The sequence below is a fragment of the Rhinoderma darwinii genome, chromosome 12, assembly GCF_050947455.1.
Source record: "Rhinoderma darwinii isolate aRhiDar2 chromosome 12, aRhiDar2.hap1, whole genome shotgun sequence".
Taxonomy (NCBI): Eukaryota; Metazoa; Chordata; class Amphibia; order Anura; family Rhinodermatidae; genus Rhinoderma; species Rhinoderma darwinii.
The window spans coordinates 68,102,897-69,256,329 of NC_134698.1; the positions used below are offsets into that span (position 1 = coordinate 68,102,897).

A 1,153,433-nucleotide genomic window follows, 5' to 3' on the forward strand; every position below is an offset into this window, starting at 1 on the left:
TAAATGCTGGACCAGGGTTCATGAAGAATCTTGTGTCTTAGCTCTGCTTCATAGCCAATTAACAAATTCTATGATTATTGCAAACCTCCCTTTTTTAATAATAAATTTACATATTTTTATCCAGTTGATGGCCTATCCTCAGGATAGGCCATCAATAGCGAATGGGTCGGGGGCCGACTCCCAGGACCCCCGCCGATCAGCTGTTTTGAAGGGGCCGCAGCGATTGCACGAGCGCTGCTTCTCCTTCATTTCTACTTGCTCACTGTGAATCGTCGACACGGATGTAGCGGTTATTCACAGTATTGCAGCCTCCTTCTCCCATTGAAGTGAATAAGGGTATGTTCACACGAGGGCGTCCGTAACGGCTGAAATTACGGGGATGTTTTCAGGAGGAAACATCCCCGTAATTTCAGCCGTAATGGCATGTGCAGGCACTTGAACGCCGCGTCCATTACGGACGTAATTGGCGCTGCTTTTCATTGGAGTCAATGAATAACGGCTCCAATTACGCCCCAAGAAGTGACAGGTCACTTCTTTGACGTGGGCGTCTATTTACGCGCCGTCTTTTGACAGCGGCGCGTAAATATACGCCTCGTGTGAACAGAAAAACGTCAGCCCATTGCTTTCAATGGGCAGATGTTTGTCAACGCTATTGAGGCGCATTTTTCGGACGTAATTCGGGGCAAAAACGCCCGAATTACGTCCGTAATTAGTGTGTGTCAACATACCCTAAGAGAAAAGGCTGCAGTACCTGTGAATTGCTGCTACATCCGTGCTGCAGCCCCTTCAAAACAGCTGATCGGCGGGGGTCCCGGGAGTCAGACCCCGACCCATCAGCTATTGATGGCCTAGACTGAGTACAAGCTATTGTTTTGTGTTATTAGTCATTATAGGCTGGATTAAAGGAATTTTACTGTACGTACTGTATATAAACCATATATATTTCTGTTAGATTTTTACCTGTCCAATCACTTGTTTCCCCCAGATAAGCGGCATCAGAAGTGTCTGGTGATTGCTTATCTAAATAACATGTCTGTTTGACCAAGCCAAATAGACATGGGGACCAGGAAGATAACCTGAATGCCAATCATTCGTGTGGCAGACAACGGTTTCTGTCCAGCCTTAGGGTAGCTCCTTCAGATGTCATGTCGGAGGATAGTTGAAGACGGAGGTAGACTTTCAGACATATTAACAGGGGAGTAAGCTTTTATTGGATGTGCTGCCTGAATCTCCTTGTTGTTGTCATTGTGTCGGACGGTTGGATCCAGTCCTGCTGGGCTCTGCACTCCCATTTATCCATATCTTTTCTGGTGCTGTAAAACTTTGTTTGCATTGGTACCAGTATGATAAATGACACATGGTGGGTGGGGGCCCAGTTAAAGATGTTGCATTGGCGTTCAGAAGCTTCAATTTACGCTCTACATGAACACACACACACATAAATATATATACACACACACAATCTGGACAAAAGACACTGATCATCACACCTATATGAGCTTGTTGGTTATCTCATTATGTATACAGTAATAGGAAAATGTAAGAAAATCTCCATATTCGAAATATGACCAATCAAAAATGCAGACAACACATTTCTATAGATGGTCTGCAACTTATTAAGTGGCATGCCACATTAATAATAATATATAGAAACAGATTGAATAACATGTATGGATTAATGGTTCAACTAAACTACCAAAACAAAAATGTTACCGCTCCTTTGACATTTTTAAAAATGAAAAAAAATTATGCCTCATGCCTCATGCACACGACCGTAAGGGATTTACCGTCCACAAATACAGATCCGACGGATATGGATACACATTCATAGTCGTCAGCAATTTCAGAAGCGACCATTGACTTCTATGGGGGAGTCCGTGCCGCAATTGCGGACAAGAATAGGACACGGTCTATATTTTGCGGATCATTTCTTCGGCCCAGACACACATCTAAAAAAATACGGAAAGGTGTTCGTGGCCAAAAGAAATGAATGGGTCCGCAATTTTATCTGTAATTACGCATTCCGTAATTGGAAGTGAATGTCCACTTTTGAATGCCATATTATTTTTATAAATCTAACTAGATCTAAAATTCTGTGCTGATAAATTTCTTATTATATTCTTATAGCGGTCGGGGCGCTGTTTTTATGATACAAAGCTTTGCATCCTTTGCATATACATAGAGTCAAAAGACAAAATTCTGGCTGCCTCCAGGCTCCACTAGGGGGAGCTTTGAAGCTTGCTGCATATAGTTTATACATTGAATTCGATAATGCTCAGACCACCAAGGAAATAAACAGTTTTAAAAGACTCTAAACTTACAGTACTGATATATGTGCCTGCTTATGCATGCCACTCAATACTGATACTTTTCTTGACCCATCATGTTAGTATTTAGGGTTCATGTGCTGCACTGTGTATTCTGGTTCACCATTCCCTGTCCGAAACCCATAAGACAACTTAGATCTATCCGTTTTGGTGTTATCAATAGGTCCATGTGTCCGTAAAACCCGCTTAAGTTGGTCGAAGATTTCATAATCTGGAACGGCCAGGGTGTTAATATTAAATCCCATCATTCTGGTAACGGTCCCTCTGAAGTCGATAAGCTGAAGAATAGAACAGAGATAAATGCATCTTAATGCAGTACTTTCCTGGCATGTGCCAGCCGGGATGTCTTTGTATAGATTCTTAGCAAATCATATTCGAGGAAGGGAAAATCATCCCCCTTACATTTACCACCTTTATAATTAAACCTTTTCTAAAAAAAACTCTTCACAGTTATTCAATCTACCTGCCTAAAACACCTCCTAATTGTAAAAAAAATAGTAAAAAAAAAAAAAGACAAATGCAAAGCCCCTTCTTCCAAAAAAGAGATATCACAAGATCTACGGGACAAAAACCTTCTTTATTCCCAGGTATTGTATAAAGTCTCTTAAAGTTCTCAAGTGCCTGCAAGTTACAACTCCCCCCCCCCCCAAAAACTATTTAATGAGCGTTTTTAAGAGTTGCTAAAAAGATACTAATGATTCACTTTAATATACGAAGTGTACCTGTTTTTCTCTCCTTGCTACCTCCTCGAGGGCTCTCTTGGCGGTGTGCAGCTCATTAGTGACTACTTCCACCATCTGTTGACACCTCACTTTCTCCCCCACAGACTCGTGTTCGGTGTAGTCCAGCTCTGTTTTCAAGCTCACTACCTTTTTAGCAGCTTTATCTTTAATTTTCTCAAGCTTTTCTAAAGACTTACTGAGAAGTTCTACGGTTTTGTTCTGTTGGTTGACTTTCTCCTAAACAGAAAAGAGAGCGAGTTACCGACTGAAATAAGCAAAGCTCTTCATGACTAGGTTTACTCGGGGAGATTATGTATAATTAAATATTAATTAAAATGACATATTATTTTCAAAAGAGTGACTGGCATTTCATAAATCTTTTGACATGTCATAGTGGCTTGTCAGAAGTTTTGATCGGTGGTGGTCTGGGTGGTGGTCCGGGTCTGATCGATGAAACGAAGGAGAAGAAGCGATCAGCCGAGTGCCGTCTGGCCCTTTTCGGAAAGACGGAGTAAACTGAAGACGGGCTCATAGACTTCTGAGCTGTTTTCAGCTAATCTTGCCTCTCCGAGTATAGCCGAGGTGGGCCAAAGTTATCTCATTACAGCTGAAAGGGCACTACGCTAGGGTTGAGCACTCCTGTGATTCAGGGATCGGTTGGGACCCAGAACCCAACCAATCAAAACTTTCGAAATTTTAGTATGACATGCCAAAATGTTTACGAAATTACAGTTCCTCTGTAAATTATGATGGTAATATATATGGTTTATTTTATCTGTGTGCATGTGTATTATGCAAGCAATTATTATTTTCTTAGAATATCTTTAACACTTAACACTTTGGAATTTAGGTCTTAAGAAATATCTCAATAGTTTGAGGTTGAAGGTTATTAGAGTCTATTCCCTATGGTGGAAGGGCCCTATAATAAAAGAAAATAGGCTTCACTTTTGGTGCATGCCCTAGGCCGCAAGCTCTTGTCTCCCATACGACCACACCAAGTATCCTCCAGCCACTATCCAAAAACTGCATCGTGGGTCTGCAAACTATAAATCCCCCTGTGTCTTCTGAGACCAGCAATAATGCATATTTTTAGGAAGACGGTGAATTGACATATCTTGTCTTTTTTTGGGGGGCTTACTTTGCCTCTAAGTTAGGTAGGACTTCAGTGTTGAAACGGGGGTTCCTTGGTCCACCAGAGGGAATGCTCAACCCTCCATCTATATAGAATATGTGCATATCCACTTTTCATTGCATATCATTACACAAACAGGACATATAATCAATAAGGTTTAATAATTTGATATTTGTGAATGAATTGTATTTAAAGTCAAGTCCACTAGCCGTAGTCTACTGCTTGATCTTTCGAGCTTACAATTGAATATGAGCCTTGGCCCACCAGAGCAGCCTATGGTACTCTAATTGTCCGATCTAACCTTGCATGGCTCTTCTGAACCAAGAGCCAATTTTAGAATCTGGAATCATCGCTTGACGAAGGTAAAACAAGGTTTCGACTACATTGCCTGTTGTGGCTTACTTTGCCTTTAAAGTAGGTATGTCAGTGAGGTGGCATACAAATCCTAGACATTAACACTAGAATGCTTGGAAAGAATCTTATATATATTTTCGAAAGTTTGTTTGAAGCCCGATTTTTCATTGGTTTAAAATGGATCATACTAACAGGATGTGCCAAGGGGGAAGTTGTCTTTATGCCTACATAATATTGATGGTTATGGATTCTTTCTATCATCTCCAACCTCTAATAACACACACTTCTTATGTACCATTTATTATTATTATAAGCGGGGCACACATTGCGGTTATCGCATACACCACTACACACATTCACTTTCCCTGAAGCTGCATCGTTCCTCTGTTATTGGACTTGAGCCATCTGGCACCCGTCGTAATGCGCATGTGCAGGGAGCCACGCCGTGTTTCTCCTGGTGTCGGCCCGGCGCATGCGCACTGGATACGGGAGGTGTGGCGCTTGGTCCTGCCCCCGGCCGTCACATTGGGCATGCACGGAGGGCCGCGATGTGTGTCGGCCCTGACGCGTGCGCGTTGTGCACGGGCGGGGGGTGTTCTCGTGCTGCACTGGGCGTGCGCGGAGTCCCGCATCATGCAACATGGTGCCGGTGTCTGACGTATGCGCATGGCGCTCTGACGGACGCCCTCTATACCGTAAGTCAACCTCCCGTGCAACGCCGGGTATAAAAACTAGTAAAGTATATACAAGCTAGTAAGGCCTTCTGATTTTTTTTTGTATTAATCAAGTTATATTGTATTGCATACTCAGTTGATGTAAGGACAAATCTAGTCTATTTTTCAACATATGCTACTCTGTTGAGGCACTTGTCTAAGCGGTAGATGAAGGAATCAAATCCCTGCTGGTAAAAAGATTTGTCCTGCTCATGTGCCTATTTTTGGACTACTTTTCTGATGTCATCAGAAAACTTGAAATATAAACCTTGAAAGGTTCAGCTTGGGAAACAGATAAAAATCCAACAGTGCCCAGTTGGGGGTTGTCGGCAAGAGACTTCACAACGTCCCAGTCTCAACACAAATGCAGATTGGACTTTATCTTTTAACCACTCATAAAGAATGGTTGCCATTGCTAAACTGACTGTATCAACAAGTTTCCTTTGCATTTAGATGTTTTTGTTAATGTTATATGCAGTAACGAGCAACATATCCACTGGAATGAACAAGGGAACTTGTTTTATAACTTTTCCTCATACAAAGCTGGATAGGAAAAAAATCATTTAGCAACTACAAGCGTTAAAGCTGGCACAAAAAATTCTCTATATCATTAATAGCTAAAGATTTTCAAATTGGTTGGTGAATGAGGGAGAAGGCAAAAACAGAGATGTGGTGAAAGTAGTAAGTAGGTGGGCCGGTGATGACTTTGAGATAATCTAAAAATAATTAAAATTACTCTCCATTCTGACCAATATATTGCCAAACAAAATGAAGATACATCCATTTTACCCACCAGGTCAAGCAAGAGGGTTTGTGCTGGTACAATGCAACATGCTTATACAATCAGAAGACCAAAGGACGGAAACTGATGGCCACTGATTTTCAAGAACGTTTACCAGTACATCTTGGTTTTAGGGTGATCATATTTTTCCATGGGGCTCATCTTGGTGCTCACATGCTATAATACAAGGTCAGTTACCAAATATCATAATTGTTAACATATGAGGAGTGACTATTAATAGGAGTAATAGTCCTAAATGAGGTCCTTTATGGATAAGCCATGAAGTTAAAACCAGGTAAATCTTCAAACTTCAGTTTATTGTCTTTTCTTGTTTTTTCTTAATACCTAACTAATACTTTAAAGATTAGAGGAAGTAGAAATGCATAATTCTTCACTAAACTTTTTAAAGTGGCGCATTCACCTTTAGATCGTTCATATCGACAAGCTGAGCCGTCAGGTTTTGATTAGCAATTTTCATGTCACTGAGCTGTCCCTGGAGTCTCTCGACCTTCTTCTGCAATTTTTGGGCTGTCATAGTTGCTGAATTTTCGGCACTCAGGAAGGTTTGATGCTCTTTTTCTCTTTCGTGCTGTTTGATTTTCTTCTCTAGTTGTTCAATTTGTGAAGATTTTAACTCTAGTTTTTCTCTTTGGGAATTCACCTGCAAAGATGTATTTTTTTGGGTTAGTCAAAGAAGCAGTCAACGGGTCAGTGAAGACAAAGGAATAAGTGTTTTTGGAACATCCAAACATTCACCACTTGACATGGCTGGAGGTAGAACATTAGTAACTTAACTGGAAGTGGTATACACTTAGGTAGAGATAGGATGCACCAAATCATATACTGTAGCTATATGTAGACCACAATAGGTAGGTAGGACACATCAAACAATACGGCTGGAGATGAAACACACCAAGTGATCTAACAGGAGCTTGGGCATATTGCACTGACAAAACTACATGTAGGATACACTGAGGAACATAAAAGACATGTAGTGGGGTAGGAAACACAATAGTAGTGATTCATGCATTTAAAGGGGGTAAACCCATGAATCATTTTTATACCAAAATTCCTGAAATGCTGCTAATAGCTGTTTCAAAGTAACTTGTAGTGGTACTAGCATAAAAAAAATAGCCTTTTCATCATTTTTTTTCTTAAAATGTGTGTCCCCCTTGGTGCTGCTGCTAATCTGTGCTGCAGGGGGAGAGGCTTTGAGCAGAATCAATCTCTTTCCCCCTCTAGCAGTTGACGATACAGTCCCTTCTTTCTTGCCCTGCAGTAGGAGTCTTCTCAGTTATATACTGCCATGCTACTGCAGAGGCTCTGCTCCTTCCCTGACAAGCAGGGCAGAAAGCTATTTCTATTGGCTGCTCTGCTATAAACAGAGGATCACTATGCAGAAAACTGGATGTGGGGAGAGTGACTGAGCATGTTAGTCCACCAGCACTCAAGCGTGAGAAAGGGGAGGGATATATTCCCCAGAATGGAAACGAATGCCTTTCAAATGCATGTAAGCATGTAACATTTTGAAATGTATAGAAAACTGTGTATTATCGCAAAAAGGAAATTTATAAGTATTTAAAATGATGTGCATTTGTTGTCTCTTCTACTGAACAGTGTCTATATTAAGCAGCAAATGTGGAGCCGTAGTACACACATGCTAAATGCATCTAAGCAGGGAGCCATAGAGTTTGCATTGAACAGATTACATTCTTGAAAGTGGCATCTTTACAGCAGTCACTGTACAGTAATCTGATGTAGGAAAAATTAACTGTCCTACTACATTATAGAAGCTCAGATAAGTTAAGTTGTTAGCGGTGTGTCTGACAAAAAGCCTGAGGTCTGTGTCAAATAAAACCCAGCAGAATTGTGAATGCAGCTCTGGACTATAATAATAATCTTTATTTATATAGCACCAACATATTCCACAGTGCTTTATAATTCAGAAGGGATACGTACAGACAATATCAGACATTACATAGTGACAAAACTAATTAACAGTTCGAACAAGAGGAGTGAGGGTCCTACTCACAAGAGATTAAAATCTATGAGCTATTCAGCCCTTTTTTATAAACATAGGGTAGTATACATAAAGCCTGTCACCATAAGGGTGCAAGGAGTGTGGGTGATGCTGCTGAACTAGGGGGTCAGATTCTGACCAATGTAATAGGGGGAGAGTAAAGGAAAGGACTCAGATTAGGGAATGTGATAAAAAGATATGATTTCAGGCTACGCTTAAAACTGTGAATGTTGGAATCTAATCTGATTGTCATGGGTAGCGCATTCCAGAGGATGATAAAAATGAGACGAGAGTGAGAAGTTTGGTTAATGGGGATGTTAATCTTAGCAGAACGTAGATCACGGGTAGGGTAGAAGACAAAGATGAGGCAGGAGATGTAGGAGCTGCAGCAATGTGGAGAGCGTTGTGGGTGAGAGTGAGAAGTATAAATTGTATTCTGAAGTACAGTAACTGGGCAACCAGTGTAGTGACTGGCACTGGGTAGAGGCATTGGTGTAGCGGTTGGTCAGAAAGATAAGTCTGGCTGAGCATACTGAATAGGACTATTATTTTCGATTATTACAACATAAGTAATGTCATGCAGATTATATCTATATATATATATATATATGAAGTGTAAAATTGTGCTCGAAAGTGGATAAACCCTTTAAGTCTAAGAAAAAGATTGCGAAGATGTAAGTGTATGTACCCAAGTTAAGAAGTACATTAGATGGGCACATGCAGTTAACAGCATTGTAATTTATAAAAGTAACCGTCAATGTAACTGGAAAATCATGCACCATATGGCGGTATGCAGAGTTCCTATGGGTCCATAATACAGTATACGTAATAATGGTAACCGCGAATAATTCCCAGTGCAAGTTATGTTAGTGTTTTAACAACTATATATCTGTAATAGTTTTCGTCTGACAACGCTGTAATCATTAGAGAATATTGTAACATTAGTTGAGAAAGGGAAATATCTCTGTGTCTATGGCCGGCATTAGAAATATCATCATTACCTTCTTCTGAAGATTGTAGATAAGAGTTTTATTTTCGCTCAGAAATTCTTTATCCCTCTTACAGATTTCATCAGCTCTGTTCAGTAACATATCGTACTGTGATACAAGGCTCTCAGATGAAATGTCTTGGCTTATTTTCATCTTCTCGGCCAGCTGCAGTAAGAACTTCTTGAGCTATGAAAAAGCGAAGGGGAACATACAAATGTTAACATAATAGTACTTCTGAGGTCAGCCCTGGAGAAATCTGCCTGAATGTAAGACAAATGAAAATCTCAGTTTTTGCCCACCATTTTACAGTTTATATCATATAATGTTAATAAACTTACAAATACATTGTTAAATCTTTTAAGTTACATTGTGCAAACTTCTGATGGGATACCTCCAGCTCTCATCTCCATGCTGGTTCACTGTCTGTGTTTTAGCTGTAGTGCATTGTCGGAAATGAAAGGTTTACATCAAGAAAAATATATACAGACTACTAAAAAATGTATAAAAAAAATAAAATTTGATTTCACACTGACCACTGGAGCACACATGATAGACTGACATTTCCTGTTTTCGGCAGCTTACTTTCTGCTTTGCTGTGCAGACTGGGATAGGGTCAGCAGAGTCATCTCATTATCAATAGAGGGCAGGGTAAGGATTTAATGACAGGTGACAGCTCTATTGTAATACTGAAGGACTAGATAAGACAGGCTTGCAAAACTATACACACAGATAAGACTCTGTATGCAGCTCCCCTTCCGCCATCTGGTCTTTGGAGGAGGGGCTTTACTCAATCACTTCCTTTGACTGTATTAAATCTATTGACAATTTTCATTGCAGCTGCCATAAAGCAAACACACACATACCCTGCTGTGCTGTTTATACAGCCAATCCATATCCTACCTCTGCTGTGTAGTAGGTTTAGTAGCTTTGCAGCACATATTTCTAAATTACAATACTAGAAGTATACTATAAAATAAAGTTACAAACTACATTTAGTTTATTTAATAGAAAAAAAATCTTACATATATCGTTTTTTATTGTAAAACACAAGCAGAGCAGCACATTACAGGATACTGCAGTACACACATTTCAGATGTATTTAAAGCATGGAGGACTGGTATAATTATTATCTAACCTTTTTCATAAGAGGTGTTTCTAAAAACCTATTTTCTTAAGTGTTATGCCATCTCAAAATCCACAGCATTTGAGAAGATTTTCTGATGCTGGTGTCAACCAGACAACTAATCCTGAGAAATGATACAGTCCATGACTGGTAAAATAGTTTTTAAACCATTTTCTACTGAAAGGGCAAGAACTTCACCCAGAAGTAAATTGTGCATTTTCTGAAATATGATTAAAAACGTTTTTCACGTCTTTAAGGAGGTGAAAATGTGCGTAAAATGTGTACAGATAGTTAACACTTGGTGTTTGGCATCAAGGTGGTTGCATCCTTGGCAGCATGATAGCTCCCACTTTTTAATTGTATTTTTTTAATTGCCAGTTTAAATAAAGTTTTAACAATTTCCATACTCGTGTAGTTTGAAGAGTCTTTTCAGTATCGCATCTTCCAGCCATATAACCTTTCAGGAGTTGCTGGTTTCGAAAACCCATTTTTAAATACCCTACAAGGGCTTTATAAATGAATAGGGAAGAGGACTTTCGTAACCTCCATCAATTAGCCAGGAGGGAGAGCAGCTACAAGAAGCGTCTCTCCGGAGGACCCAGCCTTCCTTTTCAATACATGGACAGCCCATTTATTTCAATGCACACCATGCAATGCTTAATTTCCCCTGTGGTGGCGCTGGAGGGGAATTGAACACTGGCTGCCAGGTTCCACCACATATTCAACTGATCGCTGTGGGTTCCAGCAGTGGTACAGCCTGGCATCAGCTTGATTACAGGAGGCCTTTCTATATATATATATTTTTTTTAAAAAGTGAATGTCCGCAGTAGATCTCCCTAGAATATTCTGTTTGTGGATACATCTGCATAGGGAATTGAACTTACTTTCACGCAACGACTTGTATATTGTGGGTGCGCATGCTGGAAGTCACATTACAATGAAAGTCACAATGTAGCACCCCTGTAAATTTCTCCTACAGGATAGGCCATCAATATAAGTTTGGTGGGAGTCCGACTCCCGGCACCCCCGCCAATCAGCTGTTTGAAGGGGCAGCGGCTTGAACGGGACAGTGCTGCAATACCTTGCACAGCCACTACAAATGTAGCAACGCGTACAAGTATGAACCAGGAGAAGAACTATGTAAACAATGAAGAGGCCGCAGCGCTCGACCGAACGCCACGGCCACTTCAAACAGCTGATAAGCGAGGGTGCTGAGAGTCTGACGCCCACCGATCTTATATTGATGGCCTATACTAAGGATAGGCCATCAGTTTTTTCCGTATAACCCCTTTAACTTGGCAATAAACAAATGTTTTAATCTAGCACTTAATGGTTACAATTTCCAAATGGTCTGGCAACCAGGAAAAATAGACCCAAACTGTATTCTAACCCGATGATCAAGGATTGTACGGGTCCAAATGTGGAAAAAAAGGTGATATAGTTGTGAGCAGTGGTATAACCACCTGCAATGTTTGTAGATGATCTTTGGACTATCAGATGGACCTCTGGTAGGCCCTCAAATCTCAGTAGTATCCCATAAGAAAGTTGATGCAAGAAATCATGGGAAAACTGTTATGTCTTATGATAGCAATAAATCATTGGGTGAAGTGAGGGCAAACAGGGGGTTAATATTCACTAATAGTATAAAACGTGTACTATATATACACCTGTATTTACCAGTTCTCTAATCAAATCTTACATTTGGTGACATAACTATGCAAATATGAGCAATAAGCTTGCAGCAGCCATTCTTTTACTGCAACTCTGAGAAAGTAAAACCAGACCCCATTAGAGAACTTACAAACTGTGCAACCTCCCGAGTTGCACAGGGAATCTTAGGGCTTAAAGGCCTGCTGTTGCGAGGGTACCTGACACCTGGAGAGCTCCTCACTGGGTATTACCATCTTTTCGATGTTCATAAAATTTGTGTGCAATAAGCATGATGGCTGCAATGCACCCAGGTCCACTGACCACAGGTGACTGAATCTCAACTCTTTAGAAATGTTTAACCTGCAACCCTGCAGCTGTGTGTCAACTACAACTCCCAGCATGCTCCGAGAGCTATAGGATACCAGGGCATGCTGGGAGCTGTCATTTCACACTAGATGGAGGGCCACAGGTTGTGGCGGATTAAGTAGACCATAGGCCCTGGGCTGTTCTCCATACTTGAGCCCCTCTTCTCCACCGACGCTCTGCCGTGCCATACCCCCTAAATTGTTCTATACCCCAGAACAGGTTCCTAAGCATATTCAAACCCCAGGCCCATACATTAACTCAGACTAAAATTTCAGACCCCAGACCAGACCCAGAACACATACAGACCCCAGACCTTCTAAACTATTGCAATTCCCAGACCAGACACATACAGACCCTGGACCCTTAAATACAGACCTCGGACCAGACCTTAAATACAGACCCTCTGACCTGACCCCTTAAACTAATAATGACCCCAAACCTGACTCCCTAAACTAATACATAACCCAGACCCCTAAATTCAGACCCCAGACACCCTAAATACAGACCTCTAAAGTAATACAGACCGCAGATCCCTAAATACAGACCCTCTAAATATAGACTCGAGACCCCTTAAACTAATTCATCCCCTTTATACTTACATATCAGCTTACAGTCTGTGGCAAAAAATGGGACAAAGCTGCAATGTACTTTGGGCGGCCGTGGGCCACCCGGGAGCCTCGGGCCTTGTGCGGCTGCCCTAAACTTCCCTATGATGATCCGCCACTGCACTGCCCTACAGTCTAGGTTTATTCCTGAGTGAAAGAAATTAAAGAGTACCTCCAATTATTCTGACATTATATAAAACTATTATAGTGCAGGAGTGTGCTAAATGACTTGTATTAGTGATTCTGCTTTTAACTACAGCACGGACTGTCTATACTGTCCGTACTGCCAGCGGCTCATAACTGCAGTAGGAGACAGAGTGTCCTGCTCGTCTCCACTGCTCGCGTATCCAGAACGGCCACCAGTGCTGTAGAATAGAATATGACCCTACAGCGCTGACGGCCGTTCTGGATTCGTGAGGACGCTCTGTCTCCTACAGCAGAGTTATGATCCGCCAGCAGCACGGACTATAGACTATAGAAGCAGAAACGGTAATCCAAGTCATTTAGAAAAAATATTATTGTTCACACTCCTGCACTATAATCGTTTTTCTGTATAATGTCATTATAACTGGAGGTACGCCTTAATGTAACTAAAGAGGGGAAAAAGTCAATGTTAAAGATCATGTGCAAATATTACCACATACCCTTTTCCTCTCCATGTTGAACCCATCTTTGATCATCTCCTCTGAGACAAGTTTGCCCTTCAAATGTTTCATGGAGTCCTGCTGTTCTTGCAGGAGTTCTTCTGATTTATACGACTTGGCCATTGCATCATGATATAGATCCAGTTGTTTCTCTATTTGTTTATTGAGTTTGACAATCTTCTGTTCCAGATCTTCACAGGTCTACATGTATAAAAGATGACACTTCAGCTATTGCTATATAACACACAAATGATTCTAATATATTGTAGAGAAGTATTCGGCACACAGACAAATATGATTCAAAACTTCTTTCGTTTTATTTGTATTGTATTCAAATGCCATGGGCGGAGTGCAACGTTTCGGTCCAATAAGACCTTCGTCAGGCACTGGAACCCTGTTGGCGTGGATGTATCCTGTTGATGAGCACTGCTGTTCGTATCGCGGCTTACCGCTCGTTTACCGCCAAAAACGAGCGGTAAGCCGCGATACGAACAGCAGTGCTCATCAACAGGATACATCCACGCCAACAGGGTTCCAGTGCCTGACGAAGGTCTTATTGGACCGAAACGTTGCACTCCGCCCATGGCATTTGAATACAATACAAATAAAACGAAAGAAGTTTTGAATCATATTTGTCTGTGTGCCGAATACTTCTCTACATACGATTGGGTTGGGATCCTATTCGTGCACCTCCTATAGGTCTTGTGCACTCTAAACCAATACCGATTCTAATATATTAATACTCCTGGAAATTATGTTTATGATTGATGAACTATGCTGCCACAACTGTCAACTTCTATCTGCCCCACGCTTATTGCTGACCTACAGACAATAGATGATAAAGAAAAGGTGACGGAGGGAGTAGCAAACCTCTGACCAGAGCCCAAGAAACCCCAGGGTTCCATAGTGACTTTCACCTCGCTGTAAGGCCAGATTTATATGAACTTGGGGAAGCTTGGACGTGAAAAACGTGAAGTTTTTCACGTCCGACGTGCCCCCGTGCGGGATCCGTTTTCACAGAGCCCAATAGACTTGAGTCTGTGGAGGGATCCGTGAAAATGGAACAAAATAGGACATGTTCCTACAAACCCTACAAACCCGTGTGAACGGCCCCATTGAAATAAATGCGTCTGTGTGACGGCCGTTGTTTTAACGGCCGTCACACGAACGTACTCTACGTTCGTCTAAATTCGGCCTTAGACTGTAAGCTCATTTGACTAGGGCTCTCTTCTCCACAAGCATTGTATTTCTGTATGTATCTAGTTGTAAACTATATTTGCGCCCATCTATCATGAAATGTACAGCGCTGAATAACTAAAATGTATTAATAAGAGGATCATTTAGAATAATGTTCAACCTTTCTTCTAACGTTTTTCTAGTAAAGGGGTTCTCTGCTATTGAACAATCCCTACTTTTTTTGGTAGTGTCTCTTGACAATAAGCTGATTACAAAGTGTCAACCTGCTGGGATCCCTAGTGATCAGCTGCAATCTGTGAGGAAACCTGGCAGAAAGGGTAGAATTTATCTGCAGCGCCACCACAGGGGAAATTAGGCATTGCATAGTAACCATTCAAATCAATAGGTTGTCTGTGTAATGTAGGACAGGACAGGTCTCCCAGAGTGAGAGACGCTCTTTGTAGTTGCTTTCCACTTTGGCCAAGAGATGAGTATCGTGAACAGAGTATCTATTAACTCAGAATTCCCTAAAAGGGTATATGAAAATGGATTTTCTAAACCAGACAACCCCTTCAAGCTCCACTGGCGCAGGGATTTGTAATGAATTATTACATTCTTTGCCCAACACTATGAAACATGTTCTTTAAAAAGAAGAAGGAATATCAACATGCAAGGTGTCCAGACTGATAAAGGTATCGGAAGGTGGATAGACCCTTTATGCTGAAGTCTACCTTCCACCGGTCAGTTCTCCTTAGGTTTTCTAGTATGTGATATATTATTATACTGCAGACTTGCAAATATCACTCACAGATTTCCAAGTTTGTTCACTGCTGCAGAGTTCTTGGATTCTCTCCTTAACAGCTTCCTCTGTTCTCGGTACAGTTGTAAATCCATTACTCAGGATTGTAGCCAGCTGACTTATGAAGCTTTGGTGCAGGCTGTGAGATGCTTTAGCCTCGTAATCTGAGGTACGCAGAGTCCTCTCCAACTCATTTATTTTCTTCTCCTTTTCCATCAGCTCCTGACGAAAACTGCCCCATTCTTTATGGTTGTCCTTCAGCTTTTCTTGCAGAATTTCCTTTTCTCGCTCAATGTTCTTCCTGGTCAGAACTGCCTCATCTCTTTCCTATTTAGAAATTGGAAAAAATGTTAATTATTATATATATGTGTCCTGTGTGGGCTAAAAAAAAAAAGAGAAATAAAGAGTATTTTTGTCGTTTTTGTTTTGCATTTATCTTGCACATATGTTCTACTAAAGAAAGATGGCTGAAGAGCTAACTACGCTTTACATTTTGCTGCCGTTCATCAACATCAGTTTCTTCATTTGTACTGGACAGAGATCAGTGATTCCTTTAGAGAGCTTTCTCCTTAGGATGGTCCTCAGATAGGCTCATATGTTAAGACAAGTTCAGGTGCATGGCTATAGTGCAGGGGTAGAAGTTGCACCCAGGACCTGAGGCGCCCAAAGACCTCTTTGACACACCAGAAGACACCAAAACTAAAAATGGCACAAGATAGGTGGGGGATTCAGTTACAGATTTTGCATTGGGGCCCAGGAGTTTCAAGTTATGCCTCTGGGAAAGTTTGTAAGAATTCCCCAAAAATATACAGTAAGATGGATGTAAGGATTGATGAGTAAATAGATGGATGGATAAATAGAGAGATGAGAGCTCCGACAAATATAATATGCTTTTATTAAAGTAACTAAACGTTCGACAAACTTCTGACATGTCATAGTAACATGTCAGAGTTTTGATTGGTGGGAGTCTGAGCACAGAGACCCCCACCAATCGCTAAAACGAAGCGCCAGAAACGCTTGTGTGAGCACGGAGGCGCTTTGTTTCTGTTCGGCCTTTTCCGGAAATCAATGTATCAGAGTACGGGCTCAATAGAAAGTCTATGAGCCCATACACCGTTACATCAGCTTTCCGGAAAAAGCCGAACAGAAATGAAGCGCCTCAACTCTCACACGAGTGCTCGGAGCCCCACTAATCAAAACTTCTGACATGTCAGAAGTTTGTCGAACGTTTAGTTACCCTGATAACAGACAACTCCTTTAATATGAGACCTGCCTTCCATCACCCCTGGCAAACAGCTGATTTTACTGGGAAGATGTGCCCAACTATATGACTGTTTCAGGGGAAATGTAATATTACATGTCAAATATTCAAATGAATGGCCGACAATGTAATACATGGCCCGAGTCCTGCTTTTTAGCACCTCTCTGCTCTGACTCACAGGGACGTCCTAAAAGCAGGACCCCTCTCTTTGACATCCATATATCCTAAAGTAGACGTGCATATGTTCTGTATAGATTGGGGGTGGACACTCAGAATCATCTTCTCTGGTGGGCCAAAGGACGCCAGTCCAATACTGCTCCCACCCCAGGCCCCATTGCAGTCACATGCCCTCCCAGTATGGTAAGTATGCCACAGGTAGATAGACTTTAAGATTTTTAGTAACTTTACTTAAAATCCTTTTATATTGCTAGATATCAGGTAACAGATACAAAGTAAGGTTGATGATGTGACCTGACTGATGACAATACAGGTCACAAGTGTGGTTCCAGCTACAAAGCAATAGACATGACATGAAAAGTGACACGATAAAATATAGAAGAAACAGTCAAACTAATGAATTGTCTCTGACAACCACAGCGCACATTTTTAAGGCACAACCTTGGGTTACAGAGACCCTCAGTGTCACTCAACATGAAAACAAAGATGAAGCTACAAGTACTTTGTGTTCAAAAGTTGTTTTGACTATTGTTCTCTTGGGTCCTTAAGGGGACAAATACTTCTGTCCTTTCTCACCCTCTTCATCGATTTAAGCTCCGCAGGGAAATCAGCCGTGGCTTTTTTATGTTTTTCTGTCTCCGCTACCAGTTTCACAATGGTGTCCCGGCTGGCTTTGGACTCTACTTGTTGGCTTGCCAAGGCATCTTCAAGACATGTTATTCTGGATTTGTGCATTTTATATTCTTTCATCAATTTCTCTGCCTGGAAGAGAACAAATTCATTGTTAAAAATTAAAGGGGTATTCCCATAATTATTATTTATTACCTATCCACAGGATAGATGATAAATATCTGATCGATGGGGGTCCGACCGCTGGGACCCCCATCAATCACAAGAACAGGCTTACTGTGCTGTTCCTGAGAGCTTCATAGGAATGAAGCGGTAGTGCGCTACATTCATTTCTATGGTGCTGCTGAGCGCTATCTTCGGCAGCACCATAGAAATTAATGGAGAGATAGCAATAGAAAAACGGATACTCAAATTTGGCGCAACCACAGTAGAAAATATTCAGCGATATCGTCAATCCAATAGAACGGCTAGGTTCCACGGTGTAGGCAAATAGATTTATTAGGTGCACAACGACAACGCGTTTCAAAGCCATACTGGCTTCTTCCTCAGGTCAAGTACAGGCTTCAAACATTCATTGTTCCTGACCGGTACCAAGGCTGCATTCCACCTTCTTCGTTAGCCCATTGGGCACATCTCACACATCATCGGATGTTGTACTCCCAGTACAACATAACCAGGTCAGCATATTCCGAAAACCGCTCACCTATTTTACCTTGTATTGTTTGATGCACTATGTGCGCTTTGTGTCTTTTTTGTCGTTTATCCATAGGAATTAATGGAGCGGTGGCCCAGCATGTGCATTGCCACTCCATTCCTATGGGACTCCCAGGAACGGCTCGGTAAGCCAATTCTCGTGATCAGTGCGTGTCCAAGCAGTCAGACCCCACCAATGAGATATTTAACACCTATCCACAGGATAGGTGATAAATATTGATTATCAGAAAACCTCTTTACAATTAAAGGGGTTTTCCAGCAACCAATAGCTCATCAATGTGTGATCAGTGGCCAGTGGGGGTTACTTGAATAGGACTAAGCTGTGGTACAAGGTACCAGCGGTTGAGGACTCAGGGGTCAAATCCTGGCGATCCCATATAAGGATAGGTCATCAATGGGCCTTCCTGGAAAACTACTTAAAATTAAGAAACAGCAGACACCAATTTTACTTGTCCCTTGAGGACTCAAAGCCTATTTACATAAGCAGATAATCAGTGGTCAGATTTGAACACATACGATCAAGCGTGCACAATAATCGCTTAATAATGTAAATAGGTGAAGCGGCTGAACGACTGGTGATAAAATCGTTATTTTTCATGTGAAAAATAGTTCATTCAAAATGTAAAAATGGTTGATTTCAATGGTAATTATTTTGTTTCAGTTGCTTTCCGTCTGTCTCCGTTTGCTAGGTTTCCGATTTGTTGACGAAAGCAAAAGTGCAGTCTGCAGAACTTTTGTTTCCATGAAAAGGAACGGAAACCTTGCGAACGGAAACAAACGGAAAGCAACTGAAACAAAAGAATTACCATTGAAATCAATAGTAATTCTAACGGAACCGTTGCTTTCCGTTTTTAATCTTTCAATCCTCTCTTCCTCTGACGGAGAGAGGTAAACATATAGTAACAGGAGTGTGAAAGAAGCCCAAGGTTAGACTCCTTTTACATGCCAGTTACCAGAGTGCATTGCATTATGGGAACTCAGATTTACACAGTTGGAAATAAAGTTTTAGGTCACATGTCTGACAACAGAGTGAAGCTAAACTGTTGTCTGTTTCCATGGGCAACAAGGAGTATTTTGAAAGCTTAAAACTAAGTGAAATAACTTAAAATAGGTAGAAAAACTGTTGCAAAGCTACCCAACTTTTTATGTAGAATATACTTTAAATGTTTACTAACTGTACTGAGTTTATTCTAACCTAAAAAATTTACTATTTTCATATTATATAAAAAAAAACAATACTTATTAGATGCAATGACTTAATTGTATCAGCGTTACCTTTGTCACCAGAACATTCAGGGGATCCTCATGTTCCTCAATGTTTATATTGAGACAGGAGGACAACCTCTCAATACTCTCGTGTAGTCTTTTCCCCAGACCACTGCTTTTCTGTTCTGCTTTTTCTCTTTCAATCAGATGTAAACTGCATATTAATATACAAATGTAATACCATTTAAACATTATTGTGTTTATTAACACTGAGGATGCTGCATGTTTTTGTAAATTTTTTTATTTAAAAATCTAGACGTTCTAAAATGTTGCACTGTATTTTATACATTTTTTGAACTTGAAGGGTACCTTACCTGTACAATGGATTAAAAGGGAATGTATTATCTGAAAATGATATATTTAGGTTTTTATTCTCCACATTTCTTTTTAGATGTTTTTGTTTTTTTATTGTTTATGTGACTATTTATACAAAATAATCACTCTAGCCACTGGAGTACACACAATAGGCTGACATTTTCTGTAGCTCTCTTTTAGCCATGCTGTGTAGACTGGGGTAGGGTCAGCAGAGGGTGTGGATTTAGTGACAGATGACATTATCATTAGAAGGTGGGGATTTAGTGGCAGGTGACCCCTCTATTGTACTGCTTGAGTCCTAGATAAGGCAGTATAGTAACTATACACACAGATAAGTCTCTGTGTAATGACTAGCAGGTTGTGGACCCACTGTTTTACTCAACTTTGACTTAGGGCCAGCTCTAAGGGCGTTGTCTAAGTAGCCTCCCCGGTATTCTCCCTTTAACCCCTGAAAAGGGATCTGGACTTCGCTGCGAGGTGGCTATCAGGTTGCTACCTTTTGAGGTGGTACCGATGTGAGTAGCAGCAGCCCCAGTGGACCAGGAGACAATGGAGAAGTACACTGTGGATACAGGCATTGGCAGATGATTCCTTGGCAAACAGGTATAGATCTGAGGTCACGGTTCGTAACAGGTAGTAGGCTTCAGGCTCGTATCAGGTAGCAGGATACGAACTGGTAGCTGGTAGCGTGATACAGATTGGTTACAGGTAACAAGATATGGACTAGCAGCAGTAGTGGATAGTAGTTCACTGGCTGGCAGCAGGATGCAGCCTGGTAGCGGATAGCGGGATATAGACTCGCAGCAGGTGGTGGAATACAGACTGGCATCAGATAGCAGGATACAGACTGGCATCAAGTAGCAGAATACAGACTGGTAGCAGGATGCTGACAGGAGGTAGTGAGACGCGGACTGATATTAGTTAGCGAGATGCAAACAGGAACCTTAGAAAGAAACAACTAAGTTGCACCAAAGTTGCTCAGGCACCAGGTTATCTGGGGAGCTGCCTTAAATAAGCCCAGAGAATCATAGATTGGTTGGGGAGCAAAGTGAATGCTCGCACTGGCCCTTTAAGAGACTGGAAGGGGAGTGTGCGCACGCACTATGGGAAATGTGGCAGCGAGGAGAGCGGCCCATAGAGGCAGAACAGAGACTGAAGTAGCCACGAGAAGCAGAGGGACTAGTCCGCCAGTGGGGAAGAAAGGTAACCCGGCGGCGGGTACTGCCAGCGTGACAGTCACCCGTCGCCGGCGTTACACTCTGTATGCCGTTCCTCTTCCATTCCATGGTCTCTCGGGGGCTCGGCTGTATGCTATCTCTTCCTGGAGACTGTATTAGTCCCTGGACACATTTTTGACTACTAACTCACATTCTTTGCAGCTGCCATAAAGCACACCCACCCTGCTGTACTTTCTATACAGACAATACAGGAAGAAAGTGTGTGCCTCCAATATGACAACTCCCAAATACGTTTATAAAAATAAATAGCTACAACATTTAATTTCTCTTCTACATACTTACATTTAAATAAACTCGAATTAAATACATGTTACATTCTGTTTAGCTTATACATGTGTGCCATTCTTAACAGGTGTAAAAGCATGATAATTACATCTCAATACCGCCACTACTTAGCTACGTCCCACTTTAGAACAAAAATTAGCAGAATCTTGCAATATAACAATAAATATCACACTTAGATAAAACGCCATATTTTCTGACGTATTTGCGCCATGTTTCCTGTGTAATGACCCTTACGCTCCTATTGAATAAAAGAGTCAATTCACTTTCACTAACCTTAATCGGTTCTCCAGTTCTTTAATCCTGTCATTTAACGCTTTGTTTTCTCTACAGAGAGCGTGTATCTCAGCATTTATTTCTGCCTTTGCACTAGTTGTATGGTCAAATTCCTTGATATGTGCTTTAAAAGACTGCATCTGGGATGACTGGCGAGCACACCTCTCCTTGTATTTTTCTAATTCCTCTTTGATCTCTTGCAGGTAGACATCTTTAGTTGCCAGCCGTTTCTTTAGGTCGGACACCTTAATAGTAAAGGATGCCGAGTTATTACATTGACAGGACACATATATGATTGAAACAAATAACCCTGTACTTGTAAATCATAAACTAAATAACAGCATGTAATGTCAATCAGCTGCTTCAAAGGCCAGCAAGATATTGTCGTGTATTAAAAGAGGCATGGACTCGCGGGACAGGGATGTAATATTACCACTTTACAAAGCATTAGTGAGGCCTCATCTAGAATATGCAGTTCAGTTCTGGACTCCAGTTCATAGAAAGGATGCCCTGGAGTTGGAAAAAATACAAAGAAGAGCAACGAAGCTAATAAGGGGCATGGAGAATCTAAGTTATGAGGAAAGATTAAAAGAATTAAACCTATTTAGCCTTGAAAAAAGACGACTAAGGGAGGACATGATTAACTTATATAAATATATGAATGGCACATACAAAAAATATGGTGAAATCCTGTTCAATGTAAAACCCCCTTAAAAAAACAAGGGGGCACTCCCTCCATCTGAAAAAAAAAAGGTTCAATCTGCAGAGGCGACAAGCCTTCTTTACTGTGAGAACGGTGAATTTATGGAATAGCCTACTGCAGGAGCTGGTCACAGCAGGGACAGTAGATGGCTTTAAAAAAGGCTTAGATAATTTCCTAGAACAAAAAAATATAAGCTCCTATGTGTAGAAAAAATTTTTACTTCCCTTTTCCCATCCCTTGGTTGAACTTGATGGACATATGTCTTTTTTCAACCGTACGAACTATGTAACTATGTAACCCGTCACAATTGAGACCCATAGACTATCAGGTAGAGCATCCTAAATCTGCTTGATGATGGGCAGCTTTACTTTTTGTCAATCAGACATTGTATAATTTACGGTAGATTCTTTTGAGCTATTGTTTATTCTTTAATGGAACACTCCAAAAAACTGATTAACTGTGTTATGCTGAAGGTAGAGCCAGAGGGGGGGGTGCATGACACAGGGTTTATATTTTTGGTATTTTTTTTAAAATCCCTTTATCATTTACCTTCCATTCTTCCTCCGGGTCTGATCTCTGTCGCTAACCCCTTGAATGTCGAAATCAAAGCTGATCGCAGCATTTAAATCGAAAATGAGAAGGGGACCCCACTTTGATCGCGTCACAGGCAATCCCTGAGACGCAGTTGAGGGACATACCTTATATGGGCAGATGGACCCCAGGGCTGTCTGACCATATTTCCTGTTGTTAGGGCACACTTAGGTGTGCCCTAACAACACAGGCTAATGTACTTGAACATAGATATATGCCAGTCCATAAAAGTTAAAAAATTAAAATTAAAATACTTAAAAAAGTAAAATGTATAAAAAAAAGTTATTTTAAACAGAAAATGTCAGTAAACAAAATACACACCAATGCACATTTTAAAAAAAAACAAAAAACTTTATCAAATATAACTCCCATGAAAAAACGCAACGGGAGAATCAAGACAATATAAAAAGAGAGGTTCCCCGATACCCTTGCATTATAGGAGCTGACGGTATCCGACACCAGAACGGGTAGGGGGGCATCGACCCCGAGGCTCTGTTCATACATTTTTTCTTTGTGCAAGGAGAAATATGGAATAAAAGCTTATCTGAATAAGTGGAACTTACTTTGAAAACTATTAATATACGTAATTCAGTAATTTTTGGGTGAACATCCCATCGTTTGATGATACAATGTATTATGCTTGAATTCATGAAGATATAACTATGCTTGAATCCATTATACATGAACCTACCATGCAAATGCAAGTATGTATGTTCGTTAGTATTTTTCTACAAATATTTTTTTTTTTAAAACAGTAAAAGTTATATTTTATATAAATCTCTGGATCTATCTCTTTCTTCTTTCAAGTATAAGTGGCAAAACATAAAATAATATAGACAAATTTGATATCGTCATGACCGTAGCAACCTGCACAACAAATTTATAGCGTCATTTATGTTGATCGGTGTATGCTTTAAAAAAAAAAAAACTGCAGCAGTACTGCTTTTTATCTTCATTTTTTTCCTAAATAAAAAAGTATACAAATTAATCAATAATGTAAATGTACCAAAAAAGTCTCATACAGCTACATAGAACAAAAATGTAAAAAGTTATAAGAGCAAGGATGCAAAGAGGAAAAAAAATAAATAAATGTTCTGTCCTCAAGGCCAAGCTTGCTGCCACCACTGGTAACCCATTTATTATGGTAAGGGCTTATTTACACGAACGTTGTATACGTTCGGATGACGGCCGTTAAAACAACGGCCGTCACAGGAACGCATGTATTTCAATGGGGCCGTTCACACGGCCGTTGTTTTAATGGACCGTGTGAAGGTTAGAACATGTCCAATTTTCTTCAGTTTTCACAGATCCCTCCATAGACTCAAGTCTATGGGGGATCCGTGAAAACAAGTCCCGCATGGGTGCATTTCTCGGACATAAAAAAATTGCCATTTTTCATGTCCGAGCTTTCACTCATTCGTGTAAATAAGCCCTTATTTTCCAATTTTTATTAAAAGCAAACATAATCATTATGGATTGGAAGCACCAAAAAAAATCTAATGGTTGACAAAACATATATATATATATATGTGTGTGTGTGTGTATATATATATATATATATATACATCATGCATACTCACAAAACAATTTTCATACTTTTGTATATATATTAGACCCTGTTGCAACAGGATCTAATATAAATAAATATATGAAAATTGTGTTGTGAATATGCATGATGTATATATATATTGTCAACCCTTCATCTTTGTTTGGTGCTGCCAATCCATAATGATTGTGTTTGCTTTTATTAAAAAGAAGCCACATTTTGGCCTAAATATTTCCCCTTATAAAGCAAACATGTATTTAAAAAAAAGAAAAAAGATCATTGATCATTATTCTTACACTTTCCATTCCCTATTGTGTACAACTTGCCAACGTCTACAAAAATATTCCAGGGTCTGAGTACAGAACGCTCTATACAAAGAAGGGATGCTTCACCTGCCTATCAAGAATGATGAAATGATATTTAATACTCCTCCCTGACACCTAATAACTTACACCACAGAGGATATAGAATTTATATCCGGATCCAAAAATAATTAAACAACAGGTAAACTCCAAATATAGGATCATTTTTCATAACTCTCCCATGGTCATTTTTAAATAAGGGGTCCTGAAAAAAAGATCACAAGAAAGGACCGTTTATAACAAGGACTTAGCAGCCAGAATAAACCAATTGGTAGGAACGCTGGCGGCATGTGGAACAGTTGAACTCTAATGCCATGTATACATTTATGGGGTCAGGACTTTCCCTATCCCTTCAGCAGAGGTGTACTTTAATGTTCCTGGCCATTTAACAGGGATCGCTTCCTACCATGTGCCTTTTATAATACCATATAGCTACAAGTCCTGCCCTTGAATTGAATACCATTGTCCTTGTAGTTCACCGTCTGATGCAGATATAAATATATTGTATGGAACTGCCCTAAAATTCATTGATATTGGGACTCTGTGTTTTAGGTAATGAAAGATAAATACTGACAAAGGCCTGATTTACACGAGCGTGTGTGTTTTGCGCACGCAAAAAAAGCGGCGTTTTGCGTGCGCAAAAGGCACTTAACAGCTGCGTGTGTCATCAGTGTATGATGCGTGGCTGCGTGATTTTCGCGCATCCGCCATCATTATGACACTCCGTTGGAATGTTTGTAAACAGAAAAGCACGTGGTGCTTTTCTGTTTACATTCAGAGTTTGACAGCTGTTGCGCGAATCACACAGTTCGCACGGAAGTGCTTCCGTGCGGCATGCGTGGTTTTCACGCACCCATTGACTTCAATGGGTGCGTGATGCGCGAACAGTGCACAAAGATAGGACATGTTGTGAGTTTTACGCAACGCACTCGCGCTGCGCAAAATTCACGCACTGTCTGCACTGCCCCATAGACTAATATAGGTGCGTACGACACGCGTGAAAAGCACACGCATCGCACGCGCGTATATTACGCTCGTGTAAATGATGCCTAAATCAAACCAAAGCCTCCATTCTGAAATGCCAATTTCTAGCACGTCTTATTATTATTAGGATATGGTTGTCCGGATCTATCCCCATAAATGAGAACTGGTTGAACACCGTAAAAAAGAATAAAACGTTCTGAAATTGGGACTTCTTCCCTATTTTCTCTTTTTTTTTTTTTGCCCTGTACAGACCATGGAGGGTGTAGTGAGGATACAGGAATAATGATATATATTGATATTTAAGTTTAAAAAAAAAGTGCTGTAAAATAATAAATAATTGTTTATTATTTTTTTTACTCCAAACAAACATCACGTAAAAAAATGTCATGTTTGTAATAAAAAAAATAATAGAGAATTATAAAAAAAAAAAAAAAAAAGATTGTCAAGAGGCAGCAAATGCATTTAACAGATGCAGCTCCATAACAGCCATATAATTATTTGTATGCAATAATTTTTTGGGCAAATGAAAAGTCCTCTTTAACCCCTTAATGACCGCCGATACGTCTTTTTACGGCGGTCATTAGTGGGCTTTATTCTAGAGCGCCGCTATTCTACGTCGCTGCTGTAGAATAAAGTAAACAGAGCAGGGAGCCGTGAAATCTCCCTGCTCTCAGCTGCCAGAGGCAGCTGAGGGCTGGAGGCGTCCCTGCTCTGCCGGGTGAGATCGATATTAGTATCGATCTCACCCGTTTAACCCTTCAGATGCGGTGCACAATAGCGAGCACCGCATCTGAATGGTTTTGGAGAGAGGGAGGGAGCTCCCTCTCATCTCACTGACACCCGGCGATAAAATCGCCGAGTGTCTGTGTCTTCTATGGCAGCCGGGGGTCTAATAAAGACCCCCAGGTCTGCCTGGAGCGAACGCCTGCTAGATCATGCCGCAGGCATGACCTAGCAGATGCCTGTCCGTTTTAAACGGACAGGCAGTAATACACTGCAATACAAAAGTATTGCAGTGTATTATAATAGCGATCGGAGGATAGGGAAGTCCCCTAGTGGGACTAGTAAAAAAGTAAAAAAAGTTTAATAAAGTTAATTTAAAAAAAAAGTGAAAAAAAAAAAATGAAAAACCCAGCTTTTCCCCTTACAAAATGCTTTACTATTAAAAAAAACTACAATAAAGCAAAAAAGTGACACATATTTGGTATCGCCGCGTCCGTAACGACCCCGACTATAAAGCTGTTACATTATTTAACCCGCACTGTGAACGCCGTAAAAAATAAAATAAAAAACAATGGAAAAATTGCTGTTTTCTGTTAATCCTGACTTTAAAAAAATGTGATAAAAAGTGATCAAAATGGTACCAATAAAAACTACAAGTCGTCCCGCAAAAAACAAGACCTTATACAGCTATGCCGACGCAAAAATAAAAAAGTTACAGCTCTTTGAATGTGACAATGTAAAAATGTAAAAAATGGCTTGGACATTAGGGCCCAGAATGCAAGCAGGGGGAAGGGGTTAAAGGGTGGCTCTACAATATATCCCTTTCAATAAAATGAGATATGCTGCTGTAAGCATTACTACAATGCTGTCTTGGGGTCACGCCTGAAATTTCCATGGGGCCCTATAATTGCTAGCTAGGCCCCTGGTGGATGCATCGTATGCCCACAGATTACCTGTTATTCCACTGTCATCTCCTGTGATGCATTAGAAATTGAAAGCTGCAATGGTCGTTATTAAAAATGTCATGAATGTTCCTGGATTATGACCAGTCTGGCATCTTGACTGCTTGGTACAAAATGCACAAAAATATGTGGATATGAACTGTATATACAAAAGCAAAAACCTGAACTGGAAATAAGGATTATTTTTTTGGGGAGACTATTACACGAGGAGCTACAGGTTTCATAAGGAAAGTAGAACTAACACACTGAAATTACTTGACATGGTAGAATTATTGTCGCTTATTGACTTGGAAAAGGTCAGGTACATTTTATTTTATTGCTGGAAATGTCACCTTATTATAAGCAGTAGTTCCCACCATCTCAGATTCTGCTTGTAGTACTTGTTCATCTTCTATACATACTACATTGCTTAGAATACCAGATCGACTCACACTCATGTTCATTTTCTTATAATGCTATAGCACTGTATACATAGTATCACTATTAAAGGGGGTTGTCTCATGAAGACAACCCGTGTCAGGTGCTGAACTTCCATGACTTGAACTCTGGACTCTCCGGTCTTGTTTCGCAGCCTTGACTGCCCTGCTACAGTGATACTTGCTTGTGCTAGCTTTGTCTCAGCAGTGTGTTTGCTGCTCTTGGTGATTAGTTATAGGCTGTACCTGCTATGTGGCACTGACAGTATTTGCTGCCCTATATTTACTCATAGCTTTGTACTTTCTGTGTCTGATTATTCAGGATTGCCAGTAATCTGGCTTCCCTATGCTTAACCACTATTGCTCTCCAGTGTACCGAACTCTGCATACGTCTGACCATGGCTGATCTCTTAAACCTGAATAAGCAAACTCTGCATATAACTGACCATGGATGATCTTCTGCTCCTTTCTACCGTACTCTGCATACATCTTACCATGGTTGATCCCTCTCTCCATTGTACCCCTTCTCCTGCAGCCCAGCTGTCATTTGGGGACAATCCAGAGAACTGCATCCTGGGAAACTCCTTGCTGCAGTCCATTACCCCTTGTGGAGGTTCAGGTAAAGACGAGAGGATTCCTTAGGTTGGGTTCACACTACCTATTTTCAGACGTAATGGAGGCGATTTACGCCTCGAATTACGTCTGAAAAAACGGCTCCAATACGTTTGCAAACATCTGCCCATTACTTTCAATGGGCTTTACGATGTACTGTGCCGATGACCTGTCATTTAAGCGTCGCTTAAAATTACAGCCTCGTCAAAAGAAGTGCAGGACACTTCTTGGGACGTTTTTGGAGCCGTTTTCTCATAGACTCTATTGAAAACAGCTCCAAAAACGCCTCAAAAAAACGCCTGAAAAGAAGCCTCAAAAGAAGCTCCACATTTCATTTTCAGCTTCAAAAACGCCTGAAAATCAGAGGCTGTTTTCTCTGAAATCAGCTCCGTATTTTCAGACGTTTTTTGTTAAGCGTGTGAACATACCCTTAGACTCCACACCCTGTGCCTGCCTGCGCCAACCTCTATATTACCAGTGACTATTAGGGTATGTTCACACGCTAGCTGGCTTTTACGGCTGAAATGACAGACTGTTTTCAGGAGAAAACAGCTGCCTCGTTTCAGCCGTAAAAGCAGCTCCTCGTATTATGCGAGGCGTCTGAGACGCCTGTAATCTTGAGCTGCTCTTCATTGAGTTCAATGAAGAACGGCTCAAATTACGTTGCAAAGAAGTGCCCTGCACTTCTTTGCCGAGGCATTCAATTTACGCGTCGTCGTTTGACAGCTGTCAAACGAGGACGCGTAAATTACAGGTCGTCTGCACAATACGTCGGCAAACCCATTCAAATGAATGGGCAGATGTTTGCCGATGTATTGTAGCCCTATTTTCAGACGTAAAACGAGGCATAATACGCCTCTTTTACGTCTGAAAATAGCTCGTGTGAACCCAGCCTTAGGGTATGTTCACACGACAACGCAAAATACGTCTGAAATTACGGAGCTGTTTTCAGGAGAGAACAGCTCCTGAATTTCAGACGTTTTTGAATGTACTCGCGCCTTTTTTGCGGTGCCTTTTATGGACGTAATTGGAGCTGTTCTTCATTGGAGTCAATGAAAAGCGGCTCCAAATACGTCCCAAGAAGTGTCCTGCACTTGACGTGGGCGTAATTTTACGCGCCGTCTTTTGACAGCGACGTGTAAAATTACACTTCGTCTGCACAGAACATCGTAAGACCCATTGCAAACAATGGGCAGATGTTTGCAGACATATTGGCGTAAAACGCCTCCATTACGTCTGAAAATAGGTCGTGTGAACATACCCTAATTGTGAACAGTGTCGTTGCCTCCCTATTAAATTCCAGACCCGAGAACCAGCCTCGTTACACAATATTAATATGCCTAATTAGGGTATATGATAGTAATAGAGGGGAACCTCCGCTCCCCCTTTATGAACCAGACTCTGTAAGAGCAGCTCCCACTCTGCCACACATGTACCACCATTCACCATGTAATAGTACATCTCCACTGTAGCAGCCGAAGCAGGGAAAATGTCTGGCTTTAATGTGAATGTTCACCTTGAAACCGTGTCATACTTAGGTCAAACATTCTGTGTTGATTAATTTTAGAATATATCTTTATCCCGGTCAGAGCTCCCTTTTTCTGATAAAGAGCTACAAAACTTCTGCATAGACAGAGTTAAATGACACAATTCTTGCTGCCTACAGCTGCTACTAGAGAGAGCTCAGGAGTTTACTGCATTCTGTCTCATTGTTGAGTTCAATGTATAAATCATATGCACTAATCTCCTAGACTCCCCCTAGTGGCGGCTGCAGACATCCAGAATTTAGTCATTTAGCTATGGATATGCTGAGGACTTGAAGCTCAATAAAAATATATTTATTATTTAGATTAAACAACATTCACTTCAAAGACTGCACATTACCGTTCCATTGAAAAATATAGAACTGCCATTAACACAGCTTGAAACGGTACAACTGGTAAAACTAAAGGATAAAGGAGCAAAATACTTTAAACGGGCCGTAGGCCCTTTATTTTGGCTATCTGAGGTGGTCCCAGAAAACAGGTCCTATCTTGTGACTTTAATTTCAACAACTAAAGGGGTTGTCCAGTTTCAGAAAATAAATGTAACTTTTTTGTATAATTAAAAGTTATACAATTTTCCAATATTAATACAGTTTTCAAGATCTCTGTTTGCTGTTATTCAGTAGGAACATTCATTGTTTACTTCCAGTGGCTACAATTCTGTCCTGGTCATGTGATGGACACACAGGTGCATGGCTCGTTACATGGTCATATGATGGACACAGGTGCATGGCTCGTTACATGGTCATGTGATGGACACACAGGTGTACGGCTAGTTACAGTATGTGTATCTGAGCTGTATCCTAACGATCCCAGCACCTATGTGTCCATCACATGACCATGCAACGATCCCAGCACCTATGTGTCCATCACATGACCATGCAACGATCCCAGCACGTGTGTCCATCACATGACCATGCAACGATCCCAGCACCTATGTGTCCATCACATGACCATGCAACGATCCCAGCACCTATGTGTCCATCACATGACCATGCAACGATCCCAGCACCTATGTGTCCATCACATGACCATGCAACGATCCCAGCACGTGTGTCCATCACATGACCATGCAACGATCCCAGCACCTATGTGTCCATCACATGACCATGCAACGATCCCAGCACCTGTGTGTCAATCACATGACCATGCAACGATCCCAGCACCTATGTGTCCATCACATGACCATGCAACGATCCCAGCACCTGTGTGTGCATCACATGACCATGCAACGATCCCAGCACTTGTGTGTGCATCACATGACCATGATTCTAATTTTCTATCAAATACAGATTGTACAATGGTTTATCACATTTTGAAGGGCTCGGTCATCTATCGCATCTTCTTTATTAATATTTTGTCATCATGTATGAATATATTGTTTCATGCCGGTTTGTTCTGATAATTAGTGTGGTTTCAATACAGTATAAATTGTTCTACAATCTAATATATCTCCTACGTACCTATTTTCATAAGACTGGTGTTGTTATGAAAACCAAGACGCCACTAGTTCTTTCCTCTTGGCGTATACTTGTATTTTGGTCCTTTATGAACAAATTCATGGTTATACTATCATGATTTTTATTCAGAATCATCAGATTAAATTATTACATGCAATTTTCGTTTTCAATTGATTGAGCAATATATGGCTCTTTTATATAATCTTATAGTATATTTTTGGTATTGGTTGCCCTTTTGCCGTTTTTTCTTCCAATTGATAATTAGATTTCTTTGCCCTCTTGTCAAAGAGCAAATAATGGTTACAGTATTATTAATGATATTAATTTTATAAATTTTTATCCCAAATTACTATATCAGTATTAGTTGCTTTTAGGAGATATTACAATGCTGCTTTTTAATATGGCTCATGTTTTAAATACCAATTTAATTGGGTTTTTAGCATCTTTTCATTGTCATTTACAAATTCGTCCATATTTTTGTTTATTTATCATATATGCTTTTTTACCAAATTTACACACATTGTATTAATCAATCTGGTCTGTTTTTTCAGCGGGATTCCGTTCCTTCTGTAGGAGATTCCCTTGTCCCCTCCCTGGTTCCTCCTTGTGATTGGCCCGTAGTTTATTACTGACATGTATATATATATATATGATGTTTTTTTGTATGTTCATGGCCTGATGAAGACGCATGTCCTGCGTCGAAACGCGTAGCCTGTAATCATTCATAATAATAAAAACCTACTTTGGTATAGCAGCGCCTTCCATTGGTCCCCTTTTTCTTATCTTCTTACCTCATTACTGGCGGTGAATTCCCGTTCACCGGCTCTTGGACCTTGGCAGCAGCTACACCTCGGATCTGGCTGTACACACCTTGGGTGTGTCTCCTCTTCACGCATCTTCACAGCGGTGCTCTGTCTGGAGATCGTCTTACACCTTTCAACAGTGTTGTGCCTGGTCAGCATAACCCGTCTAGGTGAGTGCATTTGCCCTAGCATTGTTGTTCCTATGACCCTTGGATAATTGCACTATGTGGCGCCGTGTGCTTTTTATTTTTGTCTAGCATCACATGACCAGGACAGAATTATATCCACTGGAAGTAAATTGTAATTACATTAATTTGCCCAAACCGGACAACCCCTTTATTGAATGGACCTCACCTCTGCTTCTAAACCGGTATTCTTCACCAACAGCGCAGCATGTTCACTCCGTGCAGACTCAGCAGCAATTTTGTAGGTAAGTAACTGGTCTCTTATCCCAGAATTATATGGAATCTAAAAACAGAAAACAGAAAATGAATAAGATAAATCCAACTTTAAAGCTGCAAACCCAGGGATCTGAGCTCGTTGACCAGATTGTAACAAAGGATGTATTAGGATATAAGAGCAATTTGGCGCTATAAAGTAGGTGTGGTCTCTTCTAAAAGAGGTGTGGTTAACATGACATGAGTGTGGTTCCGGTGGGTGGACTAAGGGTCTATTTTGTGGCAGTGTTCAAGGGAAATGAATAGGTTTTAGTAAGTGTATTGGACACTTAGTGCAGTTATTTACCACCCAATCTTATGAAGGAACGCCAGGGAACACACAGCTGCCATATATAATAACTAGGAAAGTTCTGTGTTGTGTTTTTCCCCCTGCTGAGTTTGAGCACATAAAAATAAAAATTATGATCATGTTAAATTTAATTTGTACTTGCATGATTAAATGGGTAGGAAATGTTCTTTTTTTATTCTGTAATAATCCGCCATACTTAACGATTGGACATAGCGATCGTGGTTTAACCTTGAGCTGCTGAAAGCTCAATATTTCACTTGTGATTGCTTTTGATTTTTAATCATTTATGTATTACAAGAGCTCCCTCTAGTGACTAAATCTTGAAATGCAGATTGAAATAAATAGGGTGTAATGTAGACTAAGCAACATCCATTTTTGTAAATAAAAACAATGCAAATTTATCTCAATCAATAAACTTATGTGCAAAGTAAAAAAAATTATGCCGTACTCGACATATGCTATTATAAACAGTTTTTTCTTCTTGACAGTAAGGGAAACACAACACTTTGATTTATGCCCCTCTGTTGTTTTAGACTTGCATCTGAAATTTTGCAATTTCCAATTATAATTTGAGGATTTTTAAAGGTCATCGTGTCCCCACACTGGCTAGTCTTTATGTAAAGGGGAATTTGTGGACACAGAAATGCCTATATTTGTTACTGAAAGCAAGAGCAGAACCTTTCCTAGAACTTTTTAGTAAATTATTACTTAATAATCATGTAATACTCCTGCAGAACCTCTTTCCAACCTGCAGGGGTCACTGTTGCAGTTATAACTGTAGCAGTCTATTGGCTGCCCTGTTGAACCACAGCAGTTGAGCACTGGGAATTTCACTGAACAAACACAAATGTACACTACATGGACAAAAGTATTGAGACACACCTCTTAGGCCCCATGCACCTGATCGTACCCGTAATCACGGTCCGTGATTATGGGCACGGCCGCCGCGGACAGCTATCGGCATTTGCAGGCCGTGCTCTTATTACAGAGTACAAGAGCACGGTCCTATTTTTTATAGAAGGTTTCTACGGCATGGACACCTTCCCATAAATATACGGGAAGGAGTTTGTCGGCCATAGAAATGAATGGGTCCATACGGACGACATCTACAGTATGAATGCTCCTACTGAAAAACAGCAAGCAGAGATCTTGAAAACAGTGAGAGATTAATACAGAAAGTATATTGGAAAATTGCATAACTTTTCATTATACAAAAAATAACATTAATTTTCTGAAACGGAAAAAACCCATTTAATATTCTATGAATAATGGCTTACCTTATCTTCTCTGCGGCTGTCAGACTGCTCATAGAAGTGTCTGGGAAAGAAGAATTAATGAGCCACAAAGTGCATGTACATTCTGTTTTAAAAACAACATTTTCAGATGTAAAGGCAATTCCTGGGACTGGGACTCCTCGATCCTATGGTTTGTTCAGTAGTAGAGATAAGATGTATACAGTATGTTCAAAACGTAAAACTTTTATTAGTCTCTCCAAACCAAGTGTGTATTGTAAGCGCTTGTCCACACACAACGGAATTGCAGCAATTCGGTTGAAAGTCAAAGGCTTTCCGCTGCGGCAAAAACGCACCATTTCCTGCGGTTTTTGCGTCAGAAAATGTTGCGGAAATTGCTGAGTTTTTCCCAATGTTAGGAGGTGGTGAGATCTCCTATAATAAAACGCAGCAATTCTGTACATTTTCCATAGCAGGAATTGACATGCTGCGCTCCGAAAAATACGCACCGCAGGTCGATTTTGGTTCGGAAATTTTACGCAGCGTGTGGATGAGATTTGTTACATCTCATCTCCACTATGCTGCTACTGTATTCTGCTGCGGTTTTTCCGGCCGAAATTCTGGCCGGAAAAAACGCCGCAATTCCGGAGCGTGTGGACGAGCCCTTAAAGGGGTTGTCTATTCACAGACATTAGTGGCATATTATTATGTGGATATGCCTCTCGTAGGGCATATTAAAAGGAGTTTGTATGTTCTCCCCGTGTTTTAGATTGTGAGCCCCAATGGGGACAGTAAAAGAGGACCTCTATACAGCGCTGCGTAATATGTTGGCGCTATATAAGTAACTGAAATTAATTAATTAATTAATAATTAATATAAAGAACAATACACTGCAATACATAAGTATTGCAATGTATTGTACAATCGATCCAGCGATCAAATGTTAAAGTCCCCTAGTCGGACTAAAAAAGTACAAATAAGTTAAATACCCCAAAATAAATATTAAAAGTAAAAAAAAAAAGAAGAAAAATATTAAAAGTAAAACAAACTTTTCCTATCTTTTACAAAAAATAATGTAAACAAGAAAATTAAACATAATTGGTATCGCCATGTCTGTAACTATCCAAGCTATTAAAATAATCCATCATTTATCCTGCACAGTGAACGTTGTCTAAAAAAAGCAAAACAAACATGCAGAATTGTTGTTTTTGTTCACCTCGCCTCACAAAAAATGTAATGAAAAGTGATAAAAATGTGTGTGTACCCCAAAATGTTACCAATAAAATCAGATCGCCCCAACGACAGAAAAATGAAACAAGTTATGGGTCTCAAAATTCGGCGACACAAAACTATTTTTTTTTAACAAGTCGTTTTTATTTTGTAAAAGAAGTAAAACATAAAAAAACCAACAACTATATGACTTTGGTATCGCCGTAATCATATTGACCTGCAGAATAAAGTTAACATGTCGTTTTTACCGCACAGTGAACACCGTAAAATCGAGGCCCACAAACCAATGGAAAGATTGATGTGTTTTTCCATTCCACTTCAACTCCTGCCACAAAAAAACAAGCCCTTGTAAAGCTATGTCGACGGAAAAATAAAAAAGTTATAGCTCTTGGAGGGCGGGGAGAAAAAAACCAAAATAAAAAAATTGAAAATGGTTGCGGAGGGAAAGGGTTAAGGGAAAGAATTGCTTAGGGTTTGTCCGCGTAAACCAATAGGGCTCTTGGGAGCCGCGGTCTTATCTACACACCTGTACAGTAACTGTCGCTAGGCAATCACATAGTATTGTACCTGTTCTAATTCCAGGTAGCGGGTGCACTCCGGTGTCCTGCTTTAGGCTGAATTCACATTGTGCGTTTTTTGTTGCATTTTCAAACGCAGTCTACAGAAATGCTTCTGAAAAAACGCATGTGTTTTATAAATGTTTCAGCTGCAATGTGGTTTCGAAGTTTAGGCTGAGTTCTCATGTTGCGTTTATGTTGCATTTTGTAGCGTTTTTGAATCTTGGGGGGAAAAAACTCATCTAAAATGCACTTGTTTTTTAATTACTTATGTGTTTTACAAAGTGTTTCAGCCGTAAACATATGAAAGGAAATAAAAACCAGATTACAGATGAAACACTTTGTAAAAAAAAATGAGTAACTAAAAAACTCATGGGTTTTTTTAATGCATTTTTCTCCCCAACAGTTCAAAAACGCAACAAAAAACGCAACATGTGAACCCAGCCTAATGGTTACCGACTTGCAGCTGAAACTGATATTTTAAAAACGCACGCATTTTTACAAAAACCCATGCGTTTTTAAGTTGCTTTTTTTAGGCTTCGTTTGAAAACACAACAAAAACGCACAACGTGAACCCAGCCTAAGAGCACAATCCTACTGTAATTGTTGTGTCTACAAAAGCCCCAGTGCTACACAGCAGTGAAGAACTTGTCCGACGCGAGTTGTTGTCAAACAAGAGTCACCAAGCCGGTTAGACACGTTACCGCCTCTCTCCCATAGTTACAACGCTACGTAACTTTATATTTTTGTCATCTGAATGAGATTTCTCTAGCAGAACTTAGTACATGTTAAAAATCTCATTCTTTCCATCCATGTTTAGCTGTATTCTAGCTGGACTTCTATTGAAACCCAGGTTGGAGGAGAAGCTAGTTACTTCCTCTCACACTGATGTCATGAGGTCACCACTGAGCTTCGCTTCCATTCATTGATTGATTTTCATCAAGATAAAAGGACAAAAAAAAACAAAAAACTTGGAACCTTGTAGGCTGTATATTGAGGTGAATGGTCTCCGACTCAGTTCCAGTGAATAAATTCTTATTACTGCCATTATGAGCTGGGAGAGGAAAATGTTGATTCTCTAGGTGACCAAGTGACAGAGAAATTAGACCCATGTGAGCTTATATGGCTGACTATGGTATCCGTCAGATGTCTATTTCCTACCCCAGTAACTGAAGACAGGAGAAGTCTGCAGCCCAAATGTTGAGAGTTAGGGTATATTCACACGCTCTGTTAGGGTATGTGCACACACACTAATTACGTCCGTAATTGACGGACGTATTTCGGCCGCAAGTACCGGACCGAACACAGTGCAGGGAGCCGGGCTCCTAGCATCATACTTATGTACGACGCTAGGAGTCCCTGCCTCGCTGCAGGACAACTGTCCCGTACTGTAATCATGTTTACTTGCGGCCGAAATACGTCCGTCAATTACGGACGTAATTAGTGTGTGTGCACATACCCTTAACGGACATGACTCAGGCGTTTTTCGCCTGGAATTACGGCCGAAAAAACGGCTCCAAACCGTCGGCGAACATCTGCCCATTGAATTCAATGGGTCTTACGGTGTTCTGTGCAGACGGGCTTTTTTTTATGCGCTGCTGTCAAAAGACGACGCGTAAAAAGACGGCCGCCTCAAAGAAGTGCATGTCACTTCTTGGTACGTAATTGGAGCCGTTTTTCATTGACTCCATTGAAAAACAGCTCCAATTACATCCATAATGGACGCCGCGAAAAACGTGAGTACGAGCAATTACAACTGAAATTCTGGAGCTGTTTTCGCGTGTGAACATACCCTTACTGAACACAGTAACCACATGTGAGGATTAAGGAGTAGTCAGGTTTTTATTTAATTTTTCGCAGCAGTTACAATTTTATACTAACATTTATATAAGACACACGTATACATATACATTAGACCAGGGGTCTCAAACTCGGCCGGGTAAGTGGGCCGCATATAGAAAAAATGGGAAGTTGACGGGCCGCATTACTTTCAAATTTGATACAATACAAAATTATTGTTAATCAATTAGTTATTTGAACTACTATAACACTATATTACTATAATAATAATACTACATTACTATAATAATAGCGCTAGGTTTAAAATTTGAGATATTTCTCCACGTGCTTATTTCAACAATCCAGCTTTCCAGTTTAAGTGTCGCTAAATGCAGTCCGGCGGCTCAGTTACCACACATGTCAAGATTGGGCAGCCCCTTTTTAGATAGTGCCGCAGTGTGGATGCTGCCGCAGTGCCCTCTGTGGATGCTGCCGCAGTGCCCTCTGTGGATGCTGCCGCAGTGCCCTCTGTGGATAATGCAACACACCCCTAGATAAGGCCACACACCCACTTGTAGATAACGCCACAGTGCCCTCTGTAGAGGCTGCCACAGTGCCCTCTGTAGAGGCTGCCACAGTGCCCTCTGTAGAGGCTGCCCCAGTGCCCTCTGTAGAGGCTGCCCCAGTGCCCTCCGTAGAGGCTGCCCCAGTGCCCTCTGTAGAGGCTGCCCCAGTGCCCTCTGTAGAGGCTGCCCCAGTGATGTCAGGGGCTTGCCCAGAGCTGGAGTCCCAGGCTAGTAGGCTCTTCCTGGGACCCAAGCTGTGCTCCTGACATAACTGGGACTCCTGCTCTGGGGAAGCCCCTGACATCATTGTCGATGTATGGACAGCGATGTCAGAGGCTTCCCCAGAGTCCCGGAGCAGAGCCGATAATAGCGCTCTGCCCGGGACTCCGCTCTGGGGAAGACCCTGACACACTGTCCATATATGGGCACATGTGGACAGCGATGTCAGGGAATTCCACAGAGTCCAGGAGCAGAGCCGACACCAGCGCTCTGCTCTGGGCAAGACCCTGACACACTGTCCATATATGGGCAGCGATGTCAGGGAATTCCACAGAGTCCCAGAGCAGAGCCGACACCAGCACTCTGCTCGGGACTCCGGCTCTGGGGAAGCCCCAGACATCGCTGTTCATATGTGGACAGCGATGTCAGGGAATTCCACAGAGTCCAGGAGCAGAGCCGACACCAGCGCTCTGCTCCGCTCTGGGCAAGACCCTGACACACTGTCCATATATGGGCAGCGATGTCAGGGAATTCCACAGAGTCCCGGAGCAGAGCCGACACCAGCGCTCTGCTCGGGACTCCGGCTCTGGGGAAGCCCCAGACATCGCTGTTCATATGTGGACAGCGATGTCAGGGAATTCCAGAGTCTCGGAGCAGAGCCGATACTAGCGGCTCTGTGTCCCGCGGGCCGCAGATGACAGCCCCAGGGGCCGCATGCGGCCCGCGGGCCGCGTGCTTGAGACCCCTGTCTTAGAGCTATACACAGTAGGGCACCAGAGGTTGCAGTTACATTCAGGCTCTTGTGCCAGGCAAGAACACATACCCGCCTGCCATAGAAGAAAGCAGCGGGGGTATAAGTGGCGTTTCTGAGATAAAGTGATATATGATGCTTATAGTCCAGTGATGTAATTACACTACAGAAATTAACACCGCACTTTTAGGGTACCCGTACACCCAGTGGCATGTACGAATTGCTGTGGTTTTGCAATGTAGTTTTTGGCTGTTTGTTACAGTCCCATGGACGAATAGTCACAGTGGGGAACATCAGCACAGCCTATAGCCGTTGGACGATGTAGTCACATGACACGATGCGTTGTTGTCATGGGGAATCCTTCGAGGAAATTTCACAGTAATTATATTTCAGCCTTTTTTATCTATTTTTTTTAAGTTTGAGGTCCAGTCCAGACTTCTGTAGTAACCAAGAGCAATAGCAATAAAAGACAGCCCAATATATATAGAAATCAAAGTCTACACAGGAAATGACAAATGATACATCATGTAGTAATGTAAGTGAAGAGCGTGCATCCTGTCACATACCATATATTAGGATTGAATTAAATGGGTGCAAAAGATTTGGATCCAATCCAAGGCAAAAAACACAAGACTGCAGGCAATAAATGTGCGACGCCACCTTGTGTTAATCCGTCCGGCCTCTCATTCATTACAGTTTAGGCTTTATATATATATATATATATATATATATATATAAGTGCATCCGGTCTGTATGAGGAACACTGTATCCTTTTTGCAGGTTACTTTGAAAAATGTTGTGTGACGAGAATATTTGATTTTTGTCTAACAACAAACAGTAACTTCAGTCTCAGCGACATCTTTGTTTATACTGCCCAGGAATGGCAGATGAAACGCAGCACGTGATACATCCACACAGGGGCGGGCGGAGAATTGTCTGTGGCCTTAATGGCCCAAAAATAATAATGATTTGTTTGTTTTCTCATTACTTTATTTCATATTCTAATGCTCTCTTCACATCTGCTGGATCCATCGTATGACAGATACCGACGCCGCCCAATGGACCCCATTGTATAGACACCGATTGTGAAAAAAATGTATTCTACACTATCATATACGGCATAAAAAAAATAGTATGCCGACGCATACCGGCCCGGCATATGTTGAAAGAACAGACTTTTGGCATACGCCGGGTTAATGAGGCCATATGAATGTTCAGTCTACATAGGCCCGGCACATAGGCTAAACGTAGGGCTGTGAACAGTCTCTTAGGGTATGTGCACACACACTAATTACGTCCGTAAGTGACGGACGTATTTCGGCCGCAAGTCCCGGACCGAACACAGTGCAGGGAGCCGGGCTCCTAGCATCATACTTATGTACGATGCTAGGAGTCTCTGACCCGCTGCAGGACCACTGTCCCGTACTGTAATCATGTTTTCAGTACGTGACAGTGGTCTTGCAGCGAGGCAGGGACTCCTAGCATCGTACATAAGTATGATGCTAGGAGCCCGGCTCCCTGCACTGTGTTCGGTCCGGGACTTGCGGCCGAAATACGTCCGTCACTTACGGACGTAATTAGTGTGTGTGCACATACCCTTATGCTGTACTGATCCTGAGTAACAGCCCATATTATAGACCAGACCTGGGGTCATAATGCTGCTGGTTGTCATTGGAAACAGTCAACAAGCCTGTTGACAGACACCCTTAAACTATGCAAATCACCAAAGATAGCTCTGTGAAGACATTGAACAAGCAGAGAATACATGAATACATTTCAGCTCTGGAACCAGCAGAATTGTGGCTTATTACCTTTTTTATGCTCGGTGTGTTTCGGCAAACATATGTCCTAAAAGTATTTAATTGTATGCCTATATCGTTTTATGCGTCTGCCATTGACCGCCATTGTAAAAAAAAAAAGTATACGAAATGCTCCCAACGCTGAATGTACATCACATGCGTGATGTGAACAGAGTCTTACTTGTGCCTTTTTTTAATCCGAGCATTTAATAGATTTAACATATTAGTTTACAATAATACGAACAAAATACCTTTTGGTTTTCTGGGATCCATCTTTATTTTTGGTGTATGAAGGTTCTTTATCATGGAACTAAAAAAAAAGGACAAAGATAAAAACACATAATTAAACTATTAACCTTATTTATAGAATAAATCAATCTAATTACAGCCTAGACTGTGGCCCCATGCACACGACCGTATTTTTCATCCATAATTACGGACCCATTCATTTCTATGGGCTACGGACTCCTTTCCGTATTTTTACGGATGGGTGTCCGTTCCGTAGAAATGATCCATAAAAATATACATGTCCTATTCTTGTCCGTAATTACGGCACGGACTCCCCATAGAAGTCTAAAGGGCCTTTCCATAATTACGGATGGCTACGGATGTGCACCCGTAGCTGCCCATGATTACGGAAGCGTTGCTAGGCAACGCCAGGTTTGAAGATGTTGCACATCATTCATGGTTTTCCTCTTTTTGCCGATCCGTATATACGACTGCATTACGGACCGTATTTACGAACACCATTCCGTATATGCGGATGATTTACACATGACTATAAATGGCAACGGATCCGTATTTACGAACAGTATTTACGGATGGATGAAAATACGGTCGGTCGTGTGCATGGGGCCTATGAGTATATGTAGTTATGTAACTGCTCACATGACAAGAGTAGGAGGCTAGAGCTGGTCGGATGGACTATGCCGTCACCTGACATGCCTCTCACATCATTTCCACAGTCCGAGACACAACAGAGACTGTTGGACAGGGGGTGTAAAGCATGCTGCATATTGCTATAACTTATCCTTAGAGGCTGGAATGAAAAATGTGTATAATACTGGCATCTTATGTGGCAGAGGGGTCTTTGGGCACAGGTCTACCCCCTTCTTTGGGTAGCAGCCTGAGAGACTGGATACATGACAGCTAAAGATCTGAGCCACAAATATGTTCAGTTGTTCTTTCTTAAGGAAAGAGTTTCTCGTAGTGTGGCCGGAAGACCCTCCCGGTTTAGGAGCAATTTTAATGCATCGTAATCCAGAAATGATCTGACCCATTCATGTAGAAATATCTATTGGGTGGAGATGAGCTTTAATAATATTATAGATTATAATTTGAAGGAACGTGTTCATTTGCTTCACTTGCAGCATGCCAAGGTTTCTGGAGAACATGTGACTCTGCGGAAGAACACGACACACTGTCAATTAAATTTGAGGATAACCATGTGACTTGAAGTCTTCTCCGACCATGAAGTCCTCTATAGTTACATAGATACATACATTTAAAGAGCTATTATTTAAGCAAGATAAGGCCCTATTACACGGACCAATGATCGGGCAAACGAGCGTTCACAGAAAACAGGTCAACGATCAGATGATGAACAAGGTCATCAAAAAAAAACACAGGTCAACGTTCACCTGCTGATCGTATCATTTCTGCAGCCTAAAATATTATCGTTATGGGCAGCAGATCTCCCTGTGTAAACGACATGATAGAAATGTACAAAGACGAGCGATCGTAGTAATGAGCGCTCGTCCCCATACATAAATCCTTGTGACAGGAGCAAACGAGCGCCGATCAACGAGCTGTCTCATTGATCGGCGCTCGTTTACACGGCCCACGTCGGCCCGTGTAAGAGGACCCTCTGTATTTACTAAAGATGAACCTTCACTGTTTAAATGACCACAACTATGTTTATGGCAAAGCCCACACTGTGACAGAAAGTTGCCTCAAACCGTGGTAACATTTTTGTTGACATCGCAGTTACAACATAAATTGAATTGTTTCTTATGGTAAAGGGAGTGCTGGAATTTTTGCAAAAGTTTACCTGCAACTTTCATAAGAATTAAAGCTGAATTGGGACCACAATGATTTCTTCATGTCGCTGTGCAGATATAGCATTGCTGATGACTTTAATTAACCATTAAAAGCAGGGGCATAACTAGGAAAGACTGGGCCCCATAGCAAACTTTTGGCTGGACCCCCCTCCCCTAGGTGCCACACACAGTACCCATTGTAAATAGTGCCCCCCTGTAGATTGTGCCATACAGCTCCCCTTGTAGACAGTGTAACACCTCCCTTGTAGACAGTGCCATACAGTCCCCCCTTGTAGATAGTCCTATACAGCCCCCCAGTAGATATCTCCGGCGCTTCCATAGAGAATGAATAGAGCGGCAGTGCGCATGAGCAACCTGCCGCTCGGTTAAAACAAGGGATTCGCGATCTCCATTCTCGTAAACAGTGGGGGTCCCAGCTGTCGGACACCCACCGATCAGCAAGTTACCCCTTAACCTACGGATAGGGGGTAACTTGTTATAACCGGCAGAGCGGGGAGATACCTCCCTGCTCTGCTATAGTGTATAATAGTATCTGCGTCCTAAGGATGCAGGTACTATTGAATGTGGCTACCACTGTAGCAGCCATAGCTGCGCCAACGGGCAAGGGGGGGCCGTGCCGGCGGGCGTCATGGGCCCCCTTATGCCGTGGGCTCCGTAGCAGCCGCTATGGCTGCTACAGCGGTAGTTACACCACGAATTAAAAGGGTTGTCTCACTATTTTATATAAGAAGCAACGGGTCAGTTTTCTCCAAGCCTTGACGATCAGCTTTTATTGCCAGAGGACGCAGTGTCTAGGCATATATTTACCCTGCAGCGGCTGATGAAGGTGGAACGTGGCATTACATGGCAGTCATCCAAATGAATGGCCGTCTGTGTAATGAATAACCGTGCTGGGTCCGAAAGAGTGGGAATGTCTCCTGGTTCTGGCACATAGGATATATGGACAGGGCTTGTTGTTGAGAGACAACACCTGTAACAAAAGCCTTCAATAAATCTGCATTTATGGGCAATGTACTAAAACATAATGTTAAAGGGGTATTCCCAGGACTGACCAAATATCACATATCCACAGGATAAGTGATAATTGTCTGACTGATGGGGGCCCCTCCTCTAGGACCCCCATTGATCGTAAGAACTTGGGTCCCGAACCCCCCATTCCTCCTCACTGCCCAACCGTAGTGAGGTGGACGTTGAGTGAAGCGTTATTCCAGTATTGAGTGAAGCGGTATTCCAGTATTGAGTGAAGCGTTATTCCAGTATTGAGTGAAGCAGTATTCCAGTATTGAATGAAGCGGTATTCCAGTATTGAGTGAAGCGGTATTCCAGTATTGAGTGAAGCAGTATTCCAGTATTGAATGAAGCGGTATTCCAGTATGCGCGCTCCCGCTCCATCTGAAGTCTATAGGGATGACGGAAGCAGCTGAGTACAGTGCAGTGAGACAAACGGGGGAAGGGGGTTCAGGGCTTCCATATTCGTGATCGGTGGAGGTATCCAGACAATTATCACCTATACTGTGGATAGGTGATAATTGTTGATTCTGGGAATACCCCTTTAAGACCAGGACTACTAGGTCCCCAACTATAAGCATTGTTTGATTAAGCAATTCTGTCATGTTAGGGGACAACCTCATGCTATGTAGTAAATACAGCACCACCCGATTATCTACATTAGTTGAAAGGGTTTTCTCGGATTTTAACATTGATAACCTATACTTAGGCCATCAATGTTTGATCAATGGGGTCTGACGTCCAGGACCCCTGCCATTCAGCAGAATAAAGCCTCAATATTAAAGACCCCCTTTAAGTTGCGGGCACAATAAAAAAAATGCACAATATGGGCCCATGTGTCTCATCGGCCAGCAGTGGTCACTGTATAGCCCCAGTCTATATATATATATATAGATATATTATCTGCTAATTACTGATAGGGACATCAATAAACATTTTTCTAGACAATACCTCTGAAAATGTCTTGAGAGAATCCCGAAACTTGGAATGAGATCTGCTGGGAGATGATCTGCTGTCGAATAATCTTTCAATCTGGTCATCATAGCTGTATTGATTGGATACATCAGACATTTTGCCCGAAAGTGAGATTTTCTATTGTTGTGATCCTATGGTAAGATACAACGGTACCGTGCTGCTGCTGACAATGGCTTCTGCTGTACAGGTATATGGGTTCCTAATGGGAAAACAGGAGTGGCATGTTCCTATGGGGACCTGAACAACACCTGTCCTAGTGCCGTACTGTTGTAGTAACTCGTCACTAAGTGTCGGATGCTGCTACGTCAATATTCATTCACAAGAAGAATCATTTACTATTATTTATGAAGCCATTGCCAATCCTAAGTGATGAATACCGGCCGGTAGACCGGCCATACATGCCGAATGACTGTAGTGTTTTCTACTGATGGCAAATACATATACGCAGTCATCCGCAAGTCATCCGCATAGCTGGCACGCTGTTTGCAAATACGGTCCGTAGTGCATCCATATTTACGGATCCGCAAAAAAAAGGGAGGCTACAAATGATGTCAGCAACATGTTCCAACCCCTTGAAAAGGTCACATGATGGCTCAATGGCAATTTTTTGGGGGAATCTGCTGCCATCGCATAGTAACACTTCTGCAATTACAGACGGCTATGGATGCACATCCGTAACCATCTGCAATTTTTCGCGCACCCATAGAGTCCGTGCTGCAATTGCGGACAAGAATGGTTCTATATTTTGCAAATTCTTACTACGGCCCCCCCGGACACACATACGGAAAGCGTCTGTGGCCTATAGAAATAAATGAGTCCTCTGATTATCCGTAATTCTGGATAAAAACTGCAGCCGTGTGCATGGGGCCTGACACCGGAGCACAGTATCCCATCATGATATTGTATGTTGTTGTTTCATATCTCGTTGTATGGGAAGGATCTGCAGTCACTTTGTACAGGGACGGACGCAGCCCCATGCAAGAAGAGCATATGGCGATATGTTAAATTTGGTGTTTCGTGCTAGACACTTTTCCTTATACCACCTATTACTGGTGTTCGTTTGTGCCAATTTTGTGCGCCATATTATGGATCCGTAAAACACAGGTCCGTTATATGATCATGTGCATGAGTCCTACAAAAGCTGGCTGTATACATAGAAGCTGTTTGGTTCTGTCAGGAGATTCTGTCAGTTCAGCTGTATACTGACGGCTCGGCTGAGATCGGGTCCTGCGTGTACGAATATATTCTTCTCTAGTGGCATTACTTTTATGAGCGAATACCTTGGTACATACGGAGTCCGATTAAACACGTCACAATTTTTTGCTGTCGGAAATGTACAGAATTTGGAGGAACACGTAGGTACAGTAAAGGACTCATATACCTCTATGGAAGCCATATTACTGCTCCATACAAAACACAGGCCTAAGGCCTCATTTACACGAGCGTGTGCGTTTTGCGCGTGCAAAAAACGCTGCGTTTTGCGCGCGCAAAAGGCACTTGGCAGCTCCGTGTGTCATCCGTGTATGATGCGCGGCTGCGTGATTTTCGCGCAGCCGCCATCATAGAGATGAGGCTAGTCGACGCCCGTCACTGTCCAAGGTGCTGAAAGAGCTAACTGATCGGCAGTAACTCTTTCAGCACCCTCGACAGTGAATGCCGAACACAATATACACCAACCTGTGAATAAAAAAAGACTTTCATACTTACCAAGAACTTCCTGCTTCCCCCAGTCCGGGCTCCCGGCCGTTGCCTTGGTGACGCGTCCCACTCTTGTCATCCGGCCCCACCTCCCAGGATGACGCCGCAGTCCATGAGACCGCTGCAGCCTGTGATTGGCTGCAGCCTGTGCTTGGCCTGTGATTGGCTGCAGCTGTCACTTGGACTTAACTGTCATCCCGGGAGGTCGGACCGGAGTTATCGGTAAGTCAGAACTTTTTTTTTTTTTTACAGGTTCATGGATTTTCGGAGCGGAAGTCACTGTCCATGGTGCTGAACCAGTTTAACGCTTTCAGCACCGTGGACAGTGACTGTCTCCTGACGTCGCGTACCCGAACATTTTTTACCGGTTTCGGTCAAAACGAGTTTGGCCGAACCCGGTGAAGTTCGGTGCGCTCATCTCGAATTTGACACTCCGTTTGGATGTTTGTAACCAGAAAAGCACGTGGTGCTTTTCTGTTTACATTCAGGAGTTTGACAGCTCTTGCGTGATTTTCGCGCATGCAACGCAGGACCGTCAGTGTGGCATGCGTTGTTTTCACGCACCCATTGAAGTCAATGGGTGCGTGTTGCGTGAAAAACGCAAGAATATAGAACATGTCGTGAGTTTTACGCAACGCACTCACGCAGCGCAAAATTCACGCATCGTCTAAACAGCCCCATAGACTATTATAGGTGCGTACGACACGCGTGAAAAGCACGCGCGTCGCACGCGTGTATAATACGCTCGTGTAAGGCCTCATTTACACGAACGTAATATACGCGCGTGCGACGCGCGTGCTTTGCACGCATGTCGTACGCACCTATATTAGTCAATGGGGCAGTTTAGACGATGCGTGATTTGCGCTCAGCGCGTGTGCGCAGAAAAAAACTCACGACATGTTCTATAATCGTGCGTTTTTCGCGCACTCACGCACTCATTGAAGTCAATGGGTGCGTGAAAACCACGCATGCCGCACGGAAGCACTTCCGTGCGAACTGCGTGATTCGCGCAAGAGCTGTCAAACTCCTGAATGTAAACAGAAAAGCACCACGTGCTTTTCTGTTTACAAACATCCAAACGGAGTGTCAAATTCGAGATGAGCGCACCGAACTTCACCGGGTTCGGCCAAACTCGTTTTGACCGAAACCGGTAAAAAATGTTCGGGTACGCGACGTCAGGAGACAGTCACTGTCCACGGTGCTGAAAGCGTTAAACTGGTTCAGCACCATGGACAGTGACTTCCGCTCCGAAAATCCATGAACCTGTAAAAAAAAAAAGACGTTCTGACTTACCGATAACTCCGGTCCGACCTCCCGGGATGACAGTTCAGTCAAAGAGACAGCTGCAGCCAATCACAGGCTGCAGCGGTCTCATGGACTGCGGCGTCATCCTGGGAGGTGGGGCCGGATGACAAGAGAGGGACGCGTCACCAAGGCAACGGCCGGGAGCCCGGACTGGAGGAAGCAGGAAGTTCTTGGTAAGTATGAAAGTCTTTTTTTATTCACAGGTTGGTGTATATTGTGTTCGGCATTCACTGTCGAGGGTGCTGAAAGAGTTACTGCCGATCAGTTAGCTCTTTCAGCACCTTGGACAGTGACGGGCGTCGACTAGCCTCATCTCTATGATGGCGGCTGCGCGAAAATCACGCAGCCGCGCATCATACACGGATGACACACGGAGCTGCCAAGTGCCTTTTGCGCGCGCAAAACGCGTTTTTTGCGCGCGCAAAACGCACACGCTCGTGTAAATGAGGCCTAAATGAGGCCTCATACTGCCGTGTGCCAGCCCTAAAAGGGGTTGCCCCATCTGGACATTCCTTTGCATACACCCTATTAGGCTATATAGACATCGTAGGGAGAGGTTTCCCCAATCGGACAGTAAAAACTTCAGAGATAGACGCTGTGGGTTTTAGGCCTCATTTACACGAGCGTGTGCGTTTTGCGCGCGCAAAAAACGCTGCGTTTTGCGCGCGCAAAAGGCACTTGGCAGCTCCGTGTGTCATCCGTGTATGATGCGCGGCTGCGTGATTTTCGCGCAGCCGCCATCATAGAGATGAGGCTAGTCGACGTCAGTCACTGTCCAAGGTGCTGAAAGAGCTAACTGATCGGCAGTAACTCTTTCAGCACCCTCGACAGTGAATGCCGATCACAATATACACCAACCTGTGAATAAAAAAAGATGTTCAAACTTACCATGAACTGCCTGCTTCCTCCAGTCCGGTCTCCCGGCCGTTGCCTTGGTGACGCGTCCCTCTCTCGTCATCCGGCCCCACCTCCCAGGATGACGCCGCAGTCCATGAGACCGCTGCAGCCTGTGATTGGCTGCAGCCTGTGCTTGGCCTGTGATTGGCTGCAGCTGTCACTTGGACTTAACTGTCATCCCGGGAGGTCGGACCGGAGTTATCGGTAAGTCAGAACGTCTTTTTTTTTTTACAGGTTCATGGATTTTTGGAGCGGAAGTCACTGTCCATGGTGCTGAACCAGTTTAACGCTTTCAGCACCGTGGACAGAGACTGTCTCCTGACGTCGCGTACCCGAACATTTTTTACCGGTTTCGGTCAAAACGAGTTTTGCCGAACCCGGTGAAGTTCGGTGCGCTCATCTCGAATTTGACACTCCGTTTGGATGTTTGTAAACAGAAAAGCACGTGGTGCTTTTCTGTTTACATTCAGGAGTTTGACAGCTCTTGCGCGAATCACGCAGTTCGCACGGAAGTGCTTCCGTGCGGCATGCGTGGTTTTCACGCACCCATTGACTTCAATGGGTGCGTGATGCGCGAAAAACGCACGATTTTAGAACATGTCGTGAGTTTTACGCAACGCACGCGCACTGCGCAAAATTCACGCATCGTCTAAACAGCCCCATAGACTATTATAGGTGCGTACGACACGCGTGAAAAGCACGCGCGTCGCACGCGCGTATAATACGCTCGTGTAAATGAGGCCTTACTGTGTGAATGGGAATTTATACCAACACTCCATAGCAATAGAATGGAGGAAACCCTGGCCGGCGGGGTTCTGCGCACTTCCGAGTATCCCCGGGTATACTGTGTGATCGCCATGAGTCTGACAAAGGACAAAAACATCCGGAAACAATATCATATGGGTGGTACAGTCTGAATACTATATAAACAGATCAGTGTAAGGCCTCATTTACACGAGCGTGTGCGTTTTGCGCGCGCAAAAAAACGCTGCGTTTTGCGTGCGCAAAAGGCAATTGACAGCTCCGTGTGTCATCCGTGTATGATGCGCGGCTGCGTGATTTTCGCGCAGCCGCCATCATAGAGATGAGGTAGTCGACGCCCGTCACTGTCCAAGGTGCTGAAAGAGCTAACTGATCGGCAGTAACTCTTTCAGCACCCTCGACAGTGAATGCCGATCACAATATACACCAACCTGTGAATAAAAAAAGACGTTCACACTTACCATGAACTGCCTGCTTCCTCCAGTCCAGTCTCCCGGCCGTTGCCTTGGTGACGCGTCCCTCTCTTGTCATCCGGCCCCACCTCCCAGGATGACGCGGCAGGCCATGAGACCGCTGCAGCCTGTGATTGGCTGCAGCCTGTGCTTGGCCTGTGATTGGCTGCAGCTGTCACTTGGCCTTAATTGTCATCCCGGGAGGTCGGACTGGAGGAAGGAGCCGGGACTTATCGGTAAGTCAGAACTTCTTTTTTTTTTTACACGTATATGTATATTGTGATCGAAAGTCACTGTCCATGGTGCTGAAACAGTTTAAGTCTTTGAGCACCGTGGGCAGTGACTGTCTCCTGACGTCGCGTACCCGAACATTTTTTGCCGGGTTCGGTTAAAACGAGTTCGGCCGAACCCGGTGAAGTTCGGTGCGCTCATCTCTAATTTGACACTCCGTTTGGATGTTTGTAACCAGAAAAGCACGTGGTGCTTTTCTGTTTACATTCAGGAGTTTGACAGCTCTTGCGTGATTTTCGCGCATGCAACGCAGGACCGTCAGTGTGGCATGCGTTGTTTTCACGCACCCATTGAAGTCAATGGGTGCGTGTTGCGTGAAAAACGCAAGAATATAGAACATGTCGTGAGTTTTACGCAACGCACTCACGCAGCGCAAAATTCACGCATCGTCTAAACAGCCCCATAGACTATTATAGGTGCGTACGACACGCGTGAAAAGCACGCGCGTATAATACGCTCGTGTAAATGAGGCCTAACACACATCTGCAAAGCCGCCACACGCACGGGGCCTTAGTGTCAGTTCACACAGAGTTTTTTGGCGCTTATTTTGACACAGAAACAAAACAAAAAAAACGCCCCAAATCGCCCCCATTGCTTTTAATGGGAGGCAGAGGTGTTATTTTTCCCGGGTTTCTTTTGGCCGTTTGTGGAAAAATAAAAAAGCAGCATGCTCTTTCTTCAAGCGGTTTCCGCCTCTGACCTCCCATCAATGGGAAACAGAAAAAACCCACGGCATTTGTTTTGAGCGCTTTTTTTTTTACAAAGTTTTTTTAATTCAAATTAACGGTCACAGGCAAAAAACGAGGGGAAAATAATCATCTAAACAAAGCTGGCAATTCAAAATCTGCCTCAAAGATTTTTTCTGCCTGCAAAATAACTTTGTGAACTAGGCCTTAGGCCTCGTTCACACAGAGTTTTTTGGGGGAGGAAAATTCTGCCTCAAAATTCCGTTTGGTATTTTGAGGAAGATTTTGTCCTTCCTGCATGTCATTTGCCGCGATTTCCGCCGCGTTTTTCGCTCGCGCCCATTGAATGCTACGGGCAAAAAACTCCACGAAATACACTTTCTCTGCCTCCCATCGATGTCAATGGGAGGTCAGAGGCGTAAACGCGCGAAGATAGGGCATGTGCCTTCTTTACATCAATGCATTTTCGGCCGGTTTTTGCCGAGCGGTTTCAGCTCCAAAAAGATTGTCAAAATACTCCGTGTGAACAGGGCCTTAGAGGGACAAACTTCCAGCGACTCGGGACATTGGTGTCACTAATGCAAATTCTTTACCAGGGCCCCCCACCTATCATTTACAATACTGGTGTCTCCTTATGTGTAAGGAAGTCCTTTGACCGCCTCAGACACCCGGTCCCAGTTGCAACAGCCACCTCTGCACCCATGGCCCTGACTAAGGAACTACAAATCCCAGCATGCCCTGCACTTTACTACAGTGATGGCAGGAACATGCAGTCTCCCACATTGACATGTCTCTATAATTCTGGAGTAGACTCTGCAGTTATCTAATGACCGCCATGAAATAACCGCACGGCGTCACTGCGCACATCCTGTCATGAGGGCTGCGATAGTACACGGGGCGGGGTTAACCTTTCTAAGACCCGCCCAAACACCGGCATAAACACACCCCCTCCCTCTAGTCCACGCATGCTCAGTGCGCTTCGCGTTCCACCACGAGGGTCTGCATCTTTCTACGGAGTCTTCCTCCGCAACATCGGAACCGTGTGGACCCGAGTCTCCCCGCTCTGTCTAACCAGCATGCCGGCCCAGGTCCTCAGCGGGAAAGTTGTCTCCGGGTAAGTGCTGCATCCTGGCCGCATGCAAGGCAGTGGAGGGGTTAATGAAACACATAGGAGTTGCATATATATATATATATATATATATATATATATATAAAAAATGTGTGCCAGGGTGTACTGTTGCTTTATGGCGAAGTTGTATATAGCTGTCACAGTGCACAAAGGGTTAAAACAAAGTTTTGGCGCATGGGAGTTTTGATACACTTGGGACAACTCCAACTGTCTAGTACAGGGACTAGGAGTTCTTAGCCATGATTTCTCTGTGATCCTGAGACTGACAGCTGAGGGTTTGTCACAATTGTCTCCCTTGCTCCTTTGTGAGCTACATAGTGATGGGCTGTTACATTGTATCAGTGCAGGTAAAAAATGTATCAATCTGGATTTCTATTCACATCTGTGTCCTGGTTTCTGTTTATAATGGAGGCAGCGCCGGATTTTCCGTCCCCCCCCAGTCCATTACGGGGTCCATTGGGTTCCACGATGGTGCCCAGTGTCTTGCTGGTTAAAATAATGCTGCATGCAGTGCTGTTCTGTGGGGATCTGTGACACAGCCTCCTAGTGCTCAGAGCATTGTCCAGACTGGATACAATTGTAGCAAACCCCCAGCTGTGAGAAGAAAAAGCACTGGCAATCTGACTGAGTCAGTTATTAGTCAATGATATCTGTTTGCAGGTGGATCCAGCACTGCTGTCATGGCTCTGTTGTAAACGGAGGCTGTGATGCTAGTGTGAACAGACCCTTAGATCTGTAGGGTTTTCAGCCTCTGGATATAAAATGTTCCTGTTCACTGGCAGCAAGAAGAGCTCTTGAAAATAGGACTAAAAATTAAAAGTATAATAAAGAGTGCAGGTCTCTCTTGGTGCTTTAGGTGTTAACAGATGACTGTGACAGGTCAAGGCACAGTGATCGTTGGGTTAATGTGTTACTCAAGTTCTTGTAATTGAGACTGTGCCAAAGAGTATTATCGATGTGCGAGGAAGTTTTGGTGCATAAAGGCTGGCGCCGTGGGGTTCTCAACGCTGTCCTGGCAGATCTGGGGGGTATTGAGAGCAAGATGGGCAGAAGTCGTCAACATTTTGCATGGTGTCCCCTGATTGTAGTGACAAGTTGAGACTTTTGGTCTGACGGGGTTAAAAGCAGCCACTGACACTCCGGTTATATGCTCAGCTCCGTGCACAGACTTCTATGGAGACTTGTGATGTTATGCTGCAGAAGGGGTTAACGTGTTTTTGGAGGGGTTCTCCCAGTTTCTTTAGGGACCGTTGGGTTAGAAGTACTCATAATGGGAGTAGTAGTGCCTTGTGGTATCACAGTGCACCGCTTTGTTAGGGGTTTACTACATTTAATGTGTTAAAAAGTAAACCAGACTCTGAAGGTGTATAAAGCATGTGGCATAGAATGGGTTAAAAATCTTAATAGCCACACGTCCTGTGGTTAATACTGGAATTAAGGCGCTGTTCACACCGGCGTTGTGTTCCCTTGAGGGGTTCTGTCGGCGCTTTGCATCGGGGGAACCCCTCAACAGAAAGGCAAATGTAAACCTCAGCTTCCGTTTGCATCGCCGTTGATTTCAATGGCGACGAAAGCTTTGCTAATGGTTTCCGTTTGTCTCCGTTGTTTTGACTGAATCGATAGCGCAGTCGACCGACGGAACCCCTCAACGTAAGGGCAACGCTGATGTGAACAGGCCCTTAAATCCGGTTCACGTCTGCATTGGTGTTTCCGTTTTTCTGCTCCGTCAGAGTAGCACAACAACGAAAATATCGGAAGTGCCGGTTCCCGTTGTACGACTTTAATGGGTTCCGTTGGGGTGTCTGTGGTTTCTCCTGAAACCATAGCACGTCATGCTGTTTCTGGTATTTTCGGCAGGGTCTGTGACGGAAGCCCCTAATTGCGCTTCCCATGCAGATTTGAACAGGCCCTTCGTTGGTTAAAGGGGTTGTCCGAGATAAAATGAATGTGTTAATGCTTGTGTTTTATTAATGTAAATACATTTGTATTATACTTTTTCCAAAGTGGACCCATTTCCAGATCTTGCCGTGGGGTACCTGACGGGTGACGTCACTCTCTCTGGCTGCTGTGTTGATCTTCAATTCCTTTCCGGGTATACGACACGTCACTCGTGACGTGCCATGTATGGGCTGGTCTGTTGTCCCGCTCGTAACGCGCATGTCATATCGAGAACAGCAGGGACCACGCATGCGAGTTAGTGGCTGTACAGCAGAACAGCCCATACACGGCACGTGACGTGTCGTATACTCTGAAAAAGAATTGAAGATCAACACAGCAGCCAGAGAGTGACGTCACCCGTCAGGCACCCCACGGCAGGATCTGGAAACGGGGCCACTTTGGAAAATGTAAGTATATTACAAACATATTTACATTAATAAATTACAAGCATTAACACACACTCATTTTATCTTGGACAACCCCTTTAAGGTTTTGGGCTAAAAGGAACGATGTGCCAGCAAGACTAGTGTCCCCCACATTCTGCATTCTGGGCAGGCTTTGTTCTGGCACAAGTCTAGTGATCTGGGCATAAAGTGACCTAGAAGCAAAAACAGCATTAAACTTTGCCCCGTTACAATGTGCCATGATACCTGTTTATTAGTTGCTTGGTTTGCAGTGCTCCTCTTGTGGGCATGACCTGGTGAAGTCGCACGCTGCTTATCACATTTTCTGTTTTTATTGATCACGTTGCTGGCTATGTCATGGTCGCCCCCTATCAGGGTTTTATCAGGACATCTGGATCTCTCTGGACTGTACTGACCACTGCAGTTAATGGAGCAGGAAATGAGTTATTCTGGTTATCACATGAGCTCCGACTTTAACAAGTGATCACACGTTACTGGTGTTAGTGGAGTAACAGAGATCCCATACATTTCTGCAGAATAATTTATTAAAAAAATTAGGGGACTTATCAAGATTTAGGCAGTAACGTGTCCAATCCAGCAGTAGCCTCACAAATAATCTGTGTGATTTATGTCCAGCAAATCCATCATTCCTATTAGGACTTGTGCACACAGTCGTATCATGGAGTGCAATACGGAACTATAGGGACACTGCATGGACTCAAATGGTTTTCCCACAAACACGTATATCCACAGAACAGGGGATACATGTGCGATTGCTGGTGGTCTGACCGCTGTCCTGACATGTTTGTTTTAATAAGTACTTGTATTTCCCTTAATGATTCTGGAACATCTTTTCTTAGAACTCAGTTGTGCTGTTCCTCTGTTGTTCCTTCTGGAAATTGGACTAAATTGACTGACGTTCCCCTAGTCTAAGGGGTGTGTCCCAACAGTCTCACGCTGTCAGCAGTGATTGGACATTGTCCTCTCTGTAGGGACACACCCCCAACTAGTAACACCCAGTTGCCAATTTATTCATGCATTTCTAGGAGGAATAACAGAGGAATGGCACAACGTAGAGTGGAGATTCTCCAGAATTATTGTTTTATGGGGAATACAATTATTAACTGAAACAGATGTCAGGAGAGCGGAGAGTTCCTCTTTAAGGCCTCGTGCACATGACCGTAGATTTTATCCGTAATTGTGGATGAAATACTGGCACGTTAATTTCTATTGACAACGGACACCTTCCTCTTATATTTACGGATGTGTCCGGTCCGTAGAATTGAGCCACAAAAAATAGGACGTGTCCTATTTTTCGCATTTACGGACCTTGCTGCTATACTTATTAATTTGAGAACCGCCCGTAAATGCAGATGACACTACGCGGCCCGTCCATGCTGTATTTACTGAGCGGAAATAATGCACTTTCGTGTGCATGGGGCCTAAAGGGGATTTTACATTGGGCAATTATCGGGCAGACGAGCTTTCATATAACGCTCGTTGCTGATTGCCCTGTGTAAACAAGGCAGCGATCCGCAGATGAACGAGAAAACGCTCAATCATCTGCTGATCGTATCGTTTTAAAAAAGTGAAATATCATCGTTGTCTGCAGCCCATCCCCCTGTGTAAACAGACATGATGATAATTTATGGGGACGAGTGATCCCCATCCATATCTCCGTGTGACAGGAGCAAACGAGCGCCGATCATCGATATCTCGTCGCTTGCCGCTCACTGCATCGGCCAAAATCAGCCGGTGTAATAGGGGCTCAAGTCAGGGTAATTGTATAGTCACCAGTCCTTGCAATTGTCATTGTGTGTCACTTGACTATATCAGGGCAGATTTTAAAGGGATCCTGTGTCTATAGAGAGCGTTTTATCATGACCGCTTTGTTAGTTCTGTAGTTCCAGTTGTCCCGTCGATCACCGGTCTAGGGGCCAGATAGTGAAGCATCAATTTTGCTGAGGTGACATTACAAAGGTAACACTGCCCCAATGACCGTTTAATGGAGGTTGCAGTGTGATCTCCCCCATTCACTAAATTTGGCCACGTGCCATATAAATAGATGCTACAAGGACTTTTTTTTTTTTTTTTTGGTGATCAGAACGACAATGTCCAAAATGATGTTATACTGAATGACCCCGTTCACTGTCGCACGTTTACTAATGCCGCACCTTGTTATTACATATTACAGACTTGTCCGAGAGCGTCTGAAAAATGAAGTTGCGGCTATGCAGGAGAAGTGCGCTGGTTTCCGTCCAGGTCTGGCCATATTGCAGGTTTGTGTGTGGGTGGCTTTCATGCATGTTTTATAGAACCTCCTGTGCTTGAGCTCTAGGCTGGAAAAAGGAAACTGTCAGCATGTGGTGCTGCATCTCACAGGACGGTTCCCTGTTTTTGCTGTGTATGGAGTTTGGGGAGATCCAGTTTACTTGTCCAACGCGGTTACGTTGCAGTACTCACATGTAGCCTGCAGGTGTCCTGTGGAGAGTAACAGATGTGACGTCACACTGCGACACATTTTCACCCTATCACACAAAGGAATTCATTGTGGATTTTTGTTTTGGCTTAATTTATAAATCTACCCCAAATGGCTCGTGTGTTCAGTTCTGGGGCTAGCCATTTTGGTACGTAGCCACTTACCATGACCTCCATGACTGCTCCCCAAGGGGCTGGGGCCAGGTTTTCTTAAAACCTTGGATGTCCAATCTGCCTACAAAGACAGCGATATGGGAATATCACTCAGAAGACGGGAACGCTGGGTGACCACCTCTGTGGGAGATTATATTCGCTGTGACGAACGTTTCCCAGTAATTGCTTAGTCCAGTGCCAACTTGACGTCCTACTGCAAATGTATCTGAATCCGTTTGTTTTTGTTTCTCTTATAGGTGGGCGACCGAGATGATTCTAACTTGTACATCAGTATGAAGCTGAAAGCTGCTGCAGAGGTAACGATAGATTTTTATTGTCTACTTAGAAATGCTTTCCGTTAGTCACCTCCGCACGTCCCGCTTCAATGAGTGAGATTCAGCGGTGTGATCCTCTTGCTGCTCTTCCTGACCATGAATTCTCAGACAGAGGTGGCACATCACTCCCATATCACCTTCCATTTTGGTCTGTCTCTAGAGACCACTGGACAGCTATTTAGTGGGTGCACCCCCTATCTGATATTACATGGAGCGGAGTCTGAACCGTAGAGCGTTGCAGAGGTATGTAGTTGAGGGACACTCCAGGAGGGGAGTACATGGGCTTAGGGTGTCTTACACGGCCGTGTAAACGAGCGCCGATCAACGAGACAGCTTGTTGGTCGGCGCTCGTTTGCGTCTTTCACAATTAGCTGGTACGGGGATGAGTTCTCATTGCGACGATCACACGTCCCCATACGTTTACACAGGGAGACGTGCTGCCAACCACTATATTTTCGGCATTTAAAACTACGATCAGCCGATGAACGAGCATTGGCTGATCCTTGACCTGTTTACACCGGGCAACTATTGGGAACGAGCATTCTGTGTACACTTGTCTGCGTGATAATTGACCCGTGTACAAGGACCTTTACTGTACGCTGTAAGGAGCTATCTCGCTGTGCAAATAAATATTTTATTGTGTATATAGATCCTGTACATGTGGTGGGCTGCAATCTTTGAATACAGCTGGAGGGCCAAACAACTCCCAGCATCCTCTGACAGTCGGACGCCATCAGAGCATGCTTGGAATAGTAGTTTAACCACAGCTGGAAGGCCACAGGTTTCAGACGACCGTTGTAATGGGACCTCATATTACAGATGGGGGGGGGGGGGGGGGTGAAGCACTTGTATCGAGCCCAAGATCTTCAAGCTATGATTCTGGGGACCCTGCTCTCTCCCATCTAGGACCACCCTGCATTCTCCTACTCATTTGTGTTCCCTCAATAACATCTCCTTCGATAAAATAAGCACCTTTTTGTCCTTTGAAATTCTGATCTGCCATGTCTGATTTAATAATGGACTCGTGGTCGATAAACACTGTATACAATCGAGCTCTGATCCTCCGGTCAAACACATCGCAAAATAAAAAAAACATCCCGATATTTCCTGTTCCCGGTGATCAGGTCTTCATAATAAGATTTCAGAATGTACTACAGACAGGACAGAAGTACAAGGTTCACTGAAACTATAAAATAACTGTTCTTGAATAAGCAATAAACAGGACCATGCCAAGTATTTATTACATAGGCTTGAGGCTGAGGAAATCTGCTCAGACAGATGAGCAAGAAAATTATATATATTTCTATCGGGAGGGGGACGTATACAGCCGTGGCACAGTCAGATCCTACAGTTACGTGTGTGTGTGTGTGTGTGTGTGTGTGTGTGTGTGTGTGTGTATTAAAGGACTGTACGGGGACCTGCAGCTCAACCATGACAGTGCGTTGCCGTTTCTTGCATAGCGGGAGGATCGGTGCAGTGAAATCGCCGAAGGGACCCCGTAAGTCGGACCCCACAAATCAGGAAGTGACGGCACATTCTAGTGACTTGTTTTCCCTTGTAATGGTGGGAAAATCTCTTTAAAGTAGAATCCATGCTATTTCCATCATTATTTGAAGGGCGATAGTTGGCAACACGGCGAAGTCCGTATCTAGGATAGACTTAGTTGGAGAGGGCCACTCGCAACCTCCTCTGTGGCGTTCTCAATGGGGTCATCAGCTACCCCGAATTGGTGGTCACCCTAAAGATGCAGGTTCCATCTCTAGGTCCAGCACCTGTCACACGTTTATGGTATATACTGTGGACATGCCATACAATCGTAAGATGCGTCCACCCCTTTGAATTAGATGGACAGTTCTGGGTCGTAATAAATTCTTGAAGTTCGTATTGGTCTGCAGCATTGACGGAGCCTCGGGTTAAATGACTTCTGCATTGTTCTTTCCTAGATCGGCATTAATGCCAGCCATGTCAAGCTGCCAAGAACTGCTACAGAGTCTGAGGTAAGATTATAACGCTTCATATTGCGGAGGAGAGCTTATTACATTGGGTTACTACCGCGCAACTTTGCAGCGTACAGAATATGTTCTCGATTATAGATCTCCAGCTTCTGCGAAACTACAACTCCCAGCAAGCCTTGATAGATATGAGACTACAAGGGCAGGTTTAAATACCAGTTTCCATTCACCTGTTACCTCTGAATGCAGGCAGGCCTCATTGCTATATAGAAGAGTGAACTCACTGGTGCAACATCTGCTGGTCCACGCACCTACCACTCTAGGGCTATGGCTGCTCAGAATAAGGCTACTCTAACATACCTGTTATGTGGGCACATGTATGACACCATGGCTAGCAATCTATTGGTCACGTCCATACCAAGCGGTTCTGACACCCCAATTTCCTCCTCCGTCGTCAGATTTGCAAAAGCTGAATTTTACTTGATAAAATATGAAAGTCTATAGTTACGTATCTGTAATGACTCTTCTGTACTACGCTCGTGGACTCTGGCCACAAAGGGAAATGTGGGTTGTTGTATGCCAACCCTTCTGCACATGGTTTATTGATCTGTATTGTAGGTGCTGAGCAGAATAAAATCTATTAATGAGGATCCAACTTTTCATGGGTTGATTGTTCAGCTTCCGCTGGATTCAGATCACAAAGTTGACACCGAGAGAGTGACCAACGCTCTATCGCCTGCCAAGGATGTGGATGGGTAAGTTACAACAAAGCTATGGCTGCAGTATTTTTATTGTATAAAAAAAACCACTAAATAAAAACCTTGCCTGCTTTCTCCCAGCATTACTCTGGTTATAGGCTGTGTCTGGTATTTGTAGTTCAGTCTCATTCCAGTGGTTTTTACTAATCTGCAATACCAGACACAACCCAAGTACAAGAGTGGTGCTGTTTTAGGAAGGAATCAGTCCTGGTTTTTTTTATTTAATGTTCCGCAAACCCTTTAATAAAACGAATATAAATTATTATTTTTCCTGGTGTTTAAATAGAAGAATTTTCTTTCAAGAACTCTAAAAATGTGTATTTACCCGCTGCTTTTTGCGGTCTTTTCAGAAACACTAGTAGCCTGGATGTACCTCTTTAATGTTTTATTTTCCCTTATTTTTTATTTTTTTTTATATTGTAGACTAACCAGCATTAATGCAGGAAAACTCGCTAGAGGAGATCTTGGAGATTGCTTTATCCCGTGTACCCCTAAAGGATGCTTGGACCTCATCCGGCAAACAGGTATTGTGTTTTACAGAGTTTAAAGTTACACTGTGTAAAAGGGCTTTTTTTTTTTTTTCTCTCCATCATAGACCTTTGTGGGGGCTGTATTACAGCTCTGTATAACTAGGTTGTACGGAGTCCCTTTACGGCTGTGTACACGAGACCTAAAAAACTTTTTCAGATGGGAGACAAATCACTGGCAAAATCAATGCTTCTGTGCTGGGCACCAGTGATTCTCTTCTTTGCTTTTCCTGTGCTTTTATGCACTCTGGCATGGAAATCTAGTATTGTAAACCTGCTGAGTCCAGGCTCGCTTGCCTAGCAATGACTGCCTCATGAATATTCAAGATGGGACTCTGCTTTTCAACTTTCTTATAAATTCCTGAAAATTCTCTTGCACATCCATACCCTATCTTATCTATGATAGGCCCTCAATGTGTGATCAGCGGTGGTTCCCAGTGGCCAGCAGAACGAAGGAGCTGGAGCACCGTGGCCCCATTACTGTTGTACCAGACACGGCGTCGTCGCTTCTGCACATGCGGCTGTGTCTGGTAATGCAGCTCACCCCGTTCATGTGAATATCACTGAGCTTATGGTATGCTGCTGCACTAGACTGGGTGGTTGGACCCCCAAAGATCAATTCCTGGAAAGATTTAAAAGAAAAAACACAAGCACTTCTCTATACACTGAAAAAACATTGACTTAAGTGTAATTGCTCTTTAAATAATTGTATGTTTCTAGTGAGAAGAAATGTAGAACGCCTCTATGGTTTAGCTATTCATTTTGATTTATTTTTTTTGTCATTTAAATATGCAGGAGTGCAGATTGCCGGAAAAAGAGCGGTAGTTATCGGGCGCAGTAAGATTGTGGGTGCTCCTATGCATGACCTTCTGTTGTGGAATCACGCTACAGTCACCACCTGTCATTCAAGGACAGACCAGCTCAGTGAAGAGGTGAGTGCTCCGCATGTCATTGAAATACAAGATATTGCACTAAACTTATACTAACGCTAGGAGAATATTAACTCTGTAGGGAACCTTGCATCAGAACTAAAGCTTGCCTCCTAATATATTATATCAGTAAATTCAGATTTTCCTTGAAGGGGTCGTCCAGGATTAGAATATTATGGTCTTTTCTCAAATACAAAAAAAACAACCCAAATACACCACACCTGTCCATGTGTAGTCTAGTATTACAGCACAACTCTATTGAAGTAAATGGGGCTGAGCTGCAGTACCACACACAACCTGCAGGTGGACAGGTATGGCGCTGTTTTTGGAAGAAAGTTTATGCCAGGGTGTACTTTCTCTGGATAGAAGAAGATCCTGGACTGTGGCACCATAATTACCTATTGCACTTCGGTTTGCCAGAGATGGTTTCGCGTTACCCAGGCCAGAGCCAGGTTTAGGTGTTTTTTGCTAGAGAAACCCAGCCCATGCCACACATTATTACCTCTGGAACTTGTGTACAATTACAGTAGGTTCTCACCATTGAATAATTACGTAGATGCAATGTTGGCACTTGGATTACTGATCCATGTTCGTTGTATTGCTCGTACAGGTAATCAGAGCAGAAATTCTTGTTGTGGGTGCTGGTAAACCGGAGATGGTTAAGGGTGACTGGATTAAGCCCGGTGCCATTGTGATCGATTGTGGCATTAACTATATACCAGGTAAGAAGTTAATAGGCTCTTGAGTCCTAGAGTTTAAAATATTATATTTTTTTTGTGTTTCTGCCAGCCTTCTCAAAGATGATCCTTACTGACAATATCGTATTAAAGGGGAAAGATCCAGCTAAAAAGCTCCTGGCTGGAGATCACTGGTGGAGATTGGAGCACCAAATGCAGGAGCCACAGTACACACATAGTTATTGAACCCCTCTAGCTCCTCTTAGAACTCAGTAACAGGAAACCTATTCCAAGCAAAATTTTGATGGCCCTTTGGCATTGTTCAGATCTTTCCATCTGCAAAACAGTCCAAAGGCCCTTTTACATGAGCCAATGATTGGGCATACAACAACTTCTTCCCGTTTTTTTTTTTTTATTATGTTCTGTGTAAACAGGGCAACTATCAGCCGATTAATCTTTGGCTAATCTGCTCTTTTACACGGCCAATAAAATGGTCGCTGGTTGGCAACACGTCTCAGTGTAAACCGGGAGGGAGCCGTGCTGCCGACATTAAGGAAATGTATGTAGAAGAGCGATCGACGTAAGGATCGCTCATCCCCGTACAGAATTGATCGTTGCTCCTTGTGAAAGGAGCAAACGTGGGCCAATTAACGAGCTGTCTTGTTGATCGGCGCTCGTTCTCACAGCCCATATCGGGTCGTGTAGAAGGACCCTAAACAAAGATGTTCTGGCAGCACCTAGTTTTAGCACATGTTGAATTTAAATATGCCATATTTTATTTGTAGCAGATAAGCCGATGCCAGAGGACAGACGCGCACTTGATCTGCCAATCGTGCGTGTGTATGGGGTAGTCTGGAGGAATAGCTGTCAGCCAAACAACCGTTCGGCCAACAGCTTTCTATAGTCTATGGCCAGGCTTACAGAAGTCTACAGTTGGAGGTGGCTAGTGACATTGCCAACCCTGCCCCTTCACTCTGTATATTCTTTATCACTATGTTCAAGGTGAAAGCTGTTTATCTTGCAGTATAATGATGAGAACATTCAGCTTCTCTGTAATCTGTGTTTCTGGTTGTGTTGACATCTAGTGGCCACTGTTAAAGCTTTTTAAAACCCCATTCACTATATTGTGCTCTGTCCACCGAATATCCACCAGCAAAGAGAAATTGTCTGCATATATTCTCATTGGGTTGTTCGTAATTTATTTTTTTTTGTCATTTTAGTTATTAGACCTTGGGTATATGCCCTGCCACTAGGCATTCATATATGTCGAGTTTCACTGCAGGTGCATTTTGGAATCCATGATCTACCCTTGGTATATGTAACTGACCACTAGTTGTTTTCTAGCTAGACAGGTTTTATAGAGCGACTGTTCCAAGACCAATATCTCTCACCGCTATCTCTTCCCATTTAGATGCCACTAAACAGTCTGGTAAACGGGTTGTCGGAGATGTGGCATATGAGGAAGCAAAGGAGAAGGCCTCGTATATCACTCCAGTGCCAGGTGGGGTTGGCCCTATGACTGTAGCCATGCTCATGGAGGTTGGTAAAGAATACTCTTGATCCAGTTTTTGCCTGGTGTGAGTATATGCACGATGGATGCCACTTTCTCTGTTGATCTTTTGCAGAACACGGTGGAGAGTGCAAAACGTTACCTGGAAAAATTCCAGCCACACACCTGGAGTATGGAATACACCAAGCTCCAGGTGCAGACTCCTGTACCAAGGTAATTTATTGGTTGTAGACTGCACAGCAATACTTACATGCTTGTCAACTGCAACACTGCTGTTTGTTGGTTCTAGTGTGAAAAGGCCTATAAGACTTTGTTGTAAAATTCTAGTCATCACCTAATTGTACCATGTTGGTGCCTTCCTGCGAGATGCTAAGAGGATGATAATGCTTGGAAAATGTAATGTTAAAGGGGTTTTCCAGTCATCGGAAATTGATGGCCTATTCTTAGGATATGCCATTAATATCTGATCGGTGGGGGTTCGACTCGCAGCACCCCTTCCGATCAGCTGCAAACGCTGCTTCCTCTTCATTCCTGTCACTGTTCGTACTGTGAATCGCCGACACGCAGGTAACGGTGGTTCGCAGTATTACAGCCTTCTCCTAGTCACTTGAATGGTAGAGGGCTGTAATACTGTAAACCGCCGCTTCAAGTGTGTTGGCAATTCACAGCATTAGCAGGTATGAAATGAAGAGGAAGCGGCGCTCTTACGAGACCGCTAATCAGTGGTGGTGTCGGGAGTTGGACCCATACTGATCAGATTTTGATGGCCTATCCTGAGAATAGTCCATGAACTTCTTGTGACTGGAAAACCCCTTTAAGGAAGTGTAAGTCTGAAACCATTTACAGTACAATACATGGGGATTTCAATATCCTAACCACATATAGTGGTGAAAATCCACACGAAACTCAAGGTATTCTGCGGATTTTAGAGTTCTTAGCACATCCATTCTGTTGCTGAAATGTAGTGGATTTTTGCACTGCGGATTTCACTCTTTAGGCTGGGTTCACACGAGCACATTAACGTCCGTGATGGACGGACGTATTTCGGCCGGAAGTCCCGGACCGAACTCAGTGCAGGGAGCCGGGCTCCTAGCATCATAGTTATGTACGATGCTAGGAGTCCCTGCCTCGCTGCGGGACAACTGTCCCGTACTGTAATCATGTTTTCAGTACGGGACAGTAGTTCCACGGAGAGGCAGGGACTCCTAGCATCGTACATAACTATGATGCTAGGAGCCCGGCTCCCTGCACTGAGTTCGGTCCGGGACTTCCGGCCGAAATACGTCCGTCCATTACGGACGTTAATGTGCTCGTGTGAATCCAGCCTTCCAATGTAAAGGCAACACGCGCAGATTTCACTGCAGTTTTTCGTCACAATCCACAGTGGAATACCCTGACTACTTGTGGCTTTACCCTATGTTACCATCATTAATATAAATAAAATATATAAAATTATTATGGAATTAATGTTTAGTAGGAATACATATTAATATAAAACTTTGTAATAAGTATTAGGGGTATATAACCGTTTCCTCACCTCCCAGTCACCATTATTTTCCCTTTCCTGCCGGCAGCCTCTGTGCAGAATCTTCCTGGGTCACCATAAAGTCCAACTAGTGTAAAATGGTTAATCATTGAACATTATTGATCTGCCTTCTCTTATAGGTGGCACTGATGGTTTACATTCACCGTTGCATCAAGACATCCGGTTTACAGCCATATTGTCGCTATAGACTGTTCGTGTTCACTTTGTGTAGTTGTAGGTCCACATTCTCACTTCTGATTGTGTATTCTTGTGAAGTCATGTTTTTGACAACCGCGCTAGTCTTGTTCTTGACTTCATTCTTTAATTTGAGGTTTGTAAATAAACGTTATGAAAATGGGAACCAATAGTACAACAGAATATGGAAGTGAATTATCATTATGACGATCCTTTACGCCTAGAACAGTACGTTAATGGGCACAGAATGTAGGTCGGGCATGGCACTAGTGTTAGAGGTCCATTAACTTTTCACTACATTTGTAGCACAAGTTATGCTGGGCATGGTCTGATTGGCGCTCTAGTATTTGGGCTTTAATTACTTTCCCTTGTGTTTAATCCTATGGGCCCCACCCTCTGGCCACTTGTGGGTGATCATACACACCGTGGTCACGTTCTGGTGTGATTGCATGGATGAGAACCACGTGGCAAAACCAAGTGGATTTTCCACTAATTGCCACGGTTTTGTGATGTGCTTTTGGAGCAAAAGGAACAATTTCTACCTTTGGAAATGTGTGGCCTTATTAAACCCTACAGACCCTTAGGGTATGTGCACACGTAGTGACCAAAAACGTCTGAAAATACGGAGCTGTTTTCAAGGGAAAACAGACCCTTATTTTCAGACGTTTTTTGAGCAACTTGCGTTTTTTTACGTCCGTTTTTGGAGCTGTTTTCATTGGAGTCTATGAGAAAACGTCCAAAGAAGTGTCCTGCACTTCTTTGACGAGGCAGTCATTTTACTCGTAAATTACAGGTCGTCGGCACAGTACGTCGGCAAACCCATTCAAATGAATGGGCAGATGTTTGCCGACATATTGGAGCCGTATTTTCAGGCGTAAATAAGAGGCATAATACGCCTCGTTTACGCCTGAAAATAGGTCGTGTGAACCCAGCCTTAGACTCAACAGCTGTGGGGTTGAGTTAGTTTCTGTAAGGGCGTTCAGTCCACTTTTGTCTCCGTGATACTTGCTCATGTCAAACTTAATCAGTTTGAAATCAACTAGTTTTATTTTGGTTTTGTATCCGTTCCTGAGTTGGGCCTCCCAATCTTTGAGCCACCGGCTACTACCGTGCAAACTACATAAACTTTGGAATACAAATATGTTGCAACAATCAGCTGTGTCCTGACAAGTTTACATCATTCTTGCATGCCGCTACTTCCGGGAAATCCAGCAGCCAGTCTATCTGACCACCAGGCGTAACAGTGGCAGAAACTTCACTCACTTTGGTAGAGGTTAAGGCCGGATTCGTAAACGCTGCGGAACTTCCGCAACGGAATAACGTGCGGAAATTCCGCAGCATTTATAGTAGCAGCAAAGTGGATGAGATTAAGAAAATCGCATGCCCACGCTGCAGAAAAAAAAACCAGTGTGTAAACATTAATAAATTGACCTGCGGTGCGGAATTTAAATCCGCAGCATGTCAAATTATTCTAAGTTTTCGTTTAGCTTCTGTTGCTGGTTTTCACCATTGAATTTAATGGGGATGCAAAACCCGCAACAGGAAGCCCTGTGTTGCGACATTTACTGCAAAATCGCAGCGATTACGCCCAAAATCATACTCGGAACTCTCGCCTTCCTGCAGTTTGGCCTCCTGCGATGACGTTCCATCCCATGTGACGGCAGCAGCCAATCACAGGCTGCAGCGTCACATGGCCTGCAATGTAATCATAGGAGGCCAGGCTGCGCGCAAAGAAAAGGGAGGGGTTAAGTATGAGTGTCTTTTTTTTTTTTTTTTTTTTTTTTTTTTATTTATTTTTTATTATTTTTTTTAAACTAGCCTCTTCGCATATTCTGATATAACTGCACTATTTAAAGGGGTTTAACACATTCTGATGACCTATCCACCGGATTAGTCATAAGTATATGATCAGTGCGGGTCAGACATGTGGACCCTGCACCAATCCGCTGATCCAGCTGCCTCCGGGCATCAGATGTTTTGAGCGGTATGCAGTAGTTTGATCCGCAAGTAGTTGGCTCTGTATATTGCATAAAGGCTGTTCGGTAGAACTGCGTCTCCGCTCCTATTCACTTTAATAAGAGCAGTACTGCAGCTCGGCCGCTATTCTTTGAGCGGAGCCAACTGCTTCCGGCAATATTGTCTGTTGCCCGGAGGCAGCTGCAGCAGCTGATCGGTCCGGGTGTCGGACCTGCACCGATCATATATGGATGACCTATCTGGTGGAGAGGTAATTAGTTGTCAGAACGTGGAAAACCCCTTTAAGTCCATTTCAAGCTGCAGCATTTCTGCTCTGTGTGAACATACCCTTAGGTTTTGTTTTTATAGATAGCTGTGTTTGCAAATCTAAAAATGTACACATCTGTAACTACGTGACTAACATGGCAACTACCTGCAATCTTTCGGGTGAGCTACACGGCATGACTTGGCTCACTGGGGTCTGAGCTTGCTGTTTCTAGTGTCTTATCCAGGATGACCTGAACCAGAGAAGCTGTAACACCTCAATATAACATCGCACAGCGGCTTTGTGCCACTGCGACAGCAATCTCTGTACTGTCACGCTCTACCCTTTAACCAAAAAACATCTTTCATGATACATTATTTCTTGCAGCACCTTAAGGGGGGATTCACACGAGCGTGTATTCGGTCCGTGCGGGCCGCGTGGTTTTCACGCGGCACGCATGGACCAATACAAGTCTATGGGGCAGTACAGACAGTCCGTGCTTTTTTCGCAGCGTTTGTCTGCTGCGCAAAAAGCGCGACAGGTTCAATAACTCTGCGTATTTCGCGCATCACGCACCCATTGAAGTCAATGGGTGCGTGAAAATCACGCGCACCACACGGAAGCACTTCCGTGGGACGAGCGTGATTCGCGCAACAGCAGTGAAAAGGATGAATGAAAACAGAAAAGCACCACGTGCTTTTCTGTTTCCAAGCATCCAAACGGAGTGTCTTTGCGAGGAGCGAACCCCGACAACCGAGGCAAACTTCACCGGGTTCGGCCAAACTCGTTTTGGCCGAACCCGGCAAAAAAATTTCCGGTCCGCGACGTCGGGAGAGATTCACTGTGCATGGTGCTGAAAGAGTTAAACTGTTTCAGCACCATGGACAGTGACTTGCGATCCCAAAATACATTAACCTGTAAAAATAAACCGAAGTTCTAACTTACCGATTACTCCTGTCTCCTTCCTGCAGTCCGACCTCCCGGGATGACACTTCAGTTCAAGTGACAGCTCCAGCCAATCACAGGCCAAGCACAGGCTGCAGCCAATCACAGGCTGCAGCGGTCACTTGGACTGCTGCGTCATCCAGGGAGGTGGGGCCCGATGTCAAGAGAGGCGCGTCACTAAGGACGCGTCACCAAGGCAACGGCCGGGAAGTTCTCGGTAAGTAGGAACTTTATCTTTTTTTTTTACAGGTTTTTCGCTGTTGTGTTCGGCATTCACTGTCGAGGGTGCTGAAAGAGTTAGCTCTTTCAGCACCTTGGACAGTGACGGCCGTCGACTAGCCTCATCTCTATGATGCCGGCTGCGCGAAAATCACGCAGCCGCGCATCAGACACGCATGACACACGCAGCTGTCAAATGGTTTTTGCGCTCGCAAAACGCTGCGTTGTTTGCGCGCGCAAAAACGCAACGTTCGTGTGAATCTTCCCTAATAATAAGTTTGTTGTCAGCCTTCAAGAACACATTTCTATGTACACCTTTGCACCTGTGTTTTTTTTTTTTTTTTTTTTTTTTTTTTTAAACGAAATGTCTTATGGCATTTTAAACAACTTTGTAATTTGGCTTTTATTAAGAGAATTTATTTTTGAGATCCGCTTCTATGTTGCGCTCACCTGACTGTCGGGTCTGCGGGACTGACCACTTCGGTGACCGTAGTTTCATGAACTTGGATATGATAGACAACAGGTGCATCCATGCAGGACCCACAGTCACCGAAGCAGTTACTCCTGCAGACCTGACGGGTTTGGGTTAGAGAGCAAGATACAGCTTCTAGCTCAAAAAGAAAAACTTTTTTTTTTTTTTCTTTTTTTTTTTTTTTTTTAATCTAAACCAATTTAAAAAGTTTTTTAAAATACCAGATTTTCTGGATGGTTGTAGTATTCCAATAGCTGAACTGTACACTTAATGATAAATATGTATTTAAAGAGGCTCTGTCACCACATTATAAGTGCCCTGTCTCCTACATAATGAGATCAGTGCTATAATGTAGGTGACTGTAATGCTTTTTATTTAAAAAACGATTTATTTTCACCATGTTAGCGATTTTAGCTTTATGCTAATGAGTTTCTCAATGGACAACTGGGCGTGTTTTACTATTCCATTCATTTAGGCAGCGCATAGGGATCCTTTTAGATCGCTATGTGCTGTCTTAGGGTATGTTCACACTGCAGCGTCCGTTACGGCTGAAATTACGGTGCTGTTTTCAGGAGAAAACCGCACCGTAATTTCAGCCGTAATGGCATGTGCAGGCGTCTTTCGCTGTGTCCATTACGGACGTAATTGCAGCTGTTTTTCCCATGGAGTCCATGGAAAATTGCTCCATTTACGTCTGAAGAAGTGACAGGCACTTCTTTGACGCGGGCGTCTTTTTTACGCGCCGCCTTTTGACAGCGGTGCGTAAAAAAAATGACCGTCGGCACAGAACATCGTAAAACCCATTCTAATGAATGGGCAGATGTTTGCCGACGCTTTTGAGCCGCATTTTCGGACGTAATTCGGGGCTAAAACGCCCGAATTACGTCCCTAAATAGTGTGTGTGAACCCAGACTTATACTAACACATTAACGATACTGAAGTGTTTGGACAGTGAATAGACATTCCACGGGATGTCTATTCACAATCCCTGCACTTCGTTACTCTGTCTGTGGTAGTTACAGCAGAGCAAGCGTAATCTCGTGAGATTACGCTGTAGATGACAGGTTACAACGAGATTACGCTTCCTCTGCTGTAACTACCACAGACATTAACGAAGTGCCGGGATTGTGAATAGACTCCCGTGGAATGTCTATTCACTGTCTAAACACTTCAGTATCGTTAATGTGTTAGTATAAGACAGCACATAGTGATCTAAAAGGATCCCTACGCACTGTCTAAATGAATGGAGAGAAGTGTATGACGCTGATTGGTTATTGATTGGTCAGCGTCATACACTCCTCTGTACAACGCCCACTTGGTCAATAGTAAAACACGCCCCGTTGTCCATTGAGAAACTCATTGGCATAAAGCAAAAATCGCTAATAACATGGTGGAAATAGATCGTTTTTAAAAATAAAAAGCACTGCGGTCACCTACATTACAGCGCCGGTCTCCTTATGTAGGAGATAGGGCACTTATAAATGGGTGACAGTCTCTTTAAAAACCCAAAAATCATTCTCCATTAAACAATGATTTCTTATTGTAATTCTGAAGAACCTGTGATGGTGCTCAGGCCTACTTTTTTGTTCCCTCTCTAGTGACATTGAGATCTCGCGCTCCTGTGTGCCAAAGTCCATTTCTCGGCTTTCAGAAGAGATTGGTCTGCTGTCAGAAGAAATGGAATTATACGGACAGACAAAAGCCAAAGTCCTGCTCTCCACCATCAAACGTCTGCAGGGGCAGAAGGATGGAAAATACGTGGTTGTCACTGGGTACGTGATCTACCTCTCCGTCCATGTCTGTAAGATAGGATGGGGAGGGGGGGGGTCTGATAAATCTTGTGCTACTACAACTCTCAGTATACCATCGCAGGTTGCCGGCTACTGCAATAAGGATAGGAGCGAACTTCATGTCTGGTTTCATACAGTGTCACGTCTCCAGTCCTTGTGTTTGCTTATACGTCTAAACGCCACCCCTAATAGTAAGCAAGTAAAGTGACATCTACACACGAAGATCTCCAGCAAATCCTTGGGGGGGGGGGGGGGGGAGAAAAAAAAAAAAATAATAAATTATATATATATATATATATATATATATATATATATATATATATTATTATTTATTTTTTTTTCTATATCACCCCCAGGGTTGGATTCTCGGCTACACTGCGCATTACTGATTTATAATGTCCTCCATGCTGATGGTGTGTGTGTGTGTTCGTTAGGCTCCACCCACTAACTCAGAGACCATTGAGAATTAGAGAGGCTGCAGAGGGGAAAACTGCTAAATAATGCAGAATACAAGTTATGTAATGGCCAGAAATAGCGTTATTCCTCATGTACACACATGAGACTATTCTGAAAATCTCCTGAAAGGTTGGGCGCGCTTTAACTAGGTTTTATGTAGTATGCAAGAATTTCTATTATACTGTCTGTTTTTTCTTTTTAACCTACAGTATAACACCAACCCCACTGGGTGAAGGAAAGAGCACCACCACCATTGGTTTAGTTCAGGCTATTGGAGCTCATCTGAACCTTAATGTGTTTGCCTGTGTCCGGCAACCGTCTCAAGGACCTACCTTTGGAATCAAAGGTAAGTTAATGGCCGTAAATATTTGTTCATTATTCCTGTTTGTTTCAGAATTGTTTAGATCTAATGTCTGTGGTGAGTAAAGTTGCCCTTACAATAAATTTCGCCCAGCTATTCCTCCCGACTTCCACACGCAGGCTTGGCTGACTTTCATTTAGGGCGACACAGGTCGCAGTGTGACACTGCCTGCATTGCAGGTAATGATAGTCAATGTGGTCGCTGTCAGGTGTAAAAAGCAGCGGGCAGAATTCTGGCATTACGTAAACCTGCGTTAATCTGGCTTAAATACTTTCTCGCACTTTTTCTAGGGGGCGCTGCAGGAGGAGGATATTCACAGGTTATTCCAATGGAAGAGGTAAGTCCAGAGTCCAGCTTTCCAAAATTAAAGGGAACCTGTCATGACTTCTCAGCCTCCTGAACCACCACCATACTGTAATACCTGACGTGCATAGGTTTAAAAAGATGCCCCTGTATATACTGGCTGATATAAAGGTGTGTTTAGGGACCGGACTGCCTGACTCTTCAGTATCCTGGCTACGCCCAAATGACTCTTTACATGTAATTTGCATACAGTGCACCATGTTTTAGAAGTTGCCTTTCTCGGTTATTCTACATTAGCCAGTATATACAGGGGCATCTTTATGAGCCTTAGCCATCAGGTATTTCGGCACAGATCTGAAAAGTCATGACCTGTTCCCTTTAAACTACTGTGTCTTTTAATTGTGTTTAACTCCATTTTAAGAGGCGACCTGGTTTTCATAAAATAGGATTACCCTAAGGGTATGTTCACACTCTTCACAAAAAACTTCTGAAAATACGGAACTGTCGGTCCTAGAGCTAAAGGCCCTTTTACACGGGCCAATGACTATAATTGCCCTGTGCAAACAGAACTTGGATCAGCTGATTAACGACCAAACGCTCGTTAATCATTTGATCAGATTTTTTTAAGCGGCCATAAAAATGGTCGCTAGTGGTATCCCCTCTCCCTGTGTAAAGTGCTGCTGAAAAGATGCTACGGTTTGAGTATGATCGCTTGCCTCCATATTCCCGATCATTGCTTAGTTTGTATGGGGCAAAAGAGTACCGAAAAGCTGTGTTGTCGATGCTCATTAATAGGTGGTAAACACGGGCAAATATCTGCCCGTTTAAAACCGATGAAAGATATTGGAGGCCGCTGCTAGAGGTCCATGTTTTGTTTGTTTATACATTACCATACAATATACACAATGGAAGTGTTTCGTACAGAACTCCATACACCTAAGGCCTCATGCACACGACCGTATTTTTTCCCACCCGTAAATACTGGTCCGGTGTCACACGTATTCGACCCGTTTTCCACCAGTATTTACGGGCCCGTGCCTGTAAATACGGGCACGTTTTTGGATGCAAAATTACACTGCACTAATCGGCAGCCCCTTCTCTCTATCAGTGCAGGATAGAGAAGGGACAGCCCTTTCTGTAATAAAAGTTAAAGAAATTCATACTTACCCGGCCGTTGCCTTGGTGACGCGTCCCTCTCTTCACATCCAGCCCGACATCCCTGGATGACGCGGCAGTCCATGTGACCGCTGCAGCCTGTGATTGGCCTGTGATTGGCTGCAGCAGTCACATGGGCTGAAACGTCATCCAGCCCATCATCGGGCCGGATGTCGAGAGGGACGCGTCACCAAGGCAACGGCCGGGAGACTGGACTGGAGGAAGCAGGAAGTTCTCGGTAAGTATGAACGTCTTTTATTTATTTTTTTACAGGTTGCTCTATATTCTGATTGGAATTCACTGTCCAGGGTGCTGAAAGAGTTACTGCCGATCAGTTAACTCTTTCAGCTCCCTGGACAGTGACTATTTACCGACATCGCCTAGCAACGCTCCCGTGATGACGGGTGCACACACGTAGCCACCCGTCATTACAGGAGCTCCATAGACTTCTATGGGCTGTCCGTGCCGTTATTACGGCCTGAAATAGGACATGTTCTATCTTTTTTTTTTCAACGGCACGGGCACCTTCCCGTAAGAAAACGGGAAGGTACCCGTGGCCAATAGAAGTCTATGAGTTATTATGGGTTGTAATTACGACCCGTAATAACGGGTGTTTTTACGGTCGTGTGCATGAGGCCTTAAACGACTGCCATGTGGAGATTTCCACTTGTGGACTGAATTTTGTGCACATTTAAGGACCTCCACCGATAAGCAAGTAACGGTATATCGTTAGAATTCCAGTTAGGACTGAAAAATGACACTACGTCCATCTCTTAGTCTCTACTTTGCGCTGCCCGAAGCGGTTGGCACTTACCTCTCGCCACATAGCAACAATGGAGTATGTAGATTTCCTAGCCCAGGGAGAAACCTCGCTCAGTCTTGAATTTTAATTTAGAGCTTTGTCAAAACTTTTCATCACGGTCCCATGAATACAATCTATGAGAAAACCAAGTGATTTTCTTAGTCATGAAAATTGGTAGAACCTATTGATGTTTTAAAAAAATAAAAAAAAAATTGTGCTTGTCCATATTCTTCTTCCAAGTCCAATGGTGACCTGTCCTCCTCCTATGAATATCAGTCTTGTCTATAAAATGCACTGAGATTGAGATACTTTCTTTGACTTGAGTTATTTCCCGTGCCTTTGACTATCTTGGAGCAAATCTCATTCCCAGTCACTGTGTTTACTTCCAGTTTAACCTCCATCTCACTGGGGACATACATGCCATTACAGCTGCTAACAACCTAGTGGCAGCTGCTATTGACGCACGGATCTTCCATGAGCTGACACAGTCTGACAAGGTGAGAGGTTTTTTCGTATTTCTACTGGCACCAATTGACAAACTGGCAAAGCATACAGACTTTCCACAATCTCTTCTATGTAAGGCACTGTCCTGTTACAAGTGTTGAGCAGTCCGTATCACCATGCATGTGCATAATGAGCCACATATGGCCGTCGTCCAATTATCTTAGTCCTAAAAAATTAAAGGTACACTTCGATTTTTATCGCACATTACCAAGCTATATGTGACAATTGTCCTATTTAAAAAAGAAAAAACGGGTGATTGGTTTCTGTGAAATTAATCTATATTGAAAAATAAACGTAATCTTGCCGTTTTCTCTCTGGCCACTGAGCCTCAAAATAGACTGACCTTTCCTGTTCAGTAGAGATCACTTCTCCGTAGTAGTCATTATCACAGGCAGGATTACAATGACGGGTAACACCCATACATAGATCACACAGGATCCGCCATTCATTATAGACTGACCCTTCCTGTTCTTCGGAGATCTCTTCTCAGTAGTCAGCTCATTATCACCAATGGCAGGATTACAGTGACTGGTAACGCATGTATATAGATCACACAGGATCCACCATTCATTATAGACCCTTCCTGTTCTTCGGAGCAGTCATCTCCTTCTCATCAGAGGCAGGATTTAACTGACCGGTAACACCTATATATAGATCACACCGTATCCACCATTGACAATAGGTGATGGACACAGCTCCCCTCCTCCCCCTCCCTGCACAATAACCTTGCTTAGAAAAATCTCCTATAATCAATGGCTCGCCTCCTGTTCACAGGTTCCTAATGTCCATGTGGCTGCTGTAAAGCATATCTCTAAATGCAGTTAACATAGGTGGCTGCCCCTATTCATGTACAGAAAATAGAATAAAAAAGTTTACAATCCAAAAATAAATTTTTTCACTATCTGGTTTCAATTTGAAAAAAAACCATGTAGGTGATACATTCCCTTGTCAACACTCTGGTTGACCAGCGAGGAGTGAGGGGTGGTACTCAATTAGGCCACAACACCTCCACTATTACTATACTGCTTCTTATATTAGACTAGACTAATGCACTGTATTAGCACCATAGGAGCCGCATGTAATGATTACGTGTAAATCCTACACTTTATAAGGACACTGATCACTCTGCTAGAAAAGAGCCGCCAGTAGCAAATACTATGAGCAGCGGAGGGAGAGACTGTCACTGGTCAGAAGGCAAGTGTCCTACTCAATGGTCACCACCTCCCCTCTTTACACTTGCAGCACAGGAGCTGTTAGCTGCTCTTACCCACGAGCTATGTAACTAGAGAGAGGAAACCTAATTCCTCTAGTCACATACTGTAGCACAGGAGTCGTGGGTAAGACCAGCTAACGGCTCCTGTGCTGCAAGTGTAAAGAGTAAGATACTGAGTAAGGGCCTGTTCACATTAGCGTTGTCTACCCGTTGACTGTGCAGTCGACTGCGCTATTGATTCAGTCAAAAAACAAAACCCTTTCACAACGGTGACAAACAAAAACAATTAGCAAAGTATCTGTCACCATGAGATCAATGGTGATGCAAACGGAAGCTATGGTTTCCGTTGAGGGGTTCCCCCAACAAAGCTCAGTTGGAACCCCTCAACGGAAAGACCCCGCTGATGTGAACAGGTCATTAGACACTTGACTTCTATGTGGGGGATAATACTGCAAGGTTGGAGATGATACTTGAAGAGGGAATGATTCTGGAGGTGGAAGGAAGGAAAATGTAGTGGGAGGGGGGGGGGGGGGTGATACCGAAGGAAAACAATACTTGAGGGGGAGTTAAATAGAGGGGGGTTATACTGCAGTAGCGGGGGGGGGGGTAGAAATTATATTGGGTGGGGTGTTGTCCTGGGGGATTAATAATACCGCCAACAAGAGGATGATACTGGGGGAAGACATTATTCCTAAAGGGGGGGGGGGGGGATGGTGGTAAAATGATACTGGGGGGGAGGTAGAGGAAGTAGAGATGATACCTTAGGGAGGGGAGACAGAATATACCTGGGTGATGGGGGAGAGTAAAGACCCCCACTGACAGCAGAAAGGGAGACACGCGCACACAGTCAGTCAACTGCAGCCCCCAATACCAGATGGAAAGCCCCCCCCCCCCCCCCCATTGACAGCTGAAAACTTTCCAAGCAGGCAAATTTTATCCAAGTGCAAGCCAAAAGCCACGCTGCGATATTCCATACTGCAGAAGAGAGGTATACTGGCCCGCCAAAAGGACACTGTCGGGTGATTAGGGGCCTATAGATGCTTTTGACGTACGTCCTGGGAGCTTTCCCACCACAAACTGCGTCTTGCAGGATCCACTTGCTGTGTAAAATTAGCCTAAAATGACAGCGATGCTGTGATGTGTATATTATATTGGTATATAGTCCCCTAAATATATAAAAACATAAATAATATTTAAAAACTGCTAAATATGATATGCAACAAGTAATTCCATCTACCAGTAGACTTCTTGTTTTTATTCCTATAAGGTCTTTTTACACGGGCCCAAGATCAAGGGTACGAAACGAGCACCAATCGACATGTTTGTTTGATCGGTGCTCGTTTATTGGCAGGAATCATGACATGGGCCGTGTAAATGAGCGCCCACCTGTGAGACCGCTGGTTGATTTCCGCTCATTTGTTCCTTTCACAAGGAGCCATGTTTGTGGAAAAGCAATCCTTACTATGATCGTTTGTCCCCATACATTTCCATCATGTCGGTAGCGTGTCTCCCGGTTTACACAGGGAGATGTGCTGCCGACAACGATGATATTTATTGCTGCATAAACGACACGATCAGCCGATGATCAAGCGGTTTCTCGTTGCCGTTTTCATACAAATTCTTGTTTGCCCGATAATTGGCCTGTGTAAAACGTCCTTTACACGGTGCTATGCTGGCTCTTGAACATGTTCTTCGTTTTCCACTTGTCGGGGCCCCCTGTCTGTCTGACATCTTTATCTAGGCCTTTCAAGAGAATACTAGAGCCGTCACCGGTCAGTCCAGTCCTCCACCTACTATTATTATAATGAGATTACCTTGCCGATGAGCTCTTCCCCTTACAGCAGCAGAAAACTGACAATAGTCGGCCCTACCATTCAGTTGTTTTAACCCTTTGTGAATGGCCCTAAAGAAGTACAATATTGTGTATCATTTTTAATTGCATTGACAGCTAAAATAAAAACCGTAAAAAAATAGTTTTTCATGAATATGGAGTTTAAAAAAAAAAAATAATCCCTTCTGATGGATGTGTCCCTTTAAACCAATTACTTCCTAAAGAATTGTGCAACAGCTAATGGTCCTATTACACCGGCCAATTACGGCCTTAAAAAAAAAGTGCCTGTCAACGAGACGCCTCTCTGATCGGCGCTCATTTTTGCCTTTCACAAGGAGCTATGATCAGTAAGGTATGGGGACGATCGCTTGTCCCTGTGCATTTCCATCATGTCTGCATCACGTCCTCCTGTTATAATATTTTGTGCTGCATAGACGATACGATCAGCCGAGGAACGAACGTTTGCTCCTTCATCTGATCTTTCGTTTATAAATTGTTTTTAATAAAAACTATTTGTAAAGTTGCACCCAATCACCTTTTCATTAAAAACAAATGCCATTCAAAGGTTGACATAGGGTTAGAAAAACATGGATGTTTTCATCCAAAAACAGCGCCACACCTGTCCATGAGATGTTTGGTATTGCAGCACATCTCCATTCAAGGGAACGGAGCTGCTATACCACATACAGACAGGTGCCCGATACCTTTTTAGGACTCCTTCAGTGGTCTTGTGGTGTCCATGCTTCAACAGATCTGCGCTGTTTTGGTGGCACGAGGGAAACCTACACAATAGTAGGCAGGTGTTTTTTATTTTTATGGGTGATCAGTGTAAATAGAAATAATATATACGTGCACAGTTGAGTGACTTTGTAAATACATTGCATTATTTTATCTTGTTACTGATCCTGAGTTACAGTCTATTATAATTCAGATCTGCGTTCACAATGCTTCAGAACGGAAATCTCCCAGCATTCCTTGCTGGCTCAATGAAAGCACAGGTCTTGCGCTATTTTTATTCTTGAAAGTGTCACCTTTTACACCAGGCAATATACAGTAATGTGACGTAGGAAAAGCTAATTGCACCACTACATTATAGGAGATTAGCGAACTGTTAGGGGGCGTGTCTGACAACAAGTTTGTTGACTGTTTGCAATTTGAAACTACTAATTTCAGAACTTATTTTTATTTGTAGTAAAAAATAAAGGAAAAACATAAAAAAAAAAACAGAGCTAAAAAAGGTAAGGCCCCCTGCACACAACCGTGCCCGTAATCAAGGTGCATGATTACGGGAACAGCTGGCCACTGACGCCTGTGAACAACTACCCGCATTTGTGGGCCGTGCTCCCATATAAAGTATGGGAGCACGGTCCGTAAAAAGCCAAAAATAGGACATGTCCTATCTCTTGTGTAGCCTTTCTATGGCACGGACAACTTTCCGTAAATATACGGGAAGTTGTCCGTCGGCCATAGAAAATTAATTAATTTGGTCCGTAATTCCGGACTAAATCTACGGTCGTGTGCATGGGGCTTTAGCTCTAATATGTTTCCAGCCCTGATCCTTTGATTTGACTTTGCAGGAACTTGAACTAGTGACCTTTCCTTCTAACAAAATATTATCCCCCCAGGCTCTGTACAACCGTCTTGTCCCTTCCAGTAATGGAGTGCGCAAATTTTCAGATATTCAGATCAGAAGGCTTAAGGTGAGTTGGCCGCTTCTTAAGGGACATAATGGTAGACTTTTTTTGCAGCTTTAAAAGGATATTTTTATTCTTCAAAGAGGACTGGTCGCCTCTCCTGACATTTCTGTTTTAGTAAATACTTGTATTCCCCCATGAAATAACAATTCTGGAGCATCTTTTCTAAGAACTCTACATTGTGCCGTTCCTCTGTTATTCCTCCTAGAAATGTATGAATACATTGACTAGTGGGTGTTACCAGTTCGGGGTGTGTCCCTACACAGACTGACCATGTCCAATCAGTGCTGACAGACTGTATAGGGACACGCCCCTTTGACAAGGGGAATGTTTACACCTAGTGGTCAATTCATTCATAACATTCTAGGAGGAATAACAGGAACAGCACAACAGAGTTCTAAGAAAAGACGCTTCAGAATTGTTATTTCATGGGGATTACAAGTTTTTACTAAATCAGACGTGTCGGGTTAGTTGACCGGTCCTTTTTTAGAAATGTTTAATTTGGGTGGTGGTGCACAGATCAGACCCCTTTACTGACCGTCGTCTAGATAGTGAAAAATGTTAGAAGGCTGGATGGATCTAGGGAAATAAATGTTCCCGTCTATTCCCCGCTTAAGCAGCATTGGGAGAGATTTATCAAAACCAGCGTAACGGAAAAGTAAAGGACTTGTCCATAGCAACTAATCCGGTTCTAGTGTAAATGTTTCTGGAAAATGAGTTTGAATCTGATTGGTTAATTTGGACAACGCCGGTTTTGATGCATCACCCCCACTAGTGTGTTCAGATTGCTGCATACGTTTTTATAATAAAATGATGCCAATTCTTACTATTTTCCCTTTGGAAGCTCGTTCTTCGCACTTTTGCTATTTCTGAGCAGTGTGTGTTGTCATTTGCCTTTCTAGGAACCTGCTTTTTGGCATAATTTTATTCAATATGTTCCAATTTTCTAGTAATACTTGCGTTGGATTAGTAACCGTGTGTTTTGTAGCTTTGCATAGTAATGAGGAACGGCTAAGAATAGTGGTTTACACATCGGAGGGAATAAATCTGTTCTTTGCAGGTAGTAATTGCCATGAGTGTAGGAGATGTGAGATATGTAATCCCTACCCCGGCCTCTAGAACACGTATACCTTTTTATTTAACTCTAAAATGTTCTGCAACTTAATACAATAGAGCTGTGGTCTATAACTAATGGGTTTTCTATTGTTTTAAGGGCATGTTGGGGGTTGTAGTTTCACAAAAGGCACAAAGCCACAACACCGCCTTGTCTTGAGACACCAACGCCAAAGAGTGGAGCAGTTAGTCGTAGCAACCAGTCAAATTACTTTAATTTCCTGACTTGTACCGGGGAATTTGAAAAGCTGAAGTTCGATGGGTTGCTATGGGCAACTGCTCGAGGTTTGGGTTTTGGTTTTTTTCCTCCCGCTTCTAGACATGACGCATACATTCTCCGCTGATCACAGGGACTTATCATTGACTCCGATTACCACCACGTACATAGTTTAATCGTAACAAAGACAAATTGTACGTAAAGTTTTTTTCAATACAGTTAAAAAAAAAAAAAAACATTTTAAAACCTGTCTGAAAAATGTCCCTTAGGCCTAATTCACACGAGCGTGTTCGGTCCGTAATATACGGTCCGTGAGTCGGCCGCATTTCCCGGACCGAACACACTGCAGGGAGCCGGGCTCCTAGCATCATAGTTATGTATGACGCTAGGAGTCCCTGCCTCCCCGCAGGAATACGGTCCCGTACTGAAAACATGATTACAGTACGGCACAGTTTTTCCGCAGCGAGGCAGTGACACCTATCGTCATAGATAACTATGATGCTATGAGCCCGGCACCCTGCAGTGCGTTCGGTCCGGGAAATGTGGCCGACATACGTACTGTATATCACGGACCGAACACGCTCGTGTCAATTAGGCCTTATAATTGTGAGGATTTCAGTTGCTTTATATCCAGTTTGCTTTGCCTTTTCGTTGGTCTGTAGTGTTACCAAGACATCCGGGCGATTTCAATGTTTCCCTATGTGAAAGAAAGCTGCGAATAATCCAACAACTTCAGATTTTCTTTGTCATGGTCGCAACTTTCGTCGAAGTTGCATGCGAGTCACAGTAATGCGGCAACTTTACTTCAAATGGCTGGCATCTGCCATATCCAAGGGACCCCCAGCGATAAGGAGAACGGGGAACCGAAAGTCCCCTATGAGAAGCTTGGAATTTCCGGGTTCTGTGTCCAGAAGTTCGATAGAAATGAATGGCGCGCCGGTCGTGCTTGTGCGCATGCGTGACCGGTCGTGCTTGTGCGCATGCGTGACCGGTGCTCCATTAATTTCTATGGAGCTGCCGGGGACACAAGCTGGATACAGAACCCAGAAGTCCTAAGCTTCTCATGGGGGACTTTCTGTTCCCCGTTCTGCTTATCGCTCGGGGTTCCAGCGGTCGGACACCCACGATCACACATGTATCCCCTATCCTGTGAATAGGGGATACTTGTGTTTTGTGGCACAACCCCTTTAAATCTTGGAGTTGTCGTCTTGCGTGAAGTTTTAGATTAATAGAGTTCTCTTGGTTTACCATACGGTTGAGCCCCTATTGTGCCCATAGGGTCACCCAGCTTCCTACTGACCCTGAATGGCATGTTACATCTGTATTGCTCTTAATTCACACACAAATTTTATTTCTTCTACTGCTCTGCCTGTGTTGGTCATTATATTTATGATTAGGGAAGCTCTGGATGAACTGTGTTGTACGTTCCTCCCAGATATGGCAGTGCTGCTTAGACTTGTTGGCGGGCACAGAAAATAAGCAGTAAGCATTTATATCCACGGTCTGTGCGGGGCTCATGGATAGCCCTTTAATTGATGGATGTGATCATCCTATGTAAAGGAGGTAGAAGTCCTACGGAAGATGACCTGGGTCTATAGTAAAATTCCATTAATCTGGCACATCGGAGCCTATCGAGTTGTCTTGGTAGGTCATCTGTGTCCGATATCGCGCAGAGAATAGCAATATTGTAGAAATGACTGACCCGGATCTTCTCTGCTCATTAATATTGGCAAAAATAGATTTATAAAGGGCATGTCTCCTCCTGCAAGCCCCCGGCGTGGGATAATGTTATGGGGGAGTTCTGTGCTCCTCAGTAGTTTGCAATACAAAACAATTTCCCTGCCTAGAGACGCGCAAATCCTGCACCGGCTCAGCGAACAACCTGTACAGACAAATGATATCCTATTTTGGAAATGTCTCCATAGCAACATAAGAATACTTATATCCCCCATATGTAGAGATTTCCTAGTGTTTCATTTATTAAAATATCAGCAACTGCAATGACTAATAGTTTGTAGATGAATGTAAAAGCTCTTGTAATATAGAGGTATTTCTAGTTGTCAGTTTGCTATCTATCATATATATCTATCTCTATCGATATCGCTCGTGTCCGTCGGTCTGGCTCGTGTCCGTCGGTCTGGCTCGTGTCCGTCGGTCTGGCTCGTGTCCGTCGGTCTGGCTCGTGTCCGTCGGTCTGGCTCGTGTCCGTCGGTCTGGCTCGTGTCCGTCGGTCTGGCTCGTGTCCGTCGGTCTGGCTCGTGTCCGTCGGTCTGGCTCGTGTCCGTCGGTCTGGCTCGTGTCCGTCGGTCTGGCTCGTGTCCGTCGGTCTGGCTCGTGTCCGTCGGTCTGGCTCGTGTCCGTCGGTCTGGCTCGTGTCCGTCGGTCTGGCTCGTGTCCGTCGGTCTGGCTCGTGTCCGTCGGTCTGGCTCGTGTCCGTCGGTCTGGCTCGTGTCCGTCGGTCTGGCTCGTGTCCGTCGGTCTGGCTCGTGTCCGTCGGTCTGGCTCGTGTCCGTCGGTCTGGCTCGTGTCCGTCGGTCTGGCTCGTGTCCGTCGGTCTGGCTCGTGTCCGTCGGTCTGGCTCGTGTCCGTCGGTCTGGCTCGTGTCCGTCGGTCTGGCTCGTGTCCGTCGGTCTGGCTCGTGTCCGTCGGTCTGGCTCGTGTCCGTCGGTCTGGCTCGTGTCCGTCGGTCTGGCTCGTGTCCGTCGGTCTGGCTCGTGTCCGTCGGTCTGGCTCGTGTCCGTCGGTCTGGCTCGTGTCCGTCGGTCTGGCTCGTGTCCGTCGGTCTGGCTCGTGTCCGTCGGTCTGGCTCGTGTCCGTCGGTCTGGCTCGTGTCCGTCGGTCTGGCTCGTGTCCGTCGGTCTGGCTCGTGTCCGTCGGTCTGGCTCGTGTCCGTCGGTCTGGCTCGTGTCCGTCGGTCTGGCTCGTGTCCGTCTATCTAATGCAATAAAGCAAGGTTCCCTTGTATAATAAGCTTTTCTCTTTTTAGAGCTAAGTTTCGGGTTATACTGGGATTTGCCTAAAGGAAAGCTTAAAAAAAACTGCTATTGTAATTGTTCATTATGGCGTTCTTCACATTGTTAAAGGGTCACATGTCATCCATTCAGATGTACGGCCAATAATGTAATACATGGATGGCTTGAGTACGTCAGAGTGGGGGTCTTGAAAGTTGCTTCCATCGGTTCTCCATTCTGGCACTAGAGGGGTTATTACTGGCGGACCCCCCTCTATGACCTCTATATGCACGAATATGGATTCTAAGGGCATTCTCATTGATTTTGAATCTCCTTCCTGTAGACATCTTTAAGATTTTAATCTAATATATTCTGAAAAGTTGCTTCTAACCCAAATCATTCTGCCCCTTTTTCTGACCCAGAGACTTTGTCGGTGAACCTTCCCTTTTAAAGAGGACCTGTCAGGTCTCCTGACATGTCTGTTTTAGTAAATTCTTGCATTCCCCATTGAATTAATAATTCTTGCACGTTTTGTCTCTGCGTTGTACCGTTCCTCTGTTTATTCCTCCTGGAACTTTATGAATAAATAGACAACTGGGCGTTACATTTCCTCTTGATAGTGGGGCTGGTTCTCGTCCGCTGTCCAGTCCGTGCATATGTTACATTAACAAGGGGAATAGCAACCCCCAGTTTTCAATGTATTCATAATTTCCAGGCAGAATAACAGAGGAACGGCACAGTGTAAAGTTCTAAGAAAAGATTCTCCAGAATTGTTATTTGCTAAAACAGACGTGTCAGGAGTGCTGACAGATCCTTTTTAAAGGAAAGGTTCACCTTCATCTTCTGACTCAGATTTTAAAGGGGTACAATGCTCAGGGTCGGGGCCCCTTTCATTATAGCAATTTGATCGGTGCCAGAAGGCAAAGCCCTCCACTGACGTCTTCTGACAGGTCACTGTATAAAGGGGATCCTTTACTTTATAGCTGTCCATTTACAGTGCTAGACTTTGTCCCATTGCAATAATTGGGTCATAACATGTTTGGGGAATATATTAACTGGTCAAGTGCGTGACCAGCATGTCAGAAAATCTTCTTGTGATTTTTAAGATTTGACCCTTTCTCTGCCAGCGGTGGTCCGAGAACCATGAAATGTCTTCCCAACCAGAAGTCGGTTTGGCCTGTTTAATAGTGTTTAGAAGATCTGTAGTTATCGGATGACTTCTTTTGTTTCCCCCATAATGTCTATCAGTGTGTTTGGTTTAACTTTCTAATTTTTATTAAAAATTATTTTTACGTTTTCAGATACAGCTGCTTTGTCTCCTGTATACAGAGCAGCTGTATCGTGCTCTAAACCCGGAATCCGTCAGTGTCAGCGGGTCCTGCGTGTCTCTAACCAGCAGGATCCACCTGCAATCTTACATCTAAGTTATGAACTTAGATGTGATGGGTAACCGCTCGATGACCCGCCGACACTGAACCCGTTTGTTCCGTCAACTTGGCGGATACAGGATTTAGCACTAGATACAGCTGCTCTGTATACAGGATACAAGGCAGCTGTATCTCAAACGAATTTTTAATAAAAAATAATTCGAAAACTGCACCAAACAAACGAAATTATTTATTTTTTAAATCGCTTTTGAAGGTGTACATAGCCTTTAAAGGGGTATTCTCCGTATCCTAAATTATTACCAATCCACAGGATAAGTGATAATTGCCTGATCGCTGGAACCCTCACCAATCGCAAGAACATGGTTCCCAAAACCTTTGTTCCTCTTTACTGCTCGACCGCGGTGAAGAGGACATTAAATTGAGCGGAGGTCGAGCATGCCTGCTGCCGCTCCATACAAAGTCTATGGGAATGACTGACAAACAGCCATGCGCTGTACTCAGTCCCATATACATTTAATGGAGCGGCCGGCGCTCTATTCAAGCTCCTCCAGACTGGGGTGTGCTGTGTGGAGGATCTGTGTGTTCAGGACCCCTGTTCTTGAGATCGGTGGGCATCCCAGCGGTGGGACCCCCAGCAATCAGGCACTTATACTGTGGATAGGTGATAATTGTCGATTCTTGGACAACCTCTTCAAGGTTATGCTGCATTGTATTCATAACCCATTCGGAGGAGTTGTCTTAGGATTGACATAACTGCTTTCTTCCAGAAATAGTGCCACGTCTGTCCATGGGTTGTGTCCATTAATGCTACTTGGCTCCTTTTTGAAGTGAAGACTGATCTTCAGTACCACACACTACCAGTAGGCAGGTGTGGCGCTGTTGTTCTAATCCTGTACAGACCCTGTAAGAAGCAGGTTGCTTGTCATGGAATAAGGCCATTGCTGTTTATGGCACATCCCGTCATCACCTAAGTGAAACAATATGTACTGACTTGGTGTAATGGGTAATCTAATCCAGAAACCGAATGATTTTAGTTTTCTGCTGTAACTTCATTTGTACAGAGACTGGGCATCGAGAAAACAGACCCCGCAGCTCTGAAGGAAGAAGAAATCACCAAGTTTGTAAGGCTTGATATCGACCCAGACTCTATAACGTGGCAGAGAGGTACGTGGGTGATGGAGGACATCATCAAATAATTGCAGCTTGAATAATCTAAAATGTGGGATCCTTTAAACGTAGTTTTAGAGGGTTGCTTAAAGGGGCTTTATGGGTGTTAACCCTTTCGCTGCCTAGAATTTTCTGGACAATTTCAAAATCAAATTAATTTCCCATACCCTTTTATTTTCTGAACGTAAACACCTGGCATATTACTTCGCATTTTGTACTCCTGGGCGCCTTCATGCAATTTTGTCAAAGGTGTAAAAATTGTCAGAGAACCCCTGGCAGAAAAAGGGGTAAATCCCCCACCGCTTCAGTGCCACCAGTCTAGTTCTCGCTGGTTTGTATTTTCCTTGAGATCTCATAAATTGACTTTTCCGCATAGGAATGAGATGATGTCTTCGGCCAAGTGCACTGGACGCTCCCCGCAGTCTAATTTTGGTGATATTTGTAATGTGTGTGTGTGATTTTCCTTACAGAAAGTAATGATTTATAGGAACAGGTTTTTGGGTTATATCTGTCGCTGTGGTACACGGGCCGTTACTTCTGACAGAGTGAATGACCGCTGCCAGTCAGTGATTAGATTCAGTGTGAAATGGCCGGGGTGGTAAGCAGATGGCCGCATTGGCGTTCTGTCTTTGCTATTTTACCCGGCGACTTGGATTTCTGGCATTCTAAATAGTAGTAGCAGGGTTTTTCTTAAAGAAGCAAATGTCCTATTTAATGCAACGAGCAGAACATTTGCCAAATAAGAAACGAATTACAAGGTCAGATGGATGTCGGCAGTTCTGGATTCTTCAGTATCCGTTCAGTGCATCCTTGATACTTAATGTACATGAAAATAGAAAGTATAGGTACGGTACAATTCTGATAATCCGGCATCCCTAGGACTATTGGAATTCTGTACATATACATATGTTTTACATCTACACACTTAGAAATACTTACAAGTGGATTCTTTGGGATGGCCGGGCCTTCGTGATATAGGACGGTCTAGTCTTCTGAAGCCCCATACTAATGCCCCATGCACACAACCATGGATTTAGTCCGTAATCGTCCACCGTAATTACCGTTCACAATTAAGGACCTATTCATTTCTATTGACCATGGACACCTTCCCGTATATTTGCGGGAAGGTGTCCAGGCCGTAGAAAGCTTCCGCAAAAGAAAGGACACGTCCTCTCTTGCGTTTTTTTGTTTTTTTTTTATTTGTTTTTTTTTTAGGGACCGTGCTCCTATGCTTTTATATGGGAGCACGGGCCGAAAATGCGGGTGGCTGTCGCCGGCTGTGCCCGTAGTCACGGACTGCGATTACAGCCACGGCCGTGTGCATGAGGCCTAAGTAATAGTCAAGGCCCCTGGTATGGAGTCCAGAAGACACTCAACCAATGTGTAATATCCGGTAACTTATCTGCTAATCGGGCATGGAACTATGTTTGTCACGTTTTTCTGGGCCACCAGGTGACGGATTAATGAAATTCTAGTGCATATTGGTGAACATATAGCCCTGGTGGTCTCACATGTAAGCTTTTTTTTTTTTTTTGTTTTTTTGAGACCGCCTACCTGTCGGATGAAATGGACAAAATAATGGCAGCTTTTGACACCATCTATAACCTCACATTTATCATACCTACAGATGTAGACTTTGATGCGACACCATGGCAAAAACCCAATGTTAGGCTATGTTCACACGGGGTATTTTGCCGAGTTTTTTGACGTGGAAACCGCGTCGCAAAACTCGGCAAAAACGGCCCGAGAACGCCTCCCATTGATTTCAGTGGGAGGCGTCGGCGTCTTTTTCCCGCGAGCAGTAAAACTGCCTCGCGGGAAAAAGCGACATGCCCTATCTTCGGGCGCTTCCGCCTCTGACCTCCCATTGACTTCAATGGGAGGCAGGAGAAAGCGTATTTCTCGCTGTTTTATGCCCGCGGCGCTCAATGGCCGCGGGCGAAAAACGGCGCGATAATCGCCGAGAAAATCGGCGTGCAGGGAGAGGAATATCTGCCTCAAAGTTCCAAACGGAATTTTGAGGCAGATATTCCTCCCCCAAAATACTCTGTGTGAACATAGCCTAAGTCTTTTAATTAAGTAGCCACCCCACCCCTCCTCTAGTGAGACTTTATGAAGTGGAGGGGGTGAGTAAGGGGACTAACCTTGGGTAATTACTGAATTTGGCAAAGAATTACATAGTGACAATAATAATGGCGTGCTGGGTGCGCGTACGATTCTATTATCCTATGTTTTCTAATGGCGTGCACGTTTTTGAAATATAGTTACTAATAATGAAAATTCCGACATTTCTGCATTTTATTTTTTTCTAGTAATGGACACAAATGATCGATTCCTTCGTAAGATAACTATTGGCCAGTCTCCAACAGAGAAGGGTTTCTCTAGGACGGTAATATATGCTAAAATAAGTAATGTAAATGTCTTAACATACAGGTTACTGTCCAGGCTTTGCTCATTTTGTCATATGTTGGGAGGGGGGGGGTCCTTAGTTTTTACCCCACGTTAGCCATCTGCCCAGAAGTCTGCAACATTGTTGTTTGCCACAATATTTTTTTGTGCTCTGCTAAAATGAACCATCACACTTACCAACCTTTGAATCCCAAGTCGTGGGACATTTGAGCCCCGTTCTACCTAGACAGTCCTGCGAAAATCGGGACTGTTGCAAGTATGAAGTGTGATATCTTCTATTTGATCAGACCGCCAAGCAGACCGCGAACCCCCTATCATTGGCAGTTCCTAAGCTTGTCCTGTGCTACTGCTTTTGTGTGACGCAGACCCAGTTTGACATCTCCGTTGCGAGTGAAATCATGGCCGTCTTGGCTCTCACTGATGGTCTAGATGACATGAGGAAACGGCTGGGCAAGATGGTGGTGGCTACTAGCAAACAAGGAGTTCCTGTCACCACAGAAGACTTGGTAAGACCTTTTTAGGGGGGGGGGGGGGGCAACAATCGAATGTGTAGAATTTTACAGAAACCGATGACCCTTGATTCCTGTTTTCTCAGGGTGTAAGTGGTGCGCTGGCGGTCTTGATGAAAGATGCAATAAAACCTAATCTGATGCAGACATTGGAGGTAAGCGTTGTCCGATATTTCAGGTTGACCCCTGTTCTTTGGGTCTAAAACTCTTATAATACAAAGATTTTATATGTTTTACAGGGAAATCCAGTGTTTGTTCACGCCGGACCTTTTGCCAACATTGCCCATGGAAACTCCTCTATTCTGGCTGATAAAATTGCGCTAAAGTTGGTTGGACCGGAAGGATTTGTTGGTAAATATCTATTTCCTGGAAATTTGGCAGATGGTCTGCCTATGTAGAAGTCCTAACGCTGCTAATATCATATTGTTTTGCAGTGACTGAGGCCGGATTTGGAGCTGATATTGGAATGGAAAAGTTTTTCCATATCAAATGCAGATATTCTGGTTTGCGTCCTCATGTGGTGGTTCTGGTAGCTACGGTGCGGGCACTTAAGATGCATGGGGGAGGCCCAACGGTGAGTGTTCTTTTTAAAGCGGACCTATGACCTCTCCTGGCGTGTTTTTTAGTAAATACTTGTATTCCCCACTAAATGACAATTTTGGAACATCTTTTCTTTGAACTCTGCGTTGTGCCGTTCCTCTGTTATTCCTCCTAGAAATGTATAAATAAATCAATGTCTGGGCCTTACCATTCCCCTTGTCAAAGTATTACTACAGTATTACTCTGTCTGCACTACTTGGACAGTCCGTCTGCGTAGGGACACCCAATTGTCAATTTATTCACAAAGTTCTAGGCGGAATAACAGAGGAATGGCATAATACAGCATTTTAAGAAAAGATGCTCCAGAATTATTGTTTGATATGAAGTATTTACTAAAACAGACATGTCAGGAGAGGTGACGGGTGCTTTCAAAACCGCTGTGTGCACTTTGGCAATCGTTTTTTATTGCTCTGAAGAATCTAAAATAAAAACAAATGAAGCAACTTTTCAATCAGTCTTCATTAAAAAAAAATATCCCATCGTATTGTGTATACAGCTCCTATGCAGACAAACAATACGTGTAAATGCCTTTTAATTGCCACATCTGACACAAATAATCGAACCATCGTGATCTTGCATAACAAATTCAGTAAATATGGCCAATTTTATGTCTAAGAAATGTATTTGGAGCATTGGAAGGAATATACTGGCTGCTACTAAATATACTTGGTGTTCAAAGGATCTTTTTTTTTTCCCTCTCCCAGGTTACTGCTGGAGTGCCATTGCCAAAAGAGTATACAGAAGAGGTGAGCCTATAAGTGGATGTTTTTCTATTGATGCCCTATAAATAGACCAGCGAGAGATTGTCATTTGCTCGTGTTCCACATTGAAACGCTTTCCCGCTGCGGTTTTGTTTGCCCTGAAACGAGAGCTTTATTCTGATCTATGTTCTGTGAAAAGTAATAATCATTCCGTTACAATCTCCTGATTCATGCTGAACGCCACTTATCAGAACCCGGGCGTCTGGAGACGACCACTTTATCAGGGCCTTTTGGATATTTACATTTTCTAATCGGAACCATTTGAATTGCTTTTAATAGGAGCCCCAGAAGAAAACATTCAGCCATGTCCGCCATTCTTTTATGAATTATTTTTATTTTTTTTCTATCAGGGGTTCCAAATACAGTATAAGATCTTGGCAGTATGGTAGCTTTATTTCCGACTCTCTGCATAAATGTCACATTTTTACAGAAATTTTATACCTGTGTATTTTTTTATGAAAATCTGATTAATAGTGCAGGCGGGGACAGTCAATGGCATGGTTGGTTGTGGTCTAGCTGCTTCCTTTTTTTTTTTTTTTTTTCCCCCCCTCTACTTTCCTGTCCGTATAGTGCCAGAGTTATTTAAGGCAGACTGGTTGCTAGGGATTTATTTAAACTTTTCCATAGGGTCAATCAGTGTGTTCTTTCTATGATTACTCTGTTCTTCAGTTAAATACGTTATTAGCGCTGATCTTCAACCGATCCTGATTTTCAGCATAGTCCAGAGCTGTATTCACAATACTCCTGGTTGCTGAGCTCAATTTTCCCATCGCTTCCTGCTTGTTCAGTGTCTATACAGACCTTGCTCTGGGGAATATGTAATCTGGGAAGTGTCGTTTTTTCCACCAGCATAGTAATCTCAAGCAGTAAAAAAAAAAAAAAAAATGCAGTGCAACACAGTAATGTATTATAGGAGTTTAGCAAAGATGTTTGGGGTGTGTCTGTTACCAATCTGTTGACTGTTTCCAATAGCAACCGGCAGAAATATGAATGCTGCTTTTTGTTGTACTAATTATTATATTTTTTTTTTATAAAACTGCCTTTGATACCAGGTAGTGTGTGAGACTAGGCAGAATATTGTATGAATGGCTTTCAGGTCACTGTCCTATAATCTTCACTTCTCCTCCTACACAAGCGGTTAAATAGATGTTTGTGTCTCTGATGCTTCCTTGACAATTTTCTCATCGGTGTCCTTCACTGACAGCTGCCTGTGATAGCGGGGCGACCTTGTAATGAGCAGAAATTAATCTGCACCCGCACAAGAGACTGAGTTATATTCTGTATTTATATAATACCGTTTTACAGCACTTGGGAAACTTGGCGCCTACCCTTCACACATACATAAGTGTCGCACAATGTGCTGCTGTGTGATGAAATCCGGCTCTGCTGGAGCTACGTTATTGTGTATAAGTCGGGAACAATTCATAGCCTTTTGAATGTACATGTTGAGTATTTCCATTCACTGACAGCAAGCAATAGATCTCAAAAATGGTTAGAAGTTGAAACACACAGTATATTAGAAAGCAGTCTAACTGTTCTATAGTACAATTCATTTAATCTGTCATCTAAGATCAGAAATTCTGATAATTTGACACTTGTTTTAAACACGGAACTTCAAAATAACATGGAAGGTCGTAAAACCAAATGCAGAAACCTGTCTCTTAGTAATACAAAGCTGTAATAGCATACTTGTAGTTTAAAATACTTCTCCAGACCTGCTCGTATACCTTGAGGGGGGGGCTCATATGGACTCCACTGCACCGAGTGGCGACAGGTGTGGATCACGCTTAAGAAGTGTGATATTACGGGACCCCTTGTATCTTGGCCCTTGTGGCACAACCCTATGCTTCGTGAGCTGTATCAGCTTAACGGTGCTGCATTCTGGGAGGGCCTCGGTGTTACCCACATCACACATTTCATAGAGGGAGATTTATGGTTAACTTTTGAGCAATTGCAACATAAATATGAAATTTCCCCCGGTCCTTCTACAGGTATCTACAGCTCCGATACGCCCTCATGGTGCAATTTCCAGGGTATCCTCATCCTACTCTGCAAACACTTGACATCATTGATATGTTTTCTGCTGGCGGTAGACATGGGCGAATGTCCTGTATTCATCTCTGGCGCAAAAAACATGCTCCAAACGTGTCCCATCTGCTAAAGCGGGTTGGCTGGGGGTTCTTCCCCCTCCTGTCTGATGAGGATTGGGAGAATCTGTTGTCTTTTCTGGTCTCACTGGCAGCTAATAACAGGCTCACGCAGCTATATACCACTCATCGTGCTTATTGGACACCGACTCGATTGCACGGAATGGGAGTGATCCCGTCCACTGAGATGTCACCAGGAGGCCACTGATTTTTGGCATATGATTTGGACATGGTCATATATTGTATCCTTAAGGGGTGAGGTTTTGTCTGATCTCTCGATGCGGGGGGGGCGCCCTGTTCCTCAGGACCCGCTATTTTGACTTTTTGGCCTGACTAATGATGACTCCTACTCAAATCCTCAAAAAATCTTTTTCATGAGACTGTTTATGGCCAGAAAGGCCATCGCGCAGAGGGGGATGGCGCCTGTGGTACCTACTCTGATCCAGTGGAAGTCTTTAGTAAATGGTGTACTAACATATGAAAAAGTTCTTTACCAACCTAGTAAATGTCCTAATAAGTTTGACAAGATATGGGCCTCCTGGTGTGCTATTTCTGATACTACTGACTGAGTGACTGGGCAGATACATGTTGACGCTATTGTGTTCTGCTTATTTCAGATTTATACAATGTAGACTATGTCTGAAATGTAGAGATGTATGATGCTTGATTATCCGTGCTGAATTGTTTGGCGACTTAGCCTTTTAGTTTGTATCTAAATCTTATAAATCAAATTTAAAAAAAAATCTCCTGGAGCAATAATCCAGAACCTTTGTTAATCTAGAGCTTTAAATAATGGCAGATTAAAGGAATTTTACTGTACAGTGATTAAAGGGGATTAGACCTTTTATGGAATATCCACCTGTGTGCCCCCATTTACTGCAGAGTTAGGGGACCAGACGTCTTTTACAAGTCAAGGCAGCCACTGTATCCGGGCTCACACCTACAATAATAGACAAGCAAGCCACCTCTCCGTTCAGCCTCTGCTTGGTTATCTCTACTGGTGGAATTAGGTCAGAGGACTCCCATTCTCCTTATAGGTGGGGGCTTCAGAGGTGGGACTCCCACTTATCAGACATTTATGGCCTTTCGTGGGAATTGTCCATGGGCAGTGTTTTGTATTGCAGCTCCTATGTATTCAAGTGAATGGTGTGGAGCTGCAATACCAGACACAGTCTATGAACAAGAGTGGCGCTGTTTCTGAAAAAGCAGACCCTTTTAAATAGTGCTGGACATTCCTTTTAAGCATTATTAATAAAGGAATTCTAGACACACCGGTTATCTTCATGATCGATTATATCGCCCAAGTTGAGGGGCTTCTATTTCCAACTTCTGATCATGGGGTTTCCTAGGAACAGATGGAAGGAAGCTTCTTCTGATATTGGATTAGAAAAATTATAATAATTGTTACGGAGATTATATCTTGCTTCTAACAAGGCTGCTTCACAGATTTGTCTAAATGGCTCCCACATTATTTTGGTGAATATCCGCTCATTGGGCTGTAAATGAACGAATTATTGTAAGATTGAAAAGACCATGTTAACGTTATATATAATTTTATTTAATATTTTTGTCTTTTAGAATTTGGAGCTGCTAGAAAAAGGCTGCAGTAATCTACGTAAACAGATCCAGAATGCCACCATGTTTGGCGTACCTGTGGTCGTCGCGGTCAACGCTTTCAAGTAAGGACCAATAGTTTTGAATCTTCTTATAGGGCAAATGGAAATGATTTGTTGAGATGAAGGTCGAATTAAGATTGGCGTATTGTACCCATGTTTAAGTATCTGCATTCCTAACGTAACATCTGGACCCCCTGCGGTTCTACTAAACTGACCTCTCCGTATTATACATTTCTATGGTGCAGTAGACGTGTGGTGGTTGCGGGTATTACATCCGCAATATTGATAGTTAAACATGGGTACAATACACCCATCTGGATGAAGCCTAATCAGTATAAGGGTCTGTGCACACACAATCTCAAACGTCTGAACATACGGAGCTGGTTTCAAGGGAAAACCGCACCTGATTGTCAGCCGTTTTTTTGTTTTGTTTGGTTTTTTTTAATCCGTTGCGTTTTTCGCTCCTGTTTTTGGAGCTGTTTTTCAATAGTCTGAAGAACGGCTCCAAAAATGTACCAATAAGTGACATGCACTTCTTTTTTGCGCCATTTTTTTTTTTTGACGTGGCCGTTTTGAACAGCCGTGTAAAAACCGCACTGTCGTTTTTCCCATTGAAATCAATGGGCAGATGTTTGTAGGCGTTCTGCTTCCGATTTTTTCGGGCCGTTTATGGCCCGAAAAACGTCTGAAAACGCTACGTGTGCACATACCCTAACAAAAATCTCCTAGGATTTTTGAGCCAAAGCTCTATCATCTCTCACCCCAGCGATTCCTAACCTTATGTTTCTCAGTCATTACTCCCATGCTGCCCACCCCATGCCGCCCACATCATAATAACATGAAAAAGCCTAAATAAGGTTTTGGAGGGATCCTAGGCATCCTTTCCGTACTTGGCCAACAGTCCTGATTTTGGTGCATCAAACTTTTCATCACAAGGACAATTGCACGTTTTAGCACTAGCTGGTTTAACCTATAGGGGCGCTGTTCCGTTGTTTAGGTGGCACTCCCTGTATGCGTTACCAATTTTTTATGTGTAATCAGTATTCGTTTGATATATTCTCTTGTGCACAATTAGATAAATTATATATTACTGTTTTTACTGTCTGTGCCATTTACAGTAACTATTACTTTGAAGTAGTCTAAAAGGTTGGTTTGTGTCTGAATAAGTCTAAGGACTGGAGCTGTAGTGAGGGCTCTGACCAATCGGATTTAGCAGAGTACGTTGGGTGACGTGATCGGCCAATCACCTGCTAAATCCTGTATTCTAAGAGGGCTCAAGAAGGATGTAGCTGCTAATAATTATTAATCAGCAGGCAGCATTGTACTCGGCTGTCTCCATCGGCCCCATGGACGTTGCATAGAGCAGTAGCTCTTCTGCCGCTCCATTCAAAATCCTCACTGCGATCATTTAGTCAGGAGGAACGGGGGTCGTACATCGATCACCTATCACGTGGGAAAACCGCTTTAAATAAAGTCATACCGCTAATGTGTGTACCAGCTTTGGTGGAGAGGGGGATGTGCATATCTGTATATGTGTATTAAAATTAGGGACCTGATTCTGAGCCCATAATCGACTTGACCCTTATTGCTTATCCGTTTGCACGTATTACTATAAAATATTGGTTCATTAATAACTGTATTTGACGCATGGAAGTTCTCTGGGGTTGCTGGTTGACCTTGCGGAGATCCAGCTAGTGTAGGGATTCTTAGCGCAGATACAGACGGACGTTGCGTTTTTGCGCACGCAAACAACGCAGCGTTTTGCGCGCGCAAAAACCATTTGACCGCTGCGTGTGTCATCCGTGTATAATGCGCGGCTGCGTGATTTTCGCGCAGCCGCCATCATAGAGATGAGGCTAGTCGACGCCCGTCACTGTCCAAGGTGCTGAAAGAGCTAACTCTTTCAGCACCCTCGACAGTGAATGCCGAACACAATATCGAAAAACCTGTTGAAAAAAAAGAAAGTTCGTACTTACCGAGAACTTCCCGGCCGTTGCCTTGGTGACGCGTCCTTGGTGACTCGCCTCTCGACATCGGGCCCCACCTCCCTGGATGACGCGCCAGTCCATGTGACCGCTGCAGCCTGTGCTTGGCCTGTGATTGGCTGGAGCTGTCACTTGGACTGAATTGTCATCCCGGGAGGTCAGACTGGACGAAGAAGCCGGGAGTTATCGGTAAGTCAGAACTTGGTTTTTTTTTCTACAGGTTCATGTATATTGGGATCGGAAGTCACTGTCCATGGTGCTGAAACAGTTTAACTCTTTCAGCACCATGGACAGTGACTATCTCCTGACGTCGCGTACAGATAATTTTTTTGCCGGGTTCGGCCAAAACGAGTTCGGCCGAACCCGGTGAAGTTCGGTTCGCTTGTCCGGCTTCGCTCATCGCAAAGACACTCCGTTTGGATGTTCGGGAACAGAAAAGCACGTGGTGCTTTTCTGTTTACATTCATCCTTTTGACAGCTGGTGCGCTGTTTCAGTCGGTTCGCACGGAAGTGCTTCCGTGCAACCTGCGAGGTTTTCACGCACTCATTGACTTCAATGGGTGCGTGATGCGCGAAATACGCATAGTTATTGAACCTGTCGCGCTTTTTGCGCAGCAGACAAACGCTGCGCAAAAAGCACGGACTGTCTGTACTGCCCCATAGACTTGTATTGGTCCATGCGTGCCGCGTGAAAACCACGCGGCCCGCACGGACCGAATACACGCTCGTGTGAATCCCCCCTTACAGGCAATGCTACCTGGGGGGAAAAAAGTATGCAAATTATCTCTTCTCCAGAAGTTGTAAGTATTCTGTGTAATGAATACCAGGACTGGACTAAATGGTATTAATAATGAATTTTCGCCTCTAGAACCGACACACAAGCTGAGCTGGAGCTGGTTTGCCGTCTGGCTAAGGAATCCGGGGCATTTGATGCTGTGAAATGCACTCACTGGGCACAAGGTGGAAAAGGAGCAGTAGACCTGGCTCGGGCCGTGCAGAATGCGTCTCAAGCTCCGAGCCAATTTCAATTCCTCTATGATGTGGAGGTATCACACAGGCCTGACCCTTTCATAGTAATCCATATGGTGTCCTTACTGCAGTTGACTAGATGAATCTCATTGCGTTTCCTTTTTCTGCCTAGTTGCCTATTGCTGATAAGATCAGGATAATTGCCCAGAAGATATATGGTGCTGATGACATAGAACTGCTCCCCGAGGCTCAGAAAAAGGCCGATCTCTACACTAAGCAGGTGGGTTGTATACCAATATTGCCCAGTTCTGACATCAAGGCATATTTGATCACTGGAGAGAGGCTTTAATATGCGAACCTATAACCTATATAGAAGTGATCTCAGGAGAGTTTGTTTGTATTAACTCTAACTAATATACAAGACATAATGCACGCTCTGCTGTAAATAAGATTGTCAGCAGTCGCCAAGGAGACGTGACGGTATATAAGCCGAGGCCGCAGGCCAAGTATTTTTACACACGTCACAGAACTGCAGGGTGACTTCTAATATTATTAGTATTGATTGTCTGCTCTATTGTTGGATCACTGCCATGTATGAAGGGAAGGATTCAGATAAAGACTAGATATTATGGAATAATGGTTTGCAGCAAATTCTTTGTCTAACATAAGACACACCTATTTGCAGACTACTTGCCAGGGCTTGGAAAAATGCATGGTCTGCACTGGCTGTAAATCCGCCTGTCCTCCGTTTCATTCTGACATGTGCATGCGGTGGTCAAGATTTGGAAGACCGATCAGTCCTCTCAAGGGACTGATATTCAAATAATGCAAAACTAGTGAGCAGCCCTCTTAAAGGGGTACTGCAGGATTTGAAACCCCTGTTATCTAATCACAGACCCATTGTGGCTCGTGTGACAGACCCAGCACAGAAAGGGTTATATCTACTTTTGACATCTTCAGTGGAAAGCTACTGCTAAGTATGTTACTGCAGAGGACCTATCGTGTTTATGCATTACACATTGACTTCAATGGGGGTTGCATAATGGTTCAGTCTCTCGGCAGCATTGATGGGACCCTCTGTAATCCGATACACACCAGGGGACCTGCCGCATGAACCGGGATTGCCCAAAGTGAATAAACCCTTTACAGCATCCTGCAATGGACAAGCTACTGTTCTATTTACAATGTAAAATAGCATAGCTCAGGGGTAGGCAAACTTTTTTTTTTTTTTTTGTATGGCCTACCAATGAAAAAAAAAAATCTAAGGTGACGTACTCAGTTTGTCATGCAAACATGAAAGTCATATAACATACTTCGTGTAAAACAAAATCAGTTAATTATACTTACATTTCAGTGTAACCCATTCTTTGCAAAGATTATCTATCTGTGGAGCATGCGAGACCACAACACCAGATGGAGGGCACATAGGAGAGACCGCGGCTACTGAACACCAGCTAGGGGGGGGGGGGCGCACTGCATGTGGCGAGAGCGGCTACTGAACCCCAGCTTGGTGACACTTCACACCAGAAGAGAGCGGTGTTGCATTTTGTGCTCACAAAGCACACAACACTGCGTCGACAAACCCACAATGGAGCGCTGCACTCTCACTGTGTTTAGCGCCGACAAATACATAATGCAGTGCCGCTCTCTCTCCCTATGTTCCGCACCAAAAACATGCTGGAAGAGGGAAGCGTGCCAGCAAACCATGGCCCACGTGGCACTGGTACCAAAGTTTGCCGACCCCTGGCTTAATTAATAACTATTAACTGAGATAATTATATCATTAGCTGAAAGCAACATTGGAGGTAAATGAGTCATTCTCAACATTTTTCTTTGCAGCGTGTTAGAAGTTCAGCCGTTGCCAAGACAACTCTATTGCGACTGACCAAATCATTTCCTATTTTTCTTATGTGAGATTAGATTTACCTAGTTTTACACGCTTTGTTCCATATACAGGGCTTTGCAAATCTGCCAATCTGCATGGCCAAGACCCATCTGTCCTTGTCTCATAATCCAGAACTGAAAGGGGCGCCGAAAGGCTTTGTCCTGCCCATCCGTGACATAAGGGCGAGTGTCGGGGCTGGATTCTTGTATCCATTGGTTGGAACGGTAAGTAACCAATTCTGGTAGAAACCTGCACCTGATTTAGGCAAGTAAAGGTTACCAGATGAATAGATGTCATTCTAATATTTTATAGATATAATCTACATAAGAGTTGAGCAATTATTGCATTGCTTCACTAGCACTGATCCTGAAGTTACAACTTGTGTTATAGTTTAAATAGGAACGACACTTTCATCAAACTTTTGATATGTCAGAGACCTCAAAAGTTTGGATCGCTGGGGACCCGTGTGCTGAGACCCCCATCGTTGCTGAAACGAAGGTGCAGAAGCACTCAGCTGAGCACTTTTCTTCTTCGGCTGTGATCTGCGCTCATCGTCAGCCTAAAGACCGCTCACATAGAACGTCTATCAACAGGACCCGCCAACGATCGTGAAAAAGGGGGTCACAAACCCTCCCCAAGTCTCACCGCTCGACCGCAGTGATGACAATGAAAGGAGCGGTGCTCGGGAAAGACGGAAACAGCTCTTTCCACCATTCTCCGAGACCGTGAATGAAGCGGCGGGCATAGGCTCATCCGCTACTCCATTCAAGCTCCTCCTCGCTGCAGGTGGTGCAGTGAAGAGGACCTGAGAGTTCGGTATCCCCATTCTCCCCATCAGTGTGGGGCCCCCAGTGTTCAGAAAATCCTGTTGATAGGCGATAATTTATGATTTTGGGAAAACGCCTTTAAAGTGAATTCTCACCTTCGTTATATATTAGCGGATTGCCTTGTGTGGTCTATGTTGCTAAATGCCCCTGTCCCAAGTTATATGTGGGTAAAACCATTCAGGAACTGAGAAGACGTGTGTCTAGACACATAAGTGCGGTGACCTGTAATGAGGATACCGCTCTTTCTAGACACATTGTTAAATTTCATGGAGGTAATCCCAAGTTGCTTAAGTTTTGGGGTATCGCCCAGGTTAAAATGGGACCTAGAGCGGGTAATTTGGACCGTAAACTTCTGCAGGAGGAAGCGAGGTGGATTCACCAACTTAATACCATGTCTCCATTAGGTTTGAATGAGGGTTTTACCTTCAGTGCTTTCCTTTAATTCCACAGTTGGACATCGAGAATTTTTCTCGTTGATGTTCTTGTCCATACTTTTGGACCTTTGGGAATGGTGTATATACATATAGAAACTACTTATAATGTGAACAATACTTACCTGCCAAGGCGTTCTTTACAGTTTTGTGGAGAACTTACACTAATAACAAAATAATGTAACAATATGATCATTTCTAATCAAAGGTTAGACTGATCCACCTATCTACATTAATTATGGCTTTGACCACATAGTGGAGGCGGCTTTATTGTCACTGATATATTACATATGTGTATTTATTGATCCTGGATTGATTTTCATGTGTATGGCATATCCCTGAGAGGGGTTTTTGGAGATACCTTTTAGCTGTGAATTGATCTGACTATACTTGGTGGCCCTTAGCCTATCAACCTAGTCCGCTATTTGGATTACAATGTAGCAGCTGAATGTCGGGGACATATATTCTATTTTGTCCCGTTGTATGCCGGCACCGCTGGTGTATGAATGTTTGCTAATGTGTTGCCCCTTTTTATAGAGACGACAAGGGGTTTCAATATATATGATGCTAATGCATCGTTGACTAGAACGAGCCATTCTGGCACTAAGTTACTGTTCTGTGCATCTGCGCAGGCGCGAGTCGATTTGCGGCTTGAATCTGGATAAGTGCACTGAGTCGTTATATATGATGCTTATGCATCGTTGGTTAGAACGAGCCATTCTGGTACTAAGTTACTGTTTTGTGCATCTGCGCAGGCACGAGACGATTCGCGGCTTGAATCTGGATAAGTGCACTAAGTCGTTCTTTCACCCTTATGCGCATGCGTCGCCTCCCCTTTCTGATTGGAGCACCTTATCATGTCATTCATTCGTTGGCTGAACACAGCTGAGAGGCCTCTGTGTCTCCCTCATTGCCATAGGCCAATTGGCCCGACACACCTTCTGACACGTCATTTTACGTGTCTATATCAGGATCTCCTTTATTCCGCGCCGCCATTAGCCCCGTGTACCCCTGAGGACGCTACTTAGTGGCGAAACATGTCGGGGGAGCTGTTCATATTTTAGACACTGCCGCTGATCGGACCTATTGTAATACTGGTTACTGATAATTTAACTGAATAGGGAAGACATAATCCTATGTTACATGCAGATATGCCTGGTCAATCAGGTTACACATGTGTTTGTCCGATCTCGGCTGGTGATAATTTTAAATCCTAATTGTGGTCTGTCCAGCTATAAGTAGCTAATAAAATTGTAACTCCTTTTCATATATTAGTGGTGGCTGGGAAATAGGGTTGGCTGTTGCAGGCTTCTCCTTTCTATGTTTATGTATATTGTGCCCGCCAGCTACCAAGGGTCATATCCTCGTTCGTTTTGCTAATATATATCTGTTACCTGAATTACTCCCTGTACCAGCAAGGAAATCAAATATTTCTAGCGCAGTCGGTGGAATTTCGGAGCACCTGTAATTTTCGAGGTTGCCAATTCCATGCTGCTGCTCTCCTCGTTCAAGAAGTAAATTTGCTCATAAAGGGAGTGATTCGGGTACTACATGTATATTCGTGAATCGCTCACCATGCAATTTCCTAATTTCTTACTGAATTAATGTAGATCTAAAGGCGGAGCTTCAGTTTAAAATGAAATAAAACATCCTATTACATAGTAGGGGTGGCCTTGATCTTGATGAATATTGATAAAGTATTTGTTTTCTATAGATGAGCACGATGCCTGGTCTGCCGACCAGACCCTGCTTCTATGACATTGATCTGGATCCTCTAACAGAACAAGTGAACGGATTGTTTTAAAATTACGCAATACAGGTATTACAAATAATATCTTCCAGTGTTTGACCGGATTCTGGTCCTCCAAAGAGACCCAATGGTCAGGTAGATTCCTAAGGGCCCATTCAGGCGTGCAGTTAGAACCGCATCTTTAAAAAACACAAAATACAACAAATTTAGTTAAAACCGCATGCGATGTTGCTTTTTTTTTTTTTTTTTTTTTTTTTTTTTTTTTTTTTTTTACTGCAAATTCATCAAAAAACGCATCAAATCACGGTAAAGACGCACTCCGTAACGCATCGAAAAGCCACATCTAAAAACGAACGCAGCATGTGAATGGACCCTTAATGAGCAGGTTCAGGATAATACATATGAAGAGTTGTTTGGTGTGTTTTTGTTTTTTTGCCACAATAATTGCAGACTTGGATTTGTAGAAACTATGACAACTTCAATTGCTTGTTGCATTCTAATGGCATCCTTAGGTAGTACTAAAGATTTGGGCCCCCAGTAGAAGTTATTTTTCCATGGGCAGGCAAATTGCAACAATCATAAGAACTCCACATTGTGGTTGTATGCAAATTAGAGTAATACTACTCACTGGCAACTTCCTGTCCATGTGGAGCCCCAGCCTAAGGGCTTATTCAGGCGAGCGTCTATCTCGTCCATGTGATGGCCATTAAAACAACGGCCGTCACACGGACTCTTGTATTTCAATGGGGCCGTTCACACGACCGGTTTTTCCATGGAGCATGTGAAGGGTCCGTGAAAAAATAGGACATGTCCGATTTTTCCTGCGTTTTTTTACGCATCCCTCCATACGCTCTAGTCTATGGAGGATGCTTGATCACGCGTCCCGCACGGGTGCACCTCCTATGTGAAAACCGGCAGTTTTCACCTCTGAGGTTGGCCATGTTCGCGTGAATGTAGCCTAAGGGTATGTTCACACGGCCTATTTACGGACGTAATTCGGGCGTTTTTGCCCCGAATTACGTCTGAAAATAGCGCCTCAATAGCGCTGACAAACATCTGCCCATTGAAAGCAATGGGCAGACGTTTGTCTGTTCACACGAGGCGTATATTTACGCGCCGCTGTCAAATGACGGCGCGTAAATAGACGCCCGCGTCAAAGAAGTGACCTGTCACTTCTTTGGCCGTAATTGGAGCCGCTATTCATTGACTCCAATGAATAGCAGCGCTAATTACGGCCGTAATTGACGCGGCGTTCAAGCGCCTGCACATGCCGGTACGGCTGAAATTACGGGGATGTTTTCAGGCTGAAACATCCCCGTAATTTCAGCCGTTACGGACCCCCGCCGTGTGAACATACCCTAAAGCTTACAACTGCATCAGTGAGATTGAATAGGGGAAGTTTTCGGGCCCTGACTGCACAGGCCCCGGGCTACCTCTCAGAATGGCTGTATCAGCGCTGTCCTAGACCTGGTACAGTTCGTCTTATTTAGTAGAAATGACAAAATTAATCAGTTGGTTCCTATTCTCTGTGACCCCATTAAAAGTTGGGTGCATCGATTATTACTCCTGTAAAATATGTCCACAGAAGTCAATCTGCTTAAAACCATTCAAGGCCAAATCCGCATATTTCCTGAAAGGTTTTGCAACCATTGCAGTATGAGCCGGAGCTGTAACTGAAATCTTTTTATTCTTTTCCCAGGTTTTGATGCTGGATAATCTGCATGGACGCCATGGATGAGATTCAATTGAAATTCTGCTGCTTAAAGGGGTTGTCCCAGTATTAAATGTTGTTGCAATATAATTCAGGATTAAAAACAAATTTGTTTTATAATTTAACTTATGTCTCACAACTGGAGCACTCCCTATACTTCATAACGGCGCCCCCTGAAGTTCAATCTAATGGGCACGTCGTCCTACTGAGGGGGGGTTGGGGACACACATGCTCCATTCCACACACTGCCACCAGCCAATAGAAAATGCCTTCTTTGCTTGTCCGTAAAGAAGTAGGGAAGAAGCTTTTTATTCAGAAACATAACTTGTAGTGTGGATGGAGACTCGCATAGTAAGAAACACAGGAGAGACAGCAGTTTGCAGAGAGCCTGTATACAGCACTATTTACGTACAGCATTGAGCTCTCCCCTCTCTTGCTCATCCTCTCATTGTGTATAAGCTGCAGGCTCTCCCCCCTCTTGAGTTAGACAGGGCTGGGCTCTCCCTCTAAAAAATACATGTAATGGGGGCTTTTCTAAAGCGACTGGGACAACCCTTTTAATTGCTTTTACTTGGACATTTTTGTAAAAAGTGTTGTAGGTGTATTCCCCCCCCCCCCCCTTAAACATTTCCAATCTGTCAGAAAGAAGGAAAAAAAATAAACATTTCATAAGTAGTTTGTGTGGTGTTTTTTTTTTTTTTGGTTTTACTTTTATATGTTTATCATGTAGTGTTATTGTAAGGTCATATGAACACTTTTTTTTTTTTTTTTTTTTTTTTTTAATATTGCAATTGTAAACCATATGTGATTATTCCTAGTACATCTTCAAGGTATAATGGACTATTCGATTTGTCATTCTGTAAGGTTCAGTAAATGAAATGAGGATTCTGACTTCAGCAAATAAATCGTACTCCTTATGATTAGGGATGCACGGTGCATCGAAACTTCGATACTGTGCATCCCTAAACGGTTCGATACCGCTATTTCCTGTATTTCGATACTGAGCTGCGCGGCCGCACAGCTCAGTATAGTAATACATGAATGTATGAGAGCGCGGCTGCGGAGTGTAATTCAGCCACAGCCCTGCTCCTGAGTCCTGATAACATGTGCGCACGGTCAGGATGATGCGATGTGGCCAGCGCTGTACTTATGAGCGGCGGCACTGGAGACAGAACATGGTGGGCGTGCTGCAAAACACCCCCATGTTCTGTCGTCAGTGCCTGAACCGCCGCTCATTAGTGCAGCGCCGGCCGCACCTCCTCATGCTGACCGCGCGCACACTTCCTGTCAGGAGCGGGGCAATGGCTGTATTACACAGCCGCAGCCCCGCTCTATAACGGCGGAGATCAGCGAAACCTCATCGCCGCCGTTATTCCCCTGAATGCTGCGATCACAGCGGACTGCAGCATTCAGGAGAAAATGAGCAGGGGGGATGCCCCTGGATCGCGTCACAGGGAATTCCTGTGACGCGATCGAGGGCCATACCATATATGGGCAGACAGCCCAGGGTCTATTGACGGACCCCAGGGCTGTCTTACCGTATTTCATGTTGTTAGGACATACCCAAGTATGTCCTAACAACTGCCTGTGTGCTATCTGTCCACAGGCTAATGTACTGGCACATATCTGATATATGGCAGGACATTAAAGTTTAAAAATAAAGTAAAAACAAAGTATTGTTAAAATGTAAAAAGAAATACACATTCACCTTTTTTACAATAAACATTAAAATAAGTCTCAATACATAAAATATACAGACGTTCAGTAATGGCGCACACAACAATTTTTTTGCATCATTTATGTGTACGCTGTAAAAAAATTAAATAAACACGGCTTTCATTCACTTATTAATGTGAGGCGCGAGGTGTGATGAATTTACCCTCCATGTTCCTCACATTAATAGTAATTAACCCCATCATGTACCTCGCACATTAACCCATTATGACTGAGAAACACGATTGGGTTAATTACTATTAATGTGTGGCGCGTTCAAAATTCATCACACGTCGCGCCTCACATCAGAAAACGGAAGAATTTATTTTTTTTATTACTGTTGGCAAAAGTATCTAAATTGGTATCGAAATCGCAATACTAAACGAAGTATCGGTATCGAAGTCCAAATTCTGGTATCGTGACATCCCTACTTATGATACGTTGTAACATTTTCTAATACACTTTAGGCTTCATTTATTAAAACTGGACTATTTGCCCATAGCAACCCATCACAGAGCAGCTTAAATTTTCCCAGAGCAGTGTGAAATAAAAGCTGCACTGTGATTGGTTGCTATGGGCAAGAAGTCCAGTTTTACTTTTAAACCGTTTTAATAAATGAGGTCCTTTGTGTATTCCTCATGGTTTTCAAGATATCTGCTTGTTGTCGGTGGATAAGAACCTTTATTTTTTACTTTCCTGGTTAAATAATGATCACAGCTTGTTAAAAGAAAGCTCTGATATGCTGTAATGAGCTGTGCACCTGTGTGATCACATGACCAGGACAGATTTTCATCCTCTGGAAGTAAACAAAGGTTCCCATTTATTGACCACAAGCAAAGATCCATAGTCTCACTGCTTTCACAGTAAAGAATCCCGTCTGTGATGATGGTGAAACTTCCTTCTTCTAGACGTAGAGGGTGCCCTGCTTGTTCTGGTTACAGGCCTAGGTGTAAAAGATTTGAACAGTACAGAGATCTTTCAGTTCTATATTTGTACAATAGAAAAGACGGCTTAGGGGCGATCAAATTACTTTTTTTTTTTTTTCTTCTAAACTAAATAGCCCCAAGTTTGATCACCTTTCTTGGTACTGCAATCCACCCATTCCCTTAATTACCTTGGTCGTCCCTTCTTAGCTGAACTAGAGCGGGTGCAATATCCTGCTTATACACAGGTGCCCAAAATATACCACACATGGACTAGTGTGAACTATCTAGTGATTTGGTACAGAGGCAAAACTATGTTCTTGTCATGAGCATCTAGGCTTCTTTTGATGCATCCTATGATTTTAATTGCTTTGGCAGCAGCTGTCTGACACTAGTTGCTAAATATACTGTCCCCCAATGTCCTTTTTCAGTAGCAGTTTTACCCAGTGTTTACCATTTAATGCATAATTGTAAAATTTGCAGCAAAATAGTTAAATTATTAGATATAAAAAATTTACCGGGTTTACATGTCCTAATTATTCAAAGATCTATCTTGAAGCCTAATTAATAATAGGCTATGAACGAGTGAATGGAATTATAATTTTGGTGTGATTTGAGAGGGCGATCCGTTCACATTAGTTTTAAAATAACAATGTAAAGCATTGCGCAATTTGCTGGTGATATAAATATTTTATATCCTATTTATATTTATTTTATTGAATTAAAGGATTAAAGCAAGAAGATAATGATTTGCACATTACAGTACAAAATCTGTTTACATCATACATACAATAAAGTAAATGTGAAATGTGATTCATCTCGAGTCTGTAAACAGATGTATAGAACAGGTTAATGCACAACAGTTCTAGAACATTAGAGCAATGAAGAAATTAGAGATATAGAAATATTCCCATAATCTCAAGTATCTGATATCCAATAATGAAATTATCCATCTACCCCACATACAGAGCAATAGAAAGTCACATGCGCCACGATAGATTGTGCATATATGGTGGGTCTTGGGGCAATGTGATGCAGCTAGGAGGACCGATGGATCAATTATAACTAAATATAATGAAGGGACACCATTAAGGCCTCATGCACACGGCCATGCCCGTAATCACTGTCCACGAAAGTACAAAGTATGGGAGCATGGTCTGTAAAAAGCAAAAGCTAGGACATGTCCCATCTTTTGCGGAGCCTTTCTACGGCCCGGGAACTTTCACGCAGATATATGGGAAGGTGTTCGTGGTCAATAGAAATTAATTGGTCCGTAATTATGGACAAATTCTACGGTTGTGTGCGTGGGGCCTAAGGCACGTTGAATTGTGCTGTACAAGGAGATTGGACCAAATAGCCTAGAATTTATCTGGGACTCCATGATGCAAGTACTGTTAACCCATTCGGCAAGAGTAGGGATGGTGTCATTCATCCGGTAGCGTGAAATTAACTTTCTGACTTTGCATCAGTGTCAACTACTGCACCAAACACTCTCCTGAGTATTGAAGAGAAGCTAGAAATCCCAACAGGCAAACTTTGGGGTCCACATTGGCACCCCCATTGTCATTTAGGAACTTAAAGGGGTTCGCTAGGCATTTTCTATTGATGGCCTATCTCTAGGGAAGTCTATCCATATCAAATTGTTGGGGGTTTGACCCCTGCAGATCGGCTGATTGATGGAGCTGTGGGGTTTATCGCCACAGTCTTCCCAGTTTACTGGTACATTGCCGTAGTGGCTGTACCTGGGATTGCAATTCATCTAGTCAAGTGGATGGGACGGAGCTGTGATCCCAGGAGCAGTTGCTATAGATGTGTACGGTGCTGTGCCTGGTAAACACGGAAAAGTTTGTCGCCGCAGTCTTTTAGTCAGCTGCTGTGCTGGGAGTCAGAATAGGCTATCAATATCAGATCGGTGGAGTGCTAAGGATAGGCCATCACCATAAGATGCCTGAACAATCCCCTTAAGTACCTGTACCCCGTAGCCTTCTATATGCTGCAGAAGGTTTGAAGCAAATATCTCGCCTGTCTAGACAAAATCTGGCTATAGTCATATGACGTTTAGGACACCATGCACACGACCCTAAAATCGCCTGTATTTAAGGACCACGTCCTTGCTATGGCTGATTGACACGTTCCTGCAGGTCTACGGGAGGGTGTCCTATTTTTTCGGCAGGTTTCTATGGCACGGACATGTCCTATTTTTGGATTTTAAGGACCGTGCTCCTATAATTTATAATGGGAGCATGGCTCGTAAAAACGGCTGCCCGTGCCCGTAATTACGGGTCGTAATGAAGTCTGCATTAAACCTAACAGAAGTTTTCTCAGAGTAGCCTTTTTAGGAACTGCTAAAATATCTTCCCAATTGTCTTTGGCTATATCACCCACCCCTGATTCCCATTTAATCTTGCTTTGTGCAATTGTGTCTTGGCGAAAGGAAAGAAGTGATCCATATAAAATGGAAATTTTGCCTCTTCGACTCTAGCACTTGGGGACCATATTGGGACTGGTAAGCACGATGCAGTGAGTGTAGCGGAGTAGCATACCAGTGGGTAAATCAAACTCCTTTTAGGACTTGAAAGGTTTCTGGTCCTGTGGGAGCGAGAAGTTGACATAGGTACTTTAGCCACACAGCAGCGTTTGAGATACTAAAAAAAACCCTCTGGTAACTAACTGGTTGTTATTCCAAATGGGAATATATGCATGAAAGAGGGGGTGTCATACTCTTGTCCAGACCAGTCTGGCTTGGAGCAGGTTATAGTGCCTATTTTTGGGAAAGGAAGATACCCTTCTTTTGGTCAGTACTGCTTATCTGAGATTTGTGATCAATGGGGGCAACTCATCTGTTACCAGCGCTTGATCCCTGTGTTCCTCCAAATCTCCCCAATGAACAATATTAGATTGCTTTAATCGGCTATATAGTAAAGCTGGGTGTCTGCGACTGTGATTCCAACATTTTCCTAGGGATTTTGCATTATATGCTATGTTAGTTTAGACCTTTCTTCCTGCCACATAAATGACAGAAGTAAGGAATTCATTATTTTTTTTAGGGATATGTCTATGAACCTCCACTACCATATATTTGAGAGTTACGCCATTGCAGTGGCAGAGCAACAATAATTATTAAAGGGGTTATGTGGGGACTGAAAAGTATTAGCAGTGTAGTCACTGCAGTATGTGAGTACACATGCTAATAAACATTCTGGTCCCCCGTCATGCTGATTATGACATTTTAATCAGACTTGTATAGCGCTGGCGGGCAATGGAAGTCTAGTGGCACAGTCATGATGTCAAAACTTGTCGCAATATGACCGGCTCCATTGTATGCTACATAATCTCTGTACTACAGCGGGGCCGGTCACATAACCACAAGTCGTGTTGTCGTGAAGTTAGACTCTGCTACTAGACTTCCGCTTCCCCGCCAGTGCTATTAAGATCTCAATCAGCGCGATTTGGGACTGGAATGTATATTGGCGAGTGTACTCACATACGGCAGTGAGTACGTCTAATCATTTTTGGTCTCCACATAACCCCTTTAACAGTTTCCCATGAACAAAGGGGGTTAATAAAATATGTGGCTGTAGTACTGCCATGCAGCAGATCTCTGTGAAGAGCTCCAGGCGTCTTTGAGTGTCTCATTAGCTAGAAATTTACTGCGAGGCAGACTGAGGCCACGGCCTTAACAACCACGTCCTCCCACATGTCACCTTACCAAAGGGGAAAAAACAACTTGTCTGCACCTTCTATAAAAAAAATTCCCAAGAAATAATGACCTATGCAGAGAAAATTCTGCACAACAAGAAAATATTATATATAGAAAGGGAGAAATGAGCAAGCTGTGGTGATTTACTTCATCTGGATATTTTGTAGAGCATTTCTCACTAAATAAAAGAAAATCATGAAATAGGGGGAGGGCATTTTAAACATAACTTTTTTCTTGGTATTGCAGGTTCCAAGACCGAGAAACCAACGTGTGATTACCTTACTCCTGTTCGAGAAGGACAACTGTTCAAGCTGATGGTTTACCAAGCTTTTCAGAAACCGACATAACTAAAATAAAAAGCACCAGCAGCATGAGAGGCTCTGTAATATGCCTGCATTCAACTGAAGAGGACAAGAGGGAGGAGCATTGTGAGGACAACCCTGTCATTCAGCTGCTCTCATCCAATCAGCATTACTGAGAACATGTCAATCTGATGCGGATTGGCTAGGAGCAAATTACAATGCCTCTACTTTGTGTCCTTTTCAGTTGGATAAACCACAGAAAAAGGACATATATTTACTTTTAAAAAAAAAACACAGAAAAAGGCCATACTTACTAATACAAGGTCAGGTTATACACCACTTCCCAGCAGGATGCAGACAAGCACAATGCTACATAGTGGGAGGTTGCACAGGTGCAAAATACTGATGAACAGCCACTCTCACACCTACTAGTCATGAGGGGAGTGGCTGCTTAGTATTATCATTGCACATAGATAAAGATTATATAAGGGTGCCAGTTGCATGGTTACGTGTAGTGCACCATGCCAGCTTGCAGCCTATTGATCACACCCATACTGTTAGAGTAGGTGGGCAGCCCAGCAGTATCTAGGTGCACCCCACTAAGTACTGACACCCAGGACTGGTTCGAGGTTTATGTGGGCGACAGACAAGGTGGGCCCCTTTGCGGGAGAACTCCGGTGCCTCCATATAGAAGTTAGGCCCTGTTTATGACCCTATATAGAAGATAGGCCCCCAGTTTGTGCCCCCATATAAAAGTAAGGGCTCCTTCAGACTAGCGTAAAACTTGTCCGTGTGCTGTGCGTGAAAATCACTCTCAGCACACTGACCCATTGATTTCAATGGGGCCATTCACACATGCAGGAGTTTTCACACAGCGTGTGTCCGATGCGTGAAACTCACTGCATGTCCTATATTGGTGCATTTTTCACGCGCCCATTGAAGTACATGGGTGTGTGAAAATCACGCACTCCTCCCTCTAGGAGTGGAATCCCTAGCCAGAGCAAGGCGGACGCTCTGGCTGGGGATTCCTCTCCTAGAAGAGCCATGACGGCAGCGTAAAACACCCAGCGGCCAAGTGGGCCCTGGCACTTGCCAGGGTTTGCCGGGTGCTGACACCGGCCCTGCTGACACCCCACTATCCCCCAGTATTAAAAGACCTGACTGCATCCTGAAAAAATATACATGATAAACATGAGGTATTCGTTTATATTTTAGCCAAAATACACAAGCTCCCAACCCGAATCAAGGGTCCTTATTATATTGTGAGTCCCTACATTTAAAGAAATTACATAAAAATGCCATGCTTACTGATAACAGAGCAGCCTCCTTCCATGTAGCATTGGGGCTTGTCTTCATCCTGCTGGGAACTGGTGCTTGAACCTGCCCTTGTATCACTTAGTATGGCCTTCTTATGTGATTTATTTTCAGTTGAATACAAGCATAATATACAGCCTCTCATGACACTTGCACATTAATAGCGAGCAAGAATCTGCGTCACACTATATGACGTGATGCAATTATTTCAACTGTATTATTCACCGCATGTGAAGAGACAGAAGCATGCATATGTATTCCATCTCACCGGTTCACATATAATAATGATTAAGCCAGATACAGATGTAGCCGTCTTTATCTTGACTTTTAATGCATTAAATACAGTGTCAAGAAACTTGAACTTGACTCTTTCAATGGCTTTTGTTGCGTGATATCACGCTGCAGCAAGTTATCAGAGTCAAGATAAACTTGGCACCATCTGTATATCAAACAATGTGTAAATCCATCCCGGAACCTTGTCAAGTTGTATCTGTTTGCAAGGAAATAATGTACTTATGATTAAACAGTAATATGCACAGTGCCGACGTTGCATCAAAAGACTGGCGGGTGGAAGATAATATGCACAGCTGTATGACATTAGACAATATTAAATACAAAAGAATTGTACAAAAATATATACACAAAATATATTTACATAGAAACCAAGGTTATGCTGATTCCTTAAAATTTTCTTTAGCGGTTTTGTTTCTGAAATCCACAGCAAAAATCTGCATCAAGTTGCAGTATAATACAAGTGCGAGAGGAAACACGGGGAGATCATACAATGTAGATGTCCATGTGTGGAGTCAAAACCAGGACCCCAGTGTTGCAGGGCAAAGTGCTATTTACTAAGCCACCATGAATCCTATAGAATTAGATGTAATCCATTAAAGAATTCCTTTATGTTAATTGACGAAATACATATAAAAAACACTTAACGACAAACTATACAGTCCATGTGTTACACTGCTGTAGAAAAGCATATCCCTTGCTTCAGTGAGCAGTGCATCATGACGGAGCTGTGGCCTTGGTCGTTCTGCAGTGAAGGTCACAGTAATGGGCAGTACATTATTTTGATTAATATAATTCTCGATGTCCTGATTATCCCCCAATAAGTCGTGGGAAGACCGAATTCTACATCATAAGTTCTTCTTTCTTTACCTATCCTCTCGTTCCCTTTTCATGTTCAATAGCCTTGACATTGCACTGCTTGCTGCTTTGCAGGGGTGTTTTCTTGACATTTTCTTAGCAGGATTTTAATATAGAAGCTGCCAAGATCTCAGGGGAAACAAGCTACAAGGAAAGATACAGATCACATCATTCATTTTTAAGAAGTTAGCGGTAAGGCTGGGTTCACACGACCTATTTTCAGACGTAAACGAGGCGTATTATGCCTCGTTTTACGTCTGAAAATACGGCTACAATACGTTGGCAAACATCTGCCCATTCTTTTGAATGGGTTTGCCGACGTACTGTGCCGACGACCTGTCATTTACGCGTCATCGTTTGACAGCTGTCAAACGACGACGCGTAAAATGACTGCCTCGGCAAAGAAGTGCAGGACACTTCTTTGAAACGTAATTTGAGCCGTTTTTCATTGAATTCAATGAAGAGCAGCTCAAGATTACGGGCGTCAATGACGCCTCGCAAAATGCGAGGAAGAGCATTTACGTCTGAAACGACGGAGCTGTTTTCTCCTGAAAACAGTCTGTAATTTCAGACGTAAAAGCCAGTTATCGTGTGCACATACCCTAAAATACGGCACCAAAGCGGCAGCAAACATCTGCCCATTCATTTGACTGGGCTTTACGATGTTCTGTGCCGACGGTCATTTTTTACGCGCCGCTGTCAAAAGATAGCGCGTAAAAAAGACGCCCGCGTCAAAGAAGTGCCTGTCACTTCTTTGGACGTAATTGGAGCCATTTTTCCTTGACTTCATGGAAAAATAGCTCCAATTACGTCCGTAATGGACGCAGCGAAATGCGCCTGCACATGCCATTACGTCTGAAATTGCAGAGCTGTTTTCTCCTGAAAACAGCTCCGTGATTTCAGCTGTTACCGACCTATATGTGTGAACATACCCTAACAGTTCGGTGTATGAAGAAGGATTTCGTAGTCTATAGAGAACAAATGAAGGTAGGACATGAATGAAAAATATACAAATACTCATTCTGCTATGCCAGTTCCAGGCTCCTAATCTATAACGGCCCGGTGAAGAGGAAGTCAAGAGTGACAACCAATTTTTGGGGGAGATATGAACTAGGTGTATAGGAGCTTCTGAGATATGGCTCATGTCCGGTTCCTGAAGCAGATCTGATTTTTGGCATCTCTTGTTTTATAAAGGGTGTACTTATGTATTCATTTATTCCCATACACATTGAATCGTACTGTGTATGACACTATTGAGATCCATTGTTTTCCTCGTATAAAATAGGATCAAGCCATGCTATATGGGCAGCACCATTTGCATAGTTGGCCCTAAAGTTGAGGCCTGAGAACAGGAGCGTCGCAATGACCACAGCACCATGTGTTGCCAGCTTTAGATCACTTGGGGACAGTTTCACGATGCTGAGGTCTGGAAGATTAGATTTGGGTTCAACTTCAGCTGTGTCTTAGGGAAGGATCAGCATCTCAAAGTCTTGTAAGAACTTCTAAAAAGTTTATGAGATAATTTATGAAGGTCGAGTCTCATGTGAATGTCAAGGTCTCAAGATTCTGAATTTAACAGTATAGTTGCTGAATTTTCTTTGTGCTTTATACTTTCACAGTTGGTCATTAACAGTACTCTTACTCTTTTTACAGAAATGTATTATTGCTGTTCTATGGGGGTTGAGAACGAGGGACACTGCAGAACCTGGGAATGGATTTTGCTCTGGCCATATAAAGAAAAATAACTTATGATCTAGGTTTAAGGAAGCACTCTGGCTTTTTTTTTTTTCCTGCCCCCATTTGAAAATGAAATGAGGTGCAAGATACTCAAGTGCATTGGCTTACCTGATTCTGTATTTTACGGGATAGCCTGTCTGTTCCGGGGCGCCATGGGGGGGTCACGTGATCTCTATTCTGACTCCCTTAATCCTATAGGCGACCGGAAGTCGGTCTCTCAATGCAAATCTATGGAGATTGGAAATCACATGAGCCCAATGGCGGTCTATAACGCCCTCCCCCTTTGAGAAAGCAGGTTCTGCTTTGGGTAGTAGATCACGGAAGTATTGTGAATGGTTGGCCCTGCGATTAGTAGTATGTTGTGGGGTATTCGCAATAAATATTCCTATTTCCCTTGCAGTGGTACAAAACATAGCTCGGCACCCATTGAAATCTGTGGATATCTATACCATTCACTGTATACAATGGGCAAAGTTATGGTCCGAGAGCTACAATTTCTATTGTAAATCTGGGTCTATCCAGACCTCCACTGTATAACATCTAACCTTGGGATTCTTCATGGTCAATTAAGCCAATGTCATGAAGTATACCGGAGATGTCCTATGTAGGGCTTCCAGGGAGGTTGCAGGACCGGACATTGAACATCAACTTCATATACTTTGCGACCCATGCTGGACCCTGTTTGATTCTGTCTTCAGCACACAAAAAAATAATTCTCTCCTTGCCTACAGCTTGTTTTATAATAATACTTACAGAACTTAATAAATTAAATAAACCGCTCCCCGTCCTGTTCAATGAAAATGTCTAGAAACATCGGGTGCAAGATGAAATTGAAAGACAATGAGTGAGGTTTTGCATTGAAGACAGAATGGAATGGGGTTCGCCGGGGGTTTCAATGTATATGATGTCACCATTCTAGGTCATTTAAGAATTTTATTCACAATAAACGTTAGAAAAAAACCTGTCTGCTTTCTTCCAGAAATAGAGCCAATCTCGTCCTTGGCTGTGTGTATTGCAGCTAAGCCTCATTTAATTGAATAGGGCTAAGTTGCAATACCAGACAGAGCCTATGGACAAGAGTGGTGCTGTGTCCAAAGAAAGCGGCCATGTTTTTTTTTTTATTTTTTTTTTTATAAAACCTATTTTAATAAAACTTATGTAAACGTGTATTACTTCACAAGTTCTGAATTGATCTACATTCACATGCAAGATATTCTGGAACTGATCTGAATGTAGCAGACAGAAATGAGAAATGTGTTAAAAACCATTATCACTGAATTAAAGTGAAGGGAACTGTTACATATGTACAGCAGAGAGGAAAAAACACTTACTCATACGTCCGTGCAGATGCCTGCCGCTTTCTAATTAACACATGCAGCGCATTAGTTCATCCGAGGATTCTGCCGTTGACTTGGTGAAGTGTTTAATGAGGTGTTGATTCAGAAAGTCTCACCTATATGACTTGCAATGGCAGAGAATACAAAATTTTCTCTCTAAAACAAGCGTAATAGTTATTTGTGAATGCTGTAAAAACTAATTGGGAGCGAGAAGAAAAATCTAAATCAAATTGTGTTTCATTTACCTCTATGGAAGTATTCCAGGTCCCCAACATGACAATGCAGGTCTTGCCCTTGACACCACCTATCAAGTGCAGGTTGGAGGCTGCCATGTCGTGAATAAAGATTCTATAGCTCCTCGTATATTGATGGGTAATTGGCGCACCTCGCTGACACAACTTTATTAATTTTACACTTTCATGCCTAAAGTTTAGATGATAATAATAATAATAACTCTAGATAATATCACTGGAACTTCATTGGCTTAGTCAATTAGATAAGTGCATCGGGTGAAGAGTATATGTAATCTGGTACCTGCTACGAGCACATACCGTACCTACACTACATGGACAAAAGTATTGGGACACCTAGACATTACACCTAATGCAGCTAAAATAAAATAAAAATTCCACTCTTCTGGGAAGGTTTTCTACAAGATTTTGGAGTGTCTGTGGGAATTTTTGCCGATACATCCAGAAGAGCATTTTTGAGATCAGACACTGATGTAGGAGGAGAGGGTCCGGCTCACAATGTCTGTTCTAGTTCATCACAAAGCTGTTTGATGAGGTTGAGGTCAGGACTCTGTGCGGCCAGTCAAGTTCTTCCACACCAAACTCCCCCCAACCATGTATTTATGGACCTTGTGCACTGGGGTGCAGTCGTGATGGAACAGAAAAGGGCCAAACCACACACTGTTCCCACAAAGTTGGAAGCTACAATTGTCCAAAATGGCTTGGTATGGTGAAGCATTAAGATTTTCCTTCACTAGAAGTAAGGGACCTAGGCCGCAGCCTGAAAAACAACCCCTTAGCATTATTACTCCTCCACCAAACTTTACAGTTGGCACAACGCAGTCAGGCAGGTAACGTTCTCCTGGCATTTGCCAAATCCAGACTCGTCCATCAGACTGACAGATAGAGAAGTGCGATTCATCACTCCAGAACACGTTTCCAGAGTCCAGTGGCGGCGGCTTTACACCACTCCATCCGATGCTTGGCATTGTGCTTGGTGTTGTAAGGCTTGCATGCAGCTGCTCGACCATGGAAACCCTCATGCCATGACGCTCCGGGGGCACAGTTTTTATGTGGATGTTAATGTCAGAGGAGGTTTGTACTCTGCAGTTATTGAGTTAGCAGAGTGTTGGCAACTTTTATGCCTATGTGCCTCAGCACTCAGCGATACCGCGCTGTATCTTTACGTGGTCTCCACTTCGTGGCTGAGTTGCTGTGGTTCATAAATGCTTCCATTTTACAATAATATCACTCATAGTTGATCGTGGAATATCTAGGAGGGTAGAAATTTGACAAACTGACTTGTAGCGATGACATCCTATTATAGGACCACGCTGGTATTCAATGATCTCTTTACAACAACCGATTCTTTCACAAATGTATGTAAAGGCGACTGCATGGCGAGGTGCTGGATTTTATACACCTGTGGCAATGGAGACACACTAAGATATTTTTTTAGGCAGGGATTCCATATAAATGCAGAAAAAATGGTGATATGCTCTACGCATGCCAATTTGCAGTAGCCTTGTATCCTTGCACCATTGCTTCGAGGGGAAATTACAGTGCCTTAGGAAGGCACCATATGGTGGCAGATGTAGTACCTAAGACTGGATTCACACAACGCATATTTGTTGCAGATTTTTGAGCCAAAGCCATAAGTAGTTTCAATAGGAATGGTAAATATAAAGGAAGAACTTCTCCTTCCTCCTGGATCCACTTCTGGCTTAGGCTCAGAAATCAGCATCAAAATCTGCAACAAATACGCAATGTGTGAATCCAGCCTAATGCTCCATGTGCATGAGGCCACTTCAAAAAACAAGTAACAGTGACTTGCTCCGTGACTAGTGATGCCTTTTCTGCCACACAGCATTATAACTTTTTATAAGGCATGGGCTGCACGTGACGTTTGGTGATGTGACCTCAATGGTTCCTTGTAGGGAAAAAAGTCCCTAGGGAAACATTGCGTTTGCTTGACGGTTGCCATAACCCACAAAATTTAACGAGTGTCACATGAACAAAAGTAGTTGTGGAGCCCAAGCCTTATTGCCTTCTACTTCACCTCACAAATGACAACAAGGGAATCAAATTTTCATATTTTCCATAGCAGACTTAAAGGGGTTGTCCGAGATTAAATGACTTTGTGTTAATGCTTGTAATTTGTAAATGTAAATACATTTGTAATATACTTACATTTTCCAAAGTGGCCTCGTTTCCAGATCCTGCCGTGGGGAGCTTGACGGGCGACGTCACTCTCTGCACTGGCTCTGGCCGCTGTGTTGATCTTCAATTCTGTGGCGGGTCTATGACACGTCACTTGTGACGTGCCGTGTATGGGCTGTTCTGCTGCATAGCCAATAACTCGCATGCGCTGTCACTGCTGTTCTCGCGGTCCCTGCTGTTCTCGAGATAACAGCAGGGGCCGCCCATGCGCATTACAGCAGAACAGCCCATACACGGCACGTCACAAGTGACATGTTGTATACCCGGAAAAGTATTGTAGATCAACACAGCGGGCAGAGCCAGTGCAGAGAGTGATGTCACCCGTCAAGTACCTCACGGCAGGATCTGGAAACGGGGCCACTTTGGAAAATGTAAGTATATTACAAATGTATTTACGTTTATAAATTACAAGCATTAACACAAAGTCATTTAATCTCGCACAACCCCTTTAAGGTCCTCTTACACCAGCCAATTTTGGCCGGTGCAAACGAGCACCGATCAACTCGTTGATCGTCGCTCGTTTGCTCCAATCACAAGGAGCTATGTATGGGGACGAGCGCTCGTTACTCCGATCACTCGTCCCCATACATTATTATAATGTCGGCAGCGCGTCTCCCAGTTTACACAGGGAGATGTGCTGCCGACTAGGATAATATTTTCGTTTTTTAATATAATACGATTAGCAGATGAACGATCGTTTGCACGATAATTGGCCCGTGTAAAAGGGCCTTTATACCTTGCTGGATTTAGATGCATTGTATGTGTTTTATAACAATTCTGCCAGGACTTTTGTAGCCGTTCAATCTATAGCTAATCTATGTAAATGAAATACAATGAAAGCATCAAATATACACAGACCCTCATGACTCATCTAACCTACATACAATGCAAGCAGTGATGTCATATGTGTGTATCACTTATTAGATGAGGACACTGTACGTCTTATTTTTAGAATAGCAAAATATCCACCTGCTCCTCTAGTAATGTGACTAATAGGAGAATAATATAATTCTGTAGGAGAGGAGAAAACGCTTATCTAGATCTGAGTTTCTCGATGTTCCTAAGCTGAATACCCCCTACTCAAATAAATTACATCGACATATGGATGGAGAGGGCAATTTACCATAGATGTGGTGCATTAAAGAAGTTTGAGGGTCAGTGGACTATGTGGCTACAGACTCCAGGATTGCCATCAATATCTCTTCAGACTACACTCTCGGTAGGGCTGGTGAGCTAGGATGCATACTAATTTGTTACAGGATGGCGGGTTGGTAGGGGAATGAAGAAATATCTGATGTGCCTTGAAAAAACAATAAAGTGCATAGTACTCTTTGCCTGGGGGGATGGGGTAGGGGGGTGGGTGGGGTGTTCATGTTTTATATGATGTACGTTTATATTATCTGAAAAAATTGTGTTAATAAAAACTATTTGATTTTGTAAAAAAATTAATTACATCGAATTACCCCCAATGCCATGATCTTACATTGGGCTGCCTATTAGACTAGGGGTACACAACATTTTTTGATCCAAGAGCTACAATGTCAGATTGTACCACTCACAGGGCCAAAATACAACTTGAAGGGTTATTCCCATCTGAAACATATCGACAGTATATACCATAAATGTGTTAAAGATGGGGGTTCTACCTCTGGGACTTCCATTTATTGGCAGAATTGGGACACCCAGTACCCCCGTTCGGCACTCGAGAGTTACTCTCATAAAATACAATGTAAAGAACCGCATTCATACGCAGCCACCTCATCTCTTCCACGCTGTTTGAGTGCAAACAGAAAGGATTCTTCAAATATGGGTTGCCAGAAATGGCTGGGGGCTGCACAGAATGGCATAGTAGGCATATGGCCCCCTGGGATACACGTGGCACAGATTGAGAACCAAGGATCTAGCTCATCTGTGCAAGGAACCCGACCAGGCACAAGAAATTCTAATGACAGTAAGCGGCCTGCCTTTAGCTGCAAATCTGTCGAATGTTAAATGAATAGAAATGCATTAGAGGAATTTGCCTTTCAGCTTAAATAAATCTTTGACTCAATCAAAGTTGATCTAAAACTGCAATCTGTTAAATGGTCTAATGTTATGAAGCCAAAAATGTGTCCTGCCAAGAGCCCAGGAAAGACGAGTGGATTTGAATTGGATAACTATACAGTACTCTAAAATAAAATTTCCATTGCCTATATAAACGTTGTTACCACTGGGCCTGATGTCTATGAAAAGCTCAGCTCACATCTGTGTTGTGGGCTCCATTAGTTCTCGTGAAAAATGCTGGAAAAACGACTGATGCCCTCACGGCAACCCAACGGAACCCATTAAAGTCTATATATTTCGTCGGGCGCCGTTAGTGTCCAAGATGCAACGGCTCTGGCATTTACGTTATTTTGTTCTTCTGTTCCAATGACGGAAAGGAAGAACGGAAAAACCTAGTGCAGATGAGAACGAAGCCTAATATTTATTGAAGCACAAAACAATAGAGATATGTTGGTCTTTTTCGGACAAGCAGAACCCCCAGAAGAAGTAGACCTCTTGCCGTAGCTGAATCTTCAGGAAGGGCAGTCTGCGGCCCCGTGAGGGTATACACCTTATATGACTTAACAACATTGCAATTGTACTATTAACATATTACCCTCTCCTCCATGATCCTTATTAATAAAAATGCCTTTACATGACCAAGGGAAGAAAATAAAAACTCCATGAAGATGTTGCCCTGGTCGAATATGAGATGGTGACCCAAGGCTGTATAGTGAGAATTTTGCATGTGGGTGGAGGGATACTTTAAGGGACCACAAGACCTAAAGTAAAAAAACATAAATCAAAATACTAATAGATAGATAGATATTTAAATAGTGTCAGACTGGGGTTCCTTGGGCCCACCCTGCATCTATACAGAACACTAGCTTTTATAACCGGCGTTGCTCGGGAGGTTGACTTACGGTATAGATGGCGTCCGTCAGAGCGTCAGACACTGGCACCATGTTGCATGACTCCGCGCACACCCTGTGTAGCGCAAGAACCCTCCCGCCCCTGCACAACGAGCCAGGGCCGCCCCACATCGCGGCCCTTTGCGCATGCCCAATGCGACGGCCGGGGGCAGGACCAAGCACCACACCTCCCGTACCCAGTGCGCATGCGCCGGGGCCGGCACCAGGAGAAACACGGCGCGGCTCCCTGCGCATGCGCAGTACGACGGGTGCCAGACGCCTCAAGTGCAATAACAGGAACGATGCAGCTCCAGAGAAAGTGAATGTGTGTAGTGATGTATGCGATAACCGCAATGTGTGCCCCACTTATAATAATAATAAATGGTACATAAGAAGTGTGTGTTATTAGAGGTTGGAGATGATAGAAAGAATCCATAACCATCAATATTATGTAGGAATAAAGACAACTTCCCCCTTGGCACATCCTGTTAGTATGGTGGCCTCGATGACGTGATCCATTTTAAACCAATGAAAAATCGGGCTTCAAACAAACTTTAGAAAATATATATAAAATGTGCACAGTATCATAATCTTTGTTGCCATCATTGTACGTACAGGACATATGATCAATAAGGTCTAAGAGGTTATTCGTGAACCAAAGTATAAAGAATTAGACACAAGTTTTTGGCTACAAATGGGGATGTCCACTACCGGACCTTTGGGGCCCATTAATATGTCAGAACTTGGGCCCAACGGAGGCTCCTATGGTCCGACCGTGAATTAAAATGCATTGTATCTGGAGATTGATGTATAAAATAATGAATATAGGAGCAGACAATTTCCTGCACTTCCTGTCGGCAATCTCATTGAGGAACACTATAACCGATAAGAATTGGTTGCATGATGGGTCTGATTTGTTTCCTAAAACCAGGGTTGGACTGGCCCATCAGTACCAGAGGATCTTCCGGTGGCCCCATTCTCTGACACAATAATAAGCCCCAAGTTTTCAGCAGAAGACAACCCTATTTGGAGCCAATTTCTTGCCAGTAGGGTCTATATCTTATGAGGTGATTCTCAAATATTCTATTAGACCTTATTGATCATATGTCCCATGTGTACAATGATAACAACAAAGATTACAATGCAATTCAAAGTGGATGTACACATGTTCTGTATAGACGGAGGATGGACTCTCAGAGTCATTTCCTCTAGTGGGTCCTCTGACCTTGCCTGATTCTAGGTTAAACACTAGCAGTATGACCATTTTATTAGCGCATACAATAAAAAAAATATCCGTGTTTAACTACTATCTTGTATTTCTGTCTTACACGTCAGCAGGACGCATTGCGCTTACATTATCTAAGACATACACTGACATATATCTTGCGTGCTGTCTGAAGCTAAGGTAATTCATCATGAAGCATCTAGACCATTGATTACTTTTCCTTAAAATGCAATTATTTTCCCACCATCCAACAGTTCCTTATTATCATAACCGGGTCTCAGCACTTCCATTTCTGTTTTCAAGGCTTTGTTAGTCTATGTAGCACTAGATTGCGCTGACGTCAAAGCAAAGACCATCCATAGATGAGAATGTGTTTTTATTGATCTTATGCGTGGGATATTTGAAAGGAGGGATATAATAAAACTCAAGGTTCTCCTGATTTAATCAACAGAAACAAACAGCTGAAATCCTTTATATTTTATATACTGTATATACAGAATAAAAAATGTTTACCATACATAACCATGCGTATTATATTTTTCCTGCTGTTTAGTAATATCAGTTGTGAACAATCACAGACAACAATTATAAGGTAAAAGAAAAAAATATTACATTTAGGGCCGGATCAAGGTTTGTGGAAGCCTCGTCATTTTTTTTTTAACGAAAAGAATGGATAGTAACACTGCCCAATAAAAGTGCCATATAGTGTCTAATTAATAGCACCATAGAGCGCCTTTAAAATGCCGCCATATAGTGCCTACATAATAATGTCATACAGAGAACACAATACAATGCTATATAGTGCTCAAATAACAACACTATAATAATATCACAATGGGCACCATATTAAATGATTACACTACAGTTGTGGACAAGGTGGTTGAGGCCCCTTGATTGGATATAAAGTCTTCTTCCAGTCCCCATCCTCAGTTAGCTTTGCCAGAAAGTGACATGTTTGAGATTTTGACATTTAGGGTATGTTCACACGTAGTCAACAAAAACGTCTGAAAATCCAGAGCTGTTTTCAAGGGAAAACAGACCCTGCTTTTCAGACGTTTTTTTACCAACTCGCATTTTTCGCGGCATTTTTCGCGCCGTTTTCGCGCCGTTTTTTACGTCCGTTTTTGGAGCTGTTTTCATTGGAGTCTATGATAAAACAGCTCCAAAAACGTCCAAAGAAGTGTCCTGCACTTCTTTTGACGAGGCTGTATTTTTACGCGTCGTCGTTTGACAGCTGTCAAACGACGACGCGTAAATAACAGGTCGTCTGCACAGTACGTCGGCAAACCCATTCAAATGAATGGGCAGATGTTTGCCGACGTATTGGAGCCGTATTTTCAGACGTAAAACGAGGCATAATACGCCTCGTATACGTCTGAAATTTGGCCGTGTGAACATACCCTTACTTTTTTTTTGTAAATGTTGAGAGTGTTTTTTATTTTGTCATGTCTATCCATGTAAAAACGAATAATACAATTCAAGTCATGTTTTATCTTGAAAGAGCATTTCCTGACCTTTAATCCATTGTATAACTGTACGGTCATTCATTTCTGGTCCAGCTTTGGACTGACAATCCATTGATGTCTTCCATTGTATTGCATTGTATTGGATGGGAAATGGATGATTATTCACAGCAGACAATTTCCCATCAGCTCTTGTTCCATCGCCTTCCGAAGGAAGCAACAAAAGACTCCAGGGCAAATAAAACAGAAAGTGGATTTGTGGGTAATTTCGGAATAAGAAACGCGTTGGAACTTAGAACGAATGATAAGAAGATTTTTTCATCTATGGTTTGTTAGACATAGGAACTCAGATTTGAAATGAATAGAAATATTAAATTTCCATAAAATAATAATGAAATCAGATAATCTCTTATTTTACTAAGAGCCAATGTTGGCTAATAATATTTCACAATTTGCTATTTTTTTTTGCAGAGTTTGGTGGTCTCTCGTCTTTGGTGGGCGTCTACAGTGTTGGTTTCCTTTTAGGCAGTCACTTTTATATCATCAAGATCCGAAAGTCACCCATATTCGATGTCAAGGGGATTCTTATAATATATACTGTATATAACCTGCAAAATAATCCTCTCCAGGAGTTAAAGGGCTCATTTACATACTGACAAATAAAAAAAAAAAACAGGAATGCAATCGCCCAGTATAAATATATAAATGCAATTTATTAAGGTATCCGAAATATTTTTTTTTTATAATATTAATCTATTTAAAATGAGAGAAAATGGGCATAGGATGATTTGGCCCTCACACTGGAAAACACGGATTGCACCTTCCAACTAAAACACAGTATAGGTCAATATCCATAAATAATACATATGGAGTCAATACTGTATAAACATATGGTGAATCAATTTATGAATAGTAAAGTATCATACAAATTATAACGCCTCAGACACATGACCATGTGGAATCAGTAAGCCCTTATAGTATAAGGCGTTTAAATTTAAGTCATGTGGCCCTACGTATAGGTGAATAAACATATGGCGGTATATCATAATGTATGGGCAATTGTACAATGTTCATAACCCATAAAGTGTCCACCCATGAAGCCACTGTACCCAATAGGCACCAACAATATTCACCAAACGTCAGGGAACTCACCTCTAGGTGTCCTGAACTGTGTCAAGGAGACCGAACATAATGTCTTATGCCCATTTTTCTCTCCTTTAAACTGATTAATATTGTAAAAAAATATATATATTGGATGTATTATTAAATTGAATTTATGTATTTATATACCTTGGGCGATTGCATTACATATGGTCCTTTTTATGGGAGTTTCTGGAAATTTCCAATTTCCTGATGTTGCCATGCAGATTTGTCCATAGATACGGGCTGTTTTATGACTGTCCCCAGTAACCATTTGACAAACTACAGGCTGACATAAACAGTGTGTGCGCCCTGCAGAGGGCAACCGCAGAATATGTCAAATAATTTGCCTTTCCTGTGTGAAATTATAATATTCTATGACCTAAGGTGGCAACTATTTATTATACATTACAGAATTGCCCAAAGGGATTGTCTGGTTTAGAAAACTTTTTAAATACCCTGGTTTTTCATTTCTCTCATGTTTTGCCCCTTTACTCCCCATCTTCTCTTTATTTTTCCTTCTTTCTCTCCTTCTCTTTCCCTTCTTTCCTCCCTCTTCTCTTTGATCCATTTCCGAGGTTGCAACGCACTAATGAATTTAAATACATTTGAATAAATTTGAATAAATTGTAATTGAAACAAGTTTTTACTTACATTTGTATGTATATGTTATACTGCATATTATAATAGAATAACACCTGCTGTGTTGTGGACTATATATCTTTGATTTAATACTTTTTATCCAATTTGTTTTAATGATGTATTTTTCACTGTTTGTTAAATAATTTACATTACTTCCGGCACTGTGCGGTGAGATTGGGACTTTCTTGCCAGGTTCTTGATCCTCGGTCTTTGGCTTAGACCATGTGTAGTAGGGTCCTAATCTGAGGTTAGTAATCATCTCTGCCGGTGGGTTGGTCGCCATCGTAGAGGGATGATAGAACACCAAGGAGAGGGGCACAGAACCACATGGTTGATGCTATTGGTCGGGTAGCTGGAAAGTCCGAGTTGCTAAGTGCCCCGGGAGTGGTGACCCTGGGGTGCCCGAACTCACTGGGGGTGGAATCCCACTGAGTGATGGCACATTTGCACGCACTTGTCTTTCACGCTATTTGAGCACACACCTTTATTTTCCCGGCCTTCTGGCTGGGAAATTAGGAATTTTTATATCTGGAGAATGTCCAGGTTGTATCACAGCGCACATTCACTTATTTAATTTCGTTTTTTCACTGTGTGTTTGTCACGTTTGTCACAGGATTTTTGGATGCGGTGCCCTTTTGGGATGATTATAGTGTTGGAAAAACGATTATAGTGGAGGAGTGTGCATAATAAACATTTTCTAAATAACTTGTATAACTTCCAACAGCATCATGGACTGTCTATAGTCCATGCTGACAGCTGCTCATAACTCTGCAGTTAGAGATAAAGCCTCCTGCTTGACTTCATGGATCCTGTATCCAGTATGGCCTCCAGCGCTGTAAGATCACATCACAGCACGCTCTTTCTTCTACTGCAGAGTTTTGAGCATCCGTGCTGCTGCTAGAAGCAAAATCGCCAATAAAAGTTGTTAAGAAAAACGATTATTGTGCACACTTCTGCACTATAAGAGCTTGTGCACACACAACGGAATTGCTGCAGTAAATTTCTGCAGCAATTCCATTGAAAAATGCCGACATTCCGCTGTGGAAAAAACGGACCATTTCCTGCGGTTTTTACGGCAGAAAATGGTGCGTATTTTGCTGCGTTTTTCACAATGTTAGGAGATGGAGACATCTCCTCTGAAAAACACAGCAATTCTGGCCACTTTCGCAGACCAGCGTGATGCAGTGACGTTATCACGCCGGCCTGCTCAGGGAGTATTCCCAGCACCTTATAGGCTGCAGGCTAGCGACGCCAACGGGCATCAGGGGACAATGGATCCCCTGGGAGCCTTGGGCCCCGGGTGGCTCCCCGAACCACCCTTATGAAGATCCACCACTAGATCCTCCTGTAACCGATCACATCTAAGTTATGAACATAGAGACACACAGGACACACAGGACCCGCTGTCACTGAATCCATTAGTCCTGCGGACCTGACCGGAGCAGGATTTAGCGCTAGATACAGCTGCACTGTATAGAGCAGGGGTGGGCAAACTTTTTGACTCGCGGGCCACAATGGGTTCTAAAATTTGACAGAGGGGCCGGGCCAGGAGCATTTGGAGGGAGTGTTTGGGCCGGATATACTAAAGCATTAAATGTAGTGTGTGCAAACCTCATAGCACAGTAAGAACACTACAACCCAATTTATTAACTGTCTTTCAAATGTGAAAAATAGCCCTTATCAGTTAATAAATTTGTCTCAAGGAATATGCAAGATATGGCATTTACATACTATTTCGCAGATACTGGGAGAAGGAAATGTAAATAGATTAAAATAACATACGCACTGTGATTTATCAAGAAAAAAGTTCTGTTGACTCTGTAAATTAGCTGCCAACCTCTGAGCAGTAGCCGCCCGTTCTTGTGTTGACTGCTTGCTAGCATAGTTTGCATGCTTCGTGGCAAAGTGACGGCTGATATTGTACTCTTTGAAAACCGAAGGGCTTAATGGTGACGTGAAACGAAGTGAAAATTAAAGTGAAATAAAGAGAAATACGCGCCACATTAACCCCTTAATGACCGGGCCATTTTGCACGTTAATGACCAAGGATTATTTTTTGTTTTTCCACGGTCGCATTCCAAGAGTCGTAACTCTTTTTTTATTCCGTCGACATAGCCGTATAAGGGCTTGTTTTTTCCGGGACGAGTTGTATTTTGTAATTGTACCATTTTTAGATGCTTATAACATATTGATTAACTTTTATTAACTTTATTTTAGGAGAGAATTGAAAATAAGCAGCTATTCCAGCATTAATTTTCACGTTATAAATTTACGCCGTTTACTATGCAGCGTAAATAACATGTTAACTTTATTCTATGGGTCGGCACGATTACAGGGATACCAAATGTGTAAAGGTTTTATATGTTTTTTCTACGTTTGCACAATAAAAACCCTTTTAGAAAAAAATTACTTGTTTTTGCATCGCCGCGTTCCAAGAGGCGTAATTTTTTTATTTTTCCGTCGATGTGGCCGTACGTGGGATTGATTTTTGCGGGGACAATGTGTAGTTTTCATTAGTACTATTTTGGGGTACATAGGACTTATAGATGAACTTTTATTTTATTTTTTATGGGGGGAATGGGAGAAAAGAGAGAATTTTGCCGTTGTTTTTTTGCGTTTTCTTTGGACGCCGTTCATCCGGCGGTTTAATTAATGTGTTCATTTTATTGGTCAAGTTGTTACGATCGCGGGGATACCATATATGTGTATGTGTGATTTGTTTTGACCGTTTTATTAAATAAAACCACTTTTTGGGGCAAAAAAGTAGTTTTATTTGACTTTGACTGTAATTTTTTTTATTTTTTTTTTCACAAACTTTATTTAACGGTTTTACTTTTTTTTTTTTAGTCCCACCAGGGGACTTCACTATGCGATATGCCGATCGCATATATAATGCTTTGGTATACTTCGTATACCAAAGCATTATTGCCTGTCAGTGTAAAACTGACAGGCAACCTGTTAGGTCATGCCTCTGGCATCGCCTAACAGGCAGATGCTGAAGACAGACCTGGGGGTCTTTGTTAGACCCCCGGCTGTCATGGAAACCCGACGGCGACCCGCGATTTGTTTGCGGGGGCGCCGATCGGGAGACAGAGGGAGTTCCCCCCTCTGTCAAACACATTAAATGCCGCTGTCACTGTTGACAGCGGCATTTAATGGGTTAAACTGCCGGAATCGGCGCGTGCTTCGATTCCGGCAGTTGCAGCAGGAGCCAGGCTGTGTATAACAGCCGTGCTCCTGCCGCTGATCGCGTGGGTAAACTGTCAGTACCCGCGCGATCACAGGACGGATATATCCGTCCTCCTGCGCGAACTAGCAGCTGCTGAGGACGGATATATCTTGGACAAGTTCGGCGGGCCGGATTAAAAAGCCTAACGGGCCGTATGTGGCCCGCGGGCCGTAGTTTGCCCATGTCTGGTATAGAGAATACAGATCAGCTGCATCTCAAAAAGCAAAACAAATTTTTAATAAAAAGTATTTATAAAGTTGCACCGAACAGACACACCTTTATATATATATATATATATATATATATATATATATATATATATATATTAAAACAAATGTAGCCTTTTAAAGGTTTACGTAGCCTTTAAAGAGAACCTTTCACCTCCCCATACGTGTGCAGCTGAGTGCAGCATGTAATGGGGAGGGCTGCACAAACCATTGGGCACTAAAAAAAATGTCTACCCTCCTCCGTTATTTAGATATCGGTGCCGTTATATTTGGCGCCCGATATTTAAATAACCCCCTGAACTGTCAATGGGGCATGTACTGGCAAGGGAGCGTGTTACTATGGCTGTGACACTGTCCAATCAGCTACTGACAGTGTTAGAGCAAGAGCGAGGATAGAGGAGAGAGTGTGCGCACACGCGCACACTCTGATGCTTCAGCTTTCAAGATCAGTCTTCTGCGGAACTGGCAAGGGGGCGTGTCATTGCTACGGACAGTGTAAGAGCTGGGGAGTGGAGAGCACGCATGTGTGCTCTCCTATATTCATATACACACAAAAGGAGCTGCCTGCAACAGCCAAACCCAATTTCCCAACTACCACTGACAAGGAGAATAATACTCTTTAATAGCTACGTATAGCTGGACTAACCACAGTTATGATTAAAATTATCACCAACCTAGATCGGACATACAAGTATGTAACCTGATTGAACAGGCATGTATATGTGTAACATAGAGATGTGTCGTCCCTAACCAGTTAAATTGTTTAACAACTAGTAGGTAGCAGTAAGTCCGATCAACGGCAGTGTCTAAAACATTAACAGCCCCCCCGACATGTTTCGCTAACAAGTAGCGTCTTCAGGGGCACACGGGGCTAATTAGCCCCGTGTGCCCCTGAAGACGCTACTTGTTAGCGAAACATGTCGGGGGGGCTGTTAATGTTTTAGACACTGCCGTTGATCGGACTTACTGCTACCTACTAGTTGTTAAACAATTTAACTGGTTAGGGACGACACATCTCTATGTTACACATATACATGCCTGTTCAATCAGGTTACATACTTGTATGTCCGATCTAGGTTGGTGATAATTTTAATCATAACTGTGGTTAGTCCAGCTATACGTAGCTATTAAAGAGTATTATTCTCCTTGTCAGTGGTAGTTGGGAAATTGGGTTTGGCTGTTGCAGGCAGCTCCTTTTGTGTATATATGTATTGTGCCCGCCAGCTACCAGGGGTCACATCCTTGTTTGTTTTGCTCTCCTATATTCAGCTCTTGCAACTGATCAGTCTTGTACTTTGTCTGCCAAAAACTGGCAAGGGGACGTGTCTCTGCTACGGACAGAGCAAGCGCTCCCCAGCTCTTACACTGTCCGTAGAAGTGACATGCCCCCTTACCAGTTCGGCAGAAGACTGATCTTGAAAGCTGAAGAATGAGAGCATGCGCACGCACTCGCGCACACTCTCTCCCCTATCCTCGCTCTTGCTGTAACACTGTCCGTATCTGATTGGACAGTGTCACAGCCATAGTAACACGCCCCCTTGCCAGTGCACGCCCTATTGACCGTTCAGGGAGTTATTTATATATCGGGCGCCAAATATAACGGTGCCGATATCTAAATAACGGAGGGTAAAACATTTTTTTATAGTGCAGCCCCCCCATTACATTCGGCACTGAGCTGCACATGTATTTGGAGGTGAAAGGTTCTCTTTAAGCTGCCCTTGTATCAGTAAGTATGGTATTTTTCTGTGATTTTAAAAATAGGACCTCTTTATTATATCTTTTAAAGTAGCTTTAATGGTGAATATACTGATCTCCTTGTATGATGGTTGTATATGTATGATACCTGTCTGTTTTCTCCCACATATCCGTAAAGACTATCAATGTTTGCATGCACAAAAATGACTCATTGCACACTCACAGGTAGACTCCATGAAGAGCCATATTTTCTGTTCTCTTTTCATTTAACCCTTTCGCAACACTAAAAGCATATTATGCCTATCTATTGCAAAACACGAAAGTTGGTCATACACATAATAATAATAGTTAACGATCCCACCAGAAAAGACGACTGTCAACAATTACCGGTACAGGACATTTGCACTTGCTTTAACATTTCTCATGGTTCTAGGTGGTAAATGTTACGATTGTATTAATTACATGTTCTTACACTTCTCTTATCTGGGCTGCTGTCATCATGCCATTGGTAGTTCAGTGATAGCATTAGGGACTAGTGTTTCAGTGATGGCAATAGGGACTGATGCTTCAATGATAGCAGTAGTGGGTGAATACTTGCTCACGCAATGTTAGGCTGGGTTCACACGACCTATTTTCAGACGTAAACGAGGCGTATTATGCCTCGTTTTACGTCTGAAAATAGGGCTGCAATACGTCGGCAAACATCTGCCCATTCATTTGAATGGGTTTGCCGACGTATTGTGCCGATGACCTGTCATTTACGTGTCGTCGTTTGACAGCTGTCAAACGACGACGCGTAAAAATACAGCCTCGGCAAAAGAAGTGCAGGGCACTTCTTTGGACGTTTTTGGAGCCGTTTTCTCATAGACTCCAATGAAAACAGCTCCAAAAACGGACGTAAAAAACGCCGCGAGAACGCCGCGAAAAACGCCGCGAAAAACGCCGCGAAAAACGTGAGTTGCTCAAAAAACGTCTGAAAAACAGGGTCTGTTTTCCCTTGAAAACAGCTCCGTATTTTCAGACGTTTTTGGTCACTACCTGTGCACATACCCTTACTGTGCAGTCAAAAGGGAAAAATGCCAGTCTTTACTGCCATCGCTGAACTACCAATGTCTTTACCAGTAATCCAAGAGACTAACCTACTCTTCTGGTAGTCCAAGTAGGCATCTATGTCTTTTAAAGGGGTTGTATCATCCAGAGGCATGACTTGAAGCTCCTGGGACCCAAAGCAAAATTTGTAACAGGATCTTACTCCTACCATGTGGCATTTTTTTTTTTAATAATGGTGTTTCCTTATGTGCAGAGGAGCCCTTGAGCATAAGGCCCCAGCGGTGACTTCTACCTGAGCACCCTCTATAGCTATGCCTCTGGCTTCAAAGACAGTCCCTTTATGGGTGCCAACACAACAATCAGCAGTGATCATCTCCAGAGACTCCTGGAAAACAGTTCATTTTGCCAGGGGAAGTTGTTGCCACCTAATCTAGTATTTCTACCAAGAGGGCAGTCCCAAGTGGAGGGCCTGGATCTACGATACCCATATGCTCTAATAGTGCATATGGACAAGGGAAGTCTTGATAGGATAACCCCTTTAACAAGGACATTGGTTTCAGCTGAATATACATGTTACATTATGGTGGTAGAAGCTGCTGAACACCTTAGATGCTGCTAATCCCAGGAAAAAAAGAAAGGAACATTGGCCAAAAATATCCAACAAGGCCATACTCTTTCACCCAAAAATGGAGTCTCCCAACAATCAGACACCGGAGATTCGTCAATAGCTGCCAACAAAAATAATGTGTATGAAGTATGAATGATACCACTTGAGAATTGTACAAGAATAAGTCTTCAGGACGCAACAGTAGAAGCTGCCATTGTAGTTCTGTAATGAAATAAAGTCATTCTCAAAGATCTTGTTTTCGTGGCTGAATCACAGTTAAACATCTTCAATTCTCTGGGAATAACTCTTATTCAGAGACCATTTCAAAACGGTATTTATGTGTTACTATTATTTCACCAAGTAAAAGAACCTGGAAAATAGAACAGAGACTTTTGGAGCTTGGGAAATTGGGTGCATGGGAATGAACAGGGTTTATTATAAAATGCTACTGTACAGGTAAAAACCGTCTTTACAATAGATTGTGAGGACGGTTCTATACAAGTTAAGCATTGTACACCTATTCATTCAATGTATCTATACAGCACTATATGATAATAGATGTACACCTATGTATGAGATGTATTCTATACAGCACTATATGATAATAGATGTACACCTATGTATCAGATGTATTATATACAGCACTATATGATAATAGATGTACACCTATGTATCAGATGTATTCTATACAGCACTATATGATAATAGATGTACACCTATGTATGAGATGTATTCTATACAGCACTATATGATAATAGATGTACATCTATGTATTAGATGTATTCTATATGGTACTATATGATAATAGATGTACACCTATGTTTCAGATGCATTCTATACAGCACTATATGGTAATAGATGTACACCTATATATCAGATGTATTCTATACAGCACTATATGACAATAGATGTACACCTATTCATTCAATGTATCCAGGGCCGCCATCAGGAATTTCAGGGCCCCCTACAGCTAAATTTTCTGGGCCCCCCTACCGTGGCACCGCCTGTTAACGGTACTCCGTCCAGCACCATATCATGGTACCCAGGGCCGCCATCAGCGGGGGTATTATGGGTACTGATGTGAGAGGCCCGGCCAAACCTAATTGAAAGGGGGGCCCGGCAACTGCCGCGACTTGCCTTTGGTAGAAAAGAAAAACAAACCCCTGCAATGGGGCTTGTTTTTTTCACCAAAAGAATGTCATGAGCTGCGAGCCCCCCTTTCAATTAGGTTTGGCCGGGCCTCTCACATCAGTACCCCTAATACCCCCCCCTGATGGCGGCCCTGGGTAGCATGGGGGTCGTCATGGGGGCCGTCAAACACTGCCGCCCGTGCGACAGATCGCGCGCACCCGCAAACTCCCGCGCATGCCCACCCGCGACCGCCTGGAACCGCACACCAAATTTTGAGGCAGATTTTGACCTGCCCACACTATCTTGCTGCGTTTTTTGTCCGCGGCGATTGAGGACAGCAGACAAAAAACGCAGGGAAAAATGCATTTTCTGCCTCCCATTGATTTCGATGGCAGGTCAGAGGCGGAACCGCGGCAAGAAAGGACGTGCTGCTTTTTCTTTTTGCCGCGACTGGCTCCCATTGATTTCAGATTAAATCAATGGGAGGCGGTTTTGGAAGTTTTTTGGTGCTGATTCTGACGCAGTGTCCGAGTCAATATCAAGGCCCAAAAACTCTGTGAACTGGGCCTTAGGGGGGATTCACACGAGCGTGATTTGGCAGCGTGTAGGGCGCGTGGTTTTCGCGCGGCACGCAATGCCCTATAGAAGTCTATGGGGCAGTACACACAGTCCGTGTATTTTGCGCAGCGTTTGTTCGCTGCGCAAAATACGCGACAGGTTCAATAACTCTGCGTATTTCACGCATCACGCACCCATTGAAGTCAATGGGTGCGTGAAAACCACGCATGTCGCACGGAAGCACTTCCGTGCGAACTGCGTGTTTGCGCAACAGCTGTCAAAAGGATGAATGGAAACAGAAAAGCACCACGTGCTTTTCTGTTTCCAAGCATCCAAACGGAGTGTCTTTGCGAGGAGCGAACCCCGACAACCGAAGCTAACTTCACCGGGTTCGGCCAAACTCGTTTTGGCCGAACCCGGCCAAAAAATTTCCGGTCCGCGACGTCGGGAGACATTCACTGTGCATGGTGCTGAAAGAGTTAAACTGTTTCAGCACCATGGACAGTGACTTGTGATCCCAAAATACATGAACCTGTAAAAAAAAAAAGAAGTTCTAACTTACCGATTACTCCTGTCTCCTTCCTGCAGTCCGACCTCCCGGGATGACACTTCAGTTCAAGTGACAGCTCCAGCCAATCACAGGCCAAGCACAGGCTGCAGCCAATCACAGGCTGCAGCGGTCACTTGGACTGCCGCGTCATCCAGGGAGGTGGGGCCCGATGTCAAGAGAGGAGCGTCACCATGGACGCGTCACCAAGGACGCGTCACCAAGGACGCGTCACCAAGGCAACGGCCGGGAAGTTCTCGGTAAGTAGGAACTTTATCTTTTTTTTTACATGTTTTTCGCTGTTGTGTTCGGCATTCACTGTCGAGGGTGCTGAAAGATTTAGCTCTTTCAGCACCTTGGACAGTGACGGGCATCGACAAGCCTCATCTCTATGATGCCGGCTGCGCGAAAATCACGCAGCCGCGCATCAGACACGCATGACACACGCAGCTGTCAAATGGTTTTTGCGCTCGCAAAACGCCACGTTGTTTGCATGCGCAAAAACGCAACGTTCGTGTGAATCTGCCCTTATTGTTAGGGCTTATTCAGACGAACGTGTAATACGTCCGTGCAATGCGCGTGATTTTCACACGCCTCGCACGGACCTATGTTACTCTATGGGGCCGTGCCGACTGTCAGTGAGTTTCATGCAGCGTGTCCGTGTGTCCGCTGCGTAAAACTCACGACATGTCCTATATTTGTGCATTGTTCGCGCATCACGCACCCATTGAAGTCAATGGGTGCGTGAAAATCACGCCCAGCACTTCCGCAGCCGTATAAACTATGAATGAAAACAGAAAAGCACCACGTGCTACAAACATACAAACAGAGTGTCATAATGATGGCGGCTGCGCGGAAATCACTCATCATACGCTGCTGACACACGGAGCGGTTATGGATCTTTTGCATGCGCAAAACGCCACGTTTTTGCGCACGCAAAAAGCACACGCTCGTGTAAATCCGGCCTTAGGGTAGGAACACACTAGGCATGAACACTGCGGATTTTATGCAACACATTTTATTGTGGAAAATCCGCAGCGTATCACAGTCGCAGCAGAGTGAAAATCACTGACAGTCTGCACGGCCCCATAGAGTAACATAGGTCCGTGCGAGGCGCGTGAAAATCACGCGCGTTGCACGGATGTATTACACGGTCGTCTGAATAAGCCCTAACAATAAGGCCCAGTTCACAGAGTTTTTGGCCCTTGATATTGACTCGGACACTGCGTCAGAATCAGCGCCAAAGAACTTCCAAAACCGCCTCCCATTGATTTAATCTGAAATCAATGGGAGCCAGTCGCGGAAAAAAGAAAAAGCAGCACGTCCTTTCTTGCCGCGGTTCCGCCTCTGACCTCCCATCGAAATCAATGGGAGGCAGAAAATGCATTTTTCCCTGCGTTTTTTGTCTGCTGTCCTGAATCGCAGCAAAAAACGCGGCAAGATAGTGTGGGCAGATCAAAATCTGCCTCAAAATTCTTTAAGGAATTTTGAGGCAGATTTTTTCGGCCTGCAAAATACTCTGTGTGAACAGGGCCATACATAAACAGCACTTTGAGACACTTTACTCACCGTGTCAGAAGAGCTGCTCTCACTCCAGTCCTCTTCAGGCGATGTCTTCGGTCCAGATGTCGTCCTTGACCTCCAGGCTCCAGAAAATGGCGGGGATCGTAGAACTCCTGCCGCCGCGCAACAACTAGACTCCTCCCCCTCTCCTTACGCAGCTACGCTCTGGAGAAGGAGGACGAGGTGGAGTCGGACGAGGAGGAGGCGGAGTCGGACGAGGAGGCGGAGTTGGAGGCGGGCCAGCAGGTAAGTAAACTGTGCGCTGCTGTCCCTGTGTGGCTGTCCTTCCCCGTAGATCGGACTTGTGTTGCGGGCGCACCGCCTCCCTCTCGGCGGCGCGCCTGGTCGTTCGCGCGTGGGCGCGCGCTTGCGGTCATGCGCGTGCGGGTGCGAGCTTGCGGTCGTTCGCGCGCGCGCAAGCGGTGTTTCGCGGCGGTGATGAGAGGGGGGCCCGCGGCTCACGGCGGTGTTTGACGAGAGGGGGGCCCGCAGCTCACGACATTGTTTTGGTGAAAAGAACAGGCCCCATTGCAGGGGCCTGTTTTTTTCTACCAAAGGCAAGTCGCGGCAGTTGCCGGACCCCCCTTTCAATTAAGTTTGGCCGTGCCCCCTACACTAGTACCCCTAATACCCCCCTGATGGCGGCCCTGTGTAGCTCGAATCACGCGCGTCACCCGGAAGTGCTTCCGTGTGCCGTGCACGATTTGCACGCACCCAATGACTTCACGTGCAAGTATATGACATGTCGTGAGTTTTACACAGCGCACACACGCTGCGTGAAATTCACTGACAGTCTGAACGGCCCCATTCACTAACATAAGTCCGTGCAACGTAATAAGTATCACGGACGTATAACACGTTCGTGTGAATAAGGCCTTATATTGTCATTTGTAGTGAATTTTCAGTGCACAATCCGCACCAAAAATAGGAGGCAAGTAAGTGGCTTATTCAGATGTCCATGTTCGGTCTGTGATATACGGAGCGTGTATCGGCCATATTTCCCGGACCGACCACAGTTCAGGGAGCCGGGTTTCTAGCATCACAGTTATCTATGATCATAGTCCCTCCCTTCCCGTGGGAATACTGTCCCCGGTCCCGTACTGAAAGCATCATTACAGTATGGGACAGTATTCCCGCAGAGAGGCAGGGACTCCCAGCAACACTGATAACTATGATGCTAGGAGTCCGGCTCCATCACGCTCCGTATGTCACGGACCGAATGCGGCCGTCTGAATAAGGCCTTAGTCTAGTTACACAGTGCGGTGAAATCCCATTTTTTGCCACAATTTTTGCAAAAAAACGTGACTTGACCGCACTGTGAGAATATAGCCTAACAGCACTTTTCATGTTTTGTATCTTTTTTTTATGCAATTTTCGTAATTGCGGCACAAATCACGCGGTTTTGCCGCGATTTTTATATAATCGCGGCGAAACTGCGCCATTTTTGCCGCGATTACGAAAATCGCGGCAAAAAAGCGCTAGGAAAACGAAAAAATACCCAAAAACTTTTTAACCAACTTTATACAATCTACAAATGGGGTCAGGGGGATGGGAATCAGAATGGATAGGGGAACATACTCACCAGCCTGCAGGTCCGGTCAGCAGTGTAGAGGAGCTGGGGGGCGGGATCTCCATACGCAGCTTCAGCACATGCTGCATCTTCCTCTCCAGTGAAGCTACAACAGGTATGCAGGGGCTGCCGCGAGTGTCGCTAGGGGAGTGTCGCTAGGGGGGTGACGCTAGGGGGGTGCCGCGGGCGTTGCGAGGGGGGCCCGTGAGCGTTGCGAGGGGGGGGCCCGTGAGCGTTGCGAGGGGGGGGGGCAACAGTCCGAGGGGGGGGGGGGTGCGACGGCAGCCCGGCGGGCCCCTTTTACTTCATTCATGTGGCCGGGCCCCTGACGGGAGTACCAGTAATACCCCCCTGATGGCGGCCCTGAATGTATCTATACAGCACTATTTGATAATAGATGTACACCTATGTATCAGATGTATTCTATACAGCACTATATGATAACAGATGTACACCTATTCATTCAATGTATCTATACAGCACTATATGATAATAGATGTACACCTATGTATCAGATGTATTCTATACAGCACTGTATGATAATAGATGTACACCTATTCATTCAATGTATCTATACAGCACTATTTGATAATAGATGTACACCTATGTATCAGATGTATTCTATACAGCACTATATGATAATAGATGTACACCTATGTGTCAGATGTATTCTATACAGCAATATATGACAATAGATGTACACCTATTCATTCAATGTATCTATACAGCACTATTTGATAATAGATGTACACCTATGTATCAGATGTATTCTATACAGCACTATATGATAACAGATGTACACCTATTCATTCAATGTATCTATACAGCACTATATGATAATAGATGTACACCTATGTATCAGATGTATTCTATACAGCACTATATGATAATAGATGTACACCTATGTGTCAGATGTATTCTATACAGCAATATATGACAATAGATGTACACCTATTCATTCAATGTATCTATACAGATGTACACCTATGTATCAGATGTATTCTATACAGCACTATATGATAACAGATGTACACCTATTCATTCAATGTATCTATACAGCACTATATGATAATAGATGTACACCTATGTATCAGATGTATTCTATACAGCACTGTATGATAATAGATGTACACCTATTCATTCAATGTATCTATACGGCACTATTTGATAATAGATGTACACCTATGTATCAGATGTATTCTATACAGCACTATATGATAATAGATGTACACCTATGTGTCAGATGTATTCTATACAGCACTATATGATAATAGATGTACACCTATGTGTCAGATGTATTCTATACAGCACTATATGATAATAGATGTACACCTATGTATCAGATGTATTCTATACGGCACTATATGATAATAGATGTACGCCTTTGTATCAGATGTATTCTATACAGCACTATATGACCATAGATTTACACCTAGAACGTCAGTGTTATGGAGCTGACGACTCCCTTCTCCGCCACTGGATTCAACTGCATCTGCAGCCTGAGGACACAGATAAAGTTGAACTTGAGACTTGGCATTTGAGACAGCAGGAAACCGCCTGGAATCCGCGACTCTCCCACTGGTTCCGGGACAGTTGGGACTCATGCATTACATCTGGAGCAACCTGTAATTCTAGCCATTACAGTCCCCAAAGAAATTCTCACCCAGCTTTTTTTACTCCTCCCTTCTTCCTCGATCCTACTGCTCTGCCTGTGTAAGTGTCACTGTAATTTATACAGTTCTATAGTTCTAACATATTTAGAAAGCTCAGGATGAACAGTGATAAAGTCTCTCAATAATAGAGAATGGCCCTCTAGAATAGTTCTCTAATAAGCCTTGTGCCTGCACAAGACCGATGGATAAGATGATCATTGGGTGACCTTGATTTTACTATTGCCATGCAAATGACAACACATCCCTCCATAACATTAGAGGGGCTGTACAGGGTTAAAAAGAAATACATAAATATTCCAGAAAGAGCGCCACACCTGTCTATTAGTGCTGTCTCTTATTGCAGCTCAGCTCCATTCTCCATATAAGTGAATATAGCGGAGCTGCAATAATATACACAACCTGGGGACAGGTGTGGCTCTGGTTGGAGGAAAGCAGCAATGTTTTTCTAATCCTAGACAACCCTTTTAAAGAGTATGTCAACCTTTGAAACCTATTGTATATCTAGATATAATCTATATAAAAAGTTGAGTAACTTTGTTATTGCGTTGCATTACTTATTTTGTACGGATCCTGCGTTACAGCCTGTATTATACTCCAGGGCTGCATTCATAGTTTTCCTAGTCATCACTGGAAACAGTCAACAAGCTTGTTGTCTGACACGCCCCCTAAGAGCTTAGCTAAGCTCCTATAGTGTAGTGGAACAGTTACTTTTTACCACATACTGCAGCTCCAGGCCCCCAACGCACAATCGGTAACAGGGCCCTCTCCCTATCATGTGCCATTTATAACCCTGCCTTTGATTGTGGCAAAGGGGCCTCTGGGCCCTCTCTGGCACCAGGGCCTGGGTGAAACTCATACACCTGCACCCTCTATAGCCACACTCTGACTGTACAGGGTCTGCACTCCACAGAATGTAAACTACCAGAGCAAGTCCTCTGCAGGTGTTTAGCTAAAATGGAATGTTGGGAGATTTCAGCTCTGAAGGCTGCAGTATTGTGAATGTAGCGCTAATGTAAAGGATCTGCCAGGCACAGCTTCGGGGTTAACTCCCTTAATTAATCAGTCAGCACCTGAATCTACATCCCTGAGACTGACTCCAGCTTCCACCACTCAGGCTGGCAGGCTTAGGAGTGGGAGAGCCTATTGCAGCCTGGCCAGACTCAGCTAGCTCCCGCCCTCTGTCTATTTATACCTGCATTTCCTGTTCCTCCTTGCTTGTTATTCTTTTTCGTGTGGTTTCCTGGCCCAGCTACAGCTCCTTCTATTTTGTTCCTGCTCCATACTGACCCTGGCTTACTGACTACTCTTCTGCTCTTCGTTTGGTACCTCGCACACTCCTGGCTTGACTCGGCTCGTGCACCACTCTGGTTGCTCACGGTGTTGCCGTGGGCAACTGCCCCTTTCCCTTGCTTGTATTCCCTTGTATGTTTGTCGTGCACTTACTGAGTGCAGGGACCGCCGCCCAGTTGTACCCCGTCGCCTAGGGCGGGTCGTTGCAAGTAGGCAGGGACAGAGTGGCGGGTAGATTAGGGCTCACTTGTCCGTTTCCCTACCCCCCGGTCATTACAGCTAAACTATAATACAAGCTGGAACTCAGGAACAATACATGATAAGTAATGCAATGTATATAGAAAATTATTCAACTTTGGATGTAGATTATTTCTATATATTAACAATAAGATGCTGTGAACATTTACTAGAACTTTTCCATGAGTGATTTGCAGGGGTGGCTGTAACCGTGTTCCGCTTATTTTGCTAATACAAAAATCAATAAGAAACTAAACTGCAGTGAATCACCTGTCAGCGATGTTTTATGAACAATGATGAAGATTTTATTTCAAGGCAATTTATTTAATTTGTGGAAAAGAGCAGATTCAGTCTCTGGCAGCTGTGTAGATGTACTCCCAAGCAATTTCACACTTTTCTCTTCTACAATTGCAGCCCACTCTGCTACTTGTGGGGGCTCATTACTAACAACTTTGATTCTGTCATTGTGAAACGGAGCTGTCCATCACATGGTTGCCATGGCGACGACCAATAGCAAGCCTGTGTGTAGGAGTTTCCATCTGGCTCTGAATGCAGCATGACCCGTCGGATAGACACAAGCAGAGGCAGCCTGGCTCGAACGGGGATGAAGGATCTAACCTGGGAACGAAGACATGTAAGTTGGGAAGTCAAAATAATGTGATAACATTTTGTGCGTCTATTTAGTGGATTTTGCAATCTTTGTTTTCTGCAATGTCTCAATTGATAGCATTTTTCTAATTTTATATAGTGCAATGCAGCATGTAATGCCACAAGGTTACACTACCAGACGCTATGATACAGTCATAGAGACAGCCATGGCACAGTCATAGCAGGCTACAGAAGCAGCAGAGCTGAATTTGTCATTTAGCACAACGTATCATGAGATTGTGTTATCTGTGGTTGTACATAGGACTGCAGGTAAACCTACTATACTACCTTAACGTTATATATTATTATGCTATATGAACAATGCAGCCCCAAACGGTTAAATGACACATTTAGGGGAATAGTTAGGAGGGGTCTGGTGAGGTATTTGCATGTACCGGGTGCTGGGAGGGTGCCAACATGCCAATATGTCTTGGCCAGCGTATTTAAACATAGGACTAGGGCAGCGAACTGAATCGTCGCTCCGGTTGACGGACACCTAGCTACGACTTTGTATGTAAGAATGTGCCGAGGGAATAAAAAACGACAGCTATAAAGGTAAAAAAAAAAAAAAAAGAAGATCTTCAATTACAGCACAATGTGGGTAATTCAGGGTTAATTTATGAAACTGTGTGTGTCTGGTATGTTCTATTATATTCTTGTATTACTGATATGACATTATAATTGTAATTGTATCGTGTGAGATGCACTTAAATTATAATATTATTTTTTTTATTATTATTTGTATTTATGTCAGAGCAAGTTTAAATCTTAGAAATGAACATTGATATGTGATATATTATTTGTTAAACTGTACGGAATTGTAGTTTTGTCCTTTTTGTTCTATTTTCTTGCATTGTCACTGTGAATATCTATACGCGGACAGGTCAAGGAAAAACTAAGTGTTGTCTACCGATCTGTTTTACAGCGACATTCACATTATAATATATAAATATATATACTGTATATAATATAATATATATATATATATATATATATATATATATATATATATATATATATATATATATATATATATATATATATATATATATATATATATGACAACACTAGCAATACAGCATACTAAACTCAATGTGTCGGCAATGATGCTGAGATAAGCAGTCTTCTTTCTCCCTTTACTATGTGACGTCTGCAATATATTAATCACTTGGACTGGAGAGTATAGACTATTATACAGCATTGTATTTAGCATTCTGTATACCTGGCAACCATTAGATCTATACAATCAGCCACGGCAAGTAAATGCATATTTGTTGTTGCTGAGTGCCTTAAAGGCTGAGTACACCATTGCAACCAATTCATTTTTTTTTGTGCCAAAGCATCTAAAATAAAATAAAAAAATAAAACAACAGTTTTGGGTATACAGCTCCTATGCAGAACTATGTGACTCCATGATAACCGACTGCAAACAATCCCTGTATGTAGCCTGACCTGCAATCATGTGTTACTTCCCAAACCTCTGTCTTGTTAACCTGTAGAGAGTAGGGGGGCAGGTGAAAGATAGTAACACATGACTACAGGATCAGACTACACTTAAGGTTTGTTTGTTTGTTTGTTTGTTGCCTATTACCATGGAGACACATAGCTCTGCATAGGAGCTGTATACACAAAACGGTAGGATGTTTGTAATATAGAAATTAATCTTCTCTAATTTGACAAATAGGTTTTTGAGTCCCTACTTTACCTCCTATAGTAATGCTGCGATCAGTCATCAGTCCTAACAATGTAGATTATATCATATACACTTTTTTCAACAATTTATTTTGCTCTTTGATTGTAAACGACTTGTGTTTCTCTGCAAAGACTTATTATTTTTTGTAGTTGTCTGCACGAAGTTGAAGGAAAAGACAAATAATAACTAAACATATGACAGTTCATGTGTGCCATATTTGCATGGCATAGTCTATACACCACATCTTACATAACAGCATGTTGTGAGCTGTGTTTTATGTGCTCTGAATATTCATAATAATGTACAGTGAACTCCCCATGTGCTGGCAGAAAACCAGTGAACTCCCCATGTGCTGGCAGCAAACTGTGCACAGATGTGGAAATCTATTAAAAAGCGATGTAAAAGAAAAGCAGAGAAGCTGCTCATAGCAACCGCTCAGATGGCATAGATGCAGAGCCATAGCTAGGCTTTTCTCCACCCGGGGCAAAGGTTCAGTTTGCTGCCCCATCCCTATATCTAAATTGACTTGCTGGCACCCTTCCTGGCACTGAGCACCTGGGGCATAAGCCTCGGTAGCCCCGTTCCCCTAGCGACTCCCGTGTATAGATGTATGGCAGATCTTGGTAAAATGCTTGGAATCAGTATGTCGTTAATTTTAGTAAGCCAGAAAAGTGTTTCTGATGTAAACTGATGCATTATTCCAGAAACAGTGCCACAGTTGTCCATAGGCTGTGTCTGGTATTGCACTTCAGCCGAATTCACTTTTTTTTTTCATGAGAAAAAGATGTCACACAATTTTTTTTTCAAATACTTTTATTTGTTACATATAACAATTCTAGAAAGCGGAAAAATATCAACATTATGACCCATTCACTTGTGTGGGGATCAGTTGCAATACCAGAAACAGCCCATAGACAAAAGTGGTGCTGTTGTTTTTTTTTAAGGCAGACCCTGTTTTCTAATCTTGGACAACTTAAAATCTTAAATTCCTCAGAGTTGCCCTGCAGACCTGTAAACAGACGTATAGTCCATTAATAGACTCCAGTCTGTCATAAAACAGCATAAAATAGTGGCAGATTTGTAATTCCCTGCAGGTTATTTTTGGCACACCCCATGGTCTTAAGGAAGCATTATGTTAGGCGGGCTACAGACATAAAGATTCTCCACCGTTCTGATCATCAATTTAGATCTATCATAGGAAATGCTATAACTTTGTATTGCTCCACATGCAATTTCCTCATAGGTAATAAAGTAGAGGTACGACTATAGCGTTTTCCACTAATAACTGAGAAAAATGGTGTATTAGGGTTCCCCATAGCAAAGATCAAGGGTCAGACTGGCCCACCAAAATATCAGAGGATTTTCAGGTGGGCCCAGGCTCTGACATAATAATGGGCCCCACAGAAGACAACCTCATTTGGAGCCAATCTTTTGCCACTGGGGTTTATTTTTTCTGGGTTGCTTCCCAAATAACTTTTTCGACCTTATTGATGATATGTGTCAATGATAAGAAGGTTCTGATGCTATGATATTCTGTATAGCTGGTGGGCCCAAAGAACCCGAGTTAGACACTGCAAATATTAAAATGGACCCCTGTTATGGTGCCAAGCTTTGCCACCCGGTACAGAAGTACCTGATTTTTTTTACCTCTCCATGCCCTTTCCATGACTATTGGGCCAATAGACTAGATTTGTTAATAATTCAATTCTTCTGGAGAGAGGAGTCCAGAAAAGGTTTTTGCCAACCAGTAGCAGTAGGGATAGGACCAAGCAGGACAGGGCCTCCTTTGGGCTCGTCCACACACTCCGGAATTGCCGCGTTTTTACGGCTGGAAAATACGCAGCAGAAAACAGTAGCAGCAAAGTGGATGAGATTTAACAAATCTCATCCATACGCTGCGTAAAATTTCTGAGCCGAAATTGACCTGTGGTGCGTATTTTTCGGAGCGCGTGTCAATTCTTGCTACGGAAAGTGTACAGAATTGCTGCATTTTTCAGAGTAGATGTCTCTATCTCCTAAGGCTATGTTCACACGGGGTCTTTTGCCGAGTTTTTTGACGCGGAAACCGCGTCGCAAAACTCGGCAGAAACGGCCCGAGAACGCCTCCCATTGATTTCAATGGGAGGCGTCGGCGTCTTTTTCCCGCGAGCAGTAAAACTGCCTCGCGGGAAAAAGAAGCGACATGCCCTATCTTCGGGCGCATCCGCCTCCGACCTCCCATTGACTTCAATGGGAGGCAGGAGAAAGCGTGTTTTCTGCCCGCGGCGCTCAATGGCCGCGGGCGAAAAACGGCGCGATCATTGCTATTCACACGGAGTATTTTGGGGGAGGAATATCTGCCTCAAAATTCCGTTTGGAGCTTTGAGGCAGATATTCCTCCCCCAAAATACTCCGTGTGAACATAGCCTAACATTGGGAAAAACGCAGCAATTTCCGCACCATTTTCTGCCGTAAAAAATGCAGGAAATGGTGCGTTTTTGCTGCAGTGGAAAGTCTTTGACTTTCAATGGAATTGCTGCATAAATTTTCTGCAGAAATTCAGTTGTGTGTGGACAAGCCTTTTCTCTCTAAGGGTATGTTCACACGGGCTATTTCCAGCGGTTTTTCGGGCCGTAAACTCCCCGAAAACTGCTAAAAATGCGGGGGGCTGAACGCCTCCAAACATCTGCCCATTGATTTCAATGGGAAAAACGGCGTTCCATTCTCATGGGGCGTTTTTTACACGTCCGTTTTTAAAAACGGAGCATAAAAAAACGCCCCCTAAAAAACAAGAGCATGTCACTTCTTGAGCCATTTTTGGAGCCATTTTTCATTGACTCAATAGAAAAACACCTCCAAAAATGGCAGTAAAAAATTCCACAAAAAAACGCAAATTGCTTAAAAAACTACTAAAAACCAGGAGCTGTTTTTGCTTGAAAACAGCTCTGTATTTTATGGCCGTTTTTGGTTTGCCGTGTGAACATAGTCTAAGGGCCCCAAAGCAACTGCAAGGCCTGCCTCTATGGTATGTGCGACCTGCTTTAGACTGTAGAAACTTACTGATAGGTTTACTGGCTTTCCAAGATAGAGAAATTGGATTGTAATCTCCATTTGACTACATCTGACTGGCTACAATCTGTGTACAGCGCTGCAGAATGTGTTGGCGCTAAATTAGGAATGCGAAATAACGATAATTTTTAGTACAATAGACATAACAAGTATTGTGAGCAGTTGTAAAAATTACTCGAATCATTAACATTAAAGGCTATGTACACCTTTGAAATGGTGTTATTTTTTAAGTACAAATGTCAGTCAGTATGTTTGGTGCAATTTTCCAAATACTTTTTATTAAAAATGATTTTAACTTTTTGAGATACCGCTGCTTTGTGTCCTGTATACAGAGCAGCTGTAACTAGCGCTGAAACCTGTATCCGTCAGGTCAGCAGCCACGCAGTCTCAGACACGCAGGATCGAGCTGTTACCGATCACTTCAAATCGTAATACTCATCCGTGTGCTGCCCGTTGAAATAACTGACAGCGCACGAACCCATTCATTTCAGACGTGTGTTTTCCTATATTGGTTTGTTTTTGCGCACCGTGTCGCCCATTGAAGTCTATGGGTGCGTGAAAACCACGGACAGCACACGGACGAAATCCGTGTGCTGTCCGTGTTTCACGGATTAGTTACAAAGAAATGCAGAAAAAAAAAAAAAAGTACTTGCACGGATGTGAGGATTGCATGCCATACGCAACGCACACTGACGGCACACGGACATGAACTGCTGGCAATACGCTGTGTTTTTTTACGCGCGCAAATCGGACTCGCTCGTGTGAATGTACCCTAAGTTCATAACATGCGGGACCCGCTGACGCTGAACCCGTCAGTCCCGCTAATCTGATGGATTCAGGGTTCAGCGCAAGATACTGCTGATTTGTATACACGATACAAAGCAGCTGTATCTGAAAAAGTTAAAATTATTTTTAATAAAAAGTATTTAGAAAGTTGCACCAAACACACTGAGACACCTTTTTATTAAAAAACTATGACTGTGAATAGATAATCATAGTAATAATGATCACCACTGCAATGTAATGATAAAATTTAAATCTGGTATAACACCAATGCAAAAAGGAGTATAATTGTTTTTGGGTTAGTTAAAAAATAAACCAAATAAAAAAAAAGCATTTAAATAATATTAAATAAAAAAAAATAAAAAAAATATAAAAAAATAAATACATAAACTCCACGGCACGTACTTAATTCATTACAAAGATGGTGTCAAGGTCACCTTCAGCTATAGGAAAAGCACAAGGACTCTATAATTTAATTTCTGTGGTTCCTGGAAATGGCTCCAAGTAATCATACATTACTACTTGGCTGTGACATATGCAGACTGCTCTCTTTGCTTTTACTGATATTAGCTGACGCCAAGTTGTACGATGAAATACTGCAGCACAAGCACCGTCTTCATGCTGCACAGCACATCTTTAATATTGCAGGACATTTAATGCTGCAAGGAAGAAGGCTCTGCCAGTTAATGTAAAGTGAGTGTGTTCTGGTGCTCTAGTCCTTGAAGAGAATAAGGGCGTGTTCACATTAGCGTTGTCTTTCCATTGACTGCGCTATTGATTCTGTCAAAAAAACCTGAACCCTTTCACCACGGTGACAAACAGAAACCATTAGCAAAGTATCCGTCACCGTTGACATCAATGGTGATTCAAATGGAAGCTATGGTTTCCGTTTGCCTTTCCGTTGAGGGGTTCCCCCGACAGAAAGCTCAGACGGAACCCCTCAACTGAAAGACAACGCTGATGTGAACAGGCCCTAAGGCACGAACAAAAGGGATTGTCTCACTACAGTTTCAGCAAATAAAAGTTGTTCTGTGTAGAATGAAAAGTTATACAATTTACCAATATACTTTCTGTATGAACTCCTCACGAATTTCAATATCTCTGCATGCAGTTAGAATGGGAACCTTAAGGCTATGTTCACACGGGGTATTTTGCAGAGTTTTTTTACGCGGAAACCGCGTCGCAAAACTCGGCAAAAACGGCCCGAAAATGCCTCCCATTGATTTCGAAAAAGAAGCGACATACCCTATCTTTGGGCGCTTCCGCCTGACCTACCATTGACTTCAATGGGAGGCAGAGAAAGCGTATTTCGCGCTGTTTTATGCCCGCGGCGCTCAATGGCCGCGGGCGAAAAACGGCGCGAAAATCGGCGTGCAGGGAGAAGAAAATCTGCCTCAAACTTCCAAACGGAATTTTGAGGCAGATATTCCTCCTGCAAAATACCCCGTGTGAACATAGCCTTAGAATAGATGCGTATTTTCCGTCCGGAATTGCGGATGGAAAATATGCAGCGGAATACAGTAGCAGCAAAGTGGATGTGATTTAACAAATGTCATCCACACGTTGCGGAAAAATTCAGTCCAGAAATTCACCTGCGGTGCGTAATTTTAGTACCGCAAACATGTCAATTATTGCTGTGGAAAGTGGACTGATTTTCTGTGTTTTTCTGATGTACTGCGTAATGTGTTGCAGAAACGCTGCCGAATTTCTCACAGTGGTGGAAATGACATCACACGAAAAAAAAATATCATCACACAGCTCTTGAAAAAAATGCACCAAAAATCTGCACTATTTTTCCGAGTAAAAAACACATGAAATGGTGCTGATTTTCCACAGTGGATTGTCTGCTAGTTAATGCCTAAATCCTGCAGAATTTTTCGTTACGTGTGGACAAGCCCTTATTATTTACACAGAGGTGCACTGCTCGTCACAAGACACAGCTCTGATAACTGTACTGTAAGTGAAACGAGCCCTGCACCTGTGTGATCATTATATGACCCGGACAGATTTTCTATCCCCTGGAAGAAAACAATTGAATGACATCAAACAGAGATCTTGAAATTTCAGAAAGTAAATTCATTATCTAAAGAATATTTATTTGCTGAGACTGGAATTCCCCTTTAATATAGGGGAAATTGGGAAGCAATATTTAACCCTTCAAAGTGAAAATTAGTAGGGGTCCCTCTGGTTCACATCTGCGTTCATTTTTACGTTCCGTCAAAGGAACAGAAAAACTACAAAAAAAATAGAAGCGAAAGACAAGACAGATTATGAATACCCACAGTGCCCGACAGTTCCCAATAATATCAGTACTTCCCATCACAGGTGCAACTGCATCTCCCACCAGAAGTTGAAAAGTGATACTGGAGTCACTTGCGTGGGCATCAGCATGATCGTAAAAGACTCTCTTGAAAAGTGACTATCATTTCCCTAAAGCGGGCCATACATTTTAGATATGAATAAGCATTCGGTCGACATCTATTCCACTCGTCTCACCCATTCACATGCACCCTCATGCATGTGCTCTCAGGAAAAAAACTGCTGCCAGACTGAAATTCGACATGCACGACTCTTCTCTCCCCCGATATCTACCATCAGGGGAGAGTCGGGACACTGGCATACACATTAAATGTTTGGCTGGTCCCGCAGAAAATGGCGAGTTTGGGCAACATTCATCTAATGTGTATGACCAGCCTTACAGTAAGGAAAGTTTCAAAGATCTGTCAAAAAGTATTTATCCCCTATTCATTTCCATCGTTAAATTTTGCATTTTATTATTATTATTATTATTATTATCATAATTATTATATATTTTAAAGCACCATTATTTCGAGGGAGCTGTATATGTAAGGGCCAGTTCACACAGAACTTTTTGCTGCTGATTTTGATGTGGAAAACGCATCAGAATCAGAGAACATATGGCAGGGGCCAAATACTTTTTATGACACTGAAATATATGCAATTAGAAACTGTGCAAAATGAAATGAAATTAGATATTTTATGTGCCAATACATTTTGCTGATTTAGCCCACATGATGTCATCGTTAACATAAATGCAAGAGATGCAAATGCTATTCTACTACTCTTTAAAAATGGGGCACCGTAATGGGAGTACATATTTTAAAAACACATAGAGGGTATTCAGATACGGGTAATAAAGAAGTATTAGAGAAACTCGGGTTGATTACCCTGAAAAAGACATCTTACCTAAGTAGTCATATCTGGTGCCGAAACATCTTCGAGTTAGCAACAGGGCCGGCATCAGCGCCAGTCACACCTAGGCATTGGGACTTGGTGGGTACATGGCAATATTAGTTACCTTGTTCTTTGCTTGTCAAGCCGGGAGTGGGTTGACAGGGTCACTCTGTTACCAAAGGGTCCACATACACCTGGACCCAGCCCTAGTCACGATTTTTCAGGCGTCAATATCTCCTGAAGCTTGGCTTTGTGGTAGGTACTTGTTAGGACGGGTTAGGTTTCATAGATTGTTTCCATATTTGGATCCTAGTGAAATAGCAGATTTAATTTTCATGAATAAGATTTCAGGTAACAAATGTTTTTGTGTAAGCAGCAGATTAACAATATATTCCAATCAATTTAAAAATAAAAAAGTATATTCTTGGTAATACTGATCCTTTAATTACTCATGCATATTAGCATAACTTTTAATTACTATCTGTATTTGTATCTGATTTTGTTTCTCTCTCTACAGGTATTTGTTAGTTGAAAACACCGGATTTGGAATAGAAGCAAGCGAAGAAAAGCTACAAAGTATACAATAGAAACAAAGTATCCACGGTTGATATAGACCGTTTTTGGTTCTACATAAATATAATAAAATGTCGGAATGTAAAGTGATCTCTTCTGATGAACCTCAGTCACAATCGGGGGGCGAAAGCGGCCAAAATGACCAAGTTAGTAAATATTTTAGAGGCTATTCATCTATGGGATTCCTCCGGAAAGGTAAAAACAAAAGGAAGCAAAGTCGAAGCAATCTATGTAGTAAACCCAAGGACTTCAATGAAAGTGACAAGAAACCGGTTAACATAGTTGCAAAAAAAGGTGAGGTTCTTGGTTTGGAAGAAGTCTCTAATGAGTTTACTTGTACCTCATCTATTATGGAGTCTTACCATCTTAATACTAACAAAGAAGCAAAATTCAGCTTCCGGAAACTAGAGGATGGCACTTTCGCCTTAGAAACCAAAAACCCAAGTGAGCTTAATCCAGACAAGGGTGAGTCTGGAATCATGAAGAGGTCTACAAGCACGCGGCACAAAAAAGGGCGTTATTCTCACAAGCCATTAAAAATATGTTTTAAAAAAAGAAGCAAAGCTCTCCGAAAGTCATCAGATTCTAATGATGAGTACAAATCAGAACATAAAACATTAACATGTTCAACCTCACAGGAGGACAACAGTTGTGTTGTGGACAACCATGACGAATGCTCGGAACAAACTCGGACGAAAAGAAAAACCTGGGCAACTTTAAAGAGTCTGGTAACTCGAAGACGAACGTTACGTTCTTCAGTAAAAAGGCAATCTCAGTTGAGTGGTAGACACCTGGAAACCAACACAGGCAATGCTTCCATTCAACGGATTTCTAAAAAGAGACGATTCTCCAACATGAAGATTTCATGCATGAACTTTGCAAGAGGGAAAAGGTCCACAAAAATCACACTGCCTTCTGAAGACACACTTTGTACAATAAAATCATCAGATACCAGTGGAACCGATTCAGGAACAGAATGTGATAGAAGTGACAAGGCTTTGGCCGTTAAGTATAAACTTCAAAAGTCTTTAGATATAGAAAATGGCAAAATTGGTGGCAATCTTGATGATGGTTTACAGACAAGCATGGATCCAAAGTCAGAAGACAAAGATACACTTTGTAAGCTGTCAAATAGGGATTCCACAACTATACAAAATATCCAAGAAACCAATAGGTCTAAATTGAATAAGAACTTATCTATAAGCGATGATTTCCAACCTATGACTGAACCCCAAAGAAGGAACAATGAAAATGGCCTCACAGACTGTGGAGAAGACTTGAAAGTCCCTTTGATCAGTGATATTTCCATCATAGTTGATACACCTTCAGATGTCTATGAAATGCTTCTCATATCTACAGCTGCTTCTCTTGTCAATAAAGTTATTGAATCATCCATTCAAAAGTTAATTGAAGAGGAAACTTTCCTTAATCATGTTCCCGGCAAGGACTCTGGAAGGTTCTATATTTAAAATTAAAAAAAATACAGATTTCCAAATTCTGTGCCTTCAAAGTTAAATAAACATTCTAAACGAAAATGCAGCTGAATGGTAAAATCTCTAGCGTCATCGAATCTCCAATGAATCTGAAGGTTATTCTCCATCAAAGCTCAGCATAGCTGTCATGGCTCCATCATCATTTTATTGTATTATTAGATGTTGTTTTTATTTCTTTTTATTAAAATGTTTATTTAAAAGAGTATTCCCAGAATCGACATGTATCCCTTATCAACAGCACACGCGATAAGTGTCTGATCGCTAGGGGCCCCAACGATCACTAGAACAGGGGTCCCGAGTTTCCCATTCCTCCTCATTGCACTCTCCGCATTGAGGAGGAGCTTGAATGGAGAGGTGGTAGAGAATTAGTACTGTATTAGTAATTCAATGTATCTGGGACTTACGGAAACTGACTCTGTTAGTCCCATAGACTTTGAATGGATCAGAACCGCGTATGATTGTTCGCCACTCCTTTCAAAGATTTCCTCATTGCGGTTGTGCGGTGAGGAGGAACGGGAGCTTGGGAAAATTGTTAGAGTGATCAATGGGGGTCCCAGTGGTGGGGCCCCCAGTGATCAGACACTGATCACGTATCCTGTGGATAAGTGATGAGTGTTAATTCTGGGATTTAAATTAAATAAAAAATGTAAAATTTTTATTATATACTGTAATATATTTAATTGATACTAATTGTACTAATAATACTAATCAAATTATTATACTGTACCTCCTTTTTTGGTTCCAATCTAAAATTAAGCAGTTTACGGAGTCTGCAATATATTCTGATGCGCGTTGGTGCTTCAGTTTTGCTATACGGAGAACAGGTTGTGTCCATACAGCTTCAGTCTGGTGCTATGTGTTCCCCAAAGTGTTGCTTTCCGTATTCACTTGTTATAACGTACAGTATGTCCCCTAGTCATGTTGATATGGCAAATTTTTTGCCAGCATCAATACCAGAAATATTGGAAACCCCAATGGAACCCCAGAACACAAGTGTGAACTCACCAGGAGGACATGTTCTGTTTGATGTTACATTTTAGCCAAAACAGAAAGTATCTTTTAAATAAAGTTCATCATTGTCCCATTCATGAACGCACACCATTTTGAGGAGATATATTGTTGATTTTGGATTTGCATAGCTACAAAGGTCATAAATAGAATGTAGAAAGCCACACAAGGAAGAGGGTTTATGTTTTTGAAGACTTCCAGACCAAGAACACTAAAGGTCCTTTTACACCGGCCAATCATTGGGCAAACGAGCGATCACAGAACGCTCGTTCCCGCTAATTGCCCTGTGTAAACAGGGCAACGATCAGCCGATGAACGAGCAAACCCTTGTTCATCAGCTGATTATATAGTTTTAAATGGACAAAATATTATCGTTGTCAGCAGCACATCTCCCGGTGTAAACAGGAAGATGCGCTGCCGACATGATAGACATGTATGGGGACGAGTGATTGGAGTAACGAGTGCTCATCCCCATACTAGAAAGGAGCAAACGAGCGTCGATCAACGAGCTTTCTCATTGATCGGCTCTCTTTTACAAGGCCCTCGTTGTAATATCAACTTTATAGAGCCCCAACAAAAAATCCCTGTGAAATGAATGTATGGCATTAAAGAGGCTTTGTTAGTTGAGGTCTTCTATTCATACTGCAGAAGACAACCTCAGTGATGGCCATTAGAGTTTCCAGGAGAAGTGGTTGAGGGGATTTAAACAAAAGCTCCAAGAGTTTTATCCAGATGGGAAACAAAATCATTCTTGTTTTGAAAATTTTCTTTTTTCCAAAAAGTTAATGTTGTTTAATCGAGTGAATATATTTTGTGGCCATGTTACTGTAAACATTTCTTGAAAGGGTATTCCCAAAATCATAAATTGTCCACAGGATGGGTGATAATTTTATGACCGCTGGGACCCTCACCGATTGTGAGTTCGGGGGTCCCAAACACCCACATCCTCCTCACTGCTCGCCAGCAGTGAGGAGGACATTGAATGAAGTGGCAGTCAAGTATTCGTGCTGCCGCTCCATTCAATGTCTATGGGATTGATAGGAGACAGCGATCACAAAATTATCACATATCCTGCAGAAAGGTGACAATTTATGATTTTGGGAATACCCCTTTAAGCACGGTCTTTCAATTTTTCAATCTGATATACAGCTAGGGGTTGTGGGAAACTAGGAACACTACTCCTCATTTTCTTGGAGTGTCCTAAAGTGAGAAAAAAAAAATTTTTGGGGGGTTGTCCACGCCTTTTTTTCTTTGTTGATTTTTGCTGTCTACAATTTAGTCAACACAAACAAGTTTACAGCTATTCTTCCTTTCTTGTTTTTGGTTGTTTTAAATGCATCTGAGTGAGAGGTTTATTTAAAAATAAGCATTTCTCCTACTGTTGTATAAGCTATCTAGCACTTCAATTAAAGGGCTTGTCTGGCATTAAAAACAAAAGGTCTGCTTTTTTCCAGAAACATTGCCACTTTTGTCTCTGGGCTGTGTCTGGTATTGCAGCTCAGGCACATTCACTTGAGCTGCAATACCAGACACATCCCATAAACAATAGTGGTGCTGTTTGTTGAAGAAAAAAGGGCAATATTGAATTTGCCCAGTGCACTTTTGCTAGAGTATCATTTTTATTTTTTTTAGAAATAATAAAAATTATTGAAACGCAACCTGAGATAAAGCTATGTCCAGGTGAACATCGGGCACCTTCCGGGGTTACTAATGACTGCAAAATGAAATATATTTCCAATTAGGATACATTTAGCAAACATTTACTATTATAAGGCAGTACATGATTACACCAGGTTGGGGGACCATAGCTATGTAACATTTGTCTTTTTTTGTCATTTGGTTTGAAATAAAATGTGTTATATAAAATAATACTAAGGTGTTGTGTTAAGATTTTTGTTTTTTTTTGTTTTCAGGAATGCTGCATTTTTAACATTGACCACTAGATGTTAGCACAATAATCTATACTATACAGGGGAGTAACTAGGAAAGACTGGGCCCCATAGCAAACTTTTGACTGGGGCCCCCCCCCTCCGCTGGGTATCACACAACACCCCCCTTGTAGATAGTGCCTCCCTATAGATTCCACCACACAGCGCCCCCCTGTAGATAGCGCCATACACAGCCCCCTGTAGATAATGCCATATAGCCCTCCCCTGTAGATAACACTATACAGCCCCCTGTAGATTATGTCTTACAGCCCCAAATCCCCCCTGTAGATAACGCCATACAGCCCCCCTGTAGATAACGCCATACAGCCCCCTGTAGATAACGCCATACAGCCCCCCTGTAGATAATGTCTTACAGCCCCAAATCCCCCCTGTAGATAACGCCATACAGCCCCCCTGTAGATAACGCCATACAGCCCCCCCTGTAGATAACGCCATACAGCCCCCCCTGTAGATAACGCCATACAGCCCCCCCTGTAGATAACGTCTTACAGCCCCAAATCCCCCCTGTAGATAACGCCATACAGCCCCCCCTGTAGATAACGCCATACGGACCCCCTGCAGATAACGCCATACAGACCCCCCTGTAGATAACGCCATACAGACCCACCCTGTAGATAACGCCATACAGACCCCCCTGTAGATAACACTATACAGAACCCCCCTCTGTAGATAACGCCATACAGACCCACCCTGTAGATAACGCCATACAGACCCCCTGTAGATAACGCCATACAGACCCCCATGTAGATAACGCCATACAGACCACCCCTGTAGATAACACCATACAGACCCCCCTGTAGATAACGCCATACAGACCCCCCTGTATATAACGCCATACAGACCCCCCTGTAGATAACGCCATACAGACTCCCCTGTAGATAACGCCACACAGACCCCCCTGTAGATAACGCCACACAGACCACCCCTGTAGATAACACCATACAGAACCCCCCTCTGTAGATAACGCCATACATACCCCCCTATAGATAACGCCATACAGACCCACCCTGTAGATAACGCCATACAGACCCCCCTGTAGATAACGCCATACAGACCCCCCTGTAGATAACGCCATACAGACCACCCCTGTAGATAACACCATACAGACCCCCCTGTAGATAACGCCATACAGACCCCCCTGTAGATAACGCCATACAGACCCCCCTGTAGATAACGCCATACAGACCCCCCTGTAGATAACGCCATACAGACCCCCCTGTAGATAACGCCATACAGACTCCCCTGTAGATAACGCCATACAGACCCCCCTGTAGATAACGCCATACAGACCACCCCTGTAGATAACACCATACAGAACCCCCCTCTGTAGATAACGCCATACATACCCCCCCTGTAGATAACACCATACAGAACCCGCCCTGTAGATAACACCATACAGACCCCCCTGTAGATAACGTCATACGACCCCCCCTGTAGATAACGCCATATAGCCCCCCCCCCACAAAAAAAACGGCCTATAGTTTGTCCTACAAAAGAGATGTATCCACATGTGTGATCGCTGGCAGCGATAAGGAGAACGGGGGACCGAAAGTCCCCCCGAAGTTCTCCATGACAAACCTCGGACTTCCAGCGTCTGCGCAGTTCAATAAAAATGAAAGGAGCGCTGGTCACAAGCGCGACCGATGCGCAAGTCATTTTTATGGAGCTGCAGACAGACCCCGGAAGTTTGAGGTTTGTCATGGAGAACTTCGGGGGACTTTCGGTCCCCCGTTCTCCTTATCGCTGGGCGTCCCAGCGATCTCACATGTATCCCCTATCCTGTGGATAGGGGATGCATGTCTTTTGTAGGAACAACACCTTTAGTGGCGTCGCGCTGTAGCAGCCATAGCAGCTGCTAGTGGAGCTACCGGCCATGCGGGGCCCGTGCCGGTGGGTGGCACGGGCCCCCTCATTCTGCGGGTCCCGTAGCAGCCGCTTCCGCTGCTATAGCGGTAGTTACGCCACTGATACTATTGACTGGTAAAAAAAGAAAGCCTCTCATTTTACAGCCTACTGTAATACTGCAATTTATGACCTCTCTATTACCAGTAAGCAGAAGGTTACTCACAGAATGACATGTGTTTTCGACCAGCGGGTTGTGGGCCCACTGTGCTACTCAACCAGTTTGACTTCGGACCAGGTCGCTACCCCTTCAGGTGGTCTCAGTGTGGGCAGCATCTGGCCCTATGGACCAGGCAACCACGGTGAAGTACACTGTAGGGTCAGGCATGAGCAAGTGATACCGTAACAGGCTTGGTAGAGGTCAGAGTCCTCAGGTACGTAGCAGATAGCCGGTCACAGGCTTGCAGCAGGACACAGGTTGGCAACAGGTGGTAGGCCATAGAGTGGTAGCAGGTAACTTGATACGGACTGAAAGCAAGTAGCTGGATACAGACTGGTAGCAGGTAGCTGGATACAGACTGGTAGTAGGTAGCTGGATACAGACTGGTAATAGGTAGCTGCATACAGACTGGTAGCAGGTAGCTGGATACAGACTGGTAGTAGGTAGCTGGATACAGACTGGTAGCAGGTAGCTGGATACAGACTGGTAGCAGGTAGCTGGATACAGACTGGTAGTAAGTAAGAGGAGACTGCCTTAAATATAAACAGAGCATCAGGGATTGGTTGGGGATGATAGTGAATGTGCGCGTTGGCCCTAAAATAAATGGCAAGAGAGTGCGTGCACGCCCTAAGAGACTTTGCATTCAGAGCGGCAGTGAGAAGAGGGGAGAGAGAGCGCGGTGGCGGGGAGCAGAGGCAGAGGTGAGTAACCTGGAGGCAGAGACCATCAGCAAGAGCGCTACCCGCCGTCAGCAGGGTGTAATGTACTGCCTGAGCTAAGATAGGCAGCTTTCACACTAACAATAGCATAGGGAAGATAGTAGCAGATATATAGAAAGTGAGGGGCCAAACACCTCTGGTTCCACTTATATTGGGAGGAGCAATAAGATCAGATTGGTTAAAATCCAACCAGCCTAATCCCTTTTACTTTCAGGAAACAACTTGGCCTCAGTACAGAAGATATCATCAGTTAATAAGGGGTGTGATGTATAAAATATGAATTGTGTGGTAATGCCCATAAAAACCAGATTAGATCACCTTTACTTTCTTTAAAATTCGTTGGTAAATTGACAGCTGCTTTGAGTAACGCTCTTGTCTTTTTTGCACTAGTGTTTTTTCCAGACCTCTGCAGTCTCTACTTTGATTTATCTGGCTACAAAGCAGCTGTGGAGGTCATGACGGTTACGTAATACATAATTGAAGATGTTTTCATTTCCAGTTGACAATAAGCACTGAATATAGACCCGTTCCTATCGTCATCTTAATGGTGCTATTCAATCTTTCATTACATGCCATAAAATGTTACCTAATTATATATAATACTGGGCGCAGAAGATTGGATGGGGAAATTATAAAAGTAATCACCTTCTTACTGTATCCATTCACTTGGATGTGTAGAAACTCAAGTTTCCCAATTTCCTATGCAGCAAATCTGCCAAGATATGCAGTTATACGTGATCAGACAATGTGTCTCTGCATAACTAGGTATACAGTATATCATTTATTATATATATATTATTTAAAGGGGGTTTCCCATAAGGGACATTTATGACATATCCACAGGATATGTCATAAATGTCAGATAGATGCGAGTCCCACCTCTGGGTACCCCACCTATCTCTAGAACGGGGTCCCCTAATCCCCATTCTAGCATTGTGCTCACGCTGCCTCCCGGACACTTACTGATTACATGGTCTGGAGTTACGGAAACAGTGTAGCTCGCATGCTACGCTGCTTCCGTAACTGCCGTTCACTACTATGAGAGTTACGAAACAGTGTAGCTCAGTGAATTACGCTGTTTCCATAACTCCCGACCATGTGATCAGTAAGTGTCCGGGAGGCAGCGTAAGCACAAAAAGCTAGAACGGGGATTAGGGGGCACCGTTCTAGAGATAGGTGTGCGTACCAGAGGTGGGACTCGCATCTATGGATCCTGTGGATATGTCATAAATGTCCTTCATGGGAAAACCCCTTTATGGTTCATATTGGCATTTTTCCTATCCATCTCGGCAGTGTTCTGGTATTTTTGACGACAAAATTAAAGCAGTCTGCACCAGTATCCTTGCCGTTAAAAATGCCGGCAGAAACTTGACCGAACAAGCAATGGGATCTGTCAGGATTCATTGGGATCTGTTATTAACGGAAACCCTATTGCTAGCATGAACAGGGTGTGTGGTGAAGGTGGTAGAGAGCATCCTTCACTTACTATCCAGACACAAATGGCGTATTTTGCTCCAAAAACTGGAGGTCCAGCCCCGGGTGAGGTACTTAAAGAGGGCAGCACTGGATGAGAATTTTTTTTTTAATACTGCAGCTCTCACCGACATGCTGATATCAATGTGCCAACATGAGCCTGCAGACTGCACTGGCCACTGAAAAGATAGGGAGGAGCTGGACTGCTCATGGGAACAAATTGGCCACTATTTATTGGAAGGAGCACTTTCTAAATTAAACAGATGTACATGGGGCATCATTTTATATGGGGCACTAACTATATGGCACTACTTTACAAGGGGCACTTAGGGTGGCGATAGACATTGCGCCCGTAGTACTGAGTCAGTAATCAGTCTCTGTGGTAGTTTCATGATGCAGGTTTTTTTTGGCCTTTTTTTAATATAAAACTGTAAAAAAAACAAGAGTAAAAAAAATTATATAGTTAGGTGTAGCTAGTACCTCCATAGGCAAGGCATTAAAGGAGCGGACGTTTAGGATAGCTGAAGTCCGTTATGTAATTTAAAAAAAAAATAAAAAAATATAGAGCATTTTAGAAAGTTTTAGCTATAATTTTTTATATTATTTATATTTTTTATACAAGTTTTCTTTACTAATATACTACGTTACAGTTCGCGTCAGTTTGTGATACCGTGTCACGACGCGGGGTGTGGACCCACTGGGCCGTACCGCGTAGTGGGATAGCAGCTGGCCAAACAGGTACAATGCAATGTCTATAGTCCAGAAAAGCTACCTGAGGCAATGTAGACAGTAGCGGTGGATTCAGGCTAAGATAATGTAATGTCGGGGTAGGGAAACAGACAAGTGAGCTCTAATCTACCCACCACTCAGTCCCTGCCTACTTGCACGACCCGTCCTAGGCGACAGGGTACAACTGGGCGACGGTCCCTACGCTCAATAAGTGCACGACAAACAGACAAGGGTACACAGAAGCTAAGGGAAATGGGGCAGTTGCCCACGGCAACACCGTGAGCAACAAGAGTAGTGAACGAGTCGAGTCAAACCAGTAGTGTACGAGGTACCAAACGCAGAGCAGGAGCGTAATCAGTAAAGCCAGGGTCAAAATGAAGCAGAGGTCAATAGTAATAGCTTACATAATTATAAACCACAGATGCCCCCATAATTGCTAACCACAGATGTCCCCATTGGTGTCAGCAACAGATGTCCGTTTAAAGTGAATGCTCTCATAACATTTATTTATTTATTTTTAATCTAAACAGATTAAACATTTTGTGCTGGACTTGATATCCCATTTTGTTGCTTTAACAAGTGTCCCCATAAAATGCCTTGGTGACTTTAATATGCCACTACATTAGCCCTTGGATAGGTTCTGCCCTGATTCTGAGTCACATATGACTGGTGACCCTATAACCCCTCTGGCTACGTTGCAGCAGGACATCCATATTGTATCCCTTGGACAGTGTATTCCTGCTTTTCCCCTTCCTATATGTCCCTTTCCTAAATAGATTGCTTTCTTATCTCTAGAGACCTTACACCTTCTCTCTGTCTAGGTTTCTCATTCTGCATCTGATTATTCCCCAGTTTCCCTGGAAATTGATTGGAGGACTGAACCTCTATCTGGGGGGGGGGGGGGGTGGAATTTGAACCCCTACTGTTTTTTACATCATTTATTTTTTTCCTTACAGCTTTTCAGTGCTTCTTCACTGCCTTTCTATTACAGTACTTTAAATGATTTTGTTATATTTCTTTACAATTTCATTTATCCTTGAACAAGGCAATGAGAGGCGCGGCAAGAAGGCTAGGAGGGCTACCTTGCACCTTACATTGCCACTAACATATTCAATTGTATTCAAGTCTTAAGGACACAGATAGAATTAAATCGAAGGAAAGGGGGATCTAGTCAGCACTCTGCCTCTCCCTGGTACTGTGAATCGGCTGTCATATTAACAACCTGTACAGGAGAATTGGCTGTATCCCTCCCCTGGCCATGCACATCCTCTGACGGGAAAATATAGTATGACATGCTGGACATTCAATTGAATAGCCAATCATGTAAAACATGGATTGGCTGGTTCCGCCAGAGCGGGAGCCTGTCTTACGTGCTGGCTCTTCTATCTAGCTCATCAAAAGGGGTTGCCATATTAAATCGTTTTTATTTTGTTCCTTAAATTGCAAACACCTACTTACACGAAACAAGTGCCAATATACCATTGCTATTTATCTGTATTGTTCCATTTACACTTTTGTTTGCACCTTCCAGGCTTGATTGCTTATATTTTTATATGGAATACTCCCATGTATATATATATATATAGTAACAATTCCCTACTTTTTACTTTCATGAGGTCCCATTGATGCTGGATCATCAGATATTGTGGGTTATTGGACGGTCATAGAAAATGACATAAACCTGTAAGCGTAAGGAACCTTCAGGAAGAAAGCACAATACAATGTTATAGAGGACCTGTCGTGTCGGTTTTAGTAAATACTTATTGTGGAGAATGTTTCCTGAGGACTCTGCATTGGGACGTTCTTCTGTTATTCCTCCTGGAAATTGACTACAATAATTGGGAAAGAAGAAGCCACAGAGCTGAATGGAGCCATGATGCAGTTCTGTTCACGTCAGGGGGGGCTGGGGCGCTGCTGTGCACGGAAAAACAGCGAAGGGGACACAGCGCTAAATTAGTGCTGCAGACTCTTTATTCACATGATCGATGGGGTCCCCAGTGGTCTTTATAAGATGCCAATACTTCTTTAGGAATTTAACAGCATATATATATATATATTTATTTTGTTATAAAATAAAATGTATGTGCGTAGCAGGCTATATGAAGAATTATTTCTTTGCTTACCTTTTGTTATTTACTTCAGTACATTTGTGTTTTGAATGGAAATTCGCTGTTGTGTGAAGTGTTTTAAATGTTACTTTGAAGTACAATAGCTGATATAACTTGATAAAGGTCTCCTGTTGTCAGCAGAACAATGAATTTATCGAATGTCGACACTGTAGACCAATGTGCAAGTAACTGAAAAATGTTCCAGAAGTCGACTGTATTATCATGGAAATGAATGAGGACACAATACTGTCACACACTGCTCTGCCAGGAGACACTTCAAAGCTTTCTAAGTGGTTTATAAAATGCAAAGACATTGGGGAACATTTATCAGTAGTGATGCAAGAAAAATAGAAGAACAATAATGATGAGAGTACAAGATAAATACTACATTTGGAGTTACTTTTCTGCCACAGTTCCTTATATAAATGCACACCAATTTTGGGCAGGATTGGGGAAGCCTCACTTTATAAAGATATATTTGACTAGGGTCATGGCACATTTCACTATTAATCTTTCAAGTTATATTTAGCCACAAATCTGAATAACTCTGTTGGGACCCCTTATGAGCCGCCAGCATCTGACCCGAAAGTGCAAGTAGCTTATCAACTGGATTACAGATAGGGGTCCCCTTTTATCAAGTAAATTACAGAAAGGGGTCCCCATGCACACTGCAGTGGATTTTTCACCTCCAAAAGTGTGAGTGTCCCCAAGAGTGCAAGCCACAGTGCCCTAAGAGTAACAGCCAAAAAGTTTCAACAAATGCCAGAAATAATGTCTCCATAAATGCTCAGTGCCCTTATAAGTGTCAGTGTCCCCTCAAACACGCTTCTATGCTCTGTGCTATGTCGAAGCCTGAAGCTCAAAGATGACTGAAAGTGGTGAAATAAATACTACTTGACATATAAAGACCAGTAGAATCGTTACTGTATCTCTGAAATAGTCAAGCTTGGAAGGTCAGAACAACTAATGGGGGTACTCTGCTGTCACTGTACATAGGGCAATCTGATAGACCGTAAATAGGGGCACTGTAGATGATGCCGGTAATGTAGGATGCTCTGACGGCATTATTAATTGGGGTAATCTGGCTTTCATTATTATGCAAATAGAGTGATCTCACTGTATATAGACTCTAAATAGCCCAGCATCATTATATATAGTGCATGTGAAGTCCTGTTTAAGTCATGTATATGTATGGATTATTATATCAGTGGCATGAAATATAACATGAAATACATATTTCTATATTTTAAAAGTATATGACAGACGTGAAATATAACAGAGCTGTAATGTCAGTGGCATAATAGTAGCATGACTCATCATGTGGGATTATATTCTTGTAGTAATAAACCCGTCTTCTGGGAACTAAATAGTTAAATTAAATAAAAAATTATTGGGCATATGCCCGTTCAGCCAGTGTCAAGTAACAGTCTCATTCCAGATAGAAGATCCATGGAATAGAATAATAAGAGTGGTAGAAAAAACATGCTTTCTAGGGCAGTTTCTGCGCACAACCCCTTTTTATATGACCTATTAGGGCATATGAATGTCATAAAGGGGGGTCCCGCGCACACACTATATAAGAGAGCAGGGCCTCTGCAAAGAGAGCTGGCAGACTCCATTCAACCATGTAACATGACCCAGCTAGTTATACCAATACAGAAGTAATCTTTAGGGATGTCATCCGGAATAAATAACCTACAATTTCAATCTAGTATAATGTTCCTAATTAACGTCTACAGGTAATTAGCAGTGACCTGGATCCTTTTAATGTGAAATCTTTTTATAAATTCTCTACAGACTTTCTCCTATCTAATCAGAACACTTTTTAAAATAAATGCAATGAAAAAATATTGTGGGCTATTCGCACTTTGAGAAGTTCTCAAGCCCCCGGCAAAGTCATGTGCACGAAGCCTGTAGGGCAGCAGAGGTGCAGGTAGCGATGCACGGCACCGTATTGCAGGGGTATTCAGCACTAGAAGCAATGCTATCTGCAATATATGTAACTTGAGGCAACATGGCACATTTTTTTTGCGCCGTTTTTCGAAAATGAGGCGTAAAAAAACGCCTCGTCGGAACAGAACGCCGTATTTCCCATTGAAATCAATGGGCAGATGTTTGTAGGCGTTCTGCTTCTGTTTTTTTCAGGCGTTTTTCGAGGCGTAAACGCCCCTGAAATACGGCTGAAAACACTACATGTGCACATACCCTAACATCTGCTGGAGAGCCGCAGGCTGGAGGGGCACTGCTCTATATCAACATTATACATAAAAGAATAAAGGTAATCAATCCACAACTCGTATTTCAGTTGTCCATCACAATATATTTAAGATCATCACAGAATGCCAAGTCATGGCAACAAACACATCACTACTTCAACAAAAAATATTTTAGAAACAAGGAGTACATGTTGTTATTTTCATGCATAAATGTTCAGTAATAGGCCCTGTTCACACAGATGAATTTGCACGCAGAAAAAAATCGGCCTCAAAATTCCCGAGGCAGATTTTGACCTGCCTGCACTTTCTTGCTGCGATATTCGCTGCGTTTTTCGCCCACGGTCATTGAGGGCCGAAGTGATAAAATAAAGCGAAATACACTTTCTCTGCCTCCCATTGATTTCAATGGGAGGTCAGAGGTGGAACTGTGGCAGGAAAGAGCATGCTGCTTTTTTTCCCTGCGAGCGACTAAAAGCTGCCGCAAAAAAAACACCTCCGCCTACCATTAAAATTAATGGGAGGCAGTTTCAGACTTTTTTTTGGCGCTGATTCTGACACGATTTCCGCGTCAAAAAACTCAGTGTGAACTGGGCCATAGGCTCAGGGTCACATATATTGTGCACTACATTAAAGGACTAGTCACATTTATCATAGGACACCCAGGTGGCATAGCAGGCTGACCTATTTGTCACTTGAGGTGTATGTCCTGGCAGGTTAATTTATTTTCTGGAATGACTTCCAATCTACTGTCACACATCTTGGGATCTGGTCATATTAATAACCCAAAATAATTCACCATAGATGACATCAGATTTCCTATAGATCCAAGAGGTCACTGATGGACCCCGCTGACTTTATTGCTCTGTCTGGATTTTTGATAGTAAGAACAGGGCTACAAACTGTGCTATTTATGGCATCAAAAATACTTAATGCAAAATCAACTGAATCCCATAGTGCAAGTGTGTGCAGAGCCGAACACATTCTTACAGTGATAAACATTGGGGTAGATTTATTATTGTCTTTTCACCTCGGTTCCGTCATTTTGTGCACCTATTTTCTTGGCGCAAATCTTGTTGGCCAAATTTCTTAATGTGTGCACCAGACAGAACCTTGATTTGTGACATGCTCGCCACGGCAGGTGGCATGCTTAGAATATAGCCGTGGATTTGTCGAGGCGTGAAATGCGTCAGATTTAATACACGCATGCGCCAGTTTTGTGGCGCAGAATATTGGTCTGAAGAATACCACCCAATAAGTGGCGTAAAGAAGTGTAACATGTGCCAAATCTTTAGGCTACCTATCTTTAAGTCATTGATAATAAATCTGCCCCATTGTTTGTGAAAAAACTAATGATGATATTTATAAAAACGGAATCAAATAAAAACAGTACGGCTTCGCAAAGCGACAAATCTTATTTCATTGACCCATCGGTACAAACCCTTCTTAGAATGAAGCCGCCCTGGAGTTCAGCCGTTATACCCAATGTAAGCCGCAGGGTCCGCTGCACAAGAAATCCACCATGGAAATAACCTGTACAGGAATTGGGGCAGCAAGTGTTTTACATGCCGTCCATTCAATTGAACGTGGAACATGTAGTACATAGTCACATCAGGCTGTGCTCTCTGCTCCGGTTTATGGAAGGGGATCCGAAGCGGAGGTCTTGATGGGACAACCTCTTCAAGAAAGCAACCTGGCGGGCAATGTCTCTACTTTCACTGTGTATTACGAACAAGCATGGTGTCAATAAATATGAAACCAATATTAAAATATAATTACATAAAACATAAAGGCTACAAGGTTATCTCTTTCAATAGAATTATGTTGCACTGGAAAATAATGAAGGATTTCTTCACAGAAAACACACATATATGTTATTCTACTAGAACAGATTCTACATTTTCCTGGGAATCTGTAGGTTCCTCTTCTCCAAGCAACTCCGGAGATTCCAGCAGTAGGTCAGAATCTTTCTGGCTGATATCAGTAATGTTATGACTGTAGCTGTGCAATTCCTGCTCCATCTGAATATCAGTTTTCTGGTACTTGTTAAGGTTGTGTGACTTGGTTTTATGTGTGAAGACGTGCTCCAGCAACTGGCTTCTTCTGGCAAATCTATGTCCACATACTGTACAGCTGAACTTCCGCTTACGTAAAAAGTTTAGTTCTATGGGATCTGTGTCTTTTGTGAGAAAAGATAATTGGTTGAGTTGGAGCTGCTCTGCGTGGCTCGTGTTGAGAAGTGGCTCCTCAGCTTTGTTTAGAAGATATCCACTGAGTCGGCAAGTTTCCGTAGTCTCTGAATTTTCAAGTACAGAGCGGACTTCTCCTAGATCATCGCTCTCTAGGATAGATGTTGGGACCCCAAATGGAAGGGACTGGGATACATGAATATGCAAGTGATCTCTCAAAGTAAGACGGGACTCAAAGTGCTCACCACAGTAATGGCAGGAGTATACCCTGTTGCTAGATGTAATGAGGTTTGGCTCAACCTCTTCAGAAGAAGAAGAAGAAGAAGAAGAAGAAGAAGAAGAAAGGGATTGGTCTGGAGACCCTATCGCTTCAGGTTCACTTGTCTCCTGCTTTATGGACCTCACACTTTTTTGGATGTCTTCTATAGATTGTACCGTGGCACCAACCTGGCCTGTAAAATGTGAGCTTTGCTGCTCAGAAGTTACACCTTCCAGCCCAATGGCAAGAGACAACTGCAGCTGAGGATGTTCTCCCTGTGGGACTGGTCTTGTTGCACATGGTTGGTTCTTTCTCATATGGACACTTTCCTTTTGTGCTTTTTGGGTCGTTGATATCTGAATTCCATATAAATTCGATGAATGGATGGTGTCTGAAGGTGTCACTAGTGTTGGCTCACTGGCAGGTGTTGGGAGCAGATTAGCATGAAGAAATTTCACTCCCTCCTCCAATCGGTACCGGTCCACACTTTGTTTGGGGCTCTTCCCTGTGTACATTACATGTAAAAGGTAGCTAAATATGTCTGGTTGAATGTCAGTTGGCTGAATCTTAATACATTCACTGTAAGAGAAAATAAACATATTGGTGAACACAACAAATATATCTCAATGACAGGATTTAGGGTTAGGCTAGTGCTACACGGCAACTTAAAATCACACAGTCAAATGTGACTTCTAGTAATCTTATGTTGGAAACGCTTGATAAATTGCAAGTTTTCCCATAGTAAATACTAGAAATTGGATACAACTGCAACTTTAAGTCACAGATGATTTTAAAGGAGTTGCCCACTTTGGACAATTGTTTCTCTTAGAGGGATCCCACACCGACAAGCTGATCTGCAATAAGGTGTCATCTGTGCAGGAATCTGGCAGTGTTCAATTCCCCCATATTGCAACAGCATGGGAAATTAAGCATTATACAGTTGACATTGATGGGCTGTCCATGTAATGTACAGATGTCCCGCGTCCTCCAGAGTTAGAGACGCTTCCTCTTGCCAATGCCTGCATTTGCCAAATAGATGTAGATCCTGAACATGGGATCTCCCACTATTCAGCACCCCCTAGAGTTGCTTTTAGCAGGCAGGGTAGTAGTGTTCTGGCATATCTGGCCCGTCCACGTATGAACTTCTTAAACGGGTCTTCCAGTTTGGGGGCTGTTTTTCATACTGATGACCTACCCAACTGATAAACTATCAATATATGTTCGGTGGGATTCTGACACCTTTGACCCCGCACCAATCAGACATTCTGGCTGCCTCCAGGTGCCGGTAGCTATGAAGGGTCGGTGCAGGAAGCAGATGTCTCCGATCAATGTACAGCGGCCATGCTGCACTACTGCAGCTCAGCTCCTATTCAAGTGACCCAGGGCGGCCCCTATACAGTGGTTGGAGCGTTTGGCTTCCGGTGCCGACCCTGCATAACTTTCGGCGCCCGAACAGTTGATTGGCGCGGGGTCCAGGTGTCGGTTCCCCACAGATCATATACTGATGACCTATTCTGTGGATAGCTCATCATAAAAAACAGCCCCCAAACTGGAAAACCCCTTTAAGGCCGAAGGCAGAACTGCAGCAATCTGCTAATTGCTGTACCAACTTTTTTTTGCTGCGAGACAACTCCTTTAAATTGTTGGATTCTAAGAGCCCCACTATACAGCCCCTAAAACCAGAGCTTGGAGTGGGAGCTGTATATTAGGCCTACTATCCATGTCTATATACCAAGTTTGTGCAATATTCTAGGGCTAAAAAATGAAACTACTTTATGTTAAAATGTAAAGAAACGGATAAGAAGGGTAGAAGGAAAGAAGAAGTGACAAGCTTGGAACCTATGAACGATAAATGAATCCCATTACCTGGTTTGATGGATAAAGATCATCTTGAAATAGCTGGAAAAGGCAGCAAGAACAGCCCTGTGCGCTTTAAAATACACATCCCCGATAGCTACGGTGCAGTCACAGAGGAATCCGAACTCTCGCTGCATGTTCAGCTGCTGGAGTAGAACCAGACTGTGGCTAGATTTATCCATTGTTCCTGCAATTGGAAATATCTGTTATAGAAAGTGTATTGGGAAGGAAGAATTGGTCCAGGATACGGGCCCATGCACATGGCAGAGCCGCTATTGCTGCCGTACAGGCTGTCGGGTGTAGCACACAATGCAAAGCTTCGATGGAAGATTACCGCTGTAAATGCGAAACCCAATGCAGCATACCAACATTTTTATTCTGCTGCGTTTGTCTCTTAATAAATATGTTGCATCTTAATCCAACTTTCCTTATATAAAGATTGGCATACGAAACGCCAGTTTTAATTAATCCCCCCTTCGATTTCAGCAGCATATGTATTGTAAATGTTAGGCTGGGTTCACACGAGCACATTAACGTCCGTAATGGACGGACGTATTTCGGCCGGAAGTCCCGGACCGAACTCAGTGCAGGGAGCCGGGCTCCTAGCATCATAGTTATGTACGACGCTAGGAGTCCCTGCCTCGCTGCCGGACAACTGTCCCGTACTGTAATCATGTTTTCAGTACGGGACAGTATTTCCACGGAGAGGCAGGGACTCCTAGCGTCGTACATAACTATGATGCTAGGAGCCCGGCTCCCTGCACTTAGTTCGGTCCGGGACTTCCGGCCGAAATACGTCCGTCCATTACGGACGTTAATGTGCTCGTGTGAACCCAGCCTTAGACGAGCGACATTTACATTAACCGATATTGCTCGCGATAACTTTTATTCATGGGTGACTCATTTTGATTGATAAAAAATAATAGTTTTATAGTTTATCATTGATCTTTTTTGCATTTGATCTAGGCAATAATTATTTTACGATCGCTCTGAAACGAAAAAAAAAACATAATTATTGCTTCCTGTAAACAAAGCTGACGCTAGATTCACACTGTGTTTGGGCATTGCGTCCTTTGAGCATACGTTTGGCCGGTTTACATTGGTTTTTAACTGTATTGAAAAGCGGAGTTGTCTACACGTTCGAATACAAGGATTTCCTGCGAAAAATGTATACGACAGGAAATGGCTTTTTTTTTTTTACAAGGGTGTGATTTGCAGACGCATTCGGCTATATTGACGAAGAATTGCTGCAATCATCTGGAGCAGGACTCTTTAGACGTGCTGTACATAAGCCCCGAACAGTGTAAATATTGTATTAAAGGGGTATTCCGAGAATCTACAATTATCCGCAGGATAGTGAGAACTGTCTGATCGCTTAGGGACCCACCGCCAATCGCGAGAACCGGGGTCTCCAACTCCATGTTCCTCCTTACCGCTTATTGTATCAAAAAATATTTAAGGATGCACTCCTGAATTCACTCTGTGTTGGTGCTATAAAGGTTCGGGTTTGGAAACCCACACTATAGATATAGAACAAACCTAAAGCACTCCAAAAAAAAATTCCCCAAAATTTTTTCTTTTTGATTTACAAAGTTGCTTTATTTTTATTGTATATGATTCCAAAATGTATTCTTTTAGAAAAAGCGATTTTACAAAGCGATTATTTTACAAAACCTCCTTACCGCTTGACCGCAGTGATGAGGACATTCAATGGAGCGGTGGTCGAGCATGTCCATTGCCGCTCCATTCAAAGTCTACGTGTATGATGAAAACAGCCGAGTACAGCACTCAGCTGTTTCGGTTATTCCCATAGACTTTGAAATGCTCGACCGCCGCTCCATTCAAGCTCCTCCTCACTATAGGGGGTGCAGTGAGGAGGAACGGGGGGCTCGGGACCCCCGTTCCCACGATCAGTAGGGGCCCCAGCAATCAATTATCACCTACGCTATAGTCAATTCTGGTGCAACCCCCTTAAACTGGTCGTACACCAGAGATTTTGCACGACCAAAAAGACCATTTTCTGCGCACTATAAGGCCTTATTCACATGAACGTGTGCGTTTTGCGCGTTGCATTTACATGTGTCATCACGCGCGTATCAAGGACGTACTATACGTTCGTGTGAATAAGGCCTTAGCGACAGATCTGCAAGTCAGGATTAGGTGACGGATAAGGCAGAGATCCATCAGCCATTTTTACTTATGGTGGTCGTCCAAAACGACAACATTCCCAGACCGACAAGTCATTTAGTCTGAAATTCCTATAGTAAGGACGGCTTTAGTCACGTCACGGATAAAGGATGGAGAATTGCTCCTCCACAGCTGATGGTTTTGATCATTTTTATCTTGTCGTCGGTCGGCCATTTGCCCACCGTGTTGTAAATGGTTAAATATCCAGATCCAAGCCTTTGCGGCAGATCTGGGATGGGGTATAGTCAAGGCACAGCAATGAACCGCGATTTTACCGCACTGTGTGAATATAACCTCATGTCAGCCCATTTTTTTTATTAATAGAGCTAGTTGTCCCATCAGGGCAGTTCCTCTTTATTATCATTTTAGTCATAAATCTTCATTATATCCTCATTGCCTTCCTTCTCTGAACGTCTAGTATCAATATTACGTCAAATCCATCATGGACGTTGCTGCAGCAAATACACAGTTCTGCTGTCATTACTGCAAACACAATACACACAAACTGAGGTATAATGAATCATAGAGGCCAAATAAACAAGCCCTTGTTCATCCGCCACTACCACACGGCGCCGCCGCCGCCATGTTATCACTACGGCCGGCAAGCCCCGCCCCCTTGTTTCCCGCCCTCTCGCATGGAAAATTCCACAGGAAGCGAACGAGAAACGGCTTCCAGCGCTTACCCACAATGCACCGCTCCCCGTACTCTCCTATACACGCGCAGTACAGGCTGCAGCTGCTGATGGAGACACCGGCCGGGCGGGCAGACCTGGCTGTGACGTCCACACGTAGGGACGAGTCAGGAGTATGGTGGGGGCAGTGTCACGTGACTGGCTGAATGGCGCCAGTAACAGCTGCAGACGTCCTGTCTCTACCAATACAGAGCCATGACACAGGGACTGACTGCAGTGAATGTGGACTCTGTCATCACATTATAAGTGCCCTATCTCCTACATAAGGGGATGGGCGCTGTAATGTAGGTGACAGTAATGCTTTTTATTTAGAAAAACGATCTGTTTTTACCACTTTGTGAGCGATTTTTAGCTTTATGCTAATTACTTTCTTAATGCCCAAGTGGGCGTTGTACAGAGGAGTGTATGACGCTGACCAATCAGCGTCATGCACTTCTCTCCATTCATTTACACTGCACTAGCGATATAGATATATCGCTATGTGCAGCCTCATACACAAACACTAACATTACTGCAGTGTCCTGACAATGAATATACATTACCTCCAGCCAGGACGTCATGTGTACTCAGAATCCTGACCACTTCTGTAGCGTGTCTGTGAGATTTACAGCAAGGCAAACGTAATCTCGCGAGATTACGATGTAACCTGTCATTTCAAAGAGATTACACTTGCCTTGCTGGAATCTCACAGAAAAGATTCAGAAGTGTCAAAATTCTGAATAAACATGACGTCCAGGCTGGTTGTGATGTATATTCATTATCAGGACACTGCAGTAATGTTAGGGTTTGTGTATGAGGCTGCACATAGTGATATATCTATATCGCTAGTGCAGTGTAAATGAATGGAAAGGAGTGTATGAGGCTGATTGGTCAGCGTCATACACTCCTCTGTACAACGCCCACTTGGTCTAAAGTAAAAACACGCCCAGTTGGGCATTAAGAAACGAATTAGCATAAAGCTAAAAATCGCTCATAAAGTGGTAAAAATAGATAGTTTTTCTAAATAAAAAGCATTACTGTCACCTACATTACAGCGCCGATCTCCTTATATAGGAGATAGGCCACTTATAATGTGACAGAGCCTCTTTAAGGGCATCGTTTACCATTTAGGGGTCTGGGTGACCACCCCTGTGTGAGTCTTAGTAACAGCCGATTTTCTGTGCAGAAGATGACCTGCGTTGCAAAGGGAAAGTGAAGTAGTTGCCCATGGCAACCAATCCGGTTTCTGCTTTCATTTTTAAAAAGGAAATGTGTAATCTAAATGGTTGCTAGGGGCAACTACTCCACTTTTCTTACCACTAGTCTTGATAAATGTGCTCCAATGTTTGTGGATGTTCCTCATCTTCAATAAGAAAGTCAAAATCTGCAATGAAGCCCCCAGTGTATTGTTGCAGGTTACCCCCGAATCTGGGATCTGCAGTAAAGTCCGCAATTACAGGTTTTAAAAAAAAAAAAAAGTTATGCTTCAAAGGAAATCCGCTGTTTTCTGTAACAAAATACGACCCGTCTGGACTCACCCTGGGTGTTACATGTGTATTTTGTCGCAAATTTGCTGCAAATTCCAACCTATGTATGGCAAAGGGTGCGATCCGCAGTGAACACCGCAACACAATTAAAAATCTGCAGCTTTCAGGCTGCTATGTATCGCTATACCTTATTTTTGTAGGATGTAATTGCATAGTAGACTATGCTATTGCATTCTGTGGAATCGCGCCAAAAAAATGACCGCGTTGTGTACGGTTTTTAACATGGGGGTCTATGTGTGACATATACTAATGTCAGGGGTGTATACTAAACATATACCTCGGAGAGCTTCCCCAGGGCAGGAGTCCCTGGGTAGAGCATCAGGTAGCGCTCATCCTGGAGAGTCCAGACCTGGGGAAGCCCCAGACGTCTATGGACAGTGACGTCAGGGGCTTCTCTAGTCCCAAAGTCCCCGGCCAGAGAGCAAGTGTGGGGACACCCCGGTTGGGGGGGGGGGGTCCCAGTGGTTAGACTCCCATAGATCCAACATCACCTATCCAGTGAATAGGTGATGGAATACCTCTTTATTTATACCAGCGTGAATGATTAGTGTCCGCAAAAAAAGTACCATCTTTTGTCCATATTAATGTGGTTTCCGGGTGTCATCTATTTTCTCGTCCGCAAGCATTTCCTGCGTTCACTTTTGTTTCTGCATTTCTTTAGCAACTGATCCGTGAAAAATGGACAGCATCCGGATGTCGTTCACGCACTCATAGACTTTAATGGGCGAGTATGGTTGGCAAAAATGGTCCAGGATAAGTCATGCTGTCAGTTTCTCGTGACAGACAAACACTCCGTTGATAAAAGCGGATGTGTGAATAGCCCCATTGACTTGTATAGGTCAGTGCGCTGGACATTGTTAAAATGGACCGCCCATGGACGAGAAATACTTTCGTGTGGATAAGGCCTAAGCCAGAGCTGAAAGAACGCAACTGCAGATATCAAATGTGAACGTGACTGCTGAATATCTGACATTACAAAGCCTCAGCAATCCAGAGGATGATAGATCAAAGCTAAGTTTACTGTATGACAGACTGGACATCTGATCCCTCCTCTACTGTTATAAATGGGGGCCATGATGCTGGTGTGGACGTAGCCGAAGATGCCCATTTATCTTTGCTGAAAACTTTTTCTCTATTCATATTGTATGGATGTGGCGCCACCTATTGGTAGGGTTACATCCAAGATATATTTTTTAGGTTAGTACCATGTTTTCCTGTATATTTTATGTTTATTAATTACATTGACATATGAACTCAATGATTTCTTTGGTCCTTCATTATGGTTTTGAATGCATGTCGTTTTTGGATAAGGTATCATGCACACAGCTGTATACAAGATCAAGCTAAATCAGTCGTTAAAAAGCATCCATATCGTTAAAAATCATGCAGTATACAGCAGAAGAGCTGATTGTCCATATTGAAGCATGCCAAAACCCCCCCCCCTGCACTCCACAAGGCAGAGATGGCTTCCGGTTCCCAGTACTAGAGCGCGGATATTTTCGTTACTACATTTGAATCTGCAATTGAGATTATATGTAGTCTTGGGTAATAAGTATTGCTCTCCACTCAGTATGGCGCTATTGCTTTTAAAGGGTAACTAAACGTTCAACAAACTTCTGACATGTCAGAAGTTTTGATTGGTGGGGGTCCGAGCACTGAGACCCCCACCAATCGCTAAAATGAAGCGTCTGAAGCGCTGAGCCGCTTCGTTTCTGTTCGGCTTTTTCAATGTAGAAGTGTACGGGCTCGATAGAAAGTCTATGAGTCCACACACAGCTACATCGGCTTTCCGGAAAGAAACGAAGTGGCTGAGTGGTCACACGAGCACTTCGGAATGTTTTCTTGGCACACCCTGGCTCCTCTGATACCTGTGGATGGACGTTTGGACAGTAGAGCGTACCCAAACTTTGTGGCATCTGTTTGGCAAAAAGTAGCGGCAACTGCGAGAAGCGATCCTGACCAATATTCCTGCAGAACAATTTCACCACCTAGTGGAATCTATGCCACGATGAATGACTGCGGTTCTGGAGGCCGAAGGAGGTCCCTAATAAAGTGGCCATTCATTGTATATGTCTATGCAGTTGCCTAAGGGTATGTTCACACGGCCTATTTACGGACGTAATTCGGGCGTTTTTGCCACGAATTACGTCTGAAAATAGCGCCTCAATAGCGCTGACAAACATCTGTCCATTGAAAGCAATGGGCAGACGTTTGTCTGTTCACACGAGGCGTATATTTACGCGCCGCTGTCAAATGACGGCGCGTAAATAGACGCCCGCGTAGAAGAAGTGACCTGTCACTTCTTTGGCCGTAATTGGAGCCGCTATTCATTGACTCCAATGAATAGCAGCGCTAATTACGGCCGTAATTGACACGGCGTTCAAGCGCCTGCACATGCCGGTACGGCTGAAATTACGGGGATGTTTTCAGGCTGAAACATCCCCGTAATTTCAGCCGTTACGGACCCCCGCCGTGTGAACATACCCTAAGTCTGCGATTCACTCAAATTGAAATATATATATATCATGGTGTACTTTATTTTTTGTTTGTATACATGTCCTGCTAAACAATAATAATATTTTAGGTGGTTGCTATTTATGCAATTCCCTGATACATTGTGACAGCTTTACCATCATTACTATCGTATATTTCCCATATAGTAATTACAGTATGTATAACTTGTCCGTGTCCAGCAGGGGGCGTCCGTAATCAGCGCAGACATAGACGGAAGAAGCGCAGCGTAGCCTCCCCTTCCCCTCAATGCTCCCGGGGCAGCGAGGGACTCGGTGATTGAGTCACTGATCGGGGGGTCATCATCGGGTGGGATTCGGGGTTCTTGCTGCAGGGGGGGCGGCTCCCCCACTCGTGGGCATCAGGGTTCACATCCACTGTCATTACCAGGACTGGCAGCAAGTCCAGGCTGTGTCCAGGACTCAAGAACAGCCATATTTGCCTGCAGCCGGAGCTCATGAGAAGGTGGGTGTAGATGATACTTCCTCTGTTATTAGCACCATGTGAATGCATTGATGGCTTGTTTTCCATGAGCGAGGCGTGCACAGCGTACATATTAATGATCACACACGGCTGGCGCTGCAATCCTCTATGGTATTGTGTGTGATGCACATTTTAGCCATAGGCAGACTGCGATTATCACGATAGGTGGCCACTGTCGGGATATTCAGGGTTTGTTCCCGGGTTGCAGTTTTGATTGACAGGCCGTGGCGACCAGCAACTTGCAACTCATACGAGCTCTGCCATTGGCTGTCTGGGGGATGTGACGTCATGCGATGACAACCGGAGGAGGGGGGGACATTGCATCCTTTCCTGCTCTGCTAGTGTCACATCATAGGACTGACAGGGTACAGAGATCATGATGGCTGCTCCTGGTATAATAATTATATAATCATATAACAGAGCACCTCCTGTGTACTAACATTATCCACAGTCCCGATCTGCAAGTGGTGCATAGTGTGTATTGAGGTCCTAGAGGGGGGACCTCACTTCTAGAGCGGCTCATCCCCAGTCCTGATCTGTAGGGGGTGCATAGTGTGTATTGAGGTCCTAGAGGGGGGACCCCACTACTAGATCTGCTCATCCCCAGTCCTGATCTGTAGGGGGTGCATAGTGTGTATTAAGGTCCTAGAGGGGGGACCCCACTACTAGAGCGGGTAGTCCCCAGTACTGATCTTCAGGGGGTGCATAGTTTGTATTGAGGTCCTAGAGGGGGGACCCCACTACTAGATCTGCTCATCCCCAGTCCTGATCTGTAGGGGGTGCATAGTGTGTATTAAGGTCCTAGAGGGGGGACCCCACTACTAGAGCGGCTCATCCTCCGTCCTTATCTTCAGGGGGTGCATAGTGTGTATTGAGGTCCTAGAGGGGGGACATGCTCAAACAACCGTAAAGCAAAGCCGTAAAAAGGCTGCCATAAAAGTGCACGGGGTGTTATTGTTCCTCCCTATGCTTCCAGTCTTATATGGAAGTATACAGAGGTTTAGGCGAATTACATACAGGTCAGGACAGAAATAAAAATGGTGGCGTGTTCCATCAGACTCCATATATACCTTGCTTACACCGTAATGTATGCATCACTCCTAGGGGAGAATATCTCTGTATACGCAGAGTCCGACAGAGCCTGTACAGCAGTTCACAGAGGCTGTACTTCTCCGTAAGGGTGCAGTCACATGTGGCAGATTTCATTGCAGAAATTTTCTGCAACTGAAAATTAGTTCCATTCATTGAAACCTGCAGAAATCCATGCACCTGCTGCAGAAAAAACGCGTTCAAATCAATGGAACTGATTTTCAATCATAGAGAAAACTTCTGCAACAAAATCTGCGGCGTGTGACTGCACCCTGATGGAACCCTTACATGAGTGGCAACACAAGTTTGCGCTCCCCTTAATGGGTTATTCCCATCTCAGACATTTATGGCATATCCCCCTGTCCAGCCTAGTGAGGCGGCTTATGGCCAGTAATTCCATGAGGAGACGAAATGGAGAGGTGTTCACGCATGCGAGCAGCTCTCCATTCTGTTCTATGGGGGTTATGGACTTAGCTGAGCATCTGAGACCTGCGCCAATCGCACATTTATGGCATATGTGTGAGGTGGGAATACCCCTTTTAGGCCTAATGCCTATGGCCATATTTAGGATCTGTAATAAGGACACATAAAGTATGCTCTCAATTGCCATATGCATGAGACCCAAGTGGTTGTGCGGTCAGACATTGCATACAATTTATAAGCAGGGACATTGTGATATTTACCCTTTCATTCTGTAGTTCCCAATCATTGTCATTCAGAACGGATGATAAAGTGCGGTGTCCATAAACTGTACCATTCGCCGACTATATGCTGCGATAAGCATCATCCTATAGTCTGGTGAGATGTACGTGTAGTCCTGAAACCTCTCATACCTTTGGGGTGATCCTAACATAGGCAATGTTTCAAAGGGGTAATAAAAGCCTTTAAAAAAATGTCCTGTCTTTGTTTACAATGGTACATCAATGATGTCATCCCAATCACTGACCATAGCGATGACATCAGTAAGATTGACACATCAAAATTGCTTAAGCATAGCACATTAGGGTCCTTTTACACCGGCCTTTAGGCTTTAGCCAAGATGACCATACATAATGTGAGTGGATGACGTGTTTACAGAGAAAACCGCTTATGTCGCCTCTATATAAATAATGGTTATAGTCTGTGCGTCTATGGGGACAAACCATTCGGCTCCAACTACTCATCTACTCATGGTGGACAGATCTTTCCATCTTGTACCCCGTTATTAAGTTATATAACTGTTTTTTCTCTTTCTTTTTTTTTCATAAGGGAATCTCTGGAATACGTCATGATGGGAAAATCAAGCCACTGTAGTTACGTTCTTCAGCAGCTGTACAACCAGAGAGAATGGGGATTCCTCTGCGACTGCTGTATCTCCATCAATGATACCTACTTCCAAGCCCACAAGGCCATCCTTGCCGCCTGCAGCTCTTATTTTAAAATGATGTTCATAAATCATCAGCACACCATGGCACAGATCAACCTGACCAACACCAAGATCAGTGCCGAATGTTTTGACCTCATATTACAGTTCATGTATCTGGGTAAAATCCTTAAAGCACCGGGAAATTTTGAACAATTGAAGCATGCCATGAGTTACTTGCAGCTTTATGTTATCCCTGACTGCTTGGAAGACATACAGGATATTGATTCTTCAATTAAATGCTCCTCTTCTGCATCAAGTAGCCTGAGTAGTAAGATGGTTTTTGGTGTCCGTATGTATGAGGAACCCACTGCAAAGAGTGGTGAGGAACCAAGCCAGTGTTCCTCGGAGCCGGCATTACCTGTAAACACGGTTTCTGAAAACCAAACCGAAAACAGTGTGCCACCTACATTGCGTAAACAGATGCAAAACATCTGCAAGAAAACCCCTTCCCTAAAAATGTCAAACACGAGAGAGCGCGGGAGCAGACGCTTCGGACGTAGCTACACCTGTGAGAGCTGCGGCTTCGCATTCAGTTGCGAAAAACTTCTTGATGAGCACTCCCAAACATGTACTAATAGACATTTCTTCCAGAATAGAGAAAACTCGAGCAACGATCAGAGCCAGAGCGGGAGCGAATCACCGGTCTCAAAGTTTTCTCCAACCCAAGACAACATGCATAGAGCAGACTCAAGTCAGTGCATGGAGGCATCTTTGTCTTCAAAAAACTCGTCTGTCACTTTAGACCAAATTAAAAACACAACCATAGACCCTACTGAGAAAAATCCGGTCATTATAAAAATCGAATCTGATGAGAACTCCATTGTGGAAATGGATGATATCAATATCGTGAAAATCTCCGATAAAGATTATTTTGAATCGTCGGACATTGACGATCTGGAGGATGAAGCGGATGAGGCTCTTGCCGGCTACTACGTCGGGGAACAATATAAAAGTACAAATGAGAAATCTGTTAATTTACAACAAGCATTGGGAAGCTGTAGAAAAGGTGTTGTCTTTCTGGATCAAGATGGTGCGGAGACCAGCGAGGCTACATCTGACATGGCATGTGAACTGTGTGGCGTGACCGTCGCTGAGCATGACCTCTCCTCCCACTATCTATCTCAACATATCGGAAATATATGTGCATGTGGAAAATGTGGGCAAATTCTTGTAAAAGGTAGACAACTTCAAGAACACGCCCAAAGATGTGGAGAAGCTCAGGAGGGTGTCGAAAACAATGGGAGGGACGTTGACGAGAGGATGCACTTTGGAGATGGCATGGAGGAGACATCAGGAATGGGAGAGGTGCTCGTAGACATGTGGGATGACTTAAATGAAGGGGGCATTGGTGCGTCCAAACAGATTTATAAAAACTCCTCATGCCCTTACCGTTGCCCCAACTGTGGGCAGCGCTTTGAGGCTGAGAATCTAGTGGTAGAGCACATGTCCCACTGTTTGGACAATGAAGTCTTCAGAAGTTCTGTTTCTGATGACACGGATAAAGATCATCGGAGAAAACATTTCTGCGACATTTGCGGCAAAGGCTTTTTCCAGCGCTGCCACTTACGGGAACATTATACCGTACACACCAAAGAGAAACAGTTTTCATGCCAAATATGTGGAAAGCAGTTTTTACGGGAGCGCCAACTCCGGCTTCATAATGACATGCACACGGGCATGGCTAGATACGTTTGCTCGCTTTGCGACCAAGGAAATTTTCGCAAACATGATCACGTGCGTCACATGATCTCCCACTTAGCGGATGGAGAAACGATATGTCAACTGTGCTTTCAGATCTTCCCCAATAATGAACTTCTAGAGCAACATATGGATATCCACCTGTATACTTGTGGAGTCTGCGGTGCAAAGTTTAACTTGAGGAAGGATATGAGGGCGCACTACAACTCCAAGCATTTTAAGAAAGCCTAGACTTTAAAAAGAGGCCTGTATGGCTACCAAACCAAAGTTCAAACAATTACATGTGACATGGGATTCGTCACATCTGTCTTGTTGGTTTTTGTTTTATATATATTTTTGGTTTATAGCGGGAGGTGCATTTCTATGTAAATATATATATATATAGTTTATCTGTTACAAATGTATCGGCTATGATTTTGACTTTTTATTTGTTTTATAAATATTTTTTTTGCTTTCTTCACTATTCATATTCTGACTGTTGTAAAACATTTCTCAGACAAAAAATTGTATGTAGAAATGATTGTATATTTCTATGTGTAGCATGATTTCCCGCTATGTTTGCTGGTGCGCGTCGAATTAATGTGGAACATAGCACATTTGTACCGGTTTAGGGCATAATGTATTCACAAAGTAGATCTAACTTGTTCCCTTTTTATAGTATTCCAAAATGTCTATGTACTCCTTGCTTTTTGTTCCAACATTGCTTATAATTTAGGGAGCCCTTCTTTGGTACTTACTGAATACCGTACACTTTAATAAGTATATATGTATATGTTTATTTGTAAAGCACCATGCCATCGTAAGAAAAGATATAACATACATTGGTGAACCAAGTGCAATTAAAAGTAAATTATAGTAGGGATTTCCATTCAGATAAGGCTAGATGTTTACTGGAGTCCAAGTACATTAAAGGGACAGTACAGGTAAAAATTATAATCTGTGTTGTGCCTATGGTCGGACCCTAAGCTTACCATAGTATATCATTTTTACCCTGTTCCTTTACAAGAATACAGGTGGATAAATACTGACGTTGAGAATACAATACAACAAGACATCATCATGCGGGTATATCTGGTGCATTACAGTAAAGGCCCTTTTACACGGGACAATGTTTGGGCATTCATATGAACGCTCATTCCTGATCATTGCCCTGTGTAAACAGGGCAACGATCAGCTGATGAATGAGCAAACGCTCGTTCTTCGGCTAATTGTATTGTTTATGAAGCATGAAATATTATCTCTGTCGGCAGCACATCTTCCCCTGTGTAAACGGGGAGATGTGCTGCCGTCATGATGGAAATGTATAGGATTGTAACGATCGCTCGTGCCCATACATAACCAAGCATTGATCAACGAGGCACACCCATATCGGGCCATGTAATAGGACCTTAGGTGTTAACTGCCAGCTCAACTGTTTTCATTGTGCCTTCTCCAGTAGAGAGTTTTGATAAGTCACTGCCTATTGTGCCGGTAAAACTTTTTTTTTGGTCCAAAAGACACGTTCTCAGTGGCCAGGAGCGGAAAAAACAGCGCAGCATGCAACACTATATTTTCCATTAAAATGATGGACACCATCGTGGAAACTCGACGAACCCTAATGACTTCAATATGGTCCGTCGGGTTTCCATCTTGGTGTCCATCATTTGACTGGAAAAAATAGCGTTGCATTCTGCACTGTTTGTTATTCTGCTCCTGGCCTCTGATATGTCTTAGATCGCTGTTGGGTCCCTTGGGTTTCAATCTTGGTGAGCGTTGCATGCTGCACTGTTTTTTATTCCGCTCCTGGCCTCTGATATGTCTTTTAGATCGCTGTTGGGTCCCTCGGCTTTCCATCTTGGAGAGCGTTGCATGCTGCGCTGTTTTTTTTGCTCCTGGTCTCTGATATCGTGTCTTTTGGAACGCCGTTCGTGTCCATCTTTGATGCTATGATGGCGGAACAAAAAAATGGAAATACGAACACAGATGTAGCCTAACATATGATGTACAATGCAGCTGCCACGTCATAGGACAAGTGAAAAACAACATGCAGACTGTGCCACAGGTGCTACCCTTAACCTAAATGCTACTGGTGGTACTATATCAAGCCCTTGTCTCTGTCCCTTCCCTTACTTAGCATTAAAGGGGTATTCCCAAAATCATGACTGCAGTAAGGAGGAAATTGAATGAAGCGGCAGTTGAACATGCGCCCGCCGCTCCATTCACTTTCCACAAGAATGACGGAAACAGCCGAGTGCTGTACTTTGCTGTTTCTGTCACTCCCATAGACTTTGAATGGAGCAGCAGCGCGCATGATCGACCACCACTTCATTCAATGTCCTCCTCACTGCGGTAGAGTAGTGAGGAGCATCTGGGGGTTCGGGATCCCCTTTCTCACAATCGAGCGATCAGAAAATGATCATCGATCCTGTGGACAGGAGATAATTTATGATTTTGGGTATACTCCTTCAAGAGACAATGCAAGAAAGACATTCTGGTAGATTTATCAATACAATTCCGCCAGTTTGCCAGTGTAATTGTATTGAAAATATTCAGAAAGATCCCAGACACTTTTTTTTGACACCTTCAACATTTTTGTTTGTGTCGGAAACAAGGTCTTGGCTTTCAAGTTGTAATCTTTGTGATTTGTTGACATTATTTGGCAGTTTTCAGAATATATCGCAGGCTACACTAGTACGCCATGGTACGCCAAATGATTGTACCTGTCCGTCCTGCCCCAGGTCATACAGAATGGCATTGCGACCGGCATGTGTGCACGGCAGGATATGTCGGCTAAAGAATAGAATCTGCGCAAATACAGCTGAAGTTTTAACACCAGAGGGAGTTCGGATAGTTGGTCACGGGCGTAATCATTTTTTCCACACGTTTCTTGCCAAAAAGGTAACAGAAGTGGAAAAACCTTTCATGTGCCAAGATCCACTCTCTTGTTCGAAAAACTGACAACGCCAAAAGGGTTCTATAGCTTCCGAAAGCATTGGGACGCACATAAGTTAGGAAAGCGATGAGACTAAGAAAAGGTACAGTCACAAATCTATTAAAAAATTTTTTATAAAAATGGAACGGGATTTCCTTCTTGCGTTTTGTTAGACTAGTCAACTGTTCTGTTGCAGTAGTTTCTTGCATGATTTTTCACTGGCCTCATGGTCCAACAATGGCCTTTTTTTTTTAGACTAGATTTAGTGAGACCGTTTAAAAAAAAAATAGTTGCATATGTTCGCCGTAGTAAAAAAAAACGAAAAAAACTTTTAACTGCTTTTTTAGTGCAATTGAGCCAAGGTATAATGAAGACACGGTTTTGGCATACGCCTGGTTGATGACAGTTGATGTGTTGGTTGGACGTATATATTGCGGGAATTTCCCGTATTGTACACCCTAAATGTGAACTTAGGCTTTGCTCTGCACTGGAAACACGGCACAATGAAGTCTGATATAGGAGACCGCACAATACTAGCATGTATTAATAAGATGTTACCTTATATATCATATATGTTACCGCTCCTGCGAAATTCTACGATTTCTTTTCAATTTATTCTACTTCAATGCCCAATAAAGTACAATAAAAACCTCAGGTGTTTCCGCCTAATAAAAAGAGTTCACAATAGTGGTTTATTGTATTGGTAAAAAAGCAGCTGTATCTCAAATAGTAAAAATAATTTTTAATAAAAAGTAATTTATGAAGTTGCAACAAACACATTTTAATAAAAAAAAAAGTTTGCAAATGTGTACATAGCCTTTAAGTTCCTCAGTAAAATAGCCCTGTGATCCAGAAAATGGTCCCACAGTGTGAGCGATCTCTGAGGTAGAGAAGTCTATGAAGTCTACTAATTAATAATTTACACTTCCAAAATAACTTTTTTCCTTCCAATTCTTTATTTTATTTTTAAACATCAGTCCTGTCCATGTGAAACAGTTTCCGTAGCTGGATTTACACCAACTGATTCCATATATTCGTCATTAAGGGCCTGTTCACATCAGCATTGCCCTTCCATTCAGGGGTTCCGTCTGAGGTTTCCGTCGGGTTAGCCCCTCAACGGAAAGGCAAACGGACACCTAAGCTTCCGTTTCCCTCACCATTGATATCAATGGTGACGGAAACATTGCTAAAAGTTCCCGTATATCACCGTTGCGACAGGTTTCCGTTGTTTTGACTGAATCAATAGTGCAGTCGACTTCACTATTGATTCCGTCAAAAACTACGGAACTCTGTCACAACGGTGACAAACAAACCATTAGCTAGGTTTCCGTCACATTAATTTCTATGGGGCTTGCAAAGATAGCGCTTACAGCCCCATAGAAATGAATGGAGCAGTGGTCGAGCATGCGCAGTACCGCTCGAATACCATGGTGCTCCCAGGAACGGCAAAGTAAGCCCATTCTTGTGATTGGTGTGGGTCCTAGTGGTCGGACCCCCACTGATCAGATATTTATCACCTATCCTGTGGATAGGTGATAAATAATAATTATGGTAAAACCCCTTTAATATAGCATGGGCTATAGGAGGAAGATGCATCATTGCTGTATTACCAGAGTCCTCACATTGTCTTGAATGAAACAGCTGCCAGAGGACCTATATTACCTTTGAAACTATTTACCTGGCGCAATAAGGATGAAACCTGGTGCCAGTATTTATTTTTACTGTAATCTTTTTTTTTTTTATACTTTTTATTTAGCTGTTTTAATTATTTATTTATTTTTAGTTCCACTAGGGAAATTCATTATGCGATCTTCTGATATATACTTAGTATACCAAAGCATTATTGCCTGTCAGAGTAAGGCTGGATTCACACGAGCATGTTCGGTCCGTAAAGGACGGAACGTATTTCGGCCGCAAGTCCCGGACCGAACACACTGCAGGGAGCCGGGCTCCTAGCATCATAGTTATGTACGACGCTAGGAGTCCCTGCCTCGCTGCGGGACAACTGTCCTGTACTGTAATCATGTTTTCAGTACGGGACAGTAGTTCCACGGAGAGGCAGGGACTCCTAGCGTCGTACATAACTATGATGCTAGGAGCCCGGCTCCCTGCAGTGTGTTCGGTCCGGGACTTGCGGCCAAAAAACGTTCCGTCCTTTACGGACCGAACATGCTCGTGTGAATCCAGCCTAATACTGACAACCAATCTATTAGGCCATGCCTCTGGCACGGCCTAATAGGCATATAGGCAGGGCTGGGGGCCTTTGTTAGGCCCCTGGCTGCCATGCCAACTCATCGGCAGCTGGCGATCCCAGGCTGCCGATGGCTGATAGAGAGAGCTCACTCCCTCTGTCAAAACACTGAAATTCCGCAGTCACTATTGACCACGGCATTTAAGGCTTCTCTGATCCTAGCCGTTGCAGTGGATGCCTGGCTGTCATTCACAGCCGGGCTTCCGTGGTGATCGTGTAGGCACATCTGTGTCCGCACAATCACGTACATGAATGGCGGAATGCGCAAATGGTTTCCTTTCCATGCTTTGCATGTACGTGATTATGCGCTAAGGTGTTAATTATCCTATTGAAATAAGGTCTACCGTACCATGGAGTGCCGTGTCATTTAAATTCCATTAGCCACACCGGACCACCAGAGGAGAAATGTACTATTAGGGTATGTTCACACGCTGTGTTTTCAGGCATATTTCGAAGCGTAAATGCCTCGAAATACGCCTGAAAAAACGGTAGCTGAACACCTACAAACATCTGCCCATTGAATTCAATGGAAAAAATGGCGTTTTGTTCAAACGGGGCGTTTTTTTACACCGCCGTTTTAAAAAACAGGGAGTAAAAAACACCCCGTAAAAAGGAGCATGTGACTTCATGAGACGTTTTTGATTGTGTCAATGGAAAAATAGCTCCAAAAAACTTTTTCAGGTTCTCTGAAAACAGCTCGGTCATTTTCAGCTGTTTTTGACTTTGCGTGTGAACATACACTTAGGGTATGTGCACACACACTAATTACGTCCGTAATTGACGGACGTATTTCGGCCGCAAGTACCGGACCGAACACAGTGCAGGGAGCCGGGCTCCTAGCATCATACTTATGTACGATGCTAGGAGTCCCTGCCTCTCTGCAGGACAACTGTCCCGTACTGTAATCATGTTTTCAGTACGTGACAGTTGTCCTGCAGCGAGGCAGGGACTCCTAGCATCGTACATAAGTATGATGGTAGGAGCCCGGCTCCTTGCACTGTGTTCGGTCCGGGACTTGCGGCCGAAATACGTCCGTCAATTCCGGACGTAATTAGTGTGTGTGCACATACCCTTACATGTAAAACATGGACAGTCAATCTGCAAGAGCAAGCTCTGGCTCATAGAGAGGGGTCCTAAAAAGGGGACCCCACTCTATGACATCTATATACCATAATAGAGCATATGAACAGGGTTTGTCCGGATGGCGCAGCCTTGCTGCAATCTATGGGGCGTCTTGGAAAAGCTCTTTAATCTTTCTACTCTAGCAATGATTCGCTTAGCATCCGTAATCTGCTTTGAGAGACACATACTTGTGGCTAGTCGCAGGAATCTGTGGGAGTGGCAACATGGAAAACAAACAGCAACTGCAAAAGCTGGAGAAAAACCAAGACTAGACTCCAGCAATTCTCTCCGGCTGAAGGTGGTCTGTTTTTTTGCTTACAAATGTTCTATATGGGACCCCCATGGTCACCTATTTATTTCTTGGTCATAAGTGAATAAAACTGGGTATAGTGAGGGTTATGAGGCAGCCACAGGGGACATATTTCTTATCCGACATGGCCGATTATAGGAGTTATCTGCAGTAGGGCAGGGAATGGTATAAAATTATAAACTATCAGGTACTGAGGCCCGCTCCAGCGCTGCCCGGTTCTCCACCGCTCCAGTTTCGGAAACTCCTGTAGTGGTTGCAGGCCTATTATGTCAGCATCACCGCTGAGGCCAACGAGTGGCTGCAGCGACACATGACTGATGAACAGCATGTGACCACCGATGGTTTCTGACAAAGCGTGATCATGAGCCATATGACTGTCATTGTGCAGTTCGGAGATAGGCAAAAACAGGGCTCCGGTGCAAACAGTAGGTGGTCCCCTTCAACACATTCTTCTAGTCCTACAACTCTCCAAGAGTGAGATGAGTGCCACTCCCAATAGTGTTTGTCTTTATAAATTTTGTTCTGTTTTGATGGTGCCAGAAAAGACTGTCTTTATTCATAGACTGTGTTCTATTGTGTTAATGTCACAATTGTGTTATTTCTAGGTTGTATTCTATTGTGCTGATATCACTAAAGTCTCTATCTTTATTCTTAGTCTGTTCTCTATTAAGATGATTCCAGAGTAGGCTGTAGTGTATTGTGTTGATGTCACAATAGTGTTTGTCTTTATTGTTAGGCTGTGTTCTGTTGTGATGATTTAGTCTCTATCTACATTTATAGGCTGGGTTGTATTGTGATTTTATCACACACTATTCACTATTTGTATTTATTTGCCACCTATGTTCTATTATTGTGATGTCACAATAGTGAATGCCTTTATTCTTAGGCTGTGTTTTATTACAGTTATGTCACAGTAGTGTTTGTCTTTATTCCTAGACTGTGTTCTATTGTGATAATGTCGCAATAGTTTTGTATTTATCCATAGGCTATTGTCTATATTGATAATTTCAAAATAGCCTGTGCCTTTGTATATAGGCTGTGATTTATTGTGATGATGTCACAATAGTGTATGTCGTTATTGCTAGACTGTGTTCTATTGTAATACTGTCATTGGCCTTTGTCTTTTATTCTATGCATTGTTCAATTTTTTCTTTGTGCATTTTCTCCAAAATAGTGACATATTAAAGGCTATGTACACCTTTTGAGGGCTTTTATATCAGTCAGTTTTATTAGTGTAACTTCTTAATTCATTTTTATTATAAAATTCACTTTCGTTTTTGAGATACAGCTGTTCTGTATTCTTTATACACAATAGCTGTATCGTTTGCCTGAATCCGTGGAGCGGCGGTTAAGCATGCGTTCTGCCACTCTATTCAAAGTCTATGGTAATGAGGGAAGCAGCCAATACCGTTAACTTAAAAATTGGCTAAAATGACGCCACTTTTGATAAATGTGGACCTGTGTCTTCATTTACACATTGTGTTCTATTGTGTTGACGTCCGTGTGTTAATGCTTGTCATTAATTCTAGGCTGTGTTTTCTATAGTAATGATTTCACAGCAATTTGTGTCTTTATTCCTAGGCTGTGCTCTGTTTTGGTGATGTCACAATAGTGATGGTCTTTATTGCTAGGCTGTTCTAATAATATCTCAATAGCCTGTGTCTTCATTTTTAAAGGGGGTTGTATTAAATATTACAAATTGGTTTTTTTGTTGTTTTTTTTAAATGTTCCTTTCTAGATAATGCTGTGACACCCTTTTTATGACGCCCCCTGGTGTTCTTTTGATTCCCTCTCAGAACCTCCACCTAATGTGTCCAGTGCTGATGGTTACACATGCTCAGTGGCTCAGTCCGACCACCTGGATCCTCATGTTTACAGGTGGTGAAGTGATTCCAGTTATTGTGCAGGCAAACTAATCGGAATTGGCGCAGTAAAAGCGACTTCCCCCCAGCACTAGACACATTAAAGGGAATGTGTCGCTGGAAATATTTTTTTTTTTCATTTAAACAATTAGTATTTGTGTGATTACACATAGTTTTAATTTTTTCACAAGTCAGGAAATATTATAAATTAGATTCTAATTTATAACATTTCCATGTGCTGGGCACCAGAGGGAGCAGTTCCCAAAATTGCAGCATGGTCACTGTTGTAAAGCAACCTCATTGATTTATGCTGCAAATTTGGGGTGGACACACTCTCTCTAGTGTCCTCACACAATCCCCCCTCCCTTCTTCTGGCTAGTGCCAGGAGAAGAAAGGGTTTGAATCTTCAAACCTCCTAAACTGTGTGCCGCCATTTTCTAAGCGACTGCACAGCGTAGGAGGATTAGATACCATGCTCAGCAGACAGTATCACACGAACATAATACACACATCACATACACGAACATAAATTACCTGCCGCCGCCTCCGCTGGTCTACGCTACTATTCCTTGCGCCTGAACATATGGCCGGAAGTCGTCATCTTACTGTCCGGCACCAGCTTCCGGTCCACATGAAAATGGCGCCGGATTTCGCTCTGCGAACGAGCTTCGTTTTGGTCTGTGTGGGAGCGGCACATGTGCCGTTCCCACACAGACGGCGTACACCATAGTGAATGGAACGGCTCCCGTTCGCATTCTCTATGGGGATGTATGTGCCGTATTCCATCTCTGTATGTGTCGTTAATCGACACATACAGAGATGAAAAAACAAATGGCAGCCCCCATAGAGAAGTAAAAGTTTGAACACAGTAAAAATTAGAACGTGACTACACTAATAAATAAAATTTTGGTTTATATTTTATTAAAAGCAATATAATAATAAAAAATAAAAAAATCATGACACCTTCCCTTTAAATTCACATTCTGAGAGGAAATCAAAAGAACACCAAGAACGCTATCACAGGTACGTAACAGCAATATCTACACATCAAAGCATTTTTCTCAATTATTACAATTGAAAAATTGTTATGTTTTGTAATATTTGATCGTAGGACAATCAAATAAAGTAATAGTCACTCTGCTGTGAAGGTCTTTGTTCAGAGCCTCAGGCAGCCCCGGTGCCCCGGCGCTATTCTTACCGTCATTACTATGGAAACCGTGAAGGAACGCGACGTATGTCATGGGTATCCAACATACGATGGATCCGGCAGAACGTGGAAAACACCAGCAAGTGTGAACAATGCCTAATCTCTGTTCTGATGGTGAATATAATTTGTTATTTTTATTATTTTAGGAGGGAAAAAGCAAGTTCTGATCATTTTCCGGATAATGTGGGGCTCAAGATCTGGCAAAGTCCCCATCAGAAATCCAATATTTTTCAATACCAGGAGATGGATGTTAAAGGGACATACATGCAATGATTGTTACAAATACTGTCCCTGTGTATTGCTCTACATGTTTTTTTATTATCTTATCTATGGTTTATTACACACTGAGATCATAGTTTTATATCAGTGACCATCTGAATTGCTCAGCCTGATGTATTTATTTAGACTTGGGCTGTTAAATTCCTTCCAAAGTTTGTTGAAATGCAGGAATTATCCCTGGAACCAAATAAGGATCGCGCTGCTGAAGATGCAGGAAGACGTCTGGCAAGTAACTGGAATGACAAACACAACAGACCAGCAGTGAGCCACGCCTACATGTCAAATAACACGTGTTGAGTCACATGACTAGCTTTGCCATTCATTTATTGGTTAACCTCGCTACAAGTCACGCCTTCCTCAGCAAAACGTTCCAAAATCCTGACGTTGCCATGGAAATCGTTCCTGACTGCCCGCCAGCATCCCTCCTCTGACCTAACTAGAAGACACTTGGTTAGTGAAAAAAACATATGTCATCCAATCATACAGCGTATTATGATGTTGCCGCGGGGCTACAGCTTTTTGATTGGTTTCTAAACTTGATGTTGGCCAATGAACGCAGAGGGCGGGAGTGTATAAAAACTAGCGCAGGACCGAACGTTACGCAGTTACTCGACGACCTTTGTGCGAGTGATTAGTTGTGTGAAGGTGATCTAGAATGGCCGCCAACGCTCCGGCTGTGGGGATTGATTTGGGCACCACATACTCCTGCGTAGGAGTATTTCAGCATGGCAAGGTTGAGATTATCGCCAACGACCAGGGCAATCGTACCACTCCGAGCTACGTCGCTTTCACGGACACCGAGAGGCTAATAGGAGATGCTGCTAAAAATCAAGTCGCGATGAACCCAACAAACACCATTTTCGACGCCAAGAGATTGATCGGCCGACGATTTGACGATTCCACCGTACAGTCCGATATGAAGCACTGGCCTTTCACTGTGGTCAACGACGGGACGAAACCTAAAGTCCAGGTGGAGTACAAAGGGGAGATCAAGGCGTTCTTCCCGGAGGAGATTTCGTCAATGGTGCTGATTAAGATGAAGGAGATCGCCGAGGCTTACCTGGGGAAGAACGTGCCCAACGCCGTTATTACAGTTCCGGCTTATTTTAACGACTCGCAGCGGCAAGCGACTAAAGACGCGGGGGTCATCGCCGGCATTAACGTGCTGCGCATCATCAACGAGCCCACCGCGGCTGCCATCGCCTACGGGCTGGACAAGAAGAGCGGCGGAGAGAGGAACGTGCTGATCTTCGATCTGGGCGGCGGCACCTTCGATGTGTCGGTGCTGACCATCGACGACGGCATCTTTGAGGTGAAGTCCACGGCCGGAGACACGCATCTGGGTGGGGAAGACTTTGACAATCGCATGGTCAATCACTTTGTGGAGGAGTTCAAGCGTAAGAACAAGCGGGACATCAGCGGCAACAAGCGAGCACTGCGGCGGCTGAGGACTGCCTGTGAGCGGGCTAAGCGCACCCTGTCCTCCAGCACGCAGGCTAGTATCGAGATCGATTCCCTCTATGAAGGCGTCGATTTCTACACATCGATCACCCGCGCCCGATTTGAGGAGCTCAATGCCGATCTGTTCCGCGGCACCCTGGAGCCCGTGGAGAAGGCGCTGCGGGATGCCAAGCTGGACAAAGCCCAAATCCGGGAGATCGTCCTAGTCGGGGGCTCCACCCGGATCCCCAAGATCCAGAAGATGCTACAGGATCTGTTCAATGGTAAAGAGCTCAACAAGAGCATCAACCCGGACGAGGCGGTGGCGTACGGGGCTGCGGTGCAGGCGGCGATCCTCACCGGGGACAAGTCGGAGAACGTGCAGGACCTGCTGCTGCTGGACGTCACCCCGCTGTCCCTGGGCATCGAGACGGCCGGAGGCGTGATGACCCCGCTCATCAAGAGGAACACCACCATCCCCACCAAGCAGACCCAAACCTTCACCACCTACTCCGACAACCAGGCCAGCGTGCTGGTGCAGGTCTACGAGGGCGAGAGGTCCATGACCAAGGACAACAACCTGCTGGGCAAGTTCGACCTGACGGGCATCCCCCCTGCTCCAAGAGGAGTGCCACAGATCGAGGTGACAATCTCTTATCTGCCAGAGTGATTGTTGCCCATGGCAACCAATCGGAGCACAGCTTTCGTTTTTCCACTGCAGCTTAAGAAATGAAAGCTGAGCTCTGATTGGTTGCTTGGGGCAACAAGGATAGTTTTACTGTTTTTATGTTAGAGATGAAGTAATGGAGAGTGAAATGGATAGAGGTCATAGAGCCAGCCTGGGCATAAGTAGTAATGGGCACAGGAATCACTGACTGGGTTACACTGCAGGCTTGTCTTTAGTACTGGGATCTTGGCTGTAGAAATGTCTGTTGTACTATTGGCCGGGCGTATGCCAAGAGTGTCCTTCTGGCATAGAATATATATATTAATATAGTTGCCAACATTTGAAATTTTTTTTTTTTCCAGGGACACTTTGGTTCTAGATTGGGAGGCAGCATATGTGGTGGGTGTGGCTTATCTAACGGGGGCGTGGCTATCTTCCCAGAATTTTTGCATTAATATATACAAACGCAAATGTCTGCACTGGTTTGGCTGACGACTACTATGGTGCCCAGTATCTCTCTGGTTGTATACAGGCAGGTGATGTCTCACTTTAGTCTGGGAAAACTTTGTGACAACCTCAATGGGAGCTTAGTGGCGGCCATATTAGCGGTCACTCAGCTTTCCCAGAAACGGAAATAACTGGGCAAAGGCTGAAATGAACTTGAAAGAAATCGACATCTCAAGTTCTTATAATTGAGGTCATATATTCTATAAATATAACCGTCTTTACCTGCAACTCGGCTGCTACAATTGCCTTCTAGTGTAGGCCGAAGATACAAACTGCGGCCAATGATAAAGCGTAATAAATAGTAAGAAATACACATGACACATGCAAAGAACGACAGATCCCATCTGTGAGGAGACGCATTTCTCACAATTGCCACACACCAAGAAGAACACCGCGTGGAGGCGATAAATCATTTAATATCGTTTACTAGTCGGCATATCGCGGGTACTTCCTCACCCCTATATCATCCGCTGCTTTCTCCTTTCAGGTGGCAAACTGTACACGGGTAACGCAGCGGTTTATTTACTTAGGTTTTGCCCCGCGGCCGTTACGCCGAAAGACTCGTCACTCTAGTCTGCCCGCACAACTGTTCCCCACTAGGGGCAAACTGAGGACTTTTCAAACCAAGTGATTTTTGTCACGCTCCCGCTACCCTCTGGTTTTTAGGCTACAAGTATTGGTCTGCCCATATCCACCATCCGGGCCCATTATATTACCAGCTCTAATAATAAAAGGGCTAGTCTATATGTGCTGACCACTACTGGTAGCGTAAAAACCAGCATACATAGTGCCACACTCAATCGCTGAGGCTGGATCCTTGCGTAGGCCGGCGTGATCCAGTGACGTCATCGTGCCGGCATGCGCAGGGATCCTGTCCCAGCGTCTTAAAGACTGCAGGGCTTACGTGGCCTGTAGCCTAGTGAATGGCAGAGCAGGGAGCTGCTGGTTTCCTGCTCCGCCATTGTACACAATTGAATATGAGGGGGTGGGGTTTGCCGTGACAGAAATTTGCTAGGACTGTCTCTGTAAATTTGGGACTGTTAGAAGTTACGAAGATTATTAAAGAGGCTCTGTCACCACATTATAAGTGCCCTGTCTCCTACATAAGGAGATCGGTGCTATAATGTAGGTGACAGCAGTGCTTTTTATTTAAAAAAACGATCTGTTTTTACCACTTTATTAGCGTTTTTAGATTTCTGCTAATGAGTTTCTTAATGCTAAGTGGGCGTGTTTTACTTTAGACCAAATGGGCGTTGTACAAGGGAGTGTATGACGCTGACCAAAGTAAAAATACGCCCACTTGGGCATTAAGCAACTCATTAGCATAAATCTAAAATCGCTAATAATGTGGTGAAAATAGATCGTTTTTTTAAAATAAAAAGCATTACTGTCACCTACATTACAGCGCCGATCTCCTTATGTAGGAGATAGGACACTTAGGCATCATTTACACGAGCGTAATATACGCGCGTGCTTTTCACGCGTGTCGTACGCACCTATATTAGGCTATGGGGCAGTGCAGACAGTGCGTGAGTTTTGCGCAGCGTGAGTCCGCTGCGTAAAACTCACGACATGTTCTATATTTCGCCGTTTTTCGCGCATCACGCACCCATTGAAGTCAATGGGTGCGCGAAAACCACGGAAGCACTTCCGTGCGAACTACGTGGTTCGTGCAACAGCTGTCAAACTCTGAATGTAAACGGAGTGTCATAATGATGGCGGCTGCGAGGAAATCTCGCAGCCATGCATCATACACTGATGACACACGCAGCTTTTAAGTGCCTTGCGCACCAAAACGCCGCGTTTTTTGCGTGTGCTAAACGCACACGCTCGTGTAAATCAGGCCTTATAATGTGGTGACAGAGCCTCTTTAATACATAACAACAAATCTTGTCAATGGAGTCATGCACACCGACATTCGGGAGCCGGTATCCTATGATGTGGCCGCTACGCGTTTTGTTGGGTTATGCACGCCACCAGAGTTGTTTTCAGGATGTCCTTCACCCGGGGTAAAGATTCCAGTAAATTTCTTAGCTCTGTATCTAAATACCCTGGCCAAAGCAAAGTGGTGTGTTGGCAGCGCTCAGGGCACTTGCCCCACCTTCATGCCACCGTGTTTGAAAAGCGGCAGAAATATTTCTGAAGGACTTGCACAATTTTTAATCTTGTTCTGTGTCCTATACGACATTTAAGAAAAAAAAATGCATCAAAGATTTCTGGTGAAACTCGCCATAGTTGCACCATTTTGGGCTAAAACTGTCAGTATTCAGAAACTTGCGGCAAACTTATTACATAGTGTTCGCCAATTTGATCATTTGGCTCAAGTTTACACCAACTGTTCTTTTTTTGTGAAGTGTAATTCTTACAACACTCGAATTCATAGATCTGCGCAAATGCTCTAAGTGGTGTATAGAATTGACTACCACAAGGGTTCAAGGCTCAACGTCCAAGCTTAGAATGATCGAATCCTGGATCCATTCCACTCAGCGCTGGATCTTAGAATGGTAGGGTAACCCCAAGTTAGTAACCGTCCCCTTGATAAGCTGAATATTTATGAGTTAGAGGTAGGGCCGGGGCGATTATGATCAAAATCCTGATTAATTGAACATGTAACTTCGATTACTATTAATGAACGATTATTTAGGCCTCACCCCCTTTTTGCATGCCACGCCCATATTTGCATACTACACAATTGAATTAATATTTATCCACTGAGCCTGCTGTATACTACGGTATATAATATACCAAAATGAAAAGATTTTATACATACCCCCTGACACTGCCCTCAGAGTATATTGCCACAGTGTTCCCCACACACTATAATGCCCCCATAGCTGCCCTCCACACACTATAATGCCCCCATAGCTGCCCTCCACACACTATAATGCCCCCATAGCTGCCCTCCACACACTATAATGCCCCCATAGCTGCCCTCCACACAGTATAATGCCCCCATAGCTGCCCTCCACACAGTATAATGCCCCCATAGCTGCCTCTACACAGTATAATGCCCCCATAGCTGCCCTCCACACACTATAATGCCCCCATAGCTGCCCTCCACACACTATAATGCCCCCATAGCTGCCCTCCACACAGTATAATGCCCCCATAGCTGCCTCTACACACTATAATGCCCCCATAGCTGCCCTCCACACAGTATAATGCCCCATAGCTGCCTCTACACAGAGTAATTCCCCCATAACTGACTTCCACGCAGTATAAAGTCCCCCATAGCTGCCCCCTCACAGTATAATGCCCCCACATCCCCAATAGTGCCTGATAAAAATAATAATATACATACTCACCTAACCCCGTTTCAACGACGAGTAGAGATCCCTCTGGTCTGTGCGGCATGGCGCAGACAGGCGCGATCACGTCACTGCCTCGCGTCCGGCGATACATCGTGAATGGTAGGGCATTGGATTCAACTGTATCTGCGTCCTGAAGATGCAAATACAGTTTCAACCGGGAATAAATAATTGATAAAACCGATATCCGCAAGGAGACGTTGATTAATTGTGCTGAATTTAGGGTTTTGGTTTTTGTTTTTTGTTTTTTATTGCCCAGCCCTAGTTAGAGGACCTGTCACCTCTACTGACATGGCTGTTTTAGTAAATACTTGCACCCCCTATAAAATAGCACTACTTTTTTACTTTTTTATAACTGCATTGTGACGTTCCTCTGTTATTCCTCCTGGAAATGTATGAATAAACTGGCAACTGGGCATACCCCTTTTATTAAAAAAATAAAGTAAAAAAAGTTAGACATATTTGGTATCGTCACGCCCGTAACAACCCCGACTATAAAGCTATTACATTATTTAAACCGCACGGTGAATGCCGTAAAAAAAAAAACAATGCAAAAATTGCTGTTTTCTGTGAATCCTGCCTTAAAAAAAAATGTGATAAAAAGTGATCCAAAAGTCACATCTACTCCAAAATGGTACCAATAAAAACTACAAGTCGTTTCGCAAAAAAAAAGCCCTCATACAACTGCATCGGCGGAACAATAAAAAGGTTACGGCTCTTCAAATATGAAGACACAAAAACAAATTTTGGGAAAAAAGTTTTTACTGTGTAAAAGTAGTAAAACACAGAAATTCTGTATAAATTTGGTATCGTTGCAATCGTAACAACCCGCTGAAAAAAAGTTAATAAAAGTTAATCAATAAATTTTATATACCTCAAAATGGTGCTATTACAAAATACAACTTGTCGCGCAAAAAAACAAGACCTTATACAGCTATGTCGACGCAAAAATAAAAAAGTTATAGCTCTTGGAATGCGACGATGGAAAAACGCAATTAATAGCTTGGTCATTAATGTTTAAAATAGGTTGGTCATTAAAAGGGTTAACCTGTCCATGGTCATGTGATGCACACAGGTGCTGGGATCGTTACAGGGTCATGTGATGCACACAGGTGCTGGGATCGTTACAGGGTCATGTGATGGACACACAGGTGCTGGGATCGTTACAGGGTCATGTGATGGACACACAGGTGCTGGGATCGTTACAGGGTCATGTGATGGACACACAGGTGCTCTATTAGTTACCGGTACAGTATGTGTATCAGAGCTGGGTCTATCGATCTCTCCACCTGTGTGTACATCACATGACCAGGACATCGTTGTAGTCACTGGAAGTAAACAATGAATGTTCCTACTGAATAACAACAAGCAGAGATATTGAAAACTGAGGAGTTAATACAGAAATTATATTGGAAAATTGTCTAACTTTTAATTATACAAAAAAAATAACATTAATAATCACGTTTATTCTTTGTGTGTTTCTTGTATTTGTCTCAGGTAACCTTTGATATTGATGCCAACGGCATACTGAACGTGACAGCAGCTGACAAGAGTACCGGTAAAGAAAGCAAAATCACCATCACCAACGACAAAGGTCGGCTGAGTAAAGAAGACATTGATCGAATGGTGAACGATGCAGAAAAGTATAAGGTGGAAGACGAAGTCAACCGAGAGCGCGTGTCAGCCAAGAATGGGCTGGAGTCCTACACCTACCAAATCAAACAGACGGCCGAAGACGAGAAGCTGAAGGGCAAGCTCAGTGACCAGGACAAAGAGAAGATTTTGTCCAAATGCAAAGAGGTCGTTGATTGGCTGGAGAGGAACCAGATGGCTGAAAAAGAAGAATTTGAGCACAAGCAAAAAGAATTGGAGAAGTTGTGGAACCCAATCATGAGCAAAGTGTACCAGGGTGGAGCGGGCACCCCTGGCACTGCAGGGGGAGGAGCTGGAGGCCCTACTATAGAAGAAGTAGATTAGATTTTACATTGGGGGTTCTAGGTCACTGCTATATACAATTACCAGTGTATTGTTAGCTTTTCCTTCTAAAGGCTTACAGTCCCTACATTTTATATGTAGCACTTTAATAGCGAAAACCTAAAGTACTTAAAGAAAATCTCCACTGTTAGGGCCTGTTCACATCACCGTTTGCTTTCCGTTCCGTCTCAGGTTTCTGTCGGGTGAACCCCGCAACGGAAAGTGAAAGTACAGCTTCCGTTTCAGTCACCATTGATCTCAATGGTGACTGAAACATCGCTAAAGCTTTCCGTTCGTCACCATTCCGGATGGTTTCCGGTTTTCCGACGGAATCAATAGCGGAGTCGACTGCGCTATTGATTCCGTCGGAAAACCGGAAACCAGCTGGAATGGTGACGAACGGAAACCATTAGCGATGTTTCCGTCACCATTGAGATCAATGGTGACTGAAACGGAAGCTGTGCTGTCACTTTCCGTTTCCGTTGCGGGGTTCACCCGACGGAAACCTCCGACGGAACGGAAAGCGAACGGTGATGTGAACAAGCCCTTATGGAAGTTTCCATAGAGTCTTTAAAACATTTGTGTCAACAATGCCAACACCTCAGGCTTCACAATAAGGCCAGGACCACACACGCAGTATTTGGTGCAGTTTTTAGGCTCGGTTTTGTTAGCCAAAGCCAGAAGTGGATCCAAAAGGAAGGAAATGTATAAGGAAAAGACTGATAAATCTCCTTTCTTTTGTGTCCACTCCTGTGTTTTGTTTGGTTAAAAAAACGGCATCAAAACTGTGTGTAGTCCTGGCCTTACAGTATTACTGGCGTGCAGGGAACAGCTTTGATATTTGGGATCTCCATGCATATTAGTAACAGGGCGAATGTTAAGTCATTGGCACTGTTGACTGCTGCGAAGAAGAAGCACGGGATATACAAACTCTAAGGGAATTTCCGCTAAGGTGGAGATTTCCTTTTGTTCCTGTTGACCTTTTTCTAGCTGTTGCCAAAGTCGTAGCTTTAATGCTCAGGGTAGTAAGTGTATTTTTTTAATAAAAGTCCCTCAAAAATAGAATGTGTTTCATTGTCCCATTATATGGTAGGTATAATAACTAGGCCACGTGTACATATGGGAGAGGTCTTTATAGTGATGACATAACTAGTACTGCTTAATACAAACATTTGTATTTTGGTTGTTAAATGGTAACTAAAGTTTAAAAAAATGTTTGACATACCATAGTGACATGTCAGAAGTTTTGATAGGTGGGGGTCCGAGCACTGAGACCCCCACAGATCGCAAAAACTAAGCGGAAAGCCGAGTGAGCAGTGTATAGACTTTCTAATGAGCCTGCACACCGTTTGCTTGGCATTCTGAGGAAAACCGATCAGAAACAAAGCGGCACAGCGCTCACCCAAGCACTTTTGCCGCTTTGTTTTAGTGATCGGTCGGGATCTCCGTGCTCAGACCCCCACCAATCAAAACTTGACATGTCAAAAGTTTTTAAAAAGTTTAGTTACACTTTAAAACAGTGAAAAGTTATTGTAAAATACGATTTGAAGATTTAACATTTCTTATATTAATGGTTCAGAAGGCCGTAATGCGGCAGCAAGACACGCAGACCACGCGGTTCAAGTGAATCAAACTCCGTTCACTATAGAACCCTATGATGATCTAAGTTGGGTTTGCTTGAAATGCAGGGAAAGGGGCTCATGGGGCCTGTCAGTCCCCAAGGTGTATTCCAGCCACCAACATGTATATGGAGAGGTAGGGAAATAGCCCTTTAATATCAGACACTGTAATGGGTACTTGCAGTTATGTTTCTGACCATCTCCTGTTTAAAAGTGGAGGCGCAACCGTACAGTGCCGGAGGCTTTAGTGTAACGCTCCAGAAGATGATACGGTTGCCTAGACAACCGTACCTATTTTGTCTCACATCGCCACTTTTGAACTTCTGGCGTCAGACATGGTCCGCTACATAACTGAACGCTTTAGATGTCCAATTTAATGTTAAAGGTGACGTTTCCTTAACACTTTGTCAGCAAGTATACAAGACGTGAAAGAATCAAAATCCCTATAATATTTTGTCATGTATGTAATAGCCTGGGTCATGCGGTGTGTGTGTGTGTGTGTGTGTATATATATATATATATATATATATATAGTTCAGACTATGTTAGTGGTTAAAGATTGATATGGAGTTCTCCTTTAAATATCATTCATTTAGGCCTTGTTCACATCTGTGTTGGAGGGCCTCTATTGTAGATCCAGCCGAAAATACCGGAAGCAATAGCGCAGCATGCTGCGCTATTGTTTCCGTAAATGCACAAATACCGTGACGAAACACATTAAAGTCAATGGGTTCCGTCGGCCGCTGGTGGTTGTGCAACAGAACCGGCGCTTCTGACATAGCAGAACAACAGAAAGCCGAATGCTGGTGTGAACCCAACCTTACTGCCATGGCAGGGTCAGAATACAGTAGACGCTTTGTTTTTCAGGAAGGACTTCACTAGTTATATAGTCTAATATATTCATCATCCTTTACTTAGTTCTGTCATTGGAATTATTATATATCAGGGACTGGCTTTATATTTGGGTATTGCAACTACCATGATCCAGAGATCATGAGAATTGTAGTTCTGCACCCGTCACCTCTACCTTATAAGAACCATTGTAATAACTGTTTCAGAAAAGTTTAGATTCCAAGAATATTGGGAAGTCTTAACATGATGATCATTTCGGGTTTTCGCTTTAATCTTCATGCAAAGGGGAGTTTAGTGCCTTGGTGTAAAATGTTCTGCTGAATGGGTTGGTTAACAGAATGTATTCCATTATTCGTTGTATGTTCAAACTCTTTCCCTTACGATTAATAAAATATTTTCTCAGCAGGTTGTTGAATGAGTTTTCTTTGAAATATACACTTGTTTGTTTTTGTTTTAATCAGATAATTTTTATTAAAGTTTCAAAAATATACAATACAAAACATTACAGACAAACCCTTTCCCTAACCCTCCCCCCAGGCACCATCACAAAATACAGAATTACAAGGTATGAGGTAGAACATGTTGCAATTATCGGGTACGTTAATCACATAATACAAGGTATATGAGATACAACATAAATTATCAGGTAGGTTAAGCATCTCCAAACCAGTATAACACAGACCAAATGTATGGCACATATGCTCCTCTCTAGTTCCCCCCTTCTCCTTACCCCACATCCATATATGTAATCTGTATACAGAACATATGGTAACCACCATAGGGAGTTCCTGAACAGATTTTATGATACAGATTCCATTATGCACAGCCATGGTCCCCATATGGAATCAAATTATTATTTTTTTTCCTCTTTACGCTTCACAAACAGCCTTTTCCAGTACAATCATTTTATTCATTTTCGCAATGAATTCGCTCCTAGTCGGCGGGGTGCCTTGTATCCAGTGCAGTGCAATAAGTTTTCTAGCTATGTATAACAAACAGCCTTGCAATAGCCATACGCTCCAGGATAGGGGACGAGGTATCCACAATATACCCCAAAACGCACTCCATAGGAGTCCCCTGCAGCATAGGCCCATAGGCATCCTGAATCAACTTCAGTACCCCTGTCCAATACGTGATTAACTGTGGGCAGGACCACAACATATGCATATGATCAGCCCCATCTTCCGCACATCTGGGGCAAGTCGAATCACTCCGCACCCCAATGTGAAAAATAAATTTAGGAGTCTTATACTCTATGGATAATATATAATTGGGAAAGGCGCCCAGCCTCACTAAGAGAGACCTTCGGAACTGCTTCCATGATATCTGTCCATTGTTCTTCAGATATGGGACCCATATCTCTTTCCCATTTTCTAGAAGCCATGAAGGGGTATTTATCCAAAAATGTACTAAGCAACAACTGATAAATGTGTGAAATAACCCCCGATGTAACACTCCCAGTATGTAAAACTGACAGCACCCCATCTGCGTGTATTACCAAATCCACAGCCCTCTTCTGGGCATCTAAAGCATTTCTTATCTGCAAATATTGGTAGGAGTTTCGAGGTAATGCAAACGCCTCTTGGAGCTGTTGGTAAGTTTTAAATACATCCTCCTGGAGCAACTGTGAGACATGGGAGATGCCTCTGGATTGCCAGCCTTCAAATCCCTCAAGAGAGAAGAACTCTGGAAGTGCCTTATTCCCCCATAAAGGTGTCAAAGCTGTGCAGACCCCCATATCGCTAATGGATCAGACCTATACACTTACATGTTTAGCAAATTAAAGGGAAACTCAAATTATGGCTTTTTTAATTATTTTTTTTTTTTTTTACCCAAAATGAACATTAAAAGCTTTAAAGAGGCTCTGTCACCAGATTTTGCAACCCCTATCTCCTATTGCAGCAGATCGGCGCTGCAATGTAGATTACAGTAACGTTTTTATTTTAAAAAAATGAGCATTTTTGGCCAAGTTATGACCATTTTTGTATTTATGCAAATGAGGCTTGCAAAAGTCCAAGTGGGTGTGTTTAAAAGTAAAAGTCCAAGTGGGCGTGTATTATGTGCGTACATCGGGGCGTTTTTACTTGGACCTGGGGCAGGAAGTGAGTGACGTCACAGCGTGATCTCTCGAGAACACGCTGTGTCTGCACTGCCTGAAGCTGGGCGTTAACGAAGAGAAGTGGATGATACTTCTCGTCAGAACGCCCAGCTAGTAAAAGTAGTAAAAACGCCCCGATGTACGCACATAATACACGCCCACTTGGACTTTTACTTTAAACACGCCCACTTGGACTTTTGCAAGCCTCATTTACATAAATACAAAAATGGTCATAACTTGGCCAAAAATGCTTGTTTTTTTAAAATAAAAACGTTACTGTAATCTACATTGCAGCACCAATCTGCTGCAATATCAGATAGGGGTTGCAAAATCTGGTGACAGAGCCTCTTTAAGGGGCTCTCCACTTTGGAAATTTATGTGTGGTGACCACTAGGAAACATGGGAATTGAAGCATTAGGCTATATCCACATCACTTTTTTTTGCCTACGTCGAGATAAAGCTAATCTGTGACAGATGCCCTGAGGGTAAGGCCACACGGAGCGGCCCTGACACGGTCACGACGCGGCTAGCAACTGCGCTGGCACCATGTTCGGCGTGGCTGTCAAATACCCTGTTATTGTCTGCAAAATTGTGCTGCAATTAATTAATACACCCTTTATGGCTGCACCATTTTGCAGATAAAGGGCCGTTTTACCTGCAATAACGTTTTACCTGCAATAACGCGTCACCATCGTGTCAGGGCCGCTCCGTGTGGCCTTAGGCCTCATTCACACGGCAGGGTTTCCCGGCCGGGTGCCGGCCGTTCATAAATCGGCCGGCACCCGGCTGCATTAGGAATGATAGACCCCTAATGGGGCTATTCACACGACCGATTTTTTGACGGCCGGGAAATCCGGCCGTCAAAAAATAGGACATGCTCTATCTTTGCCCGGCCGCCCGGCTCCCATAGAAGTCTATGGGGCCGGGTATTACACGGCCATCACCGGAATGTGTTCCGAGTGATGGCCGGGTTTCCCGGCGGTTGCGCTCTATCTCCTCCTCCTCACAGCGCAGAGTGCATGTGAGGAGGAGGAGTTGATGCCATTCTGATGAATGGCATCGCTGTACACTGTGTTGCAGGGCCGGGGTGTACAGCAGGTGGAGGGAGCGCTGCGCTGGCTCCCTTTCCCTGCTTGTTAAAAGCACCCTGGCTCGGCGACACCTTCGATGGCGCCGCTAGTAGCAGCAGCTGCTGCCGCTGCGGCTGCTACTGCTGCAGCGACGCCACTATAGCAGAGCAGGGAGGTATCTCCCCGCTCTGCTATGTGCTAGCCGCACTTTAGCTCCTTAAAGGAGCGGAATCCCCGTGTTTTCGGGGATTCCGCTCCTGGACAGAGCGCTTGATGTCTCTGTCCATATCTGGGCAGTGACATCAGGGGAAACTCCTGAAGCGGAATCCCCGAACACATGAGGATTCCCCTTCAGGAGCTGCCGCTGATGTCACTGTCCGGATCTGCCCGGCCCGGCACGGATGCATAACTTTATGCAAACCGGCCGGGCAAAATGGCCGATTTTACCGGCCGATACTCGGGCTCGGGAACGACCCGGTCGTGTGAATCCCGCCTTACCCTAATAGTGGCATCCGTCACCGCAGATTTAATGGTATTTGTTAAATGGCTACGTTGTGAACTGGGGTCATGAGAGTTCGTGATGTATCCGTTAAACAGATGCCGTTATAGTCTACGGATGACGGATGCCACTATTGGGCATTTGTTTGACAGAACCGTCACCTATAGACTATAATGGTATCTATTTAACGAATACGTCATGAAATGTTATCGGAAAGCGCACAATATATTCGTTAAATGGATCCCCCTAACGTATACAATACAGTGGCACTTTTTTATGCACTATCCTGTGGGATGGAATAGCCTGGTCTACGTTATTCCATCCTTAAAGAGGCTCTGTCACCAGATTATAACTTGACTATCTCCTACATAATCTGATCGGCGCTGTAATGTAGATAACAGCAGTGGTTTTTATTTTGAAAAACGATCATTTTTGAGCAAGTTATGAGCTAGTTTAGATTTATGCTAATGAGTTTCTCAATGGACAACTGGGCGTATTTTTACTTTTTACCAACTGGGTGTTGTACAGAGGAGTGTATGAGGCTGACCAATCAGTGACCAATCCGTGTCATGCACTTCTCATTGTTCCAGCCCATTGTTACAGTGTGATTGTGCAGTGAAAGAAGCTGGGCTGGAACAATGAGAAGTGTAGGACGCTGATTGGTCACTGATTGGTCAGCCTCATACACTCCTCTGTACAACACCCAGTTGGTAAAAAGTAAAAATACACCCAGTTGTCCATTGAGAAACTCATTAGCATAAATCTAAACTAGCTCATAATTTGCTCAAAATTGATCGTTTTTCAAAATAAAAACCACTGCTGTTCTCTACATTACAGCGCCGATCAGATTATGTAGGAGATAGGGCATTTATAATCTGGTGACAGAGCCTCTTTAAAGGGGTTTTCCCATGAGGGACATTAATACACAGGATATGTAATAAATGTCAGATAGATGCGGGTCCCACCTATGGGATCTGCACCTCTCTCTAAAAGGAAGTCCCCTAATCCCCGTTCTATCTTTTTGTGCTCGTGCTGCCTCCCGGCCACTTACTGATTACATGGTCGGGAGTTACGGACACAGCGTAGCTCAGCGAGTTACCACGCAAAGTGATCGGCTTTATACCGGAGACCTGCGTTATATAAAGGCTGACAAATAAAGGCTGATAACATTGCGCGTTATAATGAATGAGTTTGGCGACACGCTGATTCCTATAATAACCATCTAATGGGAATTAGCATCAGGCATCAAACTTTCATGTCCTATTTCTAAATTAACTACAGGAAGTGGAGACTAAATATGAACAGTAATGGAAGATGAAAGGAACCTAATGTAGAAAATTATCATTAACGCAGTCTGACGGAGGACTTAAACATTATTAGGACATTTTGCTCTTTAATACTATTATTTCTTGTTTGTGCCAACCATCCCGACCCATGTTCAGTAATATAAAGCTGTATGTTAGTATCCTGTATCCTTCTCCCTGCGCCCCGCTGTGTGAGTGTGCCCCCCCTCCCCGCCTTTTGTTCACGTCTGTCGTCCTGCCCAGTCAGTTTCTTACAATAGATTAGTTACCTAGCGACACACTACACAAACATGGAAGTGATTTTCAGTCTTGTCCGGTGACAAACCATGGAGCAGGTAAGTAACGTAATCCTTCAGCTCCATCACCTGTGATATATAGACAATGTCATGTTATACTTTATACCTCAGTTCCATTTTGACAATAAAACATGTAAATGTATCATTATTCATCCTGCTATTATTATAGTATTTGCCAGCATTTGTGCCCGGCACTTTCTGCGGGCACAATACACCTAGTAAATGAGGTACAACAGGTAGTAGTAATGTATAGTGGAAAATAACATTTAAATGGATCTTCAAATGAGTAATGATTAAATACCGTGTTGTATTCACACAATGCGGTTTTGCCAATGAAAACGCATGCATTCTTTTCAGTGCGGTTTTCAGCCATGTCGCAAAACCGCACCGTGTGAATACTCCCTTAGGCTGAATTCACACGACCATGATCGGCCCATGAGCTACTGACTGTATGTCGGTCACATTTCCCTAACCAAACACCGTTAAGGGTGCCGGAGCTTCTAGCATAGTCATCCATGATGCTGTGGGTCCCTGCTAATCATGTTTTGAGTATGGGACGATAGTCCCGCGAGAAGGCAGGGACTCCTAGCATCATACATAACTATGATTCTAGGAGTATGGCTCCCTAAACTGTGTTCGGTTTGGGACATGCGGCCGACATACGGTCTAGATCTCAATGACCGAACACGGCCGTGTGAATCCAGCCTTAGGCAACATGCACACCTTTTGTAATTTGGTGCAGAAAATATGCAAAACCGCAGGTAATTCCACAGGTAAAATCCAGACCTAAGGCCGGGTTTCCACGTGTAAAAACTACGCAGCGTATCTGACCTGGAACCCGCAGCACATTCCGTCCGTAATACCGGAATGTTCAGATGGAATTTTTGCCGTAGAAAGAAACCCACATTTATACTTACCCCCTCCTGCTTTTCTGCGCATAACCCGGCCACCTAAGATTACGCTGCAGGCCATGTGACGCTGCAGGCTGTGATTGGCTGCAGCGGTCATTTGGGATGAAACGTCATCTTAGTAGACTGGACTGCAGGAAGAAGGAGAAAGTTCTGGGTAAGTATGATTTTTTTTTTTTCCTGAGTTGCGATTTCTACAGTGGAATCGCTGTGATTGTGCTTCAAAAGTCGCAACACTTCGCTGTCAGTTGCAGGTTTTGTATCCGACAGAAAAACAATGAAAACTCAGCATAAATTGACATGCTGCGGATTGAAATTCTGCACTGCAGGTCAATTCATTAACGTTTACATTGTGTTTTTTCTACCGCAGCGTGGGCATGAGATTTTCTAAATCTCCACTTTACTTCTACTGCAAATGCTCTGAATTTCTGCACAGAATTCCATTGCGGAAATTCTGCAGCGTTTACGCTACGTGTAAACCCGGCCTAATGGTGCATTTTTAGGTGCGTTTTTAAACATTTTAATGCGGAAATAGGTGCGGTTTAATGCTGAGTTTGTTTGTCTTTTTTTATAAACTTGTCAGATACAATACTAAGGCTCTGTTCACACAGAGTTTTTTGCCGTTTGGAATTTTGAGGTAGATTTTGATCTGCCTGCACACCGTTTTTCACTCGCACCTATTGAGCACCAAGGGCAAAAACGCAGCAAAGTACGCTGTCACTGCCTCCCATTGATGTCAATGGGAGGTCAGAGACGTAAACGCCCGAAGATCGGGCATGTTGCTTCTTTTTCCCCCAAGCGTTTTTTTCTCATGGGAAAAAACCGCCTCCGCCTCCCATTAAAATCAATGGGAGGCATTTTCGGACATTTTTCGGCGCATTTTCCGACACGGTTTCCGTGTCAAAAAAAGGGGCAAAAAACTCTGTGTGAACAGGGCCTAAGGTGGAAATGCAAGATTGACATGCTACAGATTTTAAAATACGCACTGCAAGTCAGTTAACGTACAGAAAAATTCTGCTACGTGTAGATGAGATTACTTGGAATCTTATTTACTTTGCTGGTACTTTATCATACTACAGATTTGTAGCAGGAAAATATGCGCAGCAAATCCACACGTTATACGCATTGTGGGCGTTTGGCCTTAGGGTCCTTTGACACATTGCGGTTGAGGTGCGATTAAAACTGCATTGAAAAAAAAAACGCATCAGAAAACCGCATTCGTTTTTCCATGTGTTGTTGCGATTTTTTAATGCGGTTTTAACCGCACCACAACCGCAATATGTGAATGGACCCTTAATCATATTACTAATACATTACTAGTTATATTTTCATTATTAGGCTGGGTTCACATGTGCACGTCCGTTACGGCTGAAATTACGGAGCTGTTTTCAGGAAAAAACAGCTCCTGAATTTCAGACGTAATGGCAAGTGCAGGCGTTTTTCGCAGCGTCCATTACGGACGTAATTGGAGCTGTTTTTCTATGGAGTCAATGGAAAACGGCTCCAATTACATCCCAAGAAGTGACATGCACTTCTTTGACGCGGGCATCTTTTTTACGTCTTTTGACAGCGGCGCGTAAAAAAAATGACCGTCGGCACAGAACATCGTAAAACCCATTCAAATGAATGGGCAGATGTTTGCCGGCGCATTGGAGCCGTATTTTCGGACGTAATTCGAGGTTAAAACGTAAATAGGTCGTGTGAACCCAGCCTTAATATAATCTTGGGCACTGGTTAACCCCTTCACTTCCGGAGTACACCATCAAGACCTAGTAGATAGGTTTTCATTCTGAATGCTGGTCATACACCAGAGATTTCAGACGGCCACTTTCTGAATGACTTAATATTCTTGTTTGCTTTGTGAATCTTGTCGTTCTGGGTGACGATTTTATAAGTTAAAATTAACGGATCGATGTCAGTATTGATCTGCGGCCTGGTCTGGGCTTCTACTGATGGGATGCCGATCTGTCGTTTGGCATGAAAAACTTTACAAGTCTCCACTCGACAATGACCACAAAACTATCCACAGATATCTGCCGTCAATCGGCGTCTGTCGTCCTTGTACGCGTCACAAATATGGCACCGACAGTCGTTAGATAATGGTCTGAATTGTAATTTTAGGCTGATCTGAATCTCTAGTATATGGTTAACCTAAATCTTATGTTTATGCATCATTGTACCGACAGACAACAAAAGTCCCTCCGGGAAAATGGTTTTGGAAAGAAGAAACTAAAACACTTGAATTTATGAGGTGAAAAATTTTATTTATTTTTTCTATATTTTTCTTTTTTTTTTTCTTAAGTTTATGGCCTTTGGGTAAAATGTCCAAATTTTAGACAATCCTATTTAGTCCTGTATATAAAGCAAAGCAGTTTTCTGTGGAAACCCGGTCATGGCCCTGCAGTCATACGCAAGGGATGAGAGTTACTAGGCTAGTGCACCCTACATTTGGTGTAAACGTTTTGCGTATATCCCTGGAAAATCTGACGTATTCGTCTAACGTAGTATCCTTTCTTGAGATTTCGCTTGGAAATTGTCAGGATATACTGTTGCCTCAACTGTATTGAAAAGCACAAATCGACTACGCTTCTCAATAAAACTGCAAAAGAAAATAAAAATATTTCATGCTGTATACATTCTTTGTTTTAATGGGAGTCAATGGCAGACATGCAACTAGATAGGCACACATGTGGGGAATACTCAAATATGTGAAGAACATAGCTTAAAAAGCCTTTCTATGGTTGGTCTATTTCTTAGGCTGGATTCACACGAACGTGTATTGCGTCCGTGCGGGCCGCGTGGTTTTCACGCGCCACGCACAGACCAATACAAGTCTATGGGGCAGTACAGACAGTCCGTACTTTTTGCGCAGCGTTTGTCTGCTGCGCAAAAAGCGCGACATGGTCAATATCTTCGCGTATTTTGCGCATCACGTACCCATTGAAGTCAATGGGTGCGTGAAAACCACGCAGGTCGCACGGAAGCACTTCGTGCGAATGAAATTGCAGATCCATTCATTTCTATTCGCCAGGGACACCTTTCCGTATATTCTGTGCCGTAGAAACGATTTGCAAAGTATAGAACATGTCCTATTCTTGTATTCTTGTCTGCAATTGCTGCACGGATTTGCCCATAGAAGTCTATGGACGCTTCTGCAATTGCAGACAGCTATGGATGTGTCTACGTATTTGCGGACAGTAAAAACCATTACGGTCGTGTCCATGAGGCCTTAAATGGGTTTTCTCATCAGAGACTCCCCCTTTCAAATTGCTACCCCTGGGGCGATCAGTTGACTGTCCCAGGTCCTGCTGCCGGCACACCTGGTAAAGAATTGCTGGTTTCAACAAGGGGAAGCGTTGGCCAGCCAGGCATTTCAGGGAAATGTAGTATTACACGGCGGCCAATGAGATGACGTAAGCAGAGACCACCAGAACGGGAGATGCGCCTTCAGAGTGGAGCAACGGCCCTCTCTGATGCTTAAATACCCTAATGGGGCATATGGAAAAGAGTTGTATTCATGAGACTACCCCCTTAAACGGTGGTGTGCACGGCCGTGATTTGCGGCTCGGATGGCCGCGGAGTTGTCATCCGCGAGCCGCCCGCAAATCGCGGGCCATGCACATGGACGCGTGCATTAATTTCTACGTGCCTGGACCGCAAGACACGGCCGTAATAAGACATGGCTCCTGGGCCATGCATGGGCCGTGGAAACCACAGTCATGTGCATGGGCCCATTGAAATGAATGGGGCCGCAATTCACCCGCAGATTTGTGGGTGAATTGAGGCCGGAAAAATACGTTCGTGTGCATGGGGCCTTAGGCTGTTAAACTTTTTCTCAAGCACAGTGACCCATTGATTCGGAAATGAAGGGGAATAATATGATCTGTTTCCAGCCTGTCAGGCCCATAACATACATTAAATGTTCCATAGGGTAGGGGGAAGAAAATGCTGGTGGGGTCTGTGCATTTACACTTTTGCGAAATGAAGGGCACCATGATTAGAAGCAGATTTGCACATCATTGTCGATTAAAAGGGGCCCTTTTTGTAGGATATGTAATATCTGGCTGGTGTAATATTCTCTGTGTGCTATTGCTACGCTACAATGCTCGTTGTTTGTCCAGAAAAGAAGTACTAAGATAGCATCTTTTCTGTGGCCTGAGCTGAACAATGGCAGCTTTATATCTGCACATTAGTTCTAGTTTGTTTTTTTGCATAGCAAATAACTTGTTGGAACATATGTTCCGATCTGTCTTCTATTATCCACATCTATTTTGTTGCAATGACTGGAACCTTGGAGAATTTACAATATCATCATAACTTGGCACTGGTGGATCCTTGCCTTAAAGTGTTACATTTCCCGCAGCTTAGCGGCCTTGCCAGACCCCAATAGTCCATTTTTAGACCATCATGTGACAGGATTTTACAATAGACAGATTGCTTTATGTTGAATGATATTCAGACTCAGAGTTAAGGCCCATTTACATGGGCTAATTATTGGGTGAACGAGCAGGCGGGGGTCTTCTGTTTGAAACAACTGGCACCCGCCGCATATGGTGCGACTCAGCGCCTGAATGGGACAGCGCTGCACAGCCGCTACGAAAGTAACAGCATCTGCAACTACAAATGGCCTGAAACCTGCGGTAAACAATCTCGAGTGCCTTCAAAAAATTAATCGGCGGGGGTGCTGAGAGTCGGGCCTCCACTGATCTAATATTGATGGCCTATCTGAAGCATAGGCCATCGATTTTGAAATCCTGGCTAAACCCTTTTAGATGGAAGTAGTAGTACTCGTAAGTTGAAAAGGTGAAGCTAGTTGCTTATATTATTTTAGCTGGCACTGGGCAACTTCTAATTTCGCAATATTAGACTAAATGTAATTATTTGTCTTCTCTAGGGCCTTGTTCACACCAGGAATAAAACCTAAACAGCCAAAATATATAAAGAAAGGCCTTGAAGGGGTTTTTCCACAAACACATGTATCCCCTATTCACAGGATAGGGGATACATGTGCGATCGCTAAGGGTCTGACCACTGGGACCCCTAGCGATGAGGAGAATGGTGGACGAAAGTCCCCTAAAGTGCTCCATGAGAGTGGAGGGCTGGTGCCCATGCACGACCAGCACTCCATTCATTTCTATGAAGCTGCCGGTGACATCAGTCTCAGAAGTCCCATTATCATGGAGCACTTAGTGGGACTTTCCGTCCCCTGTTCTCCTCATCGCTGGGGGTCCTAGTGGTCGGACCCCCAGCGATCACACATGTTTCCCCAATCCTGTGGATAGGGGGATACATGTGTTTTGTTGGAAAACCCCTTTAAAGTGTCTCCTTTGCTGGATCCAATTTAGTTTTTTTTTCTTAAAAACCGCATGCAAAATCTGCATCAAATCTGCACTGTGTGAACGAGAACATAGAGCAGTTTTCCAATGACATAAAAGTGTGATTGGTAGGGGACGGTTGCTGGGAGCCCCACTGGTCCCTAAAATAGGGGGATCCACCTGTTACTGAAAGAGGTGGACGTGCATGGGTGGTCTCTCTCCATTAAAGTCTATGAGAAATCTTGGATTTTCTAGTGATTAACTTTTATCATGTCATAAAAATTTGAAGGCTGGATTCACACGGGCGTTGCGCATCTCAGACGTGAAAAACTGGAGTTTTTCACGTCTGAGGTGCATCCGTGCTCTGCGCTGCGGGACGCGATATCACGCATCCCCCATAGACTAGAGTCTATGAGGGATACGTGATGCATGAAAAAATAGGACATGTCCTATTTTCTCACGGACCCTTCACATGGTCCGTTGAAACAACGACCATGTGAACGGCCACATTGAATTATATAGGTCCGTGTGAATAAGGCCTAAGTTGGATTTCTTCCAGAATCTCTTAGGCTTTTTATACAGAGAAAAGATGATTGAACGCCGGACGTCAGGGTTCCTTTTGGTTTGTCCTCGTGCTGCATTAAATAAACATGATTAATAAGGACGGCAGGCACAGTTATTTGTTTCCAGCCCTGTGTGTTGCAAAAGTTTGTATCAGTGAAACATATTCTCTTACTATTTAAGACGATCGGACACTAACTTTCGCTGGGGACCTGGATCTAAGTCCCCTGAAAGAAGCACCACAGACAGAGTCACTAAATCCCCCAAACAGAAGAAGAGACAACATGAATTTGTGACTCTAGAAGATGTCAAGAGTAAGTGTCATCCATCTGACATGGGATAATTATAGGGGCTTAGCTTTCGGGGATTCCGATGTCGTGGTCACACCCTGGATTTGGAGGAGGCCCAAAAAGTCCCTCTGCCCAATATGAGGAGACCAAAACTACAAATAATGAGTGATCGTTTTGGGGCCCTGTTACAGATTGTGCAATAGGGCCCATGAGCGTCAAGTTACGCCTCTGCCTAAACCATGTTCCATCATTGAGGGGACAAGTGAATGGCTGTAGCAGTCCTCATAAGGAACGATTAATTTCCTTTTCTGGGCTGGAAAGCCACTGGAGCAGGAGAGCAATGCAGTAAAATGACACCTGTCCTTAAAATGCTAAGTGGAGGTGGACGTGGCAAAGGATGCATGACACCAGATTTGCATGGGGAGATAGGAAATGTGTTTGCATATTGTCAGGGTGTCATATTGTGTCTAATGCAGCAATAATAGTAGACTGCCACCTTGAGCACAAATAGTAGTATATTTGATTGACATATGGAAATTTGGGGGAAAAAAAAATCAGGAAAATGTATAACGTAATGAAGATATATCATAATGGAAGATGTGCAGTCTTTAAATTGACTGTCTGTATCATAAATTATACTCCTGGTTTGTTGGTCCAGGGACTAATACATTATTATTGCAAATTATTATAAATGATTCAATTATTTCCAGTTTACATTCACAAGCAAAATAGTTTCTTCTGCGAAAAGGAGCAATCTGAGGCTATAGAGGGGGAGCGCCGCTACGAGGGTGATGACGTTTTATAGTATGGAGCAGCATAAGCAATGAAGGGGAAGACCCACTCGCCAGAGCGCCGCTACCTCTTCAAACGGCTAATTGGGGGAGGTTCCCGTGTGTCGGACCCCCATCGGTCAGATATTGATGGCCTATCCTAAGGATAGGCCATCCATTTTATCTCACCGGTCAACCAGATTAAAGGAAATTCACTGTTTTGTTTTTTTAAAAATTATTATTAAATTAGAAAATTAGTGAACACACGTTCTGTATGTATTCATTGTCTTCCAGGAGTTGCTTTAAACTTGATTGAAGAACAGGAACGACTTTGCTTGACTTTTGGGTTTTCCAAAATTTTCAGGTATGATAGTTCCACAAATAAACACAGTAAAGCCAACAACATATTCACATTTTTCCTGCTGCAAGCGTATAGATCAGTGATGGGTAAAGAAATAGATGTTAGATCGCTCAAATGTGAAAATCAGTGTTTGAGGTGGTCAGTAAAGTTGCCCATAGCGGACAGCATGACATGGAAACTTGCTTCTCTTGGTAGTACCCCTAGGTATATGGGCAGCCTAAACATTTCTTGGTCGAATTGGATATTATCTGGGCAAGATGAAAAATAAAGGACATCAGAGAGCTGCATTGCTCTATGTATAGGACCCTAAAATAATTGTTCCTTGCACTATATGGGTGATAGAGGTGACTGTCCCAGCAATAATAATACATGGGTTACTGAGATTTGGCATCAACATTGACACCCAATTTTCAGCAGCTGGCTCGGAGTTGTGTTGCCTCCTAATGCCCATCCGTACCAAAGACCATGCAGCTTTTACATGTCAGTAACTAGTCATTGATCAGTAGGATATAAGATGGTTATTACATCGCCTTCCGAGGCATATTACTATTTTCTTATACAGGTTAATAGGAATAATTTTGAGGATTTATTGAAGTTAATTTTTTCTTATATATTTAGATCTCAGCAACTTGATGATTTCCTCATGGCCTTGATTAACTACTTGTATTGCTTTTTGGTAAAACAGTCACGTGGCAAACATCCCAAATCTTTATTGCCGTAAGTGTTTTTTGTGGAAGAAAGTTTTATGTACAAAGTTAAATTATGTGTAAAAAAAAAAAAAGTTATACTGGGCTTTATTATGAGCCTTTGTTGTCAGGCACATCCTTTGCAGTGAATTTTCACATTTTATCAGCATGTAATTTTTAGGTTTAATATTCTCTTTTAATATATCGTTATAGGGATTACAGCTTTGTTTTTCTGATGCAGAGCAACATATCTGCATAGACAAGGATTTAAAATATATTATGCAGGCTACCTGCTGCCACCACTAGAGGGAGCTTAGGAGCTTACTGCATAATGTTATACATTGAACTCAATAAGCCAGTATACAGTAAGCTCCCCCTAGTGGTGGCTGCAGGCAGCCAGCATATTATTTTTTTAAATAAAAATAGAGAAAAAAGGAAGCAGCACTCCAAGTAAAGTGACTACAAGCTTGTCCGCATCATTCGTGAATAAACCACTGTAGTCACTTTACCTGGAGTGCTGCTTCCTTTATTCTCTGTTTTGCTTTACCTACTTGGACCTTAGAGTCAGGTCTGCTAAAGCCTGCACCCAGACTCGGACTAGATCCCATTTCACAGTGCTGCTCCATCTTGCACTTCTTATCTTTTAAATATATGTCTATGCAGGGGATTTCGAGCTCTGTATCAATAAAACAAAGTTTTGATCACTATTAAGGATATATTCAGAGATGAATCAACACAGAAATTTGAACTTGATTAGATAAAAAAAAAAATAACCAAAATTATATTCAGGGGCAGACGTTCCCTTTAAGGAGTTGGCTCATAAAGATAACCCTTTTTTCAGACTGAATCTGGCCCAGTGGTCAGCTCATTGCTGTGGGTCTGGCATATAGCTACCATTGCCAGGGAAAGCTGCGGGCATCCCTACCTTGTATTACATGCCAGCCATTGAAATGTTAGTGGGGACCCTTCTCTTTGATGTCCATACGCTTCAATGCGTAGATGAAACAACCATTCTAAACAGCTGAGCTCTTAAAATGCGGTTTTCTCTACTAAAGATTACAGTGCCTGCATAACACAGAATACTGGGAGATTTAAGATCTGAAGCCTGCAGAATTGTGAATACAGCTCTGGACTATAATACAGGCTGTAACACCTGTACAATGCAGTCATTCTACATGTAAACTGTGGGCAAAGGAGAAAACACTCTATTAGGGCATGACCACACGTGGCGGATTTCCTCCGCAACTGTCCGCATCAATGCCGCACAGAATCTGCGTTGCAGATTCTGCTGCGGATCTGCACAAAATGTGCAGTAAATTGATGCGGACTAGCTGCTGCGGACTGCGGGAAAAGTGCTTCCCTTCTCTCTATCAGTGCAGGATAGAGAGAAGGGACAGCACTTTCCCTAGTGAAAGTAAACGAATTTCATACTTACCGGCCGTTGTCTTGGTGACGCGTCCCTCTTTCGGCATCCAGCTCGACCTCCCTGGATGACGCGCCAGTCCATGTGACCGCTGCAGCCTGTGCTTGGCCTGTGATTGGCTGCAGCCGTCACTTAGACTGAAACGTCATCCTGGGAAGCCGGACTGGAGACAGAAGCAGGGAGTTCTCGGTAAGTATGAACTTATATTTTTTTACAGGTTGCTGTATATTGTGATCGGTAGTCACTGTCCAGGGTGCAGAAACAGTTACTGCCGATCGCTTAACTCTTTCAGCACCCTGGACAGTGACTATTTACTGACGTCTCCTAGCAACGCTCCCGTCATTACGGGAGCCCCATTGACTTCCTCAGTCTGGCTGTAGACCTAGAAATACATAGGTCCAGCCAGAATGAAGAAATGTCATGGCAAAAAAGCAAGACGCATCCGCAGCACACATAACATGTGCATGACAGCTGCGGACTTCATTGCGGAACTTAGAATCTCCATTGAAGTCAATGGAGAAATTCCGCCATGAGTCCGCCACTGCTCCGCAACAGACAGAGCATGCTGCGGACACCAAATTCCGCTCCGCAGCCTATGCTCCGCAGCGGAATGTTACGCATCGTCTAAACGAACACTTCTAAATAGAAGTGGAAGTCAATGCAGAAACGGCTCCGCTGCGGATTAACGCTGCGGAGTGTCCGCAGCGGAATTTAAGTGAAATTCCGCCACGTGTGAACCCAGCCTAAGAGACATCTACAGCTTGTCCTACCCTCACAAAGGCTTTTTATTAAAATATATGAAAAATTCATCAACGAGAACACCTGTTTCTGTCTCTAGCTGAGCCGTTATTGGGGTTTATTCCTTTTGCTTAATTAGAAGTCTGTTAAATAACCTTGATGCACATGGTAGGGGGGGGGGATATTAGTTATTACCTTTATTTAATATTTCATGGAACATCTATATATGACAGAGTATTCCTTGTTACTATTATATTGCATCATTGGGCAGTGTATTTTACACTGTGAGTATGTTTTCTTTATTACTCTGTCTTATGAAAAATAACAATGAAAAACAGTTAAAAAAAATCATCAATGAATTAAGGGAAAATAACAAAGCAGTGGATAAGAAGAGAGGGGGACATCTAACCTCTATTTGGACAGTGAAAAGAGCTTGAAGTATGGCTATTTGCTCTGCAATGAATTTGTACATACAAAGAATATGTCCCTAAACTTTAAACTTGGAATAATCTTGCTGGTATTTCTTTTTAGGAGACCAAAAGTTCTAGAAGAAGAGGAGATGGCAGCCCTTAACAAGACCATAGAAGCCGCCATGAAGCACCTTGCTTTTAAGTACTCCGTACTTGTACTTGGAGAGGGAATGGACAAACATCATCTGGCATGTGGAAAGTATGATATCCTCCGACAATGACATTCTAGCCTTATGCACTGCCATTAACAACACCAAAGAATATGGAATTACTAAAGAAGACCTTCATCTAAACACACGTGCAGTAGGTGGTTGTAATAACCCCCACTGATGGGGTTTGAGGTCTGCAAAACCATTCCCTGTCACTAGTATTTTTATTTTTTTGTATTTTTATTTATTTCGCTTCTTTAATAATAACAAATATAATATTCATACAAAAACATCACTTTCTTTTTTTCTTAGGCTTCGATAACAACCGTGTCAGAGCATTGTTCAGGTGTTCCGTCTGAGCTTTCCGTCAGAACGGAACCCTAACTGAAAGAAACAGAAACCATAGGGCCTGTTCACATCACCGTTCAGTGGAGTCGACTCCGTTATTGATTCCGTCAGAAAACCGGAAACCTGCCGAAATGGTGACAAACGGAAACCATTAGCGATGTTTCCGTAACCATTGCTATCAATGGTGACTGAAACGGGAGATGTGGTTTCAGTTTCACTTTCCATTGCGGGGTTCACCCGACGGAAACCTCTGACGGAACCCCGGAACAGAAAGTGAACGGTGATGTGAACAGGCCCAAATTTCAATGGTTACGGATGGTTTCTGTTGGTCTCAGTTGTGTAAGGGTTCCATCATTTTGATGGGAATTAATACTGTAGTTTTGACGGAACCCTTACACAACTGAGATAAACGGAAACCATTTGCACCGGATCCGCCACCATTGAAATTTGAAATCAATGGTGATGCAAACGGAAACCTATGGTTTCCGTTTGTTTCAGTTAGGGTTCCGTTCTGACGGAAAGCTCCGACGCAGATGTTTACGAAGCCTTACCCTTCCCTCCCCTCCAGTCTATCTGTCCATAACTACCAGGGAGGTGAATCTATCTATCTATCTATCTATCTATCTATCTATCTATCTATCTATCTATCTATCTATCTATCTATCTATCTATCTATCTATATCACATCTATCCCACATATATTATCTATCTATCTATCTATCTATCTATCTATCTAGAATCCATCTATCTATCTATCTAGAATCCATCTATCTATCTATCTATCTCATATCTATCTATCTATCTATCTAGAATCCATCTATCTATCTATCTATCTATCTATCTATCTATCTATCTATCTATCTATCTATCTATCTATCTATCTATCTATCTATCTATCTATCTATCTATCTCATATCTATCTATCTATCTATCTAGAATCCATCTATCTATCTATCTATCTATCTATCTATCTATCTATCTATCTATCTATCTATCTATCTATCTATCTATCTATCTATCTATCTATCTATCTATCTCATATCTATCTATCTATCTATCTATCTATCTATCTATCTATCTATCTATCTATCTATCTATCTATCTATCTATCTATCTATCTATCTAGAATCCATCTATCTATCTATCTAGAATCTATCTATCGATCTATCGATCTATCTATCTATCTATCTATCTATCTATCTATCTATCTATCTATCTATCTATCTATCTATCTATCTATCTATCTATCTATCTATCTATCTATCAATTTGGCACAGATTTGGCAGAACATTATATATTGGTTTATTTTACTGTAGATTGTTTTTTCAAACAGAATATTTTAGGAAACCTTGTTCCTTGATGTAGTAATAAAAGGCTCCTCTGATAACAGTTCTCACAATCATCAAAGCTCTACTAATAGAGCTTGACAGCAATGACATCCTTTGTACCTCAATTCCTTTCTTTCCCAATATACAGACGATAGGGTTACTATATTGGGTTGGGTTGGAAATTAGTGAAAAAAATGTAAAGAGCATTTCCCAATAGTGTCTACAATCACTGATACAATACATATAAATCTCTGTTTGTGTCGTCCTCTTATGTCAAGTTGCAAAAAACTCTGAGAAACTGATTGACAACTAATATGGGCACCTTCACAGCTCCCACAAGGGTTGTCACCTAGGATCCTGAATTACAAATGTTCCCAGCTATACAGAAGTAGTAGTGACATCATCACTACAAAACTAGGAATATTTTCTGTAACAGAATTCATACTGGTTGTCTGCCAGGTTTCCTAGTGGGGCATATGGACTGGGGTTGTCCTGATGAGACAACTTCTTTAAGAGATTATGCACACCACAGAGCAATGTGCACGGAGCCTGTACAGATCCTTAGTATGGAGCCGCACGGGTTCCGCGTGCTGCCGTACAGACACCTTGGGGAAAATACCTGCATACATAGCGATCTGATGGAGCATTCCACACATTTTCCTGTTAAATTCTTTCTGAATGAAAAAAACCTCTATATAAATCCAGACAGAGGAATACGGAGGTACAGTAGAGGTCCTATGCACCTTTCTGGCAGCCCAATTATGGTTCCATACAGAATGAAGCCGTAATACGGTCGTGTACATGAGCCCTATGGCTGTATATCCTGTATATAAAGGTAGTTTTACATGGGCAGATTTCGCCCGCGCTTACCACCTTTAAAAATGAAACCGGAGCAATGATCGTTAATATGTTCGTTCGGCCCCATACATTTGCCTCTTGTCGGCAGCACATCCCCTGTGACCATTTTTTTGCAACATAAAAGATTCGATCAGCCAAAGAATGAGCGTTCCCCCGTTTATCGTCTGATCGTTGGCCTGTTTACACTGGGAAACGATCGGGAACGAGCATTCGTAAGAACATTCGTTGACCCGATCATTAGTTGAGTAAAAAAGCCTTTATCCTTTATCTTTGTGATAGCGCCCTTTAAAAACACAAACCCGATGACTCATTCTGTGACTACAGAGCGGCTTTTGTAAATTCTCAATATTCAATTTTGCCTTCAGCCGTTTGAATCTAAATTTTTAATTTGTGATTATATAAAGCCATTTTTTTTTGTCTTGCTTTGGCAGAGCATTTTCGATTTTCTGGCATTCGGCTCACCAATGTTTGTTAACTATTTACATACTTGTGCACTGGCCAAACTAGGATCATTTAAGGACAAATGGCGGGTAGCGTCTTTGTTCGTTATATTAAGAGGTTTACTTTTACTTGCACTAACAGCAACTAATACCTTTCTAAAAAAAAGAGCTTCGTTGGCAATGCTTTGTTTTTGCTGAGGACTTTTTACTCAGCAGTTTTATTGAGACAAGTCCTGACAGATCTGTTTATATATATTACAAGTATTTCTGCATTCAGAGGCTTTACTTCGAAGGCCCTCTGCCCAATCCTTAACATGTGCTACGTATAATGCTGGTGTCTTCTTATGTGGCAGAGGGGGTCTGGGTGCGATTACTACCTCTGTACCCCCTATAGCTACGCCCTTGCCCGCATTAATATACTACATGTGGTGGATATTTCCTGTAGTATGGGCACATAATGGTTAGGAGATCTCTGCATCATGGATTCCCATGTCAAAGTGATAATAAAAATGAGTAGGGGGGAAGCAAAGTATATCGGAGCATTCATAGCTCTAATGTGGCCCAGACTCAGTATTTTAGGTTCTGTTCTCACATTATGGTCATAGCGTATAGACAGTCTATAGGCAGTTCACAGCTAAACCCAACTCTCTGAGCAGAGCTGGGAAAAGATGATCAGAGTCAAAAAGGCACAGCGCCTTCCAACCGGAACCCCACAATCAACACTTCTTACCTTTAAAAGGTTTTGTCCCCTTTGGACAGCCTTTTTTTAATATGTAACCTTGTAGAGTAAGATCAAAGGTTCTGAAGATTTGTCGCTGGTGCAGAGCTGCGTGGAATTTCAAATTGCCTGCCAATGTCCTGAACCCATTGTTAGCAGAACACAGGCTGCTGTATTCAGCAGCCTGTATTCTGCCCTATCACAGCAATACTGACACAGACTACTGCTGTGCTATGATAAGCATTGAGTCAGCATTTGGTAAAGTGTTTGCGTAGATTTGCAGGAAAAATGCTATACTTACTACTAGCTGCTGCTGGATGGATCTGGATCAGATGACCGCTGACTTTGAACCACAGACCTAAAATAAGTCAGACAGATCATTTCTTGTATAGTAGATGTTATGCATGTACTTTTGTATGGTTTATTATTAGATTATAAGGTAAACATCATATATATATATATACACACACGTAGTATACGATGTAATCAATGGTAATGATAGAAACAATGTGCACAATAAAATGTAAAGAATGTCTGATTTATCCAAAAGCTAACTGTATTTTTCATATATCTGTTACAGAGGCCGAGCTTCGGCTACACTGAGAGACCGCAGATTCTTTGAGGTACAAGTATCTTTTCTGCTCTTGTTTCTGCTTGACTAACAGCTTACTGCTGGACCTTTTATGCGGCCGATGATTTGGAACGAGCGTCCCGTTCCCCTAATCTTCATCCCACGTAAAATGGCCTTAAAGGGGTTGTCCGGGCATGGGACGGTTTTTTATACTGATGACTTATCCACAGGATAGATCATCAGTATATGATCGGTGGGTGTCCGACGCCCGGACCCTGCACCAATCAGTTGTTCCGGCTGCCTCCAGGAACTGGAAGATATGCATTGGTCGGTGCTGGAAGCAGATGACTCCGGTCACAGTATAGTGGCCGTGGTGCAGTACTAAAGGAGGAAAGCTGCAATAATCCAGCACGGCCGCTATACGGTGTACGGAGCCTTCTGCTTCCGGCACCGACCACTGCATAACTTCCGGTTCCTGGAGGCAGCCAAAACAGCTGATCGGTGCAGGGTCCAGGTATTGGACCCCCACTGATGGATAGGTCATCAGTTTAAAAAACAGCCCCCAACCTGGACAACCCCTTTAAGGCTAGGTTTACAAGTCACATAAAAAAAATACACTGTAGAAACAGGACAACTGTCCCGTACTTAAAACATGATTACAGTACGGGACAGTTGTCCTGCAGCGAGGCAGGGACTCCTAGCGTCGTACATAAGTATGATGCTAGGAGCCCGGATCCCTGCACTGTGTTCGGTCCGGTACTTGCGGCCGAAATACGTCCGTCAATTACGGACGTAAATAGTGTGTGTGCACATACCCTAACACAGATCACATAGACACCAAGTATACCGAGCGCGATCACCTACCTGTATACACTTAAACATATTAGGCCTCTTGTATTGATCTGCCTGCTACAGGAAAATGGTGCAAGTATGATAGAACATATAGAGCCGAAAAAGCACTCTGTTTATTAGTGTATTGCACCATTATTCCCTCAGGCCAAGTATCGCTCTGACAGATTTATGCTTTTATAAAAAGGGAGTGTGGCTTGACAGTCACAACTATGCTATATATTACTAAAAAAACAAAAAAAAAAAGATAGATAGATAGATAGATAGATAGATAGATATGAGATAGATAGATAGATAGATAGATAGATAGATAGATAGATAGATAGATAGATAGATAGATAGATATGAGATAGATAGATAGATAGATAGATATGAGATAGATAGATAGATATGAGATAGAGAGATAGATAGATAGATAGATAGATAGATAGATAGATAGATAGATAGATAGATAGATAGATAGATAGATATGAGATAGATATGAGATAGATAGATAGATAGATAGATAGATAGATAGATAGATAGATAGATAGATAGATAGATAGATAGATAGATATGAGATAGATAGATAGATAGATAGATAGATAGATATGAGATAGATAGATAGATATGAGATAGATAGATAGATATGAGATAGATAGATAGATATGAGATAGAGAGATAGATAGATAGATAGATAGATAGATAGATAGATAGATAGATAGATAGATAGATAGATAGATAGATATGAGATAGATATGAGATAGATAGATAGATAGATAGATAGATAGATAGATAGATAGATAGATAGATAGATAGATAGATAGATAGATAGATAGATAGATAGATGATAGATATGAGATAGAGAGATAGATAGATAGATAGATAGATAGATAGATAGATAGATAGATAGATAGATAGATAGATAGATAGATAGATAGATATGAGATATATAGATAGATAGATAGATAGATAGATAGATAGATAGATAGATAGATAGATGATAGATATGAGATAGAGAGATAGATAGATAGATAGATAGATAGATAGATAGATAGATAGATAGATAGATAGATAGATAGATAGATAGATAGATAGATAGATGATAGATATGAGATAGAGAGATAGATAGATAGATAGATAGATAGATAGATAGATAGATAGATAGATAGATAGATAGATAGATAGATAGATAGATAGATAGATAGATATGAGATATATAGATAGATAGATAGATAGATAGATAGATAGATAGATAGATAGATAGATAGATAGATAGATAGATGATAGATATGAGATAGAGAGATAGATAGATAGATAGATAGATAGATAGATAGATAGATAGATAGATAGATAGATATGAGATAGATAGATAGATAGATAGATAGATAGATAGATAGATAGATAGATATGAGATAGAGAGATAGATAGATAGATAGATAGATAGATAGATAGATAGATAGATAGATAGATAGATAGATATGAGATAGATAGATAGATAGATAGATAGATAGATGATTGATAGATAGATAGATAGATAGATAGATAGATAGATAGATAGATAGATAGATAGATAGATAGATAGATAGATAGACTTCCCACTTTTTTTTTAAAGGAAGTGTAAGGAGACAAGCTCAGACTAGATCAGGTAAAAGATAAAACTGTATTCAGCTGCAATATATTAAAATATTACAAACCATATCACTATGACGATATACAATAAAGATACCCTGCAGTGTCCATATAATATTATTATACAGTGTAAAGCCACTGGCAGGGCCGGACACAGACAATGGAGGCACCTGTGTAAAAGCAGCGTGGGCCCCCTTCTACACACATATCTGTAACTTACATCCCCTCATATTTAAAATAAATAATGACTGTAAAAATATTTTTGTGGAAACACCCACATAGTAACCTGGTGGTCTAGGGCAGTGAAGGGGTAATGATGACATCCTTAGTGGTCTAGGGTAGTGCACTGAAGGGGTTAACTACCTGTACTGAAGGCTGCAAGGCTTCCTCTTGCTACTACATCTGTGACTGTCAAGGAATCATCAGCCAACAGCCAATCACGGAGCAGCTCGAGCAATCTTAGCGGCTCAGTGATTGGCTGACTGCTTTTATATTTGCACGGGTTCTTGACATCCATTAGAAAATTGAATTGGACCAACCATGGATGGACCGCCCTCTCTACCATGGTGCCATAGCAGCGGCATGGTCTGCCTATAGTATGTATGTCCTTGCAGATTTATATGTATGCCTATATTTCTGGAATTTCACAGGGCCTATAGGTGGAGTATAGGAAAAATAATCTAAATGTATTGTGCAAAATAGGATCTATATCGCTGTTATCTGAACTATGAACTGACCCTAACAGCCAATCAGAGTCCGGTTATTATTTTATTTTTCTGTGCACAGAAGAAAATGGAACGACCAGTTGTTTTGAAATTTATTTTAAAAAAATCAAAGGGGTTATCGAGGATTACAGGGCGCTGTTTCTTACAAAAACAGCACCACCTCTGTCCATGGTTTTTATCTGGTATTGCAACTCACTCCATTAAAGTGAACGGGTCTGAGCCGCAATACAACACACCACCTGAGCACAGGTGTGGCACTGTTTTTCTTTAAAAAACAGCCGTGTTTTTCTAACCCCTTTAAGGTGAAATACGCTAATTTCTTACATTAGGTGTGTCTGTTCCCTCGCAGTGTTTATACAGTTACGGCATTCAAGTTGCCTGGGTGGCGTTCAGGCACAAGAAACTGGAAACAATTCAGGAGGAGGTTGGCAGAATATTGCGTACCAATAATTTTAATCCTGCCCTCCGGCTGAAAGATATCACACCAAGCAGAAACTTGTCTGGGTATAAGAAAAAAATGGCTACATACTCTGAAGACAGGTACAAGACGCTATTGTGTAACACCGGACAATGATGCCAACATACATTTACATCACTAGTGAATAGTATATACTTATCGGAGATGACTCAAACATATATAGATAAGATGTGGTTTAGCAGAAGAGCATCAATGCCCATTCCTTGCCCTCGAGACAATGGTGCTACTAGTGTTGCCAGCCTTATCCGGGGTCTGGAGCGCCAATCTCCTGCCGTAGTATATTGAAATATATTTCAATAGAAAAATGTCCACTGATAGTTTACATTAAACGCTTCACAGAACATGACGGCCGCAGCTGTACAAATAACATTGGGGGCCGCACCCTGAACTCCTAACTATGATGCCACAGGCATTAGTAGCTGATCACTGAGAAGCACACACCCATCGTTTATTATAGCCTGGTTAGAGTATATTCACACGTGGCAGATTTGTTGCAGAAAAGTGTGCAATATATAATCTACCCCATACATCTAAATGGGAATGTTCCTGCAGCATGTGCATGGATTTATGCAAGTCTCATTGAGATGAATGGGAAATTTCTGCAAAAAAATGCCACGTGCAATATTCGGTGCTGATTAATTACATAATATTCCTTTATAGAGCTCGATAACAAATGATAAATCCGCAGCATTGACGTAGAGTTAAAATAGTTGTACAGTATTAGAAAAACATGGCTGCTTTCTTCCAAGGACAGCGCCACACCTGTTCATGGGTGTTTCTGGTATTGCTGCTGTTACACTGCTGAAGTCATTGGTTGGCTGCAGAGGTCACGTGGGATATATGGGCACGTCATCACTGCAGAGAGCTAAACAAAAAGCCGTGGGGACCACCAGAGTGGCGGCACTGGAGTGGTGGCGGGTTATCAGTTTAGTATACGTTCTTTTTTTAGTTTATGCCTTTTCCTCCATGTAGTAATTTTTTGTGGGATCTCTTAAAACCTCTTTAAAATAAATCGGGTTAGGTGCAATACCACACACAACCTGTGGACAGGTGTGGCACTGTTTGTGGAAGAAAGCAGTCATGTATTTCTAACCCTGTACAACCCCTTTAAAGAGTAACTGTATTTTCAGAAAGTTATTGATATGTCATAGAGACATATCAGAAGCTTGGATCGGTGGGGGTCCGGGTGCTGAGATCCCCACTGTTGCTGAGACGAAGATGCAGAAGAGCTCAGCTTTGGCTCTGCACCTTCGGTTGAAAACGGCGATCAGGAGATCAGTCTTCAGCCTGATCACAGCCAATCACAGCCAAAGGTGCAGGGCACTCCGCTAAGCGCTTCTACACCTTCATTTCAGCGACGGTGGGGGTCTCAGCACTCAAACCCCCACTGATCAAAACTTCTAAAATAACTCTGACATATTAAAAGTTTGCTGAAAGTGCAGTTACTTTTTAACTCTGTCTATGCAGGACTATACTGTAGAACTATGTTGTCACAGAGGTTTGTATTTTATGTTACATTGAACGTCTAACACAATTATTTATTTTTGGAACAGAAAAGTTAATGCCAAACGAACTTCGATAAAGAAAATCATCAACCAGCGCTCCCCTGTACTCAGCTCCTTAATTCCAACTCCCAAGGAAAGATCTCACTACTTGTTCCAGCAACATGAACTTCATCCTAAAGACTCTGAACACCTGGATATGGAAGAGCTTCAGGATTACAATGTCCCAGCCCGGTGAGAAGTTTATCATGCAAATTATTCACTGCAGCCTCTTCTTGAAAGCTGGAACCTGCACCGTATCTGTATTGCGGAGCTCAGTTCAGTCTTGATAAATTGTATAATGTTGGAAGCATGCAGCCACCACAAGGGGGAGCTAATGGCAGATGGGTTTATACAGGTAGTATAAAGGCAGCTGTATGCGGTGAGCTCCCCCTAGTGGCAGCTACTGCTTAGCGGTGACATGTCCTGACTCTTGGAATGATCACCCTTGATTGCCTTTTTCTCCTCCTATGGCTTTAAAACTTCCTGCACACAATAGGATCAATCCGCACAACTTAATGTTGTTCCCTTAAATTAATCCTAAGAAGCCTCATTACAACATTTTTGCAACAGAATTATTTCACAAAATCCTTTTTTTTTTATTTTTTTTTGAGTTCATGTTTACTTGTTTCAGGCGAAAACAGCTCCTGAATTTCAGACGTAATTGCAAGTACTCGCGTTTTTCGCGGCGTCCATTACGGACGTTTTTGGAGCTGTTTTTCAATGAAGTCAATGAAAAACGGCTCCAAAAACATCCAAAGAAGTGACATGCACTTCTTTGACGCGGGCGTCTTTTTACGCGCTGTCTTTTGACAGCGATGCGTAAAATTACACTTCGTCTGAACAGAACATCGTAAAACCCATTGCAAGCAATGGGCAGATGTTTGCAGACGTAATGGAGCCGTCTTTTCAGGCGTAATTCGAGGCATAAAACGCCCGAATTACGTCTGAAAATAGGTCGTGTGAACATTCCCTTAACCACAGCATCTGAGTGGTAAATGGCTGGGATCAGAGTTATCGCTGAACCCGACTGTTAGAGCGAGGTGTCATCTGTAAAATACAGCATGTTCAGACGTGGCGGAATTTTTCCGCTGCAAATGTTGCTGCAGATTCGGGGCAATTACGCAACGAATCTGCAGGAACATTTGCATATTTGACAGGTAATTCAGACGTTGCGGATATCACTGCGGACTTGTCGCACATTTAAGTTCTTGCATTGCAAAGGCTGAAATCTGCAGTGAAAATCCGCTGCTTCTCCGCGGGCGGCCATGAATGCTGCAGAATGAAAATCTGCAACGCAGCCTAAATTCCACACTGTTATTTTCCACAGCGTCTGAACTAAGTTACCTAAAATGGTATAGAAAACAATGGAAAAAAAACGACCGCTGAAGATTTCCACTGCAGACTTCTGACCATGCCCTTATACTGTAATCCGCAAAAAATTTAAACGAACCCTAAACCTAGAAATAAATGATAAAAGTTTGCCAGTCAGCAGGATTTTCTGCTGCTTCTCAAACGGTGTTGTAGGAATTTTGCAGAGTGCACAGGGGTTAATTTCCTCCTGATCTCTTCCATTTCTGCTGACAGACTGAGCAGCGGAGGGTTTAGCCAGGGGGGGGGGGAGGGATTGGGGGGGGTAGTGCTCAGCCTTACTGTTCTCCTATTGCAAACAGAACAATGGGCTACTGGTCTTTCTGCAGTTAGTTTATTTACAACAGTGGTGTCCAACCTCTGGTTGTTGGAAAACTACAACTTCCAGCATGCCCTGACAGCCGCAGGCTATAATTCAGCTCTCATGGGTGTAAGTGTCCCAGTAGCAAAGTCAGATGTAATCAGGAGCTTACCAGTATTTTGAAGGTACAAAGGTAGAAGTCAAATCCTCAGGAATTGATGGAAAGCGCCAATGAAGGTCTCTGGGAGACAGCCAGCAAGAAGGAATGTTTAATTTCCGTGGTATTTGGCTTGTAGGGTATAATACGGTGCCTCATAGATGGACTATATGGCAATTGACTGAAGGATTATAGGTCCATAATATGGACCCGCAGGGGCTGTGTGTGTTGCAATACAGGATCTGCGTGCATGTCATTTAGGCCTTGTTCACATTTGCGCTACAGTTTCCGTTATTCTGGTCTGTTAAAGGAACATAATAATGGGAAAAATGAAACCGCCAGACCTGTCGAATAACGGAAAACAGCGGCGCCTGACCGATTCATTTACTTTAATGGTTTCTGTCATTTTGCAGGACAAAATAGCGCTGCATGCTGCGCTATCTTGTCCAGCAAAAATGACGGAATCTATGATGGAGGCCCCGAACGAAGCCTTCGACACAGATGGGAACAGAGCCTTAGTATTTCAATCAACCTTTCTGGTCTCTGCAATGGCCCTTTATCAGTTAAAGGGTAATTAAACTTTCATAAAACGTTTGATGTGTCATAGTGACATGTCAGAAGTTTTGATCAGTGAGGGTCTGAGCGCTAAGACCCCCACCGATCGCCAAGACGAGGTGGCAGAATCACTCAGTTGAGCGCTGTGCCACTTCATTTCTGATTGGCTTTGCTTGGCTCTCCTCAGAAAGCTGAGCGGGCCGTGAACGGGCTCAATAGAAAGTGACTCGCTCACCTGAGCACTTCTGCTGCTTGGTTTTAGCGATCAGTTGGGGTCTCAACGCTCGGACCCTCATTAATCAAAACTACTGACATGGCTTTTTGAAAGTTTAGTTACACTTTAAAAGAGTTTTCCTCCTCTCAAATACAACTGATAGTAACAAGATATTGGAAAATAAAGTAACATCAAGATAAACGTGACCAGAGAACAGCCTTATATCTCACTGTCTTTTCTCCAAACAGTATTGGAATAATAGGAGAACCTATGAGGCAATTTCACTTTCATGATCTGACACCATTTGGAGCTGATGAAGAAGAGGAACCAGATACTGAGAATATGAACAGCGCCTCATTCTTGGACCTCCAGGGCTTTCCGGGTTATCACTCTCCAGTACGACCTGCTACTGGCCGACAGAGCCAAGTCATATCAAGAGCCACCACCGAGGCCACATATTCTGATATTTATTGACTAACCGAACTATAGATTTACTAAACCAGCTATAGACTCAATACATAGACCATGGATTTACTAACCTGGACCCATTGCAAGGACAATGGGTCAAAGGATAAAGAAAAACTCTACACTGGCCATGGACTCATTATTTGGATTATAGCCCCATGACACAGGCCAGGTCATGATTTAGTTGTTACCATGAGTTTTAAGCAATGTTCAGTTTACACATTATTATTTAACACTAAAGCTGTTTTTTTTTCTTCAGTATTGGTTCCGTTGATTCTGAGTTGTTATACGTGTTTCATGTTAATAGTCATTTAATTACCTGTACGGTCACTGCCTCCAGCAAAACCAGCACTCTCCTCTCCTGCTGCTGTCATTGTTTCCATGATCTGACAGGTTACAGGTCATTCTATCGCTGTCTATTTCATTGGTGAGGTGAAAGTAATTGTCCTGGGTAATTGCTAAAACAGAAATGTCATGACAGAAATCTTTCATGTGATTTGTCAACATCTGTGTTCCTCTAATAGATAGATACATACATACACTATATTGAGGAAAGTATTGGGACACCTACACATTACACATACAGGAGCTTTTATAACATCTCATTCTAAATCCATAGGTATTAATATAGAGTTGGTCCCCCACTTTGCAGCTAAAACAACTTCCACTCTTCTGGGGTCTTTCTACAAGATTTTGTAGTGTCTGTGGGAATTTTTGCCCATTCACCCAGAAGAGCATTTGTGAGGTCAGACACTGATGTTGGGGGAGATGGCCTGGCTCGCAATCTGTATTTTAGTTTGATTGGTCAGGACTCTGTGCGGGCCAGTCAAGTTTTTTCACACCAAACTCACCCAACCATGTCTTTATGGAGCTTGTTTTGTGCACTGGGGCACAGTCATGTTGGACCAGGAAAGGCACGAACCCCAAACTGTTCCCACAGAGTTGGAGGCTATAATTGTCCAAAATGTCTTGGTATGCTGAAGCATTAAAGGGGTATTTTAGTTTGAAAAAATTGATGGCCTATCCTCAAGATAGGCGATCAATATCTCATTGGTCGGGTGTTCCGACTCCCGGTACCCCTGCCAATCAGCTGTTTTGAAGGGGCCGCAGTGATCGTATGAGCGCTGCTTCCCCTTCATTCCTTATCTGCTCACACTGTGAATCGCCAACACATTTGTAGAGGCGGTTCACAGTATTACAACCTTCTCCCATTCACTTCAATGGGAGAAGGCTGTAATACTGTGAACCGCCACTACAGGTGTGTTGGCGATTCACCGTTTGAGCAGTAAAAGATATTAAGGGGAAGCAGCGCTCATATAAGCGCTGCGGCCCCTTCAAAGCAGCTGATTGACAGGGGTATTGGGGCTCAGACCCCAACCAATGAAATATTAATGGCCTATCCTGAGGATAGGTCATGGATTTCCTTGGACTGGAAACCAATGTAAGATCTCCTTTTATTGGAACTAAGGGGCCTAACCTCTGAAAAACAACCCCATAGCATTATCCCTCCTCCACCAAACTTTACAGTTGGCACAATGCAGTCAGGCGGGTAACGGTCTCCAGGCTTTCACCCAAAGTGATTCATCACTCCACAGAACACGTTTCCAGAGCCCAGTGGCGGCATCCGTTACACCACTCCATCCAATGCTTGACGTGGTAAAAGGGTTGCATGAAGCTGCTCGGTCCTGGAGACTCATGGCATGAAGCTCCCGGCACAGTTTTTATGCGGATGTTAATACCAGAGGAGGTTTGGAGGTCAGCAGAGTTTTGGCGACTTTTATGCATTGTGCCCCCCAGCACTCGTTGACCACGCTCTGTAACCTTATGTGGTCTGCACTTTGTGGCTGAGTTGCTGTGGTTCCTAAATGCTTCCACTTTGCAATAAAATCACTCACAGTTGATCAGGGGAATATCTAGGAGGGAAGAAATTTCATGAATTTACTTGTTACAACGGTGATGTCCTATTACAGGCCCACGCTGGAATTCGGTGATCTCTTTACAACGACCCATTCTTTCACAGATATCTGTAAAGGCGATTGCATGGCGAGGTGCTGGATTCTATCCACCGGTGGCAAAAGGGACTGAATGAAACACCTGATTTCAATGATTAAGAGTGGGACACAATATTTTTGTCCATATAGCGTAGATAGATAGATAGATTTGAAATTTTTGGCTCCCTTATTTTCATGCACTTTCTCATCCACTCTAGCAACACAAACTCCCAATCCTATTTTGCCCTTTAACAAGACCATCCTGCTGCACCCAATGTAGATCCTGCTACTAACTCATATAAAGCACCTGCTCCCCCCAATACAGAGCCTGCTGCTCCCCCCAATATAGAGCCTGCTGCTCCCCCAATATAGAGCCTGCTGCTCCCCCCAATATAGAGCCTGCTGCTCCCCCCAATATAGAGCCTGCTGCTCCCCCAATATAGAGCCTGCTGCTCCCCCCAATATAGAGCCTGCTGCTCCCCCCAATATAGAGCCTGCTGCTCCCCCCAATACAGAGCCTGCTGCTACCCCCAATACAGAGCCTGCTGCTACCCCAATACAGAACCTGCTGCTACCCCCAATACAGAGCCTGCTGCTACCCCCAATACAGAACCTGCTGCTACCCCAATACAGAACCTGCTGCTACCCCAATACAGAACCTGCTGCTACCCCCAATACAGAACCTGCTGCTACCCCCAATACAGAGCCTGCTGCTACCCCCAATACAGAACCTGCTGCTACCCCAATACAGAACCTGCTGCTACCCCAATACAGAACCTGCTGCTACCCCCAATACAGAACCTGCTGCTACCCACAATAATGAGCCTGCTGCTACCCCCAATACAGAACCTGCTGCTACCCCAATACAGAACCTGCTGCTACCCCAATACAGAACCTGCTGCTACCCCAATACAGAACCTGCTGCTACCCCCAATACAGAACCTGCTGCTATCCCAATACAGAACCTGCTGCTACCCCCAATACAGAACCAGCTGCTATCCCCAATACAGAACCTGCTGCTACCCCCAATACAGAGCCTGCTGCTACCCCCAATACAGAGCCTGCTGCTACCCCCAATACAGAACCTGCTGCTACCCCCAATACAGAACCTGCTGCTACCCCAATACAGAACCTGCTGCTACCCCAATACAGAACCTGCTGCTACCCCCAATACAGAACCTGCTGCTACCCCAATACAGAGCCTGCTGCTCCCCCAATACAGAACCTGCTGCTACCCCAATACAGAGCCTGCTGCTACCCCCAATACAGAACCAGCTGCTACCCACAATACAGAACCTGCTGCTTCCCCAATACAGAACCTGCTGCTACCCACAATAATGAGCCTGCTGCTTCCCCCAATACAGAACCAGCTGCTACCCACAATACAGAACCTGCTGCTACCCCCAATAATGAGCCTGCTGCTTCCCCCAATACAGAACCTGCTGCTATCCCCAATACAGAACCTGCTGCTTCCCCCAATAATGAGCCTGCTGCTTCCCCCAATACAGAACCAGCTGCTACCCACAATACAGAACCTGCTGCTTCCCCCAATAATGAGCCTGCTGCTTCCCCCAATACAGAACCTGCTGCTATCCCCAATACAGAACCTGCTGCTACCCCAATACAGAACCCGCTGCTACCCCAATATAGAGCCTGCTGCTACCCCCAATACAGAACCTGCTGCTCCCCCAATACAGAACCCGCTGCTACCCCAATATAGAGCCTGCTGCTACCCCCAATACAGAGACTGCTGCTCCCCAATACAGAGCCTGCTGCTACCCCCAATACAGAGCCTGCTGCTCCCCCAATACAGAACCTGCTGCTGCCCCCAATACAGAACCTGCTGCTACCCCCAATACAGAGCCTGCTACTACCCCCAATACAGAACCTGCTACTACCCCCAATACAGAACCTGCTGCTACCCCCAATACAGAACCTGCTGATACCCCAATACAGAACCTGCTGCTACCCCCAATACAGAACCTGCTGCTACCCCCAATACAGAACCTGCTGCTACCCACAATACAGAACCTGCTGCTACCCCAATAAAGAACCTGCTGCTACCCCAATACAGAACCTGCTGCTACCCCAATACAGAACCTGCTGCTACCCCCAATACAGAACCTGCTGCTACCCCAATACAGAACCTGCTGCTACCCCCAATACAGAACCTGCTGCTACCCCTAATACAGAACCTGCTGCTACCCCCAATACAGAACCTGCTGCTACCCCAATACAGAGCCTGCTGCTACCCCAATACAGAACCTGCTGCAACCCCAATACAGAACCTGCTGCTACCCCCAATACAGAACCTGCTGCTCCCCCCAATACAGAGACTGCTGCTCCCCCAATACAGAGCCTGCTGCTACCCCAATACAGAACCTGCTGCTACCCCAATACAGAACCTGCTGCTACCCCAATACAGAGACGGCTGCTCCCCCAATACAGAGCCTGCTGCTCCCCCAATACAGAACCTGCTGCTACCCCAATACAGAACCTGCTGCTACCCCAATACAGAACCTGCTGCTACCCCCAATACAGAACCTGCTGCTACCCCTAATACAGAACCTGCTGCTCCCCCCAATACAGAGACTGCTGCTCCCCCAATACAGAGCCTGCTGCTACCCCCAATACAGAACCTGCTGCTACCCCAATACAGAACCTACTGCTACCCCCAATAATGAGCCTGCTGCCCAAGGTGCCCCCAATACTGTCCTTGATTTGCCCATACTATGCCTCTGTGTTGCCTCTAATACACTGAAGAACCGCTACACTGTGTGTATTTGACGTGTATTTTACGCGCAGAAATACGCATAAAAAAAGCTTCATTATAAGGGTATGTTCACACGAGGGCGTCCGTAACGGCTGAAATTACGGGGATGTTTCAGCCTGAAAACATCCCCGTAATTTCAGTCGTACCGGCATGTGCAGGCGCTTGAACGCCGCGTCAATTACGGCCGTAATTAGCGCTGCTATTCATTGGAGTCAATGAATAGCGGCTCCAATTACGGCCAAAGAAGTGACAGGTCACTTCTTTGACGCGGGCGTCTATTTACGCGCCGTCATTTGACAGCGGCGCGTAAATATACGCCTCGTGTGAACAGACAAACGTCTGCCCATTGCTTTCAATGGGCAGATGTTTGTCAGCGCTATTGAGGCGCTATTTTCGGGCGTAATTCGGGGCAAAAACGCCCGAATTACGTCCGTAAATAGGCCATGTGAACATACCCTTAAGCTTCCCATTCAAATCAATGGGAGACCGCACAGTTAGTACATACAATGTGGTTTTTTTTATGCAAGCATATTTAAAAAAACGTGTAGTGTAAAAAAGCGGCAAACCAATTCTTTGACGCCAAAAACGCACCAAATGTTCCCGTAGTCAACAGGAGTTCTAATTGCGCGCACAAAAAAACACGGGGAAAGCGCGTCAAAAACCCTTGTATTTTAAAAAGAAACGCTAGCGTATTTGACACATTGGTTTTTTTTTGTGCCATGTGAACATGCCCTAAACGTAAATGCAATGTCTACACCTGTAGCTATAATATTACATTATATACTGTTCATTATTACATCATATTTTTTATTTAATACAAAAGTTTCAAAATGTACAAAATAAAAGTTCAGTCTGAATCTCGGCTTTGGTGCTGCAGCGTCATCTAGTGGTGAATTCTCAGAATGACAGTTCGTAAACCGCTTGCTGTAGACCGGCACTGAATTCACGCGAGATTTGAAGCGGGAAGCGTCCTGCAGCGCCGCCGTGTGTAGGCCGTTCCTGGGGCCGGCTGCTGGCTGCTTCTCTCGCAGTGACTTCTCGGAGCACATGTAACAGGCAGCCGCTACCATGAGCAGCCGGGTCTGCAAGAGCTGCGGATGCACCGACATCGATGTAGACGCGGCCCGGGGAGATGCGGTGTGTACCGGCTGCGGGTCGGTGCTGGAGGACAATATTATTGTGTCAGAGGTGCAGTTTGTGGAGACTGGAGGCGGCGGCTCCTCGGCGGTGGGACAGTTTGTGTCGTCAGAGGGTGAGTGACAGACAAGTTCTACCACAGAGGAGGTGAGGGGCGGGCAATGGTCTGTGTGTAGTGCCAGGCTGCTGTGGTAGCATTATGAGGACCAGGGACTGGACAGACACATTCAAACACCACAGCACTGTACCTAGTGGGCAGAAGAGGGGCACAGCATCTATGTATTTTGTTGCAATAGTCCGTGCACAGTGGTCTGTATATAGCGGGCAGCAGGGCACAGTGGTCTGTATACAGCGGGCAGCAGCAGGGCACAGTGGTCTGTATACAGCGGGCAGCAGCAGGGCACAGTGGTCTGTATACAGCGGGCAGCATCAGGGCACAGTGGTCTGTATATAGCAGGCAGCAGCTGGGCACTGGTCTGTATATAGCGGGCAGCATCTGGGCACTGGTCTGTATATAGCGGGCAGCATCTGGGCACTGGTCTGTATATAGCGGGCAGCAGCAGGGCACTGGTCTGTATACAGCGGGCAGCAGCAGGGCACAGTGGTCTGTATATAGCAGGCAGCAGCTGGGCACTGGTCTGTATATAGCGGGCAGCATCTGGGCACTGGTCTGTATATAGCGGGCAGCAGCAGGGCACAGTGGTTTGTATACAGCGGGCAGCAGCAGGGCACAGTGGTCTGTATATAGCGGGCAGCAGCAGGGCACAGTGGTCTGTATATAGCGGGCAGCAGCAGGGCACAGTGGTCTGTATATAGCGGGCAGCAGCTGGGCACTGGTCTGTATACAGCGGGCAGCAGCAGGACACAGTGGTCTGTATACAGCGGGCAGCAGCAGGGCACAATGGTCTGTATATAGCGGGCAGCAGCTGGACACAGTGGTCTGTATACAGTGGGCAGCAGGACACAGTGGTCTGTATATAGCGGTCAGCAGGGGGGCACAGTGCTTTGTATATAGTGGGCAGCAGCGGGGCACAGTGCTTTTTATATAGCGGTCAGCAGGGGGGCACAGTGGTTTGTATATAGCAGGCAGCAGCGGGGCACAGTGGTGTGTGTATATAGCGGTCAGCAGGGGGGCACAGTGGTGTGTATATAGCGGTCAGCAGGGGGGCACAGTGGTTTTTATATAGCGGGCAGCAGGGGGGCTCAGTGGTTTGTATATAGCGGGCAGCAGCGGGGCACAGTGGCTTGTATGTAGCGGGCAGCAGCAGGGCACAGTGGTTTGTAAATAGTGGGCAGCAGTGGGGCACAGCACTGTTTATAAAGGGTCTACAATGGACACAACCATTTTTGCACAGTTAGGCAGCAGTAGGGTACAGCTCCCTGGCATATCTTGGGACTCTTGATCTAAAAGGCAGTATCTCCATTGTCTCAGTGGAGGGCGATGGGTCCTCAGTTTTTGCCAGAGGGGCACAGCATCTATGTATTTTGTTGCAATAGTCCGTGCACAGTGGTCTGTATATAGCGGGCAGCAGGGCACAGTGGTCTGTATACAGCGGGCAGCAGCAGGGCACTGGTCTGTATACAGCGGGCAGCAGCAGGGCACAGTGGTCTGTATATAGCAGGCAGCAGCTCGGCACTGGTCTGTATATAGCGGGCAGCATCTGGGCACTGGTCTGTATATAGCGGGCAGCATCTGGGGACTGGTCTGTATATAGCGGGCAGCAGCAGGGCACAGTGGTTTGTATACAGCGGGCAGCAGCAGGGCACAGTGGTCTGTATATAGCGGGCAGCAGCAGGGCACAGTGGTCTGTATATAGCGGGCAGCAGCAGGGCACAGTGGTCTGTATATAGCGGGCAGCAGCTGGGCACTGGTCTGTATACAGCGGGCAGCAGCAGGACACAGTGGTCTGTATATAGCGGGCAGCAGCAGGGCACAGTGGTCTGTATACAGCGGGCAGCAGCAGGACACAGTGGTCTGTATATAGCGGGCAGCAGCAGGACACAGTGGTCTGTATATAGCGGGCAGCAGCAGGGCACAGTGGTTTGTATACAGCGGGCAGCAGCAGGGCACAGTGGTCTGTATATAGCGGGCAGCAGCAGGACACAGTGGTCTGTATACAGTGGGCAGCAGGGCACAGTGGTCTGTATATAGCGGTCAGCAGGGGGGCACAGTGCTTTGTATATAGCAGGCAGCAGCGGGGCACAGTGCTTTTTATATAGTGGGCAGCAGCGGGGCACAGTGCTTTTTATATAGCGGTCAGCAGGGGGGCACAGTGGTTTGTATATAGCAGGCAGCAGCGGGGCACAGTGGTGTGTGTATATAGCGGTCAGCAGGGGGGCACAGTGGTGTGTATATAGCGGTCAGCAGGGGGGCACAGTGGTTTTTATATAGCGGGCAGCAGGGGGGCTCAGTGGTTTGTATATAGCGGGCAGCAGCGGGGCACAGTGGCTTGTATGTAGCGGGCAGCAGCAGGGCACAGTGGTTTGTAAATAGTGGGCAGCAGTGGGGCACAGCACTGTTTATAAAGGGTCTACAATGGACACAACCATTTTTGCACAGTTGGGCAGCAGTAGGGTACAGCTCCCTGGCATATCTTGGGACTCTTGATCTAAAAGGCAGTATCTCCATTGTCTCAGTGGAGGGCGATGGGTCCTCAGTTTTTGCCACTACTGTACAGAATAAACCTGGGCAATGAGAACATGTTGTTGCCGTTTCTCCTGGTGTAACCTCATTATATGGCCGTTTCCCTGGACTGTTATCAGCCTCGTCTCCTATGACTCCCTCCTGCGTGGATCCTGAGGTTGAGGATGAATGTGAGGACCCGAGGTGCTGTCGTCCCTAGCAGCCAGTCACAGCACTGCTGTCATCCCACTTGGTTGCTAGACGGCCCTCTGTTCCGACGGGGCTTTTTTTTACGTGGCCCGCGAAAAAGAAGTGCATGTCACCTCTTCAGCCGTTTTTCATAGTCTCTATAGAAAAACCGCACCAAACACGGCCGTTAAAAACGCCACTTTGATTAAAAAACGTCTGATAATCAGGAGCTGTTTTCCCTTGAAAACGGCTCAGTTTTTTGAGACGTTTTTTTATTTTGTGTGTGTACATACCCTTAAAGGCCTAATCTCCTCGATGATTCTAAAGCCTATAAAAAACGCATTGGGAGAACTTTCTGACCTGTCAATGGGATTTCCCCAAACAAACCGACTATATTGAGAGCGGTTCACAACAGGATCGGGTAGAGGGGTTATCATGCAAAGCCCCAATGCAACTACAGTCCTTAATAAAGTTGTTTACATATGCAATATGGGAACCCTAAAGATTTGTGATATAATACACACTCCTATCCTAATTATTGTATTTTGTGGCAACTAATCATTGTATACTATAAGGGTAATCTATGAAGAGTCCATCAATTTAGAACCCCTTAGGCCTCATGCACACGACCGTAGCCGTGTGCACGGCCGTGATTTTCGGGTCGGCCGGCTGCGGACTGTCAGCGGACTGTCAGCCGCAGGCCGCCCGCAAATCGTGGGACATGCACATGGCCGCGGCCATTGTTTTCAATGAGCCCGGACCGCAGAACCGGGCCGTAATAAGACATGCCCGTTCTTTCTGCGGTCCGGGCTCCCGGGCCGTGCACGGACCGCAAAAACTACGGTTGTGTGCACGGCCCCATAGAAAAGAATGGGGCCGCAATTCTCCCGTGGATTTTCGGGGGAATTGCGGCCGCAAAAACACGGTCGTGTGCATGAGGCCTTATATCTTCCTACTACAGTGGATACAATTATATTTTCTTTTTTTGTCTACTATTCATGTATTTTATTCTAACTATTTTTAAATTGTGCTTAAGTAAAAGTTATATTTTATTACAAACTCCAGTGATTTTTTTTATTTTATTCTTGTGGGGTATCGACTAGTAGTAACTAATCCTTGTGGTGAGGGAATATCACCGTTGATACTATTTTTTTGTTTTCAAGATCTCTGATTGCTGTTATTTAGTAGGAACATTCATTGTTTACTTCCAGAGGATAATATTCTGTCCATGGTCATGTGACGGACACAGGTACTTGGATCGTTAGTTACAGTATGTGTATCAGAGCTGTCTCTATCAACGGAACGGGGCAGTAAAAAAAACCTCAGATGCCGGTGATCACATCTGACACTGGCGTCTGAGGGGTTAAATGCTTGCGATCAGAAATTTTTCTGATCACAAGCATTGCCACTGGGTCCCTGCTGTGCAACACAGCAGAGACCCGGCGACTATGGCACCCGCTCTGCTTCTGTATGCCAGTACATTAAAGTTTAAAAATAAAAAAGTAATTTGAAATAAAAAGAAGTGAAAAAATACACACTTTTTAAAAATAAACATTAAAATAAAAGACTCAATACATAAAATATACACATATTCGGTATCGTCGCGACCCTAATAACCTGCACAACAAATGTATATTGTCATTTATGATGCATACGCTGTAAAAAAAATAAAAACTGCTTTCTTTCACTTATTAATGTGAGACACGAGGTGTTATGAATTTTGAACCTCCATGTGCCTCACATTAATAGTAATTAACCCCATCATGCACCTTACACATTAACCCAATGTTGTCCATTATGACTGTGAGCTACATGATGGGGTTAATTACTATTAATGTGAGGCACATGGAGGTTCAAAATTCATCAAACCACGTGCCTCATCAGAAAATGGAAGGTTTTTTTATAATGGCAATGTATCGTTTTGGTATTGAGAATCGCAATACTACACAAAGTATCAGTATCGAAGTCCAAATTCTGGTATCGTGACAACCTAATTGGCATTGCCATACAGAAATAAAACCTGAATTATAAAATAAAAAAAATCTTATACCCCGATTCAGCTATATTTTATGAACATATTGTAACAATTCCACTCATGCACCTTCATGCAATTTTGCATCAAAAAGTAAAGTGTAAAAAAATGCTTAAGTGGTGTTTCTGGCTAAAAGTCTAATCCAAACAGAGATGCATAACACCACCTAAAATGAAAGTTCAAGATATTAACCCGCCTCCTTTTGATTGACAGCTCCTCATCTCCCCCCAGCACACACACAATTCCGCGTTGGCGCATCGATGTCCTGTCCTGGTGCGTGCGCACAACAGGACACAATAGTGGGGCATGTGCAGTAACTAGATTTGAGGCCCAGACGAGGCAGGGAAGGGTGTCGGACCATACACGAACGGCGCATGCGCGCTATCTCAGGCGAGATTTCGTCATTCAGGGTGGGCCAGTTTGCGGCGGTGAGCGGGCATAATAAGAGGAACTGCCGGATTATTACCATAATAGCCGAAAAATTTTGCAGACCGTTATTTCCAGTTGGAGGAGGAGTTTAGGAGCGGGGATAACGCCAATGAACTTTTGACTGCATCGGCCAGCGAGAGGTGAGGAGAGTTCAATAGGTGAAATGCTGGTGACCGGTTCCTTTTAAGGCCTGTGGACATCACCTTTGAGGCCTATGTTAATCGTATATATACTTCATTATAGCTACCGACATACACGCTAAACATGCCCACAGGGCTCCATTAGCACTTCGGATGGTCTCGCCAGGGACTCTCGCGTTGTAACGCTGCTGACATCACTGTTCGTATATGGGCAGTGACATCAGGGGCTTCTCTAGAGCTAGAGTCCCCGGCCAGAGCGTTTGCGATGCCCTGTACGAGAAGTCCCGCATTGTAGCTCCTGACATCACTGTCCCTGTATGGACTGATGTTAGGAGCTTCCCAGACACATCGCTTCAGGTAGCGCTCTGCCTTGGTGGGTTCAGGTGACGTATCCCACTGTATGCCGATGCAATGGGATACTTTGCATCCTTCTGTGGGAGGTATATGTACAATCGAAGTAAAAAATGTGCCATGCACAGGCCCTTATAGACACAAAACCAAGAAGTAAAACCTTTCATCCTCCTCCCTGACTTCAAATGAGTGCTGCGCCCTGAATATTGCACCTAGAGGTCTAAGCCTCGTATTCTTTGAAAGCTAATATATCTAATATTCTTATATTCTAGTCACAGCAAGCGATACTGTATATGTCTTTGGTAGTGAATGGGTTAAAGGGGTTGTCCCACTCTTATCATATATCCTATATGGGCCTATAGATGTTATAGATGGGGGTCCTTTATTTTGGAATCCCTCTCTATGAGCCAGATCAGAGAGCTTCTCCGTGTACATGAGCCCTAAGTTTCATATGTGATGCAACCCTAAAATAGAATTTTAATTTATTTTAATCTTCTATATAGGATTTAAAACAAATAGAACGAGGAACATTAAAAGCCTGATCTACAAAAGCGAAAACTGACTGTTAGGCCATATTCACACGGGGCGGATATGCTGCGTTAAATGTACTTGGCGTATCCGACCTGAAACCCGCAGAGAATTCCGCACCAAATTGTGGTGTCGTTTTTCGACCGGAATCTCCGCTGTGGAAAACCGTAGTTGAAAATAAAAACTTTTTATTTTTACCCTGGTCTCCGTCGTCATATCGACCCTTTGATCTGTTCCCGTCCTGTCCGGCCTCCTGGGATGACGATGCAGCCAATGTGACTGCTGCTGCCTGTGATTGGCTGCCACAGTCACATGGGATGACATGTCATCTTAGGGCGGGTTCACACATGGCGGAATTCCACTTAAATTCCGCTGCGGACACTCCGCAGCGTTAATCCGCAGCGGAGCCGTTTCTCCATTGACTTTCACTTTAAATTAGCAGTGTTCGTTTACACGATGCGTACAATTCCGCTGCGGAGCATAGGCTGCGGAGCGGAATTTGGTGTCCGCAGCATGCTCTGTCTGTTGCGGAGCAGTGGCGGACTCATGGCGGAATTTCTCCATTGACTTCAATGGAGATTCAAAGTTCCGCAATGAAGTCCGCAGCTGTCATGCACATGTCATGTGTGCTGCGGATACGTCTTGCTTTTTTAACTTGACATTTCTTCATTCTGGCTGGACCTATGTATTTCTAGGTCTACAGCCAGACTGAGGAAGTCAATGGGGCTCCCGTAATGACGGGAGCGTTGCTAGGAGACGTCTGTAAATAGTCACTGTCCAGGGTGCTGAAAGAGTTAAGCGATCGGCAGTAACTGTTTCTGCACCCGGGACAGTGACTACCGATCCCAATATACATGTATCTGTAAAAAAACATATAAGTTCATACTTACCGAGAACTCCCTGCGTCTGTCTCCAGTCCGGCCTCCCAGGATGACGTTTCAGTGTAAGTGACGGCTGCAGCCAATCACAGGCAAAGCACAGGCTGCAGCGGTCACATGGACTGGCGCGTCATCCAGGGAGGTCGGGCTGGATGCCGAAAGAGGGACGCGTCACCAAGACAAGGGCCGGTAAGTATGAAAATCGTTTCCTTTCACTAGGGAAAGTGCTGTCCCTTCTCTCTATCCTGCACTGATAGGGAGAAGGGAAGCACTTTTCCCGCAGTCTGCAGCAGCCAGTCCGCATCAATGTACTGCACATTTTGTGCAGATCCGCTGCAGAATCTGCAACGCAGATTCTGTGCGGCATCGATGCGGACAGTTGCGGAGGAATTCCGCCATGTGTGGTCATGCCCTTAGGAGGCCGGCTGCACTGAAAATTTTTCTGAGTTGCGATTTTTGCGATGTAATCGCAGCTTTTCCGTTGCAACATTTACTATTTGTTGCGGGTTTTACCTCCCCATTGAATTTATTGGGGAGGATCCGCAACAGAAAAGCAGCGATTCCAAAGCATAAATTGACATGCTGCGCATTAAAAAAACAAAAAACGCACCAGAGGTCCATTTATGAACGTTTTTTCGGCTGAATTTTTACACCACATCTGGATGAGATTTGTTCACGTCTCATCCACTTTGCTGCTACTGTAATATGCTGCGGATTTTCCGCAATGGAAACCTTTGCAGAAAATCTGCAGTGTTTACGTGTGAACATACCCTAAAAAGGATACCTAAACAAATTCTTATCTGTCATGGAAAATAAATAAAAATTCTGCAGTACGGGTGAATGGAGTTCTGTAAAAAAAAAATCCACTTAGTCCTTATTCACACGAGCCTATTTCACGTCCGTGTTACGCGCGTTAAAACAACGGACGTCACACGGACCTATGCAATTCAATGGGGCCATTCAGACATTGTGTTTCACGCAGCGCGCGTCCGCTGCGTGAAACTCACTGCATGTCCTATACTTGAGCGATTTTTGCGCATCACGCACCCATTGAAGTCAATGGGCGCGTGAAAATCACGGACAGCACACGGACGCTCATCCATGTGCTGTCCGTGATTCACGCAACAGTTGTTAAAGAAATGAGAAAAAGAGAAACACCTTCTTCAGTTTTTTTTGCTGACGGAAAAAACGCGTGAGATACAGATGACATACGCGCGTAAAAAACGCAGATGCCCACCTTACACGGATGTCACATGGAACTGCAACGTGCGGAAAACGGTGAATTTTTTTAAGCGCGCAAAATGGACATGCTTGTGTGAATTAGGCCTAAGGCTACATTCACACGATCGTATCAGATTCACGCACTCGCAAAGCACATCTTCTTTTTTTTTTTATTATTATTTTCAATTGAATTGATACACAAATCACGCACCGCACACGGATGTGCATGCTTGTGCGGTGCGTGGTTTTCACGCACCCATTGACTTTAATCGGCGCGTAGGTGCGTGAATACAAACCAATATAGGACATGCAGTGAGTTTCATGCACGGACTCTCGCTGCGTGAAAACTTGCGTATGTGTGAACGGACCCATTGAAATCAATTCCTGAGCTGCGTGTGATTTCCATGCGCAGCGCACGGACATTATTCGCATTCGTGTGAATGGGCCCTTACTTGCATTGTACTGTACTCTGGCAGACTTTCGGTACAGAATTCCACGCGGAAAATGTGAAAAAATTACGCCATGTGTGAACGATGGCTAAACGACGCGCGTTTTTATCGCTGTTCTTTTAGGCCCCATGCACACGACCGTGAAATCGACCATAATTAGGGGCCCATTCATTTCTATGGCCGACGGACACCTTCCTGTATGTCCGTGCCGTAGAAACCTGTCCTAGTTTTTTATTTTATGGCCCGTGCCCCTATACTTTTATAAGTATTACTGGCACGGTCGTGAGCATTGGGCCTCATGCAGTTTTAATTACCAAAAAAAAAATCTGTGAGTGAAGGAGGCCATAAAAGGGTTGTCCAGGTTTAGAAATACATGACTACTTTCTTCCAAAAAACAGTGCCACTTCTGTCCATGGGTTGTCTGGTATTGCCGCTCAGCTCCAGTGAAGTGAGTAGAGCTAGGCTTCAATACCACACACAACCTGTGGACAAGTATGGTGCTGTTTTTGGACGAAAGCAGCCATGTTTTTCTAATCCTGGGCAATCCCTTTAATCTCAATGTCAGATTTAGGCCTCATGCACACGGCCGTGCCCGTACTCACGGTCCGCCAATGCGGACACCGACGACTGTGGCCCGCAGTTTCGACCCATTTTCCCATACAAAGAATGGGAGCACGGCCTATCGAAGCGAATGGGTTCGTAATTGCGGACCTTATTACTGTCCGCAATTACGGAGACTTTTTTTTTACAGTCGTGGCCATGGGGCCTAAATGTTATTTAATTGCCCTAGTGCATGTATTTATATGGCTGTGGCTCAGTGGTTAGATTGTATCCTTGCAGCAATGAGGTCTTGGGTTCAAAACCAACGGAGAACATTTTTATTTTTCCCATCTAACAATATATTCTAAGTAGGACCTAACAAGTAGTGCAGATGCCAGAACCACCAGGAAGCCAAAAGAAGTGCAGGCATAATGGCAATTTGAAGAAGCTATATATGTTCACATAAGGGAGTTGTCTCCATAAGACAACCTTTCTCCATGTGCCTTTTTGGGTTGAGAAAAAAAAAAGTCAGTCTCTCACTCTGGCATACGTGGCCCAGCCATGTATTATATGGTTGTCCATTCATTTAAACAACCCCCCCCCCCCCCCAATAAACATGCCCGCTCGGATGGCCAGCATGCTATACTGTAATTCTCCTGTAGCGGTCGCTGCAGTGGGAGTGTGTAGCCATCCACAACTTCAGAAGCCAGACCTGTTGCTGTCGGCTAATCGTCGGCAGGTTTCATTTGAAAAAAAGGTTCGGGCATGTTCACATCACGTTTTTTCCTTCCGTCAGAGGTATATATCGGGAGGAGTCTTGAGGTGTACTTCCAACGAAAGGTACCAACCTATGCAAGTGTATAGGCATACAGTGGAATATGTCGCCCGAACTCCCTGGGCACATTGCTACTTTAAGCGCTGTGCCTGGGGAAGCCCCTGTCAGCACTGTCCATATGTGGGCAGTGATGTCAGGGGCTTTCAACTACGGTGTCTCTGGCCAGATCATGGGAAGCGCCCTGGCCAAGGACTCTGGGAGTGATTGAGCCCATGACGTCACTGTCCATATATGGGCAGTATATTTAGGGGCTTCTCCAGTCCCGGAGTCTCCAGCCAGAGCGCTGCCGGTGCAGTTGCGACCCCTATAACTACGCCACTGGCTGTTACCTAATATATGAGCTGGGGAACCTCCATTGTGTTTAATACAATATCCAATGTATAATATGGTAAAATAATGACCGATGCATTTATAACCCTGCTTGTTTGCTATTTCTATCTACGCCGGGCAGGACATGAATAGAAAGCATTGTCTCCTACCTAATATTTCATGTTATTTCCCGCTGCCTCTTGCTTTCTCTGAAGCGGGGCCTGTGACAAATAAGAGTAGAATTGGGTTTACATTTTCTAATTAGATTTGCTCTTAGCAACTTGACATAAGCGGAAAATCAACAAATGTCAGAAAATTGATCTTTCTGACTGTGCGTGTGTCTGGCGAGGAGTCTGGTCTTTTGCTAGTAACATTATTATGTAAAGCAAATATCAGCTCCGGAGCTCTTCCCGTCACTGGAGTTTGAAAACCTCTTTATATCTGCACCTTGATCAGACCCATTACAGCAGGACGGGAAATCAATCACACACCCTGGCTGCCGGCCAGTCATCCATTACAACACGGCTGTATTGAACCATTGTACTTCATAGACTTAAGATGTAAAGTAGCGCTGTCCTGGGCTTGTACGCTGGTCAGAGCCTGTGCTGCCTATATGGAAGTCTTCACTAGCACCGACCCGGTTTGAGAGGCTTTGATTTCTCAGATTCTCACTCTCGATCTGACACCCTCCCTAACATACTTGCTGAATTTCCTCCCTGTATATGAAACGTGCCACCAAGTTGCTCCTTCATTTTTTTTAACAGCTGCTGAATTCCTCTTCGCCCTTTTGGAAACACCCATCGTCAGATCTACACCACCGTGTCGCCGATGTCGGCACATTTGGATATCTCACGGCCCAGCTCAACAATACCCTCCTGAGTTAGGACTCCTTCCATTTAAGCCTTAACTAGCCACCTTTGATTCTGCTTCGCCTCTTCCTATCAGTCCGCCCCTATTTTAGGATTTGACTGTCGGTCTTGTGATTTAATGGCATACATGTAGTCACATTCTACGGTATGAGTTATTTTCCGTTGCTCCAGGTTGCTGAACTTCTACAGTTAATTGAACTAATAGTAGTTCTTACTGACGCTTTGTTACCTAGTCGTCTTCTTTTTTTTGCTCTTATGTAAAATGTCCTTTTTTTTTCTTCCTAATACATATGTAATTGGCCAGAAGTCTTCAGCGCTACCTGCAATAATTATACTCGCCTTGTTTTTCTGCCGTCAATGCTGGAGCTGCTTTCTTGGAGACATCAATGGCAAGGAAGTGCAATTTTAGATAACATAGGGCACACATGGACAGTATAGAGTCCGGATCAATCATTCCAACTATTGCCTGTGAACAAAACTTTGTCTGTCAGAGACATGTCAATAATCTTTGTTAATTGAGTAATGTTGTAAATACATTGCATTACTTCTCTCGTACTGGTAATGAGTTACATCCAGTGTTAGGCCGAGTCCACACAAGGCAGATTTTTTTTGCGTAGATTTTGGGGCGGATTTGCTTATGGATCTTCCTTCTGCAAAAAAAGAACAAACATATATTTACCTTGAGGCTACATGCACACGTTGCATATTTTGCTGCGGGAAAATACGCAGCAAAACCGCAGGAAACCAAAAGAAATTTGCAGAAAAAAACGCAAGGTGCATTTTTTTATGCATTTTTCAGTGCGGTTTTGCTGTGTAAATCGCTGCGTTTTCATGCTGCGGGTTTTGCTGCATATTTCTGTAGAACTCCTGGGATAGAATTCACAAGAGGAATCGCGCGATAAATTGACATGCCATGGTTTCGAATATACGCACCGCGGGTCAATTTACGTCCCAAAAAATACCGCAGCGTGGACATGAGATTACCTGGAATCTCATTGACTATGCTGGTACTGTATTACACTGCGGTTTTGATGCGTGCAAATGCGCGTGGCGAAACCGCACGTAATATGCATTGTGTGCATGACCCTGACGCTTCCATGGTCCCTCCGGCTCTATTTATGGGAATTTCCTTTTAAGGATCAAGCAATTTGCAGTAAATGGACTGAACACTGGAAAAGTTACAAAAGTACTATTTGAGAAAGTGAATGTAGAATCCAGAGTTGCACAAATCTTTCTTTGACATTTAAAGAGAACATTTCACCCCCCCCCCCCCATACATGTGCAGCATGTAATGGGGAGGGCTGCACAAACCCTGGGGCACTTTAATTTTTTTCCTACCCTCCTCCGTTATTTAGATATCGGTGCCGTTATATTTGGTGCCCGATATTTAAATATCCCTCTAAACTGTCAATGGCGCGTGTAACATGGCTGTGACACTGTACAATCCGCTACGGACAATGCCACAGCAAGGGCTGGAGAGAGGAGAGCGTGTGCGCGCGTACAAGCAGCTCGGAGCTATGCGCGCACTCTCTTCAGCTCTCGGCAGACAAGGATAAGACTGATCTCTGGCGAGAGATCACACAGTCTTGTACTTGGTCTGCCGAGAGATGAAGAGTGAGAGCGTGCGCATGCGCGCACAGCTCTGCGCGTGCGTGCACACACTCTCCTCTCCAGCTCTTGCTGTAACACTGTCCGTAGGTGATTGGACAGTGTCACAGCAATGTTACACATCCCCTTGCCATTACACGCCCCATTGACAGTTCAGGGGGTTATTTAAATATCGGGCGCCAAATATAACGGCAACCGATATCTAAATAACCGAGGAGGGTAGGAAAAAAAATTAAAGTGCCCCAGGGTTTGTATAGCCCTGCCTATTAGGGTATGTTCACACTGCTTATTTTCGGGCCGTAAATGGCCAAAAAATCGGAAGCCAAACGCCTCCAAACATCTGCCCATTGACTTCAATGGAAAACGCAGTGTTCTGTTCCGGCGGGGCGTTTTTTTTACGCGGCCGTTTTGAAAAAACGACGTGTAACAAGACGCCCCGTAAAAAGAAGTGCATGTCACTTCTTGAGCCATTTTTTTAAACCGTTTTTGATTGACTACAGAAAAACCGCTCCAAAAACGTCCGTAAAAAACGGCTGAAAATCAGGAGCGGTTTTTCCTTGAAAACCACTCCGTATTTTCAGATGTCTTTTGCTAAGCGTGTGAACAAAGCCTGACATGCTGCACTCAGCTGCACATGTATGGGCAGGTGAAAGGTTCTCTTTAAGAAAGTTATGCACATTCGATAAATTCACCGATAATCTGATGTGTGTGATCAATACGACTTCCCCTCATTGTCTGCCGTCGGGACAAACAAGGATTGGGAATATTGAAATTTAACTTGCCTGATCTGTTGTTCCCCAGAAGCGACATGCATGGTCGACTGATCTGAACAGACATGTTTATGTGCGAGTAGGGGGAGATAGATGTGACATGGACTGCTTTTCGAGACAGAATGTGTTGCAGTTTATTATTTGTACACTAGGTGGCAGTGTTTAAATTTAGAATACAACTTTTTTGTGTCTGTATTGTTGTTTTTACAGTTTTCATAAGAACGTGCCAATACTTTAATAGTTTTTAGGAAGTTTAGGTTTGTATTTGCCCTTGTAAAGTTCAGTGAAAGGATTTATTTTACATTTAGTGAAGGGATTTATTTACAGCTAATTAAATGAAGACATTTTTATACTCCACATTTTTAGTTTAGTCTGCATAGCAAATGTTTAACTTTTTTTTTTTCTCAATCTTTTACAGGGATTGGTAAATCTTCCACACTTGTCGGGGGATTTCACACAAATTTGGGAAAGGAATCGCGAGCCCAAACATTGCAAAATGGTACGTAGATCCTCAGTTCTTTTTCTCTCTGAAATTCTTTTTTTTTTTTCTCTTTCTTCAGGGACATTGCCAAAAACTTCTGCATGCAAACTTGTGCTCAGGGGTTGTGTTCTCCTGTTCGTCCTTAATTACCAAAAATCTGAATAGAGGCCAGCATAGGGGAAAAAGGGACACGTTCCCAAAAACTTCTTCACCAAATGTGTCCCTTCTCCCCTAAACTGGGTTCCATTCCCATATTTGTTTATTAAAGGCTCAACTGACGGGACCTCCAAATGAAGGGGCCACATTGCTCCATACCTGAGAATAAAGGGACCACAACACGGATTTACCGCTGCATCCCCTTTTACCTGTGTCAGCGGCTCTTCCGGCCACCCACTGTGCAGTGAACTGCAGCACGGCCGCATTTGCTTTAATTAAGCTTTGTTGCAATTTCCTGTACAATGGGTGGCCGGGGTTCCGCTTTGCAGGTAAAAACTGTGTCGGGCCACATCTCCTTGCCATTGCTGCATCCCCTTTATCCTCCAGATTGTTTCCTGCCAGTTGGACCCCCACCAATCTGAAAGTGATGGCTTTTGCTGGTAGTATGCCATTATTTTCTGGGATGGGAAAATCCTTTTAAATGGTAAGTGGAAATATTCATTAACGCTAAAGACAGCCACAGTTTTTTTTAGGTATGAATCATCCGCTGTCTTAAAATATTGGCTGCAGGTTAAACCGTTGCACATCATTCTCCTACAGCAGTTTTGCTGTGTCTCTGAAAAAATTGACCTGCGATGCGGTTTTTTTGAGCTGCAGCGTGTCAATTTATGCTGTGGAATCGCTGCTCTTTTGTTCCATTGAATTTGAATTTAATGGGGAGGTAGAAGCTGCAACAAGGAGCTATGTGTGTTGCAAATTTTCTGGCAAAAACTATGCGATTCCACCGCAAGAATCGCAAGTGAGAAGAAATAATTTTTTTTAAATTTGAAATGAATTAAAAGTTATTGCTTAACCCGCCCGTTGTCATCGCGACTTGATCCTCTATTCTAAGCACAGCCCGACCTCCTGAGATGACTTTTCATTCCATGTGACTACTGCAGCCAATCAAATGCTGCAGCGGTCACATGGACTACAGCATCATCCCAGGAGGCTGGGCTACGCTCAGGAGAGAAGGACGTGTTGCCATCACTACGGCCGGGGGAAGTATAAACTTTTTTTTTTTTTCTTTTTTTTTTTCAAGCCTGCAGGATTTCCGCATCGGACATGCTGCCCGAAAAACTTCACCACAGTTTGGTGCGCTTTTTTGGACAAAATACCCTGCGGATTCCAGGGCGGTGGTCCCGGTGTGAGTAGCAGCTGGCACAGTGGACCAGGAGATGACGGTGAATTACACCGTGGGTACAGGCACTGGCAGATGATACCATGGCAGGCAGGCATAGATCTGAGGTCACAGTTCGTACCTGATAGCGGGTCTTCAGACTTACAGCAGGATGCAAACTGGTAGCAGGAGACGCACAGAAACCTTGGCAGGAGCAAACTAAGTTGCACTAAAGTTGCTCAGGCACCAGATGACCAGTGAGGCTGCCTTAAATAAGTACAGAGCATCAGGGATTGGTTGGGAAAGACTGTGAATGCGTGCGCTGGGTCTTTAAGAGGCTGCCAGGGTGCACACATGTGGCAGAAGCCCCAGGACGCCGGCGGAGAAGTTGAGTAGTCTGCCGGGGGCTTTACAATATGCCCTAGGGACCACCCTCTAAACCACATCTGCTGAGTATCATAGCGGACCTGGCCCATCCATGTATCTCATGGACTGCCATTTGTTTGAATGAACGCTGTGTAATACTACATTCCCCCTGCATTGAACTCTGCATGGAAAATGTCTTTCTGTCCGCAACTTAGCCTGGCAATAACGGCTTCATTTTCAGATGGGGTTGTCCTGATGACATAGCCCCTATAATGCAGACTGTGATAAGGATTTTCTTAAACACTATTCTCTAGTCTCTTAAATGTTAAAAACAGCAGAGAGTGAAGCTGAAAGGAAAATGGGGTACAAAATGGCGCAAACATAGGGCATTGCCCACGTAGGATGTGGAATAGGTGATATTGTAGGAAATTTCTCACCTGGTGATGTTGTGCTAGGATCACGACCCCCCTGTAGATATAGTTTGTGGATTTTCCAGGGAACTGCAGGCCACGGGTTGTGCCGGATGCAAAATTCTTTGTCCGGTTTCCAGAATGATAGCAGTATTGTGAGACACCTTGCACAGGTGGGAGTATCTAAAAAAATCAGCCCTAGGTAGGATCGGCGCTGTTCCCTTTTGAAGTGGTGTAGTGCTGGTTTCTTAGTGTCGCATAGCAAAGAGGCAAACACTATTTAAATGAAAGTTCTTTAATAAGATATGATTGATACAAGTGACGCGTTTCGGAGCTGGACCAGCTCCTTCCCCAGGCAATATCACAGGGCACGGCAGTAAAACGGCAGCGAAAAAGATGCCACCTGGTTGCAGTGTGTGAATGTGACCATAGGATTATACAGACTCTTTATCAGAAAGTGGTATGTTCTTCTCCATACGACCAGCAGGGGGCTCTAGCTCTTTATAAACACCACTGCGGAGATTGTATTTGGCATCCCCCTGCTGTCGTTGATTGTGTGTGTTCTGCTCTTGAAGCTGAAGTTCTTGTGTACTTGCCATATTTACCATCTCTTCGTGGTTTGGTCGGGGGCTGACCAGGCCGCAGCGTTTTGTCATCTGCCGGTAACTGCCCATTCAGCAGAATTTTCCTTCCAGCAGTTTTTAAGTGAATAGTTGCCCTTGTATACTGCTAATTGGACATGACATGATGGGAAGGAGAAAGGAGCATTGCTGTATTACACAGCGAGATCTTATACTGACAACCTATTACAAGAAACACGGCTCATTTACATGGGGATCAGCATTTCTCCTGATGCTGCGTTCACGGCGCATTGTTTTACCACAGTCTGGTAGCCTATAGGCAAATTGTAGACCATTGTAAATGGTGGTGTAGATGGGAGGAGGCGGATTCTGGTCGTGAGAAGACGCTAGAGAATTGCATGTAATGAAAATATCCTAATGCTTTAGGGTTTCTTCGCTTCAAAATTTAAAGAAAAGCTCGAGTGAAATGAGTTTTGCATTATAGGCATTTATTAGGAAGACTCAGCCTTGGGCGTATGGTACCCGTGTTTAACAGTCGGTATGTATAGATAAGTTGCTGTAAGTTCAGTAGATGAGTCTGAGTGATACATGCGCAATATGGACTGTTTAAAAAAAAACAAAAAACTTTCTTGCTTCCGGTAACGGCGCCACACCTGTCCATGGGTTGTGTCTGGTATTACAGCTCAGCTACATTACAGTGAATATGGCTAAGCTACATTACCACAAGCAACCTGTGGACAGGAGAGGCGCTGTTTTTGAAGAAGGCAGTCATATTGTTTTAATTCTGTACAACCCCTTTAAACATGTATACAATATGTGTGTGTCTGAATTGGGCCTAAAGGCACTTTTACATGGGCCAGTGATTGGGCGAATGAGTGCACATACGAACGCTTGTTCCGGATCATTGGCCTGTGTACACATGCCAGAGATCAGCCATGTAGTTCAGCTTAGCAGGACCACGAGGGAGTGGTATGGGTGTGTGGCGTTGACATAGACCCTGAATATGTAGACAACTTCTGGCCAGCCTTAGGGTTTGCGCACACTGGGCGGATAGGCTGCATAGAAGTATTCTGCGTATCTTTCCTAGAACCCGCAGGGAATTCCGCCTGAAAAACCGCACCAAATTGTGGCGCAGGTTTTCGGGCGGAATTTCCAATGCGGAAACGATGCTTGAAAAAAATAAATCTGGTGGAGTTTAACAATCAAATTAGCCCCAATGAATGAGACTAATTCGTAGATGTAACACATAGAGGTCTGACGCTGATTTCCTTGCCTCCTAATCCGTCGTGTGAACATAGCCCAAGGGTTCAGGCACATGACTATTCGGGTTGCAAATGCATGGATATAACATATACAACTCGCAGCCACAACCACGTTTTTTCCAACTTCCTCAGACACCTTTATTCTATTGTGCGTCTAACAATCCTACTGAAACCGGACTCCTGCAATCTGGACTTCGCCAGTAACAAGTGCCCTGATGACTTTTGCAGACTATGTGCAGAGTAGTCTGATCTTTCTATGCCCAGTAGGGGGCATCTACACAAATCACTTAAGTACACAAGGAATTTTCTTTGTCCTCTGCTGGATTTCTTTGTATTTGCCGGGTCCAGAAAGTTTCACGAGGAATGTGGAGTCAGATCCAGTTGTTGTGGCTTAAAAATAGATGCTTTTAAAATGAGATTCTTTTCTTCTCGGAGCTGAGCGGTTACGCTGGTATGCGCCTACAAATAGCTTTCACTGGTAATCTCAGCACAGATTATTCTCATTTTCTTTCCAATTTAAGATGAATACACATGTTGTGGATTAACACCCCCTCCTCTTATAAATAGTTTTATTAGACATTGTGCCGGGATTGTTCTTTGCAGGAATTGTGTAAATCACTCACATTTAGGGGCTTCTTTTTCACATGCAAATGAAATCTCTCTTATGGTGGGAATAACAACAAATTAAATGGTAACACTCCCATCCACCGAGACACAGGGAGAAGTGTGAAGTTGGGTCAGTATAATGAACTAAAATCAAGGGAAGGATTTTGGGTGGAGTTACCCTTTATTGCGTGCGTACGTGCATATCAAAATTATTATTATTGTCTGAAATTTAGACATCTTAAAACTAGATCAGGCAGGCAAAAGCTGCGCCAAATTTACCTCAGTGGTAGACACGCTGTATGATTTGGCGCCTCTTGCTAGTCATGACGTTTTTCTCTTCCTTACGCTACCTCTTGACTGGCACAACATACTGGCGTGAGGTAGGCCTAAGTTGTAGCGCACGTCATTAATTAAAAAAGGAAATAATTTATACATGTATATTACTGGCCTCATTCTGGTGGGCATATTGTACCCATGTCTAAAGGCCCTTTTACACGGGCCAATGATCGGGCAGACGAGCGTTCATAAAAATACTCTTTCTCGTTTATTGCCCTGTGTGAACAGGGCAACGATCAGCCGATGAACGGAAAAACGCTCGTTTATGCAGCAATAAATATTACGTGCTGCTGACATAATAGAAATGTATGGGGATAAGCGGTCGTAGTAATGATTGCTTGTCCACATACATAACCAATCACTGCTCCTTGTGAAAGGAGCAAACGAGCGCCGATCAATGAGCCCATATTGGCCAATGTAAAAGGACCTTAAAAGTCTGTATTGTGGATTCAACACCTGGAACCCCACAGTTCTACTGAACTTGCAGGACCATAGGGATCTATGGTGCCGTTAATTCGGTTCTGTAGGACCGCTGGAAGTCAAGGTGTCAATCTGGAATGCCGGCTGGACACGAGTACAATATGCCTGTCTGAATGAGGCCTTACTCTGTGAGTCCAATAACATTTGCTTTACTTTCCAACATTTGATGCTGCATTTTCCCGGCAGCGGTATATGTATGGCCAGGCGCAGCTGCCGCTGGCGGTAACATATGATTTCTTCTATTTAATAAATGCATGTGAGGTGTCCGCTCCCATATATTCAGCTGTATACGGTCATCAAGAAGTTTGATTATAAAATGGCAACATTTTGACCTTCTGTTGCTTCTTGACCTTGTATGAGGGAGTGGATACATTGCTGCTAAATGTTAGTAGTGCCCAAAGTTATTTTTTGTCACTGTGAATCTGTTTTTTTTTTTCCAGCTCAACAGACCTGTTATAGTTTCTAAACCTCTTCACTTACATGCTCTAAATGTTATGGAATCTGTGCAGGACTATATACGTAGGATCTGTTGTTGTACACCCATGTATGAGATCTACTCTGTACCCATAGAGTAGTTGAAAAAATGGACCAACGGCGCTGCTTAAATAAAGGTATTGTAGGTATTATACGACCATCTCAATGAATGAAAGTAAAAGGACTTTATTGTCAATAGGCTACGCGTTTCGACACCGAACCGGCGTCTTTCTCAGGCCAATACAGAGTGTGCGGTTCCTGCCTATTTATACAAGAGGGCAAGGAAAAAGACCGCCAGAAAACAGGTTAAAGGTCACGAGAAAACAACATTGTAATAACTGTCAAAACATACATACATAATGATTATACATATAAAAGAAGGGAATGGCGATGATAATTCAAAAATGTTTTACGTATTACAAATGTACATCTCTTATGTCAGATTCGTTCTGCCGTGTCACTAAGGAGTTTTCCCCGAAAAAAAGTTAAAAAAACAGAATAATATATATTATATATACATATCTGTAAGTAATCATACGGTCACATGGTTAGTTATAAGTGTATGTTTGTTTTAAAATACCATAATATAACATTAAAATTACAAAAAACTCAAGCGTCACTGGTTACAGAACGACTAAAAAAACTACGGAAATATAATGAATACTTATAACTAACCATGTATTGGCCTGAGGAAGACGCCGGTTCGGTGTCGAAACGCGTAGCCTGTTGACAATAAAGTCCTTTTACTTTCATTCATTGAGATGGTCGTATAATACCTACAATACCTAAACCCATGTACTGGACCTTCTCCTGTACCCATGTACTGGACCTTCTCCTGTACCCATGTACTGGACCTTCTCCTGTACCCATGTACTGGACCTTCTCCTGTACCCATGTACTGGACCTTCTCCTGTACCCATGTACTGGACCTTCTCCTATACCCATGTACCGGACCTTCTCCTGTACCCATGTACCGGACCTTCTCCTGTACCCATGTACCGGACCTTCTCCTGTACCCATGTACCGGACCTTCTCCTGTACCCATGTACCGGACCTTCTCCTGTACCCATGTACCGGACCTTCTCCTGTACCCATGTACCGGACCTTCTCCTGTACCCATGTACCGGACCTTCTCCTGTACCCATGTACCGGACCTTCTCCTGTACCCATGTACCGGACCTTCTCCTGTACCCATGTACCGGACCTTCTCCTGTACCCATGTACCACATGTGCCCTGCACCCATGTACCACATGTGCCCTGCACCCATGTACCACATGTGCCCTGCACCCATGTACCACATGTGCCCTGCACCCATGTACCACATGTGCCCTGCACCCATGTACCACATGTGCCCTGCACCCATGTACCACATGTGCCCTGCACCCATGTACCACATGTGCCCTGCACCCATGTACCACATGTGCCCTGCACCCATGTACGATAATTTTCTACTTGCAGTCTTGTGTGCTGTAGTCTTTCCCTAATTAAAATCAATGGGGAAAAAGCTATAGGTGCCATATTACGAATTTGTGTTGTATGGTGATGTGCTTGAGCCCTTATAGAGGGGCTTATTTCAGTGACCTTATTGGCTAAATATTTTACCTGTTTTAGAGGGTAAAAGACTCGCTCTCACCACTCCTATTCATTGCCTAAGGGAAGGACTGTCTTCATTGAGTTCACTGTTTGAAAGTTATGTTGTTATAGTGTGAACAATGACTTATCACCGGTCATGTCAAAGAGCAGGCAGAGACCTGACCCCATATTAATGTTTATAGTAGTCATAGGAGGACCGCTAAAAAGCTTGTGTGTGAGTATTAGATCTAGTAGTATCTTGGCTCCCTGTTGCACCATTACCGCCATATGTCAACCCTGCCTTAAAGGGCAAATCAGTCAAAATTATCTTCTGATATGTCAAAGATACATGTGAGTAGAACGCATTTGTGAAGTCTGTGATCTCGGAATAACATTCAGACCCCTTTGGCACTGCTCAGAGATTTTTGTTACAGGAAATCTGATAGTTTAAGGCCCCATGCACACGACCGTAAAAATCGTACGTAATTGCGAACCGTAACTACGGTCCGCAATTACGGACCCATTCGCTTCTATTGTGCATGGACATGTTCCCGTTAATTTACGGGTTGGTGTCCGGACTGTAGAAGTGTCCTATCTTTTGCGGTACATGTCCTATCTTTTGCTTTTTACGGGTCGTTCTCCCATACTTTGTATGGGAGCACGGGCCGAGAATGTGGGCGGTTGTCGGCAGCCGGGACGTGATTACGGGCACGGCCGTGTACGTGAAGCCTAAGGCACCATGCACGCGGCACTAGATTTGATCCATCCGTAAATACTGTCTGTAAATACGGATCAGTAGTCAGTTATAGTCATCCATAAATCATCTGCATATACGTAACGGTATCCGGAAATACGGTCCGTAATGCATCCCTATATACGGAGCCACAAAAAACGGGAGGAATCTTGAGTAATCACCTGGCGTCGCATAGCAACGCTTCCATAATTATGGACGGCTACGGATGCACATGTGGAGTCCGTGCCGTAATTAAGGATTAAAAAAATGGCATGTTCTATCATTTCTACAGCACGGACACCCATCCGTAAAAATACGGAAAGGTGTCCGTAGCCCATAGAAATGAATGGGTCCGTAATTACGATCGAAAAATATGGTCGTGTGCATGGGGCCTAAGCAAACTACCATTGATTTGTATGTTGTTGGATTTTCCTCACCAGACTTCTCCGAGCAGTGCCAAAGATGTTTGATGGATGCGGGTCCCATCGCTGGGTCCTGCACCTATATCGAGAATGAGGGTCATCTGACCCCCATCCCGCCTGGTGACCACCGATTCCAGTAGCCAACTATGTGGCGAGGTGGGATGCGCGCGGCTCTCCCTATTATGTTCTATGGGAGTTAAGGAAACAGCCGAGCAACCGCTTCCGACCCCTGTTCTTGATATGGGTGAGAGTCCCAGAGCTGGGACCTGCTTCTATCCGACATATCCTATGGATGTGCCATAAATGTCTGAGATGGGAACAAACCTTTTGATTATTATTACCTGTAGCCTCGGGTAAAGCCACAGGAAACACGTGTTGATGATATAAGTTTATTCACATTTCAGGAAGTAAAATGAATTTTTTCGTGGTAGAAAATAGTGAAGCCGAATAAATGAGTTCACTGACGTTGATGGAGAAGGATAGTATGACAGGAAAGCCAAACCCCTTAAAGGGTGTTACTAATCGTATAGTCATATTGTCTGGAAACACTTTAACCTTTGACTCATGTCCTCCGGGTAAGACTTCCAGGCAGTGGTCGGATCAGATCCAGTCTAGCGTACTGTTATGTCTGCGTCTCTACCTCTGGCCTCTTATTGCTGTATAGACAGAATGAGCCCGGATTTTATTTTTCCTCTATAAAATTGATTCACAGCGGAAAGAATAGAATTATCATTCCACAGAGACAATAAGACCTCGGTTTACACTATGTTCTATGCTGTTTTATATACTGTATGTGCTTTTACGGTCAATAAAAGGTAGCTAAATGCTCCCTAATAAATGGATATGGATATGTGGACATGTCATACACGTGGAGAAGTTTCCATTGCACGTAGATCTAAAGTGTGGCTACTGCAGGGGTCAGAAACCTTAGGCACTCCATGCTGGTAGTTGTAGTTTCTCAACAGCTGCCCTGACAGCCAAATGCTTGATTATTCCAGCCAAAGGCTGTCAGAGCATGCTGGGAATTATAGTTTCACAACAGCTGGAGTGCTGAAGGGTGCTGACCCCTAGTTCTCGATAAGGCACTATGACCATTCTTTGCACTAACATTTATGGATAAAATTAGATATTGAAAATAGAGAACACATAGATGGGGAACTCCGATAGGTGCCAACTATGCACACCTATCGGTTATTTGAGAGTTGCACTAATCTTCACTAGTGCCCAAAAAATAATTATAGGGCAGGAACTTGGTGGTCTATATACCTGATCCAGCTTGCAGTGTGATGTTTGTATGCAGAGAGCAGTTCTGTAATCCATAGTCTAAGTAATTCGATGGCCCGGAAAAGTTAGTTCTTTGACCATATGACTCTAAGCTTAAAGGGATGGTACCGGATTAGTAAAAAAAAAAAGCTGCTTTCCTCCAGGAACAGTGCCACGCCTCCCCATGGGTTGTCTGGTATTGCAGCCCAGCCCATTAAAGTGAATATGGCTGAACTCCAATGAAACACACAACCTGCGGACAGGTGTGACGCTGGTTTTAGAAAAAAGCAGTTGTGTTTTTCTAGTCTTGTACAACCTATTTTAATTGATGCAGTGATGGTCAGTCAGATATGTCAGAAGGTCATATTGGTTGGGGTCTGGGAGCTAAGGCCTCCACATACTTCCATTTTCAACGCAGAAATCAAAATCTGTTTAGCTGGCGCATCACGTTCATGTATATGGCTGATTCCTGAGCTACTTTATTGTCGATAAACTGCTCCAGTGCTTCTGCCTCATTCACGGCTTTACGGCTGTAAAACTTTACAAGCTGTTGCTACCTCGACAACGCGCCATTTTTTATTATTTTTTTTAAGCTCGAAAAAGCTTGACCGTGCAAAAAAAAAAAAAAGTTGTGCTTCGTGAGACCTGCTAAAGAACATGTCTTCCTATCATAAAGGAAAGAAAAAAAAGCATAAAAAACAAACATAGTAACGGTAAGACCTCATACACATAACTTGATTACAACCTCCATGTTGTATGGAGCTGTAATGTGCACCCATACATTCTATGGGGCCCTACTGTACCTCTATATTGCACAATGCAACAGAAATAAACTGTGGCATGCTCCGTCGGATTTGATATTAAATACGCAACATTGCACAAAGGAGAGGATACAGCCGACATGCGGCACACAGGACTCCCTGGACTCCTTGGCACACAGGACTCCTTGGCACACAGGACTCCCTGGACTCCTTGGCACACAGGACTCCCTGGACTCCTTGGCACACAGGACTCCCTGGACTCCTTGGCACACAGGACTCCCTGGACTCCTTGGCACACAGGACTCCCTGGACTCCTTGGCACACAGGACTCCCTGGACTCCTTGGCACACAGGACTCCCTGGACTCCTTGGCACACAGGACTCCCTGGACTCCTTGGCACACAGGACTCCCTGGACTCCTTGGCACACAGGACTCCCTGGACTCCTCCTGTACTCAGCTCTGCCATGTGAATGAGGCCTAATATTTAGGTTGCGCTGTTCTGAAAAATGATTACATTCCTATTTCGGGGAAAGCTGAGTAATAACCCAGTAAGCAAGCGTTACGATGATGTGGAGTAAATGATATCATCTTCCCTTATCTTGCAGGAAAGAGACAGATCCATAATTTGGGTGTCCAGTTGCAACTCAATAAACACTGTTTGGACACCGCCTTCAACTTCTTCAAAATGGCCGTCAGCAAGCACCTGACCCGCGGTAGGAAGATGATGCACGTTATAGCAGCCTGTCTCTACCTGGTCTGTAGGACAGAAGGAACTCCTCGTATCCTTTTTTTTTTTTATTATTAATATGACAAGCCGCACGTTGTTTTTCCGATCATTTTCTTTTTGTTAAGTATTTTACACGTGAGAGCGTTTTCCGCCTTCATGAGTTATAAATGCTTTATTAGGCCGCTATCTGTCACTGTAAACCTTGTTTAACAATACCTGTTACTTCTCACCTCTTGTTATTTTTACATTAAGTGTTGCAGTTTATTCTTTTTCTTACTCGAGCTGGAAAATCCGGTCTCCTGAGACTCCTGTTGTTACAAAGAGATGTAGGAGGCAGCTATTTCAGTATCGCTGTATTGAGACTGTTCCCATCTCCCTCATATACATACTGCAATTACTAAAGGCTCTTTTACAAGGGCTAATGATCGGGCAAACCAGCGTTCATTTGCTGATCGCATCTTTTGTGTGGTCAAGAAAATGTTGGTAGTCGGCAGCACGTCCGTCTGTAAACCGGGTTTACTCGTTGCTCCATGTAGGGAATCTGGCAGTGTTAAAGGACCTTAAAGGGGAGTATTCCCAGAACCGACAATTATCACTGATAGAAAAATAGAAAGGATAGCAACCAGCACTCGATCCAAAATAAAAGCCAAAATATTTATTTCATCCGGTTAAAACATTCCTAGGAAGGACACGCGTTTTGAACTAAGTTCTTAGGCCTCATTTACACATCCTTCACCGTTTTCACGTCCGTTTAAAACGGATCAGTGTGTCCGTTGTGACACCTGTGTGGTTTCTGTTGTCACTCCGTTGTGCCATCCGTGTGCCATCCGTTTTTTTGACGGACCCATAGACTTCAATGCGCCCCACGGTCACTGAATGATGGACAAAAGTAGGACATGCACTACTTTTGACAGAACGGACGGATGGAACCGTCAAAACAGAAGTGTGCATGGCCCCATAGATATGAATGTGTCAGGGTGCTATCAGTTAAAAAAAACTGATAGCACACTGAAGAAAATAACTGAAGTGAGCATGAGGCCTTAGTCATAGTGAAGTATAACCAATATACTTTCTGTATCAATTCCTCACAGTTCTTAAAGGGGTGTTCCCAGAATCGATAATTTTCCCCAACCACAGGATAGGTGATAAATATCTGATCGCTGGGGGACCTCCATTGATCGCAAGAACGGGGGTCCCAAATCCATTGTTCCTCCTCACTGCTCGAACGCAGTAAGAAGGACATTGATTGGAGCACGCCTTCACTCCATTCAAAGTCTGTGGGAATGATGGAAAGAGCCGAGTACGGCATATTTCAAGGGCGTTTTCCAGGGAAAGCCAAGACATGGTTCACAACTGGTAGTCTCTTGCAGAAAGGCTTTTATAACGTCTACCTTGTATTGCCTGATAATCAGACTAAGGCCTCATGCACACGCCCGTAATTACGGGCCCATAGACTTCTATTGGTCACGGGTACCTCCCCGTATGCTTACGGGAAGGTGCCCGTGCCGTTGAAAAATATAGAACATGTCCTATTTCAGGCCGTAATTACGGCATGGGCAGCCCATAGAAGTCTATGGGGCTCCCGTAATTACGGGTGACTACGTGTGTGCACCCGTAATTACGGGAGCGTTGCTAGGCGACGCCAGTAAATAGTCACTGTCCAGGATGCTGAAAGAGTTAAACGATCGGCAGTAACTGTTTCCGCACCCTGGACAGTGGCTACCGATCACAATATAGATAAAGCTGTAAAAAAAAAAAAGACGTGCTTCCTCCAGTCCGCCCTCCTGGGATGACGTTACAGCTCATGTGACCGCTGCAGCCAATCACAGGCCAAATCACTGGCTGCAGCGGTCACATGGACTGCCGTGTCATCCAGGGAGGTCGGACTGGATGTCAGGAGAGGGACGCGTCACCAAGACAACGGCCGGGTAAGTCTGAATTTCTTTTACTTTTATTGCGGAAAGGGCTGTCCCTTCTCTCTATCCTGCACTGATACAGAGAAGGGGCTGCCGATTTACTGCAGTGCAATTTTGTAGCCAAAAACGTGCCCGTAAATACGTGTGGAATACGGGTGACACCGGACCCTTATTTACGGGCACGGGTCCGTAAATACTGGTGCAATACAGGTCGAATACATGTGACACCGGGCCCGTATTTACGCCAGTATTTACGGGTGGCAAAAATACGGTCGTGTGCATGAGGCCTAACTTGGTTAAATAGTTGTCTGTGTCTGCAGTCGGCTTTCACTAAACTCTGTTGGAGACCTCTTGTAGGGGTTTCTTGTAGATCCGGATGTCTTGGCTTGGTGTTGAAGAAACACAGAGGCTCTTTCCAGAATACGTAATATTTAACACCTGGTCGCAGTTTGGTAATTACATGCGCAGGAGTCTCTCTTAGAAATAAAACTCTTTGCTGGTAAATCAAATGTTTCATGTTCTTCTTGTGGAAGAAATCCTATAATTGATATCATTTGGTTAGCAGTACTAAAATACATTTTCAGCTTTGTATTCCACATTTGTGCTGTGTATTTATTTCAAATTGAACGTGTAACGTAGTTGTATTGAAAGTAATGAACACCTTAGCAGGAGGAGGTTTTATTCCGCGCTCCTGTCTATCTGTTCTTGTCGAAGTGACGTCTACTTTGTGTATTTATCCAAACAGGCATTTAAGGCCTTATTCACACAAGTGTGTCCGATTTGCGTTCACAAAAATAATACTGGCAATGTGGCGTCAGTGTGGTTTCCGTGTGTCATCCGTTTTTCTCATTCGTGTTTCTACTCTGCGATCACTTCCTGATTTTATATGATTTTTTTTCTCTCTGCATTTCGTTAGCAACTGATGCGTGAAACACGGACAGCACACGGATGTCGTCATCACGCACCCATTGACTTTAATGGGCGACAAGGTCCGCAAAAACGGACCAGAATAGGACATGCGGTGAGTTTCATGCATCGGACACGCGCTCCGTGAAAAAGCACAAATGTGTTGAATAGTCCCATTTGAATTGCATTGGTCAGTGTGTTACTTATTTATACGGAGAGAACGCGGACGTGAAATACTCTCGTGTGAACAAGGCCTAAGCTGCAAGATGTAACAATGGGAGTGGCATTGATTTGGAGAGAGTGGAGAGAACAAATTCTGGTGTACAGGGTAACCAAAGACCGTTTTCCTTCTTGGACGGTTGGAAGGGAATAGCAGCCCTGGAGCACAAACTTCTGCTCTAAGCAGTGAAATACTGTACAGACTGAGACATTTATATTACACTGATGTAGATGCCTTTTGCGCTTCCAGGACTTTACTCAATTACTTTTTTTTATGGTCAATGTCATTTTGTATTAAAGCCAAATGATTGTAAATCCAGCAAAAATATTCCAACACAGATCTTTGGTGAGGCGTCTTCCTGTTCTGAGATCTCTATCCAAAGGATCTGTCAGTTGGGAAAACTTTCCTAAATTTTGGGAAATATTTGTGCGATATGAAGCGCTTCTTGTTGTCAGATCTCCTAGTTCGTGGCTTGATTTTTGGCTAGATCAATTGGACCTTAACAAAGGCCAAGAAATCTGATTAATATCTACATAGGAGATGGAGAAACAACTAGTTAAAGTCTTTGCTTCTTCTTTCTCTGCTCACAGCTCTGTGACCGGTCAAAATTGAGGTAAGGAAATGAGTAAACATAGACAACCTGGTTATATTGGATTTGTCATGTGGCAACACTACTGGGCCCCTGAAAATCACATGCATTTAAAGAAGGCTTTTAACAATCCCATTCACCCCAATATAACATCCGGCAGCGGAGACCAAAATGTGTTGTTATTGAATTTTTGGCTGTATATCCCCTGCAAGGAGACTGCTATTCAGATCAAGGCACGGACAATCCATACCAGCTTTCCTTTGTCTGCTTTAGTAATCAGATTTATTCAGGTGGAGCAGCTTTTTAAATGATGACCAGGTAACATCTTCCAAACCCCCCCAGTAACATTTTCTTCTGTATATAGTGTATAGATCTGCAATGCGATAATGACTTCCCAACGGCAGGATAGAGCCCAGCTTCTACTTGTCAACGTTATTGACGTTCTCTTTGCTTCAATTGCGGGATAAGGTGTCGCGTGTTTTTTTTCTCGTCTTCTTGCCCTGTCCTCTTCTCCGGATTCTCAGCCTCATTAGGCTTGTCTTGATGTATTGCATTAAAGTTTCCCCTAAGCAACAAAGCATTTACATGTCTCTGTGCAATTACTTTACATAAATCTTACTGCTGGTTTAACTGTTTCCAGCTCCCAGGCATGGCTGTCACCACCACCTTGTGTATATAGAGGTAGTGCATTACCTTTCTTGTCTTCTTCAGGACATCTGTCCCTACAGCTGCACCAGAAGGGGAGTACAGGACATTGTTGTCTGGCTCTTTTTTATTAGATTTCATCTTCTCACTTGCATATGTTCTTTTGTGGGTTAAGCGAACTCTCCATTCAGAGAATACAACACGGTGGTTTACTGGGAATCTAAAAATGAATACGTTGTATCCACTGATTTTTCATCTCTATAGATATTGATAGCCGGTACCTTTAGGCCCTAGTTCACACGGAATTTTGCAGGTAGAATAAATCTGCCTCAAAATTTCTACGGTATTGTCAAAATGACGGAACCCTTGCACAACGGAAACTTTTGGCACCAGATCCGTCACCATTGCCATTGAAACCTATGGTTTCCGATTGTGTCAGTCAGGGCTCGGTTCCAATTTTTTTTTTTTTGTGCTGAATTTTTCCTTCGTTACAAAGCAAGCACAGCTACGTTGTTATCTGCAGCGTCTGAAGGATAGAGAAACCATGTGAATTGTGTAGTGTCAAATCAATAGAATTTGATTAAACCAATAATGACCTGCCTCGCTCGTCGCCACCTGTTTATTGCGCCAGCCTGTCCCGCTCTTTCATTTTTTTCTTTATTTTGTGTAAAGACCGCTTGGAGAATTGATGATGGGAATTTCTGCGACACCTTAGGAGAGTCCACTTGTTTTACAATTCTCGTTTCTTCTATCTGAGGTTTAATAAAAGCCATTTCAGTGCAATTGTGCAGAGACCGGTTTTGCAATTGAAATTAGATTGTGAGGTCCTTGACTGTTTCACAGCGCAGGATGTTTTCTTAGACTCCAGGGAAATAAATAAAAATAAATACACAACAAAGGAAGAAGACCTAGATCAACACCAGCGCTATTTTCTATTTATTAGGATATGTTTATTTGAAGCTTGAGGAAACATCTTTTGCTTTTTTTTGTGTTCTGGAGAAAATTTGTCATTTTCTCTCCAGCTGCTCTTGTATTGTACTGGGTAGGCGGACGTTCGGCTTTTATTCTGGGCAACAATATTACCCATAGATCAATAGCCCATTTTTACGTTTCGGTACCAGCATGTCTATCTGCAATGTCTGACATAATGATCTGTATTTTTTATTCCTTCATGAAGACGTCCCTTGTCCAAATGCTTGACTAGGGCTTATGAACGTCTTAAATGGGGATCCCCTGCTCAGGACCTTCTCTATGAGCCAGCATTATGGCGCTTTCCATGCATTACGTAGATGGCCACTCATTTGAATGGCAGCCAGCTAATGCTACAACTCTGCTGGCGTGGCCGCTGCAGTGGAAATGAATGTCCGCGTAACCAATGGTGGGGACAAGATAAATTTTTCGTATTTACGGTGTTTTCCTTCGCATCTATCATTATTGTCTACATCTTAACTGACTTTACATTGCTATCTATAACTGGTACATCTTATAGTTTCTGTTTTTTACCTCCTTTCCTGGTCAGTAACATCATGGATTTGCTAGGATTTTAGGATATAAAAGTAATTTCCCTTGAGCCAAGCCCAGGTTTTATGATAAGTTTTAGTTCTGCCCTGAGGAACCACATTTTACAAACTAATGAACTGCATCGCGGACAGTTACATGAAATTGGCAGGAAAGTTCGGCAGCTGATGTTTTCCACCATCCCACCCTCTGTTTCAAGGTTGCGGCATCGGCCCATCTGTTAAGTCTCTTGGCATAGGGAGTGTCCGGCTTCATCCTGAAGTTATTGAAAGAGACAAGTGCGTATGTGATCTCAGCAGCTGGACATTTCAGATAATGGCACAATCGTACACGAAGAACATTTTAATATATGAGTGATATGTAGGATATTCTTGTGTGAAGTCATACAGCCATCTAGAGCAAATCTAGAAATGCAACAAAATAACACGGCGCTCCATAGTGGAATCCGTATATAATAAACAATCTCGTCAAAACCAATAGCTGTACTGCTCACCTGTTTCTGTTGTGCTGTATGGGCACAATATCATTGTAGGCATGTTATAACCAATGTGTATCCACGGCTGCAGCACCTGCAGTCCAGGCCCGACTGTGGTGTAGGTTATTTGAAGAAGTATTCGGCACACAAAATGTAGTTTTTAAATTCTTCAGGTTTATTGTATTTGATGCCAGAGGCTTAGTGCGTGCGACGTTTCCGTCAGGAGACCTTCATCAGGCACTTCGTTCCACTGGTGCATCCAGGTGTTCGGCGCTACTGTCTGTATGGCGGCTAACCGCTTGTTTTGGCGCTGTGATGTAGGTTAAGTAATAGCAATAAAATAATTAAAATAACCGGTACGAGGCCGCTGCAGGATTTAGGCAAATCACGGTATGATAATGAAAGGAGAGACTTTATTGATAAGACTACACGTTACGGCGCCTTCACCAGGTAAAAAACAACAGTGGATAAGACTGTCTTACTACCTGTCATATCCACTACTGGTGTATACCTGATGAAGGTGCCGTAACGTGTAGTATTATCATTCTCCTACTGTGATGTTCCTAAATCCTGCAGCGTTTTAGTACCTGTAAGGCTTTGTTCACATCTGCGTCGGGACTCTGTTCACGGCTTCCGTCAGAGCTTTCTGTCAGGGGAACCCATGAACGGAGTCCAAACTATACCGCTTTCCGTTTGTATCACCATTGATTTCAATGGTGACGGATCTGGTGCAAAAGGTTTCCGTTTGTCCCTGTTGTGTAAGGGTTCCGTTGTTTTGACTGAATGAATAGCGCTGTCGACTGCGGTATTGATTCTGTCAAAACGACGGAACCCTTACACAACAGGGACAAACGGAAACCTTTTGTACCGGATCCGTCACCATTGAAATCAATGGTGATACAAACGGAAACCTACGATTTCCGTTTAGATTCCATTCATGGGTTCCCCTGACAGAAAGGTAAAACGGAACCCGTGAACGAAGCCTTGTTTCAATTATTTTACTGGTATACAGCCATCTAAATATTGCTCAGAATTACGCAGAATTAAACGGTACTACAAGATAAAATCTACCACTTGGCCAGGTGCACCAAAACATTATATAGGTGTTCCAAAAAGGAGACACTGAGATGAATTGTCCTATTAATGTGGCCCTAGTGTGTAAAAAGAGGGAAATTTAGGTTGTGAGCTCCAGTTGAGACAAACCGATACCATGCTATTAATAAATGACCCGCATGCCAAGAAAAGGCACCACTGTTGTCCATGACTCATGTCTGGTATTGCAGCTCTGCTTTATTCCAGTCAATGGGGCTGAGCTACTGTGCCAGACAAGGCCCCTGGGCAAGATTGGTGCTATTTTTGGAAAGAAAATTGTTGTTGTTTTTCTATCTCTTTTTACAATCATTCTTTTTTTTTTTTTTTTTTTTCTCATGGTAAAGGGAAGGAACCCAACATGTTGTTCTACCAATGTAAGTGGCGCAGCAGGAGATGGGCCGATGTCTTACCGATGCTAGTTGTCCAGCCATGTTTGTTATCATTACGCTCATAGGGGGGAAATTGTTAACAGCTTTACACCACTTAGCGATAAAAAGCCGCAAATTTTAGCGCACACCATATTTGTGCTAAAGGTTGCAGTAAAAGTGGGCGTAATTAGCCTGGAGGGGATGGAGCCACGAACGCATCCACAGATTTACAATAATTTACGCCAAATTGCGTAAATTATAGTGCAAATTCTATGTCTGCTCATAGCAGACATAGGTTTCAACTTCTGGTGCCAACAGCCAACAATGTGCCAAATTTATTAAGCGGCGTGCACCTCTTCAGGGGTTTACAACCTGAAGACGTGTTATGATTGTCCATAAAGTTCATTAGGGGTGCAGTAGATGGTACCTGGCGACTTACAAAATTGCTCCTGTTTATTATTTTATAGATGTATCCATGCATATATAAATAAATATAATATATATATGTATGTAATGGTGTATTTAGTCGTGTGTGTGCGCGCGTGCGCGCATATAAATAGCATTTTTCCATGTTATTCATCTACAATTGTTAGTAAACATCCAGGGTCACTAAGAAGTGAAAGGTCGGGATTATCCGTGGTTATCCTGCCTGGTATGACATACATACGCAATTACTTGTGACAGGAGGGATAATAGCGTTGCAGATTAACCTGCTGATGGCATTGGGGGTCCATTAGTAAGATGCTATCTGTCCTTGGTCCTAAAATTTCAAGTATCACAATTACTTTGATGTCTGCTGAACCAGTGGTAACCGGGATTTTTAATGTGCGGTTTAAGCCAACTGTACATATAAAATAAAAGTCTTCCCAATAACAATTGAAATGAACTTTATGTTTAGCTCTGTGATGTCTGAGAATTTTTAGAAGGATTGGCATAGGTTTGAATGACTGCCCAGTGAATATGTACAAGTTTTCGGCTGGGGTTGCATATTGATCAAATAACGAAACAATTGTCAAGTTATATAGCAAAAATTTTGAACATTTACGGAGTAGAGTACTCCTTTAAAGGGGTTGTGCAGAATTCTTACGGAAACCGTGCCACCTCTGTCAATAGGTTGTGGCAGGTATTGCAGCTCCGCTCCATCAACATGGATTAAGATGAGCTGCAATACCACAGAAAACCTTTTGGACAGGTGTGGTGCTGTTTTTGAAAGAAAGCAGCCATGTTTTACTAATCCTGTACAACCCTGGGTGGATTGAGCGCTTTTTTTTTTTTTCCAGAAACGGCACCACACCTGTCTACATCTGTTATTGCAGGTCAACCCCATTGAAGTGAATGAGGTAGAGCTGTAATATCAGACCTTTCCTTGGGGGGAAAAAAAAAAGGACATTTTTCTGCGGGGAAAAAAAACAAACTTTCAGTGTTCTGCCCTGCTGGTCTTTTGCTATTTTTGGTAGTCTGGTACATATATATCGGTACACAACAGTACTTCTCAAGCAAGAACTATATATATCTATATATATATCTATATAAACAAAACCAACTTCTTTTTCCAAACACAGTGGTGACTAAAACGTTTCCTTATTACCAGCAATTACTTCAAGTACGTGCAAGGTTGTTCTTTGTGTGTTTCCACCAACTAGGTGAAAGGGAAAAATACTCCTACTGGTTTACAAAGTGATTTATTTCTATTTACAGAAAATTTTGCATGCTGAAAGCGGACTTCATTGGCATTGTCCAGATAAAATATAAATGCGTAATGCAGTTGCTGGCCACTAGTGGTCCTTATGGGTCCCGGTTATTACTGACGTGCTTTATAATGGTGGATTGACACAACGTTTTTAGGAAAATACAATGGTTTTTTTTTGGCGTTTTTCTCCAACTTTTCAGCAGCAGCCAGATGTTAGCTTGAAGTCAATAGGAAAATATAAAATGCCTTAAGTGGCCTTTTTTTATTTGAACTTGCATGTTTTTAGAAAACACGCTATTTGCAAACAAAGCTAGGAAAAACTACATAAAAAAACCATGTACCATTTTACAAAAAAAAAGGCACACAAAAAGCCTTTTTGAGTCTTGTCTAGTTGTACGATATGAGTGGCTCTCATTGAAAGCCTTATGCCGGGTACCCATGGGTCGGATACGCTGCGTAAAACTGCGCAGCATATCCGATCTGGAACCCGCAGCACCTTCCGTCCGGTTTTGATTTTTTTAACTGAATTTCCGCTGCGGAAAAAAACCGCTCATACTTACCCCCTCCCTCTTCTCTGCGCGTAGTCCGGCCTCTTAAGATGGCGTTGCAGGCCATGTGACGCTGCAACCTGTGATTGGCTGCAGCGGTCACATGGGATGAAACTTCATCCCAGGAGGCCGGACTACAGGAAGAAGGAGAGCGTTTTGGGTAAGTATGATTTGTGTTTCCCGAAGTTGCGATTTTTGCGGCGCAATTGTTGCGATTATGCCGCATAAGTCACGACGATTGGTTTCTGTTGCAGGTTTTGCATCCCCATCGAATTCAATGGGGAAACCAGCAACAGAAAATCAATAAAAACGCAGCATAAATTTACATGCTGCGGAATTAAATTCCGCACTGCTGGTCAATTTATTAACGTTTAAGCTGCGTTTTTTTTTTCCCGCTGCGTGGGCATGAGAATATTGTACACCTGATGTTGGATTCCATCACAGACCGCAGATTGCTGGGCGTCATGGTAGCCAGACTCCCAAGGTGGACAAGCCCTTTATGCCAATGATTATTGTGAAAGCGAGTGCAGCCACCTAGACTACAGCCAGACTGAAATGCGTGATCACAGTGAACAATAGATTACATTCAACTACACCGTATCGGGAGAAGCTTTAGGGTCCAGAAAGTTGTCTCTTCACTGTCAGTAAAGCTAGTTCTGTCATCTCTCCGTCTTTCCTATAAGTGTTTAAATGTCTCGGAGGTTCTTCGCGTCTGCATAACAATTAACATTTTAATCAGTAGTTTGTGAATGTCTGTATGGAGACGGCAGATGTTGTTGTGTCACCAGTCCATACCTCCCTACTTGGAGGAGGGGGGTACTGGAGACCTCCATTCTCTTTATGTGCTTTCATATACGTGCTGTCGTATGGGAGGCATGCAATATGAAAAGAATTTGAATGAATATTTATAACTTGGATGAAAGTCAAACAAAAGTATTATAGTGGTGCCAAGTGACATCAAATAATCAAATATGTAAATCAAATAGTGTTTTGAAGCCAGCTCCATTTGTTGGAAAGATGGGGAAATGAAATCTGCTGTTTTTCCCTTTAAAGAAATATGCATGTGTGAATGAATAATTCATATTTTTATATGATGTATATATTTGTCTGGTCACGTTGGTAAGCACCCTGCCCAACGAATAGACTCCATAATATTGTTTTTTTTTCTATAAAGCGTTATTGCACTGTTTTTGTACGAAGTCTGAGTTATTTCATGTTTCTGTGGGTTGTCCCTGGAAACAGACACCGGTTTATCCCCACTCCACTGTCAGAACTAGCAGCTCGTTTCCCTTGCCTCATCTCGGCTCCCTTAGGTCCTGTTCACATCAGCGTTGCTTTCCGTTGAGGGGTTCTGTTAGTTTCCGTTTGCATCACCTTTGATCTAAAAGCTCTAAGGTTTCCGTTTGCCTTCCCGTTGAGGGGTTCCCCCGACGGAAAGCTCAGACGGAACCCCTCAACGGAAAGCAACGCTTATGTGAACGCAGCCTTAGTTCACTAGAATCCTTTAGGGTATGTTCACACCGGTCAGATACGCTTTCAGAAAAGTACGCATCGTATTTGACCTGAAACCCGCAGGGAATTCCGGCCGATAGACCGCACCAAATTGTGGTGCAGATTTTTGTTTACGATTGGCCGCTGCATAAAAAGTCAATACTTGCTTTCACTGCAGTTGCCATAATGACGCGTCTCTACTCCGCACCTCTGGTCTCCATGCAGCCCGGGTCTCCAGTGATGACGCTGCAGCCCGGGTCTCCAGTGATGACGCTGCAGCCCGGGTCTCCAGTGATGACGCTGCAGCCCGGGTCTCCAGTGATGACGCTGCAGCCCGGGTCTCCAGTGATGACGCTGCAGCCCATGTGACTGCTACAGCCTGTGATTGACTGCAGCACTCTCATGGAATGAAACCTCCCAGGAGGCCAGCAGCACAGAGAACAGCCATCGCGATGACCGTGCCAGGAATGTATGTATAGATTTTTTTATTACAAAAAAAACGTAATTTCAATTTATTTCCAGATTTGCAATTTTTTCAGTGGTGGAATCAAATCGCAACATTTGCTATGTGTGGTTTTTACCACCTCTATGAACTGAATGAGGAAAAACCGCAATAAAAGTGCAACGCTTCCACAGCATAAATTGATATGCTGAGGATTAAAAATCTGCACTTCAGGTCAATTTATGCATGTTTTCTCAGCAGAATTTTCTCCCGCATCGTGTGGTTGAGATCTGTCCAAATCTCAACCACTTTGCTGCTGCTGTAATACGCTGCAATTTTCCGCTATGAAATCTGTTGCGGTAAATCCTCTGCTGATTCGCCCCATGTGCACATACTCTAAAAGTAATGGCTGCCTTATAACACCATGTCATTATTTAGGTCAGCATACTGTACTGATTGATTTCTTATTTTAGGGTAAGCTATTTCGCAGCACGTTAAATGCGGATTTCACCCGTTGAAAAGTGTTAAATCCGCAGTGAACACTCCGAACAGAATGCGCGTGCTTCAGATTTGAAAATCCGCAGCATTCCCTGATTTCCTTGCAGAAAATTTTCAGTAGCATATGGATGAGATTTTTTTAAAATCTCATCCACTTACCTGCAATAGTCTTCCGCTGAGGGTTTTCCACCCCCAAATTCGGACTGAAAATATGCATCAAAACTGTTGCGTATGTAGGGGGCCTCATAGCGGTCAGAGCTCTGTTTTGTCCTATTATTGAGCCCCCTAATCCCCTGCATAGAGACAAGTTCAATGATAAATTGTCGTCTGACCATCACTAGGGGAAGCTTGATGTATACTGTTTTGTTATTGAGTTTCATGTATTCACAGTATGCAGTAATCTCTTTAGCTCCCCCTAGTGGCGACAGGAATCATAATTGTATTCTTCCATGTGTATGCAGGGGATTTTGAGCTCTGTATTGACAAAAGTAGAGCTCCGACCACTATGAAGATATATTAAGAAATTCATCCGCACACAATGTTGAACCTATTTAGACAAAAAAATTATATTAATCTTCAAGGGGGAACATTCTCTTTAAGCTAACCATACAAATTATATTTCACAGGGATCACCCGACGATCTAATGTGTATGCAGGCCACAAAAAATAGTCTTTCCGTGCAAGCTATTTTATACAGGAATATGGTCTTGTAGAAATTGTTCCACTGCGTCTCCACATAACAAGGAGGATATTATGGTGTTTTTTTCAAGTATTCCAAGTAATCACACCGGTCACAAGAAAAAACAAAAACCCTGTGAGCTTGTACTTCTCAGCAAAATAAAGATGAGCTCAGCAGTATGGATGAGGCCCACACACAGAGGTCACGACCTGTGGAGAATGCCCTCCTGACCCCCATGCCGGTCACTAATGACCTTAATCCCTCCTCTTTCCAGGGAAAGTCTTAACTAGAGGTGACACCGCATGTTTTGCTAATACAGCAGCTACCATCTGGGCACATGGATGGAAACAGTTTCCTGGCTCAACCCATACTCCCTGTTTAAAAAAACAAAGCTTGCCATACAGGAGATAATTGGCATTGAAAATTTAGTTAAACACCCTTTTACACGGGATAATGATCAGGCAATCGAGCGTTCATATGTAGGCTCGTATAAACGGCAGCGATCGGGCTGATGAACGAGCATCTTTTATGCGGCCAAAATTAAGGTTGCTAGTCGGCAGCACATCTCCCTGTGCTGCTGACAAGGTGCAAATGCATGGGAACGAACAATCAAATAAGCGCCAATCGACATGCTTTATCGCTGATCGGCACTTCTTTTTCTAGCCAGTATCAGGCCGTGTAAAAGCACTTAAGGCCCTTTTACACTTGCTGACACTCGGCCGGTACAGCGAGCGCTGATCAACGAGACATCGTTGATCGGCGCTCGCTTGCTCCTGTCACATGGAGCTGTGGATGGGGACGAGAGGTCGTTACTACGAACGCTCATCCCCATACATTATTATCGTGTCGGCAGCGCGTCTCCCTGTTTACACACCAAGATGTGCTGCCGACAACGATAATATTTAACTTTTTTAAAACTATACGACCAGCAGATGATCCAGCGTTTGCTCGTTCATCTGCCAATCGTTCCCCTGTTTACACAGCGCAATTATCAGCAACAAGCGTTATGGGAACGCTCATCTGCACGATAATCGTCCTGTGTAAAACCCCCTTAACGGGCTCGATCATCTGCTGGTCGTATCGGTCTAAAAAAAGTGAAATATTATCGTGGTCGTCAGCCCATCCCCCTGTGTAAACGGGGAGACGCGCTGCCGATATGATGATAATGTATGGTGATGAGCGATCGGAATAACCACCGCTCGTCCACATCCATAGCTCCGTGTGACAGTTGCAAATGGGCGCCGATCAACGATGTCTCACTTGGCCGGTGTAAAGGGGCCTTTAGCCTGGCAGTTGTCACTCAATAACCCCTTCCCAATTAAATAACATTTCCATCTTAAGTTGGCCATACACATTAGACTAAAGTCAGTCGAACCCTCCCAATTTTGTCAGGATAGACTGAGGATCTAAGGTGTATAAGGGGCACCCCAACAGCAGTTGGTCCCCTCTCCCTATTGAAATAAACATGCACGCTCAACCCATGCAAGGATTCATGTTTTATCGGGAGATGGTGCTTACAAGAAAACGGCTTTTTCCTTTTTTACGGTAAATGACGCCATTTGGAGGTAAAACTAACTTTTTGTAAAGCATGGATAACCCCTTTAATGCTCAATGACTTTGTTTTTTTCATCTATTTGCTTTTACTCCGTGTAACACCCTCGTTGCATATATCTGACCTTGTTTGGGTCCCTTTGATAGGGCCTGCCGTAATGTTACTAACAAAAAAAAAGAAGCAAACAGTGAAGCAGTCAGTATTCTGGAACGCCGATAAAACTAATCTGTGGCTTTTTAATTAAGGAGGAAATGTCAGCGAGCCAGGGACTTCTAATAGCCTATCAGATTGTAGATTACCTGCCCAGCGTTCTGGGACCGTGATTTCTCCCACAATAAAAGTGTTCATTGATGGAGCACAGAATATAGCCGCCCTAACCGCTTGTCAGCTCGTTTCAGCCTCTTAACAGAGCCGCTTCTGTGTGGACAACTGACTGATCCAAGATTAAACCACCAGATATTGCTCTCTGCAAGACCTTTTTTGGCTGAGCAAGAGGGGCGATGGTTTGCGGTGCATGAGACGTAAAGTTTCATAATAAGGGCTCTATATATGTATGTTAACCAGGAGGCAGCTTTTCATCTTAAAGGAACCCTAGACCTGAAGTCTGCAGCTTATAAAAGTTCAGCTTATAAAAAGATCTGCTGATATCACCATATATAAATATGTAAATGTTTTTGCAGATTAACCCCTTCAGGACACAGCGTGTTTTGGTTTCGTGGACACAGATGATTTTTTTCAAATCTGACGTGTCACTTTATGTGGTAATAACGTTGGAATGCTTTTACCTATCCAAGCGATTCTGAGTTTGTTTTCTCGTGACATATTGTACTTTATGTTAGTGAAAAAATTTGGTCGATAAATTCAATATTTATTTTCGAAAAACGTCAAATTTTATCAAAAATTTGCATTTTTCGAAATTTTGAATGTATTTGCTTGTAAAACAGATAGTAATACCACACAAAATAGTTACTAGTTAACATCCCCCATATGTCTACTTTTGTTTGCATCGGTTTTTTTCACGTCCTTTTATTTTACTAGGACGTTACAAGGCTTTGAACTTTGGCAGCAATTTCTCACATTTTCAAGAAAGCTTCAAAAGGCTATTTTTTCAGGGACCAGTTCAGATCTGAAGTGGCTTTGAGAGACTTCTATATTAGAAAGCCCCATAAATTACCCCATTTTGAAAACTGCACCCCTCAAAGTATTCAAAACCACATTCAGAAAGTATTTTAACCCTTTAGGCGTTTCACAAGAATTAAGGCAAAGGAGGTGAAATTTACAAATTTCATTTTTTTTTGCCGAAATTCATTTGTAATAAAAAAAAATTCTGTACCACAGAAGGTTTTACCAGAGAAACGCAACTCAATATTTATTGCCCAGATTCTGCAGTTTTTAGAAATATCCAACATGTGGCCCTAGTGTGGTAATGGACTGAAACACAGGCCTCAGAAGCAAAGGTGCACCTCGTGGATTTTGGGGCCTCCTATTTTAGGAATATATTTTAGGCACCATGTCAGGTTTGAAGAGGTCTTGTGGTGCCGAAACAGTGGAAATCCCCCAAAAGTGACCCCATTTTGGAAACTACACCCCTCAAGGCATTTTTCTAGGGGTATAGTTAGCATTTTGACCCCACAGTTTTTTTGCAGAATTTAGTGGAATTAGGCCTCATGCACACGACCGTATTTTTTCACACCCGTAAATACTGGCGTAAATACGGGTCCGGTGTCACACGTATTCCACCCGTTTTGCACCAGTATTTACGAACCCGTGCTCGTAAATATGGGTCCGGTGTCACACGTATTCCACCCGTATTTACGAGCACGTTTTTGGCAGCAAAATAGCACTGCACTAATCGGCAGCCCCTTCTCTCTATCAGTGCAGGATAGAGAGAAGGGACAGCCTTTTCTGTAATAAAAGTTAAAGAAATTCATACTTACCGGCCGTTGTCTTGGTGACGCGTCCCTCTCTTCACATCCAGCCCGACATCCCTGGATGACGCGGCAGTCCATGTGACCGCTGCAGCCTGTGATTGACCTGTGATTGGCCTGTGATTGGCTGCAGCGGTCACATGGCCTGAAACGTCATCCAGGACGTCGGCCCGGATGTCGAGAGGGACGCGTCACCAAGGCAACGGGCGGGAGACCGGACTGGAGAGTTGTCGGTAAGTATGAACGTCTTTTATTTTTATTTTTTACAGGATAGGGGATACATGTCTTGTTTATGGCAGAGCGGGGAGATACCTCCCCGCTCTGCCATAGTTTTCATTGTAGTCCCGGCGGTAGTTACGCCACTGGGCTGTGGCCTGCAGACCGGGTAGTCCCCTGACCTCGCCTCACCTCGCAACGCTCCCGTAATCACGGGTGAACACACGCAGCCACCCATGATTACGGGAGCCCCATAGACTTCTATGGGATGCCCGTGCCGTTATTACGGCATGAAATAGGGCATGTTCTATCTTTTTTAACGGCACGGGTACCTTCCCGTGAGCAAACGGGAAGGTACCCGTGGCTAACAGAAGCCTATGAGCCCGTTATTGCGGGTCGTAATAACGACCCGCAATAACGGGTGTTTTTACGGTCGTGTGCATGAGGCCTTAGTCTGTGAAGATGAAAATCACCTTCTTTTCTGTGGAAACAGAATATTTTCATTTTTACAAGGAATAAAGAAGAAAAAGCACCAACATTTGTAAAGCAATTGTTCCCGATTATGGCAATACCCCATATGTGGTAATAAACTGCTGTTTGGTCCCACTGCAGGGCTCAGAAGGGAAGGAGCGCCTTTTGGATTTTGCAGCGCAGATTTTGCTGGATTGGTTTTTAGTGCCATGTCGGATTTGCAACTCCCCGGAGGGATCAAAACAGTGGAACCCCCCCCCCCAAAAGTGACCCTATTTTGGAAGCTACACCCCTGAAGGAATTTTTCTAGGGGTATAGTGAGCATTTTGACCCCACAGTTTTTTTGTAGAATTTAGTGGAATTAGGCCGTGAAAATGAATATCAACATTTTTGTCCATTAAAATGTTGCATTTTTTTCATTTTCACAAGGGATAAAAGCGGAAAAGCACCCCAACATTTGTAAAGTAATTTCTCCCGAGTACGGCAATACCCCAAATGTGGTCATAAATGTTTTTATTAGAACTTAATTAACCCTTTCAGGACTGATCCTTTTTTGCTTTTTCATTTTCGTTTTTCACTCCCCGCCTTCCAAGAGCCATCATTTTTTTATTTTTCCGTCAATAGAGCGGTGTAAGGTCTTATTTTTTGGAGGAAGAGTTGTAGTTTCTATTAACACCATTTAAAGTACCATAAAATGTACTGGGAAACTGAAAGAAAATAATTTGCGGGCTGAAATTGGAAAAAACTTTGATTCCTCCATTGTTTTTGGGGTTTTGTTTTAAGTCTTTCACCGTGCGGTAAGAACGACAACTTTAGTTTTATTCTGCGTCTCAATACGATTATGGTGATACCACATTTATATCGTTTTTTTTATATTTTACTACTTTTACAAAGAAAAGACTATTTGTTTAAAAAAAAAATAGTTTTGTATCACATTCTGCCATCCAGAACTTTTTTATTTTTTGGCCGATTGAGCGGTGTGAGGGCTTATTTTTGGTGGGGCGAGTTGTAGCTTTTATTGGTACCATTTTATGGAACATGCATCTTCCTAATCACTTTTTATGACATCTTTTTTTAGAGCTAAGGTGACCAAAAAACGGCGATTTTGGGTTTTTAAAGAGGCTCTGTCACCAGATTTTGCAACCCCTATCTGCTATTGCAGCAGATAGGCGCTGCAATGTAGATTACAGTAACGTTTTTATTTTAAAAAAATGAGCATTTTTGGCCAAGTTATGACCATTTTTGTAATTATGCAAATGAGGCTTGCAAAAGTCCAAGTGGGTGTGTTTAAAAGTAAAAGTCCAAGTGGGCGTGTATTATGTGCGTACATCGGGGCGTTTTTAATACTTTTACTAGCTGGGCGCTGTGAAGAGAAGTAACATCCTCTTCTCTTCAGAACGCCCAGCTTCTGACAGTGCAGATCTGTGACGTCACTCACAGGTCCTGCATCGTGACGGCCACATCGGCACCAGAGGCTACAGTTGATTCTGCAGCAGCATCAGCGTTTGCAGGTAAGATCGACTTACCTGCAAACGCTGATGCTGCTGCAGAATCAACTGTAGCCTCTGGTGCCGATGTGGCCGTCACGATGCAGGACCTGTGAGTGACGTCACAGATCTGCACTGTCAGAAGCTGGGCGTTCTGAAGAGAAGAGGATGTTACTTCTCTTCACAGCGCCCAGCTAGTAAAAGTATTAAAAACGCCCCGATGTACGCACCTAATACACGCCCACTTGGACTTTTACTTTTAAACACACCCACTTGGACTTTTGCAAGCCTCATTTGCATAATTACTAAAATGGTCATAACTTGGCCAAAAATGCTCGTTTTTTTAAAATAAAAACGTTACTGTAATCTACATTGCAGCGCCTATCTGCTGCAATAGCAGATAGGGGTTGCAAAATCTGGTGACAGAGCCTCTTTAAATTCTTTATTTCTTACAGCGTTCACCTTGCACAATAAATTAAGTTTTACTTTATTCTGCGGGTCGGTACGATTACAGCGATACCATATGTATATAGTTTTGTTTTTTTTTACGTTTTCACAATAAAATTACGTTTCTATAAAATAATTTATTTTCTGAGACACCCTATTCTGAATCGTAATTTTTTTATTTAGTCAAAAAAGCTGTGGGAGGTCTTGTTTTTTGCAGGACGGGTTGTAGTTTTTATTGGTACTATTTTGGGGTAAATGCGACTTTTTGATCACTTTTTATTCTATATCTTGGGAGGTGTGGTGACCAAAAAATAGCGATGCGGACGTAGTTTTCCGTTTATTTTGTTTGCGGCGTTCACCGTGTGGAAAAAATAACATTATAGTTTCATAGATTGGGTCATTACGAACGCGGTGATACCAAATATGTGTACTTTTTTTACTCTGACTGCAGGTCTACTAGGACCAGTCAGAGGCTGGTCCTCATAGGCTTCCATATATGGCAGACCCGGAGGCCGTTGCCTGGCCTCCGGATGCCATCACAAGCAATTGCATGGGGGCTGCTGATGTGCTACAAACCCCCTACATGCGGAGATCGCAATCAAGCGCCACATTTAACGGGTTAATTGCCGAAATCAGCGTCGATGAGCCGCTGATTGGCAATACTGGAGTGTCAGCTGATGGGGACAGCTGACCTCCCAGTTCCCGATGCACACCTTGTCGCCGACAGTGTGCATTGGGAACGACACAGTGACTTCCTGTCACTCTGACAAGAAGCCTATCAGGACCAGCCGGAGGTTGGTCCGGTTGGGCTTCCGTCCATGGCAAACACGGAGGCCATTGTTTGGCTTCCATTTGTCATGCTACCTATCGTCAAACCCGCGATTTCGGACCGGGGTCTGCGGAATACTAAAAACCTCTAAAATGCGGCGATTGCAACAGATCGACGCATTTAAGGGGTTAATTTGCCAAAATCAGCGGCAAAGGACCGCTGGCCGGCAAGAGTGGAGTGTCCGCTGTCGGCGACAGCTGACTTCCCGGTGCACACTGTCGCCGGCAGTGTGCACCGGAAACAACTCATTAACTATACGTACTCGTGCGGGAAGTAACCTCCCGCGATGACGTGTAGTTACTTACTTGTGCGGATAGGGGTTAAGCCGTGATCATGGGGGAACGGATTTTTGTGTTCTTTTTTTTGTCTGAACCTATTGAGGACACGGCAGTCCAAAGTCAGGCCCCATGCACACGACCGTAAAAACGCCCGTAATTACGGGCCCATAGACTTCTATTAACCACGAGTACCTTCCCATTTGCGTACGGGAAGGTGCCCGAGCCGTTGAAAAATATAGAACGTGTCCTATTTCAGGCCGTAATTACGCCACGGGCAGGCCCATACAAGTCTATGGGGCTCCCGTAATTACAGGAGCATTGCTGGGCGACGTTAGCGGATTTAAATTTTTGAATAAAGAGAAGCAGAAAAAATGGTGTCTGAGAGATCATTGGACATGACTGGGACATAATTTCCAGCACCCCTTTTTTTACGGGTCCGTAAATACGGGTGGAATACGGATGACAACGGACCCATATTTACAGGCACGGGTCCTTTAAATACGGGTTAAACACGTGTGACAAAGGACCCGTATTTACGGGAGGGAAAAAATACGTTTGTGTGCGTGGGGCCTCAGTCTGTAATGGCTGATAACAGAACATTAGTTTGCTTTCAAATGGAGAAAGGTCTAGGTTTGGTTTCCTTTTAAAAAAACTTAGATCGAAAACTAAAGAGTAAAGATGCCCACTGTGTTGTTCGTCATGTAGATGTTGAGTTGAGGCTCACACTTGTTTCCGGTTGGGAACAACGTTGCGTATTATAGAGAGGGAGAACATTGTTCTTTGTACTTTATGCTTTTCCGCACCCTTCCTTGGCTTTCCTGTTGACACAGATCCATGTCCTAGACTATATCGTTCTGCTTTATGGAGGAGTTCAAGGTGCAGTTTTGGAAAATTGTCAGTGTGTATGAATATGCTTTATCTTTTCAACATAAAAATCACCCCTCCCACCCAGAAAAAAACCATGTAAATATAAGTCTGTCAGCTAGTTATAAAAAATATATTCTGCTATCCAGAATCTCCTTTTATTATGTGTGTACATATTCATTTCAATACACCACCCAAATCATTGATTTTTTTTGGCAAATAAACAAAAGCTAGTTTAATGAATATGAATTTACTAATAATTCTTTTATAAACAATCTTCATGAGAAGAAAATATGTTTGAGCTTTGATTTCGTAAAATCCCCCCCCCCCCCCCTCAAAGTTTCCACCTTCAGCAGCGATCACAGCAGGGTAAACGCGGGGCATTCTGTTGGTCAACTTGTCTAAAGCCTCTGCTCCGATTGCAGCCACTTCTCTGGTAGATTCCCCCAAAGCTGATTTTGGCTCGTAACTCGCACATCTCAAACACACCTGTCCAGATGATCCCAAAGGAGTACGATTGGATTGCAATTGGGACTCCGGGGTGGTCAAACCATGTTCTTCAGCACCTGTTGTTCTTTTGACTGAATATAGTTTTTGTAATAACAGGCGGACCGGTAGGGATGGCATGGTGCACTACGATTTTGTGGGCGCACCTGGGGTCCATGACTATCTATTTTTAGTAAGTCACTAACTACTACCACCGAAACATCTCCAGACCGTAATGAAGGCTCCTCCATTCTTGACTGTGTGCTGAATGCAAGCAGGAAACCTGCTCTTACCTGACAGACAAACTCTCGCCCCCCGAACACCTCAGACTTCCATTTGTCTGTGTAAAGAACCTTTTTTCACTGACTAGTGGTCCAGTTCCTTTGCTTGATAGCCCACCATAGCGTCTTCTTTTTTTAATGGGCAACTGTTTTCAGGCTGCAACACATCCCTTGAAGCCTCTGCCTACAAGGCGGCGTTTGACAATCCTAATAGACACGCTTTCTTCCTCGTTTCCATCGGAGCAGCACTGATGAGTTGTCTTGAATCTGTCCCGCTTGAAATACACTCTGACCAATTCATCCTCCTGTTCTGTGGTCACTCGCGGATGTCCAGGTCGTGGCCAATCACGTACACTCTTGTTTTCAGCGTATTACTTGAGGGTGCACAACAAGTCACCAAAAGAAACCTGATCCAGGCGAGCAATTTCCCGCAGACTATGCCCTGCATTTCTCAAAGTGACTGGCAGATCACTTTTTGATTGATAACTCCTTCCTACAACAGTAGATGGACTCTGTGCAAAAAACTCGTCTCATGTTCATCCTTTACAGAGAAATCGATGAAGCTGGGGGTGTACTGAAATTGAGCAGTAGTATGTGTGTGTGTGTGTGTGTGTGTGTGTGTGTGTGTGTAGATAGATTTTTTTCATGTGTATGTATATATATCAGGTTATGTCCTTCTGCAGCTGTTTCTAATGAATGCTTTGCTTTCTCTTCCTCCTTCCTGTGTTCCGCAGCCTCTGTATATATTTCCAGATTGAACTATTTTTCTTCCCATCCCTGGCTTACAGCATTGCATTGTGCGGTTTTATGCAGAGGTCGGGTTGTATCCTGGGGCAACGCAAGTAATCAGTTCTGTGTTGTGATATAAAGATATGTTTGTCAAGAACAGTGGAGAACTAAATGGATAAAACATGATGTGCAAACTGCCTATGTTCACACACACATGTTTTTTGCAGGGGGAAATTCTGCCTCAAATTCCATTTGGAAGTTTGAGGCAGATTCTCCTCTCCCTGCACGCCGATTTTCGCGGTGTTTTTCGCCCACGGCCATTGAGTGCCGCAGGCATTAAACGCTGCGAAATACGCTTTTCTCTGCCTCCTATTGATGTCAATGGGAGGTCAGAGGCATAAACGCCCGAAGATAGGGCATGTCCCGTCTTTCTCCCGCGAGACGGTTTTACCGCTCGCGGGAAAAAGACGCCTCCCATTGAAATCAGTGGGAGGCCTTTTCGGGCTGTTTTTGACGAGTTTTGCGGCACGGTTTCCGCGTCAAAAAACTCTGTGTGAACATAGCCTTAATTACAGTTACTCTTTCTTTGTCAGAATATGTGCCGTATTTTGAGTATAACCAATAAACATTACATGGCTTTAGCCATGAAATGGCTGTGAATGGGCGTAATGTAATGCAGCTGCCATCACTGCAGCCAGGACAGTTGTAAGGTTGGGCGTGCATGTATAGGGTAAGGTGGGGACATATCTGTAGGACCCAACAAACGTTTGGCCATCTTAACTCTGAAGCTAGTAGATTTATTCCAGTCGTGGTGTGGGCGCTCAGGTGCCATCATAAAAGATTGTGATACGCTTACTTTGGCATAATGAAGTTGGTTATTTAAACTTGCGGTCTATTTCACGCATAGGTCAACAAGAAGGGAGCCGGTTGTTTGTCCAGCTGCGCAGCAGCATTGGATGTCCCACTTTGGTTTCAGGTGACATGTCGCCATATAGTTAGAGCTGGAAGTCACATTTTACCAAATATAACCCAACCTGCAGCTTGTGAGGTTGCCAGGCTGATGGGGGTAGTAGTACACCCTGGGTTTCGGCTGGTACACACACGACTTTTCAGCCTGCTGTGTCACCATCTGACAGAACGAGTTATTTTACAGCAAATTTATCAGCAGGCGCTGGAGATGACAGCAGTGCGCCACCTATCTGCAGTCTCCTTGTCACAGTATGTGGTGTATGAGTAGGCAATCTGTATAAACCATATATCGCGTGGTATACATTTTGTTTTAGTACGGTATCCTATGAACGACATATGTCTATACAGTTGCCTTCCATCAGAGGTGTACATCAAGGCTATACTCCCAACGCAGTGTGAATAGAGCCCAACGTTAAGGACTGTTTTATACAGAATTCATTTGAAGATGCTTTTTAGTCATCAGACCTGATAGAATCGCCTTTTCCTTTGTACTTTTGTAATTTGTTCATAGTGTATGTAAGGGTGAGGAACGCCCTTATAGACTTCCTGCACAGCTTCTCGGGCCGTTAGTCCATTTACTAATTCCTCCAATTTGTGCATTGTACACGGTCTACAGAAGGGCTTTTTGAAGCCTTTTAGTAGCGATCCCGTCGTCTGATGTTGATAGAAAGTGCCGCAGTCTGTACAGACAGATTATATGTGGTGTAGCCCGCTACTCATCTAGAGGGGGATACATTGTCTGTCTGTAAGAGCTTCATGAAGACAATAAGGATAATTGAGATACCAGTTTATCCATTCTGGTCAGCAGCGCTTGTCTTCTGTTGTCTGTTAGAAACATTGGGGGAGATTTATCAATCGTGTTTGTAGGATGCAGTCAGGAATAGAAGTATAAAACGTATACAGTATTTAGAGAAGCCTCTATCCCAGTTCCTGGGAACTATGCAGGGCTGGTTTTTTTTGGGGAGTGTGGCCCCAAATGCTGAATTATTGTCTCCATAAACACCCTTTATACAAACTTTCCTTCTACAGTGCCCAAGACGGTAATGATGATCCCTTGGTGCTTGACGGAATAAAAGTGCCCCCTCCGTAATCGTGCCCCCACACAATAATAATGCTCTCTTTGTGCCCCCTGCAGATAGTGCCACACACTGCACCCTGTAGATAAAGCCCTTGTAGATCGTGCCATACTCTCCTGTCCCCGTTCCTACGCCGTCCTCCCCTCCAGCAATGCAGGCCTGGTCTCTTCTGACCAGGTCAGCTCCAGCGGAATGACGCAGGCGGCATGATGACCTCATCGCGCCGCCTGCATCACAAGAAAGTTCCGAATGGCAGGGAAAGGAACCATTGGTTCCCTTGCCTCACCAGCGCTGTCAATTATATTTGCGTCCTAAGGACGCGGATACAATTAAAGTGTAGCTAAACGTTTGACAAACTTCTGACATGTCAGAAGTTTGGATTGGTGGGGGTCCGAGCACTGAGACCCCCACCAATCTCTAGAACGAAGCAGCTGAAGTGCTCGTGTGAGCGCTCAGCCGAATAGTGTCTGTTCAGCTTTTTCCGGAAAGCCGATGTATCGGAGCACAGGCTCATAGACTTACTATTGAGTCCGTACCAAGATACATTTATTTCCAGAAACAGCCGAACAGACACGAAGCGGCTGAGTAATCACACGAGCACTTCAGCTGCTTCGTTCTAGCGATTGTTGGGGGTCTCAGTGCTCAGACCCCCATCAATCCAAACTTATGACATGTCACTAGGACATGTCAGAAGCTTGTCAAGTCCGGGGCCTTGCATGCGCCACTGCCCTTCTACAGACTAGTTGGCAGGGGTCACATGTGGGGATGGGTGCCCTGGGCAATTGCCCAGTTTGCCCCCCCCCCCCCCCCTACTAATGCCGTCCCTGCAGCTATGTATAATTATACAGGGAGAAGAGAAGCTCTGGTGAAACTGTGATGGGAGCTGTTCAACCTCCCTTTCCTATATTCCCGCAGGTGGCAAAGGTAGAGGTTTCATTTATCTTCTAAATATAAGAAGGTAATATAATTAGGGTGACAGAATACAGTTGCTCAATAGTCGAGACAAGGAATCGGGGTAACTAAATATTAAAGACGACCTGTTTTTACATTTCCCCACTGAGCCACGTGCCTGCAATGTAGTGTGAATTGTAAAATCGAGTAATAGCTGCGTGTCAATACTCGTCGTACCATAGTATCCCGCAGTGGACGTAGCATTATCGTAGTAAATCCACCCATAGAAAAGCTTGCATGTTTTTTGCCCTTGTATATGCATACCTATACATGCGTGTGTGTGTATAAAAAAATCAGCGAGGCCACAAATGTTATAGTCCGCAGCATGTTCATTATAAATGCGGATTCTGCGCTGATCAGCTCCGTTGAATGCCAATTAAGCTGATCCATGTTCAGTTCTGCATGCCGAAACGCGGAAGGAGCCCGAGTTTTAGCTGCAAATTTCTGACGTTGATCTCTTCAAAATCCACCGTGGCTTTGTCTAGTGTAAATCTTGACAATGTGAACATACCCTTATATTTCCCTGGTCCCTCTTGGTGTGTGTTTTTTTGTTTTTTTTTTTTTTTTATATGGCTTTAAACTCCTACATGTATTTATTTTTGTACTTTAGGATGTTTTTTTTATTATTTATCATTCTTTTAATTATTATTCTTTTTTTTTTTTTTTAAGTTCATTGTTTCGTGAACTTCAAGTTTCTGGTTAGAGCTTCTTGCTGCTTGTTATTGAACAGCTGGATGCCACAAGTGAATCCTTATATATGACCTTTATTGTCACCATTTACAGCAAAGTGTGATCTATATTTGATCTTTGGGGGGGGGAGGAGGAACAGTCCCAACTGCTAGCACCGAGATAGGACTGGAAATGATATAGTGTAGTAATTAGGGGACGGGAAAGGATCATAGATTGTGTTATTGCAAGGGCTGTAGGTGACCTTCCTAAAAGGAAACCCACAGAGAAAGATGGAGGGTGGGGATAATGAATTCCCTTTGTTGACAATGGAAATAGCATATGGTTGAGGAGGCGGCTATAGGCAACGAGGAAGAAGAATTGTAGTAAATTTTAAGCACTAAAAGCCCATTGTAGGAGTCTTATTTCAGAAAGCCTACACCTGCCTGACTAAATATGATATAGCATTTGCAAGTTTGTCAAAATTAGACTTCGTTTCACGTAATAAAACAGCAGCATTTACGCAATTTTACGGGCAGCAAGAAGATTCTTTGGAGCCCAGGCCTAAATACCAAGAGGAACAGTTTTACATGTATTCAATATATATGTGCTATATGCAAAAAATGTAATAATTGTGCATATTACCAGTAGATATTAAAGGAAAGGTTCACCTCCGCACATATTTTTTTTTTTTTTTATACTATTGTAATTATTGTTATTACTCTAATGCATCAAAACTGAAAAAAAAAAAAGCTAAATTCCAAATAGTCTTAAAGGGGTTCTCCGGGAATTTTCTATTGACGGCCTCATCCTGGCACCCCCCCCCCCCCCACGGATCTGCTGACTTATAGCCTGCCAGGCACCGCGCCGAACACATCCATTGCCATTCCAGTCACATTTAATCCCAGGTACAGCCGCTACGGCTCTGTATGGCGATGTGCCTGGTAAGCTATGAAGAGGCTCTGGCTTTTGTTGCGGCAGGGCCCTTCAGTTATCTGATCAATGGGAGTTTAGGGAGTCGGACCCCCACCGATCTGATATTGATGACCTATACTAAGGATAGGCTATAATGTGGTGTGAATAGGGCCATTCTAGCTGTTGCTGACATATTTCTTCTATGTATGTGTATTCAATGGGGAGAAAGGAATAAGCCGCTGCAAGACGCTTTTTGACGACTGCTTATTTCCTGTAAGACCAAAGGATCGGGCATGTTGAAATCCAACATGACGGATCCTGATGGCAGATGTCTGGGGGGAAAGAAGAGATAGTTGGGATGCCCCTGTACTCATTAGATGGTCATCTGGTCCCACCAGAATCGGCATGATCGGCCTATGTTCCACTGATGTGTATGGGCACCTAAAGGCTCAGGCTTATAGCCACACCTTTGTAGTTCCTATACAGCAGTTTTTTTCCTTCCAAAGTTTGTCCCCAGTAAAATAATGGTATTTGTATACCTTTTTCCCCCCTAGTTTTATGTAACATTCTGGTGCCCCATGGAGCCCATTGTTCACCTGAAATAAACCGGCACGTAACCCTAATAAACAGCAACATGGCAATGCCTCCTACTGTTTGCACATTCTGTTAATCTCACACAATTTCACAGTTGATAAACCTGTCATTGTATTCATAGTTTTATTTTTAACCCCTACTGCACCCTTAATGTGTACCGGCTGCTAAATGGCTTCATCTTTTTCTGTAAACAGGCACATTTGAAAGCATAGTACCTCTTTTTAGAACACGTCTATGGCACCATTGTATTACATCACTGACATGTATTATTGCTCACAGCGTGGCGTGTGAGGAAGGATAACAATTTCCCCTTAAAGAATACGCCTTATTCTTTATTTAGGCTCCTCATTTAACTTGGCAGATTCTATACATCTTTTTTACTTGAACTTTTTATGTGTTGTTATTTAGTGTAAATAGTATAAATTCACATCTAATATTTGACCTACCTGACGCTGGACAAGCCCCTTGACGGCGATTCACAGGTATTGCAGCCTTTTTTTCCCATTCACTTCAATGGGACAAAATGCGGCAATACCTGTGGATCGCCACTACATCCGTGTCGACGATTCACAGTAAAAATGAAGGAGAAGCAGCGCTTGTATGAGCACTGCAACCCCTTCAAAACTGCTGATCGGCAGGGGTCCCGGGAGTCGGACCTCGACCCATCAGCTATTGATGGCCTATCCTGAGGATAGGCCATCAATTTTTAGGGACTGGACAACCCATTTAAATATAAAATTATATAACCTCTCTATTTTTGTCTATGTGGACAAATAGTACACATAATGTGTAATGACGGGGGTAGGGAAACAGACAAGTGAGCCCTAATCTACCCGCCACTCTGTCCCTGCCTACTTGCAACGACCCGCCCTAGGCGACGGGGTACAACTTGGCGTCGGTCCCTACGCTCAGTAAGTGCACGAGACAAACAGACAAGGGAACACAAGGGAAAGGGGTAGTTGCCCACGGCAACACCGTGAGCAACAAGAATGGTGAACGAGCCGAGTCAAAACCAGGAGTGCACGAGGTACCACACGCAGAGCAGGAGAGTAGTCCGTAAGCCAGGGTCAGTATGGAGCAGGATCAAATAGTAGAAGCTGTAGCTGGGCCAGGAAACCACACGAGAAGAATCACAAGCAAAGGAGGAACAGGAAAGGCAGGATAAATAGACAGAGGGCGGGAGCTAGCTCCGTCTGGCCATGCTGTGATAGGCTCTCCCGCTCCTAAGCCTGCCATCCTGAGTGGTGGAAGATGGAGTCAGTCTCAGAGACACAGACTCAGGTGCAGACTCATTACCTATGGGAGTATACACAGAAGTTGTGCCTGGCAGATCCTTTACATAATGCATCAGATCGACCTGTTTTAGTCCTTGGGCTTAAAGAGGCTCTGTCACCAGATTATAAATTCCCTATTTTGTACATAATGTGTTCAGCGCTATCTGCAGCCACATACACAAATACTAACATTACTTCAGTGTCCTGACAATGAATATACATCACAACCGGCCAGGACGCCATGTGTATTCAGAACCCTGACCACTTCTGTAGCGTCTGTGTGAGACCACAGCACAGCGAGATCTCGCTGTAAATGACAGTTTACAGCGTAATCTCGCGAGACTACGCCTGCTATGCTGTAACTCACAGAGAAGTGCAGAGAAGTGGTCAGGATTCTGAATAAACATCATGTCCTGGCTGGAGGTAATGTATATTCATTGTCATGACACTGCAGTAATGTTATAGTGTGTTTATGTGGCTGCACATAGCGATATAGCTATATCGCTATGTGCTGTGTAAATGAATGGAGAGAAGTGTATGACGCTGATTGGTCACTGATTGGTCAGCGTCATACACTCCTCTGTACAACGCCCACTTGGTCAAAAAGTAAAACACGCCCAGTTGTCCATTAAGAAACTCATTAGCATAAAGCTAATATAGGTCATAACTCCGTCAAAAATTATCGTTTTTCTAAATAAAAAAACACTGCTGTAATCTGCATTATAGCGCCGATCACATCATGTACAATATGGGGCACTTATAATGTGGTGACAGAGCCTCTTTAAGTTTCGTTCACATCTGCGTCAGGTCTCCGTTCCGTCTGAGCTTTCCGTCGGGACGGAGCCCTGACTGACACAAATGGAAAGCATAGGTTTCACTTTCCATCACCATTGATTTTAATGGTGACGGATCCGGTGCCAATGGTTTCCGCTTGTCTCCGTTGTGCAAGGGTTTGTCGTTTTGACTGAATTAATACTGTTGTCGAAACGATGGAACCCTTGCTCAACTGGGACAAACGGAAACCATTGGCACCGGGTCCATCACCATTGATATCAATGGTGTTGGAAACGGAAAGCTATGGTTTCCGTTTGTGTCAGTCAGGGCTCCGTTCCAACGGAACGTCAGAATGGAGCCCTGACACAGATGGGAACATAGCCTTAGTTAAATAACGAAATCTTTGTTGATAGGTAAAGACAATAAAGCTTTATTTAAATTTTGCTAATCTATTTACCACATCAGAGTTTCTGACTGTTTGTCTTGGACCGTAGTGAATGTGCTTATTTGTGTGTAACCGGAGCTTGCAGATCTGGGTTAGTATTATATCAGATCTGTTTAATTTAGACTGATGGAATGTAGGAGAAATGACATCTGCGTTTATCATGGGATATCCTCTGTCTGTATGGACATCATATCGGGCCGTTCCTTGCTTGAGACAGGGGGGGGGGGTATAGGGCTTATGGCCAGTTAGCTTAATAACCAACCACCACAAAGCGCATTTCTCTCACTTGACCATGTAATACATTTTATTTCAATAAGCGCTATTACTTCCTGTTGCTTTTATAGCACCAACATATCCCACATCACTGTACAGAGATTGTCATCAGTCCCTATCCCCATTAGGGACACAATCTACATCCCTAGCTTCGGCACACACTAGGGCCAAGTTCAAAGGAAGACCATTTACCATCCTGTTTTTTCGGATTGTGGTAGGAAACCCACGCAAACACAGATAAACTCCATGCATTTGGTCAGATTTGAACCCAGGACCCCACTGCTTCAAGACAACCGTGCTAACCACTGATCCACCATAATGCACCAAACTTCTCTACCTACTTTTTTGTCACTAAATTTTTTTTCAGAATATCATGTTTATGTGGAAAGCCCAAAAATTATGATTTCGCTGTCCCATCCTTATTTTCACCAGAGAAAAGTGGCGCATTGGGTGCCACTTAACTCTTGTGAAAAGTAGCCACTTCCCGTCAGTAGAAAGAACATGCTGATTAGCTGGGGATGATCGCCGCTCATTGGCCAATGTAATAGGGGGTTTTCAGAGTATGTTTTTGGATTTTGAGAAGAAACAGAGGTGAACCATACAAATTTTATCCAAGTCGTAATATATCATTTCATTTTAATATGAATAAGACTGTTCACTTCCGTCAGTTGCCAGAGATGATCTCAGTAGATTTGTTTTGGCTCGAGTACAGATCACGGCTGTTGAGCTCATCTTTCAGGCACAAGTATTAGATACACCTTTCTGTGGTTCCTTTTGTATCCTACTTTGCAAAGCATATTTCCTTTATTATCCCCATTAGACTTTGGGCTGGCAGTCTTTCCATCCAGCTCGGCTGCCTGATGCTTCCTGTGGAGTCCTGCCATGAAGGCTATGCTCTCCGTAATTGGACCTGATTATACGGGAGAGTGGCTGTCTTCTCCTCCCCGCCTGCTCGGGCTTTTCAGAACTGTAGAAACCACTCGGCTTCACACTGCTCCTTTTATTAACAGATCCCGGTTAGAGATCACATCTCATGTCTTCGTAGAACACTGAAAGAACAGGTGAATAAAACGCAATGCCCCCTAAGGACTTTACAAAGGCCGTAATAGTCAGGGATAAACATTACCCGCAGGCGGCATTACCCTGCAGCCACGCTGGCCTCTGGTGTTTTTGCTATCCTTTTGTCTTCAGGTTTTAATTCCCCACATTGTCAGATTTCATGGGCTGGCCTCCCTGCGTTGCATGGCGTTTCATTTCTCATAACCGCACAGCACTGCACTGTATATCTGGTGCTCTATTAATAAATGATAAGGACTTCGTGTTCTGTTAGGAAAAAAAGCCATGTCCTCAGAGAGCGGATATCAATGGGATCTTTTTCGTTTTTTCTGGTGCTCTTTGAAGGAACCAGAAATTTTCGTGCTCTATAATTTGGGTGCATGTAGTTTTATGGGATCATATAATACACACAATACTGTCGCTTTTACAGTGAAAGCCCAAAAAAAAAAACCTTTTTTTTATTTATTTTTTACATTTTAATTTTCCTCGCTCCAAACGCTGATTGGCCGACCAATGAATAACTTTTTAATAATAGAACAGTGATTCCAGCCATGCAATGGGGGAAATCTGCAGCAGTCCACTGCAAGTCTGCATGTAAATCATGTGGATTCGCTGCAGCCTGAACGGTGGTGTAAAAATATGCCGCATGTGAATCCAGCTTTAGGTAGTGTTCACACGTTGTTTTTTTTTTGCTGATTTTGACGCAATAAACTTGTCCGTGTCTGTTCCAAAAGCACCCCACATCTCCCTCCTTTGATTTCAATGGCAGCCAATGTGTTTTTTCCCTGATGCTTTTTTTTGAACGCTCGTGGGAAAAAAGCAGCATGCCCTATATTGGAGTGGTTTCCACCTCTGAACCTCCATTGAAAGCATTGGGAGGCAGAACAAAAAAAACGTGCCGCTCGTTTGAAGCGTGTTTTTTTTTTTTTTTTGTTTTTTGTTTTTTTTTAACCAAAAACTGCCCGTTGTTATGTGATAAATTAAAAAAAAGTTTTCAACAAAAACTATAAAAAAAAAACGCCTTCAGAAACACGTAAAAAATCCTGAAGGCAGATTTTTTTCTGCCTGAGAAAAAACTTTGTGTGAACACTGCCTTAATGAGCCGTCATAATTTTTTTATTTTTAAGCTGTTTTCATTGTTACTTTTTTGAAAGTTTGCTACTGTGGTTCTCGGTTGCCAAAATATTTATTACTATACGGTTAAATATATATAACCGTTGGTTTCTTTTTATTTCTCTTTGAACAAATCTTTCTTTTCATATTTTTGTTTAGTTGATGCCCCCAGTTTCGTGGAACTTTTCTGGCCTGGCTTCATATCGACAATAACAAACTACATTGGGTTCCACCTTCTTCTATTTACGCTGGTCGTATCCTTCTCCGTACACACTAGTGCAGTCATTTACCTCGACTGCGCCTGTTTTATCTCACACTTTGCGCTATACACTGGAGGTTTTGTTTCATTTACAACTTGTTCACACCTCTGCCATTAAACGGGTTTACACCTTCCATTCAGAAGCTGCATTCACTAACTTTCTCCTCTATGGGCGCCAGTGGAATTAATATGACTGTAGTGGGGGGCTCCATGCAGTGCACATATAGCAGGAGGTGTTCGGAAACCCACCGTACTGCGGGGCATTTTGCAGGGGATACATTCCACACAATGAGAGATCTGTAATGGCTCTATTATATCTACCCCACCGCTCTCCATTGTGTGACTGTATTGGCTCCACAGATCCCATTTTAGTCAGACCTTATGTGCTTGTGTATATACATCAAAGATTAATTTGCGGCGGCTAATGAGCCTTTTAAAAAGCTGACTGTAAACAATTTCAGCAAGCTTATTGTGCAGCGACAAGGGGGGGGGGCACGGCACAAAAGATGCTATTCACTCCGCAGCGAAGCCACTTTACCCATGTTTGTCAAGTGTTATTGCTTAGAGGCAGGATGGCGTCTTGCTCACTGGGGGTTATTTCGGCCCGGTCTGCATGGCAGACGTTGTTGACACGTTCGCTGTGTGCACAAAAGCTTCAGGGAAGGAATCAATCACCGTGAATAGAAATGCTGTGAACTGGTGGTAGATAAAAATGCATTGACCTCTGATCACCAAATCTAAAGCCAGCAGAGAGCTTCTAATGTCATTCAGACATTGTATGAAAAGGTTTCTGGAGATATGTGAGAAAAAGTAGTGATCATGGGGGAGGGGGGGGGGCAGGGATTCTGTTAGTAATCGTATTGAAGATTACTGTAATGGCTGATAACAGGTTACAGTAGATTTTATTTGAACAAGAAATCCAGGAGTTTAGATTTAAGGACTCGTACACGTCAGACAAGTTGGCCAATTATCAAGTCGTTGATGGGTTGAATGAGCGTTTATACGAACGCTCGTTCCTGATCATTTCCGCGTGCAAACAGGACAGCGATCAGCCGATGAACGAGCAAACCATTGTTCATTGGCTGATCAGGACTTTTATGTGGCCAATGACATGGTCTCTAGTTGGCAGCACATGTCCCGGGGAGATGTGCTGCCGACATGATGCAAATAAATGAGGACGAAGAATCATCGTAACGAACGTTGGTCCCCAAACATAACCAAGCATTGCTCCTTGTGACTGGAGCAAACGAGCGCTGATCAACGTTCTGTGTCGTCGATCAGCGCTTGTTTTCACACCCAATGTCGGACCGTCTAAAAGCACCTTATTTCTGACTTTTTCAGGCAATGGTGGTTTGGAAATATTTGACTTTGATGGAATGTTACTTTTCTGTGTGTATAGCAGTTTACTTATGGATGGACCTGAACCCTGGCATAAGGCGTGCCTATGGGTCCATATTACAGACCCCTATGTGGTGCCTCTGTAAAGCACCATATTCTCTGGAAGCATTTCCTCCGTAATATGGCTTGTGCTAAAGTATGTCATGATTTTTATTTGTCTCATATCATCTGTGAGAATCACTTATGTGTAAAATCTGAGATACTAGGGGCCCATAGAGTTTTATAGAAGCCACATTTGGGTTATGGTGGATGCAGTGCGGTGTATGTCTAACAAAATAGAGACTTTCAGTGTAAAAAGAAAATACATTGTTGACCTTGTAGAACTACAGTCATTTTTAGATTGTGGGGTAAGGGTATATTCAGACGAATATTGTTACTCAATGCATTCCTTAGGACTGTGATTTATCGGTCACTACTTTTCCTCTTATTAGAATGATTTTCTATGAGAAATAATGGCTCTTTGTCATATAAAGTGATGGTAAATCATTAGGGTAAGCCATAACTTTGATTGGTGGGGGGTGTGTCCGACCTCTGGGACCTCCACCGGTCCTGACAATGAAGAAGCTGTACCTATCACTGTCTTCCCTCTTCACAGTGGCACCCAGGCCCTATTCAAGTGAATTGTACCGGCTGGAGTTCCCTGCACAGCCAGGTGGCCAGGAGCGCCACTGTGCAGAGAGAACATCCAAGGGGATATAGTGCTAAATCAGCGCTTTGGCCCCCTTATTCTGAGGATAAGTGGGGATTCCAGAGGTCTGACCCCACCAATCATAAAGTGATGGCATATCCTAGCATGATGCTCTCACTTTATAAGATGAGAATAACCCTTTAATGCCACTTATATTAAGATGTTTATATGTGTGAGATCTCCGTCTAGGACTAACTTATTGTATAATGTTAATGTCCGCTGCATAATTAATAGTGAATTAGACTTAGAAAATTTCATTTTATGCCATATCCGCTCATGAATACAGTAAAATAGCGTGCATGTTTAGCAGCAGCGAGGGTCCACATTACCTGCTGTGAGGGCAGCGCTGATTAATGATTCCTCCCCATTCACTGCAGCCTGTGAGTTTCATTTGCCAGGGCCTGTGATTTATGACACCTGTTTGCAATCTCCCGGGTGTGGAGGAGGGCACTGTCTCGTCCAGCGCGTCTCTCCACTCAGGCTTTGTGTAATATGTCTGAAATGAGTAGGCATGATTCACATCCTAAATTGCCCCGGCGGCTTAGAGTCCGCCTTACCCTCCAGTGGCTCCCTGCACTCTCCTGCATCGATCCTCCCTGTGCTCTTCATAAGACCTTTCCTATGAGAAAGTGACACTTGCAATGTTGTTGTTGTGTTATAAGAAAATATGTACGTTTCAAAGGCGCTCTCTGGAATTCGATCCTGTGTATGTGTTACCTGATAATGCTTTTTTTCGCCTTGACTTGCGGTTTCGTTTCTTACAACTTATAATTATTGTATCTTTGGTGTAATGGGAATGGCTGAGGTTATGAAAGGCTTGTGCGTGCGCAAAGAAGCCAATCTAAGAAAGCAGTGTGTAAACAGGGAGACGCGCTGCCCACATGATGGAAATGTATGGGACGAGCGATCGGCGTAATGACCGCTCGTCCCCATACGTAGCTCCTTGTGACAGGAGCAAACGAACGCGATCAACGAGCTATCTCGTTGATCGGCGCTCGCTGCATCAGCCAAAATTGGCCAGTGTAATAGGGTCTTAATGCGAGAGGAAATGCGTTTGACACTCACACTCCCATTAGACAATTCAATTGTGCTGCAGTCGCTATATCTGGGGTCTAATGGACCAGTACTAGAAAAGCAGGCAGTCTCCCCCCTGCTGCGACCCCCAGTGGTCAGCAGTAATCAGATCGGCTGTTTCTGTATTTCCTGTGGAACTTAGGCCTCATGCACACGACCGTAGCCATGTGCCCGGCCGTGATTTTCGGGTCAGCCAGCAGCGGACTGTCAGCTGCGAGCCGCCCGCAAATCGCGGGCCATCAACATGGCCGCGGCCATTATTTTCAATGAGCCTGACCCGCAGAACACGGCTGTAATAAGACATGTCCGTTCTTTCTGCGGTCCGTGTGCATGGCCCCATAGAAACGAATGGGGCCGCAATTCTCTCGTGGGTTTTCGGGGGAATTGCGGCCACAAAAGCACATTCGTGTGCATGAGGCCTTAATGGAAAGAGACGCGCACATGCAGGGCCACTTCTCCATTTGTTCTCCGACTGGATGTAGCGGCTAACGGGCACCACATAGGGGTGGGCCACATAGGGACCCTTCGCCGGCCACATAGGGACCCTTCGCCATCCACATAGGTGTGGGTACAAAAGGTGGAACCTGCAACCATCACACATTTATGATATTTCTTGTGGATATGCCATAAATGTGTGAGTTGGGAATACACATTTATGCATTGCACAGTACTTATTCAAATTAATTGTTTGTCTGTGTAATACAGGACAAGTCCTCCAGAGCGAGAGATGCTCTTTGTACCGAATTCCATCCCGGCCAAAAGATAAGGAACCTGAAGAGAGGACCACCCACTATCAGCTCAGACTTTCCTAGTGGGATATATAAAAATGGGTTTACTTAACTGGACAACCTTTAGTGTAGGTTAGGCCTCATGCACACGACCATAGTGGTGTGCATGGCCGTGATTTGCAGCTCGGACGGCCGCGGAGTGTCACCCGCGAGCCTCCCGCAAATCGCGGGCCGTGCACATGGCCGCGTGCATTCATCTCTATGAGCCTGGATCGCAAAACACTGCCGTAATAAGACATGTCCGTTCTTTTTGCGGTCCAGGCTCCTGGGCCGTGCACGGACCGTGGAAACCATGGTCGTGTGCATGGGCCCATTGAAATGAATGGGAGCGCAATTCACCCGAAGATTTGTCTGTGAATTTCGGCCGCAAAAATACGTTTGTGTGCATGCGGCCTTACTGAGATGGATTTCAAAGACTGGGTAGAGGAGTGGAAAGGCTAAATGCCAGTAACGCCAGTGTCAAAGAGCCCCAAGATGAATCCAGGTTCATACCACTAGACATTCGCCCCCCCATCCACATCTCCAGTATCTTGTGTATTTTTCCTAATGACAGGTTTCCAGTATTATTTTGATAAACTCTTTTAATTGTGTAATCTGTTATTACGTTAATTGCGTTCGCGGTGGAGCGCTGCATAGAACAATGTTACTGATAAAATGTTATTTGCCGGTTGTGCATAATATTTGTCTGGAAGATATTGAGCTAAATCCTATTAAGTGGACGACTGCTGGCAGGCATTATGTCCCAGGTTCACTCAATACTCGCGGAGATTGTTGTATATCCTATTAGCAGCCACTTCCTATGGCGTTGTTTGGGATGAGCTCATTATTGCTCGGAGTCATCCTCTCTTTATTCTCGTGAAGGATTGGATGTGTTTTTTGTTTAATTGTTTAGATTGTATTTCCAGTCTTAATTTGGTCCATATAATTAATTGCAGGGGACACATCTGCAGCCGCGTCTGGTTCCATCTCCTCTTCATTTTGCTCCTGCCATTATTTTCCTGCCCTTCCTCAGGCCCTATGTGTTTTTTTTTTTGTTTTTTTTATTTTAAAGTCCCTCATTGCTCGAAGCCTCCGATATTAAACAAGTGGTTTTAATTAAAGATCTGCTTGTTTGAGAGCCAATTTATGAAGGTTCTTTGACCTCTCTGCTTGCTACAAGTGAACGCAGACCTTCATGTTTGTGCAACTCCTTCCTTTGAAATGTTTTACCCACACAATGACTAGTGAGATGTTGGCAAACTCTTCCTAACAATGACTCAAAGCTTCACCCTCAAAGGGAAGGGTCCGTGTGTATCAGCCCTGATTCTCGCTGTGCTTTCCAATACGCTTGACCGTGTCAGGCCTCAGAGAAAAAGCAGGATGTTATTTTAGATGAGGAATAGATAAGACGTGATACAACTTGAAAAAATAAACGGTAATCATCGGTATGTCATCTCTTCTGCTAGGCCGTAATATGGCCGCAATTTAACATCTATATTACAGCCACAAAACCTGGAAACCCTGCAGTCCTGTTGACCCAAACTTAGATCACAGGGGTCGGCGGGGGTCTTGTAGCTGTCATATCAATTCTTTAAATTATGGCCATGAGTTTGCAAATTTAGATTTTGGGCCACATTTATGAAAATCTGTGCAAACATGAACCGGAGATGTTGCCCATAGAATCATCGAGGAAGCAAAGTAGCCCCACCGCGCTCCCGTAATTTCTAATTATATATATTTATTTCCCATTGCTAATGAAGGCCCCCAGGTCTGCCATCCTACTGCTCCTATTACGCTCTGTCAGAGGCAGGCCGTAATAGGAGCCAGTGAAAAACACAATATACTGCAAGACATAACTATTAAGATTTATGAAAATAAGTGCAAGAAAATGCAATAGTAGCATAAAAATTAATAGTGGTCAGTGACCATAGGTGTGAGATAATTGTGCCAACAGTTATCCTGATCGATGTCCCCATAAACTTACATGGGCATATCGGTTCGGTGTGCATGTTTCTGTCAATAGGGACATGGGTATAATCCGCTTCCAGACACTTTTAGGCTATGTTCACACAGAGTTTTTTTGTAGGTGGAATTTCTGCCTCAAAATTCCGTTTGGAAGTTTGAGGCAGATTTTCCTCTCCCTGCACGCAGATTTTCTTTGCGTTTTTTGCCCGCGGCCATTGAGAGTTGCGGGCATAAAACGCCGCGAAATACACTTTCTCTGCCTCCCATTGAAGTCAATGGGAGGTCAGAGGTGGAAACGCCCAAAGATAGGGCATGTCGCTTCTTTCTCCCGCGAGGCGGTTTTACCGCTCGCGGGAGAAAACCGCCCTCGCCTCCCATTGAAATCAACGGGAGGCATTTTCGGGCTGTTTTTGACTAGTTTTTTGACGCGGTTTCCGTGTCCAAAAACTCAGTGTGAGCATAGCCTTAGGGTGGATTTAAACGCAGCAGATTTTGTCCCAGAATTTCTGCGACTGAAAATCTGTTCTATTCATCTGGATAGGGTTGTTTCTGCAGCAAGCACATGGATTTCTGCAAGTTCCATTCAGAGACATGAAACTCTTCAGTCGCATAAATTTCTGCAACAAATTCTTCTGCATCTGACCTCACGCTTAAGCCTTATTCACACGAACGTGTGCGTTTTGCGTGCCCAAAAAACGCTGCGTTATTTGCGCGTTGCAGTTCCGTGTGTCATCAGTGTTTTTTGCTGCGTGATTTTCACGCATATTCCATCCTTATGACACGCGGTTTTGATGTTTAGAAAAAGAAATGAAGGAAGTGCTTTTATTTTTTCCTTCATTTCTTTATCTACTGTTGCGCCAATCACGCGCGACACACGGAAGTGCTTCCGTGTGCCGTGCGCGATTTTCACGCACCCATTGTATACGGCCAAGTATAGGAGATGTCGTGAGTTTCACGCAGCGGACATACGCTGCGTGAAAATCACGGACTGTCTGAACGGCCCCATTCACTAACATAGGCTTGTGCGACGCGCATGATTTTCACGCGCGTATTACGGATGTTAAACACGTTCGTGTGAATAAGGCCTAAAATTGTAACGAAGCTTTTAAAAAAAACTTTTGACATGTCATGCCCGAGCACTTAGACCCCCACCAATTGCTAAAACTAAGCAACAGAAGTGCTCGGGGGAGTGCTGTGCTGCTTTTTTTCTGACCAGATTTCTTAGGAGGGGTGTACCGGCTCAATAGAAATTTTTTGAGTCTGTACACCGCTTGCTCAGCTTTCCGAGGAAAGCCGATCCGAAACGAAGCAGCACAGCGCTCAACTCCGGCGCCTCTGCCAATTCACTTTAACGATTGGTGGGGGTCTCAGTGCTCGGACCCCCACCGATCAAAATTTCTGACATGTCACTATGACAATTTAAAAGTTTTTTTTTAAACTTTAGTTACCCTTAAAGGTTTGAACGGGTTAATATTCAAAATGTCCGATCTGAGGACCCTCCATTTGCGACCACTTGAATTTGAAGGACTCGCGCTATGCTTCTCTTAACTCTGCGGGGCCATTTAAAACAATCAATCCCTATTAAAGAGACTCTGTCACCACATTATAAGTGCCCTGTCTCCTACATAAGGAGATCGGCGCTATAATGTAGGTGACAGTAATGCTTTTTATTTAAAAAAAAACGATCTATTTTTAAGACTTTATTAGCGATTTTAGATTTATGCTAATGAGTTGCTTAATGCCCAAGTGGGCGTACTTTCACTTTAGACCAAGTGGGCGTTGTACAGGGGAGTGTATGACACTGACCAATCAGCATCATTCACTCCTCTCCATTCATTTACACAGCGCATAGGGATCCTGCTAGATCCTTATGTGCTGTCTTATAATAACACATTAACAATACTGAAGTGGTTAGACAGTGAATAGACATTCCACGGGATGTCTATTCACAATCTCTGCACTTCGTTACTCTGTCTGTGGTAGTTACAGCAGAGGAAGCGTAAGCTCGTTGTAACCTGTCATTTACTGCGTAATCTCGCGAGATTACGCGTCCTCTGCTGTAACTACCACAGACAGAGTAACGAAGTGCAGAGATTGTGAATAGACATCCCGTGGAATGTCTATTCACTGTCTAAACACTTCAGTATTGTTAATGTGTTCGTATAAGACGGCACATAAGGATCTAGCAGGATCCCTATGCGCTGTGTAAATGAATGGAGAGGAGTGAATGACGCTGATTGGTCACTGGTCAGCGTCATACACTCCCCTGTACAACGCCCACTTGGTCTAAAGTAAAAACACGCCCACTTGGGCATTAAGCAACTCATTAGCATAAATCTAAAAACGCTAATAAAGTGGTAAAAATAGATCGTTTTTTTAAAATAAAAAGCATTACTGTCACCTACATTATAGCGCCCATCTCCTTATGTAGGAGACAGGACACTTATAATGTGGTGACAGAGCCTCTTTAATTCGAGTGGGTGCCCAGATCAAGTGAAGTTTATGTCCACCTCCCTGATTGAACAAGTGAAGTTTGTCCCCCTGCGTCCTCCGTGACATTGGGGGAAATTTATCAAGCTGTCTTATAGTAAGAATGTCCTTCGTTGCCCATAGCAACCCCACAGCTTTTTATATCTTAATGCGCTCAGGTAAAATGAAAGCTGAGCTCTGATTGGTTGCTATGGGCAAAAGAGGCCATTCTATACTCCATTACTATAAGACAGCTTGATAAATCTCCCCCATTAATTGCAACTTTTTTGTTGCCCTTAAATTAAAATGCATGGACGTTTCTTTGAGAAGACACTTCAGATTATTATATCTGGTACGAATAAAACCGATGTCATCGTATTCATGAAACAACGCTATTTACCCTCAAACAATCTGGACTGCGAAAACTGCGCTGAATCGCTCGTCGCCAATGTTCTGATGGATATTCTTAAAGGAGAGTTCACAAGAACTGTGCGTCATCACGGGTATCCATCAGAAATGTCTCTCTTTCTTTCTTTCTCTCTTTCCTTCTTTCTTTCCTTCTTTCCTTCTTTCCTTCTTTCCTTCTTTCCACCTTTTCTTTCTTTCTTTCTTTCTTTCCACCTTTCTTTCTTTCTTTCTTTCCACCTTTCTTTCTTTCTTTCTTTCCACCTTTCTTTCTTTCTTTCTTTCTTTCTTTCCACCTTTCTTTCTTTCTTTCTTTCCACCTTTCTTTCTTTCTTTCTTTCCACCTTTCTTTCTTTCCACCTTTCTTTCTTTCTTTCTTTCTTTCTTTCTTTCTTTCTTTCTTTCTTTCTTTCTTTCTTTCTTTCTTTCTTTCTTTCTTTCCACCTTTCTTTCTTTCTTTCCACCTTTCTTTCTTTCTTTCTTTCCACCTTTCTTTCTTTCTTTCTTTCCACCTTTCTTTCTTTCTTTCTTTCCACCTTTCTTTCTTTCTTTCCACCTTTCTTTCTTTCTTTCCACCTTTCTTTCCACCTTTCTTTCCACCTTTCTTTCCACCTTTCTTTCTTTCTTTCTTTCCACCTTTCTTTCTTTCTTTCTTTCCACCTTTCTTTCTTTCTTTCTTTCCACCTTTCTTTCTTTCTTTCCACCTTTCTTTCTTTCTTTCCACCTTTCTTTCTTTCTTTCTTTCCACCTTTCTTTCTTTCTTTCCTTCCATCTTTCTTTCTTTCCACCTTTCTTTCTTTCTTTCTTTCCACCTTTCTTTCTTTCTTTCTTTCTTTCTTTCTTTCTTTCCACCTTTCTTTCTTTCTTTCTTTCTTTCTTTCTTTTCACCTTTCTTTCTTTCTTTCTTTCTTTCCACCTTTCTTTCTTTCTTTCTTTCCACCTTTCTTTCTTTCTTTCTTTCTTTCCACCTTTCTTTCTTTCTTTCTTTCTTTCCACCTTTCTTTCTTTCTTTCTTTCCACCTTTCTTTCTTTCTTTCCACCTTTCTTTCTTTCTTTCTTTCCACCTTTCTTTCTTTCTTTCTTTCCACCTTTCTTTCCACCTTTCTTTCTTTCTTTCCACCTTTCTTTCTTTCTTTCCACCTTTCTTTCTTTCTTTCTTTCTTTCTTTCTTTCTTTCTTTCTTTCTTTCCACCTTTCTTTCTTTCTTTCTTTCCACCTTTCTTTCTTTCTTTCTTTCTTTCTTTCTTTCCACCTTTCTTTCTTTCTTTCTTTCTTTCTTTCTTTCCACCTTTCTTTCTTTCTTTCTTTCTTTCCACCTTTCTTTCTTTCTTTCTTTCTTTCTTTCCACCTTTCTTTCTTTCTTTCCACCTTTCTTTCTTTCCACCTTTCTTTCTTTCCACCTCTCTCTGAAAAAGTGGCTACACGTTACTTACCTCTGGTGTTGAGCCAACCCTGCTAGAATTAGCTGATCTTGGGAGCTCCCAGCATCTAGATTGGAACCAGTGTTGTCCAAACCACAGACATTCCCCTTTTTTTTCTGGGATTTTCGTAATTGTGCGAGTTTTTCTTAACACATTTCCCTTTTTTTTTTTACAGCAGTCTTAAAAGCCGTGTAAAAAAATAAAGCTACAAAAAAGTGTGAGGAGTATTTTTATACTTTTGAGTGATTTTACATTCGTGTTGTTATTTCTTATAGTAGAATTACCTGTCATTTCACGACAGTGACTCCTTCTTGCTGTTATTGCCTTTTGAGAAAATAGGTTTCTGAAATGAAAATACATTACGCCCTATGAGGTAAAATCCCTGTACTCGTTTATGAAGAATAGAGCTAGGCCCTACGAGAGCAAGTCTCAGATTCTCTACACGTTGTTTGTGCCACAAAACCGTGAGGGGTTTCACAGTAAATAAGTACCATGGCGTTTTCCCGGGCTCCGGGTATGCAAATTCTGCTTTCAATATGTGAATTTTAATGTGCGCTTGTGTTGTAAAATAAATAAAATCACAATATGCATATAGAGAAGACAATTGGTAGGCAGCGTGCCCGTTTCCGAATCATTATTTAGTGGAGAACACCGGATACACAACAGCAATTCATCACGTCCACCGACAAGAGGATCACTGCAGAATGGCGGTATGGATGTTTTAACCCCTTCAGGTTGAGCCATGATGGCAGCCAGCGATTTTTACTTTCTTTGTACAGTCAGTTTATCAATAGAAGTGAGTAACGACTCCAAACGAACCCCGCTTTGGCGCAGTTTTCCAGCCTTAGAGTGTCAATTACACTTAAAAATAGGAAAGGCTGGGAGTCCGCGCCAGTTTGGGGTTCGTTTGACTGGATACTATCCGATAGTAGCCGTTTGGATGAGATGGTTGGTGGGATACATGAGGTTAGAAACCCACCAATCGCACACAGATGGCCTTTAAACCACGGCAAAAACTACAAGTATAAAGAAAGAATATGGCATCATGCACAAGTATTACTCGGTACAAGCTCCGAGTTGTAATGAGCCATAATGCAGCACCCATAGAAGCGTGGCTAGAATTGAAAATATGCCATGTTCAATCGGATGTCATATTACGGGCATATTCCCTCCAAGAAGCATTGCTTCTAGGGGAGAATATCTCGGAATACAATGCCATATGAAAGCACACGGAATGCCTATGGATCCATGGTGCAGAACCATATCGACTGCCAAGTACCGCCGTACAGGCTTCACATACAGCATGGGACCCTTACTATGATATTCTCTTTGATCCAGTTCTGTCCCATATCGCAATTCAAAGGGTAAGAAGAAAAAAAAAGCTTTTATATTCGTGTCCCAGAAGGTATTCATTTTGTGAATCAAAAGTCTTTAGGGTGTATTTAGATGTCTTTTTGTTTTTTTGTCAGTTATTACAAAAACGTTGCAGGTTTTTTTCGCAAAGACCACAAAAACAAAAGGGTGTAACGGTAAATACACCCATAGATATGAGCATCCAAATATGCTACTTTTAGTTATTTTATATATTTTTTTTTTGTGTTCTAGTCTGTTTTTCCTCTTTGGTCTGTTTCTGTTTGAAACTGTATTTCGGACAGATGGAAAAAGTGTTGTGAATCTGCAGTGAGCTGGAACACATGTAGAGCCGCTAATGTTGAGAGTAGGAGCCGAGTCTGTTTCCCAGCTCAGATTCCGACAAAAATATTCTCTTTTCTTCTTAATAAAGACCATAAATCTGCTAGAGTCCAGTTTTCTGTTTATTTTTACTGTCTTTTGGGAAATTTGTAGTGGAAAATAATAAAACTGTTCACTTTTCTTCCCCCTTTAGTTCAGCAGGCTACAAGAACCCTTTGTGTCTACAATGTATTTCCTTGACTTTACTCCCAGATATGTTACTTGATCTCAGCGACCTTCTTCAGGTACGGTATAATCTTCCAGCAGTCTGCTTTGTGTTACTAGCTTATCACTGCCAGCTGGGTGTTGTGGTGAATAATGCTTTGTATTGTGTGCACGCTTGGCAATATCAAGGACACCGCACCTGCAGTGTTTTGACTCCCTGTACTTGCATGCACTCAGATGAACACCTTGCAGATGCCAAGGCCTGTGGCAAGAGCTCTTTGGGATGGCAGCCAGTTCAAGTTGATGATGTGAGGGATCCAGCTGCACTGACGTGCTGGGAGTTTCTTGCTCTTTTTCTTTTGAAGTTTTTAACTCTTCACAGATGTATAAACGATCATTACACTGGTATATAAATGGTAGGCACATCTTTAAAAATCATCTGGCATGCCATTGAACCATATGAGAAGGGGCTGTCATTGGCAGTCCATATACTGAGCGCTGTCCCCCACCCTTAAAGGATTCTGGTGATCTGGTGGACGCAAAAGTTCCTTCGGAAGTTTTTGTTTACCCAAGTAAAGCTGCTAACGTTCCAATTGAAATTGATGAAGCTGGAATTGCTCCTTCGTCAAAACTCATTGATATCGCGAAAGCTTTGCCATACACCATAGGTTTTAGATGGCAGAAAAGCTAATCAGACATGTTTTTAGATTTTTTTCAGTCATTATCGGGTGTGAAACCTCCCAGTAGTTCGTGCTAAACGACAGATGGGCGCCACATGAATTGAAGGACCGGTCACAGATCGAGGCTGAAATTGATTGTCGACTTTTTTATTTTTATTTTTTTATTTTTTTCGTTATATTTTTTTTACCTTATAGCGTTGTTGTCCAAAACAACAACCTTGACAGATCAGCCATGAACAAGTTGTTCAGAAAACGGCCATCTGAAATCTCTAGTGTATTTGCTATTGACCGTGGCATCTAATTGGTCAATAGCCCCATCCCAGCCTTTGCAGCAGGGTGTCGGCTGTATGCTACATGTGACACCCTTTGCTGATGGTGCCGTGCTCAACTCCTGAGCCCTTGCCATTACAGTGCTGTACATGTGCAGTGTGGTACAAGAAAGGGTTAATATCTTCTACTATATGTGAGTATCTTTGCTTACTTAATTTACAGACTCTGGCGATCTCATGACAACACATTTGTTTCTGATTTCTGTAAAGTTCAGGGTTAAAATGGCTTTCCCCACTAAAAAAAACGGTACCACCTATCCATAGGATTAAATGTATGATCGTTGGGGGCCCCACCGGTTTCTCAGAATGGTGTTCCAAGCCCCTATTCTTCCATACTGTACGACCAAATGGAGCGGCGGCCGAGCATGTCTCCTACCGCTCCATTCAATGTCTACGGGGCTGACGGAGACAGCCGAGTGCAGCGCTTTTGTGGATCCAAATACCCATCCACATCAATGTACACACACTAAGGCCCCATGCACACGAACGTGTTTTTGCGTCCGCAATTCCCCCTCAAATCCACGGGAGAATTTCGGACCCATTCATTTCTATGGGCCCATACACACTATCCGTTTTTTCACGGGTCTCCGCATGTCCGCAAATCCGTGCCGCAGAAACTCAGGACATGTCTTATTACGGCCCGCAAATTCGATGCGGACATGCCCATAGAAGTCAATGGGCCCGTGGAAAATGCGGGTACACCTCCGTGTGTCAACCGCAGTTTGCGGAAGTGTTGCTAGGCGACGACCGGGAATGAGTTCTGTCGTCATCCTGTTTTACCTAGGCTTTTTTTTTTTTCATCCGCATTTTGCGGATTACATACGGATGAACTGCGGAGGACATTTCACGGAACACGGTCCTGGAATTTGCGGACCAGAAAAACACTACGGTCGTGTGCATGAGGCCTAACAATTTTGGGACACATGGCAGTATATGCATTATAAACATTACAGTTAGCCTCGTCCCAGACTGTAATGACTGATAATAGGGAAAATAGATTGTATTCAGCAGCACAGCAAATTGAGGTAGGTCAGACTTCAGGTTTAGTGTCCCTTTAAGAATGTTGTGGAGTCTTTGTGTGTGTTCACATTAGTATTGTAGAGGTGGATGGTAGTTCACATAAATAAATGAGTCTCCTGATAAAGAGTCTGAGCAGCGGCTGCTATTTCATTATACAGAGACGTGCTCGGCGGCCGGGTGTGTGTAAACCAGTCTGGCGGGGAGACTCTGTGTATGTTTGATTCTCCGGCTTTACTAATACACACCGCACAGTCATTGTTACCTGCAAAAAAACGCACATTGTCAGCCTATTGTTGTATACATGCATAGACATTTCCAGTAATATCACCGGAAACTCAAAAGAAAAGAAAACTCCCTAAATGAAATTATTAGGGCTCTGGATTTGTTGCATTGTGTGTGTTATTAGATAGGATGTGGTATATGGATGAGAGGGTAATGAAAATAAATAAATAAACACACCGTTTACAGGGTATATATATATTTAGACACATGGATCGTAATAACATTTCAATCTTAAGTCACAGGGCATTTTAAAGAGGTTCTCTGGGACTTAAACATTGGTGAACTTAGAACGCTATCAATGACATCGGCCCCTTCATTGTGCTGATAAGCGGAGATCCCAGAGGGGTCGAGCAACCGGAGTAACGACCGCTCATCCCCATCCATGGCTCCGTGTGACAGGAGCAAACAAGCGTCGATCAACGATGTCTCGTTGATAGGTGCTCGCTGCAGCGGCCTATTGTCGGCCGGTGTAAAAGGCCCTTAACTTAAGGAGAACCCCTATAAGTCCCACCCCGGTTTTGCCCAGGAATGTTTACAAAATGGCACAGGAACAACCTTTTACTGCAAATTAGCTTAAACCTTGCCCTTTTGTGGTCTGGTTTCCTGGACAGTCGCACAAAAGTCATGAATTTTACTAAGTACGGTTTATAATACAAGATACAAAGCTAGTCAGCCGATTTTAACAAAGGGAAATACAAAGGAAGATGCAAATCTTCAACACGTTTATCTTCATACACATTAAAGGGGTTATGTGGGGACCGAAAATTATTAGCCGTGTACTCCCTGCAGTATGTGGCTACACTCGCTAATGTACATTCCGTTCCCCCGTCGTGCTGATTATGTGATTTAAATTATTATTTTTATAGCGATGGCAGAGGACCGGTAGTCTAGTTGCACAGTTTTCCTTCATGGCGACACAACGTTATGTGACTGGCCCCGCTGTAATCTATGTACTACTGCTACTTCTTGTAAATAAAGTACAGCAGGGCTGGTCATATGACGAAGAGTCTTATTGTCATGAAGGAAGACTTTGCAACTAGACTTCCGGTCCCCCGCCAGCGCTATAAAATTCTATTAAAATCTCATAATCGGCACAACGAGGGACCGGAATGTATATTAGCGAGTGTACTCACATACTACAGGGACTACACTGCTAATACTTTTCGGTCCCCACATAATCCCTTTAACAGCTACATATTTTGTTGATAGGTTGTCAATGGTGTAAAAAACATACTGCATTAAAGGATAGGCCATCAATATGTGGTCAGCAGGGGGCCAACCCCCCAGGGGCCCATAGAACTTGGCAGAATAAATGGCCCTTTTATTGTTAATCCAGAGGCAGAGGCTCATCCGTATGTGGGGCTCTGTCTAATATTACAGCCCAGTCCCATTAACTATGTACTGCTCATCTGTAGGGTTCCACCGATTTTTAAGTGGATAACCGATCATAAAGATAGGCCATGAATATTTTTCCCAGAAAACTCCTAATCCAATGTAGGCTGATCCAGCACTTGTAATACATTATATTAATATCTAATTTCCGCTCAAAATGAAGCCGATTTGAACGGAGGAAGCTGTAATACTGCGCTGTGCCGCTGTCTGCGTTGTACAGTATGGAGCAGTTTACGGAATGAAGCGGACGCAGCGCTTGCCGAAGGAGAAAAGCATGTTGACTACATCAGTCACGCCTGTGACAGTGGCCATATTAGTTGTCACCAAGCTTTCCCAGAAACCTACATTACTCAGACCGCAGGATAGATTATTCAAAGAGGACCTGACTCCTCTCCTGACATGTTTGTTTAATTAAATACTTGTATTCCCCATGAAATAAAAATTCTGGAACATCATTTCCATCCCTCTGTTACTACTCCTAGAAATGTATGAATAGATTAGCAAATGGGTGTCACATGGACTTGACACTGTCCAATCAGTGCCGACAGAATTGGTGTGTGTAGGGACACGGGGGGAATGGTAACACCCAGTTGTCAATTTATTTATATGTTTCTTGGAGGAATAACAGAGGAACGGCACAAGGCAGAGTTATAATAAAATATGTTCCAGAATTGATATTCCATGGGCAATACAAGTACCAATAAAACAGACATGTCGAGGGAGGTGGCAGGTCCTCTAAGAACTTGACAGATTATATATTTTTTCTTTGAGTTCTGATATTTCTGATTACTAATGGAATGCTTTATCGAGCCAAATAATTCCAGCTCCCTCCGAAAAAGGGTAAGAGGACTGGCAAAGCATTGTCCTGTATTTTTGATGCCATTTTCATCTGTGAGTAAAAATAATTGCTGTAGAATGCCCCTACGGCCCTACCTAGATAGCCCATTGCATGCATATTACAGAGCAGCTGGTGCGTTTTATTTCAGTCTTCCCAGCTGTCCTGGTAAATGGTGTCCCTCCGAGTGCTATTTATTGCTGCATGGCTTTTTTTCTGACAAGTGAAAAGGAACTGCAGGAATGCCAAACGTTTAATGAATTTTTACCTCAAAAATAATTAACATTCTATAGAACTCCACAAGCCATTTTTTTATTTGGGGTGCAGTCACACGTGCCGTTTGTACCTTGTATTTTCTCAATTTCTCGCATTGCTAAATATTTTTCCCATAGGCTTACATTGTAAACTTGTCCACAGTGTGTTTTTACCCTCCAGAAATATGAGGCAAATACTCCATGTGTGACTGCACCCCATTGGCCCATCTGCTACCCCATTGCCGCACATTTCCTTTCTGCTACACTAAACGCCGTTTACATTCAGATAAGGTTTTCATGCAGAGAAGAGGATCAATTAAAACTGGTTTATATTTGAGCAGGAACAACTGCTGTAACATATTTATAGTATGATAAATATAGATGGTATGCGAGTAAAAGTAAACCACTTGGAGGGAAGGCATCTACCCCATGGTTATACTTATGTAGTCCAGGCTGTTCCAGAGATCCGTGCGGGTCCTCATACAGCCGGCTCCCTCATAACCGTTTCAAGTTCAGGTCTAAAGCAGCGGTGTCATAATCTGCCCAGGAATCTATACAGGTGGTAACAGTCTACATATAGAATTAATATAAAAATGAAGTCCGTTTGTAAATACCCACTGCATTACTGATCCTGCTTGTTAGACTTCTAGTTCAGAGCTGCATTCACAATTCTGCAGGCTTTAGAGCTGAAATCTCAGCATTCCTTGGTGGCTCAATGTCTGCACAGAACTTGCTCTAGTCGTTTAGACTATAGGATGTGTTCTCTTTACACCAAACACTCTTCCTTTGCATTTTAGGAGCTCAGCTAATCTGTTAGAGGTGTGTCTGTCAACAAGCTTGTTGACGGGTTTACAGAGATGACCAACAGAATAACTAATGCAACTAAACCCCCCCTCCCGTTTGTGACAACAGGGATCCCGAAGCCCACCGTTTCTCCCCAATGCTGGACCACAGTGAGGAGGACTTTGAATAGAGCGGTGGTTGAGTATGTACCTGTCGCTTCATTCAATTTCTATGGGACTGATGGAAATCGCGAAGTACAGCACGCAGCTGTTTCCATCAGTCCCGCAGATATTAAATGGTGTGGCAGGCGCATTCTCGACCACTGCTCCACCTCCACATTGTGGAGATGCAGGAGGATAAACGGGGGTTTGGGACCCCCATTCTCAATCAGTGGTGCCCCCAGCAGTCAGACACTTTATAATTCTAGTTGTCAATTCTGGGACAACACTTTTGATAATGTAAGGGGAGATGCTGGTCCCATTTCTGATATTTCTTGCCCATTTAGAAAAGTAATAGAAGTTAGAATTAGAACTTTCTGTACAGATTTAGTGGGTAAAAGCCCAAGCTAATATAAAGTGTAATAAATAACCCAATGACATGTCATTGGTGTGGTTTCTAATGAAGAGGAGCGTGAAGCACTGAACCAGGCCAAATGAGGGATCCCCATGAAAAGTTGTGATATAATATTTATTTCTGTGCGGCATAAAAGGGAATAGTTTGCTTATTTAAACATCCCCCCCAGTCCTGAAATATTGTTGCCCTTCAGCTATTAGGGTATGTTCACATAGAGTTTTTTTTTATAGGCAGAAAATTCTGCCTGGAAAAATCAGCTCCGGTTCTTTTTTTTTTATGTGATTTTTGTCGCATTTTTTTTTTTACATTTATTTCTTTAACCGACAAAGGGAAAAACTGCAAGCATTTATTGACCTAAAACGCGTAAAAATGCGTTAGCGTTTTTTCTGTCTCCCATAGATTTCAATGGGGTTTTTGAGGCGGAAAACGCCTCAAGATAGGGCATGTCGCTTCTTTTTCCCACGTGCGCTCGCGGGGAAAAAAACGCCTCCACCTTCCATTTGAAAACAATGGGAGGCAATTTCAGATGTTTTTTGCCACGGATTCCGCGGCAAAAAAAAAAAGTGTAATAAAACTCTGTCTGACCAGGGCCTTACATTGCCATAAACAGCCCATGAAAAATGTGTTTATTTTTTGTTTGTCCAAATCACAACATTATAGGGAATCTCTGCATACGAAATGCGTCAGAAAAAAACCTTGTGGCATGTTCATTCGAATGCGGAGATTCTCTCTCCAAGAAGCTCCATAATAAAGTGCCGTATAAAGACACTATGCAGAGGCACATAAACTGCCTAAAGCTTCGTAGCGGCTCCACATGCCACCGTACAGGTTACACGCCTCCGCAAAAACGGAGCCATTCACTTTCATTGAACACTGACACCTTTCCGTAGCACTACGGAAGGATGTCCGTGCCGTGGAAATGTTCTGGGAATTATGGAACATGTCCGTTCTTTCGCATTTTGCGGGCCGTGCTCCCATACTTTGTATGGGAGCACGGCCCGAAAATGCGTCTGTCACTCAGCGGCCGGCCGTGCCCACAATCGCGGGCCGTGATTGCGGGCACGGTCGTGTGCATGGGGCCTAAGGCCTCATGCACACGGCCATGCCTGTAATCACGGCCTGCGATTGTGGGCACGGCCCGCCACATTTTCGTGCCGTGCTCCCATACAAAGTATGGGAACATGGCCCGTAAAAAATGAAAAGTAGGACATGTTCCATAATTCCCGGCACGGACACCTATCCATGGCGATATGGAAAGGTGTCCGCGGCCAATAGAACCGGGTGGGTCCGTAATTGCGGTCTGCAATTACAGAGATTTTTTATGGTTGTGTGCATGGGGCCTAACTTCTAAGAGCACGGCACGAAAATGCAGTCCGCAGCCGGCTGTGCCCTCAATCGCGGGCAGTGATTTCGGGCACGGCTGTGTGTATGAGGCTTTACACCGCACAGGATTGGTAGTACTGTATGTTCATGTATTTTATTCAACATTTGGAAGGTTTGCTCATCATTTCATTCATATAACGGAGTGGGGAGGCCATGTAATGGAGTAGAAGAAAAAAGCTCTGCACATACTAAACAGGCCACAATTTACTTCTAGTTAGATTTAAGGCCCTTTTATATGGGCCAATCATTGCTCTGTGTAAACAGGGTAACGATCAGCCGATGAACGAGCATACGCTCAATCATCTGCTGATTGTATTGTTTATGCAACAAGAAATCTGATTATCGGCAGTACGTCTCTGTGCAAACAGGGAGACGCGCTGCCAACATGATAGAAATATATGGGGACGAGCGATCGCCGCTCGTTTGCTTCTTTCACAAGGAGCTAGTATGGGGACGAGCACTTGTTACTCCGATCGCTCGTCCCCATACTAGCTCCTTGTGAAAGAAGCAAACGAGCGGCGATCAACGAGCTGTCTCATTGATCGGCGGTCGTTTACACAGCCCACATTGGGCCGCGTAAGAGGACCTTTAAACAAGAAACAACTCTGTATGCCTCTGTATGAAATCAGGCATATGGAGGCACAGTTATGTCCCATGCACCTCTATAGGTGCCCTATTATGGCTCTCTATAAAACAATTCCTTTTACAAAGCCTTAGGCCACATGCACCCGATGCGTATTATGTGCGGATTTTCCTTCGACTACAAATCCGCGGTGTAATACAGAACTACCAGCAAAGTAAATGAGATTTCAAGTAATCTCCTCTACACGTTGTGTACTGGGCCTTAGAGTGTAATTGCGCAGGCTGTTAAGTTCAATACCTAGCGTTAATGCTGTCAGGTTACTAACCTATTAATGAGGTATGACGCATGTAGCTGCATGTTCTGTATCTAAAAGACAATAACAATTTAAAGAGATTTTTGAACAGAAAAATATATTTTCAGGCACGTGATCAACATCCATGTATAAAGGCTTGTCCTTACCACCGTCTTTTATTTTCATTGGTTCCCAGAAAGATGTTACAGACTAGAAATACATTTGTGTGAATGGGCCCTTTAAATGAAAAAAAAAATTAAAAAAAATCCACTGGCACTAAGGGTATGTTCACACACTATTCTCCACCACTGCTGTAATGAAAAATATGTAGGTTATGACCGTTCTTATCTCTATATGCTGTGCAGATGACTGCTGTTTATTGTTCCCTGTTATCAGCTATTGCAGGCATGGGGAGTAGCTAACTGTAATGCTCTTCCATAGGATTACTCAGATGGGGTCCTGAAATATCCCTTCCTCCCATGATCTCTCACATCTCCAATTCTGAGAACCTCCAGAAACCTTTACTTGTATGATTTTTTTTTTTTCTTTCCTGCTGACATATTCCGCAGCGCTGTACAGAGATGGTCACCGTTCATATCAGTCACGGCCCCCATGGGTGAGCATAGTCTAATTTCCCGATCTTGAACACACAAACACAATAGGGGCAGTTTCATAGGAAGCCAATATGTATATAAGACCCCCATGCTGCAGCTTCTTCTTTGAGCTACCCACTTTAGGTCAAGCCCCCTTAAAGGGGTTTTTCCGAGATCCCAAGAAAATTGATTCAATGGAGGCATAAAATACCAAAATAACCTATACAGACCTAAAAAAAAAGCTGCCGCTGCTCCCCGCTGCTCTTTGTTTACCTTGCTGCTGCCCGTATACCCACATGACCACTGCAGCCAATCACTGCCCTCAGAATTGTGCAGCACGAGACTGCTGAGGGCATTGATTGCCTGTAGCATGCACGTGGGTATACGGCACATCATAGCTGCGGAAGAGAGCAGCGGCGCCTGAGCATCTATCAGGTGAGTATAGGTTCTTTTGTTATTTTATGCCAATTCCTCCATTCAGTCAATTTTCTTGGGATCTCAGAAAAAAAACCCTTTAAGTGATCCATAGATTTCACTCCTTCTGTGTGGGGGAAGTGGCTACCCTTCTAGGTTCACAATGGCTCTTGGGGATTTTTAAAAAAATATATAATTTTAGTTCTACTACACAATGTCAGCAAACTCATGCCTCAGATTGTAATATGTTTGAAATTCGCAAATGGAAACCCATAAATGTAGCGCTTGAGAGAGTTAATGTGCATTAAACGCCGGACGTCTATTTTATTGTAGGTCCTGCAGCTCTTTTTTCCCTATTATTCCTGAAGGTATAATCAAGTTTGTGTTGTTCTGACAGGTGAACGTGTATGTCCTGGGGAAAACCTTTCTTCTGCTGGCCAGAGAGCTCTGCATTAATGCTCCCGCTATAGGTAACTTTATGACTCGCTTTATATCTTTCACTGTGCAGTTCTATTGTAAATGAGGCAATCACTCGCTGGAAACATTTCTATTCCTGAACAATCTGTGGCTATGTGGAGAATGTTGGGCTATAATTCCCAGCATGCCTTGTTTACGACTTCAGTACACAGGCCGTTTCCAGCCAATGCGTTGATTTGGTAGGCAGGTTGTGAAAAAACTTGCCGGGTCTATTGTAGACTGTCGACCCCTCGGCCCAACCCTCAGATTTTTGTGGAATTGTTTGACTAATGTGTATACGGGCCACCCAGTTTGCTGCCCATGGCAGATGTCAGGGGAAAAGTGTCGGGCATGTTGGATTTCAACGTGTCGATCTTTCGTTCCCGTTGGAGACAAATCACTAGCAGAGGTGTCTGGCAGTGGCTTATTCTGCGCAACCCATTGAAAAAACACGCTTGTTCAGCCAAGGTGGAGCAGGGTGAAATAGCTGTCGGCATAAACCTATATCTTGTGTATGGTGAGCTGTATTCTATGTTTAATCTTCAGCTAACGTGGCCATAGCTTTCCATTGGTCTGATGTATATACGCCAACAGGGTCCTTTTGCCATGTTTGGCCGCTATGTCAGTATACCTTGTGCTCAAAGGCGCAATCAACTAGGCAACATTGTGGTGATTCACAGTGACACCGCCCATCAGCCGATACGTGTGGCCTCACCCTATAACCGTTGCAACAGAAACGGCTACACGACTCAGGGATGTCTATGTACTCTTGGTTTTTTGGTCCGGATTCTCACACAGCATTCACTCATCGTTAAAGAGGCTCTGTCACCAGATTTTGCAGCCCCTATCTGCTATTGCAGCAGATAGGCGCTGCAATGTAGATTACAGTAACGTTTTTATGACCATTTTTGTATTTATGTAAATGAGGCTTGCAAAAGTCCAAGTGGGTGTGTTTAAAAGTAAAAGTCCAACTGGGCGTGTATTATGTGCGTACATCGGGGTGTTTTTACTACTTTTACTAGCTGGGTGTTCTGACGAGAAGTATCATCCACTTCTCTTCAGAACGCCCAGCTTCTGCCAGATCACGCTGTGACGTCACTCACAGGTCCTGCATCGTGTCAGACGAGAGAGGACACATCTGCACCAGAGGCTACAGTTGATTCTGCAGCAGCATCAGCGTTTGCAGGTAAGTAGCTACATCGACTTAGCTACAAAAATGGTCATAACTTGGCCAAAAATGCTCGTTTTTTAAAAATAAAAACGTTACTGTTCTCTACATTGCAGCGCCTATCTGCTGCAATAGGAGATAGGGGTTGCAAAATCTGGTGACAGAGCCTCTTTAAGGGGGAAAATTCTCTTTAAATACCTTTTGAAAATAATGTAATTTATAAATCTGATGCTTAACTACAAACATAAAAAGCACAGAAGTTCAGCGCTCTGCCAACCGGATGACAAACTGTGCGCATGTATCAACAACTGACCCGCATACACAGACCGGTTTTGTTCTGCAGTTTCCCTGGGCCATAAAACAAGTTATCGTTTAGAAAATCTTAAACACTTTCAGAAAGTTCCTTGTACACCCAGGACGCCAAGATGAAGGGAGAGATTATTTTGGTCAGCTGCAATTTATTAAAGGCACAGGACGACCTTATTAGTGCAGGGGTTTGTTTGTAGCACGAGGAAGAACAGTTATAGACCTGCTCAGGTGTTTAAAGTAAATCCTTTTATTAATGGGGTTGACATTTTTAATTAATTACACATTTAATAATAAAAAAAATAAAAAAATCGGACATTAAAGAGATATTACGGTTTTAGCGCAAAACTTATTTTTTTCATGTAGAATGAAAGCTTATACAATTTTCTATACTGTATCAATTTATCCCAGTTTTCTCAAATCTTTGCTTGCAGTCATTGAATGGGAATACAGTATTCCCTCAAGTTACAATATTAATTGGTTCCGGGGCAACGATTATAAGATGAAAATATTTTAACTTGAGACCATAACTCCATGGAAAACTAGGAATTGATTCCAAAGCCCCCAAAATGTCAACCACAGATAAGAAAAAACTGATGATTTTGCAGATCGCTCGTACAGATAAAGCAAGTTCTCACATATAAAAGTCAGAAATCCTGTAGCTGCTGGAAGCTGTAAATCACTTTCTATGATGACAGGAGCTTCTTCAGGAGTCTGTACAGTACACAGTGTACCAGAAATATAACATGGAGCCGCCCTCACCTGGTGTCCAAAGGAGCAACTCAACCTGGCGCAGGTAAAGAGCAATACAGGACATGCAGTACTGCAGAGAGGCGCTGCTAGACAGCCAATCAGGGCATGCACTGCAATACAACAGGTGTTTTTACCAGTAAAATGATGATTGGGTGGATCTTCCAGCCAATCACTCGCGCCCGAGATCCAGACCTTTCTAGGCATTGTATGTTGAATGTGGTTTCGAGTTACAACGGCCCAGGAAATACCATTGTATGTTGAAAATATTGTGACTTGAAGGACCACTGTATTCATTGTACTTCCAGTGAATAAAGAACTGTCCCGATCATGTGATGGACACACAGGTGCTCGACTTGTTACAGTACGGCTGTCAAAGTGGTGCCTTGTAACAAACCGTACACCTGGATGTCCATCACGTGACCAAGACAGATTTTTATTCACTGTGAGTAAACAATAAAGGTCCCCATTCAATTTCTTCAAGCAGAGATCTTGAACACTGAATTGATACAAAATCAATTCCAGTATATTGGAAAAATGATAGAACTTCTTCTTTTATAGATAATAACCTTTATTTGCTAAAACTGTAATATCTCTTTAAGACTCTTCCCTGTTCTGATGATAATCCCATATATTTTTCTACATATCAAATTGATCATTGGGGCAATGCATTTTTTTATTTTAATCAAAGACTTTTGTTCCTAAAGAAAAATCACTCCAATATTATCACTTACATTAACTGTGTGCCCTGCTATGTGCATATAATGATCCGCTGCAAGGAAAATTTGTTTTTATCCATTTTCTGGCCAATGGATTTCGGTTCCATCAGTCTACAGATATAACAGGCACTATAGATACATTTTCAGTAACTTGACTCAAAAGGATGATCCTCGGACACTTAAAGGAAAGTATCATCTATATTTTTTTTCATAATTTAAAAGGGTTTTCCAGCCAATAAAAATTTACAGCCTATCCTCAGGATAGGCTACCCAATAGCTGATCGTTTGGAGTCTGACTCCCGTCGATCAGCTGTTTTGAAGGGGCCACCGCTTTCTTACGAGCGCTGCTTCCCCTTCATTTCTTCTTGCTCACTGTGAATCTTCGACATGCATTTAGCGGCGATTCACAGGTATTTCAGCCTTTCCTCCAATTCACTTCAATGGGAGAGTGTAGAGGGCATGTTCTGTGACCTGTGCCAAGGTCATTGTGCCGGGAGGGGGAGGAGGGGACCTAAGTCCATCACCTATTGGCAATGGTGGATCCTGTGTTATCTGTATATAGGTGTTAACCTGTCAGTGTAATACTGCCTGTGATGATTATGAGATGACTGCTGAGAAGTGATCCCTAAAGAACAGGATGGGTCAGTCTATTGTGAGGCTCAGTGGCCAGAATGAAAACTGTAAGATTTTAGAAATGTACAATAGATAATGACATAGAAAATGAAAAAAAAAAAACACCCAAAATTCTTAAGAAATAGGTTTAACATAAAAACTTGAATTATACAGTAGGCCATTTTTGATGACTCATTTCTCTTTCCATCTTCTAAGGGCTCTTGCACACGTCAGAGTGGCACTCGGGCCGTTTTTCATGGCCTCCGATTGTCACCTGATAGTTTTCACAGACCCATTCCCTTCAGTGGGTGAATCGGGTCTGTAAAAACGGACCCAACTCTCCGATCTGTGGAAAGATAGAACATGTCCTATCTCTTCACGGATCACAGACAGTCGCATGGAAGAGCACTTAGGGCACTGCTCACATTATTTTAAGAGCCTACATCGGAGGTACACATCAGGAGCATCTCGCAACAAATACCCCCAACTGAAGGCTGTATCAAACTTTACAGGCATACAGTAGATTACAAGGCTAATAGACCTCCAGTGTAAATAAAAAACCCAAACAAAACATATACAACACGGTAAATGCTTTTTTACCGTATACCTTTGCATGAAATAGTGTAGTCTACTATGTTGTCCGACAGACGTATACTGGCCCAACGAAGGACAAAAGAACACATCAAAAATAGTGAAGCAGAACAGACATTGCATTTCGGCCACATCAATGACAATAATAAAATAAATCAAATACCTTAAAGAAGCAATCCGGCTTTTTTTTCCGCCACCCCTGTTTGCAAATGTAGTGCAATGTCAACGTGATCTTCAGTTTGATCTCCTGTATTCTACAGCGTCTGCTGTAGGGACCGAGGGTCAGGTTCTCAATGCAGGTCTATCAGAGCCTTGATGTGAGGTTCACAGACTTGCATTGAGGGACTGTCCTCTAGTTTCTACAGTAGACGCTGTCGAATTTTGGTGGTCAGAATACAGATCACGTGACCCCCTACAGCGTCCCGGAACGTCTCACTCTGGATGACCAAGCACACGTCTGTGGTGACATGGTGTCAGTGGGCACCATGTAATGCTTAATTTCTCCTATAGTAATGCTGCAGGGGAATTAAAAGACGTGTTGCCAGGTCCCCCTGCAGATCACAGCTGGCCCAAGCCATAGGATACCCTGCAATCATCTTATTTTCTGGAAACCCTTTTAACAAAAAGGGGTAGTCCAAAGAGGACAAGTCCTTTAATCATGGTCCAACTTGGACAAAACATTAGACCTAGACCTTATTTTACATATTTCTGGCTACTCTTTAAGCTACATTCACACGAACGTAGCCCACCTTGGACGTGAAATACTGCAGTTTTCCACGTCCAAGGGGGACCCGTGCAGGGCGCGTTGTCACGGATCCCCCACAGACTAGAGTCTATGGGGGGATGCGTGACGCAGTAAAATAGGACATATTTTTCAACAGACCGTTCACACGCTCCATTGAAACACTGGTCGTGTGAACTGCCCCATTGAAATACATGGGTTTGTGTGACGGCCGTTGTTTTAACAGCCGTTACACAGACGAGATTCACGTTCGTGTGAATGACCCCTTAAGGGAGATTCCTCATTAGCTGACTGCTTGTTGATTCTAATGAAGTTGGGTAAGATGAGTTCCTTTTGGACATGTCTGGTTTAACAGCCCTATAGACTGAAATTAGTGGGATCTGTCAACAAATATGTCTAACTTAAAATATCCATCCATGTGAACGATAGAAGCTCTACATTTCATGTTTGTTTGATTAACCTTGGGGGACATGTTATGCTGTTCTTCTCCTGCAGGGGCACTGCACGTAAAGCCAACAGAAACCGCAAATCCTCAGTAGATCAGAAGGTACCATCTTGGCGTTATGCTTTAGAAAGAGGTCGTGCAAAATAGACAACTCCATAAACTCAATAAAAGTTCTGGAATATGTATATCCATCAGGCATAGTTGTTTGCTCAGTCCTGAGAACTGAATACAGTACAGTATATGGGAATGGAGCCTTTTGTGCTTTCATTAATGTCAGTATAAAAGTTAATCTTTCACTTGCTCATTGTCCAGCTTTAAACGTGCTGCTTTTCGTGCCGTTTTGGTCGCCTCGCAGTATTTGCTGTGAATGATAGCGCTGTACTCCGAGATCCTACAGCTTTCCATTTGTTTGTGGAACCAGATAATAATATTGACCAAGCACAAATACACGGCCAGTGAGTTTTCATGTGGGCACTGGGTAATTGGTCACACATTCACAATTTTGTGAATGTTTTTTTGGTGGGGAGGGGTAACCAAAGCCATTCATTTCCAAAACTCTCTTGATTTTTAACCACTTCTACCTTCTCAGTCACTATACTGTATATGCAGTGATTAGGGGAAAACTATCAGAAGTGTATTTTGGTTGTAAATAACCAGACACTTGTTTGCGATTTTGCCCATCTGGTGGTTTAACCCTTTCATTTGTTGGGCTCCCAAAAAACTTTTGTTATATTGTGACAGCTATTTTAATTTTTCTTTACAAAAAAAACACTTCTTTCCTGTTTTATATAGCGTGAACATATTTTGCAGTACGGTACCGTTTTATTTGGATGTAAATGGTTTGAAAAGTAAGAAATAATAATATAAAAAAAAAATAAAAAAAAAAAAAATAATATATATATATATATATATATATATATATACTGTGCATATTTCTACTGTAACTGGGGAGTTGATAGGAGCTCCTGTTACAAGTGAAAATAGCCCCCTGTGGTCACAGTGCTGGGATTTGCAGTGCATGGCAGCCGGTGATCACATGTCCGATACAGGTCTAATAAAGGCATTCACTGCCCCTCTGGGCACCCAGGTCTGATCCTGCTCGATGTAAAGCCCAAGACCATGCACCATACATTTGCAGCGCATTGTCATATACAGTTTAAAAATTAGAACAGTTCTATCTTCTATGCCGAGGCACAATCTCTTACATTTGCAGGCCCTAAGCCTGAGCTGCACTATTGAGAGATTGACAGAACCTTTCTGATTTCTGTTGGGTTCATTGTTGTAGATCCACAATCTCCATCTATAGCAATATTCACATCTAGTAATCCACGCATCAGGCTTGAATAGAGTGGTCTATGTGTGGACATGGATGTGAATGGTTATACTTTACCTTCTACATCCCAGTGCGAAATAGCAGCGGTGTGATATGTTTTCTATATGGGTGGTGCTCAAGCATAACATAGCATAAAAAATTCAAAGCCACTGTTTATTTAGCCTAATTATGTCCCACTCCATTACCTCCTGTTTTATCACACATGCCTCTATTTGCTCACTTCAGAAAATCATTTGCACTCCTCTCGAATATCACAGCCTATCAGGTCCCTCATCTTAAGTGCAGGGATCACAATTATACCAGATCACGTTTATAAAAAGAATAAATATGTAATCCAACAGTTGTGCTGCCAAATATAGTAATGAGGAATCAATCATCGAGACATGGCAGAAACCGCGTTAGTATCGGCTACTATAGGAAAATGACCATTTACTGGGATAGTCTTTTGTTATTCGTATTACACTTCTGTTTACAGCATTGGTTTGAGGCTGTTGACAGTGATTCTTTACATAAGGGCATCTAAGATGTCCATAAAAATGTAAAATGGCCACGTGAACCAAAGTTTTGAGGTGCAGTCCTGTCTGTCTGTCTATCTCATATCTATCTCATATCTGTCTATCTATCTATCTATCTCATGTCTATCTATCTCTCTATCTGTCTATCTGTCTGTCTGTCTATCTGTCTATCTATGTCTGTCTGTCTATCTGTCTATCTATGTCTGTCTGTCTATCTGTCTATCTATCTCATGTCTATCTATCTCATGTCTATCTATCTCATGTCTATCTATCTCATGTCTATCTATCTCATGTCTATCTATCTCATGTCTATCTATCTCATGTCTATCTATCTCATGTCTATCTATCTCATGTCTATCTATCTCATGTCTATCTATCTCATGTCTATCTATCTATCTATCTATCTATCTGTCTGTCTGTCTGTCTATCTCATGTCTATCTATCTCATGTCTATCTATCTCATGTCTATCTTTCTCATGTCTGTCTGTCTGTCTCTATCTATCTCATGTCTATCTATCTCATGTCTATCTATCTCATGTCTATCTTTCTCATGTCTGTCTGTCTGTCTGTCTCTATCTATCTCATGTCTATCTATCTGTCTGTCTGTCTGTCTGTCTATTCTTATTTAGAATGCCACGGTCTCATGACTATACTAAACATGTGCCCATCTTCCACACTTCATGCAGGCAGCCATGTTCTATGGGTGACCAATATTCATAATATTGGCTGAGGTATACCCCCTTGTCGTCCTTAGATCTTTAAGGGATTGTCCCGTTTAGACAGCCCATTTCCATATAGTAGGTCCCCAAATGATAAGCTGATCACTTGGGGAACTGGACAGCTAGTATTTTTCCTTTGCAGAGATGGTGCAGGATAAATTATTAAATGGTGCCTTTTTAAAATCAATGGGCTAACCGGGTCTGCCAGAGCTGTAGTTCTCAACTTCAGCCCTCAAGTTCCCCCAATGGGTCAGGTTTTCAGGATTTCCTTCGTATTGTACAAGTGATATGATTGTCAGTGCATCAGGCATTGCCACAGGTGTTCACTCTATGGGATATACTCCTATTATGACCCGTTGGTGGTACTTGATTTGAGAAACATTGCTTCAGGGGAAGTGCTGCTCTTTGCAGTAGCTCTCTGCTCTGGCAAATAGGGGATGTGTGCTTTAGATGCCCCTCTAAGTTGGCCATACACTAATTTTGATCATGTACTAAGAGTAATTTGAATAATGCAATACTTTGAAAAGATGATGTTGCGTGGAATATCCCCAGTGTCTTATTTGAGACATATTTTTTTCTACTTTTTAAAGGTAAATGTGATATTTTGGACCAATTACCAAATTATTCTAAGTAATTACTTAGACCAGTTAACTAGGATTCATAAAACCTACTGTCTTATAATAACTGCAGTGACTATTTAACGATCATTCATTCGTCCATCCATCCAGTTCATATTTCGGATTACACTGATGAAAATATTGGGTTAACCGTAGTAAACGCTTGTTGTTTTGGATAACGAGGCCACTCTCTCTCTTAGAGCAAATTCTTGTACAAAGAATAGTACCACCAATTATATGTCCGGAGTAGGTAAAATGTAAAGTATTTTGCCACTTAAATGAGGTTGCCCAGTTTGATTACCAGTTTGCAGGTCTCCCTCCTATAAGCTATTCACGGTAGGGTCTTACTTCTCGGAGTCCCCCTCCCCCCCCCAATCAGCTGTTTACACCATAATGCTTATATCTCTGCCATGCATTGCCTACATTATGGGGGGGAAATTTATAAAGGCTTTATGCCAGCTGTCTGGCATTAAAAAGTTGTAAATAATGGCATGCGCGTATACTACATACTCATTTGTACGTTTTTGCAGCGCTTTTAAAAACAGAAGGTTGTTCTCCGCGTGTGAGGTGGGGCCACCGCAACCCGACAGTCGTTTACGCCAGGGGCTGGTATAAATGGTAGCGGAAATCTACCTTAGCTTGTAGCTGGCATAGATTTCCCTTTGCGGTACACGGATAGCACAAGATTCTACAAATTTACTAAGAGGCTCATGCAGGCTTTACACTAAGGGTCAGTTCACACCGTTTTCTGACACCGCGTTGGAAAACGCGCCAAAAAAAAAAGCCTCCCATTGATTTCAATGGGAGGCGAAGGCGTTTTTTTCCCACGAGGGGAAAAAAGTGTTCGTGGGAAAAAGAAGGGACATGCCCTATCCTCAGGCGTTTACGCCTCTGACCTGCCATTGACTTCAATGGGAGGCAGAGAAAGCGTATTTCGTGGCGTTTTTTTACCGCGGCGCACAAAGGCAAAAAAAATCTTTGTGAACACAGCCTAAGGCACGAGCATGTTACGTCCATAAAGGACGGAACGTATTTCGGCCGTAAGTCCCAGACCAAACACACTGCAGGGAGCCGGGCTCCTAGCATCATAGTTATGTACGACGCTAGGAGTCCCTGCCTCTCCGTGGAACTACTGTCCCGTATTGAAAACATGATTACAGTATGGGACAGTTGTCCTGCAGCGAGGCAGGGACTCCTAGCATGAAACGCCAGCCTTTGTAAATCTGCCCTCTGAGTCCTCCGGTGCTGAGCTGGATATAACTCTGGGCTTTAGGTTCTGTGGCCACTTTCACACAGGGGACTATAAAATGAAATGGAGTTTCATAGTCACAATGCACTCTAGTCCTAGCCTTGGGTAATAGAGGGGGTTCCGCTGTTTCCTAAACATAACCTAACAAAAGTTACTGAATGTAGTGACAAAACTATATGTCCATTTCCTCACGTAAAATGTCTACACCTCTGTGAGCAGAACTCTGCATAGCGTCAATCCATATCCATGTCTCCGTGCTGATTATGAAGGTATTGTGATCACTAATAATGCTGTATGTATGATCCTGCCATATGTATGATCCTGCCATATGTATGATCCTGCCACATGTATGATCCTGCCACATGTATGATCCTGCCACATGTATGATCCTGCCACATGTATGATCCTGCCACATGTATGATCCTGCCACATGTATGATCCTGCCACATGTATGATCCTGCCACATGTATGATCCTGCCACATGTATGATCCTGCCACATGTATGATCCTGCCACATGTATGATCCTGCCATATGTATGATCCTGCCATATGTATGATCCTGCCATATGTATGATACTGCCATGCGCATATAACGGGGACTTTGGTTTTATGAGTAGTTACAGCCCGTGTGTCCCCATATGTGTGACACCAGTGAAATGAAGTATAAATGACAGACCAGGCCAGGTTCGGGTATAAGTAAAAATCTTTTATGTAACATATTTAATTGCTGCTCCTTTGTTGGGCAAGCTAAATTTTAACAAGTTATCTATATACAAAATAAATGCACATTATGTGCAGATTTATTTACCATTTCCCTGCATGTCGCAGTTTTCATAATTCAAATAGCTTATAAATAAATAAAATTAGATTAAACTCTAAAAGCATTCCTTCAGTTGGAGTTTCGACAGCCCGTTTTTTTTACATTCCATACAGTTTATAATAACAGATTTCCCTTCATCCCTTTTCAGTGCGTGGCAGGAAAACCCGGGTAGAGTAGAAAGGGGTGAGCTATGGTGTTGCAGGCCGCTCTACAAAAAGAGGGGGCGTCCGTGTGCTTTAGCAGTAGTCTGGAGATGAAACGCTTCATGCATAAAAGATCAGCTCTGGGATTTGTCCCCCTTGTACCCCAGTCCCGTTGGTACTGTCCGATGAGCACTGAAACTGGAAAGTTACTTTTCCACATTGGACTTCCGTCATGCCCTCTTGTCCAAAGTAACTGAGCTCATTGCCATCCAGGATGGCACTGACTGTGTAAAACGTGTCCTGTTCCACTTGCACAGGGTGCTCAAACCATACCGTAAAAGTGTTACTACAACCATCAGAGATAAATTTAGTCAGGTTTTGAGCAAGGACCACCCCTTGCCTTTTGAGTTCAATTTTGACACTATATTCTGCTTTGCCACAGCTCGATCCATAAAGACCAAGTCCTCCTATAAATATCCTTTTGTCTACTGCAAACTGGATGCTGTCACAACGTCCCCTGTATCTCCACTGGTTACTGCGGTAGGCTGAAGACTGGAATCTGTGGCATCTCTGAGGCGCCAGACCCTTCCTTTTAACCAGAGGGAACTCTAGCTGGGGTTTGTTAGCAGCCGTGTACCACAAGAATATACTGCGTGTCTCCTCCAAGGTTAAAATGTCTGACTGGGCAGCCCCATTGGCAAATTCCTCTAAAGTCATGGTTGGAATCCGTACCAAGTACAATGCCTTTCCCAGTACATTCCTTTTATTTGCAGGCGTCACTGGCAGGCCTTCTCGTTTGCACTCGGCCTCTGCCCAATTCAAAACCGCTTCAAAAACAACATCTTCTTTAGTGTTTAGTGTTTCCCGGGTCACAATAATCTCTAGGGTTGGCAGATCGATCTCACAGAAGCCTTCTGATTTCAGTGCCAGTTCAGCCTGGGCGTCAATCACTTCCCAGCAGCGCAAAGTCAGCTCCGGCTCCTCGAAGAGACAGCTTTGAGAAAGTAAGACACACGCGTTTTTGGCCTCTAAGCTAGTCTCAAGAAAGTTAACACAGGCCTTGGCCAGCGCGGGGACAATATACTTCTTGGCAGCATAGAGCGTTGCAAGGACAGTGTCGGCTTCCAGGTCGATCTCGTCACTATATAGGTACCTGCGGAAAGAGAGCAAAATTGAGCCTAAACCGTTCATCTAATTCATATACAAATCCACGGGAAGACCGAAACATTCTCTCAAAAAGTTTCCAACTCTAATTTAAAGTTTCATCATTTTTTTTTTTCCTATTAGTTCCTGGAAACGACTTCTAGAAACCGGTGTATTCCGCACATAATAAGAAGCCAAAGCTTTTGTGGTTTTTGAGAACAGCTATTTTACCAACCATTCTAAGAGCGAGCCATTAATGCCAGCTCGAATATGCATATTTTATAAGCTTTTATGTTCACTGCAGTATTTCTTGTCCAATTCTTTAATGACCCCACTTACTTTAAAAGGATTAAAAAAGCAGCCGGTTCCACGTCTGGGATATGGATTTCAGATTTGACCTCCGCTAGATCTCCATAAAACATGGCGTAAAACACAGAGCTCCCGACAGCCAAAATATACTGGGGGAAAAAATAAAATGTTAACGTCACATATCGGAAAAGGACAAACATTTTTATTTTTCCCTTTTTTTTGGAGGGGTCAACATACCTTGTGAGCAGGGACTTTCTTGGAGGCCCCAGCTGGACCCACAATGAAGTGAACATCAGCCATGAGTTCGTTGTTGAACATCAGTGCATTCCTAAAAAGAGAATACACAAAAATATTTAGCTTGAAAGCCAAGAATACGCCGTCTAAATCCAACTACAAAGGCTGACGTGCGTGTGTGTAATTGAAGTGGCCTTCCCTTTAAATGGAAATGACGGGATGAAAGAGATGACACATCCTTTTCATAGGCGTACAAGAAAGGTCTGCTAATTTTAATCAGGCTTTTCTAACCGTGTACATTTCACCTCTTGTCGAATTTAGCTGCAGCCTGGTTTGTCTCCTGCCATTGTCGGCTGCCTCGTACCAGTGTTATATGGTTAATCATGGTAATCTGAGGGATTTTCCAGAGGATTCATAGAAATTCTCACTGGCTTTACTTCAGATTACTAGAAAATCAAATCTAAAGAACATAGACTTGCCTGGAAAGCATTTAAAAAAAAAAAAAAATCAATCCTCATCCAGCGAGAGATGTGAGAAGATCGCACTGGAGAAGTGAGGCTATTATTTAGTTTGCTTGCAAACAATATATTGCTTAAAAAAAAAAATAATTATTACCAATCAGCCTGTGAGCAAAGCCTGCCCGGCAATGACTGGTGACGTCTATGTACCATGGCATGCATTAGAAGAATATGTTCATTGATGATCCAGAAAATGCAACAATTTTCTCATAAAAATCTGATGCAATACATAAAAAGGAAATCAATGATGACCCATCGTGTATACGGCTCCCTGAATGATAAACCAATGACTTCATTCTATATACAGAAAGAATATACTAAAAGACCCCCTGCCATATTCATATGCATGTATAGGGATGATCTTATTGAAAAAAATAAAATAAAATAGTACTTAAAATGAATGGCTGTACAACAACAGTCCATTGTCAGGACCGGTCGGCCTTTTACGCTTGTCAAGATATCAACAAGGAAAATGAATTTACTGTATAGCAGAGCGATGTGTCCTAGTATTGCAGAAAGATCTCTACTTGCGTGATTTGACCCAGTGCTGTTCTGGTTGGTCCTGACAGCCCTGCAGTGAGGAATCCCCTATCTATATCACAATGCTTAGACCATGTCCTGTTCCTGCTGATGCTCCTGGCAGATTAGCAATGGCTGAGTGCATGAGCTGCCTGCTAACTCAGTGCGGCGTTGGTGGGGGATGCCTGTCAGCCTAATGCGTGCAGGACCTGCATATGGTGATTATAGACAAACGCTTTGAGCCTGTGTTGGGGTCTTTGCATTGACTGGTCATTGGGTTTGGATTTGTAGGGTCAGATGAAGAATAAGGTTTCTGTAAGCAAGCTTCTTTCTAGCCTGATCAGTCCTATACATATATATTTGGTGCTCTGATCTCGATATTAGGTAGAGTATAAAGGCTTAACATTTAGTGACTATATACACGTGCAAGGATGTCTGATATCCCCAGGAATACAATCCACAATCTATATTACACCTGCGATATTGGATCCAGGTGATTTGTTTATTGTTCCCCACTGAGACGGTTAAGGATAAGTTATGTGGCTGCAGTCGGTTTTATGTATTCGGTGTCAGTGTGTGATACTCCTATGACTGCAGTATTAGCATTGTGTACCCCTGTAACTGCAGTGCCAGGACTATGTACCCCAATATCACAATTTGAGACTCAAGCATTCGGGTGTTAAGCTTACAATCTTTGTATCTTCAGGATAAGCTGTGGCTGCTGTTTCCGTATGTGGTCGCCCTGTAACTCCCGCCAGGAGGTGTTAGTATGTGATACCCCCGTGATTGCAGGTCAGGTTCGTGTACCCGTGACTGCCACATCAGGCTCGGTAACCTCTGTGCGTGCAGTGCCGGGCTCTGCTACTTTTGACCAGTGTTGGGTACTCCTGCAGTTGCAGCCGGTTCCCCCCATGATTTAAAATTATGATTGTCTATCCTATGATTGCCCCGAAACGTTAGGGTCCCCATGTACATGCAGTGGCTGGCACGTTCATTGCTATGATTTATCTAGGGCTTCCAGGCCCGCTGCAGGGGGCACTGTGTGCTCACCTCTCCCTCAGGGTTGGGTGGAAGGACTGCCAGTTGGTACTCTCGATGTTGTTGTTGTTCAGGTTTTGTAGTTGCGGCGGTGGCGGTGCAGTCTGCTGGATCTGGAGGGCGTTCTTCTTGGCGGTCACCGCAGCAGCGTTGTTACTGTTGGCGATATTCGTGTTTGCACTAGCAGGGTAAAGCTCTGCAGCCATCTTCCTCTTGAGAGCCAGGGGCACTATCTCATAACATGCTTGCACCTTGCCGTTAGCCCGGGCGCTCTTTTTAGACTTCTTTAAGGTCTCTGGAAGCAGAAGAAAGAAAGTCAAACACTTCATGATCCTGCCATTCAGGCAACCTGGGTCTAGTGGCATGGGCAAGAGAAAAAACTAGCAAGAGCTCCCCTTTTGTAAAGCATCAGTCACGAACACTGTCATTTACTTCCAAAGTCACCAGGATTAATTCGTCCATAAGCAAAGAAAAAAAGCCACCATGCAGTTATATAATCAACCTCTGTGACGTGTCCGCCAATACAATCCACGGGTACAATCACAAGCTGCGGCACCCATAGGGGAAAGTAAATAAAATGCCCGGTTACCAGCTGCTCCAGCGGTTTGTTATAGATCCAGGGCTCCTGAAGAAGTTTCTTGCCCGCACTCTATTCTTTTGCTGTGGTCACCTTGCCTGGCACTCATTATAGGGATGGTTAGGTGGCCAGTGTGGGTGCACCAGCTGCCAGTGGCGCTGCTTTTGTGTATGCTGGCATATGCATAACACAGGGAATAGCAGACCAGAATAGAGAGGCGCCTCCTCCCCCCTCCAATGTGCTGCTGGCTTGAGGCTCTACGTGTAGAAGTGGAGAGAACTGGGCAAGGCTTGAGCTCAAATAGCAAGCAGGGGCTGCCTACGTCATGACCCTAGCAGCCAATCGCAGGGCAGAGTCTATGCCATTCACAGCAGCAGCAGCCTTTGCACCAACAAGCCCCTGTGTGTGCAGCTTAGCCTGGGAGAGAGGTGGGAGGACCCTCTAACCCCCCTCCTTCCTTCATCAGACAATATGTCATTCTTCTGTACTCCCACCTAAAGCCCCCGATCATCAATCCAAGTGCCCAGGATAAACCTGAGAAAGGGGGTGCACTTTATTACATAGACAAAGTGCAGGTCAGAGCAGATAAGCTGCATATACTGAGCCAGGGAAAGATCAAGATCAAGAGTGAATCCAATGATAAGTGACCACAATGCATGCTGCAAAGTGCACAAGTGAACCTCAGAAGGAAGGGGGTGCAGTTTATGACATGCACAATGTCGGGGGGTTGCAGGAAAGCATGCACTACTGCACGATGAGGACCAGGGAAAGATCTAGTAAAAGTTAACCCCATGCACACTGATCAGAATGGATGTGACAAACAAGTGCTGGGGAACAGGGTTGCACTCTATCATGCACACAGTCTGGGGGTGCAGAATGGGCAGGGAAAGATCTAGCGCAGATCGCTGCACATGTTGCTAATGCAAATGCAGGGATTAAAGTTTGCTGAGATACTTCAAGCAATTCAATTTGCAAAGCTTAGATACATCAAGCAATATCACTCCCTCCCCTAGAAATACACATCTGGCAGTGCTGGGAGCAGGAATCGATTGAGAATTGTCTGCAAATCCCAGGACTATGTAGGGGATGCCAGCCTGCAGCACTGCATACACCATGCCCACATCTCCCAGTGTACCTCTATGGAGCTAGGAACTCTTCTCTCCGTCCACACACACAGACAGGAAAGTTTGCAGAGCAGGATCGTCCATGGAGTGCGGAGCCATGATCAGGGAGAGGAAGAGAGAGGGGCGGGCTCCAGGCAGCAGCTCTGCCCTCTCCCTACACACATCTGGGATGGACAATTCCTCTGATGGCCACTAGAGGGCGCTCGCACGACCAGACCGTCAACATCACTGTTTTGTATAATCTTTTATTTGCACAAAAAGTTTAGTGTGAGGGAACTGCAAGCTTTACTGTCTCCTAGATGTTCATAGCTGGACCAGGCACATGATGATGATATTTTTTTTGCATTTTTCTTTGCAATCATTCTGCAACCTTAGTGCTGTAAAAAAAATTACAAATATCAGTGTTACCAAATATGTGGCTGGCACCCAGCTTTCCTAGGGTTCTTAATGTCACCCCTTAGTAGAGTATGTACCCCGGTAGGAGGAAAGGTTTTCTCACCGGTGGCATCTAGTCATAATAATAATCTTTATTTATATAGCGCCAACATATTCCACAGCACTTTACAATTCAGAGGGAACATGTACAGACAATATCGGACATTACATAGTGACAAAACTAATTTACAATTCAAACAAGAGGAGTCGGGAGCCTGCTCGCAAGAGCTTGCAATCTATGAGGAAAGAATGTAAAAAGTGCTTGTTCAGTACAATGGTCCGGCCATCTTTTATACACATGGGGTAGTAACATAAAGCTGCATGAGCCGGTCACCAGCCGGTGTCAGTGTATGACGGACATGAAGTGCATTAGAGTGAAGGGAGTGTGGGGGATACTGCTGAATGAGGGGGTCAGGTTCTGATGACTAATGTAATATGGGGCCAAGGAAAGGAGTCAGATTAGGGGCAGTCCAAAAGGATGTGGTTTCAGGGCACACACAAAACTGTTGATGTTGGGAATTAATCTGATTGGGTAGTGCGTTCTAGAGGACCGTTGCAGCACAAGCAAAGTTGGGAGACGGGAGTGGGAGGTTCGGATTATGGAATCATTTGGTATATATATTTGGTATAGAAAAATAAACACTTAGAGGAATATAGACATAATATATGTCCCCACAAACGGCAATTTATTTTCAAACCAAATGATCAATGGTTTGAAAATTTGCTGCCGAAGATCTGATGACATCATTACCATCCTCGCTGCTCCGCAGGGAGCGTCATTGTTGCCTAGTAACAGTACAGTAAGCTGCCCATATACATCAGATTTTTATTGGTGGGTCCACTTGTAGCGTGACAGCTGGAGTCCATAGGAGTTCATGCAATTTATGATATTTTCATGCGTTTGTCAATCCTTGAAAAGAAATGTTTTGCAAATTGCTAAAAATTCCATTTATTTGGGATTTTGTTTTTTACTTGTTTATAGAAAGTCCGGTGACTACAAGTGTCATCCAGCTTTTCTTGCTTCCCTGAAGGGCAAATCTGATTAGATAATGTGCTGTATGGGACCAGGTGGGGGTGTACTACTACATAGCCAGACAGATTTGCCCTTCAGGGCTCTAGGAATGATGGGAACTGTAATGACGGCCATATTGATTGACCTGTATGTTCATCTCTGGCTTTCATGCCACTGTGCAATACTAAACCTAGCGGCCGAATCATTCCCAGTATGGTTGGTGGTCTCACTATTCGATTATACAACCCCCATGACCGCTATCTTAAGGAATTGCAATTTCGTTTTACATTCTGATAGTTTTGCCTTTGGCATAAATATTCAACTATTAATATTTAAATGATTATACAAAGAAAAATGAAGGGCTTTACAATCCATAATGTGTTTGTAATCCCGTGCAATCTCCAGCTCTGGGGGGGTTATGCTCCTTTTACATTTGCACTGGCATCATATTGTGGAGGACGGCAGGCAGTGGCAGGTCCAGATAATACCCCCAGTGCTAAAGGGACTGCAATGAATTGTAAGCTGCCCCCACTACTGACAAGAGGCAGTGTAGCATAAATATTTCATCCGATAGAAGTCTTCCACCCCCCAGATCCCCACAGTGCTGTTGCAGTTCAGTAGCTTTGATAATCCTATCATGGTGTGCAATGGCTTCAATACTCATCTATGCATAAATAGGTCAATTAAAAGACAAAAAAATAAATATGGCAAGACCTGATAAGACGCAAGATGAGAGAGATATGGCATAGATCATCCTCCGCGTGTCACTGTCATGGCGGAAACGTCAGAAACCGAGGGATCGATAGAACAGGAAAGAGTGGGGAGATTGATCATGTAACATTGGGGATTTACTATTGTGTTTGCAGTTGTTATATACACCCTAATATAGTAAAAAAAAAAAAAAAAAACTCTAATCTGGTGTCAACAGCACCTGACTGATCCCGGCTGATGGAATATTTTGGATTGAATTTCAGATATAAGAAATAATCATTCTTAGACCTCATGCACGACCGTTGCCGTTGATGAGGCTGCAAACTAAGGATTCATGTTTGGGTCCATAATGCTTCCAAGTGGCTTCTGCAGCCGTTCCGTTTGTCCGTATATTATTGCCATGTTGTTTCCATGTGCTATACGTATTTCGCGGTCTGCGGGAAAATAAACGGAAAGAGGAAAATTGGCACTATCCTGTGCCCCCCCCCCTGGAAACACCCAAAGGTAAATCACGTGATCGCTCTGTGAGGGGATTTTCCAGGTTTTTTTTTTCTAGCAACATATGAGCAAAATACGGACAGCACGCGAATAGCTTCCGTGTGCAGTCTGTTATTTTTGTAGACCCACAGACTTGAATGGGCAGCATGGGTCACACAAATGAACAAGGATAGGACATGAACTATAAATTATCGGAACAGCGGATCAGCAAAAAACACTGATGTGTGCATGGCCCCATAGGAATGAATGGGTCCGTGTGCTATCCATAACAAAATGCGGATACCACACTGAAGGAAGACACGGTCGTGTGCATGAGTTCTTAAAGGGTTTGTCCACTTTCTGAAAACTGATGACCTATCTATCCATCAGTACATAATCAGTGCGTGTCCGACATTCGGACCCCGCACTGATTCGCAACTACGGCTGCCTTCGTGCACCGAATGTTTGGAACGGGACGCAGTATTTGGAGCTTTAAGCAGATGGCTCCGACCACTGCATAGTGGCCGTTCAGTGGAACTGCTGCTCGGCCGCTATTCTTTGACCGGAGACATCTGCTTCCAGCAACATCGTCCATCGCCCAGAGGCAGCACAAAGTGCCGGATTGGTGCGGGGTCTGGTGGATAGGCCATCAGTTTTCAGAAAGTGGAAAACCCCTTTCAGGAGGCCTCCACATATTGCAGTTACTGAGGCACTATTGTCTAGTTTTATACAACAATGTCAATTTTTCATTCTGTGTCTGTGGAAATCTATTTTCCATCCAGATATGCGAGCATAAAATACGAAGTTTATAAGAGTTACAATAAGGTGCATGAGATTTTAACAAATCTCATCCACACGTTGCAGAAAATTTCCTCATGGTGCGGATTTTAAAATCTGCAGCATGTCCTTTTATGTTTTGTATTTTTACCGCCGTTTTCACTGCTTTTAATGAGGGGTTAATGTGAAAACTACAAAAAAAAAAGCTACAAAACAAAAATCAGCAAATCCACATGTCGAACGTGTTTTTTGCTGCGGAAACACAGCTGATTTGCAGCGAAAGGCGCAGGTAGGTTTCTGGCGGAATTTTCCGGCCTGTGCGGAGATCTCCTAGAGATGCATGTTTGGATGATTTGATTTTAATGTGGAGAAGAGTGGAAGCCGCTGCAAGACGCCTTTGGCATTGCTTATTTTTTATTAGAATATGTTAAAATCCAACATTTCTGTTGGGGTACAGTAGGATTGCCTCCAAACACATTAGATTATTGGTGGGATCAGCCGACCTATATCTATTGTGTGTGGAAACCTCAATGCATTCGATGCAATTTTGACACTTTTTTTTTTTCCTTGCATTTTTGGGTAAAAAATACAGGAAATGCAGTACAAAAAGCACGCTGAAAATGATGACAAAACCGCATCGAAACCTGTGTGTGTGTGTATATATATATATATATATATATATATATATGTGTGTGTGTGTGTGTATATATATATGTGTGTGTGTGTGTGTGTGTGTGTGTGTGTGTGTGTGTATATATATATGTGTGTGTGTGTGTGTGTGTGTGTGTGTGTATATATATATATATGTGTGTGTGTGTGTGTGTGTGTGTGTGTGTGTGTGTATATATATTAGTATTTATGATAATTCTGTGTAAGTAAATTGCTTGATGGATGGAAGGATTCACAGTTGGGGTAATTTGAGGAGTTTTTTTTAATGTATTTTTTTTATTTTACACTAATTGCCTTAAATAAGAGACACATGAGCCCCGGTGTAAAATCTCAGCTGGTGTCCCATTAACTCCCCCCGTCATGACCCCATCCTTATTTCAAATTATCCATGCTTGTCAAGAATAGACACTGAATATTACATATGGTGTACAGTAATGGGGGATGGTAGTTACACAGCGTTCCTTTCACTGCCGCTATCAATGCTGGACAAGACGGCACTTCTGAACTTGTCTAGAACTACAAATAATCAGACAGAACAAAAAGATCAAGGATTTCCTCGGTAGATTATCAATACTGTTGTGTTTAAAATGTTTTTTAAAAATGTTTGCCCCTCCCAAAAAATAAATAAATAAATAAAAATATTTCATTGCCTATGACCATTGTCTTCATACCTATGGCCAGTGATAATCTGCTGTCATTTCACGCTTGGGTGAAAAGAGATCTATAAGTGCGTTTGCCATATGGGCGCACATGCAGGTGTAGTCCACACAAAAACTGGATGAGAATCTGCGCCTAAATCATCATCAAATCCTCAACGTGTGAACATAGCCTTATTTTACCTCAGGCCATGTTCTTCTATGTGATCCACCATACCGCAACCTGTTGGCAACTGTAAAATATACTTGGCTTTGGTCTGGGATGTGTCACCACCATGGACCTAGCCTGGCATCCTGTAAGGACAATGCAGTTCACAGTGCAGCCTGAATCTTATTTCCTCCTCCATCCTGTGGTGTCTAACAAAACAGGACTACAGGCTTTCTTTTTCATGGAACTTCCCCAAACTCATTGCTTTACGTGTTCTATGTTTGGCTTCTTTACGCCCAGAAGACATGACCTTCTAAATGTCACTTTCAACCCCCCCTCCTCCCCCCGAGGACCCTTTAAATTGCGTGATATGGTGTAACATAAGCACGTTCCTGATAATGGTACCTTGTATTTACACAGTATACACCCCACATGATGATTGATACGTTACTTAACCCTTTGAGGACAGGGCCTATCGGACCTTCAGGACACTGATTTATTTTATTTTTTTTGTGTTTTTGCATAACCGCTTCCGAACCTAAGGTCCTTTGGTGCCGATCGGGGCAGTAGGAATTCATCATAGGATAGAATTACTCTTTATCGCAGTCATCTCCAACATGTGGCTCTCCAGAAGTCTGTGGCTGTCACTGGAGTGGTGTACGGGCTCAATAGAAAGTCTGTACGCCATTTGCTCGGCTTTCCGAGGAAAGCCGATGAAAAACTAAGCGGGACAGCGCTCACCCGAATGCTTCTGCCACTTTGTTTTAGTAATCGGTGGAGGTCTCAGCGCTCGGAGCCCCTCCGATCAAAACTTCTGACATGTCACTATGGCAAGTCAAACGTTTTTTAAAAGTGTAGTTACCCTTTAAGGCTGGCTTACACTAGCAGATGTCTGCCGATAACGAGTGGCAATCGACGCTCTAAATAGCCGGCGCTCGTTAACGGGCCCTGTTGCACGGGCTGATGTTTCACTATGGGGACGATCGATCGTTAATACGATCGTTCGGTGCTTATCAGTTTATATATTGTCAGCAGCCCCTGTTTACGCAGGAAGATCTGCTGCTGACAACAATGATTTTATATGTTTCATTAACTGTGATTAACCACCGTAAGAGCATTTGCTTGTTTGTTGGCTGATCGCTGCACTGTTTATGCTGGGGTTGACATAGACTTTTGTTAGGGCTCATTCACACTAACGTGAATCTTGTCCGTGTGACGGCTGTTAAAACAACGGCCACCACACGGACCTATGTATTTCAATGGGGCCATTCACACGACTGTTGTTTCAACGGAGCGTGTGAAGGCTCCGTGAAAAAATAGAACGTCCTATTTTCCTGTTTGTCACGTATCCCTCCATAGACTGTAGTCTGTGGGGGATCCGTGGCAACGCGTCTCGCACGGGGTGCACCTGGGATGTTTAAAACGGCAGCTTTTCATATCCGAGGTGGTCTACGTGCGTGTGAATTCAGCCTAATGTAGTGAGTGATTTAATCGCTTTCCATAGGAATGTATTGAGCAACTTGAGAACCTCTACACAATCGCTCCTGACAAGTGTGTAGCTCTGAAATCCCAACATTTAGCAATAAAAAAAAAAAAATCGCTAGCGAATAACTTGTCTGGAGCAATTTTGAAACTATTTTCAAGCTACTCAATGCACTGTGGACAGCGATTTTATCACAGCGATTATTATTTTTTTTTGTAGTGAGGTATAAAGTCCTAGCCTAATGCAATCCTATCCTAAATCGCTCACTAGGAAAAAAGTCTTCTCTAGCCCCAGCGTTACATGGGCCAATAATCTGGATTGTACGGCCGATTATTGGCCCGTGTAAATGGGCCTTTAGTTACTTACACATGGTTTCACTTTGTCCCTATTGCGGGGTGAATATGGAGCTGTAAACGCCATTGTTTGCATAGTCTTTCCTGTTCCATTGCCTTTCCCAGAGGTCACAGAAGGGAGGAAATCTGTAAACTCCTTAAATGTCTATCCTTCACATAGTTTTGTTTCTTTGTGAAATGTTATAAAACGATGATAATTATATGATTGTAACACTGATATAAAAATAATGTTACTGCAATCCTGCACAGCGGGAACCTTGTACTGAGGAATTCTTCTCCCTTTGGTTCATGAATTGGACTTTGGTTCTGGTTTATGAGTGTGTGGTAACCACTTCTGCTGATTACCTTTCATCTCATCTCATTTCGTCTAGTGACGGCCTTGAGGTTGAGGGGACCCCCGACTGCGCCAATTACACACTTATTTACTGACACATGATTGGAAAATGTTCAATGTTTGTTAAATCCTAATAACGGTTAGGCCTAATGCACACGACCGTAGTGATTTTGCAGTCCGCAAAACCACGGATCTGCTTCCTGTATTTGCGGACCACTTGTCCGCAAAAAAACCTTCCGCAGTGCATCAGTGTGTCATCCGTATTCACAGATCCGCAAAAAAGATGCTGGAATTGATGTTGCCAGTTTCCCAACCCCCTTAGTAGGTCACATAATCTGCAAATACAGAAAGTAAAATGACTTGTCCCGAGTTTTTGCGGCCTCCACACGGATCCGTGAACATCATGGTCGTGTGCATGGGGCCATATAAATGAATGGGTCCATGTGAAATCTGCAAAATTGCGAATGGCACACGGACAAAAAACAGGGTCGTGTGCATTACGCCCTAGTGTGCTAATGAATCCAACTTTTGTAGCTCATTTTATTGGTGCTCCATCATACACTATAAGCCAATTGTTCCCGCCATCATAAAATTTTACTACATCAGTATGGAATACATATATAGGCGTGCACCTCTAAATATGTTTTGTGCATCTTACTCCAGCAGGTTTTAGTGTAACGTAATCTGGGCCCATAAGACTTGAAGTCATTGTATGAGATTAGAAAAACAATTCTGCTTCTTCCGGAAACATTGACACCCTTCCAACTCTAGTGAATGGGGCTGCGATGCAATACCAAACACAGCCCATTGACAAGAGTGGCGCTATTTCTGGAAGCAAGCTGGCCATAGACATGTGATCATTGCCGGCCAAACACTTTGCTACCGCCATAAACGTGCCTGTTTGGATCCGAGGAACATGCATGTTATTTCATTAGCGGATGTGATAAGCGGCTGCCATGCACATTTGGACACTAATCTCTGTGGGGAAACACGGAATCTGAAGGTTTATAATCAAGCTGTGTTTCCCTTAATGGTTCACCGGTCTGCTTCCATAGGCATTATGTCGTCAACCGATTCTGTCAACATTTTCGGATTCCTTTCATAAGAAATTAGTAATGTCTGTGTGTGGCTGGTTACATAACATTGCGACTCATAGAAGCGTAGCGGATAAATTGGGCATTTTGAGGCTCTACCGCCTCATTCTCAGGTGGAATAAGTGGTTTTATCGAGCCACGCTGTGAATCTCTACTATTTTATATGGACAAAATATTGTATATAGCTTTATGTAGGTTGATTATTGACTTACCTCTGTATTGTGAATAGTTGGGGCACTGCACGATTTTCTCTTGTGTGGTACCAGAAGTGAGATTGCAAATAATGGAAGCATGAATCGTACAGCAATCCAGCACAAATAGTCTTTTTTTTTTTATTGCAATGCACAGTATATGCTCCATTTCTTTACATAGTGATCGCACTTTACACTGTTCATTCATTGTTACCAACATTAGCTTGAGCACTTTATGGCCATACATTGAAATATTGGGCAACGTGTTTTATTTATATATATATATATATATATATATATATATTTAATATGTTACTACTGCCTATAACTATATACAGCAACAACAGTAATGGATATTGAAGTTCCTCATTGATTGACATCAAGTCTGCTTACAATTTTTGTAGGTCATTTTTGTACATTTGCAACTTTCTGATGGTGGTTCAACTGGATCAGATTTACCTATATTCACAGTAGGCCTGTGCCCAAAGGTGGCCCTAGGTGAAGGGCATCTGATAATAGAAATTTACATATGAATACACGAAGTGATAACTATGTATGTGTGATAATTAGGGATTCGCAGTGTCACCCAGGTGGGACAATGGGAAGAGTTATCAGGTGCCCACTGCAATGTTCTGCTTTATTTTGTAAGAGAGAACAAACGTAAGGTGTGGCCTACTTAATGGGCGGAGTCCATGGCGCCAGACAATCGGTACCTACAGACTCCTGAGATGTAAATCCGGACTGTGGTTCAGACGTCACTCTCTAATATAACTCTTCTCTTCCAGACCCCTGTTTATACATTCCTCGATTTGCACATATGTTGGAGTTTGGAGATAAGAATCATGAAGTGTCCATGACAGCTTTGAGACTGGTCCAGAGGATGAAGAGGGACTGGATGCACACAGGACGGCGGCCATCTGGGCTTTGTGGTGCCGGTGAGAGTGAATTCATTAAAAAAATTTTCTTCACATTTTTCTATTTTTATTTTATTTTCCAATGGTAGTAAAGTTGGATACAGATGTTTTCTACAGTAATAATATGGCTAAGGCCTCATGCGCACACGGTATTACAGCTTCGGTTTGTATGGAGCCATAATAGAGCTGCATGGGCCCTATACTGTACCTCCACATGCCTCCAATTTCATACAGGCATAAAGTTGTTTTTTTCCGTCTCATTCTGTACAAATTAGAAAAAAAATGGTGGCATGCTGTATTGGACTTCCCTCGAAGAAGAATACCTCTATACATAAGGAGTTAGACAGAAGCTGTACCGTCAGTGCATGGAGGCTCTACCGTTAGTGCATATAGGCTGTACATCTCTGTACACTTGGGTCTGCCATGTACATGAGCCCTAATAATGACACCTCACAGCGAGATTCATATCTTCTATGTTACTGTCCTGATTGGATAACATCACATTTTTGGACTGTTCCACTAATGTTTAGACATGTTTTACATCTTTTATTTTTATTATTGATCATTATTTGATCCGGTAAGAATTGTGACATGTATTTGTTAATTTATTGGGCCATAAGGCATAGTTGAACATGTTGGTCTAGGTTCTGCATGTTTTTTTGTTTTTTTTTAAGTAAATCTTATTAGGCTATGTTCACACGGAGTATTTTGCAGGCAGAATTTCTGCCTCAAAATTCCGTTTGGAAGTTTGAGGCAGATTTTCCTCTCCCTGCACGTTTTTCGCCTGCGGCCATTGGGCGCTGCAGGCATAAAACGCAGCGAAATACGCTTTCTCTACCTCCCATTGAAGTCAATGGGAGATCAGAGGCGGAAACGCCCGAAGGTAGGGCATGTCGCTTCTTTCTCCCGCGAGCCGGTTTTACTGCTCGTGGGAGAAAACCGTCCCTGCCTCCCATTGAAATCGACGGGAGGCATTTTCGGGCCGTTTTTGGCGCGGTTTCCGCGTCAAAAAACTCGTCAAAATACTCCGTGTGAACATAGCCTTAGGGTCCCTGTTTTTTTTTGTGTTTTGTTTTTTTTGGGCTATAAAAATGAAGATCAATAATCGCCAGAATCCACAATCCTGACTGCATGCTGTGGTAGGTTGCCTTTGAAATTCAGTGAGACTGGGCTGCGCAGTGCATTCCCGTCCACATCATTACACTTGTCATTTTATCTTCACATTACAGCACTTTCTTCTAAGGAAAGCTTATTAAAGTTTAAGTCCTACAAGGGGGGGGGGGGAATGACCTTTCCAATATGACCTATTCATTGCAGATAATAGCCATGCCAAGGCCATTCAACAGGAACATTTCACTAGGAAATATCATTCTCATAAACGCCGCTTGCAGAAGAATGGTCCTTTTTTTTCAGCACTTTAATTGCCGCGCTAATATGAAATGCATCATTGGATACTGTGTGTTTTCTGTAAATGTGTTTTTCCTCCGTCGTCTAATCGCAAAGACCAAAAACGTTAGGAGTTCAGATGATTATGAATTGCACATTATTTATGATGTGTGCACTCCATCTGCTCACATTATAAACTATGATGACTTTGTAATTCTCCCAGAGTCCTTCACTCCTCATTGCTGCGTATTTGTTCTATAGAGGCAATTTTTTTTTTTTTTTGTGTGAGAGCTTGAAAGAATCCTAATGGGTCCTAATCTTTAAAATGTTAAACCATATAACAGGCCTTTGTGTGAACACTCGCTCTTAGTCACAAAAATGTGCCGCTCGCAGGATAATGTTCATAAAAGTACAGGCTCTGCAGTGCTGCTGTATGGAGCGTGATTATAATAAGGATAAAAGAAAACAGAATATATGTCATATAGACATTACTATCATGAAACGCATTACATTTCATTTATTTAAAGGGACTGAGCTGGTTTAGAAAAACAAGGTCTGCGCCCCCTCCCCTCCAAAAAGTGTCGTATTTGTCCATGGGCTGTGTCTGATATGGCAGCACAGTCACATTCTCGTCAATAGGGCTGAGCTGCAATACCAGACACCGCCCATAAACCAGAATGGTTCAGTTTCTGGAAAAATAAGAACACCTGGTACAACCACTTTAAGTTAAACTTAAATTCCCTTCTACGTAACCTGTCGAGTGTATGTCAGTTACATGTAGAGGACAGATGAAAGGGAGTATAAATGGAGAATCCGACTACACTGGGTTTGTTTGTAGTCAGTTACCATGGAGACATAGATCTGCATAGGAGCTGTAAACACAAAACAATAGCTTTTAAATTAATATTGTTTACAAAGTTTTCGTTCTAGATGCAACAGAACAATGAAAAAAAAAAATGTCCATAGCCTTTAAAGAAATTGAAATGAATGAACATGTGTCTCAACAGTGACAAATGAAATGTGATTTTTTTAGGTTTATTAATATTTTTTTATTATACAATAGTTTTCCCCTTTTAAGTGGAAAAGGTTTTGTGTGGGATCTCAAGAGTGGGCTAACCATGTAACACCTCTATAATTGGCCTATGCAGTTGCTTTAGAGTCCAGTTGTTATTATTCCAGAGAGTTCCCTAAACACCTGTAACTGCAACTGGTTGATGAGGACATTGGGCAGATTTATTATCGTTACCATCTTAAACTTACACAGCTTAAAACTAGACCAAGCAGGCAGTAGGTGCGCCAAAGTCATCTGTGTTGCAGGCTGTATGATCAATTTGGCAAATATTGTTAGACAACTTTCTCTTCCTTAGGCTGCTTCTTGGTTGGCTTACTTTAGACCGATGTTTTGGCCCAAAATTTTGGTGCAATTTTAGTGACTTTCGTGTGTTTTAAGCCACACCCCTTTTTCTATACACCTTTCAAAACAGTGAGGCACAAAAATTGTCTAAAACACATTAAATCTGGCACATACACAAGTTTTTTTTAGATGCAAATTGAGCCAGAATTCTGGCGCATTTCACGTAGTAAATCTGTCGTTTTGGCTGGGTCGCCGTGTAAGACCTGCTCCAGATTAATGCAGTACTGACAGCACCACCTTAGTTGGGGCAGTACATAAGCATGGCTGACGCACATCAATTTTCTAGAACTCCTTGTCCATTGTTTTTTTTTCCTCGGTGGAGGACGTTGATCTCTTATTGTGTGATGTGAGAGAGATGTCCTTTCCTTTGACCTTGTGAAGAATAAATCTGTTGTATAGTTAATGGTGTATATGTATGTTTTCACGGTTTGTGTGATTTGTGGGGTTGTGATTGTCAGTGTTGTATTGCAGAGCTTAATATAAGGCAGGGCTGTATTTATGATCCACTTTTTATATATTATCTTTAAATCACTCCTGTAAAACCATGCCGTATCGGCGCACAAAATGATATAGGCCGCTCTAGATTTCCTGAACGTTTTTCACCCCTGTAAGCTTCACTCCATTGGAGCAAATGAAAGGTTTACAGCAATTACCAGAGCTCACCAACTAATAGCGGAGTTTGTAAACCTGGGTTGAGACGAGTGTATGTGCATCTTGCTGCCTAGAATACCAATCAGCTGTTGTGAGTGCCTGCTGGCAATGCAGCGACATTCCTGTGCCTGGCGCAGACCACCTTGTCTTGTTTATTCACCTGTTTTGCTGACTTTGGCTTTCTTCTCCCTGCAGCTCTCTTGGTCGCATCCAGAATGCATGACTTTCGACGAACTATTAAAGAGGTCATCAGAGTTGTAAAAGTTTGTGAAACCACACTGAGAAAGAGGTGAGCGTGTAACGCATGAATCATTAACCTGCTGGTGTTTCTTAAAAATCATCTAACACATGATATAGACATGTTGGAAGGGTCTGTGGGTTTTTAAAGGGGTAGTCTCAAAAGAAAGAGGTCCTACTGCCGGCACCCCTCGCAAAAGAATCACTTTGCTATTTCACCTGCAGTGAAAATGTAGTATTGTATGGCTCGAGTCCATCCGAACAGGAGTCTGCTCTCTGTTCTGCCTCATAGAGAGGGGTCCTGAGCAGGGGACCCCTATCTATGATCATATGCCGTCAGGAGATTACCGGTTTAACCATTGTTAATTGCCAAAGAAGAAATGAAAAATACAATGATAGAATGATCTGACACTTTGGACATGATCAGGACCAGTTTTTGGTCTCTGGATGTAAAAACTACATGGACTAATGACTGCAAGCAGAGATCTTAAAAACTGTGAGAAACTAATTCACAGAGTATACTAGAAAGTTGCATAAGAGTAATATGCAAGATATGTATATAGATACTGCATGGAGAGAGGGAGATATTTGTATCTCACTAAAGGCTATGTAAACCTCAGGGGGCATTTTTTTTAAATTACTGTACATTTATTGATGAAAAACATATTTGCAATGGTCATGACAACCATCGGCACACAGTGATCGCGTAGCGGCTATGGGCTGACAGAGGGGGCCACTACACTTTAGGGCCAGTTCACACCATTTTTTTATGTGGAAACCGCTTCGGAAAAAGCACCACAAAACGTACGAAAATGCCTCCCATTGATTTCAATGGGAGGCGAAGGCGGTTTTTTCCCGCGAGCAGAAAAACCGTATCGCGGGAAAATGAAAGGGACTTGCCCTATCTTCGGGCGTTTACATCTCTGACCTCCCATTGACATCAATGGGAGGCAGTGAAAGTGTATTTCGCTGCATTTTTTGCCCGTGGCGCTCAATGGCCGCGAGCGAAAAACGCAGCAAACAGCGTGCAGGAAGATCAAAATCTGCCTCAAAATTCCAGACAGAATTTTGAGGCAGAATTTTCTGCATGCAAAAAACTCAGTGTGAACATACCCTTAGAACGGCTTTGATGCTGCGGTCGCTGAAGTTTTTAAATGGCCGGGATCGGCGTAATCTCCGGTCCCGGCTGTTGCAGCGAGGTGTTGGCTGACATTTGCGGAGTATGGAGAGGCCACTCTATAATCCCCCTGGGGGCTGTGACATACAATTACGTAACAATAGACAGAGGCTATTACACAGGCATGAGAAAGATATGGGAGCAGAGTTTTAAATACATGTAAATTAGAAAACTGCATGATTTCCTATTCTTTAAATTAAATAAAATAAACCTAAATCGGACAATATCTTTTAATTAAAGAGGCAGCCGCACTAATAATGTAAGTTATGCTGCTGTTTTGGATGGGGGATTAATTCCAGTGCTACGGTATTTTAAAGATCAAGGTTTGCCTGAACTAGGTCTCCTTGCTAGCGGCAGGATTCTGTCACTTACTATAGAAAGGATGTAGTGCTAGTAGAGTAAAAAAAATGTAATGCGGGAGACTAAATTAATTTTTAAATTGCAATTGAATATGAAGGAATCTTCCAGTAGAAATGTCAGACGTGTAATTAGAACGATCTCCAATTCTTTATAAATCTAGCAGTTTTTCAGAGGATGTGATATTTCCTTACACTTGAGCTCGAAATTATTGAAGAATTGCTGCAGTTACACGGATACGTCAGACTTTGCGTTTTCAGCAGCGTCCAATATAAAATATATGTGAATAAGATTCTATATCGAATTTCTCAAACCAGCTTCTTGTCATTTATACTCTGCACAACTGTGCTCCATCCCCCAATCGTCATCCTCCACTGGTCCATGGTAGTCAACTACACAGTAATGACATGATGGATGCTTAGTGTATTATTGTATAAGAAGCGGTAGCCTGAGATGCTCCCTACACTGTGCGATCGATGATCCCTACACGCCTGTAAGAAGAATTTAGCGCAGTATAAGTGAATGATATCACTCGCCAGCATTGAATCTGCATCTAACCAATTGTGGGCCTGTGTGATCATCGCATGACCAGGACAGATTTTTATCCCCAGAAGTCCATAATGAAGGTTCCTTTTTAATGACAGCAATCAGAGATCTTGAAAACCAAGACTAATTGATACAAAAGTGTTTTGGAAAAAGATCTTTTCTTTTCTGGCACCGTGTTACCCCTTTTAATAATAATGAATAATGCAGATGTTAATAATACTGGTGATTGTAGCAGAACCGTAAGATCATCCTAATCATCCGACAAACAGCCAAAGTGTTTCATGTCACTGACAGAAGGCTGGGACGTAGCAGATGAGCTTCCCTTGATGCGTTCTTCAGTGGGGTGTCCTCTGCAGGATCACGCTGTTATTTTTTTTCATGTGCGTTCCCATGCTGTGCGGCAAAAAGGGCACATTTTAAAGCCTTTGAATCTTTCTAAAATGAAAGATTAAAAATGAAATGTAACAACTTGGAAGTCTTCCATCAGCCGGCTCCCTGCAGAGGTTCGTTTTGAAATGACGGCAGATGTGGACCGGTGCCTAAATGCACTTGTGGTGTCACCTGATCTCTGGGGGTTGTGTAAGTGCTCCGCCATCCAGCTCTGCTTTATGTCCTGTTGATTCTATATGCCGTGATTAAGGCAGCCGACCGTTCTTAATACAAAAGGAATTGGAGAAGAAATTGCAGCAGTGTCGATTATAAAAACAAGGCCATTTACTCGTTGTATTCAACCTGTTTGATTATGAAATTGTACCAAAGATCTGCGCCTATAGTGAAGGAATGGGGAATGTTTATTCCTACATTGCGGTTTAAATGTTTATACCAGTCAGTCACGTTCTCATCTTCTGAAGCGACAGCTTGATTCCCTGTGACGGAAGGTAAACGAGTGAACTGAATCTTTTATGCCAGGAAAGCGGAAGACGACGATGAAGATATTACTGTATTTACTGTGCCGCTCCACAAAGCGTGATTGTCAGTTTTAAAATGATCCCGCATCGCTTCCATCCTCGAGGTTTACAGTTATTAAAGGGAGAAGGAGGAGGAAGATGAGGAGTTACTGTTTTCTTCAATGACTCGTGTTGAATTGAGTTTGTCAGGTCAAAGAATATAATAAAAATATAGATCTGCTTGAGATTTTTTATCTTGTGACGTGGATGGTTCGTTTGCAATTTTCTGAGAACGCAGAATATCTCTGTTCTGTTTAATAAGGAAAGCATGCCCCTTCTTGCGCTGTGGATGCCCCTGTTGAATACATAAAATGTAGCGGTCAATTTATCAGCTAAGACCACATTTTTTATATTTTATGATTTTTTTAAATATTTTTTATGTTTTTTTTTTTTTTACATTTTATTTTTCTCATTTAAGGTTTTAGATTTTCATATTGCAAAGTTTCAAACCATTAAAATGGATCCCTAGGACAGAATAGGCCATCAACGTTTCATTAGTGGGGGTCCGGCCTACCGGAAACTTGCCATTGAGCACAGTAAAGGAGCAGTGGCACTCCTGCGAGCAGCGAGAACCCTTTATTGTTTGCACAGTGGCATTTCCGAGCAAGTAACTGTGCCCGGTATTATGGATCGTCCCATTCACTTGAATAAATGTGCCTCTCCTGCGTTCTCCGGTCTCTTTATTGGAGGTCTGACCCCCCACCAACCAAACATTGATGGGCCATCAGTGTTCATGTCCCAGAGAGCCCCTTTTAAAAAAATCTGCTGCACAATGATGGAATGAATCACAATATAACAAGTTATATGTATCACGGCATTAAAGTCTTAGGCTATAGGCCATGGACCCCCTTTGGGGCTTTTTTTTCTTTCCCTTTTATTGCATGTATGTTATAGGTTAAAAATAATATTTCAGAACCATTTTCGTTCTACAGCCTGCATGTTTTCCAATACATAGTAGGCAGCAGAATGACGTTCACTGTGAAATCTGTTAGTCAGGCTATCTGATGATCCGATCTCTGGCAGCTCCTGTGATCTCCTGAATTATGATCAAATCAATGTATACCAGCCAGTTGATCAATAGAACTTATTACGCAGCGCCAGATCTGTCCTACAACGGATACAAATGGCGCCTGACAGACCCCATTGATTTACACCATAGTCGCGGTGTCCGGAATTTTGACATGAAAAATATATTTTTTGTCAAATCAGGCGGCAGTTTGACCAAAGCCTTATAAATTTAATGTGACCATCTAATTATTTTAACCTCTCCACAAAAGTATTTTCCGTGCCGGTTTCAAATATCGAATGGGTGCTGCTATTTTTAGTACATTAACACTGGTCAGTCGTCACAAAGTACAGAAAATTATAACGCCTGAGAATGTTTATTGAGCGGAGATGGGCTGATGGCAAAAACCCGCATTTTATGCTTGATTTTTTTTAAACCGTTTTTGCGTGTTGGGCAAAACAGATATGTGCCAGGCTTTCTTTATAGGGTACCTTGTTTATATTCACTTTTTTGACATGTCATAGAGACATATCAGAAGTATATGTTGGTGGTGGTGCCGGTGCAGAGATAGTCACCGATTGCTAGAACGACGGGGCAGAAGTGCTGTTTCCTTTCGCCATTTTTTGACACCCCTCAGAGCTACTTGGCCGGGCCAGCGTCCAACTGAAAAGGGTTTCCGAATAATGTGCAGACGAGATCGGCCAAGTTAATTTCTAATTGGATAGGGTTAGAGCCAATGGTTCCAAGATTTCCTCGTATATCGGCCTATAGTTATGTTTTGCTTGTGTGTTATTATTTTCTTATAATGCTGAACATTTTGTAGGTTAACAGAATTTGAAGACACACCAACGAGTCAATTGACAATAGATGAATTTATGAAAATAGATTTGGAAAAGGAATGTGATCCTCCTTCCTACGTTGCAGGTCAGAGGAAGGTCCGGATACAGCAGGTAAATAATTTTATCTGTATCATGTATTGACGCTTCTATTGCCAACCCACCTTTTAGGGTGCCTGTACACATCAGATGTTTAGCAGTAGTGTGCAATAGGGCCAAGAACCGTGCAGCGAAACCGCGCAAATTGAAACCTTTGCATTGTGAAACTGGCAATTCACGGTATACCTACGTGCACACTACTGCCGCAATGCCCTCTAGGTGTATTGGCACTTTTATATGCAGACAAGTGGAACCTTCTGCTGAATAATTAAACTTTACTAACTCCATATACAAGTTCAACGTCTGCAAAAAATTAAGAGCAAAATTCAGAGTTCAGTTTAATGAAGAGTTGAGTCTTCAGACCAGGTTCACACATACATGTAGTTGTGCAGTAGGGAGCTGTAAAAACCACTGCATCTAAAAAAAACATAAATGTAATACGTTCTAATTTAGTATATACATGTCTAGAAAATGGCATGATGTGCTCTGAGTAACATATAGCCACTATGATCGTTTACCCAGAATGCCAATAGGCATGTGATTCTATCATTACAAGATTTTTCGCTCATGCTAAGCTCAAATTCCCCTGTGGTCCTTGACATCCATCACTGCTAGATGTGCAAACTGTGGAGTACAAGAAGTTCATTGTGGGAAGATCTATCAAAAATGGTGCAAAGGAAAGATTGAGCAGTGACCCATGGCAACCAATGAGCAAACCTCCACTTTTCTCTGGCACTAGTTTTGATAAATATCCCCCATTTGTAGCGAGATGTAAAAGTGCCTGCAAGGATGAGCCAGCTCACATTTAGTTGTACTGAATCAGACTCCTCTTTACATCGGGGAAGAATCCCTTTATGTATTTGTAATACTTTACCCTTTTGCAAGACACTAATTATTTATTTTAAACTCAAATATGACATCTTTTAAAGTGTCCCTCCAATTCTGATCTCCCTCTCGATCTGACAGTGGGCATGGAGATGGGCGCTGGGCAACCATACGACGCCCGAAGAGTATCTTACATGGGTCCTATTAATTAGAAGTTGCCCTGACAGCTGTACTGCCCCGCATGCACTTGCAGATTTCCATGCCCAGTATCAGATGGGGCGGGAGATCAGAATTGGAGGGACACTTGAAGTACAACTAATTTCACTATGTTGATTCCACTCTATAGAACAGCAGTACAAACTAACGACTGTCTAATATTTATCATTTCAGCTCGAACAAGAATTGGCAAAAAAACTGGACGATGTGGAAGGTAATGTTCATTATTATCATTGTTTCATGAAACAGCCTTGTTTATCTGCTTGTTCTTAAAGAGAACCTGCCACATGGAACATGATGTCCTGTGTGTTGGCAGCATCTTATAGAGCAAGAGGAGCTGAGCAGATTACTATATAGTTTTGTTGGTAAAGATTCAGTATAACTTTTATTTTAAAGGAACCTGTCATCCACATTATGCTGCCTTCACTGATGGCAGTATAATGTAGTGACAGACACGATTTCAGCCGTCTGTCACTTATATGCAAATTACCCCTTTTCTGAGAACTTACATTCACAGCCCATGCAGTGGCGCCATAGATGAGTCCGGCGTATTCATGAGCTGCCGCTAGCTCCTCCCACTTCTGGTTGTCAGAAGTCTCCCTATTACTGTACATAGGGAGTAGGACCGCCCACTGGACTCCTAAGCCCAGAATGAGCTGACCTCAATAGAACACAAATTATACTTGATTTTTTTTTTTGCACAAAATTATATATCAATCTGCTCATGAATTCATTGAAAAACTAGCAGGAGTTCTAAACGGTCTGTTCACACGCCATAGGTTTGTTGCAGATATTTCTTGCAGAAAATCAGTTCCTTACATTTCAATGGCGTTGTTTCTCCAGCAGGCACATCGATTAATCTGAATCGGGCTTATAGATATCCGAGAGTTGCAGATATTTCTGCAACAAATCTGTTGCATGTAAATTTACCCATATCGTATGGCTCCCACAGCAGAAGATAGATGGCCAATATTAAAGAATTGCAGCTCATACACAAAGATTGCAATTATCGAAAGCAAATGTAGTTTATATCCAACTTGTTTCTGTAACAGGAGAAATCACCTCTTACCAGGACGAAATAGAGAATGAGCTGGAAAGTAGTAGGTCAAAGGCAAAAGGAATGTACGCTTCTTACAGCAAAGACGGTAAGATTTATTCATTTATGGTTACTCAATTTATTGAAGCTCTCCAGTTACATCCCCTAATGGTTACAAAATTCAAGTCGCACTCTGCTTTATACAAGATGGCGTCCGCTTCTCATTTGCCAATGGTGAGACAATTGACAGGTTTGTTGCTGCGTCGGAAAAAAAAAATATATATTTTTTTTTAAATTTTGCACAACTATTGTTAGGCTCCGTTCACATCTTCTTCAGAGGCTCTGTTATGGGCCTCCGTCGCAGATTCGGCAGGGTTTACTGGAGAAAATAGCGCAGCCTGCTGCACTATTGTGTCCGGTAAAATCATGGATACCCCAATGGAAAGCCGACGGTACCCATTAAAGTCAATGGGTTCCAGCAGTGTCCGCTGTGCAACGCAACCATTGGTTCCGTTATTCCCTTGTTCTGCTCCACTGACAGAGCAGAACAACGGAACGGCACAACGCAGATGTGAACAGCGCCTTAAGTGTATCGATTTTGTATTTACTTGTATGGTGCACGATATCGTTAACGTCAGCCAGTGAACATCAATCATACTGCCGTAAAAGAAAGATAATCCAAAAAATTGTCCGCCTCGTTTGTGAGTTGGTGACGGGTAGAACACTTGTGGCGCTGTTCCTTCATGTTGTGACGCTGTTCCTTCATGTTGTGACGCTGTTCCTTCATGTTGTGACGCTGTTCCTTCATGTTGTGACGCTGATTCCTTCTCCCTAGATGCAGATGACTCCTCCAGTATGTTAGGAGAAGATGACCGTGAGGACGAGGAGCTAGAAGCCGCGGCAAATCATCTAAACAAGGACTTTTACAATGAACTGTCTGAGAAGACGAAATTGCATAGCTTTGAGCCTACTATCAAGCCTATTCCTATAGAGACTCTGCTGGGGCCTCTCCCCACTGCTGCGAGCTTGGGTATCACAGACTCCATCAAGGAATGTATTGAAACAAAGGAACAAGGAAAATGTAAGTAGAGAACATATTGCACTACTATTACTGCTCACCTGCTGCACAGTCTGAAGGGGGTTTTACACTGGGCAGTTATCGGGCGAGCGGTCGTTCATATAACGCTTGTTGCCGATAATTGTCCTGTGTAAACAGGGCAGTGATCATCAAATGAACGAGCAAACACTGAATCATCTGCTGGTCGTATCATTTAAAAAAAGTTAAATATTATTGTTGTCGGCAGCACGTCTTGGTGTGTAAACAGGAAGCCGCGCTGCTGACAGGATAATGTATGGGGACGAGTGATCGGAGTAACGAGCGGTCGTCCCCATACATGGCTCCTTGTGACAGGAGCAAACGAGCGCCGATCAGTGAGTTGTCTCATTGATCGGCGCTCGCTGCACCAGCCAAAATTGGCCGGTGTAATAGGGGATTTATTCTTATAGACTTATTGAACGTTTATGACTTAATACCAGCATTTCTTGGCAAGCAAAGAGGATGCAGTTCCCCCTGGACCTTACAGCTCTCCGGTGTATAAGCTGAAATAACCAGTAATTTTCTATTTCTACTACTAGGTCTTTTTTGTCATTACTAGTATATACTATATTTTTAGATTTAAAGTTCACCTACAGTTATGTTATGTTCCAAGGAAATCCGTATAAACGAATGTGTGCATTTATCTTATGGAACTTTATAAGGCTCTGTCTTAGGGTGAGGCCCCACATTGCGACTTTGTTGTACCGTTTCACTGCGATTCTCATTAAATTGCAGAGTTAAGTCAACAATGTTGAAAAACTATTTTGGTTTCAACAATTGGGGCAAAACCACAATAGAATCACAACAAAGTTGCTATGTGTACTTACCCATACAATAATATCGGTTCCTTAAAGGGGTTGTCTAGTCCCTAAAAATTGATGGCCTATCCTCAGGATATCTGGTTAGTCGTGGTCCGACTCCTGGGGCACTGCCGATCGGCTGTTTTGAAGGGAACGCATCGCTCATGACTGTGCTTCCCCTTCATTCCTTATCTGCTTGTGTTGTAAACCGGTGACACACTTGTAGAGGCGGTTCACAGCATTACAGCTTTCCTCCATTCACTTCAAGCGCTGCAGCCCCTTCAAAACAGCTGATCAGCGGGGGCCCCGGGAGTCGGACCACGACCAATCCTGAGGATTGGCCTTCAGTTTTTAGGGACTGGACAACCCCTTTGAAGTCCTCTGCAAAAACAGATTACATATCTTGATATTAGTGGAGTATTTAGATTATTAGTTTAACCAAATGACAAACTCAATTTTGCTACATCTGTTTGTGTGTGTGTGTGTGTGTGTGTGTGTGTGTGTGTGTGTGTGTGTGTGTGTGTGTGTATATATTTTATTTTACAGTGTGAAGTGTAGAGATAATTTCTCTGCCATATTGTGCTCTCCTTTGTCTCTGTTCACTAACCACAGGCTCCTCCAGTTTATTTTTACCTGCAGTGTTTTTTTGCTCGCTCTCTGCACGCTTGGCTTAAGCAGATACTAGTTCATGCGTTTTACAATCCAGGGCATATATAGGCGCACACATGCTGAATTCATTCTTGGGTATGAAGATAAATAGACCTTGGCAGAGGACAGGATGGTAAACACTGCACAAAAGTGGAGCACGCTAATAATTCACAAAGTGTACAAACCGGTTATTCTCAAGGTTATGGGTGGTTCTCGCACACCCTGATAATATGGGTTGGGAAGCCTGGCGTCTGATGAGCAAACTTGCACTGATACTGGCAGTAACAACAGTTTATTGTAACTATTGATGGTGTAGTTTGAAGTCCACCACCCAGACTTCATCTTTCACTGTCCTCCGTAGTATATTAATTGAGAAAAAAAGAGATCGATCCGGAGTTTATATATAAAATATAACTTTTACTTTATTTTTTTTAAAATATTTGTGTAGAAAAATACTTACATACATGAATTATATTCACATCGTGGATTCATACATTATTTGTCAGCAAGTCACATTGCATCTCGTATGACGTGTTCAAACATTGTTTTCCGAGACTTTTCAGCAAGTCAGACAGCAAAATATTCACCCAAAAGGGTTATTTACATATACTAATGCCTTTTTAAAGAGAGATTCACAAATATCCCATTTTATGTATTTTTGTATAGATGACTAGTGTAAAAATGGAATATAAGCGCCAACGCCCCGCTATCCGTTCCGATGCTGGATATCATCCACTTTTGTGAGTGCAAGGGGATCGGGGAACCTCTCTTTATATTATTAAAAAATCTCCTGACACATTTCCTCTCAGCCAAATGATTCCCCAGGGGAGATGGGCCAGAACCAGCTTTACCTAGAGTCCATAGTCAGACTGTCACGATCTAGGGGTATGTGGACCCATTAGGCCACTACACCATAGCGGAGAGGCAGCTGGCCAAGTCACAGTCTATGCAAAGTCTCTACAAGAAGTTTGTAGCACAAGGGTATCTGAGATAGTCCAGACGGTGGCAGAGTCTATGGCTCGGATGGGGCTAGATGTGGCAGGTTCCGCCAGACGTGGCGGATGATACCAGACGTGTATACCAGCAGGAGTGGCAGGTTGCACCAGACGTGACGGATGGTACCAGGGATGGCAGATGACGCCAGACGTGGTGTATAACAGGCGGCAAAACATGACTCCAACACTAGACAAGCTCAGGAACAAAACATAACACGGAAACACTGAGAGCAGGATAACACTAAGGGACCATTTGCAATATGAACATGGGAAAACTACGACAATACTCAGACAGGGAGTGGAAGGGTGGAGCCCTTTTTATACTCCAGGATGATAAGGGATAGATTAGGGAATTTTTAACAGGTGCGTGCGCTGGCCCTTTAAGGCCGGGACCGACCGTGCACACCCTAACATTAGGAGCAGGACCGGACAGCCGCGAGTACTGGCGTCTCCTAGGAGGGAGATGCTGGTAGGATGATATGCGGTGTCTGTGGTTGCGGCCGTCACAAGGTAAGGAACGGCGGCGGTCCTCGACCACGGCCGTGACACAGATAAGATAAGGCCAGCACGGTGGCTCAGTGGTTAGCACTATTGCCTTGCAGCTCTGGGGTCCTGGGTTCAAATCCAATCAAGGACAACATCTGCATGGACTTTGTATGTTCTCCCCGTGTTTGCGTGGGTTTCCTCCGGGTACTCCGGTTTCCTCCCACACCCCAAAAACATACCAATAGGGAATTTAGATTGTGAGCCCCAATGGGGACAGTAAAAAAGAGGACCTCTATACAGCGCTGCGTAATATGTTGGCGCTATATAAGTAACTGAAATAAATAAATAAGAAATAAATAAATAAGAAACAGGCGCCACTACTTGAGCCTAAACACTACCGCTGATGGATCCCTTGCCACTGCTTTCTTGAAAGGCTTTCTTTGTACAGACAGCCATTATCACCTTTTTCAGCACCTATGGACTCTAGGTAAAGCTGGTTCTGAACGGGTAGGGGGGCATTGCCCCATATATAGCATTTTTACACTAGTCATCTATACAAAAATACATAAAATGGGATATTTGTGAATCTTTCTTTAAAAAGGCATTAGTATATGTAAATAACCCTTTTGGGTGAATATTTTGCTGTCTGACTTGCTGAAAAGTCTCGGAAAACAATGTTTGAACGCGTCATACGAGATGCAATGTGACTTGCTGACAAATAATGTATGAATTCACGTCATGAAACCACGATGTTAATATAACTCATGTATGTCAGTATTTTTCTACACTAATATTTTTTTAAAAATATGATAAAAGTTATGTTTTATACATAAACTCCGCCTCTATCTCTCTCTTTCTCAATTACTAACAATTTAGAATTTTATTTTTTGCTCACATTACAGATCCACAATTGACTTTGTTTTTGCCTGCAGTATGATGTAGACGTTTATGAAAGTATCATTTTCCCTACATGTAAAATACAACAGTTCAGACCCTGCCATAGAGATAAAAATAAATCTACGCATTAAAAATAGTTAGAACAGTTGTCGCTTCCCTTCCCCCCACACAGATCAGTGAGGTGGGATGAGCTCTCCTAGTCCTGCCCATGCTAATAGACATTTTATAGGAAAGCTCTGCATTGTGTTTTGCATTTGTTCTTCACCGGCGCATTGTAAAAGTTTCTGCTCCCTGTATTAATTGTTACAATATGGTTTCTACGTTGTAGTAGTTAGTGGCTGTTAACCCCATGACACACAACTTCTCTGGCAAATGTATCAAACTTCTCCCACTTAAGGTCTCGTTCACATCTGCTTTGAAGGCTCAGCTGACACGTGTAAGTATACTATAACTGCTTAGGCTACGTTCACATCTGCGTTCGGTATTTGTCATAGGAGAAGAGCAACGAAAATACCGGACACTCTGGTTCCGTTGCATCACAGGCGGCCGATAGAACCCATTGACTTTAATAGGTTCTGTGCGTTATTGTTTTGGGTAATTTTGGCCAAATCTGCGACGGAGGCCCCTAACAGATGACAAATGGCCGCTGAAATAATGTGACCTAAAATGACTTTACATGAGAGAGCACAATTGTAAACCAATGGTGGTACCCACTACTCAGGTCAAAAGGGGGTCCCTAATATATCACAGTTATATATGAGTCACTTAAGACTTTTATTTTCACTAGTATAAAAAATAAAGTGATCATCAACACCACCAGATTACTCAAGCATTGTAGTAATTACGAAGTACAACCAGACGCACGACGACGTCGCCAACAATTTAATGTAATTCATTGGACAACCGCAAAAATAATATTACAGCAAGGGTCAAAAGTAGAATAAAAAAAGTGGTCAAATCTTAAATGTTCGAGCAAATTATAGTCTCTAATATTGATCAGATGTTACCTGCTAAATGTGTGTCTCAGGGTAAAAACCAGGAGGGGGAGTTTTCATCAAGCAGATGTCTTTAAAGGAGTGTTACAAAGGCTATTAGGGCAAAACATGGACATCATGAAGGGGTCCCCTGCTTGGAACCCCCACCCTATGAGCCAGAGCAGTGTCCCTGACAAATAGTGGCTCTGGCAGACTCAAGCCATCCATGTATTATATGGCTGGTCATGGTATGTAATACTACATCTCGTATAGCTGTCAGAAACCGCTTAAACACTTGCACTGGTATATCCTAACCTGCCATCAGTATTCGTCCAACTGACTGACAAATTTGGCTTACAGCGGCGCTATCCAAAGGCAGGGCTGAATAGGAGCCAGTTAAAAAAAAATAACAATATACTGTAATACATAAGTATTGCAGACAGTATAATGTGCAAGTGATCCAATGATCGCTTGTTCAAGTCACCTAGGGGGACTAATAAAGTAAAAAACAATTAAAGGGTAACTAAATGTTCGACAAACTTCTGACATGTCATAGTGACATGTCAGAAGTTTTGATTGGTGGGGGTCCGAGCACTGAGACCCCCACCAATCGCTAAAACTAAACGGCAGAAGCGCTCGTGTGAGCTCTCAGCCGCTTAGTTTCTGTTCGGCTTTTTCCGGAAAGCCGATGTATCGGCTTTCTATAAACACGATACATTAATTTCCAGAAAAAGCAGAGCCGAAACTAAGCGGCTGAGCAATCACACGAACGCTTCTGCTGCTTTGTTTTAGAGATTGGTGGGGGTCTCCGTGCTCGGACCCCCACCAATCAAAACTTCTGACATGTCACTATGATATGTCAGAAGTTTGTCGAACATTTAGTTACCCTTTAAAGTTTTTTTATTTATGTTTATTATAGACAAAAAAAATAAGGGGGAGTTAACACAGTTTTTTTTTTTACGCTGAAACCGCGTCGGAAAAGTGTCAAAAACCGTCTGAAAATTCCTCCCATACCAATTGAAGGTAGAGGCTCGCGGGAACAATAAGGGACATGCCCTATCTACGGGCGTTTACGCCTCTGACCTCCAATTGACATAAATGGGAGGCAGAGACAGCGTTATTTTGCATCATTCCAAATGGAATTTTGAGGCAGATTTTCTGCCTGCAAAAAGCTCCGTGTGAACCCAGCCAAAAAGTTCCAAAAACTTCCCTTTTCCCATGTTTCCCCTAAAGTGATGTATAATAAAAAAAATAAACATAATTTTTATCGCCGCAACGGTAAAAATGAGAACTATTACAATATAATATTATTTAACCTGCACCGTGAATGCCGTAAAATAAAAGCCGTAATAATTGCTGTTTTTTGGTCACCTCCCCTCCCACAAAAAATGGAATATAAAGGGGGTAAAAAAGTTGATACCAATAAAAACTACAACTCGTCCCGCAAAAAACAAGCCCTCGCACTGCACTGTAAGAGCTGAAAAAAAAAACAATGGAAGAATTTTTTTTCCTTTTCCACCTCACAAAGAATGTTTTTTTTTTTTTCAGTTTCCAAGTACATTATATGGTACAATAGATGGTGCTCGTACTCGTACTGCAAAAAATAAGCCCTCATATGGCTATATCCTATATCTCAACGAAAAAATAAAGTTATGGCTTTTAAATTCTAATTTGAAAAATGTATTTTAGCACACAATACATACATCTCATTTTAATTTTTTTTTAAAAAGGCTACAAAAGTCTGCATAGCCTTTAAAAAAAATAAAAAATAAATAAATCCTTCAGCAGGTGATTTTTTTAGTTGGTCAATTAACATTTAATCTCCCAATCTCATCTTTCTTTATAGTTGCCTGTAAACGTATCAGCCCCTCAGTGACAGGGAACAAGCCCGCCGGTGTCTGACTGATGAAACATATGATTTATTACTTCTCTCTGCAGTTAATTTCCAACATGTTGAAACATTTTGCTCTTGTTGTGAAAAATGACAGGATCACGGCCGTCTAGAGACTTCACTACTCAGTGCTGTTTATATCTGGTCATTGTAAGAAATGCGTGTGGGGTGCATTGGAGGGTTAAACAATTCTCCCTATTTTGGTTAATGTAATACATTTAAAATAACTTTTGATGGGATTTTGTTTTCTTAAATAAATAATTTGTATGTATTTTTTTTCGGTGGAAAGATTGTAAAGGGTATTCTGACAATACACATTTATGGAGTATCCCTAGCATACCCAGTAAATGTCTGATAGGTGAGGGTCCCAGCGCTGGGAGACACATCTGTTTGGAGAAGGGTCTTTTATTGTGCATTTGACAACATTCTTGTTTGTATTCAGAAGCTGCATCCAGCAAATAGCTCTTAGGCTTCAATCACATCTGCATCAGGACTCTGTAGGTGGGTTCCATAGGACCTTTCTGTCAGGGGAACCCATGAACGGAATCCAAACTGAAACAAACGGAAACCATCGGTTTCAGTTTGCATCACCATTGATTTTAATGGGGATGGATCCAGTGCAAATGGTTTCCGTTTGTCACTGTTGTGTAAGGATTCCTTCGTTTTGACGGAATAAATACCATTAAATATCATTGAAATCAATGGTGATGCAAACGGAAACCCATGGTTTCCGTTTTTCAGTATGGGTTCCCCTGACAAGAAAGCTCAGACGGAACCCATGAACGGAGTCCTGATGCAGACATGAATGAAGCCTTAAAGAGGCTCTGTCACCACATTATAAGTGTCCTATCTCCTACATAAGGAAATCGGCGCTGTAATGTAGATGACAGCAGTGCTTTTTATTTAGAAAAACTATCTATTTTCACCACATTAGGAGCGATTTTAGCTTTATGCTAATTAGCTTCTTAATGCTCAAGTGGGCGTGCTTTTACTTTAGACCAAGTGGGCGTTGTACAGAGGAGTGTATGACGCTGACCAATCAGCATCAAGCACTTCTCTCCATTCATTTACTCAGCGCATAGTGACACTGCGTTGTTCACTTTGTTCGGTCTTATACTGACATATTTACGTTACTGAAGTGTTTAGACAGTGAATAGACAGACATTCCTTCCAGCCAGGACGGGATGTCTATTCACAATCCCTGCACTTCGTTAACGTTTGTTTGGTACTTACAGCAGAGCAAGCGTAATCTCGCTGTAACCTGTCATTTACAGCGAGAGCTCGCGAGATTACGCTTGCTCTGCTGTAAGTACCAAACAAACGTTAACGAAGTGCAGGGATTGTGAATAGACATCCCGTCCTGGCTGGAAGGAATGTCTAGTCCTGGTCTAAACACTTCAGTAACGTTAATATGTCCGTATAAGACCGCACATAGGGAACAACGCAGTGTCACAATGCGCTGTCTAAATTAATGGAGAGAAGTGCATGACGCTGATTGGTCAGCGTCATACACTCCTCTGTACAACGCCCACTTGGTCTAAAGTAAAAACATGCCCACTTGGGCATTAAGAAATTAATTAGCATAAAGCTAAAATCGCTAATAAAGTGGTAAAAATAGATTGTTTTTCTAAATAAAAAGCATTACTGTCACCTACATTACAGCGCCGATCTCCTTATGTAGGAGACAGGCCACTTATAATGTGGTGACAGAGCCTCTTTAAAGGGCAACAGAACGTTCAACAAACTTCTGACATGTTATAGTGACATTTCAGAAGTTTTGATTAGTGGGGGTCCGAGCACTGAGACCCTCACCAATCGCTAAAACGAAGCGGCAGAAGTGCTCGTGTGAGCGCGCAGCCGCTTAGTTTATGTTCGACTTTTTCCGGAAATCGATGTAGCGGAGTATGAGCTCAATAGAAAGTCTTTGAGCTCGTACGCCGATACATCGGCTTTCCGGAAAAAGCCCAACAGAAACGAAGCGGCTGATATATTGTATCAAACAACCTGAAAGATTTGTGCAGCTGCTCCTGATGTATTTAACCCCTTCCTGTCATAGACCTTTTCTGGATTTTCATTTTCATTCCTCCCCGCATTCCAAAAGCCATAACTTTTTATTTTTCCGTCAATAACGCCATATGAGGGATTGTTTTTTGCGGGACGAATTGTCGTTTTTCACTGCACCATATATTGTATCATATAATGTATTGGGAACCTGGGAAAAAAATTCTTGGTGGGGTGGAATAGGAAAAAAAACTGCAATTCCTCAGTCGTTTGAGGGGTTTCCTTTTTACGGCTTTCACCGTACGGTAAAAATGGAGTGTTAATTTTATCGTACCGGTCAATACGATTACGGCGATACAGTAGTTTTTAAACAACTAAAAACATTATCCAACTTTTTTTTTTTACACGTTTTATTAGTCCCTCTAGGGAACTTGAACCAGCGATCGCTGATACAGTACACTGCAATACTAATGTATTGCAGTATATTGTCCTTTTTACAGGTTCCTGTTAAGCCCTGCCAGAGACACGGCTTAACAGGAGATAAAGGAAGGCAGCCCTGGGGGCCTTCATTAGGCCCCTGGACTGCCATGACAACCATTGGCACCCCCTGAACGCATTGTGGGGGGGGCAATGAGCTATCGGAGGGGGGCGCCCCCTGGTTTTAATGTCTTAGATGCTGTGATTGCGCTTGATCGCTGCATCTGAACGGTTAAACAGCCAGGAACAACGCGATCGCTGTTCCTGGCCGTTAGTCCCGGGTGTCAGCTGTAAAACACAGCTGACACCAGTTCCGCACGGAGCGGGCTCAGTGGGTGAGCCCGCTCCAAACATCACCTCCCCCACCACGACACAACAGTACGCTGTGATGCGGGAGCAAGTTAAAGGTGTTTTCCAGCCGGTAAAAATTGATGACCTATCCTCAGGATAGGCCATCAATAGATGATGGGTCAAGGTCTGACTCCCGACCCCGCCAATCTGCTGTTTTGAAGGGGCCGCAGCGCTCGTACAAGCTCTGCATCCCCTTCATTTTTTCTTGCTCACTGCGAATGTTCGACACACATTTAGTGGCGATTCACAGGTATTGCAGCCTTTTCTCCCATTCACTTCAAAATAGCTGATCGGCATGGTTACCGGGAGTCGGACCCTGACCCATCAGCTTTTGATAGCCTATCCTGAGGACTGGCCATCAATTTTTTCGGCTGGAAAACCCCTTTAATTCACAAAGCTTTGTTTAGACTTGATACAATTGTAGCGGGACTGGATACAATTGGGGAGAGCAGGACTAGGTATGTACTGGTTTGCGGTCTCTGAATTTAAACAAGTGTTCTCATTCACTGACAGCAAACACATTTCTAGAAAATGGTGAGAAATCAAAACGCACAGTATATTAAGTTGTAGAACTTTTTATTTATAGAGTGATTAAGCTTTAGTACCATAAAACCCATTTATTTTTCCTCGTGAATAAATTTTTAAAAAACTTTTTTATATAAAATCTAAATGTCAGTTATTTCCGTCAGTACCATAGAGGATGAGTGGAGCGGCAGTGTGCACTTGTGACCACTTCTCCATTTAAATGGCGGACACGGAATAAAGATGATGTCTAATCAGAAGCAGGAGGCAGGACGGCAGGGAAGTGAGTACAATATACATAAGCCAAGTGCAGGGTGTGATAGACCATCAGGTGGGGGGTACAGTGATGGAAAGTTGTTTCTGCTGGACGTCTTCTTTTACGGTATATAGTCTCATATTGTCTTGTTTTTGTCCCACGCTGAGTAATAGCAGAAAGTTCCAGCTAAACAAATAATTATTCTTCAGGTGTACCAAAATTGTGTGCACAGAGTGACAGCCTGCAGCGTGTTATGGGGTAGGGGAAAAGTAGACATCAATTTCAGTCTTTTATGTGCACCTGTTGCTTGGAGTGTCAGGTGTCTGCCACATTTAATATGGTGGATGAAGCGATATTGGTGAGAATTATCATGTCAATAAATCCTATGGAGCCGACGTCTGTGAGAGCGGACGGTAGAAGCAGACAAACGTCTAAACTTCATTTAAAGCAATGCAATTTTAGAGGAGACGTCTCCTGGAATGTCTGGTTTTTAATAAATAATTGTGTTCCCCATGATATAACAATGCAGAAGCATCTTTCCTGAGAACTTTGTGTTTTGCCGTTCCTCTGCTATTCCTCCTGGAAATGTATGCACAAATTGATAACTGGATGTTACCGTTCCTCTTGTGAAAGGGTTGTGTCTGATAATGGCAGTACTGATTGTACTTTGTCAGTCTGCGTAGTGACATTCTCTGTTGACAAGAGGAATGCGAACAGTCAGTCGTCCATTTATTTATACATTTCCAGAAGGAGTAACCGAGGAACTGTAAAACACTGTTTTAATAAAAAATGCTCCAAAATTATTATTTAATGGAGAATAGAAGTACAGACATGTACGGAGAGCTGGTGGTCCTGCTTGATGACCGCCTGCCATATATATATATATATATATATATATATATATGGCTGGCGGTGCAGGTAATTAAAGCCTGCGCTATAGTACATTTATAGCGAGCCTTTAACCCTGGAGAGAAGGCAAAAGCACTGTTATGTACACAGATCTTTATGTTCTATTGATCCTGGTGGTCATGTGACTGGTCACATGATCACCACGATGCTGGTGGTAGGAGGCTACTTCTAGGTCTAACACCCAGCACAGCCCTAACCGTGATAATAGTCACTATAACTAACAGGGCTGATTTCACCTGTAACGAGGGCTGCTGTGCAGTGGAAAAGTATAGTGTACAAATAAAATGTATTTTCTGACCTTTTGAGGGTCAAACCATAAAAATAAAAGTAAATAAAATCAATACACATGAAATCAAACCCCCCAAAAATACTCCCCGTGTCGATCACAGTCGTGACGCTCATCGAGTCCCTATTACCCCAGATTGGACATGTAATACATCAAAATTAACAATGCCAAAAACGAATATGTCTATTTTAGGGTAACACTATATTATTACCAAAATAAAATATCTCTAAAAAGTTAACAAAAATTGTTTTTCAAACTGTACTTTGAAAATTCTAAAAAAGCTAATATTAGGTGTATAAAAATGATTGGGGGAAAAAAGTAGCCAAAATCATGTTGGTAGCCCAACAAATAAAAAAGTTATAGAGGTTAAACTAATGTGTGCTAAAAATGGCTAGACTGCCTGGTCTTTAAAGGCAATGCAAACCTTTAAATGGCATTATTTTATTTTTTTTAATTATTTAATAAAATGTCAACTTTAGAAATAGTTTTTATTAAAAATAATTATTTTTTTGGGGGATACAGCTGCTTTGTATTCTCTATACAGAGCAGCTGTATCATTTGCTAAATCCTGTTCCTGTTAGGTCCGCGGGACTGCCGGGTTCAGCGAAAGCAGGTCCACTTGTAATCTATCACATCTAAGTTCGTAACTTAGATGTGATAGATTACAGGTGGATCCTGTGCGTCAGAGACACGCAGGACCCACTGACACTGGACCCGTCTGGTCCACAGGTCTGACGGATTCAGGTCGTAGCAAACAATACAGCTGATGTATCTCAAAAAGTAAAAATAATTTTTAATAAAAACGATTTATGAAGTTGCATCAATCACACTGACCTTTTTATAAAAAAAAAAATGCCATTCAAAGGTTTTCAAAATAACCTGGACCTAACTGGTTAAGTGGGAATTTCAGAAACCCAACACTACACTCGATCGGTATAGGTGCTTATAATGGGTAAATGTTGTGTTTATTAAGCTGTGTAAAGGGAACATTTATATTTTGGATGGTGAGCGGGCACACACAATGGATTTGAAGAGTGTAATGTGCCAACTTTTTCTTGAACATCAAGCTCCTGTAGCTGGCTCACTGCTCACCAGACTTTATTGCATGTAAGAAGAGCAACACCAGCTGCCCTGTGCCAACTATGCAAATCTGCATTGTTCTGCTGTATACCTTCCCCCTCCTCTTCTAGTGCCCCACCTATGTTAGTGTTCACTGTATATCTGACATCCAATTTATGAACTGTGACCATTAGGGTGGACAGTGTTTTTTAGGTTCTGCTTAAATATTTTCACCACTGTGCTACAATTTCAAGTAGATGGAATTGTAGAAGCGCAGATGAAATCAGAATCGGGGCATATTCCAGGGCTTTGTAGGCGCTTGATCTCCCTGTCTTTCTCACCTTTGGTTTGACAAGTCTCGAAAATGTTTACCCAGATCACCATGCTCACCCCGAGCCCAGATATCTGCCCAGGTTTGGCATATTCTGATTACACTGGCCCTGAAGGTCCATGAAGAACCCTACTGATCCTTCATGTAACATCTCTTCATCTGCAGGAATATCTCTCTCAATCTAATATCTATTCAACTATCTCATATTTATCTTCAAACTTCAATTCAGAAAATTCCAAAACATGGTTGTCCCACGCATGTCAGATTATTGGAATTGTAACTGTAAATGGTAGGATGAATAATAATTTTACAACATGATTCTCAGCAGTATGCAATATTTTATCTATGGCTGCAAACTTTGAGACCTCCTGGAATAGTTAGTTAGAGATTTTCTGCTCGTAGAACCAACGTGCAATCATTTAGATGCCGCTATTCAGATAGAGAATATGTAATACAGTAACACCTCCCCAGAAGAACATTCCTTAGAGAACCCCCCCACCCCATTCAGGCCAAATTTTCCTGCGACCGATTTTTCCTAACATCATTGCCTATGGAAGCTGCCCCTCTATAAGCAGACCCACCCCCTAATCCAACCAAAGACCACTATTTTGAGTAAATGTTTCAGTGAGAACTCCTTTGAAAAAAAACAAAAAACATAAATTACACTTACGTGTGCTGTAAATCATCTGGTTGTGGGTGCGCGCCTTCAGAATCACCGGACCGGAGAGAACAGGAGGAGGAGCACATCAGGAAAGAGAAGCTGCCAGCATAGTGTCGTATTATTGGGGCAGAGACCGCAGGAGGAGAATTTCCAGTACCACAAAGTGTCATAGGAACAGAGGGAGGTGGAAGAGGGAGGCTGTCAGAGAAGGGAACGGTGCAATACGTGTCATGCTGCACTGTAGAGCCCGCGCCATTGCTGAAGAGGGCCTGCAGACTACTAGTGGGGTGTCAAGGTTAACAGTGAGGGGGAGATATGGATAGTGGAGCCTGGCTGGGGTTTAATAATGAGGGGAGCCAAACTGGTGCACTGTTCTGTATAAGAATAAGAGGGGGAGCGATGCTGGGTACTAGGAATGAGAGGGGGAACCCTAATTGGGATCAAGAATGAGAGGGGAGCCATCCTGGGTACCAAGAGGGAAATCATGCTAGGGGCTAGGAATGAGGGAGAGCCATGCTGGGGACTAGGAATGACCTGGGAGTCATGCTGGGGGACCAAGAACGAGAGGGTGAGCCATGCTGGGGACTAAGAACAAAAGGGAGCCATGCTGGGGACTAAGAATGATAGGGAACTATGCTGGGGACTAAGAATGAGAGGGAGCCATGCTGGGGACTACGAATGAGAGGGAGCCATGCTGGGGACTACGAATGAGAGAGGGTGGCCTTGCTGGGGACTACGAATGAGAGAGGGGGAGCCGTACTGGGGACTACGAATGAGAGGGGGAGCCATGCTGGGGACTACGAATGAGAGGGGCAGCCATGCTGGGGACTATGAATGAGAGGGGGAGCCATGCTTGGACCGAATAAGAGGGGGAGCAATGATGTGGATTAAGAATTAAAGTGCTCTTTATTTGTGTGTTGTACATGTTTGCTGACTGCATTACACGCTTTAACCAGAATTCTGTAAACTTTTTTTCTTTGAGAGGACTACCCCCATTACAGATCCTTTTTCTGTGCAGTTTTAGGTGGTCGGCTCAAAGGGGTTTTCATTTTTTTCCATTCCAGTTTGAACACTCATAAGCTTTTCTCTGCCAGTCTCTCATGCCTTCTGTCCCCTCATTAATTTCCAGATAGCCCTGGTATAAAACACTCTTCTAGCAAAATCAGACGTTTAAAGTAAGATCTTCTTGTGCTGCTAAGGGAAAGTCAGTGGAGACACAGCTTTAATTGTGTCTGTGACATTTCCGAGATTTGCTACTGTCTCAGCCCTTGGCATTTTGTATTCATTTATATTCACAGGTACTCTGTGGAAATAGAGTAATTGCAGTTGATGTTTCAATAAGAGCAGGTTCTCTTTACCCACCCTGAGTATACAGGAAGCTGAAGATTCTGGGTCAGGCTTGTTATTGTTATACATAAATATCCGTGAATTACTACTTATTTAGATTTCATGAATGTTAGGAACTTCGCCTGCAGCAAAGGAGGAAATGGTGCTAGCGAGTTACGGTAATTACATTTCTCTCTATATATACTGCATGATGGCTTATGTTACAAAGTCGCTTATACGTTGATGTATTTTTAGGCACTTCTAATTAGTGATCGAATGACTGTTGTGTTCATTGCTCATATAGGAGGCACTCAAACAAGAAGGTGATTATGGTCATACTTGAAAAGCATTTTGCCCCTAGAATAGAAAATTAAACACCTGTAAAGCTATAATCTTCAGTTACCTTGGTCTCCTACAAGGTAACAGACGCTAGGTAAAATAAGAGAAAAACAGCAGCACTCCAAAATAAAGTTGGATTGTGAGTCTTATTCACCCCACAGCATTCTACATTTTTTCTCTTTTATGTCTTTGGAGGTTCGTGGACCTATTGGCTGCTGTGCACCCACTTATACTCTTTAAACGAATATTGTGAATGTGCTGCTTTTTCTAGTCTAGGTTAAAGCCACTGATGGCATCCATTGCAATAACCATATCCCGATTAGTACACAATTCTCTACCTGCTTTGCCTGTGTAAAGCTGGCCATAGCCATTCGATTTTTGTCAGCGGACCCCTCTACTTTTCAACTGGATCTGCAGACAGTCTCGCATCTATGGGGTCAGCCTTATGGTCCTTTTACACGGGGCAATTATCGGGCAAACGATCGTTCACAGATTGCTCGTTTTTGATAATTGCCCTCGTTCATCGGCTTATCATATAGTTTATGCAGCAAAACAGGGAAATGCGCTGCTGAAATGATAGAAATGTATGGGGACGAGCGATCGTAGTAATGGGCGCTCGTCCCCACACTAGCTACTTGTGAAGGGAGCAAATGAGCGCCTGTAGGACCCTTTCTGAGACAAGGTTGGATATCTGTGCATCCGATCCTACTGTTCTGAGTAAAGCGGTACTGGAAGCGTTTGGCAGCCTCATAATTCCCTACCACTAAAAAGCTGAGCCTGCATGTTAATGGAGAAATCGGAAAAGATGGCAGATTATTTAGCTGCCAATTGTCTCATATCAATGGCCAGCTTAAAAAAACATATAAGACAGTGACATTAGGAGCTTTAAGAACCCGTAAAGTCCGGCAACACTCTGGCCCCGCTCCTGGAGGGAGCCCCTGACGTTACTGTCCAGATATGGACCGTGATGTCAGGGGCTTCTCCAATTTCAAGGTCTCCAGCCAGAGCGCTACCAATGCTCTGGCCAGGGACTCCATTGTTAAAACTACCTGACATCACTATCCATATATGGACAGTGACGTCAGGGATTTACCCAGGGCCGGAATCCCCTGGACGAGAGCTACCTGATGCTCTTCCCGGGGACCAGCCCTGGGCAAGCTCCCCTAGTTATACGTTTAACGTATAACTCTGACTGATGTCATACGGTGGCATCCATCACGCGTAGGCGCCCATGTTAAAAAATATACTGCGCGTTATGCATTTTTTTTTTTTTGTGGGATCTCTCAGGATGGAGTAGCGTAGTCTACTACGTTATTCCATCCTCCAAAAAAACTATACTAGCCTGACACTCTTTTGGACTCCGTTGGGCTAATGGAGCCTTATGGACACGCTTAGTGTACGTTGGGAGCTCTCCCTGATATACATGCTAAACGTAGGGTAAACGCAATTCGACAGGGCCATTCAAAATAAGACCGTAAGTTGTTGTTTATGTTTTTTTTTTTTAATAAATAACCCGCTGTACTTCTGCCTTATACACTGGGTCACAGCCAATGTAATGTACCTTGCTTGGACCAGCGACTCCACTCCCCTTTTCTTCTCTCAGGTTTCCATAGGCATTGCTCATGGTACATGTCCTAAAATGTCTAAGACGAAACAGTTGTGCAATTGCGTCAATGTTCCATGTGTGGCAGTGACTAGATACGGTGTGAACCAGCCTTTGGGAGATGGGCTTATTGGTTGCTTGGGGCAACGGCACAGTTTTTAATTGCACAATTTCTTTTTTGCTCATTGTGTTGCTGCTAATAAATAGTTTCCATATATGATATTATAGCATATCATGATGGCTCCAGAAATAGTGTATTTCCAGGTGTGCCCAGGCCGGGTTCTCATGTACATATGGGACAAGAGATAAGAGCTTGTTTGCATTTCTGTGGCTTTCAGATTGTTGTGCGTGTTTATCTGGGAAAACAATAATTTCATACTTTCCAAAGCTTTCACAAGATTTTGATTTCTGTTTAGCGCAGTATTTGAATTGTGCTTGACCACAATTTACCCTTAAAGAAGAAACATTACTGAATGTTCTGATACAGTGCTGTAAAAAGTATTTTCCCCCTCACCTGATTTCTTCTCTTTTTTGCTATATAAGATTAAAAAAAAATAACATGAGTAAATACAAAATGCAGCTTTTTAATGATCATTCCATTTATTGAGGATAAAGATTCATTCAAAACCTATATCACCCATGTAAAAGTAATTGCCCCTAAACCTAATAACTGGTTGTGCCACCCTTGATAGTAATAACTGCAATCAAACGTTTACGATAACTTACAATGAGTTTTTAACATCACTGTGGAGGAATTTTGGCGCACTCATCATTGCAAAATTGTTTTAATTTAGATATGTTGGAGCGTTTTCGAGCATGAACTGCCCGTTTTAAGATCTTGCCACAGCGTCTCAATGCGATCCAGGTCAGGACTTTGACTCGGCCACTCTATAACCTTCATTTTGTTTCTTTTTGAGCCATTCTTAGGTGGACTTGCTTGTGTGCTTCGGATCATTGTCCTTCTGCATAACCCAACTGCACTTGAGCTGACGGGTGGACTTACTCCATCAGGTTTTTCTGATAGTAAACGGAGTATCAATTATGACAAATCGTCCAAATCCTACAGAAGCAAACCTTCCCCAGACCATCACATTACCACCACCACCACCACGTTTACTGTTGGCACAATGTTTTTATGGAGGAATGCAGTGTTAGCTTTATGCTATACGTAACGAGACCCAAATCTTCCAAAACGTTCCACCTTTGATTCATCAGTCCACAGAATATTATCCCAAAAGACTTGGGGGTCATCTAGAGGATTTTCATGCAAATGCGAGACAAACCTTTATTGCTCTTTTTGCATCTCTCCCATGGATGCCATTTTTGCCTAATGTCTTTCTTATTATGGAATCGAGTACATTGACCATAATTGAGGCAAATGAGGCCTGCAGTTCTTTAGATGTTCATTCCAGAGCCTTAGCAATGGCTTTGTAACCCTCCGGACTCGTAAATTTGAATGACTTTTTCTCATCTATATATGAATCTCTACATTTACGTGGCAGCCATTAAGTGGGAGTATGGAGCAGGCTGACTGGCTGAGCTCACTGCATACTTAGCAGGTGACGGCTGTATAATACATCTGACTCCTCATTGCAAGGGGCGTAATCAAAGCTCACACTGATTCCGCCCGTTTAACCCCTTAGATGCCGCAGACCATCGCAACCGCAGCATCTAAAGCGTTAGAATGAGGGAGGGAGGAACACTCCGACGTGCCATTGACCCCCCTGCGACGCGATCGCTGGGTGCCTATGGTCGTGATGGCAGCCTTGGGGCCTAATGAAGGCCCCCAGATCTGCTATATTTGTACTCCTATAAAGCTCTCCCTCCTGTAAAAAACACGATGTACTGCAATACATTAATATTATAGTTTATAGTGCAAGCAATCACTGGTTCAAGTCCCCTAGTTTTTTTAATCTTCAAAAAAATGAAAAAATTATTTTTTCCCTAAAGTAATGTTAAAAAAAAAATAAAAGTTAACATAACTGGTATTGCTGCGTAAAAGTCCAAACTATTGCAATATAACATTAAATGCTGTAAAAAAAAAAGTGAAACACCCAATTTGCTGTTTTTTGGTCACCAAAAACGATCCCCAAAAACGAAACAGTCACATCGCTCAATCGACAGGGGGGAAAAAAAAATATAATGGCTCTCAGAATATATCGACACAAAACAATTTTTTATAAAAGTGATAAAACATATAAATTTAGTATTACCGTAATCATATCAACCCTAGAATAAAGTGAACATGTAGTTTTTTACCGCCTGATGGATGCTGTAAAAACAGAAACACCCCCTCCCCCCAAAATGGCGTAATTGCTGTTTTTTGCCTATTTCACCCCACAAATAATTTTTTTTTCGGTATCCAAGTACATTCTACATTAAATAGTGGCATGAATAACTACAACTTGTCCCGCAAATAACAGACCCTCATACGGCTATGTCGACTAAATAATAAAAAAGTTATGGTTTTGGAAGGCAGAGAGGAAAAAACGCTTTATAATGCTTTAGTATACCAAAGTTTTATTGCCTGTCCGTGTAAAACTGACAGGCAATCTATTAGGCCATGCCTCTGGTACGGCCGAATAGGGATATAGCCAGGGCAGTCCTTGGGGGCCTTTGTTAGGCTGCCATGGCAACCTTTCGGCAGCTGAAGATCGCGTTCATGGGCTGCCGATGGGTGACAGAGGGAGCCCCCTCCCTCTGTCAAACCACTTAAATGCCGCGGTCGCGATTGACCGCCGCATTTAAGAGATTAAACGGCCGAGATTGAAGGTTTCTCCAATCCTAGCCGTTGCAACGGGTGTCAGGCTGTCATTCACAGCCGGGCTACCCCGGTGATCGGGCGGGTACAGCTTCTGTGCCCGCACAATCACGTACATGCATACATACTTCTGAACTCAATGTAAAAAGAAAACAGACTGTTCCGCTCTTCTAGAGATGGTGCATTATACATTTTCTCTACTGTGGACCAATGTTTGCGATTATGTGAAGCTTCTATTAAATAACCTCCATCATTGGCATGGGCTTGTGGGCATCGTCCCAACAGCAGTTTTGTTTTTTGAATTAAGCTAATCTTTTTTGGGCAGCTGACTTCCATAGAATTAGAAGAGGTTTTATAGAAGGATAATCTTATGATATATTAATCAGGATATATTACTACTTATCTTATAATATGCAGTATTCGCCTCAAGGAATAGCTAGCACTTAAAGCATCTCCACTTCCAGTCTTCTCTATACTCCAGTACAGTGAGGTTGTCAGAGAGCCCGTCCTATAGGAGAGCATTAGCCATTTAATACCGCATCTGCAGGATGAATCGTGATCGCAGGTTTATAAATAGCAGGAAATACGGATTGTTATGTTACACAAAGGCTGACTTTCCAGAGCCAACAAATATTACCCTGTTCTGTATCTGCAACACGATGAGCAGACCACAATGGTGAACACAACGCTTGGACACCTGGAGTTTATGTTGGCTGGAGTATGGTGGTCGATTAGTGTACATATAATGTCATATATACATTGTGTAGAGGAAAACCTCAGGAAAGATCGACATTGATTTGTGAGGAGATTGAGGAGGATCTTGAACAGTTATTGTGAAGTGGGTAACTTAGGGTTATATGCACAGGCTGATAGGGTAACACTAAGGCAATGTGCACACTGTGATATCGGAGACACTGGGGTGATGTGTACACCATACCTCCCAACTTTTGAATTCGGAAAAGAGGGAAATTTTAAGCCACGCCCCCTAACCACGCCCAATATCCCGCATAAACACATCAAATCACGGCCAGATCCTTCTTGCAAATAACACGCGCACATTCTCACTGCGGATCTCTAGACTGGATATCACAGATATTATGGATCCGGTTATTTCGTCTTTGTGTTATTTTTCCTAACTTGGGTATAACATTTGCTCATCACGGCGGCAGCTGCAGGACAAACCAAAAGGCTGAGAACAATGAAAGTCAAGAGGGAGACCCTGTGGTTGATGACTTTTCAATTGACAGATAGCAGAGTTACATGATGGGGATTTTTTTTTTCCAGTTGTGTAACTCTGCTACTGGTCAATGGAAAAATCATCCACCAGAGCCCCCCCCCGTAGATAGCTCCAGACACAGCCCCCCCGTAGATAGCTCCAGACACAGCCCCCCCGTAGATAGCTCCAGACACAGCCCCCCCGTAGATAGCTCCAGACACAGCCCCCCGTAGATAGCTCCAGACACAGCCCCCCGTAGATAGCTCCAGACACAGCCCCCCGTAGATAGCTCCAGACACAGCCCCCCCGTAGATAGCTCCAGACACAGCCCCCCCGTAGATAGCTCCAGACGCAGCCCCCCCGTAGATAGCTCCAGACGCAGCCCCCCCGTAGATAGCTCCAGACGCAGCCCCCCCGTAGATAGCTCCAGACGCAGCCCCCCCGTAGATAGCTCCAGACACAGCCCCCCCGTAGATAGCTCCAGACACAGCCCCCCCCGTAGATAGCTCCAGACACAGCCCCCCCCGTAGATAGCTCCAGACACAGCCCCCCCCGTAGATAGCTCCAGACACAGCCCCCCCCCCCCGTAGATAGCTCCAGACACAGCCCCCCCCCCGTAGATAGCTCCAGACACAGCCCCCCCCGTAGATAGCTCCAGACACAGCCCCCCCCGTAGATAGCTCCAGACACAGCCCCCCCCGTAGATAGCTCCAGACACAGCCCCCCCCCGTAGATAGCTCCAGACACAGCCCCCCCCCCGTAGATAGCTCCAGACACAGCCCCCCCCCCGTAGATAGCTCCAGACACAGCCCCCCCCGTAGATAGCTCCAGACACAGCCCCCCCCGTAGATAGCTCCAGACACAGCCCCCCCCGTAGATAGCTCCACACACAGCCCCCCCCGTAGATAGCTCCACACACAGCCCCCCCCGTAGATAGCTCTACACACAGCCCCCCCCGTAGATAGCTCCACACACAGCCCCCCCGTAGATAGCTCCACACACAGCCCCCCCGTAGATAGCTCCACACACAGCCCCCCCGTAGATAGCTCCACACACAGCCCCCCCGTAGATAGCTCCACACACAGCCCCCCCCGTAGATAGCTCCACACACCGCCCCCCCCCCGTAGATAGCGCCACACACCGCCCCCTGTAGGTGCCACATTGCCGCCAGAGCGGTAGACGTAGCCGGCCCTACTGCTGCCACTCTCCGCTCTGCTTTTGACGTCACTCACCGTCAGGAGTCTTGCAGCGGCGTTCTCACTGGTGTCAATGCCGGCCTGGGAGTGGACCAGTCCAGTCACCTGACCGGTGAGGTCAGGTGACGGGTCAGGTGACTGGTCTGGTCCACTCCCGGGCCGGCATACTGTGATAGGGTAACACTGGTGTGACATGTACGCTGTGATGGTGGAGACACTAGCGTAATGTATACATTGTGACGGGGTAACACTGGGGTACTGTATACACTGTGTGAAGGGGTAGGACTGGAGTAATGTGAGCACTGATAGGGTAACACTGATGTGATAAGTACATTGTGATGGTGGAGACACTAGAGTAATGTATACATTGTGATGGCATAATACTGGGGAATAAAAAAACTGATGGGGTGACACTGGGGTAATTTGTACACTGTGACAGTGGAGACACTAGGTTAATGTGTACATTGTGATGGGGTAACACTGGGGTCATGTGTACACTGTGATGGGGTAACACTGGAGTAATGTGTACATTGTTATGGGGGTAACACTAGGACAATGTGTACAATGTCATTGGGTAACACTGGAGTAATGTGTACACTGATGGGGTAGCACTGGAGTAATGTTTACACTGATGGGGTAGTACTCGACTAAGGTGTACACTATGAAATCGTAGACACAGGTATTTTATACAGTATGCTGAGATAAATTGTGGTTGTGTATAGACTGTATCGTGGTAACAATGAGGTAACGTGTAGACTGTGTTGGGTGTGGTAGACGCTGTGATGACTGATACACATGTAGAAACGGCGGGGAACTTCTCTAGTAAACTAATAACCCTCAGTGCATGGAAGACAATTGATCTGTCCTGTCTATACAGAAATACTCCATCTATTAGAAATTCTATGATAAAACAGAGGGAGTAATTGTATGCAGAGGACAGATCAGACCATGACTCCCCTGTGCAGGTACTGAGGGTACCATGAACTAGCCGCAGGCCCGGAGAACCGCAAGATTGTTGTTTTTCAAGGGTAAACAATAGACCCAGAGATTCTCTAGAACTTGTAAAAATAAAAGTGTTAGTAAATTTCATGAATACGAATTGCAGCTTTCTGGCCCACCAGTCGGGGTTGTATACTTGTATATGCCGGAGGCTGCCCTTAAGGGAAAACAACCCCTGATTTTTGTGTGTTTTTTGTAGTGTCAACGGAAAGTCCGCTCCAAAGGAGGTGACAAGCTACTTTTTTTTTTTACAAAGTGTTTTTTTAATTCGGCATAAAAATACGCCTCATTTGAACAGCACAATATATTTCCCATTGAAATCAATGGCAAACTGTCTGCAGGCGTATTTTAAGTTTATTTTGTAGCATAATACGAGGCTTTTAGGGTCAATGTACACGATGCGTATTACGTGTGGTTTTGCGTGTGGCAAAACGGCAGTGTAATACAGTACCAGCATAGGCAATTACATTCCAGGGAATCTCATGTCCACGCTGCAGTGTTTTTCGGGATGTAAATTGACCCGCAGTTTGTATTTTTTAAACAGCGGCATGTCCATTTATCCCGCAATTCCGCTTGCGAATTCTATCCCTGTACAGAAATACGCAGCAAAACCCACAGCATTAAAATGTCGCGATTTACGCAGCAAAAACCACACCGAAAATCGTATTAAAAACACCTTCATATGCAATTTTTTTCTGCAAATTTTTTGCAACGTGCGCATGTAGTCTTACGCTCCAAAATAACCTTGAAAATAAACCGTGTGAACGCACCCTTAGACTTTTAGTTTTGGGTGGCATTTTTCTGGAAATCAAGACCACACAATACAATAATTACTTTTCCCAGGGTAAATGTTTTCCAGAGAATGTCATTTCAGTTTTGCTGAAATAAACTAGAAGACATTTGCCATTTCATTGCCGTTGGTAAACAATCGAATAATTTAGCATTCCATAATTTATTGAGACTGTCCTGCTACGCGCTCCATTTAAGGAAATCCTAATTTATCTTTCAATCCTAGCAAAAAATAGTTCAGTCTGCTGCAGCGGAAACAACAATCTGAATGTAGAAAGTATACATCCGTCTGTTGTGCTTGTAATCTGCAGACATGCTTGCAGGAATCATTGCCATATTTAGCATCTTGTGTCAAGACAATTATTTACAATATCTGAACAGCGAGGAGCCAGATTACCAGTATACGGGATTCAATGCTGTACAGCTGCATACTGAGCCAGTGTCATAAGGAATAAGCAATCCACCGGAGAATATAATCTGCTCCAGATGTACATGCTTAACCCCTTAAATTCCTAATGAAGGGCTTTAACCCCAATAACCAACATCTAACTGCTGTGCATGATGATTCAGTCATAAGTACTGGAATATTAGAGGCCAGTAGTCAAGTCTAAGGCCTTATTCACACGACAGAGTTTCCCGGCCGGGTGACGGCCGTTCAAAAACCGGCCGTCACACGGCTGCAGTAGGAACAATGGACTCCTATTCACAAGTCCGATTTTTTGACGGCCCGGGAAACCCGGCCGTCAAAAAATGGGACATGCCCTATTTTCGGACGTTCTCCCGGCCGCCCGGCTCCCATAGAAGTCTATGGGGCCGGGTAATATAAGGCTATCACTTGAATGTGCTCCAAGAGACGGCCGTATCTTCCGTCGCTTGCTCTCCTTCTGCTCCTCACTGTGCGAAGTGCATGTGAGGAGGAGGAGGGTATGCCCCAAACGCTGTGGCCGGGGATTGGGGATTCCGCTCCAGGAGAAGTCCCTGGCTTCACTGTGTCCATATATGGGCACAGTGACGTCAGGCACTTCTGAAGCAGAATCCCCGACCCTGTGTCAGGTGTCTCCGCTCCAGGAGAAGTCCCTGACTTCACTGTCTTCGTATATGGACATTGAAGTCAGGGACTTCTCCTGGAACGGTGGCGCTATCTACAGACAGGTGGGGGGGAGGGTGCTGTGTAGAACTACCTGCAGGGGGCTGTGTGGCATTACCTACGGGGGGCTGTGTGGCATTACCTACGGGGGGCTGTGTGCCACTACCTACGGGGGGCTGTGTGCCACTACCTACGGGGGGCTGTGTGCCACTACCTACAGGGGGGCTGTGTGCCACTACCTACAGGGGGGCTGTGTGCCACTACCTACAGGGGGGCTGTGTGCCACTACCTACAGGGGGGCTGTGTGCCACTACCTACAGGGGGGCTGTGTGCCACTACCTGCAGGGGGGCTGTGTGCCACTACCTGCAGGGGGGCTGTGTGCCACTACCTGCAGGGGGGCTGTGTGCCACTACCTGCAGGGGGGCTGTGTGCCACTACCTGCAGGGGGGCTGTGTGCCACTACCTGCAGGGGGGCTGTGTGCCACTACCTACAGGGGGGCTGTGTGCCACTACCTACAGGGGGGCTGTGTGCCACTACCTACAGGGGGGCTGTGTGGCATTACCTACAGGGGGGCTGTGGCAGTATCTACAGAGTGCAGTGTGTGGCATTATCTACAGAGGGAAGTGTGTGGCAAAAATGTACAAATTAAATTCATCCGATTTTAAAACGGACAGGGAAAAATACGGATGCAAAATGGGTCAAAATCGGCCGTTAAAAACAACAACACGGCCCGGAACAAAATCGGAACGGAATCGGAACGAATGCAAAACAGATGCAAACCGTTTCTTCTCACTGCGAGATTGTGCAGTGATCATACATTTATCACCTATCCTGTGGATAGGTGATAAATGTGCTTAGTGGGAAAATCAGTTTAAATACTTTCTACAGTGGTATTTTTGGGGTTGCTAGCTGGGTTTCCAGTTTGAAAATTTAAGGATTATCCTTGCAATTTTCCAAGTACTGTACAGGGTTTCTGAAAAACAGATCTTGCGAATACTGTGTGCGCCAAATAGAGTAATTTCCACCCTTTTTACCATGGTACCACCACTACCCCATACCTGCTGTAGAAGTCACATGTCGTGCTGTTTTCCAGGGAACTCCTAATCCGTTTCCGGGAACACGAGGTTCCATAGAATAGTCTGTGCGCTCTCTGCAATACTACAATTATAGGGTCTACGATCAAAGCTTTTTATTTCATGTTTTTAAGCTAGACCTAGAAACTGAGGCTTCATGTAGCAGTGGCCGCCAGGGAATACATCTTTCCATGCTTCCTTTATTTAGTAGTGCGGGGCACGATTGAGAAAAATGTGCCAGCTCTAATCCTGGTCCTTCTTGTACTGTGTTTTCATGGGAATGAAAAGAAATAGAATACCAAGAACTTCTACAGATATAATTATATAATAGATTTTAATAATTTTCCGGACATTCACAAATTATTAGTCGCGTTTAGCAGATAACCAAAGTCATGTCACAATTATGATGAACAAACAATATACATTTTAAAACCTGTCTAATAAATATTTCAAACAACTTTGTATGTATCTGATGTTTTGGGGACGTACACAATGATTATAGTGATGAAGGTCCGTGCGAATGGAGCCTGTATGGCAACAGATGGAGTCCCTACAACTCCATAATACAGAGCTATAGGGACTGTACAGCAGCGTATTATGAGGTATTATCCCCTAGATGTAATCTTCTAGGGGGAATCTCTCTGTAATGCAGAGTCCAATCACTGGTTATCTCTGTTACCTTGCAGTACTGGGGTCCTGGCTACGAATCGGACCAAAGGCAATATCTGCATGGAGATTGTCTGTTCTCCCTGTGTTTCTTCCAGTTTTTCTGGTGTCCTCCCACACTCCAAAAACATAAAGCTAGGTTAATTGGCTTCCTATGAAATTGTCCCTATTGTGATTGTCTGAGAAAAATAAATTTGGATTGCGAGCCCCATTGGGGACAAGGACTGATGTGAGCGATGACAATTGCTGCAGAATATGTTGGTGCCATATAAGCGACAGGAAATAGAAAATTGTGGCATTTTCCATTGGATTTACTTTTGTCTGACTTAAAAATCTAACAGGAACCCGTCTGTATGAAATTGGAGGCATATGGAGGTACAACAGCGTGCCGCGGTGCTCCATTACAGCTGTATTAGGATTGTATGGAGCCATAATGTGCATGGGACCTTGTACTAAATACAGTCATGTCTTGTCCTTGTTTATTTATTTCGATTTTTTAAGAACTTGTCAGTTTTCCTATGTACAGAGGTATATGGAGCCACAACTAGGACAGTCATATAACACCTTTGGCGATCACCTTTTAGGTGACCGGGATTAGAAGACATTTGTTTTGTATTAGCCGAGCGCTGATGAAGATAAAAGCTTGTTACTTGTCCTTATTTACTTATAATAGAAGAGACTGCACACCGGCTCTGTAGTAATTCCTCTTTTGAAAGTGGATTTAATCTGTTACCTGTAGCCTGCAGTTATAGAAAACAGCTCATCGCTACTGAACCACATCAAACCACACGGATGGAAGCTTTCTTCCTAAATATCGTTTAGATGGCAGATCAGAAGCGGTGTCACATCTGTGTTACTAATAGAGGATACCTGCTTTATGGTTTTAGTTTTATATTTCAGGTGACACAGTTATTGGGGAAAAAAAAGATTATTTATTGTATTTGATCATAAATTGTTTAGTAACAAGTTATTTTCCTTTGAAGGAGCCCTAAAGCTACAGTTTCTTAACTTAAAGGGTGACTAAAATTGGAAAAACTTTTGACATGTCATAGTGACTTGTCAGAAGTTTGTTGGTGAGAGTCCAAGCACTGAGACTCCACCAATTGCTAAAACAAAGCAGCAGAAGCAATCGTGTGAGCACTGTGCCCCTTCGTTTCCAATCCGCTTTCCTCGGAAAGCCAAGCGAGTGGTGTGCGGACTCATAGACTTTCAAATGAGCCCATACACCGCTCCAAAGAAAGCCGATCAGAAACGTAGCGACCCATCGCTCACCCGAGTGCTTCTGCTTCTTTGTTTTAGCGATCGGTGGGGGTCTCGGTCTTTAGACCCCCCACCAAATGAAACCTTTGACATGTCACTTCGACATGTCAAAAGTTTTTCAAAGGTTTAGTAACACTTTAAGGCTACATTCATACGACATGAAAAATGGCCGTGCGACGGCAGGCTTTTTTTTTTTTAACGGCCGTCATACGGCCGTTTTCAGAGCAATGTAGTTCTATGGCTGTAATCACATGGCCGTTTTTTTTACATGTCCTATTTTGGGCGTTTTCACGGCCTGACGGTCCCATAGAACTCAATGGATCAGTTTTATCCCCTTAACGAGATACCACGTACTAGTACGTGGTAGCCGTTAAGGGGGAAGTATGGAGCGGGCTCACGGGCTAAGTTCGCTCCATTCTCAGCAGGTGACGGCTGTGTTATATAGCTGACGCCTCACTGCAACGGGCGGAATCAAAGATCACTTAGATTCCGCCCATTTAACACCTTAAATGCCGCGGTCATCACGGCATTTAAATTGTTATAATCAGGGGGAGCGACCCCTCAAACACGGCATCGCGCCAGTGACTATGGTTGTTATGGCAGCCTGGTGGCCTAATGAAGGCCCCCAGGTCTGCCATCGTTGTACTCCTTTGAAGGGCTTCAAAGAAGACTGTCAGTATCACGATATACTGCAATACATTAGTATTGCAGTATATCATGCAAGAGATCCAACGATCGCTGGTTCAAGTCCCCTAAGGGCACTAATAAAAAATAAAAAAAAACAGCTAGATTTTTATAATGTTCCAAAAAATATATATATATTAGAGGTTCAAAAAAAAAAAACTTTTCACGTTTCTTCCCTAAAGCAATGTTAAAAAAAATAAAAGATAACATAACTGGTATCGCCGCGTCCATAAAAGTACGAACTATCATAATATAGCGTTGCTTAACCTGCTCGGTGAACAACATAAATAAAAATAATATATAAAACATGCAAATTGCTGTTTTTTGGTCACCATAGCCCTCCAAAAAAAGTAATCAAAAAGTTGCATGTACCCCAAAATGGTATCAGTGAAAACTACAGCTTGCCCCGCAAACTTTAAGCCCACACACCGCTAAATTGATGGAAAAAGAAAAGTTATGGCTCTCAGGATATGACGACACCAAACATGTAATTTTTTTAGCCAATTTTTTAAAAGTGGTAAAACATAAAACAAAACATATAAATTTGGTATCGCTGTAATCGTATCAACCTGTAGAATAAGGTGAATATGTAGTTTTTACCGCCTAATGGATGCCGTAAAAACAAAGCCCCCCCCCAAAAAAAATGGTGTAATCGCTGTTTTTTGCCCATTTCAACACACACACATTTTTTTTCAGATTCCCAGTACGATATGCGGTACAATAAATGGTGCCATGAAAACTACAACTTGTCCCGCAACAAAACAAGCCCTCATATGGCTATGTCGATAGAAAAATAGAAAAGTTAAGGCTTTTGGAGGGCGGGGAGGAAAAACGACAATGAAAAAACTCAAATTAGCCTGGTCTTTAAGGGGTTAATCTGACGGTTTTCTGGAATCAATCCTTGTGACGGCCGTTAAAAACTGATCCTGGCCCTCACAAGAGGATTCCCCTGGCACAACGCTACTTTAAACGCTGAGCCAGGGGAAGCCCTTGATGTCACTGTTCATATATGGACAGTAAAGTCAGGGCTTTTAACTATGGAGTCCCCGGCCAGAGCATCGCAAGCTCTCTGGCTGGGGATTCCTGTCTTGGGAAAGCCCTTGACGTCACTCTCCATATATGCCCTTATGGTACCTTCGTATGCCCCCAATTTATTATCGAAGCACATGAATCTGGCATAAATGCCGTATTACAGAGCTATTCTCGCATTGCAACTAGAGGAGAATATCTCCGACATATGGCTTATGGTGGGACACTGTTTCCCTGTGGCTCTATACTACAGCAGTGCATGGGGACTCCATGTGCTACCATAAAGCCTTCTGCACACAACTCACATACCCAACTAGCTGGTTTAAACAACCATATTTTCCATAATATCTTAAAAGGTATTGTACGCTCTGGCCAAGAGATGAGGATCCTGAACAGAGGACCCCCCTGTTATTCATTACCCAGAAGTTCCTATATGAAAATGAATTTTATAAACTGTAATTTAGGGGGATAAGACGGAGTACTGAACACAGTAATTTGTACCGTTATAATTTAAGTATTTAGCAGTATTGCATATCGATATATGTAGCAGCGTTGTACAGGGTATATATTCAGGTACAGACTTTTTTTTTTTTTCTCCTGCGTTCTCTCCGGATCACTGAATATTTTCTTCGGAAGTGCAGTTTCAGCTCTTTACGGTTACACCATTGTTGTGCCTCAACCTGTCGGTAATTATATTTTATGACAGATCTTAATAGTGGGGCATTATTCAAAGAGGAATATCTTAATGCGTCTTTAAAAATAACTTTGAAATGCATTTTATAAAATATTCTAGACAATAACAAATATTCTCTGTCATGGACAAGTCTAGACAAATAGTGCAACCTGAAAAAGTCTGAACAAAAATCTGAACTAAGTGTTTTACAAAAGTTTATGAAAAATGTAGTTCAGCCGTGTCATAAGAATACGAAGTTAAAATCACTTTCCACATCAATGTCCGCTAACTCCATGGCTTCAATAGTTGCGGTGAGGGGTGATGAACACCTGTGCATATTGATGAGGATGATGCAGCAAGTGTCACATTTCCCTGCAGCGCCACCACAGGGGAAATGAAGCGTTGGGGTATGTTTACACAGGTTTTTTGTGTGCATAAAACACAGCAACAAACGCTTTCTCTGCCTCCCAATTTCAATGGGAGGTCAGAGACAGAAACGCTGGAAGAAAGAGCATGTCTCTTCTTTTTCCCGCTTGCGTTTTTTTCCTAAAAAAGCCTCCGCCTCACATTGAAATCAATGGGAGGCAATTTTGTCAGTTTTTTTTGTGCGGTTTCTGCGTCACAAAACGGTACCAAAAAGCTCTGTGTGAACTGGGCCTTACAAGTTATATGGGTTTTAAAGAGGCTCTGTCACCACGTTATAAGTGCCCTGTCTCCTACATAATGTGATCGGCGCTGTAATGTAGATAACAGCGGTTTTTATTTAGAAAAACTATCATTTTTGACCAAGTTATGACCTATTTTAGATTTATGCTAATGACTTTCTTAATAGACAACTGGGTGTGTTTTTACTTTTTGACCAAGTGGGCGTGATCAGCGTCATACACCTCTCCATTCATGTACTCAAACATCGTGATCTTATGAGATCATAATGTGCTGTCACTCACACATTAACTTTACAGAAGTGTCCTGAGAGTTAATAGACATCACCTCTAGCCAGGACGCGATGTCTATTCACAATCCCGACACTTCGGTAACGTTTGTGTGGGACTTAATGTACTGTGCTGTAAGGGGGATCTCACTGTGAATGACCGGTTACAGTATAATCTCGCTTGACTACGTCTGCTATGCTGTAACTCACAGAGACGCTACAGAAGTGGTCAGGATAATTAATACACATCCCGTCCTGGCTGGAGGTAATGTATATTCATTGTCAGGACACTGCAGTAACGTTATACTGTGTTTATGTGACTGCACATAGCGATATAGCTATATCGCTATTTGCAGTGTAAATGAATGGAGAGAAGTGTATGACGCTGATTGGTCACTGATTGGTCAGCGTCATGCACTTCTCTCCACAACGCCCACTTGGTCATATAGTAAAACACGCCCAGTTGTCCATTGAGAAACTCATTAGCATAAAGCTAATATAGGTCATAACTCCGTCAAAAATGATAGTTTTTCTAAATAAAAAACACTGCTGTAATCTACATTACAGCGCCGATCACACCATGTACAAGATAGGCCACTTATAATGTGGTGACAGAGCATCTTTAAGGTTCGTTCACATCTGCGTCAGGTCTCCGTTCCGTCTGAGCTTTCCGTCGGAACGGAGCCCTGACTGACACAAATAGAAAGTATAGTCTTTGTTTCTATTACTTAGTAACACATCCATAAAGCTGCATTCCTGAAAGCCAGTGCTAAGGGCCTGTTCACATCAGCGTTGTCTTTCGGTTGAGGGGTTCCGTCTGAGCTTTCCGTTAACTGCACTATTGATTCCGTCCAAAAAAAACGAAAGCTTTTCACGACGGTGACAAAACCATTAGCAAAGTATCTGTAACCATTGAGATCAATGGTGATGAAAACGGAAGCTATGGTTTCCGTTTGCCTTTCCGTTTAAGGGCAGGGGCGTAACTAGGAAAGACTGAGCCCCATAGCAAACTCTTGACTGGGCCCCTCCCAGGTGCCACACGCAGCCCCCCTTACAGATCGTGCCCCCTGTAGATTGTGCTATACAGCCCCCCTGTAGACAGTGCTATACAGCCCCGCCTGTAGAAAGTGTCACACTCCACTTGTAGATAGCACCCCCCACCTCCCCTTTGTAGATAGTGCCATACAGCCCCCCTGCAGATATCGCCATAAAGCCCCCCTGTATATAGTGCCACACAGCCCCCTCCCTTGTATAGTGCCACACAGCCCCCCTTTGTAGAGTGCCATACAGCCTCCCCCTTAGTAGATAGTGCCACATGCAGACCCCTGTAGATTGTTCCACACACAGCCCCCTGTAGATAGCCACAGCCCTCCCCCTTGTAAATAGTGCCATACAGCCCCTCTAGTAGATAGTGCCACACAGCCCCCCCTTAGTTGTGCCACACAGCCCCCCCTTAGTTGTGCCACACAGCCCCCCCTTAGTTGTGCCACACAGTCCCCCCTTAGTTGTGCCACACAGCCCCCCCTTAGTTGTGCCACACAGCCCCCCCTTAGTTGTGCCACACAGCCCCCCCTTAGTTGTGCCACACAGCCCCCCCTTAGTTGTGCCACACAGCCCCCCCTTAGTTGTGCCACACAGCCCCCCCTTAGTTGTGCCACACAGCCCCCCCTTAGTTGTGCCACACAGCCCCCCCTTAGTTGTGCCATACAGCCCCCCCTTAGTAGTGCCACACCGCAACCCCCTTAGTAGTGCCACACTGCTCCCCCTTGTGTATAGTGCCACACCGCTCCCCCTTGTGTATAGTGTCACACCGCTCCCCCTTGTGTATAGTGCCAAACCGCTCCCCCTTGTGTATAGTGCCACACAGCCCCCATGTGTATAGTGCCACACAGCCCCCCCCCCAAGTAATACAAGGCAATGGCGCATCCGAGAAAGTTGTATCAGACAGGGGGATGCCAATCAAACATGGAAAGGTGGGTTTGGAGGCAGGACTTTGTGACTCTTCAGGATAGCGGCACCACCCCATGACCCTTCAATGAGTAATTAATATATAGTATGCACCGTTTCAAAAGTTGATTTTAAAGATTTTGCTGCATCTGAAAAAAACATTTATTTGGAAATATTGTCAGGTCATGTATTACCGCATGGTGGCGGTTCAAGGGGTTAAAACTACCAGATAGGTTCCCATGAAATATACAATGAATTTAAAAACAATTCCATCTGCCCTGCAATTTTGTTGTTATAAATATATCCTATATAATTACAGCTCCAGGACCAAGCCCATACATATATACTGTACCACAACCAAGCTAAGTACATAAATACAGCACTAGAACCAAACTCTGATATATGTACAGCACCAGAACAACCAAACTCAGTACGTAAATACAGTACCTGAACCAAGAGCCAAGAACAATTCCATCTGCCCTGCAATTTTATTATAAATATATCCTATATAATTACAGCCCCAGAACCAAGCCCATACATATATACTGTACCACAACCAAGCTCTGTACATAAATACAGCACTAGAACCAAGCTCTAACATTTATACAGTACCACCGCCAAGCTCATACATATATACGGGACGAGAGCCAAGCTCAATACATATACAGTGAAGGAAATAAGTATTTGATCCCTTGCTGATTTTGTAAGTTTGCCCACTGTCAAAGACATGAACAGTCTAGAATTTTTAGGCTAGGTTGATTTTACCAGTGAGAGATAGATTATATAAAAAAAAACAGAAAATCACATTGTCAAAATTATATATATTTATTTGCATTGTGCACAGAGAAATAAGTATTTGATCCCTTTGGCAAACAAGACTTAATACTTGGTGGCAAAACACTTGTTGGCAAGCACAGCAGTCAGACGTTTTTTGTAGTTGATGATGAGGTTTGCACACATGTTAGATGGAATTTTGGCCCACTCCTCTTTGCAGATCATATGTAAATCATTAAGATTTCGAGGCTGTCGCTTGGCAACTTGGATCTTCAGCTCCCTCCATAAGTTTTCGATGGGATTAAGGTCTGGAGACTGGTTAGCCCACTCCATGACCTTAATGTGCTTCTTTTTGAGCCACTCCTTTGTTGCCTTGGCTGTATGTTTCGGGTCATTGTCGTGCTGGAAGACCCAGCCACGAGCCATTTTTAATGTCCTGGTGGAGGGAAGGAGGTTGTCACTCAGGATTTGACGGTACATGGCTCCATCCATTCTCCCATTGATGCGGTGAAGTTGTCCTGTGCCCTTAGCAGAGAAACACCCCCAAAACATAATGTTTCCACCTCCATGCTTGACACTGGGGATGGTGTTCTTTGGGTCATAGGCAGCATTTCTCTTCCTCCAAAGACGGCGAGTTGAGTTAATGCCAAAGAGCTCAATTTTAGTCTCATCTGACCACAGCACCTTCTCCCAATCACTCTCAGAATCATCCAGATGTTCATTTGCAAACTTCAGACGGGCCTGTACATGTGCCTTCTTGAGCAGCGGGACCTTGCGGGCACTGCAGGATTTTAATCCATTACGGCGTAATGTGTTACCAATGGTTTTCTTGGTGACTGTGGTCCCAGCTGCCTTGAGATCATTAACAAGTTCCCCCCGTGTAGTTTTCGGCTGAACTCTCACCTTCCTCAGGATCAAGGATACCCCACGAGGTGAGATTTTGCATGGAGCCCCAGATCGATGTCGATTGACAGTAATTTTGTATGTCTTCCATTTTCTTACTATTGCACCAACAGTTGTCTCCTTCTCACCCAGCGTCTTACTTATGGTTTTGTAGCCCATTCCAGCCTTGTGCAGGTCTATGATCTTGTCCCTGACATCCTTAGAAAGCTCTTTGGTCTTGCCCATGTTGTAGAGGTTAGAGTCAGACTGATTAATTGAGTCTGTGGGCAGGAGTCTTTTATACAGGTGACCATGTAAGACAGCTGTCTTTAATGCATGCACCAAGTTGATTTGGAGCGTGTAACTGGTCTGGAGGAGACTGAACTCTTAATGGTTGGTAGGGGATCAAATACTTATTTCTCTGTGCACAATGCAAATAAATATATATAATTTTGACTATGTGATCTTCTGTTTTTTTTTTTTTATATATATAATCTATCTCTCACTGGTAAAGTTAACCTAGCCTAAAAATTCTAGACTGTTCATGTCTTTGACAGTGGGCAAACTTACAAAATCAGCAAGGGATCAAATACTTATTTCCTTCACTGTATACAGCACCACAACCAAACTCAGTACATATATACAACACCAGAACAAATACAGCTCAATTTAGTGCAACCCCTGCTGTATAGGTTTGTATGGCGTAAAACTACAGCTCCCAGCATGGCCCGAACAATGGTAAGGATATGCTGGGAGATGCTGTTTCACAAAAAAAAAATCATACCACCCATCATCTCGCTGCAGATCATACAGTGACTACAGTGCTGATTAGAGGCAGAATAAACATTTACATTAAGTGACTCACCAGTGACGTCTCAGATTCTAGTTCTTTTCTTCTCCCTCCAGTCCAGACCTCTATGATGGATTTCTCCCGGCCACCATGCATTTCTGCAGTTTTCCGCTCGGATCTCTTCAGCTTTTCACTATTAAAACATTTCTGCACCTATAAACGAAGATAAAATTATCAACACCTCTAAATATAATAAAGCGCCATACACTGCAGCGCTAACTATAATAGTACCATAAACTGCGTCCCACACACCGTGCCCCCTGTAGACGGTGCCCCCATAGCCCCCTGTAGATAGTGACCCCCATAGAGCCTCTGTAGATAGTGCCCTACATAGAAGCCCCTGAAGATAGTGCCCCACATACAGCCCTCTGTAAATAGTGCCCCCATATGGACTCCAGAGCTGCAAGGCACTAGTGCTAACCACTGAGCCACCGTGCTGCCCTACATATAGCTTTCCCTATAGATAGTGCTCCACATTTAGCCCACCTCTGTAGATAGTACCTCACATATAGCTCCCCCTGTATATAGTGTCCCACATATAGCCCACTCCTGTAGACAGTGCCCTACATATAGCCCCCCCTGTAGATAGTGCCCCACAGGTAACCCACCCTTGTATATAGTGCCCTACATATCGTGCCCCACATATAGACCACTCCTGTAGATAGAGCCCCCACTGTAGATAATGCCACTCACACTTTTAGTAGAAAAAAATAAATACATTTACATACTCACCCTGAGCCTGTTCCCACGTCGTCCGATGGCAATGCAGATAGGCTCTCTTCTGAGCAGGTCTGCATCGTTGAAAGGCGCTGATTGGCGGGGCAGAATGACTTGCCCTGTCACTCAGCGTCTGAAGGCACGGAACGTGCCTGGCCATTCAGCGCTAATGCCTGTATTTGTACCTGCGTGCTATAGACGCAGGTACAATTACTGCAAGAGGGTGTGGCTGTCGCTAGCAACGGGGCCCCATCCGGTGCTAGCGACGCCCCCGGCATGAGAGGGCCCGCACTGCCCCGCCCATAAATGTTAGAAGCTCGGTGGTGCAAGCCCCGTAGTAGCGGCGCTACCGCTGTAGCAGCTATAACGACCTCTAGTAGCACCACCGGGCATATATAGGGGGGCGTGTCGGTGGGCGGCACGTGCTGCCTCAAGCCGCAGGCACCGTAGCAGCCACTATGGCTGCTACAGCGGTAGTTACGCCACTGGTTAAGGGGTTCCCCTGACGGAAAGCTCAGACGGAACCCCTCAACGGAAAGACAATGCTGATGTGAACAGGCCCTAATAGCTTGTCCTGAACATGCATCCTATATCTCGGTGATGTACTATAAAGCTCTCCACATATAGACGTTATGTTTATGCCAGGTTCCCAGGAAGCCATTACATATTTATAGCATCTCTGCACCTTTTTTTTAAACTGGAAATTAAGAAGCAAAAAATTTAACTTGCTGATCACCATGGTAATTTAAGGGCAAATAAAAGTAGATTTGGAAATTAAAGAGAACCTCTGAGCTCTCCTGACATGTCTGTTTTAGTAATACTTTGTATTCCCCATAAAATAACAATTCTAGAACATCTTTAATTTATTTTTAGAACTCTGCATTCTGCTGTTCCTCTGTTATACATCCTGGAAATGTATAAATAAATTGACAAATGGCCATTACCATTACCTTTGTCCATGCTATACAGTGGTATAGGAGCGGTGTGTGCATATATAACGACATAACTAAATAGATTGGTCATTCTAGAATCTTGGAAAGGCAATTGTGGAAGCGGTTATAGTGGTCATATTGATTGTGAGCCAGATGTCACACAGATAAAGCTATTAAAAATAGAATAGGACAACTCAAAGACTTACGCCTCATGCACACACGCGTGTGTGCGCCGGCCGATCTTCCCTCGGATCATTTTTTACCTGATTCACCCGCTATAGTGAATGGGTCAGTGAATACCATCGGGTGCCACTCGGATGCCATAAAAAATGGCCCGAGTGGTGCAACGGTCATGTACATGAGGTGTTGGGGCCTGTTCACATCAGCATTCGGGTTCCGTTCAACCTTTCCGTCAGAGGAACCAATGAAGAGAAACTATTGCTTCCGTTTGCATTACCATTGATTTCGGAAACAATAGCGCAGTCAACAGCACTTTTGTTTTTGTGGAGAAAAAAAAAACGGGCAATGTTAATTTGGGTGGGACAGTATAACTGGATTGACACTATAAAGAAGTTGGCTCATCACAGACCTTTGATATGAGAGCCGCCGTCCAACTTCTCATTTTCCCTGGAGCAGCTACTATAGTGGCAATGAATACAGAGACACTCAAATGAATGGCTGGCCATTGAATACATGGACGGGCCAGGTCGCCAGAGTGACACCTGCTGCTTGTTATGGGCTCTTCACATTGGCTCATAGAGGGGGGTCCTTAGCAGGCTATTATGCTCTAAAAGGGGATTTGTAAAGGGGTTGTCGAGAGGAGACCACTCCTTTTTAATGGCCAGTCATCGATCTCTAAGCTCTATTTTTTCCTTTGACATAAATAGGCCTGATACATTTTTTTAGTTGTAGTAATTTTATAATCTTCCCTCATGAGAATAGTCTGTGGTGAGACACAAATGATATCATCTCATCTGTTGTGTTCTCATCGTCGTCATCATCGTCATCCTCATACAGAACATCTGGTATTTCTGCCACTGCTGGAAAAGTCTGAGCTCTTTAAATAATTCATGTGCTCTCTATTCTCTGGCCAGAAAGCTGGAAGTAGCAACAAATTAATTAGTCGGAAGTACTTCTAGCAATAGCCGGCCAGATGAATGCTTCATGATACACTCTTAATTACCATGTTTTGGGAAGGAGTCAGAAACATTTCATCCAGTTGTTCTGCAGAAGTCTCTCTATAGAGTACAGCATCAGAATGCACAAAGTCGTAGATACACTAGTTCTAGTTTAGAAAATGTGCACTTTGGAAATATATAATTTTGATAATGAAATTTACGTTAAAAACTTTACAAATTACATAAAACCAAAATGTATTCGTATTTCACTTTGCATTGACCCCCCCCCCCCACCCCCCAATTATACAAAAAGGGCTTGTGGTAAAAAACAGAAGAATAGATTGTTAAGACCCTGGATTGTAACTTCCTATAGGTCAAGCCTCCTAGTGCCCAGTATGGTTTCCAAAATCAAAATGCTGCACTTTGGTGCTATACTTGTATGCTAGTCTGTATAGAATTTCTTATATAGCAACTCCATAATGCACTCATATTATCAAGAATCTTCCCTTTCACTGACTTCTATTCTTCAATATTTCATGCTCCAACCTCTAAGGGCCTGTTCACATCAGCGTTGCTTTCCGTTGATAGTTTCCGTCTGAGGTTTGCATCGGGGGGAAACCCTCAATGGAAAGGCAAACGGAAACCTTAGCTTCCGTTTGCATCGTTATTGATCTCAATGGTGACGGAAACTTTGCTATTGGCTTCCATTTGTCACCGTTGTGAAAGGGTTCAGTTGAGATCAATGGTGATGGGGTTTATCTGCTGGTAGCAGTTTTTGTATATATGATCAATGGCGATGCAAACGGAAGCCAAGGTTTCAGTTTGCCTTTCCGTTGCGGGGTTCCCCCGACAAAAAGTTCAGACGGAACCCCTCAATGGAAAGCAACACTGATATGAGCCCAGCCTAACAGTCTGTGAGCTGCATTTTACGAGAGCCTGTTATCAGCTGATGGTTTTCTGAATACAGACTGACCTAAAATCAGCTGTGGCTGTAGACAAGGGGGAAGCTTATAGAGATTTAAAATCCAGCAGCACAGGGTTTATATGATGAGGGGTAACTTCAATATATAATCTGTAACACCCCCAACTATGAAACGCATTTTATAGTATTGGTCGTCTCATACAGGGCAGGGAGGACTTTTGGCCCCCTTATGCTTCAGTGCATGGGCGTGACTGCCACCTTTAGGGCTTATTCAGACGACCGGGATATACGTCCGTGCAACGCTCGTGATTTTCCGCACGGGCCTATATTAGTCTATGGGGCCATGCAGACAGTTGAGTGATTTTTACGCAGCGTGAGTCCGCTGCGAAAAACTCACAACATGTCCGTAGTTTGTGCGTATTTCGTGCATCACGCACCCATTGAAGTCAATGGGTGCATGAAAATCACGCGCACCACACGGAAGCACTTGCGTGGGAGGCGCGTGATTCGCGCAACAGCAGTAAAACTACAAACATCCAAACGGAGTGTCATAATGATGGCGACGGCTGCGCGAAAATCACGCAGCCACGCATCATACCCTGCTGACACACGGAGCTGTTGAGTGCCTTTTGCGCACGCAATACGCTGTGTTTTTTATGCGCGCAAAACGCACACTCTCGTGTGAATCCGGCCTTAGGGTATGTCCACACAGCATAAACACAAGGAATTTCCGGCCGGATTTTCTGTGTGGAAATTCCGCAATGTTTTGGCAAAATAAATTTTCATGCTGCAGATTGAGAATTCACACCGCAAGCCATTTTTCACACGTCTCTCCTGCGTATTTTTTCCGCGGCTTGTACATGAGATTTGTTGAAATCTACACTGCGGATTTTCCACAATGAAATCTGTTGTGGAAAATCCGCAGCTAATCTGCCCCGTGTACACATACCCTTAAAGTTATGCCTCTGCATATGATTCCATATTCCTCCATTTCTAAAATGACTGATGGTTACTGATGCTTCTAAATGTTCAAGTCCTCTGTCTCTCATATATAAAAAATGTACTACCAATAAGTATCCGTGCTATACATTGCAATAAGCTGATTGGTTGCAAATTTTTGGTAGAACAGTTTTTATGCGTGGCGGGGGAAAGGGAAATTACATCTGCTCTGTGCGCCATTTTGATCCCTGTGTGTCAGAATAAGTATGTGGTGTCATTTATAATTGTAACTTGGTAGAATTTCTCTTTCATATTGTTTGCTCAGAATACAAGAATTCTTAAAGCTGATACTTTTGTTATTCTAAAGAGAAATTAACATCTCACTGAAAAACTGCTTACATTTCAGCAGGTGACAATGCGGAAGATGGAGAGCTGGACCTTAATGGAATTGACGACAATGAAATAGACAGGGTGAGACCTGATTTCTCCTTTTATGTCAAGCGATATAAATGTGTTTAATCAAGTCTGTTTTCTAGTGTCTATTATTGCTCAGTTTGTTGTGTTGAGAAATAAATGGACTTATTAGCAACGGCACTGCTGAGAGCGCTTCTAGTGATCTATGTAACGAATATTACAATGTTGGTGAGCAGTAAATAAGAAAATGGCCTAAAACGGCGCTCTCCAAGTAACTAACTGCACCTTCTGCGGACATATCTGACAACCTGAAAAAAAATATGTATGTGTGTGTATATATATATATATATATATATATATATATATACACACGCATATCTAAAGTTCATAACGTACAATAGCATACGTCATACATAGGCACCCCTTTCATTTTTTTTAAAAGGTTGCGGTATACTTTTTTTGCAGTGCCTCCCTAATCGATAGACATATATATATATATATGTACCGACATAAACCTGCCCAGTGAATACCAAAAGGCTTTTTTTTTATTTTTTTTGCATTCGTCGAGTCTGTAGGGCCATATGGTTACATCTGGCATATGCGCAGGGAGCTTTCCCAGGGCATACGCTGAACGTACACGGCAAATGCAGTATGACTCTAGCTTTATCTAGCTAAGCATTCCAAGAAAATAGACCAGAATGCTGCTCTGTGAGTCTTCCACCCTAGGCCGTATATAAAATATATATATTGCCGATTTACTTGGCATGTTCTATTGGCAAGTCCACAGTTTGAACTCGCCACGCTGTTTTCCCTCTTCTTCTCCTCAGTATATTCTAAATGAGAAAGAAGCGGAAATAAAGAAAGAGCTGTGGATGAGAGAGAATGCAGACTACCTGCGGGAACAAAAGGGTAAGCGCCGTGATTTCCCATTCACGCTTTGACGTCCTGATGTGTCACTGAAAGTGACAGGATGCAGAAAACATCATTCATGTTTTGTTAACATCTTTCATCTCCGTCTTCCAGAAAAGGAAGAGAAAATCGCAAAAGAAAAGGAGCTGGGTATTTATAAGGAACAGAAGGTAACCTCTCATTTGTATGCCCCGATATGATAAGAGCTTTTATAAGAATGCAGGGACATGTAGCATACACATCTCTTCCCCTCATTCCTTGGTCTGCTTATTTGTATTGATTTAGAATATACTGTAACTATATGACTGTATTATAAACCAAACAACAAAGACATAACACGCACGTATGCATACATTCCACAATTCACATTCCGAAAAGAAACGTTCAGAACGTGCTCGATGAACTTTGTGTTTGAGACCCATACTGTATGTCTCATCTCTGAGCGTTATTTTGTTTACTAAAATCCTGTTCCATGTAAAACCCCCTCAAAAAACAAGGGGGCACTCCCTCCGTCTGGAGAAAAAAAAGTTCAACCTGCAGAGGCGACAAACCTCCTTTACTGTGAGAACAGTGAATCTATGGAATAGTCACCGCAGGAGCCGTCACAGCAGGGACAGGAGATGGCTTTAAAAAAAGGCTTAGATAATTTCCTAGAACGAAAAAATATTAGCTCCTATGTGTAGAATTTTTTTACTTCCCTTTTCCCATCCCTTGGTTGAACTTGGACATGTATCTTATTTTTTTCAACCGTACTAACTATGTAACTAGCATGAGGCAAGCCACTAAAACCTTCTACATTAGAGAACCTGGTTCTATCTGTGTTCTCTCGTCATCAATAAACCCAACAGCTCCTGTCCGTATGCCCTGTTAGCGAGACCATGACCTATTAGTTAGAACGAAGAGCTATGGCAAAGATCTGCTACATCAGCAACCAGAAGTTCTTCACCTAAAAAGGAAGGTTCATCTTTGCAACCATTATTCTATCGTTTTGCGTCTACACATGCTATGCAGAGCTATATGTTTCCATGGTAGCAGACTACAAAGAAACTGTGCAGTCTGATTCTGCAGTCATATTTTCTTCCATCTCGCCTCCAATTCTTAACTCGCAGTTAGTAGGGTAGTAAGAAGTAGGATACAACTGGATGGCAGTTATGTAACAGCCCAGGGTTATAATGAGAATTGTACTACATTTGACAAGGTGCAACTCCCTAAATCTAGTCAATCCCAAGAAGAGATATTACTGAGTGGTGATATGAACTTGTGCAACATGTAACTTTTACTAAAATATATAATATATATCTGTTTCCTTTGCTCTGTAGCTTAGATGTACTTTAAAAAAATAACCTAATATATTAGTAGTATTATTAATATGCATTGACCCCTGCTAGTGGTCAGGAAAGTTTTTGTTTTTTTTCCCTTTTTTTTCTGTGTCCCATTTGTAGAGTATACGTTTCCGGTAATGTAGTTATCGAACTGTCAGGGGCTCAGGGCAGTTGTAGAGGTTTTTGAGGTTGCTCCACTTTCAATATTAATACCTCCATATGGTAACATTTCTTAAATCTGGCATTTGCTAGTCCAGAAATCCTGATAGCTCGTCCCTTGTTTCTAGAAGCAGGAGCAAGGATATCCAGAGATTTGTCTGATTAAAAAGCAAAGTGATACCTTCATATGTTATGCTTCTCATTGTTCCTGTAGCTTCCCTTCTTTTAGGTCCCATGCACGCGAACGTAGCTTTGCGGCCGCAATTCACCCGTTTAAATGGGTGCATGCACATGACTGTGGTTTCCACGGTCCGTGCATTGCCCGGGAGCCTGGACCGCAAAAAGATAGGACATGTCTTATTACGGCCGCATTTTGCGGTCCAGGCTCATTGAAATGAATGCACGTGGCAATTTGCACGGCCCGTGATTTGCGGGCGGCCGCGGTTGACACTTTGCGGTGGTCCAAGCCGCAAATCACGGGCCGTGCACACCACTACGGTCGTGTGCGTGAGGCCTTAGTGTTCAGTTTGACATTTTTTTCTATGACCATTTTATAATTTGGAAACTATTCTTTTCTATTAATTCTGAATTATAGATTTTTTGGGTTATACTTGAGAACTTTAAGCAGTTCTCTTAACTTTTGTATACAATATCTCCAAAATAAAGGTTCACTTCACATTGTTTGTGTGATGACCTAATGGGCACTTTCCCCGTGGCTCCTGGAGACTTCAATTTAACAATGTCTTCATGTTGGAAAACAAATGTGGTGTGTTGCCGTATCAAATTTGTCTGCTTCAAAGCCATAAGCCCCCTAGAACTTCCCTTTCTTGCAGACAGCTTAGTTTCTCCGCTTGGCTTTGAAGATCATGGATTGGGATGACTGACCTAAAAGACATAGAGACTTCAAAGAGAGAAGAGGTCAGGCTAGATATAAGGGAATAGAGGCAATAATGGAAACTAATGAAGTGATGTGAGGTCGCTGGACTTCAGGCCCTTGGACATGACACAACTTTTTGGTTTTTATTACTGTTCTTCCCGCAAGTTATTTACCTTATCAGACCATATGATGTATTGCTATATGGACCCTACCGTCCATTACTCTCATTATTACTATGTCTGTAAGTAAATAGCTTTTTAGGATTTTGCTCCTATCCATATCTAAAGGGAGGACTTTTAACACTCCTGATAACACTGATTGAATTGTTATTCAAAAAGAAGGTCTACTTTTGCAACCAATTGTTAATTGTTCCAATTTTTCTTGAAAAATGAAGCAACTTTTCAAATGGTTTTGTGTAAATCGCTCCTATTGACACGTGTCTCCATGGTAACACTATAAACAAACGGTGTGTAGTCTGATTCTGTAGTCATATGCTCTTCCATCTGTCCCCTACATCTTAGTAACCTACCAAATGTATGTTTGTAAAAAGTAGGGGACAGATGAGTGTGACTGCAGGCTCAGACTACAAAGGTTTTTTTTGTAGTCTGTTACCATGGAGACAATAAGCACTTGTCTGTATAGGAGCTGTCTAATGCACACAACCCTAGTGATTTTACGGGTCACAAAACCTCGGTTCCGTTGCAATCCATTAGTCCGCAAAAAAACATACGTTGTGCATTAGTGACATCGGGATTCACAGATACACAATAAAAAAACATGGATGTCCCCAGTTTGTGAAACTGCAAATCCGCACTGTAAAATGACTTGTCCTGAGTTTTTGAGGCCCGGATTTACGGCCCCCACACGGATCTGTGAAAATCAAAATCAAATGTCACAGTGCCCTGGGAATCTGTACGGAGTAAATTCTTACATGGACGTGTATATTTAGCCCGATGGATTCCAAAAAGTAAACAGCACAGAGAATTTATTTTCATCTACCAGTCGTTTGTATATTAATTCAGACCTAGCTTGTATTCTTTGTCTGCTCCCTTTCCTGTGCAGCTCAATTAAAGCACTTTATTCTGGATGGTAAAGTCTTTGGCTTTAAATTAATATTGCTGGGCTAAAATAAATGCAATAAACTAATGTGGAGGCTAAATAACATTTATAGCTGCAAGATGTGCGGGTGGAGAAATGAAATGTTTATTATTCCATTCTGGGCCAGATACCGGATAGTCTAGACACTTTGCGATTACTAAGTAATACAGCCATAACTAAACCCTCTACCGGTGTGTTTGCAGGGCCCCGTTGTCATTTCATGGCTCTTTAGATTATAATCCATTTGTCCGCCTGCAGTGCTTGCCGGACACTATATTGGGGCTCCATTTATCATATCAGGAGCCCAATATTAGTGAATTATTACAGATTTCCTTTTTAGCTCCAAGTGTCAGTACGTTTTGCAGTGACAACTCTATTCCCTCCAGCGGTACAACAACTACTGGCTGAAAAAAGCCCAAAACATGGCGGATCAGTTTTTTAACAGATTGTTGGCAGAGGGAGGAGGGAACTTGAAACATTATTAATTAATCGGGAAGCAGACTTAGTTTATTATTGTTTTCTCCTTTCTCCTGTTCTGTTAACCCGTTAGTGACCGGCCCATAGTGTTTTTACGTCGGTCAGTAACGGGCCTCATTCCGATGCCATAGACTTTTTACGTTGCGGCATCGGAATAAGTAAACAGAGCAGGGAGCTGTCAAATCTCCCTGCTCTCAGCTGCCAGAGGCAGCTGAGGGCTGGGGGTGTCCCTGCTCTGCCGGGTGAGATCGATATTAGTATCGATCTCACCCGTTTAACCCCTCAGATGCGGTGCTCAATAGCGAGCACCGCATCTGAGTGGTTTTGGAGAGAGAGAGGGAGGGAGCTCCCTCTCCCACCGACACCCGGCGATACGATCGCCGAGTGTGTCTCCGATGGCAGCCGGGGGCCTAATAAAGGCCCCCAGGCCTGCCTGTAGCGAATGCCTGCTAGGTCATGCCGGAGGCATGACCTAGCAGATGCCTGTCCGTTTTAAACGGACAGGCAGTAATACACTGCAATACAGAAGTATTGCAGTGTATTATAATAGCGATCGCAGAATCGCATATTAAAGTCCCCTAGTGGGACTAGTAAAAAAGTAAAAAAAAAAGTTTAATAAAGTTAATAAAAAAAAAATGTGAAAAAAAATGAAAAACCCACTTTTTCCCCTTACAAACTGCTTTACTATTAAAAAACCAAAATAAAGTAAAAAAGTTACACATATTTGGTATCGCCGCGTCCGTAACGACCCCGACTATAAAGCTATTACATTACTTAACCCGCACGGTGAACGACGTAAAAAATTAAAGAAAAAACAACGGAAAAATTGCTGTTTTCTGTGAATCCTGACGTTAAAAAAATGTGATTAAAAAGTGATCAAAACGTCGCATCTACTCCAAAATGGTACCAATAAAAACTACAAGTCTTCCCGCAAAAAAAAAGCCCTCATACAACTGCATCGGCGAAAAAATAAAAACGTTACGGCTCTTCAAATATGGAGACACAAAAACAAATAATTTTGAAAAAAAAAGCGTTTTTACTGTGTAAAAGTAGTAAAACATACAAAAACTATACAAATTTGGTATCGTTGCAATCGTAACAACCCGCTGAATAAAGTTATTGTGTTATTTATACCACACGGTAAACGGCGTAAATTTAGGATGCAAAAAAGAGTGGCGAAATTTCAGATATTTTTCGATTTCCCCCCCCCCCCCAAAAAGGTTAATAAAAGTTAATCAATAAATAATATGTCCCCCAAAATGGTGCTATTAAAAAGTACAACTTGTCCCGCAAAAAACAAGACCTTATACAGCTATGTCGACGCAAAAATTAAAAAGTTATAGCTCTTGGAATGCGACGATTGAAAAACGTAAAAAATAGCTTGGTCATTAAGGTCTAAAATAGGCTTGTCATTAAGGGGTTAAAGGACATCTATTGTTCGTTGTCATCAGCCATTTCAGGGTGGAGAAACTGATTGTAATGATTCTTAATAGAATTACTAGCAAGACGTTTGATAAATTACTGCACCCGAGATCATTATTGTATTGCACACATTTAGATACATTTATATTCATATGTGAATATTAGTGTTTTATTTATCTATCTATCTATCTATCTATCTATCTATCTATCTATCTCATATCTATCTATCTCATATCTATCTATCTATCTCATATCTATCTATCTATCTATCTCATATCTATCTATCTATCTCATATCTATCTATCTATCTATCTATCTATCTATCTATCTATCTATCTATCTATCTATCTATCTATCTATCTATCTATCTATCTATCTATCTCATATCTATCTATCTATCTATCTATCTATCTATCTATCTATCTATCTATCTATCTATCTATCTATCTATCTATCTATCTATCTATCTCCCAATCTATCTCCTATCTATCTAATGTTACCTCAGAAGAAGCCTGTGTTTTGTTTTTTTGCATGTTCCCAATGACTATCACAATTTTGTAATAAAATGTAAGGTGAGTTTATAAATGTAATTCGCTACGTTTAAAAAATATATTTTGTGTATTTTCCCCATTATATTTAGAGAAGAATCCTCACAGACACTTGCAGCACTTTGCAATAAAAAGGAACTGATCTTCTTCAGATCTGTTCACCCCTCCCCCATCTCTTATATTGCTGGACTGTCTCCGGTGGATTTATCACAATTTATCAGTGCTGCCATATGCAGAACATGTTAAATTGGCTAATATATTAAAGCCATCTGTAGAATAAATTACTTTACTCACAGGGCAAATGTGATGGATCTGTTGGTCCAGACTCATGCCAAGTGATGAAGCACCTGTGGTCCAGTGGCACTTCATTAGTATCTGGTGCTGGGGAATCCGAATTGACCAGGTACGACTGCACAATGTTATAAATGATGGAGCACTCACATCTGTCATGTGTCCTGGAAGTACAAGATTAGACTCACGACATTTTGTTGTCATTTGAACATCTATATCAGTGTAGCTTTATTTCACAAGTCTGTCTGTTCACTGCTTAGTTATTATGTAAGCGCGATTGGGCAAGTTTTCTTTTTAACATAGGTTGTAGCTTCCTATAGATAAATTGTTTCAACCATGGGCACCAGTCATTGGGTGTTCCAGCCCACAACTTATTTGGTCAAGAGTTGCCTCCATAAAAGGATAATTGAGAGGCATGCAACATCGCAACACAGCTGTCCTATGGGATTTTTAAAAGATATATATATATTATTTTAGGTGTGCAACTAAACTTGCTACCACAGCATGCAACTTGGAGTCAGTTCACATTAGCATCATGGCTTCTGTTCATAATGGAGCCATGATAGCTGTGCCAGATTAGTTTCCTAACGGATCCTATTTTTAATAATGGGGTCTGTTGTGGTTCCTGTACTTTTCATGGCAAGAGTAGATCTGCAGACTGCACTATTCTTGCTGTCAAAAATATCGGAATCCTTGGCAGAAAGAGGAAAAGGCAAATGTGAACATGTATTTACTCTTTACTATATTACTGTTGTATAGTAGAACTTCTAGTAGTCTTTGTAACTATGAATATTGATCAGTTTTTGTGAGATTTTGAGCATCCTATGTTTTGTAAGGAATTTGATCTTTGTGGTCCTGGGAAACATCCTGTTACATTGTTTGCCGCTTTCCATTGACTGGGGTTGATCACATGAATCCAGTGTTGTTCTTCCAATACATTTAGACATAGCAGGGCATCCATAGACAGGCAGGTATCTCATGAACACCAATGGTATATGATCTTAAGTTGAAGTGGTAAAGAGAGAGATCTTTGTGAAAATTCAAGAATCGTTGTCTGATCTCATGTTTAATTGTAAAAATTTACGCACCTTCAGTTGTCAAACACTCATCTTACCCTTATGTAGCTCCTTCGCTTGTCAGGATGGCCTTTAAAATGGGGCCACATATGGTTTAGTGTAAAAGACCCCGTTATCTCCGTAATATATATAGCATATGTATTTAATAGTTCATTTTTTGTTCTTTGCAGCCAAAAAAGTCTTCCAAACGGCGAGCCCCCATTCAAGCCAGCACAGCCGGAGAAGCCATTGAGAAGATGCTGGAACAGAAGAAAATATCTAGTAAAATTAACTACGATGTTCTGAGGGACCTCAACAGCAAGGGTGGTAGCACCCCCAAACACGAGACAAGTGAGGAAAACACCACCGAGAGCAAGGTTGCCCCCAGGAAAAGCTCCATCAACAGGAGCCTAACCTGTGAGCTCAGCAGCATAAACAAAAGGTATTTTTTGCATGCTGCCAATGATTGATGGATAGGACTTAGTAGATTCTTTTTATTTTATCTTGGTTTTGTGATTTTTCGAATAGCAGGAAAACAAAAACCTGAAGATGCGTTATACATGAGCTGCAGGACACGTGTGTCTTCTGTCACGTGGAAGCACCTTATCCCCTCGCAGTGTCTGTGTTATCTTTCTCTTCTGATCTGCTTGCCTTCCACTTCATTGACATGACACATAACATGCCGCAGCGTTATCATGCTGAACTGCATGAAAGAGCGATCTTTCCTACTGGAAATGACAGGCTGAGATGTCTAGTGATGTAGAAATGCCCCGCACTGGAGATGCTGGGCTGCTCATAGTACGTTCATTTCATTGATCATGGAGTAACATTGAAGACGGCCAGAAACGGCATTGTGCAGGGAGGCAGAAGATTGCTGAAACCTATTGAATTGTAATAGCGGATCACTGCCAGCCGCCCTCCTGATGTTAATGTGGGGAACATTTTCTCCTGTGCATAGCACACGTCCTGGCCTCAGTGTACCCATAGAGTATCCGTCAATCTGCAAGAAACTTTCTTGCTTGTTACTTATGACTCTCCTATAAGTTCTAATTTATAGATTAGACATTGCTAAAACTTTCCAAAATCTGTTGCAAAGATGATGTTCAGCACCATTATAGACTGGACATATATGTTTCAGATTCAGCCATGATTCTCCATGCATGTCAGCTTGCCCAAACGTACATATTTCTATAGAGGTGGTGGGAGTGAACGTCTGCTTGATACCTCCAGCTCCAACCATCAAGAACAATAAAAGATGATCAGTTAGAAAATTTAAAATATGGCTGATCCTCAGTTTTCCACCAGCGGGAAAAATATTTGTCAGCCCCTATAGATATTAAATTGTTAGCAGATTTTGCCAATAGTTCTGCCAACAAAGAGGTCTATGGAGATAGATACTGTCACTTTGTAATGGCTTGAGAGGTTCTGTATTGGGCATGTAACGGGTAATAGATATAGAAGGGCTCCATCTTTACAAAAACGACCTCTTACTAATATAATGCCATTAAGGCCTCATGCACACATGTCCGTGCAGTATTTACGGTCCGTAATTGCGGATAGAAACTACGGACATGTGCATGGAGCCCAACAGAATAGCTGTAGGGGAAAAATGAAGAACAATCTGTCACCGGTTGACAATAACTGGAGAGAAGCTGCTTGGCATGTGTTTTCCTGGCGGCAGACACTGTATTCTAGATATATTCCCAAAGCTGATGGACATTACATTCATAACATTATATTAGGGAATTCCCTTTTAAGCACTTTCCTAATTTTTCCAATAAAGCAGCACTGGATAGAGCTGTTCTTAAAGGAAAGGCCCACCTTTACAACCAATAGTTTACATTTTACTTGTGTCCTATGCAGAGCTATGTGTCTCCATTGTAACACTACCAACATACCATGAGTACTCTAATCCTGCAGTGATACTCCCATCAGCCCCCAATTATTTACATTTGGTAGGTAAACTCAATACAAGTACAAGCATGCACTTTTGAGAGTTATGGTATTAAGCCATGCTGAAAAGGGTTAACAAATTCCAGGCATCGCTAATTTCATCATCTGCCTTAAGAACGGAGTCCCACATGAGAGAAGGCCTACTTGATATTTCCTTTTATCTAGCTGTCAGACTTGTCTTGTCCGTTTCAGATCTATCACAGCGTTGAGGGAAATGAAATCCCTCTCGAATATAGAAAACTGCCTGAGACTCTGCTGTGTTTTCCTACAGGCAGTGGGGGTCATAGAAAGTTAATTTGATTTATCATAAAACTGTATTGCAGGCTGCAGAACCCGGGGAGGCTGGCGGTGTAGTCAGGAGGCAGCTGTGTGTTACGGGATGATTTACAGACAATTCTCACATCCTGAAAGGATTCCTTCTCTCTCTTTTTCTGCCTACTTAGCCATTGTCAAGTTTTATAAAGTTAATCGCACATTTTTTTCATTGAAGATAAGATTAGTGTCACAGTAGCTCAGATCCTTAGTGAATAATCCGCACACATGAACTGCTCAAGCCGTCTTATGTAGACGGTCAATTTAACCCTTTAACGAGCGCCTAACACCTTCTTGTGCCTTTTATGGTCTATTTTGGACAGCATTCGTGGCTGCACCGGCTCTATGTAGATAATATAGAAAGTGCAGGGCGCGGAGCTATTTATTCTTATGGCCTATCATATGTATAGTAACTGATCAAGTCAATTCCTTTAAGCTTCAGATGATGCCAGATCATCCCATTAACCAGAGTAGATGCATCAGATTTCGATGTTTACAACTATATCTGGTATACTATGAAATTATTCAGTAATGCTAGAAAATGTGGTGGAGTTTGGGTGGAGTTCCCTTTTATAACCAACACAATTACATGTCGCTGATGCACCTAATAATTACCGACAAAACCTAACATGTAGGGGTTGGTGGATGGGGCTGTCTGCATGTCATATGCACTACAAAGGCATATTGAGCTAACAGAGGAGGTCCCCTAAAGCACAACCTGCAGCCCACAATGCAGTTCGGTGTGGGGCTCTTAGCCATCCCTTGGACACCCATATTTGGGGATTCCTCTCTGTTTAGTACTCCAGAGAGGAAGAGAAGAGGTGGAGAGGTGACTGTGCACGAGTGCGCCTCTCTCCATTCTAGTTAATGAGAATCGTGAAATCTCCGCTGTTTCCAAAACTCCCATAAACTACAATGGAGATAGCGTGATTATACATGGCCACCTAGAACTCTCCTATCTGGAGTGCGACATTCTGCGGATAGGTGGTAGTCACAGAAATGAAACCTTCATCTATCAGACATTTATGCCGTATTCTGTCAATATGCCATGAATGTTTCAGATGGGAATACCCATTTAATTTTATTGCAGCCCTTGGAATTGGTACAATGTGACACTCGGTCCAAAAAAAGTTGTGCATCCCTGACCTAAAGCTTAAGAGGCATGTCCATGATGGCTGTCAACAGTGGAAGGCCCCGGGGCAATGTTTAAAGTCAATGGGAGCTATGGTGCCCTGTCTTGCAGTGCTGTAGGGCATTGCAATGGCCCTGCAATAACAGCCCATTATGGGGGCTCAGCAGTGAGATGCGGTTTTTGTGTCTCAAGGGGACCAGCCCATTGAGAAGGAAATCTCAAGAATGGACACTTCTTATTTCAAAAGAAAAGCAGTCAGTAGACTCTTGCTTTTTCTTGAATGAATTGGACTAATCTTTTACTCAAATTTTCCATGAAATGTAACTGTAATGATCATATATGGCAATTTTATTTTTTTTTTTTTGCACGTGACCTTGATAGAGATATACATATATATATATATATATATATATATGTGTGTGTATATATATATATATATATATATATATATATATAATATGTGTGTGTGTGTGTGTGTATGGTATCTGCTACTCATGAGAAGCCTCAAGTTTATGAAAAATACTTGTCTCATTAATTAGTATTCGGATCAGCTTGTTAAAATACATTAATTGTAAGCCAGGCGACTCCCCAGCAGTGTGATTGTCAGCCAGCCATGATGTCAGGGAGCCATTGTCGCCTTGGCTGTCCCAGGGGGGGACCCATGACACATCTCCCTTGTACTGTCAGTGGTGTCCTAGCCCTCATCATATTGAGAAATATATTTGTTGTCTTTTGCTGTACAGAGATAACTTAACCCATTCACTTCCGGAGTGGGAAAGGCTGTCCGCGGCCGGCTGTACCCGTAATCAGGAACCGTGATTACAGGCACGGTCGTGTGCATGGGACCTAAATAGTTTTTTTTTATTATACATTTAAAAAAACATTATTAGAAATGGCATGTGGTAGGTGGGGGCGCTGTTACAGATCTATCTCTAATAACATCTATCTATCTCATATCTATCTCTCTCATATCTATCTATATCTATCTCATATCTATCTATCTATCTAATCTCATATCTATCTAATCTCATATCTATCTAATCTCATATCTATCTAATCTCATATCTATCTTTCCAATCTCATAGCTATCTATCCAATCTCCTAATCTATCTATCTATCTATCTATCTATCTATCTATCTATCTATCTATCTATCTATCTATCTATCTATCTATCTCTTTCTTCCTCTACAGTCATAGGCACCATTAGTGTAGTGGCTTACCAGTTTGTATCCTATAAACCTGTATCCTTCGGTTTGGTGATCTACGCAGCATGGTTACCAGGTCCTCTGCTTGTCTTGCTATCAGTAGCTATTTCTTCTATAAGGTTAGTGATGTGCAATGACAAAATACCAGATTTCATTTTTCAGCTTAAAGATATAATGAAATTCGGCTCATGCGCTGCCCCAGGCAGAAATCAATTGCTTAGCTTGGCATTCTTGTTTACTAAATACAGTAATTGAAACTGTGGATATGGCATGTCTGCTTCCAAGCTACTCCAGATCTCCGATGGTAAACACCACCTCTTAACCCCCATGGTCAGTAAAACCTGTTCTTTATTTGTGTCTGACTGAGCTGAATAATAGAAGTGGATTAATTGTATATTTATTCTTATCATCATCACATTTACTCTTTTATGCTACGAGAAAGTGGATGCTTCTCTAATCATATAGAACTGCCAGCTCTCCTGACTGATCGGTTGTAGTAAATACTTGTATTTCCTATAAAATAACAATTTTGAATCCTCTTTTCTTAGAATTCTTTGTTGTGCCATTCCTCTGTTATTCCTCCTGGAAATGTATGAATAAATTGGAAACTAAGCATGAGTATTCGTCTTGTCAATAGGGTGTGTACCTACACACTCTGCCACTGTCCAATCGGTGCTGAAAGTGTCAGACGATGTAGAAACACACCCCATTGATAAGGAAATGGTATCCAAATGTCAATTTATTCATACATTTCCAGGAGAAATAAAGGAGGAACGGCACAAAATCAGAGTAACAAGAAAAGATGCTTTAAAATTGTTTTTTTTATGGGGAATACAGATATGTCATGAGAGTGCACAGGTTAAAGCTTGGGGACAATGTTCAGATAATGAGACCGCGTAACTGGTTGACGACGCAGGACATGTATGCCAGTGTGCCCGTGTGATCAGTAGAGGGGCAACAGCTGTCATACAGAGCCGCAGCCCTGCTCTAACTGTGGATATAAGAGGAGCCTCTGATCTCAAGCATTTAACCATTTGAATGCTGCGATCAATTCTGATTGCCACATTCAAAGGGAGGGACTGGGGGGTCCATGTGATGCAAACAATGCCCAGTAAGGGCAGACGGCCCCGGGTCCATTGAAGGGCCCCAGCGCTGTCTTACTATATTTCCTGTTGTTAAGACATATTTAGGTAACGGTAACAACTGCCTGTGTACTGTATACTGGCTAATGTACTGGCATATACACATATGCCAATACACTAGAGTTAAAAAAATGATAATTATAAATTCCCCTATAAGCCATAAAAAAATCATAAAAATAAAAACGAATGTTTATGTACCAACGACAAAGTACAACTCGTTCCGCAAAAAGCAAATCCACAAATGCCTATGTCAAATGAAAACATTTGAACGTTTTGACCGCCAGAACATTTGAAAAAAAAAAAAAAAAAGGTTGATCTGGTCTTTAAGGGGTTAATGACAATTCCCCAATATGATTTTATTATGTCCATTGCTCCTGGGTAAATTGCAGTTCCCTGTGGTTATCGTTATAGTTTGGAGTGACGCCTGCAAATAGTACAGCTCCTCATATTAGGGCATAGTTCTTCGCTAATGGGTGGGCTCCAGAATATTAAAATACTATTGTCTACTCAAAATTCCTGTAAGGGCTTGCGTGGTGAAAAGAGGCGTCGCCCCAGCTCAGGTTGTCATTTTATCATCTAAGGGCGTGTTCACATCCGCGTTAGGGATTCGTTGATGGGTTCTGTCAGACATTTCCGTCGCAGGAACCCATCAACACAGCTTCCGTTCGCATTACCACTGATTTCAATGGTAATGCTTCTGTTGCAAATGGTTTCCAGTCTACTACACGATTGATTCCGCCAAAATAACGGAAACCTTACGGAATGGAGACAAACTGAAACCATTTGCGATGGCAGCATTACCATTGAAATAAATGGTAATGCAAACGGAAGTTATGGTTTCCGTTGATTAATTCCTCAGACGGAAAGGTCTGACGGAACCCTAACGCTGATGGTTCACACCCTAAACCAAAAAGCCACATATGTTTTTAAAGGGTCTAGCAACCTTTGCAATAGTTCTTGTTTGTTGCTCCAATGCATCTAAAATAAGAAAACAAAGGAGGTCGGTAAAAAGTCTTGACTAAAATGATCTTTTTGGTTCTGTGTATTCAGCTCCTTTGCAGACCTATGTGTCTATTTTTTACATAAAGAGAGAAGGTTCGGTAGGTTGTGTGGGAAATACTTCATTATTGGAATATGCATTGTGTATTATTAGATATTATAGCTTTTTCCAATGACATTCACCTCAAATGTCCTTTTGCAGAAAACACCTTTTATTAATTTTGAATTAAAATCTATGGCCTGCCACAACTTTAGGCTGGCAAAGACTTTCCAATTCAGCTAACTCTGTGGTGTAATGAACTCAGAATGATCGGAGTTTGAAGGTACCTGCAAATTAAGTTGGCACTCTCCTGTAAGATTTATTGATGGTGTGTTTCTCCTTTCCAGTCCATTGACTATCCTGCACTTTTCCAGGGGAACAAAGATCACATTGAGGTCTGATTGCAGCTTTTATGGTATACCTTACATTAACTAGAAGAAATTTCTTCTTAAATTACCCAGGAAGCGCACTCTTTGGGAAGGGCGGGGGAAGTGGAGGGCACGAGACGTTTCCAGCGCACATCTGAGCTCGCTAATGATATCTGAGAGGACAGGATGTATTATTAGAGTAATAATCTTGTCTGGTTAATCCCGTGAACACCTTGTCTGGAGGAGAATGGAAAAGTACTGCGAGGAACGATCACATTGCTGGATGTTGTACATTGAGGGATGTAAATACATTAGGAGCAGTCTTTATTGTCAGGCATATTGGTAAAATCTTCGGTTTCTTCAAGAAAGGGGGGGGGGGTGCACTGAGATTGATAAACTTGATATTACTTTAACTGGGATTCTGCAGCCTTCTGCAATCTCGGACCACCACTTATTTCCAGAAGGAGAGGACTCCATGAAGAGCTGAAACCTCAATGACACTACATAGATAACAGATACTGAAAATCTGAGCTAACTTTCTGAGCAAATCATCATTGATTTTAATCGTTAGGATGTTGTCAGATTTTAGTAAGTAATATTGCCCGATCCTGCCATCGGGGGAGAGTCAAGTGGCCCACCTACACATTAGATCAACGGCCGATCCTTTCAAAAACGTCAGGGACAGCCGGCTTCTATCTAATGAGTATGTGCACCTTTCTACTCCAGTTGTTCTGCCGTTACAGCAACACTTTTTAGGAAGCTTATATTGTCCATCAATGCATGCTGGTATTTTTGGTTGGTTGGTCGCAAGCACCATACATTTAATTTTTGCTCCTATCGGACAGTACATTATCTTATTACAAGGTGGAGGGATGCATATTTAGGCATGCTAACACCACCATTAACTACAGGTAACCCTTCTTATGTAGGGGAATAAAAGACCTTGGACGCACAAGTGACAATACTGTGAATGATGGTATTTTGGGTGGTAGCATTAATGTAGGTGGTCACTTAAAAGGGTTGTCTCATGAAGACAATCCATTTTAAAATAGAAGCCCATGTGGTGATCAATTGATTGCAGCAGGTTCGGCTTCTCTAACCCGATGTTCAGTCGTTACGGCCTGTGAAAGCCATGTCTGGCTATAGATTTCAAATGAATAAATGACCAGGTAAGGCATGGATGGGCCCAGTCTGCCAGGGCGGGAGTCACTCTTACAGCTGCTCTTCCTTCCGGCTCATAGAGGGGGTTCCCACATGGTAGATAGACATACATATCTCTTAACAGAACATTGGACAGAGATTGTCTTTATTAGACAATCCCTTAAAGACTGAGAGACTTTAAAGCAGAAATATTGTGGAAAGAATTTGGGGACTTTTCTCTTACAAGGAATAAGACTAAAGAGGGTTGTTGAGTTCCAGTGAAAAGCTCTGCTGTCCTGAAAGGAAGTTTGTACCAAACACCAGCGGAGACCAAATTTCTTTTATTTTCGCTATGAAGCCCACTCTTTTCTATGTACAGTAATATCTACAATGTGTGAATGGCATGGTGTCACTTGTACATAGATCTGAGCAGCCTTTTCAATTATAGGTTACATAATAGTTTACATACATTTACTAATGTGGGTGGAGCGCTATCTTCGGCAGCTCCATAGAAATGGATGACGCGGTGACAGAGCATGCGCAGTACCTCTCCATTCATATGAGCTCCCAGGAACAGCAAGGTAAGCCCGTTCTCGTGATCGGTGCCATCAATTTAAATATAACCTACATCAGGATAATGTACAATTGCAGTAAAAAATACTGTAGAGGGAATTTAAAGAGAACTGGAGTAAAATGCAGCTAATTTATTAAGATATGCACCTCTGGCTGTCCATGCGCTATGTGCGGGCGTAGATTTCAGTTATAATTTACTCCGGTTTCTGGTGTAAATTTGTCGGGCTGCAGGTGGCCACGCCCCCTCCCGCTATGCCTCACCCACTTTTTTTTAATTCAAAATTTGCTATCTTTTTCTGCAAAGAACCTGGATTTTTGCGTAAACTGTGCCTTTTTTACGTGGAGTGCTAATAAGTTCCCCCCATAGACTGTACATCCTCCTTATATACATTAATTTATTGCCGCTAAGCAAAATTGATAAACGTGAACAGGAGGTTCTTAGTAAATGTTTTTATTGTATAAGCCTACTTGCGACTTCTTTTAGGTTGGTCTGCCGACCTATTAAGTGGGTCTCTACTATTATTTCAGTGCTCTTATGTGCACATAGTAAGAACTTTTTACCATTGCAGTTCAGTTCTCTTAACACGTCTTCCGCCATAGTAGCTCGCTGCCAAAATATTGCTGCTGTAAGATTCCTGCTCCAGGGCGATTCTTGTATACAACGCAAGTCTTGTTGATAGACTGCAATTAAAGGTAAGACGATCTGACAGACGATCCAGACAGCCATTTACCTTTTCTTACAGCATGTTTGGAAGTTATGCCCCAGGGATAAATTTAAGGAGGCAGCAGCGAGAAGACTTGGAGACGGACTCTAAGTAAAAGTATAAAGTAATCTTTTATGTGATTTCCATTTCACATCTGATGTTTGTCACTCGCAGCTTTGTGCACAAGGAGATGTTTAGTAAACCGTTATATGTATGTGGTCGGTTTATGCTTTAGGTGACTGTGATAATATAATGGTGAATTTTTTAAGGGGATTTCCAAAAATCGGCACGATCTTCATTACACTAACGGCCGTTGTTCTCAATAATTCCGTTTTATGTTTGTTTGCCAGGTACAAGTTATTGCAGGTTTGTGATTATTTTCAAGGTCTTGATGTAGAACAGAGATGGGGAAATCCGTACCTATTAATAGTTATAAAGTGCAGCAGTGTCCTGGTAGAATTGTAGTTCCGCCATGGCTGGAGGGACTTTTAAAGCCTAAGGCTACATAGAAAAATACATACATAACCGTAAAGGGGAAATTTCAGCTCCAAAAGGGTTCTGAGACTCCACATAGCAATATATTCAGGTAAAGTTCTCCTTTAACCAGATGCATGATTTTAAGTGAATCCCTGTGTCATACACCACCCTCTCAGGCCCTGCAGTGGCCGGGTATCTGGTAGCCCTTAAACACATTAGGTAATTGGTAAATCCCATAAAAAAATTGGGATCCACCAACATTTATAAAATGTTAAGGTAGACTTATCGGGCAGGGAGGGCATGGTTTGTACACAGTGCAAATTACAGTAGGTAAGGTAAACACTTTTGAGCCACATGGGTTTACTAATTTCTGGGTGTATCTGTATGGTGGTGCAGTATATATGTGTCAGAGATTCATAATCCCGTTTTCTACATGCACTTTCATAATAATACTTGAATTCCCTGATATGAGTGTAGTATGGAGGCTTAGCACACGGTGCCACCCAGGCTTGTAATTAGTCTCTCCTGGCAGATATGGGGTGCTATATTTCAAGATATTTTGACCAGCAGCCGCATTTAATGTGTTTCTGCCAGACAATAATTACATAAGCCGCCCCTTAGAAGGTCTCATTTATTTTGCTTTCTGTTCACATCTGAGCTACATCCGAGAAAATGTGACCGAGGGATGTGTAAAGATCTCAGCGATGGTTTATTTCATCCACATCATTATTAGTGGCCTTGCTGTTGGCAGATATGTAATTACTACTCTGCTTTAAATTTTGATTTATAATGAAGTACATGATCTTCACCATCAACAAGTCATGTCCTCCACACCCATGTAACGATGGATTATTTAGTCATTTTACTTGGAGGGGACACTTCAAATCTGTGGGAAAAAAAATTTAAGTTTAGCTTCAGCTGCCCTTCACATGCAGGAAGAGCCACTGTTTACATGGGGAGATGTGCTGCCGACAAACAACCATTTTTCAGGCTGCATAAAAGATCAAATTGTTGCACAAAATTATTGGGCTCTTTATGCTATGGGCAGCATGATTTACTTTAGTCCTAGACAACCCCTTTAGGCTGCAATCACACATCAGGTTTTTATGCAGATTGGAGACATCCTGCATCTATGTCTAAAAACATTTTGGTGGACTTAGGGCGGATTTACAAGAACGTGATATACGTCCGTGCAACGAAATCACGCGCGTCGTACGGACCTATGTTAGTCTATGGGGCCGTGCAGACAGTCCGTGATTTTTGAGCAGCGTGAGTCCGTTGCGTAAAACTCACGACATGTCTGATATTTCTGCATTTCTCGCGCATCACGCACCCATTGAAGTCAATGGGTGCGTGAAAATCACGCGCACCACATGGAAGCACTTCCGTGGGACGCGCGTGATTCGCGCAACAGCAGTCAAAAGTATGATTGAAAACAGAAAAGCACCACGTGCTTTTCTGTTTACAAACATCCAAACGGAGTGTCATAATGATGGCGGCTGTGCACCCTTAGTCTGTAAATAAATGCTTAACCTTAAAGACAATTTAAGGGTAATATTAGGAAATTCCATTTATCGCCTTTTCATAATGCAATGTATTATAGCAACTCCCTGTATGTACGTAGGGTGATCCATTAGCCCTGGACGGACTATTCTGTCCATGGACCGCTAAGATAGACTGTTGCGATGCGTTTCAGAGCAATCCGTTTACAAAATTCAGACTGCTTTAAACGAAACCTGTGTTCTGCTTAAAATTGCATGATTATTACCAAATTCCAAAATAATATATTTGAGAATTGTTGTATTCCCTAGTTAAATATTTAGTGATTCCCAGATCTTCCATACCAGGGACCCCTGTTGGTATTGGCCAGGGAGGCGTACTGTTGTGATCAATTTTTAGCGAATTAAAAAAATGTTTTTTTCCGATTAGCCTGTTTGAGAATTCTAGAATCGAATTCCGTAGTCCTGCAGGTGAAGCTCCTTACAAGTTCCTATACAGTATATATTTTCTCTGCATAAAAAGCTTTGAATTCATTTTACATGTTGTTCTGGAGCTGAATGTTTTGTACTAAATATCTTTGTTTCCAGCTGCAAACATTGTTAGTATAATGTTACGTAATGTATCCACCGCTAACCAGAAGTCTGTAGCTAAATTTAATAAGTCAGCACACACAGAGAACAATGGAAGAGTGACCTGCGAATGAGTCATTGTATCAGATGTGTTTATACATCAGGACTTATGGGACCGCAGAGAAAGGCATTCCACATTTCATCATTGGCGCAGCATATTTGGAAGGGGAGACGTGTGCGCTGCTAATGCTAGATCTACTTAATAGTGCCAAGACTCATTAAATGTATAGATGTGGCAGGGCTGAGTTTCTCGTTTCATTATGAAATCACTGGTTTCCATAGGACTGCAAGTCTTCCTATTGCACAGTGCCCAAATTCAGCTCTGCTACATGTGTACAATATTCGTTTTTAAATAAAAATAGTTTTTTTGCATACCCTTTTACGGCACGCTAATACAAAGAAACCCCCTTACTGGTAACTAATCTCATCTCGGGGTCTGCAACTGAGTATGATGAGAAGGGGTGGGGGGCTGTTAGTGTTTATGTACCAATATAAGATGATGGATAGATGGAATATGTGCATGGACATAGCACATAAATACTAATACTGCCTGCCATCCATTTCCCATTCTTTTGCGATTTTTACATTGGACTACATGCGGTTGGTCCACTTAACAGGGTTGAGTCAACTTTTGCTGGAGGAAGTTGCTTTTGGCTCCTCATTTCCCCTACAGCGGCAGCCTATATGCTCTAATAGGGCTCCATGGTGACTTATACCACAAAAAGATCCAAATACACTGCAATGCCACGTAAAATTGCAAAAAAGCGTGCATGTGATTTTACACGCCATTTAGAGGAGGAACCTTCTTTCAGAAAATATATTTCAATTGAAAAATTGCAACACTTATGTGCTTTAAATATTTATTTTTCAGTTGTGATATTGCAGTCACATGAAATTGAATGTACACATGTGATATCGTGTGACCCTATATAGGATGTGATATTGCACTGTGTAATTATAGTGTGCATTTAGTTGCGTGTGCATTTAGTTGTTGCAATTGAGGTGCGGTTCTTGCCACAAGATTAAGAGCCACTCGGCAAAAAAAAAACAAACGCACGTTCACCGGTTCTAGCTGCGGAACCGTAGTAAAACGGTCTGTGTTTTGCCGCACAGCAAGAACCGCGCCTCAACTGCAAAACCAAAAACCTTTACGGTGCGTCCACACAAGGCGTAAACACTCTGGAATTTTCAATTGAATTTCCTGTTCGTAATTTCCACAGTGTTTTTGCAAGAGAAATTGACATGCTGCAGATTGGGAATCCGCACTGCAAGTAAATTTCTGCACTTCTTTTCTGCATATTTTTTTCTCAGGGTGTGGATGAGATTTGTTGAAATCTCATCCAATTTGCTGCCACTGTATTATGCTGCAGATTTTCTGCAATGAAATCTGTTGTGGAAAATCTACAGCTAATCCGCCCAGTTGGGCACATACCCTGGCCTTACAGCGGATGTCATATAAGGACAATCTCTATTTTAAATTAAATTAAAGCCAGCCCAGCAATCAGCTGATGGTTACAGGTCTGGCTTCAGAAACCTCTAGTTATCAGCTGTAATCGCTGGGGCCATGCAGCAGCCATATGTAAATGAATGGTCCAGCATGTTTTACAGTCACCAGAGCTGCATGATGTTCGCAGTTCTCTGCTCTACATTTATAGGGGGGGGGGGTCCCCGTTTGACGTCCATAACCTCTAATTAAAGAGGATCTCTTACAGAGATGGGTTCACTAATAATGTCCATCTTAGTGGATGTTAATGAACCTACTAACCCCCGAAAATGCCATTCAGGGGGCTGTAGGAGAGCATACGCTAGATACTACTCCCCCTGAACAAATACAACTTCTGTTCATACTGCAGGGAAAGATGTATTATGACGGCCACATCTGACATTTACAGCTCAAAGCTACGTTCTAGAACTTCTAACTATATTTTGTTTTCCTCTGCAGTTTGTCCAGAGAATTGAATATAAATAACCCTTCCGAGCATATAAAAATGGTTGTCAATTCTCATTTAAATATCATTTTAATGATGTGCACAGTAAATAACACATAAATTAATTTGCATTGTGCTCATTTAAATATCAATGGAAATGAATATAAAATTGCTAATTAGCGACCGATTGCACATGCAACAACTGCTACTTTTGTGATCACAGTAGATTTCTTTTCATGGATCAGTAGCGTAAAGAGAAAAAGCCAATTTTTTTAACATTACTTATGTTTAACCCATTATCTGCAAGCTATGTGTGCCGGAACCGGAAATCTTTTATATTTTTAAATAAATATTTCTCATTTCAAGATCTGGCAATTGTTGACCCAGTTCTCATGAATGGACGTGTGTGTCGCTTTTTCTGGAAGGAAGTAGCCATATTTTTTTAATCTCGTACAACCCCTTTATGGCCCATTTATATATGGCGTGATCTCCAGTAGTTGACCGTCTAGTTTGAGATATCGCTACAATAACAATTCTTCTATATGTCTTTAAATGGGTATTATAGTTTCAGCAGACAAACGCTATTATTTGTATATTGAAAATTATATTATTTACTGGTGTTACAGTACAGTATGACCGTTTGATGTAAGTATATGGTGATCTAAGATCGGATCAAAAGAACCACGGTGGTTCAGGTATTGCAGCCAAAATACAGAGGTGATGCCTTTTTATAATTTTTTTTTTCCCTTGGTTGAAGAAAATATCAGGCCTTACTCCATCTATCGGTCGAGTACTTCTACTAAACAGTACTGCTTAAGAACCTTAGATCTGAACTGGTGAAAAGTGGGTCTGACCGCCGGCAAAGTCTCAGACAGTGCAATAATGGTGCTTCTCCGAGTATCTGCAGGGGGCATTCTATCATCTGTAAGAATAGGGAACCCCAAAGGTGATGTACGTCTGATAATGTAATTAGTTTCAGTAAAAAGAGCAATTGCGCAATTTCATTCCTTTTCTTATGTGTCAATGGAGAATGTGTTGTATAACTAATCCAAAAAGATACATCCGGATACGCAATCTGCTCTGCAATGTCGGTGTTACGTCGGCATTTGTAATTCCTGGCAGTTGTACAATGCACAGGCCTTACCTCACACCAAATGTCACTTTAAAACTTCCCCCGCTTCAAAGTGAGCGTCGTTTCATACCGCGCGTTCATTATAGGTTATTTTTGGACACTTAAATGGCGTAACAAAAGTTATTTGATAGATTACTTAGTGCAGCGAAATGTTCATAATTCTCCATATGATAACCGTGCAGCTGGGATCATTTCAGTCCCTGGAACGCACACACATCCGATCATTATGGATGAAGAAACATGGGAGGGTCAGGAGAAGTGAAATGCTGTATGGAACATAGAGGGCTGGGAAACAATGTGAAGACGCTGTAATTAGCAGATGTCTGCTTCGTCCCAAAGAAAACTGGGAATGCTCCGAAAATGTACCTTCAATTAAAAACACTTCAGGAGAAAAACATCTTGCAATTAAAATAATTGACGATTTAATAGCTTAAAGTGTTGTGTTCCCCTGCCCGACCAGACATCGACCGCGGAGAGATGCTCCTGCTTGCTGGGCAGTACAGCTGCTGTGCCAACCATAGGACACTGAGTATCGTACTTATTAGAATTGAACACATGCACGATACTCTGCGAGCGTCGTACGGTGGTAATGGCAACTGTACTGCCCAGCAAGCAGGGGCATCTCTCCACCCGAGGGGGGAGCACACAAGTGGAGGTGCACTTTAACGTTCTGTCATAAATGAACTGACCCAGGTTTAGTGCGGAATGCTTTTATACAACTTTCTTCTGTCAACTGTATCTTTTCATCCATTTCATAGTTTTAGCTTTTTTTTTTTAAAGAAATCTTAGTGATAAGCAATATGGTGGAAACTACATCCACTCCATGGCACCTACAGCTGCAAGAAAAAGTAAGTGAACCCTTTGGAATTACCTGGATTTCTGCATTGATTACTAATAAAATATGGTCTTTATTATTTTATTATTATTATCCAAGTCACAAATATAGACCAAAACAATAACAACTAGCACAAGCACGCACGCACACACACACACACGCGCACACACACTTACACACACACACTTACACACACACACACACACACACACACACACACACACACACACGTACTATTCATGTCTTTTATTGAGCACATTGAGTAAACATTCACAATGCAAGGAGAAAAAGTAAGTGAACCTCTGGGTTAATAACGACTTCACGCGCTAATTGGCAAAAGATGTTTCAGTTAAGAAGGTGAGATTGTAAGTGTGGTTTTCACAAGTGCTTTGGCCATTAAATAGGTGCTCACAAAGACTGGTTACTGACAAATTTGTTCTTGTTAAGAAAGATTTGTTAGTGTGAACCATGCTTCATGACAAACAACTTTAAGAAGACCTCAGAAGACATGTTATAGGGACACAAATCTGAAAAAGTATACAAAAGCATTGCTGAAGACCTACATGTACATCAATCCACAGTTAGAGACAAATTGTCTACAAATGGAGTAAATTCGGGACTGTTGCTACTCTCCCTAGGAGTGGGCGTCCTGTTAAGAGCGCTCCAAGAGCACAACAGCCAATCCCGAAAGATGTGAGAAAGCACTTATGGGTAACAGCAAAAGACTTAGAAGTCTGTAAAAACTGCAAAAACCTCTGTTCACAATGCTTATGGGAAAGTGTTCTATGTACAGATGGAACAAAATTTGAACTTTTTATCAGAAATGCATAAGGCTATGTTTTGAGGAATAAAAACACTGCACACCAACACCAATACCTCATCCAAACTGAATCATAGTGGAGGGATCATCATGGTTTGGAGCTGCTTTGCGGACTCAGGGCCTGGAGACCTCGCTATCATTAAGGTGTATCAAAACATTTTACAGGAGAATTTAAGGGCAACCGTCCATGACCTCAAGCTGAAGAGACGTTGGGTGATGCAACAAGACAATGAGCCAAAGTGCACAAGTAAAGCAACTAAAGAATGGTTGAAAAAGATGATGATTTATGTTTTGGAATGGCCAAATACGTTACCTTAACCCTATCGAGAGACTAGCATGGCCTGAAGAGGGCTGTACACGCAAGGCATCCCAGAAATATTGATGACCTGAAACACATTTGCAGAGGATGGTCCAAAATTCCTTCTCAACAATGTGCAAATCTTATGTGCAGCTACAGGAAACATTTGCTGAAGCTAATTGTGGCTAAAGATGGATCTACAGGGTAATAAATTTAAGGGTTCACTTACTTTTTCTCCTTGCATTGTGGATGTTTAGTCAATGAAAAGACATGAACAGTAGGTGTGTGTGTGTGTGTGTGTGTGTGTGTGTGTGTGTGTGTGTGTGTGTGTGTGTGTTATTAGTTTAGTTAGATTGTTTCTGTCTAGAATTGTGACTTAGATAATAATAAGACCACGTTTTATGCAGAAATCCAGGCCTCATGCACACTTCCATCACCATTTTTGACGGATCCGTCTGTCCGTTTTGGTATCCGTGTGGTTTCCGTGTGTACTCCGTATCCGTTCCGTGTTTCCGTTTTAAACGGACGTTGTGCTTCCGTTTCGCTTCCGTGTTTCCGTTAAGGAAACGGAAGGTATTGAACTTTATTTGAACTTGTCACATGTCCCAGTCTGTGAACTTTGGCACGCCTTGCCGTTGCTAGGGCAACGGATCCGTCAAAAACGGACCCATTGACTTCTATGGGCCCCGCGGTCACGGAATCGCTGACCAAAGTAGGACATGCTCTACTTTTGACACAGCGGAACAACGGATCAGTCAAAATAACGGAAGTGTGCATGGGCCCATTGAAATTAATGGATTCAGGGTGCCATTAGTGACAAAAACGGATAGCACCCTAAAGGAAAAATCTGAAGTGGGCACGAGGCCGAAAGGGTTCACTTATATTTTGTTCTTGCAACTGTAAATCTACTGAAATCCTGAATAGCAGATCTGCAGTAGTGCTGTCCCCTGCTTCTGTATTGTATAACTAGGCAGATTTGCCTTTCAGAAGTTTAGGAAAGCTGGACGACAAACTTTGTGGAGCAGCAATAGCAGCTGCTATAATTGTTACCCAACTTTCTAAGAAACAGAAAACCAAGAAACAGCCATATGGAATTTTTTATAATTTGATGGAAAAGATGATTGTGTCTTATATTTATGGGTGACCATTTTATGAGAGAGATGGTTATATGTTAATTATTAAAGCAACCCTCCGATCCTGCAACAACGTTTTAAATATGACTGGGTATATGGAGTTATATTACCTGGTGCCCTCCAGTTGTGCCCCTCTGCCATGGATCCGCCGCTTTGGGGTCCCCTCTGTGTTGCCCCAACATGGCTGCAGTGATTCTTAGACTAGGAGTCTGAGACACTCCCACTGTTCTCGGATTGGCGAGAGCTGTTCACGTGAGTAGTTCTGGCCAAACCAAGAACAAAAGTAGTGTATTGGACTCTGTGAAGTGCTTTGGCCATTTTGGCACAACACAGAGGGGACCACAATGCTGCGTATCCATGGCACATGGGCAACAGGTAATATAACTCCATATACCCCCCTTATTTTTAAAATTTTGTCCTGTGACTGGAGGGTCGCTTTAAGTATTAAAAGCTTCTGTAACTTTTTGTAAAGGGATACAAAAAGCCTTTGCTGCTTCTCTGTCCTTTAAAGTTGTTCGCTTTGGACAATTCCTTTTTGTTAGAAGGGTTGCAAAAAATAAGCTGATCTCAAGGTGTCCTGCCGCTGAGGCCTCCAGCGATCAGCAGTAATGTAGGGGGCACCTAGCAGAAAGTGTTTATTTTCCCTGCAGCACCACCACAGGGCAAATGAAGCATTACACAGAGCTCAATAAAATCAACGTACTGTCCATATAATGGACGGATGTGCTGGATTCTCCAGAAAGAGCGATTGACTCTTTGTAGCTGCTTTCTGTCGTGGTAAGTGATGGAGATCCTGAACGAAGGACTTCCCTTTAACCCAGAATAACCTATGTTAGGTTATCTGAAAATAGGTTTTGAAACCAGACAACTCCTTTAATAAAGGTCCCTGGTAGTGATGTGTCCTCTTGATTAGTCCCATAAAATGGCGGGCTATATGGTAGGTGTCACGTGCGCTTTAAGGTCTCCCTCGGTCAAACCAGTACATTAGAACAGCTCTTCTGTGTGAAAATTGCATTTAGGTTTTCCTGTAACATTACAGCAGTTCATAATAATCTGAGCTGCCATGAAATGCTGTTATTGAGCTGTACATTATTTTGAGAGTAGTAGACAATAAATGTGTGTGGCTGATATTTATAACCTGAGTGTCTGTGGATAAACTCTGCCTGCGTTACCTGGTCCTGTATTGATGACACGGCCTCTATGACTGATTGGATGTGACAGTTTTATTTCTGCTTCTGTCTTTCCATTTCGGCCTCCTAACAACCATCTGGCAGAAGGGCGGCCACACTTGTACCATGGCCTCACACTCGCTGGATATTACAAGCTTTGTGTCGGCTTCCTGCCACCGGCCAGATGAGCCAGAAAATTGTTTAGTTCATCTCATCAGATCGCTTGTCAATCTGTGAAATCATAGCAAATAACATGCAGGACGGGGTATAGTTAGAGAGAGGCCCCAAAATCCCATAATATAAGAGGTTTTTGTTTTTTATTAACCCTTGAGAGTTATTAAACCTTCATAACCAGACATGGGTGCTCTAGGCGCAGAAGAATGTCCAATGTCGGGGCACCTCCCAACGAGGACAATTCCTTTATAGGAGGAGTTTTAGTAAACACATTGATGGCTAAGTGCTGGGATATTCCAAGGGTTAGGATAGCGCTGTGCCACCTAGAGACACCGTTTTTAGAAACTGCGTGGTTGCCCTGTGACTACAATTAGCTGACCATGCATTTATGTACGGGTTGCGACCGGCTTTCCCATACTGCATAATGGAAAAGTGTGTCTATGCAAGCAGTGATACATCCTCTAGTAAGTTATTTGCTGCATAACTAGATGAATTTGCGTCTATATGGAGTCTAGGGAAGCTGTGTAACTACCCCCAGTAGCAGATGTTGCGGGGTCTATGTTGTAATCCCACTATGCTAGACACCTGGTAATTTCAAAAATGCCACAGCTAGCTGTAAAAGCGGAAATGTTTGTGAATCGTTTATATTAAATATTAATGTATAATGAAAGCCTTCTGATGAACATTTGTAGATCAGTTTGTCGGTGTTACCAGATTCCAAGTCCAGGGGATATGCTTGTCCCCACCCGTCGTCTTCAGAACGGTTCCTTGCTCTTGGGTAAGCAGCAGTCAAACTTGCCTGCAGCGAATATTCAGTGATTTCATTATGTGTCTGTTTTCTGATGATGTGATTTGTTTGTTTTTTCTAAGTCAGGCATTAAATACTTATCCTATTAGCTTGACATTTGCAGGGTATGTGGAGCACTAATTGTGCCAACATAAAATCCACGTACTGCAGGTCGCCGCTTTCTGAAAAATATCCGTAAAATCGAAGCCGCAAAACATAAATGTTACACATTTACTTATGAGTAATAAAGTCATGTCCTACGTAACCTTAAATGTCAAATGTATAAATCTAGTTCAGGTTTCAATGACTGCAGGAAACATTAGTTACTGGATTATCTATTCTTCCAATGTGTGAACTGCTGTATGGTCTTGAAAGCTTCATCCATGACTGGGAATATGAAGGGGTGTTGTATATGATAAACTCCTGATGAAATAGGGACCAGAATCTTTCTTAAATTAAAGTTGGTCCCATGACAGACATTGATGGCACATTGCTAGGCTATGCCATCAATATCCAAGTTGTGTGGATCAGATTTCTGTGACCCCCGCTGATTGCTAGAACAAAGTGGCAGCAGCACTGGGAAAGCACCATGCCTGTGTCTACACTCCGCTTTTTTTGGAGGACGCATGGTCAGCCATTGACTAATAATAGGCGGACGTGCAGACTCCCAAAAAAATCTAAAACTGCTGCTACTTCATTCTAGCGATCAGCGCGGGTCACATGGGTCGTACCTCCATCGATCGAACGTTGATGGCATATCCTAGTGATGTCTGTCATGAGGGAACACCTTTAACTTGTTTGCTTTCTTGGGCCCAACAAAGGGTGTATGTACCATAGAGGTAGCCATTGTCCCTGGAAAGGTGGTGATCTATATTGCGCCAGTCTCAGATCAGATTACAACTTAAAGGGGTTGTCCAGGCATGGGGCGGGTTCTTCATACTGATGATCTATCCACAGAATAGGTCATGAGTAAAAGATCGGTGGGGGTCCGACACCCAGACCCCGCACCAATCAGCTGTTCTGGCTGCCTCTGGACACCAGATGTAATGCAGTGGTCGGTGTGGAAGCAGATGGCTCTGGTCACAGTATAGCGGCCATGCTGCAGTACTGCTACTCTGTTCTTATTCAAGTGAATTGGAGCAGAGCTGCAGTAACCCAGCATGGCCGCTATAATGTGACCAGAGCCATCTGCTTCCAGCACCGACCACTGCATTACATCTGGTGTCCAGAGGCAGCCAGAACAGCTGATCGGTGTGGGGTCTGGGTCTCGGACCCCCACCGATCATATGCTGAAGGTCATCCGTATGAAAAACCACCCCATGCCTGGACAACCCCTTTAAAGTCGGTTCAGCATGGCAGAGTTCTTCAGCTGGTTTTGCAGTTGGTATCACAGTGCAAATCTGACAATTTTGTAAAATATTTGACAATGATGTGGATTTAAAGAAAATCTTGCCCTGAAATCCAAATGGATTTTTCTCGGTACATGTAAATGGGGTTTTGGAAACCCAATCCACATGCATTGTAAATTGTACCAAAAATCTGCTACGTCTGAATGTGGCCATATTCTGAACATTGCTACAGTTTTATTATAGGGATATATGGTATAATCCAAATTAATTTTTTATTATTTTTTTTATTCTGAGTGAAAATTGTCATTATCTCTAAAAATCGGTGGAATAAAAAAATGTATCCATAAGATTCTCTACCTTTGGATTTATGTTTAGAAATTTTTGGAGGTTGAGATGGTGATAACATAATGCCAATACATGTTTGATAAAGTCTATGGCGACAGAATGGTTGCTAGGGCTCCACTGTCCAACCGTACGTAGCAACAAGTCTAATACATTGGACTTTAGCTCAAGGTTGATATAGTAAATGGCTTGGCAGTGCTCATACTACACTTCATCCCCTACGAACTAATCAGATTTATGTCGCGGAGAACCTCTTTGAAAACAAATGTTTTTCAGAGTGGAGTTTGTTTACTTCGCCCATGACCGCTCTGTAACACGCCCAACGTGGGCGTTATTACTTCATGTCCCACTAGCGAGAAAATATGTTGGGCAACATCCCTTTTAATTAGAATTGTACAAACCTTCAAGGTGTTCTAACATGTTTACAGCCTTTAACTTTGCCAAGACTTCCTCCGCACAATGTAGACTTTGTGCTCAGTGCATGTAACCCACATACCCACTCTATTGGATTTTTAACTTCAGTGTAAATGTATGATTTCTACAGACCGGGATCAGTGTCTGTGACCCGTTAGCCTCATCATCAAGTTTTAGGCTGGAATCGCACATTCTGTATTTGTGGCTGTATTTAATGCCGTTTTTTGAGCCAAAGCAAAGAGTTGATCCAAAAAGAAGCAAAAGTATAATGGAAAGACAGAGCGGATACAAAAGAAAGTAAAAGCATCCGTGTATGGCTCAAAAAACTGCCACGAAAACTGAATGCGTGATTCCAGGCTTAGGGCAGTTATATCCGTAGGTTTCGTTTTCTTATATCTTTTAAAGTACTGCAAACTATCTACACAATACTTTTAGGTTCTGGAGCATCCCTAGAAATACTGATTGTAACTTATCGAGAAAATTGATAATTCCTTTAAAGAGGCTCTGTCACCACATTGTAAGTGGCCTATCTTGTACATGATGTGATCGGCGCTGTAATGTAGATTACACCCATCCATGATTCACAAGGCTGTGCGGCTGACATTGTATTTGGACTTCACAGGATATGTCAGATAGATGTGGGTCCCACCTCTGGGATCTGCACCTATGTCTAGATTGGGGCCCCCTAAACCCCGTTCTATCTTTGCTGCCCCCCGGCCACTTACTGACTACATTGTCGAGAGTTACGGAAACAGCGTAACTCGCTAAGCTACGCTGTTTCAGTAACTCTCATAGTAGTGAATGACCGCTACAGAAGCAACGTAGCATGCGAGCTACGCTGTTTCCGTAACTACTATTCAGTTCTATGGGAGTTACGGAAACAGCATAGCTCAGCGAGTTACGCTGTTTTTGTAACTCCCAACCATATAATCGGTAAGTGGCCGGGAGGCAGCGTTAGCACACAAAGCTAGAACGGTGTTTAGGGGGCCCCGTTCTAGAGCTAGGTGCAGGTCCCAGAGGTGGGACCCGCATCTATCTGACATATCCTATGGATATGTCATAAATGTCCTTCATGGGAAAACCCCTTTAAGTGAAATACAATCAAGTTCACCTTTGGAAATCTACTTTTATATGCTGGCAATGTTTCTCGACTCCAGTCCTCAAGCCCCCCTGAACAGGACATGATTTGAGGATATCCCATAGAGGGAATACCTGCCGTGACAGCTATGATGGATCCGTTTCCCCTGACATGGTAGCTGCAATGGGTTTGTTTTTTTGATATTGCATTACACACACACATGGCCGCACAGAATGCTAAAGCGTTACATGAAAATAATACTCGTGGTAATATTGCTTATGGAATAAAGCTCTGAGGGTTATTATATAAAGTATTTTACCTATAGTCAGGAAATGGTAATCTGACGAGAACATGGAAATATATGCAGCGTGGCAGCTTAGGTTTCCCCAGGCTAAGCATTAGCATAGAATATTAAAATTCTGAAATCTAAATTATAACCATGTTTGAGTGACCTCCTTTTATTCTGTTGTGTATACATGATTTATTTCAAAATATAGCCCCTGTTTCCATACGTGACATATCCGTGGTGTTTTGTCTGCAGGTAGATGCATTTGAAGCACATTGAAAGTGCTGGTAGATGGCAGCTGGGTTATGGGTCATTCGTGGTCACACTTGCGGGGTATATGCCAGGTCATGGTCAACCGGAGCAGCTGCTACTGCTGATAGTAATTCTTTGGGATTTAACACATAATCTACCCCTGTGTAAGGAGCATTTTATAATAGACTAGCCACAGGTAGGAAGATATCTTGGTTGCAACTACTAATGTTGTGCCTGTAGCTTTATTCAGACGAACGTGTGTGATATCGGCCTTGAGTCTATTGAGGGATCCGTGAAACTGGACAAAAATAGGACATGTCCTTTTTTTACACGGGCCCTTTCACACGGTCCGTTAAAACAACGGCCGTGTGAACAGCCCCATAGAAATACATGCAGCCGTGTGACGGCTGTTAAAAAAAAAACGTTAATCACACAGACAATTTATAAGTTCGTCTGAATTAGCACAAAGGCAGAGTTCACACATGGGTCGGGCCTTTCCATTTTTCTGCTCCATCAGAGGAGCAGAACAAGGGAAAACCGGAAGCGACCATTCTGTTGCACCGTTGACCTTAATGGGTTCCGCCAGGTTTCCGTTGGGGTGTGCGTGGTTTTACAGGAAACAATAGCACAGCATGCTGTGCTATTGTTTTCGGTAGTCTCGGCCAGATCTGCGAAGGAGGCCCCTAACTGAGCCTCCAACGCAGATGTCAACGAGGCCTTCTGTGCCTCTTGTGCATCGTTGGAACATTCATCAAACCTTCTAGAAGTTGCTACGTTTGCCTCGTATTCGCCTGCTTTTTATTTTCTCCGTCTGTTACTTTTTAGCTCTTCTCCATTGGCGCACAACTATGAGTGACTACATCTTAGCTACATTGTCTGAAGGCAGGCTGAGGTAGTCTGTTACTCTTCAGAGGCACTTACTGCTGATCTGTTCTTACAATGCAGTTCTGCTGGATCAGATTGGCTGTTGTGTAGAAGTACAAGCTTATGAGGACATCCGGGCATTTCCATTGCAGCAAGGATAGAATGATTAGAAACTACAAGCAGTAAAAACATGATTATGAGGTAGATTATCAGGCAAATAAGTGATCCTGGAGATCCACTTCCAGAACATTTTCTATTCATATTAACAAAAACTTGGGCAGACGTGGACACTTCCTTTTAGTATCTTCCTAGGATGATTCTATTTTACAGCCAAGCTCGTCTTAGGATGAGCTTCTGCTCTACTTTGTAATGGAAATGTAATTTTTGATATTGAATACCATGCTTGTTCCGATCACGTGGTTTTTCCCCTCAGACTTTTATAGCTGTAAACGGCTGTGATTATGCGGAGCATATGGGCCTGCGGTTACCTCATTTTAAAATGCTGTGGGACCCAGCATGATATTTTTTCCCAAACTTATTTTCCAGCTGGTAAAGTAGCTTATGTTGTATTATATAATCGTGTACATAAGTGACCGGCGGTAGAAGAGAAGACAGAGACGTTCATAGTCTAAAGATTATTTCTGCTGATTATAAATATTTAGTGCTTAGTAAAAAAAAACACTAGGGGAGCAGTTGCTCGAAGCAAACCGTCAGATCACTACTTTTTGTAACCTGCACTGACTTGCTTCTTGTCTGTCCAAGGATCTGTTGCTGGAGAAAAGTTAGCTGCATATGGAGCTTTGCTGAAAGTTTGAGAAAAAAAAAATCTCTGGACATTTTAGTTAATTAATAAATTGTTGGTATCAACGCCATCTTCAATGCATATGTGCTAGACCATTGGTGCATTGATAAATCTCCCCTCAATGGCTATTCTAAAGAGCTTATAATGGGCACACACACCAGGGCTTGGTAGAGTGTCATCAATAGCATTCAGGTTATTGCTTCATGGTGACATCTGGCACCTGCCACAGCGGTGATGCAGCCTGATTATTATTATTAAAGATGGTCTTACACATTAGATGGTGAGTGCTCTGCCGAGCATGCATGCTTATTTCAATGGGGAGAGTGAAAAGGCACTGCCAGACACGTCCACAGCTGGGGGATTGTCGCCTGCCCCCATACACTGTGCATTGTTTCATTTTATTGACATGCATTTTTTTTTGTTTTGGTTGATGAACTCTTATTTGGATACATGGGAGTTTATGTACCAAAACAAAATAAAATGCAACAAAAATGCATAGTGTAAATCCAGCTTTATGCCAATTGCTCACGACCGGGCCGCTTTTCACGACATCTGAGTGACACCCGATAGTTTCCACAGACCCATTCAATTTAGCGAGTGAATCGGGTCCGTGTAAACGGACCCGATTCTCCGATCCGTGGAAAGATAGGACATGTCTTATCTTTCCCCGGATCACTGACGGAACCTCGGCCGGCTCACACTGTCATGTGCATGATGCATTAGGGGTTTCCACATACTTTTGGCCATATAGTGTATCAAAATGAACAGCTCCTCCTGCTCTATAACATCAGCTTGCAAAAGGTTGGACAGTATGTTTAACGTGACTGTTTGTGTACTTGAATGTAAATTCCCATCCGTAAACATTAACGAAGCATTGCCCACTAGTGATCACATTTTCATTAGATGCAGCTGAATAGCCTCGCAAAATTACTAGTAAATGGCTTCTGAATGAACTAGTTCTAATAAACTCATCTATTCATGAAAAGAAGCTTTATAGAGCATAAATCATACACCGCCTGCAAATAATTGGTTCTCTAGACTCCAGTTCAATTTTATGGAAAGCAGATTATAGTTTGAATTGTATTCAGTCTATAAAGTATTGCTCTTATGGCAGCTGTGATACCAGCGGTATTTATTACAGGCATCCTATATGAGTACAGTAAGTGTCAAAAGTGCACAATGTTTATAACTTTCCCCTGCAGCAATAAAGAACCTGTATAATTTATATATTGACCAATATTACTAGTTTTCAAAATATTGTCCTAAGTGTCAAAATATTCCAATGGTAAATGAACACTAAGGTCTCATGCACATGACCGTAAAGGGTTTTTACTGTCCGTCAAATACGGATCCGACGGCTACAGATACAAATCCGTAGCTATCAACCGTTGCGGAAGCGTCCATAGACTTCTATGTGCGAGTCCGTGCTGCAATTGCGGACAAGAATAGGACATGTTCTATATTTTGCAGATCATTTCTACGGCTCGGGACAAACATCCGTAAATATACGGTGTCCGTGGCCAATAGAAATGAATGGGTCCGCAATTTCATCCGTTATTACAGATAAAAACGACGGTCATGTGCATGGGACCTAAGTCCCTGTTAACACTGAGTTTTTTTTGCAGGCAGAAAAAAATCTGCCTCCCAGAATTTCTTAAGGAATTTTGAACTACTGCCCTTTTTTTCGCAGTTTTTTTCGCCTGTGGCGTTTGAAGCTAATGCAAGAGCCGTGGTAAAAAAATACTGTGAAAAACACTCCTAAACGAGCTCCGCAGGTTATTTCTGGCTCCCACTGATTTTAATGGGAAGGCAGAAGCGGAAACTGTGGCAAGAAAGGACGTTCTGCTTTTTTTCCCACAAGCGGCCAGAAGACATCCGGGAAAAAAAAAACACCTCTGCCTTTTTTGGGGGGGGGGGGTCGCTGATTCTGACGCGGTTTCGGTGTTAAAATCAGCGCCAAAAAAATTCAGTTTGGACTGACCCTTACCAGGTAACATGTCAGTCTGAGCTTTGAAGGGGTTAACAGAAGGTCTCATGCGCGACACTCCTCGGACGTCATACGGTTGCTATGTCACGTGTACAGCCCAGCGTTCTCCCTGAACCCCTCCACGTCTGTTGTAAGATCAGGTGGGGAAATAGAAAGTAACGTGACATTTTAGGGTGTATTCACATATGCAGGTTTTGTTCAGTTTTGATGTCGTTTTTGAACCCAAAGCCAAAAGTGGATTCAAATAAGTGTCTGTCCTTTAAGTCAATTTGCAGATTTTTTTTGCCACGATTTTCCCAAAATCGAGCCAAAAAAACAGCCTTATACTTTTTCTTCCTTTATTATCCACACATGTTTTGGCTTTGAAAATTGCATGCAAAAACCTGATCAATACCTGCACATGTGAATACACCCTGGTAAATGAGTGGGATTTGCTGCGGAAAACTCAGATTCAGTAGAAAAATGTGCTTTTTCGTGCTTGATTTGGTGCAGATGTTCAGCCTGGTTTGACGCTGTGGAAAAGACCATACTCGTCTCCCCTGGTGCTCCGTTAGCGACGCATCCCTGCTCCCATTGGTTGGTCTCTGTTGAGCTGGCCTCCTGGGAAGACATCTTGTACCTTGTGCAGCTGCAGCCTGTGGGGATCAGGGAGGTGTCACTACGGGAGTGCCAGCAGAGGTAAGTATGTTCCTTTTTTCTAATTGCGATTTTTGCGGCAAAAATGCAGCTATTTCGCAGGAGAAAATGTGGATTTTCACTTTTCCAGTAACCCCTTCCTGACATATAACTGTACATCATAGTCGGGAAAAGCGAGCATGGAGTGGGCTCATCGGCATTTACGCTACCCGTACAAGGTTCCTTATAGTGGTTTCACACGTGCCGCTTTGAAGCCAATGCCAAGTGTGGTTAAGCAAGGAGGGGAAGTATTTAGGAAATATTCCACTTCTCTCTTTTTATCCACTCCTAGTTTGGGCTTAAAAACCTGCATCAAAATGGCGTGTGTGTGTGTAAGCAGCCTAAGTGTACGGACCCACGTAGCAGCGGCCGCACGTGGCTGTGGCTCGGCTCACTTGCAGTGGCCAATGGCTGCATTATTTTCTGGGGCACAATCGTGCAGCTATTGGCCCCTGCATGCGGGCATGGCTCCACATGCTGCCGCCACTACTTAAGACTGTCCCTGTGTGTGCACTTGATAGGGCAATTAAATAATGAGCTTGCAGAATATGTTGTTGCTATACTGTAGAAATACTGAATAATTATTGGGGAAAAAAATCCTGAGTGAATAAAGAATACCTATACATTTTATACATACACCTACTGTATAATTTACATATAATCCCCTCCAGACCTGTCATCCACAAGTGTAACAGAACGTGCCGCGGAAGTCTCTATTATAAGTTGATGGTGTAATTGAGCTTATACTATTGGTAATGATATATTCCTTTACAATGGACTTATTGACAGAGCAAGAATGTTGAGATTCCCAAAGCCTTTTTCTACATTGTTCAGGGGCCTTGTCACAACCTGCTACTTTCTCCATAATAGCTACCAAATTATAGCAGTCATTCCCCTATTTCAAAGTATTCTTTGTTAAACAGATCTGTTCCTCTTTTCTTTCCTCCCTCCTTTTCCTCCTTCTTGATTCTATACAAGTCCGATAAAGTGAAATTAACATATGGACTAGATAATGAAAGGAGTTGCCTATCACTCACTGCAGATCGGCCCTGTTCAGTTGTTATACGACGTCTTCTATCACCCGGAACAATGACCAAAAGCTGCTACATTACAGCACACCAGCTCTGCGTGGTTGGTTGGTACAGCAGATGTAGTCATGGCAGCCAGGAAGATAAGGTGCCATATGGCGGCCATGCAGCAGCTGCTCCGATTCTCAAAGGTCAGGACATGGGGAAAAAGCCATCTAGCTCCGTTCTTGTGCGGTGAAACTGGGAAGGGTCTGTCAAGTCTCTGGAGTCATTCTTATTTTAACATCTTGATAAATATGTGGATTTCCTGGTGTACTCGCTTAGGATCTTACCAAAAAAGTCAACAATTTATCTCTCAAAAATGATGTCTGAAATGTTCATGATAGTATAGCAAGAAAGCTTGCAAATGAAAACCTAAAGTGAATGTCTACCATTGAATACAATTTTCTTGTTAATCGAGATACGTCCGAAATTCTGTGTTCATTCATTTCTTAATTTATATCTTTATAGGCGTCGGAGCTTCGTTTTTTCTGAAACAAACTCCAAGTCCCTGCATAGACCCAGACAAAAAAAAAAATGTCACCCGGGTCCCTGCAGCCATCATTTCACTGGTAATGCTTCCGTTGCTAATGGATTCTATTTGTCTCAGTTCCGTAAGGTTTCCGTTTTTTTGCGGAATCCGCATAGTTGACTGCGCTATTGATTCCGCAAATAAACCTGAAACCTTATGGAACGGAGACAAACGGAAGCCATTTGCGACTGAAGCATTACCAGTGAAATCAATGGTAATACAAACGGAAGCTATGGTTTCAATTTGCCTTTCCATTCATGGGTTCCTCTGACAGAAATGTCTGACGGAACCCATGACGGAAGCTCGACGCAGATGTGAACTCTGCTTTAGTAGAAAAAAAACCCACTTCCCATAAAGGTAACAATAAGAGAACAAATATCCTCCATGACTGGATAGGGGGGGTGATAACATGAAACAAACTCCATGTATTCCACCCCCTGGGGTCACTGGAGGCTGAACAGGGGGGGGGGGTGTGTGTGAGTGTGACCATAAGAGGCTGTGATCATTCTTCCTGCTCTCACTTGCAGCTCCCCACCTCCCTCCCTAGGTTTTGTGTGTGGGAGGGAGTAAAACTTTTCATCCTGCTCCCCAACTGCAAACAATTGCTGCGCCCCGAATATTGCACCTAGAGTTTTGAGCCTGCAATAATTTGAAAGTGAATATTCTGGATATTAATAGCCCTTATAAAGTAGTCGCGGCAAGCGTTTAAAGTCATGACGTATTACATATCTCTTGGCAGTGAAATGGTTAATGGGGTATTATTATTATGATTGTCTTCAAACGTTAAGGCATGTTGCTAGGATATGTTATAACCTTCTGATAGATCCAAAAAAACAAAGGAATCCTGGTCATTTCACAATTTTTTCTACACAGGACTGCTCTGTCCGCCGCTTTGCAGGGAACTGCAACCTAGCTACATTGAACTAAATGGAGCTGTGCTGTAGTTCCCAGCACAGCGGGAGAAATGCCGAGAGGACCTCTTTGCTCACTGTGCAAAAACAATCTGTGACGTAGCCGCCGCTACTAATAAGCACTGAGGCCCCTTCTTTATAAGAATTGTGGGGGTCCTGCCCATCGGACTCCAACTGATGAGGAAGTGACGTCACTTCCTATAGTGGGAAAACTTCTGTAATACCAAAATAATTACTCCATTGGATACACTGCAAACATGCAGGTTTTTTTTTTATGTCCTTTTGGTTTTCCTGATCTAAATTTGTTACACGTCTTTATTCTGCTCATGTACATGGCTTGTGCCTTTTAATTATCTCCGTGATCTTCTATAGACCTCCTGTCCTATCTTGTTACAAATATTGAAAATTAGAGAAGATGTCCATGCTCTCAAATTGTGACCTTTAAAGTGAATCTGGCAAGTAACAACCGTGTTTTGCATAGACGTCACCAGGATCATTGGGTGGCATATTACATAGTGCAGATTGGTCCTGTATTTGGATATGTAAATTGTACGTGCCTTTATTTATTTACATTTCCCAAAGCACAGCAATCCTACATGTAGTTTCCTCCGTCATGGCGTCTACTGTGAACCTGGCAGCAACTAACATACTCCATTTTCACTGTAAAGCCTCGCGCTATTTGCTGCACTCTGGGGAAGATTTATCAAAACTGGTGAAAATGAAAAGTTGCTTATAAGCAACTAATCAGCTTGAGTAGATCGGCTAAAACAAGCCTGTGTAACCTGGAGAGAGACTCCTTCGTTATGGAAAGATTTTCCTTCACTATGTTCTCAAATGGTGGTCACCTAGACAGCAAGCCTAGTGGTTGCTAGGCAACCTGAAATATTACAGCCTGCAAAGTACACTATAGGGCAGGGGCCCTCAACTGGTGGACCGCGGTCCGAACGTGGACCATGGACGCCAGTTGTCCAGACCAGCGTCTCGAACAACGGGCATCTGGGGCAGAAGCCCAGATTTTTGGCCTGGTGCCCCAGGCGCCTGCCACATTCAATTGTATCTGCATCCTCAGGACGCAATACAATTGAATACTATGGCGGAGCAGGCTCATAGGCTGCAGGTCTAACGTGGCTGAGGAGGCTGTGCAACGCTGTTCGTCATGGGAACAGGGCTAGTGAAGTATAAATTTGTTTCGTTTGTTTGAGGGAACTATCTACAGGGGCACTGTGGCACTATCTAAAAGGAGTATTGTCTACAGGGGGCACTGTGTGGCAGCTATCTAGAAAGGGCACTATGTGTGGCACTCTTTAAGGGGCATTGCGTGGCACTATCTACAGGAACAGATAAGCCTCAGATTTCTGCCGCAAATCCGACCGTATGAATATAGCCTTACTGTTGGTGCTCAGCTTGGACTTTTACCTGACGGCAGACCCATGTTAATGGACCTTCACTAAGAATAGTTGACTACCTCTGCTATAGGGTAACGGGGTGAAAGTAAATAAACATAGATGCTGCAAAGTACTGTAATGCTTCTTATACTCTGTGTATGCAGTTACTGCGGGGGAGATGGAGGTAGGTGTTTTGTTTCTTCAATCCTAATTCTTCTGATATCATTCTTGTAAAATATTGTGGATATTATTTGTTGCTGGCGGTATATACTGCTGTATGTTGAGATTGCTGAGCCCGCTTCTCCTTCATCTTTTATTAATTTTGAGGAGTACTGGTGATCACTTTCTATTTTGTCTTTCAGATTAAGGCCTTTGGTTTCTACGCAACCAACTAAGAAGGCAGCGCTGGAACAGGTAACTGTCAGATTGTATTTTATTAGAATAAAGGTCAGGGTAAGTTACAGCTGGAAAGAAAAGAGACTGAAGTCGTGTCTTGTTTACAATCCATTCAGGAGAGCGGTTCCAGTTATCTGGTCCTAGATTGCTTTCACATACCCTCAATACAAAGCCATCGAGAACTTTTACTGTGGGCTTACACCAATGTCTGTGAATAGATGAATCTCCATACACATACATAACATACTTGCCGGAGACTGGGATATTGTTCCCCCCTGGTGAGCGCTTTCATGTACAGACACATATGCCAGTCTTGGGTCAGTCATAAGGAATACCCGCTGTTTGATTAGTCTCCCAGCAGAGAACGAGCCTGGAATATCTTGTTCTAGTGACAGATGCTTGCAGCAAGGATGACATTTAATGCATAAAACTAAAATCATCCCATGTGAAATATTAAATACCCTTTGGCTGCTTGTTATTAAAAAGAATTGTTTTATGAAATGAACCATTGTTTTATGTTCTCCTGTTCCTGGGCCTTCTACGTACAGGATGATACTGAACGTGTGGCTTGGTGCTTATGAGTTGTATGTCAAGCTGTGGATTAGCTCTTATATGCATAGTTGAAAACTTGAGAAATAAACTTACTGCTTTAGAATATGGGCTTGTAGATTAGGGAATTGTATCTATAGCAATCCTAAATGTTCTCTTATCATAACTGCCCCCGATATGATTGTCTGAGGCAAAAATCCCCTACAGATGTGCAGCAGACGACCCTAGGATATACCAGCAATATGTAATCGGTGCAGTACTGGTTGCTGGGGACTCTAATCATCACTGTGTGATTTTCCAGGTTCAAAAGAGCTCTCATCCATACAGTACATTGTCTAGTTTTGCAGTTCAGCCCCATTGAAGTGAATAATGGCAAGTTGCAAAGTGCACGATCAAGACCCACACCAATACCATGGTGGCATATGCCAACAATCCTGAAGTATGGAACCCCTTTAAATTTAAAGGGGTAGTCCTATCAGGTCAATCCCTTTCATAGTTAGAATAGTTGACCTATTTGAGCATATGGACATCATAGAGGGTGCTCCCTACTCTGTGTACCCCCTTCTAATAGTCAGAGTGGAGAGCTGCTGCAAAGAACGGCTTTTTGCACTGGTCGCCCATTCATTTTAAGGAGCCCTGTGCCACACAATCATGTGCGGATTGCTGCGGTGGCGCTGTCTTCCTGATGGGACAGCCCCTTTAAGAGTGGGCAGTTAGGAAATACAGACCACCATGGATCAGGTTAAAAGAATATTACTGTATATATATAGTTCACTGAACGGCAGTATTTGTATGCCTTTCAGGCATGTTAATTGTTCCGGGGATTTTTCACCCATGTTGCCCATGATCTACAATAATGGGAAGTCATAAAATATTATTACTCATTCAAATCCTCTCACTTAGCGGATGGGCATATTTCAATATTCCACAATTCTGCCAAAGATGACAAGTGATCGTATACATTTACTATTTAGATATCTGCATTTTAAAGAGTAGCAATGAGGTAAAAAAAAAAAATTAAATCTTGTCACACCGCTCAGTGCGCTGCCTAGGGACACACATTATCACTTTTACTCTCCTTCATTACGGGAATGGCATATTTCTAGAAGTGCTGCAGGATGGAAGTGGGGATGATAATTAGGAAGAGGTCAGATTTTAATTAGACAATTTCTTTTCTTCTCGTGGGCTCCACAAGTCAATGAGCGGCTTATTTTGGGTTCCACACCGCTCACAAGCATTTCTCAATACAGCATAGAAATTCTCAGCATGATCCGTCCCAAGGAACAAAGTTTCCCCTGTGCCACTTAATCCTATTTCTAGGATTGGTTATGTATGACTAGTTTAATACTTAACTCCTGTGGGTATAGAATAGAGCACATCTCCAAGATGACCATGAAATTGCATGAGTGGCCATTGCACCTTGACGTGGCTGGTTAAGAAATATATTTATTATCTTGATTTTTTGCTATAGATATTAGGCCTCTGTTTTTTGTAGTAAACAGCTTGGTTGCTAGAAGTGCCCGGATTCTTAGCATCAGCTTTTGTTATAAGAAAAATATGCACCATAGATGCGGCTCTCCGGCTGTTCTGAAACTACAACTTGATGCGATTACGCCGATACCATATGTACATAGGTTTTTTATGTTTTACGGTGTTTGCACGATAAAATCACGGTTTTAAAAAAAAATATTTCGTTTTTGTGTCGCCATATTCTAAGAGCCACAACTTTTTTTATTTTTATATCAGGAAAGCTATGTGAGGGCTTATGTTTTGCAGAACAAACTGTAGTTTTTATTGGTACCATTTTTGAGTACATGTGACTTTTTGATCCCTATTTATGCAATTTTTTGGGAGCTGGAGGGACTAAAAATAGCGATTCCGGTATCATTTTTTTTTTTTTATTTTTTTTTTATGTTTTCCCCCAGTACTAAGGCTGCTAGTAGCAGCTTGTACTGGGAGATGCTGGGCTGCGGGGAGCACCTGTGTGCTCTGTTAGGAGCACACGTAGATTAATGGGCTGCAGCCCGTTAATCTACGTGGGGTGGTCGGGAAGGGGTTAAACAAACTGGTAGAAGCCTTTACCCCAGAGCTTTGCCTCTTCTGCTGCGATCAGCAATTCCAGTATGCCCGAAGACGAGCTCACATAGAAAGTCTATTAGCCCTTCTTCAGGCACACAAGGATTGCCAATCGGAAGCGAAGAGGCAAAGCGCTCGGGTTAATGCTTCTGCCTGTTCGTTTTAGCGATTGGTGGGGGTCTTGGCACCCAGACCCCACCTATCAAAACTTCTGACATGTCACTATGATGTGTCAACAGTTTGCTGAAACTATAAGATTTATTGCAAAATTCAAAGACCAACCTAACCCATGCAGTTGTCAATAGTTCTTTTTTTTTATTTTTTAGAAATCCAGCAGCCCTGTGGAGAGCCAGTCTGTAGTGGTGGAGAGTGGACCAGTTGCATATAACCACGATGAAGAAGTAGAAGAAGAGGAGGAGGAGGAGGAAGAGCATTGTGTCAGTGCACTTCAGATGTTGGGAGGCAGCGGTAAGTACAGATCTCATGAGCCTGTAGGCGCAGATTGTCTCGTGCCTTCGACTCCACCTATCAAGTAGGCCACACTTAAACCCGCCACAGCCATTTTTAGTTTTTTCATTTTAGTTTTTTCCTCCCTGCATTCTAAAAGAGATTGCTAGTTTTATTTTTCTGATATAGCCGTATGAGGGCTTGTTTTTTTGCGGGACAATAAAGCACCATTTATTTTATCATAATGTATTGGAGACTGAAAAATATATATATTTGTGGGGTAAAAATGGGAAAAAAATCTGCGATTTTATTTGGGTTTCACTTTCATGGTGTTCAGCATGCGGTAATTCCCTTTATCCTGCGTGTCAATACGATTACAGCAATACCAAATTTATATTGTTTTTTTTTTAAGTTTTACTAAATTCATAAAGAAAAAAAAAATTGCTAAAAAAAATATTGTTCTGTGTCGCCATATTCTGAGAGCCATAACTTTTTTTTTCTTTTCATCAACTAAGGCATTCACATCGCGTTTGTGCTATCCGCCGGGCGTATAAAAAGTATTGAAACGTATAGCTGGGTGTATACATAGACTATAATGGCTTAACCCCTTCCCTCTTTAGCCACTTTTGACCTTCCTGACAGAGCCTCATTTTTCAAATCTGACATGTGTCACTTTATGTGGTAATAACTCCGGAATGCTTTCACCTATCCAAGCGATTCTGAGATTGTTTTCTCGTGACACATTGGACTTTGTTACTGGCAAAATTTGCTCGATATGTTCAGTATTTAATTGTGAAAAACACCAAAATTTAGCGAAAAATTGCAAAAATTAGCATTTTTCTCAATTTAAATGTATCTGCTTGTAAGACAGGCAGTTATAATACACAAAATTGTTGCTAATTAACATCCCCCATATGTCTACTTTAGATTGGCATCGTTTTTTGAACATCCTTTTATTTTTCTATGACCTCACAAGGCTTAGAACTTTAGCAGCAATTTCTCACATTTTCAAGAAAATTTCAAAAGGCTATTTTTACAGGGGCCAGTTCAGTTGTGAAGTGGCTTTGAGGGCCTTATATATTAGAAACCCCAAAAAAGTCACCCCATTTTAAAAACTTCACCCCTCAAAGTATTCAAAACAGCATTTAGAAAATGTCTTAACCCTTTAAACATTTCACAGGAATTAAAGCAAAGTAGAGGTGAAATTTACAAATTTCATATTTTTCTGCAGAAATACATTTTTAATACAATTTTTTTTATAACACAGAAGGTTTTACCAGAGAAATGCAACTCAATATTTGTTGCCCAGTTTTTGCAGTTTTAGGAAATATCCCACATGTGGCCGTAGCGTGCTACTGGACTGAAACACCGGCCTCAGAAGCAAAGGAGCACCTAGTGGATTTTGGGGCCTTATTTTTGTTAGAATATATTTTAGGCACCATGTCAGGTTTGAAGGGCTCTTGCGGTGCCAAAACAGTCAAAATCCCCCAAAAGTGACCCCATCTGGGAAACTAGACACCTCAAGGAAATTATCTAGGGGTGTAGTGAGCATTTTCACCGCACAGGTTTTTTACAGAAATTATTGGAAGTAGGCCGTGAAAATTAAAATCAACATTTCTTCAAAGAAAATGTAGGTTTAGCGATTTTTTTTCTCATTTCCACAAGGACTAAAGGAGAAAAAGCACCGCAAAATTTGTAAAGCAATTTCTCCCGAGTAAAACAATACCTCACATGTGGTAATAAACGGTTGTTTGGAGACACGGCGTGGCTGAGAAGGGAAAGAGCGCCATTTGGCTTTTGGAGTTCACATTTAGCAGGAATGGTTTGCGGAGGCCATGTCACATTTACAAAGCCCCTGAGGGGACAAAACAGTGAAAACCCCAAACAAGTGACCCCATTTTGGAAACTATACCCCTTGAGGAAATTATCTAGGGGTATAGTGAGCATTTTGACCCCACAGGTTTTTTGCAGAAATTTTTGCAAGTAGGCTGTGAAAATGAAAATCTACATTTTTTCAAATAAAATGTAGGTTTAGCTAATTTTTTTTCATTTCCACAAGGACTAAAGGAGAAAAATCACCATAAAATTTGTAAAGAAATTTCTCCCGAGTAAAACAGTACCCCACATGTGGTAATAAACGGCTGTTTGGACACACGGCGAGGCTGAGAAGGGAAAGAGCGCCATTTGGCTTTTGGAACTCAAATTTAGCAGGAATGGTTTGCGGAGGCCATGTTACATTTACAAAGCCCCTGAGGGGACAAAACAGTGGAAACCCCCCACAAGTGACCCCATTTTGGAAACAACACCCATTGAGGAAATTATCTAGGGGTATGGTGAGCGATTTGACACCACAGTTTTTTTGCAGAAATTATTGGAAGTAGGCCCTGAAAATAATAATCTACATTTTTTCAAAGAAAATGTAGGTTTAGCTAATTTTTTCTCATTTCCAGAAGGACTAAAGGAGAAAAAGCACCACAAAATTTGTAAAGCAATTTCTCCCGAGTAAAACAATACCCCACATGTGGTAATAAACGGCTGTTTGGACACACGGCAGGGCTTAGAAGGGAAAGAGCACTATTTGACTTTTTGAGATCACATTTAGCAGGAATGATTTGCGGAGGCCAGGTCACATTTGCAAAGCCCCTGAGGGGACAAAACAATGAAAACGCCCAAAAAGGGACTCCATTTAGGAAACTACACCTCTTGAAGAATGCATCTAGGGGTGTAGTGAGCATTTTGACCCCACAGATGTTTCATAGAATTTATTAGAATTAGGCAGTGAAAATAAAAACAGTCCTTTTTCTTCAATAAGACGTAGCTTTAGCGCAAATTTTTTCATTTTCTCAACAAATAAAGGAAAAAAAGAACCCAACATTTGTAAAGCTATTTCTCCCGAGTACGGCAATACCCCATATGTGGTCATAAACTGCTGTTTGGGCAAACGGCAGGGCTCAGAAGGGAAGGACCGCCATTTGGAGTGCAGATGTTGCTGGATTGGTTTCTGGGCACCTGTGGGCCCAAAACAGTGGAAACCCCCCAGAAGTGACCCCATTTTGTAAACTACACCCCTCAATGCATTTACCAAGGGGTGTAGTAAGCATTTTAACCCTGCAGGTGTTTTGTAGAAATTAGTGTGCGCTCAATGTTGCAGAGTGAAAATGGGATTTTTTTCCATAGATATGCCAATATGTGGTGCCCGGCTTGTGCCACCATAACAAGACAGCTCTCTAATTATTATGCGGTGTTTCCCGGTTTTAGAAACACCCTACATGTGGCCCTAATCTTTTGTCTGGACATATGACAGGGCTCAGAAGTGAAGAGTACCATGCGGAGTGGAGGCCTAATTTGGCGATTTACAAAGTATTGGTTCACAACTGCAGAGGCTCAGATGTGAAATAATAAAAAGAAACCCCTGATAAGTGACCCCATTATGGAACTGCACCCCTCAAGGCATTTATTAAGGGGTGTAGTGAGCATTTTCACCCCACAGGTCTTTTCCATAAATGAATGCGCTGCGGATGGTGCAAATTAAAAATTTATATTTTTCCCTAGATATGCCATTCAGTGGCAAATATGTCATGCCCAGCTTATGACGCTGGAGACACACACCACAAAAATTGTTAAAAGGGTTCTCACGGGTATGACGGTGCCATATATGTTGAAGGAAACTGCTGTTTGGGCACGCTGTAGGGTTCAGGGCCGAGGGAGCACCATTTGGCTTTTGGAGAGCGGATTTTGCTTGGTACTATATTTGTTTGAGTATTGCTGGTGTTTTATAATGTGGGGGTACATGTAAGCGGGGCGGAGTATATAAGGGGCATAGTCAGGTGGTATAAAAAAATAAAAATAATCCATAGATGTGTGTTACGCTGTGAAGCAATCCTTTCTGCACAGGCCGGTGTCGCACTGATAAATGGTGTCATTTCTTATCCCCCTTTTGGTCCACACTCCGCGCCTTTGTAGTTTGGGGAATTTTGCTGGGAAAGTATTATCCTGGTATAATACGGGCACCGTCGCTTCCATCGGATATGATTGGGCCCTCCCTTCCTGGTTCCCTAATTTTAGGTCCTTGATAAATCGCCTCTTGAAACAGAAGAAATGTTCTCCTCGGGCACAACTGCATATTTTTTTATTTCCTGACTTATTGGAGCCATAACTAATTTTATTTTTCATAGACGTAGCGGTATGAGGGCTGGTTTGTTGCGGGACGAGCTGTAGTTATTATTGGTACCATTTTGGGGTACATGTGACTTTTTGATCACCTTTTATCCTATTTTTTGGGATGCCAGGTAAACCAAAAAACGCAATTCTGGCACAGCTTTTTTTGGTTTTTTTTTATACAGAGTTCACCACGCATTATAAACTACATGTTACCTTTATTCTGCGGGTCAGTACGATTCCGGCGATACCTCATTTATAGAACTTTTTTATGTTTTACAACTTTTTGCACAATAAAATTACTTTTGTAAAAAGAATGTATTTTTTCTGTCGCCAAGTTGTGAGAACCATAACGTTTTAATTTTTTTGTCGACGGAGTTGTATGAGGGCTTGTTTTTTGCGGGACGAGCTATAGTTTTTATAGGTACCATTTTTGGATACGTGCGACTTTTTGATCACTTTTTATTGTAATATTTGTAGGGCAAAGTGACTAAAAAACAGAAACTCTGGTAACGTTTTTTACGGGTTTTTTTTACGCTGTTCACCGCGTGCAATAAATAATATAATATTTTGATACCTCCGGTCGTTACGGTCGTGGCGATACCAAATACATATGGTTTATTATTATTTTTCAATAATAAAGGACTTGATAAGAGTAAAAGGGGGATTGTGTGTTATTTGATTACTTGAAACTTTTATTGTTTTCAAACTTTTATTTTTTGCGCTTTTTTTTACACTTTTTTTACACTTTTTCTCAAGTCCCACTAGGGGACTTGAAGGTCCAACGGTCAGATTTTTTTTTTTCTAATACATTGCACTACCTATGTAGTGCAATGTATTAGATCTGTCAGTCATTCACTGACAGCAAGCCGTTTAGGCTTCGCCTCCCGGCGGGGCCTAAATCGGCTTCCGTAATGGCAGAGCAGGAGACCATTGTGTCTCCTGTTGCCATAACAGCAGTCGCCAGTCCCGATTGCCTGTCAGGGCTGGCGATCTGCTTGTAACCGCTACGATGCAGCAATCGCTTTCGATTGCTGCATCGAAGGGGTTAATGGCAGGGATCGGAGCTAGCTCCGGTTCCTGCCGTTACAGGTGGATGTCAGCTGTACAGTACAGCTGACTTCCACCGCTGATGACGCCGGATCAGCTCCTGACCCGGCGCCATCTTGCCGGCAGCTACGGAAGCCGATCAGGCTCCGCCGCCGGGCGGATCTTGACCGGCTTCGGTGCTAGGCAGACCGGGAGGCCAGTATTAGGCCTCCGGTTGCCATTGCAGCCACCGGAACCCCGGCAATTTCATTACTGGGGTTCCGATGAGCTGCAAACACCTTAAGTGCAGCGATCGCGTTTGAGCGCTGCACTTAAGGGGTTAATGGCGGGGATCGAAGCTAATTTCGGTCCCCGCCGTTACAGTCGGATGTCAGCTGTAAGATACAGCTGAGATCCGGTGATGATGGGACCGGCTCAGCTTCTGAGCCGGTGCCAAACGTTTGACGTACATGTACGGCAAGATGCGGGAAGTCAGTACTTTCCATGACGTACATGTACGTCAAATGTCGGGAAGGGGTTAAACGTAGACCAAAATAGCATCCGTTTGGTCTAGGTTTGTCATGGTTTACGTTGGGATACTGTTTTTGAAAGTACTAAAAAGCGTAGTCTGCTACGCTATTCTGTACTTAAAAAAAAACCTATACGCGACGTAACGTTTTTTTTGGGCATTGATCTCAATGGACGACGTATGCAAACGTAATGCTATACGTTTGTATCCGTTTACATACAGTAAATCTATCAGGTTTTTTTCTATCGGTTTTCACTTTAATATACTTCTTTTTTTTAGGTAATAAACGGACAGAAACGTATACCGACGTATGAGTATATTCTAAACGTACACGCTATAAAGACACAGACGTAAACAGAAAATGGCACACGTTTATAAACCGTTTCGATGGTCCACGTTTTTATTTTAAAAAACGTATACGCCTGGTGGATAGCACAAACGTGATGTGAATGGGGCCCGAGCTGTATGAGGGCTTGTTTTTTGTTGGATGCGTACGTGTGACTTTTTGATCACTTTTTATGGGGGGCAGGGTGACAAAAAACAGCAAATCTGATGGTTTGTTGTTTTTTTTTATGGCGTTCACCATGCGGGTTAAATAATGTTATATTCTAATAGTTTGGACACAGCGATACCATGCAGTATGTTGTGATTTGTTTTTACCTTCCCCTATTAAAGAATATGTACAAGTTTAAAAAAAAAATTATTTTTTTTTTACTTTTTCGAGAACCAGCTTCTATGTATCCTTTATCCATAGAAGCTGTATCGTTCTGTCAAAGCCAAAGCCGTCATTTCAGCTGAGCTGACAATCGACTGAAAGCTGCTCCTGCGTGTCTTTGACATGTAGGATCCAGCTAATAAAGATCACATGTTAATGGTTAAACGGCCGGGATCGGTGTTATCTGCAATAACAGCCATTGAAGTGAGTTGTCGGCTGTAGCATACAGACACCCCCTAGGCATGGAGCGGGCTCAGCCCGTGAGTCATACTTTCTCTTCCCATCTATGACGTAAGTGTAAAAGCTTAAAGGAACACTAAATCTAGAAGTTAATTCTAAAAGTAAACGGGAGATAAACTTGCTTACGTTGTTTGTTAGTCTGCGGGATTTTCTGCATGTTCCGGAAATAATCACGTAGAAATCTTGCAGAGAACACATTTTTCTGACTCTCTCTTCCCTTTTCGTCTAGTGAACGGATAAATGGGTGGGGCTTAACAATCTGTGTGTCTTACTGTAGACAGGGCAGATTGGGGAGGCTCCTGCTGTAGCCAGTTGCTCTAGCAAGACACAGGATTGTGAGGAGGAGGAGGGGGAAATGGCTGAACACATATACAAGAACTATTTATATATTCTCAGTATTAATTGAAATATAATAGCATCAAAGGAAAGCAGAAGGTTAAGAGAGGTATTGCAGTGAAATTTTTTTGTGCATTTTGTATGTCTAGTGTTATATAGCTACAAAATGTGTCTGTTCTTGCAAAATAAAGAACGTTGCAATGTGCACCTGATAACATCTAGCACCCCTTGGCCTGTGCCTATAGTTAAATCTAGCCCTGCATAAAACCATTAGGGATGAGTGTACAGACCTAATACATCTGTATGGAGCAGTGTCTGTAGCCTGTGGCTCTATAACAATTGGGAAACCACAACTCACAGAAGGTAGAACATTGGTATAGGGTTCACTGTGAAAAGCGAGAGATCATATATTACATCCACAAGTTCCAGGGGTTTATAGAATTTAGCAGAATTTTTATTTTCTAATGCACACTTATCCCTAAATATGGCTGCTGTTCTAGTTACCACCGGCCATTTCACCCTTTTCCATTTTCCTTAATGCATACCTCCCAACTTTCAAGAATCACAAAAAGGGACAATTTTTTTTCTTTTAAGCCACGCCTCTAATCCCCACCCATACACACCCGATTCAGCCCACACCCTATCAGTCACCATACAGTATAAAGCCAACACAGATGCCCCTATACAGTATAATGCCCACACATATTCTCCCATGCAGTATAATGCCAAAATTGCCCCATACAGCATAATGCCCCCCTAGTTGCCCAATACAGTATAATGTCCCCCTAGCTGCCCTTAGTGCCAGTGCCCTTGCAAATAGACAGTGCCCATGTATATAATGCCCATGTACCTAGCGCCACAGTGTACCCTGTAGATAGTGCCCCTATATAGTGCCACAATGTCCATGTATATTGTTCCAAACCCCCATGAAGATAGCGCCTGCCCCCCCCCCCCCCCGTAGATAGCGCCACTGACATCAATGTCCATATATGGACAGTAACCTCAGGGGTTTCCTCTAAGAGCAGAATCCCCGGCCAGATGATCGGCAATGGGGATTCTGCTCAAGGAGTAGCCACTAATTCTGAAGCAAGGAACCATCAGCTCCCTGCTTCAGAATTAGTTCAGAGCGGAGGAGCAGAGGGAGCTCCTCCGCTCGCCAAGGACTCCGCAATGACAGCGCTACTGTAAGTGCAGTGCTCGGGGTAGCCCTTGACGGTACTGTTCATATATGAACAGTGACGTCAGTGGCTACTCCTTGAGTGGAATCCCCGTTGCCGATTCTGGCCGGGGATTCCGCTCCAAGAGTAGCCACTGACGTCACTGTCTACATATGGACAGTAACATCAAGGGCTTCCCCGAGCACAGCGCTTACAGTCCTCGGCGAGCGGAGGCAGCTGAACTAATTCTGAAGCAGGGAGCTAATGGTTCCCTGCTTCAGAATTAGTTTGACAGCGGGACATACCCCCGGCCGCATGGGACACCGCCCGGAATCCGAGACTGTCCCGCTGAATCCGGGACGGTTGGGAGGTAGGCAGATATGTCATTAAGCATAAGGATGTAGCAGTACAACCCCCACTCTTGTATTGCTTGCACAACTAGCCATATGGTATTTAGGTGTCTAGGAAAGCGGTGTGATAGTTCCTTTACCTGTAGTGGCAGCCATGTCGATTGTCCCCAAAAGCAACTGAACAACATTTTTAACAACTTGACAGAAACTCAAGGGCCTATATAGATGGCTAATTTTTTCGTTTACAGAAAAATACTTTTTCCATGATCACCAAAAATTTACTAGCTCAAAGGATGATTTTAAAAAAAAAAAAACTCCCATTACAAAGATCGGTTCATTATCTGCTGTATTAGGCTATGGCTACACGACGACTTTGGACACAACACTTCCAAAGATGGCTGTATCGCAGTAATGAAAGTGAATGTGGCCAAGTTATTACCCGCAGGTGTCTGCAACACGACAGTGGCAAGAAATGTAAACTTGCTGGCTTGCAGTAACCTGCGTGTCGCAACGCGGCCACATTCACTTTCCTTACTGTGATGCAGGCAGCGCAACACCAATCTTTGGCTGTACGACATGTGTTGCAGCCAAAGTTGGCATGTAGCCCTAGCCTTGCATCTGCAAATTTTTGTAACGTTCAGCTTTTCTTAAAATTTTACTGCCCCAAAGCAAGCAACAAGACTAAATACTAAAAGAGAATTTACACACCTTAAACCAGCATTAACAGCGGGTCAATATATCAGACGGCCATAATTTTAGCTCCATGTTGTGTTTATGGCCTACCATCGCAGCATAAATCCCATGATTAACAAGACAATACCATGAACACTTCCTTCCCTGCCATCGTTATTTAGCAACAGATTAAGTGTAATGTTTCTCTTTTTTTCAGATTACGGCTGTGAGCTGGATGATGATGATGGTTATTGATCAACGTGGTGTGGATAACATCGGAGCTCATTCTCGAGCGATCTTGTAATATATGGACTTGTATCTATAATGCTGTTCTGTGATCAGCAAAATAATTAGAGTTTTGTAATTTATCTTGCAAAATTCCGTTAATTTCGGTCAGTACTCATTGGCCTCGGACCCATAAGTATTTATTGGGTAACTAGTACTTGAAACTTTTGTTGTTCTAGCTCTTCTTTTTTTGTTATTATTGCTGTTATTATGCCGTAATTATGTTTTGATAAATTTGTACTTAGTATTAAAACAGTGAGAGCATGTATTTAAACAATAATATCTGTTTTGTTCTATGATGTCTGGAGTAACCTTCACCTTATAGCACAACACGAACATTTCCCATAGAAAAAGGATCACACTAAATTCTAACTGGCCTTTTATTTACAGGAAAAGATCAGTCAGCCGACAATCGCAGTCCCAATCCCCCAGTAAAATGCAAGTTCGTTAAACTATCCGTGTAAAACAATGAATCAGACCGGAAAGATCCCTCTATAGTAATCTTTTTTTTTTTTTTTTTTTTTTTTTTTTTCCCCCTCCTGATGGGTCTGCCAAGTGCCTCAGAGATTAGATTGTTGGAAGATCCAACTACAAATATATAATGTCCGCTTAACCCCACCACAGTACATACACATCATATACAGATGTGTCCACCCTTAGTTTTTCTTGAATTTGTCTCGATGCCAATTGAATACAATATTTCGGCATCCAGTAAAAAAAAAGTATACATTAAATGTATACCTTTTTTAAACATAGGAGTCTATTGGCAACTGATGGCCGACAAATGGCATCCGTCAGAGGCGGCCACACACTAAAAAAAAAAAGTAGATGTTTTTAACATGAGTGTCTATCAGGGATGGATGCCTCTGATGGGTGCCATCCGTCACCCATAAACTCCCTTATTAAAAAAAAGTATATGTTTAACGTATACATTTTTTTAACAATGGCTGCGACGTATACGTTTTTCAAAGATGGGAGTCTATGGGCGACGGATGGACACTGCTAGGTAGCTATCAGGTAATGGATTAGGGACATACCTGCTTTCCTGCGGTTACTGCTTGCGTTAGTGGAAATAGTTATATTCTGCCGCAAGCATCTAGCGCTCCAACCTTTCCCCTCTCATATGCAGTTCTACCTCTACCCCCACAGTGAAGAGGAGCTTGAATGGAGCGGCGGTCAGACATGTTGTCTACGTCCGTCCCATAGACTTTGAAAGGAACAGCACCGCGCACATTAGTCCGCTGCTCCATTCAAAATTCTCCTCTCTGGGATCTTGCAGTAAGGATGAACGGGGGCTCAAGACTCCCATTCTAGTGGTCGGTGGAGCCCCCAGTGATCGCACATGTATTAACCACTTGTTGCCGCAGCCATTTTTCCGTTTTTCATTTTTGTGTTTACCCACTGCCTTCCCAAAGCCATAACTTATTAATTTTTTTACATCAACATAGCCGTATGAGAGCTTGTTTTTTGAGAAACAAGTTGTAGTTTTTAATGGCACCATTTAGTATTCCAAATAATGTACTGGAAGCCTGAAAAGAAATCTTTGTGGGGTGGAACAGGATAAAAAAAAATTGATTTTGCAGTTCCTCCATGATTACAGCGATGCCAAATTTATGTAGTTTTTTATGATATACTACTTTTATATAAAAAAAAATATTTGTTACAAAAAATAAAAAATTACGCCATATTCTGAGAGGCAAGGTCGGGAAGGGGTTAAGGATACAAATTAAATCATTATGCACTTAAAGTACTCGCACTTGTTTTTTTTTTTTAAATATAAGTCTAAAAATATCGGGAAAAGTATACATCAAAAAGAACACATACATAATTGTGAACACCATAGCAACAAATGATATCACCAAGCCACTATGCAAACAAAAAACCTGGTACTATGGGCACCACTGACACTTTGAGGCCAATTATATATAAAACTCTGAAAGCCTCAATTGCTCAAGTTTGTAAAAAAAATAAAACATTTTGTGCTTGTCTTGAATCTTGACCCGTAGACCTTGTAAAACCCCACTTGATAGACATGAAATCTTAAGACACTGCAGAAGCGAGGTCACAACATTCCCATCCATTTTCCTCAATCCATCTTATTCACTTGTGCCCTGTACCTCGGGGGATTGTAATAGTCTTGTTCAGAAAAAGCAGATGCAGGTGAGAAAAAGGGTCAACAGAGTAAATAACGACAATGGAAAGCAGGCGGAAAACCGACTCTTTACATCTCCTATTTGCCAAAAATACGAATCTACAGATAAATCATATTTTCTGTCTCTTCTGGACATGCTTACATTTTATAGGCTACATGCACATGTTGCGTAATTTAGTGCAATAATCTTTATCAAAAACGTAGATCTGGGGACGTGTCCTGCTGTAGTCTCGATCTGTGCTTGTTTATCGGGCAGAAAATCTGCTCGTTTAAAAGGGCCCTAATCGAACGTATATGGGCAGCTTAAAGACACGGCGGCACAGGAACTTCTGTGTGATTCCCATTGTAAGCGGGTGTAATAATGCAACGTTTTTATTTCTCCACATAGAAGTTAACTGTAGCCATATACATTGACTTCTATGGGTTTTATTGTAGGGCGCATTGGATGGCACACATTGTGTGACTGGGCAAAATTCTTAGAACTTCATATGCTTCTCCTTCCTTTTTACATATAATTTTTACCATTTTGCAACTCAAAAGACATTGGATGCATTGGCTTAATTGATTTTAAGCATTTGCGGTGTTCTCTAGGCCACATGCACAGAGCTATATGACAGTTCTGTTTTGCACAAAGCCGTAATAGGGCAATCATTACTGTACCTCTGTACGAATCCAAAAGTCAATAAATAATGGCATGCTCCATTAGATGCCGTATGTATGGAACTTTTTCCTCTATGGAGAGAATAGCTCTGTACATGTGTTATCTAATTGAGCATTGTACGGGTGGCACAAAAAGTTTGGTATGCCTCTGTTGTACAGAGCCGTACCGGAGCCTATATGCTGCCATACAGCCTCTGCTCTGTGTGTATAAAACCTTATTCACAACGAACGTGTTAAATGGCTGTTGAAACCTATATAATTCAATGTGGCCTTTCACACGGCTGTTGTTTCAATGGACCGTGTAAGGACCCATAAGAAAATAGGACTTGTCCTATTTTTTTTCACGCTTCACGCATCCCTACATAGATTCTAGTCTATGGGGGATGCGTGATATCGCATCCCGCAGCACGGATTCACCTCGGACGTGAAAAACTGCATCCGAGATGCGCAACGCCCGTGTGAATCTAGCCGAGAGTCTCTTAAAAAGATGAAAGCAGTTTGGAGGCACAGTCTACAGATGAATTTGCAAAGGCGGTGATGTAGCTCATGTTGCACAGGAAACACACAGTAGGTGGTGGGAGGTGTGATAATACAACCCAGTGTATTGATGGATTTCTTCAGATCTATAGATTTTCTCCTTATTACCACTATGATAATATCATAAATATCAGGGCAATGATTCTGGACAGTCTTAAGCTAAAGTAAAGGTCCTTTTACACCGGCAAATACGGGCCATAAAAACGAGCGCAGATCAACGAGATAGCTCGTTGATCGGAGCACGTTTGCTCCTTTCACAAGGAGCAATGATTGTTGCTGTATGGGGACGAGCGATCGTTACTACGATCGACTGTCTCCGTACATTTCCATCATGTCGGCAGCACATCTCTCTTTACACAGGGGGAGATGTGCTGCCGACGATAATATTTATTGCTGCATAAAATATTAATTTAGCTGATGAAACAGCGTTTCTCCGTTCATTGACTGATCATTGCTCTGTTTACACGGGGCAATGATTGGGAACGAATGTTCATATGAACGCTCGTTTGCCTGGTCATTGGCTTGTGTAAAAGGGCCCTAAAGTCCATGCCAATTTTCTTATTTCAGAATTATAACCACGCGTTTTGACATGTTTACAGAACCGATCTGATGTAACCCTCATTATCATTACAGTAACTTGCAATCATATGATATTGCTGGGATAGCGGTGTGTGGGCAGCTGAGTTTTTATGGTGATGTCGATGTTCTGCTATTTGTTATATTGTCACTCAATCTTTATTACATTGCTTAGGAAACTCTCCAGCACTAGCAGATTGTGCTTGTGATATACCGGAAGCGTATATAGAACGAAATCCTACTGGTTAAGGCCTTATTACATGTATCTGTAGATGTTACACACACCGCAATCTCTTATGTGGTATTGAGCAGTAATAGATGAAAGGACATGTCGAGCTTCTCGAGCCAATAGACAGGGGTTTCCAGTTATATTTTCATGTTGGCTATAGAAATCTACTTGCAATCTGTCCTCCGTGGTGATGAAGCATTGTCTCCCGGGCTGTAAGTCACTGTTCTTGACAAGCTAAACACTTACAGCTGTTACATTGTGCTTAACTGCCAAGAAGTCTTTTCACATCTTCCAAATCTCTGCGAGTGAGACATGAAGGATGTATGTCATAAAAGAAGCAGGAAAATAACCCGGCATGAACATTGATCGATGATGTTCCTCAGGGTCTGGGAGTTGTTGGACAGGATAAAAGTCTGTTGCTTCTTTATTGCTTGGAATATAATAATGGCCATCTCCAAAGCCATTAGATACTGAGAGTCTCTTATCTGTACATTAGCATTTTATAGAAGTCCTAAAACTGAATAATGCCACAGGCTAAATAGCTGGTGCCACACTCCATAGCAATGCACTTAATGACTTAAACATGTATCAAATTTAAAGGGGTCCTGCAGTTTTAGCAAATTAATGTTTGTTTTTTTTGTTTGTTTTTATAATTAAAAGTTATACAATTTTCCAATATACTTTCTGGAACGGTTCCTTATGGTTTTCAAGATCTCTGCTTGTTGTTATTAACTAGGAGCATTCATTATTTACTTTCAGTGGATATAATTCTGTCCATGGTCATGTGATGGACACATAGGTGCTAGGATCGTTAGAAGACACAGCTCTAATACACATATTGTAACGAGCCGTGGACCTGTGTGTCCATCACATGAACATGGACAGAATTATATCCGCTGAAAGTAAACAATGAATGTTCCTACTAAATAACAACAAGCAGAGATCTTGAAAACCCTGAGGAATTAATACAAAAACGATATTGAAAAATGTTATAACTTTTGATTAAACAAAAAATACCACTGACTTGGTGAAACTGGAAGACCCTCTTAATGAATCAGTATCATGGCAGATGACCACATCGGCTGATTGCGGACATACTGTAGTGGTCCCTGATTGTGACTGTGGCAAGAATATGTGGCCTTAAAGGGGTATTAGTTTCATTTAAAAAAAAGATTCTACGTTGTATAATCAACAACTTTCCAATGTACTTTCTTATAGTTTTCAAGATCTCTGCATGCTGTCATTTAAAAGAAACCTTCAATGGTTTATTTCCAGTAAAAAACAATATGTCCTGGTCATCTGATGATCACACAGGTGCACGGCTCGTTACAGTACAGTTAGCAGAGCTGTGTCTTGTAACAATCCGTGCACCTGTGGGTCCATCACATGACCAGGACAAATTATTACCTACTAGGAGTTTGCTTGCTGTCATTCAATAGGAACCTTCATTGTAGAGTTGTGAGAAATTGATACAGAAACTAAATTGGAAAATTTGATTATAAAAAGAACAGCATTTATTTATTGAAACCGAAATACCGCTTCAAATGGGTTTATTAAAAACAAAAAAAGTGTGTTCTTTTCCAGAAATAGCACCACTCTTGTCCTTGGGCTGTGTCTGGTATTGCAGCTCAGTTCCATTCAAGTAAATACCAGACACATCCCATTGACTTTTCCTGGAAAAAAAAAACTCTATTTCTAATCCTGGACAACCCCTTTAAATGCCTTTGTCTCTCCAAGTATATTCATATCTTTGTATTTTTTTTTCTTGATCTAAAGTGATAGTTCAGCCCTAGTATGCCTGATGGTGTGAAGTTTGTGACCTCCACTGAGCCAATAACTTATATGACTGAATAAAATTCTGTGACCGTAGAACAGAAATGAATATATTAATCCTCTGCTCTTTTTAATATTTCTCTATAAATTGGTAATAAAATGTTCCAGGAAAAATATCCGCTAATTTCTTTGAAATATTCTGTACCAAATTAAATTCCTGTGACCAATTCTCTCTGATAGTAATGGTTCCAAACCAAGATAGATCTCTTCTAGGCGAGTTCTTGCCTTGTAAGGCAGCTAAAAGGTTTGAGAAATGACTCCCGGGAATTACAGTTTAATGCGGCATGACAGACATGATAGGACTTAGGCTTTACTTTCTCACCCAGAAGCAACAACTTCTTATCAGTGTTAGTCACAGTTTAAATGACCTACATTCTGGAAATGGGTTTACCAGCCAGTCTTGTCTGTCTCCTCAGAGAAACTTACTAGCCAAGTTGGTTTCTTGCCTTTTTCTGCTCAAACGCTACTTTGAAAGAACTATACACAGACATGACTAGAATTGTAGGGGAACTACAGTCATATATCAGGAACTCGCCAGGAACTTATTGCACAATCTTAATGTTTTCCTATGGGGGGAAAAAAACCTGTACATAATGGACTGAATAAAAAAAAAAAAAAAAGAACGGCGCTACATAGGGAGAGTACGTTCAAAACATGATCATTGTGAAAACGATTGTTGTCAAAGCTCACCTTGCCGTTTTGTGTGTATTATGTATGCACAACATGTACACGTATAGGTCTGCTGCCGGTGCCGAATTTGACCCCCCACAAATGGTGCCCACTCCGCTAGGGGTTTTCAAGCTTTCCAAGATATGTCTAGCCAGGATTCCTGTTCCAAGCTGGGGAAAAAAATAAAAAATAAGCACTTGTCTGGCACAACCCTTTTCAAAGTCCTCATCACTCGTGCGGTGAAAACCAAACTTTTTTTTTTAATGTTTTTTATCCAGACGAGTTTGAGGATACAGGGAACCCTTCATCCGGACATAAATAAAGACAAGTGTAACACATTAAATGGCATACAAAATGTTGTGATTTCTAACCTGATATAGGAGTTCCGTGTCCCCCGATGTGTTGTCTGTATGATACCGAATTTTAAAATTTTGTTTTTAGTGATTAGGAATTTGCGCAAAAGAAGTGCTTTTTTCCAGCTTGAAACGGGAATCCTGGCTAGACATATCTTTGATATGGGGGAACAAAAGTCAACTTTTTTACTCATAGGCCAACCCGTAATTCGTGGCACAGTCTCCCTAGCCTTTAAGAGGTTGCCTCACCAAGATAACACCATTGTAAAAGGAAGCTAGCTTCTCTAACCCCTGGCAGTCAGCTATTGTCGGGGGAAGTCTGTCCAAATTCTGCTCAATAATTCTGTGAGGTCGCACAGTAGATCAGTCATCCTGTCATTAATACTCAGCCTAGTAGTGGTAATGAAGTGATATTACATTTCACTGTAGATGTAAACTGAGATGCTTTTTAGAAACCAGTCTGCAGTATAGCCTGTTTGGCCACTAGATGTCAGCACGTATGACAACTGCACTAATACATAATTCATTTTTGAGTGGATAGACATGAAAATGTAACCACCAAAAAGTATGTAAAAGATGTCACTTACTGATGATAATGTCTCTTTAACATGAATTTCATTGGTGACAAATGTTCTGCTGTGCTGGCCAGAAAGCTCTCTCTTTCTTTGATTGCTGGGGAAATATGTTTTGTTTCTGTTTTTGGCAGCCAAAACTAGCGCGGGGCGCGGTTTTCCTTGTCCTAGACCAGCCCATCTATTTTTAGCTAATGACAAAGTCTGATTAACACCTGCTTTTCCCGCTATTTAGTGATTGAACTCTCAAAATGTGATCATATATTATCAAGGTTTTATACAGCAGCATGTAGAACAGTGGGCACAGCAGAACATGCAGATGGATTAGGGGCCATCAGATTTTGAAATGCTATCAAACCATATCAAATACTTGTGCTACTTCCCAATTCTTATAGGAGAAGATGGAGGTATTTCTCTTTACTTGTTTGCCAACATTGGTGTGACACAGCCCCATAGGGAAGGGGTACCGCCACCCTGAGCTGGGGCCCTGCTCCCCTGCATGGGCTTTATTGCAGCTGCATGGGCTGCCTCTATGATATGTATGTACACCCTTAAGTGATTGCTTAGTCTCCTACCCCTGGTCTCCTTTTAAAATATTTGGGAAAGATAAAATAGCTGCCCCATAAATGTGCCATGAATTCATGCACGATCATTCAGCGAGACGCTTATGCCCATGTCGACCTGTAAAGAGTAATTTCTATTGACTTGTGCTCATGAACAATGCCTGGGGAAGGAGGAAGGCAGGAAACACCTGGCTGATGTGTTTGTCTGGAAATGTCCAGCTCATGACTTTAGTAAATATCCCGTGGGCTTGTATCACAGCGCAGTATATAGTGGTCACATGGTCCGGCTCAGAACTTCCTCATATTACAGCTGTGTTGTCTGTGCGTAACATACTCAGCCATAACAACCTATGTGTTCCCAAATAAAGCAATTGGGACCATATGAATACTGGGGAGGCAGGACTGTCAGGTTGTGAATTATTCCTTATTGGCTTTGCCAGCCACTGAAAGCTTTAGGAGTAAAGAAAAGGGAAAACTGCTACTAAAGTACTGTAGCTCAGTCGCGGTTTTGCTATGTATTGGTTCTCACTAGGTTCATTTAACTTTTTTTTTCCTGCTTCTGACAACTGATGACCTATCCACCAGATCGGTCATCAGTACATGATCTGTGAGGGTCCGACACCTGGGCCTCACACAGATCAGCCCGTGCACCGGACGTACAAGCCGAAAGTAGTTGACTCCGGCTACGGAATAGCGGCCAAGCTGCAGTACTGCAGCTCTGCTCCTATTCAAGTGAATAGGAGTGGACCTGCAATTCTGCAGCACGGCCGCTATGCTATGTACGGAGCATTATGTGCCACAACATCCGGTGCCCGCAGGCCACCGGAGCGTCTTATCGGACTCGCACCGATGACATACTGATGACCTATCCGGTGGATAGGTCATCGGTTGTCAGAAGGTGGACAACCCCTTTAATAACTTGGATCGTAACAGATCAAAGTCAATGGTTGGGGGTACCAAAGCAGAATCTAAACAGATAGGGCATGTGCAATGATACTGTATGTGTGGACCAGATTCAGGCGGCAATAATGCGAACCATGGAGTTCTATTGTGATTCAAGTTTGGTTTAGTGTGGTTGGAGGTCTAGGAATCGTGGCTGTAAACATGACGCTAAAACATGGCCGCTTTACAGCCGTGTGAAGCCTAGGGAAAAAAATGTGTTGCCTTAAGCAACCAATTAAATGAACACAGTAATTTGTTCAGTGCAATGAGAAGGTACTTTGTCCTCCAGCCTAATACACCTAACCTATTGCACATAATTCTATTATAGTCTGTATACAAATGACAACTTTTAGCAATATCCCCATCGAGCATGTCCCGACTTGACATGGTCATGATATATTTCTGTTCTATGGATATAAAGATGTAGCCATCCTTATCTGGACTCTTAACACATAAAATAGACATTGGCAAGAAACGTTAACTTGACTTTTTCAATGACTTGTGTGATATCACGCTGCATCAAGTTATCAGTCAAGATAAACTTGGATACCTCGGTATACTAGGTCTTGTTGGTTTATTCAGCCTATTATACAACTATTTATATTATGTGATTTTAAGTGAACTCAAATATGTGTCGGAGCCTCCATTGCAAACTCCGTCAAATTTGACAGGGGTAATACTGTGTCGTGGCTTCTGATATAACAAATGAATGTGGTCGGCACTCCGTCACTTCACTCAACGTGGTGCCCGTGCATAACGGGAAAACCCAACTTGTCTTAAGACAAGGTGGCTTCTGTTATAAGCGTAAGCCACGAAGCAGACATGAACAAAGCCTTAGTTATAACCCTACATACATTATTATATGCAGTACTGTGCAAAAGTTTTAGGCAGTTGTGGAAAAATGCTGCAAAGTAAGAATGCTTTCAAAAATAGAAGTGCTAATAGTTTTTTAACAAAATGCAAAGTGGATGAACAGAAATCTAAATCAATTCAATATTTAGTGTGACCACCCTTTGCCTTCAAAACTACATCAATTCTTCTAGATCTTCAGCAAGGTCTCTTCCAGGCAAAAGATTTTGAAGGAGACTGGGGTTTCAAGATGTGCTGTTCAAGCACTTTTGAAGAAGCACAAAGAAACGGGCAACGTTGAGGACCGTATACACAGTGGTCGGCCATGGAAACTTAGTGAAGATTAAAGACACATAATTTTCCTTCTAAATCGGAAGATGTCCAGCAGTTCCATCAGCTCAGAACTTGCAGAAACCAGTAGGACCCAGGCACATGAATCTACTGTTAGCAGAAGTCTGTCCAGAAGTGGTCTTCATGGTAGAATTGCGGCCAAATGCCATACCTTCGAAGTGGAAACAATGCCGATCGACTCAACTTTGCACAAAAACATAGGAACTGGGGTGCAGAAAATGGCAGCAGGTGCTCTGGACTGATGAGTCAAAATTGTAAATATTTGGCAGTAACAGAAGGCGGTTTGTTTGCCAAGGGGCAGGAGAGCGGTACAATAATGTGTCTGCAAGCAACAGTGAAGCATGTTGGATGTTCCTTGCAAGTTTGGGGTTGCATTTCAGCAAATTGAGTTGGGTATTTGGTCAGGATTAATGGTGTCCTTAATGCTGATAAATACAGGCAGATGATCATCCATCATGCAACACCAACAGGGAGGCGTCTTATTGGCTCCAAATTTATTTGGCAGCAGAACATTGACCCCAAAAATACAGCCAATGTCATTCAGAACTTCATTCATATCTTCAGCGTAAAGAACAAGGAGCCCTGGATGTGATGCTATGGCCCCCACAGAAACCTGATCTCCACATCATCGAGTCTGTCTGGGTTTACATGAAGAGACAGAAGAATTTGAGGAAGCCTACATTCACAGAAGATCTGTGGTTATTTCTCCAAGATGTATGGAACAACCTCCCTGCCGAGTTCTTTCAAAAACTGTGTACAAGTGTACCTAGGAGAGTTGATTTTGTTTCTAAGGTAAAGGGTGGTCACCACAAATATTGATATGATTTAGATTTCTCTTCCGTTCATTCACTTTGCATTTTGTTAATTGATAAAAAAAAATAGGAATTCTATTTTATTAAATCATTCTTACTTTGCAGCAGTTCGCTTTATATTGTGGTTAGGTTTATACAGAGAAATGGAAAAGCTGAAGCACTCCAGTAGAAGCAAAATTTAGCTTTTATTGACTCAATAGCATTCATGCTGTTGAGTAAATAAAAGCTAAATTTTACATCTACTGTAGTGCCGTGGTCTATCCATTTTTTTTATTTTTTACTAAAGACGTTGGACCTGGACCGTGCAGCTTCGTGCACCCTCCCCTCTTATTGACTTTAAACTTGGTTGTGCTGCTGATCTTCACTTCTATAGACTTATACAGAACCATTATTTTCATAAAAGCAATTTGGGTTTTATTGGGACAACTTCACTCACTACTTTAATGAAATTTAATTTGGGTTACTCCCAAACTCTATTATGCTGTTGTTACACTCCCTGTGCCCATTTATTGTTAACTTACAGATAGTAGAAGAAAGAAAACAGTCGCACCCAGGCCCTGGAGGCCTAGGGAGCCCAAAGGCCCCTCTGCCACACTAGAACGAACCAGTAATATAAGTGGCACTTGGTAGGTCGGGGTTTCTGTTACAGAGATTGCCTTCGGTCCCAAGACCTTAAAGTAATGTCCCTATGCGGAGGCATATGGAAGGGAGTAACACATGATTGCTGGATCAGACAACAAAAGGGTTGCCTGTAGTCTGTAACTATGCATACACATAGTTCTGCATAGGAGCTCAATACATAAAACCGTTGCAAAGACTATTTGTAAGTTGTTGTATATTTTATTTTGGACTTAAATTGAAGGTATAGAAAAACAAACTGGTTGTAAAAGTGTACATAGCTATTAAGTCTAGCTGCTCTTTAAAGGCTTGTTGAGTTTAGTTGTCCAGGGTTAGAAAAAATAGTATGCTTTTTTTTTTTTTACCAGAAACAGCGCCACATCTGTCTATTTCTGGAATTGCACTTCAGCCCCCTTTTACTTGAATGGCGATAAGCTGCAATACATGACAACGCAAGGACAGATGTGGTGCTATTTATGGGGGGGGGGGTCAGATCCTATTTTTCTAATCCTGGACAACCAATATAAAAGAGGGTGAGTTGGGTGGGTTTGCCGCTCAGGACCCTCATCGATTATCCATAGAGGAGAGCAGCTACAAAACGCTGGAGAACCCGGTATCTCTGTGAATTACATGGACAGCTCATTGGTTTAATTGAGAAGTGTGTAATCCTTAATTTCCCCTGTGGCGGTGCTGCAGAGGAAAATAACACTTGCTGCTGGGTTTCCTCACAAATTACAACTGATCTCTGGGGGCCCTTGTAGTGGGATACCCTGTAATCTGATTATCGTCAGAAGACTCTTGTAAGAAAAAAGGTCGTTTCTAAAATGGACAACCCCTTTAAGAATGTAAAAGTTTTTCACCTATAGTATTTGTAGAACATGTAAAACTCTATATTGTGCTCTTGCATCCTCATTACCTTACTACCTTGGTTATTGCACTTTCCCCACTACTCAATTAGCTAATGTTTTCCTCTTCCACCTCTGCCAGCAGTATAATTGTGGTAGTTTCTCTGTATATAAGGGTAATTGTAAATGGCAGGACTCCATTTAAAGGCACTAAAAACAACATGTAAACAAAACATCATTTTAATTGTCTGCTTAGAAAGACGGATTTACCTTTAAGCTACAATTTTCTTTAGCTGAAATCTGTGAAAATTATATCAACTTGTCTTGTAGGTGCCAGTTTGATTTAGTTGTTCCCTTTCTTTGTTGCATTGTGGGAGACGCATGTGACAGAATGTGCCTCATAAACATTTATTCTGTTGTTATTTTTTACCTCGGAGAAATCCCCTCACTACTTGTGTTGTTTATGGCTTTTGTGCCTACAGAAAGCTACTTTTGTCACTCATTAACAAGAGCCATTTTGATTTGTATGCCTTATTACAAGCTGGCATCTAATTATAATTCAGCCTGTGATCATTTCGGTCATGGAGAAATTAGCGGATAATTCATCTTGGATTTTGTATCGAACCAAGAACAGACCGGTATAATTATTCTAATCAAGATATATTTTACACTTCTGGGGCACTGCTCTCGGCAAGTTTCTGGGCCTGAAAGCATTTTAACATCTTGCCCTCTTTCTATCTTAAAGACAAACAACGCTGATGGATGGAAATTACATTATTGTGGAGCTGGCAGCTGAGGACTGGTAAATAATAGTACAGAGGAGGAGCTTTTTACAAAAAGAAACTGCTACTAATGTTTTCTTAGAGGGTTTGAGAAATACGAAAATTCTTTAATTGTTTCCGACCGGAATGAGACACTCCGCCTCACACTTAGGGCTGCCTAATTAAAATACATGGCTCCAAAAGCAGAAGATGTTATTTCTGTACCCATTAATCACTATTCTAAAAAGTCATTTAAGGTAACTTGTCAGTAGGGTTGGAGCGGCTAAACCACCAGCATGGCATTATGCAGCTGGAGTTTAGCGTTTCAAACATGGCCACGTCAAAAACATCCATTTTAGCAGTTGTAAAATAAACGTACAAGTCAGCGAGGTGCGTCTGGGAGCACACATGAAGCCGAAGAAGGAACACCGTGCCGGTGCAGTGAAGCGAGGTGTACTGTCCTCGGCTTCACATTAGCAAGAGAATGAGAATTGTCGTGATTGGTTGTTACAAGCAGCAGCTACAGTTTTTATAAATGAGGCACAATTACAGTGGAAGTCTTACCCAAGGAGTAGGCAGCCACCTAAAGGGCTATTGAGGCCAGGGGGGAAGGGAGGGGGGGGGGGAAGGAGAACAGTTTATTGCGGTGGGGGTTCAGTTATTTTTTTTATTCTGCCTTAAAAAAAAAATTGGACTACTAATGGACACTGACCAAGCTACTGATAGTGCTGTAGGTTAGTGGTCCTCAACTGGTGGACTGGGGATGCCAGTTATTTGGACCCCACAGACCTACCGTCATAGATGCATTGGAGAAGGACAATATCTCCTCCAATGCATTTATAATGTCAGCTTGCGTCAGGAACAACCGCCAGGGCCCATCACACAAGGTCCTGACGCTGGCCAGATTCAGGATGTTGTGTGCAACAGAGCTTAGATGAAGAGAGGACCCGGAAGCGGTAAGTACTATATATATTTTGTCTGGACTGGGGTGTGAATGCATTTTAAAGGCTGGTCTTGGGATCGGATTACTTTATGGGGTCTGGTCTGGGGTCTGAACAAATTTTAGGGGTCTGAATAATTTTAGGGGCTGGTCTGGGGTCTGAATTCATTGTAGGGATCTGGTGTCTGATCATTTTTAGGGGTCTGAATACATTTTAGGGGTCTGTTCTGTGGTCTAAATTATTTTAGGGGTCTGGTCGGGGCTTTGAAAAATTTTAGGGGCTGGTCTGGGATGTGCATAAATTTTAGAGGTCTATGGTTTGATTAATTTTAGGGGTCTGAATATGTTTTAGGGGTTCTAGTGTCTGATTAATATTAGCATTGTGGGATCTGAATTAAGTTTAGGTGTCTAGTCTAACGTCTAACTTAGTTTAAGGGGTCTGAATTTTAGGGGTCTAAATTGATTTTAGTTGTCTAGGGTCTGTTTATTTTTAGGGGTCTGAATATATTTTATATTTATATACACATAAAAGAACCGGGAGAAAGATATTCAAAGAGGTGGAGAAAGATAACGGCCATGACGTCAGGCCATCTCATTGGTCTGTTTGGAAGTACGATGATCACAGATAGCATAGTTTCCACCAGAGTGTCTGTAGAGAATATCCTAAATAACGCACACTAAATAGGACATAAGTGGCATACTACACGTCTAGCCCAAGACCAGTACCCATTGATTATATCAGTTTACCAAGTTTAGAGTTTTATAATAAAAACAGATGAATTCAGTTTTCCGAAACAGACCAATGAGATGGCCTGACGTCATGCTCGTTATCTTTCTCTGCCTCTTTGAAGGTCTTGATCCTGGGCTTTTATGTGTTTATAAGGGTCCTCTTACACAGCTCCACAGGGGCCGTGTAAACTAACGCCGATCAACGACACAGCTCGTTGATCGGTGCTAGTTTGCTCCTTTCACAAGGAGCTATACATGGGGCGAGAGCTTGTTACTACGATCCCCTATCTTGTCGGCAGTGCATCTTTCTGTTTACACATGGAGATGTGCTGCCGGCAATAATAATATTTTCGGCTGCATAAACTATTAAATCAGCCGATAAATAAGCATTTGCTCGTGTGTCGGCTGATCGTTGCCTTGTTTACGCAGGGCAATGATCGGGAACGAGCGTTCTGGGAACGCTCGTTTGCCTGATAATTGGCCCATGTAAAAGGGCCCTTAGGAGCCATGAAATCACAATGGGGCTCAGCGCTTTCTGTTCTTATAAACACCTGATGCAGGGACCAGTTCGGTCCTGAAACAAGTTGTCTTTATTTTAATAGATTGAATACTAATACATACAAGACTGCAACTTTTTCCAGTTTTCTTTCTCAAATACCTTCATTCTCTGGAGCGTGAATCGATGCCCATAAGCTGTACTAAATTCTCTACGCACACCTTGCAGTAGAGTTGTGCCTATCATAGCACAACTCCAGTAGGTGAGTTGAACTTGTATATCATCTGTTTATGCAAACGTTGATGTGTCTGCCTAAAGAATATTACCATAGAGGAGCGCCACCTGCTTTCTTATCTTTTTATAGTAGAATAGTTTACCGGATATATTCATATAATGGGATCTCCTTCTTAAGAAATTCTTGTGTGATGTATCAGAGTGATTGTGCTTGCTGACCTTGAAATATACAGTAGTGTTCAAAACAAATAGCAGTCCAACATCATTAACCTGATAAATCAATGTTTTTGGTAGAAGAGATATTTCTACATAGCAAATAATTTACTTGTAAGTGTAGTAGAGTAGTAGAAAAAAAACAGACCCAACAATTAGGACTTGCATGCCGCTCATTCTGAGTAATTGAATAATTAATTGAAAGGGATTTGTTCAAGATAATAGTAGTGGGGATTTAAATTGGTGAGGTCATTAATTTTATGGAACAGGTGTCAATTTTGGCCCTTGTTTAAGATAGGTGGGTGGCAGATGTTGCGTAGAGTGCATTTCCTTCTAAAATACTGGGGAAAATGGGTCGTTCCAGACATTGTTCTGATGAAAAACGGACTTTGATTAAAAAGTTGGGAAAAACATACAGAGAAGTGCAGCAAATTAATGGCTGCTCAGCTAAAAGGATCTCAAATGGCTTGAAGTGGCAACCAAAACCTGAAGGACGCGGAAGGAAGCGGTGGAACTACTGTTCAAATGGATCGAAGAATAGTCAAAATGGCAAAGGCTCAGCCAATGATCACCTCCAGAAAACCAAAGAAGATCTGAAGTTACCACTGAGAACTGCTACAATCAGAAGACTATTTAGTGAAGCCAAGTTACCAGCAAGAGCTCCACGCAAAAATAGACATGTCCTGAATAGGTTAAAATTTGCCAAGGAACACATTAACTGGCCCAAAGGAAAATGGCGCAATATTTTGTGGACTGATGAAAGCAAAATTGTTCTTTATGGGTCTAGTGGCCGCAGACAGTATGTCAGACGACCCCCGATCACTGAATTCAAGCCACAGTACACTGTGAAGACAGTAAAGCGTGGTGCTGCAACAATCATGATATGGGGATGATGCTCATAACCTGGTGTTGGGCCTATTTATCGCATACAAGGGATCAGTTTGAAAATATCAAAATAGTTGAGATCATGTTGCCTTATGCCGAATAAGAAGAAATGGGAGTTTCAGCATTACAATTGACACTCCATTACCTCAACCGGATTGTAACAGAGTGGCAGCCCAATCCCCTGACCTCAATCCTATAAAGAATTTGTGGAGTGATATAAGAAATGCGGTTTATCAGGCAAAGCCCAAAAATGCAGAAGAACTGTGGAATGTCGCCCAATCTTCCTGGACTGGAATACATGTTCAGAGGTGCCAGAAGTTGGTCGACTCTCTATGAGACACAGATGTCAAGCAGTTCTCAGAAACAATGGGTATGCCACAAAATGTTAGTTCCGTAAAATGAAATCTGAAACTTTTTTTCAGTTTATACATATTTTTGAGTTTTTATAGAAAAATGCTGCACTGCTATTTTTTTGAACAACCTAATATTCCTCTTTATTTACTTTCTGTAAAGGATTAACACAAACTGGATAAATGTTGTTCTTGTTTTGATTTGGAATTATATGTGCAGGATTTTCAGTGAATTTGCATTTAGGCAAATAAAAGTTATTATGATTTTGCGCTTTATTTGCTTTTTTAAACGTCTATTTTTTTATTAAACACTACTGTAAAGTGTGTGTGTGTGTGTGTGTGTGTGTGTGTGTGTGTGTGTGTGTGTATGAATATGAATACATGGGCCTCTCCTCATAAGTCACTTACGTATTCCCAGGCATACTTAACATTTCCTTTTAAAATTACTCAGTTAAGATGCAAGATCATTTTGTTGCCAATCTCTGCAGCTTGTTGATGAATAGAAAGAAGCTTCCATCACAAGATGATCACTTAATTAGGATTTATGGCTCAGAAGGATTTCTGCAGCAAGGAGTTTCTAATTGGAAATGTTCTAAATATACATATATGTGTAGCACATGTAACTCTCACGTTAATTTAAAAAAATAAAAATCTAATATCTATAGGGAGAGAGAGAAAATAAAAAGGAATGTCAGGAATAAGTCAGCACCTATCAGGTCCAATTAATGCCTCATGAATTATGTTCTTATTATACCCAAATGGTTGTTGCCGCTCACCCTCTCTCTCTCATAGCAAGCAGTATCAGCACCAATAAATAGCTGAAAGAGTCAGCCAATCAGTCAACCTAGACCGCGCATGCATTACATGGTCAGCCACTCATTTGAATGGCCAGTATGTAATGCTACATATCCCCTGCAACGGAAATGTACTGCTTGTTGTAGCTTCCCCTGATGATAAATTCTGATCGCAGGGTTTTGTTTTTTTATGCCTGGCGAACTCTAATTTAAAAAGGGGAGTTTGATTTAACAAAGGGTTGTGCAAATATAATCAACTCTTTTGAGAAACATTCTACAGTAATATTAATGTTGCATTCATCGTTAAAGGGTTATATGCTGCAGCTTAGCAATTCTCTGTATAGACCGCACTATAATAAAATGAGGCCATGATGAGGTAACCAGGTAGCAAGAAAAATATTAATTTCAGGAACGTATCCCTGCTGACTCTATCATTGATCTCTTATTCTGAATGGTTGTGATTTTGCTGCTAAACACCATTTTTGGCCTTTTATACTCACACAGATGCAGTTGTTTGCCAAAACTTTCTGTTACCACTTGCAGTCAGCAGAGAGATATATAGTACAGGATTAATATAAAGCCCTACTTTTGGTCACGAAATAGTTTATGAATTATGCTGCTGTCAGAATATATCAATATAAATTTGGATTAACTGTGTGTGATTTATTGGTCTCTATTGATTGATGCGTTGATAGAATAATAATAATAGAATCATTGAGTGACAAAGTTGCGGTTAATTTATGTGCATTGTTTGATAAGGGGTATAACTAAATGCATAACTAAAGCAGCCTCATTGATTCTATTATTGTGGACTGTAAGATTGTGCATAGTAAAATCCCTCATTTATTTAGCTATCCTAGAGCAAGGATTTTCATATTTTCTCCTGTTTTTCTGTTAATCCTCCTGGAAATCTATGAATAAATATACAACTGGGTGTTATCATTCCCCTTGCCAATGGGAATGCTGACAATGTCCAATCAGAACTGACAGTGTCAAACTATGTAGGGACACACCCTATTTAAACAGAGAATGGTAATGCTCATTTGTCAATTTCTTCACACATTTCCAGGAGGAATAATAAAGGAACAGAAAAAAAAACACAATCAGGCCATCCTTACTAAATGGGTTGGTAGACACCAGTTCCTAACAGGACACAGACTAGTCAAAAAATGCTACAGAGGGAGAGGGCTCAGGTGGATTAAATAGTAATGTCCACTCCCACTAGTCTTGAGGGAGTGGCTGCTCAGTGTTATCACTGCACACAATCAAAGCTTCAAATAATGTGCCAGTCACAAGGAGTAGCATATCTTGCCGCATCACAGCCTATTGGTCATGCCCATACTATTAGATCAGGCGAGCTGCCATGCACGCCACACCAGACACTGGCACACTATGCTTTCCAAACATTATAAGACCTGGCTGCATCCTGAAAAGCGTGTATACAGTAAACGTGTTATTTTGACCAAAGTGTGCAAGCTCACAACCCACATCAAGGGTCCTCACCGTCTTGCGAGTCCCTACACTAGAACTTTTCGTTCCCTACATAAAAGCAACACACAGAAAAAAGGGGGACATAGATATACTCAAAAAAAAAAAATCAGGCCATACTTACTAAATGGTTTGGTAGATACCAGTTCCCAACAGGACGTAGACAAGTTAAAAAATTGCTACAGAGGGTGAGGGCTCAGTGTAGGGACTTGCAAGACGGCGAGGACCCTTGACGTGGGTTGCGAGCTTGTGTATTTTGGCCCAAATAACAACTAATACCTCATGTTTATCATGGATACGTTTACTTATACACTTTTTTCAGGATGCAGTCAGGTCTTGTAATGTTTGGAAAGCATAATGTGCCAGTGTCTGGTGTGGCGTGCAGGGCAGCCCGCCTGATCTAATAGTATGGGCGTGACTAATAGGCTGTGATCCAGCAAGATACGTTACGCCTTGCGACTGGCACATTATTTGAAGCTTTGGTCGTGTGCAGTGATAACACTGAGCAGCCACTCCCCTCAAGACTAGTGGAAGTGGATATCACTATTTAATGCACCTGAGCCCTCTCCCTCTGTAGCATTTTTTACTTGTCTTCATCCTGTTGGGAACTGGTGTCTACCAACCCATTTAGTAAGTATGGCCTGATTTTGTGTTTTTTTTTTTGAGTATATCTATGTCCCCCTTTTTTCTGTGTATTGTTAATAAAGGAACAGCACACTGCAGTTCTAAAAAAAAAGATGCTCCAGCATTGTTATTTCATAGGGAATCCAAGTATTTCCTAAAACAGACATGGGATGTTTGAAATTACTTAGGCTGTGTTCACATCATCTACGTTGAAGGCTCTGTCTCAGATGCCGTAAAACATGTTGGTAAAAATATTGCAGCATGGTGCGCTATTTCTTCTGATAAAATGACTGACAACATGACGAAAAACCCAACAGACCATATTAAAGTCAACATGGTCTGTCAGACGCCATTGGTCTCCATCATGTGACAAATCCGGCACTGCCATTAGTTTCATATTTCTTTTCCAATTAACGGAACAGGAAAAGGAAAATCGAAGGCAGACGTGAGCATAGCCTTCTCTAACCATAAAACTTCCTGGTTGTTACTATACTTATGTGTCTTCATATTGGAAGGTAATAAATGAGTTTTAGCCCAAAGGATGAGATGAATGGATACGTCTATGTAAAGTGAGATGCTACAATGTGTCCCGTGTCCATCTGTTTCCATAACGAAGAGCTCTACATTAACAGCTTCTGCATCCCTTTCATGTCTGCTGGTTACTATTCTCAGATGCAGCATGTTTAACCTTCTGATTGGTATTTTCATGTCCCTGCCATAGCGTCCTACGTGTACATATAAACACATTCATCTCTCTCCCATCTGTCAGAATAAATTCCATCGTTTCAGTAACACCAGAAACTTCTCTATAGAAAAATGGGAGTTTTATTTTTTAAATCCAATCAGCTGGGCTGTCAGGAATCGTGTCTGTGGGGCTGTGTGTGATGAAAGTGCACTGGAGTAAATAATTCTCTTTGAATGATACAAATATTTATAAATGGAGGTGTGATTTCCCACTTCAGCTCCGAGCAGCAATATGTGCTGAAATTAGGCCCACATTTCAGACAGACGGCGGATCAGCTTCCTGTATGTGTGTGCAGTACAGCAGTTTAGTGAACTGAACGCATAAGTAAATTATAATGTAATATAAACAATATTTAATTTCCTAGATACTGTATTTATGTCCTTTAAGGGGTTTTCTCATGAGCACGGATAGTATATTTATTGCATATGCCAATGTCTGATGGGTGAGGAGCTAACTGCTGGGAAACACAAATATGACTTTTTCACCACCACTAGCCCAGCGCTGTGTCAAGAGAATGTAGCAGCGTTGCAATTCTTGACGGTAAGGCCCAAAAAACTTTGCTATAAGGCACCCAAATTACACTGCCATACAGTTGCCCAAATAACACTTCCCTTTAAACTAGGGAATGTTGCTGCATCCTGTGCATTTGACTTTCCATAGTTTAGGTGACAAAGTGTAACATCGGGAGTACAAGCCAGTCATCGGAGCTAGTGGCCTCCTTCAGAAGTGACAGGTGAGGCAACCAGTGCAACCGCCTCCCAGGTGTAGGGCCACAGCTACTTTGACTTTTTCCCAATCCAGCACTATCAGGGTAAGGCCACACGGAGCGGCCCTGACGCTGAATGATTTATTATATGAGCACTAAGTGGTAAACCATATGAAGGGTCCGTCAATAGAAAGTAACGCACAGGGCACCATTAAACCTAAGTATTGGTTATGGGAATAGCTATAGAGAGCGATATAGCAAGAACAACTGGATCCTATTGCTGATGTGCCCATAGTCCCACTATGCTATATTGGAAAAAAGTAAAGGCACAATTGCTTATCCAGCTATACACCGCTATCACAATATATTAATGAATACATATTGTATAAAGATCCTATATGATATAGTCACATAGAGCAAAATACAAAGCGGTCACTTGTTGGTAGTGGGCAAAAAATGATGTCTGAATATATTCATGAAAATTAAAAATGTTTCAATCATAATTTTCTCTGTGATCTGAGAAGGAAAATTTTGTTTTTTTATATTGTAATTTGACTAATTTGTCTGAAGGTTACATGTTTTCCCTTTCTGAAATGTTGAGAAAATGCAATTGAACACTGTACAAAGCTGGTAAGTAATTCAGGCTGCTGTTATCTGTTGCACGTCATTACAGATGGGATGACCTTATCCTCTGTCTTCATAAATGAAATAAAGCCATGAATAATACAATTATAAGAGCTCTGAGGGAAGGCTGCAGCCATATTGTCCATGTCTGTTTCCTAATGTTCAATTTATGACACAAGAGAGAGATGGCAACTGGATGACTAAATCCTGCGCATAATCGGCTTCAGCAGGGAATTCACCCATGTCAGTTTTAGACCACAACAAAAACAACAGCTATGTATGGTACACTGTGTGCATGTCGATGATACTGGAGACTCCAAATACAAATGGCATCTTATTTTGGACTTATAAGACATGTCGTACCTGGCAGGTAGAGCCTGAGTGATCTACCATAGACGAAAAGTCCTGTTTTATGGATTCAATCATGATTTGATTGCGTGCTGCAAATACTACAGCTGCCCCAAAAACAGTTTGTCCGTCAAAGATGCTCCTCATAACCATGCATACACAGATGTCCCTTTACCAGAATCATGCCATGTTGTATGCCAGGGTCAGCTCTACCCAACATTGCACCACTGCAGAAAATAGTTGCCCATCATCGCAATGTACTGGTCACTGCTCTGCAGTCAAGCAGTAGGACATGATCAACTACGATTCAATGATTAGGCCCCCCTGGTGTAATCAGACTAGTACGGTTGTCATTTTTCTACGTGGCCCTCCTTCTACAGTGATTAAAAATACAGCCTGTTTCAACATTCACATGAACGTGGCCAAAAACTGCTGTATTTCACGTCTGAGGTGTACCCGTGTGGGATACCTTATCACGCGTACCCCATAGACTAGAGTGTATGGAGGGATGCGTAAAAAAAAACGCAAGAAAATAGGACGTGTCCTATTTCTTCATGGACCCTTCACACGCTCCGTTGAAACAAAGGTCGTGTGAACGGCCCCATTGAAATACATGAGTCCGTGTGACGGCCATTGTTTTAACGCCCGTCACACGGACGAGATACACGCTCGTCTGAATGAGCCCTAAACAATTATTCGGATTAACTAAGCTCATATGGATGTTTTGAGTATAACTCGATGGTAAATAAAGTGTACCCCGTACAGGAGCTGTAATAGAGACATGACAGAAAAAAAGCATAGGTCGGGGTATTTTTTTTAGGACCCCTGGATGCTCAGAAATCAGTGAGGTAATGTTGACAGCGCTACCATAGGAATGAATGGGACTCTATAGCATATATATAATAGCCAGTATACAGTGCACATAAAATAGGGTAGGTCCCCTTTAAATCTAAAAGCAAAATATCATCCTTTTTACATTTGGTAACATTGTGTATCAGCCCCTCTGATATTTCTCTAATAATCATTAGAGACATGATCAGAACAAGATTATGGCAGGGCTCAGTAGACCATGCTTAGGTGCTAAACCATTTTAATTACATAATTCGCCTTACTCAAAATGCCCTGAACATATTGAATAGTGATAATCATCATCAAACGCAGATTTTTAATTAATTATATTTTCATTCCTTAGAAATTTGTCAGTCAATTTTCATCTCTTCTGGAAAATCTTGAGTGGGAAAAATTTTTGTTCAATTTTAAATATATAAAGCCAAACAGCTGCTAACTGCTTATCGATGATTGATCGTTATACTATATGTCTGCTGTGTGTATATGGGGTAGTCAGGGGTACGTTTCCATCTTCTATAGGAATTATTGCAAGAGACCTCTTCCCAATGGAAAGAAAGTCTTAAATTACATTTTTTTTTTAGCAGTAGATAGTCATACTTGCCAAAAGTCCTGGACCCCAAAATAGGTAGGATTTGTGATAATTTGCATTTAAAGGGGTGGTTCCAATCAAACAATAAATCCTATATTTACTCAATATTGGAACATTTGTCACAGATTACCAGAATTCTAAATTTATTTTGTTACAATCTAAACGCTTAATTTTTAATTGACCAAAGTAGGAAATTCATGATTGATTTTTGTGAAAGGACTTAATAATTCTCTGTTAAGCAGGTCTGATATATGGATCTGGAAGAGATCTCCATCAGTCAGTCCATTCTTTCACCACACGCACGTTGACTAAACACCACTAGTTGTCTTCAGATCGGCCAAATTATTGGCACATCTATGGCCACCTTTACGTTAAAGGGGTTGTCCATTTTCATATACTCTATTAGGGAATTTTGAGTTCACAGAGGACATCTTTGGACAGAGTGGAGAGCGTGTCTCACTCTGGAGAACCTGTCCTGTATTACATAAACAACCCATTGATTTGAATTGACTCGCTGTAATGCTTAATTTCCCCTGAGGTGGCACTGCAGGGAGAGCAAACAAATTTTTTTTCAGGGGTCCCGTTGTATGGAATAGTGCAGTCTACTACACTATTCCATATCTTTAAAAAATAAAAAAATATATACAGACATATACCTGTCCGACAGAGGCCAAAAGGACATTCTTTCGTCCTCCATTGAGCTAATGGAGCATGTTGGCTCCTGGCGTACAAACTAAACTTACATCACAAATGTAATGTAAACAAGGCCTAAGAGGAACATTTTCAGTAACACCAATAATTGAAAAATACAATTAATGCAGTGAATAAGCCATTGAGTTCATTTCCATCTGCCCTTTCAACCAGTTCTAGACCGTGAAATGCGTCCCTCCCTTATCACTTAAATTAAGCACTTCGTCACATGTTTATTTTGCCGTCATTTCTATCCATTACTATTATAACCGAGGTCCATGTTTATGTCCACATTTAGCAAGGAAGTGGTCATTATGGGTGAGATGTATATGTTTTTAAATCAGAAACCTCTCGCGTTTCACATTCTATTCTCAGAGCTGCTGTTATTGTGTTCCTTGTTTATTTTTGAAGTTTAGGCTCTTTGACATGAAAATAAAGCATCTTATCTTTTCTCCTTTTATCTGTCCAGCGGCCCTTTTAATCAGCGTTTCCTTCTTGCCTGGGTTTGAAAGGCTTTCTTCCTTGAGTAGTGTTTTGACAAACTTATTAAACACATCTGTAAGTAACAATATCCATTACAGCATATTTGCAATGTTCCTGGTTCTTAATCCAGTAGGATTTATTTTCTGTATTATCTCCATATTTGCAGCATTTCAGTTCTTGACAATAGTTGGATTGCTAGTTAAGGTTCATTTCCATGGGCCAATGATTGTGTGAATGAACGTTCATACAAATGCTCGTTCTCGATCATTGCCCTGTGTAAGCAGGGCAGCAATTGGTTGACGAATGAGCAAACACTAATCACATCTTTTATGCTGCCCTAAAAATCATGGTTGTTGGCAACATATCTCCCCCTGTAAATAGGGGATTTACTGCTGACAATATGTAAACTGTATGGGGACCGACCGATCGTGTTAAACCATACAGTTTACATGTAAATAAGCGCCGATCGACATGTTATTATCGACGATTGTCCCTCATTATGGGCAGAAAACTGCCCGTGTAAACCAGCCTTTAGGTCTTGTTCACACAGTGCAGGTTTTGCATGTATTTTTCAAGACAAAACCAGAAATGAAACCTAAACAGAAAAAAATAAATATATATCAGATTCGGAAATTACATTAGAATACCTACTGCATTCAAGGTCCCAGCTAATTGAGGACATTCTGTGTGCAAGGCCGCAGAATCTCCCATTCGTTTTAATAATGTGGTTGTCACCATTGATACATGGCATATAATGTACGGTAATCAGTGCCTGAACATGGTGGATCTCATTAATGTCTGATAAGATTGTTAGTTTAGCGCTGGTTTACCAGTGCATTATATACTTTACAGTGTAATAGGGAAATGTATATTTAGGGTGGAGGTATCTTATCATTTCATGATCTCTTTAGAACAGCTTTGTCTTTGTATCTCCTGTCAACAGAAAATTGTTCAAGGTCAACAAGTGACCTCTGAGCACTTTATTGCCATATGTCATGATTATTTGCTGTGCTTGGATTACGTTTCCCTTTTCCCCCAGTGATCACTGGCCCTGCTGCTCCTTGTATTCTCAGTAATAGAAATAGCTGTTTACATTTATACAATCTCCACATTTAACGAGAATTCCCAGGATGACACAAACTACAATAAGTGAAAGCTCCACAATGTCACACTGAGTCCTTACGGATAAATTCTGAGCGCTATCAATTTCATAAATGTACAGTGCAAATGATCACATTTACTCTATTGCTGTCAAATGGCAACATAAGGTCCGGTTTACAGAGGGTGGATTTGGTACTTTGCATGCATTTCAGCTCAAACCGGTATTTTCTTTATACTTTTCTTCTGTTTTCGATCCACCAACTCTGTACTATTTCAACAAGGCGTTCGGGTTTGTTTTTCTTCCTGCAGAAGCCTGTTTATTTCCTATATTAGGATACATTAGAGGAATATTTATCAACTTTTCTACGCCAGTTTTCTAGTGTAAAAAAAGTCCCAAACTGCACAAAAGCCGCAATTTGTAGGAAACATGTCAACATTTTGCACCGTTTCTGTTACTTTCTCAGAACTGGACAGAGCTCAGCTGAAGTGGCGAGGACACCCACGGATCTACTCGCAAATCTACTCTAACTTTTAGCTGGAATAAATTTTCATTTCTGGCAAATGGACGGCCAGAGATGCGCCTAATTTATTAAGAGGCACATCTAAGGCGCTGTTCACACCTGGGTTGTGCTGTTCCGTTGTTCTGCTCCATCAGAGGAGCAGAACAGGGGAATAACCGAACCAACCGTTGCACAATGGAAATCACCAGTTGCCAACGCAACCCATTGACTTTGGCTTTCCATTGGGGTGTATGTGATTTTACCAGACACAATAGCGCAGCATGCTGCGCTTTTGTCCCCGGTAAACCCTGCCGGATCTGCGACGGAGGCCCCTAATAGAGCCTCTGACGCAGAGGTGAACAGAGCCTTACTCCAGCAATCTTTACATTTAGGGTATGTGCACATGTAGTGACCAAAAACGTCTGAAAATCCAGAGCTGTTTTCAAGGGAAAACAGCCCCTGCTTTTCAGACGTTTTTTGAGCAACTCGCGTTTTTTGCTGCATTTTTTGCGGCGTTTTCTACGTCCGTTTTTGGAGCTGTTTTCATTGGAGTCTATGAGAAAACAGCTCCAAAAACGTCCAAAGAAGTGTCCTGCACTTCTTTTTACGAGGCGTAATTTTACGCGTCGTAATTGCCGTACGACGCGTAAAATTACGCGTCGTGGGAACAATACAGCGTTATACCCATAGAAAGTAATGGGCAGATGTTTGACAACGTATTTGAGACGTATTTTCAGACGTAAAACGAGGCAAAAAACGCCTCGTATACGTCTGAAAATAGGTCGTGTGAACCCAGCCTAAGGGTATGTGCACACACACTAATTACGTCCGTAATTTACGGACGTATTTCGGCCGCAAATCCCGGACCGAACACAGTGCAAGGAGCCGGGCTCCTAGCATCATACTTATGTACGATGCTAGAAGTCCCTGCCTCGCTGCAGGACAACTGTCCCGTACTGTAAACATGATTATACTACGGGACAGTAGTCCTGCAGCAAGGCAGGGACTTCTAGCGTCGTACATAAGTATGATGCTAGGAGCCCGGCTCCCTGCACTGTGTTCGGTCCGGGACTTGCGGCCGAAATACGTGCGTCAATTACGGACGTAATTAGTGTGTGTGCACATACCCTAAGACTCGTGTCTGAAAGGGCTACCTTTTTGCACCATGCTGTTTTTAGGTCTACACTAATCTATTTTATCATTTAAATCTTTATAGAGTTTGGCTTGCAGCCACCACTAAGGGGAACTTGCTGTAAACGGTTTATTTTTGGGTTCAATAATACTTTCACAAGGCACTGCAGATGGTTGACCTTATCTCTATTTCAGTTTCCCAGAATGAGGTCATTGAACAACTGAGGGATTATTGAATTTGGCTGATGATCAAACACAACTAATAATTACAGTCATCAGGTGGCTGTGGTTCTAGTAAATTTACTTTGAATTGTTCAAGGCCTTCATTTTATGGATGTGCCAGCTCATATAAGTTGTGAAATTGAAACAATTAGGGTTACATCACCAAATTAGCCAACACTTGTCTTTGCCTATTTTTGTACCAATACAGAGAACATCAGTGAGGTAGGGTAGACTGAAGTATATACGTCGTGTCAATGTAAGTACTGGTCTATGTCACATTTTAAAATGTGCAAAATTCAAGGATAAAGCTGGGTTCACAATGCGTTTCTGACACGATCTGTGGCAAAATGTTGCGGTTTCAACAGCGACATGTGAACTCAGCCTCAGGGTATCCACAGACGTAGCTAATTTGTTGCAGATGTGTATCATCCGTGGCGTTAAGTCACAATGAATTTCACTATTTCCACATTTAAAAGGGTGAAATCCGCTGTGAACATTTGGAACAGAATGAGCATGCTCCGGATTTGAAAAGCCACAGCATCCGCCGATTCCCCTGCAAAAAATGTTTTGCAACATGTGAATGAGATTTCTTCAAATGTCATCTTCTTGGCAAGTACTGTAATCTGCTGCATTTCTGTCTCGTGTGCAGGGGGCCCAAGGGGTAATTTTAAAAGAAATGTTTCATTCAAAAAAGGCTGGAAGTCCCAAATCCCATGACAAAAAAGAACAGAGTCCCAAGGGAGACATAGGGGCTCATCAAATGACAGCATCATGGGATATAGTCTGCAGCTAGGTACATCCATCATTCTGTCTTATTAAGAACATTGATATACATATTTACAGATGTAGCAGGGCTAAATTTGTAATGTAAGGCCTCATGCACACGACCGTAGCCATGTGCATGGTCGTGATTTTCGGGTTGGACGGCCACGGAGTGTCACCCGCGAGCCGCCCGCAAATCGCGGGCCGTGCACATGGCCGTGTCCATTATTTTCTATGAGCCTGGAAACCACGGTCGTGTGCATGGGCCCATAGATAAGAATAGGGCTGCAATTCTCCCATGGATTTTCGGGGGAATTGCGGCCGCAAAAGCACGTACTTTTATTGATAACTCAACAAGTAAAGATAATGGAGTAGGTTTAAAGAGGCTCTGTCAGCAGTTTATAAATGCTCTATCTCCTACATAATCTGATTGGCGCTGTAATGTAGATAACAGAAGTGTTTTTTATTTTGAAAAACGATCATTTTTGAGCAATTTTAGATTTATGCTAATGATTTTCTTAATAGACAACTGGGCGTGTTTTTACTTTTGACCAAGTGGGCGTTGTATAGAGGAGTGTATGACGCTGACCAATCAGCATCATACACTTCTCATTGTTCCAGCCCAGCTTCTTTCACTGCACAATCGCACTGTGCTGTGGATCATGCTGGGCTGGAACAATGAGAAGTGTATGAAGCTGATTGGTCAGCGTCATACACTCCTCTATACAACGCCCACTTGGTCTAAAGTAAAAACACGCCCAGTTGGTCATTAAGAAACTAATTGGCAAAAATCTAAAATTGCTCATAACTTGCTCAAAAATTATCGTTTTTCAAAATAAAAACCACTTATCTACATTACAGCGCCGATCACATTATGTAGGAGATAGGGCACTTATCTGGTGACAGAGCCTCTTTAACTGAAGAAAAGCCATAGATATCCCCATGAGTTGCTCCATATGACAGTCTGAGCCCTACTACATCTGTACACATATTGTTTGAGCGTAATTTAATTTAATTTTTTACATGACGGATCTTGTACGTACTCTGTGATTCTTTTTACAGGTTGTCTGGCATCAATCGTAGAACGAGAAGACATCAGGTGTATCTCCAGTGCCAAAAATAAAATTGGAGCAGGCTACAGTGAAGAATCGGTAACACAAAATCATCTTGCATTATGCGTAAAATGCAGAAATTGTATCCAAAGGAATAGCCTGCCAAATAGCTGTTCATTTGATATGAATATCACTGCTGTAGGATCTGGTATTTGACTCCCCCCCCCCCCCCCCTAAAAGGTTTATCAAATCTTCCAACAGAAACCCCAGGAGGTTGTTCCGTCTGAATACACAGCGGTAATTAATGCGTGTCTCCTAAGGAGTCCAAATCTCATTTTTAGAACTTCAAAGACTACATGATACCTTTGACTGCGAGGTGTCTACATCTGAATGTGTAATGTTTGATGAAAGAGGATTATCTTTCCGCCCTTGAACCCACATACTGGGAAGCTTTTCCTGACAGAAGCGATGCCCTGTTCTCTATCAGCTCATACCAGATTCTTGCAATGAAAGTTTGAGGATGTAAACAGACGTTAATTAGAGTACTACAAAATATTGTACAAGTGTATGAATATTGCGGGCGTGTTGATGCCGTCTGTAAACAGACCCATCATTGCAGAATGTGTTTTTGTTCAGATATAGTATAACCCGCAGGGGTTTATGGATTAAGAAGTGCTGCTGTTGAAGCACTCTGAGATCTCCAAACACCTGACTATCCAAAAGGCTGATCTGCTCTCACGCCCCAAATCTAAAGTTGGCTAGAAACATGTATTATTTGTCCGAAGACCTTGGTAGTTTGAACAGGTTCCGGCAATAGTCGAACTGAAATGTCAGAGAAAACAAGAATTGGATAGAATAGAACTTATCCAATCCATTTTTCCACAAACATAAGCAGCGCCACCAGGGTCTGGTGGATGCTTATCCAGAGTTGTGGCAAAGATTTAGTTTAGTGCCCTAACTTTGTATCTAAATACCCTTTCCAAGGCAGAATAGCATGGTGGAGCTTCGACTTGGTACCCAGTGCACATTCTCTACCCTAACCCCCCAATGACATAATATTCACGCTCCGCCAATACAAAGTTGCCAGTAAACTATATCAGGGATTAGGGATATTATTACAATGACTACCTCTGTTTACATGTATCACTGTGTCAATGATTTCAGTAATTTCACATAACTGCCCCAATTGTCAGTTATGTGTTTATTTATATTTATTATGAATTCATCACAAAAAGGAAAATATATAGGAAGCTTCTGGGCTCCTTGTGATCTATTTTCATCCCTTTCCAGTTTTCCCATAAAGGGTGAAATGTCAGAAGTTTTGATCGTGGGGGGTCCAAGTGCTGAGACCACCGACAATCGCTGGAAGGAGCAGATACTCAGCTGTGCCCCTTTATCTCTCCGAGGAAAGCTGGACAAAACCAGAGTGTTGTACGCCCCGTCATAGAAAATCTATATATCCATATCATTATTTGATTGATTGTCCTTGGCACACATATTAAAGTTTTATTTATCACTTATGTGAATTGAATTGCTTTTTGACTCCTAAAACAGTTTCAAGTGGAACTTAAGATTCTATCTATCTAATCTATCTATCTATCTATCTATCTATCTATCTATCTATCTATCTATCTATCTATCTATCTATCTATCTATCTATCTATCTATCTATCTATCTATCTATCTATCTATCTATCTATCTATCTATCAATCTATCAATCTATCTCAATTTGCAACACTGCAAACCAGGCAACACACAACCTACTTGCAGGTGCTGCCAGGTCACATATTGTGGCATCCACTGAGCCACTGTATAGTACTTGATAAGCACTAAGATATGAAGGAAACTATGGCTGACAAACTAATGTAGAGATCAAATTGCTGCCCTGACACAAGACACATTCTCTGATTATACATGACAGCCCTCTTACCATCCAGCACTTCACAACCAGTTGAAGATGTAAAAATTGCATGATGATACGAATTCCACGTCTCAGACATTCAGGGAAAATTATCACAGATAGATCACTGACAGACCTTATTTTCACAGCAAGAAATTCTGTGCAGATAGCTACGTTATTGTTCTAGAGGAACAAAACCGTATACAGGAGCAATTTCCCAAAACAGTTCTGCATTTCACTGTATCTCTGGAGGTTTCTGTGCACCTGCTTTTGAACCACAGGGGGGATATTATCTCCTCAAATTTGCTTAAATCTCTATTAATCTTTTTGTAGCTAGTTTAGCAATCGTTATATTGATGCAAAGTAGGACTATAATGGCCCTATTATCAAAATAGAATACCAAAAATAAATATTGGGAACACCAAAAATAAATTAATTATAACAAAGTAATTGTTTGTATGCTGTAAAAGTGCTAGTATCCAGTGCCAACATGTAGTCTCACATCAATTAATGATCAGATCCAGTGCTCTGTGCTGTAGCGGTCCAAAAGAGATCTGCACACAGATGGGGAATTATGACCTAATGCTCTAGAGCAGGGGTCTTAAACTCGGCCGGGTAAATGGGCCACACATAGAAAAAATGTGAAGTTGACGGGCCGCATTACTTTCATATTTGATACAAAACTAATTGATTAACAGTAATTTTTGTAATTTGAACTACTATAACAAAACGACATTACTGTAATAATACTACCTTACTATAATAACCGTTGTCGTGTCGCTAAATGCAGTCTGGCTGCTCATTTGGTAGCGTTTGGCAGACACAAGAATGTCAACATTGGGCAGCCCCTTTTTAGATAATGCCACAGTGCCCTCTGTGGATAATGCCACACCCACACCCACATGTAGATAGTGCCACACATACACACACCTCCTATAGATAGTGCCACACACTCATCCCCTATAGCTAGCTCAATTGGGGCTCCCTCTAGGAGTGGAGAAGCCCCTGAAGTCACTGACCATATATGCACTCCTTCATGACGTCATGAAAGAGCGCCGGTGCACTCCTTCTTGGCCTGCTCTGTCCTCTCCCGAGGGATAGTCAGTGCCCCGCGGGCAGCAGATGGCAGCCTCAGGCGCTGCATGCGGCCCATGGGCCGCGTGTTTAAGACCTCTGCTCTAGACCTCCTTTGTGCGGTGGCCTCCAGCACTTGTGAAACTATAACTCTCAGCATGCAACTACACCTTGCGGCTCTCAGGGCATGCTGGCAGTTGTTGTTTCACAACAGCTAGAGAACTACAAATTGGAGACCGCTGTCTAAGTGAGTGAGGTATTGCCGTACATGTAAATCGGTTCAATCTCTAGTGTTTAAATCAACCCCCCCCCCCCCCGGTCCCAGGACAAAATTATAAACGTAATGGGATATATGGAGTAATATTAAGTGGTGCCCTCCAGTTGCACCTTTTTTTCATGGATCTGCTGCTTTGGGGTCCCCTCTGTGTTGTCCCAAAATGTACACAGACTGAGTCTATAAGGCACTCCCTTTGTTTTTTGATTGGCCAGAACTGCTCACGTGAGCAGCTCTGGCCAATCCGAGAACAGTGGGAGTGTCTCAGAAGGCCCTATTCACACGACAGGGATTCACGGCTGTCACACGGCCGCAGTAGGAACAATAGACCCCAAATGCGGCTATTCACACGGCCGATTTTTTGATGGCCCGGTAAACCGGGCCGTCAAATAATGGAGCATGCCCTATTTTGGGCCGTTCTCCCGGCCGCACAGCTCCCATAGAAGTCTATGGGGCCGTGTAAAGCATGGCTGTCACTCGGATGTAATCCGAGGGACGGCCGTGCATTCTGCCGCTCGCTCTCTTCTCACAGTGCGAAGTGCATGTGAGAAGGAGGGTATTTTGTTGTTCCCTGTAGGAGCTGAATCCCTAATCCCCGGCCACAACTTCGGCTGAAGCTGTGGCCGGTGATTCCGCTCCAGTCATATGGACAGTGACTTCAGGGACTTCTCCTGGAGCAGTCCCCTACTCCTGAAGCGGAATCCCTGGCGCTGTGGGCGGTGATTGCGCTCCAGGAGAGGTCCCTGACTTCACTGTCCATATATGGACTGTGACGTCAGGGACTTCTGAAGCGGAATCCCCGGCGTTGTGGCTGGTGATTCCGCTCCAGGAGAGGTCCCTGACTTCACTGTCCATATATGGACAGTGACGTCAGGGACTTCTGAAGCGGAATCCCTGGCGTTGTGGCTCGTGATTCCGCTCCAGGAGAAGTTCCAGACTTCACAGTCCATATATGGACAGTGACGTCAGGGACTTCCCCTGGAGTGGTCCCCTACGGGAAGGTAGGCAGGTTTGCCATCTATGGGGGGGGTGCCATCTATGGGGGTGGCTATGTACAAGGGTGCTGTGTAGCTACCTACAGGGGGTTGTGTGGCACTAACTACAAGGGGGACTGAGGCAGTATCTACAGTGGGCAGTGTGTGGCAAGATCTACAGAGGGAAGTGTGTGGCAGAAAATGTACAAATGAAATTCATCCGTTTTTAAAACGAACAGGGAAAAAAACGGGTCAAAATCGGCCGTTAAAAATGGAAACACGGCTCGGAACAGAAACAGAACAGATGCAAAACGGCCGAGAAAAAAAACAGACGTTTTTATCAGCCGACACTCGGACCCTGTCTTGTAAATAGAGCTTAAGAAGCGCTGCAGCCATGTTGGGACAGCACAGACTGGACCCCAAAGCAGCGGATTCATGGCAGAGATCTGGGAAGCATCACGTAATATTACTCCATATACCCAGTCATATTTAAAATGTTGTCCCGGGATCGGAGGATCGCTTTAAGTGAAAATGTCCCAACAAAGTGCTGCTAATGAAGTAGAAGTGCCCACCTGAATGAGCCAGTTACATCTTCTACCTGCTGTCTTTAGTAGAAGCTTCGTAACTAAACATTAGCTTAATTAATATTAGAGGATCAGGTGCTGTATTTTATGTCTGTTACTCAGAGCTGTTCCTTTAGTGACACTGTTCTTTATTACCTTATTCATACAGACCTGGCATGGCAGGACAATAGTATTTTCATGTAATACTATGAAGGATTAAATTGATGGGGACAATTTAAAAAGAAAGAAAGTGTAATTAAGAAATAAGTCTTGAAAGGTCAACCCGTCCTGTAAAATGACAGCAGAAGAATTATTATCCAGGAGAATGATGAACAGACTCATTGCCTCGGAGAAGAATGAGATATTCAGAAACTAATGCAGAGCTTCAAACTCATATAATCCAAAAAAAAAAGAAAAAAAAAAGTGCTGCCCATAAAATTGTTGATTGCAAAGATTAATACAATTTTAGACCAAGATATCAAAGACTTTGATATATGCTTGAAGAGGAATGGAGCAATTTGTTCTCTGGCGTCTAAAAAGGAAGATTTTCAAGTAGACTTTTCTGTTAATCTGGAACCGAAATTAATAGTGATGTAAGGGAGATTAGGAGGGCACTTGTAATTAGCACTACTCAGCCGTGCCAAATTGGATGGATGTGGAAACACCAGACCAATTACCTCTCCCTGCAACACGTGTGCTCATTAAAAAATTGTAGGGGGGAAAAACAATAAAAAGTGTATTATGCACCCCATAAATGTGTTGATTTGGATAATTACTTTTAATGTTTACACAGCTTGTAAAATATTAACCTCTTAGTTACTGCAAACCAGACATTCTGGACTCATGTCAGAAGTTTAAAAAGGGTGTCCAAGAGTGTCATAGTGACATATCAGAAGTTTTGATCGATGGGGTCTGAGCAATGAGACCACCACTGATCGCTGAAACGAATCGGCAGAAGCGCTCGGGTGAGTGCTGACCCGCTTTGTTTCTGATCGGCTTTTCTCGGAAAGCCAAGCAAGCGGTGTGCAGAGTCACAGACTTTCTTTTGAGCTCATACACCAATTGCTCAGCTTTCCAAGAAAAGACGATCAGAAATGCAGCGGCTTAGAACTCACCCCAAGCGCTTCTGCAGCTTCGTTTTAGCGATTGGTGGGGGTCTAAGTGCTCAGACCCTCACTGATCAAAACTTCTGACATGTCACTATGACATGTCAGAAGTTTTTTGAAAATTTTAGTTACCCTTTAAATCTAATTTGCAGAATCAAATGTTAGACAAAATATAATATTCCTCCCTGTAGGGATGTACAGGATCTGTGACAAGGGCTCATGGTTTCTTTAACACTGTGCATGTATTCGCCGTATCATCAGGGGGGCATATACTTTATAATTGAATTAATTTGTGCATTGCAAATAGATTCTCTTTAATAGGCAATCAGTTAGGTATAGGCTTAAACTTTCTTGATGATCAGACAAACCATTTGATATTTATTCCGTATGGAAACATTTATGCAGTAACTTTAGGAATATAGAAAATATCTATGGAAATCATTCTGATTGTTGTAGAAATGTTAACCAATAGTTGTTTTCACTGAACTACATGATAAATCCACCATTAAATAGTAACATAATTAGTAAGTTTAAATAGTAAGGTTTAATAAAGACACAAGTCCATCAAGTTCAACCTATTCTCTTGATTAATAAAAAAAAACCCCTATGAGATAGATGTCAGTCGCCTCATTTTAGGCGGAAACAGACCCAAAATAGGTCAATCAGTAACAGTCCCTGAATCGACGACCCATCTCCTGCAACTTGTAATAATATATCTTTCAAGAAAGAAATCCCGACCACTCTTTCAACAACTTAATTCCTGTGGCACATAGTTCCATAGTCTCACTGCTCTTACAGTTAAGAATCCTTTTCTATGAGGATGTAGAAACCTTCTTTCCTCTACACTACTGGTTCCCAACCAGTAGCTCGGGTGGTTTACCATAGGAGCCCTGAGTTATTACCATATGCATTTGCTACAACGTGACATCCACATTAATAGCATTACAGACATATCCTATACCCAGAACAGTGGTAACTTAGGCGGTGTAATACTAGTATATTCATTTTCGAAATTAAATATTTTATCTGCAAATTGAAATGTTACAATTTTCTTTCATCTCATTCAGCATTTTAAATTTTTTTGCACTTTAATGTGGCTCCCGACTATCACTAAAAGTTGAATGTGGTTTACAAGGTAAAAAACGTTGCGGACCTCTGCTCCAGACTTATTGGATCCCTTTTGTAATGGCGACATACATGGGTATAAAAAGGTCATTAGGCAAATAAATCTTTCTGTAAAACAAAAAAGAAAAACTATATCAGAAATATAACCAGGCACTCTTGGGTCATTGAAAAATTATGAAAATTTATTTATTATTAAAACTCCAATTATTTAGAGAATATAAATGTATTCACACAATTTAAAACATTTTTGTCTCCTGGCCAGGAAAAGGTTACATACAGATACAAAATATACTAATAAGTAGGAAGCATAGATGTACACCTTGTTTTCCCCACAAATCGGGGTAAATGGCAAGAAAATAGATCCAAGAAAAAATCGCTAGGTTGAATTCACACCTGCGTTTTTTTCCCCTTGCACATACTTATGTGTAATTCCTCCAAAAAATGACAGCAATTCTTGTCAAAAGAGCGTGTAGTAGATTTATGAGGAAGGCCTTCCCATATATGAAAGAAGCATACCCCTATAAAAATAAAGCTGTCATTCAGTAAGGGGTTTGTATTTTTTATTTGTGTGTGGCTCTCATTCCTCCCTTTCAAGGATCAATCTTGCCTCAGGGATCAGGGGTAATAGACAGTCTATTTCTTAGACCATTCCGGTCAAGATATATTCATCCCGATCCTTATAATTATCACAGAGAGCTCCGTTCTTAATGATTTTATACTGCTTTTACCTTTAAACATGCACAAAGAGACGTGGAAGAGCAGCAGGCACAATTTGAAGCTCCAATGCCTCTCACCAGGTGGTATTCAGGTGAGATTCCGCCCATAAGCTCATACCTTCCTTCAAGCCTTTAGGATTGAGTTCTTCAATATAGGCTTTATTACGTCTCCGACATGCAAGGTTGCTCCACAGAACCATGTAGAGGTATTAGATCCAAAAGAAAGAGGGGCCCACACTTTCAAAAAGGTGATTTTCCAAACCATATAGTATCCATATAGTATCCTTTTTCGTGCGATGTTCCCAACACGGCCAGGGATTCACAAGGCAGAGTCTCGACGTCACTACCCGCCTTGCTTGATTAGGTCAGCTGACGCGTTTCATCCCTTATCGGGATTTCCTCAGAGCTGTCTTAGCAAATAATAAAATCTTTCTCCTGTTGTTTTTTCTACACTGAATTTCCATTAGTTCAAAACAATCATCTCTTCACTTTAGATGCAAAGACGATCGTTAAAAATGACACTCGGATTTGCAAGTTTATTGTTGCATTATAGTTTTATCCTGATATGTGAACAGGTGTAGAAAGTACTGAGAAATTGTTTGTGAGGAATGGGTTAAGTACCACCAAGTGCTGCAGGTAAGATGCATTCAAAGGTAATACGAGTCCTTTAATTAGAGAAGTGAAGTCACTAGAGGAGCGTGGTCCCTAAGCTTCTTTCCTCACGTGTCATCATTCTGGTTACTAAGGTGACACCACCTGATTTAGCAAAACACGGACAATGTCATTCTAATAATGCTGCCCAATTAAAATTGATTTATGAGGATTTAAAATACTTTTATGTAGGGAGTAGTCATGGGTGGCGTGAAAATGCATGTTTTATTTTTGCTATGGGGCCCTGTTCTTTAGGGATATCTCTTTATTACTGTATTTCCTTATGCAGTACTATTACTTTCATATTATTGATGATCGGGTACTGCCATTTGATTTTAACAAAATGCGACCATAGGGTTCAGATGATGCAGTATAAATTATAAGGTTGGGTTCACAGGGGGTGTTTGTTTGGTGTATTTAAAGGGTATGTATAACAGTACAACCATTTCTTATTTTGGTCCAATGTATCTTAAAAAATAAATAAAAATAAATTAACATCCTTTACAAATCGTTGTCATTAAAAATTCCTAACGTTTTGTGCCTCCAGCTCCTATGCATATCTATGTGTCTCCATGATTACAGGTTACTAACACACCATATTTAGTCTTATCCTATAGTCATACTCCCTTTTTATCGGTTTCCCACCGAATGTAGCTTAGCAAGAAAAGTATTCAGCTTGTACGGTTTAACAGGGTATTGTGAAAGCTTGGATTTTGGGCCCTCTAAGGTAGAAACAAAACTGAAATCCAGGCCCAGATATGTTTTATCATATAATCCTCTTACACCTTCCAGGAAATTAAAATTTAAAATTGATGTTCTATATGAGAGTAATAATTCAGTTCTAGAGGTAATAAAACATCAACACCAGTTTTTATGAATAGGCCATACACCTCCACCCCTGCACCAGCGTCACTTGTATATACTTGTCTGCAATTAAATACAAACCATTCTCCCTGGCCGGTCATCTGATCGCTTTATGCATGAAGAGGGCCATGTTTTAGTACCTATTGACCAAGTCCCGGTGACATCATCCAGAAAAGCAGAGCTTCTCATAAAATGACTCATTATTGGGAACAAGGGCAGGCGGCGTCCATTAGATGCAGCTCCCAAACAACAAGAAAGGATTACGTCAAGGTGCCTGAATTTAGCCCTACTTTCCTTTCATAAGATAAAGAACCCTATTGATGTAATGCTTTTCACAAAAGGGAGTCTTGTCAGCAGGAACAATGACAGAAAACTTTAAAAGCCAAGCCTGGCTATACAGTTCTTTGAAGTTGTAGAAGAATAAAAAAAAATCTTATCCATTGATGCAAATCTTCGTACATCATCATTTTTTGAGGTTTTTTTTTTCCCTACACCCATTCAGTAGCAATCCCACCAGCTCCTAAAGTACTCCATGAAATCTGAGCTTTCCTTTCAAATTAACCTCTGACCCAAACAATGAATCTTCCCTGATCAGCAAGGTTTATATACAGAAAAGTTCAAATAAAACACCAGCATCTTTTTAATGGGCAGTCGACGATGTGCCACTTCAGATGAACTTTAAAGCTTCAAAGTTGCATTTGTAACAAACATTTTCAAAATGATAGTAAACTATAGAAAACTAAAATATATAGTATATATACATAAAACACACACAAACCATCTGCACACAAATAGGTGACAATGCTGTTTGAATAGACATACATCAGTTTTCAATGAAGTTTTTGATTTGTTTTTTTTTGTGCCAAAGCCAGAAGCGAAACCAGAAAGGATGGAAAAGTATAAAGGAAAGACTTAGGGTGCAGTGACACGTGGTGTATTTGCCTTGTATTTCCGCATCGTAAAAATACACTGCGGAAAACTTTCCAATGTAAGCCTATGGGAAAAATATTTTGCAACACCACAAAATTGAGTTGTGGAATATTTTTCCCATTGCACACTGTACAGGAAATACAAGGCATATACGCCACGTGTGACTGCACCCTAATACATCTTCCCTCTTTTGTATTCATTCCTGTCTTTAACAGGGAATGTTCACATGAGTCAGATTTGCTGCGGAAAACTGCATCAAATCTGACTCCATTTCCACAGGAAATTCTGGAGTAAATCGTGTTTGATTTGGTGCAGATTTTTGTCTGGATTTGACACTGCGGAAGCAGAAGAGGAGATAAAAAAAATAGCATACTCACCTTCTCTGGTCTTCCATAGCGTTGTTTTACTACTTCCCATGGCTGGTCCCTGTGCTGCCGGTCTCCTGGGAGGATGCTTCTTCCCATGTGACTGTTGTAGCCTGTGATTGGCTGCAGCGGTCACATGGGACGAAACATCATCATAGAAGGCTGGCAGCACAGTTGGAGGAGCTGTGAGGCATCGCTATGGGGACAAGAGGAGGTGGGTATATATATTTTATTATTTTTAACTGGAAATAGGGCATTTTTTTTTTATTTTACTACTTGCAATTTTTACTGTGGATTCAGCTTTTCCACAGCAAATATAGGTATTTGTTGTGGATTTTGACTTCCCCGATTTGACTTAATGGGGAAAATTTGCAACCAAGTACGCAACCATTCCACATGATAAATTTACACGCTATGAATTAAAAAATCTGCACTGCAGGTCAAATTCTGCCTGGAAATGTAAGGTCTTATTCAGATGAGCATATTATATATCCGTGTGCTGTCAGTTAAAAAAAACGGACAGCACACGGACCTAAGCAATTCAATAGAGCTATTCACTCAACCGCTCGTTGGCTCTATCTGCCGGTCGTATCGTTTTAAAAAAAGTTAAATATTAACGATGTCGGCAGCATATCTCCCTGTGTAAACAGGGGGACGCGCTGACAACATGATAATAATATATGGGGACGAGCGATCGGAGTAACAACCGCTCGTCCCCATCCATAGCTCCGTGTGACAGGAGCAAACGAGTACCGATCAACGATGTCTCGTTGATCGGCGCTTGCTGCACCGGCCGAGTGTCGGCCGGTGTAAAAGGGCCTTAAGTCGTTGCCAGACCCCATGCACATTAGTTTTGGCCAAACTACCTCAGAATGTGGTTTCCGATCATGCTCCAGTACAGCCGTGAAGTGGGACCATCATAGGGAAATCCGTGAGTGCTACCACACATGTCATCGTAATGCTGCACAATCCTGCAGTGGGAGCTCCACTTCAATATCACATTCCTTTGCAGTTTCCAGGACCCTCTCTCTTCCACCGATACCTCAGATCATCCGGTCATTGTGATGGCCACCATCGTTGCTACATGTATAGATGGAAGCGCAGGCTGTCTTATCAAGGGCCTCAGTCACCCTCGCCAGTTGGAACACAAAAGGCTGTGAAACCAGCCGCTGTCACTACCTTGGGAAACCTCTGTAAACAGCCAAGATGCCTGCAAGTGGTGATGCTATCTGTGGGAATGCATGGTCCAATACAAATGTAGCTGTGGATGGTTATATAGTGAGTCGTAAAATCAGTGCTGGCTCAAATGGACAAGAAAGGTGGAGCAAGTGCCAAGAGTAGCAGGCGATGTTTTTCCTAGAAATTATAAGACACATCTAGGCTTTATATTATTTGTTTTTTCTTAGGGGTAGAGAAGTATCTGCATCTGTAGTTCAAAAGAGTTTAGTTGGTATTGGTTTTATCCAAAAGTTCAGTAATTGTAGGGATGTGACAAAAAGAGTTTGTGGTGCGTTAGGTGTTAAGAGGACGGAAGGAGGAGTTAGCTGATAGAGATTGTAAGAGGCCTTTTTCTTTTGGTCTGTTACAGAAGATCCTTTACACCGTTTCTGTGGTATGCAGTTATGAGAGCTTGCTTTTTTTCGGGCTACGTTATTGTTGGCCTTCACTGTGAATCAGTGAACTTGTATTGCCTAGTGTACGGAAGACTTGTGGTTTGGCAGTGAATGACGTAGTGGTCTTTCAGGATAGTGTTAAAGTAGAGGTTTGCAGATCCAAGACAGATATATAGTGCTGGGGTGAGTCAGTGGCTCACGATTAACGTTTTAGGAGGTCATTTTTCCCCAGTGGCAATTGTCAAGCATATAGCAATTAGGGACTCCGGCCCTTCTATTCTGTCACATGCATCAGGGCTTCCCCTGTCTCATTTCCAATGTAAATCAGTGTTTAAAGCGTGCTTGCGACGTTTTGGTGTGGAGGCATTAGAGTTTGGTTCACATTCTTTTGCATAGGGGCAGCTAATGAGACACATGCATTAGGTATGGGTGAGGCAGGAATTTAGCCCTTTAGGCAGATGAAGTTCAAAATGTTAGGTCTTAAGTTCGTCCTGATTTGTTGCTTTATTAATGTTATATCTGTCTTTTAGATATGAGCCGTTTGCAAATTTGGATCGTAGGTCACTCGTCTATTTACTGGGCAGTCTTCAGGGTGTCATATTGGCCTTTATGACTGGACCTGGGATTTGTTGAAGAGGATGTTCACTGGAGAGTTGTGCATGGGCTTCGTTAGTTGGAATTGTTCCCAAAGTTGTGGCCATTAGGCAAGTGTCTTATGGTCCTGTAGTGCTGTTGATACATGCAGGGGGTAACGACCTTGGTGGAATAAATTTAGCAGATTAATTGTCACTTATGAAATAGGATTTTAAATTGTTTTGGAGAATTCCACGAGTATTCTGTATTCATTTTGTATTGGTCAAAGATTGTCCGACGAAAAGTATAGAACTATTGAGTGGGGCAAAAAACTATTAGTTGTCCGGAATTCGAGGACCGTTAAAGCTATTCGGGGGGGGGGGGGGTGTTAATCAGGCACAGGATGTTAAGAGGATAATGGAGATTTGTTACTAGTATATGGAGCTCATCTGAATGCAATTGGGATAGACGTATTTCTGTCTGGCCTGCAGGATGTAATTCAAAGATTTGTTGGGTGGGGGCGGTCGGCCAGCTGAATAGGTCTCTTTATGTTAGTAGAAAAATTTGATCAATAAGTTCAGTATTTGTTTGTGAAAAACACCAAACTTTAGAGAAAATTAGCAACAATTAGCATTTTTCTAAATTTAAATGTATCTGCTTGTAAAACAGATAGTAATACCACACAAAATAGTTACTAATTAACATCCCCCATAGGTCTACTTTAGTTAGGCATCGTTTTTTGAACATCTTTTTTTTTTTCTAGGACGTTACAAGGCTTAGAACTTTAGCAGTAATTCCTCACATTTTCAAGAAAATTTCCCAAACCTATTTTTATAGGTACCAGTTCAGTTCTGAAGTGGCTTTGAGGGCTTTATATATTAGAAACCCCCATACGTCACCCAATTTTAAAAACTGCACCCCTCAAAGTTTTCAAAACAGAGTTTAGAAAGTTTTTTTTAACCCTTTAGGTGTTTCACAGGAATTAAAGCAACGTAGAGGGGAAATTTACTAATTTCTTTTTTTGTCAGAAAATCCATATTAATCCAATTTTTTCTGTAACACAAAAGGTTTTACCAGAGAAACACAACTCAATATTCATTGCCCAGATTCTGCAGTTTTTAGAAATATCCCACATGTGGCCCTAGTGTGCTAATGTACTGAAGCACCGGCCTCAGAAGCAAAGGAGCACCTAGAGGATTTTGGGCCCTCCTTTTTATTAGAATCTATTTTAGGCACCATGTCCGGTTTGAAGAGGTCTTGTGGGGCCAAAATAGTGGAAACGTTCCCAAAAAGACACCATTTGGCAAACTACACCCCTCAAGGAATTTATCAAGGGGTATAGAGCATTTTAACCCCACAGGTTTTTTGCGGAATTTCGTGGAATTCGTCCGTAGAAATGAAAATCGAAAGTTTATAAAACTTAGAAATGATACATTTTTACAAGGAATAAAGAAGAAAAAGCACCCCAACATTTGTAAAGCAATTTCTCCTGATTACTGCAATACCTCATATGTGGTCATAAACGGCTGTTTGGACACATGGCAGGGCTCAGAAGCGATGGAGCGCTATTTGGCTTTTGGAGCTCAAGTTTGCTGGATTGGTTTTCGGGTGTCATGTCGCATTTGCAAAACCCCTGCGGGACCAAATCAGTGGACACCCCCCAGAAGTGACCCCATTTGGAAAACTACAGCCCTAAAAATAATTTATCTAGGGGTATAGTAAGCATTTTGATCCCATAGGTTTTTTGCTGAATTTAGTGGAATTAGGCCGTGAAAACTTCTATTGTTTCATTGTTTTTTATTGTTTTTTTTTTTACGGCGTTCACTGTGCGCTATAAATGACATTTAATTTATTCTGCGGGTCGATGCGATTACGGCGATACCATATGTATATAGGTTTTTTATATTTTACGGTGTTTGCACGATGAAGTCACGGTTTTAAAAAAATGATTTCGTTTTTGTGTCGCCATATTCGAAAAGACACAACTTTTTTCTTTTTCCATCAAGAAAGCTGTGTGTGGGCTTATTTTTTGCGGAACAAACTGTAGTTTTTATTGGTACCATTTTTGAGTACATGCAACTTTTTTATCCCTATTTATTACATTTTTTGGGAGCTGAAGTGACCAAAAAAATTGCGATTCTGGTATAGTTGAATTATTTTTTTTATGGTGGTCACCGTGCGGGATAAATTACATTATATTTTTATAGTTCAGGACGTTACGGACGCGGCGATACCAATTATGCATAGTTTATTTTTTTCATTTTATTAATTAAATAAATAAATTATTAATTAATTTTATTATTTTGAAATGTTACGGTTTTACACTTGTACATTTTTTTTTTAACTTTTTTTTTTAGTCGCACTAGGGACTTGAATATCCAATTGTTGGATCATTGTTATAATACCCTGCAATACTTATGTATTACAGGGTATTATACCGGTCAGTTTCACACTGACAGGGGGCATATTAGGTCCTAATCGCCTTCCATAGATGGCAGACAGGAAGCCTTTGTTAGGCTTCCTGTTGCCATAGCAACAATCGGCCCCTGCAATCACGTAGCGGGGTGCCGATATTGTTGTAACAACTTAAATGTGGCGGTCGCTATTGACTGCTGCATTTAAAGGGTTAATCGGTTCGGACCACCGCTGTGATCCGACCTGATGTTTTCCCCCAGTAGTAAGGCTGCTAGTAGCAGCCTGTACTGGGAGATGTCGGGCTGCGGGGAGCACATCTGTGCTCTGTTAGGTGCACACGTAGATTAACGGGCTGCCGGCACAAATACCAGTGCTGCAGCCCGTTAATATATGTGGGGTGGTTGGGAAGGGGTTAATCATGTTTTTGTTCTATGTTTCACCCAAGGCTGCCTCATGTAGTTATTTATTGTGTTATTTTACATTTAAGGGTGGTAAAAAAAACTTCAGGCCCAGGAAGAAGGTATGTGTAGAGTGTCCATACAGTTCTTCAAAGTTGTTCTACAGGAGTAAAACATTTCAGAGGTTTTATTACAATTTATTTTAACAGGACCATGAGTTCTTCAGCTTTGGTCCCTCAGGTGACAGCCAGGTGCCAGTAAATTAAGAGCTGGTCACTGTGGTACTTTGTGTTGTCAGAGGGGTTATCACCCTTCACCTTTCCATCTGTATAGAGATGATGACTGTCTCACAGCACAGGCAGAAGACCCAGTCAGGCAAGGATCCTTCAGTCTGGAGACTTGCCAAACTGCACCTTGGTTCAGAACTGGGGTAGTACGGAGAGGAAATGTTCTTCAAGACTTGGGTCTTCTTTATATCAAATGCAACTTGACCTAAACCATACGGACTACCGAGGATAAAATATAATCCACCAATCTTTTGCCAAGTATATTGTACTAAACGACATATAATACCAGAGACTACTGAGCTATATATTATTTCACCCATAAAATAAGTGCACAATCTGAAATAGAATAACACATAAGTTTAATGTCTGATCCCAGCTGTTATCATGTCTGATCTTATAAAATAGTTCTGTTGCAAAAATGATATGATGCTTAGAGTATATTGTTTCAAGAATAATTCTGCCATGTGTATTTTTGCCAAAGCTATCGTGTTCAGGAGGAAACAGAAAAATAGACAAGCTCATATATAGTTGGTTATTTTCCTGTTGCGGCAGTGAGCAGTAATTGTGATATTAAGCTTATCTGTAATCAATACAATCCAAATTACGGCCAGAATGTGGATCCTCTGGAGCCATGTATGGGGGCTTAATGCATGCATATAAATATTATAGCAGTGATCAGGTCTGTTCATACTCCCCTTCCTTACTCACATTCTTTGCAATGTACGGGACACGCTTAGGCTCTGATCACATCTGCTTCGGAGGCTCCAGTCAAAAATGGCGGACAAAATGGGCACCATGATGGAAACCCGACAGAACCCATATGGGTTACGTCGGGTGCTGTTGATGTCCGCCATGCAATGGATCTGGCACTTTCAGTGTTTTCGTTGTTCTGCACCTATGACGGAGCAGAGAAAAGGAAACACCAAACACAGATATGAATGAAGCCTGTACATTTCACAGAGGCTTTTGGCCGTGTCACATATGTTTACATGCAGCGTAAAAAGCTTCTCTGTGAAATGTACAGGCGTCCATTGCACAGACTGTGAGGAGGATGAGGGGGGAATATGCGGATTAGGGTGGTTCAAACAAGTCAGATTTTGTTGCCGAAATTTCTGCGACTGATTATCCGTTCCATTATCTGAATAGGGTTCTTTCAGGTGCATGGATTTCTGAAAGTTCCATTCAGATGAATGGAAGTGATTTTTAGTCGCAGAAATTTCTGCAACAAAATTTGCCGCATGTGACTGCACCCTAACAGCATTTCTGCAATGTTTACATGCTGCAGCGCTCAGTTCAGTGGGCCCCTGTAGGGAGGGAATGGATTTTAACAAACATGTTAAAAATCCTACTTATTCTTTAAGAATAAAAAGGCTAAATTAAAAAAAGAACAACTATATCCTGGACAGTATGTCAAGTCCCCGGTCGACATGCTGAGCAGCCAAGACCCTATCATAAACACTAAACAGCAAGGACTATGGCCTGTTCTAGTGGGCCCAAGTCTGACGCGGTTTACAAGTATGCTTTAATTTGGTTGCCAACCTTTGACTTAAAGCAAGCTGATCAACAGACGAGGGTACATTTAGGTTTGTAGCGGCAGGAGAGGTGTTCACACGAGTCTGTAAGTGCTCCGAATACTGAATACTAAAGCAGAATTTAATTGCAAAGATACTGAGCATCAAGTGGTCTCAGGAGAGCTGTATAAGAAATGCTGTAGAGTTGCTGAAGTTCTAGTGGAAATGGCCCCAAATGATTGAATCACTGAACTTTCACGGATAATTAAAATAGTTTTCTTTTTAGGAGTAAATGTCTATCTGGTATGTTGAAATACGTTTTATCTTTACGCTTAGAGCGCTGTAATGAATATAGTAGGGAATTGCATAAGTAACAATTCCCTAATATAATTTTATTATCAGAAAAGCTTCTTCCTTTGCAAACATGAACAATCTGATTATTTAATTTCTAGGCTAGTGGGAGTGGATGTCCCTGCCGCTGCCTTGCTGTCAGTAGAATATATGCTGCTATTTATGACTATTATACTCTACCAATGAGTCGCTGGTAGGCATTATTACATACTATGTCGTAAACCGAACTCTATTCTGCTGAAGGTAGTGCAAGACCTAAATATAATCATAGGATATCACATAAATGTCTGATAGTATGAGCTCCCATCTCTGCGACCCCCGCCTATCAGGAGATCGGGGAAACCCCCGAACCCGGTTCTGCTAGTTGAGGCGGACGCTGACCTCCAAATGCAGGCAGATAATAAATGTAGAGGAAACTTGTGTAGATGCTGATTATTATTGATATTGTAGTCCAAACTTGGTATAAAAATTATCTAGGGCTGTCCAATTTCACAATCTGCTGTATGTGATTGATTTATATAAAATATAAATGTGAAGTATTCATTTAGAAGTAGAAATGTCTCCGTATTGCAGAATTATATCCCAGTTCAATTAGCACGAGTCACTGTGCCTACACAGCGAAGCATGTATCAGGGCCCATGGACCCCACAAAAGAAGGCAACCTTTGCACCGACTAGAGTTACTCTAGCGATTAAAATTATACTCAGAAAACAACCTCCTGCAGTGTACGCATTTTTTCATAGTGAAAATATAGTTATTCAAAACAGACAAAAAGGGAAAAATATATATTTTCCCCCGTATAAAGGTTTAATGAAAATTGCTAAGGGTGTGTTTCCTTGAGTCACAGCCCGTGACCTTGTGGCTCTTTTATATAAGCTCTATGCCATGGAACGATATTTCAATGGAATTTCTAGTTACCATTTGTCTCATAATCTCCATCCATTATCCTCCACGCATTTCATTTATATCTTTTTTTCAGGGATCCTGTGAAGAGGCAGCACGCTGCAGGTATATCCAGCTTTGTAAACATTTTGTTATTGCTTCAATACATTAAAAATTTAATTTTCAAAAAGCTTGGATTAAAAAAATTGACAGTATCTATGCAGACCAACGTGTCTCCATGGTTACAGACTACAAACAGCCCGTGTGTAGTCTGATCCTTCAGTCATACTCCATACCATCAGTTCCCTTATTTCTTGCTAACAACAGATTTGGTAGGTTAGCAAAAAGTAGGGTATAAATAGAACAAAGTATGTCTGCAGAATCAGACTACACAGAGTTTGTTTGTAGTCTGTAACCATGAAGACGCATAAGTCTGCATAGGAGCTGTAAACACAAAATGGTAGGAAATTTTTGGTCAACACTTTTTGCAAAGTTGCTTAATTTTTTATCCTAGATGCATTGGAGAAATGTACTAAATAACATCAAATAGTTGCGAAGGTGAATATAGTCTTTTACATCCCCATTATGTTGGACTCAATGAGAAATAGATGATTCGCCATTCGATTCTGATCAATTTTTACAGGAAACTGTGAAAAGTACCGAACACACCTACTAACTAGAAGGTGAAACTGAGTCATTTGGGAAATTAGGTCAGAGATGGATTGTAGCAGATGAGAAATTGACAAGTAAAGTTCACCCATAGATATTTATGGACAGGAAAATGTCAGTTCACGTGTAAAGCAAGGAAAATTTGTTTCAAAATTCAAATGCAAGTGTGCACATAACATAGATGCATGAGAATCAGATCTTTAGCGAGGAGTGCAATGTTTTCAGTGCTTATATTTCTATAATTATTACCATGTCACATCTATGTGAATATAGAGTGGTTATGTTGGCTTGGCCACATGAAATCTACACAACTATGGACCTGACGAGTGACTTCCACTGATCTGAGACTGGCTGGTTAAGCTTTGAATTAGCACTGCTGTCAGCACATAATCTTTGCCAGATGGAGTACAGTAGAGGGATTGTTATTGATTTGGTGGACTTGGGAATACGACCGTCTAATGAACAGTTGTGGTTAATCACAAAGTACAATTTCTATTTCCCAAGGGTGGGACGTTTTGTTTCCTTAATTTACCGGATTATCAGCTTTCCTACAATTCCCTGCGTTATTAGTCATCAGAAATAGAAGCCGACTGGTAGGAAAGTCAGGGGAGCATGCACATACTCCAATTAAAGAACAGTGATATCCCACAGAGGTGATTACTACCAGAATTGATTGGGAAGTATAATGCCATCCAGAGTTTAGACATCAGTATTACATTGATAACAACCTTACATGATAATTACCACAGACATTTTGCTTGAGGGCAAGTATATCTAATCCCATCATGTGTGTTACATTCTATGTAACAACCAGTAATGCATTTACCAACCATGCAATGGTTACTGAGCTTTATTATATTCTGTAAGTGGTGAGGGTAGAGATAGCCCACTGGTGGAATGAAATTGAATTGATAGAAAAAATACGTGATATAATTTTAATTGAATTGGCCAACACTAAGAAAACAGAGACTTCTGGGAACAAACTTTAAATATATCTTTCTAGAGGTTGGAGCTCAGTTTTTATTGGTACAGAGTTCCAAATCCCCTGCATAGACACTCGGAGGAGAGTACCGCTAACGTTGCTGTAAGCTCCCGCTAGTGGTGGCTGCAGGCAGCAAGAGTTTTTTCATTGAACCCTATTTCTATGCAGAGGATATGGAGCTCTATATCAGAACAATAGATCTCAGACAACTATAAAGATATATTCGGAAATCAATCATCACAGAATGTTGGACCTAAAAACAACACAGTGTTAATGTTTAGATGGTTAGTAACTGAGCAATGGAATAATAGTCAACTGTCCTGTCTACATCTAGTTACATCATCTTCCGCTTTTCCAGCTTCTGGCTTTGACTACACAAGTATGTAAACTTCTAAACACCAACATGCCACCCCAAGTAGATCCCATAAGGTAAATAGGTGAGAGTCCTGAACGTTTGATCCCCTTCTATCAGCCAGGGCTGAGAGAAACTATAAAAATATGGGAACTGTGCCACTGTACAGGTGCTGCAGGGGAAATTAATACTTGCTGCTGGGTACTGCCAAAAAATTATAGCTGATCACTGGGGACTCCAGTAGCGGGACACCCTGTGATTAGCTTATCATAGGGGGACCCTTCTAATAAAAAAAACTCCTTTAAGTATATCACAGCTCCCGGAACAAGATGTTTACACCACAATTGGACACAATCAGGGCAAGTTTTCAGCCACTTCATGTACTGTAAATAATAATGTTTATTTGACTGACAGCAAACAAAGATCTTAAAAATGATGAGCAATACCCAAACACAAGTGGGCATATTTACTAACATTAATGCACCGTCGAGCGCGTTGATGAAGGGGATGTAACTAGTGAGCTGCAACAGGTTTTGGTGTCCTACATCTGCCAGAAAACTAGGCCATCAGCGAGTACTGGGAATTGAAGTTTTGCAAAAGAGAGAGACATAGATTGGAGACCACTGTACAGGGCTTTATTATAGGGAGGTCATGGGGAACTTCACAACCGTGGGGACCGAGGGGGTCTCTACCACCCACCCTTCTTGATGGCCGTTCGGTTATCCTATCTAGATCAGAATAGGTAGAGAGGTGGTGTGCGGATCTCTCTTTTGAAGTCTAAGGGAGTCTCTACCATGGCTGGCTTTATATCTCCCATAGACTTTTGTAGGGAGGACCATAAACATGGTTGGCCTCCTCTCATATAAATGGCTGTGATAGAGGGGGTCAGGTGGGGTCCAGGTACCAGAGGTTCGATGGAGACTTCTACAATTTTTTTTCCCCAGGGGTCTCCACCAGCCTCACATAAAACGTTTCTCATGTATACCTTTCATTCCCCTCTGACAATAACATCTTTCTACTATAAAACATTTTTTGCATTGTAATGTAAGCCTGTTTGCCAAGAGTTAACATCGTCATCTGTCATCTGAGAAGCACTGAATAATTCACTTTGATTTTTTTGCTGGTAACCACTTGTGTTATGCTGGGTATAATCTCCTGTACAAGGGAAGACTCAATGCTTGTCTTTTTCGAGAAGTTGTAATTATATAGCTTCTTCTTCTTAGGGTGAAATTTGAACACAGCGCTGTAGTCTATCTGGAGTTTTGGAAATTGTCAAAGATACGGCTTGTCTGATCCTAGTTCTCCTAGGGCACCTCTTTGAAAACTGTTCACGGATCAAGTCTGACTTGTTTCTCAAGTGCCGTTACTTCCCAAAGCAGATATTAAATAACTATGAGTTGCACTTCGAAAAGTTTCGGGAAAAAAAAATTCTCTTGACTCAAAGTTGCTGTCAAAATCCGGCTAAATATAAAGACAGATCTGAAGTGGTTTTTATAACCGAACTAAGGAAGTTCAGACAACCAGTATAAAGCATTAATCCAGGCGCTGTCATGATGGAATAATGACGCAGCCCTAGGGGGTCATTTCATGGTAAACTATCCTTTTCTTTCCGCATTCAAAACCACAGATGAAATAAAATCCTGTGATCTTGTTTCAGTGAGAAGTTGGATAATCTAACTAACATGGCAGCCAGCCGTAGGATAACCGGCAGTCACAACTAGGACAAAAGTTAACTCAGGACAAAGTATTAAAAAGAGAAATTAGATCCTATAACAAGATAGGTTTAGTGACCTTTAAATGCTAGGTGGATTATATTATTGTTGATTTTTTTTTTGTATATGCAGCAAAATTTATTTTAACATGACCAGTGCTGTTCTATTAATTCCTTTAATGTGGCACTCGGGAAAGCTATTAAATACTGCAACAAGTTAATGTTAGGAAAGCCCGAGGAACATTTGACCTTTCTATTAGAAAGTCTTTTCAATGACAAGTCTACAGTAGCTTCTATTACCCGAACCCTAAAACTGTTGGATCCCAGTAAAACAAAAGGGCCTGGTATTTGCTTCCCCTCCATGTCCTTCCACGACCCATCCCTTTCTCCTTGCTCCCTAAGAATGCAGTTCCTCTGGAGGGGGGAGTCCTCAACAGGTTTCCATTTACTGACATCAAGCCTCAAGCATGCAATAAAGAGGTGGGCACCACAAATGATACCAGTGGAGTGCGCGCCAACATGTGTAAAATGCAATCTGAACATTTCAATGGATGGAGAAACACATGCATGCCACACTGCATCTACAAAATATCATACATATAACTTTATTAAAAAGTATCACATAAATATAAATTCATACACAGACCAGTGATTAAAACGAATCATTTAAAAGAAATGCAAAAACACAGCCCCGACCGTTTGTAGACTCGAAAGCCACCTACATGGCATGGATTCAATTTCACAAGCTACAGGAGCAAAAAATCATAATATAAGTGACCATCCGTTGTCTTTTACAATACAGAATATCTATTAATAAATAATAAATCTGTAATAAAACTATTTATACGGTGATACGCATCGAGGCTCCTTACCCACATGAACCCACAGGAGCGCTACTTGCTTTTGGTATATGCACTTTTGAGTTCATATATGCACCTGTTCTAATAGCATTTTTTTTATATTGATACTGCATTATTTTGCTCTATTATTTATTGTTTAATATATATTCTGTATTGTATAGGACATTGAATGATAATTTAGGCGTCACTCATTTATATTATAATTTTTCGCACCTGTAACTTGAGAAATTGAATCCATGCCATGTGGTTAGATTCCTGACTCTAGCAACTATCGGGCAATGTTTTTGCACTTCTTTAAGATTTTTAATTGTTTTAATCACTTGTCTGTGTATGAATGTATATTTATGTGATGCTTTTCAATAAAGTAATATTTTAATATTTTGGAGATGCAGTCTAGAGTGCATGTGTTTCTCCATCCGTTGACATTTTCATCAAGCCTCAAGTAGTAATCTTGGAAATGGTGGGTATTTAAATACAAAAGTATATTAGAATTTGCATTACTTTTCATTATAGAAGGAGTAAGCTTTATGCTTTGTTCACATCTGCGTCAGGGCTCCGTTCATGGGTTCCGTCGGAGCTTTCCGTCAGGGGAACCCGTGAACGGAACCCTGACTGAAACAAACGGAAACCATAGGTTTCCGTTTGCATCAGCATTGATTTCAATTGTGACGGATCCGGTGCAAATGGTTTCCGTTTGTCACCGTTGTTTAAGAGTTCCGTGGTTTTGATGGAATGAATAGCGCAGTCAACTACAGTATTGATTCCGTCAAAATGATGGAACCCTTAAACAACGTTGACAAACGGAAACCATTTGCACCAGATCCGTCAGCATTAAAATACCTATGGTTTCCGTCTATTTCAGTCAGGGTTCTGTTCATGCGTTCCCCTGACAGAAAGCTCAGACGGAACGCATGAACGGAGCGCTGATGCAGATGTGAACGAAGCCTTACTGAAAAGGGGTTGTCCAGGTTTGGGGCTGTTCACATAGGTGTATTTCAGCTCTGTGTGCAAACTGTATATTTAGCAACCAAAAGAGGAATGGATCCTGCCAGGGAAATGCAGGAAACCCTTTCTCAAAGTTTCTCTGTGACCCATGATGGGATGTGGTCCTGTTTTTTTCGCTTTAAGGGTGCACACGCTTAGCTAACAGCATATGAAAATACGGAGCTGATTTCAAGGGAAAACAGCTCCTGATTTCCAGAAGTTTTTTAAGCAACTCACGTTTTTCGCAGTGTTTTTGGAGCTGTTTTTCTATATCAAAAACGGCTCCAAAAACGGCTCAAGAAGTGACATTTCTGCTTCCGATTTTTCAACTGTTTTTCGGGACGGGTGGCTGTAACTAGTCTATAAATATACAGTTCGTGCACAGTGTAGTAATATAGCATTAGACCGGACAACTTTTTTTTTTTTTTTTTAACAAACTTTATTTATTTTTATTTTTCCATCAGAAAATGTTTGACAACCCTTTTAAATGCATATGGCAACCATCTAGTCTGATAGCTTGAAAGGTGGCATCTGAGGGGCAGTTTGTGTGGTTTATTTCTCTTTCCTGGTCACTTGATCCTATCACATCATCTATGCAATGCTAAACCCAAGAATAAACACCATCTATATTGTGGCACAGTCTTCTGCTCATAGAGTTTTAAACCATTAAGAGAGACATAGCAAGGCTTTCCTTCACCTTTGCTAACCTAGTCTTTTACCCTGGCCAAGACAGGGAGGTTTGTTGGCAACTAGAAACCCAGGTGAAACCTTGACCGCCTGCCCTCTTCCTCCAGCTACGCCCCTGGTTAATGATTGCTGTGTTAAAAGGCTCATTCCCCCTGCAAACTACCTATTAATCCTTCAAGGGATTAACTACAACTGAAATACATTTTACTCATGTGAAGCTAATGACATATTTTTTTCATGAGCTGGTGAGCCTTCCTAAAAATAAAAGCCAGCATCTGGTTTCCAGTGAATCAGACGCAGGGCTCTGCCAACGTATCCAGCCAGACAATGTTTTCTTTATGTAAGAGAAATTTAAAAAGCAGAGTTTGAAAAGATAATTTCTTACCCGTTAACTTCACAGAGACGTTTACAGTCTGGAAATGGCAGAAGATATATAGATCAATCTTACCAAACGTAACACAATGAGGGAGAGGGAGAAAAAGCAAAAGCCTATGACATGAAAAATAAAAAACTCACTTGATTTTCTAGGGTGGATTAACATAACACAGCTGTCTCCTTTGATTTGTCAGGGTCTGCGGCAGTTACACTCTGGAGGAATGCTAACTGTGTGAACAATTCTGCGTTTCTACTGTCGTAATGAAGGAAATGAGTGAATATGAGCATATGTGTAAAAGACGAACAATTAGTATCATTTGGTGAGCCTATGTTATGCCCGACTCACTGCAAGTCTATCAAAATATAGAGCATAATAAGATCAAACAATGTATCATGCTTTTGATATTCAGGTAAGTTCTTAATGTTGTCTTTATCCCCTTAGGGGTCCGCACAGAGCCCCCGAAACATCTGGAGATCATTGAAACCATTACACTGAATTGAAGTTTCTCTCAAGTGGAACTAAGTCTAGAAATGTGTTTTTGATATGTCATAGTAGAAGGTAAACCATACTATTTCACTTTTACTTAGCTGACCTTAGCTGACAGAACAGCTGAGTTTACCAAGTAGGTCATTCTGAATTTTCTGCCATACTTATATGAATGTTTATCTCACACCCCATATATCCCATTCATATCAGACGATTGATCCAGGTTGGCGTTATGGCAATTATAATGCTTGAAGAGCTGGTGTATCTGGAAAGATCACTGGGTTGGGTAAGGATTTCAAGATTTTTCTTCCACCTTCATGACCTTCTCAGATCTATTTCCAGCAAGAACTGCCCGGGATCCAGTGGCTGCTAATTGTGCTCTTATAAGGGTGCACGTCTAGTGGAAACCGACAAAAAGTCACATAGACAATAAGCTTGTCCTTCATTTTTCATTTAGCGTATACAACCGGGAAGAGAATAGCATCGTAGGTTGATTGCATGGGCATACCTGCCAGGGTAGCAGATGCTGTGGGGCCTCTCTATTTTGAAGGGTGAATTTGACTTGTGGCAGATTTTGTTGCAGAAATTTCTGCGACTGACATTCATCTGAATGGAATTTGTAGAAACAACCTCATTCACACTGAGAAACTGATTTTAACGCTGCCACATCTGAATTCACCCTAAAAGAGTAAGTGGGGAGGAAGTATATAGTGGAATGCAAAGTACCGAAAGTCCAAGGAAGGGCGGAAAAGACCCACCAGACGGGGCAATGACCATTGACCAATGTAATCATAACTTTCCCATTTCTTGAATACGCTCACTGCTGATGGTGGTCACTGCAGAGTAGGGAACCTTTACAAATGATATGGTATTTGATATGGGACCCCATAGTTACACCCCTGGTTGGTAGGATGGAAATGTCCCTTTTTTCCTTCCACGAACAAAAATAAAATAGACTTTCGGCTCTACATCAAATCAAGTATGAAACACAGTGAGTGCTTTAAAACGCAGATAGTAATAATAGTAAGAGTTCTGTATGAGCAAAGAAGTTCTATGCACACCAATATGGAGTTATTTATCCAAGCAAATAATTTAATTATTTGTAGCCAGTGACAGTGCGACGTTTCGGTCAACACCTTGACCTTCCTCAGGCACTTTAGTCAATGCTGGTCCTGCGTGGATGGCGCTGGAAGATTGGCGGGTAACCACTGTGTAATTATTTGTTTGGATAAATAACTCCATATTGGTGTGCATAGTACTTCTTTTCTCTACTGGATCGGGTTGGGCCCCTACTCATGCACCCACACCATTACCTAGTGCTATACGAACCTTGTAACTAAGTTCAGTATGAGCTTTACTATACCTGTTCCATTACAAAAAAATATGAAATACCTCTTATCTATACCCACATCAATATCTGAGCCATACAATGTATACCCATAGCAGTATTAGATACCAACATTTTAAATGTCTAAAAGAGAACCATGATCAAAATTACACCCAATGCTCATTAATACAGCAGCTTCATAATTGACTTTAAGAAGTAGTGTGACTAATGGGCATATGGTAACATTTGACAACTAAGGTTCCTCTTAGGCTATATTCACACAGGGCGGATACGCGGCGTAAAGGTACACAGCATATCCGCCCTGGCGGCCGCAGGGAATTTTGTTTGTCAAAAAAAACGCACCAAATTGTGGTGCAGTAATTTTGGACGGAATGTCCACTGCGGAAAACTGCACGTAAACCCCCACCCCCCAAAAAAACACATACTTATACTCTGATGTCCTGCAGACCAGCCTCCTGGGATGATGTTTTATCGCATGCGAGTGCTGCAGCTTGTGATTGGCTGCAGCAGTCACATGGGAGGAAATATCATCCCAGGAAGCCAGCCTGGATGATGAAGAACAGAATTCTGGGTTAGATTTTCTTTTATAAGTTGCGTTTTTTTGTGGCGGAATTGCAGCTTATCCGCCGCAAAAAAAACACATCTGCTATTTGTCGCGGGTTTTACATCCCCATTGTATTCAATGTGGAAAACCCGCAAAACACGAAAGCAGCGATTACGCAAATACAATTGACATGCCGCGGATTAAAAAAACACCAGTTCTTTTTTTAGCACTTTTTCCACTCGTCATTTATGCAGCGTGTGGATGCAGTTTGCTGCTACTGTATAAAGCCGCAGAATTTTCAGCAACAAAATGCACTGTGGAAAAACGCAGTATTTACGCAACGTGTGAACTCGGCCCAGCATGGGTCATGTAAACAGGCGCCAATCAACGAAACAGCTCATTGATAGGCGCTCGTTTGTTCCTTTCACAAGGAGCAATACATGGGGTTACTACGATCGCTCGTCCCCATACATTTCTATCATGTCGGCAGCACATCTCCTGGTTTAAGCACGGAGGTGTGCTGCTGACAATCATAATATTTCATGCTGCACAAACGATAAAATCAGCAGATGAACGAGCTTCATCGGCAGGGCAATGATCGGGAATTAGAGTTTATATGAACGCTCGTATGCCCGATAATTGGCCATGTAAGGGCTTAAGTCTCAATACAGCCGTGGATTTGAGACTATGCTGAGCACTGCAGTTCTATACAGACTGGAAATGAGAAGCAAAGTGACTCACCTTTTGAAAAAAGTACCCGCAGTCTGAGCTTTAAATGACCAAAACCATTATCAACACCCACTATTATGTAGTTTTTGTGTACGAGACCTGCACAACAAATCAGGAGCCCACTGGGTACACAATTGTTGCAAGTATCTATCTAGCAACCGCTTACAGCCAGCATTTAGGACTTACAAAGAGCAATGATACTAGGTGAATATCTTTTTTGGCCCTTATTAAATTCTACAATAGACTAAAGGGTTCCATTAGGGGCAAATAAAGTCATAAATAACGAATGAACCAATGTAATCATTCTGGGCAATTAGCTCCCTGATTTGTACAATCTAAGGCATCTCCTTGTGCATACAGTGCTTACTTTACCTAAAATAAATGGTACTTGCGGGGCAGACGGTGCTACTTTAATCAGTTGGCATGACACTAAAATAAATTAATTTTACTCTATGCTCTGCTACTAATTTTAACAGTTCATCTTAATACCGAAAGAACTCGCTATCAGTGCTCCAGGAGATGAAGACATTTAATAGATTTGTGAAGCTGCAGAGATCAAGCTTGAAACTTACATCTAAGCCGGGAAAGACTTTTATGCATGGCCATAAATATATTTTGAAATTGAATGCTTTTTTTCTTAGTATCAAAATGGAGGATCATTATACCTTGTAGCGAAGGAGTTTCGTTCCACCCTAGAAGCGGTGTGCGAAGTGAAGTGATTTTTGCATTACATGGCCTTCCAACATCTGTGTTAGTCCCATCCCAATGACCCAAAACTATATGTATTATATACAAAAAATACCGTAAGCCTTCGTTCACATCTGCTTCGGGACTTCGTTCATGGGTTCTGTTTCCGTCAGGGGAACCCATGAACGGAATCCAAACAGAAACAAATGGAAACCATAGGTTTCTGTTTGCATTACCATTGATTTCAATGGTGACAGATCCGGTGCAAATGGTTTCCGTTCGTCCCCGTTGTGTAAGGGTTCCATTGTTTTGACGGAATAACGCTAAGTCGACTATGGTATTGATTCCGTCAAAACGACGGAACTCTTGCACAACAGGGACAAATGGAAACCGTTTGCACCGGATCTGTCACCAATGAAATCAAAAGTAATGCAAACAGAAACCTATGGTTTGCATTTGTTTCAGTTTGAATTACGTTTATGGGTTCCCCCGATGGAACCCATTAACGGAGTCCCGACTCAGATGTGAACGAAGCCTAAGATAAGATATTATTTTAGTGCAACTTTGTGCTATTAAAAATTAAAGTTGGAAAAAAAGGTCAAATATTTATTTTTTTAACTTTTTTTAGTACCTTTTACCACTAATAATAAAAAAAAATAAACAAAAATATGGTACACCAATAAATCCACAAGCATCCTGAAAAAGAAGATACAAAACATAAGAGGTCTGTTGCATCTGGTTATTAACGGGAGAAAATACTATGATATTGGTTGCGAAGATCCAGCTGGTAAGAAATCCTTAGGGCAATGCTCCCTGATAATAAGTAACACTACAGAAAAAGTTTTCTTCCTTCTGAAGGAAAACAATTTTCTCTGTAAAAATGTTGAATTGATAAAAGGACAATACTACAACACATCTGTAGAAGTCTTTTTTGTGTTTTAATACCAGAAGGCTTATCTTCTATGTATAGTTTTATTATTTTGGTAAAGAAATACTAGTTTACGATTGGGAGCTTGAGGAGGGGGTCACTAATGTCAAATTCAGGCTTTTCTATAAGACTTACATAAATCCTTAAAAACACACATTATGTTTACATAGTGTCATTTATGAGGTCCTTACACTGTGCATTGGCTTATAGAAAGAAACTACTGATTTAAAGTTAAGAAAATATTTTGCGGCAGATTAGATTCATTAGGAAAGTAAAGCTGCTGAAATGTAGCACTGTTTCCCAAAGTAGTGCTCAGGAGGTTTACAGCTGCCAAAATAAATGTCTATTCATTTATTCCAGGCATTGTTTGTTATTATTGCCCATGTAAAATGGATTAATTTACACAAGCACACTATACTACAGCCCTTTGTAGTCATATACAGGACTTTCACTGCTAAATGTATTAAATGCCGTTAATGAATACCACATTGGTAAAGAAAGGCAAAGCCCATACTGGAACAAAGATAAAAATTCTCCTGCCTATGGCAAAGCTATAGTTACAACTGGTGGGGCCCTAGTCAATATTTCCCTTAAAAATAATCATTTAAAAAAAAAATCACCAGAATTGCCTGGCCTGCCCCCCATCATATTGAGCAGGGCTCCTCCTTCCCTGCAAATATCTTGGCCCCTTACCAGTCCCCCTCTGCCAAATTAAAAATTAACTTCTACATCTCTACGCCCTACACAATCCACAACAGTCCCTGTCAAGACTGCCCCTTGTTCCCCTTTCTATCTGATCTTGTCGTGGAGCACCTGATGGCCTCTATCTGAAGTAATGCTGACATCCGGGGTATATCCATGAATGGGGTGGAATATAAATGTTTGGCGTTTGCTGATGACCTTTTGGTTTATCTCACAAGCCTGCATATCTCTCTCCCCTCCCTGATGTCGGAGTTGCACCATTTTGGGAAATGGTCCAATTTTTTAAATAAAATTTTCAAAGTCAAGGGGCCCTTATTGGCGCCACTTCCACAGTCACAACCCTCAAAGCTGACTTCCCCTTCATATGCCCTTGGTGGGTATCATCTATCTGTGAGTAAAATTTGCTAGTGATCTTTCCCAACTATATACCAACAATTTCCTCCCCTTGCTGATAAGATTTTAAGGGGATATCGAGGCTTGGGAACGAAGGCGTTCACCTGTTTTGGACTAGTGAGAATACTGAAAATGACCCTCCTCCATAGGTTATTGTACCTCCAGCAGACCATTCCCATTCCCATTTCCTTCTGGCATTGCGTCCAGTGTTGCTTTGGATCCTTACTCTGGTCCTTGCGTTGTCTAGGCATCAGTAGAGCGGTTTTAATGCGCCTTAAAGATGCGGGTGGGGTTGATGTGCTGGATTGCTGTCTCTGTTACTTGGCTGCTGCCCATGCACATGCCTTTGACTTTTTCCATAACCACCCGATGAAACTTTGGGTACGTCTGGTCCAGGCTATGCCCCCCCTTTGCTCTATTTACCCTCCCATGGACCTTGACCTCATCCAGGACTGGGATGCCACAAGCCTCATTTAGTGTCTCTCACAGCCACCTAGCGCTATGTTCCTCTGGGGCGGGGGGCTCCCTCATAGTATTTTAAAGCAACTGTCAGGAAGTGGGTGCCTATCCGTTCCATTTACTTACACTGTGCAACTAAAATTCAATAACACTATCCTATTAAAATATAGCTATATATATCTATTCAGCCATGACATCATATCCATGAATGTCCAAATAGACCATTGCTTTAACAATATAACAGAAAAGAAAGGCTCAAAGCCTTATATTTACCATATAGCTTTACATTTAGGCGGAAAAGTTCTTTGAATTTCAGTGGCTGGATACAGTCTGTCACATTTTATTACTTTTTTTTTTTTTAAGTACTCCCCAAACATAATTTATACAGACGTTGTACATTATTTTTTTCAGGCTATAGAACAGCAGATTGATGCAGTAAAAACATGGCTGCACTGGAGTGTTCCCAGCTGCATCTGGGCCTCTACGTTAATGGTTGATCATTTACGGCCTTTACATGGAATGCACATCTGTCCCTCTGATTTTACACGGTCTTTGAGCACGGCCTACATGGGAATAATTTCTAGGTCCATAACATTTACGTCCCCTGTGTTATTTTCCGGCAGACCTAAGATAGCGGTGATACCAGCGAGAGGCGATTAATACGCTGGTCTTCCCTCATCTGTTTCAGGAATGTCAAGTGTTTCTAAATTAAAGCTATTTTGCCGCTCAGTTCGCCAGCAGAAACGGTTATACATGTAAACAAATAATTCATACTGTGGAAAAAGAAAATATACCGTGATATTAAAAAAATCCCCGCAAATATGAATAAAGCATGGTAGCCAGATCAAATATTGAACGTGATGAATGAATAATGTGACATCAGACAAAACTAGAGAGTAATTACATCCATGTCTCTGGTGTACGACAGTGATGTTCTCTTGATATCTTCTAAATAAGAACTGAAAGTATGTGATCAGGAACGTAACAAGTAACCTTGGGGCCACATAGTAAATCTTTGAGTCCCATATCAGCTTTTATGCCTGCTACAGTGCCATGGTAGTTATGCAAAAGCTTGTTAGCACTCCATTTTAATTGGAAACTCTAAATCTAACGCCTCATGCACACGACCGTTGTGCCACTCGGGGCTTTTTGGATGGCATCCGAGTGGCACCCGATAGTCTTCATGAACCCATTCACTTTAGCGGGTGAAACGGGTCAGTGAAAAATTATCCGAGTCTCCGATTTGAGGAAATATAGGACATGTTATATCTCGGATCACTGACGTTACTCGTCCGGCGCACACGGTCGTATGCATGAGGCGTCAAGGGATTGTTCAGTAGACTAGGTTTCTGGTTTGTCTGATTTCAACATGTCTTGTAAATGAGCTCTAAGATTGGGGACAAAACTATATGGACGATGTGTTGATTTACGCATGTCCATCCATATAGTGATTGTACATCCCTGAAATCTCATGCTGCAATGTTAGCGCAAGGCCACACGGTGCGGCCATGGTGCGTTTATGTTGCGTTTTTAAACTGCAGCAAGTCATTTTTCAATAGAAGTCAATGGTGAATTTTTTGTTATGGACAGACGGCTGCTATTATATTACAATGTGTTTTTTGTGCGGTTAACTGCACCTTCATAATATCCAACCGCATGCGGTTAATGACCGCAATGCCAAAGTTGTTGCTGAACTGCTTGCATTTTTGCTAACAGTTCTGCAATGTATTGTAATGAACTATATACAGGAAACACCTAACAAACTTCAACACGGGTGAAAACTATGTCCATCAATTATTTCCTTTAAAACCGCAACGCAGCATTACAGAGACAAAAAACGCATGCAGTTGACCGCACGCGGTTTTCAAACGCAACAAAACCGTGTCAACGACGCACCGTGTGGCCTTACCCTTAGTTTTTTACATATAACAAATAATAGTCAATCTGGACTCCAGGACACCTACCGTATATATTGGCGTACAAGACGACGTTTTAAACCCTTAAAAAAATGTCAAAAGTGGGGGGTCGTCTTATATGCCGGATATTGTCTTATACACAGGTTGTGTGTTACCTTGTGAGCCTGCAGTCCGGTACACAGGCTCCCGGGATGCACGGAATCCGCCACGGATCTGAGGGAAGCCGGTATTAGCCGCCAGGGAACATCTCTGTAAGATCTTGTAAGCCTCCGTAGATCTCTCTGGCCCGCCCTTTCCTCTCATTCCCTGCCTCTCAGATCTCGCGCGATGAAGCAGCCTATCTGCGCATGCGCGAGTTCAAAGAGACAGAGAGTCCTGGGTCCTGCCGCCGATGGAGGAGTATGGTACTACAGTATACAATGGCCATAGTGAAGCGCTCCTGCACGAAAGGGGGACGACGACATTTGGGTTTGGGGGTTTGAAGACAGCTAATAATGGAGTCGGGAAGGTTTTAGTATTGATACAGGGTATATGGAGGGGCAATGATGCGCTACTGCTATGAAGCGCTCACACATGCTTGGGGGGTGGGGTTTGCAGTGTTAAGAGGGGTATAAGGGCAGGCCAGATGGATGCACTAATGCTCCAAAGTGCTATTACAGTACCGTAGTTACAGTATAAGAAAGAGGGCTGGGCAAGCAGGGAGAGCTGACCAATCTAAACAGGATTTGTACAACAAGCACTCCAATCACTGGTATGGCACTGTACATACCGTACCATAGCTTGCAGTGATTGGCTGGTTGTTGTACAAATCCTGTTTAGATTGGTCAGCTCTCCCTGCTTGCCCAGCCCTCTTTCTTATACTGTAACTACCGTACTGTAATAGCACTGGGTACACCACATACAGTAATATTACAGTACCAGTATTTCTGTGCCTGTTCACACAGTAGCAACAGTACGGTACATACAGTACAGTATAAAAATGTCCAACAGTCAAACCCCCATCATGGCTCAACAAGCAAGAAGAAAGAAATATGAAGCCAGTTTCAAACTTAAAGTTATAAATTTTGCCAGGGAGCATAATAACTGTGCTGCTGCAAGACAGTATGGAGTAACAGAAAAGATGGTTCGGGACTGGAAAGTAAATGAAAAAGCATTAAACAATATGCCAAGGGGTAAGTGTGCATTAAGAAAAGGCACCCCACACTGGCCAGAACTCGAAAAACATGTAGCAGATATGGTGAATAAGCATCGCCAAAACGGTTATGTAGTGACACGAAATCAAATACGCCTGTTTGCACTTAAGTGGGCCAAATCTAACCCAGATCAGAGCAACAGATTTAAGGCCACTGCATCCTGGTGTACTAGATTCATGGCAAGGCATAATCTGGTACTGAGGCAAAAGACGAAAATTGCCCAAAAATTTCCTGCAGACCTTGATAACAAAATAAATAGTTTCCATCGATACATAATAAAACAGCGCACTAAACACAACTATCCGTTAAGTAGTATTGGAAACATGGATGAAACTCCAATGAATTTTGATATGGTTGGAAATAAAACTGTCCATCAAAAAGGTGAAAAAACAATTTTAATTAAAACAACAGGGCATGAGAAGTCCAGTTTTACAGTGGTATTAGCATGCACAGCTGATGGCGCCAAACTGAGACCAATGATCATTTTTAAAAGAAAAACAATGCCAAAACTCAAGTTCCCTCCTGGTTGTTTTGTGCATGTGAATGAAAAAGGCTGGATGGATGAAGAAGGGGTAAAGCTATGGCTTGAGAATGTGTGGAGCAGGCGACCAGGTGGACGTCTTAAAAAATCTAGTCTACTAGTGTGGGATATGTTCAGGGCTCATTTAACTCCTAGCACAAAGCAGAGGCTTGCAAGATTAAACACCCATGCTGCAGTTATTCCTGCAGGATTAACATCGCTGGTACAGCCGCTGGATGTGTGCTTAAACAAGCCATTTAAGGATCGCATTCGAGAACTTTGGAATGAATGGATGGTTAGCGGCGAAAAGTCATTCACAAAAGGAGGAAACATGCGTGCTCCACAGCTGGATGTTTTGTGCCAGTTTGTCATTAAAGCCTGGAATGATATTGATGAAGAAACAGTCATCAAGTCTTTCAAAAAGTGCGGCATATCGAATTCATTAGATGGTATGGAGGACGACTACTTGTGGCAAGATGAAGAGGAAGTAGAGGAAGCTGAAGCTGAGAGCGCACCATCTGACACGGAATTCGATCCATACGATGACTGCCTTACGAATGTATCACAAGATGTCATTGATGTAATTATGATATCAGATGACGAACAGGAGGATTTTGAAGGCTTTTAAAGGGAAACTGTCATGCCAGCAAGACCTGTTAAAATACCGCAGCTTACAGTTATGATCACCAGGGACTTGTCCGGTACTTACTTTCTTATTTGTTTTGCAAAGTTTTAGCTTTACCGTACATGTTTGAAACAGCCTTATGTTTATAAGTGACAGTTTTGCTGCTAAATACAGTACATGTATGTCATACGCATTTGAATTAAAATTATCATGTTGAAATTAAATCTGACTTTTTTTCATTTGGGAGAGGGGTAGTCTTATATGGCGAGTATATCTTAAATTCTATATTTTAAGGGTAAAAGTTGGGGGTCGTCTTATACGCCCAGTCGTCTTATACGCCGCCATATACGGTATTTTAATGGGACAATCCACCTTTTATCACCATTTTGTTTTTCAGTCCAAAATTCAGTATTGATGAATTTGTTTTCCTGTTACACAGCTCAGAATACCCTGAATCTCTTCATAGATTTAGATAAAATTCTGGCTGCCTCACCACCAGGGGACCTATGAAAACCATACGAAGTAAGCTGCACAAAACCTAAATAGTCAATATAAAAGCAGCAGGAAATAAATTTGATTTCACCACTTGAAGGTTGGCATTTAGACTTGGTGCTGCAGATACTAAATATTCCCATACTGTAACATTCCTAGCTCAAAAACTACAAATCCACTTCGATACCCCACATACACATGATTAATTGATCTACCCACGGCAGCTTTTAACAATTTGTGGACCTTCTCACATTAATTGGTGTACCTTACATTGGGTAAATCAAGGTGAAAACTCACAAAATGTTTCTCCATTCTCTTCATTTGGATAGCAGATCAGACAAATGCTCATCTGTACCCCCATCCTGGCTGACCCATTTCCATGGATAGAGGTTACCACGCTATGTCTATGGAGCCTATATAGAATTTAATACCAATAGGAGTGGTAAAATCTACTGCATTCCTGAAGTAATTTCCAAATATGCTTTAGGAGCCATGGCTAATTCTATACCACTTCAATATTTCCATACATACTTCATAAAATTTGGAAAGCTGTGTTTACTCATTAAATGGAGAATGTTACCATAAGGCGGACATTGTGGTTGAGGTGCGGTTGAAGCCGAATGAATAAATGCATCCAAAATAAGAATGTGATTTTACAGCGATTTACTGCGGTTTTCAATGTGGTTGTGGTTTTTACCGCAGTCACATAAAAAACCGCACAAATCGGGGGTAAAACCGCATGAGTTTTTGGGATGAGTTTTCTTTTAACTGGATAATAGTAGAGTGTTGTTGTTGCAGGGCTGAGCATTGCTGGATTTTGTTACACTATTTAATGAATGCTGGTAGAAATGTTTACATTTTTCATTGAGGAATTTCAGGTTGAGGAAGTATTGCCATGATTTGCTCAAATGTTCCCTTTCAATGGTAAATATTAGAATCCCCCTATCAATTCTATAAGGGGAGATTATTGTTTTAAGTGCCAATCATGATCTGCAAAAACAAGCATAGCTTGAAGGCATAATTGTCTTCCTGACCCCTTACCACCATTCCCTACTTGCTGTCTATCCAAAAATACTATCCCCTAGAGCCCCATAAATGACATAAGAAAAACTGAAGAAACAGGCAAACGGCACTCTCTTCTCCCTGGGGATCTCCTAATGAGTGATCTTTGTCCCAATCCTCATCTGCTATACAATTCTGTGACAGTGCACTAAAACAAATCAAGTCATATCTCTTCCAACAAGTAAATATACAATCTAAATTAAAAGCACTCTTAAAGGGAACCTGTCACCAGCATTTCACCTATTGAACTTTACATATCCCTCACTGGCCGCTGCTATAAAAAGTTCATTGGCGTTATACCGTCTCCTAAACTCCTCCTCAGACTGTAAATAACGGTCTGCAAACATTTTGCGCCTTTTATCGGAATAATCCGGTGTCCCTCTTTCTGCACACCCCAGAAGAGGACATCAATGCACAAGCGCGGGATTTTGTGTGCTGGGGGAAGGCGAGGAGCTGTCAATCAAAACTAAGGAGGCGGGGTAAACTCGTAAAGACTTGAGGAATGAAGATTTGACTCTTTTCAAACAAAGATCTGACTCTTTCATGCTCATTAGCATACGGTGTGTAAACACTAAAAAACTGAATACTAAAGCTACAGAGCCGACTAAGAATACAATTATAGGTTCTATAGAAATGATTTTTCACCCACTACCACCAGGTATTGCTGGTTTAATAGGTGAAATGCTGGTGACAGGTTCCCTTTAAAGAGGCTCTCCAGCCTAATGTAAATGAAGCTTAACTTCTTAGGGACCCGTGTTGTAATAATACGGCGCAGGAAGTAGTCCTCAGAGGACCTGCGCCATACTATACAACTACAGCGCTCTGACAATGTAGGAATGGTCACTGTGCCTGTGCGATCTAGACCGTGGCTGTACTACTCAGCCACAGTCCTGCTCTAACGACAGAGATCAGAGAAACCTCTAATCTCCACCATTCAACCCTTTGTATGCTGCAATTGTGGCATACAAGGGAAAAGCAAGAAGGATCTCCCATCGATCACGTCACAGGGATGCATTGTCACTCGATCTTTACCCATACCATACATGGGTAGACAGCCCAGGGTCCATTGAAGGGCTGTCTGTCTTTGATGAATATTGTTTGGGCATACTTAGCATACTCGCGCTCTACATTCTGCCAACGACCTTAGATTAAAATCCTCCATAATCCGAACCTCCCACTTCCGTCTCCAAGATTTTCTTGTGCTGCAGCGGTCCTCCGGAATGCGCTACCGCAGACAATCAGATTAATTCCCAATATCCACAGCTTTAAACGTGCGCTGAAAACACATATTTTTAGACAGGCCTATAACATTCTCTAATCTGACTCCTTTCCTTGGCCCCATTAGTCATCAGAATAAGATTCCCTCACACTCCTTGCACTGTACTGCTTCATGTCCGTCATACATGGATACTGGATGATGACCGGCTCATGCAGCTTTATGTATACTATCCCATGTGTATAAAAGATGGCCGGACCATTGTACTGAACAAACAGTTTTACACCTTGTGTCTCCCTTATTTCCTCATAGATTGTAAGCTCTTGTGAGCAGGCTCCTCAATCCTCCTGTCTGAATTGTAAATGAGCTTTGTCACTATGTAATGCCTGATATTGTCTGTTTATGTTCCCTCTAAATTGCTGCGTAGTATGTTGGCGCTATATAAATAAAGATTATTATTATTATGCCCTACCAATAGCTTGTGGATGCTCTACCTTTATAATGGGGGAAAGTATATCCAACATATGGGCTGTCGTTTGGCACTTATAGAATTCAATGTACTGTACCTCATGTCATATGGAGGTTTTTTCGAATTCATACAGAAAAATAAATAACGACATGCTCCATCGGATACCGTATTGTTTCTAGGAGACAATAACCCCATAATGCAGTGCTGTACAGAGTGCCATACACCAGCGTACAGAGTAACTTTTGCTCCATAGTATTGAGCCGCAGGAACTCCGCCGTAAAGCACTGCCATGTGGATGGGGGCTAACAGACATTGAAAAATGTGGCTGATAATCAACAAAGACAGTAAAGCACAAGGAGAAAAGGCCATATGACATTTACTCTCCTATGTAAGCTTTGAATTGGATACTGTATTGCACAATCTGTGCTTTTGAAACAATATGCCACTAGAAGAACTGTTTATGTTGCTAATGTCATGATTTGCTACATGACATACAAAAAGATATGTGCTATGCTTGTAAACCGCCCAACCTCATCATTGTAGCTTCTGCCTCAGTCAGATTAAAGTCTGATTATTTGCCTACTATGCTAATTAAAGAGTAACGCTTCCATGCCTGGGCACCATAATATTTCTGGACAGAGGAAATGGAATTTCATTTGGCAGGTACCAAAATATTATTGTCGTCAGATCACCGGAACATGTGCCTGATGGGATTAAATATAGACTAATAGATGTCAACATGTTTTTGAGTTCGCAATGTGGAGGATTCGTCATGCTTGGCGTCAGTGGTTTTGTACCAAGAAGGAATTTTCCTCCTCTTGCTTCACTGGCCATAACTACAGATGGCAACCTGCGTAATCTAATGTAGCCGTAAGCTTCTGCCCTGCGCAAGTGACTGATTCAATTAAAGGTCTCGGCACCACACCTTGTTTGATTAGTGGTGCAATTAATGCATGGCAGTCACAAGGGCTTGCTGCAACATGGCTGTCAATCAATGCCATAGATTAACTCTAGATTAGTCCCAAACTCACTTCTATTCTTTCAGATTGTCTGGCAGATAACACGATTTTGAAAGCAGAGATTGTACTGCTTTTGAATGTGAAGATTTCATTTGCTATGAAGCCACATTGATTGATTGTATTTAAGCCTTTTAAATAGGCTGGTTTCGAATATTTTTAACTCTTGCTGTACGGAACTATGCTCTTATGAGAAACAAGCTTGTCTGCTAAACTATGAAAATAGAATACACTATATTTATCAGTGGCGGATTAAGTAGACCATAGGAGCTGGGGTGTTCCCCAAACTTGGGCCCCCCATCCCCACAGCCGCACTGCCGTGTCTATAGTGAACACCACCTTTTTGGGTGTTACGATTCCCCTTGTCAAAGGGCTGTGTTCCTACATACGGACAGTCTCCAACCATCGCTGACAGTATCACACTTCCTCTTGACAATGGGAATGGTAACACACATTTGTCTATTAGTCCTGGGTACACAAACATATGTAGAATACAAGGAATTCCTACAACAGACATGTCCGGATCCCCTATAGATCCAGTGACTCACAGGTGATGTCTTCTCTGATGGGAGTCGTTTTCTTTTCTTCTCCATCTGATGCAGACCGTTATGGCGACTTCTCCTGATTAAGACATCTTTGCCCATCACATCTGCAGTCATTTTCAGCCTCTATAGAAACACACAAATTTAGACACCAAGGCCCAGAGCCATACTTTAAAGGGGTTGTCCGGGCACGGACCGGTTTTTATACGGATGACCTATCGATGTGCCCGGACAACACCTTTTACTCAGACTAATAAATTTGGACCCCAGACTAGATCATAAAATACATACAGACCCAGACCTTGTAAACTATTGCAGTCCCCAGACCAGACCCCCCTAAACAAATACAGACCCCAGAACAAGCACCCTAAATAAATACAGACCTCAGACAGGACCCCTAAATATAGACCCCAGACCTGACTCCCTACACTAATAATGACCCAAAACCTGACTCCCTTAATACAGACACCAGACCAGACCGCCTAAACTAATACAGACCCCTAAATAAAGACCCCTAAACTAATACAGACCCTAGACCAGGCCCCCTAAATACAGACCTCATAAACTAATACAGACCCCCTAAATACAGACCCCCAGAACTGACCCACTACACTAATAATGACCCCAGACCTGACTCCCTTAATACAGACCCCAGACCAGACCCCTAAACCAATATAGACCCTAGAACAGGCCCCCTAAATAGATCCCATAAACGAACACAGACCCCAGATGTCAAACTAATAGACCCCCTAAATACAGACCCCAGACCCCTTAAGTTAACACAGACCCCTAAATATACAGACCCTAAACCCCTTAAACTGATACAGACCTCAGACCCCTTAAACTAACACAGGCCCCTAAATATACAATAGATCTTAAACCCCTTAAACTGATACAGACCCCAGACCCCTTAAACGAATACAGACACCAAACTTCGTAAATACAGACCAGACCCCCTAAATACAGTCCCCAAACCAGACCCCCTAAATACAGTCCCCACACCAGGCCCCCTAAATACAGACCCCTTAAACAAATCCATCCCCTTATACTTACATAGCAGCTCACCTCAGTCTTCGCTGTGGAGTCTTGCTGCTGCTCATGGACCTACGGCCATGTGACCGGCAGGTCTCTAAACAGTAGTAAGAACTTCAGAGATGAGGTCATGTGACCTTATGTCTAAAGGTCCTTTTGCAGGACATATACAATGCCGTTTCGTAGCGGCAAAAGCAAAAACGCGACAAAAAACTACATTGTACTTTGGGCGGCCATGGGCCCCCCGGGAGCCTCGGGCGGCTGCCCAAATCGCCCTATGATGATCCGACATTGGTATTTATCATATATGGACAGACATGTTTCCCGCTGGGCCAATTTTCAGGCTGCCAATTTTGTTGTTGGTGCTAGTATGTCAGGCATAAATCAGAGTATTTTTTTCTGATTACTAGTGGTCAGTGGTCATGGGCTGTATTTGGAGAAAAACATTGACAATACAGTGGAAGGCACAAAAATAATAAATACAGGGACGTAACTATAGGGGTGCGCAGAGGTCAGGGTCACACCCAGGCATTGCAGCCCAATTGGGACCAACAGGTCCTCCTGCCGCATATGAAGAGACCAGTAGTAAATTATCCATGATAGTTGGGGGTCCCTGTTACAGGTATTGCATTGGGCCCAGGTACTACAAGTTACACCTCTAAGTGAATCCTCAACCAAACCAAATTATTTAGATGGACAATGACCCAAAACATACTGTGAAAGCACCCAGGAGTTTTTTAAGGCAAAGAAGAGGAATATTCTGAAATGGCCAAGGCAATCACCAGATCTCAACCGGATCGAGCATGCATTTCACTTGTTCAGGACAAAACTTAAGGCAGAAAGACCCACAAACAAGCAACAGCTGAAGACAGCTGCATTAAAGGCCTGCCAAAGCATCACAAAGGACGAAACCCAGCGTGTGGGGATGTCCATGGGTTCCAGAATTCAGGCAGTCATTGCCTGCAAAGGATTCTCTACAAAGTATTACAAAAAAACAAATTTTTATTTATGGTAATGTTAATTTGTCCAATTACTTCTGAGCTCCTGAAATGAGGAGGATGTGTAGAATAATGGTTGCAATTCCTAAACGTTTCCCAGGATATTTTTGTTCAACCCCTTGAATTAAACCTGAAAGTCTAAACTTCAATTGCATTTCAGCTGTTTCATTTCAAATCCAACGTGATGGCAGCAGAGCCCAAATCATGAAGATTGTGTCACTGTCCAAATAAGTCTGGTCCTAACTGTATACACACACTGATATGGCATCTTAATGGGGTTGTATGATTCTAATAATAACAAATAAATTTTAAAAAAAAGTGTTTTTCCAGAAACAGCACCACACATAGGATGTGTCTGGTATTGCAGCTCGGCACCTTTTACTTTCATAGGGGCTTATCTGCAATACCAGAAAAAGACAATGGACAAGAGTGGTGCTGTTTCTGGGGGGGGGGGGGAGGGGGTAGAGGACTTTTGTTTTTTTAATTTCACCCAACCCTTTAATTTGAAGCATTACAATGATCCACAAGCAATGTGGTCCCAAATTCAGCTCTGCTACATATATGAGTAGGTGGACAAGACTAGAATCTTTTCTGCACAAGTTTATGCACTCCCTGAGCGCTGGGTTCAAAAGATAATTCCCTGAGTTGTTGTAATGCGTGTGCTGTGAGGACAAGGTGTGTGAGATTAACAAGGAGCAGCATGCAGAAAACCTTGAGGCTTTGTCTTTTGAAGTTCATTCGCCGTGCATTAATTTCTTTATTTGGGATAAAGCCGAAATATCTTTGCTGAATTATATTGTGTGAGCCAGTGCTTTCCACCTTTGTGTGAGGTTACATGTTATGAATACAAGCCTGCAAGCAATATACTTATACAAATAGTAATGCACCTGAAAAGATGACTTGAAGGTCAAAGGCCACTGAACGCTTGTAGGGTAAGGTCATTTAGTTGGATGGTGATGGTGTTAATTTGAATCGACTTTCTATGTGCCTATGGTTTAGTCTGAGTTGGATGTCGGAGATATAGCTTTAAATTAGAGTTCAAGAGCATCGTCTTTTGTCAAAGTTGGTGACTAGATGAGGGTAACTACCAAGGCAAGAGAAACCACCACAAACCCTAAACAGCATAAATAGAGCATTTCATCTTGCCATGTCATTCCTTTAGCAAGGGGTATTTAGTTTTGGTAAGAGGGCCCATTTGATAAAAACTTGATTAGCAATAAATTTACAGGAAATCTTGTTAATTTAATAGAAACTGAATTGTGTATTTTAACAAAGGAGCAAATGGAGAATTTCTACTGGGATTCTCTAGTATGGACTAATTTTACAAAGGGATTTATAGTTATATTTTTATATTTATTTTCCCTGAGTTTCCTATGTGATGGCTTACTTCAGAATGATTAAACCGGTATTTTTCGGCATCCAAACATTTATAATTTAAGCCCTTTTTAATTAGAACTTTAATATTTTTTGCATTTTCCTCTTAGAAAACAATGCTCATCCAAAGACAGCTTTATAAGGGAAGGGTTACAGGAAGATGCACAACATGGTTAAACCTATTATTATCATCCTCATATTCATTCCTACGATTTCATAAAACCTTGTTTCGGTATTCCAACGCTGTGCATGACATGGGCCAGGTTTGTAACATTAGGGGGTGCAGAGGTTGCAGGATGGTGCCAAATGTAGCTCAATGGCTCCTCTACCACAAAAGGAGACACTAGTATTATAAATGGCACATGAAAGTTGGGGAGTCCTGACATAGATTTTACATACGGTCCAGAAGCTTAAATGTAACTCCTCTGACAAGCCAGAGTGATTTGAAGAGGAAAAACAAAACAAAACAAAACACTTGTGTGCGATCCCGTTTTGGTTGGCACTTGTTGCGCGATATAAAGTCGACCGATACGGTCAAAAGTAGCAGTAGAAAAGTCGCTTTATTGGAGTGTACAGCATAACACGTTTCGAGGCTGTACTAGACTCTTCATCAGATAAAATATGCAGATATGTATTTTATCTGAAGGGGCTAGTACGGCCTAGAACCCTTAATATCATTCCGGTACAATACCCCTAGAGATCCAATAAAGTATTTTTTGTTTTTATTTTTACAATGAATTAACCCCATATTGCAATATACTATGTTGTTCTAATGCCAGTCAGGGATTATAAAATGAATCAGAGGGTCACTTAGGGGGCTACCGAGACGAGACAACAATGCTCACCATTTACTTGAATGTTACACTGATATGGAAAATGACCTTGACATTAGAGGAACTAGAAATAACAGCTGCAGAATTACCGTACACATTTTAAAATCATACACCATAATAATAAAATAGATGTTATTTTTCAAAAATATGTATATAGTACACATGGGAACTAAACTATTACTTTCAATGTACACTCCAGGAAAAATGTATACACTGTGTTATGCCCAGTGCAAAAAAACACAAAAAAAGAAATCATGGCCGCCAGACAGGCCCTGTACTATAGGAATAACTCTGAATTTTCATTTTTTTTCTGGACACACGCTGGACATATGGTAACTTTGGCAATGACTACGGCATCTGTTTTTTAAACTGTATATGTTTTGCAATCTTTAATTTGTATGATGTCCCATATTTGACCCAATCCATTCTGCCCACTAATGCGCTTCCAGCTAACCACAATAGATTCTTCAATTATAGCCTGCAGTCTGTGGAAGCCAACTGAGACATAAGTTACACATAAGAAAGAAACATCTAAAATACGATGACTATAATACTCATTATCACATCTCACCATTCAAGTGTCAGGATCCAGATCTAATTTGTGTCTGAAAATGACAGGAGAACACATTATTGTGTGGATTGAGGTTTTCTTTTTTTTTTTTTTTTAACTAAAATAGCAGATTTGGATGATGTTATCGACCAGTGCTAGAGCCAAAGAAGCCACTATCATAGACGAGCACAGACCGAGTAGAATTTTTTTATGGTAAAATATACACTACAGCCAAAACTATAAATTTCATACCATACAATCAGGGCTGGATAATAGAGAGGACAAAAGGGGCAATTGCTCAAATGCCTCTAGTTCCCAGTCCTCTCCAGCCCTTACCAGCAGCTGAACACATCTTCACCAACATAAATGTTTTAGACCTCACGCACACGACCACGCTTTTGCGACCGCAATTTATCCGCATTTTTGCGGACCCTCTCATTTCTATGGCCTCATGCACTCGACCGTGGTTTTCATCAGAAAAGGTTATTATATTATATTATCCAGTGGCGTAGCTATAGGGGTCGCAACAGTCGCAGTTGTGACCGGGCACCGAAGCCTGGGGGGCCCGTAGGGACCCCGTTGCCACACAGCGCTAACTGCTCTGGTCCCACTTCAAAGCGTATCTGCATCCTCAGCACGCAGGTAGTGCTCAATTCAATGATGGAGCCTTGCTCCAGCATTCACTGTGCCGTGGGCGGCTCCGCTCAAGCAGGCGCGATGTAGTGACGTCATTGCGCCTGTCACAGCACAGTGAAGAGGAGGTTAAGGATCTCCTCCACCCGTCGGAACAGGGATAGGTAAATAATTATGTTATTATTTTTCTATTAGGCACATATGGGGGCATTATACTGGGTATGGGAGGGGGCTGATATGGTAGCTGCTGATGGAGCATTATACTGTATGGAAAGCATTATGCAGTATGGGGCAGCTATGGGGGGCATTATATTGTATGCGGTACATTATACTGTATGGGTGGCAATATACTGTGGGGGCAGCTATGGGGGCATTATACTGTGGGGGCAGCTATAAGGGGCATTATACTGTGCGGGGGGCAGCTATAGAGAGCATTATACTGTGTGGGGGCAGCTATGGGGAGCATTATACTGTGTAGGGGCAGCATTATACTGTGTGGGACAGATATGGGGAGAATTATACTGTGGGGGCAGCTATGGGGGGCATTATACTGTGGGGGCATCCATGGGCGCTGTCGGGCAAGGCAGCAGGGCATAGAGGTCTGGTGGTTTTGGGGAGGGGTAGGGGGGCCCAAGCTGAATTCTTGCACCAGGGCCCATGAGCCTTTAGCTACGCCCCTTATATTATACTAATATATTTTTTACTAGGGATTGGAGTTACATTGTCCTGCCTGTGCTGCTAACTAGAAGAAATGCAATGATATAGTATGCAGGAGAGAGGAAAAATCAGTTACATCTAATAACGCTTATCTCCTGGTTGAAGAAAGCAGAGGGTATGTTAACTCCCTATTATACGGCGTGATTATTGTTTACATTTTCATATAATCATTCAAATGCAAGAGATAATCGCCATGTGTAATAGCAAGCAACGATCGAACGAACGATAAATCGTTGGGTTTCCATAAATCAGCCACATCTACCTAAGTGAAAGATTATCATTCTTCGCCGTCACATTCCCTCAAAATGTTCAAAATGTTTGATTTAAACATCATACCCGTGGTGATATCAATATCTTTTAGTGGTCCACACATAGACTTTATTTTAGATCCTCGCTTTTGTTTTTATCTTTCTCTTCTTTGTATGATATTGTAAATAAAATGTTGTACTTGTTTCTATTACATATGGCATTGTGACTCCTTTTTCTCAAATTTTTCCTAATAATTTACTTTTCGTTGTATTCTCTGGTTGCTTTTTTAACTTTGTGGCAGATCTCCACAAAAATAAATAAATATGTTTTTATTATTTAATTTGTTTTAAACCTCAAATTTCCAACAAAAGGGAGAAGCAGTTTCTCCATGGATCTCTAAGCCCCAAATTCTTACTTCAAAAACTCATTGTTGAGATGAGTGTCATCCATCCAACTAATTACTAAAGGGCTGTATAACTGAACCTTTACTCCAATAAACTCCACTCCACCTGTCTTTGAGAGCTTACCCTGCTTCTTGACACAGAAGAGTCACAAGGTAATGATGACCACCTCACGTAGACAAACTCATGTTTCATGCCCCACTCAGCCAAGGGATTAACTGGTATAATGTGGTTATTCTATATTGCAATCACACATAAGGTCTAAGTCAGAGAAAGAAACGGCTAGCTACCGGAAGAAGCTCAGCTGCAGCTGGTGTATATTAGACTGTGAATTAGACATAAAGGTTCTCCCTCTATGAGGTTTTTTGGAAGCTATAATTTGCACTGTTTAAAAATATATTCCACAACGGGGGATATAATTACCCATCCTGAATGTATGGTTTTATAACCACTAATTGTAACATTTTTGAGGGACATACTAAAAATACTGTATTATTCTCTGCGGTGTTAGAAAGGTTAATAGCAGGACAGCTCATTATCTCGGTTTTAATAATTTGACAGTGTTAGAGTTGCTCTCACAGGTAGATCAATTTCCAAGAATATATATATATAAAACAGGTTGTTAGTATAAGATCTTTCTATTTGTAATGCACAATGTTGTCTACTTGGAATACATTCCAAATCTTTTAAATCCACTTTTTTTGGCTAAACAATTGGAAATATAGGTGGTGCAGGTGGTTTACTTAAAGGACATGAAGATGAGATAGTTGTCGGCTGACTGCTATCTCCTCCGACCTTTACACATACATGCTCTTTTGCTAGGCTCGACTGAGTGCACATATTGTAATGTGTTGAGGCAGCAACTTATCTCCCAACAGAAAAAAAGTATTGGGCATGTTGAAATCCAACAAGACCGACCTTAATTTCCCCTGACATCTACCGTCGGGGGGAATGTAGTGCCTCTATACACATTATATTGTTGGTGGATTCTGGTTATGGGCAGCATTCGGACCCTTTTACACGAGCCAATGATCGGGCAAACAAGCTTTCATATGCACGCTCGTGTGTAGACAGGACGGCGATCAGCCGACGAACGAGCAAAAACTTGTTCATCAGATGATCGCATCTTTTACGTGGCCAAAAAAATGGTCACTAGTCGGCAGCACTTATTCCTGTGTAAACAGGAGATGTGCTGCCGACAAGATTCAAATGTATGGGGACAAACGATTGTATGTATCGTTGATCGGCCCCCATTTACTGGCCAGAAAATCTGGTTGAGTAAAAGCACCCTAAGACCTTGTGATTTCAGTAAGGCCTTGTCTTCTACCTGTAAACATCAATTGTATTCTCATATTTTTTGACGAGATGACAGGCCACATTTTTTGACCATTGCGATCACATGAAGAAACCTGTTTTTACCAAGAATGATATGTGTAGGATCATAGGACTGGCAAACAACAAACGAGACAAGAACAAGAGTCATGCAGTGCTTATCCCTACTGTCCCGGGAGAATAAAAGGTGAGGCGACGCCAACCAGGACCAGAAGATTCTCTCTCCCCTCTATGTTCTCCCCTAAAGCCAGGCAAAGAAACATGGGTATGTTTCTTTGCCTGATGAAGAGATCGGTCCGATCTCGTAACGCGTAGCATTCTTATCCATTAAAAATATATCTCATTTAAACTTCTTGCCTTGGATTGAATCCTTCAATTTCGCAACATTTGGGCAGCGCTGGAGAATTTTATCCTCCTTTTTTTCTCCATTTATCTCGATCTACTGAGGGAGCCCTGACAGCCCCTGCATGGATTTACCAGCTGCAGTCCTTTGAGACCATACAGGCACTTCTGGGTGTTGTGCTCCTAGCACAACACCACAAGGTAAGCACAACCGCTTACCCCCGACCCTTTGTCACTTTAAACAAGAGATGATGCACGATGTGCGCCGGGTGTTTTTTGTTTTTCTCTCCTTGTCTAAAGATAACTCCCCTAAAGCCAGTCACATCTACACCGCGTTCCAAATTATTATGCAAATGTTATTTTTCGCTGATTTTCCTAGATAGTCGATGCAAATGACAGTCAGTATAATCTTCAAGCCATCAACCGTTGGAGTATAATGCAAATTTTATTGAACAAATCTCCTAATGATAACAGATTTTTTTTTTAGAAGTAAAAAACTCAAAATGCACGGTTTCAAATTATTATGCACAACAGAGATCAAAACATTTTAAAGGTTGTAAAGAGAACTAAAATGGTAATTTGTTGAATTTGCAGCATCAGGAGGTCATGTTTACAGAAATCAAAAGCTCTTTCAATCAAAAAAAACTTAACAGGCCAAGTTACATGTTAACATAGGACCCCTTCTTTGATATCACCTTCACAATTCTGGCATCCATTGAATTTGTAAGTATTTGAACAGTTTCTGCTTGAATATCTTTGCAGGATGTCAGAATAGCCTCCCAGAGCTTCTCTTTTTATGTGAACTGCCTCCCACCCTCATAGATATTTTGCTTGAGTATGCTCCAAAGGTTCTCAATAGGGTTGAGGTCAAGGGAGCATGGGGGCCACACCATGAGTTTCTCTCCTTTTATGCCCATAGCAGCCAATGACACAGAGGTATTCTTTGCAACATGAGATGGTGCATTGTCATGCATGAAGATAATTTTGCTACGGATGGCACGGTTCTTCTTTTTGTACCATGGAAGAAAGTGGTCAGTCATAAACTCTACGTACTTTGCAGAGGTCATTTTCACACCGTCAGGGACCCTAAAGGGGCCTACCAGCTCTCTCCCCATTATTCCAGCCCAAAACATGACTCTGCCACCTCCTTGCTGACATCGCAGCCTTGTTGGGACATGGTGGCCATTCACCAACCATCCACTACTCCATCCATCTAGACCATCCAGGGTTGCACGGCACTCATCAGTAAACAACACGGTTTGAAAATTTGTCTTCATGTATTTCTGAGCTCACTGCAACTGTTTCTGCTTGTGAGCATTGTTTAGGGGTGGCCGAATAATAGCTTTATGCACGCTTGCAAACCTCTGGAGGGTCCTACACCTTGAGGTTCGCGGGACTCCAGAGGCACCAGCGGCTTTAAATACCTGTTTGCTGCTTTGCAATGGCATTTTAGCAGCTGCTCTCCTAATCCTATTAATTTGTCTGGCAGAAACCTTCCTCATTATGCCTTTAGCTTAACGAACCCGTCTGTGCTCTGAATCAGCCACAAATCTTTTCACAGTACGATGATCATGCTTAAGTTTTCTTGAAATATCCAATGTTTTCATACCTTGTCCAAGGTATTGCACTATTTCACGCTTTTCGGCAGCAGAGAGATCCTTTTTCTTTCCCATATTGCTTGAAACCTGTGGCCTGCTTAATAATGTGGAACGTCCTTCTTAAGTAGTTTTCCTTTGATTGGGCACACCTGGCAAACTAATTATCACAGGTGTCTGAGATTGATTTCAATGATCCAAAGAGCTCTAAGACACAATACCATCCATGAGTTTAATTGAAAAACGAATAATTAAATGTTTATGACACTTAAATCCAATGTGCATAATAATTTGGAACACGGTGTAGTCCATTGATACCCTATTCAGTCAGGTACTGTAAACCCTACTGGCCTATAGTGATAAATATTGCATCGTGCACTCTAACCCCCTTAAATGTCTTATCAACCAAGTGCTCCCTTCACCCCAGTTCAGTGAGATATAGTAGCACTAGTGCTATGGGTCAAAATACAATAAATCGACTTAATTGTAACTGCATGCTAATGGAAAGCACATTAACAGCAAACAGGCCTAGAAATGTGAATTGTGTAGGACAATGCATTTTTGTGTATGGTCTGACATATGAACCATCTGCTGTAACATGGTCTCTTTGCTGTCACTAGCATTCTCCTTGGCATGTGGTATTAATCAGCTTCCTCCTACTCCCAGTGGATAGGTGTCCTCATCACCAAATTACCGCAACAATCTTGACACTAATTGACATATAAACCAGAAGATATTCTAGTGTCCCAGAGGACTGCACTGAGTCAGAGTTCCACTATAATTCATTTTGGATTAGAAAATTTTCCATAAGATTATCAGTTCATGGAAAAATTCAGCTTGTAGCAGGAAAACCCATAAATATGCAAAGTTTCATATGACAAGTGACCTGTAGAATTCCTATATTACATTAAAAAAAATGAGATTTTTTTTTTTTTGTTCCTGAAAGCTCAATGTTAAAAAGATGTCAATAGGAATTTAATACTAGATATTACGGTGTGAATTTATTAACCTTATTACGCTAATACTCTGGTGTAGAAATGTCGCAATTTGAAGGGCAAATTGCAACTTTTTTGCAGATTACACCGGTTTCATCACTTTTGAAAAAGTGGGCAAGGCTTAGAGGAAAGGGAAGGGAGCCATCTGCAGGCCGACAAATTTACTATAATTGTCCTAGCTGGCATAGATTTCACTCTGTGGGCTGTAACAAGGTAGAGGCCTATGACGGACACCGTACCTCACCCAACTTCCCGATTAAACTAGATGTTCCCCATTTAAGACAAAAACAAAAAGAGAGAGAAAAACAAAAAAATTTACTCACCTCACCAGTATGCTTTTTCTCTGTATCTCCTCAAGCTCTCACGACAGGGTGCGGTGAATACAAGGTACTAACGTTGGGCAGTGTCGGGACATTGTTTGTGACGCAGCACCAATATATTTGGCAACTTCTTCTTGCACTGCAGCGATTTTAGTTTAAGGGATCGCAACGAAAAACTGCAACCAAACACTGCATGCGTTTTTAGCACAATTCGTTGCGTTTTTCAATGTGGTAGTAGTAAAAAAACACAGCCACATCGGTTAATGCAGCAAATTGCAGTAAAAACGTATGCAGTTTTTTTAATGCGGTTTTAACTGCACCTTAACCGCAACATATGAATAAACCCGATGGAATAGGAACTACAAGTAAAAAATTGTACAGTAATTTTCACAACACAGTAATTTGGAGGAAGCACAATTCCGTAGTAAAGCAGACTTCAATGCTGCTAACTACACATTAGTAGTATAGCAACCATGTCAGACCAAGGATTAACAAGCTGAGTTATTGATCATTATAGCAGGTTTGTACGGAGTCTGGGACATTTTATTTTAAAGGCTAAATGATGTACAGCTCCTAGCTGTGGATTTAAGGACCTATGGGAAATATGTTCTCACCTTAAAAAGTTTTGCAGTTTATAAATCAGTCTGCTCTGCATTTCAGATTGGCAGTTATTCAAGGGCTGATTAAAGTCCATATTTTACACAGTCCTATAGATGGTACTTTAAGAAGTTACATCCAAATCCCAGAAACAGACTGTGCAGTTGGAAAATAAATTACAAATGATCTATTTAACCAAAGCAAACTAATTATTCTTCCTAGTTTGTGTTGCTGCTAAATACAACTATGGTTGCATGATGCATCGAAATTTCGATACCGTTTACCCTCAAACGGTTCAATACCGTTAATTCATGTATTTTGATACTAAGCTGCAGCTGTGTGATACAGCCATTGCCCCGCTCCTGAGTCCTGACAAGTGTGCGCGTGCGGTCAGCATGATGTGATGTGACCAGCGATGTACTAATGTGCGCCGGCACTGAAGACAGAACATGGAGGGCGCACTAGAAAACACCCTGATGTTCTCTGTCTTCAGTGCCGGCGCTCATTAGTTCAGCACCGGCTGCATCACCTCATGCTGACCACACGCACACTTATCGTCAGGAGCGGGGAAATGGCTGTATTACACAGCCGCAGCCCTGCTCTAACGACGGAGATCAGAGAAAGCTCTTCTCTCCGCCGCTATGCCCCTGAATGCTGCGATCAAAGCGGACTGCAGCATTCAAGGGGTAAATGAGAAGGGGGGATGCCCTTTGGATCGCGTCATAGGGAATCCATCGATCCAGCGATCGAGGGTCATACCATAGATGAACAGACAGCCCAGGCTCCATTGAAGGACCCCAAGGCTGTCTGACCATATTTCTTCTTGTTAGGGCATACTTAGGTATGTCCTAACAACTGCCTGTGTACTATCAGTACACAGGCTAAAGTACTGGCATATAGATATACAGTTAGGTCCAGAATGATTTGGACAGTGACATAAGTTTTGGCATTTAAGCTGTTTAGCAAAACATATTAAAAATATAGTTATATAATCAATATGGGCTTAAAGTGCAGACTCTCAGCTTTAATTTGAGGATATTCACATCCTAATTTGAGGAAGGGGTTAGTAATTACAGCTCTTTAATATGTAGCTGCTTCTTTTTTAAGGGACCAAAAGGTAATTGGAGAATTATCTCAAAACCTATTTAATGGGCTGCATGGGCTATTCCCTAAAGGTTTCCGTTTGCATCACCATTGATTTCAATGGTGACGAATCCAGTGCAAATGGTTTCCGTTTGTCTCCGTTGTGCAAAGGTTCCGTTGTTTTGACGGAATGAATAGCGCAGTCGACTACAGTATTGATTCCGTCAAAACGATGGAACCCTTGCACATCCGAAACAAACGGAAACCATTTGCACCAGATCCGTCACCATTGAAATCAATGGAGATGCAAACGGAAACCTATGGTTTCCTTTTGTTTCAGTCAGGGTTCTGTTCTGACGGAAAGCTCAGACGGAACACCTGAACGGAGCCCTGACGCAGATGTGAACGAAGCCTTAAAGATGATTAAACACAGTTTTCTCTGGTGGTGCTACCTATGGCATATTTTCACATAACAAATTATTTTTATATGAAAACAATGCATTTTACAGAAATCCTTTGTATATTGTTTGGGCAAATATGTAATAAAAGTGCAGGGATGACTACATGTTTCTTCCTACTCCGACACCATTATTAACCTATGAGAGTTGGAAATAACTGAGAGGTTAAGCAAACACACTGATGTGAAATGTGGGTATCTGGAGGAGCAGTGACTTAAATTAGATTAGACTTCAATAAATCACTTCATTCTGGACTCTGACAAGGCCTGCACAGGAGACCAGGCTTCTGTTCTTTATCTATCCTTTATGCTTGTCCTTAGAAATTACGTAAGGCCCATCAAACCATTAGGCAGCAAAGCTGTAATTTCCTATGAGAAGGAGAGGAAGTAAGGGGCCCGGTTCTCTATTATATTAATTTGTTGCTGACCTTGAGCAGATTTCTCACCTTTAGCTTGAGCTGAGAATCACAATGTGATTATGACCTGCATAATAAACTACATCCCCGGCTCTCTGCTTCACCTTAGAATGAATTTTGTATGCCCTGAGGATTGGAAGAATTTGCAGAACTGACAAGACATCACTGTCTGTTCTTTTCACTCTTCTCTGTTACCCCTTTTCTATTATTTTATTGACGTATTTTCATGAAGAAAGAAAAAACAATGTGGTACGTTTATAGGTATTCAGTGAGCCTAGAAATGATTCAAATAAATCAAAATGGCCAGGCTCTAATACAAGGTACAAACTTGTTGATCTATAGCAAATACTTATTCCTTCATCTATATCATATCTATCTATGTAATATCCATCTATATCACTAGTATGTATATCTCTATATATGGTATATGTATTTGTGTATCATCAACATCATTTATATCGCTCTCTCATTGAAATCGCTGTATCTATTATCAATGTATCTATCTCTCTATCTAATAAAAATGTATCTAATACAGATCTATTTATCTGAACTATGAATGAACCAGATCAGGTCACAAAAGGAGAAGTGGGCTTTTTATGCCATATAGGATAGTGGTGTGCTTTACACCATCCTAGAGTCTAATGGATGTCTGCAGGGGTGGACTAAAAGTAATCTAGCCCCCCAGGTATTGAATGTCATGGTTCCCTTACCAATTTTACACTTGATTTGGGTTGAAAATGCATTTGAAGATCACCTATCACTTCCATTTTTTTCTGAACTTCAATGCAACTTTAATGAGAGATCCTACTGGCCAAGATGCCGCAGACATGCACTGGCCATGGGCACTACCACTACTCCAATGCCTAAATGGTCAGTGTCTCATATTTGCTAAAGATTCCTGCACACTGTATGTAACCCAAAGGTGAGCGTGCAGTAAGAAAGGCCATCTCGTACATCGGTAGTCAGAATCTGACACCAAAGAATAGGACAGTGGTCTGCCATCTGTGCCTCACCACCTGTTAAGAAACTACAAAGCCCAGCATGCCTTGACAGTCTGTTTTATAACATTTTTCATCTTGGAATATTCACAGCTACGCACAAGAACATTCAGGCTACATGCACGCGCTGCGTATTTTGCTGTGGAAAATACGCGCCAAAACCGCAGCAATACGCAGGAAATTCCAGGGTAAAAACCGCTCCTGATCGGTTTTTATGTTTTGATGCATTTTTTTTGGCGCATTTTCATGCTGCGGGTTTTGGTGCAGTTTTCGACAGCGCTAGGGCAGATACAATTCGCAAGCGGAAACGCAAGATAAATTGACATGCTGCGGACTTTAAAATATGCACTGGAAGTCAATTTCCGTCCCAAAAAATACAGCAGCGTGTACATGAGATTTCCTGGAATCTCATGGACTATGCTGGTACTGTATTACGCTGCGGATTTGCCGCTCGCAAATCTGCACGGCAAAACCACACGTAATATTCATCGTGTGCATTGAGCCACAGTGTCAAATTGCCTTCATTTTGTTTCCCTTTTTATGGCAATTTTTATGACAAGTTTTTCCGGTCTAGTGTATGTTTTATTGTAATTTTATAGGTAATTTTTCATGGCTATGGTTCTGTCCACATAAAGTATTTGTACATTTTCCCTTAGACGATATAATCTCTTTTGTAGTTGTTTTAATAGCAGTATGAATCTGTCTTTGAGACTTGCTGCATGATCTGAGCACATAAATAGAGCGATAATGGTTTTGGATTATTAAAATCTCATATAACCTTCACAAGAAACATTTTAATGACATTATTGTTTATTAACAGGGGCTGATTTAGTGTTTTTCAACGTCATATACAATATCAAACCTGCATTATGGATAAAGTCAGATTACTCTATGCAGATGCATAGACAAGAGATTAAGAGACAAGGTTTCAATGGGACGTAGAAGATAATGCTTTAATCTAAATTAGTTTTACCAAACTCTATTCATCTCTGTAAATAAACATTATCATAATCTAATACTGGTTATTTTCTTTGCTTTATGATCAGAAATATGTTTGCACCTTTCACTTATAGTTCCACATTTACTGTTTTTCCTTTTATTTATATAACATGAAAATATGGGGAATCCCTATATAAACAGTGAAAATCATTCATATTAGTTTCTATCCCCAAGTGGTGCTTACAATCTAATTTCCCTATCCACACCCACTAGGGCCAAAATCTTAAGAACCCAATTGACTTACCAGTGTTGGAGGCAAATGGAGTAGCTCAAAGAAACTCAACATAGCATGAGAATATACACAATCCTTGCAGATGTTGCTTTATGTTGGATTCCAACCTAGACCCTCAGTGCTGCAAGGCAACAATGCCAACAATTAAAGCACTTTGCTGTATGAGCAGATATTAAAGGCTGGCCATACACTATAGATAGCAGTTGCCAGAACGATCATTTGGCCAACAGCTAATTCTCCCAACTTCCCGACCTTTCGACCTCCCGACTTGACCGGGCGTGCATTTGTTCTCAACAGGGAGAAGGAGTGAAGCCATTGCCAGACTCGTCTAGCAGTGGCTTATCTACTTATAAACAAAAGGATTGGGCATGTTGAAAATCAACATGCTAGGTCCTTCTCTTTGCTGTCGGGGGAGAATTAAAGAGGCTCTGTCACCAGATTTTGCAACCCCTATCTCCTATTGCAGCAGATCGGCACAAGAGGCTACAGTTGATTCTGCAGCAGCATCGGCGTTTGCAGGTAAGTCGATGTAGCCTCTGTCGCCTGGTGCCGATGTGTCCTCGCTCGTCCGACACGATGCAGGACCTGGGGCAGGAAGTGACGTCACAGCGTGATCTCTTGAGAACACGCTGTGTGTCTGTGCACTGCCAGAAGCTGGGTGTTAACGAAGAGAAGTGGATGATGCTGATTCGTCAGCATCATACACTTCTAGTCACAACGCCCAGCTAGTAAAAGAAGTAAAAACGCCCAGATGTACATACACAATACACACCCACTTGTACATAACTTTAAACACGCCCAGTTGTACTTAAGAAAGCCTCATTTGCATAAATATAAAAATGGTCATAACTTGGCCAAAAATGCTCGTTTTTGAAAAAAAATAAACTTTACTCTTATCTACATTGCAGCGCCGATCTGCTGCAATAGCAGATAGGGGTTGCAAAATCTGGTGACAGAGCCTCTTTAAGGCCCATTTACACCGGCCGATAATCAGCTGGTGACGAGACATCGTTGATCGGCACTCGTTTGCTCCTGTCACACGGAGCTATGGATGGGGACGAGCAGTCGTTACTCCGATCGCTCGTCTCCATACGTTATCATGTCGGCAGCGTGTCTCCCTGTTTACACAGGGAGATATGCTGCCGACAACGATAATATTTAACTTTTTTAAAACGATACGACCGGCAGATGGTCGAAAGTTTGCTTGTTCATTTGCTGATCGCTGCCCTGTGAACGCTCGTCTGCCCCATAATCGCCCAGTGTAAAATGCCCTTTAGGCTTCGTTCACATCTGTGTTGGGACTCCATTCATGGGTTCTATCTGAGCTTTCCGTCAGGGGAACCAATGAATGGAATTCAAACTGAAACAAACGGAAAAGATAGGTTTCCGTTTGCTGCACCAATAATTAGAATGGTGACGGATCTGGTGCAAATGGTTTCCGTTTGTCACCGTTGGGCAAGAGTTCCGACGTTTTGACAGAAACAATACCGTAGTCGACTGCGCTATTCATTCTGTCAAAATGACAGAACCCTTGCACAACGTTGACAAACGGAAACCATTTGCACTGGATCCGCCACCATTGATATCAATGGTGATGCAAACGGAAACTTATGGTTTCCGTTTTTTTCCGTTTGGATTCTATTCATGGGTTCCTCTGACGGAAAGTTCAGATGGATTACATGAAATGAGTCCCTACACAGATGTGAATGAAGCCTTAGAACACCGCTATGCACATTAGATGGTGAGCCGGTCTCTGCAAAATCTGCGGGATCGGCCAACATAAATCTAAGGTCTAGGGCCAGCTTTAGATTGGCGGGAATGCAACCACTGAACCCCAGCATGAATTACTAGGACTGGGGTGCCATGTCAACCCTTGTATACAACTGTGCTGTAAACAGAGGATAGAAGGGAATGAGATTTTCCAGCGGCATTTTTTTTAAAATCTTTCCTTATATGGGTAGAGTTTGGCAAAAGAATAAGGGAAAATTGAACAGTGGAAGGTAATTTCCTGGTGTGAGAATATATGCATCAAGTAGAAAATTGGTAATAGTTGCTACAGTGTAGAAACTATATTGTAACAGTGTACAATGTATTCTCAGCTCACCGCCCATTTCCCAAAAAATTTAACATTAATACGCCAAGTTATATTGGCATGATCAAGAGTTTTCATGCTTCAAAACTTTATTAGGCTGTCAGATAAAGAATTAATGTTTGTGATTTCCTATCTGCCACAGTAGAGCCCTCAAGAGCTTCTATTAATTAGGCTGAGAGGAGGATTAATTAGTTTTCAGGTAAGATAAGAGGTTGCTGCTTTTCTTTCTATTTCTTAAGCAATAAAACAACAACAGTTTGCAATTAAAGAAGCAGTAAATTTAAAGAGCAACTTGTCTTACGCTGAATTTACACATTGCACCTGTTGCTTATCTAGCTCCAGACAATGTGGTCTCCATCTATGCGTTGATGGATGAAACGATAAGCAGCAAGTTATTTAAATCCTTATTCCACTTCATATAAACTACATAGTTCATTTTGTGTCTCTACTGGTGGAGTGTTTTCAGTTTGCAGTCAATAATTTAGGGGAACCTGAGGCTTGTTACTTCTAGCTGTCGCTTGGCAACAACCTTGTGGTAGACCCTAGTCTAAGCAAAGACATTAACTCTTAAATTTTGTTACGTCTTTTGGCCAATTCTCTTTCCCTTTTACCTACTCTGTGTAGACTCTAATAAAGACTTGAAATTTACTTTGACTTTATTTAGGGAAGCCAGCGGCTACTACTAGTAAAATAGGGAGTGCCCGTCTCTATGCATAAAGGCAATGTTTCAGAGTGAATGGCCAAATGTCTAAATATCCTTTAAAAAACGGAGGTGACAATGAAATTTTAACAGTATGCAACAATGTTTATCCTGGCAGCATGTAAAGCCAGCATTATGGTTGCAATACCCGTATCCTCTGCGGTTCTACTGAACTGTTTTCCCGATTTAATCAACAGCAAATTCGACCCTTTAAGACTATGGAGGATTCAATTCGGATCTGTATTTTAGCCTCCAATGACTTATATGATGAAAATACTTTTCTGCAATAGAAAATAAGCGAGAATTGCCTATTGGCAAACAGGTACCATACATGTGACGTCATGCATTTAAGTCACTGGGAAAAAAAAGATTTAGGAAGTCTTAATAAAGGGACTGATATGTAGGAATACACAGACTTAAAATCATCATCTTGCCTAACAATCAAAATTTGCCTAATAAAATAAGGATGCTACTTTTGACAGTATCTCTCTTTGGTCAAGTGTATGTTGAACTATTTTCACAGTCAGATCAAGTAACAGGACTTTGTAAGATTGGAAAATATAAGGACAATGAACTTATGAAAGTAACTAGGAATATGTAAACTACAGTACATGACAACCAGTTCACCACCCTACGGCTTCTTTACAGATCTCTCGCTTTATAGTGAACTATGTAATAAGCAAAGCAATGACAATGAGAATGGCTTTCTATCAGCTATAGTCTGTGAATAACAACAAGAAGTAAAGAAAGGTTCAAATTTACGTGGCTTATTGGAAAAAAAATGGAAAGCCATACATATAAATTCTCAATTCTCGTGTTCTCATACAGCGGAAGAGCTCCATGGGGAAATGAAGATTTAACCTCCTGGAGGGTGAAAGGGACAATGAGTTTTAGATTGGTTGGGAATTACAGTTTTCATATCAGGACACTGGTGGAATACAAGAGAATGTCATTGCCCGATGCTGCACACAATCCTTTACGGAGCAGCTCACAATTTATTTCTAATTTATTCTAAAAAGTGTTCTCTGCAATCTTTAATGTGTTCAGCTGGGTTTTCAAATACTTTCTTCAAAATATCTATTATAGGATTACAAAGTGAAGTGGAACCAGACTCCCAAATATACAATTGTAGTATGAGTACTAATGTAAGAGATGGGTTTGATACTTGGCACTCAATGGTGGAAGGTTGGACGCGTCCACCAGAATACCAGAGGTAGGCCCAGACTGACGCAATAATGGTCAAGCATAAGAAAACCCCATTTAAAGCGGACACTAAGGTCTATTTCTTGGATTTCATAAATTGATTTGCAAATAGCCTATTAGGATTGATTGATGATATGTCTTTTGTGTGCAAAAATAATAGCAAATTGTACAATGCATTTAAAGAAGACTTAAGGGGGTTTTACACAGGACGATTATCGGGCAGACGAGCGTTAATGTAACGCTCGTTGTCCATAATTGCCCTGTGTAAACAGGCAAACAATCAGCAGATGAATGAGCAAACGCTCGATCATCTACTGGTCGTATTGTTTTAAAAAAGTAAAAAATTATCGTTGTCGGCAGCACATCTTGGGAGATGCGCTGCTGACATGATAATAATGTATGGGGACGAGCGATCGGAGAAACAATCGCTTGTCCTCATCCATAGCTCCGTGTGACAGGAGCAAGCAAGCGCCGATCATCGATGTCTCGTTGATCGGCGCTCGCTGCACCGGCCGAGTCTCGGCCGATGTAAAAGGGGCCTTTACACAGGTTCTGTATAGTACACAGGTTCTGGGCCTCCAACGCAAACAATAGTGCTGCATGCTGCGCTATTGTTTACGGTAAATCGACGGACACCAGACAGAACCCATTAAAGTCGGCCACAGTCAGCAGAACAATGGAATGCTCCAACGAAGATGTGAACAGACCCTTATAGGAACTGCACCCATGGAACCCCAGACCACTATTGCAGTGGTGTTAAAATTTTTTGCACAGTGGCTCAACTCTGTTGAATCCGTTGAACAAAAGACCGCAGGTAAACATTACCTTACATACTGAGGCCATGTGTGGGGGGAAACCAGGAAAGAATTCCAAAGAGGAGTGTTACATATGAATGTCAAAAAGAAAAAATGCGAATATGAACCATGATGTAACTGCAGTGTATGAACCTTGGTCATAGATGCGACAATAATAGTTAATAATCCAACCGTTAACATCAAATATTGACAACAATTCTTATGTCTTTGGTGTCAAAATGATTCTAAATTGTGGTAACTAATTTTACCATTTCGAACATTTCTTAAACTTGCTTTATATCATTTTTTGTGATAGTTACTGATAAAATCTAATGTTGCGGAACAATCTACAGGAACAATATTTGCAAAGACAGACATGACATCCAATGAGGAAAATTATTCACACTGTAGCAAGTATTTTTGCAAATCGGAGTCTGAGTGTCCCAATATCAGAAAATATAAAAATGCTCCTCAGATCTAGGGCACATCTTCACAATGTTGGCCAACTTTATTCATAGCTTGAAAGGCACCCGAAAGGTAGGGAAGAGCTAGAAATAATCATAACCACAGGCTTCTTTGCTAATTTCCTTATTGGCTGGTGTGCTAGAGGGGGGCATTTAGATGGTTTATATACAACTACATGTGGCCCCTTCACCCAGTGTGATCTGGTGAAACAATTCCCTAACCTCCCACCCTATTGTATATGATTGTTATTTATGACTTGTTATTCTAATGTTTATATTGGTTTTTTTAAAGTCATTTATTGTTCTTTCATTCATAGTAGTCACAGCTTGCCAAAGGAAAGAAACTTGCTATCAGTCACAGGATGAAGGACTCGCATGTCCACCTTAGACAAGGTGACCGACATGACGAGTGGAAACATCAAAGAGAAGGCTCTTAATTGTATTTATTTCAAGGTTCTTTGCCTTAATAAAGAGGTAACTAGAAGACATAAAAAGGACACAGTGCCTCATAGTGTAGATATCCCCATAACTGTAGTGAATAGGTGAAGGTAATATGCTCACCTATATAAGTTTTGCTAATAACAGCCACATCTCTGTTTGTAGGCACACAAAGTGGATATCAATTTGCAGCTGCTTCCAGATCGAAGGGTATACAGAAAACCACAGATAGAACAAAAAATAATAATAATACTGATTTAGATATAGCAATTTAAACATAACAAATCGCTACTGATTATGATGGAAATGTTTCATGAGGAATTTCAAGGCTTTATTGGTGACGCTTTATTCCTATATCCGCATTATTAAAGGGGTTTTCCCATAAGCAATATTTAAATTATTTTAAATATATTACATAAGTATCTGATCGGGGGGATCTGTCCGCTGGGACCCCCACCGATCACGAGAATGGGCTTACCTAGCTGTTCCTGGGAGCCCCATAAGAATGGAGCGATAAATAGTGCGTATGCTCGGCCACCAGTCCATTCATTTCTATGGGGCTGCTTAAGAGTACTAAGTTGGTGTATCTGACCTTTTTTCCCCCCCCACGTCTTCTATTCGGTTTCTTCTGGGTACAGTTTTATCTTCTCAGTCACTACAATATGTGAACATTGGAGTGTCCTAAAATCCCAGAGAAGCAGAGAAAACTTCCAGCAGGGACATATTCCAGCTCTAAACTATAAGCCAGGGCAGTGAGCTCCTAGGTACCTGTGGTTTTCTCTCTGGTCGGATCCGGGCAGCTAATGCATTACATGTAAGACAATTCATGTGAATGGCTGCCATTTAATACTATATGTTCCTTGCAGCAGTCAGTGCAGGGGAAATGTATGAATGGCTGTATCCTTCTCCGGTGAGATCAGTCAGCTGATTGCCGGGTCAACCTCAAAATATTGTTGTTCCATAATGTGTTGTTGAGATGAGACAAACCCTTTAAGAAGTTTGATGGACTGCCTAATGCATACTTCCAATGGGAACCTGTTTTTCACCAGGGTTTCTCTTTAGGCAGATTTAATTCTGCTCCTGAGTGTGTTTTCTAAATAAAAAGAACAAACAGTCTTTACAGCACTAAATTATCTTTGACGTTTGTGTGAAACATAAGCAGTAATGTAAACATAACAGGGCAAAGCGGATTACACTGCAACCACAAGTCACATCTAACACTAGAGAGCAGATCAAAGACTCATTGTCCATTATTGTTCCCTAAAGGACTATTTGTACAAAAGTATATAAATGACCTCATTTCATGGTGCAGCGAGGGCTGTGTTGTGGTGCACAGGGAGTTAAGCTGGGGGAAATTTGTTGCAACGCGTTTCTTTTGTTGATTTGATGTATTAGTTGTCATGTGGTGATATAAAACACACAGCTTGATGGATGTCTTCTATAGTTATTTAATGTTTGATTAAAGGTGTGTATGGGGCTGTAGTCAGTGAAGCCTAGAAATAACTCTACACAGGCTGAAAGGCACTTTGCTCTCTAGAATACAAACATCTATTTTATGTTCACCCAGTTCTTAAGTATTAGATTTTAAAAGGCAAGCTCTGTATTTCTAAACCACAATGTTAAACAACCACTGACTGCAGAGCCATAGACACAGGAGAGTCCACAAAAGTGATTCATGGCAGTAGGTGACTTTATTATACCGTCAGGTGAGTGATCTGTCAGCGTTTCATCTCACTGCTCAGCTTGGAGCAAAATGTACAAAAAAGACTTTCAAAGCGAAGCTCCATCTTTGACTAACAATATAGTCAGCAAATGTTGAATCTAGCACCTTCGTAACAGATCTTCATTAACTGTTTTTACTTATTTTTATGTTTTATTCTTTGCATTAAAAATAAGGAGTTGTTGCCTTTAGGACAACTGGTAATGATGAATCTTAGGCCCTGTTCACACAGAGTTTTTTTGCAGGCAGAAAATTCCATATGGAATTTTGAGGCAGATTTTGATCAGCCTGTACGCAGTTTGTCCTGTTTTTCGCCCACGGCCTTTTAGCGGCGTGGGAAAAAACGTCGCGAAAAACGCTTTCTCTGCCTCCCATTGATGTCAATGGGAGGTCAGAGACGTGAACGCCCGAAGATAGGGCAGGTTGGTTCTTTTTCCCGCGAGCCGTTTTTTTTCGCTCGCAGGAAAAAAACGCCTCCACCTCCCATTGAAATCCATGAGAGGTGTTTTCAGACATTTTTTGCGCGGTTTCCGCGTCAAAAAACTCTGTGTGAACAGGGCATTATAATGGTTTTATTTTTATTCTAATTATAGTTTTTGTGATTACCTAGAAAAACTCAGTTCAAACACATGAACATCCAAATAGCCTGATTTATTGGTTTAAGAATTTGGCACTGGAAGGCATAAAAAAAAGAAAGAAAAGTGGGCACTGGAAGGAAGGCATAACGTGTTGTTAAGACGATCAGTCCTATAGCCCATTGTACATTTTATAACAGTGACAGGTTAGTCATAAGCAACTTGTTGATGGTTTCTATGTAATGAAAGAAACCTTTTTCTTTACTGCCCAGAAAAAAAATCAATCAAAAGCAATGAAGATAATTTACAAACAATATAGATTTATATACTTGCTTCTAAATAGCTAGAGACAAGTAAGGATGGAGCTTTGCTGGGAAAATCTGCTTGATAAATATGATAAATTATAATCTGCATTTTAAGTGCTGAGCCAAAGTGCTTATGACAATTTAAAATAAAATTTACTTGGCGATCATTAAGGGGGCAAGCCATGCTTTCCCAAAGTACAAATGAAGTTCAAATCATAGTAGCCGGCTAAAACCCTATAATAGGCCAGACTTTCTGCCAATTGCAATATTTGCTAAAGAGCCAGACTAGGCTTTGCTTGACCAAGTGCATTGACAAAAAGACTCGACCAGGCCTTCCAGAACCACAAAAACTAACAATAACTAATAAAAAAAAAACAGGAACCCACAGATCTATTCCTTAAAGAGGCTCTGTCACCAGATTTTGCAACCCCTATCTGCTATTGCAGCAGATCGGCGCTGCAATGTAGATTACAGTAACGTTTTTATTTTTAAAAAACGAGCATTTTTGGCCAAGTTATGACCATTTTCGTATTTATGCAAATGAGGCTTGCAAAAGTCCAAGTGGGTGTGTTTAAAAGTAAAAGTCCAAGTGGGCGTGTATTATGTGCGTACATCGGGGCGTTTTTAATACTTTTACTAGCTGGGCGTTCTGATGAGAAGTATCATCCACTTCTCTTCAGAACGCCCAGCTTGTGACAGTGCAGATCTGTGACGTCACTCACAGGTCCTGCATCGTGTCAGACGAGCGAGGACACCGGCACCAGAGGCTACAGTTGATTCTGCAGCAGCATCGGCGTTTGCAGGTAAGTAGCTACATCGACTTACCTGCAAACGCCGATGCTGCTGCAGAATCAACTGTAGCCTCTGGTGCCGATGTGTCCTCGCTGGTCCGACACGATGCAGGACCTGTGAGTGACGTCACAGCGTGATCTGGCAGAAGCTGGGCGTTCTGAAGAGAAGTGGATGTTACTTCTCATCAGAACGCCCAGCTAGTAAAAGTATTAAAAACGCCCCGATGTACGCACATAATACACGCCCACTTGGACTTTTACTTTTAATCACACCCACTTGGACTTTTGCAAGCCTCATTTGCATAACTACAAAAATGGTCATAACTTGGCCAAAAATGCTCGTTTTTTAAAAATAAAAACGTTACTGTAATCTACATTGCAGCGCCGATCTGCTGCAATAGCAGATAGGGGCTGCAAAATCTGGTGACAGAGCCTCTTTAAAGTATATGTACAATGCAGCAATTTATTTGTATAGCTTCAATTTATCTAAAATTTTTAAAAAAATAGAAACTTTACACATACTCTCGGTCAGTGGCGTAACTATAGGGGTCGCAGTTGCGACCGGGCCTCGGCCATTCGCACCACATCTATAAAAAGTTACTATAGTAACTGGGGCCTATGTAATAAACTACATGGACCCCTGTTTCTACAGTAACTGACAGCCTACATACCCTCCTTACCGGAGCGCAGCAGAGGCTCTGACGACTCTTAGCATCATGACGCCGTACGACGCGCATGACCTCACGACACTGGTTTGAGTCATAAGATCTCTGCTGCGGCCGGAGCCGAAGAGAAGGGTAAGAAGTCTGCTGGGGCCTTGGTTTTCCAGTCCCTAAAAATTGATTGCCGCGATTCACAGTGTGAGCAAGTGATCGAAATGAAGGGGAAGTAGCGCTGCACCCCCTTCAAAACAGCTGATTGGTGGGGGTCCCGGCAGCCCCCCTGACCCACCAGCTATTGATGGCCTATCCTAAGGATAGGCCATGAATTTTTAGGGACTGGACAACTCCTTTAAGCCTACCATGTGGTAGGCTTAGATACAGGGCCCATCAGACAGTATCACACATGGGCCCTGTATCTAAGCCTAACACGTGTCACTAATGTTTGTTTGTTGTTTTTTTCAGGTTCGGTCGTTGGACTACGTTGTATTCGAGGACCACTTCAATGACGGCTTTCTTTATTTTCAATAAAATGGTTAATGAGGGTTGTGTGAGGATTTCTTTTATTTCAATCAAATATTTTTTTTGTGTATTTGTATTTTTTGTAACCTTTATTACTACTGCCTTAATAATGGCCGCTGGCTGATTGACAGCGTCCATTAATAAGGCGGGGCTTAGTGTTAGCCAATGCAGAGGCTAACATTAACCCCTATTATTACCCCGGTACCCACCGCCACCAGGGATTCTGGGGAATCCAGTACCTGACCATCTGTAGTGATGGACGCGTACTGGGGTGGCCGCAGGCTGGTATTATTAGGCTGGGAAAGCCCAAAAACAGTAGGCCTTCCCACCCTAGTAATGCTAGCCTGCTGCTGCTGCGTTGTATCTGGCTGGTTATGAAAAATAACTGGAAAAAACAATGTGGGGTCCACCCCATTTTTCATACCCTGCCGGATACAACATAGAAGCAGCATGCTAGTATTACCAGGGTGAGAGGAGCCTTTCCTAGCTTAATAATACCAGCCTGCAGTCGCCCCAGTACCCGACCATGGTGACGATGGGTAACGGGCCAATAATGGGTGGTTAGTGTTAGCCTCTTCACCGGCTAACATTAAGCCCCGCCTTAGTAATGGACGCGGTCAATCGGCCATTACTAAGGCGGTAGTAATAAAATTGAAAAAATTACAAGGACATAGAAAAAATATTTTATTGAAATAAAAAAAAACACACAATTCTCGTGAGCGTTTTTTTTATTCTCAATAAAATGGTTGTCATCGAAGTAGTCCTCGAATCTGAAGTAGTCCAACATCCGAACCTGTAAAAACAACACAAACAAAAAATTTGTAACACGTAAAAAAGCTAAATATTTCTTATAGTTACCTTTCCTGGGTTTAGTGCTGGAGCCGCAATGTCAGTGGGCTGGGCCTTATATCTAATCCTATCATGTGTGATACTGTCTGTTGAGCCACTGTATCTAATGTAGGGATGTCACGATACCAGAATTTGGACTTCGATACCGATACTTTGTATAGTATTGTGATTTCGATACCAAAACGATACTTTGCCAACAGTAATAAAAAATAAGTTCTTCCATTTTCTGATGTGAGGCACGAGGTGTGATGAATTTTGAATGTGCCTCACATTAATAGTAATTAACCCCATCATGTTTCTCAGTCATAATGGGTTAATGTGTGAGGTACATGATGGGGTTAATTACTATTAATGTGAGGCACATGGAGGTTAAATTAATCACACCTCGTGCCTCACAATAAGTGAAAGAAAGCAGTTTTTATTTAATTTTTTTACAGTGTACACATCATAGATGACGCAAAAAAAATAGTTGTGGAGGTTATTACGTCTGCGACAATACCATGTGTGTATATTTTATGTATTGAGACTTATTTTAATGTTTATTGTAAAAAAGGTGTATGTGTTAAGGATCTGCCAGGCACAGCTTCTGTGTCTACGCCCATAGGTAATCAGTCTGCACCTGCTTCTATGTCTGTGAGACTGACTCCATCTTCCACCACTCAGGATGGCAGGCTTAGGAGTGGGAGAGCCTATCACAGCCTGGCCAGAAGGAGCTAGCTCCCGCCCTCTGTCTATTTATACCTGCCTTTCCTGTTCCTCCTTGCTTGCGATTCTTCTCGTTTGGTTTCCTGGCCCTGCTGTAGCTTCTTGAACTATTTGACCCTGCTTCATATTGACCCTGCTTCATATTGACCCTGGCTTACTGACTACTCTCCTGCTCTGCGTTTGGTACCTCGTACACTCCTAGTTTGACTCGGCTTGTTCACTACTCTCCTGCTCTGCGTTTGGTACCTCGTACACTCCTGGTTTGACTCGGCTCGTTCACCACTCTTGTTGCTCACGGTGTTCCCTTGCTTCTGTGTACCCTTGTCTGTTTGTCTGTCGTGTACTTATTTGATCGTAGGGACCGTCGCCCAGTTGTACCCCGTCGCCTAGGGCGGGTCGTTGCAAGTAGGCAGGCACTGAGTGGCGGGTAGATTAGGGCTCACTTGTCTGTTTCCTTACCCCCATCATTACAGTATGTGTATTTTTTTTTAAATTTAATATTACTTTGTTTTTACTTTATTTTTAAACTTTAATGTACTGGCATATATCAGATATATGCCAGTACATTAGCCTGTGTACGGATAGTACACAGGCAGTTGTTAGAACATACCTAAGTATACCCTAACAGGAAATATGGTAAGACAGCCCTGGGGTCCTTCAATGGACCCTGGGCTGTCTGGTCATATATGGTATGTCCCTCAATCGCGCCACAGGGATTCCTGTGATGCGATCCAAGGGGCATCCCCCATGCTCATTTTGCCCTAAATGCTGCAGTCAGCTTTGATGGCAGCATTCAGAGGAATAACGGCGGAGATGAGAGGTTATTGTCATCTCCGCCATTATAGAGCGGGGCTGCGGCTGTACAGCCATTGCTCCGCTCTTGACATTAAGTGTGCGCGCGGTCAGCATGAGGTGATGCAGCCGGTGCTGCACTAATGAGCGGCGGCACTGAATACAGAACATTGGGGTGTTTTGCAGTGCGCCCGCCTTTTTCTGTCTTCAGTGCCGCCGCTCATTAGTGCAGCGCTGGCAGCATTGCATCATCCTGACGGCGCGCACTTGTCAGGACTCAGGAGCGGGGCAATGGCTGTATTACACAGCCGCAGCCCCGCTCTCATACATTCATGTGTTACTATACTTAGCTGTGCGGCCGCACAGCTTAGTATCGAAATACATGAAATAACGGTATCGAAACGTTTGAAGATGCACGGTATCGAAGTTTCGATGCATCGTGAATCCCTAATCTAATGGGCGGCATATCTATTGCCCCAGACGTTTTAAGACATTCGTGACTCCCCTGGCTGCTAGTGCTTCATCATTGGGTCACTTAGGAGATCCAGCTATGCACCTGAAAGCTGCAGGCTGTCGGCCAAGAGAAGAAGTTTGGGAGGGCCCAAGAAGTACTTTTACACCGGGGCCCATTAACCTTTAGCTACGCCCCTGTTCTCGGCTAATAATATCATATGGTTTTGTGTATACATCTACTATGCAGACATGTGAATCTCCATTGTAACTCTACAAACAAACCCTGTAAAGTCTGAACCTGCAGTCATACAGTAAGTATGCGAGAAGTAGTGGACAAATGAGACGGAGTATGAGAGATTAGACGACATAGGGTTTGTAGTTCTGGAGATCTATATGTGAGCCAGAAAGAACAGGATGAAAACACCTATATTTCCCTGCCAAGATAGGTGGAGGGCATGGAGTTATGAGAAGCCCTAAACAACGGACTTTAAATGGTAAGAGGACATTTTTTTACCCTTTCGGTAAGTGATGCTGCATAAGTGTCTGCAATCTATGTAACAGCTCTGTAACACAGCTTTAATGCACACATATTTCCTACAAAAATTAGAACTCATCCTGTGGTGGTGCAGCTGGGCAAGTACAAATATTGTCTTGGATCTCCAGTTTTAGATTTCCTTTTGTAAATATTCAATCTTTTATAGACCATTTTTGGAATAAAATAGCGTGCTATACAACCTCACGTTACACAGCTGTTCTGCTTCTTTAATTGTGCTTTGTTCTTATTGAAACGCTAGGATCAGGTGCACGTGCAGTGTATGCATTTGTCAGGAATGATTCCCTCCATATACAAATAGCTCCGCAGTTACTGTGTAATTAGAAGCCTCAGAGACTGCAAACAGACGGAAGAATGGAAAACGTAACGCTCCACATTACATTCCACCCAGCAAAAAATTCACATAGATTTTATGTGCAAACATAACACTTGAAGGCAAATGCATCCCACTTAGCTTTGGGGACCCTATCTTCCTTTATTAGTTACCGATCCTTACTAAACTTTTAGCCAATAAGAAGCCAAGTTACAGATATACATATAAAACATGGTTATATTTGGATGTAAAACACTAAAAATTGTATGTAGCATTTAGGCAATGAATTAGAAAGAAGTACGGTAACCAGGACACCAAAAGCTTATTTCAGTCTTATGGGGGGAAATTTACAAACTGGTAGAACAGAAAGCCCACCAGTGACCCCTCTAAATAGGCTATTATTACATTACTCTAGGCACCTTTTGCGCACTCAGTATTTTTTAACTTTGTATTGTAGTCACCATGATGTACAGACCAACTTACACCATCTGCACAACTATGATTTTAATTTGGATATTTAGGGCAGGGTCACAAGCAGTGCAGCACAAATCAATATTATGTGGGCACTGTATGGCAGTATTAGTCACTCTATGGTGTTATTATTTATTGTAATTTATATATGTAGTTTTGGGTGGTGTGTTTACGGTGAAAATATGTAGCAGTGAATATAACCAAACTTTTTAGACATTAATCAATTTAATTTATGGGATGTGTCCCAGGGGAGGGTACATGTAATCTGCAATGATGTTTGCACTGATGTACTAATACAGAATTCTCTCATTTTCTACATACAAAATGTATTGTAAGATTACCAGTTGAATAGTACAAGCAAAATAACAAATGTTATCTGCAGGTGCGAAAAATTATGAATTATCACTGAAAAAAAAAATTGTTTTGTAAAGGCCTGGCAACAACTAATATATCACTAAAATAGCAAATCACTTAAAAAATTACCTTTAACCATTTTCAAATAATAAAAAAACAATAAAAGGAGGTATTGTCTCAGTGGACAAGATTAAAGTAGGAGGGGGAGAAAATAGGAAAGATCAAACAACCACTCACAAATAGGTAAAAGAAAATCATGGGTCAATAGCTAACGGATACAGCTAGGGTCATATGTCACTTTAATACTGTCTCTAATACGACCCTAATCTGTGACCCTTGTTTAAAGCGGATAATCACCTAGAAAGAGGTGGCCCCACACGTAAACCTCATATTACACCCCTAATGCACCCTAAGGCTACATTCACACGAGCATGAAAGATTTCCGTGCGTAAAAAACGTGCGTAAATCTGGTCCGCGTGCGTTGCGTTATTGCATCTGTGCTTTGCGAGTGGCATGTGTTTTTCATGCACTCGCAAATCACATCTTTTTTTTTATGGAATTGATGCACAAATCACGCACAGCACACGGATGTGCATCCCTGTGCTGTGCGTGGTTTTCACGCACACATTGACTTCAATGGGTGCGTAGGTGCGTGAAAACGAACCAATATGGGACGTGCCGTGAGTTTCACGCAACGGACTCTCGCTGCGTGAATACTCGTGCATGTGTGAACAGCTCCATTGAAATCAATGGGTCCGTGTGCTCTGCGTGATTTCCATGCACAGCACATGGACGAGTTTTACGCTCGTCTGAATGAGCCCTAAGAGCTTTACAAATGCAAAGAAAAGTGGCATTTGACACCCATTCAAGCTAGGAGCCACTGCAAGTCATTTCAATACAAGGCACCTGACACAATGTAATGAATGTCATCAGAGGGATGAGATATTGATTATGTATTGGTATAAGCGTCCTATTAAACAACTGAAGGATAAGGTCACATTCAGACCAGGAGGATCAGCAGGTCCAAATATATAGATCCACTGAATCTCCTCCTGTAAAATACTTCTGCTCTAGTCACCTCCTCTCGGACTAGGCCGGACAACTTCATTGGCAATAAATTAAATTGGAAAATCATTAGTATGTATGACAACAACCTGGCGGCAACTTCTGCATGGGGCTGTAATGCCGGAATGATTGATGGTGAGCGAGCCTTCCCAGAAACATATACGGAGAACTATTCAGCGGTTTCCTTTCTCCAAAACAGTGTCACTCTTGTTGCTCCCTTTCAATGAATGGAGCCGAGTTGCAGTACCAAGTACAACCAATGGACAACAGCGGCGCTATTTCTAAAAAAGAATGGACAGATCCATTTTTTGTAATCCAGTACAACCCCTTTAATTTTATTTATTTTTTGTTAACTTTAGGGGCTAACAGCGGAAAAATAATTTTGGAAAAAAAAGAACTCAAGTAAAAAAATATGGGCTGACAAAAAGCATCACTTTTAATGGATAATTTTAAATTTTTATTTTCTTCTGCTGACCTAACTTCTTAATAAATCTCACGTGTTGTGCATTATTGTAGGTGATTGACATGTTTTAAAATGCATAAATATGTCCGTCTATGTTTCATGTGATTTCCACTGGAGTGACTGAAACACGACGAAAAGGAAATGCAGCATTTCATTATTTTGCTACTTTTTGTCTCTATAATTACTGTACAGCATATAAATGACTCATATCTCATTTACTAAATGTATATCTATGCACTAACCACACATGACATTTGCTGCATAGGATTATGTAGAATATATTTCATGATTACAAGCTGTGGTCTGCCAACATAACGCATAGATCCGTTAACTAAAGGGCAGTATTCATCAAACCTCAGCCCTTTTTGGGAGGTTACAAATTTTGAGAATTTCCTGTGAATATAAGGATGCCTGGGAGGTGTGGAAAAATCATGCTATCTGAAAGACATCTTTGGTGAGGTTATCAAATAATCTAAACTGGTTAGTTAAATTGAGATTGAATCACTGTACTGGTTCTAATCAACCTCAATATTAATATAATTCTCTGTTATTAACCATGCACCTTTATACATATGATTACACATAAAAAGTGAACTATAGAGTCTCTGGTTTGAATCCATTTTAAAGGGTTTTTACTAACTGGAGCATTTCATCAGTTGATTTCCCTAGAGTACGGTAGTGTGCACCGTATTCCTGTGGTGGAATATGATGCAGGCTTAAAATAACACCAGATCGGACTATTCTAATCAGCTGTGACCACCTACAAAGGACCACACAGGAACCTTGCTGTCAAATATAACAATTCTTTATTAGAGATACATACATTTAAAATACATATGTTAAAAGATGCACATTACCCACGAAGATGGATCCCTTCATAGATCAGGCCCTAAAACCTCATATTATAATAAAGTACAATAAGACAATGGTAAACCATGTAAATAGTGGATAAATCAATCCACAATAATAAGTTCAGAAAAATGGTTAGAAACCAAGTCAAATAGAGTGAGGCATACAGACCAGAGGAATGGGGGGCTCCAAACTCAAACATGGGTTTCCCACGTAGGTTCTTCCGGGGGCTACGTGCGAAGAAGCTACGTGTGAAACATGCGCTTGAGTTTGGATCCCCCCCATTGTACTGGTCTGTATGCCTCACTCTATTTGACTTGGTTTCTAACCATTTTTCTTCATTTATTATTGTGGATTGTTTTATCCACTATTTACGTGTATTTATATGGCTACCAGTGTCTTATTGCACTATTTGCACTTTATTATAATTTGAGGTTTTTAGGGCCTGAACTATGAGGGGATCTTTCTTTGTGGGTAATGTGTATCTTTTAACATATGTTTTTTACATGTCTGTATCTCTAATAAACAATTGTTATATTTGGCAGCAAGGTTCCTGAGTGGTTCTTTGTAGGTGGTCATATTTTGGACACAGAATAGTGAAGATTATTATATGCATGTACATTGGCCCAATTGTATTAGTTGGCGTTTTTCTAATCAGATATGTAAGACAAACGCCATATTTTTCCAATTACACCAGAAAAAATTAGTAAATAAATTTGTAACTCTACCACATTGAGTGCACGCTCTTCAATGTATCACAGTGTTGTCGATTTTACATCATGGATGGTAGATCAGTCTCAGCTTGCATGAAGACATGAGAAGGTTAAAAAAAAGAGACAAGTCCATTAAGTTCAATCCATTACCCTTTAGTGTTGATCCAAGGAGGAAGGGAAACATTTCCATAAGATAAAGGCCAACTTTCCTCAACATATTGGAAAACAAATTCCTTCACGACTCCAAATAAGACGTTTAGTGTGGTGGCTGCAAAAAAACAGCCAGATCATAACACTGGTAATTAATTATGGTGTTTTTTTTTGTCCAAACCCATACCAAGTTTCTTGAATGCACGAGTGCGTCAAATTTTCAGGACTGACCCAGCGTTTTGGGAAGCCTTGGAACTGACTAGACTACAGCGTTTGAGTAATGGCGAAGGCACTACTTTAACCGCACAAGATATTCAAGACACATATAGGCATCCTTTTCATTGTGTACAAATAAGACATGCCTTATCCTCTCAATTTCGAGAGGACTATGGTCCTATATTCTCTTTCCCTCTCAAAGGGGAAACAAGGCCTCATGGAACGAGGGCTCTGATGTGAGTCATTTATAGTAATTTACTTTCTCAGAAGGTTTCTCACATGGAATCTATGATTGAGACTCGCTGCAGGGTATTGATACCCTCTCTATCCAGAGAGGATTGGGGGGATGCCATGATATCACACCTATTCGTTTCTCCAGCGGCAAACAATAAGATGACACAATTGTTTATTATTCATCTATTTTATATCACACCTACCAGGCTACTACATATAGGTAGATGCTCTAATGCAAATTGTCACTGGTGCTCGCCAGATTAGGCGGATTTTTAGCATATGATTTGGTTGCGCTCAGATATCACAGTTCTAGAAAGGAGTAATAGATCTACTATCTGTGATATAAACACTAGAGAAAAAAAGAGTCCATAACTATCGAGTATGAAAAATATCTTTATTAAATTACAAAAAATGAGAATCTAAAATACATCTTAAACTGGATCAGCATTTATATGTACAGATAGAAGTTTTATGCACACACAATACATATAGCATGGGAAGTCACGTAGATATTGTATCCCAAATCAGGGATACATTCACAGAGGTAGATAAATATCAGGTATAGGTCAGGACAGAAGGAGCAAAGTGAAAAGCTCAAAGTGAAGGCGTACACCTGATAAAAGCAGGTGCAATAGCTGTATGTAAAGCCCGAAAAAGCCTCGATGGTGTGCTTACCCATGTTCAAATAATGTAATAGCTTGACCCAGAGCGTAAAGTAGCGCCCCGACGCGCGTTTCGCTTGTAGCTTTATCTTTCTGTGATAGTGGGACGTTCGGTCCCCTTTGAACCGGGAATATGTTTACTAGGATTATTTCAACAATAGGACTGGTACCATTATGAAGGAATCTTTAGATTTTACAATGGAAGAAACTTGTTAACTCTGTCCTTCCATATGAGAATTTAGTTTATAAGCATCGAGACTGTCAGCACCAAGTTTATGCAAATCTGCGATGGATGGTGTTTGTCTCCCCATACCTCTCTCAGTGTGAGTGATCTTCGAGTTTCCTTACCTCAGGATTTATTAACTTCTTTAAGATTCTCTTTTTGAGACTCTTATTTAGGATATAGAGGGGGAAAAAAAAAAAAGAAGTGGATGTGGCGCTCCTCTAAGGTGATATTGTTTTGTGCATGGCATATACACTGTGAAAAAGTCTTCAATATTTTTACTCACCTACCGTAGTGTAGTTGTGCTGTGGTAGGCACAACACTACTGCATTGCTTCCGTGAGTATATATAGTATAGATATTGGCCGGCTGCCACCCACTGCGATCCCTTGGAAGATAAGTCCTTGGTTCAGGGATGAAGATATGGTTCGGAGAATAGAAGAAAAAGCATCCAGTGTTCTGGTCACGGCACATGGCTGCTAAGTATGATTAGACGTAGATTATCATAAGATAGTTTATTTTATTTTTTAAAATAAACTATCTTACGACAATCTACGTCTAATCAATACTTGCCAGCCTGGCGCCGTGACCAGAACACTGGATGCTTTTTTCTTCTATTCTCCGAACCATATCTTATTTAGGATGACCTTTTATTGTACAAGTTTTGTTTATCCTTGTATCTCTGTGGTTTCTACTCTGCCTACGTGTGGTGATTCTTGCTAGCTTGTGACTACGCTCAAAGAACCAAACAAATATAGCGGCTTTGTCAGGCCAAATGTATAGTCCGTGATTATGTAGTAAAAAAAAAGCACAGAAAAAAAAAATAAGCGGATCATAAAATATTTCACAGTAAAATGTAACCTTGAATTAACCCCTATATACGTTCCAACTGCCGATGCCCCGTGCAGTTGTCGTGTATGTAAACGTTGGCAGCGTGCCGGCACCTCTTCCACTTTGTTTCATAAAACAACCATGTTTTTTTTTAATGAAACTAAGCTTAGAAGTACAATGCTGCTCACACTGAAGCAGTGCCTGTACTTTTCTGTCCCCTGGTTCTCTCCCCCCGAGTGCCGGCACCTCTTCCCTCCTTCTCCCTCGGTCCACGGTTCTGCCCAGAGGTAACGGAGCCAGTGTGCTCGTTATCTGGGCAGATAAGGAGTGGATGATCACCATGACGGTCTAATCATGGTGGTCATAGAAGAGTTTGTTTGCTTAACAAACTTTTCAAGCAGCTCTGAACTCTTAAGGGAGTTTTACACAGGGCGATTATCATGCAGACGAGCATTCATACAAGGCTCGTTGCTGATAACTGTCCTGTGTAAAAAGGGCATCGATCAGAAGATGAATGAGCAAATGCTCGATCAACTGCAGGTCGTATATTTTTAAAAAGTAAAATACTATCATTGTCGACAGCACATCTCCCCGTGTAAACAGGGAGATGCGCTGCCGACATGATAGTAATGTATGGGGACAAGCGATCAGAGTAACGACCCCTCATCTCCATCCACAGCTCTATATGACAGGAGCAAACGAGTGCCGATCAACGATGTCTCGTTGATCGGCGCTCGCTGCACCAGCCGAGTGTCGGCCGGTGTAAAAGGCCTTCTAGCCTTCTTCGGTCTCCCCTCACAGTGATCCAGGAGAGAGAAGAAAAATAATTGTTACAGGGCTGCAAATATATATATATATATATATATATATATATATATATATATATAGTATACAAGTGTTTTTTTTTCACATTTTTTGTAATTTATCTGCTCATAATAAATATTAGAAACATAGAATTAATTAAACTAATGTAGAAAATGAAATCCTCATATGTCTTGTAAAAACCCAAAGTAAAAATAGTTGTGATATTCAAGGCGGTTGCAAAGATATAATTTAACCCTTTCATGACCAAGGGTCATTGATACCTGTGTCCAGGTCAAATTTTCCATTTTTGATATGCACATGTTTAAACGATAATATCTTTGCAACCACTTTGAATATCACAATTATTTTTACCTTGTTTTTTTACAAGACTTATGAGGCTTTCATTTTCTAGCTTAGCTTAATTAATTCTGTGTTTTACATTTTTATTATGAGCAGACAAATCACTGAAAATATGAGAGCTATATACACACGACAGTGAAAAAAATGGCAATTAACGGATCAACTCAGTTTTTATGGTTGTTTTGCATCAATGTGTCTCAATAGTTGAATCCATTTTCCGGCTGTCTGACCGTTTTTAACTGCCATTTGCCATCCGTTTTTGATGGACGTTAAAAAAATGGATGAATTGTAATCGTTAGAGGTTTTTTGTCCCAACCCCCTGAAAACACCACAGTGCCAATGTAGATGGTGACACAATACTACTGTAGATAGTGCCACAATGCCCACATAGATAGTGTCCGTGCCCACATAGATAGTGCCCACTGCAAATAGTGCCACAGCTCTCCCTCCTACAGGGAGCTACTGTGGTGCTATTTACAGGAAGGGTGGTGCCATTTACTGGGGGGGGGGGTGGTGCTATCTGCAGGAGGGATGTTGCTAAATACAGAGGGGGATGTTGCGATCTACAAGAGGGTGGCGCTATTTGCAGGGGGTGGCACTATATACAGGGGTTGTGGTGCTATCTACAGGGGGTGCTATATACAGGGGGTGTGGCACTATCTACATGGGCACTGTGGCATTATATTGGCACTACCTACAGGGGATACTGTGCCAATATCTACATGGGCACTGTGTGTGGCACATGTGGGCACTACAGGGAAGCTCTCCAGGCTAGTTCAGTCCTGGAATCCCTTATTGCAGACCATGATGATAGTGCATGTGGTAGCTTGTAACTACATATGTTCTTTCCTTTATATGTCTCTTATCGACAATATGTAATGAAGTTATGGTATGTTGATATTGTACAGGACTGTTACTGTGGTGTTTGTGATGACTCACAACGGTTATTCTATTTATTATGGTACTTTTATGATTACTCTGTCATTTGTACTTTTTTGAATAAACAGAGTTTAAAAATAAATTAATTTCAAGGCCATAGTAAAGAAAGTCAGAATCAATGCTCTATTATACTATCAATGCAAAGAGTGACTACGGGGATAGGGATAGAGGTGAACGCAGAAGGAGTGAGAATTTTGCACATAGCTCTCATGATTGAGCTCTTAAAATTGATTTCTACTGAAATATCAAAAGAGGGTAGTGGTGAATATAGAGGTTGAGAAATAAGGCCTCTTTTAAGGTCTGCTTGACACTACCACACTCCTAACCACACACTACAGAAAGTCCTGATGCCGAATCCAACTTTTTGAGACAAGTATATTTTCCACTTTTTTGTTTGTGGCTAGTCAGCACCTGTGGAGACCACATTCCTACTCACAATCTATAAAAATAGTGATTAAACCAACCTAAAATGGACCCTCTCTCTTCAGGGGTACCATATCAGCTGCATTGGCTCCCTCTATGGTACGTAGACCCATGAGAGAGGGAACAAGGGTAAATGGAAGCAAAACACAAATGAAAAACACAAATAAACTGTGAAAAGTGAACCTCTTGAGAAAAGTATTACATGTAAACTCTCTCAGGTCTCCATTGCAATATGATCTTTAGGCCCATGTTTAGTAACATCTTCATACCGGCCTGTGTAAAGTAAAAAATCCCCTCATTTAGCGGACTGTCATGTTTAAACCTTATAAAAGAGCCCCCTGTCACGGCATCTGCCATAGTTTGCAGATCACTAAATACTATTTGGATAACAACATATGCAAACTCCCTTGGTGTCTAAAAACATAAGCTCCTTTAACCGAGAAAAAAGTCTAAGGCACGCAGGAATATTTTTGTTCATAAAAGTCCCATATGGCTAAAGGACTTATTTTTTAAACTGATACATACCTTTGCTTTTTAACACACTTGGTTACACATTTCCATGTAGCTTGTAATTAAGACATCTGTTCACTAAGTGAGGAATAGAAAATAGGTGCATTACTCTGCCTCAAGCCATCTGCTGCTATTATAACAAACATTTAAAACCTTACAGTCAAAAGGAAGAACGGAGCATTTAGTGCTAAGTGTAGGATGCTCCTGCCTTTGCTAAAGAGATATTAGTTAAAACAATCCATTATTCTTTATGTATGTTCCTGCAAAGAAATATTACTGTGATACGCTTCAGATTTTTTAGGTTTTTAGGTGTACGTCCTGCATTGGTTAGCTAGTAATGGTTAACTAGTAATGGTTAGCTAGTACGTCCTGCATTGGTTAGCTAGTAATGGTTAACTAGTAATGGTTAGCTAGTACGTCCTGCATTGGTTAGCAGTAGATATACTGTATATGCAATTTTCTACTGAACCTCCGTTATTGAAATTGCTCTGGATATGAGTGGGATCGATCCAAGAATAGAGCAGCAGAAGTTCTTCCCCACCATCATCTAGGAGACCATCAACAGAAGACAAGAGCTGTTTTAGGACTATGGTTAAAGCAAAACACAGGCTGTTGTAAAACATCTGGCATCTGCTGACATGGAAGCCCCAGGGAATGTAAATTTCCCAGCGTCTTTTGCTCCATTATCGTATAACTAGAAAAGGAGCAATTCATAAGATAGAAGTATATTAGTGGATTGATGGTTGTGCAGTTCCCTAAAATTTACTTCCAAATACATATATTACTATGTAGCCCAATTTATAAACCCTCCAAACTTCTCAGAAAGGTTACAGTGCGGATCACTTGATAAGCAGCATATGGGACTAATTCTTTCATAGACCATTCATATGCACCATTAGAGGGTATGTCAACCTTTGCAAACAATTTCCTATTGCTCCAATGCATCTAAAATATAAAAATTAAGCAACTTAATGACATTTATTCTTCCCTTATGTGTCTACAACGCCTATGCAGACCCATTGTGATTAGTCGGATCATTCAGTCATGTGTTACTTCCTTTATCGGACCGTTGTTTTCTACTAACCTGCAGAGAGTAGAAGAGGACGGAGATGGAAGGAAGTACAGGCCCTTTTACACTGGCCAATAATTGGGTAAAGGAGTGTTCATATGAACGTTCTTTCCCAATCATTGCCCTGTGTAAACAAGGCAATGATCAGCAAACGCTTGTTCATTGGCTGATTGTATCGTTTATGCAGCACAAAAGCTCTTCAAACGCATCACTGAGCAGTTCACAGCCATGTTCCGTCGAGAGTTGTCTCGTTGAACGGCGCTCGTTTTTACGGCCGGTGTAAAAGGACCCTAATACATAACTGCAAGATCAGACTACATCCAAGATGTTATTGTCATCTGTAACAATGGCGACACATAGGTCTGCATAGGAGCTGTGAAAATTGGTTGTAAAGGTGGACATACCCTTTATCACCACTCTGTAAACCAAAGTGCAAGGAGGGAAAAAGTGAATGGTTGCAAACTAGAGAGATGTCAATCTGTCATCTAGTTTTCAGTGCGTATGTTGCAATCTTTTGATAATCTTCAGCCTTTAACCCCTTAGTGACTAAGCCTGTTTTGGCCTTCAGGACCAGCCCCATTTTTGCCAATCTGACATGTGTCACTTTATGTGGTAATAACTCCAGAATGCTTTTACCTATCCAAGCGATTCTGGGATTGTTTTCTCGTGACATGTTGTACTTTATGATACTGAAAAAATTTTGTCATTAAATTCAATATTTATTTGTAAGAAACGCCAAGATTTAGAGAAAATTAGCAAAAATTAGCATTTTTCTAAATTTTAATGTATTTACTTGTAAAACAGATAGTAATACCACACAAAATACATACTAGTTTATATTTCCCATATGTCTACTTTATGTTTGCGTCGTTTTTTGAACATTCTTTTATTTTTCTAGGACGTTACGAGGCTTAGAACTTTAGCAGCAATTTCTCATATTTTCAAGAAAATTTCAAAAGGCTATTTTTTCAGGGACCAGTTCAGTTCTGAAATGGCTTTGAGGGCCTTATATATTAGAAAGTCCCCATAAATCACCCCATTTTGAAAACTGCACCCATCAAAGTATTCAAAACAGCATTCACAAAGTATTTTAGCCCTTTAGGCGTTTCACAGGAATTAAAGCAAAGTAGAGGTGAAATTTACAAATTTCATTTTTTTTCTTCAAAAATTCATTTGTAATAAATTTTTTCTGTACCACAGAAGGTTTTACCCAAGAAATGCAACTCAAGATTTATTGCCCAGATTCTGCAGTTTTTAGAAATACCCCACATGTGGCCCTAGCGCGGTCATGGACTGAAACACAGGCCTCCGAAGCAAAGGAGCACCTAGTGGATTTTGGGCCTCTATTTTATTAGAATATATTTTAGGTACCATGTCAGGTGTGAGGAGGCCTTGTGCTGCCAAAACAGTGGAAACACCCCAAAAGTGACCCCATTTTGGAAACTATACCCCTCAAGGAATTTATCTATGGGTATAGTTAGCATTTTGAACCCACAGTTTTTGTGCTAAATTTATTTGAATTAGTATGTGAAGGTGAAAATCTACTTTTTTTGTGAAAAAATTAGGAAATTTTAAATTTTTACAAGGAATAAAGTAGAAAAAACACCCCAACATATGTAAAGCAATGTCTTCCGATTATAGCAATACCCCATATGTGGTAATAAATTGCTGTTTGGACCCACAGCAGGCCTCAGAAGAGAAGGAGCACCATTTGGATTTTGGATTTCTGATTTTGCTGGAATAGTTTTCAGTGCCGTGTCGCGTTTGCAATGCACTGGAGGGAAGAAAACCGTGGAAACCCCCCAATAGTGACCCCATTTTGGAAACGATACCCCTCAAGGAATTTATCTATGGGTATAGTTAGCATTTTGAACCCACAGTTTTTTTGCTAAATTTATTTGAATTAGTATGTGAAGATGAAAATCTACTTTTTTTCTGAAAAAAGGTAGCCATTTTTAATTTTTACAAGGAATAAAGGAGAAAAAGCGCCCCAACATTTGTAAAACAATTTCTCCTGATTACGTAAATACCCCATATGTGGTAATAAACTACTGTTTGGACCCACACCGGGGCTTAGAAGGGAAGGAGCGCTATTTGGCTTTTGGAGCTCAAATTTAGCTGGAATGTTTTTGGGTGTCATGTCGAATTTGCCCCTGAGAGACTGAAACAGTGGAAGCCCCCCAAAAGTAACCCCATTTGGGAAACTACACCACTTAAGGAATCTATCTAGGGGTATAGTGAGCATTTAGGCCCCACACGTCTTTTGCAGAATTTATTAGAATTAGGCCGTGAAAATTAATATCAACATTATTTCCACTAAAATGTTGAATTTTTTCAATTTCACAAAGGATAAACGAGAAAATGCACCCCAACGTTTGTAAAGCAATTTCTCCCGAGTACGGCAATACCCCACATGTGGTCATAAATGTTTTTTTCATTAGAAAGTAATTAACCCTTACGAACTGATTCATGATTTGCTTTTTCGTTTTTCCTCTCCGCTTTCCAAGAGCCACTACTTTTTTATTTTTCTGTCAATAGAGCGGTGTGGGGGCTTATTTTTTGCGGGACGAGTTGTCGTTTTTATTGGTACCATTTTTTGGTACGATGCCATATCGGTGGACATAAACGGCTGTTTGGGCACGCTGTAGGGCTCAGAAGGGAGGGACGCCATTTGGCTTTTGGAGCGCATATTTTGCTTGGTAGTAGCTCTGGCGTTTTGCTGGTATTTCAGTTTATAATGTTGGGGCACATGTAGGCTGGGCAGAGCACATCAGGGGCATAATAAGAGGGTATAATAATGGGGTAAATAAATAATAATCCACAGATATGTGGCCGGTGTCGCACTGATAAATGGTGCCCGATCTTATCCACTTTTGGAACACTCTGCACATTTTGCATCGCCATAATCTGGGAGCCGGAACTTTTTTTATTTTTTCACCACCGGAGCCGTGTGAGGGCTTATTTGTTGCGGGAAAATCTGTAATTTTCATTGGTACCATTTTGGGGTACATGCGATTTTGTTGATCACTTTTTATTCAATTTTTCGGCAAGCAAGGTGACCAAAAACCATCAATTCTGACAATGATTTTTATTTATTTTTGACAGCGTTTACCCTGGGCTATAAATGACTATTATACTTTATTCTGCGGGTCGGTACGATTACGGCGATACCATTTGTATATACGTTTTTTTATGTTTTGCAGCGTTTGCGCAATAAAATAACTTATTTAGAAAATAATGTCTTTTCTGTGTCACCATATTCTGAGAGCCATAACTTTTTTATTTTTCAGTCAAAAAAGCTGTGTAAGGGCTTGTTTTTTGCGGGACGGGTTGTAGTTTGTATCGGTACAATTTTGGCGTACATGCGACTTTTTGATCACTTTTTATTACATATTTTGTGAGGGGTGGTGACCAAAAAATAGTGATTCTGGCATTGTTTTTCGTTTATTTTTTTTGCGGCGTTCACTGTGCGGGAAAAATAATATTATAGTTTTATAGTTGGGGTCGTTACGAACGCGGTGATACCAAATATGTGTACTTTTTTTTTACGTGCTCATTTTTTTTCCTATAATGAAAGACTTATTATAGGAAAAAAAGCAGTTCTTGTTTATATCACTTCTAACTTTTATTTTTACACTTTTTTTAAAACATTTTTATTCTTTTTTTTACTTTTTTCACTTGTCCCACTAGGGGACACTTAGACTTGCAGCTCTGATCGCTGCTGGAATACATTACACTACACACGTAGAGTAATGTATTCCAACTGTCATTGTGACGTAACAGTCACACTGACAGGAAGCCTACGACGACCACCCTCGGGGTGGTCCTCATAGGCTTCTGTACATGGCAACCCGGAAGCCATTGTCTGGCGTCCGGTTGCCATGGGTACCATCGCCAGCCCCCGTGATTTCACATGGGGGCTGCCGATCGGCACTAAAGACCTTAATTGTGGCGTTCAAAATCGAGCGCCGCAATTAAGGGGTTAACTGCCGATATCAGCGGCGACAGGCCGCTGATCGGCAACGGGGAGAGCAGGGCTGACACCCTGCACAGTTAACCGCCGCTGCGGTGTAGCGCCGCGCGGCGGTTAACTGTCAAAGCAATGACGTAACTGTACGTCAAGGTGCGCGAACTTACTGCTCACCATGACGTACAGTTACGTCATGGTGCGTTAAGGGGTTAATCACGCTGCCAAAAACACTGCAGTGTCATTAATGCTCGCAGTCTAGTATGTTGGTTGTGCCACCCTGTGGCATTCTAGAGGACAATAAGGCAGGTAAGGGGTTACAAATTTAGATTCAATGGCAGAAAATACTGTATAGCAAATAAATATACAACTACATTCAAATACATAATGTAAGTGATGCTAGGTAATTCACTCAGCTCTATTAGGAATGAAGAAACTGATTTTTCCAACATTTTGACTGCTTTCTACTAAATTACATGGCCGAGGTGCCAGCAATATCCTACACCAAAAGCAACCAATGTTATAAATCAACCACTGACCTTGACTTTATATGTCAAATAGTAACTTACAGTTCCTTAGCCATGGAAACCCCAAATTCAACAACATAAATATCTGGTCAAATCCTGGTCCAGGGAGCCCAAAAATTAGACCAAAAAATGTTTAGTTGTAGAAACCATTTGTCTATTCATCTTTTGAAAAATAGAAATGTTTTTCTTTTGTACTTTGGGTCATTTTTAACACTTTTATAGCAGCTGTCCAATTATTCTTCCCTTTAATTGGATTTAATAGCCTTGGGAGAAGGGTGATATAAGACTGGGGTATTCTTTAAGAATTGGCACTATACATTAAGACGTATTCCTGTGGTTCCTGTAAATTGTTTTGGCAAAGCACCCAGTATAAGGCTTCAATCAAGTGCCAGAATCTTTAAACAAGCCTTGTATCGGCCAAAAAAAAGCTGTTAAAAATAAATATGCAAAAAATATATTAAGCGAATTTCACTAATTAATGCTTTTCATATTTAGCATTTCCTGTGTCCCGAAGAATTGAGGACAGAACACTTTCCAGAACTTTACTATTAGCACTGGGTCTTCAAGAAAAAAGCAGAAGAAAAAGCCTTAAAAAATGGAAGTGATATCAAGAAAACCTGTTGTGTTAGGTGATCATTTTCTACCTGTGTACTGTTGTAGTTATATGTATGATATTTCGGAGCCGGGTTTATACATGGTGATTTTAACTATGATCTGCATGAAAATCGAAAATTAATAGTCATAGCAGCTACACGTGCAAATGGGTAAAGAAGAACAGTTCCATTAAATATCCTTGGAAAATATTTCTAAAACCACATTTATTATCATCGTAGTGTGTGAACAGTAATTAAAACCCCTCTCTATGTGTAATGACAGGGTCCTGTTTTGTGACGGAGGGAGTTTTTCCCCCTGTGACATTGTTTAAGCCCTAGAAAACGCATCTCTCTCTCTCTGTACATGGTATACTCAGACCATGATAAATTTGGGTCACAATTTGAATATGTAACCCAAACACAATTGAATAAGTAGTCTAAGACACACAAACCCTGCCCCTCCCATAACGAATTACATGGAAAGTTTGTTTCTGGAGGGTCGGAGGAAACAAAAAATCCTCTGCTATAGATTTTTCATTAGGTGTAGTTTCAGGCTCCTGGGCCCAAGTGTCAGGGCTATGCATGTGGTCTTATACACCGCTGATATAACCGCGGATGCATCTCTTGCTGTTCTAAGAATTGTCATGAACTCGTTGGTTACAGGTTCTTTACCTCAATCCGAAACCGTGGACATTAAAATGAGTAATGAATGAATGTGTTATGATCCTTATCAAATTCACCTTAAAGTCATTTTATTGTATCATTTTTATCTCTAGCTATGTATTAGGATTCCACATTCATCAGACAGTCGGCCAGACACAGGGGTGTTAAACGGATGTACTCTTTGATTCTCTTTTTATTTAAAGAACTAAATTTACAGCTATAAATTATAATGACTCCTGAATATAGATTTAACATTTCATGATGATATCTTTTATTATGTGTAAGGCAGTTGCTGCAGCTTTCATCTCTCAAAATCTTCTCTGTGGTCTACGGTAACCACGGCACATAAAAGATGTGAAAACGACTTCAAAGCCGACAATCTAACAGTCCATGAGCAGGGAGTGTGCAGAGCCTTTTTCTTATTTTTAACGTACTTACCTCACAGTCATTGCGATAAATGGCATTGGACAGTTTAGCACATGACGTTATTTTCAGCTGGAAAAGTCATTGGACAATGGGTCTTTCAATAAACTTATGAACGGCACAAAACGATTCACCATCATGGCAAACTGGGTAAATGAACAACCCCTATCCAAATCACTACTCTTGTTGCTGGAACCCATGTTAAACAGCTGTTGTTGCGAGCGGAAACTGCTTGTGATCCTATATATCTCTGCAATTTGCATAACCCATTGTGATAGGATGCATCGCAGCAAAGATCAAAATAGGTTCACATTATGATGCTCTGTTTTGCCTCCTAGGACCGGAGGGCATGGTGTTTATTTCCACTTCCTTTCCAAGACCCTTAGCCCCTTGTTTGCTTCCAATGCAGTTCTGTGGAGAGGGGGGTCCCTACACACGTTCTACCCACCCAATAGCAGACATAATGAGACCAATCAGGGCTGGGCTCTTCAAGGGCCCTGAAGCAGCGTCATGGTCTTCCTCTATGGTAAGTACGTCCTTGGCTACAGTGTGTTTTGGCAATTAAACTTTATGTATGCCATGACTGCAGTGCCATCACCAATACCCCTATAAGCCTTAACTTATTTTCTTTCAGATGGGGGGAGTAAAGTTCATATTACACAGTCCTATATAGGCCATGAAAACGAACAACCATCAACGATACAGCTCGTTCATCGGCGCTCGTTTGATCCTTTCACAAGGAGCAATGCTTGGTTATGTAGGGGACGAACAATTGTTTCTACGATCGTTCGTCCCCATACCTTTCCATCATGTCGACAGCACGGGAGATGTGCTGCCGACAACGATAATATTTAATGCTGCATAGATGAGCGGATCAGCCGATGAACGAGTGTTTGCTCATTCATGGGCTGATTGTTGCCCTGTTTATACAGGGCAAGTATCGGTAATAAGCATTTATATGAACACTCGTTTCCCCTATAATTGGCCCATGTAAAGGGCCTTAGGATGATTTATCTGGCAGACTACAGATTACAACCCATCCAACCCTAAAGCCCCTTTTACACTGGCAAAATTATCGGGCAAACGATCGTTCATAGAACGCTCGTTCCAGATAATTAACCTGTATAAACAAGGCAGCGATCAGCCGATGAACGAGCAAGCACTCATTCATCTGCTGATCATATAGTTTTGAAAAAGTTAAATATTATCGTTGTCGGCAGCACATCTGCCGACATGACAATGTATGGGGACGAGCGATCGGAGTAACGATCACTCGTCCCCATACATAGCTCCTTGTGAAAGGAGCAAATGAACACCTATCAGCGAGATGTCTCGTTGATCGGCGCTCGTTTACATGGCCGAGGTCGGGCCATGTAAGAGGATCTTTATTTCTGAGTTTTGTTGCATGTTGTAGATCTAAAATAAAAGACAACAGGCCCAAAAAAAACAAGTCCTTTTATAAAATGTTATTTGCTTGCTGTTTTGGTGGACAGAAAAACTATCCTAAGGCCTCATTTACACGAGCGTGTGCGTTTTGCACGCGCAAAAAACGCAGCGTTTTGCTTGCGCAAAAGGCACTTGACAGCTCCGTGTGTCATCCGTGTATGATGCGCGGCTGCGTGATTTTCGCGCAGCTGCCATCATAGAGATGAGGCTAGTCGACGTCAGTCACTGTCCATGGTGCTGAAAGAGTTAACTGATCGGCAGCAACTCTTTCAGCACCCTCGACAGTGCATTCTGATCACCATAGCGAGCAACCTGTTAAAAAAAAAGAGATTCGTACTTACCGAGAACTTCCCGGCCGTTGCCTTGGTGACGCGTCCTTGGTGACGCGCCTCTCTTGACATCTGGCCCCACCTCCCTGGATGACGCAGCAGTCCATGTGACCGCTGCAGCCTGTGCTTGGCTTGTGATTGGCTGCAGCTGTCAATTGGACTGAATTGTCATCCCGGGAGGTCAGACTGGAGGAAGAACCCGGGAGTTATCGGTAAGTCAGAACTTTTTTTTTTTTTACACGTTCACGTATATTGGAATCGGAAGTCACTGTCCAGGGTGCTGAACCAGTTTAACTCTTTCAGCACCCTGCACAGTGACTGCCGGGTTCGGTCAAAACGAGTTCGGCCGAACCCGGTAAAGTTCGGTTCGCTCATGTCTAAGACACTCCGTTCGGATGTTTGTAAACAGAAAAGCACGTGGTGCTTTTCTGTTTACATTCAGTTTGACAGCTCTTGCGCGAATCACGCAGTTCGCACGGAAGTGCTTTCATGTGGCATGCGTGGTTTTCACGCACCCATTGACTTCAATGTGTGCGTGATGCGCGAAAAACGCACGATTATAGAACATGTCGTGAGTTTTACGCAACGCACTCGCGCTGCGCAAAATTCACGCATCGTCTGCACTGCCCCATAGAGTAATATAGGTGCGTACGACACGCGTGAAAAGCACACGCGTATATTACGCTCGTGTAAATGAGGCCTAAAACCAACAGTTCTGAAAGAGAATTTTTTTTTTTAACCTTTAGATTATTCAACTTTATCGTAAGTCATTAAACAGTTGTCCTCATCACAAAATTCACTATATATAACATGGGAACCTCGGCTGTCAATGGGTAAATCTTTGGATAATCTGTTGTAAATATGTTCAAGCATGTGTCATAAAAGGTGTGATTTAAATTCCAATATAAATAATGTAACGTTTGGTAAACTACAGTCACATTCATTGACCAAATGTGTAAGCAAATATATTGATAAAGCACGCTGGCTTTGACTCACGGTTTTGCAGCACATCTTGCAGTTGTACGGTCCGCACTTGGGTTAGCAGCCATCCCGTCTCTCTAGTTGCCTTCGTACAGTGACGTTAGATCACCAATTGTCCAATTACTGACTACACCAAATAAATAATGATGCCGCAATTGTGGTATATTTTTTCAATGCCTGTAGATTTTAGTGCATGTACATCTTGAAATTGACCTCTTGGGTAGCAGTGCGGCAGAGGTATTTGGAAATTATTTCTGCAAAAAAAGGAAAACAACAAAAACAAACATGAGCATATTATCAATATTAATGCAACTTTATTGAAAGCATACGTATAGGGTAAAAAGCGATTTAAAGTGTTATTCCCATCTTATAAAGTGATGGCATAACGTTAGGATGTGCCATCACTTTACGATCTGTGGGGGTCCGACCTCCACTTGAATTCTAGCTATGTGCCATCACTTTATAAAATGGGAATACAATATAAAATGATAATAACCTTAAGGCCCCATGCACACGAACGTGCTTTTGCACGGTCCGTGCATGGCACAGGAGCATGGACCGCAAAAAGAACGGACATGTCTTATTACGGCCGTATTTTGCGGTCCAGGCTCATAGAAAATAATGCACGTGGCCATGTGCACGGCCCGAGATTTGCGGGCGGCTCGCGGGTGACACTCCATGGCTGGCCGACCCGAAAATCACGGCCATGCACATAGCTACGGTCGTGTGCATGAGGCCTTAGTAATATACTATATTAAATTCACCCTTGAACATCATTATTCATTTATAGATACTTATAGATATAATCTAAAAAAAAAAAATTATGTAAATGTGTTGTGTAAAAGTTTAATTTTCCTTTAATAACCTTTGGTTCATTAGACAAATACAATAAGACAGATAACATTCATTTTCATTGTAACTATGATTGAAATCAAATGATGACATTTCTGCTACAGATTATGTGAAAATATGTCACTTTGTTTCCCGGTCTATGATTATTACACTGTGAATGAGTATTTGATGATAAAATCAATATTAAAGACTCATGCTGGCTGTACTTGTCTGGTTCAAAGACATCAGCCTGCTTCCCATAGGTTACAGACAGGCCCCAGATTACAACAAAGTCTTTTCTGTGAATGATTTTAACCTTCACTTTAAAAGTGCTCAGTATTATTATTGCCTTTCTCGCAGGACTGTTAAACCCCCTCAAAACCATTTTTGTTATTTTTCATTTTCATTTTTCACTCCCCGCATTCTAAGAGCCATAACTTTTTATTTTTCTGTCAATGGACTGGTGTGAGGGATTGTTTTTTGAGGGGGGAGTGGTTTTTTATATTGGAACCATTTAAAGTACTGGGAAACTGAAAAAAAAATTCAATGTTGGGTGGAATTAGAAAAAAAATTTGATTCCTCCATGTTCTTTCGGGTTTCGTTTTTTAACATTTTTACAGTGCGGTAAAAACGACAAATTAACTTTATTCTGCTGGTCAATACAATTACGGCGATACAAAATTTATATAGGTTTTTTAATGTTTTGCTCCTTTTACAAAGAAAAAATTATTTGTTTGAAAAAAATTATGTTTTTGTTGCCATATTCTGTAAGCCATAACTTATCAATTTTTTCGTCGATTGAGTGGTGTGTGGGTTTATTTTTTTGCGGCACGAGCATTGGTTTTTATTAGTACCATTTTTTGGTACATATGACTTTTTGATCACTTATTAAAAAAAAATTCACCGCTAAGTTGACCAAAAAACTGCGATTCTGCCGTTTGATAGTTTTTTCTTTTTACATTCACTGTGCACGTTAAATAATTCTGTATTGTAATAGTTCGGACTTTTATGGATGCAGCGATACCAATTTTGTTTATTATTTTTTGTACATTACTTTAGAGGAAAAATGGGAAAAGGTTTTCTTTTAACTTTTGTTTTTATTTTTTTTCACTACTAAAAACTTTATTTAATTTTTTTAAACATGTTATTAGTCCCCCTAGGGGACTTGAACCAGCGATCGTTAGAAATACTGATTGCGTTGTGGGGGGGGCGATGATCTGTCGGAGGGGGCCACGCCCCTCTTTATAACGATTGACCGCAGCATTAGAGGGGTTAAACGGTCAGGAATGGCACGATCGCTGTTGCTGGCCGTTAGTCCCAGGTGTCAGCTGTAATACACAGCTGACACCCACGCGTGCGCCCGCTCCATGCATCACCCCCCGCACCATGACGTGCGGTTACGTCATGGTGTGTTAAGAGGTTAAATCTGCACGGTGATGTGTGAGACTCCCCCCAATAAGCTGCTACACAGGTGTTGAGCAGAGAATAATGTAAGCGAATAGAAGTAGTCTGTTAAAAATTGTATTTAGCTGCTTCTTTGTTAGATCTGTTTCTTATTTTCCCCGTACACATAACGGCCGATAACCAAGCAAATACCACGAATCCAGGTGGTTTAGCCTGCGTGGCAAGTACAGATGAAGCAACTAAAAACTTCCCAGGTATTTTCCACATGGCCGAAAACCGAATCACCAAACCACTGCAATTTGCACAAAAGCATATGCGGTTTTTGCCGCATGGCACAAACCAATACTTATATGAGCGGCCAAAGAAAGCTTGTGGGAATTTGAGAAATTGTGATCCAGCTTTCCTGGACTACTGAGCAACAGAGCTGCCTAAATGTAGGCTTAGTCCCAGTTCTGGGTATATGAGCAGTGTAGGGATGTTGCCTTGTCGTGGCAGGTGGGATCATATAATTTGATCAAAATGTGCGCTAAGAACCTCTCTATTGTAAGTCGATTCAGCAGCAATGCATATTTATTTATTTATAGTGTTTAGGTGGCATTAGTGTTCGCAGAGTGCGATCACCATTTTTGTACACTGCCTAATTGTGTGGTGATACTGTAGCAGAGGATATATCACCCACGATCGGACTGGTCCACCAGAGAACCAGAGGATCCTCCTGTAGGCCCAGCCTCAGGGCTTTTAATGCAATAGGGCATCAAAGATCCAGCAGAAGACAACCCAAGTTGGTGCTAACTTTGTAAACCAATCACTTGCCACAATTGTGTATTTCTCATGGGTTCATTCTCAAATAATCTATAAGACCTTATTGATAATATGTCCTGTGAGTGGAACAATGGGAAAAAAGTTATGATGCGATTAAAAGTGGATGTGCACATGTTCTGTATAGCTGGATAACACATTTCCTCTGGTGGTGTGCCCAAGGACATATATTTATGTGATTTTTTTTATTTTAGAGAGAAATGTTTAAATAGGAAGCTTATTATAATATTTATTAATGCAATAACTTCCAGATGAATAAAATCAAATCCGATAATATGTGGGGCTGCAGGTATATCAAATTCTATCCTTAGAAGCCCCAGAAAGCATGCGTCCTCACGCTAATTACATAGAAGTACATAGAAAAGGAATAAAGTATTTATTATTTCTTTAATTATTTTTTATTTCTGTATAGAGAGTGCAGCAGTGTGTGTATGCTTTATGGCAGCAGCAAGGTAGATAATGGTCAGGAAAGTTTCAATAGACTAATACAGTCTTCAGGAAGTGATGGTGCACAGCTTTTACCCCGAGGCCAGGTAGCGGCAGGGGAAGTGCATACAGACACTTTCCGGTGTATAGTGTTTCTATTCTGCATTATATAGGCCTCCAGGAGTACAATATAGCGGCCATCTTTTATTGAATCCCGGCCTTCTAATGATAATGAGATAACTCTGCACAGGGGAAAAGTAAGCTGAAGTAAACGGGAAATGTCAGCTTATTATGTGTGCACCAGTGACCAATGTGAAAATTGCAATACTACTAAAATATATGTTTATAATAATAAAAAATAGATATAAATAATGTCATTTTCTGAAAATATAGTCCCTTTATTTTCCCTATGTATTTCCAAACACTTTTCTAAATTTGAATGATCCCTTGATGTCACATGTTGAGGTTAGCGGTTTCTGCAGATAGAACGAACACAAGCAGAATAGTGAAATACTTCATATTTGTACATTGTATGAAACAGTGTGTTTGGTTGTAATAATATTTATTTCCATTAGTAAAATTACATTTTCCTATGTCCGATGAATAAACAAAATTATTCTCATGTGATATTCTTGTGAATACCCTGGAGCCCAATGACTATTGCCTGACTATTGAATAATAGTATGGACCTTAATAGGCCAAAGAAGTAAGTTATTGGCTTCTTTGAGAGAAATGGTTCAGTGCATTTCTCTGTTGAAATAGTAATGCAATTGGAAATTAAAGTAGAGGGGACAGAGAAAGCTGACAATTTGTAGAGTTGACAAAGACTATTTAAAACATTGTTGACCAACATTAATGATTCAGCTGAAGGACAAATAACTAAGGCCCCATGCACACGACCGTGTTTTTGCGTCCGCAATTCCCCCGCAAATCCACGGGAGAATTGCGGACCCATTCATTTCTATGGGCCCATACACACTATCCGTGTTTTCACGGGTCTTCGCATGTCCGCAAATCCGTGCCGCAGAAACTCAGGACATATCTTATTACGGGCTGCAAATTCGACGCGGACATGCCAGTTATATAGGCCTCGTGTGCATGAGGCCTAAGACTGAATTTTTCAAAGAATTTTGTAAATATTATGGGAAGACCCCGGAAGAGTTAAAGACTTAAAAAAGGAAAAGGGCAAACAGCAACAAGGATGAATACAATAATATACATTACCAACATACTATTAAAGTGCCTTAAGACCCAAACCGAAGACTGAACATTTTTGTAAACAATAATTATTGTGCGATGGCACAAGCAGTGCTGAGGTGTATAGCCACTGATTATGCCTTTTCCTTCCAGAGAAATAACAAGCTTGTTCGGCCAAGGTGGCCAATAAATATTAGCTAAGTAATACTTAAAGGGGTTGCCCCACAAAGGACATTTATCATCTATCCACAGGATAGGTCATTAATGTCTAAATCGCTGGGATCCCCACCGATTACTGGAATGGGGTCCCAAGCCCACCCTTCCTCCTCACTGCACGACTGAAGTGAGGAGTTTGAATGGAGTAGTTTAAATGAAGTGCTGGTAACACATGTGGAGGACCAGCACAGCCATGCATTACACGAACAGCCCACTGATTTTAATAAGAACGGTGTAATGCTTAATTTCCCTGCGGTGGAGCTGTAAGGAAAGCACTTTTTTTTTTTTTTACCCTTCTAAACAAAAAAGTTGTTTATTAACAGAAGATCATTAGAGGGGTATTCTGAGTAATTAAAAATGTACGCAATTGAAGCCCTTTTATACATCATCAACTTTTGTTTTGGTATAATGAATAACTGTACTTTGTTTTATTTTAACACCATCAACACCATTTTGCTCTAGGTCTAGTCTGCCCTGTTAGTCATGCACAGAGATATTGGAAGAAATCTCACTTATTTTTACTGACAGCTAAAAGGCAGGATTGTAGTATTGTTTTATTATATAACTACACTTCATTAACCAAACATGCTCTTCACACATTTACTTTTCACAGAATGTCATTATCAGCGCATTGATTCTTATGCGTAGAAAATGACACTGAGTCAAGGAATCAGCCACGTTGTGCTGAAACGTTGCGTTATATAATTTTGCTCTATATTTAATGAAGATATGTCAATTGCCATATAGGTTTATAAAGTTAAGAACTATTTATACAATTTCTTTGTAAATGTTAAGTGTTTTACGTGCTAATTGAAATGTTAATGTTAATATTGATTATTGTCATGCAAAGCTGGATTCTTCAACCCCTCATTTAGTACAAAGCTACAAAAAATGTTTGTAATGCCACGTGCATATATTCAGAGTTGGGATCTGGATGGTTCTCTCGGATTCTTCCAAATCTGCTGTTAAAATGACAGCCGGTTTTTGGAGCAGTGTATGTGGCCCTTTCTACAGGGGACACAGAGTGTGTGTGTGTGTGTGTGTGTGTGTGTAGGTATGTGGCACTTTCTACAGGGGACACAGAGTGTGTGTGTGTGTCTCTCTCTTTCTACAGGGGGCACAGAGAGTGTGTGTGTGTGTGTGTGTGTGTGTGTGCGTGTGTCTCTCTTTCTACAGGGGGCACAGAGTGTGTGTGTGTGTGTGTAGGTATGTGGCACTTTCTACAGGGGACACAGAGTGTGTGTGTGTGTGTGTGTGTGTCTCTTTCTACAGGGGGCACAGAGAGTGTGTGTGTGTGTGTGTGTGTGTGTGTGTGTGTGTAGGTATGTGGCACTTTCTACAGGGGACACAGAGTGTGTGTGTGTGTGTGTGTGTCTCTCTTTCCACAGGGGGCACAGTGTGTGTGTGTGTGTGTGTGTGTGTCTCTCTTTCTACAGGGGGCACACTGTCTGTGTCACTTTCTACAGAGGCAAAAAGATTAGCCTTTGTTTCCCAGATACCTATTGAATGCTTACTAATATTGTAACGTATAACTTTATTGTAAATAACTATAAGCATACAAATAAAGATTAAAAGTGCAATGTGAACTGAAAAGTCTACATATAATGATACTAATAATACTCTGTAGTCAGTACCATTTAAGTGCAGTGTCAAACCACCATCTCTGATGGCCACACTACCTATATGAAACAACTATGATTTGCAGCTGCAGTCCGCTTGAAAAGGGACTTAGAATTGTCAGAACACATTGTATTTAAAAAAAGAAAGAGCGCCCCCCCCCCCCCCCCCCCCCCGACATGTTTCACCGGCGAAGTGGAATCCTCAGGGGAAAATGGGGCTAATGGCGGCGAACGCGGCTGGGTCTCCTATTTATGACCTCACATTTGACGTAATCTAAACTGATGTAACCAATCATGGTGATCCTCATCTAGGGGCCGTTCTTATGAGGATTACCGTGATTGGTTACACTTAATATTTGAATTAATAAGACACTCTCTACAAGAAAAGAGAGTGCATGTAAATGATTATCTTAAAATGTCCAAGAGAGATGCTGTGGAGAAGGTTCTAATTAAGAATTAACCCCTTAAAGGGAAGGTATCATGATTTTTTTATTTTTTTTAATCATATTGCTTTTAATATAATATTTTCAAAAAAATTATTTATATGTGTTCTCATGTTTTACTTTTTAATGTATTCTTACTTTTGTTACTTCTCTATGTGGGCTGCCATTTTATTTTCATCTCTGTATGTGTCATTTCATGTGGACTGGAAGCTGCTGCCAGACAGTAAGATGATGACTTCCGGCAGCGGCTTCCGGCCATTTGTTCAACGAAGCGAAGGCGCAAGGAAGAAGAGCGTAGACCATCGGAGGCAGTAGCGGGGAACTTATGTTCGTCCATGTTCATGTGATACTGTCTGCTGAGCCCTGTATCTAATCCTCCTAGCACTGTGCAGTCGCTCAGAAAATGGCGGCACACAGTGTAGGAGGTTTTAAGACATTGAAACCCTTCCTTCTCCTGGCACTAGCCAGAAGAAGGGAGGGGGGATTGTGTGAGGACACTAGAGGAGAGTGTGTCCACCCCAAATTTGCAGCATAAATAAATGAGGTTGCTTTACCACAGTGACCATGCTGCAATTTTGGGAACTGCTCCCTCTAGTGGCCAGCACATGGAAATTTTATAAATTAAAATCTAAATGATAACATTTCCTGACTTGCGAAAAAATTAAAACAATGTGTAATCACTTAAATACTAATTGTTTAACTGAAAAAAATATATAATTTCTAGCGACACATTCCCTTTAAAAGGGGTTGTCCACTTTTGTCAATAAGTTGATAACAGTTCTAATCCGTGGGAGAACATGTCTCTAATATCCCTGCAGCAACAACTTAGGGAAAAATTAAGCATTACATAGTTGAAATTCAAGGGGTATTACCAAAATCATAAAGAATCAGCTATTTACAGGATAGGTAATAATTTTCTGAATGCTGTGGCCCTCACCGATAGTGAGAACAGTGGTCCCAAAACCCGAGATCCTCCTCACTGTTTGAGGAGGACATTAACCCCTTAAGGACGCAGCCTAGTTTTGGCCTTAAGGCTCAGAGCCCATTTTTCAAATCTGACATATTTCACTTTATGTGGTAATAACGTCGGAATGCTTAAACCTACCCAAGCGATTCTGAGATTGTTTTCTCGTGACACATTGGGCTTCATGTTCGTGGTAAAATTTGGTCGATATATTCAGTGTTTATTGGTGAAAAATTGCAAAATTTAGAGAAAATTTTGAAAAAATTGCATTTTTCAGAATTGAAATGCATCTGCTTGTAAAACAGACGGTTATACCACCCAAAATAGTTACTAGTTCACATTTCCCATATGTCTACTTTAGATTGGCATCGTTTTTTGAACATTCTTTTATTTTTCTTGGACGTTACAAGGCTTAGAACATAAACAGCAATTTCTCATATTTTTAAGAAAATTTCAAAAGCCTTTTTTTTAAGGTACCTCTTGAGTTCTGAAGTGGCTTTGTGGGGCCTATGTATTAGAAACCCTGATAAAACACCCCATTTTAAAAACTAGACCCCTCAAAGTATTCAAAACAGCAGTTAGAAAGTTTTTTAACCCTTCAGGCATTTCACAGGAATTAAAGCAAAGTGGAGGTGAAATTTGCAAATTTCATTTTTCTTGCTGAATTTCAATTTTATTCATTTTTTTTTCTGTAACACAGAAGGTTTTACCAGAGAAACACTACTAAATATGTATTGTCCAGATTCTGCAGTTTTTAGAAATGTCCCACATGTGGCCCTACTGCGCTCGTGGACTAAAAGACAAGCCCTAGAAGCAAAGAAGCACCTAGTGCATTTTGAGTCCTCTTTTTTATTAGAATATATTTTAGGCAGCATGCCAGGTTTGAAGAGGTGTTGAGGTGTCAAAACAGTAGGAATCCCCCAATAGTGACCCCATTTTGTAAACTACACCCCTCAAGGAATTCATTTAGGGTTGTTGTTACCATTTTGACCGCACATTTTTTTCACAGCACGTATTTGAATTGGGCTCTGAAATGAAAAAAATTTCATTTTTTCCAATAAGATGTAATTTTTTACCAAAATTTCTTATTTTCACAGGGAACAAAATACTCAATTTTGTTGCCCAATTTCTCCTGAGTGCATCAATACCCCATTTGTGGCAATAAACTGCCGTTTGGGCCCATGGGAGGCCTCAGAAGGGAAGGAGCGCTGTGTGTTCTTTGGAGTACAGATTTTGCTGGTTTGGTTTTCGTGTGCCATGTCGCATTTGCAGAGCCCCAGAGGTATCAAAGCAATGGAAACCCACCAGAAGTGACCCCATTTTGGAAACTACACCCCTCAAGGAATTCATTTATGGGTAATGTGACCATTTAGACCCCATAGTTTCTTCACAGAACTTATTTGAATTGGGCTGGGAATTTAAATAAAATATATTTTTTCCAATAATATGTCATTTTAGCTCAAAAATTCTTATTTTCACAAGAAATAAAATACTCAATTTTGTTGCCCAATTTGTCCTGAGTGCGGCAATACCCCATTTGTGGTGATAAACTGCCGTTTGGGCCCATGGGAGGCCTCAGAAGGGAAGGAGCGCTGTGTGTTCTTTGGAGTACAGATTTTGCTGGTTTGGTTTTCGTGTGCCATGTCGCATTTGCAGAGCCCCAGAGGTATCAAAGCAATGGAAACCCACCAGAAGTGACCCCATTTTGGAAACTACACCCCTCAAGGAATTCATTTATGGGTAATGTGACCATTTAGACCCCATAGTTTCTTCACAGAACTTGATTGAATTGGGCTGGGAATTTTAAAAAAATATATTTTTTCCAATAATATGTCATTTTAGCTCAAAAATTCTTATTTTCACAAGAAATAAAATATTCAATTTTGTTGCCCAATTTGTCCTGAGTGCGGCAATACCCCATTTGTGGTGATAAACTGCCGTTTGGGCCCATGGGAGGCCTCAGAAGGGAAGGAGCGCTGTGTGTTCTTTGGAGTACAGATTTTGTTGGATTGGTTTTCGGGTGCCATGTCACATTTGCAGAGCCCCAGAGGTATCAAAGCAATGGAAACCCACCAGAAGTGAACCCATTTAGGAAACTACACCCCTCAAGGAATTCATTTATGGGTAATGTGACCATTTAGACCCCATAGTTTCTTCACAGAACTTATTTGAATTGGGCTGGGAATGAAAACAAAATTATTTTTGTCAAATAATATGTAGTTTTGGCTGAAAATTTCTTATTTTCACAAGAAACAAAATACCCCATTCTGTTGCGCAATTTGTTCTGAGTGCCGCAATACCCCATTTGTTGTGATAAACTGCCGTTTGGGCCCATGGGAGGGCTCAGAAGGAAAGGACCACCATTTGGCCTACTGGGGATTTTCTAGTGCGAAGTCATGTATGCAGAAGCCCCTGAGGTACCAGTACAGTTGAAACCCGCAAGAAGTGACCCCGTTTTAAAAACTACACCCTTAAGGCATTCATCTAGAGGTGTAGTGACCATTTTGACCGGAGACCTACACCCCATAAACTGTAATGTGGGTTCTCCCGGGTATGGCAATACCCTACATGTGGCTGTTATCAGCTGCCTGGACACACAGCAGGGCCCAGAGGGGAAAGACGAGGGGGGATAAGCTGTGCGGAGTGCATCAGGGTAAGTAAAATTGGGGTAAATTATAAACCAAGGGATGTATGATAAATTTTAAAACACTTTCATACAGAGCTCTGGTTATTCGGGACACGTGTCACATTGATATATTGTGTCCTCCCTTATCCCCCTCTTATAGCAGACTTTGCACCTCTTTTGACTTTTTCCCTTCTTGCCAGTTTGGGGAACTTCCCCTGGAAAGTGTTGCCCTGGTACGATGCGTGTGGGCTCGCTTCCAGAAGTACTGGGTGCCCCCCCTTCTTGGTCCCTAAAGATTAGGTTCTTGATAATCACCTCTTGAAATTCCAGGAAAGTTCCCGTCTGGCCTGCACATCGACGTAGCACGTACGCATTGTACAAAGCCATCTATATGATGTTCCCGGCCAGCTTCTTATACCACACCGCATGGCGCTGTAGGGCTTCAGGGCTTGATCTTACAAGTCCATCCCTCCCATGTACCTATTGTAGTCCAGGATGCAGTCTGGTTTGGGGGTGGCCTTTCCTTCATATATCCTAAACCTGTAGGTATACCCTGATGCACTCTCACAGCTTATACAGCTTCACGCCATACCTTGCCCTCTTACCCGGCAGGTACTCGCGGAATTGAACCCTCCCTTTAAAATGTACCAGGGACTCATCAATAGAAATACACTTCTCGGGGGTGTATGCTTGGGAAAACCGGGCACTGGAACGGTCTAATAGGGGTCTCTGTTTATACAAACGGTCAAAACTGGGGTCATCTCGGGGTGGGCACGGCTCATTATCAGTATAATGTAAGAAGCGAAGTATTGCCTCATTTATTTATTTTTTTAGGTTCCAGTTCAGTTCTGAAGTTGCTTTGAGGGGCCCATATATTAGAAACCCCTATCAAACACCCCATTTTAGAAACTAGACCCCTCAAAGTATTCACAACAGCATTTAGAAAGTTTATGAACCCTTTAGGTGTTTCACAAAAATTTAGAGCAAAGTAGAGGTGAAATTTACATTTTTTTTTGTCAGAAAAAGCTCTTTATACCATTTTTTTTATAACACAAAAGGATTTATCACAGAAACGCAACTTAATACGTATTGCCCAGATTCTGCAGTTTAGAGAAATATCCCACATGTGGCCCTTGGGCGGTAATGGACTGAAGCACCGGCCTCCGAAGCAAAGGAGCACCCAGTGGATTTTGAGGCCTCTTTTTTATTAGGCACCATGTCCGGTTTGAAGAGGTCTTGTGGTGCCAAAACATTGGGAACCCCCCAAAAGTGACCCCAATTTGGAAACTAGACCCCTTGAGGAATCCATTGTAGTTTTCTTGGGGTGCATGCGGATTTTTGATCAGTTTTTATTCTATTTTTAGGTGGCGTGGTGACTAAAAAACAGCAATTCTACTATTGTTTTTTTTTTTTACAGCGTTCACCGTGCGCTATAAATGACATATTCACTTTATTCTGCGGGGCGATACGATTACGGCGATACCAGATGTTTATAGTTTTCTTTTATGTCTTATGGCGTTTGCACAATAAAATACGTTTTGTAAACAATCATTCACTTTTTGTGTTACCTTATTCTAAGAGCCATAACGTTTTTATTTTTCAATCAATAAAGCCGTGCCATGACTTATTTTTTGCGTAACGAACTGTAGTTTTGATCAGTACCATTTTTAGGTACATGCGACTTTTTGATCTCTTTTTATTCCATTTTTTGGGAGGTGAAGTGACCAAAGAATTGTGATTGTGGTTCGGTTTATTATTATTTTATTTTACGGCGTTCACCGTGCGGGATAAATAATGAAATAATTTTGTAGTTCAGGCCGTTACGGACGCGGCGATACCAATTATGTATAGTTTATTTGTTTGTTTATATATTTTTATTAATAATAAAGGACTGATAAGGGAAAGGGGGATTTTTACTTTTATTACTTTTAAATCTTTTATTTTCTAATTTTTACACATCTTTTTTTCACTTTTTTTTCACTTTATTACTTTGTCCCACTAGGGGACATGAGGGCAGGAGGCTCTGATCGCTATTCTAATACACTGCACTACATGCGTAGTGCAGTGTATTAGAACTGTCAGCTACTCACTGACAGCAAGCATAGTGGGTCCTGACGTTGTCAGGACCCACTAGGCTTCCGTCTATGGCATAGCCGGACGCCATTGTTTGGTGTCCGGTTGCCATAGTCACCATCGCCGGCCGCTATCGCGTAGCAGGCAGGCGATGGCAGCTTAACCCCTAAAAAGCCGCGATCTCTATAGAACGCGGCTTTTAAGGGGTTAATCAGCGGGGACACAGCGATCGGTCCCCGCTGTAGGAGCTGTGACAGCTGCTGAACAAGACAGCAGCGTCACAGCTCCTGTATGTGTCGGGAGGACGGCCGAAACGGCCGTTACTCCCGAGACGTACTATTACGGCATGGAGCGTGAACGATACAGCTGCCATGACGTAATAGTACGTCAAGGAGCGGGAAGGGGTTAAATGGAGTGGCGGTTGAGTATGCATGCTGCCGCTCCATTCAATGTCTATGGGAATGACGTAAATTCCGTCATTCTCATAGACAGTGAATGGAGAGGCGGGCGCATGCTCGACCGCCAGCCCATTAAAGCTCCTCCTCACTGTGGTGAGAGCAGGGAGGAGGACCACGGGGTTTGGTACCCACATTCTTAAGATCAGTGGTGGTGCCCCCAGTGATCAAATAATAACAGACCCCACTCTATTAAATCAGAATTCCCGGATAAGGTATTTGAAGATGGGTTCTCCAAATCAACCAACCTTAAACAAGTATTCCTACTTCAGATTATTCATGCCATATCCATGGGATACATATCTGGGACCCCCAACTATTAGGTAAAATTACATCACTAGGATTGCGCATAGGAGGAGAAGGAGGAGAATTGAGGAGGTGGCAGTGCATAGATCTATTCAAGTCCATTGGATTTGCGGAAATGGGATTACAAACTCAGAAAATTATTTTGTAATGTAAATTATAAAATGAAAGCAGGTATTTAACTGGTTGCTGTGAGTAATTCCAACACTTCTTGCATTATTACTTATATATGAGTCCCACTGTTTTCACTCACGGACTTCTAAGGCTAGTTATACACGACCTAGTTCTTGCCGGATTTGCTCTACTGCGGAGATAGAATGGCACAATGTAATACGGTAATAATAAGCAGCTCAAACAAAAGGAAGCACTGCTTTGGCACATTTTCCTGACACTTTAGTTTCTCAACTTTTTTTCCTTTTTACTTCCAACAATAGAAGGAAATTATCTTTAAACAAATAAAAGGTTGCATCAGCAGCTGTCCAACTAATTGAACATGTGTTTAGATAGACTTCCAAGGTACAAATAAAACGGAGGCAACCCTAAAAAGTATACCTGTTTTTGTAATCAATACTTGCATTACATATTCGCTTTGTGCAGCTACCATATGATTTTATCTACAGTAAAATGTTAAATTCATTATCCGACCGCATGAAGAGACTTCAGAGAATTGAATCCGTGGGAAAATACGAAAAGCCTTATTTGATCAATATAAAAGAAGACAATGGATTTGAAGGATACAAAGGATTTTGTAGTCAATAATTACTTACGGTCTTAAAAGGAGCAAAGTCAAACAAATTCTAAATTAACCAGAAAAAGCTGAAATAGACGGTTTCCTTTTTGACTTATACAGCGGCTCATGGGCATTGAATAATTATTGATAGTGTAATGCAAGGTCAGTATCTCATTTCTGTGTGGGAGCAGGGTAGTGCTCTGAGTGGAAAGCAAATACCTAATGTTCTTTACTTTTCTAGTTATATCATGAAATATATATATATATCCCTGAAGCTGTGCAGCAAACGAATGTTCTTTGGGTGCAGCTTTATTGTTAGAAATATAAATTTGCATTGACATGAAAACTGATGTTGGTGAAAAGTCTTTTTCCCAGGACTAAACATGAGAGATTTGATGATGCTCATGGCCGCGTGAATTATTTCTTATGAGCCTGGACCGCAGAACACGGTCGTAATAAGACATGTCCGTTCTTTCTGCGGTCTAGGCTTCTGGGCAATGCAAGGATTCCGTTGGAATCACGGTCGTGTGCATGGGCCCATAGGAATGAATGGGGCCACAATTCTCCCGTGGATTTACGGGGGAATTGCGGCCGCAAAAGCACGTTCGTGTGCATGGGGCCTTATCCTGAGTTTTTGTGGTCCGGATTTGCGGCCCCCGCACCGTTTCGTGTAAATCATGGTCGTGCGCATGGGGCCATAGAAAAGAATGATTAACAAATAATAAAACTATTCACTTCGAGGCCCCCTGCACATGGGATGGAAATGCTGTAAATACTTAAACCCTATTAGAGCCAATAGGATCCATCAATATTTACTCGTATCATTTGAAAACGGATCCGGCATAGTAGTTATGGTTTTGACGCTAGTGCATACAGAACATACGGGGACTCAAACTGGTGTAAAAAGGTATCAGTTGGCATCAGTCCTTATTGGTTCTGTTAAGATCAGATTTTTCTATAAGATCTGTCACAACCTGTTGAGATTAATGTGTGATAGAATGACAGATGAAAACGAATATCAATTTGTCGTCATCAGGTTAACTATCTGTTTAGATCAGTTGTAGAGCAAGTAGACAAAATAAAAAAACAGCCCCAAAAGTGGGCATGCTGGTCCATAAGTAAAATACAGGCTGTGGTAAATAGCATCCTATATTCTAATACGGGAATTACAGACAATAGTGGGCAACCTGAAACATTTTAATTGAATCCTCGTAGATTCTCTTAATAAGTATAAGGGACAGGGGTGCAACTAAAGGACGTGCAGAGGAAGCATTGGCAACCAGGCAACAGTGCGTGAAGGGGTCCAACAGCCCCTCTGCTACACAAAAGGACCCCATTGTATTGTAAATTGCAGATCATAAAAAGTGTTGGAAGCGGTTAAGGGATGAATTTTTGAAGCAGAAGGTTTACCATAAAAGTTGAAATGTAATATCCAAGTCTTGTCAGGCATCAGATATACATAATCAAACATTTATTAGATGGGAGAGCTCTATCTTTGCATAAATATAACACTTTTTCTTTTATTTCATTTTACGAATTCTGAGTTCTTGGGCCAATTGATGTCTACCAGGGCTGCACAGAATATGTTGGGAGACAATTTCACTTAAAGAGGCTCTGTCACCAGATTTTGCAACCCCTATCTGCTATTGCAGCAGATAGGCGCTGCAATGTAGATTACAGTAACGTTTTTATTTTTAAAAAACGAGCATTTTTGGCCAAGTTACGACCATTTTTGTAGTTATGCAAATGAGGCTTGCAAAAGTCCAAGTGGGTGTGTTTAAAAGTAAAAGTCCAAGTGGGCGTGTATTATGTGCGTACATCGGGGCGTTTTTAATACTTTTACTAGCTGGGCGCTCTGAAGAGAAGTAACATCCACTTCTCTTCAGAACGCCCAGCTTCTGACAGTGCAGATCTGTGACGTCACTCACAGGTCCTGCATCGTGACGGCCACATCGGCACCAGAGGCTACTGTTGATTCTGCAGCAGCATCAGCGTTTGCAGGTAAGTCGATCTTACGCCCCGATGTACGCACATAATACACGCCCACTTGGACTTTTACTTTTAAACACACCCACTTGGACTTTTGCAAGCCTCATTTGCATAACTACAAAAATGGTCGTAACTTGGCCAAAAATGCTCGTTTTTTAAAAATAAAAACGTTACTGTAATCTACATTGCAGCGCCGATCTGCTGCAATAGCAGATAGGGGTTGCAAAATCTGGTGACAGAGCCTCTTTAAGAACGCTGAAACTTTGCAGAAAGATTTCAAGTCATAGGTACTTTGATGTTAAATCACCAGACTTCATCTTACATTATATTTTAAGGGTGCTAAGAAAATCAGCTATGTATGCTCCAATTTAAATAGGTTGCAAAAAATAAAACAACATAGAACACAAAGAGTGAAAAGAAGTTTTAAAGTGTAGCTAAACGTTTGACAAACTTCTGGCAAATCATAGTGACATGTCAGAAGTTTGGATTGGTGGCGGTCCGAGCACGTAGACCCCCACCAATCGCTAGAAAGAAACAGCTGAAGCGCTCAGCCGCTTCGAGTCTGTTCGTTTTTTTCCGGAAATAAATGTATCTTGGTACGGACTCAATAGGAAGACTATAAGCCCGTACTCTGATACATCGGCTTTCCGGAAAAAGCCAAACAGACACGAAGCGGCTGAGCGGCATGAGCGCTCACATATTTATTTGAGTGGGAAATTCTCTTTCAATTATATGTATTGAGTTTGATCAGAAGTACCGTTCCTGTTATTTTGTCCTCACACACGCTGACTCTATTAGCACTGATTGGATAATGTCAGTCTGTGTAGGGACACACCACAAACTGGGTGAAATGTATACATTTTTCAGAGGAATAACAGAGGGACAACACAATGAAGAATTCTAAGAAAAGATGTTTCAGAATTTATATTTCATAGAGAATACAATAATTTACTAAACAGACATATCAGGAGAGGTGGCAGCTTCTATTATGTTTATCTCGTGCGCTTTTGCAGTTTATATATGCTTGAGTAAAACAGTGAGTATGAATGCAGCTGCCCAGCCACAAAGTGTTCCTCAATATAGTATTCACAATACTGGTTGCTGTGTTTTTTTATGACGACTTCCTCCATTGGGCCTGTAATTAAGCTGTTTCCATGTGATCTTGAAAATGACTGTAATGCAGGCCATAAACTTCCTTCCTCTCTCGCGTTGCTCAGAAAGCATCAGGAAGCAGCTGGGTGCAGATTTTAGAAGACTTTTTGAAAAGACTACAATGAGGTTAATTTAAAAAAAAAAAAAAAAAGGTCCAAAACAGAAACAGATACAAAAACAAAAATCATGGGACATGTATACAAACATCTTTGATTTGGCTATTGGTTATGCCATAACTGCACCTGCAGAGATCGTAACAACAAACTGCAACCTTCTGGAAATAAAAATCGGTGTCTTCCAAATTAGGACTCTCAGCCGTGCACATTGCATTGAGAGAAAATCTGTCCCTGATTAAATAGTGCACAAGAGATATACTGTAACTTATAAATAGAAGTGTTTTAATATTCTTTTTAGCTTCTTTTGAGTTATCCTGATCTCCAAGACAAAGGGAGCGGATGATGGGCAATAATGGCAGCCATTACAGTGTCCATTGAGGTTCCCACACAACTTTCCACAGACTTTGAAGGCATATAAATTATGCCGGCCTTTCCCTTTAATTGCTCATGAATTGAAGTTTCACAGTCATTCTATTGATCAACCAGGAAGCTCAGGATGAACAATGCTATTTCTCCAATGGGAATGCTGGAAGTTCATATAATTGTTGGTGGATGTGGAAACAGGTGAAATGGTAAGATTAATATTTATTTATTTTTCTGAAAATTTGATTATCCTCAGTTAATAATGTCTTTAATCTATGTGGGTCTCCTAGAATAGCTCTCCGGTCATATGGATGCTTTTACTAAGCTGTATAAACATCATAGAGAGGGAAGTCCTTTCCCACCCACCCACTTATAAGCTGCGAACAAATAGTGGCACTCCCTTTGGTGGCATGCTATGTCATATTTCCCCTGCAGGGGAAATGAGCAGTTGACCACAAGTTCCCCCTAGCGATATCAGCTGTTTGCAAAGGGTCTCAGGATGTGGCAACCTGCTGATTGCCTTTGATATTAAAGGGGTTGTCTGTGATGAGACAACCCCTTTAATACGGAAGCCTGGATCAATGATTCAGGAGCTTCTTTCCCTGCCTTTCATTCACCCTGGTACCTACTAGTTTCCCTAGATCCAAAAAGATAAGATAACCGGAGCTTCCAAAACCACGTTTCCTCATTAAATTAAAAGGGTTGTCCACAGATAGGGGATACATGTGTGATCACTGGGGGTGTGACCGCTGGGACCCCCAGCGATAAGGAGAACGGGGAACTGAAACTCCCCCGAAGTGCTCCATGAGAAGCATGGGACTTCCAGGGTCTGTGTCCGGCTTGTGTGTCCAGAAGCTCCATAGATATTAATGAAGCGCCGGTCACGCATGAGCACAAGCGCGTCCAGTGCTCCATTCATTTCTATGGAGCTTCCGTACACACAAGCCGGACACAGACCCTGGAAGTCCAATACTTCTCATGGAGTACTTCGGGGGACTTTCGGTTCCCTGTTCTCCTTTTCGCGGGGGGTCCCAGCAGCCAGACCCCCAGCGATCACATATATATGCCCTATCCTGGAGATAGAGGATACATATGTTTTGTGGGACAACCCCTTTAACTTGTTAACCCATCACAGATTTTCTTTAACAAACTCTGGGTATTGGTCTAATTATGCATATATTTTAATGATGTGGTATTTCAGTAATCTGCAATTACTTTTTGATCTCAATTTTCAATGATCAAAAATGATAAATTTGATTAAAACCCATAAAACTTTAATATTAAACATGATACTATTTGAAACTTCCTGTCAACAAACTCTCAAGCTAAACCGTAGGCAGTGCTTGCTGGTGCCTGCTATAAACAGTATAAATAGTGTTTGTTTAGGTGGTAGGAAGACTAAATATAGTGTGGAATCAGCGGCAATTAAGGGTTCAGAAGAAGCTGCATGACTGTGATTAGCTAGTAATTGATTTGTTGTTTTGAAGCCTCGAAATGAACATTCAAGTCGTAAAAAAAACAACTCAAGCAATGTGCTATGTTAAATAATGTATGCAGATAGTCTCCAGATGTATGTCACAAGAATTAACATTTTTGACAGCCTAAGTAGTTGTTTGTGTTGCAGCACATTCCCCCTTTTCGCTTTTCTCACTACTTGGCTGAATGTTACAGACTTATAATATAACAAATCAAGAAATCACTTCTTAAAATTATTCCTACTGACCAGCAGCAGTCCATCAAATTCTGGAGATAATGACTTTTGTTAACCGTTGCTGACATGTTAAAGTCAATTAAAGACTCATTTAGAATTCAGAAGGGGCAACTCAGACCAAAGTGTCACTCTAAGGCAATAATTGCACCAATTCAGATAGACTTCATTTCCCTAGTCGTTCCTAAGGGAATGTCCATTAATGCCTTTCCACTCTTCAACCTAAACCTAACACCTGGTCTCAAGATATTATGTACTTAAAATAAACTGTAATGACAGGGATACGGAAACAGACAAGTGAGCCCTAATCTACCCGCCACTCAGTCCCTGCCTACTTGCAACGACCCGCCCTAGGCGACGGGGTACAACTGGGCGACGGTCCCTACACTCAGTAAGTGCACGACAGACAACCAGACAAGGAAACACAGAACAAAGGGTAACGGGGCAGTTGCCCACGGCAACACCGTGAGCAACAAGAGTAGTAAACGAGCCGAGTCAAACCAGGAGTGTACGAGGTACCAAATGCAGAGCAGAAGAGTAAGCCAGGGTCAATACGAAGCAGGGACAAGTATTTCAAGAAGCTGCAGCAGGGCCAGGAAACCAACAGAGAAGAATCACAAGCAAGGAGGAACAGGAAAGGCAGGTATAAATAGACAGAGGGCGGGAGCTAGCACCGTCTGGCCAGGCTGTGATAGGCTCTCCCACTCCTAAGCCTGCCATCCTGAGTGGTGGAAGATGGAGTCAGTCTCACAGACATAGAAGCAGGTGCAGACTGAATACCTATGGGCGTGGATACAGAAGCTGTGCCTGGCAGATCTTAAACATAAACGTCCACCCATAAACAGAATTTTGCTATTTTTAATCTTAATAGATAAAAAATTCTGTAGTAATTAATTTTATAATATATCTCTGAAGGTGTTCAAGTGCAGTATTTATGATATAGAGCTTCAAATCTCCTGCAGAGCTATATAGTGTCTTCACTACTAAGGGAGGTACAACTTAATAATAAAACAGTATGCAGTAAGCTCCCCCTAGTGGGAGATGTAGGCAGCTCAGAATTTTAGAAATCCACTCTAAACTGGATGAAGGGATTAGAGCTCTGTATTAAAAAAATAAGAGCTCTAACCTCTTTAAAGAGACTCTGTTACTAGTTTAGTAAAGCCCTATCTCCTAGCTAATCTAATCACACTGATAAAGCTAGTGAAAATTGTGTCCCAAAACGCTTATTATTTTTAAAGTTCTGAGCTTTATTCTAAATATGTAGTTGAGCCTATACGTGACAAATGGTGGTGGAGCTACCTCATAGCCTCTGATACTGTCCTATCAGCATTAAGCGGCTTCACACAGTGAAAAAGAAAGGCTAGAGGGAAGGGGGATCACTTCAAACAGCCATATCCCGGGCTGTGGACCACCTAGAACAGCTGGTGGCATATGAAAGATGAGATTCTAATGTTTCATATGACACCGGGATCGCAGTTCTAGCTGTGACACAACCAGAGATATCACCAGTTGAAAACATAGTCGGGAATGGAAGCTGTATACTATATGATCACACTGTTGCTGGGCAGGGAAGGGGGAGAAAGCTGGATGCTGATTGGACAGCGTCATATAGAAAACATTACACCGCCCAGAGTGAAAAGAAAGACTCATCTCCCATTTGGCAAGTATAGCCACATCATATTTAGAAAAATGCTCATAACTTTGCAAATAATAAAAGTTTTTTTTGTGAAAAACAAAAAACAAAAAACTACACTGTAGTTATCAGTATCATAGCGCCTATTAGATTAGTTAGGAAATAGGGAATTAATAAACTAGTGACAGATCCTCCCTAAAGTTACATCGTAAAATATATTAGAACAAACTAAAAAGAATTACAGATCAGACCTTTTCGTTCACTCACACAGCACTGTCACCATTACTTAGCTGGTTGCATCAACAAGTTGCCCGAGCATCAATATGTTTCTGCCATCTAGCAACACATCCTCAGCAATTAACTTCTTTCCCTTGTGTGTGTGTACACGTAACGGCCATGGCCGCGGACCGTAGTTCCTACTCAGCCCTTGACGGCCACGGCCATGACTTGGAGTGCTGGCCGGCATCTCCTTCCTAGGAGACGCCAGCACTACCTATCGCCTTGCTTCACAGGGTCCCGTAGGGTGCTCGCGCCCGTCCGTAAAGGGCCAGAGCGTGCACATGAAAAGAATCTCTAATTAGCCCGTGATCACACTGGACTATAAAAGGGGCTCTGCCCTTTCACTCAATGCCTGAGCGTTGTTGTGTTTACCCATGTTAGTCTTCGTAAATGGTCCCTTAGTTTTATCCTGATCCTGTTGTTCCCGTTCCCTGCTACCTGTATCCTGTATCCCGTGCTATATTTGTTCCTGTGCCTTAGAGTGGTGGAGTCGTGTTGTGCCAACTGTCAATCCTGTTGATATACACCACGTCAGGTGTCTGCAAGTTCATCTGTGCCGAGCCTCCATTACTGTCTGGACTATTAAAGGTACTCTTGTACTAGGACTGTTGTTTGGCCAGCTGCTACTCTGCTACGGCGGTGAGACTAGTGGGTCCACATACCCACGGATCGTGACATACACAAAGATAGATAGATAGAAGTCAATAGTAGGTTGCAGTTGATGTGGACAGACATCTGTTAGGAAACGTCTGTCCCTTTAAGATTGCCTTGAATACTAGTCTAGCTTCTGAGTGGCTCTGGTTTTATTTGCAGAACCTATCCCACTTCTCTGTCTTTCTTCCTATCAGATTGAAGTATGGAGTATTTAAATCTGGTTTGGTTTTGTCTTCTTTTCTTGTGATTCTCCTTGTTTGCATGTGTTTGATCAAGCTCCTGATTATACCCTGTACCTTTGACTATTTGAACTTTTGGAACTAGACCTCGGCTTGTCTCTGGAGTTACCCCTTGCTTACTGATTTGAACAGTCTGCTCCCGGCTGGTTTTGACCTCTGCACTTCCTGATCGCCTCTAGTTTTGTGATTTGGACTTTCTGTTTACACTCTGGCTGTCTTGTCATCTGTTCTGGTATTGCCTGCATTGCACCTCTTGTCCAACACCAAATTCTGTTAAAGCAACCTGGGTTCTATGCAGTCAAATCCAACCTGCCTTGCGTTGGGCTCTGGTGAAGACCATGGAGTAGCCTTAGACTCTGCTGATCAGAGTTGTGACGGATTTCAGGTAGCAGATTTACTTGCACGCTTGTTCCAGACAGTCTCCAGCTGCCTTTGGGGACATCAACTTTCACTCTGAGAATTGCTCAACTAGTGATTCCATAACATCTTTACTTTTCTCAGGCATTGTAGTCTTGGGCTGGCTATAAATGGTGTGCGGACTAAAAACCCTTTTACACGGGCCGATGATTGAGCGAAAGAGCATACTTTCGAAACGCTTGTTCCCAATCGTCCCGAGTAAAGATGCCCAGCGAACTGCCAGATAACTGCCAATCCTCAGACTCACCTATGCCCTTCCAGCAACAACTTATAAAGCCCTCTAGTATTGTATGAGAGGTAAAAACTCCCCTTTCCTTCTCTATAAGATATGACCTTGCATCCTACACTTGTAGCAATCTTTAACTTGACACGTTATATACACTATGGCAATAAAACTTTAACTTGAGGTTTTTAATTGCTTTTGTTGTATTATGTGATAAGTTATAACGCTTGCTACATTTGTATGTGTGAATGGTTTGGAGCCGTTTTATTTAGTTCTGACATTTAAAAGTGATTATCACTGATGGATGACAAAGGAATATTGCATTTTATACTATAAACGTTACAATTTAAACAAACTACAACTAACAGTATGTTCACCGTACAACAGTTTATAGATGCATTTTATAGGAGCCTCTAGTGGTCACTTACAGATGCTTTTCTGCTTTAGTAATGTTTCTTTTTTTCCATACTAAGTACACTCCTATGTGGGTTATTTTTCTCCTGGTGTCTCCCAGACTCCTATCTCAGTTCTACTTGATAATGAGGCAGCTATTTATCACAAAGCTGTAGCTGGAAAGGAACTGAGTTTCCTGTTTGACTTCATGATAACTACAACATTTGGAAAAAATGTTTCACAACAATAGCATCATGCTTATTTTTATATATACATTTTTATTTGGGTTGGCATTAAGCAATTTTTTGTTGTTTTTTTAAAGAAATTTATGTAATGTGATTTAAAACATTTTTCAAATTGACATTTATTCTTTTCTTTACTTTTTGTAAACCTACAGGGAGCGGGGCTGTGTGGCACTACCTGGGAGGGGGGTTGTGTAGCACTACTTAGGAGGAAGGGGCTGTGTGGCACTACCTAGGAGGGGGGGGCTGTTCGGCACTACATGGGAGGGGCGGCTGTGTGGCACTGTCTACAGTGGGAACTAAATTTATAGGGATACGAGCTGGGTGCCTTACTTCTATATGGGGGCACAAAAGTGATGTTTTCTGCCATTTTACTGCTGTGAGTTCCCCCGCAAAGGGGCCCACTAAGTCTGTGTTGCTCAAGGGCCCACATAAACCTGGAGCCGGCCCTGGACTCACCCACGAGGTGGTGAGGTGTCAGGATGTAATTCAACAGGGCAATCGTAGATGCGATGGGGTGGAAGAGTCTCTGCCTCCCTCTTGCTAATGACGTCCGCAAAACTGGCATAATATAAGGGTAGATCAGAGGGTGACAGACAGTGGAGGCAAAACAGGACGAACCTGTGGCAGGCAGTGGTGAAGGCACTTGGACCCCCATGGGAGGACTTCTCCGGAACTCCAGTCAAGAACCAGAGAATTTAGATGAAGCCTAGGCAGGACCAGCAGAATGGGGTTGATAGATTTAGGCAAGACGAGAAAAGAAATCTGTTCTGAGTGAAAAACTCTGATTTGTAGTGTCATTGATTCAGTGACGGAAACAATAGGATCAGGCAATGGTAGTCCATTCACAGAGGCAACAGCCAGAGGTCTCTCCAGAGGAACTGTGGGTAGATGCAGGCGATCCACTAGATCCTGCTGGATAAAATTTGCAGCTGCTCCAGAATCCAGATAGGCAGAGGAGGAGTGTGATGTTTCTCCAGACATGATGGTTACAGGACTAGATAATTTGGGAGAGGATTTGGCATTTGGCGTCATTCCACCTAGGGTTGTCTCTATAACCAACCCTAGGTGCTGGAGTTTCCCGGCTTTTGTGGACATTGGCGCACAAAATGGCCTTTGAGGCTACAATACAGACACAAATCTGAAGAGCGTCTGCATGGTTTCTCCTGCTCGGACAATTTGATTCTGTCCACCTGCATAGGTTCTATTGGAATGATGGAGGAAGGTAATAGGGGTCTCTGAAACGAATGTGCCAGTCTGTAGAAACGTCTCTCCTGCCGAACTTCCTGAGCACGTCCCTTGATCCTCATGTCAACACGGGTTGCCAACAGCATAAGAGCATCCAGAGTGGAAGGAAGATCGCTAGCTGCCAGCTCGTCTTTGATGTGCGTGGACAGTCCTCGCAAAAAGGCTGCCCCCAAGGCCTCATTGTTCCACGCCAGCTCCGCCGCCAGTGTACGGAAGGAGATGGCATATTCTCCTACCGTCGACTCCCCTTGCTTGAGAGTTGCAGAGTGGCAGTAGCAGGAGATGTTCGACCCGTCTCTTCGAACACTGTATGTAAAGTCTCTAAAAATAAGGCTAGGTCCGAGAATTCTGGGCCCTTCCGCTCCATGGGGTTCGCCCAAGCCAGGGCCTTGCCAGCGAGAAGAGAAATGATAAATGCTACCTTGGCCTCATCAGAGGGGAAGAGATGAGCACGCAGTCTAAAATAGATGGTACATTGGTTAATGAAGCCTCTACAGGCTCTAGGATCTCCGTCATAACGAGGCGGTAGAGGTAGGGAAACTGTGGATCCAGAACAGGCAGGAGGTGTAACAGGCAGTGGGACAGCAGAAACATCTAGAGAAAGAGCAGGAGGATGATCCAAACGGGTGATGATAGAATTTACTGCCAGTAGGAGCGGATCCTGGCGTGCATATCCGTTTGCATCACCTGAAACACCGTCTTAGGTTGGCCAGTGGGTTCCATGGCCTGAGTGTACGGTCACGATCCAGGGGTATGTGGAACCACTATGCCGCTCCGCCGTAGCGGAGTGGCAGCTGGCCAAATAACGGTCTTTATAAAGTCTATATAAAGTCTATGCAAAGTCCTTAGCACAAGAGTACCTGTAAGAGTCCAGACAGTAGCAGAGGCTTTGGCAGGGATGGAGTTTGATGAGATGACGCCAGACGTGGCGTATGATACCAGACGTGGTAGATGATACCAGACGTGGTAGATGATACCAGACGTGGTAGATGACAGCGGATGTGGCAGATGGCAGCAGACGTGGCAGGTGACATCAGGCGTGGCAGGTGACAGCAAATGTGGCAGAGGACACACACAACTCCGACTAAAGGCTTAGGTACAGGAAACAATACAGCAACAGGATACAAGATATGGGAACACTGGGAGCAGGATACAACTAAGGGACCGTTTGCAATACGAACATGGGTAGACAACAACGCTCAGGCAAGGAGTGGAAGGGCAGAGCCTTTTTTATAGTCCAGGGTGATGTGGGGATTGGTTAGGGAACTTTTAGTATGCGCACACGCGCTGGTCCTTTAAGGCCGGGACAAGCGTGCGCACCTTAGTAAACAGTCCAGGGCAGGATGACCACGTGAGCTGGCATCTCCGAGGAGGGAAGACGCTGGCAGGAGGCCAGGAATCAGCGGTTGCGGGCCACCGACAGAGGGGAGCGGCGGCGGACCGCAGCCGTTACAATAATAATATTATTATCCCTATTATTATTAACAACATATACACACATATACAGAAAACCTATTTTCCTACTCCGATATGTTCTTTTGTATGTTATTTTTATTTACTGTTAATTAAAAATTGAAATAATGCATTTTTATTTTTTTTAAAAGAAAACCTTTTTGCCGTCTTTCTTACAGAGGGTAGTTTTGATTAAAAATAAGACTTCCAGATGGAAATGAACCTCTAATTGATTATTTTGCGGATAATACTATGAGTTATTTTGTTGATGTTGATTTTTCATCCCCGTATGACTACACAAGTCACAGTGCATTATGTTTATGAGATTATATTATCAGGAAGCAACAGCTGTGAAAAGGAAATTGTCACAAAAGGCGGAACTAAGTATTTTTTCTCTCAGGACACGATGTATTAGCTGCCCATGCCAACCCCCAGAACCAAGACAAAATGCTTAATCATTATAGCATCATATAAAGTTGAAATTTTTTTTTATTTTATTTTCAGGAGAGTTAAGAAAAGACTGAGTTATTCCACACATCTATATTATACAGTTTATAGACTAGGCACGAGAGAACTTTGTTATTTATCGGGTTTATTCACTCCTTTGGTTTCACCGTTTTATCCAGATGGGCCCGATACCATTCTTGGTATTAAATATACAACTCTTACTCGCAGCAGTGTTTATGGAAGCCCTGAATAAGCCTTGAAACACGTTAACACATAATTTTTACCACAATTGGACAACAAACTGAACTCAAATAGGTTAAATAGTTCCTAACATCAAGGGCTGAGGTCAGGGCCAGATTATAGATAGTGCACAAGAAGCACTGGCTCCATGGCCTCCACCACCTTGGGGACCTAGGGGCCTCCACCAAGAGCCTGTTCTATCATTCTATCTACCTACCATTTAAATGTGCATCGCATTGTAGTTTTAACCCCTTTTTTTCAAGCAATAACCTAAAGATAGTTATATAGAAGTCTCTCTTTCTCGTGTGTGTGTATATATATATATATATATATATATATATATATATAAAAAGCCTCAAACATGTTATCCTATAATTATAGCTTATTATAATGTTAACGTCTGACTTGTAGTGGTAGCAAAGTTATGTACATGTTCCAATCTACATCGGATGTGCTCAGAATGACTAGATGTGTTACCCTGTAGTCTCCTATACAATTTAGCTGGATTTGCAGCTTTTTGTCAAAATATATATGGATCATACAGAGATTCTAAATATGGCCAGCCATGAGAAAGCCGTTGAACAGTGACTAAAGTCAACCTTGGACTAAATATTACTCTGGAATTTACCTGGGGACACTCATTTATAAAGACTGAGAAGGTATCTCCGATGTTTTCTAACATCAGAATATATATCAATTCAATAGTCAATGTTAGTTGAAATGGTAAAGATTCAACACTCATATCTGTAAATTCAGTTTTCTTTCTCCAGTTATAGGCTCAAAATTCTGCCTGGAAAGAGGATTAAAAAAACCTAATTATAATAAACTATATCTAAAGCAACTATTGTCTACTATCCTATTACGCTAGGATAGTAGACAAGGTAGAAAGAATAACAAATAGAGAATTCTTATCAGCCCTGTCTGAACCTACCTCTAATCTTTGCTCCAAACTAACTATTCTCAAAATTGCAAATAACCCAACCCATTTCTACACCACTCTTTGCATCTTCAGGGGTGCCAATACTTAAAGTAACAAGCATGAACTTCCAGTTTGGTGTTTGGAAAATACATGCCACCATTGCAAACTACATGGGAAAACAGTGTATAAAACTGACGGGAAAGTGTTACATCCATGGCTGTGGACCGTTGGCATTACTCATCCCTCGACGGCCGCAGCCATGGACTTGTGAGCGTTGGACCCCATCTGCTCCCTAGGAGACGCCAGCCCTCACTTCCGCTCCACTCTGCTGTGTCCAGTAGGGTGTGCACGCACGCTCGCGCCAGGCCTTAAAGGGCCAGTTTGCACACATGTAAATCATCAGTAATCAGCCCATGATCACACTGGACTATAAGAAGGGCTCTGCCCTTTTACTCCTTACCCGTGCGTTGTTCATATTGCTCTGTTAGTCTTGCAAATGGTCCCTTAGTGTTATCCCATTCCCGTGCCCTGCTACCTGTATCCTGTGTTGTAGTTGTTCCTGTGCCGCTATAGTGTTGGAGTCGAGTTCTTTCATCGGACACTTCTGCTGTGTTACACCAGGTCTTGCGTCATCTGTCTCGTCTGCATCACCTGCCGTCAAGATCCCATCTGTGGCTAGCCGTTGCAACTGTCTGGACTATTACAGGTACCCTTGTGCTTGGACTATATATACACAGTATATTGACTTGGTACACTGTAGTTTGACCAGCTGCCATCCCGCTACGTCAGTAGGGCCCAGTGGATCCACACACCCACAGATCGTGACGGAAAAGACATAGGGATATTAGCTGACAGTATACTCAACTGCTGCCAAGGCAAATAAGATCAAGGGGTTCATCAAAAGGGGCATAGATGCTCATAATGAGAACATAGATCTACTACTTTACAAATCACTAGTCAGACCGCAGATGGAATATTGTGTACAGTTTTGGGCACCAATGTAAGAAAGACATAGTGGAGCTTGAGCGGGATCAAAGTAGGGCAATCAAAGTAATAAATGCAGCACCCAGAAAGATTATAAAAATAAGGGTTAATAAGTGGAAAAAGATCTCATAACTATGTTGAAGTATATCAAAGGTCAGTACAAAGATCTCTCTTGTGATCTATTTATATCCAGGACTGTAATTATAACAAGAGGGTATCCACTACATCTAGCAAAAAATAACATTTCTGCACAAACATAGAAGGGGTTTCTTTACTAGAAAAACAGTGCGACTATGGAACTTTCTGCCCGAGAAAGTTGTCATGGTGAATACACTAAAATAGTTCAAAATGGACCTGGATGCATTTCTTGCAAATAATCATACTACAAGTTATGGGCATTAGTTTACTACAGATGGGTCGTTGATCCAGGGATTTATTCTGATATTTGGAGATAGGAAGGAATTTTTTTCCTAAAATTAGGATTATGCCTTCCTCTGGATCAACATTGCAGGAGAATAAGTTAAACTTACTACATGGACGTATGTATTTTTTTTCAAACTTACGATAAAACCTTTGGGAGTTGCGGCTGTTATTATTATTATTATAAACTATCTTAGTATTAGGACTATATTTAATAAAAGTTCTGGAAACACAACTAACAAACCGATTTCCAAATAATTAAATAGCACCATAATGTCATATATAAACAGATTACTAAAAACCAAATCTAAATATGAGGAGGGCTTCCTAAAAACAAACTGATCCTCCAGGAGAGACCAATCCAATGGTTCACCTCACTTGGAAAAACGGGAAATGGTTAATATTGGTCTCGCTTCCAGCTTCTAAAACAATGTTTTAATATTATCTGAATTTTAGAATCAGGAAGTCTCTAAAATCTTATGAATAATTTACATCCCTGACAGTCTTCCTGTTGCCGAATGCTAAATTAATTAAGACCCAGGAGAATTTCACTTAGGCCATATTAAATCTTCAAGGTTTTCAGTGCTTTTCAGTTACTATAAAGTAATGTTGTCTCACTCTGCTTTAATGTTCACTTTGGAAATACAATATTTATCATTTGGTTCGAGGAACCAGGTGTTACCGGCATGATCAGATGGTAAATGAAATACTAAACTCTGTACACAAAAACTGATCCACAGCATGCACAGCTTAGGAGAGGAAACTAGAGTGCAGGACACTACAGAGGAGCATGTACAGACACACAGATGATAACATTGCTGTTTTAGGGAATATTGCCCGTGTAATATTGCCCGTGTATCCTTGTGTACAAAACTGTGAATACAGTGGCCATGGTTAGTAGCCAAAGTAGTAGAAATATACCTGCTGGAAAATAAGACCCTGCTGTTTACAAGAACATGCCATATTGGATGCACAATATTTAAAGTGGATTTAAATGTGAAGTTTTCATTTTTGTTTAAATAATAATAATAAAAGAAAGTATATACATGATAAATTATGTGTTTGGTCATTTTGTCTTATTTTTATTGTTATAGCGATAAAAAATGTTTATTTGTAAAACCTTCTCTAGGGCGGCCATATTGGAGTGCAGTGCAGTCAGTACAGCAGGGTGTTTACGCTTTATGGCAGCTGAAATGAGTGGGAGTCAATTGACAGAGAGATCTCATTGATTTTTATTCTCCAGAAAGTGATGGAGTACAGCCCCTCCCCCAGAAACCAGGGGTGATGAGATGCATACAAAACCTTATCTATGTGTATATAGTGTATAGTGTTGCTATCCTACCTTATATCCAGGCTCCCAATAATACAATAGAGCAGTCATAAACTTGCGATAATGAGGAAATTCTCCTTATACTGTGCCTGTATATACAGCAAAGCTGAAAAGTAAGCTACAGAGAACCGGAAATATCAGCTTCTTGTGATTGCTCTAGTAGCCAGTGTGTAAACTGCAATATTTCAGGATTTCTTTTACGTGAATAGGGGCACAAAAATATTCAAAACACCACAAAAATAAGGAAATGTATATAATAAAAACCTGATTTAAATAATGTTATTTTCGGATGATATATCCCCTTTAAGTGTTAGCATCAATCTAAGGGTATGTTCACACGCTTAACCAAAAACATCTGAAAATACGGAGCAGTTTTCAAGGGAAAACAGCTCCTGATTTTCAGACGTTTTTTTTAGCAACTTGCGTTTTTCGCAACATTTTTTACGGCCGTTTTTGGAGCTCTTTTTCTATAGAGTCAATGAAAAACGGCTCCAAAAATGGCTCAAGAAGTGACATGCACTTCTGAATCGCGGCCGTTTTTTTAAAATGGCCGCGTAAAAAAAAGGCCCATCGGAACAGAACGCCGTTTTCCCATTGAAATCAATGGGCAGATGTTTGGAGGCGTTCTGCTTCCGATTTTTCGGCTGTTTACGGCCCAAAAATAAACCGTGCGAACATAACCTAACTCTTTTAAAGTGGTTATGTGGAGATCAAAAAGTATTAGCAGTGTACTCACTTCAGTACGCGAGTACACTCGCTAATACACATCCCAGTCCTCATCACGCTGATTATGAGATTTTAATCGATTTTTATAGCCCTGGCGAGGGAACGGAAGTCTAGTTGCACAGTCTTCCTTCATGACTCGTTTTCATCTGACCGACCCCGCTGTACTCTATATACAAGAAGCAGCAGTAGTACAGTGATTACACAGAATACAGCGGGGCCAGTCACATGACGAAGAGTCGTGTCGTCATGAAGGTAAACTGTGCAACTAGACTTCCGGTAACCCACCAGCGCTATAAAAATGTATTCAAATCTCATAATCAGCGCGACCGGAATGTATATTAGCGAGTGTACTCACATACTACAGTGAGTACACTGCTAATACTTTTCGGTCCCCACATAATCCCTTTAAAGTCCTGTACTACAACTGGCAAAGGCACACAAATATAAGTATTAGATGAAGAATCTAATGTCAACATTTTTGTGTTGAAATCTTGTGCAAGCAAAGGCAGTTTAGGGAAAAATCATTCAAATCATGGTAAAAATCCTTTCCAGTTTAATATTTCCCATGCCTCAAACAGGAAATTCTTGGTCGAATGTTATTAAAGGGATATTATGGTTTTAGCAAATTTAATTCTTTGTATAATGAAAAGATATTCAGTTTTCCTACAAATTTCTGTATCAATTTCCCACTGTTTTTAAAATCTCTGCTTGCGGTCATTCATTGCTGACTCCTAGTGGATGAAAGTCTATTTTGGTCATGTGATGGGCACACAGGTGCATTGCTTGTTACTGTACAGTTATCAGAGAGTCTTGTATTGCACCGCATTAATGCTGCATCTTGTAATGCATCAGCGGAAGTGGCTGAATCATTGGTAGGTCTATGACTTTCTTCAAGTAATCCTAATCAGATATAATAGTTATTATTGAACTGACCATAAATGTTGCTCCCCAATAATAATCTTTAGGTCTATGGTATTAAAACTATGGATGCTGCCCAATGCACATTCTGTCAGAACAAGTATAAAACAAATTTTTCGTGGTCATTGCTGGTTAAAGGCTATCGCCGCAGTGTTTAATAAGCTGTTGTAAGAGAAAATTCATCTGCAGCAATGCATGTGAACAATATTTGAAACAGTGAAAACACTTCATAGCAAACAATGTCAAATATAATTTATTGAATGTCCAACTGGGGCACAACAGTGCAACATAGAATGAAAAAAGCGTTAAAGATCATGATTTTCTATACAGTGGAAAACAAAAAAGGTCCGACCCAGCGTATGCCAAGAGGACATACTTTTGGCATACGTTGGGCACATGGGGAGCTATGGCCATCGAAAATCAAGATGTTACATAAGCCTTACATGTCTTTTAATTTTTTTTCTAATTACTGTAGGATCCCTTCCAAATACAAATATTCACCTTATTTTCGTGAACCTCAACTCTGTATAAAACGAACTCGCACAATCTCTATTCCAAATGTAAACAGTATGCTAATTTATTCCGAGACTTTCTCCGTTTATTCACTTTGGAATTTAGTGTTATCTTCTGCTGTTTTTAAGTTTTTGTTCAAGTTTTAATGGCTACTAAACACTTACACATTTATGTTAGCCCTAATTACACCTTCATACACAGCTAAATACATCTTTGAAATGACATAACATGAATCTATTGGCACATCTAATTTGCCGGTTTGACCAGACAAAATGACCCACAATTATGACTGTTGTCTAAAAGTTAGACAGCGTACACTTAGACCAGGCAGTCACACAATGTGCCAGTGGTTCATGCTGTAGGATCATTTTAATGCATCTTGCATAAGCTGTTAGATACTATTTTACTCCTTTTATCACCTGTAATTTGGCTTTTTTGTTCCACAATTTTTTCTGCACTTGGGCACATTTTAAGTCATGCCCCTTTCCACACCTAGCCACACACCGTTTTTTAAACACTTCTAAAAAGTGTCGAGTAAGGTGCAAACATCAAAATTTGGCACTTTTTTTTCAAACTATTATAGACACAGACACAGTAGTAAATCTGACCCATATTTTACAGGTGCAAAAAAGCAAACGTACATCTCTGCTATCTCTATAGCAAAAGACTCACAGTATGACGGCACTCTATGACTTTCAGCATGGAAATGTCTAAGCATGCTATCTTTCTAACAAGTTAGTTCATCAAATTCCTGCCCCACCAACTGTAAACGCGAGTATTCTGAAATGAAAACATTGATGGGCAGCAACAGCTCAGCAAGGAAACGATAGGCCACACAAGTGAACACACTGAGGCCACCAAGTGCTAAAGTGCACAGTGGCTAAAATATCATAGCTTTTCACGACTTATACGTTAAAGGGATGCCATTATAGTCTATGGGTGACTGATACATTTAACGAATACCAAAAAGTCCATCACCCATAGACTATAATGGTATACGTTAAACAGATACGCCCGGAACTGGGGTCATGTGAGTTCACGATGTATACGTTAGACAGATACCATTATAGCCTATGAATGACGGATAAATTAAACAGACGCCTAAAAGTCCATCACCCATTGATTATTATGGTATCCGTTAAATGTATGCATCATGAACTCTCATGACCCCAGCTCAGGATGTATCTGTTTAACGAATACCATTATAGTCTATGGGTAATGTATGCCACTGTTAGGGCATCCATCACAACCTACATTTAACTCATACATCGAAAGCTTTTCCCAGCTTACATGCCAAACGTAGTGCAATAAAAGTGATGTGGTGGGGGCCTTAAGGCCCTATTACACGGGCCAATGATCGGGCAAACGAGCGTCCATATGAACGATCGTTCACGATCATTTCCCTGTGTAATTATAGAAACGATCAGCCGATGAACGAGCAAACGCTGGTCTTCCCTTTTAACTCCTTCCCGACATCCGCCGTATACAGTGCACGTCGGGTAGGGGAGTATGGAGCGGGCTCACGGGCTGAGCCCACTCCATAGAGCGAGTGTGTTGGCTGTGTGTTACAGCCGACACTTGGGTAACGAGTGGGATCCCGCTAGTTTAGCCCGTTAAATCCCACGGTCAATAGGGACCGCGGCATTTAAATTACTAGAAACAGGGGGGCGGCCCCCTGTAACGTTACAAAGGCCCCTCGGGAGGCGCCGGTGGTTGGCATGGCAGCCTGGGGGCCTGATGAAGGTCCTCAGGTCCACCATTTTTGTACAGGTAGGAAGCCCCTTCATAGGTGACTGTCAGTATCACGATATACTGCAATACATTAGTATTGCAGCATATCATGCAAGCGATCCAATGATCGCTGGTTCAAGTCCTCTAGACCGTAAAATAAAGTTTTTTTTAATAAATAAAAAGAAAAAAAAAAGTTGTAAATTTTTTTCCCATTTTCCCTCAAGTACAAAGTAAATTTTTTTTTTTAACATAACTGGTATCAACATGGCCGTAAAAGTCTGAACTATTACAATATATCATTATTTAGTCCACACAGTGAATGCCGTAAAAAATAAAAAACCGCCAGAATTGCTGTTTTTTGGTTACTTCATCTCCCTCAAGAAAATTGAATAAAAAGTGATCAAAAAGTCTCATGAACCCAAAATGCTACCAATAGAAACTACAGCTCGCCCCGCAAAAAATAAGCCTTCATATCACTCAATAGACAGAAAAATAAAAAAGTTATGGCTCTCAGAATATGGCAAAAAAAACCGTCAAATTTTGTTTTTAACAATCAGTTTCTTCCTTGTAAAAAGTAGTAAGACATAAAAAAAAACTATATAAATTTGGTATCACTGTAATTATATTGACCCACAGAATAAAGTTAACGTGCCGATTTTACCATACGGTGAATACCGTAAAAACAAAACTCTTTCAAAAGAATGAGGAATCGTTGTTTACTTCCTATTCCACCCCACAAATATTTTATTTTCCAGTTTCCCACTACATTATATGGTACAATAAATTGTGCCGAGAAAATCTACAACTCGTCCTGCAAAAAACAAGCCCTCATATGGCAATTTTGATGGAAAAATTAAAAAGTTATGAAAATCCGAAAAATGGCTGCACCGGGGTTAAGCATAATTATTGTTCTCGGCAGCACATCTATAGTCAAGGAGATGTGCTGCTGACATGATGAAAATGTATAGGGACGAGAGATCGTAGTAACGAGCGCTTATCCCTATACACAAACAATCATTGCTCAATGTGAAAGTACCAAACAAGCGCGGATCAACAAGTTATCTCGTTGATCGGCACTTGTTTACATGTAGGGCCGTCTAAAAGTACCCTTAGAGCTGACTATGGAGCCGATCACTAGCCTCTAGGGTCTATTTCTTATTGGTTGATTCAAAACGAACCTATTAGACCTTATTGATGATATGTCCTATGTGTGCAATGATAACAACAAAGTTAAGTGGACGTGTAAATGTTCTGTATAGTACTTGTGGTCGTTAAGCTACGGAAGCCATGAAACAAGGGTGAACAGAGTGTGACAGTGGCAAATCGGTAGAAAACTGGTAAAAACTTCTATGTGTCACTTCTTCCTTGCATACAAAGTCCAAAAAAAAAAAAAAAAGACATTTAGTAACAAACCAAGTGTGAATAAAGCCTTCGATTTACTGAATTTTTCATTGACACTTTTATACCACTTTGTGCTATGTACTTTAATGTACAGCAACACATCCTTGCATTTTATAAGGTGAGAACGGCAACATAAGGTTTACTGCCCTCCCCGCGGCTGTGAAAAATGGGCCCAGGTGCTCAGGAATAAACCCTTGATGACGCCTCTTTGGTTTCCTTTGATGTTTGACAGCAAACTCAGGACCTGACCTTAAACAAACTGCAAAATATACTTTGTACAATCCGTCCGTACACATCTACCCAGCTGCACGAGAGCTCTATGCAGGTTCTATTTATTATTATTTTATGTTCAAACAAATTAGTTGTTCTCTTTTTGACATTCTCATGTTTAACTTGAAAGGGGTAAAGGAGATAAGTATCTTTCATGTTGCACGCTTGATTTATGGAAACTTTGATGTGTGCTCAATCAATATGAAAGACATACAAGCTTCTTGTCAGGTTTGTGTTGTTGTTGTTTTATCATTTGTTATGCTGGTATTACATAAAATTCTCAACAATAATTCTAGTTGGTATTTTAACCCCAATTCGACATATGATGTAACTATACGTCACAGTCGGTAAAGGGAGTATGGAGTGGGCACACGGCTAAGCCCGCTCCATACTCAGCATGTGTCTCAGAGATAATTCCCATCCTGACCATTTAAGAACTTAGATGCCACTGCACATGGCTGCCTGCCACATACTACAGAGCCATAGGCACTCTGTGTGCCACTGTCTGGTGCAGCACCGGGTTACGGAGATATTCTCCTCTAAAAGCATTGCTAGAGAATACATTTATAAAATGGGCTTCCGATAGAAAATGCCATGATTTTTTTTTGTTTGGTTTGGTAATTCGACAGAAAAACCTCTGTATGTTTAAATATGACATTGGAGACATACAGAGGTACAGCAGGGTCTCAAAGACTTCTAAATATGGGAAATGTAAGGAGTCGTAATATGATTATGAGCCCTTAGGATATCTTCAAACGATGTTTGTCCGACAATACGGCGTTACTCGTGGAGTTTTAAGGCAGATTTTTAGTTTATGTACTGCGGACCTGCACGAGGATAAGTCCCATTCAATGGGGCTAATCTGTGTGTATAATCAGCTTACTTTACACCACTATTTTGCGCAATTTGGCGCATCTTAAGCCACGCCCTTTGTCGGACAAGTTACAAGCATCATTGTGGTGCATTAAGTTGATAAATGCGCCAAAAAGAAGGTGCAACTTAGGCCAGGATTCTGGCGCAGCACCAATGGTAAAATCTGTCCCAGAGTCTATTGAAATTTGGGTCATATTCCCTAAGGGCACTGTAATGGCTGGCTTTTTTAGTTGCCACTCAAAATGAATTACTCGTACAAAGCCAAGTCCACTCAAAATCTTTATATATTCTTTTTTTTTATTTGAGGGAGATTGTATTTTCACTTAGGTGTATAAAGTGGAGTCAGGCAACGTGCAAAGCCTAATTTCTTTTACATTGTAATTTTTATTAATGATTTTAAATTTCAAAAAGTAGGCACATATAAAAAATACACAATATACAGAAGGAATGGTTACATAAAATATAGGTCCATACGGCAAGAATGTCCAGCATTCCACATAACATCTTGAGATAAAATATCATTAGACACAAACCTTATGCAATAATAATAGTTAAAGAAAAACGAAAAAGAAAATTAAGAAAAAATAGGACATAAGACAGGGGAAGGGGAAGAACAAAAGGGTGTGAAGGCAAGGTTAAGACCCAAGAAATCTGTGACTCTACCCTGCCCTCATAGAGTCTTAGATAGTCTAGGCCAGGGGTCTCAAGCACGCGGCCCGCGGGCCGCATGTGGCCCCTGGGGCTGTCATCTGCGGCCCGCGGGACACAGAGCCGCTAGTACAGACTCTGCTCCGAGACTCTGGAATTCCCTGACATTGCTGTCCACATATGAACAGCGATGTCTTGAGCTTCCCCAGAGCCGGAGTCCCGTGCAGAGCGCTAGTACAGGCTCTGCTCTGGAACTCTGTGGAATTCCCTGACATCGCTGTCCATATATGGACAGTGTGTCAGGGTCTTCCCCAGAGCGGAGTCCCGGGCAGAGGGCTAGTTTAGACTCTGCTCTGGGACTCTGGGGAAGCATCCACAGAGGGCACTGCGGCAGCATCCACAGAGGGCAATGCGGCAGCATCCACAGAGGGCACTGCGGCAGCATCCACAGAGGGCACTGCGGCAGCATCCACCGAGGAAGAGGGAGCGGTCTGGCAATGAGAGTCTTTGCAGCTGTGTATGTATATATATATATATATATATATATATATATATATATATATATATATAGTCCTCCAAAGACAGGCAGCACTCCAAGTTTTAGTGAAAAAATGGCTTTTATTTAGCTCTTGTGCAACGTTTCGGCTCAGCGTATGGAGCCTTTTTCGAGCAAGCTGGACGACTATACTTGGATTTGTAGCAGTGATCAAGCTCCCAGGGCGCGCACCCATCCACAACTTTGACTGATGCTGCTGGACTGTGGACTTTATATATATATATATATATATACATATATATATATATATATATATATATATATATAGGAACAGTCTGGCTGACTTCTCACTAATATTTAAGAATATCAGGAACTGTGAGGCGCCCCTACCCCTTACCTGGGAGCATCACTGACTTTGGTATCTGATAGCATTTGGTATCCCAAAAGAAGTAAGTTCATAAAGAGGAATCTTAACCAGGAGAGTATCAAGATAGTGTAGCAATTTAGTCAGGAGAGTTATTTTAACAGCAGAAATACATCCCAATAAGGAAATAGGAGATTTCCATTTAGAAATGAGTGCACGCAAATCAATAATAGGCCTCGTGTTATCACCACCCTGGCAGCAGGGAACGAAACTCACTTGGCCCTTATGTATAAAGGTGGGTAGCCAAACGATTCGCTGAAATACGGGTATAAATTTTTAAAATCAGTGTTCGAAAGAGCTATAGGTCTATAGCTGGCACATCCTGAGAGGTGCCAAGTTTAATTTCAAATGGCTTAAACACACATTTTTCCATTTGTAATTGAAAATCTGAAAATTAACCTTCAACATGAACTTTAGAAAAGTGTAAAGGTCATTTGTACTTGTATAATTTGAATATGTTTAATATAGAATATGCGTAAGGGCAGATTTAAATTTCTGTAGTGTCTCTTCCAATAGTACATAGTGTTGGTAATAAGTTAATTAGCCTCTATAATTTGGTTTTGGGTAATTCATTTTTGGTGGGAAAACACATTGTAATTATTGTGCGGGAACAGCAATTTAGTAGAAGATAATCAGGCTGTGCACTTGTTTCCCCAGAGAGGTGTGATGGGGATTGGCGAGCACAGACACAGATTAATCATGTCCCTAATATGATTTAGTACCAGAACAATATTAGCCCATTTAGAGGTTATTTACATTAATCAGTGGGTTTAATAATTGCATTTTTATTGGAGGTGGCAATTACATAATCTGCTAGGCAATCTTGTCTCATCTGAAAGCTGAAGCTTTTTCCATTTTTTTCAATGTAATGCAATTATTTTAATTTGGACTATAATAGGTTTTATATGTATACGATTTATAAATGAATGTTTTTTTTTGTGTGTAATATTGAATGTACATCATTCTGAAATGAAGCAAATTTTAAAAACAATAGGTAAAACAAACTTAGAGAATTGTTTAACCATATTATTAACTATTTATAAGTATTATTGACACAAACCTGCTAAGTCAGTGCAGTACCGTTATGCCACCATATACAGCCATATAATGTCTCTGCTTCTTTGCTAGTTTTAATTGCTGCCTTGTTTCCTGGTCTGCATTATTACCCTACTAGTCTGCAAGTAACGAAAACCTTGGCAGCATAAGCACTAGCAATTCCGAATTCCCAGCCAGTCACACCATTCCATTTTCCTCGATAACCACCAAAATGCATTTTTTTTAAAATTGGGCCTGGTGGCATTTTTATCCCCCCCCCCCCCACTTTGTTACTTTTAACCCCTTAATGACCAGCCTATTTTGGACCTTAATGACCAAGCTATTTTTTACGTTTTTCAATCGTCGCATTCCAAGAGCTATAACCTTCTTATTTTTGCGTCGACATAGCTGTATAAGGTCTTGTTTTTTGCGGGACAAGTTGTATTTTTTAATAGCACCATTTTTAGGTACGTATTATTTATTTATTAACTTTTATTAACTTTTTTTTGGGGGGGGGGGGAATAGAAAAAAATCTGAAATTTCGCCACTCTTTTTTGCGTCCTAAATCTACGCCGTTTACCGTGTGGTATAAATAACACAATAACTTTATTTAGCGGGTTGTTACGATTGCAACGATACCAAATTTGTATTGTTTTTGTATGTTTTACTACTTTTACACAGTAAAAACGCTTTTTTTTCAAAATTATTTGTTTTTGTGTCTCCATATTTGAAGAGCCGTAACGTTTTTATTTTTTCGCCGATGCGGTTGTATGAGGGCTTTTTTTTGCGGGACGACTTGTAGTTTTTATTGGTACCATTTTGGAGTAGATGCGACTTTTTGATCACTTTTTATTAAATTTTTTTAAAGTCAGTATTCGCAGAAAACAGCAATTTTTCCATAGTTCTTTATTATTTTTTTTACGGCGTTCACCGTGCGGGTTAAATAATGTAATAGATTTATAGTCGGGGTCGTTACGGACGCGGCGATACCAAATATGTGTAACTTTTTTACTTTATTTTGTTTTTTTAATAGTAAAGCAGTTTGTAAGGGGAAAAGCTGGGTTTTTCATTTTTTTCACATTTTTTTTAAAATTAACTTTATTAAACTTTTTTTTCACTTTTTTACTAGTCCCATTAGGGGACTATAATATGCGATTCTCCGATCGGTATTGTAATACACTGCAATACTTTTGTATTGCAGTGTATTACTGCCTGTCCGTTTAACACGGACAGGCATCTGCTAGGTCATGCCTGCGGCATGATCTAGCAGGCATTCACTTCGGACAGCCTGGGGGCCTTTATTAGAGGGGTTAAACGTGTGAGATCGATGCTAATATCGATCTCACACAGCAGAGCAGGGACGCTCCCAGCCCTCAGCTGCCTCTGGCAGCTGAGAGCAGGGAGATCTGACAGCTCCCTGCTCTGTAAACTTATTCCGATGCCGCGACGTAAAAAGTCTATGGCATCGGAATAAGGCCCGTTAGTGACCGACGTAGAAACACGATGGGTCAGTCACTAACGGGTTAAGGGTATGTTCACACGCACTATTTACGGACGTAATTCAGGCGTTTTACGCCTGGAATTACGGCCGAAAATACTGCTTGAAAGCGTAGGCAAACATCTGCCTATTTATTTGAATGGGATTTACGATGTTCTGTGCAGACGGTCATTTTTTTTACGCGCCGCTGTCAAAAGACGGCGCGTAAAAGAGACGCCCGCGTCAAAGAAGTGCATGTCACTTCTTGGGACGTAATTGGAGCCGTTTTCCATTTACTCCATAGAAAAACAGCACCAATTACGTCAGTAATGGACGCTGCGAAAAACGCCTGCACATGCCATTACGTCTGAAATTCAGGAAATGTTTTCGCCTGAAAACAGCTCCGTAATTTCAGCCGTAACGGAAGTGCACGTGTGAACATACCCTAAGGCAGCATTCCAGTTTTTTCATCTGTGATGAACCTGTGTATAAACCTGAGGGTATGTTCACACGCAGTGTTTTCAGGCATATCTCGGGGCGTTTACGCCTCGAAAAACGCCTGAAAAAAACGGAAGCTGAATGCCTAGGCTGGGTTCACACGACCTATTTTCAGACGTAAACGAGGCGTATTATGCCTCGTTTTACGTCTGAAAATAGGGCTACAATACGTCGGCAAACATCTGCCCATTCATTTGAATGGGTTTGCCGACGTACTGTGCAGACAACCTGTCATTTACGCGTCGTCGTTTGACAGCTGTCAAACGACGATGCGTAAAAATACAGCCTCGTCAAAAGAAGTGCAGGGCACTTATATACATTATATGCAGGGCACTTATATACATTATATGCAGGACACTTCTTTCAGATGTAATTTGAGCCGTTCTTCATTGAAGTCAAAGAAGCACAGCTCAAAATTTACGGCTGTCAGAGAAGCCTCGCAAAATGCGAGGAGGAGCAATTACGGCTGAAACGAGGCAGCTGTTTTCTCCTGAAAACAGTCTGTCTTTTCAGACGTAAAAGCCTGCTACCGTGTGCACATACCCTTACAAATATCTGCCCATTAAAATCAATGGCAAAAACAGAATTTAGTTCTAGTTCATATGGGGCGTCTTTTTACGCCTGTTTTAAAAAACGGAGCGTAAAAAGACGCTCCATAAAAAGAAGTAGCATGTCACTCCTTGAGGCGTTTTTTGGAGCTGATTTTCCATTGAACACTATGAAAAACGCCTCAAAAAACGCCTGAAAATAAGCCTCAAAAGAAGCTCCAAATTTCATTTTCAGCTTAAAAAATGCCTGAAAATCAGAGTCTGTTTTCTCTGAAATCAGCTCCGTATTTTCAGACGTTTTTTGTTAAGCGTGTGAACATACCCTAACATATATAGAGCATGTCTCTTTAAAAGGTTGCTTTTTGCTGCTTGACCGCTTTAAATTAACTGTGCTTATTCAATTATTCATCCCTGCCCTCTTGTAAACCTTTACGATATCACTAATAAAACATTGATGGCAAATTCCCAGGAACTCTGAAGCTTCACCCACGTCACTCTTTCCTTTGTGAGCAATTTCTCATGTTACTCAGCGAGGCATCAGATAGCAGCAGAATATTCCAGTCACCTCATTTCCTGTATACCACACAGTGCGTTAATTAATTCAGCGGTGAGACATCAAGTAAGCACAATACACTTGACAATGAGCTGGCTGAAAGTCTTTAAACAACAGCTGTCTTGCTGAATGGGTTTGAGATATATATATATATATATATATATATATATATGTATATATACCGTGTTTCCCCGATAGTAAGACACCCCCGATTGTAAGACGTATCGGGGGTTTCAGGGGGGTCGGCTAATATAAGCCGTACCCCGAAAGTAAGACATATGTCTTACTTTCGGGGAAACACGGGGGTATTGCCGCCTCCTGCCCACTTCCGCGCCGCCCCCCTCTCCATACGTCACCGCGCCGTCCCCTGCACTTGCTCCTGCTGCAACTGCCGGAATCGAAGCGCGCGCCGATTCCGGCAGTTTAACCCATTAAATGCCGCTGTCAATAGTGACAGCGGCATTTAATGTGTTTGACAGAGGGGGGAGCTCCCTCTGTCACCCGATCGGCGCCCCCGCAAACAAATCGCGGGTCGCCGTCGGGTTTCCATGACAGCCGGGGGTCTAACAAAGACCCCCAGGTCTGCCTTCAGCATCTGCCTGTTAGGCGATGCCGGAGGCATGACCTAATAGGTTGCCTGTCAGTTTTACACTGACAGGCAATAATGCTTCGGTATACTAAGTATACCAAAGCATTATATATGCGATCGGCACATCGCATAGTGAAGTCCCCTGGTGGGACTAAAAAAAAAAAATGTAAAACAGTTAAATAAAGTTTGTGAAAAAAAAAAAAAAAAAATTCGACAATTTTTTTACAATATAAGACATACCCCGAAAGTAAGACATAGTAGGGCTTTTGGGGATAAAAAGAAAGTAAGACACTGTCTTACTTTCGGGGAAACACGGTATGTAGCAATCCTTTGAAGATCCGCCCAAATTTCCCTCTTGTAAGGACAGCGGGAGCTGTAAAGCTGGATCCCCTTTAGCGGCATCTTACAAATTCCCTTATTTGAATTGTCCACAGTCGCATTACAGAGGCGCTAAAGCATTTGACAAGAGGTCGCAGACAAGCTACATTATGAGATATATTTTTTTGCAATTTTGAAGCAAATATACATTCTTGGGACAAATACTTAAAGCCTATTTGCTATCCTTGGAAATTAGGCAGTTGAGGAAAAAAACTATTGTAATGTTCATATAAAACATAGGAACATGTTATGTTTTTTTTTTTTGCCCTCCTCTGGATCAACATTACTAGATAATAGGTGGAACTGGAAGGACTTACAACTTTTTTCCAGCCTTGCATAATATATGTTACTATGTAATGTTCAAGGCAAAAAAAACAACAACCAGGCTTGCCAATCATTAGCCAATCATCATTGTATACTGATTGACAGCGGTGGACTCCCCACGTGCAGGCCGCAACAGCACAAATACTCAGCACAATAAATACAGATACCCTGCACATCAAACAGAGCAGCACGGTCACTATACACATAGCAAAGACACTCAGCTTCAATAGACATTATACATATTATTAAAAAAAATAAAAATCTGTGGTTTCCAATGCCTAATGTTGGGGCTATTAAAGGTGTTTTCTGACACTAAAATCAACATCTCTTCATGATAATTATGTATTCATAATGTTCCTCATATACCTCTTTCCACGTTTTGGTGCCTAGTCCCGGTCTAGTGGTTGCGGTCCCGTTAGTTTACATTCCTTACTACCAGTCCACGGCAGTTTCCTTCTACTCTACCCTACTAAAATTCCCATGCTACTTTGCCCCGCCTGGCTTATCAGCCATCTGAAGAAACTCCCCCTGCACCTTCCTTCAGTCCGTTTTACACCCCCTCCACCACACATGCTCAGTGCAAAAGGAGACGGAGGTGGAAGTCCACCCCCTCCAGCAGTGTTCACAAATGACATGCCGGTAGATTGAATGGACCGCAAGAGAGGAGAGAAGAAAGGGGATGTGACGTTGGAGGAGGAGAAGTGTAGCGTCCATAGCCACGGGCCGTCGGGTTTACTCACCTATAGAGCCCGCAACCATGGATCTGTGCGCGCTGGTCCCCATCTCCTTCTTAGGAGACGACAGTGCTCCCTTCGGCTCCGGTCCGCTGTGTCCCGTAGGGTGCATGCGTATGCTCGTACCCGCTCTTAAAAGGCCAGCGTGCGCACATGAAAACAATCATCATCATCAACTCACATGATTTCCTGGACTATAAGAAGGCCCCAGCCCTTCTGACCCTTGCCTGAGCGCTGTTAGTATAGCCCAAGTCGGTCTTGCAAATGGTCCCTTAGTGTTTCCCGTTCAAGTAGTTGCCCGTGCCCTGTTACCTGTTCCTGTATCCCATGCTGTGTTCTTATTCCTGTGCCTACTAGTGTTGGAGTCGTGTCCTACTGCAACCGCTGTCGTTTGCCACGTCCAGTGTCTTCTGCCACGTCCAGTGTCTTCTGCCACATCTTGTACTGTCCGTTACGTCTGGCTCAACCTGTTGCACCGACCTCCATCCGTGCTGAAACCACAACCTCTGTCTGGACTAGTTCAGGTACCCGAGTGTTACGAACTGCTATAGACTTTTGTATAGACCGTGACCTGGTCAGCTGCCTCTCTGCTACGGCAGAGCGGCCTAGTGGGTCCACATACCCTGTGACCATGACAAGAAGAAGTCAATGGGGAATGCATCATGTGACCGGCCGGGAGATCCAAGAAACGGTATAGAAAAAAAATGTAAGTAAGTTAAAAAGTACATGGTTATTACATGTTGTGATAGGCTAAGCATGATTGTTATGGCCCGGACAACCCATTGATAGATATGACATTAGAAATGAAGATTTTGCCTAGAGCCCTGCTGTAATGTCCGTGGCTGCGGGCTGTCAGCTACAACCTTCCCCTGACAGCCGCAGCCACGAGTTGGCAAGCGCTGGCCCCAGCCTCCTGCTCAGGAGACGCCAGCGCTCGCGTCCACTCTCCTCTGCCGGATCCCGTAGGGTGCGCGCGCACGCTCGTGCCAGCTCTTAAAGGGACAGCGTGCGCACCGGACCTCATGGACGAACTTTACCCATGAGTACCCTGGACTATAAGAGGGGTCCAGCCCCCTAGTTCTATGCCTGAGCGTCTATGCAAATGGTGTCTATGCAAATGGTCCCCTAGTGTTTCCTGCTCCCAGTGTTTCCTGTTCCTGTAAGCTGTATCCTGATCTAGTGCCGTGCTGAGCTGTAGTCATGCTGTGCTGGATACCACGCCTGTTCTGCTTCTCCACGCCTGACGTCTACCTGCTGCCTAGTTCCTGCCAAGCTACTGTCCACGCTGCCACAGGTACCCTATATACTATAGACTCTGACCTGCGCCCTGTTGGCCAGCTGCCTTACCGCCAAGGTGGTACGGCCCAGTGGGTCCCCAGATCCTTCGTGACACCTATTGTCCTATTGGCCTTAATTTTAAGTAGAGAATTATCCTGGGGGGGGTCTTTCCTGTGATGCAAACATCTATTATTTCCATTATCTATCCCAAAGAAATAAACACAAGGCCAACACTAATATCAGCAGTAGCAAAGTACAATACAGCAAAGCATTCCAATATTGCCCAGTGCTGCCGGATGTCATTATATATACAACTGCATTTCAGTTCTAACAGAACTTTCTCTTAAATCTTCCTTTAACTGCACACAATTATTGTGCCAATATTTCTTTAATATCTTACACTCATCCAAAACTAATTCAGCTTTTTAATTGCACATTAAAATTATAACTCCTTGAAAATTCAATGTTTATAGTTTTGGTAGCTGCATCTTGTTTGCATGACATAACAGCTTGCTTTTCCCTTAATTACAGATTTCTCCTCCTGGGAAAAATGATGGATTTTTTTTAATCTATCCGAACAATACAATTGTTACATAGACATTTTTCTATAATAGGCCAAAACAATTAATTCTGATCAATAATATACCTTTTCAATTGGCATTATTTATGTGAATGTCAAATAAAGTTAACAAGGAGATAGTCATCAAAAGTAATCATTGAAAATGTGATTTATATTTTGGCTACTTAGTGAAGGCTTGTTTATTTTGAAGATCCCATTGTTATATATAAATACTTACATTTCACTTGCCGTTTACTGGTATGTAAAAATTTGGCTTTTGGGCTGATTAGGGTGTACCACCAAGGCTTAATGGGTGGTAATTTCTGAATCGTACAATAGGCAAAGTCTTGTTTAAAAATATCTGCAATTTTTCAACAATTGTGTGGGTTTAAGGCATGATTAAGGACATAGGCGAACGATCAATGCGATTCACCCCTTTTTTGCACTTTGACAATTTTAAAGTTGTATATGAATAAAATTGGAACTCCGATTCCTTTTACATACTACCAGCGCTGGATCAAAGTTTTCTCTTTTCCCCTTTAATTTATATCTACGTTGAAATAAAAGTGCCATATGTCAAAAAAATTATTCCTAAAATTTCATGCATCACAGGAGTACAGAAAACACCCATGGTTCTTCACGGTTGCACAAAATGTGCATCGGACGGTTTTCAAAATATTTTTGCCATGCTTTTAAATAAAATATAGTGTATCAATAAAATATATAGGGGAAATTTTCCACAAAATTGCATTTCCCTGCACGATTTACAGATAGTCGCAAGAATTGATGCACCGAACACTTTCTATTCCACTACATTACTCTTATGAAAGATCTTAAACATCTAGTGTTGTGTGTTCGCCTCAGGTAGACAGCGGTCAGTCCCCAGGAGTCCTGCGCTCATTTTGAATGTAATGAATTGAGCTTCAGAGAGATATTGATTGTCTCCACAGTTCTGAAATGTTGGCCTAACATAATTTAAAAAAAAACTATTGTATATGCGTTTCGGGCAAATTTTTAACACAGTTGTTACTTAAAGAAAATAAAGGAAGGACGTCTCAGAGTTCTATGTGATGCAGCTGTAAAGTCTTTATACAGTGATGTTATAAAATATTCATGTACATAGAATTATGCCGTCTCCTCCTTATCTATCCATGTTCTGAGGGATAAATAAGTACCATTAATAGAGGAAGCAGCATTAAAAAAAAGGTATATGGACTGCAATTCTTATATTTTTTTATTTATATGAGTTTCAGAATTATATTGATTTTTTCTAAATGTAAAGGGTTTTTTCAGTAAATGGGAGAAGGCTGCAATACTGTGAATCACCACTACACCTGTGTCGACGATTCACAGTGAGCAAGTAGAAACGAAGGGGAAGCAGCGCTGGTACGAGCGCTGCACCGCCTTCAAAACAGCTGATCGGCATGGGTCCCAGGAGTCAGACTCCGACCCATCAGCTATTGGTGGCCTGAGGATAGGACATCAATTTTTAGTGACTGGAAAACCCCTTTAAGGCCTTATTATGTTTTTTTTTGTTATCATGGAGGGTCAGGAGATATGCTGGACCTATATGGGAAACACTTGATCCCAATCCAAACAGATGTCCTTTGGGAGAGCCCAGTGGCGGATCCTCATAGGGGCGGTTCAGGCGGCCGCCCGGGGCCCAAGGCTCCCAGGGGGCCCATGGCCGCCAGACATGGCCGGCGTTCGGTGGGGGACAGGGCGATTGCCTAGGGCCCCCTGCTGCTACAGGGCCAAAGGGGGCCCGTGCCGCCTGGCCCATAACATTTATGGGCTGGGCGGCATGGGGCCCCTCATGGGGCGGGGCCTAGATGGTAGTGACAGCCACATTCACTTGTATCTGCATCCTCAGGGCGCAGATGCAAATAAATACAATAAGATGCAGGCCACGTTAGGCCTGCAGCCTATAAGGCGCTGGGAAGACTCGCTGCGCAAGCCGGCGTGATGACATCACTCCATCACGCTGGTCGGTGCAAGTTTCCCACCCGGAGGTTGTGCAGCGTTGTCCGTAGCGGGAACAGGGCAAGGTAAGTACAATATAATTTTTTTTTTGGGAGGGGGCGATGTGGCAATATATTGGGGAGGGGGGCTGTATGGCACTATATACAAGGGGGGCTGTGTGGGACTATATACAAGGGAGGGGAGCTGTGAGGCACTATATACAAGGAAGAGAGGCTGTGCGGCACTATATACAAGGGGGGGAGCTGTTTGGCACTATATACAAGACGAGGGTTGTGTGGCACTATATACAAGGCGAGGGCTGTGTGGCACTATATACAAGGCAAAGGCTGTGTGGCACTATATACAAGGGGGGTCTGTGTGGCACTATATACAATGATCGTGTCTTTAGGTGGAACTGGCAACAATCTATGAGGTCAAGATCAAGATCTAGATCACGATCGGGTTATACATCCTCATCCTCTAATGAAGGACCATCAACTGGTCGTTTTTTAGGCAAACGCCCAAGATGGGAGCAAGACACTGGACATCTAATGGGCAAAAACAAAAGAAACAAGCCTTTAGATGGAGGGATGAACCTCAGGAACAGACAGGCAAAGATCAACTAAAGGTAATTAATTTGTCCAATGAGATATTAACGCAGGCACAGTTGGAAGTGTTGGGAATGGGTTTGACCTTCTCTCCAGTATCTAACTTTGATTTCTTTGAGGCTGTCAAGGATGTACACCTTTTTGCTAGGAAACTGCTTTTCAAAAAGCACTTTTCTAGATATGATGTGCAACTTTTCACAGGAAAGGATGAACAACAGGCCCTCAGGGCTCTTGATGAGCTTTTAAAAGAACAAGAACTAACTGTTGAACCTAAATTCCCGGTGGGAGTCAGGGGGCGCTCTACCACATTTCCTCCTTTGTCCATGTGTCCCGCAGTCGACACCTTTGTGAGACTGGTTACCAATGAATTGAGTAAATTGTCTTCACATCGTACACATGATAATTTGAATAGGGCACAACGGGAGGCCCTTGAACAACTTAAAAGAATGAAATCAGTGGTTATTAAGCCAGCTGACAAAGGTGGAAATGTGGTATTGTGGCCTGTTGACAAATACGAGAGAGAAGCCTTTAGACAGCTCAATGATGTGTCATGTTATCAAAGATTGGATGGATGTCCTCTAGGTAGTTTTAAAACCCAATTAGATCAAATTCTATTGAAGGCTTTTGAATCCAATATTATACCTAAAACCACACTTGATGGTCTCATTGTTGATAAACCCATTTTAGCAACCCTGTATCTGCTCCCTAAGGTCCACAAAAATCTAGTGGACCCTCCAGGAAGACCGATAGTTTCGGGCAATGGAGGTTTATGTGAAACTGTGTGTCGCTTCATTGACCATTATCTTAAACCCCTTGTTTGTGAATTACCATCGTACATTCGTGATTCCACTGATGTCTTGAATAGGTTAGAGGGGGTTTACATGGGTCATGATGACTTCTTTGTGACATGCGACGTGGAGTCACTTTATACCTCTATTGAACATAAACATGGTATTGAAGCCGCTAGGTTTTATCTAAATGGGACCAACTTGGAATCCGATCTTATCGATCTTTTGATTGTACTATTGGATTTTGTTTTACATCACAATCTGTTCCTTTTCAAGGATCGATATTTTCTGCAAAAGAGGGGAGTGGCAATGGGGGCCACTTGTGCGCCCTCATATGCCAACCTCTTTCTTGGCCGGTGGGAGCAGAATCTTCAGTTGCCTGATGCGGATGATGGAGGCGTCCTGATATGGATGCGCTTCATCGACGACATACTATTTCTCTGGCATGGTGAAAAAGAGAAGCTTGACAAGTTTCTTGAGGATCTGAATGTCAACCAGCTCAACATCCGTTTGACTTCTAAAATAAGTCGCACTGATGTTGAGTTTCTTGACATTAGACTCACTAGTGACATAGATGGATCAATTGTCACTGATATTTTCAGGAAAAGTACATCAGTCAATTCCTTCCTTTATGCCAAATCATCTCATCCTCCACAGACACTGAGAGCAGTTCCAACGGGACAATTTTTAAGAGCACGTCGGATATGTTCCACAGAATCAGCCTTTGAGAATCAGGCCGCTGACCTCTCAAACAGGTTTCGTGCTAGAGGTTACAAATCTATGGATATTGAGCAAGGATACATGAGAGCCAAAAATACGCAACGAAGTGACCTACTTATACCTAAATTTAAGAAAAAGAACAGTAATGAAGAGGTAAGGTTCATCACTGGATATCATGCCCAATGGAGAGAAATGAAATCGATTTTTGAGAGGTTCTGGCCAATTCTCCACACTGATATGGATCTGAGTGTAGTGCTATCAGATTATCCCCTTATGACTTCACGTAGATCACGTAATCTAAGGGATATATTAGTTAAGAGTCATTATGTAGCTCCTACCTCAGGCTTTATATTCAATTCCAAAGGACCAAAGTGGGGTTCATACCCATGTGGTGACTGTGGGGCATGTTCCCTTATGACTAGATCTCTAGATTTCAGTGACTCTTCTGGGTCAAGACAATATAAAATCTGTCACAACATCACTTGTCGTTCAACTGCTGTGGTTTATTATGCCATTTGTCCATGTCGACTGATATATGTGGGTCTCACTTCTAGAGAACTCCGTGTGAGGATCCTTGAACATGTAAGGGACATAAAGGGCGCTATGAAAACTGACGATCCTGAAAAGTTAAGCAAACTTAAACCGATACCTCGTCATTTTCGTGACCATCATCAAGGTAATTGGAGACTTCTCACCTTCAGGGGAATTGATAAGATCTCCCTAGGAAATAGAGGGGGTAATATTCAGAGAATCCTTGCCCAACGTGAATGCAAATGGATAGTGAAACTACAAACCGTTTTTCCTAAGGGGCTTAATGAAATGATTAGTTTCGCTCCATTCTTATAAATTTCTAATAGGTGCCAACCTCTGTTATGTTTTATCATTTTGTGTGTAGGGAGGATTTATTATTTAACTTTTGCTTGCTTGTCTTTTCAGAGTGGACTGTATCGGTTATATTGGAGGCGCATGAGGTGCATGGCTATATTGAGGTGTATGGGTGCATCGAAGGCACATTATGGAAGTCATCTTATATGTTTTGATACTAATGTGGTTTCGTTGTTTACTTTATTAGGTTACATTTGCAATATAATGTTTGGTTCTTTAACCTTTCTTCTTTTTGATTCTGTGGTTATGCGATGATCGCATTAGGTATCAGTAGCGACATTTCTGTTCATGGTCTGATACAGGCATTCTTGGAGTGGATTGTTTTTTTATCCTGGAATTTCATGGATGCATTACCACATTGATGGATGTTTTGCTCTAACACGTTTTTGATTATCATATGCTTTTTTCTATTCATATGTCTTTTTCACTTTTTCTTTATTATTTGAATTATCTTTCTTGATGTCTCACTTTTGTGCTCTAATTGCACTCTTATTATCATATATTATATATTTTCTTTCACACTCACATATATATATTTCTTTGTGACCTATTTGGTCCATTCATACACATACATCTATTTTTATTTTTGGTCATATGTGTATGCATATGGCCATATATTCACATTAGTGTTCATGCACGTTTACAATTTGTAATATATAGGATTATTTTGTCTTTATATACATGTACTGTAAATGTGCATTTTTTCATACATCTACTTGTTTGTCATGTATGCATTTAAACCACTTATGTCACAATTTATATTTTTATTTCTACACTTTTTTCTTTCATTCATATATTTTTATCCATCTAACTAATCAGGTATGATGTTTGGTCATATATGTATATATATATATGGTGATATTTCACATTAATATCTTTAACTGGTGTGCACAGTGGGCTCCTAGGCATGCATTGGGTCCCCCTCTGTACACTTTGTTCATCTATATTATTGCATGATATACTGTTGCCTGTATTTGATCTATCGGAACCAATGTGTGATTTATGTTATTTCCGTACATTTCAGGATGTCTAAATATACTCTCATCTAGAATGCCTTTGCTATTTTGTAATGTAGTAAACATATATAAATATATTCTAACTGTGAATAGCGCTCATGTATTCATACCGCTCTCCATCTCTTGGATATGGGCAATTGCGGTTGCCTTGCCCTATTCCAAGATGGATGCGGTGGTCTGTGGTTGTTGTGCGCATGCGCGGGGCGGGGGGCCGTTCATCATGTAGTTCACGGCGCAACATGGACTTGGGCTCTGTGCAGTTGCGCACTGCTCACTTCCGGACGCCGTGCACTGCGTGATTGAGGTGCTGCCTCTCCTCGTGCAGGCGCCAGCTGAACATCCTATGGACAAGTAAGTGTGGTACACCGTTCAGCTGTGTACCCCTTATTTAAATCCTCTGATCACACTCTTTCAGCACCCCCTGACGAAGCCAGGTGCGGAACGCGCGTTGGGGTGTTCTGACAGTGTTGTGGCAGTGGAATGGCGCATGGTGGGTCTTTTGGTATGCGTATCTTGAGGTCTCAATGAGGTTCCTCTCCATGACTGTGACTTTACAATTTTTGTGACTATTTTATAGGCCCTTGTTATGGTGATTATTATCAGTATACATACTTTATAGTCGTTGATATTGTTATACTACCATTGTTTGCCCTGCCTTATATTCAAACACTGTCTTCTGTGTACTGTTGTACATTGTTTTTATGGGTGGTTATATTTTTTTAAAATCGTCTTGATCAACTGTGTTGTCTGTCCTTAATAAAGTCATTTTGTATTTTTTCTAAGATACGTTTGATCTTGTTTTATTATAGCATATGGGGATATCTTTTTGGTGTTTACTATGCATGGGGTCCCATATATGCAACTTTATTCATTGATATATGACCTTGAATTTATAGGTATTCTTTTTTTGGCTTAATTATTGTCTTTTTGGTGAATACAGGTCCTGGTATGGATTATCGTGGTCGTGACCAAAATTGGGTCACCCAGTTGTCAGATGTTTTTAAAAGTGATATACATTCAGAGGTTGGCACCTATGCACCGTTGAATAGAGATATTCAGTTACGTTTAAAATTCTTATTGGAAAAGCGGACTAGAACATGGTGGAACAAGGCTTCTCTGGAGCATTACCTCAGTAAGGATATCATCCCTAGGGGATTGAGAGTTAAAATTACACCTTCATTTCCAGTTGATGACGACCTATTCAGACAGAGGTGGGAAGATGCATGTAAAGTCTGCTCCAGAACGATGTTAGAGTTATTGATAGGATGTGATAAACAGACCCTTGAAGCACTTGAGAGTGAAATTGAACCACTACAGCAAGATCTGAAGGCAAAGATGACGGCAGATGAGATGGTCACCTTTGAAAGGGAATTAGATAGTGAATTTCTTAAATGGGAAAAAGAGATCCAACAATTTAAAATGAAGAAATTTCAGCGTGATCTCTCCGATTACCAAAATGATCGTGTCTTTAGGTGGAACTGGCAACAATCTATGAGGTCAAGATCAAGATCTAGATCACGATCGGGTTATACATCCTCATCCTCTAATGAAGGACCATCAACTGGTCGTTTTTTAGGCAAACGCCCAAGATGGGAGCAAGACACTGGACATCTAATGGGCAAAAACAAAAGAAACAAGCCTTTAGATGGAGGGATGAACCTCAGGAACAGACAGGCAAAGATCAACTAAAGGTAATTAATTTGTCCAATGAGATATTAACGCAGGCACAGTTGGAAGTGTTGGGAATGGGTTTGACCTTCTCTCCAGTATCTAACTTTGATTTCTTTGAGGCTGTCAAGGATGTACACCTTTTTGCTAGGAAACTGCTTTTCAAAAAGCACTTTTCTAGATATGATGTGCAACTTTTCACAGGAAAGGATGAACAACAGGCCCTCAGGGCTCTTGATGAGCTTTTAAAAGAACAAGAACTAACTGTTGAACCTAAATTCCCGGTGGGAGTCAGGGGGCGCTCTACCACATTTCCTCCTTTGTCCATGTGTCCCGCAGTCGACACCTTTGTGAGACTGGTTACCAATGAATTGAGTAAATTGTCTTCACATCGTACACATGATAATTTGAATAGGGCACAACGGGAGGCCCTTGAACAACTTAAAAGAATGAAATCAGTGGTTATTAAGCCAGCTGACAAAGGTGGAAATGTGGTATTGTGGCCTGTTGACAAATACGAGAGAGAAGCCTTTAGACAGCTCAATGATGTGTCATGTTATCAAAGATTGGATGGATGTCCTCTAGGTAGTTTTAAAACCCAATTAGATCAAATTCTATTGAAGGCTTTTGAATCCAATATTATACCTAAAACCACACTTGATGGTCTCATTGTTGATAAACCCATTTTAGCAACCCTGTATCTGCTCCCTAAGGTCCACAAAAATCTAGTGGACCCTCCAGGAAGACCGATAGTTTCGGGCAATGGAGGTTTATGTGAAACTGTGTGTCGCTTCATTGACCATTATCTTAAACCCCTTGTTTGTGAATTACCATCGTACATTCGTGATTCCACTGATGTCTTGAATAGGTTAGAGGGGGTTTACATGGGTCATGATGACTTCTTTGTGACATGCGACGTGGAGTCACTTTATACCTCTATTGAACATAAACATGGTATTGAAGCCGCTAGGTTTTATCTAAATGGGACCAACTTGGAATCCGATCTTATCGATCTTTTGATTGTACTATTGGATTTTGTTTTACATCACAATCTGTTCCTTTTCAAGGATCGATATTTTCTGCAAAAGAGGGGAGTGGCAATGGGGGCCACTTGTGCGCCCTCATATGCCAACCTCTTTCTTGGCCGGTGGGAGCAGAATCTTCAGTTGCCTGATGCGGATGATGGAGGCGTCCTGATATGGATGCGCTTCATCGACGACATACTATTTCTCTGGCATGGTGAAAAAGAGAAGCTTGACAAGTTTCTTGAGGATCTGAATGTCAACCAGCTCAACATCCGTTTGACTTCTAAAATAAGTCGCACTGATGTTGAGTTTCTTGACATTAGACTCACTAGTGACATAGATGGATCAATTGTCACTGATATTTTCAGGAAAAGTACATCAGTCAATTCCTTCCTTTATGCCAAATCATCTCATCCTCCACAGACACTGAGAGCAGTTCCAACGGGACAATTTTTAAGAGCACGTCGGATATGTTCCACAGAATCAGCCTTTGAGAATCAGGCCGCTGACCTCTCAAACAGGTTTCGTGCTAGAGGTTACAAATCTATGGATATTGAGCAAGGATACATGAGAGCCAAAAATACGCAACGAAGTGACCTACTTATACCTAAATTTAAGAAAAAGAACAGTAATGAAGAGGTAAGGTTCATCACTGGATATCATGCCCAATGGAGAGAAATGAAATCGATTTTTGAGAGGTTCTGGCCAATTCTCCACACTGATATGGATCTGAGTGTAGTGCTATCAGATTATCCCCTTATGACTTCACGTAGATCACGTAATCTAAGGGATATATTAGTTAAGAGTCATTATGTAGCTCCTACCTCAGGCTTTATATTCAATTCCAAAGGACCAAAGTGGGGTTCATACCCATGTGGTGACTGTGGGGCATGTTCCCTTATGACTAGATCTCTAGATTTCAGTGACTCTTCTGGGTCAAGACAATATAAAATCTGTCACAACATCACTTGTCGTTCAACTGCTGTGGTTTATTATGCCATTTGTCCATGTCGACTGATATATGTGGGTCTCACTTCTAGAGAACTCCGTGTGAGGATCCTTGAACATGTAAGGGACATAAAGGGCGCTATGAAAACTGACGATCCTGAAAAGTTAAGCAAACTTAAACCGATACCTCGTCATTTTCGTGACCATCATCAAGGTAATTGGAGACTTCTCACCTTCAGGGGAATTGATAAGATCTCCCTAGGAAATAGAGGGGGTAATATTCAGAGAATCCTTGCCCAACGTGAATGCAAATGGATAGTGAAACTACAAACCGTTTTTCCTAAGGGGCTTAATGAAATGATTAGTTTCGCTCCATTCTTATAAATTTCTAATAGGTGCCAACCTCTGTTATGTTTTATCATTTTGTGTGTAGGGAGGATTTATTATTTAACTTTTGCTTGCTTGTCTTTTCAGAGTGGACTGTATCGGTTATATTGGAGGCGCATGAGGTGCATGGCTATATTGAGGTGTATGGGTGCATCGAAGGCACATTATGGAAGTCATCTTATATGTTTTGATACTAATGTGGTTTCGTTGTTTACTTTATTAGGTTACATTTGCAATATAATGTTTGGTTCTTTAACCTTTCTTCTTTTTGATTCTGTGGTTATGCGATGATCGCATTAGGTATCAGTAGCGACATTTCTGTTCATGGTCTGATACAGGCATTCTTGGAGTGGATTGTTTTTTTATCCTGGAATTTCATGGATGCATTACCACATTGATGGATGTTTTGCTCTAACACGTTTTTGATTATCATATGCTTTTTTCTATTCATATGTCTTTTTCACTTTTTCTTTATTATTTGAATTATCTTTCTTGATGTCTCACTTTTGTGCTCTAATTGCACTCTTATTATCATATATTATATATTTTCTTTCACACTCACATATATATATTTCTTTGTGACCTATTTGGTCCATTCATACACATACATCTATTTTTATTTTTGGTCATATGTGTATGCATATGGCCATATATTCACATTAGTGTTCATGCACGTTTACAATTTGTAATATATAGGATTATTTTGTCTTTATATACATGTACTGTAAATGTGCATTTTTTCATACATCTACTTGTTTGTCATGTATGCATTTAAACCACTTATGTCACAATTTATATTTTTATTTCTACACTTTTTTCTTTCATTCATATATTTTTATCCATCTAACTAATCAGGTATGATGTTTGGTCATATATGTATATATATATATGGTGATATTTCACATTAATATCTTTAACTGGTGTGCACAGTGGGCTCCTAGGCATGCATTGGGTCCCCCTCTGTACACTTTGTTCATCTATATTATTGCATGATATACTGTTGCCTGTATTTGATCTATCGGAACCAATGTGTGATTTATGTTATTTCCGTACATTTCAGGATGTCTAAATATACTCTCATCTAGAATGCCTTTGCTATTTTGTAATGTAGTAAACATATATAAATATATTCTAACTGTGAATAGCGCTCATGTATTCATACCGCTCTCCATCTCTTGGATATGGGCAATTGCGGTTGCCTTGCCCTATTCCAAGATGGATGCGGTGGTCTGTGGTTGTTGTGCGCATGCGCGGGGCGGGGGGCCGTTCATCATGTAGTTCACGGCGCAACATGGACTTGGGCTCTGTGCAGTTGCGCACTGCTCACTTCCGGACGCCGTGCACTGCGTGATTGAGGTGCTGCCTCTCCTCGTGCAGGCGCCAGCTGAACATCCTATGGACAAGTAAGTGTGGTACACCGTTCAGCTGTGTACCCCTTATTTAAATCCTCTGATCACACTCTTTCAGCACCCCCTGACGAAGCCAGGTGCGAAACGCGCGTTGGGGTGTTCTGACAGTGTTGTGGCAGTGGAATGGCGCATGGTGGGTCTTTTGGTATGCGTATCTTGAGGTCTCAATGAGGTTCCTCTCCATGACTGTGACTTTACAATTTTTGTGACTATTTTATAGGCCCTTGTTATGGTGATTATTATCAGTATACATACTTTATAGTCGTTGATATTGTTATACTACCATTGTTTGCCCTGCCTTATATTCAAACACTGTCTTCTGTGTACTGTTGTACATTGTTTTTATGGGTGGTTATATTTTTTTAAAATCGTCTTGATCAACTGTGTTGTCTGTCCTTAATAAAGTCATTTTGTATTTTTTCTAAGATACGTTTGATCTTGTTTTATTATAGCATATGGGGATATCTTTTTGGTGTTTACTATATACAAGGGGGGCTGGGTGGCACTATTTACAAGTGGGGGAGGGCTGTGTGTGGCGCTATCTACAGGGGTGCTGTGTGTGGCGCTATCTACAGGGGTCTCTGTATGGCGCTATCTACAGGGGGGCTGTGTGTGGTGCTATCTACAGGGGGCTGTGTGTGGTGCTATCTACAGGGGGCTGTGTGTGGAGCCATCTACAGGGGGGCTGTGTGTGGAGCTATCTACAGGGGGTGTGTGGCGCTATCTACAGGGGGTGTGTGGCGCTATCTACAGGGGGGCTGTGTGTGGCGCTATCTACAGGGGGGCTGTGTGTGGCGCTATCTACAGGGGGGCTGTGTGTGGCGCTATCTACAGGGGGGCTGTGTGTGGCGCTAGCTACAGGGGGGCTGTGTGTGGCGCTAGCTACAGGGGGGCTGTGTGTGGCGCTAGCTACAGGGGGGCTGTGTGTGGCGCTAGCTACAGGGGGGCTGTGTGTGGCGCTAGCTACAGGGGGGCTGTGTGTGGCGCTAGCTACAGGGGGGCTGTGTGTGGCGCTAGCTACAGGGGGGGTGGCGCTATCTACAGGTTGTGTGTGGGGCTATTTACAGGGGAGGTGTGTGGCACTATGTACAGGGGGCACTGTGTATATGGTGCTTTACTTTACAATGTTTGACACAATTTTATTCAGGGACGCAATGTATGGTGCTATTATATTTAGGGGCACAATGTGTGGCACCATGATAATTTTATCTTCGTTTATAGGTGTGGAAATGCTGGAAAAGTGAGGTGCCGAAGACAACGGGGTGGCAAATTCTGCAGAAATGGGCCTAAGCCAGGATAAGTCGTCATGAAATATGGACCAGATGGTGCAACTGTATGGAAAGGTTATTAGGCAACATGTGGTAATGTTATGTAGGCACTGCATGGCATGATTATTTCTGCACTGTATTGACAGTATAGCATATGGAAGGGCACTAACAGAAGGTACCATACAGGGCACCATCCAACATAAGGTTGGCCCTGCATACATGCATTATGGAAAATGGATTAATGTAATATGGCAAATGTGGAAAAATTCAACCATTACAAATATAGTTTGTGTGATGCTGCACATGCATTTTCACTATAATAAAGGGCCTTACCAAGGAACCATAGTCTGGTACATATAGTGCATATAGCTCCCCAGTGTAGTAAAAGACCATCTCCCTGCTCATGTAATTGTTATATAGTTTCACTAATTAACAGATTTATTCAGAGAGGGCAGAATCTATTACACAAAATTCACTAGTGCCCTAATTGAGCTCTTTGGAGCTGTTTATATTGGCATTATCCCCTGTACAGAGGGCAGCGAGCAGCTGACCGGCAACCTGTTCTGCTTACTAGCTGACAGCTTTAGCTAAACGTGGAGGGGACATGGAATCATCTATTAAACAGTGTGGGATTCATTAGACTGATTGCTCAAGGGAGCTCAAGTGTTAAACTACAAGAGCCTTTTTTTATTACTCTTTTATTACATATTAACCCATTAAGGACGCAGCCACTTTTGGACCAAATGACACAGCCTCATTTTTTAAATCTGACATATGTTACTTTATGTGGTAATAACTCTGGAATGCTTTTAACCTAGCCAAGCGATTCTGAGTTTGTTTTCTCGTGACATATTGTACTTTATGTTAGTGAAAAAATTTGGTCGATAAATTCAATATTTTTTGTAAAAAAACACCAAAATGTTGAGAAAATTTGCAAAAATTAGCATTTTTCTAAATTCAAATGTATCTGCTTGTAAGACAGATAGTTATACCACACAAAATAGTGACTAGTTAACATTTCCTATATGTCTACTTTATGTTTGCATAAATAACATCCTTTTATTTTTCTAGGATATTACAAGGCTTATAAGTTTAGCAGCAATTTCATACATTCTCAATTAAATTTCAAAAGCCTATTTTTTTAGGGAACAGTTCAGATCTGAAGTAGCTTTGACGGCCTTATATATTAGGAACCCCCACAAATCACCCCATTTTAAAAACTGCACCCCTTAAAGTATTCAAAACAGCATTTAGAAAGTTTCTTAACAATTTATGCGTTTCACAGGAATTAAAGCAAAGTGGAAGGGAAATTTGCAAATTTGATTTTTTTTGCAGAAATTCCATTTTAATCCATTTTTCCTGTAATACTGAAGGTTTTTTTTTTACTAGAGAAACACAACTGAATATTTATTGCCCTGATTCTTCCGTTTTTAGAAATATCCCACATGTGGCCCTAGTGTGCTACGGGCCTGAAACAAAGGCCCCAGTAGCAAAGGCGCACCTAGTGGATTTTTCGGCCTTCCTTTTCTTAAATTATATTTCAGGCACCATGTCAGGTTAGAAGAGGTCTTGTGGTGCAAAAACAAAGGAAACCCCCCAAAAGTGACTCCATTTGGGAAACGACACCCCTAGAGGAATTCATCTAGGGGTGTAGTGAGCATTTTGACCCCACAGGTATTTCATAGATTTCATTAGAATTGGGCAGTGAAAATGAAAAATTACATTATTTTCCAATAAGATGTAGCTTTACCTCAGAATTTTTAATTTTTTTAACAAATAAATGAGGAAAAGCACCCCAACATTTGTAAAGCAACTTCTCCAGAGTACGGAAATACCAAACATGTGGTCATAAACTGCTGTTTGGGCAAGCGGCAGGACTCACAAGGAAAGCACGCCATTTAGCTTTTGGAGTACAGATTTTGCTGGTTTGATTTCTCGGCACCATGTCGCATTTGTAAAGCTCCTAAGGTACCAGTACAGTGGAAACCCCCCAAAAGTGACTCCATTTGGGAAACTAAACCCCTAGAGGCATTCAACTAGGGGAGTAGTGAGCATTTTGACCCCCCCAGGTGTTTCATAGATTTCATTAGAATTGGGCAGTAAACATGAAAAATTTCATTTTTTTCCACTAAGACGTAGCTTTAGGTCAAAATGTTTCATTTTCTCATCAAATAAAGGAGAAAAAGCACCGTAACATTTGGAAAGCAACTTCTCCAGAATACGGAAATACCCCATATGTGGTAATAAACCACTTTATGAATACACATTAGGGCTCAGAAGGGAAGGAGCGCCATTTGGCTTTTGGAGAGCAGATTTTGCTGGATTGGTTTTTCTGCACCATGTCGCTTTTGCAAAGCCCCTTAGGTACCAGTACAGTGGAAACTACCCAAAAGTGACTCCATTTGGCAAAATACACCCATTGAGGAATTCATCTAGGGGGGGTAGTGAGCATTTTGACCCCACAGGTGTCTCATAGATTTTATTAGAAATGGGCAGTGAAAATGAAAAATTACATTAATTTCCAATAAGATGTAGCATTAGTTAAAAAATTTTCATTTTCTCAACAAATAAAGGAGAAAGAGCACCATAACATTTGTAAAGCAACTTCTTCAGAGTAGGGAAATACCCCAACATGTGTCATAAACTGCTATTTGGACACACAGCAAGGCTCTAAAGGGAAGGAGCGCCATTTAGTATTTGGAGTGGAGATTTTACAAGATTCGTTTTTGGACACCATGCTGCATTGAGCTATAGTACCAGTACAGTGGTACCCCCGAAAAATTACCCCATTTTGGAAACTAGATCCCTCAAAGAATTTATCTAGGGGTGTAGTGAGCATTTTGACCGCACAATTGTTTTGCAAAAATGAGTAAACAATAGATGTTGCAGATTGAAAATTGCAGTTTTCCCCAGATATGCCATTTCAGTGCCCAATGTGTTGTGCCCAGCTTGTACCACCGTAAACACACATCCCATAAATTGTTAAACGGGTTCTCCAGAATTTATGTGGTCATAAATTGCCGTTTGGGCACACTGCCAGGCCTAGTTGGACCACCATTTGGCTTTTGAAGCGCAGATTTTGATTGGTGTTTTAGTGGTATTTTATCTTATAATGTGGGGGCATATGTAAACTGGGTGTAGTACATCAGGGTATATGTAAGCTGGGCGGAGTGCATCAGGACATAATAGGATGATGTAATAATGGGGAGAATGGCATAAGCAGCACAAGGCCCTAAAGTTTCTACGTCTAAGGGGTCCACCTGTGGAGTGGAGCAAATGACGATGTGGGGTAGTTAGTGAAAAACTACTGGACCTAAAAAATTAGTCTGGGCCGTCATTTAGCATCACTTTGAATCATTGCGTTTTGAGAGTCCGAACGTGTTATTTTCCCGTTGACGGAGCTGTGTGAGGGCTTGTTTTTTGTGGAACAAGCGGTCATTTTTATTGGTTCCATTTTAGGGTACATGCGATTTTTTTTATCACTAATTATTCAATTTTTGGGGAGATGAGGAAACCAAAAAACAGCAATGCTAGCACGGTTTTGTTTTTTTATTTTTTACAGTGTTCACCGTGGAGTATAAACAATATGTTAACTTTATTCTGTGGGTCGATACGATTACAGCGACACCAAATACTCTTTTCTAAAGAAAATCATGTTTTAGTGTCGCCATTTTCTGACAGCCATAAGTTTTATTTTTATTTGTAATTTTTTTATTTGATATCACTGCGGGAGGGCTTGTTTTATGCGCGACGAACTGTAGTTTCTATTGGTACCATTTTGCGTTACTTGCAACTTTTTATTAAAAAAATTTTGAGACAAGATGACCAAAAAATAAAATGCTATCATTGTTTTTTATAAAAAAAAATTATGGTGTACACTGTGCGATATACATAGTGATATTTTTATAGATCAGGCTGTTCCGAAAGCGGCGATACCTGTTATGTATAGTTTTTTTTCATGTTTTAAATTTTTTTCTAATAATAAAAGAGTTGATCAGGTAAACAGGGCGATTGTTGTTTTTATTAGTTAAAACTTTTATTTATTTATTTTTCTTTCACATTTTGTTTTACTTTTTTCACTTTTTTTTATTACACTGACCTGGGGACTTGAAGATCTGGTCCTCTGATCCCCGGCACAATACACTGCACTACTTATGTATGTACTTATGTAGTGCAGTGTATTGTAACGGTCATTCTTCATTTGACAGTTAGCCTATTACGTCTTGCCTCGGGCAGGACCTAATAGGCTACCGTACCTGGGCAACCAGGAAGCCTAGCAACGGCTTCCTGGTTGCCATAGCAACCATCGCCATCTGCGAACCATCACGGGGGGCCCAGGGGGGTACAGAGGGAGCTCCCTCCCTCTGTCAACCACTTCAATGCGGCAGACGCCATTGACAGCCGCATTGAAGGGGTTAAATGGCTGCGATTGGCGGTTCGCGGGACTCCACAGGCACCAGCGGCTTCAAATACCTGTTTGCTGCTTTGCAACGGCATTTTAGCAGCTGCTCTCCTAATCCTATTAATTTGTCTGGCAGAAACCTTCCTCATTATGCCTTTATCTGAACGAACCCGTTTGTGCTCTGAATCAGCCACAAATCTTTTCACAGTACGATGATCACGCTTACGTTTTCTTGAAATATCCAATGTTTTCATACCTTGTCCAAGGTATTGCACTATTTCACGCTTTTCGGCAGCAGAGAGATCCTTTTTCTTTCCCATATTGCTTGAAACCTGTGGCCTGCTTAATATGTGGAACGTCCTTCTTAAGTAGTTTTCCTTTGATTGGGCACACCTGGCAAACTAATTATCACAGGTGTCTGAGATTGATTACAATGATCCAAAGAGCCCTAAGACAATACCATCCATGAGTTTAATTGAAAAACTAATAATTAAATGTTTATGACACTTAAATCCAATGTGCATAATAATTTGGAACACGGTGTAGTACAGGCTGTTACGAATGTGGCAATACACACTATGTGTAGTTTTTTCTTTTTCATTTATATCTAGTTAGGTCCAGAATTATTTGGACAGTGACACAATCTTCATGATTTGAGCTCTGCATGCCACCACATTGGATTTGAAATGAAACAACTGGGATGCAATTGTAGACTTTCAAGTTTAATTCAAGGGGTTGAATTTTTTTTTCCTGGGAAACGTTTAGGAATTGCAACCATTTTTCTATACAGCCTCCTCATTTCAGAGGCTCAAAACTTGTGTCACTGTCCAAATAATTCTGGACCTAACTGTATAATAAAAAATTGTGTAAGGGAAATACTTTTTTTCTGTAAAATCACTTTGTTACAACCAGAGATCAAGTATGCTCTCTGATTAATAAGTGGGGATGATATCATGAATAAAAGTCCATGTTACCCCTCCTCCTGGGGTCATCTGACACTATACAGGGACAGGAGAAGGATAACAGATCCCTCTCCTCTCCCTTCAGGCTGTTAGCCCATCTCCACTGCCCCCCTCTCATCCTCTACACAGGTTGAAGTGGAAGCTGCAAGTACAGCATATTCAGTTCTCACTTCAATCTATTCTAGCTTCAGCTAAAACAAGACCAAAATCGCGGCTCTAGCCCCATTCTACCCAGAGATAGAGCCTTTAGAGTAGCAATTTCTGCAGTTACACTGCCCGAGCTGTGCTCTGGCTTAACTGTAAAAAAAAACAAAAACTTTTTCTGATTCCACTGTACCAGTTAGGATAAACTGTTAGGAGGTTAAGTGCTTTGTTACCCTAATTTTTTGTATCCAAATCTGGGACACTGATGTAAACTTTCCCTTAATGTTATAATTGGTAAGGGGCATTAAAACATATAGTAGGAGCTACAAAACATTCATATTATCTTCATGGTATAAATCATACATTGTGAATTGCAGTTCTAGGTAGAACTGCTCTTTGATTATGCCCCTTTAGTTAAACGATAACTTGTATATGTAGCCTCCATGGCCGCAGCCATGGATCTGTGAGCGCTGGCCCGCATCTCCTCCTCAGGAGAAGCCAGCGCTCACTTCCGCTTGGTTCCGCTGTGTCCTGTAGAGCACGTGCGCACGCTCCTGCATGTCCCTAAAGGGCCAGCGCGCACACATGGTAATCATCATCAATTAGCCCATGATCACCCTGGACTATAAGAAGGGCCCTGCCTCTTTGCTCATTGCCTGAGCATAGTTAGTATTCCCATGTCCGTCTTGCAAATGGTCCCTTAGTGTTATCCTGTTCCCGTTGTTACCCGTGCCCTGCTACGTGTATCCCGTGCTGTGTCCTTATTCCTGAGCCTGTTAGTATTTGGAGTCGTGTCCTGCTGCACCTGCTGACATCCGCCACATCTGGTGCAACCTACTGCACCCATTGGTATCCACTATGTCTGGCGCAACCTACTGCACCCGTTGGATTCCGCCATTTCTGGCTCAACCTACTGCACCTGTTGTCAACCGCCACGTCTGGCGCAACCTGTTGCACCTACTACCATCCGTGCCAGAGCACCTGCCACCATCTGAACTACTTCAGGTACCCTGGAGCTACGAACTCGTATAGACTTTTGCATAGACTGTGACTTGGTCAGCTGCCTCTCCGCTATGGCGGAGCGGCCTAGTGGGTCCACATACCCCTAGATCGGGGCAGTTTGTAGTCAGCACTATACAATTTATTTAGATGTGCTGTCCAAACAAGACCGTGTTACATATTTTGGCTTTTTTTATTCTAGGTAAATTGGTTCCATGCTTCTGATTTTCTCTGGACTGAGGCTATTTATGGTTATTTCATGCATTATTTTTATAATCACCAAATTACCTGCTTTTTTTAGCATCTATTGTAAGTATCCTGTGCAATTTTCTTAAATGTGGTCATATTACTTATGGCACAAATGTACCATAATAATAGTCACAGACAAACATTGTATATATAAAGTAAATAGTTATTTAGGACATTTTGAACATTAGCATTATTAAAAATAATTTAGGCAACTAAATTCAAGAAATGGATTTAAAGTTACATTAAATAGACCTTAAATACAGGTAAATGGGACACATTTTCCAATTATTTTAAGTTAGTTGTAAAATATTAGATTTTATTTTTAAAAGCCAAGAAAAAGGCAAGGCAATGAATTTTATTAACGGGTAAATAAAACCTAATACGGCCTACATTTCTGCTGAATAATTGTTTAATCTAGTATTTTTTCTTATTTAAGAATTTAAAATATTGGAGTTTGTCATTTTAAATATAGCATTTCCCCTACATTAATAAATAAATTATAGCCCTGTAGTGATTCTCCTGCCAAGTAGTTAAAAATGTTATAATAGTAATTGTTTGGAGGGGGTCTGACTGCTGTGACCCCCACAACTGTTGGAACTAGGCACTGTGCTACTTTGTCTATCAGTTCTGATCAGTTTTTTTCCAAACGCCACATGGTTGGCCATTACAGTCAAAAGAGAGGAGCGGAGCCGAGAGGGGACAAAGTGCCCTTGCCATTTTTTTCTAGCGATTGGCATGATTCACAGCCATCAGATACCTACTAATTAGACATATATGGCATATCTTAGAGATATGTCATCATTGTTTGTGCTAAGGCAACCACTTTAACTCATGTTGGTGTAACATATGCTACTGTGAAAGTTAGATGTTAACCTGTAGGGATGGCGTTATAGATTAACACAGTGGTTGTAACTCAGCTTTCCAGTATGACAAATACAACTAATTATGCATTGACTGACATTTCTGCATAAAAGGCTAATTTTTGCCATTTAGCAGTCGAAGGATCTGTGTATTGACACCCAACGTTTCCCATAACTGATGGAGCAAAGAAAGGGCTAAATACAATTGAAACAACTTGACAAAAAAAGGCCATTTCAAATTAACGCATACCTCCAATGATCCACTTAAAAATCTCTGGCTATGCACCTCAGCGTGTAAATTCAAGTTTCTAATCCAGAATTGAAAAACTAGTGCTCTTTGTTGTTTATTAGCTTCATTCACATGTAGGCTGCACACTCCATTTCAATATGAGGAAGAGTAGGAGAAGACTTTAAATAGTGCAGCCCTTTACTTTCTCCCTGATGAGAGGAAAATATTTAAATAGATGATTTTGTGACCACAGCAGTATCAGCACTAATTCAAGTTGGCAGTCTCTCTCGCTACAGTGTAAGAAGGCAGAGTGTAATGGCAAGTGTAATGTAAGTTAACAGGCTTGTAGAAACAGTGACCGGTGACCGGGCTGCATTTCCACTTTATCTGTAACATGGCAAAAAAATGATAATATCCTGATAGTGATTTGAAGCACAAACGGCTCAACTTTGAAAAATAAAAAGGCTTTGCAAAATGGTACTGCACATAGCGAATTAAGAATACTATGAAGTTTTTATTTTTACTGGAGGTGTGCTTTAATTTTACTTTAAATCAGATTATATTTAGATTTTTTTTTTATTTCAGAAACCATAGAAGCAAGGATTGGAAGAATAAAATGGAAGCCATGCTTCAGTACAGAAGGCTGTCAGATATGAGCAACTAATATGACATTCTCCAGTACAGTGTGCTCCACTTGAGTTATTACTGTGATTTCTTACAGGCTGAAGATAACCAGTGTACTCCCATTACACACTGCTTTTTGCATAAGTTACTCAAATGCACAGTGGAAAAAAAATGCTCTTACAATATTTCAATACAGCCTGGGAGCAAAGTGGAGATGGGATTTTAATTAGGCCAGTCCTCTGCTGAATTTCTAATAAAGGATTTTTAATCTAGGCACATACTGATAAAAAAAAAAACAAAAAAAACTGTATCCTGAAGGCAACTTCCCTGCCAATTTTTGTTTGCGGAGAGTGAAAATAATTGAAAGAACAGTTCAAAACAGGAAAATCACACGAGAAAAAGAAAGCACTTCAAACTTGTGTTCTGGATCTGTCCTGGGGTTTTGATGTTTTTGATACAGTTCATGAAATTTTAGTAAGTGACACACATCATTATTTGGGGTTTTTTCAGCACATCATAGGGTGATTTATTCAGATGGAAAAAGCATTTTGTACTCTGGGATGTTATTACATGGTGTACAAGGCTGGTGTTATGCCCTAAGCAGACCTCTTCGAGTAAAAATGCATTCACTTAATTGCTAGATGTCGACATGGTCCTTGCAGAATGGAAGGAGACGACAATGCATTTTGTGGACTTAAGGCTATGCTAATGAGCTCGCTATGATGTGTACATGCATGAATGGAAGCCAATACATCACTTTAAGTACACTTATTCCAAGATGATAAACTATTGGTCACAGGTGAAGCACTTAAGAAGCATTTTTATTACTTCCTTGCATAAAATACAGCATATGTAGACATTCATGAAATTTGGAGGAAACCCTCTGAAAATTAGATATACTGCAACTATCAATGTCACAAAAGATTTTCACAATGTTGAATGGGGTACAACATCGTTTGCTCGTTCATCTGCTGATCGTTCCCCTGTTTACACAAGGCAATAATCGTCAACAAGCGTTATATGAATGCTCGACTGCACGCTAATCTGCCAGTGTAAAGCCCCCTTAACCCCATTCCATGGGATAATAATAATATTATCCTCCCATCCTATTTTTTAAAATTTTTCAGTAAGCATTAAAAGTTTTGGCTGAATGAAGAAAATGGCACAGTAGCAACAAAGCATAGCAACTAATCAGGCTTCATTTTTCCATTTCCTAGATTGTCATAGAAAATGAGTGTGGACATGTGATTGACTACTATATGTAACTTCTCCACATTTTTTTACTAGTTTTTGTACATATTTCCCAGTGTGTGTAGTGAAAAGACAAAATACATACAAATGTAATAGAAAAAAAATAATAGATTAATTGTGTATTTCGGGTGGCATACATCTATAATTTCCATTTTGGCGCACAGTATATGTGCCATTTCATACATATATCATAATAAGGCTTTCTGCCTACTGTGCATTGTTGTGTAGGAAAACTATGTCTTTGCAGTACCCAAAAATAAACAAAAAATAAAAGCAAAAAGGCATTCTTTATTTAAGAATCTCAGCGTGTACATTTATGCACCTAAAATTATACCATGAATTACAGTAGATGATTTATATGTGTAACAAAGGGAATACAAGTCATCCCATTCACATACAACACTCATTACTCCAGCAATTTGTAATTAGGGGGCAAATGCTATAAAACACATTTACAATAATGCATGAAAATGACATGCTGTTTGTCAAGGCACGAAACGGCATGGAATTCAAGCTTCATGGGAAATTATCCCTGGCTGAATTTTATGTATAGTTTTGTTATGCTACCTTGTTCTAGTTTTGCAATAATCTTGTAGTTATCGGCATTATACACAAATATACTGTGTGCACAATTATTAGGCCAGTTGTATTTTTGAGGATTAAGGCCCCATGCACACGAATGTGCTTTTGCGGCCGCAATTCCCCCGAAAATCGCCAGAGAATTGCGGCCCCATTCATTCCTATGGGCCCATGCACACGACCGTGGTTTCCACAGTCCGTGCATGGCCCAGGAGCCTGGACCGCAGAAAGAACGGACATGTCTTATTACGGCCGTGTTCTGCGGTCCAGGCTCATAGGAAATAATGGACGCGGCCATGTGCATGGCCCGCGATTTGCGGGCGGCTCGCTGGTGTCACTCCGCAGCCGGCCGACCCGAAAATCATGGCCGTGCACATGGCTACGGTCGTGTGCATGAGGCCTTACTTTATTATTGAACAACTACAGTACTGTCGGTCAATCCAAAATGTTAATAAACTTCAAACCTGAATATTTAAGAAAGTAGAAGTGAGGTTTTGGCTTTCTTAGGAGAATATCTCTGTGTGTATAATTATTTGGCAACTATTAGTGTGCAGAATTATTATGTAACTAAATGAAAAAGGAAAATTTTCTCATCTCACTTGTTTATTTTCATCTGTAAGGCCCAGTTCACACTGAGTTTTTTTACGCGTTTTTTGATGCAGAAACCGCGTCGGAAACCGCGCCAAAAAACGGCCGAATATGCCTCCCATTGATATCAATGGGAGGCGGAGGCGTTTTTTTCTCGCGTGGCAAAAAAACCACTCACGGTATAAAGAAAAGACATGCCCTATCTTCGGCATTCACGTCTCTGACCTCCCATTGACATCAATTTGTGAGAATAATGAACAACTTAAAATGTACAAATAAACATGTCTGACACTTCCAAAACAAAAATCAGTGACCAATATAGCCACCCGTCTTTTCAATAACCATCATAAGCCTTCCATCCATGGAGTCTGTCAGTTTCTTAATCTGTTGAATATCAACTTTTTGAGACACGGTTTAGAAAGGGTGTACTGTTTTCCTTCACTCTAAGGGTATGTTCACACGCTGAGCCAAAAACGTCTGAAAATACGGAGCTGTATTCAAGGGAAAACAGCACCTGATTTTCAGACGTTTTTTGAGCAACTCACGTTTTTCGCGCCGTTTTTGGAGCTGTTTTCAATAGAGTCTATGAGAAAACGGCTCCAAAAACATCCCAAGAAGTGTCCTGCACTTCTTTTGACGAGGCTGTAATTTTACGCGTCGTCTTTTGACAGCTGTCAGGGTATGTTCACACGAGGGCGTCCGTAACGGCTGAAATTACGGGGATGTTTCAGCCTGAAAACATCCCTGTAATTTCAGCCGTAACGGCATTGCAGGCGCTTGAACGCCGCGTCCATTACGGACGTAATTGGCGCTGCTATTCATTGGAGTCAATGAATAACGGCTCCAATTACGGCCAAAGAAGTGACAGGTCACTTCTTTGACGCGGGCGTCTATTTACGCGCCGTCATTTGACAGCGGCGCGTAAATTACGCCTCGTGTGAACAGACAAACGTCTGCCCATTGCTTTCAATGGGCAGATGTTTGTCAGCGCTATTGAGGCGCTATTTTCGGACGTAATTTGGGGCAAAAACGCCCGAATTACGTCCGTAAATAGGCCGTGTGAACATACCCTCAAACGACGACGCGTAAATGACAGGTTGTCTGCACAGTACGTCGGCAAACCCATTCAAATGAATGGGCAGATGTTTGCCGACGTATTGTAGCCTTATTTTCAGACGTAAAACGAGGCATAATACGCCTCGTTTACGTCTGAAAATAGGTCGTGTGAACCCAGCCTAAATTTGCCATTTAAGAAGTGCCCACAAGTTCTCAATAGGGTTTAGGTCAGGTGAGGAAGGGGCCATGTAATTATTGTTTCATCTTTAAGGTCTTTACTAGCTAGCCATGCAGTGGAGTACTTCGATGCATGCGATGGAGCATTTTCTTTTAAATTTTTTCCTGTACGGCTGCTTGATTAAAAAAAAAAAAGCTTCTATAAGCTGGCAGTAGGTTTGGGAGTTGATTTTTAGTCCATCTTCAACATGAAAAGTTGCAAATAGATTATCTTTAATAATACCAGCCCATAGTAGTACCCCACATCCACCTTGCTGGCATCTAAGTCGAAGTGGAGCTCTGTGCCCGTTACTGATCCAGCCACGGGCCCATCCATCAGGGTCCATCAAAGGTCACTCTCATCTCATCAGTCCATAAAACCTTTGAAAATCTGTCTTCAACTTCAACATAGCAGGGCTGCCGATTTGCTTCAAACCGCTAAGATGCAGCGATCGCTGCATCTAAGGGGTTAATGGCAGGGATCGGAGCTAGCTCAGTTACAGCAGGGTGTCCGCTGTAACATACAGCGGACACCCACCACTGATGACGCCAGCTCTGCTTATGAGCCGGAATCTGAGCTGGCACAATCTTGCCGTTGGTACCAGAAGGCTTTTAGGCCCTGCCTCTGAGCCGGGCATAGGAGGCTTCCGTTGCTGGCAGACCAGGAGGCCAGTATTAGGCCTCTGGTTGCCATTGCAGCCACTAGCAACCCAGCGATCACGTTGCTGGAGTGCCGGTGGCTAAAAACCCCTCAGATGCTGCAATCTCTATTGAACACAGCATCTGAGGAGTTAATCGTCCGGATTGGAGGCTAGCTCCTGTCCTGGCCGTTACATCAGGGTGCCAGCTGTAACATACAGTTGGCACCTGGCGGTGATGGTGCAGGCCCAGCTCTTGAACCCGCACAAAAGTAATGGTACTGGGCTTTGCGGGAAGCCCTGCCTGACAGCGCCGTGTATATATACGGCGGATGTCGGGAAGGGGTTAATACCTGACCCTATTCATCTCTGTTTTAGTAATACTTCCAGACAATTTCTACACATTATTAGGCACCCAAAAAGTTTTAGATGGTGCTGATAGCTGTCACTGCATATTCGACTCAAAGTAAAGTATAAAAACCAAGTCCAGCTTCTACAGCTGATCCATTACACAAGTAGGGAGATCCCTAGAGGCTACACACAGAATATACCATATTGCTACATCCTTTGCTTGTAGATGATGTCTCATTAGTATGTTCATATTCCAATGTCTGCCTTGTGACATTGCTAGACTGGCTGTGTCAAAAACATGGTTAAGATATATCTCTCATCTAGTGATAAAATATCAAAACTATGTGACATTACAGGTACAGCGCCTTGTGAAAGTGTTCACCCCCTCTGTGTTTTTCCTGTTTTGTTAGGGTATTTTCACACACAAACTCGAAAACGTCTCAAAATACGGAGCTGTTTTCAAGAGAAAACAGCTCCTGATTCTCAGACGTTTTTTAAGCCACAAGCGATTTTCACCGCTGTTTTTGGAGCTTTTTTCGATAGAGTCCATGAAAAATGGATCCAAAAACGTCCCAAGAAGTGACCTGCACTTCTTTTTAGCGGCCGTTTTTTTACACGTCGGAACAGAACACCGTTTTCCCATTGAAATCAATGGGCAGATGATGTTTTTAGTCGTTCTGCTTCCAATTTTTTGGCCGTTTTTCGGCCGTTTATGGCCCGAAAAACGGCCGAAAATAGGCCGTGTGAACATACCCTTAGATTACAACCTGGCATTAACTCCTTCCCTCCGCAGCCATTTTTCGGATTTTCACTTTTGTTTTTTCCTCCCCACCTTCCAAAAGCCATAATTTTTTATTTTTCCATCAATATTGGCGTATGAGGGCTTGTTTTTTACAGGACGAGTTGTAGATTTTCACACCACCATTTTTTGTACCGTATAATGTAGTGGGAAACGAGAAAAAATATATGTGGGGTGGAATGGGAAAAAAACAGCGATTCCTCCTCCTTTTGGGTGGTTTTGTTTTTACGGCGTTCACCGTACGGTAAAAACGGCATGTTAGCTTTACTCTGCGGGTCAATACGATTACAACGATACCAAATTTATATAGTTTTCTTTATGTTTTACTACTTTTACAAGGAAAAAACTGATTGTTAAAAATAATAGTCGCCATATTCTGAGAGCCATAACGTTTTTATGTCGATTTAGCGGCGTGAGGGCTTATTTTTTGCGGGGCTAGCTGTAGTTTATATTGGTACCATTTTGGGGTATGTGAGACTTCTTGATCAATTTTTTATCGCGTTCACCGCACGGACTAAATAATGATATATTGTAATAGTTCAGACTTTTACGGACGCGTCGATAACAGTTATGTTAGCATTTTATTTTTTTTACCTTGTGCTTGAGGGAAAAAAGTTATTTTTTGAGCTTTTAATTTATTTTTATTTTTTTTATTTGTTAAAAAAACTTTATTTTACTGTTTTTAAATTGTCCTCCTAGGGGACTTTAACCAGCAATTGTTAGATCGCTTGCACGATATACTGCAATACTAATGTTTTGCAGTATATCCTGATTCTGACAGTCTCCCACGAAGCCCTGCCGGAGGAGTACAAAGATGGCGGACCTGGGGGACTTCATCAGGCCCCCAGGCTGTCATGCCAACCAACGGCACCCCTCGATCTCGCCGCGGGGGGGGGGGGGGATACGTTGGAACGTTACAGGGGGTCGCCCCCCTGTTTTTAGTCATCTAAATGCCACGATCTCTATTGACCGCAGCATTTAAACAAGCGGGATCGCGCTTGAACGGGATCACGCTCGTTACCCGGAAGTGTCGGCTGTAACACACAGCCGACACACTCGCTTTATGGAGCGGGCTCCATATTCCTCCACCCGGCGTGTGCCGTATATATACGGCGGATGTCGGGAAGGGGTTAAAATGGAGTTTTAGTTTTGATTTTATGTTTGAACCTGACAAAATAGTTCACTTTGTTACAGTGGAATTAATAAATTTACCTGGTTTAAAAAACAAAACTAAAAACTGAAAAGTTGTGAGTGTATTTGTATTTATACCCTTTGTTATGAAACAAATAAGGTCTGGTCAAAACAATTAACTTCAGAAGTCACATAATTAGTTGACTAAGGTAGTATAAATACAGCTGTTCTGAAAGGCCCGAGTCTACACCACTACTAAGCCTGCAACATGAGGACCAAGGAGCTCTCCAAACAGGTGGGAGGCAAATTTATAGAGAAGTATAGATCAGGTTTGGGTTATAAAAAAAAAAATCACAAACTTTGAACATTGCACAGAACACCATTAAATTCATTATAACAAAATGAAAAGAAAAAAAAGACAACTACAAACCTGACAAAGGGCTTGCGAAACGGCTGTTGCCTGACACTGTCTTTGCCTTTCCCCCACACCTTTTTTACAAGCATTAAAGAATTTTCTACGTCAGAACGGGTGAGTGCGGCTTTTTTCTCTCTACTTGCATTGTGTTACTGTCACGATCTGTGGGTATGTGGACCCACTGGGCTGTACCGCCATAGCGGGATAGCAGCTGGCCACACAGTGTACCAAGTAAAGTCTATAGTCCGAGTCAGGGTACATGTGGTAGTTCAGACAGTAGAAATGGATAGGCTCGGATGGGACCTTGGCAGCAGACACCAGGCGTGGTGTAACACAGCAGACGTGATCGGTAGCGCAACACGAATCCAACTCTCTAAGGCACAGGAACAAGGCAGCAAGGCATACATGATACAGGTAGCAGGAACGGGAACACTGGGAAGTGGAAAACGCTAAGGGACCATTTGCACAACTAACACGGGTAAACACAACAACGCTCAGGTAATGAGGGAAGTGGCAGGGCCCTTCTTATAGTCCAGGGTGATCATGGGTGATTAGGCAATTCTAAACATGTGTGCGCGCTAGCCCTTTAAGGCCAAGACTGAGCTCGCGCGCACCCTAGTGGTCACTGCAGGCCAGGACGGCCGCATGTGCTGGCATCTCCGGGAAGGAAGGCGTCGGCAGGATGAGAGGAGTCTCCGGTCAGCAACCGCGGACGTTACAGTTACATATAGCCTTACCTACGAAACCCAGCACCTCCCTAGAATTATACCGCAGCCCCTGTTGCACCTCTGTGGGCAGTGTACTGCCGAATGTCCAGAAGGTCTACTGGTTGCAGCAGTGCCGACTGATTCTCTTGTACTTAAGCCCAAACCTGACAAAGAGAAGGCGGCCCAAAAAAACTCACAAAACTGGCAAGAACAACATTGATCAGAGATTCAACAAAGACACCAATAACACTGAAGGAGCTCCAAAGAACCATAGCAGAGATGGAAGTATCTGTCCATAGGACCACTATAAACCGTACACTCCACAAAGTGGGACTTTATGGAAGAGTGGACAGAAAAAAAAGCCAATGCTTAAAGAGGCTCTGTCACCAGATTTTGCAACCCCTATCTGCTATTGCAGCAGATAGGCGCTGCAATGTAGATTACAGTAACGTTTTTATTTTAAAAAAACGAGCATTTTTGGCCAAGTTATGACCATTTTTGTATTTATGCAAATGAGGCTTGCAAAAGTACAACTGGGCGTGTTTACAGTAAAAGTCCAACTGGGCGTGTATTATGTGCGTACATCGGGGCGTGTTTACTTCTTTTACTAGCTGGGCGTTCTGATGAGAAGTATCATCCACTTCTCTTCAGAACGCCCAGCTTCTGGCAGTGCAGATACACAGCGTGTTCTCGAGAGATCACGCTGTGACGTCACTCACTTCCTGCCCCAGGTCCTGCATCGTGTCGGCCACATCGGCACCAGAGGCTACAGTTGATTCTGCAGCAGCATCAGCGTTTGCAGGTAAGTAGCTACATCGACTTACCTGCAAACGCCGATGCTGCTGCAGAATCAACTGTAGCCTCTGGTGCCGATGTGTCCTCGCTCGTCCGACACGATGCAGGACCTGGGGCAGGAAGTGAGTGACGTCACAGCGTGATCTCTCGAGAACACGCTGTGTCTGTGCACTGCCAGAAGCTGGGCGTTGTGTAGAAAAGTGGATGATACTTCTCGTCAGAACGCCCAGCTAGTAAAAGAAGTAAACACGCCCAGATGTAACACACATAATACACGCCCAGTTGGACTTTTGCAAGCCTCATTTGCATAAATACAAAAATGGTCATAACTTGGCCAAAAATGCTCGTTTTTTTAAAAATAAAAACGTTACTGTAATCTACATTGCAGCACCGATCTGCTGCAATTGGAGATATGGGTTGCAAAATTTGGTGACAGAGCCTCTTTAAAGACCAACATTAGAAAACACGTTTTGTGCTCACCAATTTGCATGTGGCAGACTCCCCAAACACATGGATGAATGCACATCCGTGTGCTGTGCGTGATTTGTGCATCAATTCCATAACAAAAAGCAAGAAGATGTGCTTTGCGAGTGTGTGCAAAACGCATGCCACTCGCAAAGCACAGATGCAATAACGTAACGCACACGGACCAGATTTACGCGCGTAAATCTGTCACTCTCGTGTGAATGTAGCCTTAGTCTATTGTGAGGCTTAGTGATAACAGTGAAAAAGGCAAGATCTTGGGATTATTTTTTAATATAGAAATGTATTCATAAATTGACCTCCGGGTGTGACCATTCCCCTTAGCCAGTGTAAGAATGTGAAGAGGCATACCCCATTGACAAGAGGAATGATAACACCCAGTTGTCAATTTGTTCATACATTTCCAGGAATAACAACAGAGAAACAGAACTATGCAGAGTGCTAAGAAAATATGCCTCAGAAGTATGAAAGATTTGCAAATTTGTCAACCCAAGAGCGAAACAAGAGTGTCCTAGTTTCTAGTCAGTATTTAACATTTGCATGGTTACTTGTAAAGTGCACAGTTTTATTGTAACTCTGAGAAGTTTGCACTCTTACATAGACACAGCGTCGGACTGGCCCACCAGAGGACCGGAGGATCCTCCGGTGGGCCCAGGCAGCGAGCTGCTTTTATCCGACAGCAGAGCAGAGAGACATTGTCTCCCGGCTCCGCTGCTTACTCTCGTAGGCAGGTCCGGCGCTAGGTCCCCCTGCCGACTATAGCAGCCATAGCGGCTGCTACGGGGCCAGCGGCACGGGCCCCCTCATGTCTAGTGGTGTCGCTAGCACCGGAGGGTACCCTGGTGCCAGCGACTACCACATTAACTTGTATTATAGGCTGCAGGCCACGTTAGGCCTGCAGCTTATAAGCCGCTGGGATGGAGTCCCTGCGCAGGCCGTTGTGATGACATAATTGCATCACGCTGGCCTACGACAACTAAGACGGTGGAGGCTTCGTTCACATCTGCGCCAGGTTTCCGTTTCCATCACCATTTTAATGGTGACGGATCCGGTGCTAATGATTTCCGTTTGTCTCAGTTGTGCAAGGGTTCCGTCGTTTTGACGGAATCAATAGCGTAGTCGACTATGCTATTGATTCCGGCAAAACGACGGAAGCCTTGCACAACGGAGACAAACGGAAACCATTAGCACGGGATACGTCAGCATTGAAATCAATGGTGATGGAAACAGAAACCTATGGTTTCCGTTGGTGTCAGTCAGGGCTCCATTTCGACGGAAAGCTCAGACTTTACGTCGGAACGGAGTTCTGCCACAGATGTGAATGAAGTCTAACAAGTATAAATCGACAGATCTGCCAAATAACCGTAAAAGACACTTAACAATGGTTTTGTTTATGCCCTGCTATGCCAGCAAACAATACGCTTCCAAATCCCATTACTACAGTTTAAATGCCTTACAGGCAAAAGGCTTGAAAGGCAAAAAAATATAAAAGCGATCCTTGATTTGCCGCCACACTGGATTGTGCAGCCCAAAATACAATGTCAAATGAGAGACTGTCTCTGATCTTATCTCTTTGAGCCTCTGGGCAATCTACAGTACGCAGGTACATGGTAGATTAAGGTCCCCCCCTTTTTTTTTTTTTTTTAAAGACTAGGTGTTGGGAATATTCCCAGACTTCATGTGTGCAATATTTTAGCTCCATTTCTTTGTTCTCTTTGAATTATACCACACCGCTTCTCTTGTGTGTGTTAATTACTTTGACATTCCACCCGTGAAACAATTAAGTTCTTCAAAGCTAATGAGGGAAAAAGATAGGATTGGTGCATTTTTACAATAAAAAATCCTGTGGTTTGAATAATAGAGAATTATTATATGCTAATCTTTTCTCTGCCGATATAAATGCTTTCAAACAATGCATGGTAATGGCTGTGCATATCTGCAAAATGCAAATGGCGATCAGTGGTTAGTAAACTAATTACAGGAAATATAAAGCAAATAGTGGCAAGTAATTGAGATAAAATATTTGTTGGTGCTGGTGTATTCATGCAATGCAAATGTGGTTTATTGCTGTGTTTGTCTTCCCCCTTCCATTAGGCAGATTGGGTTATATATAGTAAATGGCAGCTGGTATAAAGCTTTGAGAGAAGGGCATCAAGCAGAAATGAAAATAAATACATTGCAATAACAACCTAATCTTAGGCCAATTTTACACAGGCCAATGATTGGGTGAACGAGCATTCATACAAATGCTTGTTTACCATCATTGCGCGGTGTAAACAGCGTAGCGATCAGCCATGATCAAACCCTTGCTAATTCGCTGATCGAATATTTAATGCGGACATAAAAATGGTCGCTAGTTGGCAGGTGATCTCCCTGTGTACACAGGGGATGTGTTGCCAACAAGATGCTAACGTATGGGGACAAATGATCGTGGTAACGATCATTCTTCCCCATACTCCCGATCACTGCTCCATTTGAATACAGCAAACAAGTGCCATTTTCGCATGCAAAGGGGGTTAAACATTTGCAAATATGTGCCTGTGAAAGACCACCTTCAGCAAACTCAACTCGTTATTGGAGAAAAAGCATTGAGACCTGACGTGTAATAAATTAACGCAATTGTCACGTAGCGGGTTTGTGGACCCACTAGGCCGTACCGCCGTAGCGGGGAGGCAGCTGGCCAAACAACAGGGAACCCCAGCAATACAATGTCCCGCACAAGGGTACCTGGATAGTCCAGACAGTGGCCGCAGCTCTGGTACAGATGGAGATGAGTGCAGCAGGTAACGTGAAACGTGGCGGATGACACAGGTGCCGCAGGTTGCGCCAGACGTGGCAAATTCCTCCCGACGTGGCAGATGACACAGGTCGTGGCGGACGACACAGGACATGGCGGATGGCACAGAAGCCACAGGTTGCGCCAGACGTGGCGAATTCCTCCAGACGTGGAAGATGACACAGGACGTGACACGACTCCGACACTTATAGGCACAGGAACAAGAACAACACGGGATACAGGAACAGGTAACAAGGCACGGGTAACAACTGGAACGGGAAACACTAAGGGACCATTTGCAAGACAGACTTGGAATAACTAACAACGCTCAGGCAAGGATCAGAATGGCTGGGGCCTTCTTATAGACCAGGAAATCATGGGCCATTGATGATGATGATTTCCTGATTTCCTACGGGACACAGAAGAACGGAGCGGAAGTGAGCTCACGGATCCATGGCTGCGGGCATCGGGAGGTGAGTAAACCCGACGTCCCGTGGCCATGGTTGCTACAGTAGTTTTTCTTATTTCTGTGTTTTAACATTAATAAAACATAAAAGGGTTTGCCTCACAAAGACACCCCTTTTACTATATAGTAGCCAGCCTGGCAATAAGCTGATCACCATGAGTCCAGCTTCTCTAACCGTTGGCAATTAGCGGTTATCGCAAGGAGAAGCTGAATTTGGCCATACATAAACAATGGTCAACCACGTAATGATGGACGCGTCTTACATAGTGGCTCGCTATGCTGGCTCATGGAGGAGGTCTTGTCTCCAGATGACACCAACCCCACGTCTGAGGGTGAAGGCTTGCGCGGAAACGTACGTCGGGGTTGGCGTCATCCAGCGGACAACCATTACTTGGGGTGAGAACTGCATCACACATTCTTAATAGCTCAGGTCATCATGTTGTACTGAACCTTATGCACTATTGCAATTTACTTATGTACTAGGATGGTATCCTTGGCTATCACATCTATGTAACAACTATTTGATTACTTATGTCCTCGTGATGTTGCCAGCAGTATTTCCAGTGTGACTTTTTTTAATGTTTTTGATATGTTTATGTTATACATGAATAAAGATGAATTATGATTAAAATGTTGGCTCCTATATACTTGGTTGCTTACATAGGTTGGGTTTTGTGATATAGAGTGTGACCCTAGTTATTTTTGGCAAATATAACAGTGCACTTAATTATTGGACTGCGGTCATTAATATTCATATGTTCATACATATCTTTCCACTGTCTCTAGTGGTTTAGCTAACAGTCAGACAAGCAAGAGAATTTTTGGCTATACTGCCTAACATTTCTAACAGGATAAGTCCTTCTTGCCTGATCAATTGAGCACCTGTCACGGCTATGGTGTATGTGGACCCACTAGGCCGCTCTGTCGTAGCGGAGTAGCAGCTGGCCAAACAACATTCAACGATAGTCTTAGGACAATAGTACCTGGATGGAAGATGGGGCAGACACTTGGCGTGATGGCACTTGGCACAGATGACACTTGGCACCGATGTGAAACTCGACTCCGAAACTATACTTCACACTGGAACAGACAATTACTGGATACAGGATACGGGAACCCAGGATACAACTAATGGACCATTTGCAATAACAAACATGGGCAGACACAACAACTCTCAGGCAAGGAGGAAGAGGGCAGTGTCCTTTTTAAAGTACAGGGTGCATAGAGATTGGTTAGAGACAATTACACTGGTGGGCGCAATGGCCCTTTAAGACCCTACAGGAAGCAATGAGTAGCTGCAGCCGCATGTGCTGGCGTCTTCGGGGAGGGAGAAGCTGGCAAGAATAGAGTGTCCTGCGGTCGCGGCTGCCGGTGGGAAGTAGGATGTACCGGTGGTCAGCGACCGCGGGCATAAGAGTACCCCCTTTACGCCCCCTCTTCTTAGGTCCAGAGCGTAAGAGGAACTTCTTGATGAGAGTTGGGGCATCAACGTTCTCTTTTGGCTCCCAAGACCTCTCCTCAGGACCAAACCCCTTCTAGTCCACCAGATAGAACGTCTTTCCTCCTACCGTCTTATAGTTCAGGATCTCCTTCACCTCAAAGATGTCAGAAGTATCATTGGGAGCAACTGTAAAACCGGGAGCGGTTCTGGACCACAGATTTTAGGAGGGACATATGGAACGCATTGGGTATCCTGAGTAGGAGGCAGTCGAAGCTTATAGGACACAGGGTTTATGTGTTGCAAGACCTCAAAGGGGCTGAGGAACTTGGGAGCGAATTTGGGAGATGGGATCTAGTTGCTGTGCAGACTGCAAATATGTGAGATTTTTGTTATCTGTAAAGATGATGGGATGAGCAGCCCCCCCCCTACTCTACCACGGCCAACTTGACAACGACCAACTCTTGGTCCACATTGGAGTAGTTGTGCTTTGCAGTGGAGAAGAGTTTGGAGAAGAATCCACATGATACTGCTTTCATCTTGGAATTCCTCTGAAACAAGAGTGCTCCTGCACCGATGGAAGAGGCATCAACCTCCAAGGCAAAGCACACTGTGGAGTCACATCTGGATGATGAAGAACAGAGGTAGAAGTGAAGGCGCTCTTGAGGTTGGAGAATGTCAACTCTGCCTCAGGGGTCCAGTCTTTAACGTTTACTCCCTTCTTGTTAAGAGCGGAAATGGGAGTAGTAAGGGACGAGAAATTTGGGATGAACTGTTGATAAAAATTGGAGTACCCAAGAAATTTCTGTATAGTTCGGAAGCCTAGAGTGCGTGGCCACTCCAAGATGAACTTCAACTTTTCCAGATCTATTTGAAGACCACAATCATAAATAATATAACCCACGAAGGGCAAGGACTTTCTTTCGAATACGCACTTTTCGAGTTCCGCGTATAGGCTATTCCCCCTTAACCGCAACAAAACTTGGCGTACATGCTTCCGATGCGTCGTCAGATCAGATGAGTAGATCAGGATGTTGTCCAGATACACCACCACGCAGACATAGAGAAGATCACGGAAGATATTGTTTATGAATTCCTGGAACACTGCTGGAGAATTACACAGTCCAAAGGGCATTACTAGATATTCGTAGTATGATAAAACAAAGAAACAAACACGGCGCCACATAGTGTGAGTAAGCCCAATCAGACAGTCAGAGTATGACGAATGGATGCTTACCACAGCTGGATAGGTCAATCACTTCGAAAAAGATGTAGATCGTGAAGAGTGCTGCTGCCGAAATCCCAAACGGTCACACCGAGTGTAACCGTACAATATTGGCAATTTTGAGGGAGAAAAAAAGAGGGATGTAACCACGGCGCTGCTACTCAATGAGGATGCAGAAATTAATGATAGTATTTATTAGTAGGCTACGCATTTCAATGCCGCACCGGCATCTTCCTCAGGCCATATCAAATATGGCCTGAGGAAGATGCCGGTGCGGCATTGAAACGCGTAGCCTACTAATAAATACTATCATTAATTTCTGCATCCTCATTGAGTAGCAGCGCCGTGGTTACATCCCTCTTTTTTTCTACCTCAAAATTGTAGATATTCGTAGTGACCGTCTTGCGTGTTGAATACGGTTTTCCATTCGTCCCCCTTGCGGATACGATCAGGTTATAGGCCACACGTATATCCAGCTTAGTTAAAACCTTGGCTCCTTGAATCCTGTCAAAGAGCTCAGAGATTAACGGCAAGAGGTACTTGTTTTTGGCCGCGATTTGGTTCAACCCACGGTAGTCAATGCATGGCCGAAGTGATCCAGCCTTTTTCTCGACAAAGAAGAATCCAGTTCCGGCTGGTGACGTGGACTTCCTTAGCATACTCTAACATGGCCTGGGTTTCCGGCAAGGAGAGAGGATAAACATGTCCACGAGGAGAGAGGCTTCAGGAAGCAGCTCAATAGGACAGTCATAGGGGCGATGAGTAGAAAGGACCTCTGCCTCCTTTTAGCTGAAAACATCTGCGTAACTAGGATATTGTAGAGGCAGTCCAGAGAGAGACTGAGGCAGAGGAGAAATAACAGGTCGAACCTGAGGCAGACATCAGGGTCACCATTGGAGGACCTCTCCGGAATTCCAATCAAGGACTGAAGCGTGCTGGCGAAGCCATGGCAATCCCAGCAAGAGGGGGTTTATAGCTTTTGATAGGACATAGAAAGCTATAGATTCAGAATGCAGGACTCCTATCTGTAATCTTTGAGGTTTGGTAAAAAACAGGATAGAATCCGGCAGAGGTTCTCCATCTACAGAAGCGACCACCAGAGGTTTCTCCAGAGGTAGAGTGGCCAAGTGAAGACGGTCTACTAATTCCTGCTGGATGAAGTTTGCAGCTGCTCCAAAATCCAAGTAAGCAGGAACAGAGTGTGATTCTTCACCGGTGACAATAGACACAGGAATAGAAAGTCTTGGAGAGAATTTAGTGGTCGAGGGAGATTCACCTAGGATTTTCTCTCCAATCTAGAATAGGTGCTGGAGTTTCCCGGCTTTTGAAGTAATTGGCACATAAAACGTCCCTTGCGGCCACAGTACAGACATAACACACTCGATTGTCTGCATTGCCGTTCCTGGTTGGACAGTCCAAGTCTGTCTATCTGCATAGGCTCCTCCGGAGGTGCAGCAGAATAGGCCTTTGAAATTTTTGCGCCAGTCGACAAGACTTTTTCTCCCGACGAACTTCCAGAGTGCGCTCTTGGATCTTCATATCGATCCAGGTTGCTAGAAGTATTATGGCATCCAAGGTAGCACGAAGTTTTCGAGCTGTCAGTTCACCCTTAATATGAGAGGCAAGACGCTGCCAGAAAGTTGCCACTAACACCGTTTACAAGTATTTAAATTACTGTATGTTATAATGGCTCATGGCGTTGATGTGATGAGCATAAAGTCTCAATACAGTTCAGATACCCGGCTCAAAGTGTAAAAAAAAATGTAGAGGAAACCAAAAGTGCATAAGTGCTTCTGTATTGCTTGCCTTAATTAATGTTATTTCAACGGGAATAAGTGTTTTCCAGAAACCTGTGGTGTTTCCTATCTCCAGGGGAAACAAAGGATCCAATATGTAAAATGGCAGGTGATAATAGCTGACTGGAGGCCCCTACACACATTAGATTGTTGGTGGATCCCTTCAACATATGTCCATCTTTAGGACTCATGCACACAGTAAACCCATGTGCACGCGGGCTGTAGACAGGCCTTGCAGCTCAGTACTATGAAGCCATATGCAACCTGTGTGCCACCATATGGTGCAGTATTATGGAAGTATTGTCCCCTAGACAGCATCAGAAGAGATATGGCACTTATGAAGTCGGAGGCATAAAGAGATATAGTAGGCACCATAGAAGTTGAATGGGTGCAATATTACTAACATATTATGGCTCTGTACGACCTCCAAGTTATAACCTCTTAAGGCCCTTTTACACGGGCCAATGATCAGGTAAACAAACGCTCATATGAACGCTCGTTGACGATCATTGCTCTGTGTAAATAGGGCAACGTTCAGCAGATAAAACGGGCAAACGCTCTTTTATCGGCTGATCATATAGTTTATGCAGCAATAAATAATATCGTTGTCGGAAGCACATCTCCCTGCGTAAACCGAGAGATGTGCTGCCAACGTGATGGAAACGTATGAGGACGAATGACTGTAGTAACGATCGCTTGTCCCCATACGTAACCAATCATAGCTCCATGTGAAAGAAACAAACGAGAACCGATCAATGACCTGTCTCGTTGATCGGTGCTCGTTGTCATGGCCCATATTGGCCGGTTTAAAAGGACCTATAATCTAAAGAATCTGAATCAACATGCTTTTGTGTTGCCAGTTTTTTTTTCTTAAAGTCTTTTTTCTTAAAATCTAAAGAAAAAATTGTACTGCTATTGTTATACCTAAATATAATATGATTTTTTTTTTTTGATTTAAATAGGGTCATTAAAAAAATTAAGTACATGCACATATACATATATATATATATATATAAACACACCCAGAAAAAAAAAAAAAAAGATGTGGAGTAAAGTTCAGCAATTAAAGTAGATTCATGACATCTTTTTAATGTGACTGGAAAACTGCCCAATTACATATGTAAAATATATTTCTTGAAGTAAAATTATTGCGGCTATTATGTGCAATTTAATAAGTCAGTGGCAGTCGAGAACATATTATCTTAAATGTAAAATTATCAATTATCCACTTGCAGTTTGAATGGAGCCTTTAGGCTACATTCGGTCTATGGTATAATCCTTCAGGTTTGTGCTTGAGCATACAATGAAGACTTCACTAAATCAGGGAACCTGATTATTTTTTTCCCCTTTGCCACTACTTTTATTCAGGTTAAAACAGCACTACAAAGATAGTGATGGTATTTTTTTCTTTTCTGCGGCAAGTTCCCCAGTCACGAATAATCTGGGTTTGAAAAGAACAAATAATAGTAATTGCTTGCAGCTCCTGAATGACACTTAGGACATTTTAATCAGCGCCTTCACCCAGATACAATAAACTTCAAAGAGTCTCCCTGGAAGTTTCCAATAATATACACGTCTCCCTCAGAACATAACCTAGTACTCTTTCTAATAGGCTTTTATCATGCTAAGCTCAGGGGTTGTTTCTTTTTCTTTGTAGAAAGAAAAGGGGATAGAGAAAAGAGACATTAGAACATATTAAAGGTCATTTAAAGAGGATCTGTCAGCTCTCCTGACATGTCTGTATTGGGCACTGTTCACACTGTATATTTTCAGGTGTATTTCAGAGCGTAAAACGCTTGTATTGCGCACCGAAATGCACTTAAAATACCCCTGCAAACAGTTTCCTATTAATTTCAATGGGAAATACCCTGGGTAATTCGTATGAGGTGTATTTTTACACTGTGGAATTAAAAAAGGCCTAGTAAAAAAATGCTTCGCAAAACAGAAGTGACATGTCACTTCTTGAAACGTAAAGAAGCGGATTTCCCATAATCACTTAGAAAAAACGCTTAAAGAAAATGCCTCAAGAGACACCAAAAGTACTAGCAAAAATCGCTTTGAAAATCATCTACAAAAACACCTGGATTCAGAGGATATTTTCACTTGAAATCAGTCTCGTATTTTCTTATCATGAACATGTGTCGTATTTACATGGCCTCAGTAAATAACTTACATTCCCCATTAATGAAATTTCTTTCCTGAGAACTCTGTGTAGTATCGTTCCACTATTATCCCACCTAGAAATTTATGACTAAACTGACTGTTACCAGTTGGGGGGACTGTCCCTACACCAAGTCCAATCAATACTGACAGAGTGAAACTGTGTAGGAACACACCCAGTTGTCAATTTTTTCATAAATTTCTAGTAAGATAAACGGCACAACTAAGAGTTCTAAGAAAAGATGTTATTTTGTTATTTCATGAGGAATACAAGTGTTTACTAAAACAGACATGTCTGGAGAGCAGAGAGCTCCTCTTCAAACCAGGAATGAAACCTCTATTTGGCAGCTTATAACAGGAGCGGATAATATTATTCACTGGAGATATCAGAAATAAGCTAGTGATCACGGTGGCAGAGAGTTTTCTGGACTTCTTGTCAGTAATCCCTTTCAAAAATAGGTGACAAAATGGGTAGAGACGCATAATTGTCAATCCTACAGTATGTATCAAGGCAATGGTGGATATCTAATGCCGACTAAGTTTGGCCAGTGACTTCGCAAGTTGTTGCTTAGAGTCTACAGATATAGGACCTTCAGACAACTGCCTGTAATGGCAATTGGCATGGGGCGAAGATCATGTCACAATATCTGGTCATGGTAAATCATCACATAGTAGGAATGTTTACAGAAAATTCAAGGTCAAGAGTACGATAAATCAATAAAGGTCAAACACCACCAAGTAGTCCGAGAAGCACAGGAAACCAAATAAACTGGGAGTGCTGGAGTAGGTGATATCACTAGTTAGAGAGAAATTGGGTTTGAAAGTTCACAAACAAGAATACACTTGTGCGATAGTGGTATCTTCAAAATGGGGGAAAAAAAGATACATGTGCCCAAAAATGCAAGCAGCCACGAGGGCAGTGTTAAAGCATACTGGTGGGAGCATGCAAATGATCGGTGCAGCCACTGGTAGCCACCGGAGTCTTTTTTATGGTAACAAATTATCATTCAGTTATCTGTGCTTGGTATACATTTCTAGACGACGACGATGATGATGTGTGTGTGTACCACATATGGCATATTAATCAAGAACTGTTTAGTCATATTGACAATAAATTTGGCATATCAGTCATTGGCACGGGAAGGTTCACTAATGTTCTATCAGCACAGAGAGAAACTGGAACAAAATTTGGTTTAGTATATGGGCTCATGCTAGAATCTAATTTGAAGACATCAATGTTACACCAATGTTCTGCGCATTCCTTATTTGACATTGGGGAACTTTTTGGACAAATAAAATATTTACATAACTTTCTGGACTAAGGATAAACTATTGCAGGAACTCGGAAAATGGTTGACACTTTTATACCCCAAGGTTACACCCATAAAGTTATAAAACAGTATACTATAAATATAGTCTAAAAAAAAGTATACCACCAAGACAAATCGTGTAATGTCTTTCATTTTAAAAGTGCCTGTGGCAAAAATAGTCTGTAGACGGGATAAGAAGCGTTCAGTTCTTTAACACTTCCTGTCAGGTTCATATGGAATCCAGAGGTATAGTATGGCCCCATACAGTGATATGGGTGCCGTATTACAGCTCAGGACCTATGCTCTAAGAATTGACAAATGTATAATATGCTCTTATATGCTAAATGTGCTTAGTATCAAATTGGAATTCATCATTTTAAAAAAGATGGCGCCTTTGGTGTGTCTTTGTAGTGAATGACAACTACGCACTCCTATTTTCTATATCGATATACAGTCTGACAAACAAATCCCAAACATCTAAGACATCAGTGTATAATCAGTGTGGTGAGAACGCAGGGTATAGCGGGTGCACTTCCACTGTGTGTAATATTGGGCAGTATTATACAGATTTTATTAATACCTGTAACTCTCATGCAGGTTAGAACAACGATGTTGTTGAGTTTTATTCATATTTCCATGAATTATATTATTATCAAACATAGTCTTCATTGGATGTGACATTGCATCTTATCTATCCTGCATATTATCTGTCATTTCTGGTAATTCTTAAATATAATTAAAGACGACAGCCGCTAAATTTAATACATTAGTTATTGAAATGGTCTGCCACCTGGTAAATCATATCACTATTAAATCATCGGCCTAGTGTTGCGAATGTACAAAGTAAATGAAAAATCACAATATACACTGTACAACTGCTTGATGAAGTAGGAATTATTATGTGCGCTCACAGAATGAGTTACAATGCTTCATCCCTATAAAGAAAAAAATACTATAAAGAGAGATTGTAGTAAAAGGAATTGACATACAATATAGCAAATGCATTTTTCTTCACTTTTTTTCCAGGAAACACTGGAGTACAAATCGAGGCCTGTTAGAAAGTTTGGAGAACAGTGATCCATAGTATAATCCCCACTTTATAAGTCAAATACCCCAAGTAAACCGTTTTTAGATGCCCCCAAAGCTGTGCTGTGCTCTTCTATTAGAAACGTATGCCTTCTCCTTGATTCCTTTTTTTGAGTAGTGGTGGTTCCTATTAGCTAATTCTTTAAAGGGGTATCCCAACCAACACATTTTCTGTATATGCTATAGACTATAATGCAGAATGCCCACTCATGTGCAGTAAACTCTTGGATCCTGACCTCTACTTGCTGCTTGGATGTGTACAACAGGGAACACAGGACAACTGATTTTGTGATCAATGGAGGTCCCAACTATTAGACGTTCACCTTATCTGATATTGGTCGCTTTCACACGTGTCATACAGGTGCTTTTTTGCGCCCATGTCACGGACGCAACACCCAGACATCCCGTGGTTCATCTGAACCAGAGTTAGAGCAACATAGGCTTTTATGGTGCTCAAACTCCAGTTCTCATGAGTGGCGGGAAGAACGGGTGTTGCGTTCGTAATATAGGTGCAAAAGAAAAACCTGTTGAAACGCGTAGCCTGATTATCATTACATGTACCTTTTATGCTTTTAAATCCTATGTGTCATATTGTAGCAGCGCCAGTTATGGGTCATATCTTTTGTGGAATATTAATGTGAAATAAAAGATATAGAACACTCCCTTGGATAGTTTTTCAAAATTTTGGGACAGACAGGCAATAGGTGCTCATCTTGTTCTATTGTGTAAGAAACAATGCGCTTGTGAGTGTACATTATGCTGAAGGAGCTGCACTCTGGGATGCCATTCTAGAAAATGTCCTGATCTGGATACAATGTGGAATAAAAATTGGACAAAACACAGATGACTGCGCTGCCTCTTAAGACAGCAAGAAGGATTCCAAATACTAAAGTATATTGCAGTAAACTTAGATTTATTAAATAAACATAAAACGTCAATTGATAAACACATTTCAGGGTCAGAACCCCTTCCTCAGATCAGTAAAGAAGTATGGGAACAGGCAAATCATGGGACCTTAAATACATGCTTTATACCGCCAAAAAGACGGGTAAGAGAGTGAGGGTCATAGTTCACACGTAATTAAACATAACACAGCAAGCTAGCATCTAATCTAGCTCACTGAATGATATATCATATGAAATATAACCAAAAATATACAATTTTCAACTTAGATAGGAGGAAAAGCAGATAAAGAAAAAGCAAAAAAAAAAACAAAAAAACAACCTTGATTTGTCTGTGGTGTCTGTAATGCTGATGGTGGACATGGGGACGCTGTAAGCAAACTCTCCTGCTGCAATAACTTAGCATGAAGACTTCTGATGTTCAAATAGAGGGAGGTAAATGAATGAGCAGATATATGGATGGTCTACTGGGACCTAAAAGCAAAGGCAATGTACGGAGGTGTCACTGAAAGCCGCCGCATCAGGGCAGGCACAAAAACCATGTAAACAAGCAACGTATGCTCAGAAGAACATAGCGGCAGGTGAGGGCTGGGGATATCTCTCAATATATATATATAACTGATAAGCTCAGCTATAGATGGGAAACTCCTCTATCCAATGAAAACATAAATTACAGTATATAAAATAAAGGGCCCATTTGGATGGCATAATCGCAACTTATGAGAAGTGTTGCAAAGGGATTGTAACAGTGCGTAGAAAAGCTTCATATGTGAAGTGTTGAGCTATGCGGCTAAATTTAATATCGTATGTAATCTTAAAGAGCCTGTCGCTGTACCCCTTCACTCTCCAATCATGTCTCCTGGAAATTACATGGGATGAGGAAGGAGACGTCAATCGAGAGCAGAGGGGTTTGGGAAGGGTTGCCGCCGATAACACAGGACACGTCATAGATGTAGGAACGCCCAGTGGACACTTAATGATTCATTAGCATAAGACACATGAGTGAATAAAACTTGGATTATGATATCAAACATGGTGATGTTTGAACTGGTTTCCCTGGCACATATTTAGAGCTTTTAAGAGTTTATGGGAGTCAAATCTGCTAAATAATTCCCTTTAAAATGCACGTTCACTTTTGGTTAGCCAAAGGTGACACATCACTTATATTATAAGCATTCCTCTCATAAGATCAGTTTAATAAATTCGGGTAGCAACAAAGGTAATAAAAAGTATGTTCCCATTTGACTCTAAAGTTGGCTGAACACGAGATTTAGGACGGCCAAAATGGCAGATATAGACCATTTCTGGCACTTGTTCGTAACACGAAGGAGCGTGATAGACACTGACCAAAGGCAGATATCTGTGGAATGGTTGATCAGCAGTGTTTATTGGTTGTTGACTTGACACATGTATTCCTGTAAAGTAATTCATACCCAATAGAAGCCCCGACCAGCCCCAAATCAAAGCAGAGATTGATTGATTGATTGATTGATTGGAGATTTGTCATTTTAACTTACGGCAATATCGTAAAGAACGACAACCTTCACAGACAGACCATGAACTACAAGTTGTTCATAAGGTTGTTCATAAGATGGCCATCTGAAATCCCTAATGTATGGGCAGCTTTATCTTCCAAAATCAAATATCGACAGAACAAAAAAACTCCTTGGCAATTAATTTTTTATAAAAAATTGGAAATGACTGGCACTCACAGCAACCAATGAGGAATCTGTAATTCGAGCCAATCTAATTGCCCGATAATAAGGGTTAGCATAAATATATTATACTTGTACAAATTTTGTTACACTTCATAAGCCGCAGTGACATAAGCCTCTCTCCTAAATTCACATAGTAAAATAATTAAAATTACACACTGCACCTGTGGTGATGTATTCAGCCTGATGAAATTAACTCTACAGGGGATGAACTGTGCATTTTTCATTTCTCTTCTGCAAAACCATTTCCTTTATCACCTCCCCCATCAAGAGATTCATAAAATAGATTTTTTTTATTTCATTTTACATGTGAATCATCGATGCAGAGAAGAATGATTCATTAAATAAATACCGCAGCAATCGCTTATCATATAAAGGCTAAAGGTCTGCTAGGGCCCATGCTCAGCATTATAAGGTTTGTGTTTTAATTCGGGTGGCTAAAGACATGAGTTTTACTCAGCAATTCCAAAGGTCTTGAATACAACAAGCCTGTGCATGAATCTTCGCTGCCAACTCTCTGCCGGTTCCTGGGGAATTGAAATATGAAGGCTTGGCTAGATTAAGCACGAAAAAAAGACCAAGCAGAACCAAAGGGCAGATTCTTTGCATAAAGCACCATAAACAAACACAAGGAAAATCAATTGGGAAGTGTTAAATCACTGTGACTATCATATTTTCGCCTCTTTACTTGTGGCTCCACAGAGACCTGGAAGGGGGATTGTTATGGTGGCTTAATGCAAAGTTGAAAAGAATCCCAGAGCAATTAGCAGGTTCTTAAAAAAGGAAAAAATAATGGAAAAATCGTGTTGTATCCAACTATGTTGGTTGTGTAAATTGCTGGCATGATAGTTTTTTTTTTTCTCTCTTCATGATGTGAATGACATAAATGCAGCTAATGACATTACTATATTATTCTGGATGTGCCCTTATAAATAACTATGTCATTGACGGAATAAATCCATGTGGAATGACCACTATCCTTTTTATTTACAGCATATTTGGAAAGAGTATATCTAATGGATCTTTAAATCTATATACTGCACAAGTTTGCTAACATAAAAGGGCTACCAATGACAGGCATTAATATATGAATAGATTGCACATTATAAAGCATCACCATGCTAGAACACAGCGCCACCTACTGGCTACATTTCAAAAAGCAATGCATTTCTAGGTTTCTATTGGAATCACAATAGTTTTCAATCAGGATTATGGATATCAATTATTCCCATTTCAAATAAAGATACTAGGAATATCTGTATGGAGGTGATAGACATTGTATGATCCTAATCCATCAGTAAATAGTATAGAATAAAGCAGTACACAACAAAATGTTAAATGCCGGCCAAATGAGCTCACTTCATTGTACTTTTTCATTTCAGTTTTTCTTTTCCACACCATGATAATTCACTCATGGAGATAAATAGGTTTTCCCACTATATAGACACTATATGCCATAAATGGGGTACAAGCCCAATAATGGGGATAGCTAATCCTCCGTTCCCAAGATATAAAGTAATACAACTCAAATAAAACAGTGAACAAATAACAGTTTCACTCAGTGACCAAATTATATTTCTATACGTTGTTTACCTAACGGTGGTATTCATAAGCCACATAATAGTTTTAAACACTGTCAAAAAAATAATAATGCCTTACACTGCCCAAATAACAATCACATGTAATACATACATAATACTGCCATACACAGCCCGAATTATAGTGCTGTGCCGTGCCCACGTAATAAATCTATATAAAACACCTGAGCCCTTCCTGGCAGAGTAAGAGACCTTCAGTGCTATGGTATGACAAGGACTAGGTCAGGTGTCTGTCCAAAGAGGTTTTGGTGTTCTATATATAAGTGGTCTCCACATTTCCAAGCGAAGTAAACCCCCTAAGACTGAAAATCATATTATACTGTATTATACTGTATTAGTACCCATTACTTTGATTCATGTTTGATGTCTCAGCCACTTTCCTCAATAAGTGAATCAGTCACATTGATTCTACAGTTCAAAACACAGTGTCCCAAAACCTAAGCCTGCTTGCAACAGTGCCCCTATTACAGCGCTATCCTGCAACAACGATCCTATTACAGAGCCTTTCTGCAACAATGCTCCTATAACAGAACTATCCTGCAACAACGATCCTATAACAGAACTATCCTGCAACAACGATCCTATAACAGAGCCATCCTGCAACAACGATCCTATAACACAGCCATCCTGCAACAACTATCCTATAACAGAGCCATCCTGCAACAACGACCCTCTAACAGAACTATCCTGCAACAACGATCCTATAACACAGCCATCCTGCAACAACGATCCTATTTCAGAGATATCCTGCAACAACGCTCCTATAACAGTGCTATCCTGCAACAACGATCCTATTACAGAGCTATCCTGCAACAACGCTCCTATAACAGAGCTATCCTGCAACAACGATCCTATTACAGAGATATCCTGCAACAACGCTCCTATAACAGAACTATCCTGCAACAACAATCCTATAACAGAGCCATCCTGCAACAACGATCCTATAACACAGCCATCCTGCAACAACTATCCTATAACAGAGCCATCCTACAACAACGATCCTATAACAGAGCCATCCTGCAACAACGACCCTCTAACAGAACTATCCTGCAACAACGATCCTATAACAGAGCTATCCTGCAACAACGATCCTATTACAGAGATATCCTGCAACAACGATCCTATAACAGAGCTATCCTGCAACAACGATCCTATTACAGAGATATCCTGCAACAACGCTCCTATAACAGAACTATCCTGCAACAACGATCCTATAACACAGCCATCCTGCAACAACTATCCTATAACAGAGCCATCCTACAACAACGATCCTATAACACAGCCATCCTGCAACAACTATCCTATAACAGAGCCATCCTGCAACAACGACCCTCTAACAGAACTATCCTGCAACAACGATCCTATAACAGAGCTATCCTGCAACAACGATCCTATTACAGAGATATCCTGCAACAACTATCCTATAACAGAACTATCCTGCAGCAACGCTCCTATAACAGAACTATCCTCCAACAACGCTCCTATAACAGAGCCTTTCTACAACAACGATCCTATAACAGAGCTATCCTGCAACAACGATCCTATAACACAGCCATCCTGCAGCAATGCTCCTATAACAGAACTATCCTGCAACAACGATCCTATTACAGAGCTATCCTGCAACAACGATCCTATTACAGAGCTATCCTGCAACAACGATCCTATAACAGAGCCATCCTGCAACAACGATCCTATAACCGAGCTATCCTGCAACAACGCTCCTATAACAGAGCCTTTCTACAACAACGATCCTATAACACAGCCATCCTGCAACAACGATCCTATAACAGAGCTATCCTGCAACAACGATCCTATTACAGAGATATCCTGCAACAACGCTCCTATAACAGAACTATCCTGCAACAACGATCCTATAACAGAGCCATCCTGCAACAACGATCCTATAACACAGCCATCCTGCAACAACTATCCTATAACAGAGCCATCCTACAACAACGATCCTATAACACAGCCATCCTGCAACAACTATCCTATAACAGAGCCATCCTGCAACAACGACCCTCTAACAGAACTATCCTGCAACAACGATCCTATAACAGAGGTATCCTGCAACAACGATCCTATTACAGAGATATCCTGCAACAACGCTCCTATAACAGAACTATCCTGCAACAACGCTCCTATAACAGAACTATCCTCCAACAACGCTCCTATAACAGAGCCTTTCTACAACAACGATCCTATAACAGAGCTATCCTGCAACAACGATCCTATAACACAGCCATCCTGCAGCAATGCTCCTATAACAGAACTATCCTGCAACAACGATCCTATTACAGAGCTATCCTGCAACAACGATCCTATTACAGAGCTATCCTGCAACAACGATCCTATAACAGAGCCATCCTGCAACAACGATCCTATAACAGAGCCTTTCTGCAACAACGATCCTATAACAGAGCCATCCTGCAACAACGATCCTATAACAGAGCCATCCTGCAACAACGATCCTATAACAGAGCCTTTCTGCAACAACGATCCTATAACACAGCCACCCTGCAACAACTATCCTATAACAGAGCCATCCTGCAACAACGACCCTCTAACAGAACTATCCTGCAACAACGATCCTATAACAGAGCTATCCTGCAACAACGATCCTATAACAGAGCTATCCTGCAACAACGATCCTATAACAGAGCCTTTCTGCAACAACGCCCCTATTACAGAGCTATCCTTCAACAACGCTCCTATAACAGAGCCTTTCTGCAACAACGCCCCTATTACAGAGCTATCCTGCAACAACGCTCCTATAACAGAGCCTTTCTGCAACAATGCTCCTATAACAGAATTATCCTGCAACAACGCTCCAATAAAAGAGCCATCCTACAACAACTCTCCTATAACAGAGCAATCCTGCAACAACGATCCTATAACAGAGCAATCCTACAACAACTCTCCTATAACAGAGCAAACCTGCAACAACGATCCTATAACATAGCGATCCTGCAACAATGCTCCTATAACAGAGCCATCCTGCAACAACGATCCTATAACATAGCGATCCTGCAACACAGATTTTATAATAGAGGCAACTTGTAACAGTGGAAAATGCATTATCAGGGGCACAACAAGTACCCACCCAGATCTCTGGCATGTCCACACGATGCAGACTTTCTTCATTGCGCATTTCAAAACAAATCTGCAACAAAATCCACAAAATCCAAGAAAGATTTAACAAGCTTTGGATATCCTCAATTCTGAACTGACTTTTCCCACTACATGTGGATGGGTTTTTCAAAACCCCATCCATATGTATGGTGCTGTAAATTGCCGCAGATTTCTAGTGCGGAATCCGAAGCAATAATGCTTCACGACTACTTTAATTTTGGAATTAGTGCTAGTGTCAAAGCCCACCAATGACATATTCTGACACCTTAGTGTGACATCAGTAAATAATTTTAAGATGAATTTCCCCTTAAAATTCCTAGAAAGTGCAATTGATCACAGCAGATTTCCTGTCTTATGATTGCGCTCCTAGGAATTGTTTGTATAGACCTAAATAATAAGATTTTTCAAACATAATATATATATTATTTACATTTATGATAATGTTACAGAAGTCTGTCATAAATATACTAAATAGAATATTAGTTCAGAAATCTCTAGTCAAGGACAGTCTACAAAACAGCCTACTTGTTAGATACATCTTCTCGGAGAATCTCCAAAGCCCACATGGAATGACAGCAGCTGGTTTTAATAGGATTTGGCTGCTACAACGTGCATTTAGGATATTTCTAACCTCTCAATATCAGAAGGGCACAATGTCTTTCTTTTTTACTGTCGGATAAATCTGCTTATGTGCTTGTAAATAGACATCTTGATCCTCGATTCCTCTTGTGCCATCTCAGAAGTGACAAAACAATAGGAAAAGAACAACAGTCGTCATGTTATGTTTAGGATTTCATTTCTCTGATCGCTGCCGGGCTGTCAAGTATCATCTTTACTGTACTGAGACAATTCGGAAATCTAGGGCAGGGAACGAGGCAGTTGCTTCACAGACAGACTTTCCCATAGGAAAGGAGCGCCTCGCAATGACCTTGTACTGATGATATTATAGTCTGACACTGCAAATTGGAACATAACCAGTTCAGCTAATGGATTAAAGCTTCTGCACTATACAGATACGGCTCTGTGCATCGACAAAAAAATCCTAACACTTGAAGCCATTCACAGTAAATGAGGTAAATAAAAACAGCTCCCTGATAACACGATGACAAATCGGTGATTATGTACTGGATGTATTAAGGCAGTAACATGAATTAAATCTAAAGAATAACTGGAGAAAGGCATTTCTAAGAAGGACTGAATACATAATACATAACTCTTTAAAGGATGAGAATCAATGTATTTCTAGGGAAGAAATTAATAACAAGACTTAAATATTTATTATTTGTACATAAATTTGGTTTTATGCCTCAGCCTTGGCCAAGTTTTTGATTGCCCTCAGTCATTACAGTTAAGTTACATAAAGTACATCTCGCTAGAATGCAAAGAGGAAAAAAAATAAAAAAAATAATTCTGTTCTTCTAATATATTAATAGAGGAAGGTTGCATTGATTTAAAAAAAAAAAAAAAGGATTGGAAAACCCCTTTAAAGGGGTTGTCCAGGCTGGGGGCTGTTTTTTACACTGATGACATATCCATATTATAGGTCATCAGTATATGATTGGTGGGGATCCAACACCTGAACCCTGCACCGATCAGCTGCTCCTGCTGCCAGAAGTTATGCAATGGTAAGTGCCGGAAGCAGATGGCTCCAGTCACAGCATAGTGGCCGTCCTCCAGTACTGCATCTCTGCTCCTATTCAAGCACTCACCCGGTCATTTAGTTTTAATGTATTCAACGTTCGGGTATAGCAATTCACCCAACAGCACAGAACTAATAAACAACCACCAACCTCCACATGTCACATTCATACGCTGTGTCTCTCCCAGCTTCTTTATACAGTGGGACCAGTTTACAGTCAGGAGAGCCGTAACAGCCGCTCTGACATACAACTTAGAGCGGCTCTCCAGGCAAACGCGCTCCCTCCTGCCACCCTCTGTGAACACTATGGAGAGTGTCTCTGTTAGGACACACAGTGCATAGGTTACCATCCTTTGCAGTTTGTGCAACACTTCTCCGCACAAGCTAGAATTAGTGGCAGTGACGATGTTCTTCTACCTCAGTGGGTATGCGCCGCTCACACTTAGCATACACAGGGGCAGCTTCATCACCCAGTCTAGAATATACTGTTCTATAACTTCGGAGCCACTGTTGTATTCTCAAGGGCACTGTGTATGCACAACACATCGCCACAATACGGTGTGCCCAGTTCAATAGGTAGACTGGGTCTACTAGACACATGTGGCAGGTGGGCTAATTTGTTTCAATTTCCCAACTTATTCAACATAGCCCTCCGGGTCATATGTGTTTCATATTGGGTCAATATACAATAACTTGACTTCGGGACCACGTGTATATGAATACTAATAGAAATTCTTTACCATAGTGTGTTGGCTGTATTCTTGAACTGTTGAGTGACAATATTTCATATGGGCCGATTCTTGTCCCACCATGTAGTGCAGAATTAGGGGTCATCTTCACTCTTTATATTACACCTTCAATGGATTTTAACCATTTATAATTTTATTTAATAAAAGGTTATTTAAAAAAAAAAATTCAATAGAATCAAACACCTATTCCCCTCTTCCCTTCCCTATTATCATTTGCTATACTAATGACCTATCCTGAGGATTGGTCATCAGTATGAAAAACACCCCCCTGAACCTGGGCAACCCATTTAAAGCAGACCTGTCAGGTGATTTATGTTGAAAATATTTAAAGAGAACCTTTCACCTGCCCATACATGTGCAGCTGAGCGCAGCATGTAATGCGCAGGTGTAATGGCAGGAAGGAGGAGAAGGGAAAGTGAGCCCTAATCTACCCACCGCCCTGTCCCTGACTACTTGCAACGACCCGCCCTAGGCGACGGGGTACAACTGGGCGGCGGTCCCTACGCTGTCTAAGTGCACGGGAGAACAAACAGGGAACACGCAAGGGAAGGGACAGTAGCCCACGGAACGCCGCGAGGAAACGGAGCGGTGAATGAATAGTCAGGACCAGGATGAAGTGGAGTATACCAACGTGAGCACGGAGAAGGAAGCAAGCCAGGGGCAAAGCGAAGCAGGTTAAGCGGAACTGCAGCAAGGCAGAAGCACGGCAGAAGCAGGCTGGAGCACGCAGCAGTGGGGCCAGGAATCCAGAAGAATTACAAGCACTGAGGAAGAGAACACGGCAGGTAATAAAGGACAGGGGGCGGAGCCAACTCCGACTGACCAGGCCGCGATAGGCTCTCCCACTCCTGAGCCTGCCACCCTGGTTGGTGGGAGACGGTGTCAGTCTAACAGGTCTGGCCTCAGGTGTGGATTGATTAATCCCAGGAGTATACCTAGACGTAGTACCTGGCAGATCCCTAACAGCAGGGCTGCACAAACCCTGTGGCACTATAACATTTTTTCCTATCCTCCTCCCTTATTCAGATATCGGTGTCGTTATATTTGGCGCCTGATATTTAAATAACCCCCTGAACTATCAATGGGGCGTGTAATTGGCAAGGGGGCGTGTAACATCGCTGTGACACTGTCTAATCAGTTACGGACTGTGTCACAGCAGAGCCTTGAGAGAGAAGAGTGTGCGCGCGCGCACGCACGCACGCTCTAGCTCTTCAGCTCTCAGCAGACAAGAACAAGACTGTGTGATCTATCGCGAGAGATTGGCCTGATGAAGACACCAGTCCGGTGTTGAAACGCGTAGCCTTGTCATTAAATATTTGCCGTGATGTTCGTCTAAAGGTCTTTATTTCCTGACTTCAATTGCAGCGCCGGAGGTCCGTTTTTCTATTTTCGACTTCCTATTTGAACAACAAACTCTGTTTTGTTTGTGCTTTTGGATCTGGCAGCAGCTCTTATGCCTGTGTGACACCTCATCAGTGTCCACTCTCTAAGGTGAGCTTATATCAAACCAGTTTTGCTCCTTCACCCAATCCAACTTTTACTTTGCACGATTTGGCGCCGTGTTTCTTTTTCTTCTCCGTTTTAATCATACAGTCTTGTCAACCTTGTCTGCCGAGAGCTGAAGAGTGAGAGCGCACACGCGCCCGAACGCATAGCTCCGAGGCTGCTGCTGAAGATACTCCCGCCGCCATGGAACAGAAGAACAATTCACATTAATTTTCTCCTCTTCTGTTCCATGGTGGTGGCGGCAGAGCTGCGTGTGGGCGCGACAGAGCTGCACGAGCACACGTTCTCGCTCTCCTCGCTCTTGCTGTGACACTGTCCTTAGCTAATTGGACAGTATCACAGCGATTAAATTCCAATATTCAGTGTAAATAGTGTACGTTTATTGTTAATAATACGGTCCTGCCTAGATAAACGTTTAAAATAATTTTATTAATATGATATAAAAAATAGGGCACTAATGCCAAAAATACTGAGTATAGGCGTTGGCAAACAGATTCCACGGTCCCTGATAAAGTGTCAGGCAAAAGGTAATGTTAGGTAGACCTTTAATCAATATGACACTAGACAGGGGAAGTGAATCGTACTCCTCGTCCATTTGCCATAGCAATGCAAAATCACCAAGCCTCCTTAGAATGTCCTGTATGCACAGATGATTAGCGTGCACCACTTAGAACATAAACAGAGGACCCTAGCAATTATAAATGTGGTTTGTGTGCCACAAGTAAGCAAAGTCCCAACGCGTTTCTGCAACCCTGTGAGTACAGGGGAGAGTCCTCAGGGGTTTTGGTTTGCTTAAAATTATTAAAGAACTGCCAAACAGCACATATTATGCTGTTAGTTTTTCATTCTCCGGCGTGCACTGAGACACTGGTAACTGGTCCAGCGCGCGCCGGAGACACTCAAGTGCCTTATACGGCTAGCCCCACCTACATTGGAGGCGTGATGTGAGGCCGGAGCCAATTGGTGTGTCACAACGCCGAGATGACGCCCACCAACATGGAACGGCATCCTGGTAACAGCACAGCCAATCAGGGAGATGCAACATGCATCACACGTCGCTAGGGGAATTTCAGGCGGTCTGGAAAGTACATCGCTACAACAACATGGTAAGTGTCAGAGTGTGCTATAGGAGAGCTCATGGTAAAATGTATATATATATATGCATAAAGCGGTACTCAAAGGGAATAGATTTAAACTTGTAGGAGATATCGCTACCAAGGTTCCCATATTGTGATACAGACAGACTGCCAATCATGAAGACGGCTAGTTATTGGATAGATAGTAGTGGAAATACGCTCATAGAAATGGACTGCAATAAGTGTTGTCATATAGGAGGCCTATTATTAATATTAGTGCAGAATGAAAAAACACCAAAGGAACAAAGATGGACGACGTACGCCCAGGCAAATATGGATAAACATCAGGGGTAAAATAGGACTACAGGAAGGGGAGAAAGGATAGATGCTCATTAAGTCCCAGTGGACTAACCGTTTTCATCCTAAAGATCCACTGTGCCTCCTTCTGTAAAATTCTCTTGTCCCAATCATCCCCTCTCACCGGTGGCTCGATGTGTTCCATCCCCTGAAACTTGAGGACCATGGAGTCACCTGAATGACACTCCCATACATGTCTGGAGACTGAAGTATCCTCTTTCCTGTGAATATCACAGATGTGATCTCGGACCCTACATCTGAACTCTCTCCTGGTCTGATAACACCTATGATGATTATCTTTGTACAATGCGGCAGTATATGTTGGCGCTACACAAATATACCCCACCCTGCACATCTGTCTCATGACATGTTATATTGAAAATAAAGGTGTTAAGAAGTCAAAAGTCATTTCGGCTTGGCGACCCCACTTCCACCTTATAGGCTGGATTTCCAATCTCTGGTACACAGATGATGTAGAACGACATTTTATAGTCATTTTAAATACCCACATCCCTACTTTATAGTTTTCTTACAATATTACCTTTCCGTGTATTTGTAAAACTTGCATTTTGCCAGGTAAGTGTAGGACAGGAGAACTCATTGTGGAGGCAGCTGTCAGCCAGTGCTGTTCCTTATAATGTGCTATTGTGCCCTTCGAGCTATGTCATATTGGGTCTATGTGAATGACAGAATGCCACGGTGCCAATTAGCTCTCAGCATGGGACAACTGCCCCTTTCAGCAGATGCCTTCTCTACTGACCACTGTACTCCTTTTGTTACGACAGTTCCCAATTTTTTTTTTTATTAAATATTTTTAATTTTTTAATATACATACTTAGTATCATGCAAAACAATTATTTTCAATCTGAAAGTCTTTGTCTATTAATAAATACACTGCGTAAGCTTTCTCTACGGTTCCCCATGATCTATGTACGGATGTTCTTTTGTTGTATATCTTGTTATATATCTTCAATAAAATAAAGATTTGATTAAAAAAAAAAAAAAATACACTGAATGCAATATTTATTTTAAGGAATTATTTTATATAATAGAAGACACAGAAAACATGTATTTTAAATATTACATTAATAATATATAACGCCATGGGGGAAAAAAATGAATGCAAAAATAGGAGTAAATATGTTTTTTACCTCTTGAGTTCAATGGGGAGGTAAAAGCCGTAAGTATTAGAAAACGTAGTATATTGGAGAAAAATATATAAGGCTACTGGCTACTCAGAATAGGTTAGGGATTGTAGCCTCTTTCGACATAGTCTATGAAATATTGGGATGCACAGAAAATCTGGTTGCACCAACCAATCTTAAGATCATGATCGCAAGACTGCTTTTTTTTGCTAGACTAATTACAGTAAGAAAGTGGATGTCCACAGATCCCCAAGATATTAATGATTGATTTAACATAACTAAAAAATGTAAAGAGTATGAATTTATACGGCATAGGGGTAATATGTACATATGGAACAATACATGGAGTCGCTGGTAATACTTCTATATTCGATCTACCATGAAAATAAAACCTTTGGTTGAATTGGCTGTTGTTGTTGGGGATCTTTTTTGGCCGAAGGGGGGGGGGGGGGGGTTTTGGGATAAGGGGATTGAGTAAGGTTTGCGGTTTCATTAATCGGTTTCATAGTATATCTTTCTGTATGTAATAGAGAAGGATGTTATCTACTCTGGATGTTAAATATTTGTTATATCGTACGTAAAAAAAAAAAGATTATTATAAAAAATAAATAAAGTAAATACACTGTATGCAATTAATATTTATTTTAAGGGATTATTTTATATATTAGGACACACAGAAAACATGTATTTAAAATATTAAACTAATATATAACACTATGGGCAAAAAAAATAAGGCAAATAGGAGTAAATATGTTTTTTACCTCGAGTTCAATGGGGAGGTAAAAGCCGTAAGAATTAGCAAACGTTGAGATTTTTACGTTGGAAAAGCTGTGATTCCACCGCAAAAATCGTAAATCTAAACTTTATGATCCATTCTTTCAACCGGAATTCCTTGCGGGTTCAAGGTTGGATAAGGCGTTTATTTTTATGCAGCGTATCCGACCTGTGTGAACATTACCTAAGCCGTTGTTCACACTGTAGATTTGCTTCAGAGTTTACATGTATTTTTTAAGCCAAAACCAGGAACGGAACCTAAAGAAGAAATATCTAGAAGGAAGGCCTTAAAGTGTGTCCTCTCCTGGATCCAATTCTAGTTTTGCAAAATCTGCCTGCAAGTCTGCACTGTGTGAACAAGGCCTTAGAGAAATCTGCACTTATGTCTTTCTCAGAAGCAGTGCGAAATAAAAAAGCATTTTTGGATTGATTACCAGAGCAATCATCAGAACAATATAACAAGCGCATTACGTTTTGCATGCTTCAACAATTTAGTCACTAAATAATTTATGGAATTATTACACTGATAAAAATTTGATTTTGCTTTGTTTATTAATGTATCATAGATCTTAATTATTAAGAACTCATATTAGGGAAGTCAAATCAGGTAAGGACAATTTTATAAAATTAGGAATTTATCTATAGGCCATTGCTCAAAGTCTTCTCTTGGGGGCCCCAATAAGTGGCTTATTTGTGAAAGCAATAAAAACATCTCTTGCCTCAATACACCAACAAGCAATAGCAGGGTCCAATGCGCAATAATCACCTAGCAGGAGCCTTAATGAACTATTAGGCCTCATAGCACTGTGACATAATTGTGGCATGGGATTCTGTGCCCCCTCCCTTCCTCAAGACATGGGGGTTTGCACACAATTGCAAACCCTGTCATCTTTAATGCTATGCAATTGACTTTGATACTGCATCATTTGCAGGTATTGCACAGTAGCTGGCAGGCACAGAGAATAACCCTGTAACACGGTGACAAACAGAGTGCCCATGGCTCTGTAGTAAGGAGCCGCAGGGGATCCGAGTTCCGTCGTACAGCCTCCTGCACATGGCTATGCCGTGTGCCTGAGGCCTAAACCAACTTCAAAAGATATATTATCCTTCTGCACAATACTTTTTGCATTAAACTAAATCAAGCAGAAAATATACACTGCTACTATGTTGCTTCAATGCACTGCAGTGACCGAGCAGCTCTGCAGCTGTGGAATTAATCTGAAATGTATCTGTAGTTCATCTAGAAGAGATAAAATATTCATGATTGCTTTATAGAATATACGATAGGAGATTGACTAGGATAGTACAGCTCCATCAGTAAAGTACAAGCATTTTGTTTTAAATCAGTGAGAAAGTGCCAGCGCTGCTCTACTCAGCAAATCCGCAGACAGTCCATGAGAAAACATAAAGGGAGTTATTTAAGGGCATCATCTGAAACATATTGGGACAATGTCTGTGTGGTTTGAACTAAATTACAGCGGTCTTACATACAATATTGCCTTCATTTGTGTAGAATGTTTTGGTTTTTTTTATGTCGAAAAATCTATATAGATAAAATGTGGATAAGACGTGCTGCTATGCCATGCAAAGTTGGAAAAATATAGCACCAGATGTTGTTACTAGTGCGTTAATCTCTCACATCCAGTTGTTTAACATCCATGCCTACTAGCTTGCTGGTTTAGTGCCCTAATTGAGATGCTAAATTGTTTGGTAGACCAGTCCGTGGTATCCACTAGTTTAGTGTCTCAGTCCTATGTATCCACTGGTTAAAGGGGTTTCCGGGAAGTAAATTTTTTTTCATAGGGGCTGCGAATGAAATAAAACAAAAAAAAAAGCAATACGTTACTTATCCTTGTCCCCGGCGATTCAGTGCTGTCGCTCCGGTGGCAGTCCCGGTGATTGTTTACTAGCATGTAACCGCTACAGCCAATCAGAGGGCTTAGCAGGGCTTTCTGGTGATGAATTGTATTTCTGGCATAATGCCAGAAATACAACATATGGCCACTGAGCCCTCTGATTGGCTGCAGCGGGGTCAAATGCTACGTGCATGTAAACAAGCACCGGGAATGCCGCCGTAGTGACAGCGCTGGATGGCCGGGTGCTAGAATAGGTAAGTATTGCTTTTTTATTTTATTTCATTTGCAGCCCCTAAGAAAAGAGCTTTACTCCCTGGATAACCCATTTAACTGCCCAAGTCCATAGTGGCGTAGATAAAGGCGAGGGGACCGCAAAAATAAAAATTAGGCCAAACTTTTAGATGCTGCTTGAAACCACCATTCTCCTAACCACCCATGACAAGAGGTCCTGGTGCCACCAATCCTTTTTCATCACTAACATTGCGGCACCGATAAAGACCTTATACCTGTGCAGGTTCTCATTAAAACGGGGATAAGGCCAACCTAGAATGTGACCTCACAGCAGTCGCATGTGCTGCCTGTACGGTCCGTACAACCTTGTGTTTAGTGTTATTTTACCTCAGTACATCAGTGCAGGAAGGATATATTAGAGCAGATGTCACCCCACATGATACTCCTGTGATTCATTGAAAGAAGGGGCAGCGGTCATGTGGATCAACAGGAGTGCAGAGTGAGTGCTCCTGACCATCCTATTAGAGCGGCATTACGATGTGTTACCCTTAGGTAGAAGATATAGAATATTTTTGTGTTTGAGCAGAACGATCAACTAACTATGGAAACTTTGATCTTCCAGTTACATCACTTTAACACCTGCTTTTTTAATCTCTTTGTCTTGATTACTTACCTTATGCCTCATAACTGGTTGAGATCCCGGAAAATTTTCCTTCACTTTTCTTGGCTAAATCTCTGCAAAGACAAATAAGGCTGGGTTCACAGTCTTTTCGCAGTTAAATCCTTTAAAAATCTGTAGTACATCTGCAAGAAATCCAGATGTATTAATAACACTAAAAACATGGGGACCATTTCTAACATGTAAATAAAACTGCACAAGCCCCAATTAGTGTTAAGGATCCACCAAAAGATGTGGTATGGGACCCACAGATTTGTGTGGACATGGATGTGTGTGCGTGCGTGCGTGTGTGTGTGTGTGTGTGTGTGTGTGTGTGTGTGTGTATGTATGTATGTATATATATATATATATATGTATATATATATATATATATATATATATATGTGTGTGTTTTTGTGTGTAGGGAGCACATGTCGTCCTGATCATTTCTCTGTATCAGGTATTACGGCAGCCCTGGCTATCAGGCACAGCAAACTATATCCTGCTAACGGACTTATAAGGCTACGGGGAAATGTGATTACATTTAGTGCAATTATAATTATAAAAGTATATTAGGGAATTGCTGTATATTAAACATTCACCAGAGAAGAACTTTCCCTTTGTTGCAAGTTTTGAAACAAAGGCCCCATGCACACGACCGAAGGTTTCATGCAACGGTAAATACTGTCCGTAAATACAGATTCATAGTCATTTATAGTCATCTGTAAATTATCCGTATATACGGAACTGTGTCCGTAAACACATCCGTATTTGAATCCGCATTTACGGATCCACAAAAAGAAGAAAGCCACAAATTATATGCAACATCTGAAAACCTGGCGCCGCATAGCAACGCTTCCATAATTATGGACGGCTACGGGTGCACATCAGTAGCCGTCCGTAATTCCGGAAGCGCCCATAGACTTATATGGGGAGTCTGTGCCGTAATTACGGACAAGAATAGGACATGTTGTATATTTTACAGATCATTTTTACAGAACGGACATCCATCCATAAAAATACGGAAAGGTGTTAGTAGCCCATAGAAATGAATGGGTCCGTAATTACGGACAAAAAATACGACCGTGTGCATGGGGTCGAACATGGTTTTGCGTCCGCAATTCATCCGCAAAAACATGATGAAACGCGGACCTATTAATTTCTATGGGCCCATGCACACGACCGTGGTTTCCTTAATGTGTGCACGGTCCATGAATTGCGGTCAGCCCGCGGATGACACTCCACGGCCGCCCGTGCCTTAATTACGGGCCGTGCACATGGCTACGTCCATGTGCATGAGGCCTTATCAAAAAAGATTATGCACGGACTCCAATCTGTTTAAACCAGCCTTTGTACCCAATAAATAATATTAATCAAAGTGCAAAATTTAATTCTAATCTAACCACAGCTCAAATGAAAACAAGCTGCAGTGAAGTGGTTTATATTACATGCATCCCTGACATAACAAAATACAGTAACAGAGCAATGCTTTTCCAGACTGGTCTGGTGCGGGTCAGCAATTTTAATAAGTGCTTATGTTATCGCAGAAAGCCATCACACCCGTGTCCTTTTCCAGAAGACCAATTGCTGAGGCTTTTCACACATTACATGCGCTTCAGTTCAGGAAAGTGCAAATGGGAAGACTTTGATTACTACAGACTTTTTAGAGGTCAGACAATTTTTTTCAATTCACGGCTAAATTACCTGGTATTATAAAGAACACAAATACTCCGTCTACCTCAACATATTCTATGGGACGAGCAATGTAATTATCTGTGGAGACTCTTTGCTTTGTGTCTTCGACTGACACGGACTAGCAGAAAAGGGCAGTTAATATCGATTATAATAAATCCTATGGGGGGGATTTATTAAGACTAGCGTTTTATACCTCAGTCGTAATATAAAGAGCGCTGGAGTAAAATGCGACTAATTTATTAAAAAGCCCATGCCACTTAATAAATTCGGCGCATCTCTGGCTGTCTGTGCGCCGGAAAAAGAAATCTACACCAGCTATGAGCTTTCTGGCGTAAATTAAAGTGAACTTGTCTGCCAGCAAATAGCTCTGCCCCCTCCTGGTAAACCCCACCCGCTTTTTTTTAAAAGCGCCAGAGGCACCGTAAAAATGCAAAAGTTGCTCATTTTTTTTACGCAAATTGCAGCTTTTTTACACCAGAAAACTGGAGTGCTTAATAAATTCCCCCCTTTGTCTTTTTTCATTCACTTTACAGGTATATTTATACACACACTATGTATACAAATGTGCACATATTTAACATTTTTCTTTATGCCCAAAAATGTAATTGTACTTCTTTATGACCCATGATATTTAATAATCCAGCACAAATAACGCTATATATATATATATTTATTTACATACACCTAAATATACACATAGTATATGATTTAATTTATCTTTCTACTGATAAAGTAAATGATAATCAAATTAAAGGAATGCTCATCCATAGAAATTATTCTAATATTATGGAGACCATACTTCATTGTAGGAGAAATTTTTTTAAATAAAAAATACACATTTATATGAACAAAGCGCATCAGACTGTAATTACTCTGCATTGTGTCCTTTGGAAGATCTTTTTTGTCCCCACGGTCTGTTTCCATATGTCCCAGAATCTCCCACAGTCTCTGCACTTACAAAGCTTTGCTGTCATTACAAAGTGACTGTCTTTTGTCTTAGTTCAAACGACTAAACACTGACCTTCTGTTTGTCTGGAGACAAAAATGTCTTTCCACTATAAAAATAGGGCATCTTGTGCATAAAACATGAGCACTGAAGTTGTTCACTTAAATGTCCGCGTAAAGTAGAGACATAATGATTTTAATAGTCTGTTATTACTTGCTCCTTCTTAAATTGATTGGAATTCGTAACATACATGGCCTTTGATAAAAACTAAGCTCCAATCAAACTGGCTGGAGCATTATACACGGTTGTACAGTACGGACCAGTGGCATAAATGGAGACCCTCGAAAAATGTTTGTATGGGCCTCCCATATGCACACTTCAACATACATGAACACACATGCATGAGCTTAGAGTATGTGCAAAAATACACATGAAAAATGCTACACACACCTAATATTAGTATTCACTATTGGGCTGAGAGCAACCAACAAAAGGGCTGTGTGAAACTTGAACTAATATGGTAATTACATGTCAAAAATAAATTCTGTTAGGGAACACACAGAGGCAAGCATATAAAATCATATTATAAACAATAAAAAAAACCAGTACAAAACAGGTAGCAAAAAGTTAAAGAGGATGAGACCATGATAATCGGATCCCTCCTTACCATCCCCCAAGCTGTCTATAGCTACTCTCTATAAATGCCATAAAGCGCTGTGTATATACCACTAATAGGGTGACAGTATGATAATAAATAAGCAGTAAAGTGCTGTGCATGTATCAACAATAGAATAACATTATCAAAATAAATAAATTATATATTGTCACAATGTGTAAATTCTAGTTAGCCAATGCATGACTCCTCAATAGGAATACCCAATAGTTTACATATCATAGCTACTTAATTGTTGCATGGTTAATGTACAACATCAGAAAAGTCCACAATAAAAATGAAGGAAAAACATACTGAAAAATATATAGCAAAATGATGGAGTAGCAAAGGTGCTGGGACCTGCAAGATTTCCGTATTATTTGGGTCCCCTCCAGTGGCTTACCCTTTAGCATTTGGCTATGGATACTTTTCTGGTATGTACCTCTATGCCATCCATTAAGAGTGAATAGTGCCCCCCCCCCCATTTACTACATATCCCTGATTTCCAGCGACAGTGTGTTATGACTTAAGAAAATTTTAGATTCTGATGCTTCATCAATAGGATATACCCTTAATTTCTGATTATGGGTGTTTAACCACTGGGATCCCCACAAATGCCTTAGAACAAAGGAACCATGGTGGCTTTTTTTACTTTTGGTACCGTGCCAGTACTTGTTTTGGGTGTGCCATTGTTTCAGGGAGCAATCTAAAAGGTGCTGCTGTGCTCTACCTAGCATTGTGGGCTCTTCCTTCTAGGAATAAGTGGAGATCACGGCAGTTGAATCTCTCCTGAACAGACATTGAACAGGGCTTTAATGGTATATTAATATGATGTGCATCAAACACGCGTTCAAATAAGACCTGTCACTTTAAAGTAATGGTAGGGAATATATTAAGTACTTTAATGGTGTCAGGGTGCTTTTTTATTTTTGCAAGTTTCTTCTTATACAACTGTAGAAACAGCGATTACAGTTTTTCCAAAGGCCAATGTCTTAATGGTCCTAAAAAGTGACAACCAATTATCAGAAATATGCTCCAAGCAGTTATCACTTTCCTACCCTAATTCATTTTGGAAGGTCATACAAAAATGCATTATTCAGCATGGGGATGATAGCAGGCCTGTGAGAAATCAACTCCGAGTACAGACAACTTTATCTCTACATCATCATTCTAGAATAATGATAAGAGTTAAAATCAGAATTAAAAAAAACACAAGAAAAGCAAAACCTATTTTGTTACGTCTTTACTGGTTGCTGTATCATTAAAGGGGTTGTCTGATAGAGACAATCCCTTATTAACTGGAAGGTCACTAACCCTTGACAATCATCTGTCATTGCTGGGATAAGACGTCTGCCGAGACATCTGTAGTGGCCAGTGAAAACGTAGCTTTATATGCGGGCTATTCAAATGAATGGCCGTCCATGTCATACTATTCTGGCTCATAGATGGGGGTCCCGAATGAGTGGCCCCCCTCTATGACATCCATATGCTCTAGTAGGACATATGGACAGGGTTGTTTACTTGAGACACCCTCTTTAATGTTAATGTCAATATTAGCGGAGACATCACTTTAAAAGTTCAACAAATTAGACCTGTGGTTTATCTAGGGATATTTGTCTATGGAGATTACGTGGTTGTGTACTATATTTGATGCACGTTGTAGCTACGTTTTCTGAAATGGACACACCTCTAATAAGAAGGGATGTCCAAATACTTCTGGTCACATATTCTCACGTATTAAGACTATTTCTATTTTAAAAGTCCCCAATAATAAGATGATTTGTCGAGTATATTACAGGTCCATTATAGCATTTACAGAATCACCAGATCCTGTATAAAATATTTAGGAAGTATTAATGGAGCCAAGTAATGTTTCAAAGCAGTGGTTAATACCAGTACGATGTACAAGAAGAGCTGTACATAAGATATTTTGTAAAGTACTAATAAAATTGAGGATTAAACCTTAATAAAAACGCCATAAATTAGTTCAAGCTAGAAAGTTCATGTCATTAGGATTAGGCAATGACCACAGGTTACCTGCCCCCTGATGGTAGATCAAGCTGGCCATAAATATTCTATTCTATTATATAATATAAATAAATATTCTACAACTGATGAATGTTAAAGGGGTTGGGCAGGCACGGTGCAGTTTTTCGTACTGATGACCTATCCACAAAATAGGTCATCAGTATGTGATGGGGGGGGGGTCCGAAACCCAGACCCCGCACCGATAAGCTGTTCCGGCTGCCTCTGGGTCCCGGAGATTTTGCAGTGGTCAGTTGGAGCACTTCAATCGGGGGATTACTGCAGTACTGCAGAATGGCCGCTATACAGTGGTCGGAGTCATATGATTCAGACACCGAGCACTGCAAAACTTCCGTTGCCAGAACAACTGATCAGTGTGGGATTCGGGAGTCGTACCCCCACCAATCACATACTGATGACCTATCCTGCGGATAGGTCATCAGTATGAAAAACCCTGCCGTGCCCAGACAACCCCCTTAAGATGATGGATTTAACGATTACCATGTTAATTTTATAGTATTTAGGCCTCATTCAGATGGCCGTTTTGTACCCATATTTAATGATCTGTTGTAAGATGTAGCACCTGTAATTTTACTATACCAAACCTACAGCACCATAGACTTCTACAAAGCTGTAAATTTGGTTCAGTAGAACCACGGGGGAACTGGGTGTTACATTTGGAAAATGGATAGTTGAATACGGATACAATTTGCCAGTCTGAATGAGGCCTAAAGCTATAAAGTGGCCATACAGAGTGTAATAATTCAGTCTAATGGGACAATTGGCCCTATGATTGGACTGTATATGTTTAGAGCCATTACACATTGCTCATGATTTGAAACACTCAATATTACCCATATGTTGGATAAAATCCTAGTTATTATTTAATCCTTCTATTTCTCAAATTAAATGGAACTATTCCACCCCTGGTAATGCACCTGGCACAGTGTGGGTCTGCACAAAGGGGCGGTCTCTTACCTTAGGTGTTGGTGAGACATCTCACTGTGTAAACTGCCTAACTGAATTAACCTTCAGCTTTTTAAGAAATTTATAAAGAATATGAGGATGTTATGTATAAAAAATAATTTAATTGGTCCCATAAAGCCTAATTTTCTGGAATTATGGCATTAGAATAGTGTAGGAAAATCCTTTCATCTTGAAAGGGAATGTTGAGAATTCCAGCTGATCTAGTATTCATCAAATTATCCAAAAACATCATTAGCTGGAAATTTTCTGTTTCCAAATCTGGTAGTATGATGACGGAGAGTAGAGTACCAGAACTAAGTTTAATATTCAATCAGCATTAGGAAGCATCACCAATGGCTGTAGGCTCACCGTGCTTATGATGGCTTTGGTAAGTATTAAAATAAATTATAAATAAACTTCCAATTGCTCAAAAAAATTAATTCGACACCTCATTCACATCAAGTGCTGGATTAGACCCCATTTACATCAAGTTTTGCCCTTCGCGAGACGTGTACATAGGGTTCCAATTAGACCCGACGGAGGCCAAAAGACTGTCCTTTGGCCTTTTTTAGGTTTGTTTTTTTTAAGTATGGAAGAGCGTATTAGACTATGCTATTTTATACAACGAGATCCCACAAAAAAAACTATACCGCCTGGTATACTTTCTTTTTAACATGTGAGCCTATGAGAGACATGAGCCACTGTATGGCCTACATCACAGGCATCTGTTTAATGTATATGCGATGGGCTTGTCAATAGCTTTTTATGACGTATAGACTAAACTAATACCATAATAGTTTATGAGTGACAGATGCCTAACAGTGGCATCTGTCATCCATAAACTATAATGGTATCTGTTTAATGTATACGTCATGGAAAGGGCCATGAAAGTTCATGACATATCCATTTAACCATTATAGATAAAGGTTGACGTATTCCACTCGAAGGCCCTGTTCACACAGAGTATTTTGCAGGCAGAAAAAATCTTCCTCAAAAAAATTCCTTCAGGAATTTTGAGGCAGATTTTGACCTGCCTGCACTTTCTTACCGCGGTTTTTGTGGCGTTTTTCTCTGCGTTTGCTAGTGCCGCAAGCGAAAAACGCTTTCTCTGATTTCAATGGGAGGTCAGAGATGGAACCGTGGGAAGAAAGAGCATTCGATCCAGTGATGGATTCGTGGATTGCACATGCAGACTAAATGTTCTTAAATCACAATTTGTATTATCATAGAATTTCAAGGAGTTTTCTAAAACACCTTTATGACTTGCCTGAATAGATATTTGCTTTTGCTCCTAGCTTACCTCAACTAAAAAACTTACTCTCATTACTGGCGGCTCTAAATATTTGTCTGTACCACAACGATTTAAAAATCTGGACTCCTAAGGTCCTTTCATACGGGCCATTGATTGGTCCAACAAGTGTTCATATAGAATGGAGGAGTTACTGGCTGTTGATCGAAGCAGTTTGACCCGAAGAGTTTGTTCGGACTTGGACAGTATGGTCGCTGTTCCGGAATGGTTCTGATCTGTCTCTTTGGTTGGATGGCCTCTTTTGAATACCTGTGTCACTGCTTCTCTGCTGCTTTCGTGTTTGAATGTGTTTCCCCTTCGTTGTCTGGTCTTTGTGTTTTTTGTAAATCTACTTGCTTTAGACGCTAGCAATTAATATCCCATAGATATAAAGCTTCTTGGGACTGGTTTCCCTAATATTGCACTACATCGCGGTTATAGCGATGATCTTCTTAATTTGCTATTATTTTGATGTCCGGGAGGTTACCTCCTAATTTGTTTGCGATTGGTATTTACAAAATTATATTGTAGAGTTTTGATTTTTCATTGCAATGCCTTGCAATATATTGTATATTTTTCTCATTCTAATAAAAATTGTTGATAAACAAAAAACAAGCGTTCATATGAACGCTTGTTCCCGATCATTGCCCTGTGTAAACAAGGCAACGATCAGCCGATGAACGAGCAAACGCTTGTTCATCGGCTGATCGTATAGTTTACACAGCAGAAAATATTATCGTTGTCGGCAGCAGATCTCCCTGTCTAAACAGGGAGATGTGCTGCCGACATGATGAAAATGTATGAGTATGAATATTTGGGGATTGCTTGTCCCCATACACAGCTCCTTGTGAAAGAAGCAAATGAGCACGGAACAACGAGTGGTCTCATTGTTACGGCCAAAATTGGCTGGTGTAAAAGGACCTTTAGGCTAGGGCCACACGATGAAATTAGACACAAGACATCAAGTCACAAAAAAACGTCTGGTTGAGAGATGATGCATGTAATTTAGGCATTGTGACATCCAAACAATGCCCAAAAAAAAAAAAAAATGCTGACATGCCGCAAATGAGACAGTTGCAAAGGACTTACATTATCATACAAGTTTAGATTTTTGTGACTGTCATGTCGCGGACGCAATCACTTTAAGTTGCATTGTTGGAACGTGACCACATTCACAGGAATTACTTGCATTTTGACATTGCAATCTTTATGTCACGTGACTATAGTAGCCATGTAGCCCTAGAATTATTGCGATGCGTCAAATACGGCCAATAAAACCTAATGCTGCAGATTGTCCAGCCTATCCTCCAATCCAAGGGAGACCAAACCTACATCACTATTTACAGTAGTATTTCTGCTTCATTACTACCTAGGACAACACACAAAAGTCTTGGGGTATGTGAGAGAGCCTCTGCAAGGAATTCATTCAGGTGCCTTTCTTTTTCCGTATATTTAAATTGTAAAATAGACAGCCTCTTACTAAAAAAGCAGCAAAATACCCAAACATAATAAATTTATGGTAAATACTGCTTGAAAAGCTATTTTATTGCCTCCTAAGTTGCCTGGCAGCTGGATGCCGGGCAATGAAAGTCCTGTATTAATTGCTGCAGCCAGCATTGTTTTTTTTCTTTCGCAGCATGGCACAAAGCAACCCAACAGCATCAAAGAAAAGCAGGCGAAGATACACTAATTAGATTTACATATATACTGTATATTATGTATGTCAGGATTTTAGACAGAAGTTACGTGGCATCAAAACAAGGTGATAAACACATCCTATGTACAGGACCTTACAATACAGGAGTATTGAAAAGGCTGTATTTTTTTCCATGTTTGTATTTTCCAGGTCTGTATATTTCCTGCCAAAAATGTCATCAGAGGAAAGCAGAATTAGGGTATCATGGAAAACAGTGTGTTAAAATAGTCATATTAGAAAGCATTCAGTTAGGAGCTGTATAAAGTGCACTTTACAACACAAGTATAAAAGTTCATAATGACAATTACTTAAAGAGGCTCTGTCACCAGATTATCAAATCACTATCTCCTATTGAATGTGATGGGCGCTGCAATATAGATAACATCAACGTTTGTTTTTTTTTAAAAAACGATCATTTTTGCCCAAGTTATGAGCAAATGAGCTTTTCAATGGACAACTGGGCGTGTTTTCTCGTATTACCAACTGGGCGTGTATTGTTTTTAACAACTGGGCGTGTATTGTGTTTTTACCAACTGGGCGTTGTGAATAGAAGTGTATGACGCTGACAAATCAGCGTCATCCACTTCTCATCGTTCCCACCCAGCTTCTTTCACTAAAGACACACAGCGTGACATCACCCACAGGCCCTTAACCTTGTCGTCGGACAAAGAAGATACATCGGCTCCAGGCGTCCAAAAGGTTAATATGCTCGTCTCTAGGGAGTTTACTATGCTTACCTGCACATGGTGATGCTGCTGCAAATTAAACTGTACGCCTGGAGCTGTGGTGTCTTCTCTCTTCCGACGCCAAGGTTGAAGGACCTGTGGGTGACGTCACGCTGTGTCTGCAGTGAAAGAAGCTGGCTGGGAATGATGACGTATATATAGAAGTCAAAAAATGAGCATCAACTCCAATAGTAAGGGTGAAAAAAGTGGGTACTTTTATTGCCCGTGCAACGTTTCAGCTCCGTTCACTGGAGCCTTTCGTAAGCAATGAAATGGAGTGAACGGAGCTGAAACGTTGCACTGGCAATAAAAGTACCCACTTTTTTCACCCTTACTATTGGAGTGGCTGCTCATTTTTTGACTTCTGTGTATCTGGGACTTGGTCTGTCCCTCAGAGCCTGCACTCACACGCTGCCCATATAGTGGGATACGTACACTGCAGCCTTCCATCGGATGTATACGTTGTGAGATCCTCCCGACGTATACCTCTAACATGGACTCCGTGATGTGAACAGGGCCTGACTCACATGGTCTCACGCAATGTTGTTTTTTTATGGCTTCAGAAGTCACTGGCCTTTATGATAGGTTTGCTGATTATATGGACATCACTTACACCAGCATGGCGCTATATGTTAAAAAAAACAAACCTGTTTAAACTACAAATTCAGGATGGCCTGTAGGATTGACTAGTATGATACCAGAAAAATATGATACCACATGCTCCAACAGTTGTACATCAAAAACAAGTAACAACCCCCCCCCCACCACTAATACCACACACTAAAAAAGTCCACCATGAACGTTTTTATTGGCCCTAAATTTCCAAAGATTAAGCCACAGATGCCCCTATAGTACTGTGCCTTCCACAAATGCCTCCACAAACTTACTCAGCTAAGCATTTACCTGTGGTGAAGGCTAGAACAGCAGCTGAACGTCATTAAACATCTTGATGTTCTGATGCCATCTACATTTGGGACCTTCTGTGGTGTTAACCAGGTGTTAAGTGAAAGTTTTGCATATTGAACTGCGCAATACTGATGGTCTGCTGAAATTTTTCAAAACTATAATATGCTCTCTCCCTCTTGCTTTTGCAGTTTTTACCCCCAGTTTTTTCAACATCAAAATTATCAGGTTTTTTTATATGTGGTACAGTTTTAGGAATATAAGTTGCAACTTACATATAGATTTTAAGATCACAACTGCTTTATGTACATGGTGTGTCTTGTTGCTAAACTAAATGAATGCACTTTGAGTGACATGCTCTTTAAAAAAATAGAATGCCAAAAATAACAGCACATTGAAGTATGCATAATAAATCATGTTTTTACCCACAAAATATCTATACATTGTTTATTATATTTCCAACATGTGCTAAATATAAAACTTTTAGAATGTATTTATCATGCAGAATTTTATTCATAAACATTTTTTTTATCAGTCACCATAATAGAACCACCAAAGATTTTCTTGTATCAATGCTTTGTAAGCAGAGGGTAGATGTAGGTTTCTAGTGTATAATGGCCATATATCGGATAGCACACGGAAGAATTTCACAGACGTGTGCATGAAGCCTTAGTAAAATGTAATGTAAGAACATTATAAAACAAATGATAAAAGGCTACACGTGCACCAATGTTGCAGCAGGCCACTGATTTATATTTGACAGGCACATGGCCCATATTCATGTCCAGAAAAATTCACATCATTCTTGTCCTTTTAGAACGTAAATATCGCAAGCAAGTGGACTGTTCTGCCTTGTCACAGGGATATTGTGTAGCTCCAAATTAACATCCGCATAAAAACCAAGAGCATTATATGTAGTCAATAGGCATACATATTATAAAGGGAACTCCTGCAGCTGAGGAGGGATGCCCTGTGAGGTAGAGCCCATTTACGTTCCATATGGCCATTGTAAATATCCAAGACAACATACACACCCAAGACAACAGAAGCAAACAAGGGATGGACATTCAGCCTGAAGATCACCTTCTACTACATATGATGGGGTGTGAAGATGCAGCCAAATCCAGGATCCTCTGGTCCTAGGATGTGAACTGTGAAGGCACACCCAGGATAGTGACCCAATGGTAACTAAAGTCCACCATTCAATAATTTATAACCTAACAATACAGGTCTAATGGCAAAAAACAACTTTGTCCTGTAAAATCGAAATTACATAAGAACGTATTGCAGGATTTTTTTTTATATTTCTCCACTTTACAAAATTGACAGCTGCTGATCAGATCAAACACACTGAGCATACAGCACTGCTGTGTATTATAATTTCATACATAGGTGTCATGGAACCTCGTTTAACCCCTTAATGACACGGCCAATTTTTGTTTTTTCCTTCCCAACTTTCAAAAGCAATAAACATTTATATTCATTTTTTTTTGTCCACATAGGGCTTGTTTTTTGCAGGACAAGTTGTAGTTTTTAATGGCACATTTAATGTATCATATACTGTACTGGGAAATGGTAAAAAAAAAATTGGGGGTGAAATGGCCAAAAAAACAGCGATTGCACTATTATTATTTGGGGTTTTCCGTTTTACGGCGTTCATCAAGCAGTAAAAACCATGTTTACTTTAATCTACGGGTTGAAACTATCACAGAGATACCAAATTGTAATGTTTTTTTTATGTTTTACCAATTTTCTAAATAAATTATTTCTTAAAAAAATATATAGTTTTGTGTTGCCACATTCTGAGAGCCATAATTTTTTTTTTTTCGTCAATTGAGCAGTGTGAGGGCTTATTTTTTTGCGGGGAGAGCTGCAGTTTATTTTTTTGAGGGAGCAAAGAGGACCGAAAAACCAAGTATTGTTTTTTTTAAAATCTATTAATATATATGTATATATACAGACAAAAACAAACAAATCCAGCAGCACCGGTAAAGTGTGGGTGCAAGCCCTAGGGAACAGACCAAGATCCCAGCTATATACTATTCAAAATATAGGCAGCAATCCGTAGATGTGAAAGAAAGTGGGTACTTTATCGCCCCATGTGTACATGGGGCAATAATGTACCCACTTTTTTTCACATAAACTACGGAGTGCTGCCTATTTTTTGAATAGTATATATATATATATTTATCTATTTTTATTATTATTATTTTTTGGTACACTACTGAAAACTTAATTTAATATATTTTTTTCAATTTTCATTAGTCCCTTTAGGGGATTTGAACCAGTGATAGTCAAATCACTGTAACAAAGCACTGCAATACTACTGTGTCGCAGTGTATAGACATTTTTACAGGCTTCTGTTAAGCCTTGCCAGAGGCAGAAAGGAAGCAGACCTGGGAGCCTTTCTAAGGCCCCTGAGCTGCCATAACAACCATCGGCATCTCGTGATAGCGCCGCCGAGGGAGTGATTGGCTGTTAGCGGGGGCCGTCCGCCTCTTTCTAACGGCTTAAATGCTGCGGTTGCTATTGACCACAGCATCTAGGTGGTTAAACATTGAGGATCAGAGCAATCCCTGTTTCTGGTCATTAGTGCGAGATGTCAGCTGTAATACACAGCTGACACTTGCAGTTTATGGAGCAGGCTCAGCGTGTACTTCATCCGCTGAACCAGGACATGAGAGCACTCCCTGGTGCGTTAAGTGGTTAAAGAGGTTCTGTAAGCTCTTCTGACACGTCTGTTTTCGTAAATATCTGGATTACCCATAAAATAACAATTCCGGAGCATTTTTACTTAAAGGAACAACACTGCACAGGACATCTCTTATTCACCCTGGAAATGTATGAATTAATCGACAATGGGGCATTACCAGTCCACGTCAATAGGCTGTGCCTCTACTCAGTCCAACACTGACAGAACTGATCGGGTGTGTCTCAACACACTGTCCTATGTACAAGGGGAATAGTAAAACCCAATTGTCAATGTATTCATACATTATCAGAAGGAATAACAGAGAAAGGGTACAATGCAGAGTTCTAACAATAGATGCTTCAGCATTGTTATTTTGTGGGGAATGGAGATTTTTTCTAAAACAGACAGGTCAAGATAGCAGAAAAATTCTCTGAGTTGAATTTCTAGTATGATCCGGATATTTCCTCATACATACACTATGGGGAATGCTATTAAGCGGACTCAAGGATACCTCTTCTAACGTAGTAAAATTTATAGAAGCAACTACATAGATACTGATTCAGGACACACGCTGTGTTAAAAGATTAGTGTGTGCCTTTGAACATACTCCATAGAGACCATGTGCAAAAAAATATATATATTTGTAGATCAAAAGTTTTAGAACTTGGTCTGAGCAATAACCTCTGCAGTATTTGATATTTGAGGCGGTTGTCTTAAAAAAACAAAATATGTTTAATAATTAATTTTAGATCAAATTTCACGTATTAGCAATCCCAGTGTTTAGTCTATGAGAAGGTTTAACATAGCTTGAGAAAAGAAGAATATGCCATAATCAGGTAATATGCCATAATCAGGGTGGGACAAGCTCTCTTGGCACCAAAGGCAGAAGTTTTCAGAAATCTCCTCCAGGGCCTCAGTCTCCAAAGTTCAGCCTGTTCAGTCAGATAGACAAGCAATCATTCAACTGAACTTAAAGGAAGCGCTTATTGGACCCCGGCACCTACAGCCTTATCAGCTGCTTGGATACAACGTCTAACTGGTTATAAAAATAAATTTAAAGGCAAAGCTTTGTTTTTTATATTAATTTTATAATCCATAAATCATGCCCTCCTACCCCTAAATAGTGCCCTAGTCAGTCGCCTACTCTGCCTATCTCTTGTCGACCCTGGGTATAATGTACACATTTTACAGGAAATTGGGTATGGTGTATAAACATGTATTAGATACATGATTATTTTGTATTACATAATATTATATACATATATACATCCCACAGAGTCAGCAGTGCTATGTGCTAAATACAGTTTTGTCATTCTAAGAAGTCCAATATGTATAAACCAGGGTTCAGCGTTACATGAGACGGGGCCCTGTGTGGTAACTGCGGTTGGTGTCCCCTCCCACCTCATATGGTGTGCAGAATAACCTTACTGTAACGTCCGTGGTCACTGACCACGAACTCCTTCCATCCAGTCGACGCCCTTCTCTCAAGAGATGTCTGCACATATGGCCGTCCTGCTCCACAGTGACCAACAGGGTGCGCTCACGAGCTCAGTCCAGACTTAAGAAGCCAGAGCGCACGCATGTTGGAGATTGAGCTAATTGCTCCCAGAGCACCCTGGGCTATAAGAAGGTCCCAGCCCCATCCTCCCACGCCTGAGCGTTGTTGTCATATTCCAAGTTTGTCTTGCAAATGGTCCCCTAATATTTCCTGCTCCCAGTTCCTGTAAACTATCCTGATCTAGTGCCGTGCTGAGCTGTAGCCATTCTGTGCTGTATACCACGCCTGTCCTGCTTCTCCACGCCTGACGTCTACCTGCTGCCTAGTTCCTGCCAAGCGTGCCTTGCTACTGTCCGAGCTGCCACAGGTACCCTTTATGAACTATAGACTGACCAGCGCCCTGTTGGCCAGCTGCCATACCGCCAAGGCTGTACGGCCCAGTGGATCCACGGACCCTACGTGACACTTACTACACAGAGCCTAATTACTACCATACAACATGGTTCCCAAATCACTTTGGCTAAATAACACTTACATACATTTGCCACCATACAAAGCCGCCACTAATATACACTAATAATATACTTTACAGTGCCTAAATAACAGTATCACACAATGTCAAACACCACCATACAGTGCTCAAAAAAGGACACACCACTAACAACTTATCTGAACTCCTATAATGCAGTAGGGTGTTCTTTATTTTTATCAGATTACTGTACAGTGCCTGATAGAAAGAGGATACTTCCCAGAATGAATATTAAACAGAGAAAACTCTGTGCGTACATTCAGCCAGCAATGAATGCTGGGAGATTTTTGCTCTGAAGGCTACGGACCTGTTACTGTAGCTCTGGGCTGTAATAAAGACTAAGGATCAGTATAAGTGATATAATGTATTTACAACATTTTTCAAATTGTTATGTAGCTTTTTTCCAAACCTGTATAATGATGTTGAAATGTGGATATACACTTTACAGTGGTCCCAAAGTCACAGCTGAAATTTAATACTTTACGGACCCATAAAATGCGTACAATTTATAAATTAATGTATCATATCTGGTAGCATTTGAATACTAAATCGCAGGACATATTAAGCCCCACCAAGTTCCGCCCTGGAACACCCCCAGAACTGACCAAAAACGCCCCTTTCTTATGCAAATCTGTGTAAGCCCCACCCTATTGGCAGTCCAGAAAAATCTTGACTGTTCGGTGGTATATGCCATAAATGTCTGAGATGGAAATAACACTTTAAGCAGTATACTCTAACCCTTTAAATACTAAATTGTCCATGGACTATAGATCTCATAGCAAAATTAATGTGCAGTGGCATCCTTAAAAAATGTTAGGATAACATGCCACTGACCAGAGGTTCATCTTTGCGAAGTTACTTTACAAAGTGAAATCCAAATGCTAGTTTGATAGAGATGCAGTTAGAAGTGTGAGTGACTATTTCCAGGTCTTTCCTCTCAGACTCGTCTTCTACCGTGAGAATGTAAGTTTGCTAAATCTTACAATTTCTAGGATGGGGTCAACATTTTATTTGAGTGATTTTCACGCGCGTCGCACGGACCTATGTTAGTCTATGAGGCCATTCAGACTGTCAGTGATTTTCACGCAGCGTATGTCCGCTGCGTAAAACTCACGACATGTCCTATATTTGCCCGTTTTTGCGCGATACAGTAGTCAAAACTATGAATGAAAACAGAAAAGCACCTCATCATAGGATCGTTGCATCCTTTATTTTCCAGGGAGAATTGCCCTTAAGACGTCCTACCAGCTGGATCTACACAAGGAGAATCAGTAACTTCCAAAAATGTTAATTTTGACTGCACAATCTCTACCTCTTCACATAATATCGGCCATTAAGGCATTTTGTACAAAACCAACTAAGAAAACCGTGTCAGTAAAACACGAAACTAAGCGCATCCACTGAATGATCATTCACTCAATTAAGAGTGAAATCTGTGAGCTCAGCATTGCTCGTGATTAAAAGGATATATGTCGCAAGTGTGGTAATTGCGGAGATCAGAGGAGTTAATCTCAATTACTCATTGCTGGGGATTAAAGCAATCTATAGGGATGTTATTACATCATGAATCATTTCCCCCCATTTCATTTACATCATGCTGCTCCCAATTAAAGGATGTAATTTGTGATGCAATAATTACACACAACAAGCTGACAGAGGTCACCATGTTAGGGGAGATGTTTTCAGAGAGACATCTGATTTTTGTAGCAGTTCAATAGCATAGTGCTGCACTGAACAACCGCATAATGACATAAGAAATAGCCCTCGGCCAATGGTGGAAAAGCAGTTGGATGGATATATAGCTGCACAGGCTGGACGCACAGAGTAATATTTTTATACACTGCAGCTCATGTTAAAAATATTATATTATGTTGTCATTTCTCTGGGTGGGTGGCAGAAACATAGATCATAAAGATCATAGATATCTTTGTAGTTCGATGAAAACGAGTGGTGGATGTGACTAGATTTTATACAGGAAATAAAACCAGTAGCATGGTAGATTGGGAAAGAGATAGATATATCTACAGTACACACACACACATATATATATATATATATATATAGCAATCTAAAGGAGCTTCTCAATATAACTATTGACTTGGGTGTCATTCAATATGTTTGGGATACTGCCCAGTTGCAGATGCAGCCGCCACCACCCGCCGTATACTTACCGGTTCCCCGCGTCATCTGTCTCCTGGCTGCCGCCGCTGCTCTCCTTCGGTCTCTGCTGCTGGTGGCCTCCCACGCCGCCCCCGCTCACCTCCACGGACTGGCATCTGTGACTCCTAGTGCGCTTTCTCTCTCTCCCTTAAAGTGCCACACTTTCCCGAGTATAAAATGGATCCTCCCATATTGCTACAGTGCCTGAGCAATTAGGTTCAAAACTACCTTACTAGCTGTACCCTGCATCATTGCATTTTTGGATTACCTGTTGCCGACCTCTTGTCTGAACTTTGACTATTCCTAACTACCACGTGCCCTGACCATTTGCTTGCTAACCGTGACAACCCTCTGCCTCCTGTCCTGATCTCTGCTAACTGTGAGTGAATGTCTACCACCTGCCCTGACCTACGGTATACCGAACTCTGTATTCTGTCTGCTGGTACTGTACCTCGCCTGTCCACGTCAGCCATTGCTAAGGGAGACTACTCAGAGTAGCGACCTGGGAATACTAGCAGCCAAGTCCACATCTTTGTATAGGATAGTGTGGAAAGCCTGACCCAAGAAGTGTTGTGCTCATGGTTTATAATATGTGAAGGAACCTGCTGTTTAGTTATTGCCCAGACAGGCCAGGTAAATGAGAAGGTCTCATCCACATGCTGCGTAAATGATAAGTGGGAAAAAACGCTCAGAAATTGACCTGCGGTGTTTTGTTTTTTTGAATCCGCAGCATGTCAATTCTATTTGCGTAATTGCTGCTTTTTTGTTGCAGGTTTTCTCCATTAAACTCAATGGGGAGTTAAAACCTGCAACAAATAGCAGATGTTGCGAATTATGTGGCAGAAAAATCGAAAAGAAAATCTTATACTTACCCAAAATTCTGTGTATCTTCGTCCAGGCAGCCCTCCTGGGATGAGGTCTCATCCAATGTGACTGCTACATGAGGCCGGGCTGCAGGAACGGCTGGAGAGACGAGTCGCCATGACTATGGGTTAGTATGAAACGTTTTCTTTTTTTTTACGTGCAGTTTTATACTACAGTTTATTTGGCATAGAAAGTATTGCACACATCATATGCATTTGGCACACATTTGTGACAAAGCCCCACTCGGAAACAGTCAGACATAAAAAAAACTTAAAATGGAGGCCAGATGCTTTATTTAAATAATGAACACGTGTGCGCCATTTTCAGCTTCATATCGATTAAAAAAAAACTGTACATGACAATTTTTAGAAAAGTTCTACAGGTACAGCCCACAAGAACAACTAATGCACTATGAACTTTCTATATCATTCTATGCGTCTGGATATTATAAAAAGTCAACATTATTCTTTAAAATCCCATCAACCTTGTTTCACTATTATTTTATTAAAATAGAATTTTATCACAAATCCTTCAAATCTCCCAGATCATGCATGATTGATGGCTGCCTGATGGCTATCCTCCAGTTGTGAATAAGTCAGTATTTTAGCATTATAACACTTACTAGTGTTGACAAGCTACTTAATATTACCCAAAAAATTTATATATATTCATATCCTTTATATTATCATTCCATAAAGAAAAAAAATAATAAAAAAATAGTCTAATTATTAAAATGTGTTTGATCCTTTGTAATTGACATTTTAGTTTGTTTTTTTTTATTACATTTTTTTGTGCGCTTGGTTGGAAATTGTATTCTTGATTCATTTGATCTGACAGTTAGCCCAGAGCTGTCAGGGTTTATATTAAGGTGTAAATGAAAGACTTATGCTGACAAAGGAATCTGTACCAATCGACCTGATATCCCTAGGCGCAGTGGCGGACACAGACTGCAAAAGGCCCCTGTGCAGATAATGTGCCAGGGCCCCCCCCCCCCCCACCCCGCAAACTTCTCATGGCCGACGGTCCGCTTTCTGCTGCATCGCTGGGTCTCCTAAGTGACCCAACAATGCAGCACTAGCAGCCGGGGCGTCACTAAGGCTGGGTTCACACACACACTATTTACGGACGTAATTTGGGCGTTTTAGCATTGAATTACATCCGAAAATGCGGCTCAAAAGCGTCGGAAAACATCTGCCCATTCATTTGAATGGGTCTTACGATGTTCTGTGCCGATGGTCATTTTTTTTTACGCGCCGCTGTCGAAAGGCGGCGCGTAAAAAACTGCCTGTCACTTCTTCAGATGTAAATGGAGCCGTTTTCCATGGACTCCATGGAAAACCAGCTTCAATTACTTCCGTAGTGGACGCAGCAAAAGACGCCTGCACATGCCATTACGGCTGAAATTACGGTGCTGTTTTCTCCTGAAAACAGCACAGTAATTTCAGCCGTAACAGACGCTGCCGTGTGAACATACCCTCAGGGCTTAAAATGTCCGGGAAATAGCCCCAATACATATGTGTCCGCCCCAAAAAAAAGTGTGTGTATAGGAGACAGCATAGCATATCTATAGCACTACGACCCTATAAACTATGGATAGGATTAGATACAGTGGCTGAGCAGACAGTATCACACATGATAGGATTAGATACAGTGGCTCAGAAGGCAGTATCACACATGATAGGATTAGATACACAGCTCAGCAGACAGTATCACACATGATAGGATTAGATACAGTGGCCCAGCAGACAGTATCACACATGATAGGATTAGATACAGTGGCTCAGCAGACAGTACCACACATGATAGGATTAGATACAGTGGCTCAGCAGACAGTACCACACATGATAGGATTAGATACAGTGGCTCAGCAGACAGTATCACACATGATAGGATTAGATACAGTGGCTCAGCAGACAGTACCACACATTATAGGATTAGATACAGTGGCTCAGCAGACAGTATCACACATGATAGGATTAGATACAGTGGCTCAGCAGACAGTATCACACATGATCGGATTAGATATAGGGCCCAGCACAGTATCATACATGATTGGATTAGATACACAGCTCAGCAGACTGTATCACACATGATAGGATTAGATACAGGGCCCAGCTCGCTGACATTGCGGCTCCAGCGCTGGACCCAGGAAAGGTAAGAATAATAATTTTGCTTCTTTATGTGTTACTGATTATTTTTGTGTTTGTGTTTTTTTTACAGGTTCGGTTGTTGGACTTCGGATACGAGGACTTCAATGACGGCGTTTTTTTTATTCTCAATAAAATGGTTAATGAGGGTTGTGTTTTTATTTCAATAAAAAAAATTTCTATGTGCTTGTATCTTTTTAAACTTTATTATCACCGCCTTAGTAATGGCCGCTGGCTGATTGACAACCTCCATTACTAAGGCGAGGCTTAATGTTAGCCGGTGCAGAGTCTACACTAACCCCCATTATTACCCCGGTACCCACCGCCACCAGGGGTACTGGGAAGAGCCGGGTACAAACCAGTACCCGACCAGCTGTAGTGACGGGCAGGCACCGGGGTGGCCGCAGGCTGGTAGTATTAGGCTGGGGAAGGCCAAAAACAGTGGCCCTTCCCACCCTTGTAATGCTGCCTGCTGCTGCTGTGTTGTATCTGGCTGGTTATGAAAATTGGGGGGGACCCGACATCGTTCTTTCCAATTATTTTTTAAATGACGTGGCGTCCCCCCCATTTTCATAACCAGCCAGATACAATAAAGCAGCAGCAGCCTAGCATCACCAGGGTAGGAAGGGCCACTGTATCTGGCCTTTCCCCTCCTGATAATACCAGCCTGCGGCCACCCCAGTGGCCGACCATCACTACAGATGGTCAGGTACTGGATCGTACCCGGCTCTTCCCAGCACCCCTGGTGGCGGTGGGTACCGGGGTAATAAAGGGGGTTAGTGTTAGCCTCTGCACCGGCTAACACTAAGCCCTGCCTTAGCAATGGATGCTGTCAATCAGCCGGCGGCCATTACTAAGGCGGTAGTAATATAGTTTAAAAAAAACCACAAAGACATAGAAAAAATATTTTATTGAAATAAAAAAAAAAAACACAACCCTCATTAACCATTTTATTAATAAAAAAAAAAGCTGTCATCGAAGTAGTCCTGGAATCCGCCGTAGTCCAACGACCGAACCTGTAAGAAAACACACAAAAAATGATTAGTAACACATGTGTTAGGGTATGTGCACACACACTAATTACGTCCGGAATTGACGGACGTATTTCGGCCGCAAGTACCGGACCGAACACAGTGCAGGGAGCCGGGCTCCTAGCATCATAGTTATGTACGACGCTAGGAGTCCCTGCCTCGCTGCCGGACAACTGTCCGGTACTGAAAACATGATTACAGTACAGGACAGTTGTCCCACAGCGAGGCAGGGACTCCTAGCGTCGTACATAAGTACGACGCTAGGAGCCCGGCTCCCTGCAGTGTGTTCGGTCCGGTACTTGCGGCCGAAATACATCCGTCACTTACGGACGTAATTAGTGTCTGTGCACATACCCTAAGGCTTAGATACAGGGCCCATGTGTGATACTGTCTGTGGGACCCTGTATCTAAGCCTACCACAAGGTAGGCTTAGATACAGGGTCCAGCAGACAGTAATCTTATACAGTATAAGATTACTGTGTGCTGGGGCCCTGTATCTAAACCTACAGTGTGGTAGGCTTAGATACAGGGCCCAGCAGACAGGATCACGCATGGGCCATGTATCTAAGCCTACCATGTGATTGGCTTAGATACAGGGCCCAGCAGACAGCATCACACAATCTGTGATCCTGTCTCATGGGCCCCCTAAGCCTGCTACATCGTAGGCTTAGGGGTTGTGCAGTCCCTAAACATTGATGGCCTATCCTCAGGATAGGCCATCAATAGCTGATGTGTCGCCCGGGACCCGCAAATCAGCTGTTTTGAAGGGGCCGCAGCACTCGTACGAGAGCTGCTTCCCCTTCATTTCACTACTCGCCCACACTGTGAATCGCCGAAACCGATTCACAGTGTGACCGGAATGAAGTGACAGGAATGAAGGGGAGCAGCTCTCGTACGAGTGCTGCGGCCCCTTCAAAACAGCTGATTGGCGGGTCCCAGGAGTCGGACCCCGCCAGTCAGGGCTATCTTACCTTCCTCTTCGGCCGCGGCGGGAGTTCTGTCGTCTCGATGCTGTGCGCGGCGCATAGCGCTGTGACGTCATGTGCTGCGCACAGCGCCTGACGTCAGGACCTCCGCTGCGATCCGGAACCAGGAAGGTAAGTAAAGTATGTTACTATAGTAACAGGGGCCCGCGGCCCGAGTTACTATAGTAACTTTTTATTGATGTGGTGCGGGGGGCCGTGGGCCCCCCTGGCTTCGGGGCCCGGTCGCAATTGCGACCGCTGCGACCCCTATAGCTACGCCAGTGGTCCACGGGCCTCTGTCTCAGTCCTCAGCATCGCGCAGCTGAGAACTGAGTCGGCCAGCAGAGGAACGGGCCCCCTTCCCACGCGGGGCCCTTGTGCAGCTGCACCGGCTGCACATGCGGTATGTCCGCCCCTGCCTAGGCGGCTTTAATATTACTGCTGACAATATGCTGCCGAATTGCCCACCCCTTCTGTACCTGATGATATTCTTGTGAACTTAGCATTCCTTACATCTGGTCTTGGAGACAAATCTCAATCCCTTAGCACGCACCCCTGCAGCATCCTGTAGTAGCATGCAGCCCACTAATGTCATTGAACAATAAAGAGCATCTATTGATTCATTTCACCACCTGAACTCTTGTTCAATAGTTGGAGATATATTCGAATTATGGTGCCTTCTAGCCCTATTTGCTGAGATGCAAAATGTCATCGCAACCATGGCACTTATATGCGACCACATGTTGTATCTCATCAAATCAGTCCAGGAGGCGCCATAATTATAATGTGTGCTGCAGGTGTACTAGTCTGAGCTGGGCTCCTAAACTAAAATTTTTCTAGTCCTATGGCATTAATGTCAACACCTCATGCTTGTGCTATAGCCCTGTTCATCTTTAGGATATTATGTAGATGGAAATCAGCATTCAAATCTCCTCTTACTGTCCGTGATGTGAATTACTGCAGCCCTTTACTTTCTCCCTGCTGATGTCAGCTGAGGACCTATAGATGCTTATATTGCTATTATCTTGGATATCTTACTAAAGCTGGGAATTAAAAGCTGTTTGTGAGTCTGTAGAGATAGCTAGTTAAACCCTTTGTGCATTAATACCTATACAAGTCCAAGCCAAACATTGTAACTGCATGCATTGTGGTCCCCTAACCACCACCACCACCACATTTCTTTGTGTACAGTATGTTCTTTTAGGTCTTGATGGCCAATGTGTTTTTATAATATTTTGTAATAAAGTATTTTTGATATTTTGGTTAGTACTTTACTGTGTGCTATTGGTTATTTATTTTTGGACACCGATATGTCTGTATATATTTCTATAGGTATTCTAATAAAGTCCGGTGATTACAGCAGCCTCAGCACTGATTAAGGCAATGTGTAGGGGAGTACTAACCAGAAAGAGGAGGGGGAATGAGCAGCAAGCGCAATGTGAACTCAAAGCTTCACTGTATCTATAACATGGCAGACAACGATAGCAACTACCTGTTAGGCCTCATGCACACATCCTTCACCGTTTTGACGTCCGTTTAAAACGGATCCGTGTGTCCGCTGTGACATCCATGTGGTTTCCGTTGTCACTCAGTGTCCGTTCCGTTTTAAACGGATGCTGTGCTTCGGTTTGTCTTCTGTTTAAAAACGGTCCGTTAAATTCCATCTTGTGTGTTGAATGCAGGGAACTTTGGCATGCCCTGACGCTGCTTACCAACGGATCCGTAAAAACAGATGGCACACGGATGCCTTCCGTGTGCCATCCGTTTTTTTGACAGACCCATAGACTTCAATGGGCCCCACTGTCACTGACTGATGGACTAAATTAGGACATGCAGTACTTTTGATGGAACGGACGAATGGAACCGTCAAAACAACGGAAGTGTCAGGCTATCATCAGTTAAAAAAATGGATAGCACCCTGAAGAAAATAACTGAAGTGAGCATGAGACCTGTATTAGGCCTCCTGCACACTTCCGACACTGTTTACACGGCCGTTTTTGACTGATCCGTGTGCACTCCGTGTTTCCGTTTCCGTGTGCTGAGCATGGTACTGTCTAGGGTGCTGAAAGAGTTAATGGGCTGCCAAGATCGGCAGTAACTCTTTCAGCACCCTGGACAGTACCAGGCTCGGCGCTCGGAAAATACAATTTTAATGTAATAAAAAAAAATAAAAAAATAAGTTCATACTTACTTTCCTCCTGTCCGGCCTCCAGCGATGACGTTTCATCCATGTCGCCGCTGTAGCCAATCACAGGCTGTAGTGGCAGTCAGGCACGTCAGGATGACGTCAGAAGGCCAGCCTCCAGGGATGACGCTTCATCCCACGTAACCGCCTCTGCAGCCAATCACAGACTGCAGCGGTCTCTGCAGCCAATCACAGGCTGCCGCGTCAGAAAGGAAGGTCGGACTAGAGGAAGAAGAGGGACGTGTCACCAATACAACGACCGGGTACGTATGAACTGCTTTTTAATTTATTTTTAATCAGCAGCCTCTTTTCTCTATCAGTGATTGATAGAGACAAGTGGCTGCCGATTAATGTAATATTTCTGTAATGTATTTCTACCCACCTGGCCGTTGCTAGGTAACGGCTCCGTCACACACGGATGGCACACGGATGCCTTACGTGTGCCTTCAGTTTTTTGGACGGCCCCATTGACTTGCATGGGCCTCACGGTCACGGACTCTCTACATGCTCTACTTTGGTTCGGAACGGAGCAACGGGACCGTCAAAAAAACTGAAGTGTGCATGGCCCCATTGAAATGAATGGGTCAGGGTGCCAGCTGTCAGAAAAACGGATAGCACCCTGAAGGAAAAAACTGAAGTGGGCATGGGGCCTTAGGAAAAAGGAGAGGTCTGCAGAATAAGTGGCTGAACTTTGAAGCAAAACGTTTCTCAAACATACTGTACATGAGGATCTCTGAGCACTGCGACTTTTTTATTTTTCACTTTATGGCTTGCGCATGTAACGTAAAGCACTTAGTAAAGAAATAAGCCATCAAAAAGCATTTTTCATGTAAACTTTGTCTTTAACGCAGAAAATTAATATGATATGCAAGAAAAAATGCAGCTGTGAAGAATTCTGCTCTACAACGTATGTGTAGTAAAAAATCTTACTTGGCTTAGGAAAAAAGGTGGATACATTTAGAAACTGTGAGAAAATAATGTAAAAGTAATAATGGATCAGTAACGTGTCTACAGTTTTCACGTTTGCAGTCTATAGAGAATTTGTAATGATGGGGGTAAGGAAACAGACAAGTGAGCCCTAATCTACCCGCCACTCAGTCCCTGCCCACTTGCAACGACCCGCCCTAGGCGACGGGGTACAACTTGGCGACGGTCCCTACGCTCAATAAGTGCACGACAGACAAACAGACAAGGGTACACAGAAGCAAGGGAAAAGAGCAGTTGCCCACGGCAACACCGTGAGCAACAAGAGTGGTGAACGAGCCGAGTCAAACCAGGAGTGTACGAGGTACCAAACGCAGAGCAGGAGAGTAGTGAACAAGCCGAGTCAAACCAGGAGTGTACGAGGAACCAAACGCAGAGCAGGAGAGTAGTCAGTAAGCCAGGGTCAATATGAAGCAGGGTCAAATAGTTCAAGAAGCTGCAGCAGGGCCAGGAAACCAAACGAGAAGAATCACAAGCAAGGAGGAACAGGAAAGGCAGGTATAAATAGACAGAGGGCGGGAGCTAGCTCCGTCTGGCCAGGCTGTGATAGGCTGTCCCACTCCTAAGCCTGCCATCCTGAGTGGTGGAAGATGGCGTCAGTCTCACAGACATAGAAGCAGGTGCAGACTGATTACCTATGGGCGTAGATACAGAAGCTGTGCCTGGCAGATCCTTAACAGAATTACAATAGATTAACATTTGCACCTTGTATTTCGTTAAGATAATTTAAATATTACGGTTTTCAAAAAACACACATCCATCTGTTACTATATATGAAAGTCAAATCAGATCTGTGCTTACATTTGGCCTATCTTAAAAATAGAGTGTGATTTTCTGAAGTTAGACAAATTGTATGATGGGAATTAAAAGTTTTACAATTAAAAGTCACTGTAACATAGCTATACGTTCTATCCTATATCCTTCATTCCATGGCTAAAGCAGAATAAAGGGACTCATGGCAATGCTATCCTCCCCACATAACTGGCCAGTCCTTCTGCTATACACACTTGAATGGATCATCATATAAAGTATGTAAAAGTCTAATAGGAAATTTGAATATAGTTGTCTCATTCTGATTCACTGCCAGACCAACAAATTTTTAATGGGTTGGTCCACCTTAAAGAGGTTCTGTCACCAGATTAGAAGTGTCCTATCTCCTACATAGTCTGATCGGCGCTGTAATGTAGATAACCGCAGTGGTTTTTATTTTGAAAAACGATCATTTTTGACCATATAGAACTTTTATGGTTAGCCAATAAAGGTATCATACCTACTATACTTTTGTATTTTTTGACACAAAAATATTTAACATTGACCAAGATATACAAAGTTTAGATTTATGCTAATTAGTTTCTTAATAGACAACTGAGCGAGTTTTTACTTTTAACCAACTGGGCTTTGTGAAGAGAAGTGTATGACGCTGACCAATCAGCGTTTTATACTTCTCATTGTTCCAGCCCAGCTTCTTTCACTGCACAATCAGACTGTGCACAATCACGCTCTGGAGTGAAAGAAGATGGGCTGGAACAATGAGAAGTGTATGACGCTTATTGGTCACTGATTGGTCAGCGTCATACACTCCTCTGTACAACGCTCAGTTGGTAAAAAGTAAAAAAACACGCCCAGTTGTCTATTAAGAAACGAATTAGCATAAATCTAAAATTGTTCATAACTTGCAACAAAAATTAGTTTTTCAAAATAAAAACCACTGTTGTTATCTACATTACAGCGCTGATCAGATTATGTAGGAGATAGGGCACTTATAATCTGGTGACAGAGCCTCTTTAAAGAACCAAATAAAATCTTGGAGTAATCACAGGCAGCAGTATCTGCTCTGCAACCCGGCAGCACTTTTATGCTGCCTTTTTCTTTGCCTCCTCTGGTGGCAGACCCAAAAAGCAGAAAATGCTTAAGCAAGTGCTCTACTAATGTTAACATCATCTGGCACAATGGTTTCCCTCTAGTTGACACCTATATCAGCAATCAATACAGACAATAAAAAAAAGTTAGTTACATAAAATCACAAAGGAGCAGATTATAGGACAAGGAGGTGGCACAACTGTTGAAATATAATTACACTGAAATGTCTTGTACTGAACTGACTCAACAGTACAATAATATAACTTGGGCACCACATAGATCTAAGTAAACAAGAGTGCAAGTCCATGTGTATATTGGGATCAATAAATAGGAGCAAAAGAAAACACGTATATGCGACTGCACCGCTCGAAGTAAAGAATATTCCAACACTATATCGTAGAAAAGGAGGTATAAAAGACAAAAGTTAAAACCGCTTAAAATTGCACAAACATGTGCAGGTCCCAAGTAGAGGACAAACCCCACATGTTCAAAGATAAATCAATATGCCATAGGAAGCAGAGCATACAATTGTGAGAGAACCCGAAAAATGCATACATGTAAGGCAACTAGTAGAAACTAATGCAATATCAAAAACAAATGCTTCAAATAGCCAAAGGTCCATTAGATACCATTATTTGTGAGGTTCTCGCTTTGTTATTTGAAGCATTTAATTTTTTTATATCGCATTAATAGCTTCTACATGCCTTACATGCATATATTTTTTGGGTTCTCTCACAATTTTATGCTCTGCTTCCTATGGCATATGAATTTTTATTTCTCCAAGTAGGGTTTGTCCTCTAGCACAATAAGGGTCCTGGAAAGTTTTTGACATTTTAAGTGGTTTTAACTTTTGTCTGTTTTTCTTTTTTGTACGATTAAAAGCAACCGGTCAGCAGTTTTGAGGCCTCAAAACGGCTTACAAGGGGATATAGGGGAGGGTAAGGTCATTTTAAAATTGCATGACCGAAAAAAAACATTTGATTCCCCTACATTGGTGACCACAAGTGCCACTCTTTGGTCTGAGTGACGGCTCTAGCGGCCAATCAGGAGACCACTAGAGCAGTCACTCAGAACAGTGGGGCGGGACTTGCAGCGTGAAGTGAAGAATTACTTGCGCATCAAGTACTGCCACAGTGACACATGCGATTGGCACGCCGGAGAAATTAAACATTTTCTAGGTCATGCAAATTGAGAAAAGGCAAGTTTAAAATGACCTCCCCTATAGGTCACCCTGTCGCCAGTTTTGAGACCTTAAAACTGCAGACAGGTTCCCATTAATGTTGGAGTAGAAATTCTTTACTTGAGATGTGCAGTCTTCTATACATATTTTCTTTATGTATAATAAGTCTATGTAAAGAATTATTCAGTTATCAAAATCAGACAAAAGTAAACCAAGGAAATTTGTTACCTTTAGTTTAATATGTGTCTAATAGGTCTAATAAGTGTCTAACCAGAAAAGATAAGAATTATAAGGAGAGTTAAAAAAATAAATAAATAAATAAATAAAACAGAGCAGAATAAAGAATTGATTAGAAGGACAAAGGGAGGAATTGGGGGTCCCTAGTGGATCATGTTACTGATAAGGGATAGAGAACATTGATTTGTTAGGCCTGGATGTATTCAATTCAAGGGGTCCAAGTTTAAAAAAAAATCTAATAAAATGTACATTTTATAATTTGTTATTCTAGCTTTTAAATTACTCAATTCAGTTTTGCCTCACCTAAATCCAAGGCTGTGTTTGCACAATCCTGAGATAGCTATCCTTGCTGCAAGGAAGACGTAGGAGATCACTATCTGTGCGTGTTTTGAGACATTATCAAAAGATTTGTTTAAAAGGGCGTTTATGGGATTAAGTTTTAACATAATGCAGGTGATCAAGTAAATCTAGATGCGGATGGGTTTTTTCATATTATTTTGCGGGATTTTACTAAAGTATTAAACCAGGGGGGCTCCTATTATCAAGTTGTATCTCGTGATTTTCTCAGCTGGGTCTAAAATATTTATCACAATGACAAATAGTATCAGTTTTTTCTTGCTAGATTTTTCATTTGTAGACTAAAAGCATTTCTCAATTGCTTATACTATTTGTATAATCCCCAGGGTTAACATGTAAGCATTGTGTAACTGATTTAAAGAGGCTCTGTCACCAGATTATCAAATCCCTATTTCCTATTGAATGTGATCGGCGCTGCAATGTAGATAACAGCAAAGTTTTTTTTGGTTTTTTTTAAACGATCATTTTTGCCCAAGTTATGAGCCATTTTATATTTATGCAAATGAGCTTTTCAATGGACAACTGGGCGTGTTTCTCGTTTTACCAACTGGGCGTGTATTGTGTTTTTACCAACTGGGCGTGTTTACTGGTTTTACCAACTGGGCGTTGTGAATAGAAGTGTATGACGCTGACAAATCAGCGTCATACACTTCTCATCGTTCCCATCCAGCTTCTTTCACTGCAGACACACAGCGTGACGTCACCCACAGGTCCTTCAACCTTGGCGTCGGACAGAGAAGATACATCGGCTCCAGGCGTCCGAGAGGGTAATATGCTCGTCTCTAGGGAGTTTACTATGCTTACCTGCACATGGTGATGCTGCTGCAGATTCAACTGTACCCTCTGACGCCTGGAGCCGATGTGTCTTCTCTCTTCCGACGACAAGGTTGAAGGACCTGTGGGTGACGTCACGCCGTGTGTCTTTAGTGAAAGAAGCTGGGTGGGAACGATGAGAAGTGTATGACGCTGATTTGTCAGCGTCATACACTTCTATTCACAACGCCCAGTTGGTAAAACCAGTAAACACGCCCAGTTGGTAAAACGAGAAAACACGCCCAGTTGTCCATTGAAAAGCTCATTTGCGCAAATATAAAATTGCTCAGAACTTGGGCAAAAATGATAGTTTTTAAAAAAAACAAAAAAACTTTGCTGTTATCTACATTGCAGCGCCGATCACATTCAATAGGAGATAGGGATTTTATAATTTGGTGACAGAGCCTCTTTAAATGCATTAAACTCCTCATTTCACCTATAACACAAGAACGACAAGACGCACACGTCAGCGAAATGCTGAGTCATGGGTTTCTGCAAAGTGTTTTTTTTTTTTAATATGTATCTATCTCAATCACAAGATCTTTTAGTTACACAGGGAATTGAGAATGTATAAATTATTCTCTAGAATATCTTATTGGTCCACGATGGTGTTAATCTTTAGATCTGCAACAATAATATTTATATCTTTGCCAATGTGTAAAGCTCTATTCTGTGTACGTTCGGCGCATATTATAAAAATACAGATCAGTGTAAATAAAGCCTAATTCTAGAGTAGTTTGTGCCATATTCCCTGACCTAACAGTATATATTTGCTGTGGGACACCGCAACCGCTGATCACCAGGTTATATATGAACGCTGCTCCGTCGTTTTCACCACACACGCAAATGTTGTTGGTGTTGTAAAAAGTGTCAGGTGCAAACTCCACTTTTTTAATGCAATAAAGGGCCTGTTCACATCAGCGTTGGGCTGATGTGAACACGCCCTATGACACAAAACTGGTGTAAATGCTTTGATAAATCTCCTCACTGCTCACACTGTTTGTGGTGGATAATTTAGTTTATAATTCTATTATTTTAGTTTACTTTTAAGCCTCCTTTTTAACCCCTTTAGGACCTCCTTTTAACTAAGCCCCATTTTTCAAATCTAATACGTGTCACATTTCTGTGGTAATAACTCAGGAATGGTTTTACTTATCCAAGTGATTCTGAGATTGCTTTTTCATAACACATTGTGCTTTATGTTAGTAGTACATTTTGGTCGATATGTTTACATTTTAGATTTTTTTCTATAAATAAAGAGTATAGAAAATTTGTAAAGATTTGCATTTTCCTTCATTTGAAATTGTTTGCTTCTAAAATGGATAATGGTACCACACAAATTAGTAAATAAATACATTGTGAAGGATCATTTTTTTTTCCAGGACATTATATGGCTTATAAGTTTACTAGCAGTTTTTCAAATATTCAAAACAAAATTTGCAAAACATATTTTTTATAGGCACCACTTCAGTTATGAAGTGGCTTTGTGGGTTCTATATATTGGAAATCCCTCATAAGTAACCCGATTTTAAAAACTGCTCCCTCAATGTATTCAAAACAGCATTTAGAAAGTTTGTTAACCCGTTAGGAAGTAAAGCAAAGGGAAGAAAAAATTTACACATTTACATTTTTCCTAGCAGATTTTCAAATTAATGCATTTATTTCAGCAACACAGTAGGTGTTAACAGAAAAATATAACTCAAAATGTATTACACAGATTCTGCAGTTTTTCAAAATATCCCACATGTAGCCTTAGGCCTCATGTTCACTTCCATCACTGTTTTCACGGCCGTTTTTCACGGATCCGTGTGTCCGTGATTCGAACAGTGTGCTTCCCTTGTGTACTCTGTGTACACTTCCATCTTTCAGTTTCTGAGAGTATACGATATTGTGAGTGCCGCACATGCTATTCCCTGTCCAGAAGGTACTCACTGTCCAGGGTGCTGAAAGAGTTACTGCCGATCAGTGCAGCCCTTTAACTCTTTCAGCACCCTGGACAGAGGCGACCGCTGGACAGGGAATACCGTGCGCGGCGCTCACAATATAGATTAATGGTTCAGTTAATCTAAAAACCTGCAAGAAAAATAAAGTTACTACTTACCCAGAACTCCCTGCTTGCCTGCTTCTTCCACAAGTCTGGCCTCCTGAGATGACGTTTCAGACCATGTGACCGCTGCAGCCAATCACAGGCTGCAATGGTCACATGGACTGCGGCGTCATCCAGGGAGGTCGGACTGGATGTCAGAAGAGGGACGCGTCACCAAGACAACGGCCGGGGTATGTATGAACTTATTTTTCTTAATATCGCTGCGTTTCAGCACTGATCAGCAGCCTCTTCTCTCTATCAATGCTGCGGATTAGTGCAGTATCTGTCTGTATGTTTACCTTTGCCCGCCTGCCCAGCCGTTGCTAGGCAACGGCTCCGTCACACACGGACGGCACACGGATGCCTTCTGTGTGCCTTCAGTTTTTTTGACGGCCCCATTGACTTGCATGGGCCTCACGTTCACGGAATCTCGGACCAAAGTAGGACATACTCTACTTTTGTCGGAACGGAGCAACGGGACCGTGAAAAAAGTGTGCATGGCCCAATTGAAATAAATGGGTCATGGTGCTAGCCATCTGAAAAATGGCTAGCACCCTGAAGAAAAAGACTGAAGTGGGCATGAAGCCTTAGTGTGCTACTGGACTCAAACAAAGGCTTCAGAAATAAAGGAGCACCTAGTGGATTTTGGGGCCTCCTTTTTATTAGCATGTTTTCCAGGCACTATTTCATGTTCGAAAAGGTCTTGAGGTGCCAAAACATTAGTTACACCCAAGAAACGACAGCCCTCAAGGAATCTAGGGGTGTAGTGAGAATTTTGACCCCACAGGTTTTTCATAGAATTGACTAGAATTGGGCCGTGAAAATGTAAACATTTTTGCCAATAATATTTAGTTTTAGCTCAAAATTGTTCATTTCTACAAGGAATTCCGGAGAAAACGCCCCCAAAAATTGTTAGCCAATTCCTCATGAGCATGGCAGGGGCACCTTTTAGCTTTTGGAACGCAGATATTGCTGGAATGGTTCTGATGCCATGTCGCATTTGCAAAGCCTCTGAGGTACCACTACAGTGGAAACTCACAAAAAGGGACACCATTCACGAAACCAAACTCCTTAAGGAATTCATCTCAGGTGTAGTGAGCATTTTGACCCCACAGGTGTTTCAGATAATTAGGATTAGACTGTAAAAATTGAAAATTATTTATTTTGCCAATAATATTTGAAAATGTAAAAGTTTTTGCCAATAATATTTAGTTTTAGCTCAAATTTTCATTTTCACAAGGACTATAGGATAAAAAACACCCCAATGTGTGTGGAGAATTTGCTCCTGAGTACAGCAATTACACATATGTGCTCATAAACTGCCGTTTGGGCGCATGGCTGGGCTCAGAAGGGAAGAAGCCATTTGGCTTTTGCAGCACAGATTTTGCTAAATTAGTTTCTGGGGCCATGTCGCATTTGCAGAGCCCCTGAAGTACCAGTACAGTTGAAATTCCCCAGATGTGATCCCAATTTGGAGACTATACCACTCAAACAATCAAATTAGGGGTGTAGTGAGCATTTTGACCCCTCAGGTGTTTTATATATTTTATTAGAATTGAAAATCCCAAAACCCTATATTTGGTTGTAAACTGCTGTTTGGACACACGGCCGAGCTCTAAAGACGAAGAATGCAATTTAGTTTTTGGAGTGAAAATTTTTCAAAATTAGTTTTTGACGCCATGTTGCATTGTGCTGAGTACCAGTACAGTGAAAACCCCTGAGAAGTGACCCCAGTTGGGAAACTAAACCCCTTTAAAGGAATTTATCATGAGGTGTAGTGAGCATTTTGACCCCACACGTTTTGCAGAAATTAGTACACAATGGATACTGCAGATTGAAAATTGAAATTTTTTCACAGATCTGGTATATCAGTGCCGAATATGTTGTGCCCAGCTTGTACCACTGGAGACACGTACCCAATAAATTGTTAGGTGGGTCCTCTGGAGTATAGTAATACCTCACATGTGGTCATAAACCTCAGCGCAATGCAACATGGCGTCAAAAAATAATTTTGTAAAATGTTTATGACCACATATGGGGTATTATTGTACTCCAAAGAACCCGCCATTTGGCTTTTGGAGATCAGATTTTGCTTGGTAGTAGTTTTGTTTAAGGTTTTACTGGTATTTTAGTTTATAATGTGGAGGCATATGTAAGCTTAGTGGAGTATATCAGCACATAAAAAGGTGCTTTAATGATGGGGTAACATTTAAAAAAAAATTAATGAACCAATTCTTTATGCACAGGCCAGTTTTTTGGGGGCAGGTGTCACATTTATAACGGGTGTCCGTGGTATTGTACAAAATATCAGCTCCAGTATTGCCTAATCTTTGACTTATAATCTAGCCCCATATGCAGCGCAAGACCCTAAAATGTCATCTCTGCCACATCTATGGAGCCCACCTGTGGCAAATGATGACGTGGGGGTTTTAGGTGAACAACTGCTGGACATATAAATTAATCTGGGACATCGTTTTGTTGCGTTCCGATGGTCAGAATTATTATTTTTTCCGTTGGCGGAGCTGTGTAAGGGCTTGATTTTCATAAGACGAGCTGTAGATTTTATTAGTATCATTTTGGGGTACATGCGATTATTTGATCAGTTCTTATTTAATTTTTTGGGAGGTGAGGAGACCAAAAAACTGCACTTCTGGCACTGTTTTTTATACATTATTTAGAGTGTTCACCGTGCAGTATAAACAACATGTTTATTTTATTCTGCGGTTCAATATGATTGAGGTAATAACAAAATGTATATAGTTTTTATGTTTTACTACTTCTACACAATAAAAACACATTTTTCTAAATAAAATGAAATTCTGCCATTTTACTTTTTTACGGTGTTCTTCGTGCTGGATAATTAACATGGTATTTTTATCTCATATCTTATGTATATTTCCTTTTTTTCCAATTATAAAGGACTTGATCAGAGAAACAGAGTGATTCTTGTTTTTATTACTTAAAACTTATTTATTTATCGAAAACATATTTTTTCCCTTTATTTTTTATTTTTTACACTTAATAGGGGGCTTGAAGTGCGCCGAGAGCTCCATGGCGTGGATTTCCATGGCCAAGCAGCTACATGCCAACCTTACATTATCAAACACAATGCCAAAGGTCGGATGGAGTGGTGTAAAGCCGCCGCCGCCGCCACAGGACTCTGGAGCAGTGGAAACGTTCTGTGGAGTGATGAATCACGCTTCTCGATCTGGTAGTCTGATGGACGAGTCTGGGTTTGGCAAATACCAGAACGACGTTACCTGCCTGACTGCATTGTACCAGCTGTAAAGTTTGGTGGAGTAGGGATAATGCTATGGGGTTATTTTTCAGGAATTCAAAATATCAAGATATTTTGGACAATTGTAGCTTCCAACTTTGTGGGAACAGTTTAGGGAAGGTCCTTTCCGGTTCCAGCATGACTATGCCCCAGTGCACTAAGCAAGGTCCACAAAAGCATGGTTGGGTGAGTTTGGTGTAGAAAAACTGAATTGGCCCGCACAGATCCCTGATCTCAACCCCGAACATCTTTGGGATGAACTAGAACGGAGATTGTGAGGCAGACTCTCTCCTCCAACATAAGTGCACAAAGCAAGGTCCATAAAGGCATGGTTCGGTAAGTTTGGTGTGAAAGAATTTGACTGGCTGCACAGAGTCCTGACCTCAACCTCATCCAACACTTTTGGGATGAACTAGAACGGAGATTGTGAGCCAGGCCCTCTCCTCCAACATCAGTGTCTGAACTCACAAATGCTCTTCTGGATGAATGGGCAAAATTTCCTACAGACACTCCAAAATCTTGTAAAAAGCCTTCCCAGAAGAGTTGAGGCTATTTTAGTTGGAATGGGGGGGGGGGGGGGGGGGTGTCAACTCCACATTAATGTACAGTAGAATGGCATGCCATAAAAAGCTCCATTCGGTGTCGTGTGTAGGTGTCCCAATGCTTTTGTCCATATAGTGTCCTTTTAGTGAGTACATTTATATTTGTTAATTTTGTAACAGTTTGGGGTATTGGCTTAAGCAAATAGGCACTCTCAGGGCAGGATTCTTTGAAAGCGGGTCCCAGGGGATTTATTTAGATTAAGTAGTGAAATCCAGCAAACACAAATACAGGATAAGTGGTAGAAGAAAGAAGGCCCAGTTTACAACTGCGGTCGGCATTCCATTGTTCTGCCCCGTCAGAGAGCAGAATAACAAAAATGCCGGAAAGCGCAGGTACCGTTGAACAATGGAGAAAACCAGCGCCTGACGAAACCCACTGACTTTAATGGGTTCCATCAGTTTTCTGTCAGGGTGTCCGTTGTTTTACCGGAAACATTAGTGCAGAATGCTGCGCTATCATTTCCGGTATTTTCGGCAAGATCTGCGATGGAGGCACCTAACAGAGTCTTCCATGCAGATGTGAATTAGGCCTTATCTTTTCATGCAGCAAAAGTCCAAATAAAAATTAAATTAGGGCACAGTCCAGACCCTTGCAGGTTTAGCTCTCACCTAACTGTGGGTATAGGCTTAGTCCTGGTAGTAAAAAATGGGAAGGATCCTCCAACTCACCTGAATTGATGTTCACATTGCCTGTAGCGCTCGGGTCCTCGTGTCGGTACACGTGATGAATAGACAGGAAAAATAGGAAAATGGATCCAGCGCTGAGACCAAGCGTGTCAGTTAAAATCGGAAACCTGCCTATTTTCTCTCAACTAGCCATTGACTTCAAGAAACACGGATTGTCTATTTTAATCACCCTTTTTTTTTGCTAAATAAAACTTGGAAGAAGTTTCCTATTTTAACTGACACACTTGGTCTCAGCGCTGGATCCATTTTCCTATTTTTCCTGTCTTAGTCCTGGTACACAGATCTCTTGGAAAATTTTTGACTCCCCCTCGTGTATATATACTTTTACTATAAAAATAAATATATATATATATATATATATATATATATATATATGTGTGTGTGTGTTTTATAAATTGCATGTATATACAAAAGGGTGTGGGGTAGAATTCCCACCCTTGGAGGCGTTCCAAGGGGAGGTGTGGCCAGTCTGACCTGTTTATTTAGTGGGGTAGCTGCCACGCCATAACAGCGCCAAGAGGAGGCAGCGTGGCTATGGGGCTTTTGGACGCTGGGGGCGCGCCAGTGATTGTCGAGTGTTTGGGCGGAAGAGATGGAACCTGGTCTGTGTTGAGAGGAAAGAGTGAGAAAGCTGCTGCAGAGCTGTGTGACCAAAAATAGAGCTGCTAGTATGCGACAGCACGATCGTTGGGTCTGAATCGGTGGTCCTAGAACGAGTTGTTGGTGATGAAAAGGAGCCTCCCCACCAGTTAAAGAGGCTCTGTCACCAGATTTTGCAACCCCTATCTGCTATTGCAGCAGATAGGTGCTGCAATGTAGATTACAGTAACGTTTTTATTTTGAAAAAACGAGCATTTTTGGCCAAGTTATGACCATTTTTGTATTTATGCAAACGAGGCTTGCAAAAGTCCAAGTGGGCGTGTATTATGTGCGTACATCGGGGCGTTTTTACTACTTTTATTAGCTGGGCGTTCTGACGAGAAGTATGATCCACTTCTCTTCAGAACGCCCAGCTTCTGGCAGTGCAGACACACAGCGTGTTCTCGAGAGATCACGCTGTGACGTCACTCACTTCCTGCCCCAGGTCCTGCATCGTGTCGGACGAGCAAGGACACATCGGCACCAGAGGCTACAGTTGATTCTGCAGCAGCATCGGCGTTTGCAGGTAAGACGATGTAGCTACTTACCTGCAAACGCCGATGCTGCTGCAGAATCAACTGTAGCCTCTGGTGCCGATGTGTCCTCGCTCGTCCGACACAATGCAGGACCTGGGGCAGGAAGTGAGTGACGTCACAGCGTGATCTCTCGAGAACACGCTCTGTGTCTGCACTGCCAGAAGCTGGGCGTTCTGAAGAGAAGTGGATGATACTTCTCGTCAGAACGCCCAGCTAGTAAAAGTAGTAAAAACGCCCCGATGTAACGAACACAATACACGCCCAGTTGTACTTTTACTTTTAAACACGCCCACTTGGACTTTTGCAAGCCTCATTTGCATAAATACAAAAATGGTCATAACTTGGCCAAAAATGCTCATTTTTTAAAAAATAAAAACGTTACTGTAATCTACATTGCAGCGCCTATCTGCTGCAATAGCAGATAGGGGTTGCAAAATCTGGTGACAGAGCCTCTTTAAGCAAGCAGTTAGCCCCAACCCCTGTATCAGAGAGGGGCGCTAATTGTCCTGTCTGCGACAATATGCAAAGCCAGCGTAGACCATCATATACAAGAGACTGTGCCTCTCACATTCAGAAGTGTTGTTGTTTTCTGTTGTGACCAGATGTGTTGAAAACATCGGCATAGTAAAGTTTTAGTTGGCAAAGATGGTGTGAAGCAAGATATTTGTTGCTGAGCCACACTTGCAAGGTCTATATAACACCCAGGCACCATTCTTACATATAGACACAAATGCAGAGATAGATTTTTTTTAAATGATTATTTATTGCAGGTCCCTTAATTTATTACAACTTCCTACTCCCATTTATTAAGATTCTCTACGTTTTCTAAGGAGAGACTGAGAACTTGTTTATTAAGACTTTGTATCTCCCTCTGACCTCTGCCTTTTCCTGCACAGAGATATTGTATTCGTAGCTGTGAACTCTTCTTTAATGTTGTGCCCACTCACTTTATAAATCACTCTGTTGAATCTTATTCATCTTATAAAAGAAAAAGCGGAGACCCACGCTCAAATCCCTAGAGAAGGAAAATTCACTTCTCCAAAACTTACTTTTCTTTCTCCTCCTAGGCAGACAGGAATGTATAAAGTTCAGAAAAATTGTGTGTATATATAATATTTTTGTAATTAATCAGTGTTAAACTTTCTACATCCAGGATGCTCATTACATGTAAAATAAATAAACAAGTTTGTTTCTACTGTAATACCGCATGAGAATTTGTGGAAATTGAATACAATGGCAAAAATGAATGGATTTGCAGAATGGATGCTTTAGGTTACACGGAATGTGTTATATCGTAATGTTAATTTTGGTGCAAGCCATGTGTTTTGTGAACCAGAAAAGCCAATGTCTATTCAGGCATAGGGCCATAGAACTTAGGAATATGTTGAATTTATTTAGTTTTATTATATTGGATTTAGAGAACTAAAATAAATCAATTGTTCACAGGCCTGGAGTGCTAGACGTAGAATATTTGAAACAGCACAGCTAAGCTAATATGAGCATCTAAATAGTAATAACAATATGGAGTATTTTAGGGTTATCATTACTGACATGGAACTAAAAACTTCACTCAATTCTTTTTAAGGCACTCTACTCTTTCCATCTACAAAAAACACTGCAGGTGATACCAATCCCAGTTGTTGACCCTTTTCAACGCTTTTCTCAGGCCGAGCCTATATATTTTTCTGGTAGGATTTGGAGGTGCATAATGGGCTATACTAGAGTGCAATACCAAACTCTGCAGCCAGACACAGCTATGTGACAAGGGGAGTGCGAGTCCAGTTATGTAACGTGTTTATCCTCTTTTTCTGACCCTTTAAAAAAAACAAAACGGAAAAACAAAAATAAAATACTTGCTTGCGAGAAAGTTGCATTCAATGTAAATATAGCATCACATTGGAAAGGACCAGCTAAACTTATACAACAACCCTCATTTGTTAAGTTCTAGACTAAAGACATTTAGACATCCCCTGAATTTGGTGGGATTGGCGGACAAACTAATGTACTGGCAGTCCCCCCATGGCAGACTTTGGAAGAAAGAAGAAACAGGCATGTTTGATTTTAACGTGCCTGATCCTTTGTCCACCTGGGAGCTAAGCCTCTGCAAGAATTAAATAGAGGGAGTCACACATGTGGCCAAATATCTCGATTCTGGCTCCCTCTGGATGTGGCCGCCATCTGCCACCTCCACTCGGAGAATAGGGTTGGGGACATCCACCCATAAGACATTTACAGGATACCCTGTACATATGTCATAAATGTCTAAAATAGGGAAACCACTTTAAAGGGGACACTAAAATGAAGGTTTATCTTCTTAATAGCTGCTGTAAAGCTAAATCCAATCTATTGTCCGCAAAAATTTGAGGCTGGGGAGAGGCTGACTGCTTGGGACTACTAACCGGAATCACAAAAATAATTTGGCACTTATGGAGTTCATAGAATCTGCAGATACATTCACTTACATATGTGTGAATGATATTAGCAGTTCTTTTTATTGGCCGCACGTTCATGAGCTTTTTGTTCCTTTCAAAAATACTCTGAGCTGGCTGTGCTGTAAAGAGCCGCCTGTGACTAAAGAGGATCAGGCATGTGGAGGCAATGCTGGCCTCTGCAATTATAGTCACAACAGTGTCATGTAAAAGTAACTTCTGCTATAGGTGTGATAAGATTATATATAAAAACTGTCTATTCCTTTATAAATATTAAGGTTTCACTTGATAATTTGCTATTCATTTGTATCAAAATAATCTTTGGGGAAAAGGAAACAGCCACGCACAAGGAACCAGATGAGGCGTGAACCCTGACCCATCACTGTTGTTTTTTTATTTGGACATGTCTCGATGTCGCTCTCACTTTGTGTCTTTTAATGTTATCAGTCTCTTTGCACTCCAGTGCTTTACACTTATCATTAACTTATTTGTGTAGCAAAGATGAAACAGTGGGGAAACTTTGAATCTCTGCCCCATACATCTACTGCATTAAGGGACGACAGAAGAACATTACAACTCTCAAGTATCCTTCCCAGAAATTCATTTTCAAAGTAAGGAGCTCTCCTTTTCAGTGCACTTTTTAATTTCTTGATAACAAGTTCTGCATTAGACCATTTCCAGCTGCATCTTTACTGGTATGCATGATTTAATGCCTAAAGCGGAATACATTTTGAGTCCGACATGTGGATTAAAAGGGTAACTGGGTGCCAGAAACTCATTAGTACAACTTCTTCCAAGTGCTCTTGCTAGGACTACGTGGTGTCTCTTGGACAGTCACTGTTATTATATGGCAAAAGCTTTTAACTGGAGCTCCGAATGAGAGCTTGTGCTGCTGTTCAGCAGGTGCAAGAGCACCCACACAAGCACATTAACATCTTTAAAAATCTGTGACAGATCCACATGATTCAATAGGCATGTCCTTAAAATTACAACACTGAGAGCAGCTAAACAGGTACCGATAGCAGGAAAGACCTGAGACAATCAGATCAAAGAGTTCCATGATGTCAGTATAAATACACCTGAAAGGCCCGCCGAGTCTGCAACACCTCTAAGAAAGCAACATGAAGACCAAACAGCTCTCCAAACAGGTCAAAGACAAAGTTGTGGAGAAACATAGATCAAGTTTGGGTTGTAAAAAAAACATATCCCAAGCCTTGAATATCCCACGGAGCACCATTAAATCTATTATAACAAAATGGAAAGAATATGGTACAACTGCAAACCTGACAAGAGAAGGCCGCCCATTGAAACTCACAGACCGAGCAAGGAGGGCATCAGAGATTCAGCAAAACACCAAGAATAACACAGAAGGATTTTCAAAGATCCACAGCAGGGAAGGAAGTATCTGTCTATAGGACCACTTTAGTGTGAATATTATCAGTGGCACTCTGTGAACTTTCCAATTGCTTTAGGTAGTGTTCCCACCCCCATCAATACTGTAATGACAACTCAGGGGCAGTAGTAAGGGGTATGTAAGGGGTCACAGCACCCACCATTTGTATTACATACCCCTTACTACAGCGCTACTCATTACCAGCATTTACTCCCTTGACAAACGGCAATAGAGTTTGACAGAGGCCATATATTGGCCGAAAATGTACAAATCTTAATTTGTGGCCTACTTCCGCATATTCAGCAGTCTTTTTTTTAATAAATTCTTTTAGTTTCATTTTTCAAAAACCAAGAAGATAGTGCCGACATAATCAGCACAGACATCGGCTCACAGGCCAGTAAGTACGATATCAGTAAGTGCAATGCAAGAGATACAATACACCGCTCTGGCCGTCCGCTGCATCAATCCGGAGAAAACACCAAATTTTATACATCCCGAACCAGCAGCCATGCATAAAACCAAAGAAGGACAGATTAGACATATAGAAGAACAGGAAAGAAGGGGGAGCAGAGAGAAAGCAAAAGGGAGGGAGGGGAGGAAGCTGGCCTCACACACATAAATCTAGGAAGCGCATCAGGAGGCCATAATGGTGCTATACTCCACGGATGATTGGAATCAAATCCACTCACGCCACGTGTGGATAAATTTGGCATGAGCCCCTCTCATTGATGCCGTGAGGTCCTCCATTCTCATGATCTCCTGAATCTTGCCAAACCACATGCCCACTGTTGGCGGGCAGGTTTGTCTCCACAACAAGGGAACACATGCCCTAGCAGCATTCACCAAGTGGCGAACCACCGAGCGTCGGTACGTGGGTAAGGGGACATCACACAAATGGAGCAGGAACAGAGCCGGATATTCAGAAGTCTTAATCTACGCCTAGTGTATATCATAAGCAAAGCTTATCTATCTATGTGTGTAGTGAAGACATGCTATGGTCATCTTTCCACTTATCCTCACATTATCCTTTCCACAGCCATCCCAAAATAACCCTCAAAAGCTAGTTGCGAGGAAACAAAGTTGTCAATAAACACCATCATGTTGCATCCAAATACACACACTTGCAAAAATGTAGGAATTTTTTTGTATTTTGGCCCTTCATCTAAGGAATTATTCATATTGTTAGCTTCTCTGAATGTAAGTATAATCCACTTTAAAATACATACAATCGCATTTTGTTATTGTATTTGCTAATATCAAAATCCATTCCAAACAGAAACGTTAGACAGAGCAATTCTTCTCTATCAATTGATCTGTATAGCGATATATTAGGGCCATACACAGTTCCATGTAGCATTTTAATTAACCTTTGGAAAAACGAGATCTGCATTGTTCCAAGTTAAAATGTTGACTCCAGACTTGACGTTTCTCTCCAGCTGTATATTTACTGAAGCCTTATAATTGCTACTTATTGAAAGACCAATGTTTCTTATAAAAAATTACAGCCATTTAACATGCAGAATCCATAAAGGGCATCCCGGGATAGAAGTGCTCTGGGCAGACACTTTATAACAGTATCAGCCACCAAAATACCGTAAACCAGCTTGAAATAGCCTTTTAAGTACTACTCGGAGTAAAGCATCTGTTTCAGTAATGCACAGATAAATCAAGGCTGTATATGAATATTGATTCCTGCTCTGCCCTACTAACCCCTTATTGTGTTCCACATACTTTAATACAGTTATTGGTCATAAAATGTAATTTCAGTGAGATCATTTATTCATTTGCTCAGATATAGACATTATATTATAGCGTTACCAAATGCAAAATGGCTACCGCCGGCACAAGATGAGAATTCAATTGATCGTTTCTTTTTAGTTTTTTGGGGAAATGCTGCCATAAATGTCTACATTAAAATAAAAATATATTCAAAGAGAGATAGGAAAGGGCTGGCATTGTCAAATTCAGATACAGTACTGAACCTGCATGGAGTTTATAAGGGTATGTTCACACGGCGGGGGTCCGTAACGGCTGAAATTACGGGGATGTTTCAGCCTGAAAACATCCCCGTAATTTCAGCCGTACCGGCATGTGCAGGCGCTTGAACGCCGCGTCAATTACGGCCGTAATTAGCGCTGCTATTCATTGGAGTCAATGAATAGCGGCTCCAATTACGGCCAAAGAAGTGACAGGTCACTTCTTCTACGCGGGCGTCTATTTACGCGCCGTCATTTGACAGCGGCGCGTAAATATACGCCTCGTGTGAACAGACAAACGTCTGCCCATTGCTTTCAATGGGCAGATGTTTGTCAGCGCTATTGAGGCGCTATTTTCGGGCGTAATTCGGGGCAAAAACGCCCGATTTACGTCCGTAAATAGGCCGTGTGAACATACCCTAATAGTAATGTATTCATGTATGGAATCGGATGATAGACTTAACCCACGGGGTGCTCATCGAATAGCAAAGCACAATATCTTGAAAACTCAAAAAGTAGAAAAATTTAAATTAAATCCACAAAAAAATCAAATAAAATAGAGGCACTCACCGACTTGCAATAAACCTATTTTATTTGAGATCTTGGTCGATTGGATGTGAAGCAAGCCTACGGCCGTTTCCCATGAACACACGCTTTTTTTTAAGGCCTCAAGGTCTTGAAAAAGCGCGAGTTCACACGAAAGTGCAGAAATAAAATAATGATGTCTCAATTTGGTAGTTGGGAGAATTTAGGTGAATTTTAGAATAAGTTTCTAATGGCTAACAGCAGACTCGTTAACGAGATAGCAGCAGCAACTGCACCACCTACAGGTGTAAAACAGAAGTGCATGATCACTGTGTGTACATTGTATCAACACTGTAATCCACATTGCATGCATTGGCCTCATATCTGTATAAACGTAAGAAGACACAGACCACACACACTTCTGAATTTATTCTTGTTTGCAATTTGCACATTCTAACCAAATGAATAATATATACACAAACCAATGCTGTCCATCTTTGGAACAATAACTAATCTGATATGAACTGGGAAAACAATCACGATTGAAATACTTTCTATAAACTGCATATTTGAAGATGTTGGACTATTTTTGAGTTCACATTGAGACATATCAGAAAAAAAACTCGGAGGGGGGTTCTGTGAGCGGAGACCACTCCGTAGAATAAAGAAGCTGAGGTTTGCTACTAAGCACTCAGCTTTTTTCCCTTTCTATCTCTCACAGATATATTGACAGCATCCACATTAAAATATCTCAGAGGCGAGCGGAGTATCTACTGCTCTGTAGTATGGAACAGTAGGGACTCTATGTGCTGCTGTACAAGCTCTGTACACACATCTTTGTCATGTCAATGAGGCCCTATAGTGATTGGCTGCAATAAGTAATAGCCTTTCACAGTAGGACATTCATAGCCCACCTACAGCTAGATCAAATGTCCATACCTGATAGGAGTGAGGCTGTGTATGGCGATTTACAAACATTTTGGAACAAGTCCATTGGATGAAATCCTTTTCTCAAAGAAAAGGGGAGGATGATGTTCACAGCATATGATTTTTTTTATTACAAAACAGGCAGACATCCACCACCTATGAATATTTTCACTGAGAGATCCCATTCCTATGGTCATCCTATATATAACTAGACCATGGTTGTCTTGCTGGCTTTTACTGCACCAGCAAAACCATGTGTGAACAAGGCCTTACAAGAAAAATTAAACTAAATTTTTGGCTGTACATTGTTTTTCTACAGTAGTGTTTCTTATAGAGACAGTTCCTAGAGCATTTTCTTTTGAAAACGTATTTGAGGTACCATATATTCTACTGAATATTACCTTAAAGCCTAAACATAATGCTGTATGTGAATAGGAATGAATAAATTCCTATTTTCCAGCATGAAATATCTGGCTGTTGTATTAGGAAAGTACATTAGAAAGATTCTTCCTCTTAAAGAAGAATTGGTCCCTGGCTGCAGCAGAACTAGGGTTTGCAGAGGATGTGGCTCTGGCTTTGTGGGAGCAGCTCGACACTTGCTTGTCCGATGTCATGTGATTCATTTGGACATTGCTGACTAAGGCTCTTTTCACATTTGCGTTGGAGGCTCCACCCGAAGCTTCCATTGCAACTTGTGTCAAATTTGATATGAGGAATAATGATTTATGCAGCAGCAGCAGCAGCAGCACTATTCTTCCTGCCACTATAAGTCAGTGGGATCCGTCGAGGATAGTGGGATCCGTCAAACAATGAATCCGGCAGAACAACATGGCTTTCATCAAGCAAATGTGAACATGCCTAACCCATAGAGATCAATCAGTAGAGGGTGAAAGCATTAACCACATATCCTAAATATCATAACAGTCTTTTGGGTACTTAGGGGGCTGTCTTGAGGGTACAATTGGCAAATAGTTTAGAATTAATATTCTCTAACTTAGGGCTCATGCACTATGGATCAGTAACGCAGCACAGACCCAACGGACGATACCGTACCGCGTCCCATACAAAATACAGACGTTTTTTCTCTCTCACATATTACACATGAATTTGAGAGAAAATAAATCCTACTTTGCTCCAATGCAAGCTGTTTTATGGAATTATTCTCTACAACCATTTATTGTAATGGAAAATTTATTTCTAGACAGTGGCACCGTACGGCAGCAAACGCAGCCCTGTAAAACGGAACCATAGGGACTTTGTGTGCCGTCACGTACATGCAGCCCTAAAAAGTGTTTTTTCTGGACTGCAGATTCCTGTACAGTCTAAAGCTTTATTTAGACGAACCTGTGTGAGAAATCGGACATGAAAAACCTGAGTCTATTGAGGAATCCGTGAAAACTGACCAAAATAGGACATGTCCTATTTTTTCACGGGCACTTCACACAGTCCGTTAAAACACTGGCCGTGTGAGTAGCCCCATAAAAATACATGCACCCGTGTGACAGCCGTAAAAAAAAGCAGCCGTCACATGGATGATTTATACATTCATTTGAATAAGGCTTAAGGGTCACAGATACGGACGAAGATACCAAAAACAATAGCGCAGCATGCTGCGCTATTGTTTCTGGTGAAACCACAAACACCTAGACGGAAACCCAACGGAACCTATTAGGCTGGATTTACACGCAGCGTTTTGCTGTGTTTTTTATGGCCTTTTTAATGGGGTTTTTGTAGTACTTTTTTTTAGTGCAGCCAGATGTTACATTAAAGTCTATAGTAAAATATCAAATGGAAATTTTGAGGTCAGCTGCGTTCTTCCCTCAAACACAGCATGTTCTGGGTATGGCGTTTTTTCCTGAATTTTTTTTCCATAGGTTTCTATATAGGACCTTAATAAGTCAGAAATAAAGCATGTACAAAATGACACCAAATGACAAATGCACGTTTCATTTTAATAACGCTAGCCTTTTTTTTATGCAGATTAAAAACGGGAAAAAAAATTGTGTGTAGGCATTAAAGTCAATGAGTTCCGTAGTGCACCGATGGTGTCCGTTGTACAACGAACCTGGCGTATGTGGTATTTTCGCTGTTCTGACAAGAGTACAGCAACAGAAACACCAACGCAGGTGTGAACCCAGGCTTAGGCCTGATTTACACGAGCGTGTGCATTTTGCGCACGCAGAAAACGTTGCGTTTTGCGTGCGCAAAAGGCACTTAACAGCTGCGTGTGTCATCAGTGTATGATGCGCGGCTGCGAGATTTTCTCGCAGCCGCCATCATTTTGACACTCCGTTTGGATGTTTGTAAACAGAAAAGCACGTGCTGCTTTTCTGTTTACATTCAGAGTTTGACAGCTGTTGCGCGAACCACGCAGTTCGCACGGAAGTGCTTCCGTGCGACCTGCGTGGTTTTCACGCACCCATTGACTTCAATGGGTGCGTGATGCGCGAAAAACACAGAAATATAGAACATGTCGTGAGTTTTACGCAGCGGACTCACGCTGCGCAAAACTCACTGACTGTCTGCACTGCCCCATAGCCTAATATAGGTGCGTACGACACGCGTGAAAAGCACGCGCGTATATTACACTCGTGTAAATTATGCCTTATGGAAGAAAAATTATATAAAAGAAATAAAAACTGGAACCTATAATATGATTTTACCTATTTATTCGTGTGCACAATGTTTTAAGCATTAACTATTTTGCCCTCTTCAGTAAGTTCACAAGAGATAGACATCAGACGTTTATGAATAGAATCGCATAACCAGCGCGAGCTCCTGTGAATTCCTCCAGTCTGATGCCCGACAAATGCTCTGTAACAAAATATCTCATTTACAATCCAGCCAGTTTGCCAGAAATGATTCCAATTACTCAGAATCAATTCATTTGCCTAATTATTCAAAGCTGACCATTCTCCTAGGATTCTCCTGTTGAGAGGACAACAGATGTAAAGAATGATCCATTTGAAGCATGGGGCACTGGATAATACTTAATGTTTACCATAGAGTTTGTTCCAGCTGCTGCAGAGGCAAGTGGTCATGTTATGAATCAATCTAATAATTGCGCAGGACGGAAGTATCGCATGAGTGAATATTTAATACCCCATGCTATTGATTCCTGATGTTTACTTTGTTGAAAATTCTCATTTCCATAACAAAACTCTTAAGAATAGCATCCGAGGAAAATAATTTATCAATCACTTCAAGTGGATGAATTCCCGAAGATGCCAACTGCAGACTTGCAGTATTTTATTTAAAGCTTTAATTTCCCATGAACAAACTCATTCATTTAAAGGCCTGAGGATTTACGGAGTCAATTGCATACACAGAAAGTTGCCTTTAGCTCAGTGTAAGGTTAATGGCTCACAAAGCTTGGATAATATTTCTTGGGATGTTGTGAACGGGTCTAAGTGCTCTGTCTGTTGCAGAACTGGGTTGGTTTATTTTGTATCAGATATTGTGCACATCAGCACCTGTAGACAGGAGGAGTCATATGTAGTTCCTGGGTCCTGGTACAAAAGCTATACTATATCGAAGGCTTCACATCTGCGTCAGGCTTCCGTTCATGGATTCTGACAGACCTTTCCGTCAGGGGAACCCATGAACGCAAACCAAAACGGAAACCATAGCTTTCAATGGTAATGCTTCTGTTGCAAATGGTTTCCGTTTGTCTCAGTTTGGTAAGGTTTTCGTTTTTTCGGCGGAATCAATAGCGTAGTCGCTCTTGTTCCCTGCACAACAGAGACAAACAGAAACCATTGGCACCGGATCCGTCACTGTTGAAATCAATGGTGATGGGAACGGAAACCTCTGGTTTCCGTTTTTGTCAGTCAGAGCTTCGTTCCGCCGGAAAATTTTGATGGAACAGAGTCCTGGCGCAGATGTGAACGCAACCTTAAGTATTTGGTGAGCAACTGGCAGCAGTCCTTGGGTGCTCACCCTATGACCTTTGGCTCCACTTTTCCCTTGTGTATGGTATGCAGTTCTATGTACTCACAATGCTTCCCTGCCACACGTTCTGCTGTCCGGTGTACATGCACAGCCTTGTGCGACATACAGCACCATATGTATGCAGGGCAGCAGTACTGGTACTCTGTTATGTACTGCATAATATTACATAGTCAAACCCCAAAAGGAATTCTTTTTATGTGTTTTTCCAGGATTATTTTTTTTCCAGAAATAGTGCCACATCTGTCCATAGGATGTGTCTGGTATTACAGTTCAGCTCCATTCACTTGTTAGAGGATGAGATTCAATACCAGGCAAAGCACATAGACAAAAGTGGCTCCAAGCACATGGAAAAAACATCTCCAAAAACGCAGTGAAAATCGCAAGTGGTTTAAAAAACGTCTGAAAATCAGGAGCCGTTTTCCCAGCTCCGTATTTTCAGATGTTTTTGATTTTGTGTGTGCACATACCCTTATACTAATCCTGGAAACCGATCTGGCATAATTTTTGGCAAAAGCATGCAAAATTTTGCTGTGAAAGTTGCTGCAGATCTGCATTGAAAATCTGCAACAATACAGTACAGAGATTATCGTCACGCACATCAGTCTCTGTTCCCATTGGGGCTCACAATCTAAATTCCAAACAAACTTCTTAGAATGTTTTTGGAACGTGGGAGGAAACCGGATTACCTGGATGAAACCAATGCAAACCTGCTAAAAGCATACAAACTCCAGAAAAACATACAATTTCCATGTAGATGTTGGCCTCGGTCGGATATGAGCCAAGCACTCCAGCACTGCAAGGCAACAGGGCAAACTGCTGAGAATCTGCAGCATACGCTAAGGGTATGTGCACACGTAGTGACCAAAAACGTCTGAAAATACGGAGCTGTTTTCAAGAGAAAACAGCCCCTGATTTTCAGACGTTTTTTGAGCAACTCGCGTTTTTCGCGGCGTTTTTGCAGCGTTTTTTACGTCCGTTTTTGGAGCGGTTTTCATTGGAGTCTATGAGAAAACGGCTCCAAAAACGTCCCAAGAAGTGTCCTGCACTTCTTTTGACGAGGCTGTAATTTTACGCGTCGTCTTTTGACAGCTGTCAAACGACGACGCGTAAATTACAGGTCGTCGGCACAGTACGTCGGCAAACCCATTCAAATGAATGGGCAGATGTTTGCCGACGTATTGGAGCCGTATTTTCAGGCGTAAATCGAGGCATAATACGCCTCGTTTACGCCTGAAAATAGGTCGTGTGAACCCAGCCTGAAATTTGCACCACTTTTTTCAACTAAATGTGGATGGGGTTTGTCACGCAATAAATCCACCGCGTTTGGACATGGCCTTATACACATTTATGGCATGCCTGCAATGAGGCTCTGGCTGCACACAGACGTTTGTAGCAAGATGAGACAGATGGGAAATTTCTGCAACAAATCTGTTGCGCATGAATATACCCTAATGGAGAGTGACTACCTTTGTGTGGCCACCACTCCTCTGCATACAGGGCACACAGGACATTAAATACAATATAAATAAATAGAGGAGACCCTAGTAGCTGGCAGGGATGGATTGTAGAAAGAGGCAAATTGGTGTGCAAAGGCACAAAAATCCCAATTTCCCAGCTGCTATTTGAATTGTGGAATATATTAAAATATAACTTTTATTATTTAACTTTAGAAATAAAGTGTCATGAGGAAAGAGTAAACGTACAACATTGAGTTAGATTAAAAATTGTACAGAGTTGGTTAGCGTGGCATTTGAGATGTGGTATATATTGACATGTCATGAATATGGTGTGGCTGGTATGGTCGGCAGCTGCAGACTACCTAGAGAACCTTTAAGTCACACGAAGTAAGGTGTATTAGCCAATAGCGACTGAGTTGTTTAAAAGAGCACTAGCCCCCCCCCCCCCCGACATGTTTCGCTGCTACAGCAGCGTCTTCAGGGGATAGATTCGGGGCTATTTCGGGGCTATTAAGAGCTACTGTACAAGCCAACAGCTGTCTCCTTTATTAGAAGTGAGATTCTTTTCTTTAGACTGGCAGAACATGAGAAAACCTTACACCTTTGTATAAATGCATTGACCCCCCCAATATGGTCTGTACTATATCCCCAGCTGTCACATCCAGTGTCTTGTCTTACAACTACATCCAGAGCAATCACATTGTTCTGTGGCCCTTCGCTCATGTTGTGCGTGCGGGGTCAGCAGGACAATCACAACACAGAACACTCCTGCTGTTTGCTTTTAGATACTATTTCTGTCTTTTGTTTTGTAGTCATTAAACTGGAAGGCAGAGTGCAAAGATCCAGCAATAAAAAAACAATACAAACTAATAGCAGCTTCTCTGTGTGCAACTTTATAAAGGGAGGATTTACACGAGCGTGTGTGTTTTGCGCGCGCAAAAAATGCGGCGTTTTGCACGCGCAAAAGGCACTTAACAGCTCCGTGTGTCATCGCCATATGATGCGCGGCTGCGTGATTTTCACGCAGCCGCCATCATTATGACACTGTTTGTAAACAGAAAAGCACGTGGTGCTTTTCTGTTTTCAATCATACTTCTTACTGCTGTTGCGCGAATCACGCGCGTCCCACGGAAGTGCTTCCGTGTGGTGCGCGTGATTTTCACGCACCCATTGACTTTAATGGGTACGTGATGCGCGATCAGCGCAGAAATATAGGACATGTCGTGCGTTTCACGCAGCAGACACACGCTGCGTGAAAATCACGGACTGTCTGCACGGCCTCATAGACTAACATAGGTCCGTGCGACGCGCGTGAAAATTACGCGCGTTGCACGGACTTATTACACGCTCATGTAAATCCTCCCTAACCCACATGTTCCTTATGGATATTCCCTTCTACTTTTGTCGTCTTTTTGTAGCTGTTACGACAGCAGGAAAATTTCACGGTACAATGACAGCCTAGTTGTAGAAAGCCCCATGCATTGTATAAAAACTCCATTCATTCTGCGAGTTATATGGAGCCATAATACGGTCCTCATAGAAGAATTTGGGACTTTACTGTACCTCTGTTTGCCATGTTCCATTAGATGGCAGATTACAGGAATATTCTCCCTTGGGCCTTATTCACACAAGCGTATTTCACGTCCGTGTTAAGTGTGTTAAATCAACGGACGTCACACGGATCTATGCAATTCAATGGGGCCATTCAGTGTTATTCACACAGCGTGTCTCTGCTGCGTGAAACTCACTGCATGTCCTATTCTTGTGCGTTTTGAAGTCAATGGGTGCGTGTAAATCACGGACAGCACACAGACGCACATCCGTGTGCTGTCCGAGATGCACACAACAGTTGCTAAAGAAACGATGAGAAAAAGAAAAACACCTCCTTCAGTTTTTTTGACGACGTAAAAAACGTGTGAGATACAAATGACATACGCGCGTAAAAAACACAGACGTGCGCCGTAAATGGATGCCACAAGGAACTGCAACGCAGGAAAAACGCTGCGTTTATTACGCACGCAAAACTGACACGTTCGTGTGAATAAGGCCTTGGAAGCATTGCTTTTATTGGAAATTAGCTCCAAAATATAGTGCCATACGGAGGCAACATACAGCGGCAGTGCCTATGGTAATGCCCTAAGGCTTGGAAGAATACTGGCGGAAGATTTATTAAAACTAGAGTAACAGAAAAATAGCGCAATTGCCCATATCAACCCACCATGGTCACATGCAGTGGGCAGGGTTTTCAAACAGATGGCTATTGGCCGCACAATTCTGCAGGTAAACAGTAGTTTTATCCGCAAAACCACGTGGCCATTAAAAAAAATCAATCTGAATGGCTTTGCATGCAAAACTGAAATTTACCTGGGAAATCATGCAGACAGTGAGAGTATGTTCATATGGCTTATTTTCGACCGTTTTTTGGGCCGTAAACGGCTGAAAAACTGCAGAAAAATCGGAAGCAGAACGCTTCCAAACATCTGCCCATTGATTGCAATGGGAAAACTGCGTTCTGTTTGAAAAACGGCCGCCTAAAAAGACTGCAGCGAAAAAGAAGTGCATGTCACTTCTTGAGCCGTTTTTCATTGACGCTATTGAAAAAAAAGCCCCATGCACACAACCGTATTTTCATCTATCCAAAAATACGGATCCATAGTCCTCAGTAAATTAACCGTATATACGGAAAGGTGTCCGCAAATACGGTCCATATTTGACTCATACACTGATCCGCAAAAAAAAAGGAGGGAGGTTGCAAATTATGTAACCAACACGTTGCATAGCAATATATGAATGCCCATCCGTAGCCGTCCGTATTTATGGAGTCTGTGCCGTAATTACTGACAAGAATGGGACATGTTCTATAATTTTTTTTCAGCACGGACACCCATCCGTAAATATACTGAAAGGTGTCCGTGGCCAATAGAAATGAATGGGTCCGTAATTACTGATGAAAAATACGGTCATGTGCATGGAGCCTTACACATCCGTGCTGTCAGCAATTGCGAAAGCGCCATTGGACTTCTATGGGCGAGTCTGTGTCGCAAATACCGACAAGAATAGGACATGTTCTATATTTTGCGGATCATTTCTACGGCCCGGACACACATCCGTAAATATACGGAAATAATGTGTCCGTGGCCAATAGAAATGAATGGGTGGGGAATTAAACCGGCACATGTGAATACACCCTAAAGGCCCTTTTACACCTGCCGATAAGCAGCCGGTGCGGCGAGCGCCGATCAACGAGCTATGGATGGGGACGGGCGATCTTTACTCCGATCGCTCGTCCCCATCCATTATTATGATGTCGGCAGCGCGTCTCCATGCAGCCGACAACGATAATCTTTTACCTTTTTAAAACTATACTACCAGCAGATGACACAGGGCAATTATCTGCAACGAGCGTTATATTAACACTCGTCTGCCCGATAATTATCTTGTGTAAAATCACCTTTAGGCTATAATCACACAGGGCAGATACGCTGCATTACGCCTGGTTAACACAAAGTTTTTTGGAGGCAGAAAAAAAAAAAAACAACCTCAAAATTCCTTCTGCGTCAAAATCAGCGCCAAAAATCTCCATGTGAACAGGGCCTAAAAGCCCACAGCGTATCCGCCCTGGGCGCTGCAGGGAATTCTGGGAAAAATAACGCACCAAATTGTGGTAGAACCAAAAATAAATAAATTTGACACTTGCACATCCACGGCGATGCGTCCCTCTGCCATCCTGCATGCCGGCCTCCTAGGATGACGTTTCATCCCATGTGACCGCTGCAGCCTGTGAGTTGCGTTTTTTTTGCAGCGAAATCGCTACTTTTCCGTTGCAGAAAAGGCAACATCAGTTATTCATTGAATTCAATTGGGAGGTAGAACCCGCAACGAATAAGCAGCGATTCTGCAAATACACTTGACATGCTGCAGATTAAAAAACCGCGAGGCAGGCCAAATTCTGATTCGCTTATCATTTACGCAGCATGTGGATGAGATTTGTTCAAATATTATCCACTTTGCTGCTACTGCATTATGCTGTGGATTTTCCGCAACAAAATCAGTTGCGGAAAATCTTCAGTATTTACACTATGTGTAAATGCACCTCAAGGGTATGATCACACGCTTAACAAAAAATGGCTGTAAAATACCGGAGCTGTTTTCAAGGGAAAACAGCCACTGATTTCCAGACGTTTTTTTTTATGCATCAGGCGTTTTTTACGGCCGTTTTCGAAGCTGTTTTTCTATTGACCAAATGAAAAACTACTCCAAAAACGGCTCAAGATGTGACATGCACTTCTTTTTTATGAGACCTTTTTTACGTGCCGTATTTAAAAACGGCCGCGTAAAAAACGCCCCGTGTGATTGGAACACCGTTTTTCCCAATGAAATCAATGGGCAGTTTTTTGGAGGCGTTCAGTCCCCATATTTTCAGCTGTTTTTCAGGGCGTTTATGGCCTGAAAAATGGCTGAAATAGGCCGGGTGAACATACCCTAAGGGTATGTTCACACGGCGGGGGTCCGTAACGGCTGAAATTACGGGGATGTTTCAGCCTGAAAACATCCCCGTAATTTCAGCCGTACCGGCATGTGCAGGCGCTTGAACGCCGCGTCAATTACGGCCGTAATTAGCGCTGCTATTCATTGGAGTCAATGAATAACGGCTCTAATTACGGCCAAAGAAGTGACAGGTCACTTCTTTGACGCGGGCGTCTATTTACGCGCCATCTTTTGACAGCGACGCGTAAATATACGCCTCGTGTGAACAGACAAACGTCTACCCATTGCTTTCAATGGGCAGATGTTTGTCAGCGCTATTGAGGCGCTATTTTCGGGCGTAATTCGGGGCAAAAACGCCCGATTTACGTCCGTAAATAGGCCGTGTGAACATACCCTTACGCTGTTTATATATCCCTCCCAGCATCTTGCATAAATGCATCAGGAATAGCCCAAACTTAACTTTATCTGAAGTTCATTTTGTCTTATCAATATGCCATCTATAAGTACACAGTCATATCGGTGGTTCCCGTAGAAGGAACATGAACCACAAACACAGAAAAACACTTTTTTTAAAGTCTCAAGCAAAATTAAAGCTCAAATAATTTCAGCTCACCAGTTCAGTCATGTAATTTGTTCTTTCCCAATCTATTCCAGGTGTCAGCACCTTCCCACTTACAGCCTGTGATGGCAATGTTCTCTGCTTAGTCAAACTACAGTGGCCTAGTAGTGCCAAAAAAGGGCCAGGTTCACACTATGCAATATGTTGTAGCCCCCCCATTAAACAAAAATTGGAAATACCACAGTAAGCCTGGATCTCCACGGGGCGTTTTATGGAGTTTTTAAGGTCAGTTTACATGTTCGCAAATACTGTGGATTATCCGCAAAGGAATTCGCTGCAGAAAATTCGCAGCATAATACAGTAGCAGCAGAGTGGATGATATCGAACAAATCTTATCCACACGCTGCATAAATAGTGAGTGTAAAAGCAGTTCACAAATTTACCTGCGGTGCGGAAGTTTATTCCGCATCACGTTATTTGTATTTGCGTAAACGCTGCTCAATTGTTGCGGGTTTTCCCCATTGATTTCAATGGGGAGGTGAAAGCCATAACAAATAGCGGTTATGGTTTTTTTGCGGCGGATTCGCTGCAATTCCGCTGCAAAAAAAATGCAACTCATAAAAAAATAAAAGTCTTATACGTACCCAGAAGTTTCTTCCTCCAGGACGGCCTCTTGGGATGACGTTTCATCCCATGTGACCGCTGCAGCCAATCCCTGTGATTGGCTGCAGTGGCCTCCTGGGATGAAACGTCATCCTAGGAGGCCGACCTGCTAAATACAGCAAACTTCCAGCAGCGGACAGTCCGGGTGAAAAACTGCACCACAGTTTGGTGCAGTTTTTCGTCCGGAATACCCTGCGGCCACCAGGGCAGATACGCTGTGTAACTTTACGCAGCGTATCCCCCCCCGTGTAAACTCAGCCTAAGGGCAGATACAGACGAACGTTGTGTTTTTGCGCGCGCAAACAACGCAGCGTTTTGCGCGCGCAAAAACCATTTGACAGCTGCGTGTGTCATCCGTGTATGATGCGCGGCTGCGTGATTTTCGCGCAGCCGCCGTCATAGAGATGAGGCTAGTCGACGCCCGTCACTGTCCAAGGTGCTGAAAGAGCTAACTCTTTCAGCACCCTCGACAGTGAATGCCGAACACAATATCGAAAAACCTGTTGAAAAAAAAGAAAAAGTTCGTACTTACCGAGAACTTCCCGGCCGTTGCCTTGGTGACGCGTCCTTGGTGACGCGTCCTTGGTGACGCGCCTCTCGACATCGGGCCCCACCCCCCTGGATGACGCGCAAGTCCATGTGACCGCTGCAGCCTGTGCTTGGCCTGTGACTGGCTGGAGCTGTCACTTGGACTGAATTGTCATCCCGGGAGGTCAGACTGGAAGAAGACGCCGGGAGTTATCGGTAAGTCAGAACTTCGTTTTTTTTTACAGGTTCATGTTTATTGGGATCGGTAGTCACTGTCCATGGTGCTGAAACAGTTTAACTCTTTCAGCACCATGGACAGTGACTATCTCCTGACGTCGCGTACCGATAATTTTTTTGCCGGGTTCGGCCAAAACGAGTTCGGCCGAACCCGGTGAAGTTCGGTTCGCTTGTCCGGCTTCGCTCATCGCAAAGGCACTCCGTTTGGATGTTCGGAAACAGAAAAGCACGTGGTGCTTTTCTGTTTACATTCATCCTTTTGACAGCTGGTGCGCTGTTTCAGTCGGTTCGCACGGAAGTGCTTCCGTGCAACCTGCGTGGTTTTCACGCACCCATTGACTTCAATGGGTGCGTGATGCGTGAAATACGCAGAGTTATTGAACCTGTCGCGCTTTTTGCGCAGCAGACAAACGCTGCGCAAAAAGCACGGACTGTCTGTACTGCCCCATAGACTTGTATTGGTCCATGCGTGCCGCGTGAAAACCACGCGGCCCGCACGGACCGAATACACGCTCGTGTGAATCCCCCCTAACAGCGTTTTCACTGCAATGTTGTTGCAGTATTGATGTCCTTCTTAATTGCTTTTAAAAACGCATTTTAAAAAGCGTGTGCGTTTTACCACAATTTCTCAACGAGGTCTCTAGCAGAGCGGCTATTACAGGTGAAGAACAACTTGTCAACGCGCTAGGTGGAAATGCAATAGTCGCTATTGAGTCTGACTAAGGGGTTTAGCGTCTGGGATAGGAGTTGCCTCTGATCCCGGGCGTTGCAGCATGCTGTCAGCTGTGTGTTACCTCATTTACCAGGCTTTGCGTTAAGGTTCAGCCGTCGGTGTCGTAAATGTACGGCGCATGGCGGGAAGATAATGGAAAGCAGCCAGCATGAATAGAGTTTTGTGGGAAACTATTCAGTATAACAAATATACATAGAAATATATATATATATCTCAATATCAATTTGCTTTGCTCCTGCCTGAAAATAGGACAGAATGTTCAATGTGACAGGTTAACCTTTAATTATCTATTGCATAAACATATCCAAGTTTAGTATAACATATGTTCTGCTCAGATCACTACCTGTCAGGTAGGTTGATGCCGCATGGCACAGGATCACCCCACCATTGGTTTATTACGTGTCAAACCAAGTGATTAATGGCTCTTGAAATGAATGCACTCAGTGTGAGATCGGGATAAAATGGGCATAGGTTATAACACAGCATGGAAGCTTAGCCTAATATATGCACATGCATGCACTTCTCTGTAATCAGGAGTGACTTAATGGAAAGCAATATACTTCATCTTGTACTCTGAGAATGGGGTGGGGGTGATATCTGGAAACCTGCGAAAACCCTACGTTTGTCCAAAAAAAAAAAACAGCAAAAATGACAACTGATATTGAAAATTGTATGAACCTGTTAATACACAAACCCAGGGGTCATTACGAGGAAACAATAAAGCATAATATATGCGCATTCTTCCATCCCATTATTCTTGGACAGTGACGGTGAATGCAATGCACGTTAACAGCTTTTCCATTGCACTTAATGAATGGACGTCTCTCAAAATTAATTCAAGTCTAAAAAATAAATAAATTGTACTGACTATTCTAAATCAAAGAAAATGACATCCAACTTATATTGATTTTGATGCCAGAAAACCACATTGTTCTTTAGTCTAAATTTCTAATGGCCATTACTTTGTAATTGATGCCTACAAGGTGGAGATAGATGACAGTATAGCTAGGTGATGTAGAAAATGCCATCTTATAATAAAGATAATCTATAAGATGTTCAGGGTATTGTGCTAAACAGTGCAATGTTCAGCATGGGGCACTATTCTAAAAGCACGTGCTGTATGCTAGTTACAGCACCGGCCGAGGCATGCCGTAAAGTGTTGCAGTCATAACCATGTGGGGCCTTTCTGCCAATCAGCTTGCTGCTCCTGCTTTGGAGCAGCACCCCGAACTTCAACAGGACCCACTGAAGCACAATACCTAAAGCATAGATGATCTTTATTAAGGGCGTCTGTCTGGTGACCGATTACCTTAAACTCACAAGAGAACACTACGTATGGTGATTTATGTTCGGTTTAGTAGAACTGCGCCGAGTGTTGTGGTCGTTATAGAAGACCTGTCCGCTATCCTGACATATCTGTTTTAGAGAATAAATGCATTCCCCATCAAGTGACAACTTTCGTTAATATTTTCTTGGAACGCTGCGTTGTGCCGTCCTCGGTTTTCCTACAGGAAGTGTATATGTGAATAATTTGACTGCATATTACCATTCTCCTGGTCATTGGGAAGTGTCCCTATACACACTAACACTGTCAAATCAGTAGTGATAGTGTCAAATGGTATTGGAATTTAAATGATAGGCACAGGGAGTGTAACACGCAGTTGTCAATCTATTCATACATTTCCATGAGGAATAACGGGAACGGCAAAGAGCGTAAAGTAAGGGTATGTTCACACGACCATTTTTCAGGCGTAATGGAGGCGTTTTACGCCTCGAATTACGCCTAAAAAGACGGCTCCAATACGTTGGCAAACATCTGCCCATTGCTTGCAATGGGTCTTACGATGTTCTGTGCAGACAAGCTGTCATTTTACGCGTCGCTGTCAAAATACGGCACGTAAAATGAAGGCTCTTCAAAAGAAGTGCAGGACACTTCTTGGGACGTTTTTGGAGCCGTTTTCTCATAGACTCCAATGAAAACAGCTAAAAAAACGGGCGTGAAAAACGCAAAGAAAACGCTGCGAAAAACGCTGCGAAATACGCAAGTTGCTCAAAAAACTTCTGAAAATTAGGGGCTGTTTTCCCTTGAAAACAGCTCCATATTTTGAGACGTTTTTGACTCTGCGTGTGCACATACCCTAAAGATGTTCCCATATTGTTATTTCATAGGAAATGCAAGTATTTACTAAAATAGACATGTCAGGGGAGCGGTCGTGTCCTCATTAAGGATGTTTTAAACTGGCCGAAAGCTTTATTCATATGGCTGTATGACAGCTCTGTGAGCACCAAAACTGGGATTACACACTGGACAGCTAAAAACTATTTTGTTGGATTAGTGCTGGATTAATGAGGGGTTTACTGTACCGAAACTATGGAAAAAAAAAAAAGGTTACAAATCCCTGCTCACAAGAATTCACAATCCAAATAATAAAAAACATGCTTCTAAGGCCTAGTTCACACTCAGTTTTTTTGGAGCTGTTTTTGACGCGGAAGCCTCGCCAAAAATTTGGCCAAAATCGCTTCCCATTGATTTCATTGGTAGGCAGAGGCGGTTTTTTCACACGAGTGGAAAAAAAACGCTTGCGGGAAAAAGAAGTGTCATTCTCTTTCTTCAGGCGTTTCCATCTCTGACGTCCCATTTACATTAACGGGAGACAGAGAAAGCGGTTTTCGAAGCGTTTTTTTTACCCGCGGCGCTCATTGGCCACGAAAAACTCCGCAAAAAACGCGGCAAAGATTGCAGACAGGTCAAAGTCTGCCTCAAAATTCCTGAAGAAGTTTTGAGGCAGATTTTTCTGCCTGAAAAAAACTCAGTGTGAACATATCCTAATAAAGCATGTTTTTTTTTCTCAGGTATATGTATAAAGGACTACAAACAAACGTAATATTTTATGAATTCCATCTCAATGCATTGGATTTTTTATTACGCAAATAATACAGTGTATAATGTCTTAATGCATTTTAAAAGGGGAGATTGCCTTGTTCCATAATGTAATATACACTTAAAACCCATTTTAGCTGCTCAGGTTTCAGCATCCTCGCCAAGTTTACAATATATGATTTCGTTTTGTGTAGCTTTATCTGCAATTGGCAGGAGAATTTCCTCTTTAACTGAGGGATATAGAACGTGGAGTTTGTGAATTGCTGGTAATAAGATTGGAGAGCTTTCCTGGTAAAACTTATTTTACTCCAGATTTTCTGTGCCAGGGGACTCAATAACGAGACACAAAGAGAAAGAGAGACGTGTGCATTCTATTGTTATGTTTCCAAGCAATAAAAAGTTCCCTCTCTTTTTGTTGCAAATGGTAGGAAGACAGACCGCTCCATTCAAGCTCCTCCTTACTGGGTTCGGCACCCCTGTTCTCACGATCAATGGGGTTCCCAGTGGTGGTGCCCTCGGCGATCAGAAAATTATCACCTATCCTGTGGATAGGTCATAATTTATAATTCTGATTAAATAAAATAAAAAATGGTGTTAAAGGTAGGACATCTACTTTAAAGCCATTCTTGTTCAAATAAGTTCAGTCCTGTAAAGTAACATAAAATCACAGACATAAGCCTTGTCAAACTCGTTTTAGCTTTTGTAAATTAGAATTTGACCCCCAAAAATCACTTGTAAATAAACTGTTATTCTTAGTAAAAGAAAAAAATTTAAAAAAAAAAGCTGGTTAACAATCTGGATGGTATTTCAACTCTCAATTGGTGGTATCAACATTTTTAGGCAAGGTTTACTCCAGATTTGGGTATTAAGTTCATCATTCATACAAAGAAAATCTCCCAACATTTACCTAAAATGCTCATAGATTTGCAGTACCCAAATGTATGCTGGATGATTGGTGGGGGCTCATCGATTATGAACTTAAAATACTCCTTAACCCGTTAGTGACCGGCCCATCGTGTTTCTACGTCGGTCACTAACTGGCCTTATTCCGATGCCATAGGCTTTTTACGTTGCGGCATCGGAATAAGTAAACAGAGCAGGGAGCGTCAAATCTCCCTGCTCTCGGCTGCTAGAGGCAGCTGAGGGCTGGGAGCGTCCCTGCTCTGCCGTGTGAGATCGATATTAGTATCGATCTCACACGTTTAACCCCTCAGATGCGGTGCTGAATAGCGAGCACCGCATCTGAGTGGTTTTGGAGAGAGGGAGGGAGCTCCCTCTCTCTCCCACCGACACCCGGCGATACGATCGCCGAGTGTCTGTGTCTCTAATGGCATCCGGGGGTCTAATAAAGGCCCCCAGGTCTGCCTGGAGTGAATGCCTGCTAGATCATGCCGCAGGCATGACCTAGCAGATGCCTGTCCGTTTTAAACGGACAGGCAGTAATACACTGCAATACAAAAGTATTGCAGTGTATTATAAATGCGATCGCAGAATCGCATATTATAGTCCCCTAATGGGACTAGTAAAAAAGTGAAAAAAAAGTTTAATAAAGTTAATTAAAAAAAAAATATGTGAAAAAAATGAAAAACCCAGCTTTTCCCCTTAGAAAATGCTTTACTATTAAAAAAACAAAATAAAGTTAAAAAGTTACACATATTTGGTATCGCCGCGTCCGTAACGACCCCGACTATAAATCTATTACATTATTTAACCCGCAAGGTGAACGCCGTAAAAAAATTAATAAAAAACTATGGAAAAATTGCTGTTTTCTGTGAATACTGACTTTAAAAAAATGTGATAAAAAGTGATCAAAAAGTCGCATCTACTCCAAAATGGTACCAATAAAAACTACAAGTCGTCATACACTAAAAGCCCTCATACAACCGCATCGGCGAAAAAATAAAAACGTTACGGCTCTTCAAATATGGAGACACAAAAACAAATAATTCTGAAAAAAAGCGTTTTTACTGTGTAAAAGTAGTAAAACTATACAAATTTGGTATCGTTGCAATCGTAACAACCCGCTCAATAAAGTTATTGTGTTATTTATACCACACGGTAAACGGCGTAGATTTAGGACGCAAAAAAGAGTGGCGAAATTTCAGATTTTTTTCTATTCCCCCCCCAAAAAAAAAGTTAATAAAAGTTAATCAATAAATAATATGTACCTAAAAATGGTGCTATTAAAAAATACAACTTGTCCCGCAAAAAACAAGGCCTTATACAGCTATGTCGACGCAAAAATAAAAAGGTTATAGCTCTTGGAATGCGACGATTGAAAAACGTAAAAAATAGCTTGGTCATTAAGGTCCAAAATAGGCTGGTCATTAAGGGGTTAAAACTAAAGCAGGGTTGAATATTTCTGTGTCTTTACATCTCTGACATTACTGTTGCGTTACTGGACCATTGAATGTCATGTCCCCACTCAACCTCTAAGTTGATGGACCTCTAGTTATATCTTCAGACAAACTAAACTGAAGGAAACCACAGCACTCCTAAATTCTTGCAGAACTTACTGAATATTAGCAAATGGTTTATAATATTGGTTTAAGATCCTTTCCAAGATACAGGTTTACAAACATTTACAGATGCAGGACTATCCTTTCTGCAAGGGTAAGCACTGTTCATCCTGCTTCATGAACTGAATGCCTGCGCTATAGAACTACTGTGGCACAGATCAAGGCTGCGGTACAGTACATTTGCCTGTTGCATCTTTTTTCATTTTTTTTTTCTTCTAAAAACCGCTAAGAAAAACCTTGTACACAGTAGAACATACCAAATATAGAATAAAAGCAATGTTTAACAACCCGTCTGTGTAATTTTGCTTTACACTGCTAGCTTGCAGGAAGTGGCAGTCTTTTGCAGTTCTTGTTACTTTCGAGATGGCAAGTCAGTTTGATGTGTTTTCAGACTGGAAATTTAGATAGACCGCGATTATATACATAATTGCTACACATTATAGTACAAACCATTTTCTGCAGAAAAAAATAAATATAAGAATCAAGCATCATTCTTGATAAAGACTGTCCTTTCTTTTTTACAATACATTATTTAAATAGGATCAAATGTTAAAACTGTTCTATGAAATCTGAGTACTATAATTGAGCTCTTCTGACTTCAGCCGTTGTACCTTAGGTAGGTTGTTCTGATGATATAAAGGCATTGCTGTTATGTATTGTAGGTGAACGTTGAAGGGTCAATTAGACAAAAAAGCTTTTACCTTAATTAGTGGGTTTTTTACATCAGAAAAACTTTGTCAGAAATAACCATGTACTGTATACCACACATGTGCTTTTAAAAAGATTTCGCTCTTGGTTTATGTGTAATTTTTTTATTGAGTTTTTATTGTTTGTTTGAGGAAAAGCAAGAATGAATTAGAACAGTAACAAACGGCTTCTCTTAGCCATGATTATAAGGGCAAAGGAGAACAAAGAGTCATAAATAACAGAATAAGGCCTCATGTTATTGACAGGATAATGGCTTCCGTAATAAGGCACCCGTACGCTTCTATAGAGCCCTACTGTACCTCTGTATACCTCCGAGTTCATATGGAGGCATATGGAAGAGTATTTTGTCGGATTCTGTGAGAGAAAAAAAATCGCTGCATTCTCCATCGGGTGTCATGCGTACAGAGGTATCCCTATTGCTTTAGGGAAGAATATCTTAGATATACAGTGCCGCATGGTGCACCATACGATGGGACCTGGAGTACGAAGCTGTAGGCATTATGTATGCTGTTATACAGTCTCATATAACATAGTATGACACTGAGTAGAAGAAACACACAAAGGCTTACATTTACTAAGACTAGCTTATCTTATGTTGGTCTAAATAAAGGAGATAGTTGGAGTGATAAATTTGGTGAATCTTAAACTCTCTGACAGACATAAAATGTACGCTTTCTATGAGCAGGTGTAGATTTGCATCTAAATTTGCACAATTGCATCTAAATTTGCATAAATGTGGCCTATACTAGGTCTCCTTTCAGCAATATTTACAATAGTCAATAATAATTATGAGACAGTGGTGCATTAAATAAGGGGAGGAAACAGCAGCCCCCCTTAAAATGGAGGTTGCTGAACACCACTTCTCCAGTCCTCCTGAAAAGGATCTGTCAGTGTTACTTCAGAATAGCCGTCTGTCAGCAGCTCTCCCGTTGCGGATTGCATTGCTCTCGTCTTTATAAATTAAGCTATTCAGTCTTAAAATAAGAAGAGAAGTAGTAACTTGTACATAAACCTGGATTATTTGTACAGTTTTCCTAGTTCTCTGAATGCAGCAAACAAAATGCTATCATAAATTGTACTATATAAGCATTACATTATAAACATACTGTGCATTAGCCATAAAATAAAACGGGATCTTGCAAAAAGCGTATACAGTGCGGAGACTATGGCATACGTTAAATGGATATACTGTATTAGCCTATGGGTAATGGATGTCTGTGACGGATAATAGTGATATCCGTAGTGACTACCATGGTATCCGTTTAACAGCTGGGTCATCAGATTTCATGACGTATCCGTTTAAGGAACACCTGTAAAGGATCTGCCAGACACAGCTTCTGTGTCGACGCCCGTGGGTAATCAGTCTGCACCTGCTCCTAAGTCTGAGAGAGTGACTCCATCTTCTACCAGTCAGGCTGGGAGGCTTAGGAGTGGGAGAGCCTATCACAGCCTGGCCAGATGGAGCTAGCTCCCGCCCTCTGTCTATTTATACCTTCACTTCCTGCTCCTCCAGTGCCTGTGATTCTGCCTGTTTCCTGGCTCTGCTGCTGCTGCTTGAACTATTTGTCCTCTGCTTCATTTTGACCCTGGCTTACTGACTACTCTCCTGCTCTGCGTTTGGTACCTCATACACTCCTGGTTTGACTCGGCTCGTTCACTACTCTCCTGCTCTGCGTTTGGTACCTCGTACACTCCTGGTTTGACTCGGCTCGTTCACTACTCTCGTTGCTCACGGTGCTGCCGTGGGCAACTGCCCCATTTCCCTAGCTTCTGTGTACCCTTGTCTGTTTGTCTGTCGTGCACTTATTGAGCGTAGGGACCGTCGCCCAGTTGTACGCCGTTGCAAGTAGGCAGGGACTGAGTGGCGGGTAGATTAGGGCTCACCTGTCTGTCTCCCTACCCCGGAATTACAATACCATTATAGTTTAAGATGATAGGTGCCACTGTTAGGGCATTCGCCACAGCCTACATTTAACTTATACGTTGGGAGTTTTCAAATGTACAGTAGTGCAATAAACATAAGGCGAAGGCGGTCTAAATGGTAGATATGAAAACAGTTGAATGCAGTCACCCAGCTCTTTCAATATCTTCCACAGGCTGGAATCAGACATGATGTGGAGATTCACTGAGAATGTTTGACCATGTATCTGCCGGAAATGGGGGGCACTGCTAAATAGGGTTATCACTGTTGCCTTGCAGAACTGGGGTCCTGGTTTTGAATCGAAGTACAACATCTTCATGGACTTTGCTTGGGGTTCCTTCCAAATTCGAAAAGCTTGCTAGTAGGTTAACTTGCTTCCTACGAAATTGGCTCTTGTGTGTGTGTGGCTGAGATAGGGGAAATTAGATTGTGAGCTTCATTGAGGACAGTGACAGACCGATGTGACTTATAATAATCTTTTTAGAACAATGAATAATATAATATATTAAATATGCAGCTCTTGGATGGAGTCAAGGCCCACATCTAAGGACCCCATAATGTGATAAGAACCTACATTAAATGAATTGTCTTAGAAGTTATGTTTTTTGCTATTCCAAAATGTATTCCAAAATACAGCAAATTCCCGTAGATGTGAAATAAATCCATGTATTATAAAAAATATTTTTTGAAAAAAATTCCTTGCGGCCACTGATTTGACGGATATCTGGAGACTTCAAAACCCGGACGGTAGGGAATATTCCCACTATTCACATCCACACCAATCCTGGTCTCGCATTGACTATATGTTAGTATCCCCACTTTTATTACACCGAATGCGAGGGTGTGTAATTGAGCAGATGCTTATCTCGGATCATTCCCCTGTAGTATTGGACGTACATGATAGCTTCCCCCACGGTACGGATTACTTATGGAGATTTCCGTCAAATCTGGCTGCGGAGGAATCCTTCCAAAGCAAACTTAAAGGATGGTGGCAGGAGTATGAATTGACAAATGGAGTTCATGCAGATAACACCCAGCTTTACTGGGATACAGCGAAGGTAGTTATGCGGGGTCACATCATGGCATATGTCGCTAATTTTAAGAAAGTAACTAAACAAAAAATTGAGACTTACAGTACTACTCTCAGGACATCTTACACTCTTTTCCAGAATTCGCCTTCTCTAGTTAATAGAGAAGCCTGGAAAAAAGCCAAAAGCGATTACGAGCTATGGTTAGATAAGGGTGAGAAACTGAAGCGCTCGGCCTTAGAGGCGAAATTGTTTCGTTTTGGCAACAAGGCAGGCAGTCTTCTGGCTAGGCTCTCAAAAGGTCCATGGTCACACTCTGTTATCGCTAGGTTAAAGGATCAATTGGGGCAGATACAGAATCACCCCAAACAGATCAATTCCATTTTGAGGGATTTCTATGCCACTTTATACGCTAGTCGCCAGAGTATACCGGGGGTGACTCCTCTTTCTTTAGATTCCCTAAATTTGCCGGTTCTTACTGAGGAAGAGAAGGTCCTGTTAGATTCCCCAATTACGGAGGATGAGCTCAAATCTGCGATCAATTCCCTGAAACTTAATAAAGCGCCAGGCCCCGATGGGTATACAGGGGAATATTTCAAAGCTCTGAGGGATCAAATGGCTCCATGTTTGCTTCAACTATATAATGGCTACCTGTCTGGGCAGCCGATCCCACCAGCCTCTAATGTCGCATATATAAAGGTATTGCCGAAACAGGATAAGGATCCTGCTTTAGCATCATCATACCGGCCAATCTCGTTAATTAATTTGGACCTTAAGTTGATGTCTAAAATAATGGCAGATAGGCTAGCCTTTATTCTCCCTAGATTAATTTCCCCTAGCCAGGTGGGCTTCGTCAAGGGCCGCTCAGCAGTGTCAAACATACGGAAAATTCTGAGTGTTCTAGACGACGTAAATCTTAATACTTCTGCTCATCCATCTCCGGCAATCCTTACCGTGGATGCCGAAAAAGCTTTTGATATGGTGGACTGGGGATGGTTGGGCAGGACTCTAGATTCCATGCATATAGTGGGCCCTTTCCGTAAATACTTGTCTGCACTTTACACAGAGCCGTCAGCACGGGTATACACTCCTGGTTTCCTGTCATCCCCTATTCCATTATTTAAGGGCACTAGACAAGGTTGCCCGCTTTCCCCTCTTCTTTTTAACATTGCCCTTGAACCTTTTATTAGGGCATTGGAGGCTGATGTGGACATTCATGGTATAGCGGTAGGTTCGGCAGTAGTTAAGGCGTCATATTTTGCAGATGATGTATTGGTCTTTTTATCAGATCCGCTTAGGGATCTTCCTAGGGTTTTTGATCTACTGAGGGCTTTTGAGGCCTCTTCAGGGTTTAAGGTGAATGTGGAGAAATGTGAACTCTTAGATTTGTCCCGTACACGAACCTCAAGTAACTGGTCCACTCTAAACATCCCTGTGACCATAGCCAAAAGTTCAATTAAATATCTGGGAATCCATATAGGACGTACCCCTGATTCTATATATACTCTCAACTATCCCCCCCTGTTGTCTAAATTGGTTAATGAATTAACGAGGTGGCGCAGCTTGCCATTATCTTTTATGGGAAAATGTCATTTAGTTAAGATGATAAGCTTTCCCAGATTGCTGTACCCGATGCAGACTATACCCCTTCTTCTTAGACACACAGATATTTTGAAACTTAATGCAGCCTTTACTTCCTTTATATGGTCCCAAAAACGACCAAGGATAGCGCTGAGGAAGCTTATGTTACCCAAAGACCAGGGAGGCCTCAATTTCCCAGACCTTCGTAGGTACAATTTAGCATGCCTTGCTCGGCATGGGATAGATTGGTTGCAGCAATCTAACTTTTATTCCAATTATTCCCTAGAGGCAGGAGTGGTGTACCCGCTACAGTTGTCATCGTTACTGCATACTGCTTATGGTATACTTCCTGACAATGTGAGATACCGTATATTATTAAGAGATACAATAATGGCATGGAAGTCACTTAGGTCTTCATTTGGGCTTCCTCAGCGTATATCCCCACACATGAATCTATGGGGACACCCGGGCTTTTCGCAGGGGAGAGAAAACTCTAATTTTAGACATTGGCGGGCTTTGGGCATCACAACACTCAGGCACATTCTACACCCTTCTGAAAACCGTGTAAGGAGCTTTCAGGAAATGGTGGATACTTTTAATGTCCCTTCACATCATCATTTAGCTTACTGTCAGCTACACTCGTTTATACGCTCCTTGAGTCGAGGTGTGACACAGGTGTGGTTGGAAAACCCCATTGATTCTATGATTGAATCTCCTCCAGCTAAAACCTCCTTATCACATCTGTATAAAACACTTCGGGACCAACAGGGGAGGTCTACGGCAGCATTGCTGTTTAAAGCATGGAGTAAAGAGTTCCCGGTCTCAGAATTGTCTCAACAAATCTTGGAAGGGTGGTTAAAAGTGAGGAAAGCGGTAGTAAATGAGCAATGGCGTGAAACACATTTTAAATTTATACATCGCGCTATCTATGGTTTCAATATTCCCCCACATCCAAATGCGCCAGATAGATTGGAGGCTTGCCCAAGATGTGCCACTCCCAAAACTGATCTTTTACATGGATTATGGAAGTGCCCCAAACTTGTTCCGTACTGGACCGAGATAGTGCAATTTATAAAGGATACTTGGGAAATCTCACTAACCCTGGACCCACTGTCTCTGCTGTTTCATGTCTTTCCTGATCTCCCTAGGGCACCACAAGCCCTTCATGTATTCTTGCTGATCGCTAAAAGATGCTTATTGGCACAATGGCTTACACCCCTTATACCTCCACTTACAGATCTAATGTACCAGATGAAGAAGGGTATACATATGGATAAGTTAGATATAGAGCGTACACCGGAAGCTAAAGCTTCCAAATTTTTTCAGAAATGGAAGACCTTTATCTGCAAGCATTATCAACAAAGCGAGATTGTGGAATTGATGGCACCATTTCATTACACGTCCTGGTATTTGACAAGAGCGGTTGCAGGGACGCTAGGTAATTTGGGGCCTCAGTGAAGGACTAGCGCAAGGAGGGGGGATGCACAAAGCTTGATCATGACGATATATATGATTATTAGATCTGATGCCCAAATGTCGTATATTGGTTTCTATTAAAGATTAATTGAAAACTGATGGGCCCCTGAGCTATGGTGGGGGGGGGGGGGTTTGTTTGATTGTTTAAGTTACCTGGGTCTAATATTATATGTAAAAACAAGTACCTCAATGTACATCGGTGATACTGTGAATGTAGCAGAATATGGTATTATCTGTTGTATCTTATGCAATATGTTGCTATTATTGTACATTTCCTTTTCTCAGGGATCAATTTTGATACAGAATATCTGATTTCTCATTGTTTTTCTGTTTTTTTTTGTAATGCTATAAAACCCAATAAAATTTGTTTACAAAAAAAAAAAAAAATATTTTTTGACCTGTACATTGCTTTTAGCGTTCTCTGAAATTTAACCAGGTACTTTATAAAGTAACAGGATTTCTGTTCTCCTAATCCCCTGTAATCTGCATTAATGTGACATTAACACAGATAAATAATTATAGGCCTGAAAGCAGTAGACAAGTTAGCAGGTGTTTTTTTCTGTTTGAGCCACTTACTCTAAAACAGATTTAACTTTTTGGATTTTTTTAAGCCTTAAATGATCAGAGTTGCCATCTGCTCAAAAGATTAATGCTCAGTACAAATAAGCAGCAGATGCACACGGCTCAGTGTCACTTCCAGTCACGCACGCTTCCGTGCAGTCAAAATAAGAATGGGTTTTGAAAATACGTATCAAGTTATTATGATGGTAGGCGTCATGGAACTTTATTCTTCCAGCCCAATGATTTAAGTATTTAAGATGACAACAGGTAAAGCAAGTCTTTCTTTTCTAATCTTATTTAGAGATTTGCATGCCAAGTCCCATGCAGCGCCGTGATATGTTTACAGTTTTGGACTAAACAACACAGATTTGAGAAATAATACTTGGCATATCACAGAAGATTTATTAAAAAAATAGATGGTGTTGAATATAAGAAATATATCGTAATTACTGTTGATGTTATGCAATTTTCTCTCCTGGTGACAATATGAATGGTGTTGTCTTAGAGTGTCTGGTCTTCTGTTTGGATTTTAAATCCAGATTTAGCTCTTAAAAGCTGGACAATATAAAAGCCAGAAATGAAGAATATTGTACTCAAGCCTTTGATGTTGGTGAAGACCTTTGAGACCTTGGAAAGCATGAAAAACAAACAAATAGATCCCTGCCCAGATAAAACCTATTGAACACATAACCAGTTGTCACGTTGGGTACGTGGACCCACTGGGCCGCACCGCCTTGACGGTATGGCAGCTGGCCAACAGGACGCAGGTCACAGTCTATAGTTCGTATAGTGTACCTGTGGCAGCTCGGACAGTAGCGAGACAGGCTCGGCTAGGACTAGGCAGCAGGCAGACGTCAGGCATTGTGTAGCAGGACAGGCGTGGTATACAGCACAGCACGACTTCAGCTCAGCTCAGCATTGCACTTGACCAGGATAGCACGGGATACAGGTACAGGGAACACTGGGAACTGGGAAACACTAGGAGACCATTTGCTTAGACAAACTTTGGGTACGACAACGCTCAGGCATGGGAGGAAGGGGCTGAGCCCTTCTTATAGTCCAAGGTACTCATGGGCTAATTTTGACATTAACTCAGGTGCGCCGGCCAAGGTAAGCGGAAGTGAGCGCTGGCGTCTGCTGAGGAGCCAACGCTCGCAGACCCATGGCTGCGGCCATCAGGAGGTGAGTGAGCCTGGCGGCCCGTGGCCATGACACCAGTGCTGCATAGTTGATACTAGACCATATGCGCAAAGATCAGCTTAATGCAGGCTAGGCTGGGGTGAAGAGTTGAGGTGGTATGGTCTTTGCTGAACTATAGTATGAGATAATCACTGGCGTTCAGCCTGTTAATACCTAAACAAATGTTGTAACTTATTGCCTGGTATTTGAGAAAAAAATGTTAGAGGAGGGATTTAAGAATGTTTCCATTCATTGACAGAAAGCAGAAATCGTAAAATTATTAGGAATTATAACACAAAGTGTATTTGAAAGTTGATTAAGTTTTCCTCAAGCAATCAATAAGTAAGCTTTAATTGTTCTAAATAGTCTGTATATTACAATACGTTACTGCTGGAGCATATAAAATGCACAGGCATCTGTAAGGGGACACCTAAAGAATGTGTTCTTTGCTAGAAAGCCCTTGGGGCCTTACACAGGCCCAGGCTGTCAGCTTAAAACTTTCACCCCCGTAATCAATGCCGGAGCTAACAGGAGTCAAGCAAAGGGAGCCCCCTCCCTTTGTTTATACTATTTGGATGCATAGATAAGTATTGATCACAGCCCTAAAGTAATATAAGGGCTCATTCAGATGAGCAGGCATCTTGCCCGTGTGACGGCCGTTAAAACAACGGCCCTCACACGGACTCATGTATGTCAATGGGGCCGTTCACATGACCGTTGTTTCAACGGAGTGTGTGAAGGGTCCGTGAAAAAATAGGACATGTCCTATTTTCCTGTATGTCACGCATCCCTCCATAAACTCTAGTCTATGGGGGATCCGTAACAACGAATCCCGCAAGGGTGCACATCGGATGTGAAAAACTGCAGTTTTGTCACGTCAGAGGTTAGCTACACTCATCTGAATGTAGCATTTCTGTATCAGAGATTTCTCAGATCCCGGCTGTCACAGTGGGAGTTGGCGGCTGTCAGTTAATAGGCTGTCCCATGCAATCTTCCTGATGCAACTCTATATCATGGAGCCTCAAGGCAAGGCAATCAATGACGTACAGTTATCTCATGGGTTAAACGAAATATGGACTTTACATGGTAAAAAATAAAAATCTAAAATTTCACTGCGTCCCAATAATAGCTAAAGTACTGCAACAAACTTTCCAGAGGGAGATTGAGTAAGCTATGAAGCGTGGAGAGATGAGTGACACATTGTCATAAGACATCTAGCAACACAGTGAATTCTAGCAGGTGGCTAGGAAGAGGGAAACAAGGACAAGAAAGAGAATAAATCTGAATCTTATCTTGGATGTTTAATGAGAAGACCTAACTCATTGGAAAATACCATTATGCTCGGCGAGTCCAAACCACCCCTCCTGCAGTTGACACATATTTTTAGTCTGCTATAAGTGCTTGATGGAAGTTGTGAGCCTCGGCACTTCTTTCAAATGACAATGGTGTGACGTGTCTATAGCAATCTGGTTCCAAATAGGCTAGGGACTATTTCTTGAGTATACTAAAGAATATACCAAAATACCAAATGTTTATGTTATGAAATAGGGTATCATTGGCTATTGTGGCAGTAAAGGGATTAGGACTGAGATGGGAAGGCAATAAGACATTAGACTTTGCTACATTTTTAAGTCTGTTTTTTTTTCTTCTTGGGAACCTGCTGTGATTTGCTTTGAATGCCATCTTTCAAATATTGTAGAAGGCTTCCATGCTGGGTGTATATGGAAACACTTTAACAGGCAGTAGGAGTTTGTTTTTCTCTAGTGATGTTTAATGAGTCAATAAAGCCGAGTGTCTGCACCAAAGAAATTACCAGCTTGCCCGCGGCTGTCTGTCAGAGGAGACGTGTCAGACTATTGCAAGGACACCACAATAAACTAAATAAATTTGATAAACTGTGTGCGTAGAGAAGGTTCATAAAAGGTAGCGGACGTATCTAGATCATGAGCGCTTGTTACACTCTTATTGTTGCTGTTTCCTGTGAATTTTGCTCTTCTCTGTCTGATGTGGTTATTACAGACTAGAACAAACTAACATGGGTTATCTGTCTACTATTTTAAAGAGTTAAATATATCATGATATTGAATAAAACTTGTTAGAAAAAAAAGGGGTATTCCCAACTCAGACATTGATATTTGATAGACACGTGACCCAGCCCATTTTGCCTGGTGATTCCAGGCTGGGACTACTTGAGAGGGAGCCCCCCGTGCTGTTTCCGTAACTCCCATAGAACGGATTGGAGACAGCTGAACGCGTGTGCCACTGCCTCCCCACTAGTCCCCACTTGAAACCTGAGCAGCGCCAGTAAAAACGCTGATCAGATGACCCCCTGTTGTTCTCGATTTAGGTGCGGATCCCAGAGCTGGGACCCGCATCTTTCAGACATTTAAGGCTTAGTTCACATCGATCCGTCACAGATCCAGTAGGGATTACCGGGGACAATAGTGCAGAATCCTGCGTTATTATTTCCTGTAAAATCACGGACACCCCGACGGAAAGCCGTCACTGTCCATTGTGCAATAGAGCCGTTGGTTCTGTTATTCCCCTGTTCTGGTCCTCTGATGGAGCAGAACAATAGAATGGCACAACGCAGAGGTGAACATAGCCTAAGGCATATCATGCCATTTATGTCTAAGTTGGGAAAATACCTTTAATAAGAAAAGGACTTTAAAATGTAATATGCTTTAAAAAAAAATCCTCTGTCTGCATGGTCCTACAGAGTTGGTCGTCACTGCGATGCGCAGAATGCCCCAATTGCTCCCAAGGTTTCCCTGCTGTGGCCAGATATAACGTACAGGTGTCACATATACTGCACAGATGGTGCACGATGTAAGTACTATGCACTGCTGCACTGTTTACATGATCTATTGGATACCGCATGGAGGAAGGTTGGTTTTTGTATTTTTAAGACATTAATTTTAAAACCAGTTTGAATTAACTCTACGGCTACACACTGGATCCACAATGTCCACAATAAAATCACCAGTGGTCTTACTCTCTCACCACCTTTATTCATACGAAAGGGAAAATCTTGAGTCAGTATGGCAATCCATGCACATTCAGTTCTTCTCCAGTAACATTTGCTCTATTTTTGGGATACAAAATTGAAATACCCCTCTGGTTTCTTGGAATAAATGACAGGAAGAAAATAGTGAAGGACGCCTCTACTATCCAGATAAAAGTAATTTGATTCCATATACTCACAATTTATTAAAACATAAGTGCTTGTAAAGAATCGTTAAAAACACATGGCCGAATGCATCGGCGCTGGAGCTGTGGTGGATTTAACAGGTGAGTATTGTTTTTCTTATTTGATCACACTTCGGAGAACCCCTTTAATGAATTTATGTAATTTAAGAAATACAGAGCTTTAGAAACAATCTCGGTGTCAGAGAAACTGACTGAGAACATGATTACCATATAGTATTAAATTAATTAGCGTACCCTGGGGCATTGATTTCTGTAATAAAAAAAATGTGAGGATAGTGTCTCTTCTTAACTTGTAGATCTTCAGACGAGCAACAACATCAAAGGATCAATGAATTCAGGCTAGTTCATATATTGCATTTTAATTGCAGTTTTTCCCTTGCTTTCTTTTAGGAAGGTCTCTCTTTCTCCACTATTTGCTCTAAATTTCTGCCTTTTCTTTACAACATGCAAGGTAGAAATGTTACGTGAACAAGCCTGTAGAGTCCGTTCCAACAGCACAGAAATTAATAAAGTAAATAATCTGGTATTAACATACATTCTAGGTTTCTATTGCTCACTTGTGTTCCATACATTTGTACTATTATTATCATTGCTGTATGAATCATATGGATATTTTTTTTCTTCCGTTTGCAATTTGAGAACTCTCCTCATAAAAACTAGATTCAGAAAAAAACATACATACATGCATCCATCCAACAAATATATATATATATATATATATATATATATATATATATACATACATACATATATATGTGTGTGTGTGTGTGTGTGTGTGTGTGTGTGTGTGTGTGTGTGTGTGTGTTTCTAACTTGTGTTTAGAAATTAATATGAGTGTGTGAAAATGTTAAAGGTTAAAAGAGTTTCAAGAATAATGAAGGACTAGGTATGGTTTTTATACTAGATTTATTCACTGGTAATAACTGCCCCAACATCTTTTGCAGGTAACTATTAATACCAGACAAACTATACACCAAAGGACATGAACTTAATATAGGAAATTCCAATGTAAGGTAGAAAGTCATTAGGCAATGGAAAGTTCAGTCAAATAAGTTGTGTGATTTAGGCAATTATTTGTTAATTGTCCTGTTAGGACATGTTAGGCCCTGTTCACACAACGTGTATTTGACTTATATTTTGGAGTGTTTTACTGCAACGAAATATGTGTAAAAAAAACGCTTGATTAAGCTTCCCATTCGAATCTATGGGAAAGCGCGCAATTTTTTACGCAAGCGTGTTTACAAAAACACACGTATAAAACACGTAAAAAAATGCACTGAATATGCGTAAAAAACGCCTGTATTTTAAAAAGCGCTTCACAATAAACACTAGTGTATTTAACACGTTTACACATAGTTGTTTTTTTTGGAACGCCGTGTGAACATGCCCTTAGGCTAAAAACTCTTTATTAGCTCAGGACCCCGATCTATAACGCTGGCCATACACACAATATAGCTGTCAGCCAATCACTCGTTCCTGCTTCCACCTGCCAAACAATTCGGACAGCAGCTCACGGCAAACAAAAAGGTTAGGCATGTCCAACCCTCACTTCTCCCAACAACTACCGTTAGGAGACAGTCGGGAGGAACCCATACACATTATTTCAGATTCACAGATTTCAGCAAGATCTGCTGACATTAGCTGCAGCCAAAAGCTATGCCATGCAGATTGTGGGGCTCCTAGTAGCAGGATTACCAATAATCAGCTCGTCTACAGGGGACTAAACAAAAGATAGGTAGCAAGAATCTAAGAAGATGCCAAGTAAAAAACAGTGAGGCTAAATTCACACGAACGAGTGCAAACACGAGTGAAAGATGGCAGTTTTTCACATCCGAGTTGCACTTGTGCGGGTCCCGTTTTCATGGATCCCTATGGACTTGAGTCTAGTGAGGGATCCGTGAAAACTGCGTCCATGTGACGGCCGTTGTTTTAATTCGGCCTAAGTGTCCTTTTACGTGTAAGCGAGCACCCATCAACGAGACAACTCGTTGATCGATACTCTTTTGCTCCTTTCACAAGAAGCTACGTATGGGGTAGAGCGCTCGTCCCCATAAATTTCGATCATGGAGATGTGCTGCTGACAACGATAATATTTTCGGATGCATAAACTATACAATCAGCCGATGGTCGAGCATCGGCTGACCGTTGCCTTGTTTACAGAGCAATGATTGAGAACACTCGTTTGCCCAAAAAATACCCATTGTTTAAGGGCCTTTAGGAGCAAAACTGCACCTGGATATCCGTAAACTAAACATACAGTATAACTAAAAGTTCTCTCTACCAGGTCTTATCCTATGTAAAGCGATGAATCACTCATCTTGTGTAATGAAATTCATTGGATGCAGTGACTGGATATCCAGTTCAGAAGTGAATACGTTACAGAAGGGTTACATTTTTAGTTCCAGCCTAAAGAATCAATAAGCCTAGCCGCGGTGATGTGCAGTATAATTATACATAATATATGGCACAGTGAACATAAAAACACAATTAGAAAGAATGTACATGCACATTTTTCATTTGCCCCAGGTGTGTTCTGTTTCTTAAGTGCATAGATCAATGATTTGAATAGAGTAATAAGCAGACATAAAAACAAACAAACCCATATACAAAGCATTCTGGAAGAATATATTGTTTTGTCACTTTTATCATGCTCACAGTAAGAGCTACATTATGTGAACAAAGTGTTGGGACACCTACACATTACACCTACAGGAGCTTTTATAACATCCCATTCTAGATCTATAGGTATTGATATGGAGTTGGTTCCCTCTTTGCTGCTAAAACAACTTCCACTCTTCTATGAAGGTTTTCTACAAGATTTTGGAGCGTCTGTGGGAATTTTTACCCATACATCCAGAAGAGCATTTGTGCGTTCAGATACTGATGTTGGAGGAGGCGGCCTGGCACGCAATCTCCGTTCTACTATATCCCAAAGCTCTTTGATGAGGTTGAGGTCATGGCTCTGTGCGGGGCAGTCAAATTCTTCCACACCAAGCTCACCAAACCATGTCATTCTAGAGCTTGTGCACTGGGGCGAAGTCATGCAGGAACAGAAAAGAGCGGAACCCCAAACTATTCCTACCAAGTTGGAAACTACAATTGTCCAAAATGTCTTGGTATGCTGAAGCATTAAGATTTCCCTTCACTGAAACTAAACGGCCTAGGCTAACCCCTGAAAAAAAAACCCATAGGGTTATCACTCCACCACCAAACTTTACAGTTGGCACCAACCCAAACCCAGACTCATCCATCAGACAGCCAGATAGAGAAGTGTGATTCATCACTCCACAGAACACGTTTCTACTGCTCCAGAGTCCAGTGACGGCGTGCTTTACACCACTCCATCCGACGCTTGGCATTGTGCTTGGTGATGTAAGGATTGCTCACTATGGAAACACATGCCATGAAGCTCCCGGGCAAAGTTTTTGTGCGGATGTTAATGCCAGAGGATGTTGGGAACTCGGCAGTTATTAAATCAGTGGAGCGTTGATGACTTTTATGCATTGTGCGCCTCAGCACTTGGCGACCCCACCCCGTAACTCTATGTGGTCTGCATTTCGTCGCTGAGCGGATGTGGTTCATAAATGCTTCCGCTTTATGATAATATCACTCACAGTGGATCATGGAATATCTAGGAGGGAAGACATTTCAGGATCTGACTGGTTACAACGGTGGCGTCCTATTACAGGACCACGCTGGAATTCAGTGATCTCTTTAGAACAAGCCATTCAACAACAAATTTCACATATGGCCAATTCAGACTTATGCAACTATTACTCTTAGCATATATGCATAATATTTGGTAGTGTTATTTTCTCATTAATCACTGTTGTGACCCTTTTATGGGTTTATCTTGATCGACATAGACATCTGCCTGATAATATAGTGATATATTTTTTCCGATAGATAGTATCTATACTATTACTGCTACTACCCTCGCCCCTTTGTACATCTTTGTTTTTAAAGAGGCTCTGTCACCAGATTTTGCAACCCCTATCTGCTATTGCAGCAGATAGGCGCTGCAATGTAGATTACAGTAACGTTTTTATTTTTAAAAAACGAGCTTTTTTGGCCAAGTTATGACCATTTTTGTATTTATGTAAATGAGGCTTGCAAAAGTCCAAGTGGGCGTGTTTAAAGTAAAAGTCCAAGTGGGCGTGTATTATGTGCGTACATCGGGGCGTTTTTACTACTTTTACTAGCTGGGCGTTCTGACGAGAAGTATCATCCACTTCTCTTCACAACGCCCAGCTTCTGGCAGTGCAGACACAGCCGTGTTCTCAAAAGATAACGCTGTGACGTCACTCACTTCCTGCCCCAGGTCCTGCATCGTGTTGGCCACATCGGCACCAGAGGCTACAGTTGATTCTGCAGCAGCATCAGCGTTTGCAGGTAAGTAGCTACATCGACTTACCTGCAAATGCCGATGCTGCTGCAGAATCAACTGTAGCCTCTGGTGCCGATGTGTCCTCGCTCGTCCGACACGATGCAGGACCTGTGAGTGACGACACAGCGTGATCTCTTGAGAACACGGCTGTGTCTGCACTGCCAGAAGCTGGGCGTTCTGAAGAGAAGTGGATGATACTTCTCGTCAGAACGCCCAGCTAGTAAAAGTAGTAAAAACGCCCCGATGTACGCACATAATACACGCCCACTTGGACTTTTACTTTAAACACGCCCACTTGGACTTTTGCAAGCCTCATTTGCATAAATACAAAAATGGTCATAACTTGGCCAAAAATGCTCGTTTTTTAAAAATAAAAACGTTACTGTAATCTACATTGCAGCGCCTATCTGCTGCAATAGCAGATAGGGGTTGCAAAATCTGGTGACAGAGCCTCTTTAAATGTCTCGTGATACGTGTGTTTTTTTGGATTTGGGTACAGTTAATTATGTGAGAATAAAGATTTGTCATATTTTGTCACTATTTTTGTAAATTTATCTTTGGTTATCAAAGGGTTATTCTTTTTTGGTTACACGCTGGATTTTCTACACCTGTGGCAATGGGACTAATTGAAACACCTGAACTCAATAATTGAGTTATTTCCCAATACTTTTGTCCATATAGTGTATATCAAGGTTAAAACTTTCAACGAGGTGAAACCATATTCTTGTGAATACTTCTTATGAAATCAGTAGCCTTGGGTAGAATCACAAAGGCATGTTAAAAAATGACCGTATGACAGATTTAACCGGTTTAGGAACCAGGCTACTTTGAGCGCAGGAACCGTTTAGCTATTTTTGGCACACGTTAGTTAAATGTCTATAACTTTTTTATTTCTTGGGCTAGCAACATGAGTTTCGCAACATTTTTTTGAAAACAATGCAGGTTTCTTTTTTTGTTTCAAATATGTTATTCGTTTTTTCTCTCTCCAGCAACGTACTCAATAAAGGTACAATCATCAGCAGCAAAAACTGCAAAATAATAGCATATTTTAGTGAACATACATTTACAAAGGAGAGAAAAAAAAAAGAACACATTAAACGATTACAGAAAAAACTGCAGAGAAATATCTCTAATCAGCAAACCGTGAAGCCCGTACATGTATACCTCTAAGGAATTTCAGTAATAAGTAAGTGACACGTCTGAAGGCAAATATGTGTAAAAGGTGGGCTAAATTCCCCATCATATACCACTAGACAGTTGAAGAGGAATGGACTATATGGTAACATAGAGAGTAGAGGAGGAAGTTGTACTCAAGTTGACTATCAGTTATACAAACTATGAAGAGAGTCTAGCATATAGTTGTGGATCTTGAAGAAAGGAATGCAATGCAGACCATATTCGGTTATATTTCCCCATGGTTCTCTGAGCTACGTGACATAACTCCTCCAGTCTAGAGATCTGGGTAATTTTATTCAACCATTGAGAGATTGGAGGAGTATCTTCCTTCCTCCAGTAAAGTGGAATCATGGCTTTAGCAGTTGATAGCATATGTAACCACAACACCCTATTAAACGAATTCGGATGAATCGGGTGTAAATTTAAAAACAGAAGTTTAATGGACAACCGAGGAGCTTGTGGACAAATGGATAACAATATGTCCTCTACTTTAGCCCAGAAAGGTTTAACAAGGTGACACTCCCACCAAAGATGAGTGTAGGTACCTGTATGTGATAAACATCTCCAACAAGTCTGGGGGATATTGCTGTCGTATTTGTGAAGAAGAGCCGAGGTTTTATACTACCTACTCACCAATTTGTAACTCGTCTCTTGTATAGCGACTGTTATGTCTGTGGCTGCGGGCCATCCGCTCCAATCTCTCCCTGACAGCCACGAGTCGGCGAGCGCTGGCCCCAGCCTCCTCCTCAGGAGACGCCAGCACTCGCTTCCAGTCACCTCAGCCGGATCCTGTAGGGATCCTGTATGGCTTCCAGCCATAAATGCAACGAAGGCGCAAGGAAGAGTAGCGTAGGCAGCAAGAACTTTGGTAGACCAGCGGAGGCGGCGGCAGGAGCAGGTAATTTATGTTCGTGTATGATGTGCGACTGTGTGATACTGTCTGCTGAGCTGTAGAACCTCCTACCACTGTGCAGTCGCTCAGAAAATGGAGGCACACAGTGTAGGAGGTTTGAAGACATTCAAACCTCTCCCTCTCCTGGAACTAGCCAGAAGAAGGGAGGGGGGATTGTGTAAGGACACTAGAGGAGAGTGTGTCCACCCAAAATTTGCAGCATAAATCAATGAGGTTGCTATACCACAGTGACCATGCTGCAACTTTGGGAACTGCTCCCTCTAGTGGCCAGCACATGGAAATGTTATAAATGAGAATCAATGTGTAATCACTTATATACTAATTGTTTAACTGAAAAAAAAAAAAAAATGAATTCTAGCAACACATTCCTTTTAAAGAGTTTTGTAAAGAGGACCATAATTTCGGTGCTGGGTCTTCCAAACCCAATAAGTCGCCCACCTTCATCAATGGAGAATGTGAAGGACTTATTGCCATTATGGCAGACAACATTTTACATACACATATGGTTGCTTTTGTCAATAGATTGACTCTAGGTACAGTGCCCCCTAAATAATCAGAATGAATTAGTGCTTGCGTCAATGAAGATTCACATATTTCCTCTTCCACCGGTACATACATTTTAGGTTGATACTGATTATGCCATTCAACAACTCTACCCAACTGAATCGCTTGATAATACACCTGTAAATCTGTGAAATTAATCCCTCCCAGATGCTTCGGTCGAGTCAAGGTATTTAAGGATAAACGATAACCCTTCCCATTCCATATATAATTCAATAGTAGCCTATGGAGTTTGCGGAAAAAGCTCTGAGGTAAATAAAATAGGCATAGATTGCATTAAATATGTCAGTTTAGGGATAATGAGCATCTTAAGTAAATTACTCCGTCCAATCCAAGAAACATATGGGAGATCCAAGAGTTCATAATCATTGAGATTTTGTCTAAAAATGGGGTATAGTTGAGTGCAAACCAGGAATCCGGAAACGCGGAAATCTGCAGGCCTAGATATTTTCTACAGGAGGAAGACCAGGGAAACTGAGATACGCAATCGTTCGCAATCGTCCCTTTCAAGAACAGTAACCTGCCTTCCGGGTCGCTTAATTGCGAGATTAAAGGAAAAGGGATAGATTGCTATGTCCGTGTGATGAGATCTGGGAGTTTGGAAAATTCTAGACCACTTTGTGGGCGAGTTCAATCCCTTAACATTCCAGGAAGCAACATGTACTGCAGACATTATACAATAATAGATTACTTATAATGTTAACAGAGATCAAGTTGACAAAATTAATCAACCATTAACCCCTTGTGTACCTTCGCCGTAATAGTACGTCGCTGGCTGCTTATTCCAGCGCACCTTCGCCGTACTATTACGGCGAAGGATCAAACTGTCACTATGTGAAATCACATAGTGATAGCGACATGGCGGCAGCTGTCAGTGATAGCTGACAGCCTCTGTTGCCGGGCTGGGGACAGATCTGCATGCCCCGATGTCGTCGATTGCTGTGATTGGTCAGTCTTTAGAGACTGACCAATCACAGTTATCTATGACGTAGGAAACCGGAGAAAGCTTCTGTCAGCGTCTCCTCATTTCTGTGAGAACTGTGAGGAGATTGGAGAGTGACAGAAATACAGTGGAAAAACAGCATTTTTAGTGCCCATCTGCCCTTTATAGTTCCCATCTGCCCTTTATAGTGCCCATCATCCCTCAGAATATAACTAATAATATTCTTTAGTGCCCATTAGGGCCCAGCAGCCCTCTCCAGTGCCCACCAGCCATCTTTAGTGCCCACCAGCCATTTTAGTGCCCACCAGCAATCTTTAGTGCCCACCAGCCCCCTTTGCTGCTCATTATAGTGCCCATCAGTCCTCCCTAGTAACAATCAAACCTATATAATACTTTTCTTTAGTGCCCATCAGTATATTAGCCCCCTTTAGTGCCCATCAGCCCTCTTTACTGCCCATCCTTTACTGCCTATCCTTTAGTTCGGCTATAGATCCTACCAGCACCTTTTATCGTCCACCAGCACCGTTTACTGCCCACCCTTTAGTGCCAATCAGCACTAGTTCAACCTCGCCCACTACTACCATATATTTGAGTAGTAGTTTTGTGGGGTTCTACATTTTATCTTCATAAAAAAAATATTAAAAAAAATATTTAAAAAAAAAATACAAAAAAAGTTTTCGTAATTTAGTAGTCATTTTGTGGGCTACTTTTGCACGTCGCAGTTTCCTTGCCAATACTGTTCCTGAATTTAGTTTTGCACGTCAGGATTGGTGCAGTGTTATTACATACCCATAATGTCTCGTCTATTTAGCGTGGAGGAGGCATATGCCATTTTATGTTCAGATACAGAAAGCGCCAGTGAGGGTGGATCTGAGTTTTTGTTATCCTCCTCCAGTGATGAGGAACCCCCTCAGAAACGAAGCAGGGCTAGTGATCCGAATGAGCCCAGCACAAGTGACCCCATATGGCTACCGCCTACCTCTTACACACCTGAAATTCCTGCGTTTACCTCTGCCCCTGGCATAAAAATAAATCCAACTGACTTTCAGGAAATAGATTTTTTTTTAAAAAAAATTTCGGATACTTTAGTTGACCTAATGGTTGTGCAAACAAATTTATATGCACAACAATTCTTAGCCAAAAATCCGACATCCCATTATGCCAGAACCCAAGCTTGGCATCCAACCAATGCAAATGAAATTGCAACCTTCTGGGGGCTCTTGCTCCACATGGGCCTTGTAAAAAAGCCAACCATCAAATCATATTGGTCCACAGATGTTTTTGTATGATACACCTGTATTCCGTGCTGTGATGCCGCGAAAACGTTTTGAGGCCCTTTTAAAGTTTTTGCACTTTGCTGACAATGAGCAGTGCCCGCCCCCCCCCCCCCCCGGATCATCCAAATTTTGATATTTTGATTTGTTCAAAATTAGGCCCATCATCACATATTTTAATTTGGTTTTTGCAGAAGTTTATGTTCCTGAAAAAAACATAGCCATTGATGAATCTTTAGTCCATTTCAAAGGACGGCTTCATTTCCGACAATATTTGCCAAACAAAAGAGCCAAATATGGCATAAAAATATATAAACTGTCCGAGAGCCAGTCTGGATACACACACTCCTTTCGTGTGTACGAGGGGAAAGACAAACAGATTAGTCCCCCAGAGTGCCCCCCAGTTCTTGGCACAAACGGTAAAATAGTGTGGGACCTGCTGCATCCTCTGATGGATAATGGGTACCACCTATACCTCGACAACTTCTACACTAGCGTTCCGCTTTTTAAGTGCCTTGTTGAAAGGAAAACAATGGCCTGTGGCACTGCTCGCAGGAATCTAAAATACCTCCCAAAGCCTTTTCTTGCTGAGAAACTGTCAGTTGGCGAAACCAGGGCACGATATGATGAAAATGTGCTCCTGGTAAAATTCAGGGACAAAAAAAGAGGTCCTCATGCTCTCCACAATACATGGCAACACCACAAACCCAGTTTCAGTGCGTGGAACAAGCACCACTGTTTCAAAGCCTGTATGCATACAGGCCTACAACAAGCATATGGGAGGGGTGGATTTGGGAGATCAACTAATGAAGCCATACTGTGCCAATGCGAAAGACGAAAGTATGGTACAAAAAACTGTCCGTATATTTAATTGAAATGGCCCTCCTCAATTCTTTTATTTTGAACCGAAGTGCTGGCAATCGTTCTAGGTACCTCGAGTACCTTGAAAAAGTAATTAAAAAATTAATTTTTAAAGACCAAGAGGAAGGAGTGAGTAGCAGGGCTTCAGGAAGTGAGGCAAATAGAATTGTCCCTGGCCAGCACTTCCCCAGTGAAGTCCCCCCAACAGAAAAAAAGAGCCATCCACAAAAACGATGTCGCGTGTGCGCGAAGAGGGGTATCTGAAAGGATACGATATATCAATGCAGCACTTGCCCCTCCAAACCAGGGCTTTGCATGAAAGAATGTTTCAGAATTTACCATTCTTCAGTGGACTACTAATTTTTTTCATGCCATTTTCAGGATGTCCATATAAACTTCATCTTAAATTTTATGTCACCTTCATTTAAAAATTGTCCACTTGTGCACCAATTGGATATATAAAACAAAACAAAAAATCATTATACCCCTAGATGAATACCACCATGGTGGCCCAAAATCACCCAAGCAAAAACTAGGCCTTGAAGAGCCTCATGGTACACCTTCACTTCCGGGCCTCACCGTGTGCCTCAATACAAAAAGGTCCTATATAGGGTATCAATGAACACAGGAAAAAAAAAATGAATGAATTGTGAGTTCTTTTTTTTTCTCATTGGTGCTTGATACATCCCCAAAATGTTTAATCAAACTCACGCGTTTGTAAAATAAATAAAAAATAAAATTCTACCAATTTTGTTTTAATTCCTAATCTGAAAAGTAAAATTTCTCACTATACCCCTAGATGAATACCTTGAGCGGTGTCGTTTTCTTAATTGGGTCACATCTTGGGAGTTTCCTCTATATTGGTACCTCATGGGCTCTGAAAACACAATATGATGCCTGAAAAATATTCCAGCAGAATCTGTGATCAAAAACCAAATGGTGCTCCCTCCTTTCTGACCCTTGCCATGTGCCCATATAGCAGTTTACAGCCACATATGGGGTATTGCTGTAATCAAGAGAAAATGGGTAACAAATTGAGCAGTGCTCTTTCTCCTATTGCCCCTTGTATAAATGAAAAGTTTGGGGCTTAATCGACTTTTTATTGGAAAAAATGCAATTTTTCATTTTCACTGCCCAATGTTTATGACTTCTATGAAACATCTGTGGAGTCCAAATGCTCACTACACCCCTAAAACAAAATCCTCAATGGGTGTAGTTTCCAAAATGGGGTCACTTCTTGGGGGTTTCCACTGTACTAATACCTCAGGGGCTCTTCAAATGCAACATGGCGCCTGAAAACCATTCCAGCAAAATCTGCGCTCCAAAATCCAAATGGTGCTCCTTCCCTTCTGAGCAGAAGTTTATGACCACATATGGGGTATTTCCGTAATCAGGAGAAATTGCTTTACAAATGTTGGGGTGCTTTTTGTTCTTTTTTCCTTGTAAAAATGTGAAAATTCTATGTTTTTTCAGAAAAAAAGTATATTTTCATCTTCACAGACTAATTCCAATAAATGCAGCGAAAAACCTGTGGGGTCAAAATGCTAACTATACCGCTAGAAAAATTCCTTGAGGGGTATAGTTTCCAAAATGGGGTCACTTTTGGGGGGTTTCCACTGTTTAGGTCCCTCCAGGGCATTGCAAACATGACACGGCACCGAAAACCATTCCAGTAAAATCAGCACTCCAAAATCCAAATGGCGTTCCTTCCCTTCTGAGCCCTGCTGTGGGTCCAAACAACAGTTTTTTTTACCACATATGGGGTATTGCCGTAATCGGGAGAAATTGCTTTCCAAATGTTGGGGTGCTTTTTGTCCTTTATTCCTTGCAAAAATTCGAAATTTCTACGTTTTTCAGAAAAAAAAGTAGATTTTCATTTTCACAGACTAACTCCAATAAACATAGCAAAATACCTGTGGGGTCAAAATGCTAACTATACCCCTAGATAAATTCCCTGAGGGGTGTAGTTTAAAAAATGGGGTCACTTTTGGGTGTTTCCACTGTTTTGACACCACAAGACCTTTTCAAACCTGACATAGTGCCTAAAATATATTCTAAAAAAAGCAGGCCCCAAAATCCACTAGGTGCTCCTTTGCTTCTGAGGCCTGTGTTTCAGTCCATTATCACACTAGGGCCACATGTGGGATATTTCTAAAAACTGCAGAATCTGGGCAATAAATATTGAGATGCGTTTCTCAGGTAAAACTTTCTGTGGGACAGAAAAAAATGTATTACAAATGAATTTTGTAAAAAAAATGAAATTTGAAAATTTCAGCTCTACATTCCTTCAATTCCTGTAAGACGCCTAAAGGGTTGAAACACTTTCTGAATGCTGTTTTGAATACTTTGAGTGGTGCAGTTTTCAAAATGGGGTGCTTTATGGGGGTTTCTAATATATAAGGCCCTCAAAACCCCTTCAGAACTGAACTGGCCCCTGTAAAAATAGCCTTTTGAAATTTTCTTGAAAATGTGAGAAATTGCTGCTAAAGTTCTAAGCCTTGTAACGTCGTAGAAAAATAAAAGGATGTTCAAAAAACGATGCAAACATAAAGTAGACATATGGGAAATGTGAAATAGTAACTATTTTGTGTGTTATTACTATCTGTTTTACAAGCAGATACATTTAAATTGTGAAAAATCATAATTTCTTCATATTTTCTCAAAATTTTGGTGTTTTTCACAAATAAGCAATAAATGTATCAACAAAATTTTTTTACTAACCTAAAGTACAATATGTCACGAGAAAATAATCTCAGAATCAATTGGATAGGTAAAAGCATTCCAGAGTTATTACCACATAAAGTGACATGTCAGATTTGAAAAAATGGGTCTGGTCCTCAAGGTCAAAATGAGCTGGGTACTCAAGGGGTTAAACAGGAAATACACGAGTCAGGTATTAAAATGAATTGACTCCAAGTTGGTCGTTGGCAAAATAACAAGTGCCCAGATATCGGGAGATATCAGGGGAAAGAATTAACTACATGCACAGTATACACAAAGTAATACGTAAACAGCAAAGATATTATAGATTGTAGGAGTCGATATAAACATGGGTAGGAGGCACATCGTTAGATATACATATCATAGCATTTTCCTCCCAGGGATCAGCTCTACAGAACTATTTATATATCATAACTTTGATTGAAAGAATTAGCATAAAAAACTGTTCAAGTGGTGTTCAAGGACTACTTGCCAAGCACTTTTATAAAGAAGAAGGAGATCAATCCATCTGGTTGGTAAGTCTCTTGCGTGAGGAGCAATTTTTAGTAGGAATTAGTGGCATGGCCTCCGGAATCTGGGATTCCCAGCAACATCTGTGATCATTAGCCAGGACAAGGGTTTATTCGGATCAAGTCCCAGATCTTCATATATGGGAAGAAGATCTTCCGGACGTTTGATGAGCCTGAGAGTGCCATTGAGCACAAAAGATAAGCTGAAAGGGAAGAGCCAACGATAGGAGATGGCTCTATCCCTAAGAATGTCCGTTACAGGTTTAAGTTCAGAGTTACTGGTGAGATATCTTGGAAGATAGAAATCTTATGACCATTATGAATCATATCCTGGAGTTCTCTCGACTTTCTAAGGACAGCATCTCGATGTGTAGAGTTTAGAACTCTGCAAATTATATCACAGGGCGGTTCTCCATTTTTAGACCTTGGTCTCAATGCCCTATGGGATCTTTCAATCTCCAGAGATGAAGCTAATTCAGCATTTAATAGCGTTTTCAGAATGGCATTTGTAGTATCCGTTATCTCAGTAACCAGGACAGATTCCAGCACTCCTCTCAAGCGGAGATTATTCTTCCTACCTCTATTATCCTGATCTTCGACATAAGTAAGAAGGCTTATCAGGTGAGTTTGGCAGGTTTGCAAAGCGTCGGTCGTGGCTTTGTCATGATGGAGGAGCGAACTCTGAGTTTCCTCCAGGTGTTCGACCCTGCCATTGAGTTGTCTCATTTCGTATTGGATGTCTTTCAATTCTTTCACAACTGGTTTAAGAGCATTTTCAATTATTTTCTGCATAGTTTTCTGCGATAGGTGAATAGACGAGGAGGCTCCCCTTGGATCTCCCTCCCCTGAGCGGTCCCCCGAGGATTCCATATTCTATGACACCGGAGTCGGAATGGGTGCAGGTTTAGATGGTACTCTCTTAGTAGATGGGGATCTTGGTGTTGGGAATTTATCCATATCGGATTGCGATTTCTTGTGTTGTTTTGGAGTACTACACCCCTCTTGTTTGCCAATTTTCACCATGTTGGACAATCTACTTATCTCTCGCTGTCATATGAAAGCTCAATCACTGTGACGTTGTAGATAGTATTTGCTAGTATAACATAATGCCACTGTATCTTTCCCAAAGGTAGGCCAAACGCTGGCCATCGCAAGCATTTCCAAATTTGGTCCTCAGACCCTAATGGTAGTGCATCCAGCAGCAAATATTGAACTGTATCACTGTTCGGTGCTCCTGTGACTGATATAGAAAGTTGCAGAGAGGGTCGGACAGGCGTCAACAAAGAATGGAGCAGGGCATGTCCAGCAAATGGGGCAATGTCAGGGCACAACAGGTGCCCAGCAGGAGCAATGTGAGGACAGTTGGAGTGTGGTGAAGACCGCAAGATACAATCTGTAGGGGAGTCTAAAATGGCGGCCGTGCCTCTGGAAGTCTCTTCAGGGAGAGTCTGTACAGTTCCCAGCGATCCTACTAAACTTGTTGGGTACATTCCAGCAAACCAGTGCCCTCTTTTAGTGCGTGTCCTGTGCTTCTCGGCTCACAAACAGCACTTCCGGTCCGGCGGGAGCGCGGACCGCGCACCTCCGGTCTAAATCGAGGCCGGGGATCCGGCTTCTCCACTAGGCCCAAACTTGAAAGTGGTCCAAACCGGTGTTAAAATGTGCCCCAGAGCAGTGGGGATCTGATGGAGATGATGGCAGGACCACTCCAGTACCCAGGAGACCAGATGAAGGCAGATTGTGGATGATCCGGCAGTTCTGCAGCATCTTCTCTTAGAACTCTGCATTATGCCATTCCTCTGTTATTCCTCATGGAAATGTATGAATACATTGAAAAGAGGGTGTTACCATTAACTTTGTTCTTGGGGCGTCCCTACACATTCTGGCTGTCCAATCAGTCCTGACAGTGTCATAGTGTGAGGAGACACGCACCGTTGACAAGGGGAATGGTAACACCCTCCTTTCAATTTATTCATACATTTCCAGGAGGAATAACAGTGGAATATTACAATGCAAAGTTCTAAGAGAAAATGCTGCACAGCTGTTATTTCATGGGGAGTATAACTATTTACTAAAACAGCTGAAAATGTCCTCTAATCAAATAACTATTTCTGCCACCTTCTGTAGCAGCAATAATGAAAAAATCCTGCTATAATGTGAAACATCTCACATCTGTTTTAAATCTAAGTTTAGGGTTTCATAGCAACATTTGGTTGAAAACAAGTTGCTGTAAAATAACGGGATTACCGCAACTCACATAAAACCTCACTGACTTATGAAACCTCACTGACTTACAGCATTTCCCTATGAGGTGACTTGTGACAACTGCATGTGTTCCAGCCATGTTACAATTCTTGTGATTTTCGCTATTTTTCCCCAACAGAAAAACAAAGGTTGCGCAAATCACTAATCCCACAATTTTAGCGTGACTAAATGTTGCCATAGAGCTATAATCTTCCAATATATTAATAATCAAGAGACCTGCCAGCCTCTACACTGGTTGCTCAAGTAAATGTTCAAGAGACTGGGCAAAAAGTTGGATCCATGGAAATGTAGAAAAGAAACCACTGTTATCCACGATTAATTAAACATGGTAGTGATACTGTGATGGTACGGGGATATTTTGTTGCCTTGAAACCCAGACAACATGCCATTATTGAAGGCTTGGGCTGAAATTCCTAAACAATCATTTGAAGTACTAATAAATTATAGGAAGCACTGATTCTCCTAAATGCAATTATTAAGAAGTTACTTTTCAGTATCAATGTGTCAATATAATTCTATTAATGGTTTTATAAAATAAGTAACATCACAGTGCATCACGGGAAAACAACTCCATCAGAGTACAAAGGCTGTGAAATATAATAGACAGTATAGGGTATGCTCTGTCAGAAAAATTATGCTTATGCTTTGGAGAGTTCCTACTTATTAGAAGGGACCCTTGACAATAAATAGAACACAAAGTGTCCCCCACTTACTGCCTGGAACACACAGCGATCAGATGTAATCTGTGGGGAAACCTGGCAGTAAGTGTACAATGTCCCTACAGCACTACCACAGGGGAAATGGAGCATTACACAATGTCCATTTAAATCTATGTGTTGTCTGTGTAATGCAGGACAGGGCAGGTCCTCCAGAGCGAGAGATGCGATATGTAACCGATCTCCACTCTGTTCAGGATCCTTAGATCTTGACCAGAGTACCTCAACTATTAACTCAGAAGTCCCAAAGAGGGTATATGAAAATAGGGTTTCTAAACTGAACAACCCCATTTAACACCTTTAAACTGCCTGCCCAATGTGATGTGGCTAAGCACCAACATCATGAGAAAAGTAGAAAAATAAAAAGTTTACATTTACTAATTAAACAACTGCAGGTGCTAAAATGTTCTCCCTAATAACAAGCTTAATATGTGCAGTATTACTGACAAACAACATGTTTACGTATTTAGGAAAATTATTCATAATCATGATCATTAGCAGTAATTACCATGAAACAGTAACTTGGAAATCAAAACCTTAATTTGTATTGAATGCTATTATATTAATTGGTTAAACTTTTATAAATATAAATAAGATATAAATCACGATGAAAAGGATTGTTTTTTAGAAATGGCTAACAGTGAGCATCCACCTGGATAAATACATTAAATATAAGTCTCAGGTTGTTTTCTTACACGAAGTCCTTTTTTACATTCTAGTCGACTTATTGAGTTATATTGGTCTAACAGATGCTGGGTGATAATCACCAATGGCAGCCATTACAGTGCCCATAGGGGCTGTAACAATGCTTTCCACAAACCCTTAATGGCATATAAATTTGAATAATACACAATACATTGCTCCTACTCTCCCACTGTGTAAACGCCAGTCTTCGTTGTAGTTCTGGCATTGTACAGTAATTATGAACCAGGCATTTCAGGATGAATAGCGTTATAGGTCTTGCTTAGATAGAATTTCTTTGAGACTGTGTTGCAGTACATAGAATTGAATTAGGGCATGCTGCACACAGCCGTGTTCGGTCCATGAGATACGAACCACACGCCGGCCGTATTTCCCGGACAGAACACAGGGAGCCGGGCTCCTAGCATCATAGATATCTGTGATGCTAGGAGTCCCCTCCCTCCCTTTACAGAAAACATGATTGTAGTACGGGACAGTATTCCCGCAGGTAGGAAGGGACTCCCAGCATAATAGATAACTATGATGCTCAGAACCCGGCTCCCTGAACTGTGTTTGATCCAGTGAATATGCCCGACATACAGTCCGTATCTCATGGACCGAACACAGCCGTGTGCAGCAGGCCTAAGGGTCCTTTTACACTGGCCAATTTTCACCATAAATACGACGGCCGATGAAGGAGACAGCTCTTTGATAAGAGCTCGTTTGCCCCTTTTACAGGGAGCTATGATCAGTAATGTATGGGGAAGAGCGATCGTTACCTCAACCCCATTCAGATGTAAGGAATAGATTTCTGCAACAAATCTGGCACATGTGAATTCACCCGTTCACACAGGGCGGATACGCTGCGAAGAAGCACACAGCATATCCGCCCTGTGCACAGCAGGGAATCCAGGCTGAGAAGCCGCACCCAATTCATACTTACGTAGCCTTTATGGCAGCTGAAATGAATAGGAGTCAATTGTGAAAGTCAATAGAGTCTATAGAAAAATGACAACGATTATTATAGTCTCCAGAAAAGGATGGATCACAGCAGCCTACCCCAGGGACTAGAAAGGGACTGGGAAGTTGCGTACAGAGCCTTATCTGTGTGTATAGTGTAGTGTTACTATCCTGTCCTATCTAGGGTTTCAGAAGTCATTAACGTGCCCACATTTTAATGATAATGAAATGATTCTGCTCGTCCTGTTCTAGTCTAAACAGCAAAACTAACAAGTGAGCTGCAGAAAACAGGAAGCATCAGCCTTTTGTGTCTGCACTAGTAGTCATTGTGAAAACTTGAATATTTCAATATTTTTTTTAATGTGGATTGTCACATCAATAAAGTAAAAAAAATGTATATAAAGTTATAATAAAAACCCAATTTAAATAATGACATTTCCTGATGGATAGAAACTGTGAGTAATTAAATTTCTTCTTCCGGCTCTCCCCTATAAGGGTGACCGTACACCATGCAGCCATGCTTTTAATGTGCTCTACCAGTTGAAAGCCACATCCAAAAATCGCTACAATTCGCAGTAAAACCCTGTGCTGTTTTTCCGCACATCAACTACCACAGCTTGGCTTCATCGTGTATATACCCTTCGATAGATTGCTCTTGCTTGTAGAGCTTATAAGCAAATATTAGGGAGTTGCTCTAAAAGTAATTCCTATACAGAAATTATCTCTGTTTAACTTTATGTTTTCATTCTGCAGTCTTATTTTTCTAGTAAACTATAACTGCGGAAGGCTCTTTCTTTTCAATGAAAAATAACATAAAAAGGATAAATCTTTAGCTTTTGCTATTGGCAGAGCCCTTGTTTATGACCGATAGCCCTGTTACTCCATGATACATGAATCGAGTTACCAGAGCAGTTGCCTGAGGGCTTCCTAATGAATGTGTCACCCAAGCAGCAGTTCATATATTAGGTTGCTCAAAGCATCAGCAAGTGGGCAAAATGAGGGAATTTCATTGCTGTTAAATTACTGCAGAGCTCCCACCAAGCCTGAATTACCCAGGAGCAAGCTTCAATTAATTAAAGAACTCAGAGATGACTATATTCGGCTTTCTAGATCCTAATCAGTGGCAATCAACAGAATAGTGCTATGGAAAATGAAATTATTTTATTTAGTAAATTCCTACAACTGTCTGGTTCAGCCTTGTCAGAGGTTAATTATTAGTTTTTTGGTGATTTGAGTCTAAGGCTGAGGCTACCCTGGATTTGAGGTTGAACCACAAATTCAATATTTTCTTATGGGAGAAATTACAAAAAAACATTAAATTTGAAACTGTCAGTTATCCATCAGGTTTCCATCGCTTTTCGTGGACAGAACAGCATAGTTTGCTATGTTATTCTACCCGGTAAAAAGAGTCAAAACCTGAGTCATCCCATTAAAATCAATGGGATCGGTTAGTATCTTCTATGCTTTTGTTTAAATCCCTTAAACATATCCATGTTTATATCCACACATAGCGCCGCTGCCAAAAGCCACACACACAGGTGGTGGGTGCAGATTTTAAATTGATAGTTAATAGCTGTACGATGATGAAAATAATACTGTAGGTTTACCGGCAAAATCGTGCGGTGATTATCAATTTCCAATTCTAACTTACCGCGCGTGGGCATGTTTTTTGGCCACATGCAACTAGCGCTACATGTGTCCTCATCCAAATGATCTACCAGAAACACAAACATGGATAGAGCCTTAGATAAATATAGCTGCAGTTCAGCAAGAACAAGGAAATTATATTCCACTTTCCACTTTCAGCACCTGGACAGCTCATGTCCTATTCAGACTTTGCATACATCGTAATAAGAGGCTTTTCAATGATTTATACTTTTGGCATTAGCGACTGAATAGATCATAATTTTGCATGTTGAATTTTTGGAAGTAAAAACGCGTAACAGAATAAGTATTTTCCAAAAGAAAAGAAATTTAGTAGCATCTTCATTGCACATTGAATAATAGTTATCAATGTTTTATTTTATTTTTTTATTTGGCAGCGGAGATGGCCTAATCCATAAACTGGAGCATTTCTGTGAGGATCGAAACAACTTGCATTACATCAGTACAATTTAAGCTCTCAAGGGCTGCATATTGTAGACATTAAACCAAAGAAAAGGAAGTACTTGGCACAAAGTGATTCTAAATGGCTTATAAAAGCTGTGAATGTAGCATCTGCGTTTTTCTCTCTCTTCTTGATCATTGTAGCGTAACATCAAAAACTTTGTTCTAATCATGTAGAAAAAAATAGTATGATTTATGAAATAATCTGTACACACAAATTCAAGATGCCAAAACACAAACACAACCAGTGCTAGCAATGTATAATGTATCAATTTTCCCACAATTTATTCGCTCTGCTAAGTGTATCACTACCACTAATAGAAACAAAATATAGGCAGTTTGAGTTGTGTGAGAGTAATGGGTTTATGTAGGATTGCATTATTTTAATGAGGTTTCCCTTGCAATAATGAATACAGTAATCTAAAATACAAAATGAAGCAACTTTTTAAATAGTCTTGATTAAAATATATCCTACCATTTTGAGTATACAGCTCCTATGCAGGCGTATGTGTCTCTATGGTGAAAGACTACAAACAAACGCTATCCTGATCCTGCAGTCATACTGCCTTCCCTCTGTGCCCTACTTTATGCAGGGGGTCAAGAAAGAACAGAGTAATATTCAAGGGCACAGCCGTGGGGTAATTACTCAGTCGCCATGTGGGTATGGTGTAAAATGGTGGAGAGCGAAATCCAATGAGATTCAAAGATAATTTATTTGCACATATAAAACGACGCGTTTCAAGGCCGAACCGGCATCTTCATCAGGTTAGGTACAAATGATATGTAGGTTCAGGGTACATACTTTTTTATATCCAAAGCTTAGATTGAGAGTAACAAAGACTACTGGGTCAAAGTTACAGGTCACATTCATTATAGCATGCGATCTTCACAAGAAACGTCAAACAAGAAACACAGTTGGTTCCTCTTGGAGGAAATTAAAAAATACAAGTATTAGAGGTTAAAATAATAATTTGGATATGCACCATATGCAATGTTTTAAGAAAAGAAATAAAATAAAAATTATATGTATATATATATATATATATATATATATATATATATATATATATGTGTGTGTATTTTAAAATTGAATATTTGTAGTTAATCACGTTATTTTAAAATATTACAATTTATATAAATGCACACAGCACAGGCAACGAGATCACTATGTTCACAGAGATTAGGTGGGAGTTGTGGATAAATATAAGGTTTTCTATGGATTAAAAGAAACAATGTTGTATAAACATATGGTCGTCATGGTGATGTGACGCTAGGAAGCTACGGAAGTCTGAGAGGCTCAGATCAGAACGATGTAGTTAGTGCCGGCATAAGTGACAATGAGTGCCGCATTTTGATGGACTGAAGAAAAAAAAGAAAAGAACAAACCAAGGGAAAGAGAATATTTGCTTTTGTAAAGAACTCTAAGGGTAAGTATGGATTAAATATAAAGTGCACGATGGGCAAATACAGTTTACTTAGTCATTTCATAAAAACTCAGGGCCATTTGTGTATCCCATCTCAATGTGTAGCGTAGTAGCAGTAGCCACTACAATTAAAATTATAATAAATATTCTATACTCTTTATTGAACTTAAAGAGGCTGTCACCAGATTATAAATTCCCTATCTCCTACATAATCTGATCGGCGCTGTAATGTAGAGAACAGCAGTGGTTTTTATTTGGAAAAACTATAATTTTTGAGCAACTTATGAGCAATTTTAGATTTATGCTAATTAGTTTCTTAATAGACAACTGGGCGTTGTACAGAGAAGTATATGATGCCTGACCAATCAGCGATCAATCAGCGTTATACACTTCTCATTGTTCCAGCCCATTGTTAGGGTATGTTCACGCATTGAGCAAAAACGTCTGAAAATACGGAGCTGTTTTCAGGCGAAAACAGCTCCTGATTTTCAGACGTGTAGCAACTTGCGTTTTTCGTGGCGTATTTTACGGCCATTTCTGGAGCTGTTTTTCAATGGGGTCAATGAAAAACGCCTCCAAAAACGTCCAAAGAAGTGTCCTGCACTTCTTTTGACGAGCCGTCATTTTACGCGCCGTATTTTGACAGCGACGCGTAAAATTAAGGCTCGTGGGAACAGAGCACCGTAAAACCCATTGCAAGCAATGGGCAGATGTTTGTAGGTGTAATGGAGCCGTTTTTTCAGTCGTAATTCGAGGCGTAAAACGCCCGAATTACATCGGGAAAACACTGTGTGTGAACATACCCTTACAGTGTGATTGTGCAGTGGAATGAGCTGGGCTGGAACAATGAGAAGTGTATGACGCTGATTGGTCACTGATTGGTCAGCCTCATACACTCCTCTGTACAACGCCCAGTTGGTAAAAAGTAAAAACACGCCCAGTTGGTCATTAAGAAACTAATTAGCATAAATCTAAAATTGCTCATAACTTGCTCAAAAATTATCGTTTTTCAAAATAAAAACCACTGCGGTTATCTACATTACAGCGCCGATCACATAATGTGGTGACAGAGCCTCTTTAAGATCTCTAATTTGAAAACGAGAGGTATAATTTATGGGAGTGTTTTTTTGTATGCATACATGTATATATACACACATTTTACTATCGTTATGACTGATAAAGATGGTCCATTTCAGTAATATGAAAAAGTATTGGTGACTTATCAATTGATTAAATAATAGTTTCCGTAATCTTATTAAGACCCAATGGTGTGAGTGTATTCAGTTCATAAATCAAAAAAACCTCCCGTTTACATAGGGAGTTGAAACGGTCTGCTTGACTTTAATCTATTTGGTCAATAGGTGTGATGGTAAAGCAATCAATATTACCATCATGTGCAAAACGACAGTGTTTAGAAACACTGTGGAGGAGGAATTTGTTTTTACAATTTGATCTATGCTTATTTAGCCGACAGTGTAGGGGCTGGATGGTACTTTACGTTAACCTACCAGATGTTAGCTAGCAAGATGTAGTATGACTGCAGGATCAGAATACACAGGGTTTGTTTGTAGTCCGTAACCATGAAGACACATGCATAGGCTGTATACACAAAAAGGTGCAGTATTTTGCAAAGGTGGTTACATTTTTTATTTTAGATGTACTGGAGTAATGAAAAATGGTTGAAAAAGTTAAAATACCCTTGTTTTTTCTACAACAGTAAGAGATGGCATATCATTATCATTCAATGGAATGGGGCTGTGTTTCAATTGCCTGCATATCAGGTGTCCAGGATCACCGTTGTGCAGAACAGCCGAAGGGACCTTTGTCACATCGTTTTCTGGATCAGCGGAGTCCCAGAAGTCGCACCCTGAGAATGCTATGAGATTTTCTCGTGATATGTCATAACATTCTATTATGGGAAAACCCCTATAAGTTTTCATGCACTAAGTTTTAATAAGTTTAATTAATGAAATGCATATAATTCAAGATATTATTAATAATGTTAATAATTAATTGTTAATCCATCCAAATGTGAAACTAGTTACATCATAGGCTGCAAATGCTAAATTTTAATTCCATATCTATTCAACTTTTCTCCAGCTTTTTTGTTGTCTTTAAAATAGGTATCTCATTTAGTACATTTAAGTGCACGAAAAAGGACATCGCTTTTACTAGCTTTTGTTCAAAAAGCTTTTCTCCTAAATTGTCAAAGAAGAATTGTGGTGTCTTGCAATCAGCTTAATCCTTCACATTTTTTTTTAATGGCTTTTTGATTAGCAGACCTAGATCTTCGAATTCTAAAGCGGACATCAGAAATGGGGCTGTATGAATCAGCACAAACTGTGAATGTTACCAAGAAACTTTTTAAGTTTAAATGAAGCAAAACACTTAAAGAGGCTCTGTCACCAGATTTTGCAACCCCTATCTGCTATTGCAGCAGATAGGCGCTGCAATGTAGATTATAGTAACGTTTTTATTTTTAAAAAACGAGCATTTTTGGTCAAGTTATGACCATTTTTGTAGTTATGCAAATGAGGCTTGCAAAAGTCCAAGTGGGTGTGTTTAAAAGTAAAAGTCCAAGTGGGCGTGTATTATGTGCGTACATCGGGGCGTTTTTAATACTTTTACTAGCTGGGCGCTCTGATGAGAAGTATCATCCACTTCTCTTCAGAACGCCCAGCTTCTGGCAGTGCAGACACAGCCGTGTTCTCGAGAGATCACGCTGTGTCGTCACTCACAGGTCCTGCATCGTGTCAGACGAGCGAGGACACCGGCACCAGAGGCTTCAGTTGATTCTGCAGCAGCATCGGCGTTTGCAGGTAAGTGGATGATACTTCTCTTCAGAGCGCCCAGCTAGTAAAAGTATTAAAAACGCCCCGATGTATGCACATAATACACGCCCACTTGGACTTTTACTTTTAAACACACCCACTTGGACTTGCAAGCCTCATTTGCATAACTACAAAAATGGTCATAACTTGACCAAAAATGCTAGTTTTTTAAAAATAAAAACGTTACTGTAATCTACATTGCAGCGCCTATCTGCTGCAATAGCAGATAGGGGTTGCAAAATCTGGTGACAGAGCCTCTTTAAGGTGCATAAAACAGGGTAATTTAAAGGGAATTTCTACCTATAATTAAAAAAAATTAATCACCTGTCTGAGTTTTGCTCTTCTGTCGCACACATTTTAACTAATGAAAAGGTAATAAATCTCATGGTGGTGAACTGGCTGAACTTTGGAAGCCAATCTGAAAGATGTGGTGATATAAAGGGGTTGTCTAATAGTAGATAACCCCTTCAATATCAGAGCTGCATGGGCGGTCAGATGATTTCTGCGGGTTTAGCTCTGGTGACCCCCAACAAACAGCTGACATTGCCGGAGGAGGATGCCATCACCTGGTCATTTACTCTGCAGATGAATGGCCATCCATGTAATATACAGACTGCCCGAGTCTGCCAGACTAAGAGCCGCTGCTTCTTAGAGGTTCTCCGCTCTGGCTCATAGAAGGAGGTCCCAAGCGGCAGTCCATATATACCTTTAACTTTAGTAGGGTTGTTGCTGCCCTAGAGGCCAGGTTCACACACAGTTGGATGAAGTTTTTGGCTCAGTTTTTCAAGCCAAACACAGGAGATGAAACAAATGAAAGGAGATGCATCAGTCTTCTTTATACGCCTTCTTTATACGTTTCCTTCCTTTTGGATCCACTTCTGGCGCTCAAAAAACGGAGCCAAAAACTGCATTAAAATGGTGTGTGTGATCCTGGCCTAAAGTACACTATTTCTGGTAGTATTGCAGGCCAGAATTACATGGTGCCTCTTATTTGGTAGACTGCTGGATGTCAGAGAGGTGACGGAGATCACAGTATCCGTGAATTCCAGTGGATACTTACCTGTCACTTCACCTGGACCCTACAGTGTATTCAAATTAGATGTTTTGATTTTAGATTGAATGGTTTTGTTGTTTGGGTCATTAATGAGGTATCAATTCCACATCCAAAAATCTGAAAATGGCCAAACTATTTTCAGTATTCTTACTCCTAGTTTATGAGATTAAGACGTTCTATGAAATATACCAGTCTTGGAGGAAGGTATTGGAACAGATTTTTATTATACATATTTAAAATTACATTTGTTTAGGTATACTGTGGCATTACTTGGTCTTGGGAGTACGGTGGATTTTCTACAAAATAGCAGCTGTAAAGTGCAACATTATAAGTCAATATGATCAGTCGTCACAAAAGGAAATACTTGATACACCTAAACTGCCTAGTACGCACACGGCTGTGTTTATTGATTATGGTTACACTTTGAAACGAAATGCATTTAGGTAAATTAATTATGAATGTAGTACTTACATCATAATGGAAGTAGATAAAAGGTTTAGCCCAAGTGAAGGTAACTAATCTGGTGGAATGGACTCTAGCACACTTGACATCTGTAGTAACTAAAGTTGTTGAAAGCAATAATGCACCTAAATGGATTCGTAATATCAGGGCACACATGTGGTTTACTGTTTAGTGTAATAAATCTCTTGGTAACAATAACTGATTGAAATAATTGATTGGGTGGATGTTTTACATATTCCTCTATTCTCCAGATACTATCTATGGAATTGACACCTATCATGCTGGTGGTCTGAAACACAAATCCCCTCTGACCTATGTGTGAATACCATGCTGAGCCATTCATACGTAACATAAGAATAAAATCACAAAAAAAGGTACTACGCACGTCCCGATTATTCATATTGTACTCATCTGGGTAGAGCAACCAATCTAAACCATAGTTGCTTGCAGCAAGTCAATACAAGTTCACGTCACACTGTCCTAGTTAGTTACGGAGTCTGTTTAATAATTTACACTATCTACATAGTTAGTCTGGTTAAAAAAAGACACATGTCCATCAAGTTCAACCAAGGGATGGGAAAAGGGAAGGGAAAAATTTCTACACATAGGAGCTAATATTTTTTTGTTCTAGGAAATTATCTAAGCCTTTTATAAAGCCATCTACTGTCCCCGCTACGCACCCTGAGAATGCTATGAGAACCCCCACCAATGCTTTGGTCCTATCTCATACCTTATATATTGTAGCCAGCGTAGGGAAGCCCATCAGGCCAGATTCTAAAGCTAAAAATAACTGTTTCTCACCAGTTACAAAACTGATTGATTTCCCCACTGCAGTAGACGGTGTTTCCGCTTCCCATCCCATAAGATGCTGAAGCTGTGCCGAAACATAATAAATCCAGGAGTTTGGGACCCCCAAAAATTCTAAGGGGAAGCCTGACTGGGGCATTATGCAGCATATAAAGTAGCTGGGGCATGAATATCACCTTAGTGAGATTGACTCTAACCACCAAACTAAGTGGAAGTTTACACCATGCCGTCATCTTACCCTGTAGCCTAACAAAAAGTGGTTCTATATTTAGAGATTCAAAGTTCAGGACTCTGGCACTAACATGAATGGCCAAATATTTAACCCCTTAATGACCGCCAATACGCCTTTTCACGGCGGTCATTAAGGGGCTTTATTCTAGGCCGTCACCTTTTCACGGCGACCTAATAAACTACCTGCACAGGTGTTCCGTGCACGCTGGAGCCGGGGCTCGGCTGTCTAATGACAGCCGGGCTTCTGCTCCAATGTTAGCGGTCGAAGTTTACTTCGATCGCGGCCGTTTAACCCCTCAAATGCCCCGGTCATTAGCGACCGCTGCATTTGAGTTGTTTATAGAGGGAGGGAGCTAACAAAGCCCCCCAGGTCTGCCCTGGCTATATACCTATTAGGCCGTGCCTGAGGCACGTCCTAACAGATGCCTGTCGGTTTTACACTGACAGGCAGTAATTGCTCTGGTATATGAAGTATACCAAAGCATTATATCTGCGCTCTAAAGCCTAATTAATTAATGTGAAATAAAAATTAATAAAAAGGTACACATAAAAAAAATAAAACCATTTTTGTCCGATAAAAAAATGGTTTTATTTAGTAAAAGTGTAAAAATAAAATAAAAACGACACATATATGGTATCCCCGCAATCGTAATGACCCAAAAAATAAAGTTAGCATATTATTGAAACCGCAAGGTGAACGCCGTAAAAAAACAAAAACGCAAATAACAACGGCAAAATTGCTAATTTTTCCCATTGCCCCCAAAAATAATAATAAAATGTTAAATCAATAAATCCCATGTACCCCAAGATGGTAGCAATGAAGTCCCGCAAAAAACAAGCCCTCATATGGCGACGTTGACAGAAAAATAAAAAAAGTTATGGCTCTTGGAAAGCGGCAATGCAAAATAAAATAATTTTAGTTCAAAGGTGTTTTTATTGTGCAAAAGTAGTAAAACATAAAAAACCTATACATATGTGGTATCGCCGTAATCGTGCCGACCCATAGAATGAAGGTAGCATGTTATTTACAACGCAAAGTAAACAACGTAAATATAAAATGAATAGAACAATGACTAAACTGCTGGTTTTTTTTTTTATATCCCCCCCCCAAAAAAAAAGTTCATAAAAATTTCTTATATACCCCAAAATGGTGCCATTGAAAAATACAACTCAACCCGCAAAAAACAAGTCCTCATACAGCCATGTCCACGTGAGAATAAAAAAGTTATAGCTCCTTGAATGTCACGATGGGGTTAAATTGAGAGACTTTGTAATTGTCCTGCTTCCTCTACCACAACAGGAGGCTGTGGTCCCACCAATAGGAGAGGATTCCACCCAGTTAATAGTTAAGCCTGAAAAAAAACAAAGTTATCAATAATATTCATAACATGTCGTAAGGAGACAGGCCAGTGACTCAAAAAGAGGAGCATGTCATCAGCATATAGATCAACTTTTTCATGTATCTCTCCATAACAGAATCCCTCAACCTCACCAGCCAGACGAATAACTGTAGCCACTGGCTCCATGGCCAGTGCAAATAACAGGGGGACACCCCTGTCTCGTTCCCCGGAACAGCGTAAATTAATCAGAGAGTAGACAGGACGAACAGGCGCCTTTGGTGCTGCATATAATAGTTTCACCGAGGGGATAAATCCTTTATGAAAATCCTAGACATTTTAGAATGGACCATATATATTTCCGCTCCACGCTGTCAAAGGCCTTTGCTGCATCTAAAGAGGCCACTGCTCTGGCTTCCCCTACATCCTGTGGCATCTGGAGGTTTACAAAGAGTCTACTTAAGTTCACATGTTAACATATTGGGCATAAAGCCCGCCTGATCCTGATTCACTACAGTCGTGACCACCCTGGAGAGCCTATTGGCCAAAATTTTGGCAAGTATTTTTACATCAACTGTCATGAGCGAGATAGGTCTATATGACTCAGGCAGTCGGACGTTTTTGTCAGGTTTGGGTATCACAACGATATTGGCATCATTCAACCGACCATGTTCTCAGGCTGATTGATAAACCTGCAGTAAATTTGTCAGCAGTGGTTGGGTATAGGTCTTAAATACCTCAGCCGGCAACCCATCCGCGCCAGGAGATTTAGCATTGGCCATAGAGGTCAGTGCCTTTGCCAATTCCTCCAGTCAGAGGTGAGTCCAAGAATGTTGTATCCTCAGAGGACAAGGATGGAAGGAGAGGCGCTTGAAAAAGTCATCCAACTCTCCTTCAGAGGGAGCAGTCTCAGACTCTTATAGAGATACATAAAAGTCTCAACACTCCTAAAATCTGCTGGGGAGTATTCACCAACCTCTGATTTATGTTGGCGCAGCAATAAAGACACTGACACATATTTTTATATTTGGTGGGAGTGCCCTGAAATCCAAATCTTACAGAAGAAGGTGTTCTACCTTTCTAGGACATTCTACGGAACGAAGATTTAATTCCTTCTGGATATGGCTTTGCTGTCCCTGATTTTCGGCCCTTTGTCAATGCACATCAGACCATAGCCGCTCATTGGAATAATACTGGACCACCTCCTATAGGTGCTTTTCTAGAATGTATCAACTATGTAACGAGAATGGAAGAGATAACAGAGGTAGAAACGGACAAGCTGTCTTCTTTTTTCACTGTATGGCAGTCCTGGTTGTTTTTCGGACAGGTCCTGGTTGACTCCTCATTCCCTATAAGTAATTTGATCATGGGAAAGTCAAGTTCCTATTGTAATGGCCGTGGTCTGCGGGCATCACTTACCCTCCAGCGCCCGCAATTGCAGACCAGTGAGGTCTAGCCAGCGTCTCCCCCCTCTGAGACACCGGCACACATTACTGTTTTCGGCCACTGCTGCTCGGAGGGTGCACGCACTCGCTCCCGGCCTTAAAAGGGCCAGCGTGCGCGCACATATCCCAGGAACAACAAAAGGAACTCTACTCATACATTCCTTGCCTGAGCAAAGTTGTGTCTACCCATGTTTGTCCTGCAAATGGTTCCTTAGCTGTATCCTGTATTTGTATTTGTGTCAGAGTCAAGTATCTGAGATGACTGCATTATCCGTGTTCAGTGTCCGTGACAAGTCAAGTGTCTGTGTCGACTTCTGTATCCGTGTCCTGTTTTCAAGACAAGTTTTGTTATCAAGCACAAACCTGCTTCCGATAGACAGGCACAAGCCAAGTTTCCGACAGACCGGTACAAGTCTTCTACCGGGTACTCTATAGATTATCGTTGACTGTTGTTGGATCAGCTGCTGTTCCGCTCTCGCCGACCAGCCCACTGGGTCCACAACATACCCCAGTCGTGACACCTATAAGTATACCCCCCTCCTTCCTTATGTTCTTGACTTCTACAGTATGTTTGTCCATTGATGGTTCTTACTGTTTTCTTACTACCGGCGCACAAGCTGGAGTAGTCCATTAGAGAGCCATCGTGTGCAATATAGAACCAAATGTTGACTTGCAATTATTACCACTAAAGACTTGTTCACAGAAACCAGGGTCAAAACTTCAATCCAGTAGAAGGGGGGTAGTAGTAGGCTAGGGGACTGGGTGCAGCAAGTAGAAAGACTGCGATATATAGGAGTACAAATATAAGTACGTTGTCCCAACATGTCAGAAAATTAACAAAGCACATAGAATGGTCACAGATATGAAAAGCTTAAAAATTAAGAGGAGAGTTCAACTTGGGTAGAAGGCGCCGCCAATCACAAACCATATACTTTTTTTCATATATAAAATCTCTGTCTCTGTTACTAGCATTACTTAATGGCGATATACATTTGTATGCATATGTATAATAAAAGACTACCGTCAGACATGAATAAAAAATGAGGATTAGAGGATCAGCACTAAGAAATATTTTATAATATTAGTGTATTCACATATCTTTATACTGGTAGCGGCAAGACTTAGTCTAAATGCCAAAATTAGGCTGTATCTGCCTACCAATAACACATTATATATTTTCATGGAACATCCATGAGAGATGTAGGGGACAATATTTAAAGGGTTGTCTCATAATAATAATTAGTTGCTAGGATATGCCACTGTTGTCCAATCGACAGGGATCTTACCAATGTGTTTCCCACCATGCACTACATTAAAGTGGCAGTGGCTCTGTGACACTTTGTCTCCTGTAAGATCCCCCCAGCTTTTTTCAGGAGGCCGCATGTTCAGCCATTAAATATAAAAGCAGACCCCCGCTAATCGGACATTGGTGGTATATTCTACCGATGTGCCACCAATATCGGTAAAAAAAACAACAACCCTTTTATACCAATCACTGTAAATATAAGAATTGTATATAATAAAATGTAAATGCTTCCCAATCAAACTGTAACAATGTATTGTCATTTTCCCAATTTAACTAACAATGTACTATAATTTTCTCATGCAGCAATTATTTTACTTTTAATGGGTTAGAAAAACAAAGAGACAGGAAAGGAGGAGAACATGACCAGCGATTTCCAATAAAGTAAGGTCTATCCTGTAATATCCTAGCTATACAATAGGAGCCCTGGGAATTGGTATAGAATGACTTCCTACTATTCACAACAGCACTGAAAGCTTATTACAACAGTCAGTTCTTTTTTTTTCCCACAGACAGATCAGATTCTGAACCAGAATGAGAACATATAAATTTCACCCTGGGAGATTTTGTTGCTGGAGTTTGGAAATATAATTATTATTACATTAAGCTCTGATAGAGAATTGCTAACCTCAGGCATTATCAAAGCAAAGGAAAGATTGACATTTGCCTGCTAAAAGTTGCAACGTTCAGTGTTTTCACAAATGAACGGCGTTTGCGAGTGGACTGGTCTCATAGATTATCTCAATGGGAGGCTGGGAAAATATTAAGCTAGGTTTCCTGAATAAAAGCAAACGCTATTGTGATAAATAGAGGTTTTGAAGTCATTTTGTGACATGAATAAGATATGTTTTTCAAACAGCAAATATTAATTGGTACAATAGCAATTAATTTTTATCACACAGCTTTCCTTTAGTCCTGAACTGTACCTCCTCCATCCATTCAAGATCACCACACGTAATCCTGCAGGATGGGGGCCTATCTCGCCTTGTAGTAGTTGCATACTCTACCTTCATGGTGGAACACCCCAGACCATCCGGTGATTTCAGATTATAATTCTATCAGGGGCTATATTGTGCCAAAATTTGGCTACGGGCAGGACCTGAACAGCATTGGTACCAGACAATAGGAATTTTATTATAATAAGTATCTTGGAACAAACGTTTTTCATAAACATCTTTTTGTTTAGAGCTTTTAAGTACTATGTTGTTTTTTCTGAGAATGTCCAAAATTCTCTTTTGCTCTTATAAATGTTGGAGCTCCATTTTTATGTTACAGAGCTGCAAAACCCATGGCTAAAGCATTACATGATAAGGCTAAGGCTTCACGGCGACTTTGGCCGCAACATAGGTTGCGCAGCCAAGGATCGCTATGTCGCCCTGCCATGCAACTGCGACATGACACTCACAAGAAATCTATTATGTTTGGATTTCTTGTGACTGTCTTGTCACAAGTCACGGCAACCCATGGGTCGCAATGCGGCCACATTGATTTTCATTGCCTGCGATGCCGGCAGGGCGACACAGTGATCTTTAGCCACACGACCTGTGTCACGGCCAAAGTCGCTGTGTAACCCTAGCCTAAATTTCTGACTGTGGTCATCCACCTCTAGGGGGAGCCTATGAGAATACTGCATATTGAGTTATTATTGAGTTTAAAGTATAAACAGTATGCAATAGGCTCCCCCTAGTGGTGGCTGCAGGCAGCCAGACCTTTATCGTTTAACAAAATGTCTATAAAGAGGATTTAGAGCTCTTTATCAGAAAAATGGAGCTTCAACCAATATAAAGATATATTAAAAAATGAATCAGCACAAAATGTTGGACCTAAATACGACTTGGTGTTAAAAAGATGGATCTTCACTTTAAGTAGCAACTTCTTAATGCAGCGAATATTGCAGAAGGTTAAAGACAAAAAGGTTAAGACATCTACTATATTCCAGAGGTCTATGTAGATCATTTATTCCCAAGAGAATGCAGCAGAAACTCTAGTAACAAAGATATACAAGTCATATTATTATAATAATTATAGAGTCAGGGGATGTACATTAAAGACATGTATCTTGAATGGCATTCCAATTAAGTCTACAGGCTACAGGAATGCTTCTACTTTTAAGAAGTGTCTTATATAAATGTAAGTACTGACATATACAGAGAAGCTATAGACAGTATTAACTGAGATGTGCCTGAGGGCAGGCAACAACAGAGCTGAAACAGATGAGTGGGGGAGGCACAGTGGAGGGTAGTCAAGGGCAGTCTGACACAGAGACTTATCCCAACTTCAGCTCAGACAATTGATCTACAGACCCTGATGACAGATCAAAGTCTATACAATAGCAAGGAGATGGAGAACATTAAATAAACAGCAACAACAGCACCTAGGGATATACAAGAGTGATTGTGTTTGGAGGAAGGTCATACTGAAGAAGCATATTACTTCACTTCTTCACAGCCTGCATTCAGATGGAAGTGCATTTTGCAAGTCTATGCATGTATAAATGTTTTCTATGTTTTAGAATTACATAAAAGCAAAAGAAACTGCTCAAGCTGGGGATGACCATTATAATTTTTATATGGCTCAGCACAAGAAATATAATTGTCAAGGGACGAAAGCAAACATCTGGCCTGATTCAGCTACCAACATGGGCTTTATATGACCTGAGGTCACATACATAGGTAACAATTAGGCCAGTGCAGAGTTGTTGCCACTGGGGGTTTCCGCTATAAGACATATTTAACAGTAAAACCTATAAAGTTATTTGCGGATGTTATTTGGATATGTCAGATGACATTGTAACACAACGTTCCAAACAAGTCTAGAGTTTGTATGTTCTCCCCATGCTTGCATGCGTTTCCTTCAGGTACTCAGGTTTGCTCCCACACTATAAAAACATACATATAGGTTAACTGGCTTCCTATGAAATTGGCCCTATTATATGTGTCTGTTCTAGGGAAATTAGACTGTAAGCTACATTGGGGCCAGGGACTGATATGACAATCTCTATACAGTGCTGCAGGATACGTTAACGTTATATAAGCAAATACAATGAATGAAAAAATAAATGAATTAATAATTAGAAGTGTTACTCTATTGTGAGTCTTGTTGTGGAGATGCAGTGACAGGAATCTTCAACTGGTTCTGAAAACGTTTGGGTGAAAGTTTGTGGTTTTGTAAATAAAAAACAAAAAAACACAAATATAAAAAACTGACTTATAAGAAAAACATTATACAAAACCTGATCACATCTGCAGGTTGTAACGCCAGCGCTCTGCGCTGATTGGCGTACCACCACACCGCGCAAGCTCAACAGCCATGTTACCTTTAGAACACGCTGTACGGTTCCTGGATCGCCACACTGCCGTGCACTTGCACTTCTATCTGCTGCTGGTGTTGCCCATAGGACAGGCATATGCTCACTTCCTGCAACCTTAAATCCATCCCCATCCTATCCCTGTCAATCACCAGGTATATTAGTCTGCTTCACTGAACACACCCTGCCTGAGCAATATGGGAACAACCTAGAGTTATCCAGCAAAGATTCCTGTATACACTTGTTCCTGTCTGCTATTGCTACCAGTTATCAGCATGTATCAAGTTGTCCGTTACCAGCCTGTATCCTGTCTGCTATTGCAACTGGTTATCAGCCTGCATCCAATAATCTGCTACCAGCCTGTATCCAGTTTCCTGCCACCTGCCTGTGACCAGCTACCAGCCTGTGTCCAGATACCAGCTACCAGCCTGTGTCTCCAGATACCAGCTACCAGCCTGTGTCCTGTTATCCGTTGCCAGCCGCTACTCTCACTGGTGGAGTAGCCCAGTGGGTCCACAACCCGCTAGTCGTTACACAGGTATGGCATATTCAAGGTGTGGAGCATCAATAGGGATTTTGTACAGAGCGATTGCAAATAGGGCTTCTGGCTGGGATGTTCTACTGCAACAATAGAAAAGGAGCAGCTAAGGCTCTGTTCATACTGATGTTACAGTCTGTTCGTCAGATTTCTGATGCTATATGACGGATAGAATAGCATAGTCTGCTGTACTACTTTGTAAAATAAAATGGGGAAACTGGTGGACCCATAAAAAGTCAATAGGATCCATCAGTATCTGTTGCATAATGGACCAATTATATCCATATCCATATAAAAGGAGCCTCGGCACCAGTGTGAACAGATTCTAACAGCAGATTTCAGTAGGTGATGGATAAAAATAAAAAATAAATGAGGGAACCTGATACAGATTTGTCATCAGTCTTTCAATCAGTTTAAAAGTGTTTAAGATAAAAAAAAAAAAAAACAATATGCGGCAAAAAAAAGCAAATGTGAACTCCTCCTCAGAGCTAAGGGCCTTTTACATCGGCCGACAATCGGCCGATGCAGCGAGCTCCGATCAACGAGACATCGTTGATCGGCGCTCGTTTACTCCTGTCACACGGAGCTATGGATGGGGACGAGCGGTCGTTACTCAGATCGCTCGTCCCCATACGTTATTATCATGACGGGAGATGCGCTGCCGCCAACGATAATATTTAACTTTTTTAAAACGATACGACCAGCAGTTTGCTCGTTCGTCTGCTGATCGCTGCCTTGTTTACACAGGGCAATTATCGACAACGAGAGTTATATGAACGCTCGCCTGCACGATAATCGCCCAGTGTAAAAGGGCCTTTACTTTGCATTGTAAGATAAAGGTTCGATATCCCAGCGTTAACCTAATTTGTGAAAGTGCGTAATGAAGTCTAGGATCGGCTTAATATTTCAATATACTTTCTTATCTTCCAATTTCTTTTGCTTTAGGCAACAAATATGTAAATCTTGCCTTGACTGGCAGTTCTCCACAAAGTTAAAGCTCGGTGGATTACTTGTAAAAATTGTTTTACATGTGATGTTAACAGGCTGCTCTAGTTTCCACTCTGCTCAGGCTGATTGAGAAGTCAATAAAATGCATATTTCTTTGCTAATTAAACTCCTTGAGACTCTTAGCCCAAAAAGACTTTGTTCTGAATTTATCTTTAGATGTATTTTCATGAAGCTGCAAAATTATAATGAAATACAGCTGTTAATTAGATTAAATGTAACATAGGTAACCAGGATGGTACATTATGTAATTAACACGTTGCGGAATTTGATGCAGAAAATCGGCATTAAAACCGCAGCTATACGCAGGTAATTTCGCAGGTGAAAATACACACCTAATATTGTGGTTTTTTAATGCGTTTTGAGGTGCAGATTTTACATTTTGATGCGGAAACCGGCGCAGATTTTATGCTGAGATGTAAACACAAGATAAAATGACATGCTGAGGATTTTAAAATCTACACCACAGGACATTTTACGTGCAGAAAAATTTTGCAACATCTAAATGAGATTACTTGAGATTTTTTTTGCTTATGCGCGTAATACATATGCGCGTAATACGCAGCATTTGCATGTGGTCTTTAAGTAAACCTCCTTTTATGTTTTACGTCATATTTAAAGGGGTTTTCCAAGATCCCCATAAAATTCACTGACTGCAGGAAATGGCAAACAAGAAATTAATTTATACTCACCTGGTAAACCTGCTGCCACTCCGGTGATCTCCGGCACTCTTTATTTACCTAGCTGCAGCAATGATGTGGAGTATACGGGCATTTCATTGTTGCAGCTATGTAAACAGAGTGCCAAGGACGACCGGAGTTGCAGTGGGGTTTTCCATGTTAGTATAGTTTAATTTATTATTTTAGCCCATTTTCTGCAGTCAGTAAATATGGGGATATCGGAGAGCCCTTTCAGTAAAACTCCCCCTCCTGAGCAGGTCTACAATATACTTCATTAGCTATCTCTTCTCTGTTTTATTGTCTTTGGAGCATTCAGCAGCCTTATCTAAGTGCCATTTTCAGCCCCAGCGTAACTGGGGGGAGGGGACGTTCCAGGCAGGACATGTGCCAAGTAGAGATATTACATTAAACTACCTTGGCCATAGTATTCAGATACAGGGCTAGGGCAGCAAACAGTCTTTGGTTATTCTTATGCTTTCTATACCTACTCACCATATGACTCCTATTAACTTGCAAGTAATATGAACTAGAGGAAAAAGAATGTGCCAGAATTTTTAGAACTTCGAGACCGTTCTAAAGAGAAGAAAAAGCATCAATGCCTAATGAAGTATAGGATGATATGACGTGTAGACTCAGGTGGGTAAACTGGTTGGAGAGGTGGTAGATGGAACTATTTGTCTCTGATCCAATGAGTGTTCTAATATTTTTCCTTGTTGGGAAAGGATCATAAATGCAAATAAATAAAGGAGCAATATCCTATCGGGAAGTTTGTTCACACCATTGCAAATATCATTCTTGTGAAATTTGGGAATCTATCACTAAGACAAATACATTTAACTTAGGGCATCTAACAGATTCTTTAACAAAAACATCAGCACCCCTAAACTCCCCCCAGCAAAAAAGCCCCTATATAAATTAGGTGTTTAGTATGTAAGGTGCAGTGGAAACAGTCATGTGATCCTACTCAGCCAATCAGCTGAGTGAACTTTTCAATTTGCATAAAGGGTGCGCTTTATTGTGGCGTTCTGAATGGGAGTTAGAAGGCCACTTAGCAGATACAGAAGAACCCACTCGCTTGTTTCTCGGTTTGTCCCGCTGTGTTAATCACTAATGGGAAAGAAACAATATTAAGTTGGTCAGATAATTGCTCCAATAATTGCATTGGTTGCAACGTATTTTTATGTACCATACACATAATTGCTGTTAAAGAGGCTCTGTCACCAGATTTTCAACCCCCTATCTCATATTGCAGCAGATCAGCACTGCAATGTAGATTACAGTAACGTTTTTTTTTCCAAAAACGAGCATTTTTGGCCAAGTTATGAGCATTTTTATATTTATGCAAATGAGCCTTTCTTAAGTACAACTGGGCGTGTTTAAAGTTATGTCCAAGTGGGCGTGTATTGTGTGTGTACATCTGGGCGTTTTTACTTGTTTTACTAGCTGGGCGTTGTGAATTGAAGTGTGTGATGCTGACGAATCAGCATCATCCACTTCTCTTCGTTACCACCCAGCTTCTGGCAGTTCACAGACACACAGCGTGTCCTCGCTCATCCGACACGATGAAGTTCCTGTGGGAGGAAGTGAGTGACGTCACAGCGTGATCTCGCGAGGTCACGCTGTGTGTCTGTGAACTGCCAGAAGCTGGGTGGTAACGAAGAGAAGTGAATGATGCTGATTCGTCAGCATCATACACTTCTATTCACAACGCCCAGCTAGTAAAAGAAGTAAAAACGCCCAGATGTACACACACAATACACGCCCACTTGGACATAACTTTAAACACGCCCAGTTGTACTTAAGAAAGGCTCATTTGCATAAATATAAAAATGGTCATAACTTGGCCAAAAATGCTTGTTTTTGAAAAAAAAAACACGTTACTGTTCTCTACATTGCAGCGCCGATCTGCTGCAATAGGAGATAGGGGTTTTAAAATCTGGTGACAGAGCCTCTTTAACTAGGCAACTAACTTGGATTGTTAGTGATAACCATTAGCTCTATGGCCGTCCTCCTTAATTTTGAAAGAAAAGTAAATTTTTACATTGCTTTTTTAGCTTATAAAATAACACACAAATTCTAAGTTATAATAGAATAAAATAGTAGCGTTTAATAACATTCGTACTCGGACTGTATACTAAGATTTGTTTTTTTAAATTAAATTAATAGCTTTTTTTCCCAGAGGGCAGTAAAATTGTATTCACATCTAACAAAAAGCAATTCAAAATAAAAAGATAAAACAATTTCTGAAACTTGCAGAAACAATAACCGCGGGCAAAAAACGTAGCACTAAATGCTCGGAAATCAGCACCACAGGTTTTTTCTACCTCCCATTGATTTCAATGAGGTTAGAGATGGTACCGCGGCAAGAAACGCCTCCGCCTCCCATTGAAATCAATGGGGGGCGATTTCGGCTGTTTTTTGGCGCTGATTCCGTTCAGTTTCTGCGTCAAAATTAGTGCCAAAAACTCTGTGTGAACAGGGCCTAAGGCTGGGTTCCCATGTATCATAAACACTGCCGAATTTCCACGACGGACTGCATGGACAACAGAGGGACGTGTCGCCATTCCGGTCCAACAGCCCGGAGTAAGTATAGACTTTTTTCCATGCGCTGGTTTCCGCAGCGGACATTCCGCTTGAAAACCTGCACCACAACGTGGTACGGTTTCTCAGGCGGAATTCCCTGCAGTTTCTTGGTTGGACACGCTGCGTAGTTTTACACAGCATGGGAACCCGTGGGAACCGCGCTTTTGTCTGCAGCAGAATCTAAAAAAAAAAAAAAGCACTAGTAATTCAGCCACAGAAATCCGCAGCAAATACTGCATTTTTTCTGTTTCCGCTGCGTTAACTCTGTACAAACCGCAACAAATGTTATCTGTTGCAGAATTTATGCTGCCCATTTAAGTCTATGGGCCAAACACGCAGCATCTCCGCACAGAATACGCAGCATAAATTAAAATGTTGCCGAATTAAAGATTGCACCGCAGAACACTATCTGTGTTTTTTCCACTTTGTGTGCCTGAGATTTGCTAAATCTCATTCACTTTGCTTTTACTGTAAATGCTAATTCCGTTGCAGAAATTATGCAGCGTTTATCCAGCTTTAATGGTATATTCACACACGGAAGATTTGTTGCAGAAATTTCTGCAAATGAAAATCATATCCATTCATCTGAATGGGGTTGTTACTGGAGCATGTGTATAAATTTCTGCAAAAAGTTCTGCAATAAATCTGACTTGTAGGAATGCACCCTTAGGCCGGGATCACGCACGCCGTTTTGGGTGGCGTTTTTGGCTCATTTTTTTTAGCCAAACACAGGAGTGGACACGAAAGAAAGGAGATACACGAGTCTTTATTTATACCTTTCCTTTCTTTTGGATTCTTTTCTGGCTTGGACTAAAAAAAAAAAACTGAGCCAAAGACTGCATCAAAGCAGTTTGTGTGAATGTTTGTGTCGTAAAATAAAAATGGAGTCACCTACTAATGGTTCATGCTACCATAAACCTCTATCTCAAGACAGTAGGGTACTGGATTTGTTTGCATCCCCCATATTCCTTCCTTTGCAAGAAGGAAGAAGATTCATCCGATGGCTTCAAGCTTTCTTGTTTGCTAAAATTGCCTGTAGAAAGGGGGAGCCCTAGGGAAGGTTGATGGGTTCCAGACAGGTGTTGGGCCCCTGTGTCCACAGGCCCCAAATCAACCAAAAAGGCTATCTTTAAGATATATATGCTTTTGGTCCTGCAAATAGATGTTAGAAATATAATTACAAGGATGACAGGCAGCCGTTTTGGGAGGGCGCCCATAGAGGAATGCAAAGCAACAAAAGACCCGTCGGACAGAGGTATGATGATAATCATAACCTTTCCATTTCTTAAACCCACATGATTGATTGTAGCCATTGCAGAGTGGGGGTTTTCTATTGGACCCCATGTTTACTCATTATGCCCCTGTTTAGAATGATTTCTATCCAAACTATTTTCTGCTACTGTTTTCTGTACTGAACTGAGGGAAGGTACAATGCTGCTAAAATTACTTATATCTATCACGCTAACTTTGATCAACGGTGCATCCAGACAAACCAATTGTTTTGCTTGCAGCTGAATAAATAATTGCTGAAATGTTAGGACTTATGAATATAATTATTAATGGAAATTATACTCTCAGTCAAGTTTATAATCTCATTATAGATACATTTCCAGTTTGAATAAAATGTAAGCGAGTCTGATTTACAGTCATTGCACTTTTATATCAGTCAGTGCAGGCTCATTGTATCCTTGAACAGGATATTTATATTATATAATTGCCACACACGTGAGACTCATTTTGAAGAAGCAGTAATCATGATTGTAATGCAGACTATAGGAAACATTTACAGAGAACATTGATGTAGCCATTTATGCAGCTTCATTTGTTCGCATGGTATTTCTTTACACTGTGTTTCATGTGAAGGTTAGCTTAGAGAGTAAGGGTACTGTGTGTGTGTATGTATATATATATATATATATATATATATATATATATATATATATATATATATATATATATATATAAAATGAGAAAAAGAGTAAAGCAGCACAGCAACAGCAGTGGGTGCAGGCCTCCTAGGTTGAGGCTAGGAACCCTTGTTAATGAAATCCCAAAAAATGAAGAGGCAGCACTCCAAGGAAATTGGTGAAAAAAAGTGGTGTGTTTATTCACCCCAGGCAGGCAAAAAAAGTGGTGTGTTTATTCACCCTAGGCCTGGGGTGAATAAACACACCACTTTTTTTCACCAATTTCCTTGGAGTGCTGCCTCTTCATTTTTTGGGATTATATATATATATATATATATATATATATATATATACACATACACACACACACACACACACACACACACATCAGTCATAACATTAAAACCACTGACAGATGAAGTGAATAACATTGATTATCTCAGTCAGTTATTGAAATTCATGTGTTAGATGCAGGGAAAATGGGCAAGCATAAGGATCTGCGTGCCATGGGGAAAAGATGGCACCAGGCTGCACTATGTGAAGAAGGGAAGTTGTATGGAGGAAGTGTGATATTCTCGGCAATGTTCTGCTGTTCATGTGGGTGTTACATTGACCTGTACCACCAACCTAAACATTGTTGCAGACCAAGTACAACCTTTCATGCAACAGTATTCACTAATGTTATACTTAATATCTCCTAATGCAAGCAAATAGTAATGGGCTAGGTAATGTCCCTACGGAACAACCTCCCTTGTATAATGGAAAGGCAACTCTATAGTAATTACATATACACACAAAAAACAGAGTGTAGAGCCAAGTATATATGAAAGAAATAACAAATTTTATTAAATACATATAAAAACATACATGTTAAAACGGTACATGAGTGGAGAGACTCTATATGTTAAATACACAGGTAAGTAGGAGAACCAGCTGTATGATGTATTTAAAGTCCTTGTATAAAGGACATATGAATAGGGCAGTGCGCTATCATGAATAGCGTTAGTTGCTTGGAATGTGTACTGTTATCTTAAGGACAGAGGTGTCTAAAGAGTATTTGCTAAAGTACAAAATTCCTGACTTAGAAAGTTCAGATAGCCTTACCCACACACATCAGTCATAACATTAAAACCACTGACAGATGAAGTGAATAACATTGATTATCTCAGTCAGTTATTGAAATTGATGTGTTAGATGCAGGGAAAATGGGCAAGCATAAGGATCTGCGTGCCATGGGGAAAAGATGGCACCAGGCTGCACTATGTGAAGAAGGGAAGTTGTATGGAGGAAGTGTGATATTCTCGGCAATGTTCTGCTGTTCATGTGGGTGTTACTTTGACCTGTACCACCAACCTAAACATTGTTGCAGACCAAGTACAACCTTCATGCAACAGTATTCACTAATGGCAGTGCCCTCATTCAGCAGGATAATGCACCCCTCCACACTGCAAAAATTGTTCATGATTGAGGAACATGACTGTCACGTAGGGTTCGTGGACCCACTGGGCCGTACCGCCTTGGCGGTATGGCAGCTGGCCAACAGGGCGCAGGTCAGAGTCTGTAGTTTATATAGGGTACCTGTGGCAGCTCGGACAGTAGCAAGGCAGGCTTGGCAGGAACTCTTGCTGAAGACATCCGAAAATGCAGCATAATGAACCGGCAATCCTGCCAATGACCGAAGCAGTGAAGGCGGAGCCGAACGAATCTTGCACCAGGCATCGGCTTTGACACTCAGGGCCCCACTGGAGAACCTCTCCAGAATTCAAGTCCAGGACTGGGGCATGTAGTCTGAGCCAAGACAGGCCCAGAAACACAGGGTTAACGGCTTTAGATAGGACATAGAACGACAGGAGCTCGGAGTGAAGCGCTCCCACTTGGAGTCTCAGCGGCTTGGTCACAGCTATAACTGGGTCTGGCAGAGGTATTCCATTCACTGATGCAACGTCAATGGCCTCTCCAGGGAGGTGGTGGGTAATTGAAGAAGATCCACCAGGTCCCTATGGATGAAATTAGCAGCGGATCCAGAGTCCAGATACATAGAGACCTGATGCGTTCTCTCGCCGGACACTATGGTCACTGGTATGGATAATTTAGACAGAAGTCCCTTCTTACCCAAGGTTGCTTCTCCTAGCAACCCTAAGCTTTGGGATTTTTGGGGACACAGGCGCACAAGATGGCCACCGAGGCCGCAATATAGACAGAGTCCCGAAGTGCGTCTGCGTTGTCTCTCCTGGGTGGATAGCTTACACTGGTCCATCATCACAGACTCCTTAGGAGGATTGACATCTGAGAACAGAAGGGATTGTTGCAAAGTAGGGACCAGACTAGGAAGGCCTCCCTCCCGATGAACCTCTTGGAGGCGTTCTCGGATCTGCATATCAATCCGGGCGGACAGAAGGATGAGGTCATCCAGGGTAGATGGCAGGTCTTGAGCGGCAAGTTCGTCCTTCATTTTAGGAGACAGTCCATGCCAGAATGCAGCCACCAGGGCCTCATTGTTTCATAACAGATCTCCCGCCAGGGTGCGGAAGTGGATGGTGTACTCGCTCACGGAGGTGTCTCCTTGGCGTAGGTTAATCAAGGAAGCCGCTGCAGATGAGACTCGTCCAGGCTCCTCAAACACCAAAGTCCGGAGGAAGCCCTGGAAGTCACAGGTCTCTGGTCCTTGTCTCTCCCAGATAGGGTTCGCCCATGCAAGAGCCTTGCCAGTGAGGAGAGAGATGATGAAAGCGACACCTTGTGCCGACGAAAATGTCCTAGTATACAGGCTGAAGTGGATCTGGCACTGGTTCAAAAATCCACGACAGATACCAGCGTCTCCATCATAGCGGTCTGGAAGTGGCAAAGAAAAACGTGGGTCGGCACTGCCAGGCGGTGTAGTCTGAGGATCAACACTGCCAGGAGGTGTAGTAGGAGGAACGACAGCTCATGCCTCCTGCCGACGTGCGAGAATGTTCAAAGCCTGGAGGAGTTGGTCCTGTCGAGACCGGAGGTCTAGCATATCCACCCGCATCTCTTGTGACGTCGTCATGGTCTTGGATCGACCAGCGGGGTGAATGGCCTGAGCTTACTGTCACGTAGGGTTCGTGGACCCACTGGGCCATACCACCTTGGCGGTATGGCAGTTGGCCAACAGGGCGCAGGTCAGAGTCTATGGTTTATATAGGGTACCTGTGTGCAGCTCGGACAGTAGCAAGGCAGGCTCAGGCGTGGGAGGATGGGGCTGGGACCTTCTTATAGCCCAGGGTGCTCTGGAGCAATTAGCTCAATCACCAACATGCGTACGCTCTGGCTTCTTAAGTCTGGACTGCGCTCGTGAGCGCACCCTGGTGGTCACTGTGGAGCAGGACGGCCGTATGTGCAGACATCTCTTGAGAGAAGGGCGTCGACTGGATTGAAGGAGTTCATGGTCAGCGACCACGGACGTTACAATGGCAAAGTGTTCAAGGTGTTGATTTGGCCTTCAAATTCCCCTTATCTAAATCTGATTAAGCATCAGATAAATGTGCAGGAAAACAAATCTGTTCCATGGAGTCCGCACCTCACAAGTTTACAGAACTTAAAGGAATACCTCCCAACATTCAAGTATCGCAAAGAGGGACAACCAATGATGCGCACTTAGTGCGGCAAATTTTTTCCGTTAAGCCACGTCTCTAAACCTGCCCATACACACCAGTTCAGCCCACACAGTATCATGCTCCCATAGTGCCTACCCACAGTATAATGCACCTATAGAACCCCCCACACAGTATAATACCAAATAGCTGCCTCCATACAGTATAATGCACCTATACAAATTCCCCCATACAGTATAATGCCCCATAGCTGCCCCCATACAGCAAAATGCCCACATAGCTGCCCCCATACAGTATAATGCCCACACAGATGCCCCCATACACCATAATGCCCACACAAATTCCCCCATATAGTACAATGCCCCCATACAGTATAATGCCCCCTTAGCTGCCACCATACAGTATAATGTCTCATAGTGCCTAATAAAAAAAAATACTTACCTTGCCCGTTTCCATGATGAGTGGAGGATATCCCTCTGCTCTTTATTATGAGTGGCTCGGGGCAGAGAGTCGCGATGAATACTCAGGCAGGGAGTTGACGGTTTCCTGCTTCAGCATTGGATTCAACTTTATCTGTGTCCTGAGGACGCAGATACAGTTGACACCGGGACATGACACCGGGACATAACACCGGCCACCCGGGACAGTGAGAGTGACAGTGGGAATGTCCCGCTGAGGCGGTTGGGAGGTATGCCTGAAGGATCTGCTGCTAACGTCTTAGGGCTAGATATCACAGGACACCTTCAGAGGTCTTGGAGTCCATACTTCAATAGGTTAGAGCGGTTTTATTAGCATGGGGGGCATCTGCACAATATTAGGAAGTTGTCTTAATGTTATGGCTGATCGGCGTGTGTGTGTGTGTGTGTGTGTGTGTGTGTGTGTGTGTGTGTGCGCTGCTGTTCTCCCTGGCGATGTGATAAAGATGCATATTATTATTTCATGTTTTGAGAACATACCGTGTTTCCCCGAAAGTAAGACAGTGTCTTACTTTCTTTTTATCCCCAAAAGCCCCACTATGTCTTACTTTCGGGGTATGTCTTATATTGGAAAAAAATTGTCAAAAGATAAAGTTCCTACTTACCGAGAACTTCCCGGCCGTTGCCTTGGTGACGCGTCCTTGGTGACGCGTCCTTGGTGACGCGCCTCTCTTGACATCGGGCCCCACCTCCCTGGATGACGCGGCAGTCCAAGTGACCGCTGCAGCCTGTGATTGGCTGCAGCCTGTGCTTGGCCTGTGATTGGCTGGAGCTGTCACTTGAACTGAAGTGTCATCCCGGGAGGTCGGACTGCAGGAAGGAGACAGGAGTAATCGGTAAGTTAGAACTTCGATTTTTTTTACAGGGATTTTGGGATCGCAAGTCACTGTCCATGGTGCTGAAACAGTTTAACTCTTTCAGCACCATGCACAGTGAATGTCTTCCGACGTCGCGGACCGGAAATTTTTTGGCCGGGTTCGGCCAAAACGAGTTTGGCCGAACCCGGTGAAGTTAGCTTCGGTTGTCGGGGTTCGCGCTCGTGTGAATCCCCCCTAATAGGCGGCATTGACAAGTGCAGGGGACGGCGCGGTGACGTATGGAGAGGGGGGCGGCGCGGAAGTGGGCAGGAGGCGGCAATACCCCCGTGTTTCCCCGAAAGTAAGACATATGTCTTACTTTCGGGGTACGGCTTATATTAGCCGACCCCCCTGAAACCCCCGATACGTCTTACAATCGGGGGTGTCTTACTATCGGGGAAACACGGTAGGTATACTGCTTTGCATTAGAAATATCCACAGACACATAAACAAATACAGACATCACATAGAAACATTATTTGAACATCTACATTTCAGGCCTCACTCGCCACTGCTGCCCCTGATGTCTGTTCTTAATAGTTGTCGTAATGACAACTGCAATTACAGAATGGGGCATGTTGCCTGGGATATGGGGTACAAGCTTTTCATTCCCAGCACTGCTACCCCTTCTATATTATCTATAGATGGAACCAGAATCATGAAACTGATGTTTGCATGGCCATATATATTAGTAAAAATATTTAAAAATATACATTTTACATGAAAAAAACAAAATACCCACCCATGACCCATGTTATTAAATTCAAATCCCATTTTTTAAACATACGAAGGTCACTTTTCTTTCCTGTGTCAAACCCAAGAGAATATCCCATTGTCTCGATATCCATGGGAATAGTTGATGTCAGTGGAATACTTAATTGACACTGGTGGGAAAATGCCCTTCCTGCCTGTAATGTTTTTTTCATCATAATGGTGCCTAGATTAAAGGTGGTCATAGATACAATGATAATGAATAAACACTAATTCAAGATATGGGATCTTTAACAATGATCATTAAGGCTATGGCACCAAAACGCTTGGTTATAACCAATGCATCTTTGTTTCATAGGTCTGTGTATGATCGTAGCATGTAATCAGCTATAGGAGGAGAAAAATATGTATGCAGCAATGTCCAAAAACAACACCTGCACAGCACTGGCAACTTGGTTTTCTACATGGGAAGTCATTCTCATTGCTGCAGATAAATGTTAATGTTTGCCCCTTTAACAATCTGTCCCAATAGTGAAAAATATCTGAATGCTAACAGGATCAATGGGGACTTTAGTCAGGACATAAAATAATGCAGCTGGTATTACAGTAGTTTTTACATACTGTTATGGAGATCTAATGTTTAGACTGACTGGAAAGTATATACAACTTATAAGTGTTAGGTGGGCCCTTATATTATTACAAAAGTATAAATACAATAAGTATATTGCTGTTGTGGATAAATCAACGATGAAATAGTTGGTCCAAATTTCCGTATATTTATTGCTTAAGCAGGTGGTTTCACATTGCCATCCAAATTTCAATAAATGATGCAAGGTGCATTATAATTTGCACTCTGATGCAAATTTCTTGACCTGTTACAAGAGCCACGCACCCGGACTGATAAATATGCATGAGAAAAAATTGAGGGAAAAAAAATAGTGCGCCGTATATTGTACATTTTCATCGGTCTGCTTCCTAGCAACGCTAAGGCCTCATGCACACGACCGTAGCCGTGTGCACGGCCGTGATTTTCGGGTCGGCCGGCTGCGGACTGTCAGCGGACTGTCAGCCGCAGGCCGCCCGCACATGCACATGGCCGCGGCCATTGTTTTCAATGAGCCCGGACCGCAGAACCGGGCCGTAATAAGACATGCCCGTTCTTTCTGCGGTCCGGGCACCCGGGCCGTGCACGGACTGCAAAAACTACGATCGTGTGCACGGCCCCATAGAAAAGAATGGGGCCGCAATTCTCCCGTGGATTTTCGGGGGAATTGCGGCCGCAAAAACACGGTCGTGTGCATGAGGCCTAACAGTTCACGGGGCCCACAGTTTTAGGCAAATGCCCAATTGTGCTTAACACCAATGATCTGGAAATCATTAAAAAAAAAAAGTAATTTTGCCTTTTATTTGGTTCGCAAATTGTTTTCCCATCATCTGTACAAAAAAAGAAAAATGCTGCAAAAATTCCAACATAATCCGTAAACATACCCTTATACTTTTCTTTGTAACTACTCCTATATTTGGCATCAAAAACTTAGTGTGTGAGTCCAGCCTATGGGGGAGATTTATTAGGACTGGCATTTCATATAGGTTTACGTATTCTTATTCATTTAGGCACATCTCTGGCTGTCCTTGGGCCTGAAAAGGAAATCTATGCCAGCTACGAACTAGCGTAGAGTTCCACTATAATTTACAGCAGTTGCTGGCGTAAATTATAGTAAAATTGTCAAGATGTGACAGACCACACCCCTTTTCTAAGCCTCGCCCACTTTTGACATTATGCCCTGGGCAGCGTAAATGCAACAAAGGTTAAAAATGTGTGCATAAATTGCGACTTTTGATGTATTTGCAACTTTTCTATGCCAGAACACTGGCGAAAAAAGTTTATAAATCTCCCCCTAGGTCTTTTCTTTATACTTTTTCTTCCTTTGGTATCCATTCCTGGCTTTGCCTAAAATTTGTGTGAATCCAGCCTTAAGTTTTTTTTTTGCTAGGCCATCTGAAGTTCCTTCAAAACCATATTGGTAGGTACATTAGCTGCGGACTCCACTGGAGCACAGACAGAGGCTGTATTGGCACTATATAAGTACGTCATAATAATAATAATAATAATAATAATAAAAATTATAATAAAAACTAAAATGAAAAGATTGCCTGTGTACAAAAACTACTTACCTCGCGATTCATGCATATAAATTTTACAGTTAGCATTCTCTTCATACTTGTGTACCTTGCCTGTGTGAATTATATAAGAATTACAGTACCCAGACCATCATGGTGCATAGGAAACTTACGTTTCATTGTAGTAATGTGTTCTAAAATTGCAGAATACAATACTCCACTTAACATCTGGAAGCCATAGGAAGCCCATAGTGACTGCATACATTTGAATTTCAAGCAAGCTGTGTGTGAACTTTTTACATCTCTTTAAAAAATCTTCAAAACCCAATTACTGCAGCATACTAAGCAGCTTGTAATTAAAGCTATGCTTCAGGTTTATAGGGGAAAATGAAAGGTCAAGTTTTGTATCGTCATGATCTGCACTGCTCATGTCTTAAACCTCATTTACACAATGCAGATTTGGTCAGTATTTTGGAATAGTATTTGTAAGACAAAACCAGGACTGGATACTAAACACAGGGGATATATAATGGAAAGATTTATACTTCTTCACGGTTTTTAATCCACATCAGATTTTGGCTGCAAAATACTGATGCAAAATACAAACCAAAATGCGTGAAAGAATCCTTACACATACTACATCCCCGAAATGAAATACAAACAATAATTGTAGAATAAGTCGTATGGATGAGATTAATGGCAAGTTACAGACACTTGACGCGCAACATTTTCCTAGGACGTTGACTTTGTGAATGACATTCATGTGTTCAACCATTTTTATGTCTAACAGGCTAAATAAGCCTGGGAGTCACTGACTGTAGAACAGTACCCCCTTAAGGGGTTCTCCCAAGATGCAATCCTCTGAGTATTATCCTGTAATTGGTTAGAGAAGTCTCATGAGAGGGGTGGTCTTATTGTTTAACAAAACCAAGCCGCCCCCTCGATAAGTCTCTTTTCCCCACTTCCCTGCTAAGAAAGAGAATCCTCTATACTTGCAGAGTATGATCAGAGGCGTTACATACAGATCACAATGGCGGATGAGGCTCTAATTAACAATCTGGCTGCTGAGGGACCTGCCTGGCTTACTCCGCTGCTGTTAGGTGGGTCAGACATGCCTGCAGGCTCATCATCGGAGCCTGGGGCAATCAGAGGATGACCATCAAGGCAGTGCCGACCGCCCGCTTGAGCCCTTCCCCTGCTCCGCCTCGTAGATTGGGCAGAGCGCTGTTTCACTGCCCACCGCCAGCCCAATTGAGCGCATTGACAAAGGGACCAGTAATTCACGCGGCAGGCATTGTTTGCCTACTGGCGCCATGCCAGCGTCCGCTTCCCCACCCCGTGCCAGGCCTCCACAGAATGCGGTCAGTCTCCCTCCCCTCCTACTAGCTTGGCGGCGACTGCTCAATCACAGCAGGGCCGAAGATCACAGGAGGCTGGTACATCGCAGCCTGCTCCTAAACCTCCTGGCAGGCTTGCCAGGTGGTTCGGTAGGAGAGCCCCCTCACCCAACAGTTAATAATGCCACAACTTTGCCTACTGATATAGCAATTGATCCAAATGCCCCTGAGATAAAAAGGGGTTATTGAGTCAAAGGTGGATAGCACTGAAGACTTTTTGGACCGCAGTAGATCCCGTGGAGGAGGATCCCGTTATGGGAGGAGGGATCTCCGTCCGAATCCGGGTCTGATAGGTCTGTGAGACAACGCTACAGGGACTGTCGTAGATCCCGTAGGCGGTCACATGAGAGGTTACACCTTGAGTCACGTATACATCGCTCACGCAGCAGGGAGAATAGGAGACGCTCCCGTAGTTTATGTAGAGGTCGATCTGATTATCTAGAGTCCTTTTCATCGTCTGAGGGGTCTCGAGACATACGCGACAGGCGTTCACATAGGAGCCGGAGACGAGGGCGGAGAAGCACTTCGGTCGTTCGACAGCAGCGTGAGATACCTACTCCCCCAGCGACGACTGCAGCCGTCATTCATCTACTGCCCACCATCCCAACTCCTGATTTACAGCCTCCTTCGCTCCAGAGTGGTGAGTTAACTTGTGTGCAAGCCTGGAATAAAAAGAATGGTGGTGGTGAGGAAATTTTCGGTATGTTAAAAACGGTTTTGGAAAAAATGGGTGAAGCTGATACTTTAGCATCCACTCCAGGGGCAGTCTCTCTGCCACCTGCGCAGGTTGTGGATAATTCTGGTATGCTACTTAGGGATTCGTATTTCTGTGGGGTTGCTCCTTTGGGTACTCATGTTCCATCGGAGGTGAGAGAAAAAATTGTTAAAATGTGAATTTGTTGACATTTGGTCTTTAATGTCCCCATAGCAGCTCATGGTCGATAAAGAGAGATGATTTGAAGAAACAGATGATGAAAAGACAAAAGTAGCGAAAACTTTCCGTAATTGGCTTCAAGCCCTTGCGGTGATGGCTAGCATACTTACTCAAAAGAAGCCTGACAAAGTTTTTGAATTATTTACTTATCTAGATACAATATATTCAGCTCATAAATTACATGGCGGATCTGCTTGGTGGAGGTACAAGGAATTCAGGCGTTGTTTGGCCCTGCGGCCTGCTGTCGGTCGGTCGTCAAAGGCCACAGATGTATGGATTCAGCTGGCCAACGAATTCCTTTCTTCCCTCTACATCAGCAGGTACTCAGTCTGGAGCATCTAAATCGTAGACCGGGAGCATGTTGGCTATTCAATGAAGGGCAATGTCGCTTCTTCGCAACTTGCAAATTCAAACATGAGTGTTCTATTTGTGGGGGATTCCACTCGGCACTCCGCTGTTTCAAGATAGGTAAAAACACTGCTAGACCAGTTGCTGCAGGAAAAACCGTGGACGCTCCTGAGTGTTCAAAAGATGCTCCCATGGCTCGACAGGTACTCCAGGAGACAGGAAGCAGAAACGCTTCTTAAAGAGGCTCTGTCACCAGATTTTGCAGCCCCTATCTGCTATTGCAGCAGATAGGCGCTGCAATGTAGATTACAGTAACGTTTTTATTTTTAAAAAACGAGCATTTTTGGCCAAGTTATGACCATTTTTGTAGTTATGCAAATGAGGCTTGCAAAAGTCCAAGTGGGTGTGTTTAAAAGTAAAAGTCCAAGTGGGCGTGTATTACGTGCGTACATCGGGGCGTTTTTAATACTTTTACTAGCTGGGCGCTCTGATGAGAAGTAACATCCACTTCTCTTCAGAACGCCCAGCTTCTGGCAGTGCAGACACAGCGTGTTCTCGAGAGATCACGCTGTGTCGTCACTCACAGGTCCTGCATCGTGTCAGACGAGCGGGGACACATCGGCACCAGAGGCTACAGATGATTCTGCAGCAGCATCGGCGTTTGCAGGTAAGTAGCTACATCGACTTACCTGCTAACGCCGATGCTGCTGCAGAATCAACTGAAGCCTCTGGTGCCGATGTGTCCGACACGATGCAGGACCTGTGAGTGACGTCACAGATCTGCACTGCCAGAAGCTGGGCGTTCTGAAGAGAAGTGGATGATACTTCTCGTCAGAACGCCCAGCTAGTAAAATAAGTAAACACGCCCAGATGTAACACACATAATACACGCCCAGTTGGACTTTTACTGTAAACACGCCCAGTTGGACTTTTGCGAGCCTCATTTGCATAACTACAAAAATGGTCATAACTTGGCCAAAAATACTCGTTTTTTAAAAATAAAAACGTTACTGTAATCTACATTGCAGCGCCTATCTGCTGCAATAGCAGATAGGGGCTGCAAAATCTGGTGACAGAGCCTCTTTAAGGGTTTTACGGAAGGCTTTTATATCCCACGTTCTACCTGTTCTGTCTCTGTATTTACTGCAAATTTAAAATCTGTTTTGTCCCAACCAGAGATTGCACAAGAAAAAATAGTTAAGGAGGTTTGTTTAGGTCGCAAGGCCGACCTTTTATTGAACCTCCCATCCAAAACCTAAGGATTTCTCCTTTGGGTTTTGTCCCCAAAAAAGATTCGGGTAAATATAGGCTCATTCATCATTTGTCTTTTCCTCAGGGTGATTCAGTTAATGATGGTATATCAAAGGAGGAGGTGGCTGTGTCGTATATATCCTTTGAAAGAGCTGTTCAATTGATCAGAAAAGCTAGTCTCCGCTCACTTTTAGCAAAACCGGACAAAGAATCAGCTTTTCGCCTCCTTCCTGTACATCCTGTCTGTTTTCATCTTTTTGGTTGCCAATCGAATGGCCTATATTACGTTGACATGTGTTTACCAATGGGTTGCTACTGCTATTGCCGATATTTCGAGATGTTCAGTTGTTTTTTAGAATGGGTCGTTCGCACAGGGCAATTCATTGATAATACACTACTTGGATGATTTCTTATTCATTGGTAAAGAGTCGTCTATCTGTCAGTACACTTTCGATTCTTTTAGATTTTTCATGTCCTTATTCGGTGTACCTTTAGCAGAAGACAAGACTGAAAATCCAATATGGGGTTTGTCCTTTTTAGGTATTAAAATAGACACTAACAATATGGTACTCAGTCTACCGGCGGACAAATTAGACAGGTTGCGTTCTGCCATGCAGAAGGGTATAACAGCGACAAAAATAACTATTTTCGACTTTCAATCATTATTGGGTCAGTTGGCTTTTGCGTGTCGCATACCCATGGGCAGGGTATTCTCACGTAGGCTAGCGATGGCCATCGCAGGTATCAAAAAACATTTTATTAGGTTGTCGAAATTATTAAAAGATGATTTGCGGATGTGGCAGTCTTTCTTGCACGCTTATAATGGGTTATCTTGTTTCCCAGAAAAGGAATTGGACAATTCGGACAGCAGTTGTATACAGATGCTGCAGGGGCACACGGTTATGGGGCAATTTTCGGCCAAAAATGGTCAGCTGGACAATGGCCGTCAGACTGGTCAGAAAAAGGGTTCAGAAAATAAAATAAAAAAATCGCACTCTGTTGTAGTTGCAGTTGATTTACGGTGAACAAACCTATACTGTTTTAGTCGGACAATGAGAGTACAGTAATGTCTACCAACAAATTAACGTCTGGTCCACTTCCTGTGTTTACTTTGCTCAGGCATTTGATTCTAAAATGTTTATCCTTAAATTCTGGTTTCAGAGCATGTCATGTTCTGTGTGTTGTAAATGATGTTGCTGATGCTTTGCCTCTGCCGGAGAACAACTGACTTCATTGCTTCAAAACTCCAAAGCATCATCAACATGAAATGGATATAGTAAGGCTTGGTCCGAGTGGCTCTCACATGCTAAAATGAATGATGGTCTTTCTACACAGTCCGCATACAGGATTACTTTAAGTTAGATTGGTTCGTTAAGGTTAAAAAGGTATGTCGGCAGTAGCAGTTAAAAAACATATGTCGGGAGTTGCATTTGCATTAAAATTATTAGGTATAGAGGACGTAACAAAGTTTTTAGTTTTTTCTCAAATCTTAAAAGGCTGGAAAAAAAATAGTTCAGTCGACGCTTGGTGTCCTTTATGTTATTGCGGCGTTTAATAGACACGACGTCGTCTGTTTGCGAGTCCGATTTAGATTCAAAAATATTTGTTTGTTCTTTCTCCCTTGCATTTTACTATGCCCTTCGGGTTGGCGAGCTAGTCTCGGAAGCTCGCTCCCGCCCTTCAGGCTTATCGCTGGATGATGTGGTCGCTTTCACGGATGTCTTCAGCGCTGGTGTGGGGTTAACCATATTTAGCCTGAATGCATCCTTCTCTCCGGTTCAAGACATAAAAAATTATTTAGCTATACATCCCCCAGGTCCCAGTTTCCTGGTTCATAGCGACTGTTCGCCATTAACAAAGTTTCCGTTTTCCAGGGCTTCATATCGCCCTGGAGGGCTGAACCTGGGTTTTTCACAAGCAGATGTATCCTGGAGAGGTATTAGGGGTCTAAAATGGTTACAGGTGCTCCCGGAGGTCCTTGCGGCCAGCAAGTTGACACAAGCACCTACAGTTTTAGTTATTCATGCGGGCGACAACGACCCCTGTTCCACAAGAGTTGCTGAATTAATCTGGGTCATTCGTTACGACTTTGACAGGTTCTCTGCCTTTTTCTCAGACCTAGTAGTGGTTTTGTCTGAGGTGGTTCCGCGGTACTTTGGAAAGGCGCCAGGAATCACGCGTCTTTAGAAAGAGCAAAGCGCTTACTGAATGTTAGAGTGTCAAGACATTTCAGAACGAAAGTTGGTGTAGTTATCCGCCACCGTCAATTGGAAGGAGAAAATAGGGGTTTAATGTTGCAGGATGGGGTCCACTTGAATGAAATCGGCTTAGATATTTTCCTATCCGGACTGCAGGATTCCATTGAGCAGGCTTTGTTCATTCTAGCTGGGGGGGGGGGGGGGAGGGGGGGTCGAAGCTCGGTGGAGGTATACACCCATCTCTGGTGGCGCTATGGGAAGAACCTTGTTCCGTTTTGGTTAAGGATATTGTTAGTCAAGTCACCTGTTAGACCAACAAGGACATGCCCACCGCGGCTACGGTGGCGTGACATGCGAGGTGATATTCATTTAAGGAATTAAGAACATGTTAATTAAATAAATAACGGACTAGCTTTTCTTCACAATTGAATAAAGCTGTGGCCTACCCCCACTTATTTACCCACAAAATGCCTCAGTGTTTTATTTGATAAAGCTTTACGCTGCATACTCAGGGAGTTCGTATGTTACTACAGTCTTCCCCCTATGGGGGGAATTCAATAAGACTGGAGTTTCATACCCCAGTCTAAAACAAAAGCGCGCTAGAGTAAAATGCGCTAAATTTATTAATATGTACATGCCTCTTAATAAATTTAGCGCCTCTTGGGCTGTCTATGCGCCACAAACTGAAATTTATGCTGGAATAGATTTTTTTACTGAAATTTCTGGCGTCAACTATAGTAAACCTATTGGGCCACGGGAGGCCCTGACCCCTTCTGCTAAGTAGCGCAAAAAGAGACAAAGTTGCACATTTTTGCACAAAACAGACGTGAGCCAAAACTTGCAACTTTATTTCCACCAGAAAACTGGCGCAAATCGCTTAACACTTCCCTCTATGTTTTATTCCTTTCTATTTTATTGTACAGCGGTTGCCAGAGAATCTCCTGAATGTTGCATGTATATGGGTATAACGTATTTCTACGGACTGCAAGCGTTGCACAACAGTTGCTATCTCTATTCTCAAGCAACAAAACATGTGGCTAACAATTATGGAGGCTTCAGTGGCAGACACAGTGTTATGGGGCATCTATAGCTGCCACACTTATAGGGATTTTTATGGCTGACACACTTAAGGGGCATCTGTGGCTGACATCTACCGTTATTGAGGCATCTGTGGCTGACACATATAGTAGCATGTGGTTAACACACTGTTATGAGGACATCTGTGACTATCACAATACTATAAACAGATTAGTATCTGTTCCTGAATGCAAAATGTGTAACAGAGGCCCCCAAATGTACACATCATTTCTAATACTGACATCCTCTTTGGAATTATTGGGCCACCTCCAACACCAGGTCACAGGTGCAGCTGCAATCTCTGCACCTCATAGGCTGGGTTCACACGACCTATTTTCAGACGTAAACGAGGCGTATTATGCCTCGTTTTACGTCTGAAAATAGGGCTACAATACGTCGGCAAACATCTGCCCATTCATTTGAATGGGTTTGCCGACGTAATGTGCAGACGACCTGTCATTTACGCGTCGTCGGTTGACAGCTGTCAAACGACGACGTGTAAAAATACAGCCTCGTCAAAAGAAGTGCAGGACACTTCTTTCAGACGTAATTTGAGCCGTTCTTCATTGAACTCAATGAAGCACAGCTCAAAATTTACGGCTGTCAGAGAAGCCTCGCAAAATGCGAGGAGGAGCAATTACGGCTGAAACGAGGCAGCTGTTTTCTTCTTGAAAACAGTCTGTCATTTCAGACGTAAAAGCCTGCTATCGTGTGCACATACCCATATACTTAGGCCCCTGAAAAAATACACAGTAATTTCCCTACAGAGAAATAATTATCACATTGATGTCACCAAACATGGGTAACATAAATAATGATATCCAATCACAGAAATAATAAACGCAGTGAAGTGACAGTGCAAAGATAATAAGTGATTTAACAATGAAGAGATAATAGACAGTGATATCTCTGCACAAAGATAATAAAAACATTAATATCACACCACATAATGACAAAAGTGGAGTAACAGCAGGGGAGTAATGGTCACAGTGATGTCACAGTGCAGGGATGATGCACACAGTGATGTCACAACACGTGTAAAACACTGTGAAGTCACTGGAAAGGGTATCGCACAAAATAGAAATAATGTAAACGGTGATGTCACACAACAGGGATAATAGTCATAGTAATGTCACACCTAATGGCTAAGTAGAACAGAAACGTCACAGCACAGGGATAATAAATACTGCATCAAAATACACTACTTAAAAGGATAATTCATACAGTAATATGATGTCACAGTACAAATGTAATGCACATAGTGATGTCATTGTACGGAGATAATAAACACTGGTATTCCCTTATGAGAGCCCAAGGGGCCTCTGAGGCCCTAAGGCCCAGGTGTAGCTGCAATCTCTGCACCCCCTAGAGTAGGGCTGGGCAATTATGACCTAAATCAAAATCACGATTGATTGAACATGTAACCTTGATTACGATTAATTAACTATTGTTTAGGCCACACCACCTTTTTGCATACCACGCTCCCTATGTGCATGCCACTGAAATATTTATCCCTTGAGCCTGCAGTATACTACTGTATATAATATATCCCTTGACACTGCCCCCACACAGTATATTGCCCCCATAGTTCTCCCCACACAGTATAATGCCCCATAGCTGCCCTCACACATTATAGTGCCCCTATAACTGCCCTCCCCACAGTATATTGCCCACCATAACGGAGGACACAGATACAGTTGAAACCGGGAAAATATAATTGAAAAAAACAAAATGCGCAAGATAACATTTGTGAATTGCGCTGAATTTCGGTTTTGTTTTTTTCCCGATTAATTGTCTAGCCCCACCCTAGGGTTACGCTCCTAGTTATTGGAGGATCTGTGCTTCACACATTGTTATCAGGGCAACTGTAGCTAGCGACCTGTTATAAAGGCATTATAAGCAAACACATAGAGCCAGGGGAACCTGTGGCTGGTACATAGTTGTAAGGGCAACCGGTGGCTGGGATACTGTTATAAACCAGCATTAGTGTCAAATCAATGCTCCAACACCGGAGTCTGTTACAGCCTCAAAGGGGGGACGTAGTCCTTATAAATTACTTTGAAGTGAGAGGTTCAGCAATCACATATGAATGTAGTGCTCAATGGTCAAATACTATTCATCATATAGTGTATTATTCATAATGCTGTGTATATAGCTCCACCTTGTGGTAAGAAGTCATATTACATGTAAAACAAGAGTCTCATTAAAATTCACCATGGCTCACTATTGCACTTGAATAGTGAATATTGTGCAACTTTGTCCCATTATGCATAAAAGATAGTCATTTTAATTGGCACAATACAGTGCTATGGGATTTTTAAATCAGAAAACAGTAACTACATACCACCAAACAGCCATTGACTTCGCCTGTCTATTAGTAATATTAGGATACATACATTTCCATTTGCATTTTATGTAAATACACAGTCATTGGAAAATTAATGCATTGTGTTGTCAGCCTCCTCTGCTGAATTAGCAGGGTTTTAAGGTGGAATTGTATTTTAAGCAAGCAACACGTCATAGTTCAGACACCTAGGTCATTGAAACAACACACCACCTATGTTCCCTGCTATGTTGGCAGCACTCTTAGCTCGAGGGGTTTGAACCTTCTATTCAACTTTCAGATTTGTTGGATGATGTCTTGGTATAAAATAATAAAAAGCTATTTTAGTGCCAGTTTTTTGCATAAACCTTTATCTGTTTTGTATTATTGAACTAAATAATATGCATTAATGCAACTGGAGGTTTTATACAATATTACTTCTATTCCTTATGACATGTAAAAGATAATTTTCAAACTAAACTGGAAGAGTAAGGGTGCAGTTACAAGTGGTGTATTGGCCTCGTATTTCCACTGCAGAAAACTGTACAATGTCCAATGGGAAAAGTATTCTGCAACGCAGACAGATTTCTCAATTTCTTGCGTTGCAGAATATTTTTCCCATAGGCTTACATTGTAACGTTAACCGCAGCATATTTTTACGCTGCAGACATACAAGGCAATTACGCTACGTGTGACTGTACCCTTACTGGCATAATAACAGAACTACATTTCCAAGTCTCCTAAGCAGAACCCATATCAGAATGAGAAGGTATAGAATAGAATTTAAAAAAAAAACCTGTATAGTGCAAGTGAGTGTAGTACTCCAGTGAAGTAATGCATTTTATTGATACCAAGATAGAAATTTTCCACTGTTAGCCTGTTCACATTGGCATTATGGTTCTCGGTTTTGAAAGAATTTATGACAGGTAGGACAGATCTGTCATTAACCCTTTTTTTCCCACCTCATAATTATAATAGGTATTTCAGGTTGTCGTTTATTTTCTACTGGATATAATAGCACAGTATGATATGCCTTTCGGACCATCAAGAAAAAAATTGAAACTAGACAGAAAAATAAGTAACCCAAGTATGAACAGAGCCTTTAACTTTCTATCACATTAGAAAATCATATAGAATGCAGAGGCATCTGGTGATTTGATTTACTGAACTATTGGATAATTTCAATAAAGCCTCCTCAGGTTGCAAAAGTTCAACTTCAGAGAATCTTTAGACCCTGCAATAACTTTTTTTGCAGGTAGACTGTATAATCTTCAATAGACCACCTCTTTGAGAATATCACACCTGGTCTAGTCCAGATTTTTCTGTAACAGATTTTAACTTCCATTATTTCTATGTACACACAGTTGGTGCCTTCTCTAAGAGGATCACCACGCCCACTGAGGCTTCACTGGTAAGGGGGGTTTTACACTGGGTGATTATCGGTCAGACGAACGTTCATATAAGGGCAGCGATCAGCAGATGAACGAGCAAACGCTCGATCATCTGCTGGTCGTATAGCTTTAAATAAGTGAAATATTGTTGTCGGCAGCACATCTCCCTGTGTAAACAGGGAGACGCACTGCCGTCATGATAATAATGTATGGGGACGAGCGATCGGAGTAACGACCGCTCGTCCCCATTCTTAGGCACTTGCTGCACCGGATGCTTATCGGCCGGTAGAAAAGAGCCTTTATTCCACCTCAGAGATATGCTTTAACAAGAGGTTAGATAGGAGGAGGATGTCACATAGTTATCATTGTGCTATGCAGCGTAATCTATGTCAAAGACACATATACAACATCCTTTTTTCTAGAAAGTGACATAACTATCGACGAAACTGTGCTGTCATTGGGTAGGTGAATAATGATTGAGGGGAAAAGACCGCAGACCCCTTTCATCCTGCCAACGTCTTCCTCCCCCAAGGATGCCAGCACATGCGGCCGTCCTTTCCTGCAGTGGTAGGGTGCGCACACAAGCTCATTCCCGGCCTTAAAGGGCTAGCGTGCACACTTGTTAAGAATTGACTAATTACTCCAAGATCATCCTGGACTATAAGAAGCGCCCTGCCCCTTCACTCCTTGCCTGAGCGTTGTTAGTGATTCCCATGTTAGTTTTTCCAAATGGTCCCTTAGTGTTTACCCTCTTCCCAGTGTTCCTGTGCCCCGCTAATTGTATCCTGTGCTGTGTTATTGTTCCTGAGCCTGTTAGTGTTTGGAGTCATGTCCTGCTGCTCCTGTTATCATCCGCCACGTCTGGCGCATCCTTCTGCACCTGCTGTCATCCGCCACGTCTGGCGCAACCCACCGCACCTGCTGTCATCCGCCTCGTTTGGCGCAACCCGCCGCACCTGCTGTCATCCGCCACGTCTGGCGCAACCCTCCGCACCTGCTGTCATCCGCCACGTCTGGCGCAACCAGCCGCACCTGCTGTCATCCGCCACGTCTGGCGCAACCTGCTGCCATCCGCCACATCTGGCGCAAACTGCTGCACCCACCTCAGTTTGTGCTGGACTTGGTATTGATTGGGTGCTCTGTTGTTTGGCCAGCTGCCGCCCCACTACGGCAGTGCGGCCTAGTGGGTCCACATACCCACAGACCGTGACAGTTCATTTGCTGTTTGTCAAAAATTTGTTTCTTGCCTCATTGTTGAACAGTTACCAGTTGTGCATTGTCGTAATTTTAGATCAAAATGGCTCAATTTGGATCAAATTGTTCTTTACAAATCATTTGGAATTATATGTAATTGCTTCTACTGCTGACTAAACCTGGCTATACGCTAGAGATTTTGGACAGTCAAAAGGCCCAATTAGATCATTTTTTGCTAATTGTCGGCACATTTTGGTAACACAAACTAGCGTGACATATGCATACCGAAGGCAGATATCTAGAATTTGATTTGCCATATTGGATTTTTTTGCTCATCGTCGGGTGCACTAGATGGAAAATTGTTCATGCCAAAGAACAGATCTGCATCCAAATCAATTTAAGCCTAGACCGGGCCACAGAGCGAGCGATTGACAAATTGTCGATTTAACTTTTTAATTTTCGTCCAGAACGTCCACCTTCACAGACCAACCACTAAAATCAAATGATTCAGAAAACGTCCATCTGAAATCACTAATGAATGGCCAGCTTTAGGCTCTGTTCACATTAGCGGCATGACTCCTGTTTATAATGCAGCCATAAAAACGATGACAGATTTGTTTTCAAACGGATCCCAACAAATTCTGATGGATAATATTAATAAATAATGGGGTCCCTCATGTATCTATTAGGGTTTTATTATTTTTGATGGCAAGAATAGCAATGCACGTTGCTCTTCTTGCCCTCAAAAAAGCAACGTAACTCAGATGAAAAGGGAATAGTTATGGCAGGAAGGAGGTGAAGGGAACAAGTGAGCCCTAATCTACCCACCGCCCTGTCCCTGCCTACTTGCAACGTCCCGCCCTAGGCGACGGGGTACAACTTGGCGGCGGTCCCTACGCTGACTAAGTGCAAAGGGATACCAACAGGGGACAAGCAAGGGAAGGGGCAGTAGCCCACGGAACACCGTGAGGAAACGGAGGGGTGAACGAGCCAGTCAGGATCAGGATGTAGTGGAGTATACCAACGAAGAGCACGGAGCAGGAAGCAAGCCAGGGGCAGAGCGAAGCAGGATAAGCGGGAACTGAGGCAAGGCAGAAGCACGGCAGAAGCAGGCTGGAGCAAGGCAGCAGTGGGGCCAGGAATCCAAGAAGAATAACAAGCAATGAGGAAGAGAAAACGGCAGGTATAAATGGACAGGGGGCGGAGCCAACTCCGACTGACCAGGCTGCGATAGGCTCTCCCACTCCTGAGCCTGCCACCCTGATTGGTGGGAGCCGGTGTCAGTCTAAGAGGTCTGGCCTCAGGTGTCGACTGATTAATCCTGGGAGTATCCACAGACGTAGTGTCTGGCAGATCCTTTACAGTACTCCCCCTTTTATGAGGGGCCACCGGACCCTTACTAAGAGGACCCGGTTTAGTGGGGAAGAGAAGGTGGAACCTCCTGACCAATACCCCAGCGTGAACATCTCAAGCAGGTACCCAAGTCCTCTCCTCCGGCCCGTATCCTCTCCAATGGACCAGGTACTGGAGGGAGCCCTGGATCATCCTACTGTCCACAATCTTGGCCACCTCGAATTCCACCCCCTCAGGGGTGAGAACGGGAACAGGAGGTTTCCTCGAGGGGGACCAGGACGGGGAGCAGCGTTTAAGGAGAGAGGCATGAAAGACGTCGTGTATGCGAAAGGATGGGGGCAGCTCCAGACGGAAGGATACAGGGTTGAGGACTTCAATGACCTTATAAGGCCCAATAAATCGGGGAGCAAACTTCCTGGACGGAACCTTAAGGCGCAAGTTCCTAGACGACAACCACACCAGATCCCCGACGACAAACCGGGGGTTAGCAGAACGTCTTCTATCAGCCTGAATCTTTTGTACGCTCTGGGACGCCTCTAGGTTCTTCTGAACCTGGGCCCAGACTGTGCACAGTTCCCGATGAACGTCCTCTACCTCGGGATTATTGGAACAACCAGGAGAAACGGAGGAGAACCTTGGATTAAACCCGAAATTACAGAAAAACGGGGAGACCCCTGACGAGTTACTGACCCGGTTATTCAGGGAAAATTCGGCGAGGGGAAGGAATGAGACCCAATCAAATTGACAGTCAGAGATGAAACACCTTAAATATTGTTCCAGGGATTGATTAGTCCTTTCCGTTTGGCCATTAGTTTCGGGATGGAAGGCGGAGGAGAAGGACAGATCAATCTCCAACTTTTTACAAAAAGCTCTCCAAAATAAGGAAACAAATTGTACCCCTCTGTCAGAAACGATATTGACTGGGGCCCCATGGAGACGCAAAATGTGTTTAACAAACAAAGAAGCTAACGTCTTGGCGTTAGGTAGTTTAAGGGGCACAAAGTGGCACATCTTGCTGAAGCGGTCTACTACCACCCACACCACCGACTTGCCCTGAGATGGAGGCAAATCGGTGATAAAATCCATGGAGATATGGGTCCAAGGTCTCTGGGGAATGGGCAAAGAACGTAGTAAGCCCGCAGGTCGGGACCTAGGGGTCTTGGACCTAGCAGAAACCTCACAAGCGGCGACGTAAGCCCTAACGTCTTTAGGCAACCCAGGCCACCAATAGTTTCTGGTAATGAGGTGTTTGGTACCCAAGATGCCAGGATGACCAGATAGTGCGGAGTCATGGTTTTCCCTGAGTACCCTTAGCCAGTATTGCAGGGGGACAAACAGATTGTCCCCAGGGAGGTTCCCGGGAGCTGAACCTTGATCAGTCGCAATGTCAGAGGCTAAATCAGAAATCGGTGGCAGAAACGATTATACCAGGGGGTAAAATACAAGCAGGATCCTCCTCAGAAGGAGGATTGGCCATGAAACTACGTGACAGTGCATCAGCCTTAATATTTTTGGACCCAGCCCTATAGGTAACCAAGAAGTTAAATCTGGTAAAGAATAGCGCCCATCGAGCTTGTCTAGGATTAAGCCTCCGGGCAGATTCTAGGAAAACCAGATTCTTGTGGTCAGTAAGGACCGTTACCTGCTGTCTGGCCCCCTCCAGGAAGTGACGCCACTCTTCAAAAGCCCATTTAATGGCTAAAAGTTTGCGGTTGCCAATATCATAGTTACTCTCCGTGGGCGAAAACTTCCTAGAGAAGCAAGCACAGGGGCGGAGATGGGTGAGGGAGCTGGTACCCTGGGACAAGACGGCCCCCACTCCCACCTCGGACGCGTCAACCTCCACAATAAATGGCTCCCTTTGGTTGGGCTGAACCAGCACGGGGGCCGAGATAAAGCACTTCTTGAGGGTCTCAAAAGCCTGGACGGCCTCAGGAGGCCAGTGGAGGACATCAGCACCCTTGCGAGTGAGGTCCGTAAGAGGCTTAGCGACGACCGAGAAGTTGGCAATAAATCTCCTGTAATAGTTAGCGAACCCCAAAAAACACTGTAGCGCCTTCAGGGAGGCAGGTTGGACCCATTCCGCCACAGCCTGAACCTTGGCAAGGTCCATGCGGAATTCATGAGGAGTGAGGATTTGACCCAAAAATTGTATCTCCTGTACCCCAAACACACATTTTTCGCAAACAGATTATTTTCCCGGAGGACCTGGAGGACCTTCCTGACATGCTCCACGTGGGAGGACCAGTCCTTGGAAAACACCAGTATGTCATCAAGGTACACTACAAGAAAATTTCCCAGGTAATCTCTCAGAATTTCATTAATAAAATTCTGGAAGACGGCAGGGGCATTACACAACCCAAAGGGCATGACCAGGTATTCGAAATGACCTTCGGGCGTGTTGAACGCAGTCTTCCACTCATCCCCCTCTTTGATGCGGATAAGGTTATATGCCCCCCGTAGATCGAACTTAGAGAACCATTGGGCCCCCTGAACCTGATTAAAAAGATCCGGAATCAAAGGAAGGGGATACTGGTTCCTTACTGTGACCTTATTCAAGTTCCGATAGTCAATGCACGGCCTAAGACCACCATCCTTCTTCCCCACGAAGAAGAAGGCAGCACCTACAGGAGAAGTCGAGGGGCGAATGAAACCCTTGGCCAGGCATTCTTGGATATACTCCCTCATAGCTTCACGTTCAGGACATGAAAGATTAAATATCCTACCCTTAGGAAGCTTAGCACCAGGTACCAAATCGATGGCGCAATCGTAATCTCTATGAGGGGGCAACACCTCGGAGGCCTCCTTAGAAAACACATCAGCGAAGTCCTGAACAAACTCAGGTAGCGTGTTTACCTCCTCACGGGGAGAAATAGAGTTAACCGAAAGACATGACGTCAGGCATTCACTACCCCATTTGGTGAGATCCCCAGTATTCCAATCAAACGTGGGATTATGTAGCTGCAACCAGGGAAGACCTAATACCAGATCGGACGATAATCCCTGCATCACCAGTACAGAGCACTGCTCCAAATGCATGGAGCCAACAAGGAGTTCAAAAACAGGAGTATGCTGAGTAAAATAACCATTAGCAAGAGGAGTGGAGTCGATACCCACTACCGGGACAGGATAAGGCAAATCAATAAAAGGCATTTTTAGAGACATAGCAAATTCCACAGACATGATATTAGCAGATGAGCCAGAATCCACGAAGGCACTGCCACTGCCAGTGGCAGACCGGCCAGCAAACGAGACCTGAAAGGGAAGCAAAATTTTATTGCGTTTCATATTAACGGGAAATACCTGTGCGCCCAAGTGACCTCCCCGATGATCACTTAGGCGCGGAAGTTTTCCGGCTGCTTATTTTTGCGCCTGGGACAGGTGTTCAGTAGATGCTTGTCACCCCCAGAATAGAAGCAGAGACCATTCTTCTTGCGGAACTCTCTACGTTGTCGAGGGGACATGGAGGCCCCGAGTTGCATAGGTACCTCCGAGTCTTCCGTGGAAGAGCGAGGAGACGGGACCTCGGGGGGAATCGCAGGGAAGTCAGAGGGGAAAACATTGAAACGTTCAAGCTGACGTTCCCTGAGACGTCGGTCAAGTCGTACTGCTAGGGCCATAACCTGGTCTAGGGAGTCAGAAGAGGGGTAGCTAACAAGCAGATCCTTCAGGGCGTCAGATAATCCTAACCTAAACTGGCACCTTAGGGCCGGGTCGTTCCACCGAGAAGCTACGCACCACTTTCTAAAATCAGAACAGTATTCCTCAACAGGTCTCCTACCCTGACGTAAGGTCACCAGCTGACTCTCGGCTAAGGCAGTCCTGTCAGTCTCGTCGTAAATGAGTCCGAGGGCAGAGAAAAAACGATCGACGGAGGAAAGTTCAGGGGCGTCAGGAGCCAAGGAGAAGGCCCACTCTTGGGGCCCTTCCTGGAGTCGGGATATAATGATACCCACCCGCTGGTTCTCGGAACCTGAGGAGTGAGGTTTTAGACGGAAGTAAAGTCTGCAACTCTCCCGGAAGGAGAGAAAAGTCTTACGGTCCCCTGAGAACCGGTCAGGTAACTTGGTCGGGTTCTAGAGGTGAGGTGAGGGGTACCACTATGGCAGCGTCAGACTGGTTGACCCTCTGAGCCAGGGCCTGGACCTGTAGGGAGAGGCCCTGCATCTGCTGGGTCAGGGTCTCAAGGGGGTCCATGATAGCGTCAGCGTAGGAGAAATGGTAGACTAGGTATGGGCTTGTTATTATGTTATGGCAGGAAGGAGGTGAAGGGAACAAGTAAGCCCTAATCTACCCACCGCCCTGTCCCTGCCTACTTGCAACGACCCGCCCTAGGCGACGGGGTACAACTTGGCGGCGGTCCCTACGCTGACTAAGTGCAAAGGGATACCAACAGGGGACAAGCAACGGAAGGGGCAGTAGCCCACGGAACACCGTGAGGAAACGGAGGGGTGAACGAGCCAGTCAGGATCAGGATGTAGTGGAGTATACCAACGCAGAGCACGGAGCAGGAAGCAAGCCAGGGGCAGAGCGAAGCAGGATAAGCGGGAACTGAAGCAAGGCAGAAGCACGGCAGAAGCAGGCTGGAGCAAGGCAGCAGTGGGGCCAGGAATCCAAGAAGAATAACAAGCAATGAGGAAGAGAAAACGGCAGGTATAAATGGACAGGGGGCGGAGCCAACTCCGACTGACCAGGCCGCGATAGGCTCTCCCACTCCTGAGCCTGCCACCCTGATTGGTGGGAGCCGGTGTCAGTCTAAGAGGTCTGGCCTCAGGTGTCGACTGATTGATCCTGGGAGTATCCACAGACGTAGTGCCTGGCAGATCCTTTACAGGAATAATACCAGTGAGAGCAGAGGTGAGGTTATTAGACTGTTATATACTGTAACCAATGTTATTGAAACAACTATTTCCGCAGTTCTCCACCGTAGTCATCTACAGATAATAATCAGGCAGCACATTTACAGTGAGTCCATATCTCTCCATAAATTATAGTTGGAGGTACATTTAGATTAGCTGGGGAGGTGCCATATATATGGGCCTGGGACTATGTAATAACATCTCTGTAAGCGATGCATGGCACAGGACTAATGCCTAATGCAAAGTATAATTAAGAAAAGATTGCCGTTGTGCAGTAAGTGATATTGATCGCGTTTCTGTTTGATATTTTATGGGAAAGATAAGAAGACTTTTCCGGCATCAATGTTGGATTTAAAACCTCAGTTCACAGAGGTACAGCAGACGTGCACTTCAGTTACTTATTTATAAGCGTGATAGCAGCAAATGAATGCAGCTGCCTAGTACATCATGTTTTAGAGAACTGCCTTGTGTAGTTTGCTCATTTTTCATACTTGTATAATCTAAGTTTGACCTGTTTAATTGTCACATTTATCCCAGACTTCTACAAAGAAAATAAAAAACAAAAATGGTGTCCTTTTAGTAATACCCTATCTTCCAGCTAATCTGATCGGTGCTGTCACACTGATGATGCTAGTGTAAATTGTGTCCCAAAATGTTTATTATTTTAATTTATGAGCTTTTTCTCTAAATATGAAAATTAGCCTTTATTAGACAACGGGGAGGTAACAGCAGCGATTCTCCTGAGGTGGAGATACCTCACAGCCTCCGACGCTGTCCTATCAGCATGAAGCTGCTTCAAACACAGTATGAAAGAGTCTAGAGAACAGCGGTTCTGGTGGCATATGAAAGATGAGATTTTAATCTTTCATATGGCACCAGGATCGAAGTTCTAGCGGCGACACAACCAGAGGTAGCACCAGTCAGGAATGGAAGCTATATATTATATGATCACGCGGTGTTGGTTGGCAGGGAAGGGGGAGAAGCTGTATGCTGATTGGACAGCCTCATACAGACAACATTACATTGCCCAGAGTGAAAAGAAAGAGTCACCTCCTATTTGGCTATAGAGCCACATTACCATATTTAGAAAAATGCTCATAACTTTGCAAATAACACTTTTTTTTAAAAAACAAACCACACTGTAGTTATCAGCAGCAAAGTGCCTATTGGTTTATTTAGGAGATAGAGAATTAATAAACTGTTGACTGATCCTCTTTAAGGCCCTTTAACAAAGCCGGATTTGGGCCGTGAAAACGAGCATCGATTGACGAGACAGCCCTTTGAGTGGTGTTCATTTGCTCCTTTCACAAGGAGCAATGATTGGTTATTATGGGGACCAGCGATCATTAATACAATCATTTGTCCCCATATATTTCTATCATGTCGGCAGCACATCTCCCTGTTTACACTTCAACGCATAAACAAGCAGATCAACCCAATTTACGAGCGTTTGCTCGTTCATTGGCTGATTGTTGCCTTTAAAGAGGCTCTGTCACCACATTATAAGTGCCCTGTCTCCTACATAAGGAGATCGGCGCTGCAATGTAGGTGACAGTAATGCTTTTGATTTAGAAAAACGATCTATTTTTACCACTTTATGAGCGATTTTTAGCTTTATGCTAATGAGTTTCTTAATGCCCAAGTGGGCGTGTTTTTACTTTAGACCAAGTGGGCGTTGTACAGAGGAGTGTATGATGCTGACCAATCAGTGACCAATCAGCATCATACACTTCTCTCCATTCATTTACACTGCACATAGCGATATAGCTATATCGTTATGTGCAGCTACATACACACACTAGAACATTACTGCAGTGTCCTGATAATGAATATACATTACCTCCAGCCAGGACGGGATGTGTATTCAGAATCCTGACCACTTCTGTAGCGTCTCTGTGAGATTTACAGCAAGGCAAACGTGAATCTCGCGAGATTACGATCTAAACGAGATTACGTTTGCCCTGCTGGAAATCTCACAGAAAAGATTCAGACGTGTCAGGATTCTGAATACACATGACGTCCTGTCTGGAACCCATGGACATCACCAAACGTTGGCTTTCCTCCTTTGTAATGCTTTGCCAGGTCTTTACTGCAGCGGTCTTCAGTTTTTGCTTGTTTGTGCCTTAAGTTTTGTCATAGGCCCCATGCACACGACCGTAAAAATGCCCGTAATTACGGGCCCATAGACTTCTATTGGCACGGGTACCTTCCCGTAAGCAAACGGGACGGTGCCCGGGCCGTTGAAAAATATAGAACATGTCCTATTTCAGGCCGTAATTACGGCACGGGCAGGCCCATAGAAGTCTATGGGGCTCCCATAATTACGGGTGGCTACGTGTGTGCACCCGTAACTACGGGAGCGTTGCTAGGTGACATTAGGGGATTCTCCTGTCTGCACGCTCATGCCTGATTTTAATTTTTGAATAAAGAGAAGCAGAGAAAATGGATCCGTAAATACGGGTGGAATACGTGTGACAAAGGACCCATATTTACGCCAGTATTTACGGGAAGAAAAAAAATCAGTTAGTGTGCATGAGGCCTAAGGCCCCATCCACACAAACTTATTTTTTTCCTCCCGTAAATACGGGTCCTTGGTCACACGTATTCGACCCGTATTGCACCAGTATTTACGGAGCCGTGCCCGTAAACACGGGTCCGTTGTCACCAGTATTCCACCCGTATTTATGTGTACGTTTTCGCTGCAAAATTGCACTGCACTAATCGGCAACCCCTTCGCTCTATCAGTGCAGGATAAAGAGAAGGGGCAGCCCTTTCCATAGTAAAAGTAAAAGAAATTCATACTTACCCGGCCGTTGTCTTGGTGACGCGTCCCTCTTTCGACATCCAGCCCGACCTCCCTGGATGACGCGGCAGTCCATGTGACCACTGCAGCCTGTGATTTGCTGCAGCGGTCACATGGGCTGAAACGTCATCCCGGGAGGCGGGACTGGAAGAAGAAGCAGGGAGTTCTGGGTAAGTATGAACTATTTTTTTTACATGTTGATTTATATTGTGATCGGTAGTCACTGTCCCGGGTGCTGAAAGAGTTACTGCCGATCGTTTAACTCTTTCAGCACCCTGGACAGTGACTATCCACTGAAGTCGCCTAGCAACGCTCCCGTAATTACGGGTGCACACACGTTGTCACCCGTAATTACGGGAGCCCCATAGACTTCTATGGGCCTGCCCGTGCCGTAATTACGGCCTGAAATAGGACATGCTGTATATTTTTCAACGGCACGGGCACCTTCATGTTAGCATACGGGGAGATACCGTGGCCAATAGAATTCTATGAGTCCGTAATTACGGGCCGTAATTACGGCCCGTGATTACTGGCATTTTTACGTTCGTGTGCATGGGGCCTTAAGCAAGTGAAATGCTCGATCGTGTTGAGATCTGGTGGTTGACTTGGCAATTGCAGAATATTACACTTCTTTGCCTTAAACTCCTGGGTTGCTTTCGCAGTATGTTTTGGGTCATTGTCCATCTGTACTGTGAAGCGACGTCCAATCAACCTTGCTGCATTTGGTTGAATCTGAGCAGAAAGTATATCCCTGAACACTTCAGAATTCATCCGGCTGCTTCTGTCTTCAGTCACATCATCAATAAACACTAGTGACCCAATGCTTTTGGCAGCCATGCATGCCCCTTGCCATCACACTGCCTACACCATGTTTTACAGAGGATCTGGTGTGCTTTGGATCATGAGCCGTTCCAAGTATTCTCCACACTTTCTTCCTCCCATCATTCTGGTACAGGTTGATCTTTCTTTCATCTGTCCAAAGAATGCTGTTCCATAACTGGGCTGGCCTCTTTAGATGTTATATGGCAAAGTCTAATCTGGCCTTTCTATTTCTGAGGCGGATTAATGGTTTTGCACCTTGTGGTGAACCCTCTGTATTTGCTCTCATGAAGTCTTTATGGTAGACTTAGATACTGATAAACCTACTTCCAGGAGAGTGTTCTTCACTTGGGTAGATGTTGTTGTGAAAGAGTTTTTTTTCACCATGGAAAGGATTCTGCGATCATCCACCAATGTTCCGTGGACGTCCAGGTCCTTTTAGAGTTCACAAGATCACCAGTGCGCTCTTTTTTTTTGTTTTCAAGAATCTACCAAACTGTTGATTTCGCCACTCCTAACATTTTTGCTCTCTCTCTGATGGATTTGTTAATTTTTTAAGCCTAACGATGGTCTGTTTCACTTGCATTGAGAGCTCCTTTGACCTCATGTTGTGCAGCTTCCAAATGCAAATGCCACACCTGGAATCAACTCCAGACCTTTTACCTGCTTAATTGATGATGGATTAACGAGAGAATAGCCTATGCAGCCCATTAAATAGCTTTTGAGATAATTGTCCCTTGAAAAAAGGGGCAGCTACATATTAAAGAGCTGCAATTCCTAAACCCTTCCTCAAATTAGGATGTAAATACCCTCAAATTAAAGCGGAGTCTGCATTTTAAGTGGGTATTGATTATATAACTGTATATTGAATATATTTTGGTAAACAGCTAAAATGCCAATACTTGTGTCACTTGTCCAAATAATTCTGCACCTACCTAACTCATATATATATATATATATATATATATATATACACACACACATACATATATATATATATACATATACACATACACACAAAAACTCAGTGGTCGGCCAAGGAAACTTAGTGGAGCAGATCTTATTTCCCTTCTAAATCAAATTTCAAAATATTTAGCTGTAACAGAAGGCAGTTTGTTCGCCAGAGGGCTGTACAATAATGTGTCTGCAGGCAACAGTAAAGCATGGTAGCGGTTCCTTGCAAGTTTGGGGCTGTATTTCAGCAAATGGATTTGGGGATTTGGTCAGGATTAATGGTGTCCCCAATGCTGAAAAATACAGGCAGATAAATATCCATCATGCGATACCATCAGGGAGGCGTCTGATTGGCTCCAAATTTATTCTACAGAAGGACATCGACCCCAAACATACAGTCAATGTCATTAAGAACGGTCTTCAGGGGGCGTGGCCTGGCTGCTGAGCTGAATGGCTGTGTGAGTGCTTAGCTCCTGCACCGCTTGAGCAACTATAGCAACTCTCAACAAACCTATTTCTATCCTTTGACCTCAAATTGGTTTATACATCACCGGAGATGCCTAGGAGGAAGAAGCTTTCGAAGAAACCGGAGAAACTCCTGGATTTCTTCTTCTCTCAGACCTCGTGCAGAGACCAAGATGGCACCGGAGAGGATTCACATGCAGAGTCTCTCGCATCTGAGCCTGCACCAGAGATCTCAGAAAAGGGAGAGGACGCCTTGCAGGGTAGGAGAAGTATATCCTTACCTCCTGGGACGAGTGCGTCGGTATCTCCTCCCCCGTTTGTACACCGTGACTCTGGTCGACATACAGCTGGAGAGGGACGACTTACCTCAGAGCAATGAGGCGTTGTCCGGCGCCATTCACAGGGGGATGGGGGCCTCGTCTTCTTCTTAGTCTCCTCAGCCACGTAGTCCTGAGAAGCAGAGACCATGGCTGCAGTTGCAGGATGCCCTTCTGTCAGAGGTGAGAGACCCCCCTTCATAACTCCTCTCTATTACAACGGACTTCTGTGATGGGTTTGATGACTTGCCGGCCTCTAATATGGTGGTTGCGGAAGCAACTATGAAGCAGATGCTGCAGGCATTGCACCATTATTTACAAGCGGGATTCGGCAATCTTCTGCATCCTATTTCCACATCTTTGCAAGAAGTGGAGCAACGGGTTAATCATGTGGAAACAAAAGTGGGATTGTTTGCTACTTCCCATAATGATCTTATAGACGCTCATTTTGGCCTTGAAACAGAAGTACAACAACTGCGCGCTAAAGTGGCTGATATGGAAGATAGATCGAGGCGCAATAATGTGAAGTTTAGAGGAATTCCTGAGAATGTCATGCCACAAAATCTGGCCCAATATTTGCAATCTCTTATGAAATGTCTGTTGCCTGACTGCACTCCACAGGACTTGATCATAGATATCACACCGGGTGCCGCGTCCTAAGCATTTGGAAGAGTATGTTCCCAGAGATGTGTTGGCCCAGATCCATTTTTTCCAAACTATGGAAAACCTGATGTATGCTGCCAGAAAGTTGTCTCGTTTGCCGGAACCTTATCAGATGATCACTTTATACATCGATCTATCGTCCACTAAATTGCAACTTCGGCGTCAACTGGCCCCTATCGCCTCCACCTTGCGGGATCATAAGATCTTATATAAGTGGGGATTCCCGGTTCGCCTACTTATCACTCGACATAATGTTTTACACATTGTTAAAACGGTGGAAGGAGGATCTACCTTAGTGCATCAATGGAAGATTCCATTATCATCAAGGCATGCTTCTCTACAGGCACCTCCTAAACATGTCACTGATGAATGGCGTACTGTAGGTTCTCCAAAGCATCCACATAGCTGAGGTACTTTCTATTACAGGTGCTCCCTCATGCTGGGATTCCCAAGCCTTGGGTAAACTCACTGACTGTTCTACCCCCTCTTTTGTAAGACAACTTCAATGCTGTTATGGTTTAACAAAATGTTGTTTCAATGCTGGTATATCGGCTTGTTGATATATATGTTCTTTTATCTTTTCTCGTTAGTCACTATGTGGAATGATGCATTAACAGATTTTTTTCTCCATGGATGTCTATGCAGTGTGGTATATGGAGTGGTCTTCTAACATGTATTTTCCCTGATGTAAGTGAAGATTCAAATCCTAGTATGCATTTCTTGATGTTTTCTGATGGTGTTGAAAATTGCATCCCTTAATGTAAAGGACCTTAATAGTCCGCAAAAGAGGGCATTTATGTGGGCAGAGGCCCCAGCTCTGTCACGTGATGTGTTTTGCGTCCAGGAAACGCATATTATGCAGAAAGATGCTTTTAGGATTAAATATCCTGGTTTCCCAGTGGTATATCAATCTCATTTTACTTCAAAATCCAGAGGAGTTCTCCTGGCCATTAAGAATACGGTAGCTTTTCAACTTATACAGGAGAAAATAGACACCGCAGGCCGGTACATAATTAGGGTTTGCTCCCTTAATAATGTCGTATATACATTGGTATCGGTATATGCTCCCAATAAGGGCCAACTTCGTTTCTTTCAAAAGGTATTGAAAATTGTACATAAAATGCGCCAAGGTAAAAACTCCTTATCTGTGGCGATTTTAATACCATAACGGATGCACAAATGGATCTTACTTCTAGTGTGAGGAGACAAAAGAGCACACTGGGTGAGAGTTTATGGAAGGCAGAACTGTATGATGTATGGCGTGCTTTACATGGTACAGAGAGAGATTATTCTTACTTTTCTCCAGTTCACAATAGCTATTCTAGATTGGATATGTTTCTGGTGGATAGAGCTTTACTGTTTTTGTCTAAATCCTCCACCATTGAAATTATTACGTGGTCTGACCAAGCCGCTATCACGCTCCACATAGAGGAAACATATAATCATCCAAATACATATCTTTGCCGCTGTAATCCTTACCTTTTATCACATTCCACACATAAAAATATGATAGAACGTGATCTACAGGAATTTTTCAATTTAAATGCTACTTCTGTCTCTAGTCCAGATATTTTATGGACTGCACATAAACGAACGAACGAACGAACGAACGAACGAACGAACGAACGAACGAACGAACGAACGAACGAACCGAACGAACCGGACCATGTCCCTTATGGAAAATATAAAAAAGCTAGAACTACTCAATAAAACTCAACAATCATCAGATCATGCTGAGAAACTTATGAACTTGAGACAGCAATTGCGGGCATGTCTGATACAAAAATATGAGAAGAAGGTACGGAAAACTAATTCCTATTACTAGCATGGTAGAGGGAAGTCGGCACCACTCTCAATCCTCACAGCATGGAACAGGTAGATAGATGCAAGTGGAGTCAGGGTTTCCTGGTTTAAACAAACTTCGGGCGGTGCTTGGCATAAAAACAGACGGTCTTATAGTATGAAATGGATGAGAGAAATGAAAATGCGGCACTCACCCGTTTGCAATTCTTCGTAACTTTATTGTATCATCTTGGCAACAATAAAAGCATTACATGGAGGACAGCTAGTTGTAGGTTACAGCCTGTTTCGCGCTGGGGATCGCGCTTCTTCTTCTGAAGAAGAATGTATAATGTAGTGAACCCCTTTGGTGCAAGGGGATTAAAGTGATTCTGAATATCCGTCAGAATGTCATTTCAGATACATTTACTTTAAAAGGAAAAAGGTCAACTTTCACAACAACTTTTTTGTTTTATTGTCCCAATGCATCTAGTCTTCGTTGAATATCCTCTATTGTTTTGCGTCTACAGCTCCTATGCAGACCTGTGTCTCGATTGAAACAGATAAACAAACCCTATGTAGAATCTACAGAAGACCATAAGGAATACAAATGACAAAAATTGTATAAATGTGTGTCCATTTTTTTAGCTTATAAAACAGCAAACATTAAATGACAGGAACACAATCAGTTAAAACAGTGAAGAAAATTACGAAATTGGTCCTCCTGATGAAGCTGCAGGTCTAGTGAAACACGCGTCGAGGTGTTTGTCCTCCTTAATATCTCTCACACTAAAAGATGTCTAGCGGTGAGTCCTTGTATTTTGTGCACCACATGGCTGATATAGATTTGTTTTAGAGGCATTATGTGTGGACACTCCATGGGTCATTATACTGTGTATCATTTATTGGGAGCTCTATATCTTTCTCTTCTACATACTGATATAATCACCCTTAGTGTTATACATTGCTATCTCATGTATATGCATTTAACATTTATAATAGAGTGGTCTTACGCTGTCTCATGTCTTGGCATCTTGTAGGTCTTTTTCACAGTAAATTGATTTACTCTTGTTCACATTGTTGAAATATGTACAATTTGTATGGTTATTACTACATGACGTGTTTGTTTGTTTGTTTGTTTCTTGGAGGTGCGATGTATGATTCTCAGTACACAGGGCTTTGTCACCGTTGCCTATTTTTCTTCTGTTTTAACTGATCGTATTACTGTCATTTACAGTTTGCTAGTTTCTGTGCTAAAAAAAATGGACACACATTTATACGATTTTGAGCATTTGTATTCCTTATGGTGTTTTGTAGGTTCTGTAGTATGTGAAGTAGCCCATTTACCCTCTAGATCAGGTTTGTTGTTGTTGTTGATTTTTCAAAAAACTATGTAGTCTGACCTTGCAGTCATATTTTCATCCATCTGTCCCCTAATTCTTGTTAACTTCCTAAATTTGTGTTAGTAAGATGTGGGAGACAGATGGAAGGGAGTATAACTGCAAGATCAAACTACACAGGGTTTGTTTGTAGTCTATTACCAAGGAGACACATAGGTCTGCATTTGAGCTGTGGACAAAAAGCATCTGCCCTCTATCTATATTAGGGTCTTCACTTTAAAAAATAGGTAGTCTTTCCACAGCTTACAAATTAATTTTGCAAAAGACATCAGGCAATTTCCTGCTAATATGGCATTGCAAAATGTTGTGTTCGATGATGGATTAGATACTTCTGGATGATCAACTTTGATTTCTGTTAAACCGGTATTCGCATTTATTTTGTTAGACGCAGAATTAGCAGGCATGTCAGACCATGGGCAGTGTTGATGTTTCTGCCGCACCAGGAAAAGGGCCACATTTTGATCAACTAGAGAACAAGTCGATCAGGGGCTTTGGCACCTGTATAACAGTTAGTGGGGTTAGAGAGATCTCTCCCAGAGCTCTGCCAAGATTGCATTTTACTACAGGAAGAAATTATTCCACATGCTGAACTATTGATCTTGAAAAAATTCATATTTATGTAGGATGGCATACAAAAAACAACCGTTTTGATCTTCCTTTCTTAGTTATAGTTGGCAAAGGCTCCAAGATAAGAAGAAATATTATTCAGTATACACTTTATTATTGTTACTTTGAACCAAAGAAACCTGTTCGTTAACTTTTTTTCTTGCCTCAAAAACATCTAAGAATGTACAAAAAAATCAAAGAAGCAAGAGATATAGAAAGATGGAGAAGGGGGGTTCAGACATTTGGATCTTTTAAACTCCTCATTGACTGTCCGTTCTTACCCAGACATTCTTTAGCAATTCATTGTCATTTTATTTGTCCCTTTCTGAAAGCAGAGCAAATATGCCATAAAGAGATCAAGCCATCCATTGTGGCTTTATTTCTTGATCAACTTAGATGTGATCGATATTAGCTAGGCCTTGTGTGTCAGAGACTCAGAGGACCAGCTCTCAGCGAAAAATACAGATTCTATGTAAACAGGATGCATTTTTTTTTAAAAAAAAGTTAATTCAAAAAGTGCTTAAATACAAAAAAATAAACACTCGAAAGGTTTCCATAGCCTTTAGAGGGAAGGTGTCCCGAATTTTTATATATATATATATATATATATATATATATATATATATATATATATAATATATTGCTTTTTGTATGTCATTGAAATAAATTTTATTTGTGTTGTACTTTTTACTTTTTTCTTTCTTTTACTTCTCTACGGGGGCTGCCATTTTTTTTCATCTCTGTATGTGTCGATTAACGACACATACAGAGATGGAATACGGCACATACATCCCCATAGAGAATGCGAACGGGAGCCGTTCCATTCACGCATGCGCCACTCCCACACAGACCAAAAGTACGGTCTTTGGTAGAGTGACATCCAGCGCCATTTTCATGTGGACCGGAAGCCGCGGCCAGACAGTAAGATGACGACTTCCGGTCGCGGCTTCCGGCCCTATGTTGAAGGCAGCGCAGACGCAAGGACTAGGAGCGGAGGCGGCAGGAGCAGGCAAGTTATGTTTGTGTATATGTTAGTGTTATACTGTCTGATTACCACTGTATCTAATCCTCCTACACTGTGCAGTCGCTCAGAAAATGGCGGCACACAGTGTAGGAGGTTTGAACATTCAACCCCCTCCTTTCTCCTGGCTCTAGCCAGGATAAAGGAGGGAGGGTTGTGTGAGGACACTAGAGCGAGTGTGTCTACTCCAAATTTGCAGCATAAAGCAATGAGGTTGCTTTACCATATGCCAATGCTGCAATTTTGGGAATTGCTCCCTCTAGTGACCAGCACATTGAAATGTTATAAATTAGAATCGAATTTATAATATTTCCTGACTTGTGAAAAAATTAAAACAATGTGTAATCATTTATATACTAACTGTTTAACTGAAAAAAAATAAAAATTCTAGCAACACATTCCCTTTAAGGCGATCTGGGTAAACATACTTTATGCTTGTCAAGTGGAGGCTGGGCTAAACAGGTTCCCCAGTGAATCTGTTGCCCAGATACACAGGGCAATAGTACTGGCTGTAACCTTTACAACAGCCTGTTCTGTGGTGCCATTGACAAGATACAGGATATCTTCAACAGCAACCTGTGTTCTGCTGACTGCATAGATTTGCTTTCCCTATGGTCTGCTCTTTTTTTTTTTTTATCAGAATAGCTTTAGTTCATTGCCAGTCTTTTCTCTATGTACACTCATACAAGGAAGGCTACGGTCACAATCCGTGGGTAAGTGGAACCACTAGGCCAAACCGCCGGAGCGGAGTAGCAGCTGGCAAATAGTCTATAAAGTCTATGCAAAGCCCTAGCAAAAGACTACCTGTAATAGTCCAGACAGTAGCAGAGGCTTAGGCACAGATGGAACTTAAAGGTAGATGACGCCACATGTGGCGGATGATATCAGACGTGGCAGATGACACCAGACATGGTGTATGACAGCAGGTATGACAGATGGCACAACACGACTCCAACACTAGAAGAGGCACAGGAACAAGTATAACACAGGATACAGGTAGCAGGGCACGGGAACACTGGCGACAGGACCATTTGATAAGACTAAGGGACCTTTTGATAAGACTAACATGGAAATACACAACAACGCTCAGGCAAGGAATGAAAGGGCAGGGTACCTTTTTATAGTCCAGGGTGATCTGTGGATAATTAATTATTTACACGTACACAACCTAGTGGTCGCTGCAGGGCAGAGCGGCCGGGTGTGCTGGCGTCTCCAGGGAGGGAGACGTCGGCAGGAGGAGAGGTCTGCAGTCACGGCTGTCAGCATGTAAGGGGAGGCGGCGGTCCACGACCATGGCCGTTACAGCTGTCAATCATTGAGTGAGACAGCCTCCCAGACTCCTACACCCAGGGGGATCTAAATTAAAAAATTCCAAGTTATACTGAATCATTTCCTACAAAACCATACTTCTCAGCTTCTCCAGTATCATCCCTGTATGTATTGTGAGTGGAGGAATACTTTGTTAAAGAGTAAAAAAAAAACACAAACACCAGTAAATATAAATCTTTAATTTGTCTTTTTCTATCAAGATGATAAAAATTCTATTCAGCTGTTTCTAAGTTATGTCTATTGCTGTGGAAATCTAGGTGGCAACACATGGTCTCAAAGGTTTTCACTCAGCTTTCATTAATATATCTAGTTAGCACTGACAAGTTATACAGAAGGAAACCTAGGATAAAGAAGAAGCCATTTAGACATTGAAATGTTTTGCGAATAAGGATTTTCACCAAAAAGTCTGTGGAAGTCCCAGGTTACATACAGGGGAGTTTTTAATACAGAATTAGGCAGATTAGTGACATCATTGGTGGCTATGTTGACTATTACACAGTTTTCTGAGAAATAGATATTATGAACGATAATCTTTAACTTGGCAGCAGAGGGCTCAATGACTATTTACTGGAAAGTTTTCGTCTAATGCGCTATTTTCTCCCTCTAGAGGGCACCAAAGATTACATTTCACTTAAAAATGGCAACGTTTTTTTTTTTTTTAAAGCCGCTCGACACAAAGGTGAATGTATGTACTTATGCACAGTATTTATGTACTTAAAAAAAATTCACCAAACATAACATTTAAACTAAAATGGATAAAGAAACGTTTTCTTGATGTAATATTGGCCAGCGAAATCTCTGCGGGAATACAGCCTTATACTGCCTATAGACTTAAGAGTTTGCCTATTTAAGGAAGATATGATAGAATAAGATAAGCGTCACCTAAACTGCCCGTCTTCTATTCATCTCCCTAGCTCCATTGAAACAACGTGCAGATCCGGCTGAACAGAATGTGCATGTTCTAGCTTCTGGGTAATGCCTCTCCTAATCACTAATTTCACATTAGAAAATCAGCATTTCAATAAGGGGCATTTTGGCTTGTGCCTCATCTCCTGCCTCTTCCTGGATCCGCAGAATTGAGGGGTTAGGAGAATTTACATGGCCACTGTGATGAATTGAAGCTTGGGCATTTTCCACCTGTGGCAGCTCGGAGAGTAGCAAGGCAGGCTCGGCTGGGATTAGGCAGCAGGTGGAGGTCAGGTGTGGAGCAGCAGGACAGGCGTAGGTACAGCACAGTACGGCTACAACACAACACGGCACTGGAACAGGATAGCACGGGATACAGGAACAGTGGAACTGGAAAACACTAGGAGGCCATTAGCAAGACAAACTAGGATACAACAAACAACGCTCAGGCATGGAAGCATGGGGCTGGGACCTTCCTATAGCCCAGGGAGCGATCAGCTCAATTACCCACATGCGTGCACTTTGGCTTCTCAAGTCTGGACTGAGCTCGCGAGCGCACCCTGGTGGTCACTGCTGAACAGGACGGCCGCAAGTGCAGACATCTCTGGAGAGAAGGGCGTCGACTGGATGGAAGGAGTTAGTGGTCAGCGACCACGGATGTTACAGTATCCCCCCTCTTACGCCCCCTCCTCTTGGGACCAGAACGGGAGAGAAACCTCTTCTTAATGAGGGTAGGAGCATTGAGATTCTCTTCTGGCTCCCAGGACCTCTCTTCTGGACCAAACCCCTTCCAATCTACTAAAAAAAAGGTTCTTCCTCTTACTTTTTTAATGTCCAGGATCTCTTTAACCTCGAAGGTATCTGAAGGACCGCTGGAGGCAACCGCAGGGCTAGGAGTCTTGGTAAAGCGGTTCAGAACCACTGGCTTCAGGAGGGAGACATGGAAGGAGTTGGGGATCCTGAGGCTAGGAGGCAGCCGAAGCTTGTAGGCGACAGGGTTGATCTTCTGTAGGATCTCGAAGGGTCCGAGGAACCTGGGAGCAAACTTGTACGATGGCACCCTCACTCGAATATTCCTGGAGAACAGCCAGACCTTCGTGCCAGGAAGAAATGGAGGAGGTTCTTTTCTCCTAGTGTCCGCCTTCCGTTTCATGCAGTCGACCGTCAGCCGGATGGAGGATCGAGTCTGCTGCCAGATCTGCAGAAAGTCCCTAAAAGCCGTGTCAGCAGCTGGTACCTCGGACGTAACAGGCATCGGGAGAGGAATTCGTCGGTGTTGGCCGTAGACAATGAAGAACGGTGTCTTCTGTGTGGACTCACTGGAGTGATTATTGTACGAGAATTCAGCCCACGGAAGCAACTGCACCCAGTCGTCATCATGCTGCTTGGAGATGAATTGGCGTAAGTAGTTCTCCAAGATCTGATTGATCCTCTCAACCTGACCATTGGACGGAGAATGGTAGGCCGAGGAAAAGTCCAACTTTACACCTAGAAGTCCGCAGAGGACTCTCCAGAACTTTGAGGTGAACTGAACCCCCCGATTAGACACAATATGCTGCGGTAAGCCGTTCAGGCGGAAGATGTGTTGGATGAACAGCTTGGCCAGTAGAGGAGAAGAAGGAAGGCCGGTCAGAGGAACGAAGCGGGCCATCTTCGAAAACCGGTCCACCACCACCCAGAAAGCACTGCATCCAGCAGAGAGAGGCAGGTCGGTAATAAAGTCCATAGCTATATGCTGCCAGGGAGCATCGGGCACAGGCAATGGCTGGAGCAGGCCAGCAGGTCTGGAGTGAGCGACCTTGTTAGCTGCACACTCTGAGCAGGATGAAACAAAGTCCAAAATGTCCTTGGGGAGCGTTGGCCACCAGAAATGACGAGTAATCAGATCTCGGGTCTTATGGGTCCCCGCATGGCCTGCCAGTCTAGAGGTGTGTCCCCAGCGGAGGATTCTCCCTCGGATTGGCAGGCGCACAAAAGTCCTCCCTGGAGGAATGTCCCCAACTTGCAGGGGATTGACAGAGACAATGCAAGACAGATCAATAATGTTCTGTGGCATCTCCTTGGTGTCCTCTGTCTCGAAAGATCTGGCCTGACGAGGATTCAGCCGTTGGGCCGTCTGTAGATAGGTGAGGTTCTTGTGGTCCGTAAAAATCAGGATGGGATGAGCTGCGCCCTCTAGTAGATGTCTCCACTCCTCCAGGGCCAAATTGATGGCCAGTAACTCCCGATCCCCAATTGAGTAGTTGCGTTCTGCGGAAGAGAAGAAGAGCTTAGAGAAATATCCACATACCATAGACTTGCCCTTGGAACCTCTCTGGAACAGGAGTGCACCAGCACCGACAGAGGATGCGTCCACCTCCAGCGAAAACTGTAGAGGAACATCTGGATGATGGAGGATAGAAGCTGACGTGAAGGCACTCTTCAGGCTATTGAATGCGGACTTCTTAGTGAGGTCAGAGATAGGAGATGTCAGTGAGGAGAAGTTTGGAATAAACTGGCTGTAGAAATTGGCGAATCCCAGGAAGCGCTGTATGGCCCTCAAACCTTGAGGGCGTGGCCAATCCAGAACGGACTTTACCTTTTCAGGATCCATCATGAGACCTCTATTCGAAACAATGTAGCCGAGGAAGGGTAGAGCATCCTTTTCAAACATGCACTTCTCCAACTAAGCGTACAGACGATTCTGTCTTAACCGCAGCAAAACTTGACGGACATGTCTCTGATGAGTCACAGGATCTGGAGAAAAAAAATCAATAGGTCATCAAGATAGACCACAACACAAACATAGAGGAGGTCACGGAAAATGTCATTAACAAACTCCTGGAAGACCGCAGGAGCATTACATAGGCCAAAGGGCATTACTAGATACTCATAGTGTCCATCACGGGTGTTAAATGCAGTCTTCCATTCGTCACCCTTGCGAATCCGGATTAGGTTGTAAGCCCCACGCAGGTCTAGTTTGGAATTTTTTTAAATTTAAATAAAAATAATTCAGAGATCAGTGGCAACGGATATCTATTCTTCACCGTGATTTGGTTGAGACCCTGGTAGTCAATACAAGGACGCAGGGAGCCATCCTTTTTTTTGACGAAGAAGAACCCGGCTCCTGCCGGGGAGGAAGACTTCAGTATGAATCCCCTCTCCAAGTTCTCCTTAACATAGGCGGACATGGACTGAGTCTCTGGCAAGAAGAGAGGATATATCCTACCACGGGGAAGGGATGCACCAGGGATCAGTTCGATAGGACAGTTATATGCCCGGTGTGGAGGCAGTGTCTCCGCCTCCCTTTTGTTGAAGACGTCCGAAAGTGCAGCATAACGACCAGGCAATCCTGCCAATGACTGAGGCAGAGGAGGCTGGACCGAACGAATCTGCACCAGGCATCGGCTGTGACACTGGAATCTCTCCAGAGTACCAGTCCAGGACTGGGGCATGTAGTCGGAGCCAAGGCAGGCCCAGAAGCACGGGGTTAACGGCCTTGGACAGGACATAGAACGGTAGAAGTTCGGAGTGGAGAGCCCCTACTTTGAGTCTCAGCGGCTTGGTGGTCACAGCTATAACTGGGTCTGGCAGAGGTAGTCCATTTACTGATGCAACAGTCGACGGTCTCTCCAGAGGAGTAGCGCGCAATTGGAGCAGGTCCAAAAGGTCTCTACAAATGAAATTAGCAGCAGATCCAGAGTCCAGATATGCAGAGACCTGATGCGTTTTCTCACCGGACACTATGGTCACGGGTATGGACAATTTAGACGGTAGTCCCTTTTTACCCAAGGTTGTCTCTCCTACCAACCCTAGGCTTTGGGGCTTTTGGGGACACAGACGCACAAGATGGCCTCCGAGGCTGAAATAAAGACAGTCCCGAAGTGCGTCTGCGTTGTCTCTCCTGGGTAGATAGCTTACATTGGTCCATCCTCAGAGACTCCTGAGGAAGATCGGCATCTGAGGGCGGCAGGGGTTGCAGCAAGGTAGGGGCCAGACTAGGAAGGCCTCCCTCCAGACGAACCTCTAGTAGCCGTTCTCGGAGCCTTTTATCAATCCGGGCAGCCAGGAGGATGAGGTCATCCAGGGTAGACGGCAGGTCCCGACCGGCAAGTTCGTCTTTAATTTTAGAAGACAGTCCATGCCAGAATGCAGCCACCAGAGCCTCATTGTTCCATAACAGTTCTCCTGCCGGGGTGCGGAAGTGGATGGCGTACTCGCCCAGAGAGATGTCACCTTGGCGTAGGTTCAGCAACGAAGCCGCAGCAGAGGAGACTCGTCCAGGCTACTCAAACACTGTGCGAAATGTCCGGAGGAACCCCTGGGAGTCACGGGTCTCTGGTCCTTGTCTCTCCCAGATAGGATTCGCCCATGCAAGGGCCTTGCCAGTAAGAAGGGAGATGATGAAAGCGACCCTTGCTCCATTAGACGAAAATACCCTAGAATACAGGCTGAAGTGGATCTGGCACTGGTTCAAAAAACCACGACAGGTACTTGCGTCTCCACCATAGCGGTCAGGTAGTGGCAAAGAAAAACGAGGATCAACACTGCCAGGAGGTGTAGTCTGAGGACCAGTACTGCCAGGAGGTGTAGTAGGAGAAACGGCAGCTTGTGCCTCCTGCCGACGTGCGAGAATGTTCATGGCCTGGAGCAGTTGGCAGTTGGTCCTGTAGAGAACGGAGGTCTAGCATATTCGCCCACAACTCTTGAGATGTGGTCATGGTCTTGGATCGACCAGCGGGGTCCATGGCCTGAGCGTGCGGTCACGTCGGGTTCGTGGACCCACTGGGCCGTACTGCCATGGCGGTATGGCAGCTGGCCAACAGGGTGCAGGTCACAGTTCAGTTTGTATAAGGTACCTTTGGCAGCTCGGACAGTAGCAAGGCACGCTCGGCTGGGACTAAGCAGCAGGTGGACGTCAGGCGTGGAGCAGCAGGACAGGCGTAGGTACAGCACAGCACGGCTACATCACAACACGTCACTGGAACAGGATAGCACGGGATACAGGACAAAGGAACACTGGAACACACTAGGAGGCAATTTGCAAGACAAACTAGGATACGACAAACAACGCTCAGGCATGGAAGCATGGGACTGGGACCTTTTTATAGCCCAGGGATTAATCAGCTCGATTACCCCCATACGTGCGCTTTGGCTTCTCAAGTCTGGACTGAGCTTGCGAGCGCACCCTGGTGGTCACTGCTGAACAGGACGGCCGCATGTGCAGACATCTCTGGAGAGAAGGGTGTCGACTGGATGGAAGGAGTTCGTGGTCAGCGACCACGGACGATACATGTCATAAGCTTTCCAATAGCTTTTCATGACGTTAATTGGATGCCATAATAGCCTATGGAAGACGATTAGGCATCAGTCACAGCCTACGTTTAATGTATACGTCGGGAGCTTTTCCCGTTGTATACATTAAGCATAGGCCAAAACTTCATGTGAATAAGGCCGAAGGCTTGGTTCACATCTGCATCAGGGCTCCGTTCAGACGTTCTGTCGGAGCTTTCCCTCGGAACGGAGCCCTGCCTGACACAAACGGAAATCATAGGTTCCGATGCCAATGGTTTCCGTTTGTCTCAGTTTTGCAACGGTTCCGTCGATTTGACAGAATGAATACCGTAGTAGACGGAACGTTGGAACGGAGCCCTGACGCAGATGTGAATGAAGCCTAAATCGGTCAGTTGAAAAGAGTTGATACAGATTTCGACACTCATATTTTGAATTTGCGGAGTGTCCCACATTAAAGAGAACCTTTCACCTCCCCATACATGTGCAGCTGAGTGCAACATGTAATGTGGAGGGCTGCACATACCCTGGGGCACTTTACTTTTTTTTTTTCTACCCTCCTCCGTTATTTAGATATCGGTGTTGTTATAATTGGCGCCCGATATTTAAATAACCCCCTGAACATTCAACGGGGCGCGTACTGTCAAGGGGGCACTCAGCTGTACATGTATGGGGAGGTGAAAGGTTCTCTTTAAGTAACGTCAGTGTATTGGAAACAGTGATGAAGCTAGCTGTAGTCTGAGGGCCCACGATAGTCTTAGTCTGCCCCTCACTGGCAGTAAGAGAGTGTAATCATCATCCCTTACTATCCAAAACCAACAGACCCTATTCAAGTGTAATTTAATTTCTGCTTACAAATATTTATTTTAAAATAAAAACACATGAAAACCATCTAAAAAAAACACAGGTGGAAAAAAATGGTAATGGGAAAATAGGGTTTGGAACACAAGGGTACATTAGCTGCCAAACAAGTTAAGATCCACTGCCACGGGCCATCCTGTTAGATAACTGGCAGAGGAAAAGCATTCAGTTCCAATGTTATATGCTTCATTTGGCAGCAATTTAAAGCAGATGAAATAATTACCCCCCATTTGCATCTACGGGTACATTCCAAATTTTATTACAATGACTGAACGCATGCTGTCAGGTAATTTGCACTGACTTATGTCATTACGGTAAAATTAACCAATAAAGCTGCTATTAGGAATAATTGTGGAATGAGAAAGGCTTTATAGATGAAAATAAATTTCTGGTTTAATGTAAAAATAATGTCATCTTTGTTTAAAACAGTATGCAACTTTCTAATATACTTTGTGCTTCAATTCTTCATTGTTATCAAAATCTAGGCATGCTGTCAGTGAAAGCGAATATTCAGGTTGAAAACCTGTACAAACCTTGAGAGGGTAGCCAGACTTTGCTACAATAAAACAGAACAAATGGTGGCTATAAAAACCTTGTGTAGCGTCCATGGCCACGGACCGTCGGGATTACTCACCCCCTGACGGCCGCAGCCATGGATCAGTGAGCGCTGGGCCGCATCTCCTCCCCTGCATACGCAAGCGCTCACTTCCGCTCCATTCGGCTGTGTCCCAGTCTTAAAGGGCCAGCGTGCGCACATGTGGAAATAATTATCATCATCAACTGCTCCTGATTTCCTGGACTATAAGAAGGGCCCTGCCCTTCTGATCCTTGCCTGAGCGTTGTTAGTGTATTCCATGTCAGTTTTGCAAATGGTCCCTTAGTGTATTCCCCTTCCTGTTGTTACCCGTGCCCTGCTACCTGTATCCTGTATCCCGTGCTGTGTTCCTGTTCCGGAGCCTATTAGTGTTGGAGTCGTGTCCTACTGCACCTGCTGTCGTTGCCCACGTCCAGTGTCCCCTGCCACGTCTATTGTTGTCCGCCATGTCTGGCGCAACCTGCTGCACCCACCTCCATCTGTGCTGAAGCCTCGGCCACTGTCTGGACTATTTCAGGTACTCTTGTTTTACGAGCTGCTAGAGACTCTTGTATAGACTGTGACTAGGCCAGCTACCTCTCTGCTACGGAGGAGCGGCCTAGTGGGTCCACATACCATGTGATCATGACACCTTGTATTTCAAAAAGATAAAGTTCGTCAATTAAAAGGAAAGTATCACCTATATTTTTCATTATAATTAAAACAGTCTTTTTTTCTTATCTGTTTTTATTTTTTGATTGTAGATTATTATTTTTTTTATTCTAGCTTCTGTGCATGATTATGAGGACAGTCAAAGATATGCTTTACAGCAGCCATATTGACCATAGGAACCTATGAACAGGAGGGGACCTATTGACTTCTGTGGGAGATTTTTCTAGGCATGCTCTGTGACCTGTGCACAGGTCATTGTGCAGGAAGGGGGAGGAGTGGAGCAGAGTCCATCACCTATTGTCAATGGTGGATCCTGTGTTATCTATATAGAGGTGTTACCGGTCAGTTAAATCCTGCCTGTGATGATAATGAGATGACTGCAGAGAAGTGATCACTACAGAACAGGAAGGGTCAGTCTATTGTAAGGCTCAGTGGCCAGGGTGAAAACTGCAAGATTTTAGGATCATTTTTTTTTTAAAATAAAGATAATGACAAAGCAAATAAAAAAATCACACAAAATTATTAAAAATTCTTTCACATAAAAACTTGATTTAAAACAATAGGTCATTTTTTTTAAGACACATTCCCTTTAAGCAACACACTAAAGCCGGCCATACAGATTAAATTAAGAGGGTCTTGGGCCGACTTATTCCCTTCAGTGAAATAAACATGCATGCTTTGTTGAGCAGAGCGTGCATGTGTTTATGTGGGAGTCGGGAGGAATAACTGTCGAACGGATGAGCTAGCATGCCTGCAAAGTTTCTCTGTCGGCTCCGGAAGACATCTGGCATCAAAAGTGATGCCCTCTGTGACATAGGAATCTATGGGATCAGTTTTGTGATCAGCTTGTCTCTGGCGTTATTGTTCTAGGCTGGAGGGAAAAGGGACAGGAGGGACAGACATTTGTAAATCGGTCCTTAGAGGTGATTTTACTGTGTAATTGACTAGGGATCATCATTTAGGTGTGGAGAAAAGGTATCTCCATCATCACTATAGTAAAGGGTTCTTTACAGTTAGTGTAGTCAAATCTTGGAATATCCTACCACAAGAGGTATTAATGGCACAAAGCAATTACAGACTTATACATTAATCTTATGACTATAAGTATTAAGTGTTGTAATCAACAGGTGGGATAACGATGTTAAATTGATTGAGGGAAATTGCCTGGCTGCCTTAGGGTAGGGTCCCAGGATGCAGCGGCTGCATGGCGTGTTATGGGAAAAATCGTGCAGCCAATAGCCCCCCGCACTTGGGCATGGTTTCGTCTGCAGTCACCGCAATGTAAGGATGCACCCTTTGTGTATGTTCACATACTCTGATTTAAAACCGTTTTTTATGCATCAAGCATTTTTTTTTCGGCCGTTTTTGGGGCTGTTTTTCTATTGAGACAATGAAAAACGCCTCAAAAACCGGCTCAAGAAATGCCATGCAAAAACACAGTATTTTCCATTGAAATCAATGAGCAGATGTTTGGAGGCGTTCAGCCTCCATATTTTTTGCCGTTTTTGGGGCATTTACGGCTTGAAAATAAGCCGTGTGAACATACCCTCAGGGGGCCGATACACACGGAAGTAGTGTGTTGTGCAGCCAAGAACCAGCTTTGCGATGCAATTGTTTCCCGAACGGCTGGTATGGGTAAAGCACATGGTTTCATGCGCTTCATCTGTACAAGGCACGCAGCAAAAAAAAATAAAAAAAAATAAAAAATAAAAATCGAATCGTAAAAGCACACTACAACTGCACGACCACTGCATGTAAGGAACCCACAGGGTATGTGCACACACACTAATTACGTCCGTAATTGATGGACGTATTTCGGCCGCAAGTCCCGGACCGAACACAGTGCAGGGAGCCGGGCTCCTAGCATCATACTTATGTACGATGCTAGGAGTCCCTGCCTCTCCGTGGAACTACTGTCCCGTACTGAAAACATGATTACAGTACGGGACAGTTGTCCTGCAAAGAGGCAGGGACTCCTAGCATCGCATATAACTATGATGCTAGGAGCCCGGCTCCCTGCACTGTGTTCGGTCCGGTACCTGCGGCCGAAATACGTCCGTCAATTACGGACGTAATTAGTGTGTGTGCACATACCCTTAGAGTGGTCAAACGTATTCTCCTTCCTTGTGAGGTAAAATTGGACAAAGTTACCCATTTATATTGCATTCCTATGGATCATACAGTAGGGATGTCTGCAGAAACAGCAACTCTGTTCCATGGACTGTATCTAGTATTGAAGTTTAGTCCCATTCAAGTGAGTAACCCCCAGACTATCCTATCAAACAGATCCCTCACAAAAAGTTATACAGTTGCCATTTGTTTAACTGAGTGACTTTAATTTTAGGTCACCTTCTCATTGTATGGGGCACTAGTCTGTTTCAGCTGTGCTGCCATTGGGGCTGCAGGATACTAAAATTTTACTTTTATTATTACTATAGAGATAATTGGGCTGTCTTATGACACTATATATTTATGACACGTCATGGGGCAGCAGTCATTCCCCCAGCCTAAAAATACAGGAGTCCTTCACCTTGTGGCAATTTTCCTAGGTTTCTGTAGCTTCCATTCACACATCCCTATAGAAAATGGAGAACAGGACTAAACTCACAAGATTGGTGCGGGTCCAAGCTGCCCAATACCAACGTGATCTTTATGACATAACGAAGAGACAAAAGTAGAAGAATTTGGAAATGCTTAAAATTCCTAAAAAGAGACCTACTACTACGAGCGGTTAAGTACTATTTCTCGATTTCGTCTTTTGTTTTCATTTGTATTTTTGCAACTGTCCTCTTTTACAAAAGGTTGCTGGGGAAAAACAAAAACTTTTGACAACTGCGCTTTGGCAGAGATATGATTTGCCTCACACAGAGTGGCCTGTTTCTGCAGATTATTACAACTATAAATATTTAAAACATTTCAGGAACAAATCAAGACAAGTACATGGAAGGCAAAAGAAGAGTGTTTTTGTTTCCAGCTATACACAATTCCCAAAAAATTGGTGCATGAGAAAATTCAGGATTATCCACCCACACAAGTACAGTGCATGTATCAACTAATTGTGATGTATTTAATAGAGTACATAGTGTGTGTGTATATACAGTAAAAAATATTTTACATTTTATTTACTACAAGCAAAAATTAGTTCTGCTTTATAGAATTTACACTGACAGGCAATAATGCTCTGGTATACGAAGTATACCAGAGCATTATAGCAGCGATCGGAAGATCGCACAGTAAAGTCCCCTAGTGGGACTAATAAAATAAGTTATCAAAGTGAAATAAAGATTATTAATAAAAAGTACAGTAAAAAAATAAATAAAAATATTGCCTTAGTGATCCCTTTAAAACTAATAACAGGTAATAATCATAATTTTGCTGTTATGATGTCACATTAGTTACGCCATCCCATCCCCTATGATGTCATAGCTGTTGTGATATGATAGGCATGAGAATGTCATAATTGGCCACTTCAATAATACCCGCTCTATGGTCCTTTTAAGGCTAAAGACAGGTGATGTCAGGACTGGTATTATGATGTCGCAAATCTTGATATATAACGCACATAGTTCATGATCTAACGATAAACATTATTTTAAATGACCAAGTTGGACGTCGCTTAAGGCCCTATTGCACTGGCCAATTTTGGCCTGTGCTACGAGCGCCGATCAATGAGACAGCTCGTTGATCGTCGCTCGTTTGCTCTTGTCACCAGGAGCTATGTATGGAGACGAGCGGTCGTTACTCTGATCGCTCGTCCCCACACATTATCATATCGGCAGCACGGCTCAGGGAAATGTGCTGCCGACAACGATTATATTTCAGTTTTTTTAAACTATACTTTACACAAAGCAATTATCGGCAACGAGCGTTCTATGAATGTTTGTCTGCCCGATAATTACCCAGAGTAAAAGGGCCTTTAGTTTCTGCAAACAAGCATCATCGTTATCCATCTTGATACCATCAGTCCCTGATGACTAACTGTGATGTACAATCAGTGGATATAGTCCAGTAACTGATGACCCAGGGAAGTTTTCTCTCCCTGATGACTCAGCAAGCAAGCTGGTGTTCAATTATGTATAAATAGTTGTTTGTTTAAAAAGAACAAAACATTTTCAAAACACCCTATTAAGAGTATTTCGAGTTAATAAAAGAGAACTCAATTGTAACCTTCGTCTTAGCTTGAGTGGAGAGCAGGCACATAGAGCGTCTCTCTCTCTGGAGGACCAAGCGATTTCACTATGTAATTCTTCATTTGTCCTATGGTGGTGCTGCACGGGAATTAAAAACTTGCTGCCAGGTTCCCTTGCAAATTAAACTTGATTGCTGGTGTTCCCCAAAGAGCTGATTATTTTAAGGTGGTCTTTGTAGCAAAAAGGGAATGTCCAAAGCCCTTTAATGTTTCGATACACAAGATCCCCTGTGTTTCCAGATAATGAAGGGTGTTTCCCATATAAAAAAAACAGTACCTACAGGTCATATAATGTTTAAAATATTTGTAAACACACATGGCCTCGCCTTACAAGGATATTTTTTTTATTCCGGTTGAATTTAAAATGCAGAATCCCATGAGAACGTGAACCTACAGTTACAATTTTGGTTACATCAATGATTTTAAAGCGTCCCTCAGGGAGTTATGTGACAGAGCAAACATAGACTGAGCTGCACATCATAGAAAGTCTAGGCAGTATATGGCCTGTTCCAGTGTTATATCTATTAAATTAATTTGCCTGTGTAACTGACTACAGATGTGCAAACAAAACACAAGTAAAATATGTGAACGTTTACCACTTCAAATAATGTCTCCATATTACCATATGGGATGGAAGATATGATATGTGTGTAACAAGTGTTAAGTAAACTGTGTATAAAGTTCACAAGACTTTTCTCCCAGAATTTGATCTGTTGCCTTTAACAATAGGTTTTTGTGCTTGGCCGTTTTAGGTAAGGCTGGATTCTCACAAAGCATTTTGGGACATTTTTAGTGGCATTTTCTGTACATTTGGTTATTTTTTTTGTTAAAAACGCTGCTACCAGAAGTATTGTCTCGGTGTAGTTTGTTATGAGACATCCCCTCTAAATATTTGTTAACAGGAGGTGGCAACAATCTAATGACTATAAAGTCATACTGTATGCACACAGCAGATATTTTGTGCTACAGAAATGCAGATGTTGCAGTTGATTTTATACTTTGCATTATTCAGATGTAGCAATCTTTACATATAAAGGGGTTATCTGATTTAAAAATCTTAAAATCTCCTAGGATAGGCCATCAATATTCGATCAGTGGATTCCAACTCTCGGCACCCCCACTGATCTAATATTGATGGCCTACCCCAAGGGCGGATTTACACGAGCGTGTGCGTTTTTGCGCACGCAAAAAACGTGCCGTGTTGCGTGCGCAAAAGGCACTTAACAGCTACGTGTGTCATCACATAGGATGTGCGGCTGAGTGATTTTCGCGCAGCCGCCATCATTATGACACTCCGTTTGGATGTTTGTAAACACAAAAGCACGTGGTGCTTTTCGGTTTCCATACTTTTGACTGCTGTTGCGCGAATAACGCGCATCCCACGGAAGTGCTTCCGTGTGGTGCTCGTGATTTTCACACACCCATTGACTTCAATGGGTGCGTGATGCGCGAAAAATGCAGAAATATAGGACCTGTCGTGAGTTTTACGCAGCGGACTCACTCTGTGCAAAAATCACGCACAGTCTGCACTGCCCCATAGACTTGCATAGGTCCATGTGACACGCGCAAAAAAGACAAAGGTGGCACGGAGGTATATCGCGTTCGTGTAAATCCGCCCTAAGGATGTATTTCTCGTCAGTGTGCTGTCCCCTTTAACAACGGACAGCACACTGACCTATGCAATTCAATGGGGCTATTTACACATCTGTTTTTCAAGGAGCATGTGTCTGTTGCAAGAAACTCACAGCATGCCCGATTCTGGACCAGACTCGCCCATTAAAGTCTATGGGTGCATGAAGAAAAAGGCAGCACGCGAACAACATCCATGTGCTGTTCGTTTTTTTACGGATCAGTTGATAAACAAATGCAGAGTACAAAAGTGAAACTAGAGAGTGCTTGCAGATGAAAAAAAGGATGAGAAAAACGGATGACACATGCAAACCACACTAGCGCAACATGGACATTTGTATGAATAAGGCTTAGTTCACAAAGTACAGTTTGGTGCAGTTTTTAATTCCTATGTTTATTTATTTTTTACCAAAGCTTGTAACAGATAATAAATAGATGGAAAGAACAAAAAGGAAAGACTTTGGGGGTATTAGGGATGCATAAGCACCATGTTTTTCCCCAGATGGTGCCTCTGTAGGAGTACCTGTGCAATATGGCATGCAATGCCACAGTCAGATTTTTTTAATTTTTTTTTTAGGGCGGGTTCACACATAGCGGAATTTCACTTAAATTCCGCTGCGGACACTCCGCAGCGTTAATCCGCAGCGGAGCCGTTTCTCCATTGACTTTCACTTTAATTTAGCAGTGTTCGTTTACACGATGCGTACAATTCCGCTGCGGAGCATAGGCTGCGGAGCGGAATTTGGTGTCCGCAGCATGCTCTGTCTGTTGCGGAGCAGTGGCGGACTGGTTGCGGACTCATGGCGGAATTTCTCCATTGACTTCAATGGAGAGTCAAAATTCCGCAATGAAGTCCGCAGATCTTATGTGTGCTGCGGAGCGTATTGTTTTTACTACCATGACATTTCTTCATTCTGGCTGGACCTATGTATTTCTAGGTCTACAGCCAGACTGAGGAAGTCAATGGGGCTCCCGTAATGACGGGAGCGTTGCTAGGAGACGTCTGTAAATAGTCACTGTCCAGGGTGCTGAAAGAGTTACGCGATCGGCAGTAACTGTTTCTGCACCCGGGACAGTGACTACCGATCTCAATATACATGTATCTGTAAAAAAAAATATAAGTTCATACTTACCGAGAACTCCCTGCGTCTGTCTCCAGTCCGGCCTCCCAGGATGACGTTTCAGTGTAAGTGACGGCTGCAGCCAATCACAGGCCAAGCACAGGCTGCAGCGGTCACATGGACTGGAGCGTCATCCAGGGAGGTCGGGCCGGATGCCGAAAGAGGGACGCGTCACCAAGACAACGGGCGGTAAGTATGAATTTCTTTGACTTTCACTAGGGAAAGTGCTGTCCCTTCTCTCTATCCTGCACTGAATAGGGAGAAGAGAAGCACTTTTCCTGCAGTCCGCAGCGGCCAGTCCGCATCAATTTTCTGCACATTTTGTGCAGATCCGCTGCAGAATCTGCAACGCAGATTCTGTGCGGCATTGATGCGGACAGTTGCGGAGGAATTCCGCCATGTGTGGTCATGCCCTTAATGATTGCAAAATAGTTTTTTCAGATTACAAAAATGAAGACGCAGCGAGTTGCGTTAATGCAGCAATTTTACCATGACTCACGGGAGATGCCATGTCACAGTGGAGCCCTAATCCTATAAAATGTGATAGGGAATAGGAAAATTGTGATTAGAAGGTCCACAAAACAAGCTATAGATGAAAAGGGTCTAAAATCAGAGCGTAAAATAGGCACTCGTGTACATGGTGCTCCTCTTTCCTGTATAATAAATGAGATTATATTTTATATTTGCTCTCTTGTTATGAAACCGTTGCTAAAAAAAAAAAGCCGGGTCTTGCTATATAGCGTAATCATGAATGAGAGCAGTTAAGGTTCCTTCACTTAATCTCCATTAAAAGATAGATTAAACCTGGCTTACTGCAATTAACTGTATTCATCTTTCTGCAAGTTGTCCTCTAGAGTTCATAGAAAGGCACAATGCAGCATATAAACTGCGGGAACAGGTACTGGAAATGCTCTGTGGAAACACAATGGATCTCTTTGATATTAACGTTTCATAGACATGGTTCACCGGTATCTCACCTATGTGGAACGTGTTCTACTCTATACTGGCGGAGGTAGTAAACAAGGAAAACAAAAAGTGGTGTTTATTTAGAGAGGAGTGGAGACTTCTTTCAATAGAGCAGTTACATACATCTAAACTACTTGGATACATACTAGGTTCCTTTTTACTAATTCATACACAGAATGACACATCGGCTTCATTATTCATATATAGTCAGGGTGCTGTAGGGCTGTCAAACAAAAGTGTGCTAGTATGTGGAATTAAACAATTCGCTCTCCTCTAAGCGAGCAGTGTATTTGTCATTCAATAGATATGGGAAAGGCCAAGCAGGTTAACCGAGATCATAGGTGCAAAAACGTTCACTGCATAGATATTTTGCACATTCCTGTGTAACACACTGTAAAGCAGAATATTACAGGGATTTTCCAACTATTAGAAGTGACCCCCACTTATCTTCCGAATAAAACTAGCGATGCGACTCCTTCGCCGTTTTCCCCCCTACAGTCGCGTTTACTCTCTGTGAGGGAACTGCAATACAGCCCTATTCACTTGAATGGAGTTCTGTTAGGGTATGTTCACACGGCCTATTTTCAGACGTAATTCGGGCGTTTTACGCCACTAATTACGCCTGAAAAGACGGCTCCATTACGTCTGCAAACATCTGCCCATTGCTTGCAATGGGTTTTATGATGTTCTGTTCAGACGAGGTGTAATTTTACGTGTCGCTGTCAAAAGACAGCGCGTAAAAATACGCCCGCGTCAAAGAAGTGCATGTCACTTCTTGGGACATTTTTGGAGCAGTTTTTCATTGACTCCATTGAAAAACAGCTCCAATAACGTCCATAAAAGACGCCGCGGAAAACGCGAGTACTTGCAAAAACGTCTGAAATTCTGGAGCTGTTTTCGCCTGAAAACAGCTCCGTAATTTCACACGTATTTTGCTACTGCGTGTGAACATACCCTTAGGGTTTTCAAGGGAAAACAGCTCCTGATTATCAGACGTTTTTTAAGCCCCTCGCGATTTTCGCTGCCTTTTTCGCGGCCGTTTTTGGAGCCGTTTTCTATAGAGTCAATGAAAAACAGCTCCAAAAACATCCCAAGAAGTGTTCTGCACTTCTTTTAACGATCCCTCATTTAACGCGCCGTATTTTGAAAGCGCCGCGTAAAATAAAGGCTTGCGGGAACAGAACATCGTAATTCCCATTGAAAGCAATGGCCAGATGTTTGTAGGCATATTAAGGGCGTTTTTCAGGCGTAATTCGAGGCGTAAAACGCCCGAATTGTGTCTGAAAACACTGTGTGAACATACCCTCATATTGCATTCCCCACACAGCAAGAGGATGAAAGCGTCGATGCACAGAAAAGAAAGCAGAAAAATATTCGGATCCTCCATTCTCGAGGTCACTGCCCCACTGATTATAATGTTATATATAATGGTATATCCTATACTACACTATTCTAAAAATGGGAAAATCCCTGAAAAAAAAAATTTAATTAATATATTTATTTATTTGATTTTTTTTAAAGTCACTGTGAATCTTTGAAATTCTTTATTTACATGAACTGTGCGGTCCAGTTTCATAGCATAAGGGATAAAAGAGTATAAGAAACGGAAAATAAATACCTAGGCACTAAACATGTGGAATAAATCAGTACAATAGTCCCTATACACATATGGGGTGTAAGGCAATATACAAATACCTAAGAACACTTGGAAAAAAAAAAAGTATTCAAGATACAAGGCGAGTAAAAAGACTAGAAGAAAGGAGAGAAGAAGAGGAGGAGGTAAAAAAGAACATGAGAGAAGGAAAAAAAAAAAAGAATAAAAAAAAAGGAGGGGGAGGAAGGATTGCAGAGCATCAGGGCGTAATATGTCGCATCGCTACAGCGGATTCTCAATCGGGTTGTTGGTCAAGACTCATCATACGTAGGATGTTCGTGTATGAATCAGAGCTCCAAAAGTCTATCCAAGGAGCCCATATTTGAGAAAACTTGTTATAGGAGTCATTGAGAGAAGAGGTTAAATCTTCTATGTGCATGAGATCATTGACCTTGGAAATCCAGAGGGACAGAGAAGGAGGAGAGGTAGTCTTCCACATTAAGGGGATGCAATGGCGAGCTGCCATCACCAAAAAGTGTAGCAGAGAACGTCTATAAGCACCAACTGGGACGTCGCAATGATGGAGGAGGATGAAAGCCGGATACAAAGGAAGGCCTCGCGGATCACCTGCTGGTTTCATATAAGGAGGGGGCGAAATGGAGGAGCAAAAATGCCTGAACTGAAGAGACCTCCAATGACCCAAGGGCGCGAGGTTAGGCAAACGAGACATTTCAGCAATAGAGAGCCAATCCGAACCACTCAGGAAATGGGATGCCCTAAAGTTGCCAGAGGCGAACCAAGATCGGAATATTTAATCTTTAAGGCCTGAAGCGAAGAGTTGATTTCTCAGAATGGGGTACATTGAAGAATGAACCGGGAGTAGGGAGGACCTCACGGAGGGTATGGAGCAGGATAGTAGTGTATGGCCAATGGTAGGATGTTGGCAAATAGGTTTGAGTCGGTCTAGCCATGGAATGACAGAAAGAGGGAACTCGGTGAAACTCTGTTCCAAACATACCCACGGTTTAAGGAAGCATGCCTGCACCAATCTACTACCCTCGAAAGGTGGGAAGCAATATAATAAGAGCTGATATCAGGAAGTGCTAGGCCCCCTGACTCCTTTAGATCTACATAGCAGAGTGCGTTTAAGTCTATGTGGTTTGCTGGCCCAAATGAACGATATTTGCAGAGAGTTGACTGCTTTGAAAAACGAGAGAGGAATAGCTATAGGAAGAGCCTGGAACAGATATAAGATCCTGGGTAGAATATTCATTTTGAATATTGTACATCGTCCCATCCACGTGAAAATACCTTTCGTCCACCTGGTGCAGTCCGATTGTATGTTCACCGTGAATCTTGAATAGAGATTGTGCATAGCTATTCTGTGATACACCTGTGCTTTCCGGTATCGCTGCATAATTAGGCTAGTTTGCTTTACAAACATTAGACAACATTAGATAACGTCAATGGCAGCCATATGAGGAAAAAACAATATAACGAAAATAAAAACAGTTGGAAAGAATTTTTATCAACTTCACAGAAGAGGACTTATTTGATCTTCAAGAAAGAAAATATATCTGCAAGTGCACCACAATGACATTTGAAGGGGTATTCTCAAAATCATAGGATATGTGATAGAAAACGATCACCTATCCTGTGGATAGGTGATTATTTATGATTTTGGAAATACCCCTTAAATGTTTAGAAATTTTTTTTTTGCTGTATTACAGATCTTTGTATGGATCCATAAATCTATGCAGATCTGGGTTTCCTTATAGGTTTTTCTATGCATGCCATATTACAAAAAGTATGTGTAGATGAATGGTAACACCAAGTTACCAATTTATTCATACATTTCCAGGAGGAAAAACAGAGGAACAGCAAAATGCAGAGTTAAAGAATTGAATGCATATAATGAGACATATACAAGTAGTTACTAAAACCGTTATGTCAGCCATGTTTTCTGACAGGTTCTCTATGAATAAATATTAGTATTTAAAATTTTGCAGATAGTGCGGATTTAAACCCATCTATACAATTAGATAACAGTATAGTGTGTCAAATGGTTATCGTGGTAGATTCCTATTGTGTCATTAAGGCTTCGTTCACATCTGCGTCGGGGCTCCGTTCATGGGTTCCTTCCGAGCTTTCCGTCAGGGGAACCCATGAACGGAAACCAAACTGAAACAAAGGTTTCCGTTCTCATCACCATTGATTTCAACGGTGACGGATCCGGTGCAAATGGTTTCAGTTGGTCACCGTTGTGTAAAGGTTCCGTCGTTTTGGCGGAATCAATATCGTAGTCGACGTTACACAACGATGACAAGCAGCAACCATTTTCAACGGATCCGTTACCATTGAAATCAATGGGGATGCAAACGGGAACCTAAGGTTCCCATTTGTTTCAGTTTGGTTTCCGTTCATGGGTTCCCCTGACGGAAAGCTCAGGACGGAACCCATGAACGGAGCCGCGACACAGATGTGAACGAAGGCTAATGCAAACAAATGTTCACATTGCACATTTTGCTGCAATATGTATATCTGCTTTTGTTAGCTGCACAAGGTATTAATCCATCTAATCTTACTTCTGTTGTATTATATTTATTTTTTTATTGCCTTAACGCGTGTATACGGCAAACGTCCGCTTATCATTGTCTGCCGTAAACATGAATGGATATTCCATTACATGTATTATATAAGTGTTAGGTCATTCCTCTTCAGAATGAAGACTATACTCTGGATGCTTGTAGAATATAGATGACTGTTAGTGAAATGAATGTCATTATAAAAGTGCTGTGAGTGGCGTGTCATGTAAACAGAACAGCATCAAACAAAAGCTCTTCGTTCTTGCTAGGACACATGTCAGTTCCTAAACAAACCATGTAAAGAGATCCTTATACCTATACCGCACTCATGTTACTTGTACTGTAGCCTTCTGTTCCATCCAGCTCTATTGTATTTGGATAATCAATAGCTGCAATATTAAAGTCTTACTTAAACAGCATATCACCTATTTCCTATAGGCTTTATTACTCAGTTTTCCTAGAGCTCTGAATGACACACAAGCCTGGTTATGCAGTGATGATCGAGCTGCGGTTAAATAAATCAATAATTAGACAAAGTTGTCATTCAGGAATATGGGAAAGTTGGAAGACCATCCCAGTAACAGCAGCCCTTCATGGCTTACACAGCTCCATACTATACAAGATCGTCAAATTCGTAACGGCTGTGTACAGTATAACAGCTTCCTCCCATCCAAGTGAATGGGAGGAAGCTGTAATACTGCGCACAGCTGCTATGAAAGTGACAGCATTGTGCAGTATGGGGCTGCACAAGAAATGAAGGGGAAGCAGCAGCCAAATCAAACACCTGATCGGCTGGGGTGCCGGGAAGGAAAAATAGAAGGAAGCTATAATACTGTGCACAGCCGCTTCGAATGTGATGGCGGCAGCACTCGCCGGTGCGCCACAGACACTTCAAACAGGTGATCGGTGGGCATGCCAAGAGTTGGATCACCACTGGATAGATATTGATAGCCCATCAATTTTATGTCACCGCATAACCCTTTATGGGCGTTTTACATCGGGCAATTTTGATATAAAATATCATAAAAGATTGAAAGTTTGCAATCATTGGCTGGTGTAAACATGTTTAGTAATTGCACGATTAGCAAGATATTGTCTGCTTGTCGTTGTTCAAATCGTATGATGACTTAAAGAGGCTCTGTCACCAGATTATAAGAGCCCTATCTCCTACATAATGTGATCGGCGCTGTAATGTAGATAACAGTGGTTTTTATGTTGAAAAATGATCAATTTTGAGCAAGTTATGAGCAATTTTAGCTTTATGCTAATTCGTTTCTTAATAGACAACTGGGCGTGTTTTTACTCTTTACCAACTGGGTGTTGTACAGAGAAGTGTATGACGCTGACCAATCAGTGACCAATCAGCATCATACACTTCTCATTGCTCCAGCCCAGCTTCTTTCACTGCACAATCACACTGTGCACAATCACGCTCTGCAGTGAAAGAAGCTGGGCTGGAGCAATGAGAAGTGTATGATGCGGATTGGTCACTGATTAGTCACTGATTAGTCAGCCTCATACACTCCTCTGTACAACACCCAGTTGGTAAAAAGTAAAAACACGCCCAGTTGTCTATTAAGAAACGAATTAGCATAAATCTAAAGTTGCTCATAACTTGCTCAAAAATGATCATTTTTCTAAATAAAAACCACTGTTATCTACATTACAGCGCCGATAACATTATGTAGGAGATAGAGCACTTATAATCTGGTGACAGAGCCTCTTTGAAACACGATTTAAAAATGAAGGAAGACAAGCGATCTCCATCTCGACCGATGCTACGTAAAAACATACGATTATCATTTCAAATAAATGCATATCTTTCAGACGTTAACGACTCAGGAGATCGACGATTGCAGCTCGTTTTTACCAATTTATTTTGGGTCACCCAAAAAAGTACATTGGAAGGTATGGTAGACCATTGTGGTATGATAGAGATATTTAGCAAGTGACTTATCATTCTTTACCAACAAGGTTATACCACATATAATATAACACAATATTAGTTAAATGACACAATATTAGTTAAAATGGCCCATGCTTATATAACTGGTGTTCTTCACTGCCGCTGTTGAACCCGCTCAATAACACAACGTTTTACAAAGCTTGTGAATAGGATATGTGTATTGTAGTAGGGAGGTTACAGGAAGTAATGATCACATACAAACAAAATGAGCCACTGTTTACTGCACATATCAAGTTCTCAGCAAAAGCAGGTTCTCCGTTGTATTTTGGTAGCGCCTGTACTTAAATAGCAATATCAGTTCTCACTTTTTGTTTCAGCTTATTCAGAAGGTTGTCATAATGTAATGGGACCTTTGAAGCATGAGACAGATTATTACAACTGTCAGCAGCCCAAGGTCTCATTCCACAGCTCTCTGTGTGCGGTTTTATTTCACAAAGCAAATAGGCCAGTGCATGCATCCCATTTATGCTGAGCAAACGCTGAGTTATTCAATTATTTAGATGTGATTTTATTTTTGGGATTTGCAAAATAACAGGCAAAGCAGCAGCAACAAACTTATATTCGATGCCAATGTTGTTACTAGAATTCTAATGCACTGTGAGCGCCACAGTAGGAAGCAATTAGCGGCGCATATTGGATGCCATACAAAGTTTTTAGCAATAAAACCAGACTTCAAAACGTATTTACACATGCAGGTTCAGTAGCTTTTTTTATGTGATGTTCTATAAAATATTTTTAACTTGATTTTGAAAAATTGCAGAAAAAAAAAAAGCAACACAGTTTGCATTACCACTGCATGAATTGAAGCAAAAAAACACCACAAAACCCGCACATGTGAATATACACAGCCTCATTCGCAAATGATTTGGCCACTTCCTCCACCTATTCCTTCCAGTCACAGGTGCTTGCACTTATACCTAGAGTTCAATACATATCAATATATTAATTTAAAAAGTAAGGGTGTATTTACATGAATATTTTTTGCATAATCACAGCAAAACCGATCAATTTAAAAAAAAATATTGTAACAAAAATGACTCATGTATATAAACCCTTAGGGCTCACGCACACAACCGCTGCCGTTTTGCAGACCGCAAAACACGGATCCTAGTGGCTTTCGTGTGGTGTCAGGTTTTTTGGCGGACCCATACACTAGAATGGGTGAGATGGACTGCAAATACTGACAAGAATAGGACCTGTTATATAATTTGCGGAACGGACACACTGAGCAACAAAAAAACGGACGTGTTCATGGCCCCATAGAAATTAATGGTTCAGTATGCTATCCACCAAAAAAAAATGGATAGGACAATGAAAAAATAACAGTCGTGGGCATGAACCCTTAAAGTAATCTAAGTAATAACATGTTAAGAGCGCCTTTAGTGCCAGTAAGTTACTGAATTTCTTCTTTGGTCTTTACTGCCAAAATCACAAAACCACATTACTGTGAAATCTATCAAATTCACAAATTAGATTATTTTTCAGGAAACTTGTGAGTTTTGAATTGGGTAACTAAACTTTCAGAAAACTTTGTTTTGATCGGTGAACGTCCAGCACTGAGACCTCCACCAATCGCTAAAACGAAGCGTCAGAAGTGCTCCAAGTTACCCTTGAATTGCAATTAGAGGGGCATCTCTGCCTGACTAACAAGGGCACTTCTGTGGCATGCCGATTATGGGGACATCTGCGGCTGGTATTTATAAGGGCTTCTGTACAGGAGCTAGAACATTGTTTCAGGGTCATCTGTAGGTGAGACTTTTGGGGAACTCTGTGGTAAGTACTTACGAGCGCTTTAGTGGATGACACAGTGCTATGAGAGCGTCTTACTCAATAAGTGGCATATTAAAAAAATAATTATTTTTGAATGTCAGAAAGCATAATGAAATACAAGTATTTACTAAAACAGATGTGTCAGGAAAGGAGACCAATCCTGATAGCGGTCAGACAAATGGGCATCTTATTTCTATGGAGGGAAAGAGATAAGTGGCTGCTAGGTTGTTATTTTTATATAGATGCTATAACTTCAGCAACATACGGTTTCAGAAAAATATTCGGAGACATTCTAAATGTTCAGAAACAAAAGTTTTGATAACTAGAAACAGAATGACTGCTCCTGATCAGATAAATCGGCTACATTTTCAGTCTCCATTTCAACGTAGAACATTTTATATTTTAAGGGTTGTCCAGGATTTGAGAAATATGACTGCTTTCTTCTAAAAACAGCACAACACCTGTCCGTAGGTTGTGCCTGATATTGCAATTTAGCTTCATCTAAGTAATTATGGCTGAGCTGCAATACCACACGCAACATGTCGACAGGTTTGCCACTGTTTTTGGAATACAGTGGCTATTTTTTTCTAATCCCGGAAATCTCCTTTAATTGTTTTGTTTTATGTGAAAGACACATTTACTTAAATGTTACTCTTTATTTCCAATCTTGGCACTAGTTATGATAGGGCAATAAATATTCATAAAAGGACCTTTCACTCTCCTGGCTTGTCTGTTTTAGTAAATACTTGCATTCCCCTTTAAATAACAATTCTGGAGAATCTTTTTTTAGAATTTTGGGTCGATCCTTGGAAATATATGAGGACATTGACAAATCTGATTGCGTAGGGAAACACTATACGGATATGGCCCAATTGTTAATGTATTCATACATTTCCAGGAGAAAAACTAAAGAAATGGAAGAATCAATGCTAAAACTTTTTGACAACCAGTAGGGTCACAGCTTCAACTCCCACACGGGATGATACTCAGCTTTCCATGACTTCTAAATGGCAATTTGTCTAGCTATGCAGTCATACCGAACCAGGGAATGGATAATGGCAGGACTCAATTTTCTTCAGAGAGATGTAATAGAGGCCATATGGTTGTCTCAATAACGGATAGACGTAGTTAGGAAATTAGATTTTTTTGGAGGACAGCCCAACAGGTTTTTTTTTTAGGGGGGGGTGCTTATTGTAAATTTTATAATTCTAAAATATTTAAAATAATATTTTTTTGTGCTGCCCACCAATTATCATACAAGGACACATTGTGTCTTTGTAGCTGCAATTTTGCATTGTTTCCAACATCAAACATCAAAACAAACAGGAAACAGAATATTTGGGCTTTCCAGAAATAAAAGCAAACATCTTGTCTGACCTAATTTGCAGTATTAAGGTTTTAACTCTTGTAATTCTTTTATGAAGTCAGGAAAAGGATAAAAACTTTGAAAATGGAATGAAGGGACACCACCTATTTATTAAAAAAATTAAAAAAAATGAGGACTTGTTTTAACGACTCCAGTTAAAGCTTTATAGCATGATGCTGGTTTATGCCGAGATGACTAATAACTCAGTCAACATTTTTATCATAGGTGGTATCAGCTCAAACAGCTGTTGTAATCTTTCGCTCTACTTAAAAAGTCAATGTCGGAATTGAATAACATATTGTTTTGTTTCACTGTTGTTTGTTCAAAAACTCAAATCGCTCATAAAAATGTAATTTCCTGCCTATGTTATAATGGCGGAGAACATTGTCAGGAAGCTGCTAAAAGGCAACTGAAGCCGAGAGATATGCAATGATTTGACTGCCAGTAGCACCCAGTATTATGTCTGATTGCACTTTTAGTGAAAGGCACACCAACATAATTATAAAACACATTTGGCTGTCGCTCAGGGTTATGTGCGCAATGATGATAATGTGGATTTGAATGGTACATACACATATATAAAATGTACACATTAAATAGAAAATAGAAGCCAATAATAATAATAATGTAGGTGGCTATTTAAAATGAATATCTACCTTGGAGGATTTATTTAGCAAATCACATTATCAGCAATTCCCTAATGTACATTACCTATTATTGGAATCACTCCGTTTACAAGCAAGGTCAATTTTGATAATAGAGCAAAAGCAGCGCGGAAATAAATCTAATCCCCACGGCTGTCTTTGCAGTGCAGCCTGAGGGGGGGGGGGGGTATAAATTTTATTTAGCCGCTGAATAGCAGATATCAGAATAGCAGAATGCAGATGCCATTTACTGTGAATGGAGCAGACGCGAAGTCTAGTACAATGTTCCAATAAGCATTACAACAGCCTCGTGCATGTTTACTCCATTTACAGAATACAGGCTACCATAAAAAACAACTGTATTCTGCTAAATTTGATCTTGCTCGTTAAGGCCGCATTTACACAAGCGTGTGCGTTTTGCGCGCGCAACAATTGTGGCGTTTTGCGCGCGCAAAAGGTACTTAACAGCTCCGTGTGTCACCCTTATATGATGCGTGGCTGCGTGATTTTCGCGCAGCCGCCATCATTATGACACTCTGTATGTTTGTAAACAGAAAAGCACGTGGTGCTTTTCTGTTTTCATTCATACTTTTTACTGCTGTTGCACAAATCACGCGCGTCACACGGAAGTGCTTCCGTGTGCTGCGCGTGATTTTCACACATCCATTGACTTCAAGTTATTAGGAGAAGGTTGTAATACTGTGAACCGCAGCCACAAGTTTGGGAGTAGGCTGTAATACTGTTAACTGCTGCTACAAGTCCGTCAGCGTTTGACAGTATGGAGCAGTGAAATGAATGAAGGGGAAGCATCGACAAGCACCAGTGCAACGGCCCCTTCAAAACAGCTAATCGGCAGGGGTGCTAAGAGTCGGAACCCCACCGATCAGATATTGATGGCCTATCCGGAGGATAGACCATAACTTCTTTCTCTTTGGACAACCCCTTTATTATTAAATTTATTTAACAAAACAGAATACTGCTAATGAGAACACCGGCTTGCACAAACCGAGTCCTCCCAGCAAGACGAAGGCTCTGTTGACATATGCGTCATGGTTTCTGTTTATAACAGAAGACGTAGTGCCGGATCAGTCATACGACGGATACCAATGGTGCTGAATGGACGATTAGAGTTGTTTTTTCTTGCTTAAAGAGGCTCTGTCACCAGATTATAACTTGACTATCTCCTACATAATGTGATCGGCGCTGTAATGTAGATAACAGCAGTGGTTTTTATTTTGAAAAACGATCATTTTTGAGCAAATTATGAGCTAGTTTAGATTTATGCTAATGAGTTTCTCAATGGACAACTGGACGTTTTTTTACTTTTTACCAACTGGGTGTTGTACAGAGTGTATGACGCTGACCAATCAGTGACCCATCAGTGTCATACACTTCTCATTGTTCCAGCCCAGCATGATCCACAGCACAGTGTGATTTTGCAGTGAAAGAAGCTGGGCTGGAACAATGAGAAGTGTATCATGCTGATTGATCACTGATTGGTAAGCGTCATACACTCCTCTGTACAACACCCAGTTGGTAAAAAGTAAAAAAACGCCCATTTGTCCATTGAGAAACTCATTAGCATAAATCTAAACTAGCTCATAATTTGCTCAAAAATGATCGTTTTTCAAAATAAAAACCACTGCTGTTATCTACATTACAGCGCCGATCATATTATGTAGGAGATACAGCACTTATAATCTGGTGACAGAGCCTCTTTAAAGGAAGTCAATCCTATTTTAAATTGGATATGGCTTCAGAAACTCTTCAGAAAATGTAGCAACTAATACATGTAGTATCAAATGAATGGCAAACCATGTAATACATGGATGGGTTGTGTCTGTCGGCATGAAGGCCAGTAGTTGAAAGCAGCTCCTCACCACCTCTATGATGCCTATATGCCCTAACAGAGAAATTGGAAAGGTATTGGTGGGAGATTTATTAAGACTGGCGTTTCATACACCAGTCTCAATATAAAGAAAGTTGGAATAAAATGTGCCTTATTTATTAAAAGGTGCACACCTCTTAATACATTAGGCGTATCTCTGGCTGTCCATGCTCCAGAAAGTGAAATCTATGCTAGCCTTAAGTTGGTGTAGAATTGCAATTTTTATTGCGAATTGCTCTGTTTGTGCCAGAAAACTGGTATACAAAAGGTAATAGATTCCCCCCCCCCCCCCCCATGGTTTTAATGAGACAAACTGTGGCAGAGAGCACCGTAATGTAAATGCAATTACAATATAACAAACCTAAAGCCTCATGCACACGACCGTAGCGGTGTGCACGGTCCGTAATTAAGGCACAGACTGCCCGAGGAGTGTCAGCCGCGGGCTGTCCGCAATCACGGGCTTTGCACACACAAGATTTGCATTGAATTCAAGTACAAGACCGATAAAATACCAACACATAGGATGCAATGGAAAATAGTGCTAGAAAGTATCAACAAAATGAACTATGAGACAACATTATTGGCCATAATAGATGCACTATATATTGAATCCTACGAAGTAACCAAGATATACTTGGTGCGTCGATCAGAAATTGACAGAAAACCAACCCAAGAAAATATGATCGACTACAGCACAAATGTAGAGAAAAATACAAATGATTCTTTATTGGAATAAAAACATGAGACAGATAAAAATGGAACTAGGGGATGAGTCACACAGTAAAAAAGGACGTCTGATCAGTCAAACATGCCAGGTATGGATATTGTGTCCACGTATTGTGTAATAGCAAAATAGGAGTAAATGCATGTAGTCATATAAAGAGCCGTGTCTAATGGAAAACAGCACGGATATAATCAAGGTACATCAGATGACAACAGCACAAATCGCAGAGAGGTAAAAAACAGATGCCGATAGCTGTGGTAATTACAAAATACGTGTATACCATCAATAATAATTACAACTAGTTACCAATGTAATGTGCACCAAGTAGTGCCAGAATGTGCTTGAAATCAGAAGATGACCATAAATGATGAACATAATGGAGCTATGTTTGCTACACAGGACAGAAAAGATAACACTACATACCAGTGGACATGATGGAAACAAGGATGAAACGTCCTGACCCGACGCGCGATTGCCTTCTTCCGGGGTTAGGGCCTAACCCCGGACGAAGGCAATCGCCGAAACGCGCGTCGGGTCAGGACGTTTCATCCTTGTTTCCATCATGTCCACTGGTATGTAGTGTTATCTTTTCTGTCCTGTGTAGCAAACATAGCTCCATTATGTTCATCATTTATGGTCATCTTCTGATTTCAAGCACATTCTGGCACTACTTGGTGCACATTACATTGGTAACTAGTTGTAATTATTATTGATGGTATACACGTATTTTGTAATTACCACAGCTATCGGCATCTGTTTTTTACCTCTCTGCGATTTGTGCTGTTGTCATCTGATGTACCTTGATTATATCCGTGCTGTTTTCCATTAGACACGGCTCTTTATATGACTACATGCATTTACTCCTATTTTGCTATTACACAATACGTGGACACAATATCCATACCTGGCATGTTTGACTGATCAGACGTCCTTTTTTACTGTGTGACTCATCCCCTAGTTCCATTTTTATCTGTCTCATGTTTTTATTCCAATAAAGAATCATTTGTATTTTTCTCTACATTTGTGCTGTAGTCGATCATATTTTCTTGGGTTGGTTTTCATTGAATTCAAGTAGCCCGGACCGAAATTGCGTTCTGTAAAATGACACGTCCTCATTTTTTTTTTGCTTTCCGGGCTCCGAACAACGCACGGACCAAGGAAACCAGAATTATGTGCATTGTCCCATAGGATATAATGTGCCCTATACTATCTACCAGAATGCAGATGCAAATGTATAGTCGTGGGCATGGGGCCTTATATGTTGATTATTAAACCTTTCCTCTAGATAAAGTCGATGTCGTGCCTGCCTTGGATATAAAAAGACCATTAGACGGATATCTCTATTGCCTTTTTATCCATTTATAAAAGGTTAATTAGGCCTCCCTTTCAAACTGAATAAATCCAATTTTCCTGATATTTCTTGTTACTGTAATCCACCCTTCTTACACTTGTTGCCCAAAACTCTAAGCAATATTTAATATATTGATGTATATAAGGGCAAAACGTCATCGTATTGACCCTTTGAATGCATCCCGTTTGAATGTTACTCAGCGAACTCGGTGAGATTGACGGAAGCAATACCGTAGTCGGCTGCGCTATTCATTCCGTCAAAGCGACGGAACCCTTACACAACAGTAACAAACGGAAACCACTTGCACCGGATCGGTCACTATTGAAATAAATGGTGATGCAAACGGAAACCTACGGTTTCCGTTTGTTTGTTTGGTTTCCGTTCATGGGTTCCCCTGACGGAAAACTCAGACGGAACCGATGAACGGAGTCCCAATGCAGATGTGAACGAAGCCTAAACTAGACAACCCCTACATATGACTAGACAATATTGCTACATGATTATTCTTACTAAATATTGCCAAATATATTCTATATATTGTTTACAGTTCATTTCTCAATCTGATGGAATTGGGCAACACAAATGACACGGTATAATAAAATAGTCTGCATGAAGCAATATGAAAATATTTGAGCTGAAATAATTTATGTATTATAATAAGCACATCATACCAGCTATGTATCCTAGCACATTGTTTATACACATCTTTTCTTACATACCCGCCTTACCTCCAGGCACCACAATTATTATTGCAGTATTTGCATGATACATTTGTACAGTTATTATTGAAGCGGTTAAAAGTATGAAGCCTTAGTAAGTAAATAGTTTTTTGGTACAGGAAATTTACAGCTGCAGGAATATAAATCTGTTAATCTGCTGAAGTTTGAGAAAAGTCACGTAATCATTTAGTTGATTTTTCTTTGTATTATTTAGCCACAGCTAAAAATAATTGACAATTAGGTTTGGGGACATGGTGTTACCAAACCAGGGTCAATGGGAAAAATGGCTTTATACTGTATCTGAAGTGTTTATTTTGTCTCTAGGCACAAGTTAAGTTCAGTCCTGAGAAACCAGCGAGCAAGAGGGGTGTATGGAGCCAGGCAGTCTACGAGATAAAGAGTGGTATTGTGTACAGTCATCTACATAACTGAGATCTTGAGATTGAATTTATTAACAAAGTATGGAAAATGCTTAAAAAAATCTTTCCCGAAGCCTACACCCCATATTTCCTTGTGAACAACTGAGCTGTATCAGGAACATCAGATAATCCATTTTATGTGCCGCTTTTCCCTAAAGGAGGAGGCTCATTTTAATAGACTTCTGTACCTTCCTTTTTGCACGTTAATTGTTTCATTTTCAATGTAGGAGTTTAATTGTTCATGAGCGATGGGTTTCTAGTATGTATATAGTCTGTTTAGTTGCAAAACTTAAAGAGATTCTGTCACCACATTATAAGTTCTCTATCTCCTACATAAGGAGATCGGCGCTGTAATGTAGGTGACAGCAGTGCTTTTTATTTAGAAAAACGATCTATTTTTACCACGTTATTAGCGATTTTAGCTTTATGCTCATGACTTTCTTAATGGCCAACTGGGCGTGTTTTTACTATTGACCAAGTGGGCGTTGTAAAGAGGAGTTTATGACGCTGTGTCACTATGAGCTGACTAAATGAATGGAGAGAAGTGTGCGGCGCTCCCTACCAGGGGGCTGTGCGGCGCTACCCAACCAGGGGGCTGTGCGGCGCTACCCAACCAGGGGGCTGTGCGGCGCTACCCAACCAGGGGGCTGTGCGGCGCTACCCAACCAGGGGGCTGTGCGGCGCTACCCAACCAGGGGGCTGTGCGGCGCTACCCAACCAGGGGGCTGTGCGGCGCTACCCAACCAGGGGGCTGTGCGGCGCTACCCACCAGGGGGCTGTCTGGCGCTACCTACAAGGGGGCTGTGTGGTGCTACCCACAAGGGGGCTGTGTGGTGCTACCCACAAGGGGGCTGTGTGGTGCTACCCACAAGGGGGCTGTGTGGCGCTACCTACAAGGGGCTGTGTGGCGCTACCTACAGGGGGAATCTGTGAGTGGTGGGCTGATGGTCATTTTACTGTGAGTGGGGGGCTGATGGTCATTTTACTGTGAGTGGGGGGGCTGATGGTCTTCAAGGGGTTTCCGCCTCTGACCTCCAATTGAAATTAATATAAGGCAGAAAATACCTGCGATGCACGTTTGGAGCTTTTTTTTTCCTGCGTCTTTTGCATTCGCTTCAACAGCTTAAGAAAAAACACAAAAAAAAAAGATCACACGCTGTCAGTTGCTGAAGGAATTTTGAGGCAGATTATTTTTGCCTTACAAAAAAACGTGTGTGAACAGACCCTTCGAGTGTAGTGCTTGTTCTTAGCCGTTTTCTGTCTCTTGAAACAATTTTTGGTAAGGGAGCCCTGAGGAAATTTTATTTCTCCAGTGCTGCCTCGAGTCTGAAAAGGTTGGGAAACTCTGTACTATGCTACAGGATCCAGTCATGGAGAAGCTCAGTTCGTCATGGGAACGGGGCCTAGGTGAGTAAAATTTTTGTTTTTGTTTGGGGGCACTGTCTACAAGGGGGAGGTGGGGGACTGTATGACACTGTCTACAAGGGGGAGGTGGGGGGGCTGTATGGCACGATCTACAAAAAGGAGGTGGGGATTATGGCACTGTCTACAGGGAGGCTATATGGCAAAATCTACAGGGGGGCACTATACTGTGTGGGGGCCACTAAGCGGACATTATACTGTGTAGGGGTACTACAGGTGGCATAATACTGTGGGCACAATTAGAGGACAAAATACGGTGTCCTTGAAGGGGTTGTAATATATTAAATATTATAATACTGTATGGGGGCACTAAAGGTGCATTATAGTTTTTTTATGGAGCATTTTTTTTTAATGATGGGGTGGGGCGCCAAAATTATTTCGCACAGGGCGCCATCTATCCTAGGGATGGCCATGCCTGCAATACATGTGAATCGCCACTAAATGTGTGTCGACGACTCACAGTGAGCAAGAAGAAATTAAGGGGAAGCAGCGCTCGTGTGAGCGCTGCGGGCCCTTCAAAATAGCTGATCGGCAGGGGTCCCGAAAGTCGGATAGGATAGGCCATCAATTTTTAGTTGTTGGAAACCTTTAAGTAGCGTTGTAAGTACATTGCATTACTTATCTTGTATTGACTGGGAATCTGTATTCTAGTCAGAGCTGTAATTCTAATTCTGCAAGTTTTAGGGTATGTTCACACAGCAACGCCAATTACGTCTGAAATTACAAGTGCACACGTTTTTCGCGACGTCTTTTACGGACGTAATTGGAGCTGGTTTTTATTGGAGTCAATGAAAAACAGCTCCAATTACGTCCCAAGAAGTGACATGCACTTCTTTGAGGCGGGCGTCTTTTTAAAAAAAAAGCCTGTCTGCACAGAACACCGTAAGACCCATTGAATTCAATGGGCAGATGTTTGCAGACGGTTTGGAGCCGTTTTTTCGGACATAATTTGTGCCGTAAAACGCCTGAATTACGTCCGTAAATAGGGCATGTGAACATACCCTTAGGGATGAAAACTGCCTGCATTGCTTGCTACTTCAATGTCTGTACAGGACTTGCTCTAGTGATTTGCATTCTACGGAGTATAGGTTTTTTTCACCATGCCCTGTACAGTAATCTCCCTCTACATTATAGGAGCTCAGCTAAGCTGTTAGGAGAGTATTGGACAACAAGCTAGTCAACTGTTTCCAGAAATATTGTCAATGCAACTCTAGATATAGCTATAACTCAGGATCAGTGCAAGATAATGTAATGTTTCATTAAAGTTACACAACTCTATATATAATTTGTAAAATGAAGGTAAACATACCCTTTAGGCTATTTTCACACGGAAGATATTTCACATGGAAAAATCTGATGTGTAACTGGCTGAGAAACCACGACAGAAATCAGTCGGATCCTCTAATTTTTTTCTGCGGTTTTGCAGTAAAAACTGCTGCATTTTTAAGCGCAGATTAATCTGCCTATGGGTAGCCAACGTGATTTTGTGGCAGAATACACAGCGGAAACCACATCAAGAAGTGACATGTCACTTTTTTTGTTTTCAGCGAGGCGGTTTGCAATTCCATCCTGTATGAACGACGGGCAGGTTTAATATTGAAAACAATGGGAGGCTTGTTACAAGCGTTTTTCACACTTATTCCAAAGCGAAAAAAGTGTCAGTATCTGCATGAAAATTACACCATGTGAACAAGGCCTTAAGCTTGCTCTGCCTTCAGCATAAGACGGCAGGGAGTAAAAAGCTTATGGCTATTTCATTTAATTAATTGGAGAGCAACAGCACTGTAGCCCCATGGTTTATGGGGAAGACTAGTTCCCAAAAACGAAAACCCTTAAGCCTTATGCGAAAAATATTCTTAGAAAACCGTTTTTATTAAAGTAGCTTGCCAGCATCAATTAGTTAATGGACATGCTATTTTTACCTCACTAATAAGTGAGGAATAAATCCCCATATTTATAATGTACTATAACTGTAATAACAAACATGATAAATCAAACCTGGAAGCATATTATATTTCAAAGAATCACTATGTATTTATGGACATACATATATGCACAATTGCCATTTGTATTTTCTGGTTGGCATCATTCCAATGTTTGAGTTTACCACTTGGGTTCTCTTACATTCTTGCTGATCAAGCTAACACCCGAGCTTTTATATTAATATTAATCCCTTCTTTTTACGGACACATACTAATCACAGGGTTTGTAATAGACAGCTGTTGTTTGAAATTGTAGACTTACAAAAATAGGTAATGATGACACGCTAAATCATATACAGCATTCCGCTTTCTTTTTAATTATCTTCATAGTGACATTAGCAGAACTGATACTTTGATGTATATGTATACTGCAAACTGATTAGTGATTAAATAATTGTTGCGTTATAATGTAGTGGTGAAAATAGTATCTCAGTCACGCTAAACCGATAGGTGATGCGATTACGGTGCCGTACACCCCCTTTTTCCAGACATTTTGCAAACTGAAGTAGTGAAACATACTCTATTGGTGAATACAGTGCCTCACGGAGACATAATACGGTGGGACCCACTGGCCCATATTACTCCACTATATAGGCTCCATGCACACAGCAAGACCGTGTGCAAGAGCCCGAAAATTGGGTATTGCAGTCATAAACCTGAGCAATGTGGTATCATTTGACGGGGTAGGATTACATCTCTTGCAACAGCAGTTATCCCACACAAAATGCATGACAGACAACTGCTAAAAAAATAATGCCTCCAACGCTAATGCGTATTTTATACTTGCCTGGCATAATATGAAGAAGTCCATTCTAAAGACCATTCTTACACGTATCAAATATTTAGACCACAGTCACTGCAAGGTCTCCTAATATCTGCATACCAAACATTGAATGCTACTGAATAATATATACTAAAAATTAGGAAATGCCTTTTTAAACAAGAAACATTTTTTAATAGAATATAATAGGGGGAGACACTTCTATTTTATTTTTTTCTGAAAACAAAGGCAGGATGGGGAGTCTTTCATAACAAAAAGCAATAGGCTTCACCCCAGTAAAAAACAAATATAGTGAAAATTCCATAATCCACTAGCATCTAAGGGTATGTGCACACGACCATTTTTCAGGCGTAATGGAGGCGTTTTACGCCTCGAATTACGGCTGAAAAGACTGCTCCAATACGTCGGCAAACATCTGCCCATTGCTTGCAATGGGTCTTACGATGTTCTGTGTAGACGAGCTGTCATTTTACGCGTCGCTGTCAAAATACGGTGCGTAAAATGACTGCTCGTCAAAAGAAGTGCAGGACACTTCTTGGGACGTTTTTGGAGCCGTTTTCACATAGACTCTATTGAAAGCAGCTCCAAAAACTGCAGTAAAAAATGCAGCGAAAACCGCAGCGAAATACGGCAGTTGCTCAAAAAAACGTCTGAAAATCAGGGGCTGTTTTCCCTTGAAAACAGCTCCGTATTTTGAGACATTTTTGATTCTGCGTGTGAACATACCCCAATAGTCAAAAAGTCTGACACACTGCAAGTTGCTAGAAAGTTTTACTCAACAGGCCATAGTGAGACTTCTAAAGTGAAACTCTAGTGGAATACAGTAACAGCCATGTAGATGAGATTTGAACAAATCTCATTTACTTGCCGTAGATTTTTTTTCTGAATGGGGACTGACCTGCCGTCTGGAATTTAAAATCTGCAGCATGTCAAATTTCACTGTGTGAACAAGACATTAGGGTGCAGTCACATGTGGCAGATTTAGGCCTTATTCACACACACGGACCTAGGTTAATGAATGGGGCTGTTCAGACTGTCAGTGAATTTCACGCAGCTTATGTGCGCTGCGTAAAACTCACGACATGTCCTATATTTGGCCGTGTTTCGCGCAGCACGCACCCATTGAAGTCAACGGGTGCGTGCAAATCGCGCACGGCACACGGAAGCACTTCCGGGTGCCGCACGTGATGTGCGCTACAGTAGTAAAATAAATTAATGAAAACAGAAAAGCACCACGCGAAAATCACGCAGCCGCGCACGATATGCTGATGCCACATGGACCTTTTGCGCGCGCAAAACGCAGCGTTTTTTGCGTGTGCATTACTACAGGTCCGTGTGGATAAGGCCTTAGTTGCAGAAATTTTCTGTGGCTGAAAATCAGTAACATTCATCTGAATGGGGTTGTCTCTGCAGAAGGTGCATGGATTTCTGCAAGTTCTCAGGAAATTTCTGCAACAAAATGTGCTGCCTGGAGTTTTTTTGGCAGCTTTTTACCTGCCTGCACAACGTTTGTCGCTTTTTTTCGTGACGTTTTTCGCCCGTGGCCATTGAGCGCTGCGGGCAAAAAAACTCAGCGAAAAACGCTTTCTCTGCCTCCCATTGATGTCAATGGGAGGTCAGAGACGTAAACGCCCGAAGATAGGGCATGTCCCTTCTTTTTCCACGAGCCGTTTTTCCGCTCGTGGGAAAAAAACGCCTCCACCTTCCATTGAAATCAATGGGAGGCATTTTCAGACATTTTTTGGCTCGTTTTCCGACGCGGTTTCCGCGTCAAAAAAACTCCTTGTGAACTGACCCTAAGACCTTCCTTTATATATTTCTTCTGTTTAGGTTTCATTCCTGATTTTGGCTTGAAAAATACTGGCAAAATCTGCACTGCGTGAAATAAGGCCCTAAAAGGAACCGGTCATATTTAACATGCAGTCTGATCTGCAGGCATCATGTTATAGAGCTGGAGGAGCTGAGCACATAGATATATAGATTTATGGCAAAAGCTGCAGTAGCAGGGATGTGAATAAAGTTATACTAAATCTTTTACCCTCAAAGCTATGTATTAATCAACTCAGCTCCTACAGCTCTATAACATGCTGCCTGCAGATAAAGCAGCAGGTTCAGTGTGACATGTTCCCTTTAAAGAGGCTCTGTCACCAGATTTTGCAACCCCTATCTGCTATTGCAGCAGATAGGCGCTGCAATGTAGATTACAGTAACGTTTTTATTTTAAAAAAACGAGCATTTTTGGCCAAGTTATGACCATTTTTGTATTTATGCAAATGAGGCTTGCAAAAGTCCAACTGGGCGTGTTTAAAGTAAAAGTACAACTGGGCGTGTATTATGTGCGTACATCGGGGCGTTTTTACTACTTTTACTAGCTGGGCGTTCTGACGAGAAGTATCATCCACTTCTCTTTAGAACGCCCAGCTTCTGGCAGTGCAGACACCCAGCGTGTTCTCGAGAGATCACGCTGTGACGTCACTCACTTCCTGCCCCAGGTCCTGCATCGTGTCGGCCACATCGGCACCAGAGGCTACAGTTGATTCTGCAGCAGCATCAGCGTTTGCAGGTAAGTAGCTACATCGACTTACCTGCAAACGCCGATGCTGCTGCAGAATCAACTGTAGCCTCTGGTGCCGATGTGTCCTCGCTCGTCCGACACGATGCAGGACCTGTGAGTGACGACACAGCGTGATCTCTCGAGAACACGCTGTCTGCACTGCCAGAAGCTGGGCGTTCTGAAGAGAAGTGGATGATACTTCTCGTCAGAACGCCCAGCTAGTAAAAGTAGTAAAAACGCCCCGATGTACGCACATAATACACGCCCAGTTGGACTTTTGCAAGCCCCATTTGCATAAATACAAAAATGGTCATAACTTTACTGTAATAGCAATAGCAGATAGGGGTTGCAAAATCTGGTGACAGAGCCTCTTTAACTCTGCATTGTCCTAAATGTTTTTACTAATATTAGCCAAATGTACAGTAAGATGACCGATAGATCATGCAGCTATGGCTTTGCAATACTGCATTATAAACTATTATCAGAAAATAGCTTTTTTTTTTAGATTTTGTTATTTCAAGATCTGGCGTAAAGGAAACACTGTCAGTTCTGAAGAATATTTTTTCTTTAAAATTACAAATTTTCTATTCTGCAGATATTTTTGCTTTGTTTTTTTTTTTTTAGCTTTTCTTCCCTGCAACAGACAACGAAGGCAAGAGACCGGTCTTTACACTAGACAAAGGACTACATAACTGCCAGTAATGTGTCATTACTGTTTCCATGGAGACAAACAGCTTAATGAATACACATTTACCGAGCAGGTAGTACACTCTTAAATAATATGCGAGCATATCCCATTTCCAAGTAAATATAAAGAAGCACAATAAGGAATAATTACAGATATACAAAAAAAAACATTTAAAAGAATATTCATCACAAAATCAGCCTGTACACTTGTAATTTTGCCCTTTGAATTTCTCTAGCGTTGTAGCGTTCACTTGTTCCCACTGCAAATGATTAGAATATGTGTGGCAGAAACAGTCAGGATTGTGATGTAAAGATTGTAAGTTAGCCCTTATTCACACGACAGGGTTTCCCGGCCGGGTGACGGCCGTTCATAAAACGGCCGTCACACGGCTGCCGTAGGAACAATAGACCCCTAATGGGGCTATTCACACAACCGATTTTTTGACGGCCCGGGAAACCTGACCGTCAAAAATGTGACATGCCCTATTTTCGGCCGTTTACCCAGCCGCCCGGCACCCATAGAAGTCTATGGGGCCGGGTAATACACGTCCTTCACTGAAATGTGTCCTAAGTGACGGCCGTGTCTTTCGTCTCTATCCTCCTCCTCCTCACAGTGCAGAGTGCATGTGAGGAGGAGGAGGGTCTTTTTTTGCTCCCTGTAGGAGTCGGAATCCACAATCCCCGGCCGGGGATTGGGGATTCCGCTACAGGAGAAGTGAGTGACTACACTGTCCATATATGGACACAGCGACGTCACTCACTTCTGAAGCGGAATCCCCGACCCTGTTGCCAGGGATTCCTCTCCAAGAGAAGTCAGTGACTACTCTGTCCATATATGGACATTGAAGTCAGTGACTTCTCCTGGAAAGGGCGGGGGGGAATGGGTGCAACCTATAGGGGACTTGGTGGCATTACCTACAGGGGGCTGGGTGGCATTACCTACAGGGGGATGGGTGGCATTACCTACAGGGGGATGGGTGGCATTACCTACAGGGGGCTGGGTGGCATTACCTACAGGGGGCTGGGTGGCATTACCTACAGGGGGCTGGGTGGCATTACCTACAGGGGGCTGGGTGGCATTACCTACAGAGGCCTGGGTGGCATTACCTACAGAGGCCTGGGTGGCATTACATACAGGGGGCTGGGTGGCATTACATACAGGGGGCTGGGTGGCATTACATACAGGGGGCTGGGTGGCATTACCTACAGGGGGCTGGGTGGCATTACCTACAGGGGGATGGGTGGCATTACCTACAGGGGGATGGGTGGCATTACCTACAGGGGGATGGGTGGCATTACCTACAGGGGGATGGGTGGCATTACCTACAGGGGGATGGGTGGCATTACCTACAGGGGGCTGGGTGGCATTACCTACAGGGGGCTGGGTGGCATTACCTACAGGGGGCTGGGTGGCATTACCTACAGGGGGCTGGGTGGCATTACATACAGAGGCCTGGGTGGCATTACCTACAGGGGGCTGGGTGGCATTACATACAGGGGGCTGGGTGGCATTACATACAGGGGGCTGGGTGGCATTACATACAGGGGGCTGGGTGGCATTACATACAGGGGGATGGGTGGCATTACATACCAGGGGGCTGTGTGGCATTACCTACCAGGGGGGCTGTGTGGCATTTCCTACCAGGGGGGCTGTGGCATTACCTACCAGGGGGGCTGTGGCATTATCTACAGAGAGCTGTGTGTGGCAACAAATTTAAATGAAATTCATCCGATTTTAAAACGGACAGGGAAAAAAACAGATGCAAAACGGGTCAAAATTGGCAACACGGCCCGGAAAGGAATCGGAACGGATGCAAAACGGATGCAAAACGGATGCGAAACCAAACAAAAATACGGTCCGGAAATCACTAACCAAACACGGCCATGTGAAGAAGGCAGATTTGCCATTATATTGAATGGCAAATCTACCTTATTCACACGGCCGTGTTCGGTTCGTGAGATACGGACTGTATGCCGGTCGTATTTCACGGACCGAACATAGTTCAGGGAGCCGTACTCCTAGCATCATAGAATGTATAATGCCAGGTTCCCTGCCTCCTCGTGAGAATACTGTCCCATACTGTAATCATGGGGAGGCAAGGACATCTAGCATCATACAGAACTATGATGCTAAGAGCCCAGATCCCTGAACGGGGTTCTGTCCAGGAAATGCGATCGACATACGGACTGTGTAACGGACCAAACAAGGCCCTGTGAATAAGGCCTAAAAGTTCCACTCACGAGTAGGTCACTTGCATTGTATTTCCGCAGCGTAAACATATACTGTGGAAAACGTGAACATTTTTGCCTATGAGAAAAATATTCCGCAACGTAAGAACTAGAGAAATCAGTTTGCGTTGCAGAATATTTTTCCCATAGGCATACATTGCTGTTTTCCGCAATGCAAGTACGCCACATTTGGGCTAAGGCCTTGTTCACACAGTGGAGATTTTAGCAGTATTTTCTAAGCAAAAACCAGGAACGGAAACTAAACAGAGGAAATATATAAAAGGTAGGCCTTGTAGGTCTGCTCTCCTTGATATAATCCTGGTTTTGGCTTAAAAAAATGCATGTAAAATCTGCAGCAAATTTGCACTGGGTGAACATGGCCTTAGGGTGCAGTCACACATAGCATATTATGCGTCAAAAAATTTCTGTGACTGAAAATCAGTTCCATTCATCTGAATGGGGTTGTTTCTGTAGCAAGCACATGGATTTCTGCAAGTTTCATTCAGATGGAGGGAACAAATTGTCGCAGAAAATTTCTGCAACAGAATATGCCGCGTGTGACTGCACACTTAGGCCTCATTCACACGGCAGGGTTTCCCGGCCGGGTGCCGGCCGTTCATAAATCGGCCGGCACCCGGCTGCATTAGGAATAATAGACCCCTAATGGGGCTATTCACACGACCGATTTTTTGACGGCCGGAAAATCCGGCCGTCAAAAAATAGGACATGCTCTATCTTTGCCCGGACACCCGGCCGCCCGGCTCCCATAGAAGTCTATGGGGCCGGGTATTACACGGCCATCACCGGAATGTGTTCCGAGTGATGGCCGGGTTTCTCGGCGCTTGCGCTCTATCTCCTCCTCCTCACAGCGCAGAGTGCATGTGAGGAGGAGGAGTTGATGCCATTCTGACGAATGGCATCGCTGTACACTGTGTTGCAGGGCCGGGGTGTACAGCAGGTGGAGGGAGCGCTGCGCTGGCTCCCTTCCCCTGCTTGTTAAAAGCACCCTGGCTCGGCGACACCTTCGATGGCGCCGCTAGTAGTAGTAGTAGCAGCAGTTGCTGCTGCTGCGGCTGCTACTACTGTAGCGACGCCACTATAGCAGAGCGGGGAGGTATCTCCCCGCTCTGCTATGTGCTAGCCGCACTTTAGCTCCTTGAAGGAGCGGAATCCCCGTGTTTTCGGGGATTCCGCTCCTGGACAGAGCGCTTGATGTCTCTGTCCATATCTGGGCAGTGACATCAGGGGAAACTCCTGAAGCGGAATCCCCGAACACATGGGGATTCCCCTTCAGGAGCTGCCGCTGATGTCACTGTCCGGATCTGCCCGGCCCGGCACGGATGCATAACTTTATGCAAACCGGCCGGGCAAAATGGCCGATTTTACCGGCCGACACTCGGGCTCGGGAACGACCCGGTCGTGTGAATCCCGCCTTAGGCTACATGCACACGTTGCGTATTTTGCTGTGGAAAATACGCAAAACCGTAAGAAATTCGCAGCAAAAAAACACACCCGAAGGTGCGTTTTTTTATGCGGTTTTTTAATTTTTCTACGTAAATCGCTCCGTTTTCTAGCTGCGGGTTTGGCTGCGTATTTCTCCAGAACTAGGGAGATAGAATTCACAAGTGGAATCTCAGGATAAATTAAAATGCTGCGGTTTTGAAAACACGCAACCCTAGAAAACCCCTTTAAGTAACCCTTGAGTCGAAAGGTCACGTTTCCAGGCTCAACATTTTATTTCTGTAAAAACTATTGCGGTAGTCATGGCACCATAACTTCAGGCGACTGCGGTCTACCACCACATAGGGGGAAGCGGTCTTCTTAAACAGACTCCTGAGGCTAGGCTGATGCCTAATATTAAGGCCTTATTCACACAAGCGTATTTCACGTCCATGTTACGCGCGTTAAAACCACTCACGTCACACGGACCTATGCAATTCAATGGGGTCATTCAGAAATTCAGTGTTTTTCACACATCGTGTGTCCGCTGCGTGAAACTCACTGCATGTCCTATACTTGTGCATTTTTTGCGCATCACGCACCCATTGAAGTCAATGGGTGCGTGAAAATCACGGATAGCACATCCATGTGCCATGCGTTTTTCACGCAACAGTTGCTAAAGAAATGATAAGAAAAACACCTTCAGTTTATTTTGCGGACGCATGACATACGGATGACATATGCGTGTAAAAAACGCAGACACGCACCATACACTGACATTACACGGAATTGCAACACAGGAAAAACGCTGTGTTTTTTACGCGCGCAAAACGGACACGTTCGTGTGAATAAAGCCTAAATGTCAGCACAGTCTACTGTATGGAGCAGAAGCAAGTGATATCATTCAGCAGCGTTTGCCTGCCATATTAACACAGCAGCGCTAGGGAGAAAAAAAACTGCTGGGCACCAGGTAAGTATTGATTTTTTTTATCTTAAATATTGCAAATAAAACATTCTTCTAAATACTGAATTTAATGTAAAACAGAACTTCAGTCCAGGAGAGTGGAGTTCCACTTTAGCGGTAGTTTCTCATCACGGCAGACCTCTTTAACCCCTTAGTGACCACCAATACGCCTTTTCACGGCGGTCACTAAGGGGCCTTGCAGGGAGAAAAATTGCGGACCAGGCAAAAGGCCGTTTGAGGCTACGCGTTTCGACGCTGGACTAGCGTCTTCATCAGGCCAAGCAAATTACATCGTGAGGAGGCACTTTAAATAGTCAGGGAAAAAGAGAGCAAACTATTTAAAGTGCCTCCTCACAATGTATTTTGCTTGGCCTGATGAAGACGCTAGTCCAGCGTCGAAACGCGTAGCCTCAAACTGCCTTTATTGTTTTAAACCCAATAAATCCCATTTATCACCTCTTTGTCTGGACTTGAAGTTGATGTTAGCAGCGCTGTACTTTGGTCCACAATTTTTCTCCCTCCAGGTCTCTTTGAGCAGTTGTCTGTTGACCACCGGTTTGGATCTAGCTGCAGCTACATTACTTATTACCTGCCTACAGTAGAGTTGTGCCTACTATTTGCACAACCCCAAAAGGTGAGCATTTGATTCACCATTGTTAGTTTGCTAATTTTTTCGCTTGTGATCTGCACCATGTGGCGCCGTGGTATTTTCTCGCTTTCTTTCTAGGTTACTAAGGGGCCTAAGGCTAGGCCGCCGCCTTTTCACGGCGGCCCAGTCTAAGCCCTGCACGGATGTCCTGTGCAGGCTGGAGCCGGGGCTTGGCTGTCTGATGACAGCCGGGCTCCTGCTCCAACGCCCACGTTCGAAGTTTACTTAGATCGCGGCCGTTTAACCCGTTAAATGCCGCGGTCAATAGCGACCGCGGCATTTAACTAAAAAGGCTAACGGAAACCACGGGCACCGGCTCCGTCACCATTGAAATCAATGGTGATGAAGACGGAAACCTCTGGTTTCCGTCAGTGTCAATTTGTGTCTGCTCGGGGTCCCGTTCTGATGGAGACCTCAGACGGAACGTCAGAACGGGACCCCAACGCAGATGTGAACAGAGCCTTAGTTAAAGGGGTTTCTGTTTTCAGCAAATTAATGTTATTTTTTGTACAATTAAAAGATACATTATTTTCCAATATACTTTCTGTATTAATTCCTCATGGTTTTCAAGATCTCTGCTTGTTGTCATTCAGTAGGAACTTTCATTGTTTAAGTCAAGTGGATAAAATTCTGTCCTGACCATGTGATGGATGTGCTGGTTTTGTGGCATTTTTTGCGGTGATAATCTTGCTACAAAACTGACAAGTGTGAATAAACCCTAATACATTTCCCCACGATGGCTCAGGGGTATTTGATTAATATTTTTAAAGGGACAGAGAAATTACAATTATAGAAGACAAATAATTTGGGAATATAAATTTGACACATCATTTTGCCATTTCGTAATACCGATGCTTTTAAATGTGACTTCCCCCTCATCTCATTGTTACCAGACATGGATTCACCGGTTTATTTGCATTGTACAAATCAAACCTCACAACGTTTGCGCCAAGGTGTCATACACAGAAAGCTAAAGCGCTTGAAGTTGCATTCCAAAACACACTAAATTACCCTCCTTGAGGTTTGTAATAATGAAAACATACCTGAAAATCTTCTCTTGCTGCCCAGCAGAACAAATAGATTCTAGTTAAATGGATATCAAACAATGAAATTGTCATCTGCTGCTGTATGGTTGTGATCGATGGTGTAAGTCTTCATTCTGAACCCAAAGTAAACACAAATGAAAAGGTAAACTTCAGAATTGCCCTAAGTACATATTGGGGTTTTGAGGTAATTTATACTTCCTAATGTTTGAGAACAGTGTTTGCGCTTCTTCTCCGTTCGGCCGGGTTCTTTCAACGCTGTACAAACCTATCACACCATTCTGTGATATTTGTACACATCGCAATATAATGAACCAACTCAAAGTTAACCCCATTAAAAGCTAATTAAGGTCATTAAAGTGGTATTCCCATTTTAGACATTTCTGCCTTATCCACGGGATATGCCATAAATGTCTTATAGATGCGGGTCCCAGGACCACCGCATCCAGGCAGAGACTCAGTGGAGTTGTGGCCGGGATTAGGGAAACAGTCGAGCTCGCTGTGCTACTCTGTGTCCGTAACTCCCATAGACGTTAACCGGTTGCGGACCGCCCATAGACTATAAAAACGTCCAAGTGGTCCGCAACTAGCTCTGCAGGGACATTCCAGAACGTCCTGCAGATATATTCTGTAGCGGTATTTAGCTCCGTGATACAGATGTCTCCAGACAGCTGACATCGCGGAGCTCTGCCCAGTGACAAATCAGCATGGGCTCTGGGCATGTGATCATTGTGACAACCTGTCACAATGATCACAACACTTTCCTCCTCGGCGGAACCCCTTGCCCACCCTCGTGACACCCGGACCCCACACTGTCATCTGTTCTGGCCGCTTCCAGGTACCGGATGTTATGCAGTGGTCGGTGTCGGAAGCAGATAGCTCCGTACACTGTATAGTGGCCATGCTGCAGTACAGCAACTCTGCTCCTATTCACTTGAATAGGAGCAGAGCTGCAGTATGGCTGCTATACTATGGTTATAGCCATCGGGTGCGCGGAGGGTGCCGGAACAGCTTATCGGTGTGAGGTTCCGGGTGTCAGACCCCCACTGACCATATACGGATGACCTATCCTGTGGATAGGTCATCAGTATGAAAAACCACCCCATGCCCAGATAACCCCTTTAATGGGAGTTACGAAAATAGCACAGCACAGCGAGATTGTTTTTTTTAGGAATTCCGGCCATCTCTCCACTGGGTTTCTGCCCTGATGTGCTGTCCAGTTGGGCACGGGGGTCCCTGTTCTCAAGATAGATGCTGGTCCTAGAGCTGGGACCTGCATCTATCAGACATTTATGGTATATCCTGTAGATATGCTGAAAATGTCTCAGATGGGAAAACCCCTTTATATTCAGCCAGCTCCCAGGTGGGTTGCCACCCCACTTTCCCAGACTCACGAATGACAAATCTGCCTAGTAAGGGTATGTTCACACGCTTACTAAAAAAACATCTGAAAATACGAAGCGGTTTTCAAGAGAAAACAGCTCACGATTTTCAGCCGTTTTTTAGCCAACTCACGTTTTTCGTAGTGTACTTTACGACCCTTTTTTGGAGCGGTTTTCTATAGTCAATTAAAAACGGCACCAAAAACGGCTCAAGAAGTCACATGCACTTTTTTGTGGGCACTTTTTTACGCGGCTATTTTTAAAAACGGACACTTAAAAAATGGCCCGTCGGAACAGAACACCGTTTTTCCCATTGAAATCAATGGGCAGATGTTTGGAGGCGTTCTGCTCCTAACTTTTCGGCCGTTTACGGCCTGAAAAACGGCCGAAAATAAGCCATGTGAACATACCCTTATACATCAATAAAACCCCTGCTTCAATATTTCTGCCTCAGGCTGGGTTCACACATTGCGTATGTGTTGCGGATTTTGACTTCCCTAAACACACTTGGGAAAATCCGCAAAAAATCTGCAGCAGAAATTGACACGCTGACGATTTAAAAAATCCACACCACAGGTCAATTTCCACGCAAAAACTTTCTGCAGCGTGTGTATGAGAATTAATAATAACATTTCCACTGTGCTGCTACTGCAATAGCTACAGATTTTTTTTGCCTAAGGCAGGGGTCTCAAGCACGCAGCCCCTGATGCTGTCATCTGCGGCCCATGAGATACAGAGCCGCTAGTACAGGCTCTGCTCCGGGACTATGTGGAATACCCTGACATCGCTGTCCATATATGGACAGTGTTGTCAGGGTCTTCCCCAGAGCGGAGTCCCGGGCAAAGCGCCAGTACAGGCTCTGCTCCGGGACTCTGTGGAATCCCCTGACATCGCTGTCCATATATAGACACGTGATGTCTGGGGCTTCCCCAGAGCCGGGTTCCCGGGCAGAGTTCTAGTATAGGCTCTGCTCCGGGACTCTGTGGAATCCCCTGACATCGCTGTCCACATATGGACAGCAATGTCTAGGGCTTCCCCAGAGCTGGACAGTGATGTCAGGAGCACAGCTGGAGTCCCAGGCAGAGTGCTAGAAGCATCTCTGCTCTGGGACTCCAGCTCTGGGCAAGCCCCTGACATCACTGTCCATATATGGCACTGTGGCAGCATCTACAGAGGGCACTGTGGCAGCATCTACAGAGGGCACTGTGGCAGCATCTACAGAGGGCACTGTGGCAGCATCTACAGAGGGCACTGTGGCAGCATCTACAGAGGGCACTGTGGCAGCATCTACAGAGGGCACTTTGGCAGCATCTATGGGTGGGTGTGTGGCATTATCTACAGAGGGCACTGTGGCATTATCTACAGAGGGCACTGTGGCATTATCTACAGAGGGCACTGTGGCATTATTTACAGAGGGCTCTGTGGCACTATCTTAAAAGGGGCTGCCCAATCTTGACATTTGTGTGTCTGCCAACTGAGCCGCCGGACTGCATTTAGCGACACTTAAACTGGAAAACAGGATTGTTCAAATGCGGCCCATCAACTTCTATTTTTTTCTATATGTGGGCCACTTACCCGGCCGAGTCCATACGCTGTGGAATTGATGCTTTTTTTCCGGACGAATAAACGCAGCAGACTACAGTAGCAGCATAGTGGATGAGATTTAAAGAGGCTCTGTCACCAGATTTTCAAACCCCAATCTCGTATTGCAGCAGATCGGCGCTGCAATGTAGATAACAGTAACGTTTGTTTTTTTTCAAAAACGAGCATTTTTGGCCAAGTTATGACCATTTTTATATTTATGCAAATGAGCCTTTCTTATGTACAACTGGGCGTGTTTAAAGTTATGTCCAACTGGGCGTGTATTGTGTTCGTTACATCTGGGCGTTTTTACTCGTTTTACTAGCTGGGCGTTGTGAATAGAAGAGTATGATGCTGACGAATCAGCATCATCCACTTCTCTTCGTTACCACCCAGCTTCTGGCAGTTCACAGACACACAGCGTGACCTCGCGAGATCACGCTGTGACGTCACTCACTTCGTCCCACAGGAACTTCATCGCGTCGGATGAGCGAGGACACGCTGTGTGTCTGTGAACTGCCAGAAGCTGGGTGGTAACGAAGAGAAGTGGATGATGCTGATTCGTCAGCATCATACACTTCTAGTCACAACGCCCAGCTAGTAAAAGAAGCAAAAACGCCCAGATGTACACACACAATACACGCCCACTTGGACATAACTTTAAACACGCCCAGTTGTACTTAAGAAAGCCTCATTTGCATAAATATAAAAATGGTCATAACTTGGCCAAAAATGCTAGTTTTTGAAAAAAAAAAACTTTACTGTAATCTACATTGCAGCGCCGATCTGCTGCAATACGAGATAGGGGTTTTAAAATCTGGTGACAGAGCCTATTTAACAAAGCTCAGCCACACACTGCGTAAAAATTCAGAGCAGAAATTGACCTGCGGTGCGTATTTTTCAGACCGCAGAATGACAATTCCTGCTACGGAAAGTGGACTGAATTGCTGAGTTTTTCAGTGGAGATGTCACCATCTCCTATCATTGTGAAAAATGCCGCAAAATACACACCATTTTCTGCCGTACAAAACCGCAGGAAATGGTGCGTTTTTGCCGCGACGGAATGTCTGCGTTTTTCAACAGAATTGCTGCAGAAATCTTCTGTAGCAATTCTGTTGTGTGTGGACAAGCCCTAAAGGGGTAATCTCTTCAAAGACATTTATGGCATATCCTTGTTTTACCGTCCCCCGCTGTCGATGCTCTCCGGCCATGGAGTTACAAGGTGGTTGGGAGTAAGGAAACAGCCAAGCAAGCTAAGGTACGCTGTTTCCGCAACTCCCATAGAAATGAATGAAAGTTTTAGAAACAGCGTAGCAAAGCGAGCTATGGTGTTTCCAGAACTTAGGAGCTACGGAAACAGCGTAGCTTGCTGCACTACACGTTTTCCGTAACTCCCATTAATCTCTCAGTGGGCTCGACTGTCTCCGCACTCCCGGCCACCTTGTAACTAAGGCCCCATGCCGTATTTTTCATCAGTAATTACGGACCCATTCATTTCGATTGCCCACGGACACCTTTCAGTATTTTTACGGATGGGTGTCCGTGCTGAAAAAATTATAGAACCTGTCCTATTCTTGTCAGTAATTACTGCACAGACTCTCCCTTAAAAGTCTATGGGAGCTTCCGTAAATACGTACAGCTACGGACGTGCATCCGTGTGCCGTCCGTTTTTACGGAAGCGTTGCTATGCAACATGCTGATGACATAATTTGCACGTTCCCTCTGTTTGTCCGGATCCGTATATACGGATGCAATACAGACCGTATTTACGGACACCCTTCCGTATATACAGATGAAATACGGATAGCTACAGATCCGTATTTACGGACAGTATTTCGGGATAGATGGAGGAATCACCGTTTTTTCCAATTTCAGCCCCTAAATAATGTTTTTTTAGTTTCCCAGTACATTATATGGTACTTTAAATGGTGCCAATAGAAACTACAACTCCTCCCGCAAAAAATAAGCCCTCACACCAGTTCATTGACGGAAAAATAATAAAAGTTATGGCTTTTGGAAGGCGGGAGTGAAAAATAAAACAGCAAAAAAATGGCTGTCCTGAAAGGGTTAATAATTCTCCGCATTGCTGCCATTTTATATATCCTAAGGCTACACTCACACGAACGTAGCCCACCTCGGACTTGAAAAACTGCCATTTTCCACGTCCGAGGTGGACCCGTGTGGGCCACGGAACCCCCACAGATTAGTCTATGGAGGGATGCGTGACACGCAATAAAATAGGACATGTCCTATTTTTCAACGGAGCGTTCACACGCTCCATTGAAACGACGGTCGTGTGAACGGCCCCATTGAAATGCATCGGTCTGTGCGACGGCCGTTGTTTTAACGGCCGAGATTCACGTTCGTGTGAATGAGCCCTAATGCTATATAATAACTAGCCTGCATTATATATATTATGACTATGATAAATACGATAACAGTATCATATATAATAACAGGAACATTGACATATTGTCCTGCTCTGCAGTGCTGGATGGATCCGATGCTTGTTTAATGTATCGGACGTTTTGCATGACGAACTTCAAATAAATGTGACTAGTATTCAATATTGACTTTTTGGTGCAAAAAAAATTAATAAAAATATCACTTCTGCCAAAATTATTTTCCTTACATTCCTGCACAGGCTTTATACAGTAAATAAAGGCGTCTTTCCCTGGCCGCACGTCAGCTCCTCCTCTGTACTCTGTGCGGCGTTTTAGCGCCGGCGCTCACCTGAATTGGGCGGGAAAATAAAACACAGGCAGTGGCCGCGCGGCGGGAATCACCTCAGCACGAGCTGCGTATTGTCCCAGAGCAAACAGCGGCCGCCGCACATAATATACACAGACGTGTCTGACAGGAATGCACTGCTCTCAGGTGAATGGAGCAAAACATACGTTTTACAAAGGGTCAGTGAAAGATAATGTCAATAAAATTACCGCCCCCCTCAGTCCTTCTATGGGTTTTGCGTAACTGACCAGGTAAAGACTTGGTGTCTATTCACAGGTTGCAGTCAAGTAGCGGTTTTTACCGCGATTTTCGTAAAAAACGCGAACTGATCGCAATGTGTGAATAGGCATAATGCTGAACAACCTGTGGCTCTCTAGATGTTGCAATAGTACAACTCCCAGTATATATTATACATATATATATATATATATATATATATATATATATATATATATATATTAAATAGTTAAGTAAGGGCTCTGGTTATGACAGCCCCTCTATTTTTTTTGCACAAGGTATCTTTTTTCGTTTTTCCATCATCGCATTCGGAGAGCCATAAGTTTGTTTTTTTCCGTTGATTTAGCCTTAGGTGGGCTTCTTTTCTGAGGGACGAGTCATATTTTTTAATAGAACTATTTTGGTGCACATATAGATATTGATTAACTTTTTTTTGGTGGTGGGATGGACAGCAATTCCGCCATTTATTTTGCGTTTTAAATTTATGCCATTCATCATGCAGCATAAATAACAAGTTATCTTTATTTTATTGTTCGGATCGATTATGGCGACACCAAATATGTATGGGCTTTTTTTTTTTCCAGGAACCATAACTTTTTTATTTTTCCGTCGCTGTAGCCCATGAGGGCTGATTTTTTTTTTTTTTACGAACGAGTCATATTTTTTTATAGAACCATTTTGGGGTACTTATAAATTATTGATGAACTTTTTTTTGGGGGGGCGGGGGCGCGGAAAGGGAAATTAATTTTGACACTATTGTTTTTTCCAGATATTCATTAGGGTATGTTCACACGTCTTAACAGATTACGTCTGAAATTACGGAGCTGTTTTGACAGTGACGCGTAAAATTACACCTCGTCTGAACAGAACATTGTAAAACCCATTGCAAGCAATGGGCAGATGTTTGCAGACGTACCGTCTTTTCAGGCGTAATTCGAGGCGTAAAACATACCCTTGTGTGAACATACCTTTAGACTCCCAGCGATTATATAGTGATGACCTTTCCTGTGGATAGTGATGCCATTTTTCAATTCCGCTGCGTAATTAAGCGCACATATTTATTCCCGCCCTCTTCTGACGTCTGCTCCGGCCTCCCTGGATGACGTTTCAGACCATGTGACGCTGCAGCTGTTGCATGGGATACGTCAATCCAGGAGGCCAAACTGCACGAAGAAGGAGGGTGTTCTGGGTAAGTATGATTTTTGCGACGTAAACGCTGCAAATACGGCACAAAAGTCGCAAAACATGGCTTTCTGTTGCAGGTTTTGCATCCCCATTGAATTCAATCGGCAAAACCCGCAGCAGAAAATCAATGAAAACGCAGCATAAATTGACATGCTGCGGAATTAAATTATGTACCGCAGGTCAATTTATTAATGTTTACGCTGCAGTTTTTTTTCCCGCAGCGTGGGCAGGAGATTTGCTAAATCTCACCCACTTTGCTGCTACTGTAAATGCTGCGGAACTTCCACACACAATTCCGTTGCGGAAATTCCGCATCGTTTACGCTACATGGGAACCCGGCCTTATTGGTGCAATGTGTCCCCACTTTAGCTTTCTTGTAGATCCTCCTTTTCCCTTAATTTGGAGGGGCCATTTAACGTGCCCATGTGGCACCTACTGCATCAATTAATTAACGGCATCTTTAAAACGCCCATCCATGCCTTATACCAGGCCTGTAAGTGACTGCCGCTATTTATGTATGCTTCATGTATTATAAAGTTTTAATAAATGACCCAATATTTCACATCTACCTGTGACATTGCACTAAAGTCTACCTAACCTGTTTGTTCCACACTATGTGCTTATTACATTATCAGTATTTTGGAAGAAAACCTGGCACTCCAAAAATTCTTTGTTTTTTGAAAAATAATTTTGATTGCAAATAAAATTATTTTTCAAAAAACAAAGAATTTTTGGAGTGCCTGGTTTTCTTCCAAAATACTACGGAGTTGACCCTTAACTGAGCACCCTTCTATACTGAGTGCAGTGGTTTCTTCGATAATACTTACTATCAGTGTAATGACCCAAACTAACATCATCATAGCAATCTCCGATCCTGTTCGTTCTAGTTATTAGATCTGTGGTCAGGCCGGGAATTGCAGGCATAATACGAGAACAATAATGAGCCTGTATTGAGTTTGTCAGTAACCGGCCTAACAAATAACGGCTTTCATCCTGACGGACCTAGCCTGTCCTTGTGGTCGGCCTTTTATTTGGATGGCTGGCATATAGTACTGCATGCAATATACATCCCCTGCAGGAGAAATCTATAGCAGGCCACAGCTTTGAGGTATATTTGATACATTAACATGATTTGTGCGCAACCTCAATGTCTCCATAGCTGGAGAAAAGTTGACAATTGCCGTCATTTAGACATGGTCAGAATCATAGTCGTAACTTGAAGCTCCTCGGCTCCAATGCAAAATCGGTAACGGGGCTCCCACCTACTATGTACCATTTGTAATCCTAGTATCTTCTTATGTAGCAAAGGTGCAACTTCTACCTCGGCTCTACCTACAGTTACACCCCTGGTCAAAATTCTTGCGATCGACGCAGTCCTCCTTAGCTTTTTCTCACAAGGTCGCTCACGAGTCACAGTAAACCTAAGCAGTAGCCTAAATGTCAGAACCGTGGTAGGATACCCATAGAGGAACAAGGGTCCTTAATGTAGGCCTTTAATTTCAATCGGTACTAATATGACTGAAACAAATCGTGGTATGCCCCAACGCTTGCTGTCTTACGTGGGTATTCTCCCCTAGAAGCATTGCATGTAGGCGAAAATTTCTACAGCATCTGACAGTATCATACGGCAGCACACGGAGTGCCTGCACATAGTTCTGCCATGTGCACGGGGCCTAAAAGTGAGCGGTTCACATATTTTTCTCTTTTTTTCCCATGGAAAAAAAAATAACAAGGTACCCTGTAAGACACTGTCTGTAATACATAACCCATATGCAAGTATTAACGCCATGCCTTCTGATGGTTAACATATACACCCAAAAATTCTACCTGTATAGTGTTAAAATTTATACTAAAATAAAAGTGAAGTTAATATTATCAGAGGTTAATGGACATGAGTGTTATCTCCAGTGGTCAACTGCTGTCCCGCAGATGGGCTAATCATAGAGAAGCATTAATTATTACTAGACTTCTTTGTAGTAGTTGGGGGGAATTTTTTTCTTTCTCAATACAAAGCTGGGAGAATACGTTGGGTGCCTGTGACACAGCAGCTGGCCTGGACACGGCCTGACGCACCAGTTGACAAGTTGCTGGATTAGAAAGAATATTAGAAGGCAGCAAGTGTAAGATTAGGGGTAAATGAGCATCTGACAGCAGTTTGTAGCAGGAGAGAGCAGATGATAGACAATGAGAGCCGGGCACATCAGGGGGAGGTTTAGAGGTGACGAGGGCATGGGAAAAGTGTGTCAGTAATCAGTCAAGCTGATCTTCATGAATAGGGCAGGAAATAGGATTTTAGATGTGATGAGCAATGAGGAATACATTGCAACAAGAAAGGAAAATCAAGTCCCACTGCCACCGGAATAAAAAAAAATATATGTATATGTAAATAGAATTTTTTACATTTTCATCCTGTTTTCGTAAACTTAATTATTATTCATATTTCCCTTTAAGAGAACATAAATGTGTTTCGTAGAAAATACTAATGTTCTATTTTTCAACACTTTATTAGGTGATCTGAGAGCTTCTGCTGAGCTAAACCGTCAACAAATCCCACAAAGCTCCCCAACCTGCAGTTTTCCTAATGGTTTTCACAGCAAGTGAGTAGCTTCGTGTATGAAATAATCTCTTTGTGGAGATCAGTGCTTTGCAATATATGTTTTAAAAGGATTTACATGAAAGCGTTTACATTCATTGGAATCAATGGGTTAGAAAATGCAATTTTACTTATTTTTTTCGAATTCATACGTTTTTACATCTATTTTTGACAAATTTAAATACAGTATACATATATATATATATACACACACACACACACACACACACACGCACACGCACACGCACACGCACACGCACACGCACACGCACACACACACACTCTGAGATTGTGGACAATGTTTATTTATGCTGTTAGGTTGCTGCCTAGACTGTCATGCCCTGTACGGTGGCTCACAAAGTCACTACGGATCTGTATTATGAACCCTTGTGTCACTGTATGGTGTCTTTTGTCGCAGCTCACTTAAGGTCGGAAAACTAAGGACACAGATGTAATTGAAATTTAAAGACACCCACGCAAACACAAGGAGAACATACAACTCCAGGATGACAGTGCTGCCATGCAACAGCTAAGCCACCCAGCATCATTGATAACCTAAACTTAGGAGCTGATTCAAGTACGGTAAGGATCATCTGGACTATAAATGCACAACACCTGGGGGCGCTGTAGAGCTATGGGACAGAAATTATAGATAGGCCTTAATATATAGGTCTGACCTTAGGTCTGACCTGAGGCATTCATGCAAAGAAACTCTATAAGTTGCATTGCAGTGATGTCAGTAACTGGCTTGCATGTCCTTATCAAACTGCTTTCTTATCTCTGTCTTGATACCAAGTAATCTTAAATGCAATACCCTATTACTTATGTTTTTTTGTATGTTCACAGTTTTCATTTACATTATGTTTTTGTTTTATATTGTGTGAAAAACGTGATTAAACTTTTGCAGGTAATTTTGTGATATGCATACGATCACAAAAGCTTCAGCGCACAAGAGGCAGAGTTTAGATATGTTGTCAACCACTTTCGAATGTTCTACAAATATGTACGCATTACCATTCTTATGTGCCTTTTTACCGTATTCCACTCTTCAGTGCTTGCATGGCACATAGAATCAGAATTACAAGACGAAGAGACAATTTTGTAAAAACAGGTCACCTTTGAAACACACTGGTCACTGGATGCATCTTGCCATGGTATATAGAGTGCCGTTTTTGCATATTTGTCACATATAATTTTAAATATAAAAAACAAAAATTGAGATAAGACATCCTGAGTAAAATATATGTCCTAGCTAAAACAACAAACATGGGCAATCCATTCCCCAGGTTATACAATATGAATAATTTAAAATGCAAACCCAAAAGACATCTAAACACATACGCTATACGGTGCGTCGGATTATGTGTGTATTTTTTTGTTGTTGATAACAAGGTGTTTAAGCTTTTCCCAAAAGCCACTCACTACCACGTTCTAATCACAGACTCAGCATCAATCTTTGACATTCACATCTGACCTATATTTACATAAATGCTCTTTTTCACGGCCCGATCTCGTTCGTGGGCAAGAGACCTAACACGTTCCATTGGTCTGAGCATTGTAATAGAGCAAAGGACATTAGGGTGGTATTAGACCTCATGCACATGGCCGTATTATGGTTATATATTACGGTATCAAAGCACCCATAGAATTCCATGAGCCTGTACAGTAACTCCCTGTGCCTCTGACTTTACATTGTGTAAAAATCTGCAAGTAAAACAAATATGGCATGCAGAATAGCTATAGGGATCCGTACTCATGACATTGCTGTTTGCTCACAATACAATTTAATTCATTATATTATAGAGAACCAACATCATGACACCATACTTTTTCTAATACCTGATATTGGTGGTTAGGTGGTGGGTCCAAACTTTAGCAAAAGCTTTAAAGGGAAAGACATTTAGACACTACCCTTTGAGTAAACCCTTTTGTGAGTGTGAGGCAGCGGTTGCTAGAATGGAGCGGTCTATACGGTAGGTCAGTTTTCTTAAATACCTCTGATTACCAAAGGAACCATCATATGGTTTGAACCGTCAACTAATTATTGACTGGAGTGTTGTAGTAAAACAATGTAACACTTTGAACAGTGGTATGAAGGACCTCCAGCGAAGCCAATGTAATAGACTTCATACCACTGCTAAAATAGTATACGTGATACAATAATCAGCCAGATCATTGCATCAAGCTGGTCTATCGAATTGTGGATGGCTAGCCTAGAGGTTATTTATTAATTCCTTTTTTTATAAAAAAAAATCAGATTTAGGTCTACGGTACCTGTGTTAAACTGTCCGTACTCCGGATGTAACACCCAGACCCACTGCGGTCACACAAACTTACTGCACCATAGGGAAAAAGTTGCTTTATCTCTTCTTGAGATGAAAGTTGTAAATATAATAATTAAAAGGTAATTGTGTCGTTTTTAACATGCAAAGATGACACAGCTTTTGGAATGATATCAATCTACAACGTACATTACACCAAGTCTCTAAAATATCCTCCGCATGACAAGACGTACTATGCTTTAGGGAAGGTCATTTTTAAATTGAGGTATTCTTTCATACATATCATTACAAATGTTCCACTAGGCAGAATTTAACAGATGTCAGAGGGACATATGAATATTTGTGTTTGTTTTGCCTCCTAGAGTGAAGGCAGAAAATACGAGAAGCTTCAGAATAAATATCAACCTTCTTATAATTGTGTCGGTGCAATTTTTTAAGAAAGCCCTGGAAAGACACAGCAAAGCATGCTGTGAAGCAAGGATGTGGTTTAAAAAAATTGAAAATACTATCTGTACAAAGCAAAAATGCCATTCAATTTGTTTGTTGTGTTTTGTTATATCAGCATTGTTAATTGTAAAAAATGTCAAGCATTTAAGAAATTTTTGCATTGTGTATTTATATTTTAAGTATCACAGAAAAAATGTGAGGAAGCAGGTTTCCTTTACATTGCTTTATCTTAAATTGAAAGTCAAATAAAAGGCTGTTGTGCAAAAAAGAGAGTGCCAACAGACCTTGAAACACTTTATTAATAATCATTATGTATTAAAGGGGTTGTCCGCTACTGAACAACTGATGACCTATTCACCGGATAGATAATCAGTATATTATCGGTGCGGGTCCGACACCCGGACCCCGCACCGTTAAGCCACTCCGGCTACGTCTGGGCATTGGGTGTTATTGCCCATTATGCGATGTACAGAGCCGGAAGCAGTTGGCTCCGTGCATAGCATAGCGGCCGTGCTGCCGAACTGCAGCTCTTCTTCTATTCACTTGAATAGGAGCAGAGCTGCAGTACTGCATCTCAGCCGCTATTCAGTGGCCGAAGCCAACTGCTTCCGGCATGTACGTCCGGTGCTCGGAGGCACTTAACGGTGCGGGGTCCGGGTGTCGAACCCCCACAGATCATGTACAGATCATGATGTATCCGGTGGATAGGTCATCAGTTGTCCAGTAGTGGACAAACCCTTTAAGTTATATAGTGATATATCGGACTAGGCACATCTGTAATGTTTTTTTGAAACTCCGTAATGCTTTGGCCATGGTAACAGAGTAAAGGCCCTGTAACACAGGCCAATGATCGGGCAAACTACCGTTCAGATGAACGCTCGTTCCCGATCATTGCCCTGTGTAAACAGGACAACGATTAGCTGATGAATGCGAAAAACTCTAGATCATGGGCTGATCGCATCTTTTATGCAGCTAAAAAATTATCTCTAGTCGGCAGCACATCTCCCTGTGTAAACAGAAAGACGTCCTGCCAACATGATGCAAATGCACTGGGACGAGAGATCATAGTAACAATCATTCATCCCCATACTAAACAATCATTGCTCCGTTTAAAGGGAGCAACGATCGCCGATCGACAAGCTGTATTGTCGATTGGCGCTCGTTTTAAAAGTGGTAATCATGGGCGATATCTTCCCGTGTAAAACCACCTTAAAGGGGGCACCATAGCAAAAGTTAAATGTGCACTTCCCCCTGGTGTTGGTAGCACAATGGTACCTTTAGTGAAGGGGAGCCTTGCATTGATTCACACTGCTCATGAGGAACAAAGTTGGTTCCCGTTTCCACAAGTCCTATAGCAGCCACAGAAGATTCATATGATTTTAAAAGGTGTTTTCTGGCTTACATATCCTATTTTTAATTAAGTTATTAGGGAAGTTGGAGTTTATGGAGGGGGGTCCCTCTGTCAGGACACTCATTCATTAGCCAGAGTGGAGAGTAGCTAGAAAGTATGTCTCTAGTTCTGGGGGATCTGGCATGACCGTGCATAAAACACACAGTGCATTGATTTAAATGGGAACTGTGTAATTTAATGCTTCATTTTCCCTCTGGTTGCCCTATAGGGGAATTTAAGACTTGCTAGGTTCCCATCACAAATTACAGCTCATCGTTGGAAGTCCCAGTGTATGGACACCTGATCAACTTTTCGTCAGTGTACCATTATAACAAAAAGGGACTGTCCAAATCAAGACAACCCAGTTAAGCCTACTTGAGCTTTCAAAACAGTATTTTTATTTTCATGATAAAAAGACAAGTGCATTAATATTTAAGCAGGCAAGGTAGACCACCTACTAGACTAGGCCACATCTTTGCACAAGCTAACACATGTCACGGAGCGGGGTGTGGACCCACTGGGCCGTACCGTGTAGTGGGATAGCAGCTGGCCAAACAGGTATAATGCAATGTCTAGTACAGTACGGTGGATTCAGGCTAAGATGAAGCTCCGACAGTAGACAAACACCTGGCGGGGTGCAATAGATGCAGCGGAGGGCACAGCACGACTCCAACTCTTGAAGGCACAGAGGCACGGTAGCAAGGGATACAGGGTATAGGCAGCAGGAACGGGTAACACTGAGAACTGGAAAACACTCGGAGACCATTTGCAAGGACAAACTTAAGGTAACACAACAACGCTCAGGCAAGGATCGAGAGGGCAGAGTCCCTTTTATAGTCCAGAAGCATTCTGGGCTAATTGCAGTATTCTGCAACTGTGCGTGTACTGGCCCTTTAAGGCCGTGTACGCGCAGGCGCGCGCTCCCTGCGGGAGACAGTTTCCGGACCAAGAAGTGAGTGCCGGCATCTACCAGGAGGGAGATGCTGCTGGGCACTAGCTTGTCCATAACCACGGCTGTCAGAGGGTGAGTCAGGACGACGGTCCGCGGCCATAGACGTTACAACGCATTACCGGGAGCTATCTTTAAACTAGCAACCTATTAAAATAGTAACATACTCAGTGCATAAGGTTTAGGTAGGAAGAGCCAATTCTTTTGCCCTCCTGAACCCTAAATTTCATTTACCTAATAGGAGTTTTCTGCTTTGGTTAATCTTGTTTTTGTTAGAAAAATCCACTGATGATAATCAGATCACAGGGTGTTACAGCGCACAGCTGTAATCCGTAGGGAAACCTGCCAGCAAGTGTTAAATTTCCCTGCAGCACCTCCACAGGGGAAATTAAGCATTACACAGTTCCTATTGAATTAAAGGGAGTGTCTGTATAATAAACGGATGTGTCTGTTCCTCCGCACTAAAGAGACACTCTTTGGAGCCACTCTTCCATCTGGTTCCTGAACAGAAGAGCCACTGTATTAACTCCGAATTCCCTAATAGGGTGTTTGAAAATGGGTTTTATAAACTAGACATCCCTTTTAAAGTTAAGATCATGGATAAAAAGCATAATAAAAAGATACCGAAAGAAGAGACCATGGCCATGTCACTTATACATGGTAATAAAGTGGAAGTTCTGTCTGTTATTGAAGTTTTGATTGGTGGGGATCCGAGCACCGAGACCCCCACCAATTGTTAAAACGAAGCGTCTGGGTGAGCGCTGTGCCACTTCTTTTTTGATCTGCTTTCCTTGGAGCAGTGTATGGGCTCAATAGTAAGTCTATGAGTGCATACACCGCTCGCTCGGCTTTCCGAGGAAAGTCGATCAGAAAAGAAGCGGCACAGCGCTAACCTGAGCAATTCTGTCATTTCGTTTTAGGGATAGGTGGGGGTATCACTGTTCAAAACCTCTGACATGTCACTATGACATGTCAAAAGTTTTTTAAAAGTTCAGTTACCCTTTAACTCATGTGATGTTCCAGAACTGTGCAAGTACTTTTATGAACCTTCATAAACAAAATAGGAAATTACATAAATAATGATAATTCTCCAATATACCATTTACAATCAGAAGTGTTAACACAAGAATCTCACAGGGCTGGAGAGATCTCAAATTCATTATAGCTACCTTGCAATGCAGTCAGCAGTGCATTTCCCTTGTAGTATTAAGTTCCAGTCATTTAACTGAATGATATGACCATGTAATTCATGGGTGGGCTGGGTCCACTAGAGCAAAAACTGATAGTTGTTATTCATTGTTAGGACCCTCTCTATACTCTGATATTCAAATGCCCTATTAGGTCATGTGGAAAAGGGTTTTCTTAGGTGGATTTATTTGGCATATTATTTTTGCATTATGTCTATATGGTGATATACATATATTTGCAATTAAACCATAGTCCAAAATCTACAATTTGGACTTTAGATAGACTCCTTATTGCACATAAAAAAACAGCCATAAAATATTTTTTTTTTAAAAGTTAATATTTTTGCTGACTGGGTTAGTTTTTGTTAGTAAATCACTGAGGTTTTTGTCCATGGACCTGTGTGAGTTTAAAAGACAGATTTTATTATCTCTGTAGCACTTCAGTGGCCTTTATGGAGAGACTAGTTAAAAAGTGACTTTTCTTGTCTGTTGTTTCAGTAAATTCTGTTACAGAGATGAGCTTCATTAAACTTCAACAAATAACAATTATTTTTTCTACAGTCATAATTAACTTTGTTTCCAAGGCAGTGACACAAATGTGAAATAACTGGAAAATGTAACTGGAGCACATAATCAATAGGAGTACTGATAATGTCACATAAGTATTTTCTAGGAACTACTATTGGATTTTATTTATTTCTGTATATTTATTTCTATATTTTTTTCTCTATTTTATTTCTCCCAGGAACAGCGAATAAACTAATGTAATTTTCCACAAAATCCCATTTTCTTAGAAGGGACCCTCAACTATCAGATGATACCAGAGTCTCCTGGGCACTCCCAGTGATCAGCTATAATCCTTGGTGGGAACCTGGCCAGCAAATGTTCAATTTCCTTGCAGCACCACAACAGGGGAAATGAAGAATTACACTGTTCCTATTGATATCAATGGGCTGTCCTTGTAATGCATGTATGTGCTGGGTCATCCAGAGCAAGCAACTCTCTTTGTAGCTGGTCTCCACTCAGGCTAATAAATGAGGGTTCTGAACAAGGGACTCCCCACTATTAACTCAGAATTCCCTAAATGAGTATTTTAGAATTGGTTATTCTAAACCTAGTTACCCCTTTCAACTTGGTGTAGAGCTACAAGGCAGCACTTGTAGCAAAAACCCCGCCCCAGAGGTATCTCTGTTGTATCATTGGCAGCATGCGATACTGATGCAGCAATTGGGACAACTCTCCCTTTTCTAATCTGTGATTGCCAAATGAGGTTGTCCTCACAAGCTGCAATCATTGCGATTGTTGTGCACTAGTATTCTGTTGCAAATATTAAAACAACCCATGCAGTGTAATCGGGTGGACACAGAAAGCTGAGGGCCCCGGTGCAAAAACAGTATATGGGACCCTTGCTCTCCAATATCTCACCATATATCTCTTAAGAATCCACCAGTAATTCTGGGCCATGAAATGTATTAGCTCATCTTTAGGATGGGCCATCAATATTAGATCGGTGGGGGGGGTCTGACTCTCAGCACATCCCGGCGATCAGCAGTTTGAAGGAGCTGCGGTGCTCGTACACCTCTTCATTGTTTCAAGTGAATGGAACAGTGGTGCAATACCTTGCATAGCCAATGTAAATGTAATGGCACATGCAAGTACGAATGAGAAGGAGAACCAGTTAAACAATGGCCTCTTCAAACAGCTCATCGGCGGTAGGTGCCAAGATTTGGACCCCTACCAATGTAATATTGATGGCCTATTCTCAATATAGGACGTCAATTTTAAAAACCTGGATAACCCCTTTCAGGTGACAGTAGGCTCCTTTACCTACTTGGCCCCTGTGCAGCATCACATGTTACACAAATGGTATGACCATCTCTGAGTGTTCTTACTTGTGAAATGCAATGCTGCATCTCAACCCTACCACAGCTGGAAGGTCACTTGTTGCTTAATAGCTATGCATACATTTGCAACCATTATATTGTATTGCACCAGTGCATCTAATATGACAAAAAAAATAAGCAACTTTGTAAATAACTTTGATTAAAAATTCTACTATTTTGTGTCCATAGCTACGATGCAGACCTATTTGTCCCCATAGTTGGAGATTACATACAAATCCTGTAGTCATGTACTATTCCACTATACCTGCCCCCTCTTGTAGGTTAGCATGACTACAGGATCAGACTACAAGACAAGGTTTGTGTCTGTAGTCTGTAACCATGGAGACACACAGTTCTGCATAGGAGCTGTAGACACAAAATGGTAGGATATTTTTAATCAAGACTACTTGTAAAGTTGCCTCATTCTTTATCTCAGATGCATTAGAGCAGGAAAAAGTTCACATAGCCTTAAAGAATGTCCCCTAAAACATATATATAATGTAAATGACGCCAACAATGAACCAAATCAGAAGAAAAATATGCAAGTTTAGTTGTTGCAAAGATTTTCTATTATGATTTGAAAGCACATGTTATCAAGATCAGGGGACATCCGCTGTAAAAGGCTGCAAAATAGTTGAAGAGGAATGAAATGTGTGCTGTGCATAATGTGAAAGAAATGGCACGTAACTATTCATGCAACAAAAGGAGACGGGAAGGAAACGTTCTATTTGTTGGACAAGTCTAGGCTTGAGCAAGTTATTCAATACATCATTCTGTACTGTTCCAGTTGCACAACATAGTGTAGAAAATCTGCAGTGTGTCCTTGCCTCAGATTTTCTTCTTTATTTTTTTTCTTTATTTACGATAAGGTTTTATACAAACCAAATATTGATGCTCTTCCGATCACTCTATGCACTGATAGGTAGTCCTCCTCAGCATAGTATGAGCTCGATGAGATATAATGAGATATAATCTGCTCTTAGGTGTGTTTTACCAAGGACATTCCCACTTCATATACCCAACATTGAAAGCAAGCATTGCATAGTTTTAAGGTAAAGTTACCTCCTCTTATCAGCCCTCTAGCTAAGAACAAGTGTAGGATGTATTATAGGAGAGGTTTGGCACCCCTGTCATATTAAACAGAGCTCTTTGACACTGTGTCCAACGGATCAGCTGCATGACAGTCCAGGGTGCCACATTGTGCACCTAAGAGGTCTGACACACGTTGATGAATGAATGCACTGAGCCCCATTTCACTGTTGTACCATATTTTACATCAATACCTTTTCATCCCCTTCAGGATAATACGTCTTTTCTTAATTTTGTTTGTTACAGAATGTCTTAACTATTACCATATATATATGTATATATATATTTATGTGTATATATATATATATATGTATATATATATATATATATATATATATATATATAGTGCAGTGCTATATACATTCTATATTGTGGGGCTCACAACATAATGACCATATCTCAATCACACCCACTCTAAAACTTCATGCACATGGAAACATTAACGATATTCGTATTGCAAAGATTCAGAATAAGTCGCTCATTACTTGCAATGTGCCCATGCTGCACCTCTATGTACCTCCGATATTTCACAAGGGACAAATCTGTGAGAAAAAAAAAATTCATGCAGGATTGTATACCATATAATGTAAGTGTTCTCCCCTAAGCATGGCTTTTAGCGGAGAATACAATGCATCATATGTAGACAAATGGAGTGACTCTGTGTACCACAGTGCATGGTCAGTACACACACACACTGCATGAGCTTCAAGGCCAACATTGTTGAAAGCCGATTAACTTAAAGGGGTTTTCCAAGTCCCCCAAAAAATTGGCTAAAGGTAGGGAATGTTATAAAATAACAAAAGAAACATACTCATGTGGTATTTGCCCCGCTGCTCCAGCGCCGATGCTCCGGTGGTCCCGCTGGTCTTTTATAACTTTGATGCAGCAGTCACATGCTGGTAGCCAAGACGTCATCACTGCAGGACAGCTAACAAAGAACGGCAGGACCACCGGAGCAGCAGGGGCTATACCAGGCAAGTCTGCATGGTAAACTTTGTTGTTATCATTGCACGTGAAGGACATATCATCCATAACATCTGCGAATCAATTATTTATGAATTATCTCATTTAAAAAAATAGACCCTAGTGACTGTTTCCAAAGTGAATTCCAAATGGGGGTGTCTTCTGCCAAACCTTTGGGATCTATTTTTGTGTCAGTCTGGGACATCGGAGGATCCTCTGGCATGCTAATGGGCCAGTTATATGCAGTGGCCCATCCTTTCTGAAGTTGAAATGAAGATTTTGTGAATAAATCAAGAAAATATTCATCAGGTGAAACCACATTCTTCTGAATGCTTCTTATGAAATCAGTAGCATTGGGTGGTATCACAAAGGTATGTTAAAAAATGACTGTAGAAATAAATGTCTAAACCTTGTGAATATCTTTTTTTTATTACACATGTTTTGTATGTATCCCATTGATGCTATGTATCTATTGAGAAATTCATGTATCCTTTAACAAAGACAAGCTGGTTGAGCACATTAATGAGGAGGCCTGAAGGTTAATTACTTTGAGTGTGGCCTTTAGGAAGTCTGCATTTGGAGTGACCTTGTAAACCTCTTACACATAATGACACGGCCATTTAAGAACTGTTGTCACATCCTATTCAAAGCAAAAAACAACACACAGCATCCAAACAAAATTCCCTCATGTGGATGTTTCTTCTTGGTCGTAACGTGTGAAATCTCGTGAGCAGCCATGTGTAACTGTATCCAGTGGAAGTAATGTGATATTATTGTAATTAAACTTTGAACTGGCTGGTGAGCCGCCTCTTGTTTTATGTTGTCTTTTTCACATTACTGTCAGCACTCAGTTTTAATTGGAATTTAGATGTCCCTTAGGGTTGTCATTCTTTTACCTACAGAGTTGCTGCAGCTAATATTGCGGGGATATTCACATTTTTAGGCAAGGATTGGTTAACTGATCACTTTGAATCATATACCTTCTTTTTTATGGTATATACAGTGGATATAAAAAGTCTACACACTCCTGTTAAAATGCCTGGTTTTTGGCATGTTACAAAGTCAGTACAAGATGACTAATTTCAGAACTTGTTCCACCTTTAATGTGACCCATAATCTGTACAATTCTATTGAAAAACAAACTGAAATTTTTTAAGGTGGAAAAATAAAAAACTAAAATAATGTGGTTGCCTAAATATGCACACCATTAAACTAATACTTAATTGAATTACCCTTAGACTTCTACCCCAAAAAAACCCGAATGCTGTCATAAAGTCCATCAGCATGGCACATCTTGACTTGGCAATTGTTGCCCACTCTTCCTTGCAAAAGCGGTCTAAATCTGTCAGATTGCAAGGTCATCTCCTGTGTACAGCCCTCTTCAGATCACCCCGCAGATTTTCAATGAGATTCAGGTTCGGGCTCTGGCTGGGCCATTCCAAAACTTTGATCTTCTACTGGTGAGGCCATTCTTTTGTTGATTTGGAGGTATGCTTTGGGTCGTTGTCATGCTGAAATTCCTCCTCATCTTCAGCTTTTTAGCAGAGGCCTGCAGGTTTTGTGTCAGTATTGACTGATATTTGGAACTGTTCAGAATTCCCTCCACCTTGACTAAAGCCCCAGTTTCAGCTGCAGAAAAACAGCCCCAAAGCATAATGCTGCCTCCACCATGCTTCACTGTGGGTATGGTCTTCTTTTGGTGATGTGCAGTGTTGGCTTTGCGACAAACATACGTTTTGGAATTATGGCCAAAAAGTTCAACCTTGGTCTCATCAGACCATAACACGTTTTCCCACATGCTTTTGGCAGACTTGATGTAGGTCTTTGCAAAACATAGCCGGGCTTGGATGTTTTTCTTTGTTAGAAAAGACTTCCGTCTTGCCACCCTACCTCACAGCCCAGTCATATGAAGAATACTGGAGATTGTTGTCACATGCACTACACAACCAGTACCTGCCAGAAAGTCCTGCAGCTCCTTTAATGTTGTTGTAGGCCTCTTGGTAGCCTCCCGGACCAATTTTCGTCTTGTGTTTTCATCAAGTTTTGAGGGACGTCCAGTTCTTGCTATTGTCACTGCTGTGCCAAATGTAATCCACTTCTTGATAACTGTCTTCACTGTGTTCCATGGCATATCTAATGCCTTGGAAATTCTTTTGTACCCTTATCCTGACTGATGCCTTTTCAACAATCAGATCCCTTTGATGTGTTGTAAGCTCTTTACGAACCATGGCTTTTGCTGTCACATGCAACAAAGAAAATGGCAGGAAAATCCTAATAGAACATCTGAACTTTATATGGGGTTACTCAGAATCACTTTAAATAATGGCATCTGTGTACTGACTACTATTTAACATGAGTTTGAATGTGATTGGCTAATTCTGAACACAATCACATCCCCAATTATAGTTATGCAACCACATTATTTTTATTTTTCCCCTCCTACATGATCTTAGTTTTTGTATCAATGGAATTGTACAGATTATGGGTCACATTAAATGTGGAAAAAGTTCTGAAATTATTCATCTTGTACTGACTTTGTAACATGACATAAACTGGCATTTTAACAGGGGTGTATAGACTTTTTATACACACTGTACATAAACTCATCATTGAAATATAACGGGACTACATAACGTATAAATAGAAGTGTTTACATAATCTTATGCAAAAACATGACATTCTGTAGAGTTGCTCTATGCCAGTGGTGTCTGACTTGTGGATCTCTAGCTATTGCAAAACATGGGACCCCTGTCTGGAACTAGTGTAGTCCACTAATGGGCACTGGTATCTGTGTGGAAGGTGAAAGGTGGTCATTAGGTGTGGTCCCTTAGATAGTTGGTACACTGTAGTTGGAAAGTACATAGTTGGGTTGGGGGCAACTGCTTTGAGCAATACCATTGCATTTATCTCTACGTGTCAAAAAAGTGGCCTGTAAGACCATATGCTGATCATTGGTGAACCTTGGAGTAAGGCTCTGTTAAAGGGTTTGTGGCTTTTTTTGAAAAAAAAAATTACAGCAAGAATATTCTGCAGTGCCATTCCTGCATTAAAAAATATTCACAAAAACCCAGCAGTCCCCATTATAAGTCAAAGTGATCCGTCTGGATTTGCTGGGATCCATTTAAACAGTATCCGCTATAGACGTCATGACTCCTTTAAGAAAGGAAACCATCATACTAATGAGAACAAACCCTAAATTAAAGAATGACTTATGTAGTATAATGTTATTTTTGAAATGGTTCACTTCACTTCAACAGATTTGCAAGAATGTGGTGGACTTGTTCACTTTTGAATGAGAGAACACAGTGGGACGGGGCCAAGGCTTGAGTCTTCTTTGTGCTTTTGATTGGTAAGCAATTGGTAAAAAATAAAATATTGCATAAAGTTAATGCTGTGTAAATATTGTGTGACTAAACACGTATCATGCATAAATATTGTACATACAATTTTAAGCATTGGTGAAATATTTAATTCATACACTGGGTCTAGGCATGCTCCATACTTTACATTATGTACATAAAGCACTAGGGAAACCCTTAGTAACTATTTACATTGCTATTAATAATTATCATTCTCTATTCAAGTCACACAGTAAAAAGTCAGGCATTTTGCCCAGGTTAGCTTAGTTCATTGTAAATATATACCATGTAATGCAGTCATAACTGTATCATAACTTTGAGGTCTTTGATGCCATTAACCCCTATTAGGGAACTCTGAGTTAACAGCGGGTGGTCCTCTGTTCAGGATCCTCGTCTCTTGACCACAGTGGAGAGCGGTCTCAAAGAGTGTCTCTCCCTCTGGAGGACCTGTCCTGTCCTGTATTACACAGTCAACCCATTGATTTGAATGGGCATTGTGTAATGCTTAATTTCCCCCGTGGTGGTGCTGCAGGGAAATCGAATACTTACTGCCATGTTTTCCTACAGATAACAGCTGATAACTGGGGGTCCCGGTAGGGCGACATTTTTGTGATCAGCTTGCTGTCCAGGGTCAGTTTTAACAACTAGAGATTGTCCAAAGAAGAGAAACCCTTTAGTGTATACTTGCTATTGGCAAGCCACAATGATTTGCTCCTTACTTTGGGAGATCCTTTTGCTTGCTGTCAGTCCAACTGCTGTGACTTGTGCCACTGGCCAGGGCGAGAGGGCCTCACAGCTGAAGAGGTCCTAAGATTCCTTTTCAACCCCACACAGATGAGAGGACCCAGTGTTGGACCACACAAGTCCTAGCCAAAGGTTCCATAGCGCTCTGTTTTCCCCTGGCAGTGAGTCAGAAAGCTGGGGATCTTGCAGCGGAATACAAAGGTTATTGACTTGCAATTCTCCTAAATCCAACCGTAACATCCATGATAGTTGTTTAGATAATTTTTGTTGGAGATTTGAGGGACCATCCCATTTAAACAATAATGCTAATCTGCTGGTTGTGTAACATTTCTCCATGTATCCATTATGACTAGATATGGTACTGTAAAAGGGCATGATGCGCTTGGACAAAGATTGTTCTACAATTTCTATGTGACCTTCTCGGGCCAACAGCTGAGCTATCCTCTCTCCATCTGCATTGTAGTGCAAGGCATAGTATTATAGACTGATAAATGGCATGGGTGCCCATCAACACCAGGAACACAGAAGACAAATATATAGACTCTCCCTGCACAGAGAAGACAAGATCATATCTATGCCCGTTGTAATTTTACATTGGTTTTATAACTGCTTGATTGCTCTGTAACATTCGCAACCAATTTTTGTTCATAGATTCAATGCATCTTCAATGGAAAATTAAGCAACTTTGCAAATAGTCATGAATTAAAATGTCCTATTAATGTGAATATTTTTTCTTATGCAGAACTATGTGTCTCCATAATTACTGTGTAGTTTTATCCTGCAGCTTTAGTGTCTACCAACTGTCCCCTACGTCTTGCTAACCTAAGAAATGTATATTAGCAAGAAGTAGTGGACAGATGGAAGAGAGTATGACTGCAATATCAGACTACACAGGGTTTGTTTGTAGTCTGCTACACATGTCTGCATATAAAATGCATACTCAAAATGGTAGAACCATTTTAATTAAGACCATTTGTAACGTTGCATAATTATTTTTATTTTTTTAATGCATTAGAAATTTAAAATAAATTTGGTTGTGAAGGTGGACCTTTAAAATAAAGAGGAGGGGTGAAGAAGTTTGCATTGCTGTCTCCCAATGTTCATGTGGGCTGTCATGTAGTTATTCCTGACTCAATGTAGGTATGTATTCTGTCATATTAAGTTTGATAGTTGAATTTGGTTAAAGTGAGTCTGTCGCCAATCCCATCTCCCCAAGGCACTTACATTGCTGGTATAGTATTGTAAAAAGCATTGCCCACATACCTTTATTACCGGTCTTGGTTCTTGCAAAACGGGAAAAATCAACTTTAATTCTTTTATGTGCCAGATGCTAATTAGGCTTAAAGAGTCCTTCGTACCAGAAAGCGTCCTGAACTTTTCTTTCTGACGCCGACCTATGTTGTCATCCATAGATTCTTCCCGGAGGGAACGGGAAGACATTAGAAAGAGAAGTGCTGGACACTTTCTGGTACAGAGGACTCTTTAAACCTAATTAGCACACTGCGCATGGAAGCATTAAAGTTGAATTTTGCAGTATTGCCAGAACCAAGACATGTAATAAAGGCATGCGGGCAATGCTTTTCACAATACTAGACCAGCGGTGTAAGCATCTAGGGGTAGAAAAAACTGGTGACAGACTCCTGTGTTTCACACTCCAGTGGGATTTGACTGATTATATCACACCTTGATAAGTGCTAGCTGGGTTATTTTGTATTGAACAGCTCACAACATGCTATAAAAATGCTCTTCAGTTACAAAAAAACAATATTATTTCTTGCTGCATTCACAAACACTCCAGCATTAGTACTTCCTACACAATGATTGTAACAGATAATCACTCTCAATTGATGTATACTTTAAAGGTCAACAATTAGATCTGACATGGGGCTTGTCCAACCACAACGCTGGATGACAAGTACTTTGTAGAGCTGTCAGGAGAATATAATTTCAATCTGCGTGAGTAAGGACACCATGGATTTATGCCAATACAAGTTTAATGCCAGTGCTACAACAAAGTATGACAGTTTCTATTGTAAAATGTTCACTTTTGGCATGGACAATTGGCATGGACATGTGTCCTTAAATTACAAATAGTAAGGTTCTGTTCACACTTGTTCAGAGTTTCCATCAGGATTTTCATTTTTTTCTACGGAGAGAGTAGAAGAGTCTGAAGCGCTATTCTTGTATTCAAAAATACCGGAACCCAACGGACCCCATTAATGTCCATAGTCTATGGGAATTCACCAGTATCCATTAGAAAAAGGATCGGCATAGCCATCATGGCTCCATTATAAACTGAATTTGTGGTGCTAGTGTGAACAGAGCCTAATTAAATAAAAGGGATTGATCTGTCAATATAAGTGGTGCAAAATAGAAATGTATTAGTTGAATTTCCAAGATGATATTGAGATGGTAAGTTCAGCACACAATTCATCACCAATGTGAAGTCGTCTTCTTCTCCAATCCAAGAAATTTACTTGATGCCGCACCAAGGTGTGTTTATCACAGAGGGGTAGTTTGTTATAGATCAGATCGACGACCACAATGTTTTCAAGTGAGATTCATTCGCTGCACCACTTTTTTCCCAATTTCCAGGATAGATGGTCATCACTGATATTAGACAAAGAGCAGACATAGTGTGATACCGACAACACTTCTTGTTAGAAAGGAGATTTATTATACTCACATAGATTAAAATAAAATCAGCGCTTCAATTAAAGGCAACACGCCAAACAAACCGCAGTGGTCATAGATTCCTAGTTCGGAAAATCTCCAAGCAGCAGCAAGTAGGTTGTTGTGCTTTGCTCAGAACTGCAGCTCCTTAATAATGGGAATAATTTCTGTCCCTGCTCAAGGTCCCCACAGATAACTTCTGCTGACAGGTTTCTTGCAAAAAGTGGAATTCCACTTTAAATGTTAATAAAATCGGACAAACACTTTAGTCGGCGAAGTACTTGTTTGGCTGACAGCAAATTTTACTAACTCCCCATATGCATGCACATTTGGCTTGGCCAAGCATGCATGTTTATTTCAATGTGGAGGGGGGAATAAGCTGCAGCCAGACACCTTTGAGAGCGGGAACAGAGAGAAGTGCCCATACACAAGCCGAAACTCACTTTTTTTCCTCAGGTGTATGGCTAATGTAACACATTACCCATTTGCAACAGGTTTCATTTGTCTATTCGCATACACAGAACAGTATTTCAGATTTACATTATTTTCCAACACACCAAAACGCATGGGTTCCTCTGCATCATGCATTTGTGGAGGACCAACATTTAAAGGGTCTTACATGAGAACAAGGTATGGTATTGTATTCTTCAAATGTATAGGATAAAGTGACATAGGTAATGTGTATATAGCACAATTACATGACAATTCATTTGTTAGCTGATTTCAAACATTGCTTGTTGTCAGTCAGTAGGTCAGACTCTCATCATTATCATAGTGGACTGACTGGGTCCTCTTGCTCTGGCTCTGGTTAACCTGCTGTAGCTATTCTTCTAAAAACAGCTTAGTCCAAATATTGGCTTAAAGAGAACCTTTCACCTGCCCATACATGTGCAGCTGAGTGCAGCATGTAATGGACAGGGCTGCATAAACACTCGGGCACTTTAAAAAAAATTCTACCCTCCGTTATTTAGATATCGGTGCCAGTATATTTGGCGCCCGATATTTAAATAACCCCCTGAACTGTCAATGGGGCGTGTAATAGCAAGGGGCGTGTTACTATGGCTGTGACACTGTCCAATCAGCTACGGACAGTGTTACAGCAAGAGCTGGAGAGAGGAGAGTGTGTGCGCTCACGCCCTCACTCTTCTGCTGTCGGCAGACAAGGACATGACTGATCTCCTGCGAGAGATCACAGTCTTGTACTTGTCTTCCGAACTGGTAAGTGGTCGTGTCACTGCTACGGACAGTGTAAGAGCTGGAGAGAGGAGAGCGTGCATGCACGCTCTCCTCTTCAGCTCTTGGACTCTCGCGAGAGATCAGTCTTGTCCTTGTCTGCCGACAGCTGAAGAGTGAGAGCGCGCGCATACGCTCTCCTCTCTCCAGCTCTTGCTGTAACACTGTCTGTAGTTGATTGGACAGTGTCACAGCCATAGTAACATGCCCCCTTGCCATTACACGCCCCATAGACAGTTCAGGGGGTTATTTAAATATCTGGCGCCAAATAAAGCGGCACCGATATCTAAATAACAGAGGATGGTAGAAAAAACATTTAAAGTGCCCCAGGTTTTGTGCAGCCCTGCCCGTTACATGCTGCACTCAGCTGCACATGTATGGGCAAGCGAAAGGTTCTCTTTAATTTAACTGGGTTCCCAATCTCCCAGAGGATAGTCACCTACCTATCTGTAGTATTTGCAGAAGGCCGTCACAAAATTAGAGGCTGGTTGTCCGAGAGTAAACGACTCTTTTAAATTATTTAATCAGGCATATGTTGGTGCAGACCAGCTTGTCTATGAAAAGGTACACATGTAATTAGATGTTCAGATGACACTTAAAGGTCAATTATAAATGAGGCGATGGAGGTTTGGAGGACCACTGTTGAGTTCCTTTTGTTTTATAAACAGTATTGATGCATGTTACTTGGATCTTCAAGTCATAAAACCCATCTTGTACTATCTTTTTCAAATAGTTAAAATTATAACAATAACTATTGCACATTTTAATTTGGGTATAGTAGGCAAGTGAATCAAAATAGCCTTTTTCACATGATAGATAGATAGATAGATAGATAGATAGATAGATAGATAGATGATTGACAAATATAAAAGTAAGTTCTTTTGTGACCGCCACTTCATGTCACTGTGTAGCCCTAGCCTAAACTTCATTTCTTTTGCTAGGTGCCAAATAAGAATATTTGTGTATTTTGCTCACTACAATGGTCACAGGTACAAATGTTCACACACACCTGTCATACTAGCTGGAACATTTATCTGATGCTTTACATGCACTGCTTCCCTTTATTATAATCTGTTATATCCTATAGAACATTTAATGACTTTTGATGGGTTTATGCCAGTGTATAGTATGTCTCCATATTCTCATAAATTGGATAAAATGTGCAAAATTTTCAACAAAACATGATTTTCTTTTTTCAGTTTAATTTAATTGTAGTTGTAAAATTCTTTACTTTGCACAAATGTTGACATAACGTGCAGTTACGACTTGTGTGTTGTCTCATTTCAGTTGTTAGACAGCGGTTTCCATGAGGGGTCGTGCCACATGTCATGTTATTTATCTCCGGTCTTACAACATTTGTCACTTGAAGTTTAGAATCTCCAGCAGCTGCTCTCTTCATTTCATACTGACTGCAAACCTGAACATTTCGCTGGAATGTCTGATGACTTCATACAAGATTACAACTGGAAGTATTGCTTTCTTACAGGACATGAATCAGTACAAGCAGGAATATAGCCACATTTTACTATTATTCCACAAGATGGCTATCATCATTACATATATAATGAAACTAATTCATTATTATTAATATTATTATTATTTTTTTTAGCAATATCTGCCTTTTTATTTGTGTGTAATTCTGAGTCTGAGCTTCTGCCTTCTGTGTGATCATCAATAACTGAAGAAATTGTGGTATGTTCCATTGGATTCTGTATTACAGAAAAAATCTCTCCTAGAAGCTGTCATGCCCATGGCCGCGGGCCGTCCAGTTCACTCACCTCCTGACACCCGCAGCCTTGGAACCGTGAACGCTGGCCCCCATCTCCTCCTCACGAGACGGCAGCGCTCACTTCCGCTTCTCTCAGCCGGATCCCGTAGGGTGCGTCTGCACACTCGTGGCCGCTCTTAAAGGGCTAGCACGCCTGCGGTTCGCGTCTGAAACGCGTAGGCACCGCCTATATCTTCAATTAGCCATTGTACTTTGGAAACACTTGGCAATTTTAAACTATTTTTTCTTTGGAATAAAACTTGGAAGAAGTTTCCCATTTTAACAGACACATTGGTCTCAGCGCTGGATCCATCCTTTACTTTCCTGCCTAACAACTAGCATCTTTGTAATATATCTCTACAACCTGTTTGATGGTTTACATTTTTCAGTATGAAATAAAAATCCTGCTGCTACACTATTTGCTGTTGACGAATCTGTCGTTCTTGTTATGTGTCACTATTTGGTAATTTGAGTGTATAATGGTGCTGTACTGACTGTTGGTCTAAATGACTCATGAAGACATCAATATCCTCTGGAGCCAGGCTCAATAATATCTGAATACTCATTATAAGTGCTCATTCATATGTTTATCAGCCTATTTTGATATGAATAAAATGAAAAGCAGTGTGTATTAAGGCACACAAATCATAATAATAGTACAGATGAAGCCATAATAGGATCTGTCATCAGCAGCTAACTTGCTTGTTGAAGGTTTGCAGGTAGCAAAAGATTCTAAGCTATATGAAAATTAAAGAATTAATCTAGGGCTCCATAGTGTCGCCGAAGAGAAGGGTTCCTCCAGCCCATCAGAGGACAACTGATTTTTTTTTCCCCATAAAGAAAATGTAAGGTCACAATGCGGTTGTAGTAATCCTAGAATTATATCTTAACTCGCAGGCAATGATGTGTTACCCTGGAGTCCTAGCTTTAATGTCCATAATTTAAGATTAGGTGGGGCTCTAACCTCGGAGACCAAACGGGCAGAAATCGATTTAACTGAATTGGTCTATGCTGCAGTTCCCTGCACTGTGGGTGGCTGGGAGCATCGATGTGCAGGGATAAACTTTGAAGGGGCCGCAGTGCTACTTTAGTGCTTCAGCACCATTATTCTGAGGATTGGTGGGCTTCCCGGCAGTTGTTTTCCCACCGATCAACAAGTGATGAACTATCCTAGCGATATGCCATCGCTTATAACAGTGGGAAACCCCCTTTAAGTATAGACTACAGAAAAATAAAAATAAAGCTGTATTACAAAGATGCTAGATTTGATATATTATGACTATATAGTAATATTCGGGAAATCACTAAATTTCATGCAGCTATTTACAAAGATTATGCTGTTGCCAAAAAGTGTTTTATCCAGTCTTGACTGTAGCCCAGTAAAGAGCATTTTGGATTATATACTGCAGGAGCTTATGTATTAAATCAATTACCTTTTCTTTGTTAGTTCACAATTCATTTTAGAATTTTGCCCCATTATAAATCTATTTCAGTGTTCGTGTTGTGTGTTTCTGGGCTTAATTTATCCAGTCTGGACAACTGAATATTTATCTCTTAACATAAGCAATAAAACACTGATAGACTTACATCGGAAACCAGACGGAAAGCACATATTTTTCTTCTGGACTTCTTTTGAGCAGCAGAATTTTAAAGTGAATGTGCACCCTTGAACACAATTTTGTGTTTTTAATCCAAATGTGTCCAAAATGATGTGCTGCTCAATTTCTAAAAGTGTAACTAAACTTTTAAAAATTATTTGACTTGTCAGAAGTTTTTATCGGTGGGGGTCGGAGCACTGAGACCCCCACCGATCGCTAAAACGGTGGAACACCGCGCCAAGGAAAGCCGATCAGAAACTAAGCGGAACAGTGTTCATCCGAGCGCTTCTGTCGCTTCATTTTAGCGATCAGGGGGGTTTCAGTGCTTGGACCACCACCGATCAAAACTTCTGACATGTCACTATGACATGTCAAAAGTTTTTTAAAAGCTTAGTTACACTTTAACATATCTTTATAGGGGTCAAAGCTTTGTCTTCTGATACAGAGCTACAAACCTCCTGTATAGTCATAGATTTAAATCGTACCTGCCATTTTAGGTGAATTTTCATAATAAGCTGTCATTTGTGTGTACATTAGGAATAATATTATATCTGACCATTGTATGACTTGTATATGCCATTCTCCAGCAATTTTCCCCTCTTTTGCTCTATCTCTGATTCTCAATTTCACTGAGCCTAGTTCGGGGGGGGGGGAGGGGGTTGATAACTAGCTGCTCTAATGACTCCCATACATTACACACAGGGAAAAGAGAAGAAGGTTTTGCTCCCCTATTTCTCTAATGCACACCCTTAAAAGCATCAGCAGCATGGAGGACATAATACATCAATACTGAGCAGTGTAGCTATGAGTCCAGCACTGAGGTGAGATATAACACTTACTAGAAGCTGCAGCAATGCCTCTATCTCCCTCCAGCAGCTTCCTTTATCTCCTCCTTGTAGACTTTTATGTGCAGCATGTATTCTGATCGCTCAGTGAGCTGATAATCCATGGATTTTAGCAGTGAACTGAGAGTAAATGATCAGAGCAGGAGGCAGGGGATGGAAAGAAGCAATTTCTCTAATAATATATATTACAATGTTTCTTATATTTGCTTGTACTATTCATTTTTGCAAAGTTTGTTGAAATGACTGTGACCACTTAAATGATAAAGTCTTGTCTTCCTGCAGTTGCAACTAGTGGGAGTTTAGCAGCTTATTGCACACAATTTAACTCTATGCAATGGCTTCAAAGCTCTGTATTAAAAAAAATAGGTACTCTGACTGTTTTAAAGATATATTATTGTTATGCCTCGTTCTCTGACAACCGGCAGGTCCCACTTGCCGGTGGCCGCGACCGCAGGACTGTATCTTCATGTCGGCGTTTCCCTCCTCAGATACGCCGACACACACGGCTGTAGCGCTCTCCTGTGTCCCGTAGGGTGCACGCGTGTGCTCACTCCCGGCCCTTAAAGTGCCAGCACGTGCACCTGTCTAAAGTTTCCCAACCAACCCAGTGACACCGTGGACTTTAAAAAGGGCTCCACCCTTCCTCTCCTTGCCTGAGCGTTGTTAGTCTTCCTGTGTTCATCTATGCAAATGGTCCCTTAATTGTAGCCTGCTCCCAGTGTTCGAATTTCCTGCTTCCCGTATCCTGTTGCTGTGTTTCATTCCTGTTCCTATGCCTATAGTCGGAATCGTGTGTGCCTCATCTGCCACGTCTGGTGTCATCTGCCACGTCTGGTATCATCTCCCACGTCTAGTATCATCTGCCATGCCTGGTGCCATCTGCCACGCCCCGTGTGTCATCTGCCATGCCGAGCATCACCTGTGCCACGTGTCTGCTAGTCCGAGCATCTTCCTGAACATCTTCCCAGGTACTCTTGTCAGAGTGACTGTTATTGACTATTATTTAGCCAGCTACTTCTCCGCTACGGCGGACTGGGCTAATGGGTCCACATACCCCACAGCCGAGACAATTATGAATTTGATCAGCACTGAATTTTGACATTCAACATCATGGTCTTAATAGGTGGATATTTACTTAAACTCAGAGTAAGAGTGATATTGCCATAACTAAGACTTTGTTTTAAGAGGCATCCACCTACAATAAATAATTCCTCTATAACAAGATGATAAAAAATTAGCCAAGAAGAAAAGACTGCTCAATGTATCTAGCGATTTAAAATTATTTGCAAACTGACCACATAGCTGTTATTTTCCATGCAATGAAAGATCACTTTGTGTATGCCTAAATTAAAGAGTTTTTTTCGGTTTCAGATAAGCTTTTCTTTGATGCCCTTTTTAGACCAGTAGGGAACTGTAGGGAAAGAAAGTACAAACAGCTTAGGTCAACAGTCTTAATCAGTTGATGTGGAGTTGTTTGCAACTCAGAGAAGAAGAACTATGGTTGAAAAGGTTGTGAAATGCAGGAACATTTCTTTAACTCAGTGGTGAACATAGAAGAGAGGAGTCCAATTGCAGAGATAAAACTACCTCTTCCTCTGCTATTATGGTGCCAGCTTTTGCCACCCAGGAGACAAGGGCATCTGTAATGGGAGTCCTGCACAGGTAATCACCACGCAATAGCAAAGGGGATGGGACCAACCAGGGCTGGCCCCGCTCTCTTAAAGGGCCTCATTCAGCCGCATGGTCTGCCACTATAATATGTATGTCCTTTATTGCAGTGGTGGAGCAATTCCTTTGAAAATCCTTTCATGGCAAGGGTCAGTCCACACGTTGCATGAATATTGTGGTTTTTCCACAACGGAAACAGTTGCGGAAAATCTGCAGCAAATACAGTAGCAGCAAAGTGGATGAGATAAAACAAATAGCGGAAAAAACGCTCAGAAATTGACCTGCAATGCAGAATTTTATTCCGCAGCATGTCAATTGTATTTGCGTAAACGCAGCTTATTTGTTGCGGGTATTCCCCATTGAATTCAATGGGGAGCAAAATCCCGCAACAAATAGCAGTTATCGCATTTTTTGCGGCGAGGTTGGCAGAGATCCTGCCGCAAAAATGTGCAATTCAGAAAAAAAACCTAAATCTCATACTTACACAGAAGTCTGTTTTCCTCCCTCCAGAGCGGCCTCCTGGGATGACGTTTTATCCCATGTGACCGCTGCAGCCAATCACAGGCTGTAGCGGCAGTCACATGGGATGAAACATCATTCCAGGAGGCCAGCCTGTATGACATCAGAGGGCGGGTCTCCTGGGATGACGCCTCATCCCATGTGACCGTCAGTGCAGCCAATCTCAGGCTGCAGCGGTCTCCTGAGATGTAAGGTCATCTCAGGAGGCCGTCCAGCTAGCAAGCCGGCAAGTGCTGCAGTTTTCTGAAGCGGACATTCCAAGTGAAAAACTGCATCACAGTTCGGTGCAGTTTTTCACCCGGAATTCCCTGCGGTGCACAGGACAGATACGCTACATGCTTTTACGCAGCGTATCCGTCACGTGTGAACTCAGCATAAACATTTAAGCTCCAAAACTATTACATAAACAGTCTTTTATTTCTTGGAGTATTGACCAGCTGATTCAAGGGGGGGGGGGGGGACTTTGGTTGCAAAGAGGGTTGTCCAATAAGTCGAAAGGCTTGTCTGTACCAGCTCTCTCAGTATAAAAACTCCATATAAAAATTCCATCTTTCCATTCTGTTTGCTGCAAGTAAGGAAAATATTGACATAAAAATATCAAACTATCAGATAAACTGGAGTTGCTATGTAACTTTTACACTTAACTTAATTCCTACTTGTGTACAGTTAAATAGCGGCAGACCTACAGAGTCTATTCCAGAAATCGTCTCACTGTAAATGCATAAATAACATTTACTCTGTTAATTAATATTTAGCTCCTGCATTGTGGTACAGTGATAAGCCTCTGATTTTCCTATTCTGTATTTCATATAATTTAAAGGTGTACTCTCAACTTGTGAGGCCGCCTCATCTAGGCAGAGAATCAGTGAAGAGGTAGCCTTGAATTCTGGAAACAGATTTGAAATGAATGGGTGAAACGGAAACAACGGATCACAGCGAGCTTGGCTGTTTCCGTAATTATCGGCCATCTCTACACTAATTCTCCGCCTGGATGAAGCGGCCACACCAGGCAGGACAGGGTAGGGGGACCCCCGTTCAGGAGATAGGTGCAGATCCTAGTGGTGGGACACTTATCTATCAGACATTTGATGGGAATACTCCTTTAACAGGTCATTACTAATTAAATTTATACAACAATAAAAAATATCCAAAGCTGGATATAGCTTAAGCACTAAAAAGGTCAATAGGGCCAAAGTACGTACATGAGAAGTGGTCTTTTCTGGAGCTTGACTGTATGTTGAAAGACTAGGAAATTTGTTAGAAACTGTAGCTGCTTAATTAATAACAAATCTATAAAAGTAAATATATATACCCCAAGATTACATCGGAGAGCATCAATGACCGAGACAATGGCTGGATCCTATTCATTCTTACTAATTGGTTGTCTATATGCAAAGGAATAACATTTAGGCAAGCAATTGCAATTATAGGAAGTATCCAAGATTGAAGGATGTGCGTTAAGAACACATGGGGATTTATTATGAGCTCCTCAATCTGTGCTTCAAGCTTTTCAGCTGACTTGTTGCTTTAAGGACCTTTTACACGTTCCGATGATCGGGCAAACTAGTAGTAACGGTCGCTCGTCCCCATACATGACTGATCATAGCTCCTTGTGAAAGGAGCATACAAGCTCCGATCATTGAGCTGTCTCGCTGATCGGCGATCGTTTTTACGGTCCATTTTGGCCAGTATAAAAGGTCCCATACTCTGGAATGAAAAAAAAAATAAAATAGACCAAGTATACAGTATATGTGAAAAGCATCAATAGTTATGGCAATTGGCAAGCAGTGTGCTAAACAACAGATCTATATTTAATAATATCCAATAATCCAACATCTATGGGAATAGATGCTTGCTGGTTAAAACAATAAAAATACCACCCCAGTAGTGCATATTAGGTTAAATATTGCATACAATTTTCATGCATCTACAAACCACTCAAACATCTTCACCTGATTCCATAAGTTTGGATTTTCAACTCCCGTCCCCATGGAACTGGACAGGAAATATTTAGGCCTGTGATCAGTTTTGTTGTACTGATGAAATAGGGATTAGGAAGCTTTGTGATATGATAATGCCAGTCCCGTTGGTGCAAAACTCAATGCTGACCTTTGCAACTACAAAGGGAATGTATGTCCTCACATATATGTGTGTGTATATGTCTGTATTTATAATGTCCTAGGTATGCCAACAGATTCTTAAGGAGAACCTTTCACCTGCCTATACATGTGCAGCATGTAATGGGCTGGGCTGCACTAAACCTGGGGCACTTTACATTTTTTTCTTATCCTCCTCCATTACTTAGATATCGGTGCCGTTATATTTGGCGCCCAATATTTAAATAACCTCCTGAACTGTCAATGGGGCGTGTAATTGGCAAGGTGGCGTGTTACATCGCTGTGACACTGTCCAATCAGCTACGGACAGTGTCACAGCAAGAGCTGGAGAGAGGAGAGAGTGTGCGCGCGCACGCCCATTGACAGTTCAGGGGGTTATTTAAATATCGGGCGTCAAATATAACGGTACTGATATCTAAATAACAGATGAGGATAGGAAAAAATTTAAAGTGCACCAGGGTTTGTGCAGCCCAGCCCATTACATGCTGCACATGTATGGGCAGGTGAAAGGTTCTCTTTAATTAAAAATAAAAGTTGAAGTCAGGTTACGGGACAATAAAAAGTTTTTAAACAGTTAAGCAGAGTATTGTAGATACCTCCAACATATTAGATAACTCATAACCGTAACAACCTGTAGTAAAAATAAATAACTAAAATTTTATGAAAATTTAATTAAGGTAAATTATAGACTAATATATATATATATGTATTTGTTGGTCTGCATAGAAAAGACAAATCGTTATCTAGAAAAATATGCCTCAAAATCTGCATCGTCGTGTTAAGTTATAAACGTCGGTCTGCAGGATGCCAACACAAAACATGTATTCCAGTCTTTAGGCCTCATGCACATGCTGACGTACGTAAGCATATGGTAGTCTTCTAGGATTGACTATCTCTATAGTCCAGCATTTAATGAAAGAATTTCTTTTTCGGTTAGATTCAGCATGATTTTATATGGAAGCATACAAAGCTAAAGTATGGGCTCATAGATTGCTCTGTGCCTTAGGATAGGACATTAATATTAGATCGGCGGGCTCGGAGTGGTGGCACACCCGGCCGATCACCTGTTTGTAGGCGCCGCGGCACTTCATTGTTTAAATAAGTTTCCTTCCTGTTTGTACTTGCACATGCTGTTACTTTCCTAGCGGCTGTGCAAAGTATTGCAGCGCTGTCCCATTCTCTTTAATGGGCCCGGGCCACATTGAAATAGCTTATTGGTGGTAGTAATCGAAGAAAGGAACTGCAGCACTCAAGATAATACAATGAATTGTATTTGATTTATTCACCAAGCATAAGAACACTTGCAAGTGTTTTTATGCTTGGTGAATAAATCAAATACACTTCATTGTATTATCTCGAGTGCTGCAGTTCCTTTCTTCGATTGCATGTTGATTATCTCCCTTGGACCTGGGATTCTTTGCTGCGTGCACCACCCATGTTTGGGGAGTTGTCCTTTCCCACTGAAGATTTTTTGTGGCTGTGCTGCTGTTTTCCTGAATATTTATTGGTGGGAGTGCCAAAAGTTGGACCCCCACCAATCTAATATTTATGGTCTATCCTATGGCCATCCATTTTGAAACCCTGGATAACCCCTTTAAGGCCAAAATTGCCCTAATCCTTATGGGGTTAAAAGATTGTAGATAATTCCTTTTACTGGTGTATTGAAAAAATAATGGACTGAACTGCTTTGCTATGGTAACTTTTTTTTTTTTTACCTATACCAGCAGTTTTTTTACTTATTAGAAAGTGAATCCTCTTTGTTACACCTCCTATATTATGTAGTATTTCGATGCTTCTGTAGGACTGTACAATACAACTTCATATCATGTAATAAAATTGCTATTCTAGGATTATTCAAGCATTGCACTAATTTTAGTTCAGGCATTAGCACGTTATGCCACAACCAAGAACCAGCATTACCATTATTCCTAACTCTCCTGATACTTTTACATAACTATAATATCATTATACAGTGCTTTCTGCGCAGCGATGTTACTCCCATTACAATTACATTAGCTAATGTCAGGATGAGCTGTCAAGTTTAGATTGGGGCCCTCAGGCGAAATGAAATTGAGAGTATATTTATTTAGACAAATCACTGTAAGAGCATGTGAATTCTTGGTTCTTCGTCCTTTAGTGGGGGGGGACAACTTCTGTATAAAACCTGTTCACAGCAACCATCATTTAGGGTTCTCTACCACTCCGCCTCCACCTCATGATGTCTACTTCCCTAAGGCCTTCTTAAACTTATATCAAGGTACCGTATTTGCTATGAATTTGCCACTGTTACTTAGATACTGATTGTCACTTTTATGTAGGCATTATGTGGTCATGTTAGGTTGGCACTGTATTTGTTGTACCCAACTGAATGGTGGTCTTAAGCTGGCTAGAAACTAGAGATTATAGACAGCCATAAAGGCCTATTTAGACCATTTGGTGCTGCCTGTCACTACCTTTTTGTGAGATGAACGAGTGTGGCAGATGCCAACCACTGACAGATAGCTGTGGAAAAGTTGATCTGCATGTTGGCCTTTTTTTTTTCATTTTTGTGGTATTTTAATGACAAACAACAGATTTGTATCTCATCAGTACAAGATCAAGGCGATAGATCAAGGCAGAGGTCGAATCTCAATTTGTCAATTTAGCTTATGACATTGTTGTCTAGAACAACAACCTTCAAAGTGCACCATAGAATGCCAGGTCGTTCAGAGAACTACGATCTGAAATCACTAATGTATAGCCAGCTTTATTTAGGCACAATTATTTGGGAAGTATTTTAGCTGTACAACTCATCATTTTTCTCCTTCCCATAAATTGGAAAAGGCCCTACATTCATGTTTTGCCCAGGGTGCAGATGCTGTGGTCGCACTCCAGCTCTTGTTTTGGGCCTAGATTCCCTATATAAACTGTGTAATTCCATAATCTGTGGAACCTCTATTATCACACGTATGTTTAAAGGGGTTATGTGGGGCCCAAAAATTATTAGTAGTGTAGTCTGCAGTATGTGAGTACACTCGGTAATATACATTCTGGTCCCCCGTCGTGCTAATTTTGAGATTTTCATAGATATTTATAGCGCTGCCGGGGGTACCGGAAGTCTAGTTTCACAGCCTTCTTTTATGACGATACGACTCTTCGTCATGTGACCGAACCCACTGTACTCTATGTGCAAGCAGGAGCAGCAGTAGTACATCGATTACATAGAGTACAGCGGGGCCGGTCACATGACGAAGAGTCGTATCGTCATCAAAGAAGGCTGTGCAACTAGACATCCGATCCCCCAGCAGCGCTATAAAAATCTATGAAAATCTCTGAATCAGCGTGACGGGGACCGGAATGTCTATTAGCGAGTACTCACATACTGCAGTGAGTACACTGCTAATAATTTTTGGGCCCCACATAACCACTTTAATAATAACTAAATAGTGATTCCTAGGAAACAGTATATATAGTTCTTAATGTAGAATAGGGATGGCTGTGATATTCAATGCAAACTCACTCTATGGTAAAGGAATATTAGGCAAATATTTAATTAGTTCTTTTCCAGAGCCCAACATCCCATGGGAAGCTTGCGCTCTGTCTTCTTAGAGTATATATTTGCAAGTGAAATATTACAAGAGACGCGTGCTTTTTGCATACATCTGATCACCACTTATGAGCCTTGACATGGTTATATGGACCTCTGGCTTCACACTGAGAAACATCATTGAAATGCATAGTTTCCAAACCAACATTCATTATTACTGTGCACTCATATATATGCAAGTTAATAAGGATTCTGATTACTAATGAGGTTAATATGCTGAGCATTATTATGTCATTAAAAGACAAAGCTTTACACTTAGTGCATTACTTTCTGTCTCCATTGTGTGTTATTTGCGGCAAAAACCTTTTATAAGGACTTTGATTTTCAAAATCAAAATCATTTTCAATACTGGACATAAATAAAATTTACCAGTGAAATGGTTATGAGTACCATTAGTTGTGTATTCATATTTGTTTTCCAACTGACCATGGACATTTTTTAATTCATGCAAATTTGCCAAAATCATTTTGCAATATATACTAGTCCTTCTCAATGAATTAGAATATCATCAAAAAGTTAATTTATTTCAGTAATTCAATTCAAAAAGTGAAAGTCATATATTATATAGATTCATTACACAGAGTGATCTATTTCCAGCATTTTTTTCTGGTAATGTTGATGATTATGGTAACAGTTAATGAAAACCCAAAATTTAGTCTCTCAGAAAATGCGAATATTATATAACCCAATTGAAAAAAATTATTTTAATTCGAAAATGTTGGCCTACTGAAAAGTATGTCCAGTATCTGCCCTCAATACTTGGTCGGGGCTCCGACTCTGCATGAATTACTGCATCAATGCGGCGTGGCATGGGGGCGATCAGCCTGTGGCACTGCTGAGGTGGTATGGAAGCCCAGGTTGCTTTGATAGCGGCCTTCAGCTCGTCTGCATTGTTGGGTCTGGTGTCTCTTATCCTCTCTTCCTCTTGACAATACCCTATAGATTCCCTATGGGGTTTAGATCAGGCGAGTTTGCTGGCCAATCAAGCGCAGTGATATTGTGGTTATTACACCAGGTATTGGTAGTTTTGGCAGTGTGGGCAGGTGCCAAGTCCTACTGGAAAATGAAATCAGCATCTCCATAAAGCTTGTCAGCAGAGGAAAGCATGAAGTGCTGGAAAATGTCCTGGTAGACGGCTGCGCTGACTCTGGACTTGATATAACACAGTGACCAACACCAGCAGATGACATAACCCCCAAACCATCACTGACTGTGGAAACTTCACACTGGACCGCAACCAACTTGGATTGATGCCTCTCCACTCTTCCTCCAGACTCTGGGACCAGGATTTCCCAATGAAATGCGAAATTTACTTTCTTCTGAAAACAGGGCTTTGGACCACTGAGCAACAGACTAGTCCTTGTAAAGGCTTAGGAAACCTTTGCAGGTGTTTTTGTTGATTCGCTGATTAGAGTGTCGCACCATGAGTCTACAATCTTCAAATTTTACCCAATACTAAAATTTTCTGAGAGACTAAATTTGGGGTTTTCATTAACTGTTACCATAATCATCAACATTAAAAGAAAAAAAATGCTGGAAATAGATCACTCTGTGTGTAATGAATCTATATAATATATGAGTTTTCCTTTTTTAATTGAATTTCTGAAATAAATTAACTTTTTGAAATTAAAACATAAGTGAGGCTGGCAGTTGGGACCCCTATCAATACTGGAAAGGAGTGGGTTCTGATCCCTGTTTCTAGCGGAGATGCGACTGTACTTACGTACAGTACATACATTTCATTCTGAATGTCTTCAGACACTACATTTTTTCACATTTTATTATGTTGAGGCCTTGTGCTAAAATAAAAACAAATTCAAGTTTTTCCCCATTATTCTGTATTCAACACCCCATAATGACAAAGTGAAAACAGAATGTTAGTAATTTTTGCTAATTTATTGAAAAGGAAACACTAAAATATTGCATTGACAAGTATTCAGACCCTTTATTCAGGACTTAGTTTAAGCACCTTTTTGGGTGATCACTGCCTCCAGTCTTCTTGGGTATGATGCCACAAGGTTTGCGCACCTGGATTTGGGGATTTTATGCCATTCTTCTCTGCAGATCCCCTTAAGCTCTGTCAGGTTGGTTGGGGACCGTCGGTGGACAGCCATTTTCATGTCTCTCCAGAGATGTCTGTTTGGGTCAGGGCTCTGGCTGGGCCACTTAAAGGGAATGTGTTGCCAGCAAAACATGATTTATTTTTTTTTAGTTAAACAATTAGTGTATAGGTGATTAAACATTGTTCTAATTATTTTTTTTTTTCACGAGTCAGGAAATATTATAAATTGGATTCAATTGGATTCTAATTTATAATATTTCCCATTGCTGGTCACTAGATGGAGCCATTCCCAAAATTGCAGCATTGCATGTGGTAAAGCAACCACATTGCTTTATGCTGCAAAATTGGGTAAAAAGCCCTCGCTCTAGTGAGCTCTCAGCATCCCCCCCTCCTTTATCCTGGCTAGTGCCGGGAGAAACGAGGGGTTTGAACGGTCTAACCTCCTACACTGTGTGTCGCCATTTTTTGAGCTAACACACAGTGTAGAAGGTTTACATACAGTAGTAAACACACACTGAACACAAACATACATAGAAATCCCTTACCTGATCCAGTCGCCGCCGCTCCCTCCGGTCCATCCGCTCCGTCTGCTGCTGCTGCTCCATGTGCACAAGTCCGGAAGCCGCGACCGGAAGTAGTAATCTTACTGTCCGGCCGCGACTTCCGGTCCACAGGAAAATGGCGCCAGACGGCACGCATTTCAAATTGAACTGTGTGGGAGCGGCACATGCGCCGTTCCCACACAGCGGCGTACATGTTAGTGGATGGAACGGGCCCCGTTCGCAGTCCCTATGGGACTGGAGCTGCCGTATTCCATGTCTGTATGTGTCGTTAATCGACACATACAGAAATGGAAAAAAAAATGGCATCCCCCATAGGGAAGAAAAAGTGTAAAAATAAGAAAAAGTAACACACAAACACACAAATTAATCCAAACGTTTTTAATAAAGCACTAACATCTTTAACATATTAAAAACAAATTTGTGGTAACACTGTTCCTTTAAGGACATTCACAGAATTGTCCCCCTGCCACTCCTGTGTTGTCTTGGCTGTGTACTTAGGGTCATTGTCTTATTGGAAGGTGAACCTTCGGCCCAGTCTGAAGTCCAGAGCACTCTGGATCAGGTTTTCATTAGGAATATCTCTGCTCCATTCATCTTTCCTTCAACCCTGACCAGTCTCCCTGTTCCGGCCGCTGAAAAACACCACCACAGCATGATGCTGCCACCACAATGCTTCACTGTAGGGATGGTATTAGGCAGGTGATGAGCAGTGCCTGGTTTCTTCCAGACATGACGCTTAGAATGGAGGCCAAATACTTCAATCTTGGTTTCATCAAACCACAGAGTCTGAGAGTCCTTTAGGTACTTTTTTGCAAACTCCAGGCAGGCTTTCATGTGTCTTTTACTGAGGAGAGGCTTCTTTATGGCCACTCTGCCATAAAGCCCAGATTGGTGGAGTGCTGCAGTGATGGTTGACCTTCTGGAAGTTTCTCCCATATGCATACTGGCTGAGCATTGGGTTCTTGGTCACCTCTCTTACCAAAGCCCTTCTCCCCAATAACCTAGAGCTGACCGCCCCAGCAAACTAAGTAGAGTCCTGGTTGTTTCAAATGTCTTCCATTTAAGAACTATGGAGGCCACTGTGATCTGGGGAACTTTCAGTGCAGCAGACATTATTTTGTACCCTTCTCCAGATCTGTACCTCCACACAATCCTGTCTCTGAGCTCTACAGACAGTTATTTTCTCCTCATTGCTTGGTTTTTGCTCTGAAATGCATTGTCATCTGTGAGACCTTATATATACAGGGGTGTGTCTTTCCAAATCATGTCTAATCAAATGAATTTACCACAGGTGGACTCCAATCAAGGTGTAGAAACATTTCAAAGATGATCTAGAGAAATGGGAGGCCCCAAAGCTAAATTTCAAGTGTCATAGCAAAGGGTCTGAAAACTTATGTCCATGCGAAATTTTGGTTTTTCGTTATTAATAAATTTGCAAACATTTCTAAAATTCTGTTTTCACTTTGTCATTATGGGGTATTAAAGAGGCTCTGTCACTACATTATAAGTGCCCTATCTCCTACATAATGTGATAGGCGCTGTAATGTAGGTAACCGCAGTGTTTTTTGTTTCGAAAAACAATCAATTTTCACCAAGTTATGACCTATTTTAGCTTTATGCTAATGAATTTCTTAATGCCCAACTGGGCGTGTTTTTACTTTTGACCAAGTGGGCGTTGTGGAGAGGAGTGTATGATGCTGACCAATCAGTAGTGACCAATCAGCGTCATACACTTCTCTCCATTCATGTAATCAGCGCAGCGTGTGCTGTCACTTACACCCAGATTAACGTTACCGAAGTGTCGGGATTATGAATAGACATCGCGTCCTGGCTGGAAGCGATGTCTATTTACTCTCAAAACACTTGAGTAACGTTAATGTGGGTGTAAGTGACAGCACACGCTGTGCTAATTACATGCATGGAGAGAAGTGTATGACGCTGATTGGTCAGCGTCATACACTCCTCTTTACAACGCCCACTTGGTCAAAAGTAAAAACACGCCCAGTTTGGCATTAAGAAAGTCATTAGCATAAAGCTAAAAAAGGTCATAACTTGGAGAAAATGTATTGTTTTTCTAAACATAAGACACTGCTGTTACCAACATTACAGCGCCAATCACATTATGTAGGAGATAGGGCTTATAATGTGGTGGCAGAGCCTCTTTAAGTGCAGATTGATGGGGAAAAACTTGATGCTTTTTTTTATTTTAGCACAAGGCCTCAACATAACAAAATGCGAAAAAAGTGAAAGGGTCTGAAGACTTTCTGAATTCACTGTATAGTCCTCACTCCTGTCAAGTTGATGGAAAAGCTACAGAAAACTACCAGTCACCACCTATCACTTGAAAACAAGGAACTTGACTTTCTGGGGAGGGTGGATTGTAGTGGGGGCTTAGCCTAGTGTCATTGTGATAGATTCTATTTAAAGTTTTCTAGGACTTAAACAAACATGGTATATCTTGAGATCCAGTGAGCGCCATGTCCTCTTAATTATAGCAGATGGTCTGTTACGGGTGGCTGTGTCTGGTACTACAGCTCCGTCCCATTCAAGTGAAGGGGACTGAGCTGCAGATCCAGGCACAGCCACACTAGTTTGTATGGTGCTGTGCTTGTGTAAGCAAAGAATGGGACTCAAGTTGCTGATTTGCTTGGGAATCGAACTTCAATCGATGGTTAAGTCCCAGAAAACGCCTTTGAGAACTTGTTATATATATATATATATATATATATATATATATATATATGTATATATAAAATCACTAAAGCCTTTTAACGCCTGCATACGGCTGAAACACCTGTATCCCCTGCAGTTTTACTGAACCGACTTAGATCACCATACACCTGAATGCGTACAATTCCTATTACATTCCTAAAACGATTATTAGATCGCTTTGTAACATTGCCCAATTTTCTTTGCTACAGAAATCAATCAAGTTCTAAAATACCAAATGTAACATTTTTTACTCCCTCCCCCCCCACCCCATTCTAGTAAACGGCACATACCGAATATACATGAGAATTCCGAAATTCCTATTTGTGCAACATCTGAAAATAATACAAACACAGCCCCAAAGGTGATCCTATTTAAGAGATTTTGTTACTTACCTAACCTAAAATGAATGGATGTATCAAACAAACATCTGTCTTCAATAATTATGTAATAAATACATTTATACCCTACATGCAAAATACACGTGCTCTTCCATCTTGGCACATGTCCCTAAATATGCTCTTATACAGTTTGCATACGGGTCTGTGCTCTATAGGGATGGCTGCATTACATTATCCAGCTGTTTACATTATAAGATGTATTATATCCCTTACCTTGGCCTGTATCTTATAACCGGCCTCTGTATAAGGCAGAGTGACGGAGGCTGAATGCACATCTTCCCTCTTTGACCTTTTTATCCTTGCCATTAAGTACTTAGAGATGGTTGAGTTTTGGGCTCTCTTCCCAGTTCCTCCAGCGCAGTCTAGATGGGTCGCTGTTGCCTGAAGCTTGATAATTGTTCTAGTCTATTACAAATAACTATTGATTCTCTGTAAGATGCATTTGCTATCATCAACATTACTGTAATGGATGTTTTGGCCTCAGACGGTTCTGCATTAAACTAATTCAGCGTTTCTCCATTGTGTAATGGACTGATCTATAAATATAATTCTCTGGAATTTAATAGTCTGTATGACATGTAAAAAATTTTTTTTTAAATGTTGTGATCGACATTGTGCTTTTTAACCCCTTGTTTATCCACAATCTTTTCAGCTACATTAGGTCACAATCACGCACCAACAATTGTAAAAACATTTTCTATACGCCTCTTGTTCCTGTTGAGCTCACTATAAGTTTGGGCAAAATAAAGAGAATGACACACACGACCCAAGGCTAATGGATATGATTATAGATGTAACATTTACTAATGACATTTTTTTTAAATTTCTTTTGTGGTTTGTCTTAGGCCTCATGCACACATCAGTATTCTGGTCAGTATTTTGCTTCTTTATTTGGAAGCCAAAACCATTAATGAAACATAAACAGAGAAAACCTATAATGGAAATATTTGCACCTCTTCCGTGTTTTGGACCCCCTCCTGGTTTTGGCTTCCAAATACTGAAGCAAAATACTGACCAGAATACTGACGTGTGCATGAGGCCTCAGTATTACATGAAGTGTGGCACTGTGTATCCTTTTGTATACATTTATTAGGGTTTAATTCTCAATATTAGATTTTTTAGTCTGGGGTGGCACAAAGCCCTACTGGTAAAGCTGTTCTAGGTAATACTATAGTTGTTCTTAGGTTTTTTAAGATCTGGGCCCAGAACTATGTTGGCTTGATTGGTTACTCCTTACCATTACTGCCCAATCATTCCACCACCAATATATTACCCTCTTATGCAAACCTGCACCAGTTCAATGGAGAGTCATTTTTGATCCTGTGATTTGTGGTTCATACTTGGTAATCTCTACATTGACGAGTGTGTCCGATTTACGTGCATAAAAAACACAGCGTTTTTCCTACATTCGTAGTCCGTATTGCCATCAGTGTGCTTTGCGTGTGGCATGCGTGTATCACGTCCGTGCAAGCACTTTATTTTCTTTTTACATTTATTTCTCTGCTTTTCTATGTATTTGATGTGTGAAACATGGACAGCACACGGATGTCGCCCACTATAGCACATGCAGCGAGATTAACGCAACGGACACTCGCTGCGGGAAAACTCACCCATGTCAGAATAGCCCCATTGAAATCAATGGGTCTATGTGCTGTGAGTGATTTCAACGCACAGCACACGGACGAGGAATGAGCCATTAGGTGCTTATTCTTACCTGGTGATACAATCTTTTAGTGTTCCTTTTTAGTTATCCAGTAGTCTTTTTGCCATTGCAGATTATCTAGTGGACATTCATAGTAGACTAATTGTTAAGTAAATATTATACACCTGGTGGTCTGAGGAGATCTTTTTATATTAATAATGATACTAACCCTGGAAGTTGCAGGGGTTAATATTACAAAGGTCAATCCACATTGTATCTTCCAGGTGGTTCCAACATTTCTGTAGTAGGTATTAATATCCCTGGTGTTCTAGAATAGTTTAATGTTCACTACATATTCCTGGAGTTCTAGGGTGATTTAGGTGTGAATATCATTCCCTTGTGGTCTAGCGTTCTTCACCCATTAGAGACCGCCCATAGGTGTTTTTACGGCGGCCACTAACAGGCTTTATTTTGATGCAATTGCCATTTCAGAATAAAGTAGCGCCGCCAGGAGCAGTAAAAGCTCCCTGCTCTCAGCTACCAGAGGTAAATATGGTAAATCAGCATCAATCCCACCCAATTAAACCCTCAGATGCGGCGACCAACGCATCACAGTGGCTTTGGAGGAAGGGGGGGGTCCCTCTCTGACCCCATCGGTGCACCTGTAATGCGATTGTGGGGGGCTGATGTTTTTATGGCAGCCGGGGGCCTAACAAAGGCCCCCAGGTCTGCCTTTAGTGAACGCAAGACGCATGGCCTAACAGATGCTTGTCCGTTTTACACAGGCAATAATACGCTGCAATACAGAAGAATTGCAGATTGCATAGTAAAGTCTCCTAGTGGGACTAAATAAAAAAATGAAAAACACACTTTTTCCCCTTACAAAATGCTATATTATGAAAAAACAAAAAAAGTTACACAAATTTGGTATCGCCGCATCCGTAACGAGCCCAATTATAAAACAATTGCATTATTTAACCCGCACGGTAAACGCCGTAAAAAAATAAATAAAAAAACAATGGCAGAATTGCTGTTTTCTGTTAAAACATTTTTTTTATAAAAAGTGAGCAAAAGGTGTTATGTACTCCACAATGGTACCAATAAAACCTACAAGTTGTCCCGCAAAAAAATGAATTCTCATACAGCTATGTCAGTAGAAAAATAAAAACGTTATGGCTCTTAAAAATTGGCGACACAAAAACAAATAATTTTGAAACTAAAAAAGTATTTTTACTGTGTAAAAGTAGTAAAATATAAAAAAAAGTATTTAAATTTGGTATCGTCGTAATAGTACTCGACCTGCTGAATAAAGTTATTATGTAATTTATACCATACGGTAAATAGTATAAATTTAAGACGCAAAAAAAGAATGGCGAAATTGCAGTGTTTTTTTCTATCCCCTCCCCAAAAAAAGTTAATAAAAGTTAATCAATGAATTATATGTACCCCAAAATAGTGTTATTAAAAAAATACAACTTGTCCATGCAAAAAACAAGTCCTTACAGCTATGTCAATGGAAAAACAAATAAGTTATAGCTCTTGGACTGCAACGATGGAAAAAAGTAAAAAATAACTTGGTAATTAAGGCCTAAAATAGGCTGGTCACTAAGGGGTTTAATGGTCAATACATAATATTCCTGGTGGTCTAAAGTTGATTATGGATCAATAATAACATCCCTGTTGGGGATAATTTAATCCTTTGCAAGAGTTTTTATTCCTAGTTTCCGGGGTGCATGTGAGCTGTCATGAGGCCCTCTCCATGCCAGTGTAGTGCCTTTATTTGTGTACTACGCTAAGGTCTCTTGCACACGACCGTTGTGCCACTCGGGCTGTTTTTGACGGCATCCGAGTGGCACCCGATAATCTTCCGAACCCATTCACTTTCACGGGAGAATCGGGTCCGTGAAAATGGTCCAAGTCTCCGATCCGACCAAAGATAGAAAATGTCCTATCTTTCCTCCATCACTGACGGCACACACGGTCGTGTGCATGAGGCGTAAGTAGGCACTGAATGTACAGGGGTATTGAAGGAAAACATAAGTTCAACTTTGAGAAAAGGTGAGTTTGGGTTAGCAAATGCTGTTGTCCATAGCCTCCAAAATATCAGGCTGTAGCTGCATCTTTTTGCCTCAGCATTGCTGCTCCAACAAATAAAGTGCTGTGCACACTAAGAAAACCAGAACATTCGTTTGCACATGTCAGGTTTTACTATTTGGGTGGGGAAGAGGAGATCGGAAGTGATCCTTAAGATGTCTCCACAAAGAAGAGTTGGCATCTTTACCATACGATAAAAGCATCATCGCCTTAATAGACCTGTTATGCATGACATTAAATAGTTATAGTGTAAACCTGCTTCGTTCCCTTTTCTTCCAATGTATTAAACGTCATTGGAAACTTTTACTATTAGATAATTCTACTTTGCATGCCAGACAGAAGATAAAAAGCATCTGGTTTAAAAAGGGAAAATGCCGCGATAAGCCTCAGCAATAGGACAATGGCTCTTTTTTTTTTTACACTCAGCCTGACCACTGTGTCAAGCAAGATCCTGTCATGCATTTCTCATAAATTCAAATCAACAGCTGTCAATGTTAGCAAATGTTGTTTCCTGTTCCACTGACCAAAGGTTCTTTATTATACAACGTGTCATGTCATTCTAGGACGCTGCTATTTTATCGTGTCATTAGTTATGTATCTGAGCATGTCTGCTGCTGTGTAATGCCAGGCAGGTACTGACAAAAGAAAATCTGAATGCAATCAAATGGAAAAAAAAAAAGTGCAACCTCAAATCCGTCACAGCTCTGATCGACAGAGTCTAACACTACTTTAAGGTCTTCGCCAGAGCCGACCGCAAGGCAGGGTGTTTTTTGCTGCATAGAACCTAGGTTGTCTTAGCAGAGCTCAGTGTTGGATAAGAGGTGCAATGCAGGCAAACCTGAACAGGAACCAGACAGCCAGAGGGTAAATAGAACGTCCAAAACAGTAAGCAAGTGGATATCAGGTAAAGCAGAGGTCAGAACCAGCCAGGAGCAGATAATCAAAATCGGTAAACAAAGAGTTATCCAAATACACACCCAGGTCAATTTCCAAGAAGTCCAGAAGTCAGAGGTAAAGGGTGTAGGTAAGTAGCTTGATCAAAACACATGCAGACAGGAAATTCACAAGCAAAGAACAGGTGGAGGAAGCCAGGTATAAATACTAACCCTACGCCAGATATGCAGAAGGACAGAGAAAAGGGATAGGCTCAAAGTAAAACCAGAATCGCCCAGAAGCTAGAACAGTAGTCATGGTGATCTTAAGGGAAAAGGCGTTCTCCTAACACCGCCCAGACAAAACTCCCAACCTGCCACTGTCCTCGGAGCGGGTCGCGCTAATTATATGAATGGCCCATACAAGAAATATAGTGAAAACCTGTTCTATGTAAAACCCCCTCAAAAGACAAGGGGGCACTCCCTCCATCTGGAAAAAAAAAGGTTCAATCTGCAGAGGCGACAACTGAGAACTGTGAATCTATGGAATGGTCTACCACAGGAGCCGGTCACAGCAGGAACAGTAGATGGCTTTAAAAAAGGCATAGATCATTTCCTAGAACGAAAAAATATCAGCTCCTATGTGAATGTGTAGAAATTTTGTTTCATCCCTTGCCTTCTTCTCATCCCTTGGTGGAACTTGATGGACATGTGTCTTTTTTCAACCGTACTAACTATGTAATACAGTATGTAGTAAGCTCCCTCAAGTGGTTGCTGTAGGCAGCCAGAATTGTATAATTTAACTCTATGGCTATACAAGGGATTTGGAGCTACGCCATTGCCAGGATACATAGAACATGCAAAATGGGGATTTTACAAAGGGCTGTTAATAACAGTTGCTGAGTCTATGTGCTAATAGTTTTGTATGGTTATTTTGTACACAAAGCGTGTAAGGAGCTGGATAGGAAGAAAAGTCTTCAGGCGTGTGATACTATATCTCTGTGTACATATGAGAGATTGCATAGCAAGGCTTTGTTCTTTCTCTTACCTTCCTGTGTTCAACCACTGAACTTTTTTTATTACTTAAAATTAGCAAATATCTGACTGTGTTGCTAATAATAAAAAACCCAAACAACCTCACCTTATGCAAGGTACATACAGGCAGATCCTACCAGCCAAAGACAATTCTAGAGGATAACAACCTGTTCGGGTCATGTAAAGATCAAATAGGTGCACAGCTTGTTACAGTTACAGCACAGTTATCAGAGCTCTGTCTTGTAATAAGCCATACACGTATCATCATATGTCCGGTACTGATTTTCATCCTCTGCAAGTGAACAGTGAAGGTTCCCATTTACTGACAGCAATAACAGATCTTGTGAACCATGCGTAAATAAAAGTGGAAAGCTGATGGACCCATCATAATTCAATAGAGCCATCAGGATCGGTTACACAACAGATCCGTCATAATCATCATGGCTTCTTTTATAACAGAAGCCATGAAGCAAGTGTGAACGGTGCCTTTAATATAACAAAGCTTGAAAGTGTTTAGAACAAAGAACAAGAGTTGAGCGGCAACCTGGATGGAGACAACCAGAGAAACGATGACTACACTAATGTGACACCAAAAAACTAAGGGGGGGGGGGTGCAGAAGTAGTGGATGCACCCTGGCTTTGGTGCATGGGGAACCCAAAACGCCCTCTACCACATTAGAAGACACTAGTGTTATAATTGTCACATAGTAGGTAGGGGGTCCTGGTACAGGTTTTGCACTGGGGACCAGGAACTTCAAGTTACGTCTCTAGTTAGAGCAATGCTGTCAAACAAATACCCATAGGTTTATGCTGCATTGATAGCATGAACTAGCACCAAAAGAGGACCCCATTTAATTTTAGCCATTGCGGTCCCTCTGCTTTGTGTACACCACTGGATAAACTTCAACTGCATGGACCTCCGATCAAGGGAAACGCAAATTTTTCGTAAGTTTCACAAGTTGCTATCACAGATGTATGGGTTCAGACCAAAACTGTCAAGGGAATGATGTTTGATGACTCTTCAGCAAGTGGGAGACACCAGTGTTATAAATGACACATGGTGGGTGGGGGCCCCGTTACAGATTTTGCATTGGGACCCAGGAGCTTCAAGTTACACCCAGTCACCAATAGTCAAAAACAAGAATAATAAAAATGCGAATAATAAAAATCATCATCTTTATAATGCAGTTATATATTATTGCATGCTTTTTTTAAGGGTTCCTTTATAGTATGTATTCCCCTTTAGAGGAAAATTATGCCTATTTTTTTTTTCATTATTATTCATCATGTATCTGTAAAAACATTAATAAATCAATTATTTCTTCTATTTCTTATTATCTGTCTTCTCCAAAGTAGTTAAAAAAAACAGATCCGGGATTATCCTGTTTAGCAAGCCTCCCGTGGCGAGGGATTATGGAGCCCCTATAAATTTTAATAAGTGCATTATGAGCCTTGGACTAAAGTGTGACAGAGATGAGATCCATTTAAAACCTGCAAAATAGTGTATTCAGACTCATCTTCTGTTTCAGAAATAGCACAAATGACGTATTGTGGAAAGGAACAAATTCCAGCTGTGATCTTATGGTTGCTTATAGAGACCTTGCAAAAAACAGTGCGACTAGCTATTTTAATGAGATTAAAATGATAAACATAGCATCAAGGGCTCAAATGTCAACCCAGCACAGGCTATAGATCTCACTGTCTCGTGCAGAATTAAAGTGAGACTCATTATCTGCAACAAGTATACATTGCAAGAAGTGCACAGACTGGTCACTATGTCATGGATGGAATTAGTACCTATTTAACCATATTTTTGTGCAGATATTTTCATATATAATCAGCGCAGGTGTATCGGAGAGGCTCTCGGCAGCTCTGCATTGTCACAAGAGATCATTTGCCATTGTAGAACAATAGGACATCTCATGGGTGCATGGATGAATACACCTTCTCTTTCATGTGTAACAGCTGAACCAAGCTCACGTACTCACAACAGGTCTATGCAGCCAGCCAGTCTTCTTCCGATAGAAATAAATAGAGCCAATGCATGAGATGCGCCGATCACCATGTGTATTATTAGAAAATTGAATCTGCTCATACAACGGGCACATACTGTAATTTGAAAAAGTGTTGTTTTTTGTTAGGGGGTTAGTGGTTAGGGTGGGAAGAAACCTTAGGGTATGTTCACACGCAAAGTCAAAAACGGCTGAAAATGACGGAGCTGTTTTTAATGACACAATAAAAAATCCCTCACGGCTCATGAAGTGACATGCTCCTTCTTTTTACGGGGCATCTTTTTACGCGCCGTTTTTTAAAACCGCGGCGTATAAAAACGACCCGTCTGAACTAAATGCAGTTTTTCCCATTGAATTCAATGGGCAGATGTTTGTAGGCGTTTAACTAGCGTTTTTCAAGGCATTTATGCCCGTTTAAGCCCTAAAATACGCCTGAAATGTCTGCGTGTGAACATACCCTAAGAGGGTGCAAACAGGCCTGAAATTTGGACTTAAAATGTTAGGCTTCGATGCGTGACGCATTCTGTTGTATTTTTATACATATATTTCTTTAAGTAGAGTCCATGCTAAGAACCTGATTTAATAAATTAAAAAAATAGATATAGGAGATAGATATTATATGAATTATAAATAGTTGATAGATAGATAGATAGATAGATAGATAGATAGATAGATAGATAGATAGATAGATAGATAGATAGATAGATAGATAGATAGATAGATAGATAGATAGATAGATTAGATATCACTGACTAAAACACACTTATGCTGCTTATCTGATTGATACACAGTAGTTTACCTAACTAAAACTAGTTGTGATGTCACAGAAGGGAACCTGAGTGATACACATTTGTGATGTCACAGCATGTTACATGTCTGAAACCTACGTATGATGTCACAAATGCTGACAACCATTTAGCTGCCTTAAACCCATCCTAGATAGAATGATAGATATGAGATAGATAGATAGATAGATATAAAGTCCACGATCCAGCATCACCAGTTAAACTTGTGGATGGGTAAGCGCCCTGGGAGCTTGATCACTGCTCCAAATCCAAATATATTTAGCCCTTGTGCACAAGGGCTAAATAAAAGCCATTTTTTCACTAAAACTTGGAGTGCTGCCTATCTTTGGACGACTAGATAGATAGATAGATAGATAGATAGATAGATAGATAGATAGATAGATAGATAGATAGATAGATAGATAGATAGATATGAGATGGATAGATATGAGATGGATAGATGATAGATAGATAGATAGATAGATAGATAGATAGATAGATAGATAGATAGATAGATAGATAGATAGATAGATAGATAGATAGATAGATAGATAGATAGATATGAGATGGATAGATATGAGATGGATAGATGATAGATAGATAGATAGATAGATAGATAGATAGATAGATAGATAGATAGATAGATAGATAGATAGATAGATAGATAGATAGATAGATAGATAGATAGATAGATAGATATGAGATAGATAGATATGAGATAGATAGATATGAGATGGATAGATATGAGATAGATAGATAGATAGATAGATAGATAGATAGATAGATAGATAGATAGATAGATAGATAGATAGATAGATCATCTATACTATATTGTAAGGAGCAGTTTGTAGTTTAGTAAAGTTTTGTCATAGTTGTAAATTAATGTGTCAGACAGCTCCAAATATGCCATTAGTGACTCGGAGGTGAGGAGCACAATCTGCCATCTTCAAAACCACTCCAGAACCTCTGGCAGGTGCACGGCACTTTGTCTCGGCTGTCTTTCGAAACCAGTTGTTTTCCATCTAGCTGGGCTGCTTTGATAGTGTCCTGGCCCCTGTGCACGCTCTCTCCACGGGAGAGGATGAAATCCAACTGTCTGTCTTCAAATCCGCAGCTGCTCCACCTGCTTGTGTGAGGAAAGGGGAACGCTGGGCGAGCCAAACCCACTAACAGAATTTCTGGTTAACATTGTACAATGACAACCATAAAACAAGCTTGGAGAGACAATTCTGCCCTGTGCAGAAACCCTACATATAAACATACAGTCTACACAAGAATGTTAATGATGAAACACTGTGACACATGAAACAAAAACGTAATTCCGAGAGAAAAAAAGTAATCATTTGCATATCCTTTTATATAACAATTCTTAGTTTTAAAGCAATTAAAAAGTAAATCTACATATTCATATATTTTAATGAGTCAAGGGAGCACATTAAGAAGAAATAATTCTATATTCTAATTTGCATGTATTTAAATCAATTAAGGGATAAAAAGAAACGAACAACAAATACATTCTTACAACTACTGTGCCAAAAAGCCACATATGTATAAAAAAAAAACAACAATATATTAATAATTCTGAAAATATTCAGAATTAAAACATGAAAATGTGTGTATACACACGTTTTAATTCTGAATATATTGTAATTTTTTAATGTATTGATATTTTTTCCACCTCCGAGTATATGCATGGATATGGTGGATGCACCATCCTAATAGCCATGGCCCCCCGAAATCTGCTCTCTCAGAGGCCAAAAGAAATTTGGAATTCACAAAATGGTAATTTATGAAATCCATTATGTAAAATTTATGACAAATAAGGACATAGTTCAATATTCACCATAATCAGTCCCAAGGACCTATATACTATAGAGACAGACCATGCACCTGCTATGGGGCTCTGGGAGAGAGGGGGCCCAGCCCTTAATAGTTGCCAGGGAACTTTACTATGGCCCCTCTACCCAGTCTTCTATGTATGCCACTGATCAGTCCACTGCATGGACACTGCACCACTATAAATACTATGCATGTATGTGGTGTAACATAAGACCATTGCCAAAAAGTCTATTAATTTTGCTGATTAAAACAATGTCTACTTAAACCCATATACAGTATATGCCTTCTGCCTGGCGCAATGACCATTAGCAACCAGCGCCTGTGTCCAAATCACATACATTCCATAGGGTTTTATGACGCAGCGCATGTGCTCGTCCACCATTCCATACAGCGCTACCCCCACCGTGGACGTGCCCGTGGGGACAGATGGGGGACTTTGGTCCTAATGGTCAGACCATCACCCATATAACATTTTCCACCCCTTTATCTTTCAAGCTAAATAGTTAGTAAGTGTAGTCAATAGGCTCCTGTACCTTATTAGGTTATATTTCTGTATGCACCTCTGACTGCAGAAGTGGGGAAATCACATTTTTTGTCAGGAGACCCAGAAATCCAATGGGCAGCTCTGTATATATTATAGTATGCAATGTATTCCAGTACGGAATAACTCATTGTAATAGGATATCAAATGTACCGCAATACGATGAAGAATGAGATCTGTGTCAGTTTCCCCAAATAATTTCCTCCATCGTCCATAACCTGTTTTTGAACCAGCCCTATTATTCAGATCCACGACAGTGTAACATCCCTCCCTCACAATAAAGAGCTATTGAGGTTGCTCACAACAGCATCTGGTGAGATGGCAGCAGGCAGAGCTATTCGGTGTCATAAAATGATATTTGGCAGCATCTTATTCCGTCTACCAACTGCACGACTTTCATTTTATAATGTTTGGTCATCAAACTTTTATGGGGTTTTGTCATTGAAATAAAATATAAATGTTGATAAAGAAAGACGATATTTAAATAGCTTTAACTATTGTTCATATGAAATATCCTATAATTCTACTTAAAGAGAAAGTCTTTCCACCTGTTAGTTTAAGTTACATATTGCAATCGGACAGGTTTGGGGCGTTGTATTACTCAGAGTGGATATTACATGGAGATTCTGCCTACACTATTAAAATTGTATATGTTGCCACAAGGCACCAAGGTTCTGAATTTTGTCATTGTATAAATGGCAATAAGGGTTATTTTTATTTGTAAATATCTTAATATATTATATATAAGATAGATATTAGATAGAAAGATAGCTAGATAAATAGATATGAGAAAGATAGATATATAGATAGATAGGGGGTGGTGCGGTTACGCAGTGTTTTGCGGTGTATCGTAACATGGAAAATTATTCTCATAATCAAATAACACAATTACAATATTCCAAATATAACCTATATTAAAGTGTACTCTAAATTAAAAAAATGTCCACACTATGTATATTTACATAAGAGTACATACCTACCCACACATTATATTAAACTCACCCTTTATGTATAGACCTATATGTGGACATTCAATATCCTAAGTGTGCTCAGCCCATTTAGTTACACTGTGCACTGTGAAGAAGGGTGGAGGTCAGTGCGGCGTGCGCAGTAAACCGCAACAAATCTCCCAGTTATTGCACAGATATGGTGCCAGAACCAAGCTCAGTACATATATACAACGCCAGAACCAAGCTCAGTACATACATACAATGCCAGAACCAAGCTCAGTACATATATACAATGCCAGAACCAAGCTCAGTACATATATACAACGCCACAACCAAGCTCATTACATATATTCAGCACCAGAACTAAGCTCAGTACATATATTCAATGCAAGAAACAAGCTCGGTATGTAAATACAGCACCAGAACCAAGCTCAGTACATCTATACAGCACCAGAACTTAGCTCAATACATAAATACAGCACAAGAACCTAGCACAGTACATAAATACAACACCAGAACCAAGCTCAGTACATCTATACAGTGCCAGAACTAAGCTCAGTACATAAATACAACACCAGAACCAAGCGCAGTGTCACAGTGCAGGGTGTGGACCCACTGGGCCATACCGCGTAGCGGATAGGCAGCTGGCCAACCAGGTACAATACAATGTCTATAGTCCAGAAATGGTACCTGCGGCAATGTAGACAGTAGCGGTGATTCAGGCTTAAAGGAACAGTGTCACCCAAAAAAAATTTTTTATATCAGTTTGATGTTAGTGTTTTATTAAAAACTTTTGTATTTATTTGTGTGTTTGTGTGTTACTTTTTTTTATTTTTTAACTTTTTCTTCCCTATGGGGGCTGCCATTTTTTTTTCCATTTCTGTATGTGTCGATTAACGACACATACAGACATGGAATACGGCAGCTACAGTCCCATAGTGAATGCGAACGGGGCCCGTTCCATCCACTATGGTGTACGCCGTCTGTGTGGGAACGGCGCATGCGCCGCTCCCACACAGTCCAAGTTGAACTGAGCGCCGTCCGGCGCCATTTTCCTGTAGACCGGAAGTCGCGGCCGGACAGTAAGATTACTACTTCCGGTCGCGGCTTCCGGACTTGTGCACTTGGAGCAGCGGCAGCAGACGGAGCGGACGAACCGGAGGGAGCGGCGGCGACTGGAGCAGGTAAGTGATTTCTATGTATGTTCGTGTTTTACTGTGTGTTTACTAGTGTATGTAAACCTTCTACACTGTGTGTTAGCTCAAAAAATGGCGACACACAGTGTAGGAGGTTTGACCGTTCAATCCCCTCGTTTCTCCCGGCACTAGCCAGGATAAAGGAGGGGGGGATTCTGAGAGCTCACTAGAGCGAGGGATTTTTTTCCAATTTTGCAGCATAAAGCAATGTGGTTGCTTTACCACATGCAATGCTGCAATTTTGGGAATTGCTCCATCTAGTGACCAGTGCTGGGAAATATTATAAATTAGAATCTAATTTATAATATTTCCTGACTCGTGAAAAAAATAAAAAAAATTAGAACAATGTTTAATCACCTACACACTAATTGTTTAACTAAAAAAAAATAAAAATTTTTTTGCTAGCAACACATTCCCTTTAAGATAAGGCTTCGGCAGCTGGCAGACACCCGGTGGGTGTAACACAGTAGATGCAGCGGAAGACACAGCTCGACTTCAACACTAGACGGCACAGAGGCACGGTAGCACAGGATACAGGGTACAGGCAGCATTAAAGGGTAACACTGGTAACTGGAAAACACTAGGAGACCATTTGCAAGAGAAACTTTAGGTATACAACAACGCTCAGGCAATGATCAAGAGGGCAGAGCCCTTTTTATAGGCCAGCAGCATTCTGGACTGTTTGCAGATCTCCTGCAATTGTGCTCCTTTAAGGCCATGCACGCACGGGTGTGCCCGCCCTGCAGGAGACAGTCTCAGAAGCAGGAAGTGAGTGCTGGCGTCTCCAACTAGGGAGATGCCGCCGAGAACTCACATGCCCATGGCCGCGGCAATCAGAGGGTAAGTCAGAACGACGGGCCGCGGCCATAGACGTTACAGTATCCCCCTCTTACACCCCCTCTTCTTGGAACCAGAGCGGGAGAGAAACTTCTTCACGAGGATAGGTGCATCGATGTTCTCCTCTGGCTCCCAAGACCTCTCTTCTGGACCAAATCCCCTCCAATCCACCAGATAAAACGTCCTTCCTCCCACTTTCTTGGTGGCCAGGATCTCCCTTACTTCGAAAGTACCCGACGAGCCGCCAGGAGCCACTGCGGAACTAGGAGTCCTGGAGTAGCGGTTCAGAACCACAGGCTTCAGCAGGGAGACATGGAAGGAGTTAGGGATCTCGAGGGTAGGAGGCAGCCGAAGTTTGTAAGACACAGGCTTAATTTGTAGCAGAATCTCGAAGGGTCCGAGGAACCTGGGAGCAAATTTGCAAGACGGCACCCTCAGCCGGATATTCCTGGAAGACAGCCAGACCTTCGTACCTGGAAGAAACTGGGGAGGCTCTCGTCTTCTAGTGTCTGCCTTTCTCTTCATGCGGTCCACCGCCAACAGAATAGAAGATTGGGTCTGTTGCCATATCTGCAGAAAATCCCTGAAGGTAGAGTCGGCTGCAGGCACCTGGGACATAGTAGAGACAGGAAGAGGTATTCGAGGATGTTGGCCGTAGACGATGAAGTATGGACTGGAGGTGGTGGACTCACTAGTATGGTTATTATAGGAGAACTCAGCCCACGGGAGCAGCTGCACCAAGTCATCATGCCGTCTGGAGACAAAGTGCTGCAGATAGTTCTCCATAATCTGGTTAACCCTCTCGACTTGACCATTGGACTGGGGATAATAGGGCGAGGAAAAGTCCAGCTTTACACCGAGGAGACCGCAGAGTGCTCTCAAGAACTTCGAGGTGAACTGGACCCCTCAATCCGAGACAATATGCAGAGGCAAGCCGTGCAGATGGAAGATGTGTTGAAAGAAGAGATCGGCCAGTCGAGCAGCAGAAGGCAGGCCAGTCACGGAAACACAATGAGCCATTTTGGAAAAGCGATCCACCACCACCCAGATCACACTGCATCCAGCAGATAGAGGCAGATCTGTGACGAAGTCCATTGCAATATGTTGCCAGGGGGCTTCGGGCACAGACAGTGGTTGGAGCAGACCAGCTGGTCTGGAGTGGGCAACTTTATTTGCTGCGCATACCGTACAGGAGGAGACAAAGTCCATGACGTCTTTGGGCAGCGTGGGCCACCAGAACTGACGGGTAATTAGGTCTCGGGTCTTATGGGCCCCCGCATGACCTGCCAGCTTGGAACTGTGACCCCAGCGAAGGATTCTTCCTCTGTCTGCCAGACGTACAAAAGTCCTTCCCGGAGGAATGTCTCTAACTTGCAGAGGATTGACAGAGAAGATGCAGGAAGGATCAATAATATTCTGTGGGGACTCCACAGTGTCCTCTGTCTCAAATGACCTAGACAAGGCATCGGCCCTCACATTCTTGTTGGCAGGTCGGTAGTGGAGTTCGAACCGGAACCGAGCAAAGAACAGCGACCACCTGGCTTGACGCTGAGCCATCTGAAGATAGGTCAGGTTCTTGTGGTCCGTGAAGACCAGGATAGGATGAGCTGCGCCTTCTAGTAGGTGTCTCCACTCCTGCAGGGCCAGTTTGATGGCCAGTAACTCCCAATCTCAAATCGAGTAGTTGCGCTCTGCGGGAGAAAACAGTTTAGAATAGTAGCCACAGACCACAGTCTTGCCTTTCGAAAATCTCTGGAACAAAAGTGCACCAGCACCAACAGAGGAAGCGTCCACCTCTAACGAAAACTGTAGGGATACATCAGGGTGATGAAGAATAGAGGCTGACGTGAAGGCCTTTTTTAAGATTTTAAATGCGGCTTCTGCTTCTGGAGTCCACTCCCTGGGATTCATGCCCTTTTTGGCGAGGGTAGAGATGGGAGCCGTCAATGAAGAGAAGTTGGGAATGAACAGCCAGTAAAATTTGGCGAATCCCAGGAAGCGTTGTATGGCCCTTAAGCCTTGGGGGCGTGGCCATTCCAGGACAGCCTTTACCTTCTGAGAGTCCATTTTGAGGCCCTGATCGGAAATGATATAGCCCAGGAAGGGTAGAGACTTTTTTTCAAACATGCACTTCTCCAGCTTGGCATAAAAATGATTCTCCCTTAATTGATGCAAAACCTGGCGGACATGACTCTGATGAGTTACAGGATCTGGGGAAAAAAATCAAAATGTCATCGAAATACACCACAACACAGACATAGAGGAGATCACGAAAAATGTCATTGACAAATTCTTGAAACACCGCGGGGGCATTACACAGGCCGAAAGGCATGACCAGGTATTCGTAGTGCCCATCACGTGTATTAAATGCAGTATTCCACTCGTCACCTTGACGAATCCGGATTAGATTGTAGGCCCCCCGCAAGTCTAGTTTAGAAAAAAAAAATGCCCCCATATGCAATCAAAGGCAATGGGTACCTGTTCTTCACCGTGATCTGGTTGAGGCCCCGGTAGTCAATGCAGGGTCGGAGGGATCCGTCTTTTTTCTTGACAAAGAAAAACCCGGCTCCGGCCGGGGAGGAGGATTTACGTATGAAGCCCCTCTCCAGATTCTCCTTAATGTAGGCCGACATAGACTGGGTTTCAGGTAAGAAGAGAGAGTATACTCTACCTCGAGGAGGGGACGAATCAGGAACCAAGTCGATAGGACAATCATTCGCTCGATGTGGTGGCATCGTCTCTGCTTCCTTCTTGTCGAAGACGTCTGAGAACAGATAGTAACAAGGAGGCACCCCTGCCAATTACTGATGCGGAGGAGACTGAGGCGGATGGGTATGCCCCAGACAGCGGTTGAGACACTTGGGACCCTACTTGAGAACTTCACCGGAGTTCCAATCCAGGACAGGGGCGTGTAGACGGAGCCAAGGCAAACCCAGCAGCACGGGGTTGACGGCCTTGGGCAGGACAAACAGGGAGATAAGCTTCGAGTGAACGGCTCCCACTTGAAGCCTCAACGGCTTGGTCACAGACAAAATTGGGTCAGGCAGCGGCAGTCCATCTACCGAGGAAACGATCAACGGCCTTTCCAGCAGAACAGTGGGCAACTGAAGAAGATCCACAATGTCTTTGCAGATGAAATTGGCTTCAGTGCCAGAGTCTAGGTAGGCAGAGACCGGATGGGGACTCTTGCCAACGACAATGGTCACAGGAATGAACAGTTTGGAGGAGAGTTCTCTATTAAATGCTGTATCGCCCAGGGTTGTCTCTCCAACCAATCCTAGGCGTCTGGGTTTTTTGGCTTCTGGAGACACAGACGCACGACATGGCCAGCGAGGCCGCAATACAGGCAGAGTTCAGAGGTGCGCCTCCGCTGCTTCTCCTGGACTGACAGTTTAATCCGGTCCACCTGCATAGGAACCTCGAGTGGAGCAGTAGAAGCAGGCAAGAGGGGTTGCTGGAAGTTGGGCGCCAGTCTAGGAAGCCGTCTCTCTTGTCGAACCTCTTGAGATCTTTCCTTGAGCCTTATATCTACTCGAGTGGCAAGTAGAATCAGGTTGTCCAAGGTAGATGGTAGATCCCGGGCAGTAAGTTCATCCTTGAACTCGGGTGATAGGCCATGCCAGAAGGAAGCTACTAACGCCTCATTGTTCCAGGACAGTTCTCCTGCCAGGGTCCAGAACTGGATGGTGTACTTGCCCACGTAGGCGTCTCCCTGGCGAAGGTTCAGCAAATTAGTGGCTGCCGACGAGACTCGTCCAGGCTCCTCGAACACCTTACAAAATAACTGCATGAACCCCTGGAAGTCTTGGGTCTCGGGTCCCTGTCGTTCCCAGATTGGGTTCGCCCACGCCAGGGCCTTGCCGGCAAGTAAGGAGATGATGAAGGCAATCCTGGCTCCGTCTGAAGGAAATTTTCTGGCGTGCAGGGTGAAGTGGACATGATACTGGTTAAGAAATCCCCTGCACGCGCTTGCGTCTCCTCTCCATGGAAACGAGGTGGCAGTAGCAGCGAGAACCGAGGATCAGAACCGGAGCTGCCAGGAGGTGTAGCAGGAGGTTCAATCGCAGGAACTTGAACAGGAACAGAGAAGGAAGCAGCTAGCGCCCCAAGCTGCTGTGCCATGGAATCTACTGCCACAAGAAGTTGATCCTGTCGTGATCGCAGATCCTGCAGGTCCGCCTGCATGGCTTGGGAGGGTGACAGACCTTTGAATTGACCAGCGGGATCCATGGCCTGAGCGTACTGTCACGGTGTGAGGTGTGGACCCACTTGGCCCTACCGCGTAGCGGATAGACAGCTGGCCAACCAGGTACAATACAATGTCTATAGCCCAGAAAGGGTACCTGTGGCAATGTAGACAGTAGCGGTGATTCAGGCTTAAGATAAGGCTCCGGCAGCCGGCAGTCACCCGGTGGGTGTTACACAGTATATGCAGAGGAAGACACAGCTCGACTTCAACTCTAGACGGCATAGAGGCACGATAGCACAGGATACAGGGTACAGGCAGCAGGAACGGGTAACACTGGGAACTGGAAAACACTAGGAGACCATTTGCAAGACAAACTTTAGGTATACAACAACGCTCAGGCAATGATCAAGAGGGCAGAGCCCTTTTTATAGTCCAGCAGCATTCTGGACAGATTGCAGGTCTCCTGCAATTGCGCGCGCACTGGCCCTTTAATTGCAATTGTGCGCGGGCGCCATGTGGGAGACAGTCTCAGAAGCAGGAAGTGAGTGCCGGCGTCTCCCAGGAGAGAGATGTCGCCGAGAACTCACATGTCCATGGCCGCGGCCGTCAGAAGGTAAGTCAGAACGACGGGCCGCGGCCATAGACGTTACACGCAGAACATATATACAACTCCAGAACCAAGCTCAATATGTATATACAGCACCAAAGAGAAGCTCAGTACATATATACAACTCCAGAACCAAGCTCAGCATATAAATACATCACCAGAACATTTAGTAACTCACAGGTGACATCATCTTGGATTGGAATTGTTGCTTTTCTCTTTTCTTTTCCATCCAGTCCAGACCTCCATGATGACACCTCCTGGCCACGACACATTTCTGCTGAGTTTGCCACTCAGATGTCTTCAGAAGCTCACTTTTCCAACATTTTCGCACCTAATGTATAAATGAAGATAAAATTCTCATGGTGCCACACTCTATGTCCCTGAATATAATAGTATCATACACTGTGCCCCTGAATATAATAGTGCTTCACACTGTGCCCCTGAATATAATAGTGCTACACACTGTGCTCCTGAATTTTGATAGTACCATACACTGTGCCCATGAATAAAATTGTGTCAAACACTGTAAACTAATGCACCACACACACACACACACATACACATGCACACACAGTGCGCCCTGTAGATAGTGCCACTCACAATGCCCCCTGTGTATAGTGGCCCTTATAGAGCCCCCTGTACATAGTGGCCCTCATAGAGCCCACTGCAGCTAGTGCCCCTCACAGAGCCCTTTGTAGATAGTGCCCCCCCATAGAGCCCTCTGTAGATAGTGCTCCCAAAAGAGCCTTCTGTAGATAGTGCTCCTCAGAGTCCCATGTAGATAGTGCCTTCCAGAGACCCCTGTAAATAGTGGCCCCTGTAATTAGTGGCCCCTGTTGATAGTGACCCCTGTAGTCTACAGGCTGCAAACAGTGCCCCCTGTAGCGTCCCATGTAGATAGGGCCCCCTGCAGCGTTCCTTGTAGACAGGGCCCCCTGTAGATAGTGCCCCCTGTAGCGTCCCCTGTAGATAGTGCCCTCTGTAGATAGGTCCCCCTGTAGATAGTTCCCCATGTAGCGTCCCCTGTAGATAGTGCCCCCTGTATATGCTGGCCGGTTCCCACCCCTGCATGTAATTCATGGCCAGACCAAGTTCACCAAAGTGGGAGCTGCTCTTACTTAGTGGCTCTCCACAATGGCCTACAGAGTCTTGAGCGGAGGCTTCCCATCTATGATGCTCATATGCCTAAAAGAGAATATGGACAAGGTTTAATCGATAAATAATGTTGTATTTGGCACATATGTAACAAAACATGCAGATATCCTTTCTACTTATCAAATGTAAGTCATTTTTTGTAATATGGAGTTGTCAACACATGATCCCTTGATTCCTTCCCAGTAATTCACATAATGTCCATCTCAGCCTAATCAGAGATACATGGCTCTGTCTCAGGAGTGGCGGAGCATTATGACAACATGAAGACATTCAGTAGCTAAACAACGGGTAAAACTGCAATCATTCCTTATCTGTGTTCTAGATAATTACTTCCTCAAGTAAACTATACAGAATTAACCTTTACGTTGAATAACAAGCCGACATCCAAATAACCGAATGTATTGTCTTATGTAAAATTAAATGGGTTTCCGTATTATAATAATTAATCACCTTTCCACAGGATAGGTGATAAATGTCTGCTCAGTGGGGGTCCAACCACTGGTCCCAGAGTGCCTTATGTACATGAAGCGGGGCTGTGCATGCTCGGCCACGACTCCATCCACTTACTATGGGGCTGCTGGAGATTTTCATATATCAATACATAAATTACCAGCATTAATGGTATTGTCTGCTTTGTAACATAATAACATAGTAAGGTTGGAAAAAGACTTCAATTCAGTGTAGTAAGTTTAGTTCAACCTATAATCCTGCAGTGTTGATCCAGAAGAAGGCAAAACAACCCCTATGAAGGAATAGACACAATTTCCCTCATTTTATGGGACACAAATTCCTTCTTGACTCCAAATATGACAATCAGAATAAATTTCTGGATCACTGGAACCCATTTTCAGTATTCTGGTATAATTTTAAAGGGGTTGTCCGGGCACTGAACGTTTTTTCATACTGATGACCTATCTACGAGATACCCGACACCCTGACCCTGCACCGATCAGCTGCCTTGAGGCACCGGATGTCCATCCCGGAAGCAGATGGCTCCGGTCACCTATATAGTGTACAGAGCCATCTGCTTCCGGCAACGACCGCTGTATAACATCTAGTGTCCGGAGGAAGCCAAAACAGCTGATGGGTGCGGAGTTCGGGTGTCAGGCCCACACTATTTATATACTGATGACCTATTTTGTGGATAGGTCATTAGTATAAAAAAAAAAACGTTTTGTGCCTGGACAACCCCTTTAAACAATCTTGTAAGTTTGCTGGTCCCCCTAAATTCAGTGCAGGGTTCTGTTGCTGGTGCCACTGCATAAAAACAGGCTACTGGAAACCATTAGCACAGCTTTCCCTAGTTAGGCAAATAAGACATGGGTCTACAAATACAAATTACAAATCTATAAAAAAAAGCGTCATACTTGTTTGGTTTTTAGACATTGGCACCGTGGTAAAATGTTCCTGGAAATTACTTTAAAATGTTGGCAACTATGGTAGACTGATAACGTTATCACTGTAACCAAGAACCCAGGTTGTATAAGCAAAGCCTAAATAATTACATACAAAAATGGTGCCCAAATTATTGTATGAAGGTTGATATAAGGGTAAGCTCACATTTCCCAGTGGCGGTGCGGCAGACAGTTTCACTACTACTGCATCTAAGACGTGCCAAAGATTGTCTGTGTCTTTTCTTTTTTTATATTAATTATGCAGTTCTAGAAAATGTCCCTAGAGCTGTTTCTATAGATTTTCACTGTTTCATGGTCCAACCATAAGAAAAAACCATAAAAATGACAGTACTTGTGATTTTTTTTTTTTTTTTACCAAAACTGGGGCAAAGAGCAAGTTTTTAGATGTCATTCTTACACTCTTGGTGTTCTGGCTTTCCGGTGGCAGGTCCATGTATTTTTCAGTACATTGACGTATTAGTGCTAACATTGATGTTTGCAAATCTTGTTACTTTCGAGTTTCCACATCCGCACTGGTGTATGTATATATCAATGCAAGCATGTGTAAGAGGAATGGAAACAGAGCTCTCGAGGACTTGCTATTTGGGATCCAATGGACCTGTCATTGAAGGAGTCAAGTGCCTGACATCAACTAACTTCTTGCTCATCTGGCATGAGACTATTTTTCACACATTGGATTGGGTAGATTTTTGAACAATTAGGTTCTGGATTATTGTAATTTTACTGTAATTGACTTTGTAGAGTAATTTGTCTGGAACCCCATAAGTAAACTACATGAATAACTTGTTTTTACATTCCTTGCCTTATTCTAATCCAAAGTAGTCTCCGACAACAAATTTCAAAGCGTTTACTTTGTCGACTTTCTTTACCCTAGTTAAGCCTCATTCACATGGATCAGGAGTATGGTGGTAATGCATTTCAATAGGGTCATGCATACTGTGGTATATGGAGATATTTTTTTTTATGCTGAGTCTGCACAGCACCCAAACAGAACATTGCAACCCGCTTTACTTTTTAATATTGCATTGGGCCTAGATCCTTAAAGGGGTTTTCTGAAATCTGAATAAAGAATGGGGAAAATGTTATAAAACAATATAAGACTCATTACTCATCTGACAGATCCACCAGCATTCCAGTGCAGCCGCTCCAGTGCAGCCGCTCCAGTCATTTTTGTTGTTGACTGTGCTACAGTATTGATGTGCCTGTATACCCACGTGATCACTGCAGCCAATCATTGACCTTAGCAGCCTTGTGCCATACACCCCTAAGGACAGTGATTGGCTGCAGCGATCACCTGGGTATACGGGCACATCATCGCTGCAGCACTGTCAACAAAGAGCGATGGGAAGCACAGGAGCAGTTGCACTAAAATGCCAGGAGATCTGTCAGGTGAGTAATGAGTCTTTTATTGTTTTATGGCATTTGCTTTCCCCTTTTTTCTGATCTCATAAAATCCCCTTAACTTCAGATTTTGCATACAGACATGCTCTAGTCGCTGCATTTTATGCTGTAGCCGTCAGATGTCACATAGTACAGAAAGGGATCTAACAGAACAAGGCAAAATGAGGAAACTAAGAATGCACATGGTTGCAGCCTGTATATACATCAACACTGGTATATACTATGGAATATTGCTTATGGGGTCATCACAATACATGTAATGTCAATCACATGTCCTACATCCACGCCTTCCCCTCCAAATTATAGGGTACCCCACACAGGCAGCAATCCCTCTAAACAGTGTAATGTAAATATTAAACACATAGATCTCTTTTTATGTCTGTCTGCTTTTATGTCGTTTAAACCCTTTATTTAACTTTTACAATTTTATAAAGTGTTTAGGTTTGACAGCAGACCGTGCCGCCTGCCAGAGCTGACCTCTGTTAACCTGGCCTCTATACACAGCCTGTGCAGTTGTGCCACTAGTAATTGCAAGACTGTTTAAACAAGGATTTGGTGAAGCATATCATACGACAGTGCGTACGAGTCCTGTCAAGTGCTGGATGTTTTTTTCTTGGGGTTTACTTGTCAGTTAATAGAGTTTGACCCATCTCTGGACATCTGGCATGTTTCCAAAAGTCAGGCGGCCTCCAGCGTCTGGCAATATGACACTTAACGGCTATCCTTAACATTGACATAAGGATCAATAAGACTTTATAACATTGACCATAAAAGGATATAGTGTAAAGCCGTACTTGGCAAAGACTTTACCAAAGTTACTTGTAAGTTTGCTGTGAAAAGTTGCTATGTGAGACGGTGATTTAGAGCAAATGCAATTAATGGACAGACTAGGGATGAAATTTTACTGTATTCCAATGAAGCATTAATATTTAACAATGTAGAATTATATTATTATTACTATTATTATTCCCTGTTGCTTATATAAAACACATGATTTTAAAAATGATCAATTTATGCATAAAAATACTAGAAATCATTATCCTCTTACCGCCACAGCCATTTTTCAGATTTTCATTTTTTCCTCCCCGCCTACCAAGAGCCATAGCTTTTTTATTTTTTCGTCAATAGAGTGGTGTGAGGGCTTCTTTTTTTTGCGAGAGGAGTTGTAGTTTATATTGGTAGCATTTAAAGTAACATATAATATACTGGGAAACTGAAAAGAAATTCTTTGCGGGCTGAAATTGGAAAAAACTGAGATTTGGGTTTCGTTTTTACGGCTTTCACCGTGCGGTAAAAATGACAACTTAACTTTTATTCTGCAGCTCAATATAATTACGGTGATACCAAATTGATATAGTTTTTTTTTTATATTTTACTACTTTTAAAGAAAAACAAGTTTTTGTTAAAAAAAAAAATTGTGCGATCGCTGTTCCTGGCAGTTAGTCCCGGGTGTCGGCTGTAAAACACAGCCGACACATGCAGCGTATGGAGCGGGCTCCATACATCCCCCCCCCCCCAACTATGGCGTATCAAACACGTCGGGTTTTTTTCAGGAATGGGCTAAAATTAAAGTGTAACTGAACAAAATTGAAAAATGCATCGTTAAAGGGCAACTAAACTTTTATACAAACTTTTGACATGTCGGAAGTTTCGATCGGTGGTCAGAAGAACTCAGGTGAGTGCTGTGCCCTTGTTGTTAGGGAACAGAAGGATTTGTACTGAGACTGACCACTGACCCCTTTTTAAAGGGAATGCCCATCTTTTTCCACCATGTAGTTTTAGGTCCAACATTCTGTGCTGGTTAATTTATTAATATATCTGTATAGCGGTCAGAGCTCCTTTTTTTCTGATACAGAGCTCCAAATCCCCTGCATAGCCATAGAGTCAAACAATAAAATTCTTGAAGGAGTATAGGAACTTACTACATACTGAGTTCAATGTATAAACAGTATGCAGTAAACTCTTAAACGCCCCCTAGTGGTGGCTGCAGCAGGTAGAATTTGTTAGTTTAACTCTATGTATATGTAGGGGATTTGCTTGCAGCAGGATTTATTCTGTTGCTGATGTTATATGAGGATATGGATGGTCTCACGCAAGTCTATTTCGATTCCATGCATTGACCGTACATTTACAGCCAAGGACGAGATCGGATCCCATCCTGTGAGATCAGGGAAGCTCTAAATATATGGCTAATGCATGCACGATCTGTAATAAGCACTTGTGAAACATGCCTATTGCTGATAGCAGTTCCTTAATTGTCCTCCAAAACCCACGGTACACTTTGAGGACTAACTGGTGGCCTAGGGGTCCCATGCAGCTCACATAAGTCCCATGGACTGGAATAAAGAATAATACCACTTTGCTAATGTTTAGAGATATAAAGTATAAGGGTCAGTTCACACAGCGGATTTTGCGTGGCGGGTCCTGCCACAAAATCTGCCACGGAAGATTCCTCCTCCAGTTGCCCTCAGTGGGTGGTTCGGGCAAAATCCACCCTCAGATCGAGCAGTGTCTGACTTGAAATGAATTTGAGGCAGAATTTTGCCGCGATTCCGTGTGAACAGGGCCTTAAAGCTCTATAGCTTGTAGGTGTGGGAGCTGACTTTATATTATATTAAATTGAGGTTATACAACTAGTTATACTCATGTTTTTTTTATTTTCTTCGTGCTACAGGTAACTTCATGCTGTACGCCAAATTTATCAAGCCCCGTCATTTTTCGAGCGCCTCCAAAATGTTTATGTTTGTCTGAAAAAATCGGGTAAGACTTCCAAGTTGCATTCTGTACAGCTGATTTAACAAAAAGTAAAGTGTGTAGCCCCTTGGTGACATTGGGACCTCACATGAGGACCCATAATCCTTCTAGTTGGTCACCACTGGTCTGCAATGACTGCTTCAGAAGTAATGCTACATCATGGACGCCCCATGTTGCTAAATCGTAGCATTCTGTTTACCGTATGTGTTGTGGCGCAGGACTCGTTACTTCAATCCCATTCATCCTGGTTACAAATGACCTATTTGTAATACTCTATTTCACATTGTAAAGAAGGACAAAGAGTCATAGATCTCCTTAGACCACACCTAGCCCCATTCAAAGCCAGTTGGCAAAAAAACCTCTGCTGGAATCAAAATTAAAGGTTTTGTTATGCCCGAATGTTATCATAGTATCATATCTATTGCACCTGCTCCTGCATGTGGCCCTTGTTTGCTTTTGATCAAGGTCATCCAGGAATTATATACCCATCGTGGCGTTTGACAAAGTTAAATACTTACAAGAAGGTGCTTGAGGCGTGCCTGCAGAGGGAAGCAAGCCTGGGTTTTTCTAAAAGTGATATTCCCCCTAATATAAAAAAAATATCAGTGGGTAAAGCGTTTTCTCACATCTCGCCTTGTACGCTAGGAGGAGCTCCCGAGGTTACGTTAAACGTAAGCTGACAGATGCCTAACAGTGGCATCCGTCAACCATAGACTAAAATGGTATACGTTAAACTTATACGTCATGAATTCTCTCTGCTTTTTATGATAGATACGTTAAATGGATACCGTTATAGCCTAAGGGTGACGGATGGCACTGTTAGGCACCCGACACAGGCATCTATTACCCATAGACTATTATTTTATCCGTTTAACATATATGTCATGAATAGCTTTTGAAAAGCCCATGATGGATACGTTTAACAGATGCCTGTGACATAAGTCATACAGTGGCATATTCGTCACCTATAGGCTCCCATGCAGATGTTTGTCTCCAGGGTCACGTAGGATGGAATAGCGTAGTATACTATGATTTTCCATACCTAAAAAAAAAAAGTATACTGTCATATAATGTATCAGCCTGACAGAGGCCAAAAGGACACTCTTGTTGCCTCCGTCAGACTAATTGCGTGCTATGGACATGTCTTGCATGAAGGAAAAAACAAGATATGAACAGGGCCTTAGTTATATCTCTTTGTGGGAACTCTCGGAGATAACTGATATGGCCACTATTAAACCTATACAAAAGTTGCTTTACAAGAGTACCGAATGGCAAATCTGAAACTATATGGAAAAGGGGGATGTATCACTACCTAACAAGGAAGATTTGCTATTTAGAAGTCCAGGAAAGTTGTGTGACAACACTTGTGTAAGTTCACATCACATCTGGGTATTTGGAGTGACCATTTCTTCCCAACGTATGTCTCAGGTAAATGCAAATGTGTGCCTAAAGGTATGTATGCCATTGACTTCTATTAAAAAAAACATATATACATCTTGGTGACCTATGCTTCTCTATACAGTCGAGACAAAGGCATGCCAAGAACACTTTCTTTGGCATATGTTTATCTAATGATAGTCTATGGCCACTTTAGAAGTATTTGTCGGGAGAATTTCCCAGTGTATACACGGAATAAAGAGGCAGAGCCTGATGTAAACTTAGCCTAAGCTATAATGGTAGGTATATTGGTGCTTACCTTTCCAAGTAGCTATAACTAACCGCCGTGTCGAATATTTAATAACCAAGTCAAAGCCTTATAAGAAATTGCAAATGGGCAATAGGGAATCTGAAATATGTTCCAAATTGCTTGGCTGGTACCCAAGGTTTTAAAGATCAAGGATCCCTGTGGTAGCAAAGCCCTTCTGGTCCTAATGACAACTCTTCATGTCCTCAACTTCCAATTTTCAGTTTTGTCATAGGCAGAGAAATAGAGTCCTTTTACACTGGCCCATTTTGGCCCTAACAACGAGCGCCGATCAATGAGATCGGCTCTCGTTTGTTCCTTTCACAAGGAGCTATGTATGCGTTGTCATACGAGGCATTTTGTGGATCTTGATATTCATCCTGAGAACCAGATTGTTATGTCTATGGTCACGGCTCGCCACTGCTGCGTCGTCCCCCAGTGAGGCGACGGCACTCACTTCCTGGTATCGAGACTGTCTCCCGGAGGGCGCCCGCGCCCGCACGTGCACAGTCTTAAAGGGCCAGTGTGCGCATAATTGCAGGAAGTGTGCAATCGAGCCCAGAATGCTACTGGGCTATAAAAAGGGCCCTGCCCTCTTTTTCTTTGCCTGAGCATTGTTCGTTACCCAAAGTTTGTCTTGCTAATGGTCCCCTAGTGTCTCCCAGTTTCCAACTTTTCCCTGTTCCTGTATCCTGTTTCCCGTGCTATCCAGATCTAGTACCGTGCTGAGCTGTTGTCGTGTTGTGCTGCATACCACGCCTGTTCTGCTACGCCATGCCTGACGTCTACCTGCCGCCTGGTCCCAGCCGAGCCTGCCTTGCTGCTGTCCAAGTTGCCACAGGTACCCTCTCTGGACTATAGACTCTGTACTTACCTGTTTGGTCAGCTGCCGTTCCGCTACGCGGTACGGTCCAGTGGGTCCACACCCCGCATCGTGACACAGATGAGTTGTTATCACATCCAGATTAAGGGTTCTCTTACACTGCCCGTGTAAACGAGCGCTGATCAACAAGACAGCTTCTTGAGCAGTGCTCGTTTGCTCCTTTCACAAAAAGATAGTATGGGGACGAGCGCTCGTTATTTCAATCGTTTGTCCCCATGCATTATTATCATGTCGGCAGCCCGTCTATTTACACAGGGGGATGGGCTGCCGACAAAGATAATATTTTTAATTTTTAAGACGATACGGTCAGCAGATGAACGAGCGTTTGCTCGTTCATCTGCTGATCGCTGCCCTGTTTACACAGAACAATGATCGGCAACAAGCGTTCTGTGAACGAGTGTTTGCCCGATAATTGGCCCCTGTAAAAGGCCTTAAGAATGGTGCATCTACAAAGATCTTCTAGAGCTGATATCTCTGGTCCCAGGCAAGTGATCACCATGGTTTTGTTTTTGTTTTTTTTATATTTGGAGAACACTCTAAAATATAATTTATATTTCCCCATTGGATATTTTCCTACCATAACTTGAATGTCAGAACTTCTGCTTTGACAGCAGGCCGCCTTCCTCCACTGATCGGTTACACGTCGTTTTAGAACACGAGTTATATAGCATCACCATGTTAAACCTTTCCCGACAACATGTCCCTTAGGTTGAAACTCAATAACGGTAATCTAAGACCAGGGGTTTTAGCTTACACATAATGCAGAGGATAAAGGAAAAAAAGCCTATCAATAAGGAATGCTGTTACTGCTAAACTTTAAGATCTTTGCGATCTGCGGCCACAAGTGAAACCAACACAGCTGCCCTGTGACGGCACCATATATAACCCTTGGCGCAACACGTAGCCTGATCTTGTCTCGTGTCGTTTCTTTCCATTGCCACTATGGGAAATGTAACATTTTTCTTAAGTTAAATTATGAGTGAGTTCTCTTACATCTATGTCTATTGTTATTAGGAATTATTTCAAAAATGCATTGATTTATTCAGAGTATTGTTACATTTTTTCCTGTATTTTTTTTCCTTTTATTTGACAAAGGAATGTTTCAATGGTAATAGTTTAGGATCTTGGTGTCACGCTTCCTGAACATACAAAGGCCCCTTTTCTAAAATAACAGTTTTTCAATTCCACTTGGCAAAGCAACAAGGTTAAGTTATTTCAAAACAAGTGTTTTGCATAATAAGACAAGGTTTTGAAAAAACAGCCATGCCAGTGATTGCCCCCTAATATCAAAGTCATTGTTCTCTACCCCTCGTGTATAGACATAGAACATAAATATATCAGGTCAATGAGCCGTAGTTGAATTTACTGAATATGCTGAAGAAAAGATGTAGCATTTTTGTTTTTGAATATTTTGTAATTGAGCGATCAATCATTAAAGTGATAGAACTTAAATGATGATAACGGATAATTTTGAGAATTACAAATGATATTTCTTAAAGGCTTTTACTGACCCATCCATAAGCCCCAATCTGCTCCAAATCACTAATACTATACTTAACTTTTAAATTCCACGTCATTCCCATAAGGTCGGCACAGTGGTTGCCTGCCAGAGCTTGTTATATGGGCAGCGCAATAACGTTTCATACATGGACATCCATAGCAGTCTTAGGTATACGGATATATATTTTCTATGTCAGACTCCATTGTAATCCGGTAGAAAATACACAGGGCATGCTCCTTCAGACACTGTATTGCAGAGGTATTCTCCCTCTTATGTGGTGAGCCCAATAATGTTTTTTGCACTGGGGCCCATAAACTTCAAGTCAACCCTCTTCTACAGGCAACTTTCTTTTTAACAACTACTTCTGTCTACTTAAAATATATCCTCCAACCTCTTATATTGAGGCAGCATGAGTCACAGGTCCAGTGGAGTTCTAGATCTAGTTTTTACGTGACGTTTTTTAGACAACTGCACGGAGCAGGTTTTCCAGGGTTAGATGACTTTGTGACCGCATGAATGATTGACAGACATTAATTTCTATAGGACCAATGTGCAGAAATGACTTGCAATGGGATATGCATGGGCGTAGCTGGAGGTGATGCAGTCGCATCCAGTCCCTGGTGCCTAAATAGGCCCAAAGGCCCCTCTGCCACATAAGGAGACACTAGTATTATAAATGGCACATGCAAGGCCGGCTCAGGCTTAGGTAGGCCCGCGGGCTATAGAGACAAAGTGTAAATATTCCACCTCAGATTTTGAGGCAAATCCGGCAAAATCACAAAATGTATCTGTAACGATGGGGGATAGGGAAACAGACAAGTGAGCCCTAATCTACCCGCCACTCAGTCCCTGCCTACTTGCAACGACCCGCCCTAGGCGACGGGGTACAACTGGGCGACGGTCCCTACGCTCAGTAAGTGCACGACAGACAAACAGACAAGGGTACACAGAAGCTAAGGGAAAAGGGGCAGTTGCCCACGGCAGCACCGTGAGCAACAAGAGTGGTGAACGAGCCGAGTCAAACCAGGAGTGTACGAGGTACCAAACGCAGAGCAGGAGAGTAGTGAACAAGCCGAGTCAAACCAGGAGTGTACGAGGTACCAAATGCAGAGCAGGAGAGTAGTCAGTAAGCCAGGGTCAGAATGAAGCAGGGTCAAATAGTTCAGAAGCTGCAGCAGGGCCAGGAAACCAAACGAGAAGAATCACAAGCAAGGAGGAACAGGAAAGGCAGGTATAAATAGACAGAGGGCGGGAGCTAGCTCCGTCTGGCCAGGCTGTGATAGGCTCTCCCACTCCTAAGCCTGCCATCCTGAGTGGTGGAAGATGGAGTCAGTCTCACAGACATAGAAGCAGGTGCAGACTGATTACCTATGGGCGTTGACACAGAAGCTGTGCCTGGCAGATCCTTTACAGTATCATGCAGACTTTGTCACGGATTGTGCTTCGAATTGTGCCACGGATTCACTGTGGATTTTACCCTATACATTGAATGTGTGAAATCCGCAGTGAAAATCCACTGCATTTCTGCAACATAATGAGCAGGCTGTGGATGTTCAAATCTGCAGCATGCTCGTTTTTCCGTGTGGATTTTTCCCACCATTTTTCAAAACCCCATTGCACTTGCATTGTACTCTAAATTCCTTTGGATTTGCGGATTCATCCATATGCTCAACTTTTTTCATTCACCCGGTATACTATATAACAATAATTTTGACCGTGACATTTTTGTCGTGGTTTTTGCTGCATTTTTGCGTGTGTGGTTTTCGGTACAAATAACATAAATTTATTTTCCTGTCTTTTTACCAAACAACGGCAAAAAGAAAAAAAATGTGAGGTGTGAACATACCCTAAGCATTGAAAGTAGCAACTGTATGCTGCAAAGTTTGTGGTTTAACCCTTTTATTGCTGGAAAATGTGGGTGCTGTACTTCTAAGATAGCCAGAAAAATGTTTTTGTTTGATCTTTCCTACATTCATAGCCATAACAGACATTACTTTTTTAATTTAACATCAACATGAAGCTGTATGAGTGATGTTTCTGATATTTTTTTGCAATTGTTGAATAATAGGTGAATATATAGAAGCATTCCCCCAGCACTGTCAGAGTCCTGGGAAGACCCTTCCTCAAATGTAAGGAGAATCTACACAGAACTTAGTAACGCAGCAGTCCTGTGGAGTTTGTTCTGCTCTACTGTGTGATATAACTGGACACGTAAATTCAGAGAAAAGCAGTGGGCTCCGGGATCTTCCTAACCTTTCCGGGTGCTGACGCTTGCCCTGGGCAAATGACCTGGTAGGTGGGGGGCCCTGTTCAAGATTTTGCAATGAAGACATGGGTCTTGAAGTATGTCTTTAGGGACACGCAAAGCCCAGGAACACAGATTTGGTTGATAGAGGAATAACTAGAATCTACTGCATCCTCATGCAAAATCTTTAGCAGTGCCCCTCCCCCACCTAACATTCTATTTTTAATACTGGTGTCTTTTAATGTGTCAGAGAGGCCTTCGGGACCCCTCAGGAACCAGGGCCAGGGTGTGACTGCTACCACTGCAACCCCTACAGCTACGACCCAATTAGTTGACACCCAGCAATGTTTTCTGGGTCTAAAAACTGACGGACAGCCTATGCCCGGTCAGACAAGGTGTACATTGTAGATATAAGATTTTATTTGTTTTGCAACAATAGTACATCAAGGATTACTCAGCTATTTAGCTGTGCAGCAATGAAAGAAATGGGCCTTTTGGTTGTACTATGTTGGAAGGTCCCATAATCGTGTGTGTGAATCTGTAACAGGAGATGTCAGAATGTGCTCCTCTACGTCTATATTTAGGTTGAGTGGCAGACATACTGTATTACTGAAAAAAAAAATAAACTTCCAGGAGGGGAATCAATGTCCACGTGACACACGAGTAGTACTGATTGAATTTTCTAGATGTCTGTGTAAACTTTTTATAGCAACATACGCAGCCCGCAGTGCTCACACACCTCACTAAATAAACAGGGGTTCATCGCTATCAAACGTGTTAGTTGAAAGCAAGTGGTTTGCTACTTGAGCTTACAAAAACAGCGTTGGCAGCTGCTGGATAAAAAAAATAAATCCTATAGTGGTTAAGACCATATATTCCATTAACTTTCATACACACACAAAGCCCATCTGGATCTTTTTTATTTGATGTGTGACACATGTGTTGTTATTATAGTGTTAATCAATTTATTAATTAATTAATTATAATTAATTCATAAATACCAAATTGGGCTGGTTATTAGATATTTAGGGAACAGAATTTGTGTTTTTACTACTATGCTTGTTGAAATAGAGATGTTTTAATATGATTTTTAATTACATTTTTTATTCATTTTTTTTTTTTTTTTTAGGATTAAAACAGATTTCCAGGTGTAGTCTTACTCTCTGTTCACATCACGTTTTGGCCCTACTGTTAGCGTGTCCATAGGTCTCCATTAGCCCGACCGAGGCCATAAGAGTGTAGATTTGGCCTCCTTCGGGCAGCTGTACATCAGTATACCTTTTTTTAAAGTATGGAATAGCATAGCAGGCTACGTTATTCCATACAATAATATCCCGCAAAAAGGAAGTAGCCAATTGGTGACTTGTGCCACTGCATGGCATATATTACAGTCATCAGTTTAATGTATACGTTATGGACGTTTCAATATATATTCATGACATATACATTAAAATGGATGCCATTATAGCCTCTAGGTGGTGGAGGCCTGTGATGGATGCCTAACAGTGTCATCCGTCATTCATAGGCTACATTGGTATCTGTTTAAAGAGTACGTCATGGAAATGGTCATTGGAGTTCACAACGTATTTGTTTAAAGTATCCCATATTAGTCTCTATGAGTGATATATGGCACTCTTAGGCATCCGTCATAGCCTATGTCCTATCAGGACAGAGCTATAATCTCTGACTGCAGCTGTATGAGCATCAAAGCAAGTTTCAGGAAGTCTGAAATACACTTCCTGTCTCATCAGTGGCTCAGATTGCTGTTCTGTCCATCGTTAGTGCTTTACACTGCAGCTCAGCTTCCTCAGATTGGCTGCTGTGTACAAGCCTAATTAAATTGAATAGAAGTGATCCTACCCAAATAGTAATACCAACAAGGGCTAGAGTATGGTGTGCAGAATCTACCTAGTTGTCATCACATATTCACAAATGTAGGAGCCACTTTGATAGTAGTTGTATTCCCATTTCCTTCTCAGTGTACAGTATGTAATGAAATAATCCAGAAAAATTATTTAACTTTAATTATTTCATACATCTTATGATGATACACTCCCCGCAGCAAATTATGGATCATGTCCCCATCCTAAAGTGTGTGTAAGATTACATAAGATTACAATGTGGAGCATGAAGATTTGATTTCCAATAGTAAAACATATAAACAAATATAAAATGAAATACAAATAAAATAAATAATGTTTACAACACACATTGAAAAATACAAAAACAACAACAATAACAACAACAAACAGAAATAGATACTTTTACCCCATGATTGTGTTTTAAAGGAACACAAACGGGAAGTAAAAATGTAAATTGTTGTTAGTATTTTGGACTTGATTGGGAGTAAAATACAACCACAGGTCAGGTTCACAATTTGTATTCTACTATGTGCTGTAATATAGTCCCTAATTTCTGGTTTCGGGGATAGTGACCACAGCTATAAGATATGCTCTGCCAGTTTACATGAGATGTGTATATAGATCCCTAGTCCATAGACACACTCCATATAAACAAAGTAGCCCCAGTATCCAATGTCTCGGAGAACCCCCTAAATAAATTAGTGACCATATACCATACACAAACGCTGGTTGATTTTTGAGAAATTTCTTGCCTAGCTTTGATTGCCTTCCTCTAAACTGAAGCCACATCTGTCATTCTCTGTTTACTTTTGGTATTGTAATGATGGGGGTAAGGAAACAGACAAGTGAGCCCTAATCTACCCGCCACTCAGTCCCTGCCTACTTGCAACGACCCGCCCTAGGCGACGGGGTACAACTGGGCGACGGTCCCTACGCTCAATAAGTGCACGACAGACAAACAGACAAGGGTACACAGAAGCAAGGGAAAAGGGGCAGTTGCCCACGGCAACACCGTGAGCAACAAGAGTGGTGAACGAGCCGAGTCAAACCAGGAGTGTACAAGGTACCAAACGCAGAGCAGGAGAGTAGTCAGTAAGCCAGGGTCAATATGAAGCAGGGTCAAATAGTTCGAGAAGCTGCAGCAAGGCCAGGAAAACCAAACGAGAAGAATCACAAACAAGGAGGAACAGGAAAGGCAGGTATAAATAGACAGAGGGCGGGAGCTAGCTCCGTCTGGCCAGGCTGTGATAGGCTCTCCCACTCCTAAGCCTGCCATCCTGAGTGGTGGAAGATGGAGTCAGTCTCACAGACATAGAAGCAGGTCCAGACTGATTACCTATGGGCGTAGATGCAGAAGCTGTGCCTGGCAGATCCTTAACAGGTATAAATGCTATATCCTATGAAATTGGAAAATACTAAGAATTATGCACGTACCCATGTTCTTGAGTAGAGGCGTAGATAAGAGGTTGAATGGTTTGGAAAATTAGGAAATTCTGAAATAATAGAGAGGGTTCCCTGTTTAGGACCCTCATTCAAAAGCCAGAATGGAGAGCGGCTACAAAGAGGACCCAGCATGTCCATGCATTACACCGACAATTTTATATGTGACCCCTGCAGTATCTGATTTCTGATTTGTTGACATTGTTATTAGCGCATTGCTTTAGAATTGGACATCCAATAACATTTCCAAGAAATAAACACTGATTCTTGGAATAGTGCACATGGCAGTAATTGAAGCCATACCGTCTCTTTATAGTCTAGAAAAACAACATGCATTGGAAATGGAGAATTGTGTTTGACCTGCAGGTGGAAAAACAATGTCCCCTCCGTTTGATCTCCTAAAATTAACAGTTGCTGTAGTGTGAAACGTGATCTCACCCACTGTTACATGTCTTGAGATCTGGAACGTATACTATAGGATTACATAGGAAAAATAAAAAACAATAAAAATTGAATACAATAAATAAAACGAATCTCTGGTGTCCCCTTTACACAAACCTTAGTTGAATTTATTTAAAATGTAGATATACATGTTTATAAATGTCTGATATTTGATATCTTTTAAACAGACCCCTTTAAATTACTGCATCTTCAAGATGCCCAAATAGATACAAGCTAGTAGCTATGTATACACCCAATAAACAGCACCCCAAAGTCCCAATAAGTCCTTTAAAAGAATCAGAAGCACAGAGAGCACTCAAGTGAGATACCATCAGACTAAGGCCTCATGCACATGGTGAAGCCATATAAACTCGCCGTGGATGGCGAGTCCCTAATGGTCTGTATTACGTGCACGTGTGTCTGTATGGGGCGTCTGAATGGGAACATATTCTTCGTAATTAACCATTTATGAATCCATGAGAAAAAAATCTCTGTATGCTTCCGTATGCCATATACAGGGTCCATTCACATGAAGTGCTTAGACTCATGGTATCTTTCTTGAGTGCTCTCTTGAGCTTCTGACTGTTTGAAAGGACGATAAGGCACGTTGTAAATGGTACAAGATACATTTTTACCCCCTTTGGAGAACGTAGGGTTCAATTTATTGGGTGCATACATCACTAGCTTGTATAGAATAGGCTCATAGATTTTAATTGGTGTCATAGTACAAAACAGATTTGTTATATGGCCGCTACAAGGGAAATGTAGTATTACAATCTGGCCATTGAAATCCTTTGTGAGCGGCTAATAGAAGAGGGAACATAGCTGGGGACCCCGTCTATGATGTCCATATGCCCTAATATGGCACATGGATGACAACTCCTTAAAGTTGAAAAATGCACTGGTCCGTAAGGGGATAAACTGTACAGAACCACTTTAAAATCTACCCTGATTTTTTGCAATTTAAGAACTTTAAGACAGTTATAAATTAGGAAACCATGTTCTCTTCTCGCAGAATTTAGAATCTATTTTGGGTCTAAAGTTTCTGTTTTTGTAGAAAGTTAAAAACATACAAGTATTCCATTTACATGAAAAAAACCAAATGTAAAGTCTAAAAAAATGTATTTATTGTTCCGGACTGCATGTGGCGTTTAGTGCTCAGACATAAAATAGATCAAGTTGTAGTTTAAGATGGTTTAACATGGTTTACATGGTTGAACATGTAAAAGTGGCAGAAACCTTGAAACACCCCATAAAAGGTAAAGTGTCACTTTTCTTGTAAAAACGCAGGAGAATCGTAGATCCTATTTCCTTAACTATTATCAGCACATTTGTATATGTTCTAAAGAAAACAAGGACAGATGCCAGCCGGAGGGATTACTGAGGAAGCATAATCTTTAATCTTTCTTCTTTTTTTTTTTTTTGACCAGAAAGCCTCGGACAATAAATCACTACACAACACTGCACTTCTGCACTGTGCCTACTTATTCTATGTAACCTATCACCATACATAAACACTTTATTTTACTAATATATACTTAAGTAGCCATCCAAATAGTGGTCATGCAGAGACAAAAAATGAAGAAACATCTGTAAGAAAGTAGGAGCGTTTGCATTCTATAAAATTAAGATATTATGGGTTTTAAGACAAACATACAAAACTCTTATTCTGGATACTCAGTTATGAAAGATATGTTGTGTTTGTATTAAAAATAATTAGACATATTTACGAATTAGGATATGGTATGATACAGGACGGAAATATGCATGGCAGCATCTGAGTTGAAAACATCCAAAACACTGTAATGCATATGTTAAAAAGAATATACTACATCTGTTGGGCTTAAAGGCTATGTAAACCTTTGAAGTCCAAACAATTTCTTTAATACAACTGTGTATTTTGTGATGTGAACAACTTTTAAATTTAAATTTTAAAAATTCTTTACTTTTTGAGATATGTTTGCCGTCTAAGCCAAATCCGTCAGGTCTGCAGAACTGACGGCTTCGGTGAACACTGGTCCGGTTTGTCTCGGACATGCAGGATCCAACAATTATCAATCACATTTAAGTTTATGAAGCTGAGGCATTATTTTTTATTGTAATCCTGCCGGCGGATGATAATGAGGTGACTACTGACACTGCCCCAGTGTACACAGCACAAGATGAAAAATCATCTGTACAAAAAAAGTAGTGTCATCCTATTGTATGTACTCAGTGTGAATATCGAAATATTTCAGGATTAATTTTTTAATATAGATAGAGCCAAAATTTAAGACCTAACATAAAAAGACACTAAGCAGGGGCGGGGCATTGTGTTTTTTTTTTTTTTACAGGCTTTTCCATAGTGGAGGTGATTAATATTAATGGGATACATTTATTGCTTCCGATCATTTCTATTGACATATTCCACATATCGTCTGTATGGACTAGTGGTATATAAGTAAACAGATTTACCCATCACCAACAAGGCCCCAAAAATTATCTTTTGGGGACGATATCTTAACTTATAAGATCATATAAACAAGTATGATCACTACATGTTCTCTGTCATTTGAGACATGTTTATATGGAACTAAATAACCCTTTTAAATCTTTATCTCTAAAGAGCCGATATATAAGTGAGTGTATAACTTCCAGTGTCCTTCTGGTCCATTGTGGAGACTGTACTTAGATTTACTGAGTAGTTTGGGAATATTTACAATGGAAATAATGGAAACTGTTATCAAATGACACAGTATTGTTCAAATGTATTACTGTTTAATCTTTCCATGATTCCACTTTAACGTCTCCGGTTTTTCAATATGTGTCCTATGTGAATAGACTGTCACCACCCCAGAACATTATGGACTCAGCAAAAGGACACACCACTGCTACACATAGAATATAGTAAAAGCTTCAAATTCAATTCTTATCTGTCCTCGCTAATTTATTTCTTCTCAATCCCTCACTAATATGTTTGCATTTCACCAAGACTTCTCTTGTGCTGCACCTTTTCTTAGGAGCTCTCTAAAGGCCCTTTTACACCGGCCGGTGCAGCGAGCACCGATCAACGAGACATCGTTGATCGGCGCTCGTTTGCTCTGGTCACACGGAGCTATGGATGGGGACGAGCGGTCGTTACTCCGATCGCTCGTCCCCATACATTATTATCGTGACAGCAGCGTGTCTCCCTGTTTACACAGGGGGATGGGCTGCCGACAACGATAATATTTAACTTTTTTAAAACAATACGATCAGCAGATGATTGAGCGTTTGCTCGTTCATCTGCTGATCGTTCCCCTGTTTACACAGGGCAATTATCGGCAATGAACGTTCTATGAACGCTTGTCTGCCCGGTAATCGCCCAGTGTAAAACCCCCTTTGTAAAGGATCTGCCAGACACAGCTTCTGTGTCGACGTCCGTGGGTAATCAGTCTCCACCTGCTCCTAAGTCTGAGAGAGTGACACGATCTTCTACCAGTCAGGCTGGGAGGCTGAGGAGTGGGAGAGCCTATCACAGCCTGGCCAGACGGAGCTAGCTCCCACCCTCTGTCTATTTATACCTGCATTTCCTGCTCCTCCTTTGCCTGTGATTCTTTTCTGTTTCCTGGCTCTGCTGCTCCTGCTATCATTATTGACCTTGCTTCATTTTTGACCCTGGCTTTACTGACTACTCTCCTGCTCTGCGTTTGGTACCTCGTACACTCCTGGTTTGACTCGGCTCATTCACTACTCTTGTTGCTCACTGTGTTGCCGTGGGCAACTGCCCCATTTCCCTTAGCTTCTGTGTATCCTTGTCTGTTTGTCTGTCGTGCACCTATTGAGCGTAGGGACCGTCGCTCAGTTGTAGGCCGTCGCCTAGGGCGGGTCGTTGCAAGTAGGCAGGGACTGAGTGGTGGGTAGATTAGGGCTCACCTGTCTGTCTCCCTACCCCGTCATTACACCCTTAAAGGGGTTGTCCGAGATTAAATGACTTTGTGTTAATGCTTTTAATTTATAAATGTAAATAGATTTGTAATATACTTAAATTTTCCAAAGTGGGCCCGTTTCCAGATTCTGCCGTGGGGTACTTGACGGGTGACGTCACTCTCTGCACTGGCTCTGGCTGCTGTGTTGATTTCCAATTCTTTTCCAGGTATACGACACGTCACATGTGACGTGCCGTGTATGGGCTGTTCTGCAGCACAGCCCGTAACGCGCATGCGCGGTCCCTGCTCTTCTCGAGACAACAGCAGGGACCGCGCATGCGTGTTACAACAGAACAGCCCATACCGGACACGTCACAAGTGACGTGTCGTCTACCCAGAAAAGAGTTGAAGATGAACACAGCGGCCAGAGAGTGACGTCACCCGTCAAGTACGCCACGGCAGGATCTGGAAACGGGCCCACTTTGGAAAATTTAAGTATATTACAAATGTATTTACATTTATAAATTATAAGCATTAACACAGTCATTTTATCTCGGACAACCCCTTTAAGTTGTTCAGAGTCATGAAAATACAATCTTCATGATTGAATACATTTCCTGTATATCCCTGGGACTGCTCCTCTTTAACAGCTCAACAAATACTGACTGCTGTAATACTAATACCTCCTATCACCCTTATATAATGTCATTCCTCACATTCCCTATTCTATATATTACACTGAAATCGTGGCTTTGAGTCTATTTATACCACTGCTCAGACAATTCTTGTTTTTGAACTATTTAGGAACATAATAAGACTGATCTTGGTACTTGACCCAGATATTCTTCTTTTCTGCCTAATCTCATCTAGGACAAGACATACGGTGAGGATGACCTGAACACATGACAGTAAGGGAAAATATTAGAACTATATTCTGCAGGAACTCTTAGGGTATGTTCACACGGCTTAGCAAAATACGTCTGAAAATACGGAGCTGTTTTGAAGCAAAAACAGCTCCTGATTTTCAGACGTTTTTGTAGCAACTGCGTTTTTCGCTGTGTATTTTACGGCCGTTTTTTTAGCTGTTTTTCAATGGAGTCAATGAAAAACGGCTCCAAAAACGTCCCATGAAATGACCTGCAATTCTTTTTACGCGGTATCTTTTTACGCGTAAAATTACGCCTCGTGGGAACAGAACACCGTAAGTCCCATTGCAAGCAGTGGCCAGATGTTTGGAGGCTTAATGGTGCCGTTTTTTCTGGCGTATTTCGAGGCGTAAATGGCCCGAATTACGTCTGAAAACACATTGTGTGAACATACCCTTACAGATCCAGGACACATGTCTTAATTATCTGAACATTTTTTAAGATTTTTCTAAGGCCTGTATTGGAAACTTGCAGCAAAACAGCATGTAAATTATTAATGTCTATAATGTTGTCTGCAGATCCATTTGACATCCGGTATGTGCAGTTGTAAATAATGCAATTTAACCCTTCCACGGCCAATATTGTATATATTGTTGAAAGTTGTAGACATGCCGGTAAGAGGGGTTCTCCAGATTACTATACACTGCATTTAACAGAGCACTCTATATGTTCACACTGAGCATTGTATTCCTGGCCATATACATTAGACCAGGGTTCTCAAACTCAGCAGGGTAAGTTGGCCGCATATAGAAAAAATGGGAAGTTGACGGGCCGCATTACTTTCGAATTTGATACAATACAAAATTATTGTTAATAAATTACTTATTTGAACTACTATAACACTACATTACTATAATAATACCGCTAGGTTTAAAATTTGAGATATTTCTCCACGTGCTTATTTTAACAATCCAGTTTTCCAGTTTAAGTGTCGCTAAATGCAGTCCGACGGCTCAGTTAGCAGCGTTTGGCAGACACACATGTTAAGATTGGGCAGCCCCTTTTTAGATAGTGCCGCATTGCCCTCTGTTGATGCTGCCGCAGAGTCCTCTGTAGATGCTGCCACAGAGTCCTCTGTAGTTGCTGCCACAGAGTCCTCTGTAGATGCTGCCACAGTGCCCTCTGTAGATAATGCCACAGTGCCCTCTGTAGATAATGCAACAAACCCCTAGATAATGCCACAGTGCCCTCTGTAGATGCTGCAACAGTACCCTCTGTAGATGCTGCCACAGTGCCCTCTGTAGATGCAGCCACAGTGTCCTCTGTAGATGCTGCCACAGTTCCCTCTGTAGATGCTGCCACAGGGCCCTCTGTAGATGCTGCCACAGTGCCCTCAGTAGATGCTGCCACAGTGCCCTCCGCAGATGCTGCCACAGTGCCCTCCGCAGATGCTGCCACAGTGCCCTCCGCAGATGCTGCCACAGTGATGTCAGGGGCTTGCCCAGAGCTGGAGTCCCAGAGCACAGCCACTTCTAGCGCTCTGCCTGGGATTCCAGCCTCTGCTCCTGACATCACTGTCCATATATGGACAGAGATGTCAGGGGCAACCCCAGAGCTGGAGTCCCAGGCAGAGCGCTAGTAGGCTCTTCCTGGGACTCCAGCTGTGCTCCTGACATCACTGGGACTCCTGCTCTGGGGAAGCCCCTGACATCATTGTCGATGTATGGACAGTGATGTCAGGGAATTCCACAGAGTTCCAGAGCAGAGCCTATACTAGCGCTCTGCACTGGACTCCGGCTCTGGGGAAGCCCCAGACATCATGTGTCCAAACATGGACACCGATGTCAGGGAATTCGACAGAGTCCCGGAGTAGAGCCGATACTAGCGCTCTGCCTGGGACTCCGCTCTGGGGAAGACCCTGACACACTGTCCATATATGGACAGCGATGTCAGGGAATTCCACAGAGTCCCGGAGCAGAGCCTGTACTAGCGCTCTGCACGGGACTCCGGCTCTGGGGGCCGTGGGCCGCGTGCTTGAGACCCCTGCATTAGACGATCATTAGGAGTACCCTCCAATTTTTACAGGTATGACCGACAATCCAATTGTGGTATTTGTACCCTCGGGGTTACATGTTTACAGTGTATCATCATAGCCATGGGAGTATTTTGATGTAATTTGCTTGAGTAAGGGGGTACTTAGCTCAGCGGCACCAGATGTGTCTTGCAGCGCTATATCCCCCTATGGCAATAAACATGTTCAATTGGCTGCCAGCTATCTGAAGCGTATGTCAAGCCTATTTTTCTATTTGGTCCCCAAGTTCTGGTCCGAGGGACCATGGCTATATGGACCTAGTTGTTTGTTTAATTTAATAAAACTGGGGATAACGGAACAAGAGAAGGACCTGGGTATTCTGATTACAAATAAGCTAAGCAGCAGTACTCAATGTCAAGCAGCAGCTGCAAAAGCAAATAGGATTTTAGGGTGTATAAAAAGAGAGTTAAAAACTGTGATTCAAATGTAATATTACCCTGTCTATAAATCCCTTATAAGGCCACATCTTGAATATGGAAATCAGTTTTGGGCTCCAAATTGCAAAAAAAAATATAAGAGAACTGGAGAGGGCAGATTATTAAATGGGATGGGAGGTGTCGCTTACAATGACAGGCTAGAGAAATTGGGCCTGTACAGGTTGGAAAAAAACGCCTTAGAAAGGATCTTATTAAAATGTATAAGTATATGTGTGGTCAATACAAAGATGTTTGGAAGAAAGACGTTTCTAGACATCAATATAGGAAAGGGTTCTTTACAGTTAGAGTAGTCAAACAATGGAATGCCCTACCCCAAGAGGTAGTAATGGCAGATACTATGTCAGCATATAAAGAAAGGCTAGTTGATTATTTACTGACAAATGGCATTGAGGGTTATAGCTAATCTAGCAATGAATGACGTGTAACTGAGTGAGAATGGTTGTACTTGATGGACATGCGCCTTTTTTCAAAATATGTAACTATACATGCATATGATAAATTGTGAGCGGTTGTCAAGTCATCCTGGGAGATGCGGTTTTGTAACAGCTGGAGAGCCACAGATTGGAGACCACTGGTTTTACTCTGGAGCTCTATTACCAGAGGTGTAACTTGAAACTCTGGGGTTCACAATGCAAAATTGAGGCCCCTCACCTACAGTACCATTTATAATACTGGTGTCTTTTAATGTAATAGAGGGGCCTTTGATCCCTCCCCTCAGGAACCACGGCCCAGATGTAACTGTTACCTGTGCACCCCTTTTTCTACGCCTATGTGTGTAACTGTACTAACTGACTCCTTGCCTTGTAATCACAGAGTTAAAGAAACTGTCCAGGATCTTATACCTACTGGACATTTAAACAGACATAAATAATAAAACCGCTGTGTGGGCCAAGTCTGTCTTACTGACCACCCTTCATACATTTATCTTACCATTTCCTGGACTGCTCTAGCTTTTAACAACTGAGACGCGTATTTTTGGTAAGAGATTTACCTAAATTGTTCGAACATAAATCACCTTTACTTCTATACCGTGACAAAGCCCTGTAAATTATTGCATGTAAACACTGGCTCCCGGTTGCCATATTAGGTTGAACACTGCTTGCTTATTGTGCTTGTTAAATGACTGCTGTCCAGTCCACTACATAGGTCTGTGAAATGTTGCGTAGACCAGGAAGAATTGACTGAGTAACAAATTTGTTCATTTACTTAAAGTGTAACGAAACTTTTAAAAAACTTTTGACATGTCATAGTGACATGTCAGAAGTTTTGGTCGGTGGGGGTGCGAGCACCGAGACTCCCACCGATCGCAAAAATGAAGTGGTAGAAGCGCTCAGGTGAGCGCTGTGCCGCTTCGTTTCTGATCGTCTATCCTCGGAGCGGTGTACGGGCTCAATATTTTAGTGATCAGTGGGGATCTCAGTGGGGATCGCTTGATTTTAGTGATCAGTGGGGATCTCAGTGCTCGGATCCCCACCGATCAATAAAAGTTTAGTTATCATTTAATGTATTTATTATTTGAATTGTGATTGATCATTATAATTGGTGGCGTTATTACAAATAATCGTTTGGGTGATTGTTAAAGGGTAAATACAGTTAAAATCTTCAGATATGTCATAGATATACGTGAAAAGGTCATAGAATGAAACTGGGCTCTATAGAGCGCTAAAAAAGAGATTGTATGAGAAAAGGCTGTGTGTGGTTTAGCAGATCAGCCTCATTAAAGTTTTTTGCTGAGCTGCAATACCCGACATAGGCTATGAACAGAACGGTTGGCAACTTGAGGTTTATTTTTTTCAGGACGATTTATTGAAAAATCATGGACAGCCAACTTTTTTTTTACATACAAATTGGAAAACCATAATGAACCATGTAGAGTATAAGTAATATATGTCTATAGCTCACAATACTCATATGAACCCATTAAATACTCATATGAACACATTAGCAGCATGTACCATAACCTCTAAAAGGATAATTACAAGCCCAAAAATCTGAACACGCTCCTCCAAGATCATAAAGAATCATGGACACATAAATTTTTGTTTGCAGACACTGGAAAAAGTCCCATATTTTTATGGACTGTCTAGGAATTTAGAGACAGTTGGCAACCCTGAACGGGAGTGGCGCTGTTTCTGGAAGAAAGCAGCCATGTTTTTTGTAGTCTCATACAAGCCCTTTCAAGGTGTTTTCTGGGGGTAAAAATATTTGCCCAAAATGCAAAAATAGTAAAATTCTCATTATGTTCATCTTTAGAATTCCTCTCCATACCGTCACTACCGATATCACTCTATTTACATTCCTGTGTGATGACTTATTATGAGAGGGCCAGTCAGTCACAGGCCACTCGTGTTGTCACTATGATTGATATGTTACTGCGACAGCTGTGATTGGCCGGCCCACTTACATGACAGGTCATCATGCAGGAGTGTAAACCGATTCAGCAGCGGATCTGAAGGGCGGGGGTGAGAAAACGGTGAAGAACCCTAAAAATACATATATTAAGTGTAAAGGATCTGCCAGGCACTTCTGTGTATACGCCCATGGGTAATCAGTCTGCACCTGGTTCTATGTCTCTGAGACTGACTCCATCTTCCACCACTCAGGATGGCAGGCTTAGGAGTGGGAGAGCCTATCGCAGCCTGGCCAGACGGAGCTAGTTCCGCCCTCTGTCTATTTATACCTGCCTTTCCTGTTCCTCCTTTGCTTGTGATTCTTCTCGTGTGGTTTCCTGGCCTTGCTGCAGCTCCTAGCTATTTGACCTTGCTTCATACTGACCCCGGCTTTCTGACTATTCTCCTGCTCTGCGTTTGGTACCTCGTACATTCCTGGTTTGACTCGGCTTGTTCACCTCTCTTGTTGCTCACGGTGTTGCCGTGGGCAACTGCCCCATTTCCCTTTGCTTGTGTCCCCTTGTCCGTTTGTCTGTCGTGCACCTACTGAGCGTAGGGACCGTCGCCCAGTTGTACCCCGTCGCCTAGGGCGGGTCGTTGCAAGTAGGCAGGGACTGAGTGGTGGATAGATTAGGGCTCACTGTCTGTTTCCCTACCCCCCTGTCATTACATTAAGAATTTTATTATTATGGTATTTTGGGCATTTTATTTTTTATTTATCCCTCTAAAACCGCTTTAAGGACGCAGCCTAGTTAGGGAATTAAAGGCACAATAATTTTTTGTGCACCGTGAAGTGGTAATTGTCTAGTGAGGATTGATACGGTGTGCGTAATTAAACGTTGTGTAAGGGAATAAACAGAATTTTTTTATTTTTTTACCTGTAGACTTTATTTTACTTTTCTTTACACAATTTTTTGGTCCCACTAGGGAACTTGACCCTGCGATCCTTTTATCTCTCAGTATTGCAGTTTATTACGCCTGTGTGGCGTTGTTAGGCTTCCCCACTACTATGGAACCCATCGGCACCTTGTGAGCCTCCTCTGACTTAAGTGCTGTGCTCAGTATTGACCACAGCATCTGATAGGCTAAACGACCAGGATCGGATTCAACTCCGATCCCGCTGTTGCAGCAGGGTGTCAGCTGTATGTTACAGCTGACACCTGCTGCAGATGGAGCAGACACAGTTTCTGAGTCCACATCCCTGTGTCGTAACAGTACGGGGTGGTGCAAGAAGGGGTTAAACCCCTGCTTACATATTTCTGATACTGGAAATCTGACTAAACATTAAAAGTACCATTGATTTGAACGTCCATTTGCTTACAATGTTGTGTCAAGGTTTTAGTAACATAAATCTCTTAGTAGTGGCTCTTTAGAGTTCATTATCATTCTGGAAACAGTGGTTGTCCGAGATCATAGACTTCTCCAATGTTACCTTCTCACATGATGTATCTATAATATATATGAAGATGTTTTTGACTGGATTTACTCTTATCACTTGAACGGAGAAGCAGAAGCCTCTTTCGTTTTTTCAGTTGTCCACCCAATGTGCAGCTCCATTCACACTCCATTCAGCAGGTGGACGGGAGTGCCACTGGGCAGGAAAATCTGTGAGGATTAGTGGTGGTCCTGGCACTCAGACCCCCATCATTCTGGAATATATAACATATCCTAGCGGTGGGAAAACGCCTTAAAATAAAACCAATTGTTCCATAAAGTTATGATTATTCATAATGATGCAAAAACACAATAATGGTTAATAATAAATTTCTGGGGAAAAAAAAACTAAATTCTCCAAGGTGATGAGAGTATGTAAATCTAAATTTATAGTCATTCAACAAACACCACATCTCGGCTCCAGTGAAAGAGTATATCCTTGATGTAGAACCATACTGTAGCGTCCATGTCTGCGGATTACTCACCCCCCGGCGGCCGCAGTAATTAATCTGTGAGCGCTGGCTCGTATCTCCTACCCAAGAGAGGCCAGCGCCAACTTCCGCTCCGATCCGCTGTCTCCCGTAGGGTGCGTGCACACGCTTGTGCCCGGCCTTAAAGGGCCAGAGCGCGCACATGGGAATCACCATTATCAATTAGCCCATGATTCCCCTGGACTATAAGAAGGGCCCTGCCCCTTTGCTCATTGCCTGAGCGTTGTTAGTATTCCCATGTCAGTCTTGCAAATGGTCCCTTGGTGTTGTCCTGTTCCCGTTGTTTCCCATGCCCTGCTACCTGTATCCTGTATCCCGTGCGTTGTCTTTGTTCCTGAGCCTGTTAGTGTTGGAGTCGTGTCCTACTGCACCTGCTGTCTTCTGCCACGTCCCGCGTCATCTGCCACATCCAGTTTCATCAGCCACGTCCAGTGTCATCCACCACGTCTGGCGCAACCTGCTGCACCTACCTCCATGCGTGCTAAAGCCTCGGCCACTGTCTGGACTATTCAGGTACCCTAGTGTGGGACTTTGTATCTGATTGGGTGCTCTGTTGCTTAGCCAGCTGCCACCCCGCTACGGCGGTGCGGCCTAGTGGGTCCACATACCCACAGACCGTGACACATACCAATGGATAAATACATAAACAGCATAAGGGTAATAAAAAAAAACACTGTAAACATATAATATGTTGTGTGTCAGCAAGTACTCAATAACATGTAATACATAAAATATCTGATCTTCATGACAGGTGCTGTGTTTTGTGATAATCGTTATAAATGATGGGGAATAGACATTTATATAGTTGATAAAAGTGGGATATGTTGGCCAGATCACATATAGCAGGGGGGAATATGTCAAAAGATCGGACTGTCCCTTTAGTGACATATATAGAAGAGAGGGATCCCCATAGTAAATGTCAAAATGGGTGTTTGTTTCCCCCTGAACACACTTTTAATGGGCCCAATTACCACCCTCTGTTTGCCCTTGCTCTGGAAATGGGAGTCCTGCACATGTTCTCGCCACCCAGGAGCAACAATGATGGCTTGGCCCATTCTCTCCAAAAGGGGTCGTAGCAGCCGCATGATCTGCCTCTATGGTATGTACGCCCTTGTATCCCTTTATAATGGGGAACCCTTGGGATGTATAGGTTTACTTGCAACCCACTGATAGCACATCATTTGTGTTAAGTGACAAGCTCAGCTCTGCTACATCTGCATAGTTCCTTCTCCACTCTGTTTAGTTAATGACCACACACTCATATTAAAGAGGACCTGTTACCTCTCCTGTCTATTTTAGCAAATACTTGAATTCCCCATAAAATAACAATTCTAGAGAATCTTTTCTTGGAACTCTGTATTGTATTGTACCTCTGTTATTCCTCCTCCAAATTTACGAATAAATTGACAACTGGGTGTTACCAGTTAGGTGTGTGTCCCTACACAATCTGACACTGTCCAATCAGTGCTAACAGTCTCATCCTGTGTACGGAAACGCCCCTTTTGACAAGGGGAATGGTAACACCCAGTTGTCAATTTATTTATAACTTTCTAGGAGGAATAACAGAGGAATTCTCCAGAATTAGGATTTTATGCGAAATACAAGTATTTACTAATATACTAATATAGACATGTCATGAGAGGTGGCAGGGAAGTTAGTGACCGACCCATATTTTTATCTTACTCAGAGCCTAGTTAAATATAATGAAAGGAGCTTTAACTCAGGTGACTGTTCTCCCTGCTTTTCTGTCTAGACTGGACTCTCTTAACTGGAATGTAAGCTCTAGATACATTACCCTCATAATCCATTACAATATGTTCAGATCCATTACAATATGTTCAGATCCAAAACAATATGTTCAGATAGGGGAATGCATGCGTATATAATATGGTGTATTACAGCAAAAATAATCAATACTGCATCATGTAGGGCAGCAGATACCTCCCTTTCTGTTGTGTTCACTAATGAAAGTCATAACATGATATCCAGGTATTTGTCAGATCTGAAGAATGGAGCTTGTGTCCTATACAGGTATTTAGGGAAAAGTTCTGCTGGTACCTTGATTCATAAGCAAACATGTTGAATAAATAAGAAACAATAACATGGTATCAGTGTCAGTGTGGTCTATGGAAGAAAACATGGTCCTCATTGGCGTAGAGATGTAGATATATAACATGAATGCTTGCTCTAGGTAGATAGAGACAGACCATGTGCCTGCTACGGGGCCTAGTCCCGTCATCTTTGCACCTATGTAGCGTGGCCCTGTACAGGACTCCTATCTCTAGAGGTATACCTTGCTAGGCATGTTAGACACATTTCTCTTCCTAATGCCCTCTTTCTAATGCCCTCTCATGGCTGGCGTACATGTATGTGTGGTGCACGTCAAGGTAGGCACAAAAAGTGTCTAATGACTTGAATAAGAAAAAACGCAGGACAGGAAAACGAGAGAGAGAGAATAGATAGATATGTGGGGTTGGGTGACTGCCTCCATTTTTGTTCTTGCACTCCTTCCATCCTGTCCTGGGTGAATTTCATTAGTTTCATGCTGGTTCCTACCATCCCCAGATATATGAAGGCTTAGTCCCAGTTTTGTGTGTATGTGCAGTGTAGGTTCCCACTTCAGAGGTTGCCTTGTCGTGGCAGGTGGGCTCACACAATTTGATCAAAATGTGCGCTAAGAACCTCACTATTGTAAGTAGATTCAGCAGTAATGCATATTTATTTATATATAGTGTTTAGGTGACATTAGTGTTCGCAGTGTGCTGATGCCATTTTCTTGTGTGCTGTATAAATTTGCAGTCACAGGCGTTCTTGCAACTGTATACACGTTTTGTTTCATTTTGCTGGAATGTGCTGTTCAAACGTTTGTGTTTTATATGTATTGCATATATGTGGGGTTAGTGACTGCCTCCATTTTTTGATCCGCCCATTCTGCAGTGGGTGATTTTAATTAGTTTGATGCTGGTTCCTACCATCCCCAGATATATGTAGGCTTAGTCCCAGTTCTGGGTGTATGTGCAGCATAGGGACCCACCTTATAGAAGACGCCTTGTCGTGGCAGGTGGGCTCACACAATTTGATTAAAATGTGCGCTAAGAGCCTCACTATTGTAAGTAGATTCAGCAGTAATGCATATTTATTTATATTTAGCGGCTTAGGTGGCATTAGTGTTCGCAGTGTGCTGATGCCATTTTCTTGTGTGATAGATAGATAGATAGATAGATAGATAGATAGATAGATAGATAGATAGATAGATAGATAGATAGATAGATAGATAGATAGATAGATAGATAGATAGATAGATAGAGAGAGAGAGAGAGAGAGAGAGGGATGGATGGATGGATGGATGGATGGATGGATGGATAGATAGATAGATAGATAGATAGATAGATAGATAGATATGAGGATAGATATGAGGATAGATAGATAGATAGATAGATAGATAGATAGATAGATAGATAGATAGATAGATAGATAGATAGATAGATAGATAGATAGATAGATAGATAGATAGATAGATAGATAGATAGATAGATATGAGATAGATAGATATGAGATAGATAGATGATAGATAGATAGATAGATAGATAGATAGATAGATAGATAGATAGATAGAGAGAGAGGGAGAGGGGGATGGATGGATGGATGGATGGATGGATAGATAGATAGATAGATAGATAGATAGATAGATAGATAGATAGATAGATAGATAGATAGATAGATAGATAGATAGATAGATATGAGGATAGATAGATAGATAGATAGATAGATAGATAGATAGATAGATAGATAGATAGATAGATAGATAGATAGATATGAGATAGATAGATAGATATGAGATAGATAGATAGATAGATAGATAGATAGATAGATAGATAGATAGATAGATAGATAGATAGATAGATAGATAGATAGATAGATAGATAGATATGGGATAGATATGGGATAGATAGATAGATAGATAGATAGATAGATAGATAGATAGATAGATAGATAGATAGATAGATAGATAGATAGATAGATAGATATTAGAATGAATAGCACTCTTCTTGGAATTTATAGACAATAGGCAAGTTTGTGTTGAATCCACTAAATATTTTTGGCAGTATTTTTGTGATATGATAGAACTCTTGTAAATATTTTTAATTAAACCAGTGATCCACTCCCTCAAGGCTACATACAAATTGGAGCCAAAAAGAAACAAAAAATGTAATATATTATTATTAAATTAGCTCTTTCATGTGAGCCGGTTACCAGTAAACAATATCTTAAAGGGGAATCGCTGTTTCTTAGAATGGTCCCCTGTTGATTAGCTGATCACAGGGTATCCAGCTGCTGGGACCCCCAGCAATCTGCTTGGGAACCAGGCAGCAAGTGTTTAGTTCTTCTGCAGAGCCCTCGCAGGGGATATGAAGCATTTACATGGTGCCCTTGAAAATCTTTGGGCTGTCTTTGTCAAGCAAGAACATGCCAGGTCCTCCAGAGTGATAGACTCTTCACCCTGGTTAATTGATGGAGGTCCTGAATTTAGAGAACCCTAATGTGGTATTCGAAAATGGGGTTTCTAAACCACACAAGTGACATCATCACTGCATTTTATAATATTAAATGGATTTAATGGCACATTAATAATAAAATGTTCCGGTTACTGAATACGTGTAGCAAGGTCGGAGGATGTATGTACCACATAGTAACATCATAATACAAAATATTACTTTATGGATATATATATTGGCTTAATTATTAATTATGTGAGAAGATGAGCTGCAATTCTGATAATGAATACAATTAGAATATTGCATGCAAAGTCTGCGAATATACATAGCCGTGCACAGCTGCCTTTGTAACATGCCTAGAGCCTGAAACTCTATGAAGTATTCATTATCGAGCCTTCCTTCATAAATTTGCATAGCAGATATTGTTAATACAATTCACTCATCATAATTTACATAACCAAAGTATTATTCTGAGGCTACATAGACAATGAGTAGGGAGTACTTTGTAACCTTCTCCATGGGGAATAAATTCTGCATGAAAGACGATATTATAGAACTAAAGGAGTTTGTAGGACTTAGGCTAGGACTTCAGGGTGACTTTGGCCGCAACACAGATCGCACCGCCAAAGATTGCTGCCTGCATCTCAAGTGATGAAAGTGAATGTGGCATCCTTGCGACTCACACGTTCCCGCGACCGTGACACGACAGTCGCAAGAAATCGAAACCTACTAGATTTCTTGTGATTGTCGTGGCCGGGCCAACTTGCGGGCACATTCACTCTCCTTACTTGCGATACAGGCAGCCGAGACGGTTATCTTTGGCCGGGTGACCTGTGTGATCGCCGAAGTCGCCATGTTGCACTAGCATAGAGAAGACATACTTTGCAGTCGGATTTGTCCAAACCTTCGACTGGTACTGTGTGTTCTGTTCCACTGGTGGCATTATCTACTAATATGGCGCTGGAAATTGCAAGAAAAGTCACAAGAAATCCTGTGGCTCGCTGCCCAAACTTACGGCAGATACTGACAATTTTATGGCAGTCAGTAGTTGCACCTCTGTTACAGTAGTAGTAGCTTGACATTACTGACATAGAGCACACCCTGTGTAGTCTGATCCTGCAGTCATACGACTTTCCATCTGTCTCCTACTTCTTGCTAATATATATTTGGTAGGTTATCAAGAAATGGGAGACAGATGGAGGGAGTATGACTGCAGAATCAGACTACACAGGGTTTGTTTCTAGACATGGAGACACATAGGTCTGCATAGGAGCTGTATGCATAAAACGGTAGGACATTTTTAATCGAGACAATATTCAAAGTTGCTTTATTTTTTATTTTAGATGCAATGGATCAATAAAACAATGGTTGCAAAGGTGGACATAGCATTTAATATCATGAAATAGGGCTTCCTCTTTCAAACTGCCTATAAGACGTGTTGAATAAATAAATAAATTGATTGGATTTTCGGTATGTGCAGTTTTATTTTTTATTCCCCATTTGTACATATATGTGGTTGTTCAATGGACAGAATTTTCCCTGGAGTAATATTGCTTGTGATGTGTTCCTCTGCATGCGATATGTGAGCTGTGTTTGTCAGCACAAGGGACTGAAATGTGATTATTAAAGGGAACCTGTCCCCAGCATTTCACCTATTGAACTCTCCTCACCCCTCGCTGGCCGCTGCTGTCAAAAGTTCATTGGCGTTATTCCGTCTCCTAAACTCCTCCTCCTCTGCAAAAATGTTGGCTTTTATGGTAATAATCCGGCAGTCTCGTTGATTCCTGTTCTTATACTCGCCCACCGCCAAAAACTGATCCGCCCTGACTGCTGAAATCTCGTCTTTGATGTATGGTCCGACACCCTTCCCTGGTTCGTCCAGGCCTCAAATCTAGTTACTGCACATGCTAACGTGTCCTGTTGTGCGCACGCACCAGAACAGGACATCAATAAGCGAGATTTTGTGTGTGCTGGGGGGAGGCGAGGAGCTGTCAATCAAAAGTAAGGAGGCGGGGTTAACTCGGAAAGGCTTGAGGAATGAAGATATGACTCTTTTCAAATGAAGATATGACTCTGTCATGCTCATTAGCATACGGCACAGGAACACTAAAAAACTGAATACTAAAGCTACAGAGCCGACTAAGAAGACAATTATAGGTTATATAACAATGATTTTTCACCCACTGCCACCAGGTATTGCTGGTTTAACAGGTGAAATGCTGGTGACAGGTTCCCTTTAATAATCAGAGTCTTGCTCCATGTCACTTTGAAAATGATTTCTCATAATAAACTTTATTTTGCTGAATTTATTTATTTTTATTATCAAATAAACTTTTGACGTGATTAGAACAAGTTGCTGAGCCTCGTCCGGTGTCCTGTAAACCTCGCTCAGGCTGATCGCTGCACGGATGACTAAGCACTAGGGCGCTACAATACTGTATGTGCATCTCGTCACAATGTTCTGCATTATTTAAGCAGAAGAGGGAGCTCAATGGATTAGAAATCTACTTTGTATTTGAGCATAATATGCATCTCCTAGGTAGGTGCCGGCAAAGACTTAACTCATCGTTGGCTGGTAAGTTTTCAGACATAAAAGAAAAGGTTTAGGAAAAGAAAATACACCGGCAGTATAAAGGGCACATCTAATTTTATGAAGAATTGGCAACAGAAAGCACCAACTCAATATCATGGCACCAAAGAGACTGGTGGCAACTCTCAACAATATCTAATCTCACCACTTTGTCTCCTATCGGCTCTACTGGGTTTTTTTTCCAGGCGGCTGCATGGACGGGTATTATATAAAGCTCTCAGCCATTAAAAGGGTATGTTCACACGGCTTATTTTCAGCGATTTTTTTCAAGCTATAATCGCCCCGAAAAACAGCTGAAAATACGGGGGCTGAACGCCTCCAAACATCTGCCCATAGATTTCAATGGGAAAAACTGTGTTTCGTACCCACGGGGCGTTTTTTTACGCGGCCGTTTGAAAAAAGGGCCCGTAAAAAAAACGCCTTGTAAAAAGAAGCGCATGTCACTTCTTGAGCCGTTTTTCATTGGGTCAATACGAAAAAAGCACCAAAAACGGCAGGAACAAACGCATCAAAAAACGCTTGATGCATAAAAAACGGCTGAAAATCAGGGTCTGTTTTCCTTTGAAAACAGCTCCGTATTTTACAGCCGGTTCTTGTTTAGCGTGTGAACATACCCAAAGGGTGTGCCCATTATATCATGTGGATATGCCATAACTGTTTAAGATGGGAATACCCATTTAAGTGTGACTTTAAGCATAAGTTCACAGTACGGAACAACCCCTTGTGTATTAGGTTATGTTCACACGTAGTCAACAAAAACGTCTGAAAATCCAGAGCTGTTTTCAAGGGAAAACAGACCCTGCTTTTCAGACGTTTTTTTACCAACTCGCAATTTTCGCGGCGTTTTTTGCGCCGTTTTCGCTGCGTTTTTTACGTCCATTTTTGGAGCTGTTTTCATTGGAGTCTATGAGAAAACAGCTCCAAAAACGTCCAAAGAAGTGTCCTGCACTTCTTTTGACGAGGCTGTATTTATAACAGGTCGTCTGCACAGTACGTCGGCAAACCCATTCAAATGAATGGGCAGATGTTTGCCAACGTATTTTAGCCATATTTTCAGACGTAAAACGAGGCATAATACGCCTCGTATACGTCTGAAATTTGGCCGTGTGAACATACCCTTAGGGAATTGCATATATAACAATTCCTTAGTATACTGTCAGTACCCTTAGGCACATGCGGGGAAATAAAACTTGCTACGACTGCTATGTGAGGCCATCAGGGGAATAAATGGCAGCCTGTACTCAAAACCCTACAATTTGTCCCTACTTGCTAGAAGGGTCCCTTGAGAATAAGCTGATCACAAAGTGTCCCCTGCTGGAACCCCCAGCGATCAGCTGTAATCTGTGGGGAAACTGGACAGTCAGTGTTCAATTCTCCTGCAGCGCCACCACAGGCGAAATTAAGCATTACACAATGCCCATTCATATCAATGGGTTGTCTGCGTAATACAAGACAAGTCCTCCAGATCGAGAGATGCTCTTCATAACCACTCTACACTCTGGCCAAAAGATGAGGATCCTGAACAAAGGACCCCCCTCTATTAAAGTGTACACTATTAAAGTGTAACTAAACTTCTGACATGTCATAGTTACAGTATTGATGGGTGGTGGTCTGAGCACTGAATCCGGCCGCTAAAATGAAGCAGCAGAAGCATTCGAGTGAGCGCTGTACCGCTTAGTTTCTAAACGGCTTATAGACTCATAGACTTCTATTGAGCCCGCACACCGCTCTGAGGAAAGCCGATCAGAAAAGTAGCGGCACAGCGATCACCTGAGCGTTTCAGCTGCTTCATTTTAGCAATTGGTGGGGTCTCAGTGCTTAGACCTCCACCGATCAAAACTTATGACATATCAAGTTTTTTTTAAAGTTTAGTTACCCTTTAACTCTGAATTCCCTAATAGGGTGTATGGCATTGGGTTTTCTAAACTGGACAACCCCTTTAAGGCTATGTTCACACCTGTGTCAGGGCTCCGTTCCGACGGAGCTTTCCGTCGGAACGGAGCCCTGACTGACACAAACTGAAACCAAAGGTTTCCGCTTCCATCCCCATTGATTTCAACGGTGACGGATCCGGTGCCAATGGTTTCCGTTTGTCTCAGTTGTGCAAGGGTTCCGTCGTTTTGACGGGATCAATACCGTAGTCGACTGCGCTATTGATTCCGTCAAAATGACAGACCCCTTACACAACGGAGACAAACGGAAACCATTGGCACCGGATCCGTCACCGTTGAAATCAATGGTGATGGAAACGGAAACCTTTGGACGGAAAGCTCTGACGGAACGGAGGCCTGACGCAGATGTGAACGAAGCCTAAGTGTATCACGGTAGTTCTAGTCTGTTGTATATGTGTAGTACGTAAATGGTGTATCACATTACACGTGTTTATCCATCCACACTAGCCACAACAGCGTCAATTACTGGAGCTACCAGTAAGGGTCCCGTAAAATGGCGGAAATCATTCCTATGTCGTCTGTTACAGGATCCCATTTTCCCGCCATATTTTCTCCATTATATACGATACAACGTTGCGATACAACGGATCTGATGCAAGGCGGCGTATCGGCAGTGGCGTTATATGACGGTTCTTATTGCCTTCCAAATTTCACCGGGAATTAGCTAGCGCTGCGATTCACCTACACGTGGAATTTTAATGTAGTTAGGTGTTTGTACAATGCAATGTGATGAATGTCGTAGTCGCCGACTGCATAAAACAGGTTTCTGGTCACCACCGGGTGCAGGACGTCTTATAAATATGGCGCATATTCCTCCTTGGGTGCTAACCGGCGAATATTATTCACCAAAAATATATATATTTCCTCTAATAAATATGGCGCAACGTTTATATCTCCTTAGCCACGCCCCTTCTTAGTGACATAATGAGACAGTGATATCACTGTAATTGGAGATCGTTTCGGCTGATTCGTCACTTCATAGACAAAAATGGGAGAAGAGATTTACATTTTCGCCAAACTGATTCTCCCAATGAATCCGAATTGTGAATCGGCCGAAACTCGAATCGGGCGATATTATTCCCTCATCCCTATACATAGGGGGGGGGGGGTGTAGTGCAGGCCGGCTGCTCCCTTTCTTGTCGCACTTTGCGCGATATTTCTGGCGCATTCCCTTTCATACATGCCCCCTTATATTATATATACGTCTCCATAACAATCGCTGTGGTAGAAGTCCATACACTGACGCTGACACCACCTGCAGCCTGGCCCCGCCCACCGAGCGCCGCCTCCTCATGAATATGAATGGCGCAGCTTCCTCGCTAGTGGCTAGCCGGGCTGTCAGTCAGCCAGCTCACTGTGGGTTAGCCGGGGCTGGGAGAGCTGGGGAGAGTGATGTGAGGAGTTGGCCGGGGAGCTGCTGCCCTGACATCCAGCTCATGTATCTGCGCTGCTAGCCGCCTGATGCCTTCACTCCATGGCTGCTCGCCTGCCGCTGCCTCCTGTGCCCTCCTGTCATTCCCTGCGGTAGCTCTGAGCTCGCTGGCCATGGAGAGAGCGGGGAGCGGCAGCCGCCACCTGACAGCGGTGGGATTCATCCTGCTAACTTTATGCGTTCAGGTAAGGTGGACACCCCCCCTCTAGATAATGGTATGCTCCCCAGTTCTTGCATGCACCCCAATCCTGACTCACCCCCTTTATTTTTGCATGCTACCTCAGTGCTCCCCTCCCATGCATTGCCCATCACCCTGAAAATACCTAATCCCTAAACACCCGAGTAACTTTTAGCATCTTTTTTTTGTTGTAAGATTTATGCAATTCCTATTATTGCAAAAAAATACAAAATATTAGCTGCAGCTTTAGCTGTGATCGGAGTACAGTAGGGAACATTCGCTTCATTTTTAGCATGCTATGACTAGATTGTAATAGTAGACCGATTTATGGTTCTGATATAGGACTATAATCTGTGTATAATTCATACTTTGGGATTATAATGTATTTGCAGGCCATGCCTATAGATCTGCATTATGGAGTATACAGGGTCCAGGTCTGATCTGGGCAGCCTGTACTGTATATAAAGGGCATAGTAACCATTGAGTAAAGTTTGCTTGCATGTGCTCAAAGGAGGATGATGAAGTAGTAGTATGTTCTTGCTTTCTATGTAGGATGTGTATTGTATATGTGCAGTCACCAGGGGACTTGCAGCTATTCCATACTCCCTATGACCATAACGCGCCCTCCCCTGCTGTAAGTGATCCCTCTCGTGGATCGATGTGGGTGCGCTCGGATCCCTGCTTGCATTTTCTTTATGCAATCAATACATTTTACGACCATCTGCAATTAATCTGCATTTGTTCTGCTCCACGGGGGTGACATGTAACCCGTTACCCCCCCCCTTATTCTCCTTCCCCCTCCCTTACCCACGGGCAGCTCCCACCAGGGCACCATAATGATGTCTCCCTCCGTTTGATGTGTTATATTTAGGTTTCCCAGTCCACGGGTTATTTCGAGCTGCAGCTGAACTCGCTGAAGAATGTCAACGGAGAATTGTTGAGCGGAGAATGCTGCGATGATATGAAGAGCTCCCAGAACCAGGACTGTAGCAAGGACGAGTGTGACACCTATCTCAAAGTGTGCCTCAAGGAGTTTCAGGCCAAGATCACCCTGACTGGTCCGTGTAACTACGGCTCCGGACACACTTCGGTGCTGGGTGGAAATACTATCTATATGAACAACAAATTGAGTCAACTGGGTAAAAACGCCGCTGGAGAGAACGGCAGGATTGTTATCCCGTTTCAATTTGCATGGCCGGTACGTTCTCTTTTTATTATTTTATATTCTTGGCTTGCGGTATTGTATGGCTAGATGCTATACTGTGCTACTTTCTGTAGAGGGCGGTATAACCGTTGCTCCAGTGGTGTCGCTATTCCCTTATTGATCTTCTTGATTGCTGGCTAAATATTATTAACTTTAATGTACGTGAAGGGTGACGGCGGCACCACTTGTCAACTCTTAGCATCCGTTTCTAATTGGCGCCGTTCGTCAATGGTCCCGCTATTCTTCTATGCCGGCGCCAGGTATTGCCGGTGTTTAGTGGTGCTGCAATTCCTTTTAGCCCTTTTATATCCGATGGCTGACAATTTTGCAATAACCAGGCAGGTCGACTATGTCGGCGTCAGATATATTTCTCATTCCCGCCCGTGTCTGGTATAGAAGCAGATGCTCCAGGCATTCCCTTTCCATGCAGTTTACACCCGAGTGCCTTTTTGTTTTATCTTTTTCCTTCCTTAGTAAATGGCTTTTTCCTCTCTTTTGGTCGGTTGTAGACTCTGCTGGTTGATTTGCACTTGGAAGGAAATTGTTGCATGGAATTGACCTGCGTTTGCATGGATACCAAAGCCACCTGGGTGTCCTGTTGTAACACCGGTTTGCAGATTATACGGATTTGCACAGGGTGCAGCAGTGAGCGGACGTTGTTAGCCGGGAGAGTATGACAGGACTGTACATTATATACTATGAGAAATTGTCATTTTGCAAGCTGAAGGGTGGCTCTTGTTGCAGGGTTAATAACTATTCCTGTTGTAAAGGACATGTTCCATGCTCATAGTATCTTCTGCTTGGCTCGTCGCTCTTCCCAATATTGCGTTTATGCTTTTTGAGGTTGTTTCACCGTGTTATCTGTGTGTGTATACACCGATGTAGCAGAGCTGACTTTGGGTTGCACTGTTTGTGATATTACTATAGGGTTACCATCCGTCTGATGTAAAAACCACTGATTGCATTGGTGGTTCCGAATTGCAAACTCAGCTCTACTACATCTATAAAATGTAATAGTCTTCCTTCTGCGTGTGTATATATAGCCTCTAAAAAAGGACATTTTGCATCGTTTACGGAAACGCTAATGGAGCGTCAGGCATTCGTTTTTAAGATCATAGGTTGCGGGTGGTTAACCGGTTGCTTATGATGTTGTTGCTGGTGCACAGGGGGTGTAATGGGGTGAGGCCAAGCTGTGCGGGTGACTGTACAATGGGATAAATGTGTTTACCTGGCAAATGTTAAGCTGATATTACAGACAGACGGAGAGCACGCTGCCTGGAGAGAGGCTGGCTCGGGGCTGGGGACTCCTCCGGGGAATGCATTGTCACCTTGGGGGTGTGTTGCGCGGTTGGCTCCGAGCCAGCGTGAGGCTCTGAAAAAGAAGGGAGGATGGGAGGATTGTGACACGAGCGCATGACATGTACGGCTATACACGGGCTGTAGCTTAATATTAAACAGTTCACATTCCAGCTCTGCAAAACTGATGTGACTGATATCATGACCAAAGGGGTTACTGGATTGGAATGGTGAATCTTGATAGCCAATATAGAGATATAGATATATATCTCTCTCTCTCTCTCTCTCTCTCATGACTATTTATTTATTTTTTTTGTTTGTTTTATATGTTGCATTGGGATAATATTGACTGTTATGTTGCATAGAAATCTATGATAAAATGTACTCCGCAAAAGTAAGGGGCTGTTCACCTCTGCGTTGGACGCTCCGTCACAGATTCTGTTGTTTTGGCTACGCGATTTCCGGCAAAATGGCACAGATCTGACACAAGCCATTAAAGTCAATGGGTTTTGTCAGGCGCTGATGGTTTCTGTCAGTCAACGGATCCCGAGTTTCCGGTATCTTGTTTCTTCTGCTCCTATGACGAAGCAGATCAACGGAAACACCGAACGCAAATGTGATCCCGGCCTTAAGTCCTCCTTCACACGTGCAGACTTCTTGTCCGTCTTCACAACGGACAGCACGCTGACGCATGCGATTCAATGGGGCTATTCACACATCTGTCCTTTTGAATGGAGTATGTGTATGTTGCGAGAAACCGTTTTGCGGAAGACTATCCCCTTGAAGTCTATGGGTGCGTGGGGGAAAAAAAACCCGGACCGCGCACAAGCAACATCCTTGTGCTGTTCATTTTTCATGTATCAGTTGCTAAAGAAATGCAAAAAAAACCCAAATGAAGTGATTGCAGAGGAAAAAAACGTATGACACACGGATATTCATATGGACGCAAAACAGTCAATTTTTTGCCGATTTCAAATTGAACACGCGTGTGTGAATGAGGCTAAATGTGTAATGGATTTCATTGAACAATGTATTGATTTTTATTTTTTTAATTTATTGTGGGGCTTTTAGACCTGTAGAATGACATTCCACGCGCTCATCGGCCCATTATTGTACATCGAGATGACCGGTCTCCTGTTCTCCTCTAGCTGTTAGAAACCCAATCCAAGTGTGAGTCTGAGGCATATCAGTACTGACTCTGTGTGAGATTAAAGTGCATTAAACACACGGGTTTCACCAGCGGCTCATATAACTGACCCCCCCTCCTTTCAGGCTTTCGTGCCCCCCCCCCCTTCACACGCACACCCCTTCCTCTTTGACGGAGACAGGTGTACTCCACTGCCAATCACATGCCGTCTCTGGACTTCTTTAAAAATCCACTGCTCTAAATTTATCACTCAAGTGTTGATAAAATGTCTGCATTTCCCGTAATGCCACTTGCATATGAGTGTTGATCGCTGGGCAGCCATTTTGGAAATGAGTCCAGCGTGTGAAATTGGGGGTGGTAGATATAGGTAGAGATTAGAAAAAAGGGTCTGCTTTTTCAGAGAAACGACACCAAACTTGTTCATAGACTCTGTCTGGTATTGCAGCATTCAAGTGAATGGGACTGAGCTGCAATACCAGACACAGTCTGTGGATGAGAGTGGTGCTGTTTCTGCAAAAAAGCAGCTCCCATTTTTTTTTTTTTTTTTTCTTTCTAAAGTACTTTTTAGTGATACAACTGATCGTGTGGCTTTTGTCTTTGTTCATCTTATATATGTTTGTTTATTGCAGAAAAAAAATAAAAAAAAAAATATATATATATATTTCTCAATATATGAAGCTTTGAAATTTGAATGATCTTACTGTGGAACAGACACCCGGCTATTCTGGAACCCTGACTGGTAAATTTCCCTGCCTTTGCAGTGTTACACGAGCCATCGATACATCACTGTATAACCAGGCAAAATTGCTGTTCAGAAAACTTGGGAAGCAATACGACGTCCCTCATGGGAGCGATAATGGTGTCCATATTGCTGGTCACCCAGCTTTCCCAGAATCGGAAATCACTAAGCTCTCTTAATTGCTTGGCAGTGAAGTTCCACACTTTAGTTCCCCGTTTATAAATTGTTTGGAGTCCTGCCATGATATACTAAAACAGGCCCTGCAGCTATTGCGGAACCACAAGTCCCAGCGTGTCCTGAGATTACAACACCTATTTATAAGCGAGTAAAGACTGTCCAACAATGAACGGTGGGGGGGGGGGGGCGCTGGATATTCTATTAGCCTATTATATTCTAACCGTGCCGCAGACCCGTAGTCCTTTGACCTAACCTGCCCGTTCCCTAATAATGTTTATAGGTTCCATTAGTTGATGAGGAATCTGAATCCGTGAATGAAATGGCTACCAAAATCGATACAGCCAATTATATTATTTCTTAATTTGGTGTTCTCTGTTATCAGCCATTTTGGGCTGGGGCGATACCGACTGTAGTGTCCGGTGGGATGCAAATGCATAAATAGTTAAGTACATTTTTAAAATATATTGCATTGTTGGATCACGAGTTACAGCCTGTGTTCTAGTGCAGTGCTGCATTCACAATTTGGCCGGTTGCTGTTGAAATCTGTCGACGTTTGGTTGACAGACAAACCCTGACTAAGATCTGAGCTCCCAAAATGCTGTTCCTTTTTAGTTTTTTCCTTCTTCAGATTACTGTACAGTGTCTGGTGTAAAGACATTTCCCAGAAATGAGTAAGCTCTGTACAGACACCGAGCCAACAAGGACTGCTAGCAAATTTTAACTCTGAAACCAGGCAGAATTGTGAGCGCAGCTGTGAATGACCTACTGAAACTTTGTAAGTGCTTTATTTTACTTAAAGGGGGTTGCCCGATCTGGACCACCCCTTCCCATATGCCCTACTAGAACATGTTTGTCAGAGGGGGTCCTCTGCTTGGGATCCCCCTCTATTAGTAAGAGTAGAGAGCAGTTGCAATGAGCGTCTCCCTCTTCAGAGGACTCTGGCTACTGCAGCTTCCCTCTGCGATATCCACCGTTTTCTAAGGGTTTCAGCCACTTGCATTTTTTGTTTTTTCAGCAGGAGTTGTCCAGACGGGGGCCTTCGTCATTACCGTACCGCAAAAACTGCCATGTGTGCACGTACCCTAAGGCCACATGCACACTATTCGTATTTTTTTGCATCTAACTACGCAATGTGTGCATGTAGCCTAATGGAGCTACAGGTAAAAGTTCTTACATGGCGAAGTCTCAGTCGAAGATCTTTTTCCTTGGCCTCTGCCTTTTTATTCTGATCTCTTAGGCTGAATTCACACGAACACATTACGTCCGTAAAGGACGGACGTATTTCAGCCGCAAGTCCCGGACCGGACACACTGCAGGGAGCCGGGCTCCTAGCATCATACTTATGTACGACGCTAGGAGTCCCTGCCTCGCTGCCGGACAACTGTCCCGTACTGTAATCATGTTTTCAGTACGGGACAGTTGTCCGGCAGCGAGGCAGGGACTCCTAGCGTCGTACATAACTATGATGCTAGGAGCCCGGCTCCCTGCAGGGTGTCTGGTCCGGGACTTCCGGCCGAAATACGTCCATCCATTACGGACGTAATATCCTCTTGTGAATCCAGCCTTAAGGTATGTTCAGACGGCCAATTTTTGGCCGTTTTTCATCCCGTAAACTGCCAAAAAATCGGAAGCGGAACGCCTCCAAAGATCTCCCCATTGATTTCAATCGGAAACCGTGTTCTGTTCCGACAGTGTTTTTTTTTATGTGAATTAGGGCAGGTCACTTCTTAGGAGGTTTTTGGAACTGTTTTTCATTGAAAAAAGCTCCAAAAACGGCCATGAAAATCGCGAGTGGCTTAAACGTCTGAAAATCAGGAGCTGTTTTCCCTTGAAAACCGCTCCATATCTTGAGACGTTTTTGAGTTTGCGTGTGAACATACCCTTACCGTCCGTCCTGAAGACGTTCAGAGTAGACCATGGCCTGTGCTCGTCTTCCAGACTTTGTGCTTAACTAATATTAGACCCGTTAAGCCATCAGTGATATAATTATGGGTTTGGTAACGGTCGGACGAGGGCTCAGCGGCTTTTTTATCTATGATCTTGTCTTCTCATGTGTTTAAAATATATTGGCCTGTTATTTGGTAGCATAGCGCCTGTAATTATATACTAGGATTATATACAGTTCAGTATATAGCCTGGAAGGTAGTTCTCATTGGTGATGGTGATATCTCTATTGTTTTCTTTGTTGGGTCCTGTTCTATCTATAAGGCTTGGTTCACACCAAAGTGTTAAACGTCCATGGGACAGCCGTTGAAACAGCGGCCGTCCCACGGACCTATGTAATTCAATGTGGCCGTTCACACAGCCGTTGTTTCAACAGACCGTGTGAAGGGTCCGTGGGATAATTTGACATGTCCTATCTTTACACGAATCCCTCCATAGACTCTCAACTATGGGGGATGCGAGACATCGCGTCCCGCAGCGCTGAGCACGGATGCACCTCGGACGTGAAACTGCAGTTTCTCACGCCCGAGTTGCGCAGCGTTTGTGTGAATCAGGCCTAACGCAGATGTCTATTTGGTAGGAAGTGGTTAAAAATGAATATTCTAAAACTTCATGAATTTTGCTTTTTTATTTATTTTTTTTTAGATGCTTTACTATGAATTTACAATTTTTTTTTTTTTATTCTTTTCTACAAATTTAAATCTGTACAAAAAAACCCTGTCATTTTGGAAATTGCTTTACTGTATTTGCATTTACCCTATTCCTATACATAACCACTTTTAAAATTCTCTTGGTTGCCCTTAGAAACAGACTGCAGTTTATATCCACTTTGTTGTCAGATATGTGACCCAAGGCCCCATTCACGCGGCCGTGCCCGTAGTTACGGGCTGCGATTGCGGGCATGGCCAGCCGCCTGCATTTTCGGGCTGTGCTTCCATACAAAGTATGGGAAGCACGGCCTGTAAAACCAGAAAAAACGGACATGCTCCATACTTCCTGGCACAGTTCTTCGGCACGGGCACCCATCTGTAGCGATACGGAAAGGTGTCCGTGGCCAATAGAGGTGAATGGGGCCTAACAGTCTAGCTCTGTCACTGGCATCTGAACCGCAAGTCACTGCTTTTAGGTAACCGGAAAGCTAACAGAATTTAGCTTTTGATGTGAATGGAGAAGAATATCTAATCTAATAAGAAAATTCGGACAGTAAAGCAAAGGATCTATATTGTTACTCAACGGTCTATATAGATTTTAACTGTGGATCATTTCTTTGTTATAAGGTTTTGAATAAACCTGGTGAAAACAACATTTTGTGCCTACGGTATGTCCATTTATGTGGACGGGAGCTGTGCAGGGTAAAAACCAACAGGGCTTGTGCCCCTTCAGTTAACTGGCATATGTTCTCTCTTCTTATGATGGCCATACCCCTTTAAGGCCTGGTCTACATTGGCTTTCATGGACTTGGCAAAATGTTTTACCCAAAAGGCTAATCTTAAGTCAAAGATGCAGCACATTTTTCTGTTCTGTTGCGGCGGCCATTTTGCACAAGTGATAACCGGACGTACAGCCATATTGGTCATCACTTGTGAATTTGTTTCCCAGGAACTGATTATCCATTTTCATTTTGACAGCCTGTACACTCAATAATCTGGTGACCGTTTTACCATCAGTTGCTGAGAAGTAAATTGGTGACAAGCAATATGGCTGCACTTCCTGTTACTTTTTTTCTTTCCTGTTACGGCTGGGGCTCCACAATGACAGGACCCGGGTGCGGTTGCTATGCCTGCACCCCCCCCATAACTACGTCTCTCTCTCCGGTGTAATCCGCCATTTTTATACAGATAAAGGTTTCTATGCCTCTTATCAGTAAATATGGCTGCCGCTTAATGACCAAAAAAAATCTTCCGTTCTGTAGCTGAGGAACAGGATTTCAAGGCTAAGTGTCAATCTCCGTCACACTGAATTCACAGCTTAAAGAAAAGTACGCCGTTCCTTAGCAACCGGCTATAAGTCACCAATTCTTATGCCCTGTGGACAGACTCTTCAGAAACTAAACACCTGTTCAAGTTTCACCTGGGATAAGATTTGTAAGAGTTTTATAAACAAAGTTCAATGAGCAGCACCCCCCCTCCCCCTCCCCCGCTTCCTCAATGATAAATACAAAATCAATATTTAGCGTTCTCACTTTTTTTTTTCTCCTCTGGGAAAGCGGAATCTGTCATTTATTTATTTTCCAGCTAAGTTGCCATCTGTGGACCATTGTTGAGAATTCTAATTCATTCAAATATCATTTTTAATATGTAGCTGCAGTAAAAATTAGCCTGGCCATGTTGAAGTTTTATGTATTTTTAGATATTTTTTTTTTTTTTTTTGCACTTTTGTACATAGAGGTTTTTGATCTGGATATTTTTCCCCCTATATTTTATTTCACTATCTTTTTTTTGGTTTGGGACCATCTGCAGGTCTCTGGACTACTTGCTGGCCCCCATTTGCATACCAATTTGATTGTGTGTATGTCAGTGACAGCCTCTGCTGCGTGTTCTGCTGGATCGGTTATAAGGGGCAGCAGTAGGGTTTTTGAGGATGGTTTTGTATCATGCTTTGTAAGAGGCAAATAAAAAGTTGTGTATATATTTAGGTTACTAAATAAACCTGTGTATGAAATTTATAAAGTTAAAATCCAAATATATTATTTCCGTTGTTTAAATAGCACCAATATATTATGCAGCGCTGTACATGTGTATTGTCGCCCTTATCGTATGTACGCTCTCAATCTATATAAAATACACTGGCCAATTGACTTTTTTTTTTTTTTTTAAATGTACAGTGTATAAAAATCATTTTTTTGGGGGGGTTTAATCAATATGTAAAACTTTTTTTATTTTAACGCTTCCCTTATAACTATAGGCTTTTGTGCTTGCAGCCTTGTTGACATTGGAGAGGGCGGGCCATACCCTTCAGGTTACTTCCTCGACGATTGGATTAAAAGGTTGCTAGGCAACAGAGTAGGTGGTAGTGTTAAAAACCAAATGCTTACAAGATTAGTGAAGTCCAGATTATGATCTAAATATAATGCAGCATGTACGCAATGCAATTTGCACTTTTTTTTTTTTTTTACTATTTATAATATTATTTTTGCAAGGCGTCTGGCCTCCGAGTTGTGCAGTAGGGGGCGTCCAGCAGTGGAGGCAGACATTTTGTATAAGTTGGTAGTCACACAGGTGGTAGATGTTTTATATGTAGTGAAATTAACAAGTATTTTGTGACTACTTTGAGGGGCAGCTTTATGTTGAATTTATTAGCTCGTATGGTTTCCCAGTATTACTCATCAGGCCACAAAATGGCTGCCTCCATAGTTGCTAGGTGACCAGCGGACTCGCTCTTTATCTGTATTCATGGTGTCTGATCATTGCTCTTTTCTACCGATACCATAGACGTCAATTGCTGCATGCTAGCTTTTGTTTTGTTGCAGGCAAAAAAATTGAGCTGTTGCCCATAGCAACCTAGCAGTTTCCCATTGCCTTTCTAATCTATCGGTGACCATACGTTGCATCGGTGAGAGAAGCCATGGAGCCGGTCAAGCGTGTATGGAAACTCCCACAGAGTTGTATGGAGCGGTAGTTCACGTGTTTGACTGCAGCTCCATACAAACTCCTCATTGTGGTGACTCGGGACCCCCATTCTAGTAGTCAGTTGGGGCCGTTACGTAGCATTTATTCCGGTTTTGCTGCCCAATGAACGGGTGCACCTTGATTTGTTGTGGCATAGAAGTAGTCACGGTCTTTGCTTTTATTCGTACTCCATACTATTCTGAATGGACGACCTACCTTGTGCATTGAAAGTAGTTGCCATTGGCTTTTTGACCAGGATGACCCTTTTTAGACTGCATGGACATTTCGGCAACTTGGCACTAAAATCTAAAATAGCTATTCTTTATGCATTCATGTTAATGCGTTGTCTATCGAGCAATGGTGGTGAAACACCAAAGTTGTAGTCAGCGGTGACTTTCAGTGGCTAATGTATTGACTTATTATAGAAAGCAACGACTCCATTGTTTAGGTGCGCAGTGACCTTTTGGTGGCTCGGGGGGGAAAAAGCTTCAATCAATGACCTGGTTAGCCACCGGTTGCCCTATTTGGCTGGGTTCACACACCCTATTTACGGACGTAATTCGGGCTTTTTAGCCTCGAATTACGTCCGAAAATACGGCTCCAAAGCGTGGGCTAACATCTGCCCATTCATTTGAATGGGTTTTACGATGTTCTGTGCCGACGGTCATTTTTTTTTTTTTTTTTTTTACGCGCCGCTGTCAAAAGACGGCGCTTAAAAAAAGACGCCCGCGTCAAAGAAGTTCCTGTCACTTCTTGAGACTTAATTGGAGCCGTTTTCCATTGACTCCATGGAAAAACAGCTCCAATTACGTCCGTAATGGACGCAGCGAAAAGCGCCTGCACTTGCCATTACGGCTGAAATTCCGGAGCTGTTTCCTCCTGAAAACGGCTCCGTAATTTCAGTCGTAACAGACGCTGCCGTGTGAACATACCCTTTGAGTATAATGGCTGGCGTAAGGGAAGGAGGGCATAGCAATGATAAAAATAAGGCAGCATTCAGGTGCTGCTTGACACCACCACACTCCTAACCACCTACAATAGTGTCCTGGTGCCCCCATGTGTTTTTTTATGTTTTTCATCACTTGTAAATGGTGAGGGGCTCCATAGATGCATGGGTGTCTTTTACGGGACATACACTCTTGCTCCTGTGGTTTGTGTGTTTTTGTTCCTCCTTTTATTTGAAGTTTCTCCTAATAACAGACCATAGTAATGTTTTCCTACCGACTGCTTTGTTTTTGCATCGGTCAAGTGTCTCAAACAACATTATTTGTGTTTTTAAGAGGTTCATTAAAATTCAATAGACCCTGCAAGCTTATGTAAACTTGTTCCTTTTAGTGTTTTTTGCTCTGTCTCTGCACGAATGAACACTTGGAGGCTATTTTCTCACGCGTTTTACCTGGTAGGACTAGGCTGGGAATGGCCTGTTTTTTTGAGATGGGGAGGGGGGCTCCAGCAGCATGTTCGTCTGCAATGTGGACGGGAGGTTCTGAGTTGCCCTTGTGTGAAGCATTTTAGAGGGGTTCTCTACCTCCTAAACGTTGATTGCAAACACCACGTGTGATCGCTGTCTGTCTGCTGGGTATCCCACCGATCACGAGAACGAGGATTACTTGGACACACACATGCTGCATCTAGGAAAACTCTGAAGGACAGTGGTCCCTTTCTCGTGATCAGTGGCAGTCTGAGCAGTTGGACCCCTTACTAATTACACATCCACAGCATACCCTAGGAAATTGCCTTAAATATTTAAAGGTACAGAATTCTATTGTTTTCTTGGTCACCAAGTTATCATTCAACATCTGTTAGTAGGGGCCACGGGGGTGCCGTCACACGTGCCATACTTGGTTTGTATTTCCACAGAGTGAAAATACACTGAACTTTTTACAATGTATTCCTATGGGAAAAATATTCTGTATTGCTGTATCTTTTTTTTCCCCATAAGCAGACATTGTAGTTTTCTGCAGCGTATTTTTAATCTGTAAGGCCGGGTTCCCGCGCAGCGTAAACCCTGCAGTATTTCCGAAACAGAATTGTATGCGGAAATTCTGCAGCATTTACAGCAGCAGCAAAGTGGATGGGATTTTGAAAATCTCATGCCCACGGGGTGGGGAAAAAAATGCATTGACAACTTTGTCAAACTGACCAGGTGTGGAATTTAAATCCGCAACATGTCCATTTATGCTGCGTTTTTGTTACTTTTCTGTTGCAGGTTTTCCCTGTTGAATTCAATAGGGATGAAAAACCCACAACGGAAAGCAAAGTGTTGCGACTTTTGCGGTGGAATTTTATTTATAAATATATATATATATATATATATATATATATATATATATATATAATTAATTTTTTTCCCCGGACGGAATGTGCAGTTCCAGGTCTGATACACTGCGCAGTTTTTACTCGGCGTATCCGATCCTTAGGAGCCCGGCCTAAGGTCGCAGTCATACCTGGCAGAATTGCATTGTATTTCCAGTGTCCATGGGGATGGTCACTCAGCTTTCCACAAACCCTCAATAATAACATATGTATCTAATTCTATGTTAAACGTTCCGTTTCACTACATACACCGCCTTGCGGTTTACGTACGTGTCATTTTACAGTGATCCTTTGTAATTGCTATAGCATATCTGCCTAGTAATGCGCCAATGTTGGTTGTCACCCAGCTCTCCCAGAAACTAAACAATCTGAGAGGACGACTGAAGGGCTTGTACGTCGGCAAAACTTAAGTGTCTATACCCCAGACTTTCGAAGCAACAGACCAAAGGCTTGCATGTGTTTAGTAACGTGTTTGGCGCTGTTCACATTTGCATCGATGGCTGTTAGTGGTCCGCCGTGCAACGGATCCGTGACCGTGTTTTGACTTCCGTTATAAACTAAAGCTAAAACGCAGGTGTGATCAGGGTCTTATATTTATTGTGTAGCGTTTTGTCTCCATACCCAGAGTGCTGGCATTTCTCATGTACTCAAGGATACAACTTGTACAGTCCCATTTTTAGACCCTGCTGACAGCGTTTTCCTTTATAGTGGTCGGAGTACTACAGATCAGTTCCTAAGTGCAATGGCCTTTTGAAGCAACATCTTAATGATCAAATTTGGCCTGTTCAGTCGAATGTTATGTAGAACTTCTATTAGATGACACGATGAAATACTAGGATATATGTTGACTTGTGATACCTCTTGTATTTTGTCACGTGAGTTCTGGAATGGGGTTCTCTGACTTACAAAAATAAGAAACTTTCAAATAAGGCTTCATTCACGTCTGCGTTGGGACTCCGTTCATGGGTTCCGTCAGACCTTTCCGTCAGGGGAACCCCTGAATGTAAACCATAGCTTTCTGTTTGCATTTCCATGGATTTCAATGGTAATGCTTCTGCTGCTAATTGTTTCCATTTTGTCTCCGTTCCGTAAGGTTTCAGTTTTATTTATTTTTTTGGGCAAAATCAATAGTGTAGTAGACTACGCTATTCCGCTGAAAAAAACTGAAACCTTACGAAATGGAGACAAACGGAAACCTTAAGCAACGGAGGCATTACCATTGAAATCAATGGTAATGCAAACGGAAGGTATGGGTTCCCCTGATGGGATAGTCTGACGGAACCCATGAACGGAACCCTGACACAGATGTGAGCGAAGCCTTATAGGGATTAGAAATTCTGAACTGTAGCGGTTTGTGTCCTCTTTTTCAGGGCCCCTCTCTGTCGTCCGAAATGAAAAGCCGCTACAAAGAGCAGATCTCCCTCTGAAGGACCTGGCATGTCCGTATGTTAGATGGAGAGCCTCTTGATTTTTCTATAGGAACGGTGCAATTCACGTCCCCCTGTGGTGGCGCTACAGGGGAGTTTAACACTTTCTGCTGGGTTTCATCACCGATTTTTACGGCTGACCTTGTGATCCGCTTATTGTCGAGGGGGCCTTTTTACTCAAAAGCTGACAACCCCTTGGATTTGGAAGCTGCAAAGACTGTAATAATGCTTTCTCTTGTAGATTATGAATTGCTAGAAACGACATTAAAGGGGTTCTCTAGATTAGAAAACCTATTTTAACATATCCTATTAGGGAATCCTGAGTTAATACAGGGGGGGTCCCCTGTTCAGGATCCTCATCTCTTGGCCGGAGTGGAGTGTCTTTCACTCTGGGGGACCAATCCTGTCCTGCAATACACATGCAACCCATTAATCTGAATGAATAGGCACTGGGTAATGCTTAACTTGCCCTGGGGTGGCACTGCAGGGAAATTGAACACTTTCCACCACGTTTCTCTACAGATTACAGTTGATTGCTCAGGACCCCAGCATAAGGACAGTTTGTGAGCAGTTTGCTTTGGACAATCGGGTCTTGACAATAGAGAACCCCTTTAATACTCCTTCATTCTAAGTTGGTGTCTAAATTATTTCACTTCCATTATTTAAATCCTTGGAGATGGAAGACGAAGGATAGGATCCAGGTAGCCTATTTCTTCTCTTGTCTAGAAGAAAACAACCCAAATAGTCTACGGAAGCTTTTATTACCGGGCCATAAAGTGACGCTGGCTCTGAAATTAAACAATGTGTTGTCCATCTTTGGACTAGGAATAGTTTGTGCAATTAGGAAATTGCTGAAACCTGTCCTCAAACTATGAACATTTTATCGTTTAAATACTCTGATGTGGTTCTATTTGATCCCCCTCTATGAAAGAGGATCTACTAGCTGAAATATGCTTCCCTATGTAAGACCAGCTACAGGTCCGTACTCCTATTATCCAAAACGGCACAAAATTTAGTTCTGCTTTGGTAAAAGAAGCGATGAAAGAATTCTGTGGACTCCATTATGAGCTTGTTATATTTCAGAGAGGTGTGCTCCCCCCCCCCCCCCCCGCACCTCTCCGCAGTGTCAGACTGCTGTGTTTGCACATATACACAGCAGTCTGTCAGTCACTGCAGAGCAGGGTGGGGGGGGGGGGGGGGAGTGTTCCCTTATGAATACAGCAGACTCCTAACTAAATCCGCTATATTCTTTCATCGTTCCTATTACCCAAATGACAACATTATTTTGTGTTTTGGATAATTGGTGTATGGACCTGTAGATGTAATATGCTACCCATACATCGTGCTGACGGATACACTTTAACTCAGAATTCCCTAATTGGGTATGTCAATGTGTTTTCCAATCTCGACAACCCCTTTAACTTGACGTCTACCTCTTCTAAACTGAACGTCTGTGTTTTTGAAAAAAATTCTCTGCACTTTTCTCCTTTTTGCAAGTCCCTTTTTGAGACCAGTATGTAAGATGAGCTGTAATATCATAAGTAAAGCTCCACTGCAAGTTGATGGGAAGCAGATCAGCCGCAAGAAACCCTCCATTCTCATAATTTACATTGTCTGCTTCAAATAGGAGACGCTGGCTTCTCTCCCAGGCCCTCTGACAGCTGCCGCTACACCTTACCCACATGTGTTAACCAAAGTACTGCACGGGCGACACGTCTGCTGACTCTGAAGGAATAAATATTGCATTGTGTATTAGTGTTTCTCCGGAATGGTGCACAGAGCGAGTATTGTTGATGTTACAGCTCTTCTGCATTGTCTGTATGCAAAATGGTACACTGGCATCATAGAAATGTTTAAAGGGCTAGTAAACCTGATGGATGTACTGGGAAGTTTTGCAGTCATGTGATATTTGCACTTATGAGCCCAACTTATACATCACTGTTTAAAACACCCTAGAGCTCTTCTGAGTCCAAATTTGTAGTCTGCCCTTTTTTGAGGAAATCTGTCCGGCATACAGAAGTCCTATGTAGTCCAAGAACACGTACCGCACGTTTGGCCATATAAACAAGCTGTTACTCCAAGTGTCATTTATTTTGGAATCTGCAAAGATCTTCATTATTTTTTTTTTAACTAGGCTGACTCGGATCTATACACTACTAAAGGGAATGATAAAAAAATCTATTTTGTGACATTTTTTTAATTTTATTTGGCGTTTAGGATTATGGTTCCCCGTGAAGTCTTCCTACAGGGTTAAAATCTTCATGGATCGTCCCTGTCCAGGTCAACTGTGGCCCAAACGTAGACCTTCTTATAGATTATTCGGATGTTTCCGACAGTTGCTCCCGGTCCTTGTGGTGGTGTGTTTTTTGTTTGTTTTACAGACCCTGAAAATGCCATGCCATCTGGTGACTTCCCGCTTGTGCCTACTTTTTTTTGATGGTTGGAATGTTAACCATTGGGTTCTAGACTAATAATGTAATGGCCTTAAAGGGGTTGTCTACGTTGAGGGCTGTTTTTTCTTTTATACTGATTTATCCACAGGAATAGGTCATCAGTATATGATCAGTGGGGGTCCGACACTCAGACCCAACACTGATCAGCTGTTCTGGTCGCCGCAAGCAAAAGGCTCACTCATTTATCTTCCTGTAGATAGTTCATCAATATAAAAAAAACAGCCCCCAACCTGGGAAACGCCTTTTAAGATGCAGCAAGTTATAAGATATAACCTGACCATTGCATGACGTAGGAATGTAATACATCTAACCAAGTGCACAGAGGTGTTTTGCAGCTTGCTAGTGTTTATAGGCCTGGCTTTGGACTGGTGCCGCTCTGGCTTGCACGCTCGAAGACGTAGTTATTTATAGGACATTCAAAACAGATAAAAACAAGGACATTTATTCAAAAACACCGAAAAAGGCCATACTTACAAATGGACACAGCCAGGTCTGGAACGCTGATGAAGGCGAGTGAGCAGGTGCTTTAAATAATAATAGCCACTCCCACTAGTCTTGAGGGGAGTGGTATGTGGTGCATGGGATGTGTAGTAAGAAATAATAAATGAATAGTGTATGTGCAAGTGTAATAATGTGAGTGAAATATAGGGGGCAGTAATGAGTGAAGTGCCTAAAAAATAAATGAATAATGGGATGCAAGTGTGTGAAACATGGAGGAATAGTGTGTAAGTCATGAGGCGCAACGTGACTAGCCAGGTAGAAGCCTATTTGTGACGCCTTGATAATTCATAGAGCGGGCTACCCTGCTTGCTAGGCCAAACAACAACACACCATGCTCTCCCAGCATCAAAGACCTGGCTGTGTCCAAAAGAAGCGAATATAAGTAATAATGAAAAATACCTGGGGTATTAGTGATCATTTTGGCCAAAAGGACGCAAGCTCGCAATCCACGACAAGGATCCCCAGACTTGCGAGTCCCTAACTGGAGCGAAAAGCTCCTGATGTACAGACAAAACAGATAAAAACAAGGACATTTATTCAAAAACACCGAAAAAGGCCATACTTACAAATGGACACAGCCAGGTCTGGAACGCTGATGAAGGCGAGTGAGCAGGTGCTTTAAATAATAATAGCCACTCCCACTAGTCTTGAGGGGAGTGGTATGTGGTGCATGGGATGTGTAGTAAGAAATAATAAATGAATAGTGTATGTGCAAGTGTAATAATGTGAGTGAAATATAGGGGGCAGTAATGAGTGAAGTGCCTAAAAAATAAATGAATAATGGGATGCAAGTGTGTGAAACATGGAGGAATAGTGTGTAAGTCATGAGGCGCAACGTGACTAGCCAGGTAGAAGCCTATTTGTGACGCCTTGATAATTCATAGAGCGGGCTACCCTGCTTGCTAGGCCAAACAACAACACACCATGCTCTCCCAGCATCAAAGACCTGGCTGTGTCCAAAAGAAGCGAATATAAGTAATAATGAAAAATACCTGGGGTATTAGTGATCATTTTGGCCAAAAGGACGCAAGCTCGCAATCCACGACAAGGATCCCCAGACTTGCGAGTCCCTAACTGGAGCGAAAAGCTCCTGATGTACAGACAAAACAGATAAAAACAAGGACATTTATTCAAAAACACCGAAAAAGGCCATACTTACAAATGGACACAGCCAGGTCTGGAACGCTGATGAAGGCGAGTGAGCAGGTGCTTTAAATAATAATAGCCACTCCCACTAGAAATATATTTCACTCACATTATTACACTTGCACATACACTATTCATTTATTATTTCTTACTACACATCCCATGCACCACATACCACTCCCCTCAAGACTAGTGGGAGTGGCTATTATTATTTAAAGCACCTGCTCACTCGCCTTCATCAGCGTTCCAGACCTGGCTGTGTCCATTTGTAAGTATGGCCTTTTTCGGTGTTTTTTATTTATAGGACATTGCAGTGAGAACTTGATTCGAGGTCCTTTCACTTATACTCCTGTATTCTTTATCTAAATGCCACGAACACGTGTCCAACCATTTTTTTTGTTTTTCCTTTTATAGTCAGTTTTTGACAGGTTAGGTGTTTTTTGTTTTTTACTTCTGATTCCCCCCCCCCCCCCCAAAAACAAACCCAAAACTTTACAGCATGTCCTCGTGTTCCTTTGTGATAGATTTGTATCTTGCTCAGAAATTGCGAAACGAGTCATCACAGATGTTGTAGCATGCCAGGGCCCTATTTTTGCACAGTCAAGTTAATACGAGGTCAGGTAGGTGAGCCAATCATAATACGCTCACTATTTTATTTCCGAGGTCATGTGGGGATTTCTCTTTTGTCAGATAGAAATAAATAAATTAAAAATAAATATAAATATATATATATATATATATATATATATATATATATTACACACACACACACTTGTGTTCGGTCTGCTGTGTGTTTGCCAACCGTTCAGGATCTCCACAGAAATCAGTAGGATGCCCTTTGTGTCCAAATGTGGGGTGGCAAAATACCAAGTGCCTCTTGCTGTAATAGAAACCATGTACATCGGTTTACAAAAAAGCAGGGCATGATTACATGACACCCCTAGAAATTGTCATAAAGCTTTTCCAAGCTCCTAATTGCTCAATCCACCTAGATCAGTGATGTCCGGGGGCTGCATGTGGCCCTCGTGCCTGATGTGCCATCCACCGGTGAAGGCACGTCCGTACGGTGTAGTTGCGACCCCCAGGATAATAAGGCATGAGTGCTACTGTGCGCTGGGTCCTCTCCCCACCATAACCGAATGCCCCCCTATTATAGAAGCCATGTGGTATTTTTTCCATCCTTAAAATGTTGTGTTTATGTAGATGTAAGCTTCTGTTAAATGCCTGTGGTCTGTCCCTTCTATATGTATTTTGTACCCTCAATATGTCGGATTAATTATCACTGCCTTACATGTTCGATAGATGTGTCCTGAAAGACATATCTGCCTAGTTTTTCATCTGAATTACTAGGCAAAAAATTTCATTCCGTACGCTAAATCTTTATTCAGACCGTGTGTGAAAAGTCAGTTTTTCAGGGCTAATTCGCACCTGTGCAGGACCTGTTTTCATTGATCCCTCGTAGACTTGAGTCTATTGAGGGATCCGTGAAAACGGGCAAAAACAGGACGTCCTATTATTTTCACGGGCCCTTCACGCTGTCCATTAAAACAGCCATGTGAATAGCACCAAAGAAATACATGCAGCCGTGTGACGGCCGTCGCGTGAACTATTTGTTGGCCACCATATTGGTATTGTTTTTATGATTGAACGGAGAACCCCTTCCTACATGATACAATTTTTTTTGTAACTACTTCAGATAAAGAAACTGGTGGTTTATTTTAGGTGCAAATGCTCTATAATGTACATGGATAAACCAGCTCATGTACTCCTTGTATTTGTCTTGGAGCTATTCTAACATGTTGTAAATTTGCTGTAAGATGTAACCTTAATCAACCCAGAGAGATGTGTGAAATATTTATGCATGGCGAGCAAGCCGTGACAATAAAACACTTCTCCAGATAATACTGCCTTGAATTGATACTCCGTGTTCTCATAAATATTGATTCATCCTACAAAATTGCAGCTACCGCTCTGCAGGCGATATATCATGGTTGGGAGATGACTGGTAACTTTATACGCTCCCATCATGCTCTTCTGCATAGACCAAATAATATGGGTGTAACAATACAGGTGCAGAGGAGCAGTTATACACTGGCCCTAGAGCCCTCAGGGGCCCACTGGTCCCTCTGCCGCATAAGAAACCAATATTATGAATGGCTCTTTATAGGTGTAGGGTCCTCATTGGGGCACCAAGAGCTTTAAACGGGCTATCCTACCACAACGACTTATTACCTCTCCACAGGATAGGTGATAAGGGTCCCAATGATCAACATAATAGAGGTCCGGAGTCCACTGAATAAACCGAGTGGCAGTAGTACATGTGCGCTGCGGCTCCATTCATCTCTATAGGATTGCCAGAGTGCTGTCTCCGGCTTTCCCATAGAGCATAAATGGAGCGGCAGCGCACATGTACTACTGCCACTCGGTTTATTCAGTGGACTCCGGACCTCTATTATGTTGATCATTGGGACCCTTATCACCTATCCTGTGGATAGGTAATAAGTCGTTGTGGTAGGATAACCCGTTTAAAGCTCTTGTGGCCCCAATACGTGATCCATTACAGGGCACTACACCTACAATGAGCCATTTATAATACTAGTCTCTTATGTGGCAGAGCAGCCAATGGGCCCCTGAGGGCTCCTGTTGATCGTTGGGACGTGCAGCGGTCAAACACATTACCTATCCTGTGGATAGGTGATTCTTTTGTTGTGGTGGGAGAACCCCTTTAAGTTACTTTATGCAGTGGTCCTCCAATCCCCCTAGTGAGATAAAGCACAGCAGCGTGTTGGCAAGTTCCAGACCCCACTCGTGGTATCTACTCCCCAGTGACTGTTCACAGATCTGTGAGACTATATAATTAATAGCTCCTTATACATTAACTTGCGCCTAATAAGGTTAGTTAACTCGCTGACCCTGTTTTTACACCCCCCCCCTTTTAATTTAGGGATGTGTAAATAAGCCGGAATATTTGAAGTGAAGCAATCAAAGAGACTCTGTGAATGTATGACATGAAAGCGTCATTTTCTTCTTCTAAAGGTTGCCAGGAATAAGCAATGTTATTTGATACTGGTGGGATCCAACTACACTAGAGACTGCAAGCTGTTAGAAACTAGAGCGAGGAAACGCATACCAGTAGGAATGACAATTTAACCTTGAGACGGAGCGCTGTTCTGCTGTGCCTTTTATTCTCCGCTCTGTGATGCTGCTTCCTTGCAGGCGAAAATAAATATGCCTGACATATATGATCTGGTGAAATATCCGCGTCAGCAAAATGAGACGTTTCTCCGTGTCCTTTCAATGATACTCATACAAAGGGGGAGCAAGATAATGGGACATAGGGGTTGTACACAGGGATAGTTCTGTTGCATCGTTTCACTACGTACTTGGCACTGCCACTTGACTGGTCGTAAAAAGATGATTCACTGATCCTTGGAAGGAATATGAATAACTTACAATGGTGATTCCTACATCCATGTGTTGCATGAAAGGACTGTGCCTCATATTAAAGCGCTATCTCGGGTGTAGACCTTATCGCTACATGTACAGTGGTTTTTGGCCGCTTAGGATCCGTTCTTTAGCCGACCTATGGGCTGATTGGAGAAGAGAACGACAGTATGTAAGGGTGGGAACTGTGTTTTTTTTTTTTTTTTTTTCCCCCAAAACTAGCCAACCTACGTATAGAGTCTTTTGACCCAAGCGCCTAGAAATGTTTTGTTACCCAACTTTTTGCTTTACCGATTAAGGTCTATAGAAGTTCTTATTGTTTGGCTACAGAACAATGATCAGACTGGCTCCTGAGCTGGTCAGACTGACTACTTATTCCTATAGTAATATACTTATGCCTGCTCTGCAACTTTGATAATGTATGAGATGTTTTAGTCCAAGTTTGGATGAATCCCAGGAGCCACCTGGAAATTTGGATTTGGCAGACATGCTATTGAATGTTTTTGTGTCTATGAAAGTTCTTCGTGCTAAACGCTTATTCCATGAGTGGTCCAACTGACCTGTAAAGTTTGGAGTATTCTGCCCAGTCCAATTTCTCGAGCAAAGGACTTCTTATGGTGGAATTCCTTTTAGACTCTGGGTCTATGAATTAAATTGGGGTTCAACTCGCATAATGTCTCCTTAATATCTATGAACTTTTTGCACTTGACCAAAACAAAGGATAAAACTGTTAATAGGCAAAATGTTGTGGGTCAGTCATTCCATAGATCAACACGAGAACAGGTCAGGCATTGTCCACCTATAATGCCCTACTTAAATGGGTGGACTCTAAATGAAAAGGGTACCCATTCCTTTTCAGAAGTGGTCCATCATCCGTCATCCGTTATCTGCGGTCTCTTCTGTAAACTAATAGTAACAGGTAAAACATAGGTTTGGACTGTGGCTGCAGGGGGGAGAACACGAGGCTGGATTCACAGGTGGAGTGTTATTTCACCGCTGGATTCGCCCTTTGCAATGCAGAGTGAAATCTGCTGCGTTTCTGCATCAAAATCCACATGTAACATCTGCAGCAGAAATATACCGTATGCCATGTTTGAATCCAACCTTATTGACCTAGTCCATCGTGTACTGATGCGTTGCATGCATAAGGGAGCTGGGTACATTTTCTGTAACTTGGTGCGTTGCATGGTCCACGTCTGTATCTGTAGTCTGGGCTGAAATGTTGGCGTTGTATGGATCATTTTCAGAGAGAAATTTTTATTACTGATTTAGTCTCGCCAGATTCGAGCTTCACCTACCATTAAAGTGCATTGCCTGAACGAATTTCCTAGGATTTTCACATTGGACTTCACATTGTGCGTTTTTGAAATGCTTCAACTGTAAACCTATGACTAGTAAATTAAAAACCACGTTGCAGCTGAAACGCTAAGTAAAACCCCATGGGTATTTAAAAGAATGTATGGGTTTTCAGATGTGCTGTGTTTCTTTTTTTCTTTTTTTTTTTTTTTTTTTTTTTTTCTCCTGCATTTAAGAAAACACAACCGAAATGCTCAATGTGGACCCAGCATAATATGGAACGGCCATCGTATATTAATTTTTTTTATTCATAATGTTAAAAAATGGGCAAAATATTGTAGACTCTAGAAGCCACATAAACCACTCCATGAGCTATATTGATTTTTTTTCTAACATCCTGGCAGTAGCATACTCCTGTGGTTCACAAAGTCAAATTATTAGTATTTTTTTTCTTTACCTGCATTTCCGAGGCAAAGACTGTAGTTGGTACCTGTGGGTGATTGCTGTGCTAATTTACCTTTAGGCCTAATGCACACGAACGTAGTGGTTTTGCGGGCCGTTTATCCACAGAAAACCTTCTGTATTCCACCCGTGTCACCAGTATTCACGGATCCGCAAGAAAAAGAACTGATGTCAATAGTTCGTCACGCTGTGAATCCGGACAGTAAGATAACTTTTCCTGAGCTTTTGCAGACCAGATTCGCAGCCCCCACACTGATCTGGGAATGTCATGGCTCCATAGAAATGAATGTGTCCGTGTGCTATCCGCAAAATTTCGGATAGCGCATAGACACAAACTTGCGGTCATGTGCGTAGGGCTTTAGACCTAGGATATGGAGTAATGGGTTGAATTTGGATTCAGAAATACTTTTTGGTTTAGTCTTTCCCAAAACTTTCCTGTAACCCATCATGGTCCAACTTGTTAGGTCCATCATTAACTGGAACTTATACATACAGAAAAGCTTCAATAATGTTAATGTGCTGAATATTATCTGGTTCTTGCCATCTCGGAAGTGTGAAATATGGCAAATGCCTATTAAATCGGGACTAAACTACCACCTTGGTATCTACTTCCAGCCAACGTGCCTGCGTGTAGACCAGAGCGTATTTACCCTTTGGTTGCCCATGTAGTAGTATTCAATTTTCCTTTCTGAAGTGTAAGGTACAAGTCTCACATTGAGGAAACCACAAGTATTCGGAGGTAGACCTGGTCACACTTCATTTACTCAACAAACTTTTCAGTCAAGTTTATACTTGAAGGGATTACTGTGGAGTTTGCCCACACTTTTGCTCTTGCCAACTATTTGGTCCCTATTGTACAAAGTTGAAAAAAATAATTTTATAAGAAACCGTTTCATTGTGTCAACACTTGAGTTTACCTGTAAGTGGAGAAGCAAGTGCTTGCATCTTGAGTGCAGGTTTTCAAAGACAGACCGGCCCTACGGCAAGAGGAAAATTGGGATATGGTGTCGGGGTGGAAGCACAGCTGCTGCAGACAGTTGTCACGTTCTGTTCTGCGTCTTGTCCTCTTGTGACTTGAGAATTATCCAGTTGTGAAGATGAATATTTTAACTTGTGGGATGTAGACAGACATCAGGGCACACGTTTAACCAGCATGCACTGTGAACGTATTGTAGAATATTATATATAGCTTATATGTGCATGTGCAAAATTGGAGCAACTGCTTGAGGTACATGCCACAAATTATTTGAATTTTTTAAGGTCCTGCGATTTTTTTTTTTTTATATATATATTTTTTTTTTTTATTTCAATACATACATACATACATACATACATACATACATCCATCCAGCAGCACCGGTATGGTGTGGGTGCAAGCCCAAGAGATTAGACCAAAATCTCAATTGTGTATAGAACAAATAGGCAGCACTCCGTTTGTAAAGGTGAAAAAAGAGGGTACTTTTAATGTCCCATAAGCAACGTTTCCGCTCCTTCCCCTGGAGCCTTTTCTTCCCCTGGCTTGAGAAAGGCTCCAGGGGAAGGAGCTGAAACGTTTCTTATGGGACATTAAAAGTACCCTCTTTTTTCACCTTTACAAATGGAGTGCTGCCTATTTGTTCTATATATATATATATATATATATATATATAGGTTGTTTTTTGTTTTGACATTTTGTATTTATGCACTCACGTTTTTTTGTTTAGGTTTTAGCGACCTTTTTTGGTACTACAGATCCATATTTTATATATAAAACTGTCCATATACCATGCATATTGTATATATGCCTAATAGAAGTACGTATCTTGAACATTGTACAATATGTATGAATGCTTTAGACCTCTATACATGAAGATCTTCTTGCCTGGCTGCGTAAAATATGGTACAACGTGTGTGCATGTTCTTTAGGAGATATCGATCTATCATTTTGCTTATTTTTATGGTCTAATGATCCTCTTGCTTTCTTGGTTCCCGGTACGCTCAGCCCCCCCCCCCCCCCACAGGTGTAGCAGTGGGTGTTTTTACGTCAATAAGCCCATAATTCAGGATGTCTGCTTGGATGAGCTCCATAGTCGTATAATAATGGTCACCAAGGAGCTTCTTCATGTTGGCAGGAGATAGGAATAGGCTTTCAGTTCTGATAAATAGATCTCATTTGTCGTTTCAGAAAGAAGGAAAATAATGGCTGTCAATACGTGTTTCTCTGCTGTACAGTCTGTTCCGTCTTAAATGTCCTGACTCTTCCGGTTCTTCTAATCATTGTATGTGCAATCTCTCCCGATCGGTCATTTTTGTAAATATGAATGACTCCTGGACATTCTGTTATGGAGAAAAGGAACTCAAGAGTGATGGGGATTAATCTCACAACTTCTATGTAGACCTGTTGTGGGGCTACAAGCCACAGCACGTTCGTTCTTGTAGCATCTTGGGCTTGTTGCAGGGATGACAAATCCCCCTAGAGCAGTAATTCCCAGACTTTTTACCATGGAGGAACCCCCGACAAAGTTATCCTCTTGGGGAACTTCTACAACTACCGTACAAATGTGACATCTGTTACTGTCTTTTTGCCAACTCTCCACTAGGTACCAGATAGCCGAGGCACCAACCGATTCGCTAATGGCCCCTTATCTACTGATGTCTGTGGGGTTACATGCACACGACTGTTCGTATTTTGCGGCTCGTAAATAAGGGATCCGTTGTCCGTTTTTTGCGTTCCACGTATGGCTTGAATAAGCGAGACCGAGCTTCAAACACGGATAGGAGTAGGACCTGCTCTGAGTTTTGCAGGCTGGCACCCCCATGGATCAGTGGAAGCCATGGTAGAGTGCACGAGGCCATAGAAATGAATTGGTCTGTGTGCGATCCATTTAAAAAAAAGAAGCTGTGTGCATGTAACCAATGTTACAATGTAAGGGTGGATTCACGCGTTGCAGAAGTGTCTGTGACTGAGAAACCGTTCTATTCCTCTTAGTAGGGCTGTTTATTGCACGTGGATTTGTGTAAGTTCGTTCAGATCAATGGGACCGGCACAGAAATTTATTTAACAAAACTTGCAATGTGAGTCCTCCCTAAGGGTATGTCCACACGGGCTAGCTCAGCCATTTTTCAGGCTACAAACATCTGCCCATTGATTTCAATGGGAAATACGGCGTTCTGTTCCGATGGGACGTTATTTTTCGCCTCCTTTTTAAAAAGACGCCCTGTAAAAAGTGCATGTCACTTCGTGAGCTGTTTTTGGAGCAGTTTTTCATTGACTCAATAGAAAAACCGCTCCAAATACGGCCGTAAAAAAACGCTTGTTTGATTCCAAACTGGCTGAAAATCAGCTGGTTTCCCTTGATAACCGGTCCGTATTTTCAGCTGTTTTTTGTTAAGCGTGTGAACATACCCTAAGGGTATGAACACACTGCAGCTTTTCTGCAACGGATTTGTTGCGGAAAATCTGCAGCGTATTACAGTAGCAATAATGCAGATTTTAACAAATTTCATCCACACACGGCGGAGGAAAAAAAAAATGCACATCGACCTGCGGTGCGCTCTCCTCAACCGCAGCAGGTCCATTAATGCTGCGGAATCGCAGCTCTTCTGTTGCGGGCTTTCCCCATTGCACTCAGTGGAGTGCGTAAACCCGCAACAAAGTGGTGTGTGCGTTGCGACATGCGGCAGAATCACAGATTCCACCGCAAAAATCTCAAGTAAGAAGGTTACCCAGAGTTCCCTGCTTCTCCAGTCCAGCCTCCTGGGGTGACGTTTAATCCCATGTGACCGCTGCAGCCAATCACAGGCTGCAGCAGTCACATGGCCTGCAATGTCGTCCCATAAGCCGGACTACGTGCAGAAAAGAGGGAGGGGGGTAAGTATAGAAACAATTTTTTTTTTAAATTTACCTGAGCTGCTTTACGCAGCAGAAACTCCGTCATGAGCACGTGGTTTCGAACCCTAAGGGCTTGTCTACACGTAACAAAATTGCTGCGTATTTTCCATCTGGAATTTCGGACAGGACATACGCAGCAGAATGCAGTAGCTGCATAGTGGATGAGATTTAACAAATCACATTAACACGCTGCGTAAAATTTGTGAACCGAAATTGATCTACAGTATTTTTCGGAGCGCAGCATGTCCATTCCTGCTGCGGAAAGTGGACAGAATTGCTGCTTTTGTTCAGAGATGTCCCCATCCCCCAACATTTAGAATAATGCAGCAAAATCCGCACCATTTTCTGCAGTAAAAAACGCAGGCAATGGTGCAGTTTTTCTGCAGAGGAATATATGCTAGTTTTAATCGAAATTCTGCAGTAATTTTCTTAAGCCATTCCGTTGTGTGGATAAGCCCTAAAAAGTTCTTATTATTGGGCCACTTAAAGGTGCGGTCACAAGCGGCAGATTTTGTTGCAGAAGTTTTTGCTGCATAAAATTAGTTCTAATTCTCGGCATAGAATTTGCAGCAGAACATGCGCCTGCTGCAGAAACCACCACATTCAGATGAAAACTGCTTTTCAGTCGCAGAAGTTTCAGCAACAAAATCTGCTGCTGCTAATTGTTCACACTGCAGATAAATGCAAGTAAACTTCACACTAAGCCCTTATTCACACGAACGTGTGATACGCGTGTGATTTTCACGTGCGTCGCATGGACCTATAAGTGATTGGGGCCATTCAGACTGTCAGTGATTTTCACGCAGCGTATGTGCGCCGCGTAAAACTCACCATGTCTTATACTTGACCGTGTTTCGCGCAGCACGCGCCCATTGAAGTCAATGGGCGCATAAAAATCTCACACGGAAGGACTGCCGGGTGCCGCGCAACAGCAGTAGGAATGAATGAAAACCGAAAAGCACCACCTGCTGTCATAATGATGCCGGCTGCACGAAAATCACGCAGCCACACACCATATACAGATGACACACGGAGATTTTGCGTGCGTAAAACTGACACACTTGTGTGAATAAGGCCTTATATCTCGTTTCTAGGTGCTGATTTTACATTGCGATGTGTGAAACAAGTGCTAATTTTATGCTGCAGATTTTGTTTCGGCTTTTTATTTATTTATTTTTATAAAGAATTGTATCCGACAAGGACATGCAGCGGATTTTAAAGTCCTGCAATGCAGATCAATTTACGTGTAGCTGAGATTACTTGGGGTTGTTTACTTTGCTGGTACTGTATTACGCTGCAGATTTGCCGCAGGAAAATCTGTGTGGCACATCCGTGCGTAATACGCATCATGTGCATTTGGCCTAACTGGCTTTTTAATAGACCGTATATTGTCCATCCCTGACTTTTTGCCATTTGGGAAGTACTTGTGCTATTTCTACATCAGTAGGGCAGTCATGTTCTACCTACCACAACCTCAAAAATGTCTCCTTTTGAAAGTTTGTTCCTTGCATAATATTTAGGACTGTGACCTAATAGTCCTTAGAGGACATGTTCTCCTCCATTGTCTACAGGGCTGTAAAAAAGACAAATATAAGCCTCTACACAGACAACCTATAGCTTGACACCTCTTCCTAGTTGGTCTACTGGCTAGATATTTTATTGTAATATTTTTTGAGCCTTGCCGTGTGCCTGTTTTATTTTGAGCCGGCTTCGCCTTTTTTGCATTCACACCAAAAAAACCTACAACTTGGATTCATAAACGATACATTGATGAGAATCTAAAACCTTTTTAGTGAAGTTGACTTCAATTGTGTATGTGGTTGGTTCTAAATTGGGCGTGACATCGACGTCATATCGGCTATAGCGGAATGCTGCCGCTTGTCAATGGCGGAAACCATGTTTGCATCAGGGGACCTTGACCAAAGTGCAAGTTCCTTTTAGTGCATAGATCGAAGGCCGTCCTTGATCTGTTACATATTAAGGACTGTTTATGGTTCTTCAGCTTTCTTGGAGGTATCAATGTTCTACCTGTAAACCCATAATGATCTAAAGCATGACCATTATTACTGTTCACACTAGAACCTCAATTTTGTTGTAGAAACGTGGCTCCCCTCTGCATGATGACCCAAAATGTGGTGCATTGTCCTATCCAACTGTGTCAGTATCAAAGCTACCATGCCCTGGTGTGACAAGAAAAACCCCTAATTTTGGGTACTCCATCTTTGAGAAACCTTACTGCAACAAGGTCATCCATGTACATCTGTAACAGTAATAGAAAGCACATGTTATAAAAGTAATACAATAGTAAATTAATACCTTTAATGGACTTCTATGTATCGGCTTATAGATTTATTTGTGCTATTTATTCTGTTTTTATATCTGTAGGAGCAGACTTGATTGTGGCATCTTTATTTTGGTGACCATTTTAATTTTCCTTTTTTTTTGTCCACTTTTCAGAGATCTTTCACATTAATTTTGGAGGCTTGGGACTGGGATAATGACACCAAAGTTGGTAAGTACCACTTCATCAGAATGTATGTGTAACTATAGAGATGAGGGGAGGGAGGAAATCTGTCTCTCGCTCTTGTGTTTTTTATATTTTTTTTTTTGTCTTTGTTTTTCCTTTTCTTGCTTTCTCACTCTCTATTTTTTTTTTTCTCTCCCATATTTTATACCATATCTAATATCTTTCTGTCCATTAATACTTTTTGGTGATGTCTTTTAAAGAGTGTAATTTTTACAATCATGACATCGCCGTAATGATGTTACAGTGTGCCAAGCACCTCTCCCAAGCTTACATCACAGTCACAACTAACAAGATCTCTGGGGACGGTGCTAATGATTTACTTGTAATGCTGTATGAATCTGGCTTGCTATCATTTAAATACAGGCATTTTGAAATCTGCTGGGAAATTTATTCCAGAAATGTTTGTGTTTTTTTTTTTTTTTTTAGAAATTGTATTTGGTTGCATGTAACAACTACTCTCTAAATGTGGCTGGATCTTATAAAGCTTCTTACTACAATTTCCCTTATTAATAAAAATCTATGGAAAAAGCATATTTTTTTTTTTGTGTAGGTAAATTCATTCGACCATTGTTGAAATGTAGGTTTAAACGGATTTACTGACCTGAATAGCGTGGTCTCCCTGATTCCACCATGGCTTTTTTTTTTCCCTGGACAACCCCCCCCCCTTATTCCAGATAGAGATATGGCCCACTGCTGTGTTGGCTCCCAATATGCTAATTTGCTGTAGTTAGCCATGTTCACTTCAGCAAATTACAAGCTGCCTGGTCTGATTGTTCAGCATCAGAGGCAGGGAAGTTAGCCCCACCCCATTGGCTAACTACAGCAAATCATATAGAGAGCCAATACAACAGTGGGTTGTATCTCTAAAACAGGGATGGGGGAGAGGGGTCCAGCCAAAAAAAAAAATCGCTGGATTCAGGGAAATGTGCTATTCAGGTCAGTTAACCAGTTCAACTTATGATCTAGTGACAGGTCTTCTTTAAGCCTTTCAAACCTATGGTTGTGTGGACGTAATCAAGCAATGTTGAAACCTGTTCTTTTAGGGTGTATTCAGCCGTTTAGGTACGGTTAGAACCAAATCCCAAAACGGCAAGCACTTTTCTCATGGTTTTTTTTTTTTTTTTTAATTTAAATGAGGTAACCACACCTCGACCGCAACATTGGAGTACACCTACTTTCCCGTAACTGGATGTCTCTAGGGGACACTAGGTAGTTTAACTACTTTTTGATCAAGCTTTCGTAAATTCAACTATGCTGTTGAAAATCAATGGTGGTCGTCAGTCCATTACATGCATTAGTGAACCGTAATATAATCTAGTGTATGGGTACTCTTACAATACATATGTCATTTGCCGGTGAGGCCTTTGTAACATGGCAACTTAGAGGAGCCCTGGTGGGCAGAAGGCGGGTGCGATTACACAACTTGTTGACCTAGGAATTCTTCAGGGCAACCTGCTTATTGCTTGAGGTTGCCTCAACCCAACGCTCAACTCCTACTTGATACTTGTTCGTGTTTGGACTGGGATGGTTGCACAATAGCTCCTTTCTTGTGGTAGTCGACATTTGAGTCAGTTTCACAACCAGTTGCATAGGTTTTATTCAAAGAATGGATGGTGAAATAGAATTTGGAGAGCGCAAATGAGTAATTTAATAACTATATAACGTTTTTATTTTTGAGACGTGTGTGTGTGTGTGTGTGTGTTTGCCTTTTTGTTACCTTTTATATTTTTTTCAATCAGCTTAAAGGGGTTGTCAGGATAAGAAATAGTTTTTTTTTTTTTTTCTTAGAAATGGCACCACTATTGTCCTTAGGCTGTTTGTGGTATTGCATTTACTGTAATGGGGCTAAGCTGCGAAACCAGATACAGCCCATGTACAAGAGTGGCGCTGTTTCCGAAAAAAGAAAAGTGTCACTTGTTTGCACACTTGTATTGTAACGCTTTTTTTTCTGCTCCAAATTGCTCTATGTAACTAAGCGGCTTGTTGCCCTCCATGGGAATAGTACACCTGCCAGTGTTTGCTGTGAACAGTCTTCATGATTTATTTATTTTTATTTATTTTTTTTATTTTGTTTTTGTCTTTTATACGTTTTTTTAAGCTGTTAACTAGTCGCCCAGAAGAACATGGTTTGAATAATTTTGGCGTTCGTGTCCAATACCCCACGTAGGCAAAGTGTATTCTGTATTTGTGAGACTTTTTTTCGTTTTACTGAATTCACTTTTTTTAAGAAGCTCCCAAAGCTTCTGTATGTCGGACATTACGTGTCTGCGATGTTAACCATAATGGTGTTCAGGCCCTAAAATTACTGCCAGCTCCATGAGGAAGCAACAAGGGCACTTCATAACAAGGGAGCTCCATTCCCGTTTAGTCTGCAGATGTATATTGGGGCGACTGAGAATTGCTTTAGATTTGTGTCTAAGCTAGAGAAGTATGTATTGACCTGATTAGTTTACTTCAGTTTTGGAAAACTACCCCTTGTAGGCAGGTTACGCTAAATGAAGTGGATCGGGAGATTGTGACTTCTAGTTACCAAAAATTACAGATTCTTCCAACGCGGATCTTGGCGTTGGTGCTCTACGGGGATGCTCAGTCGAAATAATAGACCGCTATTGATTTAGTGTGTGCTGCCATATTCTGTTGACCTCGGCGTGATGGTTCTCCCACCACAAACAGCGGATTAGGTGGGAAGGAGTCGTCTAGGGAAGAGACTCACCTGTCTTTAGCGTCTTTGAGCGGCTTCCACAATATGGAATGGGATTGTCTATGTAACCAAAAATTTGTCAAACTTGAACATTGCAATACATAGTTGTCCCTGTCAGTCAAGAGGGTTGTATTTTTGGGTGTCTGAGACATGTCTACAAGAGATGTTGAGGACAATTGGGACCTAGTTATGAATTCATTTGGAGATGACTGCTTAACAGCCATCTCTCCATTAAAATGAACCATTGCTTGGAGGTTTTTGGAACACGTTGATTTCACTGGAGAGTGGCTGCGCATTTGAGGTTTTCTTCATTAAAGTCCATCCCAAGACTCTTCATGCAGGACATATGGTGGACTCCAAACTCCTACGAATGTGACTCTTCCGAATCGTTTGATTGACCTGACAGTGGGATTAACCCTCTAATGCATTTCCTCTGTACCACATCTTGGACTACAGATGAGTTCATTATTGCAGATTTTTTCCCCCCATCAATGTCTCCCATCTTTCCTGCCTTTAGTCAAATTTGATCAAGAATCAGTCTACATGCGTCGGTACAAGTTTAGCCTGTCATGTGAGTGTCACATTTAACAAGAACTAAATTATCAGTCTGCGAAATGTTATTTTCTCAATTATATTGTCTGTCTGCTTCCAACGTGGCTGGAGCCCCGGTGTCTTGGTAAGAAAGCACTGAGGAGTCTACCGGCCAATCATAACCTGTTACTATTTTATTCGCACCGTGTTAATGGATGTGTTTTATTTACGGCTGTAATAAACGCTGTAAAAATCAGATTGTGGTAACGCTGCGAATGGCAATTTGTCGCGCCTGTAAACTCCCTTCAGATTTTGTTACCATAATAGAGATCAACTGGAACAGAAACAGATCCAGCTATGTACAGTGTATTTGAGTAACCCTAGCTACTGGCTATATATATATAATCTTTAGATATTTCTTTAAAGCTGCTGCTTTTATAGCCTTTTCCCTCTGTATTTATTTCCTCTGGCTAAAAGTGATTTGCCTCTTGCTGTCGTCAGACGGGTAGAGCAAGTAGTCGTATCCTATGTCGTGTCATCCGACCTATCAAACCTCATCTGAGGCCATCTCTTCTGAGATCCTCATTGTGTCCGCTGTGCTAGCTAGAATTTTGTAAATCTATTCACCAGGAAAATTGATATAATGGTGTCCACCGCATCCAACCAGGTTATAGTTGTCACTTCGAAAGTCTTACATGGAGACTGGGCCACAGGTCAGGTTGCCCCATGCCTTTTATGCATGAGAAATTTGCCCTTATAAAATTGGCAAACAAAGGATGACACGGAAGCCCTACTCTTCACCCCCAGATTCGGCGGAAGTAATGAAGTGGGAGGACCTTCTGTTCCAGGACGGGGCTGTGATTGCATGGCTCAGGAGGTGGAGCGTAGAGTAACATTATGATTTTTATTTTTACATGCCCCCCCCCCTCCAATTTTAACTATTCTGTATTAAATGTAGCTCCGTTATTTCCTGCTTACCTGTGTCTTTCAATACAAGTATACCTGCGCTTGCATGTAAGGCTGCCGCCCACCCTGGTTGTCTTTGTTTGCGCCCAGATGTTTTTTGTCTATGGCTGCTGATTTTATATTGACTAAGAACTATGCCTTTAGACCCAAGTTCTTGTGCCAACAGGCAACATTATAATAAATGCATAAGGCCATTGACACTTCATCTGTGCAATGGGGGAGGGGAGTCGGGGAAACGGAACAGTCTGAGAATGCAGGGATGAGGTATACAGTCTGTATCCTGTTCATGTTGTTGACTAGGAAATGCCTTCAAAAAGCAAAAAAAAAATTATGTACGGAATTCTACACTTTAAGTAGTTGTTAACTCCAAGCAAGAATACGTGTTGAGGGGTTGTTAAATGATTCCATTATTTTATCTTGGATAAGTCTTTACTGTGATTCGTGATGGGTGATTTAAGGAAAGCTTGTGCAAAATCTGTGTTAAATTGGATGTATAGAACTAGAACAGTCTGCACCCCCCCCCCCCTCTTCCCAGAAATGGTGCAATTATTTTCCATCTGGTGTTGCGCCTCAGCCCCCAGTGATGTGCATAGAGAACGGGAGACCTATAACAAAGATACAAATTAGACCCGTTTCTGGTGCTGCTTCAGTTGAGTACACTACTAACCACTTGAAACAGGAGGTCGTCGTGCCCCCATCCAATTATTGTTTTGTTTTTTTTCTTCTAACTTTTTGCTTTGTTGGCGTAGACTAAAATCCCTTTGCAAGTTCCATGAAAATAGGCACAAGATCAATTTAGAATGGGTCGTCTTCAAGGGCATGGTGTTTCCATATGGTACCTGTGTGGTCTTCACAATGGTCTATTTCTATTGACCTCTTATCACCTATTTATTGTGATTTATTTGAGCTCATACAGTTTTTGTTTTTCTCGTTTATCTAATTTAGTTGTCAAGGATAAGAGGTTTTACGAATATGTTTTTTTTTTTTTACATTTTTTTTTTCTCCCCTCTTGTAGACGAGACTCTTCTAATTGATCGTATTCCCTACGCTGGAGTCATCAACCCGGACGACCAGTGGACACCCTTGGTTTTACATGGCCATGTTGCCCACTTTGATGTTAAAATTAGAGTCAAGTGTGACGAAAATTACTATGGAGTTATGTGTAACAAGCTATGTCGCCCCAGGGATGACTTTCACGGTCATTACACCTGTGACCACAATGGAAATAAAGCCTGTATGGATGGATGGATGGGGGAGGAATGTAAGGAAGGTGAGTTACTGACCTGATTCTCAAAGGGGTGGTACAGGATTAGAAAAACATGGCTGTTGTCTTTCAAAAAAATCAGCACCGAACATGTCCTTGGGTTGGCTGGTATTGCAGCTCTGCTCTATTGAAATGAATGGCGTTAACCTGCTATACCACACATGACCTGTGGATGGTGTGGCACACTTTTTGGAAGAAGGCAGCAATGTTTTTCTAATCCTTAAAAACCTCCATTTAAAGTTGACCTAATAATCTGATTGTGATCCATAAAGTTTTTGTACTTTTTATTTATTTTTATTTTTTTATGGGGGTTTAGCATTGTTTTAATTTCAATTAGTTGTATTAATGCCTCAGTCTTCTGTTCATATAAACATTTTTCATCTAATAGAAGTGTCTTTTTCTGCAGCAATATGCAAACAGGGATGTGACTTACTGCATGGTGGATGTTCTGTTCCTGGAGAATGCAAGTAAGTTTATAGTTTTTATTTTGGTTCACGCTCTCTTGGAGGTGTAAATTGCCAAATTTAATGTAATAAAAATATCTGTTGTACGTTTTTGAAAATTTACGACATCAAAATGTTTTTCTTTGTTTATGACTTCACATTGGAGTTGGACGACGCGTTTTGGTTCTGGGATGTGCTAGACAGTGATTCATGCTTCTGTTTTGCCGGAGTCCTATAATTCCATCATATCCCCCTGACATGGATTCCTGGAGCACTGCCACTTTTTGTTTATCAGATGAAACCTGAAAATGTAATGAGGATGGGTATAGTTCATTCGTCTTGTGTTGCGGTATAGTCCTCGTACGTTTGTATTGTATACTGGTCGTAAACCCTTATAGTAAGGCATGTGGGCTACTCTTATGTATTCGACTGTGCCCGTTGACTTCTGACTTTTTTTTTTTTTTTTCACCCGGTGTTCTGAATTTTCCAAAATAATTTGGCAGTAACTTGATCAAGTAAGGTCCAATAAATGTGCTGTTCTCCTCAACTCTGCACTGACCCAGTGGGGTTGATAAGGAAAGCTCTGCCGTATGCAACGTATCTTCTATATTGTTTAGCCACGTCTTTCTGTCCAATTTACAGGTGTTGGCCATGTGCACATGTATGTTTATAACCACTATTGGTATAGATTTACAGGTATTTGTTTTTTTGGCTTTAACGACTTGAAATCCCCTCATGTAGTCTTGTCACCCATGGGCACATAGTCGTGGACAAAATTGTTGGTAGACTTCCATTAAAAGGAAAACTCACAATGGTCACTGAAATAACTGACAAAAGTAATAATACATTTTTCTAACTTACTGAAAATCAACTAATGTAAATCAGACATTGCTTTTGAATTGTGGTTCAACAGAAAAAACAAAAACAACTAATGAAACTGGCTGGAAAGAAATGATGGTCCCCTTAACTTAATATTTTGTTGCACAATCACTGCAAACAAACTATTTGTGTGACTCTCAATGAGACTTCTGCACCTGTCCACAGGTGTTTTGGCCTCTCCTCACGAGGACACTGCTCCAGCGGTCTCAAATGTGAAGGTACCTTCTCCAGACTGCAGGTTTCAGCTCCTTCAACAGATGTTCTATAGGATTTAGATCAGGGCTATCATGGCGATGGATGGTGCGATCTGACACTTATGTACCTTGACCTTGGAGTTCACCTCTAATCTCTTTGGAAGTTGTTCTGGGCTCTTGGTTACCATTTGTATTATCCGTCTCGGTTATGTTTTGGCAATCTGGAGCGAAATGTGCTGCCCAGTGTCAGAAAGTTTGGTCTCAGTCGCAGGTCATGGTTCCTCCCAACAGGATAATAGCCATTCTTGGATGTTTTCAGCTGTGTTTTAGGTTATTATCCTGTTGGGAGGACCCATGACCTGCGACTGAGACCAATCTTTCTGACACTGGGAAGCACATTTCGCTCCAGATTGCCAAAACATAACCGAGACGGATAATACAAATGGCAACCAAAGAGCCCAGAACAACTTCCAAAGAGATTAGAGGTGAACGTCAAGGTACATCAGTGTCAGATCGCACCATCCATCACCATTTTTATCTAAGTGGACTGAACGGAAGGCGACCGAGGAGGAAACCACTGTTGAAAGCAAATTATTAAAATAAAAAATAAAAAAGCCTGGAATTTGCCAAAATGCATATTGACAAGCCATAAAGCTTCTGGGAGAATGTTCTTTGGACAGTTGAGACAAAGCACAAGCTTTTTGGCAAGTGACATCAGCTCTACGTTCAGACACAAAAATGAAGAATGCAAAGAACATCGTACCTACGGTGAAACATGGAGGAGGCTGGGTTATGTTTTGGGGCTGCTTTGCAGCATCTGGCACAGGGTGTCTTGAATCTGCGCAGGGTAAAATGAAATTGCAAGACGATCAAGGCATTCTGGAGCGAAATATTCTGCCCGGTCAGAAAGCCTGGTCTGAGTTGCGGGTCATGGGTCCTCCAAAACACACAGCTAAAAACATCCAAGAATGGCGAAGAGCAAAGCATTGGACTAGTCTGAAGTGGTGTTCTGAGAGCCGTGATCTAAATCCTATAGATCTCTGGAAGGAGCTGAAACCTGTAAGTCTGAAGAAGGTACCTTCACACCTTAGACAGCTGGAGCAGTGTCCTCACGAGGAGAGGCCAAAATACCTGTGGACAGTTGCAGAACTCCCATTGAGAGTTGCACAAAATTGAGAATCACGGCAAACAATTTGTGTAACAAAATATTAAGTTAGAGGCTCTGTCACCAGATAATAAGTGTCCTATCTCCTACATAATCTGATCGGTGCTCTAATGTAGAGAACAGTAGTGGTTTTTATTTTGAAAAACCATTTTTGAGCAAGTTATGAACCGTTTTAGACTTGCTAATTAATTTAATAGGCAACTTATTTTACTTTGTACCAACTGGGCGTTGTAAAGAGAAGTGTATGACGCTGACCAATCGGCGTCCTACACTTCCCTCCATTCATGTCCATCTGTATTCACAGCACAGCGTGATCTCACGAGATCATGCTGTGCTGTCACATACAGCCACAGAAACTTTGCCAAAGTGTCTTGAGAGTGAATAGACATCACCTCCAGCCAGGATGTGATGTCTATTCACACTCCCGACACTTTGGTAAAGTTTCTGTGGGTCTTACTCTAAGCACAGCGTGATCTCGCGAGCTCACGCTGTGAATGACAGCACAGTGTGATCTCGTGAGATCACGCTGTGTGAGTAAGTCACACAGAAACTTTACCGAAGTGTCGCGAGTGTGAATAGCTATCACATCCTGGCTGGAGGCAATGAAGAAAAGAATTGGCATAAATCTAAAATTGTTCATAACTTGCTCAAAATTGGTTGTTTCTCAAAATAAAAACCACTTCTCTACATTACAGCGCCGATCATATTATGTAGGAGAGAGCACTTATAATCTGGTGACAGAGCCTCTTTAAGGGTACTATAGTTTTTGTCCAAGCAGTTTCATTATTTTATTTTATTCTTTTGAACCACAATTAAAAAGCAATGTCTGATTTACATTCGTTGATTTTCAGTAAATTAAAATGTATTTACTACTTTTCTGTTTCAAGATATTTCAGTGACCATTGTGGGTTTTCTTTTCTGTAACAGAAGGGTACCAACAATTTTGTCCACGACTGTATTCTAGTAAAAATAAACATTCTTTAAGAGCATGAATATTCTCATTTTCTCTAGTCACTTGACTCAAATCTTTGAAATTAAGGAGGAGATCAATATTTTGTTGAATACGATTTACTGAAACAATGATCGACCTTCATTTCGTCTGTTGAAGGCTTTGAGGATGCAAGTGGTTGGCCAGTTTTTCTCTTCAAAGACTGCTTATCTAGAGTCCAGTCCTGTGGAGCCGGAGTCTTACATCTCTGGACAATATTAGTCAGCATTGCTTTGATCCATTGAGTTTTTCCTCTATAACCTGATTAACATCTGGCCCGTTGCAGCCACAAGTGTAGTATTGGCCATGTTTATCTTAGCTGGAATCTGAAGATGTCTGGGGTCTGAAGAAGTCAGCTGTTTACTGTATCTCCTTAATCTTCTGTTACAAGGCAGATGTTTGTGTACTTGATCACTGATGGATGTTTGACACAACAGGATACCCAATTGTTTAATGCAATGCTCTAAAGCCGGCCGTACATGAGGCGTTTGACTACTTTTTCTGAACGACTTGTCGTTCATGGTTTGATCTGCAAAGGTTGTAGTTTTGGATGATCAGACGGAGTTAAAACAAATCGATCGGTGGCCTGGTCTGGGCATCTATTGATGGCTTGCAGATCCCTTCTTTTGGCATGAACGACTACAAGGCTGCACCTGACAATGACCAAAAAATTCAACATGGAAGCCATCTTTTCCGCCAGTATTTTTATGAGCATGTGGGATGTAAACCGAAGGGGCCGACGGCTAGTGGAAAATGGTTAGTTTTTTTTGCTTTTTGACCATCCAAAACCTTTAGTGAGTTGCCAGCTTTTGGCTCTGTTAATTTTTTTTTTTTTTTTTTTTTTTCTAATTTTTTTTTAATTTCTAGAATATTCTTCGCAGTGGATTAGTGTGTAAATAATTCTGTTGGGTATAAGGCTGCCTCATATATATATATATATATATATATATATATATATATATATATATATAATTTTGTTGTTTTTTTTTTTTAGAGGTAACTATTCCGTGAATGTTTTATTAGTTGCAACCCATGGTCTTGCCACAGTTTGTTGCTGAACTGTTGATATGAAAAGTATACATAGTGGTGGTCACATTTGTGCCCCATACACTATTTTGTATCATCCCTTGCATTTGTCAATCTGCATGCTTTCTGACATGTGCTATTTATGTTGGCTATGGAAGCAGGGAATCCTATATAGCGAAGTAAGCGTGCCATTCAGGAATTAAGGAAAGCTGGGTTATAACCTCTATGGGAGAAATGGCTGAATAGTTTTTGAGGCTGACAGAAGAATGCTCTTGTGTATATACAGAGGCCACGAATATCACATGCATACTGTTTTTCCTGGTCATATATTCTAGATAAGAAAATCCATAGTGCACATTGTTTTTAATCCTCGGAACCCTATTCCGCCCAGTTTCCTTCCCTTGTTTCAGCACCTTCCTTGTATTCAAGGTGCCAGCTGGTACTAAGGATGCGATGTAAAGAATGACTTTGTACCCCCATGAAGTTCTCTCGCAGCCCCTTCCTCTCTGCAGCAAGGTCGACGTATCCTAAATCTAACAATTGCTTTTGGTGCAGACAGACGTGTGGAGCCTGATCAGGTTACCCAGACTATACAAGCAATTTGTTAGTGTTTCCATACCGCTATGGGTTTTATAATTTATTAATGTACTTTGGCAAAAGTCGTTTGTTGTTTTTTTGTCCACCATGCTGTATCCTGCGTTTTCTTAAGATAACAACCAATAATGCGCTGCTCTTCCTACAGGCAAAGGTACAAATGTCTTCAGGGCTCATTCACACGTTGCAGATTTAGTCATTATTTTGTATCCGTATCTTGAAGACAAAACTGGGACTGGCGAAATAGAATAGAAAGATTTATACTTCTCCTCTTTGCATCCACTCCGGATTTTTTTATTTTTTTAAAATATATTTGGATTCAAAATGCTCACCAAATCTGCAATGTGTATGAGACCTTAGTGGCCTAATTAGGGTGGCTTCACACGCAGCGGTTTTATGAAATGCTCCACGCTTTTTGTGTATCTATTTTTTTTGGGCAGATGTTCGTCAAACGTTGCGTCGTTTTTGTTTTTAATTTAGTGATTTTATTTTTTTTTGGGCCAGTGGTGTTTTTCCAAAAACTTAGCAAGCATGGCTTTGTAATTTGTGATGTTTGAAGCCTTTAGTGGTGATTTTTCTCCCATAGACCTTCATGCGTGGCTTTTTTTTTTTTTTGAGGAAAAAACTGTCAGAACGAGTTTTTCACATCTGAGTCGCACCTGTGGGGGACCAGTTTTCATGGATCCCTCAGACCTTGAGTAAATCGAAGAATCTGTGAAAATGGATGAAAATATGACATTTTATTTTTTTCACGGGCGCTTCACACGGTCCGTTAAAACAGCCCCATTGAATTGCATGGGTCCGTGTGCTGGCAGTTTTTTTTTTTTTGTTTTTTTTTTAACGGTCAGCAAACGGACGTAAATGCGCTAATCTGAACAAAAGCCCTAAGTATCACTCCACTTTTTTTTTTTTTTTTTTTTTTTTTTTTTCTGCCAGAATAAATTGTGTTGCAAGGTTGAATAAAGGAAATTTTGGATCACCTGAACCTTGAATCACAGGATTTGAAATGTGAATAATGCCACCTAAAAAGAAAAACTTTTTTAAAGTTCTAATGTGCAGCTCACGTGGCCACGATGCAAGTCCTAGACAGGACAATCCCACACCGCAGGATTAGCACAATACTGCAGGTGGATGAAGTTGGCCTGTAGCATAAGCCGTTTTTAACTCCCTGACCCCCATGTCAAATCTTGTGATGGTGGCCGTGTCCTTGCAACTTTTTTTTCCCATAGAGAAACCTTAAATTCATGTTTGGCAGACGTTCACTTAAGGGTATGTGCACACACACTAATTACGTCCGTAATTGACGGACGTATTTCGGCCGCAAGTCCCGGACCGAACACAGTGCAGGGAGCCGGGCTCCTAGCATCATACTTATGTACGATGCTAGGAGTCCCTGCCTCTCCGTGGAACTACTGTCCCTTACTGAAAACATGATTACAGTACGGGACAGTTGTCCTGCAGCGAGGCAGGGACTCCTAGCATCGTACATAACTATGATGCTAGGAGCCCGGCTCCCTGCATTGTGTTCGGTCCGGTACTTGCGGCCGAATTACGTCCGTCAATTACGGACGTAATTAGTGTGTGTACACATACCCTAACACTTTGGAGATCCCATTTATGACAGTAGACTTCAGGATTGTAGCTGAGCTTTGACATTGTCTGCACGATGTTTACATTGAATGTTGTATACCATGATTCTTTAATCTAGTCCGGAATTAACCTGTTCCTGACAACGTGGTCACTGAATCCCCTTTGTTTCCGATAAGTGGAAGCTGAGGTCAGGTTAAAAAAAAAAAAGTTTACTTTTGTGCATCTTAGAGACCGTTGTGTTCCAAGACGTCACCACAAGGATAGGATGTTGGCGGACAGCAAAAAAAAAACCTTTATATTTTATACTGATGGTCTATAGTGTGACATAGGATTCGTGTAGATCCCTTTGTTTCCGATGAGGAAGTGAAATAAAAGCTGGCCCATCACCTGTAAAATTAGGACACAACAGACTTCCTGTGCTAGAGGAAATCTACATTTACTCTTCCTAGATAATGGTAAAACAACCGGACTTCACACGTAGTGACCCTTTTGATTCATAAACATTGTGTTCCCTCTAAAAATAAAAAAACACGTAATGTGACACTAAGGAATGCTGGAAATCTGCGCTGCTGTAAGAGTGCTGCTAGATCCGTAAATTTGAGTCAATTTGAGATTTTCTTATTACGGAGCCATAGCGGATTACAGTCCCAGCTGCTGAACATTTTTCAGACGGAAATCGGAGCGTGCTGTAGATGTGCATGCTCAGGTTGTAAACGTCTGATTTCTGCCTTTCCAATGTTTGTAAAATGTGCGTATTTTGCTACTGAATTTCCTTCCAGAGTGAATCCAGCCTAGGACTATGGAGGCTTTAATACAGATCCCTATTTCAACCTCCATTGTCCTATACGAGGGAAATTTGCTAGGATTTACCATAACATTCTTATTGGTATTAGTCAAACCTCCAGGACCATAGCCAACGCTGAGAATGAAGGGGTAGCGACGCTTGTCTAGCACTCTGGCCTCTTCCCGCTTCCAGCCACCTGCTGTGTAGACCATGCAGCACCGCTCCTTCTCTGGATCGGTGGAAGTGAAACCCTCACCGATCATAAATTGATGCGATATGAGATCACTCTTTCGGATGAAAAAAAAACAACACTTAGGAATAGGAAATTGAAGCGCCGGGAGAAGGTGAGCATTTTTAACAGATTTGCTCATCTCGAAGTGACCCTTTTTTACCTGGTTGCTTTCATAGGCCTCATACGCATGGCGGATACCAGTACTATGGAGCTGCAGGCAGTCTGCACCACCATGTATGCTCTGTAGGTGCCGTATTATGGAATTAATCAATTGTAGGGAAGAATATGTCTGTAATCGGCATCTGATGGAACATGGCACAAAAACATCTGTTGGAAACTTTTTTTTTATTTTTTTTTTTTTTTATTTATTTTTCCTAACGATATATAAAAAGTAAGGATTACTGAATTAAAACATATCACCACATATAGCGTTTTCGGTTGGTTTCCGTGCAGAAATTCTGCAGCAAAGTGGATGAGCTCAAATCTCATCCACGCACTGCAGAAATTAACCTGCGGTGCGGGTTCTCGATCTGCAGTTTGTCAATTTTATTTTTGTTTATTTGGGTTCTGCTGATTCTTTATTTTTGTATAAAATATTTGAATAAATGAAATTTTACATTGCAATAATTGTGGGGTCTGTAATCGGGGCATGTACAACATAAAAGCACAGCGTGAACACATAACACTCATTGTATGGAAAAGTTTCCTAAAATAACTACAGTTAAAACTGACAGGACAGCTGTGTCTTCACCCACCCCCAGTACTTGAAATAACACTTCCACTCTTTAGAAAAACAAATTGGCTTCCCACTTGCCAATCCTACCCAAAAGCATTCGCAGATGTGCTTTGCAATGATCCTGGTGAAGAATACCGTAATGTCTTTAAAGGGGTTGTCCGAGATACCATCATATTTTCAAAAAACCCCTTTAATGCATGTAATTTATAAATGTAAATACATTTGTAATATACTTAAATTTTCCAAATAGGCCCCTTTTCCAGATCCTGCCGTGGGGAACTTGACGGGTGACGTCACTCTCTGCACTGGCTCTGGCCGCTTTGTTGATCTTGAATTCTTTGCCGGGTATACGACTTGTCACGTGGTGTATATCGGCTTGTTCTGCTTCACAGCCTGTAACGCGCATGCGCTGTCACTGCTGTTCTCGCGGTCCCTGCTGTTCGAGATAACAGCAGGTGCCGCGCATGTGCGTTACAACAGAACAAGCCTATATACACCACGTCACAAGTGACGTGTCGTATACCCGGCAAAGAATTCAAGATCAACAGAGCGGCAGAGCCAGCGCAGAGAGTGATATCACCAGTCAAGTTCCCCACGGCAGGATCTGGAAACGGGGCCACTTTGGAAAATGTAAGTATATTACAAATGCATGTAATTTATAAATGTAAATATATTAAAGGGGTTTTTGAAAATCTGATGGTATCTCGGACAACCCCTTTAATGGTCATTTTTCCGGTACTGACCCTATTACATGTATTTTATGTTCACACCAAGTTTATTTTTTTAGGCTGGGTTCCCATGGTGCGTTTGTGTTGCGTTTTTTAACTTAAATTATTTTTTTTTGTCTTGGAAGATGAACTTCTGTCTCTCAATGGGAGCTCCTCAACCAAACAAAAACGCACCATGTGAACCCAGCATTGGGTTCCAGCAGTTATGGTGCTTGCTGGAATATTTGGTTCTAAGAGTTCAGAATCCATGGGGAATCATACAGATGCCCTACTCTACAAGGAGCCTGCCTACTTACGGTTTCCCTAATTTGCCACATGCTTTTTCTGTAGCTAATGTAGCAATTACACTAATAATTATGATATTGGACCGCGCACCCCCCCTCCCTCCTTTCAGGAGCCAACGCTATTGGGAAGTCAACATTTTGCTACCCATGCACAGTGAAACTGTCAGCATGCTGCTGTTTATGGTAGTCAGTCAATGTACTCCAGTAAGACAGAAGATTTCTGATAACCTTTTTATTTCTGCTTGACCAGTCTGAAATATTCTTGGTTTTTACTTTAGGTCTTGTCTTCTCTTCCTAGGTGCCACTATGGCTGGCAGGGTGACTATTGCAACAAGTGTCTTTCATACCCTGGCTGCCTCCATGGGAGTTGCCGCTTGCCCTGGGAGTGTAACTGCGAGACCAACTGGGGTGGACTTCTCTGTGATAAAGGTAAATTTCAAGGGTGGATCTTCTTAGGGCTCTTTTACACGGGTCGATGATTGGGCAAATGAGCTTTCATATGAACGCGCGTTCCCGATCATTGCCCTTTGTAAACCGGCAACGATCAGTCGGTGAGCGAGAAAACACTCGTTAATCGGCTGATTGTATTGTTTGTTCAGCAAGAAATAGGGAGATGTGCTGCTGAGATGATAGAAACGTATGGGGACAACCATAGTAACGATCGCTCATCCCCATACATACTGAAAAAGTAGCAAACTAGTGCCGATCAATGGGCTGCCTTGTTGATCGCCGCTTGTTTTCACGGCCCATATTGGGCCATGTAATTGACCTTTACTCGAATGCTACGGTATTGCTAAACTGACCCTTAAGTCTTACCATTGTGCCATTTGGTCCAAAGACAAAATTTTATGAAATATTTTTTCTTTAATATAGTAGGTTATTCTTAAGGTTGTAAGGTTTATTTTTGAATAGTCAGACGTAGTCTAAGGGCTCATTCAGACCAGCATAATACTCGTCCGTGTGCTGTCCGTTGAAATAACTGACCGCACACGGACCCATGCATTTCAATGGGGCTATTCAGACATGCATGGGTTTTCACGCAGCGAATGTCCGTTGCGTAAAACTCACTGCATGTCCTGTATTGGTGCGTTTTTTGCTCACCTGCTTGCTCTTTGAAGTCTATGGTTGTCTGAAAAACACTGACCGCACACGCGTGAAACAGACAGCACACTGATGTCACCTATCAATGACATAGAAATGCAGAGAAATCTTAAAAAAAAAAAAAAAAAAAAAAAAAAGTGTTTGCACGGACATGAAACATGCCACACGCAAAGCGCACTGATGCCAATACGCAACACACACTGATGGCACATGGACATGAAATGGCAGAAATACGCTGCCCTTTTTACGCACTTAAATCGAACACGCTCATGTGACTGTAGCCTAAGGCAGTGAGTTAATTGTTTCTTGTGTCTGTTTGGTTGCTTCTCCAGGTAGGGAACCAGGTATCTAATGTCCCTTCGATGTGTAGAATTTCTAACCTTTCATTAAGTTTTTATATAACTAGTCTTCTAACTTTATTTAAGTTGGTCGTCAATAAAACCTGATCTTCCTGAAGATCACCATAAGACCGTGTTGCTTGAGACGTTAGGTCAAGGACATACACGTTGTTAGCAGAGCACGCTTCATCATGAACTTCATTGTCACCCCCCCCACCCCCAGCTATTTGTGCGGGGGTGGGGGGTGGGTTCAGTGGTTGTTAATTTAGCACCACCAATTGTGTCTCGTGTTCTCAAACTTTAAAAAGATTGTTGCCTTGTGGAACATTGGTGGGTTATCTTCCACCTCTCGAAGCCTCCAGACTAACAATGCTGAGCTTTCGTCATTCTTTCCTTACTATCCTATTGTCTTTTGCGTTTTTTTTGTTCCTTTTGTGTGCACATAAAAAGCTTAAAGGGACAGGGCAGCTTGTGGCGAAGACCATAGATAATCCTGGTGTAACTGGAGCATTCAGAGGAATTTCGTTCCTACAAATATGCCTCGACAGTCTAAAGGTTTTCACGTTTACTTCAATACGACTTTTATAATTGATACGTATGTTTTTGTTTTTTCATTTTGTATTAAAGATCTTAACTATTGTGGAACCCATCATCCATGTTTGAATGGCGGTACCTGCATGAACACCGAACCTGACAAATATCACTGTGCCTGTTCTGACGGCTACTCTGGAAAGAACTGTGAAATAGGTAGAATGGATTAGGATCTTTGCTGCTACGCTCCAGTAAAAATTTGGAAAACGGACTATGGATTATCATTTTTAACACCTATGTTATTGTAGTGAATTCATAAAGTTGTACCTATAAAAAGTTTGACATTTAAACGTCACCTCTCCTGACATGCCTATTTTAGTTAATTATTGTTTTCCCTATGAAATAACCATCCTGGAACGTATTTTCTTAGAAATTGGGCCGTTCCTCTGTTTATTCCTCCTAGCAATGTATGAATAAATTAACTGGGTGTTGCCATTCTCCTTGTTAAAGGGGTGTGTCCCTACCCAGCCTCACTCTGTCACCACTGATTGGACATTGTCGGTCTGTTTAGAGACACACCCCTGACTGGTAACACAATTGTAATTTTTGTTTTTAAGAAATTTCTAGGAGGAATAGCAGAGGGACAGCACAACATAGAGTTCTAAGATAAGATGTTATCTCATGGGCAATGCAATTATTTACTAAACCAGACCTATCCGTAGAGCTGAAGCTGTCAAAAGAATGGTCACCAATACGAGTGACCACTATTGTCTACAAATTTTTGACCATAAATGTTCCATCCATTTAAAAAAAATAATATAATTTTGTATCAGAAAAAAAAAAGTTTGCGGTCCACCAGCATACCAACCAAACCTATGTCTTCTAGCTGAACACGCATGTGCTTCCAACCCATGTGCAAATGAAGGCATCTGTCATGAAGTCTCCTCCGGTTTTGAGTGTCATTGTCCGCCAGGATGGACCGGTCCAACCTGTGCTATTGGTAGGTTTTACTTAAACAATGTGAGATGTCCTCTAATGCGTGTTTGACTAAGGTCGGAGAACGTTTGTTGTCCGTAGTCTCCTGGTTGCCTGGGAAATGGGTGGAAAAATTAAAAGGTTTAGCCAAAGGGATTGTTTTGGTTGTTGACCGGGGTACCGAGCAGTTTAGAAGATTAGTCCTCTGCTATTGTGAGAGTCAATGACCCACAGTTACGTGGCTGTGGACACAGGTGACCGGTCATTATCATTAATACCAGTAATTACCGGCTATGCTGATAACAAAATGGTTTCTAGTTGATCTACTCTCTCGGGTGTCAAAATTGTCAAATTCTCTGCAATTGTTTTCTGGAAGTGGTTGTGATTTTTATTTTGTTTTTGTTTCCTTCATTTGTATAAGTCTTTATTAAAAAAAATATATATACTTTTAGATGTTTGTTTTATATGCTTAGTGGGTAGGGAAAATAAAGTACACGTATCTCGGCAAAACCTGTGTTGTCGGTTTGTATGAATTTTACTCATTTGGTATTTTTTTTTTTTCTTCCCTCCCTTCCGCCTGTCCTCATTTCAGACATTGATGAATGTGCGTCTAACCCTTGTGCTAGTGGAGGAATTTGTAAAAACCTTATTAATGGCTTTGAGTGCATTTGTCCTCCACAGTGGGTTGGCACCACCTGTCAGCTGGGTAAGTCACTTGGAAACCTAGCTATAATATTTCTCAGCAACGTTCTATAGTGACATTGAGTTTGCACTTGACACAATGCATTTGACAGGTCACCGTGGGATCACTTTTAATCGCCAAAACAATTTATTTCATAAGTTTATTTTAAATTGCCGAACTCCCTGTCAAATTTAGGTTTTCCATAGTCCAAACCTTAATGCAGTTATTGCTTCTCAATCTTTTTTTTTTTTTTTTTTTTATTAAGCTAATAAGCGTGTATTAATGGTGATGGGGTTTTATGTGGTGATGGGGCTTTTGTGTATGGCGTAATAACATTTGAGAATGTGATCGATAAATGGAAAAAAAAACGAAATAAAATTTTATAGATATATATTTTCTGCACATGGAAAAGGTAATTACCTCCCTCTACTGTGGAGATAAAATAAAAATTTTTTTTTTTCTTTTAAACCTAGAGCATGTTTGGTCTTAAGACTTCTTGCTTGGTCTAGTCTTCAGCCCTAGGCTGGAATAACTGTTACCCCTCACTGTTGCGGAGGGAAGTGACACTTGTTTTGACCAGTTTTCATGCTCCACGCATCAGTTGTCACATTTTGGCACCCTATCAAAAAATTCCCTCCAAATGGGAAATCCGTGACAGTTTTGTGGTCTCTCCGCTGTTGGGAAACTACAACCGCCAGCATGCCCTGAGAGTCGTTGTCGTTTTTCACTGCTGGAAAGCCACAAGTTGGAGACCATTGATATAGTAGATTGTATTGTTGGCCGGTGGAATGACCTAAGAACTTCATCTACAAACCTTTTTATTTTTTTTGCTGTACTGGAAATGTTTTCTATTTTTGGACAAATTTAAAATCCTTTATGGCTGCTCCAGACTTTCGTCCTATGAGCTCAAAGTAGATATTTATAACCTCCTACTTTTTTTTTATTTGGTTTGGATATTAACACGGCATGAAGTTACTAAATGTTGCATATGACTAATACAGCAGATGGGCATGTCCGATCTGCATAATACGTAATTTTTATTTTTGATTTGCAACTAGCCTATTAATATGTTGGTGTATACTGCTTGGTGCTTGGGAATCTGTGTAATGGTGTGTATTTTTTTTTTTTTCTTTTGTCTTGTTTCACAGATGCTAATGAGTGTGAGGGCAATCCCTGTGTTAATGCTTATTCTTGCAGAGATCTGATTGGTGGATATTACTGTGACTGCATTCCAGGATGGACAGGAAAAAACTGTCACATCAGTTAGTATTGAATGGTTCATTCTTAGCCGACTTTTCCTATCCACTCTTATACAAATGGCATTAGTTCCCAGCCAACTCTGCCTACTTCCCACACTGTCTATGCATTGGCTCTGCACTGTCTGGGTATAGAGTTAAAGGAGTTGTCCAAGATTAGAGAAATGGGTCTGCTTCTTTTTCCAGAACAGCGCCACTCTTGTCTATGGGCTGTGTCTGGTATTGCAGTTTAACCCATATTGACTTGAATGGTGATGAGATGCAATACCAGACATAGCCCATGGACAAGAATGAAGCGTTTTCTAGAAGATGAAAAAAAAGCAGAACTTTTTCTTATCCTGGACATCCCCTTTTTAGTCTAAACCTCCAAAAATATGAAATAAATAGAATAGATTTCCAAACCATTTATTTTTTATTTTTAAAACCCTCCTTTTTGAAGAACTTTTCCACCGAAAAATAAAATCTCTCCAGTAAATGTAAGGCCTTGTTCACATGTTTGCAAAATAGCTCTGACAAACAGATTAATCTGCAACTTCGTAAGCAAGGCCTTAGTCCTTCAGTCATCCTTTTTCCGCCAAGATGGGGTAAAGGTTTTGTTTTTTCCCTCTCCAGAAACAAACTATGAAAAAGTTGCAATTTGTCTGGTATTGTAGCTCAGCCCTATTCACTTGAAAGCAGCGGAGCTGAAATATCAGACACAGCCCATGGACGAGTGGCGCTACTTCTAGAAGGAATCTCCAAAAAATACTTGCAATTTAAAGGATTTATTTTTTTTAATGGGAAAGCTGGGAGCTAAAATCCCAGCTATTTCCGGTTGTCATCCGGTTTTCCAAGCAACAGATATAAATTATTTTCAGATAATTTAAACAGCAGGCCTGAAGAAGACGACTTAAGGACCAGACTGGAGATTTTTTATTTTAGGTGGCAATTTATTAAATTTTTATTTACTCTCTGAAATCTGCATTTGTGCCATGTATTCTATAAAATGCCTTTTTCTCATTTTTTATTTTTTATTTTATAGATGTCAATGACTGCCGTGGTCAGTGCCAGAATGGTGGCATTTGCAAGGTGAGTTATGTTTACATGCTATGGGTGGTTTTACACTGGCAGAATTTCTTGCGGGTTAACCAGTCCCGATTGACAATAACGTCATTGGCGCTCAGCTGCTACATTTACATGGAGCATTGAATGCAAGTACGTGGATGAACGATCGTTAATGCGTTTTCTCATTTGTTGGCTGATCAGGAACGAGCGTTCGATCGTTAGCCCGTGTAAAAGAGCATTATATAATCTCAGCCAACGGATAGTTCACACCTATCAAGTCCCAATACCATCGTTAAGGGGTTTCCCAAAATCAAAAATTATCCCCTATCCATAGGATTGGTGATAATTTTATGTTTTGCTCGGACCCCCATCGATCACGAGAACCATAGTGTGGAGGACATTGAATTGAGCGGCGGTTGAGCTTGCGCACTGCCGCTCCATTTAAAGTTTGAGAGTGATGGTTACAGAGTACAGCGCTCGGCTGTTTCCGTTATTCTCTTAGACAGTGATTGGAGTGGTGGGCGCATTTTAAACTGCTTCTCCATTCAAGCTCTTCCTCAGTGAGGAGGATCTGGGGGTTCAGGATTACTTTCCTAGCAATCAGTGGGCATCCCAGCCATCAGAAAATTATAACCTATTCTCTTGGTTTTCTGGGAAAACTCCTTTTAACATGTATGTTTAGCTTGGCTTGTGGTCTTAAATAGCAAATATGTAATAAGCGATTGCCACAAACCTGTGCCATCGATTTAGCTGCGAGGCAAGCGATCAAAAAGGATCGATCCTTCCTGTCCCTTTAAGCCCTGTTCATGGCCCTTGCATATGTAGTTGCTGTGATAGTTGGCATCACTTAGCTGATATTCCTCCTTGTCTCCTTTTTAAGAAGGGATTATTGTCTTGAAGTGATAAGTGCGATCTGTATTGCTGGGGATCGGGGTAGATTTGATATGCGAGTCTAGGAAAGCTGAGCAGTAACCCCTATGGGAGCTGTAAGAATAATGGGTGTAACGTCACCCAGCTCTCCCACAAATGACACCAATTACCGAATAGAATTCTAAAACTGATCAGGAAAAACAAACCTTGCATTTATTTTGTTTCCACCAGGATAAGATAAATGGATATCGCTGCTTTTGTCCTCGTGGGTTTATTGGCAGGAACTGTGAGATAGAAGTGAACGAGTGCGCAAGCAATCCATGTCAGAATGGAGGCGTCTGTGACGATCTGGTCAACGGTTTCCATTGCCGGTGCCTCCCTGGCTTTGCTGGCACCACATGCGAGGTAAGAGTTTCCGAGAAGTCTGTTTTTGCTTTCTTCCATGGATAAGACCGGTAAATCTATCTCTGGATTAAACTAGCGATCTCGAAGGACCAGGACATTACATATTGATGCAGGCACCACGCGATACTTTGAATGCATAAGCAAATTTGTATAACCGTGAACAAGTGGCTATAAACCTAGGGAGGCACGGCGTTCTCGTTTCCGTTGTTTTTGTGTTTTTTTTTGTCGGTTTTATTATCAAATTGAATTTTTGGATCGTTAAAATTCCAGAGAGATGTGTAGCTTCTTCATACCCTGGAGAAATGTCTCCGACAAGTCAGCATCTTAGAGTTTAATTATCTACCTGCGCTCTTAGAGCTTTACAACATATTTTTACTTGTGTGAGACATACGACCCAACCCTTCCAGACGTTCTGTCTAACGTCAGGCAGAAGTCCACGAAAGCCTCAGTCCTCTTCAATCCTGTAGTAGAAGTTGGAGGAGCAAGTAAACGGGTATTGGTATTGTAATATCAGTATTGCAATACAAGTTATAGGGTGTGCATAGAGGTGAAGGGGCCCCATAGCAGAAAAATAAATAAAAAAAGGGGGCCCTCTTTCTAGTGCAGATTAAGGCCACCACACCCCTAACCACCTAAACCTTTTGCCCCATCTTTGCTGGGGCATCGTTCCGGAGACATCTTGTAAAAGATGAACTACCCTTCGATATAGCATTTCTGAGTGCACAAGGCGCTGTTCACTTCTGCATTGTGGAAATCACAACACCGTGCCGGATCTATTGTATGAAGGATACCAGCAGCGCCCGACAGGACCCATCTCCTTACAATGGAGTTTTAGGTTCCGCAGAGCTGTTTGACATTTTGACAGGAAAAATAATGCTGTGTTCATTGCGATTTTTTTATTCTTTTTCCCATCAAATTTGTCGACCTGTGAGGGAGGCTCCAATGCAGATGTGAACATAGCCGACATCTATCTAAACTAGTGTGTGGCCAGTTTGAGGCTGACTGATCGCTCGGCCCACAGCGATTCATCTTTACCTCTCTATACGCATGCATGCTTGACTCCGCTAAACTTGCATGTGTTTTCAATATGGAAAAGGTAGAAAGTCGCTGCCAGACTCCTCCGGCAGTGGCTTATCTACAAACAAACGGATCCAACATGTTGAAATTCAATTAATGTGTATATGGCGGTGTCCCGACTCTTACACGATGGGAGAGTCGGGATGGCGCGATAGACATTCAATGGATGACTGGTTTGGCTAACTTACATCTAACGTGTATGGCCAGCTTTAGAAGTTGAGTAAAAAAAAAAAAAAAGTATTGAAAATGGGACTTGTCTGTGGTTAATCTGCTCAAGCATGTGATGTGACCTAGCTGCTTAATTAAAGGTGCCCATACACATTAGACAAAACTCTGACCCAGCCGATTTTCGTGAGGGTCGGCCAATTTTATGGTGTATGGGGGCCACCGACTGCAGAATTCGGGGGTTAGAGGATCAAGCATGTTGGACTTCAACATGCCCAATACTTTGTTCTCCTGTCAAGCGTCTGCTTGTTTATGGCGTTGGAGAGAGGACTGTTCCGTTGACGTTTTTTGCTTTTGGCCACAGAATTTTTATTTTTTTTCTGAATGGAGTTTTGTTATGAATGTAGAAGAAATTTATACAAAATAGAGCAAAGTATTTGTGGTGTTAACGTCTTATGTAGAGTGACTGCAGGTGAACAAGGAATTTGAGCATAAGCCTCGTTGATTTAAAGGAGCAGACACTGCCTCTACCCGCCTGGAATACCCTTATGTAGGTTGCAGTAGAAATTCTTTGCTCTGTGGCTTTTATGGCATTTTGTGCTTGATTTTTATTGTAGAAGATCAAGGAGACAGGATAGAAACTATATGAATTGCAGGAAGTTTTGTCCCCTCTTAACTATATCCTCACTACATACTATTAAACTTGAACTGGAAAGGGAAATTTATACTAACAAGAGGAAACATGTGTACGCCGCTGATAGGGGGACATCTGAAGGAGGAGGACGTATTCTCACCGGCTCGGTTAGAGCAAGGATTTGAGCGTTTTTCGTTGTCCGACATCTCGCTGTATCCTTGTCCTTGATCTCCGCATTTTTTTTTTCTCCCTCCTCCTCTCCATCGCTCAATCTCCAATCCTCAGACGTGCTCATACAAATGAAACATTCCTCTCTTGGCATTATTAAGTCTCTTGGATCAGTAATCATGTTGCTGCAAATTTTTAATTTTTAATTTTTTTTTTTTTTCACCACTCCCAATATGAAAAAAATGTTTTTTGTATTTTGTTTTTATTTTTATATAATATAAAACTGATACTTCTCAATTCATTGTAAGCAACAAAGTGTTATAGGATGTTAATGAGGAAGATTAACTGGTAGGTTTATTTTTATTTTTTTGTATTTTAAAGGGGTTGCCCGACCCAAAAACATATATATTATGTTGTGCGGAAGTGTAAAATAAAGCAACTTCATAAAATCTATGGTACGCCTCAATTCACCCGCTGTCACTTGGTCCAAGACGTCACAGCCTGAGGTGCAGAGAGCTCCCCCTGGTATGTCGGTGACGTGAATGAAGGGGCTGGGTGTCCAGGTCTCCCCTTCTCCGTCACGGCTGATATGGAGACAGGAGGCTGGCTGTGTCTCCTCTCCATTCAAAGTAATGGGATCTGGGCTGCAATACTAGTCTATGAAAAACGGCTCCAAAAACGGCTGAAGAAGTGACATGCACTTCTTTTTCACGGCCGTTTTTTTTTTTTTTTACGTGGTCATGTTATCTACCATGCTATATGTAATGTAACTCATTTTTTCCTTAAATTTGGAACAGTATTAGAAAATGTATGTACAGATGTAGCCATCTGGATCTGGACGCTGTTGCGGCATATTACACTACAAGCGCCATTGAAAAAGTTTGACACCGTATTTAATGGGTGAAGTCAAGATAAAGATGGCTACATCTGTACAATATTTTTATTTTTTAGTCCATGCGGCTGAGCTGCAATACTGTACTTGCGGACATGTGTGGCACTGTTTTCTTCACAAAAAGCAGCTACACTTTTTTTCTTGCCCTGTACAACCCCTAAGGGGGTTAAACTTTTTTTTTTATATATATTCTTTTTTTATTTATTTTTTGTTGCTGAATCTTCCCGTATTGTAACAGTTGTTTGTAAGAGGCAAGCGTCTGCCAGGCCTGTGTAAACCTCGGGTGTAATATTATTATTACCAGTGGATTTAGTGGCGCTGCTTTGCATCAGGGAGACAGGCTTCCCGTGCCTAGTTCGACTTTCTTTGAACTCCCAGTTTTAATGTTCCCTGGTCGGACTACTAATTTCTAAAGTTTTATCGCTGGCCGAGACTTCTGCCATTTGTGCAGATGGAAGTTTTTGCAACGTAAAGCACTGGTCAGGGCACAAGTAAATTCTAACAGTACGATGACTACTGTATATAGCCACAGTGCTTCTGTATGTCCGGGCTGCTTGCTCAAGCCTAGATATTGCAATACTGAGTTTGCCTGATGTAGCAGAGCTGAATTTTTCATGCCTTAGCATTGTTTATTTTACACATTTTGCAGTAAATACAAATATTTCCTCCTAATATTAAAATACAATGAACACACAATCCATTGAAATAGGTAGGTGTGTGTACATGTACTGTTAGATTCAGGATGAAATTGTTGCATTTCAGGTTTATGACAAAAATTTGTGTCTGGCTTGAATAACCACAGTCAAGACAAGTCGAAGCCATTTATTGGGAAGGACTACCTTAAAAGGCCAGAACTGCCTAAAGGTTTACATGGTTTTAACATTTGTTTAAGTTGGGCATTTTTGTCCTAATAGTGACTGCAGAGGAGCTTCCAACCTGTAGAAAGTGTGCTCGAGTTAACGTTTGTTTCTTTTGACGTGTTTCGTGCCCGGAGACGCTGCTGAGGATTATTTCTGCTGTTTGTAAGACGCATTAAAGTGACCCATGTATATACAAGGTGCTATACCGGCTGTATATGAACTGCAGTGCAGCACCTGATGATGGATCCGAAGCCGTCTTCTTGCCAGGATCGTTGGTTTGCAGATTAGCCTACGGTGAAATGTGATCTAGTTTGGAAAGTGTAGAGTTAATGGCATGCTTGGCTCCTCTCGTTTTAGGTCTGGCTTTTTTAAGCCTACTATAATCCAGTTTCCATGTCTTATCAGGATCCAGCTCTCTCGGTCTCGTCCTGCCTTCCCTCTTATTCCTGGTCTGTCTTTGTTAATCCTGTAATAAAGCTCCATCTTTGTGATGCATAGATATATCGGGAAGTTGCATAAATAGCAATTACTGAATATGTTAGAAGAAAACTCCTACGTTGAACAGTAGGAATTCCCATAACTTGTAGGGACTTTTAGCTTCCCGTCTGTTTCCCTGCAGAATGCAGGCTGCTTTTTTTGGAAGCCGGTTTTTGTAGGCACAGTCGATTCAAAAACCGTGGTCCTCGTAATCTAGAGGTACTCGCTGAATGCACCGTGTGCATGTATCGTACCCATCTCTAGTCCACAATATACTATGCGTGTGTTTTGAGTAGATTGTGCTGTTGGAGGGTTCTGTATGTGCAGGTGGAGCAGGCTATGGCATGCATTAATGTCTTTGGCAAGCCGTTGCAAGAATACAAACACATCTGAGGTTGCACAATCCTTTTTAGTTTGTTGTCCCGTATTTGCTTCCCTGTGCGTTATACTTTCTTATCAGCCAGCGCTGTAGACTTCTTCCAATAGACCACCTAGAAGTGCAGCCATGAATACAGCGACCTTATATATATATATATATATAATGTCAGGATCTTGCACACTAATTGTTCATCCTGCTCCTCCTGGTTCATGGATTGAAGGTGGTGGCTGAAACTTCTGCTTTTATTTCTTCTCCCTTGTTCGCCATCAGTATGTGTCATTCTGGGATTGGCACAACCGACAACCAGTATAGGCACAACCCCTATAGGCACTGTAACATATGCCGTTATAGGCCGTCACCCAGCGTCTTTGTGATCAATCCTCTCCACATACAAGATCTTTAACTGCGGTTGCGTATGAGGGTACAGATGATGGGCGTGTGTAAATAATTATAGCTCACATATGATTTCATTGCTTTTTAAAGGTGGACATTGATTTCTGTGACCCGAACCCATGTCAGAATAAAGCTCCTTGCTACAACGTAGGAGGCGATTATTACTGTGCGTGCTCGGACGATTACGACGGCAAGAACTGTTCTCATCTTAAAGACCACTGCAAAAATGGCTTGTGTAAAGGTAAGCGGAGGTGTCCACGCCGTGCTGAGACCGGATAGGGATGATCTTTCACTAGGTGCCCGGCCAATTAGATCATGTCTATTTGTAGGCGCATGCAGAGAAAACCGTGCCATAAAATGCCGTGCAGAATGCATTGTACAAATGTTAGTCGCTGGCTGCTAGTTCAGCGTGTGAAGTGGAGCCCCGTCCTGAGTTTTTTTTTTGTCAGCAAACTCTTTATGCTGCTGATAGTGAGCGTCTCAGTGTCCCTAATGTGTCCCTCCTTTTTATTTTTAGTCATAGACAGCTGTACAATAGCGATTTCTACTAATGCCACCCAGGAAGATATCCGTTACATCTCCTCTAATGTCTGCGGGCCTCACGGACGTTGCATTAGTCTGCCTGGTGGGAATTTCACCTGTTCCTGCAAGCGAGGCTTCACTGGTGCCTATTGCCATGAAAGTAAGTCCTTTCTAATAAATATAAATCTTGAACAATGCAGTGACCTATGAAAGAATACACTAATATTTTTTATATTTAATAATATATTTTTTTTTACCGAAAAAAAATAAATATATATATATATATATATATATATATATACTCTTCTTACGATTTTATTTTTGCCATTTAGTTATTGATATTTTATAATTCTATATTTTAGATATAAATGACTGTCATGGCATTCCATGTAGAAATGGCGGCACATGCACCGATGAAATTGACTCTTTTAAATGCTTTTGTCCGAGTGGCTGGGGAGGAGAATTCTGTGACATCAGTAAGTTAAACCTCATGTTTTTCTGACCAAGTATTGTGGATTTTTTGGCTTTTTTTTTTTTTTTTCTTTTTTTTTCTCTCAACCACGCGTGGCAGTTTTCCCATTCGTAACGACTCTTGTTTTCTCCAGACTACAACGATTGTAATCCAAAACCTTGCCAGAATGGAGGTCGTTGCATAGATCTGGTGAACGATTTTGTTTGCCAGTGTGAAAATGGATGGAAAGGCAAAACGTGTCACTCACGTGAGTAATCAGTGGTCTTCATCTAGTGGGTGTATATTATAAGATACCGATAATCTAATAAGGAACTAAACTTGCATTAACTTGTTATCAACAGGAGAATATCAGTGTGATGCCAACACCTGTAGTAATGGGGGGACGTGCTACGATACGGGAGACACTTTTCGCTGCCTCTGCTCATCTGGATGGGAAGGAGCCACTTGTAACATTGGTGAGCATCATCCGATATCCTTGTATTCTGTGACTTTACATTATATTTATTGACCAATACATTTATTGTCCGTACTGCTTTCATCTACTGTGGTCTTCCAATCTGTGGCTCTCCAGTTATTGCAAAACTACAACTCTCAGCATGTCTGCAGCGGTCAGGGCACGCTGGTTGATGTAGTTTTGCAACGGTATAGAGATGCTGACCTATCCTATCAGATAGGCGTCTGGACAGTTGTCACGTTCTTGATGTGATTTGCGCCTAGTGTCTGTAGTGTCACGTTCTACCCCGGTCATTCTATAATCTATGGCTTTGACATCGGATAGACGAGGAGCAGTAGGGTTAAGTAATTCTTTATAAACCTGAAGTTTATGAATTAAAAAAAATTATAATTCACTTTTTTTTTTTTTTTTCTAACCACGTACAATTCTTGCTGGAATAATTCCATTAATGACCCCAGTGCACAGGAAGAACCGTTTGGCAATTGCTGGTATCTAATACTGCTATAATTGGTGTGTTGTACTGTGCAGACCTCTGTAGTAGTCCGTGCTGGAGTTGGTATCACTTGTGCTGTGCAGTAACTGATGTGATGTCCTGCTGTTACATATTTCATTGTAAAATTTTCTGTATAGACTAAGATTCAGGCAGGTTAGTACAAGATTTTTTTCGGATGCTGGGAGTTGTAGGTCCCTCAATGGCTGGAGTCGCTGATTGCAGACCGCTGCTGTAGATAGATGCAGAAAACAGTTAATAATAATAATAGGATATATTTATAATTATTATTATTAGATAGTCTGGTCCTACTTAATTTCTCACCAGCAATAGTCAAGTTTCCTGATTAAAATCTACACAATAACCGCCGGGCATTACTGCTTCATTATTGCTATGGTTTTGAGGATATGTCAGACTGTCCTTACTAAAACTACAGAATGGCATTTGGTTGGTATTTTAAATACCCCACGTGCTCAAGGATAAGCATACCATAGAGCCATCCACTGACTGCAAGGAGGTCCCGGCTCAGGTTGCCTCATCCCACCCTCTCAGTGAGCGGTGTGAACTTCTCCTCCAGCACCACAACACTGGCAATCAACTAAGGCCTCATGCACACAATTATATATTTATTTATTTTTGTCCGTGTACTATCTACAATTTTGCGGATAGCACGCAGATTCATTCATTTCTATAGCCCCATGCACGCGATCGTGATAATGGATCCGTGCGGGGGAGCAAGAACTTGGTCAAACAGCAAATCCAGAACGTAAGAGGACTCCTCCAAACTGGTGACAGCAATTTTTTTGTCACGGATCTGTGAATCCTGATGACGCATTGCAATGGACCGTAACACATCTGGGGTTCTGCAGCTCGCAAACCCAATAGTCCTGTGCATTAGGCCGAAGGTAGAAATTGGCCAAGTATAGCACTGCCTGACTCCTTTCCAAGGGATGGTTAGAGGGTGCCTGAGGCCAACAACCCTAAGATGGGTGAAAACCAGAGCCAAAATTGTGGCTGTCTTTGATATTTAGCACCCATGTTAAATTTTTGAAAATTGAAGTTTTCCATAATATTTTTTTATTTTTTTACCCAATGGGCTGTCTGCAATATAAGGTAGCGCTGTTTAAGGGGAAATAAAAAAAAAAAAAAAAAACACTTCTGATATCTAATACATTTGGTTGTGAACTATTCCCTGATTAGATCCTTTTACCATTATGAAAACAAATATGAAATTTCACTTTTTTTCTTTTCTCGTTTTTGTCTATAGCGAAGAACAGCAGCTGTCTCCCCAACCCTTGTGCTAATGGAGGGACGTGCGTGGGCAACGGAGATTCCTTCTCTTGTATGTGTAAAGAAGGATGGGAGGGACGTACCTGCACACAGAGTAAGCCTTTGCCTTTTTCTTCTTCGTTCCTTTAGGATATAGGGTGTGTCTCATAACATGTTTTATCCTTTCATTTATTTGCCAACATACTTGACTCATTTGGGATGGGAAATAGCCGTAGGCTATGAAAAAAAGTGTGTGTGTGTGTCTTAAGAATACATGAACACTAGAGATGTAGATGAACCGTATTTTCTAGAAATCCTTTAAATGTATGCAAACTATCGCCGCGGGGTCTAAAGTTTTGCCACTTATTATTTCCCCAGTTCTAATAAATTTTACTTGTTTTCCAGTTTACACCTATAACGCATTATGTGCTCATAATATCGTGGTACGTTCATGAGCACTTCTAAAGGGGGTTTTACACATGACTATTATCGGGAAGACAATTGTTAATATAACGCTCGTTGCCGACTGCCCTGTGTAAACAGAGGAACGATCAGCAGATGAACGAGCAAACGCTGGATTATCTGCTGGTCGTGTACTTTATTTTTTGTAATTTAAAAAAAAAGTAAAATATTATCGTTTGGGGCAGCACATCTCCAGATGTAAACAGGGAGACGCGCTGCCGACATGATGGTAATGTATGGGGACGAGCGATCGGTGTAACGACTCGTCCTCATCCATAGCTGCGTGTGACAGGAGCAAACGAGCGCCGATCAACGATGTCTCGTTGTTCGGCGCTCGCTGCATCGGCTGCTTATCAGCCAGTGTAAAAGCGCCTTAAGGTGAACGGCATAATCTAACTTTTTACCCATGCAGTCCCGGCCTGTAGATGATATAACACACTCCGCTTCTTTCTTTCAGCTATTCCCCTTAGTTGCTCTGTACGGCCATGTTAACACTACTTATTTTTAGTCGGATTTCTGAGCATAAAACACTTAAATTACGCTCCGACATACACTTGAAATGCGCCTGCAAACCACTACACATTCATTTCAATGGGAAATACGCCTTGTAGTTCATATGAGGTGTATTTTTACGCTGCTGAATTAAAAAACACTTCGTAAAATAGTGAGCTTTTACAAGCTGATTTTTCCCATTGACACAAAAAAATACGCCTCAAAATAAGCTTAAAAAACCATAATAAAATAGACCATATGAAAATCCACTTCAATAACACTTGGATTTCAGAGGCCGTTTTCTCTTGAAATCCGCCTCGTATTTTTCAGCCTGAACATATGCCATGTGAACATGGCCTAAATGTTATGCAAGTTGATCGCAACTTGGGTGACACCCGTTGTATACATTCTTGAACCTAATGCAGGTCTGTGTGCAACTCAATGACAAGTGTCTCTGACCACGAAACCTAAAGGGGTTGTCTCGGCATGGACCGTGTCTGATACCAAAGGAGTTAACCGTGAGTTTTTTTTAAATTTTGCAGGCGGGTACAAAATAATAAACTAACAGGTACTCGCCCTTTGAATCACCTCCCGCTCTAGTGCCAATCGCTTTCCTCAGCGGTGATGCTGCCATGAATGGCATGTGACGACTGAGGCCAGCAATGGGCTGTAGCGGCACGTGACAGACTAATGCCATGTCACAGCTGCAGAAGCTCTTGGGACTGGAGCGGCGGCAAGTGGGCTGTCTGCACCAAAGCAGGGGCCGTTTCAAAGGGTGAGTTCCTGTTAGTTTATTATTTTAGTCCCCTTCCCTCCTGCAAAGTTTTAAAACTCCCGAATAACCCCTCTAATCTCCTGAAGCTCCACTCCGCTTTCTTTACATAGTATTTATATAGGTGGGAACAACATCTGATCATATCTTGACAGACATTTATTACCTATTTTCTGATGTGTGGGGTGGGAACCCCCACTAATCCCGATCAGGGACTACATAGATTAGAGGGGGCCCCCATAGCAAAGATTAAAATGCGGCTTCGAAGTGCTGGTTATCACCTCCACCCCTGGGACGACCAGACATGGTACTTATTTGAGCCCTAATCTCCTTTCCTTAATCATTGGGTTAAGTGCCCAAACCCTTGTTGGCTGACATTGTAGAAGAGAGGGTGTCCCTGTACAGCAAACTTAGGCTTGGCCCCCAAAGCAGCCGCATGGTCTTCCTCTATGCTATGTACGCCCTTGATTCCGAGAGAGAATGAGTGGTTGACCCCTCCAGTTACTATCCATTAGTGACATAACACCATTCCCTTGTTTTCAGAATCCTTGGTTGTCATAACCCCCCGCCTCCAAGACATTCTATGCAATAAAATTATTTGAGAAACACGTTCTACTTGTGTAATGTTACTGATGCCTCTATTCCAGGCAGATTCTTAGCTTTACTCCACTGCTTCTGTAGATGACCGGTCTACCTTAAATACATATACCCATTGTCTTAAGTAGTACTCTCCTGCAGAGTTGGGGTGGATGGAGGGATTAGGTCACCAGCCATTGCACGGTCTGTTTCTATGGGAGTTTAATTTATTTATTCAAGTAAAAATTAAGTGTAACTTTTTTTTTTCTTGTAGATACGAATGACTGCAATCCATATCCCTGGTGAGTGTTCTTTTCTATTTACTGCTTTATTGTTTTATTACTTTGACCATCTTGAGTTTTGTTCTGCTACATATAGTCATAGATGACGGTAGATATACACCTTCAGACCTTAAATATAAGGCTAAAAGTGTAGATCAGTCCATATTTCACTTTGTGGATACACAATACTTAAAGGGGAACCCGTCACATTAAATAAAGTGCAGCATGTTCTAGAGCAGGAGGAGCTGAGCAGATTGATATTTTTATTTTTGTGGGAAAAAATTAATTAGAACCATTTTATATCCAGAGATAGCTGTCATTGATTGAGCCACTCTGCCCATTAATATATAGTTTTGTAGGGTTAGGAGTCCAACGGGCAGAGTGGCTCAATGACTTCTATCTCTGGATGCCATCTCAAAGTAAGACTACCTACTGGACCTTTTAAAGGGGGTTTCCACGTTCTGACGACTGACCTATCCACCGGATAGGTCATCAGTATATGATCGCTGCGTGTCCGACACCCGGACCCTGCACCGATCCGCCACTCCGGCTGCCTTCAGGCACCGGACAATATTGCCGGAAGCAGATGGCTCCGGTCAAAGAATATTGACCGAGCTGCAGTTCTGCCGAACGACCGCTCTGCAGTGGTCGGAGCAATCTGCTTTCGGCTCCAACTACTTCATACCGTTCCAAACATCCGGTGCAACGAGGCAGCCGGAGTGGCGGATCTGTGCGGGGTCCTGGTGTCTGACAAACACACCGATCATATACTGATCGGTGGATAAGTGATCAGTTGTCAATGTGGAAACCCCTTTAAGCCCAAGTTATATAGACTGAATGAATTTTTCACCACAAATCTGCTTGGCTCCTCTTGCTCTATAACATGCTGCTCACAGGCCGGACTGCATGTTCAATCTAACCAGTTCCCTTTAAGTAACTTGAATTGCACCAATATTTGTGTGTTACGAAGACCGTTTCTTAATTGGTTCATCTGTTTTTCCATTACAGTTACAATGGTGGGATTTGTGTTGATGGTGTTAACTGGTTTCGTTGTGAATGTGCGCCTGGATTTGCTGGACCGGACTGTAGAATAAGTAAGACACATATATATATATATATATATATATATATATATATATCCCCCCCCCCCATATATTATTGGTGTTCCTATTGCTAATTGGTGTTACTATTGCTAATAATTCACAATCTATCTGTAGTTACAATGTCCAGACCCTATATAATAATTCTAAATGCCTCCTGCGATTATTTGTATTGTATATGAAATAAAAGAATGGATTAAATGACAAACCCCGAGCAGCTGCTCAGCATGTTGCACTAAATAAAAAGACCAACTCTGCGCATTGCACACTTTGTGCTGTAAACCAAGCGGGTTCTGCCATCTTTGATTACGGTCCATTATGTAGACCAGAAAGGCTTGCCAAGCATGGCTTTATTATTGTTTTTTGTCTTTTTGTAGACATCGATGAATGCCAGTCTTCCCCTTGTGCTTATGGTGCCACTTGTATAGATGAAATAAATGGCTACAGGTGCACCTGCCCTTCAGGACGAGCGGGTCCAAGATGCCAGGAAGGTAATTAGTGTGTTGTATTCACATAAGTGCTCGCAACAATTGTAAGTAATTTTATATGGACTGTTGGCAGCAGATCTAATCGGTTGGTTTTTTGTTTTTCTGCTAGTGATTGGCTTTGGAAGATCTTGCTGGCTGAAAGGAATGCAGTACCCACATGGAAGCAAATGGGAAGAGGAATGCAATAGCTGTCACTGTCTGGATGGAGTGACCGACTGTACCAAGGTATGGATTATAATGCTCATCCTCCTCTAATCCATAGCATTAGGTTTATAGTTTCTAGGTCTTGTGAAAACAAATGGAGATTAAGTTTGCCTTGACATTTTTGTGAAACTACTTGAATTTAGTGCAAAACGGTGCGGGTGAAAGCAGGTAAAATGATTGCGTTGCTATTAAGCTGGCCATACACATGAACAAAGTCTTCTGAAATAGCTCATTTTGGCCGACCATTTGAAAGATCAGCACGATGGCCGACATCAGAATTCTGTGTGCCGAAAATGTGGTCGACCGAAACTACAGGTGAATGAATTTGCCGATCATTTTCCACTTTGCACTAGCCCTAGAGTCAGGTTTTATTTTTTCTCTTTAAATGGACTCCCAGATCGGCTAGTTTAGTCTTTTTTTATTTTTTATTTTAAATGTTGCTGATTGAGTGGTTAGTACGAACGATCCTACGAACAATTGATCGGCAGACCGTTCTAGTGTGTGTGGCCGGTTTTAGGCATCTTATATTTGCTTATGTGCTCGTGTTCTTCCCACGTCGTTTGCTATTGCCTGGACTAGAGCACTAGTTGGGTATTAATTCACAAGTGGTTGAAACTGTTGCCTTGGTCAGATTCCAGGACCCCAGTGCACAAAGGGCCAAATCGGTATACATTTATGTATTGTCACCGTGTTTGCATCGCTTTCCCCCTGACACTCCAGTTTCCGCCCATACTCCAAAAACATACGGGTTAATTGGCTTCCTATCAAATTGGCTCTAGGACACGTCATTTAAAAAGGTTCACATTATTGGAGGGACATCGAAAAGTAATTCTTTCCTTATTGTTCCAAGGGTCCTCTAGGATGTGCAGCCTCAAATAAAACCGTTTAGGATGCGTTACCACTTTAAGCGACTCGCTTATTTGCTCTTCTGCTCAGTTTACCAAAATGCTGGACAACTAGATTACGGGAATCTTGCTATAGGACAGGTGCACTTACATTTTTGAATTATATATTTTTTTTCTCTTAACCCAAAGAGGGAAAATTGTCTGTAGAATATCTATACTAGTATATTATATAGAATGGTTTTACTCCCATCGTGCAGTCTTAAACTTTCTAATCTCATGTAGTTTAACCCCTTCTGTTTCCTCAGGTCTGGTGTGGCAAAAAGCCATGTTTACTGGAAAGACGTCACGATAAGAACCAGTGTCCCCAAGATCAGGAATGTGAACCAACAATCTCTTCTATAAAGTGCTTCCAACCACCATGCCACGAATGGGGAGAGTGTAGTGCCCCTGACAGATCTCATATAATTAAATGCCTGCCCAATTCAGGATATCTGGATAATAACTGTGCCCGGATAACATTAATATTCAATCCAGAAAAAATTCCACAGGTACCAGTTTTAATTCCGATCTGCATTTTGAATTCGTATACATCTATACGTGTTTTGACCATGTTTGGAACCATTCCTTATAGGACAAATATTCCTGTATAGTGCTGATATACGTTCGATTGCAGCCTCATTTTCCTTAGAGCTCATTCTCCTCCATAAGGTGCTGACTGGCTGTCAGTCGTGGCTTAATGTAACGGTCTAGGCAATATTGATTCACTGTGGGGTATGTTCACACGGCAACGCCAATTACGTCTGAAATTACGAAGCTGTTTTCAGGCGAAAACAGCTCCTGAATTTCAGACGTTTTGACGAGTGCACGTGTTTTTCGCGGCGTCCTTTACGGACGTAATTGGAGCTGGTTTTCATTGGAGTCAATGAAACTGCTCCAATTACTTCCCAAGAAGTGACATACACTACTTTGAGGCGGCCGTCTTTTTACGCGCCGTCTTTTGACAGCAGCGCGGAAAAAAAAAAAAAGCCAGTCTCCACAGAACACCGTAAGACCCATTGAATTCAATGGGCAGATGTTTGGAGCCGTTTTTTCGGGCGTAAATCCAGGTGTAAAACACCTGAGTTACGCCTGTAAATAGGGCGTGTGAACATACCCTTATTCCTAGATTTTGGGCCTGAGGGATGTTTCATGACAGAGAGATGGTCTTTGGGTGGGATTTAAAGGGCACCAATCAGGCCCTGCACTAGACACGAGTATGCATTTTTTGCCTAGACTGTTCCTTTAAGGTTAAGTGAGCATTCACTTTCTTTAGGCTTGTAAGCTATATAATGTAAACCATGTCTACTACAGATGAGATAGTATATGCAGATTTAATATCTCCATTATTGATTATACTAATTGATGTTTTGTCCCCATCTAAGGGAACTACAATTGAAAACATCTGCTCGGAGATCCGCTACTTGCCTTCCATCAGGACTGTGTCCAAAGACCAACCACTTGTAGTATTGTGTGACGAAACGTATACGCCAGAGAAAGCAGTGGAGGTTACAGTGGTAAGTATAACTTTGGAATACAGAGTGCAAAAAGTTTCCGTATTAAACAGGTGCTCATGAGGACCTTATGCCCATTAGGGCGTATGGACATTATAGTGGTAGGGGTCCCGCGCTATGAGGCAGAGCGGTGAGCATCTCTCATAGCGCAAGCCGCTCTTTGTAACCGTCCCGTCCATGTATTACAGGGTCATCTATTCATTTGAATGCATAATACTACATTTGTATGTATGGCTGTGTACGTTGCTGTGTTGGGTGAATAAATTCACATTTTTTTGCTGAGTGCTGCTTCCAGTCTCTTTTTCTTGGATGTATGTATGGCTAGATGCGGCTTCCTCCGGGGGTTTGGAAAAGCTGGACCTGTGATTATCAGCTGATTGCCGAAATCGCTTCGATATACAAAGAGGTTGTCTTCTTTGGCTACGTCCTGATGTAGAGGAAGAAATCTGTGGCAGTTACAATCAAATTTTGCTGCTTATTTCACCCCATGCATTGAAAAGGGTGAAATTCACAGCTATTCCGCAATATAATCTGCATGCTGTGTTTGATAATCTGCAGCATACTCCTTTTCGCACGCAGATTTTTTTCTGCTACATGTGGATGGGGTTTTGAAAAGCTCATCCATTTGTATTGTACTTGAAATTGTCTCTGATTTTGCCCTGCGGATATTGCTGGGATATTGAAGCCCTGTGGTCATTAACTTGTCAGTAAATATCGCTAATGTTGCCCAAAGACCTTTTTTCAATGGGATGCGCTAACTGAAAAGTAACCTGCAAAGCTGATCACTGTCATTTATACGGTTCTTAGCAGGTTATAGTGTAATCCCTCAAACTGGATTGTCATTGTATTTTTGTACTAGCTTGTTGGAGCAGGAATGGTCTGTAATGTGTGCATTAGGACATGGCAGTAATAACACACGTTTTTTGTTTCTTTTTGTCCGTGTGCGATTGCCAATTTTGCAGGTAGCACACAGACTCCATTCATTTATACGGCCCCATGCACACAACCGTGATGTTGACCAATCCAGGTAGCGGCCGCAAAAACTCCGGACATGTCGTCATTTTACTGACCATATTTGAGGATCATGAGCCTTTTTTTTTTTTTTCTTCTTTGTGAATACTGATGACACATTGATGCACTACAGAAGTTTTTTTGCAGACAAATGGACCGCAATTGGACAACTGATCCATGATTTTGCGAACCGCAAAATCACTATGGTCGTGTGCATTAGGCCCGAGATGAAGTGAGGAGGGTTTCATGTCTTCTCTTAAAGGGGGTTGCCCACCAAAAATATTTCACTTCATAGGTAGGGAACTCTGACCTTCATGGAGAATTCTCTCCAGGTTTAGAGGCCCCTGCGTCTGGGTGGAGATTCAAATGGCTGCGCAAACATGGGCAGCCCCCTCCTCCATTCAGTCCATGGGTGTTGTGTTAAGTATATTTTTTAAGGCAGCAAGCTTGGCCGTTTTTGTAAGTCTATCATGGTCTTGTCTTTCAGGCACTCGTCTCACAAGTGGACAATCAAGACGCCACTCTTATTCAGAATGCTGCTAATACAATTGTAAATGCCATCACCAAACGACAGAACAGTACGGTCATGTTAGCAGTCACGGAAGTCAAGCTTGAGACAGTAGTAGTAGATGGCTCCAGTTCAGGTATGTAATCCCAGTCCTTAGAGTGCCAGACACATATTATGACCACCAAATGCCAAGACGTATGTCCTGTACGTAGTCCAATCAGAAGCTTCTTTAAACATTGCCAACCCCCAATGCTGCCAAAAAAAGGATGGTACAGATACCCTCGTGGTATCGGTAGAGAAGGATGCCATATTTGTTCCCTTCCAATAAACTGTCCCTCTTGAGCTCTTACCTCTGTCTACTATTGATATTATACACAGTTTCTAACATTTTTCTTTTTTTTCTTTTTAGATTACCTTGTCCCGGTACTCTGCGTTGTTTTTGGCATAGTCTGGGTGACGTGTATAATCATCATATGTGTCTGGTGGACGCGAAAGCGAAGAAAAGAGCGAGAGAGGAGGCGAGAGGCTCGCCAAGAAGAAGAAGCAAATAACCAGCGACAACCTTTAAATCCAATATGGAACCCAATAAGGGTGCCTTATAGAGACATTCAGTATGAATGCAAAAATCTCCTTCATACTCAAAGAACTTCTGGTGCAGAAGAGGGGGTGAAAGAGGACATGGTGGACAAGGAGGAGGAAACTGAGGAGGATGATTGCCTCCCCGAGTCCTACACAAAGGCTTACACAAGCATAGGGGATAGTGACTGCTCAAAAAGTAAACCACATCGGACAAGTCTTGATAAAGTGGATAACAGATGTGTTAAAAATGTGAACGCACCCCACTGAAGGAAGCAAAGCCCTATCTGTATACAAGGATAAGACAGTGTACCTATACTAAGAATGGGACGAGGAGAGACACAGAATTCATCTCCAATAGAATGGCCCTTACACCATTTGTTGGCATCATGGGCATGTTCCTTGGCAAGAATTGCCAGGCCCTTATTTTTCTCTGGACAAGTGGTTCAGGACTACAGTCTGGACTCCCAATTACTTTATATTATGTAAAAATGTTACCAGTTTTGTTTTTTTTGGGTTTTCTTTTTGTATTTTCTATTTGTTGCTGTAGTCTTTCTATAAATTATTTGTGACTATATAAAAAAAAAAAGGCAAAAAAACAAAAGTTCTTTGATAGTTGCTATTTTTATAAAGTTTGCTTTAAATCCTCTTAAGTCAAGAGGAGACAAAAGGTTCTCTGTATTTTCATTATATTATGTTCATTTTCTTATGCAAAGACTGTACAGTTGTTTACAAGATTGTATTATTTTTTTGGGTTAATGTTTTTATAATTTAATGACCACGTCCAGCCCTCCAGATTGAAGAAAATAAGTGACTTAAACTTTTTTTTTTCTTAAACCAAGCCCCCACCTCTTTCCTGTCTCTGTCCAATGTTCTTGCAATGTCTCGTAGACCAGACGGTAGAAAAAAAACAAACCGTGCCCTGTTCTTAGGTTCTTTATCTTTGCTTCTAGCTCTGGTCAAACTTTTTGCCTTACAAGTCTTTTTAACAGGCACCGCATTAATGCGACACAGCGATCTATGACTAAGTGTCTTTTCAGTTTTTTTTTAATTTTAGTTTTTTTAATGGTTAATTTTATTTTGTATTTTTATTTTAGGATTGCAGTATTGATGTATGTGACAAGTGCCTTGAGATTAAACTTTTTCTTTAGCAACTGTCAAAGACTAACTTCTGCTTTAATATATATATCATATATTACGGGCAGAGTGCTAGGGTCCTCCTTTATAGAGACATTTATTTTCTCATTGTAAACATGTTTTGTAAATATGTATATATTGAAGGAATCGCTCTGTATATTTGATTTATTAACTATTTCAGAATTTCTTCTGTTTTTGTCACGCCATTCCTTTTTAATTTATGTTTCAGAAGGGAGGAAGTTTTGAGAATTTTTTTTTTTTTTTTTTTTTTTTTGTCCAGATTCAGTAAGTAAGGTTAAAACTGGACTTCACTCAAAGCCTAAATTCCGGTTATAGTGCATTTAAAAGGGGGTTGAACAGGATTACAAAAACATGGCAGCTTTCTACCAGAAACTGCGCCACACCTGCTTATGGGTTGTGTCTGATGTTACAGCTTCACTCTATTGAAATCGATGGGATTGAGCTGCAATACCATACACAACCTGTGGACAAGTGTGGCACTGTTTTTGGAAGAAAAAAAGGGTTTTCTAATCCTGGACTACAACTTAACCCCAGGATCCCACTCCACTACCTTGACAATGTCTCATAAGTATCTAGAAGGTTGAGGTATGTGGTTTTTGGCAGGGTTCCCAGACTGTATAGCTTGGTGGTCATCGTTTTCTTTCCCATAGTAACAAATTAGGGGTCAAATTTGTTTATTCTAAATTGCCTATAGCCAATTTAAAGGTTTTTGTTTCTCTGGGGAAAAATGGGGCCCTTTTGTCGAATCTTACACAACCCCTTTATATCCCCACATCTTTGCTTCCTTGCCTGTTCGCGTGGCATGGAGGGGGAGGAATCCTGGGGTTATTTGGAGTCGCACCTGTATTTTTAGGTTTACGTGAAGTTAGGCTTTTATCGATATTAGGAGTCGGGTCTGTTGTGCCTATGCTGTGACACCGTTAGATTGGTGTAAATAGACTATAGAAATGTTTGAGCCCAAGTGATCTGGTTTTCAAAGGATTTGGGTTGACTTTGCTCAGAACATGGTGAATGTGATGTCACCGAGAGACGAGCATTTCCTTTTTTTGTGAACCGGTTAGTTAGTTGTGGTGATACATTTATGTTCTTTCGTTTAAATGACAAGCCTAATGAAGGGAACAATTTTTTTATTTTTTTTGTTTTCTCAAAAAAAAGGCAAAAGGCAGCAAACGCAATAGGTTGAAATACCTCACAAAAACATGGCTGTTCATAAATAAGGCTTCAGCAGATATTTTTGTATATTTTATTTTTTGTATTTTTTTTTTTTTTTTTTTTTTAAAGGCTTTATTACATAGTATGTCAAGCTGCTTAATTTCTCTCCTCTTATGGTAGTATCAGTGTAAAGCAACATCCTTACTGACAGGTTACTAGTGGGAGGTGGGTCCGGGGAGTGGAGGGGTATCTGAAAGTGTAAACTCTGGCCAATGACCGTGAATGCTTGAAAATAATTATTTTATACAAGAATGCAAGAATTGCTTGGCAGGATCTTGTTCTGTTTAGTGCATTTTGGTTGACATGTTCTTAAAAAATGTTTCAGAAACTATTTATTAAAGCATTTTATAACAATGTTAAAATTGGTCTCTTATCGTGTTGTGTGGGGTGTTTTTGTTTTTCAATTTATTGTGACGTGAACAGTAGTCATCACAAAAATGCCTAAAGCACACAGTGCCATAGACGGCCTTTGGAGTTTCTATGGTGTCCTGTATTATGGAGCCATAGGCACTGTATAGACCCCCCCCCCCCCCCCCCTAGAAGTGTTGCCTGAATACCTCCCTGTAATATGTCAAAATCTGCACACGAGATACAGTATGGACCCATAGAGTTCGAGGCCTTATAAAAAATAAAGCCGTGAGCAGTGAGGCTTCATTCACACATTGCATAGAAATTGCAAGGTCAAAGCTGCCTAAAAATCCGTACCAAAATTTGCGATGAAATAGTCAACAACAAAATGCATGCGTAAGGCTGGGTTCACACGAGCACATTAACGTCCGTAATGGACAGACGTATTTCGGCCGGAAGTCCCGGACCGAACTCAGTGCAGGGAGCCGGGCTCCTAGCATCATAGTTATGTACGATGCTAGGAGTCCCTGCCTCTCCGTGGAACTACTGTCCCGTACTGAAAACATGAATACAGTACGAGACAGTTGTCCCGCAGCGAGGCAGGGACTCCTAGCATCGTACATAACTATGATGCTAGGAGCCCGGCTCCCTGCACTGAGTTCGGTCCGGGACTTCCGGCCAAAATACGTCCGTCCATTACGGACGTTAATGTGCTTGTGTGAACCCAGCCTTAGGTGCAAAAGTTAGCCGCAGGTTTTCATTCCTTGCATTGCAATGAATAAATCCACGGTGAAAATCTGCAACGTTTCCGCAACAGAGAGGGCATGCTGCAAATTCAAAAACCGCAGCAGATTTTTTTACACTGAGTGAAGGGGGTTTTAACAAACCCAATTCACTAACCTTGTACTGTACTTGGTTACAGAATTTCTGTGCAGCTTCCTCAACAAAAACTCTGTGTGAACATAGCCTAAGAAGATGCTATAAAAGGGCCCGTATATTAACCGAACCTTTAAAATAATGCATTAAGGAAAATGTTGTTCAGATAAGTTCCAACTACACTGTCACTCATTTGTTTGAAACTAACAAGGTCAACCTGTCTCCGGAGTATAGAGGTCAGAAGGATTTACTTTTTCCAAATCCAGCCGGATAATCGCATGGATTTGGATTTTCCACATTCATGTTGATCTTCTATCACTACAGATATCAGGCGAATTTTCCATGGCCAGGAGTTTCAGCTCTGTGGGTTCAATCATCCACGTAAAAGCTATTTTCAGTTCTCCAATTGTAGTATTTTGAAGCGTATTTGTTCAATTACTATTACCTAGGATACGTTACCCTTGTTTTACTTAGATTATCCTTGGTTTACCGGTGCAGCATTTTTTATATTTTGAGCTGATGGTTGGGAATCTATCAGCACATACTATATGGAAGCCCCATTATATTTGGTAATGACAAATAACATTCAAAAGGACCTGTATGTTCTCCGGATATTTCATGGTGGATACTGTACAAGCATTTACGAAAACAGGCAATTGTGGAGTAACCTTTTATAACTCCTGGAAATGTATGAATAAATTTGACAATTGAGCATTACCATTTCCCTTGTCAATAGGGTGGTGATTTCCTACATAGCCTGACACTGCCCATTCAGAGTTGACCTTGATAGACTGTGTTAAAAGAACCATTATTTACAAGCAGAATGGTAAAGTCCAGTTGTCAATTTATAAATCTATTTCCAGAAGGAATAGCAGAGGAACAGCACAATGTAGTTATTTCATGGGGAATACCATTTCACATGTGTGTTTACTTAGTCATGTCAGAGGAGCAAACTATCGCCGATCAACGTGCTGTGTTGACTATTGTTTTCACGGCCAGTATCGGGCCGGCTAAAATTACATGAACAGCTGTATTTTTGAGACAGAGGTTAATCTCAAAACTAAATTTATCCTATACTGATGGGTAGCAGCCTGGAACAGTCAATGTGCCGTTCGACAATCTACCTCTTTAGCTGGTGGCTGTTACTGCCTCACCTATTTTGTGAGGAACAGTTCACAATATTAACTTCTGCAGAGTTACAGTACAAAGTATACCAGAAGAGCAACATGGAGCCACTTCTCATCTGCTGTCCAGGTAGATAGCAGCACAGGACATTTAGTACTGTATGTTACTGTACAGTATTAGGAAATTAAAGTAAAAGGGGAATCCTCCCAGGATCCCCACTGTTACCGTAGATCGGTGATGGCTAAACTCAGGGGGAAACTGTAATGAGTCACCAGGGTGCTAGATGAAGGTTCATGGACTTTCCTATTCCATGGGACCTCATTCTCACTTTTTAGAATTGCCTTACTCTGAAAGCCTTGAATACTATTTGTCATAATAGCCAAATGTTCGTTGGTTGACTATCTTCACCTGCCATCAACGTTCAACTCTTTCCATACCCGTTGCGGGATGTAGGCTAAATGGATCCTAGCTCTTCGGAGATTACAATTTCCGGTTTCATCTAGGATAATGATGGAGGGTTCCCGGACAGGGATCTTCAACAATCCTACTTAGATTACACCCTCCCGTCCATATACATTTTCGAGCCATGTGGAATACTTCTATAAAAGTGTATCCTCAATAAGAACATTGCATTTGTGATAAAATATCACCCAGCTGTCGCCATATACTGGGTCTGCACAAGTAATATGGTCATAGGAGGACGTAATGATGGTTTTACGTGGAGCGACCAGTATCGTTTATATCAAATGATTCATTCTAATACATTTTGGTATATTAAAATTGACAGATTTGATATGCATCATTTTGCAGCTTTTAGACCGCCGGTATAAAGCCTACGAGCAAAAATTCAATCCATTATGAACGGGAAGTGAAAATGACAAAATTGATTGGAGTTGGTGAAACGCATTAATTATTCAAGTCCTAGCATAGTGCCAGGAGCAAAGATCCTATACACAAGGTTATATGTTATATCATGTTGTCGCTAACCTGCAATTTAAAAGCGGGAAATATTCTGCTCTAAAGCAATAAAGTAGGTCAGAATTAAAAGAAAAAAATAATAATTGCTATACACGTGATTTATTCTTCATAGTTGGAACAGCCAAGGCGTTATAGAAATTTACATTTTTATGTGGCTGTGGTTTGGCTATCACCAGAGGAGAAATGACTGATAGGAATAGGATGCAGGATATATAAAATGGCAAAATAGCCAAAAAGTAACCGCTAGATAATCATAGATCCGGGGGTTGTTTCTGCAAGTTCCGTCCAGATGAATGTCTATGGGTTGTATCTGCATTGCAGCTCTTCTCCATTGAAGTAAATGGGGCTGGACCGAAATACCGGATACAGACTATGGACAAGAGTGGCGCAGTCTATGGGGGGGGCGCGGCGGCTTTTAATGTGGCGCATAGCCTTTAATGTAAGTTTCTATTTACTGGTAATATATTCATATTGGGTTTTTTTTTCGTGTTAAACCAAATAAGGGGGATCAAATTAGAGATTGCTCCATTATGACCATTCACTTGGCTTATATTCTAAGTAATAACGTCCTAAAAAAAACAAATCTGTTTGGGTAGTCACATGTTTGTATGGTGTTCTCAATTTCAGGTACAAAGTTCTTCAAGGGTTCACAAAGGCCTGTAGTCCACAAGGATCATCTTGTAACTGTTTTGGTCAGGCCTTTAACCCCCAAGGCGCCATACCAATAATAAGTGAAAGGAAAAACGGACTACAGACCTCAGTTATGTGTAATACTAGATACTTCATGATACTTAGGATGATTGCCATTTACGTAATGACCAGAAAATCTCAGTCGATAATCTGATTCAACGAGGTGGGCACAGCCTATAAATCTAAGCCCGTAAAGGTTATATTCTGTTCTGTGATATTTTAGTGGCTGTGATGAAGTTTGTTCTTTTGCTTCATGTGATTTTATGGGAATAGGAGTATGGGTAATCATTCTTCTCATATGATGTATTTCTGTATTCAACTTATCCCATTTTTGAATTCCAGAAGCTGCCTGCAAACATGTTAATATCAATGGGACAGGTAAGGGAATATCTGGGATAAAAACCCTATTTTCAAATACCTTTTTAAAGGGGGTCTGCACTTTTCCTTCTAAAGACTTCCCATTCCCTCCCCTCTCAACCTTTCTGACAAACTGCTGTGTCAAACGTCGCTCGTTCCAAATCCTGCACCTGCGCTGTGCAGTCAGGATCCATACCCGATGCCCTTAGCCGGAAAAGCCACTGAATGCGCCGGATCCTGACTGCACGGCCCGGGATTTGGAGTGATTGGTGTCTGAATAGAAGCAGAGCTGCAGTTCTGTGTCAGGCATGGACGTCCGGTGACTGGAGGCCACTGGAGCAGCTGATCGGTGCGGGGTCTGGGTGTCGGACCCCCACAGATCATAACTGATGACCTATACACCGGATAGGTCATTAGTATGTTTGGTAGTGGACAACCCCTTTAACACATATATGTTTCACGTGGCCAACAAGCTAATTTGTTTTATGACATCATGGTAAATGGGCACAATATACTCATATATACGAAATCCAACATAACTGACCAGTATTAACCACGACATCAGCTGTAAGGTCTGATTATTGGCATGCTCCACCAAATGTATAAGGCCAGGTTCCCATGGGTTGGATAGGCTGAGTAAAAATCACGAAGCGTATCCGACCTGGAACCCGCAGCACCTTCTGTCCGAAAAATTGCATAATATTGTGGTGCGGTTTTTCGAACAGAATTTCCACTGTGTAAAAGAGCAGTAAGAAAGTGCTCATACTTACCCCCTCCCTTCTTTGACGTCCGCTCCAGCCTCCTACGATGATGCTGTAGCCGGTGATTGGCTGCAGTGGTCACATGGGATGAAATGTCATTCCCAGGAGTCCCCACTGCAGGAAGAAGGAGGGCGTTCAAGGTAAGTATGATTTATTTATTTTTCCCGGAGTTGCGATTTCTGCGGCGATTACGCTGCAAAAGCCGCAACACCTGGCTTTCTGTTGCGGGTTTTCCCATTGAATTCAGTGGGGACGCAAAACCCACAACAGAAAATCAACAAAAACGCAGCATAAAATTGACATGCAGCGGAATTAAATTCCATACCGTAGGTCAATTTATTAAGGTTTAAGCTGCGCATGGGATTTACCAAATCCCCTCCACTTTGCGGCTACTGTAAATGCTGCGGCATTTACGTGGGACCACAGTCTAATACGTATAGTGCCTAACTCCTGTCCAATTATTAAACTTCTCATGTGACATGGCCACCGTTCTCTACATGTCATTTTAGTGAAAGAATTAAATTTTGCAATATTGATACTCCTCTCATTAATTATCATCAGAAACTCTTTTAAACTCATCGACGCGTGAGTCCAAGTCACCATTGAAACATTTTATGTTACTGCTTTTAACCACAAAGCAAACATGAATGATGAATGTTTTATTGACATTCAACTTAACTTAATAACTTGAGTTATGAATCTTGTGATCACCAAACACGACTGGATATAATCCAAACTCTCACGCTTAAAGAGAGAGAGCACCAAGACACCAACCTCCTGCACTAGATACCGTGACAGACATGCATGAGAAATGCATAACAATTCCTGCAAAAGTTCCGATTTTTCCGCTTCGCCTGAAGCTGATCAAGCTTAGACGTCACTGGAATTTCCAAAGTGCGTTCCCCATGCTCAGGTATTCATTGTACATTCATGAAGTTAAACTCTGAAATGCTTGGCTGGGCCAAGAGAACAACGAAAGGTGCGCGAACAGAGCTGGGAGAACTATGAAAAGGGGCATGTATTCAAAATCATCGGTGCTCAAAGGGGTCTGGATTTATTCATTTTTTTAAACATTGGCTATCATATATAATACATGTATATATGTGGGATTACAGTAATCTCTCGGTTTACAATGGTTTGACTTTACAATGACGCCAGTATTGGAGAACATATATGGCTGGAACTTGAAGCCAAGATATGCGGGAAGATCCACTGTGTGGTGGTAGAAGGGGCTTATCTGCTGGACTTGGGATCCCCACCTGTTTTGAGAATAAGGCTGGGTTCACACGAGCATGTTACGTCCGTAATGGACGGAACGTATTTCGGCCGCAAGTCCCGGACCCAACACACTGTATGGAGCCGGGCTCCTAGCATCATAGTTATGTACGATGCTAGGAGTCCCTGCCTCGCTGCAGGACAACTGTCCCGTACTGTAATCATGTTTTCAGTACGGGACAGTAGTTCCACGGAGAGGCAGGGACTCCTAGCATCGTACATAACTATGATGCTAGGAGCCCGGCTCCCTGCAGTGTGTTTGGTCCCGGACTTGAGGCTGAAATACGTTCCATCCATTACGGACGTAACATGCTCATGTGAATCCAGCCTTAGGGTATGTGCACACGTAGTGACCAAAAACATCTGAAAATACGGAGCTGTTTTTCGCTGCGTTTTTCACGTCTGTTTTTGGAGCTGTTTTCATTGGAGTCTATGAGAAAACGGCTCCAAAAAGTCCAAAGAAGTGTCCTGCACTTCTTTGACGAGGCAGTCATTTTACGCGTCGTCGTTTGACAGCTGTCAAACAACAACGCGTAAATTACAGGTCGTCGGCACAGTACGTCGGCAACCCCATTCAAACGAATGGGCAGATGTTTGCCAACGTATTGGAGCCGTATTTTCAGGCGTAAATCAAGGCATAATACGCCTCGTTTACACCTGAAAATAGGTCGTGTGAACCCAGCCTTATGGTCCACTGTGTGGAGCTCTTTTAATTCAAGTCTATGTGAGTAATGGAAACAGCTGAGGCTTGGCAATTTCTGAAACTCATATGGACTTGACTGCGAATATGCAAGGCTCTTTCCATTCATCTCTTAATTCAATCCTAGTCTGGATATGGTGGCCGTTGGCCACCTCACCTGATAGAATGGAGTCAGGAAACTCCTCATCTCCCAATAGGTGGTGGTCGCAGAGGGCGCCCCCACCTATGAGACATGTGGATATGCCATAAATGTTTATGATGGGAATTTGTGTTGCATTTTTCTTCAGTCTTTGGTTGGGTTAACATTTTGGGGGTATATGGTAAATTAGCACTCCATGCACAATATTATACCTTTACACTTGTGGTTCTGGAATAAAATGATGTTATAAAGTGAGAAACGGTGAGGGATCATAGTAGACACCAATATACATTGTGTCAGGGCAAATTGATGATTTCCAGATGAATAAAAGTTGAAAATTGAAAGATTGAAAGCTAAAATAAATATTTTGTTTGGAGGTAAAGAAAGTTAAAGAAAAAAACGTTGGTCCGCTCATCACTTGATGCAAGATGACACACCACGTCTCTGTTAGGTTATGTTCACACGGTTAACAAAATATGGCTGAAAATACGGAGCGGTTTTCAAGGGAAAACAGCTCCTGATTTTCAGCCTTTTTCAATCAAACAAGCGTTTTTCGCAGCATTTTTTTACGGCTATTTTTGGAGCGGTTTTGCTATTGAGTCAATGAAAAACGGCTCCAAAAACGGCTCAAGAAGTGACATGCACTTCTTTTTACGGGGAGTCTTTTTACACACTGTTTTTTTGAAAATGAGGCGTAAAAAAACGCCCCGTCGGAACAGAACGCCGTATTTCCTGTTGAAATCAATGGGCAGATGTATGTAGGCATTCTGCTTTCGATTTTTCAGCCGTTTTTTGGGACGTTTACGGCCCGAAAAATGGCCGAAAATAGCCCGTGTGAACATACCCTTATAAATCGGTGCTTCAGAGAGGAAATCTACGTCGGAGGTAGGCAATGATCCAGATATATTAGAGATGGCTCCGACACACTATATATTTAAAGTTCAATGCTGCTTTATTGGTATCAAAATGTAAAACATATAACTAAAATCCCGGGCACAGAACGCCACAAAGAAAGTAATAAGTAATAGACCAATAAACTTGGATTCTTACACCATGGTTAGAATGAACATAGTAACAAGTTTCCTGATGTTTTGTCCCAAGCTCTTCTGAAGAGCCTAAAAGAAACGGCCGACGTTCAGAACTGCAAATGCAATGGTTGGCCAAGAAACTTGGTGCAACACTCTAGAAACGCATCAAACTTAGGGTATGTTCACACGCTTAACAAAAAACAGCTGAAAATACGGAGCGGTTTTCAAGGGAAAACAGTCTCGGATTTTCAGCCGTTTTTTAAGCAACTAGTGTTTTTTGCCGCGTTTTTGGAGCGGTTTTTCTATTGAGTCAATGAAAAACGGCTCAAGGAGCGACATGCACTTCTTTTTATGAGTCAGTTTTTTTACGCGATCCTAAACCACTCCCCCCCCCCCACCCATGGGAGCGGAATGCCACACTGTTTGTAGGCGTTCTGCTTCCGATTTTTCACCCTTTTTCGGGACGTTTACGGCCCAAAAAAAACGGCTGAAAATAGCCCGTTTGAACATACCCTAAATGGGAAGATGCCCAGCAACACTGTGCTCAACACAGAAAAAAAACAGTCTGGAGAGGTCATGTGAGAAGTGGTCTATGTGGTAGACTTGCTACGAAAAACTCATCCCGTCAAACTGGAAACAAAGCCAATAGACTTCTACCTGATTTCCCAATTTGGGAGCTGGACAATTACAGTAAGGGCTCCGGACTGACAATACAGATATTGAAAAGCTTCTTGTCTGTGCCACATAGCTGTCTGCGGTTAAAATCGACCGTGCCAGTGAGTACCAGGGGATCCTGCAAAGGGCGCAGGTTCTGCCACAATGATGCACACCAGAGGTCGAGGAGAAGGCAACCCCATTTCAAGTGGATTTGAAGCCAAACACCTACTGCTAGGGTTCAATGCTTACAGAGTGGGTTCACAAATAACCTTTTAGATTTTATTAATTGTATGACTTTCATGGTATGGCCTACATAGGGGTCTAATTTCAACATCAGTCTGCAGAGGTGGCAAGTCCTACAAGATGTTCGGAATGATCTATCAGAGCCACGTCTACCGATCAATCTATCTCTAATACACATTATATGGTTATATATATTTTTCCCAATTCACAGACTTCTACTATAACACGAGGCCGGTGTCTTTAGTCGAAATATTCTTATGCTTTAGAGCAGCTGCCTCATAAACCTCAGGCCCCCTCCTGCTAGGGACAGGTGGGCTTCTTGAAACAGAATGGTGTTAAGTAGATGGAAAGAAATACCTTAGAGAGAGCAGATGAGGGATGGGGGTACTGGTCTCTCAGTTACAGAACACATTAATTGTTAATTATAAGGCTATCCATCTTTCAATTCCATGATTGCTTATTGTAATGTAATTGGTTTAGAGCATCTTTATTAGACCCTACGACATTATGATGCTACTTTATTCTTAAAGGGCCAGTGTACTTCTATTAATAAATCTATTCGTAAAGTATTTTATTTATTTTTTCATCAGTCATCTTTACATATTTCTTGGGAAGTCTGAAGCTAAACTGCTCTCTCACATCTAGATTCACATATATATATATATCAATTTATTTATTTTTATTAAATTTTTAATAACGACAGTTGAAAGCAAAGTAGATAGCGACAAACTATCTGAATACAGAATCAACAAAAATAACAATACTAGGAAATGGGGGGGTATGGATGCCAAGAGGAGTCCGCCGAAGAGCGGACAAGCTTCCCGTGGCATTAATTTTCCTTTACATCTCATCATGGCATTGATTAAAACAAGTTGTGGTCAAGTTGGAATTAATTACATGGAGTATATAGGAGAAGATGGAGGGAAGGCATTTTGAAGACAACAACAAAAACACTCAGCCAATTACGAGTGTCCTTAGCAATTGTATTTCAACTTATGCTTTGCCATTTTTACTAAAATATTTTTTTTATTAGTGGAGTTTATATAGAGAAGCAGAGTAACCTTGTAGACACATTACATTACTTATCTTGCATTGGCACGGAGTCACAACTCGTCCTATAGCACAAAGCTGTATTCACAATTCTGGTAGTTACAACTGGAAACAGTCATAAAGCTTGTAGACAGACCCACCCCTAACACCTTTTAATGTTGTGGCAGATCAGGCCTTTTTTTTTTTTTTTTTTTTACAGATTACTGTAAAGATGACACTTTAGATAGTTCAAATCACCAGAGCTGAGGTGTAGCTATAGGCGGTGCCGGGGAAACAGCCCTGGAGCCTGTGGAGGTCTAAACGCCCCCCTGCCACATAAGAAATTTCTTGGTATTCTAAATGGCACATGGTAGGTGGGGGGCCCTGTTACAAGTTTTGCATTGGAGCCCAGAAGCTTCAAGTAAGGCACCTGCAAACTGTGTAAATACATAACAAGAAGGGCATGCTGGGAGATTTCAGCTCTGAAGCCAACAGAATTGTGATTGCAGCTCTGGAGTATAATACAGGCTGTAACTTGAGAAGTACAGGATCAGTAATGCAATGTATTTACAGAGGTACTCCGCTTTTTATGTTGATTATTTCTATATGTAAACTGTGGTAGAATTTTGGTTTCTTTGAGATTAAGAGGGCGATCCGTTCAAATCAGTTTTAAAATAACAATGTAAAGCACTCCACGATTTGTTGGTGATCTAAATATAGAGATTATTATTTTTTAAGAAAGATTTTATTGAAAAAAGGATTAAAGCAAGAAGATAATGATTTTCACATTACAGTACAAAAACTGTTTACATCGTGCATACAATAAAGTAAATGTAAAATGTGATTCATCTCGAGTCTGTAAACAGATGTATAGAACAGGTTAATGCACAACAGTTCTAGAACATTAGAGCAATGAAGAAATTAGAGATATAGAAAGATTCCCATAATCTCGGTGCACTCAAGATATCCGATAATGACGTATAAAGTATGGGAGCACGGTCCGTAAAAAGCAAAAGATAGGACATGTCCTATCTTTTGCGGAGGCAAAAGACTGGTAGCAGGACACAGACAGGTAGCGGGTAGCAGGATATGGACTTTTAGAAGGATACACACTGGTAGCATGTTACAGACTGGTAGCGGGCAACATGATACAGACAGGTAGCGGGTAGAAGGTTACTGCCTGAAAGCAGTTAGACAGATGCAGACTGGTATAAGGAAGAGGGATGCAAACTGGAATCTTCGCAGGAAACAACTAAGTTGCACCAAGGTTGCTCAGGTACCAGGTGACCAGTGGAGCTGCCTTAAATGTTCCCGGAGCCTCAGGGATTTACTGGAGATGAAAGAGGATGCGCACGCTGGCCATTTAGTAAATGGCCAGGGAGTGCACACGCGCCCTATAGTGTGCAGAGAGGCAACGAGCAGAGGAGAGTAGAAGCCACAGGACTCAGGCAGAGGATGTGAGCAGTCCGTGGGCAGGGACAGCCAGCAGCAACGGCGCTCGCGTTCCAGGTGTGTTCCCACACAGACTGACAATATCCAATCACCTCTAACAGAGTGAGACTGTATAGTGACATCATCATATACATATACCCACACTAAAGCAAACATGCCAGGAGAGGTGACAGGATCTCTTAAGCAGTGCACAAGTGTGGATGGTGTATACTACATACTGCTCCTGAATCCATAAAACCACTGTGTACTTTTTTTTTCCTTTGTGTATGTATCATGTGACTCTCCTTTTGCATCCTTCATAACCTTCCAGTAGCCAAGGTTAGACACAGAACATTACAAACTTCGCCTGAACTTTTGGCAAAGGTTTAGTGCGTGACATAATTTCCGTAACACCCTCAGAGTGATTGCTTGTTCTCAAGTCTCCCCTATACAAGCACATTTCATGTTCTCTTTCTCACAGGAAAATAATAGACAATAGATGCTTAGGTGGGCATTTACAGAAGTATTCGTTTAAACAAGCTGGCGGCTGCCCGGACAGCAACCAGCTGATCTTATACAAAAACATCTCTCTGTAAGTTAGGAGGGAAAAGTACAGAGTATTTTTTGTTAGACGACAAGGTACCAATTGTTCAAAGCTTCTGAAATTGGCCCTGGAATATTATATGATATAGTGCATATCGGTTCAGTACAGGTACAGTCTGGTAGTGTGCATCTTAGTTTTTTCCTTTTAACTTTACATGTAACATACAAGGCTTGATTATAGGGAGGGCAAATGGGGTAAATGCCATTGGGCCTACCCCAACTGGGTGCCCAAGGGGGCCTCTACTATCCCCCCGTTTTAAAATGATTCAACAAATGAAAGCATAGGCCATCAATATTTGATCGGTGGGGGTCCAACTCTCGGCACCACCGCTAATCAGCAGTTTTGAAGAGGCCTCGATGTGCATGCGAGCGCTGCTTCCCCTTCATTCCTTACATGATCCATACTGTGATTCGCCGACAAACACGTAGCAGCGGTTCACGGTATTACAGTATTCACTTAAATAGGAGAAGGCTCTAATACGGTGAACCACAGTTACAAGTGTGTCAGCGATTCACAGTACAGAGCAGTGACAAGAAGGAAGGGGAAGCAGCGCTCACGAGTACCTTCACACGTCAGTACTGCTGATCGGCGGAGGTGCCGAGAGTCGGTCCCCCACCGATCAGATATTGATAGCCTATCCTGAGGTTAGACCATCAATTTATTTTCACCCCTTTAATTGCTAAATTACATCTGTAATTTATGCCTACATCTTATGTGGTCTTACCAAGAAAAATGGAAAGAAAACTTCAAAACAAGCTAACTTAGTCCCACTGAGAAATCTTAATATCCTTGATGGTAATTTGGTCTACTAAGGCCTCATGCACACGACCGTAGCCATGTGCACGGCCGTGATTTTCTGCGGTCCAGGCTCCTGGGCCATGCACGGACCGTGGAAACCACTGTTGTGTGCATGGCCCCATAGAAATGAATGGGGCCGCAATTCTCAAGTGGATTTTCGGGGGAATTGTGGCCACAAAAGCTTGTTCGTGTGCTTGGGGCCTTACCCTTTAAAGTTTGTCAAGTAACTCGCCATATTACAGGAGACATAAACCAGTCACCAAGGTGAAGATGTGAATTAAAGAAACTAGCAGAATGTTAAAACAACATTCCATGTAGATGATAAATAATGAAGAAACCCCACCACCACACTCACCCGTTTATACATAGCTCTTCTAGTTTGACATACAGTAGATGGTCTTCTGATGTTCTCTTGTATACCAGTTGTTTTTATCGCCACATAATATTGAATAATCAAAAAAAGTAATCACCCAGATTGACTGTAATTGTACTTAGGCTTTGAGAAGACCATCAAAAAAAGTTGTTGAGAGTCTCATATGTTGGTAAAATCCGCCTTTAGGTTTTATAATATACGAACATATGTTCATCATGAAAAGGGAGAGGATGTGGATGAAAGGAAGGTTGAGGGTTAAATCTTAGAAATTTGTTTGCCATTATTGACCCAACGCATAAGGCATGAACCAAATCTGCCCTAAAAGGGGGACATTTCCTAAATAATCCAAAGTGGCAATCTGACTGGGTCAGCAATCATACAAGGATTCTATACATTTAACTAAGTATTGATGTTCTTGGCTTCAAGAAAGGCTTCTAGAATTTCTATCAACTCTTTCTCCTAAAACCAACTCTTACAGTAAGGACAGCTTGTATGGACCATTTATATACCATATATCATGTCCCCCCATTAGACGTTTCTTCTAAAGACTAAATAAATGTAACATTTTTAATCTTTCCTGATTACGAACATTCTCCATTCTCCCGATCTGTATTGTCGCTCTACTTTGCACTATTTCCATCCTTTTAATGAATCGGTACTCCGAACAGAATTGCCTATTCCCGATGGGGCCGTATTAATGCTTTTTTATGTGGTAATATTATGTCCCAGTCCTGCGAGTCGACACCTTTTTTAATGCACAACATTATCCTTCTGGCTTTACATGCAGCTGATTGACATTGCATGCTGTTAGTCTATGATCTACAAGTACAGCCAGATTTTTCTCAACTAGTGTCTCTGCCAGTTTTACATGCAGATTAGAAGTACCCAGAATAATAACTTTACATTAATCCGCATTAAATCGCATTTGCCAAGTAGTGTCCAAACATTCAACGTGTCGAAGTCAGCTTGAAGTTATAAACGGGGTATAGTATGCAGGTCTATTATCATAACAACTTCTGCTCCAATGTAGGGAATCCCTTTTGAAGCTTTCCTGTCGCCTCCGGTACATTTAGTACTTGGGACCTGAGTTAATTAAATATCAGGAAATGATATCATAAACAAATATGACCCGAAAAAAATCGAGTTTAATTTAAAAAAAAGTCAGCTGAGGGGAGCTATACATTGTATTATAAGGTCATAATCCCCCTTCATGTGACATTTAAACTTCTTCAAGTCAACATTATCAATACTGCACGATGACATTTGGCGATAGCAGAACTGTATTGTTATATGGCTGAGGGAGGGCTAGGACTAGGTCTGAGAATAAGTTGCAGCCTGGGATTGTCTGCTTAAATAATATCTCCCCAATCGGACGCACTTCCCTCCTGAAAAACAAAATGACAGGAAACACATGTCCTGTAATTGGCAATCAGTCGCCTACATTCCTCAAGAATCTTCCAAAAACACTTTCATGCTTGCATTCCTTATAAACAAAACCACCAAGGTTCACAATTAGCTTCAGCGACTGGACATAAGGGATAAGAATTTCCTCTTTTGTTACTCAGGAGCTTTGGCAGTTCAATGCAAAAATGAGGGACCAAGAGCACGATTGTACAATTCTTGAGAAAGCAACAGGATATTCATCGAGCGTTCCCGTTATATGTCAATGGAACTTTTCACATGCATCTAAATATAGTCCTAGAATGCGTTAAAAAAAATGGACGCGCCCAATAGTAGAGACTTTCTGGCATTCTCTGAAAATAATGAATTATTTTCTATTCCACACTCCTTCTAACCCAATTTTTTTGTTTGTTTAATGCTACAATATGCTTTTTGGGTACGTACAACATTTGATCCACAATCTCAGATCTGGTCTTTTTGTACCCCCCTCTTTTCCACCACTTTATCTACTTGGTGAGCCAAGAAAATAGCAATTAGATTTGCATTAGGCAACTAAAACGACTAAGAAAATGTGAAACTTGTAAAGTCAAGATATTCTTTCCTGCAGCCATTTGTAATGTTTAGGACTCATTCAAACACACTTTATGTGTAACGTTTTTTTTAAAAAAAAATGGTATGTTTTTCATGCAATTTTTGAAGGTGTTTTTTTTTATAGTTTGTTTTACTACCTGCGTTTTTTTTCTGAAAAACGCCATAAAAAACACTATAACAAATAAAAAAAGCAAAACATATTGATACTTGCATTTCTTTAAAGAGGAAAAAAAACTATAGAAAAACGTGATACATCTTTTTTGTATATTTGGGGTCTTTTTCCTTCCCTTTGCTGGATTCCGTAGATGTACTTCATGCTTGCCAAGTTGCTGCTGCTGCTTCCCCTTTTCTCTCATCTTATTTCACATAAACATTGAGTGAGAAACTGCAGCTGCATCCCCCTCCTCCCTAGTCTTCTATTTACTGCATTACTATAGATTAATTTTTTAGTGAATAAGGAGGTTTCTGAACATTTACATTCAGTCCATTTTCTATCAGGTCCCGAAAAATTTAATATTTCACAGCGTAATTTATTTTTATTTTTTATTTGGCTTTTTCAGTAGTTTTAATAAAAAGGAAATAAATAGGTTGTGTGGATGAAGGCTGTCTGAGAAAGTTGTGGTGCATGAAATGATCCATATACCAGAAGAACTTTGCCCCGTTTTTGTAATACCAGGTAGTAACGTATAAGAATTGCAGAATAAATTCTTGGCCCTTTGTGAGAAAGGGGGTGTACTAGTTTCAAATCTAAAGCTTTAATTCATTAAATTCTTTCCTTCAGTTTTATGTCTTAACATGTTTCTGAAAGGTCTTTGAATTTGGTTTTCTTGCTCTTCAATTTTTTTTATTTTATTAAGTAATGTGTTGGAAGAGCACTTTATCCCTTCTCTATAAGCCAAAACGGTGCTCTGAGTACCAACATGACTGGACAACTCCCCAATCAATATACTACACATACTGCACCTTAATACAATAATCATTTTGACAAAAGGGGAAGGTATGGCACTCGATAAGAACACTATTGTATTTATGAATAGGACAATGTTACAGGGAAACAAAGTTTGGATAGATCTTGCCCATTTCGTAAAACAGTATCCGTTAGAAGTCTTATAGAGGCCGGTTGGCTTCATACACCTTCTACATGGATGGTTTCAAAACATCCAAGCCTCTTCCTCTTCATAAATACTAAAATGTTATCATGCCCCATGGGTCACATCTTCCTTCTCCTCTACAATGGATGGGTAAGTAGTGCTTAAATAAATGCGGGTTTTTCCATCCATTAGGAAAGGCTTCTTCACATTTTTGTATTGAAGCCTCACCAGCCAAGAACTGTTGACACCTGGGCCTCACCAGTAGTAGGAGTCCATGGCAAAATTAAAAAGAATAAACAATGACCCCCACCAATCGCTAACATGAAGCAGCTGAACCGCTCGTGTGAGCGCTCAGCCACTTCTTGTCTTTTTGGCTTTCTCCGGAAATGAATGTATCGGAGTATGGGCTCAATAGAAAGTCTGTGAGTCCACACTACGATACATTTATTTCCGGAAAAAGCCAAACAGAAACAAAGGGGCTGAGCGCTCACACGAGTGCTTCAGCTGCTTAATTTCAGCGATTTGTGGGGGTCTCAGTGCTCGGACCCCCACCAATCAAAACTTCTGGCATGTCACTATGACATGTCAGAAGTTTGTTAAACGTTTTTTTCTACACTTTAACGATCATTCATTCCCATACAGTCAGTGGTGGGTACGGCTAATTCCACATCCTGACCGAGATCTTGGAATAAAGAAGTTTTGTTGATAATCCGGTGAGTGCCTCGACATTTTCTATTTTGTCTCACAGTCAGTGGTGGGAACCGTTTGGATCTCCCTGGTACTCCCAAACCAGTTGTTAAAATGATGGGGAAAAATCGGGAAGTAGAGGGAAACCGGTCTGGTGTCTCCTGCACTTAATTGTATCCGCGCCCTTAGGACGCGAATACAATTCAACAGCCCTTACCGGCATTGGCACTTTCTCCATGATGCAGGTGGCGTGATGATGTCATTCCGCTGCCTGCAGCGTTACCGCGTAGCAGGCATCGCCATAAGGGGCCAGGCCTGCATTGCTGGAAAACAGCATAGGAGCGGAGACAGGTGAGCATGTTAGGTTTATTTTTTTTAAGAGCAGTATGTGGCACGATCTACAGGGAGCACAGTGTGTGTGGCACATTATACAGATGGCACAGTGTGTGTGTGGCACTTTCTATAGGGGGCACAGTGTGAGACACTTTCTACAGGGGGAACAGCGTGTATAACTTTCTACAGGGTACGAAAGGTAGAAGAAAAAGTTGCAGTATTTATGGTATCGGAGCCAGGCAGGTAGGAATTGATGATGACAGATGGTTTTATCCATAAAAGGAATTTGTTCTCTCTACAGGGGGAACTGTATGTGTGATGCTTTATTTTCAGGGGGCACAAGGTGTGAATACATCAGGACACAGTGTATGGCGTTCTCTTCAGGGGCGTGGTGTGTGGCACTATGAGGATTTTGTTTTAGTATAGGGGTTGCTGATGTGTTGCAAAAGTGAGGAGCCAAAGATCTCTGGGCAAAAAACTCTTTAGAGGGGAGGTGTAGCTGGAAGAAGTCATCATAGAGGTCTGGACTGACTGTTAAAGGAAGGAAAAAAAAGTAATGAGTACTACTACAATCAGAGAAGGCATTACCTGTGGGTCACCAAATGTCATTGTTTATTCTCCCTCTGACTGCGTTGTATCAGTACTGTAGACAGTGAACAATCTGCAGCAAAATGATGGGTGGTAACACCATTGGGTTTTTTGTAAACGAACAACTCCCAGCATAAAATTCAGGTCAAACTGGGAGCTGTAGTTTTACATGGTACAAAATTATTTGGCAGGGGTTAACCTGACTTTGCAAACGATCCCTGTACTGAGTTTGGTTATGGTGCTGTATGTATGTACTGAACTTGGTTCTGGTGCTGTATTTACAACTGAGCTCGGTTCAAGTGATTTTTCTCCCCCTGCAACTATATCATTGTCAGCCAAGCAGGGAACCGGTTAAAAATTTGAATCTCACACCTGCATACAGTAAAGCATTGACCCATGTAATAGGGCCTATTAACGAGAGCCAATCGACTTGTTATATCATCGATCAGCGCTTGATATGGGCAGAAGTCTGCCCATGTAAACCAGCCTTTAGAGATATACCACATATATATGTATTATTAAATGGACTACTGCATGGACTATAATCTGGCTCGGACCCGGAGGATCAAACTCTAACCATAAACAGGTCTTTTGTCCCGAATGGAAAATCTATTTTGTCTGCACACAATAATCCAGATTATTGTGTATATTCGGTTTATGTCTGACCTTTTATGTGCAATGCTGAACTGATTGTATGATGAAGTAATAACGTCATGTCCTCATGGGCCTCATTTGTGTTCATTTCAGTACACATAGGCAACGAAATTGAAAACTTCCAGTTTGTTATGTGACTGGCGCTGCTGGGTTTACATTTCAGGACTGCCTTGCGTTTCAAACTCTGTCGATCACGTAAGCCGCACCTTAATTAAGTCATGTCCGGCTTTAAAATGTTTGTCTGCGATTACAAAATAAAGCAGAACATTGTGGTCCGCTTCTCACAACATCTAGTGCCCTCTGCAGCCTTTCCCTTGTCCCTTCCCAGGTGTCCTCCTCTCATCCCCACAGCACTGTGAACGGCTCATTAACATATAAATATGCATCATTTACACACGGTTTCGTGCATTAATATGTACATTTTTACTCTTTAGCAGGAGTCCTTCACCCAGTATAGCCTATAGGCACAGAATGATTATGATATAGGTTAAGTTGGTTATAGTAGGTACACCCCTTGAGGAAGCGGATATCTCAAAACGCGCGTCGGGGTTCAACACAAGGTATCTAGGCCCCCAAGACGACAGATATGGGTAAGGTTTGTCTGAATTACCAATGACACTATAATTTTCCTGTTGTAGAACCTACCCTCCGGACTAATTGAATAGTCTGAATAAAAGGAACTAATGGTATATAAGACAATACACCTCCCAGTTCATATATTCTTAATATAAGGATTACAACATAACATTTATTACATACTTGGTTAACCTATAGACTTGTGTTTACAATGTTTAGAGTCTCTCCATTCATGTACCTTTTTAATATGTTTGTTCTTATGTGTATTTAATAAAAATTTGCTATCTTTAATATATACTTGGCTTTGTACTCTACTTCCTTTGTGTATATATAAGTTGGTTATAGTGACTGGGCTAATAGAACAGTTCCAGGAAGCATCAATCAATATAAGGGTAAAAATGAATGTGTCCAAACCCCTGTTTTATCAACTGAAATAAGTGACCATCACGTCTTTCAATGACCGGGAATTCCAGATTAAATGCGGTCTTTTTTCTAGATACAGTGGCGGTTTACAATGCTACCGGCTGTAGTAATTGGGTCACCACTCAGGTGTCCTTTTTCCAAAGTATACAAAGAAGTTATCTAACCCGGATACTGTAGTTCTTATATTACCTGCTTCTGCAATTAAAGAGAAACTCAACTGGATAATAACATCAGCATTACTAGTAAATATTCTAAAAACGAAATGGTAAGAAAAAAAAATTGGTAAGTAATTTTTTTTTTTAGCCCAACTGATATTCCATCATGCCATAAATTTAATTGGGCTTCAGGATGCTTCATTATATTGTTGCTCCCTGCTGAGTGAGGCACTTTTCGTCACTTGTAGGAGTGGGTGGGGCAGAGGGGTGACAACTTTAAGAAAATTTCTAGCCCTTAAGAGTGCTTGTTAATTTTCAACTTCAGGAAAAATACATTGCCTATCTTATTCTGTCAGCAGTAGATATCGGTCAGTGGATTCCAAAAAGAACAAACAAAGACCTTTGTCCTTCAGAGTCCAAGGTCAATGGTGGAGCACTGGAATCTGGCAACAGGTGTTCAATTCGCCTGCAGGGCCGCAACAGTGAAAGTGAATCATTACATGGTACACATTGAAATGAATGGACCATCTTGGTAACCCACGGACATACAGGGTCTTTCAAAGCGAGAGACCCTCTTTGTCGCCACTCTCAGATTATTGAGGGACTCACTTCTTAACTCAGAATGTCACAATAGGGTACTTGAAAATGGGCTGATCTCAAATAAAGGGGGTGAGGTTTATGCCATATATTTTATTGTCAATCTCATATTTTTCAGTACATATACGGTATACTGTATATAGGGACATTATTACTTATGGACATGACGTAAAATGTTGGAAAGGGTAAAGATATAAAGGTTTACGAATAAGAGGATGACCATAGCAGATAAAAAGAGACAAAGAGTAGAAGTGATTAATAAGATGATGACTTTAGTATTTTATATCCTGTGGACAAGAAATGATGAACTGACAAAGTAGAGTTACTGCATGATGCTAGTAAAATGGGCTTAAGTGATTTAGAACACCATTTGTGGTCAATAGACTGCAAAAAGCATAGCTGAAAAAATCTACTCTGTTCATTTGCAGGGTTAGCCGACCTTGAAATATAAATACATTATTCTTGATTTATATATTAAAGAAGCAGAGTTGATTAACTGTGATAAATTATGCAAGAACATAGATTGAAAATAGTTCTTAGCTTGTTTCAGAACACCAAGCCTTGCATAATAATGTCAGATGTAGTGGCGTACACAATAAAAGCAGGGTCCCCATAGTAAAGATCAAACTCACCTTCCCTACCATTATGGTGCCAGATTTTGCCACCCTGTGGGTGCAAGGGTGGGTGACCGAGGTAAATAAATGAATGTGTGGATTAAAGTACCAAGACAGGTTATCAAACCGTGGGTTATTCAGACGGCTCAGGGGCAATCAATGTACAAATATATGAATGGACAGTACAGAGATCTTTCTAATGATATCTTTTACATTAAAGTCTATGTAAACCTTTGAAATGGATTTTTTAAAAATATAAAAACAAAAAGGTCAATTAGTATGTTTGGTGAAACTTTATAATTCGTTTTTTTTTTACTTCTTGAGATACAGCTGCATACAGAGCAGCTGTATCGTATTTCAACTCTTTCTGTGCTATACCATGGGCGCAACTATATCGTCATTTAAGTAGTACCACAAGATGTGCACTACTCTTGGGATCCTCTATATGGCCAATAATCCTTCACATAGGTACTGCTTTTGGATGGGCATACCTGTGCATCCAATATCCCTCCCCTTGTCTCACCGCCACCGCCACCTGCCTCTCTATAGCTTTACGTGCACAATCTCTTCTACATCTTAAAGGTACAGGACTATGTCAGCTAGTGGGTGCTCAGCCTGTGTGATTATTTTAGTCTGCTTAGAACTGCCACTCCTTGCCTGAGCAACAAGATTCTTTGGATCCTCTCCATTTGGGAAGGTGTTTGTTACTTGCTTTTTTTTATTTAATCTGGACTGCTTTCTGACTGTGTTGGGATCGCTGGTCCGGAGAAGACAACCCCATTAAAAGTGGACTTTGCTTTCCACTAGGGTCTATCTCTTATGGGCTGATTCACAAATAACCTATTAGATCCTATTGATAATATATATTGAGTGTGCAATGATAACAACAAAGTTTATGATGCGATTAAAATAGGGTGTCTGCATGTTTTGTATAGATGAAGGGTGGGCCTCAGAATAATTTCCTCTGGTGGGTCCGAGGAACCCCAGTCCAATAATAGGGATCTCTAGAATATTACAAACTATTATATGGAAACTTCTATGGGGTACTTTTGTTCCGTCAATGTTGTATATCTTTTGTATGGAGCTTCTTCTAGGACTATAGTTTTGATTTCACATACATTCAGTTCATGGACTTTGAATAAGACTTAATTGTAATTCCCGTAATAGCATTTTCTTGGCGGAATCGTATCAAGGCAATTTGTATTACCGTAGCTAGCCATGTCTTTAAAAGAATCAGTGTGTCCTCATACAAACATGCTACATCTTGTACCAAAATCAGAGCCTAGAAAACATTGTAATAACCATTAATAGTTGAGCCATTGCAAAGCTGTGACTAAATGCCTTCATTATAACCTCTGTGTACAGGTAACTACACGCCACATGCTGCATAGAACCAGTAGTTTATAACGTCAAGCTTTGCGAGAGAGAAAGCCAGATTCAGATTACTTAGAAACCACAAGATAATTGATGCTTTGAAGTTTGCTCAGGACTTCATTAATTTCCTTTCCAAGCCAGTTATTCAAGAGGAGGCAGAATGTATGTAAGTAATGCGGTGTTTACTATTTCGAGAAGAGTATGGTACGTCACACGGGTCAATAATAATGCGCAGAAAGGGTCATTGGAAAGACAATGCTGCAAATCACAGTTATGCTATAGAATGCTATAACCCAATATAAAGAGAATGGAAAGGGCGGTATACAAGTATAGATGTTATTATGTAAAGCTGCTATAGTTACACATTTCTATGGGGGCATTTGTATATTGGGAACAAGTATATGGGCACTTATAGGATATTGTCTATACAGTAATGTACATAGATCATTTTCAAGGGGCTCCTGTATTGGCACTTATATGGGGAATTCTATATGTATGGGAACAAGACTATTATGTTGTATCCCATAGCAATCATCTAGATCTGTGAACCCGACCTTTTTGCTCTCCAACTGTTGCAAAACTACAATTCCAAGCATGCTCTGACAGCCTGCCACGTTCAGGGCACGCTAGGAGTTGTCGTTTTTCAACTACTGGACAGCCGTTGGTTGGAGGCCACTGATCTAGACATACTATAAACCACAGAATCTCTTTAAAAAAAGTTAGCAGGATGTGCTTACTAGCTGTTCAACTTTTTTAAATATTATATATACATATGTAAACACACACACACACACACACACACACACACACACAACACACACTACAACATGAATAAACCAATGTATTAATGGTATCTCAGCACGAATTTTCTGTGCGATTTCCAGCAAGGGAAACGAAATCTCGTTTACCTCGTAATCTCGCGAGATTACGCGTGGCTTGCTGTAATCTCACAGAAAAGATTCAGAAGTGTCAGGATTCTGAGTACACATGACGTCCAGGCTGGAGGTCATGTGTATTCATTATCAGGACACTTGTGTATGTGGCTGCACATCGTTCTAGTAAGAACACTATGTGCTGTGTAAATGAATGGAGAGGAGTGTATGACGCGGACTGGTCACTGATTGGTCAGCGTCATACACGTAAACGCGCCCAGTTAAAAACACAATACACGCCCAGTTGGACATACGAAAAAAAACACGCCCAGTTGTCCATTTCAAAGCTCATTTGCATATATATAAAATAGCTCATAACTTGGCCAAAAATGAACGTTTTTAAAAAAAACAAAAAACGTTACTGTTATCTACATTGCAGCGCCGATCACATGCAATAGGGATTTGAGAATCTGGTGACAGAGCCTGTTTAAGCAGGGTATGTCGATACAGGCCTAGGGCAGCAAAATTCATCTTTGCTCCAGGTTTAAGAAAAACTAGCTACAACTCTGTATCTATACAAATGAGAAGAAAGATGGATGAAACGTATAATGAATGAGGATGAAACAATCATCTAACAAGTTATTTGTTATATGGACAGCATTTATTAAAGAATTTGTCTCAAGATAGACATTTATCAGCTATCTACAGACTAGGTAATAAGTGTCTGATCGCTGGGGGTACCACCGCTCGGACACCCACTGATCACTAGAACGGGTCCCGAACCCCCAGGTCCTCCGTCTGCACCCTCCGCAGTGAGGAAGAGCTTAATTGGAGCATTGGTCGAGCATGTGCCCTGCTGCTCTATTCAATGTCTATGGGACTGGTGGAAACAGCCAAGTGCTGTGCCCCGCGGTCAGGTCACCGTCCGTTCCGTAGACTTTAAATGGAGCAGCACCGCACATTCTTGACCGACACTCCATTTAAAGTTCTCACTGTAGGCGTAAAGTGAGCAGGAACAGGGAAAGTCAGGAATCCCGTTCTAGTGATCGTGAGGGTCCCAGTGGTGAGATTACAGAAATCATACTTGATAAAAGTCTATCTTGGGACAACAACTTTAAATAAAAAACACATGTGAATTTCATTATCAAAAAAGTTGAACAATAGTTAAAACTCTTAATGAAGAAGAATTCTGGGACTTCCATTAAAGTTCTAAGCAAAAGCCTGGAAGGTAAATAGAAGAATTCATGTTATACCAGTGACCTTCATCCTGTCAACATGTACTTCTAAATCCAGACACAACCTTGGCGTTTTCCTTACCGCAAAGCTGCAGCTGCTCTTACCAACTTGTAGACTTCTGTACAAAATTAAGTAAAGTCACTTCATCTGGGTTGATAGAAGTATTCTTACACCGAGACTCCGAGCCTAAAATTGAGTCTCCTTACACATTGCATTGACTACTGCACATAAATGAGGAAATAAAGACCTTGACCTATGGAACCATTGTTAAAAATATTAACATTCCAACAAGTCAACCATATGAAAATATATTAAATAATCTACTAAAATATTCTGTGCTTCTGTCAATATTTTGCTAATCTTATGGGGACCACTTGTTCAAGCCCCATCCACTTAAAAATAAATAAAAACTTCCCATCTCTCTTGTGTTTGGATGCTTTTTATCCTTCCATATGATTCCAAAAGATGATACCTATGTAACAGCTTATCCATGCCCCTCCCTCCCACACACCAAAAGCAGACACCCCTCCACTTTTTTTTGGAAGACAGAATATATATATCTCCAATAACTGTTCATGTCATGTTGATGTAGTTTTACCTTGTATTTCTCATACCATACACAGGTCTATAAGATATGACTACAGAAAAAATAGATGTGGTCCAAGTGGCTAATAAAGACTAACCGGTTGGGCTGAGGATACATTTTGGGTATTATCTGCGGGCCATAGCTAGTAATTTGCGCAAAGTGAATTCATGATATTTTGGCAGCATTACATTGTATGTTAATAAACAGAATGATGTTAAAGTAGGGGGTTGGAGGCCCCAGGACAACTGCCCATTTACCATCCCATAATTCGACCCTGGAGAGTACATTGAGAGTACATTGCTTGATAAGGGGCAGTTTTCAACCCCCATATTTATTGAAATACTGTATTTTTACAATTTCTTTTGTTAAAGATTATTACATGAGAACCATAATGATCATACACCAGGGGGAAAAGTGAAATGTAGGAATAAATCAGTCAATAAATCCTACTAAAAGGGAAATCCAATGATTGAGAATACACTTGTAAAGCCAAGGGATCTACATAACACAAAAAAGGCAATGCAACCTCCCATTATTTGAGGCATAAGGTGCCGGAGCAAAGAAAATATCTAGTCGACTTAAGAATGTTATTATTGAAAATTCCATTTGGCTGATGCGGAGGAAAATCTCCTAGTAATAATTGTTGTAACAAGTTGTACTGTCATTTTTAAAGTAAATCTGGCAGAACCAGGGAAGTCACTTCACACATCTAATAAAAATAACGCGATTGTACATAGCGCCCATAGACTTGCTATAAGATTTTTCATCTCTTAGCACCTGGTATGCAGCTCTACGTGGATGCAAGAAGATATACTCAACTGCAGTCAGGGTTGTAGCTATAAGGGGAGCGGAGGTTGCGGTTGTACCCAGGCCCCAAAGCTTAATGGGGCCCCTAAGGTACCCCTGCCCCACATGAGGAGATCCATACTATGAACGACAAGTGTTAGCAGAGTTAGGGGCTGTTACAGATTTTGCATTGGGTCCCATAAGCATCAAGTTATACCTCTGACTGCAGTAATAAGTGAAAACATATCTCTTTCATAGAGCTTGCAGTCTAATTAAGTAGCTGGTGCACAATAAGATTATATTATACGCTGAAACCTCTTGGAAACTACCCAAATTGCACTGTAAAATGGTCATCTAGAGGGATGGTCCTCTCATAAAAGATTGCAAGTGTACATAGTATATACTGGAACAAAATCGGTGAAGGGAAGTCTTGTCTAGATAAAGCGGTCTTCTCAACTAGGTGGTCTTTTGGAGATGTTACACTGTATATTAAGAGGGCTCTCTGGACTCCCCTTACTAGGGCTCATTTGATTCACTATATGTGCAGCAATAACCTAATAATCCTCCTGTATTATGTAATCATTTTGCCGATGTTGTAATGGAAATCTCATCTCTATGCAATGAAGTCCTGGTGAGCTTGTGATTATACACAGCAGCTAATCTAAAGAGGCAGAGCTGCAGTTGGGAAGGAAAAGCTGCCTGAACCAATCATGAGGCAGGAGGTGTGACCCAGACTACCTCAGACTCCCTGTAGGCACTGTAGCTAAGCTGTAGTCACAGATCACAGCTCTGCTCTAATGGAGCGGAGCTAAAAGGTAGCCATGCAGCAAGCAGTGAGGAAAATAAAGAGCAGGAAAGCATCACGTCTAGGTACTGACTTGCATACGATTTTTAAGCTCACAACCAGATATATTCTTTAAGGTTATGATATAAACAGTGGAGTAGGACAAAGTGATTGAAAAGGTTTAAGGACCCTTTAGGCCCCTGTCACTATGAGAATGGTTGTGCTATAAGGGAATAGACATGTTTTTATAATAAATATTGTTCCATTTCTCAACTTTAAAAATCATTAAATGAGTTGTCTCATCACAGACAACCCCTTTACTATCAGAGCCGCTGCGGCGATGAGCTGATTTTTACTGGGAAAGTTGCCATGGGTTGCTCATTTTCCCAGTTGCTCATTTTGCAGCGGCAACTACAAAAGAGATGAAGTATTACATATAGCCATTTAAATGAATAGCTGCCCAACGGCCGTCCGTATAATACATGAAAGCACCGGTTCCTCCAGAGCAAAATCGGCTTCTTGTTAGCAGCCCCTGCTTTCCTCATAGGAGAGATCCAAAGTAAGGGGCTTCCCTCTATAATGTCCATATGCCCCAATAGGGCATATGTTAGTAGGGACAGGCAAACTTTCAATGGACTCCAGATTAACAGAAAATGCTCCAGCCCTTAAGATGAATTTTACGTTTGCCATCGATTGACGGCCATCTGACAAGAAGCAAAGAACTGCTCCTTTGATCATACCAGGAAATTGCTATTTAAGCAATTCCCTTGTGTAATCTGATAAGTAGGTGCAAACAAAATATTCACTTTAAGAATGTTTCCACATGATAGATTGCCCTCAAAGCCAACTGAATTCTATGCTATTATATTAGCAAAGCATATAAAAAACGGAAAAAAAACCTTTTTTATTTCAGGAATGTTTGTTGCCCACACACACGCGCATGTATGAATTTGCTGGCCACATTCTATATCAGTGATTCATGATGGGTGATTTCTAGTACAGTTTTGTCTGTGCCTGCATGCACAATCCACAAAATTATAGTGATTTTTTTTTTTTTAAGCTATAGACCTAGATTTGAGTAAATTATTGTAGCGGCTACTGAATCAGTACAGATTTGCTGTAGTATTAAAGAAACAGGGCAATAAAAAATTATTGATAGTCCAGGATCACGCATTGTGTTTTCCGTTGCACTTCTCCTCTCGAGACATCTAGATGCTGCCCTATTGGTTCTGCTGAGTGGAGACTCTGCCTAGTTGTGATCATCCTTGGTGGTTCTCCAAGGCTATACAAGCTAAGAACCAGCTTTGAAATCATTCCTTCCCTATAAGCGTTTGCATAACGTAGACATGCACTTGCTATTGACATACGTCATGACCGCGTTTTAAAGGGAAGCCCCTTCATCCCTTATATATTAATATAAAAATGCATATCCTATAAAAATTAATAACAGTGATAATATTACTTTATTTAGATAATTTTTAATACAATACAAAATCGCAATCAACAAGCAGGATGGGTGCTGGGAAGAAAGGGAGACAATCAGGGGACAGGATCGAAAGGTTCAGGGTCCATGTGGACAAAACAGTCCCATCTTCAGTTGGGAGGAAGACGACCCCAGGATGTAATGCGGAGTAGTTGAGGAGGTCTACCAGCCACACTCTAAATAGTGTCTCCTGTGCTGCTGTGACTGTAAATAATGTCTCTTTCCCTGAATGTCCGTGCATTACATCGACTGCCTATTGAATTCATTTGGAATTGTGTAGTACTTAATTTCCCCTGTGGTGGCACTGTAGGGGATTTGAACACTTGCTGAGAGGTTTCCCCACAGATTTCCTACAACGATTGCCTGTGATCAGCTTAATCAGGAAACCCTTTTAACAAAAAGAGGATTGTCCAAAGCAGAGAATCCCTTAAATGAACCCGAGATTACAGAGTCTATTATTCTGCATTCTCCCCAGCCCTTCAGGAATTTTATTACATTTTATTGGATTGTGGTACTGATATTCACATTGTCACAGAATTATTTTGTCATTGAAAATACCAGTGAACTATATTAGGTTGCACATAAAAAGAATTGTTAAGTATTATTTTTTGCTGAAAGAGTTCTATGCCGTGTAGGCATGAAACATTATTGAGGTACAGCTTGGTTTGTATCCTCGTCTTAGTGGAAACTCTTGAGGATTTACTTTGAACAGGTGCTCAGCATTAGGCATTCATCATACTGTGGTATTATTGGCCTTGGTGAAGACTACACGTAAGTCGGGAGGTTATAAATTTAACACATGCCAGCCAAGTCGAAGAAAGGAAAAAAAATCTACTCTGTCATTTACAAGTACAATATCCAGAAATATCAATTGTGGAGCATTTGTGCATAAACAATAGGGAATATGAGGGTTAGATATCACACATGGATAAGAGGAAACCACTATATATTACTAAGCGTGCCTAACAATTCCTCCCCTATATTGAGTATATTGATTATGGACCTCAAAAGACAAAGTCTACCAGACCTAGGAGTGACTCTCACCTCACTGTGCACATCTGACTGCATCAAAATAGCACAAAAGTGTCATTATAATAGTCACACATCTGGACTATTTTATCTACGAACTCTCAATTAAACGCCAAGTCATCCAAGAGCCTTCCTTGGAAGATTGATGAGAGCGTGTTGCCGCACTTAAGCGGGTTTTACACAGGACGATTATCGGGCAGACGAGCGTTAATATAACACTCGTTGACGATAATTGCCCTGTGTAAGCAGAGTGAACGATCAGCAGATGAACGAGCAAACGCTGGATCATCTGCTGGTCGTATAGTTTTAAAAAAGTAAAAGATTATCGTTGTCGGCAGCACATCTCCCTGAGACGCGCTGCTGACATGATAATGTATGGGGACAAGCGATCAGAGTAGCAACCGCTCATCCCCATACATACAGTGAAGGAAATAAGTATTTGATCCCTTGCTGATTTTGTAAGTTTGCCCACTGTCAAAGACATGAACAGTCTAGAATTTTTAGGCTAGGTTAATTTTACCAGTGAGAGATAGATTATATTTAAAAAAAAACTGAAAATCACATTGTCAAAATTATATATATTTATTTGCATTGTGCACAGAGAAATAAGTATTTGATTCCTTTTGCAAACAAGACTTAATACTTGGTGGCAAAACCCTTGTTGGCAAGCACAGCAGTCAGATGTTTTTTGTAGTTGATGATGAGGTTTGCACACATGTTAGATGGAATTTTGGCCCACTCCTCTTTGCAGATCATCTGTAAATCATTAAGATTTCGAGGCTGTCGCTTGGCAACTCGGATCTTCAGCTCCCTCCATAAGTTTTCGATGGGATTAAGGTCTGGAGACTGGCTAGGCCACTCCATGACCTTAATGTGCTTCTTTTTGAGCCACTCCTTTATTGCTTTGGCTATATGTTTCGGATCATTGTCATGCTGGAAGACCCAGCCACGAGCCATTTTTAATGTCCTGGTGGAGGGAAGGAGGTTGTCACTCAGGATTTGATGGTACATGGCTCCATCCATTCTCCCATTGATGCGGTGAAGTAGTCCTGTGCCCTTAGCAGAGAAACACCCCAAAAACATAATGTTTCCACCTCCATGCTTGACAGTGGGGACAGTGTTCTTTGGGTCATAGGCAGCATTTCTCTTCCTCCAAACACGGCGAGCTCAATTTTAGTCTCATCTGACCACAGCACCTTCTCCCAATCACTCTCAGAATCATCCAGATGTTCATTTACAAACTTCAGACGGGCCTGTACATGTGCCTTCTTGAGCAGGGGGCCCTTGCGGGCACTGCAGGATTTTAATCCATTACGGCGTAATGTGTTACCAATGGTTTTCTTGGTGACTGTGGTCCCAGCTACCTTGAGATCATTAACAAGTTCCCCCTGTGTAGTTTTCGGCTGAGCTCTCACCTTCCTCAGGATCAAGGATACCCCACGAGGTGAGATTTTGCATGGAGCCCCAGATCGACGTCGATTGACAATCATTTTGTATGTCTTCCATTTTCTTACTATTGCACCAACAGTTGTCTCCTTCTCACCCAGCGTCTTACTTATGGTTTTGTAGCCCATTCCAGCCTTGTGCAGGTCTATGATCTTGTCCCTGACATCCTTAGAAAGCTCTTTGGTCTTGCCCATGTTGTAGAGGTTAGAGTCAGACTGATTAATTGAGTCTGTGGACAGGAGGCTTTTATACAGGTGACCATGTAAGACAGCTGTCTTTAATGCAGGCACCAAGTTGATTTGGAGCATGTAACTGGTCCGGAGGAGACTGAACTCTTAATGGTTGGTAGGGGATCAAATACTTATTTCTCTGTGCACAATGCAAATAAATATATATAATTTTGACTATGTTATTTTTTTTTTTTTTTTTTTTATATATAATCTATTTCTCACTGGTAAAATTAACCTAGCCTAAAAATTCTAGACTGTTCATGTCTTTGACAGTGGGCAAACTTACAAAATCAACAAGGGATCAAATACTTATTTCCTTCACTGTAGCTCCGTGTGACCGGAGCAAACGAGCGCCGATCAACAATGTCTCGTTGATCAGCGCTCGCTGCACCGGCCATTTATCGGCCAGTGTAAAAGGGCCTTTAATCAAAAAAACTGTCCGATTTATCTACATCCTACGTTCTTCTAAACTGTGAATTATTGCCTTCAAGAAAAGTAGTCACATGTCTGCTGAACCTGTACGCCAGTAGGGAGGCTGGCAAAGTAATTGGGACTGCAGAACTTTAAGAGTAAAGACACACTGGGCGGATACACTACGTAAGAGTACACAGCTTATCCGTCCTGGAACCCACAGGGAATTCCGCCCTAAAAACCGCACCAAATTTTGGTGCATATTTTTGGGCGAAATCTCCGCTGCGAAAACAGTGCAGGAAAAAAAAAGGTTAATACTTACCCCCGGGTGTTGTCATAGCAACGCACCCCTCTGTTCTCCGTGCACTTCGGCTTCCTGGGATGACGCTGCAGCCCATGTGACCACTACTGCCTGGAATTGGCTGCAGCAGTCACGTGGGTTCAAACATCGGTCTGAACGGAGAAAAGAGGAACGTGTCACTAGGACACTGCCCGGGGGTAAGTATGAGGTTATGTTCACACACTATAGTAGAAACGGCTGTAAAAATACGAAGCGGTTTTCAAGGGGAAACATCCTCCGATTTTCATCTGTTTTTAAAGCATAAAACGTTTTTTGATGCATTTTTGGAGCTGTTTTTGGAGTGTTTTTTCTATTGACACAATGAAAAACGGCACAAGAAGTAACATACACTTCTTTTTACAGGGCGGTTTTTTACACGCTATTTTTTTTTTTAAACAGCCGCGTAAAAAAACGCCCCGTCTGAAGGAAACTTAGTTTTTCCCATTGAAATCAATGGGCAGATGTTTGGAGTTCAGCTACTGTTTTTTCAGGAGTTTTTCGAGGCGTTTAAGCACGGAAAAACGCCTGAAAACACTGTGTGTGAACATACCCTTAGCCCGTTTATTATTTTCAGACCCCAAAAAAGTTGTTTTTTTATGGCGGACATGCAGCTTGCAGGTTTTACCTCCCTATTGAATTCAATGGGAAAAGCCTGCAACAGAAGAGCAGCGATGCTGCTGTATAAATTGACATGCTGCGGATTAAAAAAACGCACGGCAGGTCAACTTATAAACGTATTCTCGGTTGATTTTCTTCCGCAGCGAGTGGATGAGATTTGTTCAAATCTCATCCACTTTGCTGCTACTACGCTGCGTAATTTCCACAATTAAATCAGTTGCGGAAAATTTGCAGTGTTTACGCCACGTGTGTCCTTACCCTAAATAAATTAGCTTGGGACCTCTGCTCAGATTTTGTACCGAGTCCTTGGTGCTCCATCATCTCTTCTATGAATTGTTGATTTGGAAGCCGTTCCATGATTATCATTAGCCGAGATATAGTTGAATGATTCAGTCTCGTCATAGTTCACCCATTAGATGTAACATATCACTTTGTCTGAGAGCATTTTCCTCCTCCTTATCAGCCTTGTACTCATGATCTGGTGCAGTATGATGTCTGGAAGTGAATGTGATCTTATTTCCACTGTGCAGTATCTGAAGCCTCACACTACATCTCATCCCTCCTCACTCTGCTGTACAATTTGGTTTTGCACCTATGTCTATAAGCGTCTCACATCCATTACTATCTGTCTGCTCAGCCTGATAAACCAGCACTGGGTGATAGAAATACTTCCACTAATAATCCCAGCATCTCCGTTTGTATATGGACATATCGCTCTTACCACTGAACTATAAATTATTTCACTATGAACCCCTTAAAGACCAGGTCAACTGGAGTTTTTAATTTACTTTTTTTCCTCCCCGCATTCCAAAAGCCATAAGTTTTCTATTTCTTCGTCAACATAGCCACATGAGGTCTTGTTTTTTACTTGTGGGGTGAATATTTGTGGTGTGAAATGGGCAAAAAACAGCAATTACACCATTTTTTGGGGATGGGGTTTGTGTTTGCGGCGTCCATCAGGCAGTAAAAACTTAATATTCACCTTATTGTACAGGTTGATACGATTACGGCGATACCAAATTGATATATTTTGTTTTACCACTTTTAAAAAAATAACACTATTTACTAAAAAATGTTGTGTGTTGCATATTCTGAGAGCCATAACTTTTTTATTTTTCCATCAATTTAGAGGAGTGAGGGGTTAAAATTTGTGGGGCGAGCTGTAGTTTTCACAGATACCATTTTGGGGTACATGTGACTTTATGATCACTTTTTATTCCTTTTTTTGGAGAACTAAGGTGACCAAAAAACCAATTTGCATGTTTTATATAATTTTTTTTACATCATTCACCGAGCAGGTTAAATAACGCTATATTGTGATAGTTCGGACTTTTACGGATGCGGCGATACCAGCTATGCTAACTTTTATTTCTTTTAACATTGCTCTAGGGGGAAAAATTGGAAAAAGGTGTTTTTTTTTACTTTTAATATTAGATTTTTTGGGGAACAATAAAAATCTTTAACTGTTTTTTTACTTTTTTTATTAGTCCTCCTACGGGACTTGAAGCAACGATCGTTGGATCGCTTGCATGATATACTGCAATACTAATGTATTGCTGTATATCGTGATTCTGACAGTCTGAAGGAGTATAAAGATTTATTAGGCCCCCATAACAACCACTGTAAGCGGCCGATCGTGCTGCGGGGGGCGAGATAGCGTGTTTTGAGGAGGCGCCCCCCTGTGTCTAACAATTGAAATGCCGCGGTCACAATTGACCGTGGCATTTAAAGGTGTTAAACGGGCTGTGTAACACAGCCGCCACCCGCTGAGTACGGAGCGAGCTCAGCTCGTGAGCTTGCCCCATACTTTCCCTTAACGGCTGCCGCGTACCAGTACGTGACATGTTGTTAAGGGGTTAAAAGGGGTTTTCCAGTCCCTAAAAACTAATGGCCTAACCTCAGGATAGGCCATCAATCGCTGATCGGTCGGTGTCTGACTCTCGGGACGACTGCCGATCAGCTGTTTTGAAGGGGGTGCAGCCCTTGTACGAGTGCTGCTTCCGCTTTATTTCTATTTGCTCACTGTAAATCGTCGACACACATGGAGCGGCGATTCACAGGTATTGCCGTCTCCTTCCATTGAAGTGAATAGGAGTAGGCTGTAATGCTGTCAATCGCAGCTACATCTGTGTCTATGATTCACAGTGAGCAAGTAGAAATGAAGGGGAAGCAGGGCTCGTAGGAGGCGTGCTTCAGAAAACATCAGTCACCAACATTAGGGAAATGCCTAAACAACACTCTAGCCGGGGAGCCCCGATGGGACTCCCGGGCCAGAGCGTCGTTGGCTGGGAATTCCACTCTTAGAGGGAGTCCCAATGAAGATATTAAAAGGGAGGGGGGGTGTAGCACTGTCGACAGGGTGGGGTGTGTGTGCAGCGCTATCTACAGGAGGGTGGCACTTTCTACAGGAAGGGTGTGCAGAACTTTCTGTGTGCAGCTCCTCCTTCGGCCTGCTCTCTGCTGTCTCAGGAGCTTCGGTGCCCTGCGGGACGCAGATGACAGCCTCTTGGGCCGCATGTTTGAGACCCCTGCTTTAGCTGTATGCCCCAAGCATGATGTGAATGGAACCTAATTCCTGCTCCGATGGTGTACGTGAAAGTCTGGGAAATGTAGCTGGCCGGCAATCTAGGCTTGATTCACATAAGGCATTTTTTTTAAACACTTTTCTGCAATTTCCTTCAATATCCCATCAAACTAATTTGTACAAGAGCCAACACATAATTAAAGAATCATTTTAGGAAGAGGTTTGGCAAAATAGGCCATGGCCAGCATGCCACACCACTGGTGTTTCTTTAAAATGAAGGGCATTTCCTTACAGCCCCCCATTTTGGCATCAGTTGTTCATAAGAGTCCTTGTGGTGGATTTCACTTTGCTACTGCTATAAATTCACATTTCTGTATTGAGCAAATATATAATTTGTCTTTAGTGACAGGATCCCTTCCAGATAAATGCTGCATATATTAAAATTCCCATATTTTATTAATCAGAAATCTGTTAGTATGACAAGCTGTTAAAAAATGCAGAGCCATGTGCCTAGCTTCCCATAATGGAATGGGGCACGTTCTTTCATGTTGTCCACACATGCCCATCCCCTCTACTCTCCTACGTCAACTTTATTATTTTTCTTTAGATGCCTCTTTGTAACAGCAGAACCATAGAGCGTACATATATGTTCAGACTTGCACAACTGCATTACATTGCTCAACTACTTATTATCATGTTTTTTTATGTAAACGATCTTGTGCCATACATCGATGACAAACTTTCCATTGTGTGCCAGCAGGAAGTCGAATTATTAAGCAGGCTGATGTCAATATCGCCCCCATGTGTTTCCTTAAGATTTTCAAAATCACTCTGCTCTCCTTTCTAAGCAATATTTTCATAAATACGGCGAAAGTTGACCCCAGACGTAAAGATCTGGCCATGATCAGATGTTCCAATGTTTGCATTGTCCCAAATGGGAAATTCTCGGACAATTCTTAAGCAACCAGTGCAACCAATTTTTTTAAGCAAGTCCGATAAATTTTCTAAAATTATAAACATACTGGCTATCTGCACGTCTGCTGCTTTTCTCTTGTATCAAATGAATTATTGGCTTATTGATGTCCCCCATAAATTGGAAAGCTGAGCAACAGCATGTAGAAGGGGTTTCCTTTTTGGGAGAAGTAATGTCATCTAATTTTTCACCAGAGTAGTAGAATAGGTTTGACAGTGGAGTTTCAGAAGCATCTGGGTCTACCCGAGGCCCAGCTGGGTGCTACTCCTCCAACATTTGATGACAGGGCTTACCTTTGCTCCAATTTCTCATTAAACAAATTGAATACAATATCGCGACATGCGTTTCAAACCCTTGACCAACTGCAATTCACATCCCAACCACTGGGTGACCACACACAGAAACATACACTAAAGACATCTCGTGACAGAGTATCGTGAAATCATATTTTTTCAAAGCTGGTGATCTTGCAACAGGATACGTTGAGATATTAAGGTAAGGAAGGACACATCTGTTTGCATCTTGTCAAGATGGATGCCTCTGTCCAGTCCCCTTGGTGGTCTGGCTCCATTTCTTTAACCATGTTCTATTAATATAATATTTAACACTGGGGAATCCGGACCGATAACGGACTGGCCAACAGTTGCTTTATGTCTATGTCCATATTAACTGAGAGAAGACGTCTAATTGAACAACTTTTATAAGCAGTGAGGCTTCATATGCACATCAATGCCGTATTACAGGCTCCTACAGATAATAAAAAAAAAGAGCTATGACATAAAAAAATGACTGAAGTTGGTGCTCTCCTTTAGATTAAAGTAACCTATAGTTTTTGGAATATACTGTTCGGTCAAACCATACTCAAACACTTTATTATATCCATGTTGCAAATTGTCATTTTATAGCATTGACTATTTCATTGCTTCCAGTCCAAGGATGGAGATACACTTGATGATATTTGTAAGGAGTAGGTGGCAAAAAAATCTGCAAAAAAGGGATCAAACAAGGCTTTTATAGTGCCACAAAGCCTCAAAACGCACCATAACACAGTCCACATAAGTTTATAACGGTCTTTTTAAAAAATCACATGTAAAAGGAACAATACATTGTTGTGTTCTTTACCTGGAAAATCCCTTCCCTTCAGTGTATTGTACGGAGCACTATCATTGTAATATATTAATTTTGCATGGATCGTTTTGACAGACCTAACCTTTCTTGTTGAGACCTGAGGGCATTAAAAAAAGATTTCCTTTAAAGTTGAAAATGTGTAAAAGAAAATCATGACCCTTGGTTCTTGACAGGATATTACTCAGACCACTTCACTTTGTAGCAGACGTGACTTGGCACTGGTGACATCACTAAACCTGGCATCTTATATGCCCTTTTCTATGCCAAACACACTCCTGTGAAGGTATATTACACAATAGACATTTCCACTTCATTGTTGGGCCATCTGCTCTGACCAGGGCCAAGTAAAAAGCATTTCCCCCAACACTAGAAAAAAAAATAACCTGCAAATATGTCATGATGAGTCAACTTTTGCAGGCATTTCTGGAAATGCTTATTGACAACAAGCAGGGAAGTCATTACGGTTCCCGCAGGAGTTGTCATCCAAATTCCTGAATATATAGCTAAATAACATGGCAGAACTGGCATGTTTGGCTAGGTTTACACTACTATTAGCATTCTGTACGGCAAGACCGTTTGATCCGTTTCACCGAACATACACCCTAGTCGTATTTAACAGAATATATACGAGTCCTTCTCAATGAATTAGAATATCATCAAAAAGTTTATTTTTTTCAGTAATTCAATTGAAAAAGTGAAACTCGTATAATGTATAGATTACACACAGAGTGATCTATTTCCAGCATTTTTTTTATTTTAATGTTGAGTATTATGGCTCATAGTTAATGAAAACCCAAAATGTAGTGTCTCAAAAATTTAGAATATTATATAAGCCCAATTTCAAAAATTATTTTTAATATCGAAATGTAGGCCTACTGAAAAGTATGTACAGTATATGCCCTCAATACTTGGTTGGAGCTCCTTATGCATGAATTACTGCATCAATGCGGCGTGGCATGGAGGCGATCAGCCTGTGGCACTGCGGAGGTGTTATCAATGTGGCGTGGCATGGAGGCGATCAGCCTGTGGCACTGCTGAGGTGTTATGGAAGCCCAGGTTGCTTGGATAGCGGCCTTCAGCTCGTCTGCATTGTTGGGTCTGGTGTCTCATCTTCCTTTTGACAAAACCCAATAGATTCTCTAAGGGGTTTAGGTCAGGCGAGTTTGCTGGCCAATCAAGCGCAGTGATACTGTGGTTATTAAACCAGGTATTGGCACCTGCCCACACTGCCAAAAGTACCAAGTCCTACTGGAAAATGAAATCAGCATCTCCATAAAGCTTGTCAGCAGAGGGAGGCATTAAGTGCTCGAAAATTTCCTAGTAGACGGCAGCTCCTGACGTACATTCTAAATGTGCCCATAGGGTTCCATTAGAGTGTCCTTCTGGCCTCCGTCGGAGTGGTATACGTCGGTATAGCTTTTATTTTGTTGTTTTTAACATGGGAGCCTATGGGTGACAGATGCTACTGTATGGCACCCGTCAGAGGTATAGCTTTGGTGAGCTTCCCCAGGGCCAGAGTCCCTGGGAAAGACATCAGATAGCGCTCGCCCCGTGGATTCCGGCCCTGAGGAAGTGGACAGTGATGTTAGGGGCTTTCAACTATGGAGTTCCCAGCCAGAGCATCGGAAGCGCTCGGGCCGTGGTCTCCAAGACTGGAGAAGCCCAGTGGACAATGATGTCATTGTTCACTGCCCAGGAGCGGAATCCCCAGCCAGAGCGTTGCCGATGCTCTGGCCAGGGATTCCAGGATCTTAAAGCTCTTAATGTCACTGTCCATATATAATGTCAAGGGCTTCCCCAGACAGGAGTCCCCGGCCAGAGCACTTGCGATGTGCATTCTCTGCCATGACTAAGAACACTGCACATGTTCGAAATGCGTAGGCTCGGGCATTAACCCGCATCATTTTCAACCTTGAGACTGCGTCCCTGTTCAAATTTCAAATATTTTCTATTAATAAAAGTGGGAACAGACTTTGCCTTTTAAAGCCTACACAGCGCTGGATCACTTTTTTCCTCTTTCCTGTGTTAGAAGGCTAATAGATGATTAGAAAACACTTCAAAACCCTTGTGCAATCATGTTAGCGCCGCTGTAAACAGTTTTGCTGTTTAGAGGAGCTATAAAACTGACCTTCCTTTGAGCTAGTTGAGAATCTGGAGCATTACATTTGTGGGTTCTATTAAACTCTCAAAATGGCTAGAAAAAGAGAGCTTTCATGTGAAACTCGACAGTCTATTCTTGTTCTTAGAAATTAAGGCTATTCCATGCGAGAAATTGCCAAGAAACTGAAGATTTGCTATAACGGTGTGTACTACTCCCTTCAGAGGACAGCACAAACAGGCTCTAACCAGAGTAGAAAGAGAAGTGGGAGGCCCCGCTGCACAACTGAGCAACAAGACAAGTACATTAGAGTCTCTAGTTTGAGAAATAGACACCTCACAGGTCCTCAACTGGCAGCTTCATTAAATAGTACCTGCAAAACTCCAGTGTCAACGTCTACAGGGAAGAGGCGACTCCGGGATGCTGGCCTTCAGGGAAGAGTGGCAAAGAAAAAGCCATATCTGAGACTGGCTAATTAAAGGAAAAGGTTAATATGGGCAAAAGCACAAAGACATTGGACAGAGGAAGATTGGAAAAAAGTGTTATGGACAGACAAATCGAAGTTTGAGGTGTTTGGATCACACAGAAGAACATTTGTGAGATGCAGAACAGAAAAGATGCTGGAAGAGTGCCTGACGCCATCTGTCAAGCATGGTGGAGGTCATGTGATGGTCTGGGGTTGCTTTGGTGCTGGTAAAATGGGAGATTTGTACCAGGTAAAGGGGATTTTGAATAAGGAAGGCTGTCACTCCATTTTGCAATGCCATGCCATACCCTGTGGACAGCGCTTGATTGGAGCCAATTTCATCCTACAACAGGACAATGACCCAAAGAACACCTCCAAATTATGCAAGAACTATTTAGGGAAGAAGCAGGCAGCTGGTATTCTATCTGTAATGGAGTGGCCAGCGCAGTCACCAGATCTCAACCCCATAGAGCTGTTGTGGGAGCAGCTTGACCGTATGGTACGCAAGAAGTGCCCATCAAGCCAATCCAACTTGTGGGAGGGGCTTCTGGAAGCATGGGGTGAAATTTCTCCTGATTACCTCAGCAAATTAACAGCTAGAATGCCAAAGGTCTGCAATGCTGTAATTGCTGCAAATGGAGCATTCTTTGACGAAAGCAAAGTTTGAAGGAGAAAATTATTATTTGAAATTAAAATCATTATTTCTAACCTTGTCATTGTCTTGACTATATTTTCTAGTCATTTTGCAACTCATTTGATAAATATAAGTGTGAGTTTTCATGGAAAACACAAAATTGTCTGGGTGACCCCAAACTTTTGAACGGTAGTGTATATTTTTTTAAAACACTGGGATTCTTATACTTCCAAGTAACCTAGTTTCCATGTGTTTCAGAAGCATCCAGCCTCCTGTTTGCTTATTAATTACAGGGTTTGAAGTACAATTAAACCATAGCTGAGTTCATACATGTATGGAATGTATTGCAATGTCCTAATTCTCGCCGTGGCGATTACTCTCATACGACATATATGTTATGAGTAACTACATTGATCACGAATATGATAGGAATGTACATGAGTTAAAGGCTATGTACACCTTTGAAGAGAAAATTTTTCTTTTAATAAATCGAACTTTAAAAAAAAAAAAAAATTACTTTTTAAAGATACAGCTTCTATGTATCCTGTTTACATAGAAGCTATATCTTTCCATCAAAGCGCATTCCATCAGTTCAGCTGAACTGACGGCTCGGCTAAAGGCTGGTCCTGCATGTCTCTGACACAAAGGATCCAGCTAATAACGATCACATCTAAGTTCATAACGGAGATGTGATCGCTTTTTTGCTGGATCCTGCATGTCAGATGCACGGAGGACCAGTTTTCAGCAGAAGCTGTCAATTCAGCTAAACTGTCGGAATGGGCTTTAACGGAACGATATAGCTTCTATGTAAACAGGATACATAGAAGCTGTAGCTTTAAAAAGTACATTTTTTTTAAAAAAAAGTCAATTTAAAAGTTGATTAAAATCACGAGACATCGATTTATTAAAATAAAAATATTCTCTTCAAAAGGTGTACGTAGTCTTTAACTCATGCACATTCCTATCGTATTCGTAATCAATGTAGTTACTCATAACATATATGTCGTATGAGAGTAAGATACATAGAAGCTGGATCTTAAAAAAGGAAAATATATTTTAAATAAAAGTCAATTTAAAAGTTGTTTAGGGTGTGTTCACATCAGCATTAGGTTCCGTTGATGGGTTCCGGCAGACCTTTCCGATGGCTTCCCCTGACGGATAGGTCTGACGAAACCCATCAATGGAACTTAACGCCGCTGATGTGAACAGGCCCTTAAACTACACATAAAACATTAATTTTAAAAAATAAACAATGTATTTCCTCTAATTCACAAGTGGATACATTGATATTTTTTTTTTCATTATTGCCTAGAAAGAAGCTAAATGGAAAGCAACATATTAAGTTAGTTTATTATCACAGCACCATAAAATTAACACCTTTAAATATTTAGAACTTGACCTGTAACCTAACTATATATTATGTCACCTACAGAACTCAACTAAATATGAGAAAATATTCTCATTTTGTGACCTTTACAATTACACTTGACACCTGTCGTATATTGTCTTTGGTCTCTGGCTTCAGTTACTTGTGGAAACAAAATATCCCTGTCATTTTTTTTATATTTCCTTAGCTTTGGGCAAAGCCAAGCGTGGGAAAAAAAAAAAGTTTTTTTACAATGTATTTAGAAGATAGCTAGAGATAAGAGAATTTCCCAAATTTAGTTTCGGGTCCAATTTGGTCGAATCGCCCATCCAATTTTATGGGAATAAATTAATCGCAGGGGCCTCGATTGCCCTGAAAATTTTTGTCGGACTCTCTGTCTTCTAGGACTGTACCAAACACTTTTCAAGGTATTTAATGCCAAGACAGAATTAGTAATGTCAAAATGACAGCAACATATAGAAAGTAGTGGGAGGGATAACCGCAGTACATTTTGGGAAGGTTGTCTGCAAGGTATTGTGGGGCAGCCTGGCTTTGAGGTCATGCGATCCTTCTTCTAAAATGTAAAATGGCGGCCGGGGCTCGCCTCCGGCCATGTTGCCACAATTCGTGCGCCGCGAACCATAAAAGTTTATGGGTTCGCTCATCTAATCTGTATTTTTAGGGACTTTGTACAGGTATCAAACTCAGTCCAATCGATTTGTTTGTCATCAAAGATAACGATTCCCCAAAATAACCAATGGTAACAAACAGTGGCTACATAGAAGAGAGGGAAAGATCAAACTGGAACCCCAATTATGGTACTGGGCTTGGCCACACAAAGGGCTTGTGTTTTTGGGCCCATTCCCTGCCATCTTGTTTGATAACATTGCAGTTCCACTGTGGAAATTATTCTTGCACAGGTTCTTGCCACCCCAAAGCAAAGAAGATGGGACTAACCACTATTTTTCTTAATACATGACTATTTTATAATATTACTAACAGACACATAACAGGATAGGTTAAAATGTATAGGTCAACAAGCTATCTTGGACACCAAAAAAGTAGCATTTCTTAAAATATTGGCCAAAACAAGGTTGATTCCTCAAATGTTGTCCATCAAACTACAGCAAGAAGTCAAAAAGTCTACTGGTGATTCCCTGATATGTCCTCTTTATCGCATATTTAAAAAAACAAAAAAAACTTTGCACTGGCACTTCTCCCGCCAAAACAAAACGTATACCCTATCCACAGGATACATGATGAGTGTAAAAAAGAATACACAGGTAGTATTAAATAAAAAGGCATCCAAAAAGAGCCTAAATATAAAGTATCGCAGCTCTTTTTTGCCCTTGGTGAACTATAAAAAAAATCCACTTGCGGATTACATAGTCGGGAGTTACGGAAACAGCGTAACTCACTGAGCTATGCTGTTTCCGCAACTCCTAGTAGTTACAGAAACAGCGTAACTCGCACGCTACGCTGCTTCCAGAACGGTCATTCACTACTATGGGAGTTATGGAAACAGCGTAGCTCAATGAGTTACGCTGTTTTCGTAACCCCTGACCATGTGATCCGTAAGTGAACGGGAGTGAGCGTGAGAACAAAAAGCTAGAACGGGTTTAGGGGGCCCCGTTCTAGAGATAGGTGCGTGTCCCAGAGGTGGGACCCGCATCTTTGTGACATTTATGACATATCCTGTGGATATGTCATGAATGTCCCTCATGGGAAAACCCTTTGAATAGAACTTCAAAAATGCTAGGGAACAACACATGTACAAAATGACACTAAATTAGAAACGCATGTAATAAACATCATGAAAAAAACTTGAAACACATGATATTTTTTACATGCATTTTAAAACACTCCATGACCTGATATACATTTGGCCCAATTTGGAGAAGAATGTTGTGACAGTGCCCAGAAATACATGGTGAAGCCTCACTTATTTTCCAGGTGTACCTTATGTACATATGTTATACCTGGGTGGAATTATTCTTGCTGTATAATAAATCATACTTGCGTTGTATAGTGTTGAACGCTAATCACAATACACGACTTCTATTCTTTTTTCGCAGGGATAAGAATAAATAAAAAATCTTGCTTGTTTTGGCTTTGCAACAAAGACGTTCAATGTCATGTGTCATGTCTTTTCTTTACCAATCCCAAGTAAACCAACACGAGTATAACGTACTTCATATCAGTATCTACCTTTTGCTACTTTTACATTCAAGGTAAAGAAGAGGGATTCTCCTCATTGCAACGGAGATTACACTTGTCATAGCTATCCGATGAATCACAATGCACCAGGTAACTCAACAAATGCGAGAATTTGTCATAAATGTCAGAATTCCCTTAAGAGTAATACACAGATGTTTTTCTTTGTGACATAGGAGGTTCCTGCTTATTAAAACAAGTTATCGCCCAAAAGTCTTCCATTCCATGCTTCAGTTCCGACATGCCTGTAATTCCAAAAAGTTGTTTGAAATCTGGGTGTGTGTTGCAATTGGAGCAGTAATGAAGATAATGTGTAACTACTCATGCTCAAGACAAACACGGCTCGGCTTTGAAGGAATTTATCACTAATATATTGTTATTTTTCACGTAATGTTAGGGAGATTCCCACTTTCAGAGAAATGTGATATGTTGGTTTTTACATGCCCTCCTGAAATTTACACTAGATCTTGTCTCGGGTCCGTGTGTCTTATGGCCACTGAATTGTCTCATCGGAGGAGTTTTTCTATTTGGGTGCCTGGTGATGGGGCACAAAATAATTATCTGACTAGAAGTGAATCCAATGAAGAAAATCAAGCAGGTCTATATATGTTTTTGTATGCGTCATCAACCAAAAAGTTGCCCTAATGTTTTTGGGCCGTTGCTTAGCAGCAGATACCATAAGGGTATGTGCACACACACTAATTACGTCCGTAATTGACGGACGTATTTCGGCCGCAAGTCCCGGACCGAACACAGTGCAGGGAGCCGGGCTCCTAGCATCATACTTATGTACGATGCTAGGAGTCCCTGCCTCGCTGCAGGACAACTGTCACGTACTGAAAACATGATTACAGTACGGGACAGTTGTCCTGCAGCGAGGCAGGGAATCCTAGCATCGTACATAAGTATGATGCTAGGAGCCCGGCTCCCTGCACTGTGTTCGGTCCGGTGCTTGCGGCCGAAATACGTCCGTCAATTACGGACGTAATTAGTGTGTGTGCACATACCCTTAGGGTATGTTCACACGGCGGGGGTCCGTAACGGCTGAAATTACGGGGATGTTTCAGCCTGAAAACATCCCCGTAATTTCAGCCGTACCGGCATGTGCAGGCGCTTGAACGCCGCGTCCATTACGGCCGTAATTAGCGCTGCTATTCATTGGAGTCAATGAATAGCGGCTCCAATTACGGCCAAAGAAGTGACAGGTCACTTCTTCTATGCGGGCGTCTATTTACGCGCCGTCATTTGACAGCGGCGCGTAAATATACGCCTCGTGTGAACAGACAAACGTCTGCCCATTGCTTTCAATGGGCAGATGTTTGTCAGCGCTATTGAGGCGCTATTTTCAGACGTAATTCGGGGCAAAAACGCCCGAATTACGTCCGTAAATAGGCCGTGTGAACATACCCTAAAGGTGCAGGTAATGCTGGTGAAGCTGGTGTAAGGTTGGCAATTAGGGCAAATGCCACGGATACTGGGCACCAACAAATCACTGCCTTGACCCAAGTGTAAAGGGGTTATCTCATGAAAATAAAAAATTAATTATTCGTCTTTTCTGAAATTAATAAACTTTGTAATATCATTTATTTTCCAAACCTGCACAGATCGCAGATTTTTAGTCCCCTTTGCGTGGAACTGGAAGTTGGAGCGGCACAGGCTCTTTCTCCCTCCTCTCTGTGTCTCCCCTTCTGGTTCTCTGAATCAACCGTGGCGGAGAAGTGGGCTGGCTTAGCTGATGAAGTGAGCCAGGCAGCCAGCTCCTTCATCCGCATCATCGACACACAAAGAGGAGAGAACTTCTTTGCCCACGGAGCCTGTGTCAGCATGTCACCACAACAATGGCCGCTTCAAACTTCCGGGTCTACGCCATGGGGACCAAAAAAACACAATCCGTGCAGCTTTGGAAAAGACCGTATATAACAAACTTTATTAATTTCAGAAAAGAAAAATAAATAGTTTTTATTTTTGGCGGACGACCCCATTAAGGTATACAATTAGGGCAGCAAACTAAATATTTGCCATGGGAAAAGGAAAGGCTAGCACCTCCATGTTCCTCTGGACATACGTATAGGTCATTCACGATACTTTCACTGGAAAGTCGAAAAAGAGGTCATAAAAAATAAATAATCTAGCATGTTAAAGTTATCTGGAGGTGCAAGAGGCTGAAAAGTCCACCTACAGTGTATGAGGTATGAGAGGTTTAAAAAAGTTTGTTTTCTATACAGAAAAAGTAAACCAGAGATTGAAGTGCAGTGGTTTTTTTTTAACCCCTGGAGAAGAAAGCTCTGTACTGTGGTTCTCCACACAGTTAGGTAAAAAAGGTTCTTTGTATCGCGTCCGTGTACTGGGAACATGTTTCTGCTGGTTAAGAGCGCACAGTAATGAGGGGATTACCTGGAATGCTCTCTTGCCAATATGTTTTCTTGCGCGGTTATAAGAAAACAAGCTTATTTACAGGAGCATGAAAATTTGGTCCCAAGGGGAACCATGCAGGACACATGGATATAAATGCAGCAGCCTAATTATGAAGGAGCGTACATTGATCTCTATGGGCGGATCACGTCCATAAACACAGACAGAGCTGTGAATCTCTAAAATCAGGTCTCGGGGGTTGAATTTTGACATAATGTAAACTTCAAACTTTTACTGTTTCGTTCAATAAGTTTTCTTTATTTAAGTCTTTACAACGCCTTTAAGGTATGTCTGCACACATAAAAAAACGCAAGAATATTAACATGTCTCTCTCTCTCTAGTGCATCAGACCCTAAAGGGCAACTCCAACCAAATCTGAAAAGTCTCCTAAATATTTAGGGGCCATGCACACATCCGGTTTTTTTACGTATCCGTATGCCTGATCCGCAAAACTCAGAGCAGGTCCTATTCCTGTCAGTTTTGCGGATCAGTCTCACCCATTCTATTCAAAGAGGTATTAAGAAAAACGGCCGCAGACGGAAGCCGTCCGTGTTTTGCGGCTATATTAAAAGGTCACGGATGTTTGCATGGGGCCTAAGACAGTATGCAATAAGCTCCCCCTAGTGGCAGCTGTAGACAGCAAAAATTAAAGAGCAACAGCACCTTCTGCACCTTCGTTTCAGGAACAGTGGGGGTCTCAGCCCACCGATCAAACTTCTGCTTAGTCTCTATGACAGATCAAAAGTTTTTTAAAGTGCAGATAATCTTTAACTTTCTGCTATGCAGGAGATCTGTATTACAAAAACAGAGTTCTGACCCCTATAAAGATATATTAGGAAATAAATTAGCACAGAAATTTGGACAGAAAATATTAAAATATAAAATCATGTTTTCATGGTTTTCTTGTCAATGTAGTCATGCTAAAAAATATTAAACATGTTTTATGTTATCCGCCCAGAGATATGTGATTGGAGATTGGCTTTTTCTATGTCATAAACCAGTGCCAAAAGAGATGGAAAAAAATCTACCCAGTTGGGCAAAATATCAAAAATGTGTTTTCATAATGGAAGAAGCAGATACCCTACACTATAAACATCATATTTTACTCCTAATTGTGATTATTTAATCTCCTTCATTCACATCTCCAGAGTCTGCCAAGAAGAACAGCACACGATGGGACTTGCAATCATTTATCATTTATAAAATGTAAAAGCCTTTTGAAAGAATTCAGCCTGCTTGTCGAAACCTAGGAGCGCCAACTTTATGTGGTACTTTTGCTCAGTGCTTCCTGTTTACAGAAGTCATTCTATAATTGGGTCACATTCACACTTTAAACATGGCGACGCAGAAATGTGGTCACATCCATTTGTTTTCTTGTGCATTTTTAAGTTATAGCAGTGGTAAAGCTCCACCATGACTAAAATTACCACTATAAAAGTGAATTTACATCCCTGAACAAAATTTAGTTTATTTAATATGAATAAGTCCAAAATTCTGTGTTGAATAATTTCTTAAAATATCTTTATAGCAGTCGGAGCTTCTTTTTTCTGATAGGGTGCTCCAAATCCCCTGCATAGGCAGAGGTAAATTCTTGCTGCCTGCAGTCACCACTAGAGGGAGCTTAGGAGCTTACTGCATACAGTGTTATTATTCAGTTCCATATACTGTATAAACATTATGCATTAAGCTCCTAAACTCCTAAGCTGAAATTGGTCAGGGGAAAAAATCACGTCAGAAAAAATTATTTTACTGAAAGAGTAGCATTTGCTTGGAACAAGCTTCCAAGCAGATCAGAAAATCAGTGGTAAGTGAATGTAAATCTGCCTGGGATAAACAGATCTATCCGAAGATAAACCATAAAAAGGGATATAATATAAGGGCAGACTGGATGGAACAAGTAATCTTTTTCTGCCGCCCATCTTCTATGTTTCTATGTATCAAGACAAGGATTTACATAAATATCAAGTAAAAATAGTATACCAAGTATTATTGTATAAGGTCCAGTTCACACAGAGTTTTTTTGACACATTTTTTTGACGTGGAAAGCGCGTCGGAAAACGCGTAAAAAAACTACCGAAAATGCCTCCTATTGATTTCAATGGGAGGCGGAGGTGTTTTTTTCCCACGAGCGGAAAAACCGTCTCGCGGGAAAGAGAAGCGACATGCCCCATCTTCGGCCGTTTACATCTCTGACCTCCCATTGACATCAATGGGAGGCAAAGAAAGCGTATTTCGTGGTGTTTTTTGCCCGTGGCTCTCAATGGCCGCGGGCAAAAAACGCAGCGAAAATTGGCGTGCAGGCAGAGCAAAATCTGCCTCAAAATTCCAAACGGAATTTTGAGGCAGATTTTCCGCCTGCAAAAAACTCAGTGTGAACCCAGCCAAGACATTCATGTGATAGGACAATACCTGAAGGTGTGATCATTCTGTAAACCTCCATTATTCCCTCGCCTCTCTCCATAAGCTTATTATTTATTTTCATCAGGAGATATAAAAATGATCTCTCAATATAATAGATTAATATATACACTCAAAAAGTAAAAGACTATGCTGCGGAGATGACCCTATGTTATGGAAATGGAGGAATCCAACATGGCATACGGAAAGATAGGCGTAGAAATTGAGAACACGGTCACTTCATCTTTACACCTTAAGGCCCTTTTACACTGGCAAGTTATCGGGCAAAAGTTCATTCATCGGCTGATTGTGTCGTTTATGCAGCCTAAAATATTATCGTTGTATCGCAATACACAGTCCATAGGATAGCGATATTAAAAAAGCGTAATGCCCCAATGTTAATAAAAAAATAAGGTTATCACATCATTGTTCTGTCAGTAAAATGAAGCGGACTGAGTCACCTCCTGGCTGGGCATCTAAACCGTGGCATTACTGTTACTAAAGAATTTCTGAGTTACGGCCAATAGTGTGGACATTCCTTTGTTAAGCAAGCTGGTAAACACATCCATCACCGCAACGGCAGTACTCAGGGCTCTGATCAGGCCAGGGAATGACAATTAATGTTGGCACTAGGGTTCTACAAATGTGGATCCATCTGCAAAATCCCACCCAGGTATAACATGGCTTGTCGAGAATTCTGATGAAGCAATAAGCAAGATGATAATAAAAGATTAGTTTATATCTGTCAAGGATCCTAAGTAATGTATTGTGCCACTTCTACAGGGTACAATGTTAAAAACAGCAGAAAATACACAAAGTACAAAACTAATACCTGAACTTCTAGAATTTGATCAATGAACTGCGGCATTGAACTCTAGGAGACTTGGGGTCAGATATCTTAAAAAGGATCTGTCACTAGGTCATTTAAGTTGAGTGTTTGCTGGGGCCCTGTATATAAGCCTAACTTGTGGTAGGCTTAGATACAGGGTGTAATAGACAGTATCACACATGAGCCCTGTATCTAAGCCTACCACATGGTAGGCTTCAATACATGGCCATGTGTGTTCCTGTCTGATAGGCCCTGTATCTAAGCCTACCACATGTTAGGCTTAGATACTGGGCCCCAGCAGACAGTAATCTTATACAGTATTTTTTCCAATTATTTAAAAAAAACAAAACAAAATGACGTGGGGTCCCCCCAATGGTGGGAAGGCCCACTGTTCTTGGGCTTTCCCAGCCCAATAATACCAGCCTGCGGCCGCCCCAGTGCCCGGCCATCACTACAGATGGTCGGGTACTGGATCGTACCCAGCCCTTCCCGACACCCCTGGTGGTGGTGGGCACCGGGGTAATAATGGGGGCTAGTATTAGCCTCTACACCAGCTAACACTAAGCCCCGCCTTATTAATGGACGCTGTCAATCAGCCAGCAGCCAATACTAAGGCGTTAGTAATAAAGTTGAGAAACAATACCAATACACAGAAACAAATATTTTATTGAAATAAACCCTCCCCCCCCACACTCAATGATTGTTATTCCCCAGGTTCTGAGAAAGCTGGATGACAATCCCGGTGTGATCTTTAATGGGATTTGGGGCAATTGGTCACTATGTATTGAATGAAGTAAAAGGAAACTGAGAAAATGCCATATAGATTTTTCGATACAAATACACATACAAACGTATCTTTGTTGTTTTGCTGTGGTTATAATTAATATATATATATATATTAATATATATATATATATATTAATATATATATATATATATATATATATATATATATATACACATATACACACACACACACACACACACACACACACACACACAGTAAATGCATGGCCGGTCTAATGTTTTGTTGCCAGCATTTTCCTTGAATTCATTACTCACTGGCACCACCATAGATATTTATACATTTCGAACACTCATCCAGACTTTGTGAAAATGCCTAGCGCTTTAACGTCGATCACAGCTGCTGGGCCACAAATGCATGTACTATATTGGTTTGTTTACCTAGTTTGCTGTAGGAACAGTCCTCATGACGGCTTCTATGTCACGGGATGTTACCCTCTTGGCACTGGAACTGTGTTTCTTTTTTACTATCGCACAATGAGAGGCTGGCAGTAAATGAGGTCACCCGGAGCGCTCACTGAAGACGTTCCCGGGACACTCATCTATGTCAATATGAGGCTTAATGATAAATAAACAGTTATATTTCATCTGGCTTTTCAATTTCACTTTTAATGTGGTCAATAGGAGAGATCAGCAGGATCATACGCCAACTTTAATAAGAATGTGCAGTAAACAAACAATAAAATACTAGCAGGACTTCGTATCACATCAAAGAAATGTTTTCTAAGGGTTAAAAGGGGATGTCCCAACAGGACCAAGGACTCACCTCTCAGACCGGTCTCGAGCTGCATGTCTTCTGAATGGCTGCCATGTATTATTACATTTCCCCTTTAGTTGGTCATGACTTCCCATTGAAATATCTCCGCCCCAGCTCCAATATTAAGGGGTTGCCTGTGGTTAGACGACCCCTTTAAATCCAAATCCAAATTTTTCATTATGACTTCTGGAGCATTGTCAATTAATGCACTAGTGCCAGAAATTGGGCATTTTTCTACCGAAACACATCAGTCAAAAAAATAACTCATGGTTAAGAGAAGGCTTAAAACGGATTGTTGACTTTGGACTATGGTTGTTTTGTTAAGGGCTTTTTACACCTGCCGATATTCGGCGGGTGCAGCGAGCGCCGATCAACGAGACATTGTTGATCGGCGCTCGTTTGCTCCTGTCACACGGAGCTATGGATGGGGATGAGCGGTCGTTACTCTGATCACTCGTCCCCATACATTATCCTGTCAGCAGCGCGGCTCCCTGTTTACACACCAAGATGTGCTGCCGCCAACGATAATATTTTACTTTTTTAAAACAAAATGATCAGCAGATGATCCAGCGTTTGCTCGTTCATCTGCTGATCGTTCTCCTGTTTACACAGGGCAATTATTGGCAACGAGCGTTCTATGAACAATTGTCTGCCCAATAATCGCCCAGTGTAAAACCCCCTTTAGAAGGATTCCTGGTGATAAATTAATCATGTGTCCTACTTCTGGAACCCTTAGGGATCATTCAGACGAGCATGTAACTGGTTCGTGTGACGGCCATTAAACCAACGGCCGTCACACAGACACATGTATTTCAATGTGGCCGTTTACACGACTGTTGTTTCAACAGAGCGTGTGAAGGGTCCATGGAAAAATAGCACATGTCCTATTTTCCTGCGTTTTCACGCATCCCTCCATAGACTCTAGTCTATGAGTGATCTGTGATAACGCGTCCCGCACGGGTGCAACTCGCACAAGAAAAACAGCCGTTTTTCACGTCCGAGGTTGCCCACGCTCGTCTGAATGTATCCTTAGAGATCAGCTGGAATCTGTGCGGCAGCAGTTGTACAGTTCCCCTACAGCACCACCACAGGCAAAATGAAGCATTACAAAGTATCCATTACAATCAATAGGATGTCAATGTAATGAATGGACATGTTTAATCCTCCAGCGTAAGAGACGCTCTTTGTGGTTGCTCTCTACTCTGGCTAATAGATGTAGCTCGAGGGGCGCTTCCCTTACCCCTTATTGGGTTTTCCATACCAGACCATCGCTTTGAAAAAGTGTTTTTTTCTGATTAAATGCAAATAAAGCTCATTAATTGTATAAAGAAATATAATGCAACTTTCTAATAAACTTGCTCCCTATTTTTATAGGCTTGCTTTCAGTGAATGGAAAAATTATTGTTTATATTCAGAAGCTAAAAACCTGTCCTGATCATGTCCAGCTAAAGCAAGTGCATGGCTCGTTACAGTGTGTCAGAGCTCTCTCTTTTAACAAGTGTTGTACCTGTGTCATTCGGACATGATCAGAATAAAATGTCAGCACCTAGATGTGAACAAGAAGGCATACAACGTAAAGTAGAGGCCTCATGCACTGCCTATGACAGCCCTATTATGGCTGCGTACAAAACGGAGCCACAATAAGTCCATGTGCATGAGTCCCTACTCTGAGGACTACTATTTGTAGACATTTTTGGGGCGTCATTGGCTCTATTGTGGCACCCAAAAGGCCATGTTGTACCAGATGTAAAAAGCTACTCCTGGGAACAGATTAATATTTTACATTTTCTATTTCTACAAACTCTAATCCCTATATAATTCAATATTGCGATTTCCAATGCATTGCAAATCAGGGAGCTCCTATAGATACGTAATAAAGCAATAATCCTCTACATGATTTCCACAAAAATGTGGATTCTCTGTATCAATACATGTCCAATCTATATAAAGATGATCCCAGAATACTCAAACAGAAAAGTGTCATAATAAGCATCGTGTGTGGGACCGAGTCCCATTATGAGAGAAGAATGTGTAGATAATCCAGGTAGGTTTATGCAAAAAAAAAAAAAAGAATTATGTTGATCACACAAGCTCACACCTGCTAGGTGATAAAGGAAACGCGCATGCCAGGTGACTGACTAATTTGGATTTACAAAAATGCATTAGGCCTTGTGCATACCGTCGGATTAGAGATGTGTTGTACGACTCCATAATATAGTCCCTATCGGAATATATTGGTTCATACTTCCATTGGGTTTGACCCTTATTGTCTCTATCAAGACAATCTAATGTCTATGGGGTTCAGACAGATTGGATTTCCCCAAACTAAGGCCTCGTGCACATGGCCGTGCCTGTAATCACGGCCCGCTATCGGCCGGCCGTGCGCACACATTTTTGGGCCATGCTCCCATATAAAGTATGGGAGCATGACCCGTAAAAATCGAAAAGTAGGACATGCTCCATAATTCCCGGCACGGTTCTACGGCATGTACAGGTGTCCGCAGCCAATAGAACGGAGTGGGTCCGTAATTGCGAACCGTATTACGGTCCACAATTACGGAGATTTTTTACGGTCGTGTGCATGGGGACTAACCGCTTTCAGATGATTATCACACACCCTCCATAGAAATAACATGCCTGTTTGGAGATTTATGGGGACATTGGGGAACATTGGTGTCTTATGCCACAGCTATGGTATGTCTCATCATGAATAATGTATGCAAATAATGCCTACAGTGCAGAGTGAACGATGAAATGGAAAAAATGGGTTATAGTATGGAACCCCCAATATATTATAGGACCCCCAAAATGTTACACAGTCTTGGGCACTTAAAGAGGCTCTGTCACCAGATTTTGCAACCCCTATCTGCTATTGCAGCAGATAGGCGCTGCAATGTAGATTACAGTAACGTTTTTATTTTTAAAAAACGAGCATTTTTGGCCAAGTTATGACCATTTTTGTAGTTATGCAAATGAGGCTTGCAAAAGTCCAAGTGGGTGTGTATTATGTGCGTACATCGGGGCGTTTTTAATACTTTCACTAGCTGGGCGCTCTGAAGAGAAGTAACATCCTCTTCTCTTCAGAACGCCCAGCTTCTGACAGTGCAGATCTGTGACGTCACTCACAGGTCCTGCATCGTGACGGCCACATCGGCACCAGAGGCTACAGTTGATTCTGCAGCAGCATCAGCGTTTGCAGGTAAGATCGACTTACCTGCAAACGCTGATGCTGCTGCAGAATCAACTGTAGCCTCTGGTGCCGATGTGGCCGTCACGATGCAGGACCTGTGAGTGACGTCACAGATCTGCACTGTCAGAAGCTGGGCGTTCTGAAGAGAAGAGGATGATACTTCTCATCAGAATGCCCAGCTAGTGAAAGTATTAAAAACGCCCCGATGTACGCACATAATACACACCCACTTGGACTTTTACTTTTAAACACACCCACTTGGACTTTTGCAAGCCTCATTTGCATAACTACAAAAATGGTCATAACTTGGCCAAAAATGCTCGTTTTTTAAAAATAAAAACGTTACTGTAATCTACATTGCAGCGCCTATCTGCTGCAATAGCAGATAGGGGTTGCAAAATCTGGTGACAGAGCCTCTTTAAGGTTAGTTTCCGGTTTCCTAAGCGGCATACCCTGAACCATATGGGGGTCAGTGTAAACAACTATGGGAATTTCTGTTGACAAACTAACCCTGACCATTGATAAAGGCCATCAAGCTGTGCCTAGAATTTGGATGGGAGGTGGGCAGCAATTATCCTTCTTAACACTAATATGATTGCGGTGATTAGAACCAAATGATTTCAAAATACGTTAAATAATATCAAGACCTCAAATCTTCAACATCTTCAACATCTGTGGCAATTGTGTTTTGTTGGGGCAGAACGGTTGCTTAGTGGTTAGCACTGTTGCCTTGCAGCACTATCGTCCGGAGCCCAACAGGAAGACAACCCCTTATCTAAAACAGCGGCCATTAAGCCCTTTAAAGCCTAGCTCACATTTAATATTGGCCCTACGTTTAGAGTTTAAAGGGTACTTTAAAGGGTACCTCTCATTTCATTTGACTTTTCAGGATAAGCTACCATGTGTGTGTACGTTAGGAGTAGCGCTATTTATGGCCATCATATGACTTTGATTTTGCAATTTTTAGCAGTTTTCCACTTTGCAGGATATATCTGTAGTTTGCATTTCTCTCCGAGCCAAGGGTGGAGACTGGCAGCCATAGACTACACACAGTAAGGCTACATTCACATGAACGTAGCCCACCTCGAAAACTGCCTAGAGTCTATGGAGAGATGCGTGACACGCGGTAAAATAGGACAGGTCTTATTTTTTAATGGACCATTCACACGCTCCGTTAAAACAACGGTTGTGTGAATGGCTCCATTGAAATATATGTTTAAACGGCCGTCACACAGACGAGATTCACATTCGTGTGAATGAGCTCCAAGAAGAGGAGAATCTGCTCCATAACCTTCTCGCTCACTCAGAAACAGCCGCAGCATCATGCAGGACATATATAGAGAAGTACTGACTTGTACATATGTGAATAAAGTGCTATGGTTTTCATACAACGTTTCCATGCCTGTTGCTCTGCTCTTATCTCCTCCACTTCCTGCTCATTGTTTCGGTGCAATGTTTTCTGTATGACGCTGACCAATCAGCAGAAAAAGGATGGTTGAATGTCCAATCGGCATCATATGGTTCTCCCCCTTCCCTGCCCAGCAACATAGCCTGATTATATAATATACAGCTTCCATTCCCGACTGTGTTTTCAACTGGTAATACCTCCGGTTGTTTCACAGCTAGAACTACGAACCCGGCGCCATATGAAAGATTAGAATCACAGCCTGAGATATGACTGTTTGAAGTGATCCCCCTTCCCTCTAGCCTCAGTCTCTTGCACGGTGTGAAGCAGCTTAATGCTGATAGGACAGCGTCAGAGGCTGTGAGGAGGCTCCACCTCAGGAGAATCGCTGGTGTTACCTCCCTCTTGTCTAGTATAGTCTCATTTGCATATTTAGAAAAGAAGCTCATAACTTTTAAAATAATAAACTTTTTGTGACACAATTTTCACTAGCATTATCAGTGTGTCAGCGCCTATTAGATTAGGTAGGGGATTAAGCATTACTAAACTAGTGACAGAGCCTCTGTAAGTCACAAAAGGTCCTAATATACACGCTAAATGTGTCCATTGGGCTCTAGCCTGACGGAGGCCGAAAGAGTGACCTTTTGGCCTTTGTCTGGCCGGCATAGGTCAGTATACATTTTTTTTTTTTTTAAAGGATGGACTAGAGTAGTAAACTATACTTTTCTATCCGGTCGGATAGTTGTATATATTTTTTAAAATGAGGGCCTATGGGTAATGGATACCACTGTATGGCTTCCGTCACAGACCTCCGTTAAACGTATGCGTCGGGAAGCTCTAGTGACGTGTCCATTTATGGACAGTTATCTCTGGAGCTTTTTGATGCAGCAGGCGCTGCCCTGCCCGCCTGCACAGTGGCCCTATCTGCCAGACCTTTTCAGTCAGCTTCCCAGGGCAGAGATAGCAGCCAGAGACTCTTTGTCACAGGAGCTTCCCTGGGGTAGCCCCAGTGATGTAATTGGCCAGTGAGTCACTGAGGTTGCCCAAGGAAGCCGACGTGATGTAGCTTCCCCTTGGGGAATTAGGGCTGCCGTTCGGGTGGTGTCTGGAGTCCCCGGCCAGAATGCTTCCTACGCTCTGGCTGGGGACTCTCGCATCGCAAAGCTTCTACATAACTGTCCAAATATGGACAGTGATATCAGGAGCTTCCCCGGGCACGGAACTTCAGGCATCGCTCTGCTCTGTGGGTTGAAGCGACGTATACCACTGTATACCTATACAGCGAGATACGTTGCAGCCTGCAGTCGGAGGTAAACATTGCGAGTCTCCTGACGTAATTCTCAGACATCAACTTGATGTGAACTAGGCTTTATTAGCTGCTCTCTACTATTGTTCATAGAAGTGGGTCTTGAGTGGGGGTACCCCCCCTCTATGGACATCCATATACTCTAATACAGAGCCGCTTTTAGTGAATGATAGCAGGTTTAATATATCAGATACAAGTGAAAAAGCAAATTGCTCCACCATTAGTTAAGCTGCTTGTGCCTTTCCAAGCCTTCCTCATGAAAAAATATCTCCAGTATTCTGAAAGCTTTAAAACGTAGACCTGATTGAGCCGTTTAACACATGTGCAGTGACTTTACAATGTGTAAAAGGGAAATTACACCATGCAGCTTTAAACAGAGATAAAATGAAACACTGAAACAGCGAGCCTGATACAACACAATGACGCTATTGTTTTTCTTCTTTTCTGTTGAATCTCAAGATCTTTGAACAAAAATTTGGCAACAGCTCTATGGTGTACAGTAGATAGAAAGAGCTTCAATCAAGAATACTTAAATAAACCTTGTAGGTGGTGACAGCCAACACTAACATTTAAAGGAGAATGCCACTTATAATCTGTATTTTCTCAATAACCACATTTCTATGCTCAGGGGCGTAGCTATAGAGGGTACAGAGGTAGCAGTCACATCCAAGCCCTGGTGTCTGAGGGGAGCCAAAAAAAATCTTCAACATTCCAGTTTCTTCACTAGCCAATAGAGCGCACACAAAAAGGTAAAATTTCTCATTTTCTGAAGCTAATTTTGCTGTGTAGACTGGGACAGATTCAGCAGAAGCAGATTTGTTGCAGTAGCACCAAGCGAGCTCAGCTGTTTCCATAACTCCCAAAGAAATTAATGGAGAGATCCACACACGTGAATCTCCATCTGGATCTCTTTCTCCATTAAAGGCCATATTACGTTGGCCAATTTCAGCCATCGTTGATCGGCGCTCGTTTGCTCCAGTCACAAGGATCTATATATGGGGATGAGCGGTCGTTACTTCGATCACTTGTCCCCATACATTATTAGCATGTTGGCAGCACCCCTCCCTGTTCACACAGGGAGATGTGCTGCCGACAACGATAATATTTCAGTCTTTTAAAACGATACGATCAACAGATGAGCGAGCGTTTACTCGCTCATCTGCTGATCGTTCCCATGTTTACACAGGGCAATTATCGGCAACGAGCATTATATTAACGCTCGTCTGTCCGATAATCGTCCTGTGTAAAACCCTCTTTGTCTCCAAATGGATACGGTGGCCGGGTGCCGCCTCACCGGTTGGGACAAGTGTCAGATAACCCCTGTTCCAGAGATAAGTGCGGGTCCCAAAGCTAGAACCCACATCTATCAGATATTTATTGCATATAGGCGTAGGGAATAACCCTTTAATGACAGATCTATTTTACTGCTGGAAGCCTAGATAAGACAGGATAGCAACACTATACGCACTGATAAGGGTCTGTATGTGTCTCTACGGTCATACCTTGATCTCTGGGGAAAGTGGCTGTACTCCATCACCTCCTGGAGACTGCAATAGTCTACTGCCATTTCCTTGACAATTAACTCCCATTCATTGCAGCTGCCATAAAGCACACACACACACACACACACACACACACACACCCTGCTGCACGGCCTAAACAATGCAGGAAGGAAGGGTGTGTGCCTCCAACAGGTCTGCCTCCAAAAAGGTTTTTAAAAATAAATAGCTACCAATTCAGCTTTGGGATTAACATATAAGACCCCTTTCACTCAACTTTCCCCCTGCACATTTGACATATTTGTCGGGAGAGCTCCCAGGCACATACGTCAAACGTACTCATTGGCTCCCATTATACTGCCAGAGGCCAAAACAGTGTCCTTTTGGCATCCATCCCACAATACACATTAGGGATACAGTTTTTCTGCTGGATATAACTAGTCTATCTAGAGGCATTCCGTAATAAAAACATATAGTGCAAGGTAAAATGTTTTTGTTTTTTTTAACATGTCAGCCTATGGGGGATGGATGCTACTGTGTGGCATCAGTCATATGCATCGAAGAGCTTTTCCATAGCTTTTCATGACGTATCCATTAAGCGGATGCCATAAGAGCCTATGGATGACGGATCCCTAACTGTGGCATCTGTCACCCATAGACTATTATGGGATCAGTCCGAGTTCATGATGTATACATTTAACGCATCCCATAATAGTCCATGGGTAACGAATACCACTATTAAGCATCAGACACAGCCTTCGTTTAATTTATACGTTGGAAGCTTTTTCCTGCGTATACGTCAAATGGAGACCATATAAAGCTGTGTGAAAGGGGCTTTAGGGAAAGGGCAGTGAAGTCAAAATTATTTTGATTAAAAAGAAGAAAATAAAATTCTTTTTACCTGGTACAGAGATGACCTCTGGTCCACCCATACCCAAATCCATCCCAGAGCACCCGAATTCCAGATAGACCATGCCTAATACATGTAAAAGCCTTTCCATACTCTACATACAAATGTATATTTTCCCCGACAAAATGAACTGTTTACCTGGGTTGTTGGAAGCCCGACCCGATTAACCAGCTCCCACATGAAAGGGGTTGTCTATGATGAGACAACTCCTTCAAATATAGTTCAAGGTATTTGAGATATTTGTGTTAAATCTCATATTTTTATATTACCTTTGTAAGCACAGAGGCAAGAAAAGTAATGGATTATGGGGGCAAAAGGGGCAATTGCACAATGGTCTAGACCATCCGGGGGCTCCATTTCCCAGTTCCCTCCCAGACAATACATCAGAGTTTAAAAAGTGTGCCTACAATAATATGATAACTATATGGGAGAAGAGGGAGAATGTGCATCTTTTACTAATATACACGATACCTCTAAATGGAGTGACTGGCTTCCCGGCCACGTATTGCGGACAAGACATCACCACATACCACTGTATACAAGAAGGTACGAGGTGGAGTAGATATGTCAATAGAGATGGGAGAATGCACAGGTATTGGTTAGGTAAATATATGTAAAAGTTTCATTTCTAGATTTTGACCACAAATAAGAGTCTTTAAATCCCTAGAAAACCCACTTATGACATGACACTGTAGGGATGGGGCCACCAACACATATTTTTTACCTGGGGTACATCACCTTCATCTAACACTGGGAAAGATAAATTTTAAAATGATAAAAGGGTTATCCGAAAATATATATTGATAGCCTATCCTGAAAGAAAGGGCTAAGCTGCAGTACCAGGCACAGCCATATGTAGAAAAGCATGCGGCGCAGTGCCTGGATAAATATTGCTCTGATAACCATGGGGATACTGGAGGTTGGACCCCTACCAATTACACGATGGCCTAGTGTTTGAGAGTTAAATACCTATCCTTAGCATATGCCATCAATATGTGATCAGTGGGAGTCCCTTCTGATCAGCAGAATGAAGGAGCCACAGTGATCCATTGAGCGCCACGTCCTATTCAATGTTTACAAAGACACAGTGCTGTACATATGGCTGTGGCTGTGCCTATTAGTGCAGCTCAGTCCGATTCACTTATAGGATGCTAATCTGCAATACCAGGCACAGCCAAAACCGTAAGTACGGCGCTGTGCTTGTGAAAACAATTAATAGGATGATGGAGCAACATGGCACTTCATTCTGCTGGGTCCTAGGGGTTGAAGCTCCACCAATCAAATATTTTTGGCCTATCCAAACGTTAGATTCTCAATATTGAAGTCCCTTTTTAATTTTTATTTTATTGAATGAATATATTTCATACATCGGGAGCAGTCACACACATTTTGGTCTGGATGTACCGTGTGCTGTAACCTTCCATTATCTTCTAAGAGTTGAGATAAAAGAAGCATGACACACTCTGCACCCTCTACATCTGCCTGCTTCTTCCAATAACATACAAGCAAAGTAATTTTAGCCTCACAAGGGTTATCATAAAGCAGGTGTTAGTTGACAGTATGCCCTAAACTGTGCACTTCACAGGCCCCCTGAGGGTCTCTAGTGATGACCCATGTGGCACCCTTGCTGTTTTCTAAAGATATATTTTCCTAGTTCCTCTGTACTATCTTCATCTCACACAGCAAACTTCCCACGTCCCTCCCTGACACAGCTTTTAGAAATGGACTTTTGTAGAAATCCTATTGTCTATGTAACAAAGCCTTGCCAGGGTGTGGGCCTTTCATATTCTCCTCTTCAGAAATTATACCTTGATATGTATCACCTGCGGATGTGCCAGGATGGCAGACAATGTCTCTCTGATGTACACATGAAAAGGGGTTTTCTTTATAAATGTGGCACCGTGATGGGGAAAGCACTTACCCCCAAGTTGACATATTCTATTAGTATCACACCAAGAGCTCATTGTAAAAAGAGGAAGTCTCCAGTATCATTCAGATATCATATCAATAAGAATATGTTAGCTTGAATGACCGGGCAAGCACTTGTCACACCCATCATTAAAACACCCTTGTATCCGACACAAGCCAGATACATGGGAAAATATCCTGTAATGTGACCTTTTTAAGAAAAAGCTCTTATTTTTACAAGACCGTCTTTTTTTTAAGTCTATGTTATGAATTCTACCATGATTTTGCACTACATATCACAAAGCATGCTTTCATAACATTGTGTGCCCAGCAAATAATGGAGTATTTCCTTATTTATATATACATATATATATATATATATAGCACACAAGAAGACAGCAGCACTCACATAGAAATAATCGACCAGGTGCCAGGCAAAAACGTCCCGATCCTCGGACGTATAATAATATATAGCAGAAGAAAATTTGCAGCACTCCAACATGAAAAAAATGGTGGTTTATTCAATCCAAAATAACAGCAACGTTTCAATCCTACAATAGGATCTTTATCAAGGCTTGATAAAGATCCTATTGTAGGATTGAAACGTTGCTGTTATTTTGGATTGAATAAACCACCATTTTTTTCATGTTGGAGTGCTGCAAATTTTCTTCTGCTATATATATATATATATATATATATATATATATATATATATATATATATATATATACATACACACACACACGTCCTTCTCAATGGATTACAATATCAAAAAGTTAATTTGTTTACGCTGTCTGAGATGCGGTTGAAATTCCCGACTGTACCCATTGATCCCTTCCATTATTCACAAGCCAAAAGCTACATCACAAATGTCTTGAAGCAATAGCCAGAGCGGGAATGGAACCCCCATCTTCTCCAAGGCTTCTCTAGACAGAACATACCCAAAGGCCAAATAACCAGGAACTACCAGTTCTTACACCTACCACTGGACTATTCCGCAAGTCAAACACCACTGACTAAATGGCAGCTTGATGATCAATCACTCACTCAGACATTTTGAAAGCTTTGGACCACGCTCATAAATTTCTACCCTCGGCCAGATATTTAGAGATGAGACTTAAAATAGCGCACAGATCCTATCTAACTCCACTTGTAGGCCACAGAATAGGTTTATATCCAAAATCCCAATGCTTTAAATGCCACACCATGGAGGCCACTCTCCACCATTGTCTCTAGGCCTGCCCTAATATTCAGGCTTTCTGGTCCCGTGTCCGATCTTACACAACTCAGAATCTCACGAACTACACTCCTGACACAGCACTCTGGGCAATATTCGGCTATATAGACCCGGACACACACAGATATTCCCAGGGGGCATATAGATTGTTACACTATGTGGCCGCGGCAGGCGCGAAGGCAATTTTACAGACTTGGCTACACGACCAGGCCCCACCATTTAAGCTTTTTTTAGATAAACTATCATATTTATTCAAGGTGGATTGGATGGAGGCATCTCTCCATAAGGAAACCCAGCTGGAGCAGTTCTTTGCCACATGGGAAACCTTCATCTTCCTACTTCCACAGAGAGTTAGGACGGATATTAGGAACTGCTTTCAGCACACAATCTGGTTTCAGTAACAGATACTTCTAGGAAACACACCGGTGTCAGGGTGTACAGGGTTCTGGAGTGGTTGAGGTGTTGGCAGGAGTCGTGCAGAGTTTACAGTGGAGTGGACGGAGATGGGTGGTTGGCTGGTCCCCGTCCCACCTCTTTGTCCATGGTTGCATTAAGCCTTGATTAAGAGGAGAAGAGGCACGATTTCTACTTCTGTATGACATTACTGCAGCAGGAGATTTTGTTCTGAAGACAGGCGGACTAGTTTATGTTTGTTTCCCCCCCCCCCCCCTTCCCCTGACTAATACAAGATCTCATGATTGATTACTGTGTATTATATAACAAATGGCATCTCTTGTAACCACTTTAGCTTCTGGGGATTCCCCACCTTTTTTTCTCTTATTTTTGTATGTTTTCATTTTCCATCCCGGCTCTTATTTCTGTACCCCATATTCAAAATTTTAATAAACAAATTTAAAAAATAAATAAATATATATATATTAATTTGTTTCAGTAATTCAATTCAAAAAGTGAAACTCATATTATACAGATATATTACACACAGAGTGATCTATTTCCAGCATTTTTTTCTTTTAATGTTGATGATTATGCTAACAGTTAATGAAAACCTAAAATTTAGTCTCAGAAAATTTGAATATTATATAAGCCCAATTTCATAAATTATTTTTAATACTGAAATGTTGGCCTACTGAAGAGTATGTACAGTATATGCCCCCAATACTTGGTCGGGGCTCCTTTTGCATGAATTACTGCATCAATGCGGTGTGGCACAGTATCACTGTTCTTGATTGGCCAGTAAACTCGCCCGACCTAAACCCCATAAAGAATCTATGGGGTATTGTCAAGAGGAAGAGGAGGCACCAGACCCAACAATGCAGACGTGCTGAAGGCCGCTATCAAAGCAACCTGGGCCTCCATAACACCTCAGCAGTGCCACAGGCTGATCGCCCCCATGCCATGCCGCATTGATAACACCTCAGTAGTGCCACAGACTGATCGCCCCCATGCCACGCCGCATTGATGCAGTAATTTATGCAAGAGGAGCCCCGACCAAGTATTGAGGGCATATATTGTACATACTTTTCAGTAGGCCAACATTTCAGTATTAAAAATAGTTTATGAAATTGGGCTTATATAAATATTCTAATTTTCTGAGACACTAAATTTTGGGTTTTTATTAACGGTTACCAGTAATCATGAACATTAAAAGAAAAAAAATGCTGGAAATAGATCACTCTGTGTGTAATGAAACTATATAATATATGTTTCACTCTTTGAAGTGAATTACTGAAATAAATGAACACACATACATATATATATACACATACATACACTGTATATATTCTAATATAAATATATATTTTCTCATAATCCATTTTTGTTTAAATTGTATGATCATATCTGAAATGATTTATTTGTTGAATTGCACTACCTCACTGTAGCCCATAGACGTCACTGTTGCTGTTGAAGGTAATAGTAAAAAACTTTCAGTTTTCCTTGTGTTAGAGATACAGATTAACTCACAGTTGTTTTTATAGCTTTATTCAATATATTTGTGTTAACTTTTTTTCAGTTGACCATGAGATGTAATGGTCACAGAAGCCCAGAATGTGGTGAAGTTCCTGATTTACTGTCACTTGTCAATTTCCATAATTCAAAGTATCTGCTATTCTACTAGTTCAGATAAAGAATATATACACTGCTGAATTATGCTTAATCACTTAGTCAGTGATATCTTTTTTGAAACCCATAAATTTCGCCCCCTCTCCATGATTGCCTAGGTGGCCACCTTCTCTGCCTACCCCTTATTCCAGCCACAGTTACTATGGTGAAGAAAAGGCTATGGTGCCAATTTTTAGACCGGATATGTTTTCATAGCTCATAAATATTTAGCAGAGGTGGATTTTTTTTCTTTCATTCTTTAATAGAGGTATCTCTTAAAGGGAAATCGGTCATTAGATTGGTTGAGCTTGGACCACCACGTATCGAAAAAAATAACCAATCCCAAACCTTAATGGAGAAGTGATACTGTAACCAGCATTGTGGAATGGGACATAATTCTCCCAGACTTCCACAGATCCAACTTTTAGGACTTGTCTGATTGGCACTGGAGATAAAAGATATTTTGGAGCCACCTTTGCTTGTAGGAAACATTGATCCTAATATGTACAGCTCAACGGTCACAAGTGAGAAATGCTAATTAGATTTGCAATTACAGCAGATTTTTTTTCTAAGCTGGACTAGGACAGCTGTCACATATAAGATGATGCGTTCACAATGCTGAGACGAAAACTGAAATCTATGCAAATCTACAATCTTCAAGGGTTACTGATAAATCTCTACTAAGCGGTTTAAGTAGATTCACAAAATTATTTATTTAATACAGTGACTATTGTAACTACTCTGTATTTACCAATTTATTTTCAAAAATTTAGTTGAAGTCATATAACTGGTTTATGAGTATGGTGAATATTAAAAATTATAATACCATTGAAGAATAAATTATTTAGTGATATCAGAATAGTGTGTCCCAAGAAAAGATGGCACATATGGATGCATCATTTATTATAATAAATTTAAATATGAGTTTCCCAAGGATCATCTACTTATAGCGTGTCCCGCTACTGTAACCTTCAGCGATCAGGTGTAATCGTTTAGGATACCCGGGCAATAAGCGTTTAATTTCCCTGCAGCGCCACCACAGGGAACATAAAGCATTACAGTTCCCATTGAAATTAATGGGCTGTCCATTTAATGTCCAGATCTGCCGGGTCCTCCAGAATGAGACACTCTATGTAGCAGTTCTCCTCTATGGTTGATAGATGAGAATCCTAAACAGGGGACCCCCCATCTATTAACTCGGAATCCCCTAATAGGGTATTTGGAAATGTTTTATTTTGAATGCATAACGCCTTTAAATATTTACAACAGGGCGTACATTATATCTTATAATAGATGACTCAGAACATTGTTTAGAAGAGGAATATGGAGATTCAGGTCATGAGTAATTATTTTACATAAACCAGAGTGCATATAATATGCAAGGTATATTGACCAAGCTGCTGCAGAACGTCTTTTAATATAAAAACGGAGAGCTTTGTTACGGTCTATTAATTGACTTTAAGCTCACCCTGAGGGGGTAGCATTGCTCAGGGCCAGGACAGAAGAGAACTGAGGAAGGTCATCCAAAGTGGGGGAGGGGAGCTCTGTGGAAAAAGAAGAAGAAGGGGGGGGGGGGAAGGGAGGCTGTAAGTGGAACGTGGAGTAATCTTTAAGGTGTCAGCTTTGGATAACCTTTCTACAGGTAATATGGCATATTGACATTATATAAATATTGTTGTGCTGCAGTAGCTGTATTAATGGAAAAGTTTAACATCCTGCAGATCTATAGAGTACTATGTTTACGGTCTCTATATTAACAATACAAGTATTACATAAGGCTCAATAATTATACTGTTCACCGTCCACAGGAATACAGTGCACCAAGTTTTAATTAACGGTTAAAAACAATGTATCTGATTTCGGCTATAGTCATTTCGGTAACCTGTAGCCAATTTCGTAGATGCATAAACAAGGATGAACAAAGTCAGTGCTTCAAAAGGAATAATGAGGCCTCAGGAGTACAATGTACTGTACTTTAAAAAACACATATCTAACACAGGTGCCAGGATCTGTGATAATACATAGTGCATTTATATAACCGTACTAGGCCAACCCCCATCCCCCACCTCCTACACTCTCCCGATATAAAAATTATTCTGCCAACACTTTATTTCTTCAGGTCTTTAATGAGATTGTACAATTTGTCAACATTAAAGGTCTCCTAAGCGGTAGACATTTAATTGCGGTTTCCTCGGCTTTCCTGGCAAACAAAGTAAACAAATGAAGAGATTTCCGTATATATGCTATATGGAAAGTATATGACTTTAAAAACAACACCTCTTTAAAGAAAAGAAGTGTGCACGAAAACAAATAGCCCTGCTTTTTATATGGTCATGAACTGCGAGTACACAGGGCCAGGCTGTGAATGAAAGCTCCAGGTTGCAAATGGTTTAGCCAGGAAAAGTTTGGGTACAGGTCTGGCAATTTAGATTCACACAGGACTACACATGCTACACACAGAAAATGTAGCAGGTACTGTCTAATAGGCTCTGTTCACATCTGCGACAGGGTATTTTGTTATTCTGCTCCGTCAGAGGAGCAGAACAAGCGAATGCAAGGCACAACGATTCTTTGGAATGGCCAGATTGTGAATGTAACAGCTCTTTCTCCATCTCTCGCAGCACAAAAACCTAGCATCAGCTAAGAAGCCAATTACATCCAGCCAATAAACTACATGTTGTCAAACTTATGTTTCTGATGCTTGGGAAATTCAATGCTAGTTATCGCCTTCTCGCGTAAACAAACCTCCTGTCCATTGACTGAAAAAATCTGGAAGGTGGGTAATAATAGCAAGAGTAGTCAAGTAACAGTCCAAGTTCAGTACACAGGTAAGCGGCAACAGTTTGTAGAGTAAGGCAGAGACGTGGTTAGGAAACAATCTGAGTTCGGTACACAAATAATGAGCAGTAGTTTGTAGAGTAGGGCAGAAATTAACTAGACTAGAGGCAAGAAGCTCAATAGTCTGGCAAAGAGGAAGTGCAAGGACCAGGCTTATAAAGGAAGCTAAAAGGGTGAGACTAAATAGGTAATTGCTGAGCAGGGAAATTGTGTATTTGAATGTTGGGAGACAGAAATAAGATGTTCGCAGAGTATAAAAACTTATATGTGATATTTAGCACTTTTTTGTCCTTAAACACAATGCAAAAGCAATCCAAGTTTTTTTTCTTGTGTCATCCTTGTCACAAGAGCGGATATTGGAGCAATTCTGATTTATTTTATAACATCGCAGCCTGTGTGGTCAGCCATCATCTATTGGTGTACGGAGCCTCATCAGACCTGTTTAAGTCTCTAAAAACGATGCCTTCTATTGCATTTGATGAAGATGAAATCCAGACCCACATTGTAAAACCTCCTTCATAGACCTTGAAAAGCCGTATAAGTTTGATCAATGTTGGACTCTCACACATGGGAATGGAAAATTCTTTTAAATCTGTCCAGACCCCCAATAAAAGTTGTAGCAGACATGAAAATATAGTCTGAGAAGTCCCACGAGTCATACAATGATTTTTTATTTTCTACGTTTAGTTGGGAGATTCACATCAGTCCTTCATTTCCTCCTAATGTTCTGCTTGACAAGAATTTGTCCTGGAAGAATTCCTATATAAAGATGCAATGAAATGTGATCTGGTATAAAAACTGTAAAACTATATGTTCCAAGCTGATGTTTTATTTGAGTAAGAATCTCATTACCTTGAGTCTTGTCAGAGTCGTTCACCTGATCATATTCTGAAATGCAAACTTAGTGATGCTTGTGAAGATTAGGAACTTTTTTAGATTATTCTCAGAAACCAAGTATGTAGTTAATATTTTCATATAATTAAAATGTAATATCTAGATAAAAACGAATGGAACCAAATAGATATATTCTTTACAAAAACACACAAAAAAAAAGTTGGTCAGTACATCCTGGATGTTAGGACGTACTGACCAACTTTTGGTGTTTCCTGTTGTACATCTGGGGGGGGGGGGGGGGTGACTGCCTCTATTTTTGGTCGTGCACTCCTCCCATTCTGCCCAAGGGTGCTTTTAGAGTAAAGCTGGTTCCTACCTCCTCAGAGTATTGTTCTGCAAGCTTAGGAACAGGAGAGGTGGGTATTTTTAGGTTAGGGATCCACTTAAAGAGCACCTGTCACTAGTCAGTAGCCTCACCTAATTGCCGCTGTGTCTAAGAGTCCAGCGGTGTTTGTCCTGTATTTGTGCATCCTGCTGTCGCTGAGCTGTGGACCCCTTTTAATTAATAATATGGAAATGATCCGCTGGCTAGCCAAGTGGGTTTGGCCGCCAACGATTCTTAATGGGTGGAGCTACCACTGAGCCTCTGACGCTGACCTATCAGCACGTGGCTGTTTCCTAAAAACAGTCTTCAGCCAGCGCTGAATGACGCTGGCTGAAGACTGTTTTTAGGAAACATCCTCACGCCGATAGGTCAGTGTCAGAGGCTCAGTGTGCATCACTGTGACAAACCAATCAGCGGGGAGAACAATAGTGTAGCAGGCCGCACTGCATAAAAGTGGCATCACAGCGACTGTCAAACCGGTGCTCTCATTTATACATTGACCCTGCTCGTATGCTGTCAAGAATTCTGTGTAAGTGTCACAGCCAGTCTTCAGCCAGCCTAGTCTCACATGATGACGCTGGCTGAAAACGGTCTTTAGGAAACCGACTCAAGCGGATAGGTCAGCGTCAGAGGCTCAGTGGTAGCTCCCCCTATTAAGAATCTCTGTCAGCCACACCCACTTGGCTAGCCAGCGGGTCATTTCCATATTGGTTGTTAAATAAAGCGGGGTCCATAGCTCATCAACGGGGGGACGCACAAGTACAGGAGAAACACCGCTGGACTCACAGACACAGCAGCTATTATATGAGTCTACTAACTCACTTTGCAGGACCTAGTGACAGGTCCTCTTTAAAAGAGGTCGCCTTGTTGTTGCAGGTGGGCTCACATAATTTGATCAAAATATGTGCTAAGAATCTCACTTTTGTAAGTAAACGTTGCAGTAAAGCAAATTAATCTAGATACAGTGTATTAGGTAGTGTGAGCGTCCACAGAGTGCTGTTGCAATTTATTTATTTTTACACACACACACACACACACACACACACACACACACATAATATATATATATATACCCCCCCTTTCCTTGTAAAACTTCCTTATGGACAAACAGATGTGAGAAACCGTGATAAAGGTCCAATAACATATCCTTCAGTCTCCAACCCTTATTCTGACTACTGATCTAATATTTGCAATGGTACCATAAACAAAACAATTATCAATAAAATACTTTGGATAATTAAAAGGGGTATTCGCTTTAAGACAGGCCCTTTTATAATTTGAAGCCAGCCCAGAGATCAGCTCTTCAAAAAAAAACTGACGATCACAAGAGGAAGCTGTAACGGTCCATAAATTTCCTCTGCAGAGACCGCTGCATAGGTGCATTTAATGTTAACGCATGTTAGACATTAAAATAAAATGACCACCCATATAATAGACGTAGGGGCTGGGTCCACCAGAGGGAGAGCAGCCCTTTGTTAACGTCGCTCTCTCCTCTAGCGAATAGAGAGCGATCCCGGGCAGGATACAACCATCTATGATGTTCATATGTCATAATAGGGCATGTAGAAAGGGGTTCTCCTGGTGGGACAACCCATTTAATGCAAACTCTGTGTTAATGTCCAGAGGGGGTTCCAGTTGCCAAGAAACCCCCCCCCCCTTGTGACCAGGGCCGGATTATCATTGGAGCGCTTTGAGTGGCACTATCTACAGGGGGCACTGCGTGGCACTATCTACAGGGGACACGATCTACAGGGGGAATTAAGCGTGGCACTATCTATGATGAATTTTATACGAGTAGAGGTCAGCACATATTCACTAGCCTAGCCCTTTCTATTAGAGCTTGTAATATAAAGGACAAGGCTGGTGGATAAGTGCAGAGCAATACTCGTAACGTAAAAAGCAGAGGGTAGCGGGAGCATAGCGCACACAACTTGGTTTATAAAGTCTGCATTTTCCCCTCTTTAAAATCCTGCGCTTCCCTCTGATGTCCAGGGTCAAATCTGAACCCAAGTGGATTTATATTCATAAGTTAGCTGGACTGCCCAAGCGGACAATACACTGAATGCATCCTACCAAGGCAGGTGGCATCGGTAAGACAACCCTTGTGACAATGTCACATATTATTTATTACCTACTCAAGTAATGATTTATTTAAGTTAAAAAAACAACCACCAAAATGACATTCCCGGCAGCCATCAATAGGTCGACAGTACAAAGGTTGAGATACCAGCTGTAACTATCATATTTGTATTGCAAACATTTAGCATTCAAGTAGGATTCCAGGACTTCCATATTATTTCCACCTGCGTAGCTGGCAAGTGGCAAGCACACGGAAGTATTCCACATTACACCAGCTGCAGCACACTTTATAGAACGCCAAGAATGGTTTCATTTACAGCATAATTACGGACATCAGGCGGGATGTATTATAAATGGGCAGTTGCGTGACCATGAACAAGTGGTCCCAGTCGTCATAGTCTGCACCAGGGGATTGACTTGCAGATTGTCTTTTGCAATTTATGCATAAGGTTCATCATGCACCATACCAGCCATGTCTTGTTTTGCTCCATCTGAATTAGTTACAAAGAAATGCAATACCGAGTAAAGATTTAGTGCAGTGGTTTTCTGTTTTTACTATTCACAAGACCGACGCTATTATATACAGTGTAGTGTACTGTGCTATTCTTCATGGAAATCCAACAAAAACATGACAAACCTATTTAACAATGCATCCGCCATAGCAGTCATGCCTTCACTAATAAAGCAAAGCCATGACGCAAGTGTGAACAAAGCCCAATTCAGCGTTTTACTACCCCCCCCCCCCACCCCTTCATCATTTACTTATAGTGGATCCCTTGATTTTCAATACCACGACAGCCTCTCTCAGACTCCCCCGGGGCCTGACGCTAGTGTCGGAATAGGCTCCCTTGGGCTCACCAGATAAAATGTTTCTGAGGACCCCCTCCATCTGAAGATGTACACATTCACTGTTAATTGTATCATAATTTTTTTTGTTATCATTGTTCACGTAGGATATATCATCAATAAGGTCAAATAGGTAATTTGTGATTCAACTAATAAGAAATAGGTCCTAGTGGCAAGTGACTGGCTCCAAATTCACCTCCAAATGTGGCTAACTTCTGCTAGACCATTCGGACCGATCATTGTGTCAGTCTTGGCCCACCGGGGATCCTCCAATTCTTGGGTTAGCTTTCGTACCCTGACCAAGGTAATATATGTATCAAGCCTTGTCCTATCACTTGGTATAACTAGTAGACCGTGGAACCTGCATGTTGTTACTTACAGATCAGGGGCCAAGTGTGATTTGTTCATTACCACTGTTTTGCGGTCTATAGCTGGATTCACATGGTGTGTTTTTGTTGCATTTTAACAGGCATTTTTTGTTTTGGTTGATGAACTCCCATTGAAAGACGTGGGAGTTTAATTACCAAAACAAAAAAAACGCATTCTAAAAACACAGCAAAAAGCCACCGTGTGAACCCAGCCCAAGAGCAAACTTCAAAAGGGGATCAAGCACTGAATAGGATCCCATTCAACCAGAAAATAAAAATCGAGGCTACGCCTCATACACAAAGAGGCTGCACATGGAAAAGCGTACGGCTCTGTACAGGACTCCGCATACCGCGTGTTCTCCCCAGAAGCAATGCGATAGCTGATGGAGAATGCCACAATGTTATTTTCTGGGCGCCTCGGAGGTACAGTAAAGACTTTGTTTTATAGGTGAAAATGGCCATGTGCATGAGGCCTTATCCTAAAAGAAAAAAGTGGGGATAGGGGGCAGTACAATCTATAATTTAGTTACATGCATAAATGCTTTATGTGAGGATGGTTCTCCAAATTGTTACATTTTTAATCAAATCTAGTGCTATTCCATTTGACCTACATTTTTAAATGCCTGGAGCGGTCCCCTTTAAATGACTTCACATGAATCTTGTCTCTCGGGTATTTAACCAGTGCATGTTTTCTTTCATGAAATCCTGGATGAACATGGTTTAATTCCTTTCCTTTTTTTTTAAACTAACTTGAGATCATCTTTTTCTAAAAAGTCTCAAGTTTATTTGGTAATTGTTCATCTGTGGGAAAGAAATCTGATGTTTGACTTTGATGTCAGTGCCCTTCACACATGAGTCCTTTGGCAGACAATGTTTGAAACTGGTTTTGTTTGCCACTGGGCCTGGGTTTGACTTACTTTTCTTTTATTTAAAGATATCTTTGTTCAGACAGGTGGGCAAAATCTGATCTAACAATAGTCTCAGGTTTTTGGTTTTTTTTAAACCCCAAAAAAATCCTATCTGGAGCCAGCCAATTTTGAACATGCCAGCTGCCGGCTTGTACGAGAATTTGGAATGTGGCCAGACCAAAGCATAAAGATTCTCAATGAGTCAGATGGACGGGGAGATATTCATGTGTTGTATGTGAGAATGTAGTCCTCCTTATAGCAGACCTATCACCTTTATGTTTTTTGCAAGGACTCGGTTTTACTTAATTTTTTTTGCAACGTCAAGTGTCAGAACTATCAGTCCTTCTCAACTCTGTAACTTCCGTATCTGAACTGACTGGGAGGGGACTAGAGAAGAAGCTGCTCAGAACAAGTGCTTCTACGGAGACTGCCCAGCGTTACTGTATGGTTGCATCCATTACTTACCTGAAGTAGGCATAAATAATACAGTTATAGAGATTATTTCAAGAAAACAAAAAAGTCAGTAATTACAAAAAGAGAATTTAATACGTTCCCTAGAAAGAGGCCTGGCTCTCCCATTTCTTAGGGTTTTTTACTGTGCGTATGGTAATATCATTCTATAGTGATAGGACTTTGACGTGTATTTCTTGACATTTGCTTGTTTTCCCTGAGTATTAAGGCCAGGGCTACACACAGACTTTTTGTAGAGCTACTGATTGATTTTAACTATTGAGCAACAGCTGCAGTCCACATTAATACATTGAGTTTCATGCAAACTTGTGGACTGCAGCGGTCACTCAAAAGTTAAAATCCATCAGTAGCGCTACAAAAAGTCTAGGTTTAGCCCTGGCCTTAGTGCAGGTAAAGAGCCTACGCTTGAGAAACTTTGAGGGAGAAAATGTGTGCGGGCAACCATAACAGATGTAGTGTAAAACATTGATTATCTCATTACAATGGTAGCCTGATGAGGGGTGGGATATATATGCAGCAAGCAAAAACGGTCAATGTAAGGACCTGAACGACTTTGACGAGGGACAAATTGTGATGCCTAGACGACTGGGTCAGAGAGTCTCCAAAACGGGAGGCTTTGTTGGGTGTTCCCAGTATGCAGTGGTTAGCACCTACCAAAAGTGGTCCAAGGAAGGGCAACCGGTGAACCGGTGACAGGTTTATGGGCGCCAAAGGCTCATTGATGCACGTGGGGAGCAAAGGTTAGTCCGCATGGTCCAATCACACACAAGGGCTACTGGAGCACAAATTGTTGAAAAGTCATTGTTGGCTATGATAGAAAAGTGTCAGAACACACAGGGGATCACAGCGTAGTATAAGCAAAAGAGTGAAGAGTGAAACAAAATTCCAAGTGTGAACCTGGCCAGAAAAATGTAAAACAAGCTGCATTTCTAGATCCGACTCTGCTTTCTGCAGTCAACAAGAGCCTCGGAATATCTCACCACTGAAATGTGAACTTATTCCTGCTTTGATATGGTGGAGGTGAGAGTCTGGGATTTAAAAAGCAGCTGCCAAGAGATTTAAAGAGCAAAGGGACCTTGAAATATATTAACTGTTTAACTTCTAATTCCTGATGGGGTATATACATTACCATATGCAATGAAACATACATCCCAGGGCCAAGGTGATATACAAATAATATGCTTTGATCAAGGAACAAGACAACTTCTGGACCTAGACCGTGTGACATATTTAACAAGCGATTACAGGATAGATGGCCCCACAAATGCAGGAGTATATATGATGATGAAGTTTAGTCATTTTTTTTTTTTTTTGAAGGCTATGTACACCTTTGAAATATTTTGTTTTTGTTTTTTATAAAAATATCTATGAGTGTGTTTGGTGCAACTTTCTAAATAAGTTTTATTAAAAATTATTTTTACTTGAGATACAGCTGCTTTCTATCTTGTATACAGAGCACTGACTGGTTCAAAGCACTGACGGGACCAGTGTCAGCAGGTCCGGTGTGTCTCTGAGACTCAGGATCGAGCCGTTACTGATCACATCTAAGTTCATAACTTAGATGTGATCGATAACCGGTGGATCCAGCTGACAATGAACCTGTCAGTCCCGCTGAATGACAGATTCAGATTTCAGCGTACGATATACACCTCTGTAAACCGGATACAAAGCGGCTGTATCTCAAAAAGTTAAAATAATTTTTAATAAAAAAAGTTTTTAGAAAGTTGCACCAAAAACACCGATACACTTTTTGTATAATAAAAACAAAACAAAAATAAATAGGTCAGTGTGTTTTGTGTAACCCCTTTAATTAGTTTTTATTAAAAATTTGTTTTCCTTTTTTCGATTTTTCGATACAGCTGTTCTGTAATCTCTATATAGAACAGCTGTATCAGTCACTATTCACTGAATCCGTCACTCCCGCGGACCTGACGGATTCAGTGTCAGTGGGTCCTGCGTGTCTCGGACATGCAGGTTCCACTTGTAATCTATCACATCTAAGTTATGAATTTAGATGTGATAGTTTACAGGTGGATTCTGTGTGTCAGAGACATGCTGGTCCCGCTCCCACTGAACCCATCAGGTCCGTGAATCTGACGGGTACAGGATTTAGCACTAGATACAGCTAAAAAAACAGTATACAGTTACTATACAAACCTATGTATCGCTATGGTAGCAGACTACAAATAAACCTTTTGTAGTCGGATACTGTAGTCATAGTTCCTTTCATCTGGCCCATATTTTTTTTACGGACATACATTTGGTAGGTTAGCAAGATGTAGGGGACAGATAGATGGCAATATGACTGCAGGACCAGGCTACACAGAGTTGGTCTGTAATTTGTTACCATGGAGACACATAGGCCTCCATAGAAGCTGTAGACACAAAAAGGTAGGATATTTTCAAATAAGACTATAAAACTATTTGCAAAGTTGCTTCATTTTTCATTCTAGCTGTATCTAGCGCGGGTTTAGTGTCAGCGGGTCCTGCGTGTCTCTGACATGCAGGTTCCACCTGTAATCTATCACATCTAAGTTATAAACTTAGATGTGATAGTTTATTCCGCTCCCACTGAACAGGATTTAGCGCTAGATACAGCTAAAATAGCCTAGAGATGGTGGATTAGTCGGTCAGGATAATCCTAATTCTTGGGTCCTCATCTTGTATAGTTGACGATGTCCGGGCACGGGTGATTCAGTTGTCCGATGTAATGCCTTTAGAATAATGGTGCTCTGAGCTAGGTATTACTAATTAGGACAATAGGAATTCATGGGGAAGGGAAGTGACAGGAAGCAATTAAAGGGAAGGGCCACCTTCTCAACCACTTTTGTCAAATGTATCTAGAATAGAAAATGAAGCAACTTTGCAAATAGTCTTATTTGAAAATATCCTACATTTTTCTGTCTACAGCTTCTATGGAGGCCTATGTGTCTCCATGGTAAAAAATTACAGACAAACTGTGTAGCCTGATCCTGCAGTCACATTGCCATCTATCTGTCCACTACATCTTGCTAACCTACCAAACGTATGTTAGTTCCTTTCATCTGTCCCATATTATTGTTACTATTTACTATGACTACAGTAGCAGACTACAAAGGTTTTATTTGTAGTCTGTTACCATAGAGACACATAGGTTTGTATAGGAGCTGTATACACAAAATGATAGGAGATTTTTTAGTAAAGACTATTTGTAAAGCCGCTTTGTCATTTCAGATACATTGAAATTTTATTTTTTTTAAAAAGGGGGTTTATGAATATTGACTAATTAATATGATTCTCTAGAACACGAACAGGATAAGCTCTTTTAGTGCCAAAGAAAATGGTTCCAGAATGCGCCCTACCACCTTAAATCCCTAAAATATAGCATAAAAGCTGTCTGATAGACAATAATTTATACAAGAGACGGTTCACCTTTGTAACTATTTTTTTTTTATTGCTAAAATGTACCTAACAGGAGAAAAAAAACCACTTTGAAAATGGTCTTAATTAAAAATCTCCCTTCCATCCATCTCCTACTTATTGGTAACATGCATTTTGTAGGTTAGCAAGAAGTAGGGAACACCTAGATGGAAACATCACTGCGGGCTCTGACTACGCATTGTGTATTTGTAGTCTGTTGCTATGTAAACAGACAGGTCAGCATAGGAACTGTAAACACATAACGATAGGACATTTGCAAAATTGCTTCATTTTTCATTTCAGATGCCTTGGAACAACAAAAATGGTGGTGAAGGTGCACCTTCCCCATAAACTACGATACGGGCACCGCTGTATGGGTGCCTACAGTGTGGCCCCATTATAACTATCTGATAATATATCAGAAATTCCTTAACATACAAGCAAAGGATCTTCTAAGTCTTCTATCTAATAAATCACACAATCACGAATAGTGAAATAATTTATAGTTCAGTGGTAAGAGCGATATGTCCACATACAAACGGAGACGCTGGGATTATTAGTGGAAGTATTTCTATCACCCAGTGCTGGTTTATCAGGCTGAGCAGACAGATAGTAATGGATGTAAGACGCTTATAGACATAGGTGCAAAACCAAATTGTACAGCAGAGTGAGGAGGGATGAGATGTAGTGTGAGGCTTCAGATACTGCACAGTGGAAATAAGATCACATTCACTTCCAGACATCATACTGCACCAGATCATGAGTACAAGGCTGATAAGGAGGAGGAAAATGCTCTCAGACAAAGTGATATGTTACATCTAATGGGTGAACTATGACGAGACTGAATCATCCAACTACAGGGTGGGCCATTTATATGGATACACCTAAATAAAATGGGAATGGTTGGTGATATTCACTTCCTGTTTGTGGCACATTAGTATATGGGAGGGGGGAAACTTTTCAAGCTGGGTGTTGACCATGGCGGCCATTTTGAAGTCGGCCATTTTGTATCCAACTTTAGTTTTTTCAATGGGAAGAGGGTCATGTGACACATCAAACTTATCGAGAATTTCCCAAGAAAAACAATGGTGTGCTTGGTTTTAACGTTACTTTATTCTTTCATGAGTTATTTACAAGTTTCTGACCACTTATAAAATGTGTTCAAAGTGCTGCCCATTGTGTTGGATTGTCAATGCAACCCTCTTCTCCCACTGATAGCAACACCGCAGAAGAAATGCCTCCCGATCTGACCCCCTTAGACTTTTATCTTTGGGGTCATCTGAAGGCAATTGTCTATGCTGTGAAGATACGAGATGTGCAGCAACTGAAACTACGGATACTGGAAGCCTGTGCTAGCATTTCTTCTGCGGTGTTGCTATCAGTGTGTGAAGAGTGGGAGAAGAGGGTTGCATTGACAATCCAACACAATGGGCAGCACTTTGAACACATTTTATAAGTGGTCAGAAACTTGTAAATAACTCATGAAAGAATAAAGTAACATTAAAACCAAACACCATTGTTTTTCTTGTGAAATTCTCGATACGTTTGATGTGTCACATGACCCTCTTCCCATTGAAATAACTAAAGTTGGATACAAAATGGCCGACTTCAGAATGGCCGCCATGGTCAACACCCAGCTTGAAAAGTTTCCCCCCTCCCATATACTAATGTGCCACAAACAGGAAGTTATTATCACCAACCATTCACATTTTATTTAGGTGTATCCATATAAATGGCCCACCCTGTATATCCCGTCTAATGATAATCATGGAACGGCTTCCAAATCAACAATTCATAGAAGAGATGATGGAGCACCAAGGACTCGGTACAAAATCTGAGCAGAGATCTCATTATGGTGACATTAAGTTGTTTGCACGCTACATTGAGAACCTCACCAGTATCGCAGATGAGAAATGCATTCATCCTGGCTCGGTTTACCTACACATATTATGAGCGGGGCATCACAGTTGGGCAAAGTAGAACTTTCTACAAATGCTTTTATGGTAACAGAGTGATGACCCCTTTCGGGCAACCTCCAAAAAAAGTAAATGGACGAAAGACGTAAAAACGCCGGGACAAAATCAAGAGAAATTGATGCATCCGTTAGTAAACTCTCCAAAAGGTGGGGGTCACTGCAGTCAGATGGCGTCTTGTGCAACACCTCCCCCAATACATTGTTGTGTATAATTAAATATACCAAACGGTGCCTAATTATAAGTGCCTTATAGTATTGTGCCCAAATAACACCTCCAAATAGTTGTCTAAATAAGGCTTCGCTTACATCTGCGTCGGGACTCCGTTCATGGGTTCCATTTGAGCTTTCCATCAGGGGAAGCCATGAACGGAATCCAAAGATTCATTTGATTTCACCTTTGATTTCAATGGTGACGGATCTGGTGCAAATGGTTTCCGTTTGTCACCATTGTGCAAGGGTTCTGTAGTTTTGACAGAACCAATACAGTTTTTGAATGCGCTATTCATTCCGTCAAAACAATGGAACCCTTACACAACGGTGACAAATGGAAACCATTTGCACCGGATCCGTCACCATTGAAATCAATGGTAATACATTTAGTTTGGATTCGATTCATGGGTTCCCCTGACGGAAAGGTCAGACGGAACCCATGAACGGATTCCTGACGCAGATGTGAACGAAGCCTAAAAATGTTATGCACCACAATACAATGCAAAAATAGCATAGCATGTATGACACTGCTAATGGTTTCCGTTTGTCACCGTTCCGGCACGTTTCCGTTTTTCCGACGGAATCAATAGCGCAGTCGACTGGAAACCGTTCAAACAGAAACCATTAGCAGTGTTTCTGTCACCATTGATATCAATGGTGACGCAAACCGAAGCTGTGGTTTCCGTGTGACTTTCCGTTGCGGGGTTCCACGACAGAAACCTCCAATGGAACCCCTGAACGGAGAGCCAATGCTGATGTGAACAGGCCCTAAAAAACAAAACAAAAAAAAACATACTTCCCATGTGCCTTTTATAATAATGCAGGGGCGTAGCTAGGGGGGGGCAGGCGGGGCATGTGCCCCGGGTGCAACTTAGAGGGGGGCGCCGGCGCCATCTCCTCCTGCACTATAATTGTACCTGTGTCTATAGGACACAGGTACAATTAGAAGCAATGAATTGCCGGGTACGTTCCGTGCCCGGCTATTCAGTGCTTTTGTACCAGTGAAGCGACTGGTACCTTTTGTACCAGTGAAGCTTCCGTCACTGAAAGGCGCTGAATGACAGGCAAAGTCATCCTGCCCAGCCAATCAGCGCCTTTCATAGACGCTTCATTCAACTCCCAGGAGACCTGCGCAGACGAGAGCAGGTCTCCATTGCTGCCGGCCGGTGTGGGAGCGGGATTAAGGCGAGTTTGAATATTATTATTTTTTTATTGTAATAAAAAAGTGTGTGGCTGTATCTACAGGGGGGGGGCTTTATCTAAAAGGGGGACTTTATCTACATGGGGGGGCTTTATCTACTGGAGGGGGACTTTATCTACATGCGGGGGGTGGGGCTTTATCTACACGCGGGGGGTGTCTATCTACAGAGGGGGCTATATACTGGGGTGGGCTATCTATGGAGCACCATATACAGGGGTGGGCTATATCTACAGGGGGGCTATATACAGGGGTGGGCTATTTATGGAGCACTATATACAGGGGTAGGCTATATCTACAGGGTGGCTTTATACAGGGGTGGGCTATCTGTGGAGCACTATATACAGGGGTGGACTATATGTGGAGCACTATATACAGGGGTGGGCTATATCTACAGGGGGGGGCTTTCTGTGGAGCACTATAGGGGGAGCTATTTGTGGGATACTTTATACAGGGGTGGGCTATCTGTGGAGCACTATATACAGGGGTGGGCTATATCTACAGGGGGCTATATACTGGGTTGGGCTATACGTGGAGCACTATATACAGGGCTGGGCTATATCTACAGGGGGGCTATATACAGGGGTGGGCTATCTGTAGAGCACTATAGGGGGGAGCTATTTGTGGGACACTATATACAGTGGTGGGCTATATGGGGGCACTATCTACAGGGAGCTCTATGGGGGGCACTATCTATAGGGGGCACAGTGTGTGTGTATGGGATACGGTGTATGGTGCTATTATAATTAGATGTGCAGCGTATGGCGCTATTATATTTAGGGGCGTAGTGTGTGGTATAATGATAACTTTATCTTTGTTTATAGCTGTAGAAATATTGGAAAAGTGAGAAGCTAAAGACATCTGAGCGGCAAACTGCAGAAATGGGCTGTGACCGGGAGAAGTCATCATAGAGGTCTGGACCGGATGGAGAAAAAGAACTAGAATCTGAGACGTCACCGGTGAGTCACTTAATGTAAATGTTCATTCTGCCTCTAATCAGTACTGTAGTCACTGTATGATCTGCAGCGAGATGATGGGTGGTATGATTATGATATGATTTATTTTTTGTGAAACAGCAACTCCCAGCATATCCTTATCATTGGGCCATGCTGGGAGCTGTAGTTTTACGCCGTACATACCTATACGGCAGGGGTTGCACTAAATTGAGCTGTATTTGTGCTGGTGCTGTATTTATGTACTGAGCTTTGTTCTGGTGCTGTATATATGTACTGAGCTTGGTTCTGGTGTTGTGTATAGAACTATATTGCTTGTAAAATGTACAAATGTTTTTATGCTCGAGTTACATAAAAAGAAATGTGGAAAAGAAATGACACGTCATTGATTGGTAGAGAAAACAAACACGGCGAGGGGGAAGGAGATGTCGGGAAAGAGGTTGGGGGGGGCGCCAAACTGAATCTTTGCCCCGGGTGCTGGCGAACCTAACTAAGCCTCTGAATAATGGTGTGTTCTACTATGGCTGTTGGGCCCTCTAGGGGACTGGGTCCAGGTGCAACTGCTGTCCCTACACCCCCTATAGCTACCCCTCTGCAAATTGTACATATAACAGTAGAGAGGAGGAAAAATGCAAAGAAAACTCCATTGTGCACTCATCCTAAGATTGTGTATATGGAACTGCAGAAATCCTGCTTGTGACAGCAGAAAAACACACTTCATACTTCTAGGTGGGCATATGGGGGGGGGGGGCACACTGCATCTTGTGATATCACGGGTGCAAAATACTGTTATAAAAATAAAATGGTTGACGAACAGGATTAATGATACAAACACAATTGTCAACAGGTCACTCAGGGGAATGACACATATAGACCCATGAATACCTCAGAGCAGTCCTGTGGGGAAAACATTTTTATCCCATCCAAATTTTAAGAGCTGGCATTCTGCTGTGTCTCAGCAACGGGTCATATTCCAAGTGCATTACTTAAGTGCTATTTCATGTGGCTGATCGCTCATTTTTTTCCCGGCTCAGTTTGCTTCGGTGCCATCTCATTTACAGTATCAGTAAAGAGTGGAGTCCTGCAGTCCCTTTATAGTAGCCGTAATGACTTCCAAAAGTATGTCTGCAGGGTATTCCAGGTAAAGTATCAAACATACACCAACACGTACAAACATTTGTGGTAAAATTTAAAAAAAAACAAAATCACAGACATTCAAAAATAAATAAAATCACCAATAAATATAAGTACTTAACGGGAGGTATCTGGTATAGAATGCCCATTTTCAAATACCTTTTTTAGGGCATTCTAAGTTAATAGAGGGGGTCCTTCAATCGGAACTCCAACAAAAGCCGGAGTGGAAGGCATCCACCAAGAACGTCGTGCTCTGTCTTTCACACAATGTAATGCTTATTTTCCCCTGTGGTGGTGCTGTACGGAAATACTTGCTGCTGGAGGACAGGCCATCAATGTCCCAGAGAATACCTTTCGGCTCAAATCACACATGCAGCTTTTTGATCGAAAGCCAGGAGTGGATCCAAAAAGAAGGAAAAGTATAAAGGAAAGCCTGACACTTGCAGCAAAAACTGCACGTGTGATTCCAGCCTTTAGTTGTTTTCTTCTTTCAACTTTTAAAAATCCTGTTCAGATAGCATAAATGGCAGGATGGCATTTTTTACAAATCTACAAATGTTTTACAAAAGTCTTATATATTCGGTTGAAATACGCTATTATCATTAGAATGCATACAGATCCCACGCATTATGATGATATCACAGAGACAAATGTAACTTCATCACCAGTTAGGTGGTCGGTCCAACTTTATTGATGCTGGAGGTTCATACCTAAAGCGTAAATCCAACAAGCATAAGGCTGTGTTCACATCACCGTCGCTTGCCGCTGAGGGGTTCCGTCTGAGCTTTCCCTCGGGTTAACCCCTCAGCGGAAAGGCAAATGGAAACCTAAGCTTCCGTTTCCCTTGCCATGGAACTCAGTCAACTGCACTATTAGTTCCATCAAGAACAACGGAAACCTGTCACAATGGTGACAGACGGAAACCATTAGCTACGGAAGGGCAACAGTGATGTGAACAGGGCCTTAATCAGTTTAAAGCAATTTACCCACATAAAAAAGTTGTCACTTTGTAAATATATTGCATTACTTATGTTGTACAGATTCTGAGTTACAGCCTGAATTATAGTCCAGAGCTGCATTCACAATTCTGCTGGTTGCTATTGGCAATGGTTAACAAGCCTGACACACCCCTACCAGCTTAGCTGAACTCCTAAAATGCAGGGGGACAGTTAGTGCTTCCCTCATTGCATTATTGTACAGTGCCTGGTATAAAGACCACACTTGGCAGAATGCAATTTATCAGAACAAGCTCTGTGGAGACACTGAATAATTAGAGAATGATGTGAGATTTCAGCTCTGGAGACTGCAGAATTGTAAACGTATCTCAGGATATAATACAGGATGTAACTCAGGATGAATACAAGATAAATAATGCAATGTATTTACAAAGTAGCTTTTTGTGTAGAGTATATCCACATATAAACTGTAAAATAGCGTTCAAAACAACCTACATTCTCAACTCCTGTATGTGTCTAGGATATAAAGGTAACTGAAGTGTAATACTACATTATTCAACTTATCAGAGCACATCTAATAGCACAGCGGTCCCCAACCTTTTTTGAACCAAGGACCAGTTTCATGCAAGAAATTTCCGGGAACCAGCGGGGGGCTGTTATGGGGAGTGTTAAGTTTATTCAAATAATACAGTAGCAGCAAAGTGGATGAGATCAAGCAAATCTCACCTTCACGCTGCGTAAATAGTGAATAGGGAGCGGAAGAACTGCTCAGAAATCGACATGCGGTGCAGTTTTATTCCTCAGCATGTCAATTATATTTGCGTAAACACTGCTTATTTGTTGCGGGTTTTCCCCATCGAATTCAATGCGGAGGTAAAACCCACAACAAATAGCAGTTGTTGCGTCTATTGTGGCAGAATCGCAGCAATTCCACTGCAAAAACGCAACTCAGAAAAAAAAACCATATACTTACCCAGAAGTCTGTGTTCATCCCATGAGCCAATCACAGGCTGCAGCGGTCTCCTGGGATGAATCATCACCCCAGGAGGTCGGCCTACCAGCAGGCTGGTTAAATGCTCAGCAGTTTTCCGCGGCGGACATTCCGTATGAAAAACTGCACCACGATTTTTTGCCCAGTATTCCCTGCGGCCACCGGGGCGGATATAGATAGCACGGCCTAATACCAAATGATCTGCGGCCCGGTATAGGTCCGCGGCCTGGTGGTTGGGGATCACTGTAATAGCAAAAATCCAAAAGAAACACATACAAGAAGTGCTACAAAATAAACACACGTACAATAACACGCATGCATGTATGTATACAATATAATTTGGGGTATTTAGGAGTGTAACAGATTTCGCACTGTGTTGTAACCTTTCCAAGTACATTCCATCTTTTGAAATCAAATGAAGTAACAATTAAGCATATTGTTGAAAGCAATATTCATTTTGCCTGTTTCATTATCACCACTTGTAATGAAACATCCCCGCAGGGAGCGCAAGCTGGGTGGCCCAGCAGAGTTAGTATTATGCAGGTGAGCCATGGAATGGGTTCAAGCTTCAATCTAAAACCCAATACTGCTTTTGTACCGATGAGGTACAGATAATATAACAAGACATGTGCCATTGGGCCTCATTCATACACAAGGTGGCAGTTTGGTGGTTCTTATACCAAATAAAAAAATTGCTGTCCAGACTAAACACCAAAAAGAAATGAGTTTGGATTGACATTGACGGTTGGTTGCCATGGCTGGTTTGGGTGCACTAAGCAGAAAAGTCCAGTAAATACCATCAAAACGGTCTTTTTAATGAGAAAGGTTGGAGTAGAAGAATCTGGCTGGTTCAACCAAGGAGACAGTAGCGGAATTAACCATACATACCATCAGTGGTCTGCAGAACAACATGTATATATGTATACTGTATGTGTATGTGTCTACATATAAACTTTTTTTTTTCAAAAAACATTTTCCCCATAAAATCAGGAAACTAATTTTCAGTAAATCTAAGTTCCTGAATTGTCTTTATCAACATGTTAATGAAATCTCAAATTAAACTTGGCTAAACTCCCTCTACATGTTGCACTCTACGGGCCTATTGCGGGTAACTCTGTAAATGTCATAGCTGTTTGTACAGGTTTTGAAGACTTAAATTTATCACGGTTAATCTATTTGGATCCATTACGGTTCATGAAATGACCTCATTAGCTTGACCTTGGAAGCCCCAGACAGATTGGTTCCACTCATTTGTCCATCAAATTCCTTGTTTTCTGACCCCAGGCCGATCTGTATTAAAGCAGGTATCCTCAGGTGTGCACTTAGTTGAAAAATATATTATTTACCTATATATTGTAAGATAAGAAACATAGCTTATGAACAAATGCTGATAATACAGCACACTTGGGTCCACCAATATCTGATACCCCCAGAGTATATCACATGAAAATGTGGTGGTTACCTGGGCTTCCTCACTGGTCTCTGGGCTATAGGACAATTTCCAAGCCATCTGTCATTGGGAGTTGGAAAAAGTTCAAAAAAATTGGATGTTTTGCCCACTGCCAGATTATCAGAAATTCGGGACACTATTAGGGCATTCTGACGTGGGCAACTATAAAGCATTTCTCTCCTTGCAAGACCCAATATGTCCGTGCTTTACATGGATAGTCCATTTATTTCAATGGACACCATTTAATACTTAATTTCCCCAATGGAGGCGCTGCAGGCTAATTGTAGACATGCTGCTAGGGTGTTTTGCAGATTCCAGTTGATATTGGGGATCCCAGCAGCAGTACACCCACGGCAACTTTTTTTTAGGGGACCCTTTTAACCAAAAGGTATTGTCCAAATTGGACAATCACAGAAGATTTTACGAACTGCAATGACAGCACTGTTCCTATACTATACTACTGTTTTATGAACGCATGCCTCATGCATAGATGCACTGGAAATATACTACCAGTATATATGCTCTTGAGGATCAAATTACTGCAGGCCGTATATTAAAACTGATGAATTACTAGAGGATCCACTGGTGGGCCCAGGCTCACAAATAAAATGGGCTTGACTGGAGCGGCAGTCGAGCATGCACCAACCACTCTATTCACTATCTATGAGAAAGACTGAAACAGCCAAGCACTGTACTCAGCTGTTTCCATCATTTTCATAGACATTGAGTGGAGTGGCATTATACTTGCTCAACCGCTGCTCCATTCAATGTCCTCCTCACTGTGGTCAAGAAGTGGAGGAGGATCTGGGGTTTCGGGACCCACTTTGGGTGATTATTTCTATTTTTTGGGAATACCACTTTGGGTGATTATTTCTATTTTTTGGGAATACCCCTTTACCAGTCTTCATAAATTCCCCCGTAAAGTTACAATATTTTTCCACTTATAGAGTATTATATGTAATTTGCCTCATGCATGCTAAACGGCAGTTCAGTATAGTGTTCAAGGCCTAGTGATAGAACTAGAAAAAATAAACCAGAATGAAAGCAATATATTTAGTGAAATTTTCATATATATTCTACTTATTTAAAAAAATGTAAAAAATAAAAATGTAAAAAAAAGTTGATAATAATGTTGCGAACCTGCCAATGCTTAGCCCAATTGTACCCGAGCTTTCTTGTCAGTCCTACCTCTGTTTATAAGATGTAAGAGGACCACCTTTAAAACTTGGACGGCTCCGTTTTAAACAGTTATGGCTTGAATGACATGCATTTACATTAATTTATCCCTCTTTGAAGAGGGAGAAAGAGGCGAGTGCCAGAGGAATGTGCTCCATGCTGGGAGCGTGCGGCTGCTGACATGTGAAGAGTCTGTCACACAACATGACAGATTTGATGGCACTAATGTCTGCAAGATCAGATAGCTCTTAGGGGAGATTTCCAAAGCCCAAGCCACAGAGCCGCTATACTCCCTCCTCACTGTATACACGGACTATTGTTTTACAAGAAGCAAATATTATGACAGGAATGGAATTAAGAGCGAACGAAAAAGAAATTACAAGAAGCACAGGTTCTTAAAGTGAATGTCCACCCTTGAAATTGTTTATTTTTTTAAATCTAGTAAGGTCCAAAATCCTGTGCTGATGATTTATTATTATTTTCTTTTAATATCTTTATAGCGATCAGAGCTCAGTTTCACTAAACTTTCAGAAAACATCTGAGATGTCATAGTGACATGTCAGAAGTTTTGATCGGTGTGGGTCCAAGCACTGAGACCCCCACCGAACGCTAAAACGAAGCAGCAGAAACGCTTGGTTAAGTGCTGAGCCGCTTGGTTTTTGATCGTCTTTTCTCGGAAAGCCGATGTAGTGGTGTACAGGCCCATAGACTTCCTATTGAGTGTGTACACTGTTACATCGGCTTTCCGAGAAAAGCGGCTCAATGCTCACTTCTGCCGCTTCGTTTTAGCGTTCGATGGGGGTCTCAGTGCTCGGACCCCCACCAATCAGAACTTCTGACATGTCACTTTGACATGTCAGAAGTTTTCAAAAAGTTTAGTTAACCTTTAAAGGACAAAATACCGGCAACCTTTATTCACCACTAGGAGGAGCTAAGGAGCTTATTGCAGACTGTTCGATCATTCAGTACAATGTGTTAACAGTATGCGGTAAGTTCCTATGCTCCCCCTAGTGGTGGCTGCAAGCAGCCAGAATGTTATCTTTTAAATTCTAGGTCTATGTAAAAAATCTGGAGCTCAAAAAATAAATAAAAATCACAACAGATTGTTGGACCTATACATGACGTATTTTACAAAAAACTTTTAGCTATCATAATCAAGTTGCTAAAATTATTTTCACATATTTCTTAACGATTTCTCTTTCCGGAATACACTGGGTAAAAATCAATGGCCATTATTACATGTTCATCATTACATTATTCCCATAGAAATGTTTACCCAGCTCTAAACTCTTGAATTCCAAATAGGCCTATGGCAGTCACAAATCCCCAGTTCCTATATCATAGCACATCTATGCTGATTTATCATTCAGGACACTGTCTAATCAGTGCTGTAGAGACACACCGTACTGACAGTGAATGGAGCCCATTAGTCAATTTATTCATTTCCAGGAGGAATGTTAGAGGAATGGCACAACGCAGAGTTACAAAAAAAAACATGAAAAAAGGAATTGTTATATTTATGGGGAATACAAGTATTTACAAAAAAAAAAAAAGACATTTAAAGGAAGCGGTCAGGTTCACTTTAAGCTGACCATATACATGAGAGTTTCGAGGGTTGATTTCAATAAGAGTCAGACAATCTCACATCTATGATAAACAAGAGAAAAAAAGAGTCCATACATATCAACATATGAAGGAATAAAACATCTTTATTGATACCATAAAAATACACTGAATGACGAAGACAGAGAATCCAAAATAAATCCTAATACGGATCACAGATATGTACATTGATAGCAGTATATACAGTACACTGAATGGTATGTACAGTTATTGTAGCTCAATGTAGCTCCAACACAGGGTGCATCAAATAGGGGTAATTTTAAAGTGCAAACAGTGCAAGGATGGACAAAAATGCCTAATTCAAAAAGGTCTGTAACTAATCTAAGTGACTAGTGCCTTGGAAGAACGGCATAAAGCCAAGTTAAGTCCGAAAGATGCACTTACCCATGTATGGGAGGTTGAGTGTGACCCAGAAGTATAGAAGAGCTCTTCTATACTTCTGGGTCACACTCAACCTCCCATACATGGGTAAGTGCATCTTTCGGACCTAACTTGGCTTTATGCCGTTCTTCCAAGGCACTAGTCACTTAGATTAGTTACAGACCTTTTTGAATTAGGCATTTTTGTCCATCCTTGCACTGTTTGCACTTTAAAATTACCCCTATTTGATGCACCCTGTGTTGGAGCTACATTGAGCTACAATAACTGTACATACCATTCAGTGTACTGTATATACTGCTATCAATGTACATATCTGTGATCCGTATTAGGATTTATTTTGGATTCTCTGTCTTCGTCATTCAGTGTATTTTTATGGTATCAATAAAGATGTTTTATTCCTTCATATGTTGATATGTATGGACTCTTTTTTTCTCTTGTTTATCATGTATTATTAGAGTCCTTATCTCTAATCATTTATATGGGTGGTTGAGATTTGTCTCCCACCTTGACACGTATTTGTCCTGTGAGACTGCTTGTCTAATCTCACATCTATGGGGATTGCCCAGAGATAGGGGATTGTAAGATTTTTCTCAACTATTCGACACTATCCATCCCAGATAAGCGGCGCCAGCTGAAGGGCCATGTTATTGGGGTTGCCAGGGAAGAATACGGTCAGCTGAACAATCATTTATCTGACAGCGAACATGTCTATGGCAGTCGCTTTGCATATCCGATCATATAATCAGGTCTAATCCAAAAGACAGGAACCTTTGTCCCAGCCCCCGGAGAGTCTTTATTGACACTATAGTCACTTTAACTTGTTTAATACATGCTACAAGATTAAAGTATCTTGTTGCGGCAGGCTTCTAATATCAATGGCTCTCTGTGTGCAAGCGGCCGCTTGTTTTCCCCCCTGCTCATACTTTGTTCAAATAGAGAAGCAATTTCTCTTGATGATTGGACAGACTTCCTGTAGATTTACCCTCTTCATGAAGAATTGTCCAGACCCGCCCGTTACATATTTCTGTCTTTTTTTGCAGATATTTGTTTGGCTGTAAATTCTCAGCCCTTGAGGTGAAGTGCGCTCTGGAGAACGTGTAGGTGGTTAATGGATGATTAAAATACCCCTCCCTCTAACATCATATTATTATTACCACCATCGATAAAAAAAATCTCGAAAAATAAATCCTCAAGTCATTCTAAGTGTTTGTTATATATATCTGTAACTGAAAAATGGGTGATAACCAATATGGTGTTTATCACATCACACAACTTTGATTTATAAATGTGAATGGTAAATCTTCCTGGTTATGCTTTAAAGGGTAACTAAACTTTCAAAAAACTTAGTGACATGTCAGAAGTTTTTGATCGTTGAGGGTCTGAGCACTGAGACACCCCCCGATCGCTAAAACGAAGTGGCAGAAGCTAGTGGCGGATTAAGTAGACCATAGGCCCTGGACTGTTACCCAAACTTGGCCCTCCCTTCTAAAATCGCCACATTGCTGCGCCGTAATTATTGTTAACACTACCTTTTTATGCAAGTATTATCAAATGGGTGTTACGATTCCTCTAGACAAAGGGCTGTGTCCCTACATGCTGACAGTATCACACTGTGCAGGGACACATCCTCCTGACAAGGGGAATGGTAACACGCATTTGTCTATCAGTCCTGGACTGCACAAAGAGTTTTTGTGAACTACAAGGATTTCCTATAATAAACATGTCAGGAGAGGTAACAGATTCTCTATGAATCGAGTGACTCACAGGTGACGACTTCTCAGATTCTAGTATTTTTTTTTCTCTTTTCTACTATCAAGGTCCAGACTTCATGACGACTTCTCCCGGCCATGACCCATTTCTGAAGAATTTTCCACTCGGATGTCTTTGACTTCTCACTTTACCAACATTTCTACACCTATAAACGAAGATAAAATTCACATGGTGCCACACATTGTGCCCCTAAATATAATAGCACCATACACTGCACCCCTGAATATAATTGTGTCAAACACTGTAAAAGTAAAACACCACATACACAGTGCCCCCTGTAGATAACGCCACACACCCCCCCCTGTAATAGCGCCACACATACACGCCCGTGTAGATAGCGCCACACACACGCCCCTGTAGATAGTGCCACGTACCGCTGCAGAAACATGACAAAACTATGATGTGGTCTTTGGGCGGCAATGGGCCCCCGGGAGGCAGCCCATAGCGGACATGTGGGGATCCGCCACTGGCAGAGGCGCTGAGCTGCTTAGTTTCTGGTCGGCTTTTCTCTGGAAGCCGAGGTAATGGTGTTTGGACACTATACAAAATCTATGAGCTCGTACGCCAACTGCTCGGCTTTCCAAGAAAAGCCGAGCAGAAACAAAGCGGCTCAGTGCTTACGCGAGCGCTTCTGCCACTTTGTTTCTCAGTGCTCGGATCCCCACCAATCAAAACTTCTGACACGTCACTATGACATGTCAGAAGTTTTTTGAAAGCTTAGTTACCCTTTAATATATCATTGTATGAGTGGGCAGATTTTCTAATCAGGAGTCTGGGAAAGCGGAGTAACAGGCACTATAGGAGCTGTATTGACCGCCACATTTTTGGCGTTCCAGATACTAAGAATTTGAATAATTTTTATTCAATCATTTATGACTTGAGACCCTCTGTAGTGCAACTCCAAACCTTAAGGGATTTTCCCACTATTCAAAGTGATGAAATATCAGGAAATGTCATCACATCGGTGATGGTTCGATGGGCAATTTTATTCTTAGATTTCCCCTGCTCTATTACCCGACTTAGGTTGGTTTCACACAGCCATTATACAGACACATTTCAGGGTCTCTGTTCCGATGGCAACACTTGGATCCCCCACAGCTTTACTGAACCAAACTAAGATCTGCATTGAACTATAATATGGGCACTAAAATTTGGAACCTGCTTTACCTTACTGAATTTCTCGTGAACAGGGAGTAGAGATGAGCAAATATTTTTGCTCTATTTGTGGTTTGACTTGTGATTTGGTGGTCATTAAGAAATATTGTCGAGTCGATCTGCCAGGTTCGAGATTCACTTTTGGCGAATTAAAGAGTCCGAAGATTTAATTTTCCAATTCTATTCAATTAAACTAGTGAATCAGGTGAAATGGTTTGCTCATCTCTAAGGCCTCGTTCACATGGTGTTTTTTTAGAACGCTGATTTATAACGCTGATTTTTATGCATTTTCCGTATTAGAAAACGCAGGCATTTTTTTTTTTTTTTTGAAGGACAGATCTTTCCTGCCACTGAAAAAAAAAATAATCCGTTCTGCTCTTTCTTGGGGCGGATTCTGCACTTGAACCTTCAATTGAAATTAATTTAAGGTTGATTTAAAAACGTGTTGTGCAGCTCGACGTTTTTTTTATGTGTTTTTTTTGTGGAAAAAATCACTAGCAGATTTTACACATGAATAATTTTGACACCCAAAAAAAAAAGGCCTTAATTTATAAAAAGCCTCACGTGTCAAAAACCACCTGCATTTTAAAAACCGCCTCCAAAACTCAGATGTTGGAGGCAGATTTTTTCTGCTTAACAAAAAACGCTATTTGAACAGATATTAAATGGGAGCCATTGTGCGAATAAATGTTTAAAGTGAATGCACAAAATAATCATGAATTGTAGAAAGAGTTAGAAACAAAAGGGGTTTTTAACTTTGGACAATCCCTACTCCTTCGAAGGTTCCCTTGACAATAAGCTCATCACTGCTGGGACCCCCAGCGAGCAGTAAGTGTTAAATTTCCCTGCAGCGCCACCACAGGGGATATAAAGAATTACATATCAATGGGTTATCTGTGTAATGCAGGACAGGACAAGTCCTCCAGAGCGGGAGACGCTCTTTGTCTCTACTCTAGCCAAAAGATGAGGATCCTGAAAAGGTGATCCCCTTCTATTAACTTAAATTTTCCAAATAGGGTGTATTAAACTGAGTTTTCTAAACTAGACAACCCCTTAAAGACAGAAAATACTTTCTCTAGACAGCTTGGTCAACCCTGAGTCATGAAGATTTGGAATCAATAGACGTTTAGTCTGCTCATTGTGGAACAAGCCCGTTCCTTCATATACCTCACAACATGTCGTGTAACAAAGCAGCAGGATGATGGTGATGATGATATGATGGTGATCATCTCAGAGCACATCTGTTGTGTTTCTGCAAAATCAAAAGGTGAGGAATATCAGCTTACTCATAACTGAGGGTTATCGTCTGGTTAATATTTAATTTACGCTGGCACATCGTAAATATTTGCCGAGCATGGCGAGCAGGCGGTGACATCACGTCCGGGAGCAAGCAGACACTTTCCAGTTACAACATGTTGTATTGAATCCTTGTCTCCCGACGGTCAATGAAGTGTACTATTCACGGATCTTGAGGGAAGTTTTTTCACCTGCCCATCCTATTTAAGATCGTGAACATAGATCTTGTTGACTCTGTGCTCGTCACCCAATCAGTCAACCTGTCAGTGTGTTTGGTGCTTTTTTTTTGAGAAGTAACGTTTATCTTGTAGCTTATCTGTTATGAGGGCAGTTTCAGATGTCAAAACAAGGCAGTCATTGAGTGAAAGGAAAAAAAGAAAAAACAATACTATACGAACGTCATGGAAAATACTAAAACGAACAGAAAGACACAAAAGGTGGAGATTTATCAATGCAAGTAAAAGGTGGAGCAGCTGCCCATAGCAACCAATCAGGTTTCAGCTTTCATTTAAAAAAGAGCATCTAAAAAAATTAGAGCTTGTAGCGGATTGGTTGCTATGCAAAACTGCTCCACTTTTCCTTTGCACCAGTTTTGATAGAGCTCCCCCAAAGTCCCCTCCAATTCGCCCAGTCCCCTCCGATACCCCACCATTAAAATAAATACCAGGAAATCCACAGTCTAGGTCCCGGCTGCCATATACCTCTACCTTATTGTTTGGACCAAAAGAAATGCATATGAATACGTGCCACTAGCACTCCTACTCAAAAGACCATGGAGATCGGATGTTGTCACCTGCTGGCCATGCCCTTTGTTGCCAAGTAGCAGCCTAAACAGTGTGGTTAAAAAAAAATTCATTGGGCAGTTCGAGACCCTCTAATAAATAATTACAATGGGTACCTCCACCTTTTACAGATGGTCATAAACATAAAATAATTATTGGCAAAAGAAGCATGTTAATTCTATTGACGCTAGGGCAGAAACCTTTGGCACCAGGTGTAGAATAAGTTCTCTTGGTGCCCACGTTAGAAATTCAGAATATGTCCCACCACCTCTGGTCATTTAATTGACCCGTCACCACCATTACCCACCAGTCCTCAACACTCTTTTAATTGCCTTAGTTTCTAATTTTTTATAGCGTTACTCTCCCACACTGTCATATGGACCTTATGGGGAGTGTCCCCTGGTTGTGATCTCCTCTATCAGTCTGAACCAAGAACCTCTATGAAGAATGGCTCTAACTCTGAAGGACCATTTACTACATTGAGGTTCTTTCATTTAAATGGTTGCCATGTAATACTACATTAATCCAGTAGCAACTTGGTGTTTCAGCTCCCAGACCCTCAGTGATCAGACGATTTCCACCGAATCAGCGTTTATGAAAAGGGACTGTCGTGACAGGGACACCCCACAGAAAATGAAGAGAGAAACCTGGATACCTCTGTGACTAAATGACTCATAAATGCTAAAAATGGCTGCTGTATCTTCCAGGGGAAACATAAATGTCTGCCATAGGAAGTAAACACAGCCTAAAGTTATAGAACGAGAAAGACTCAACAAAGTTAAGCTTTAGGATAATTTTGGAGTGGAAATGTGCATTAAGAACCTTCATTTATATTTTTTATTGATACAGAAATTTTCTAAGCAACTTACTTTTTAATGGCTGTCCAGACTTTATGGTGATACCTTGAAGAAGAGCCACAACTTATTATACTTTTACTGAACAGATGATGTGTTTTGTTCATTTGCTTCTGTTCGACGTCCATCCTGCCCACCTGGGAGAGCGAATTATTTCCAAGTATTAACACCTTTCCCCAGGCTACACTTAATACCCTGTAAGTAAACTTTAACCCAACTTATCAGTTTGTTTTACGCTCCATGTGTTTTATGGACATTAGAGAAGATTTTTGCTATTTGGTCTCATAAAATAAAGTGTAAATTTTGGATTGAACTAATAGCGATGAGAACATCGTGGGCAGAACCATTTCTTAGGATATTAAAAAATAATAAATATGTCTTATTGTAATAAGGCGATCAAAATAAGGATTGAATTGTGAGGCCATTGTCCTGCAGATAATACGAACCATGTAGGCTCCGATTTCTACAGTGTCGACCATGACAGGCTCAATTTTGTATAGGGATTTTAAAATAAATCAAATTTTTCTCTTTCCATCAGGGATTACATAGTAATCTAATGACACCAAGCTAATGTACTATGGGTACCTTTAGCCTGGTCTCTCAGACCAACCAGAGAAAAATGTTTCTGAGGGCCCACTATCCATCTATAAAGAACACGTGCAGGTCCACTTCACATCATAATCTTTGTTATCATTGTTCACACAGGACAGAATATCAAGAAGGTCTAATAGGTTTGATATACCCATCTGTGTTCAATAGATTTATGAATCAACTCAAGAGTCAGCTCAAAATTAGATGACCTTACACTGGACTTTTGAAGGTCATAATTGTGTCAGAACCTGGGCCCACCAGATGATCCTCTATCACCCTGGTGCACCAGTCTGACCCTGGTTTAAACTGCCTAGTGAACATTGCATAAGGAAAAATATTTTAAATATATATTGGGAAATCTGAAGAATTGCATCAGCAAGCAGTATTTTTACAAGGGCAAGTGAAAGATTTTTTGGATGTTTTTGTATTTTTTTTTGTGCAAAGACAGCATGAAAAATTCTGAATCCTGCAGTTGTGAAAACATATCCCGGTTAACTTTTTGTTGTCAAGACTGCACAGTTTAGAGCAGTTGTCTCCAGCTGTTCCAAACTACAACTCCTAACATTCTCCTCTGTAGTTTCGCAACAGCTAGAGGGCCACAGGATGGAGACCACTTGTTTAAAGCAACGTCAACACTGAGCAGAATGTGGTTATTCAGCTTTATTCTAGCTATGACTGTATAAACCCTACACAAAAAAATGTGTCAGGTAAAGTAGAGGTAAGCCCTCCTTACATGTAAATTCTTGACCAAAGTTATATTTAACACTAAGAAAAAAGTGAACGACAGTTCTTAAGGCAACATTTCCTGCTGAGATATTAAAGGGACCCGATAAAGCCTGGAGCATCTTAGATTTGCTTCTCAGCATTACATTTCACCAAACTTCAAGACAAAAATTTACTGGAATCTAATTGCAAATAGTTTTGCAGTGCCTTCAAGTGTTACATTTTATAGGAGACTTTAGGATATGTAATAATTCACAATGACTTGGTAACGTACATTGGATTGGACAAACGTATGCCAACTAAGGTTTTAATGGAGAATTGCTGGCATCTGAGCTAATAATATATTCATGAACAGAATTGTATTATTACAGTGTTCTCCTGCCATATGAGCTTCATGTGTTCTTGATTAACACCCATGCCAGGCAAATTCTCATTCTTTGTAGATGCCATTAAAAGAGGTTGCCGGTTTTCGACAATCCCTTTTTGTTAAAAGGGTCCCTGGACAAAAAAAAAAATGATCACAGAGTGTCCAGCTGATGGGATTCCCAGCAATCTGCTGTAATCCGTGGGGAAACCTAGAAGCAAGTGTTACATTTGGCTGCAGCACCACCACAGGAGAAATAAAGAATTACATAATGCCCACTGAAATCAATGGGCTGTCCCTGTAATGCACGAATACGCTGGGTCTTCCAGAGAGAGAGACAATAGTGTAGCAAAACTGTGTTTACTAATATGTGGTTGCTGCTCAAATTCTGCATGTAGATTATGACTCAAAAAAAATAAAATGAATGAAGCATGCAAATAAAAAGTGTGTTAAAAAAAACTTGTCTCGTCCCGCAAAAAACAAGCTCTCATAAAACAAAATTCTGGAATGCAGACACACAAAACCAAAATGACTTTCTAAAATAAACTGTTTATTGTGTAAAAGAAGTAAAAAACTAAAAAAAAAAACAACTAAAAATACAAATTAGCTGTAATCGTATTGACCCGCATAATAACACTTATTTTTTTACCGCGTGGTAAATGCTGTTTTTTTTTTATTCCTCAAAAAAAAAAATTCATAAAAGTGCTTTAATACAGTATTTGCAACCCAAATTTGTGCCCTTAAAAAATACAACTCCTCCTGCAAAAAACAAGCCCTCATGCACCCACATGAACAAAAAATGTGTAACATTTTTGGTTTTCCTGAATGTGAAGATGAAAAAACGTAATAAAAAAATTGCACTTTACTCTATGTAATCGCTGTACTACTCCTACTGCTTGTACATGGGAGCACAGCGGGGCCGGTCACATGACGAAGAGTCGCGTCATCATGAAGGAAGACTGTGCAACTAGACTTCCCGGTCCCCGGGCACTGCTATAAAAATCTATTAAAATCTCAGAATCAGGGCGACGGGGGAACCTGAATGTATACCAGCGAGTATACGCACATACTGCAGTGAGTACACTGCTAAAAATTTTCAGTCCCCACATAACCCCTTTAAGGCTTAGGCCGCATTCTTAAGGGGTTGAACATTTAAAATAATAAACTGTATGTGTTATTACAGCTCCCACATTGGCCGGTACCCTGCTTTACTACAGTCCTGAATGGTAAATCCACCTAGTTATGCAGTTCTTTGTATTCAGTGTATTACCACATAACTGGTCGGATGTGCCATTCGGTGGTCCGGGAAGGCTGGGTGACAACCACTCTGTAATGGTGGACAGATTTAATGAAGAAATAGCCTGCTGGATTTTTAAACATCTCGGTAGAAGAGGGCGACTCAAGGACTTATATTTACTCGTGATGATACGCTCCTTCCTTAAGTATATACAATTCTGTATTCCTGCGTTGTGGAGACAATACAACCCTCCGTCGATTGCTATGTGGTTTGGTAATATTACTGGAGATCATCGAGGATCTTACTACCTCTACGAGGGGACCCCATGCTAAATTCCTCAAAACCTGGTACCATTGGATTCGGTTTCAGTCCTCGTCGGAATTCAGGGCCATTATTGTGTCTTAAATCCATTCATACTGGTTTAGATTAGTATATTGGTCTCCTACCCCTCCTCTTTCTCCTTCTGTCTTTCTCTACACCTTTCTAATATGATTTTATTTCATGTTTTACGCAAATGTGATGAGGTTTTTGCTTTTACGTTCACCATTATCTGGTGGTCGATATATATATATACACATATGCTATGTCGACGGCGTGTCGCTCTTAGGTTTTCTTGTGGACTTATGCTGTTGATCGTCTCTCACTTTGCAAGAATACTTCCAGTTGGCCTGCGTGCCGATGTTTGTGCGTCCACATGTTTGCACTCCATTCTTCTATACTCATCAAAATAAAAATAATAATTTGAAAAAAAATCAAACAAATATACAATTGGCGGAGTTTATATAGTCAGATCAACATTAAAAACAAAAGCTTAACTTCCCTATATAAAAGAGCATAAAAAGTCGCAATAAACATTTCTTTTTGGAATTCTAATAATTTTCCTTTAATTTTACCTGGAAACTGGAGATTTATACTGCACCTTAACTATTAGGATTAAAGAAAATAGACCTGAGATTTAGGGGTTGGATAAACATCAACATTTTATCTTGAGACGAGATTAGGGTGTGCATTCTTACATGACTCAAAAATGTTTATTAGGTTTTACACCTCTCCTATGTCCCCGGGACTTATTCATCAGGAAGAAGAAAATGAAAAAACATTTAATTCCTCAAAAGGAAATATTTCAGTTTTTCCATAGCGCAGGGGGGAAGGGGGGGGGGGTGGCCCTCCTGCTGGTTCTAGTTCATGCCACCACACCAAACCATGCTGGATCAGAACAGCCTGGCGCTTGTTGCCCACTCTCATCATCGGAGGGAGGGATCGTATGACAATTTAGCCGCTTCCACCTCGTTTGCTGCGTTGAGAATATGGGTAGGTTCACTCAACAACACGGATAGGGTCAGAAACAGGGATGGGGCCAGACTAGACTGGGCCCCTTTTTGATGGGCCCCATAGTAGTAACTGCATGCACGGTCTTTACAGTATGTCTGCCACTGAGATCTAGTCATATGTGGCACAAAGCTGCACCACTACTGCACTGCAAAATCCAACGCAACAAACAGTTTTTTTTTTTAAAGAAGTATTTAAAGCGAACCGGTCATCAGGATCATGCAGCCTGCAGGCAGCATGACATAGTGTTGTAAGGGGGTTTTACACTGGGTGATTATCGGGCAGACGAGCGTTCACAGAATGCTAATTTCCGATAATTGCCCTGTGTAAACAGGGGAACGATCAGCAGATGAACAAGCAAACCCTCAATCATCTGCTGATCGTATAGATTTAAAAGAGTATTGTTTTTAAAAAAATATAGTTGTCAGCAGCACATCTCCCTGTGTAAACAGGGAGATGCGCTGCCGACATGATAATAATGTATGGGGACGAGCGATCGGAGTAACAACCGCTCATCCCCATCCATAGCTCTGTATGACAGGAGCAAGCGAACACCGATGAACAAGCTGTCTCGTTGATCGCCACTCGCTGCACCGGCCAAAATCAGCCGGCGTAATAGGGGCTTTAGATTTAGAGAAACTATACCTTTAACCAGGGGCGTAGCTAGGGGGGCAGGCGGGGCATGTGCCCCTCCTGCACTATAATTGTACCTGCGTCTATAGGACACAGGTACAATTAGAAGCAATGAATGGCTGGGTACGTTCTGTGCCCGGCCATTCAGCTCTTTGGTATGAGTGAAGCGGTATTGCGCTTCCGTTGATGAAAGGCGCTGACTGACAGGGAAAGTCATCCTGCCCAGCCAATCAGCGCCTTTCATAGACGCTTCGTTCAAACCCCAGGAGACGTGCGCAGAAGAGAGCAGGTCTCCATTGCTGCCGGACAGAGTGGGAGCAGGATTAAGGTGAGTTTGAATAGTTTGTTATTTTATTGTAATAAAAAAAAAAAGTGTGTGGCTTTATCTACAAGGGGCTTTATCTACGGGGGGGGGGCTATATACTGGGGTGGGTTATCTATGGAGCACCATTTATAGGGGTGGGCTATAGCTACAGGGGGGCTATATACAGGGGTGGGCTATCTATGGAGAACTACATACAGGGGTGGGCTATCTATGGAGCACCATTTATAGGGGTGGGCTATATCTACAGGGGGGCTATATACAGGGGTGGGCTATCTATGGAGCACTATATACGGGGGTGGGCTATATCTACAGGGGGGCTATATACAGGGTTGGGCTATCTATGGGGCACTATATACAGGGGTGGGCTATAGCTACAGTGGGGCTATATACAGGGGTGGGCTATCTATGGAGCACTATATACAGGGGTGGGCTATCTGTGGAGCACTATATACAGCGGTGGACTATATGTGGTGCACTATATACAGGGGTGGACTATATGTGTGCACTATATACAGGGGTGGACTATATGTGGTACACTATATACAGGGGTGGGCTATATCTACAGGGGGCTATATACAGGGGTGGGCTATCTGTTGAGCACTATAGGGGGAGCTATTTGTGGGTCACTATATACAGGGGTGGGCTATATGGGGACACTATCTATGGGGGGCACTATCTACAGGGGGTTATATGGCAAGCACTATCTATAGGGGGCACAGTGTGTGTGTGTGTATGGGACACGGTTTATGGTGCGATTATAATTAGAGGTGCAGTGTATGGTGTTATTATATTTAGGGGTGTAGTGTGTGGTATAATGAGAACTTTATCTTTATTTAGAGGTCTGGATCGGATGGAGAAAAAGAACTAGAATCTGAGACGTCACCGGTGAGTCACCTAATGTAAATGTTTATTCTGCCCCTAATTAGTAATGTAGTCACTGTATGATCTGCAGCGAGATGATGGGTGGTATGATTATGATATGATTTATTTTTTGTGAAACAGCAACTTCCAGCATATCCTTACCATTGTTCAGGCCATGCTGGGAGCTGTAGTTTTACGCTGTACATACCTATACGGCAGGGGTTGCACTAAATTGAGTTGTATTTGTGCTGGTGCTGTATATATGTACTGAGTTTGGTTTCTGGTGTTGTGTATAGAGCTATATTGCTTGTAAAATGTGCAAATGTTTTTATGCTCAAGTTACATAAAAAGAAATGTGGAAAAGAAATGACACGTCATTGATTGGTAGAGAAAACAAACACGGCAAGGGGGAAGGAGATGTCGGGAAAGAGGTTGGGGGGGCGCCAAACTGAATCTTTGCCCCGGGTGCTGGAGAATCTAGCTACGCCTCTGACTTTAACACAGGGTAGCAGCAAATGTTATATCCCAGGTTCTGGGAGAAGTATTTGATCAGTGGCTGCCCCACCTGCCTCAATATGATTGACAAGTCTCTTCCTATGTGTATAAAGCGGGGGAAGCCACCCAGTGGACTCTACTCACCGAGATCACGACAAAATAATTTGACAACAGTACATAATATACATATATTTGGTTTTCCCATAACGGTAACTAACTTCCCGTACAATAGATGTAACACAATATTTATGGTAATTAGTGAATGCTATATAATAAAAAAAATATATATATTTTTTTTCCTGAATTTCCCTCTAATATAAACTAAACACTAATTCAAATATACCCCAATAAATGCCGCCTAAGAAAACTAAAATGAATCCTGCAAGAAACTAGTCCTCATGGGTTTTTCAGATTTTTCTAAAAATACATTTAGGTGGAAAAAAAGAAGAAGAAAGAACAACATCACCATATACTATATTCTGTTTATATAATTTTTTCATTTATAATACAATCCCTTGGGGTGATTTGTGCCTGAAGTAAGTACAAATCTCAGGTTCTGGTCACATCTCATCTGCTCTAATCATTGTTTATAAGCAAAGACAGCAGCCGATGACATCATCAGTCTAGACGGTAATGACCTTACACGAACTATGGTTCTTATCCTAATTTGAATAGTTACAGAAAGGCAAACCATATCTAATTTAACTTGTACACAGATGTTTTCAGCTTTTCTAGAGTCCTGAGTGGTAAATTGCCTCCTGAGATTTGTCACTCTTGGCGGGATCCACCAGCAATGCAACGCCCCATGCACATGTATTCCTGTATGGTGGCACATTACAGCTCTATACTACGGAGCTATAGGTATTCTATGTGCCACCGTATAATGTCTCTGTACGACATGATATTATAATGATATTATAGAGGTCATTTCCCTTAAAAGCAATCCTTCTAGGGAGGATTATCGCTGTAATGTGGCATCCGACGGAATCCATGATAATTTCAAAATATTTTTGTGAGGCTACAGGCTCTTTAAATGGTCACCATGACATTACCAACCATGTGAGCATCCAACAGAAAGAGCTTTTTAATGAACAATGACAGGCAAAGATGTAGGAAGAGATAAGACCAGACACAAATAGAAGACTACAGCAAAGGACGATAGATTACTGGGCAGACGGAGCATCTGAGACTAAATGATAGGCTTGTATTGCAGTTAATGCATGAGAAGCTGCATAATGATTCCTTTCACGGCTATTATAAGCACAAGTCCCCTGGTAACCGAGTAATCTGCATCATACTTATGGCAATATTTAGGAATTAAAGTTATAATTAGAGTGCAGGATTGCGGCTCGCATGAACAGCTGCAGAGTTTTTAAGGAAACATGGAGAAGACATAGAAACACAGAATGTTGATGATAGTTAACAGCCACTTGGTCCTTCTAGAATGTCTATACAGCTGATAATGCAGTGTTGAGTGGTTTCTTTTGACCCTTCCATACATTTTAAAGGGAAACTTCAATTAAAATATGGAGTTTCCCATTGTAATTACTATATTGGGCAGGAACCAACCACATAAGTTTGGGCTGTTGCCTAGCAACAGGCTGTTCAGTCATCGGGTGACTACGCTGGACTTCCATTTCCACACTACTGAGACCAGTGTAGTCTATTGCCAATCTGCAGAAGCACGGGTGGAGTATATTGATGATGAGGCACCTCCAGCTCTTCCATATCCAGGATTCCTTCAGGAAGAGGAAGGTAGTGTAAATTATTATTTTTTTGTTTCAGTGTGCAAAGGAAGGGGGCTGACAACAGGAAGGACTCTTTTTAATACTTGTGTATCCAATGAAGAACTATTTTTCCTCTCCAATTCCGGTTTCATCTAAGCAGTGGCAGGGAGCAGAGGTAGTTGCAAGGCCTGAAGGATCCATTAAAACATTCACTAAACTACAGAAGATTCAGTAAAGCATTGTGTCAGTCTAGGGCAGAGGTCCCCACATGTATGTTATTGAAAACCACAGGTGGTATTGAGTCACTTTATGGAAAAAATGCATTAATGAGTCTCAAGCTAACATTTGTTGGGGAGGATACGAACTGCCCAGGTACTACATGCAAGGAGCCAGAAAGCCTCATGAGGATCTAGACCAACTGCTCGGGGAACCCTGGTGTACAGCAATACTGCAACACGTTCCGCAATCAGGTAAAAAAGTGATGTTATATCATACGTGCCAACATTTGAGAAGAGACATCGAAGAGACTCTGACAAGTGATGTATTAAATGGTGTATGAATGGTGTCACAGAATTTTTTTAACACATGCCGTGCCCCAGGTGTGTTGCTAGGGTCTTAAAAGATCAGGGGCACAAGCCCCGAGACATATATTTACCCATGTTAGTCTTAGCAAATGGTCCCTTAGCGTTATCCTGTTCCCATTGTTCCCGTGCCCTGCTACCTGTATCCTGTGCTATAGTTGTTCCTGTGCCTTGGAGTCGTGTTGTGCCACCTGTCACGCCTGCGGTCCCACACCACATCGGGTGTCAGCTGCCTGCAAGGCCATCTGTGCCTAAGCCTCCGCTACTGTTTGGACTATCTAAGGTACTTTTGTACTAGGACTGTTATTTGTCCAGCTGCCACTCCGCTACAGCGGTGCGGCCTACTGGGTCCACATACCCACGGATCGTGACAGCCTTAAGGTTCCTATAGCTACAGCGCTGAATAGAATTGGATACATTGTCTCAGCAGACAGTATCACACATGACAGGCTTAGACACAAAATGTGTGTATGTATGTATATATATATATATATATATATATATATATATATATATATATATATATATATATATATATATACACCAAAAGACAAAAGAGCAAGTAACAGCACCAGGACTTCAGCGTTGGGGAGATGTTGGTTTATTCACCACCAGGTGGAAGAGTGAGCAACGTTTCGGTTCACACCGTTCAGGTGTGAACCGAAACGTTGCTCACTCTTCCACCTGGTGGTGAATAAACCAACATCTCCCCAACGCTGAAGTCCTGGTGCTGTTACTTGCTCTTTTGTCTTTTGGTATTTTAACCTAAGGAATTGATTCGTCCTTCTACTGGTAACGTGCACATGGCCTGATGTTCAGTTTGCATTGAGTGCTGTGTTTTCCTCTACTTATATATATATATATATAAATAATCAGACAAAGAAATGGCGACATCACACTGCGAACACTAATGCCACCTAAGCCACTAAATATAAATAAATATGCATTACTGCTAAACCTACTTACAAATAGGGAGGTTCTTAGTGCACATTTTGATCAAAAACTGTTTGCCCACTAGCCACGACAAGGCGACCTCTGTAAGGTGGGGACCTACTCTGCACTTACACTCAGAACTGGGACTAAGCCTACATATATATCTGGGAATGGTAGGAACTAGCATTAAACTAATTAAAATCACCCAGGGCAGAATGGGAGGAGTGCAAGAACAAAAATGGAGACAGTCACTAACCACACATA

At 42.1% G+C, this 1,153,433-nt stretch overlaps 10 protein-coding genes and 3 long non-coding RNA genes across 25 annotated transcripts; 10 read left to right on the forward strand and 3 right to left on the reverse strand.

Moving 5' to 3' along the window:
- Positions 1-836: 836 nt before the first annotated feature.
- On the reverse strand, positions 837-46,660 carry LOC142665223 (coiled-coil domain-containing protein 170-like). Its single transcript, XM_075844837.1, has 13 exons — positions 45,166-46,660; positions 41,398-41,456; positions 34,291-34,330; positions 32,621-32,734; positions 21,561-21,805; positions 19,459-19,603; positions 17,416-17,601; positions 15,411-15,728; positions 13,427-13,627; positions 9,051-9,224; positions 6,451-6,690; positions 3,050-3,286; positions 837-2,605 (listed from the first exon to the last, which is right to left on the reverse strand). Exons 1-13 carry the CDS (start codon positions 45,283-45,285, stop codon positions 2,387-2,389), a joined length of 2,298 nt encoding a protein of 765 aa, XP_075700952.1. The 5' UTR covers positions 45,286-46,660; the 3' UTR covers positions 837-2,386.
- A 5,578-nt stretch (positions 46,661-52,238) lies between these two features.
- Positions 52,239-104,867, forward strand: MTHFD1 (methylenetetrahydrofolate dehydrogenase, cyclohydrolase and formyltetrahydrofolate synthetase 1). Its single transcript, XM_075843771.1, has 28 exons — positions 52,239-52,394; positions 56,946-57,030; positions 57,640-57,699; positions 59,661-59,714; positions 60,288-60,424; positions 60,851-60,951; positions 61,750-61,886; positions 62,494-62,605; positions 63,972-64,099; positions 64,186-64,283; positions 71,246-71,419; positions 72,103-72,239; positions 72,545-72,591; positions 74,904-75,011; positions 79,688-79,762; positions 86,487-86,589; positions 88,905-88,981; positions 89,367-89,507; positions 89,597-89,665; positions 89,750-89,861; positions 89,945-90,084; positions 90,815-90,856; positions 94,597-94,697; positions 97,488-97,665; positions 97,761-97,868; positions 99,545-99,697; positions 102,446-102,550; positions 104,181-104,867. Exons 1-27 carry the CDS (start codon positions 52,246-52,248, stop codon positions 102,533-102,535), a joined length of 2,916 nt encoding a protein of 971 aa, XP_075699886.1. The 5' UTR covers positions 52,239-52,245; the 3' UTR covers positions 102,536-102,550; positions 104,181-104,867.
- Positions 104,868-142,134: 37,267 nt separating this feature from the next.
- AKAP5 (A-kinase anchoring protein 5) lies at positions 142,135-155,907 on the forward strand. Its single transcript, XM_075843772.1, has 2 exons — positions 142,135-142,231; positions 151,482-155,907. The coding sequence occupies exon 2, from the start codon at positions 151,609-151,611 to the stop codon at positions 153,004-153,006; it is 1,398 nt and encodes a 465-aa protein (XP_075699887.1). The 5' UTR covers positions 142,135-142,231; positions 151,482-151,608; the 3' UTR covers positions 153,007-155,907.
- Positions 155,908-165,377: 9,470 nt separating this feature from the next.
- Positions 165,378-172,639, reverse strand: ZBTB25 (zinc finger and BTB domain containing 25). Of its 2 annotated transcripts, none has more exons than XM_075843773.1 (3): positions 172,467-172,639; positions 169,606-169,783; positions 165,378-168,318 (listed from the first exon to the last, which is right to left on the reverse strand). In XM_075843773.1, the coding sequence occupies exons 2-3, from the start codon at positions 169,776-169,778 to the stop codon at positions 167,166-167,168; spliced, it is 1,326 nt and encodes a 441-aa protein (XP_075699888.1). In that variant the 5' UTR covers positions 169,779-169,783; positions 172,467-172,639; the 3' UTR covers positions 165,378-167,165. The 2 variants fall into 2 exon arrangements, with proteins under 2 accessions (XP_075699888.1, XP_075699889.1); XM_075843774.1 differs by lacking the exon at positions 172,467-172,639 and adding an exon at positions 172,214-172,403.
- On the forward strand, positions 172,427-175,259 carry LOC142664613 (uncharacterized). Its single transcript, XR_012851338.1, has 2 exons — positions 172,427-172,593; positions 174,663-175,259. It is a non-coding gene; the product is annotated as an uncharacterized LOC142664613 (long non-coding RNA).
- Positions 175,260-176,657: 1,398 nt separating this feature from the next.
- On the forward strand, positions 176,658-185,534 carry ZBTB1 (zinc finger and BTB domain containing 1). Of its 2 annotated transcripts, none has more exons than XM_075843775.1 (2): positions 176,658-176,977; positions 179,333-185,534. In XM_075843775.1, the coding sequence occupies exons 1-2, from the start codon at positions 176,970-176,972 to the stop codon at positions 181,416-181,418; spliced, it is 2,094 nt and encodes a 697-aa protein (XP_075699890.1). In that variant the 5' UTR covers positions 176,658-176,969; the 3' UTR covers positions 181,419-185,534. The 2 variants fall into 2 exon arrangements, with proteins under 2 accessions (XP_075699890.1, XP_075699891.1); XM_075843776.1 differs by lacking the exon at positions 176,658-176,977 and adding an exon at positions 177,304-177,387.
- Positions 185,535-191,709: 6,175 nt separating this feature from the next.
- Positions 191,710-201,901, forward strand: HSPA2 (heat shock protein family A (Hsp70) member 2). The gene is made up of 2 exons (XM_075843778.1): positions 191,710-193,212; positions 198,549-201,901. The coding sequence occupies exons 1-2, from the start codon at positions 191,785-191,787 to the stop codon at positions 199,026-199,028; spliced, it is 1,908 nt and encodes a 635-aa protein (XP_075699893.1). The 5' UTR covers positions 191,710-191,784; the 3' UTR covers positions 199,029-201,901.
- Positions 201,902-206,744: 4,843 nt separating this feature from the next.
- Positions 206,745-231,285, forward strand: PPP1R36 (protein phosphatase 1 regulatory subunit 36). The gene is made up of 10 exons (XM_075843516.1): positions 206,745-206,802; positions 209,858-209,922; positions 213,731-213,861; positions 214,902-214,971; positions 215,587-215,685; positions 218,347-218,484; positions 222,707-222,749; positions 226,232-226,422; positions 227,914-228,096; positions 230,748-231,285. Exons 1-10 carry the CDS (start codon positions 206,794-206,796, stop codon positions 230,971-230,973), a joined length of 1,155 nt encoding a protein of 384 aa, XP_075699631.1. The 5' UTR covers positions 206,745-206,793; the 3' UTR covers positions 230,974-231,285.
- A 5,371-nt stretch (positions 231,286-236,656) lies between these two features.
- On the forward strand, positions 236,657-449,324 carry BRF1 (BRF1 general transcription factor IIIB subunit). Of its 3 annotated transcripts, none has more exons than XM_075843797.1 (18): positions 236,657-236,980; positions 251,055-251,135; positions 262,305-262,478; positions 307,568-307,599; positions 317,330-317,402; positions 342,705-342,854; positions 346,480-346,573; positions 351,378-351,504; positions 352,705-352,744; positions 353,583-353,675; positions 354,402-354,647; positions 395,331-395,392; positions 396,163-396,244; positions 396,359-396,414; positions 403,685-403,935; positions 436,251-436,302; positions 439,236-439,377; positions 448,760-449,324. In XM_075843797.1, exons 1-18 carry the CDS (start codon positions 236,797-236,799, stop codon positions 448,795-448,797), a joined length of 1,977 nt encoding a protein of 658 aa, XP_075699912.1. In that variant the 5' UTR covers positions 236,657-236,796; the 3' UTR covers positions 448,798-449,324. The 3 variants fall into 3 exon arrangements, with proteins under 3 accessions (XP_075699912.1, XP_075699913.1, XP_075699911.1); XM_075843798.1 differs by having other exon boundaries at positions 354,408-354,647; positions 395,328-395,392; XM_075843796.1 differs by having other exon boundaries at positions 236,658-236,980; positions 395,328-395,392; positions 448,760-449,323.
- BTBD6 (BTB domain containing 6) lies at positions 327,840-879,879 on the reverse strand. Of its 4 annotated transcripts, XM_075843801.1 has the most exons (8): positions 879,779-879,879; positions 874,184-874,299; positions 674,870-674,931; positions 568,586-568,824; positions 331,891-332,173; positions 329,807-329,897; positions 329,600-329,718; positions 327,840-329,270 (listed from the first exon to the last, which is right to left on the reverse strand). In XM_075843801.1, the coding sequence occupies exons 5-8, from the start codon at positions 332,082-332,084 to the stop codon at positions 328,238-328,240; spliced, it is 1,437 nt and encodes a 478-aa protein (XP_075699916.1). In that variant the 5' UTR covers positions 332,085-332,173; positions 568,586-568,824; positions 674,870-674,931; positions 874,184-874,299; positions 879,779-879,879; the 3' UTR covers positions 327,840-328,237. The 4 variants fall into 4 exon arrangements, with proteins under 4 accessions (XP_075699916.1, XP_075699915.1, XP_075699917.1 ...); XM_075843800.1 differs by lacking the exons at positions 568,586-568,824; positions 674,870-674,931; positions 874,184-874,299; positions 879,779-879,879 and adding an exon at positions 333,591-333,782; XM_075843802.1 differs by lacking the exons at positions 568,586-568,824; positions 674,870-674,931; positions 874,184-874,299; positions 879,779-879,879 and adding an exon at positions 332,468-332,738.
- LOC142664802 (uncharacterized) lies at positions 489,392-504,847 on the forward strand. The gene is made up of 5 exons (XR_012851381.1): positions 489,392-489,461; positions 497,375-497,403; positions 504,092-504,217; positions 504,340-504,456; positions 504,595-504,847. It is a non-coding gene; the product is annotated as an uncharacterized LOC142664802 (long non-coding RNA).
- LOC142664633 (uncharacterized) lies at positions 879,866-904,214 on the forward strand. 5 transcript variants are annotated; one of them, XR_012851345.1, is made up of 5 exons: positions 879,866-880,055; positions 883,808-883,895; positions 884,310-884,473; positions 897,339-897,430; positions 903,378-904,214. It is a non-coding gene; the product is annotated as an uncharacterized LOC142664633 (long non-coding RNA). The 5 variants fall into 5 exon arrangements; XR_012851347.1 differs by lacking the exon at positions 897,339-897,430; XR_012851348.1 differs by lacking the exons at positions 897,339-897,430; positions 903,378-904,214 and adding an exon at positions 890,892-891,229.
- Positions 904,215-977,290: 73,076 nt separating this feature from the next.
- Positions 977,291-1,049,265, forward strand: JAG2 (jagged canonical Notch ligand 2). Of its 2 annotated transcripts, XM_075843809.1 has the most exons (26): positions 977,291-977,558; positions 978,423-978,749; positions 1,007,040-1,007,094; positions 1,012,323-1,012,577; positions 1,012,978-1,013,038; positions 1,022,513-1,022,643; positions 1,024,281-1,024,400; positions 1,025,071-1,025,184; positions 1,025,752-1,025,865; positions 1,026,990-1,027,103; positions 1,028,119-1,028,165; positions 1,029,243-1,029,416; positions 1,034,552-1,034,702; positions 1,034,979-1,035,143; positions 1,035,346-1,035,459; positions 1,035,589-1,035,702; positions 1,035,797-1,035,910; positions 1,037,667-1,037,783; positions 1,040,245-1,040,272; positions 1,041,260-1,041,345; positions 1,041,729-1,041,842; positions 1,041,949-1,042,064; positions 1,043,194-1,043,436; positions 1,044,310-1,044,441; positions 1,045,937-1,046,093; positions 1,046,367-1,049,265. In XM_075843809.1, exons 1-26 carry the CDS (start codon positions 977,403-977,405, stop codon positions 1,046,801-1,046,803), a joined length of 3,756 nt encoding a protein of 1,251 aa, XP_075699924.1. In that variant the 5' UTR covers positions 977,291-977,402; the 3' UTR covers positions 1,046,804-1,049,265. The 2 variants fall into 2 exon arrangements, with proteins under 2 accessions (XP_075699924.1, XP_075699925.1); XM_075843810.1 differs by lacking the exon at positions 1,026,990-1,027,103.
- The last annotated feature ends 104,168 nt before the right edge of the window (positions 1,049,266-1,153,433 follow it).

Excerpts from the sequence above, each read along its gene's own strand:
- LOC142665223 (XM_075844837.1), bottom strand. The coding sequence starts at position 45,285 with ATGTCTGATGTATCCAATCAATACAGCTATGATGACCAGATTGAAAGA. Across the intron at positions 34,331-41,397 it reads GGATCCCAGAAAACCAAAAG|ACACTTCTATGAGCAGTCTG; the intron begins GTATTTTGTTCG and ends CTTCTTTCCCAG. Across the intron at positions 32,735-34,290 it reads ACAGCCGCAGAGAAGATAAG|ATTCCATATAATTCTGGGAT; the intron begins GTAAGCCATTAT and ends TTCTGTTTTTAG.
- MTHFD1 (XM_075843771.1), top strand. The coding sequence starts at position 52,246 with ATGCTCAGTGCGCTTCGCGTTCCACCACGAGGGTCTGCATCTTTCTAC. Across the intron at positions 72,240-72,544 it reads ACCTACCTTTGGAATCAAAG|GGGGCGCTGCAGGAGGAGGA; the intron begins GTAAGTTAATGG and ends CACTTTTTCTAG. Across the intron at positions 86,590-88,904 it reads CTCTATAACGTGGCAGAGAG|TAATGGACACAAATGATCGA; the intron begins GTACGTGGGTGA and ends ATTTTTTTCTAG.
- AKAP5 (XM_075843772.1), top strand. The coding sequence starts at position 151,609 with ATGTCGGAATGTAAAGTGATCTCTTCTGATGAACCTCAGTCACAATCG.
- ZBTB25 (XM_075843773.1), bottom strand. The coding sequence starts at position 169,778 with ATGGATAAATCTAGCCACAGTCTGGTTCTACTCCAGCAGCTGAACATG. Across the intron at positions 168,319-169,605 it reads ATCTTTATCCATCAAACCAG|TGAATGTATTAAGATTCAGC; the intron begins GTAATGGGATTC and ends TTTCTCTTACAG.
- HSPA2 (XM_075843778.1), top strand. The coding sequence starts at position 191,785 with ATGGCCGCCAACGCTCCGGCTGTGGGGATTGATTTGGGCACCACATAC. Across the intron at positions 193,213-198,548 it reads GAGGAGTGCCACAGATCGAG|GTAACCTTTGATATTGATGC; the intron begins GTGACAATCTCT and ends TATTTGTCTCAG.
- PPP1R36 (XM_075843516.1), top strand. Across the intron at positions 213,862-214,901 it reads GACTCTAGAAGATGTCAAGA|GAGTTGCTTTAAACTTGATT; the intron begins GTAAGTGTCATC and ends ATTGTCTTCCAG. Across the intron at positions 218,485-222,706 it reads CATCATCTGGCATGTGGAAA|AGGCCGAGCTTCGGCTACAC; the intron begins GTATGATATCCT and ends TATCTGTTACAG.
- BRF1 (XM_075843796.1), top strand. The coding sequence starts at position 236,797 with ATGAGCAGCCGGGTCTGCAAGAGCTGCGGATGCACCGACATCGATGTA. Across the intron at positions 307,600-317,329 it reads ATCTCAGCGACCTTCTTCAG|GTGAACGTGTATGTCCTGGG; the intron begins GTACGGTATAAT and ends TTGTTCTGACAG. Across the intron at positions 396,415-403,684 it reads GTATTTATAAGGAACAGAAG|CCAAAAAAGTCTTCCAAACG; the intron begins GTAACCTCTCAT and ends TGTTCTTTGCAG.
- BTBD6 (XM_075843799.1), bottom strand. The coding sequence starts at position 332,243 with ATGCCACTAGACCCAGGTTGCCTGAATGGCAGGATCATGAAGTGTTTG. Across the intron at positions 329,898-331,890 it reads CACCCAACCCTGAGGGAGAG|GAATGCACTGATGTTCAACA; the intron begins GTGAGCACACAG and ends TTCTCTTTTTAG. Across the intron at positions 329,719-329,806 it reads AGAAAGTCCCTGCTCACAAG|TATATTTTGGCTGTCGGGAG; the intron begins GTATGTTGACCC and ends TTTTTCCCCCAG.
- JAG2 (XM_075843809.1), top strand. The coding sequence starts at position 977,403 with ATGCCTTCACTCCATGGCTGCTCGCCTGCCGCTGCCTCCTGTGCCCTC. Across the intron at positions 1,041,346-1,041,728 it reads TGGACCGGACTGTAGAATAA|ACATCGATGAATGCCAGTCT; the intron begins GTAAGACACATA and ends GTCTTTTTGTAG. Across the intron at positions 1,044,442-1,045,936 it reads AAGCAGTGGAGGTTACAGTG|GCACTCGTCTCACAAGTGGA; the intron begins GTAAGTATAACT and ends CTTGTCTTTCAG.